Raw genomic sequence first — 1,153,433 nt, 5'->3', positions numbered from 1 at the left:
ATACAGCTTTTATAATGACTGAAATAAGACCGTAAATAGTACGCTGCACTATTTTCCGCTCTGGCTCTAACATGGCAATATGATTCCTTTTTCACACCATTGGAGGGGAAATACCGCACTCCCATAGAAATCAATGCCCTGACTCTATAAATCAGAACGTTCCGTTTTCTAATTCTATTAAGTTTAGTCGACTTTTACTAAAACTAATTAACAGAATCAATTTATTCTTTCAAGTGTTCCTTTCCCGGAAATCGGTTACTGAAGATGCCCTAACAAAATCGGATGAAAGCACTACAACGACAAAAATTGTTCATTATCAAAGCGGACAGTTATTATTTATTTATTTATTTATTTATTTATTTATTTATTTATTTATTTATTTATTTATTTATTTATTTATTTATTTATTTCATCTGTTTTGTATGTCAACGAGCAGAGCTCACATTAAGGGGCAAAACAGAAACAAAAGTGTCGTATAAATGCCATCGAATGTTTGAAGATAGATGTGATACAAAGGAATTTTGTAAAAGTAGGACTATTAGGCAATACCGTATGGTCGATTAGAGGAGCATGGGGAATTTCTAAAACGCAATTATTATCAATGGAACATGGTAAATAAAAATGTAAACAGCCTACGGGATTGGTTTAAAGCAATTGCTGAAGAATTTGGAAACAGTTATATACCTTTAAAATTGGTAAGTAATGGTAAGGACCCATTATATTATAACGGGGAGAGAAATATATTAAGGAGGTGCAGATTAGAAAGGAGTAGAGTTAGGAATCGTTGCGGACATAAGGAGAGATTAAAAGAAATTACTAGCGGATTGAATTTATCAAAAACGTCACATAAGGATAAGTTGACGCCAAACATAATGGGCAGCCGTATTAATTCTAGCGATCAGTGGAAGGATATGTACACATACTTTACAGCAGAAACAGGTTCTATGAAGGACGTTCTTGGGATCATTAATGAGCGTGGGGTCTGTGTGTATGTGAGGACTTACAAAAGACTGAATTATTCAGTCAGCAGTATGTAAAGTTATTTGGATGCAAGGATAATGTCCAGATAGAGGAGATGACTAATACTGGCGAATTACTCAAATTTAGCTTTGAAAATATATGCATTTACGAAAAGATACAAGAGTTGAAAGCTAGACAGGCAGCTGGTATTGATAAGATTCTGAGGATATACTAAACGAAATGGGTTGGGATACAGTGCCATACCTGAGATACGTATTTGATTACGATTTTCATGAAGGAGCGATACCTAATGAGTGGAGAGTTGCAATAGTGTAGCACTGGTGTGCAAGGGAAATAGTGATAAACATAAAGCAGATAATTACAGGCCAGTCAGATTGACATGTATTGTTTGTAATCTCTGGGAAATGATTCTTTCTGTTATTAGACACGTCTTCAAAATTACTATCTGATTTGAAAGAAGACGTTTTGGGTTTAGGGAAGGCCATTGGAGTGAGACTCAACATGTAGGATTCCAGCAAGATATAGGAAATATAGATTTAAATTTACAAGTATTGATATTTCAGTGAAAAAGTGTTTGGTGACAACGGACTTAGCATCGGCAGTCTGGATAAGTAGGTAAGTTTTTCTTTATATTAATACTCCTAAATTTATTTTTGTCATTAGTAGTTCATGTTATCGCTAAAATCTCTATCACCGATAAGTTTACTCAACTTAAGTAATACTGTACATATATAAGCATGTTTTAAGTTATTTGATAGAATCTGAGGTTGTTCTTGTAGAACGAAACATATCATTCATTGTATAATAGTGTGTATTTTTACAGGTATGTTTATAGTGTTATAATTTATATTGTAATTGCAGTGTGTTTGACAGACTGAAAAGTTTTTGTTACATTTAACTAAGTCGACACTGAAAAATATGGCTTCATTCGTAAACAAACAAAGAATGGACATCAGACAATGGTACGATGGTAGACAGGATGAATATCCAGGTTGTAAGTTTCAGCAAGAGAAAAATTCCTCTCATTTTAAATTACTGTGTTGATGGGGCTATAGAACCTCACGGGGATCTCTCTATCTACCTAGGATCTTCACTGGGGTAGTCATAATAATGAAAATATAAAGAAATGTTATATACCTCTTCACTTGCTTATGAGGGTATTTAGGAACTGTAGTAAGAATGTAAAAAAGAGGGCGTATAAGTCTCTGATAAAACCTGATTAAACGGCTACTTTGGTACGAGAACTGGAAAAGATCCAAAGGAAAGTAGGACGATTTGTTCTGGGTGAATTACGGCAAAAGAGCCGTGTTACGAAAATGTTGCAAAATTTAGGCTGAGAAGACTTGGGAGTAAGGAGACGAGCTGCTAGACTAAATGGTATGTTCCGAAATGTCATTGAAGAGATGGTATGGAGTGAGATTTGTAGACGAATAAACTTGAGTGGAGCATTTTAGTGTAGGAAAGATCGTAATATGTAGATAAAGACGGAATCATAAAGGACAAATTGGTGCAAACATTCATTTATAGGACGATGAGTAATGGACTGGAATAATTTATCAAGGAAAATGTCCGATAAATTTCCAATTTCTACAGTATGAAAAAATGTAAGAAAAAGCCAGCTAAACAACTGATTTGGAATTTGCCATCTGTGCGACAGCCCTAAATACAGATCATCGATGATTTATTGATGATCCACTGAAGATAACACGCATCATTCACACAATATACAGTATTAACTATAACTGGATAACACTGACAACGGTTTCTAAATTAATCTGAACGATGTATACTCCTGATGTCCATTCTGCCCATGTCATTACCAACACGTGATAACCATCAAACTCTTATATAGGTTAAGTTATGCTGTCAAAAATATGTTTGCATCTCAATGCATATTCTAGCCTCAATCTCCAATTCACCCCCCCCCCCTCCTCCGATTCTAGCTAGACTCGCATGTTAACCAAGCTCGCTAGGGGTTCAAGGAAATGAATATCGGAGAAAGACAGCGCTAGAAACAAGCAAACAAAAAATAATTAATAGGCTCAAATTTAAATAGGCTGTTGGGATGAAAGGGGTAGCGTGGGTGGGGAGAAGGAAAGTGGAGGGGCGGTGGTGGAGGAAATGAGAGTTTCAACCCTTTCGCAGCTACATCCATCAACCCCTAACACAAGTTAATCATTCCTAATAATGTTTAAAGGGAGAGAGAGGGAGAAAGCGAGATAGAGGCAGCGAGAAAGGGCTCATTTGCATAAGCAATATGACAAAGTTTTTTTTGTCTGTGTGTGTTATAGAGTATATATATAGAAAGGCACACCCGTAACTGTGCTTTGACTATTGCAAAATACTTGGCTCCCCCTTCCACCGTTTGCAGGAGCTTAATTTCCTGCTAAATTACTACTTTAAGCGCAGAGGGAGAGAGAACACAGTTGGTGGGAGTAGGGAACATTCAGATTGTTTGAATGCCTGGCAGAACCTAATAAGGAACCTTAGAACACATTTTGAACGTATTTCATTTAACAGCTCGAATTAATGTGAAATATAACATCCATTTTGTGGCGAAGTGGTTAGTACAATAAAGTTTTATATCTTAAACCCTCTGCGAATTTCGGTCACATTGACTATCACTAATCAATTTGTTTATATATAAATGAAGAACAGTCACCATTCTGAACGACAGACAGAAGAACAGATTTAAGAACACGTTTCCTCCTACTAAGTAACTGACCCAACATTGCGTGAAATCTTATCACAAATCACATCCACATCAGTGAAACTGTAGTTTCTCGGATTTGTGGAGGCTCCAGTGAATTAGAATTCTGATTTTTTAAAATTAATTTGAAATTTAATATTAGAATTTCTTTAATTATAGCGTGACTATAATTCGCCTAGTACAGCCTTTGCAAGGCAGGCTCTTTGACGAGAACGGATGGCGCCTGCCGTAGCCAATATAATAAACTGCGTGTCAGTATGGTGGAGAATAGTTGTGCCGTGTGTGTGTTGGAGAAATGTTGGGGGCAGTACGAAAACCCAATTCTCAGACCCGCGGAATTAACCGTTCTGGATTTAATCCCACGACCCGACCGAGAATCGAAAAGGGGATCCCAAGAATCAAATCCAAGACGCTGGCCAGTCATCTATGTGGCCGGACGATATCAATATAAAACCTTTATATTTATTTTAATATTATATATAAATTAATTGCCTTCAATTATTTAGGGCTTGTAAAGTCTGAAATAATACGACGGGAAGGCTGAAACGATGTTTGATACTTAAATATAGGCTTTTCAGATCCTAATTCCAAATGTTTCCTTTAAAATTGGAGAGAAGACAGTGTCGCCCATTGAAGTATTTTTAACTGGATTCCGTTGCCACACGTTGCGTAATATCTTTCGAACGTATCAACGAGAAATACTCACGCGTTATAAGGAGTAACTCTAATAATTCATAGTCAGTTGTAGGAAACTGCAGTACCGTAGTTTATAGCACGTCCATTTCTGTCTTCTGCCTGTTAAACGCTGCTTTACACATAGCGAGCACTCGTGCGTGGGTCCAAGATAATTGGCTGGAATGTGGAGATTCTTCACCTTCATAACTTTGGTTTACAGGCCACGCAATGAAATGTCATTCTCCAAAGTCGGATCTCTGATAGTCATAATTCAACCTGCTTCTTACATAGACGGGTTGGATGTTTTGGAACATCGTCAAGCGAAAGCGTTACCCTATAGAGCGCTCCACACTGGACTACTTTATATGAAAGTGTTTGATTTTGTAATTTCCTCGTCCGTGGACCAATCTAGTGGATTCAGAAAATCCACCTGTTCGGAGAGTGGGATATTTGGAATGAACGTACCGAGTATGGTCATTTCAACTCTTTCGTCCCAGAATATGCAGTAGATATTAGATAATTCGTATGCAAAATATGCGAAAGTACCAATGATACGTGTTAAATTCAACATGGCTTAAATTCGTTACATTTTTAACTCATCGCAAGGTACTTTCGTGTCGGCAGTTTAATTAACAACTATTTCGGGAGATTAATTTCGTGCAAAGTTAAGTCCTTCCCGAGCGTCAAAGACACGAAGTTTGGTAACACTCATGGTAACGCATCATGAAATACTAGAAGAGGCGGAAGATTTCTGTAACAATTTCTATCGCTAAGAAATTTACATCACACATCCTCACTCACCCATCCACCAATCCATCCACGCACATCTACAGTGTGTTTCAGGAGCCCCTTCTAATATCGTTTGCTGCAGCCCAACTAACGTGCACATGGTTATAGGGGTGCTATTCGTTTGCAGGTGAACTATATGGTACTAATGTCCAATGAGCACAATTTGCAAAAGATTCTGAACCCTACCTAAATGACATGTTATCCGTTCGCAAAACATGACGCCTTGAAATCATGTAGTGTTTTGTGGGGTGGGGTGTCAACTGGCTCATTCAATTAGAACTATTTACTAAGGAATATACTTCATATTCGGTAAGCAAGAATATCTTACATTCGTACATTGTGGGCCTACCGACCAGTTGGTAAGGTGTTGCGACAACCACACAGACTTCTGTCTCCACGCGGAATACGGTCTCAGAAGGAAACAAAAAGGCCAGCAAAATTAGTATTCCCAGAAATATTGACAAGTTGGAAAGAGAACGGAAGGGCTATTTCCAAACCCAACCTGGAAATACGTTGCCCAGGGCTATCCGATCTACTGAAAGAAGGGAGCAGGTCATGCAAGATTCTTGGAAATGATGTGATGGAAAATCCCAGGCTGGAGACGTGTTTGAAGTTTGCAGTTGGTAGAAATAACAATTAGATGAGATTTCAAACTCCCGCTTAGCTATGGACCAATAGTAAAATTCGCAGGGGAGAAGCAGTCAAGTCAACAATGTGTTAGAGGAAGGGGTATAAAATGTAACTTCGCTGATTAAGTTTATAAAGGAAAACTGAATACAGATTCGTATTCAGGCAAATTTTAGAAACATGACCAAGTATTAAAAGTTATTAATTAATGAAGATTTACTGACATATTTCTTAGAAATTCATGACGCTATTCGCTGCTTGGTTGAAGGCAAGACACGCGAAAAATGGCACCAATGTACCCACCAAGTATACAGGAGCAAAAATAGTTATTGTTATAATTACCAACGATCAATTTGACATACAGGCGAGAATCATATAATCAAATTAGTTGACCCAATGTTCAAGCCACCGGCAGGTCTGCATGTAGTGAAATGGGGAAATTGGAACTGCTCATTCTAACATGACCTCTTGCGAACTCGGAGAGGGGATGAGATTCACATAAATACCCGTTCAGGCAACTGATAAGACATTTGGAAAAAGTTCGTCTATCAGTTACGACGTTCAAATACGTGTAATCATAACAGTTGTAAAAATTTGGTCGAGCGATCACGATGCCAGAGCGTGTAACAAATACACTTGTAAGAGTTTGTTAGAGCGGTCACTACGGTCTCTTAGGGTCGTGATCCAGTACGTGTAAAGATATTTGGTAAAAGGTTGTCGAGCTGTAACTACGTTCAAATACGTGTATCACACTCTTTGAAAGTAAAATTTATTGTGTTAAGAGCGAGGAAAGGCGATTTTGGAACCATGAAGTTTCGCCTGTAGACTTTCAGATATGGGAGATACCTTGTCGATCTAGCAGATGTTGACATTACTAAAGTGCCGCGTTCGGACAAACGAGTGCGCGACGGGCCGATAAGGTGATCGCGATATATCACCGGTTCCTAAAATGCCGGGAGGAACAAAGAATGAATGTGTAAATTAAGCGGGTCACATAGAAGGCCGGAGGTGTAAATTGTTATGTAAAATAGCTCTGAGTGTAAATTGTCAAAATGTTAAATGTTTAATAAGTGAAAACGTGTAAACTTCAAAAAAGCACTGGATTACTACATCAAGCTAACATGATGCAGGGCTAAGCCCGAAAAGGCCATCAGACTCTTCGTCCGGCATAGCAAACAACAAGCAAAGATGAGTAGCAATTCCAATTTATTTATGAATATTTGTTAGTGTTAGAGGGGGGGGGGAGAATCATATCATTTAACATAGTAAGTTGAACGTCACGCAAGCCGCTTCACGGCTGGTATAATTCAGATAGTTAGACAAAGGGACAAATTGATATGTAAATAATTGTACAAAGAACTCCTTTTATTCTTGTGTAATTTAGCAGAGTAGATTAGAGTTGTTTTTTTGTTTCTAAGTGCTTGATGTGTACATTATTAATTATGAAGGAGCATGATGCACTTAAAGATAAATTAGGATTCTAGAAGTGCTCCAAATGTATTTGTCTGACTAGGTCAGTTTCTCGTAAAATTTTGTAAATTTTGAATAAGGCGCGGGCCTGATTTTATAGAATAATTGCAAGTTAAATTTAAATGTGGAGATAGCATGTGACAGGTGGAAGTCTTTAATTGAAGCAGTAAATTTGATTTTATATTAATTGTTGATTTAAAGTTTTGGATTCAATAATAATCGAAATAATTTGTTTAGAAGCGGTTGAGGCACTTTTATATGATGGTCACGCTGCTGTATGTTGAAGGCCTAGAGTGGGTTAAGCCTATTTTTTATTTTGGACGTCGAGTGAGACAAAAATCTGGTATGAGATAAAATTGAGTCGTACTGGTGTTGATGATAAAATAGATGAATCCCGAGGCCTACGTCGATTTACATGCCCATTCCGGTGTTATGAGTGGCAGAAGAGTCCACGCACCGAGGATTAATAAATAAATTATTTTGAAGAGTTCCAGTGGAATAAATGGACTTTAAATGAGAAGTAAAGAATAATTTAGCACTCGCAGGGACTGGATGGAGATTCCCAGCCACGAGGTATCATGGGATTTGGGATTTGTCTTGGGAAAACAGTATGTCCCAATAAATTAATAACAGTACGAAATGAAGTAAGGTTGCGTTTGGAATACCGTTATTGTGTCCCGACCGATGTGAAAACGGATCTTGGTTGTTCATGTGGGATTTAATATATGTGACTAAATTGCAAATATTGGAAATTAAATATAAAATTAATAATACTACTATTCCAAGTCAACCGTGAAGTAACTGATTTCTTAGTGCCAAACGAGACCGGAACCGTAAAGGGTTATGCATTAAAAACAATAATAATTAACTGCCGTGAAACAAGTGAAATTAATTTATCATGTAATCATTTCAAGTAGCATAAGAAGCATTTACCATATTATTTCTGAGCATAATAATAAAATGGTGAAAATGGAAAATCGATGATGATTAATTGTTACGATAATGATGATCTTCACTAATGATAATAATAAAATAATAATAATAACGACAATAATAACAATAATAATAACAAAAAATAAATAATTTGTATTATGGATTAATTCGGATGATGATGTTGACAGTGAATAGGGAAGTCAGCTGGCGAAATGACGTAATAATGTCCAGATGATGTAAATAGTAAGCTAAGTTTATGATGTGATGGCAAATCCCTACATATGGATGTTTAGGTTAGAGTCCCTAAGATGTTTTCTTTCCGCTAACAGTAGCATATCGTGGGTAGGAATCCGGGATGGTATTGTAAAATCTCGGGTTGGTCTCATCTCGGAAAAGGTGAAGGCGACGACATATTATGTGATCGCGCTCACCTTTCCAACAGGTGAGGGTCTTGACTACATGATGTCGTGGTGTAATCACGATGGTCGTGGTTTCATTCCTCGGCAATCAACGGTTCAACCACCCAAGTTGATGGGTGGTTCTACAGTGTCACATTGATTTATGTAACATCTCAGGAATGATTTGCCAAAATAATAGGCAAATATGGATTTACAATATCAAAACTATTGGTGTAAAATTTCAGGAATGATTTGCCAAATAAGGGGCAAATAAGGATTAACAAATTTTGTATCTGTTCCAGTTACCTTTAAATAAAATGCTCCTTAAGCATTTGCAAGGAAACAATTCCGAGTTCTTGTCCTTGTAGAATATTAAACCCTTGGTGACCGTTTAAAACATCCGTCCCCTTTCCCAGCACGGAGCCTTCAATTTGATCTGTTCAATGTATTTTTTTATGATGGGCCTTAAAGTTAATAATTTGGGTGTCCCATTCAACCCTGTAGTACTAATAGGATGGCGCCTGTATATAATTGGAGGTTCCGTATCTTCAAAAAATGTTTGTTGTTTATTTTTTGCGTAAGATTCGAACTGTAACACCCCTGAGATAAATGCTGGTTGGGACTCATGCTTTGAGCGGGTGCAGTTGCAACGCCCTATTACCATGTAACTATGTTAATGTGCCGTGCCTCGTGACCGGGTGTAATGAAGAGGTGGATCAATGCATAAATCTAGGTAACAGTGCACCGTCTTAAATATCTAACCGTATGGTGTATGTACACTTCCCTCGTCGTACTACCAGCATGTTTCCAGCAGTGTGGCGTAGCAGATGTGGTTTGGCATTCGCCTAGCAATCGACGGAATGTGTCAGCGGCGGTTCGAATATTTTTGTATCGGTATGATGTTTGAATACGTAAACACAGGAACGCGTTTGCCACATTCAAACAGTAGAATGACGCTGTAATTTTTATTTTTGCTATTTGTTTTACGTCGGACCGACACAGATAGGTCTTACGGCGACGATAGGATAGGAAAGGCCTAGCAAGTGAAAGGAAGCGGCCGTGGCCTTAATTAAGGTACAGCCCCGGCATTTGCCTGCTGTGAAAATGGGAAACCACGGAAAACCATCTTCAGGGCTGCTGACAGTGGGGCTCGAACCCAGTATCTCCCGATTACTGGATACTTGCCGCACTTAAGCGACTGCAGCTAGCGAGCTCGGTACGCTGTTATCCATCTTGGTATGGAAACTTGGGGGATCGCCTGATTGGACCTTATTTCTTTGACGGCTATTGGACGGGTCCACGCTACTTGTACTTTTTGCGTCAGGAACTCCCAACGCCGCTGAGGATGTGCCCTTGCACGACCGTTTAACGACGTGGCTGCAACAGGATGGAGCTCCACCACATTCGGCTTTGCTCGTTCTTAACCATCTGAAAGAGGACCTGCCAGGGAAACAGATAGGACGAGAAGGCCCTGCTTTTTGGTCCACCAGATTACCGGATTTAACGCCGTTAGACTTCTTCTTGTGAAGACATTTGCAGAACATCATTTACACTCAAGCGCCGGAAAACTCCGTCCAGCTCCGGCAAATCATCACGGACGCCTGCCGAGCAATTACACCTGGAATGCTTCAGAGCGCAAGACGATCTATTGGGCACCGGGCCCGAATGTGCATAAACCAAAACGGTCATCACTTCGAGCATTTGCTGCGATAAAACATTGTCAGGGCAGTTGTGTTCCTATTATTTCCGGTCAGTATGTGACCGGCCTGCGAACTAATCGGCCCCTCTTAGGGCCAAAAACACATTCATTCACACACAATTTGCATGAAAGCGGGTATTGAACTTACATTGGCCGGGCCATTTTGCCATGCGGTTAGGGGCGCGCAGCTGTGAGCTTGCGTCCGGTAGATAGTGGCTTCAAACCCCACTGTTGGCAGTCCTGAAGAAGGATTTCCGTGGTTTCCCATTTTCACACCAGGCAAATTCTGGGGATGTGTCTTAATTAAGGCCACGGCCACTTCTTCCCCACTCCTAGATCTTTCTTATCCCATCGTCGCCATAAAACCTCTCTGTGTCGGTGCGGCATAAGGCAAGTTGTTTGAAAGTTGAACTAACATTGCGTGCGGTACGTATTAAATAAATATTTCTAAACTTTGTAATCTTCGCCCCGGACTCGAACCTTTCACCTGATATGCAAGCCCGCTGCGCCAAGCCTTTACCAGCTATACTACGGTTCCGTACGGCATACTGGGCAGCTTATAGGAAGTATTAGCTATACTGCGGTCACAATATCAATTTAGGGTTTCGCCAGCGTGTCAGGTTCATATGATCTACAAGGCACACGGCGTGTTTAATACGAGTATAACATTTGGCGCCCTATCATGGTCAGGCGTAAATACCAAGGTATCCGGTAGTGTTGTCTGAGCATACCGGTAGGGCAGATGTTTTCAGGTCGAAATAAATATTGTGGGCTGCATAAAAACTACATTGGGAGGGGCGGCTGAATCACGCTGTATATGGTTCATGTCCGACTGTTTGGCTGGATGGTAAGTGATAGGGCCTTCGGTTCAGAGGTTCCCGTGTTCGATTTCCGGCCGGGGCGTGGATTGCAATCACGTTGGATAAATTCTTCTGGCTCGGAGACTGGATATTTGTATTTGGCCAACACTAACCCCCTCATATTCGGACAACAGACCACACTACCAACCACCAAAGAAACACGCATCCGGTCATAAAACAAGGTCATATCCGCATGTAATTCCCTTTCAGGGTGGCAAACGTTGTAGAAAAAAAGATTAGTAATATTGTTCATAGGATCGTAAAGGTTTCTTGCCATTTCCGTGTGTACAGTTTATGGCAGAAGGTGTATTTAATAGCAGGCACATATATTGTGTATATATACTCGTATTATACTTCAAGTTATTAATAACCCAACGTTAGTTTCTTCAACAAAATCCTTTTTTACAAAGATATCTTTGTATGTATTTAAAATACATCTTTCTACATCCCGTGTAGAATCTTATTCAAGACGTTTGTAAGAAAATTTGCCACTGATTATATTTAGAGATAGAGAGGGGTATATTTCTGTCCGGCTTGCGGAAAACAGAGACGAGAAGAAGAATAAGAAAAAGTGGTAAAATTTAATTCACGTTATATTACAGGAATTTAATCACAGTTCTGCAACGTAATATTACCATGTATTTTTGAGCTCTTTATTTGTTCCTTAGTGGCCTACATATTGGGCCCAATAATTGCGCTTCCAATGAGTCGAGAAATCTCAATGACAACACCAGTAGATATCTTCCTTAAGGTAGCATTCAATTCTACACCTGTCATTGGCACAACAATGTCTTCAAAGTAAAGGGGAATTTAATTAATGTTTTTCATGTGTTGTTATTAAATAACATAAATTTACCCAATCTATTTAATGTACCTTCCCCTGTCCTCAATTTGCCTAGTTCAGCGCAGACGCTGCGTGGTACGTTCGGACATAAAAGGTATGGGTTGAAAAGTCTATCTAAAATCAACTTAATATTATAGGACAGATTCTATAATACATAATTCGTAAACGAAAATTCGAAATAATAAATGGGTTGAAAAGTTTATTAACAATAAACATTGGAAGGGAATGACGATCTTTCCAAATAGAATACAATTTAATAACAAAAATATTACAATCAAATTCGGCTTCACAATTTAAATAGATACACGGGCCTCGAACCCAAATTACAATCATTGTGTGGAATACGGTGGTATTATTGTGTGCTGACGTAGGATTCAAATAAATTAAACTGCTCATGGCACGAAGCCTCGATTTGAAACGTCTCTTTATATGAAATATAATTATAGACTCGTACATCTCTGCCTGAATAAACAAATTTGAACTAGTCGAGAAACAAATATAATACACACTTGCTTGGGACTGTCATACACACCCAAAAAGACACTGAACCACGGGATCCCTCCGGAACAATTTGGAGCCAGAACAGAACCTCACAGCCTGAAAATGAGCACGTGTTTAAATCCCTTCCTCAATAATGCACACAATAACAATGGACAAAGCCGCATCGTAAAACACACACAAGGACAAAAATAAACACATCGTGAAAAGAAATCATGTATATACTTTCGATGTGATCGTCTGGGGTTCTTGGTCTCGAACGCAAGACCTCTATGGTTCTGGATGTCAACTGCCATGTATTACGCACGACGGGTAATTGCCGGCTAAACTCAGCAAGACCTGGCGAGCTGTGGAGACAAACTGAATAGCGAAATATTATTACACGGAAACAGAACAAAACTGCCTAGGTCTGGATAACGGGTTTGTGCGTACACCCACTTCATTCATCAGTCGGCGAACATCGACAGTCTCTACCTGTGTTGGTACATCAGACCTTTCTCCTCTCGACTTTCAAAACCATTCTCGTCTTTCAACACATTGTCAGACAGGCGGCTCTCTGAGCTAAACTTCCATCTCAAAATGCCACATAAAACTGTGTCCTAATATTATGCCGCAATCATGCCTCACATAAGCCAGCATTCAAATACATATTTCGCATCTCCCAAGAGGATACACAGATTTGAATCTAGGCTCTCTCTTGGCCTATTCTCACATCTAAGCCTCCTCGGACTAATTCCACTAATATGACCCTGCGTTATCACACTCACATACCTCGGTCTTTCCGACCACACATCTACCCTCTCTAGGTTCTCAACCCACACACGGCTATGGAGTAGTCTGTTGCGGTATCATATAAAAGACCCTCTCCGAGTCACAACGGTGTAAATACCTCTCTGGTTTCACTGCAAGCTAAAAACATGTACCATGCGGAACCATGCACAACCTAATGCTCTTGACTATGCCATCTCTGATACCGGGTTCCCCGTTCGTATCTCTAGAGGTTAGTTGACCCCAGCTCATTTTGAAGACATTGGCATCAATATAATCCACGCGTCCTTACACAGCGCATAAGAAAACTACATAAAAATCACGTAATATCCACTAAAAATCATTACCCTCAAACTATCGAAAGCAAAGCTAATAAAACACAAGGCCGGCGCATGCCATCAGCCTCAAGCTATTACATAAACTAAACTTGAATAAACATGCCTATGGTATTGCAAGTTTCATATATTTTATATTTACATTAGTGAAAAACGTCCCTGAGTCCAATGTATAGCTACAGGTCATGATTAAATGCAGTCGAACACAACTGAAATCCTCCGCCATTGCCTCAGCGCGCCTTCTGGGACTACGTTGTGGAGTTAGCACATTCTGGAGCTGCATACACTGGATAATGAAGCCTTTCATTCGACTCCTGGGAACGCCATTACAGATGCCGTCTTCTTCTTTTTCCAACCTCGGCAAGCCCTGAAAACTGGATGATGAAATACGACTCGCTTCTTCACTCCCTTGTATGTATTGGCGTACAATGCCGCTATCTAGGCCAGATGTTAATGACTTAATCTTCTACTTATTACACTGACTGACAGAACAAATGCAACACCAAGAAGGAGTGGTTCGAAAGGGATGAAAGTTGGGGAAAAAACAGAGACGGCACGGACGAATAATTGATGTTTATTTCAAACCGATATGCAGGTTACACAATGCGCACGGCATCGACTCAGTAGGATGTAGGACCACCGCGAGCGGCGATGCACGCAGAAACACGTCGAGGTACAGAGTCAATAAGAGTGCGGATGGTGTCCTGAGGGATGGTTCTCCATTCTCTGTCAACCATTTGCCACAGTTGGTCGTCCGTACGAGGCTGGGGCAGAGTTTGCAAACGGCGTCCAATGAGATCCCACACGTGTTCGATTGGTGAGAGATCCGGAGAGTACGCTGGCCACGGAAGCATCTGTACACCTCGTAGAGACTGTTGGGAGATGCGAGCAGTGTGTGGGCGGGCATTATCCTGCTGAAACAGAGCATTGGGCAGCCCCTGAAGGTACGGGAGTGCCACCGGCCGCAGCACATGCTGCACGTAGCGGTGGGCATTTAACGTGCCTTGAATACGCACTAGAGGTGACGTGGAATCATACGCAATAGCACCCCAAACCATGATGCCGCGTTGTCTAGCGGTAGGGCGCTCCACAGTTACTGCCGGATTTGACCTTTCTCCACGCCGACGCCACACTCGTCTGCGGTGACTATCACTGACAGAACAGAAGCATGACTCATCGGAGAACACGACGTTCCTCCATTCCCTCATCCAAGTCGCTCTAGCCCGGCACCATGCCAGGCGTGCACGTCTATGCTGTGGAGTCAATGGTAGTCTTCTGAGCGGACGCCGGGAGTGCAGGCCTCCTTCAACCAATCGACGGGAAATTGTTCTGGTCGATATTGGAACAGCCAGGGTGTCTTTCACATGCTGAAGAATGGCGGTTGACGTGGCGTGCGGGGCTGCCACCGCTTGGCGGCGGATGCGTCGATCCTCCCGTGCTGACGTCACTCGGGCTGCGCCTGGACCCCTCGCACGTGCCACATGTCCCTGCGCAATCCATCTTCGCCACAGGCGCTGCACCGTGGACACATCCCTATGGGTATCGGCTGCGATTTGACGAAGCGACCAACCTGCCCTTCTCAGCCCGATCACCATACCCCTCGTAAAGTCGTCTGTCTGCTGGAAATGCCTCCGTTGACGGCGGCCTGGCATTATTAGCTATACACGTGTCCTGTGGCACACGACAACACGTTCTACAATGACTGTCGGCTGAGAAATCACGGTACGAAGTGGGCCATTCGCCAACGCCGTGTCCCATTTATCGTTCGCTACGTGCGCAGCACAGCGGCACATTTCACATCATGAGCATACCTCAGTGACGTCAGTCTACCCTGCAATTGGCATAAAGTTCTGACCACTCCTTCTTGGTGTTGCATTTGCTCTGTCAGTCAGTGTATATTAATCCGACCATGAGTAGATCCTATTATGGGTATGATACCCTGCCAAACATGTCTTTCCGGCAGTTAACATTCGCGAACCGAACTTGATCTAGTTACGATATTTATTCACTCACAGTAAATGCTTGGGTGAGCTAGTCTGCACCCTAAATGAAACTTCCTAATCACTTTGTTAGAGGCAGTTTATATCGAGGTTTGATACGAGTTACACGCACTATACATCGGCCTTTCAGCAACTAGCCTACAGCTCGCACTCTGTCTGCTCTTTATGGTACCGCCATTTTCCGTTGGGCTGGGTTCATACGCGCGTTCTGCTGCTCATTTGTAAAAATAAACTCGCACACGCAAATCATCGGGCCACGCGAATATTGATCGCAATAAGTATGCCCAGTTACCATAAACAGCGCTGAGCACCTCTGGTCTACTTCATTAAATAACAGTACTCTCATATGTCAATTGATCATAAACGCTATGGCGTATCTTCCATAATGCGCAACATTTCATCCTTAAGTCCCAGGTTCAAGTCAAGTGCACAGTGGTGGAAAACTTTGCCGCAAATTTAGATAATACTTTCTGTTCCGACACGGGGCTGTCATATTTGAGCACCTTCAAATACCACCGGACTGAGCCAGGAACGAACCTGCCAAGTTGGGGTTAGAAGGCCAGCGCCTTAACCGTCTGAGCCACTCAGCCCGGGGTTCATCGACTTTAGGGAGACGTGTCATCAGACACACGTCATATATAAATAACCACAGGACAGCATTTATACGATATAGTACCACAAGAACACATATGTATTCCTTAAAATTCCACGTGAGCAGTGTAATCCCTGTACATAGGAACGCCTGTCAGCCGCGCGGTTTTTTCACCACCTCTTCAACAGTCCACAGCGGATTCTCATCTCATAGGCTACCTGCTGTAAACGTTCAGAAGAATTTGTTTAGACTTCTTACTTAATTTCGCCCACTTTTATTAGCTTTAAAATATTTCTTTATATAATCAAGCATTACAGCATCACCCACAGGTTGCTCACAACTGGCAGCCATTATGAATACTGAGTATGGTATTACAGACAGTATTGCCAACATTGTTCTTGGATCCATCTGCAGGTCGTAAAAATTATGCGAAATAAACAGCAATGGAATGAACTCGAACAAAGCATAGTAAGTACAGAATGCAGTAATATATCAAGCTCGTGTTAAATAATTATGTATTTTGCTACAAATACCACCGAGAACAACAACTATTCAAAACCATCTGCGTATGAAAGGTAAGAGTTGGTAACGAACCCGAATTACATACAACATATGAAATAAATTTGTTTTCCATATTTTTTCAGGCCAAGACTGTTTAATTGATCTCCTCAGTTCATCAGAATATTTGACCAAACCGAGGGAAGCTCCTTACTTCACAAACAAGCAACAAACCTAGGAACTAATCCCCGCTGCGATAGCCTCTTCACTGACCAGAAATCTGGCTAACATCAAAAGGACCGCTTAGGTCTTGAGCTGACTCTCGGTATAACCTGGACAACAGGTGCAAGAGGTTTTGAACACAGTACCGCAGAATGATATTCGCCACATGTACGATCGTCTACTTTCAAGAATACAATCATGTATGGCTGCTCAATGGGGACACACTGTATCTGCTGAGCACCCTCAGCACTTAGCATCTCTTGTTTGGCTTGGTCTGTATTACCGATCACGTAACATCGTCAAGCGATATTACTTCTTTGTTGAATCGTGAATAACACGATGTATACAGTTACGGTGTTGTATTAGCTTCTCTCTCTAAAGCACAATAATGGGAGTACGCACATATTGATTACTTACATAATCTACCTTCTCTAATTACTGTTGTCTTATGGCATTCAACGTTCATGAGAATATCCATGACATTGCGAAGATAGTTCCTGTACAAGCTGCAAAATAGTTTTCATTTAAGTCTAAACAGTGTGAAGATGTAGGAGGAAATGAAGAACAAGTGAAAGTTATTCATGGTAAGAATGCGTGGGCCCTGCTTCATGTTTGGGGTAGGGTGTTTATAAGGTTTATGGTAGATTTTCTCTGAACACGTGGACACTGATCCCATTATTGACGAAACAAAAGAGACTAAACACTAGGCAGTGGAGGTTACCGCATAGTGATGAGAGCATTAGCAACTTTCTTCCATATTCTGTTTTGTATATATAAACCAGCTTATAGTAAGTTGTAAAAATTAAAGTATACTATTCAAATAAGTACTATCATTATTTAGCAGATCATATGGCCTGTAATAAGAAGTGAATTATATTTTAATAAGAAAACCTCACATATTATTCATTACGGTACGCTAACACAGTTCGAACGAGTAAACACACTCATATGGAAAAACAAAGGGTAATGCAATTACAGCAACAGCGCCATCAAAATGTTAGTTACAAATAACAATAACGATTTTCCCTGACATTACACTCTAGGACCAATCACAGTTCCATTCTCCGTAAGCCACAGCCTAACACGAAAAATATCACTTTATGGGCAACATGGTGCACCCCCGCTATGCGATCCTGTAGTTTCCTACGACGAATACGATATGTTGTTGTGGTAGGCCAGCTCCATGTCATTCTTCTCGCATGCCCACGGCAGGTCTGGGCACGATCAGCATCTAGGAATAAATAGCCGGAAAACACAACACATACACAGGCAGAAAGATAATAACAAATTAAAACAAAAATAAAAATCAGTGGAAGCTCAAATCAACCAGAGGTAACGGGGCGATACGTAAATATTTACCTATCATGTTCACGTGGACCAGGTCGAAAATGACCAGAGACGGAATTATGAACTGTAGTCGAGCCTATTAAATCAGAACTAAAAAATTTAACGGACTACCCCTCTTTTTCCTAAAATAATAACGCCGATTACAGAAACAAAAATACTTTATTAAATAATTATTAAATCAAAATAGTAAATGGTCACACGAAAATCAGGAAGAGATAAAATAAGAAAAAGGAAAACAGTCCCAGATGGAAACATTACATAAGCTTAATAAACATTCACTATCGTCATAGCATCGCGCTAGTCATAACGTGATTCAGCCAACAGGTTCTCTCATAAATAAAACACAATTAATCAGAAAATAACAAAAGAAGTGCTTACCTGTGAACAAAATAAGATGAATCCGTGACTCAGATCTCAGTAGAAAGTAATAAATTATTAGATATCCATATCAATAGGACAATTCTTAACAGATCGCGATACACGGCCATTCAATGAGATGCCACTAAACAATGGTTTCTGACGAACTCAAGGAAAGGCGAAGGATAAAACGTGGCCGAAGCAAAGATCAAGGAAATGAAGGCACGAGCAAGCATGGCGCCCGAGATCAGGGATAAACAAAGCGTTGCAAATGGAGCATATACACAGCCAATATAATACCAGAGCCCTAAAAAGCAAAATAAGAAAAAACGACACAACTAGGCAATATGATATGCGTCCTACATATTTCACATTCGAACAATCACACTGCTACCTCAGACTACAGGGGTAACTCCAAACAATGCACAAACACAGTTAAAGGGGGAGGTAAGAGTACAATACACAAAATAAGAAAACACTACACACTCGGAAAAACAGTTGCTAGCATTACGGGGATCTCCAACAAAACAAGTACGTAACTATCAGTAGGGCCAACTAGTGAACAACGAAACGGGAAGATGGAAGGGCTGGGAACCTACCAAAGGCATGGACATGGCTTAGATAGCGGATTCCGAAATAAATCCCCGTGATCCTTAGATTTGAAAAATATTATTTACAAAATAATCTTACAAATACATTCTAAGTTACGAGCTATAAGTTCAGTGGTATCCATAGCTTATTTCGTAGCAGTGTAAATTCAAATTTCAAAACAACTATACATCTGGTTACCAATGCAGTAGTACAATGCAATTTACAGGTTATCCAAAATCTAGCGTACCTCAAGTGATACAGAACTATCAGAGGCAAACCCCAAGGGAAATAATATTCAACTACTATATACATATTTTAGTGAAGTAAGAAATGGGAATGCCTCGGAAACGAACAGGTAAGTCCAGCTGAAAAACTAAGGAGTCATAAGTAACTAATTTGGTGAATCTAGGCGAGGTTAGGGCAGACTCCTGTATGAAGAACAAATCGGAACATTACCGAAATTTTAGCAGGAACGGAATTCAAGAGTGCTTACCCGAGGAGAGTGCCATCCCGGAAGCCGGGGGATGTCCACCAGATAGGCTTCTCGCAGACCGATAAACCGAGACCGACAGAATTCATGATACAGAATTAATTCGAACACTGCCTCGCTCACTATATATAGGAAATTCCGGCTTTGGAGACAGCCAATCAGCGTGCACGAGTTCCCTATCGCCACCTAGACTCACCAATCACAACCTTACATTTGATCGCGAACTCTGACTAACATTCTAGAATACGCCTGATCGCGAAAGTCGTATTTTTCTAGAATAGACAGAACACACTTTCTAGAACACATACCAACAAAGTAACACACCCTGTACAAAAGTTATGTAACTTTATGGATCTTTCCAGGAACTATAGACAGAATTCTACTATTTACAAATGCCTATGTTACAACATTATACAGTACAGGTTAGGTCAATAAAAATAAAACATCATATCATATTTTACGAACAAAGTCTTCAAAAAAATACATTCCACTCGCATTGCATCGTTCACTTGTAACATCTTTCTCCCCCCGAAAGTCGAGCCCTGCTCGACCAATAATATAACCTCACTGGGGAGCAAGCGATAGAATATTTTCACACAGTACCGACAGTAAAGGTATATTACTTTAACACACCTGATTTCTTGAAGTTAACTTTGTCATAACCAACATCACAAACTGTCACATAATTTTCAAAAATAATATAGATCCACCTCTTGAATAAATATCACAAAATCCACATGGATTGTCACATTGCACTTCAAAATGCCTTCTTTCACAGATGATTAGACAATTTGTAGTCTGTCCACCAAATCAAGTACACCATACTTTCTGCCAAGTGTTAGAAATACCAAAACTTCTCACTTTTGCACTACTTTCCCACAACAGTCACAGCACAGCTAGGCCACAGGTTCTTGCTGATGATGCGGCTGCCGACACAGCCGTTTGCCGCCAGCCTTCATTCAATGTCAGTCCAAACGCGACACCTAGGTGAGATGCAGTTCAGTGGTCTCTTGCACCAAATAAGCAGGGGTGAGACACCGTCCAGTCCGCCTGCCACCAATAGGATGTTCCCCGCAGGCTAGTGGTGCCGGATGGTGACGCCCACTACCAAAATGCTACCTCAGACTACAGGGGTAACACCAAACAAGGCACAAACACAGTTAAAGGGGGAGGTAAGAGTACAATACACAAGATAAGAAAACACTACACAGTCGGAAAAACAGTAGCTAGCATTACGCGGATCTCCAACAAAACAAGTACGTAACTATCAGTAGGGCCAAATAGTGAACCACGAAACGGGAAGATGGAAGGGCTGGGAACCTACCAAAGGTATGGACATGGCTTAGATAGCGGATTCCGAAATAAATCCCCGTGATCCTTAGATTTGAAAAATATTATTTACAAAATAATCTTACAAATACATTCTAAGTTACGAGCTATAAGTTCAGTGGTATCCATAGCTTATTTCGTAGCAGTGTAAATTCAAATTTCAAAACAACTATACATCTGGTTACCAATTCAGTAGTACAATGCAATTTACAGGTTATCCAAAATCTAGCGTACCTCAAGTGATACAGAACTATCAGAGGCAAACCCCAAGGGAAATAATATTCAACTACAATATACATATTTTAGTGAAACAAGAAATGGGAATGCCTCGGAAACGAACAGGTAAGTCCAGCTGAAAAACTAAGGCGTCATAAGTAACTAATTTGGTGAATCTAGGCGAGGTTAGGGCAGACTCCTGTATGAAGAACAAATCGGAACATTACCGAAATTTTAGCAGGAACGAATTCAAGAGTGCTTACCCGAGGAGAGTGCCATCCCGGAAGCCGGGGGACGTCAACCAGATAGGCTTCTCGCAGACCGATAAACCGAGACCGACAGAATTCAGGATACAGAATTAATTCGAACACTGCCTCGCTCACTATATATAGGAAATTCCGGCTTTGGAGGCAGCCAATCAGCGTGCACGAGTTCCCTATCGCCACCTAGACTCACCAATCACAACCTTACTTTCGATCGCGAACTCTGACTAACATTCTAGAATACGCCTGATCGCGAAAGTCGTATTTTTCTAGAATAGACAGAACACACTTTCTAGAACACATACCAACAAAGTAACACACCCTGTACAAAAGTTATGTAACTTTATGGATCTTTCCAGGAACTATAGACAGAATTCTACTATTTACAAATGCCTATGTTACAACATTATACAGTACAGGTTAGGTCTATAAAAATAAAACATCATATCATATTTTACGAACAAAGTCTTCAAAAAAATACATTCCACTCGCATTACATCGTTCACTTGTAACAACACAATAGGTTAAAAAGTGGTCCAAGAAACAGGAAACGCATAAAAGATAACAATGGTAAAAACGACCCCAAAAATGAATAAGCACTGTTCATATAAATAGCGCCTTACGCGGATATTCTAGGCCAAACTCACACGAGATCGGAGGTCCAAATAACATCATCGATATGTCTCTCATATACCTTTAAAATGCCAAAACAGCACAAACCATCCATGTACAGGCCCTTCCAATATACAACAACATAGTGGCGACATCGAAGAGCAATTTAGTACACGAATAATAACAAAGAGACCTTCACACATGAACCGTAGAATAAAATCGACGTAACACACATCCAAGGTGCAGAAGAGCTCATTCATGTAATACAGACACTCAATTACAGTAAGAGGCAGTAACGACGTACTGAGTTTTGACACAAAGATAACCGTAGCTGATATAAATAACGTTACATTGGCAACAACAGAAAGAACGAGACCGTCTACCAAATAAATAAATAAATAAATAAATAAATAAATAAATAAATAAATAAATAAATAAATAAATAAATAAATAAATAAATAAATAAATAAATAAATAAATAAATACCCACGGAGAGCAATAAATAGTGGCCAACCACAATGCAACATGGTGATATAAAACAAACATGCTCCACGAGGCCAACTTCAAATAACAGAAAGAAATTGAAAAATAAAAGGTAGTTATATTAATGTAATGAAGCCATACATATATGTGCAGAAGGCACGTTGGAAACCTCCGAGATAAAATCCATTATGTCTTAAAAACGTTTAAAATAACGCTTGTAAAAACAAACTTGTATGAACATTGTGTCGCTCGCCATTACCCTTCCCTTCACCAAGTTAAGAAGCATAGAAGAAGAGGCATGGAGAAAACTAGGTAGACGGGAACAAACGTCGTAAAGTCACAGGATGACAAAGGTGACATCTGTGTTCTCTTTGGGCTAAGTTTGCGTGTACAATAAAGTCAATGATTCACCCATAATACCAAGTCAATTAGTACATCTAAGTAACCGAGGGCAAGCAGTTCGTCCGAAAAGCGAATCAGATAAAGATAGAAGTGGCCAGGGTATGGCACACTGGACATGGGACACCATCGTCTTTGCCACAAATCTGCATGCGTTGGTAAGATGCGGATGATAAAAATGTACCTTTAGAGGTTCACTTCGGTTCCACTTTAGATTGAGGCCCATTTTTCATTTCTCCAGCTAGATCTTCCATTGTCAGTTTTGATCCGACACTGATCCAAGTCAAGTATCTGAGAACTACCGTGTTTATATTTTTCGTCTTATTTCCATCGCAAGATGATAATTTTTCGGTAGGTTTCTATCTCCATTCCAGATGTATAAAGAAATGTGTTAAAGAAGTATACACTATTAATTCTGTCCATTGTAACATGAAGAAAGTGAGGCACGGGTATTTCCCCCATCAGACAGTATTTCAAATGTAATAAATACGTGGACTAATTATGATAGAGATCAAGGCACGGGTGTTTGGTAACAAGTAATGTACCTACTTTTCCCCGTCTCTCTGTCCTTCTGTCCCACTTCAACCTACTTCAATCCTGATTCCAAAGTAGACATTCATTGAAGGTATTAATAGCCCTGCATGATCTGCTTTGTACGAATCTGCATACGAATAATTACGGGCTTAAATGTTAGAATCTTTGTGCAAACTGGTGTTCTCACTTATTAATGTACAGAATAACTACGAACAAAGTTCCCTTATCCTATGATTAAATGACATAATATGCGTGATACCTAATTATATTACAGTCTAAATTATGAAAATCAGAATATAAAATGTAATTAATCCTGTCAATTAATACTAATAATAATAATAATAATAATAATAATAATAATAATAATAATAATAATAATAATAATAAGTGCTGAATGAAACCTGTAACCCTGCTTTACAGTTACAGAACGCATCCCGCATGAAATAATCGATTAAATGAATCGATTGTTTCATGAAAAATTTACATTATCACCTGAAATCTGGTACATACTGTTGATACATGTATAAAAACACCCTTTACAAATTCGATGTTCATTATTACACACATCAAAAACATATATCAAACATATTTGCGATTGATTTTAACCCCGTAACTTTCGAGCACTATTCATTTTCAGATCTCTGACCGCATCCCCTGCAGACGTAAGCTGTTGTTAGGCTTGACCGGCAGCGGGCAGTTCCCATCCTATACAGCAGCAGTTCCTGGTCTGTGTGCATCTCCTGCTGTAAGGTACATGTTCTTCGTACCAGTGCTAGTTTTACGGGTTCATTCAGGTTACTCATAATGAATTACTAGTGGCGTTCACGATTCATGCTGTTTTCTACCCCGTAACCACACATCTCCTTATATTACCCCGGTTTAGGGAGAGGGAAGTTTACGCAGCAGGTTGTATAAAACTAGATCGCAAGGGGAAGGTAAACCGTCCATTATGTACTGGGCTGTAGTTGAGGGTATACTCGGGTATACGCCGTATGGCCTCTGCTTGTCTCCACTCGTTAAATATGACCTCTGATATTCTGCGTACTTACCTTCCGTATTGGTTCTTTTCTTTCTAATACGCCATCCGGTTATTAGGTTTTAACTTCCGACTACACAGTGGTGTGTTTGAAATGTCCTACTTAGAAAACAATCCGAATATAATCTCAATAAACTCTAAACACTTTATTCAGCTGTTGCAGACAAAATGGCATCTAGGTTATGGACTGATTCAAACACTTAAGATGACGGACTGTTGCGAGGCATTGTACAGTATTACCAGGTCCTACTGAATTCAGCAACGAGATATGCGTTGCTTTTTAAATGAAGAAAGAAGAATCTTCTGGCGATTTAAACCGATTGAATACTCTCCAATATAAGACTTAGCAGACAAACTTGGCGTCGAAATCATCCCAGGTAATGTGTCACAAGACATTACAATAATTTCCACATTGCCACGCGCATCTATGTAATTTGAGCGAAGGTTCAGCTTGATGAACTACATCATCAATGAATCACGATCATGAGTGTTGGTTACTAACGTCTCCAGTCTTATGTTCATTCATTTAAATTCCCTTGCAGTTAACCTATGTAAGCCTAAGGGATATCTGAATACGTGGCTACGTAGGCTATGCCCAGGACCATGCCATAAGTACGGCGTGAGAGAACAACGCCAAGTTCATTCCAAGGGAAGCATTTGAATCCAGGTTTTGAACGGTGAACATCGTTTTTTCGAACGTTCGTTTGGTTTCTTAGTGTGGAATGGCCTTTATAGAATAACTGAACGAAGTTACAAGCGGCAAATACGATTGAGGCACTCGAAGAAGTTCAAAGAGTGGAAAATGGAACTCAAGAGTTCAAACGATGTGATTATACCACAGACACACACACACGCGCGCACACATATCTGCTTACCGAAGACAAATATACTTACAGTCTTACAGTTATGTGGAGAAAGTAAGTAATGCATAGTACAGGAATGGATAAGAATGTTCTTCACTGATGAGAATAGATTTAGATTTTGCAGGAAAACTGTTTACTAGCTAATTTGGTGAGAGATTTTAATGAATAAATATCACTGACGTAGGGATCGAAATGTTAGCCGTGGTGTTCTTGTCTGGGAGGTGTTATTTTTGGCAAATGTGTAGCACTATAATTCAGTTCTGGAATAAGGTGCTATAGTCAGTAAGTACCACTGTAGTTGATCTTTCCTATCTTCATCGTTTCAGAGGTCCTCTTGTTACAGGGCTCGTGTTCATGAACGACAACTCATGACTTAATTCAAATGGTCATAAGCAGCTATTAGTGAGGATATTCGACGGACGTATTCGCGTAACTAGTCCTCCAAGGAAAGCTCCATTGAACATGGGATGGCCTTTACAACTCAAAATATATTCTCGCAGTATATTCGCCAACCAAAGATGGTGCTTAGAGATCATTAAGCTCTGTTACAGCTAGAGAAATTTGGTGGACAGTGGATTGTTGATCACGATTCAAAAGTTCTCAAATCAAACAACAACAACAACAACCTGCAAACTAGGTATTCCTGGACTTCTCTAAACGTTAACTACCTACACCACAGGTGGCTGCCTAGACACGAGTGGGATGGAAAGAGGGGAACGCGGAGTGATCAGATTTGTTTCCGCAGTGCAGGGTTTGTTTGTTTCAATTTTGCTGCTCAAGCGAACTGGCACAGTAATGAACAAGACGACAAGATATTACAACACCGCGAGTCACTCTATGTGGACTTGACAAGCAACTGTCATCCAGCATTCTCTGGTCTTCATTGGATTCCGCATGCTCTCGCTGGTGCGGTTTGAGTCAAAACATATTTCTACTTAGTCTACTGAAGCGGCACTAGGCAAGGTACATCAAAGCCGTGCGGCATGTTAACGTGTAGAGAAGTCGGGTAAAACACACACACACACACACACACATGAATCGACCGAAATCACACGCTGAACAGAAGAGCGCCATAGATACAGCAGTTCAGAAGAAGTTCATTCACCGATCGAATTAAGATTACCTCATATTATGCTTGTGGTTTCATCACGCTGCTAATCGGAAGTTTTGTGACACATTGAAACATGAGTTTAAGATCTGCCTAATCTACCTGACAACAAACAAGATAGAAGATCACTTATTCTCGCCTCAGTCGTCACTGGCCATGATACAGCGTCTTACGTCATTATAGATAAGTAATATATAGTATATTGTGAGTATTTCTTTGGTATTTTTTGGGTATATCCTTGTTACGTACGAGATACAGATGCAAAATCTGTGCTGGTAAACACCCATTGTATCCTCCATTTCATTTCCATGCATAATCTGGTGTTCTCCTGCAATTCACATTCTATACACTTGAATATCCTTACCTGCAGTTCCTATTGCTCATCTCTCTCTTCTTTCTTCATTGCTTTTCATCATATTCGTCTTAAATTTCCTCACATTACTTTTCTTTCTCCATTTCTCAAAATTCTCATGCACTGTATCGTGCTGTTCTTGGACTCCACTTTCATCCCTGTACTGCGCGGTACTGTGTTCATTCTTGTACCATGACTAGTTCCTTGTGCTGTTCTTCATGATACCCCCCTCAGAATCATAATAGCAAAGATAACTATTGTAAAGGTAAGTTCCATCCTTGCTGGCATCGATTGACACTTCTTCCACCTCAAGTACTGCGTGGGTAGTAAAATGAATCACAGTATAGCTTGAGCAAGCGGTGAGTGTGGACGCGTTGTGCAGTGCGTGCCTTGAAGTATGGTGAGAGTGGAACAGTACCGGGCAGCGATTGGGAGGTGGCAGTGGAAGCAGGGGAAGAATTCCAAGAATGGTTTGGAGAAAAAAGAAGAGCTGGGAAAGATGGTTGAGGCGGTACTGGCGGCAGTAGTGATAGCTGTGCTCCTGGTCATTTGGGGGTGGTGGAAATAAACCCCGACCCGAATACCAGTGGCAACTTCAGCTGGGAAGGTTTGGCGGAAATCAAGGAGATAGTGAGGGAAGTCATTCAAGAAACCTGCCCTTGTTACCAGATGAAAGAAATAAAGGATATGATGAAAGAGCAATCAAAGGAGATAGGGAATATGAAGAAATGAATAGAAGCAAAGACAGAAGAATCGATGAAAAGGACGTGTAGTAATGAGAAAGAAGTAGAGCTGTTAAGAGGGAAAGTAAAATATCTAGAAGAAGAGGTATTCAAGATGAAGAAAGAAGCAGAAGTGTGCAACCAAGAGAGGATGAAGAAATCCATGTTTGTATATGGCGTTCAAGAAGATGAGAAGGAAGGCAAGGTGGACATAATTTGTAAGGTGGTGGAGGTCATTCAGAACAAGATGAAGATAAACTTTAGTGATCGTCGCCATAAGACCTATCTGTGTCGGTGTGACGTAAAGCCCCTAGCAAAAAAAAAACTTTAGTGAAGTGGATATAGACGATGTGGAAAGAGTGGGTAAAGCTAAATGACGCAGACCAATTAGAGTAAAGTTTTTTCTACTTTAAAAGCAAAAATAGTGTTAAGAAACGCCAACAACTTACAAGGACAGAAATTCTGGGTAAAGAGAGATATGGGTAAAGAAGGAATTGAAAATAAGGAAACTTTGAAGAGGCATCTTTGAACGGCGAGACATCAAGGGATGAAAGCACACGGAAGGGGGCAGACGCTAGTGGTGTCAAATAGAAAATGGTTTAGAGAGTTGTCGGTGGCTAAATAAAGAGCGATAGACGATCAGGACAGAACGGAGGTGGAAGTGATGGCAATGCAAGATGGAAGGAATGTCACAGAACGAATTATGGATCAGGTAGAGGTAAGTGAGGAGAACAATCCAGGAGGAAGTGGGCAGCGGAGTGCGGATTTGGAAGAAGTGAGTCGGGTAGTGGTGAGCGAGGGAGAGTCTCAAGAATCATTAAGAGCATGTGCAGTGGTCAAGAGAACGATAAAAGAGGTGAGATGTGTGACGAACAGAAAGGAAAAGAAGCTATGAACAAAGGAAGAAGTATGAGTGTAAAAGACCAGTGGGGTAAAATGTATAAATGTTCGGAGGATAAAGAGGGAAGAGAACGACATAAAATATTAAGAAAAGGAGAAATTGAGTCATAGAGTGAGAGGGCTATGGTAACAAGAAGTAAGAATAGGGGAGGTAATCTGGAAGGGGGGAGGGTAAGTTATAACAAAATTGGAAAGTAGGATTTGTGAATATTGAAGGGCTATTAGGCAATAAAAAGTTAAAGAAGTTTTGGAAAATTACGATATTGTGGCACTCTTGGAGGCATGGCTTGAAATAGGGAAGGAGATAACATGGGAAGGGTTTGTGGTTAAATATAAATACAAAAGAAGGGAGAAGAATAAGGGACCAACCCTAGGAGGAATAGTGGTTCTAATAAAGAAAGAAATTAGTGGACTAGTAGAGGATATTGAGACAGAGATGCAAGAAGTGATCTGCATTAGATTTAATATGGGGAGGGAAGAAGGGAAGATTAAGAAGGTAAGTTTAGCTTTTGCATACTGCCACCCCAGTTCGTCATACACAAATAAACAAATTTTGAAGAGTGAGGAGTAAGGGGGATGGCAGCCTTATCCTCAGTAAAAATTTTAGTGACCAAATTTTAGGGAATTAGCAATAAAACCTTGAGGTCAGTCTTAAGAACGGTAGTTTTCGGTAGGATAATATATGGGGCGGAACTACGGGGGCTGGAGGAAAAGAGAGCATACTTAATACAGATTAGTCTCTGTTGTACTATATGAAAAGTTATTATCCCAGCATGAAGGTGTGAAAGTTTTTTGTCTTTCTAATGGCCATTCAAATAATGTGACAATTACTGTTGCGGACACCTCGACTAAGCGATTGCGTGTATTCAACTTACCACCTGAAGTAAACAACGAGCGCCGTGCCCGCGTGATGTCAACTTACGGGCTGATCAAGGACATTCGAGACGAGAAGAGGAGTAACGCTTATGAATTTTCTGACGTAAGAAACGGCATTCGTGTTATCAATATTGAACTTAAGTGTCCTATACCCAATCAACTAACCGTTAATGACTGTAGAATTCTCCTAACTTATGAGGGCGAAATGAAATCGTGCTTTCACTGTAAAGAAAGAACGCATTTACAAGTAGATTGTCCTCATCGTAGAAGCCGACCGGCTTTGTAAGTCAGACGTCAGACATACAGCACTATGTTGACTGCTTCTGACGGAACTGGTAATACTGTATAAATGACATTTGTGAGGCTGGTAAAGACGTTACTTCACCAGCACTTCATAGCTTAGAATAAATTAATACTTTAAATGCAGGTTTCACAGACAACCAAAACAATATGGAACCCACTGTACAGCACATTAACACAGCTAACCACCCTCACATACAAAGGATGTCGAGGAAGTCATACAAAACCTTACTCTGAGGGACACAAACATAACACAATGACAGACCATAATGTTGAGCATGGACAAGAGTATAGCAAACTTAAAGTTAATGAGGCCACCATAGCGAAACCCCCCTCATGGGCGGATCACATGGACGCTCTAGAAGAAAATGGGCCCCAGTTACATCAACGCAAGAGTGGATAATCATCCTGAGCCTGCCAATCATATGATGCCCTCACACCAACAGCAGTGAGCGCATGTAGATGACACTAAAGGCACTGAAGTTGAACCCACTGATATTGAAATGGTACAGCAATTTGGGTCTACACTAACACCTAAATGAGGACGGAATTCGTAGCCGTAGAAAAATGAATATTACCTACTTGGAATCCTGGATAACAAAACCCCCACGCCTATAGTTCCTAAAGATTCGTACACTCTACCGACAAAAGCTGCTAGCAAAAATAGTGCACGAGAAGTACCTAAACCATATCGTACACAAACCCGCAGTAATTCCTGAAGCCGCCGTAAATCTCCGGAGGTTCGTAAATAATTGGACCATTGGACGAAATTTTGATAGAATATTGTGTACAAGGGAGTTGGTTCTATTGCTGATGGTGCAGATACGACTGTAGCTACTGTGAACATCAATGTTATACAATGCCACCTTAAATGTCAACTGCTGGAACGATTTCTCCATGCTAATGATATTGACATCGCTTTCTTACATCGCTGTGTTACCAATATCCTCATACTATAGCCAATATATAAACATCGGCAATGCTAGTAGGGGAACAGGACTCATAACAAGACACGATATGGAAATCGAAGATGTGCAGAGTCACTATTCAGCAAGGATCATATCTGGACACATTTATGACACTATCCTAATAAACGTTTATACACTATCAGGGAACCACAACCGTGTTCAACCCAAGACATTCTTTTGGAACGATATACTCCCACGCCCGCATAAGATAAAAGAGAAAACAATCCTCGCCTGGGATTGTAATCGTGTTCAACGAATAGAAGATTCGAACGGGGCAAAATTATGTGGCCAACCCTGCTTTAAATTATCTCATAAGCCCCTTGAAACTGACCGATGTTGTGGATATGCTGAATATACCCCTTGCTCACTGTATCCAGTATAACTCCTCCTCACACCTTGACCGGATATATGTTTCACGAACACTCATTCAACCTATAACTTACGAGGTGATCCCTGTTAGCTTCAACAATCATCCCGCAGTTGTATGCACAATAAACTTCCCACACAAATTCTGCTATATAGGGAGATGATACTGGAAAATGAACTGCTCACTACTACAGGGTGATCAATGCAATGGAGCTTTTCTAAGACACTGGAATAAATGGATACTTTAGGAATGTAAATATAGCGAAAGTGCAGAATGGCGGGACCGGTTAATCAAATCATGGATAAAAAGATTCTTCAAAAACATTGCGTGTCAAAAGGCCCAAGAGAGACGCGATACAACTGAATTATATTGCAGTGAACTCCGACAGCTCCAGGAGAGGAATAATGCCGGTGTACAAAATTACAATGAGATTAATGATGTTAAAGGTAAACTGTTGAAGGTACTGCAGAGGACGGTCACACAATTAAACTTAACACTGAAGGGTCATATGTCACTACCTGATGAAGTTGCAAGTGTCTATTATATAGCACGTATACAGCGAGAGCAACAATGCCGGTACATTCATAAAATAAGATCGCCCGTAGGACGAGAGATGATTTCACAGGAAGACATAAGAAGAGAAATTTCCTCATTTTACCAACAGTTATACGCCATGGAATATATCAATATAAACAAAGTCAAAGCCTTTTCTCAGTCTTGCGATACCCAACTTACTCCAGTAAGTAAAGAACTGCTTAGCATGGAAAATACTGATGATGAAATTCAAACCATCATAAGAGATCTTCCGTCCAATCGCTTTCCAGGAATCGACGGGGTTTCACATGAATTTTGTAAACAATACCGGTTTATTATCGGCAAGGAATTCTGTGACGTTATTCGCACTATATTGAAACGTCGTGACCTATGTAAAACTCACCATGAAGGTACTGTAGTTCTCATCTCAAGAAAGAAGGGAACCCTTCAGGTGGAGGACTTGAGGCCAGTTACTCTACTATGGAGTGATAATAAAATATTAACCAGAGTGTTATCCCATCGCCTGAAGGCTGTCCTGATAGATGGAATTAGAACCGAGCAGTGTTGCAGTGTTTCCGGACGTACCATTTTGACAAATCTATGATAAGTACGCGATACCCATTTGCAAATAGACTCCCAGCCGAGTGACCATCTCAGCTTATTGAATATAGATCTTGATAAAGCATTCACACATAATCACAATCACAATCACTGCTGATCTGCATTTAGGGCAGTCGCCCAGGTGGCAGATTCCCTATCGATTGTTTTCCTAGCCTTTTCTTTTCGCAAAGAAATTGTAAAATTATTGAACATTTCCCTTGTAAAGTTGTTCCGGTCCCTAACTTCCCTTCCTATAAACGAATATTTGCCCCAATTTGTCCTCTTGAATTCCAACTTTATCTTTATATTGTGATCTTTCCTACTTTTAAAGACACCACTCAAACTCATTCGTCTACTGATGTCCTCCCACGCCATCTCTCCACTGACAGCTCGAAACATACCACTTAATCGAGCAGCTCGTCTCCTTTCTCCCAAATCTTCCCAACCCAAACTTTGCAACATTTTCGTAACGCTACTCTTTTGTCGGAAATCACCCAGAGGAAATCGACCTGCTTTTCTTTGGATTTTTCCATTTCTTGAATCAAGTAATCCTGGTGAGGGTCCCATACACTGAAACCATACTCTAGTTGGAGTATCACCAGAGACTTGTATGCCCTCTCCTTTACATCTTTACTACAACCCCTAAATACCCTCATAACCATGTGCAGAGATCTGTACCCTTTAGTAACAATCATATTTATGTGATTACCCCAATGAAGGTCTTTTCTTATATTAACACCTAGGTACTTACAATGGTCCCCAAAAGGAACTTTCACCCCATCAACACAGTAATTAAAACTGAGAGGACTTTTCCTATTTGTGAAACTCACAACCTGACTTTTAACCCCGTTTATCATCAAACCATTGTCCACCGTCCATCTCACAACACTATCGAGGTCACCCTGCAGCCGCTCACAATTTTGTAACTTATTTATTATTCTGTACAAAATAACATCATCTGCAAACAGCCTTATCTCTGATTCCACTTTTTTATACATATCATTGATATATATAAAAAAAACATAAAGGTCCAATAATACTGCCTTGAGGAATTTCCCCTCTTAATTATTACAGGTCAGATAAAGCTTCGCCTACTCTAATTCTCTGAATTCTATTTTCTAGAAGTATAGCCACCCATTCAGTCACTCTTTTTTCTAGTCCAATAGCACTCATTTTTGCCAGTAGTCTTCCATGATCTACTCTATCAAATGCCTTAGATACGTCAATCGCAATACAGTCCATTTGGCCTCCTGAATCCAGGATATCTGCTGTATCTTGCTGAAATCCTACAAACTGATCTTCAGTGGAATAACCTTTCCTAAACCTAAACTGCCTCCTGTCAAACAAGCTATTAATTTCGTGTTATCCATCAGTACCTATACATTGTCTTAAAGCACTTCAAATTCCTTGATACAGTGACCGATTACATCCACATGATCAATTGCCACTCTATATCTGGAATCCTCTTTAACAGATTCCTTTCGACGCCAATACCGATAGAAAGATCGGTGACACAAAGATGTCCCCTCTCCATGTTAATCTTTGTCATAGGACTGGAGCCATTTTTTAGAACAGTTCAACCGCAGCTACAAGGATACAGAGTGAATATACATAAATGTTCAATGTGTGTTTACGCTGATGACATATCGGTATTACTAAGAGATGAACAGGACATTCAACATATCTCTCACATACAGCGCTATTTCAGGGGCGAAAGCCAATCCAGGGAAATCTACTTTGCTTAACTTAAACAATGGGACAGACATCGTACAGAAAGACTGGTTTCACATTGTTGGTGAGGTGAAGATCCTTGGTGTTAAATAAGAAACTGTGATCGGTACTTTAGAAACCAACTGAGCTAACTTTATTGCTAATGTTTGGGGTGTAATGATGAACTTCCGTCAAAGAAATTTGAATATAAATCAGAGGATTGTGGTGACAAACATCTATGTTTTCTGAAAGGTTCGGTACTTAGCTCAAGTGTTCCCGCTACCTAAAAATTTTGAAAGCCGGCTCCCAAAATATATTGGTTGGTTCATATGGCAAGGCCGTATCTCCCATGTAAACTTGGTTGATTAGGACTCATCGCACACGGAACGAAATGCCAAGCTCTCCTTCTTAAAAATGATATTTCTATATTATTAAAGTCGGATACTTCTCGAAGGTACTGTACAGAGGCATTTGGAGCACAAGTCACGGTGACAACAGTTCTTTGCCGAAAACATTTAGAGATCACCAACTGAACCTCCAAAAGGTCGTTAATGATTTACCGTCAGGAACGAATGCCACTACCAAGACCATCTACAATATGATTCGACGAGCTGTGAACTTCACCCCACGGATTGAGTCCACGGCCCTCTACACTCATTGGCCTACGATGTGGGTAAACATTAGGCATATGAATCTCTCGTCGCACGCACATTCCCAAATATTACTTTTCCTAGACAATCTGGTACCAACAGCACAACGTCGTCACAAAATACATCTGGAACAAACGCCTTGCTGTACGGTGTGTAGTCGATGGATACAGTGATACACCGCTTAACAACATACACAAATGCCGTGCGCACATGGAGTGGGTGTAAACGACAGGTGCGTCGCCTCATGAACCTTACTCTTGGAGACATCGATGACAGGAAGCTGATTCGACTGTCTGCAATGGCCTTTCCCCAGATCAAACAGCAACCGATCATATGGCTAATAGGTTAATACATTACATACTTTTTGGGCAGTGTTGAGGGTGTCATACTACCGGCTCTCTTGAATATCATGAGGAAATACAGTTGGAAACGGAGTGAAAGTGGACTGCTAGAAGATAGGTATGTCCACTATTTGAACTGTATTGATATGTAATGTGTATTTGTGTTTTTTATGTTTTAGTTTGAATTAACACCTTGAAGGGGTAAGTTTTTTTTACCTGACAGTGAATGAACTAAGGAACAGTTCCAAAACTATTTCACCAGTACCTGTCAAGTACAGATTTATTTCATGTGTGAATGTAAATATAGCAGCATAGAATAAAAGTTTTGGTTTTAAAAAGTGGCTACATGGTTAGCATCCTGACCTTTTGTCAAGGGAGTCCCGAGTTCTATTACCGGCCAGGTCTTTGTTTTTTACTTTCATCGGTTAATTCCGATGGCTCGGGGACTGGGTATGCGTGCTGTGTTCATCACATAAATAGTTATAGGGAAATTTCCCTGAGGAGAAGCAAGGAATAATTTGACCTCGAAGCCTTCAACCCCTCCAACCTCCTTAGACATATGCCAGAACAAGTCAACGCCGAAATACGTTGCGCAACCCATATGCCCTGTACCTCCCTTTCGATGCGAACTGTTGTACGCGTACGCTTTACGTTCAGAACGTGTTGTGATTTATTGTGAAGTGGATGAAGAAGAAGAAGTGTGTTTGCGGCAATGCCCAAAGAAAAATCGTCGAGGTCCTACTGGCTGAAGCAGTGGATCACAGGGAATCCCAATTTCACTACGGATGGAAAGGTAGTCTGTCAGATTTGATGTAAGGAGGTAAGTTCGTTTCTTCCTTTTATCTTATTTGTGATTGAGAACTATTATTGCATTCCATTGTAACGTATATAGGCCTATTAATTTATGTATTGTGGCAAGTTGTTTTGTTGTAATGCTGTATTAGTCGTGAACTTTCAATAATTTATATTGCTAAAATGCAAATAATCATTAATTTACTGAACGAGGAGTTAGAACGCCGGTGGTCTCTTGTCACAGAATGGATGAAAATTAAATCGGTATTTAGAGCTGTGATTCATTTCCTGTGAAAACAAGAGATTTACAACTGAAATGCAATTTTTAAAACTCCCTATAAAATATCGGGAAATCTATTACACTTCCGCTAAGCTTTCGCGAAGCATAGGTTGCAGATCCAATGTAGCCCGGCTAAGACGATGTCACAGCGTGTTTTACAAGGTTGCCAAGATTACCTTTACAAGAACAGGCCAACTAGAAGACCGTTGGTCTGGATTGGTGAGGTCCGGTTAGTAACCGTTGTGCTTGGGGGGGGGGGGAGGAAGCAAAGAGAGTCAGAGGGGAGTAAGATCCCAGGTTAACAATCCTCTAACGTCCCCTCCAGAGACATGCTAAATTGCGACAAAAATAAGTTGTTATTTCTTGCTAGCTGCTTTACGTCGCACCGACACAGGTCTTATGACAACGATGGGATAGGAAAGGGCTAGGAGTGGGAAGGAAGCAGCCGTGGTCTTAATTAAGGTGCAGCCCCAGCATTTGCCTGGTGTGAAAATGGGAAACCACGAAAAACCATCTTCTTGGCTCCCGACAGTGGGATTCGAACCCACTATCTCCCAGATACAAGCTCACAGCTGCGCGCCCCTAACCGCCGGCCAAATCGCCCGGTAAATAAGGTTATTGGCGCATGTCACGACAGTTTCAAATTACGCGGTTTTCAATTTTCAACGAGAGTGGCGGCCTTGTAGGCGCACATTATGCAGGATCTACTGCAGGCAACAGGCAGCTTACCCGGCTGACCAAAGCCGGCGAATAAAAACAAATAAAATGTTCACAAATCTGAGATTTATAGTGCCTCCGAATACTGCTAGGGCCAGCTTGTTGGGTCCTTGGCAAGCATAAGGAACGGATCTCTCCTCTACGCTACTCTGGTATCGTTTCACGTCTTTTTTATTATATTTTTCACCCAGTGAACTTGACACGATACTGATAAATTATAAAAGAAAATCCTTGAAGACATATTTCCATGTAAATTACTAATTCCCTTGTTCCTACATAAAGTTTTGTTATTCTAGAAATATCATATATAATTGTCTTATTTTTATGAAACAAGTGCATGATATATATACTAAGCATTATTGCCAATTAGCCCAACTGTAGAAATTTAAGATGTAGGGACAATATAATTTATGTAAGTTTAGTTATTTTTCAGATCATAAGTAGGAGCATCTTCAAATGTCAACAAACTGCCGGGAGCAATCAGCAAGTTGGAGAAGAGTGGCATGCCACTGGTGGAGTCATTTAGTAATGTCGAAGAAGTCAAGGGAAGTTTTGACCGAACCTCTGGGAAGGGAGCCGCTGTCAGCGAAATAAAACCAGATGAAGTGACTTCATTGAAGGTGTGTCCATTCACTACATGTGATGTTGAGAGATCTTTCTCTCAGTACAAAAACATTATGCATGAGAGGAAAACGAGATTGTTACCGGAAAACATTGAAACGTTGCTTGTAAATTCCATATATAGTAACTGAGTGTGTTATTAAATTATAAGACATTTTCCATGCCTATTTTGTTGCCTATTTTACATGTTAGTGCCTATTTTAATGCCTATTTTGGCTAATTTAAGAACCTATATGCCTGTCTATTTTAACTGTTTTTAGTGCCTATAATTCTCGTTTCTAATTATGATTAATAAGAAACATACACCCAGCCCCCGTGCTAGCGAAATTAACGAATTATGTTTAAAATTCCCGACACCGCCGGGAATCAAACCCTGGTGACCAAAGACCAGAAGGCTAACCGTTTAGCCATGGAGCATTACTTTGAAACGGTACATGCAAACAAATAGAGCGATTTGATTGAAATCATAGCAGCGTTACCAAATATAGAGTCCACACTTTCATTCAAGAGTGCGGTAAGTTGTATAGTTACTTGCTGATTGACAGAGTTACCCTTAATTTCAGAATGATCGCCAATTGGATCCAAGGTTCAGTGGAATTGGAAGCCCTGTAGCATGCCCTGTGGAGAATGGACCAGAATTGTAACCGCAGCGGTGTTAGCGAGGGGCGCGAGGGAACCCGCGTGGCCAACCGACCCCATATGCTAACCACAAAAACATCCCCATAATTTGTATCCCAGTTGATTATGAAAATCCACAGAGGCTTGCAAAGACGACCCCTATCTGGTCTTAAAACTTGCATAAGAATTTTCTAATGTCACTTCACGTTTCGGGATATATTTTTACTAATTCTGATTTCCAAATTTATGGTATAGCCTTCGGATTTTTAACAGATGTCCTTTAATTCATAAACAACGTATAAATCAGTTTATTTTCCAACCTCTGTTATATCCAAATTCATTTTATCATATGTATTCCATCTTTCCATTCGTACAGACACGAATACACTCTTAGAGATAATGCTGAACTTCAGAATATTTGTAAGGTTTTCAGCGCAAAATTAGAGTGTATTCCTAACTACGCTTTGTAAAATAATGTAATGCATTTTTTCATTTTATTAATACTTCGTGTCTGATCTTCCGTTTACTTATTATGAACATTAATTTAGAGATAGATTTACTGCTGTGCAAAAGATCTTCTGCGAAACGAAATTTCCGGCATGTCCGCGTCTCCAAAACCGTAAACCTAGTTAGTGGGACGTAAAAAACCCATAACATTTATTTATTCACACTGGGAATGAACTGTTACACCGAGCTCGATAGCTGCAGTCGCTTAAGTGCGCCCAGTATCCAGTAATCGGGAGATAGTGGGTACGAGTCCCACTATGGGCAGCCCTGAATATGGTTTTCCATGGTTTCCCATTTTCACACAAGGCATATGCCGGGGCTGCACCTTAATTAATGCCACGGCGCTTCCTTCACTTCCTAGGCCTTTCCTATTCCATCGTCTTCATAAGACCTATCTGTGCCGGTGCGAAGTAAAACAAATACAAAAAAAAAGGAATTGTTACAAAGCGTCGAAGAACTACTGATAATTACAAACACAAATTTTCTAGTTGTTTTCCATGCACTAGTGGAACGGATGAACTCAGAAAACAAACGAGAAAGACAACGAATGCAACCTGGTTTGATGCACAAGCTTGGTAGTCCAAATGGCAACAATTTGAGTATACTTCTGGTTTACTTAGAATTTCGTCTCTACAGTGCGAAAGCCTACGCGGTTTTTGTCATTTGCCTGACAGCTTGTATTCGGGAGATAGCGGATTCGAACCCCACTATTGGCATCCTCGAAGATAGTTTCCCGTGGATTCCCATTGTCACACCAGCCACATTCTGGTGTTGTACCTCAATCAAGACCACGGTCACTTCCTTCCCGCTTCTATCCCTTTCTCATCCCATGGTCGCCATATGATATATCTGTTATCTGTGTTGGAACGACGTAAACTGAATTGTAGGAAGAAGAGAAAGAGTCTTCCTTTAGAGTGAAATATTGAAAAACCTGTAACGATGGATCTAATTTTCATCTTGTATTTTAATCATTCCTAGACGAGTGAGGGAGACAGGATTGTTGATTTTATCGAGCTGTTTCCTTCAATTTTTGCTCTAGTGTATTCCTACTGTTATGACGTCGGTAGAATATCGTCACACATATCTTGTTTTTTCACACTACTCCACAACTTACAATTTCGAAGAAAGAAGTACTGTTGATTCCGTTATAACAACATGGTACATAATCACTTCTAGAATTGGTCAGAACGGGATAATTCATTGAGGGAACGGGACGAAATACACCTTCATTGAAAGATAAGAGCATTACTTCATATCAGGAGCTTGAGGCATCAATCTCGTGAACATAGTGTGGGTGAAGACAATATTAAATCCTGTCGGTACTGATATAATATATTCGTTATGTACTTGGAGTGGTAATAGTAAGAACGTCATCGTTGCCTGAGTGTTTGTCACAGTACAGGATTTCCCCTGAATTCAGTGTAGGGAACAGCAGTACACTACTTCTACCATGGCAGAGAGTGGAATATTTTAAGTAACTTTCCCCTTCTGTGCCACACCGAAATGTGAATCAATCATGAAACATCAAGACATCAGAGCAAAACTATCGTCCCTAATTAGCGAAATAAAAACACTCAAGTACTTTGTTCACAGTGACAGGAGAGCAGAGGCAATTGAAAGACTCACCACTGAAGGCAAATTCAACGGCAATGGCCCAAAACCGAGCTATCGCGATAGATGGACCTGATCAAAAGACTGACCGCATTAACCTACACCAAGCACGTCATCATGCCCAAAGCAGAGACTGCTGGAGGCTGTCATCACGACCATCGCCAGTCAGTTCCTTTCCATGACGACTGAACAATATTTCAACGTCAGCTTTGTTCGTCGTTTATAGACCTGATAATCAAAATCTACATTTATGAATACATTGTTGTAACTAGAACGGTGAAAATGCACTAGACATAATAAAAGACTGGAAATTAAATGTTCTACAGTAGTATAATACAGGGATTCGGGCGCCACCTCCACCTCAGGCTCTCGGGAGAGGCCTCCACCTCCCGCGGGAAATTTGAATTTTGGCGCGAGATTTGAATTTGTAAACAAAGCCACGTGCGTTTTGACAGCTGTCATCGACAACAACGCATCGCTAACCTCAGTACTGCCATCTTGACGGGCCTAAACCTCAGTAGTACCAACTTAACCTAACTAGCGCGAGGTAAACAAAGCCACGTGCAGCTGTTATCCGCCATCTTTAATCTATAGAGCGCAGTGCTGCCCTCTTTGTGGTGGCGGATAATTTGAAAAATGCTTTTTGATAGCAGCCATCTTTAATCAACATGCTGCCCTCTATGTGGCGGCGGTAAATTCCACGTGCTTTACAAACCTATATGCTTTTCTGACAGCTGTCATCCGCCATCTTTAATCCAGAGAGAACAGTGCTGCCCTCTATGTGGTGGCGGCAAATTCCACGTGCTTTACAAACCTATATGCTTTTCTGACAGCTGTTATCCTCCATCTTTAATCCAGAGAGAACAGTGCTGCCCTCTATGTGGTGGCGGCAAATTCCACGTGCTTTACAAACCTATATGCTTTTCTGACAGCTGTCATCCGCCATCTGTAATCCAGAGAGAACAGTGCTGCCCTCTATGTAGTGGCGGCAAATTCCACGTGCTCTTGTTTGGAAACAAATCAACATGCTTTTTTTTGACAGCTGTCGACCGCCATCTTTAATCACCGTGCTGCCCTCTTTAGCTACTTACCTTTGACAGCTGTCATCCGCCATCTTTAATCCAGAGAGAACAGTGCTGCCCTCTATGTGGTGGCGGCAAATTCCACGTGCTCTTGTTTGGAAACAAATCAACATGCTTTTTTTTGACAGAAGTCAACCCCCATCTTTAATCACCGTGCTGCCCTCTATGTGGTGGCGGTAAATTGTACGTGCTTTACAAACCTATATGCTTTTCTGACAGCTGTCATCCGCGATCTTTAAGCTGTAAATCCCCGATTCCCGTGTTAGAAGTTGTAAAACAGATTCTTAATCCGAGTTCATTGACGTCAGGAAGGGCAACCGGTCGAAAACAATAGTGTATGATGTAAGAGGCTAGATACTGCTAGTTTTGCATCAGGAAGGGCAACTCAACAAATTCTTGCGATTTAAAAATCTTAGTTTTGCGTCAGGAAGGGCATCCCCGATTCCCGTGTTAGAAGTTGTAAAACAGATTCTTAATCCGAGTTCATTGTCGTCAGGAAGGGCAACCGGTCGAAAACAATAGTGTATGATGTAAGAGGCTAGATACTGCTTGTTTTGCACCAGGAAGGGCAACTCAACAAATTCTTGCGATTTAAAAATCTTAGTTTTGCGTCAGGAAGGGCATCCGGCTGTAAAACAATAGTTCGTGATACAGCGATTTAAAATCTAAGAAGTGTATCTAGCTGTAAATCCCCGATTCTCGTGTTAGAAGTTGTAAAACAGATTCTTAATCCGAGTTCTTTGACGTCAGGAAGGGCAACCGGTCGTAAACAATAGTGTATGATGTAAGAGGCTAGATATACCCAGTTTTGCATCAGGAAGGGCAATCGATCGTAAAACGGATTCTTGCGATTTGAACTCTGTAAAACATATTTTTAACCCCAAGAGAATCGAACCCGAGACTGCCGAGTGAGAGGCAGGCACACCAAACCAAACTGTAGGAGCCGGCAATTCTCCTTCTATATAATAATTTTATGTAGCTATTTCTAGCCAAGTGCAGTCTAAAAAATAAATCCTAGTCTTGTTACATCAGGAAGGGTAACAGACTCTAGAACGAGGAAAAAATATCTGGGATGTGTTTTTGAAGCATGCCTACACACACGCGCGCGCACGCAAGCTGCATCCGGCTCGCTAGCTCCTACCTGGAATGTGTTTGCCTCAGCAGGGTACGAAGTCCGCTAAACGCGTACAGTTCGCATTAAAATTATTAGCAGCTTCTCGAGCTGAGCTCAAACCTCCCCGTTCAATCATAGTACAAATACGTCAGCTTGTAGAACTTGTATATTTCGGTACCTCAGCGTTTCGTGTTGTTGCTAACAGGTAGGGGGTACTGTAGATGTAGACTGAGCTTAGTAAAACTCACGACAATATCCGACCTCAGTAGGTTGAAACATTGGTTTCTTCCGAACATTGCAACTTTAGTCTATTGATAAATAGTTGTTCTCTTCAATCCTCATGCTATAGAAGAGGTCAATCTTATAATTTCAAACTTACAACCATGTCTGATCTCTATATGTTGAAATTTTTACCCCATAGTTTTACGACCGGTTGCCCTTCCTGACTAGGATTTTAAATCGCAGTATACGCGATAAATTTGTTATAGCGGGTTTTATAACTAGATATCCCGGTACCGGCACATAGCCTACTCCTACCGAAGAAGCCTGCACAAGGCTTAATGCCTCCATCCGACAGATGAATCACCATCAACGTCTTGTACTCACAATCATTTTCGAAGGAGTCTGCACAAGGTTTAACGCCCCCCTATCAACAGCCCTTACTTATTGCTGGCTTTTTTTTATGCACACCCCGCCTCTTAGATAATACACCATAGTTTTACGACCGGTTGCCCTTCCTGACTAGGATTTTAAATCGCAGTATACGCGATAAATTTGTTATAGCGGGTTTTATAACTAGATGTCCCGGTACCGGCACATAGCCTACTCCTACCGAAGAAGCCTGCACAAGGCTTATTGCCTCCATCCGACAGATGAATCACCATCAACGTCTTGTACTCAAAAATCATTTTCGAAGGAGTCTGCACAAGGTTTAACGCCCCCTATCAACAGCCCTTACTTAATGCTGGCTTTTTTGCACACCCCGCATCTTAGATCATACACCATAGTTTTACGACCGGTTGCCCTTCCTGACTAGGATTTTAAATTGCAGTATACGCGATAAATTTGTTATAGCGGGTTTTATAACTAGATATCCCGGTACCGGCACATAGCCTACTCCTACCGAAGAAGCCTGCACAAGGCTTATTGCCTCCATCCGACAGATGAATCACCATCAACGTCTTGTACTCAAAAATCATTTTCGAAGGAGTCTGCACAAGGTTTAACGCCCCCTATCAACAGCCCTTACTTAATGCTGGCTTTTTTGCACACCCCGCCTCTTAGATCATACACCATAGTTTTACGACCGGTTACCCTTCCTGACTAGGATTTTAAATCCATAACTAGATGTCCCGGTACCGGCACATAGCCTACTCCTACCGAAGAAGCCTGCACACAGCTTAACGCCTCCATCCGACAAATGAATCTCCCTCAACACTCTTCAATCATTCTCGCTACTTCGGAAGATAGCGGGTTCGAACTAGAAGCCGTAAAAAATAGCAAATGCTAGGCGAGGGGCCTGCGCGATCGTCATAACATGATCTAGCTAAATGTAGTTTTAGCTCAATACCTTTAAGTGCCTACAGATAAGGAATACCGCGTATGTAGCTTAGTACCCTCCCGTTTAAGTCCAGAAGTCGAGGATCGCGCGCTAACTTTCTAAGGCTCGATCCGCTGCAGAAATCTTAAATTCTGCCACCTCGGCATCAACAGGAGGTTCGATTCCGGCTTAAATACGTCAGCCTGCGGGACTACAGGAGAGCTCTTGTTGCATAAACACTTCGTTCCGACTGTACTGCAGTTGTCAGCGATTTTCACATCCGCTTGGTAACAAGCAGCATATTGACTCGCTGCAGTCTGCGTGAAGCACTCACAGTTCTCTGTATGCGTTTATTACGTACACACATCTCCCGTCTAAGTACTGTCTGCTGTGAATATTATTCTTCAGCCTTTATCTTAAGGTGAGGTAGAACTGTTAGTTACTTTTTGCAAAGCAACTTCTACGCTAGGTAATAGACATCTACATTCATATATGTTTGTTCTTTTCTTTTTTTAGGTACCAATCGAGTTACAGGCTTGAACGTACGCATTTTATTCATCCGAGTAACAGTCTGCAGCACGTGCATTTTTAAGGTATGTTTTCGAACTTTGAGTTGTAAAGATAACTAGGCTAGCTGATACACCCTACACTACATTCATATATGTTTGTTCTTTTCTTTTTAGATTCGACCAGAATATTATCATTCGAGTTTCAGGCTTGAATGTACGCATTTTATTTATCCGAGTAACAGTCTGCAGCACATTCATTTTTGAGGCATGTTTTCGAACTTTGAGTTGTAAAGATAACTAGGCTAGCTGATACACCCTACACTACATTCATATATGTTTGTTCTTTTCTTTTTAGATTCGACCAGAATATTATCATTCGAGTTACAGGCTTGAGCGTACGCATTTTATTCATCCGAGTAACAGTCTGCAGTGCGAAGATTTTAAGGTATGTCTGACCTCTATTCGTTGAAACTTGGTTTCTTCCGAACATCGTAACTTTAAGCTAATCATAAATAGTTGTTCTCTTCAATCCTCATGCTATAGACGAGGTTAATTTTATAATTTCAAACACGCACACATAGCTATGTCTGTCCTCAACAGGCTGAAACTTGGTTTCTTCTAAAACATCGTAACTTTAGTCTATTGATAAGTAGTCGTTCTCTTCAATCCTCATGCTATAGACGAGGTTAATTTTATAATTTCAAACACGCACACATAGCTATGTCTGTCCTCAACAGGCTGAAACTTGGTTTCTTCTAAAACATCGTAACTTTAGACTATTGATAAATAGTTGTACTCTTCAATCCGCATACTATAGACGAGGTTAATCTTATAATTTCAAACTTACAGCTATGTCTGTCCTCAACAGGCTGAAACTTGGTTTCTTCTAAAACATCGTAACTATAGTCTGTTGATAAATAGTCGTTCTCTTCAATCCTCATGCTATAGACGAGGTTAATCTTATAATTTCAAACACGCACACATAGCTATGTCTGACCTCAACAAGCTGAAACTTGGTTTCTTCCGAACATCGTAACTTTAAGCTAATCATAAAAAGTTGTTCTCTTCAATCCTCATGCTATAGACGAGGTTAATTTTATAATTTCAAACACGCACACATAGCTATGTCTGTCCTCAACAGGCTTAAACATGGTTTCTTCTAAAACATCGTAACTTTAGTCTATTGATAAATAGTCGTTCTCTTCAATCCTCATGCTATAGACGAGGTTAATTTTATAATTTCAAACTTACAGCAATGTCTGTCCTCAACAGGCTGAAACTTGGTTTCTTCTAAAACATCGTAACTTTAGTCTATTGATAAACAGTCGTTCTCTTCAATCCTCATGCTATAGACGAGGTTAATTTTATAATTTCAAACACGCACACGTAGCTATGTCTGTCCTCAACAGGCTGAAACTTGGTTTCTTCTAAAACATCTTAACTTTAAGCTAATCATAAATAGTTGTTCTCTTCAATCCTCATGCTATAGACGAGGTTAATCTTATAATTTCAAACTTACAGCTATGTCTGTCCTCAATAGGCTGAAACTTGGTTTCTTCTAAAACACCGTAACTTTAGTCTATTGATAAATAGTCGTTCTCTTCAATCCTCATGCTATAGACGAGGTTAATCTTATAATTTCAAACACGCACACATAGCTATGTCTGACCTCAACAAGCTGAAACTTGGTTTCTTCCGAACATCGTAACTTTAAGCTAATCATAAATAGTTGTTCTCTTCAATCCTCATGCTATAGACGAGGTTAATTTTATAATTTCAAACACGCACATATAGCTATGTCTGTCCTCAACAGGCTGAAACATGGTTTCCTCTAAAACATCGTAACTTTAAGCTAATCATAAATAGTTGTTCTCTTCAATCCTCATGCTATAGACGAGGTTAATCTTATAATTTCAAACACGCACACATAGCTATGTCTGTCCTCAACAGGCCGAAACTTGGTTTCTTCTAAAACATCGTAACTTTAAGCTAATCATAAATAGTTGTTCTCTTCAATCCTCATGCTATAGACGAGGTTAATTTTATAATTTCAAACACGCACACATAGCTATGTCTGTCCTCAACAGGCTGAAACTTGGTTTCTTCTAAAACATCGTAACTTTAGACTATTGATAAATAGTTGTTCTCTTCAATCCGCATACTATAGACGAGGTTAATTTGATAATTTCAAACACGCACACATAGCTATGTCTGCCCTCAACAGGCTGAAACTTGGTTTCTTCTAAAACATCGTAACTTTAGTCTATTGATAAATAGTTGTTCTCTTCAATCCTCATGCTATAGACGAGGTTAATTTTATAATTTCAAACACACACATAGCTATGTCTGACCTCAGCAGGCTGAAACTTGGTTTCTTCTAAAACATCGTAACTTTAGTCTATTGATAAATAGTCGTTCTCTTCAATCCACGTGCTATAGACGAGGTTAATTTTATAATTTCAAACACGCACATAGCTATGTCTGACCTCAGCAGGCTGAAACTTGGTTTCTTCTAAAACATCGTAACTTTAGTCTATTGATAAATAGTTATTTTCTTTAATCCGCATGCCATAGAAGAGGTTAATCGTATAATTTCAAACTCACCGTCATGTCCGACCTCTATAGGTTGAACATCGCAACTTTAGGCTAATCTCTATTGGTTGTTCTCTTTTCAGATGTTTCCCTGCTCGCAGTGTGATGTAACTTTTACAAGGCGAGATGCCCTTACACGACATTTAAAAATGAAACATGGAGAAGCGTCTACTACGTTCACCTGCGAGCAGTGTGAGGCATCGTTTACAAGGCGAGATAACTTCATGCGCCATATGAAATCAAAACACCCTAGCATAACATCTGCTTTATGTGATGTTTGCGGGCTGTACTTCGCTAATGTAGAGCAATACCAGGCTCACTTAGCAGAGGTACATCAAATATCTACTTGCCCTCAGGTAGTAGTAGGGAAAAAGCGTGCAGATACTGATGTAGCTGTAGAAAGTACTTGTAGTAAAGAAACTAGGAAAAATGAACTTCAAACTATTCACTGCGAGCACTGTAACACTGATGTACCATCTTCGCATTTTCAGGAACACTTACGGAGTAATGCGCATAAAAATAATGCGTGTAGAAGTGGTAGTAACGCAAACATCGAGGAAATTAATACAGTATTTAAAAGTAGGATTCCTAGTTACCGAATTCGCACCAGTCAAAAGTTTCAGAGCACTTCAAACTTTTTAAATTGTGTTCAACCGGATGTACAACAGCTTCTTGCTAAATCTTTGTCCAATCATAGTTTATTTAAAGTTAATTTTGAACTTTTCGCCTTGTACATTAAAAGCACGGATGAATCCGAAATAACGGACATTAAATCATTTAATACGAAGAATTTTGTCATAAGTGAGTCGACTAATTTTGGTGATGTACTTAGGGATGTCTCTAACATTATTTCAACTAAGAGCGAGGAATTTCAGGAAAAGGAATCAGGGTGGGCTTTAGTTGAAATAATGTATCTAGAAGTTAACATCAATAAGTACAATCCTATGCGAGGATCTTCACACATCGAGCTGCCGACATGGATTCAGCGAAAAGAAGCTGTTGTAAACATCCAAAACAATGACGAAGCATGTTTTGCATGGGCGGTTATGTCGGCTTTAAATCCTGTGAAACGGAATGTAGCGAATAGAACATCATCGTATCCACACTATTCAACGCAACTAAATTTCGATAGTATAGAATTTCCTGTGCAGATAAAGGATATTAAGCGCTTTGGGGAACTAAATAACATTAGCAGTAATGTGTATGGTGTAGAGAAAAAGTCTGTAGTAGGTCCTCTGTATTATACATGTCATAAGAAGAGTACTCATGTTAATTTACTCTATATTGAAAACAGTGAGAATAGCCACTTTTGCTGGATTAAAAATCTGAGTAGACTTGTTGGTAGTCAGTTGTCCAAAGAAAGGTGTAAAAAGTGGCTATGTGATGGATGCATGCAGTATTTTAGAACTGAAGATCAGTTAACGAAGCATTCCAAGAATGACTGCAATCATGTACGTACGGAGATACCTACTACAGGCAATAATGTTTTAAAATTTACAAATTTTCACAAGCAGATGTGGGTACCGTTCGTGATTTATGCAGACTTTGAAGCCATCCTCACGCCATGCAACACATGCTCACATAATCCTGACAACTCCTTCACTAATACTACGCACATGCATGTCCGTATAGCTTCGCGTATTACATCAAGTGTAGTTACGATAGTACGCTTAACAAGTTAGAGCTGTATCGAGGACATGATGCTGCTAAAGTATTTTTAGAAAGACTTGAAAGTGATGCAGTTCGTCTTGGTCGTATTCTGAATAGTAATATTCCTATGAAGCCACTCACCGAAATTCAGTTAAATGATCATGAACGTGCTACAAAGTGTAGCATTTGTGATGGGGAATTTTCCGAAAATGACCCTAAAAGTTTTTGATCATGATCATTTAACTGGTTTCTACAGATGTGCCGCTCATTATAGCTGTAATCTTAAGTATAGAGTTCCTAAATTTATCCCTGTAATTTTTCATAACTTATCTGGTTACGACTCTCATTTCATCATTTCACAATTTAGAGCTTCAGATGAAAAAGTAGATATAATCCCTCAGAATAAAGAGCGGTACATTGCGTTTACAAAGTCTGTAAAAGTACATGCTGAGCATTCTATAAAACTGAGATTCCTTGACTCGTTTCGCTTTATGGCGAGTAGCCTCGATAAACTTTCTAGTCATTTACAGCCTGAACAATTTACGGAAATTCGACGCGTTTTCCCCGAAGAAGCGCAGTTTAATTTACTTCGGCGTAAGGGTGTTTTTTGTTATGAATATCTCGACTGCTTAGAACGCCTCGAAGAACGTGCTTTACCATCGAAACAATCCTTTTACAGCTCGCTGAATTCAGCGGATATTAGTGATGATGACTATTTACATGCACAACATATCTGGGAGCAGTTCCACATTCAAACGCTGGGTGAATACTCCGATTTATATTTAAAGACAGATGTACTTTTGTTAGCTGATGTTTTTGAAAATTTTCGCTGTGTTTGCAAGAAAACCTACAGCCTTGACCCATGTCAGTATTTCACCGCGCCTGGGTTAAGTTGGGATGCGATGTCAAAATACACGCAGGTGAATTTGGAACTGCTAACTGATATTGATATGGTGCACTTTATAAAATCATCTATTCGAGGCGGTCTAAGTCAGTGCAGTGGGCGGTATTCGAAGGCGAATAATAAGTACATGCCGAGTTTCGATTCTAGTCAGGAATCTCAGTACATCGTTTACCTCGATGCTAATAATCAGTATGGGTGGGCGATGAGTCAGCATCTACCGGTGAGTGGTTTCCGCTGGCTAGCGCAGTGCGAAATTGATGCTTTACAGCTGCACGCCCTAGGCGATGAAGCTGATAAAGGCTATTTCCTCGAAGTTGACTTACAGTATCCTAAAGAGTTACACACTTCTCATAATGACCCACCGTTCTGCCCTGAAAATATGAAGCCCCCGTACATTGCATCAACGACGAAAATGCTCATTGCTAATTTATGTGATAAATCTAAGTATATCATTCATTACCGAAATTTAAAACAGTGTTTGCAGCATGGTTTGAAGTTATCCAAAATTCATCGCGTACTAGAATTTAATCAGTCACCGTGGCTAAAGCCATATATCGATCTGAACAATAATTTAAGAACGAATGCGGTTAACGAGTTTGAAAAAGATTTCTACAAGCTCATGAATAACAGTGTGTTTGGTAAGACTATGGAAAATGTTGACAAACGCGTTGATGTAAAATTGATTACAAACTGGGAAAATATTAAGGAAAGGTATGGTGCTAACTATTTAATAAGTAAACCTAATTTCCACAGCTGCACCATAATACATGAGAATTTAGTTATTATACAGATGAATCGTGTTAAGGTTAAGTATGGCAAACCTACCTACATCGGCTTTGCAGTACTTGAATTGGCTAAAACACTCATGTATGAATTCCATTACGATTATATGATGAAGAAGTACGCGCATAATGCGCAATTGCTCTACACCGATACCGATTCGTTTATTTATCAAATCAAAACTGATGACTATTACAATGATATAAAGCCAGACTTGGGTAGGTTTGATACAAGTAACTATCCTGCAAATAATCAATATCATCTACCGCTAGTGAACAAAAAGGTTCTAGGTAAAATGAAAGATGAATGTGCTGGGAATATTATCGATTCATTTGTAGGTACTAAATCCAAGTCATATTGCATAAAACTCTTAAATGAATTACAAATAAAGAGATTGAAGGGGGTTAAAAGGAATGTCGTTCAGAATCAGCTAAGTTTTGAAATCTATAACAATTGCATTAAAAGTAATCCACCTGTTTTGCATAAGCAAATGTCTGTCATTAGAAGCAAGAAGCACCAGTTGTACACTCATTTAATTAGTAAGGTAGCCCTTAATAATGTTGATTGCAAACGGTTTGTCATTCCAAATTCTACCAACACGCTAGCCTGGGGGCATAGTAGTATTGATCGGTACTACTTTACATAAAGCAGATGTAAACATTATGTTAGAGGTGTGTACTTACGTTACGCTGTCTTACATCACAATTCACTGTACATATTGTAGGGAGAGGTATGCTGAGAGCGTAGTACGGCAAGTTTAAACTTGTACATTCAAGAATTGCATCGAGAAGTACGCAAACATCACTAGGGTAAAATGATTCGAGATAAAACTTGTACATACAAGATGTAAATAAATAATGTAGAATTGGCATATTCTTTTATTTTATGTTAGGTATTACCTTCCTCCCGCTCCTTATTTGAAAGATAGAGTGTTTGTTTATTACTCATAGAAGGAAAGCAAGAAAGAAGGTGATGAGCGGATTCGTAAGTATAGTATCGTCTAGTTCGGTAAGTATGTCGAGAGCAGAATTTTTTACCTCAAAAGTGTTTGATTCTAGTCTTGCAATGCAGTGTTCTACAATATCGAACTATGAACAGCAGTATGTGTTCAAGTATAAACATGTAGGTACGCGATATGTGCAAGATTGCGTTGTATGTTCGATAAAGCTATGCCTTAAACACGAGAATCGGGGTTTACAGCTAGATGCACTTCTTAGATTTTAAATCGCTGTATCACGAACTATTGTTTTACAGCCGGATGCCCTTCCTGACGCAAAACTAAGATTTTTAAATCGCAAGAATTTGTTGAGTTGCCCTTCCTGATGCAAAACTAGCAGTATCTAGCCTCCTACATCATACACTATTGTTTTCGACCGGTTGCCCTTCCTGACGTCAAAGAACTCGGATTAAGAATCTGTTTTACAACTTCTAACACGGGAATCGGGGATTTACAGCTTAAAGATGGCGGATGACAGCTGTCAGAAAAGCATATAGGTTTGTAAAGCACGTACAATTTACCGCCACCACATAGAGGGCAGCACGGTGATTAAAGATGGGGGTTGACAGCTGTCAAAAAAAAGCATGTTGATTTGTTTCCAAACAAGAGCACGTGGAATTTGCCGCCACCACATAGAGGGCAGCACTGTTCTCTCTGGATTAAAGATGGCGGATGACAGCTGTCAAAGGTAAGTAGCTAAAGAGGGCAGCACGGTGATTAAAGATGGCGGTTGACAGCTGTCAAAAAAAGCATGTTGATTTGTTTCCAAACAAGAGCACGTGGAATTTGCCGCCACTACATAGAGGGCAGCACTGTTCTCTCTGGATTAAAGATGGCGGATGACAGCTGTCAGAAAAGCATATAGGTTTGTAAAGCACGTGGAATTTGCCGCCACCACATAGAGGGCAGCACTGTTCTCTCTGGATTAAAGATGGCGGATGATAGCTGTCAGAAAAGCATATAGGTTTGTAAAGCACGTGGAATTTACCGCCGCCACATAGAGGGCAGCATGTTGATTAAAGATGGCTGCTATCAAAAAGCATTTTTCAAATTATCCGCCACCAGAAAGAGGGCAGCACTGCGCTCTATTGATTAAAGATGGCGGATGACAGCTGCACGTGGCTTTGTTTACCTCGCGCTAGTTAGGTTAAGTTGGTAGCACTAAGGTTTAGACCCGTCAAGATGACAGCACTGCGGATGGCAGGTGATGAATTTACATCTACTACGATAAAGAGGGCAGCACAGTGCTCTGTGGTTTAAAGATGGCGGATGACAGCTGTCAAAAATGCACGTGGCTGTCAAAAAGCACGTGGCTTTGTTTACCACGCGCTAGTTAGGTTAAGTTGGTACCACTAAGGTTTAGGCCCGTCAAGATGGCAGTACTGAGGTTAGCGATGCGTTGTTGTCTGTCAGAAAGCACGTGGCTGTCAAAAAACACGTGGCTTTGTTTACCTCGCGCTAGTTAGGTTAAGTTGGTACTACTGAGGTTTAGGCCCGTCAAGATGGCAGTACTGAGGTTAGCGATGCGTTGTTGTCGATGACAGCTGTCAAAAAGCACGCGGATTTGTTTACAAATTCAAATCTCGCGCCAAAATTCAAATTTCCCGCGGGAGGTGGAGGCCTCTCCCGAGAGCCTGAGGTGGAGGTGGCGCCCGAATCCCTGTATTATACTACTTTCTACAATTATAGTTTCGTAAATATTTTAGATAAAACTAATATTCTTGGAGGTACTTGGAAGTTTGTGAAAAATATGACAATCAGGAATATCTTCGTTATAATTCCTCGACCTCCAACAGTATATGAAACCCAAAAGATAAGAAATTATATTTTGCACAAATTTTATTTACGTATAGTTCTTCGATCCAGCATTTATTAACGGGAAAATTGACATTTCCTCTATTGGCCCCCTCAGTATTGCTATGCCACTGTATGTTTAGAATGTATAGCCATATGCACAATTCGGGAACTTAAATACCGAGTGTCGAGAATTTCTCTAACCCACATTCCCGCCATATTGTAGTAAACAAACATACAGAAAGGCAGAAATTGAACAGAAACTACTTTCGATTTGTTCATACTTTATTCGATTTAAAAACGAATTATGAAGAACGTTTTTAAAGTATAGGCCTACAAACAAAATGTTATTTTATTTACATAGGGAAGATGTGGGATAGGACACCGCGATGTGCTCTCCTGTTCTGATCCATAAAGTATTTACATGAAGCTGAGACTGCAATCAGCACAACCATACAGTTCGGACTTGATGCCCGCAAGAGGTTAATTCAGAATGAAAAAATAAAATGGGCAGCTGGTCTTTTACGTGATTTTTCTCTCGTTTTACGCGGAATTCGAACCACAAACTTGTGTCATGCTTTGGTAGGGATTCAACCATGACCATCTTGGGAAGAAGAAATACGATATCACTCCAATATTACGCCTAGCAGGTTAATTTTATGTACATATTGAAATCATAGTCACGTTAATGAAAGCATATACGGAACAGTACGTAATAGCAGCATCCTATGAATGATACTGAAATTTTGCGCTAATATACGAAAAGCGTCAGAAGGGGATACATGATGATCAGATTATTTTCACATGTCATGCCCGATATCATCACCTCCCAGAGTTCTTACATTTCGTCTTGGAACATTCTGTCTCACATATAACAAAATGGCGCAAGTTAACCTCACCATAACAGACTAACACACAAGAAATGGGTCAAAGGAAAGAATTCTTGACAGAGAATGAATTTCAGCTTGGAGATGTGTGGCTAGGATTCAAGCCAAAACGTTAGTGATAACGCTTACCTCCTCCACTCATAGCTAACTTTTGTTTACCATCAATAACGTTTATACTTACACCATTCCGTTCTTTAATCAACCGAGCTAGTTGGCTACGCGATTTTGGTCACGTAGCTGAGAGCTTGAATTCAGAAGACAGGTGATTTGAACCCCACTGTCATCATACCTGAAGATGGGCTCTATCTTAATTGAGACCACGGTTGCCTTCTTCCTAATTCTATCCGTTTCCTATCCCTTCGTCTCCATAAGAACTGTCTGTTTCGGTGCGGAGTGAAACAAATAATAAAGAAAGAAACATTCCTTAGTGGCAGTTTCCTTCTTTATTAATCATCTGCTCCATGGCCCTTCTTCTAATGAAATTATTATCCTGATCACAGAGGCACTGCTTAGGGGCGGTGGCTCTTGTTTGCTGATACTATTTTCTGTTAATATGTCTATATGGTGCTACAGCCCTGGTGGGCCTTGGCCAATCAAAGGGCGGTTGTTCAAAGACCCTGCAGATTATTAATAAACCGTGGCTGCTATCACGTCGTCAGAAAGCTTCACAATTGTTCTCACGTAGTCTGAGTGGACCGAGAACCAGGCCAAAGATCCAGATAGAAATCCCTGACGTCGCCGAGGATCGCACCCGGAGCTGCCGGGTAAGAGGAGGAATAACTACCCCTACAGAACTGTTTATACCTCCAGAAATTTATCTCGTAGTTTCTGAACAATCACAGTGAGAAGTAATTGCCTTAATTCTCTGCAATTTATTCTTAGAACAACACAACTTAAGTGTGGTCTTACTTGTCTAACAGCCGAGAAACATTGTAATTCTCAACCCCTTTCATTATGATGGTTTTGTTTCGTTACTGGCTAACGGTGTGTCGGCGTCCCCTTCCTTTAACTATAGCCTCTGAAGACGGGCAGCTTGCCAGACGAGCTTGTCTGACTTATAAACTATTCGGCAGAAAGATCGTTTCCTTCTCTTAAAAGCTAAACTCATACCGTTGCTCTACAATGTCGAAAAGGGATTGAATACCTTGTCCACTCTTCACATCGAAGCCGACCTCCGGACTGATGACCATTTTAACTATGACGAGATCGCTACCGTAACAGTGACACGAAAACATATAATTGGTGAATTTATTTTCGTATTTAGTAGTTTTCAATTTCTGAATATTCTGTTTTTGTGGAAGTGAATGTGATAATAAGGAAGCTACATCTGAAAGTACTAAGAAAAAATAGAACAAATCAGAATGTACAGTATCAAGGAAGGCGTTAAATGATATTATATATTATTAAATGTAAATTGAAACTTTTGTAAGAAATTCAGAAAGTCAGTTAGGTGGGCCGGCCCCGCGGTGTACGTGTAAAGAACCTGTCTCTAACCCGGAGGCCCTGGATTCAATTCACGGCCAGGTCAGGGAATTTTACCTGGATCTGAGGACTGGTTCGAGGTTCCCTCAGCCTACGTGATTACGATTGAGGAGCTACCTGACGGTCAGATGGCGGCCGCGGTCAAGAAAGCCAAGAATAGCGGCTGAAAGTATCCGTTGTGCTGACCACACGACACCTCATAATCTGTAGGACTTCGGGATGAGCAGCGGTCACCTCGTAGGCCAAGGCCCTTCGGGGCTGTTGCGCCATGGAGTTTGGTTTGGTTTTTCAGTTAGGTGAAATTGGAATGAATCTCTGAAATAAGGTTTTTTTTTTTTTTTTTTTTTTGCTAGTTGCTTTACGTCGCACCGACATAGATAGGTCTTATGGCGACGATGGGACAAGGAAGGGCTAGGAGTAGGAAGGAAGCGGCCGGGGCCTTAATTAAGGTACAGCCCCAGCATTTGCCTGGTGTGAAAATGGGAAACCACGGAAAACCATTTTCAGGGCTGCCGACAGTGGGATTCGAACCTACTATCTCCCGAATACTGGATACTGGCCGCACTTAAACGACTGCAGCTATCGAGCTCGGTCTCTGAAAGAACCGAACAGAAAACATTTTTGCATTTATTCTTTCCTCTATGACCTCTAGAAATTTACTCTTAGACATTGCAAGAAAGGGAGAGGAAGAACTGGAGAAAAAAGATGCAAATATGACCGTAATTTTAGACCAATGGGAGGTTATAAAGATTACATGTTCAGTAAGCACTAAGTAATTGAGTAAATGCATGAGAAGACTAAACGATTTGCTTACGTTTGGTAGATCTGTAGGAAGTATACCAGGGGACAATAAGGTGCATATAGTGATATCTCCTGAGAGGACAGGTGCAGGTCTTTCGAGTTGACACCCGATAGGCTACCTGCGCGTCTGTGAGGATGGAACCCTACCTCCTGATGAAGATTCTAATGCATAAGGCGGTACACACACACACACACACACACACACGCACACACAGTCCCGAACCATCGGAATTAACCAATGAGGGTCAAAATAGCGACCCGGCCGGGAATCGATCCCGGGACCACTTGCACCAAAGGCAACCAATTAGTCATGGAGCCAAACAATGTAGCGATGAATCACTATATGAAGATAAATTCATTAAAAACAAAGAAAGTGATTTGGGTACCCATTTATTCGGTCTGCTCTCACTTACGTCGGCTGCGTCGGAGGCATGTACATTCGTATATAACCTAAGTCCCAGGGGTTTACGGGTTCTTCTGTCACTTTCTGACATGATCGAAGGGGAACAGAAAAGGTCGATTTACTTTTAATTAAAGGGAAGATTTGTACTGACTGAAGTTTATTGCACAAAGGAGAAAGGACATGTATGTAACAAACGACGAAAAGAAAAAATGCATAAAACAAACTTGGAACTGATTAAAATAATTAATTACATAACTATCTACTAAAAATTTACGAGTCTTCCCCGCGATATCCGTATTTATTGCCTGATGGGCTGCGTGTATCGAAAACCATCATTTGAAAACAGTAACAACAAAATAAAAACCTGAAATTCCTGAAGTTCTGCTTCCATATGTAACCGTGGCTTAGTCCACTCGATTCATGAAAGTTCCACTCTCGTAACTGAGCTCCAGACTTTCGTTAAAATGAACGTTATCTACCAACTTACAGTAATACCAGCGCAGTGTACCTTATCATTCGTCAGCTGGGCACTTAATTGTATCGAAGTAACCTTCAGTTCTATTTGGACCGATTAATAACTGTTCACTCAAATTTAAAAAGGTTAACTTTCCTTATGGCTGTCGCGAGGCCAGAACTCGTAATGGGCCCTTCCGCATAAAACCTCCAGGGTAAAGATCCCAGAATTTTACATGGTTTTCAGTCTCATATATTATAAAGGAAGTTAAGGTAACTGAACACAAGACTCCAGTGCAGTGATACAGTGATTTCATTATTATTAATAATAATAATAATAATAATAATAATTGTTACCGTGTTTTAGCGGTAGGTAGAGGTGAAAGACGGTGCGGGCATGAACGGGTCTCAAACTACGGAATCAAAGTTAATGTAAAATTTAACAAGGTTATATTTTCTTTCCAAAATTCAGAAATAACAAGAATGGCAGGTACGAAGTAGCCAGACCACAAGGTACAATTACAGTATTTACAGGATTTGGGCTTCGAGCCCTGAAAACACAATTCTTGAGCAACTAGCCCAACTTTACGATATACAAATTCCAACAACGGGGCAGAAGACCCCAATCAAAACCTGGAGCACTTGCTCCAAATTACACAGTAAAGCCTCCTCGAGGCATACAACACTTAGTTTTCAAAAAAAAGAGCCACTCGCTCTCTACTTTAAGCCTCTCCCAGGCCACACCAAACTCCACCTTCAAGCTGTCCTCAACGGACATAAACACAGGGGTAAAATACCCAATCTACTGAGGCCTATTAAGTGAGAAAAGGTTAATTGTATGGCCTCTAAAATACCAACTTGAAAGGAGGCTCTCCGCACTCCTAATACACTTTATTTAAAACCTACTTGGCGCTAGGCCTTTAAAGCAAGGGCTAATCCCATACTACAGAGGTGACTTCAGAAAAGAACAATTTACATTATATTAACGAAGAATAGGTTGAGAAAAATAAGTTCACCTCAAAACAATATGATTGGGAGCTCGAGAGGGTTAAGCACTCTCTATCCCGATATGCAGTTTAAAAGATGAAATAGATACAAGTTTCTTTACATTTTAAGGAAGGTTACATAATGGAAAAAGCTTCGGACCCGCCCCGAGAGTTAAACTGCTGAGCAAGCAAGAAAAGAAGTAATTAATCGGCCATTACCTGGTTGTTGACTGTCGCCGAAGAAAGAGGCGCTTCCCGCCCCCTGCTATGTACTTTACACACTGAAATATGGAACAGAAGTGGCGCAGAGACCCAAAAATCAGCAGTTTATATACTCTCGCAGAAGGTTCTAGGCGTTAGGGGAAATAAAACACCCGCCCACAATCACTTTATTGGGTAGGATACAGCAACATATTCAAGTTGGGGGAAGATACCTCGGATTGGTCAGAAATAAATTGAAGAAATTCGGGATTGGATACATACAAAACAAGGGGAAAGAGAGGGGTATACAGCCAACTTAAACAATAACAGAAAGAAATTTAACAAACAACAAACTTTTGAAATAAAAATTTCTCCAAAAAAAAAAGTTCTCTCACTCCGCACTAGGGTGCACTATTGTTGATCTTCAGTAGTGTCCTCTAGAAGAGAAAGTTCACACTTCTTACTACAAGCAAAACAAAATACGTCCAAAATGACACAGTTCAAAAACTCCAAATTTTCCACGTAGTGACATCTTCTGAGAAACTTGAAAATTAATACTATCAATAAGGTTCAGACTTCCTCCAGCAGAGGAGTTTAAATTGGCGCACATTTCAAATTAGCGGCATGGAGGTGTACCGCCCGGTACAGACCTCCCCCCCCCCCAAAAGTTCCTCCAGGGGTGACATATGAAATTTGTTTGAAAACCAGGTCCAAGTTTTGATGTAGATATAGAGATTAATTGCCGAAAAATTTATAAGATTTTCTTAATGTGGTTTGATTCAGTTTCAAAATTTTGTTGTTGCAGGTGAAGTAAAGTCTTTATGGTAGTAGAAGTGGAATTCAGAAGATAAACTTTTAATACTTGAAAGTGAAGAAAAATTTTGCAATGTCCACCAAATATTGCTGTTGAATTCCCAAGTGTAGTCATTGCTTATAGTAACTGTTCATGTAGTTGATGTTGATTAAGTTGGATGGCCAGACCGGCCGTTGCAGCTTGCGTCCAAAGGAGGCTGCTCGGTCCCCTCAAGTACCCTGAGATACCGCTCGCCCGCACTATGAGGGGAGCAGTGGTGTTGAAACACGCCGCGCACGCGGTGAAGATATACAGGCTGCGGGCAAGTAGCAGGTCGTGCGCCGCACATCAGCCTTGGCCGGGAGGAGAGCTCCGGCTCGCCGTGCACATGTCGTCCTCGCTGGGGTCGAGGGGGCCCGTCCTCAAACCCAATCGCGGCACAGCGCCGCGCGGCTGCGGGGGCACTGAAACATTAAAGCTAGGCGGCAGAATATTGTTGGACCATCATCTCTTTTGAGGGCACAGGCTTGGTGGAGAGGTTGAGGGGCCAGCGGCGTGCAGATATCCATGGCATTTAATAGAAGCAAGCCACAGTGTGTATAGCAGGAGACGGGAGCGTGGTAATGGCCGAGGTAAGGACAGAATGGCAGCTTAACGGTGCGGGGAGGGTTTACAAAAATGCTTAAATATGAAACTAAATTTTATAGAAGGGGCAGAAAGCCTTAGAAGTGAAACTCAAAAAATATAACCTTCATATTCCTTTCAAATTATATGAAGCAAGTTGACACAAAATTTACACTGGTTTCACCTGTGACAGGTGAACCCTAAATATCCTCTCGGTGGCTGGATTACTTAATAATAATGTGACCGGCGTAAGGAAATCGAGAATGATACAAGGCCCATGAAATCTGGGGGCAAGCTTGCCCGCGGGAACAAAATTCTTGACCATAACTTGGTCACCTACCTTCAAAGGGGTGGGTCTCCGTCCACGATCATACCTTTCCCTAACCTTTTCATGAGAGACTTTAAGATTGGCTTTAGCCTTCTTCCAAAGATCTTTGATGTTGTCCGGATCTATTGTCTCGGGTAGAATGTCACTCAGAGACCAGAGGTTAGAGAGCGGCGTGTTGGGAACAAACTTGAACATCAAAGAGGCTGGAGTAAATTTATGTGATTCATGAACCGCCGAATTTAAAGCAAGAGCTAACCAATGCAGGGACGTGTCCCACCTGGAATGATCTTCATGATGATAGGCAATAAGCGCGGACCTGAGATTACGATTAACCCGTTCAGCCAGAGATGGTTGAGGGTAATAAGCAGAAGTAGTTACATGAGAGATGGACAAGTCAAAGCAGAATTTACGAAATAAATTAGATGTAAAAGCCTTAGCATTGTCAGATACAATATATTGGCACGGACCAAAAGAAGCAAAAATAGAATTTAAGCAAGTAATGGTGGACTGAGCGGTAGCCAGCTTAGTCGGAAATAACCAGGAAAATCTTGTAAAACCATCTACACATACAAAGATGAATTTGTTGGCATGTCCCTTCGACTGGGGGAAGGGTCCTACATAATCGATATACAGGCGTTCCACGGGGCGCGACGCTTGATGCGAAGACAGAAGGCCTACCTTGGTGGACATGGTGGGTTTACTAAGCAAACAAGATTTACAAGCTTTTACAAGTTCACGGATTTCACCGTCCATACCTTTCCAAATGAACCTTTCACGAATCTTTTCACGAGTTTTAAAGATTCCGAGATGCCCGCCCAATGGGGTCTCATGATAGTACTTGAAGATCATAGGTACAAGAACAGCTGGAACGACAACTTTCATCATCTTATCATGCCTCGAAGGGCAACATAAAACACCATTCCTCAGAACATAAGGAACAACATGTTCCCCAGAAGAAAGGGTTGCCATTATCGGAGCCAGCGTCGGATCTTCACGTTGGTATTTCTCGATATCTCTAAAGAGCATGGGAGCATCTGTTAAGGTGGCATTAACATCAAATAGTATGGATTCGGGAGGTGATGAACTGTCGACCGGTTCATGGGTCTCGACGTCGTTGGAAAACATACGGCTGAGTCCATCAGCAACAACATTTTCGGTACCTCGGATATGCCTGACATCGAATTGGAAGGCAGAAATACGGATGGCCCAACGGGCTATACGACCAGTACGACGCGGCCTACCTAAGACCCAGCTTAAAGCTTGATTATCTGTCTCCAGGTCGAATTTGACGTGTTCCAGATAGAGACGGAACTTTTCTAAGGCGAATAAGACTGCCAAACCTTCGAGCTCATAGATGGAATACTTGGCTTCTTGAGCCGATAGAGTCCTAGATGCATAGGCGATGGGTCGCCTCCCTAGTTCAGTCTCTTGAAAAAGGACTGCCGCTACTGCTGACGACGACGCATCGGTTTGGACGATGAATTTCTTCGAGAAGTCAGGCATAGCAAGTACAGGGCATTACAGAGAGCTAATTTAAGATCTTCAAAAGCGGCTTGTTGAGAAGGTCCCCACTCGAATTTGATGCCTTTCCTACGAAGAAGGTTCAAGGGCGCCGCTCTATTAGCAAAGTTAGGAATAAACTTCCTGAAGAAATTCACCATACCAATGAACCTGGCGATACCTTTAATGTCCTTGGGAGGTTTAAAATCACGGATGGCCTGTGTTCTAGAATGATCGACTGCTACACCATCAGGTGACACAATATGCCCTAGGAATGACATAGAGGGCTTAGCAAAGGCAACCTTGGACAACTTGACAGTTAACCCAGCCTTACGAAGGCGATCGAGAACTTCTCGCAGAAGATCTAGATGTTCTTCAAAAGTTTCTGAAAATACGACGACATCATCCAAGTAGTGATATAAGTACTCAAATTTGATGTCGGAGAAGACCCTATCTAGTAGCCTAGTGAGTACAGCTGCTCCCGTGGGGAGCCCGAAAGGCACGCGGTTGTATTCGTATAAGTTCCAGTCCGTGGCAAACGCTGTAAGATGTTTAGACTCTTCCGCAAGGGGAATTTGATTATAGGCCTGATTCAAATCCAAGATAGTAAAGAACTTGGCCTTACGGAACCATGAAAAACAAGAATGAAGGTCGGGAAGGGGCACAGATTGTAACACCACCTTCCGATTGAGAGCCCTATAATCAATGACAGGCCTGAAGCCTCCTTGGGGTTTCGGGACTAGAAAAATAGGCGAAGAATACGCCGACTTAGAGGGCCTAATAATACCATCCTTCAACATTTGATCGATGATTTCTTTCAATGCCTTCATTTTAGGTGGAGATAGCCTATATGGTGGAAAACGGACAGGAATCGAATCCGTGACCTCAATTTTGTATTCAATAAGGTCAGTAACACCAAGAGTATCCGAGAACACCTCAGGAAATGACTGACATAATTTACGAATACTATCAGCCTGCTCCTCAGGTAGATGTCTAAGGTCTAACAACATCTCATCCTGGGTAGGCGAAATAGATGAACATGATACAGAATTACACTTTAACAAGGGAATTTTACAATTGGACGCAAACTTGAATGCGCACGACCTACTCTGGAGATCGAGCACGAGACCAGTGTGAGAAATGAAGTCCGCTCCCAGTATGATGGGGCAAGACAAGTGCTTAGCCACAAACAGTTTGATTTTCCATGTAAATTTAAAAATACGAATTTTGATCTGTACGGAACCTAGAATTTCTAATGGAGATGAATTAGCCGAAACATATTGAACAGGAGATGAAACATAGTCAGGTAGTTTACAAACAGATTTCAATTTAGAATACCATTCAGCCGAAATAATCGAACAAACACTGCCTGAATCTAAGAGAGCTGTTACAGGTTCATTATTTAACTCAATCTTAAGAAAAGGAACAGGTGCGGGGGTATCCGCCGCAATCGTAAGACATTCTTTAGGGCATTCAAAAGATGAATTTGAAGACTGATCGTTCCCTGAATTCACGACCTTTTTGTCAGGGGCTGAGCCTTGGGAAGCAGAATTAGTCGACTCAGCCGAAACCGCTAGTCACATTTTATTATTGGCATTGGTGGAATTTGCACCAGAAGTTGAGCAGGAGGGGGTGCTATTTGAGTTTGGGCAATTCTTGGCGATATGTGAGAAAGCCCCACATTTAAAACAGCCTTGTGATGAACCAGCCCCATTCCTTGTCCCACTCGACTTGATCAGTGGACACTTATTGCGAAGATGGTCAGGCGACCCGACCCGCAAGCATAACATTTACGGGGTGTGACTGATCGGCGAGGTGGAGGTCGAGTATTACTAAAAGAAGGCGGGGGTTCTTTCGCGACACGCAAGGAATCGGCGTATCTCACTCCTTCCGCTGAGACGGCCAACGCTTCAAGTTCGGAGAAGGTTTGCGGGCACGCCGCGAAACACAAATATGACCTATAGGGTGGTGAAATGCCTTCTACAATGGCTTGTACGATCTGATCCTCAGGAAGGTGAAGAGCAAACACCCTAGTATAAAACTTAATGTCCTGTATGAAATCAGCCAAGTTTTCATCCAAGCGTTGTACACGGTAATAGTACTTCTGAATCAGAGATGACCTCGCGCGGGCGGGAATAAAATTTGCAAGCAAGTGTGCATGAAAATCTTCAATAGATGACTGTTCAGCTATGGCTCTTACTATTTTATCAGAGAGAATACCAATTGCATAAGGATAGATAATTTGCAAAATTTGATATGGAGAAAGAGAAAACACAAGGGCATGATCCTGAAATTCAACTAGAAATCTTAAAAATGAAATTACTTCACTAGTGGTATTAACTGAAAACTTAGAGATACCCCTGAGCAACATTGCCAATGGATGGGGCAAACTACTGAACCCAGGTGACATAGTCGGTAAAGGTTTAAGTGGCAAGGAAGTTAATTCAGAACGTACATTAGTCAATGAGTTACGACGTTCAGACTCGTTGTCTAATGGGGCAGAAAGAGTTTGAGCAGCAACGGTTTTCCTATTTGCTTCTCCCTTAGGAGGCTTTTCCTCACTACCTGCATTCACTGTGGTGGGTAGATCGCTTTTGGGCGGAACCTCCCCCGTTAACAATTGAGTGACCTTGCTAGATAATTCAGACATATTTTCAAGCAGCGTACTAGCTTCCTTCTTCTGAACGTCATTCAACTTTAGAGACAACAGATCGTTAACTCTATTTGAAAAATGAAACAGCCTAGCTTGCACACGCTTAATTTCATTAGGAGAAGGATCATTTTCATCAAAAAAACTAACTACAGAAGCTAGCCCAGTAATATTCTCCGTGATCGTGGAAAGAGAGTCGTCAATTTCTTTCTCTCCCAAATTGGGGATGGAAATGGGCAATTCAAGGGACTCTCTAAGCTTGTTGGTGTCTACTGCCACCGTGCCTCCAGATTGCACATTTCTGATAGTTAACTCATAGATCAACTCCTCCTTGCGCAAATAGTTAAGATGGAGAACATCGCGAGGGCCGGGCATGATGACAGAACAAGTTTGAAAAAATCAAAAAAAAAATTCCAGCAACTGAGAAAATTGTTAGAGTTCGGAACAAAATAATGTTTAGCCGTCAAAAGGGGCTGAAATGAGACCCATTCAACCACGCTCTGCTACCACTTGTTACCGTGTTTTAGCGGTAGGTAGAGGTGAAAGAAGGTGCGGGCATGAACGGGTCTCAAACTACGGAATCAAAGTTAATGTAAAATTTAACAAGGTTATATTTTCTTTCCAAAATTCAGAAATAACAAGAATGGCAGGTACGAAGTAGCCAGACCACAAGGTACAATTACAGTATTTACAGGATTTGGGCTTCGAGCCCTGAAAACACAATTCTTGAGCAACTAGCCCAACTTTACGATATACAAATTCCAACAACGGGGCAGAAGACCCCAATCAAAACCTGGAGCACTTGCTCCAAATTACACAGTAAAGCCTCCTCGAGGCATACAACACTTAGTTTTCAAAAAAAAGAGCCACTCGCTCTCTACTTTAAGCCTCTCCCAGGCCACACCAAACTCCGCCTTCAAGCTGTCCTCAACGGACATAAACACAGGGGTAAAATACCCAATCTACTGAGGCCTATTAAGTGAGAAAAGGTTAATTGTATGGCCTCTAAAATACCAACTTGAAAGGAGGCTCTCCGCACTCCTAATACACTTTATTTAAAACCTACTTGGCGCTAGGCCTTTAAAGCAAGGGCTAATCCCATACTACAGAGGTGACTTCAGAAAAGAACAATTTACATTATATTAACGAAGAATAGGTTGAGAAAAATAAGTTCACCTCAAAACAATATGATTGGGAGCTCGAGAGGGTTAAGCACTCTCTATCCCGATATGCAGTTTAAAAGATGAAATAGATACAAGTTTCTTTACATTTTAAGGAAGGTTACATAATGGAAAAAGCTTCGGACCCGCCCCGAGAGTTAAACTGCTGAGCAAGCAAGAAAAGAAGTAATTAATCGGCCATTACCTGGTTGTTGACTGTCGCCGAAGAAAGAGGCGCTTCCCGCCCCCTGCTATGTACTTTACACACTGAAATATGGAACAGAAGTGGCGCAGAGACCCAAAAATCAGCAGTTTATATACTCTCGCAGAAGGTTCTAGGCGTTAGGGGAAATAAAACACCCGCCCACAATCACTTTATTGGGTAGGATACAGCAACATATTCAAGTTGGGGGAAGATACCTCGGATTGGTCAGAAATAAATTGAAGAAATTCGGGATTGGATACATACAAAACAAGGGGAAAGAGAGGGGTATACAGCCAACTTAAACAATAACAGAAAGAAATTTAACAAACAACAAACTTTTGAAATAAAAATTTCTCCAAAAAAAAAGTTCTCTCACTCCGCACTAGGGTACACTATTGTTGATCTTCAGTAGTGTCCTCTAGAAGAGAAAGTTCACACTTCTTACTACAAGCAAAACAAAATACGTCGAAAATGACACAGTTCAAAAACTCCAAATTTTCCACGTAGTGACATCTTCTGAGAAACTTGAAAATTAATACTATCAATAAGGTTCAGACTTCCTCCAGCAGAGGAGTTTAAATTGGCGCACATTTCAAATTAGCGGCATGGAGGTGTACCGCCCGGTACAGACCTCCCCCCCCCCAAAAGTTCCTCCAGGGGTGACATATGAAATTTGTTTGAAAACCAGGTCCAAGTTTTGATGTAGATATAGAGATTAATTGCCGAAAAATTTATAAGATTTTCTTAATGTGGTTTGATTCAGTTTCAAAATTTTGTTGTTGCAGGTGAAGTAAAGTCTTTATGGTAGTAGAAGTGGAATTCAGAAGATAAACTTTTAATACTTGAAAGTGAAGGAAAATTTTGCAATGTCCACCAAATATTGCTGTTGAATTCCCAAGTGTAGTCATTGCTTATAGTAACTGTTCATGTAGTTGATGTTGATTAAGTTGGATGGCCAGACCGGCCGTTGCAGCTTGCGTCCAAAGGAGGCTGCTCGGACCCCTCAAGTACCCTGAGATACCGCTCGCCCGCACTATGAGGGGAGCAGTGGTGTTGAAACACGCCGCGCCCGCGGTGAAGATATACAGGCTGCGGGCAAGTAGCAGGTCGTGCGCCGCACATCAGCCTTGGCCGGGAGGAGAGCTCCGGCTCGCCGTGCACATGTCGTCCTCGCTGGGGTCGAGGGGGCCCGTCCTCAAACCCAATCGCGGCACAGCGCCGCGCGGCTGCGGGGGCACTGAAACATTAATGCTAGGCGGCAGAATATTGTTGGACCATCATCTTTTTTGAGGGCACAGGCTTGGTGGAGAGGTTGAGGGGCCAGCGGCGTGCAAATATCCATGGCATTTAATAGAAGCAAGCCACATTGTGTATAGCAGGAGACGGGAGCGTGGTAATGGCCGAGGTAAGGACAGAATGGCAGCTTAACGGTGCGGGGAGGGTTTACAAAAATGCTTAAATATGAAACTAAATTTTGTAGAAGGGGCAGAAAGCCTTAAAAGTGAAACTCAAAAAATATAACCTTCATATTCCTTTCAAATTATATGAAGCAAGTTGACACAAAATTTACACTGGTTTCACCTGTGACAGGTGAACCCTAAATATCCTCTCGGTGGCTGGATTACTTAATAATAATGTGACCGGCGTAAGGAAATCGAGAATGATACAAGGCCCATGAAATCTGGGGGCAAGCTTGCCCGCGGGAACAAAATTCTTGACCATAACTTGGTCACCTACCTTCAAAGGGGTGGGTCTCCGTCCACGATCATACCTTTCCCTAACCTTTTCATGAGAGACTTTAAGATTGGCTTTAGCCTTCTTCCAAAGATCTTTGATGTTGTCCGGATCTATTGTCTCGGGTAGAATGTCACTCAGAGACCAGAGGTTAGAGAGCGGCGTGTTGGGAACAAACTTGAACATCAAAGAGGCTGGAGTAAATTTATGTGATTCATGAACCGCCGAATTCAAAGCAAAAGCTAACCAATGCAGGGACGTGTCCCACCTGGAATGATCTTCATGATGATAGGCAATAAGCGCGGACCTGAGATTACGATTAACCCGTTCAGCCAGAGATGGTTGAGGGTAATAAGCAGAAGTAGTTACATGAGAGATGGACAAGTCAAAGCAGAATTTACGAAATAAATTAGATGTAAAAGCCTTAGCATTGTCAGATACAATATATTGGCACGGACCAAAAGAAGCAAAAATAGAATTTAAGCAAGTAATGGTGGACTGAGCGGTAGCCAGCTTAGTCGGAAATAACCAGGAAAATCTTGTAAAACCATCTGCACATACAAAGATGAATTTGTTGGCATGTCCCTTCGACTGGGGGAAGGGTCCTACATAATCGATATACAGGCGTTCCATGGGGCGCGACGCTTGATGCGAAGACAGAAGGCCTACCTTGGTGGACATGGTGGGTTTACTAAGCAAACAAGATTTACAAGCTTTTACAAGTTCACGGATTTCACCGTCCATACCTTTCCAAATGAACCTTTCACGAATCTTTTCACGAGTTTTAAAGATTCCGAGATGCCCGCCCAATGGGGTCTCATGATAGTACTTGAAGATCATAGGTACAAGAACAGCTGGGACGACAACTTTCATCATCTTATCATGCCTCGAAGGGCAACATAAAACACCATTCCTCAGAACATAAGGGACAACATGTTCCCCAGAAGAAAGGGTTTCCATTATCGGAGCCAGCGTCGGATCTTCACGTTGGTATTTCTCGATATCCCTAAAGAGCATGGGAGCATCTGTTAAGATGGCATTAACATCAAATAGTATGGATTCGGGAGGTGATGAACTGTCGACCGGTTCATGGGTCTCGACGTCGTTGGAAAACATACGGCTGAGTCCATCAGCAACAACATTTTCGGTACCTCGGATATGCCTGACATCGAATTGGAAGGCAGAAATACGGATGGCCCAACGGGCTATACGACCAGTACGACGCGGCCTACCTAAGACCCAGCTTAAAGCTTGATTATCTGTCTCCAGGTCGAATTTGACGTGTTCCAGATAGAGACGGAACTTTTCTAAGGCGAATAAGACTGCCAAACCTTCGAGCTCATAGATGGAATACTTGGCTTCTTGAGCCGATAGAGTCCTAGATGCATAGGCGATGGGTCACCTCCCTAGTTCAGTCTCTTGAAAAAGGACTGCCGCTACTGCTGACGACGACGCATCGGTTTGGACGATGAATTTCTTCGAGAAGTCAGGCATAGCAAGTACAGGGCATTACAGAGAGCTAATTTAAGATCTTCAAAAGCGGCTTGTTGAGAAGGTCCCCACTCGAATTTGATGCCTTTCCTACGAAGAAGGTTCAAGGGCGCCGCTCTATTAGCAAAGTTAGGAATAAACTTCCTGAAGAAATTCACCATACCAATGAACCTGGCGATACCTTTAATGTCCTTGGGAGGTTTAAAATCACGGATGGCCTGTGTTCTAGAATGATCGACTGCTACACCATCAGGTGACACAATATGCCCTAGGAATGACATAGAGGGCTTAGCAAAGGCAACCTTGGACAACTTGACAGTTAACCCAGCCTTACGAAGGCGATCGAGAACTTCTCGCAGAAGATCTAGATGTTCTTCAAAAGTTTCTGAAAATACGACGACATCATCCAAGTAGTGATATAAGTACTCAAATTTGATGTCGGAGAAGACCCTATCTAGTAGCCTAGTGAGTACAGCTGCTCCCGTGGGGAGCCCGAAAGGCACGCGGTTGTATTCGTATAAGTTCCAGTCCGTGGCAAACGCTGTAAGATGTTTAGACTCTTCCGCAAGGGGAATTTGATTATAGGCCTGATTCAAATCCAAGATAGTAAAGAACTTGGCCTTACGGAACCATGAAAAACAAGAATGAAGGTCGGGAAGGGGCACAGATTGTAACACCACCTTCCGATTGAGAGCCCTATAATCAATGACAGGCCTGAAGCCTCCTTGGGGTTTCGGGACTAGAAAAATAGGCGAAGAATACGCCGACTTAGAGGGCCTAATAATACCATCCTTCAACATTTGATCGATGATTTCTTTCAATGCCTTCATTTTAGGTGGAGATAGCCTATATGGTGGAAAACGGACAGGAATCGAATCCGTGACCTCAATTTTGTATTCAATAAGGTCAGTAACACCAAGAGTATCCGAGAACACCTCAGGAAATGACTGACATAATTTACGAATACTATCAGCCTGCTCCTCAGGTAGATGTCTAAGGTCTAACAACATCTCATCCTGGGTAGGCGAAATAGATGAACATGATACAGAATTACACTTTAACAAGGGAATTTTACAATTGGACGCAAACTTGAATGCGCACGACCTACTCTGGAGATCGAGCACGAGACCAGTGTGAGAAATGAAGTCCGCTCCCAGTATGATGGGGCAAGACAAGTGCTTAGCCACAAACAGTTTGATTTTCCATGTAAATTTAAAAATACGAATTTTGATCTGTACGGAACCTAGAATTTCTAATGGAGATGAATTAGCCGAAACATATTGAACAGGAGATGAAACATAGTCAGGTAGTTTACAAACAGATTTCAATTTAGAATACCATTCAGCCGAAATAATCGAACAAACACTGCCTGAATCTAAGAGAGCTGTTACAGGTTCATTATTTAACTCAATCTTAAGAAAAGGAACAGGTGCGGGGGTATCCGCCGCAATCGTAAGACATTCTTTAGGGCATTCAAAAGATGAATTTGAAGACTGATCGTTCCCTGAATTCACGACCTTTTTGTCAGGGGCTGAGCCTTGGGAAGCAGAATTAGTCGACTCAGCCGAAACCGCTAGTCACATTTTATTATTGGCATTGGTGGAATTTGCACCAGAAGTTGAGCAGGAGGGGGTGCTATTTGAGTTTGGGCAATTCTTGGCGATATGTGAGAAAGCCCCACATTTAAAACAGCCTTGTGATGAACCAGCCCCATTCCTTGTCCCACTCGACTTGATCAGTGGACACTTATTGCGAAGATGGTCAGGCGACCCGACCCGCAAGCATAACATTTACGGGGTGTGACTGATCGGCGAGGTGGAGGTCGAGTATTACTAAAAGAAGGCGGGGGTTCTTTCGCGACACGCAAGGAATCGGCGTATCTCACTCCTTCCGCTGAGACGGCCAACGCTTCAAGTTCGGAGAAGGTTTGCGGGCACGCCGCGAAACACAAATATGACCTATAGGGTAGTGAAATGCCTTCTACAATGGCTTGTACGATCTGATCCTCAGGAAGGTGAAGAGCAAACACCCTAGTATAAAACTTAATGTCCTGTATGAAATCAGCCAAGTTTTCATCCAAGCGTTGTACACGGTAATAGTACTTCTGAATCAGAGATGACCTCGCGCGGGCGGGAATAAAATTTGCAAGCAAGTGTGCATGAAAATCTTCAATAGATGACTGTTCAGCTATGGCTCTTACTATTTTATCAGAGAGAATACCAATTGCATAAGGATAGATAATTTGCAAAATTTGACATGGAGAAAGAGAAAACACAAGGGCATGATCCTGAAATTCAACTAGAAATCTTAAAAATGAAATTACTTCACTAGTGGTATTAACTGAAAACTTAGAGATACCCCTGAGCAACATTGCCAATGGATGGGGCAAACTACTGAACCCAGGTGACATAGTCGGTAAAGGTTTAAGTGGCAAGGAAGTTAATTCAGAACGTACATTAGTCAATGAGTTACGACGTTCAGACTCGTTGTCTAATGGGGCAGAAAGAGTTTGAGCAGCAACGGTTTTCCTATTTGCTTCTCCCTTAGGAGGCTTTTCCTCACTACCTGCATTCACTGTGGTGGGTAGATCGCTTTTGGGCGGAACCTCCCCCGTTAACAATTGAGTGACCTTGCTAGATAATTCAGACATATTTTCAAGCAGCGTACTAGCTTCCTTCTTCTGAACGTCATTCAACTTTAGAGACAACAGATCGTTAACTCTATTTGAAAAATGAAACAGCCTAGCTTGCACACGCTTAATTTCATTAGGAGAAGGATCATTTTCATCAAAAAAACTAACTACAGAAGCTAGCCCAGTAATATTCTCCGTGATCGTGGAAAGAGAGTCGTCAATTTCTTTCTCTCCCAAATTGGGGATGGAAATGGGCAATTCAAGGGACTCTCTAAGCTTGTTGGTGTCTACTGCCACCGTGCCTCCAGATTGCACATTTCTGATAGTTAACTCATAGATCAACTCCTCCTTGCGCAAATAGTTAAGATGGAGAACATCGCGAGGGCCGGGCATGATGACAGAACAAGTTTGAAAAAATCAAAAAAAAATTCCAGCAACTGAGAAAATTGTTAGAGTTCGGAACAAAATAATGTTTAGCCGTCAAAAGGGGCTGAAATGAGACCCATTCAACCACGCTCTGCTACCACTTGTTACCGTGTTTTAGCGGTAGGTAGAGGTGAAAGAAGGTGCGGGCATGAACGGGTCTCAAACTACGGAATCAAAGTTAATATAAAATTTAACAAGGTTATATTTTCTTTCCAAAATTCAGAAATAACAAGAATGGCAGGTACGAAGTAGCCAGACCACAAGGTACAATTACAGTATTTACAGGATTTGGGCTTCGAGCCCTGAAAACACAATTCTTGAGCAACTAGCCCAACTTTACGATATACAAATTCCAACAACGGGGCAGAAGACCCCAATCAAAACCTGGAGCACTTGCTCCAAATTACACAGTAAAGCCTCCTCGAGGCATACAACACTTAGTTTTCAAAAAAAAGAGCCACTCGCTCTCTACTTTAAGCCTCTCCCAGGCCACACCAAACTCCACCTTCAAGCTGTCCTCAACGGACATAAACACAGGGGTAAAATACCCAATCTACTGAGGCCTATTAAGTGAGAAAAGGTTAATTGTATGGCCTCTAAAATACCAACTTGAAAGGAGGCTCTCCGCACTCCTAATACACTTTATTTAAAACCTACTTGGCGCTAGGCCTTTAAAGCAAGGGCTAATCCCATACTACAGAGGTGACTTCAGAAAAGAACAATTTACATTATATTAACGAAGAATAGGTTGAGAAAAATAAGTTCACCTCAAAACAATATGATTGGGAGCTCGAGAGGGTTAAGCACTCTCTATCCCGATATGCAGTTTAAAAGATGAAATAGATACAAGTTTCTTTACATTTTAAGGAAGGTTACATAATGGAAAAAGCTTCGGACCCGCCCCGAGAGTTAAACTGCTGAGCAAGCAAGAAAAGAAGTAATTAATCGGCCATTACCTGGTTGTTGACTGTCGCCGAAGAAAGAGGCGCTTCCCGCCCCCTGCTATGTACTTTACACACTGAAATATGGAACAGAAGTGGCGCAGAGACCCAAAAATCAGCAGTTTATATACTCTCGCAGAAGGTTCTAGGCGTTAGGGGAAATAAAACACCCGCCCACAATCACTTTATTGGGTAGGATACAGCAACATATTCAAGTTGGGGGAAGATACCTCGGATTGGTCAGAAATAAATTGAAGAAATTCGGGATTGGATACATACAAAACAAGGGGAAAGAGAGGGGTATACAGCCAACTTAAACAATAACAGAAAGAAATTTAACAAACAACAAACTTTTGAAATAAAAATTTCTCCAAAAAAAAAGTTCTCTCACTCCGCACTAGGGTGCACTATTGTTGATCTTCAGTAGTGTCCTCTAGAAGAGAAAGTTCACACTTCTTACTACAAGCAAAACAAAATACGTCGAAAATGACACAGTTCAAAAACTCCAAATTTTCCACGTAGTGACATCTTCTGAGAAACTTGAAAATTAATACTATCAATAAGGTTCAGACTTCCTCCAGCAGAGGAGTTTAAATTGGCGCACATTTCAAATTAGCGGCGTGGAGGTGTACCGCCCGGTACAATAATAATAATAATAATAATAATAATAATAATAATAATAATAATAATAATAATAATAATAATAATAATAATAAGTGAGTTAGAGTGTATTGGAGAAGCATTTAGTGGAGACAGCTCCCAGTGGTGAGGCAAGTTTGTGCAATGTGTGTGTTTACTAACTAAACAGATATGACAAGTTGTTATTGCTTGGAAAATTTAGAGGGACTCTACTCAAGGAAGAATTCTTGGAAATGCACTGACTGTGATCACGTAGGCACAGTTCTAGAACCAAGCAGGGTGATATCTGTAAGAAAGAACATATTTCCAGAACGCATTAGAAGTTAGTTACATGTGTACTGAGACTTGGAATTTGCACCAAGCTCTGCTTGAACCGAACCAATGACAGCTTAGCAAACTAGTCATATGAGTGAATTGTGACACCCTTCGAAAAGACAAGGGAAGTGTTCTAGAACATTGGGGAGGAGAACAAAGCTAGGCGGCAGTCGTACCGCGGAGGCTAGAGAGAGGAAGGGAGAGAGAGAGAGAGAGTCTGACTGGTGAGAGCTAGACAGAGTCGGTCTTGCGCCTGTCGTGCGTGACGCAACCCGGTAGTCTCACTAGGTAGAGCACTAGAACAGTACGTTCAAAGCTCACAAAGAGACACTAAAGGGATTGTAGCCTAAATCCACGGGTGTTATGAGTATCATTACAGTTCAGAGTTTCTGAGTATAGTACTCCAGACTTTAATTTGGGGATCAGTAGTGCTGTAAGAGAGTAAATGGCAAAATTTGCCCGTGAGTGATCTTGTCGGCCAGAGAACGAGTTCTGAGTTCGAGCCCCGAGCACATCGGATAAGAGGTTTGCTTATTGATTTACGTCGCACCGACATAGATAGGTCTTATGGCGACGATGGGAGAGGAAAGGGCTAGAAGTGGGAAGGAAGCGGCCGTGACCTTATTTAAGGTACAGCCCCAGCAATTGCCTGGAGTGAAAATGGGAAACCACAGAAAAACATCTTCAGCTCTGCCGACAGTGAGGCTAGAACCTACTATCTTCCGAATACTGGATAATGGCTGCACTAAAGCGACTGCAGATATCGAGCTCGGTACGGCAGAGAAGAATCCAGAGGAGCCCACCAGCGAGAGTCAAGAGAGAAGAAAGAAGGAAGGGAGAAGGTCAAGAGGGAAGAAAGCCTTCAACATCCGAGCTAAGTATCTAATGTTTAAGACACATAGGACTAGAGGACACTTAGAGTATTGCAAAGTGAAATATTAACGTATGGGTTTTTAGGGTTTCATAGACTCAGGAACTGCCGTTCAAATGCAATATAGGAGATGAACAAGTGTAGGACAATTGAGGAGCTAGAAAGAGCTGTAAGGTGTTGATGTATGAATGGTGTATCCTTGCACTGATATTAATAAATTAGTAATGATAATTAGTAATTACTAAATGATGTCGGTGTGTTCTTTGAGCCAAGGTCAATCTGATACTCGAACCCAAGTGCCCAGCCTGTCCATTCCCTAGGATACAACATTGACCGTGCGAGTTGGCCGTGCGGTTAGTGCCGCGCAGCTGTGACCTTGCATCAGGGATATAGTGGGTTCGAATCTCACTGACGGCAGCCCTGAAGAAGGTTTTCCGTGGTTTCCTATTTTTACACCAGGCAAGGGCTGGGACTGTACCTTAATTTAGGCCACGGCCGCTTCCTTCCCATTCCCACTCCCAGACATTTCCTATCCCATCGTCGCCAAAAGACCTATCTGTGTCGGTGTGACGTAAAGAAAATAGCAAAGCAAAAGATACGACATGGCAAAACCTAACACTCAAAAGTTTGAGTCAAATTATTGAAAATCATTAAATGACGATTAGACAACTTTTGCCATAAACTGACATCATGAAAATGTTAAATTTTTTGAATGCTCAGAAAGGCAAAAAACGATGACTATGTTCCGAAAACATATTTACTAATCATTAAAATAATTAAAATTAATCTTGAAATAAAAATTCATTAACCTTAATGTTGCTTGTAAGTTCGTTACTTGAACTTATTTAATGATCGCGTGCGACTTTTAGATAATGAAAATACGACATTTAACAGATATCTCAAAGTAACACTGGACGACAAATAAACTAACACATGAATTTTGAAGATGGTTTTCAACGAACATCAAACGTGGTTAACATTTAACTGTTTAAATTGATAACACTCCACACTGAAATTTGGTGGCTGGGTTTTGTTTGTTTGTGACAGCACAACTGCCTAGAATCTCATCGTGTTAACGTTCTGTAACGTTAAAGAAAACACAATTAAAACAAAATCCTTAATAACGTATAGGTTTTCATTAAGTAATCTTAACTGAACGAGTTAATGTGCACTCACTAATCTACGACATTAAACAACAAGAATAGAATAACCCTGCACTGACATCAAACATTAAGGGGGAAGTATAATACAGTACAAAACCTGTGAAACACCAATGCTTAAATTGTACAACATACTAGAAATATTCATGGGCTAGTGGTGAAATATTCAATGTTACGTGGAATTTCATGCGGTTATGACCATTCTACATCAGCTGGGGTAGCCAGCACTGAGTAGATTAATTGTCCCAGCTGAATCAGTAATTCGCACCTCCCGTGACTTATGGTGTACTCAACTAACGTCTTTCCTTGACGCAACTATCCACTAACCTACGACATTAAGCATACAACAACCCTATTCACCATCAACTATGGAGAAAAATCAACAATATTTACAGCCCAAGAAACAAATTTTCTACGTGAACATCAATCACCCAATCCTACAACGAAAAAGAATATCGGCTTGAAAATCAAACATTCATTTTAGTCAAATAAATCCAACACACTATGTAATAGTCGATGACTCCACTGTGTTATAAACGGTCACTAATGAAGATCCAACTATATTCTAACTAAGCATGACCACAAAAATGAGGATGTGTTCAACCCATGTTGCAGTTATATTATACATGGTCACTAATGAAGATTCAGCCCCACTGTGGGCATCCCTGAAGATGGTTTTCCGTGGTTTCCCATTTTCGCACCAGGCAAATGCCGGGGCTGTACCTCAATTAAGGCTACGGCTGCTTCTTTACCATTTATAGGCCTTTCCTATCCCATCGTCGCCATAAGAAATATCTGTGTCGGTGCCACATAAGGCAAATAGCAAAAAAAGAAAAAAATTCAGCAAGAGACGATTTTTGATGTCGATAGTACAATTAATAATTTTATATGGTTCAGAAATTTGGGCGGAGTATTCGAAGTATGAGAAATACCGGCGAAGTATAGCTGTAGTGGGTTGGAGATCAGCTTTAAGAATTGCAAGTGGGTATTGTACGGTATCCGAACCTGCGATCCTTACGGTAGCAGCAGTACCACCGATTGATTTACTTGCCTTAGAGAGACAGGAAGCCTGGCGTACTCAAGGAGAGTTAGAAAATACAATGTGCAAAGAAGCTGGCTTACGACAAACGAACGGAACGATGGAAGCATATATGGGTGGAAGATTCACGAGGGAAATGTACTTAGCGGCTGATACCATGTTAGCGAACTGGATAGCACGGGCACATGGTGAAGATAATTATTACTTTTTCGCAGCACTTGACAGGCCACGGTTACTTTAGAAGATTTCTACATATAATAGGATAGCGATACGTTATGTATTTATTGTAATAATAATGTTATTTGCTTTACGTCCCACTAACTACATTTTTACTGTTTTCTGAGACGCCGAGGTGCCGGAAATTAGTCCTACATGAGTTTATATTACGTGCCAGTAAATCTACCGACACGAGGCTGACGTATTTGACCACCTTCAAATACCTCCGGACTGAGCCAGGGTTGAATCCGTCAAGTTGGGATCAGAAGGCCAGCTCCTCAACCGCCTGAGCCGCTCAGCCTGGTGTATTTATTGTAATGATGCTGACGATGTACTTCACACCTTTTTTATATGTGAGCATTGGTCTATACAAAGAAGATAATCAGACGTTGAGCGAGGAGAACTGACACCAGAATCTAGTGTCCTAGTGATGTTACCTAACCAGGAATGTTGGAATCAGATTGCTGCATATGCAGGACGTATCCTACAACAGCATAATATGGATTTGTATGCTCATGAAGGTCAGTAAAGGAGGAACCAAGAAAGAAAAAGCCTGATAGGGTAAAAGCACGATGCCGTCCTGAAGTAACGCTAGAGCGGTTCCGGGGCGGAGACGTACATAATGGGAAAAGGATGTGTTTTATTAGTGGGTAAAAAACCCACACGCTTGTGGAGTGCGAAACCTTCAAATGTGTCTCATGAAAGATTTTCCCCACTCCCTCGTAAAAATATTATTATTATTATTATTATTATTATTATTATTATTATTATTATTATTATTATTATTATTATTATTTTGCCACTTTTCTCAAACCTCGTGCGAACCTCGTGGGTTTGGACTTGGCTCTGTGTTACGGCCGGATGCCCTTTTTGACGCTAACTCGATGTGAAATGGTGTAGCCAATTCGCTATTGCTTGTTCTCGTGGTGGCTGACAATGTACTGGTAGTGTATTGAGTGTTTATGAAGGCACACAAATCTATTCCACGAACCAGAGAAATTAACAAGACGCGGCTGAAATCCCCGACCCGGCCGGGAATTGACTCTAGAACCTTCTGAACTGAAGCCCACGTCGTTGGCAATTCAACCAACTACTACTACTACTAAACGTTTTCATTCCTCCCCTGAAGGGGTGAAGGAGATGTGCGGAGAAGGTGAGGGGGAAGGTGGCCGTGGCCTATACTACGAACTGTTCCGGCATTCGCCTTAGTGCAGGAGAATGGAAAACCACGGAAAACCATTCTCAGGGCAGCCGACGGGTGGAGCAAGGCGTGAAGTCCGGCACTGTGCCCCAGTCCCGTCTCCCGAATGCAGAGGCGTAGAGCCACGGTAGAGCCGTGGCCAACTTTCCTCTACTCGGTTAGCCGGTCAGAGTACAGAGCTGTTGGACCACGGGCAAGCCGTGGCCTCTTAAGGGACGAAACCCAAGGGCCGAAACCCACTCTGCATCTACCGACGCCATTCAACCAACGAGCTGGATTTTAGTAGTAGTAGTAGTAGTAGTAGTAGTAGTAGTAGTAGTAGTAGTAGTAGTAGTAGTAGTAGTAGTAGAAAGAGGATGAGGTGGAGCAGAAGTAGTTGACCACCAGTTATAACAGTGCGGCATGTATATTTATTATAGTCCTTTCCAAAGTTCACCCTTGACAAACCATCCCAAGACTTCCAGACTGCAGTAGAGCATAGAATAGTGCAACTGAAAGGCACAGAAGAAGATGGAAAAGGAGAAAAAGATGATGAAGAAGTTATTTTTAAATTGATTACATTTCTGTTTGCTATGTGTACTTTGATTTATATAATGACGGTGAATTATGTATACAACCAATAGATCACATAGCGATTTCAAATTCCACGAACGATGTACGCCCACCCGTATACACAGCAAGGAAATGTGACGAAACCTATCACTTCAGGAGCTAAACGTATTTAATTGGTCTTAAGTTGCTGATTTAGAAAGCTAAAACTTCTTGTTACCGAATCAGTAATCGTGACTATAGTGTCCTATGCCCCTTACTCCCTTATTTCATTTTGTCCTCATATTCCTTTAACCGTATTTTTTCCATTTCATGTACGGTCGTAGAGGTAAGTGGATTCGATTTGGTTTAACGGAGGGGAAGGTGAACTCAGCGTGGTGGGTGATGCGTGTGGAATGTGTGAAATGTGCAGCAAAGTGCTGCTGATGAGTGACAGAGGAATAATTTGGAGTGAGGTCTTGAAACATCGTGAGGGGTATATTTTGATGGAATTAAGTCAGAAAGTATTATTTGGGAGTAATATCGGAGATATTTGCACCAAACTTCTACATTGACTCAAAAAATGTATTTTTTACAATATAAATTTTGTCTATGGATACAATAGACTATTGATTACTGAAATGAAGGAAAAACACATTCTAGATAGGATTCGAGTGAGGAATGAATGTAAACACCAGTGGTAGAAGATATTGCTTCTTCCATTTCCACCAAGTTGTGTGGTTCCGATGGTAGAAGTCCCAGTCTTCTGAGCCTAAGTTGGAGGGTTCGTAAACAGCTCAGTCCAGTGATACTTGAAGATGCTCGAATACGCCAGCCTGGAGTCAGCAGATTCTCAGACACATTAAAGAACTCGTACAGAAACGATGTTCGACAGTTCGGCGTGCCTGAAAATCTGAAAAGTAGTTAGTACGGATTAAATTAATATTATTATTATTATTATTATTATTATTATTATTATTATTATTATTATTATTATTATTATTATTATTATTACCGTATTTTTGTGGTAGGTAGAGGTGAAAGAAGGTGCGGGTGTGAACGGGTCTCAAACTACAAAATTAAAGTTAATGTAAAATTTAACAAGGTTATATTTTTCTTAGCAAAAAACAAGAAATAACAATAATGGCAGGTACAGAGTAGCAAAACCACTAATCGAGAATGTACAATTACAGGATTTGGGCTCCGAGAGCCAGACACACAATTCTGAGCAATTAGCCCAGCATTACGATATACCGAATTCAACAAAGGGTCAGAAGACCCCAATCAAGCCCAGGAGCACTTGCTCCAAATTACACAGTAAAGCCTCCTCGAGGCATACAACACTCAATTTTCGAAAAAGAGCCACTCGCTCTCAACTTTAAGCCTATCAAAGGCCACACCAAACTCCACCTTCAAGTTGTCCTCTAAGGACATATTCACAGGGGTAACATACCCAACCTACTGAGGTCTATTAAGTGAGAAAAGGTTAATTACTTGACCTCTAAAATAACAATTGAGAGGAGGCGATCTGCACTCCTAATACACTTGTTTAAAACCCTAATCTGGCACTAGGCCGCTAATGCAAGGGCTAATCACATACTAAAGAGGTGACTTAAGAAAGAAACAATTTACATTACTGTTACGGAAGAATCGGTTGAGAAAAATAAGTTCACCTCAGAACAATATGAGTGGGAGATCGAGAGGGTTAAGCACTCTCTATCCCAATATGTAGTTTTGAAAGAGAATAGAGGCTAAGAGTCTTTACATTTTAGGGAAAGTTACATGGTAGAGACGCTTCGGACCCGCCCCGAGAGTTAAACTGCTGAGCTAGCAAGAAAAGAAGTAATTAAAAGGCCATTACCTTGGTGTTGAACTGCTCCCCGAAGAAAGGGGCGCTTCCCGCCCCCTGCTATGTACTTTACACACTGAAAGATGGTACTGAAGTGGCGCAGAGACCCTAAAATCAGCAGTTTATATACTCTCGCGGAAAGTTCGAGGCGTTTTTGGAATGAGAACACCCTCCCACCAGGATTTTATTGGTTCACCAAGAAACCCCTACACAATACGAGGAAGAAACATATCATTGGTTGAAAATTAATTAAAGAAATTCGGGATTGGCTAGATTCAAAACAAGGGGAAAGAAAGGGTTAATATTGCCAACTTAAACAATGACTGAAAGAAATTTAGCAAAGAACAAACTTTTGAAATTAAATTTTCTCCAAAAAAACAGTTCTTTCACTTCGCACTAGGGTGCATCGTTGTAGTTCTTCAGTATTGTCCTCTAGAAGAGAATGTTCACACTTCTTACTACAAGCAAAACAAAATACATCGAAAACAACACAGTTCAGAAACTTCAAAATTTCCAAGTAGTGGCATCTTCAGGGTAACTTGAGAATTAACACATAAGACCAAGTTCAGACTTCTCCCAGTAGGGGAGTTTCAACTAACGCAAGGTTTAAATAAGCGGCGTGGAGGTGTACCGCCCGGTACAATTATTATTATTATATCAGTCTACCGGCCCCGTGGTGTAGGGGTAGCGTGCCTGCCTCTTACCCGGAGGCCCCAGGTTCGATTCCCGGCCAGTTCAGGGAATTTTACCTGGACCTGAGGGCTGGTTCGAGGTCCACTCAGCCTACGTGATTAAAATTGAGGAGCTATCTGACGGTGAGGTAGCGGCCCTGGTCTAGAACGCCAAGAATAAGGGCCGTGAGGATACGGCGTGCTGCCCACACGACACCTCGCAATCTGCAGGCCTTTGGGCTGAGCAGCGGTCGCTTGGTAGGCCAAGGCCCTTCAAGGGCTGTAGTGCAATGGGGTTTTTGTTTGGTTTGATATCAGCCTGGCATGGTTTCAAGAGCGAACTACGATACATGTGGTTGTGCGATTGTGGAGTTTTTAACTACAGTATGTTTTGTGATCAATTGGTAAGATGTTAGGCCTACTTAAATGTCCCCATTTCCCATTTTCACACCAGGAAAATGCTGGAGGCGTACCTTAATTAAGGCCACGGCCGCTTCCTTCCCATTCCTAGGCCTTTCCTGTCCCATCGTCGCCATAAGACCTATCCGTGTCGGTGCGACGTAAAGTAATTAGCAAGAAAAAAGAGGAAGCACAAAAGTACAAAACAATACAAATAATTAAAAACATTTTCATTACGACACTTTCTTGAAGTATTTCGTTAATATTTGTATTTTATTAACATTGTTTAATTACTTAATGTCTTATTGGTGCAAATTTTAGGCATATGTCCTAGAGGTTAGGCCGCTTCAAACATTATGCATCAATATGGGTGCATATCATATCTTTATAAAAGTTTATGCCGATATATAGAATTATCTGGTGAAGCATATTTCTCGTACTGGTTTATGCGTATTAAATGCTAAAATAAATATTACAGCTCTACCGTTACATTGAAATGTGTACAATAATTTCAGTAATGAATACCTGAGAAGGACAGTTTCAGAATTTCTAACCGTAAACAATATTCACGTAACAGTAAATTGCAAACATTCCTCGCAATAATTTCTTTCATTTAAAACGAGTGATACATTTATGTAGTATAACAGTACTACATCTAGTAATAACGAACAGGAACCTAGACACACGCAAAGTCAAGTATAGTGTAACAAAAGTTTTTGTATAACATTCGGAAGCAATTCATAACACATTCAACGTAATAGCTTAGACACAGCTTGTTGCGGTAATATTGTTAGGTCGTAGGTTCAACCCGGCGTCTATTGACAGTGGCGAGAACTAGAATTGAGGAGTAACATCGCAAACCGCATTATGTTAACCCATGGGAAAAATTCAGTTTGATTCGTTATCGTGCATTTTTTACTTGCTCTTTTATTCTGCTGTATCAATTGTGTCAAATTGTCTGTTTTTCTGGTTAAGATGAGGCTTCAAAAGCGTCTGTCAATTCAAATCGTATTTTTTCCACTTAATAATTAATTTTGTGTGGCTATTTCTATCCGGGTGCAGCCCTTGTAAGGCAGACCCTCCGATGAGTGTGGGCGGCATCTGCCAGGTATAGATAACTGCGTGTTATTGTGGTGGATGGTAGTGTTATGTGTGTTGTATGAGTTGCAGGGATGTTGGGGACAGCACAAACACCCAGCCCCCGGGCCATTGGAATTAACCAATGAAGGTTAAAATCCCCGACCCGGCCGGGAATCGAACCCGGGACCCTCTGAACCGACAGCCAGTACGCTGACCATTCAGCCAACGAGTCGGACATTTTTTCTACTGAAATGGCCAGATCAAACCGCGTTATATCTACAATGGGTACAATTGCAGCTCATTGCATTCTTATGTTGGACATTCTGTAAATTTGGAGCCATTCTCTTACATCAACACTGGACAGACTGACCTCAGTTGAAGTATGACGATGGAGCAAGAACTCGCTGCTAATCATGAACAGACCGTAGTTATCCACACGTGTTAATATTAGATAATATCGTCGCTCGACCGGTAAAAGGTTGTATTCCACAAAGCTATTCCTATCAATTATTCTCCTTAAGACTGGTCACGCCTCCCAGCCACGTATGGATATGCAGTCCATCAGAACAAATTTCGTTGTGTTCATTTTCCTATGCCCACGTGTAAAGGAAAATGAACCTTACAGTACCGTACTGTAGGAATGTACGTTTGCATCACGTATTTACGCACTCCTAGTGTACAATGCATGTAAGGTTCATTTTCGTTTAATCGTCGACATAGGAAAACGAACACAACGGACATTGTTCTGATGGACTGCGTATCCATATGTGGCTAGGAGGCGTGACCAGTCTTAAGGAGAATAATGAATAGGAAGAGTATTGTGGGATACAACGTTTTACCGGTGAAGCGACGATATTCCTTCTAAAATCATTAGTTTCCTTCGGTTACAAAACGATCTACATTTTGTCCATCATGCCTCGAGGATCAAATCGCATTTTGTCCGAAGTGTTCTTCCGATTTTCTTAAAATTCAATCCTGAAATTATTTCATTTCACGTGGTTCCTGGGTACCTACATAACGTAGAGAAACAGCACCCTTACCGCTTCGTGATTACTGCCTTGATTTGGCTACAATCGGTTTTTGTTTATCTTGTGAAATGTCGTTTAGTAGACGCATTTCAACGATACGCCTCAATTTTTTCTTAGTGTGAGAATGGTTGACAGCTGAGTTCGAGTGATACAAGATCTGGAAATTCCAAAAATCATCCATCTGACTGACTAACTGTGCTGCTTTCTAACTCAGATTTGGAAGATGACTTTGAATCCTTTATCAGTTATATAAGGACATAGAGTATGGGATTTCGCGTTCAAATTTGCCTGTACTTCTAAATTGTTGAAAAGCAAGGACACGAGTTCACCAAGGTAACATAAATAAGTATAATACGAGTGTCCAAATGGTAATTCTATGTATAATGTGAAACTACATAACTACATAAATGATGGATTCAATTGATCCGACGCCATGACGAGGTACACTGTTCTGAAAATAATTCAGCTCAGAATTTTCTGTTCAATTTAACATTTAAGACTTAGGAGGTTAAATAGATTAGCAATAAAGATCATGAAAATACAGCTGGGAATAATTGCTTACTCGCCTATATACTGTATGTCAAAAAAGTTACATACATTTACCAACTCGGAGTATAAAGGACAAGAGGCATTGACATGTAGGACTATGTGCGTATGTATGTATTATAACAGTGTTAGATCATGATTTGGCTCAGCTCCCTCGTTAGATGATATAATACCGAGCTCGATAGCTGCAGTCGCTTAAGTGCGGCCAGTATCCAGTATTATGGAGATAGTGGGTTCGACCCCACTGTCTGCAGCACTGAAGATGGTTTTCCGTGGTTTCCCATTTTCACACCAGGCAAATGCTGGGACTGTACCTTAAATAAGGCCACGGCTGCTTCCTTCCCACTCCTAGCCCATCGTCGCTATAAGACCTAACTTTGTCGGTGCGACGTAAAGCACATTGTAAAAAAAGGATGATACAATACTCACGCCGGAAGATCAGACGATCGAATGGGTTAGTGGGTATATCTCTCCATCGTTTTTGGCACAAATTTTACAGGCTGGGAATAGGTATACAAAAATATTTTTGAATGGAACACCTGTATAATTTGCTTGGAAAGATGCCAAATTTTCTTATTAAAAACATGAAATCTACCAAGATATGATAAAATCTGGGTGGATATTGAAGTTACAACATTCAATAACAAAGAGATTAACAAAGAGATTCTTTGTCATTCAATGTAAAGATAGAGTGCATGATTATCTCGATAGATATTATCAACAACGTCTACTAAATAATAACAATGGTGTCTCTGGGAACTCCACCGTAGGATTTCAGTCATAAGCAACCTACCTGACATTTAAAATATTAAATAATCCAAAGTTCCAAATCACAGTTATATTAATACCATATATACAGAAGATGAATTTAATCTAAGACACGAACTCTAATCGTTCATGGTGTAGTTTACTGCAGACACGTCCTACTTTGTGAACCACGGGCTACAGCTGAGTGGGCTAGCAAGTAGCCCTGAAAGTCCGGATACCATTGCTATGGAATGGGAGTGGGCATCTCGGACATATTCTGAGTCATGTCCCTCATTATGCTCAGGCGGCTAGGACTATAAAATCCACTGGGGTCCCTAACCCGTTAGGGGAGAGATCCTCACTGGGACACAAATAATTCTCACCGAGCAGACTCAGCCAGCCTCGGACGGTGTCGTAGGCCTAAAACTTGCGCCGAGTAAAAGTTACGCCGTGTTAAAATCAGTAAAACTTGCGCCGTGATCATTAATCATTCTAGGATCTCATTAGCGAGAGGTTTTGTTTGTCTGGGAATTCCACAGGGAAGTTTCGTGTTTCAGAATGTGACAGTGTCCACTGCCTACTTACCCCTCATCAGGGTTTTCAAAATATTATTCCTGATTTCTTCATCTTTATATCAGCATCACTGTTTGAAACAATTTCATTTGTCATTTATTAATCTTTTATACCCGGGGGAATGCGACAGTCCTCGCCAGGGCACACAATTTCCTTTCTTTGGCAGTAGCTATGGTTCATTCTTCACTTCATAAGGGGTGCATATCAGGGGAAACGTAGGATGAGATAGTTTCTTTCTGTTTTCACTGGTCATTCTTTATTCAACAAATTCGTTATCATTTCATTTGCCATCCATTAATCTTTGTCAGGAAAAGCACGCCAGACCTCGAATTCGTCAGCATTTTCTTCCTTTAGTGGTATTTCATCCTTCATTCATTCTATTCCTGACCCTGTCAGATAGCTACAAACAGGCTGTGGATATTCTTCATAAGGCTGAAAAGCTGATTACATGTCTCCACACTTGGTTTGTAAATTAAGTCAAACTACGTAGTTATACACATTTCACCCACTGATATAAATACGATGCCGGTCTTTTGAATTTGCAAGAAACCAACATTGATAGAGTGAATAACATTTTATATATATTAACTAGCAATTACCCGCGGCTTCGATTGCGTGGATTTTGTAATTTGAACAAAGTAATCGTTCCTCGGCATTGTGCTAAGACATTACCGGTACCTGAAAATTCATAAAGTATAAAATCTCACCCGAAAATTGAGTTTCATTTACCCCAGAAATTCTTTGTAAACCATATTTGAGGTATTACCTTTTGGGGCTAATACGACCGCGCGACATAGAACTGTACATGCGTGAAACAGTCTTCTCTTAAGTCGAAAAAATAAATACATGTTTCTTTACGTTTAAAGGAGATCCCAAATACCTATTCCCACATCTGTAACCTTCAGTTTTTGATATGTACAAAAGTATCCCCATATAAATAATTCAACCCCTCGATCAGTCCTTCCCCCAATCCCACCCCCATCTAAGTGTATTTTCCGAAAATTAAATTCGTATTCCTTTATTTTTAAAGGAGGTTCCAAATACCAATTTTAACGTCTGTAATATATTCAGTTTTTAAGATATAAGAATCCTCATGAAAATAATTCAACTATTTTTCACTCCTTTCACCCCCCGTTAAGTGGCTTCTCAGAAAACAAAAACGTACATGTTCCTGTATTTTGAAGGACATTCCAAATACCAAGTTTCTTGTCCCTAAAATGTTAATTTTTTTGACATATAATGTAAATATACCGGTACTCATTTTAAAAATTTACCAGCTTTTTCAATTCTTTTCAGCCCTTTAACTGGATTTACAAAAACCAAAAAGTACGTGTTTCATTATTTTTAAGGAGATTCCAAATGCCAGTTTTCATGTCTGTACGTCTGTAACACCTTCAGGTTTTGAGGTAAATGTATACTCATAAAAATAGCACAACTTCTTCTTCACTTCTTTCTACCCCTCTCCGCCTTAAGTGGACTTCCCGAAAACAAAAAATCGTGCTTATTTTGAAAGGAAATTGAAAATACCAACTTTCACGTCTGTAACAGCTTCAGTTTTCAAGATAAAGCATCCTCATAAATATATTTCAACTCGTTATTTACTTATTTTCAAATCCACACCCCATATATCCGTTTCTTTATTTTAAAGGAGATTCAAAATACTAATTTTCATGTCTGTAACATCTTCAGTTTTGAGATATAAGAATCCTCATCATAAGTAATTCAACTCCTTTTTCATCATCCACCCCCTTCCTACCCGTTAAGTTGATTCTCCCCTCCCAAAAATTGCGTGTTTATTTTTAAAGGTGATTCTAAATGCCAATTTTCACGTATTTAGTATCTTTAGTTTTTGAGATATAGGCTAAGTATCCTCGTACAAATAATTCAACTGATTTTTCAATTCATTCACCCCGAAGACACAAGACACGTGTTTCTTTGAAAGAAGATTCCAAGTACAGTACAAATGTTCATGCCTCTAACATCTTCAGTTTTTGAGATATAAGTATCCTCATAAAAAGAATTCAATCTTTTTTCACCCCAGCCTGTTAGGTTGATTTCCCCACCCCTACAAAAATGCGTGTTTCTTTATTTTCAGTGGAGATTCCAAATACAAATGTTCACGTGTGTAACCTTAAGTTTTTGAGGTAGAAGTTTCTCCATAACAAGAATTAAATTTTTTCACTTCTTCCACTGCTCCCCCCCCCCCTTTTATGTCAGTTTTTCGAAAACCAAAAATTCCCGTCTCTTTATTTATAAAGAAGTTTCCAAATTCCAACTATCACGACTGTAACATCTTCAGCTTTTAGAGTTGATTTCCCCCCAAAATGCGTGTTTATTTTTTAACGAGATTCCAAACACTAATTTTCACGTCTGTAACATTTTTAGTTTTTGAGATATACGTATCCTCATGAAAGGAATTCAAAACCTTTTTCACTCCTCCCCGCCCGTTAAGTTGGCTTCCCCCACCAAAAAAATGCGTATTTCTTTATTTTTAAAGGAGATTCCAATTACCAATTTCCACGTCTTGTAACCCTCAGTTTTGAGATATAAGTTTCTCCAGGAAAAGAATTCCGTTTTTGTTTTCACTTCCTTTCACACTCCCCACTCAAATGAACTTTTCAAAAACAAACAGTACCCGTTTCTTTAAAATAGCTTCAAAATACGAATTATTACGACTGTAACTTCTTCAGTTTTTAAGATTTATGTATCCTCGTAAAAGGAATTAATCTCCATCCCCCCCTCCTCCAACAAGTTGATCCCCACCGCAAAATGCGTGTTTCTTTATTTTTAAAGGAGATTCCAAATACCAGTTTTCACGTTTGTAACATCTTTAGATTTTTGGTATATATACATTCTCATACAAATAAAATTCAACTAAATTTTCTATTCTTTCATCCCCCCCCCCCGACCCAGTCAAAGTTTATTTTTCCGAAAACCAAAGAATACGTGTTTCCTTATTTTTAAAGGAGATTCCAAATACCAATGTTCAGGTCTGGAACATCTTAAATATTTCAGACATACTGTAGATATGCTAATTTTAAAAATTCCCTTTTTCACTTCCTCTTAAAAGGATTTTACGAAAAAAATTATGTTTCTTTACTTTTACATGAAATTCTAAATACCAGCTTTCAAATCTTTAATATGTTACGTATCTGAGATAATTTGCAGATATAGGTTTTTTTTATTCACCCCGTTTGTCACTCCTGTTCACCCCTATTCGTCGGATTATCCAAAAATACAAAAATACGTGTTCCTTTATTTTCAAAGGAGATTCCAAATACCAATTTTCACGTCTGTAACATCTTAACTTTTTAAGATATGTCTCCTCATAGAAGGTGATCATCAACTTTTCACCCACCTTAATGGGCTTTTCTGAAAACAAAAAAAATACGTGTTTCTTTATTTTTAAAGGAGGTTCCAAATACAAATTTTACGCCTGTAAACTTTCAAGTTTTTTAGATATATATACCCTCATTTTAAAAATTCACCCCTTTTCATGTCATTTCTTTATCTCCAGAAGTTTTGGCTCGGTGAAGGGTAGCGATGATGAATCAGTCAGTCAGTCAGTCAGTCAGTCAGTCAGTCAGTCAGTCAGTCAGTCAGTCAGTCAGTCAGGATATGTTATTTTATGTATATAGATTTCAAAATCTCAAGTGTACAGATATTCACACCATTGATTGAACCTGGAAATAAGCCCCTGCGGTGCAGCGCAGGTAGCATTTGCTTAAGACAGCTGTCAAACCACTTCTACTCCCGGCGGGGAATCTCCACGGCGCACCTTTTACTTGGCGCAACTTTTACAGTTCCCCTCGGACCTATGGGAGTAATGGATTCCCACTCCCATTTAACTGGCGAGGGACTCCTTGGAAACAACATGGCCAACGTATTGGTATTCGATGAGTAGCTATTCATATTAATGGGAATTATGGAAGAAAGAAAGCATAACTGGCTTCGTGAGCACAGAGGATGCTCTGGGTATGGTTGCTGTTAATGATATTCGAGTAAGGGGACATAGCGAGGAAGATATTATGAAGTGAAGTTGACGGGTAATAAAAAGGGAAGGGCAGAGTAAGGGTAGGAATGTTTATCAGGAACACTATTGCACACAACATAGTTCCTGTTAGGCATGTAACTGAGCGAATGATGTGGGTAGATTTGCCAGTTGCAGAAATTAGGACGAGAATTGTCTCGGTGTACTCGCCATGTGAGGGTGGAGACGAGTTTTAGGAAGCATTGAGTGACATTGTAGTCAGGGTAAACAGCGAGGATAGGATAGTGTTAATTGGCGATTTCAATGTGAGGGTTAAAATAGAACTGAATACGAAAGGGTGAACTAGTCCTAGGATAAAGAAAATTAAATCTCTCTGCAGACGAATACAGGTAAAAAATCTCCAGGACGACGAAATTAGACAGAAATACATTAAATGGTTAGTGGAAAATTCCAAACAATGGGCAGTAACAAGGTTCAGGATATAGAAGGAGAATGGATGGCATACTGGGATGCTGTAGAAGAAACAGCAACGGAATGCAGAAAAACTATTTGTAAAGATGGGGAAAAGCGAACATTTTGGTGGAATGAGAAAATGAGAACAGATTGTAAACATAAAAAGAAGGCGTATCAGAAATTGCTCCAAATAAGGATTGTTGCAGACATGGTATTGAACGTAAATGGAAGAAACAAAGTGAAACGCGAAACTAATAATTATTGAAACTAAGAAGTCGTGAAAGATTTTGGTTATAACCTAGATAGGCTAGGTAATGCAGCAGGAAAAACCATTCCGAAGAGTAATAAACAATCTTAGAAACGGAGCGAAAGGTAAATGAATAGCGTTTTGGGTAAATCAGGTGAACTCATAACAGATCCCACGCAATCACTGGTCACAACCCAGATCACGGGAGGAGGACAATGATGTTGGTCAAATTACTCTTGAGGGAGTAGAAAAGGTAGTAAATAGACTTCATTGCCCTAAAACAGACGGAATGAAATTAGATCTGAAATATTGAAATATAGTAGGGAGTCAGGGAAGAAATGGCTCCATAGAGTAATAAGATCAGCATTGAGTGTTAGCTGTTAGTAAGGAACCCTCTGATTGGACAAAAGCAGTAATTGCACCTATCTATAAGCAAGAGAACAGGAAAGATTGCAAAAACTATTCAGATATCTCATTGATCACTATAACAAGCCAGGGTATTTGGGAAGGACGGGTGCGATGAGTGGCTGAGAGGAAGTTGGATCAAAACCAGTGTGGTTTCGGAGAGGTGCTATCAGGATGTTTCTCAGTATGCGCTAGGTAATTGAAAAATGAGTTATGCTTGTGTTTCCTAAATCTAGAAAAGGCATATGATAGAGTACCAAGGACTATGTGATTAAGGGTAGATGACTAAAATCAATCAAAGGCATGTTTGTGGACAAATGTGCTGCAGCAAGAATTGATGGTAGAATGAGTTCTTGGCTCAAGGTACTTACAGGTTTTAGACAAAGCTGTAATCTTCCACCTTTGTAGTTCATAGTTTACATGGATCATTTGCTCAACAGTATTAAGTGGCAGAAAGGGATTCAGTTATGTGAAAATATAGTGATCAGTTTGGCCTATGCTGACGACTTGGTCTTAACGACAGATTGCACAGAAATCCAGCAGACTAATAATAATAATAATAATAATAATAATAATAATAATAATAATAATAATAATAATAATAATAATAATAATAATAATAATAATATGTTTTTACGTCCCATCAATTATTTTAACGGTTTGCGGAAACACCGATGTGCCGGAATTTTGTCCTGCAGAAGTTCGTTTACGTACCAGTAAACCTCCCGACACGAGGCTGCCGTTTTGGAACACCTGCAAATACCACCGGACTGGGCCAGTATCGAACCTGCCAAGTTAGGATCAGAAGGCTAGCGCCTCAACCGTCTGATAAACACAGCACAGCTGCAGTCTAACAGCTTGGAACTTGATAATAGGTGCAATGATTACGGTATGAAAATTAGCATTTCCAGGACTAAATTGATGTCAGCAGATAAGAAATTCGAGAGAAAGAATGTCAGATTGGGGATACGAAGCTGGAACAGGTGGGTTACTTCAAGTATATAGAATGTCTGTTCTCCAAGGATGGTATTATAGTAAGTGAAGTTGAAACAACCTGCAGTAAAGCTAATGCAGTGAGCTCGCAGTTGCGATCAACAGTATTCTGTAAGAAGGACGAAACTACCTTTACATCGGTCTGTTTTCAGACCAACTTTGCTATACGGGAGTGAAACTGGGTTGACTCAGGAAATGTTACTCATAATTTAAAAGTAACAGACATAAAAGTGGAAAAATTATTGCTGATTCAAACAGGCAGGGGTTACTAGGAATTAGTAGATAAAGGCTAATTTAGGGATGAACTCGATGGATGAAGCTGTACTCACAAACAGGCTTCGGCGGTGGAGTCAAGGGAGGCGAATGAATGAGGATAGGTTACGTAGTAAAATAATTGAGTCTACTATGGACGGGAAGAGAAGTAGAGGGAGACCAAGGCGATAATGGTTGGGTTTATAACGATTTAAGGATGAGAGGTATAGAACTGAACGAGGCCACAAGACTAGTTAAAAATAGAGGATTGTGGCGGCGGTGATTCAATTCACAGAAGATTACAGACTGAATACTGAAAGGCATAACAGTCTATAATTAAGATGTATGTATGTATGTATGTATGTATGTATGTATGTATGTATGTATGTATGTATGTATGTATGTATGTATGTATGTATGTACAAAATCTATGCCATTGTGGGATTCGTTATGATTTCCTCGCATGCAATTATTTCAAGGCAGTATTTATTTTCCTTTAACACTGTAACGAATATTTCCGCGGAGGAAAGAGGGAAAGAATCGTGTGAGACGAATGGCTGGACAAAGCATGAACCAAAGTGTAGGTTTTGATAACAAAATCGACTGAAACATTTATTTTTGTATTTTATTATTTTATTATCGGATAATATTATAGAAACAAAAATAACAAAGATTTAACTTTAACAAGAAATACAGGGAAGTTTAAAATCTTAATTCACTTACTGTAAGGGGAGAAAGGATCCCATTCCGTAAAAGTCATCACTGAATCTCAGAACAATAGATCTTATAAATTTACAAAGATCCGGAGACAGGCTACCCCTTACAACCAAAGTCCCATTGCAGACGGGTTATTGAAATTTACATGGTTTAAAAGGGAGCCAAAGCTTCCATAATAAGGTTATCTCGGAAAGGACTCGAACCCCGAACCACAGTTTAAAATTTACACATTACAAATACCCGTAGATGGACCAGAAAATTACATAAATATTTAGTGTCAAACACCTCTAAAACAAGAAACAACATATCCTTTCCGCTCTTAAAAACATAAACAGCTATTACACTGCTTCCCTTGTATAACAGGGGAGCCACATTCGAAGGAAGGATCAAAAGATCCAGAAAGTTTTACAGGAGCCGAAGCCCATACTACACGGCCATGAAGAGAGAAAGACAGACGAAGGTAGACACGAAAGACCGAGAACAAAATTAAAACTGAGGCTAAAAACTCTCAACCAGTCCTAGATTAAGACCAAAGAAAACACCTTATAGGGCACAAGGCCCAAAGACGCAGAGGATAAGTCATACTACTTGGTGACTAAAGTAAACAAAATTAAACTTACTTATTCACCTGAAACGTTAAGAATGGAACGAGGGTACTCACTCGTGCGTCTTTACATTTTAAGAAGTCCCCATTATGGGTGATTACTTCGAATCCGTAGACTGCCTAAACAATACTACATTTTAAGTTTGAATCATAAGAGAAACCTAAATAAACAATAGTCCAAATAAACGCAGATCGACCTAACCATCACATGCTAAGGGGAACGTTGGAATCTTTGCCTTATTACACATAGATCAGCTTCACATGATTAGATTAAAGTTTCTGCCTTTACCTTATGCCGCCCCTTTACACCATCTTCAGGCCCTGAATCTCCCGAGGGAAACTTTCTCAATCACGGTCTCTATGAACATTGACAAAATTAAGTCCAAAATTTACAGTACTTACAGTGAGGCTCGCTGACAGTTCTAGAACAGTGACGTAATATATATTCCCATTGGTTGAATCTAATGTCATAAGGCAGATTGTGATTGATGGATAAACCTTAGAACAGTGGTGACAATTCCAAAATAACAAATAAACAACTGAAGAGTGATCAGGTTCCCAAACCTCCAAACAAGTTTAATTACAGAACATTACACTAGGTAGCACTAGAAAATCACCACTGGAGATCTCTTGTCAAATTACATAGAACTTCTTGGATATGGTATAGTTCAGGGAGTTCTTCGTGGGTAAAAACAATCGGAAATACGTCGGCAGTTCGAACTTAAGGAGAGGCCTAAGTAATGGCACATACACCATTCCTCTTTTAACAAAACTGATGCTCTTCAAATTGCTTGCATTAACTTAAAACTCATCTAACTGACAAAATAACGTCCAGAATTCACAGTATTTATAGTGCGGTTGGCTGACATTTCTAGAACAATGACGTAATGCGTATTACCATTGATGGAATCTAATATCATAAAGAGGATAGTACAAAATGATGGGGTGGAGGATACTACAAAATCAAACACATTGCAACGTTGTTATTTCTGCAAAGAAGCAGCAATAACAAACATGGCTGTAGGTCGATAACTCCAGCGCTGACCTCCTCCTAAAATATAATGTAGTGACAAGCACTAATCCAATATCTAAAGTGCTAAAAGAAAATTTACAACATATGTATACCTACAATTAAAAAGAAATATTCTACGGAGCAAAAGTTACTACAATACACAATGAAATTCAGGATGCACAAGATCCTCACTTGCCGTATTTATTAATTCTTCCGTTGATCGTCTTCCCTGGTCTAATCATTATTATCTCAACTCAAATGGCTAACATTCTAAAATAAACAGATGAACTTGCCTCAGGTGGCCTGATACTGATGCCATCTTCACCTGGAGCTTTATTATGATCCATATTTTCTATCGCATATCTAATTTCCTCTGGCGTTAAATGTCGGTCATCAGCTGAATCTGAGCTCTAACGTGTTGCTGTGAGTCATCTTCATTCTGGTCGTTGTCCGCTGGCAATAGGCATTCAAGAATATACTGGACTGTTTCACTTAGACCTGTAGTTAGGGTTCCATCAGGCTTATGTAGAGTAGTCAGGATTAAACCTTGCTTCTTCTTACCCGAGGGAAGTTAATACACCTCATTCCATGGATTAAGTGAAGATGCCATATTACAGTACTGCTTCCAAGAATTTATTTTCTGTTCTTACATTTTCTACTGATATTTTGCATTTTCTTCGTAGTATTGAGTTTTGCGATACTCTCTCAGCTCGTCGTTGTATTTTGTCCGTTGGTATCTTATTCTAAATGCATTAGTTTTTTATCTCATAATGGTAAGATCTTCTGACCACCAAGAAACAGAGTGGTTGTGTGTCTTTTTCCTTGGTGTTTTCCTTATTCTGAAGGAATAATTGCATGCTGTTTTTAAATACTCTTAAAATGTATCTACAGCACATTCATTGTTGTCCTCTGTTGATATTAAAGAAGATAGTGATTTATCCAGTTCGTCTTATTTCAACGTCCACATCAGAATGGAAACCTCTTGAAATTCCTTCCGTCAGTTTAACATGAAATGTTTTATAATTCTCTGTTTTCTCGACATATCTGATACTGCAATATTCGAATTCTCTCCTGCTGTAACTACCATGTCCTACAACGTATTTAATAATATAATGATCACAACAGCTTTCGTCCTCACTGATTTTCCAATCCGCCAAGGCAGTATGGAGTTGATTATTAACAAGTGTCAAATCGACATTGCTGGACCCCCTTCTGCTTTGGAAAGTGTACAGGGTCGATCCTTCATTCATTATATGAAGTTGTTTGATGATCAGATATTCTTTCAATATTATGCCTCTTGAATTTGTTAGTCTGCCATGCCATGTAGTAGATCTCGTGTTACTCTCAACAGCAATAAGTACCCCCAGTCCTTTTCAAAAGATAAGTATGTTATCGTCCGTGACAAATTCTTCATCTTTCTGTTGAGTAATATCACAATGCATGCTAAATATGAAGAACCTTACTTTCCCATAAGCTATTTCTACAACAACGTTGTCCTCGTCTGATAACTGTGTAATAAGTAGAGCATCTACTGCATTATTTATGACAATTACGGCGGCCATTTTCCTTTCAACATCTGCAGTATATACTCTGTAGCGCTTCGCAATACCAATTATCCTATTTTCAATTACATAGGGTTCTTGAATGATCAGGATATCAGACCCGTCTTCGTTGGTGAACTGCAATAGATTGTTAGTCGCAACCCGCGAATGCTGAAGGTTTATTTGACTGTACTTTATTGACCAAAGTGATCCTCTGTTCTTAACATGTATTCTTTCTCTTTTATTATAACCAGTTTGACTTTCCATTTAATAATCAATGTTCCAAATTTATTATTCTAAAACCGCTTGCAGACTTGGACAGTTAATGTCAAGTGACGAATGACATTCTGAAATTTTGCTCTATCTATATTTATTATATGTAATACAATTTATACATTTATATTCAAAGCCAGATGCAGTGTACTCCCGTAGCTTATGATTACCAGCGCATAAGGGGCAAGTTTGCTGTCCTCTGCAAACCTTATACCAGTGACTGTACCTGCTACATTTAAAACATCTGTTAGCGACTATGTAGTCTTCGACACTATATATCAGCCAGCCTATTTTTAATTTGGTCTTAAACAAAACTTTCCCATTTTCGGATCCCACTTCAACCACCAAGTTCCGTACACTACTCTTTGTCTTGAAAATAAGCTTCGCCTTCACGTTACCCTCTAGTAGACTGAGCTCTGGATTTTGAGCTAATATTGTTGTTTTAGCATTTTCAGTCGTTACGTCTTCCGGAGCCGCCTCTGTGGTGTAGTGGTTAGCGTGATTAGCTGCCACCCCCGGAGGTCCGGGTTCGATTCCCGGCTCTGCCCCGAAATTTGAAAAGTGGTACGAGGGCTGGAACGGGGTCCACTCAGCCTCGGGAGGTCAACTGAGTAGAGGTGGGTTCGATTCCCACCTCAGCCATCCTCGAAGTGGTTTTCCGTGGTTTCCCACTTCACCTCCAGGCGAATGCCCGGATGGTACCTAACTTAAGACCACGGCCGCTTCCTACCCACATCCTTGCCTATCCCTTCCAATCTTCCCATCCCCCTACAAGGCCCCTGTTCACCATAGCAGGTGAGGCCGCCTGGGCGATGTACTGGTCATACTCCACAGTTGTATCCCCCGACCAAGAGTCTGAAGCTCCAGGACACTGCCCTTGAGGCGGTAGAGGTGGGATCCCTCGCTGAGTCCGAGGGAAAAGCCGAACCTGGAGGGTAAACAGATACAGATGATGATGATGACGTCTTCCGGAACGTCATGTATTGATAACCAAGTATTTCTTAAACGGTATACATTAACTTCTAATTGCTCTCCACATGTATTGTTTATATTTGTGCTTAATAATTCTAATTCATCTATACTTCCCCGTCTATTTTTTTTTTTTTTTTTGCTATTTGCTTTACGTCGCACCGACACAGATAGGTCTTATGGCGACGATGGGATGGGAAAGGCCTAGGAATGGGAAGGAAGCGGCCATGGCCTTGATTAAGGTACAGCCCCAGCACTTACCTTGTGTGAAAATGGGAAACCACTGAAAACCATCTTCAGGGCTGCCGACAGTGGGGTTCGAACACACTATCTCCCGATTACTGGATAGTGGCCGCACTTAAGCGACTGCAGCTATCGAGCTCGGTACTTCCCGTCTAAATTAGACATCTCCCGTCTCTTAAAGTTTTGAAGGAATTTATTCCTATGTATGTATGTATGTATGTATGTATGTATGTATGTATGTATGTATGTATGTAGGTAGGTAGGTAGGTAGGTAGGTAGGTATATATGTATGCATGATAACAGGAGAAAGAAGACGAACTGAAGATAAACGTAAAATAAGTTAGGCCTTCTTAAGTGCCGGCGATTGAAGTCAGAATTCTTTCCAAACACCTCGAGCTTGTTGTTGGGTACGATTGAACACAAAATATTAGTACTTTTATTAGTTCAACCATTAGTACACACGCAGATGGGAGTATTGTATCATCAGCACGTCACTCGTGTTTTAAACCTAACCTCCTACAAGTTACGTACACCTGGAGTACGGAAGTAGGATTTAGTACGAGACTGAGTGATCATGGGATATACGAGCATCACTACCTTGTAATTTGGCTTGATATTTCTCATGTATATGACGGGGTATGGAAGCTATGCCTTTTTAAAGGATCCTTCTTCCTTTTTCCTGAACCTGGCCTTCCATTTCTTACTGCTACAATGTGGATGAAAATTACAGCGAAATAGGACAGGACTTGCTGAGGTCAACGACGTGCATTCCGAAAAATATATGGAAATCCAGAAGGAATATTGTTTGGTTCTTAAATACATAGATTTGTACATACATTCATATACTATTATTATTACTTTTTTGCTATTTGCTTAACGTCGCACCGACACAGACAAGTCTTACGGCCACGATGGGATAGGGAAGGCCTAGGAGTGAGAACGAAGCGGCCGTGGCCTTAATATAAGGTACAGCCCCAGCATTTGCCTGGTGTGAAAATGCGAAACCACGGAAAGTCATTTTCAGGGCTGCCTACAGTGGGATTCGAACCCACTATCTCCCGGAGATGCAAGCTCACTGTTGCGCGACTCTAACCGCACGGCCAACTCGCCCGGTTTAATACAACGTACACAACTACATTCTTAGCTTTTATATTTCATATTACCAGCAAGTTAGCGGAATACCATTGTTACTACCAAAGCATGTTATTAAAATTCACGATGATCCAAAGGAAACACCTGCTCAATTCTTTCAACAAGCATCATGAATTCCATCTCTATTCTCTTTCATTTAAATGTGCTCAAATGCGAGAGGCCTGTGTCATTAGATACATTGGCATATTAAGAAATATTTGTTTATAACTTATAACAAATTTTCATTATTTTATGAATGCAACCTTCAACTTTCTAATGGTTGAGAAGACGTTAAAACGAATTATTATTATTATTATTATTATTATTATTATTATTATTATTATTATTATTATTATTATCATTTAGTTTGAGTAGCAAAGACTAGTTATGGTGCTTTTGGTGTGGAAGGATTAGCCGGTGAACCATCGTTGTCCGATTGCACGAAAAGAAAACTATATATTTATATTAAATTTAATATGACTTTGCTGGAGAGACATAGTATTTACAGTGCACTATGTCTTCTGGTATGGACTAGAGAAATGCTTTTGCTTTCATTGATTTTTGTCAGTCTTATAATTGGCCTTGACCTTATGAAGTTAAAAGCGATGCTACTAATGCCATTCGTTGCACAGCCAGTCCCCGCTATGAATGGTGTGAAAATTTTGCTCATAGGGTCGGCTGGTGCGTGCATTTCTGTGTGCTTGGTAGATTAATATGCAAGAGCAACATCTGACTCAGTGAGAAAAAAACTATCTCACCCCTCATTTCCCTACAAGGCCTCTTCAGTGGTGCCTAGGCCTTCTATGGCAGCTTATGGTGGAGGTGTTGAGGATGCAACCAGCCTTCGGACTGAGGTAAAAAATACATATATTAAATTTTATATGACCTATTAGGTTGTATTGCCCTTTATTTCTCGTTCCCTAATCGGGGAAGCTCCATTATTATTATTATTATTATTATTATTATTATTATTATTATTATTATTATTATTATTATTATTATTATTATTATTATTTTGCTAGTTGTTTTACGTCGCACTGACACAGATAGGTCTTAGGGCAACGATGGGATAGGAAAGGGCTAGGAGTGTGAAGGAAGCGACCGTGGCCTTAATTAAGGTACAGCCCCAGCATTTGCCTGGTGTGAAAATGGGAAACTACGGAAAACCATCTTCAGGGCTGCCGACAGTGGGGTTCGAACCTACTATCTCCCGAATACTGGATACTGGCCGCACTTAAGCGACTGCAGCTATCGAGCTCGGTATTATTATTATTATTATTATTATTATTATTAATATTATCAATTTCAGGAGAACAGTTGGATTGGGCTTCATCTGTTTCAAGATTGTAGGTTCGACCCCTGTTGTGGTCGGTGGCGTTTGAGGGTGTTAAAATGTGACCATCCCGTTTCCTCGGCCTTCAGCACATTAAAACAACAGTTAAAAGTTTTTACTCCCTATAGACTCTCAAATTCTATGTCGACTGAAGGGAACTTAAATATTATTACTTTTCATTTTTACAATTTTATTTTACATCGCATCGACCTACACAGGTCTTACGACGTCTATTGTATAGGAAGGGCGAGGCGTGGAAAGGGAACTACCGTGACCTTAATTAAGCCACAGCCCCAGCATTTGTTCGGTCTGAAAATGGGAAACCACAGAAAACTATCTTAGGGCTGCCGACACAGGGGTTCGAACCCACTATCTCCCGAATACAAGCTCACAGCTACTTGACCCTTACCGCACGGCCAACTCATTCAATTATTATTATTATTATTATTATTATTATTATTATTAGTAGTAGTAGTAGTAGTAGTAGTAGTAGTAGTAGTAGTAGTAGTAGTAGTAGTAGTATAATTCTATCTCTTGATTTGGTATTCACTTTCCATCATGATTTGTAATAGTGGAGATATTAATTTCTTCGTTATGTGCTTATAATGAAATATAGGTCTCCATTGCTTACCATGATTTTACGAAGATAAATCATTGCTTACCCTGGCACTAAGGATTTCCAATTCAACTAAGGAAGCCACTTCGTTTCAAATGTAGTTGTGATAATAAAGCTATAGCAAGTCACAATATATTTTGTATTTCCTGTACTTGAACCCCGTTCAGTCACCTCTTCAGAAATAATTATGTTAATAACCGATTTTTAACTTCTATGAGTCTCGTGACAGATATGTTTGTTATCAAGCATAGTTTTAGCAGCGAAATGTGCTGAAACTTGGTCTAGATTACCTGAGTTGAATTTTTTTACCTTCTCGTGTACACGTTCCCACAATACATGCACATATCCAGCCAGGTTCCAAATAATTGCCGTTAAATCTTTGTCCACGTTAACGACCATAGCAGTGGAGTCGGTCGCATCAGCAGTCGCTTGATACGGGCAGGCGGGCGGACTAGGCCCGGCCACTGTGGGATCTGATAGCTGTTGATTAACGGTTCGCCATATAATCTCCCACCAATGTTGATATTTTTCTGTCTATCTGACATGACGTCATTTAGCTGTTCATTTATTGATAGTTAAAGGTACTTTACGACTTGAGAACATTCGTTTAAATTTTTTTTCGACAGGGCAGCGTGGGGGAAGGGGGAGAGTGGTTGGATATCAAACCTACCCTCCTCACTCCACTCCCAAAACACTCTTTTTTTACACACTCGATATATATATCGATGTCAATACACAATAGCCATATAAATGTAGCTTTTTTTAATATTTTCTATTTGGTTTTATTATTGTTTATCTCTCTTTCTCTCTTCCCCTTCGATCGTATGTTCTATCTCACTCTGAACGTTTTCTGCTCTACTCCCCACCCCGCACACCATGTCCCTCCATCCCCTATTTCCATATCTCATTTCCCTGTCTTTTTTTAATGTTGTAACTCATCATTCAATATCGGAACGTATACTGTAAGCCCTATTATGGCTAAAATGCCAAAAATACAGATAAAACACACATGGAATTTTTTTGAAAAAAATGTGAGAGGGGTTTGGGTGAGGAGAATGCAAGGGAGGTAGAACATTATCTGGCTTATGTACTATACATGTGTTTGTGCGTGATGAGGCATAGCGACGTACCCAAGTCGAGTCTCGGCCACACAGGAGATACAAGTTGAAAATCGATTGTGATGTACATATGGAAAGGCTCCACTGTTTCTTGAGCGGGGAGTAAAGTTCCTCTTCACATTCAACCCCTTTGCGTATAGACACTCGTACATGTGTCAAACCCCAAGTCAGAATATATTATACAAATTTAAGAACGTAAAGGATTAAAATAGTTGGAAAAGTCCTCTATGGATTTGAAATTCAACAGCAGGCTAATTAATAACCGTATGCTGCCGGGCTGAGTGGCTCAGACGGTTGAGGCGCTGGCCTTCTGATCCCAACTTGGCAGGTTCGATCCTGGCTCAGTCCGGTGGTATTTGAAGGTTCTCAAATACGTCAGCCTCGTGTCGGTAGATTTACTGGCACGTAAAAGAACTCCTGCGGGACTAAATTCCGGCACCTCAGCGTCTCCGAAGACCGAAAAAGTAGTTAGAGGGACTTAAAGTAAATAACATTATTATTATTTATATCCGTATGAAACCTAACATAAAAATCACAAAACAATTCTTTTTTTAAATTCTAACACGAATTAATCGTCACTACATGCTAACATAGATATCACTTGTCCTATATCCTAGATCTGATAGTAGTATGGTCGAAGAATGTTATTGTAAGGAGTCTGAGATACCTCATGCGGTATTCCACTACTGAGTGCGTTTGCAATTAATCGGGAACTGAACTCGAAGAAGGTACGTAAGGTATCATCCTGATTTAAAATGGAAAACCGTTGCCAAGAGTGGGATTCTCATTATTAATTCTCCTAAGTTGTGATGGACATCCCATTTCATACTCACAAACTAAACCAATAACACAGAACTAATGAAGGTCCCTAGGTTCCTATGGTGACTTCTGTCAGCCAGATGTTTCTGTCATTTATGGACATGATAGCCGAGTTACATATTCACTGGGGTTTCATCTAGGTGCCTCTGTTCGAATCTCAACCAACCGATGTGTAATTTCTGAAATGAGAAGTCACATCCCTGTGTTTTAAGTTCCACGTAAAACTACAGGTCCGTTGCTCCGATCTGACATCAACAGTTACGTAACTCATTTCCACAACCTTATCATTTGGATTTAACGACCGAGTTCACTACCTCTCTTATTAGCCATTTCCTCACTCGATACCATGAAAATAAGGGAACCCTGTCCCTGCTCTCAGTTCAGTATTAAAACCGTTATAATCGAGAGCCGCATCTAGGTACTCCGAGTCAGCAGCAGATACTCTACCCCTACACAATTTGGGTAGACCCTCAATCTAGGCTTAAATTCGTAGCATCGAATTCCTTTCAACTGAGCTGGACGGTACGATATTAATCTCTACACAACGGTCAGAAACGTCAAGATTGAAAACTATGATCACTTTGTTTTAGTATTTTGTTTTGTTGGTAGCTGAGGCTGAGACAGATGTCCCAGATTTGACGCCTAGCTGTGGACATACATGGGGTAGACATGAAAAACGTTTTTCCAGTTCATGGTTCAAGAATTGATGACCACACAGCTTGATTTTTAATGACCGGTTCCGCAGCTTCTCATAACATTTAGCTCCTCAGTTGACCTACGGAGTCCAGCCCTCATACCATCATTCAAATCCGTGAATGAGTCGAGAATCGAACCTGCGCCTCTCGAGTAAGAGGCAGAGATGCTCTCTCTACATGACGGAATTGACATACATGTGTATGTGTTTCTGAGCCAGTGGTATTTAAAGGTGTTCACATACATCAGTCTCGTGCCAGTAGATTTACCGATATGTAAAATAACTCGTGTGAAACAAAATTCCGGCACCTCGAAGTCTCCGAAAACCATAAACGAAATAAATGGGACGTAACATCAACATCATTATCGTACGTATGCTGAGCGCAAAGTTCGTAGTTTAGAGTCTTATACCACGGGTTGTAGTTACGGCCGGGTTCGTCTTTCCAGCTAAGCAATGTTGCCGTTCTAAGCCTAAACTGAGTATCTCAAGAACATCAACCATGTGGCAAAATGATTAATTTCCTCATTACAAACCGCATCATTATTTAAGTCAAAGTTTAATGTTTTGTGTTTTGCTTCTTTTCTTTCTCGGGATTTAACTACATACTCATTGAATGTTTACGGGGTAGGATTGGGAAAGTAGTGTCCGTGGCCTTAATAAATGTACAGCCCAAGCATTTGCAAAGTCTGAAAATGACAAACCACGGAAAGCCATCTTCAAGGCTGTCGACGGTATGATTCCAATCCACTATCTCCCGTATGCAAGCTCAGAGCTACGCGACCCTAACCGCATGACCAACTTGCTCGATAAAATTGTAATGTTTTACGCTATGTGTATTGATAATAATTTTAAGCGTACTCTATATGCAGTATTTCTGTAAGAAAAAGAAAGTTAGCCCATTTTGCTTAGAATATTTAGTTATAAAGCAGTAAAATGCTATATACCTGCCTGGAGTTACCCTAGAGTACTAACACTGTACTGTACACACCTTATGTTAGGTAAAGTGCAGTTTGGTACAATTGGACTTAACACTTAAAAGACACATTTCAATGAGACTCTCATTGTAGAACATATTAATGAAACACGATTGAGTGATAACAAAAAGAAATTCCGACTGCGATTTTAACTAGAGTACATTTCTGAAACGCCAGTCTTTTAGCTCAGTTTTAAAATCACCTGAAATACGTATTCTTTGTTGTATTAATTCATATAGCTATTTTGTAAATAATGCATACACAAATTTACCTTTTAATATAACAAATCGGAATAGTAGCAGTTCAAACATACGATGTATCACATCTCCGGTTCAGTTTTCTCCTGAAACTGGAAGATTCAACCAAAATTTGAGTCGATTTCTTCCCGTCAGTTTACCACGATTTTTAAGATTTTGCTTCCTGTTAGCTGATATACTCTTCACGTTCGTTTGCTTTTAGGAACGGGAAGTACATTTGATTACAGTGATTTTCCAGCTCGGAAAGTTTACTTCTGTATGGTCCGCTAAGTTGAGTCCCTCTGTTGAAATCCACCTCATTTATGTAAGTATGGCCTAAGCGTGACTCAATTTACATAATGATGAATAACCTTCCCATATAATAAATAACTTAGATCCTTTGAAAGTCCTTACATATGCCAAGATGCACGTTTTACACCTTCAAAAAATTAGAAAAATCATACAGTTCTTTGCCATTTCTTTGTATTTGATACACAAATTTGTGATGAAAAGGATCGGCTGCCATAAATATGTAATGAAAATACATAATAATTATTATAGTAGCGACTACATCAATATTTGTTTAACATCTATTTTAGATATACAAATCTGGTAGAAACTGCCGCAAGTCCTCATGTGCGACAGTGGGAAAAGCGCTGGAAAGCAAATATAATATTTGCGTCTATGTTCACGTACAAGGGGTAATGAAAGGTGGCACTGCTTATTTTCAGCCACTTACGTCTGTATGTTGTTCTATCCGAGATATCACTCACGCATCGCAATATCGCAGCAACCAGAGAGCCGGTGATAGTAAAATTTGTTATATGAGGGACCTGGTGCAAAAACAAGGTAAGATCAATATAACATTTCGTGAGAAAATTAAAAATGTGTGTTACTAGCAAACTTTTTGAAATTGTTGAATACAAATTATACTGATTAGTTTCTATATGTGTTGCGCACAATAAAGGGAAGGAACAAGAAATATGTATATATTTCCTATAAGAAATATACTATATTTGTAATTGGACTTGTCTTTTTTTGCACCAATAATCTAAAATTTATGTTTTATATCCGTAAGATTCAAGCGGGGTGAATAATGATTGTGTGCATAGTTTGTGAACAACAAAATAAAAATTCATACTAAACGTAGTCTCATGTAATTAAATAAGCAATTACTCACTTCACAGGATAATTTCAAGATGGTAGTCTAGTGTATGAGGAGCATAAAAGCAAGCAGTTTACAAAAATGAAAACAGACAGTTTTAAAAAAAGAAACACACATTAAATAAAGTAGTTAGTAGCCTCATTGGCTCACTCTAACTCTCCTGAAATATTTTCACTTTTCTCATTGGTATTTTCTTGAGAAATATGACACAGATTGTAATAGAAACTCATGTCTATTGATGCTATGTACTTTGTTGCCAGTTTCACGACGTCTTCATATTTAGCTTTCTTCACAGGTAAAAGCCAATTATCCAGTAAGTTTAGTTCCCCTGGAATGGCAAGATCAGCACTTGTTTTCTTCTTCATAGGTGCAAACTCATACATAACGGTTGCCTGTTGATTCTTACTGACCTTATAAGTGTGTTTCTCGTCAGAACTGTACTGAAACACTTTGTACTGAGAAATTTTAAAAGTCTCATTCTGTCTTATCTTCGTGTTTGCTTTAAACATGCGTTTGATAAGTCCATACAAGTCTGGTTTGTGCACAAAAAAAACATGCAGATCATCATATAATATATTATGCTTGTTCTACCTCGATTATCACCAAAACTGTACTTATCTGGATTTTACACCAATGCCATCATATAATGTTCTCTCAGATCATAAGTAACAATTTAAAAAATAGAAAATCAACCCCCAAGAATTAAAAACACGAAAAATGGACAACGTTTCGGAGCAATCGGTCGCGGGCTGCTTTGACAGTTGAAATGCATCCTGCTAGTTAGCGTTGGTTGGTAGCAAGCTGCTATAATAGTTTGTTTTTGTGCTACTTGGCAGCGTTCATAACGCATTACCGTGGCTTTCACCGTCTGGTAGGTGGCAGTTGGCAACGTTTTTCTTTGTTTTTCTATTGGTTGAAGTTGCAGAAATCTGCGTGTTTGATGTCACAATAAATGTGATAATCTACTATTAAATACTAGCATTCGTACACGATCATCGCACGGGAATTTGTAGTGGATTATATGATTCCTCCGGAAATTTATGCAAAAAACATGGCTCTATTCGCACGTTTAATGCAATATGCAATGATTTTCCTACGAAAGGGCGTTGCAGTAACGTGAAATATGATGAAACTGAAAAAAGTCGAGAGAGAATGAGGAAGATTTCCAAATTTATTGTACGGTACAGTTCCTGGTCTGAAGTTCTACGGAGTTCTCCGTGGTTCTCAGGTTGCATATTGTATCCCTGACTACTAATTAAATGAAATTAGTTTCATTATGATAGATCCGTATTGAACTTTGATTACAATACAGTTAAACTAATGTATTATTAAGGTCCACTGTTTCAATACAAAATATACAGAGTTTCAATTACATAAATGATTAGGGAATAGTTTCGACCTAATAGTACGTCATCAGCAGCCTAAAGCAAAATCAAAACATAAATACCGAATAAATTAAACAATGTAAAGACACATAAGGTCTCGTATATGTGCATACCATGTGAAATATTGAGAAAAGAATTATAGAGACGTGCAGCACTATGTTAAAAATAACTCTATAACAGAGATTCATAAAAAGTCCAATGCACATTAAAAATATGTTAAAGATAGGAATCCTTGAGTTGCTGGGTAAGGAGATTAGTATATGCTGGTTCCTTTAAGATGCTGTTATCCAATTCAAGAACAACTGAGCCAAAGTCACGTCGTTTATGTACGATTAATGTCCAGTGCGCCGTACAGCATTATAAAGTTGTTAGGGATGGAAATCTTTAAGTTGCAAGTCAAGGAATTCAATATATGGTGACTCCTTAAGTGTGATCTTATACATTCGAATAACAACTGAGACGATGTTACGTCGTTTTCCAAAATACTCATAGACGTAAAAACACATATGTGATTCCTATCCTTAACATATTTTTAATGCGCACTGGACATTTTATGAATCTCTGTCATAGAGTTATTTTTTAACATAGTGCTGCACGTCTCTATAATTATTTTCTCAATATTTCACATGGTATGCACATACTATTAGGTCGAAACTAGTAAAATCATGTATGTAATTTAAAATCTGTACATTTTGTATTGAAAAGGTGGACCCTAAAAATACGTTAGTTTAACTCTACTGTCACTGACCACTGGCGTAGCGCTCTGACGTTGATGTTACCTCCCTGCCCTATCGACAAGAGTAAAATGGCTCTTTAGCTTTTCCCGTTACCCCTCATGAAGTGATATGCTCGACATGTCCCCCGAGACTTCGACTTAAAATCCAATTTTTCGTAATCATCTGCGTTGTTGTGCATCGTAGGATAAGTACGTACATGAAATAAAGGAACGGAAATAACAAATTCTTAAACTTTTATTCCATATTGTTTTTGATAGTCCTAACGTTAACGAAAATATTTGAGAATAATCTTCCTAAAAATTGCAATTCCATGTGATTACCAAGACACCATATGCTCCTGATAACACTTTCTTGAGTGAGTAGATTCCAAATACATAGTTTGGGTAAAACTAATTCCAGAAGTTTCCCACTTGTAGAAATATACAAACAGTTAGACAACCATTCAGACAGACAGACATATAGAAAGCAAAGGGAAAAGTTCTACCTCATGTTTCCTCGGTGTTCAGTTACATTTGGTGGGGTTAATTTTCAAGCCGAACGAAATATTATGCATTCTCTGATTTTGTCCAGTTGTGGATCATTCAAATAACTATAGGTCTGCGAGGGTGTCCGTTAATGGCTGCAGGGCATGAAGCCCGTGGAAAATAATAATTTTCTCCGTTATTTGGAGAGTAAACGAAATTATGTTCATAAAAGAAATTATTTAAAATGAAGGGGTGTTTCATGTCCACAGATTTTACATATAATCAATGCTATAAGAGAATATTGAAAATAACTCTTCTCGTCTTCCTATAAACCCCCAGTCTATTCAGTAGTTTTCAAATGATATGCAAATGAAAACCTGTTCCTGGATGAGTAACCTCTAAATAGAAGTTTGGTCGAGATATAATCAATAGTGTACGAGATAATTAAAACAAACACTTCTTGTCTTCCGATCAAACCCCCAGTCTGCTCAGTGATTTGTAAATGATATGCATATCAGAACCTGCTCTTGGATGAGATATCAAGTTTGGTTAAGATATAATCAATAGTGTAAAAGATAATTAAAATTATACTGTTCTGGTCTTTCTATAAACCCCCAGTCTGTTCAGTAATTTTAAATGATATGCATATCTAAACAAGCTCCCGGATGTGTAGACTCTAAATGTGAAGTTTGGTCGACATATAATAAATAGTGTAAGAGAAAACTGAAAAAATTTCTAGTATTCACATAAAACCCCAGTCTATTCAGTGATTTTCAAATGTTATGCATATCGAAACCCTGCTACTGGATGAGTAGAATCTAAATATGAAGTTTGATCGAGATATATTCAGCCGTTTACCCGTGATGGTGGAACAAACAAACAAACAAGGAAACAAACAGATAAACAGACAAATATACAGACAGACACGAAAGCTAAAATCAACTGATATGATCTCGAGTTCACCTAAAACGGATAAACATATCGTAATACGGCGAAACCAACGACATTATAGACAGTGGACCCTCTACAATTTTTCTGTAAGACGCATTATTACAAGATTTCCTTTAACAAAAAAGAAACCTCCGAGGAGCGGTTATTCGACTATTGTACACATGAAATAACAGAAGAGAGTGGGATTTCCTTATCTGGCGCATGTTCAGCAGTGTTTGCAGGCTGTCGTTCATTTCTCCCTTTACTTCAACTAAGTTTTTTGTTACCAAAATTAGACATGCATTATTTAACAAGCGTTAAACTGATATGGATCACTAGAGAACCAAGACTAGCCTCGGGATTCAAACTCGAAGCCCCTGCTCTCCGAACGGGTGCGTCTACCAATTCTTCTAAGAAAATCGAGGCACAAGAGAGACACATGCTTAGATGTTTTATGTTGATCTGAATATCTTTCAAGAGATCTTCTGGGCAAAGAATGGATTACAAAGAATCCACTTGCTCGGTGTCGGCCAATTCCAAAAACTGACGAACTTCATAAATCTCATGCCTTCAGAAAATCTTCAGACACTTCACCACTAACGCGTATAATCAATATCAATATTATCTCGGTCCGATAAAATATGAGACCTGATAGCAGTGTATGGGGATGTTGCTTTCAGAAGTTGTCAACGTAATCTAATGGTTGTGTTAGGCCATTACATATCATGTGAATGTTGGCTTTGTTATTCTTCGTAGTAGCGTTCCTCCAAAAGGGATCATGATATCGAAGTAATGACCGATATGTTTCTTGTTAGTATCTCAAGGCTGCTTGTATGTTTAATGAGATCTCTGCTATTATACTGACATGCTCATGACAGGTCTCGTGGAAGGCATTCCCTCTCCATGTGTAGCAAAGCTTGCTACAGAGGAGACTGGCTGATTCACAAAAGCTATTTTCTTTCTGTCTTCCTTTCTTTTCCGGAGCTCCTAACATAGCGAACATAGCTTCATCAGGATGGCTCAAGGAAAAACACAAGTATGCACTTGACAACGAATTACTGTCAACTGAAAACTGCTTACTTCACTTCTCGATACGATCATCACATTTGGTTCTTACTTCCTACATGAATATATGCTTGAATTATGTACAAAATATCAACTACTGAGACTTCAAGAGTAGGTATAGAAGAAAGCACTGACTTCATCTGCCAGAAATAGGCTTTATGACTGTCATTTTGTATGAATAATAATGTCTCAGGTCTAAAGAACAAATTATGGATCCGTTAAATATAATAAGAAGTAGTAGAAGAAGAATAAAAGCCGGGTTGGGTAGCTCCGACGGCAGAACTTTGGTCTCAGGTAGGTGGTCTCGATACCGACTCAGTTCAGTAGTATTTGAAGGTACACAGATATGTCTGCCTCGTGTCGGTAGATTAATAATAATAGTAAGGAGAAGAAGAAGAATAATTTAATTTTCCTTTAAATCCTTCGAGTCTTGAGGAATAGTCTACCGGGAAGAAGGCATTTATCAGAAATAAATAAAAATAAATAAATAAATAATATACAATGAACATTAAATCTTTAGCTTTCAGTGACTCATCTCTGCCCTGCAATAATTTTCGTAACTTGTGATAGAAAGCATTAAGAAATCTTCTATTTCATTCGTTTCTCCAGCTGCACTTGGACGAAGAGAATTCCTAATTACTACTTGTTAAAAACGAAATGAACAAATGCACGCTTCTGAGTGGTCAAGATAAATTTTATGAACTCAATTCGGCAATACCGTGCATAATTTTCTCCTATTTTTTTATCTACTAAAGTGTTGCTAATGGAAAATATGAAAGTTAAGAATACAGTTTTAATCAAGAATAAGAGTAATTGGATATTAAGAATTGGCCGTGTGGTTAGGGTCACGTAGCTCTGAGCTTGCATCCAGGAGATGGTGTGTTCGAACCCACCGTTGGTAGCCCAGAAGATGGTTTTCCCCGGTTTCACCATTTTGACACCAAGCAAATGCTAGGGCTGTATCTTAATCAAGGCCACGGTTGCTTCGTATCCGCCCTTCCCGTCCTTCCGTCACGAAAACGCTCCTACTGGCAAATAATACAGGGTGGTAAAATAAAAGTGGCCCATAAGACTGACACGGAATTGACCCTTGTTAATAAACAGGAGAGCTGTCCATTACAGCAAATGCTGGAAACCGTCATTTCGATGCACCAAACGATTGCTGTTACATGTCTGCGTATGCATGCTCAACACGCGAAGGTTCGTCTGGAGGATTTAAAGCATGTGCAACAGAAAATTAGTAAGGGTATAGATGCAGGTCCTTTTTAATAATGTTTCCACACGACGATCTCTTAACTCGTACATACACAGATAAACGGTGTTTAGATATCGTCGGTCTTCGTTCCAGGTTTTCCTTCACTCGAGCAATGTTTTCTGGTGTGCAAATTCTTTTCAGATAGTTGTGGGTTTTATTCACTACATAGCCCGTTTCGCGCCATTTTGTCATTCAGTTTTGCATTGCAGATATTGCTGGAGGTTTTGCCAAAATACTTTAAGTCATAAACTCTTGCGCAAATAGTTTCGCACAGGTTTTCCACGAATTGTGCTTCTCACAACACTAGAGAATGAACACACGCTGTTTTATCGTGAGACCATTTTGTGTTGCATTGAACTGGTCACTAAACACGTCTGCTCCTCTCACTCACTCACACGTAATGACGCAGCGACGTACTCGGGACAGAGCATGATGGAGATATGTACGCGCAGACATCTGACAGCAATAGTTTGGTGCATCGAAATCACGGATTCCAGCATTTCCTCTGAAGTACAGTTCTCCTGTTCATTAGCAAGGGTCAGTTCCGCGTCAGGCTTAGAAATATTTTCCGGGCCAGTTTTATTTTGCACACACTGTACTACTACTGCTACTACTACTACTACTACTACTACTAATAATAATAATAATAATAATAATAATAATAATAATAATAATAATAATAATTATGACTTTCATTTTGAGCGTGGTTTTGTAAGGAAGTGACAAGTGTACAATAACTTAGCTCAGAAATAAAGAGAAAGAAGTTCTTTAAATGAGGTGTTATAGAAGAATGCTGACGGTAAGATGAGTAGATCGAATCACGAAAGAGGATAAACTAAATCGAATTGGTGAGAGGAGAACGATGCGGCGAAATTTGACCAGAAGAAGGAACAGAATGATAGGGCATATCTTAGGACACCCGAGAATTCTTCATTTGTTTTCGAGGGGAGTGTAGGCCGTTAGAACGGCAAGGGTAGACCATATCATGAAAATGACAAACATAATGGAGTAGATGTAGAATGTGCTAGTTACAGTACGTAAAAATAAATTGGTTAGCACAGGATACGGTGGTAAGCTGCATCGAACCGGTGTATGAACTAATGACCCAAGTAATAATAATAATAATAATAATAATAATAATAATAATAATAATAATAATAATAATAATAATAATAATAATAATAATGTTTTCATTAATGCTTTCACGGCCCGGGCTTACAGACATGATACCTGTACAGGCTTTTGGGCTTATGCCGTGTCAAGAAAATAAGGTGAAATTCTTAACGTTTCGCAGGGAACTGTGCTCTGCGTCCTCAGAAGAAATCTCGACTGCCCATGATAAAGGATTATTAAACAATGACACTTAAAAATTTGGACGTTATAAGAGAAGTGGAAAGTGGTACATTCACTCGTCACCAGATGGCCCCCAGGACGTAGCAACGCTAGAGTTCGAAGCGGAAGCTGATCGAACCATCACAATCAGTCTAAGCGGTTTACATAACGTGTTTGCGTAACACATGACATTGGCAGAGGTATGGCATGGATACAAGCCTGGAATGAAACATCTGGCGACGAGGAACGTACGAATTTGGAAAACACCGAGACAAAATAACAATAGTGAAGGGACCGGGAAGGCTGGCAACTAGGTATTACTTAATTGATAGCCGGTGTCCCTGTTGAAATTGTTAGGATTTCTACGTATTTCCACAGCTTCCCGTATAATCGTGGACTTGTAGTGTCTAGTGTGGGTAAGAGCACGAGCATCTTGGAACATGACATTATGACCCGACGATGGAGCATGCTCAGCTATTGCCGATTTGTCTGGTTGGTTGAGACGAATATTACGTTCATGTTCTTTGATACGGGTACCAATGGACCGGCATGTTTGGCCGAAGTATACCTTACCGCAAGTACAGGGAATTCCGTATACCCCAGGACGTATAAATGGGGACAATTTGTCCTTGGTTTTACTCAGACTGTGAACAATTTTAGTGGCGGTGCCAAACACTGTTTTTATATTGTGTTTGCGGAGGACCTCGGCAATTCTATCTGTGGTGTTGTGAATGTAAGGCAAGTAGACAGTTCCCTTCACTTCTTTCTTCTGTGAGATTTGCTTGGTCGTTTCTCTAGGATGCAGGGCTTTATGAATCTGCAAATCGCTGTAACCATTGCCCTTGAACGCGACTTTGAGCGTGTCCATCTCCACCTGTATATGTGATGGCTCACAAATTCGTCTCGCCCTCTTAGCGAGTGTCGTGAGAATGCCTTTTTTTGTGCTGGATGGTGGTGAGAATCTGAGATAGCGATTTGTGGGGGTAGGCTTACGATAAACGGTATGTCCTAGGGTGCCATCCGGTTTCTTTCTTACTAGAACATCCAAGAAAGGAAGGCATCCGTCCGACTCCATCTCCATAGTGAATTTTATTGACGGATGTTGCTGATTTAGATGGTTTAGGAGTAGATGAATTTTCTCAGGACCTTCTGTCCATACCACAAATGCATCATCAACATACCTCCACCATATCATAGGCTTGACGGGCACTGAAGCAATAGCCTCCTCCTCAAAATGCTCCATAAAGAAATTAGCCACTACGGGCGAAAGTGGACTTCCCATAGCCACTCCGTCCGTCTGTTCGCAAAAATTCCCACCCCACAAGAAATAGCTGGACGTAATGCAGTGGTAAAATAGCTTGGTTATGTCCTCAGGGAACAGGTGTTCAATGAGAGACATGACCGAATCAATCGCCACTTTAGTGAACAAGGACTCCACATCGAAACTCACCAAAAGTTCATTAGGTTGAAGGGTTATTGACAGCTTGTTGACAAAATACCAAGAGTCCCTGACGTATGATTCAGTACGTCCTATGTGTGGCTGAAGCAATTTGCTTAGGTATTTAGCCAGAGCATACGCAGGAGAACCAATCGCACTAACAATAAGTCTGAGGGGAACAACATTTTTATGGATCTTAGGCAGTCCATATAATCTAAGTGGCAGGACAGATGTTTAGCCTCCTCTTTTGGAATTGAAGATTGCCTTAAGAGATTCACGGTGGCGTTTGGACACACGAGTGGTGGGGTCACGTGAGCTCAGTCTGTAAACAGGCTCTGACAATATAGCCGAGATCTTATTCTTATACTCATCAGTGTCCATAACCACTGCCGCATTACGCTTATCAGCTGAGAGAATGGTCAGTTCAGAATCATCTGTAAGTTCCTTCAGAGCTCTCCTTTCCCCTCTTGTCAAATTGGGCGCGGGTACAACAGCGGACCTGAGGAGTCTCACACATTTCTGTCTTCACTCCTCAGCCTCATCCGTAGGTAGTTCGTGGATGGCTGCCTCAACCGAAGTAATTAACTCCTCAGTGAGAATTTTAGAGGGAGCGACAGCGCAATTAAGACCCCTAGCTAGAACTGCCGTTTGGTTCTCGTCCAAGGATTTCTTGGAAATATTGACGACAGTTCTATTAGCATCCAGGTTCGTGCGAGAGACCGCCTGTTTCTGAGCTAGACGGAGGAACTTTGATTTCTGTCTGAATGACACCTGGTTGAATTTTCGTTCAGACTGTATAGCAGTAATGCGACCCACAATTCCCACGAAAGAGTGTTGCTTAACAGCAGGTGTGAACAAAAATCTCTCGGGAGACTGAATCCAGTTCCCTACGTGTGTTATGCACTCTCTCGGTCACAAGTGCCTTGCTAGCGCTTTGATATATTCTCCTGGCTTTCGGTGTATTTAACGTGTGCTTCAGCTTCACATAGTTGGGAATGATGTTATGGTCCCTGCATCTCAGTAGAAAGCACAAAGAAGAAAGAAGAGTACACTTCTTTCTCCTTAATTTACTGAATTTTGAAGCCTTCTTGAAAGTATCCTCCCGATAGAGGTTTTCAATGCTGTCATTAATGCTTTCACGGCCCGTGCTTACAAACATGATACTGTATAAGCTTTTGGTCTTATGCCGTGTCAAGAAAATAAGGTGAAATACTTAACGTTTCACAGGGAACTGTCCTCTGCGTCTTCAGAAGAAATCTCGACTGCCCATGAGAAAGGCTTCTTAAACAATGACACTTTTAAATTTGGACGTTATAATAGAAGTGGAAAGTGGTACGTTCACTCGTCACCAGATGGCCCCTAAGACGTGGCAACGCTAGCGTTCGAAGCGGAAGCTGACCGAATCATCACAATCACTCTAAGCGGTTCACATAACGCAGGGCCTCTCAGGGTGCATGCGCGTGGTGCATGCACTGTGTACGGTGCAAAAGACGACTTGGCTTGGTTGACCAGAGTGCAGACCCCCACTCCTCGATTTGGAGCAATAGCGCTGTCTCTCTCTTTCCCCACGCCTGTGTCGCTCGCTCCGCCTGTCTCCCTCTCCCCCACTTGCGCCGTAGCGCTCCAAATCCTGGCTGAGTTGAGCCGAGTATAGCCGAGTAGAGCCGAGCATAGCCGAGTAGCCCAGAGACGAAGCATTGATCCGAGCCATACCGAGCGGCACCGAGCGGCACCGATGCACAGTGCACGGAGCTCTTGCGCCTCGCTCTGCACGCGTGAGATTTTGGGCGTTTGAGAGGCCCTGACATAACGTGTTTGCGTTTGTGATTTCTTCTGACGATGCAGAGCACAGTTCCCTACGAAACATTAAGAATTTCACCTTATTTTCTTGACACCGCATAAGCCCAAAAGCCTATACAGTATCATGTCAATAATAATAATAATAGTAATAATAATAATAATAATAATAATAATAATAATAATAATAATAATAATAATAATAATAATGGCCGTGCAATTAGGGACGCGCAGCTGTGAGCTTGCATCCGGGAGATAGTAGGTTGGAATCCCACTGTCAGCAGCCCTGAAGATGGTTTTCCGTGGTTTCCCATTTTCACACCAGGCAAATACTGGGGCTGGACCATAATTAAGGCCATTGCCGCTTCATTCCACCTCCTAGCCTTTTCCTATCCCGTCGTCGCCATAAGACCTATCTGTGTCGGTGCGACGTAAAGCCTCTAGCAATAATAATAATAATAATAATAATAATAATAATAATAATAATAATAATAATAATAATAATAATAATAATAATAATAATAATAATTGTATATCATTCCATACGCTGGTAACAGACACGAAAGTAGTGGTATTACTGGTAAGAAACAGATGGCAACACTGAAAAAGAATACCCGCAATGGAGAGATAAAAATGCTAAGCTACTAACGAACACGATAGGAGAAGCTGAGCGTGTGCACAGACTACGGTAGTAGAGCTGTGTGGGGAGAATGGAGGGGAATGGGTTATCTAGGAGAATAATGGAATCTGCCCTAGTGGATAAATGAAACAGACATATATCTGAGACAAGAAACTTAGTCTATATTTGTAATTGTTTTACATGCGGGAGGTGTAGAAGAAGAGACTACAGTGCTAGATACAGCTAGCGGATCGTGAAAACGTGTAGTCAATCACACAGAATTTCAGACCGAATGTTGAAGGGTTGAAAGCATTTCTGTATTGAAGTAATATGTATGGATTAATGTATGTATATATGTATGTATGTATGTAGCCTATATACGTACGTAGGTACGTAATTTACACATTTTCTTTATCGTTGTTCACATCCTTCAGTTTCATTCAAGAAGTCTCAGTAAATTAACTTACTTGCTCCATAAAACACTAGTATGCCAAGTAAAATGAGACACACTGTGCGGAGTCGAAAAAGAAACAACTTCTGAGCATCCCTTTGTTTCCTACATCCACTCAGGACGCGGCCATTACTAATTTACCAGTCCTTATCCATTCACAATGGGCTGAGTTACGAAATTATTCAGGCACTTGCCTTCTGTGATAAAGGCTGTGAGTTCAAATCCCGCCATAATTGGCTGTCCATTAAAACTGCTTGGATGTCAGGTATCAGTGACAGTAGATTTATTGGCACATTGTAAGTTCGATTTTTAGGGTAATGTTCCAGCAATTGAGCGTCACCTAAAAACGATGCTAGTAGACGGGATGTCCAGAATATTAATGGTAGTATTTCTCATATTTCATATTACGACAACATTAATGGACTAACCGTGTGTAGAATGTTAGTTAATTCTGAAATGTTACGAAAGTTCATTTTGACCAGTCCAAACCATTCATACCTTTGAACCGGTAATGGGAGTTTCAATGTATCTACGTAGGTAGATACGATAGTTGAATGGAAACATATGTAAGTCATTTCTATCGCACTATATTTAATTTCTTACGGAAGAGGTTTGAGCCATAGAAAACTAAAGATACTAGTACAATATGTATGACAAATTACCTACTATCGAGTTCATGGAATCTTGCCAATATAGAAACAGTGGTTTGTGTTGGTAAGGGAATGTTGAAACACCTCCGCCCCAACAAGGGCCAGCCCCTTATGTGGTTCAAACAATTCTCATGTGTTCACTAGCCGCCTACACTAATCCTTGGTTCGCAGAGTCTAACGAGGTCCACACTAATTCCATTATTATTATTATTATTATTATTATTATTATTATTATTATTATTATTAGTAGTAGTAGTAGTAGTAGTAGTAGTAGTAGTAGTAGTAGTAGTAGTAGTAGTAGTAGTAGTAGTAGTAGTAGTAGTATGACCAAAGTACCTTCTAAAACAATGGATGATGAGTCGGCATTTCCCACAAGGACATTGACCCCTAGTTCAGTAATAAGGCTATGTCAGTTCAGATGAATAGCATCTAAGCGTTGTGTATTCCTTGTAACGAGACGTGGCTTTGTGCCCATAGTGCGATGAGGTGTATCCTTGTAGGTAGACACGAGACTAGGTAACAGTTCAGTCCAACGAAAAGAAACTTGAGCTGTAAATTCTCCGCACATCATTTTCTTCAGTGTACGATTGAAGCGTTCTACAACACTTGCCTTGAGGTTTCAGCACGTAGAGTAGTTACGAATGCCAACTAACTTGAGGTAAGGAAAATCTTTGTTGTAAAACTCTTTACCTTGACCGGTTTGAAGAAGGCTTGGGCGGCGTTTTGATTGTTCAACAATATGTTTAAATGCGTCTTTGACTTGAGCTGCCTTCTTAGAACGTACAGGTTGTGCAAAAACAAACTATGGTACACATCGATGACAGTAAGTAGATACTTATACCCCTTATTCCTATAGGTATATGGAATAATTTCTACTTAGTCTGGTTCCCAGAGATCATCTTTTCCGCGTGTAATAACGCGCATGCGAGGACAAATGGGACTAACTGGTTTATATAACTCGTGTGTGATGGTTATCTTTAGGGTGAGGTGTAATCTTGACGAGCCATTACTGAATAATACGCGCATAAAGTAATTCGCTCTCTATTTCGAGAATTTCTGATTCTTGATCAGTGTGACCAGCATCTTACGAAGCTCATAGAAGTTGTAATCCTTCTACGATTAATTTACGTTCATTCCAGTAACTTTTGTCTACATACAGCAACAAAAGCTTGTAGATAACATTAAGACCACACGCAATCCGTTGATATGACGTAAACAGCTTAGAAATAAACTCACGATACTTGTAACACTTATTTTCATTTATAGCTTCTGTCCTCTTATAATTAAGTCTCTTTGCGTCAGTAGCAAAACCTATTGCTTTATATTTTTAAGATCATCTTGTAAAATTATATCCTTGTCAGGTATTCGTGAGGAAAGAAGTTCTAAGAGTCCTTTAGTAGGTTTATAGGTAACACATTGTACGATATGTCTGTTGCTAGTAATCTTAAGATTTGCATTACCTATCCAGAAACAGTCATCATAATGGCGAATACCGCAGGTTGTGTCCGTTTTTCCTGCAAAGAGTTTTTCCTATATATGGAGCAAAGAGAGATCCATAGGTATTTTGAATAAAAGTCCTAAACTGATTACGATATTCTGGTGTGATCATAACCTCAGGCAAAGAAGGTAGATCTTGTGTTGATGTAGTCGGTGTTTCAGAAATATCATGTGTAGTTAAAACTCAACTCACTTAGATGGTGAAGTATCGTTAAGTTCGTCTTCATCATCCTCTCCTTCATCCCTATCCTGCTTCTCCTCTTTCTCATCCTGCTTCTCTTCTTCTTGGCCTTCAGACATTTCTTGTTCTTGCTTCTCTTTATCATGAGATGCTTGCATAGAAACAGAACTTGTAGTAGACTTGGGCAATGGAGTAGAATTTAAAATGTGTTCTCTGGTGTAAGCAGTTGCGTTTTCAAAGTAAATTAGTGTCTGCTTGAACACTTTTAAGATCTTTGAATTTTCGTCCAATATTGTTTCGAGCACGGATTATATGTTGTGTACCGGTAATCTCTTTGCTGGATGTTGTCATGATAGTGGTTTTTGATCAAGTTGAGTCTTTAACTCTGTGCTATGCATATAAAATAGTCACATAACTTAAGTATTTCCAGTGCTTAACAATACGGCTTACAATACTATTGGTTGAGCTTGCTAGTAGCGTAACATTACAAGTCACAATAAAGCAAAGTTTTGACATAATTACCCAGCAACAACAAGAGCAATTGCACTGAAAGGAAATATTACAATAAATACCACTAGATTGAAATTCTAAATCGAACATCAGCATATACAATTTCACACACAACTTAAGTAGCTCCAGTGCTTAACACAATGCCTTTCAATACTATAAGTTGAGGTTACTACTAACTTAATATTACAAGTGATAAAAACAAAGTAAAGTTAAAACGTAACTACTCAACAACAACAAGAGTACAGCAAGCAATTCCATTGAAAGAAAATATTACAATCAATAGTACTAGTTTAACATTCTAAATCCAGCAGCATCATCATATGAAATTTCACACAAAATTTAAATATTTCCAGTGCTTAACACTACGGTTTAACACTACAAGTTGAGCTTACTACTAGCTTAACGTTATGATTGATAATAAAGTAATGTTGAAACATAATTACCCAACAACAACACAACAAGGTCAATGTATACCGTGTGGTTCACCAGCCCCTTATTTGTCGGAGATAGGCAACCAAAATAACGAATATAATCTAAAGATAATTTACTTTTATGAACACCAAATAACTTGAAATTTCCCCTCATGGTCGAAAAGGCTCTCTCCTATCTGTGTGTCATCACTGTAAATTGATCCCTGCACCTAGCAAAGGAAAGTCTGCTATGCACAATTCGGCGCCAAATACTAATGACCATTCTGCAAACATGTGGTTTATTGCGCCTTTAAATAACACAAGCACCCGTAATACGACCGAATTAATAGGTTAGGCCACGTGCTCTGTAATGTAAAGGAGTTAAATGAACACTGCAAACCATTGTAAAAAAATTCACACTGATATTGACTTTCGAGGTGGAATGGCCATACTTAATTACTAAACCTGTAGCAAGCTTAGTGTATATTGACTTCGTGGGTGAACCGGTTTAGAGCTGGAGTGCAGGGTGTGTGAGTATCGTCAGCGTAGTGAATCGAATCCAGCATGACGCAAATTTTCTGAACGACTGAGTTGCTCCATTTTAGCGAGGATACAAAATTAATCAATATGTGTTTACAATTGGTTTTAAGGAGTGCGCTCTGATTTGGCGGCTTTCCCCTAAGGACGGGTGGGGGAAGGATTGGGAATGAATTTGGCCTTGGTCTTTTATTAAGGTACTATTCCGGCATTTGCCTAGTGGTGAAAATGGGAAACCGAAGGGAACCATTTTCAGGACGGCCAGCATGGCATTCGAATCCACAACCTCAAGAGTCCAACGCACACAAATAATAATCCCCCACCTACCAAGTCACATCACAGCACTTACTCATTCCTTCACGATGTATTCCTATGAAGAGTATGTTGAGTTGTTGTTAATTTACGGAAATAGTACAGTTGAATTGATATGTATGCCACATTCTATGTAATGGTACAAAGTTAAATGAACACTGTTAAGCATTATTGAAGACTTTGACACGGATATAAACTTTCGATGTGGAACGGACGAACTTAAGCCGTATACTTTTAGCATGTACTTTATATATTGTGTTTTTGTGTGAATCGGTTCAGGGCCGGTGACACAAGGTGTATGAATAACGGTAACGTAATGGTTCGATTCCAAACTTATGCCTCTTTTTTTGTTACCGACAGATCGTGCCCCATTTTAACGGGCACACAATGTTGATGCAGGTCACATCACAGAACATATTCATTCCCTCACGATGTATTCCGGAGATGAGTAGGCCCTACGCCGATATGTTGCTTATTTATTGGGAAAGCAGACAGAATGCAGACCATTCGCAACGTCTCTATCACCAGCAGAACAAACATCAGCCGGTCATCAATCATGCGTATACTGCATAACAATAAATTTCACCCATACCATCTGCAGTTTCACCAGCAGCTCCATGGAGGTGATTTCGATGCTAGAGTAACATTTTATCAATGGGCATTACGCAGTGTGACCACTAATGCAGCCTTTCTGTTAGGAGTGCTGTTTCCAGACAAATAACGATTTCACAACTATGGTGTCGTGAATCGGCACAATATGCATTATTGGAGCGTGGAGAATTCCCATTGGGTAAGATAGAGCACATTTCAAGTGCAGTGGGGTGTAATATCTGGTGTGGGATCTTGGGTGATTATCTCGTCGGACCATATTTCTTTGACGGACTCCTTCATATTCTTCAAAATGAACTCCCAAATTTGCTGGAGAACGTGCCACTGCGCGAAAGGATTGCGAATATGGTTTCAACAGGACGGGGCCACACGTCACTGATCAGTAGTCTTACGGAACCATCTTGGTGCTTCATATCCAAATCAATGGACAGGAAGGTTCACAGGCCCGCCCGATCACCCGATTTAATGCCTCTCGACTTCAGCCAGTGAGGTCAGTTAAAATAGGTTGTATATGCACAGGAGCCTGAAGATCCTGGTCACCTTCGGCAAATGATCAATGAGGCATGCCAAGCTGTTACACCTGACATGTTACAACGTACAAGATTGTCTTTACAACGTCATGCTGAAATTTGCATAAACCAAGGTGGTCAACATTTCGAACACTTGTTACCATACTTCCTACCTACAGACCATAACGTAGTCCAACCTGGCTACGTAATATCGGATAAAAGCGATTCTTTTCAGGACAAAATAAAAACTCAACCCTTGGAACAGGATGATATGCAGCCATATTACAATCACTGTAAACGGCGTAAATCGAAAAATATGTATTCCACCCTGTGAATTGAACCTACTACCAGACAGCTTAGCTGATGCAACAGCAGTCATGCGTGATTTAGCCACCTTCGCTGCATATGCAGCACATGTAGTCGTTATAGACACTTCCTGTCCAAACGTAAGATAGTGTTGTTCGTAGTTGTTATCGTTTTACACATTAATTATAGTTTAATAATAGTAATAACACTGCTGCTGATGATTTTTAAAATATTCGCGAGCATATGTGAACGGTATGGTTTTACTAAGGCCTTAAACAATCAAGTACTAATGTTTTTCGAATGACTATCATATACGCGTTAGTTGGGTTAGCTTCTTTCTTCTTTCTTAATCCGTTTACCTCCAGGGTTGGTTCTTCCCTCGGACTCAGCAAGGAATCACACCTCTACCGCCTCAAGGGCAGTGTCCTGAAGCAAGATACTTTGAGTCGTGGGATACAGCAGAGGGGAGGACCAGTACCTCACCTAGGCTGTCTAAACTGCTACGCTGAACAGGGGCCTTGTGGGGGATGGGAAGGTCGAAAGAGATAGACAAGGAAGGGGATAGTAAGCGGCCGTGGTATTAAGATAGGTACCATCCCGGGATTTGCCTGGAAGAGAATTGGGAAACCGCGGAAAGCCACTTAAAAGATGGCTGAGGTGGGAATCAAAACACCCCTCTACTCAGCTGACCTCCCGAGGCTTAGCGGACCAGGTTCCAGACCACGTGTAGCTTTTCAAATGTCGTGATAGAACCGAAAATCGAACCCAGACCTCCGCGGGTGGCAGCTAATCACACTAATCACTACACCACAGATGGGGACAGTTGGGTTACCACCTGCGAGAAATATAAGTCGCTGGTGAACCAACCGGAATAAACTATAATGTTATAACAATTTGGCAGGCTGGAAACCTTAACCAATATTAGGAATTAAACATATATCTTCGTATAAATATATGCCCCGTGGTTTGATAGAGAATGAGTTTGAAGCGGATATTGGAATTACTTCATTCGGTGCAAGATACTGTCTACGTTCCGTTGGGATGAAACCGCTTAAATATACATACTGTACATAGATACATACATGCACACATACTTTTACCTGTCCCGGGCATCGACAGAGTACTAAGTATAAAAATCATACCTCACAAATATGTCACGGATGGAAATTTTATGGTTGAAGAACTTCAGAGAAACAAACCCGGACATCGAAGTTCCATCCTACCTACTTTCATTCAAAGCCACGTCTACGCTCGAGATCAAAGGGGTCATAGTACTGTTCAACGAAATAAAGGGAGATGAAATATAAATATCTTGAAGGTAGTGCATTATAGCAAGAGGAATACATTAATATAAGAAATAAAACAATGGATATTTACCAAATTCAAAACACAATTTTATTCACTGAGAGATCATTGGTGATTTTTTTGCTAGTTGCTTTACGTCGCACCGACACAGATAGGTCTTATGGCGACTATGGGACAGGAAAGGGCTAGGAGTGGGAGGGAAGCGGCCGTGGCCTTAATTAAGGTACAGCCCCAGCATTTGCCTGGTGTGAAAATGGGAAACCACGGAAAACCAACTTCAGGGCTGCCGACAGTGGTGTTCGAGCCTACTATCTCCCGAATACTGGATACCGGCCGCACTTAAGCGACTGGAGCTATCGAGCTGGGTGTGAAAAATTCTATACACACTAGAGGTGCCAAATAATTGCCTACGTGGCAAATTTTAAGATATGCTACACTTAACTCATCGCATGGGTAATGCCATCTAATGTCCTTTGATGTCCTTGTGAGTTCGTTTTACACTCTTGAATTGCATTCTGACATTCGCAAGCCAAAACCACTCAACACTGCATACATTAAAAATTCACTGCCAATATTAGGGACTTTTCCCTTAGACTTCATAATGATAAAATTTGGATAACCATCTTATTACGCGGGTCAATGACCTTGTGTGCCCTAGAGCAGATGTACCATTCACTCATAATTTTAAAAGAATAACATAATTTACTCGAAGACGATGGCAATTCAAGTCGTTTTATGGTCAGGATTTTTACTGTATTTAATAAGCACTTTCCACATACACCAACACAAAAATCCCGAAGTTTCCTATTACTAATGGTTCCTATAATATCACATTACACATTACCACGCTGCCGAAATACACGTGTCTCTCCGGGGTGACAAACCTTTTACTAATATTTGCAATGTGGGCATCACAACGCTGGTGAGCCTATAACTCCAAAGATAATCACCATACAATTACACAAGGCACAAACAAGAAAATACCTTAAATTCCCTAACTAAGACTTTATTTTTAATACTCTGGTTGGAGGGAATGCATCAAATACCGGCTCATGAAACACAAAGTCTTCTCATCGTAAAGACAAATTACTATGTGAGTGAATATTTTAATTACCAATGCGTTAAAACGGGTTAAAATAGCTCTGCAGGTCAAGAATATCATGTGGAAACAGGGCCAGCAAAAAAGAAACAGGCATGAATGAAAGGTCTGGATTCTCGACCCCTCCTCCACTCTGAGATCATATTTCCCTGGCCTAGGGAATAGGGAACTCGCCCTGGCCGAACAGCTGAGCGGTTGCTCACAATTCCATCCGGAAGAAAGATTGATTATTAATTCATCTATCGCATGGTTTCTGGGCATATTGTCCTCCACGGACATTATTCACATATCATTCACTTTATTCCAATGCCCCTGCAAATAGCACTGCTGACTTATATTATTATTATTATTATTATTATTATTATTATTATTATTATTATTATTATTATTATTATTATTATTATTATTATTATTATTATTATTATTATTATTTCTCATGTCCTGCATATGTTCCACATTCACTTTATTCCATTGCCTCTGCAAATTACCCTCTCTATCGCCCTGAATTTCAAATGCATGTACTTAATATCCACACTATTCCAATACCACTAGGATATATTAAAGTGGCCCATAAATTAAAGTATAATACTTCACACACTCTCGTATCTTACTAAGTAATATTAGTTCGCACCTCGAGTCGTCACTTTTTCTTCTCTTATCAGCATCCTTAAACTAATGGAGCACGTCTATAACCATGCAAAATTTGACCTTTGAAGCGATTGGACAATTAATAACCGTAACTTAAGAAGATCCTACCAACTGATGCAAATGGGAATATTATGGAAGTCTACAGAATTACATAAATCCACCCCATCAACGAGTGATTCACTAAAAGCACATGACAACCTATAGGACACTAAACACAAATCCATGCATATTCACGGAGATAACTTTTGTGATTACGCAATAACCACCCAGAAGACAAGAAAAATAAATCTAAAATAAAAAGACTATACCCCTTTGAGACTCGCATATCTCGCTATCTACACACTATACATGCAATCTTGAATTTACCTATTAAAGTGAAAATATCATATTAATGCGGCCTTTAACAGATTATGATGCTAAGATATCATTGGAATATACTTATTGTTTCGGTGTGTAACTTGCTGTCATCTGGTGTTACCCATATGGATATAGTTATCCATGACCGCCATCTCGCTAATAGAATATCCTAGGTCCATCTGGCTCTGCGCTTACTCCGTGATGTACTGGAAACTGCTACCTACAAGCCGTTGAAAATACCACGCTATCCGTCCACTCAGGAATACTGCTGGCACATAGGCGCGATCTGATAGTTGTAGGTACTGGGTTCAAGGGGCACTCACATACAAGTGAACACAAATGTAAGCCGGGTTATTCGAAGTAATGTTTATCTGACTTCAAGATAAATGCTATATTGGTAGTGACCACTCATAGGCTCGAGATGGACTACCAGAAGTAGTGATTAATGTCCCAGAAGATCGCCACTCGCGCCCAGTTCATTAAAGATAGCGATACCAGGGAATTTTCCTATCCCCAAAACCGAAATTCAAAAATTCATTTTATTTGTCCTTGGCTAATGTGACTGCATTTATTTGATAGCGTTTATAGCCTCTGACATCTACACACGTGTAAACTATAGCATAATGATCTTTATTTCTCCGCAACCACTGCCTCACTACTCACACTGACGATTACAGATAGCATGACCCGGTCACTAAATTAAACTCATTTATTTAGCCTGTATAGAATATCACGATAATATCTTGTGTTCACTCCATCACAAGGGTACTGGTCACACGTAATTGATGTCGATATCACACACACACACACACCTGTCACACAATGACTGTAGAGATGTGCACAAATAAACACTTGACCTACACTCTGATGTGATCCACACAAACCATGATATGGTATAAGAAGAAACGTGTGTGGTGAAACGCCTTATATAGTTCGCAATGGAACATATTCACTCCGTTAACCATCAACTTCCAGAGTCGAATGGATACTCAATTTGTAGCTCTTTGCACCCTCTATCTACTGAAATATTTTCAATTAAATCGGATCGTGTGCTTCACGGTGATTCTGACTGCACCCTTTGGATTTTAGGTGCGCGTAGTGGGCGTGATGGGGACATTTTTACACCATTAGATACTGAAAATTATGCGGAGTTTGTTAATCCCCCTTATGTAGTTTTCAGATGTTTGTGACTAATTTTCATTATTATTATTATTATTATTATTATTATTATTATTATTATTATTATTATTATTATTATTATTATTATTATTATTATTAATATTATTATTATTATTATTATTATTATTATTAGTGAACCCGAAAAATCTGTGGGTCTGTGTCCAAGATATAGGCAGGGAAGTGATGGTAATACACACTTCTTAGGTTGAAACTTTGCCCACGCCTTCTGACACAGGCAGCCTTTTAAGCTTAGCATCATATTGTTCGCTCTCTTGCCTGTAACTAGTTCTATACTGAGGTCACGCTGTACTCAGAGCTTCTCTCTCTCTCTCTCTCCTTATGCGTACTTAGGGCTCCAGCCTCCGAAATCGCGCAACGTGGTTCTTATCCCTGACGGGGCATAAATGCTATTGGCAACCAAATATTTCATAAATTGATGCGGAAAACGGCACATATATGTTACTATGTCTAACGTAATGTCTAGCATGTCTAATACCATGGTACCAAACGGTTTCAATACATACATCTTCATTATAGGGTGATATGAATCTCAGCATTCAGTCTGCAAGCCTCTGTGAATTTTCTAAACGCCGTCACAGTCCTGTATTTGTAACTAGCTTAGTGGCATCGTTTAGTTCCATACCTCTTTTCTTTAAATCGTTACAAAATGAGTCTAACTATCGTCGTCATGGTGCCCTTCTAATTCCCTTATCCTCCATGACCGAGTCCATCCTCCTAGATAACCTCCTCCTTTCATTTCACATGACCCAACCACCAAACACAATTTATGCGTACAGCTTCACCAGTCAAGTTCATTCCTAAATTAGCTTTCATCTCCTCATACTGAGTACCCTCCAGCCATTGTTCCAACCTGCTTGTGCCAGCGATCATTCTCTATACATTCATGTCTGTTACTTCTAATTGATGAATAAGATCTTAAATCCACTCCCGTAAAGCAAAATTGGTCTGAAAACAGACCGATATAAAGATAGTTTAGTCCGTGAGCTGACTTTCGTCTTACAGAATACTGTTGATCGCAACTGCGAGCTCACTGCATTGGCTTTGCTGCACCTTGATTTAATCTCCCTTACTGTACTACCATCCTGGGAGAATACACATCCTAAATACCTGAAATGAACTACCTGTTCCCAGTTAAAAATTAAGCTTTCATTTATATGGCTGCAAATATAATGTAGTTACATTGAACTTACAACTGTTTGTTAAAAATGGATTGTTGTCGAGAAAATGATAATAGAATGAATAAACAAATCAATCTTACGTAAATAAAATGTGCATAACTAATACGACTATTGGGCCCGCCACTGCTACGGACAGCCTCGCTCATATGCGTTGCCTGTTTATATGGATGCCACAAACCTACTGAACCTACTTTGGAAGTACTGTTCCACAGGCATGATGCAAACACACTTCACAAGGTAGCGCGTTTCAACCCTCCGATTCGCTTTATCTTTACTCGTCCCCTTTCACTTCTCACCAAGAAATTACCATTGTCCAGAGGTTAGTGTTTGAGTGTGGAATTTGATTATAACCAATAATAGATTGGCTCATCAAGAGGTTTCTGTGGCCAAGAAATGTTAAGGAGGTTCGACTAATATTATATACGAGAAAAGCACTATTGGAAGCTAGACATATAGGCAAGATTCTACGCACTCGACTGTACTTGTTACGACATATTCAGTTCTTTGACACGATGACGGTCGCTGGAATTCTCTGACGGGTAAGAACTAACAGATCTACTTCCACATCGAACAGCCATTTCACGGATTTATTCCATCACATCAGAATTCTTCAGGGCATTTAGCAGTGCAGAGAATATCAAATTATCATTATTATTATTATTATTATTATTATTATTATTATTATTATTATTATTATTATTATTATTATTATTATTATTACAGTTTCACGTTACATGGAGTTTAGCGTAATAATAATAATAATAATAATAATAATAATAATAATAATAATAATAATAATAATAATAACGGGTAGAAAAAGTAAGTAAATTGCGGTGTAAATGCATTAAAAAGTGGATTATGACTAATTAGGAACTTCGGTTTCGTTCTTTCCTTTAAAACAGTAATCAGGTATTCACTTCATCTAGCTCGGTGGTTAAGTCGAAACTTTCGAGTTAATTATATCACATGGTATCGAATAAATTTACTGCGTAATGCCAATGAGCCAATGAAGGTTGAAGATATTCGTAAAATGGTAGTACATGAGATATGACATACCGTTTACGTCATATTAACCTCCCAAATAAGGTGACAGTCGTTGAAATCTTTGACTGATTCCAACTAACAGATCTACTACCACGTGAAGCAGCCCGTGTATTGATAAATTCTATCTTCTCAGAATTCTTCAAGACCCCTAGCAACGAACAGAAATATTATATTATATTATATTGTATTATATTATATTATATTATATTATATTATATTATATTATATTATATTATATTGTACCCTTAATTCTGTCTGTCATTCACAGCGATAGTGAGAAAACGGGATCGTTCGAGAGACTTAAACTGGTACCAGATATGGGTTACGAGAACAATGCAAAGATGATCATCATACTTGAACGATTTCGTTAAAAATAACTTACTCTCTTTCCAGGAATTGAATATTTTTTCATTCTACGGTATGAAAATACTTTATCTCCATCCCTAACTACAGCGCGCATGGTGGCATGCGTCAAAATGTTCGGACCCCATGGTTAGCTGGTTCGAGTCCCGTTGATCAAAAATATATCATTAGAATGTTGACCGCCAGGGTAAAAGAGGTGGTAATGTAGAATTTCTAATCACTAGATTGCGTTCCGAAAGCCTCGATTAAATTCCAAACGTTTTGGCATTGCTCATATGGAGTTAGGGTATATGACTCTGTTATGTCTTCTATACAAGAAAAATACAAATAACCTCTCACGACCACGACTTTTGTACGCTTTAAAAAAATAAGTTTCTATCAGTTACCTTATATATGGGTTAAGAGAACATACAATGATAACCATCGTATTTGAAATATTTAGTGAAACAAACTACCTTTCTGTGAAATGAATGCAAAATTCTTTCCATTCTTGGGGATGGAAACATGTTATCTCCATCAGTAAGGACAGCCCGCATGTTGGTCATGATCACAAGTCATGCAGCTATGTAATCGGACACCGTGGTTAGTCGGTTCGTGCCCCGTTGGTCGAAGAAATGTCTGCTATTAGAATGGTTTCTTTTTTTGCTAGTTGCTTTACGTTGCACCGACACTGATAGGTCTTATGGTGACGATGGGACAGGACAGGCCTAAGAGTTGGAAGGAAGCAGCCGTGGCCTTAATTATGGTACAGCCCCAGCATTTGCCTAGTGTGAAAATGGGAAACCACGGAAAACCGTCTTCAAGGCTGCCGACAGTGAGGCTCGAACCCACGATCTCCCGGATGCAAGCTTACAGCCGCGCTGAGCAATAGCGATTTTAGTGAAGGACGTCAAAAAAGACAACGGCCATCTTAGCTGTTTCTTATCTTGCATGGCCTAGATTGTCAACACTGATCCCGAGAGTGCGTAAAAGAATTCTTCAGCGTAAAATGCTCTACTGAGAAGCATGTTTAAGTTATACGAGGGCTGTAAATATAGTAGTGGCAGCGTAGCCTGGACACTTGCAGGAGATCGGACATGCGCAAATAGGATATGGGAGCAGCCAGTTGGCACTGTTGTCGATGTGTTGTGAGCATTTGACGGGCATCCAGTTTATAGTGTTGTTGCTGTGCGGCGTTCAAATGAAGAGTGTCGATTTCAGCACTCTGAAGCCAATTTTCAAAAGGTGATCAGCGTTCGTGAAGTAAAATCGAGGTTGCCCTTGGCAAACACCATCCGATTCGCCATTGTTAGGATTCTGCAAAATATGAAGAATTAAACTATAATAGTACGAAATAACACAGGTAGCAGCACGAATTTCTTGAATAAACGCTCATATATCATCATTCTAGCATCTTTCCGCAAGGATTAGAGCTATAATTCACTATCATTTCTATTACACCCGCAGTAAAAATGGTTTCAAGTTCAATTTGAAGTTATCTGAGGCTCCATTCAAGGTGGTCAAGTTTGACACAATGGGTCCGAATTACATAAGTTACAACCTTTCGTTTATAGTACTCTATACTCACCCAGTTCACAATTTACAAGCGGAGCGCCGTCGTATAATGTGCAACAACGATGGGTACCCGCTGAGAGAGGGGCGGGGGTGTTGTAAGTGGAAGAGTTTGGTCGCCCACTGAAATTTTAAAAACTTTGATATTCGATTGTTTAACGTCATACCAGATTACTTCATAAATTTATGTTATAGACAGTCAACTAACAACTGTTATACGCAGTAAAGATGTGTTTTTGAAAGATGAAAGTCCGGCTCTATGGCTAAATGTTTAGCGTGCTGGGCATTGGCCACAGGTGTCCCGGGTTCGAACACCTGGATATCTATGAAGGAAGGCAATTCAAGTTGGCTGATCTTATCAGTAGTAGACTCAACGATCAGACTGAACAAAGTAGAATGAAGCTGGAACCAGTTTTATCAACTATTACTTTCTGTGGCACTCGTGATATCTCACTTCGAAAGAGAATGTCAGACAGCGGAGCTTTTCACGATTTACCGGAATTCCACCGGGAATGGCAGATGTTATACAACAAGAACATTTCTCAAATTCTACAGAAAATTGCTAACAATACTTCCCATCGATTTCAAAATGAAATGATAGTATTTTTTGAACAGAAGTTACGAGGGACGCTGGTTACGGAATCAAATGCATGCAATGCCTTCTCTGTTATTGCTGACGAGAGAGATGACATATCTTGAATCGAACATCTGTGAATTGGAATTCGTTTCGTAAGGAATATTTAGTGATGATTTGAAAGTAAGTGAAGAATTCTTTAGGTTTCAGCCTTTGGAAGAAATTAATGCCAAATCAGGCTCAACCTAAATTTGGAATGCGTTAACAAGCTGTGGTACCGATTTGACCAAAACAATGTGCTCAACTTCTCGTAATCTTCAGGCCAACTGGCTAAACAGCGGTCGCTTGGTAGGCCAAGGAGCTTCAGGGCTGTAGTCCCATGGGATTAGGTTAGGTTAGTAATGTGGTCAACGATACGACCGTTGTGCTGCGATGACAGGATGTGAAGGCGGTGTTGCAAATTGATACAATATACTGTAAATAACAATTTTTTTTTCTGCCATTGCGCTAGTCATAAACTTAACCTGGTAATAAACGACCCCAATGAACACTTAGTTGCGAATACTGTGGCAGGTACCATCAAGGAAATAATGCATATTTTCATTAAAGTCCACATTGTAGGAAGCAGATCTGTAGAATTAGGAAAACAAACTTCTACGGTCTACAACTCTGAATTAAAGGACAAAATATCCACCTCCTAACCATAAAGTAACCAACGGTTACGTAGCAGCGAAATGCTGCATTCAACGAAGTAAGTACGTAAGAAACGAAACGTACTTATCATCTTCTAGCGACAAGAAGGTAATGAAACGGAAGAAACTGATCTATTTTCTATATCAGGCAAGTTGATTTGGAAAAATGTTATTATGCCCCCGCCCCTTGAAATATCCTGCTCGTGCCCTTGGAAACAATCGTTTGAAAACGTGCCACCATCACACTGAGTGACTTCTGGCGTGTGATGTCATCGCGTTCGGTGGCAGCAACGTTGAGTGTGCACATCACTTTACTGTTTGCGGGCTATGATTAGTTACCTGCATTATATTTTGAACTATTTTTGGCACACTCAATTTTCTGTTTTTGTCCTTTGGTCTCGGCACTTGGATCCATTACTTGGATATATATTTTTCCAGTGATTTAATGTCGCACTAACACAATGAAGGTTTTTGGCGACTCAAGGATGGGAAAGGGCTAGAATTGGAAAGGTAGCGGCCGTGACATTAGTTACAGCCTGGAGTGAAAATGGGAAACCACGCAAAACCACATTTAGGGCTGCCGACAACGAGAATTTCTTTTGAAATGGATACAGCTATGCAAGTATAGCTGTATCGCGAGGGAGGGCGATTTATGTATTATTAATTATTTTGGAGTTGACGAAAATGCTGAAGATGTATCGTGCTCAGAAGGACCAACGCGAGGTTCCTACCGTAGATGCCCGAATCACTTATGTCACTTTTCATTTTGTTGGTCACTCTTATGATGACAGTTTACACCAGTGTTAGATGAATGATATCCTCGAGTATTGCGTTCAATTCTCATTGTCATTGGTGGAGAGGCAATGAGATGTTGAATATCGTGGTAAGGACATCTTGTTTAATGATTTCTGTTGTCATATGTCTGGTCAGTGGGATACTGTAGAACAGAGGCGGGCACAATTCGGCTCAATGAACAGCGCTCCACCTCAGGCAGGTAACGGAGCAGAGTATCCGCTCTGACGGAAGTTATCCTTGTAGCTGCTTGCATAGCTTGCCGTTTGACAACTGGGGAAAAGCCCCGTATCAAAGAAGATTTAAACATTTTATTTTTGTTTTGTCTAATGTCTCGTTCTATTGAGTGCATTAGATTATGGTGTTAAGTAAATACGTTTAATTATATTCGTTTCATTAGGTTATGCATAGGAACAAATAATTACTTTGACTTATGTTAACTAAATACTCCTTCGACTACTACCTATAGTCCTGAAAATACAATAAGCCAACATAGAAACTTGTTTTGAAGATGGAAAATTATTTCACAAGGCTCAAGAGTACTTGAAAATGTCTGAAACTGATCTTGAGTAGAACTAGAATGACAAATTGAGGAAATGTGCTAATCAACTTTCAACATCTGACCCTGCCAAAGCTCCAACACTTGCTTCAAACAATAACACTATTTAAAAAAGAGTAATAAGTATGTTGCTTCCCTGCAATGTAAGATTGAGTTTATTCATATGGGATGTGACGTCGGTGAGAAGTTAATCTCATTAATCCATTTAGGATCAGTGAATTTATGGACAGGAATCTCCTTCATGTCCACGAATAAAACAGTTTCTTCCAAAAAAATTAGAAAAGCGATTCAACATATTACCTCTACTGAGCCATCGAACTTCACAAAAAATGGTAATATCACCAAATTCACACTTAATATTCTTCAGTAGAGCTTTAAACTGTCTATGGTTCAGTCCATGGCTCTTAACTGTCCTCACTACTATGGTCATGGCATTTGCCATTGTGACGTTTTTGCGCACAGGTTTTTTTTAATGAATTAAACAATGCAGAGGTATGAATCTCACTTCGTGCTGCAGTAGTTTGCTTCTCAGTCGACCTATAAGCCCTGCTCCACATCCGACCACGAAGAGTACTCCATCAGTGGCAACTGAAACGAGCTTTTCCCGCAGTAGACCAAATACATCTTCCATGAACTACAGTATGTCATCAGCTGTCGTTGTGTCTTTGACAGGACATAGATCAAGGAGTTCCTCCCTTACTATTAAAATCCTATCAACACCTCTAATAAATATTGCCAAAGAACCTGATAATTGTGGACACAGTTCGTCTGCTACGACTTACAAACTCTGCTTCACAAATTCGGCGTTATTAAATGGTGATCGGTAAATCTATTCTGTAACTGGCACAAACAGCTGCATCGGAAGAGGAGGCATCACATTCATCTGTAGGAAATAAACGGATTTGTAATTTCAAAAGGAAAATTTTTTTTATCAGGCACCGAAATTAATCTGTATCGTATGTTGGTACAGCATCATAATACATACCTTTATTTTAATTCCTTCCTCGCGGAGACTATTGAGAAGATTAAGTCGAATTTCACCCTCTACACTTCCATATTGGTTGACGTGATGTGTTCTGTAGTGGCGTTCTAAACTGTACATTTTATGCCTCATAATTTACCACATACCAAACATTGTGCTCCTCCTTCGATTTCTGTGAACAAGTAATCACACTCCCAACTGGAGCTGAACTGTAAAATTGAATGCCTCTTTAACGCATTGCTTTCGCTAGCCATTTTAACTACACAACGCACTGTACCATACCGTGCTATTTTATTGCGTAAATATAATATACTCAGCCCGGCGGAATGCTGTAGCTATGCTTGCGCCTTGATTCCACATATCGCCATCTAGTCTTTACAGCACAAACTATTAGGTAGGAAGTCAGCTGCTCCCGGCTCCTCGGCTTTCATGCAGTTGGCTCAAGGAATGGGGCTGTCACATTGCCCACCTACTATATGCTGTAAAATACACAGCAAGTAAGGAAAAGCTCGGAGGGTAATCACACTATTCATGAGGTGTTGCTGGTGTCTAGTGTTTGGGTCTGGGAATGGTGCTTCCTTTTTCGTGTCAGGAGTACCATATTGTACAGATTATAGACATTATCTTACTGCTATGAATAATAATAAAAATGATACATGATCTATTAAGCAGAGGTAGTTTAAAATTATTGCAAGTTACGCACGTATGAATAATTGCAGATGGTATAACTATAATATACAATGAGTTATGTACAACTATGAAGCATGATGGGTAGGCTGTTAGTCTTGTAATCAAATATTCTTTGCCCAGATGCGGGTGACGACAATACCATTAGGGCTGGCAGAGGTCATGTCTTCCATAGTGTATGTTGACTGGCTGTAGGTACACTGATAAAGGTGCTGAATTTCCTGTCGCTCCCCTCAATCACCGAGGGATGTATCAGATGAAAAATCCCAGTTCTACAGATTACGTTTATTTCTGCCATCTCCTTTTCAATGTATATTCAGTGCCTTCCATATTAACCAATTCTCGTTGCGATAACAAGGGAGACTTTTCTTTAGTTCCATCCAATTTAAGGTATGATCAGCCTTCCACATTTTGTTCCTGGCAGTGTCTACTTCAGTTTGCAGTTTGACGGTTGTTGGGAGGATCTAGATTTAAGACTTACTGAGGCAGGTAGGCACCCCAAAAGAGGGTGTTCTTCTTATACATATGCCTTAAATCTTTCAGTATTGGCCACTATCATTCTTCAAATCCAACCAATAGCTAAGTACCTGATTATCTCAATAAGTGTAGGTTCCAGGCCGCCATAAAGTTACAACATCGAAGTCTCATAATGGAGTAGACTCAATAACTCCTTTGAAACAAGAAATAAAATACAGCCGTACTAAGAAACAAAGAAATGACAGATTGAAACCGTAAGTATAAATTTAGAACGTATAAAGGGTAGGGTGTTTGAGTGTTGAAAGCAAGCACTAGTGCAATAAGGAAATAATGAATGCGAAACCCCTTGTGCTCCGAGTAGCTCAGTAGATGAGATCCCTTAATAAAAAGAAACGTTAAATAGAGCAGTAGGTGAGGGTGGAGAGAAGAGTGATACAAGAACTGAATGAAGAGTCGCACAGAGAAGCGAGCTCGTGTGGGTGGAATGAACAAAGGGGTAACACAAAGTGAGAGATCGTTACACGAAACACTCCTCAATAATTCGTATGCCGTGCGGGTCAGTGTAGCTCAGGGATAAGGTGTTACTCAGATCTTTTCATTTTTAATTGATACTGATATACCTGCAGAGAGGATCCATAATCATTTGGCGAGTAACAGTTAAGATAGCTGTTAATAAAAGGTTAGTAAGACGTGCGTTGTATATGTGTGTGAAGAGGGACTGCCTAGTTGAGAAAGGCGTGTTCGGTTCATACGGAAGGATGTGGGTTCGATTCCTCGTTAGGAAGTATAGACATTTAAGAAACAATATTTCCACTTCTCGAATGACACACGGCGCAGATTTTCACTCAGCCTGTCCTAAAAGTGAGTACTGGGTTAATTTCTGGGGGCAAAGGCTGTCGCTCTATCCCACTTCGTGCCGAGATTACGAAAAGTGGAAGCCTTTACCGTCCACTTCTCTAAGGGACTTCATGGCCTGTACGGAAATGGCTTTGCTTTGATTGGTAGTGGTAGTGAATATTGTTTTAAGAGGAAGTATACTCATGTTCATAAAAACCAGAACACATTGAAAGACTAGAGATAGGAAGTTCATATTCACCGGACATGTGCATTAGTATGTTCTGAAGTGGTGACTAGCATTTGAACTATGTCGGCCCTACGGTTCAAGGTCCACATCGATATCTCGTCGCGCCACCATCGACTGCTAAAATGTGCCCGCGACTCTCGTTGTCGCTATAAAGCGAAGGTAATGGATCAGTGGGACTTGAGCAAATGTGCAGGACACCTTGCAGACGTATGTGAGAACCAGACCGTCAAATGAGTCAGTTTGAAAGAGGGCGCATTATTACCATGAGAGAACGTGATGCATCCATCCGGAAAATTATTGCTCGCGTGAGACGAACTGTGTCGGCAGTGCAACAGGTGTGTGCAGAATGGTTCACAGAAGGCCGTAGAACACGACGAGATGGGTCTGGACACACCATTCAGACCAAACCCCCGAGAAGAGCGACACTTCATCCGAAGGCATTGCAGGACAGACCTGCGTGCTCCTCGGCTCTGTCACAATAGTGGAACAGTGTAACACATCGTACACTATCAGGAGTGGCAGTCCGTCGCTGTTTATTACGGTTGGGTTGCCAACGCGTCGTCCACGTCTACGCCTACCTTTGAATAATGTGCATAAACATGCTAGATTGCAATAGTATATGGAGTGACGTCACTGGGGAAGGGAATGACAGCAGATTGTGTTTTCGTACAAATCCATGTTCTGTTTGTTTGAAAATGATGGCCGCATTTTGATTCACAGCAGACAGGAGGAGAGGCATCACACTGGTTGCATTCGCACAAGACATACAGCGCCAACTCAAGGCCTTATGGTGTGGATTGCTATTGAGTACAACCACAAATTACAGTTGGCACGTGTCCAGGGCACTGTGACCAGTTTGACCTACGTGAATGACATCCTGTGACCCGTCTGCACGACACCCCATGTGCCATATTTCAGCAGGACAATGCGCGACCACATGTTGCTGCTCGAGCACGTGCCTTCTTAATGTCACAGGATGTCAGACTGTTGCCCTGGCCCGCCCGATTACCGGACTTGTCGCCAATCGAGAATGTGTGGGATATGGTGAAACGACGTGTGCGGCACTGTGACCCAATGCCAACCACCAAAGATGAACTGTGGAACCAGCTGAATGCAGCATGGATGACTATACCCCAGGACGCCATTCACGCCTTATACGCGTCGATGCTATCACGCATGAAACGATTTTTCAGTGCCCATCGAGGACCCAGTGCCTACTAGACAACAGGATACATGCTGAACCTAGGTGACTGAAATGCTAATCTTTTCTGCAGAACATACTAATGAAAATGTCCGGTGAAAATGAACTTCCTATCTATAGTCTTTCAAGGTGTTCTTCATCAAGTTTCAAATTTTCAAAAATCCACTCGTGGATTTCGTAGGGGGCTGGTCTTGGAATATCTCGTTCTGTGAATGTGATGACGATTGTATTTTTCCTTTCAACTATCATCGTTCCGTAATGTCTTTAGTTACCTAAGCGTATAATACGCAAAACACTTAAACCAAACGCGCTTTTCCCACTTCACTGTACGGCTCCACACTTGTTCACACATGCTCGAGATACGTGTTGCTCGTGCTAAGGCTAAAGCGGAACTGGGCTTCGCACACAGAAGGTTCTTCGTCCATGGCCAATAAGGTGCTGAGAGCCGTATGAACAATCTGACTGGCCGGAATCCAGTGTTGTTTATCTACTTAGCCTATTGTGCCTCATATGTAATATCAGCATGGATGGCCATATTCTTCGTGGTGTTTCCCGTTTCCCTGGTGTAATGTATTTGTCTGGAGAGAGTAAGGGTCAACCGAGGGCAAACAACAGTTGAGATGGCCGCAAGGAGTCACCTTACCTCGAATTATAATCTGAAAATAATGGTTAACATTCGGTACTGAATATTCAAGATGTACACAATAGTATAAGAAAAAACCGGGCGAGTTGGCGTTGCGGTTAGGAGCGCGCAGCTATGAGCTCGCATCCGGGAGATAGTGGGTTCGAACCCCACTGTCGGCAGCACTGAAAATGGTTCTCTGTGGTTTCCCACTTTCACACCAGGCAAATGCTGTGGCTGTACTTTAATTAAGGCCATGGCTGCTTCCTTCCTATTCCTAGGCCTTTCCTGTCCCATCGTCGCCATAAAACCTATCAGTGTCGGTGCGACGTAAAGCAACTAGCAAAAGAAAAGTATAAGGAAAAGAACACTGGAAGCCTACGAGGGAAAGCAATGATCTTGACAATCTGTCATATTTTTTGCGATGGTACAGACCTTTAGAGGTGTATTCAGAATCCTCAATAATATTAAATATACATCTTTAGAAATCGCCTGGTAGCGTTCCACTTTCTTTGTTATGGATGGCAGTGCAATCGAAACGTCGAAATTGGTACGTCGGCTGAGAAAATGATACCACGCCGGACTGTCTGCAACAAGGTAGCTAAGGAGGTACGACTTTTTTTTTTTTGCTATTTGATTTACGTCGCACCGACACAGATAGGTCTTATGGCGACGATGGGATAGGAAAGGCCTAGGAGTTGGAAGGAAGCGGCCGTGGCCTTAATTATGGTACAGCCCCGGCATTTGCCTGGTGTGAAAATGGGAAACCACAGAAAACCATCTTCAAGGCTGCCGACAGTGGGACTCGAACCCACGATCTCCCGATTACAGGATACTGGCCGCACTTAAGCGACTGCAGCTATCGAGCTCGGTGAGGTACGATTCATAATTAAAGAATATCCATAGTGATTCAGAATAAAGGATTCATTTTTACTATGGGATCTTTGAGAGAGTTCTACTTGATGGTGGGAGATAGCACAGTAGGAACTAACGATTCTTCCAGGACCTGAACCTTCGATCTCGCCTTCCCCCCCATCTCTGTCTCTTAGGTCTTGACGGGCGGTCTAACACACTCGAGATTCAAATCTCCGCTAAAACCATGGTGTTCCAATTCCTATTCAATTTTCTTCAGTGGAGGAAAATCTAGATATCTATGGAGAATGATAGGCAAGCAAACCTCTGTTTGCAATCTTAGACGGTTAACTACTCATCCTGTTGATGTCTGTGTTCATCACGATATACGACCTAAGATGATTAACTGCAATAGAAAAATTAGACAACTGGCACTGTATCGCAGTAATATCTCGGTAGTTAGTTTGACCATGTTCGAAGTCACGTTAGAAGTGGCTGATATACAAAGAGTTAATGCTCGATCTAAGCGTCATTAAACCAATACGTGACCTTTACGCAATCAGTTAGTGTTCAGTAAAAATGGCTTTATAGAAATAAGTCATTCCTAAACAACCACTTACATTTCAATTTAAATATAAGATACCAAGTAGCTTTTAGCCAATCAGTTAATGCCCAATCTAAATCTCATTAAAGCACAAAGCAGACTTCGTTCAATCAGTGAATATCCTAATCAAATGCTATTAGTGAATTAACTGATCCATAACTAGACAGGTAGTGACCATTATCAACCAATTTATGGCGTTGTAGAATCTTAAAGAATAATAAATTCCAATTTATACTCTGCTTAAATACAAAGTGGTGCATTAAACATCACGCAATATCAGTCAAAATGTCGTCAGAGTACTAAGGGACACTTAGTAAGCTATCTTAACGCCATTAAGACAACCTCAACAGGGAGGGGTAGAAATTCTTTCCCAGCCAAAGTGGACAGAATCTTGAAAAGGTGATTTCATGAAGGCACTTTAGATGGGAAAGAAGTGTTCGCTAAAATGAACGCGTGCGTAAATTCTATGTATCTTTTTATTTAGCGGTACTTCAAAATAATTATTTATCTCGTGCGCTAGTGTAGAATTGTTTGTATGACAGTATTTCTCCTTCTTTCGTTCCGGCCTTCTAAGGACCACGTTACAATTTCAATTCTTCCTCCTTAGTTGTTCCTCCCTTTTCTTCCAGAGTTCTTTCATTGTTTCACTGTGCTTCTTTTTCCTTTCATCAGTCCACTTTGTGCCTGTTTTCTTTTACTTCCTTCCTTGGAATCCTTCCATTTGTAAGATTTTCTTTGTAAAAATCTTCATTTCCAATAATTCTTCTTTTCGTATGTTGTTCCTTTCCAGGTCTTTCTTGATTTCTTGAATCCAGGTGGTGGTTGATTTCTTTTCCCAAATGTACTTGAAGACTCGTTTAGTTAGTCTATTCTCATCCGTTCTACAAATGTATCCAAGAAATAGCAATCTCCTTTTCCTTATTGTTTCTGATATGTTTTCTATGTTCTGGAAAATTTCATTGTTACTTCGTATTTTCCAAAACTCTGCAATTCTTAGAGTACCTAATAATTTCCTTGTAATTCTTCTTTCTAATATTTGTAATTTATCAAGCTTGTAGTTCAGTGCAAGACATTCGCTGGCATACAGGGCTGCCGACAGTGGGGTTCGAACCTACTATCTCCCGAATACTGGATACTGGCCGCACTTAAGCGACTGCAGCTATCAAGCTCGGTCACAGCCCATTTTAGCTGTTATGGAGTCTTCCCCACTAGCTTTGTTACTTTTAAGATTTTTTTATGCTTCCTTAATTTCTTCCGCTGTTGTACCTTCTCATCAAGCTTGTAGTTCAGTGCAAGACGCTCGCTGGCATACAGGCATGCTGGTTTCACTAGTGTTTTGTAGAGCTTTATTTTAAGTTTTGTTGATAAGTGGGGATTAATCAGTAAATGAATTCATCTTTAAAACTTACATTACCGCGCGAGTTGGCCGTGCAGTTAGGGGCGCGTGGCTGTGAGCTTGCATCCGGGAGATATGGGGTTCGAATCCCACTGTCGGCAGCCCTGAAAATGGTTTTCCGTGGTTTCCCATCTTCACACCAGGCAAATGCTGGAGCTGTACCTTAATTAAGGCCACGGCCGCTTCCTTCCCATTCCTAGGCCTTTCCTATCCCATCGTCGCTGTAAGACCTACGTATCTGTGTCGGTGCGACGTAAAGCAAACAGCAAAGAAAAAAAGGAACAGGTTTTTTTAAGACATTGGTGTGCCATCTTGTGGTGTAGCTGATAACATTCTTGTCAAATGTGTTCAAGGTTTTGAGATCGATTACCAGCATAGGCAATCAACATTCAAAGTGCATACATGTGGGAGAAACATGTATTTCGTGTTACGATTTACCAGGTTAAGTTTCCGCTACACCAACGCCTGTAATGATCGTAGAACGGCGCGTGTCGTCTCAAAACTCACGAGTCTCAAAACTCACGAGTCACAAAACTCACGAATTCCAGGAAGAGGATTAGTAAGAACAGGTTTCTCTACCAGGGCCAGTCTCAAAACTCACAAGCAGGGCCAGTTCTTCTTTGAATGGATGAATGTCCACCCTATTAATGATGGGATAACGGAATACTTTTAATAATCAAATAACTTCCATCCGATTATTTAAATAATCGAATGAGTTTCAAATATTCAGTTATATCGAACAGAATAATCGGATGCGTCATGAGTAATTTTTTTCGGTTTTAGTGTGTCGGGTAGACAATCTATTGAAATAAGCGAATAGATGAACTCTTACGAAAAATAGGAATACGCCTTTTTTCAAATGAATCTCCAAGTGCTGAAACTAAATGAGTGAATTAACTGTCTTGATCTTTAATATCTCTAAATAAAATTCCTTATTCAAGTAAATGTCGCCTTCTGGCTGCATAATGGAACTAAGCCCCAGTACTACCAAACTGACAGTTTTTTTTAACTAGCTGTGGGCAATATACCTACTTTAATTGTATGTAATTCGGCTGCATGCATAAATTGATAGCATGCTGGCCTTTGGTCCGAGGGGTCCAGGGGGTCCCGGTTTCGATTTTTGGTCGGGTCGGAGATTTTAACTTTCATTAGTCAATTCCTATGGCTCGGGGACTGGGTGTTCATGCCGCCTTCAGCATTAGACTTCATCTTACGTCGGGCCTCATCCTCACAGACGTGCAGGTCACCTGTACGGCGTCAACTCTAAAGACCTGCACGAGACCTCCCCGAAGGCCACACGCCATTATTATAAATTTATGTGAAAGGTAAAAAATGCATTATATTAGCTTTAAGACAACAGCAAAATACTTTAATAATAATAATAATAATAATAATAATAATAATAATAATAATAATAATAATAATAATAATAATAATAATAATAATAATAATAATAATAATACACCTCGGCCTCTTTCATTCACCAGCCATTATTCTTCCCCTGTGGGTTGGGGTGGCAGAATCACGTCCACAGTATCCCCTGCCTGTAGTACGGGAAGCGTGAGTCACCGGGCACCTCTTCCCTCCTGGGGTCATCGCAAGCACCTGCTGTCCGGAGTCGTGAATTTTGAGACTCATTAGAATGTTTACTTTAGATACCAGTTTGTAGTCGTGAGTTTTGATACTATTTGTAACTAATTTTAGCCCGTGAGTTTTGAAACTCGTGAGTTTTGAAACGTAACCGAACGGTGGTGTCCACGGGAGCTGACCTGAGCTTGGCTCGGTCATGGACGCTAGGGCGAGTTAGTGAGCACGGGATGACTTAATGCATTTAATGAAAATAGCAAGTTATGTTATTGTGTCGAGCATTTAAATGTTCTCGAATACTTCCAAGAATTATATGAAAAGTTACATTTCACAATGTCCGCCTCTGTGGTGTAGGGGTTAGTGTGGTTACCTGCCGTTCCCGGGGGTGCGGGTTCGATTCCCAGCTCTTCCACGATGTTTGAAAAGTGGAAAAAGACTGGAACGGGCGCCACTCAGCCTTGGGAGGTCAAATGCATAGAGGGGTTCGATTCCCACCTCAGCTACCCTCGAAGTGGTTTCCGTGGTTCTCCACCTCTTCTCCAGGTTGCCGGACAATTGCGGTCACGGACATTTGCGGCCGCAGGACATTTGCGGTCACTCAGATAAACTTGTGCCCACTCACAGAAATTCCCCAGTTGTCACAGGACATTTGCGGTCACTGTAGCAGGGGATGGCTCCCATTAGCTTAATCTCGGGGTATCCCCGCTAACCTGCCTGAGCAACTGCTCGCTCCTTGCAGATCAACATTTTTAATTGAGTGCGAGTGAGAGTGTGTTTGTGTATTCCCTAAATTTCTCATTATGCTTGAAAAGCGACTTAAGTATGATTATCTTGTACAAAAGAACTAAATTATAACGACGCTTACCTAAAAGCGACAAAAATAATTGACGAAGCTTTAGTTCAGCTGATTTTAAACACGCCAAAATTATTTCAATACAATAATTATGCCAATCTAAAGCCTGGATAAAGTGTGATGGGAATCAGCATTTTAAAACATGTAATTTACTGTCGAACAAATTATTGTATGTACCGGTACTCGAATTTGGAGGTTGTGCCCCCCTGTGGGTCGGGGACGCAGACGAAGAATACATCCACGGTATCCCCTGCCTATCGTAAGAGGCGACTAAATGGGGCCCAGGGCGCTCACAACTTGGGAGCGTGGGATGGCAGGATCGAACCTGCCAGTTCTGGCCAGAAGACCAGCGCCTCAACCGTGTGAGTCACTGAGTCTAATTCTTTCCCATCGCATTTTCTCCGAAAAATATGTTAGCGTGACGTTAGACTACCAGAAATAAATACATAAATCAGTAAATAAATAAATGAAAATCCACAGCCTGATTCCAGTCTTTTGACCGGGTCAGGGATGGAATGAATGAAGCTCCCATCTAGCGGCGATCCCTCAATGTAGAATATTAATAACAACTAATACTAAATGGTACACCATAAAAGATTCAACTCGATTCATGTTCAAAGGGCTGATAAACCGTTGTTCTGCTAATTGGGCCTTACCTAACCCACTGAAAACGAAAAAGTGGATAGGAACTGCACCTAAGCTCTCTAGTAATTTCCCAACTGATTGAAAATTTACCATCTATATTCAGATCTAACCATTATCGCTACATAAGCACTTCCTCACCACGCAATACTGTACATATGAGATAGCAAAACGCTCAATAAATATTGAACACTGCTGGAAGACAGTGAGAACTCCACTATCACTTGTAGTGAGCCCGATGACAAATAGTTGCAATAATTTCTCTTCGCTTTTTCTGTGTATCAACACAAATTTCTGGCTCTCACCATCGACACATTGTATGCCACTTTGATACTGTACCTCTTCTTCACTGATACCAACACTTGATTTTAGAGACACTTTCCCTTGCACAAAAAAAACGCTGTTAGTCTTTGCGTTGAATCCGGGCCATGGGTGAACGAATGTTGCCATAAGATGTGAATACAAAGAAACGCGCCGTAGCACAAGAGTTTTATAAGTATTAACAACTAAACAACACTGCTCCGTTCATTCATAATTAAACGTGCACTCGTTATTGTTCACCGTCATGTTCCAGAGACATCGTAGTAGTGTTCCTCGAACGCGTTCTCCGAAAGTGTCTCAGATTTCTCCTCCCCATCACCTTCTCGATATCCTAGTTCGTGCCTGCCCGAGCGAGAGATATCCAGTGCCATGGGAACACGTGGCCACATCTCTACCACACCAGAAGTTTGCATTGAGGATATGCGTGTGTCAGGCTTTGGACTCACTGCATGAATCACAAAGTTTCCCTGTTGTTTATCCAAACCTGGAAATAGCTATGTGTTTCCCAGCTGCCTGTACAAAACACATTACAAATACATAACAGTGAGAACTTACAGCTTCTTAAATTATTACACAAGTAATAATAATAATAATAATAATATGAATGATAAGAGTAATAATAATGTACTGTAATAAATCCAGCGTGGGGTTGTGCTATGTACAATCACAATACGCCCACTTGGTTTGCTTGAAACTACGTAAAATTGAGAGCAAAGCAACTAAATTCTCACACTTGATACATATCTCTTTACAAACTTCACCTTGTGATATTACATAAGAATACAACAGTTACATATTATATCAAACAATTTCTACTGACCTAAGCATTTTATCTGGTACAGACACGTGATCATTGTCATTTACACCTTCTAACAGTGAACTTACATGAAATATAACAGCTGCATAATATATAATGCAATTTCTACCCTTCCAAGTTCCTAACTTACATATCTCCTTATATTAGTAATATTACAATTTCCCAGGAGGGTATTATCTACATCCGCAAGTTCGTATGCACACATACCGATCTTGTTCCTGGAAATATATGACCCGTGAAACAATTGGAAGAATGTGTACATATTTTTGTTCTCAGCATTAGATGGATTAGGAATGCCTAATAGAACTTCATCTCCTATGTTAACAAAATCCCGCCCCCTTACCTTCAGCTGTGTAATTTGCTTTTCCCCAAATTTAACGAAATTCTCCCTCGCTAACTTAATGCATACGTCCTTGGATACCACCTACCTTGTACTTAAATTTAAAAATCTTAGCCACCTCACACAAAGGCAGTCACAGAAGAATCATACCAACTTAAGTTCAGAACACTCATAATTTTCATATTTCAAACTTCTCTACCGTTAAAATACGCAGAAATCTCACTAGGCTTTCTTCCCTACAAACCAATAACAAATTTAGGAATATATACCGGAGTCTCCTTCTCACATATTACAGCAATTTTACAGAATCATTTAAAGCATTAGATAGAACATTGCTTACACGCTTGAATAAACCTCCCTTCACCTCATATACATTTCCATTCTCTCTTTCGTTAAACTTCCCCTACACGCCCACATAATCTCTGACACAATCATTCATCACAAAAACTTCAAACCCTGAAACACCATAAATTTTACTACCCCTCCCCTTAAGAACAAAATATGATCTACAATCCGCTTCAAACAAGCCTTCGCGAACAACGGTCATAGTTTCAGTCAACTCACCCTTATCAAACGTCCCACATTGTTACCTCAGGCTCACTCACACAAGTATTAGCACACGTCCTATCACCCACACTCACTCTATTACTGAAATTACCATCATATCTACTCACGCAATCTAGATTACTTCTATCATATTTTCCTACATTTACTACATCATCGCTGCTGTTCCTACCAGCTCCTACTCGTACCCATTTCATGCCAATAACACAGTTATTCTCAAACCTCTTTCCAGAAGTTTCATTAATATCAACATCACCATTCTGACACTTAGCCGACGTAACATTACACTTCTCACGTACATTAACATCCACAATGACAACCTTATTCTGACGTATATTACTAAAACACTCTTCATTTACTAAACAAGCTTCAGTACCTTAAGAAAACTTCACTTTCAATTACCGAAACTTCCACAAGAGCATTGATTATCAAAGTGTTACTGCCACTCAAATTAGGACAACGAAGGTCATCCGACACATCTTCCTTGTTATCATCACGCCCCCTACTTTCAAAATTTCTTTGATTCACTTCCCTCTAATTATCAGTTTCCTTACTTTATCATTTGATATCTCAATGCCAACTTTCCAATCATCCAGCTTCTTACTTTATCAGTTGATTTCCCAGTGCTAATTTTCCAGTCCCTAATATCCGTATATTAGGGACCAGTATAGTTTGTAAAATACTGGAGAGTTTAATAGCAAAGTACATCAGACGGATATGTGATGATAAAAATTGGTTCATGAGAAGCCAGTATGGATTTAGAAAGAAATTTTCTTGCGAGGCACAACTGGTGGGATTTCAGCAGGACATATCAGATCAGTTAGATTCTGGAGGCCAGTTAGATTGCATAGCCATATATCTTTCCAAAGCCTTTGATAGAGTGGAACATGGAATATTATTAAAGAAATTGGAGGGAATATGATTGGACGTAAGGGTTATACGTTGGATAAAAACATTTCTAAATTCAAGGGTTCAGAAAGTCAAAGTAGGAAATAATATATCACAGGAAGAGAAAGTCTGGAAGGGAATTGCACAGGGTAGTATAATCGGTCCGTTACTTTTCTTAATATACGCAAATGATTTAGGGAACAATATAACATCGAAAATAAGATTGTATGCAGATGACATAATTGTTTATAGGGAAATAAATAACATTGAGGATTGTTCAGAATTACAAAGGGACCTTGACAGTATCCAGGAATGGGTTGAAGAAAATAATATGAAGATTAATGGAGCCAAATCAACTGTTACAACTTTTACAAACAGGAGCTTTAAAACTGAATTTGAATATAAATTGGATGAGGTAGTTATCCCAAAAGATGGCAAGTGGAAATACTTAGGTGTGAGATTTGAAAGTAATTTGCACTGGAAGGGTCATGTTGACGACGTTGTTGGGAAAGCATACAGATCGTTACATGTCATAATGAGGCTACTTAAAGGATGCAACAAAGAATTAAAAGAAAAATGTTACTTAAGTATGGTTCGTCCATTATTGGAATATGCAAACAGTGTTTGGGATCCTCACCAAGAATACCTAATAAAAGAACTAGATGGTGTGCAGAGGAAAGCAGCAAGGTTTGTAACAGGGGATTTCAGGAGAAAGAGTAGTGTATCAGAAATGTTAAAGGAACTTGGGTGGGAAACTTTAAGTAAGAGAAGGGAAAAAAGTAGACTTATAGGATTATATAGAGCCTATACAGGAGAAGAAGCATGGGGAGATATCCGTGAGAGGCTTCGGTTGGAAAATAATTATATTGGTAGAACTGACCACAAGTACAAAATTAGAAGGAATTTTCGCAGAAGCGATTGGGGTAAATTTTCTTTCATTGGGAAGGGCGTGAAGGAGTGGAACAGTTTACCAGGGGTAGTGTTTGATCCTTTTCCAAAATCTGTACAGATATTCAAGAAGAGAATAAACAACAACAGAGATAATAAATTAAATGTTAGAGGGCATTCGACCAGTGCAGGATATTGTAAATAATAAATGTGTGTGATTAAATTAATTCCATCCCCTGGTCTAAGGAGTTTGGACAGCCCAAGTAGGGGACTGCCTGTAGTGGTGAAGTACAGTGGGGACTTCGAGGGCCCTGGGACCGCTACGGTAGCTGTGAAGGCCCTTCAGGAACTCTGAAAAGTGGAGGCAAAAGGGGCTCTGGTTAAGACGCAGCAGGTCGTTATGCTACTTAGGTTCCAAAATGGGTAAAATATAAATATGTAAATAAATACAATGTTAATTTTATTCTTATACCAGTTGTATAGTGTTATTAGAAGTAATTTCACATACCTTACTGTATATGAGTTGACTATGTTTGCAAGATATTATAAGTAGAATTTTGTAAACAATATAAATTTATTAAGGATGATGTGTGTGTTTAATAGAAAAAATTATTAGCGTAAATTGTATAATATTGTATTCTAGGAAAATTTTCTTCGTCTCCTGTTAATTTAAAATTTAGTGCTTGACAATAATGTATTTTAGTGTACCATTTGCCACCGAGGTAGACACCTCATTTGCAAATAAAGAGATTTTGATTTGATTTGATTTGATATATACAGTATTTCCAAAAGAATGCTTATCCGTATCAGACCCTTGTTCCTCTCGGATTTACTGATACTGGTTTTTCACTAGGTGTGCTACTTTCTATTAAGCTTTTCTGCTTGGTACTCTGCGAGTCATGTTCTGAGTTATTTCTATAATCATCGTTAAATTATCACTATTATTACCGCTGTAAAACCTTACCAAATCTCCACTTGCTTCACTTGCCATATTGCCAGGTGCGTTACGCAGCTTTTTCACTGATACCAACACTTGATTTTAGAGACACTTTCACTTTCGTTTTGGACTTATTTATTTTCAACTTTTACTCCTTACCCAAGACTCTCTTCATACTATTCAGCAATTTTTCCACATCTTCTGCAGTCTCGGATAATATAAAAATATCAGAAAATCTCAGGGTTTTGATTTCCTCTCCTTGAATTGTGATTCCCTTCCTAAATTCCCCTTTGATTTCCTTTACTGTCTGTTCTATATGAACATTGAAGAGGAGAGGAGACAGACTGCAACTTTGCCTCACTCCTTTCTGGACTGGTGCTTCTGTTTCAAAGCCCTCGGTTCTTATCGCTGCAGACTAAATGTTATACAGATTGTATATAATTCTTCGTTTTCGGTATCTCATGCCGATCACCTCCATAATCTCAAACAGCTTGGTCCATTCAACATTATCAAACGCCTTTTCAAGATCTACGAACGCCATGTATGTGGGCTTGACCTTCCTAATTCGATCCTCTAAGATCAGACGTAAAGTGAGGATTGCTTCACGTCCTCCTACATTTCTTCTGAAGCCATATGGATGAGCTCCCAACCGAGTTTCAAATTGTATTTCCATTCTTCTCCAAGTAATAGGTGTTAAAATTCTGCAGGCATGAGATACTAAACTAATGGTGTAGTAGAATTCACACTTGTCAGCACCGGCTTTCTAGGGAATATATTGTGACCGTGAGGAGGTCACAACTGATGGGACAGGTGTTGGTGTGTGGCTTGTGTTCGCTTGTCGGCGAGATGGGGTGTGCGCGACCTTGGACGAGGACGAGAACAAGTTTTTTTTTACGTGAAGGGGGCGGCCAGTCGGCTAACAAAATAAAACTAAAAAAATGAAGGTTGGCGAGAGAAAAAAAGATGCTAGCGCGTGTCACTTGTAATTGCGAGGAACGATATGAATGAAATATTTATAATATCTTTGGTGGCGTGACATGCATAATTACGGAAGGCTCAAGGATTAAATTAAAATAAACTGGATAAATAATAGCACATTTGGAGGATATAAATTAAAAACTAAAATTTTTGAAATAATTTACACGACCTTTTGGCTAAAATGGTGATAAAATTGTATATTCATACGGTAGAAGAATTTAGTATCTAAATTGACTTTACTTCCGTGCATGTGTACCAGACACGATATTTAAGTCATGTGATAAGAGTACTCACTCTCACATACTGACGTGTTCCCGGACAATCATCTTCAGTCGCTCAGAGCCCTTGACAGCAAGATTTTCAACGTAGAACATCGTGAATACTGTCGTCAGGAACAGTGGCTTCACTCCTGTGCTCTACACTTCTGATAATTGTATACAACTTAGAACAGTGCTGTGATCAGACGTCGAATGTGCAGATATTAATCCCTTAAGTACGTGTCATTTCCAAAATACAGTTACGTGTGTGTTTGGAGTTTATTCTAAAGCACTTCGTGTAAGTTTCAGCTTTCTCACGAGTGAACGCGGAAGACTTGGACGTGATCATTTCCAGAAGAGGACGGAACTTCGTAATATGGATTACCAGTGCTTCACCATGAAGTTCTAAACCATCGACCACCGTCGGCGGCGTCGGGATGCAGATTCTTTCATCCTAGCATGGCTGATTGAGAATCCAGACTTCCAGATGTGAAGATTTCTCCTTGAGTCGATTACGTCTCATTTATATCTGTTCTATGTAGTGTTGTTCTATTCTTTCTTTCTTCTTAGTAATCTATTTTGACATATTTTATGGTTGTATATTTGCTCGGATATGTCGTAAAACTGACACATGCGATTGCTTAATGACCATGTGGCCATGAATTTGACAGCGAGGGTTCTGATAGAGTTATCCATGTGTTATCGACACCATCTTTGCTTATTGAGTGAATTTCGTCACGAATACGAGTTAATTTACGTCCGATGGATTTAATTATAGGATATTTTGTCAATATTTTCAATATTTTCCTTGTAATGGAACTTCTACTTGTACCTCGTGTCGGAGATAACGCGTCATCGGGATATTAAGTCTGAATTCTATGTACGAATTTAATGAGAATATGTGCATTGGGGCATGTGATAATTAATTGGAGTAATTAATCATCGAGACACATTTAAGTTGATATTATGTATTTGTAGGACGACGGTAGGTCCTGATATTTCGTGGCTACACGTATTTGAGATTAGGATGCGACAAGTTAGAGTCGTCATTGTGGTACACTGTACGTGTAAAGTATATGGAATAATTGCGCATGATATGAATCTTCGTGAAACTGAGCTTTTCCCATGTTAATGTCGTAATATTATTACGCCTGATGATGATTAGGTTGTAAGGTGAATATGGATTATGCGAGACGAATGCAGTGTAGTCTAATATTAGTGCCTTCAGATGAAGAAAATGAAAGTCCATGTTAATCGATGTACTTCTTAATTCGTGGGAATATCCCAACTTTTCTCAAGTAATTCAATAATTTCAAGTTGAAGGTACAGGTAAATGTTCGCGGAGGCCTTAGGTCTGAAGAACAGATCTTCAATGAAATATCTCAATAATATTTGATTCGTGACTATGCAAGTTCATTCGTTGATACAATTTTTCGCTCTCATGAGGTAACTCAATCTTGCTGGAACGTAATAAATCTGTTAACAGGAGAGTAATATGGTTGATCGACACTCGTCGACATGTAAATAGTGTAGATATTTTCTTCTTTGTAATCACAGTCTTCTTGATAATTTCCGTAGTTAGCTGTAGATGTAGTAATTTGCTAGTAGTTAGAGAATTATTTTCTATGTGTTCTGTTCTGATAATGTGTGACACTTTGATATTATCGATGGATAGTGGATGGGATTTCCACATGGATGATATTCTCCCCATTTACTTATGTTCGTGAGCTCAGAAGGCGTTTTATTTTGTTTAATTATTGATCAGATGCTTAAAGTTCAGTATTAATTCTCACGAAAAGAGATGTGAGACGACGTGAACAGATATATCCGACGTCTCGGATTAACTTAGAGAAAACCAAGGCAAATTCAACTTTTCATTTTTATAACTACAAAATTGTTAATATAACGAATGTAAATTTTATTTTTGCTATAATTGTTAACTTATTGAATCTTGGATATTTCTTTATTATACTCGTTCTTACAATTACTGCATTTTTTTCCAGATTGTCGATGAAGGCTTGGCCCAGACCTCATTTTTTCTGGATGACAATTTTTGATTCAACTTTAAATAAATAATTTAATGACATTAAAGACGATAAAGAAAATTAACAATGTAAAATACTCTGCTAGAATATTAGGGAAACAACTGCCGTGTACCATCCCATTTATTTGCATTTAGGTTTGTTACATCAAGAGCCATATTAAATTACATAAAGTAGTGATCATAGTCATAATCACAGACTTCAGGATGGTTAATATTTCATTTAATTAAATAAAAGTGTCATATTTGTTCTATACCTGGAACATGCTTATTCGATGAACCCTATGTTAATCCTGCCACATTCATTTATTTTATAAGCCTACAGTCATCGAACTGAGCACCCTTGAGGTGTCTCGTGTTCGCTGACTGACTACGTCGGGGACAATATATAACAAGATTCTATCGAAAATTGGATGGCACTTCTCCTGTCTCATACATCTTACACACTAGGGTAATTGGAGTAACATCACCACGCTGGTTTCTCCTAAGGCAGACAATTATTCAGAGGGAATGTCATAAATTCCAGTAGCCTTCTTCCAATTTAGGTCTCTCACACCTCTGTCAAATTCCTACCTCAAAACTGGGTCTCCCCTTTCACCACCATCAACAGCCTCTTCTTGTTCCAGAACCATGTAGTCTACGTCCTTACCTTGATACAACTGCTGGATATGTTCCTACCATCCTTCTGCTTTGTCTTCTTTCCGTAAAAAAGGTTTTCGATCTTAGCTCTTAATATTCGTACACCTAGTTTTCCTTTCTCTAAAGGTTTCCTTGATTGTCCTTTGACCATACAATCTTCCACACCTTGCACTTCTCCTTCGGCCACTCTTCTTAGCTGTCCTGCACTTCCTATCCACTTCATTATTTAATCACCTGCATTCCTTTCTGCCCTCTTCATTTTTTGCATTCTTGTACCATGGTTCGTTGTTAAATTAGGTCTAGTATCTCCTGAGTTATCCTTGACTCCTAGTTGATCTTTCCTTTCTTCCTAACATTTCTTCAGCAGCCCTAAAGACCTTATACTTCACGACTATCTATATTTCCTCAATTGTGTTTCCTTCGGCCTTTTCATTTACTTTTCGTGCAACATGTTCCTAGAATCAGTCCTTCACACTCCTTTCCTTCCAATTCTATGGATCCCATCTCCTTGCATTCCTTCCTTTTTCCAATTTCTTCAACTTCAGGTGGCATTTAATGACCAGCAAGTTGTATTCAGAGCCCACGTATGCTCCTGGAAAAGCTCTGCGACCCAACGCCTGGTTTATGAATCTCTGCCTAATCATCATGAAGTCTATTTGATACCTTCCATTGGCGCCAGGTCTCTTCCATGTATACAGCAGTCGTTTATGGTGTTTGAACCAAGTATTCCAAGCCTTACCAAGGACTAAATTATGATCGGTGAAGAATTCAACCAGCTGACTTCGTCATTCATTCCTTTGTAAAACATTTATTGCAGCAAAATAGCCATACATTAGTGAAAGGTATTATAACAATTTACCACTTGCACCATTGGTCGCATAGTGTCTGATTGATCTAGTTATCTTGTTGCAGAATTCTAAGTGATATCGTTCACATAGCTGTCCACATAATGTACACTTGCATGAGTTTGACGGGTTTTCGCAAATGACATGGTGGAATCCATGTACTGCAAGTCTTGTAAACACGTGCCTCGTCTCAAAATGTGCTGCTGTCCATGTACGATCGATCATGGCCCCCGTTCCATAGAATTCCGTGGGTACTTCTTCTCTTTTCCTTATTAGTGTTCTTAGTAGGTTCTCCAATGCCGTTGTGTTAGGTAGGGGATACATTGTCCTTAAATTCTCTATGAGGAAAGTTTCCCGCGCGAGAAGGTAGACTAATCTGGATCTTGTTGTTTTTGCCACTCCGATTGCTCTTTTGATGTATGTTGCTTTAACTATTTCCAGTGTTGCTAAGTTCTTTTCATTCAGATGTGTCCATATAATTTCAATCCCATACGTAAGTATTGGAACAATTTTCGACTATCTCATCATCAGATAGCCCCTCAGTTGTTCTCATGTAGCCTGAGTGGCCCAGCCTTCAGATACAGGTAACAAAACTCTGATCTAGGTCGAAATCGTGCCCGATTCCTCCTAGCAGGAGGCTGGATCGCCATCGCTGCAGCGCGGAGCCAGCGTGCATCTTCAAACCTAAAGCAGGCCAATCGGGATAGAAGCTTATATGTTCTATGTCAACGTCGAGGTCAATGCGGAGGCTTTTGAGATTTGACTCCCAACTCTAGGCTCTTGTTCTATCCTCACATAGAATTAATCTATCCACTTGCTAAAATACTGGTCTCAGTGTCATTTGTGTATAGCATTCCAGCAGTCTTATAACTCGTGAACGCCGCAACCATCGGTTCAGAAGTTCGCAGATTCGATTCACGGCCGGATCGGTGATTTTTGTCGCGTCTGGTCCATTCCTTTGACTCAGGGAATGGGTGTCTTCATTGGTCTCAATACATAACTTTTCGTATAGACACCACACTTCCAATCACTAAGAGATAAACCACAACAATGAATATATCTCTCCACATAAGGTTGGCTTCAGGATGGGCATCGGACCAAAACACAGGGCCAAGTGCACATGCGCGACACAGTTAGCACTCGCGATCCCTTCAGGGTGTAGGTAAAGTGAAAAAGAAAACTTAGATGAAGAAAAATAAACGTTATTCTGTGCTTTGGAACAAATATTAACATTGTGCATCGTATAGTGGTAATTGATTAAAGCAGACGATTACGTCCTTCTGTATGAATACATCATGGAGGTCCAAAAACATTACGAATATTTTCTCATATTTTATATAGTTACGCCTCATTTTCTGTGGCGTGGCTGAGGCTATAGAGCTTGCTATTATGACAAACCATAACACACATTGCTAATTAATCTAACATTTATTACTTTATTAAAATTCAGCAATTGACTATGAACTGATGGTAAAAGCTTGTTATCTATTTTCTATGGTTAATATTACAAGAAGTAAATTACCTTACGATATGTATGTATACTATTTACTAACTCCTTACATGCAAGTAATGTTTGCATCACTTTCCTTTAAACAGCTGTATACTAGGAATATGTCTAATTTCAGAGTTAATTTCATATTCATTCAGGAGAGCGCATGCTGCTTTAAAAATATGTATTAGTACTGTGGTAAAATGCAGGTCTATAATTGTTCAAGGTGGTGTCCTCTCTAGTAGTGTAACCTGATATATATAACCAGCGATGGGATTCACCGCGTTGACTGTACGAAACTCATTCCTGTCGCAGGAAATAGGAAATACAATCGTAATTCGGTAGATCTTGACAGCTCTCAGTGATATTGCAGTATATCTCATATTTCTACACGTGTAAGTACCTGAAGTCAGTTCGTGACAGGAAATCAATACTCACAACGTTCGTCTAGTTCTTACTCCATCCAGAATCTGTGACTATCATATTCCAGGATAGGGTAGAAGCAGAGAAACCTTAGAAAAATATATAAAACATAATAATAATAATAATAATAATAATAATAATACAACTCATTTTTGGTTACCAGATGGAACACAAACAATTCTGGCACTTACTTGAACGCTAATATAAGGCGTGATCAAAAAGTTTTCATTTGAGGGCGTTGCTGCAGTGGATATGCAACGTACCGTAACTCCGATGCGGATATATAAGCACGGTCATGTAGGCAAACGGATTAGTATGGCAGTCGTGTCGTGCCGAGATGCATGCGTTAAATGTGGCTACGTGAGCTACGGCGATGTTATTACCAAATGCGTTCAAAAAGGATCAACGTGCTGTTATTCTGTTCTTGGATACCGAATGACAAACACCGGTGGACATCCGTCGAAGAATGAAGACTGTGTGTGGGGCAGCATGTCTGTCCAAAACCACTGTTGTGGAATAGTCGTGTTTCGACATAAGACGCCGGCCGCTCTAGGAGGCAAGCCTCATCCTTTATGGATAACAACAAGTGGGCGGGGGATGAGGCTTATAGTTCTGATCTCTCCCCATGCGATTATCACGCCTTCAATCCCCACAAAAAGGCCTTGAAGAGTAGACGCTTCCTGTCGGAGGAGGATGTGCAGCAGGCGGCTACGGACTTCTTCACGCAGCAGGACTCGATGTTTTACCACACGGGTGTGTCGGTGGGAAGTGTGCCTCAGTACTTAAGGCAATTTTACCTAATTGGCCTCCCGATTCAGGACTGTACGACATTGGAATGGAATATTTTTGATGGCCCCTTATATCTTCCAGAGGAATTTTCTAGTCTTTTTTTCAATCGGGAGATAAATTGTCCATCTCCATAGCGTAAGGGTTAGCACTATCTGCTGCCATCCTCGGAGGCGCCGATTCGATTCCCGGTGCTGGTGCTGCCGGCGATTTATGAATGACAGGAAGGCTGGTATGTGGTTACAATGGTACAATCGCGATCACACGAATTCCGGGTGGAAAAGGAAACACGTAACTTTTGGCCGAAGATGTTGGCCAACCCTGAGAATGAAGGAGAAGTAACCAAGATAAAGTCACATGTGTTCGTCTTCTAGAAGGTGTGGCTTGTGACGTTGCGCACTCAGAGGCCACTCCGACTCCATTTTTTCGGGAATTGATTAAGATGTTTCTATGGTTAAACATTCTGGCTATACTAGCTTTTCCTAACCAAGGAAAACAATTAATTAACTGTAATTTAATTGCGATGAACTGTACACGATGTAATCCCACCCCAACATGTGTCGTTTAATTGTTTGATCAGCGTTGAAAATAACTTCATAGGAACGGTTTTCCAAACACCCGTGAGTCTCTGATAATCATAATTACTTAATGCCAGGTTATTTTTACTTTGGTTTCTGAGGATAACAAGTAATATTATTATTATTATTATTAGTAGTAGTAGTAGTAGTTAACAGGGCCTATATTGACGAAAATAAGGGTATTCTTGCTTACAGTGGTTGAGCGCTATGCCATTTGATAATGAAGTCATAGTCGAGACCGCTAACATTTCAGCCAGACCTCGCACACAAGAATTAAAAAGAAACTGGAGATGTTGACCCTCAATGAGTTGACATACACATTACGTCAGTTGCCTTCAAGCAAGCGTGTGGTTCCTCCCTTCATTCCCCTCTCCTTTCATTGTCGAGCCAGCGGGACGTGTGGGCAGGCGGGGAAGCAAGTACCTTCCCCTCCGCGTGTGTTTCATTCATGCTAGATATACTCGTACTTCCGTCTTCTCCACCTCCCCTAACTCTTCAGATGTGTGCATGTGTTAACGCGTCCGATGGATGTGACCAATGAGAGAGAGTGTGTAAGCAGGTACTGGGTGGTTCTGCGGGCTGTACTGATTTACTGCCTGAAATGAATATTTTTGGCCACGAGATACTAAAGATTTCGAGTATACATGCAGCTCACCTCCATTAGCGGTGTGCCTGAAATGAGCAGCACAACCTCGGGATGAAGACACAAGTTTACTAGGCAATCAATACTGGCCAGGGTCTCGTGTGAACCCGGAAAGATTGGCATAGAAGATAGGGTGTCCTGTCAATCGCCCCCAGTACCAATAGCACCCAGCGTAAAATGTGTGACGATCGCTCCCAGTCCGATCCAGCTGTTCACCTTAGAAATCGCCCCCAGAAGGGGCCGTTGTCATTAAAGAGTACTGTACTGCTAAGGGTTTTCCCCACCACCTCTCTTTGCTATTTAAATCCAGCAGAGTTCTGCAGACCAGCTACGGTGGTGGTGGTAGTGGTGGTGGTGATTATTGTTTTAAGAGGAAGTACAACTAAGCATTAATCTGAGAAAAAAGAAAGACAAGGACCACGTAGGGCGTGAAAATGAAAGATTCCCTAGCCCTCGCAACCTAATAGCTTCCGGGTCAGAAAAGAACAAGAGTTGACCAAGGGAGGTCGGATAGGATAGATGAAAGTGAGGATCCTGCCATTAGTAAATGGAAGCAATGACAGGACTCAGTTAATGCCCCGTGGTCGCCATCCCACGCTCCCAAGTTCATACCCTCTGGGGCCCCCTTTAATCGCCACTTGCGACAGCCTGGGGATAACGTGGGTGTTATTCCACCGCCCCCACCCACAGGGACAGACCAGCAACGTACGGGCAAAGTGTTACACTGACTGTGCGTGACCATCAGTTTGGTTTAGGACGACTGACTCCCATCACATTTTATCCAGGCTATGGACTGGCTACACACAATATCTTTTGTATATAGGCGTGTTTTAAATCAGCTATTGGCTTCGTTATTTACTTTGTGCTAAAATTAAGCTCAGTCAGTTTTAAACATGGATATTTACTGTGTTTACATTTCTCCATGATTCTATTTACACTATTTACATATTTACTCTCGCCAATCAACGATGAACCTTCTAGATTTCATAGCAACTCTTCAAAGTTTTTGGAGATGGGAAATTGTTTTCAAACAAGCGACATCATCACTTTCTTCATATTTTTAACTGTTCTTTCCAGCCTGCCATCTAGAGCGATGTAAGCGGTATTTCTTCGTTTACCTTCCATATTGAGCTGGGCCCATATCAGCGCACATGCAGAGCTCTCTGCTTCTTTCTTTAAACATTTGATGAAGTCTTTGATTCGAGGATTTGGTCTGCCAAGTTCGGCGTTCATTTTGTTGTGCCATCTCTCGACGGAGTTGGTGGTTCGATGACGCCTGCCGTTACAACTCCAAATCTCGACTGGAGTTTCTTCATTCTCCATCCACCTTTCCACGAAATAGTCCAAAAATGCAGGAAGTTTTTTATTGTCAGGTACTCTGGAATGTGTTTCCAACCAGCCATCGGAAACATCCTCAGGTCGAAGAAACGCTAAAGAAGCACACATGAGGATGATCATTCTCACTTCGTTCTCCGTGTACTCCTAAGCAAGTCCCAAATATTGAACTTTTCTCCAGATGCACTTTTTCATGTGGAAGTAGCATCCTTTTACCTCTACTGCTGGAAATACGACTTTAATGGCCGAAATTGGGGCCGATTCAAAATCGACCGTCACTCTCTCTGGATTCCACTCTGGTATGGCCTTAATGTCTGTCTGTTAGGTCATCAGCCCAGAGGCTGGTTGGATCCTCAAATAGCACCACCAAAGACTATGCAGTTATAGGGAAACTGCTAAAACCAATGGCAGAGCCCAAATGAGGCGTACTAGGCAAGATGATGAGTGAGGTAGTTTGCCATTGCTTTCCTCAGTGGACCAGATGGCCTCAGTGAGCAGGCGAAAAAGCCGAATATGCGTTTCTTTTCTTTCGTTTGGCAAGAGAGCAAATACAACTGGATATATATTTGTTTGGTTTTTTGAGTTTCCAATGTCTACATGAATGGTATACATTTTCGAAAATTGTTTACTGCAACTCTTAATAGTTCCATCAATAAGAAATCTTGCTTACTTCTCAAAACTGCTTTTTCTAGAGTTTCAATAAAAATAATAAGTCGCTCGCCAGTGTTGTCGTCTTTCAAAAGAAAACTACTCCGTCTGTCATGGTAGGCAATTCATTTCCAGGACGACTTCTTCAGACGATTCCGGTTCTCGTTAATTACCTTGCGATTTAGCTCTGTGGCGATATAATGCCCTCTTCGTAACTTACTGTGCTGGTATTTCGGTTATGAAATCACAACCTTTGTTTTGGAGATTACCCATTTGTTCACAGTATATTTTAGAGACTGGCGTGTGTCCTCTCGCGTGCTCTCTTCTTCGCCTGATTGAGAGCATTTCATACTTCTATGTGAGCTTCATCAGGAGGTCCACGTTGATGTTCGCTCGAACTTAACACTTCACCACGTTGGCTCTCGACTGATCCTCGGCAACGTGCCGATCTCTTCTTTGTACAGCACCAAATTACAGTTTCATCTTCTTTTGTCCTTTTAACATTGTACGAGTAACCTTGGTAGTGGGCGCACGGCTTCCCGTGACTGTTCGTTGAAACTTCCATATCAAGCACAACTAGAATGCAGTAAATAAACATGACCAGAACACTATGACACTCGGACCGAAAATGAGAGGAGGTAAGGCTAGCAGTCAAGTGCAATTTATAGAAAGACTGGGATAGTCCTGTGGAATTTCGAGGGAGGGAGCCGGACAGTGAGTGAGTCACGCTCAGTTGTAAACAGCTAATGGACCGGGGGCGATTATCACTGGGGGCGAATGACATATTCAGAAGATAGTGCGCTTCAGAGGAAGTCGAAAACCCGTTCCTACTGGCTGAGAGAGATGCACAAAGATCTGTAGGAAGGAAACATAACACCAGTTGAAAACCACGGCAGACATTTCTAGAAAAGAAGTAGAGATTTTGAGGGAAAATCCTGAAAAACCTGTTAAACTGTGGAACGTAATATCAGCGGGAACACGACACAGGAGGAGACGAAGGTTGAAGAACCGCTGGTGAGATTGTAAGGAAAAGTGTGTAAGCCTAAGGTCGAGGAAAGGCTGGTAGCTTGTTTACCCGCAGCCCTTTGCTGGCTATAATAATAATAATAATAATAATAATAATAATAATAATAATAATAATAATAATAATAATAATAATAACGTCAATTATTATTATATTATAATAATATTATAATATTATAATATCTTATTATTATAATTATATTATAATAATATTATAATATATTATTATTATTATTATTATTATTATTATTATTATTATTATTATTATTATTATTATTATTATTATTCCCTCTGTGGAGAGTGTCAGCTTCTGGATCCCATGATACCGGGTAGAAACCCGGAATCCAGGAAATATATTTCGATTTCTCAGTGACAGAAAAATGTCCATATCGTGCGATGTCGGCATTTGAAAGGATTTCTGGTGATACATTTGCCGTTTACCCGATAATATTAAATAATAATTCGCTATAGATCGTCCAAGAGAGAACCAGTTTTCTCTGCTGTCTAGTAGAGTGAAACGGAACGTCAACTCTGACGTGTACACAGCCTAGATGACATCAAATTGAAATGCCTGTACACGGTAGTTGTGGCCATACGATAATAAAAACATTATTATTATTATTATTATTATTATTATTATTATTATTATTATTATTATTATTATTATTATTATTATTATTATTATTATTATTATTATTATTATTATTATTATTATTATTATTATTATTATTATTATTATTATTATTATTATTATTATTATTATTATTATTATTAACAGCCCCGCGGAGGAGGGAGAGGTAGCATGCCGACTCTTACCAGCAGGCCCCGGGTTTCATTGCCTGCACAGTTGAGGAGCTAACTGACGGTGAGATAGCGGTCCTGGTCCAGAAAACCGAGGATAACGGCCGAAAGGACTCGTGGTGCCAATCACAAGACATCTCGTAATCTCCAGGTCTTCGGGATGAGCAGCTGTCGCTTTGTAGGCTATGGCTCTTCGGAGCTGTTGAGCCACGGGGTTCGGTTTAGGTCGGGTAAACGCCAATTTTCAAGAAGTATTGAAGAACTACAGTGGAATTACTCTGATATTCCATGTTGCTAAGATTATGGAGAGGATACTGGAAAGAAGGATGAGGTTGAGGGTTGAAAATCGGATACAGGTAAACCAGTTTGTTTTCAGAAGCGAAAGGTCAACAATAGAGCCCATTTTTATTTAGAGATAACTAATGGAAAAGCAGTGGGAGTATGGAAATGATATGGTGATGGCATTCATTGACATTGAAAAGACATATGACAGTGTCCCCAGGACTAAAGATTGGGGCAGTCTGGTGCAAAGAGGAATTGGACAGGGTTTAATAAAAATGATCATGGCAATCTGCAAGGAATGTTGCAGTTGCGTGCAAACAGAAGTTGGCAGGACAAGTTGGTTCAAAATCACTAGTGGGCTGAAACAGGGAAGTGTTATATCACCAATCCTGTTTAAAATAGTAATGGATGACATCATGAAATCAGCATAAGCAGCATATCGTCGTTGCCGGGACAAAACATGCTACGTGATAAAATGTTTGGAGATATACTGACCGGCAGCACATACATTATGAAGAGCGAGAATGCCTTGACAGTTTTCTCACAATATCGCACCTTAGATGACAGAACGTTACCGGCCAAAATTCTATTTCACATAGGAGGTTTTGTCCCGGCAGCGACGAAATGGAGGAAGAGAATTGAACATGTTGTTATTTGCAGATGATATTGTGATTTGGAGAAAAGACAACATGAAGGTTCAAGAACAGTTGGATGCGGTGAATGAGACGATCGAAGAATGTATATTGAAAACAAGTGCAGAAAAAAGTAAAACTCTCGTTATGACTAGAGGGGAGAAGTAAGGGAAAGGTCAGATTGGACTTGCAGACAAGCCCTGGAAGTAGTGGAGACGTTCAAGTACCTGGGGAGTAAATTAATGAAGAATGCTCGACTGCATGCTGAAATTAGTAAGAGGATTCAAGCTGTAAGCTGTTTCTATCATAGTGTAAGAAACTTGTCATGGGACAAAGATGTGCCAATGGAAGCAAAGGAAACTATGTACAAGATGTATTACATACCCATAACAACTTAGGGAGCAGAAACTTGGACAATGACAAAGAAGGAAGAGTCGAATACAGGCAGCCGAAATGAAGTTCTTGAGGAGTATGATAGAGAAGAGTACAAGAGACAAAATAAGGAATGAGAAAATCTGGGAAGAAATCGGAATGGAAAAAATGAATGATAGAATAGAGAAGAGCCGAATAAGATGGTTTGGGCACATAAAGCGAATGAGTGATGAAAGAATGCCAAGAAAGGTTATGGAAATGCAAATGCAATGAAGGAGAGACCGCGGAAAACTACGATTGAGATGGAAGGACACAATCCAACGCAGTATTAGAGAAATAAACCTGGACTGGGAAATAGTGTTGGAGAAGGAGTGGTGGAAAGACCGAAGAAAGTGGAAAGGAACCATATTTGCCCCTACAGGGTACAGCTGGATAATGGGAAATGATGATGATGATGATTCTTGTTTATTATGATTATTATTATTAGTAGTAGTAGTAGTAGTAGTAATAAAAGTAAGAGAGGAAGCCGGGTGCCAAAGTTTCACCCTGAAATGTGGCACTTAACCAGCTAGTAAATCTACTGAGACAAATATCGGAATTTGATCCTATAACCTTATTATTATTATTATTATTATTATTATTATTATTATTATTATTATTATTATTATTACCAGCCTGTGGTGTAGGGGTAGCGTGCCTGGGACACAATTTCGTCGTCAGATAGGCGAGACCCTAACCTACAACACAATACAGACGACCGAACAGGTTATAAAATATAAAAAATGCAGGTTACAATATTTACTTTTTATATATTTATTGTTAACATTTTAATATCCTAGCCAAAAAATTCGACTCTTTATACCCAGCGAACTGGCGATGAGGTTCGTATGAATATTAGCTTGTAATGGGGAAATTTTACTTACGAACCCCTGTGCTAGCACCCTTACAGGTGATCTATTGTTTTTCTACACCAACGAAACTTTTGGGCCGAACTCAACGGCCACTGCCTCCCGGCCTTTCCTTTTACCACACGTTCCCCGAAAAATGAATGCCTGTGTTTAGGTGGCGTCACACAGCGTGCATTGGTTTCTCACCCAGGTAACCGTTGTTTCAATACAGTCAATGCACACGGGTGTTTTCAAATTGAAAACTCACCTCCGTGTGGTTAGGATTCCACAGAAAACTGGTGGACGATTGCTATGAGCACGATGTCAACAGCCACACAAAACCATAATCTGCTAGTAGTATAATAAGTGGGTTCGGCCGCCTCCTCCTCCTCCCGCCGCCTCCTCCGCCTCCTCCTCCGCCGCCGCCTCCGCCTCCGCCGCCGCCGCCCGCAGGAAATTTGAATTTTGGCGGGAAATTTGAATTTTGGCGCGAGATTTGAATTTGTAAACAAAGCCACGTGCTTTTTGACAGCTGTCATCGACAACAACGCAACGCTAACCTCACTGCTGCCATCTTGACGGGCCTAAACCTCACTAGTGCCAACTTAACCTAACTAGCATGAGGTAAACAAAGCCACGTGTTTTTTGACAGCCACGTGCTTTTTGACAGACAACAACGCATCGCTAACCTCAGTACTGCCATCTTGACGGGCCTAAACCTCAGTAGTGCCAACTTAACCTAACTAGTGCGAGATAAACAAATCCACGTGCTTTTTGACAGCCACGTGCTTTTTGACAGATTTGTAAACAAAGCCACGTGCTTTTTGACAGCTGTCATCGACAACAACGCATCGCTAACCTCAGTACTGCCATCTTGACGGGCCTAAACCTCAGTAGTACCAACTTAACCTAACTAGCGTGTGGTAAACAAAGCCACGTGCTTTTTGACAGCCACGTGCTTTTTTGACAGATGTCATCCGCCATCTTTAAACTACAGAGCACCGTGCTGCCCTCTTTCATCACCTGTCATCGGCAGTGCTGCCATCTTGACAGACCTAAACCTTAGTGCTACCAACTTAACCTCACTAGCTCGAGATAAACAAATCCACGTGCTTTTTGACAGCCACGTGCTTTTTTTTGATAGCTGTCATCCGCCATCTTTAATCTATAGAGCACAGTGCTGCCCTCTTTAGCTACTTACCTTTGAAATGTGGTGGCGGATAATTTGAAAAATGCTTTTCGACAAGCAGCCATCTTTAATCTAGAGAGAACAGTGCTGCCCTCTATGTGGTGGCGGCAAATTGAAAAATTCCACGTGCTCTTGTTTGGAAACAAACTCACGTGCTTTTTCGAGAGCTACCATCCGCCATCTTTAAACTATAGAGCACAGTGCTGCCCTCTTTAGCTACTTACCTTTGAAATGTGGTGGCGACAAATTCCACGTGCTCTTGTTTAGTAAACAAACTCACGTGCTTTTTTGTCAGCTGTCATCCGCCATCTTTAATCTATAGAGCACAGTGCTGCCCTCTTTCATCACCTGTCATCCGCAGTGCTGCCATCTTAACGGGCTTAAACCTTAGTGCTACCAACTTAACCTTACTAGCGCGAGATAAACAAATCCACGTGCTTTTTGACAGCTGTCATCCACCATCTTTAATCTATAGAGCACAGTGGTGCCCTCTTTAGCTACTTACCTTTGAAATGTGGTGGCGGATAATTTGAAAAATGCTTTTTGATAGCAGCCATCTTTGAGCACCGTGCTACCCTCTTTTGTGGTGGCAGGCAATTCCACGTGACAGCAGCCATCTTTAATCATGAGAGCACCGTGCTGCCCTCTATGTGGTGGCGGCAAATTCTACATGCTCTTGTTTGGAAACAAACTCACGTGCTTTTTTCTGACAGCTGTCATCCGCCATCTTGCATCACAAACCTCAGTGCTGCGCTCTTTAGCTAGATACCTTTGAAATGTGGTGGCGGCAATTTGAAAAAAATCTATGTGCTCTTGTTTAGTAAACAAAGCTACGTGCTTTTTATGACAGCTATCATCCACCATCTTTAATCAATAGAGCACGGTGCTGCTATCATGCAGGCAATTTCATCACCTGTCATCCGCCATCTTTTAATGAACAGAGCACCGTGCTGCTCTCTGTAGTAGCGGGCAATTTGAAAAGTTCTGTTAGCTGTCATCCGCCATCTTTAATCAAGAGAGCACCGTGCTGCCATCTATGTGGTGGCGGCAAATTCTACGTGCTACGCGCAGCTGTCATCCACCATCTTACATCGCAAACCTCAGTGCTACACTCTATGTGGTGGCGGATAATTTAAAAAGAAAAATTCTACATCAGTCCTCTCTCGACGCTAATTGCACAAGATGGTGACTATACATGACTCCTTAAAGGTGCTTATGCAAGATGATCGCTATACATAGACGCCCTTGGGATGCTTGCGCAAGATGGCGGTTATACAAGGCTCCTTATGAGGGATGCTTGCGCGAGATGGTGGTTGCTCTTATGAGGCGGCTTAAGGATCCATGACTAGAGACGCCCTAAGGATGCTTGCGCAAGATGGCGGATGCAAGATGGCGGCTATACATAGCTCCTTATGAGACAGCCAGTACTCGATACAACATGTGATCAGAACATTGATTGATGTGTTCAGAACACTGTACTCGATACAACATGTGATTAAAACATTGTGTGGTGTGTTCAGAACACTACATAAGTAGAATCGAACGCTGTATTAGGGGATACCTTTGTTTAGATTGAAACATAACAAGACTAGAATTGAACACTGCACATTGATTGATTGATGTGTTCAGAACACAAAATAAGTAGAATCGAACACTGTACTCGATGTCGTTAACTTCAACATGTGATTAAAACATTGTCTGGTGTGTTCAGAACACTACATAAGTAGAATCGAACGCTGTACAACATGTTAGGGGGTACCTTTGTTTAGATTGAAACATAACAAGACTAGAATTGAACACTGCACTCGATGTCGTTACATGCGATCAGAACAATGATTGATGTGTTCAGATCACGAAACAAGTAGAACCGAACACTGTACAACATGTTAGGGGATACCTTTGTTCTAAGAAGATCAGCTTGAAACATAACAAGACTAGAATTGAACACTGCACTCGATACAACATGTAATTAGAACATTGATTGATGCGTTCAGATCACGAAACAAGTAGAACCGAACACTGTACAACATGTTAGGGGATACCTTTGTTTAGATTGAAACTAACAAGACTAACACTTCAAATGATTTGCTTAGTACGAAAATAAAAAATATATACCGCGTAGCTAACTCGTTCATCACACTGCTAAGACGCTTAGTAATTGTGAATACACTCATACGAAAATCAAGAAAGCACACTGCGTAGCCAACTCGCTCGGCTCACTCGCTGAGTATTTGCAACACACACGGATAAGAATGTTCCGAGATACTTACATGTTTTTTAAGGGAGGGTGAAAGATCATAAATTATATGTACACATGTTGTCTCCTCCAAGTTGTAAGATGAAATAGACGCAGTACTGCGAGTTTCCGCTCTAGCTGGCGAACGGAAGTAGCATGATATCTCAGCAAAAAATAATACGCGTGAGCTTGCAAGTCAGACACAATGATGGATACCGCGATTCAAATCCTGGTAACTTATGCCGTCGGGAAGGGTATCCGGCGAGCATCTAGCAGTAAATCCCCGATTCTCGACAGATTCTTAATCCGAGTTCTTTGACGTCAGGAAGGGCAACCGGTTGAAAACAATTATCGAACACGCATCGCGAAGGCAAGAGTGTGCAGCGATATGCTTGTTTAGACTTGCAGATTACGAAAGAAACATAACAAGACTTGAGTCTTAAAACAAATTCTTGCGATTTAAAATCTTAGTCAGGAAGGGCATCCAGCAGTAAAACAATCGTTCGTGATTTAAAATCTAAGAAGTGCATCTAGCTGTATATCCCCCGATTCTCGACAGATTCTTAATCCCAGTTTTTTGACGTCAGGAAGGGCAACCGGTCGAAAACAATAGTGTATGATGTAAGAGGTTAGATACTACCAGTTTTGTGTCAGGAAGGACAACTAGTCTTAAAACAAAACAGATTCTTAATCCGAGTTCTTTGACGTCAGGAAGGGCAACCGGTCGAAAACTATAGTGTATGATGTAAGAGGCTAGATACTGCCAGTTTTGCGTCAGGAAGGGCAACTCAACAAATTCTTGCGATTTAAAATCTTGGTCAGGAAGGGCATCCGGCTGTAGTGATACAGCGATTTACAATCTAGCTGTAAAACCCCCGATTCTCGACAGATTCCTAATCCGAGTTCTTTGACGTCAGGAAGGGCAACGGGTCGAAAACAATAGTGTATGATGTAAAAGGTTAGATACTACCAGTTTTGCGTCAGGGAGGGCAACTAGTCTTAAAACAAAACAGATTGTTAATTCGAGTTCTTTGACGTCAGGAAGGGCAACCGGTCGAAAACTATAGTGTATGATGTAAGAGGTTACATACTGCCAGTTTTGCGTCAGGAAGGGCAACTCAACAAATTCTTGCGATTTAAAATCCTAGTCAGGAAGGGCAGCCGGTCGTAAAACTGTGGTGTGAGGCGGGGTGTGCAAAAAAGCCAGCATTAAGTAAGGGCTGTTGATAGGATTCGTTAAACCATGTGCATGCTCCTTCACCAGGAGAAGCCTACATGCCGGTACCGTGCAGGTTCCTTCGATAGGAGTAGGCACTGTGTGTGTTTTAACCACTCCGTACAATCATGATATTTTACGTTAGGAACTTACATAGGCTAAATGCTACACATTCCGTAGCAGAGCCGGGAATCGAACTCGGACCTCCGAGGGTAGCAGCTAATCACACTAACTACTGCACTACAGAGGAGGACTATTTCAGAATATTTTACAACCTTAATTAGTACTGTGTTTTAAGAGCTTACATGCTACTTAGCTAAAAAGACGTTCGCGAGTTACAAGCCGCTTATCAGCATGCAGTGTCCTCGTTCAAGGCCGAGCCGGAAGATACGTGTACAATTTCAGCTAACACACGCATTCCGCTGCTCGCTCTGCGCTGATACGACTTCATGGACAGTAGAACAAACCTATAGCCTACAGTATGCATGCCTCTCACCCGGTAGTCTCGGGTTCGATTCTCTTGGGAATAAAAATGTGTTTAAATCGCAAGAATTTGTTGAGTTGTCCTTCCTGACACAAAACTAGCAGTATCTAACCTCATACACTATAGTTTTCAACCGGTTGCCCTTCCTGACAACTCGGATTAAGAATCTGTTTTGTTTTAAGACTAGTTGTCCTTCCTGATGCAAAATTGGCAGTATTTAAGCTCTTACATCATACGCTATTGTTTTCGACCGGTTGCCCTTCCTGACAACTCGGATTTAGAATCTGTCGAGAATCGGGGGTTTTACAGCTAGATTTTAAATCGCAGTATCACGAACTATTGTTTTACTGCTGGATGCCCTTCCTGACTAAGATTTTAAATCGCAAGAATTTGTTTTAAGACTCAAGTCTTGTTATGTTTCTTTCGTAATCTGCAAGTCTAAACAAGCATATCGCTGCACACTCTTGCCTTCACGATGCGTGTTCGATAATTGTTTTCAACTAGTTGCCCTTCCTGACGTCAAAGAACTCGGATTAAGAATCTGTCGAGAATCGGGGGATATACAGCTAGATGCACTTCTTAGATTTTAAATCACGAACTATTGTTTTACTGCTGGATGCCCTTCCTGACTAAGATTTTAAATCGCAAGAATTTGTTTTAAGACTCAAGTCTTGTTATGTTTCTTTCGTAATCTGCAAGTCTAAACAAGCATATCGCTGCACACTCTTGCCTTCGCGATGCGTGTTCGATAATTGTTTTCAACCGGTTGCCCTTCCTGACGTCAAAGAACTCGGATTAAGAATCTGTCGAGAATCGGGGGTTTTACAGCTAGATTTTAAATCGCAGTATCACGAACTATTGTTTTACTGCTGGATGCCCTTCCTGACTAAGATTTTAAATCGCAAGAATTTGTTTTAAGACTCAAGTCTTGTTATGTTTCTTTCGTAATCTGCAAGTCTAAACAAGCATATCGCTGCACACTCTTGCCTTCGCGATGCGTGTTAGATAATTGTTTTCAACCGGTTGCCCTTCCTGACGTCAAAGAACTCGGATTAAGAATCTGTCGAGAATCGGGGGTTTTACAGCTAGATTTTAAATCGCAGTATCACGAACTATTGTTTTACTGCTGGATGCCCTTCCTGACTAAGATTTTAAATCGCAAGAATTTGTTTTAAGACTCAAGTCTTGTTATGTTTCTTTCGTAATCTGCAAGTCTAAACAAGCATATCGCTGCACACTCTTGCCTTCGCGATGCGTGTTCGATAATTGTTTTCAACCGGTTGCCCTTCCTGACGTCAAAGAACTCGGATTAAGAATCTGTCGAGAATCGGGGGTTTTACAGTTAGATTTTAAATCGCAGTATCACGAACTATTGTTTTACTGCTGGATGCCCTTCCTGACTAAGATTTTAAATCGCAAGAATTTGTTTTAAGACTCAAGTCTTGTTATGTTTCTTTCGTAATCTGCAAGTCTAAACAAGCATATCGCTGCACACTCTTGCCTTCGCGATGCGTGTTCGATAATTGTTTTCAACCGGTTGCCCTTCCTGACGTCAAAGAACTCGGATTAAGAATCTGTCGAGAATCGGGGATTTACTGCTAGATGCTCGCCGGATACCCTTCCCGACGGCATAAGTTACCAGGATTTGAATCGCGGTATCCATCATTGTGTCTGACTTGCAAGCTCACGCGTATTATTTTTTGCTGAGATATCATGCTACTTCCGTTCGCCAGCTAGAGCGGAAACTCGCAGTACTGCGTCTATTTCATCTTACAACTTGGAGGAGACAACATGTGTACATATAATTTATGATCTTTCACCCTCCCTTAAAAAACATGTAAGTATCTCGGAACATTCTTATCCGTGTGTGTTGCAAATACTAAGCGAGTGAGCCGAGCGAGTTGGCTACGCAGTGTGCTTTCTTGATTTTCGTATGAGTGTGTTCACAATTACTAAGCGTCTTAGCAGTGTGATGAACGAGTTAGCTACGCGGTATATATTTTTTTATTTTCGTACTAAGCAAATCATTTGAAGTGTTAGTCTTGTTAGTTTCAATCTAAACAAAGGTATCCCCTAACATGTTGTACAGTGTTCGGTTCTACTTGTTTCGTGATCTGAACGCATCAATCAATGTTCTGATTACATATTGTATCGAGTGCAGTGTTTAATTCTAGTCTTGTTATGTTTCAAGCTGATCTTCTTAGAACAAAGGTATCCCCTAACATGTTGTACAGTGTTCGGTTCTACTTGTTTCGTGATCTGAACACATCAATCATTGTTCTGATCGCATGTAACGACATCGAGTGCAGTGTTCAATTCTAGTCTTGTTATGTTTCAATCTAAACAAAGGTACCCCCTAACATGTTGTACAGCGTTCGATTCTACTTATGTAGTGTTCTGAACACACCAGACAATGTTTTAATCACATGTTGAAGTTAACGACATCGAGTACAGTGTTCGATTCTACTTATTTTGTGTTCTGAACACTCAATCAATCAGTGTGCAGTGTTCAATTCTAGTCTTGTTATGTTTCAATCTAAACAAAGGTATCCCCTAATACAGCGTTCGATTCTACTTATGTAGTGTTCTGAACACACCACACAATGTTTTAATCACATGTTGTATCGAGTACAGTGTTCTGAACACATCAATCAATGTTCTGATCACATGTTGTATCGAGTACTGGCTGTCTCATAAGGAGCTATGTATAGCCGCCATCTTGCATCCGCCATCTTGCGCAAGCATCCTTAGGGCGTCTCTAGTCATGGATCCTTAAGCCGCCTCATAAGAGCAACCACCATCTCGCGCAAGCATCCCTCATAAGGAGCCTTGTATAACCGCCATCTTGCGCAAGCATCCCAAGGGCGTCTATGTATAGCGATCATCTTGCATAAGCACCTTTAAGGAGTCATGTATAGTCACCATCTTGTGCAATTAGCGTCGAGAGAGGACTGATGTAGAATTTTTCTTTTTAAATTATCCGCCACCACATAGAGTGTAGCACTGAGGTTTGCGATGTAAGATGGTGGATGACAGCTGCGCGTAGCACGTAGAATTTGCCGCCACCACATAGATGGCAGCACGGTGCTCTCTTGATTAAAGATGGCGGATGACAGCTAACAGAACTTTTCAAATTGCCCGCTACTACAGAGAGCAGCACGGTGCTCTGTTCATTAAAAGATGGCGGATGACAGGTGATGAAATTGCCTGCATGATAGCAGCACCGTGCTCTATTGATTAAAGATGGTGGATGATAGCTGTCATAAAAAGCACGTAGCTTTGTTTACTAAACAAGAGCACATAGATTTTTTTCAAATTGCCGCCACCACATTTCAAAGGTATCTAGCTAAAGAGCGCAGCACTGAGGTTTGTGATGCAAGATGGCGGATGACAGCTGTCAGAAAAAAGCACGTGAGTTTGTTTCCAAACAAGAGCATGTAGAATTTGCCGCCACCACATAGAGGGCAGCACGGTGCTCTCATGATTAAAGATGGCTGCTGTCACGTGGAATTGCCTGCCACCACAAAAGAGGGTAGCACGGTGCTCAAAGATGGCTGCTATCAAAAAGCATTTTTCAAATTATCCGCCACCACATTTCAAAGGTAAGTAGCTAAAGAGGGCACCACTGTGCTCTATAGATTAAAGATGGTGGATGACAGCTGTCAAAAAGCACGTGGATTTGTTTATCTCGCGCTAGTAAGGTTAAGTTGGTAGCACTAAGGTTTAAGCCCGTTAAGATGGCAGCACTGCGGATGACAGGTGATGAAAGAGGGCAGCACTGTGCTCTATAGATTAAAGATGGCGGATGACAGCTGACAAAAAAGCACGTGAGTTTGTTTACTAAACAAGAGCACGTGGAATTTGTCGCCACCACATTTCAAAGGTAAGTAGCTAAAGAGGGCAGCACTGTGCTCTATAGATTAAAGATGGCGGATGGTAGATGTCGAAAAAGCACGTGAGTTTGTTTCCAAACAAGAGCACGTGGAATTTTTCAATTTGCCGCCACCACATAGAGGGCAGCACTGTTCTCTCTAGATTAAAGATGGCTGCTTGTCGAAAAGCATTTTTCAAATTATCCGCCACCACATTTCAAAGGTAAGTAGCTAAAGAGGGCAGCACTGTGCTCTATAGATTAAAGATGGCGGATGACAGCTATCAAAAAAAAGCACGTGGCTGTCAAAAAGCACGTGGATTTGTTTATCTCGAGCTAGTGAGGTTAAGTTGGTAGCACTAAGGTTTAGGTCTGTCAAGATGGCAGCACTGCCGATGACAGGTGATGAAAGAGGGCAGCACGGTGCTCTGTAGTTTAAAGATGGCGGATGACATCTGTCAAAAAAGCACGTGGCTGTCAAAAAGCACGTGGCTTTGTTTACCACACGCTAGTTAGGTTAAGTTGGTACTACTGAGGTTTAGGCCCGTCAAGATGGCAGTACTGAGGTTAGCGATGCGTTGTTGTCGATGACAGCTGTCAAAAAGCACGTGGCTTTGTTTACAAATCTGTCAAAAAGCACGTGGCTGCCAAAAAGCACGTGGATTTGTTTATCTCGCACTAGTTAGGTTAAGTTGGCACTACTGAGGTTTAGGCCCGTCAAGATGGCAGTACTGAGGTTAGCGATGCGTTGTTGTCTGTCAAAAAGCACGTGGCTGTCAAAAAACACGTGGCTTTGTTTACCTCATGCTAGTTAGGTTAAGTTGGCACTAGTGAGCTTTAGGCCCGTCAAGATGGCAGCAGTGAGGTTAGCGTTGCGTTGTTGTCGATGACAGCTGTCAAAAAGCACGTGGCTTTGTTTACAAATTCAAATCTCGCGCCAAAATTCAAATTTCCCGCCAAAATTCAAATTTCCCGCGGGCGGCGGCGGCGGAGGCGGAGGAGGCGGCGGAGGAGGAGGCGGAGGAGGCGGCGGGAGGAGGAGGAGGCGGCCGAACCCGCTTATTATACTACTTCTGCTTACCGTAGTAAATAAATAAATAGTCCACCTCTATAGTGTTGTGGTTAGTTTGGTTACCTGCCAAACCCGGAGGCCCGGGTTCAATTCCCGGCTCTGCCAGGAAATTTGAAATGTGGTACGAGCGCTCGAACTGGGTCCACTCAGCCTCGGGAGGTCAACTGATTAGAGGGGAGTTCTATTCGAGCCTCAGCTATCCGCGAAGTGGTTTTCCGTGGTTTCACACTTATCTTCCAGGTAAATGCAGGGATGGTACCTAACTTAAATGCACGCCCACTTCATTCCCTCTTTCTTGTCTAGCCCTACCAATCTTCCCATCCCCCACAAGGCCCCTGTTCAACATAGCATGTGAGGCCGCCTGGACAAGGTACGGGTCCTTCACAGCTGTATTCCAGACCCAAATTCTTACGTTCCAGAACACTTCCCTTGAAGCGGCAGTGGTGGGATTTCTCGCTCAGTCCGAGGGAAAACCAACCATGGAGGTTAAACTGATAGATAAATAAATATATAATAATAAATACACAAGAAAAATGTTATACAATTCTTGTATCATTAATAGCCTAAGTCTTCGACTGCAATACAGACTCACAAGACACCACAAGTATTTGTTTGTGTCTTCATGCTTTTATTTTCCTATGGAATCGAAACTAATTTCACCCACTTGTCGCATAACTAGTAAAGAGCAACCAACCAACCAACCAACAACCCTACGAACCAACCAACCAACCAACAAACCAACCAATCAAAGAACAAACGAATCAATCAATCAATCAATCAATCAATCAATCAATCAATCAATCAATCAATCAATCAATCAATTATACAAAAAGCAAGCAAATGAACAACCATCCAAACAAGCAAACCAAAAAGCGAACAAAAACACATGGCGCAGCAACATATTAAGTGTTGTGGCTTGCCAGGTCAGCTGCTGCCCGTCTAGGTGGCTTGCAGATTGTGGAAGTGCCATTTAGTCAGCGTAGTGACACCGTCAGGCATATTGCTTGGCTCTCGTGACCCTGCCGCTGGCTCTCGTATCAAACAGCTCCTCAGTTGGACTCACGAGGCTGAGCGAACTCCGCACCAGCCCTGACTCCAGAATAATCGAATCCAGAACAATCCAGAATAATGGAATCTAACCTAGGTCCTCTGGGTAGGAGGCAGGCATGCTGCACTTCGAAGTCAGCAATTAAATAAGCAGCACTACAGTTACTCGTACAGGTTTTGTGTAATTGTTTAAGAAAGGAAGAAAGCCGTTAAGAGTCTACTCCATAAATTTAAATTAAAGGGTATTGCAAAATGGGGAACAGTGAATTGAGTTTGAGTTCCTCAAACATGTCAAATAGGCCCTACACTGTGCCTAGAGTGAGCGTGGGAGATGGGGGCTACTTACAGACAGGTGCAGAAGAGGGCTGGAAGGCCCTTCTCATTCATCACACACACACAGTGGGAACTGTTCACATAGAGATCGTTTACCAGCCCTTCAGTATGTTTCACACTGTTCATCTATCACCAGTCTTCAAGGCTGATCCATGATATTCCGTTTTATCTTCCGTTTTATAACATTTCTTCACCTCTGGGTTCCGTTGTTCAAATCCCGGTCACTCCTTGTGATATTTGTGCTGGATAAAGCGGAGTCGAGACAGGTATTTATCCGGGTACTCCGGTTTTCCCTGTCATTTTTCATTCCAGCAACACTCTCCAATATCATTTAATCTGCAATTCATTAATCATTGCCCCAGAGGAGTGCGACAGCCATAGGTAACCGGCACAAATCCTACCCTCGCCGCTAGATGGGGGTTTCATTCATGCTACTCCTGACCCAGTCGAATGGCTGGAAATAGGCTGTGGATTTACATTCATTTTCATGATAACTTTTCTCATGAATAAAAGTACTCTTTTAAATTAGCTAAAACTGTCTTTTGCTATTTGCTTTACGTCGCACCGACACAGACAGGTCTTATATAGACGATGGGACAGGAAAGGGCCAGGAGTGGAAAAGAAGCGTCTGGTGTAAAAATGGGAATCCACGGAAAACCATCTTCAGGCTCCCGACAGTGGGGTTCGAAACAACTGTCTCCCGAATACTGTATGCTGGCCGTACTTAAGCGACTGCAGCTATCGAGCTCAGTAGCTAAAACATAGTGAGCAATGAATTACATTGTCTCCAAACAGAAAGGGAGTGATAGTTGAGTGACAGCGTATCTGGTGTTTCACCAACAAATAATCTGTCACCGACCTGCGAACCTTTTAAACTGATGCCATCTAGGAGGCTTGCATGGCAATTTCTACATTCTTATTGGGCTAGAGTCTTTCAACGACAGTGCAATTCAATACGACGGAAACTATGGCTGATGTTATATCACTGAGTGGCACTGAATGATCCAGCATGCCAACAACAATGACAGAGAGTACCAAGGTTTACATCCGACCTGCAAAGCTTTAGTACCTCAGCCGTGATCGGATCCACGAGCTTGGAATCATGGGTCGGACATTATTCTACTGATCCACCGAGGAAAATTTCCCACCAACATGCTACGATTTCTGATCAATACATGTTGTATTTTGAGAATGAAAAGTCATGTCCCCGCGATTCCAATTCTTCGTAGAAACGGAAGTCATGTGGCTGTGACCGCAATATCGTAAAAGGAAAAACCTGCTTTCTAGTCCTAAAAAGTGTTATTTATACATTCGATGAGCCTCGCTATGTGAAAACCTCACACTCGCGTTATTCCTACCGTGATTTAGAAGGCATTTGTTCCAACGCCAAGAAAATTTTGAAAATAAGTTACCTGTTTGGTGAATTTTATTTCTTTTATTCATGATTGCTTAAAAGGTAACTACATTCTTGTAAAATAACAGAATTAAACTCTATAGAAGTAATGTTGGCATGCGGACAGACAGACCATACAGCGAGCCATACCTATGTTTGTGGGATGTTTGGAGCACGACTTCATATCACTGTGGGGCCTTTCATGGCATGCTTTCTACTGGTTGGAAGCAGTCAATAGGAAATAATAGGGCCATGTGACGAATCTTCAATATGACGAGCAGAGCAAATATGTGTACAGTAGGCTATATTGGCTGCGTATAGAAAATGATTTATTGCTATATACATTTGATTATTATTGTGCGCTAATAAAGATCTTGTACTGGTTGGTAAAGGGGTGTTTAACTTGAGGAGTGTTTCATACAACTTCGACTGATGCTCAGTGTACTTTCTGTGTTTAGGTAATGGGTGATTGAAGCCTCTTACCTCACAGGGTCAGCCATGCACTTAGGCGATTCAAGAGCTCCAGTAACGAAAGTAGTTTAGAACCATAGAAGATAAAGACTAATTCCAACGTCCGCCTGTCATATTTCCTGGCAGAATCCCACAAGCAGTTCTCTTGGACTTCTATGGTCCTGGAGGTGTTAAGTTTCCAGTGCGTAGAAAACGTTCCATTGTCCAGAATTTCCTGACTCGTGTTCTCTACCTGAAAATCTATTCTCAGAGTCATCGAAATTCTCTCTTTTCCTCAATCGGTTTATGTTAAGAGAAACTGACAACCTTGGAGATGCACCTCGTGAATTAGAAATCGTGATAACCACCATCAGGACGACCACCGCCATCAAAGCCAATCAAACGCGTGACTTATATTGAACTATGGAACCTGCCGGGCTGAGTGGCGCTGGCTTTCTGAGCCCAAGTTGGTAGGTTCGATCCTGACTCAGTCCGGTGGTATTTGAAGGTGCCAGTGTCGGTAGATATACCGGCACGCAAAGAAGCTCCTAGGGGACAAAATTCCGGCCCCTCAGAGTGCCCGAAAACCGCAAAAGTAGATAGTGAGACATAAAAGCAATAATTTTACTATTCTTAATTAATCCTGCCATTCCAACGGCCTCCCTCCAGCTTGATGACCAATGGGAAGTATCGGGATTTGGTGTCGGTCGAAGGCAAGAATATTTAAATTCTTCCTTGCCTTCGAGAAAGTTCTAAAGAAGATATCATCCATCTGCTGTAAGGATGAGTGATGAAGGCACTTCGTACAGGGTCAAGTCTGTAAAATCTAAATTCTGAGCGTGTTTGATAGTCGGTAACAGGAAAATTTCCTCACATCCGTACGTTTTCTCTAGGAGTAATCGTTGGTAAGACAACCTTATCTCTATTTTTGTAATTTTAACAAATTATTGTTCACTAGATAACACATAATACCTTTAACTCGATGAGAAAATTTCTGGTGTTTAATTTCGTTTTGAATTGTTGATAATTCATATTCTTGAATTTTAAAGGAATTAGTTTACTGTAACATTGTTCCACTCTCCAAGTTTTCATAGGATGGCAGTATAAGAGGAAATTAGACGTTAGTTTCCACTACTTGCTTTAGAAGAGGCAAATCAATCTTCGAAGTGCTACACCGCACCATGTTTCGGTCCATTCCGCGTGTTCAGCCCAGGGCTATGGGCCACCACCCCACTCAACTCACCCCACCACCCTCACTCTCATTACCCCCTTCCCCAAGCCTCACTCCCCAAAACAACATTATGAGCTAGCAACATAACCTAGCCTGCACCTGGATGCCACTTACAATCGATTTATTTCCTCGTTTAGTTGGCTAACACGGGGTCCCGCAAGTCAAGTTCCACAGTTCGAGCCCCTCCCAAACCGTGTCCGGATTTACAGCCACTCATGCGTGTTCCATGACACACTGAATAGCCGTACCGTGTAACTGATACGAGAAAAGAACGTGCCCATAATTTTATCGTCATAAGATGATGAATGATTCAAATGACATGAAGGGGATCACACAAGCACTAACCTGTCAGCCAAAACAAGCTTTCCTACATTACTAGTCCATCCATACGAGAAAAGAAATGGAAATGTAACAAATGAAGTACGGCATCCGTCGTGTGTAAAGAACGAATAACACGCTCATACTGCCAAAGATATCGGTTCCGATTATTTTCACTGTTCATGTGCAAGCAATTCATTACCAGTACCCTACCGTGTAATGCGTATTAGTGAAGTAAATTACCAAAACCAAACCAAACCAAACCCCATGGCACTACAGCCCTTGAAGGGCCTTGGCCTACCAAGCGACCGCTGCTCAGCCCGAAGGCCTGCAGATTACGAGGTGTCGTGTGGTCAACACGACGAATCCTCTCGGCCGTTATTCTTGGCTTTCTAGACCGGGGCCGCTATCTCACCGTCAGATAGCTCCTCAATTCTAATCACGCAGGCTGAGTGGACCTCGAACCAGCCCTCAGGTCCAGGTAAAAATCCCTGACCTGGCCGGGAATCGAACCCGGGGCCTCCGGGTCAGAGGCAGGCACGCTACCCCTACACCACGGGGGCCGGCGAAGTAAATTACCATCTCTCAAATATATTGTTTCATTGGGAGAGGTTCTTAACAATTTGTTGTATTTGTTTATTTTTTAACTTAGAAAATGATGTCGTGAACGTCTGTAGTGAATATTATTATGATATTAGTTGCCATTTTTAGGATCTAGTATTTAGACAGATGCTCGTATCTTGAAATAATTTGCAATCCCATAATATTTCCGGAAGAACTGCGCAAAATTCTTGGAATGCCTAGCCGATGCGTTAAAAGTGTACTCGATTCTTCTGGAAGGAAGAGGATCCAATTTCCTTCCATGAATACAAAATGTCTAGAAACGGCACTTCCAACTTTGAAGAGCTTCATGATCCTGGGCTTCACTCAACCTACAAGTGCCAAGTTTCTTCCTGAACGCAAATGCGGCCAAGCAAAGAGCTAACCATCCTATCCCACTCTGAGTTGAATTTTCGGAAAGTTGAAAGCCTAACCCCCATTCTTCCTGGGGCCTTGCGGCCTTTTTGGAGATGGCTCCTCTGAGTGAAAGGCTAGGATTACATTTTCAAAGATATCCCCCTTCAAAATTTATTTCGAGTTTCCGATACCAGTACTTATCGTGGCGTTTCCCAAATACAACCGGACAATTTCTTAAGCATTTTGGTTGACCTTCTGCTACAATTACGGCTCACAAGAATACTAACAAAAATTATAACCGCTCATGCTATCTTACGATGTGTAGTTGTCGATCAAACGATCCCGGTTGATTTCCTTTGTATGAAAAATTAATTTTGGTCCATTAAAACTCAAGGAAGCAAATCACCTTCCAGAATATATAGCCTACGCTTTTTAGAATGGAATTTTCATTGGCCAGTCAAACATAACCGGCACAGAGTATTGTTCTTCAGGAGAGACACCTTTACCTACCAAAGTTTCTTGACGCTCAAAGTTTAATGAAAGACTAGCAGTTATCCACGGCTTCGCTAGCGTGGATTTCGTAATTTGATAAAAGTAATAGTTCCACGGTATTGTACTAAGACATTATCTGAAAATTACTAAAGTATAAAAACTAACTAAAATATTGAGTTTCATTTACCCAAGAAACTCTTCGTAAACCACGATTGTTGTATTGCTTTTAGGGGCTAAGATGACCACGCGACATAGAACTTTACATGTGAGAAGCAGTCTTATCTCAAGTCGAAAAAACATTTTTCTTTATTTTTAAAGTAGATTTCAAATACCGATTTCCACGTCTGTAACATCTTCAGTTTATAAGATATAAGTACCCCCATACAAATAATTCAACCCCTTTATATGTCCTTCCCCCACCTAAGTGGATTTTCCAAAAAAAATACATGTTTCATTACTTTTAAAGAGATTCCGAATACAATTTTTCACGTCTGAAACATCTTCAGTTTTTGAGATGTAAACATAGTAATAAAAATTAATTCAATTCTTTTCTCACTTCTTCTAACCCCCGTTAAGTGCCTTTTCCGAAAAAATACACGTTCCTGTATTTTTAAAGTACTTTCCAAATACGAAGTTTCTTCTCTGTAACATGTTATGTGTTTGACATGGACTGTACGAATACCAGTATACATTTTTTTAAATTCATCCGCTTTCTTAATTCTTTTCAGCCCCTTAAGTGGATATTCCGTAAACAAAAAATGCGTGTTTATTTATTTTTAAAGGAGATTCCAAATACCAGTTTTCACGTCTGTAAAATCTTAAGTTTCCCTGAAGATGGTTTTCCGTGGTTTCCCATTTTCATACGAGGCAAATGCTGGGGCTGTACCTTAATTAAGGCCACGGCCACTTCCTTCCCATTCCTAGCCCCTTCCTATCCCATCGTCGCCATACGACCTACTGTGTCGGGGCGACGTAAAGCAGCTTGTAAAAAAAATCTTAAGTTTATCAGATAAAAGTATCCTAATAAAGAGAATTCAGCTCCTTCTTTACTTATTTTCACCCCCACCCTTTAAGTGGATTTCCGGAAAACAAAGGAAGACGTGTTTCTTTACTTTGAAAAAAGATTCCAAATACAAATTTACATGTCTGTAACATCTTCAGCATTTTAGATATAAGTATCCTCATAAAAAAATAATTCAACTCTTTTATCAACCTGCTACACATACGTTAAGTTGATTTCCCCCTAAAATGCTTTTTTCTTTATTTTGAAAGGGGGATTCCAAATACCAATTTTCACATCTGTAACTTCAAATTTTTCACTTCCTTTCACCCTCCCCCCTTAAGTGAAATTTCCTAAAACAAAAAATACGTGTTTCTTTATTTATACAGGAGCCTTCAAATACCAATTATCACGACTGTAACGTCTTCAGTTTTTGATATATCGTTATCCTAATAAAAATAATTAAACCTCATTTTCAGCCCTTTTTTACCCCCTTAAGTGATTTTCCCGAAAACAAAAAATATTTGTTTTTTTTACAAAAATATTAAAAATACCAATGTTCAAGTCTGTAACATGTTAAGTTTTGAGATATACTGTAGATATGCTCATTTTAAAATTAACCCCATTTTTCAGTTCCTCTTAAATGGACTTTCCGAAAAAATTCTGTTTCTTTACTTTTACAAATATCATTTTCACGTCTATAACGTGTTACTTTTCTGAGATAGAGTCTTTTTTTTAATTCAACCCCCCCCCCCCCCCATTGTCACTTCTGTTCAACCTATTAATTGGATTTTCCATAAACAAAAAATACTTGTTTATTTTAAAAGCAGATTCCAAATACCCATTTTCATGCCTGTGACATCATTAGTTTTTGAGATATAAGTATTCTCATAAAAAGTATTCAGCGCCTTTTTCATCTTTTTTCACACACCCCCCCCCCCCCCTTTATTTAGATTTTCCGAAAACAAAAAAATGCTCATTTCTTTATTTTTAATACCAAGTTTTTATTTGTCTGTAAACTTTTAACTTTTTGAGATATAGTCCCTTATTGAGTACCCACACTATAATATAAATGTATCCTCAAAATTCATTTCTTTATATCCAGTAGTTTTGGTTCGGCAATGATGAATCATTCAGTGAGTCAGGACATGTTATTTTATATAGAGTATATAGATTTTATAACTAGTAGCCAGAAGAACGTTCCACAGTGGACCATTAGGCTTCTTTCTGCAATTCATTGGTTCATACTGGACTAGAGATGTCAGAGTTTAAGAACAGTTTTGGGCTTATTATTGTGTTCAGAATAATAATGTTCCCAAACTGCCCAAACGTTTTCGGTAACGTTGCATCGGGGATGGTGAGGAACGTTTATCTTCGAAACGGATTCACTGTTTCTACCATGGAGGAAATCGATAAACATAATTGGCATAATTATGCGTTGCCATATGAAGCCTCAATATGTCGTTTGTTAATGGCTTAACGTCGAAATAGCACAGAGAATTTTCGGCGACAGTGGGATAGCCAAGGGCTCGGATGAGGAAGGTATTGACTATGGCCTAGTTAAAATACAGCCGTGCTATACTTCTGCCATGAAAAAAAGAAACCACGGAAAATCATGTAAAATAAAACTCTAAATTTGTAAAAATGTACATTTCTGAATAATAATAAAGTAATTATACTTTCGTGCGACTAATGCTAGCCTGGTGCAGCCCTTATAACGCTGACCCTCCGACGTGGATAAGCAGTATCTGCAGTGTATGGGAAAGTGCCTGTTAATGGGGTCGAGCTGCAGGAATTTTGAGGGATAGCACAAATACTGAGTCCCCTAGCCTAGGGAATTAACTGTTCTAGATTAAATTCCCTCTTGCTTTCTTTTTTTTCTGATTTATTTACATGTAATAGGTAATACATAAAATGATTTCAACTGTTTAACAAATGAACACACAATTCGATAGAGAAAAACACAACAAGAAAGGTCGTTACAACTTCGTATTGCTAATGTTCGTTGATTATTTGAAGTCTCAGAATATCACAATAATGCACATCTGTACTTGACAAGAATTAACAAATCACAAACGAATGAATCACACAAACGTATATCACATTTTTATACAGTCTATCTTAGTTTGTTTCTAAATTTAGTTTAATTTACTCTTGGCACTTCCAGCACTGCACACTTACAGAACACTACTTAGCTGCTCTGCATATTCTCCCAACCATCGCTTCCTTTGCGGACATTGAATGCACATTAAAACATAGTCACTTATCTCGGACATTCTGTCGAGGGCACTATAAGGCTCAGAAGATTTCAGCACACAGTCGACGTAACAACCTAACAGTAACACGACAGCACTGTTCAGTTGCGGTGGTTGAAAGCTAAATACAGGGCGGATCACCCATTCAGGTCCGATGTATGTATTCGGACGTCCGATGATACACTTTAGCGTCTGTTTAAATTTATTCCATGTCAGTCGAATCTGCGTACAAGTTGTAAGTCGGTGTTGGATTGTATCTGTATGTTGACAGAAGTTGCACAAGTCCGTCTCCAGCATATGAATGTGATGAAGTCTGCTGTTTGTCGGTATGATGTCATGGATTACTTTATACCAGCTTTCTTTTACTGCGTCTGGAAGGATGCGATGGGAGATATTCCTCCATACTCTATTGCAGTTGATTATCATAGCTGCTTTCGTTATGTGTGGGGCTAAATACTGTTGAGATAGTATACAGCGATAAACTTTTTTCGTTGAGACATCTGGAGATGTGACGACGTCTTTTGGCATATAACTCAGCTCGACTCTCAGATATCTTGCGTGAGGTGCATGATGATGGATGTCATAATACGCTGGTGGGTTAATGCATTGTGGAAGACTGCACCATCTCATGAGGAAGTTCTTCGATTTATGATTCCCTGCTTTGTGAAAGAGCGTTAAGTGTCTTGTTAGAAACAAGGTTTTTGCTTTCTCCTTGACGTCAATTAGTCCCAGCCCACCCTGGGATTTAGGTAAGGTGAGTGTACTTCTGGCAAGTCGTATTAGTGATCCTTGCCAAATGAACCAACCAACAACCGAAATTAGACGTTTACCAATCATCCGTGGCATGGGAAGAATTTGGCTCAGATACCATATTTTGCTTAAGCAGTACATATTCACATACATTATTCTTTGTTGCAAGTGGAAATATCGATACCTAACCTGTTGCAATATACCCCTGACTGAATGCAAAGCATCGGCCCAGTTCTTTCTGATCATCTTGTACACACTGTTAAGGCAGGTTATTCCCAGAATTTTAATTTCTTGTGTTAATGTTACACACTCCGGAAGTGCCGATTGGACTCGGCCCAGTTTCCCAATCCACATCGCCTTTGTCTTCCTTGGGTTCAGCTGAGCCCCGGAATATGTCCCATAATCCTCGATTACCTTGAACAAATGCTGGATATCAATGGCTTGATCGAATAGTATAGCAACGTCATCTGCGAATGCGACAATATCCAAATTGCTAGGACTGAACGTTTGCTGTAGGTTGCTAAGAAGGGGTTCTAGAGATAGAACGAAGAACAACATAGACAGCGGACACCCTTGCCGTACTCCTCTGTGGATGTGGATTGGCCTTGTGAAATAACCATTTATGTTAATCTTTGAAGAGCCTCCATTAAGAATTTTGCCCACGAGAGTCGTGAATCGAGTGTCAAAGCCGAGGGCATGGAGTGTTTCAATTATATATTTGTGGTTTACCCTGTCAAATGCGTGGTCAAAATCTAGTGATATTAGCAGTTTCTTTTTATTGTTGACCAATGACTCGCTTATATTATCCCGAATGACACATAGAGAATTTATTACACACCTCCCTGGTATCGCACCAGACTGGTGTTCGGATGTGGCGTCCTCCATAAACGCAGTTAGTCTCTTTTTCACACATTTAGTTAATAGCTTATAGTCAAAATTTAAGAGCGTTATGGGATGAAAGTCAGATAACTTGGTTGGATTTGTCATCTTGGGAAGAAGGACCACAAGGCCTTCTTTCATCTTGTCGATGTTCCTTTCCGGATTACAGGCATCATTCATTGCTGCAACAAGTTCGTAGCTAATGATGGACCCGTATGTCATATAAAAAGCTCTTCCTAGACCATCGGGACCAGGAGATTTATTCGGTGCGCTTTGCAATATTGCCTGCTGGATTTCTGCTAAGGTGATGTCTTGGGTCAAACTTTCTTGTTCCCTATGCTGAATTCTTCCTCTTATACCATCAAAGAAGGGGTGTTGGTGATTTATGATGGTGGGCGGCTCTTCGTTATACAAGGACTGAAAAAAGCTTTCCGCCATTTCTTTTATTATTGCGGGGCTATTCGTTATTTGCCCATTAGTTGTTTCGATGTCATGGATGTATTTTTGACGTCCTTTCCTGCAATTTCTTATAAGGTGGTAACTGGAAGGAGACTCGTTGCCTAGAACTTGACGATCTTGCGCTTGAATTTTCAAACCTTCCATTTCTCGTTGCTGTATCGTTATTAGCTGCGCTCTTGTTTTCTTTATTCTTCGATAGGTGTCAGGGTTGGTAGGATCCTCCTTATATAGCTGTCTTAAGCATTTATAGTAGAATTCCGTCGTGTGGTTTAAGTGCCTTCTCCTCTCAGCACTGTATGACTTCAATAGCCAGATTGTGCGAGGTTTAGCGTATGAAATCCACCAATCAAGCGTATCTCTATATCGGGGTATGTATGTTTTCCATTTTTGCCATTCAGCGAAAAATCTTTCTTTTAAGTCCATGTTTTCTTCAAAATAGATTCATTTAACCTCCAAATTCCTCGTCCGCGTCTAGGTCCCCACTCAGGTTGTCGGATCTTACAGATAAACGCACAATGGTTTGAAAATTCCACTGGGCAGACATCTTTATCCCTCACGTGTTCTTTCAGTCCCCCGCTGACATATATTCTATCTAGACGAGAAGCGCCACCTGGGTAATAATACGTATATCCAGCTGACCTCTGTTGCTTCACTTCCCATGTATCTTTTAGACGTAGCCCTCTTATTAAATTAGATAGCGCGGGACATCCCTGGAACTGTCCTGTTTGGTCTTTGGGTGATAATACTGCGTTAAAATCACCTCCAAGGATCATATTGTCTCTATGTCTGTAAATAAGTGGAAGGATGTCTGTGGTATAGAACAGCCGTCTTTGCGTCCTTGCTTGTGAGCCGGATGGGGCATAGATGTTTACAATTAGTAAGTCCCGAATACGTATGCTGATACCTCGAGAATTTGGCAGGAGCGCTGTGTCCGAGTATGGTATATTGTCCTTAATGTATATGGCTGTACCGCGTTTGTGCTCGTTAACATCAATAATTTTATCGTATCCAGGAATGGGAGCAAGATCTTCGGTTGCCACTTCTTGCAACATAACGATATCCACGTCCTGGTCACGAATAATCTGTTTAAGGAGCGACTGTTTACTTGCAGTTTGAATACAATTTATATTTAGTGTCATCAATGTGTATGTTAGCAGCATAATCGTGAATATATACATGTTTCTCTCCTAATAAATTCAACGGGGATGGGGGGAGGGACTCTATCGTCTATCTCCTACTCTACTCCCCTGTAGCCGCGGGTCTCTGCTGTTGTATGGCTTCTGTGTTTCCTCCCTCGAGGGTCTATGTGTTTTTACCTTTGTTTTGCTTTTCGAAAGTGCAACTTCTTCGGTTGATGTTTCGTTTGTCTTCAAGCTGTCTTGATTCCCTGACCTCGTCTCTTCTATTTCCATAAGATTCGAGGTTTCCGCTTCGATCTCATCAGCCCATTGCATGCTATTAGTCGTAGTGTCTAGAATAACGCTCTTGTTCAGTGGTTGAATACCTATTTCCTTACTCCTGGTTTTTCTAGTGTCCTAGCATGTATTGTATTCTCCGCTTCAGTGTTGACAAGTGTGTTTACAATTTCCTGTTCGTGGTTGTGTATGAGAGCAAGTTCTGTTCCGACAGGACCTTCATTCTTGTGTTGACTACTATCGGATGTTTGTTGTTGCTCTTGTTCGTCTTATGCTGATAGCTGTAGTTGTTGCGGTGTGGATATGTCGTCCAGTGAGGCTGCCTGGCTGACTTGTGTTGGCGATAAGGCATTGGAGTGAGTAAGTGACTCATCAACTGCGTGTTGGTCTGCATCCTGTGTTTGTACTGGGGCAGGTTTGTCCGTGGGAGGTATACTTGTGGGTATAGTATCCACCTCTAACATCAGTGTGATGTTCCCTTTCCGCAACGATATCACTGAGTAACCTTGACCCTGTTTTGTTGTCGTTCCCACCTCGCCGTATAGGGAAATCTTGTCTAAAGTGATCCGTAGCGTTTCAGTAAAAGCAAGATTTAGGTTGCCCTTCATATTGAACCCTTGAACTTACCATTCCATCGTTGGTCGGCCACGGCTGCTATAGTAGAACAATTTAGAACTCTTAAATCTTGGGTCGTTGCGGGAATAAATTCGGTCACGATCTTAACCAAACGATGGGGTTCAGAAGAAAGCCTAACTACTTGAAATGAGGAGCAAAAATGTGCTTACTAACTTTTATTTAAACTGAAAGAGCACGATAACATCGTTAATTTAATATGCATTCTTGCCACAAAACATAAAAACATTTAATTATTGATTTTTGAAAAGTTCCTAACACAGTCACATTACATAACGTCACTTCGTTTCTTCCAATGTCGAAGAGTTGCTTCAGAGAAGCTAATATGTTAGTGGACAGCGAAACTGAAAAACTGAAAAAGGGAAGACCTGAAAACCGGGCACCTATCATTCCAAACGAGAACTGAGAGTTAATCCACACGATCCGTGGAAAATCTGACTTTCAACAAGTAGAACGCCTGATTTTCTCTTAATTAAGGTTATCCACCAGTCAAATACCCTTCACGGATACGGAACATCCGCCGAATGGACCCTTAATCGAACCAAACTGACTATCAGTTGCTTTGGATAGGTTGCGAAATATTATGGGAAAGCATGGTGTTCACTACAAGTTAATGGCATCATTCACAATTGAAATAAAATTCCACCATGTATTTGTCATTCATGACACCCTTAAGTGATAAGGTACTCCCGATGCTAAACGTGCATCACCCCAAACAACTGTTCGGAAGGAACCAACAACAACATGATCCGGGAGGATCTTACGTTAAGTCGTTCTAAAGGAACAAAACTGCGAAATGCAGGAAACATTTACTAATCATGCATTTAGAAGAAATGCCAAACACTGAAGTTAATCAAAAAGTGAAAAGTCACTTGAAAATATTATTATTGAACCGATTTTCAGGTTAGAAGTGGGTTTATTATGCTTAATAAATTTACCAGTCCACGCTAAAATTTACTACAATTTTAAGGAATTCTTTCCCTTGAAAAACAATGCTACCAGTACAGATCTCTCTATTTACTGTCTGTCCCAACACACTACTGGTAAAGTGATTACTTACTTATTCTAACTATGAATACGAATGAAAATACGACAAGATTAAAATATAAAATAAAATTACTGGCTGACGAATCGAAACCGCATTCGCAACTCAAGTCTCATTCCAAAACACTGAGTGTCAATAATGCACACTATCAATGAAAACGGACGTCAAGACGAGGAAACAATAAAGTCCGTAAAAAAATAAATAAATTAACATCTCGAAGTCATACAGCTTAACACGCACGAAGAAACACAGTAAAAATATAATCTAGATCGGGTCGATGTCCCACACTTGGACAGCCCTCGTTTGTCAACAGCAGTCCCGTTATCTCAATGAGAGCTTCGCATAGACCCTCTACAATAAATCATATCGCACTGTAATGGCTACCTTCAACCAGGCCACTTCACAAAAGAAACAAAAGAAAAAAAAATCTAAACTGAGACTTGAGTGTGTACAGCTACCATCCCAGACCTATCGTCGGGCTCACTTGAAATCTGTACACCCTAAACCTAATCAGTATATACATGATGCCTTCCAAGTCCTATCGTCGGGCGTGACCTAGGACGTCTCATCATCAATGACTCCAAGAATAAACACGTGACGTCCTAAATCTATCGTCGGGCGTCAAAGTGGGTCGTACTACGTCTCCCTTAACATATCAGGCGAAATGCAATTCTCAAACAACTCTGATATTTAACACTAGATTTCGTCAAACAAATACGCACGACGGAACCCACGTCTCTATTATCAAATGAATGCAAGTCGAAATACAGCAAGTGTCTACCTCTCGAAAAATACAGTAAGTGTCTACCTCATTATAATATGTGAACTCAAAAAAATAAATAAACGTGACGAACGGTTCTCCACCTCGAACACAATCTCAGCCTGTGCACTGAAGTATTAGGGAAGCAAATTAAAATTCCCCACACACGTGTACCCTTTTAGTGGACGCCTTCAAAATAATAATCATCACCATCGCATTCGAAATTCTCAGATCGCCTATCATCAATTCCAACCATCTTATCCATGACCTCCCCAATGAACAAATTAAATATAACCCAACCGTGTGTCCAAAGTGCTCTCTGATCCTGAAGATCGTTCGTTCTCTTATCATCCATGCGGGCTTTTCGTAACAAAAATCACTGGATGTTTACTACCCAGACTTAACATTTACCAGAGTCGTTTTCACTTGGAATCTTTCTATAAATTCACACCATAGTCGTCTCAAATTCGGATTGATTGCGGAAAACAATACAGCCTGTTTCACACAGCCTGTTTCTAAATATTTCCTCTACAAAAATACAACTTGTCTCAACACACTTTCTCCTCGCTTTATCCCAGCGGCATTACTTCCATCTCATCTCCACGTACGTATAAATCCATCGCTTTCAATCCCTTTTCCTTCACGACCCTTTTTCATACTTCGATCCCCTGGTGAGAACGACAACCATTATTAGACACATCTCTTACTTTACTATTATTAAGACTTTCGGACCTCAAGAATCCAAGAGCACACATCGACCTTTCGCAATTCAAGTATACACGATGTCTCAAAATTTTCCTTCCCATTAACGACTGAGACTCTAACAAATTTTATTGACATTATCTAAATATGCCTACAATCCTTGTAGAAATAACTGGTTAAATGTAATTTAACAGAGAAGAATTTCCTTATCCCGCGGTAAACATTATTATTATTATTATTATTATTATTATTATTATTATTATTATTATTATTATTATTATTATTATTATTATTATTATTATTAACCAGCGTTTCTAAATGCGACTGACACCTGAAATTACAATATTCGCCACGACAAATTTACACTTATAACGTTCACAAATCCGCACTTTGAATGATATCTCATCTCAACACAAAATTTTAAGCGTCACATTTTACCGTTCTTGACATGAAATTTACACACTGAAAAATTTCACACGCTGACCAAAATTTACAACGCCTTTCGCCTGATAATTACGCATATCACCCGACAATCATCTGGAAAATTTGTTAGGACAGACAGGAACTAACTAACTAACTACATAATATAAAATAGACAGACCTGCACATTGGTGACATTCTCAGCATTCTGATTACATCATCTCCAGCAACCTCGTACTTAACCACTCATTTTCACAGACAACATTTTCATTTTCAACATTTCACTCATCCAAACACTACCCTTCACACACACACGAGATTAAAATTACCATAAATAATGCACTTTCTTTGTAACTTGCACCACGAACTTCCCTCGTTCTGCAGTCGACTCTAACTGTCTGATGCGCCTCCCAGAGTGGTTTCTCTCCCCGTTGTTTCAACAAGAACAGGTGTTCGGCCGATAAGGGAGTAGAACTATTTTGAATCGCTTCCCCCAGACCTTCTTCACTTACAAGAGTACAGGAAATGATAAAAATAAATTCTGCTGTGTATTTTTCAACCAGCCTACACCTTCCCAGTTCGTCTGCAAACGTTCACAGCTTCTCCAATCACTTTTCTTCTTAACTAAATATATGGACTTTAGCCACGAGCATGTATTGAATTATTGTCGGTCAATCTGGCGCGAAATTCTAATGACGGCGGGCACGAGCTCCCGCGGCTTCAAGTTCCAGATCGACACTGCAAAATCTACGGTGGAGGGTTTCTTTTATAATTTCCAGAAGGACGCTATCCCCTCTATGAGGCTTGGTTGTGAAATCTGCCAAATTTGCTTCTAATAGACCAATTTTGATAAGATTTGTCCCAGAACTCCGGACAGACTTGCACTTATGTTAGGTGTTAATTTTATAATTTTCCTACACCCACAACAGGAGAAATAAATTGTTTCTGCCCGTGCGTTTCGCGCGTTTTCTTCTGCCCACGACCTTGGCACGTGTAACTAGCTCGCTATTCTCACGCTAACACACACTTAGGCTTAACTGCATCTAAAATTGTCCCTGGTGTCACTACCTTCACAGAGGGTGTATGAATAATTTTGCTTATTTATTTCTTCCTTTACTATCTTGTCAAAATCCCTCGTTGTGCAGAATTCATTAATTTAGAAAATTGTCGGGCACTCGAGTTCCACCGAGGTGTCCCGGCAATCCACGAGCTCGCCTTGCGGGAACCTTCCCACGCAACATCGGGCTCTTGGGAGCGCAAAAATGGCTGCCCTCAAACATACAGTAGTTTCTGAATACCAAATAAATATTTGTGAAAAATAAAAATTTTTCTCACCGTAGAATTATGGGTTCAATATATTACCTGCGCTTTATATCCCTCTATGGCCACGATGGGTGGTATGGCAGTTTTAAGTTCTATTCGCATAGCTCTGATACCACTGTAAATGTTATAGATGTAAGTTGAAGACTATCTTTCATTTCTAATTTCCCTGACTTTCCCATACTTGTTAAAAAATGACATTATTTTCTCGTTCGGCATTTCTATTGGTAGGTTCATTATTTGGACCAACTTACTATCAACATATGCACATGTTATAACAACATCAGAGAAGGAACCATTAAATTTTCGTACCTGTGATTTTCCGTTTGTAGTGAGTAATATCTTCTCCATCAGTAGTTTGCTGGTTAGCTTGATGTAAACAGCGGTTTCCAGATTATCGAGTTGAATGGCTTCCAGTTGATCCACGGTAAATTTTAAGGTTTGCTGAATCCACTCATGAATTTCTGCTGGCCCCGGTTTATTTGTCTTATCGGTAAATGCACATTTTATTGTGTTTCGCCTAATGCTATTGGTTGCCATTGTCACTGTACTGTACTTTACTGAAAAATATTAACGCACCAACTTCACACGCAAGGAAGGCAGAGTACAGCGAACCGCTCTCTGCCACAGCTCACAACGGACTCCCTCGATATGCCCTGGAATTGAATCCGGGCCCTTGAAGACCGAAGGGCAAGACGCTTAGCCACGGATGTGGATGAATTTCTCACTAATTTTCGTAAGCAGGAATGATTAAGAACTTTAAATTGTAAATATCTTAGTAGCTATCATCGTAAGAAGAAATGACTCAAAATATGAAATTGTAAATTCATTATTTTTAGTAAGAAATAACTGTAAATTCTCAGTAGTTGTGGCGAAAGGAAATAACAAAATTGCGAAATAGTAAATTTCTCGGTAAATGCTGCCATGAGAAGAAATAGGAAAATATGTAAAGCTTGGATATTTCTCGGGAACTATGGTATTAAGAAATAACTTAAATTGTAAATTTATCAGTAACTAGGCCTAATGGTGGCCTATTAAGAAATAAGTTCGAATACTAGAACTTGAATTTTTCTCGGTAATTATTGTCGTAAGAAGAAATAATAATGGATATGAGAAATAAAGCCGTCTCCGTAGATTTGAAGGGGTGGAAGGTACAGACTTCCTTTACCCGTAATCTTGACAATAAGACATAGTACGTAGTTATCCCTTCGCTTGGCACTTATGCGTCCAGAAATTAAACTACAACTCATGGTGTTGTCTGTGTGAGCCTGAAGCTAATGTACCTCCCCAGAAGCGGAAGTCTCGTTTTCTTTTATTTCTCGACTATCAGGCAGGGAATGGAACACATGTCCTTCAGGGAAAGCGGGTACATATTTCACCATCGTGGTTATGCTCTCCGAATAAGTTATAAACGCATCAAAATTGCATGTCCTACTATTCTATATACAGTTAATCAATGGGACAAATTTTAATGAAAATAATGAGAAATCATCCAAGGAACTTCCTTCGTTTGACGTCTTGAACATCGCACAAACATATACAGTAATATACAGCGTGAACTTTAATAAAACCGACAAACTGCAGGGACTTATTCCTGATTGGAAATGGAGGAAAAACGTCCTGTGAACGTGTGTCCGAAAATGCATCGTTGCGACGGCAGAAGGCACTGACGAATGACATTTTCTCTGACTACTTGCTGTGTGTTTCTTCTGTTGCAGATAGTGTGATTGAAGCAGCGTACTGTCGAAAGCAGAATGGTCCGGTATTCATGTCGGAAAAAGCTGAGATTTGTTTGTGTACGGCCAAGCCAATGAAAACGGTCGATAGGCTGCACGGCAATGCCAAAACAAGTACCCTCACAGACACCAACCACATCACACAACGTTTCAAGACATTTTGTGGCGTTAGTGTGATCATGAGCGCTTTCAGACAGACGAACGTGTAGGGAGGCGACGGACTGTGCGTACACCAGATCTCGAGGAATAGGTTCTACAGGACATTGAGGCGAAACCTAGTACAAGCTCCAGGCAAGTGTCCCGCCAACATGTGTAAGCCATACTACGATTATGTATCCTGCATGACAACCGCTATTATCCCTATCACCTTCAACGAGTGCAAGGATTATCAGCAGCGGATTTCCCTCTACGGGAAGGATTTTTTCGAAGCCATCACAGTTATGGGATTTCTGTGGTCAGTCCTCTTTACCGATGAAGCAACCTTTGCCAGAAATGGCATCGTCAATCTGCATAATTTTCATCTCTGGGCTACAGAAAATCCCCGGGAAATGGTTGAAGCGTCTCAGCAGCATTGGTTCAGCATCAATGTTTGGGCAGGGGTTCTTGGCGACCACATACTTGGACCAATTATTATTCCACAACGCCTCAACGGAGGAACGTACCTGGACTTCCTGCAGAATACTCTGCCTGGATTGCTTGAGAATGTGCCTTTGGCAATAAGACAGGTTATGTGGTTTCTGCATGATGGAGCATCACCACACTTCCGCATTACAGTTCGCCAACACCTCAACAACATCTTTCCCAGGCACTGGATAGGACGCAGAGGTCCTGTTGCATGGCCTCCTAAATCACCGGACTTAAACCCCCTGGATTTTTACCTCTGGGGACATCTGAAAAGCGTTGTTTTTGCTGAACCAGTTTCTGATGTGCAGACTATTGAACAGCGTGTTCACGACGCCCGTGATGCTATTCAGCGAGAGGCCGGAATGTGCAAAAGTGTGAGGCGATCCATGATACGACGTCTGAACGCGTGCATTGCAGCCCATGGAGGCCACTTTCAACATCTGCTGTGACGTGGATGCGATTCAGCTATGTACTGCGTTCCGGGATTATTTGTTGTTGTTGCACGCACACCGTGCATTTCCGGACACATTTTCGTAGGACATTTTTTCCTCAATTTCCAGTCAGGAATCAGTCCCTGCAATTTGTCGGTTTTATTAAAGTTCACCCTGTGTATTCTGAGGCGACGCGACAGTGCTGTGCAAATGGTATACGTGGTAACTTCTCAGCGGAGAGTGGATTGAATTTGATTGAAAACGTTGATCTCCCATACGTACAGTATATGACGTAGATATTTCATTAATTTATAGCAAGAGGCTAAGTAGCTCAGACAGTAGAGCGCCAGCCTAGTGAACTAAAGATGGTGGGTTCTATTCCGGCTCACTCTCTGGTAATGTATTTGAAGGTAGTTGAAGGCAACAGAATCATGTCAGTAGACATACTAAAACATAAAAGAACTCCTGTGGGACTAAATTTCGGCACCTTGGCATCTTTCAAACCCGTAAAAGTAGTTAGTATGGCGCACAAAACAATACAATTATTATTATTATTATTATTATTATTATTATTATTATTATTATTATTATTATTATTATTATTAATCCCGGCCCCGCGGTTTACGGTTCGCTCGTCTATCCTCTCCATTAACCGGAGGCCCCAGCGAGTGAAATGTCAAGGATCAATCAATCAATCAATCAATACTGACCTGCATTTAGGGCAGTCGCCCAGGTGGCAGATTCCCTATCTGTTGCTTTCCTAGCCTTTTCCGAAATGATTTCAAAGAAATTGGAAATGTATTGAACATCTCCCTTGGTAAGTTATTCCAATCCCTAACTCCCCTTCCTATAAATGAATATTTGCCCCAGTTTGTCCTCTTGAATTCCAACTTTATCTTCATATTGTGATCTTTCCTACGTTTATAAACGCCATTCAAACTTATTCGTCTACCAATGTCATTCCACGCCATCTCTCCGCTGACAGCTCGGAACATACCACTTAGTCGAGCAGCTCTTCTTCTTTCTCTCAATTCTTCCCAACCCAAACATTGCAACATTTTTGTAACGCTACTCTTTTGTCGGAAATCACTCAGAACAAATCGAGCTGCTTTTCTTTGGATTTTTTCCAGTTCTTGAATCAGGTAATCCTTGTGAGGGTCCCATACACTGGAACCATACTCTAGTTGGGGTCTTACCAGAGACTTATATGCACTCTCCTTTACATCCTTACTACAACCCCTAAACACCCTCATAACCATGTGCAGAGATCGGTACCCTTTATTTACAATTCCATTTATGTGATTACCCCAATGAAGATCTTTCCTTATATTAACACCTAGATACTTACAATGATCCCCAAAAGGAACTTTCACCCCATCAATGCAGTAATTAAAACTGAGAGGACTTTTCCTATTTGTGAAACTCACAACCTGACTTTTAACCCCGTTTATCAACATACCATTGCCTGCTGTCCATCTCACAACTCGCTATCCCGAGTGCCACCAATATGGTTATCCATCATTCTCATGAGTGATCATACGTGCATGAGACCTCAACAAGCTCTCAAGACTACATTTCAGTTAACAAGATTCTCGTTATTTGTTTCACATCGCACCGACACAGGTAGGTCTTATGGTGACGATGGGATAGGAAAGGCCTAAGAATGGGAAGGAAGCGGCCGGGGCTTTAATTAAGGTACAGCCTCAGCATTTTCCTGGTGTGAAAATGGGAAACCACCGAAAACCATCTTCATAGCTGCCGACACTGGGGTTCGAACCCACTATCTCCCGGATGCGAGTTCACAGCTGCGTGCTCCTAACCACACGGCCAACTCGCCCGGTAACAAGATTCTCGCTGGCCTGGACATAGTCATCAACAGATTAGGACAGTTACGGAATTCTCTCGGGAGAGGTAGTTGTCTTGTTTAATACTATAGTACGCTATAGTACGTGTTGTAAATAACTTATTCCGGGCTGATTGGCTCAGACGGTTGAGGCACTGGCCTTCTGACCCCAATTTGGCAGATTCGATCTTGGCTTAGTCCGGACGTATTTGAAGGTGCTCAAATTCCTCAGCCTCGTGTCGGCAGATTTACTGGCACGTAAAAGAACTCGTGCGGGACTAAATTCCTGCAACTCGGCGTCTCCGAAAACCGTGAGAGTAGTTCGTAGGACGTTAAGCCAATAGCATTATTATTATTATTATTATTAAGTAACTTATGCAATATCATTGTTCTGCTTGAAGCTGTAAATAACAAAGCAATAATCGAAACAAAACCCCATGGCACAACAGCCCCGAAAAGCTATGGCCTACGAAGCAACCGCTGCTCAGCTCGAAGGCCTGCAGATTACGAGGTGTCGTGTGGTCGGCATGACGAATCCTCTAGGTCGTTGTTCCTGGCTTTGTAGACCGAGGCCGCTATCTCACCGTCAGATAGCTCCTCTATTGTAATCACATAGGCTGAGTGGACTTCGAACCAGCCCTCCGAACCAGATAAACGTTCTTTACCTGAATGGGAATCGAACCCGGGTCCTCCAGGTAATAGGCAGGCAAGCAAATCCTACACTTCGGGGCCGGGAATAATAATAATAATAATAATAATAATAATAATAATAATAATAATAATAATAATAATAATAATAATAATAACGTCATCAATATTAAAATGGGCAGAACCGGAAATCTTAGATGATATTCTCCAAATCATGAAGGATATCTGGGAGAAGGAGACAATCCCAGAAGAATGGAAAACAGCACGTATCCATCCGCTGCATAAGAAAGGAGACAAACAGGATGTCAACAACTATAGGGGCGTGTCCCTCCTCCCGATCGCCTATAAAAATCCTCTCAAAACAGCTTCATAATAGAATAGAGGCGAATCTGGGCCAAGAACTAGGGGAATACCAAGCAGGATTTAGGAAAGGCCGTTCCTGTATCGAACAAATATTCAACCTGAAGTCAATACACCACCACAGAATGTTGAGCGGTAAGAAAACTGTGGTGCCGTTTATAGACTTCAAAAAGCCTTCGATTCGGTGGACAGAGAGACATCGGATTGGATCATTAGGGAATTTGGAGTCAAAACCAAACTGGCAAATATAATCAAAGAGACCCTAACAGGCCCAACCGCCAAGGTAAATTTCTTCGGGCATCTCTCGCAATCATTTTAAATAAAGAAAGGCGTGAGGCAAGGCGATGGACTATCTCCGCTCCTATTCAACTGTGTCCTAGAAAAGATAGTGGGAATATGGAACTCAGAACTCGAACATCAAGAAATAATCCCGATCTGTCTGGGAACAAAAATCTGGAGGGATTAAAGTCAACTGCTTGGCTTTCGCTGACGACTTTGCTATTCTATCAGAAAGTCCAGATTAACCTCTTGGAAAGAATCGCCAGCCAAACAGGACCGAGGATCATAGCAGAAAAGACCAAACTCATGACGAACATCAAACGTGGATCAACATTCCTGGAAATAGAAATAGGACGGATAGAAAGGGTCAAGAAGTTCAAGTACCTTGGTGAGACCATACAGGAGAATAGATTAGAAAATGCTGCAGCGGAAGATCGGATCTCAAAATTGGAGAGAGCATACAACTTGACAAAAAGCATCTACAATAAGAAGTGCTTATCCTGGAATTCTCAATTAAAACATTACAACACCGTGGTCAAAACATAATGCCTGTATGCTAGTGAATGCCTGTCCATAAACTACAAGCTCGAGAAGCTAGAGGTCCTGGAAAGAAAAATCCTCACGAAAATTATTATCCGTGACTCAAACAGCGTATGCGCCTTACTTCCCGACCCCATATTCAGAACCGGCTGTCTCTCAGAGACTAGCTTCATAGCTGGCTTCCCATGTACTATCTGAGTGCACCTGATGAGAGGGTAGTTGAAGCTTGTGACTTGTCTTAGCATATGTTAGGCTGGTGACATGTTAGGCCTGTCATTGGGCGAATGATCGGGTATGTACTGTAGCTGTTCTGCAAACATCGTGAAAATAACTTTGACAGTCGCTATCGTCAAAACTGTCGTATGATAATGAACTAAAGGTGGAACAGTTTAATGCAGTAATAACTTATTACCTATAAACTTTCCGTTGGTATAGGGAGGAGCGCGGTGCTCGCTTCATAATTTTATTCTATGTAAAGTGACATTGAATTGAGCTAAATTGTGGAGTCTTGGTATATTGCAGCTGCTTGTTGGTTGTTTTCATGGAATAATGAGCAGAATGAACGGAAGGATCTCTATAGGTCTAATTGTTTATTATGGGAACCATTCGGCAAACGGAATTCCTAAATTATTTTTAAAAAGAGACCAAACCCATGGTAGTATGTAAGCGATACGCATCAAGATACGCCAGTATGAAAATCGAGCAAGTAAACCATGATGACAGGAGCATATATAAACTAAAATAGAAACGTTGCAAGGGCAAAGAAAATGTTCCAAGATAAAATGTAATTGTTGGCTAATTATCACGTGAGCATAGAAACACACAAATACTTCATGACACTTCTTTCTGCAGTGTAGACTTCTGTACGGGAGTGAAGGCTGGTTGTTAGAAAAGCAAGAGAAGGAAGGTATAGAGGTAGAAGAAATGTGAATATGGAGAGGACTAAATCGGACGAATTGAACATACTGTATATGAGAAGTAATAACGAAGAATTGAGAGAATTTAATTTCAACGCAGTATCGTGGTGGCGATTTTCAACAAGACAATGGTCGTCCACACACGCCACGTGTCTCTGTGAACTCGCTGCGTGATGTTGGGGTACTTCCGTGGCTAACAGGATCCCCGATAGAACATGTGGGACCAGCTCGGACATCAACTCCATCCCAGTGCCAGTATCCAGGATATCAAGGGTCAGTTACAAAAGTTGTTGGCCAGTTTGCTTCAGGAGAGGATACAAAGGCTTTATGACACCCTACTCAACCGAATCGGTCTATGCATTCAGGCCAGAGGGGTTGCAGCATCATACTAATGAGTGGACTCCTGCTGCCAAATTCCTTGTAAATTTAACTCGATTTTGTAATCATTGAAATAACATCGCTTACGGTACCCTCTCAACACGTGAAGTTTAATTTCGTTTCTTACACCCCTTTTGGGTGCTTCAATTTTTCTTCAGGCGGTGTATATGCTAATTTAATAAAATAACATTTTATATCTAGTTAAATTACTAATCCGGAAACAAATGTAAGCATTAGATCATAAACTAGATAAAAACAATATACAGTGTTTAATCTCAAGTAGATGAAATTAGGACTCTGTTTAGCATTACCGAGAAAAGGGCCACATTCTACGATTTATCAACTTACTTTGCAACATATACAAAGGAAGAGTTGTTAGGAAGAGAGGTATTAAAAAACCTATTCAAAACCATGAACTGCAAGTCTTCTTCTTCTTCTTCTGCTTCTTCTTCTTCTTCTTCCTATTAATATGTTTACCCACCACGGTTGGTTTTTCCCTCGGAATCGGCGAGGGATCCCACCTCTACCGCCTCACGGGCAGTGTCCTGGAGCGTGCGGCATTGGGTCGGGGGATACAACTGGGGAGGATGATCAATACCTCGCCTGGGCTGCCTCACCTGCTATGCTGAACAGTGGCCTTGTGCGGGATGGGAAGTTTGGAAGGGATAGACAAGGAGGAGGTAAGGAAGCGATGACCTCTGAAATGCCTGAGATAAGTTATCGAATGGCATTTATTATGTCTTTGTATTTTCATGTTCATTCAACTACAGTCAGTGCTATGAGACATTTTTATGCCGAAATATAACTCTGAAGAGGGCTTATTTAATAGAAAAACTGGCTCATATTTCGTGTCTTGAATGTCTGCTGACTCTGGTGGGATTAGATCCTGAAATACTGATCACAGGAGGCGAACACCGTGCTAACTGCACTTAGTAAATTATTATTGCCAGTGTCATGGTCAAGGCAATGGAAGTGTTTTGTCCTACTTCACACTTCTATAGGGAAACAGATGGTGGCTGACCTATTTTCGCTGCTATAACTAGAACAATAACAAAGCAGTGGTTGTGAACTCCCTCCACAGCTAGACAGATCACATGTGCGTGAGTCAGGGTGAACAACGGGAGGGGAGAAACGGGGAGGCGGAAGCAGAGTGCGTTCCGGCTGAAAAATATGGGGTGCTACAATTTAAACAATATGGAATATATATACTATCCAGGCATCGATAAAGGGACGCTGCTGTTTGAATCAACAGTTTCCTGCCCTTTGGAGTGATGCCCGCAGCGCAAGCCTAAGGTTCGACTTAGCTATCTTTACAAACTCCTAGCTATAGGGATCATCAATTAACATGAAGTGTGCTCTTCCGTGAGCTAAATGTTTTGAGGGGAGTGCAAACTATCACCACTCACTTCACATCTTCTTGACATTCTTGGGAGTTTTGTCTCATCTTCGTTGACTGATGTACGCTTTTCGAAGCATTTCCCTAATACACAATTATTTGAATAAAAGTGTGCCTGAAGTTGAAGTAAAAATTCACAGTAAACTGCATCGAAAGAGCAGGAGAGAGGGAGAGAGAGTGTGTGTGTGTGTGTGTATGCGAGACTTAAACTCTTTTCTCAGCCGTTGATGAATTGGAAGTTGTATTCAGGAAGGCTGCAAGATATACCGAGTGGTTCAGCTGCTTAGATTTCTGCAACCCGCTGATTTTAGCCCAACCCAATAACATTAACCATGACTACTCACAGCGATGTCCGGTCTAACTACGCTTTCTTTAATTCGTTTATTCGTGTCAACGAAAAAATTAACGATAAAATATCGAATTATTGTAAAGAATCGTGAAAATTCTGTATCACAGAAGCTTCATGTACAGGGAATATGATGACTGAATGACTAGAAGTAGTGTTGATATAAGGCCGAATACCGACAGCTTGTGATAGCCGAGCGTGCTGGAAGTCAGAGGAGGGAAGCGGTGCTCCTTAGTCGGAGCTTCGAGTCGTTTACATGAAGATTGTTTTATTTTGTTTTTAAATGTTCGTGTGAGTCGCGTTGTTGAAGACAAATCTAAATCATGATCAGTTCTCATGTTGCAGGTACTCTGTTATGTTCATTTATAAGTAGCTCTTAAAAGAGCTATTTGCAGTAAAATAAGCTACTAACGACAGAGGTGCAATGGGCTTGTGCATGGCCGTTCGAGTAATGAAGGAAATGTTCAAAATTACCACCTCCTTCGTTAATGCATATCTGAGTACGGTAGAGGTGAGTCATTCTTGCTTGCTGCAGCGTATGTGGTGGAACTTGCCTGCACTTTGCTGTAAGGACTACTATGTGCTGTTTCATGTGGTCTACGTATGAAGTCCAGTCGTTCTTCGAGTCAAACGTGCGCAGTTGTTTGGTTGAATGGGTGTATCATAACACTGACAGTAAGTGCAGTGCGCTTCATTCGTTGTAGCCGTTTGCCATTTGAAATTGGCATGCTATTATTCCTTTCTGACGAATGTTTTCTTTCTAAAGGTTAAAAGTGACTTTTAAGATTTAAACCGCGAGTGGTCGCTAGCCGAAATGTAACGTGATATGTCGCGCGTGATACTTTTTCTCACATTAAAATAATTATGATGTTTTTCATAGTTTTGTGGAGCGTAAGGCTGAAATTTACTACTGAAATGAAATGTACTTCAGATAAAAATTAAATGATAAGCTGTTTATTAAAGACACAAATTACTACTTAAAATAGCATATGCAATGTACATAAAAATAACTTCCGTCCTGCAGTTGTAAGAAATAAAATCTCACACATGCATTATATCTAGTAATATTTACGTACAAAGCAAGGTTTCTGAACACAATAACATTTTCAAAAACAGTATGTTCTCATAATACAAATACTAACGCGTAAAACAGGAGTAAGTTTCCCGCTCCACTTCAACATAACACCAACATCATTAGTCGCGCGATGAGAGAAACTCTCACGCAGCGCGCACGGACATATAGGAACCTTCGTTCTGACTAGGGCAGGTGGTGCTTACCCTTCAAGTGTGAATCGCTCTACTCACGACAGTTATAAACTCAGCTAGAAGAGGGAACAGTCATCTCCCTTTCATCACTGTGAAGTAATATCACAATAAAAAATAATGTGAGAGAAAATCTCATATAGCGACCACTCGCGGGTTAAGGAAGTTAAACCTCAATAAGTTAGAAACCTTAACTACGAATGCCTTAAGAGTATTAAAATTAAAATGAAAAGCTCGTAGCTATATTCGAACTCCGAATTCGTCGGAAAAATCACAGGCTAGCTGCGGTTAGTACCATGTACCCATTCCACGCGGTGAAGAATAAGCCTCGTATCTTTGGACTAATGGAATAATTTACGCTTTTGCTTCGAAAATTATGTTGTATGTTACAAGTTCTGAACTCGAATGTGCAGACAGGTTTACCTTCCTGCAAACACCACAGCCTGCTAAAGAATGCAGTCTCTCTTAAGCCCAGTAAGTTGCAACCATTCGCTACGGGTAGAGTATGTATCTATCCTTTCTTAATCTGTTTTATCCTCCAGGGTTGGTTTCTCCCTTGGACTCAGCGAGGGATCTCACCTCTACCGCCTCAAGGGCAGTATCCTGGAGTTTCAGACTTTGGGTCGGGGGATAGAGTGGGAAGGAAGACCAATACCTCGCCCAGGCGGCCTAACCTACTATGCTGAACAGGGGCGTTGTGGGGGATGGGAAGATTGGAAAGGATAGACAAGGAAGAGGGAAGGAAGCGGCCGTGGTCTTAAGTTAGGTGCCATCCTGGCATTTGTCCGTTTGCCTGGAGGAGAAGTGGGAAACCACGGAAAACCACTTCGAGTATGGCTGAGGTGGAAATTGAACCCCCTCTCCTCAGTTGACCTTCCGAGGTTGAGTGGACCCCGTTCTAGCCCTCGTACCACTTTTCAAATTTCGTGGCAGAGCCGGGAATCGAACCCGAACCTCCGAGTGTGGCAGCTAATCACGATAAAAACTACACCACAGAGGCGGGTGTATGTTCCTATTACTTGGTTAAATGAGTCCAGTATAATGTTTTAGGTGGTATTCACAATGAATTTGTCCGTAGTAGTTGGTTACGTGGCGATAATTATTGTCTGTTTATTATGACTTCCTTAGAATAATATCTTAGACTTCAGAAAAATCAAGTCTTCGTGAATGATGCCTAGAAGTTTACGAAATGAAAACTGATAAAGGCGTGATTCAATAAGGCTTGAAACCCTCATTGCTCCTTGTAGCATACCGAGGTACATATAATATTGCGAACTCCGTGCGGCTATTTCCTACTCGAACATCTCGCTCTTACAACTTTGTATTCACGAGGAGAGCGAAAGTTCTCGCTGCGTAAAGTTACTGATGTGTTACAGCCTTATGGTACAGTTTTATGAATGTATTGAACGCTGTAACGGTAGTAATCTGCTGTACAACATTTGCGTGCCATACATTATACAATACTGCGGAAAGCGCGTTTCTACCAATTTCGATGTGATGACAGTATACAAAATGGCGCTGAATTGACATGCCTCTAATTGGTCCTTACCTATTACGTTTTCTACGATAGTGTGACCACCCTTTTCTGTCAAAAGAAAATGGCCTCATGAACCAGACAGGTGCGCTATGGGTTGTACAGTACAGTAACATTTCGTGAGAATGATTGGCGTATTGAACTCCTCTCTACATAAAATGGTACAGTGTTTTTGAGATGGGCCTCACTTACAGCCCCTTGTACCGTTTTCGCATTTTGCGGGGAAGTCTATATCGGACTAACTGCACATAACATTGCTGTAAGATGTTGCGCACGATAGGACTAAGAGACATTTAACCCCTAGCTGTTTGCATGTGTTTGGGAAAAATAGGGGCAGCTCTACTACCCTGTATACAGTTTCTTGGCCGTTTGAAGCATTAACCTCCGGCCGGCTGTGTATTCCGAATAGTATGTAAACAGCCTGTTCGCACCAAGTCTCTGCTATACACCACTAGGAACGTTTTCACGGTTTTTCTTCTCAATGAACTGTTTTTATTTATGGTACCCGAGTGTTGTCCTTTTCGAATATTTCGACTGGTCCCTGGTACAGCTACAATGTTATTTTCAAGAACGTTGTTCTCGACTTCCCTGGTAGCATGCACCCAGGGCCTCCACAATTTATTCACCAATACACGTGTAAAACCCGCATAGTCAAATGTGAAAAGGGCGTCTTTCGACAGTAGGAACGTGCAGATGACATAAGGCAGATAGATTCCTTGCCTGTGCTCACTATGAAAAAGACACCTGATTGGTTGAATACCTTTTTACGGACACCCAAGGTCGTTCTTGTCGTTAGAGTGACGCTTATGCCACCTAGCCTTTCATGTCACATGTTAAAGACGTCACCTTACATGCTGATTAGAATCCTACGAAAACTTACACCAATTTTATTCCACTGTCCCGAAAATGAATAACTGAAAATTCTGATTCTCTAAAGAATTCAAATAAGAAACCAAGTTATGGAGATGCTAGTCCAGGGTCAGCCAACTGGCTGGCGTCTGGTGTAAGAGGGCCCGTGTGACGTCGGAGAGCGCAGAAGGTGGGGAGCCGCTGTCGTAGAGTGAGACTAAGAGACAGCCTCGCTTTGTACGTTTGTTGTAAACACGTGCAGTGTTGTACGTAGTGGTGTTAGTGGTACAGTACAGTACATAAGTATGGACGAACCGGGCACTTCACGGTGCGACAAGTTATCTACGCCTCCGATCCTTTTATCTTTATGAGAAAATCTATATTTATTTGTTGAAAATGATAGGAATGATACAGCTATTGTTTGTAGAAAAGAGCTACATTATGTAAAAGGATATACACTGACTGACAGAGCAAATGCAACACCAAGAAGGAATGGTTCGAAAGGGATGAAAGTTGGGGAAAAAACAGAGACGGCACGGACGAATAATTGATGTTTATTTCAAACCGATATGCAGGTTACACAATGCGCACGGCATCGACTCAGTAGGATGTAGGACCACCGCGAGCGGCGATGCACGCAGAAACACGTCGAGGTACAGAGTCAATAAGAGTGCGGATGGTGTCCTGAGGGATGGTTCTCCATTCTCTGTCAACCATTTGCCACAGTTGGTCGTCCGTACGAGGCTGGGGCAGAGTTTGCAAACGGCGTCCAATGAGATCCCACACGTGTTCGATTGGTGAGAGATCCGGAGAGTACGCTGGCCACGGAAGCATCTGTACACCTCGTAGAGCCTGTTGGGAGATGCGAGCAGTGTGTGGGCGGGCATTATCCTGCTGAAACAGAGCATTGGGCAGCCCCTGAAGGTACGGAAGTGCCACAGGCCGCAGCACATGCTGCACGTAGCGGTGGGCATTTAACGTGCCTTGAATACGCACTAGACGTGACGTGGAATCATACGCAATAGCGCCCCAAACCATGATGCCGCGTTGTCTAGCGGTAGGGCGCTCCACAGTTACTGCCGGATTTGACCTTTCTCCACGCCGACGCCACACTCGTCTGCGGTGACTATCACTGACAGAACAGAAGCGTGACTCATCGGAGAACACGACGTTCCGCCATTCCCTCATCCAAGTCGCTCTAGCCCGGCACCATGCCAGGCGTGCACGTCTATGCTGTGGAGTCAATGGTAGTCTTCTGAGCGGACGCCGGGAGTGCTCAGTGCAGGCCTCCTTCAACCAATCGACGGGAAATTGTTCTGGTCGATATTGGAACAGCCAGGGTGTCTTGCACATGCTGAAGAATGGCGGTTGACGTGGCGTGCGGGGCTGCCACCGCTTGGCGGCGGATGAGCCGATCCTCGCGTGCTCGCGTCACTCGGGCTGCGCCTGGACCCCTCGCACGTGCCACATGTTCCTGCGCCAACCATCTTCGCCACAGGCGCTGCACCGTGGACACATCCCTATGGGTATCGGCTGCGATTTGACGAAGCGACCAACCTGCCCTTCTCAGCCCGATCACCATACCCCTCGTAAAGTCGTCTGTCTGCTGGAAATGCCTCCGTTGACGGCGGCCTGGCATTGTTAGCTATACACGTGTCCTGTGGCACACGACAACACGTTCTACAATGACTGTCGGCTGAGAAATCACGGTACGAAGTGGGCCATTCGCCAACGCCGTGTCCCATTTATCGTTCGCTACGTGCGCAGCACAGCGGCGCATTTCACATCATGAACATACCTCAGTGACGTCAGTCTACCCTGCAATTGGCATAAAGTTCTGACCACTCCTTCTTGGTGTTGCATTTGCTCTGTGAGTCAGTGTAATTTACAACGCCACTACATTTTGTGTCATGCTACAGACCATGATCAGCATCAAGGCGAGGTACGGGTACGTGTAATTACAGAGCTAAAAGGTAAATTAAATAACCCTGTCGAGTATTCGATCAGAAAGTCAGCAGTTCGACTAAGTTATAAAATTTCATATTTAATTGCAAAGAAACTTAAACCGTTCAGTGATGGTGAATTTGTAAAGGAATGTTTAATACTAGCAGGTGAGGAGTTTTGTCCAAATATCATTGAAGAGTTCGAAGCTACCAGCTTGTCTGCGCACACAGTGTCGAGAAGAATTCAAGACCTATCTCATGATGTACACCTACAATTATTATTAGAACTGACAAAATGCTTCCGGAGATACTCCTTAGCAACTGAAAGAGCACGGGTATTTCTGGCACGGCCCAACTAGCAGTGTTCATACGAGGGTTTGACGAAAACCTTAAATCTGTGCGGAACTACTGGATTTAGTGCCTATGAATTATACCACGAAAGGCATCGACATTTTCAACTGCGTTGTAAGTGTTGTTGAAAATGCTTCCTTGCCATGGAACAAACTAATTTCAATAGCAACAGATAGTGCACCTTCTATGGTAGGACACAATTCTGGAGTAGTTGGGCTAATAATACAAAAATGAAGACTCTCAGTATAACTCACACACGTGTTCCAATTCACTGTATCATACATTTAGAAAATCTACGCGCGAAAAGCATTGAACTGAACAATGTAATGACCGCAATGGTTAGAATTACTAACCTCATAAGATCAAGGGCCTTACGTCATCGGCAATTCCTAGCAGAAAATGACAGTGAAATTCATGATTTGCCTTATCATTGTGCTGTTCGCTGGCTTAGTCGAGGCTAAGTACTCGATACGTTTTATCAACTACGACAAGATATAGCTACATTTATGGGGCGACAAAATGTGCCAGTCCCCGAACTACAAGATCGCAGGTGGATTTGTGACCTCGCATTTCCTGCAGATTTAACAGGTCATTTGAACGTTCTGAATGTTTCTCTCCAGGGAAAGGGTTTAATAATTACAGAAATGTTTGATAGAGTGAAATAGCTCAAATGAAAATTGTGTTTGTGGGAGCGTCAGTTCATGAACAGAACTACTGTTTTCCAAATTTTCAAAAACTTCTTACCGTGTTTGAATGAACTACATCTGAGGATGTGATATGTATGTCAGAATCATAAAAAACCTTTATTCGGAATTCGATTCTAGATTTAACAATTTGGAATGTCTGGAAACTGATTTTCATTTTTTAACCACGCCATATTCAGTTGTTGCAGATATCATTGATCCAGATCTACAATTAGAGTTAATAGAGTTACATTGTGATAGAGAACTAAGATATAAATTTGTAAATAAGAAGGATTTGTGTGACTTTTATGAACATTTTTTACAAAAAAATCCCCTATTGCATAGGTTTGCAGCAAGAATGTTGAGTATTTTCGGTTCCACGTACGCCTGTGAACGACTCTTTTCTATTTTAAAAACGACCAAACCAAGACAGAGAAGCCAGCTGCCAGATCACAATTTGAGGTGCTCTCTTAATCTTAGTGTTTCTCAAACATTAATTCCCAATATTGAAAAACTAGTCAACAAAACAAAAGACTACAAATATCAAGGAAACCCACGAGTGGCAACTGAGTATCGACATCATGAGAAGACCATAATGGAAACCTTCCGAATCCAAGTGGGTGGCATTAGTGGTTTAACACGCTGAATTATGTTTATTTATAGGCTGATTCGTGTTTTTTGTGGCGTATTGAGGTGTATAGTGCCCCAGTTGATGTTGTCTATCATACCTGTGCTCCCACTATAGAATAGTTTCACGAAATTAAGTGTGCTGAATTTTTGCCAAGACGACAGCCATTGTGATTTATATTGTTCGGCGTTGATTTATATGTCCAGTAGCTTTAAGTGTATACAGAGAAGCTAAAGATAAACCAACGACATCTAGGCGGTAATTCCAACATATTACTAAGGTAGCCGCTTGTTATCATATAAGTGTTCTGTGTCCATTAATCATTCAACGTCTGAATTAGGCTATGTTCTCAATATTTTTGTTTATCTCTTCTTGTCATCTTTAACTCTCTGTAAATATTCCACTATAATACGTTCAATTCTTGGTTTGCATTTACAAGACGAAATAATTTTACACATCCCTTCTTTCTGATATATTCTACAGTTTCATAGTAATAATGTCTATGGGTCTAATAAATTATCATCATTGACAAATATAATCTGTAACTATATTATCGAGGTTATACATCCTGTACTATGGCTGCAAATGACACAAATAAGAGTACCACTGATAACAAAACACAATGTCAATTTTGCGGGCAAATGTATAAAAGCCTTAAGATACATATAAGTAAATAACACCCAGAGAAATACAGAGCCTGCTTGTTGAATCCATCTATGACTACACCTAGCCAGTCTAAAATTCCACCTTCAGATCCTATTTCTAGTAAAAATGGTCAGTCAACGAAGTTGGAAATAACCTCTGATCAAAGAGAGCAAAAAATAAACCTTACCACGACGAACTGAGTAAATGGCTAGATATTTTTCAGCATGAATTGAGTGATGCTGAATTCAATGAACAAGTCACTAATTTTGTAAACTTCCTTGCCACAGCTACAGACCTACTGCCAGGTCCAAAGAGTCCAGTTACTAGATATATTGAAGCTCGTAAACGTGGCACTTAAAAAAATAACAACCGACAGTATAAAACCTCCAGTAACCCACAGAGATCCTCTAGGAATGATCGTGAACGTCGGAAGGCTAAATTCGAGTATGAACTGGCTCAATATGAATATTTTTACCAAAGGAGGAAAGCAATTAGAAAAATTTTAAGTGGCAAAAGAACTAATAATTTGAAACTAGAGAAAGATGTTGTTGAAGGATATTTTAGGAACAGATTTGAAACTCCTAATGATTGCATGAGAGACTCCTATATCGATTATACGAATAAAAACTTAGATGATACAATTTCAATATCTCAAGAGTTAGTTTTCCCTATTATCAAGAGCATAGTAATTGACACTAGCCCAGGTCCGGATAAGGTTTTATTGAAATCTGTTTATGATCCACTTGCTGCTAATATTTTAGCCCATATCATCAGAAGAATATTTGAAAGTGGGTTCATTCCTGAGGTTCTTAAGGCAGCGAGGACTGTTCTTATACATAAAGGCGGTGAAGAGAATGATCTGTCCAAATGGAGACCGATTAGTATTTGCTCCATTATTCGGCGCATATTAAGTAAGATCCTTGATAAACTTGTAAGGGAATACATCCCTTTGAACCAGTTCCAAAGAGGTTTTGTCATGACCCCTGGCTCTTTCATTAACGTGAATATTGTTGATGGCATTTTACGAACAGCTGTAATGAAAAAGATTTCAGGCTGCGTAGTATTCCTCGACATCAGCAAAGCGTTCGATAGTATCGGACACAATCACTTAAAGGCGACAATAGAGAACTCTATACTATCCAGATCCATTAAGAAGTTACTAGTCAACCTTCTCACAGAAAACACAACACAAGTTCAAACTGCTCGTGGTCATACAGATAAGATAAACATCAAATGTGGAGTGATGCAAGGAGATCCCATTTCACCTTTCTTATTTAACTGGGGTATAAACCACATCCTTGATGAACTCACAGACATCAAAGTATCAGAAATGTATGGTTTTCAATTGAGTCCTAACACTGTACCTTTAACATCCCTATGCTTTGCCGACGATCTGGTGATCATAGCTGAAGACCAAGCAGCAGCTTCAATCCTAGTCACTTCTGTCATAAATCTGCTTCAAGAAATAGGTTTGCATATAAATGCAGACAAATCAAATGCCATTATTATAGAAAATGGTAAACTTCATTCTGATGATATCGTGACAGTCTCTGGAAACATTAGAAGTATAAATGATAGTGAAGAAATAAAATATTTAGGGGCAACTTTCAGACAGACTTTAGTCTTCAATGAACATCAGGTACTTGAAAAATTGAAAGCTAACTTAGATCAGATTACCAGGACTCACTTACTCCAACCGCATCAAAAATTGACTGTAATAAATCAGTTTGTTGGCCCTACACTGATATACCCCTTCCAGACTGTTTCGGTTGAGAAAATTCCCAAATCAAGTCTGTTAAAAGCCAACAACATGATCAGAAGCGCACTTAAAGAAATTCTACAACTTCCGAGTGACACCCCGACAAGTATGATCTATTCGAGCCACAAATATAAAGGGTTAGCACTAATGCGCGTTACTTGGGAAGCGTACCTTCAACAGCTGAACATCAATCTTAAGCTAGAAGCTGTGAATGATTCGCACGTAAATGCTGTTCGAAATTTCACTGCAATAAAAACTCGTTGCCTATCTGAACTTCAACTCAATGAAGAGACATCAACGAAATCTGTTAGACAACTGCGCGATATACTTAGAACACGCGAATTTGAAGCTTGGTGTGAATATCCACAAAAAGGAAGAGGTATTGAGTTATTTGCTCAAGTTCCTGCTGCTAATTCTTGGGTTACCAGAAGAGATGGTTTAACTTGTTCGGAATGGAGGGAGATGTTGAAGATGACCGCGATGGCTGCACCAGTACGTACTCTACCGGGACGTTCTACCAGCACAGGCCACTGCAGACACTGCAGTGAGTATGAAACCTTACCACATGTGCTGGGGAGTTGCCCTCAAGGAGAACTGCTTAGGATCAAACGCCATAACATCATCAGAAACCTGATTGCTAATGCTCTTCGTCTCAAAAATCTAGAAGTGTACGAAGAAATCCACTGCCTCGCCGAAGGAGGCAGCACTCGCAGGATTGATATTATAGAGATTGACAGACGGAGGAACGAAGCAAAAATTATTGATCCTACGGTACGCTTTGAATCTTCAGCCTCTCAGCCGACTGACGTAGACAATGAGAAAAAGGATATCTATAATCCAACCATCCCTTTCTTTCTTGAGTCGTATAACCTTACAAAAATTACGGTGACTGGACTTTTCTTTGGCGCGAGGGGAACAATTCCCAAATCTGTCGTCACATGGCGACAAAAATATAAACTAGCGAGAAGCCTACAAGATGAGATAGTCGTCTCACTCATCAAATACTCCGATTCGATTCTTCGTCACCATTTATATGGAGTTCATGCCATTTAACATGGTTAATTGTAACCTATCATTTTTTTACATTAATCTTTTTATCTTCCCTCAAAATTGTTATTGTGTATTATTCTGTGTCTTGTGGCAAATCTAGGGTGTCCTGGATCAGACTAAATAAATAATTAAAATAATACTCTTTGTACTATTTTTGTTGTAAAACTGTACTGTTTGCTACTATTAGCACTCTTTTTACAGTGGATGATAATGTAAAACACAGCTTTTTTTTTCAATATTGGTTCGGAAGATGGACCGAAAAAAGTCAAGTTTAGTTTGTATATGTAGAAATAAAGTTGCTTTATAACTCTTATGCTACTTCATAACAAAGTTACGTTACAATAAAATATGTGGAGAGAAATATGTACTACACATGCCGCATTGTACTACCTGCAGCCCTTGGGCCTCCCCCTAAGAATGACGTTGTTTTTCCCCTCGCCCCTCTAGCCTGCACTTCTCAGTTACAGTACTAAGTACTTCGTTTTGCTGCCCGAACAGAGTGTGTGACGTGTTACCTGACATCACACGTACAAACAGTTGGCTGACCCTGTGCTAGTCGGTAATCTCACCCAGTTTTCAATTCCACTTCTGTTAATAGCCAGATCCATCTCTGATCAGATATGCTGTTTAAAATGCAATGTGCCTTCTAGTATAGGTTCGAGTATCTTTGTTTCTTCCACTGATCAGTCTCTTCACTTTACGTTAGCGGTTCAACACCACACAAAAACTGACAGCTTTCTTGGTGACGTTATGATGGAATAGGACTGGGAAGGTAGCGAGTGTAGGATCTTGGGCAACCAAGAGCGGTTTTTGAACCCACCATCTCCCAAATACAAGCTTATAGCTACGCGACTTTTACCGCAAAGCCAACCAGTTTCTTTCTCAATTTTCGCTTTGTCAATATGGATGTGGATGAGGTACGAGCGAGCTAATAATGTCATTCCTTGCTCAGCCATTCCCAGGTTTTCACTTGCAAATTTCTTATCACTTTCTCATACACTGATGTGATAATATGATTATTAAGATAATGCATAAGGTACGCAGACAGATTTACTTCTTTTCACAAAGATTCTAATTCCTGTTGATTTTATTAACGTATAATACGACTCACTTTCTCATTCGTAGTTTCCTCCGCGTTGTGATAAAGTATTCAACCGTTCGGTGGCGAATGCTTTTGTTGATAGTGATGAAATAATTTCGCATCTCCATTACAATCCAGTTTTCTTCCCTTGGCTTGCGCTGGAGCTAAATAATTCAGCATTCCCTCGACAGCGATGTCTTCCAGAAAATAACGCGGTATTCCCTTACAGGATCAGAGATTTATTTTGTGCCTTTTTTATACTAAGACAAACGAGTTATTGACGTTCATGGTAAAAGATACTAATAAACCACAACAGATTAAGAAAACGTTTGTTATCAATCTCGCTGAACGATATTTATATCATAAATATGCAATTAAATTTAACGTGGAATCATATGTGAGCTAGTTTTCTCTCTCATTCAAGTCGATTCCTAAGCTTTAAGATTCCGGCTTCTTGACTAAATGGTCAAGGTGGTGCCAACGGTTCAGAGGGCCTTGGGTTCAATTCCCGGCTGGGCTGGGGACTTTAACTTCGTATGGTTGATTCCTCTGTCCCCAGGATTGGGTATTCATGTTCGTCGCAATACACATCTTAATTTGCATATAAAACATCACATACCGAGCAAGTTGGCAGTGCGGTTAGGAGCGCGCAGCAGCTGTGATCTTGCATTCGGGAGATAGTGTGTTCGTACCCCACTGTCGGCTGCTCTGAAGATGGTATTCCATGGTGGTCCATTTTCACAGCAGCCAAATGCCGATGCTGTACCTTAATTAAGGCCACGACCCCTTCCTTCTCACTTCTAGCCCTTTCCTTTCGCATCGTCGCCATAAGACCGCTCTGTGTCCGTGCGAAGAAAAGCAGATTGTAACAATACATCACACTACCAACCGCCACAGAAACTCGCAGTAGTGATTGCATCCGTCCACACGGGGTCGGTGTCATGAAGGTCATCCAATTGCAAAATGGGTGTAAATAAACGAATGAATGAATGAATTAATTAATTAATTAAAAAACAAATGTACATAGCCTACATAAAAACATACATACATACTGTACATACACAAAATGTGCCGACCCCAATAAACAGGGGAAATGACAGGAAGAATAAATGGGTTCATAAAGTTCATATGGCTGTTATTTGCTCTTCTTGCACTCGTATTCAGAAATAAACCAACATATAGAAGGATGCCGCCGTTAAAATCATGAATCCACTGGCATACCCAATAATGATTTAACAACTCGAAGATAAGCACATCCATGCATTACCATTTCTCACGCAACCTATATAACTTAGAAGTGAATTTAAAGGTTACTGGAAATAGAACGGGGAAATGCAAATCAGGACCATCTCAGAGTTTTGCAGGAGCACGTGTGAAAGAACTTGAGGTAATTATGTATGATTAGTGTAGTATCTTAGCGCCTAACTTTCCATTAAATCAGTCGAATTTTGAAACATGAGCTGAAATTTTCACCCAAAAAATTATGAGGCTCCCATTTAGAACTCCCGCAGGAACCCAAACTGAGCAAACGTCGCTCCGGCAACCCCTGATATAACAGCAAAGCAAAGCAAAGTCATCTCCGTACGGGCAATGAAGGCCCTGGGATGGGTGGAAGGTAAAGGCTTCCCTATCCGTAACCGCACCACACGATGGGGTAGCATATTTAGCTTTACTCTCCACCGCCTTTATTGCCAGAAATTAACCTGGTACTCATTATTGGTGTAGGCTGAGCGAACCTCAGGACTATATGGATCTCCGGAAGTGGAAGTCTCGTTTCTTAAATTTTAATAATTCCTGGCGGAGAATCGAACCCACGTCCTTCCGGGCGAACCGAGCACGTCTTTACCGCCTCGACCAGGCAACCTCTAACCCCATAAACAATCGAGGAAAATGAAAAGTATTTAAATATTTACTTTTTAATATACCACTTCTGTATTTCCCAGGATGTACTCGTTAGAGTTAGTGAAGGGAATTTGTCGAAAAATACACACAATATATCAAATATCAATTTATGTGACTGTTTCTGGAATTACATATTGTTATCACCAATGACAAGAAAAGTTATCCTTCTTATATATTATCCAATTATCTGTCCATAAAATGTTAATCTAACTTGTTGGTGCATAATAATCAAGACACCGGGCGAGTTGGCCGTGCGGTTAGGGGCGCGCAGTCATGAGCTCGCATCCGGGAGATAGTGGGTTCGAATCCCACTGTCGGCAGCCCTGAAGATGGTTTTCCGTGCTTTCCCATTTTCACACCAGGCAAATACTGGGGCTGTACCTTACTTAAGGCCACGGCCACTTCCTTCCTATCCCTAGGCCTTTCCTGCCCCATCGTCGCCATAAGAACTATCTGTGTCGGTGCGACGTAAAGAAAAATAGCAAAAAGAACAAGTAATTAAGACTATATCTATTAAAATATAATGTTAATAATTTCGTGTGGCTATTTCTAGCCAAGTGCAGCCCTTGTAAGGCAGACCCTCCGATCCTGCCATGTGTAGGTAACTGCGTGTTATTGTGGTGGAGGATAGTGTTATGTTTGGTGTGTGAATTGCAGGGATGTTGCGGACAGCATAAACACCCAGTCCTCGGGCCATTGGAATTAACCAATGAAGGTTAAAATCCCCGACCCAGCCGGGAATCGAGCCCGGGACCCTCTGAACCGAAGGCCAGTATGCTGACCATTCAGCCAACGAGTCGGACATTATAATATAATAATAATATGTTATTGGTTTTAGTACCAGTAAATCTACCGACACGAGGCTGAATTATTTTAACACCTCCAACTACCAGCGGAATGAACCAGAATCGAACTCGTGAACTTCAATTCAGGAAGGCACCTGAGCTACGCAGCTTGGTCCTATTATTTGACAATTCCATCAATAAATGTTTCCTTAAATCTCCAAACAAATGCAGAAACAAATTCGTCCAGATATGTAGCACAGTTGGGTAGGAGTTCACTTACTCAGCTCCAGACTGCGTGATCGAATTCGAATAGGGACCGATGTCATTTATGTTTGAATCCTGAAAACTGCAGCAATCGTAACAAGCTCTAGTGGACCTCATTCCCATTTTTAAAATAAAAATCAAAGGATAAATCCACTTTCATTGTCAGCATTGGTTTGTCTTACGTAGACTAGTAGACAAAACAAAATTGATCAGTTTGTAGCTCGTAGCGCACTCGACTAGCACGCGACTGGACTCCGGGTAACCAGTCCACCATACTTCTGGCATGGCAGTTATTATTCATAGACGTGCTTACGCGGCAGGAAACGATTTTGCCTTGCTTCTGTCCCCTTTTGTCCCTCCCCCCTCCCCCACTTACTCAAGAAACGATTCCGTAAGTCTCCACTTCAACACTGTCTTTTAATTACCCCTCGCTGAACCAGTCCAAGAATAATTAACAACTGCATAAAGGACAGAGGCTGTCCGTCGTCAAGAGACCGTCTAGTCACCTACTTTATGGGGAAGGGGTGGGACAGGATAGTGCTTTCAATCAAGCGGACATTAAGCAGCGGGACGTTGATGATGATGATGATTATGTTGATGACTCAACATCTCATTAAATGACTGCTATGTCTGGTAGCGCTGCTGCCTCCTCCTCCTCCTCCCACTCGCCCCTGTCTCCCCTTCCTCATTAAGTTATAGCTTTTGCGAGCGACACAGTTGGTTAATGGGGTTGAGTGTGTGTGTATTCTCCATCTCTGTCGAGCCATGTTTAATGAATATTACTGGCCATAAAACGACTCATTGCAGTGCATTTTAGCTATCAGTGGAACTGGCTGGGCTGCCAGGTGAGGTGGCCGGAGCCCCGGGTATGGTTCACTTCCCGAGGCGCTCCTTTTGCCTTCATGAAATATGTGGCTCATTTAAAATACGATGCCCCAGTCTACGTAAAGTGGCCTAGGAGGGGAATCATCCCGACGTTCACTGCGGTACGTGGGTTCACTTTCCTCCTCGAGGTGCTCTGTATTCACTGTGGTGCATGGGTTCACATTCAAATTCAGATGTTTTCTGTGTTCACTGTGGTACGTGGGTTTGAATTTAACTTCGGAAGTTTTCTGTGTTCACTCTTGTACGTGGGTTCACAGTCAACTCCAGAGGTTTTCTGTGTTCACTGTGGTAAGCAGGTTCACATTCAACCTCCAAGTTGGTTCTTTGGTCTCCAGGTAATATGTGGCCCTTTTAGAATATGATGACCCCGTATGTGAAAAGTACCCAAGGAGTCATTGCGGTGTTCAGTGCAGTACATCCTGAGGAGATCTTGGGCTACCATATATTATGTGTATAATTTAAATTACGATGTCCCTGTGTACATAATGTGACGGAGAAGGGAGACCACCTCGGTGTTCAATGTTGTACGTGGGTTCACACTCAACCGCCGGTAATCCTTTCCCTAGCTTCCAAACGAACTGTAGATAAATTCTGGGATAGTATATACGACAGATTGCCTGCACTTAACCCTAATTAATTGAAAGGTATGCCATGAAGAGGGCTTATTAGAAGGTTGAAATAGATTTCACTATATATGTTAATCATTTCCCAAACAGAGCGTTATGGTACAGATCTATTTAATGTGATGATTCCTAGACTATAATACTTAGCTTAACTCTAGGAAATATTTCACGAAATGTGATTAATTATTAGAAGATTCCAGGAAAGGTTTATGGCATACCGTATATAATGCCTAGATCTATCTCTAGTGAGAAATAGTGGTTACAGTGTATTGTATATTTTTGTATGGGCCAGATTAGGCTTGCTGCTTCCATAGATCTATCTCAGTCTCATGTTTGGTTTTGACATTAAGGAAATGACAGGGATATGGACAATGCTAGTAGCATCATTCCTTAAGAAGTCAGTTCTCTGCCATGAATGATGCGAAGGTGTAAGATATAGGGTCTGTTGCTGTTTGCATTTCAGTGGACTTGGTAGACTGATATACAATAGCATAGGATGGATGGGTGTGGAAAGCAACGGAAAATTACCTCGCGCTAAATTTCTCTAGTATACAGTACCTCTTCAGGGTCGCCTAGGCAGTCTATGGCAGCTGATGGTGCAGCTATAGGGATGAGGATGCTACATGCATACACCAATTGCATTTGTAATATATTATTGTTAGGTGTATCTTTATCATTTTGACCCGCAAAGTTACAGTCATTAAACATATATCGGCCTATCCCAGTTGCTGTACTTCCGTGATTGGCAGGAAGAACGTTCTATTCATTTCTACATTCGTTCATTATCAAATAGAGTGTTAGGTCTAGTTAATGTGAAGCATATGAATCGATTATTCGGAGGATGGTGTGAAACAACTCCGGATGGTTTGGAAATGGGTTATTAATGGGAGGAAGGGAGCTTGTGTAAAGTAGTGGTCCACAGAGTAATAAATATTGAAAAACAAACATTGAGAACAGAATGTAAGATCAATAGAACACTAACAGCATTTTGTAAAACAAGTAACCACAAAAATCGGGACGTTAACTGAAATGAAAATAAGAGGGAAGAATAAAGTTATGCCTTTCAGCGTTCAGCCTGCAAGCCTCTGTGAATTTACTAAACTATCTCATATTTGCAACTAGTTCTATGGCCTCGTTTAGTTCTATATCTCGTATCTTAAAAAACATTAGAAACTGAGTTTTAAGATCGTCGTCTTGGTCTCCCTGTACTTCTTTTACCATCCATATCAGAGTCTATTACTCTCATCGGTAACCTATCCTCTTGAATTCGCCTCATATGATCCCACCAAAGAAGCTGTAATACGATGCTGGGAGAATACACATCCAAATAATTGAGATTTCTTGAGGTTCCTTACCTACTGACATCACTTAAGTCTTCAAAAGGCTAATTTTCATATAATACTCATTGAACACGTCTTCAGGTTCCAAGACGTTACACTGCAGGCTTTCAGTATAATCATCCATTAAGAACAAGTCGTCGGCATAGGCCAAACTGCCTACAATATTTCCATCGAACTAAATCCCTCCCTGCAAATGTATACCTTTCAGTAGATGATCCATGTAAACTATGAACAACAAAGATGACAAATTACAGCCTTGTCTAACCCTTGTAAGTTTCTTGTACCAAGAACTCATTCTACCATTAATTTTCACCGCAGCACAATTCCCAACATAAATACCCCTGATTGCATTTAATAATCTACACTTAATCCAAAAGTCCACCAGTGCGCAAACACCATTCCCTCGGTACTCTGTCATACACCTTCTCTCGATCTACGACACATAGACATAACTGCCTATTCCTCTGGTAGCATTTTACAATTACCTGGCGCATACTGCAAATCTGATCCTGACAGCCCCTCTGTTGTTTAAAACCACACTGGTTTTCATCCAATTTCCTCTCAACTACTGATCGCACCCTCCCTTCCAAAATGCCAGTGAACATCTTGCCTGGTATAATAATCAACGAAATAATTTAATTTGCAATTTTTCCTGCTCCCTTGCTTATAAATATAGTAGGTGCAATCCGGGTAAGAGGCAAGCACGCTACCCCTATACCAAGTTGCCGGCTGATTTTCACTCTTCCAGAGAATTGGACACCAGAAGAAACAGCGAAATTAAGTAATATCAGAAGACTTCGGGGAAAGAAATTGAGGACAGAAACGATATATTTAGAAATAGTGATCTTCCTAAAAGAACGTTCATATAACGAGTTTGTTGAGCACCTTCCAGGGATTTGGGATTCAAGTTCATAAGAATCATTTAAAATAATTTTATTTTTGTTTAATACGATATAAACATATTTACGTATATTTCATGTATTTAACACTGGAAATCTGAAGATGGTTCTCTGTGGTTTCCCATTTCCACACCGGGCGAATGGTGGGGCTGTATCCTAGGCAAGGCCACGATCTCTTACTACCCTCTTCTAGCTCTTTCCTATTACATCATCGCCATAAAATCTATCTGTGTCGGTGCGACGTTGAAATTTAAACAGAACAAATGTGAAATATTTGAAGTCAAAGATATTATTCCTCAGTGGTATTTGAAGGAGCTCAAATACGTCAGCCTCGTGACAGTAGAGTTACTGCGCATAAAAGAACAACTACGGGACAAATTTCCGGCACCTTGAAGTCTCTGAAAACCACCAAAAATAGTTGTTGGGATGGAAAAACCAATAGCATTCTTATTATTGTTACAGAAATATTGTGGTTTCCAGATGTGTAAGAAGGTGCAGGCGTGAATGGGTGGACAAAGGAAAGATGAGAGCACAATTGAAAATGCTAAATTTTGAAATTTTATTTCTTGCCTTTGTTTTGAAAAACTTTGATTTTAAAAGGCACGCGGTTGTATTCGTAAAAGTTCCAATCGGTTGCGCAAGCAGTCAGATGTTTCGATTCTTCCGCCAGAGGTATCTGGTTATATGCTTGGTTAAGATCTAGGATGGTGAAGAACTTACCCTTACAAAACCAAGAAAAACATGAATGCAAGTCATTGCAATTGCAATACAATTTTACTGTTTAATGCCCTGAAATCAATAACTGGCCTGAAGCCACCTTTAGGTTTCGATACTAGAAAAATGGGTGATGAATATGCCGACTTTGAAGGCCGAATAATATCATCTTTCAACATTTGACCGGTAATTTCCTTGAGAGCCTACATTTTAGGTGGAGATAGCCTATATGCAGGAAATCTTACAGGAACCGAATCCCTCAACTCAATCTTATATTCGATTAAATAAGTGACACCGAGAGTTTCCGAAAACACATCGGGAAATGACTGACATAACTTGCGAATACTATTATCCTGATTTTCAGGCAGATGTCTAAGGTCTAATGACATCTCACTCTGTGTAGACGAAATCACAGAAGATGCTGCCGAGTTACATTTTGAGAGGAGAATATTGAAATTAGTCTCAAATTTGTATGTGCAAGATTTACTTTGAAGATCGAGCACAGGACCAGAATGTGACATGAAATCTGCCCCTAGTATCACGGGGCATGATAAATGTTTGGCAACAAAAACCTTAAACTTCCATGTAAATTTAGAAATAGGAATTTTAGCATGAATAAATCCTAAGATTTCTAAATGGGAAGAATTCGCCGAAACGCATTTAACAGAAAACAAATTATATTCTGGAAATTTACAACAAACTTTCAATTTTGAATGCCAATCTTCAGAAATAATGGAGCTAACACTTCCTGAGTCTAACAGTGCCGTGACCGGTTCATTTTGAATTTTGAGACATCCTCTAGGACTTTCAAAAGATGTATTAGACGATCTTCCCTTCTGAGAAAATTCGATTCTCGAATTGAACTGGGCTGCGCCTCGAGAAGCTGAAAGTGGTGACTCAGCCGCGCACGCTAGTCACTTTCTATCGCCTAGATTAGGGGAGGCAGCACCGGAAGTAGAACAAGAAGGTGTGCTGTTAGAGGAAGTACAGTTCTTAGCAAGGTGTGAGAACGATCTGCACTTAAAACATCCTTGAGACGACCCTGCTCCATTCCTAGGTCCATTAGATTTTACAAGAGGACATTTATATAGAATTTGGTCCCCCGATCCACACGCATAACATTTGTGGGCAGAGAAGGTTCGGCGATGTGGTGGCTGAGAATTATTAGACGATGGTGGAGGCCCCCATGCGACTCGCAGATTGTCTGCATATCAAACTCCTTCCGCGGACATTGACATAGCTTCAGGTTCAGAAAATGTTTGTGACCGGGAAGCAAAACATACATAAGATCGGTAAGATGGGGAAACCCCTTCGACAATGGTTTGTACAATTGAACCTTCAGACAGGTGTAATGCAAACACTCTCGTATAAAATTTGATGTTCTGGGTGAAATCTGCTACATTCTCATCTAGCCTTTGGACTCGGAGGTAGTATTTTTGCACTAATGACAACAATGCTCGTGAGGGGATAAAATTAGCTAGTAGATGAGCATGAAAGGTTTCGATCGAACTTCTTTTCGCTAGGGCCTTAACGATTTTGTCTGAGATGACACCAACGGAGTAGGGGTAAATAATCTGTAATATTTGTGAGGGCGAAAGGGCAAACACTATGGCATGATCCTGAAATTCCAAAAGTTATCTTAGAAAACCTTTCACGTCGTTAGTAGAATTGACTTATATTTTCCAGTCAGTGTCACCGTAGCGCACGATCGTGTCAGCTCTGAGGTATGTATTCAAACACAAACACACCGCCTGTTGAAGTCAGTGTTACCGTAGCACACGATCCGGTCACCTCTGAGGTATGTATTCAAACACAAACACACCGTGGGTTCCAGTCAGTGTCACCGTAGCTCACGATCCTGTCAGCTCTCCGGTATGTATCAAACACAAACACACCGTGGGTTCCAGTCAGTGTCACCGTACCGCACGATCCTGTCAGCTCTGAGGTATGTATTCAAACACAAACACACCGTGGATTCAGTCAGTGTCACCATAGCGCACGATCCTGTCAGCTCTGAGGTATGCATTCAAACACAAACACACCGTGGATTCAGTCAGTGTCACCGTAGCGCACGATCCTGTTAGCTCTGAGGTATGTATTCAAACACAAACACACCGTGGATTCAGTCAGTGTCACCGTAGCGCACGATCCTGTCATCTCTGAGGTATGTATTCAAACACAAACACACCGCGTGTTCCAGTCAGTGTCACCATAGCGCACGATCCTGTCAGCTCTGAGGTATGTATTAAAACACAAACACACCGTGGATTCAGTCAGTGTCACCGTAGCGCACGATCCTGTCAGCTCTGAGGTATGTATTCAAACACAAACACACCGCGTGTTCCAGTCAGTGTCACCATAGCGCACGATCCTGTCAGCTCTGAGGTATGTATTCAAACACAAACACACCGTGGATTCAGTCAGTGTCACCGTAGCGCACGATCCTGTCAGCTCTGAGGTATGTATTCAAACACAAACACACCGCGTGTTCCAGTCAGTGTCACCATAGCGCACGATCCTGTTAGCTCTGAGGTATGTATTCAAACACAAACACACCGTGGATTCAGTCAGTGTCACCGTATCGCACGATCCTGTCAGCTCTGAGGTATGTATTCAAACACAAACACACCGCGTGTTCCAGTCAGTGTCACCATAGCGCACGATCCTGTCAGCTCTGAGGTATGTATTCAAACACAAACACACCGTGGTTTCAGTCAGTGTCACCGTATCGCACGATCCTGTCATCTCTGAGGTATGTATTCAAACACAAACACACCGTGGATTCAGTCAGTGTCACCGTATCGCACGATCCTGTTAGCTCTGAGGTATGTATTCAAACACAAACACACCGTGGATTCAGTCAGTGTCACCGTACCGCACGATCCTGTCAGCTCTGAGGTATGTATTCAAACACAAACACACCGTGGATTCAGTCAGTGTCACCGTATCGCACGATCCTGTTAGCTCTGAGGTATGTATTCAAACCCCTCCCCTGGCGAAGTTTCATTGTTCAACTGGTGCTCTCATTAAGCCACGTACAGGTTTAGCAACACGGCCTCGCAGAGCCCATTTGAATTCGGCCGCGAAGTGATGTGATTGGCTAATTCCAGTAGATGATAAAATGACGACGGTGTGAGATATCGATTTTTTTCAAATTATGTATCAGTATGACCACCCTTCTAAGACTCACATACCCGGTTCACGTTGTTCCACGTTGTATAAGAAACTAGGGTTTGGGGGTGGGAATGTGATTACTGAAATTTACGGCATGTATCTGCCACATGTTGAGTAAAAATTAGTGTCACAGTCATTATAATATATAAACTTCTTACTGACGTAAAATGGGACACGACAGTATTAATTAACATAATTGTGGGTACATCCCTTCTTTTAACGAGTTAAGGTATCTTTTGGTAAATGAAATACAGTATATTCAACCTTTCAGTTCGGATTCCACGAATGGCTGGAGGTCCGTGGCGTGAGATATCAACATTCATGCAAAACTGCAATCTTGCTTGCTTGTTTGCCTTTCCCCATGAGTAGTGAATGATGAACGAATTACTGCGCCATTGACAAATGAAAACCATTTAGGACAATCAGATGTGTAACTACTCTTGCAGAACCCATATTGACGAAGTTCACTATCGATTTAGACGGGACCAAGAGAGGTGGTTAGGCTCACGCAGCTGTGAGCTGGGTTGGAATCCCACCATCGGCATCCCTGAAGTTGGTTTTCCGTGGTTTCCCATTTTGCGCCAGGCAAATTCTGGAAAAAGGCCACAGCCTCTTCCTTCCCACTCCTAGCACTTTCCTATTCCATCGTCGCCATAATATCTATAGATATCGGTCCGACGTAAAGAAAATTGTAAAAAAATTAAATAAAAAATAGAACGGAGGGAACTTTTTGTGATTAATGAAATGACTCATCCTCCTTTCGCTATTCATGGCGGATTTTAAAACTCTGGTTTGATCATTTTGTGAACTCTGACGATGAACACCCCTCTCTCCTAAGGAGCATTTTCCTCCTCACCAGCAGTTGATTTTTGCTGAACATAAAGGTAAAGTTTTCGTCGTTCTCCTGTGAAAAAGTTTTGTCATTAACAACTAGCAGTGTACATGTGAATTAAACGTTGTGTAGTGCACTCAATGGTATCAACAACATTGTGCTACGAATAACTACTTGCGGTTTCACGGCTATGACCTCGATTAATAAACTGAAGAAGAAATGATTTTACAGGGTAGTAGACCGTGGTCGTAGAAGCCTTCTTTATTATGCACAAAGCTCCTGTACCTATGTAAGGGACACCTGTAAGTGTTTTATGAATGTGTATTTTAATGGAAGATAAATTTTAACAAAGGGACACAATATTTGCTCGAATTAATTACACTATATATCCCAAAATAATAACAAACTACATCTTTACAAAACTCTAGAGCTAATCATCGACCTTTTCCTTGCTTATACATGAGCGAGTTCATTTATCACATCGTATAACCCACATTGCTTTAAACGTCTTTTTCTGTACTCATCGCTGCGAGACAGTTGCACTTTTTCTGGTGCTTACGGTACCAAAGTTCTATTTTTTATACATTTTAATTACAAAAAAATGGGTCGATCCTATCATACGCTTCGAAATCGCAAGTATTCAACCAGTGGTAGTCGAAAAGGAGAAAAAGGAGATTTATGGACCTACAAAACCATCACGTTTGGATAAGTACCACCTAAATCTCATGTAACGCATAAGCTACATTTACACATGAAATCGGCTACATTATTTTAATTTAACACTACTTATTATGAATTACGAATGAATCATAAAAACATCATACAGTAATTCTTAATTCGGCATTTTTTAAATTACGCTAATTATCAACGGATGGAGCTGAGTGGTCACATGTGTTAACGCGCTACGGCTATGGAGTCAAGCTCTGCATTCGGGAGACACGTGGGTTTGAAATCCACCGTCGGCTGTCCACAGAATGACTTCCTGTGGGTAAGCTCGCATCCGGGAGATAGTGGGTTCCAACCCCACTGTCGGCAGCCCTGAAGATGGTTTTCCGTGGTTTCCCATTTTCACACCAGGCAAATGCTGGGGCTGTACCTTAATTAAGGCCACGGCCGCTTCCTTCCCATTCCTAGTCCTTTCCTATCCCACCGTCGCCATAAAACCTATCTGTGACGGTGCGACGTAAAGCAAAATTGCAAAAAAACATTTCCTGTGGTATCCCATTTCCACATCCAGGCAAATGCCGGATGAGTTCCTATTCATATGTCACAGCCGATTCCTTCGATCTCCTTACCCGGTTTCATATACCACGTTTATTTCATCCTCATCAGCACCTCATCTGAGGTTGACATCAGGAAGGGCATCCGACCATAAAACATGCCTATACATTAATCTTACTTCATCTCCAACAGTGTAACAAGAAATGAGAACAAGTGGCCGAAATACTGGCGCCCTCTCTGATGCATGCCCAGTGAGCCTACGCTTAAACGTTCCGATAGATTCAATACACCCTATTACCGATCTCGATAGCTGCAGTCGCTTAAGTGCGGCCAGTATCCAGTATTCGGGAGATAATTGGTTCGAACCCCACTGTCGGCAGCCCTGAAGATGGTTTTCCGTGGTTTCCCATTTTCACATCAGGCAAATGCTAGGGCTGTACCTTAATTAAGGCCACGGCCGCTTCCTTCCCACTCCTAGCACTTCCCTGTCCCATCGTCGCCATAAGACCTATCTGTGTCGGTGCGACGTAAAGCAACTAGCAAAAAAAAAAAAAAATACACCCTATGATGGAATTTTCACCTAAAAATCACGTGGCGTCAAGGTGGACATTCAGCCTTAAACAACCAGCCAAAATCTGAAATAACCCCAGAAATTTCGTAGCAGACCCTGGCACAAGGCGGGACAGACGCTTACAAACAAGGAAAACAGCAAATTTTTCACAACTTTCTGAAGGAAGTGTGTTGAAGAAAGCTATCTCTCAAACCATGTCGGGATGCAAACAATCCTTGGCATAAATATTGTTATCGCGGTTTGAAACCGTCCGCTCTTTAAAAATTGTCCGCATTTCTTTTTTTTTGCTAGGGGCTTTACGTCGCACCGACACAGATAGGTCTTATGGCGACGATGGGAAAGGAAAGGCCTAGGAGTTGGAAGGAAGCGGCCGTGGCCTTAATTAAGGTACAGCCCCAGCATTTGCCTGGTGTGAAAATGGGAAACCACGGAAAACCATTTTCAGGGCTGTCGATAGTGGGATTCGAACCTACTATCTCCCGGATGCAAGCTCACAGCGGCGCGCCTCTACGCGCACGGCCAACTTGCCCGGTCATTTCTTTTTTTCCTAAACAACTGACTATTATCACGACTCGGTAAAGTATTTAAATTATGCCTGTCAGAGAATGCTCCTTATGTTTCTTGTTCAATGAGCTAGTGGGCCTAATACTCTCACGAGAGAAGTTTGATTGGAATTTACTACCAGAAAGCAAAGTAAGTATCCCTAGAGAAATCAAAACAATGACTTGCAGTATTTTGGATCACGCGATAGCTACAGCCAGGTTCTACAGGTAAGAATCCTGTTCGCAACACTTACGCATCGATTGTAACAACGAAAGCACCACAGTTCGTTATAATTCTGCACCGGACTGTCATAGAATAGGAGGTTAACATCAAATACAAGGTCAGAAGCAATGTGAATGTAACTGCAAATACCACACAGGCAAGGAAGTATGAAAATGTGATTCTTAAATATCATCAAGAAGAGATAACTTGACACAGTAAACTTATTACTTCATGGTTGCTATTATTATTAATGATTCTGCTAGGAAACATTAACCTCGTGTGACCCCATCACAAATGCTGGTTCATGTGCATAGCATCAACGAATGTGTTTACCTTTGTCTTTCCACTGCCATCATTTTTAATGATGTTTGTTCGGGGCGTCGACCTGTAGAGATCTTTTGCCCCTACTTGCACCATATGATATGCACCTGCGTGTAATTGGAATTGCGGAAGTGTTGAGTGTTGAATGTGAGGAAAGGAACGTTAATAACGACACAAACACCCAGTCCCAAGGTCAGGGATGTTAATCATTTACAATTAAAAACCCCTGACCTGGCCGGGAATCGAACCAGGGGACGCCGGGTGACAGGCGGGCGCGTTGCCCTATACACCGCGGGGCCGGACACTGACATTATATTCCTGCCAATCTTCCCATCTGTTTGTACCGGCAATCAGTCTCGCTACGCTCATGCCCGTTACCTCCCGCTTATGGATAATACACTAGCGGAAATGGAAAGTGTTACACCATGAACACCTGGACTGAATGTCACCAAACAGACACTTACCCCAGTATTTCTATGCCTGTGAGATATGTTGATTAAAATTTCACCTTCTTACGATCTAATTGTTAGTACAGGAAAACGCCATTCCTAAATGTGGCGGCTAGTGTGTGTACGTGATGGCTGTTGGGTGTATCTAAAGGTACTGTATCTCTACAGGTAGAGATCACAACACAGCATGCTTAGAGGACATGCGCAGGAAGCTTATTGCCATCTTTCGGACTTAGAGAAAGGTAGAATCATTGGCATGAGGGATATGGGAGCACCATACCGAAAGATTGCGCAGGCACTGCAGTGCAATGACTATAGAACAAGTAGTGACGAGATGGACTCAACAACAGTATGCCACGAAGAGCAGGTACGGGTCCTTCCAAAAGGAATGCACCACGAGCAGATCGTAGGATTCATCGGCTGGCTCTGACGAATAGACGGATGACAAAATCAGAAATCCGGGCGGATGTTACCGGTAGAAGGTCACCACTAACCGTCGGGGACAGATTACTGGAAGCTGGGTTGAGATCTCGAGTTGCAATGCGTTGTTTACCACTGACACCAAACCACAGACAATGGACACTTGCATGCTGTAGAGCCAGAGTCAATTAGGATCTGTGGTGTTCACCGATAAGCCTCGTTTCTGATTGTGGCGGTCAGATTGATGTGGACATGTCCGTAGACGACCTGATGGAAGGTCATAGGAAGCAGCTATTATCGAGGCGCATGCGTCTCTAACTCCTGGATTCATGGTGTGGAGAGCTGTTGCAGATGACAACAGGACGGATTTGATACTTACTGAAGGGAGACTAAATGCTCGCCAATATGTGGCAAGAATGGTAAACACTGTTGTTATACCATTCATGATGAGTGTACCAAATGGCACATTCCAGCACGATAATGCATGAGCCCACATTACAGTTCACACCAGAAACGCCTTGATGAATGTACGGATCCTTGCCTGGCCTGCCTGGTCCCCTGATTTGTCACTCATAGAGCATGTCTGGGATGTTTGGAAGACGTATACGGTCGTACCAGCCCCCAGCCAGAAACCTTCATGTACTGATAGAGCATGTGTTTCAGGCATGGCAAGAAATCCTTCAAGACGGCTTTCGGAGGCTGTTTGCTTCCATGTCACACCGAATACAAGAATGTATTCGTGCCCGTGGCTGTCATACCTCATACTGATAGTGATGATGATGATGGAAAGTTTCCAATGAACTGAAAGTTTAATCATTTAATACCTGTTATGTGAGCAATATCTCCACAAACTTTGACAAATATCGGAGTGGTACTTCGTAGCGTAACACTGCATTTCCACTAGTGTGTCCGGCTTCAGTCCGTCTCTGTGGTGTAGTGGTTAGTGTGATTCGCTGCTACCCCCAGAGGCCCGGGTTCAATTCCCGGCTCTGCCACGAAATTTGAAAAGTGGTACAAGGGCTGGAACGGGGGTCCACTCAGCCTCGGTTGGTTAAATACGTAGAGGTGGGTTCGATTCCCTCCTCAGCCATCCTGGAAGTGGTTTTCTGTGATTTCCCACTTCTCCTTGAGGCAAATGCCGGGATGGTACCTAACTTAAGACCACGGCCACTTCCTTCCCTCTTCCTTGTCTATCCCTTCCAATCTTCCCATCCCCCCGCAAGGCATAGCAGGTGAGGCCGTCTGGGCGAGGTAGTTGTCATCCTCCCCAGTTCTATCCCCGACCCAGAGTCTGAATCTCCAGGACACTGCTCTTGATGCGGTAGAGGTGGGATCCCTCACTGAGTCCGAGAGAAAAACCGACCCTGGAGGGTAAACATTAAGGAGAAGATGAAGAAGAAGAAGAAGAAGAAGTGGTCGGCTCCATGCCTAAATGGTTAACATGCTGGCCTTTGGTCACAGGGGTTCCGGGTTCGATTCCAGGCAGGGTCGGAAATTTTAACCATCATTGGTTAATTTCTCTGTCACGGGGGCTGGGTGTATGTGTCGTCTTCATCATCATTGCATCCTCATCATGACGCGCAGGCCGCCTACGGGAGTCAAATCAATGGACCTGCACCTGGCGAACCGAACATGTCTTAGGACACTCCCGGCACTAAAAGCCATACGCCAATTCATTTTTTCACTAGTGTGTATCCTAAATCCCAGCAGTTTGCTCTCCCGTGCAGCAAAGATTTCCCTCATTCAAAACTGACTTCAATTGCATCATTTTTACTACATCCTGATTCAGTTTACGTTATTAGACTGTCATACATGGAGAAAAAATAGTTTAATTGTTTCAAAGTCTCACCAGTTTTAATTTCGTATTCCCACGTAAACCACAGAAAACCATATACAGGACTGCCGATAGTGGGATTCGAACCTACTATCTCCCGGATGCAAGCTCACAGCCGCGCGCGTCTAATCGCACGACCAACTCGTCCTGTATTATTATTATTATTATTATTATTATTATTATTATTATTATTATTATTATTATTATTATTATTATGTTTATATTGCTAGTGGCTTTACGTCGCACCGACAAAGGTAGATATTATGCCGACGATGGGATAGGAAAGGGCTAGGAGTGGGAAGGAAACGGCCGTGGCCTTAATTAAGGTACAACCACAGCGTTTGCCTGGTGTGAAAATGGGAAACCACGGAAAACCATCTTTAGGGCTGCCGATATTGGTATTCAAACCTACTATCTCCCAGATGCAAGCTCACAGCCGCGCGCCTCTAACCGCACGACCAACTCGTCCTGTATTATTATTATTATTATTATTATTATTATTATTATTATTATTATTATTATTATTATCATAGTGGTTCGGTTTCCACATAAACCTCAGGTCGCGCTGCTATAATCACGAAGTCAGCAATCACGCGAAGCTAATAGCTAACGTATTGTGCCCTACAGAACCCTATGGTTCCGGCCAGGCGAATGCCTGTCTCGAACCCAGAGTACAGTAGTGAAAGAACTCCCACAAACGTGAGCTTGTGCACATAGTCTTACCTGAACACATATCCACGCTCGGCCGCACAATCGCGCACTTCACAGGGATAACAAGGGAGAACAAAGGGCAATATTACGATAAAACATTAGGATATGTGACTAATCAGGTAAGAATCAGCTAAAATAAAATGAAAAAAAATTATCTAACAGAAAACATCGCTGCATTCAAAGTTTTACAATCAGAGATTTATTACATAAAAATATACTATTTACAAATATAAGAGCTTTCAAATATGATTGGGGTAAAGATAATGTTGAGCCGATGACAACCAGTCCACTGCCTTCACGAAACAGCTCTGCTGTAACAAGCATGTTACAATTGTGTAAGTAATGAAATCTAGAAAAATGGATATCTGCTGAAATACACATCTAACAGTAATTTTCATAACATTTACTATGCCTCGTACCATCGAACCCCGGTGCAAACAAATATAAACACATAATGTACAGTGCCCAGACCCGGTCTCGAACCCTGGTCCCATGAAAAGTAAGGCGTTGAATGTTCATATACAAACTATATAAAAGGAACACAACCAACATGTCCAAGGGGTCAATATCAAACGGGCCAGTGTTAAAATAAATGCAGAACAAACAGAACTAAAATTTCCCTGCGTTCAAAACATCAAGGTCGTCTTCTCCCCCTTACACACTCGACAAGCTGCAGACAGCAATATAACCAATTTTCAAGACTGTGACGTCAGGCACAATAACCCTCACCAGCCGTGCACTCGACAGGCGGCAGTCCACACAATTTATGAGCCCAGCTGACTGACTGCGTGCTAAGAAAATTTCGCCTTTCAAAGTACCTCACATAATCTGGCTGCTAAAAGCACTTTTTTTAAATACATACGGGCTACCCGCCCTCATCTCAATATCACCAGCAATACAACAAATCTTATTTCCGCCTCCCATGGGCTCAACCTTGATTATACAAAGGCACAATTCAGTAAGCTATAGTCACATAGCCATAATAAGGCATCTCAAATGCATCCAATACACCCTCAAACTGTGCTGGGGCTCTCTCATATCAATTCATACAGTCAGCTATATGCATAATGCCCACATCTCTCACACATTCGGACTCGCTCGCCCTGTCAGTAAAGCTAGGTGAATTACGGGGTAAATCCTGGTCTCAACTATACCACCAACGTCTGCAGAGACATATGCCTAAACGCTACACAATAAATAGTGCCTGCCCGTCAGACTAACCTACCATGACCAAGGGAGTTCGACCAGACCCATGAAGATAACACGTACACTAATATAATACTATCGAAATGTAATATAAACACACCAACAAGGAATCTACAAACCATCATCTACCTAATGTACGGGGTTCGAGCTTGAGGCCTAGCTCTTTATTACCAAGAATTTTCCTACCTTAAACTAACCTGTTGGCTGACGGCCCCCTTGTTCCTATCTAAATTTAAATGACATGCTTGAAACAGAATTGGAAAGCTCTGACCTTATACACTGACTGACAGAGCAAATGCAACACCAAGAAGGAGTGGTCAGAACTTTATGCCAATTGCATGGTAGACTGACGTCACTGAGGTATGCTCATGATGTGAAATGCGCCGCTGTGCTGCGCACGTAGCGAACGATAAATGGGACACGGCGTTGGCGAATGGCCCACTTCGTACCGTGATTTCTCAGCCGACAGTCATTGTAGAACGTGTTGTCGTGTGCCACAGGAGACGTGTATAGCTAAGAATGCAAGGCCGCCGTCAACGGAGGCATTTCCAGCAGACAGACGACTTTACGAGGGGTATGGTGATCGGGCTGAGAAGGGCAGGTTGGTCGCTTCGTCAAATCGCAGACGATACCCATAGGGATGTGTCCACGGTGCAGCGCCTGTGGCGAAGATGGTTGGCGCAGGGACATGTGGCACGTGCGAGTAGGTCCAGGCGCAGCCTGAGTGACGTCAGAACGCGAGGATCGGCGCATCCGCCGCCAAGCGGTGGCAGCCCCGCACGCCACGTCAACCGCCATTCTTCAGCATGTGCAAGACACCCTGGCTGTTCCAATATCGACCACAACAATTTCCCGTCGATTGGTTGAAGTAGGCCTGCACTCCCGGCGTCCGCTCAGAAGACTACCATTGACTCCACAGTATAGACGTGCACGCCTGCCATGGTGCCGGGCTAGAGCGACTTGGATGAGGGAATGGCGGAACGTCGTGTTCTCCGATGAGTCACGCTTCTGTTCTGTCAGTGATAGTCACCGCAGACGAGTGTGGCGTCGGCGTGGAGAAAGGTCAAATCCGGCAGTAACTGTGGAGCGCCCTACCGCTAGACAACGCGGCATCATGGTTTGGGGCGCTATTGCGTATGATTCCACGTCACCTCTAGTGCGTATTCAAGGCACGTTAAATGCCCACCGCTACGTGCAGCATGTGCTGCGGCCGGTGGCACTCCCGTACCTTCAGGGGCTGCCCAATGCTCTGTTTCAGCAGGATAATGCCAGCCCACACAGGCTCTACGAGGTGTACAGATGCTTCCGTGGCCAGAGTACTCTCCGGATCTCTCACCAATCGAACACGTGTGGGATCTCATTGGACGCCGTTTGCAAACTCTGCCCCAGCCTCGTACGGACGACCAACTGTGGCAAATGTTGACAGAGAATGGAGAACCATCCCTCAGGACACCATCCGCACTCTTATTGACTCTGTACCTCGACGTGTTTCTGCGTGCATCGCCGCTCGCGGTGGTCCTACATCCTACTGAGTCGATGCCGTGCGCATTGTGTAACCTGCATATCGGTTTGAAATAAACATCAATTATTCATCCGTGCCGTCTCTGTTTTTTTCCCCAACTTTCATCCCTTTCGAACCACTCCTCCTTGGTGTTGCATTGTCACTGTCAGTCAGTGTATGATTGATGACATAACGGAGCGGCCCTTCCTGTGGACCACTCAATTTACCACATCATGACAAACTGCGATGCTTGCAGCAGATACTGGTGAACAATTGGAGACATTCTATCTTGCGTGAGTCCTTCGTACAGCTCTTTAGATGGTTGGAAGATGTCCCCTTCGACGTCGCGCTGATCAGGTACGCCCAACGTTCCTGGATCGATTCCCGATGTCGTGCCGACTTCAGCTCCCGTTGTGGCTTCCTCGCTATGATGATGTAGAAGCTCGTTCTGGCTTGATGCAGGGGTAATTCCTCGCCGATTCAGTAGTACTAGTTGTATGTGTAGCTCGAAGATAAAACGTTGTTCGCGGTGCCGACTTGCAGCATGACGACTTCGTTCAAGCAGCCTTACGGTCAGAGAATGAGGCTGATGTGCCAGGCGGCCTTGCATTTATAATCAGGTTGGCGTAGCCACGCCGCTTGATCACGTGCAGGATACGCGCGCCCGCGACTCGAAGTTTTCCCGCACAAAGCACGTCAAGTACCCTACTTAACGAATGCATTTATGATTGCAGCCCTAATGCATATCAAAATTAAGCATAAATTATGCAGGTTGCATTTCTTGTATCAGATCCAATGCATCTCTTCCGTAACCAAAGATATTAATTTAATTCTTTCTTCCCTCCGAAGGTTAGTTTTGCCGGGATCCGGGAAGCCTCCCCAATCTTCATTAAGAGGCTTGGCTCGCCTCTTTAATGAGGTTCTGGAGATTTTCATAATGACGCTCTAGCTCTCGTCCCACGAGAACGCTTCTTCTGGAATCTTTTATGAAATAAAATATAAGAGAATGACTCCCTGGGTGGTCTTATGTAATCCCAATATCTAATACTAAAATCTATACTATTGGTCCATGAACAGAATGGTTCATAGCCCTCCGTGAACGACAAAATAAAATTTTGTCATCAATTTTATTTTCCTCAATGTCGAGATCATCTTCTCATCGCAATCATTTATGCTGTAAATTTTCAAAACCTCATGGCACGGGACTATCTTCGGCTACAGACATAAGAGCCTCCCCATCCTTCCTAACTTGGTAATAGGCATCTAGCAGGGCTAGAAATCTCCGGTGGTTACTTTCGCAGCCTTGACATTCCGTTTCTTCTCGCTGCGCAGATAGCTGTTTATGACGGTTTCCTGAAGAAATAATATTTACTTCTTCTTCTTCTTGTCCTTTACCACTGGGTACCTCTGGTTGTTCTTCTCTGCCGTCATGTTCATCCTCTTCCGGAATGACAACCTCATCTCCTGCACCATCTCCGGCGTGTTCTTCTTCTCCAAGTTCCTCTTCCTCTTCTTCTTCTTCAAGTTTAGTAGGTTACAGAATCCAATATGTGTGAGTAACGAATTTATGTGGGTAACTGTTATGATATCCTTCTTCCCCATATCACATTTTGTTACATATGCCAATCCCTGCTAACTTCATCTTAATTCTCTTCATTCTTCATAATATTTCATTAATACAATTCACAAAAAAAGTATATCTACTGGTTATACCACAAGTTTTCTATTTACAATTCTATTTATATACAGTGGTCATCATCTATATGGTTCTCCTACTTGTCAAGCTTACAGAAGTTCCCCGCATTACGGCCGTTCCGCAACTTTCCTTACACCCTGTCTCATTCAGTCTGCCTTCTAGCATGCGGAGGTTCACGCCACTTCGTTTTTGTTTACTTCTGTTGTTAGAGAGGTTTCCTCTCTCTGTTCCGCTGTCTACTTTGTGAAGTAAGACATATTCCTTTCTCTCGGTTTTCCAATCAATTTTCTTCCGCCTTATTTCACGACACGCGGAAAGCCACCTCTTCGCAACAGTACGTTTTCTCCTCAACTGTTCCACGTAGCTTCTTGGTTTAAGCATTCGTCCCTCTTTCATATCTTCCCTTCGCCGCTTCTTCTTTCTTCTGCCGATTCCAGTCTTCCACCTACGGCGTATTCTTACTTGTCTTGCGAACCAACCAAACTGGTATCGGTATTTTTGGTTCTTCTTGCGTCTCTTTTATGACCTAGTTCTCTTTCCTTTACTTTGCTTCGAATGCTGGTTACACCATTGATCGTCCCTTTCATTTCCGTCTGCTATCTCTTTAAGATTCTTTCCAACCGTTTCCTTTTGACTATTTTGCGCGTCCCCGGTCGGGTCTCCAATTTCTATTTGTACAGAAATCCCAGTAACGTCGTTTGCGATTTCCCTTCCTATATCATCTGCCTCGACCTTGGATACTGTTACACATTCCAGACTCTCTTCTTCCACGGCAGAATTTACGAGGTCTTTGCCCTCAGACGTCGTCGCGTAGCTTTTCAGCTCGTCCCCTTCTGACAGGACTATGGCTATGTTGCCGGATCTCCGCACACTGAGATTCTTTAGCTGTTTTTCTTCTCCTTCCTGTAGCCAAACCAAAGTTGCCGTCTCCCCAGCTTCCTTGCTTTGATCTGTCTCCACTTCCGTGCTTGCCGTGTCATTCACTACTTCTTCTAAGGCTACGGTAATATTCTCGTTTCCTGGTGTGTCTTCCTTCTCTGCTTCTGCATCCTGAACCATCGGACTGTTTGTATCTGATTGCTCCATTCGCGCCACATCGATTTCTGGCGGTTCAACCGGTGAATCCGACTGCTGAACTTCTTCGACAATTTCATCCTCGGACACCTTATCGTCGATTTTACCTTCCTTATTTTCGATCGATTCGTTCTCAGAGCCCTCTTGTTTAGGTACATCAGTGACCTCTTCTTCCTGAGGAGCACCAATTTCTCCCTGCCTTGGCTCAACTATCTGTCTCGCTACAAATTCCTTCGATTCCTTCCGGCTCTGCCATCGATTAAGCTCCAACTCGGCAATCTTCTCCTTATTCTCTTCCGTGGTTTGCTCTTTCCTTCCAACTCCTTCTCGAGTCCTAGCCTCCATATTGCCTTCTACTTTCTGCTCCACTTTTTCTAGCCTCTCTTGCGTATAACGGTTCTCAGTTCAGTCTGAGTCTCCTTGTCCTTTTCTTCTATAAGCTGTTTTATTCCCCCGATACTGCCCTTAACTTCACGAATCTGTTCATGTACTGTCCTGTGCGACTCTTCAACCCGTCTACTCAACTCCTCTGTAGTGGTAACACATTGTCTACTAACGGTCTCTATCTTCGTTTCTAACTTGGCTACGGTTCGCCTAGTCGCTTCATTTCTAGAGGCCAATTGCTCCAAACGAATGCTAGTGTGCTCCTTTAGCTCAGTTATTTGGTTCGCTACCCGTGTCTCTGTGAGTACTAATTGTTCGGTCATTGTTTGTGTAACCTTTTCTTCGCACTCCGCGAATTTTTCCGTGAGTTGCTCGGTTACGTGTTCTTTAAGTTCTTTAAATTTTGTACTGACTTGGTCGTTCAAACGCTCACCGTTCTGAACCAAGAGCTCACTATTCCTATCCGCTTGTCCTTTAATAACTCCTAGATCCTCTCTAAGTTCCTTTAGCTAATCGCTCAGGTGCCTCAGCATCTCTCCCATGTCTACCGACATTCGGCACTCACTCGTCATAAGGTCCGGCGGAAAAAACCGCTCCGTATGTCACCGATTAAATCTCAAGTTCTACCAACTTCCCTCAGTTCTAATTTATCAAAATGTTCCTAACTGCCCAACTCTCGAACTTCCAGAGCCTAAGTAGGCTACCTCAATACACCATCATGTCACTCCAACACAGGGTAACCGTCAGCACAACACTATGATACAAAATATATACAACACAAACACAAAATTCTCCAACAAATGTCATAAAAACAACAAAAAAACTTCTACATGCAAAAATCAAAGCTATATGATTATACACCTGTTAAACACAACACCCTACAGGTCAAATCCCCACACGAATATCATCCAACACTCCACGGTAACCACAAAGTCAGCACATCCTCGCTAATCAACATCAACTGCAATATCCATATCCTAATGGTAAGACCAAGGGACATATAAGTCACGAAATACCTCCCTGAACTGGCAGTCATTAAACATCACAAGTCTCAACAAGATACTCATAATATATCACGAAGCTAATCGTACAGATCAAAGACCAAACTTGGTATACCTGTACTACACATAATTGAATGCAGCTGCCATAACGTATGCCTGAAATCAAGCCTTGCATGACCTCTATTTACCGAAATATCAGGTCATACTTTTATAGACACAAGTTATGACACATAGCCCTATCCACGGAGAACATCAGCAAAATACAACTTGGCTGTGTGAGCTCGTTTACACAAATATCAAGCACCACCTGACGGCATAATAAAACAAGCTGTATGACCCTCATTACTGCAATATCGGGTCCTAAGTTGGCCGCACCAAGTTCACTATTTTTGGGTAACCCTCACTTACGGATATATCAGGCCCCACACGTTGCTCAAATTTACTCTGGCGCTATGGTTCCCCTTTACAGAAATATCGGGCCCACACGTTGCTCGGCGCCAAATTTACTATGTGCCCTACAGAACCCTATGGTTCCGGCCAGGCGAATGCCGGTCTCGAACCCAGAGTACAGTAGTGAAAGAACTCCCACAAACGTGAGCTTGTGCACATAGTCTTACCTGAACACATATCCACGCTCGGCCGCACCATCGCGCACTTCACAGAGATAACAAGGGAGAACAAAGGGCAATATTACGATAAAACACTAGGATATGTGACTAATCAGGTAAGAATCAGCTAAAATAAAATGAAAAAAAATTATCTAACAGACAACATCGCTGCATTCAAAGTTTTACAATCAGGGATTTATTACATAAAAATATACTATTTACAAATATAAGAGCTTTCAAATATGATTGGGGTAAAGATAATGTTGAGCCGATGACAACCAGTTCACTGCCTTCACGAAACAGCTCTGCTGTAACAAGCATGGTACAATTGTGTAAGTAATGAAATCTAGAAAAATGGATATCTGCTGAAATACACATCTAACAGTAATTTCCATAAAATTTACTATGACTCGTACCATCGAACCCCGGTGCAAACAAATATAAACACATAATGTACAGTGCCCAGACCCGGTCTCGAACCCTGGTCCCATGAAAAGTAAGGCGTTGAATGTTCATATACAAACTATATAAAAGGAACACAACCAACATGTCAAAGGGGTCAATATCAAACGGGCCAGTGTTAAAATAAATGCAGAACAAACAGAACTAAAATTTCCCTGCGTTCAAAACATCAAGGTCGTCTTCTCCCCCTTACACACTCGACAAGCTGCAGACAGCAATATAACCAAGTTTCAAGACTGTGACGTCAGGCACAATAACCCTCACCAGCCGTGCACTCGACAGGCGGCAGTCCACACAATTTATGAGCCCAGCTGACTGACTGCGTGCTAAGAAAATTTCGCCTTTCAAAGTACCTCACATAATCTGGCTGCTAAAAGCACTTTTTAAATACACACGGGCTACCCGCACTCATCGCAACATCACCAGCAATTTAACAAATCTTATTTCCGCCTCCCATGGGCTCAAACTTGATAATACAAAGGCACAATTCAGTAAGCTATAGTCACATAGCCATAATAAGGCATCTCAAATGCATCCAATACACTCTCAAACTGTGCTGGGGCTCTCTCATATCAATTCATACAGTCAGCTATATGCATAATGCCCACATCTCTCAAACATTCGGACTCGCTCGCCCTGTCAGTAAAGCTAGGTGAATTACGGGGTAAATCCTGGTCTCAACTATACCACCAACGTCTGCAGAGACATCTGCCTAAACGCTACACAATAAATAGTGCCTGCCCGTCAGACTAACCTACCATGACCAAGGGAGTTCGACCTGACCCATGAAGATAACACGTACACTAATATAATACTATCGAAATGTAATATAAACACACCAACAAGGAATCGACAAACTATCATCTACCCTAATGTACGGGGTTCGAGCTTGAGGCCTAGCTCTTTATTACCAAGAATTTTCCTACCATAAACTAACCTGTTGGCTGACGGCCCCTTGTTCCTATCTAAATTTAAATGACATGCTTGAAACAGAATTGGAAAGCTCTGACCTTATATGATTGATGACATGACGGAGCGGCCCTTCCTGTGGACCACTGAATTTACCACATCATGACAAACTGCGACGCTTGCAGCAGATACTGGTGAACAATTGGAGACATTCTATCTTGCGTGAGTCCTTCGTACAGCTCCTTAGATGGTTGGAAGATGTCCCCTTCGACGTCGCGCTGATCAGGTACGCCCAACGTTCCTGGATCTATTCCCGATGTCGTGCCGACTTCAGCTCCCATTGTGGCTTCCTCGCTATGATGATGTAGAAGCTCGTTCTGGCTTGATGCAGGGGTAATTCCTCGCCGATTCAGTAGTACTAGTTGTATGTGCAGCTCGAAGATAAAACGTTGTTCTCGGTGCCGACTTGCAGCATGACGACTTCGTTCTAGCAGCCTTACGGTGAGAGAATGAGGCTGATGTGCCAGGCGGCCTTGCGTTTATAATCAGGTTGGCGTAGCCACGCCGCTTGATCACGTGCAGGATACGCGCGCCCGCGACTCGAAGTTTTCCCGCACAAAGCACGTCAAGTACCCTACTTAACGAATGCATTTATGATTGCAGCCCTAATGCATATCAAAATTAAGCATAAATTATGCAGGTTGCAATTCTTGTATCAGATCCAATGCATCTCTTCCGTAACCAAAGATATTAATTTTATTCTTTCTTCCCTCCGAAGGTTAGTTTTGCCGGGATCCGGGAAGCGTCCCTAATCTTCATTAAGAGGCTTGGCTTGGGACATAACTCCCTTTAATGAGGTTCTGGAGATTTTCATAATGACGCTCTAGCTCTCGTCCCACGAGAACGCTTCTTCTGGAATCTTTTATGAAATAAACTATAAGACAATGACTCCCTGGGTGGTCTTATGTAATCCCAATATCTAATACTAAAATCTATACAATTGGTCCATGAACAGAATGGTTCAGTATTTCTTTTAATGTGCAGGCTAGTACAAAACTCGTCCAGCTCCTTGGCTGAATGGTCAGCGAAGTGGCCTTCGGTTCAGAGGGCCCCGGTTTTGATTCCCGAACGAGTCTGGGGTTTTGACTATTTTTCGATAATTCTTCAAGCTCTAGGTGTTTGTGTTCGTCTTCATTTATATGCAAAATGTAACACTATTAACCGCCACAGAAACACTTAGTAATGAATACATGCTTTCACTGGGGGTTGATGTCAAGAAGGCCATCCGGCCGTAGAAATTGGTTTAATTTGTACAAACCTCGCATTACTGGGATAAAGTCCAGGAAAGGAGAAGAATAGGAAATATATGTTTGTTGATATTTGCTTTACGTCGCATCGACACAGATAGGTCTTATGGCGACGATGGGATAGGAAAATCCTGGGAAGTGGAAGGAAGCGGCCGTGGCCTTAATTAAGGTACAGCCCCGGCATTTGCCTGGTGTGAAAATGGGTAACCACGGAAAAACATCTTCAGGGCTGCCGACAGTGGGGTTCGAACCCATTATCTCCCGAATACTGGATACTGGCCGCACTTAAGCGACTGCAGCTATCGAGCTCGGTAGGAAATATATGTATAGTGCTGAACGTAAGTCTCATTTCTGTCTGAATCTCACTCATGAACTTGATAGTGCGGAAACTGTTGACGTACGGGAGACGTTAAATAAAGATATAATAATAAGAGATTGAGGAGGTTGTGAAGAGGGTAAGCTGCTGCAATAACCCCTCCTTGCTCAGTAAGGAAATCACTGGCACACTAGCTGACTTAACATCCTGTCTAGAATGTTTCATGCTCAAGTTTGCTTGGAGAAACTCGGTAAAAAGTAACTTATACGACGGTTTAAAATGATTTGGACACATTTCTGTTTTGTTCCAGACTAACGAGCAATTGAATTGGGAGATACCTGGCTAGTAGTGTGCAGCACCTCCTTTCGCTCTGATGACGGCGGTAAAATGGCGTATGGCCTTTAGTGCCGGGAGTGTCCGGGAACGTGTTCGGCTCGCCAGGTGCAAGTATTTTGATTTGACGCTCGTAGGCGACCTGCGCCTCGTGATGAGGATGAAATGATGATGAAGACGACACATACACAGCCCCCGTACCAGCGAATTTGACTAACCATGGTGAACATTTCCGACCATGCCGGGAATCGACCCGGAACCCCTGTGACCAAAAGCAGCACGCTAACCACTTAGCCATGGAGCCGGACATGACAGCGGTGATGCGGAGGGACGTGGACTACAGAACATACCAGAAGCATATGGATGCCATACTGATCCATGACTGTTGTACAGCCTCCCTTAATGCACAGAGATTGTTCGGAGCAGGACCCTGGTCGCACATATAAGGTACTCTCGACAGCTCCAAGATGTGCTCTGTGGAATTGAGGTCAGGTGACCCTGAGGACCAGGTAAGATTTATCATGCCCGTGGACTGTTCATCGAACAAATCGGCTTCACTTCGGGAGCGATGCGTCGGCGCATTGTCTTGCAGTAGGTACAGGTCTCCAAGTGCAGAAGGTGAACAAATGGTTGGATATTATCTGACTCCAGGTTCCTCTAACACTCACCGATGACGGACGTTGGTTGTTGTACCAGGGGTTCCATTTCATTCCATATGAATGGTCCCCATGCTGTTACATTCACCCAGCCTACCACAGCACCATTCTGCCAAAACGTACAGTAGCTATACCTAATTCACTTGCTCATCAGTGTACGTTCATAAGTCTTAATGCTACCAAGAATAATTCCTATACTGTGACTTGAAACTTTCATGAAAGAACAGAGAATCGAGAATATGTAACCCGTGGAGTAAGTTTATTTGTTGCTATTTGCATTTGCGGTGCACCGACACAGATATGTCTTATGGAGACGATAGAGAGAAAAGGCCTAGGAATGGGAAGGAAGCGGCCGTGGCCTTCACTGAGGTACAACCCCAGCATTTGCCTGGCGTGAAAATGGGAAACCACGGAAAACCCTCTTCAGGGCTGCCGACAGTGGGGTTCGAACGAACTATCTCCCGGATTCAAGCTCACAGCTGCGCGCCCGTAAGCGCATGGAGTAAGTATGCACCATAAACTTGTGTGATTGCGTGTTTGATGCAGTACTCCACCGATTAGTGTTCAAATGCCGTGAAGTATCACTTAGAATCTAAACGTCTGCCCCAGAAGCTCAGAGAAATTTTTCTGATTCTTGGATCAAACTGAACATATTTTGCCGGATTTCGTTAAGTCTGACCAAGTATTGTACAAGTTATAGGCCTAAATGTCCAAATTTTAGAAAAAACTGCTCTAGAATACAGTCAGTTTTACAGAAGTAACGTATGTTGAGCCGAAAAGTTTCTGCAAATATGGCCACAAATTGAGGAAAGCAATGTCAAACTACCTCACTCCTCATCTTGCCTAGTACGCCTCATTTTGGTGCTGTCATTGGTTTTTGGGGTTTCCTTATAACCGCATAGCCTTTAGTGGTGCTATTTGAGGATCCAACCAGCCTCTGGTCTGTTGACCTGACAGACACATGGCCACAAATATTTTTTGCCAGATGTGGAATTAGATGAACCTCTCTCTGAGGAAAAAGGAGATATATTGCTATACCTGTTTGTCTTTGCGATTTTATATATTTCGAAGCTTACGATAAATAAGGGGGCTACCTAGGCTAGGCAGTAAAGGCGTGCTTATTTTACCCGGGAGGACATGGGTTCAAATCCCCGTCAGGAAGTCTAAAAATGTAGGGAATGAGTTTTCCACTTGTAGAGGAGCAAATGGCCTTGACGTTCACTCAGCCTACACAAAAAATGAGAACCAGGTCAATTTCTAGGGACAAAGGTGGTGGGTAGAGGGCCGGCCGCCATGGTCTGTATGGAGATGGCCCTGCTTTTTTTTTTTTTTTTTTTTGCTAAAGGCTTTTACGTCACACCGACACAGATAGGTCTTACGGCGACGATGGGATAGGAAAGGCCTAGGAGTGGGAAGAAACCGGTAGTGGCCTTAATTAAGGTACAGTCCCAGCATTTGCCTGGTGTAAAAATGGAAAACCACGGAAAACAATCTTCAGGACTGCCGACAATGGCGCTCGAACCCACTATCTGCCGGATGTGAGCTCACAATTGCGTGCCCCTAACTGCACGGCCAACTCGCCCGGTGGCTCCGCTTTTAACAACTGACTAAATTCCCTAATCTTTCTCAAATCAACAAGGAGGTCACTGCGTGAAGTATCGGATTCAGCTTCTTTCCTCTTTGTAGTTATATTGTGATCTTGACTTCTAACCATTTCTGTAAGTTGTTCTATCGTATCAGGCTTCAATCCGCTGTCAATCTAAGATATCCGTACATGTACAGTATTTTAGCTCGGTGTGAATGTTTGCAATTTTGTGTGTGTATGTGTGTAAAGAGTGTGATGGGACGGAGAGGGAGGGGTGAATGGAATGGAAAGGGATCGCTGGGGTTATCGTTAGTAGGGGAAGTATGGAGTCGTTATCTTCCCAAGCTCAAGTACATCAAGTACATAGGCCTCGCATTCTGAAATTCCATTCTACCCTTTTCACAGTGACATAAAAATCGGAAGCGTCATCTCAGTCTGTTTGAATTTGAAGCTTGAAAATGTTCAGATAAATACTGAACGCGTCTTTCAGATGTCACAATTGTCATTACATGGGGGATAAACAATAATTTGGAGAAATCCTTGCTAGATAATTTCCTCTTATGTCTACAGATAGCACAACCAAACAACTTTACAATAAATATGCCTGGAATCTGAGTTATTTCTTTATATTTATTTATAGGCTATCCACTTAATCCCGATGTAGGTGTGACGTGAGAGAGTGCAGCTCTCCCGAGATCGTCTAAGGGCAACTGTAGACCAGTTGACTTCTGAGAGTATTCGGCCGAGACACTCGTTGTATTACTCGACCGAACATCAGTCTTGAGCGTGTAAACATCTATACAATTAATAGATTTTGACCGAGACTTTTCCCATTCGACTTCGTGTAGTTAGGAACCTTTACAGAGTGAATGATCGTCATAAAACGATGAAAATGAAGAAAATTTTCAAAGGATATGCCAAACGTATTGCTCCTACGTTGATTGAGCTACTACAAGATGGGCTGGATAGTGATCAGAAGCGAATATAGACTAGGAAGTGTTCTTAAGAAGGTGTAATCATAGAGTCTCAGTTAGACTTCCGCAAGAACAGGTAATAATAGGTCCAATAATAATAATAACGATAATTTCGCGTGGCTATTAGTAGTCGAGTGCATCCTTTGTAAGGCAGATCTCCGAAGAGTGCGGAGGGCACCTGCCGTGTATCAGAAACTGTTTGTTGTTTATGTGGAGGTAGTGTTGTGCGTGAATATGGGGACAGGAAAAATCGTAATACCCGAGCCAAAGGAAGTAACCGTTTAAGACTAATCCATCGATCATCCGGGAATCAAAAACGGGGCCCCGAGGGTCGAAGGCCAAGACGCTGACCAATCGACCTTGGAGCGGACAAAGGTTGATTCGTTACCATGTCCCGAAGTGGTACGGCTCTTTTCAGTCAAGCTGCAGATACATTTTCTTTGAACCATACCAATCCTCCTTCCAATATTAAATCTTTGACAGTACCGAGAATCGAACCCGGGCCTCCGCGGACTGCAGCTAATAGAGCAAACCGTTACGCTACGGAGGTTCACAACAGGAAAGAGAAAGTACTTCAGAGTATGGTATGATCATGAAAATGAATACGAACAGCTCCGCCATCAGCTTTCGTAGATGGCCTAGGCGTCACTGAAGAGGAGACAAAAGAAATGAGGAGAAAGGTAGTTTCCTATTGCTTTCCTCACCATGCCAGAATTTGCTATTACCTATCAATCTACCAAGCCCACAACAATGTAGGCATCAACCGACCCTACGAACCGGACGAGTTGGCCGTGCGATCAGGGGCACGCGGCTGTGAGTTTGCATCCGGGAGATAGTGGGTTCGGATCCCACTGCCGACAGTCCTGAAGATGGTTTTTCGTGGTTTCTCATTTTCAGACCAGGCAAATGCATGAGCTGTACGTTAATTAAGGCCACGGCCTCCTCCTTCCAACTCCTAGGTCTTTCCTATCCCATCGTCTCCATAAGACCTACCTGTGTCGGTGCGACGTAAAGCAACCGGCAAAAAGAAGCGACCCTATGAACATTTTCGCACAATTCGTAACAGGGACTGGGTGCATAAAGTATAGCATCGCTCATACCTCAATTTGTCAAAGCCAAGGATGAGACTGAGAGAGATCAAATATGTTCTAGGCCACCGAGTGAGTTGGCTACACGGCTTGCGTCAGCTTTCAGCTTGCATTCGGGGGAGAACGGGCTCGAACCCCACTGTTGGCAGCTTTGAAGATGGTTTCCGTGGTTTCCCGTTTTCACACCATGAAAATGCTGGAAGTTGTACCTTCATTAAGGCAAACCTTCTCCTATCCCATCGTCGCCATGAGATATGTTTGTTTCTGTTCGACGTAATACGATTAGCAATGAAATGAAATGAAATGAAATATCGTATGGCTTTTAGTGCCGGGATATCCCAGGACGGTTTCGGCTCGCCATATGCAGGTCTTTCTATTTGACTCCCGTAGGCGACCTGCGCGTCGTGATGAGGATGAAATGATGATGATGAAGACAACACAAACACCCAGCCCCCGTGCCATTGGAATTAACCAATTAAGGTTAAAATCCCCGACACGGCCGGGAATAGAACCCGGGACCCTCTGAACAGAAGGCCAGTACGCTGACCGTTCAGCCAACGAGTCGAACATGATTAGCAATAATAATGTTCCAGCCTATACCAAAAGACACAGCGCAATGTAAACGCAGCGAGGGTTGCATTGCAGAATACAATGTGGTGGATGAAATTCATCTTGCAGACACTGTTATGAGAGACACCCTACCAGTTAGGATGAAGTTACAGGTGACTTACCTTTCTGCAACAGGGCATGCCATGGTAACTGCGCAGTCCACTTCGAGACCAATTTGCGAGTACACCTTATAAAATGTTGCGCGAAAATGTTTGAAAACGCACTCAGCACTCTGCCAACTTGCCCACACAGACTGACTAAGGGAACGCGTTTACTGCTACAGTCTGAACGGCGCATTCGAAAATGGAAACGGTTTCTATTCACTCGCTACTTCATTTTTCTCTTCACATCACTCGGTCGGGTTCTTTATTTTGCGTGCACTTGGGAAAGTATTCAGCCAAGTTCACTTTCTTGACCGAATACTCGTCAGGTGCCTACTAGGTTTGAGAGTAAAGGAGTAGAGAGGTGGCTCGACCAAGGAATTCATCCTATTCTAGCCCACCGCCACCCCTCAAAAACCACTGATAGATGAGCTGAAAGAATGGAAAATCGACGAGAATAACGTCTTTGTCGTAATGCGTCTAGATTATGAAAATATTCACATCCCTCTGGTGGGGAGATACCAAGTATGTATCTCACCTGGAGAGCCTGGATTGGATTCCCGATTTGTCTTAGGATTATAATTGTCGTCCGAGGGCAGGAATGGAATCTCTCGGCTTCGTGGGAGTAGTAGAGGAGCAGTCTGATATGAGAGACAGCGAACCCGGTCAAGAATTTAAACCTTCATGGCTGGGGATTTAAGCCACAGTTAGTTAATTTCCCTAGCTCGAGGGCTGTTTGTCTGTAATCATCTTATTACACATTTTCATTCGTTCACAACAGTGGTTCTCAAACTGTGGTACGCGAACACATAGGAGTACGCAAGCAGGCTACAGAGAAACACATGAAGAAAAATTGAAAAATGGAAATAAATAAATAAATAAATAAATAAATAAATAAATAAATAAATAAATAAATAAGAAGAAAGTTCCTTTTCTTAATCTGCTTACACTCCAGGGTTCGTTTTTCCCTCGGACTCAGCGAGGGATCCCACCTCTACCACCTCAGGGGCATTGTCCTGGAGCGTGAGACAATGGGTCGGGATACAACAGGGGAGATTGACCAGTACCTTGCTTAGGCGGCCTCACCTGCTATGATGAACAGGGGCCTTGCGGGGGAATGGGAAGATTGGAAGGGATAGACAAGGAAGAGGGAAGGAACCGGCCGTGGCTTGAAGTTAGGTACCATCCCGGTATTTGCCTGGAGGAGAAGTGGGAAACCACGGGAAACCACTTCCAGGATGGCTGAGGTGGGAATCGAACCCACCTCTACTCATTTGACCTCCCGAGGCTGAGTGGACCCCGTTGCAGCCCTCGTACCACTCTTCAAAATTTTGTGGAAGAGCCGGTAATTGAACCCGGGCCTCTGGGGGTGGCAGCTAATTTCACTAACCACTACACCACAGAGGCGGACTAAGAAGAAAGTGAAATATGTTTATATGGAGCCACGCTTCGCTTGAATGTCTCACAACGACTACGACACATCAGAAGTGTGAGTCACCCATCCTATTGAAATTTTGATGGTTCGCAATGTCTGAATTCCAGAATTAAGATCGAAAATTTTTCATCCTTACTCATTAATTTGATATTGAGGCTAAACTCCAGCGTTTGGTGAAAATTTCATACAGGGTATCTGTGTAACTTTATCATCATTGTATTATACTTCATACAGACACAAACTCTATTTCTCGTGATGTGTTATGAAAATGTATTCACTTTCATAATCTTGTCTTAGTTACGATGTGTATTTAAAGGAATGGTTTATAAACAATTAAAACTGCCTTAATAATTAGCTAGGTACTCATGTTTTTAAAAAATATCATTTAGGAACTTTTCGTGTGGGTACATCGAACTTTTAGCCATGAGTGAGGTTTACAATCTCATAATAGTTTGAAAACCTCTGGTTTACAATACTTCACACTACTAATTATCACAGAAACATGCAAAAGTGAATACATCACTCCACTTATGGTCGGTGTCAGGAAAGGCATAAAACTAGGCTCAATCCACATTAGTGTCGCCCCCTAGATAATTAGGAAGAAACGATGGGAAAAGAACAATTATTCTCTATCTTAATATTAAACACATACCGTAATTTTAGTTTGGTTTAGGGATATTTTATGGTGTTAAATGAATGTTATATTTGTCATGATTTGTGATCTGTAGCATAATATTAAGGACAACACGGGATTTGAACCAGGTTCGAGTACCAACTATCACTGTACAGCACATGCACTTTCAAACTTCAGTTCAATTTTGATAATAATTATTCAGATCAATTCATACAATCTGGTCGCATGGTGGGCCTCAGTGATTTGGTTCCCAGCTGGTTCTCGACGTCTAAGCTTATACTTCAGTTCTTGCTCATAGCTATGGCATTCAATAGTGGTTGATAATAGACTACATCGATGTGGTAAGGGGCATGTCTGTGAACATTTTTTTCGCTATTGGCTTTACGTCGCACCGACACAGATAAGTCTTATGGCGACGATGGGACAGGAATGGGATAGGAGTGGGAAGGAAGCGGCCGTGGCCTTAATTAATGTACAGCCCCAGCATTTTGCCTGATGTGAAAATGGGAAACCACGGAAAGCCACTTCAGGGCTGCCGACAGTGGGGTTCGAACCCACTGTCTCCCGAATACTGGATACTGGCCGCACTTAAGCGACTGCAACTATCGAGCTCGGTGTCTGTGAACTTGCCTTCAGGAGATAGCGAGTTTGTATCCCACCATGGAATGCCCAGAAGATGACTTTTCATAATTTCCCAATTTCACACCGGTTAATGCTTGGGGTGTACCTTAATAAAGACCATGGCCGATAGTAGGAGAAAAAGGGAGCACCTAAATTGATTAGGGAGTACTGAGTACAGTGGCACCATCCTTGAAACTTGGATATCATAGTGTAATTACATCATATCGAAATTCACCACTTCGCACTGTAGATCGCTATTTTACCATATTGAAATTCACCACTTCACACTATTAGACAATTCGACACTTCACCACTTCGAAACTCACATGTTGGTAGCCATGACTACATTCGCTATATCGAAATAGGAGAATTTCAAACTCGCAAAGTTGGTACCACTGCAACTCTCTTCTCCCTGGTCAATTTACGTGCCCCCTTTTTATTCTACTGCTGATTCCTTCCCAGTTCTAGCACTTTAGTCACCGAGAACCTATGAGTTACTGCGACGTTAAAACCCTCTAAAAGTATATATTTTACTAAGGACATATTGGAGCCTCTGAAAACCATTAGTGGACCTGGATAGGATCTCTCCTTTTGTGTTCAAAGTCGTAAGATCAATTAGAGGCACAGTTGATCGGTATTTTAGATTAGGTACCTGGGGTGAAATTCTGGTGTATCAGACTCTTAAGACGACAGTTGTTTACGAGTCGTAAGTCAAGAAGCACTATTAATATAGTAATCATTACCATTGTCCTTAATTAAAAGCAAAATCACATCCGTTACAGGTCATGAAGGCCCATGGAGGAGTGGAAAATTATTGTTTGCATCACTCGCAACTTCGACATTGACTGGAGCAGTGTAATTCATTCAGTACCTGGTCACCAATACTCGCAGGTAGCAACCTGATACCCATTTTTGTTGTAAGTTGCGAGAATCACACGATCGTATGTCTCAGTTTATAAACTATCGTCTTCCTGGCGGGGAACTGAAGCCGACGGCGTTTATTGTTCTGCCACCTACGTGTAGTCTACTAGAACCTTACATTATTTATTTATTTATTTATCTATTTATTTATTTATTTACTGATTTATTTATTTCATTGGTGGGAGTTCTTGTATCATCATGAAAGATCCGTTCTATTTCCCTCTTCTTAATGATTCAGAAGTCCAGATGTCAACCTTTCAGCGTTACGCACAGGGATTTTGGAGGAAAGGTAAGTTTTTCTTTTTTTCTGGTCAAGTGTTGAAGATATGGAAAACAACCCTCATACGCTTTATTTTGTAGTGATTTACAGTAATGTCACACCAACACTGCCAGACTTGTTTATGATGGCATGGCAAAGGACTAGGACTGGTAAAGAAGCGACTGTGGGCTTTATTACGTACAGCATTTGCCTGGTGTGAAAATGGGAAACCTAGGTAAACCATCTTTAGGAATGCCGACAGTGGGCTCGAACCCACTATCTCCCGAATGCAAGCTGACAGCTACGTCACCTAAATAAAGTAGCCGCTCGCTTGGTCAAAGTGTTTTTATTACTAGCCTATTGTTGTTCTATTTATTTTTCTGGTTGCTTTACGTCACACCGACAAAGATAGATCTTAATGCGACGATGGGATAGGAAATGGCTAGGAGTGGGTAAGAAGCGGCCGTGGCCTTAATTAAGGTACAGCCCCAGCACTTGCCTGCTGTGAAAATGGGAAACCACGGAAAGCCACCTTCGGGGCTGCAGACAGTGGGGTTCGAACCTACTATCACCCTAATGCAAGCTCACGGCCTGCATGGCCAACTCGCTCGTTTTATTGCTGTTCATGGAAACTCTAATCCACAGAATGCCATGGTTCTTCACTAGCAGAGAAATCTAAAACCTAGAAATTTCTCGGCTGGAAGAAAGAAAATGTAAAGTAGCCTGTACTAGTCCCCGTGACTGTTCGCCGTAACCATAGGGCGGTAAGTACAATAACCAGTGAGTAGCTACAGTAGAGTAGTATTTTTCTGAGGTGAGGAAATTACTTAGGGAAAAGGATGAGACTACAGGATAGTGTAGACAAGAGCTGGTTACTCTAGAGCTCTGTCGCTGTTCAAGGCAGATCTGTTTCATTCCAACTAACACAAAAACCACTTTACCTTGGTGTAAAGGGATACAGTAACCTGGAGCTGTACACAAGGGACAGCCGTGGTAAAAGGCCTCAGAACACCCCGGGCTTATTGGAACATGTACCACCCTCACACTATTGAGAAACAAAATGTTTCCGCTTGAGGAATTCAGGTATCGATTATTAAAAACTTGCCCGTATCGATGCACCAATGGTCATTTAGCATTCATTCTCCATCTCGCTCCTGTTTATGGCATACTTCTCCGCTTATCTCCAATTTTAACGCCTACATTCATTCTGCACGCGATGCGATGTGATGCCATCTGATGCGTTATCAGAGAAAGGAGCATTTATTAGCTTCATACCATAAAATATTTCGACGAGGGATTCTTTTTCCTCACTTAAGCACAAATAAAGGAAATGTTTGGAATGCAAGTACATTTTCCACAGTGCAGCTTACGTTGAAAAAATATTCATACAATGATTGTTTCGTTAAAAGTCACAGATATATGTAGGTATATACACCCGGCAAGTTGGCCGTGCGGTTATGGACGCGCAGCTGTGATCTTGCATACGGGAAATAATGCGTTCGAACCCCACTGTCGGCAGCCCCGAAGATGATTTCCCGTGGATTCCCATTTTCACACCAGGCAAACTCTAGGGCTGTACCTTAATTGAGGCCACGGCCGCTTCCTTCCTACTCCTAGTCCTTTTTCTTTCCCATTGTCGCCATAAGACCAATCTGTGTCCGTTGGACGTAACACAAATTGTAAAAAATAGTATATATACAGGGTGTTAGGGGTATACGTGCACGTATTTTGCTAGTCGGCAAAAAAGAATACATCTCACAATATATGCTATGTACGTTTACCTTGTCATGTTAGTTTTCCCATAACTGAGCCAAATATTTCAGGACCTAATGTGTTTTTAACGGCCATAGCAATACGCCGGTTATGTCATTCTCTCCTCGTATAGTGGAGGTACAGTAGCAGAGTCTAGGGGTTGTTGAGCCTGTTTCTTATCGCGGCCCAACACATGTTGTTGTGCACTTCCCCTAACCGTTTGGCAAGTAGGGTAGGCTGATTCACGTGCCAGGCCACTTGCTGTACTCGAAAACCGGTCTAGGGTACTCTGTGTGAAAAGTACACCGCGAGTGTTATTTTTCACTCGTTTACGTACAGTACGTGACGTCAAACATCCGTACCAGCTCATATATGCAACTCAAGTGCTGTGCAGTTTTGTGTGATTTGTAAGACGCCAATGGCGTTACTCAGTGATCCAAGCTGACAAAAATGAAGAGAAATAGTAAACGAGTTAAAGATAAATGAGCGCAACATTTCTGTGCTGTTATTGTGACAGTCTACGATGAACTTCTGATAATAGACTATGCTATGTTCATAATATTTTCAAGTCAGTGAAAACACGGTGGTCACTGAAAAAAAAAGGCTACAAGTATTCAGTGAAATTGTTATTAATGAGACAAATTTCCAAAACCGTAGTTGTATCCATGCGTGAACATTGCTCGAAGGATAAAGAGCTACTATGGAAGTGCCGCCGGGTATTTGTAATAGATGGCATATTACTGGACAGTAACTTACGATAGGTAAAATGATGACTGTAACTGACCCGTTTAATTAGAGCTTCCTGAGTAGTAATAGTATTACTATTACTACTACTACTACTACTACTACTAATAATAATAATAATAATAATAATAATAATAATGTATTTACACCTCCGTTGCTCAGGCGGCAGTGCGCCAGCATCTCACCGCTGGGTTCCGTGGTTCAAATCCCGGTCGATACATGTGAGATTTGTGCTGGACAAAGCGGAGGCAGTACAAGTTTTTCTCCGGGTACTCCGGTTTTCCCTGTCATCTTTCATTCCAGCAACACTCTCCAATACAATTTCATTTCATTAATCATTCATTAATCAATGTCCCAGAGGAGTGCGACAGACTTCTTCCCCAACCAGAAATTCATCCACCAGAGCAGCACGGTGCGGTCGGGCAATATATTCCATTAAGAGGAAATCTGGAACAACCGCACCTCTGAAGAGTCCAACAAGTGGTCTCAGTGCCTCAGCCCTGTGTCTCCGAGCGTTAATAGTGTTCCTCGGACCACCCATGAAGATGTGCAGGTCCGTACGGCCATTCAACACGATGCCGCTCCAGAGTATGACGCCACCACCACCACACCGGTCCCGTTCCACCATGTTCCTGTGGTTGTATCGGCTACCCGCTTCTCTCCAGATTAATATGCGACGGGAATCGGTACGCAAACTGAAGTGCGATTCATCTGTGAAGAGCACATGTTTCCATGCATTAATGGTCCAGTTTCGATGCTGACGGCTCCACAGTAAACGGGTGCAGTCCATGCTATGAATGTCTTCCCCAACCAGAAATTCATCCACCAGAGCAGCACGGTGCGGTCGGGCATTATATTCCATTAAGAGGAAGTCTGGAACAACCGCACCTCTGAAGAGTCTAACAAGTGGTCTCAGTACCTCATCCCTGTGTCTCTGAGCGTTAATAGTGTTCCTCTGACCACCCATGAAGATGTGCAGGTCCGTACGGCCATTCAACATGATGCCGCTCCACAGTATGACGCCACGACCACCATACCGGTCCCGTTCCACCATGTTCCTGTGGTTGTATCAGCTACCCGGTTCTCTCCAGATTAATATGCGACGGGAATCGTTATGCAAACTGAAGTGCGATTCATCTGTGAAGAGCACATACTTCCATTCATTCATGGTCCAGTTTCGATGCTGACGGCTCCACAGTAAACGGCTGCAGTCCATGCGATGAATGTCTTCCCCAACCAGAAATTCATCCACCAGAGCCGAACGATGCGGTCGGGCATTATATTCCATTAAGACGAAGTCTGGAATAACCGCACCTCTGAAGAGTTTAACATGTGGTCTCAGTACCTCATCCCTGTGTCTCCGAGCGTTAATAGTGTTCCTCGGACCACCCATGAAAATGTGCAGGTCCGTACGGCCATTCAACATGATGTCGCTCAACACCATGGCGCCACCACCACCATAATGTTGTGCATTATAACAAAACGATGAAATGAGGTGCGGGGTGTTTCAGCATACGGGGAGTATTTCTCCCAATAATCCGTGATAATGAAATCAGCACTCTGGGAGAACATTAAACGTAATAGTTCGGCGACAGCACTAGAAATATCGCGTGCTACATTAGTGTCCAAACGTTAAGCATAATCACTAAACAAGGCCATACCGCTTGATAGAAATGTCAGACGGATTGCTGAACAAACGGAAGCTGACTCACACACTATATGTCACACAACTTGTCCAAAAACACGGTGTCAGGAAGGTCCTGATAGCTAAGGTACATTTTTGACAACAACTAACAAAACTTGGCAATACCTTCCACAAACAATATCCTGTTAATAGGGTTTAGAGTTACCCCTAACTGCCACACATGCTTCGCCGCGACTTGGCATGCCCTCTATCAGATGGTCCAAGAACCCTTGTGGCAGTCGTTCCCTTTCCTCCGAAAGGGCAATGCGAATGTCTTGGAGGGTCCTTGTTGGAGGCTGGCGGGATGCAACTCGCCTCTCCAATGCAATCCAGGCATGTTCTACAGGATTCAGGTATACAGACCTCGCTGGCCACTCCATGCGATGAATATCTTCTCCAGCCACAAATGTATCCACTAGAGCAGCGCGGTGCGGTCGGGCATTATCTTCCACTAAGAGGAAGTCTGTACCAACCACACCTCTGAAAAGTTGAACATGTGGTCTCAGTACCTCATCCCTGTATCTCCGAGCGTTAACAGTGTTCCTCGGTCCACCCATGAAGATATGCAGGTCCGTACGGTCATTCAACATGAGGCCAGTCCACACCATGACGCCCCCACCAACATACTGGTCCGTTCCACCATGTACCTGTTGTTTTATCAGCTACCCGGTTCTCTTCAGATTAATGTGCGACGGGAAACGTTCTGTAAACTGAAGCGCGATTCATCTGTGAAGAACACATGCTTCCATTCATTCATGGTCCAGTTTCGATGTTGACGGCTCCACAGTGAACGTGTCGATCTCTGTGCTGTAGTGAGCGGGGCGCACAACGCTGGACGTCGGGCAAACAGCCCTGCTGTTCTGAGCCTCCGGTAGACAGTTTGCCGGGAAATGGCAACCTCTGAAACGGCTGCAAGCTCCGCCGACAATTGTCTTGCAGGTGCACTCCGATTTCGTAGGGTGGTTAAGGCCAGATATCGGTCTTGCTGCGGGGTGGTTACTCTTGGTCGATCTGGTACTGCCCTACGACTAACATCTCCTGTGCCTCGAAATCGCCTCCAAAGCCTGGGGGTGACACTTTTTGGCACGTTCAATGTTACGGTGACTTCGGTCTGTATCTGGCCTGCTTCCAGGCGTCGAGTATTCTATCCTGCAAAACGGGGACCAAATGGCGTCGTTGTGCCGTTATGTTGTCACGTTCACCACGACGCTACAATCCGCACTCTATAACAGGGCAAACACGACTGAGGGAATATGGGGCGGAGGCACAGGCTGTGTTTACCTTGCGGTTACGCCGCTAGTCAAAGCAGGGAACACTCCTTTCCTACACAGAGCGAACACGTAAGGTCGGTAGGTGCATATGTCCTGCGATTTTGGGTCTATTTCCTGTTGCTCTGCTTAATCGTAACTTATGCTTAACTTTCGGACACTAGTGTAGTTCTGTGCTCTGCTGTTCCTAGCGACGGGGATGTGGTTAGACGGGTTCCCGTCCCCTCCGTAAATCCGGACTAGAGGTATGAGCAGTGGCGGCTGGTGCAGAAAATCAGTTGTGTGCTGTAACCCATCCCCACTTCAAAAAATAAAAATATTTAGAAACATACCGGTATGTGGTTTTCAAGAGGCTCTCCACTGAGTTTTCCACTCTGAACAAACACGCAAACAACCCCAACACATATACACATTCCTCATAAAAAAAACTCTAAAACGATATAATTAAACACACAATAACACATGCAATGGCAAAATATTCACGATCTCAAACACTTTGTGTGAGCGCGCAAAAACAGAACTTCCCAATGTTACCAAGATCATTGAAATAAAACCAGCACCGTCGTATTGCAAAATTATATGTTATGTTTTTATAGTGTCATTTATAAACTAGACATATTAATTAAGAAAATCACAATATCATGTCCTTATTTTGACAACATAAAAAGTACAATTTTTATAGTTCATCGATTTACAAATGTGACTACGGAATAGGCAAGTTGGTAGTATTCTATCCTCTTTGGTATTAAAAGACCTGGCGCGAAGAGCTCTATAGTATTTCGTTTTCCCGTTTGCTTTGAGCGATCCTCTCTTAAATGCTACCGCTGAGTCAAGAGGGTGCCAGCTGCCACGTTCTCATATCGTTCGTAATTCAAGTGTGCCTAGTGCAAGTGCTGCCTGTCTGTGGTCGAACGAAGAATCGCTGTGAAGTGATGTCTTGGCTGTTGTTTCCACAGCCTGTCGAAACCGATCGGAACACATTCTCTTTGTATCGGAAAAGTTCGGCACGCATGCGCAAAAGGCAGAGTTCCTGGTTTCTGTGAGCTGTGATCGCACAGCACCCGGCGTGGAGCGCACCAGTAGTTACCTGGTTGTGAGGGGAGTTGAATAATGTCCTATTCTTTGGCTGACGTCTTTTTCAATGCACTGTACAGTACAGTATTTGATTGTAGATAATATTTTTAAACTAATTTAATTTTCCAAATAGGCAATGCGCTGCAGCACTTCAGCGCATAAGGTACGGCCGCCCTGGGTATGAGCTGCCTGCCTGAGCATCACGTGAATAACAGCTGTCAGACAGGCGAATTATCGTCCGTACTAATCGTACGCGGGTTATGTAGTAGTAGTAGTAGTAGTAGTAGTAGTAATAATAATAGTAGTAGCAGTATTTGAATAATGCCACTGTATGAAAACCACGAATACCATGATATGCTGCTAGTGTATCGTGAGGCAGAAGAGAATACGGGTCGCGCTCCACGAATCGATTCGGAAAGGTTTCCCAACAGACGGGTACCGAATCCAGCAACGATTCTTGCTGTAGTGCAGCGTGTTCGCGATACAGGTTTTGCTATATCACACAACGAAAAGCGAGGGCCTGAACGGCCACGTATAATCCTAGACGCGGAAGGAGTCATCCTGACAATGATAAACGATGATCCCAGGTGGCATACGAGTAGTATAACACGTGTCGTTGGTGTACCAACCTGGACCACACGTAGAACACTGAATGAAGAGCGAATGCATCCTGACCACATTCAACGGGTGCATTGTCTTTCACCAGCTGATTCCCATTTGTTTTTTGTTTTTTTTTGTTTTGTTTTTTTTTTTTTTTTTTTTTTTGCAATTTGATGTACGTCGCCGCAACACAGATATGACAAGCATGGGCTAGAATCGGGGAGGAAGCAACCGTGGCCTTAACTGCCTGTGTGAAAATGGGAAACTACGGGAAACCATCTTCAGGGCTGCTGATAGAGCTGTTCGAACCCACTATATCCGGAATACTCGACACTGGCCGAACTTTAGTGACTGTTGCTATCAAACTCGGTAATGATTTAAGAGTGGATTTCTGCCGCTGGTTAATTGATCAAGCGCCAATCCAGAATTTCTGTCAAGTGTATTAGTGACGCATGAGGCAATTTTTACACGACATTCCTAACGGATTTCCTGAATTCAAATTCGGTTAAGATAGAGTTCGTTATGTATCTGGTGCCCTTACCCTCCCATGTGTAGCCGTGAATAGCGTTATGCTTGAAGATAAAATGATTTCGTAACTGCTAATCCCATACTAGCACAGTAGTCCAGTTAACGCTTCCCATTCCTATTAGCTCCCATATCTTTCCCACATTTACCCATGACCTTCACATATCCTTCAGTCCTATTTCCAACTCTCGCAATGAAATCGCCCATTATCATTATCCTATCCCTGCTGTTAAACCTTACTACGATGTCACTCAATGCTTCACATAGCTGGTCAACTTCATCCACATCTGCACTAGAGATTGGTAACAGGCCGGGGGTCTTTACCTGAAGAACGAGCTCATCCTACGTATGTGAGATCTTCATGCTACACAGTGGAAAACGCTGGAATCATGATGCTACACTGCTATGCTGGTTCTTTTGAGCTCGGTTACCTATAGATCATTCCATGTTAATAAAACTGTATTGCTCTTATGACAACAAGGTTGCCATATCGAATGGTTCTGCTCAACACCATCACGGGAAAACTGCAGCACGCAAATTTGTGAAACTCAGTATTTAAGTTCAAGATAAAATGGAAAAGAAAATAAGCTACTAATTAAACACAATTTACTTTTCTTTCTTCCTCAGCCTCGTCCATAAAAAAATAAGTCACTGTATTAATGTTAAAGGTAGAAATTGAGTACATGGGCTGTTTAATAACATTACATTCATTCAACACAAGACAAGTACTCACTGATATAAACACTAAAAAATATACGAAATACATACATAGACGACTTCTCTACAACAGTAATAAACTTCCAGGGTTCATAGAGTGACGGTTTACGCGTTACATGTACCAGAGTGGCACAGAAGCAAATTGAAGGAAGAGAACAAAGCGATGGCTGTTTCCGCCATTTTGCTTACTCCCTGTAAAAGCATTTATTAAATACAAAAGCTGCAGTAGTTATTTTAATAACGTACGGGCAAAATTGCCTCATCCTTTCTTCTTTCTTCCATAATACAGTATAAAGTACGTTATAATATTCCTTAATTACGAGATATTATGGGTGTCTAAGAGGGGGTGTGTTCGCTCCTTGCAGGTCAAAAAGAGGAATACTGTTTTCTTACATGGAATGATCTTATAGAAGTCGGGAGTGGTTATCTCGACCGGCCAATGTTTGTTTTGTCGGCTACCATCAAAAATAAAGGTAATCCAATCCCATGTGGAGAGAACTCTTACAAGGTTATTGAAATGGCATTGGAGAACATAGAACAGGTGAAAGCAAAATTAAATGGGAATTTCTAATAATTAAAGTTCAATTTTAAGCAGAATTTCCCAGATTGCAGATCCTCTGACAAATAAGTGTGTTGGTTACGTTCAATGTCTGCAATGTTCTTCCAAACTAGCTTACAAAAGTAGTTCGATTCGTTTGTCAGAAGGCACGTCTGTGCGAAATTCAGACCTAAGACAGTACCCAATGAAACGATGGACAATTGAGGGCATGTTTTTTTCCTGCACCCTCCATTTAAAACCATTTGAAATTGTGGAGGAGAAAGGCTTCATTAACCTGGAAAACAAACTCCTCAAACTGAGGGTCATGCTCGGAGTTGTAACTGCTGAGGACATACTACCATCAAAAAGTACAGTCTCGCGTCAAATTCACAACTTCGCTGATCAACTAAAGCTCGAGTCTTCACCTTGAGTAAAGGAGGTTGTACTTAAGACAGAGTGCTGTCTAACAACAGATGTGTGGACTGACAAATATAGGCGGTATGATTATCTGACAGTACGTTGCACCACGTAGATGTCAGTTGGGCCTTTCAAGACAAGTTCCCTTTACCGACATGGAATGGCTGAATATTCGTAAGGATGAACATGGAGTAGATGATATACACTTAGCCTCAGACCAAGGTTGCGAATATCGAATCGTGACTCTTCGAGTACAGAACGCTACACTATTCTGGCCGTTGAATAATTACCATTCTAAAGAACGTATTTGGACAAAAGAATTCAACAGATCACCTATATTGCGAGTGCACAAAAGCGGTATATTTGACTATGGAAGCATCCAAACGCACCGTCACTCATTTGAAAAAGTGTGATTTGGCAATGAAACTAAAAATCGACTCTCAACATAAAGAGACCAGGTGAAAAACAGCAGTAGTAAACTCATCTCCGTACAGGCCATAAAGGTCCTTGGAGGGGTGGAAGGTAAAGGCTTCCACTATCCGTAACGTCGGCACACGGTGGGGTAGAGTGGTTAGCTCTACGCCCGGCCGCCTTTGCCTCCAGGAATTAACGTGGTACTCATTTTTTGTGTAGGCTGAGTGAACCTCTGCGCCACATACAGCTCCGGAAGTGGAAATCTAGTTTCTTAAGTTTTTCGACTTCCTGACGAGGAATCGAACTCATGTCCTGCCGGGTGAACGGAGCATGCCTTTACCGCCTCGACCAGGCAGCCCCTAGCAACTGGAAAAGCCGTGTTCAAATGCTGGAGTCCCCTCAGCGGAAAAGGAAGACTCCATAGTGGAAGGCTGAAGACTGACACTGAAAGGAGAAAATGTTTTCACTCTTCATTAGGTTCTCCTTTGCCAATAGAAGCTGTTGAAACATTCGGAAGAAACAGAAGGAGTTTGTCAGGTAGGTAACATCTGCTTAAACAACATATCTGATATATCTTTCTTCTTTCTTCTTTTCCTGCCGCTTTTCCCACACCCGTGGGGTCGCGGGTGCGAACTGCGTCGCACATGTGGATTTGGCCCTGTTTTACGGCCGGATGCCCTTCCTGACGCCAACCCTCTATGGAGGGATATAAGCACTATTGCGTGTTTCTGTGGTGGTTGGTAGTGTAGTATGTTGTCTGAATATGATGAGGAGAATGTTGGGACGGACATATACACCCAGTCCCCGAGCCAGAAGAATTAATCAGAAGCGATTAAAATCCCCGACCCGGCCGGGAATCAAACCCGGGACCCTCTGAACCGAAGGCCAGTACGCTGACCATTCAGCCAACGAGTCGGACAACATATCTGATATATCTATTAAAGTAAAAAGACCTATAGATTATAACTCCGCTATGAGATGTTTCAGGCTGTGAGGATAGTGAAAAAATTAGCATGTTATTTCATACGCCTTAAGCTGGAAGTGGCAATTACACAAAATACGTCAGCATTTATGCGGCCACCTTAGCGTATTTTGATAATGTTGCCGACTGACGAGAAAGAAGCCCGTTGTTTTCAAGTCAGAATATATATTTCAGAAGTTAAATATTAATCTAATCTAAATAAGATATAAAAGAACTGTAAAAGTAAAATATGTTAGCATAACTCATACGTGAACGGTAATTTTCAGATAATGAGACAGAAGAACCATCAGAGAAAAAAAGTCTAATAAACCCCGACTTTGACAAGTGGCTCCCCGCTGCTGCAGGAAGCAATGAAGTTACCAAATATATATCTGAAGACATTGACGTTAATGTTACAGCAAAATAAGTAATTTTCTGGTGGGAAAAATATGAACATGGGTACCTAAAATTAGCGATGCTGGCCAAAAGAGTTATTTATATTCCAAATACCAGTACTTCCAGAGAAATAAACTTCAATAAGGCAGACATTATTGTACAAGAGTCTGACTCGTTGGCTGAATGGTCAGCGTACTGGCCTTCGGTTTAGAGGGTCCCGGGTTCGATTCCTGGCCGGGTCGGGGATTTGAACCTTCATTAGTTAATTCCAGTGGCTCGGGACTGGGTGTTTGTGCTGTCCGCAACATCCCTGCAAATCACACACCACACACAACACTATCCTCCACCACAAAAACACGCAGTTACCTACACATGGCAGATGCCGCCCACCCTCATCGGAGGTTCTGCCTTACTAAGGCTGCACCCTGCTAGAAATAGCCACACGAAAAAAAAATGTACAAGAGAGAAGAACGACATTATCTCTGGAAGCCAAGGATGCAACTCTCAATGTGCACAATAAAGCAAATGTCCGAGTCTGGAATCAGTATATTACTGTACCATTTCTGTTTGGCAACTATTATCGCCGTATTATTGCTTACGATAGTTGCAGCATGTTAGTATAAAAGTAGATCATACATACATACATACATTATCATTATAGACTGTTATGCCTTTCAGCGTTCAGTCTGCAAGCCTCTGAGAATTTACTAAACGTCGCCACAATCCTCGATTTGCAACTAGTGTTGTGGCCTCATTTAGTTCTATACCTCTTATCTTTAAATCGTTAGAAACAGAGTCTAACCATCGTCGTCTTGGTCTCCCTCTACTTCTCTTACCCTCCATAACAGAGTCCATTATTCTCCTAGGTAATCTATCCTCCTCCATTCGCCTCACATGACCCCAAAACCGAAGCCGGTTTATGCGTACAGCTTCATCCATCGAGTTCATTCCTAAATTAGCCTTTATCTCCTCATTCCGAGTTCCCTCCTGCCATTGTTCCCACCTGTTTGTACCAGCAATCATTCTTGCTACTTTCATGTCTGTTACTTCAAACTTATGAATAAGATATCCTGAGTCCATCCAGCTTTCGCTCCCATAAAGCAAAGTTGGTCTGAAAACAGACCGATGTAAAGATAGTTTCGTCTGGGAGCTGACTTCCTTCTTACAGAATACTGCTGATCGCAACTGCGAGCTCACTGCATTAGCTTTACTACACCTTGATTCAATCTCACTTACTATATTACCATCCTGGGAAAACACACAACCTAAATACTTGAAATTATCGACCTGTTCTAGCTTTGTATCACCAATCTGACATTCAATTCTGTTGGATTTCTTACCTACTGACATCAATTTAGTCTTCGAGAGGCTAATTTTCATACCATACTCATTGCACCTATTTTCAAGTTCCAAGATGTTAGACTGCAGGCTTTCGGCACAGTCTGCCATTAAGACCAAGTCGTCAGCATAGGCTAGGCTGCTTACTACATTTCCACCCAACTGAATCCCTCCCTGCCATTTTATACCTTTCAGCATATGATCCATGTAAACTACAAACAGCAAAGGTGAAAGATTACAGCCTTGTCTAACTCCTGTAAGTACCCTGAACCAAGAACTCATTCTACCATCAATTCTCACTGAAGCCCAATTGTCAACATAAATGCCTTTGATTGATTTTAATAATCTACCTTTAATTCCATAGTCCCCCAGTATAGCGAACATCTTTTCCCTCGGTACCCTGTCATATGCTTTCTCTAGATATACGAAACATAAACACAACTGCCTATTCCTCTCGTAGCATTTTTCAATTACCTGGCGCATACTGAAAATATGATCCTGACAGTCTCTATGTGGTCTGAAACCACACTGGTTTTCATCCAACTTCCTCTCAACGACTGATCGCACCCTCTCTTCCAAGATGCCAGTGAATACTTTGCCTGGAATACTAATCAATGAGATACCTCGATAGTTGTTGCAATCCTTCCTGTTCCCTTGCTTGTAGATAGGTGCAATTACTGCTTTTGGCCAATCTGAAGGTACCTTACCAACACTCCACGCTAATTTGACTACTCTATGAAGCCATTTCATCCCTGCCTTCCCACTATACTTCACAATTTCAAGTCTAATTTCATCTATTCCTGCTGTCTTATGACAATGGAGTTTATTTGCTATCCTTTCCACTTCCTCAAGCATAATTTCACCAACATCATTTTCCTCCTCCCCATGAGCTTGACTGTTTGCAACACCACCATGATGATTTCCTTTTACATTGAGAAGATGTTCAAAATATTCCCTCCACCTCTCCAGTGATTCCCTGGGATCTGTTATGAGTTCACCTGAATTATTCAAAACACTGTTCATTTCCTTTTTCCCTCCCTTCCTAAGATTCTTTATTACTGTCCAGAAAGGTTTCCCTGCTGCTTGACCTAGCCTTTCCAGGTTATTACCAAAATCTTCCCATGACTTCATTTTGGATTCAACAACTATTTGTTTCGCTCTGTTTCTTTCATCTACGTACAAATCCCTGTCTGCCTCGGCCCTTGTTTGGAGCCACTTCTGATAAGCCTTCTTTTTACGTTTACAGGCTGCTCTCACTTCATCATTCCACCAAGACGTTCGCCTTTTCCCATCTTTACACACAGTTGTTCCTAGGTATTCCCTTGCTGTTTCTACTACAGCATCCCTGTATGCCACCCATTCACTTTCTATATCCTGAACCTGCTTACTGTCTACTGTTCGAAACTTCTCACTAATCATATCCATGTACTTCTGTCTAATTTCCTCGTCCTGGAGATTTTCTACCCTTATTCGTTTGCAGACAGATTTCATTTTCTCTACCCTAGGCCTAGAGATACTTAGTTCACTACAGATCAGATAATGGTCTGTATCATCGAAAAATCGCCGAAAAACTCGTACATTCCTAAAAGTAGATTTTAGGTTTAATAGGTAATACAGTTGTATTTCCTCCTACTTGTCAACGATATATATTGCTAATATATTTTCCTTTCCTCAGGTTTATATATGCATCTGTTCGTTTTAAATATTTATGCTAGATGCTGCGAATATGAATACTCTTTTTTTGTTTATAATATCAGAAAAGTGTGTTAGAATTAATATCTCCCTTTGTTATTTCATTTTCTATTCTTGTAGCTCTTTGAAACATACTATTACTTACGATAGTTTCAACGTATTGAGCAAATGTATATTTTTCAGAATGCAATTAATTTAGTCTCCCCTATTTAGCAGCAATTTACGGGGTTGCTGAAATATATACTGTCTTTTCTGTAGTTTCCACAATTAGGCCTACTTGTTGTTTCTGATGTCTGTTATATACAGTTGTGAATAATAATACACTATTCATTGTTTATATGTAGTTGTTTCTGAAGAAGATGGAGTGGAATTGTGCTTTTCGAAATTACGAGAATTTCGTTCATTAAACGAAATTGTTCATAATGTTGCTTTACGTCGCATCGACACATATAGGTCGTATGGCGATGATGGGATACGAAAGGGCTGGGAGTGGGAAGGAATCGGCCGTGGCCTTAATTAAGGTACAGCCCCAGCATTCGCTTGGTGCGAAAATGGGAAACCACGGAAAACTATCTTCAGGGCTGCCGACAGCGGGGTTCGAACTCACTATCTTCTGGGTGCAAGCTCACAGCTGCGCGCCCCTAACCGCACGGCTAATTCGCCCGGTAAAAAACGAAATTATCTATATTTTTATCCTTATTAGATATCTTCCTACGATATTTGCAGTCTGCCACAAGGACAAAGAGAGCCATAACCAATAGATATTATTTTATAGAAGTTTTTGTCATACCTAAATGAAAACAGGGCCGTTTAGCCTAATGCTGCCCGAAGCAACTCGTCTCTCAACACGCTCCTTTTACATTGACCCTCGGGCGGGTGGCTCACTCACGACTAGCATTCGGGAGTGAGACTCCCGCCTGTTGCAAAATTAATGTTTCCCCGGGTACTGGCGGGTACTGATTTGTACACTAACATCGTGAATACGCTGAGAAGTTATCATCCTAGTTCCTCAAACTGCCTCATCTACCCACATCATTCTATTATTTACGTGCCTAACAGGCACTATGTTGCTTGAAATACCATTCCTGATGAACAGTCCTACCCCACACCTTGCCCATATCTATAACACCTGTCAAGAATACGTTATAATCTCTTCCTCGTTGCCTCTCCTTATGCGAATATTAGTAAGTTCTAACACATTCTGATGCATCCTCTTTGGTGACTCAGCTAGTACTACTTCGTTTCTTTCATAAGCCACATTAATATTGATAGCTCCCCATCGAATTCCATTTCATTCGCCAAGTTGTATCCAAGGAGTCCCTCGCCTTTCAAATTTAAGTGGGACTCCGTTACTCCCATAGGTCCGAGGCTTGCTTAAAACGTTCGGAGCGTGCTCGGTGAAATGTCTGTGATGCAGGATGCTACCCTACCTTCGTATAGTCCCGGTGAATACATCTCGTCTAACGGGTTATGGACCACCGGTGGATTGTATTGTTCTAGCCGCCCGAGCACAAGGATGGCCATGACTCAGAATATGTCCGAATGCTTACATCCATTCCATAGCAATTGGTATCGCGACGCTCAGGACCACTTACTAGGCCACTCAGCCTTTGCCCATCGTTCACGTACTAGGACGCGACTACAGTAAACCACACCACGAAACGTTTGGGATAAATAATAATAATAATAATAATAATAATAATAATAATAATAATAATAATAATAATAATAATAATAATAATAATAATAATTAGGGCTCGGATGTTTAGGAAAAGTCATATTTTTTCCTTGTCTCTATTTTCTTGCCTGATTAGATTTTGGTGCAAATCATGTGATTATCGTCACAACTAAGTGATGTTTATTTGTCTTATAAATACATATTTTGGCTATTTTTGGTCATAAGGTCATATTTTAAGCTATTTTCGTAGAAACGTCATATTTCGGTCATATTTCGGCGGTTTGGCGACAGCTGTAGCTGTGCAAAATCAACGTCAACTTTCCGAATGAGAACTAGTATCCACAAAACTGCTTTTCCGTATTACATCTGTAGATAATGCAAGTGGAATACTCTGCCTCCTCTATCAAGATTGCGCAGGAATTGTTTTCCAACAGTTTGTTAGAAAGTCTGGCATATATTAAATCGAACTTTGGAATTATATCGAGTGCAATTACTCCTTTAGAAGCTGCTAGCTTAGAAATTCATGCAAGTATTGAAACTATGAGAAATGTTGAACTTTCAGCACAACAATCACCTGGAATAGTTGGCGTCAGTGTAAAAAGGAAACTTCAAAACGTGCTTTATCGAAGTGACGGTTTTCGCAGTGTGTGCAAGGGAAATGATGTTCGTAGAGGAGAAGGTACCAGTGCATTTCAAGACGAGTGCATACTCGATAGTAGTGATTTAATATTATTTAAATATCCACCAATAACGTCTTGTGACGTAGAAAGGAGCTTCTCTTCTTACAAGAATGTGTTAAGTGATAATCGGAGGTCTTTCGCACCTGATGCTTTGAAGATGAATCTTGTCGTACACTTCAATACCACCCGCAGAGAAGAATGAAAAAGTTATGTGAGTTTGCACTATTTGCCCTGCCGCCCTACCATAATCTTTCGAAAGACATCTGCTTAATTTTTAAATTACCATATTTAGATTGATTTTTTGGGTCATATGTTGCACTTTTAGGTCATATTTCGTCAATTTTGAGGTCATATTTGCTTGCTTATTTGGGACGTTTTTAGGTCTTAAACATCCGAGCCCTAATACTAATAATAATAATAATAATAATAATAATAATAATAATAATAATAATAATAATAATAATAATAATAATAATAATAATAATCCACTCTGTCCACACTCTCATGGGGTCGTGGGAGAGGACTGTGTCGCACGTGGACAAGATAAGAAACAATGACGAATGTATATCGTTTTCCGAAATAAATATTCCTATAATTCACAGTATGTAACGTACAGTTTACATGCCAGAAGTTGATTAATATGACTTATGTCATGAACACTATGAAATGTTGAAACATCGACTTACTTTCCTTATGTCTCTTTGTCTCATGGGACGCAAGATCCAGTTAAATTTTATCGAGGTAATCCTAACACTCCATTTACTCGTTATCTGTCTAGATAATCTTTCGGAGTTAACTAATAATTACGATATTTAGCTCTTAAATTGGTAGCACAGAAATCCAGAGTACATTATTTGCTGCCGTAAGAGCTCTGGCAGGCAAGTGTAAGTGAATAAAAGGCTACTTCCTCGTACGGCCACTAGGTCGTGCCACCAACTGCATATAGCGGCAAGCTTCATACACACCGTACTCTACATGAAGGGGGACGTCGCGTCATGCAAAGGGCACTTTTATGCTAATTGCTTTACGTCGCACCGACACAGATAGGTCATATGGCGACGATGGGATAAGAAAGGGCTAGGGGTGGGAAGGAAGCGGTCATGGCCTTAATTAAGGTACAACCCCAGCATTTGCCTGGTGTAAAATGGGAACCCACGGAAAACCATCTTCAGGGCTGCCGACAGTGGGGTTCGAACCCACTATCTCTCCGATGCGAGCTCACAGCTGCGCGCCGCTAACCGCACGGCCAACTCACCCGGTCGTCATGCAAAGAAACGTCCATAATACGCCAGTGGTTGTTGTTATTGTTTTTGTTGTTGTTTTTGTGTCATTTAAGGGGCTTGAGATTTCGTAGTCAAAAGTGCTGTGCACTTACAGTCGGTGTGAAGTCTGCCCAATAGCCAGAGGGACTCTCATTTGAACGGCAGTGGGTTGGTGGATGCAGAGATGGGGTAGCCACTGCTCTACCGTGTCCCTACGCCTCTGGCGTACAAGAAACGGAGAGGGCATGTCCCCACGGTCGGCTGTCCTGAGAATGGTTTTCCATTCTCCTGTACTAAGGTGAATGCCGGGATAGTTCCTAGTAAAGGCCACGGCCGCCAACCCTCTCACCTTCACCACAAATCTCCTTCTCCACCATAAATCCCCTGGCCTGAGAGACGGCGTCACCGTTTAAGAGGCCCACCTCGCCCTTCAGGGGTAGAATGAATACAGGGCAGTAGTAGTAGTAGGAAAGGAACACCGAGTAGTGTGGGCTTCGTCATAAGATCGGCTAGCTTTGGGTAGCCTTGCAGCTGTATATTCGGGAAGCGGAGGTGGTGGTTCCACACCGTCGGTTGCCCTGAGGATGGTTTTCCGTAGTTGTCAATTCTCCTGCACTGATGGGAATGCCGTGTCAGATACTTTTATACGTCACTGCCCCAGCCCCTCACTTTCATCGCACCACAAATCACCATCACAATCTCCCTGGCCTGAGATAGGATGTTACCTTCTAAGAGGCCCTTCGTACACATTCAGGTATGGATACAAATGTTTTATAGTTAGTACTAGTTAGGGAAGGAAACGTGATTATGTTATTGTTTTTACATCCTACAAGATATTTTTACTATTTTCGGAGACCTCAAGTTGCCAGAATTTTGTCTCACCGCTTTTATGTGATATATCGAAACGAGACAGGCATATTTACTCGCCTTTAAATACCACCGTACTTAGCCGGGATCGAACCCGTTAACTTGGGCTGAGAGTCCAGTGTTTCTTCAGTCTAAGCCGTTCATCCCGGCGGAGGAAGTAAATGATTGGGGTCTCTATAAGTTGATGAGGAAATTTACAGAAATCCACCTCTGGGATATCCGCCTCCGTAGCGCTATAAGCTGTCGTCCTTAGGGGCCCGGGTTCGATTCACGCTACTGCCAAATATTTAAGAATGGCAGGAGGGCTTTTATGTGGTTAAAATAGTGTTTTCTGCTCACTTCCACTGCGGATGTGCCAGAAAAGTATTGCACCACCCCAGGGCGAGGAAACGGGTTCACTTTATTTCTGTGATGACCGGGTGTCGGATGTTAATCCATTTGTCCGAACGATATAGGGAATACCCTTCTCCAGAATGTGTCCATATCTTTAGCCCTAATGCAGTTCCGAGAATCCAACGCGAGTCATGAAGTTAACATGGAACCCTCTGGATCAGGTAGGCCTATATAAGGTAACTAATGCATTTCAGGCAGTCAGTTACATACGATTCACGTTATGAAACAATTTCTGTCTGTGGCGATTTACGTACAGAGGTAGATTTAACTGTAGCCTATACTTTCGGGCTTCTTGGGCCATGCATTGAGCTCCATTAACAGATATTCAATGAATGTCGAGGCATTTTATATTAATTATTCCCAGTAAAATGTTGAAAATGTCCTCCTCTGTGGTGTAGTGGTTAGTGTGATTAGCTGCCACCCCCGGAGGCCCGGGTTCGATTCCCAGCTCTGCCACGAAATTTGAAAAGTGGTACGAGGGCTGGAACGGGGTCCACTCAGTCTCGGGAGGTCAACTGAGTAGAGGTGGGTTCGATTCCCATCTCAGCCATCCTGGAAGTGGTTTTCCGTGGTTTTCCACTTCTCCTCCAGGCAAATGCCGGGATGGTACCTAACTTAAGACCAAGTCCGTTTCATCCCTCTTCCTTGTCTATCCCTTCCAATCATCCCCTCCCCCACCAAGGCCCCTGTTCGGCATAGCAGGTGAGGCCGCCTGGGCGAGGTACTGGTCATCCTCCCAAGTTGTATTCCCGACTCAATGTCTCACGCTCCAGGACACTGCCCTTGAGGCGGTAGAGGTGGGATCCCTCGCTGAGTCCGAGAGAAAAGCCAACGCTGGAGGCTGAGAAAGAAAGAAAATATTGTAAATAACTTGTGTAACTTAATAATAATAATAATAATAATAATAATAATAATAATAATAATAATAATAATAATGCATGTGGCTATTACTTAGCTGGTGCAGCCCTTTTTTAAGCAGACCCTCCGATGAGGGTGGCCATATAGGAAATAGCGTGTTAGTACGGTAGAGAACAGTGCTGTATGCGGTGTGTGAATGTTGAGAACAGCACTAACACCCAGAAGAATACCTTGTTTGAAATGTGCCCGTACTACTGATGTTCTTGGCCGGTTGCGTAACGTATTTGGTTAGACGCTATTTTTGCATACTAATCTAATGCAAGTGTTGTTTGATAATTTAGGGCCTTTAAATGCAAGAGACCAATATCATGTGATATTTGGTGAAAGAACGAATTGGCTACCTAGCAAGTCTTATTGTAAGTTTTCTTTCGGGAGTTAGTGTGTCCGAATTCCACCATCAGCAGCCCTGAAAATCTTCCATGGCATCCCGATTTCTAATTATTTTGTTATTTAATTTGTTTATAATTGGCTTTATATCGAATCGACACAGAAAAGTGCTATGGCGGCGATGGGGTAGGAAAGGGCTAGGAGTAGGAAGAAAGCGGACGTGGCTTTAAATAAGGTACAGTCCCTGCATTTGCCTGCTATGAAAATGGGAATCCATGGATAGTCATCTTCAGGACTGCCGACAGCGAGGTTAGAACCCACTATCTCCCGAATGCAAACTCACACCTGTGCGCTCATAAACGCACGACCAACCCGCTTGGCCACACAGTAATAATAATAATAATAATAAGAAGAAGAAGAAGAAGAATAGTAAGAATAATAATCCATTTGGCTATTACTAGGCTGGTGCACCCCTCTTTAAGCAGATTCTGCAATGAGGGTTTGCGGCACCTGCATTAGGCCATATAGGAAATAGCGTGTTAGTTAATATCAACGGATATTTCTCTGCATTTGGTCAAGTAGTAAGTAAATTTAACGCCCATTAAACATTCGTAAATCCGAGGAAGTACGACGCTTATGGTCATCATGGTAGCACACCATGAACAAAAAATTATGGAAACAATTCAAATCCACAGCCTGTTTCCAGTCATTAGACAGGGTCAGGAATGTAATAAATGAAGCCATAATCTAGTTTCGAGGGTAGGAACTGTGCCGGCCGCCGAAGCCTGTCGCACTCCTCTGGGGCAATGATTAATGACTGACAGATGAAATTAAATGATACTGGAGAGTGTTGCTAGAATGAAAGATGACACGGAAAACCGGAGTACACGGTGAAAAACCTGTCTCACCTATGCTTTGTCCATCACAAATCTCACATGGAGTGACCGGAATTTGAACCACAGATACCAGCGGTGAGAGGCCGACGCGCTGGAGCCATCCGCTGGAGCCATGGAGGCTCCAACAACAAAAATTATATTCATTGAAAATTTAAAATAAAATCTGTTGGGCTATTTTGAACCCGCACTTTTCAACTGTAACTGCAATGGGTATTATTAATTAATTGCCAAACTCGGTCAAAGATTTCTACGAAAATGCCTCCTTATAACTTAAATGGTGGTAGTACATCAAGTCGTAACTATGGAACCAAATGAGTCAATCACAATAGCTCTGTACGTGAGTACTCGTGGATTCGATTATATGTCGTTTAGATCGCTGGTAATATAGGGTGGAAAACAAAAAAAAGTATATGATTATCTGCCAGGAAATCAGCATCAGATCTGATACATATTTCTTTCACTTAGGCATTTTAAGTTAGAACATGAAATGTTTGATTTGTCATCAAACATTCATGCTGAAATCATCTGTAATCATGTCAACCTGGATGATTTGACTGAGCTGCGAAACTTGTAAACAGTTATTTATCTACAACTATAAAAGGACTAACTTATTGTAATTCACTCCATTCAGTTATCCGTGAAAATTACTTCTTAATATAGGCCTCTTGTTCATGGGTTACTTTTGGTAATTGCAGAAATAATGCTTCATAGCGAAGATGAGACAAAAATCACCTCAAAATACAACAATAGTGTAGTCAGTTTAATGTAATTGTTAATAAGTTTTATGGGTTAGGACATGTAGACCATCACATTTTGTTTTCTTCCGCCTCAGTCATAGAAACTTCAACACCACCCAATAATTTAATATGTAGTTTTCCCTAATTCGTGTAATCGATTCTTGGAGGATTTTTTTTTCTCGTTTCGATAGTCACCATTATTTTCTAGATCAACAGGGGCATATGAGCAGCTCATAAGAACAATCACAACGGCCACCATCATCCCCAGTTAGGTCATCACCATGACGACTGAACAATAATTCCACGCTTATATCAGTGGTAATAAAGTATTAAATTCGTGAATATCTCTGGTGTTTAGATCGTACGGTAAAACATCATATAGTATTTAAAAGACGGAAAAATTGGATTGTCTATAATATTATATACAGGTTTTAGAAGGAACAAATATTTCCCGAGATATTTGGAAATTTGTGGAAAATGTAATAATCACGAGTATTTCAGGTCAGAGTATTTCCACCTTCGTTTTTCGCACGGTAAAATTACATGAAAGATTCAAGTCTAGAAACTATATTTTGCACAGCTGTCGTTATGCGAATTTTCCTAAACACCTAGTATTATGGGTGGAATTTGATATAGCCTATCTCATTTTGTCCCTGGAACACTGGAACACGCCGATGGCATCTGAGAAACCCGACTTTAAATATATCATTGAACAACTTTCTTACTTTTATCCGTGGAAGTAAAGTTAATTCATGTAGATTATATTAGTATTCCCCTGTGGGCTACAATGAATCCTTTCAATATTTCAGTTGCAAGGGCAATTCTGACGAAATAAACGAATACAGGTGAGTGTCCCAGAAACCCCAGCGTGGAAGTCATGGTTGTTTTTCTCATGCGTCAGTAACTTCTACCTGCAGTATCTGTTCATTGTCAGTGTGCTGACATACAACACTTATATGTGTCCGGTTCATGATAATATATTGCGATGTTAAAAATGTCCACTTGCGGATTAAGACAGCCAGAGAAAACAAAAGGAAGATAATGAAAAATGGTGACAGTATGAATCACGCGGATCAAGGAATTGGTGCTTGTAAAACAGAGCGATACCATCGTTCAAACTTTAAATGCGTTTACAGAGATGTATTCTTCTTGAATATTGGAACAATTGTAAACACTAGGTGACGGGATGAATGCATGGGGTGGGGGCTCTAGATGTCTCGTAACTCTATATCAAATATAGTGTTTTAGTGGTGCTAAGATCATCTCAATCCATACTGTACAAAATGGGTTCTCGCAACCTTGCGAGAGTACAAGTGAATTAGAATTCCACTCTCGGCTATTTACCAAGTGATTTTTCGTGATTTCTACATACACACACACACACAAACACACACACACAAACACACACACCACGTCGACTTATCTCTAACATCTAATTGTACATAGCAGAAGATCCATATAACGCGGTCCGACCGCAGATTCGGATTTTAACGTGGTAAAAATATATTTGTTAAAATGTATTAATGAAACTGTAACCACGGAATACCATTTTCAAGACGGCCAGTGTGGGGTTAGAATAAACTTTCTCTCTAGTCGAGCTATATATTCAGCAGTTCCAGACTGCGCGTTAACACCCTGAACTAAAGTTGTCGGTAAAACATCGTGTTTCAGTATTTGCTGTGTTATCATTTCTCTTTGGCGATCGCGCAAACACTGTAGCTCAGCAATTATTTCGAGCGAGTTGGCCGTGCGGTTAAGGGCGAGCACCTATGAACTTGCATTCGGGAGATAGTGGGTTCGAACCCCACTGTCAACAGCCCTAAAATGGTTTTCCGTGGTTTCCCATTTTCAAACCAGGCAAATGTTGGGTCTGTACCTTAATTAAAGCCATGGCCGCTTCCTTTCCACTCCTAGCCCTTTCCTGTCCCATCGTCGCCATAAGACATATCTCTGTCGGTGTGACGTAAGCGATTTGAAAAAATCTTTCATCCTTTCAAGGTCTCAGCGAACAGAAAAACAGTATGCTACAGCAGGTACCTATCACAGTCTTAGCCTTTGGGGATGTAGGAAAGTATTCCTGTTATATCTCAGAAATAACGCGAAACAAACAATTCCAGAGCTATTTGCAGTGTTTACGTGTCTAAGAATTCTTGCCAGGGCATGCAGCGGTGTTCTTGGAACCAGCCAATAAAGCCGTCACTCGCCCTCGTGTCAACAAATTTAGGCTATAGTACAGTGGCCACAACGTAAGAAAAGGTGTCCGCTGGGGGGGAAGCGTCCATTTGGAAATGGAAACCTGCGAAAAGCTGCTATGACGAATTGGTACGAACACGCACGGAAACGGCCCAACGATCCAAATGCTAAATTCAGGTGAGACTGCGTTCATTGGAATCGGCGTTGTTCGCCAGTGAACGCACGAACACCTGCGAACTGCGAACTATCCAGATTCGTTCAGATTTTTCGGCCGAAGAGCTGCGTTTTTTCAGCAATGCTGAAAAGCTGATACTTCTGGTACAAGATGGGTAGTATTTGTGGGACCGGTGAGAGTCCAATTACCACATGCGGGATATGCAGACGCTGTTATGGAGCGAGGTGGCGAGAGAAATGTGTGAGCCAGGTAAATTTAATTTTATATAGTTTATTCATTTTATACCATTTTACTTGATTCTCATATCTGAATATTCTTTACAACACAAGTTGAAAGTGTAATTTTCATTTACGGAACTCTAGCAATTTTTGTATTTTCCCGTCCGATCACTTCATACCTACGTCTCATTATCTTCTGTAAAATATGTTCTAAAAGTACCGTATATAATAAATCATTGCTTGCAGTGTCCGGCTTCATGGCTAAATAGTTAGCGTGCTGGCCTTTGATCACAGGGGCTCTGGGTTCGATTCCCAGCAGGGTCTGGAATTTGAATCATCATTGGTAAATTCCGTTGGCTTAGGGGTTGGGTGTACGTGTCGTCCTCATCATCATTTCATCCTCATCACGACGCGCAGGTCACCTACGAGCCTCAAATCAAAAAGACCTGCATGTGACGAGCTGAAGTCATCGGACACATCCTGGCACTAAAAGCCGTGAGCAATTTTTTTATTGCCTCCAGTCTTCGAATTATTCTATATAAATAAAATTGTTTCTGTTTGTCTGTCTGTTTGTCTCTTCCACCATCACGTCGAAACGGCTGCATAGATCTCAACCAAACTTCATATTTAGGGTATACTCATCCCGGGGAAGGTTTTGATATGGATATCATTTTAAAATCCTTGAATAGACGGGGGGGTTTATAGGAAAACCAGAATGGTTTTTCCACCATCACGTCGAAACGGCTGGATAGATCTCAACCAAACTTCATATTTAGAGTATACTCATACCGGGGAAGTTTTCCATATGCATATCATTTTAAAATATTTGAATAGACCGGGGGTTTATAGGAAAATCAAAATGTGTTTTCCACCATCACGTCGAAACGGCTGGATAGATCTCAACCAAACTTCGTATTTAGAGTATACTCATCCCGGGGAAGGTTTCGATCTGCATATCATTTTAAAATCTTTGAATATATGGGGGGTTTATAGGAAAACCACAATGTTTTTTCCACCATCACGTCGAAACAGCTTGATAGATCTCAACCAAACTTCATATTTAGAGTAAACTCATCCCGAGGAAGGTATCGATATGCATATCATTTTAAAATCCTTAAATAGACGGGGGGTTTATAGGAAAACCAGATTGGTTTTTCCACCATCACGTCGAAACGGCTGGATAGATCTCAGCCAAACTTCATATTTAGAGTATACTCATCCCGGGAAAGGTTCCGATATGCATATAATTTTAAAATCTTTGAATAGACGGGGTGTTTATAGGAAAACCACAGTGGTTTTCCTCCATTTTCTATTATACTATTGATTTTCTGTAAACTTCGTTTACCGTACGTGAAACGTCTCTTCATTATAAACAAATTTCGTTGTGTTCATAATTTACCTTACTCTTCACATGACGGAGAAATTTACAATTTTCTGCTGGTATCATGCTCTGCATTTAGTGACCGACAGACCGACAACGAACCTACAGGTTACCATGGCAACGTCTCTGACTGCAAGCCAGTAGGGAAGTAACGTATTGCCATTTTCCTCATCATGCTTTTAAATTCGTGGTTGTTCCTTGGGTAGATGGCAAGAGAGGCGTCAATCGGCTCATCTGCGGGATATTGGCGGAATATCGTTGGAGGTTATAACCGCCCTCGAATAGATTAAGTAATAACACCATTAGTCATCTTCTTATTTGTTTACCTAAGAATCACTGGACCTAAATTTCTCCCCTGTTACCGCTTTATTATATCCATAACTCACACTAGCATAATTTATTGAGGGGCATTTGATTTTCCAATACATTCACTTGGCATTTACATATTTGTCGTTATCCGACTGTCCTCAGTTATAATCCATTTTCTATTACTTTCAACTTTCTTAACTGTATTATTTTCTTCCTTAATTACGCCGTATGTACGTGAGTGCTAGAAACTACTGGATGCATTTCCTCCAATATTCGTATTTAGAATACACCTGTCCTTGATAGGTTATAGGGCAAATATTGTTTCTAAATCCCTGAACTGACTGGGGGTTTATACGAAACCGAAACAGTGATTTTGCACTTATAAAAAATATACACAACCAAACTTTATGGAAGTCTACCTACCTTGGTAGAAATTAATTTCTAAATCTTTTTTGACATGTGCATCATTTCGGTACGAGGATTAATAAGGGAGATATACTTAACGGACCGTTTTTCTGTACAAGTCCCATCGGACTTGACTCACGAGCGGGTGCGTGTAAAGCGTATTCCTTACAACTTGAAAACTACTGAAGACATTCGAACCAAAATTTATATTTAGCATCCACCTGTCCAAAGGTAGGTTTTAAACGTAAATAACATTTCATGTTCCGGAATGGACTGGCGGTTTATAGGGAACACAAATGGTTATTTTACTCTTCCACAATATATACAGAACAAGACCAACCTGACTGGTAATCGACCAAACATGATGGAATTCCACCTCTAAACCTTTTTTTTTTCATGTGCATTTTTTCGTCAGGAGGATTAATAAGGGAGATATCATGAATGGTCACTTTTGCAGGTTAAGTCCAGCGGACATAGCCCAAAAGGTGTTTTACATGGAGTAGATTCCTTATCTATATAAATAAAATCGTGACGACTGTGTGCCTCTACACTGACTATTTTGGCGAAATTTTCGTACAGTTTCTGTTTAAGAGGTAAAAATAACCATCTCCATAATTTATGGTTTAGTTTCCTGAAAGTCTTAATTTTTACCCGCCTCGCCCAAAATCCGCATTGTGGCATAATCTGCCAGAAGAATAAGAAGATAATTGAAATTTGACAAAATTATACGTTTTAGCCTGTAACGAATGGAAAAATCCTATATCATTAAATTTTTCATTTTTTATCCCCGAAGAATATCGAAATATGCAGGCAATTTTAATGATGGTGCAGACCTTCGGAAATTCCTATCACATAACGGATTGCACAATCTCCGTTCAATTTGGAATGATCTACAACCTTGGTCTTATTACTTTTTGCCGTATCTGTATCCCTTTTACGTTTGATTTTTCTCTATTAATCGATGTTAAGTCAATTTGGAATTTTCACATGCATAATTCATACTTTCAATTACTTATATGAAATACAGAATCATCAAACTCTTCACGAAAATTGGCCCACCCAGTAGCCATATGTGAGCCAAATGCTACGTATGTAGCTGTCACATTATTATCCAAAAAGTAATGTAATGTGAGATAATCTTACAAAACCTTTACCCTGTTCCACGTTTCTAACTCAATCTGACCCAAGAATAGATGACATATCATAGGACCAGCCATTTAGGACACTAAATCCGGCGTGTCTTATGGTATAATCCTTTGTCGATATGACGTACGTTTAGTAGCAGTTAATCTGTAAATGAAGGTCTTCAATATTGTAAACACGCATATACTTTCGTATGTCGATCTATATATATTCACTGATGTCGATTTGTAGCGATCGAGAAAGGGTGGGTATGCTATTGTAATCAGTACTCCCCACACCGACTTTGACTGGCAGTAGGAAAGGGTTCCTTCTCCAACTCCTGTGTAACTGTCATTAGTAAGGAAGGCCTACAATTGTAATGAATAGTTCCCTTCTCGATTTGACTTGCAGAAGGTAAGTGAACATGCAGTTTTGTTTAAAACTCCCCTACCCGATTGTGTTTGGCAGTAGGCAAGGGTGCCCGCCATTATAAAGAAATGTCCTCATCTAAAATGTGACTGGCATTAGGCATAGTGGCCTGCTATTTTGATGGAAACTCACCAACTTGGTGTGACTGGCAGTACGCTGGCTGGCAGTAGGAAAATGGGCCAGTCATTATAATGATAACTGCACAACTCAATTTCGAGTGATAGTAGGGTAATTGCCTACCATTATAATAGAAACTCCTCAACTGTAATCTGTCTGGAAGTAGGAAAGGGGGGCTGCCATTTTAACGAAAACTCCCCAAATCGATTCTGTCCGCGTTGTAGGCAATGGGGCCTGCAATTATAATGTAAACTTCCCAACTTGATTGTGAATGGCAGTAGGCAAGTGAGCCTGCCGTTATATCACAAATCCGTAACAAACACTTTACATTGGAAGCAACGTACGGGGACCTCCCCATGCTCTTTCTCGGATAACGCTAAGAGGCATGCAATTTTAAAACAATCTTATTTACTGCATGTACACTATTTACTTCGATATTCGAATACAATGTAGAATACCGTAGCGAAGCACGGGTACATTCGCTAGTCTATATAAATAAAATTGTAGGGGGTCCGCTGTTTGTCTGTTTGTCTGTCTGTTTGTCTGTTCCACCATCACGTCGAAACGGCTAGATAGATCTCAACCAAACTTCATATTTAGAGTATACTCATCCCGGGGAAGGTTTCGATATGCATATCATTTTAAAATATTTGAATACACGGAGGGTTAATAGGAAAACCAGAATGGTTTTTCACCATCACGTCGAAACGGCTGGAGAGATCTCAACCAAACTTAATATTTAGAGTATACTTCCCCCGGGGAAGGTTTCGACATGCATATCATTTTAAAATATTTGAATACACGGGGGGTTATAGGAAAACCAGAATGATTTTCCCACCATCACTTCGAAACGGCTGGATAGATCTCAACCAAACTTCATATTTAGAGTATACTCATACTGGGGATGGTTTCAATATGCATATTATTTTAAAATCTTTGAATATTTGGTTTTCCTCCATTTTCTCTTATACTTTTGATTTTCTGTAAACTTCGTTTACCGTACGTGAAACGTCTCTTCATTATAAACAACTTTCGTTATGTTCATAATTTACCTTACTCTTCACATGACGGAGAAATTTACAGTTTTCCGCTGGTATCATGCTCTGCATTGAGTGACCGACAGACCGACAACGAACCTACAGGTTACCATGGCAACGTCTCTGACTGCATGCCAGCAGGGAAGTAACGTATTGACATTTTCCTCATTATGCTTTTACATTCGTGGTTGTTCCTTGGGTAGAAGGCAAGAGAGGCGTCAATCGGCCTATCCGACGGATATTGACGGAATATCGTTGGATGTTATAACCGCCCTCGGATAGATTAAGTAATAACACCATCAGTTATCTTATTATTTGTTTACCTAGGAATCAGTGGACCTAAATTTCTCCTCTGTTACCGCTTTATTAAATCCATAACTCACACTAGCATAATTTATTGAGGGGCATTTGATTTTCCAATACATTTACTTGGCATTTACATATTTGTCGTTATCCGGGTGTCCTCAGTTATAATCCATTTTCTATTACTTTCAACTTTCTTAACTGTATTATTTTCTTCCTTAATTACGCCGTATGTACGCGAGTGCTACAAACTACTGGATGTATTTCCACCAAGACTCATATTTAGAATATACACCTGTCCTTGATAGGTTTTAGGGCAAATATTGTTTCTAAATCCCTGAACTGACTGGAGGTTTATACGAAACCGAAACAGTGATTTTGCACTTCCACAAAATATACACAACCAAAGTTAATTTAAATCTACCTGCCTTGGTAGAAATTAATTTCTAAACCTTTTTTCTCATGTGCATCATTTCGATACGAGGATTAATAACGGAGATATCATTAACGGACCGTTTTTCTGTACAAGTCCCATCGGACTTAACTCACGAGCGGGTGCGTGTAAAGCGTATTCCTTACAACTTGAAAACTACTGAAGACATTCAAACCAAAATTTATATTTAGCATCCACCTGTCCAAAGGTAGGTTTTAAACGTAAATAAGATTTCATGTGCCGGGATGGACTGGCGGTCTATAGGGAACCGAAATGGTCGTTTTACTCTTCCACAATGTATACAGAACAAGACCAACCTGATTGGAAGTCGACCAAACGTGATGGAATTCCACCTCTAAACCTTTTTTCATGTGCATTTTTTCATGAGGAGGATTAATAAGGGAGGTATCATGAATGGTCAGTTTTACAGGTTAAGTCCAGCGGACATAGCCCAAAAGGTGTTTTACATGGAGCAGATTCCTTATCAATATAAATCAAATCGTAACGACCGTGTACCTCTACACTGACTATTTTGGCGAAATTTTCGTACAGCTTTCCGTTTAAGGGGTAATAATGACCATCTCCATAATTTTTGGTTTAGTTTCCTGAAAGTCCTAATTTTTACCCGCCTCGCCCAAAATCCAGATTGCGGCATAATTTGCCAGAAGAAAAAGAAGATAATTGAAATTTGACAAAATTATACGTTTTAGCCTGTAACGAACGGAAAACATCAAAGATCATTAAATTTTTCACTTTTTATCCCCGAAGAATATCGAAATATGCAGGCAATTTTTATGATGGTGCAGACCTTCGGAAATTCCTATCACATAACAGATTGCACAATCTCCGTTCAATTTGGAATGATCTACAACCTTGTTCTTATGACTTTTTGCCGTATCTGTATCCCTTTTACGTTTGACTTTTCTCTATTAATCGATGTTAAGTCAATTTGGAATTTTCACAGCATAATTCATACTTTCGATTACTCATATGAAATACAGAATCATCAAACTCTTCACGAAAATTAGCCCACCCAGTAGCCATATGTGAGCCAAATACTATGTATGTAGCTGTCACATAATTATCCGAAAAGTAATGTAATGTGAGATAATCTTACAAAACCTTTACCCTGTTCCAGGTTTCTAACTCAATCTGACCCAAGAATAGATGACATATCATAGGACCAGCCATTTAGGCCACTAAATCCGGCGTGTCTTATGGTATAATCCTTTGTCGATATGACGTACGTTTAGTAGCAGTTAATCTGTAAATGAAGGTCTTCAATATTGTAAACACGCATATACTTTCGTATGTCGATCTATATATATTCACTGATGTCGATTTGTAGCGATCGAGAAAGGGTGGGTATGCTATTGTAATCAGTACTCCCCACACGCACTTTGACTGGCAGTATGAGAGGGTTCCTTCTCCAACTCCTGTGTAACTGTCATTAGTAAGGAAGGCCTACAATTGTAATGAATATTTCCCTTCTCGATTTGACTTGCAGAAGGCAAGTGAGCATGCAGTTTTGTTTATAACTCCCCTACCCGATTGTGTTTGGCAGTAGGCAAGGGTGCCCGCCATTATAAAGAAATGTCCTCATCTAAAATGTGACTGGCATTAGGCATAGTGGCCCACTATTTTCATGGAAACTCACCAACTTGGTGTGACTGGCAGTAAGGTAGCTGGAAGTAGAAAAATTGACCTGGCATTATAATGATAACTGCACAACTCAACTTCGAGTGATAGTAGGGTAATTGCCTGCCATTATAATAAAAACTCCTCAACTGTAATCTGTCTGGAAGTAGGAAAGGGGGCTGCCATTTTAACGATACTCCCCAAATCGATTCCGTCCGCGTAGTAGGCAATGGGGCCTGCAATTATAATGTAAACTTCCCAACTCGATTGTGAATGGCAGTAGACAAGTGAGCCTGCCGTTATATCACAAATACATAACAAACTTTTTACATTGGAAACAACGTACGGGCACGTCCCCATGCTCTTTCTCGGATAACGCTAAGAGACAAGCAATTTTAAAACAATCTTATTTACTGCATGTACACTATTTACGTCGATATTCGAATACAATGTAGAATACCGTAGCGAAGCACGGGTACATTCACTAGTAGAAAATAAAGATGTCGGTTCTCATTTCAGGTAAAAGTTGTGATGCTGTGACTTGACAACGAAACTCCACACATGCTTCCAAGTGCTGAGGCCGCCCGAACCAAACTTTATCGCACTGATGAGAGTGAATCATTTCCGCTATTTCTGTTACCTCTCGCTGTTACAAAACATACTCTGGGATAAGAGAAGATTTCCTTTTCCTGTCTCGGAATAAGGAAATTAATGTTTAAATTGGAAAAATAAGTAGAAAGGGAGAAATTCTCCAGCTTCCCATTTCAAAATGAACATTGCTTACCTCAAAGTTACAGCTAGACGTCTTTCAGGTGAAACGGTTTCTCGAAAGTTACTTTACTTCTTTAACTCATATTGTACTTTTTGTAATCTTCTCCTTCTTTTCTTCTTTATCGGTTTACCCTCCATGTTCGGTTTTTCCCTCGAACTCAGCGAGGGATCACACCCCTAGCGCCTCAAGGGCAGTGTCCTGGAGCTTCAGACCCTGGGTCGGGAATACAACTGGGGAGGATGACCAGTTCCTCGCCCAGGCAGCCTCACCTGCAATGCTGAACAGGGGCCTTGCGGGGGATGGGGAAAGTTGGGAGGGATAGACAAGGAAGAGGGAAGGAAGTGGCCGTTGATTTAAGTTAGGGAGCATCCCGGCATTTGCCTGGAGGAGAAGTGGAAATCCACGTAAAACCACTTCCAGGATGGCTGAGGTGGGAATCGAACCCATCTCTACTCAGTTGACCTCCCGAGGCTGAGTGGACCCCGTTTCAGCCCTCGTACCACTTTTCAAATTTCGTGGCAAAGCCGGGAATCGAACCCAGGCCTCCGGGGTGGCAGCTAATCACACTAACCACTACACCACAGAGGCGGACACTTTTTTAATATGTATCGAAATGTTTCAAGGTGCTGTCTTTCGTCGTTTTCCAGATCAGCCCATATATGTGAAAATTCACCAAACATTTGCCTTTTCGATAACATAATTTACCCACTCCCTTCGCCATTTCGGAGCTCTTCTTCTAGCTAGCAAAGGTGTATCTAATGCATAGAGATCACACAAATCTCCTGGAGACGCCATCATCTCACACATACACCTACTAAATAACTCGGCCGAATACGCAGCGAAAGGACGATAGCGTACGCACGATTTCGGACGAACAGACTTCGCACAGATTCGTCCGAACTCGCAGTTCGCAGGTTTCCGCTTCCAGTGGACGAGAAGCCTTACGGCGAAATAGCCCTCCCTCCCCCTCCCCCCTCGCAACGGCCTTTAAGTAGAATTGCGTACTGTCGTTTAGAAATAAGGTAGGCCTCTGGATTTCAGGCAACCATTGAATTGCGATGTAATAAATAAGAATAAATAGAATTTATTTTTTACAATTTGCTTTACGTCGCACCAACACAGATATGTCTTATAGCGACGGTAGATGGCGGAGGAAAGGGCTACGAGTGGAAAGGAAGCGGCCATGGCCTTAATTAAGGTACAACCTCGGAATTTCCTGCTGTGAAAATGAGAAACTACAGAATACCATCTTCTGGGTTGCCGACAGTGAGGATCGAAGCCACTATATCCCGAATGAAAACTCACAGCTGCACGACCCTAACCGCACAGCCAACTCGCTCGGTAAAGAAGAATAAATACATACAGAGTCAAATACGTCAGAAATCATCATAAATTCATCAGGAGTTAAAATTGGTGGTAATGACCTGTTTTTATTTGTCATCATTAACAGACTTGTAACTTCTGGTCTACTTAATCCGTCAGGACGCGCGTTAGGTATTGTATTATATACGGCCTAATCGCAGCATACCAGCATTGTATAAAAGTCCAAACAAAGCATTAATTTCCTATTTACCGGTTTCTGAGGCGTCTCTCTCTCTCTCTCTCTCTCTCTCTACAGTAACTGAATTACACTATACTCATCATCATCATCTGTTTACCCTCCAGGTTCGGGTTTTCCCTCGAACACGGCGAGGGATCCCACCTCTACCGCCTCAAGGGCAGTGTCCTGGAGCTTCAGACTCTTGGTCGGGGGATACAACTGGGGAGTATGACCAGTACCTCGCCCAGGCGGCCTCACCTGCTATGGTGAACAGGGGCTTTGTAGGGGGATGGGAAGATTGGAAGGGATAGGCAAGGATAAGGAAAGGAAGCGGCCGTGGCCTTAAGTTAGGTACCATCCCGGCATTCGCCTGGAGGTGAAGTGGGAAACCACGGAAAACCACGTCGAGGATGGCTGAGGTGGGAATCGAACCCACCTCTACTCAGTTGACCTCCCGAGGCTGAGTGGACCCCGTTCTAGACCTCGTACCACTTTTCAAATTTCGTGGCAGAGCCGGGAATCGAACCCGGACCTCCGGGGGTGGCAGCTAATCACGCTAACCACTACACCACAGAGGCGGAACTACACTATACTACCAAACTAAAATCTAAACGACAGTTCTCTCACATCATCTGCTCCACTTTCTGATACACTGAGCTTAGCGACTCAAAGGCCGGCGGTATTTCACCCCTTTTAATAATTTCATACCCTAACTCGTAATCTGAGATATTCATACTGAAGCAACATAGGCCTAAAATTCGCATGGATGGGTGAGCGCTTCATTACACGGGAGCTGAATAACTCTCACAAACATCAACACATGGGATTGGTGTGAGTGATCCAACTACATAACACCACACTACACCATAACTGTGCGAGAATGCCACTCCACAGCTAAGCTAGACTATCCAGTACGAACGTAAATCGAGAAAATTAAATCTCACTCTAATGAACTTTTTTTTAGCAGGCAAGTTGAATTGAAATTTGTAAAGACTGGAATCAACTCACAGACATGTCACCAGCTCGAGTAACAGGGATGCTAGTAAAATATCAAGTAATTACGACCATCTGGGAGAGTCCATTAAGAGACTAGCAAGGGGTAGAAGACAAAAAATACCCATTCGACCACGAATGATTAATAATTAATAATTAATCATTAATCTGTTCATGGGTAAATAAATAAATAATTGATCGTGTGAAGAACTGGGAGTCAGTCAAGTTTATTACGTGAGTAGCATGTCATAGTATTTTTTTTGTCTTCCGGCCCCGTCAATTGTCACTATACGAGCCACGTTCCGGTATACCGTGGTTAACCTACAACACGGGGTTGAAGAATGTTCCCCAATAACCGGGTTATATCGGGCTTCTACTGCATATAAATACGTACCTAACCTAGTAACACAACACCTTCTGCAACCCGTAACATCATCTTCAGTCTCGGTGAGGAAATTCGCAGGAAAGTACCTATTCATTTCCCCAGTGCACCACTTAAATTATGTACAAGTTACCTATGACGCTTCAAGGTGGATTTGCTGGAAATCTAACCAGCCTTTGGGCACACACACTTATTAGCACAACAACACTGTTAAGTTGAGTAAACAACATCGACATTTTGTTCGTTACAGCTCCAATGTAATCTTCAGGGTGTATCCGTGTTGATGTTACAAACTTTCACTGATAATGGAGGGCAGCAAATGGATCAATTTGAGATAAGGAACCATATTCCGGAAACGATCGAGTCAAAACTTAAACAAAATTCTAATCATATAAGTCCATTTACCTGCTCAAGTTTCACAGGCTGCTCTATTTACAACAAATGTTCGAAATGGCGTCCCCCTGCGTCAATGCAAACATGGCATCGTCGCACAAAGCTCTGTCATACCCGTTCGAATATCGCCGGTGTCTTTTGACCTGTTGAGTTTACCGAGCTCGATAGCTGCAGTCGCTTAATTGCGGCCAGTATCCAGTATTCGGGAGATAGTAGGTTCGAACCCTACTGTCGCCAGCCCTGAAAATGGTTTTCCGTGGTTTCCCATTTTCACACCAGGCAAATGCTGGGGCTGTACCTTAATTAAGGCCACGGCCGCTTCCTTCCCAGTCCTAGCCCTTCCCTGTTCCATCGTCGCCATAAGACCTATCTGTGTCGGTGCGACGTAAAGCAACTAGCAAAAAAAGTGACCTGTTGAGAACGCACGGAAGTTAAACAACTTGGATTATTAATAACTTTTGACTCTGAAATTGATCCATTTGCCATCCTCCATCGTTAGTGAAAGTTTGTAACATCATCACGGATACACCCTGTACAGTATATACAATTATACATGGTGCATTCCTTTACACCTAGTGAATTAACTACTGCCGTCTGACACTTTGGCTGGATGGTCAGCGTAGTCCCCTTCGGTACAGAGAGCCCCGACTTCGATTCCCTGTCAGATCAGAGAATTTAACCGTAAATGGTTAGTCCCCCTGGTTCTGAACTGGGTTTTTGTGCTGTCCCCAAAATCCCTGCAACTCACCATATACAACACTATTCTCCATTGCAGTAACAAGCAGTATTTCAATACACGATATATACCGCCCACCTATACCGCATATGATCCCTCAGTTAACATCCACGCGTCCTCTGCTTCAAATTGTGAACTTCTCAGCTCTCAGATACAATTAACAGCTGGTGAAAACTTCCCCACTCCTTCTTGACAGCATCATGTAGGGTCTGAACCGTTAGTGGTAGATATTACCGGATGGAAATGGTCTTTAAAGAAAGATCGGTGGATGCTCTTTCCACTTCATGCCCTGGGAAGACGCTGGCCAGTTCAATCTCTGGATCCCTCCAGATATGCATTCAAAGCTGTTGCACGATGGGGACGACCATTATCATCCTGTAGAGTAAACCCATCTCTTAGAGTCTCTGCAAAAGCACTTACTATGGGTCGGGAAAGATCGTGATCCTACATTGCGGCCATCATGTTACATTGAATGTGAACCAATGGTGTACAGCGGCCGAATGCGTGTTGGGTGTCAGCGTGCAGATATGCGTACATACCGGTGTGTGCTACAGTTTTCTTTTCGTGGATGACCCGCGCGATGTCCATCTACAAATGAATGGGGACTTTTCCCACAACCTGGAGACACTTTGATTCTCGTGAACAATGTTTTCAGCGTCAAATTGGCTCATGTTCTGTTGCATCAGAGTGATGATTTTGATGTGATCTGTCATTGGCAGCGTATTACGAGGCACCTTAGTGTACAATGCACACTGACAAGCTTGCTTGGACGTCGCCTCAGCTGTAGTGCTGTGGATTTGTTTACAAGTCCTGAGTCTAATGCTCCTAGCTGTGAAGAATGTAGGGTTGTCATGATTTTAACAACGCGCTTACTATCTAGCCATAAATAAAACATGAATATTAGTCATTGGTGGGTGATATGCACGACGGACAAAGGCAAGTTTTCGCTCATAAATGTGACCCCCCCGGTTAATTACAATGGAACGGATTTCGGTGTAAAATTCTAATCTGATTGAAATTTAGTACACAATGTTCCTTCAAATGTGTACAATGACGTAGTGAAAACAGCACGGGCCACGTTCAATTTTGAACGCCAGTATTTAGCGCCGAATTTCTGCAGGGAGACGGCATTAGCGAGGAGGTGGGGAGAGGTAAAGCTGACCTTGAATCCTAGCAAAACGCGATGGCTCGTGGCTACGTCAATGACGTACACATCAGAAAATGAGCCCTGAAGAATGCTCGGCGTGTTCATGACATACCTCCTGCGCCTCAACTGTCTGGGTACGAAACTTTAAAAAGTAATTCAATATTGGTTCCCGAAAGTTACGAAATTTATAACCAAATGTTACACAGCCGATCAGTTGGACCTTGCGTCGAACGCAACTATTTTTGTAGGAGAGAAATCCGAATTAATAAAAACTCACTCCCACCGCCCGCCCATGGCGCAACAGCCGCAAAGGACCATGGCCTACCAAGCGATCGCTGCTCAGCCCGAAGGCACACAGATGATGAGGTGTCGTGTGGTCAGCAAGACGGATTCTCTCGTCCGTTATTTTTGGATTTCTAGACCGGGACTCACTCTCCAAAGTGCGTTTTATAACACAGACCAAAACGGGTTTAACGAAGATTCCCATGCTGCACATATGCTACATTTAAAGGGAGAGAAAAACATTTTCGCAGAAGCGCAATCATTCAACTCATTAACACACAGCAATACAATTCAGCCTGGAATTTCTGCCAATGGAGAACTGTTACCTAAACTGTTAGTTATGTTAAGAGAACAGGACGGTGAATTTGCCCCTATTGTTAAAAAAAGTGTTGTTTTTTTTTACAGCAGATAATTTAATTGGTTTGCTTTCACCGTCTGGGAGGTTAACTAGAAGGTTACTCCAAAAGTGGTTACAAGACGTTTATTTTCAAAATACCAGACGACAGTGTCTTACTCTTGGATTCGTGGACAGCACAAAGTGAAGCAAATATATTAGCGTCAAAACCCGCCAACAAAACTACTATTGTTAAAACTATTCCCCAGGGAACTACTGGAATGACTCAGCCGTTAGATGTGCTTGGTATTCGGATGTGGAAACAATTTATTCGCGTTTTTTATGACCTGACTATATTATGCAATTTTGATATTAACATTCAGTTGCGCAACAATCTTTCAAAAATCCAATCACTGACCCACAACCGTCTTCTCCGCGGTTTCGTAATATGTGGATGTATAGTTGGTACAAATCCGGTTATGCTGAAACACAACCCGCTTGCTTTGTGAACCCCGTTCGGTTTTGTTTCAAGGATAGTGCCGTCCGATATACTTGCGATATGTGTACAAAAGGAAGTGTTGGAAGGTTCGCGTAGTGCAAGCAGTCTCTTTGCATTGACCTCTTGTTTGTAATTATCCACTATTGCAAGGATTAGAAAGAGTAAAAGAGGAAAACAAAGAAAGGTCGGTTTATTTATTTACAGTTAGGCGAAGCGCGAAACATCAAATTACGTTGCATGTTATATTCTAATCGAGAGGGTAGAAGAGTGAGGGGAAAGTTTAAAGTGGGGAATGTAACGCACCACGACAGGTTGCTGCTTGGTCGCCACGGGCCATCGCCTGCTGCCAGTATTCAAGGTCAGCTTTACCTCTCGCCACCTCCTAACTAATGCCGTCGCCCGGCAGATTTTCGGCCTTAAATATCGGCGTTCAAAACTGAAAGTGGCCCGTGCGGTTTTCACTACGTCATTGTACAACTTTGTACGAATATTGTTTACTAAATTTCAACCAGATTAGAATTTTACACCGAAATCCGTCCCCTTGTTAGTGTCGACGCTACATGTCACCTTAGGAGTATATAAAATTCAATCAGCAGTGGTTTTGAACTTACCCGTCGAAAACTAAATTGATGTTAGTATTCCTCAACAAAAACCAAAAATCCAATTTAAGTACCAATAAATTAATTCAAGGTGGGACATTTTGAAATGGATACTCGGTGTATTAGAGGCATATAAAACCAATTGTTTAAAAACGAAGTACGTTCACTAACAACGAAATTAATATATTTCATAATAATAATAATAATAATAATAATAATAATAATAATAATAATTGTACCGAGAGGTACACCTCAACCCCGGGCATTTAAATGAAGCACCTTCAAGAACGCTATCTAGCACATAAAAATTGAAACAACTAGTGCAAGAAGTTGGGACGTTGATAAACAGATGTCACTACTAAAGTGATAGAGTAAAGTGTTATTTTAAGGTTTCCTAAACTGACTGGATGTCTTTTGTTTTTTTGGTGTATCACAGTTTACAACAACTGATTCAATTCCTCCATAGATGCCTCTATTAAAGTACTGATGTTAGGCACTCTGGTGCAAAGTGGCTAAACTAGAAATTCAAAGAAATTTTGTGTTTATAGGTTTTCTGAACTGAACTGATTTTCCTTATTTTTGATTCTTCAAGTGTTGTAACACTTATTACTCATCCCACCAACTTGGGACTCTGGTCAATGAAATTTTTTGTCTATTTATTTTTCTGCCAATCATGGGCTTCTTGTAACTTTTCAACTTTCCAATAAAAATGAAATGGTCTGCCTGGTTTTAGTCCAGAGCCTTCTCGAACCTTCCTTTCGCGTATAAAAGCTGACTCCTTTTCGAGCTAACTTGTCTTATTGATCTTCGTGCTATTGAGTGCATGTGTTAAAAGAGGAGGCGGGGGCTCATTCTTCGACAAGCAGAACATCAGCTAAGGTAATGGCCACCATTTTTCTATCCCTGTTGTTATCTGCGCAAGCTGATTCAAGGGGAAGGTTCCTATCTTTAACTATATAACAGTCAATTCCCTAAAATGTAAACTTTTCATTCTTCTCATGTAAAAGTTCAAGTAAGTCAAAGGTACTTAACTGAAATCCAGGACTAGAGAGTGCGTTACCCTCTCGAATTCCCCTTCAATTAATGTTGAGGTGACTATGATCTTGTAACAGTTTTCGCTTGTAAATTGTAACTTAACTTGTCCATCTAGTCACCTCAGTAGTTTAGGATTAGCCTCTGCATCGTCGGGCCACAAGCCCAAGTAGGGAATTAACCTCTTGATTTCTAGGAGTGCAAGTGTCCGCCTCTATACATTTTGTTTTTGGGGCCAGTAATTGAACCTGTTGACTTCCATAAAGACCCAGTAGAATGGGTACCAGGTACCCCTGCATAAATTTAAAAAAGCAATTGATATGGTGTTGTAAATTGTAGCTTGTGCCTAGAGAGGCCTGGAAGTGTAATTTGATTGAGCAAGGACGCTATAATTACTAGTGTAAAAAATAAAAGTGGCCTTGAGTGGGTGATTAGGGTTTGGGAGCACAGTCTCCTTGATTGAATTATAGAGCACAGAGCAGGGCCTCTCAAACGCCCAAAATCTCACGCGTGTAAATTGAGGCGCAGAGTTCCTGTGCACAGTGCATCGGTTCCATTCGGCTCGGCTCGGACCAACGCTTCGTCTCTGGTCTACTCGGCTAAGCTCGGCTCAAATCGGCTCGGATTTGGAGCGCTACGGAGCAAGTGAGGAAGAGGGAGACAGGCGGAGCGAGCGAAACAGGCGTGGGGAAAGAGAGGGACAACGCTGTTGCTCCAAATCGAAGAGTGGGGTTCTGCACTCTGGTCAACCAGGCGAAGTCGTCTTTTGCACCGTACACAGTGCATACACCAGGTGCATGCACTCTGAGATGCCCTGGCATAGGGGCTCTTTTGTAACGCAATAGATTTTTGTGTAATATTGAAGGGTGCCTTTGGAAGGCCATATCCTGTAACCTTTGGAGCAAAGTGCTCTTCAAAATTGTGATTTAGAATTTCCTGTGAAAGAAATGGGGAGATTCGTCTCCTTGCTTATCTAACTAAACGCAACATTAGAGATGTGGAAACATTTGTAAATTATGAGCTTGAAGCTCAAATCGCAACTTACCAATTCTTGGTTTTTCTGCTTTTATATTTGTACAAAACTACACTGTACCTGAAATCTTGTTGTTTGTTAAAATTTAACATCTTAAAAGAAATATAATCTTTATTTTTAAGCTTTAAATTAATCTTTGACTATCGTAGATAGACCCATTCCAACCAGCACCTTCTTTCACCTCTGAGTTTGACAGAATACCCCGGAATAATAATAATAATAATAATAATAATAATAATAATAATAATAATAATAATAATAATAATAATAATAATAATAATAATAATGCCGGGTTAGAGAGTCAAGAATAACTGCCGTGAGGATTCGTCGTGCTGACCACACGACACCTCGTAATCTGCAGGCCTTCGGGTTGAGCAGCGGCCGCTTTGTAGGCCCAGGTCCTCCTGGGCTGTTTCGACATGGGTATTTTTAATAATAACGTAGGCCTCAGGTGAGGCCTGGTAAACGTATTTCGATCCGACGCCTGTCGGAGACCTAAGCGTCTGTGAGGATGGGGCCATACCTATGATGAAATCTAATGTTGAAGACGGCACACATACCCAGTCTCCTAGGCGGAGGAAGTAACCAATTAAGGTTAGAAACACCGACTGGGCCGGGAATTGAACCCGGGGTGCCTTGGATGAAAGTCTTGCACGTTAACCATTCAGCCATGGAGCCGGACATTTCATAATTGCTATTATATTCTTCTTCTTCTTCTTCTAACGCTTGTCCCACACCTGTGGAGTCGCGGGTGCGAACTATGTCACAAAGATGGTTTGGCTTTCTTTTACGGCCGGATGCTCTTCCTGACGCCAACCGTACGTGGAGGGATGCAATCACCATTGCGTGTTTTTGTGGTGGTTAGTAGTGTGGTGTGTTGTTTGAATATAATGAGGGGAGTGTTGGGACAAAAACAAAAACCCAGTCTCCGACCCGGATGAATTATTCATATGCGATAAAAATCCCAAACACTCCCGGGAATCGACCTTAAGACCCTCAGAACAGAAGGCCTCAACATACAAGGAGTCGAACCTTATACTTGACATTATACCAATTATACATACATACATAAATACATACATACATACATACATGATCATTATAGACTGTTTTGCCTTTCAGCGTTCAGTCTGCAAGTCTCGGTAAATTTAATAAACGTCGCCACAATCCTCTATTTGCAACTAGTGCTGTGGCCTCATTTAGCTCTATACCTCTTATATTTATCGTTAGAAACTGAGTCTAACCTTCGCTGTCTTGGTCTCCCTCTACTTCTCTTACCCTCGATAACAGAATCCATTATTCTCCTATGTAATCTATCCTCCTCCATTTGCCTCACATGACCACACCACCGAGCCAGCTAATGCGTACAGCTTCATCCATCGAATTAATTCCAGAATTATCCTTTATCTACTCATTCCGAGTACCCTCCTGCCATTGTTCCCACCTGTTTGTACCGGCAATCATTCCCGCTACTTTCTGTCTGTTATTTCTAACTTATGAATAAGATATCCTGAGTCCACCCAGCTTCGCTCCCGTAAAGCAAGTTGGTCTGAAAGCAGACCGAAGTAAAGATAGTTACGTCTGGGAGCTGACTTCCTTCTTACAGAATACTGCTGATCGCAACTGCGAGCTCACTGCATTAGCTTTACTATAACTTGATTCAATCTCACTTGCTATATTGCCATACTGGGAGAACACACAACCTAAATACTTGAAATTATCGACCTGTTCTAGCTTTGTATCACCAATCTGACATTCAGTTAAATTGTATTCCTTACCTGCTGAGATCAATTTAGTCTTCGAAAGGCTATTTTTCATACCATACCTATTTTCAAGTTCCAAACTATTTGACTGCAGGCTTTCGGCACAATCTGCCATTAAGACCAAGTCGTCAACACAGACCAGACTGCATACAATATTTCCACCTACTTGAATTCCTTCCTGCCACTTTATACCTTTCAGCAGATGATCCATGTAAACTACGAACAGCAATGGTGAAAGATTACAGCCTTGTCTAACCCCTGTAAGTACCCTGAACCAAGAACTCATTCTACTATCAATTCTCACTGAAGCCCACCTGTCAACATAAAATCATTTTATTGATTTTAATAACCTACCTTTAATTCCATAGTCCTCCAGTATGGCGAACGTCTTCTCACTCGGTACCCTGTCTTACCTTTCTCTAGATCTACGAAACATAAACACAACTGCCTATTCCTCTCGTAGCATTTTTCAATTACCTGGCGTATACTGAAAATCCGACCTTGACAGCCCCTCTGTGGTCTGAAACCACACTGGTTTCCATCCAACTTCCTCTCAACTACTGATCGCACCCTCCCTTCCAAGTTGCCAGTGAATACTTTGCCTGGTATACTAATAAATGAGATCCCTGGATAGTTGTTGCAATCCTTCCTGTTCCCTTGCTCATAGATAGGTGCAATTACTGCTTTTGTCCAATCCGCAGGTACATTAGCAATACTCCATGCTAATCTTACTACTTTATGAAGCCATTTCATCCCTGCATTCCCACTATACTTCACCACTTCAGGTCTAATTTCATCTATTCCTGCTGCCTTATGACAATGGAGTTTATTTACTATCCTTTCCATTTCCTCAAGCGTAATTACTCCAACATCATTTTCCTCCTCCCCATGAGCTTGGCTGTTCGCAACACCACCAGGAAGATTTCCTTTTACATTGAGAAGATGTTCAAAATATTCCCTTCAACTCTCCAGTGATTCCCTGTTATCTATTATGAGTTCACCCGAATTACTCAAAACACTGTTCATTTCCTTTTTCCCTCCCTTCCTAATATTCTTTATTAGTCCAGAAAGGTTTCCCTGCTGCTTGACCTAGCCTTTCCAAGTTATTACCAAAATCTTCCCAAGACTTCTTCTTGGATTCAACAACTATTTGTTTCGCTCTGTTTCTTTCATCTACGTTCAAATCCCTGTCTGCCTCTGCCCTTGTGTGGAGCCATTTCTGATAAGCCTTCTTTTTACGTTTACAAGCTGCTCTTACTTCATCATTCCACCAAGACGTTCGCCTTTTCCCATCTTTACAAACAGTTGTTCCTACAGATGTTTCTACTACAGTATCCCTCCCTGTATGCCACCCATTCTCTTTCTATATCCTAAAACTGCTTACTGTCTACTGTTCGAAACTTCTCGCTAATCACACCCATGTACTTTCGTCTGATTTCCTCGTCCTGGAGATTTTCTACCCCTGCCGGGCTGAGTGGCTCAGACGGTTGAGGCTCTGGCCTTCTAACTTGGCAGGTTCGATCCTGGCTCAGTCCGGTGGTATTTGAAGGTGCTCAAACACGACAGCCTCGTGTCGGTAGATTTACTGGCACGTAAAAGAACTCCTGCGGGACTAAATTCCTGCACCTCGGCGTCTCCGAAGACCGTGAAAGTAGTTAGTGGGACATAAATCAAATAACATTATTATTTATTTTCTACCCTTATTCGTTTGCAGACAGATTTCACTTTCTCTAACCTAGGCCTAGAGATACTTAGTTCACTACAGATCAGATAGTGGTTTGTATCATTGAAAAATCCCCGGAAACTCGCACATTCCTAACAGATTTCCTGAATTCGAAGTCGGTTAAGATATAGTCTATTATGGATCTGGTACTCCTAGCCTCCCATGTGTAGCTGTGAATAGCCTTATGCTTGAAGAATGTATTCGTAACTGCTAAACCCATACTAGCACAGAAATCCAGCAAACGTTTCCCATTTCCACTAGCTTCCAAATCTTCCCCACATTTATCGATCACCCTTTCGTATCCTTCAGTTCTATTTCCAACTCTCGCATTAAAATCGCCCATTAGCTCTATTCTATCCTTGCTGTTGACCCTAACCACGATGTCTCTATATGCTTCATAAAACTTGTCAACTTCATCCTTATCTGCACCCTCACATGGTGAATACACGGAGACAATTCTAGTCCTAATTCCTCCAACTGCCAAATCTACCCACATCATTAGCCCATTTACGTGCCTAACAGAAACTATGTTGCATGCAATGATATTCCTGATAAACAGCCCTACCCCAGACTCTACCCTTCCCTTTCTAACACCCGTCAAGTACACTTTATAATCCCCTATCCCTTCCTCGTTATCTCCCCTTACCCGAATATCACTTACTCCTAGCACATCCAAATACATCCTCTATAGTGAAAATACGTTCAAATTCATTTGTAAAACAACAAATAGTAAATGTTTTCATGATTAACGACTAACTGACTGAATATAGTGGAGCGTATACTTCAAAATTCCATCGCATTCTTTCATATTATGATATACAAGCCGATACCGCACTCGAGTTACCCGTGTCCGCTTCTCCCGCACTCTATTAAACATCATTGTCTCGATTCCCGCTCGCTAACATAGAATGTGCTGACGTCGCCCTCTACCCGCATTTCCGTGAGTTGAAATTGCATGACCTAGATGAATAGTGGCTAAATATTTAGCCACCCAGTAAAGAAGCAATCAAAGCAACACTTCTCTGATGAAAACTGTACTTATTCAAACTATACTGACACAATACCTTGCAGACAGAGAGAAAAATACCTAATTGGAGCATACAAAGAAATTTGTGGTGGCTGCATGTTTAGCGACTAACTTATAAGGGCTTAAAGTAATGAGATATTCTCCTGTGTTCATGCTTTATGGAACATCTACATTTGGTTTTGCTAATATTTAGAACAATTGATTTTGGCACTTAACCCTTTTAGAACTTCGAGTCCTTAAATATTGGTTCCTCCCCTGTATTTCCGTCTGTTACTATATCTTGATGAATGGAGTATTGTTTCCACTCCTGTTTCTTGTTAGAGTTCAGAGCAAAATGTTATTTAAACTGAAGACTTATTTACGGCTGTGACAGTGTGGAATCTTCCGAAGTATGTGCTGTGCTGAGTGACGGTATCCAGAGCATGACTTGTGAATAGTGTAATTCATGACAGAGTACTTCCTTGTTCAGTGGAGAAAGCAATGGCAAACTTCCTCACTCCTAATTTTGGTTAGTACGCTCATAATAACGCACCGTCGAATTTTGTGGTCTAGTAACTGCATAAATTTTGGTGGCCTTATTTGAAGAACCAACCAGCGACCGATCTAATAACTCAAAGGAAGGACTGATGTGCTAATTACTGTTGACTACGGATTTAAATGAACAATTTCAATATTCGCATCTCACACAATTATTCCCTTGAGGATACAAAATTAGGGACGCTAAGGATAGGCTCCCTTTCCAACATGTCTCTCTCAACTTTGTGCGGGAATTATCATCCCACCTGCTTCTGTTTCATTTCTCAGAAAGCGTGGGAACAATATAACAGGAACACTCAATGTATCGAGCAGAACATGTTGTAGGGTCTGTGTGTAATTTGGTATTACCTTCTTGTGGTTGTGATAATTGATTTGTTAAGTCCCTAAATATAATTATTTCACAGCGTGTTCATGACACAATTTGCTCGTGAGACGTATATACGATGCTACGCGATATCTCTGAAAGGTCTCGATTAGCAGCCTTGTGTCAGTCTTAAAAAATTGTTTGGGGGTGATGTTGAGAGCTCAGCCTGGAGGATGGTTTGATCCTCAACAGCTCCACCATGAATAATAATAATAATAATAATAATAATAATAATAATAATAATAATAATAATAATAATAATAATAATAATAATAATAATAATAATAATGTTATTGGCTTAACGTCACACCAATTACTTTTACGGTTTTCGGAGACGAAGAGATGCTGGAATTTAGTCCCGCAGGAGTGCTTTATCGTGCCCGAGGCTGACTTATTTGAGCGCCTTTAAATTCCACCGGACTGAGCCAGTATCGAACCTGCCACGTTGGAATCAGAAAACCAGCACCTCAATCGTCTGAGCCATTAGCCCGGCGCTTCGTCATCAGCTGACATAGATGACCTAGGCATCACTGAAGAGGAGTAACAGTGGGGTGCGCTCGGTGCACTGGTATAATTAATGGTAGCGAAGACGGCTGTTACCCGTATGTGAAGTGCCACCGCCTGTAGCATAATTAGAAACAACTCCTCAAGATTTGTGGTAGGAAACCAGAGTCCATCGTTTCAGATATCGAAGTTTTTCGGCACATAAATATGATTCTTTCATATAAAATATATACGAGGATTGGGGCAAAAGTCATGGTAACTATTTTTTTCTTGTAGATATGTGAACGGAACACAAACGTACATGTGTCGTGTGGAAGTTCTGCAGGCACAGTGTGTATGCAGAGCAACAGATGGGTCTGTGATAGCTGGTAGTAGCGCAGCGAGGGCTGTGACATCTGTCAGTTGGTGAGTGCCGTGCGAGATGGAAGAAACCCGTGTTGAGCAGCGCGCTTACATCAAAATAGACGTTCTCAGAGGGAGAAATGCAATGGAATGTCACAGTGAATTAGTGGAAGCCCTTGGGAATAATGCACTACCATACCGTACAGTAGCACGGTGGGTAGGAAAGTTTCAGCAAGGACGTGTGTCAACCAGTGATGAGCAACGTTCGGGATGACTTGTCAGTGCAGTGTGCGGACCGACGTGGCACGTGCCGTCATCGAGCAGCTCCTGGGTGAAGACAGACGATGGACGCTACTGGAGTTAGAGAGGGCAAGTGGCATCGAGACAGTATATTGCGTAATGAGCTGCAACTGCGCAAAATCGCATCGCGGTGGGTACCGCATACACTGACGGTGGGTGCGCTATGCAATATGCTCCGACCACCTTGCACGCTGGAAACAGGACGGCGATCAATTCCTGTCACGAATAATCGCCATCGTTGAATTTTGGGCCAGGGCATAGAAACCAGAACTGAAACGTCAGTCTGCGGAGTGGTGACATGCTGAATCACCAAGGAGGCAGAAGGTCCGTCAGAATCCTTTCCCAGTCAAATTGATGGTGATAGTCGCGAATGACGGCAGGGGTGTCATTGCCACTTTGTTCCACATGGCAGAACAGTGACCACACAGTACTACAGGGACTTCCTGGTGCGACTGGTACGACATGGCGTTCGGGAGAAACGTCCGGATCTTGTGGACAGTGCAATAATCCTCCACGACAATGCAAAACCACATAAAGCAGAGTGTGTAGGGCAGCTACTGCGACGTTGGGAATCGGAAGAATTGGAGCACCCACCGTACTCTCCCGACATTTCGCCCAGTGACTTTAATCTCATTCGAAAGATTAAGGAACCACTACGTGGTAGGTGGTTTGCAACACTAGAGGACATTGCTAATCCTGTGTGCCAACAGATGACCCGATTCACACATGGTGCGGCAAATGCTCAGGCAGACGGTATTCAGCGCATCCCACATCGTTGGCAGCGTGTGGTGTCAGTGGAAGGGGACTACTTTGACGGTCTTTAGGCCCAGGTTTGTCATGTCACCTTTATGTGTACTGTGTTGTCATTCTTTTGCACCGGGAAGGCCATATTGCCCTGTATACAATCGTAATAAATTAGTGTGTTACGATATTTCAGTGCTATTCATTGTCCACACATGTAAGTAACTTAGTTAACACCTTGTCCTTTCGTCTGTAAATGTAACATTTTCCTACCGGACTGGTATCTTCAAGAAAAAACATAGTTGCCATGACTTTTGCCGCAACCTTCGTATCTTATAAATAAAGTTGTAGGGGATCCGCTGTCTGTAATATCATTTACACTGACTGACAGAGCAAATGCAACACCAAGGAGGAGTGGTTCGAAAGGGATGAAAGTTGGGGAAAAAACAGAGTCGGCACGGAAGAATAATTGATGTTTATTTCAAACCGATATGCAGGTTACACAATGCGCACGGCATCGACTCAGTAGGATGTAGGACTACCGGAAGCGGCGATGCACGCAGAAACACGTCGAGGTACAGAGTCAATAAGAGTGCGGATGGTGTCCTGAGGGACGGTTCTCCATTCTCTGTCAACCATTTGCCACAGTTGGTCGTCCGTACGAGGCTGGGGCAGAGTTTGCAAACGGCGTCCAATGAGATCCCACACGTGTTCGATTGGTGAGAGATCCGGAGAGTACGCTGGCCACGGAAGCATCTGTACACCTCGTAGAGCCTGTTGGGAGATGCAAGCAGTGTGTGGGCGGGCATTATCCTGCTGAAACAGAGCATTGGGCAGCCCCTGAAGGTACGGGAGTGCCACCGGCCGCAGCACATGCTGCACGTAGCGGTGGGCATTTAACGTGCCTTGAATACGCACTAGAGGTGACGTGGAATCATACGCAATAGCGCCCCAAACCATGATGCCGCGTTGTCTCGCGGTAGGGCGCTCCACAGTTACTGCCGGATTTGACCTTTCTCCACGCCGACGCCACACTCGTCTGCGGTGAATATCACTAACAGAACAGAAGCGTGACTCATCGGAGAACACGACGTTCCGCCATTCCCTCATCCAAGTCGCTCTAGCCCGGCACCATGCCAGGCGTGCACGTCTATGCTGTGGAGTCAATGGTAGTCTTCTGAGCGGACGCCGGGAGTGCAGGCCTCCTTCAACCAATCGACGGGAAATTGTTCTGGTCGATATTGGAACAGCCAGGGTGTCTTGCACATGCTGAAGAATGGCGGTTGACGTGGCGTGCGGGGCTGCCACCGCTTGGCGGCGGATGCGCCGATCCTCGCGTGCTGACGTCACTCGGGCTGCGCCTGGACCCCTCGCACGTGCCACATGTCCCTGCGCCAACCATCTTCGCCACAGGCGCTGCACCGTGGACACATCCCTATGGGTATCGGCTGCGATTTGACGAAGCGACCAACCTGCCCTTCTCAGCCCGATCACCATACCCCTCGTAAAGTCGTCTGTCTGCTGGAAATGCCTCCGTTGACGGCGGCCTGGCATTCTTAGCTATACACGTGTCCTGTGGCACACGACAACACGTTCTACAATGACTGTCGGCTGAGAAATCACGGTACGAAGTGGGCCATTCGCCAACGCCGTGTCCCATTTATCGTTCGCTACGTGCGCAGCACAGCGGCGCATTTCACATCATGAGCATACCTCAGTGACGTCAGTCTACCCTGCAATTGGCATAAAGTTCTGACCACTCCTTCTTGGTGTTGCACTTGCTCTGTCAGTCAGTGTATTTCGCCATATTTTGGTATATTTATTCGTTTTAGGTGGACTCAAGGTCGTCTCAGTAGTTTTAGCTTTCGTGTTTGTTTGTTTTATGTTTGTTTGTTTGTGTGTGTGTGCTTGTTTGTTTATCTGTCTGTCTGTTTGTATGTTCCGCCATTACGGGTAAATCGCTGAATATCTCGACCAAACTTCATATTTAGAGGCTACTCATTTAGGAGCAGCTTTTTATATGCATTTCATTTTAAAATCGCTTAATATAATAATGTAATATGTTTATAGGAAGATCTTACGGGGGTTTCTTTCATTTTATTTTAACTATTGATTATAGGTAATATCTGTAAACTATTCGTGAAAGTCCCTTTGTTTTAAATAATTTGTATTACATAATTTCACTTACTCTTTAAATGACGGACAAAATTACTATTTTATTAGGGCTTCCTGCTCTGCAGTCAGTGACGGACACACTCAGAGAACGACAGTAAATCTACCGGTTACCATGACGTCTCAGCCTACTTGCCAGCAGGGATGTAACGTTATGCAATTTTCGTCATCATTCCTGTAAACTCGTGGCTTTTCGTGGGTTAGGAGGCGAGAGGTGCGTCGAGGTGCCATTCTGGGGTATATTTATCCACCATCATAGGTAAACGGCTAAATAGATCTCGACCAAACTTCATATCTACAGTCTACTCATCCAGGAGCAGGTTTGAATATGGATATGATTTAAAAATCACTGAAGATGCCGGGGGTTTATAGGAAGAGCAGAATACTTTTTTCAATTTTCTCTTACACTATTGATTATATGTAAAATCCGTACACTATGTGTGAAACGTCCCTTTACTCTAAATCATATTTCTTATCGGTATGTACATACAATTTCGCTTACTCTTCAAATAACGGAGAAAATTACGGTTTTCAATGGGTTTCATGCTCTGCAGCCAGTGACGGACACCCTCGGAGACCTACAGTGAATCTACCGGTTGCCATGGCAGCGTCTTAGTCTGCTTGCCACCAGGGAATTAACGTATTGCCATTTTTATCATCATTCCTGTCAACTCGTTGGTTTTCGTTGGGTATAAGGCGAGAGATGCGTCAAGCTGCCATTCTGAGGTATATTTGAGGACAACCGGTGGAGATTACAGTCATCTGATAATCAGAGATATAGATATCGTTATTAAAATAGTCATGCGAGAACTAGGACACTTCCCCACCAGCGACATTAAGCACTTCATCACTTAAACCTCAGATAGAACATCTACGTTGAACTGCAGAAGATAGTAGTTTATGAAACCTGAAATATTTCTAGGAATGTGATGAATAGTTATTTGAAGGATTAACAACAGGAGAAATCAGAGGATGCATAATATTTCACTCGGCTTGAAAATTAATCCTACGTAATGTAACTGAACACTGCGAAACATGATACAGAACTTTTCGGTTTGGTGTCAGTCTGTCTGTCTGGTTATCTATCTGTTTGTATATTCCTAAAATTGGAAAACTGCTGGACTTATTTTAACCAAATTACGTATTTGGAATCTACTCATTCAGGATTGTATTATCAGGTTCATGTGATTTTATGGTCGTCATGGAGTTGGAATTTATAGGAAGATTTTTCTCAAATATTTTCCTTGGGTCTATCTGAAGACTGTATGTAACAAACGTTTAAAACCAGCTCATTTCCGATCATTTATGCCATATAAGTACTTATCGTATCACGGATGATAACGAAGATGCTTACAAAAAATTGGACTTTTAGTCCAAGTCCCAAGGTACACCACGTGCATGTTACTCAAGTTGGATAACGAAAAATCTTAAGAGCCATTTTATTGTTTTCGATAGAACAGATATTAAGGGAGGTATCGTCAATGTCAGAGCGCCACGCCAGTGGTCAGAGATACAATATGCAACCTCAGAAGCAGGGAGAAATTCACACAACTTCGGACCAGGAATTGTACCGTACAATAAATTCGTAAATCGTCCTCATTCCTTCTCGACTTTGTTCAGCTTCATCATACTTCACGTTACCGCCACCATACTTTCGTATAAAAATACCATGTTAACATGTCGCATTAAACTTATGAATAGAGGCATGTTACTTCGCATAAATTCATAAAGGAAACATGTTATCCATTTCAAATTCCCGTGCAAAGAACAGGTACAAGTGATACTTTGAATATATGATTTCATGTATGTTTATATATAACATACTAGCAGTTTCCCTCGGTTTCGCTCGCGTGGATTTTGTAACTTGATAAAAGTAATCTTTCCTCGCTATTGTACTAAGATATCATCTGAAAATACCTAAAGTATAAAAACACACCGAAAATTTGAGTTTCATTTACCCCAGAAACTCTTCGTAAACCACGTTTGTGGTACTGCCATTGGAGAAACAGTCTTCTCTCAAGTCGAAAACAAAAATATACATGTTTCTTTATTTTTAAAGGAGATTCCAAATACCAATTTCCACGTCTTTAACATCTTTAGCTTTTTTTAATATAAGGATCCTCAAACAAATAGTTTTTAGTTTTTGAAATACTGTATAACTATCCTCATACGAAGATTTCAATTAAGTTTTGAACACATTCACCCCCTCCCCTTAAGTGGATTTTCCGAAAACCAAAAATACGTATTCCTTTAATTTCAGAGGAGACTCCGAATACCAATATTTACGTCTATAACATCTTCAGTTCTTGAGATATCAGTATCCTAATGAAAATAATTAACTCCCGTCTCAGTCCTTTTCACACCCATCCCCTAAGTGTTTTTTCTGAAAACAAAAATTATATGTGTGTTTATATTTTTAAAAGAGATTAAAAATACCAATGTTCACGTCTGTAATATGTTAAATTTTGAAATATACTATAGATATGAGTAGTATGAGTGGATGGTTCTGCCGCCGCCACCACCACCCTGCCCTGAGAGAGGCCTCCACCACCCTGAATGTGCTGCTTTACCTCACATGACCATTCACTAGCGCAGCTCGCTGAGTGTGCGCTCGTAATCTTACATGACCTTACGCTGGCTACATGTCCAGGCTTAATTTTACAGACCACGAGTTCGATCCTTACGTGTTCAGGCTTAACCTTACAGACTATGTGTTCGAGCCTAGGCTTAAGGGCCGAAGACCCAAGTTTGATGCCAAAAAGTTCAAGCTGGACCTAACTGCTAACGTGATTATAGTCAAGAGTGTAAGCTTAACCGAACAAGTACGGATTCGACTCCAAGCTTAACCACACAGGTCCTGGATTCAACCCTATGCTTAAGTGCGTTAATTTTACAGACCCAAGTTTGATACCCAAGAATGCCAGCAGAATCCAACTACCAACGTGATTATGGTCAAGAGTGCTAGGTTAACCTAAGAGGCACGCATTTAACGCCAGGATTAACCTTACAAGGGTGTTACAGACTGAAGTTTGAGATTCGATCCCAGGCTTAACGTAAGTAAAAATTGGTATTTGGAATCACCTCTAAAAATAAAGAAATGTATTTTATCGTTTTCGGAAAATCCCATTAGGTGAGTGAAAAATCGGGGAAAAGTGGTTAAACACCTATGATGATGAGACTTATATCTCAAAAACTGAAGATGTTACAGACATGAAAATTGAAATTTGGAATCTCCTTTGAAAATAAAGAAACACATATTTTGTGTTTTTGCATAATCCGATGAATAGGGGGTGAACAGGAGTGACAAACGGGGTGAATTTTTAAAAAGACTTTATCTGCAAATTATCTCAGACACGTAATACTTTACAGATTTGAAAACTGATATTTGGAATTTCCTGTAAGTGCAAAGAAACATAAATATTTCTTTTCGGAAAATCCACTGAAGGGGAACTGAAAAATAGGGTGAATTTTTGAAATTAGCGTATCTACAGTATATCTCAAAAACTTAACATGTTGCAGACGTGAAGATTCGTATTTGGAATCTCCTTTAAAAATAAGGACACGCGTATTCTTTGGTTTTCGGAAAAGACCCTTAACGATAATTAGTTGAATTATCTGTATGAGAATGTACACACACACACACACACACACACACACCAAAAATCTAAAGATGTTAGAAACGTGAAAACTGGTATTTGGAATCAGCTTTAAAAATAAGGAAACACGCATTTACGGGGGGGGGGATCAAATTGGTAGAGTGGGGTTGAAAACGGAGATGAATTACTTTTACGAGGATACATATATCTTAAAAACTGAAGATGTTACAGAAGTGATAATTGGTACTTGGAAGCTCTTTTAAAGAAACGAGTACTGTTTGTTTCTGGAAAATTCACTTGAGTGGGGAGTGTGAAAGGAAGTAAAAAAATTAATACTTTTTCTGGAGAAACTTATATCTCAAAACTGAAGGTTACAGACGCGGAAATAGGTATTTTGAATCTCCTTTAAAAGTAAAGAAACACGCATTTCTTGGGTGGGGGCAAACCAACTTAATGGGCGGGGGTGGGGTGGTAAAGGAATTGAATTCTTTTCATGGCGATACTTTTATCTCAAAAACTGAAACTGTAACAGACAAGAAAATTTGCATTTGGAATTATCTTTCAAAGTAAAGAAACACGTATTCTTTTGTCTACGGAAAATCCACTTAAGGGGGTCAATGAATCGAAAATTAGTTGAATGCTTTGTGAAAGGATACTTATATCTCAAAAATTAAAAATGTTGTCCGGCTTCATGGCTAAACGGTTAGCGTGCTGGCCTTGGTCACTGGGGTCCCAGGTTAGATTCCCGGCAGGGTCGGGAATTTTAACCATAATTCGTTAATTTCCCTGGCACGGGGGCTGGGTGTATGTGTATGTGTTGTCTTCACCATCATTGCATCCTCATCACGACGCGCAGGTCGCCTACGGGTGCCAAATCGAAACACCTGCACCTGGCGAGCCGAACCCGTCCTGGAATCTCCCGGCACTAAAAGCCATACGCCATTTCATTTTACATTATATGTCAAAAACGTAACATGCTAGAGAGTTGTTTTTCTTTTTCTTTGCGGATACTCATATCTTAAAAACTGAAAATGTTACAGACGTGAAAACTGATATTTGGAATCTCCTTTAAAAATAAGGAAACATGTACTTTTGTTTTCGGAAAATACACTTAGATGGGGGTAGGGGAAGGACTGATCAAGGAGTTAAATTCTTTTTATTGGGGATACTTATGTATATCTCAAAACTGAACCTGTTACAGATGTGGGAATAGGTATTTGGAATCTCCTTAAAAAATATAGAAACATGTATTTATTTTTTGACTAGAGAAGACTGTTTCTCGCATGTACAGTTCTATGTCGCATGGTCGTCTTAGCCCTAAACGGTAATACCGCAAACATGGTTTACAAAGAATTTCTGGGGTAAATGAAACTCAATTTTTGGGTGAGTTTTTAATAATATTTATAATGTTAATTGCTTTAAGTCCCACTAACTACTTTTACTTTCTCGAAGACGCCGAGGTGCCGGAATTTAATCCCGCAGGAGTTCTTTTACGTGCCAGTAAATCTACCGACACGAGGCTGACGTATTTGAGCACCTTCAAGTACCACCGGACTGAGCCATGATCGAACCTGGCAAGTTGGAGTCAGAAAGCCAGCGTCTCAACCGTCTGAGCCGCTCAGCCCGGCGGGTGAGTTTTTATACTTTAGGAATTTTCAGATAGCTTCTTCAGTCCCGAGCCTGTTGATGCATTCGATGTGTTATATTTTGCTCAAATTATTTTTAAAAATTCACCATAGAAAATTAGTGTGTTTCACTAAGTTGTTTTATTTGTGTAGCATATATGCTACATCAGGACTCAGAGTTGACTTTCCTACCATTATTACATTTTTCCTTAAATTACTTTGTTTTATTGTAAGTAGACAGAACCACATGTAGGGCATATGCTACATACGGACTGAGGAGGATAGTCTCTTAGTGCAATGCCGAGGAATGATTACTCTGATCAAATTACGAAATCCTCGCGAGCGAAGCCGCGGGTAATTGCTAGTTGTAATATTATATATCCTCAAAATTTCATACCTTGATGTCCAGTAGTTTTGGCTCGGCGATGATGAATGAGTCAGTCAGTCAGGACATGTTCTTTTATATATATTGATAGATAGATTATCTGGGGACAATTTCAGAGACATTTGAATCAATCGAAATGTTCCCAATTCGAACGGCTCTGTATTTTAGTCTTTTTCAAAAAAGTGGGTGGTGGTATGGGATACACTCACACATCCATATAGGATGAAGTTTCTATTACTAACGTACTATATTTTCTCTAATTTCACAATAATAGTTTTAGGATTTTTTCAAACGTGCTCGTTTCATCTCCAGTTGGATTGTGTAAGGAGTTGAAGTCAAAATTGCACTCACATCACCTCTTCTTTTCTTTCATTTTCTCTTGTTTACGATTGGCTTACGACACAGACAGGTGTTACGGCGACGATGGGAATGGGAAGGAAGTGGCCGTGGCCTTGATTAAGGTACAGCCCTCAACATTTGTCTGGCGTGAAAATGGGAAACTACGGAAAGCCAACTTCAGGGCTGCCGACAGTGGCGTTCGAACCCACTATATCTCGAATGCAGCACCACCACACTGTCAGGCTCCAGCACAGCCCGATGTTCGTGGTTAACAATAAATTGCACGTGGCCTAAAACTAAACAATAAGGGGCAGAGGACTCATACGGTATTATGCAGGCATATCATTCTATTGCTAGCCAATTTATACGAGTTGAAAGACACCCACTGATCAAGGACGTGCCATAATATGATGAGCTACAATAATTACCAGTCATGCTGAACTGGTCTGTGCAGGATTTTTTGAAGAAATAAGCTGTAGATGATTCTGTTTCAGGAGCTCATACTTGATCAACAATCATAATCTTATTGAAATGTAGTCAAGCACGGGACAAGGAGAGAACACGTGGAAATACCGTTCGCAGGAGTTTAGGGAAATTCCGTTTCTGAGAAACGAACGAACTAATCGATCTAGAACAACCGCTTAAACTAAACTTCGGAGCTCTGGAGGCATCCGTAGACCAAATTTTTAGTGGCATCTTCAGGGAACTCATCTTACAGTACCCAAACATCTCTACTATACTGGTTCGTTTAAGAATTTGGACATATGTATCTCACATGAACAGGTAGTGTTCATCATAAGCAACACTAATTTGTGAATTACGTTAACCGCTCTCTTTGATACGTTAGAGAAAGTTTGATCATATTTTAACAGTGATGAAATGTAGTTATTGTGTGACAGCGTAAACCGTCTGGACAGAGGCTGGCCTATTGTGGCTCTCACTGGCATGATCTTCAAATCAGTCTTGTTGTCAATATATTACACGGTGCAATATCTAAATAATGAATAAAGCATTACGTCACGCAATTATCCTGATGAACGTAACTGAATGTACTCGCGCTTGAATCCTAAACCGTCGTCATTGGAGAACGGGGGAATTTCATTGTTTCCACACGATGTTATAAAACATCACCTACCAGAAATGTTCAAAGAACTGTACAAACTGAGGAACGTATCTCTACCTCATTCACATACATCCCTTATAATTACAACTCTGTCATGTATCTGACTGCTTCCTAGGACTAGGATTGAGTTAGCGAGAAGCGAGTTTACACGAATGAAGTAGTTACTGTGCGAATCTCAACACAATTTAAATTTACGAATGAGATTTCCTGATTTCTATATTCGGATTTAGTAGGCAGTATTTGAATCTGCTTACTGTCACAAGCCCCTCTCGATTTCTTCAATTCCTCATTCAAAGCACGAAGCTTATCTTATGTGCAGAATATTGTCTCACGGTTTGGATACTTACTGTTGATCTGCCTGCGTCAATGGTGCTACAACAGTCGGTAGTGTACCAATTAGTTATATCAATATGTCTCACGAAGTATTCCTGAATTTGAGTAGTGTAATTATACAAAAAATCTATAGTTTAATATATTAGTCTATCAACCTAGATTTAAATCCCAGGCAACAAAACGAATCAACGGGTGAGGAAGACGTCACGCTGACCAGGTGACACCAAAATATCTGCTTACCATCTGGCTGGGCAGAAGTCGTCTGGGCAATCCAAAACGTTCAATAATGTATTATATGCTGCACGGTGTGCATGTTTATTTAGTGAAGTAAATCACTAAGAATGCGTTACATTGACTCGTAACCAACTTTAAGAAGTCCCTACCCGATTCAAGTGAAGTAAAGGGTACATAACCTGCGTTAATGTGTTTTTACCACAACAATTCCTCTGAAAATATTTCTAGCGTTTATGTCTCAAAGTTTGAACAGATCAGCATAATAGTCACTTCTTTGAATCTGTGATGAGAGGACGATCTCGAGTTCGTGAGTTAGACCCTGCCTGAGGTAGTCGATATTCGAAGGACAGTAAAATACCTTGACATTCCATACCATTGTCGTTGGGATGTTAAAGAAATCTAGTGGCACACTCAGTTTCATACGACAAAATTACATTAGCTCAGCTTTAGGAATCGTCCAGTAGAATTATAATTTCGTTGTTAAATGGTAGCACAATCGGAATGTAGAATTTGGTTCGCAGGCCACTTATACGGCACAGTTTAGGAAGGTGTGCAATTTGTGTGCTAATGCTATGTGATTATTATTATTATTATTATTATTATTATTATTATTATTATTATTATTATTATTATTATTATTATTATTACTAACATTACAACTATGTATTATAACGCAACGTATTTCAAGTGGGCTGCCCGCATGATTTGCCCAGGGCTCTCAGGGCTGAGCCCCGAAAGAGAGAGATAACGAGTGAGTGAAAAAGAGACGGAAGGGAGTGAGTTGTATGGGAGGTACATTTATGAAGCATAGAAAGAATTCAACAATTACAAACATAAAATTAAACGAAATATTGTATCAAAATAAAACTGTCACCTTTTCTTCATTTAGCACTACACTTGATAACTTTGATTTCACCAACTTAGTGATATCAGGGAAAACTGTTTGAGCAGAATGAATATGTAACCCTGCATTTTTTAAGACGAACATGACGTAGTGTTACTGGTATTAAGGTTCATGACTGAACGTACGTCATTTTAAGGGTATGTAAAGCCAAACATAGTAACTAACTTGGATACCATTGCGTGGGTACGCGGAAGTTGTTTTTGTTCCAAGTTCATACAAAATGCCAGTTGCTTTACGTCGCACCGACACAGATAGGTTTTAGTGCGACGATGGGACAGGAAAGGGCTAGGAATGGGAAGGAAGCGACCGCGGTCTTAATTAAGGTACAGCCCCAACATTTGCCAGGTGTGAAAATGGGAAACCACGGAAAACCATCTTCAGGGCTGCCGACAGTGGGGTTCGAACCCACTATCTCCCGGATGCGAGCTCATAGCTGCGCGCTCCTAACTGCACGGCCAACTTGCCCGGTCTTACAAAATGCAAAGAGGAGAAATGGAATATAACAAAGCATATTTTCATAATTTTGTTATACTGAAGCCTTATAAGTTCTTATTGAAATTTGACTGTAGGAATGATGGTGGTGGTGACGGTGGTGATTATTGTTTTAAGAGGAAGCAAGCCTACAACTAGGCAATGTTTAATTTGGGTTACATTTCTTCATATTCCTAAACCACTGTCGAATTGTTTCAGAGCTTCACAGTAAACATCAGTGTTAAACCGGAAAAAATCACATGATTTAAAAAAAAGATATTCTTCAAAATCTTTCTCCTGTAATTGTTTCTCGAGCTATGAAAATTTCATCTTAAAAGCTCGAATTATATCCCATAGAGCATCAGTCAAGACACTTTTGCCTTGCAAAAAACCTGCTAAATAATACAAATGGTTTATAATGGTGGCTAGGAAAGCAAGGTCAGAAATCCAGCGCTTGTGATCTTAAATCACCACAGCCACAGCAACAGAGGGCAATAGGGGATCAGCCCTGAGCCATCACGCGGCAACCTTAACGCTCAAACGCGGAGTTGGAATGGCCTGCCCTAAATCATTCTCTCTTACGATTTGATTTACGTCGCACCCACACAGACAGGTTTTATAGCTAGGAAGGGGTAGGGAAGATCTAGGACTGAAAAGGAATCGGACATTACCTTAATAAAGATGATGACCCAGCATTTTCATTGTGCGAAAATGGGGAAACCACGGAAAAAGTCTTCAGGTCTACCGACAGTGGGCTCGAAACACGTAATGTTGAGTACATCGCTCCACATAGGGTTGGTACCTGGCCGTAACTAGGCCAGTCCTACACGTGCCTCACAGATTGCTCCCGCGGCCCAACTAGAGTGGGGGAAAAGTGGTGAGGAAGCAAATGAAGAAAGGAAAATATAGATATATTAAGACGGAGTCGTCAGCTTCGTTTCAAAAGTAACATTAAAATTAACTAGAACGAATTTAAACACGTACATAGTTTTAAATCATGTCTACATTACTCTTGGAGAAGCCTCCGTGGCTCAGGCGGCAGCGCGTCGGCCTCTCATCGCTGGGTTCCGTGGTTCAAATCCTGGTCACTCCATGTGAGATTTGTGCTGGACAAAGCGGAAGCGGGGCAGGTTTTTCTCCGAAAACTCCGATTTTTCCTGTCATCTTTCATTCCAGCAACACTCTCCACAATCATTTCATTTCATCTGTTAGTCATTAATCATTGCCCCAGAGGAGTGTGACAGGCTTCGGCAGCCGGCACAATTCCTACCTTCATTCATTCCATCCCTGACCCGGTCACTGACTGGAAAACAGGTTGTAGGTTTTCATTCTCATTACTCTTGGAAGAGTCTTGTGCTAACATCTTATAATAAATTTCTTATAAAATATCCTTGATGGAAAATGTTCCTGCTCAATGATTGAATCGTCAGCGTCGAACCTTCGGTTCATAAGGTCAGGGTTTCAAATTTCTGTCGGATCGGGAATTTTCACTGCGTCAGGTTAATTCCCTTGACATGGGGATTGGCTGTTAGTGTTTGTCCAAAAGCATTTATCTTCATACACACCCAAAGGTACATAGTATTAACGTCAGGAAAAGCATTCGGCCGTAACTCAGGGACAAATCCATATTTCACTGACGTGACCCCACCAGGTTTTGGGAAAAGCTGTGGAAGAAGAAGATCCTCTACATAAGTAAATTTCGGTTAGATTACGATTATTTTATGAAAGGAATCGCAAGGAATCGTACCTATCCGTCTAGAACGAACATACACTGGCGGAAAATGAAATCTCATCACCAGTTGTGCTAGATAAACTAAATTCGGGAGATGTGTTTGCACATCTGAAAGCTAACACCTCTTCAGATTTGCACTCTAGTGGACGAAGAATGGTACTAGTATCGCCACTATGACCTTGCAAAGCAAATCTGCCTTAATATATATGCTGTGCACCTCATGAGCGTTAGTCAACATCCGGTGTTGACGTTGTGACATAGGTGTGAGTTAAACATGCATTTAAGGAGACGAAGAAGGCAGCATTAGCAGCTTACTGATTTTGAACGGGGCCGTGTAATAAGGGCTACGAGAAAGGAAATGTTCTTTCCGCGACATTGCAAAAATACTTTGTAGGGAAGCATCTAATGGCAACAATCGTCTAGGGAAGTCACTGACTCAAGGGCCACTACCGTATGGCTGTGGTACATCGTACCGCATCTGCAGCAACCATTAGAGCTCCAGTCGGCACCAGAGTGACACAACGAACTTTAACAAATCGATTACTTGAGGGACAGCTCCGACCCAAACGTCCTGTAACGTTCATACCACTAACTCCGAATCACTTCCGTCTGCGACTTCAGTGATATAAAAGCTAACGCTCATTGGAGGCTGGAGTGGAAATCTCTTGTGTTCTCAGATAAGAGCTGTTTCTGTCTTGGTGTCAGAGATGACCGTAGGTTGATCAGGAGGAGGTCAGGTGAGAGCGTGGAACCAAGCTGTATGCGGCATCGACACACTGAGCCTACACCCGGAGTAATTGTGTGGGGAGCGATTTCCCGTGACGACACGAACACTCTCGTTGTTATCCAAGAACCTTGACAGAGGAATTGTGCGTCCCCCAATGTATTTTGTAAATAGATGTCTGCAAATGAAAGCAAGGAGGACTGAACGAGAATTCCTGGCAGCATACAAATGATCAATTCAATTCTATAGATTTATCAGCAATCCCTATTACAAACTTCAGGAGTTTGTAGAGGAATTTGAATAAATACGATACTGATTACGAACCCATGTCCGAAAAATATATTTCCTCCGAAGATCATGACACATCACATGCCATGCATAGCCCTGCCCCTTGTAGAGTCAAGTTTTCTGTTATATATATTAGCTTTGAAATCTCTTTTTTATTTATTGAAAAATTATCTAGTGCTCTTTGCTCCTATAGTAGTGGAAGCTGTATTTTTTACAAACATTTGTCTCGTCGTTTATTTTCTTACTTCTAGCGAGCAAGAACTCTACACACAAATTCTGAACAGAGGCTGTCAGGATCAGATTTTCAGTATGCGCCAGGTAATTGAAAAATGCTACGAGAGGAATAGGCAGTTGTGTTTATGTTTCGTAGATCTAGAGAAAGCATATGACAGGGTACCGAGGGAAAAGATGTTCGCTATACTGGGGGACTATGGAATTAAAGGTAGATTATTAAAATCAATCAAAGGCATTTATGTTGACAATTGGGCTTCAGTGAGAATTGATGGCAGAATGAGTTCTTGGTTCAGGGTACTTACAAGAGTTAGACAAGGCTGTAATCTTTCACCTTTGCTGTTTGTAGTTTACATGGATCATCTGCTGAAAGGTATAAAATGGCAGGGAGGGATTCAGTTAGGTGGAAATGTAGTAAGCAGCCTGGCCTATGCTGACGACTTGGTCTTAATGGCAGACTGTGCCGAAAGCCTGCAATCTAACATCTAGGAACTTGAAAATAGGTGCAATGAGGATGGTATGAAAATTAGCCTCTCGAAGACTAAATTGATGTCAGTAGGTAAGAAATTCAACAGAATAGAATGTCAGATTGGTGATACAAAGATAGAACAGGTCGATAATTTCAAGTATTTAGGTTGTGTGTTTTCCCAGGATGGTAATATAGTAAGTGAGATTGAATCAAGGTGTAGTAAAGCTAATGCAGTGAGCTCGCAGTTGCGATCAGCAGTATTCTGTAAGAAGGAAGTCAGCTCCCAGACGAAACTATCTTTACATCGGTCTGTTTTCAGACCAACTTTGCTTTATGGGAGCGAAAGCTGGGTGGACTCAGGATATCTTATTCATAAGTTAGAAGTAACAAACATGAAAGTAGCAAGAATGATTGCTGGTACAAACAGGTGGGAACAATGGCAGGAGGGTAGTCGGAATGAGGAGATAAAGGCTAATTTAGGAATGAACTCGATGGATGAAGCTGTACGCATAAACCGGCTTCGGTGGTGGGGTCATGTGAGGCGAATGGAGGAGGATAGGTTACCTAGGAGAATAATGGACTCAGTTATGGAGGGTAAGAGAAGTAGAGGGAGACCAAGACGACGATGGTTAGACTCTGTTTCTAACGATTTAAAGATAAGAGGTATAGAACTAAATGAGGCCACAACACTAGTTGCAAATCGAGGATTCTGGCGATGTTTAGTAAATTCTCAGAGGCTTGCAGACTGAACGCTGAAAGGCATAACAGTCTATAATGATAATGTATGTATGTAATGTATAAAATCTAAGAAGTATAGTTCAAGTGTAGTTCCATTCTGTAAGTAAAACACTCAGGCATCTAAACATGGAAAATCATGAAATAACATTCCATCGGTATCATTGGCAAGCTCCAGTAATAAAGGAAAGTTCCAAAGGGATCAAATTCATGTGTAAATTCCGGGTTAATTCAGAGAACTATACACTAGAAGATGGACAGAAGTAGTGTATGTGACTTGGAAGTGGTAACAGCGGCGTGACTGACGTATAATTCTATATTTTAAATCAATTTTAGGTGCTAATATTTGTTCAGGCTACTGAGTAGAGTGACCCTGCATGTCAACACGCTATGGCTATGGATGCAAGGTTTTCATTCCGGAGACGAATCGGTCCGCACCCCACCACCGATTGTCCTGGAGTTGATTTTCTTTGGTTTGCCATTTTCAATTCCAGGTACATGTCGAAAAGTTCCTATTCATAGGTCACATCCGATTCCTTCCACCTCCCTACCCAATTTCATTCACCATCCTAATTAGCTCCTCAAATGGGGCTGGCACCAGTGAGGGCTTCCTGCCGTAAAAAAATATGACATATATTTTCCTCTCACTTTATCCCCGACACGGAATCCGGAAACGGGGCTAAGCGGTAAATATACAATATTTGTTCTGGCTCAGACATAAAAGTTGCTTTCTCCGAGATCTCAACAGGCTAAATGATCACAATGTTTTAAATTATATACTGCATTTTTCTTGCTTACTTTCCTTCTTTCTTTCTTTCTTTCTTTCTTTCTTTCTTTCTTTCTTTCTTTCTTTCTTGCCGGGCTGAGTGGCTCAGACGGTTAAGGCGCTGGCCTTCTAACCCCAACTTGGCAGGTTCGATCCTGGCTCAGTCCGGTGGTATTTGAAGGTGCTCAAATACGACAGCCCCGTGTCGGTAGATTTACTGGCACGTAAAATAACTCCTGCGGGACTAAATTCCGGCACCTCGGCGTCTCCGAAGACCTTAAAAAGTAGTTAGTGGGACGTAAAGCAAATAACATTATTATTATTATTATTATTATTATTATTACTTTCTTTCTTAATCCGTTTACTTTACAGGGTTGTTTTCTCCCAACCTCAGAGAGGGATCCCACCTCTACCTCCTCAAGTCCAGTGTCCTGGAGCATGAGATATTTGGTCGAGGATACACCTGGAGAGGAGGACCAGTACCTCGTCCAGGTGGCCTCAATGTATCAATTCTGAGCAGGGTGACGAACTGTTGAAGGCATGAATAAGGTACAAGACAGTCAAAAAATGGGGGGAATTTCACAATTTTGGGGGACAGCTACATTTTTAGCTGTAATTTTAAACTTCGACCAAAATTGTGACATTTTTCAAAAGCGCTGCATTGCCAGTTTCCCACTTTTATGACCAAGCGTACTCTTGATGTTCTTTTTTCTTTCTAGTTGCTTTACGTCGCAACGACACATATAGGTCTTATGGCGACGATGGGACAAGGAAGGGCTAGGAGTGGGAAGGAAGCGGCCGTGGCCTTAATTAAGGTACAGCCCCACCATTTGCATGATGTGAAAATGGGAAACCACGGAAAATCATTTTCGGGGCTGTCGACAGTGGGGTTCGAACCTAGCCTACTATCTCCCGAATACTGGATACTGGCCGCACTTAAGCGACTGCAGCTATCGAGCTCGGTGTATTGATGTTTGTTTTGAAGTGAAATGGAAGGAGAATTCATCTATTGAAAGATACCCCAGTCGGATATCGAAATAGGAAAGTTTGAGTAGAATTATAGGGAAAAATTTATGAAATGCATATTGGTGGAGTGAGGACGAGGGAATTAATCATCCAGAAGTATACATCAAGAATAAATACGGTAAATAAGTTTTATGAGGAACTGTGGTTTTAATGAAAGTCAATAGAAAGGTGTAGAGCAGTTTGGTGATATAATTTCCACTATAAGAAACACAACAGTAAAATATGAGTCTCAAGAACTATTAAGTCGAACCTGTTAAGAATGGAATACGCTAATTGTATTTCTCTTATGATATAATGATTAGTTGTTGGAAACACATATTTCAATCAAAATGCCTTTCAGCGATACACCTGTGGTTGTATGGGTCATAGATCGAAAATAAATTGCACCTGTTTCAGAACAACATAAACATATCATGATAGGTGTTACTTTTATTGTTACTGCTGTTGTTGTTTTATTTTATTCAGGAGTTTAACGTGGAAGTTGTTAGCTATGAATTAAAGAGAAGTCTATAGATATGACCTGAGGAATGTTGCTTCGACTGGATAGTAAGGAGACTATGAAATCTGAAATGGAATGAATCGGAAAGATGCTGTTATAGAAGTAGCAGGTTTATGTCTTGGAACAACAGTACATAAATACTGGTAAATATAGCATTCTACTGGAATGATACAGACAAGACACCGTACAAACAAAACGTACCATACAACGCCAAACACACTTATGGCCTTCATCGACAAACGAACAGCTAGAAATGTTCTTCACGATAGCGAGTGAAAACAGTTCCTTTTCCCCATGCAGAAGGAAAAAGTACAAATGGAGTCTAGGGATTTGACCCTGAAATTCCTGAACGGCAATCAGGCAACCAGACATGAGTGACAAATGAACATGTAAAATGTATGCCAAGAAAGGAAGAGGTACTTTTCAAGTGATAGTAACTGTCAAACAATTATTGTTGTTTAATTGTTCAAGGGAAAATATCAGAAGGGCTTCCTCATTAACTGGGACCAATTGGCCAGTCTGTTGAGACACTTCGTTAGCGTAAAGTGAAGAATTCTAGAAGTGTAAGAAGTTCGTATTAAAAAGCGGTATCGAAGTGCACAGAGTATTGATTAGAACTAAAGTTCCATGAACAGCAAGAGTAGGTCGAATGAAATTAGGAATAATGTAAAGCGGACATTTATGGTAAATATGCCCCTTGACTTGGAATTTAGGTAATGTGTCTTGAGATTAACGAAAGCAGTAACGAGCTATAATTTACAACCGAGGAAACAGGAATAACAAAAACAAATTAGGCATTCTTTTATTCAGTATTCCAAGTGATGTGGAGATTAAATTATAATCATTGGTTGAGATAAAGCGGTTGAATTTGTAAACATTAAACTTATAATGACTAACAAAAAAAGACTTTTCTACTTAAATTAAAAAGAAAAGAAGTAAATGAACAAGTTGGAGAAAGGAGTGCATATCGTCGTTGCGCCTCCAAATACCGCTAGCTGGATATGTTGTCAGGAGAAATACTGACCCGCAACACATTGTCATTTAAAACGAAAATTCCTTTACATAATTCATATAATAATCAACCTTTCTCGTCAGAGTTCGAAGTTGAAATGTTATCACATAGCGGTTATTCTAGGCTCAACGACGACGACACCTGGGAGTGTGAAGGTAACAGAAAAAGAAAAAACGCATGGATTTTGTCACCAAACTGAGTAAAACAAGTTCACGGAAATCTACGAAACGATCATAAGACTACTCTACCGGTAGGATGGGTAAAACTTAAGTGATCGTGCTAAACGAAGCGTACCAGAAATCGTGGCAGTATCTGATTTGTTCACAGTGAACTGAAGATTGGCCCTGAACGGTGCAGTGAAAGGAGAATCGTTAATCGTGTACGTTTTACGTGAAAAATCGTAATAAGATTGTCAGAAAATGTCAGAGTAGTTCACTTCATTATTGTCCGGATCCATGGCTAAATGGTTAGCGTGCTGGCCTTTGGTCGCAGGGGTCCCGGGTTCGATTCCCGGCAGGGTCGAGAATTGTAACCAGCATTGGTTAATTTCGCTGGCAATGGGTCCGGGTATATGTGTCGTCTTCATCATCGTTTCACCCTCATCACGATGCGCAGGTCGCCTACGAGCGTCATATCAAAACCTGCACTTGGCGAGCCAAATATATCCTCGAACACTCCCGGCACTAAAAGCCATACGCCATTTTATTTGTCATTAGAATTCGTCATATGTACGACCCCTCCTCATAGATGTGCAGGTCGTCAGACGTCAGCTCAAAAGACCTGCACCAGGCCTCCCCGGTGGCCATATGCCATTAATATTATTATTATTATTATTATTATTATTATTATTATTATTATTATTATTATTATTATTATTATTGTTAGCTCCGCCCATGAGTCGGCCTCGGGATCCTAAGATCGCGGGTCCAACTTGGGTGCATATTAAACCATATCATAATATGCTTCAATTTATTTACCATAACTCTGTGGCATAATTTTATTTAAGCGCTCAATATAGTCGTACGGTGTGAAGAAATGAACCCTGAAAGGCCGTGCCAAAGGCTGTGAGAACCCCGCAGCGCTGCGATAGGAACGAATCCTCTAGTTGGACTTGAGCCGAAAGCCGTGATTTCATTCATGTAGACCCCAAGATCGGCGAACCCTAGCGCACAGCAAACCTGAAGGGGTTGAAATTTAAACGACGGGATGCACCGAACAAATTGTCACAAGTTGACGAACTTCTCTTTTCCAGGGCTGGAATCATTTGAATTTCAATCAATTAATTCGCCACTATGCTAAATTCCACAGATCTGACACCACAAATAAGTTATTTAAGATTAGAGTTATCGAGTAACAGGAGCCGATAATATTATTTACTTGTGCTAAACTGAGATACATGCATATTTACGGGAGCGGCCGTTAACATGTGACTAGCTCTTACAAAGGAAAAGGGAATGTTTTCCGGGGGTTAACCTCGAAGCTAGCGTCCTGTAGAGGCTATAAAACCCTCGGTGTGAAAGGAAAGGCTCTCATTGTCTCATGTTCACTGGCTCCTTCTGCTTCGAAACGACAAGTGCGACGTGTCGTAACTTGCGAGCCAACAAGACATATTTCTTTGTGAAGATTTGTTAAACTGAAGTACAATCGCCGTGAGTTCGCTCACAAGAGGTAGTGACGATCTAATATTATAAGTATTATCTTACGCGTACGCGAATTTTGTTATTAACGTGTGCGAGTCATTTAAAATATAACCGCTGTCAAGGACTGATTGCAACCGGGCCAGTTTTCTTAATTTAGTGCCGCACAGATTGAACTTATATCTGCGCGGAGGCTATAGTCAAATAGTAGCCAATACTAAGGTTGTAATCGTGCATTCGAGCACGCTTAGCGGTGAAGTAGATGTTTCTGACGTAACTCAACAGTTCCAGATACGACCGACATCAAGGAGACAGCAACCATGAAGTATCCCGGAGTCGAGAAGAGGACCTTCATCCCTGTGCTGTGTACCGTCGTCATGGGCTAAGCACGCATGACATAGCTGTTATGTGATTCATCGCTGAGGGAGACGTTGCTGCAAAGTTAAGATTTTTGTTCTATAAGCATGTGAAGTGATATCTATATGCAATGGTTAGGGCATACTTAAACAAGTAAATTAATATTTAAATCTAGGTCAGGGTGGCATTTGTTCTGCTCATTTTAAGTAATGCTTAAAAAGTTCAGGGCTGTATGCATGCCAAGTCTCCGAGCTATGTGCTGTATATAATTTCGATTGGAATAAGAGATATAATAGTTTAGATATAGGTGTGTGATAGTTGTTAGTATTTAATTCCCTTATGAGTTGATTTTAGATAGAGTTGTATGGGAAGATTATTCATAAAAACCTAACGGGCTGTACGCCATCAGCGTCGCAATATTAAAGAGGGCTAGACTAGAGAGTGTTTTTATTTACATGTTGCATGAATTTAAGCTGCGAGGAGACGTAATGGGAGATGTTTCAGCGTCGAGAGTAGAATAAGGTCTTTAAGTAGGGTAGCAGGCAAATTCATGCATGTAGCGGTCGTCGAACAGAGGATCATTCATGTGTGAGGCTAGAGAATTGCCGAGAGATGTTTGCGGGGCTGAGATGACAAGAGGCTATGAAAGCCATGTTGTTACATTTGGAACTATGATATATATCAGTTGGTAAGCCAGTCTGTTTTATACGAGATAATATAAGAATGTGTGCTGTATTTTTCTGGTGAGAATTAAGGGCCATTCTAAAGCGCTGAGAATGTTGGCCAGGCCCGGATGGGATATTGTTCTTACCGAGGTAGAAAGCCCCCTCAGACTCAGCTGTAGACTGAGGGCAGAGAGAAAAGTGGAAGTTAATTACGAATGATCCCGTTACCTTCGTGAAATGCCTGACCACAAAGCCCAGTTATTTTGGTGTTACGTTGCTAACCAGCTGATCTTCCCTGTCGTGTCAAGTAATGCTGATGTGCAGTGTCTATATGTGAGACTAGCAAGATACCCGTGCTTCGCTACGGTATTATACTGAAATTTATAAATGAATGCTTCTTGTTTTAGATATATAATCCGCCGAAATTCGCGATCTGACTCGTTTTCTGCGAGAATCCACCAAAATTCCCGATCTGACTCGTTTTCTATTAGATTACGGCACGTTTCCTCCCATTTTTCAATCTTCCTTTCCAGCAATCGATTTCGTACTTCCCGGGCTAGGCTCAGGTATTCCTCCCGGTCAGTTGAGTCCGTAAATCTTTGCCATCTTTTCCTATAACTTTTTTAATATGGATAAAATCCTTCAGAAGATCCGGCGTGGTGTCATATTGGGTGCCTTGGCGGCACTGAACCCGCGGCCGGACTGCATTCTTAGTCATTACCTGTCCAGGAGCCGTTTCCAGCGCGGTCCGCACATTTGACGACTGTCCGGAACATTTTTATTATTATTATTATTATTATTATTATTATTATTATTATTGTTATTATTATTATGTGTTGCTGGAATGGATGATGACAGGAAAACCGGAGTATCCGGAGAAAAACCTGTCCCGCCTCCGTTTTGTCCAGCACGAATGTCACATGGAGTGAACGGGATTTGAACCACGGAACCCAGCTGTGAGAGGCCGGCGCGCTGCCGAGGATCCTTATAAGTACATTAAGAACAGTAAAATCAATTGGTCTCACCTCCTTCTACACCCCACCGCCGTTAAGTTTATTTACCGCCACCCCCCCCCCCCCAAAATTAAAAGAAGGCTTGTTTCTTTATGTTTAAAGGAGATTCCAAACACCAATGTTCACGTCTATTGCCTTCAGTTTTGAGATATAAGTATCCCCATAAAAATATTTTACTTTTTTCACTTCATTTCACACTACTCTTCCCCCCCCCCAAGTGAATTTTCCCGCAAAAAATACTTGTTTCTTTAATAGTAAAGGATCTTCTAAATACCAATTTTCACGACTCCAACTTCTTCAGTTTTTGATTTATGTGTCCTCATGAAAGGAATTCAACTTCTTTACACTCCCGCCCTCCAAGATGGTTTCCCCCCAAAACGCGTTTTTCTTTGTTTTTAAAGGAGATCCAAATACGAATTTTCACGTCTGTAACAACTTTAGTTTTTATTAGATGTATGTATTCTCATTCAGTTAATTCAATTAATTTTTTGAATTCTTTCACCCCCCCCCCCCCCTTCATTGGATTTTCCGAGAATACGTATTTCTTTATTTTTAAAGCAGATTGCAAATATCAAATTTCACGTCTGTAACTTCTTCATTTTTGTGAAATCAGTAGCCTAATTAAAAGAATTCAACACCATTTTCAGTCACTTTTACCCCCCCCCCTCCACCCAAGTGGTATTTCCGAAAGCTAAAAATACACATTTCTTTATGTTTAATAGAGATAAAAAAACCATTTTTCACTTCTGTAACATGTTAAGTTTTTTGAGATAAACTGTAAAAATTCTCATTTTAAAATTTCACCCCTTTTGAGTTCCCCTTAAGTGGAGTTTCCAAACACAAATCACCTATGTTTCTTTAGATTTACAGGAGATTACAAACACCCACTTTTTACGTCTCTAACATTTAACGTTTCCAAGATATTCTGTAGATATAGTCTTTCAAAAATTCACCCAATTTGTCACTCCTGTTTAACCGCCATTAATTGGATTTTCCAAAACTAAACAATACGTGTTTCTTTATTTTTAAAGGAGATCCCATATACAAATTTTCAGTTCTGTAATATCTTTCGTTTCTGAGATATATGTATCCTCATTAAAGGCATTCAACCCATTTTTCACTCTTTGACACCCCTCCTATTGGGATTTACAGGAAACAAAAAATACGTTTCCCTTTATTTTTAGAGGACATTCTAACTACCAATTTTTACATCTGTAAATTTTAAAGTTTTAAGATGTATACACACTCATTTTAAAAAATTTACCCTCCTCCTTTTTACCCCCCAATATTTGGATTTTCCAAAAACGAAAAAATACGTGTGTTTATTTATTTTTAAAGGAGATTCTAAATACCAATTTTCACATATATAACCTTTAAACATTTTGAGATAGATACACTCATTTTAAAATATTACTCCATTTTCACCCCCCCCCCCCTAAATTGGATTTTCCAGAAACAAAAAAATACGTGTTTCTTTATTTTTAACGGAGATCCCAAACACCAATTTTCAGGTCTGTAATATCTTCAGTTTCTGATATATAAGTAGCCTCATTAAAGGCATTCAACCACTTTTTAGCCCCTTTTCACTTCTCCTATTGCGATTTTCCGAAAACAAAAAAATACGTGTTCCTTTATTTTTAATGAAGGTTCTAAATACCAATTTTTACATCTGCAAACTTTAAAGGTTTGGAGATATAGATTCACTCATTTTAAAAATTCACCCCCTTTTCACCCTCCCATTAATTGGATTTTCCAAAAACAAAAAAATACGTGTTTCTTTATTTTTAAAAGAGGTCAAAAGTACCAATTTTCAGGTCTGTAATATCTTCAGTTTCTGAGATATAGGTACCGGTATCCTGATTAAAGGCATTCAACCCATTTTTCCCCATTTTCACCCCTTTTTCACCCCTCCTATTGGGATTTTCTGAAAACAAAAAAATACGTGTTTCCTTATTTGTAAAGAAGATTCTAAATACCAATTTTTACATCTGTAAACTTTTAAAGTTTCGAGATATAGAGCAACTCATTTTAAAATTTCACCCCCGTTTTCACCCCCTTAGCGAAGGAATATCCAAAAATCCTCTCTTAGCGAGCACCTACGTCATAATATGAATATATCCCCAAAATTTCATCTTTTTATGTCCAGTAGTTTAAGCTCGGCGATGATGAATCAGTCAGTCAGGACAAGCTACTTTATATATATATAGATATGCGATGCACGCTGCCTGGATGTGTTGGGTTCTCGACACAACAGCCCTATCAACATCAATGTATATATTCTGTGTGTGTTTTACTTTGCGGGTGTGGTTTATATATATAAATATATACCACGTGCTGTTTATATTTGTGTCCAGTGTATTTATTTCTGTGTTGTGATGTTTTCATTTGTTGATTAACGGGGAGACAGCCCGATGGCTATTTCTGGGAAGAAAGGTTCTGACTTTATCCGTGCTCATAAGTACGGATCCATAAGATTAGAATCTGTGTAAATGAGTAAAATAGACGCAGTCCTGAACAAGTGTTTTATATATTTGTGTCCGAGTGATCGGAATGTATACATAATTTAGGGCAAATTAATAGTGTATCGGATATCATAATCGCATCTCATGAACGCTTAGAAAACGAGCCTTCAGACAAAGAACTAGGGACTTAACGCGGCAAGCAACGTAACTTAATAAAATGTAATTCAGACACATTCCATGTCACAAATGACATAATTTTAATATCACGGGTTCGATACCCGCTCTATTTGTAGCGTTGTTTTATAATGTTAGTTCATGTATATATGCGTGTAATTTGAGTCTTGGATTGACGCAACCAAAGGGTGGTTGTTTATTTGATTTTAAAATTCATAATTTCATCACATGTTTTTAGTTTAATAAATCGATTTTAGCCGATTATTTGAGTTCTCATTCACTAGATTTATATCTACGTATTTCCTGTACTTAAACTACGGTGTATTTTATTAGTTAGAAATTTTATTACACACATCCGAACACATCACGCGCTTCTACCATGAGCTAGGCCGAAATTATGACAGGATACAGTACAATATAGTCGGAGATTTGAAGCGCGATAAATAAAGTCCGTCGAAATTAACACACAAGCAACCTGGATGTCGATAAATAGAAATACCTGCACAAGGCAGATGAGTTCATACGATTATTATTATTATTATTATTATTATTATTATTATTATTATTATTATTATTATTATTATTATTATTATTATTATTATTACTATTATTATTATTATTATTATTATTATTATTATTATTATTATTATTATTATTATTATTATTATTATTATTATTATTACTTAATTTAAGAGGAACACTTTCGTTTCATTAATTCCCACTTTGTTTTGTTCTACTTATGTTGATGTCATTATAATAACCACAACACTTCCAGTTTTATGTGGAACAACAAACCATAGAGACGTGAATTTTCATTTCAGAAATTCCATAAACATTGGGCAAGATGCGAAGCACGGCCTCCTTGGTAAGAAGCTAGCGATAGTATCACTCGGCTATTACTCTGCTCCTCAAGAAGAATCACATCTCCATTCGTCCATCATTTAGTTTGTGGCTACCTGAGTATAGTCTATTTTTTGTCTTTTTTTTTTTGCTAGTTGCTTTACGTCGCACCGACACACATAGGTCTTATGGCGACGATGGGACAGGAAAGGGGTAGGAGTGGGAAGGAAGCGGCCGTGGCCTTAATTAAGGTACAGCCCCAGCATTTGCCTGGTGTGAAAATGGGAAACCACGGAAAACCATTTTCAGGGCTGCCGACAGTGGGATTCGAACCTACCATCTCCCGAGTACTGGATACTGGCCGCATTTAAGCGACTGCAGCTATCGAGCTCGGTTTTTGTCCTTTTACAATTTGCTTTACGTCGAACAGGCACAGATAGGTCTTATGGCGACAATAGGTTAGGAAAGGGCTAGGAGTGGGAAGGAACAGACTGTGCCCTTAATTTAGGTACAGCGCCGGCATTTGCCTGATATGAAATGGGAAACAACTGAAAACCATCTTTAGGGCAGCCGACAGTAGGGTTCGAACCCACTATCTCCCGAATGCAAGCCGATATCTGCGTGACTCAAACCGCACAGCCACTTGCTCGGTGAATATAGTCTAATGACTTAGGAAATCGGCATCCACAAATCCAGGTACTTGCAGTCTAGGTAACTTCCGTTGATGACGTACGGTACTGTAGGGTCTAGTGTACTTAAAAAATGACTTTACTATTTGGAAGGACGAAAAATGAGTTGAAAAATGTGCATCGACTCTTCCACTTAGCCTAGTTACCGAGTATTAGAGATACAGTATTCTGGGAGGTGACGTCATCAAGCATTATAAGACAGAAAGCGTAAGTCTGGATTATACGAGGGTCGAGTCATACGTCGTAGCAAGTATTTTTTCCTCGCGAACAGGAGACAACACGGAAAATCTAAGATATGCATTTGGAAACATTGGGCATGTACTTATGCATAGTGCCTGAAGACAAATTCTGACTTCAGGAGATTCTCGTAGGAAAGTGACAGAACACAGGTCATTGGTAAACATTGTTTTATTATGGTATAGACAGCAAATACACAAGACTACGTACAAAGGACAGGTCGCCACTGATTACAGACCTTCGAAATAATCACACAAGAGTCCAGCTCCTGTCCTCATGTAAACACGGATCGATCACCATTAGCCGTACATCTTTGTCCATGGACACTGGACGGCCTGGGCGAGGCAAATCGGCAGTTGATACTCTACCCATTTGAACGTCTCCACCCACCTCGCCACTGTTCTATAGGGCATGGCATGCACACCTAATGCTTCCCGCAGCTCTTCATGGCATTGGCGTGCATTTCTGCCGCGGAGAACTGCTATTTCAATATACGATCGTTGCTCCTGCTTGTGGACTTCCATTTTCTGATGCCCTTACTCACACACTGAACTTGGAGGCATGTTTAGACAAGCACTGTTGTTTACATACACCATCTAGTGGCATCATACGCAAGTACATACCGTACGTTTCCAAATGCATATCTTAGATTTTCTGTGTTGTCACCTGTTCGCGAGAAAAAAAATTGCCATGACTTATGACTTGGCCTACGTATTGTGATCTGTTTCCCAGAAACAGCAGTTACCTTGAAAACTAATAGTACTTACAACCGGGCGAGTTGGCCGTACGGTTAGGAACGCGCAGCTGTGAGCTCGCATCCGGGAGATAGTGGGTTCGAACCCCACTGTCGGCAGCCCTGAAGATGGTTTTGCGTGGTTTCTCATTTTCACACAAGGCAAATGCTGGGGCTGTACCTTAATTAAGGCCACGGCCGGTTTCTTCCCATTCCTAGGCCTTTCCTCTCCCATCGTCACCATAAGACCTATCTGTGTCGGCGGGACGTAAAGCAACTTCCAAAACAAAATAGTACTTACATTTCTAAAACTTCCTCAAGAGTGACCAAAGTTTTGCAGTTCACATTCCTGCTCATTGGATTCCGACTCCTTGGATGAATGGTTAGCGTACTGCATTTCGGATTCGATTCCTCTCCAAGCCAGTGATGTCATCTAAGCATGGTTAATTCATCTTCCTCGAGGATTGTGTTTTTCTGTTCTTAATATACATGCTTTCGTATTTATATAACACACCACATTACCAATCGCCACAGAAACACGAAATAGTGATTACATCATTTAACGAAGGTTTGCCATCAACAACGACATCTGGCCGTAAAACTGGACTAAAACTGCGTCAAGTGCTGACCCCAATAAATTGGAAAAAGGACGGAATCAGATGAAGAAAGATGCTGCTCGCTAGAATATTGACATAAAGGAAAGTCAGGATATACCAAGACAGTAAAACGCTATGTTATCGTAAGAGTTGAAACTTTCGTTGAGGTTGACTATAATGAAGACAGATTGTTAAGAACACTACATAATATTCATACAGTATATATTTAGTAATTTTGAAATTTCACATTAAAAGTCTTCAACGGCACTGTATAAGCATAGCGAGTAAAAAGTAGAAGTGTGATCTCTCCCCTAGTTCATCGGTTCCTCCGCTAAGCCGCTCTTCCAGCAGTAAGTGTGCTTGAGCTTTCAAGTCAGCATAGGAATAAAAGACAATTATTGCATGCAAAATATTATGCTTTTGCTTACAATTCCAGAAGTCAATTGTCAGATTGTCTACATAGCCTCTGGTAGACTTTGTGGTCTTCTTAGAAGATTTCAGTTCCATTGTCATCTGTCTTGAAAATCGTCAGTTCATATAATGTAACACAAGTTTAGCGATAATGTCCGCAACATGGTCATCGCAGCATCCTTATTATTTCGAATTAATACTGATACTATGGAAACTGTCCAAGCACTCGCGAAATATATCGCCCCATAGACTATGTTCACAGTAGAGCGTTTGATCCCCTACACATTCAACTTGCACACACACATTATAAACTGCTCTTGAAGGATGGGTGAGGAAAGTGCTGTGAATACTGTATTTATTGCTATAACCTAACCCCATAGCAGTACAGCCCTAAATGGCCTTGGTCTACCAAGCGACCGCTGCTCAGCACCAAGGCCTGCAGATTACGAGGTGTCGTGTGGTCAACACGACGAGTCCGTTATTCTTGGCTTTCTAGACCGGGTATTTTCTTATAGTTTCTAATAAATGTGAGGTCTGCGGCAAGGCTTTCCGTGAAGCAGACTGAGACATTTATGACATTTTGTACCTTGAATACGTTGCGTACTATATATACTCCTAGATAATAAATCAAACACTAATTTGCAAGGCTGCGGCTATCACTGTTAATTAGACCTAAATTGTTCTCCCAGTCCGGTAAGAGGTCATTCATGTTCTCAGTGAAACCTAATGCTTGCTTTATTTTATTTTGTGCATTTTCTACTATTGCCTTATTTGTCTCTTCCTTCTTCTAAGCCGGTGTTCTCATTTCATTGACAAGTGAAGTCAGTATCAGTTCAAATTTGGGCTCACAATTATTACCCGATGACAGGGCAAGTTTGGTGTGGATATAAATAGACTGCAACGTGTGTAAATTCAGAAAATCTATTTTTGAAGGGTGGTCGTCACAACTTAATGAGGGTAGTATAGCAAAGTGCCGTTCTAGTGGGTCTTGATTAAATTTGGCTGTGAGCACATATCGGAATCCATTATTCCATAAATACTCGGACACCTGTATGGTGATCTCAATCGTTACTCTTAGAGATTCAAGATTTCTTTCTGAAGCAGAAGCATTATTCTTCCCACTGAGGTTCTCTCTCCATTTTATTAAGGTTTGATTCCCTATTGAATATAAAGAGTCCATGCTGGTGTAGAAGTATTTAATACTATACTATTAGGATATTTAATTCGCTAGTGAACGTTTCTGTTGGTTCACTGTCTTCAGATCCCTCTGAGTTTATTTGCTTTCATTTAATTAATTGTTTCGTGAGATATTGTGGCAAATTGTGAATATGTGAGGGACAGCGCCAGTTTTCAGTTTCCATCTATCTCTAGGAATTTCTACCTGTTCGCCTTGTATTACAAATGAATCTGATTTAACAATAAATTAATCAGAAAAAGTGAATCGCATACATAGCACTTATCAGAAAGCTTTTTGTCTTTTCTCGGAATCAACTTTTCCCATTTTGAAAATTCTGCTTTATTTTTAAGTGGTTTGAAGAAGTGTTTACCTTTCGTAGTTCTATAGCCAGACTTACAGACTAGAACGAAGCAAGTAGGCATGTTTTCCTCCTAGGTATGTTTGCAAGTTTTATTAACTCAGCACTATACTTACACAAAATAAATGAATACGATCACCAAATCACACGCCCCTCACTTTCATTTAACAATAATGCACGACCAATTAAGTTTTTGCCTCCACAAAAACAACACTACCGAACATAACCATATCACAACTACAGACCAACCCACAGACAGTAACGGTGCTGCCCGTAGCGGACGATTCATCACAGACCCTATACTAGCCAACAGAGGACAACTTAAGAGCTCACACTTTCTCTTCCATTCGTTATTGCACAACGTTAAAAGAAAATAGGGTCAATTTTTCTGCGTGCAGTAATGCCACACTAAACATCGACTTCCTGATCATGGAAAGGAATTGCATGCACTACATGAGGACTGGCATTGTACCTTGAATTCTGAGAAATGCCATTCCCATTTAAATGAAAATTAGCTTCATCCGTCATAACTAAAAGAGAAGTATCGACAATGCCATCATGGATAGACTGCAGCTTGCACCGACAGATTTTTTTTATAATCATATTTACATCGCACCTACTCAGATAGGTCTTATTGTGACGATGGACAGGAAAAGGCCAGGAGTGGAAAGGAAGCGGCCATGGCCTTAATTAAGGCGCAACCCCAGCATTTGCCTGGTGTGAAAATGGGAAACCACAGAAAACCATTTTCAGAGCTGCCGAAATTGGGGTTTCGAAACCACTATCTCCCAAATGCAAGCTCACAGCTGCGCGCCCCTAACCGCACGGTCACTTGCTCGGTCGACAAAAATGTACGTGGGCAACTGAATCCCATTTTATTTAACTGATGAACCAATGACACTTCGTAAGGGTAAAAGTATAGCGTTTACAGTCCCCGTAATGCCAATCCTTGTTCAATAGCAAACTTCTGCACAAATGGGCGTTAAGATTTCCTCGGGCTGATATCCATTATTGCTTGTATGTCTGCACGATTCCCCTCCTAGAACACAGTTAATTTCCTCTTCTGTGGTTTTCTTTGTTCGATTAAAGCAGACCCTGTTTCTCACCCTTTCATTAATGATTTGATTATGATTTGTCTCGAAGAAATTGCAGCACGATGAAAACGACGTAGAAATTTGCGAACGGTTCATTCATACTATTTCTTCATTAGGAGAAATGTTCAACTAGAAACATAGTTGTCCAATACTATACGTCACGATACTGGTAACTAAAACAACTAACGTTCAACAGCAAGTTTATGTATGCAACGCTAACAACGTGCATTCACCAAGAACTCCACTCATGAACTAAACATTCATCCCATACTCTGCGCTGCATGACCGTCCACTCTACCCTCATCACTCACGAACAAAGCATGTATTTTCCAGTGCACCGAATAATATGCCGGTAACTTTTCGCTACCTCTCCCTGTATAATGTTACACCCTTAGAAAAGACCATGACTGAAATTCCATGCCTCGAAGATGTCTTCTTGGGCTTCGAATCTCTGCAATATGTGTTACGTAAGCTGCAAGGTTAAGTTTACGGAGGCATCTGTCCATCTCACCGGCTGTGTCGTACGTTGTTGTAACGTGAATATTTCCGAATATTAACAGACTCTTATTCATCATATTTGATGCTACTTCGTATTTGAACGGAAATGAACAGTGAGCTGAAAAATGTACAACAATTCCACGTAGCCTAGTTACAGAGTGTAGGATATACAGTACTCTGTGAAGTGACGCCATCGAGCATTACAGTCCGAGGCTTCACTAAGTCTTTTCAAAGTAACTCATGTTATCAGAAAAATCTATTGGCATATGTAGTACTTATTTTACTGTGTTTCTTAACATAATATTAGCATTCGCTAGACTTTCTGCCGGAATACTACCAGATGGTGTAGGCTCGACTGGATATTTCGTACTCGGTTGTAGCATACAATACCGCTCCACAGAAACGTTTGGCAATTTGCCGGTATAGCCGGGGCGTCAGAATATTTTCATTTTAATCTATGGTCTTCATGTTCGGTCATGTAGGACTCCAACACATACATACATACATACATACATACATACATACATACATACATACATACATACATACATACATACATACATACATACATACATACATACATACATACATACATACATACATACATACATACAGTAGATATATACATACATAAACTTTCATTCAAGACTGTATTGTTTTCTAATTGTGTTGAGTCTGTAAGCCTTTGGGAATTAGTTAAACGTCTCTACCGAGCTCGATTGCTGCAGTAGCTTAAGTACGGCCAGTATACAGTATTCGGGAGATAGTAGGTTCGAACCCCACTGTCGGCAGCCCTGAAAATGGTTTTCCGTGGTTTCCCATTTTTACACCAGGCAAATGCTGGGGCTGTACCTTAATTAAGGTCACGGCCGATTCCTTCCCACTCCTGGCCCTTTCCAGTCCCGTCGTCGCCATAAAACCTATCTGTGTCGGTGCGACATAAAGCAACTTGTCTGTATAATGCTGTCTTTGCACCATGCGCTGTAGCCTAATTTGCCTCTACAGCTTGAAAATATGGATTATTATTATTATGTTAGTGGTTTAATATCCTGCTAAGTATTTATATGGTTTTCAGAAATTGTATCCCACATGTGTTTCTTTACAGACTGACTCGAGGCTGACGTTCTTGAGCACTGGAATGAGCCTTGATTGAACCTGCAATCTCTACCACCCGAGCATTTAGCCGGGTTAGTATTCCACAATACCGAGTCTAATCATCGTCTCCCCTGTTTCACTCTCCTTCTCTCAGCCTCCACCAAGTTCATTATCGTGCAAGAAAACTTATTTTCCTCTATTCGTCTCACATGTTCCACCAATAAAACTACTCATACCGACAATTTCATTCAGAGTGTTAAGGCCGAATTCATAATCAGCACTTACACATAAGTGGAACTCATAAGTAATAAGGAATCACTTATAATAAGTATTCACTTATATGAGTTTACATTTCATAGACAGCACTTAAAGAGCACACTCATTGATACAGTAAGTATACATTGGAGATGTGGCAATGCTGTATATTATGCCCATGTTTCCTGTATCGTGTAGTTCTGGCTACCGAGTAGTGGGATGATCTACTGTGTTTTGTTTCTCGCAGGACATCGCGCGACCGCGCGCGACATTGTTGAGATTAAAAGATCGTCTATATTGTATTTGATTATCAGAATGAATGACAAAACAGCGAGCTGAGACGGCACCTGCAAGAACTTGTGTCGAATTATATGCACATAATATAGAAGAAACAGACCGGCGCAGTTTCTCATCAAAATATGAATGACGTGAGAAAAACTTGTTGTGGGCAATGCAAAGTACGAAAATGCCCAGAGTCTAATTTTCTTCTTAATATAATATGTTTATAGTTATCCGGGTATTCGAACCCATACAAATATTCATCCAAATGTAGAATATCTAGCCTTAGAACGCTTTTAATGATTTGACAAATATTTCCGTAGCCGTTACGTTGTAATAGGCTTACTGTAATTACTCCCTCAATAAAACATAAATAGTATGTTTTGATATGTGATGCCATAATTTCAAAAACTTGTGATATGATCCGGCAAACGACTGGTTTACTAACCTCATATAATTAACACAAATCAAGCTTAAAATAAATGGTAGTAGTGCAACACGTTCATTTTTCTTATAACTCAGTATAGTTCTTTACTATTCCATAGGCCTACAGTCTTGATAACTTATCAACTTGTAACACGTTTCCAATTAATTAAGCGAAATACCGTTAATGATGATGGTGATGATAATAATAAGAACAATAACCTGAAATTAAGAGGTGGCATAAAATCTCAAAACAATATCTTCATTAATGGTGAGATAGTGAGTCCTCTAGAGGTTATGTTCACTCTCTCAATCAAAGGAGCACGAATATTCATAACTCTCACTTTACTAAAACGAAACTTTCTTTAAACTGTAGGTCGCATTACATTTCGACAGGATTTTCCATCTCTACTGAGTGCGCAGAAAGCATTCTGTGAATGAAATGCAACATATTCAGCAAAATCATTATCCTCCATCTTGCTGCAACATAAGTGAGTCACTTAAGTGTGTGTGAAAGGTCCACTTATAGCAATAAGTGGGACACTTAAGTAGGTAATGCGGAATGAAACCTGGCTTATAAGGGGCACTTATGTATAAGTGCTGTCTATGAATTCGGCCCTTGATACGTTACATAAACTACAGGTATTTTCTTCGTTATGAATAATCCCCTGTCACTGCTTCCACCTAGTTGCACTACATATATATCCTAGCTGCTTCCACGTCTTCTATTATTCAGCCTAATGCATGAGGTATCACAATGGCACCTAGTTTTTACTCCAGAAAGGAAAAGTTGACCTGAAAACTGACTGGTGTAAGGATAATTCCGCCAGTGAACTAATTTCCTCCTTAGAAAAATACCGTTGATCTGAAATATACTCTATCACGTTACCCTTGTTAAGCTTTGGTTCTACTATCCTCTTTTATTTATTAATTTTCTAGTTACTGTACCCTTGTTGACCGGATAATCACTTAGCATGTGCATGATTACATTTGTATTGACTCTCAAGGATCGTTTAATGCTTTCATGCTTCGAGGTTTCGTTTCTATGGCTAGGTCCAGCAAATACTCCGGGTGAATACAATAACCCGTTAACTCAGACATGAAAACTTCGACAGGTTTAATCAGCTAAAGAGTGATGGTGGAACGAACGATACAACAGTACTCCATGAGCACCTAGATCGGAGTGACTCAGGCTGGAAGTTGGATTGAGTCGACAGGTGGGTGTGTTTGTCACCTACTACTCCTCCATGCTTCCCGATATCCAGTGTATCACGAAGACAGTCAGGAGATAAATGAGGGAAAATAACTTTTCCTACAGCATTAGCAGTGGCCTACAGATACATTAACACCTGTCAAAACTGGAAATGCTAGGGACCAAGTACTATTTTCCGTTTTATGCGAGGTTAACCAATATTTTAAGCTTACTGCGTTCCTGTTTCAATCCATTTATCGGAAAACAGAATTCGTAGAATTTTCTTTGAAACGAACAAATGGTGCACTGCGTGTAAAACTGTGCTTCTGTATATGTTTAATTCATTTTTATATCTTTCTCCACCTTCTTCCTCTCGCCTGAGCATATCATACACCTTATTTTGTTCACACTGAAACATTACTGATGGCTTCTGATTCTCATTTGCTTCTATGAGCTAAACATTTTTATCAAGGGATAGAGTTTTACGTTCCTTCCCTGTCATATTCACTAACAAAATGAATAATAACAACAAGTACAGCTCAACAACATTCGCATTACTTAATAAGCATGCTTACACTAGAAGAAAAGCAGGGCAACTGTGTTGAAAGTGCAATGCAATATTAATATTTTTTTTTGCTAGTTGCTTTACGTCGCACCGACACAGATAGGTCTTATGGCGACGATATGACAGGGACGGGCTGGGAGTGGGAAGGAAGCGGCCGTGGCCTTAATTAAGGTACAACCCCAGCATTTTCCTGGTGTGAAAATGGGAAACCACAGAAAACCATCTTCAGGGCTGCCGACAGTGGGGTTCGAACCTACTATCTCCCGAATACTGAATACTGGCCGCACTTAAACGACTGCAGCTATCAAGCTCGGTGCTCATGGGACATAAAAGTCCATTTAGGGCAGGTTTCCGATTTATTCAGGGTCTGTTTTATACGGTTTTACTGTATTTAGAAAATTATATTTACTAATATTATTGCCAACGGATATATTAGCGCATTTGGTCCTCTTTCTGTTCAGGTCACCCTCTCTGCCCGTCTTCCCTTTTATGCAGACCGTAAAATTTATGTGTATGAACCAAGTACAGTACCAGGTTAATATTTTAAAATGTACAAAGCTTTTGAAACGTTGCTGGGATTATCGCAATGTTAACTCTCCGTAAAGTTACTTATCGGTTCCTGGACTGAACCTTTCAGACGATCACCACTGACATTTCCCTTATTTTGCACTGTTTAGAAAAAATCTCAAATAGGATTGTTTGTAAGTAGTATTCTTTATCAATTCTACCATGAGTAATTTTCCTGCAAAACCATGCGTAATAGAGATATATCGAATTTTTTGTATCAGCCCCCTCTGAAACTTCGAACCGCTAATAATAATAATAATGGCTTATGGCCTCTGGAGAGGCCTGGTGCAGGTCTTTTTCTAGTAGACGGCCTATTAGGCGACCTGCATGTCTGTGAAGATGGGGGCTCTACCTAGGATGATTTCTAATGTTGAATACGCCAAACACACCCAGCCCCCGAGCCATTGGAATTAACCAATTAAGGTTAAAATCCCCGACCCGGCTGGGAATCCAACCCGGGACCCTCTGAACCGAAGTCCAGTACGCTGACCATTCAGCTAACGAGTCGGACTTCGAACCGCTGAACCTCTTGGAACAACTTATAGATAAGATAAGACCCCACTTTCCCTTACCCTGAACTTAAATACGAAGTTTCATGAAAATCCACCCAATGCTGTAACGGACAGAGAGACAGACAGACAGACAGACAGACAGACAGACAGACAGACAGACAGACAGACAAAAATTAAACTGAACCCGACAGACAATAGGTAGATTTTGTGATTTTATTTAGGCCCTATTTATTTATTTATTTATTTATTTATTTATTTATTTATTTATTTATTTATTTATATTTTATATTATTCGCTTTATATACAAGTTGAATAGTTCTAACGAGCCGAGATTCACATTAAAACGTTGCACGTGATAGTTTTGTTAAGTAAGTTAACTTCCCCATAAAAACACAAATGTAAACTCATTGAACACCTTAATCTTCTTCTTCTTCTCCTTCCACCGCTTCTCCCAACCATGTGTAGTCGCGTGTGCGAATTGTGTCGCACATGTGGATTTGGCTCTGTTTTACGGCCGGATGCCCTTCCTGACGCCAACCCTATGTGGAGGGATGTAATTACTATTGCTTGTTTCTTTCATGGTTGGTAGTGTGGTATGGTGTCTGAATATGACGAGAAGAGTGTTGGGACAAACAAGAACACTCAGTCTCCGAGCCAGAAGAACTAATCAGAGGCGATTAAAATCCCCGACCCGACCGGGAACCGAAGCCGGGAGCCCTGTGGTAGAAATCCAGCACGCTAACCATTTATCCATGGAGCCGGACTCATTGAACACCTTAATATGAGGTTTAAATTAAATATAATTCTTACCGATGGATGAAATTCACCAGACAATATTGTATTTTACTCCTAATACAAAGTTTGAACTTTAAAAGCATGAGCTAATCCCATTTCGGAAAATTCGCCTAAATGGCTTACTTTATGGGATTTTAACATTCGCTCATCTAATGAGAATTTCCTAATTATTTTCTTGAAATTTTTAATACTGTGTATTGATGAAATTTTAGCTTGAAAATTATTACAATATTTTAAAGAAAATAATTTTCTGCTGCTTCACTTTAGTGGCTTGGAACATTTTGAACGACAGCCCCATGTGCCCTACTTAATGTCTGTGCTAACTGCAGTGATTATTCGTGTAATGAATTCAGTTAAGTTGTTGTAAGTTCAAGATGTAGTTTCTTTTTATCATAATACGCAAATAACACACCATCTCTGCTGCAACCATTCAATAATTGAGATAAGTTTGGGCAGGGAGCTGCCGTGGCATTTAGATGAGTTCCGTCGCAGCGACTCGAACCCATCATTCCCCTGAGTACAGCGCCGTAGCGTAAGACAGTGGGAGGTTACCGGGTTTTATTCCACACCCTACCTTGAACATTAATTGAATTTTCCACTTTAATTGAAACATAAAACAATATTCATAATTAAATGGATTCCCTCAATGCCATTGTTATTTTCTCACATTCAAAGTAACATCTTCGACGAGAAATGTAACAGCCTAATAATGATAATAGCAATAAATTAGGACATTGCATTGTGATTCCCCATGTTTAGTATCAAATGTGTGTACGTGCACGTTTCATTAAGTACCGGAACTCGTTGCAAACAGCTATACTCAGCACAATCGTAGAGCAAAGTGGAATGGAGCAATAGATCTATACCCTAAGAAATCTTTGTCGAATGCGAATTCAACGTCATGTTGTCTTCATCTTCTTGAGTGAGTTTCGTACTTTCATCAATTCAGACAGTTTATTTTAATATATTCACTGATGTATTTCAGTCCTCTTTGTACGTAGCAGTAGTAGTAGTAGTAGTAGTAAAATGCTGGTAGGCCTAAATTACAATTGAATAACCTGTCATAAATATTATCCCATCCTCACTAGACAGAATTCTGCGTATGTCCCTTTCCAGTTTATTCACTACATTGCCTACTACTTTCACATTCTGAGCTCCCTGATTCGGCAAGGAATGGCCAAGTGTAATACTGATATCCCTAATTAGGTATTTATCTCAAATTGTCCTGCTTTACTTTGATTGCGATGATTGTAAGTCATAGCTGTATTACTACGAAACTAATTCATTTTATAGGAAAAAGAGAGAGGAAATTCCAGCCCCTTTGGCTGAAAGGTCAGGTAAGCGATGTTCGGTTCATAGGGCCTTAGCTTCGATTCCTGGTCGGGCCGGGATTTTAGTCGCGTCTGGTTAACTCCTTTAGATCAGGAAAAGGTTTAATAATAATTAATAATGTTATTTGCTTTACGTCCCACTACTTTTTAAGGTCTTCGGAGACGCCGAGGTGCCGGAATTTAGTCCCGCAGGAGTTCCTTAACGTGCCAGTAAATCTACCGACACGGGGCTGTCGTATTTGAGCCCCTTCAAATACCACCGGACTGAGCCAGGATCGAACTTGCCAAGTTGGGGTTAGAAGGCCAGCGCCTTAACCGTCTGAGCCACTCAGCCCGGCGGGAAAAGGTTTAGACGATGATGATGAGAGATAGGGAGATTCAAACCTAACGACAACAGGAAAGTTTGTTGGATGTTTGGGGATAACCTGATTTGGAAATACAGTTGAAATAATTACAGGTACAATACTGCGTGTTAAGTTAATTCCTCGCACTACATCAGGTCGATAAATGTGGGAGTTATCTTCAATGGATTCCAGTTGGATAAAACTACCTCAGTTAATAACTACCGAGGGAGCTGGCCATGCAGGTTGAGTCGCGTACCTGTGAGCTTTCATTCGGGAAATGGTGGGTTCGAATCCCACAGTCGGCAACCCTGAAGATGTTTTGAATGGTTTCCCACTTGCATACCAACAATTGCTGGTGCTGTACATTAATTAAGGCCACGGCCACTACCTTCCCAATGCCATCACTATCGCATCCTTGCGCCACCGAAAATCACCGGTTTGTTAGTGCAACGTTAAACCACAAGCTAAACAATAAATAAGCATTACTCGTAAGAGAATTAAGACACTCTGGTCAATAACTAAGCGTTGTTAGGGTTTGTTAATCCTCACCTGAGTAACCTTGTCAATTTAATGTCTGCACCGATGTGCTTATCTGCATTTAGAAGCAAGCAAGCTTGAACATTATTTTAACCAGTAATATTGAGTCATAGATTGCGGAACCTGCTGTTTTAAGTGGAAGCTGAGCCAATGACACCTGGCATTAACGTATAAAATACTTTACTTTCATTTTCCGAGATTCAAGGCAGCCGTCTTCATAAGAAGCTAGTGATGGTCACCCAGTTATCACACTCTATTTGCAATTAACTAGAGTTGGGTTTGGGAGAAAAGTGAGCATGAACTTTGCGTGAAGTACCATACCAGAATTTAACGAACAGAACCACGGACTAGGCCTATAAATTATAGAATGGTCCAGAGAGGGATTTTAACCTATTTCTTTTCTCGATTGTGTTCCGTAAGACATAGTGCACCATGTTCCACTCCACCAAACCTATCTGATATTCCAGGCATAGCCGGGAATGGAACCGTGCAAATTACGCGAGGTACATAGTACCTATTTATTTCTAGGGAAACACCTGTCTTCACCGTTCGCAGTATAGTAACAGCAACAGAATCATTTTGAACAATATGATTAAGAATTCTGAATATGGTGTGAAACCCTTACTAGGATACTTTCAAACTGTTGACCTCAGACATTTCAGAGTGTGTATTTCTTCTTTCTTAATCTGCTTACACTCCAGGGTTGGCTTTTCCCTCGGACTCAGCGAGGGATCCCACCTCTACCGCCTCAAGGGCAGTGTCCTGGAGCGTGAGACATCGGGTCGGGGATACAACTAGGGAGGATGACCAGTACCTCGCCCAGGCGGCCTCACTTGCTATGCTGAACAGGGACCATGCGGGGGGATGGGAAGAGAGGAAAGGATAGACAAGGAAGAGGGAAGGAAGCGGCCGTGGCCTTAAATTAGGTACCATCCCGGCATTTGCCTGGAGGAGAAGTGGGAAACCAGGGAAAACCACTTCCAAGATGGCTGAGGTAGGAATCGAACCCACCTCTACTCAGTTGACCTCCCGAGGCTGAGTGGACCCCGTTCCAGCCCTCGAACTACTTTTCAAATTTCGTGGCAGAGCCGGGAATCGAACCCGGGCCTCCGAGGGTGGCAGCTAATCACACTAACCACTACACTACACCACAGTGTTTATTTGCGCCAGTTAATCACATTACTACCGGGCGTGTTGGCCGTGCGGGTAGAGGCACGCGGCTGTGAGCTTGCATCCGGGAGATAGTGGGTTCGAATCCCACTGTCGGCAGCCCTGAAGATGGTTTTCCGTCGGTTCCCTCTTTCACACAGCTGTACCTTAATTAAGGCCACGACCACCTCCTCCCCACTCCTAGCTCTTTCCTATACCATCGTTAACATAAGACCTATCTGTGTCGGTGCGACGTAAAACAAACTGAAAAACAAAAACACTACGGATAGGATTAGTTTTGTGGGAATTATCAGCGAGCAATTAATGTTCTGTTCTGAGTTCTGCGGTGGATGTGAGTTCTCCTCTTAGTTTGACATGTGGGCCTACCTTTTGCTATCACCTAACAGATCTACGTGTTCCGTAAGTTTTAAATCCACTGAAACTACCAAGCCTTTTGTGAATTAGAACAGCAGGCTCATCCTTCCCTAGACAACCTAAAAGTGGTGTAAGTTTTCCAATGAATTTCATTAAGACTCCCTTGTAAGACTTCTCCTAGCATTTTTGTAAATTTTGCTCACACAAAAAATATGTTTTGCATTGCGCAGACTAAAGGCTATATGTTTCCAGGACGGCCTATACAGTTGAAGAATAATAACTGGACATACAAATCTAATTATACATCTCGGTCATGCGCAACGTAACCCCGTTGTGTTAGAGAAGTGAAGTGGTGGGGGACTAGGGAACGTTGAGGAAGGGGAGGGGGAGAGAGGGACAAGGGATTCATCAAAGTTATCAAGGCGGGTTGGGATGGGTTGCCCCGCAAGACTGGTAGATGGCTCTGAGTCCAGACTACTCCGCCACCAGACCATGCTCCACACGGCTCAGTGTTGCGAAGTAAGCGCTTCGTAGCGGGTCGTTTCGAGACCACGCAGTGAGCTCTCTACCGCGTGTTGCTCTGACACATCCCTCTCAGAGTAAGGTAAAGAAAATAAAAGAGGCAGCAATACGCGAACGTCATCATAGTTTCATTCGTAGCTGTCAATTTGCTCTTGAGGACACTCATATCAAAACACAGAATTAATATAAGACTCTTTAAAAAATATTCAAGAGACTTTTTGTTTGTAAAACGGACTGTTTGGTGTTGTCTGTGCGTGAGGGAGACAGTAAGCACGTGGTCAAAACGTAACGTGACAGTTACTCTCCTAATCGCTGTGTGTCATTCATATCTTAACGTTAGTAGTTCTGTGTTGTGACAATAGTCATATCTAAGGGATTCTTCATTTTTAACAAGTAGTGAAGAGTCAGAAGACATCACAGCAGAAGAAACTTAAAACTGTGTATATTACTAACGGACTATTGACTACTTAGAGACGAGTTTACAGACCGAGTTCTCACCTTCCTTTGAAGTTCCGTTTGTCCGTCTGTCAGCACTGGACCGAGAAGTTATTCACTCGTCAGGTAAGTAACAGTTATTTTACTTACAATAATTATGCGGGTCATCGATATTATTTAATTCTGTAAGATTTATATACTAAACATGAACAAATTTGACTATATATGGCTGTCTTTAAAACCCATTAACCAATTAGGTCTCACGTGTTCCAACAATGAGCCCTAATTGTACGAGTTGCCGAGCATTGTCATGGAAATTTGTTGAATGTGCTTCTTGATTTGCTCTGTGAGTCATCATCTAGCGACTTTTGTCTTCGTGCTCGCTGATGTAGGCTAGTTTGGGGGATGGGAAACAAGGAGAATATTGACTTGAGATTCGCTACAGTCAAGTATATAGCTCGCAAACCACTTCTCATGTCAGGGACATAATTCATATTCATTGTCATTTCCACGTGTATTATTTTTTACTGCAATTCATTTACTATCCTTAAAATACTGACAGAGAAGGGCTTATCATTAATTCCCGTGCTATTTGAAGGTCACACAGCTCTTTTCCTTTTGGGCAAAACATCAGTGTTGTATGTGAAAGCGTATCGTTGTCACCAACTGTATTTAAAATTATCATAAACACTGAACATATTAACAGAATAGAATTTAAATTCACTCTCATTTTTTCTGTGGGAAAAGTCCAACAAAACTCTAATCCTAAAGTGCTTGGTAATTTTGTACTGTCTTTGTGGTTTATATTCTAAATTATAATGCTAAATGTGTTATACCCCATGCGTTCCGCGGAGCAATTTAAACTAATCTTTTATTAATTAGCTCGTCGTATTTTAGACAAGCACTTGTTTCAATTTACTGTCGGTCTTTTAATTAAGTGTGTGTTGAGTTCTTTTCTCCCCATGATGAACGCATTACTCTTGCACATTCTAGTCGTAATGAAGGTCACATTTGCACACAAAATTAAAGAGATTTTCTGTGTAAATTGCAGTGTGCTGCACTGCCACACAAAAGACCTTTTTTATCACTTGTAATTCACCGCTTTGTGTTTATATTCTGGCCAAACTTTTACTCGTATAGAATTAACATCGGTATTTATTTCACAAGACCTTCATGGTCCACTAGGAAGTACAGTGACATAGAAATGAACATTTATATTTCCACGTCACTCTGCATTTAATCGATGAATATACTATAATACATCGTAATATTCCTCTCTATTAAAATGTCTTTACACACTCTTCTCATTATTCATGTATATTTACTGTCTGTATTTAAGAGGAAGGTCGTCATCGTCCTTAAATTATTCCTTAACTACGTATTTTTATTGTGTGCAGACGCAGAGCTATAATATGTACTTGTATCGTTCATGTAGCGTATTCAGTATACTTTTGGAGGGAACGAGTCAGTTTTGTAAACAATGTAACAACGCCAGCGAATGATAGGTCTCGTTGAGTTTGCAAGTTTGTTGTTTAGTCACCCGAATTGCACCAATACAGTTAGTTACATGTTTGTCAGTTTTTCAGCGATTATTATTGGTTTTTCTAGTCGAAGTTACTTGAACTTCGGAACATATCACGCAAAGTAACTTGTATTCAATTTTAAGAAAACGAATACCATTGTTGTAACAGACGAAGTGATGATGAATTGTATTGTAGACATCACTTGTCTTCCTTTCCAACTAGAGGCCGACTCGAATTATTCTATTGACGGACTCTTACACATTCGGAGAAGGTCTTAGTATGTATCATTATTATTTTTATTGTTACAGTTTCTCGATACTTAACGAGGTACTCATAAGCTCTTTGTGATGTCATCCGTGAACGTGTCTACTTACTCTACACAACAAGGAGTGAGTCATTTCTTTGTTGAGTGATTAAGAAAGAAAGAACATCATAGCCTGTATACATTTTATTTACACGCTTTCAAATAATGTACATTTAAATTCTCAGGACTGAAATTTAGTACACTTTATATGTGAAGTAAATTGCTGTTCATCGATTACTTTGCCGTAGTTTCCAAAGGTGTACTGGACTTTTGACGGCGTGATAGTAACGCCCCTTTTTCTTCATTTTGTTTACACACTGAAGGTTTCTTTTCTGCATGGGGGTTTTGGCAGTGCGCGAAGAAATTCAATATTCGCCGTTCTGGAAACGTCATGGATTCGGTCACGTTCAATTTATGCAACGCCATGATATTGATTACGGGTAATTGACCAGAAATTAACACATAGAAAGGAGATAATTTAAGAGCGAAATGTTAAAATCCAAGATCACCGAACTCCTATGTCAAACTATTTTGCTAGTGTCTAACGACGCACTAACACATTCTTTCATTAAATGATCCCCATACTTGAACTCCTTTCCTGATATATTAGCTAATATTAAAAGAGTTGCTTTAGTAGAAATGGATTAACTTCACAACACAAGGTTGGGATTAATTCATAACCGGATATAATACTTCTGATAACGTACGGACATTTGGCGCGAACTCAGGTTACAGTCAGTTCCTAGAAACTTAATTTATCTTCTGTACTTCTTGAAACAGAAGTGTCAGTAAAATCCTTCCACGCTTGCAAGAATTATCAAGCATAATATAGCTGTACACAACTACGAAGGCATTTTGAGGTACAACTCACTGAAATTACTGTTTCTTCGGCTGTACAGGATTAGATATACGAACTGTATGCGTTGTACCCAAGTTAACTTACTTGCAGTAGGTGTTACGAAACTTTGAGTTTATAAATTACATGTTTTATATATCTTTCTGTGTGTGAGTATTTGAGTGTACGAGTGTGAGTTTACTGGTACATTTATAATATAAAGATCATGTTTCCTAGCTTAAACATAAAACATTGCTCCGCGCGGCGTGTGTGGCGTTGATGGACGTCTCAAACGAACGCCAAGCGTCGGGTGAGATGCTGTTAGATTGGCGTCTAAATCCCAAGTGATGCCAAGAGTGCGGCGGGCGTCTCTCTCCCAGCCAAGGTCGTCTTTACGTTCCCCCTTCCACTTCAGCCTACCCCAACCTCCCCTCCAGACTTTCTACACCCCCGCTAAACTCGGTCGTCGTCTTCGTGTAAAGGTGTAGGTCATGGCGCAAACGCGAAACGAAAAAAAAACAACTTCTCTTTCGCTGTGAAGGAATTCAAATAAAGCGGAAAAAAAATCTTTCAAAAGGAGTGGATGGAGATGTTTACAGATGTTTGAAATGACTGCAGATCGTTGGTTGTAACCGATTAAGTTCGCGAGAGCTTTTAAAGCGAAGACAGCGGCTAACCTTGTCCTTTTCGATTAAATGTACGTATTCATCTTAAAACTACTGTACATCCTGTACATCTTCTCCTTAGGGAGAGAGAGAGAAGACATTTCCTTACACCCCACCTAATGATCAATCTCCTCATTCCCCTGTACAAGAAGATTCTTAGTATAGGTTGACAACCATGTCCATAATCAGAATCATTAATTCAGGAATCCTGTGGTGAACTGGAAGTTACGCCTTCCGAGACCCAAAATCGAAATCCAGTACTGATAGTGGCTCTTCCCAGGCTTATTTCCTATTCTGTCCCTTATTCCTTCCCAAGGCTCAACTAGTCACACTTAACTCACCGACCCATTAATAAGAGAGATAATTAGATATTTTCTTCATTTATAAGGATCTTAACATACCGGCTATCTTGATAAAGATGAACTATTTCATACTTATGGTGTCTTTCCTAATAAATATGAGATTGCTTGTTTCCTTGTATCCTTAAATTTTGTAGATACATTCTTCCGCCTACAGCACACAATTTTCAATAGCGAGACTTGAACAAAATTACAACTTTTGAGTTATATTGACTATACCTGAAACTGCGAGTTTGAAAACTACTAACCTGTTAAATTTTATTTCAGTTACTTCGGTCTTCTTTGCACTTAAGTTCATTAATGGGCCAATGACCTAGATGTTAGGCCCCTTTAAACAACAAGCAAGTTCATTTTAGAAAAGGGACGTTTCGGATTAGGAGTGCTGTGATGTCTGGAGTGGACATTGGCGTCGCAAATATTTGGGAACAAAATTATTGCTTCGGAAATATGCGTAGCCTGTACTTACATTTAAATAATAATAATAATAATAATAATAATAATAATAATAATAATAATACCGTGTTATTATTTCTCACTTTCTTCAACTTGACCACACCAGCTGCCCTTGTCTTCTCTACGATCGAGACAACATTATACTAAGCCCATATTAAACATAATTACTGAATTACCGCGTTTGACGACTCGCATTGTAATTAATCTACGAAATAAAAGAGCGGGGAAGTGATGACAAGTAGTTCCTAGACATCACACCCTGTGGTCCCTTTCGTTAGCATAAACTCATGACGGCCTTGGGCTAACACTCCGACAGACTCTGCTAGACGGGTTAGACCAGGCCACATCTACATTAACCTCTGTCCACTTTTAGTGTTATGAAATATATCATACATTACTCAAAAATATTCTGTGTACATTTCATTTGTACAAAGTATGAGAAAGAATCACCTTTATTTATACACAAAAATACGTAACTTACATCTTAAGAAGACCATGGAGCGGCAGTTGAGGGGTTCCAGGTCATAGCGACTCTAATCGGCTGCCCAGTGAGAAGTTTCGCCCCATATTGTGTTAGTACATTACTACTTTACACCATTCCACTTTACACCATTTACATACGAGACCACATACCTGCAGTTATCTACACAATAATAACATAGATAAACAATGTTCTTACCGTACACAGTTTCATAATCAAAATTAACTCAAGTCTTGGAAAAAATCAACAACCAACGAAATATTATCAAATGCTAATGGAAGAAATCAATCAATTTAGATAGATTGTTTCATTACATAGACTGAACAAAACTAGAAGTATTTGTCGTTTTGACCAGGAAACAATGAAAGAATTATTTTCTTTACATGACAAAGACGACAAATTGATTATGAAGGAGGCTGTGGTCGGAGAACTTACGAACATATTGTTACGAATTTATGAGAACTACATTCATCAGACGGCTGATCTGTGAATGCTGAAGTTTGCCCACAATTTACAGACATCGCATGTACAGTATTATTTACCATAAAAGTGATAATTTTCATGCAGTAATATCGGAATGTTAGAAAAGCAGCTCGATTTGTTCTGGGTGATTTTCGACAAAAGAGTAGCGTTACAAAAATGTTGCAATGTTTGGGCTGGGAAGAATTGGGAGAAAGAAGACGAGCTGCTCGACTAAGTGGTATGTTCCGAGCTATCAGCGGAGAGATGGCGTGGAATGACATTAGTAGACGAATAAGTTTGAGTGGCGTCTTTAAAAGTAGGAAAGATCACAATATGAAGATAAAGTTGGAATTCAAGAGGATAAATTGGGGCAAGTATTCATTTATAGGAAGGGGAGTTAGGAATTGGAATAACTTACCAAGGGAGATGTTCAATAAATTTCCAATTTCTTTGAAATTATTTAAGAAAAGGCTAGGAAAAAAACACATAGGGAATCTACCACCTGGGTGACTGCCCTAAATGCAGATCAGTATTGATTGATTGATTTTTAAACAATAATTCCTTTCAAAAATATGTTTCTTTACATTTTCTAGCAGTATTGCAATACCTTACCACGGATGAAATTTTACATGATTCATTCACGCTAATCATATCTTTTCCAGTTCATCAACTTCCGGACATAGATCCCAACCTACTTTACATGAAATTATAGACCATTCATAACCATACCATTGCCCTATTGTAGCTGATGTCGCTAAATGTTACGGCGCTGTGGAATTCTATTCGCCTTCCCTATGCTGTAACCTCACTTAGTAATTACGAGGATCTCGGTCCTCGATCATGACTTAAAATGAAAACAGTTTGACTTGCGAACAATGATGTCACTAGTATCACGGTGTTTGGTGATAGTTAACACCCAATTTTGATCTGAAATTGCCTCTGTAAAGCTACCTTCTATTTCAATTCTAGAAAATAATATCAAACTTGAAAAGATTCCCATGACACGGTTGGTATACATTATGAATGCTAGGAAAAGGGAATGAGAAATTTGCATTTCCAGAGATTTTGGAATTTCTCCGACATATTAAAATTAGTTACTGAACCTAACGATTCATATCAACATTATTTCCAGTCAGCCAGGATGGATAGCTCAGACGGTAGAGTGGTGGCCATTCGAGTCGAAGTTGGCGGGTTCGATCCCTGCTCAGTTCGGTGGTATTTGAATGTGTTCAAATGCTTAATTTCCTCGAGACATTGGATTAAGTGGCAAGTGAAAGAACTTCTTCGGGGCGAAAATTCGGCACCTAGGCGTCTCCAAAAGTCGTAATATTATTTAGTGAGTTGTAAAACAATTATTATTATTATTATTATTATTATTATTATTATTATTATTTTCAGCCGCAGAACCTAGTGGCGTTAACGATTAATAATTATCACTTAATTTCGAAATAGAACGTACTGTCCCGGCTGTGGTCAACGGCTTTTGAGGGCATGTTGATGCAACATTCATTATCGTTGAACGGCTCCATGGCTAAATGGTTAGCGTGCTGGCCTTTGGTTTCAGGGGTCCCGGGTTTGATTCCCGACAGGGTCGGGAATTTTAACCATCATCGGTTAATTTCACTGGCAGGGGGCTGGGTGTATGTGTCGTTTTCATCATCATTTCATCCACATCACACCGCCCAGGTCGCCTACGGGAGTCAAATCAAAAGGCCTGCACCCGCCCAGGTTGCCTACGGGAGTCAAATCAAAAGGCCTGCACCCGCCCAGGTCGCCTGCGGGAGCCAAATCAAAAGGCCTGCACCCGCCGAGCCGAACATGTCCTTGGACACTCCCGGCCCTAAAAGTCTTACGCCAATTCATTTTCCTTATCGTTGCCTTCTGCCATGTTAAAATTCCGGCTCCTCAGCGTCTCTTAAAATCTATAGAAATTGAAGCCATATCAGGTAAAATATAATAACGAGTAGTCTTTTCAGAACTACGCTGAAATGCCCTGAAGCATGTATCATACGCATGTTCATCAAACCTGACCCATGATGGTTCTATTTATTTATACATACATTATATGGATGCCTTTGCTGGCAGGACTTAGTGTTTACAGTGCACTATGTCTTCTGGTAAGGGCTAGATCAATATTGTTACTTTCATTGATCTGTCTCAGCTTTATCCTTGGCTTTGACAACATGAAAATGACTGAGGTATGAGCGATGCTAGTAATGCCATTCCTTATGCAACCAGTCCCTGCTATGAATTGTGTGAAAATGTTTCTTATAGGGTCAGTTGGTGCATGCATTTTAGTGGGCTTGGCAGACTGATATGTAATAGGAGATTCTGGCTCGGTGAGGAAAGCAACGGGAAACTATCTCACTCCTCATTTTCCTAGTACGCCTCTTCAGTGATGCCTAGGCCATCTATGCCAGCTGATGGCGGAGCTGTTGAGGATGCAACCAGCCTTCGGGCTGAGGACTAAACATACATACATACACATATTATATGGAGACAGGTACGATCATTGTCACTGGAGTGATTTTAGACTGAGGTTACCCGTCAAATTTTCGGGCCACAATTAAGATCCCCGTAATATATAAACAGAATAGTAACTGCTGTTTTTGTACTGAGCATTGTCTTCCATCCATGGATAAACATTCAGCTATTTCACAGGCAATGCCATTCGAAGATCACCTTTGTTAATAACTGTGAGCCATATTAACTGGCGAGAGCGGTGTTCAACCCAGTGCAAAATCACTAGCATTTGTGGTTTATTTTGTTTTTTATGATTGATTCGCTACCATAATTAATATGGTCCGGACGCCCTCGAATCAACGGATTGTGTTAAAATTAATTTGAAAATGGAATAAGATAATGCAGGGGGAAAGGGTTTTGAGTGCTCAAACTGTGACAGATAAAACTACTGTAAATTGCATCTAGAAATCTCATGATATTTCTTTCGTATCGTTTGATCTCCCCGTACATATTCGCATATATGATTTAGTACCCATCTATATTTTATTACCACTTCATACATTTACAATGTATATGCCACGATAAAGCTTAAAATGTTAACAGTGTCTACCTTCATTAGAGTTTTATACAGCAGATCGTTCAAATATGAATTCATTCGATTGGCTGCTTAACTGTCTTTCACCCTCGTTTAACTGGACCAGTTTCCAAGACATGTCGATGTGTTGGCAGGGCTTGGAGTGCAGTGAAGCCCAACAGAGGAGCAAGGATGTGCAGTGGCTAAGAGATGAGGCTAAGTAATAACGATGGCGACAGTATTATGCGTAAGAATAAGAACAAAACAGGTAGGAGAAAACAAGCAAATAAATAATCCAATGCCATGGCACTAATGCTAGACGGAAAGAAACCCATTTCCTTATGGGAAAGTTTGTGCCTCTTATGGCTTGCCAACGGTCATTGTGAATCTCGACCATACACCTAACCCTTATTATTACCATGTGTTGTGTAAGTTAAGTTCCTTTACCGAGCGATTTGTTCGAACGGCTAGGTGCGCGCAGCTGTGAGCTTGCATTCGGGGAGAAAGTAGGTTCAACCCCGACTGTCGGCAGCCCTGAACATGGTTTTTCGTGGCTTTTCATTTTCGCACCAGGCAAAAGCTGCGGCCGTGCCATAATTATGGCCATGGCTCCTTCCTTTCCACTCCTATCCCTTTTCTATCCCATCGTCGCCATAAGACCTACCTGTGCCTGTGTGACGTAAAATAAATTATAAAGAAAGTTCAAAATAAGTTCCTTTAAATTTAATTTACTCTTTAATTTTTCAGAATAGCAAAAACCCTCGGAACATTTCTATTACAAACCAAACCCCTTGGTGCTACAGCCTTGGTGGCTCTTGGCCTCCAAATATACTGCTGCTCAGCCTGAAGGCCTGCAGATTACGAGGTTATGCGTGGTCAGATTGACGAATTGCCTCGGCCGTTATTCGCGGCTTTCCAGACCGGGATATTTGTATTAGTCGTGCTCGAATACATTTGTTGCAGGAAGTCAGTGAACTCAAACCCTTTAATCGCGTATACAAACTATTACTTATCAGATAGTTCTTCAGATTCATTGTGTTAGTTCAGGTTCGGATATGTGGCTGATAATTCCAAGTCTAACACTCTAGTCCCTGGCTGGCGGGCCGGCTAATGTCAGTGTGGTCCAAGATTTAATCCCCAAGCACAAGTCAGGTTTGTACGGGTAAGCTCCTCCCATCTCACTTTCACTTTACCCCAGGGACTATCTCATACCATGGATACTGTTCTTATGCAAAACCTGGCGACGTATAATACAAATTCTGTTTACAGATTACAACCTCAAAGCAAATTAAACTGAGACTAAATAATGGAAATCAGATCCTCAGTGTTTAAGCTGCTGAATGACTACTCCCAGTATTTAGTAGTCAAGTGAACTTCCTAATTTTGTCCTACAATGAGGCAGGAGTTCGCATGACCTTTGTAAAAGAAATCATGCTAACATCTGTGCTTTGGAGAGTGATTTTATCCTCAAAATGCATGGGCTATTTTGGTTTTAGGGATACACTAAAAGCCCTATAATTAGACGTACAGGGTAGGTGCGGAGTGAGGATAGTAATAATACTATTTCTTACTAAGACTTTCTTTCACCGAGCTCGATATCTGCAGTCGCTTAAGTGCGGCCAGTATCCAGTATTCGGGAGATAGTAGATTCGAACCCCACTGTCGGCAGCCCTGAAAATGGTTTTCCGTGGTTTCCCATTTTTACATCAAGCAAATGCTGGTGCTGTACCTTAATTAAGGCCACGGCCGCTTCCTTCCCACTCCTAGCCCTTCCCTGTCCCATCGTCGCCATAAGACCTATCTGCGTCGGTGCGACGTAAAGCAACTAGCAAAAAAAAAAAAAAAAAAAGACTTTCTTTCGCAGCTCAACTCAACCTTTAGCTGTACTTTAATCCAAATGTACTGACTGTGCTCAGGATCTATATATATGTTATCCTTTATATTTGCTGTTCAATTTGAGACTATGCACACAGGGAATATAACAAACGAAAGTCAGAATGGGCCCTCTGTTTATTTCTGAGAGAATGAAACGAGGTAGGAGCGCACTGGTTTCTTTGAACACAGTTAATTTCTTCACCTGGCAATCAAATTTGGTTCTTACATCCGGAGCAGCGTAAAATAAGATCATGTATTTCTCGGGAATAAAAATATATTCTACTCATGTAAGCATTTATGATTTTAGCTTTTGAAACATTTATCCTACGAAAATAACGTACCATAGGTATGATTAATCTCAGACAGCAATTTATCAGAGTTTCGTGCTCTTTTTGTGTGAAGAGCTAGAAAAATTGTGAATGATTTACATTTGAAGACTTCCTTCAGGCTGAAGTTCAGACAGTATAGAATGTCCAATTCTATCGCTTGGTTATATAGTTGTTCCTTTTACGATTTCGTTTGATCTGAATAGCCTGTAGGCTACATCAGAGCGAAACAACTGCCCAGTAGTCCGTGCTATTTTGGAAATTATGACAGTGTTTGTGTAACTCTAATTGTTTGAGGGCGCGCGGCTGTGAGCTTGCATCCGGGAGATCGTGCGTTCGAGCCCACTGTCGGCAGCCCTGAATATGGTTTTCCATGGTTTCCCATTTTCACACCAGGCAAATTCTGGGGCTGTTCCTTAATTAAGGCCACGGCCGCTTCCTTCCAACTCCTAGGTCTTCCCTATCCCATCGTCGCCATAAGACCTATCTGTGTCGGTGCGACGTACTGTAAAGCAACTAGCAAAAAAAAAAACTGTTTGAGTCCTGGACTGGTATATGTGCTCCGGGATTATTCGGGAAGCTCGTTGGTAACATGAAGCGGACGTCATCGCTCGACTACAAAAGTGACATGGACTATTCACTTAACTGTATGTCAGAGCTCGGCAAATTTGATTGACTATGGGGAAAGAAACAAAGGAGCTTTTCCTCAGTGAAGCATTGCACTTCTGTCTTATTATTCCCATTCCTTTAAAAATGGGGAGATTTTCTTTATGAATTACCTCGTTATAGTTCCCTGATCAGTAAGCTTATAATTAAGAAGTCTCTTATATTGCCCTATTTGCATATCTGTACACGAGCAAAGGGTGTGGATGAAATGATTTCCATTAAAATATTTTTGAAATTAAAATAATAATTGGCATTCTCTGGCAGTATTAGACTTAATCTTTAATTTATACAACAAACATAACTTACTATGTATGAGGATGCTAACAATATTTCCATATCTGCACCATGATGTATCCTAGTTCTTTTGTACAGTTATTTCGTAGCACTATGAAAAATTTCTAGTATCGCATTTGTCATACTTTGTTCAAAATAAAAGTTTGTTTAGCACCCGTGATCAAAATATCATTCAGAACAGGATTTGAAAAATTATAGCCAAATTCATATAGAATAGTTTTCAGTTCATCCAGATATTTCTGCCCACGAATACAAAGATTTGGCCAGTGATACCTAATGATCTGTACTTCCATCGCAAGTTACAAAATCGGTGATCACCAACCATTAATTAAGCACTCAAGCCGTTCCTTTTGCGTTGATTGTTTGTTATCAGTAGGACAAGTGATTTCCTGTTATGATTAGGAGATAATTATTCATCTAATATGCCTTTAAATGAAAGTAATCACGGCTCCAAAATGCCTCACCTGACACGAAGAAGTAAAGGTATTAGTATTTTCTAAACATGTCAAGAAAGACAACTATAAAACATAAGGTGCAATGAATAGCCATATTACTGGGAACTAACTTTACTACGGCAAGGAGCGTATCACAATCGACTAATAAGAACTGCTGCAGAAAAGATTTAATTTGTATTCTGTGAAGTTAGATGTAACACGATTCTGTTTAGACGAAAGTTTTATTATTTATTGCTATAAAGAAATAAATGATTTGCCCATTTTATATATTTATATATTTTACCAATATAAAACATTATTCTGTTCTGCAGAGCTATGTGAATCCTAATCCGGAACTCGGGAATTGTAATAAATATTCAGACCACAAAGTTCGAAGCTTATATTATCCCAGGAATTTTATTCCATTTCTTGATCATGTGATAGGACTGATGAGACTAATAATAATAGGCCTAATAATAATAATAAGAAGAAGAAGAAGAAGAAGAAGAAGAAGAAGAAGAAGAAGAAGAAGAAGAATATTCACTATTTTCCGCGGACGAAGACGGTTGCAGTTTTGTCACAATGACACATTGTCAAATTAGATCGCCATAAAAGTTTATTTTATTATTATTATTATTATTATTATTATTATTATTATTATTATTATTATTATTATTATAACTGTTTTACTCCCATATATTTTAGATTTTCAGAGATGCTGTGATGCCGGAATTTTATTCCACAGTAGTCCTCTTAGGCGACGGTAAATCTACTGACAGTAGGCTGGTGTATTAGAGGAACTGCAAATACCGACAGACTGAGTCGGGATCGAACCCGCCAGCTTATGCTTAGAAAGCCAGTGCTCAACAGTCTGAGCCACTCAGCCTGGCTGACGAATATATATTAATATGAATACTTCCCTAAGGAACAACGGGTTTTGTTTCTGCAATGTGTTTAATGCCACACAAACTCACATAGGTTTTCGGCGACGGCGGGATAGGAAAGGTTTAGTACTTAGAAGGTAGCAGACTCGGTATTAATTATTATGAGATACAGCACGGGCATTCACCTGGTGCAAAAAATGTGAACCCTTAGAAATTCATATTCAGGATCACTGACGGTGGGCTTGGAATCCACCATCTACTAAATTCAAGCTTACAGATGTACGACCCATTCCGCGTCGTCAACTTCCTCGATGAATAAATCTTGATTTCATCATCACTTTGTTATGTTTGGCCTTTATGGAATAAGTGAAGCGTCCTTTTGAGGTACGAAATATACTACTATACTTTTTGAAAGATAATCTGTTTTCGTTTATTATTATTATTATTATTATTATTATTATTATTATTATTATTATTATTATTATTTGTTGAACCAACACATTATGTATTGCATAAATTCCAACCGTAAAGCATTGCTCAATAGTCGTATGCTTCTTAGAAAACAATTCTTACTTCTATACCAAAAATACAGGCACGGGGAACGGAAGACTGTAAACTTCCGGATACCAAAAGTTATCGCCTGAAAATCATAAGTCTCCGAGTACAAGCACGACCGTAGAGAAAGAGCACATTACCGTAGAGATTTCTTGCCTAGTTAATATACAGTGGTTCATTTACACTTCGGTAAAAAAGGTACATTTGTAAGTGTTTGAAAACAAGTTTAAATGAAAACATTGACTACAAATTGGCCTAAACGATGCTTGTAAATTCCGTAATATAATAGAACTACTAATTTACGGCGAGACGTGTATTGGACAAAAATATATTAAAATGCAAGACAAGAAGTATTTATGTGGCGAAGTATACAGAGTTGACAGTAATTCTTTTGCACGAGTCGACTCACCTTTTGATATCAGGAAGTACATCAAATGGGAAACATTTGATGAAGAATCCTGTATATCAGAGCTTGTTGAAAGTCTTAAAACCAGCATTATGAGAAGTTATTTAAGACTATTCTATGCCCTTGTATAACTTGCCTGCTGATGCGAGATCTGACTGTTCGAATCCTCGAACAGTAGTGTTTTTAATAATACTGTTTGCAGACCACCCGAAATATTTCTATTTAACTTGCTTCGAGTTCGTTGGGAGCATATTTTATCGTCACGAAATATTCACTATTTTCTACGGACGAAGGCGGTTGCTGTTTTGTCACAATGACACATTGCCAAATCAGATCGCGATAAAAGTTTATTTTATGGTCTCCTTGAGTTAGTTATATGCTTGGAATGTAAACAATACATAATTAGTTCGACAATGAGATGTACAATTGATATTAATTGTACCGGAGGTACACCCGCCCCGTGCTTTTAAAACTAGCGCCTTGTAGAAGGCCATTTATAACAGGAAATCTGAAACTCATTTCGGAAATAGTTTGAACATTCCTCGCAGATGTAGCTACTATCAACTTATGTGCGCCCTTTGGGGTGAAGATGAACTATTAATTTTCAAAGTAATTTTGTGTGTCAAGGTTTCCTAAACTGAATTGGTACAGTTTGTTTTTGATGTTCCAAAATTATCAACACTTCTATCTCTTTCCGCCATTTATTTAAGTAACCAATCACTGCTTTTGATATTTATTTGATTGCCTAACGAAAATTGGGGGTGTGTCAGGTTTTCGGCCCGGATAAATCTGGAACCTCCCTCTCGGCTATAAAAGCTGGGACATTTCGGGCCATGTTGTCTTTGTGATCACTCCAGTCAAGAGATTTAGAATGTGTTCGTAGCAGCAGCAGGGGGAAGGGCTCCCTCGTCCATTTTCGGGAGGTCCACCAGCTCAAGGTAATGGCAGATTCTGTTTAACAATGTAATAGCCTTTGAAAGCTAGCTCGAAGGGAGGTTTCAAATTTCTTTCGCAATGTAACTTTTATTTCTCAACGTAAATTCTCAAACAAGTCTAGCTCGAAGGGAAGGTTTCAAATGTATTTCGCAATGTAACTTTTATTTCTCAACGTAAATTCTCAAACAAGTCTAGCTCGAAGGGAAGGTTTCAAATTTATTTCGCAATGTAACTTTTATTTCTCAACGTAAATTCTCAAACAAGTCTAGCTCGAAGGTAAGGTTTCAAATTTATTTCGCAATGTAACTTTTATTTCTCAACGTAAATTCTCAAACAAGTCTAGCTCGAAGGGAAGGTTTCAAATTTATTTCGCAACGTAACTTTTATTTCTCAACGTAAATTCTCAAACAAGTCTTAAGAACTTAACCGAACTTAGCGAATAAAGAGTGAGGAACCCTCGTGTATTCCCTCTAAATTTTATATTGAGGTGACTATGATTTTGTAACCTTAAAACTATCTCTTAATTTTGTAAACATTCTCTCTATCTAGTCACCTCCGTAGTGTAGGCTTAACCTCTGTAACATCGGTCCATAAGCCCACATAAGGTTTTAAGTATTTTCATGTGAATTTCAAGGAGTGTAAGTGTTCGCCTCCTAACATTTTGATTTTCGGCCAGTAACTTTAAACTTTCGTTTTTACCAAAGGCCACGTAGTATGGGTACTTGTTACCCCTGTTAAAGTCAATTTCATTTTTTTTTACTTTTAAGGTGAATCAGACTATTGAGCATATAAGACAGTGTTTCCTGTTTGGTTTTCTTAAATGTAGGTAGGTGCCTTAATAGGCCTGCAACTTGTCATTTTGGAGAATAGTCTCCTAGGAAGTAATTGTGGTAGAGTAAAGACGCACGTCCTACTAGATGTAAAATTTGGAGCTCAGTCTCCTTGATTGAAGAGAGCAATGGTGCTCTTGTTAAATTGGTAACTAGGGAGCTTCAAGCTCATGTTGTTAAATTGTTGTTATCTCATTATTCTAGTATTATTACTCAAGCTCACAAGCTAGACGTTGTACCTGATTTTCTAATTCGCTTAGCAAAGTGTAAAGTATGATAGGAAAGAAAAAAAAACGGAAAGAAATATATTACCAATTTTAAAATTTTTAAATTTATCTTCCATCTTTTCTATATCCACCCATTGAAGCCCGCGCCTTCTTTCACCTCTGTCCACCACGGTATCTCCGGAACATGAATAATAATAATAATAATAATAATAATAATAATACATTTTTTTACAGTTTGCTTTACGTCGCACCGACACAGATAGGTCTTATGACAACGATGGGATAGAAAAGGTCTAGGAGTGGGAAGGAATCAGCCCTGGCCTTAATTAAGGCACAGCCCCAACATTTGCCTGCGCGGCCAACTTTCCCGGTATAATAATAAAATAATAATAATAATAATAATAATAATAATAATAAACTTTATGATAATTGATAATACCGAGCGAGTCGGCTGCGTGATATGGCTGAAAGGCTGTAAGCTTTCATTCGGAAAATGGTGGGTTGTTCTCTCCAGTTTCACATCAGGCGGATGCCAGAGTTGTACCTTAATTAAGGCCATGGCTACTTACTTCCTAGTCCCAGCCATTTTCTATCCACTCGTTGCTGGATACCTATCTGAGGTATTGCGACGACAATTATTATTTTGATCATCATCACATAAGATCAACTCTGCATGAAAATGACGTCCTTGGTGAATCAGTAATAGTAATTCTAAGAAAATTGAAATATGTAATAATATAAAGTAAGAGCTTGAATTTCTGTTAGATACCGGTAGGGTGTAAGAAGAAAAATGCAGTAGTAATAGAGAAAGACGGAGAACATACAAAGTACGGAGAAAGTGGTGAAAACAATGGCGATTTTATAATTTTAGAGTCTGACCTAACAGATGATTGATTCATGTGCTACTTTTATTCTTATACACGGATGTTCAGTTACATTGCTAAATGCTCTAGATGAAGCAATAACAGCATAAGCCCAGTGTAAAATAGATCAAAGTAGTTACGGCAATTCTCAATTATAAAATGAAGACAAAGACGTCAGGCTGAACTGTGAGGGCCCATACACTCCCCAGGTGTGCCTCTCTTGTTGTTATCAGTCTCGTACAAAAAACATTTTAATTAAGACTAGCGAATGTACCCGTGCTTCGCTACGGTATTCTACATTGTATTCGGTTATCGAAGTAAATAGTGTACATGCAGTAAATAAGATTGTTTTAAAATTGCATGTCTCTTAGCGTTATCCGAGAAAGAGCATGGGGAGTTCCCCGTACGTTGTTTCCAATGTAAAGTGTTTGTTACGGATTTGTGATATAGCGGCAGACTCACTTGCCTACTGCCATTCACAATCGAGTTGGGATGATTACGTAATAATTGCAGGCCCCATTGCCTACTACGCGGACAAAATCGATTTGGGGAGTTTTCGTTAATATGGCAGCCCCCTTCCTACTTCCAGACAGATTTCAGTTGAGGAGTTTTTATTATAATGGCAGGCAATTACCCTACTATCACTCGAAATTGAGTTGTGCAGTTATCATTATAATGCCAGGCCCATTTTCCTACTGCCAGCCAGCTTACTGCCAGTCACACCAAGTTGGTGAGTTTCCATCAAAATAGCAGGCCACTATGCCTAATGCCAGTCACATTTTAGATGAGGACATTTCTTTATAATGATAGGCACCCTTGCCTACTGCCAAACACAATCGGGTAGGGGAGTTTTAAACAAAACTGCATGCTCACTTGCCTTCTGCAAGTCAAATCGAGAAGGGAACTATTCATTATAATTGTAGGCTTTCCTTACTAATGACAGTTACACAGGAGTTGGAGAAGGAACCCTTTCCTACTGCCAGTCAAAGTCGGTGTGGGGAGTACTTATTACAATAACAGACCCACCCTTTCTCGATCGCTAAAAATCGACATCAGTGAATATATATAGATCGACATACGAAAGTATATGCGTATTTACAATATTGAAGACCTTCATTTACAGATTAACTGCTACTAAACGTACGTCATATCGACAAAGGATTATGCCATAAGACACGCCGGATTTAGTGGCCTAAATGGCTGGTCCTATGATATGTCATCTATCCTTGGGTCAGATTGAATTAGAAACGTGGAACAGGGTAAAGGTTTTGTAGGATTATCTCACATTACATTACTTTTCGGATACATACATAGCATTTGGCTCACATATGGCTACTGTGTGGGCAAATTTTCGTGAAGAGTTTAATGATTCTGTATTTCATATAAGTAATTGAAAGTATGAATTATGCATGTGAAAATTCCAAATTGACTTAACATCGATTAAAGAGAAAAATCAAACGTAAAAGGGATACAGATACGGCAAAAAGTCATAAGACCACGGTTGTAGATCATTCCAAATTGAACGGAGATTGTGCAATCCGTTATAGGATAGGAATTTCCGAAGGTCTGCACCATCATTAAAATTGCCTGCGTATTTTGATATTCTTCGGGGATTCAAAGTGAAAAATTTAATGATCTAGGAAGTTTTCCGTTCGTTACAGGCTTAAACGTATAATTTTGTCAAATTTCAATTATCTTCTTTTTCTTCTGGCAGATTATGGCGCAATTTGGATTTTGGGCGAGGCGGGTAAAAATTAGTACTTTCAGGAAACTAAACCAAAAATTATGGAGATGGTCATTATTACCCCTTAAACGGAAAGCTGTACGAAAATTTCGCCAAAATAGTCAGTGTAGAGGCACACAGTCGTTACGATTTGATTTATATAGATAAGGAATCTGCTCCATGTAAAACACCTTTTGGGCTATGTCCGCTGGACTTAACCTGCAAAAGTGACCATTCATGATATCTCCCTTAGTAATCCTCCTGACGAAAGAATGCACATGAAAAAAAGGTTTAGAGGTGGAATTCCATCACGTTTGGTCGATTTCCAGTCAGGTTGGTCTTGTTCTGTATACAGTATGTTGTGGAAGAGTAAAATCACCATTTCGGTTCCCTATAAACCGCCAGTCCATTCCGGAACATGAAATGTTATTTACGTTTAAAACCTACCTTTGGACAGGTGGATGCTAAATATAAATTTTGGTTCGAATGTCTTCAGTAGTTTTCAAATTGTAAGGAGTACGCTTTACACGCACCCGCTCGGGAGTTAAGTCCGATGAGACTTGTACAGAAAAACGGTCCGTTAATGATATCTCCCTTATTAATCCTCGTATCGAAATGATGCACATGAGAAAAAAGGTTTAGAAATTATTATCCACCAAGGTAGGTAGATTTCCATTAAGCTTGGTTGTGTATATTTTGTGGAAGTGCAAAATCACTGTTTCGGTTTCGTATAAACCCCCAGTCAGTTCAGGGATTTAGAAACAATATTTGCCCAAAACCTATCAAGGACAGGTGTATTCTAAATATGAGTCTTGGTTGAAATACATCCAGTAGTTTGTAGCACTCGCGTACATACGGCGTAATTAAGGAAGAAATAATACAGTTAAGAAAGTTGAAAGTAATAGAAAATGGATTATAACTGCGGACAGCCAGATAACGACAAATATGTAAATGCCAAGTGAATGTATTGGAAAATCAAATGCCCCTCAATAAATTATGCTAGTGTGAGTAATGGATATAATAAAGCGGTAACAGAGGAGAAATTTAGGTCAGTGATTCTTAGGTAAACAAATAATAAGAAGATGACTAATGGTGTTATTACTTAATCTATTCGAGGGCGGTTATAATATCCAACGATATTCCGCCAATATCCCGCAGATAGGCCGATTGACGCCTCTCTTGCCTTCTACCCAAGGAACAACCACGAATTTAAAAGCATGATGAGGAAAATGGCAATACGTTACTTCCCTGCTGGCATGCAGTCAGAGACGTTGCCATGGTAACCTGTAGTTTCGTTGTCGGTCTGTCGGTCACTCAATGCAGAGCATGATACCAGCGGAAAATTGTAAATTTCTCCGTCATGTGAAGAGTAAGGTAAATTATGAACATAACGAAAGTTGTTTATAATGAAGAGGCGTTTCACGTACGGTAAACGAAGTTTACAGAAAATCAATAGTATAAGAGAAAATGGAGGAAACCCATTCTGGTTTTCCTATAAACCACCCGTCTATTCGACGATTGTAAAATAATATGCATATAGAAACCTTCCCCGAGATGAGTATTCTCTAAATATGAAGTTTGGTTGAGATCTATCCAGCCGTTTCGAAGTGATGGTGGAAAAACCATTCAGGTTTTCCTATAAACCCCCGTCTATTGAAAGATTTTAAAATGATATGCATATCGAAACCTTCCCCGGGATGAGTGTACTCTAAATATGAAGTTTGGTTGAGATCTATCCAGCCGTTTCGAAGTGATGGTGGAAAAACCATTCTGGTTTTCCTATAAACCCCCGGTCTATTCAAAGATTTTAAAATAATATGCATATCGAAACCTTCCCCGAGATGAGTATACTCTAGATATGAAGTTTAGTTGAGATCTATCCAGCCGTTTCAACGTGATGGTGGAAAAACCATTCTGGTTTTCCTATAAACCCCCCGAGTATTGAAAGATTTTAAAATGATATGCATATCGAAACCATCCCCGGGATGAGTTTACTCTAAATATGAAGTTTGGTTGAGATCTATCCAGCCGTTTCGACGTGATGGTGGAACAGACAAACAAACAGACAAACAGACAAACAAACAGACACGAAACGTAAAAACCACCGATTCGGTCTTGAGTTGACCTAAAACGGATAAATATCTGAAAAATTGGCAAAACAAAAGAAATTACAGACAGCGGACCCCCTACAATTTTATTTATATAGATTGTTGCAGTAGCAGTGGCAGATAACTAGCTGTATTAAGGCGACAAATTAGTTTATCATATAAATCACTTGTTAGTGCACATACTTCCTTCTCAAGTCAAAATGTTCTTCTACCGAGAGGGAAATGCACCGGTAGTTGTTAAAGTGCTGCGATTTTTCAGAGTAACTCCTCAGTTTCTTTCCATGTATAATGCAATGTAGCACACATGAGAGCGCGTACCGTGAAAAGGCCCATCCCTGCGTCGACGTGTAAGTGCGGTTTTAAACCACTAGCAAAATAGTAGTAATAAGAGTAAGAATACGAATAAAAAGAATATCTGTGCACCAGAAAATAGCAAATGTGCAGTAATAATTGACAGAATATCCAATGATTCATTTACTATGAAAAGTAAAAAGTACAATACGAGTTTTTTACAACTTGCTTTACATCGCACCGACACAGGCATGTCTTACGGCGACAATGTAGTAGGAAGGGATAGCTGTGGGAAGAAATCTCCGTGGTCTTAATTAATTAATTTGCCTGGTTAAAAATGGGAAACCAGGGAAACCATCTTCAGGGCTGCCGACAGTGGGCTCCGAACCCACTATCTCCCAAATGCAAGCTGAAAGCTATGTGACCGAAACAGCGCAGCCACTTGCCCGGTAATACTAGTATAATAGTACTCTGAATGTAAATAATCATCGAGCTAAGTCGTCGTTTTCCTTAAGTTTCACTAGATAGTGGACTCAATCCCGGCTGAAGTCATGAAGTCAATGCCATTTAAGAGGCAACAACTCAGTGTCATAAGCGACCAGCAGGTATGTCCCGCATGACATTTCTTCACTTCGACATCTCTTCAAATATATGGCATATGAAGGGACGTTAAAAATATATTATTAAAATGATATACCATACGAAGATTCGTCCAGGAAATACTGAATTCTTAGATAAAGGTTTTACCACATAAGTAAAATTTGCTTTAATTTCACTCAAAACGTTTTTATACTGCAGGAAATATTTCTCTTTACCATTGGTTTACATAATAATAAACGCATATTTTAAGTTAATCATTTCAGATACAATATCATCGTAATTGCTCTGTAAAGTGTTTCATTGCATTTAGGAAAACCACAAACGATTGAGTTTACCAAGTACAAACTTTTCTTCAGCAATACACTTACGCAGTCCCCCGTTCTTCCCAATTAATCCTCACAAATATATTCCATCCCTGAGCACACAGTTTGGAAATTGATCGACGCAAGGGTGGAATATTCCAAAATGATTCGTGAGAAAGCACGAAATAATTTTTAGGGAATTTGTTACTTGAAATATGCAGTGATATATTTTTTATAAAAAAATGATTAGCGTCCGTAGCCTCATGTAATAATAATAATAATAATAATAATAATAATAATAATCATAATAATGTTTGTCCACAGTATTCGGGAGATAGTAGGTTCGAACCCCACTATCGGCAGCCCTGAAAATGGTTTTCCGTGGTTTCCCATTTTCACACCAGGCAAATGCTGGGGCTCTACCTTAATTAAGGCCACGGCCGCTTCCTTCCCACTCCTAGCCATTTCCTGTCCCATCGTCGCCATAAGACCTATCTGTGTCGGTGTGACGTAAAGCAACTAGCAAAAAAAAAAAAAAAATGTTTGTCTAACCCTTGTCCCGTTTCATTCTCGGGTATGAAGTGATATGAATCTTCGTAGCGAGGTTTTATGACCAGATGCCCTTCCTGACGTCAACTTTACCAGAGGAGTTAATAATAATACCTTTTGTGCTTTACGTCGCACCGACACAGGTAGGTGTTATGGCGACGATCGGATATGAAAGGCCTAGGAATTGGAAGGAAGCGGCCATGGCCTTAATTAAGGTACAGCCCCTGCATTTGCCCTGTGTGAAAATGGGAAACCACGGAAATCTATCTTCAGGGCTGCCGACAGTGCGGTTCGAACCCACTATTTCCCGGACGCTAGCTCACAGCTGTGCACCTCTAACCGCACAACCAACTCGCCCGGAAATAATAATAAAATACAATATTCTGTCTGTTATATCAGCCCAGAGGCTGGTTATCATCATTATTATTATTATTATTATTATTATTATTATTATTATTATTATTAACTCTTGATCTAAGTGATCTCGGAGAGCTGAAATATTTTCTAAATAAGAGTTTTTTTACGCGCCAGTAAATCTATCTGCGTGCATCTAAGCACTCGTAAAATGCAACTGACCGCGTACAGGTTTTAGAACACAAGGTGATTAAGCAACTATGCTACTCGGCTGGTTTCTGATAATGCATGTGAGTGTAATGTCTATAGTAGCCTGTGTTAACTGTTAATGTCACTGCAAAGACTAAGGTGTGTCCAGGTTGGACTTGGCATGGTGTAAGGTTCTACTCCATTAGCTGTCTCAAGCCAGGGTAGCAGAAACCTGTGGTCGTTGTCGCCTTGCTCGAAGATTCTAACTCTCAGTGTTATCCTCCGGGTCCTACTAAGACCCTGGTCAGGGCATGGTTTCGTACGGATATCAAAGGTTACGGCTGTATAAACAAAATCAAACTGTGGGGCACGTACAATTCATTCAAAAATCCCTGGCCTGACAGGACGACTGCTTCCTGGCCAGATAACCTCCAGATATTGGAGCGTAATGCGGTCAGCGTGATGACGTGTATAGCCATATTGCTTATGTTCCTCGACCAGATCCATTATCTCTTATATCAGCCAGCCCCTCAGTCGGTCTCATTGTGTTGATTCAACCAATTTCAACTCTCTGCTCAGTTTGCGAGAGACATGAATCGAACCCGAGGTGTCCATCCCCCACCCCCTCCAATGCGGTGTAGGCTCACCGTCGACAAAGAAATCCTAGACAACTGCTATAGTTACGCTGATCCTGAATTAACACAGATTAGTGGCTAGCTTCTATTATTTGGTAAAAGGCGTCCAACACTCCCAGTGAGAAACAGAAGTATTTTACTGGGACACCATATAGCGCCTCGGCTATGATGAGATATGTGTACATTGTCTGAACCACCTGCTTCGGTTTCTTATTGCATCTTTAAAGACAATATATCGTAAATTCATGCTCAGTTTAAACGCTATATTTGCATAAGCATGTAATGAAATGTATACAAATCTGAATGGTCCCTTCAAATGGCAATTTATTTTATGGAGTCCGTATTTATATTCAAATAAGAAGAATGAAATAAATTATTCAATAAGGAATGTCTTTTGTATAATTTAATTAAATAACATATTGCGATTGATAGTTATTGGAATGTTCCAGCTCGTTTATTTACTTAAATTATAAATATAAATTTTATGTGTTCCTGGAAGCTTTCACTTGCGTCGAGGGAGAAGTTCAATACTTTGTAAATATGCTGGAGGATTGTTCGGACAATTTTCATTTGCCGTTAAACGCAGACGGTAGATTTTGAACGTGTATTATGTCTTATTTTCAGCTGACTGGGTGACAGGTGATTAGATGTTCAGCTACTGCGCTCAAAGTTACGGCGCCGAGCCGAGTGGCTCAGACGGTGGCACTGGCTTTCTGACCTGTGGGCCTCGTGGCGATAGACTTACCAGCACGTAAAGAAACTCATGCGGGACAAAATTTCGACACTTTTGGGACTAAACACCCTTATTATTATTATTATTATTATTATTATTATTATTATTATTATTATTATTATTATTATTAATGAGTGTTGTTTTAAGGAGATGTCATCCCCTCTGATGGCATGATGTAAGATGATGATTTGAAAATTACCCACTGACTATGATGAACATGTATGTTCGAAGAGTTCAAAATAATCAGTGGGTCTAATTCACAATGCTTTATCTTACATAAAAGTAGTCTCAAAAGATTTACTTTTATTAATAAAATTTAACAAAACTATAGCTGACCCAGAGAATATCACAACACAATAAACGGTAAGATAGCTGAGGGCCAGCAGAGTACTACAATTTCCCTTGAACTGTTCAGTTTTCCGCAATAAACTATCCTTTTGCTCTACTGTAGTACTGTAATCACTCACTTATTAAGGCTATGGCCGTTTACTTCCCATTTCTAGCCCTTTTCTATATCAACTTTACAGTCACCCATATCAAATTTCGTGGGATTCCGACAACTCTCCTTCTTGGGGCACAATTATATATATATATGGATATATGTGGTACTAAGGCAAAACCCGATATCTCAAGACAGATTGAATCTTCGGTTTTCATGTCAATATGGTAGATTTTGCGAGAAAGAATGTGATGGCAAAGCCTGGTATGATTCTGGTGCCCGTATATACACGCTGTTTCCAAAATAAAGATTCCAACCTATTCGGCACATATATGTTGAGGCAACCGAGTGATTTTATTCTCTGAACTTACTGAATAAATAATAATTATAACACTTGTCCTCACCTTTGCTGGCGAGATGTAGTGTTTACAGTGCACTATGTCTTCTGGTATGGGATAGAATAACTTTTTTACTTTCATTGACCTGTCTGAGTCTCATCCTTGGCTTTGACAATATGAAAGTGACTGAGGTATAAGCGATGCTAGTAATGCCATTCCTTATGCAGCCAGTCCCTGCTATGAATGGTATGAAAATGTCGCTCATAGGGTCAGTCGGTGCACGCATTTCAATGGGCTTGGCAGACTGATATGTAATAGCAACTTCTGACTCAGTGAGGAAAGCAACGGGAAACTCACTCCTCATTTCCCTAGTACGCCTCTTCAGGAACGCTTATGCTATCTACGACAGCTGTTGGTGGAGCTGTGGAGGATCAATCTAGCCTTCGGGCTGAATACCCAACATACATACAACTCTTGTCCTTCTTTTCGTTACGTTTACAAATGTATGCCATTTCATTTTAGAGGGCATTGAAATTCAATATGAATTAAAGTGTGCTCGCCAACTTTTAAAAGCGCCTCCTGAAATTCAAGTTGTTTGACATACCGGATTCTGCTTAGTACCACAGATACATTACGCCATACCTCAATATAAAAATGAAAAATCAAAGAATATCACCACACAATAAACGGTAAGATAGCTGAGGGCCTAGTCAGCTATGTTATCCATCTATCTGCTCCTCGAAGAACATCAAGAAAATAGACGTCATTGACACAGTAGCTCAATCAATCAATCAATCAATCAATCAATCAATCAATCAATCAATCAATCAATCAATCAATCAATCAATCAATCAATCAATCAATCAATCAATCAATCAATCAATCACTACTGATCTGCATTTGGGGCAGTCGCCCAGGTGGCAGATTCCCTATCTGTTGTTTTCCTAGCCTTTTCTTAAATGATCGCAAAGAAATTGGAAAATTATTGAACATTTCCCTTGGTAAGTTATTCCAACCGCTAACTCCCCTTCCTATAAACGAATATTTGCCCCAACTTGTCCTCTCGATTTCCAACTTTATCTTCATATTGTGATCTCTCCTACTTTTAAAGACACCACTCAAACTTATTCGTTGTCCTTCTGTCCCCAAGATCCCGGCTTAGGTCTACAGTATTTCACAGTGTAATCTGTATGTGCGTCTATTCGGTGTCGTTGGCATCCGACACCTTTAAGAATGATTACACTAGAAGCCCTTTATTCAATTAATACAAATCATCTGACAATGAGGTTGGGTGCTTGGTGGCATTTCTATTTATGGACATACTTTCGAAAGTATAAAATTCTGAGACACTTTTGGAGACCGCACATTTTCCAGGTGTAGTACTAATTGATTTTAATGCAGAAAATCCTCGAAAATATTAATGAGTTGACGGTAATCGAACCACATTTGAAATGACAGTATCACTAATCTCCTTAAGATCTGTGCAAGCAGCAGTTCAAAAGTCACTAATTGGTGAATAATCAAATCCTACTTTGAATCAGTGGTCGGTGAACATTTCCAATATATATTTCTTCATTTGAACGGAAAGGCCGTAAGATCACATACAGGGTATATACTGCATATGTCATCCCGTCCTATACCGGGTGGTCAACCCGCCTCTTACCATCTAATTTTGTGCAACCTGCCGCATTTACTACGATTTTAAAATACATCGGTCACCCTCTCTGAATCCGTGTAATATAACGAAATGTGTGGTTACGGGCCAGAAGACAGCAGGAATCGTGAGCACCACGATTAACTCATTATGAGTACCCGAATGAACCCGTCAAACGAGAACGGATACGAATAACACCTACCTTACAACGGGAGATGCACACAGACCAGGAACAGGTATTGAATAGCCTGGAAACTGCCCACTGCCTTTCAAGCCTCACAATACCTCACATGGCAGGGTAGTGGTCGAAACCAATTCAAGTATTTTTCTTTTACCGCCAAATGTCTGGAATGTGGCAAGGTTGCATACTTAATAGTTCTCACAGACTGATTTGTTCACGTTGTATTTATGTTATGATGTGTTGGACACTATCCGTCATAAACCTCACACTAGCACACGGGCCACTGTACAGGAGAAGAACATCACTCGGGCGCCACCATTGCGAATAGTGTATAACCGTTGGTATCATAGCGTAGGATATGGAGCTGGGGTGGACAAGGATGAGGAAGTATTGGTCTACGGCTAGGACACAGGCAACCATTTAGCTCCGTCATACGTGTTCCAAGCTTCGTAAGACATAGTTAGGGCAAAGTGGGCCCTATTGGAACGACAACGACATGCGATAGTAGGTAGGTATGTAACTCTGCGAACTCCGCTATTTTGAGGCAAGTCACAACATATCTCAAAGCTTACTTAGTTCCTCGTGATGTATTCCAGCGACGAGGATATTACTCATCCATGGAGGAGCTAGACAGAATGCATGCCAGGCACATGGCCTGTACCAAGAACGATATCCGGATAGATGACAAACGACAGGCATCGTATTTCGGAGTGTGGAATGACGTCTGCGGGTTATTGCATCCCCGAGAAGGACACGGCCTGTTCAAGATCATCCCGTGACGTCTGCTCACAACGAAGAGGTTGTGTTGGACGCTACCCGGCATAACCCACACACTATCACACGGGCCATTGCACACGAGACGAACATCAGCCGAGCGTCTCTTATGTGGATATTGCATACCCAGTGGTTTCTGCACTTACATCAGGAATTCCAAGATCATGATTTCGAAGCCCGGGTGGTGTTCAGTCAATGGGCCCTGCAGCATGTGGGTGCTGATCTCGCCTTTTCAGCGACTATCCTATTTACGGTCAAAGCATGCTTCCAGTAAAACGGAACCGTCAATTGCCATAATATGTACTACTGGAGTGTAGATAATCCCCATTGAGTACGAAAGGCAACTTTTCAGGTACAATTGGGCGTGAACGTATGGTGTGGCATCGTGGGTGATCACCTAATTGGTCTCCATTTCTTTGACTGACATCTGACGGGAGAACGCTATATGCGGTTTCTCCAAGATAACCGTAGCTCCACCGAACGTGGCGGTGTTCGTCTGAAACCACCTCCATACGACGTTTCCTTTATGATAAATGGATAGGAAGAGTAGGACTTGTCCCCTGACCCACCAGATCGACCGATCATACGCCCCTGTATTTTGTCCTGTGGGTCCATATCAAACAGGAGCCGGCATGTCCTGGTCACCTTAGACAACTCTTCACCGAGGCATGCCGTTTCGTTACACCAGAGATGTTACAACGTGCCAAACGGTCCTTGCAACATCGCGCGCAGCTCACTATCGAGCATGGAGGTCGATCAGGTGCTGCGTTAAAAGTCTTAGGTAACTGAAATACTGTTCCGTGTTTCGTAACCTCTTTCAACCCAGCTCCATACCATACACCACAATACGAATGACCCTTCACATGGCCAAGTGAACGAATTGGTCTGTGGAAACTATTAAGTATACAAACGTGCCACATCAATTACTCGCGTGGGATTCGTACATCCGTACCCTCGAGCACTGTCTACATTCATATCACCGACCGTACCCCTACCAAATGAGCTTTTGCGAGGCATTTCATGCAGCGTGCAGTTCCCAGCCTATACAATACATGTTTCTGATCTGTGTGTGCGCCTCCTGTTGTAACAGTGTTGCAGTGAGACAGAGTGACGTCTCCAGAGTCTGAAAAGTGTTTATACCTACCTTCATCACACGTTGTTATGGTTCCAATGGTGCACAATTTGTCCTAACTATGAGCTACGAAGCTTGGATCACGTACGTCGTAGATAACTGGTTGCCTGTGTCCTAGCCAGAGACCATCACTTCCTCATCTCCCTCTAACCCAACTCCATGCCCTATGCCACGATACCAACTGCTCCTTCCAGGGCCATATAAACAAATCAGTTTGTAGAAACTATTAAGTATGCAACCTTACCAGGCAATTGGCGTTACAATAGTTACTTGCATATGATTCGATCCTCCGTGTCCTCGAGCACCATCCACTATCAAATATCCGACCGTCCCTCTGTCAAGTCAAGGAGTGTGAGGCCTAACATGCATCCAGCAGTTCCCAGCCTATATGATACCCGTTCCTGGTCTGTGTGTGCACCTCCTGTTGTAAGGTGCGCGTTCCTCGTATCTGTGCTCGTTATACGGGTTAATTAGAGGTACCTATAATGACTTAACAGTGGTGCTCAAGATTCCTGCTGCCTTCTAACCCGTAACCTCATATATCCTTATATTACACCGGTTGAAGGAGAGGGACCGATGTATTTCAGAATTGTAGTAAACGCGGCGGGTTACATAAAACTAGATCTCAAGGGGTGGGTGAACCACCCGGTATATTCTTGCTTTCTCATTTTTTAGGCAAAATTTAATAATAATGCTTCAAATTTGAATCCAGTTTCATTATTTTTAGAAAAGAACTCGTGGATTAAGGTCTAAAAATGTGCGCTCTCAAACACAACGACTTGGAAAGTGCTGAATTAGTCCGTTCATTTTTCTGGCCGATTTCATTCTTAAATCACTTCACGCAACATATCCATGGCTATTCATAATATGTTGCTTTAGGTGAATTTGAAACTATTAGTCTATTTCTCATTGCATGAACCCAAACGTTCAACAAGCTATGATGAAGTGCAAATAAAATAATTCCTATTTTCGCCGAAGGACAAACATTTTTTAATTTACATTTGTTTTAAATAGTTCACTCTCAAACTCAGAATATACTTTACAATTATTTTGAAATTAATATTGGTTTCATGCACTTGTTTCAAATACTATTATTTAATTAAAGTCAATCATGGGAGCACAAATATATAATACAAAGCTGTGAGAAATTCGTTGATAAATAAATTAGTTCAATATTTTGTTGCTTGTAGAATTGCTGGTAGCACTCGTAAATGAATTATTAGCGCGCAGTGACATGACCGCCTGCTGGAGGTTGGACCGGACGGATCTCTCCTCACTTCCTCTCAACTCCGAGCTCATTAGAAACTTCTCCATACAGACACATACACACGTATATATAAATATTTTTGTTCCATAAAAAGAGTTGCTGAGCCACAACATACCACAGTTCCGCGTGCGTTCGGAGAACAGGTCTCCCGGACCCGCTGCGACTCTCTCCAATAATTTATTTCTACCGTCCCATGCCCTTCGTTACTCACTCATTCCTCGAGCGTCTCTCCTGAGTAGTTACAGTACATTGACGATACGGTTTGTACTCGTCTGGTGGTTGCCATGCTTCTAACGTTTGCTATTCATCTTGAAGGACCATGACATGTAGACTATGTGGAAGTATCCCAATGGTCGCACTGATCTTATTCTGAGGCATTACCAATTACCAAGTATAGCTCCCTCCTGTTTCGTCGTTGCTGGGAAACGAGTCTGGAAGTCGATACCAGATGATTTACCATTAGAATATTGCTTTCTTCTTAAGAATAATTAATCACATTACTCTTATGATAATAATAATACAAACAATCGAACAACTGAAGTATCAACACATCTGGACGACGGATGGAGTGCTGTACGGGCAGCCGGTTTACCTTCAGGCCTACAATTTTTGAATCCCTGACACTACCTATACACACATACATACATACATACATACATACATACATACATACAGAGAGTTTTTGTTCTGCGCTTCTAGACAACGCCGCCCACAAAGGGAACGAAACTTCGGAGACCAGCGCTTTCTCTCCGTCCATGGCCACATGGTCAGTAGAGCCTGCACGAATGCGGATATCCGCGAAGTTAGTGTCTTGGCGGATACAAACTGTATGGCAGTACGGATAATTTTGCTGATAATTTCTAAGTAATGACGTTTATTGATTTTCACTTACGTATACTCCTGTTTTTGCTTGTGGTTAGGCGACCCTTGACATTGGTATGGGAGAATAGTGATATATAAAGAGCCTTGAGACCATAAAGCCGTAAATCTGACATAAGCCTAACTGGCTCCTGTCCGCAATTAATGGAAGGAAGAAACAAAGATCACTATGTCGTTAGGCCTAGTTGTTGCAAGAGAAAATCACTCAAAAACCAGCGACTGTAGGGGTTCTGGTGCTAGGTGTCAGGCCTATCGCATTATGTTAACAGATCTATCCGTTTCAATACCTTGGATGTAATATACTGTAGTTAAATATTTACAATATCCGCGGATAACCATTCGCGGATACGGATATGATTTTGTATATAAAATATGGTTCAAGAGAAGTACTAATTGGTTATATTTTCAGGTATTGTTATTTGGTACACACTACAACAATAAAATGTTCAAACAAGCAAGGTAATTTTGCTATCTTACGTGAGTTGGTTACGGGATCATAACTATGAAATTCAGCTGTTTTTTTTTACGATTGGCTTTACGTCGCACCGACACAGCTAGGTCTTATGGCGACGACAGGAGAGGAAAGGGCTAGTAGTGGGAAGGAAGTGGCAGTGGCAGCTCCACCATTTGCCTGGTGTGAAAATTGGAAACCATGGAAAACCATCTTTAGGGCTGCCGACAGTGGGGTTCGAACCCATATCTCTCGGATGCAAGCTCACAGCTGCGTTCCCCTAACCACACTGCCTGCTCGCCCGCTAAACTCGGTTTTATATGGAAGTCAAACCATGGGGGAATTACTTATAATTTCAAAAATTCCGCGTGCATTTGATAGAACATAGGCTGTGCTGACTTTCTGAGAAACCACTAACGATGTCACTTAGCTGTCCGGCCTCTCAAAGGTTTTAAATTATGGCATATTAAGAAGAAGCGGACTAGGACTTGCATGAGTTGGTCCTGTATCACTATAGGCCTACATGTCTCTTCAACAAATTTTAGAATAACTAGTCAAGCACAAGAAATCAGTTCATTTAGGGACAATAAGTACCGTAGAGAGTGGTCGGTTCCGAAAGTGAAGTTGAATTATGTTTTAAATTGCTCTTACTGGACAAGTGTAAGATGATTTCCTTGTCCATTTCTCTCCTAGAAACTGAACATTTTGTGCTGTATGATGGTGAGAGTGTGCGTTCAACCCTTCTCCCGTTTCTCTTCTGGATCGGGCATGACGTGAGATGGATCTTCGTAACGAGTTTTAACGACCGGGTGCCCTTCCTGACGTCAACCTCATCAGAGGAGTTAATGAGATGAAACGCATGGCGTGCTATTTGATAGCAGGGAGAGAGAGGTTGAAACCCGGTGCTAGCACATACCGTGCACTTGTCGAATAGCACCAAGGGGTTTGCTCAAGGCTTAACGTCTCCAACAGACGGACGATTCTTTCTTTTACTATTTGCTTTACGTCGCACCGACACTGTTACGTCTACTGGCGATGATGGGATAGGAAAGACTAGGAGCGGAAAGGAAGCTACCCTGGCCTTAATTAAGATATAGCCTCAACATTTACCTGGTATGAGCATGGGAAACCACGGAAAACCATCTTCAGACTTGCGGACAGTGTGATTCGAACCCGCTATCTCCCGGAAGAAAGCTGACAGTTACATGACCGAAACCACGCAGCTACACGCTCGGTCGACGGACAAATCACCATGAACAGCGTCATATGCTCTTACTCAATACGAACACGGTGGAGAGGTTTGGAATTGAATCCAGGCTTTTGTCACGCAATCTAGTGATTAGAAATTGTATACCACCACCAGTCGTACCCTGCCGGCCAACATTCTGATGGTGAAATGTTTTCGACCAACGGAATTCGAACCGGCTAACCACGGTATGAGACTATACTGGACCCCTTAACGATCATGACAACCAGAAATATTCAGTACTTATATATATATATGTGTGTGTGTAAATGTACTCAGAGAATATACACTTCCCCAACGATGAAGTTACCCATGAGGACAAAGTATACCGATTACATTAATGACTATATAGATTATGTGCCATTATTGACAGCCACCACTTCAAGGCTTTTGAGGGCCACATTCTTCGCCAATAGGTTGAATCCTGAGCGGAATGTTTCAAAGAACATATGTATTGTTTCTCTTGCATCAAGCACGAGGACTATCTCCTCGATGTCCAGTCCATATTCACGTTGGTAAAGGCGAGTGTTGGCTCGTATATGCTCTTCTTTACCTGGTGGACTTTATTGGGCTGGTTAGCCTGCGATTCAAACCGAACCGTAGGATCAATAATATATCCATTGATGTTGTTTTTGAAGGCTATCATATCAGTCTTACGGGTACTGTTCTTCTCCGACAACCCATGAACCTCTTCGTGCACTGTGTAACCAGCGTCCTTAATGACTGAGCGATAGAGCTTCATATCTCGTGGTGTCCAGTAAGTCGCAGCGTTTCACGCCAGGTTCTATCCCAGGACATAAAGGTTTCTATTTCGTTGTGGCAATAGCGACAATAGTTATTGTCCTGGGACGTGCGTGTCACTGCTCAAACAGCTGCGACATTAGGGTTTTACAAGTTTTAAAAGTCATTTTAAATTCACCGGCCTTCAGCAAGCAAATTTTTCCATCAATGCAGGATCACTTTTGCATGGTTCATGCCGATGGCGAAAGCATAGTCCTTGAACACTTTTCAAGGATTTCTTCGTACACATACATACATACCTACATACATACACATTCACGTGAGTCCTGAAAAAGGCTTACATGATACGTTCTAAAGTTTACATACATTAAATTAATAGGTTTCATTCCACAAAGTGATAAAGTATTGCATTAGTAACTTATTTCTTTTAGGTTTGCGTGCTGCACGTTTAAGGTACTATATTTTGAATTAATCGTCTGTGTAAAACTCACATTTAGATTTATGCTTTCAGTACATTTGTACACGTATTCATCGTGCATATCACATGTTAATTTAACGAAATAATACCATGTACACCACCGCATTGTTTATCTCCTCTGACACTGAATTGCCCTTGTCGTTTTTGTCTCCGCTGCCATAGTTCAGGTGGTAGATTGTTGAAAAGCTCCGTACGTTCGAATCTCGTGTTGACTGTGACCATCCTAAGTGAGAATTTAGTGCCGGATTTTCTATAGACCTACTTCTTAAGTGAAAATGACCTTCTGCATATAATTACTAAAATACTAAAGTATTATGCTTGAGTCAATTTATAAAGTTAAACTCTGTCTTAATTCAACATCAGATAATAAATGAAAACTATAAAACAGATAGATAAAATGATCATAAAATTAGTATAAACTAATCTGCACAATCCTCGAGAAAAATACATTATACGGAGAAAGTGCCACGAGTCACAGAAAGAATGATAATCTGGCCGAAACAAGAAATCCTCAATATTTGTAACCGGTGGCATAAACTCTGCCTAAGCATGTGATATTGTGAGGCTTGGAGAGGTTCCCCGCCACTATAGCGTTACCAGTCCAAATAATCCCGACCGAGAGGTCAACATACTAGAGATGGTCACCCAACCAAAGGCAAAAGTCACAGTCGCTTGGCACTTCAGAGTGCTTAAATACAACATATACGTATTAGAGAGCTGCATTAACACGTTTTGCTCGTGCGTGAGCAAGGGATCACTACCACCGGTAGATGGAGTTAGTGTGCGAGGCTTTATCGCCCGACATTGAACTAGGAGCGAGTGATGCTCGTGACGAGGTAGGCACACTCGTGGTGATAGTTGCTTTGAAAACATGGAACAGGGAACTAAAGACTTGGTGGAGGATAAACTTGTAAGTGACGAATACAGTTTAAGGGAGCCAGTAATCAGAAGTGATCGGTGAAAAAAGTCTCCTATTGCAGTAAATCAATCAATCAATCAATCAATCAATCAATCAATCAATCAATCAATCAATCAATCAATCAATCAATCAATCAATCAATCAATCAATCAATCAATCAATCAATCAATCAATCAATCAATCAATCAATCAATAAATCAATCAATAAATCAATCAGTCAATCAATCTGCAATGCGAGTACACTAAATTGACCATTATCTGTCCAAAGATGCAATCGTTGACGATGATGGACTTAAATGGTGGAATAAAATTGTACCCTGTACACCACACTCGCAACAATTGCACGAAAAATACTTTCTCTTCCTGTATCTTATGCAGCAAGTGAAAGGAATTTTAGTGCTGCTGGATATCAGACAGAAGGAAACATCTTGGCCCACTCAGAGTCAATGATATTTTGTTGATGCACAGTAGCTGATTGTCGTTGGTTCGAACCTCACCGTCGGCTGTCCTGAGAAGGATTGTCTGTGGTCTCCCATGTTCTTTCCCAGGTAAATGCCGGGACAATTATTCCTATTCAGAGGCAACAGCCGATTTCTTCCACCTCCTTGTCCAGTTTTATTCACCTTTATTCAGATCATCTTCATTAGCTCCTCAACTGACGTTGGCGTCAGGATGGGCATTCGGCTGTAAAACATGGCATAAAAATACATCTCACCACTTCCCCAACCCCGTGTCAAGAAATGGGACTAAGGGTTAGACAAAAAATAACAGCCACGTGCAACTAATTTTGTTCGCACCTGGAAAGAATATTTTATTATTTTTATTTCATACAAAGGCATCATTTAATGAGGAGAATTACATTTAAGTTTAAAGCATTGAGAAGCATAGAGCACATATTTAATTTTCATCTATATAATAACCGAAATGTAAATGGATACAAAATAGTAAATATAACACAAAGAGTATAAATCGTTACTATTTTTTCTTGCTTTCATGGTTATTCTTAATTTTTTCTTTTTGAACCAAAGACACAGTTTAATTTTGTATTTATTTAATATCATTGTTATTTTACCGCAAGACAATTTGATCAAGTTTGGTCTAGTGTACAAGAACAGAGATACGTATCATATTTATTTATTTATTTATTTATTTATTTATTTATTTATTTATTTATGAAATTACAATGTCAAACAAATTAAAATATAAGAAACTGACGTAAATAAACAGGTAGAACACAATTTACTATTTTACCAAGAAACTGGTTGTGCGGCTTGGGCCATGTAGCTATCAGCTTTCATTCGGGAGATAGAGGGTACGACCCCACTGTCGGCAGCTCTAAAGAAGGTTATCCGTGTTTTACGCACGTTTATACCAGGCAAATGCTGAGGCTGTACCTTAATTAAGGCCGCGGTAGCTTCCTTCCCGCTCAGCTCAATCAGGTGGTATTTGAAAATGCGTAAATACGCCAGCCTTGTATCGGTAGATTGAAGAGAAATACTGAGGGAAAAAAATTCCGGTACCTTGGTTTCCCTTAAAGCCGTGAAGGTAGTCAGTGGGTTATTATTATTATTATTATTATTATTATTATTATTATTATTATTATTATTATTATTATTATTCAGCCGAAAGGCGCCTATCATATGTTAGAAACGGAGTGTAAGTACATTGCGTATGGTGTGCGACTTGCAAGAAAGGTGGGAATGGCCTATACACTTAGTTCCCGAGTCAAGTGAATTAAATCGTTCACGAATAAAATCCCACGACAAGGCCAGAAATAGAGCCAAGGACCCTGAGACAGTGGCTGCTTCTTTGTAACTTTCCCCTAAAACCACTCTAAGCCGTGTACTTTTTTCTGCCACATTTTCCTGGAGTGGCATAATGAGAAACCCTCATAGAATGCCAAGAAGATTATTCTTAATTAAAAGTCACAAATTCTTTAACATCGCCTCGTTCTTGTATATCACTATTAGCATTCTTCTTTATATTATATTTTTTGCCTTAAAGTTTATTATGTTGCAATTTCCTTGGACGCATGTTCAGCGTAATTGCCTTCGAATCAGAGGGCCCCGGTTTCGATTCCCGGCGGTGTCGGGGATTTTGTCTTTGTTTGGTTATTTCCAATACCTCGAGGGATGTGTATTGCTGTGTTCGTATTAATACATATCTTAATTTACTCACTATAAATGCTACACATCCCACTACAAACCACCACAGAAACACACAATAGTAAATGCATCCCTCCACAAAGCATTGGCGCAAGAACAACTGCAATACTGAGACCAAAATACAGGAAAACAGAGTAACCTAATAACGGTCATGAGAATTTGGTAGTACGAAAATATTTATTGGACGTTTTCAGAAACATAGTATTTGATTCGAGAAAGAGCAATGGTAACTTTACGTGCGCTTCGTTTAGGACAGTAAGATGCACTGGGCGGATTTTAAAAGCATTACACCAAACATTTACCAACACATATCAAACTTTACTTCATGTAAAACATGAATGCGGACTAAATAAAAAACCCGGCACAACACCAAGCACAAAAAATCAGTTTTCCTGCTGTTAACACTATGACAGCATACCCGTTAGCGCGCATCATGCATACTTCACAAAAATACTTAAGTTTACGAAATCTAACGCTGTACACATACAAAAAACATTTCCTTTTGGTTCCCCGATTTTGAATTTTCCTTGCAATTCCTTTGGAGACGAACTTTTAATTTGAGACCTTCGTATAATTGTCGATTAAAATACTGGCGAGAATGTTTACGCACTTCTTTATAATTTTTGTCAAAGGAACACCACGCTTGTACACATCACTTGAATTATTAATGATACTATCAAAGGCTAACACAAGGACATTTTCAGAAAGTTCCCCGAAATAAATACTATGTTACTCAGTTCAATACTACTCTCCCCGTAACTATTAAGATGACTTACCAGTGTTTCAAATTTGCTACATCTGTCACACTTCATGCAGTCTTATCCTTATTCTACAAGTAAAGTAATATTATAGAAATACACTTGCACTTGTAGACTACTCGTCACTTTAATATCGAGGGAATGTCTACAGTATCATCTTTCACAGTCACGTTCAGTGTCCTTTTGTCGTGAAAGACTGAAAATTATCGGTTTTATCTTCTTCATACCAACGTTTAAACGCTTCTTCGTCTCTCTGTGGCAATTGCCGTTCACGCTATTTATGGTACATTCTTCCTTGAGGTAAATGAATGCTGTTATGCAAAGGCTGATTGGCGAATAATGTTGGATAGGTTTCAAGTGACAATTTAATTATTTCCTAGGACTGCGAGTTGGTTCACTATTCTCAACGTGAAATACATTTCTGCGGACAATAAATTTAAGAGTTAAGAGGTTTGATGCATACGACAGTTTTATTATTTAGAGAAATACTATCGCAAGCAATGCAACGAATCCATTTTTCCTTCGCTGAGGCAGAAATACCCGAAGAATTGCCATAATACGACTTGCAGAGAGGTACAAAACCCAGATGTTCACTACATTCCAAAATCCTACCACTAATTATAGCAAAACAACTCAAACACAGTTATAAACAAACGCTTAACCTACGTGGTACCACACTCAAACATGAAATAATTAACCTACAGGTATATTAAGTTTCTACGTAAAGGCAACTAGTGACTCAAATACTTCTTGATGACTAGTGAAAAGTCACGAAGTACGACCATAAGCAGACCCAAAATTCTTTCGCATGTATTACTTTAAACTCGTATCCACGATTACATTGAAGCTATGCATGGCCCACGCCCGCGACCATATTGCCATTAATCAAAACCTGCCTTGAGGTCTGAGTATTGTAGTTGGTCTTGGTTGGCGTCCGGAAAGCCATCCGGTCGTAAAAATAGGCTAACTCCATACTAAGTGCCGACCCCAGGCAACTGAGAAAAAAGAACGGGAATGAGAAGAAGAAGAATAATAGTTTGGTGCAATTTAAACTACAGTCGACTTTATCGTCATTTATAACAGTGTTTCGATCCGGCACTTGCATGTTTGTTCCGAAACCAAGAATGTCACATGAAATTAAGTTACGTTTTTCTTTAATTGTAGGTAATGATCCATGTAATGAACCGGATAATGATCCAGGTAAAGCAGTAGAAAACTGAATATTTCCCTATATAAAATGACTGTATCTACACCTGCACAATTTTAGAGGTGGAATCTAGGAGGGAAGGAACCGAAGATGGAAATGAAGAATGCCCTTGTCTCTCAACGAATGAGGACTTGGGTAGTATTGGGACATAAAATGGTATAAGGTAAAGTGAAGGAAACAGAGTTATACGAATTTTATAATAATAAAACCAAGCTAAACCAAATAACATGGTACAACAGCACCGAAGAACCATGGCCTACAAAGCGATTATTCCTCAGCCTGAAGGCTTGCATATTACAAGATGTCGTGTGGTCGGCAAGACGAATCCTCACGGTCGTTATTCTTGGCTCTCTAGATCGGGGCCGTTATATCGCCGTCAGATAGCTCCTCAGTTGTAATCACGTAGGCTGAGTGGACCTCAAACCAGCCCTCAGATCCAGGTAAAAATCCCTGACTTGTCCAGGAATCGATGTTTCCCATTTTCACACCAGACTGTGCTTCAAATATGGCCATGCTTGCTTCCTTCCCAGTCTTAGCCCAGTTCTATCCCATCGTCGTCATGGGACGTAAATCAAATAGCAAGTAAAAACCTCCTTCTAACCCTCAACGATCTTAGCAGACGTCAAAGTGTCGGAGGTATGTCCTACAGAAGTTCTCTAACGTCCTGGAACTTAAAATCAATTATTCCAATATGCCTCCCATGAATGACGTCGACCTCGGCAGGAATCAGTCACACCGTCTGGAGAAGATGCCAACGACTGATCGACTGCACCATTGAGATCAGCAGGAGGATACGAATAACTCAGTTCACCTGTCGTGTTATCTAATATATAAATATGAAATTTCACTATGTAATTATGGTGAATGATTCCCTACTCAGCAATTTCCTGAATTATTTTACCACTAAAAGGCAATTCTGCCTTCTCTCCACAGGCAAGTGATTGCCGGTAGGTGCGACTATTGGGTTTTAGGTTGTATCTCGAGGTATCATGCATCATGTTACAGACAATTAATTGTAACTCTTGGTACCGATGTACTCGTTAAAAACAACAGTCCAGCAAATTGCTGCGACAAGGCTCTGCTAAACGCTAATTACGAGTGCTCCCCGTTGAGGCCCACAGGGAGAACACTTCGAATAATAGCCAATCAGTACAAGCCGCTCAAAAGTTTGCGTCACTATCTCCTTGTGTGACAATTTGAAATCAAATGCTATACTGCAATACATTATCAAGGGAAATGCTATGAATTCTGTACACTTCACATGTACTTGTCAGGGGTAGAATAGTTGTTCTTTTATCAGGCACGCCTTTAAGAAGCATGTCTTTAAATGGCTGGTTAGGTTAGACATGGAAGGGAAATTAGATTGACATTCACCTAGTTCAACAATTACGGGATACCGCCGTACCGAAATTTCCATAATATTCGAAAGATTGTCAGTTCTTGATACCTGATTCACCGTATTCCTGCTTCGCTTGTCACTCTAGATACAGTAGATTATTTATGGTTTTGCGTTCTCGGTCAGATTTGCAGGTATGATCTGCGTCGGGCTGAGTAGGTTAGACTGTCGGAGCACTGATATTCTGGGTTGAAGTTGCCGGGTTCGATCTTGGCTCAGTCTTATGGCATTTGAAGTTGCTCAAATACGCCTGCCACTTGTCGGCAAATTTACTGGCACCTAAAAGAACTGGGGGAAAATCTTGGTGTGTCCGAAAACCGTAAGAGTAGTTATTAGAATGTGAAACCCATATTATTATTATTGTTAGTAGTAGCAGCAGCAGCAGCAGCGGTATTAGTAGTAGTAATGTTATAAATAATATCGGATAATCTACGTTTGGGCTCAAAATAAAAATATCAATTTAAACCTCGTCATAGATGTCCCTCTTTTATCATTTATAAATTCCCGTGAAGACTTGCAACAGCAGATACATGGTTTGCAGTTGCTCCAAATTAGGGCGTCCTAATCGAGATGGAAAAGGCTTGTTCGGTTCATTCGGAAGGACAAGGGTCCAATTTCCCGTCAGCAACTCAAAACGTTTAGAGACGGGACATCTCGACATATAGCCCTGGCGTTCACTCAGTCTACAACAGAAATGAGTATGTTAATTCCTGGAGTCACGGGCGACAAGATACAGAGCTAATTATAATCATCTAACTTATTGCTGGTGTTATAGAAAGGGATAACCTTACCTTCCACTCCTCATGGGGATTTCATGGCATGTACGGAAACGGCTTTGGATGTCCTTTAGCTCTAATTCTTATCATCCTGACTAATGATTTCCAAACATTTTCTGTGTAGACGTGTAATGTCCCCTGCACACGGGACAGTAGTGGCGCCCAGTAGTACCAGCCAGTACTGGCCGCAAGTAATTATCCTTCTACCGTCCCCGTGCGCAGTGGACTTCAGTTTCAACGTCCAGTTGGCTACTGGCGGCCACCAAACTCAAGCATGTTTGAATTTAGTGGACGCCAAAGGGCCAGTAACAGGGTCACGTGACCTAGTGGCAGCGATTATTGGACGTGTCTTAAAAGGTACTGGCCGCCAGTAGAGTGCTAGACTCTGTTGAAGGAGGAACTACATTAGTGATTACTTTACGTATTTACTTTCGTTGCGAAATGTGTTCACAAGCTGAAGAAGCGAAGACAAAACCAACTGCTAGTGCAAAATCGGTACATTTTTAGAAACTTGCATGAACTATGAACTACTCTGGAACGTTTGTAATTGTGATCAAGCCAAGAAGGCGAATAAGGAGAGTTCAAAGTTAAATGGTGAATTAATAGAACTAGGTGCCACTTGAGTTTCTTGATAGACCGTACACAGGCTATGAAGGCCACGTACAGAGGTGAACACCTGAAAGTGAGTAAATCAAAAGGAAGTGGAGCGGGCAGTGATGACTTCTACGTTAATATTTCTTGAAACTCTTCGCTTAACCAATGTACAATATCACTTACAGTCTCATTAATAGCTTCCTCTTACTCTTCATCAACCTCCTTCATGTTCTCACACATCCTCTGACAATGTTGCACTCACCATTTCCAAACAAAATCTAGCTACTGGTTGTCACTAGAACATTAAAATAGAAGCCATTACTGTCCCCATATGCAAGCCTACTGTCCGGTCATTCCACTGGCTATCGCTTCTAGCCGCCACTACTCTCCCCCAATGCAGCCTTACAGCAAAGACCTTCACAGAAGGTGTGTATTCCATAGAAATAACTGAGGTACCTCCGAACCTGCTGCAAGTACACTTTTGTTTCCCTTCTTATGTATGGCCGAATGATAGCGATCGTACATTTGCAGGGCTTCTTAACGTGTTCAAAACTAAACCATGTTCTACATTAATGATAAATGCAAACTCATGTCTCAGTAATTTAGTTATTATCTGAAGCTTCACTATTTTAAAAGTTCAGATAATGTTTGTTTTTACCATTTTATTCTATTACATACACGGTTTTTGTTTCATTCCTAACAAATTGATTAACTCTCAGACAACTGAATTTCAGGATTCTTCCCGCATGTTGAGATTTTTGCCTGTATCAATTGCGTTACATTTCTGTTATGACATGTTGTGTGAATTTCTTCTTCATTCTTGAATCATCTTAGTCAAAGTTATAAGTCTATTGTGGAATTCTTATTTTAAACTTTCCCGAAAATCCTTCCGTTTCCTTAATCACTTGTTTGTTCGTATTTCTCTTGTGAAAATATTCTTACTAGAACAAAGGAGCTGGAAATTTCACTACTCTCGGGAATTGGTCCAAACCTTCCGCTCCCCGAAGCTATGTCAACATCAAAGATCTGGGTGTCTCTCCAGTATTTGGATGTCCTAGGGATAACAGTTAACGCACCTATCCAAAAAGTTGGGTTCGAATCCGCAGGATAGTCATATATTCAGCTCTTTCGTCTTTAAGAAAAGTTATCCTCTAAAGCCATTCCTTCAATTTTTATCAGCTTTACTCGTTCTCACTCAGGACTATTATTCATTCTTCTAATATACCGGGCTGAGCGGTTCAGATGACAAGCCGAGGGGGGTGGATTCATCCCAGCTAAGTCCAGTGATATTTGAATGTTCTCAATTACGCCAGCCTCGTATCGATAGATTTGCCGAGACTTACAAAACCGCATGCGGGACATTTCCGGCATCACGGTGTTAACAAAGGTAGGAAGGCGGTTCCACAGGATATCGCCATCTGAAGGTATAAGTCTTCATGTTACTGCTCCGAAGTTTTCCACTGAACAGTAACATGGATATGTCATTTACTCTGCTCTCGGAATCTATCCACTATATAAAATCATGCCGTGATGGTTCTTCCATGCGTCTGTGTGATTGGCCGAGGATTTTCAGTGAGTTCTCAGTGATAAAAAGGGATGCAGTTTTGGGCACATATTCGATATGTCTCGTCAATTTGTCCAAAAATATTAAATGGGCCGAAGTGCTGACAGTAAATTTACTTAATAGAAGAATGTTTCAAGTAGTTTTATACTGGCTACATCAAAATCCTTACTGTATTCAAGGAAGTAATTTTCTAAGAAGGATGGTACCGCTGCTTACAGGTACGTTCGTTCCACAGATGATCATTTGAAAAGAGATACGGGGAACATCGATTTCGTGTAATAGAAGCACATAATGTTGGCGTCTCTTAAACAGTTTTCAATTTATTTCTATCGAAACATATCATAGGAACAAATAATATAAACGAAGAATATTTAATATTATCTAGATAATTTACATCACTAAACTGTCGGAATATAACGGATCTCTTTGTTTCGTAAGGAGGGTTATTTAAAGTTTGTATAATATACGGCATATGACTCGAATGACAAATTCTGTCTTGCTGTCTTTTAGATAAATTACGAAGAGGAAGTTGCAAAGATCTATTGTTTTAGCCACGTTCTTCAATCTCTCGTTCTAGCCTGTCACCCAGGACATGAAACTTTTCCCGTAACGCATTCTTTTCTGCGTTGGTGATATCACACGTTACGATATATTCACCGGCGATCACATTTTTATGATTATCTTCCATCAGTCCGTCTGTCACCGAGCTGATGAGCAGTTGATTCTATTAGCAAGCCAACACGCCACGATATAATATTGATAATGAATATATATATCCATGGGCTTTTATTAGTAACGCTATGAGAGATAAATTTTTTTATCAAACGTGGAAATGTTCTTCCATATTCTACATGGTTGTCTGAAGCATTACATTACTTATTTCTAGTAAATAGAATGTTTGACAAGAGTTTCTGATGAGCTGAGATTTCAACAGAGTAAAATATACGCCTGATCTATTAGACATGTAAGCAGACACAGCATTTTAATTTCCGTTTTATTGAATTCTGAGTTTATAGACCTATTTTTAAATTGCATGGAACATGTGAAAATTTGTCCGAATAATAATAATAATAATAATAATAATAATAATAATAATAAGCCATATGGCCTGCGAGTACCGAAGTAACGCATAATCAGCGTAACATCTTCAGTCTTGGTACTTGAACATTTTAACCAGGGCCACTTCCTCTAGTATTAGTCTGCTCCTCACTTGGCCTCACGAGTATACTGTAAGTGGACCCTGTTCCAGCCATCAGTCCAGAATAATAATAATAATAATAATAATAATAATAATAATAATAATAATAATAATAATAATAATAATAACGAAAAGCGGATCGTATCACCTGTAGTGCATGAAACCGAAACACACTGCCATTATTCACGCAGTGCTAACCTCCCCTCATTGCCGTCTTACAAGTGGCATGGTGCGAGCACTGACCTTCGAGCTCAGATCAGGAAGAACTGTACCGAGCTTGATAGCTGCAGTCGCTTAAGTGCGGCCAGTATCCAGTATTCGGGAGATAGTGGGTTCGAACCCCACTGTCGGCAGCTCTGAAGATGGTTTTCAGTGGTTTCCCATTTTCACACCAGGCAAATACTGGGGCTGTACCTTAATTGAGGCCACTGGCCGCTTCCTTCCCAGTTCTAGCCTTTTCCTGTCCCATCGTCGCCATAAGACCTATCTGTGTCGGTGCGACGTAAAGCCAATAGCAAAAAAGAAAAAAAGAAAAAAAAGGAAGAACTGTGGACACAGGCTCGCGGCAAAACGAGAACGAAAGCCACCAGTTACTGTTTTGACCACGCTGCGTTAAGTCACCTCTGCTCCTCTTCCACAATTGTCTGTCCCAGTTGTCCGTTAGTTGCTGTCAGTTTTATCACTATCGATTGAGTGTCACTCTTGACCTTGCGACACCATGACCCTCTAACCGCGTTTCTAAAACCGTAGTCAGATGTAGAATTTTGTGGTGGTTTTATAGTGACTTTGTTTGTAATTTAATTTGGAATGAGAAGTGACCATGACTTTAAAGAGACTCTAATCAAGAAGTTTTCTTCAGTTAAAACCACAGAAATAGATACTAATTAGAGTGGCATGTACCTAAACATGCTGAATTCCCCTCTCTGTACGTAAAATCAGAATTACCTCATTATCAATCATTCTAAGAGGCTTCTTCAAACTACACAGTCCCCTATAGAGTGTGTGAAGTTCTAAAACGGGGCTCGTGTATGAATCTAACATTGTTTCCACTTGCTGGTGCCATTCCATCATATAACCTGTTGGTCCTCTCTTGATCAGTTGGTATTCCGTCGCTATTAGGTTTACAAGACGTAACGAGTTTTTCAGCATTTCACTTTGTATGGTCTTCCCACTTTTATCCTTCAGCAACTTTATTTTTTGAGGCATAGAAACTAATCATCTGCTTCTTCTTGTCGTTTCTTCTTTTCGAGGAGCATCACAGATTCCGTTAGTTTGAATGCTTTTAAAATGAATTATCAATCAATCAATCAATCAATCAATCAATCAATCAATCAATCAATGAATAATTTAATTTTGCTTTAATACTCCCCAGAATCTGTTCGTGTGCTAAGGAGATGTAATGTATCAGTTCATACAAACGGCGTACGTGTTAACAACAATTTTAGAAATAAACTACCATATATTCAGTGGCTCACTCCGGTGGTATTTGAAGGTGCTCAAATACGTCAGCCTCGTGTCAGTAGATTTACTGGTACGTAAAAGAACTCCTGCGGGAAAAAATTCCAACACCTCGGCGTCTCCTAAAACTGTAAAAGTAGTTAGTGGGACGTAAAGTAAATAGCATTGTTATTATTGCTATTATCCTTATTAATAGTCTTGTGATGTTTACAACCATCTTAAATGAAAATAAATGCATGTCTATGTACTACCGAGATCGATAGCTGTAGTCGCTTAAGTGCGGCCAGTATCCAGTATTCGGGAGATAGTAGGTTCGAACCCCACTGTTGGCAGCCCTAACAATGGTTTTCCGTGGTTTCCCATTTTCACATCAGGCAAATGCTGGAGCTGTACCTTAATTAAGGCCACGGCCGCTTCCTTCCCACTCCTAGCCCTTTCCTGTCCCATCGTCGCCATAAGACCTATATATGTCGGTGCGACGTAAAGCAACTAGAAAACAAATGTCCATGTACTCTGTGTATGTATGTACTGTATGTATGCATGTATGTAGGTATGTTGATAAACTGTGTATTTTTATGCTCGTACAGTTTCAAACTTGTAATTTTCTGCAGTTACGGCGAGTAGCTTCTTGCTGTATCCTCATGTTCTCCTTGAATAGTCATACAAACTGTGCGAGTTGGCCATACGGTTAGGGGACGCGCAGCTGTGAGCTTGCATTCGGGACCTAGTGGGTTCGAACCCCACTGACGGCAGTCCTGAAGATAGTTTTGCGTGCTTTCGCATTTTCACACCAGGCAAATACTGGTGCTGTACCTTAATTAAGGCCACTGCCGTGTCCATCCAACTCCTATCCCTTTCCTATCCCATCGTCGCCATAGTACCTACCTTTGTCGGTGCGACGTAAAGCACATTGTTAAAACAAATCAGAATACATTAATCGGAACAGTCTCAAACATGTAAATATCACGCATTTCTATTAACTAATGTTATTGGTTTTACATGTCCGGCTCCATGGCTAAATGGTAAGCGTGCTGGCCTTTGGTCACAGGGGTCTCGGGTTCGATTCCCGGCAGAGTCGGGAATTTTAACCTTACTTGGTTAAATTCGCTGGCACGAGGGCTGGGTGTATGTGTTGTCTTCATCATCATTTCATCCTCATCACGACGCGCAGGTCGCCTACGGGAGTCAAATCAAAAGACCTGCATCTGGCGAGCCGAACTTGTCCTCGGACACTCACGGCACTAAAAGCCATACGACATTTCATTTCATTTCATTGATTTTACATCACGCTCACTTCTCTTACGGTTTCCGGAGACGCCGAAGTTGCTGGAATTTTGTTCCACTGGAGTTCTGTAACGTGCTAGTTAATCTACCGACAAAAGCCTGGTGTATATGACCAGCTTTAAATACCTTGGGACTGAGATTGGATTGAACCCTCCTACTGGTATATATAGACCATTTAGGGTCTTGTGCTCAAAAGACGAATTTTGCCCAGCGAAATTGCATACAATTGTTTTAGCGCACGTTTTTAGTGTCACGACTTGTTACGTCGTATTGCTAGACTTTCTTGAGCAAATTCCCTGCTTCTCGTATCAGACAGCTCCTCTGTTGAAGTGAAGAGTCTGAGTGAATCTCGTTCTCACCTCAGTCTGGGTTTAAAGTCTTTGAACTAGCCGGTATTCGAGCCCGGAGTGTCCTAGAAAGAGATAGGCCCGCTACACTTGCACTATGGCGCTGCCACATAATAATAATAATAATAATAATAATAATAATAATAATAATAATAATAATAATAATAATAATAATAATAATAATAATAATAATAATAATAATAATAATAATAAAAAGAAGAAGAAGAAGGAGAATAAGAAGAACTTTATGTGAGTATAATGCCCCTTCTAGTAGCATAGGTCACCAGAGATTCTGAGTGCCATACTTTCCCCGTAAAAGCATTCCATAACGAACGAAAAGTCTACATTTACACATCTCTCGTATATAAGCTCTGATACTGCTGAGATACGATCCCGTAACCTTCAGCTCATTTGACTATTCTGGTAGTAGATACATTGGTCTTCTAGCCGTAGCTGCTCCTCGTCTAAAATTTACGCCGTGTCTATGAGTGAAACATTGAATGGTGTAAAGTCATTTTCTTCCGTATTTCAACTTGCCCTAACCATTCTTTTTTTCTAGAATTTCATGGAGCCGTTCATTAGCTCGTAAGTTTTTTGCCGCACGTATCAATTGTGTTGTGCATGATAATGTTCCTGCCCTGAGTAAAGCTTATTAGGAGCGATATTATCCCCTATGTTGTCCGCGGGAACACTTCGGTCCCTCCTAGTAACCAGACTAATTGACTATGAGTGCAAAAATAACACGTATTTATTTACCATAATTACTGCTTTTATCGGTACTTGTTATTAACACTTGTAACACGTTGCTTATGGCCTGCCCGCTCAGCGTATGACTCACAGTCCCGTAACTGATCATGTTTTTGGAACTTATTCAGCTTATCCTAAGTGTCAGCACTTGAGGTCGCTGCAGTTGTCGCAGCATAGTTTGTGTTGTTAGTCGTCCGTACATAAATAAAAGTACATGTTTAAGTTATTAACAAGAATAGATTGTAGATCATGTACTTAATACTAATAAATATCCTCTTCAAACCTGTTACATAATATAGGATGCATTGGATCATTTTATTATTCCCAGGAAGTATGAAACATGAAGTGTTTGGGCCTGTGGTAACATATGTTTACGAATGTATTGATCTAATTTAATCTAGGATGATCCAGTTAGTACACACACACACACATATACACCAATAATTATACTTTAAAATGAATGACAACACTTCACTTATTAGTGGCTATTTACCGAGGTCGATAGCTGCAGTCGCTTAAGTGCGGCCAGTATCCAGTAATCGGGAGATAGTGTGTTCGAGCCCCACTGTCGGCAGCCCTGAAGATGGTTTTCCGTGGGTTCCCATTTTCACACCAGGCAAATGCCGGGGATGTACCTTAATTAAGGCTACGGCCGCTTCCTTCCACTTCCTAGGCCTTTCCTACCCCATCGTCGCCGTAAGACGTATCTGTGTCGGTGCGACGTAAAGTAAAATAGCAAAAATAAAGTGGCTATTTGCCAATGTCTCTTGTCCTCACAGCAAATTTCCAGCGTGCTGGTATTTACCTGGAACTGGTGACTCTTCCGCAATCGTAATTTACAGCTTTCACTTGATAAACACCACTGTTACTTTAAATAGAAGCTACATCCGCACATGTTCGAACAAAAGTTGGTTCGACCACAGAAAAGACCGATAACTCGCACAATAACTTACCTGACTGCTTCACACACTGAAACATACATCACTTGGCAACTGAACACCAACCATTACTCCAACAACTCGTACACCACTACAGCAGTCCACAACAACGGCTCTCACTCAACCTCTTCAACACATAACACACCAACAACTCCCAACGCCCACTAAACTACTGCACCCGTGATGTAGCCGATGTCTCTGATTCGCAGCCGACGCCAGAGATATGGGCCGTCTGCCAGACCGCGGACATGCTTCTCTCGTACTGATCGTCAAACTCCGTGTAGAGAAGGACTCGACCTCCTGGCTCAGCATGATTCCTCCATTAACGACCTGCCTGACGTTTATCTCTAAGACGATTAAGAAAACTTCCTTCCCGGTGTCATACCCATGTATACAGTAGACCAGCAGCGCTGGGAGCCTGGGTCAGTGAAGCCTGGAGAGAATATGAATTGCATCTCGGGTCATACTCCCGTCCGCCATCGCCTTGTTCCATCTAAATGAAGTCCGACTCGTTGGCTGAACGGTCAGCGTACTGGCCTTCGGTTCAGAGGCTCCCGGGTTCGATTCCCGGCCGGGTTGGGGATTTTAACCTTAATTGGTTAATTCCAATGGCACGGGGGCTGGGTGTATGTGTTGTCTTCATCATCATTTCATCCTCATCACGACGCGCAGGTCGCCTACGGGAGTCAAATAGAAAGACCTGCACCTGGCGAGCCGAACACGTCTTGGGATCTCCCGGCACTAAAAGCCATACGACATTTCATCTAAATGAAACCTTGAAAAGAAGCAGTACTGAAAAGTACTGGACAAATGTTCCTGATTATACTTAAAAGCATTCTTACAAATGATCACCTGGGGAGAAGAGAGACTAAGCAATAAGTTACCGTTCACTCTCCGTTCGAGTAACATGTACGAGCCCTTTAGCGGATGACAGCAAGTTCACAGCCTTGGGTGGCAAGACTGTTCAACTAATCGCGTTACTACATTAACGATTTGTCTGTCTGTCTGTCTGCCTGAAATATAACTGTATGCCGAGGTTTCGAGCAAACCGACGACTCCTTTTTAGTGCGTGACTTTTTTGTCTGCAATAATAATAATAATAATAATAATAATAATAATAATAATAATAATAATAATAATAATAATAATAATAATAATAATAATAATAATAATAATAATAATAATAATAATAATAAAACTGCCCATCAAGGTCTCGACCTGACAGGAACAAAAACTATCAACATCCGTAACGTCGGACTATGTGGGGTAGAAAGGTCACCTCTGCACCTGATAAACTTTACTCCCAGATATTAACCTGCCTGGTACTCAGTTCTAATGTAGAATTTCTGTCCATAATTTTCTTATTTTGTTCGACATCCTGGCGGGAAATCGAACCCTGCATGAACCGATTACGCTGGGCATCCCAAATAACGATTTATTGAAAATGAAAATCCCTAGCCTGTTTTCCAGACATTTGACCGGGTCAGGAATGGAATGAATGAAGCTCCATCTAGCGACGAGGATAGGAATTTTGCCGGCTGCCGAAGCCTATCGCACTCCTCTGGGGTAATGATTAATTACTGACAGACGAAATGAAATGAAATGAAATGAAATGATATTGGAGAGTGTCACTGGAATGAAAGATGACAGAGAAAACCGGAGTACCCGCGAAAAAATCCATCCCGACCTCTCTTTGTCCAGCACGAAAATCAGATGGAGTGACCGGAATTTGAAGCACGGATCCCGGCGGTAAGTACGGCGTGCAAATAAAAACACATTTTACTACGTATAGTTGCTCACGAAAAAAATGAGTGCATGTTATTATAGAAGTTCCTCGCAAGTACTTTTTTCACCGAAATAATTAAACCTATGGGCATAAAGTTTATTGTGCGTATCCGCAGGGTTTAAATCCACTGTGGACTATGCTTTGATAATAATTAAATTTAAGTCTGGTCAAATATTGTGTTCTTTCCTTGAGCGACTATGCATGCATTTTTGTGGTGAACAGAGTTCTCTTCTTCAGAAAATTTGTCTTGCTTGGAACAGTTTAGAATGTATATCGTCCTCTTTTCAGCCATTACAGGTTAGTACACCTACACACAGTACATTTAATGATTTCAAGGTAATAGATGTGAAAACAGAAGTGGCCAACGACCGCAATAAAATATTAAGATTATGGAGGTGTTTAGTTCCTTCTGACTAACTTATAATTTCCCATCTGTAAATTAATCTCTACATTTTTTACAAGTTGCGTTACGTCACACCGACATAGTTAGGTCTCGTGGCAACGATGGGATAGGAAAGGCCTAGGGGTAGGAATGAAAATGGTGTTAAAAAGGGGAAACCCCGGAAAACCATCTCTAGGTCTGCCGACAGTGGGGTTCGAACCCACTATCTACCGGATGCAAGCTCACAGCTTCGCACCTCTAACAGCACGGCTAACTCACCCGGTCTCTACTTTTAAACTGGGCTCTAGACGTCCTGAATATCACAAGGCAATTCAGTCCGGTGAAAGAATATGTTTGTTCAGAAACAAGTATATTTAATCGTAATTCTCACCTCGCGAGGTATCGTATGTTCAACATTATTTATAGATTCATACGACTCCACATTTCCTGCGTTCGCTAACTCCAACTTCCTGTTTCTATTTCTGTATTCCTCCCGCTTAGAACTTGACCGTCACAACTATTAGCGGCGAGCTAACTGAGATCCCCCCAACAGAGGCGGAGGGGTGGGCTACTATGACGAAAGGTCAGGATTTCACAGTTGCTTTATAGGGGGAATGATGACCTGAAGTTAAGAGGCGGATTACAGCCCTCTCTTAATGGCTCAGGACAGACTCATCTTTCTTTCACTATGCACTTCATGAATTCGCTCTATTTGAGCACGACTCTCGTATGATGTGGGTGACACTCAAAGAGAGGATTGAATGGCTGTCACCACCATCTAACAGATTGAAACAATTTTAGATAGAAAATGTGAATGTTATGGGATTCCAGGAAGAATGCTCTTGGGAATGCCGAGATATACCTGGCAGAAAGACCACGTCCTTAAGCGCAACCCACAAAACACGCATCATTACAAGCACCAGGTTACCTGATAAAATATCATTCGCACGAAGAAACGGGGTTAGTGATCAACATGTCCCAGGTCATTACGTGAAGCAACAACGACTGCCAAGGAGAATGAGTACAAAAGCACACACAAGGAAAGAGAGGATCGAGTGACCGAGCGAGTGGGCTACGCGGTAGCTGTAATTGAGTTTGTTATTCGGAAGATGAATTGGTGAACGGCTTTTAGTGCCGGGAGTGTCCGAGGACAAGTTCGGCGCGCCAGGTTCAGGTCTTTACATTTGACTCCCGTAGGCGACCTGCGCGTCGTGATGAAATGAAATGATCATGAACACGACACATACACCCAGCCCTCATGCCAGCGAAATTAACCACTGATGGTTAAAATTCCCAACCCTGTCGGGAATCGAACCCGGGACCCCTGTGACCAAAGGCCAGCACGCTAACCATTTAGCCATGGAGCCGGACATTCGAGAGATAATGCATTAGAACCTCGCCGTTTGGTCTCCCACTTTCACATCAGGCTACGGCCGCTATCTTCTCAACAGCAGGACTTCCCGCTCCCACTTCCTCTTCTTCCTGGGCTGTTATGACAATTTGTTGGCATCGGCACGTGATGTGGATTTGGCCCAGTTTTACGGATGGATACCCTTCCTGACGTCAACGCTTCTTGCAGGGATGTATTCACCATTACGTGTTTGTGTGGCAGTTGATAATGTGGTGCGTTGTGTATAGAGGAAGATAACCGAGTATTACAACGAACAAAAACAAGCATTCCCAGAGCCAGTGAAATTAAGCACGCAGTAAAATCCTCGACCCAGCCGAAATCAAACCCGGGGCCTCTGAACCGATGGCTAATATGCTGACCATTCAGCCAACGATCCGAATCATTCCCGGCCAAGCTGTAGCTGAAAATCTGTACATGTTGTTGTGATGTTAAACCGCCAGGAGATTCGAGTTATAGGCTATTTCCTTTTTATTTTTTTGCGAGAAACACCATTGCCACTTCAGGAATTGGAATTGTCGCTTTTATCCTGATAAGTTTCCGCTACGCAAATCAAAATTACAAAATATAACATTTTTAAAAAACTATTAGTTCCACAACACAAAGAAGACTAACATTTCGAACTCAATGAATTTTTTACTTACTTTGTTGTTCAGCAAGTCCACTTAATATTTTGTCAAGTAATTCCATTCCATGGAGTCGACGGACCAATTTTACGGATTCACATGCACCAATTAATTCAATCGGGCTTGCGATTAAACTCCTATGCGTCTAATGTTTTAAATGGGCTGTTCTTAGCGTATAAATTAGCTACTTTCCAACAGACTTTGATTTTGAAGTCAGTTGGAAAGTAGCATAATTTTTGCCAATAAAAGTTGATAACAACGTTCCTTTCATCAATGTGTGGTGTAATATCACGTTCACCGGGCGAGTTGGCCGTAAGGTTAGGGGCGCGCGGCTGTGAGCTTGCATCTGGGAGATAGTGGGTTCGAATCCTACTGTCGGCAGCCCTGAAGATGTTTTTCCGTGGATTCCCATTTTCACACCAGGAAAGTGCTGGGGCTGTACCTTAATTAAAGCCACAGCCATTCCCTTCCAACTCCTAGGCCTTTCCTCTCCCATCGTCGTCATAAAACCTATCTGTGTCGGGGCGACGTAAAGCCACTAGCAAAAAAAATTCTCACGTTCTACTCCCAGTATAAACGTGAGTGTTTTGGGTTACTCGAGACCCAACATCTCAATATTTTGTATTATATAATAACAGTTTTAACAAAGGTAAAATGTTATTATGAATGCATTGTGTCACTCTGTATTTGGTTACTCGAGACCCAGCACCCCAATATTCCTTATTGCATAATAACTGTCCTAGAAAAGTTAAAACGTCACTACCTTAATGTAATAGCCAAGGGACTCGCGTTGCTTGGGCAGTGTCATTGTAACAGCAGTGTAGTCAGCACGAAAGCCGAAGGAATGGTTTGATCTGCATAAGTGTCAGGCAGCATGTCGTGTAAGGGGAGTATAAAAAAACCCGGTAATGGGCCGATGACCTTCGATGTTAGGCGCCTTGAAACAACAACAACAACAAAACCCGGTAATAAGAAGTGTTCTGATCGAGCGCGTGGCTGCAGGCTTGTGTTATGTAGCTGTCAGCTTGCTTTTGGGAGATAGTGGTTTAGAACCCCACTGTCGGCAGCTCTGAAGACGGTTTTTCATGGTTTCCTATTTTCACACCAGGCAATCAACTTTAATCAAGGCTACGATCGACTCTTTTCCACTTCTAGTCCTTTCCAGTCCCCTCGGACATAAACCTATCTGTTTCGGTGCGACGTAATTTTTTTTAAAAAGGAAGTCATATGTTGGTATCTCAAATATTCATGAGCTAAGCATTCAGTTGAGGATATATATTGTATTGTAGGATCACTGTCATCGTCAGTGTGCCATGAAAGACTCTCGCTTGTAGCTGGCACATTGGAGGACTGCTTCACTTTTCGCTCTAAATAAATATTCATTTTCCTTCACTTGGACTTCTCGTTTAATTCAACGTTTTTGGAATACTATAACAGATGCGACTATGTTATCATACAAGATACCCTTACAGAACATTATTCAGAATTGATCATGTAACGTTCGCCTACGCGACTAATGACTTTCGTGTTTTTTTCCTTTAGAATTATGCACTGTATGTGTGAATACTATAATCTGTATTCCTCCTAGAGGGAAGAGGAACTACAGCATCATTCCCAGCAAGTTTTCCCGATATTCAGGTAGCCTCATTATCAGTCGATGTCAATTTGTCAGGCATATCATGACATTTCTAACTCCGAAGTAATTTTCCCTTCAGCACTTTATCTTGATAGTGTAATTACTGAGTTCACCCGAAGAACATGTATCTGGTTCTCATCAGGAAGTTGAAACGTTTAGAAAGTAGCATACAGTTTCTTTCTCTTTTTTAAAATTTTGCTTTACTTCGCACCGACGTAGATAGGTCGTATGGCGACGATGGAATAGGAAAGGACGGAAGAGACATTGGCTTTAATTAAGAGACTGGTGTGAAAATGGAAAACCGCGGAAAACCATATTCAGAGCTGCCGACAGTGGGGTTCGAATCCACTACCTCCCGGATGCAAGCTCACAGCTGCGCGCCCCTAACCACACGGCCAACTCGCCCGGTGCAAGAAAAATTAATACCAGAGTAATTATTGAAGGTGAAGGTGGCTAGGCACAGAGATGGCCGATCAATTTCATGCAGATATCGAAGACAGTTGAAGTTTTAATCTTCCATTACTCCATGAAACTTTGTAGTCATTCATTTTTTTTTTTTTACAACTTTTCTTACGTCGCACCGACACATGTACAGTAGGTCTTATGGCGACGAAGGCGTAGGAGGGGGAAGGAAGCGGCCGTGGCCTTAATTAAGGTACAGCACCAGCATTTGCCTGGTATGAAAATGGGAAAACTCGGGAAAGCATCTTCAGCGCTGCCGACAGTGGAGTTTGAACCCACTATCTCCCGAATGCAAGCTCATAGCAGCACGCTCCCAACCGCACGGCCAACTCACCCGATAATCACGTTTTTATTAGATTGTATGAGTTGATTGTACTAGTAAATAACGATTTTATTTATTAACATTCTTGCTTTCAGCCCGTACTTGTAGAGATGATATGGGCCTTACGCTACAACTAAAACGGTAAAACAATCTTAATTTCAAACCCTCATTATTCTAGAAGACTTCTTCGGGAACCGTCGAGATTTTCTTCTGAAGACGCGGAGCAAAGTTCTCTGCGAAACGTTAAGAACTTCACCTTGTTTTCTTGACACGGCGTAAGCCCAAAAGCCCATATCATGTCTGCAATGATTTTATTTGTTTAACGCCTCTTCTCGTATTATTATTATTATTATTATATTATTATTATTATTATTATATTATTATTATTATTATTATTATTATTATTATTATTATTATTATTATTATTATTATTATTTTATTATTATTATTATTATTATTATTATTATAGATTTTACGGTCACTGATTTTTTTCTGCAGGAGTTACTTAACGTGCTAGAAACCTAGACACAAAGTTGTTGTATTTATACACCCTCACCCTCAAAGGCCCTCACATGGTATCGAACCCTTTACCTTGGGAACAGAAGGACAATGACTAATTCACTGCATCACTGACTTCATCCCGATTATTATTATTATTATTATTATTATTATTATTATTATTATTATTATTATTATTATTATTATGCTACTTGCTTTACGTCGCACCGACACAGATATGTCCTACGGCGATGATGGAATAGGAAAGGCCTAGGAATTGGAAGGAAGCGGCCGTGGCCTTAAGTAAGGTACAGCCCTGGCATTTGCCTGATGTGAAAATGGGAACGGAAATTTTATTATTATTATTATTATTATTATTATTATTATTATTATTATTATTATTATTATTATTATTATTATTATTATTATTGTTATAGATTTTACGATGACTGACTTTTTCCTGCAGGAGTTCCTTAACGTGCTGGAAGATTACAATGCAAAGTTGTCGTATTTATACACCCTCAAAGGCCCTCACACGGTATCGAACCCTCTACCTTGGGAACAGAAGGACAATGACTAATCGAATGCGTCACTAAGGTCATCCTGATTATTATCATTATTATTATTATTATTATTACTATTATTATCGGTTTCTTGTCTGAATGTTCAGCGCAGTCGCCTTCGGTTCAGAGGGGCCCCGGGTTCGATTCCTGGTCGAGTAGGAGATTTTAACGTTAAACTATTAATTTACCTGGCTAGGGGGCTGGGTATTTGTACAGTGTCCAACATCCCTGGAATTCGCACACCGGACGTAACACTATCCTCCACTACAATAATACGCAGATTCCCATACATGGCAGATGCCACCCACCGTCGTTGGATGTCTGCCTTACCAAGGGATGGACCATGCTAGCAATAGCCACACGAAATTATATTATTGTTTGTTTGTTTGTTTGTTTGTTTGTTTGTTTGTTTGTTTGTTTGTTTGTTTGTTTGTTTGTTTGTTTGTTTGTCCAACCCTTGTCCCGTTTCTGTCGTGGCAGGTTTTTTATGACAAGATGCCCTTCCTGACGTCAACCTCATCAGAGGAGTTAATGAGATGAAATGAATTACGTGATATATCGTCGCTGCACCGGGAAGACCTCATATTACACAATGTTCTTCCTATCCATTATTATCCTTAAGACTGGTCCCGCCTCCCAGCCATACATGGATACGCAGTCCATCACAACAATGTTCGTTGTGTTCGTTTTCCTATGCTGAAGGGTAAACGAAAATGCATTATACTCTAGGAGTGCGTAAATACATCATGCAGTCATACATTCCTATAGTACGGTACCGTGAGGTTCATTTTTCTTTACACGTTGACATACGAAAATGAACACAACAAAAATTGTTCTGATGGGCTGCATATACATACGTGGCTGGGAGGGGTGACCAGTCTTAAGGAGCATAATGAATAGGAAGGACATTGTAGGATACGAGATTTTGCCGGTGCAGCGGCGATATGATAGTAGGAAGGGAGAGGGTGAAACCCGGTGCCGGCACATAGCCTACTTATTATTATTATTATTATTATTATTATTATTATTATTATTATTATTATTATTATTCTTCTTTTCCTGCCGCTTTTTCCCACACCTGTGGGGTCGCGGGTGCGAACTGCGTCGCACATGTGGATTTGGCCCTGTTTTTACGGCCGGATGCCCTTCCTGACGCCAACCCTCTATGGAGGGATGTAAGCACTATTGCGTGTTTCTGTGGTGGTTGGTAGTGTAGTGTGTTGTCTGAATATGATGAGGAGAGTGTTGGGACGGACATATACACCCAGTCCCCGAGCCAGAAGAATTAATCAGAAGCGATTAAAATCCCCGACCCGGCCGGGAATCGAACCCGGGACCCTCTGAACCGAAGGCCAGTACGCTGACCATTCAGCCAACGAGTCGGACTATTATTATTATTATTATTATTATTATTATTATTATTATTTACAGAGTACATGCCTACTTGTTGCGTCAGGAGCACTACGTACTCCCTAGGAAGGCTGTGATGCGGGCTGCGCGCAGGCGGGCGACAAAAGCCATGGCAGTGGCTGTCTGGCAGTGGTGATGACTCACGCGTGTTGAAAATAGCACGACGAGGTAACCCCACGCGACGGGCGCCTCCCGCAGGAGAGCACTGTAAAAAGTGAACCTAGGTTCAGCACCTGGACTGGCGCGTGGCGCGCTGTAGACCTAATCCTCGTCAACACTTAACAACAATCAATGTCAGCCAGTAGGCAGGAGGATTGGAGTTACGCGTCTCGTAAATGAGTACCAGAATATCATAAATGAAAAATGTAATTTTACAGGAGACGAGAAAAACCGGATATTCCCGAAACAACTTATATTAATAACACAATAATGTAATACTCGACTCCATGTCATGGTTTTTCTATTTCCCATCAAAGAAATGATAATAGGTCTGTGTATGGTGATTTCAGATATCATAAATGTCACTTACGACAGAACGGTCTTCCTTTGCACTGTATATACAGGTCGGAATGACCTTACTTGCTTACGTTTAACGATTATTTATTTATTTATTTATTTATTTATTTATTTATTTATTTATTTATTTATTTATTTATTTATTTATTTATTTACAATTTGGATTAACGTTGCACTGAAACAAATAGGTCTTATGACGACGGTGGGAAGGAAAGGTCATGGAATGGAAAGGACGCGACCGTGGTCTTAATTAAAGCAATTTAAGTTATTATTTTGGATGTGATATTTTATTTTATCTTACCGGGCGAGTTGGCCGTGCGCGTAGAGGCGTGCGGCTGTGAGCTTGCATCCGGGAGATAGTAGGTTCGAATCCCACCATCGGCAGCCCTGAAAATGGTTTTCCATGGTTTCCCATTTTCACACCAGGCAAATGCTGGGGCTGTACCTTAATTAAGGCCACGGCCGCTTCCTTCCAACTCCCAGGCCTTTCCTATCCCATCGTCGCCATAAGACCTATCTGTGTCGGTGCGACGTAAAGCCCCTAGAAAAAAAAAAAAAATTTATCTTATGGGCTTATTTTGTTAAGTTTTTGAATTTGTGCTTTGATGATTAAGGTGAAAGAGTCTATTTATCGTACTAAGTTTTATAATCAGTTATTGCCTGCTGTAGAAATCGGGGGACCACGGAAAACCATCTTCAGGGTTGCCGACAGTGGGTTTCGAACCCACTATCTCCCAAATGCAAGCTCAGAGTTGGGCGCCCATAGACGCACGGTCAATTCGCTCGGTGTTTAAAGGTTCGAAGGTTACGATATTTTGCGGGTAGTCTGAGGAGACATTGATAAGCGTGCTAGAATAATTTTGTTCCTGCTCGCCACAAACATACATTAATTATGAGATCAAAATTGCTTCTGCTATTAGTGATGAATGAACTGCTCCTTCGACATTTCACAAAGTAACTATACGATTCAGGTAATGGTAAACGTTTCACATAGGACTAGCTTATAAAGAGAAGACTGAACAACTAATTCAGTATGACAATCAAACTCACTGACCTTAAAAACATCTTCAAGTTGTGCACTGCTAGTGGTAGTTGTTTGCATGTAGCTTAGACGGTATAGTGCCAACCTTCTGACGCTAGATTTATCGGCACAGTAACAGAACACTTACAGGACAAAATTCCGGCAGCCTGGCGTCTTCGAATATCGTAAAAGTAATTGGTGGGACGTAAAGTCAACAATATTATTGTTAGTTGGTTGCATGCCATGTTCACTTACTTGCTTGCCTACACTTGTTGAACATAGCTGAAGGAGTGTATCCTGTGGATTGTTTATCCATGTTTAGATTGCACACAAGCATAACACACCCATACCTGCCAACTTTTACGGTTTGTCCGCAAAACTTACGGGAAGACAGTGTGTTTTACAGTCTTCGGGATGAACTATAATATTTAACTATTTTACGTACCAAGATCCTCTTTTTAAAATTCACGCCAGAATAAGCTTCCACGTGCCGCCGATACGCGCTGTGTGACCAGCGAATATTCGATACATCGCTCTGATTTATATTCATCCGAGTGTTTGTTTACTTCTTTTTTAGTGAACACAACATTCCGTTGAGTGCAACTGATCATGCAGGAGCTTTGTTCAGAAAGACGTTTCCTACGTCGGAAATAGCAGAAAAAAATGTATGGTTGTGGTCGCACAAAAACAACTGTGTCCTAAACGAAATTGCGCGTAATGCAACTTGTTACTTGTTTACAGAATAGTTCATTTTCTTAGTCGACAGATGGATTCCAAATTGTATCCCATAGTGGTTACTTTCTTTGGTGATGCTGTTCGAGGAAGTATTACAAGTATTGTTTTATCGGTACCAGCATTGGAAGGGGATTCGACAGGGCGCAACATAGGAATAGCTGCTATTGTCGCAGTTGGAGTTAAATAAAGTGCCTCCGGGCTGAGTGGCTCAGACGGTTGAGGCGCAGGCCTTCTGACCCGAACTTGGCAGGTTCGATCCTGGCTCAGTCCGGTGGTATTTGAAGGTGCTCAAATACGTCAGCCTCGTGTCGGTAGATATACTGACACGTAAAAGAACTCCTGGAGGAAAAAATTCCGGCACCTCGGCGTCTCCGAAATCCGTTAAAGTACTTAGTGGGACGTAAAGAATAATAAGAATATTTTTAATAACGTGCCAATTAAGAACTGTCTGACATTCTGTTCTGACATTGTTCCTGTTATGATTGAACAGAAAAATGGAGTTCTAGCAGTTTTGAAAGAAGCTCATCCGGATATTTTTGGTATTGGTTGCAGCCGCCATCTTATTAACTTAGCTGCTGGAAAAGCTGCTGCAACTTTACCAGTTAGGATTGATGAGATTCTTGTTGATATTTTCTGTTACTTGGAGAAAAGTGACAAAAGAAAAGAACGACTTCAGAAATTTCAAAGTATGCATGGAAAAGAAACAAAGAAGTTGTTGAAGCATGTGTGCACAAGATGGATATCCCTAGCCAGGTTAGATCAGTTGGATCCACTCCTTTCATTTTTTAAGGATGAGGTGGTAGTGTGTGCTACAAATACTTCTGCCATTTATATTTTTTCACTATTCTCAAAGAACACAGAAGATCTGATGACAAACAAATGAAGACAATGTGTTATTCTCCTTCCTCCTCCTCCTCCTCCTCCTCCTCGTCGTTGTCGTCTTCTGCCATCAGTTTCCCGTTCAAATCCGGTAACTTTTCTACTGCATCATTTTAAAAAAGCACGTCCGAGTCACTATATTAACGCCCGATGACTCTAATACGAAATTAAAACAACTCAGATCAGAAATAAACTACAGTAATGGCAAAAAATACGGATTTCCCCCAAATTACTCCATGAGGCTATATGAACTGAAATCAGGGGTTAGCACGGCTAATTGTTATGGAGTAGTACAGTAGAAACATCCTACTTTCTGTGAAGCCGAAAATAAATATCGGAAAACATCGGGAAGTATAACTATCAACCTAATGTTTGTAAAGATCTGTTTGAATGTTAACGCGAAAACCGTGCATTTTAAAAACAGTGTACTTAATCAAAATATTTTAAAGTTTTAACTAAGTTTTAACAAAATTTATTCACACTTACTCCCTTCATCACCCTCCATAATTATTTCGCTCACACTATAGCCAGAAGCAGAAATATTCACTACAAAATGTGGACTCCAGCAGAGCGCTGCGATGAGCTACGTGCACTTCAACAGAGTTGACGCATTCTACTGAATCAACACAAACGAATAGCCATGTAGTTCCCTGACCTTCTAGCTTTGCTACATTGCGTATTTCTTCCATATACAGTAAGATTCAGTAGATCGACTTTTGGCCACCTGAATCTGCCAAATACCCTACTGTGCGTTGCACTAACATATGGTATGCTTTCGGCGACGTAGCGATGGGAAAGGCTAAGAATGGGAAAGAAGTGGCCGTTGAACTACTTGCCCCTGCGTTTGATTGGGGTGAATATGGGAAACCACAGAAAACTATCTTCAGGGCTGCTGATGGTGGCGTGGGAATACACCATCTCCCTATTCCTGGCTCACGGCTACTTGACGCAGTCCACGCAGCTAACTCGCTCGGTGTGCTAGTTAATAATACTGAGGCTGGGATTGAGAAAGAAACGGTCGCAGCGTACATCATACCTTGTCAACCCGCGCTCATCGAGCCAGAGCGCTAGTCATTCCCTTCTTTCTCGCTCGCGCCGTTTCCCGCTTTGGAACGTTTCCATGCAGACTTCGAAAGGCGATTCAAAGAACTGGAGGAATTGCAAAGTGAGTTGACGGTTTTTATGACAACATTTTCCATAGTCGCACTCCTCTGGGGCAATGATTAACGACTGACAGATGAAATAAAATGATATCAAAAGTGCTGCTGGAACGAATGATGACAGGGAAAACCGGAGAACGCGAAAAAACCTGTCCCGCCTCCACTTTGTCCAGCACAAATCTCGCATGGAGTGACCGGGATTTGAACAAGGGAACCCAGCGGTGAGAGGCCGGCGCGCAACAGCCTGAGCCACGGAGGCACCTGTACAAGAAATATTCTATGATTTTATGAACATTAGTCCCACCAAGAATTCCCACGGCTACACGCACAGGCATGTCGCTTTGCTGCAATGTTTGGCTTGGCATGTGTTTGAGAGTAATTTTTTTTTTTTTTTTTGCTAGGGGCTTTACGTCGCACCGACACAGATAGGTCTTATGGCGACGATGAGAGTAAATATTATCAATAATGAATCTCAATAAGCCTAAAAGATGATCGTGCATTCCAGATGCAGTTTTAGAAGCTATATTACGCTTCCAGTCAGCGCAAAACATTTATCCCAACATAAATAAGCTGGTAGTACCCAGAACGTGCTAAGTGTCTACTTCAAGGAGGTGAAAAAATTGTGTTAATTTCAAAAATACCCAGATTTTGGTTGGATTATATGAGATAGAATAACTTATAATTACAAATGTTAAAATATTAACCTTTATTTAAAACCTTTATTTCAAATTGTGATAAATTCGAAAATATCGAAATTTTATTTTTGATTTAGTGTGTTAAAATATACTCTAGTTTGACAGAATGATTACCTTTATTTATAAATGTTTTAAAATAGTAAATATCGAAATTTTGTTATGATTTTTGGAAGGCAAAAAATATTACTTTCTTTTACGAATAATCAATCACCCTTGTTTAAATGTTTAAAATATTTGATTCTCGCTTACTTTCAAAAGTCAGTTAAGTTCACTTTAATTTTAAATGAATGTTTTTCATGAGAATGTTGCCGGTCTGAGTGGCTTAGGCGGCTGAGGCGCTGGCCTTCTGCCCTAACCTGGCAGGTTCGATCCTGGCTCTGTCTGGTGGTATTTGAAGGTGCTCAAATACGTCAGCCTCGCGACGGTAGATTTACTGGCACGTAAAGTAACTCCTGCGGGACTAAATTCCGGCACCTCGGCGTCTCCGAAAACCGTAAAATTAGTTAGTGGGACGTAAAGCAAATATTATTAAATTATCATGAGAATGTTAGGCGGGACAGTCCTACCCACGTTGCTCTTCGGGGTGAACACCTTCATGACCCTGTTATTCAGTCACTCCGTCATATCTATCTCGCTCAGTGCAGTTACTCGGCTCACTTTCCCGGAGCCGCCCGGTGTCCAGTTAAGCTGCAAAAGTATGGCCTACATGTTACGTACAATCTCGATATCCAGCTAGAGTTGCTGTGGAAAAATCACTCTTACCATTTCCAAAAGTGGGATTTTAATCCAGTTCTTTTCTGATTTGTTTACCGTTAGGCTTATTGATCGCTGTTCTACACCCTCAGATTGGTTTAAATCTGTGAATGATACGGGCTAATCGATAGAAAACGTCTAAGATAAATATACTCACCACATTGCAAAATTTGTTAAAATGGAAGCCATACATTCCATCGTCGACATAGTTACAGTAATCTTTAAGTTGTCTTAAATTAATAAACTTTTCTTCTTCAGGTACTTAGGCCTACTAGTGTTTTCATAAATGTGTATTTTGTGTTTGATAGACTGAAAAGCATAATGGTTTTATGTTGTAAAATAAAACCACATTTTCGTCTTTTGCGACAATCGTTACTGACAAGACATGCAACAGGTATTGTTATATTTATTCACCCTACACGCCTTTCACCTCCTGACGCAAGTACTCAGAATAGGGTGTCCCTGATATTCGAGACTTCCCAAAGCAGAGAAGTTAAAACAACTGATGGATTACTTTCCGTTTCATATCTAAATTTTAGTCTTATTTTCAGTGCCATTTTTCCGCATTCTATGCGGAGTCAGCGGCATACCTAGGCTCACAAGAGACTTTGACAGCGTGCCCCCACCGATGATTTGTAGGTTTTTTACAATTTGCTATACGTCACACCTACACAGATAGGTCTTATGGCGACGATGGGATAGAAAAGGGCTAGGAGTAGGAAGGACGCGACCATGGCCTTAATTACGATACAGCCGTATATTTGCCTGGTGTGAAAATGGGAAACCACTGGAAACCATCATCAGAGCTGCCGACAGTGGGGTTCGCATCCACTATCTACCGAATTCAAACTGTGCACCCACTTGTTCAATCCCCACAGATTTGATCCATTTTCAAAATACATGCAATGACGACAACTTCCACGGGTTCACATTACACTTCGCACTCCTACCCAGTTCCGAGAAAATGGAATTTGAATGCTGTGTTTCAGAAGTGCTCCAAAAGGCCAGCACGTTCTTGCACACAAGGAACACACCACGTAGTGAGAAAGCTTTTCACTTCTCCAACTCAAAATCAATGGATCGAGTCAGTACCCTGTAGTGAATTCGTGGGTTTGTTTTTACGTTATTTTCATTACGAACACAGACATGTCCAGGAGTACTTGTTTAGCAATATTGGTTGACTAATATTTCCATGTGCTTCTCTCTGCAAAATTTGATGTTATGCATTGAAAATAGGAGTACCTTATAGTTCCAAGAACTACAAAGGTGCTGCTATAACTGATGATTACGATCTTGGTATGCAAATGGAATCCCACTATATGAGCGGTTTTTTTATGTTTGGGTGAATGATTGTGTCAAAGCGTAATCGATATCGTCTTCACACGTCTTCGTCAATATATTCGTTGTCTGTCATTTATAGTAGGAACGGAGAATACCGTGGGCCTGTGGAAAAGGACACAAAAAATTAATACCGAAGCGAGATTCGATACGTGGATTACGAGCGTGTGAAGATGACAAGTTGCTCGTTGCGATGTGGGTTAATCCTGGGAGTGTGTCGCATGATGTAGTGATCTTGGAATTTCATTTTCTCGAAATTGGATGAGAGTTGCACCTTGCGATTTGAACCGGTGAAATTTCTCGTCACAGCCTGCACGTATATGTGTCAGATAGATGGGGCACGTTGGCTAGGTCTCCGTGTTAGCTTAAAACTTGGTAAGGGGTTTGAGGCCAGATGCCGTTCTTGTTCCCGTTCCTGGTCTTATTGAAAATGCCAATGAACGTCATCGGAAATCGAATCGAGTTGGGAGCAGTAGCTAGATCACAGTGCCATTGTACAGATTATGATAAACGTTTTCAATGGAATTTCGTGGGAAGAACTAAGCATTATTTTCTTGTCTTACTCTTCGATATACAGTACATTTCCCCAATATGCACTTCGCAAATAAAATACATTATTGTAGTTCTATTACACAGGAAGCGTGTTAAGCAGCGCTTAGTGTAATTTGTTGCAAATATTATTTCAACTCTTTCTAAACACAAAGAAGTGCACCCTATAATTTGCAAAGTGTAGATAAACCTCTGTGTATTAACTAGACAAGGAATCTCCATGATAGTGTGCACCTTCCTTTCGTTAGCAGTTGAACTTGGGGCTTCAGAAATTTTCTGTCGATTATATTTTGTGTCTCATTGCTCCAAAAAATAATAAGTGCATGGTGTTGTATCTTCCTTGCATCAGAATTAAGTTGAACTATTATAAAAATATAATAACAATACTATTTGCTTTACGTAACAATAACTACTTTTACGGTTTTCGGAGACGGCGAGGTGTCGGAAATTAGTTCCATAGGAGTTTCTTACGTGCTAGTAAATATACTGACAGGAGGCTGACGTATTTGAGCACCTTCAAATATTACGGGAGTGTGCCAGGATCGAACCTTCAATGTTTGGGTCAGAAAGCCAGCACCACAACCGTCTGAGCCCCTCAGCCTGGCTATCAAAATATAATTCTCCTCCCACGTAGATACAAACTCCCTGGATACCCATGACAAACAGTATTTCTCTAGGTTAAGTTGTTTCTGAGAAAATGTACTTGCGAGGAACTTCCAATACCATACACTCATTCACTTTTTGAGCGACTGTTACTTTAAAACATTAAAGTGATTCTCTCTTGAAAACAACTCAAAGTTTTTTGCTCGAATGAATGATCCTAGCATTTCCTGAAGTATAGCATTTTTTCCTGGGTACCCTGCATATTTTGTTAGTATCGCTTCATATGAAACGCGTGAGCTGTGCGGCAGTGGTGTCTGCACTGGTGGATGTATTATTAAGGTTGATACGTGTGTAACATCCCAAGCCTGCTTCGTTTACTAACCTGTAGATCATGACGAGGCATTTCCAAATAAATAGTTATACGAATGTCCAGCCGCATGAAGAAGGTTTTTGTAGCACAAAGGAAGCTTTATTGCCATGTGTTGTGGAGTCGTGGAAGCCGAGACAATAGGATATCCTTTCCCAACTTCCAGGCTTGCCTGCAACTGGTGGTTGAACTAACCTTCTTTTGCCTTCTCCACTCTCTCTTCATTGTGATCCATTTTCACCATCCAAAGAGCATGCAATACCTAATAAAGGTAGCACTTAAAATTCGTATATATTTTTACAAAACGCCATAGCTGTTTGTTAATCCAAGCTCGGTAGGACGTATAAACAAAAAATCAACTCGCCGGATAATAAATGGCAATATGCCATAATGTAGAAGTAGCGCAATGTCCACGTGCCGCACTCTGATGAGTTATAATGTAATTTAGTTTTTCACATGCCCACTCAGCAGAATAAAAGAAGAGCTCTTGATATTTTTCTATGTCCAACATGACGTAACACGGCCATAGAGTTTGGCGAATAAATTACAACTTTTCGTTTATCCTCACATTTCTTTTTAGTTATGAGCCCATTCAAACAAACGTACCTACATCGCTTGTGGCAACGCGTATTTAATGTAAGTATATGGTCTAGCAAATTTGATGGTGGAGAATAACAATAAGCATTGTCCTAACAACAACAATAATAATAATAATAATAATAATAATAATAATAATACCGGGCGAGTTGGTCGTGCGCGTAGAGGCGCGCGGCTGTGACCTTGCATCCGGGAGATAGTAGGTTCGAGTCCCACTATCGGCACTATGGTTTTCCGTGGTTTCCCATTTTTACACCAGGCAAATGCTGGGGCTGTACCTTAATTAAGGCCACGGCCACTTCCTTACAACTCCTAGGCCTTTCCTATCCCATCGTCGCCATAAGACCTATCTGTGTCGGTGCGACGTAAAGCCCCTAGCAAATAATAATAATAATAATAATAATAATAATAATAATAATAATAATAATAATAATAATAATAATAATAATAATAATAATAATAATAATAATGTTTTCACGTCCAGATTACGAGACATAATAATAAGAAAAAACCAGAGAGCTGGTTGGATGGTACGAATTGTTTAGTTGTAAGCTTGTTTTCGGGAGATGGTGGGCTCGATTCCTACCGTCAACTCCTGCGAAGATGGTTTTCTTTGTTTTATAGTTTTCACAGCAGGAAAATGCTGGGGATGTACCTATATCCACGGTGAATATTTTCTCAGTCTTACTAGTTTCCTCTTCTGTCGCCGAAAAGCTGCGTTAGTGTGACGTTAAATCTACCTTGTTCGACCATTCTATAATGCCTAATTACATGTGACCTACGTGTATCATGACAGATAAAATGACACAGCCATTCATTTAAGTGCTGTTATTATTTCAACTTTCGGTTTCCAACTATCTATATCCGATATCGATTAATATCGTACGCAGAACAATCCTGAAATGATAAAACAGACATTCAATTAAACATTAACCCAACTTCAAAAACTCCAATCCTCGGATAAATTTCACAAACTGCATCAGTATTTAAACTAAAATCTCTTCTTGCCATGTTAATTTTAATATAATAATAAATTGAGTTCTTTTCCTGTGTTTTAATGTGTTTGAAAGAAAGAAAGAAATTTTATATGCAGCAGAAACTCTTTAAACTTACAAGAACTGCGGATCTTGAAATATTAGAGAAAGTTCAAAGAAGAATTTTGAGGAAAATACCTAATTTAGACTGCGATCAAACAGAGAGCTATATTTAAAAGTTGAAAAACTGACAACTGAAATGAGGAAAAGAAGTGTCCAGTTTTTTGGACGCATTTATAAAATGGCGTTTTGTAAAAATATATACGAATTTTAAGTGCTACCTTTATTAGGTATTGCATGCTCTTTGGATGGTGAAAATGGATCACAATGAAGAGAGAGTGGAATGTTTGAAATTAAAGCTCCGTGCAGGCCATGTGTTGAACTAGTCGGGAACACTCATGGTCAATGCCTGCCATCTGTCGTAATAGTTCAGAAATGTCGAGTGTGGATCTGTACATTTCCAAAAACTGTGTTCCACTATACTGGATCATTTTAGTGATTTCTGAAAAAACCATTAAAGGTTGTCGTAAATATTAACATTTCTATTTCAGCAATGCTCATCTTTTTACGAGGTCTTTCCCTGTTTGGAGTGTTTGAGTTTAGATTTTCTCGCAGTAGTAGGTGGTATACTTACGGTAATGAAATGGCGTATGGCTTTTAGTGCAAGGGTGTCCGAGAACAAGTTCGGTTCGCCAGATGCAGTTCTTTTGATTTGACGCATGTAACTGACCTGCGCTTCGTTATGAAGATGAAACGGTGATGAAGACGACCCAGCCCCCATGCCAGGTGTTCTGTTTTCTATCGTATCTATTTTAAATCCAGCGTTTATCATATCCTTTTCAATTTCATTGAACCACGTCGGCTTTGATTTTTAACTGTTCAATAAGTTGAAGATTCGTTTAGTTAGTCTATTGTTATTCATTTTATAAATGCGTCCAAAAAACTGGACACTTCTTTTCCTCATTTCAGTTGTCAGTTTTTCAACTTTTAAATATAGCTCTCTGTTTGATCGCAGTCTAAATTAGGTATTTTCCTCAAAATTCTTCTTTGAACTTTCTCTAATATTTCAAGATCCGCAGTTCTTGTAAGTTTAAAGAGTTTCTGCTGCATATAAAATTTCTTTCTTTCTTTCTTTCTTTCTTTCTTTCTTTCTTTCTTTCTTAATCCGTTTACACTCCAGGGCTGGTTTACCCTTGGACTCAGCGAGGGATCCCACATCTACCGCCTTAAGCGCAGTGTTCTGGTGCGTGAAACTATGAATCGGAGGATAAAACTTGGAAGGAGGACCAGTACCTCGCCCAGGCGGCCTCACCTGCTACGGTGAACACGGGCATTGAGGGGGATTGGGAAGACTGGAATGGATAGACAAGGAAGAGGGAAGGAAGCGGCCGTGGCCTAAAATTTGGTACCAGCATTTGCCTGGAGGAGAAGTTAGAAACCACGGAAATCCACTTCGAGGATGGCTAAAGAGGGAATCGAACCCCATATACTCAGTTGACCTTTCAAGACTGAGTGGACCCCATTCCAGCCCTCGTACCACTTTTCAAATTTCGTGGCAGAGCCGGGAATCGAACCCGGGCCGCCGTGGGTGGGAGCTAATCACGCTAACCACTACACCACAGAGGCGGATTAATATTATTATTATTCTTATTATTATTATTATTATTATTATTATTATTATTATTATTATTATTATTATTATTATTATTATTATTATTATTATTATTATTATTATTATTATTATTATTATTATTGGAAGTCGATGATCCAGTACACTGCCCGTGTTTCCTGTCTGTTTCCTTATTCGAGTTCTAGAACTATTGTTGTTTTAAGGCATCTAACCCCTAGGTCATCAGCCGTTAAAACTGTAATTCTCGTGACTATGTTCATCTTATGAACAGTCATGTGAAATTACAACCTTGATGGCTTTTACCTCCGAATGTGTGAACAGTTACTATTATGCCTGCTGGTTTGGATATTCTTTGCATACAGATGATTGTGTTATGTTTTCTCTCCTTTGTCCACTATTCTGTGAATCTTGCATGAACTCGTATGTCATAGCACTTGTTGTTAGAAGAATATCCGCCTTCATAGCGTAACGGTTAGCGCTATTAGCTGCCTCCTCGGAGGCTCGGATTCGATTCCCTGTACTGCCAGAGATTTGAGAATGTTAGGAGGGCTGGTAAGTGGTTAAGATGGTGCATGCAGCTCACCTTCATTAGGGGTGTGCCTGAAAAGAGCTGCACTACCTCGTAAAAAGGAAAAAAAATATACTTTAGTTACAGGAAATGCTTGACACAGCTTATTGCCGGGAATTTAAGAGCCCTTAGAAGTTCTTGGAAGTTGATGATTCTGTACACTTTCTATGTAAATGCTTTATGTTTCATTGTTTCACTATTAACTCTGCATAAACGAAAATGAGAGGAATAAAATAAAATAGCTTCTTTTTTTTTTTACAATTTGCTCTACGTCGCACCGACACAGATAGGTCTTACGGCGACGGTGAGATAGGAAAGGCCTAGGAGTGGGAAGGAATCGGCCGTTGCCTTAACTAAGGTACAGCCCCAGCATTTCCCTGGTGTGAAAATGGGAAACCACGGAAAACTATCTTCAGGGCTGTCGACAGAGGGGTTCAAACCCACTATATTCCGGATGGAAGCTCACAGCTGCGTGCACTGCACGGCCATCTCACCCGCTCGAATGGAATAGCTAGGTCGATTACGAATTTCATCGTGAGTCTGACAAAGATATTTTTCCTCACGTTGGTGTAAGGATTATCTAATCTGATACCTCCCAGCCCTCACGACTGGTTTATGCGAATTCGATTTACGAATTCCAAGCGAGGTATGGATGTCGCGAGGAAAACTACGAAGAGAACTGGGTCTGAATGCCAATAGTGTTTTCTTCAAATTCAAGGGAATAACGAGATAGTAGTTAGTGTAAATGCATTGACAACTTCCATCCTAGCACTAGCCCCTGATAATTACGTTAACACAACCACAGATGTTATCTGACAGGGTGCATGAATATGGACGATAATTAGCTCAGAAAGAAGGAGAATAGAAGCTTTTGAAATCTCGTGTTACAGAAGAATGCTGAAGGCGAAACGGGTAGATAAAATTACGAATGTAGGGATACTGAATCGAATTGATGAGAGGAGATCGATTTGGCTGAATTTGACGAGAAGAAGAGATAGATTAATAGGACACATCTTAAGATATCCAGGACTTGTTCGTTGGTTTTTTTTTTGTTTGTTTTTTTTGAGGGAAATATAGGTGGTAATAATTGAAGGGTTAGACCAAATTTCGAATATGACAAGTGCATTAAAGCAGTTGCAGTATGTATTAGTTTCGTAGAAATGAAAAGGTTACAGGATAGGCTGGCATGGAGAGCTGCATTTAATTTCGTGTGGCTATTTCTAGCCGAGTGCAGCCCTTGTAAGGCAGACCCTCCGATGAGTGTGGGCGGCATCTGCGATGTGTAGGTAACTGCGTGTTTTGTGGTGGAGGATCGTGTTATGTGTGGTGTGTTAGTTGCAGGGATATTGGGGACAGCACAAACACCCAGCCCCCGAGCCATTGGAATTAACCAGTGGAGGTTAAAATACCCGGCCCTGCCGGGAATCGAACAAGGGACCCTCTGAATCGAAGGACAGTACGCTGACCATTCAGCCAACGAGTCAGACATGGAGAGCTGCATGAAACTAGTGTATAGTCTGATGACTGAAACATTATTATTATTATTATTATTATTATTATTATTATTATTATTATTATTATTATTATTATTATTATTATTATTATTATTATTATTGCCGCGTATGTGGTTTAGTGGTTAGTCCAAAATTTTAGAACGCAAAAATTACACAAGACCACCTCTGTGGTGTAGTGGTAAGTGTGATTAGCTGCCACTCCCGGAGGCCCGAGTTCGATTCCCGGCTCTGTCACGCAATTTGAAAAGTGGAATGAGGGCTGGAACGGGGTCCACACAGCCTCGGGAGGTCAACTGAGTAAAGGTGGGTTTGATTCCCACCTCAGACATCCTCGAAGTGGTTTTCAATGGTTTCCCACTTCTCCTCCAAGTAAACGCCGGGATGGTACCTAACTTAGTTAACATGTTAATGTAAATTCGTAATTAGATAGAACTTCTTTTAAAAGCACTGTACATAATTTATATAAGGAGATATATCGTACTAAAGTTTGTGTAATTTTTCTTCTCCATCTTAATCTTTTTACTCTCCTTGGCTTTTCCCTCGAACTCAGAGAGGTATCCCACCTCTACCGCCTCAAGGGCAGTGTCCTGGAGCGTGAGGCATTGGGTCGGGGGAATACAACTGGGGACGATGACAAATACCTCGCCCAGGCGGCCTCACCTGCTATGCTGAACAGAGGCCTTGGTGGGGGATGGGATGAATGGAAGTGATAGACAAGGAAGAGGGAAGGAAGCGGCCATATTATTATTATTATTATTATTATTATTATTATTATTATTATTATTATTATTATTATTATTATTATAGCGTTGCAATACTCTCTTATTCGATCTCCGTGGTCTGTGTGACATCACCTCCATTGGATTAAATACACCGATGCATGTGCTTGTTGATGGATAGCAACAATGTCTGCTCTTCTGATAGAACCCTTGGTAGAGGTATAGTGTTCCTCTTCATTTACTTCCTACTCTAGCGGTCTCGCAAGGAAGAGGCCAGGGCTGTTCGTACTTTATGACCTGTTCATGTTTCGAAGTAGTTCTCATTTTGGACAGAACCCAAGCACGTGACTTCATGAAGATAAACTCAGTATTTATTGGATTGTTACTATAGTTCAGTGATCAGAATACCTTGACGCTGGCAAGGTGCATTCAAGGGGAGTGAGTATTGAAAAGTCTTGAGAATCATAGCACAGTGTACTTAATTTGAAGCAAAACAAACGACTAGGAAACTTGCACTGAGCGCAGGCTAGTTATAAATACGTAGTCCTGTGTAATTACAACCTGCAGAAGTTATTGTTTGCTGTGTACATGTAGCTCATGCTAAGTTTTATTTGGCCTTTGTTCAGATAATACCAGCCTAACAACAGCTAATAATATTTAACAGTTAATTGTAATGTCCAGTGACGTAGCATTATATCTAATTAACTACGATATGGATGATGGAGTTCCGAAAATTCCTGAAGAAAGCCTGTAGTAGTGTGAAGGCAAGGCGCGGAGCGAGAGGGAAGGTGCAGTGGCGGGTCAGATTCAGGCAACTCCTCTGTAATTATCAGCAGGAGACTGGCTTGGAAAGGGCACACTGGGTTTCTTCTAATGCGAGCATCATACAGGGGAATTCACAAGTCTTTATCCATTCTACTACTGAAGACTGGCTTATAAAGGAACCACTGCGTTTCTTCTAATGCGAGTATGATACAGGAGAATTCACAAGTCGTTATCCATTCTACTACTGAAGACTGGATTGGAAGGACTGCGCTGAGTTCCTTATAATGTGGATATGGCACAGAGCAATCCACAAGTCGTTACCTAGCATAGTCCACTACTGAAGACTTACTTCGAAAATACGCTTTGGGTTCTAATGTAGGCGTGAGAGAAGGAAAATCAAAAGTCGTTATCCATTGTATCTTTAAGGACTGGATTGAAAGGACCACATGGAGTTCAATCGAACGCAAAGGTGATACAATATAATTTACTACAGAAGAATGGCCGAGAAAGAACACTCTGGGTTCCAATATGAGTATGGCTCTGGAGACTTCACCGCTTGTTACTCAATCTACCACTAAAGACTGACTATGGAAAGGGAAAAATTGGTATTACTTTGAGTGAATAGATTAATAGTATACACGGTGTGTATATACGGTGTATATACGGTGTGTATTGGCGCTGAAAGGATAGCAGCATCTACCATCCTGGAAGTTGAGAGACCTACTCAAGAAAATTCAAAATCAGATTTCTCTTTGACACGACTCCAGATCGTACCTCTCCATGCATTATTTTGTGGAACGTAATAACCGAGTGATACAGTCACTGGTTTCTCATGAAGGTGGCGGTGGTTCGAATGCCGGTCAGCGCTTGTTGTATTTTTGAAGTGAAAAGTCATGCCGCTCACCACCATTTTAATGAAGACGTAATATGAGAATTTTTCCTCTCAAGAAGAGCTTATCTTAAATTTCAAGTAAATACTGTATATGCATTATTTTATTCCGCTCGAATTTGGACGTGCGCACAAACGGACGTGTGCTTTGGCGGCGCTTGTCTGAATGCGTGTCCCAGATCTCATGGGCACCGCCTCCACGCATCAACACACTGTAGAACCGCACGGCCAACTCGCCCGGTAAGAGTGAGAATGTTTTGTTTTCTTTGCTAGTTGCTTTACGTCGCACCGACTCAGATAGGTCTTATGGCGACGATGGGACAGGAAATGGCTAGGAGTAGGAAGGAATCGGCCGTGGCCTTAATTAAGGTACAGCCCCAGCATTTGCCTGGTGTGAAAATGGGAAACCACGGAAAACCATCTTCAGGGCTGCCGATAGTGGGGTTCGAACCTACTATCTCTCGAATACTGGACACTGGCCGCAATTAAGCGACTGCAGCTATCGAGCTCGGTGAGTGAGAATGTAACAAGCACAACAGCATATAACCGAACCAAACAAAACCCCATGGCGCAACAGCCCCGAAGGGCCTTGGCCTACCAAGTGACCACTGCTCAGCCCGAAGGCCTGCAGATTACAAGGTGTCGTGTGGCCAGTACGACGAATAATCCTCACGGCCGTTATTCTTGGCTTTCTAGACCGGGTATGCCATCTCAAGGTCAGATAGCTCCTCAGTTGTAATCACGTAAGCTGATTGGACCTCGAACAAGCCCTCAGAACCAGGTGAAAGTTCCTTACCTGGCCGGGAATCGAAACTAGGGCCTCCGGGTAAGAGGCAGGCGTGCTACCCCTACACCGTGGGGACGGCACAACAGTATATGAGAAGCACAATGCACCCCGCATTGTCAATTTTGCGATTTTGTCACACACTTTGAGGACTATTATATGCTGCATCTCATAACGACAACGTATTCTTAGATCTTTCCTGTTGAAACAGGCATTTAATGGTTATATGAACGAAACGTATCCACGAAATTTCACTCTAATTTTTGTCCCAAATGGAAGATAATAATTGCATTTGCTCAAATAAAGTGTAAAATCTGGGGTAAATTAAGAAATGTCCGCCTCTGTGGTGTAGTGGTTAGTGTAATTAGCTGCCACCCCTGGAGGATCGGGTTCGATTCCCAGCTCGGCCACGAAATTTTAAAAGTGGTACGAGTGCTGGAACGGGGTCCACTCAGCCTCGGGAGGTCAAATGAGTAGAGGTGCGTCCGATTCCCACCTCAGCCATCCTGGAAGTGGTTTTCCGTGGTTTCCCACTTCTCCTCCTGGCAAATATCGGCATGGTACCTACAGTAACTTAAGACCACGGCCGCTTCCTTCTCTCTTCCTCGTCTATCCCTTCCAATCTCCCTCCCCCCACAAGGCCCCTGTTCAGCATAGTAGGTGAGGCCACCTGGGCGAGGTACTGGTCATTCCCCCAGTTATATCCCCCGACCCAATGTCTCACGCTCCATGACACTGCCCTTGAGGCGGTAGAGGTGGGATCCCTCGCTGAAACCGAGAGAAAAACTAACACTGGAGGGTAAACAGATTAAGAAGAAAAAGAAGAAATTAAGAAAGAGTACGAAAAATTTTACTTGTAGAGAATAATATGGATACATACTTTACTACCTTGCAACTGTTCTTTTTCGTTACGTCGCAGCGCTTCCGTATGTGTTTTGCTTGTCTAACACTTTCGTGTGTGATATCTTTGCTCGCTGAAGTTGTTCGAATTAATTAGGTGTAATTTTCTTCATGTTTCTGATTCGTTTTGTGCCCTAACTCATTCATTAAGTGATATATTTATTCGTACAGGTTATTGGTACAGGGACCATGCCATTTTCCTTTCTACAAAATATTTATTGGTCCATGGATCATGCTATTTTGCTGTTTGAACTGCCCGCGCTAGTCATATGGACAAAGATAATGATAATTCACAAACATAGAACTCCCATTCGTCGGTGCTAGTCCGGGAACTGAAGAAAAAACAAAAGACGGCACGAGTAGCGGACTGCAACATAGTCCTGTCTACAGCCCGTAAGTAGGCCTACGTATAGATCTTTCTCTAGACTTTTCTCTAGTAACGACGTTATTCCTTAATTTACCGCAGATTTTACACTTTATTTGAGTAAAGACAATTATTATCTTTCGTTTGGCACAAAAATTACAGTGAAATTTCGTGGATACGATTCGTTCACGTAACTGATTTTTTTTTAAACCCTTATTAGTGACAGATATAAATCTTCCTCTATCTGTAAATACCAATCTGGGATTTTTGCAAAAATATTACTAAGTTCCAATCATGCAAGCCGGTGACACCGTTAAACCACCATTACCTATCGGTACCAGAACGCAAGCACAAAATATCACATTTGCTAACTTTTCTGATCTTTATTTCATGTGCTTTTTAATAGCGTCGTTAAACTATTTTTCGGTATAATTATATCAGGTGCAAAATATATCCCTTCCAAATGTTTATGCACTTTGTGTATAAAATAGCCTTGAAGCCTTCAAGTTGAAGGCAAGGCATGGTGATAACTTCATTTCGCGGCAACTAAAATTGTGGCCAAGTGCTTGTGTTGACAGTAGCCAGGCTTATGTTTTCCTATGTGAGGCAAGCATGTGTTACTTTCAGTACCGTTCTTATTGGTTTATTTGAAGGTTTCGTTCGAGGTTGTGGAACACATACTTTCGGTGAATAGGCCATAGACATATTTTCTTCATAATTACTTTTTTTCTGACAGGTGTAAATTTGATCAATCATTTTCTTAAAACAGGAATTTTAAGAAAAATGCATGTAGATTGAAATACATATTGATGTTAGTTCCTCAATTTCCTTATTAAAAGAACGGTCTTGTACAAAAGCACAGTTAAATAATGAAATTTCATCTAATTTACAGCATTGGTAAGTATGCATTGTCTCTACTTGCAACTTCGAAAGGTTTGCTTACAATTTGTTTAATTCTTTTGCACCACAAATAGAATAATCACCGGTCACCACTGTATTTCTTTCTTCGAAAGTACCTCTCCTATATTTAGACCAATAACATCACATGTTTCTCTGCGTGGGTGGCAAAGCCTTCACTCAGCTGGGGGAAAGCAGTAGTGGATCTAGCCGTTCAAGAGATTTGACAGGAACAGAATACAGCATTATTTGTAATGTTCATCATTCAACTGTGGGATTTTAATTTATAAATATTGCTAAGTGAAAAGGATATTGCTTTACATATCACCTTGCAAGATAGTGGGTTCGAACTCCACTGCCGGTAACCGTGAATAGGGTTTTCCGTGGTTTCCCATTTCCACACCAGGCAAATGCTGGGGCTGTACCATAATTAAGGTACGGTTGCTTCCTTCCCACTCCTATTCCTTTCCTATCCCATCGTGGCCAATGTACCGATCTGTATTAGTGCGACGTAAAGCGAATTGAAAAAAATACATAACATATTGCTTTACAGAGAGCCTCGGGGCTCAGGTGGCAGCGCGCCGGCCTCTCACCGCTGGGTTCCATGGTTCAAAGCCTGGTCACTCCATGTGAGATTTGTGCTGGACAAATCGAAGGAGGGACAGTCTGTCTCCGGGTAGTCCGGTTTTCCCTGTCATCTTTCACTCCAGCGACACTCTCCAATATCATTTCGTTTCATCTGTCAGTCATTAATCATTGCCCCAGAGGAGTGCGACAGGCTTCGGCAGCCGGCACAATTACTATCCTCGCCGCTAGATAGGGCTTCATTCATTCCATTCCTGACCCGGTCGAATGGCTGGAAACAGGCTGTGGGATTTCATTGTCATTGCTTTACAGAACAATCATTTTCATGCTATTGCATGCATTGCTTTTGTATAATAAATTATGTAATCGAAATTTATAACGACGCTATTTGCCATTTCCAAGAAAGCATTGCCTTAATTAGTTACTTAATTAGAATTTATCTGATCTAGAATGAATGAACGAATGAAAGAATGTGTAGTTTGTTCGTCAAATTGTTTCAAGAGTTTGAATTCACACACTCATATAAACTCAGTATATTTGGTCTGAAAGCCGGCGTTTTCTCCCAAAATACCTCCACGATCTTACATTTTAGTACAACCTGCGACTTCCACGGTCTTTAGCGATCGTGCTCCTTATTTTATGAGGTAATTTCTACTCATCTGCTCTCAGCACATGAACTGATTATTAGCACATCTTCTATTCCACAACGTCTTATCTTGTCATTCTTTTCTTAACCAAGAACGTCCTGCCATTGTTCCCCGTGTTTGTTCCTAAATTATCACCGCGAGTCTAACTATTTACGACCAGGTAGGAAGGATGGGCAAGTGTCAGAATACTTTTTTTTTGCTAGGGGCTTTACGTCGCGCCGACACAGATAGGTCTTATGGCGACGATGGGATAGGAAAGGCCTAGGAGTTGGAAGGAAGCGGCCGTGGCCTTAATTAAGGTACAGCCCCAGCATTTGCCTGGTGTGAAAATGGGAAACCACGGAAAACCATTTTCAGGGCTGCCGATAGTGGGATTCGAACGTACTATCTCCCGGATGCAAGCTCACAGCCGCGCGCCTCTACGCGCACGGCCAACTCGCCCGGTGCATCGTGGTGTGTGGACGGAGATTATCTCATTCACGTCCCTCTAACAATAAACACATACGTAAAAGTGGTTGAATAAAATGAAGATTTGTTTCTTGTAAAGTGTTAAGCATAGTGGTGTGTTTTTCATTTGGTGGTTATAGACGCCTAATAAGGGGGATGAGCCCGTTACCCTCCAATCCTGTGCCTGAATAGTATGTGTTTAGGCGTGGGTTATTTCTTGTACAGATCGACATCATAGCGTCTTATGCTCCTCATTAAAGAATTGATCTTGTTACTGCACAACTGGTGTATATTCGCAGTGTTTACTTTCTAAGATGGTGTCGTATAGAGCGAGTCTAGTTTGTGCTGGTCGTAAGACTGTCATGTCTAAATCTAGTTTTCCTTACTCCAATGCACTTGTAATTAGTTTGTGTTTTCCTTTGTAATAATTGTAGAGTTTGAAAGTTGATATTACTTAAATACTGTGTATCTTGTCGCAGAAATCTCTTCAGTATATTTTACCTCTTTGGTCCCTTTTTTCGTAAAATATTTTTTCTATCATGCCTGCGGCATTGTTCCCTGCTGTTGCTATTGTTGCCTAGCCAAAAGGGGTTATTTTTATTAATTTTCATTATCTGTTGCCGATCCATGTTTCCTTTCTTAGGCCCACTCCTGCATCGTTAGGCGTCATCTGCTCATTATTTGAACGAAATACTTCAAACTCGGCGTTACTCTGTTAGGCACGTTAATGAGTGAATGAATGATGTGGGTTGATTTGACAGCTGGACGAATTAGGAGGAGAATTGTCTCAGTCTATTCACCATGTGAGAGTGCAGACGAAATTGACAAGTTTTATGAAGCACTGAGTAGCATCGTAGTCAGGCTCAACAGCAAGGATAGGTCAATTGAAATGGGCGATTTCAATGGGAAATTTGAAAATAGGACTGAAGAATATGAAAAAGAGATGAGTAAATACGGGAAAGATATGGAAGCTAATATGAATTTACTAGACTTTTGAGCTAGTGTGGGATTAGTAGTTATGGGTACATTCTTTAAGCCTAAGGCTAAAAACATGTTTGCAAGTGGGAGCTTGCATAGTGCAGTGGAGAGAAGAGCGTCACTTTTATCACGAGGAGAGAGCAAAGCAGGGCGTTCAAAATAATTTGATTTCGCTGCTCTTATACCTTCGATATAAAATAGATATCGATCAATTAATTAGTGCTGCTTTCATTCGTAATGTTCTGTGGGACCAATAGGACGCACGGTACCACAACCACTTTGTTTTATATAAGCTTAGGGATGAAATTACTGCAGAAATGAAAATAAATATATAAACTTAGAGGTATACAAAAAACACCCTACTGTAGTATTTCTTCAATGGTTTTGCATGTACCATGAATTTAAGATAATAAGGGACAAACACGCGTAAATTTCAATATAATAAGCTTTAATTACTTGTTCTTCTATGTGAGTTGAAAATCCGTGTTTCAAATCGTGTGACAATAATTGGTAGATGTATATTTCTAAAAGGGGAGTTATTAAGGTCATCACAAGCATCTCTTGTAATTCCGTGACATGTTTTATGTCGAATACAAATATATTACGACATACGTCAATTAAAATGCAGATTCTTCTTCCTATTATTATTATTAACATCCTTCTACTGACGGACAATGAAATCGCGTACACGCACTTGCTGGGTGAGCAATTTTAAATTTCACTTATTTACTAAAATGTGTGTATTTTCATTGTTTATTGCCAAATAAGGATGAAACTAAAAATTGTTTTGAACGTAATAGAGCAATAAGTCCAACGGTAAGAACATTCATGTCCTCGCCCCGAGGGTGTGCAGCTCTTTTCAGTTACACCTTCAATAGAGGTAAACTGCACGTAACCACATACCAGCTCTCTGGCCAATCTTAAATTTTTGGCTTTTCGGAAATCGAACCCGGGGCCCGAGGACGGCAACTAATAGTGCTAACCGTCACACTGCGGACGAGGACATTACTGTCGTAAATATTTAATAATATTTAAAAGCTACTTAGCCTATGCTTGCATTTCGGTAATCGTTTTGTACTGAGACGCCGTGTGTGTGTGGCGATACATTCAGGCTTCTTGGGTAATCTTTCTCGCCCAACTGTTTAGTCACTGACCTACTCGTATACATCCACGAGGAAACGCAGAAATGTATTTCATCATTTCATACTCCGACTAGCCTTAAAACAGCCCAAGAGTGTGAAATCAAATAATTATTCCTTTCAGTTCATTCCGAGAATAGCTGGGACAACAAATCTAATATTTCTCACCATGCTCCTTCGTCACTGAGAGAGATACATAGCAGTGTTGGAGATTAAAGTTCGTCCACTTCTTAAGTAGTCTTTGCTGTATCTGTGTTTTGCACCAAATGCAAAATTTTTATTGCAGAATTCTCCAGTAACAACAACTCCTCTATCATTCACTACCGACATGCGAAGACTATGGCGCGCATTGCTCACTACTTTGCTCCCCGCTCCACTACGTTTCCACCCTAAGGCTATTCACCGCTGCACATGTGAGGGTAGAGACACAAGATCCATAATACACTAGTGTCCAAAAGTTAAGCGTAATAAGTAATCGAAGCCATACCACCTGATAGTAATGTCAGACGGATTGCTGAACAAACGGAAGCTGAATCACACACCAAATGTCACACAACTTGTCCAAAAAAGGTAGTGTCAGAAAGGTTTTGACAGCTAAGGTACACCTTTGACAACAACTAACAAACTTGGCAATGTCTTCCACAACAAAATATGCTGTTAATAGGGTGTATGGTTACACCTAACGGCCACACATGCTTCGCAGCGACGTGGCATACTCTCTATCAGTTGGTCCAAGAGCTCTTGTGGCAGTCGATCCCATTCCTCCGAAAGGGCAATGTGAAGGTCTTGGAGGGTCCTTGGTGGAGGCTGACGGGATTCAATTCGCCTCCCCAATGCATCCCAGGCATGTTCTGTAGGATTCAGATCCGCAGACCTCGCTGGCCAGTCCATGCGATGAAAGTCTTCCCCAGCCAGAAATACATCCACCAGAACAGCGCGGTGCGGTCTTGCATTACCGTCCATTAAGAGGAAATGTGGACCAACCGCACCTCTGAAGAGTCGAACATGTGGTCTCAGTACCTCACCCCTGTATCTCCGAGCGTTAACAGTGTTCCTCGGACCACCCATGAAGATGTGCAGGTCCGTACGGCCATTCAACATGATGCCGCTCCACACCATAACGCCACCACCACCATACTGGTTCCGTTCCACGATGTTCCTGTGATTGTATCGGCTACCCGGTTCTCTCCAGATTAATGTGCAACGGGAATTGTTCTGCAAAACTGAAGCGAGATTCATCTGTGAAGAGCACATGCCTCCATTCATTCATGGTCCAGTTTCGATGTTGACGGCTCCATAGTAAACGGGCCCGTCTCTGTGCTGGAGTGAGCGGGACGCACACTGCTGGACGTCGGGCAAACAGCCCTGCTGTTCTGAGCCTCCGGTACACAGTTTGCCGGGAAACGGCAACCCCTGAGACGACTGCAAGCTCCACCGACTATTGTCTTACAGGTGCATTCTGATTTCCTCGGGCGGTTAAGGCCATACATCGGTCCTGCTGTGGAGTGGTTACCCTTGGTCGACCTGATACTTGCCTACGACTAACATCTCCTGTGTCTCGAAATCGTCTCCAAAGCCTGGAAATGACACCTTGTGGCACATTGGAGGATACGGCTACTTCGGTCTGTGTCTGCCCTGCTTCCAGGTGGCCGAGTATCTATTCTGCCCTGCAAAGCGGGGTCCAAATGGCGTCGCTGTGCCATTATGTTGTCACGTTCACCACGAGGCTACACCCCGCACACTATAACAGGGCAAACACGTCTGAGGGAATATGGGGCGCAGACACTGGCTGTGTTTACCTTGCGGTTAGTCAAAGCAGGGAACACTCCTTTCCTATACAGAGCGAACACGTAAGGTTGGTAGGTGCACATGTCGAGCGATTTGCGTTCTATTTCTTGATGTCTTGCTTACTTGTAACTTATGCTTAACTTTTGGACACTAGTGTAATAGACCATATCAAAACCGACTGTGAATCCAAGAAAACTTTTAGGAATGTGCCGCTGTTTTGGGTATTTTTCGATGATACAGGCCACTGTCCGATCTGTAGTGAACTAAGGATCTCTAGGCCTAGGATAGAGAAAGTGAAATCTGCAGACGAATAAGGGGAGAGAATCTCCCGGACGTGGTAATTAGACTATGAGAAATAAAGGCTGAGTTCAGAATGAATGAGATGTATGAAGCGGTACACATAAACCGGCTTCGGTGGTGGGGTCATGCGAGGTGAATGGAGGTGGATAGTTTACCTAGGAGAATAATTGACTCGGTCATGGAAGGGTAGGAGAAGTATAGGGAGACCAAGATGACATGGTTAGACTTAATTTCTAATCATTTAAAGATAAGCGGCATTGAACTAAATGAGGCCACAGAGCCAGGTACAAATAGTGGATTATGTGTGTATTTATATAATTCACAGAGGCTTGCGGACTGAACACTGAAAGGCATAACAGTCCCGCCATCCACCCCCTTCACGGTGGTTGCTCTTCCCTTTGATGGCTTGTTTATATCTGTTTTAATAGCTGTGTGCATTGCATCCTAAACCTGCGAAGAGTGTTGTGGTCTGTGTGCCGTAATCTTCAGTATTTCACTTTTTCAACCCCACGATGGTATTTTACCAGCCTTGGGAGGCTCTCTTTAATTTTTGCTTTGGAACTGGAAGATATATAGAGTATCTTACAACGATCGGTCGCAATTTACGTGAAAAGAGGTTATCTGAACCATCCTAACGAAGCTGAGTCAACCACTCATTCATCTCAATTGTTAAGTTAAAATCCGAAACAAACCTTATTAGATCACTACATAGAATTAGGATCATCCGGGCAGTAGCTAGTTGTGCAGTTCGACTTGTGGAGCTATTAGCTTGCATTCGGGTGATGGTAGGTTTGAACACCGCTGCCGGCAGCTCTGAGGATGATTTTCCGTGATTTCCCAATTTCACAACATGCAAATGCTGGGGCTGTACCTTAAGTAAGGCCACAGTCGCTTTCTTCCCAGCCCTAGACCTGTCCTGTCCCTTCGTCGCCATAAGATATTTCTGAGTCAATGCGTCGTAAAACTACCAGGAAAAAACGCAGAAGCTAGCTAGATCAGGACAGTGTTGTTTCCCATATTTACCCTCACATGTACCAGACTCTTATTCTGGTCACGTATATAAATAGTTATACAATACGGACAGAGTATTTACGTATACCATCCAGAAGGCATAAAAATAGTGTTCGATGATGTACTCGAACGCTCGTAGCAATGACCAAACTCTAAAAAAATCACCTGTCATTCACATTACCCCCTCTCCTGACACACCATTGGAGAGAAATCGTTATAGACGACATTATAAATACGTTGCCAAGTTGAAGGGTACACTCATTAATATTTCAAGTTCCAAATTCTCTGTGAGCTTTGGAATGGCACTCGTGTGGCTTGCCAACGAGCGCCGTTGCCTTCTGATGAATGACACTATAAAACAGTCGAGATTAACAAAAAGCCGTTGATAATGCTAGTGAGTAATGGTAAAAGGAGCTAAGGAGAGATAATTAACAGTAGTAGTGTACGGTCAGTAGGTTAAAGATCCATAATAATACTACTACTACTACTACTACTTAATCTGTTTACCCTCCAGGGTCGGTTTTTCCGTCGGACTCAGCGAGGGATCCCACCTCTACCGCCTCAAGGGCAGTGTCCTGGAGTTTCAGACTTTGGGTCGGGGGATACAACTGGGGAGAATGACCAGTACCTCTCCCAGGCCGCCTCACCTGCTATGTTGAACAGGGGCCTTGTGGGGGGATGGGAAGATTGGATGGGACAGGCAAGGATGAGGGAAGGAAGCGGCCGTGGCCTTAAGTTAGGTACCATCCCGGCATTTACCTGGAGGAGAAGTGGAAAACCACGGAAAACCACTTCCAGGATGGCTGAGGTGGGAATCGAACCCACCTCTACTCAGTTGATCTCCCGAGGCTGAGTGGACCCCGTTCCAGCCCTCGTACAACTTTTCAAATTTCGCGGCAGAGCCGGGAATCGAACCTGGACCTCCGGGGGTGACAGCTAATCACGCTAACCACTACACCACGGAGGCGGACTCCATAATAATACATGAATTGAAATAGTAAAGTAAACTCGTGTCCTCAGCCCGAGGTGGTGCAGCTCTTTCCAGGCACACCCCCAATGGGGGTGAGCTGCATGTACCATTTCAACCACGTATCAGCCCTCCTGCCATTCTTAATTTTCTTGCAGTACCGGGAATCGAACCCGGGTCCCCGAGGACGGCAGCTAATAACACTAACCGTTACGCTACGGAGGCGGACGGGAATTGAAATGAAGGCGTACCATGGAACTCTTCAAGTGCTGTGTAACTTAGCTTTTAATAACTTGCTAGCATTATAATATTGTGCTCATATCGAGGTCTGCCAAAGAAGTATGTGTTAATACACACCTATGAATATAGGGGCTGCCTAGCGTGCTCGATTCACCCGGGAGAACGTGTTTTCGATTTCTCGCCCGGAAGTCGAAACATTTAAGACACGAGATTTTCACTTTCGTCCGCCTCTGTAGTGTAGTGGTTACCGTGATTAGCTGCCACTCCCGGAGGTCCGGGTTCGATTCGCGGCTCTGCCACGAAATTTGAAAAGTGGTACGAGGGCTGGAACGGGGTCCACTCAGCCTCGGGAGGTCAACTGAGTAGAGGAGGTTTCGATTCCGACCTGAGCCATCTTGGAAGTGGTTTTCCGTGGTTTCCCACTTCTCCTCCAGGCAAATGCCGGGATGCTACCTAACTTAAGGCCACGGCCGCTTCCTTCCCTCTTCCTTGCCTGTCCCATCCAATCTTCCCATCCCTCCACCAGGCCCCTGTTCAGCATAGCAGGTGAGGCCGCCTGGGCGAGTTACTGGTCATTCTCCCCAGTTGTATCCCCCGACCCAAAGTCTGAAACTCCAGGACACTGCCCTTGAGGTGTAGAGGTGGGATCCCTCGCTGAGTCCGAGGGGAAAAACCGACCCTGGAGGGTAAACAGATTAAGAAGAAGAAGAAGAAGATTTTCACTTTCGGAGGTACTCATGGCCCTGAGATTCACTCAGCATACACGAAATATGAGTATCTGGTTAATATCTGGCATATTGCTAACCACTCTACCCCACCAAGTACCGAGATAACGGATACTGGAAGCCTTTACCTTCCACCCCTCCGAGAGCCTTTATGGCCTGTACGGAGATCACTTTGCTTTTTATGGATATTTTTGATTACCTGAAAAGCTCACGGTAACATGGTATTTGTTTACAAATTAATACGGATGGGTTGCGAACGGAGTCGCGAAGACTAGAGATTGCGGCCTCCGAAAACGACACTCTCGACTACAGTTTCGACTCCGTTGCTGCACTAATGCTATCTACCAACCGTTTTAGGAAATGTTATCATTTATAGTTTCACGTTCCACGCCTGATAACCCCCTGATAACTTGTGGTACGATAAATACGAGAACAGGGACACAATTTTAACCAGCAAACATTACATAGCCTAATTTTTCGGGTTCCCATTGTTATTGTTAATGTAGCATTTTGACGATAATAATAATAATAATAAGAAGAAGAAGAAGAATAAGAAGAAGAAGAAGACGAAGAAGAATAAGAAGAAGAAGAATAAGAAGAAGAAGAATAAATCTGAGAGCATACCTGTTAATAATCGTCAATATGAACATCAATGAGATAAAACAGAAACACCGGCGAGTGCTTAGATTAAGATTTTACAATAAATATATTACCAGTTATTCTGCACCGTTATAGCAGACCCCGCAGTCTGGGGAAAACGAACTGCCTTTTACCCGGATGACCCGTGTTCTATATCAACCAGTTCAGGGGCACTTACCTGGATCTTTGGACTGGTTCCTGGTCCACTCAACCTACGTGAGTACAATAATTTATGAGCTACCTGACGGTGAGCTAGCGGCCCCAGTCCAGAAAGCCAAGCTTCTGACTTGACTCGTATTTAAACTGTACCATTGCGCTCGTCATTAACAATATTTCATTCTATAACACTCTTAAAATCTCACCGGGAAAATATGCCTAAACATGCATCGTATTATTCATACATATTAAGTCATATGTGTTCACTGGTATTATAGTCCGGCTCCATGGCTAAATGGTTAGCGTGCTGACCTTTGGTCACAGGGGTCCCGGCTTCGATTTCCGGCAGGGTCGGGAATTTTAACCATCATTTGTTAATGTTGCTGGCACGGGGGCTGGGTGTATGTGTCGTCTACATCATCATTTCATCCTCATCATGACGCGCAGGTCGCCTACGGGAGTCAAATCAGAAGACCTGCATCTGGCGAGCCGACCTTGTCCTCGGACACTTCCGGAACTAAAAGCCATACGCCATTTCATTTCATTTCACTGGTATAATACATCGTAGCTCCTACGCCGAAACCACGAATGTGACATTGCTCTTCCAGTCCATTATTTCTCTCCACACTGGTCACCCCTTCCAGCCACATATTGATATGCAGTCCATCGGAACACTTTTCGTTGAGTTCATTTTCCTATTCTTATGTGTAAAGGAAAACGAACCTTAAATACATCATACTGTAGGAATGGTAACTATGTCATGCAAACATACATTCCTACAGTAAGGTACGGTAATGTTCATCCGTTATCAAAGAGTATCTAGCAGTGAATGGTATTCTTCCGTGATCAGACGAAGTCTCTGGCTTGACAGGTAGTAATCTAACATGGCTGCTTGCAATGACATTACTTAGGATAAAAATCACATATATCAGAATATTAATGAGAGAGTTTGTCGCTTAACAATCTGCAAAGTACAGAATATATAGCGGGTTAGGGTAAGCCTTCACCTACAATTATTGGAGTTATCATGTAATGACTTTATTTTATGATTGCTCAAAGCTGGCTGAACCTAGAGACCTACCAATGACTGGTGATTCACCGGCAGGAAATTCTGGAGAAAATCAAACAAAAATGAAGCAGATCGGTCCAGTAGAACGAACGGACGGATTTTCGAAAGCTGTTTTTAAACTCTTTTTAATATATAGATGATTGTGGCGTCCTCCTAACAGCTAATTATCATAGGCGCTGTACTTGGATCTGAAGTTCAAATCCCATCACCGACCACGCTTACCCTATGTATGATTATTCCTTCTGATTTTCCGAACTCCTCCCATTAAAATACTTGTATACCACTTAATTTCAAGTCAAGGGACAATTATCCAGCTGCACTCACACCATATAATAATACAGGATACCATCGCACAGGTACAGGAGGATGTTTACTGCTACGTTTCCTATGTCTCAACTTTTACCCTTCTCTGTTCGTGAGCGTTAAGTCGCTCTGAGAGGACGTTACCCTTCGACTCATACTATGAACAGATTTATCGGAGGACCTCCCATTGGCTGGACGCCTACCGTATCATTAGTCCACCCATCTTGTACAGGGAAAGAGAAGAACATTAATTATATTGGCGAATCAACTCGAGTAGTGCAGGCTGAAGAGAAAGTAGTTCAACCCGTTTCGTTGTTGCTGTTCACAGAAAGTAACTGTCTAATGCAGTAATTACCATATGTCAGCTATGCATCAGATTGGGAAATGTCATTCCAAGAATTATGTAGGATATGATTTGAGTTTCTCATTGCTTGAAATAATTATACTGCACTCCACTGGTTGAGGTGTTTTATTACTGTAATGAATAGTGGAACTGAAATTATAGTGCTATCAATTTCCTTCACTTACTTTTAACCCTTACCTACAATGAAAATGGGATTTAAAATACGCATCATAATAAATACCTCCTGAATGCGATTTATGCCCATAAATAGGGTTCAGCCAGCTGCATTGCGCAGTTCGTTAGGTGCTGGGGTCTTGAGCTTAAGATTGCAACATCGAATTTTGGATCAGTCAATCAGAATTTGACTGTTTAATTGACAGGGGTCCTTAACAGACGATCCCTGCTTCATTGTAGAACCAATCGTTATGGCAAACTTCCGTCGCCTCTAAAAATTTATAGTAACATAGAGGACATTAATCTCGCATTATTATTATTATTATTATTATTATTATTATTATTATTATTATTAAATCCCACTACTTAATTGTAGAGTTTTCAATGGAGCCGAGGTGCCAGAATTTTGTCGCGAAGGTGTTCTTTTACGCGCCTGATATATTTGAGCACCCACAAATGCCACCGGACTAAGTCAGGATCGAACCTGCCAACTTGGGCTCAGAAAGACAGTGCCTAAACCGTCTGAGCCACACACCTCGGCAATAGTAGTAATAGTGGAAGTAGTAGTAATTGGGCCCTATGATCGGTAAGGAACCAGCTTTAGTCTATTAACAGACACTATTTCATGGCTGAGTACAGGTTGTTTCAGACCCTCAAACCACATTTTAATTCCCCGTAGTGCAATGAAACGCACCCGTTACGCGGGACCAGACGTTTCCACGCCAATCGCCGCATGGCAGAGCCATCAGTAGAGCACAGGAGTTAGTTACGCGATCACATCCGTTGTTTAAGGTTAGAACGTTGAATCCTTATTCAGTCAGTTTTGCACATACTGTATGAGTGCTGAAATGTCAGGGACCCGGCTAGTAGTTATTAACACATTGAAGAATACCTCTTCTTTTCAGAAAAACATTCTGAAATTCTATATTAACACCATTAAAACAAGATGTAATATAAAAAACCTAGTCTTATTATTATTGCTATTATATTTATTAGTATTATTATTTTCTTGCTGTAGTAAATCCCCACGTATCATGTTGTATGTTCTGAAATGAAGAAGTTTCTTTCTTTTTTAATCTGTTCACCCTCCACGGTTGGTTTTCCCTCGGACTCAGCGAAGGATCTCACCTCTACCGCCTCAAGCGCAGTGTCCTGGAGGGCGAGACATTGGATCGGGGATACAGCTGAGGAGGAGGACCAGTACCTCGCCCAAGCGACCTCACGGTCTATGCTGAACAGGGGCCTCGTGGAGCGATGGGATGATTGGAAGGGTCAGGCAAGGAAGAGGGAAGGACACGGCCGTGGCCTTAAGTTAGGTACCATCCCGGCATTTGCCTGGAGGAGAAGTGGGAAACCAGAGAAAACCACTTTGAGGATGGCTGAGGTGGGAATCGAACCCATGTCTACTCAGTTGACCTCCCGAGCCTTGAGTGGACCGAATGCGTTGCTTAGACTAAACGTGTTGTGCATCTGTAAGCTTACATTCGGGAGATGGTGGGTTAGAACACTATACCGGGCGAGTTGGCCGTGCGGTTAGGGGCGCGCAGCTGTGAGCTTGCATCCGCGAGATAGAGGGTTCGAGCTCCGCTGTCGGCAACCCTGAAGATTGTTTTCCGTGGTTTCCCATTTTCACACCAGGCAAATGCTAGCTAGGGCTGTTCTTTAATTAAGGCCACGGCCGCTTCCTTCCCACTCTTTGGCGTTTTCTATTCCATCGTCGCCATAAGACCTATCTGTGTCGGTGCGACGTAAAGCAACTAGCAAAAAATAAAAAAAATTAACTACAAAGGGCAGCTCCGAAGATAGTCTTCCCGACTGCAAGCGAGCGAGAGAGGGAGAGAGAGAAAGAAAGAGAGAATGCTTTTTTATGCTTTTATTACCGTATATTCCCTAAGGTACTTAAATTATTCCTCTTCTACACATATATGCGAGTTATTCGTTTAAAAGTCAATCTAACCATGTAGTTCTAGGAAGAAACTAAATCCTGCACTTAAATTCATAACGTGTCATTAAAACTATTAATATCACATCCAGACATCAATAAATTTTAGATATGGGTTCTCGATACTTATGATACATCGATACCCTCAATACTCAAGAGGTATCGAGATCGTACGATACCTCTACAGATGATTTCTATACTTTTTCGATATCGTACTATGTTAATACAATTTTAACATTTTAAATTAGTATTATCAACTTGCCAGAAGCAGCATATATTAATTTGATCGCAAAGAGCATATTATGTCTCCACTCACAAGTTTAAAAATACCAGTTTCGCCCGAGCTTTGGTTCGAGAAGGTTATGCTGTGTTCGCAGTGCTCGTTGGGTCGCTACGCGTTCTAGAGCTCGCTATCGCCTCGTGCCCGTTGAACTGTGTTTACAGAACTGTTCTTTCAGTGTGACTGTATTGAATAATAATATTTTACAGACGAGTTCACGAGTCAGATGGTGGCCTAGGTACTCTGTGCTATACAGACGGACCGATAAGTGATTCTCATTGTCTGCACTACGTAAACATGGTCTCCCGGACGATCGTCCTGATTACTGGAATGAAGAGAGACTGAGCGTGAAGAAGCTATCTGTGACAGTAAGTGCCAGTGAAAATTCTCAAGAACATCGAACTAGCTGCCCAATTCTGCCAGCCCTATCTGTGCAGCCTGTGCAGTTGAATACGTCCCAGCATACAGATAGCCAGCTCGCTCCAATTCAACAGGTACGAAGCAGCCCTCAGCCTGAGTCATACTTCTATAAGTAAGATGATGAAAGTCCGTTCATTGCGTACGCAGAACATAAACCCGATGAGGCAGCTGTGGCAACTAAATATATCAGCTGGTTACATCAAATGTCCGTGGGAAAGTACATTAGGGCCTTAATACCAGACATGCGTACTGCTATAATGAACATTACTAAAAAGGAATGTAATAGGGTTCAAATAGAACTTTCTTTCGCAATCTGTGCAAACAGGCTTTCTCAGTTACAATCCCCCTCACTCAATCTCTACATTCCGAGGCACCTAACGGTGAAGACAGGTCTAATTCGTGCAGTACATACGTTCTTCTCGGAGGAAGAATTACTTTCAGAAATTCAGTGAGATAAGAAAATATTAGAAGTACATCGCTTTCACCGTAAACTTGTGCGAGATGGACAGACAGAACTAGTGCCTCCGCAACTGTTGCGTGTTGTATTTGAAGGTCGCACTTTACCCCCTTATTTGTATGTATTTAGCACTCGATGAGGTGTAGAGCTGTATGTCCAGAATGCAACCCTTTGCTACCAATGTCTTAAATACGGCCTAATAAATAAACAGTGTCGAAGCAAACCACGATGTGCATGCTGCGGCAACAATCACGTCACTGCAGACTGCCTTACTCCAGATCCGCCTAGATGCATTTACTGCTCTGGCCCTCATCGTACAGATGACCGATACTGTCCAGAATACGAAAGACAGCATAGGATTAAATACCGTGTGATTCAGCCGCCATTTATAATGTAGTTTTATGCCACCCAGAATATTAATTCCGTCCTGAAAACATCTGCCTTGCCGGTATGCTCAGGCAACACAACCGGATTCCTTGGTATTTTACCTTCTCATCATGATACTTAGCCCATAATTCTACCTTGCTGAAATTTCAACTACAAGATGAAATGCATCCATATTTTTATTGCAAGCTCATCTCGTCTTCTTTGGCGTGACAACTCACGGCGGGAAGCGGCCCACCAATTTGAACAAGGTCGGAACATTTCGGAAGACCTCGGGTAATTAATAATGAAATTCTGGATAAGAACCCTCATTGCGAGAGATTTCGGCACTGTCATTAACAAAATAAGTAATTAAGAATTTTGGGAAATATCTGATGAAGCTTTAGTCCGCGGGGTAGAAATGTATTTAATTAGGCTTGGAGAGAAGTTGGCATTTATCGTGGCCGAGAGGGGTACAAATGTCAAGGACATACTGTCAAAATGCACGGGAACTCTCGTGCACGAAATCAGCAAATAACACCATCATGACTGGAAAAATAGGTAGAATCTCTAGGGTGAGTCTCGAAGAAATCGGTTCAGTGGTGATCAACTGGAATGATTGCACAACAGTAGATAACGCCAAACAGAGTGTCCCTTCTACATGGATAACTACTCCCTCCTCAACCAAGAGCGTCAGTCATCATTCCATGGTCCGAGAGAGTGCATCTGCGTCAGGCTCCATTAAGAATGCTTAAAGTGGACGAAAGAGACTTGTAGAATCTCTAAAGCCAGTTGGCTCGACGGAGGAATATATTACCAAGTGGTAAATGGTGAACGGAGACAAATTAGGTATTGATAACATTGTATCCACGATATCCATCCCGGTCGGGGAAGAAAATCATAAGTTAAATAATTGAAGGATTCCTGAACTTCTCATAGGGAGACAGCAGATTCATAGATAGCTCTTGTGAATTACTGCGTACGATGTTATTATTGATAATCGGTAAGGGAGAACTGTAGTCTGGCGAAATTAAGATTGTGTCTCACAGTCAGTCACACCTGTGAAACACCTGATTAGGAAGGAGTTGGAAGATTCCGCAAATTTTATTAGTTGAGTTCTTGACCCGAAGAGGGGCGGTTTAACTGTTGTATAGGTGTACATGAGAAAATGTTTGTAAAGTGTTAGATATTTTTTAAATGTTAATGTGTGTTGCTTCACGCCAACTGTAGAATCTGTGTATTTATAAGGCAGTGTTTTAAGCGAAGAATGTGTCCTGCAATTATGAGAGGCTAATTCCGAGGTGGCTGGCGTAAAATGAAGCCAAGATAACACCATGCCAAAGACGAAATTACAGGTCTGTCTGAATTAAATAAAATGTTTTGTAGTTAGAAATGTAAATGCTTGTCCCATTAAATTAATTAATAAAAATGAAATGTCGTATGGCTTTTAGTGCCGGGATATAACAGGACGGGTTCGGCTCGCCAGATGCAGATATTTATATTTGACTCCCGTAGGCGACCTGCGCGTCGTGATGAGGATGAAAAGATGATGACAACACATACACCCAGCCCCGTGCCGTAGGAATTAGCCAATTAAGGTTAAAATCCCCTATCAAGCCGAAAATAGAACCCGAGACCCTCTAATCCGAAGGCCAGTGCGCTAACCGTTCAGCCAACGAGTCGGACAATTAATTAATAGATAAATCATAACATCGCGTTGTATATGTGGCGTGTGTAAACTTAAGTGTTGCGACGATGATTATGTATCTTGTCGTTATTCTAGCGTGGAGATGAATTGTCTATTACTTATGTTTAAATTTCTTTAACAATAAGAGTTAAATATTGCAATGAAATTCAATGAATTAATGTTCGGGCCGGTAAAAGTTAAAATAATGATAACGATAAAATAAACGTTATGAATGTGATAAAGTCAAATATCACATTATCCTATAATAATAATAATAATAATAATAATAATAATAATAATAATAATAATAATAATAATAATAATAATAATAATAATAATAATAATCACGTCAGGATAAAAGTGAGATGATAAATTATGTGTTGAGCAGTAATGTCAACCGAGATTCGCGGTTTATATTGAAATCCGGTCAAGAAAATCATAAGTCAGCCTTTTTTGGGAAACTTATTATTATTTTTTTGCAAGCTGCTTTACGTCGAACCGACACAGACAGGTCTTATGGCAATGATGGGACAGGAAGGAGCTAGGAGTGTGAAGGAAGCGGCCGTGGCCTTAATTAGGTACAGCCCCAGCATTTGCCTGGTGTGAAAATGGAAAACCACGGAAAACCATCTTCAGGGCTGCCGACAATGGGGTTCGAACCCACTATCTCCCGAATACTGGATACTGGCCGCAATTAAGCGACTGCAGCTATCGAGCTCGGTTTAAATGTTGTGACACCGCGTATTTACGATACAGAAAATCACGGTATGCTACTTTGCTCCTAAGGTCAGGAAAATTTTCGAGATATCATTATAAAGTTGTTTTATCATGGGATCGCTTGTATGTAAAAAGTTTCAAGCAAGAAGGAAATGGATTGTAATGGAAATGGAATATTATGAGAATAGGTAGGAAAGTGGTAAAGGCAGAGTAAGCCTGTATTTTATGAGTGATGTAGTATAAGCAGGATGCCGAGGATGACAGGCCCTGTACTTCGACGAAGAGGAATTTTTGTGACATATTGTATAGGTTGAGTTGTAATATTTCTGAGGCAGGCTGTAGTAAGCGGAACGATGTCCTGTAGCAATCCAGAACGATTGATGAATATAAGGGTTGTCAAATCAAAGTGAGCGCGTCGTAACGCCTATTTTAAGTACAAGTTGATGTTTCTCCCATGATTATTATTTTATGTAAGAACGTAGGTAACGGTAATTAAGTCTAAGTGACGGTTCTGTTTGATGCCAGCGAAGTGCATTTTGTAATAGCCGACCTCACGAACAAAATACATTCTTACACACGGTCAAGATAATACTTAAATACTGTAAACTGAATTCTATTCTGTATTTTTACGAGATGAAAGTATCGCCGACTGGAAACATTGCGGGTGTGAAAAATGAATTTATAAGAATGAGAGTGTAGCTTGCGTAGATCGATGGGAAGTTACTTCACTGTACAGTTCACAGCGATACCTGTTTTGGAGTGTTATCATGGAAGGTCAGTTGGAGCCTCACACTCGAGTTATGCCGTGAAAATCGTGATGGTAGTGATTATTGTTTTCAGTGATATTACGTAATATCAAAAGAGAGAGTTGAGTTTATTTTTATTTAGCGAACTTCACTGCATGTGTTGAGATTGAACTTCACTGCATGTGTTGAGATTGTATTGCAGAATAGATTAAACTATGCGGACATGTTGTTTAATTTCGATTTCGCACTTTATTGTAGGAAATATACACTGACATTTCCATGTTCGAGTTCTTTTTTGTAGCGAATTTCACTTCATGTGTTACAGATTCAACGAGGATCAGATTTAAATATCCGGACATTCTGTTAAAAGTTTCGATTTCGCCTTGCAGTATGAATGATGTGTGGATACCATAACATTGGCTCAACGATAGATTTAGGATGCTGCGTGTATTATAGAACTTAAGGGTGAATAGACACAGTAACGCTGACTGAACGACAGGGTTAGGGCGTCGTCCGTACATAGTCAAGTCATAGGTTAGTAATTTTTGCGAATCGATTTGAACAATGTTAGTGTTTGCAGTAGTGGATACGAATGTGAGAGATATTAGCAGGTACTATTCAGGCCATGTTTCGGCATAATTCTTACTTGCTCCCATAATACCGGCGCATCCGTAGCGGCATGAATGTAAGGGTTGACCCACGTGGAAACCTGGCTAATGGAGATTGGAGACTACTTAGCCGCGCGTGTTCTTGTTCGATGAACTTTCGTTTTCTACATTTTTCTTTAAGATTTATTGTTCGGGTGTCCGGTATATTATGATAATGCCGTGTGTTGACACTTAGTTGATGTTTATAGGATTTTCACTACGAATGCGGTTTCGATTCGTCAGGTGTTAATATATTTTATTTTGTATTTTTCGTTATTGACATTATTTATGTGAGACGTTGATCTACGAATCACTTGTAGTTTGGTGTATTGGGACTAGTGTAGGTAGACAGACTTGTAATTCTAGATTTCCTTTTGTTTGTTTTATATTGTGGACTTGTATTTAACACATTTGACGACGTAATTGTTTCATAACTTCAAAGCTGGTTTAGTAAGAACATTTTCAAGTGATTTACCACTTTTCTTTAACTTCGGTGTTGGCATTTCTTCTAAATTCATAATGAATTCATGTTTTTCTGCATTTCGCAGTTTTGTTCCTTCAGAACGATGTAACATACGATCCCATCGGTTCAAGTGTTGTTCGTTCCTTCTGAACATCTCATTGGGGTGATGCGTGTTTCAGCATCGGGATTCCTCTAACTTAAGGGTGTCATGAGATGACAGTATATAGTGGAATTTTATTTTTGATTCTGACAACTGCTGTGAACCTGTAATGAACACCATTCTTTCAAGTAATACCTCGCAACCTATCCAAAGCAACTGACAGTCGATTTGGTTCGATTAAGGATCCATTCGGGGGGTGCTGCAATATCCGATAGGATAGTCGACTGGTGGATAATATTAGTTAAATGTAAATCAGAAATCCTACTTGATGAACGTCAGAACTTCCACGGATCGTGTGGATTAACTCTCAGTTATAGTTTGGATAAATGGTGTCCGATTTTCAGGTTTTATTCTCGTTTTCTGGTTTTTGCTGTCCGCGAATTTTACACTGCGTTTTCACTCTTATGCATTGTGACTGCGTTAAAATATATTGTGAAAATTGTGACTTTTCTTACCTATTCAATAAATAAATTATCGTGATTTACATTGGTTCCCCTCTGTGGTGTAGTGGTTAGTGTGATTAGCTGCCATCCCCGGAGGACCGGGTTCGATTCTCGGCCTTGCCAAAACATTAGAAAAGTGGTACAAGGGCTGGAATGGGATCCACTCTGCCTCGGGAGGTCAACTGAGTAAAGGTGGCATCGATTCCCACCTCAGCCATCCTGGAAGTGGTTTTCCGTGGTTTCCCACTTCTCCTCCAGGCAAATGCCGATATGGTTCCTAACTTAAAAGCACGACCGCTTCCTTCCCTTTTCCTATTTTATCCCTTCCAATCTTCCCGTCTCCCCGCAAGACCTCTATTCAGCATAGCTGGTGAGGCCGCCTGGACGAGTACTGGTCATCCTCCCCGTTGTATCTCCGACCCAGAGTCTGAAGCTCCAGGACATTGCTCTTGAGGCGGTAGAGGTGGGAAGGTAAACATATAAAGAAGAAGAAGAAGGAGAAGAAGAAGATTTACATTGAATAAATTGTAGTAATTTCATTTTTGCTCCTCATTTGAAGTAGTTATGCTCTCCTCTGAACCCTGTCGTTTGGTCAATGAAGTGACAGAATACAACTCGCAACGAACCCAAGATTGCGCTACTGAAGCAGCCGAGGCAGACGACCAACGATGGAACGGTAAGTTGAAGAGTTCAATACGACGCCGTAATAAACACTGGAAGGCATGCGCCTGCCTTCTAGATCAAATGAACCTGACACGCCGACAAAACACTAAATTGGTATTGTAACCGCAGAAAACCTAATACATGCTATAAGCTGCACAGTATGCGATTCGGCACTGTTGCGTAGTTGGTAAGGACGCGGCGGACAAGGCGTATATGTGGGGTGGGATGTTCGAGTCCGGGGCGAAAATTCTATGTTCTTGAAATATTTGTTTAGTACGTACCGCACGTAATGTACAGTAAGTTCAATGCCTGCTTTCATGCAAACAGTGTGTGAATGACTGTGATTGTGGCTCTAAAAAGGGCCGATTAGTTTGCACGTCCACCACATATAGACCGGAAATAAAATGAACACAACTGCCCTGACAATGTTTTATCGTAACAAATGCTCGATGTGATGACCGTTTTGGTTTATGCACATTCGGGCCCGGTGTCCAGTAGATAGTCTTGCGCGCTGAATTATTCAAGGTGTAATTGCTGGGCAGGCGTCCGTGTGAAGAGTTGCCGGAGCTGGTTGGGGTTTTCCGGTGCTTGGGTCTAAACGACGTTCTTCAAATCTCCGCACAAGAAGAAGTCTAACAGCGTTAAATCTGGTTTTATTATTTCGTGTGGATATGTCTAGCTGGGTGCAGTCCTTGTAAGGCAGACCCTCCAGTGAGGGTGGGCGGCATCTTCCATGTGTAGGTAACTGCGTGTTATTGTGGTGGAGGTTATTGTTAAGTGTGGTGTGTGAGTTGGAGGGATGTTGGGGACATCACAAACACCCAGCCCCCGACCCGTCCGGAAATCAAACCCGGTACCCTCTGAACCGAAGGCCAATACGCTGACCATTCAGCGAACGAGTCGGACGTTAAATCCGGTGATGTGGCGAGTCAAGAAACAGTCTCCTCGTCCTATCCATTTCCCTGGCAGTTCCTCGTTCAGATGGTTACGAACGGGTAAAGTCGGATGTGGCGGAGCTCAATCCTGTTGCAACCACATCGTGAAACGATCGTGCAAGGGCACATCCTCCAGCAGCAATGGGAGTTCCTGACGCAGAAAATGCAGGTAGCGTGGGTCCGTCCAATGGCCCTCCAAGAAATAAGGTCCAATCAGGTGATCCCCCAAGATTCCACACCACACATTCACTCCCCATCGTAATTTATAGGCCGCCTGTCGCTCCCAGTGAGGATCGTCCGGACTCCAATAGTGCATGTTGTGACGATTGACGTTCCCGTTATTCTGGAGCCCATGGAGCTCTTGGTGTAGCTCAAGATGGTATGGGTGAAATTTTTGTTCATGCAGTAGTCGCCAGACGGAATCCTAGCTGGTGTTCACCTGTTGTGCAATCGCCCTTGTTCTGATATGTGAATTATTACGAGCTGCCTCCTGAACGCCCTCTTCTGTTTCACCCGATGTACCGGCCTATTGCGGACTGGTGGTTGCTTGGAAATCGTGCCTGACGGCCTGAGTGGCTCAGACGGTCAAGGCGCTGGCCTTCTGATCCCAACTTGACAGGTTCGATCCTGGCTCAGTCTGGTGGTATTTGAAGGTGCTCAAATACGTCAGCTTCGGGGCTGAAGATTTACTGGCACGTTAAAGAACTCTTTCGGGATAATATTCCTCCACCTCAGCGTCTCCGAAAACCGCACAAAATAGTTAGTGGGATATAAAACCAATATTATTATTATTATTATTATTATTATTATTATTATTATTATTATTATTATTATTATTATTATTAAATCACGCCTGTTGTCATTGCGCGCTTTTTTCAACACGGCGGAATCTCGTAGCAGCCGGGTGTCACAGGTCGGGTTACCGTTCCTGGTACAGATGTATTGCCTCGAACGCGGTTTGTCCTCCTTCCCCATAAATGAGGATCATGTCAACGTATTCCTCTTTGAAAAATATGCCGAATAACAGCAGAGATTACATTCAGGCCCTAACCAGCGGAGTATGTGCAGGGCACAATATTGAATATGAATGTTGAATGTGGAAAACCTGGGCTTGTGTTTACTTATTGAAACATCATACCGATGCAACAAAAACAAACAAAAAAATAAATGATCGACTCAGGATTCTTGCACTGTTCTTCTTCTTCTTAACCTGTTTATCCTCCAGGGTCGGCCTTTTTCCTCGGACTCGGCGAGGGAACCCAACTCTACCGCCTCAAGGGCAGTGTTCTGGAGCTTCAGACTCTGGGTCGGGGGATACAACTGGTGAGGATGACCAGTACCTCGCCCAGGTGACCTCACCTGATATGCTGACCAGGGGCCTTGCGGGGGGATGGGTAGATTGGAAGGGATAGACAAGAAAGAGGGAAGGAAGCGGCCCTGGCCTTGAATTAGGTACCATCCCGACATTTGCCTGGAGGAGAATTGGGAAACCACGGAAAACCACTTCTATAATAGCTGAGGTGGGAATCGAACCCGCCTCTACTCAGTTGACCTCCCGAGGCTGAGTGGACCCCGTTCCAGCCCTCATGCCACTTTTCAAATTTTCGTGGCAGAGCCGGGTATCGAACCCGGCCCTCCGCGGGTGGCAGCTAATCATACTAACCACTACACCACAGTGACGGACTACTGCACTGTTACCTATGCACTGATTCCCCTCTTCGTTACAACCGTTCACGAGGCACGACAAATTAACATAGTTACATGGTCAAAGGGCGTCGCTACATGATTTCAAGGCGTCGTGTTTTGCGAGCGGGCGATATAACCTGTCGGTAGGGTTCAGAATCGTGTGCAGAATGTGCTCACTGGACATTAGTACCATACAGTACGCCTGCAGGGGTATAGCCACCTTATAACCATGTCGCACGTTAGCTGGGTTGCATAAAGCTACATTGGAAGGGGCTGAATCACACGGAATAGTTAGAAAGGCACAGGTATCGAATATCGACAAAAGCTGGTATCAGCCCATTTTGAATATATTTTAAATAAAATATCATGATGAGAAAATAACCTTGTAAAATTATAACGAAACATGTTGAGGAAATTCAAATACTTTTCAACACCTGCTGTGTATTTTGTTCTTGTTTAATTTCATAGGCTAGGAACATTTTGACCATCAGTACAGGATACAGTAATTACGCGTGAGTAGATTGCCGTATCATTTTGATATATTTTCTTATGTCTTAACTTATTTTGTCGAATGGTGGTCCCGTTCCTTGACTGAATGGTCAATGGAGTGATCTTCGGATCTGAGGGACTTGGTTCGATTCCCGGATGAGTCGTAGATTTTTACTGTGTACCGTTAATTTCTACGGTTCAGCAGCTTGGTGTTTGTGTTTGTCTCAATACACATCTTCATCTTCACACTAAATACAAACACAACACTGACCATCAAATAAACACGCAATAGTGATTACATCCCTTCACATACGGTTAGAATAAAGAAGGGTACCCTACTGGCAAAAATGAGTGCTATTCGACTAGAAAAAAGAGTGACTGAATGGGTGGCTATATTTCTAGCAAATAGAACTCAGAGAATTAGAGTAGGCGAAGCTTTATCTGACCCTGTAATAATTAAGAGGGGAATTCCTCAAGGCAGTATTATTGGACCTTTATGGTTTCTTATATATATCAGTGATATGTGTAAAGAAGTGGAATCCGAGATAAGTCTGTTTTCAGATGATGTTATTGTATACAGAGTAATAAATAAGTTACAAGATTGTGAGCGGCTGGAGGGTGACCTTGATAGTGTTGTGAGATGGACGGTGGGCAATGGTATGGTGATAAACGGGGTTAAAAGTCAGGTTGTGAGTTTCACAAATAGGAAAAGTCCTCTCAGTTTTAATTACTGTGTTGATGGGTTGAAAGTTCCTTTTGGGGATCATTGTATGTACCCAGATATTAATATAACAAAAGACCTTCATTGGGGTAATCACAAAAATATGATTGTTAATAAAGGGTACAGATCTCTACACATGGTTATGAGGCTATTTAGGGGTTGTAGCAGGGATGTAAAGGAGAGGACATATAAGTCTTTGGTAAGCCCCCCAACGAGAGTATGGTTCCAGTGTATGAGACCCTCAACAGGATTACTTGATTCAAGAACAGGAAAAAATCAAAAGAAAAGCAGCTGGATTTGTTCTGGGGAATTTCCGACAAAAGAGTAGCGTTACAAAAATGGGATGGGAAGACTTGGGAGAAAGGAGACGAGCTGCTCGATTAAGTGGTGTGTTCCTACCTGTCAGTGGAGAGATGGCCTGGGTGAACATCAGTAGACGAATAAGTTTGAGTGGTGTCTTTAAAAATAGGAAAGATCACAATATGCAGATAAAGTTGGAATTCAAGAGGACAAATTGGGGCAAATATTCGTTTATAGGAAGGGCAGTTAGGGATTAGAATAACTTACCGCGGGAAATGTTCAATAATTTTCCAATTGATTTGCGATCATTTAAGAAAAGGCTAGGAAAACAACAGATAGGGAATCTGCCACCTGGGCGACTGTCCTGAATGCAGATCAGCAGTGATTGATTGACCGTAGAACTGGGCCAAGTTCATACATGTGCCAACCCCAAGAAAGTGTGAAAAAAGCTAAGAAGGAGAATAATAAACGAAATGATAATGTGCATCATTTATCCCATAATACTGAATTAATTTCTACTGTTGATTTTATAACGTAATTATAATCCCAAGTACGGTACGTGATGACGTTATTAGACTCACAGACGCTGTAACAATATTCTGCTTTTTGGTACTTATTTTGTGGCCAGGAAAGGCTTTCTGCGTTTCGAAATCAAGGCGCTGTAACAATATTCTGCTTTTTGGTACTTATTTTGTGGCCAGGAAAGGCTTTCTGCGTTTCGAAATCAAATACATCTTCCAATACACTTGTATTAATAGTTAGAGTAGTTCCTTCAAGTAGCTTCACGTACGATTTATTGTTTCGAAATTTTCTCATTGTGTGTTCCCTTCAACTGTGACTGTCCGAGTATAAAATCAATTTCCACGGCATACCTGAAGGATGCCAAAAACTTTAGTCCTAAATGTGCCCCCTGTAAATACTCTCTATCTCTCTTAATCTGTTTACCCTCCAGGGTCGGTTTTCCCTCGGACTCAGCGAGGAATCCCACCTCTACCGCCTTAAGGGCAGTGTCCTGGAGCTTCTGACTTTGGGTCGGGTGATAAAACTGGGGAGGAGGACCAGTACCTCGCCCAGGCGGCCTCACCTGCTATACTGTACAGGGGCCTTGTGGGGGATGGGAAGATTGGAAGGGATAGACAAGGAAGCGGGAAGGAAGGGGCCGTGGCCTTAAGTTAGGTACCATCCCGGCATTTGCCTGGAGGAGAAGTGGGAAACCACGGAAAACCACTTCCAGGATGGTTGAGGTGGACTCTAAATACTGTGTATCCTAAATACGTATTTTTGGGATAACTTATTCCCTTGAATTCTTCCTCATGCAATGACCAACCCAAATATCCCAGTATTTGTAAATTCTGCTAAAACATGAGAATTTCAAAACCATGGTGTGTTGAGCAAGTGGTGACGTGGTTTGAGTCACGTAGCTATCAGCTTCCATTCAGGAGATAGGGAACCCCACTGTCGGCAGCCATAAGGATGGTTTTCGGTTGTGTCCCATACTCATACCGCGCAAATGTTCGGGCTGTACCTTAATTAGGGCCACGCTCACTTCCTTCCCACTACTAGCCTTTTCATATCCCGTCATCGGTATAAACCTACCTGTGTCGGTGCGACGTATAGCAGAAAAAAAACAACTAAAACAAAGAAACATAGCAAACCGAGGCCATGTACAGTATTTGAATAAATGTAGCCTAGAAGTTAAATGCAGTAAATTCAGTTGAAAGTGGTCATGTAAGCATAAATACGGCTACATAAATCAGGTTAATTACTTTACATATAGCTTAATAGTTAAAGCAATATCACCCATCATGGTTAAATGCATCTAAGGACTCAGTTGATGAATGTGGAATGTATTCTTCACCAGAAGATTCAAAATCATTATTCGTTATCGTTGTCTATTTGATTGCTTGCAATTATTGTAATAAACCACTATTGTTGTAGTGCAGTATTGCTGTGAAATAAACCAAAACTCTCTTCACTTATTATTTACAAATATGCAAATTTTGTGTCAGTAAATTAACTAAAGACTTGGTTCACTATGACAGTGAATAGAACAGGGTTTTCTATAAATTGACACGAGTTTATCGAAGTAAAATATGTGGACTTGGTTCACTATGGCTGTGAAACCCTCGTATTTTATTCCACCCACTTTGGGTGGGGGACGCAAACGAAGAATTCACCCACGGTAACCCCTGCCTGTCGTAAGAGCCGACTAAAAGGGGCGACCAATGGATGATTACATTAGAACCATGAAACTACTTGTGATTAGTACCACCACGCGGGGAACACCATGGGTCGCTTTTACTTGCGCGTAGTACAACTATGTTAGGTACCAAATAGGTTTGTGATTAGTAGCAAACGAGAGCGCGACTGCTTTTACCGTACCTGTGATTAGTATCACTATATGAGCGACACCATGGGATGAGGGAACCCATGGTTCTGGCTTGCCTATGATTAGTACCCACTGTATGAGGAATACCACGGGATAGTACGAGTCCCTGTGATTAGTATACTTATGTGATGAACACCATAGGTTTGCGTTGCCTATAAATGGCGCCGAAATGTGTGAAACACCGTAGGTCTATAATATATTGAACCCTTGACTTACCATTCCATCGTTGGTCGGCCACAGCTGCTGCAGTAGAGCAATATCGAACTCTTAAATCTTGGGGTCGTAGCGGGAATAATTTGGTCACGATCTTAACCAAACGATGGGGTTCAGAAGATAGCCTAACTACTTGGAATGAGGAGCAAATATGTGTTTACTAACTTTTATTGAATCATTTAACTGCACAAAAAAAACCATTCGTATCAAATCCTTGATCAAGAAAAATTTAATTATTTAATGTTTCAAATGCAGTAACATTGCATGGCGTTAGTTTTATTGATTACGGTATCGAAAAACTTTCTTCGGAGAAAAGTAGAAATATCACAGATTAGTGGACAGTGAAAACTAGAAAAATGAAAAGTAACCTGAAAATTGGGCACCTATTGATCCAAACGATAACTGAGAATTAATCCACGCGTTCCGTGGAAAATCTGACCTTCAGGAAGTAGAATGCCAGATTTACTCTTAACTATGGTTATCCACCAGTCAAATAACCTACCGGATACGGGAACACCCGCCGAATGGACCCTTAATCGAACCAAATTGACTATCAGTTGCTTTGGATATGTTGCGTAATAATACTGAAAAGCATGGTGTTCACTACAAGTTAATAGCAGTATTCACAATTGAAAATAAAATTCCACCATCACGTAACACCCTTAAGTTATAAAATAATCCCGAAGCTGAAACGTGCATCACCCAAACAGCTGTTCAGAAGGAACCAACAACAACACGATCCGAGATGATCTTACGTTACGTCGTTCTGAAGGAACAAAACTGCGAAATGCAGGAAACACTTATTCATCACGCATTAAGAAGAAATGCCAAACACTGAAGTTAAATAAAAAGTGGTAAATCACTTGAAAAATCTTATTACTTAATGTCCGCACCCTAACACTAACCTCTATGTACATACACACCTTCCTAAACCTATCGTTGAGCGTGAACTAGGACGTCTCATCATCAGTATACTATCTATTGTCGAGTGGAAATTGGGTTGTCTACGCTTCCTCTAGAATGTCAGGCGAAATCGTAACTTCAAACACACTCTTAAGATATTTTAGCTGTAAACCTTGTCGAAACTAATAACACACAATGAAACAAATCTCGCCACAGAATGAACGCAAGTCGGGAAATGCATCTAAGTCCCTACTTTGTTAATAAAACAAGAAATTGAAAATAAGTAACGCGTGGCAAGCAATCCACAACTCAAACACGAATTCGACATACGCAATGAAGTTAAAAAAATAAAATGACTTTCAACACACGTCTAACATTACGTGAATATCGCCCAAAACAGTAATCATCACCACCGCAAAATCCACAACGTAACTCTAGGGTGCGGCCCTCAAATCGCCTACCATCTTACTATTTCAAACAAATCGTATCCATGAATATCCAGTGAAGCTTAATCCAATGAATCTGCACAGCCAAATTATCGCTTTAATAACGTCCAATATCTCATCCCACAATGTTTCCGATTTAATGATAAATTATCGTCTCGTAATTATGAAATTTACTGATTGGAAAGTTGTTATTACAGTCAAATAACCAACCGTGTATTCAGAATGCTCTTCTACCCTTGAGGTCGTATAATATAATATTCATTAGGCCGACTTTACGTAAACTAGTCACTTGGATTTAACTACCACGAGCTACAAGCTACAATCTTCAACAGAAGTTGTTTTTTCACAGGGGATTTTAACTTGAAATCTTACTATGCATCACACAGTACTCATCTCGAACCAACCTTCATTCGGTCAGCTGTTCTGGATTGTTAGCGGAATATACTACAGCCTGCCACATACAGCCTGTCTCAAAAATTCTTCGCCATCAACAAATATAGCCTGTCTCAAAAATTCATTCTCGTCGCCTCTCACGGCGGCATTACATGAAATACAGGCTTCCTCTGCCTTCAACATCTATACAACTCTTATCTCAACATATCATTTCAGACCAATCCACTTTTTTTGTTTCAAGACTTTTCAAAACTCAATCCTCTCGTGACAAACAACTTTTATAAAATATTTTTCATTTATTTTTACTACAACTTTCGGACCTCAGGAATACAACAACACACCGTGATTTCCTATATCGCCGACATACACGACGTCACAAAATTTAACTTCCCACAAAAAACATAACTTATCAGACTTCACGGGATTTCGAGATGAACGCAAATCTTATTGAACATGACTGTTAAATACACTTTTAATATATAAAATGTCTATCCCGCGGTAAATATTATTATTATTATTATTATTATTATTATTATTATTATTATTACTATTACTATTTCGACACAATTTTCTGAACTGATACGATATTCGAAATTAAGACATTCATCAAGACTATCTGATCGTTATCACCTTCCCAATTTTACTCAGTTTGTACAATATCTCAAAGAATATTAACACATTATTTAAGCTTCGCGTTTTATACTTTCTCGGCGTGAATTTTACAGCCCTGAAGAGTTTCACACGGCGACCAGAAATGTAATGCATTCGCCTGATCATTACTAAATATCAACCTGACACACGTACTGAAAATTTGTTGGGACAAACAATATTCTATCTACAACATTGATCAAAATATAGTTACAAACCTGTGATCTTAGCCGTCATCCTGGATTTCTGGCTGCATTTAGCCAGCAGGCCTTGTGCCTAGCCTTCCATGGCCACATTTGACATCATCTTCTTATATATACATAACTTAAACTACACAAAAATTTACACTCGGTGTCGATCAGCACAGCAAACACCGCACTTTTTTCGCGTTTAACATGCGACGAGTACTCTCCTCACATGGCGACTGCCACTGTTTTCCCAAGACTCTGCTTTCGTTCACCCTACCACTGGCCAGGTGTTCCAAACAGATAAGAAAATCAGAACTCGCGGCCAGCCTCCAGACTTCTTTTTGGCAAATCTTAATCGCACACAATGAAACACAGAGAGAAACTCAGCTACATATTTTAACTAAATATCTAAACCTACAAAGTTTTAATCGGCGGTAGTTCAGGAAAATTTCTATCACCTTCTACCTTAATATTCTATTTGAACCATTGACACGAACATGTAACAAGTTACTTGGAGAACAAAACCCCGCACTTTCTTCCAGACGAGTGGCGTGAGCTTCGCCGTTCAGACAACCAAACAGAGTTTGTAAAATAGACGGAGGGAGGTTTCATTTATACCCTCTTGGAGAGACGCCACCCTCTCCACGAGGCTTGATTGCACAATTTGCTAATTCCACATCCAACGGGCCAATTTTCATGAAATTTGTTCCATAACTTCGGACAGACTTACGATTCATTACGGTGTTAATTTTATATTTTTCCCATACTTGCAACGGACGAAATGAATTATTTCTGCTCTGGTGTTTCGCAGGTTTTTCGTCATCCATTGGCCTTGCCACGTGCCGCTAATTCGGGAGCCGGACGCACACTTTTCTCCAGGCTTAACTGCATTTATGCTACCCTGCGTTTCTATCTTCACATACGGTTTATGAATAATTTAGGTCCTTTATTCCTCGACTTACTATGTCGCCAAAATCTCTCGTTATGAAGGATTTCTTGAATTTGACAAATTGTTCATTACTCGAGGTCCACCGAAGTGTCCCGGCATTTCACGAGCTCGCGGCTCGCTTGTCACAGAGAGCTCTGTTCCCACGAGACAGAGAAACTCTTGGAATTAAACACTTTTTTCCTCATCGTAGAATTATGGGTTCAATAAGTGTGAATTTCATTACCTGTGAGTAGTACCATTATGTGTGGAATACCGCGAATGTACGCTACTTTTGATTAGTACCGCAACATGCCAAATACCATGGTTCTACTTTTCTAGCGATAAGTACCATTATAAGGGGCCAATGACTTGGACTTTGGACTCCTTTCGACTACAAGCATCATCGATTCAGCATCGTGCTATATAAGCAGTCCCTTGGTCAGTAATACTATTGTTTTACGCCAGCTTCTGTGCATGTGAGGCACTGTGGGTCGGTTGTACTGATCATATCCATCCATCCATCCATCCATCCATCCATCCATCCATCCATCCATCCATCCATCCATCCATCCATCCATCCATCCATCCATCCATTCTTCGTCCTCACGTTTTTAATTCTGATCAGTGGAGGATTTTGGACTTTTAATTTGTCATTTCATTTCATCTTATTTCGTACCATTAGGGGCCGATGAGCTAAATGTTAGGCCCCTTCAAACAACAAGCATCATCATCATCATCATCGTATTTTATTCCTTCAGTTTATTCTTTACCAGGAATTCAGTTTACAGTAAATGCGACTGCTTGGCTGAATATTTAGCGCATTGGCCTTCGATTCCGAGGTTGCCGGGTTCGAATCTCGACTGGGATGGGGATATTAGCTGCGTCGGTTAATTCCTGTTCCCCGGTGGCTGGTTGTTTGTCTTCGTCTTTATATGCATCTTTATTTACATACAATACACCACACTGCCTACCATTGCAGAAACATGCAGAAGAGAGTACATTCCTCTTTATATGGTTGGTATCAGGAAGGCAGCCGACCGATAAACTGAGCTTAATACACATTAAGTGCCAACCACAGGTGCATGGGAAAAGGCCAGGAATAAGGAGGAGAAAAAATTGAATTTATATTAAATCTGCCACATGTATTGCCCTGCCGTTCATCTGTACCCGAAAAACAAAAGATTATCTCGCTTATAAATCAGTCGAAAAGGTTCTGTTACCTGGCTCATCCCGTCACCGGACATAGAGGTGTGTGTCACATACGCTGACTCGGTCCCTCATACACGCTTTCTACTCTAGAATAATGTGTGAATACTGTCTGTAATGCTGGTGAGATGCAACTAGAACATTCAAAACGGTGCTTCGGTCCACGATAGGACGTGTACGTGCTGACTTTGTGATCCATGGTAGACACTCTGAGCATCTTCTGCGAACATTTTCCAACATAAGTTACGTATATATGAAAAATGGTGTCCTTTATTCTGGTGGATATCACCACCTGATGTTTGTCTCCATAATTTGGAATCACTCTGTACTGAAATGAAATAAAATCACAGTACTGACATATTGTTATGTATATAAATATTTTAACGCCAATGAACGCAAGATATTTAATTGTCTGTTTTATGCACCGATAATGCCGGATGTATACTGGTATTACTGGTCAGTGGTATGGACTAGGTTGGATTTGTAATAATGCTGCTCGCGGATTTGCAGGCTATATGTTGAGTAAAAATTTGATCCACAACTCTATATAATTTCGGTGGCAATGCGTGCATGTATAGGATCACTATTCCTTTTAAAAACAAGTGTTACATCAGAGATTATAATGTTTCATACGAAAATGATTCATGAACGATACATTGATATGCACGCTATTTGAATATATTTGTTAATCAATCAATCAATCAATCAATCAATCAATCAATCAATCAATCAATCAATCAATCAATCAATCAATCAATCAATCAATCAATCAATCAATCAATCAATCAATCAATAAATAAATAAATAAATAAATAAATCAAGCAATCAATCAATTATTCAATCAATTAATCAATTAATCAATCAAATAATCAATCAATCAGTCCAGTCAATCATTACATCAATCAGTCACCACTGATCTGCATTTACTGCTGTCGCTCAGCTGTTTACGTAGTCGTTTCTTAAATGATCTCAAAGAAGTTGGAAGTGTATGAAACATCTTCTTTGGTAAATTATTCCAACCCCTAATTCCTCTTCCTAGTAGGCGAGTATTTGCCCAAATTAGACTTCTTGAATTCTGACTTTATCTCCATTTTCTACTTTTAAAACTTACACTCAAGCTTATTCGTCTACTAATATCATTCCAAGCCACCCGTCCATTGACAGTTGGGAATATTCCGATTATAATAATAATAATAATAATAATAATAATAATAATAATAGTAATAATAATAATAATAATAATAATATTAAAACTACCCAGGAATATAAATACTTAAGCTATTTGGTTATAGTCCTTCATCAATTATTTATTTTGGAAGGTGACTGTTATTGAATTTTGCCTCGAAAAAAGGTCATTTACCGCGTCAAAACATCTACTGATAAGGGGCTGTGGCAATTAAGCACGCTTAAATTCAATTCCACCATCCGGGAACATAGAAAAGAGCGGAAGACCAACTTCGCTATGTAACCGACCAAAAGCTATTTCCCAAATTGCAGAAAGCGAAAGGAGGTAGCTCTCCTGGTTCCGGTTATACTGCTAACTGAATGCAAATGAAATCTGAATTGAATCGATAATATGATCGATCGATATGAATTTTTTAAACTTGTATTATCTCAAGCCAACAACTGTGTCACACACACATTATATAACATTTATCGATGCGAATCTTGTTCCTAGCATGAATTCAAATTTTAGCTTTGCTGTGTAAGCAAAAGCAGTAGTAGTACGTAAAGTGTACGCCAGATGTCTCATGGCGATGCATGAGCGATTCATAGTTTGTGTGTCAAAGGTTGCCAATACGAATCTCGAAGATAACCGAGGTCTACCGATTCAGCACTAGGGAGCTCAGGTATCACGAAAAGGTTCGCGTACTGTACATTAGGATAATGAAACTGTAGAAAGGGTCAGTCAGAGAAAATAATGGTTTCCTCCCAATATGATACTTTATGGCCTAGGCAGAATAAAATGCTTGGAAACTCTTTTGAAAATACAATTTAGAAGAAATATACATATTTATGCCTTCATTATAGACCGTTATGCTTGTCAACGTTCAGTCCGGAAGTCTCTCTGAGTTTACTAAATGCTTCCTTAATCTTGTATTTTTTAAAAGGTACAAGCTGCTTTACGTCGCACCGACCCAGGTAGGTCTTAAGGTGACTATGGGATAGGAAAAAGCTAGGAGTGGGAAGGTAGTGGCCGTGGCCATTAAGATCCAGCTCCAGTATTTGCCTGGTGTGAAAATAGGACACCACGGTAAACCATCTTCAGCGCTGTCGACAGTGAGGTTCGAATCCACACAGCTGCACGCCTCTAACCGCACGTCCAGCTCGCTCGGTCCTCTGTTTGTAACTAGCTGAGTCTATCCATCGTCGTCTCCGTCTCCCTCTACTTCTCTTACCCTCCCTGACAGAGTCCATTATCCTTCTAGGTAACCTATCCTCCTCAATTTACCTCACATGACGCCGCCACCGAAGCCGGTTTATGCATACAGCTTCATCAATCAAGTAGTCATCCTCATTTCAATAAAAATACACTTTTTATTTAATGTCAAAATAGACAGGGCTAAATTTCCTATATGGTTCGTGGTGTGGATTACTGTAGCCACGTCCTAGTTTGTGAACCACGGACAACGGCTGACTGGCCTGGTAAGTGGTCCTTAGAGTTAGGATACCAGTTGCTGTGGAATAGGAGTGGGAATCTCGGATGTTGAGTCATGACCCTCTTTGTGGTCAGGCGGCTAGGATTATACAATCCACCTGTTGTCCCTAACCAGTTAGAGGAAATTTCTCACTGAAACTCTGTGTAAGTACGGTAGCATCCTGCTTTACATAATTTTTACCGAACAGTCCGCCTCCGTAGCGTAACGGTTAGTGTTATTAGCTGCCGTCCTCCGGGTTCGATTCCCGGTACTGACAGAAATGTAAAACTGTCAGGAGGGCTGGTACGTGGTGGAAATGGTACATGCAGCTCATCTCCATTGGGCGTGTGCCTGAAAAGAGCTGCACCACCTCCGGTTGAGGACACGTGTAACTTTACCGAACATGCGCAAAACGTTTTAAGCAAGCTCGCGCCTATGGGAGTAACGGAATCCCACTTCAATTTGAGTGGCGTGGGACTCCTTGGAAACAACTTTGCGAAAGAAATGGAATTCGATAGGGATCTATCAGAGCATTATGGAAGAAAGTAAGTAGAACTGGCTTAGTCGGCAAAGCTTAGATGTGTTAGGCATTAATGATATTCGGGTAAGGGAAAATAACAAAGAAGAGATAGGAAATTGCAGTGTGTTCGTAATAGGTGTTAGAAAGGAAAGGGGAGAGTGTGTGGTATGTCTGTTCTTTAGGAATACCATTGCAAACAACAGTTTCTGTTATCAAATGAGCGCAACGTGCGGTTACGTGTCGGTAAGTAGACTCACCAGAAGCTAGCGTATTTGAGCCGTCAAATACCACCGGACTGAGTCGGAACGCAATCGTCGCGCAGGTCGCTTACGGGTATCAAATCAAAAGACCTGCATCTGGCGAGCTGAACTTTTTCTCGGACACTCCCGGCACTAAAAGCCATACGCCATTTAATTTATATCGAGTTACTTACATGTAACGTACTGGTCTGAAAATAAGCCGCACTTTTTATCCAAATTTCGGTCCTGAAAAATTGATTGCGTCTTATATGCGTGACCTTACATAAATGACACATTGCAGCATTATACAGTTGAAACATAGCACTTGTTTCTAATTTGGAAATGCTGCATCCTTCCTGCTAGTGTCAAGAAGCAAGTAACGGGAAGAAGTGTAAAGTTAATATATTGCATTAAAATGCAATGTTTGAACTCGGCATTATTGTGACTGTTGTTAATCTTGTGAAGAGTGCGTGGTTCTTCTGTAGTAGGCCTTTTTCTAGTACAATAATAGAACAGTAATAACATTCATTTTTGCCACTATGAACGATTACCTCGAGCGAAAGGCATCAACAAACTTTGTATTTCAGCGTAGTTACGATGCAAGTTTAAAACAGTAGCAGCTGTGCGTTATGTCAAACGCACAAGTTACAGAGAAACTGGTAGAAAATATGGGTTAGATGAATCGAATATGCGACGTTGGGTAACATCAGAACTGAAATGGCACAATTCTGTTTCTACTAGAAAGACTTTCAGGGGACTAAAGTGTGGAAAATTTCCGGAACTTCAAGTTGTGCAAGATAAGAGGGAGAAAGGGCAGCCTATCCTTCTAGAAACCCATTTAAATGTTTTGGAAATTTCAAAGTCCCTGAACATACCGCAGACAGAATTCCGTGGTAGTATAGGCTGATGTCGTCGGTTTATACGGAGAAGCGGTCTTATGCTCCGACGAGGAACTTCATTAGCAGATAGATTGCCAGAATATTTTGCTGAAATACTGCCTAACTTCCAGCGGTATATCATCCGACTTCGGAAGCTTCATTTATACCCACTGCACCAGATCGGCAATGCTGATGAAACACCAGTCTTTTTTGATATGCCGACCAATACGACAGTAGACCAGAGAGGGGCGAAGAGTGTCACGTTAAGAACAAACAAGTATCTAAAACTAATTGCGATGTTAACTGTTCGGGCTGACGTAGGAATGCTACCCCTCTGTGTTATTCCGAAGCGTAAAACTTTATCCAAAGAGAACTTGTCTAAGGGCAGAAAAAAAAGTCGAATGACAACCGAGCTCACGCTTGATTGACTGGCTGTTGTTTGGAATCCGCGACCTGGTGCATTGCTCACTAAGAGGGCCAATCACGTTTTGGATGTCTTTAAAGGTCATGTCACACCTGAAATGAAGAATAAACTTGCTTCACAGAAGACAGACCTCGTCACCATGTAGGTGCTACAGATGCTTTATGTCATTGTGGACAAGCCGTTTAAAGACCACCTCCGGAAACACTGTTCAAATTGGCTTCTGGAAGGAAACCATGCCCTCCCAACGTCCGGCAAGGTTAAGAAGCCGTAAGTCAGCTTTCTGTGTGGGTAGATTCTCGCTTTGTAGTGTAAAATAGTATCAGAACCTATCATCAATGGGTTCAAAAAGTACCGTGTGTCTATTGCCCTGGACAGGACGGAAGATGACGTACTCCGGGACGAGAGTGAAAGAAACAGTGAGAGTGATGAAGTGAATAGTAAAGTTAGCGATGACAAAAGTGATAGTGAGAGTGATAAAGCGAATAGCGAAATTATCGATAATAACAATGATTAGCTCAATGAATCAAGTGTTATCGACACCTGCAGTAACACTTTTGGTATACTCGTCACTTCAAGAATGCTTTGCTTGTCAGTGTTGTCTATGGTCTGTATCTGTTAGGTCATCAGCCCAGAGGCTGGTTGTATCCTCAAATAGCACCACAAAAAGCTATGCAGCTATTGGGAAACCACAAAAACCGTGGCAGCACCAAAATGAGGCGTACTAGGCAAGACGAGGAGTGAGGTACTTTGCCAATGCTTTCCTCACTGGGCCAGACAGTGCTATTGTAGCACGACTAACCCTATGACCAACAACTTTCACAACACTCAGACGCACTGGATGTGTTCCGAATGACATTACGCAGCACAACACATACCCCAGCAACTTCCATATTGTCACAGCCATGGATGAGACTGGGACTTCAGAGGAAGCTACACTTTGCTCTGGCCTGTGCCAAGTCCATGGTCACATATCGTAATTAGTGATGAAAGTGTTGAATGGTACTTCTGTAGTATTGGTATTGTACAAGTTCCGTAAAATAAAATTGTTAGTTAGCATCTCCTTGATCTCTCTTCTTTCCTTCTGTCTTTTTCGTAGTTTTTGCTGGTATTTTCTTCTTCCTCTTCCTTCTCCCTTCTTCTCCGCTCAAATTATGACGGTGTGCCTTAAATGCGAGTGCGCCTTATTTTCGAACCAATAACCGTATTTGAGTGCTCAAACAACGTGGTATTTGTCTTTTTCAGTTACAAATAAACAAACAAATCCCCGTGCGCTATAGCGCCTATATCCTTCACGGGCCTTAGCCAACCAAACGACCGCTGCTCAGCCCGAAGGCCTGCAGAATACGAGATGAGATTTGATCGGCCTGATGAACCCCCTTAGCCGTTATTTGTGGCTCTCTAGACTGGTTAATAATAATAATAATAATAATAATAATAATAATAATAATAATAATAATAATAATAATAATAATAATAATAATAATTGTACCGGACAGTACACCTCCGCGCCGCTAATTCAAACATTGCGCCAGTTGAAAATCCTCTACTGGAGGAAGCCTGAACTTTAACCACCATGTTAATTCTAAAGTTTCTCAGAAGATGTCGCTATTGTAAATTTTGAAGAGTTCTGAACTGTGTCTTTTTCGATTTATATTTGTTTTCTCTGTAGTGAGAAGTGTGAACATTCTCTTCTAGATGGCACTACTGAAGAACTACTATTGTGCAACCTAGTGCGAAGTGAAGGAACTGTTTTTTGAGAAATTTTGTGTTCATAAGTTTGTTCTTTGTTAAATTTCTTTCAGTCATTTTTTGGGTTGGCAGTATAACCCTTCTCTTTCCGCTTGTTTTGAATTTAGCCAATCCCGAATTTCTCTAATTAATTTTTGACCAATAACGTACGTCTTCTCCGATATGGATATGTTGCTTGATCCTAGCCAATAAAGTTGAGGGGGGGTGTGGGTTCTCATTCTTGAAAGATCTCGAATGTTCCACGAGGGTATTTAAACAGCTGATTTTCTGGTCTCCGGGCCACTTCAGTAACATCTTTCCTAGTGTGATTATGTAGCAAGGGGCGGGAAGCGCCTCTTCTTTCGGGCAGCAGTTCTTCCATAAGGAAATGGCCTTCTAATAACTTCATTTCTTGCTAGCTCAGCAGTTTAACCCTCGGGGCAGGTTCGAAACTTTTATCATGTAACCTTCCTTTAAAATGTAAAAGACACTTGGTATAAATTCCGTCTCTTTAACTACAAATCGGGATAGAGAGTGCCTAACACTCTCGAGCTCCCTCTCATATTGTTTTTGAGGTGACTACGTTTTCATAACCGTTTTCCTTCGCTTCATATTGTAATAAATTTTTCTATCGTGTCAACTCCGTAGTATGGGATTAGCCCTTGCATAAGCGCCCTAAGAGCCAAATAGGTTTTAAAAAGGTGTATTAGGAGTGCAAGTTACGCCTCCACTCAAGTTGGTATTTTGGGGCCATGTTATTATCCTGTTTCTTTAGTGAATAGGCCTCAGTAGGTTGGGCATTTTTACCCCTGTTCTTGTGTGCCTGGAAGGCAGCTTGAAGGTGGAGTTTGGTGTGGCCTTTGAATTGGCTTGAACTTTGAGAGCGGGTTCGCTCTTTCTAAAAATTGTATTTTCTGTGTGCCTCAAGCAGGCTTAACTGGGTAATTGGGAGCAAATGCTTCTTGGCATGATTTGGGGTTTTCTGCCCCTTTGTTGAACCTTGTGTATAGGTAAAGTTGGGCTCATTGCTCAGGGATTGTGAATCTGGGGCTCGAAGCCCAAAATCCATTAATAAACTGTAATTGTACTTTCTTAACTTGTTGATATACAACTGAGTTCCTGTTATACTTGTTATTTCTTGATCTCGAAAAGAAAATATAACCTTTGTTAAATTTTAAATTAATTTTAATTTCGTTGTTGAGACCTATTCCATCCAGCACCTTCTTTCACCTCTAACTACCACGGATAATTCCGTAACAACAACAACAATAATAATAATAATAATAATAATAATAATAATAATAATAATAATAATAATAATGTCGTTGTACATTAATTAAGGCAATTAGGCAAATTGTAAAAACAAAATTATATTTATTCCCATTTTAAAGAATCTTTTTAACGAGACAAAAATCTATAGGACATGTTAAAAATATCGCATTTTTATTATTACAATTGGCTTTACGTTGCAACGACAAAGGTGGGTCTTATGGCGACGATGGGATGGGAAAGGCCTAGGAGTGGGATGGAAGCGGCCGTGACCTTAATTGAGGTATTGCTCCAGCATTTGCCGGGTATGAAAATGGGAAACCACGGAAAACCATCTTCAGGGCTGCCAATAGTGGGGTTCGAACCCACTATCTCCCGAATGCAATCTCAAAGCTGAGCGCCCCTAACCGCATGGCATTATTATTATTATTATTATTATTATTATTATTATTATTATTATTATTATTATTATTATCATAGACTCGTCCCTATTGGATGGCCAAAGTTTAATTCTGGATAATGGAGTCACAGCACATCATCAGTTACACGATCTCCCCGTAGAATTGGAAGCATTTTCGTTGTAGCAGCGACTGTACACATTATAGAAGTCTAGTACGGGAGAAGTAACCACGTATTCGGTGGTTGAATACCTTCATTTTCAATTCATTGAACACTTGTACGTCGCTTTTCAATATTTCCATTTGAGTGAATTCATAATAGAGGAATCGTTGAAACTTTTTTTTCGCGGTTTTTCGAAGTTATTAATTCTATATTCTTCGTTTTCTAGTTTACGCCTTTAAATCTGAATTATTTCCTAATACGTTTACTCTGAGGAAATAATTCAAATATATTGTGTGAATGCTATGCAATATTTTCCTCATATGTGTTCCTGGAAATCGACAAAGACTGCACATATGCATAGGAAATGTTGAAGAAAGTTTGGATTGTAAGGACGAATATGAAGTAGAGATTGTCAAGTTCGAAGCATTAGGGACATAAAATAATAATAATAATAATAATAATAATAATAATAATAATAATAATAATAATAATAATAATAATAATAATAATTTATGTTCAGTTCCAATTAGGCTTAATAGGTAGTGGAGAGCTGGAATTTCGCCCAGAATGTAGGAATTTGAACGTGTCAGTAAATCTACTGACAAGAGTCTTGCACTTGAGCACTCTTACGTTCCATATGATTGCACCCGGAGTCGATCCTATAACCTTTATTTTAGAACTAAGCTACGCAACTAGCCGAAAGCAAGTAGAGAGGACTGAATCCGATGAAAGTATATTTAATCAATCTGAGACATTTATCCCTCAGTTTTACCGGACGTTTGCACTGAAGACGATATAAAAACTTCAAAATCGGTTAAAAGGGATTAAATAAATAATATTAAACATCTAACACGGGGTATTACCACCGAATAATCGCTGTTGAAGACGTTTCATAAGGTCTGTAATCATGTAATGCCCAACTCCTGGCAGTGGAATTCCTATTCCCCATCTATAGTAGAGATTCAGAACTTCTGTGAACTCTTCGAGTTGATTCAAACTCAGTTCATATAGTAAACATATGAAGTTATCTCTGGGTCCAGCAGAGTAGTCTTGGAGTTAAATAGCAGAGTTCAAGTAGATTTGGTGAAATACAGTATGATCCTCTTTGAAATCATTCATATAGTTGTATCATCGTCGTCGTCGTGGTCGACGGCCTCATCATTACGAAAAGTAAAAATATGTAAACGTTTCTGCTCTAGTTGGAGGAAACTTACCAGGTGTATGCATAAGTTTTTGCCGGTTTTTTTTGTGGTAAAGAAAACACGTAGTTTTCAAGAGAAATTCACTTTTCAATTCAAAATATTGGCCATCGGCTTCTACACACGTCGCCCATCTTTCAGGTGCGTTATGAATACCATGCATGGAAAACTGATTGTCTTTTGCGGCAGGCCATTCGTCAAGCCATTTTCCAACTTCCTCGAAATTGCTGAATTGCTACTCTGCGAGCGCGTGTCCCATTGATACGAAGATGTGATAGACGGCGCCAGGTCGGGGCAGTACGGCGAGTGCGGAAGGATGTCCCGTCCAAACGATTTCAAGGTGTCTTGCACTGGTTTGGCTGTGTGAGACGGCGCATTGTCGTGTAACGAAATCACTTTGCCATGTCCTCTGGCCCATTCTGGTCGCCCTTAGATCAATACGTGATTTAAATTTTATCATTTTTTGTAGATAGCGTTGTGCGTTAACGGTTTCAAGAGTTCATAAAACACCATACCGCACTGATCCACCAGACAGAAAGCATGGTCTTCTTGCCGAAGAGATTTGACCTCGGTGTTGAAGGACCGGCTTCGCCAGGTGACAGTCACAATTTTTCCGCTTCGGGTTTTCAAAATAAATCCATCTTTCGTCAGCCGTCACAATTCGGTACAGAAATTATTTTCTTTCATGTCGCTGAAGCAGCATTTCACAAGTGACTTCACGATTTTCTATTTGCCGTTCATTCAAATCGTGTTGGACCCATTTACCGAGTTTACTGATCTTCCCCATTGCTCGTAAACGTCTGCTGAATGTTTCGTGTGACACATTTCATGCTTGTACCAATTGCTGTTGCCCTTTCCCGTCTCCCAAATGCAGAAGCGTAGAGCCACGGTAGAGCCGTGGCCACCCCTTTCCTCTGCTCGGTTGGCCGGTCAGAGTGCAGAGCTGTTGGACCATGGACCAGCCGTGGCCTTTGAGGGTTGAGACCCACTCTGCATCTACCGACCAATTGTCGAAACCATGCCTCACATTTTCTAAACGATGGAGTGTGTTCAGCATATGTTTCTACCAGCGAGCGACGACTTTCCACAGCCTTTTTCGTTTGATTAAATAAGGACTCAACTTGTGTGTGTTGGTAAGTTAATATCAGACGAACAAACTGACGTATGTGTCAAATTCATACGCTGCGTACTGTTCGCCGCCGCCGTCTCTTAGTGAAACCGGAAAAGACTTATGCATACACCCGGTATACACGTTTTTAAACATACCTGATTCAGTCCATATTTTGTATTTCTCTCGAGAAGTTTCATAATATGATCATATTATGTCCCATTTTAAGGATCAGGTATTAATTAAAGTTTTATACAATTTGTTTCTTTTACGTCGCACCGACACACATAAATCTTATGACGACGATGGGATAGGAAAGGGCTAGGAGTGGGAAGGAGGCGACCGTGGCCTTAATTAAGGTACATCCTGGTGTGAAAATGGGAAATCACGGAAAGCCATTTTCGGGGCTGGCGATAGTGGGGTTCGAACAGCAGATGCCAGCTCACAGCTGCGTGTCTTTAACCGCACAGCTAAATCGCCCGGCATTAACGTAGTTGATATCTTCTCGGTACTCTCACTGTGCACGTGCTTTGTCCTGTTCAAAGCTGAAACATTATGGGCGTGCCGGTATATGGCACAATGCGTTATCCTACAACTATCTGCATTCAGTATGAGCCAGCATGTGATTTGGACCTATTTTGTCATCCACTTTGCGAATGCTGCTTGTTGGCCGTCATTTCTCCACAATACTGGACAATAATATATCGTAAAGTCACGTGACAGACTCAAATAGACTCTCTAAAACTACTATGTTAGGGAAAGTAGACCAATATTTCTCCATAGGATTGAAGGTGTTAAAAACTTCCAAGTAACGTTTTTCCGAGCTGTACCTCGTCACCTTAACCCTTTCTTGGGGCTCATTGCTATAGAACACGAGCATAAGAAAACCAGAAATGTTCAGTGATGATCAGCTCAAGGTCAGAATATCTATCATTCGATCCGACTTGTTCCTTGTTATTTATAGGGTTTATGGGTTTCGAACGTTTTAATTTACTGTACTTTTCGGATAAGAGTAAGGATTATTTGCCAAAATGAGATTTTATCTCCGTTCTAATGTTTGTTTACTTTTACGATTTCAACAAGATGAACGACACACTCCGCAGTGTACCTAATACAGTAAAACAGTAACACACAGAACTACAATTTTTTTGTTGGAAGCCGAAGTCTGTAATGCTCCTTCGCCTTTACTATTTTGTACAAGTCACACATCCCGTCCTGCAGCCATCATTCTTTCAACAATAGGGGAGAAGTTCTGTCCTACCAGGACAATGCCCAACCACATACCACTCGTGCAACTCGAGGCGGTCTCCAGTATATTCAAGTCCACTGGCCATCACTATCACCAGATCTGTTCCCCAATGAATATAGATCGTTTGGTTGAACGTCGTCCTACCTGGGCTTCGATACTGGAACAATCCTTGACAGCAGCACCAGGAGATTTAATGTGCATGGAAATCCATTCCGCGGAAACAATGATATTCGACACTTCTACGATTGTTACCATACGAGAGTTGCGGTCTTCATTTCTACTAAAAGAGAGAACATGCAGTACTGAAACAGTTTTTGACAAACCCTGCAGGCGCTATACACACGGTTATGAAGCAAACTCTTAGTTTTACGTGACTGTTGATATTGCGATCATAGCCGCGGAACACCCTCTTTAACATGGAATCCAAATTAGAAGGAAGTGACATTTATTTTCAAAAATCCCGCATGCATTGGCTGAGATTCGAACTGCGGCCGCCTGGGTGATAAGCAAGTAGCAATGGCACTTGGCTATCACGCCACTGAACCCGCAAGTATGTCTGCATTATGATTGTGAATTAAAATTTCATCTCCTGGGGCGAAGGCTTCAATCTGGTTTCATTTTCCGCTAGAGTATAACGTCTGTATTTCATGAACTTTCCGTTAAATTTTAAAATTCTCAGTCGACTACAACTCTTGGTTAAATTTTCTTACCACGTTTTATCTAATGGTAAATATACAAGAAATGTTTTGTAAGGGAATTCTGTTAGGAGGATTTTCCCAACCTCTTCTTCTTCTTCTTCTTCTTCTTTGTCTACCGCTTTTCCCACATCCGTGGGGTCGCGCGTGCGAACTGTGTCGCACATGTGGATTTGACCTGTTTTACGGCCGAATGCCCTTCCTGACGCCAACCCTATATGGAGGGATGTAATCACTATTGCGTATGTCTGTGGTGGTTGGTAGTGTAGCGTGTGGTATGAATAAGAAGAGGAAAGTGTTGGGAAAAACACAAACACCCAGTCCCCGAGCCAGAAAAATTAATCCGAGGCTATTAAAATCACCGACCCTGCCGGGAATCGAACCCGGGACCCTCTAAACTGAAGGCCCCAACGCTGACCATTCAGCCAATGAGTCGGACTTAGCGGTTTTGCACAACATTAGTCTAAAATTAAATTTCACCAAAAGAGAAAGGCAGTGAAGACGAGAATGAAAATAAACGAATAAATACCAGTATGTGGCAAAGCGTCAAATCTTCTAACCAACCACTATGTAGATCACTAGCTGGCTGCTGCTTGCGTACACCTGTTTGTTAATTGCAAGCGCGCTATTTTATGCATTTACAGAGAATAGAGTAATTCTACACAGACTGAAACTTGTTTCTAATTACATCTTGCCATTAATTGTGTAAAATCTCTTATGAAATATTTTTTTAAATATGGTGTTAATTTGAGGCCTTGCTATCCTGGCCAGGATTGAAAGCTAACTGCCTCCCTTCCTAAGTCAGAAAATTAAATCCCGTCAGTGACCGTACAACACAGTCGTGTATATACATGTATGCGTACGACTCGTGTAATGACGTAATTAAAAAAGAAACTAATGGTGCCATTATGCTAATTAAGTTAATAGAATGCATATGTCATTAGTATAATTAGGGGTAGTTTTCCATTCGCACGTTATACGGTAATGAAGAGTAAAAATAACTGGAACGCTTAAAAAGTTAATTTCGTTTTATTTCTCCTAATAGCTGGATGTAGGTGGGACTTCTGTCAGTCGAAGACCTTTGTGGTAAAGGATCATTTAGGTTGATGTTTGTGATTATTAATACAAATAACGTAATGTGTAAATCAAATGACATGTAAACATCAGTCCAAGTGCCTTTCTCCGAAGGTTAGTTCATCAACGACAAACCTCTGACGACCAGACTCAAACATACAATTACATTTTTCCACAGATGATATTTGTGTTTAAAGGCAGATATAAGGTAATGATTAATGTTCATCATAGTTCGCGTTTTGTGTTAAGCTATCATATTTGATAGAAATGTATACTTCGTCCTTTGAGAACAAACTAAAGTAATTCCTAATAGTTCTGCCATGCATGATAAGTTGCGGCTCCATGGCTAAATAGTTGCAATGTTGGCCTTTGGTCCAAGGGTTCCTGAGTTAGAATTCCGGCCGGGTCGGGATTTTAACTTTCATTAGTTAATTCCTTTGGCTCGGGGGCTGGAAGGTTGTGCCATCTTCAGCATTAGAATTCAACTTAAGCAGAGCCCCATCCTAACAGACGCGCAGGTCGACTATACTTCGTCTACTCGACGACATGCACAAGGCCTCTTCGGAGGCCACACGCCATTATTATTTATGCATGAAATGAGATCGCAATTCACTTCAAGGAGTTTAAGTTGTAATTCAGACGTACGTAGATTCCAGTGTTAGGTTACGTTATGTTAGGTTAGATTTCGTGTGGCTATAACTAGCTTAGTGCAGGCCTCGTAGGACAGAACCTTCGACGAAGGTGGATAGCGTCTTCCGTATTATTATTATTATTATTATTATTATTATTATTATTATTATTATTATTATTATTATTATTATTATTATTATTATTATTATTATTATTATTATTATTATCAACGATTAAATTGAAATTGAGAGATATTCATGGAAGATGTCTGCCTATAGTAACGCATTGGCGTCTGGCTTTTAGAGCCGAGGACTTCGGCTCGCCAGGTGCAGGTCTTTAGATTTGACTCCGTGTGCGACTTGCGCGTCGTGATGAGGATGAAATGGTAATGAGGACGACACATACACCCAGTCCCCGTGCCAGGGGAATTAACCAATTATGGTTAAACTAGCAAGATACCCGTGCTTCGCTGCGGTATTATAATGAAATTTATAATTGAATGCTTAACGCTTTATATATAATCCGCCGAAATTCGCGATCTAACTCGTTTTCTGAAAGAATCCGCCAAAATTCGTGACCTGACTGGTTTTCAGATGGATTAAGCCAAAGATCCTCCCATTTTTCAATCTTTCTTTCCAACAATCGATTTCGTACTTCCCGGGCTAGGTCCAAGTATTCCACCCGGTCAGTTGAGTCCCAAATCTTTGCCATCTCTTCCTATAAGCATTTTTAATGTGGATCAAATCCTTGAGGAGATCTGGCGTGGTGTCGTCTTGGGTGCCTTGGCGGTACTGAACCCGCGGCCGGACTGCATTCGTAGTCATTATTCGGCCAGGAACCGTTTAAAGCGCGGTCCGCACATTTTGACAACGGTCCAGAACATTATTATTATTATTATTATTATTATTATTATTATTATTATTATTATTATTATTATTATTATTAATGGTCTGGAACCCACAGCAAGATGTAAGACCGCTACTTGGCGGTAAATTACATTTGCTGCCATTGTCATTAATGACAATGTGACCAGCACCATCGTCGCGCGTGGGCAAGTGCGCGAGATTTCTGGCGACACGAATGATATACTTCCTTGCATTATTGACCTTATTATAGAGGTGAACAATTGCACGCTCAATATCATTCCTATCGTTTTTCATATGTGTTTAAATTATTATTTATATGCCAGGAGAATCTACTGTAATCTAACATTATGTTCTCCAAAGGAAAGTATGGTTCTTGAAAACGAACCCAGGAAATATTAAAAAATGATCAGTTTATGATCAGAATAAGTACATTACGAACAGTAAAATCAATTGGTCTCAACTCCCTTTTCACCTCGCAGCCGTTAAGTTGATTTACCCCTCCCCCAAAAAAGGACGTGTTTCGATATGTTTAAAGGAGATTTGAAATACCAGTGTTCACGTCTGTTACCTTCAGTTCTGAGATATAAGTATCCCCATAAAAAGAATTCAAGTGTTTTCACTTACTTTCACACACACACACACACACACACACACACACACACCCGAACCCTTAAGTGAATTTCTCGTTAAAATACTTGTTTCTTTAATAGTAAAGGATCTTCTAAATACTATTTATCACAACTCTAACAACTTCAGTTCTTGAGATATGTGTCCTCATAAAAGGAACTCAACTCCTTTTCACCTCCGCCACCAAAGATGATTTCTTCCAAAAACGCTTTTTCTTTGTTTTTAAAGGAGATCTAAATACCAATGTTCACGTCTGTAACAACTTTAGTTTTTATTGGATGTAAGTATCATCATACAATTAATTCAGTTAACTTTTCAATTCTTTCACCTCTTCCCCCTTCATTGGATTTTCCGAGAATACGTGTTTCTTTCATTTTAAAGCAGATTCCAAATACCAATTGTCACGTCTGAAAAATTTTCGTTTTTGAGATAATAGTATCCTCATACAAATAATTCAAATAATTTTTCAATTTCCCTCCCCCCTTTAGGTGGATTTCTGAAAACCAAAAATACATATTCCTTTATTTATAAAGGAGATTCTAAGTACCAATTTTCACCTCTGTAACATCTTCAGCTTTGAGATATCCGTATCCTAATTAGGAGAATTCAACTCCATTTTTAGTCACTTTTACCCCTCCACCCAAGTGGTTTGTCAGAAAACAAAAAATATATGTTTCTTTATTTTTAAACTATTTTTCACTTCGGCGACATGTTAAGTTTTTGAGATATAATGAAGAAGTCCTCATTTTAAAATTTCACCCCCTTTTTAATTCCCCTTAAGTGGAATTTCCAAAAACAAATCGCCCATGTTTCTTTACTTTTACAGGAGATTAAAACTACCAATTTTTACATGTGTAACATTTTAGGTTTCTGAGATATATTGTAGATATAGTCTTTCTAAAAATTCACCCCAATTTGTCACTCCTGTTTAATTCCCATTAATTGGATTTTCCAAAAACAAAAAATACGTGTTTCCCCTCTTATTGGGATTTCCCGAAAACATAAAATACGTGTTTCTTTATTTTTAAAAGAGATCCTAATACCAATTTTTACATCAGAAAAATGTCAATGTTTTGAGATATAGATACACTAATTTTAAAAATTAACCCCCCTTTTCACCCTCCCATTAATTGGAATTTCCAAAAACAAAAAAAATACAGGTTTCTTTATTTTTAAATGAGATCCCAAATACCAATTTTCAGGTCTGTAATATTTCAGTTTCTGAGATATAAGTATCCTCATTAATGGCAATCAACCCCCTTTTCACCCCTCCTATTGGGATTTTCCGAAAACAAAAAAAATACTTGTTTCCTTATTTTTAAAGAAGATTCTAAATAACAATTTTTACATGTGTAAACTTTTAAAGTTTTGAGATATAGATACACTCATTCTCTCTTAGCGAGCACCTACATGTTAATATGAATGTAGCCTACCCCCAAAGTTTAATTTCTTTATGTCCAGTAGTTTTGGCTTGGCGATGAAGAATCAGTCGGTCAGGACAAGTTATTATATATATAGAGAGAGAGAGATTTCCCGATCCTGCCGGTAATAGAACCCGGGACCCCTGTGAAGAAAGGTCAGCGCACTAACCACTTAGCCATGGAGCTGAACCTTATAGTAATAATGGAACGAAATTAAATGAGATCACAAATTACGGCACATAATAACAAACAGTGACATGAAAAGAAGATATTAGAAGAAAATATATCAAGGCAAAAAAATTCACCATAGAGAAAGGAGAATATCAGGAAAAAGGAAATTATATGAAAACCTGAAACAATGAAGTACTTGACAATTAAAATTACTTACGATGAATATAATAATTAGAATTAAACGATTAGTAATTCATGCCAAATTTACAGAAAATAACATTAAAATGTGTCCGTCTCTGTGGTGTAGTGGTTAGTGTGATCAGTTGCCACCCCCGGAGGCCCAGCTTCGATTTCCGGTTCTGCCACCAAATTTGAAAAGTGGTACGAGGACTGGAACGCGGTCCACTCTGCCTTGGGAGGTAAAATGAGTAGAGTTGCTTCGATTCCCACCTCAGTCATCCTCGAAGTGATTTTACGTTGTTCCCCACTTCGTTTCAGGCAAATGCCGGGCTGGTACCTAAGTTAAACCTACGGCAACTTCCCTTCCTCTTCTTTACGCATACTTTCAAATCTTCCCATCCCCAGAAGGCCCCTGTTCAGCATAGCAGGTGAGACCATCTGGATGAGACACCGGTCATCTTCCCCAGTTGTATCCCCGACAACAAATGTCTCACGCTCCAGGACACTGCCCTTGAGGCGGTAGAAGTGGGATCCCTCGCTGAGTCAGAGGGAAAACCAACCCTGGACTTTAAACAGACTAAGAAGAAGATGAAAATGTACCGTTACATAGAGCATAACATAATTACAATGCAATTGCATAGAAATTCACAGATAACTAACTTTACAATGATGTACTACTAACTTAACTTCGTAAATACATCACATAGAAATTTAAACAACATTTACAGCAGGCTATACTGTAGACTTTTCTTGAATCATCTTATGTTTTTGGGAAAACCCTGAAAAGCTGCTGCAGATACTTCATTCCAATAATTATCAATTCGCAGATTTACAAACAAATCAGTCTATTTTCTGCAGCCTACCTCTTATTTTACACGAATAATCTGCAAGATTTTTCTGTTCGACTTTTCAATTCTTCCCAACCTGGCTTACTCGTATAAGCATTGTACACGCTATATAACCGTGCTCTTACCCTACTAGCCTCCGGAGTCTCCCACGCAAGTTTCTTTATCATTCTTGTCTCACTACTTTATGACAAACCGTATAGCCTTTCGTTGTACCATAAGAAACTGCGTGATGGTGTGGTGAAGGGTTGTGTTTGGTGGGTGAGTTGTAGGAATATTGTAGTCAACATAAACATCCAGTCCCTGAGCCAAAAGAATTGGCTGTTCAAAATTAAAATCCCACGAATGAGCAGGGATAAGAATCTAAGACCCCGAGACCCAAAACACTAACCAATCAGCCATGGAACTGGATGTTAATTTAGGATATAAAATTTTCATAAGGAGGAATTGTATACTAAAACTCTACTAGCGTAAGAATCTGCTACATTCCTCGAAAAATTTGACTTAAATTATCGCACACGAGAAAAAAATGACGAAGACGTTGACTTCCAAATTGTTGATTAGGCATAATGGTGGGAATGGTGGAGTTCCTCATACCAGATAATGTGAATTTAAGAACATATCCTGTTGTCCTAATAGTCAATCAACTGCAAGTTGATCAAGTTGTGTCATGGACTTTTTTTTATTCTAATAAGAATATTTTAATTGAATTTCCGTAATATAACTCTTTCCTTCTTTCTTTTCCTTTGACCTTTTTCCTAGTTTACTGGGATCGGTAATTAATGTGTGGATTTGGTCCTGTTTGACAGCCGGTTGACCTTAATGACGCAAACTCTATGTGGAGTGATGTTCTAACATCTGCGTGTTTCTTTGGTGGTTTGTAGTGTGATGTGTTGTATGTAGTTGAAGATGTGTATTAAGACGCTCACAAACATCCAGCCGCCGAGCTAGGGGAATTAATCATACGCAGTTAAAATACCCGACCTGGCCACTACTCCGACCACTCAGCCAAGGAATCGGAATTCTGTTACACAATCAGTTTTGGTAATTAACAATTCTAGGAAAAGTATGGCTCGGTACATTTCGGGAAGAGGTAAGGTTCATTGTCCGACAGCTGCCTGTTTATCTTGTGGCACCATTGAGTGTCTCATGACAAATGTGCAACTGCATAGACTAGCGAACAATGTGTATTTCATTAAGCGTCCCATCATAACTCATTTGTACAGAGTGCTTTAAACGCGACTTACAGACTTTCCAACTTTGTACAGGAGGTGTTGGTAATAGTCTTACCTGGCATTTCCCATGTCGAGTACTGTCGCCATGTTGGTGTACCAGCAGGGATACTGCATTCTAATACAAGAAGCGCTCAAAATGTCCACCATGTGCCTGAACACGCCATCCTATTGATTGTCGTACGGTACACGTTCGAATACTCCTGGCAACCTTGCTCCACGCAATGGTCAAGTACTGTAATGTCCGTAACAGAGTGCCTGACTCCATATTTAATCCTAAATACGAACTCTCCCCCCATTCCAGCAAATAACTAAAATTGGAGTATCTCCTTCACGATCGACCATAGGGCAAATGTTCAACGGGACTTTTGATGTTGTTTTGGGCTGTACTTTCCACGCCTTCCCCCGATTACTTCTCACGTGTTTGGGAAAATCCTGTGTAGTGATGTACAGTCAGTGATGTATCACACGGTCATTAACTTATTGAAATCCAAATCCTATTTCGAGGACAGTTTTTTGATTGCGTTTTAAAAATAATTTTCAAGATCGGTTACCTGATATACCACTAAATCATATATCACGAATTGTGTTGGTGGTAGCTGTGGTAGTAAATGTGTTCAGTGAACAAGCATGGTATTCGTAATACACTCATCGTCAATTTACCAACAGGTTGCTGTTTTTATAACATCCCAATAACTTTCATCAGCTTTTCCCATGCATTTGCTGGCGAGATGTAGTGTTTACAGTGCACTATGTCTTCTGGTATGGGCTATATCAAATTTGTTACTTTCATTGACCTGTCTCAGTCTCATCCTTGGCTTTGACAATATGAAAGTGACTGGGGTATGAGTGATGCTAGTAATACCATTCCTTATGCAGCCAGTCCCTGTTATGAATGGTGTGAAAATATCGCTCATAGGGTCGGTTGGTGCATGCATTTCAGTGGGCTTGGCAGACTGATATGTTATAGCAACGGCTGGCTCGGTGAGGAAAACAACGGGAAACTACCTCACTCCTCAGTTCCCTAGTACGCCTCTTCTGTGACGCCTAGGCTATTTATGACAGCTGTTGGCGGAGCTGCAGAGGATCAAACCAGCCTTCGGGCTGAATACCCAACATACAGCTTTTCCCAGGTATTTCTGGAGCCACCCAGGCTCATTTTGGTTTTGGTCGAGGGTTTATGGCGTAATGCCCTTTCTGACGCCACGTGATGTTTTAGGGAAATGTTCCAACCCGGAATCGACCAGGACTCGAGCCTCGGCAATCCGGGTGCAAAGCCAACAGCTAAGCCACTCCGCTAACCGCTCGCCTCCTCACCCCCATACCCTCCCATTACCGTTAAGCATGTTCCGTACAGCACTACATATTCAAAATTAGTGTTCTGACATTCTCTTATATTTCCCTTCCATTTTGGCATATATATATTGCTTCATAGAGAAAAACAATTTGTGCCTTCTGGTATGAATAATAGTGCCCTCGAAACTATCATTAATAGATATTTTCATATTTGTTCGATTACATACTACTAATCTCAAGGTCTAGCATTTTAGTAATTGCCACTCGAACTAAGTACATTATTTTACAAAACAGTTTATATGCTATTGTTTAACGGCAAAAACACATGTGTTCAGTGGAAGTTAGAAATAGAATCAGTTGATATCAGTCTCCGTGACTCCAACTTAGACTTATGTTGGGCCTGCATATGCTACTTAATTAATGGTGTATTGAACACTTAGTACATATCGGGGTTAATATGGGAAGGTATTTACTTCACGGTATTGAAAAAACAATTCCATAATAATTACAGTGTGTAAAATTGAGTAATGGTAATGAAGGAGCCGCATATCTATTTAGTGAATTATTTTATCCTACGAATATATCATAAGAAATTTTCCGATTCGGGCTACTTGGCTGAATGGTCAGCACACTGGCCTTCGGTTCAGAGGGCTCCGGCTTCGATTTCCGGCCGGGACGTGGATTTTTACTGCATTTGGTTAATTCCACTGGTTTGGGGACTGGGTGTTTGTCTTCGTCTAAATACACATCTTCACTTACATACAATACACCGCAATTTCAACCAACACAGAAAACACGCAATAGTGACTATATGCCTCTAATGAGGGTTGACATCAGGAAGGTCATCCGGTCGTAAAATTGTTCAAGTTTACACCAAACTTCGAGTCCGGTTAATTGGAAAAAGGCCAGAAAGAAGATATAAAAATTTTGGGCATGTAGTCCGCTGTCATATTAAGTGTATAGCTTCCAACATTTCACAGGAACCTACACCCGGCATTTTTGAGTCTACTCTCTCTCTCCGCAGGTCAGTACCATACATTTAATGGGAGCGCACAGCCGCAGTTTCAATCCACTTCAAACCTTCGGAGAGAACGGACCTTTGAAAATGCCGGGCGTAGTTTTCGGTGAGACGATGGGAGCTATGAACCCAATTCGACCACGGCCTGGAAAATTTCTTGTATATTCATCGATATGCGGGTAAGCTCTTATAATTTATCCTTTGTTTCATGTGAGAACTTCTCTCGTGTGAGGGACGGTTTCATGTGTTATGGTAAGTTTCCGAACGGGGCATGTCATATGATCGACATGTCGTTATAAAGCACACTCAGAATGTGCATGAGTCACTTGATTTTTTGCAGATTGCAGCAGAAGCAAGATTTTGGGGATGAGGACATCAGCACAGACTTTGTCTCAGCTCACTCCCGTTGTTTGGCCAGTACCACCGTGGATTTATCAACGAGGTACCGATACAACACCATGTGTACTCTCATGTAGATTTAATATCTGATACAGGATATAGCCATTTCTTTAGAACTGTTGGTACTATAAATAAACATGTGCGTACTTGTATTGTGAGACATTAATTATTGTGTTTATTTGCTTTTCTTAATGGTTTAACGTCGCATTAACACGTTGAAAATTTTCGGCGACTCAAGGACGGGAAAGGACTGGGATTGGGAAGGTAACAGCTCTGGCCTTAATTAAGGTACAGCCCCGGCACTTTCCTGGTGTGAAAATGGGAAACCACGGAAAACCCCTCCGGGGCTGCCGACGGTGCGATTCAAATTCACTGTGAGATATTAATAATTGCTTGAATAAGTGGAATACTTGCTCGAGAAATTCAAGTTACCAGTTTCATCATTCTGTACATTGCTTATATTCCTTATCGCTGCGTTTTAGGCAATAGTCACAATTCCGATTATTAGTCCCAGGCTCCTTGTGTGATATGTAGCCAGTGCTCCTTTAAACCTTAACGTAATGTAGGCCTAGTGCTCTCTCTCTAGTGCAGGGCCTCTCAGGGTGCACACACCAGTGCATTGCACGGTGCAAGGTGCAAAAGACGACATCGCTTGGTTGACCAGAGTGCAGATCCCCAGTCCTCGATTTGGAGCAATAGTGCTGTCACTCTCTTTCCCCACGCCTGTTTCGCTCGCTCCGCCTGTTTCCCTCTTCCTCACTTGCTCCGTAGCGCTCCAAATCGGAGCAGAGTTGAGCGGAGCTTAGCCGAGTCACCCCGAGACGAAGCGCTGGTCTGCGCCGAGCCGAGTGGGACCGATGCACTGTGCACAGGACCTCTGCGCCTCAGTTTGCACGCGTGAGATTTTGCGCGTTTGAGGGGCCCTGCTCTAGTGTATGTAAATACGTAAATCAGCATGGTATTGATGATTTGGAATAGGTGCCCTGGCACTTGAATTTATTTACCATTTCAGCTCGGTTTGTTAGGAGTTGATGCGAAAATATATACGGTACCAAAATAACCTTTATTCATGACAGCCAGTTTAGCTAAGTTTATGTCAGTACCTCCAAAATGGTGCGATTTTGAGTCTGACTATCTTCTTGTATTAAATACACCAAGGAGCTTATGATCGGAATGGATTTTTTAAGAGCTGATTATTTTATTTTTATTTTCAAATTCTTCCTCCACTTGGAGGCTGTCAAAGACAAAGAATACACAAAGAATTTCATTCAAATATAAAATAAGTAAATTATGGCTCAATCTGGCGAGTCTCAGTCTGGCGAGTAGAAGTGGTGTCTGAGTATCGAAAGAGAACCCCTGAGTGCTTTCAGCCCCCAGTCAATGAACTCCTTGGTACTGATGTTAAAAGTCTTCATCAGTTCTATCGTCTTCTTAGGGACTGTCCCTCTGGCACCGATCATGAGACCCCTCACTTCTATGTCGTCCAGTTCGTATTTGTTCTTATAATACGGCACTGTAGGCAGGTAGACTTCTTCTCTTGGTCCACTTCGTCTGGTTGGTCGGAGTGTGTTTCGAATCTTACTGTGCGGTCTAACATATATCCTTTCTTCCCTTTGATTGCGATCATATCAATCCTCGTGCTGTCATTTGCTCCGATGCCATGGACTTCCTCATGCACTTGATATCCTTTCTTACGGAGCGGCTGTGCTATGGATGACCTGATGTTGTGATGTCTAGTGTTTCGAAGAGCTTCACCGAAGGCACAGGAACCCAAGACGTGAGGTAATATTTCAGTCTCACAAAATCTTCTGCAGCGGTTATCATCAAGGGATCTTCCTGGTACAGCTCTTACAGGTGCAACGTTACATGCCATTTTCAGCGCATCTCTCCACTCCGTGCTAGAAAGGCCATCATGGTTTCTAACCCAGGGGTTTGCGGGAGGGAACTCCTTGTACAGACACACTCCCTTACCTTTACTTCTCAACTGGCACCATTTTTCAAATTCAGATTCTCGTAATTTGTTCCCGAGTTTCTTGGTGTCATACTCACAGTGTTTGTTCTTCATATCCTCAGTTTTACCATTTACGTTTAACTCAGTTAAACATCTGTTAATTTCTTCGTCTAGGTTTCTGGTGGCTTCAATATATCGGTTCTCCTCCCGTTTCAGAATGTTGCAGCTGTTTATATTCTGAATCAAGGCTTGAGTATACTGTTTAGATATTCAGTTTAAGTGTTTGTAAGTTTACATGATGTCTGTATGCGGAATATCCTTCTACTGATACTTCACTCTAAACGAGTGGGTTTCAGTCTGTTATTAACAGAACTTTTTGTAGTATTTGACACTGGTTGGATAACTGAGTGATATCATCTCTTTGTTTACACCAAGGTGGCCACGGATCGAATTCTGGCCGATGAATGTGCAATTTTCGAAACGAAATGTTGCATCCTTGTGATTCGAATTGCAGGATGAACTGGAGTTCACATGGCTGTAATCAGGACATCAACAGTAGAGTAAAAGTACAAACAAACTTTTGTTTTTTATTATTTGACATTAATCTAATTGTATTCCCAAGTTAGTCATTATTAAGTAACGTTCAAGAAATCCGTTGTTACTAGCACATTTCTTTTGTGCAATAAAGCTAATACGATTAATAAAGAAGTCTAAGGCATATAAAATGTACAAACATGATATTTCAGGGCAACGGAAATTAAGTTCGAGAGACTAGCTGATGAAAAGATTTTCCGAAAAATCAAAGGATGAACACAGAAGTTTCACCAAAATATGGATATCTACTTACTTTTCAGCTATCAATCAGGTGCTTCTTCGTGTAAGAAACGCCGTATCATTCACCAGCATTATTTGAATTTATTCATCGAAGAATTAAAATGTTCCAGTAAATTCTGTCAGTCTAGGACTGTGTTAACCGGCTTCATAACGTGCTGCGTTCTGAGAACGTGAGTAAATCGCATATCAAACCCAAATGAACACAGTTTACAAATATGGTTTACTTCAGGAGGTATTGGAGAAGTAATAAAAATGATAATGCGAGAAGATAACAAATACTGTTATTAGTTTTACGACCCAATAACTACTTTCACGGTTTTTGGACACTTTAGGCACATGAGTTGTTTAATGGTCTGTAAATTTATTGAAGCAAGACTGGTGTATTTGAGCATCTTCAAAGAACCGGCGCACTGAGCCAATATCGAACCCGTCAACTTGAGCTCAGGAAGCCAATGCTCTACCGTCTGAGTCACTCAGCACTGCTCTTGGGTAATTAATACACCTATTTCTAGCGGTTCGTATTTAATAATAAAGACTGCCAGTAGTCGTCGTTGAAATATGAGAGAGAACTTGTTTATAAGGGAAGCAATTTTTCTTCAGTTTCGACTTAGTCAATTTATAACTGTCTTCAGTCTGCCGAAACGAATTCAGTATAACACAAATTTAGAATATACTGGAAAGAAAACATTCATTAACCGATTATACCTGAAATAGATACTACTAAAAAATCAAACCACATGGCCAAACCGTCCCGAAGGGCCATGGCTTACTAAGCAACCAACCACTGCTCAGACCGAAGGCCTGCAGATTGCATGGTGACGTGCTGTCGGCGCTACCAATCCTCTCGGCCGTTAATCTTCGTTTCCTAGACCGGGGCCACTATTTCACCGTCAGATAGCTCCTCATTTGTAATCGTTAGGCTGTGTGTACCTCGAAATAGCCCTCAGATCCAGGTAGAAATCAGTGACCTGTCCGGGAATCGAACTCGGGTCTTCCGGTAATGAAATGAAATGTCGTATGGCTGTTAGTGCCGGGAGATCCCAGGACGGGTTCGGCTCGCCAGGTTTAGGTCTTTCTATTTGACTCCCGTAGGCGACCTGCGCGTCTTGATGAAGATGAAATGATGATGAAGACAACACATACACCCAGCCCCCGTGTCATTGGAATTAACCAATTAAGGTTAAAATCCCCGACCCGGCCGGGAATCGAACCCGGGACCCTCTGAACCGAAGGCCAGCACGCTGACCGTTCAGCCAACGAGTCGGACGGGTCTTCCGGTTAAGAGTCAGACACGCTATCCCTACACCGACCACGAGGATGCCCATAACTGAAAAAGTGATTTTAAAAATTAAGTGTGATTTGATAGAATCTGATGATGTTCTTTCAAGAATGAAACATGCCATTATCTTTGTAATTAATGGTACCTTTTTCATAAATGACAAAGGCGCAAGATATCGACGTATCGCTTCAGTGAGACCAGCATATACGCGTTTCACCAAATCTTACTGTTAGGAGACCCCCGAGCGGGGCCTCTATTAGTACGCTCCTCACCTGGCCTGTTCAGAAATAGAGAGAAATAATAGTGAATTTTGGATCTGTATCGTGATTTGCTGTTGTAGGCGAGTGATTGATAGTCGAGCTTCGCATTGACTTTCGACCGTGATTAGGCATTTGATAATTTATTTCTAAATTATTTCGTACCAACGGCAAGGGACAGGCTTGGTTGGTCACCCATCCAAACCTTGACCACGCTCGGTGTTGCTTAACTATAACCGGCCCATACCGCTGGGTTGTTCGCAAGAATATAATCATATATTCATGTATGTTAGTTGTTTGTGACACGATTTGAAATTTAGAAAATACAGCATGTGTTATTGCAGCATATGTGTGTGTCCCGCCTCGGCGTCCGGTTGGTTTCCAGTGCTTCGGTAGCGGTGGTGATGATTACTGTTTTGTGAGGTTTGTGTTAGGTTGTTGAGGATTTAGGCTATGCTTAGGTGTGGATTTGGGAAAGTGGGGCTAGAAGACCGTTTCTTGAAAGGAAGTTAGAACTTTCTTATGATGTATGTTTCATTTGGCTGGGATTTTTGCTTTGTTGGAATGATGGGCTGGGGATGTCTGGGGGTTATGGCAGTGGGTGTTAGGGGTGGTGGCCTGGTTTGGGTCAAGAACAGGTTTAATAATAATAATTGAAGCAGGGTGTTTGTGTCTGGGATAAGTGGGGCGGAGGGGGTTTTGGTGGGTCGTGGTTCGGTTGTGATGGAGGTGGGACTGGAAGGCTGAGTAGTGGGGGTGGTGCTGGGTTTGGATGGAGGTTACGTGACTGTCTGTAATGTGCCTTAATTTCCCCTTTGAAAAATGGGCAGCCAGGAAACGAAGAGGCATGCCTGCCTTGGCAGTTGGCACACTTCGCCTGGTCCTGTGGCACCTTACAATCTGAAGGGCGGTGTTGCAGGTGGCCTGTTCTTGGCGAGCTAGGGGCTCGCTGGTAGTTGGCAGACTGGAGTACGTACTAATGTTATTGGCTTTACGTCCCACTAACTACTCTTTTACGGTTTTCGGAGACGCCGACGTGCCGGAATTTAGTCCCGCAGGAGATCTTTTACGTGCCTGTAAATCTACCGACACGAGGCTGACGTATTTGAGCACCTTCAAATACCACCAGACTGAGCCGGGATCGAAGTTGCCAAGTTGGGGTCAGAAGGCCAGCGCCTCAACCATCTGAGCCACTCAGCCCGGCGGAGTACGTACTAATGTACAGATGGTCTGGTAGTTGTCGGCGTTGCTGCTAGCGGTCAGGGAGCTGGTCTCTTGGCTGACGGTGCTTGGCTCTCTTTGATGTGCTTCGTACGAGCGCAGGGCTGAGAATCGAGTGCAAGTCAGTCAGTACGTGGTTCACGTTTTTACTGACCACCCTGTGTAAAGAACGATGGCGCAATCGAATTGGCGGAGAAAATATTTCTTTTCGGGTATTTGAGGTTACTTTGTTACCCCCGGACGCACGACTCAAACTGATGAACTCGCCGTATTTGCTGTTCCAGAGCGCACAATTGCCGTCCACTGCTATGCTTCAGGAAAGGGTGAGGAAGTGGCGTGTATGATAGATGGAAACGGACATAATGCAATTGTCCTTCACAGTCCGACTCGTTGGCTGAACGGTCAGCGTACCGGCCTCCGGTTCAGAGGGTCCCGGGTTCGATTCCCGGCCGGGTCGGGGATTTTAACCTTAATTGGTTAATTCCAATGGCACGGGGGCTGGGTATATGTGTTGTCTTCATCATCATTTCATCCTCATCACGACGCGCAGGTCGCCTACGGGAGTCAAATAGAAAGACCTGCACCTGGCGAGCCGAACCCTTCCTGGGATATCCCGGCACTAAAAGCCATACGATATTTCGTTTTCATTTGTCCTTCACATAACATGAAGATTTTTGGTCGGTGTAATTAAGATACACCCGGTATAATATGTTAAAATGTTTTTTTCTTTTCCAAGTATTCTTTAAAAACATATTATACGAACTAGTTTCGACAGACTGAAGAATCTCACAGTTTCATTTTATTTTATTTTTAATCTGAGGGAGACTATCTTATTATTGATTCAGTACAGAAACTTGAACCTTTTGCCAAGCTGTTCACCTGCTATAGGCTACAGGTTACTGTGGCCTTAGTAAAGTTAGGCCCTATAACCCCAGTATTTGCCTAGCGTGAAAACAGTAAACAATCCTCTTTGCTACCAACGATGAGGTTCGAAATTTCCCGAACGAAAGCTTCCATATACACGACCCGTACTACGTAGCCAGCTTGATCCGTGGAGAAAGATGGATAAGATTGTCTCAAGTAATTCTTAAAAGAAACTTAGTGGAGAACAGAACCGGCCTATTTCAGTTGCGCTAAAGGTCGTAAGCTACTTCTCTTTAGTGTTTTAACTCACACAATTTGCTTTACGTCACACCGACCCAGATAGGTCTTATGGCGACGATGGTACAGGAAAAAGCTAGGAGTAGGGAGGAAGCGACTGTGGCCTTAATTAAGGTACAGCCACAGCATTTGCCTGGTGTTAACAAAGGAAACCACGGAAAACCATCTTCAGGGCCGCTGACAGTGGGACTCAAACCCACCATCTCCTTAATGCAAGCTGATAGCTACGTGACTCAAACTGCGCAGACCGATAGTGTCTTAGCTGCAATGCCAGAGGTTATTCCTTGGAGTACTGTTTCGAGGGCAGATGAACTGTAGTATGTTTCTGAGAAAACGGTGATCATGGTGGCCGAAATTCAACTGTTTAATCGCAGACCGCTTAATTGTCATAAATGTGGCTCTGCGGTGATTTTTGTCACATTCTCCGAGAAAATGCTACGAAGATACGGTATTTTAAGTCCCGGAAAACCTGAACTTCTACGTTACACTGGAAAAGCAAACACATTGTGAATAGATCCTTCCGTTCACTTCATTCGACTGAATGTATTTTCAAATAGCAAGTAGTATTTTTTTATTTACAAGTTGTTTTACGTCGCACCGGCACAGATAGGTCTTATGGCGACGATAGGACAGGAAAGGGCTAGGACTGGGAAGGAAGCGGCCGTAGGATTAATTAAGGTACAGTCCTAGCTTTTGCCTGGCGTGAAAATGGGAAACCACGGAAAATAATCTTCAGGGCTGCAGAGAGTAGGGTTCGAACCCACTATCTCCCGAATACTGGATACTGGCCGCACTTAAGCGAATGCAGCTATCGAGTTCGGTACAAGTAATATTAATATAATAACTGAAATAAACTACTGCTATCTTTCCAATACTCTTTCTTTCTTTTTTTCTTTTTCTTCTCTCTCTACCACCCTCACCCCCTGTCATAACACTCTCCACCCTTCAAGAGAATGCTAAACAGATAAGTGCTATCGTATTGTATTCTAGCTCCACTCTGAAGTCAGAACCCAAGGAATAGCAGACACTCGGCGTAGCCATAAATCGGAAGGGAAAGTTTTACTATCTCACTCTAGCAACGTGAATCCAGCCGGCACGTAGCTCAGTCCTACGTTCTTGACTGTTCATTTATTGTAAAACTTTCATGGTCGTTCATTAATTGCACGTTGAAGTGTACATATGTCCTTGTGCGTTTACCTTTATACGCAACAGATCCTGTTCTTGTCTAAGTAAAATGCTCAAATCAGCTTTCTTTCAATACAGAAAATCACAATTGTGAAGAAACATAGCTACATGCAGGCTGCATATATTGAGACTCCTCACCGAGATCGAAGAATGTCGAGGATACGAACTGGGTGAGACAGTGGGAAATAAGCTGAGAACAAAATTCATCTTATCTGCAACCATGCATGAATTTGAAGGACAGAAGTTAGATAATCCAATAATGAATACTCTGGGTAATGTAGTGAAAAATGTAAGCTTTATTCTTGACCTGGTGCACGATCGAAATATAGTAGTCCGTAATGGTCAGCCATTATGCTGATAACGAGGATGAAGATTTCTTTTGCAGATCATTTTATAATGTCTTGAAATTTAAAGAAATATTTGGAATGTTAATGAAGTAGCTTTAGATAAATTACGGCACCTGTGAATACGAAATTGTGGATAAAATGTGTTTAATTAGATTAAGTAAAACATTTCCTTTCATGAATGTTTTTCCTTGTAGTTAACATTGCTTTTGTAAAGAAGGAATCTCGTGAACAATGTAATGGAAAAAACAGTGAAATTAAGAGCATGCTTTATGAAAATCATCTTTGGAATTTAACACAGTTTGCGATTGATCCATCCCGGTCAAGAAAGCCGAACAATAGGGACGAGGAAGTCGTGCCCCTTATCACGTGACACTGCAATATCTGTAGACCAACTGACTGGCAGGCCAAGGCTCTCAATGTACTTTACGTGCCTCATGGTTGTTGGTTGTTTTTTGGGGTAAAGACTTAAAACCCACAGGCAGTAATAAACTGCATATTTTAAATATTCTAATCCCTATAGTTTCATTAGATGCATAAAAGAGTATATTTGTTCTTCACTATGATGCCTAAAGCAGACTAGATGACGGGATGATATTTAGTATTGGTGACTTTGGTGGTTAGGGAAGATAATTTACTTCTTCTTGTTCATGATATTTCTCCTACCTAGCAATTTGGCTACGAGATTTGGGTCCCGTAGCTGTAAGCTTGCATTTGGTAGGTAGTGGGTTCGAACCGCATTGCCGGCAAGACTAAGAATGGTTCTCCGTGGTTTCCTATTTTCATATCAGGTTAATACTGAAGCTGTACCTAAATTAAAGTCAAGGTCACTTCTATCATAGCCTTAGCCCCGCCCTATCCCATTGACGCCATTACACCTGTCCGTGTCTCTGCTACGTAAAACGAATACCTATAAAGAAACCACATTTCTCCTGGGATTTGCTCAGCCTACCACCATGTTAATTCGTGGGTACAAAGACGACCTGGCAAGCATTAATCACACTGTCCCACTTAGTAGGGAGGTTTAAAATAGTGGAAGCCTTTGCTTTCTACTCCACTTGGGCCTCAACGGCCTGTAATGGAAATAGCTGTCAGAAGTTGGAAATTCACCCAATAAATTGAATAGGTAGTGTTTTCGTCATCAACACGTCCATTATTTTAGGGAGTATTTTTTATCACTGTGTTGATTTATTCACATTTTTCTTTTCTTAAATTCGCTTTATCATTCCAAAAGTTATTGAAATATACATAAATCCGTGATACGTATGCTTAAATCTTGTCGGGTCCTTGACACTGCTTGATTATTCGAATGAGACAATGAATATCATAAACTTCCTCAGGTATTCCTCATGTATTCAGGCGTCCTGGAGCAATGTGAATGGTAATACTAGTAATAGAATGGTATACCTTTTGCACTCACCTTGCTTTCATGTGGCTTTTCAGTCACAGTTCTACCATGAGTTTAGTATAGGAGGGATCCTGAAAATTCAGTTAGCCGAAGTCACTTTTTTAAACTATTTTCACACTTTCCATACATACATACATACATACATACATACATACATACATACATACTTTCCATACATGTTCACTGCGCTATCTTCGTCACCGTCTGTATCTTTAAATCAGCTTAACCCTTCGTCCACATAGTATAGATTACATTTATCTAGGTATCCTGTCGTGAACAGGTGACTGCTTAGCCAAGGAAATAAAGACACGCTTGGTTCTCCCGTAAGGACTTCTATGAATTCCCCGTGGGGAAGCAGAGGAACTTTGAAAGGAGACTGTTAAAAGTATGAAAATAAAATAAGTTCCAAATGTATTCGTGGGATGAATTTCGCCAGCCATTGAGCTAACTATTCTGTCCCACTTACAAGTAAACGTATGTAACTGTCATCCTCCAATTTTAATGCATCAGGTTGCATTCGGGAGAAAGTGGGTTCGAACCCCACTGTCGGCAGCTCTGAAGATGGCTTTCCATGGTTTCCCATTTTTACACCAAGCAATGCGGGGTCTGTACCTTAATTCAGTCCACGGTTGCTCTCTTCCCACTCCTAGCTCTTTCCTATCCCATCGTCGCAATAAAACCTACCTGTGTCGGCGCGACTTAAAGCAAGTTGTAAAAAAAAAAAAATGTAATGAAATTTTGCATATCGGTAAATTCATGATTATAATTGACACGTATATTGTTATGTTTTCGATGATGCTTTATTGAGTGTGGAAACTACCCATTGTATGTACTTAGTGTCTGTCGAGCACAATAGCATCAATGGGATGCTTTAAAGAGGTAATATGGTCGTCTGGTCTTTATTAATGTCATTGAAGACAAATCTAAGATTAAAAGGACAAAATTCAAAATAACGGATCTAACATGGGGATCCAAAGTTGAACGTCGAATGACATAAGCATGGTGCAAACCAAAGTACTGGCGAAATTACAAATAACGAGACAATGTAGCTCACCGCCTCCTTTGTCTGGCACTTGTGTTCTACTACGCTGCCTTCCCAACTAACCAATCAAAGAAATTAATTATATAGTATCTGATAACGCATGCCACCATACAGGAAAGATTACCACACTTCGATTTCTGACGTACTTGAGATTATTTCAATATTGTATGCTGCTGAAGTAATGTCATTAAACAGTAATATTAACTACTTTTTCTAATGTATCTTCTTACATGCAATTCAATAATATGTTTAATATTTTCAGAAAACATGACAAATGGTTCGCAGAAAATGTTTATTCGGTTTATGAGAGAATCATATCGAAGTAGTCACCATGTTGAATCCGACATATGCAACCCCCTTTTTGACTTCAGTGATATGAAACACCCATATAAATCATCTTATGATTGCAATTATTAATGCTTGCCTGTTATGCTCAAAAGTGAAACCTCGAAAGCATGACGGGTAGTTTTCGCCCATAACATCGCACCATTACCGAAAAAGCAAAATACATATCGAATATTTTTCATAGTTCTATATGTATGCAAAAATTCATTTAAAACGGAGAATGACATTTAAGTAGGTGCTTATTAGTGATGACGTTACGGAAAGTCGAAGCCTTTACCTTCCGCTTCTCCATGTTCCTTCATGGCTTTTAATGAAGACGGTATACATTAGAGGACATCATAGTTCTGGATACACTCAATAAATTTCATGTTTTGCTTACAAATGACCCGGTTAGACGGAACTAAAACTTCACCGATATTATTATTATTATTATTATTATTATTATTATTATTATTATTACTAGTATTATTAGTATTATTATTTCTAGGTCCATGGCTAAATGGTTAGCATGCTGGTCTTTGATTCAAGTGATCCCGGGTTTGATTCCCAGCCGGGTAGGTGGTTTTAACTTATATTAGTTAAAACCTACGGCTCGGGGGCTGGGTGTTTGTGCCGTTTTAGCATTATAATTCATATTAGGTAGGGTCCCATTCTCACAGACGCGCAGGTCGCCTATACGGCGTCAACTCAAAAGACCTCCATCAGGCCTCTCCGGAGGCCACCTATGATGATGATGATGATTATTATTATTATTATTATTATTATTATTATTATTATTATTATTATTATTATTATTATTATTTTGACATACGTAACCCTGCGAACTCGTATAGCATAGCCAACCTACACATACTGGTAGCTGATCCTATATTATAGAACAAATGTACCGTTGAGTTCATGCTTGACAATATAGATGTTATGTCAATGACGAAAACTATACCGTAATGATTGTTTAAAACGATCACAGCTGCAAATAACACTTTCATACGTGTGAGCAAGAAGTGTATATTAGGACAACAAACAGACTCCATACGTCTCATTCACACGCCACGGCTCTGTGTAGCTAAGGTGGCTAAATCAGGAATCGCTGCTGTTGCGGAGCCAAGCTGATATGCTTCTTTCTTTTTTCGCTTTGTGGCGTTTAGAGCAGAGTCCTGCACAGCGGCCCAGCCCATGAGCTGCTTCGGCAAAAGCCGGCAATGGGCTTTAGAAGGCTCGAACATATGAAGCCCTTGACGTCATGGCATGGGTCGGGCTGGGCAGCACTATGTCGTTCGTACGAGGTGAGTCAAGGACAGCGCTGTGGTTGTGCTATGGGCTGACTACCGTACTGCATGTCAGTGGAATGCGTTGCATTGGGGTCCAGTGGAGTCGATAACGTTTGCTATGGTTTTCTATTTGCCTTCCCCGCCTGTCCTGTTTCGGAAATGAATTTGGACTGTGGCTTCAAAAGGAAGGAAACCTTGGCAAAAAACGTGAAGTAAAGGAAAACTAAAAACCGGACAATACAAGACTTCTGAATCGGATCCGAACATCAAAAGTCATATTTGGATCTGCATTCAAGCGTGTAGTTGACAGTGATGGGAAAGAAAATTGAATTTGTGTAATGAACGATCTGAAAAAGGCATGTATGAATGACGAACATTCCAATCTTCCTGGGTCATGAAAACCCACGACTATGCCATAATCTGCCCAAGAAATGAATGAAGTTTGCTTTGTGGGCTGACATTGAAGATGATCCTTTCCAACGTACACTGGCACCAAAAATTATTGGCACAGACACATTTTCCCATGTAATTCAATTGTATAAATACTAGCGACATTATATCTATACCATTAACCATTACGCAATAAAGGAAGTAATTTGCATATTAAGCTATTTTCCGACACAACAGAAACACACGTATGTAATTGAATTAGGTGTTCGTCCTGCTGAAGAAAGTATTGGCGCACTGTACGACGTTAGTCATTGAGCTTAACAGACAGCGCCGCGCGTACCAGATTTGTGCAATCGGAGTTGACAAACAGTTCAGTCGCTTGCCTGACTTGTCACGATGAGTCCGAAGGGGAAGGAGCATTCCATGTCGTTCCTCGACAAGATAGTTTTCTTGCATTTGCGGGGTAAAAGTTACCATGAAATTGGTAAAGAACTTTCTGTTAATTATACAATAGTACGGGCCATCATCAAGAGCTCGATAGCTGCAGTCGCTCAATTGTGGCCAGTATCCAGTATTCGGGAGATAGTTAGTTCGAACCCCATTGTCGGCAGCCCTGAGAATGTTTTTTCGTGGATTCCCATTTTCACACCAGGCAAATGCTCGGACTGTACCTTGTTTAAGGCCACGGCCGCTTCCTTCCCACTCCTAACCCATTCCTAACCCATCGTCGCCATAAGATTTATCTGTGTCGGTGCGACATAGAGCATCTTACAAAGAAAAGAAGTTTCAAGAGACTGGTACAACAGACAGTAAACGCAGAACTGGACGTCCAAGAGTTCTTACATGTAGGGAGCGTCGAAGCATAGCTCGTCTTGCACTAAACGACCCCTTTAAAATGCAGGGTCGATTGTATCGGACATCCAGTTAACGTCCAACAAACAAGTCAGTGTCCAAACTGTTAGGAATATTTGCAACGCAGCTGATATTCATGGGAGATCTCTCAGAAAGAAATCATTTATTTCGGAAGTTAACCGAGGAAAACGTTTCCAGTTCGCCAAAGATTATGTCAATAAATCGATTGAATTTTAGAATTCTGTGATATTTTCGGACGAATCCAAGTTTAACTTGTTTGGATCTGACGGAAATGTAAAAGTGTACTGCAAACCCAATACAGAACTCCAATCACAACATGTCCTTCCTACAGTAAAACATTGGGAAGGAAACATAATGGTTTCGGGATGCATGACAGCTTCTGGTGTTGGTGACTTGGAAATTATTGAAGGTGTCATGGATCATCGTAAATATATCGACGTGTTGCGAGGTCACTTATGTAGGAGTGCACAGAAACTGGGTCTTGATGGCGTCTTTTACTTTCAACAAGACAATGACCCGAAATATATGGCTCTGCGAACGCAAGAGTGGTTAATATATAATGCACAAAGAAGAGTTTCCACGCCACCACAGGGTCCTGATCTTAGACCGATAGAGCATCTTTGGGCTCACTTTGAAACAAAAGTTCGAAAACGTTGTTCGACAGAGAAGCGGGAGTTTCGGACGTTGTTGCTAGAGGAATGGTCGAAGTTCTCACGAGAGGTTACTCGCAACTTGGTTTACTCCATGCCAAGACGTCTACAAGCTGTCATCAGTGCCAACTGTATGCACATAGGCTACTAGACTTGAGTTACGTGAATTACAGAGACTTTAAATTCATTTGTGTGTAGGAGTGCCAATACTGTTTTGATGTGTAGAGCAACGGATTTTGTTTTGCAAACTATTATGTTTGTTGTGCGAAACCAATCGTACTCGAAGAACCTTATGTTTACTATTGTACATTTCAATAAATACAGTATAACAGTGTCTTGGCATCACCTTTATTTGTGTGGAATGTATAACTTATAGTAGGTGTGCCGATACTTTTGGTGCCAGTGTATGAGCTGGAAAGATATTTAAACCAGAATTGTGCAATGGAAGAATACATAGCATCCTATTGGAGGACAAATGGAAAAAACGATCCAAAACTTCATCAGATCGCCAAGAAAGTATTATGTATGCAAACGCCAAGTTCACCTTCAGAGAGAAATTTCAGTTCAGTGAGCTTCATTCCCAACACATGATGGTCTCTTCTGCACACAATGTTGATGCTCTTCTATATTCACAGTAATTTCACCACCATTAATCTAGGACCAATAAACTACGCTCATGAACTATGTAAAAGCCGTGTTCAGATTTTTCACGTCGTTTTAGTTTATATTTTAGTTCATTTTCAGTTAAAAGTGAGAGAGGCCCCTTGAATAAGCACCCCTGTCGGTGTGAGTGTTAAAACTAACACCCACGGTATACCCTACCTGTCGCAAGAGGCGATTAAAAGGGGCCCGAGTGACTCTTAACTTGGGATCTGAATTGGCTACCATGGGACCAGTAGCTGAGTCCAGGCATTGCTTCCACTTACTTGTGCTAGGCTTTTCATTTTCATCTTCTCTTTCTTCAATTTGCTTTACGTCGCATCGACACAGATAGGTCTTATGGCGCCGATGGGATAGTAAAAACCTAGGCGTGAGAAGGAAGCGGCCGTGGTCTTAATTAAGGTACAGCCCCAGCATTTGCCTGGTGTGAAAATGGAAATCTACGGAAAACCATATTCAGGGCTGCCGATAGTGGGGATCGAACCCACTAACTTCCGGATGCAAGCTCACAGTTGCGCGCCCCTAACCGCACGGCCAAATCGCCCGGTCACTTTCTTTTATCTTATCCGTCCTCCCTTGGTCAACTCTTGTTCTTTTCCGACGGTATTAGGACATCCGAAGCCTCGGGAGTCTTTCATTTTCATCCCCTTCGTGGTCCTTGTCTTTCTTTGGCCGATATCTTTGTTTCTCGAAGTGTCGGATCCCTTCCAATTTCTCTCTCTGATTAGCGTTAATATAGGATGGCTGCTCAGTTGTACCTCCTCTTAAAACAATAATCACCACCTCCTTGAACATAATTCGTGTTATTTAGATTCATTTTCAGTTAACTTGATGCCAATTGCAGACGAGTATTAGAGTTTATAATTAAGTTTCTGTTTGTGTTCTATTGCCAACGGCCGTAGCCGTGTTGAAAAACCGGATCGCGTGAGATCTCCGAAGTTAAGCAACGTTGGGCGTGGTCAGGAGTTGGATGGGTTGCCACGCGCTGTTGGCGGGGGGGTAAGGGAATGGAGGAGCGGAAAGGAACTGGCCACCTTACCGCACGTACACTTCGGCTCAGGAACACCTCTGCGGAGGTTCGGACCTTCCTTCGGGCAGAACAACCCTTACCTTACCTTGTGTTCTATTAATTATTATTATTATCATTATTATTTCGATGCAGGAGAGATAGTTATCGTTTTATTTCGAACTGGGATTAGCGTACTTTAAAATTGGTCATTAGCGTACGGGAATAGCGAGCGATCCGAATTGAAGCGTGAAATGAACATGTCGTTGTATAAGGCGAACGCGTTTTTGCGAGAAAGTAGTCAAGGTAGACTACTCCGCCCGCCTAGTGCGGTGGACTGCGGTGGGCTAAGTGGGACCGGTGTTGTGGGCTAGTAAGCGGCTCCGTCAGGAGGTCACTACATTGCACGGGCTGGGCTGCCGGAGTCCAATGGTTTGCGAGTGCTGCGTTGTGGGCCTCACTGCAGGACTCTGGTTTAGAGAAGATGTGATATTTTCACGTACCTACTTGTTCCAACGAGTGAATTTTTATTTGGTCCTGAAAAATGCCGATTTCTCGGATGTTTTCTTGTCATGTTGGACTACGGCATGATGGTTTGTAGGTAGTAAGCAGGGTTACCTACATATTCAGCGCAGAAAGTGCTCGAAATGTTGACCACGTTGACTTATGCAGATTCCAGCAACCGTTGCAAAGGCATTCTTGCTCGTTATAACATGTGAGGAGTGTCTGTCCAAAATATGTTATTTCCACTCCATTTTTAAATTATTTTTTTGTATTTCGTCCGCATGCATTGCTGTATTTGAATACTATCGAATGTCATGAGCAATCTAGACCAGAAAAATGTAATTCCTTAAAAAATAATACCATACCCGATCATGAGTATGTTCCGTGTGCCCTTTATTGTAGGTTTCTTTTCGTTTTATCGCAAATTTCTTAGGGTGAAAATAGCACCTTTTGAACAGACGCTCCTCTTGTGAGGCTCAACTCCTTGGCATGCCTCGGTGATCAGTTGCCAAAGGTGACCAGATTTTCAGGCTCCTGTGCGTACACTACCTGCTTTAAGTGACCCCACAGGAAGAAGTGCCCGGCTCCATGGCTAAATGGTTAGCGTGCTGGCCTTTGGTCCAGAGGGTCCCGAGTTCGATTTCCGGCCGGGTCGGGGACTTTAACCGTCATTGGTTACTTCCGATAGCTCGGGGGCTGTACGTGTGTGCCGTATTCATCGTTAGAATTCAACATTGGTAGGGCCCCATCCTCACAGACGCGCAGGTCGCCTATACGGCGTCAACTTGAAAGACCTGCACCAGGCCTATTCGGAGGCCACACGCCATGTCAAATGGCGTGGGATCGGATGATGTGGCAGTCCCGGTGACGGGAACCCCCTTGTTATCCATTTACAAGGATATGAAGCATGAAGATGGTTCCGGACGACTACTGATCCGTGAGGTGGGCCCTGTCCTGTTGAAACCACATTCGTAGTCGGTCGAGCAGTGACATGTTCTTCAGCAACTGTGGAAATCAGTTTTGAAGAACATTAGGGTAGCGTGCTCCAGTCAGGTGGTAGTCGAATAAATATGGTCCAGTTAGGTAGTCACCCAAGATCCTACACCAGACATTTTCCCCCCACTGCACTTGGATTCACTGCGCTACAATAGTGCATATTGCGCCGATTCACAGTGCCATTTTTGTGAAATCGTGATTCGTCTGAAAACAGGACTACTGGAAAAAGTCTGCATCATTGGTCACACTGCGTAATGGCCATTGAAAAAATGTTACTTGAGCATCGAAATCATGTCCGTGGAGCTACTGGTATAACTGAATATGGTACGGGTGAAAGTAGTGATATGCAATATTCGCATAAAAGACGACCGGCTGGTGTTGGTCTGTCGTGCAAGTATTATGAGTATTATTCCGGACAACTTCCAAAACATCCCCGGACAACTTCCAAAACATCCGTCCGACTCGTTGGCTTAACGGCCAGCGTACTGGCTTTCGGTTCAGAGGGTCTCGGGTTCGATTCCCGGCCGGGTCGGGGATTTTAAACTTAATTGGTTATTTCCAATGGCACGGGGACTGGGTGTATGTGTTGTCTTCATCATCATTTCATCCTCATCACGACGCTCAGGTCACCTATGGGCGTCAAATAGAAAGACCTGCACCTGGCGAGCCGAACCCGTCTTGGGATATCCCGACACGAAAAGCCATACGCCATTTCATTTTTCCAAAACATCCTATTCATTTGGACCAGACGTTATGACCGCATCTCTAACACGACGCAATCTTCCAAGTGTCCCAGTTGACAGCCATCGTTGTTCACGGTTTCAAAACGTAGAGCTCTACGTCTCTGCATTCAAGAGCGGGTCAGGGCTGCACCTCACGGCTGGCCCCAACCATCGGCTGTCCTGAGAATGGTTTTCCGTGGTTTTTCATTATCCTGCACTAAGGCGAATGCCGGGAGAGTTCCTCACCTTCTCCGTGCATCTCCTTCACCGTAACAAATCTCCCGGTCTGAGAGACGGCGTTACCGTATAAGAGGCCCGCCTCCCCCTTCAGGGGAGGAATGAAAACATTTTAGTAGTAATAGGACCTGGTAGGTGTGGATAAATATTGTCTCCCCGTTACACTGTTCAAAAATAAATTGCATAAAGTTGGATTCGAACTGGTACACTGTCAAAACTCACATTCCACAGGTACGTTACCAACTCATCCATACAGGAAAAATACGTTTTTCTTACACTGTGGCCCTTCGACTTCGAAAGTTAATATCCGTGCCAGAGTTTTCAATTATTGTTTACGGCGATCATTTAACTTTACCATTGCAGATCACGTGGAATAACCTTAGTTGCTTTACGTCTCACCGACATAGATAGGTCTTACGGCGACGATGGGACAGGGAAGGACTAGGAGTGGGAAGGAAGCGGCCGTGGCCTTAATTAAGGTACAGCCCCAGCATTTGCCTAGTGTGAAAATGGGAAACCACGGAAACCCATTTTCAGGGCTGCCGACAGTGGGGTTCGAACCTAATATCTCCCGAATACTGGATACTGGCCGCACTTAAGCGACTGCAGCTATCGAGCTCGGTGGAATAACCTATTAATTCGATCGTATTGCGGGTAGGTGTGTTATTCCAGGGAGCAAGAATCGCAGGTTTATGCAATGGCGCGTAGGATTGGACGGGGAAAGTGTGCATAGTCGTGTTTCCTTTGCTAGTTCCATGGTTCATTTACAGTGCTGACATACATTCAGGATGCAGAGCAATATCGACTTTAAGGAAAAATTTAATGTCCGTTGGTTTTCATATAACCAATCAATAAGTGTCAGGTGGGCCACTCAGTGTAACAGGAGGTGATCTCCCATGCACACAACACAGAATAGCAAGACGTTCACAGATTAATTGATACCGGCTAACAGTTGAACGGTGTACAAACTACGGGGCGAAAACGAAACAAGGCCACAATGCGAACAATTCTGCAGTGTTGTACCGCATAAATAAGCAGCGCTGCCGTTATTTTGTTCACCTCCCAGAACTACTGTAGTATGCTGACAGTCATCAAACTTCACTGTTCTAACAGTGTAGTAGAGGAATGCTAAGCACAGATTTTTAAAAATCAGTATAATTTTTTTAATGGCATATGGCCTTCGGGAAGTATTTGTGCAGGCCTTTCGAGTGTATACCCATGAGAAACCTGTCCGTCTGTGAGGATGGGGGCCTGCCTAGAATGAAGTCAAACACCCAGTTTCCGAGACAGAGAAATATTAAGCAATTAAGGTTAAAAAACCGACCCGGTCGTGAATCGAACCCAGGTCCTCCTGGACGAAAGGACAGTTTGCTTACGAGTTAGCTACAGAGCCTGACCGTCGATAATATAACAACAGAACATTAAACTTTCTGATCAGAGGAAAGAGCAGTAAAAATTGTATCACTCAGTCAATCGGAGCTTTGAAGTCCATAAAAGTTAAAGGAAGCTACCTCTGTAAGTTCTATGAACGCCCTAAAAAAGAAACAGCAATATGGAATTGGAAGATTATGGTAATGATGAATGAGATGGGTTGTGACTAACGCTATGACTCCGGCCGATGAATATAAAATTATAACGTAACATCTTGAAGGATGAGGAATACGGACTTTCAAAAATGTGCAGTCAAATATGAAGGAATGTGAGACGGAGGCTCTCAGTACACACAACTGACGCTAAGTGAGCCTTAGCCTATCGAAACTAACCTGGTACTCATCTCTGAGCCAATGATCTAGATGCTAGGCCCCTTTAAACAACAAACATCATCATTATCAAGCATCGTCGGTACTCATCTCTGTTGTTACCAAAGTGACACCTAGGACCATATGCCACTCCAGAAGTAAAAGCAAAGTTTATGTCCGGATAGGTCACGAAGGCTCTTAGAAGACTAACCGTAACCTCGGAACAAAGTGGAACAGAATGTAGACATGATATGGGCTTATGCCGTGTCAAGAAAACAAGGTGAAACCTTTACGTTTCGCAGAGAAATTTGCTCCGCGTTTTCAGAAGAAAACCTCGACTGTTCCCGAGGAAGTCTTCTACAATAATGGGGGTTTGAATTTAAGACTGTTTTACCATTGGAACTGTAGTGGTACGCTCGTTCGTCACCAGATGACTCGCTGTATGCTGCCACAGCGCTCTAAGCGGGAGCTGACTACAACATTAAGCTCCAATTGAGGTGTTCATCACACCATGTGTGCGTGAGGAGGAACAGAGAGGACATCAGACGAATCAGGGACTAATGTGGAAGAAGAAATAAATAGAAATTAATAAAATCAAATGAAACGAAAGACACCAAGATAGAACAGAACAGAGCTGAAGAATGAAAATAAAGTATATGGAGAAAACCAGAGGATGATATGAGACGGGGTGAGAAGGGGGCAAGTATAACCGGTGTGCACACGTTATGAAAGAATGACATTAACACATAACACATAGCTTGGAATGAACCAACTGGTATTGACGAACGTACGAATCAGGAAAACACTCAAACGAAACAACAATATAGAAAAAACAGGGAAGAGGACTACCTACGTAAATCCTTAATTGCTGGCAATCATGCTTTACTTAACTGAAGGCCATAGCCCCAGTTGAAATTTTTAGGATTTTTACGTGTTTCCACAGATTCCCGTATAATCCTAGTCCTGTAATGTTTAGTGTGGGTAAGAGCTCGAACATCTTGGAACACGACATCATGATCCGACGATAAGGTGTGCTTAACTGTTGCTGACTTCTCAGGCTGGTTGAGACGGATATTTCCTTGGCGTTCCTTGATGCGAGTCCAAATGGACTGATATGTTTGGCCAATGTATACCTTGCCGCAAATACAGGGAATTTTGTACACCCCAGAGTGTAATAGTGGGGACAATTTGTCTTTGATTTTACCTACACTGTCAGCAATTTTAGGACGGTGCCAAACACGGTTTTTTATTATGCTTGCGGAGGACCTTCGCAATTCTGTCTGTAGTATTGCGAATTTTAGGCAGGTAGAACGGTTATCTCTACGCCCAACCAACTTTACCACCAAGAATTATCTATATATCTACCGCTCGGTTGAGCAGAAATGAAACAACAAAAATCAGTTGCATTAATCTGCTCACTGAGATGATGATGATGATGATGATGATGATGATGAATACAATAGGCTGGGTTTAATTCTGACCGATGAATGGGAAATTATCACCTAACGCCTTTGGAAATGAAATGATGGAAATGATGATGATGATGATGATGATGATGATGATGATGATGATGATGAATACAATAGGCTGAGTTTAATTCTGGCCGATGAATAGGAAAATACCACCTAACGCCTTTGTTAATGGAAGGAAGCAGGATTTAAGGTAAATAATGTCAATTGAGGAGCCTCCGTTGTTCAGGCGGCAGTGCACCGACCTCTCACCGCTGGGTTGCGTGCTTCAAATCCCGGTCACTCCATGTGAGATTTGTGCTGGACAAAGTAGAGGCGGGACAGGTTTTCCTCCGGGTACTCCGGTTTTCTGTCATCCTTCATTCCAGCAACTCTCTCCAATATCATTTTATTTCATTAATAATTAATTAATCATTCCCCCAGAAGAGTGCGACAGGCCTCGGCAGCCGGCACAATTCCCATCCTCGCCGCTAGAAGGGGGCTCCATTCATTCCATTCCTGCCGCGGTCGAATGACTGGAAACAGGCTGTGAATTTTCATTTCTTTTTCAGTGTCAAGTGAATTGTGAAATTTGTCTCATAACGGCCGGGCAATAGAAGTACAGGCTGAGTTCAATACACCTAGTTCTTACCATCAACCAATAAACAGGTGGCAGTTCTATAGGGTAAACAATGTGGTATTAAAAATTATCTGAAGTGATGCAATTACTCAGTAACTCAAGCCAGAAAGTCAAACACACGTGTGGATAATGTTAGTCTTCGTCCAATCTTTGGAACATTAGTTAATTTACTAGTTATTTGTCCATCTTCTGACATTCATTCTTCCCTCACAACTTCTGCAGTGTGATGCCATGTGATGTAGTAGGCTCAAATATTGTTATAGCTTGTGTGGATTTCGTTATAAAACTCGTCAAGATGATGTATGGACACTTTTACAGACGAGTCGGGATGCGAGGCTGACATGGCGGAAGGTGGACAAGACGAAGATAGTGGTGACGTCATGCTGGCGACAGCGACGGCCAGTGCAGGTGCTGCCATCAAACGAGAACCAGAGGCATCCATCATGATCAAGTCTGAGGTAAGAACTACATGCTTGTAACATAGTTTGTATGACTTCTTAATAAATATGGAATGAACCGATTACCTGATACCCGCTGTCCTGTATGAGCATTCGTACCATTTCACAGCCGAATCAAAGGCTGCGGTGAAAACATTTCAGCAGAAGGACCTAAATTCACTCGAGTTCTTGGCGATTCACTTGTGCATTCATTAGAGTAGGCTCTATATAGTAGATCGACAACGATTTAGTAGGAATGTTCAAATATATTAACATATTAGTATTTATTTCAGCAGCATCTCTTAAGTACACTACCTGCAGAAATGCCATAGTGTCTATCTAAAATGCAGACATCTCTGTGTAGATTGTTAAACTAGACCTACTATTTTATGTTGTAACAGTATTCATGTTGTTAGCAGTCCTAATTGGCTTCAACGTACATTTCATATTACATCTTAATATCATATTTGCTTTCTTCGCTCTTTAAATTAACAGTAGTCTACTTCGTGTATTTGAAGAACCACTGGTCTTATTTCTTATCTATTTCTTAATACAGTGAATGAAGTAAGAAGATCAAATAAAGGTAGAATATACTATTCGCCCTACTGACACTGTATACCAGAAAAATTTATGGACATCTAGTGTAGAGTGAGTAAAGCACCAAAATATTAGAATTGCAACATATTAGAATGGTAAGGAGGTTCCATCCGGATTTCTATCATTGCGAATTTTTAGCCAATTTATAATTTGTATAAGTTAATAGAATAGAATTGGAATTACATAACCCTAATTCGCTGCCAACGTACTGAATACTGTCAGTAGTCTTACGAGAATTTCAGTAGTAACTCGGTGTAATTGAGCCATAAGATCCAGTTGAAGAGGGTTCTTCTAACAATGCAGTGCTGTATATTCAAGTACATTAGCAATTGCTAGGTGGCAAACTGAAATGAAGGAGGTGCGCTCTGTCGAACTGTTTATCGGCGCACGTTTACGAGTCCTAGAGCGCTGTGATAGTAACATTATGGCCCAGCCGCACTGTGGAAGAAACAAACGATAGCGTGCTGATAGGAATTTGAAGGCCCAGAAACAGGCTGTTGGGATAAGAAGAAGTACAAACGCAATTATTCCGGAATGAACAAATTGTACTTCTCAGTAATTTTATTGTTGTTGTCTGCAAAAATATAACGAAGAGGCAGTAGTACGCCTCACTCTTTGAGATATCTCTTCGAGGTAACAGATTATTTCTAAATGTTGTAATTAGTACTGATGTGAGTGAATGTGTTTTGAATGGGTATCTGCTGGTATTTTGTTGTGACAGTATTAAAGGCTATTTGTTATTGATACTGAAATCTATATCATGATATATGTAATGAAGCACCTTTCATTTTATTCAGTAATGAAACGTAAGACGATATTTAATCGACCGAGAAAGACTAGAAAGAAGATTGTTATATTGAACTCGGACTGTACATTTAGAAAAACACATTTGTCACATTTTCCGTTGTTAGCGAAGAAATGAAATAAGAATATAAAACTTCAAAAAGATGTTGATGTTATGGAAGTAAACACGCCTAAATGGCAACAGCGAAATATGAGAATATTCAAGAAAATATTTGTGAAGTCTACGAAGAATTCATAATTCAGCTGCATAAATTATTAATAATAATGATAAATCATATCCATATTACCTGCGTGTTCTAAAAGTATCCTTGAGTGTCTAGGAGTGCCTAAATATGGTCTAAATACTGTAAATAGAAACATAACATTAGGAAGCAAATTGGCCTACTCCTCAAACATTAAAATTGTATGGTTTATATCAAGCATTTTACAATATACCTATCTTTCAAATATTTGGCTGTGTAATGTCGAATACAATACCATTTTAACTGTAGGAAAAGACAAAAATAAGAGACAATAATTATTCGTTTCTTACGATGTCATCATGACATTATAACAAATATCTGGAAAGAATGTTATCTAAATATCACTATAAATAATATGAGTTTTCCATCCTGGTTCGGCTAATATGTGGCCTACATATAAATCATGTGATCGCGCTAGAACAAAGCTGGGTAAATGAAGCGTATCATTAGAAGTCTGCGCATTAAAATATCAGACTTTATGAAGGAAAAATGGAGGCTGGAAATTAAGAGAGGAAAGAAATTCCGTACATTAGGAAAACTATACAATAAATAAATGATACGCCGGGAAGATTTGTTCACTCGTTTACTTTATTTACAAAACCATACGCGGAAGAATGGAAGGTTAACAATGAAGAAGTATTTGTAGGAAAAGAACTTATGCGCAATCATTTTTATTTTATTACATATAGTTAGTACTAATATATCAACGATCCTGTTCAATAAGAACTAAAATGTTGTAACTTTTATATTTGTATAACACTAGAAAACTAAATCTATGCATGCTTCACTGTAATAACGATATGATAAACAGAGGATAACGTGTTGATGAACTGAAAAACGAATGGCGAAGTACAAGCGATACAACTCAATTCAAGACTAACCTACGGGAAACCTGCTTCATCTGATTTTTATGCAGGGAATTAATACAGTAAGGTAGGACATTCTCAAATACTGTGTCAGTATTTATTTCGACTGAACTTGGTGAAATACTTCTTTAGGGCAATACATGTTTTCAAATTAGAGTGTTGTTGAACTAAACCGCCGATTTAGCAGTAGCTATTACCATATATTCTGTCATGTCATAAACCCTATGTATTGTAGATTTAATTATTAAACATAAACATTCTCGTTCAGGTTTCCAGTACTGAAGAATAGAGGAAATGGAAGCTTTATTGTATTTCACTCTGTAAGATAAGTACATGAGAATGAGGCTAATTTGTTTTTGTTTTCTGTGAATGAATAAGCCATGCCCAGAGTATATTGAGGGACGTGGATTGTGGAGTGTATATCCCTGTTCAGTACAGATAGTGTTTTCCTTGGCACTTAAAAGCCGTGTAGGCTCTCTGGAAGGGTGGAGGGCGCCGCGAGATAATGAGGACTGTCCAGGGAGAGAGTGAGACAGTATGTTGCATTTTGTGTCTGTAATTTGTCCGACTGTTTTACTTTATTGAAGATAATCCTCGGACTTATTTGCCCAACGTATAATAAGGTTGTGTGCAAGCGAGAGAGCGTCCCCCGTGAGACTGCCTGTAATGCCCGGCGCTTAGCTGTGCAAATACTAGTGTGTGTATTCTGTCCACCCTAGTTCAGCGTCTTAAGGCCCCCACACGGACAGAGTCGTTTCAAACAATGGAGTGAAAAGAAGGTTCTAATCGTCGTTTGACACACATTCAATATTGTGTTTCAAGTGGTTTATATCACTGCTGCTATTTCTTATTGTCAAAGCAGCAGAATTCTCTCATCGTACCAGTTTACACTTTTACAAAGAAGATTCCTTCACTGGTGACACGGAATATTTATTTAAACGCATAGTACTAGCTATTATATACAACATCATTAGGAGATTCGAAATATGCATATAGACGGCTGTGTTCGATAGTAGGCTGCTGAAACTGAAAGCAGTGGATTGTCCAGTACAACATTTTTAATATTTAAACTGAGTCAATAACAATGAAAATGAAAATCCACAGCATGTTTGCAGTCATTCGACCGGCTCAGGAATGGAATGAAGGAAGCCCCATCTAGCGGCGAGGATAGGAATTGTGCCTGCTGCCGAAGCCTGACGCACTCTTCTAGGGCTATGATTAGTGAATGACAGATTAAACGAAATGATATTCGAGAGTGTTGCTGGAATGAAATATGACAGGGGAAAGCCGGAGTACCCGGAGAAAAACCTGTCCTCACTCCGCTTTGTCCAGCACAAATCTCACATGGAATGACCGGGATTTGAACCATGGAACCCAGCGTTGAGAGGCCGGTGCGCTACCACCTGAGCCACGGAGGCTCTGTATATAAAATGAGGTTTTCGCGTTTGTACTTATTGATAATGTATAGTCCGGCTCCATGGATAAATGTTTAACGTGCTAGCATTTGGTCACAGGGGTCTCGGGTTCGATTCCCGGCAGGGTCGGGAATTTTAACATTAATTGGTTAATTTCTCTGGCACGGGGACTGGGTGAGTGTGTCGTCTTCATCATTTCATCCTCATCACGACACGCAGGTCGCCTACGGGAGTTAAATCAAAAGACCTGCACCTGGCGAGCCGAACATGTCCTCGGACACTCCCGGAACTAAAAGCCATACGCCATTTCATTTCATTTCAGTAATGTATAGCTGTTGTACTACAGCAGAACTGAGGCATTAATTTCTCAGTTCATCAACAAGTTACTTTACCGGAGATCCTCCTTAAGATACGTACCGTTTGGGTTCTAGGCACAAATAGACCAAAATAGACTTGTAGCAGCATTCAACTGAGCCTCAATTTATGCACAGGAACGTTTTAGTAAATTTTCTTCATATGACGTCTGTTTTTTCCTTGACATCTGAATACAAAGTTTTGTTACAAGCTGCTTTACGTCAAACCGACACAGATAGGTCTTATAGCGACGAGAGGGCTAGGACTGAGAAGGAAGTGACCGTGGATTTAATGAAGGAACATCTCCAGGATTTGCATGGTGTGAAAATGGGAAACAACGGAAAACCATATTCAAGACTGCCAGTAGTGCGGTTCGAACACACCATCGCCCGAATGCAAAGTAACAACTGCACGCCTAAAATCGCATAGCCAACTCGCTCGTCCAGTGTGCGAGTCACGGCCCCAAATCCCCCTGAACAGTAATTAAAAATAACGTTATAGAAATATTTATTCCAACTGAGTCCCAAAGGGAAGACTTTCCATATCAATATGAGTTCATTTCTGCTTCTTTATAGGTCTGGAGATTAAAAGTAAAAATTCAATGTGTGTTGTAGCTCGAATGAAACGGAAGACGGTATTGAGGTAGCTCTAATACTTACCTGACAATATTAACCCGTGCACTTCTTTTTATTCGTATGTATCCTAGTTCCTTGAACAAATACCACTATAGTACCCCTCCCCCCAAAACAGTCAAAAATAGCTGTCCATAGATCATCAGTTAGGATATTTATTGTTATTATACGTATTTTGAATTGAAAACTATACATCGTAATACTCAATTTTTAAAGTATAGTACAATATTTGGTTAGTATATTAATTCACAAAGTTTGTATTTAATAAGTAGCCAGAGTGTCTGCTGTTGAGAAGGAAATACTGAGTGCAAATTCTTCAGATCGTTCGAATTAGGGTAAGAAGTTTACTTTATTGCTGGCATCAACAGCTACTGATAAAATCATATAATAAATTCGTACAATGAGCTACACATGCGATATGCACAGAGATTTGTACTTTTTGGCGATGCCTCGCAAGGTATCGCTTGAGTTAAAATTATGTTGTAATTGTATGAATTGTCCGACTCGTTGGCTGAATGGTCAGGGTACTGGCCTTCGGTTCAGAGGGTCCCGGGTTCAATTCCAGGCCGGGTTGGGGATTTTAACCTTCATTGATTAATTCTAGTGACTCGGGGGCTGGGTGTTTGTGCTGTTTCCAACATCCCTGCAACTCACACACCACACGTAACACTATCCTCCACCACAATAACACGCAGTTACCTACACATGGCAGATGCCGCCCACCCTCATCGGAGGGTCTGCCTTACAAGTGCTGCATCCGGCTAGAAATAGCCACAAAAAATAAAATTTTATTGTATGAATGAACATTAATATGAAAGAAATCGTTCACACTGTGTTTCTGGAGTATAGTAGACCTACTGGTTTTCTATGACTCCATTTCTGACAGACAATTTTGAACTGAATCTGTGGATGTACCCGGTCGCTATTAATTCGTAACACCACGGGATCCGAAATAAGGAAAATAAAGATGGATTGCTCATATTATTATGCCTTCTTACATGACCTCTTCCGGTCTTGAGATATCTTCCATTTCGCCCGAACTCCTTTGCCATTAAGGCTGATGTTATAAGTTATTGTGGTCCAATTGATTTTGGCTGAACTATGATTTAATTGTGTTTATTAGTATTCTACTGTAGATTACAATATTATTTGTACTTGTGTGATGTTAATGATTATGCCATATCGGAAAGTAAATAATTGTCCCTACTTGTATTATTCAGAAACAAAGACGTGAAGCTTACTCCAATTAACGAGTTCATTGGTATGTACAGTAGTTCCGTGAGGTAGCGTACAGCGTCTTTGGTCAGCGCAACGGAACATTATTGCAGAGAAAATAGGAAAATTTTGAAGAAAAACTGAATTAGTTGTCAGGAAAAGAAGTGTGTACAGATGTAGATTCAAACAACGCGAGAACTTACTCACTACGTACATTATGTATCTAGCGGTGCAAATTCAGCACAAGATTTACTGTACTTCTGGCACCTCGGTGTCTGCGAAAACCGTAAAAGAAGTTAGCGAGACGAAAATACAATGATATTATAGCATAATTATTCGAACAAACACCGCGGTATTTTGGATAATCTACTGGAAACGACTAGTAACTTGTATTTCATGTATACATTGCATCCTCCTCAGGGATGTATCAATCGTCATTTATTATTATTATTATTATTATTATTATTATTATTATTATTATTATTATTATTATTATTATTATTATTATTATTATTATTATTATTATAGTTTAATGCCATAAAAATTAAACATAGTGGCATGCGTGGAATTCTTTCGAGTTTGATATGAATTCCGACCAAGAGTAGCTTTCTCGTGCTTTCCCGTGAGACAACGGCGGATTATTAGCGCTGCGTACGAAAAGTAGGCCTCCACCTCGCTCCAAACGTATGAGCGCCCTCAGCCGCATGCTGAAGTTGCTTCTTTAACACAAAAAGTGCAATTTTCTTGCAGATTGATAGTTACGAAAAATTTTTTACAAGAAATTTAATTCCGAATTCTGCGTGTATGCTCCTTTTGTTTGTGGGCCAATGACCTGGATGTTAGGCCACATTAAACAGCAAGCATCATAATAATATTCATCATCATCATCATCATCATCATCATCATCATCATCATCATCATCATCCTTTTGTTTGTATGACTAACAATTTACCCGCTAATTTAATCGTAATCTTTTAAAGCAAGCGATAAAACAGAGAAAAGTATTTTTTCGTGGAAAAATGTTAGACTTGGAAAGAAAATGAACATGGACTCTCTGACAGAAACTGAATACTCTATGTACACGTAGTAGCTCAGTTTCTGAATAGGACTAACCGTTTAGGCATCGTATTCGCCTGTATGTGTCCAAGGCGTATATTTTCCTCTGACCTGCTTCACATCTTTCAGTTCATGTAGCCCCCTTAAGGAAAAGCGTGTTAGTGAGTAATCTGTATGTTAACCACAGATGCCAGCTAGAAGCTTACAAAATTTGAGCTCTATCGGTCGAGTAGCTCTTACGTGAATGTAAGGCAGATATACTAAGAGAGAGAGACCAACATTCAGATTTATATATTAGTGAGGATGACATATGGATACCTTTGAGAAAATAACTTAGACCCTTATTACCCCTACTAACGCTGATTATCAAAAGCGCTCAAATACTTGTCTGTTACTTCTTAATGACGAGCTTATATGCGGAAATTCACTTCTCCATCTTAAATGATACGTGAAATATACAAGGTGTTCTTTAAACACCTTTATTCGAATATCCGAATGTTATTTCCTATCTCTTGCCTACGACATAAGAGAAGTAAACTATCCAAATTTCATGTTTCTTGGTACAACAGTTTTGGCCGGGCGTTGATGAGTGAGTTAGTCGGTTTGCGAAGCATTCTGTACCGTGTGGTACAGCTGTGCCTATTCACTCAGTTTTATGCAACCCACGGACTATAGTCTAACCTCAAAATATTGACCTTGGCTACCCACAATAATGTCTGGTCTCATTACGCTTTCTACAATTCGTTTATTTGTGGCAACCAAATAAGAAGTAAAGGTAAAATATCGAATGACGGTACAGAATCGTGAGAGACCCGTTGGCTATCACGTAAACATAAACGTCGTGTACAGGGATCGAATGACAGGCTCAGTGACTATAAGTGATATTGATATAACAACGCTCCGCGACTTCTCGTAATAGCCGAGCGTGTTTAAAGCCGAATGTTCGTTAGGTGGAGGTTCGAGTCCGATATAGGGCGAGTACTTTCATTTCGTTCTTAATCCTCGTGTGAGTTGAGTTGATGAAGCCGAAGCTAAATCATGATGAGTTCTCATAGGTACTACTGTGCTATGTTTGCAATTAAGCAGCTCTTAAGAGGACTGTTTGTGGTAAAGTAAGCTATTACCGACGGAGGTGCAATGGACTTGTGTATGGCCATTCGATTAATGAGGCGAATGTTTAAAATTACACCCTCCTTCGTTAAAACAAATCTGAGCACGATAGACGAGAGACATTCTTGCACGCTGCGGTAGAGGTGGGATCCCTCGTTGAGTTCGAGGGAACACCAACCCTGGAAAGTAAACAGATTAAGAAAGATGAAAGTAAGGAAGAAAGCCATCAAATCTGTTGTACAGCATTTGCCTGCATTGGATTATAAAATACTGCGAAAAACACGTTTCTATCAATTTCCATGTAGTGAGACTGCACAAAATGGCAGTGAATTGACACGTCTGTAATTGATCCTAACCTGTCACGTCTTCTTTGATACTGCGACTACCCTTGTCTATCAAAATAAAATAGTCTTTTGGGCCAGTGATGTGAGCAATTCTCTATGGTTTGTACAGTGCAATAACTTTTCGTAAAAATTAGTAGAGAATTTGTCTCCGCTCTACCTCACTTACTGCCTTTTGTACGGAAGCCTATATAGGGCTAGCTGTACATAACATTGCTGTAAGATGTTGCGTAAGGTGCGACTAGGAAGGAACATTTAATTCCTAGCAGGCTGCATATGTTCGAGCTGTACCACCCGGTATACAGTATGTGTTGTGATCCAGGTAAACTTGCCACATGTCGTTTGGAGGGAATGTTAAGCGCAGTGGAAAACACAATTCCGGTAAAAAAAAAGTGATTTCCGGCTTTCAGCACTATCTGTTAGCTGAAATAGAGCCCATTAAATACCTTGTATTAAACTGAAATCAAAAGTATATTCTACCGATTGAGCTACGAGGCCTCGATTTCTGCACATGTGACAGATTAGGACCAGTTACAGACATGTCAATTCACTGCCATTTTGTGCAGTTTCACTACATCAAGGAGCTGAAAAGTTGAAGTTCTATTTCATGTGCAATTCTGTCGTGAAAATTAAATATTCAGGAAATAGTTCTTCTTATCCACATTGTGAGGAGTTCGAGCTCTGAGCCGCTTCATGTTGGCCATGCTACAGAGAGGTGAATGTCAGAGCCCTAGTTCTTCTCCGTATCTCTCACTGGAGTCGCAAAATGTAAAAATGTTTGTATGTCCTTCCGTCATATTTCTTACTTTTATTTATGTATATTATGCAAGCAAATTCTCTCTACATTTTTTGTCTGTTTATTGAACACAGCGTGTTATTTATAAAAAGCCATTCATCATATTGTTTCCTCTTCGAACGCTTGCTGATCTTGCACGAGTGAAAACAATACACGACAGTCTGGTATTGAGGTTCTCTATAGATTGACGCTTCCCACAACAATCGGCGCAGTTATCTTCAGTGAAGCGAGTTGTCATATTTTCTGATTACATCTGCTTGTTATTCAATTTCAATTGATCATGTTCTGTCTCCAAATATGCAGAAAGCCTAACGCGTATGTTTCCTGTTACAGTCATTTTATGGAACGATAGGAAAAGGAATTCAGAATTATTACCCTTGAATCAGTCGCCCACTCACAACTTCCCTCGCATTTCCGAAAAAATAGCTCAAAATATCTCAGCCACCAATGAACTACTTTGAAAGTGCGGAATATTCGATTTAAAGATGCAAGACTGATCGCTTTCTCTCCTGACCTCTCTTTATCAGCGTGGTCAAATACTGAGAATGTGAAAATATTTTCCACTCGTCCATCATTTTGGTTGAGTGGTCAGCGCAGTGGCCTTCGGTTAAGAGGATCTCGGGTCAATTTCCAGCCAGGTCGGGGGTTTTAGCCGCATTTGGTTAATTCCCCTGCCTCGGGGATTGGGTGTTCGTCTTAATACACACCTCTTCATTTACACACAACACGACACACTATGAAGCACCACAAAAATATGCAGTAGTTAATATTCTCCCCATGTGGTTGGAGTCAGGAATAGCATCCCGGCATTAAAATGGGCCAGGTCTGTAAGTATGACCCACCAGAGTGTGGGAAAAACGTGAAGGAGGGGGGAAAAAGAAGAAAATGTTTTCAATCGTCAAAGAAGAAGTAAACCTGCAGCACATGCACCCAATCAAGGGCCTTGGCGTATCAACATGACTGATACCCAGCCAGATTATCTGCAGATATTGGGGATTCTACGCGGTCATTCGTAACGACATCCGCATGAACACCTTTCCAGCCATCAGTTCAGAATAAAAGTTCATGGCTTCACCCGAAATCGAGCCCGAGGCTTTCGGTTAAGGGGTAGATGTACTAACCATACACCACGGGCTGGCATCTTAGTTGGTCAACGAAAAGTTACACATTTAAACATAAAATGACATGTTTCAGCCACTGAAGTGGACATCTCCATATCTCTTCTTATGTCTTAAAGATTATATTTCGCATAATCTAATCCAGCAGATGTACAGTTGTCGCAAGCGTGTCCCTCACTCTACGGGTGAGAAACTGGATAGTTCACGAAATGCAACATTCTAACGCAAGCTTGGAATAATGTATCTTGGTAAACACGAAGTCTCAGCTTTCCAAACCCGTCAGCAGCCTGAGATGACAAGACACGAATACCATAGGAAATCCAGAGCAGAAATCAATTAACTGGCTGAGTTACGTACGGTTGGCAGATTGGACTGCGAGTCGAATTAATAGAAATTAATCGGCTAGTCGTGTGTTAAACAATTAAGCGGCTGGCAGCCTTACCCCCCGGCCGTGTACTGGAACAGTTGTGGCAGTGACGACTCAAACTTTTATTCAGCGAATCAGCTATGAAAATGAATTTATTGAGTCTATGGAATGGATTACTTTTGAGATTTCAGAAATAATGATCATCAAAACAGTTAGAAGTTGACCCAACCTTAAGTTATTATTTTTTTAAATACGTGATTCACCAAAAACTAGCCATCACGAGGAAAAGTACAAGACGTCACATAAGTTTTCGTCCTTCATCCAGGTTGGACCTTGTGTTGTCCTATGTACAGATTGCCAACATTTCCCGCTATTACAGTATTCTTTATCAAGACGTCCTTCTCCGATTTTAGTTGCCCTAGGAGTCAGATCACCTGAAATCGAGTAGTGGTGCAATGATCGCTGTATGTTCAATGCTTCACACCTCGCTCTTAAACTATAAACATAGAATACACCATCTTCCGAATATAGATTAGATACACTTTCCTATCCGTGTCCTTAAATTTACTCAGTTCCTTACAATTTATATTGTGTAACATTCCATTTTCTACCTTCAGCTGGAAGGTTTGCTACAGAAATCAGTCGAGAGTTGAAAAAACTGCAATATTATTTTACATTATTGTGTTCTTTGAGGTGATAGACTACTTTCAACCGAGGACTTAAAAATGTTCTTGTATACGACATAAGTCGTTTTTCCTCCGGTAGTGAACATGAAAAGATTTCTTTTTTGATGTAACACGCGAGAGAGGCGCGTAAAGCTGTCCAGGAGAAAAAACATACTCCAATGAGGTCAACTCTAGCCACGCTAAGTGTCTGACCCTGTGCTTTATTTATTGTTATGCCAAAACAAACTCTTACCCGGAACTGGACTTGTTTGGAATCAATAAGTAAATCTGAAGGATTCATAGGGATTCTCGGTCCTAAGACACTTTCTCGTGTGCCACAGCCAGTTCAAATATTAGCTTCAATCAAACGGTTTTCAAAATTTTCACTACTAAACGCGTCCCATTGCATAACTTTTGTGGGTTTAGATTACGTAACAATATAATAGGTGCAATCAACTTCAAAATCAGGTTATGTAGTGGCAAGTCGGAAGGCAGTAAATAACTTAAAAATTCTTACAGCTTCTTCACTACCGACTAATATCTCAGTTGAGTGATATACTTGACCCTGAGCAGTGAATTTGGAGAAAAATTACTCCTTTTGTCTTTGTGAAGTCATTATTCCTCTGTCCTGTGACAATCGAGTATCTCTTTGTTGGTCAATCATCGTTACGTGATAAAAGAAGGTTACTCGAATGCAGTGCACTACGATATATATTCGCTTTCTATCTCGGCATGATGGGTTATTATTAGGGATAAGATATTGCCTATTTGTCTAATTTATACTTATATGCGGAGACGCAGGCTTTTAAGATATGAATTCGTTCTTGGCTCTTTTTTTTACCAAGAATTCGTTGGTTTTATTTTACCTATAAATTAATATTTCAAGTGTTCGTGCCTATTTGAAGCCTTTTGACAGTCTTTTGAAGAAGACAATTTTCTTTCAATGCATTATATTCTAGCTGATATGGTCGAGATAATTATTTTCTCTTTTCTCAACATCTGTTTACTCCACTGACACTGTTCACTGGAGATCCCAACTTCCCTACCAATAGAAGGGTAGTCTTCTGCCAAGTTTGAAGTAGGAAGATCCATTACACCTTTTTGTGACAGAGAACTACAATCGCATTTCGTTGTAGCATTTATAGGCCTATTCATTTATGTATTGTGGCAAGGTGTTTTGTAGCAAGCTATATAATTTAGGCCATGGACGCCGAGGATGCTATCCATGTCAAGAGAAGCCAAGAAAGTCATGTTCTGCCCATCAGTTCGGTCAGATTTGGCATTTCTGAAGGCAATTTCAGCATTCAGCAGGCTCCCGGGAGCAATCACAGCGTTGGAGAGAAGTGGCATGCCGCTTATGTAGTCCATTAGGATTGTGAAAGATGTTAAGGGAAGTCTTGAACAAATCATCTGGGGAGGTAACCGCTATCAAGGAAAAGTTTGATAAGATCCATAAACGAAGTCCAGGCTGGAAAGCGATGTTAAAAGTACCACTTCATGTGGTGTGGTGTTGCGAGATCCTTCCCAAAACACAGAAATATTCTTCATGGCAACAGAACAAAATTGCTACCTGAAAATATTGAAAATGAAATTTGTTATATGTGAATTCCTTCCAAGTCATTGAGTGTACTATTAAATTACAAGTAATTTGTTCATGCCTGTTTAGTTGCCTATTTTACACAATGGTGCTCATTTACGTGCTTAATTTGGCTATTTGATTGCCTATATGCGTCCCTATTTTAACTGATTTTAGTGCTTCTAAATCCTGACCCTAATCATAGATTTTCTAGCCCAGCTCCATGGCTAAGTTGTTAGCATGCTGGCCTTAGGTCCAAGGATTGCCGTTTTCGATTCCCGGACGTCTCGAAAATTTTAATTTTCCTCGGTTAATTCCCCTGCCACGGGGGCTGGGTGTTCCTGCCACCTTCATGATTAGAATTCATCTTAGGTGGGGCTGCATTCTCACAGACGCGCAGGTCGCCTGTAGGGATTCAACTCGAAAGACTCTCCTCTCCGGAGGCCACACGACATGTTACAGATTTTATAAATAGATAAGGCAAAGTTTGTGGAAAATTATGAATTGTTGTATCATAGCATGTGCGACAAAATATTCACAGACAGAATTAAAAAAGCCGAGGTGCACGAAATTAACAGCAAAACTCCAAACATATGGCCCCACCCCCAATCTCAACTCGTCTATGTGGCTCATGCGAGGAAATGCTCACAGGCGGAAAAAAAGAGAAAATCGAGGTGCACCTAATTACCAGGATCCCCCCCCCCGCCCGCAATCCAGATATCAGCTGTACTTTTCAGCATGCGGAATGAAGTGTTCACAGACTGAATGAAGAAAAGGTGAGGTGCATCAAATTACTACGGAATATCCAAAAACTGTAAGATAAAATGTTCACAGACGAGTACAGAAAAGACTAGATGAATCGAATTAATAGCGAACTCGCAACACATCCACTCTTCTCTGAAGTCTTCACTCGACCGTTGGCTGCTGGACGAAGCCGTTGATAGCTCCTAAAGTATAAATGAAAATTACGTACTGTAAATTAAATTTTAATGTACATTAGTTACTCGAAGTGATTAAACAATTTATTTTGATAAGGATTAATTGATTCATTTAAAAAGTTGTTTTAAAATTTGGTCCGCCTCTGTGGTGTAATGGTTAGCGTGACTACTTACCATCCCCGGAGGCCCGGGTGGCTGTGCCACGAAATTAGAAAAGTGATACGAGGGCTGGAACGGGGTTGACTCAGCCTCTGGAGGTCAACTGAGTAGAGGGGTGCTCGATTCCCACCTGAGCCATCCTCGAAGTGGTTTTAGGTGCTTTCCCACTTCTCCTCCAGGCAAGCACCGAGATGGTTCCTAACTTAAGGCCACGACCGCTTCCTTCCCTCTTCATTGCCTGTCCCTTCCAATTTTCCCATCCCTCCACCAGGCCCCTGCTCACATGCTGTCCCGGACTTTTTTCTTATGTTGAACAATTCTTACCCTCACAATATTCTGGGTGGTTCACCAGCCCCTAGCGAGTTTGTTTTATGCATCATGCCACTTTTACTACAGTTCTGAAATACATCGCTCCCTCTCCCTAAACCGGGCTAATGTAAAGATATATGTGTTTACGTGCCAGAAGGAAGCATGAATCGTGTGAGCTACTGTTAATTAATTATGGGTACCTCGAATGAAACCGTAAACGAGTACAGATGCGAATAACACGTGGCTTACAACGGGGGTGCACAAACAGACAGGAACGGGTATTATATAGGCTGGAAACTGCTCACTGCATGTCAAGCCTCGCAATAGCTCACTTGGCAGGGGCGTGGTAGGAGATGTGACAGTGGACGTTCCTTGAAGGTTCAAATTCCACGCAAATATTTGGTTTATTTCTTATTTTGCCGCCAGTTGCCTTGGATGTGTTAAGATTGCACACTTGATAGCTTCCACATAGCTTTATTTATTTATTTGTCCCTATAATAGGCCGTATACATCTTGGTATCGGGTATTGAGCTGGGCTGGACGAGGATGAAGAGGTGGTGGTCTGTGGCTGGGACACAGGCAACTAATTAGTTACGTCGTACATGTTCCAAGCTTTGCAGAGCAAAAGTAGGGCAACGTGTGACTCATTAGAACGATAACAACCATGTCATGGCATGCCATGGCGCGAACTATCCTCCTTCGAGGCAAGTCATAAAACAACACAAAGCTGCTTCACTGTCTCGTATTCCAGCGATGAGTATGTGTCTATGTTACTCATCTGTGCAGAGCTAGAAAAAGTGCATACCAGGCTAAACGCCTGTATCGAGAACGCTATCCGGATAGACAACAACCGGCGGACATGACATTTCGGAGTGTAGAAAGACGTCTGCGGGCTACTGCGTCTCTGGGAAGGATACGGCCTATTCGAGATCATCCCGTGACATCTGCTCCCAATGAAGAGATTGGACCCTGTCCAGCACACTAGCACATGGGCCATTGCACAGGAGACGAACATCAGGCGGGCGTTTGTTATGCGAATATTGCACACCCAATAGTTTCAACAGTACCACTGCGTTTACACCAGGAGCTCCCTGGTCACGATTTCGAAGCACTGGTGGTGTTCTGTCTATGGATCCTACAGCATGTGGAGACTGATCATGCCTTTTTAATGACCATTTTATTTACGGACGAAGCGCGGTTCCACAACAATGGAACCGTTAATCGACATAATATTCATTACTGGAGTGTGGATAATGCCCATTGTGTACGACAATTAGCTTTTCAGATACAGTGGGGCGTGAACGTATGGTGTGACATCGTGCGTGATCACCTCACTAGTCCCCATTTCTTTGAGGGACCTCTGACGGGAGAACACTATTAGTGGTTTTTCCAAGATGACCTAGCACCGTTCATGGAACGTTTGTCACTCCTTGGCGGCTGCAGGATGTAGTTTGAACACCACAGAGCTCCACCGCACTTGGCGTTGTCGTCCGGATCCATCTCCATGTGACGTTTTCTGATGAATGTATAGGAAGTGGAGGACCTGTCCCCTGACCCGTCAGATTACCCGTTCTTATTCCCCTGGATTCTTTTTTTTCTGTGGACCATGTAAAACAATAGTCGAATGCCCAGGAGCCAAGCAATCCTGGTCACCTTAGAGAGCTCATCACCGAGGCCTGCCGATCCGTTTTGCCGGAGATGTTGCAACAGGACAGACGGTCCTTGCAACATCGCGCGCAGCTCTTTATCCACTACGGAGGTCGTCCGTTCGAGTAGGTGCTGCGTTAAAAGACTTCGGTAACTGAAATCCTGTCACATGTTTCCTAGCCTCTTCCAACCCAGCTCCATACCAAATGCCGCCATTCCAACAGCCTTTTTCAGGGCCAAATCAACAAATCAGTCTGTGAAAACTATTAAGTTTGCAACCTTGCCACATCCGAGTCAAATGGCTGTAAGAAAAAAAAAATACTGGCGTTGAATTCGAACCTTCGAGCATCGTGCGCTGCCAAGTGAACTATTCCGAGACTTGACCTGAGGCACGCAGTTTCCAGCCTATACAATACCTGTTTCTGGTCTGTGTGTGCACCTCCTGCTGTAAGGTACATATTCTTCGTATCTGTGCTCGTTTTACGGGTTAATTCGGGGTATTCACAATGAATTAATAGTGGCGCTCACGATTCCTGCCGGTTTTTAGCCCGTAACCACACATCTCATTATATAACCACGGTTTAGGGGGAGGGACCGATGCATTTCATTGTTGAAGTAACGCGGCGGGATGCGTAACACTACATCGCAAGGGGATGGTAAACAACACGGTATTTTTTACATATTCTTTGTAATATTAAATGAGAATGTAGATGTAGCTTTAACGGTATAGCCAGCATATGCTAAAAAGACGCACGTACGACCGCTCATTCTTCGACTTGCTTTATTGAAACCGTACCATTTCTATATTTCAGAATGGAGATCACGCGGAAAAATTAAAACGAAGATATCTCCCAACGTATAGATAAAAATTACAAACTGTAAATGATATTTTAATCTACATCATTTACTTCAGGTGAACAAACATTTTTTTTAAAATAAGGATTGATTGATTAGTTTTAAAATTGCTTCTAAATTTGACCTTGGTTTTATTCTTCAAACTGTAACATTAAAACCCTTATAGCGGGCTATGTGTTGAAGATAGATATACGCTGTCATGGACGTTTCTGTAGAATTGTTCATGCCGGACAATTCTTATCCACATAGGATACAGTAGATACAGTATATCTCTAATTGTTTAGCCAGTGGAAGTAAAAAAGGCGCATGGACCATCGTATTTCCTTCGACTTGTTTCACTGAAATCGTTACTGCTTGTCTTCCTTAGGTCATAGATGAATGTTTCTATACGTAAACCTTGCTGACCCACTGAGGAGCTATTGATACGAGAGGCAACGGGCCCGGTCAAAAAGTCAATCAACACGGCAGGGGATGTCGACATGCTGACAACGTGTCACTCTAGTATCTGCTGAGTATATCTGTTGGTGGTAGTCGTCTTGCAGGCCAAGCCTCTGGTGGCGTGTTCACTACGTTTTCCTCTTGTTGTTGTTGTTGTTGTTGTTGTTATCAACTATTTCTCTTTATATCACGCAGATTTTAAATTCTACCGTAATTAGATGGTGTTTACGGTGAAGGTCCCTAATATTCACGCCAAGCTGAGTAGCTTAGACGGTAGAGCGTTGGCCTTGGGAGCTCAAGTTGGCGGGTTCGATCCCACCTTTTTCGTGAAGGTGCTCACTTTCGCCAGCTGCGTGTTGACTGCGTGGTAAAATTGTGGCGCGTCGGCATCTCCGAAAACCGTAAAAAAAATTAGTGGGGCATAAACCCAATAACATTATTATTATTATTATTATTATTATTATTATTATTATTATTATTATTATTATTATTATTATAAATATTTTATTATTATTATTATTATTATTATTATTATTATTTCAACATCGCAGTTATTTTTTTAAATCTTTTGAAGGATTTCAGTACTCTAAAATTCAAATGCCCAGGCTATGTTAGCCTATAGCCAGTTATCTTTGGCGGGCAAATCTTGCCTTTCTATTCAGTGTTAGACCTTAAGGATGAGCAGCATAGCAAAATAATAACCTGTTTCCGATACTACTTCCCATGTTATTTATTTATTTAGTTATTTATTTATTTATTTATTTATTTATTTATTTATTTATTTATTTATTTATTTATTTATTTATTTATTTATTTATTTATTTATTTATTTATTTATTTATTCTTTAAGCTTCAATTAGTGTGTGTACCTACACTTCTTATTGGAAGTACGATTTTGAAATATAGTACTTTTCCAATAGATTGCGGGCATGATCATTGTGTTGAATGTATTGTCTAATGTATGTATGTGTGTTCAGTCCTCAGCCCTAAGGCTGGATGGATGCTCAACAGCTTTCTCCATCAGCTGTCATAGATGGCCTGGGTATCACTGAACAGGTCTACGAGGAAAATGAGGAGTGAGATAGTTTCTCGTTGTTTTCCTCACTGAGCCAGAATATGCTATTGCATATCAGTCTGCCAAGCCAACTGAAATGCATGCACCAACTGACCCTATGAGCAACATTTTCACACCATAGATTACGTTACTGAAACTACTTTAACCCAAGAGAACGACACCACATTAAGTTACTTGTTTTACGCCATTAGGTACCATATGAGGTACCTTACTAATTAACCAGGTAACTAACTAGGCTATCAATTCACACAACAGTTAACCGGGCGAGTTGGCCGTGCGGTTAGAGGCGCACGGCTATGAGCTTACGTCCGGGAGATAGCGGGTTCGAATCCCACTGTCGGCAGCCCTGAAGATGGTTTTTCGTGGTTTCCCATTTTCACACCAAGCGAATGCTGGGGCTGTACCTTAATTAAGGCCGCGGCCGCTTCCTTCCCACTCCTAGGCCTTTCCTAGCCCATCGTCGATATAAGATCTATTTGTGTCGGTGCGACGTAAAGCCACTAGCAAAAAAAGAAACACATCAGTAATTCACAGTGCTAGGGATAGGCAACATTTCTGGTTGTCTATGAAACAATGTTTCCCATGCTCTCTGGTATAACCTCTTATTTTGTAGGAGTAGATTTTCTCTACACTGTAGAAGGAAATCGTATTCATAGTTACTATCTGAGAGGGTTGATATGTACTTTACCTTTACAATGTATGGACTTAAGCTCGTTGATTTGTACTGTGTGATATTTACGTAGCTGTTAACCGATGTTGCTGTGTTGTATGGTTGTTATCCTTCTCCTTAAACGAACCGTATTTCAGAAATTGAATTACTAGGAGTAAGGATTGCAGTTGGTAGAGATGACCTTGAAATTAGGTTCCATTTAACCGGAGTGAGTGGAAGAATCCAGGCAAAATACCATAGCAAGAGACATTCAAAAAATATTAATAATTCTCATCTGAAATTGAATTGCACGTTTAATAATAATAATATATTTTAATTCTTCTTCTTCTTCTTCTTCTGCCACTTTTCCCACACCCTCGTAGGGTCACAGGGGCGAAGGCCGTCGGACATGTGGATTAGAGTGTTTCTGTGGTGATTGCTAATGTCGTGTGTTTCTTATGTCTATGAAAAGGAATGCATGAGTCAAACAAAAACCCCAGTCCCCGAGCCAGAGGAATTAACCAGATGCGAATGAAATACCCGACCCGGCCTGTAGCAAACCCGGTACCCTCTGAACCCAAAGCCGTGACGCTGACTATTCGGGAAAGGACGACCTAGACTTTACATTTTTCCATTATTTATTTATTTATTTATTTATTTATTTATTTATATATATATATTGTTAGCTTCTGTTGCTGTTCTCTATGCTTATCTTCATCCTTCTCGTATAATTCTTGAATGAGAAACTGAATTACAAATAATGTGTAAAAGTTGACCTGTGGTTGTCTGGAGTGTGTAAAAGCCATAGAATGAAAAATGTCAAAAGTTGAAGTAGGTACAATACCGAGTCGGCTCTATTTAACTCAGTAAGCAATGTCATGGTGCTTGTTTTACAAAGCACGGCTACAGTATGTCATAGTACCCCAACAGCGTGCAAATATTCAACTCGTAGCTTGTTCGTAGTCGCAAATGGGCTTATTTAAAAGTGCCTTATAATATTTAATCTAAGTAAATGCACCTACTGTATCGATTAAGATTCCAGTTGGTAATAATTGTGTTCACAGTCCTAAATAAGGAGCACTATCCTCTGTTCAGTGGTGTTGAAGGAACGCCCAACTCTCGTACCTATCACATCATTGCACGCTGTCAGTTGTTGATGCGCCTTACTGAACCTTATCGGGCTCTTGCACTTGTTTTTAACGCTACAGTTGTTACGTGCATTCCAGCTACCAAGACGAAGCAAGCACCACGGCAGTACGAGTTCCGGCACCTTACACTATCAACATATGCTGTAAGTAGTTTGGCAACGACTTCAAATACTCTATTTCATCAACCATACACCGTCGTTTCGGTTATACATAAGCAATGCGATGTATCGAACAACTTCTGTAGAAAAGCACGTTAACTTCTGAGTCACGATAGTGTCCGGGAGTCAAAGGTGAGTGGTTCGCCTCAAGGCGACAGTGAACACCTTGGATGGCTGTTGTCAGCACCGGGTTTTGAAACTTGAGAATATGTATTCAGAATCGAATTTCAGATCTCTAGTCCTCTCTTCTGAGAAACACTGGCAGGTTGGTGAGCAAATGAATATCCGACTTATTGTATGATTTAAATGTACAGTAGGCCTACTTATCTTTTTTTTTACATATTAAGATTTCGCGCGACATATATCACCGTACGTCAAACATTTTTACAGTATGCAGTGTAGACCAATATCTTAGGTTAGGCACATAGTGGAGCTAAACCTAGATCAGGTTCGATATTTGCCCGGTAGGAGGAATTCGTCTTGTCGGTCAGTTTTACATCACTTGTAAGGTCGGTGATGTACTGTACAGATAGCGTACGAAGGACTGAGGTAAACATGGTTAGTGTATCCATTCCTGTTACTGATCGTATTCTAATTGTGACACTGATGCAAGGAAGCTGGTGACAAGTGGATGTCGCCTCTCGTGTTAGAGTGAGTCAGAGTGATGTATGGAGAAATTGGAGAAAATTTGGGAAAGCACACACGGTTGCTAATCGACAACGGATGGAATTCCCACGCAAAACAACTCTGAGGAAGGATTGATATTTGTTGCTTTGAGCATGTTGTAGGCTCACTGCTGCTGCCACCTTGTACCGCAAGGATCATTGGAGGGTCATCGGAGTGAATGTGTCCGATCAGACAGTGTGAAATCAGGTGCGCGAGGGAAGATTCATGTCAAGGAGGCCTGTGCCAAAATCTCCTCTTACCTCACCATATAGCAGCTCGTGTGAGGTGGTGAGGTAGATAACAAGTCCTAGTCCATGTCACCACTAAAAGCAGAAGCATACGCACTTTTCTGACCAGGTTACCTTAAGCTCGTACCCGCAAACCAGGAGCAGTAGAGTCTGGAAATGATCCGGTAAGAGATAGAACAAGCTGTTTATCCTGCAGTGCCATCAGCTGCAAGGAGGTTCCGTCATGTTTTGGGGCGGAATCATGCTTAGTCATTTACGCCTGTAATTCCTATCCAGGTTAAATGCCTGGTGTGGTACACAGAGACAACCTCCTTCAGCTTGTAGTTACAGGACTTGCTGCCAGTATGGACGAGGTCTTTACAGATAATGCTCGCGTCCATTAAGCCAGAGTGGTCAGTCCGTTCCTTGAGACGCGTGGCATACAGTACAGAGAATGGTGCGGCCGTGAACTGTGCTGAACATTCATGGCGTGAAATGAAGAGCGCAATTGGCCACTGTCCTAATCCTCCAGCGAACATTCAGCAACTGAATGAAGCTGCTATTCAAGAGTGGGATGATTTCTACCTTAAAACAAATTTAGACGCTTTGATGCTGAGTATGCCTCGTCGTATTCAAGCATACATCTGGGCCCGAGGTGGTTATACACGATATTGATCTACCACACAATTAACGATAAATTTGTGTTCAATATCCTATATTAACAGCTTTGTGCATTGTTATGTTTATGTTGTTTTTTCATAACTGACTATATGTTGTTTTTCTTTGTATATATAAAATTCAAATTTTCCTTCCTTGCAGACGAACGCATTGATGCTTTGTATTTACCCTTCGTCAAGTACGAACACACATAGCAAAATAAAAAGTGCACTAAAGCAGAGTATGCAAAACATTTTTGAATACTGTATTAATCTTGCAAAGGATTTTGAGCATTCGGGGAACATTAATTTCCCCAAACGTGGTCGAGTACTTCAAACGGTAGAGCACAGGCATTTCTAGACCTTTGGTGCGTTCAATACCGGCTCATTTCAATGGCATTTGAAAGCGCTCAAATATGCCAGTCTCGTGTTGCAAGATGTACTGCTCCGTAAAAGAACTCCTGAGGGACAACATTATGGAAAATCGATGTCTCTATAAACCGTAAAATTAATTAGTGGAATGAACATCTATTATTATTATTATTATTATTATTATTATTATTATTATTATTATTATTATTATTATTATTATTATTATTATTATTATTATTATTATTATTATTATTATTATTATTATTATTATTATTGTGGTTTAACGTCACACTAACACATTGGAGGTTTCCGGCGACTCAAGAATGGGAAAGGGATAGGATTGGGAAAATGGTGGTCGCGGCCTTAATTAAGATAAAACTCCAGCATTTGCCTGATGTAAGAATGAAAAACCATGGCAAAGCATCTCAGGGTTGCTGTCGGTGGGATTAGAACTCACCATCTTCCTAATGCAAGCGCACAGCTACGCGCCTCTAACCACGCGGCCAATTCACCCAGTATAATTATGGTTGTTATTATTATTGTTGCTGTTGTTGTTGTTGTTGTTTCCACGAACCGCACTCTGTGGTGCAGTTTGTTAGTCGTCCTTTGAACCCAATATAGCAGGTTGGATCCCGGCTAAGTTCATTGGTAGTTGAGGATATTTAAATGTGACAAATTCTCGTCCTTGTCGTTGGCTACCGGCTCGTGAAAGAGCTCCTGTGGGACAAATCCGACCCCTCGCCTTTTCTTAAAATTGATGATATTTCACAGCTCGTCACAAAGGATTATTAACACCAACCTTTCCCCCATAAAATATCAAGTAAAGCACACTTAGTGATAATAATAATAATAATAATAATAATAATAATAATAATAATAATAATAATAATAATAACAATGGCGTATGGCTTTCGGCGAAGCTTGGTGCATGTCCTTTGATATGATGTCTATAGCTGACTTGCGCCTCTGTAAGGATAGGGCCCTAGCTGTGATGAATTCTAATACTGAAAACGGCACACAAACCCAGCTCCCGAGCCATTGGAATTAACCAATTATTGTTACAATCCCCGACCCGGCCGTAATTCGACTCGGTACTCCTTGGAGCAAAGGCCAGCACGCTAACCATTTAGCCATGGAACCGGACACTTGGTGATAACATTGTATGGTATTTCATGTGAAATTTAGTTAGATGTGCACAATGGTTGTTACTGTAATATGTTACATCACGTAAGGTGTATGTTGTATAAATGAGTGAATTTTTTTACTAACTCTTCCCCAATGAAATATGGAGTGTGGACGCACAACTGTTAACAATCTTGAACGTTACTGACCTGTAGATATTGCGACTGGCGATCGTTGTGGCGAAATAAACAGCGGAGATGACACGTAAAGCCCATTTCCAGTGCCAATATATGCTGAATTTCTATTATTTCCCTGTCACCCCGCCGGGCTGACTGACCTGACTTCCTATCTCGCAGTGTGCACGATAAGCCGGTCGTTATTGTCAGGGAAGCTTCACAATACGCAACCATGAAAAATTATTATTGATATAAGCTTCTTTTTAACCTCTCACCGACAAAGATAGGTCTCATGGCGGTAATAATAATGGCGTGTGGTCTTCGGAGAGGTCTGATGCAGGTCTTTCGAGTTGACACCCGTAAGCGACCTGCGTGTCGTGATGAGGATAAAATGATGATGAAGACGGCACATACACCCGGTCTCCGTGCCAGGGTAATTAACCAATTATGGTTAAAATTCCCGACCCTGCCGTGAATCGAACCCGGTACCCCTCTGGCCAAAGTCTAGCACGCTAACCATTTAGCCGTGGAGCCGGACCTCATGGCGGTGATGGGATAGGAAAGGCATGAAATGGTAATGAAGCGGCCGTGGCCTTAATTAAGGTACAGCCCCAGCATTTGCCTGGTGTGTATATGGGAAACCACGTAAAACCATATACAAGGCTGCCGACAGTGGAGTTCGAACCCACTATCTCCCAGATACAAGCTCACAGCTGCGCGCCCCTAAACGCGCGGCCAACTCGCCCGGTACCGAGAAAAAAGAGGGCACTTCCTATCGACAATACGATGCTAACGATCACTAGTAACTTACTACGCCGTATTGAACCCATCATACTACCTTGCTGAAATTTTAACTACAAGATGAAGTGCATCCATATTTTTATTGCAAGCTCATCTCGCGTTCTGTGGCGTGACAACCCCAGCGGGAATCGGCCCACCAATTCGAACGAGGTCGGAACATTTCGGAAGACCTCGGGTAATTAATAATGAAATTCTGGATAATAACCCTCATTGCGAGGGATTTCGGAACTGTCATTAACAAAGAAACAAATAATTAAGAATTTTGGGAAATATCTGATGAAGCTAAAGTCCACAGGGTGGAAATGTATTCAATTAGGCTCTGAGAAAATTTGGCACACTGAAAGAACAGTGCACACGTTTTAAGGACATGTAGTCAAAACCCTAATTCACGATTACGCCCTTTAAAGTAACAGGAAATATCAGCAAACACCACCATCATGACTGAAAAAATAGGTGGAATCTCTGGGGTGAGTCTCGAAGAAATCAGTCCAGTGGTCATCAGTTGGAATGATTGCACAACAGTACATAACACCAAGCAGATCGTCCCTAGAAGAGGCTTAAATATCCCCTCCTCAACCAAGAGCGTCAGTCGTCATTCTATGTTCCGAGAGGGTGAACCTACGTACGTCAGGTAACATCAAGAAGAAGAATTAATGTGGGCTAAATAGACTTGTAAAATCTCAAAAGCCAGTTGGCTTGAGGAATGAATATTTTACCAAGTGGTAAATAGTGAACGAAGGCAAAATTACCTTTGAAACCCTATCGTTTGGTCGATGAAGTGACAGAAAAAACTCGCAACAACCCCAGGATCCAACTCTACGATATGGCTTTACTGAAGCAGCCAAGGCAGATGACCAACGATGGAACGGTAAGTTCAAGGGTTCAATATATTCTGTACAAAATCATATACTTTTCATAGCTAAGAACTTATTGAATTAATTTGTGAAGTAAAAATGTTCCATATAATAATCACATAAAGGAACCTCAGCAACGGTATTTTTGAAATTTACCGTGGAAAACAATATAAATGTCGAAAAAGTAATCAAAAAAAAAGCTTTGAAATGTACAATTTGCAAAACTTAAATAGATTTATATACCGTGAAAATTCACATATATTTTACAATTTTCTTTATGTCGCACTGACAAAGTTAGGTCTTACGGTGAAGATGTGATAGGAAAGGGCTAGAAGTGGGAAGGAAGTGGCCATGGCCTGGTGTAAAAATGGGAAGCCACGGTAAAACATCTTCAGGGCTACCGACAGTGGAGCAAGAATCCACTATCTCCCGAACACAAGCACAGCTGCCCGACCCTAACCGCACAGCCAACTCGCTCGGTTGACCGGATGTGAAGTCGAGCAGTGTTTTCGAGGAAAATAGTTTCCTTGCAGTTTGTGTCTTTCCTACGGCACTAACGTAAAACATATCACGTCTATTATTCTCAGCCGTGAAAGTAACAATCTAGCCAAAATTTTCATGATTTTCGGGATGTATTGTTAAAGAAAAACTGAAATAATTTGTTTAATCTATAAAATATTTCCAGTTAGCTTTCATTAACAGATTCATTCACTTTTACTGTTTTCGAAGCACTTAATATCGCAAATGTATTTCTTGGATGGAGAAATCTCCCTGAGAATGTCCTTAACTTCTCAAGGAGTATTCATTACATTTTCACCGATTCGAAAGGTGTAAACTTTTTCTTCTTCATACGCATAAACGCATTAACATTTTTCTTGCTGACATGCAAGACATGTCATCAATGTAAAGTAACGAAAAAATACATGGATCATATTGGTCTGGTTGAGTTGCAACCCAGGTCATAAGAAATATAAACTGTGTGATTACTTTCCGCTAGTACAGGGCCTCTTAAACGCCCAAAATCTCACGCGTGCAAATTGTGCCGCAGAGTTCCTGTGCACAGTGCATCGGTCCCATTCGGCTCGGCTCGGCTCGGCTCGGATCAACGATTCGTCTCTGGGCTACTCGGCTAAGCACGGCTCAACTCAGCTCAACTCGTTTCGTATTTGGAGCGCTACGGAGCAAGTCGGGAAGAGGGAGACAGGTGGAGCGAGCGAGACAGGCGTGGGGAAAAAGAGAGACAGCGCTATTGCTTCAAATCGAGGAGTGGGGTCTGCACTCTGGTCAACCAAGCGAAGTCGTATTTTGCACCGTGCACATTGCAGTCACCAGGTGCATGCACCCTGAGAGGCCCTGCACTAGTACACATCAAACACCTGTTTACGGTGCAGACACAGCACCGACTGTTCTGAAACTTAAAGAGCGGTTCTTTTTGCTATTTGCTTTACGTCGCATCGACACAGATAGGTCTTATGGTGATGATGGGACAGGAAAGGTCTGGGAATGGGAAAGAAGCGGCCGTGGCCTTAATTAAAGTACAGCCCCTGCATTTGCCTGGTGTGAAAATGGGAAACCACGGAAAACCATTTTCAGGGCTGCCGACAGTGGGGTTCGAACCCCTACATCCCGGATGCGAGCTCACAGCTGTGCGCCCCTAACCGCATGGCCAACTCGCCCGGTATAAAACGATTTGAACATACTTGTGAGACATTACATGTACGAGTGAGTATTCTGAAGAAAAAAGTGCAAACAGCATTATTGCAAGTACCGTATGTACAAATGGAAAAGGTGATATCTTTAATACTTGTTTGGTTTGCACGAACTCTGTTGGCATGTTCTATAATGTGTTTTGTTAAGACACCCCTGTAAGATTTCAAACGAGTAACTAGTGTATGTTTCACCAGCTTTCCTAATTACATTTTATTTGATGTCAGTCCAACAAAAAATGTCTTATTTTGATTCCGTATGCAATTTTGCACCTCACTCTTTTTTAAAAATACAAAGTAACTAGAATGGCGAAGACAATCCTGAGTTTCCCGTTTCTCCCCTGAAAGGACAAGTGAGCATCCGAGACCAGTTTCAAGCACGTCACTGGTGGAGGTCTAGTGGCACGCCCTCGAACTAGTGGATTGTTACAGAATTCGTTTCTTCGATGTTATAATATCCCAAGTTCTGCTACATATTAGCCCTTTGGCATAGGGATGAAATGAAAAGTATTTTCGTCTTTCTTATTAGTGTTTCATATGATGTGCCGCTAAGACCATATAAACTACTGTATATATACTATTGGCGTAGTCTAGGGGTTAGGGGAGTAGTTCTCCACCCAGTTGTCGTAGTTTCGCTTTATGGCCCTGTCTTCTAACTGGAGCAAAGTGAATTCAACTTTCGGAACACATCTCAGATGAGAAGGTGGTTAAATTTCCAATCACAAACATCCTAGAAGTGGTTTTCTATGGTCTCCAAACGTATGCCCTGATGAAGGTAGGGATGGAACGTAATGGACAGTAGAAACTTACGTTAATGAAATTAAGGGGGAGTTAAATAATTTCGGATAAACAACATTTCGATTTCGGATAATACGTAAATAGTGAATTTTGGTGTCCCAAGGTAGAATATTATAGTAGTTCACATTGAAATAATTGTTTCGGTTAACTGTACAGTATATGTATATAAAAGAACATGTCCTGACTGACTGACTGACTGACTGACTGACTGACTGACTGACTGACTGACTGACTGACTGACTGACTGACTGACTGACTGACTGACTGACTGACTGACTGACTGATTCATCATCGCCGAGCCATAACTACTGGACATAAAGAAATGAAATTTTGAGGATACATTTATATTACAATGTAGGTGCTCGCTAAGGGAGGGTTTTGGGATATCCCGTCGCTAAGGGGGAGAAAGGGGGGTGAATTTTTAAAATGAGTGTATCTATGTCTCAGAGCTGTCACATTTAGTTTTCTTCCGACGCTGAAATACCACCCTTATCATAGTCGGCATATTCTCTATAACTCTATAACTGGAGCCGATGACCTGGATGTCGGGCCCCTTTATACAACAAGCATGAAGCATCATCAAGATTTTAGTGGCTCATCCCCCCGTCTTTACATACCGATATTCATTAAATTCTCTTCAGCCGTTTTCTCGTGATGCGTGTACATACATACATACATACATACATACATACATACATACATACATACATACATACATACATACATACATACATACATACATACATACATACGTACATACATACGTACATACATACAGTACAGACAGACAGAAATTACGGAAAAGTAAAAAGTGCATTTCCCTGTTACTGTGGACATGACCGATACAGATATACCATTCTTTTCAAATTCTGAGCGGTGTACAGACAAAACTCTTATTTGATATATATATATATATATATATATATAGAGAGAGAGAGAGAGAGAGAGAAAGAGAGAGAGAGAGAGATTTGTTACTGAACCATGCAAGTTATGAAAATAATATCTATAGACATGATATAGGCTTTTGGGCTTATGCCATGTCAAGAAAATAAGATGAAATAAGGTGAAATCTCAACTGTCCACGAGAAAGGCTTCTTTTGGTTAAAATATAATAGGCTACTAGCAGTTATTGACAAAGAAATTCTCAGCGAGCTTTAGACTGTCCCTAGCAGAATCTGTTACTTGTCTAATCGAATGTGTTATCGATATTAACTCAGAGTTGGCAAGTATGTTACGAATCAAAATTAGATCACAATCTGCAACTTATATTAAGTGAAGAAGTCTATATTCAGTTCCTTTTCAATCCAGTAATCCCCACCAGCCTAGTGGAACCGACTTCGACTCAGTATTCCCTCAGCCATTCTCGAATTAACTTAACTTTTTCTACTTTAACCTAAGAGTCTTCGCCTATTGTTATTGGACAATTGGAGATTTTATACTAGAGAAGCGAGGGTTAGTAATTAATTCTTCATAATTTATTCAACCTTTTGGCGTGGAAACAGATAAGAGAAGAGGATCTACTGCTTATGTCAACATCGCTCCCACCTCCAGCAGTCATCATTGTCGTGCGTCTTGTCTCTTGTTTGAGGTTGTACACTGGACAAGAGAAAAATAGATAAAACACTCCTAAACCACCATTCCCCGTGAAGTTGTAGGGTCACGTAATGTATTCTCCTTAACTTAGTGGTGTGCAAATAGTCGTACATCAGAGAGAGGGCGGCAGGCGGCTGGGCGGGAGGAAGGGGAAAAGTCCTTTGGGAGATTCTGGAACTGCCCGCACATGTAATTTCACGCTGTCTTGCATTTTGGTTTCTAGTATATTCACTCTGTGAGGCTGTGTGTGTGTGTCTGTGTGTGTGTGTGTCTGGCTGTCCATGTTCTATGGAGTATTATAGTGGGCTAAACAAGCAAAGTAGCACGAGTTGGACAGTGGGAAAATGAGGATCTGTTGGCTACTGTAAAGAGGGGTGGATTCTGAGGTGGGGCCGTAGCACTAGAGGGATGGGGGCTTTGATTAAAGGCGCCTCCCCTCCCTTACCCTCCCTCCTCTCTCGAGCAGGATTACAAGCGCAGTAGTGCACTGGGAAGAGTCCTTCCCTTCGACTGCTTCCTTCCTCCTTTCTTCCATCATTTCTTCCTTCCTTCCTTCCTTCCTTCCTTCCTTCCTTCCTTCCTTCCTTCCTTCCACCCACCCACCTACCCACCCACCCTTCCTTCCTTCCTTCCTTCCTTCCTTCCTTCCTTCCTTCCTTCCTTCCGAGTTGGTGCTCGCCTACTTTACTCACGTAGCTCAAGCCGTGATTACAGTATTATTATTATTATTATTATTATTATTATTATTATTATTAGTAGTAGTAGTAGTAGTAGTAGTAGTAGTAGTAGTAGTAGTAGTAGTAGTAGTAGTAGTATGCTAGTGGTTTTAACGTTGAACCACCGCTAACAGATCTTCCGGCATCAATGGGAGAGGGGTAGGGCTAGGGATGGGAAGGAAGCCTTCATTTTAAAGTACCCAGTATCTACATTGTGTGGAAATGGTAAGCCATGGAAAGCCATCTGCTATGGTGGGGCTAGTACCCAAAATCTCCTGAATGCAATCTAACAGCTGCATGGGTTGATCTGCGCAGCCAGCGCAGTCGGTTATTATTATTATTATTATTATTATTATTATTATTATTATTATTATTATTATTATTATTATTATTATTATTATTATTATTATTATTATTATTATTATTATTATTATTATTCCCAAATAAGGGGTGCGATTGAACTTATTTAGCTGATGTCGTTGCCTTTTCTTTATCCCAGAATATCTTCATCTTCTCGCTGTGGATTTTCTTGCAATCTTATGACCAGGTTTTATTGGTGGTAGTGATTGGATGGTGTGTAAAGCTGTGACTGTCGACTAATTTTCTGAACTTACTTATATCTGTCTAAAGCAGTCTGTGATACATATTTCCTGAAGGTCTTTTCCAACTTCGAGCAGTCAATTGTTTTTGTACTTGTCATTGATACGGCAAGGTTCAGAATTCTTTTCGCCAATCTCTGATTACTCATTCTGAGAATATGTCCTTAAAATTTCAAACGTCTTTTCCTAAATGTGTCTGAGATTTTGTCTGAGTGTTGGTACGGGTCATGAGAGTTCCTTATGATCCAGATTCCGGCTGTACAGACTGGTCCAAATATTTTCCTTAAGATTTTTCTTTCTTGCTTTTCTACATCATTAATCAATTATCTTCTCCCTGTGATGAGGTTCCGAAATATTGTTCCACAGACGTTCTTCCACGTGCTGTTAAATCTACCGACACGTAGCTGGCGTATTTGAGCAACTCCAAATACCATCGGACTGAGCTGAGATCGAACCCTCCGACTTGGGCTCAGAAAGCCAGTGTTTTACCGTCTGAGCCACTCACCCTCTGCTATTATTATTGTTATTATTAACCACTGTGCCTTTAAGAGTTTAGTCTTCAGGCCTTTGTGAATGAATGAAGCGCTTCCTAAATCCTCTATTTGCAGCTAGTACTGTGGCCTCGTCCAGTCGTTCAGTGTATATCCCTCACCATGAGATCGTTAAATAGCCTTGCCGTCATCTCCTTGGTCTTCCTCTGCTTCGCTTATCGTCGCTGAGACGAATAATAATAATAATAATAATAATAATAATAATAATAATAATAATAATAATAATAATAATAATAATAATAATAATAATAATAATAATAATAACATTCGGCTGACCTAAGAATAGTTTCCTGTGGCTTGCCATTTTAACTTCCGGGCAAAATAATGCCGGGACATTTCCTACGCATAGGGGACAGTCGATTCCTTCAACCTCCTCAGTCAATTTCATTCACAATCATTCATGTCATCTTCATTAGTTCCTCATCTGAGGTTGGCATCAGGAAGTGCATCCATTCGTAGAACAAGCCATAAAATTTCATCTCACCTCATCTCCAACCCCTTATATTATTATTATTCTTATTATTATTATTATTATTATTATTATTATTATTATTATTATTATTATTATTATTGGATAGTGAATACTTCCCATATTCTTATATAGTAGGTCGGCATTACTGCCGTTAACTTCTTACCAAAGATGGTCCCTGTGTGAATTCCAGTCCTGTGCAAGAGTGATATGCGAAATAAAAATTCAGGCGCCTGTGGTTTGTTCAGCACGTAGAAATGAGTATCTCATATGATTGATTATAACAAGCCTCTGACATTGCGAATTTGTTTGGAACTGCTTTTCCTACTTTCTATTCTAGGCTAATATGTCCGTATAGAAGTGTCTGTTATCGAACTAACTGCTTATATCTGTTTTTAAATAGAAGTATGACTGCACTTAACTCTGTATTTCACTATCTAATATCCTTAACAACTAACACAGCCGTATTCTCGCTTTCCTGTACTTCTCTTACCATCTGTTGCTCAGTTTTTTCATCACCTATATAATGTCTCCCATAACTTACGTTAACTCACAACTTTTTGCGTCATGTTTATTAATGAAATTTCCTTTGATCCATCATTACAAGTTCCTTTTATTATTAATTATTACAACCAATTATCCTTCCTAATTACATTTCAGTTGGCTTGAATTATGGTACAAATAATCTAAATTTGGCCTGCAGTATATTTCCCCTGATCATTCCATGTTCTAGCCTCTAAAAACCCAAGGCCAAATTTAGACATTAAAAAAACTGGGCTCTTAGGTAGCAAAATATGAAAAATCTGTAATATATTAGGTGGGGGAATACATTGACCATGGAGAAATTTCGAGGTTCTTTGGGGGGAGATTTTGACATTAGCTTCATTTCTTTTCTGTTCATATTGATCTGAAGGGGCAAAAAACAACGTACCTGTAAAAACGGTATTTTTGTAATATTTTGTAGAGGGGTTCAAGGATTATTTTTGGTTATATCATATATGATACGTCCAGAACTATACCAAGTTCTAACATTTACACCGTGCAACCTCCTGTACCTTGCAATAGAAGAATACAAAACTACAGTATTATACACATAAAACATAGAATGTATCATGTACGATACAAAAGATCACAAGTTACACTAATTTTCTGAGCCAGGAAAAGATAAAACACGTGACGTATTGTATATGATACATAGGGTCGCTAGAGGCTAGACGCTGAATATTTACTTGCCTATAATAATAATAATAATAATAATAATAATAATAATAATAATAATAATAATAATAATAATCGAGTGTCTGCGGGACTTGGGTCACGTAGCTATCAACTTCCGCTCGGGAGATAGTAGGTTCGCATCCCACTGTCGGCAGCCCTGAAGATAGTTTTCCGTGGTTTCCCATTTTCACACCAGACAAGAAATGATGATAATAATAATAATAAATAATCAAACATGTGCCCGGCTGCTTGGATGAATGGTCAGCGTAGTGGCTTAAGTTTGAAGGGCCCCAGGTTCTATTCCCGGCCCCGTTTGGTTAATTGTTCGAGCTCAGGCAATGGGCGTTTGTGATTTTCTTAATACGCATCTTCTTTTCCATACAACACATCACACTGTCAACCACAGAAACACGCAATAGCGAACACATACATCATCCCTCCACATGAATTTGGTATCAGGAAGGGCATCTGGCCGCAAGTCTGTGCATAACCCACATTAGTGCCAACTCTGAGCTATTGAAAGGAAGCCAGGAGAGAAGAAGCAGTGAGCTCTATATTATTTACTTTCACGATGGACAAATTTAGCAGTACCTTCTGTGAAGGTGGGAAACACAGACCAATGGAGAGAGGGGTTGATGTGTTTATCAATTATTATAACCTCTCTCGCGAATTCAATTCCAGTCATTGACATGTGCATCCTAGTTATGAATATCATGATAGGCTGAATCGGCGGATTATACAGAATGAGCGATACCTTAAAAGAGCTTAAAAAAAGAGTGATCAACAATGAAACTGAAAAAGAATCCCGTAAACTTGATAACGGATAGGTGTGGAAGAAAACTAGTTACCGTAACTTATTGAAACGAATAAGATAATGAATTCTTGTATCTTTTTATCTAGCTGCCATCCATTAACTCGACTTATGGCTTATGGGTCACTGACGATTCCCAGTGTCGGAATTACATAAAGTTTCTGAAATATTGCTGTACTATGTCGTGCACTCGACTTCAACACGTGAACAACCTTCGTATTGCCACAATTTTTTGTTAACAATTTTTCCCTTACTGGCAGCCGGATGTAGAGGCAACCACTATGTCTTCTTAGTGCCGAGGTTAAGATTGGTGAAAGCCTTCATCTTCCACTCCTCCAAGGGCCTTCATTATTTGTATGGGGATGACTGGTATTGTGGTCGGAGTTTAGAAAATCCGGAATACAAACTCCTGTTCAAGACACATTTCTATAGGGCCTCAATCGTCCTGGTCAAGTTTCTACCGCCAACTAATTTCTATCGGAACAGCATAGGACCTAGTCGAGACCAACTCTTGCTGCCTTTAGTTTAGCATTTCTGAAGAGCTTATATGCCACGTTCATCAAAATACACATCGCAGATTACTTGGCAAAATACCCGAAATAGGTCGAAACGTCATGTTGAATCTCCTCTTATAATATATATACCATAAGAATAAGAAGTCAAATGGAAGAAAACATTCCTAATGACCTAATTTGGTGCCATTAATCCTTTTGTGTACAGTTAAAAGAAAGAAAACCTGTGGTGCAATTGGCGAGCGTTCTGTCTATGAAACCCGACAGTAATTATAGCTCGTAAGTCATCCCCTTAAGTTGTCATTAAAAGATCGTCTTAATGTTGAGGTGATGAGCCTCCTTAACGCTTAAAAACACAGGCAGAGCACCATCGAGTGGCTAAACGGTTCCAAACGTTCTCGGTATTCATTAAGACAATTAAAGAATCTATATATCGATAAGGTTTGGGGTCCATGAGAGTAAAGTGCTTCATGTGGCTTAGCCCATACTTGTCCACTAATACCATAGCGTCAGAACAGTTCGGTTGAACGCGAATATAATTTCAGTAATTAACAATGTATGTAACGCAATAGGCCTACATTCATAACGTATACACATTGTACCTGGTTGGTTAGAAGTCATGCAATGTAGTGCCTAGAAAATTTCCGAGTTAGTCGGACACAATTTATTTTACCAATGGAGAGTTGAGGTATACGGGCTGATAAGAGTTGCATATTGCAAGTTAATCCACTCTTTCTTTTACAAACACATCAATAAGTTTACATTTCGTAAACGCACCTAGCTCGTCGGGGATGACTAATAGGCCTATGTAGAAAGACTGGCATTGATGAGGAGAGAAGCAATCTATATGATGACATTTTATAAAAAAGTTCTTTAGTGCCTTCGTGTCCAGCTCCATGACTAAATGGTTAGCGTGCTGGCCTTTGGTCACAGGGGTCCCGGGTTCGATTTCCGACAGGGTCGGGAATTTTAACCACCAATGGTTAATTTCGCTGGCATAGGAGCTGAGTGTATATGTTGTCTTCATCATCATTTCATCCTCATCACGACGTGCAGGTCGAGCACTGGCGTCAAATCAAAAGACCTACACCTGGCGAGCCGAACATGTCCTCGGACACTCCCAGCACTAAAAGTCATACGCCATTTCATTTTTTCAGTGCTTTCGCGTTTATTCTTTTTCCTGATATACCTTCCCACCTGCCAGTGCGCCGGTCTGAATGGCTCAGGCAGCAGCGCTTTTACCGTTGGTCTTCTGAGCCTAAGTTGAGGGTTTCGGTTCAGACTCAGTCTGGTGGTATTTTAAGGTGTTCGGGTGATCCAACCTCGTGCCGGTAGATGTGAAGGAACTCCTGCAAACATCATTCCAGCACCTTTGCTTCTCCGAAAACCATAAAAGTAGTTAGTACGACGGTAAAACCAATAACGCCAGCCTCTGGATCTAAGGGTAGTGAGCGGCGGTCGCTTGGTAGGCCAAGGCCCCTTAGAGCTATTGGGCATGGGGTTAGTTTCTTTTAAAACCAAGAACACCATACGTTTCTGTTGGTGATAATAATAATGGGATGTAAAATTAATAAAAGACTAAAGTCAAAACATGCTCCCTCTGTAATATTTTACTTACCCTTTGCTTTCAGTTATCGCAGCTTTCTGTTCATCGACTTATCATCGTCTGGAAGAGTATGACAGAGCTTGTCAGTAGCATGTTCCTCGAGGTTGTTGCTAGCTAGTGCGTATTCCTCCGACTTGAACCTGGACTGGAAAAAGTACAAAATTTAGATTTGTAGATTTAGTTAAGTACCATATTTCCTTCAATTATTCCATCGTTTCCTTCGAAATGAGTGAACCATGACCTTGATAATAATAATAATAATAATAATAATAATAATAATAATAACAATAATAATAATGATGATAGTCCTAAGTCCCATTACCTACTTTCGCAGTTTTCGAAGATGCCCAGGTGACGGAATAATGGGAGATCTACTGACACGAGGCTAGAGTATTTGGGCACCGTCGAATACCACTGGACTGAGCTAGGATGGAACTCGCCAAATTGAGCTCGTTTGAGCTATTTAGCCGGGTACCTTCAAAATGATTTTGTAGTTGATTTTCCTTCTGATGATCGTCCACGACTCGTTTTCTCTTTCATCATACTTTTATGTTTTGTTTGAATCATATATCACTTTATTTATAATGATCGGAGTACGCACGCATACATAATGTGTTGTGTCATATTAATGGGTTTATAGAATTTTAGCCAAACCAATTTGTGTGTGGTCTATAACCAACTAGCCCTAAAACAACTTCCGTGTATTTCTTTCTTTTCGCTGTAAATGAATGGGGAAGACAGTACAGCTTGAAATTGAATTTTTCTAGTGTAATTCCAGTCCCAGTTTTCTACAAAAATAAGTGATCTTATCTCTCGCTTCAGAAGTGTTGAATTAAGTCAATGTTACTGCGAGCAGTTAAACTCGGTTAGGGCTCCGAAGTACTGTTCGACGAAAATAACGTATACGTGGCTGGGGGCCATATGGCAAGACCAGCAAGCTCTCAGCAAGACTTGTTGCCGGTTGTAGATGTGTACGGCTAGTTGATTAACCCCGTTAATCCATGCCTAGGCTGGATGAGGGTGGCAGAGGGAATCAAGAGGATTGGAGGGGTGAGACGCATGACGTCACTCGGCGTCGGTATACACACCTCGACGGCGCCCCCTCCGAGCGTCGGTCGCCTCGGAGTCTATGCATCATCCGTAAAGTTAGTTGTTCTATTTATTGTTTCAGTTTCAAGACTATTCGAAAATTACTCCGTGATAACATTCTCTTGGGACAAGGTAGTCGTGTAAGATAGAGGTCTCAGCAGTCCTACTCTTATGGATTTGCCCATAAGGGACAGTGGTCTTAAGGACAAGATACCTTCTTATAAACGCGTTGGTAGTTTTACTATTTAATTTATGACCCATTATTGGTTAGTTATCGGTCTATAAATGTCCGAGAACTGTATCTAATTTCGGAATGACCTAGAAAATTTGAACTTATCAGATAATATGGATTGAGCTTTTTTTACTCAAAAATCCTTAAAATGTTGAAAAGTCGACGGTAGTTGTTTGAAATAAACATTTTGTTAAAATATACTTTATAGCCATTCTTCAATATCGATTTTTTTTGCTAGTTATTTTACGTCGCACCGACACAGATAGGTCTTACGGCGGCGATGGGACAGGAAAGGGCTAGGAGTGGGAAGGAAGTGGCCGTGGCCTTAATTAAGGTACAGCCCCAGTATTTGCCTGGTGTGAAAATGGGAAACCACGGAAGACCATTTTCAGGGCTGCCGACAGTAGGGTTCGAACCTACTATCTCCCGAATACTGGATACTGGCCGCACTTAAGCGACTGCAGCTATCGAGCTCGGCAATATCGGATTTAAGGAATCTAGCCTATTTTGATGTTTGGTGTAACAAGTTATATTTCTCTTCTTTCCAGTCGAAGCAGAGATCGGTACATTTCTGATGACGTATACGATTTGGAGTCACTAGATTTTTTAGAACAAGGTTGTTACTGTCATTGCCCTGCCGCAGTATGAAAGTGCCCGGGGTACGAACTATTCTAGTAACAGCATTCCGTGTATAGCCAGTCCCTGTAAAAAAAAATATGTGAAAGTATGGCTTGAAGGGTTGTTTGGTGAATATATTCCAGTAGGATTGACAGACATGTTCTGGGTCAATGAGGAAGCATTGAGAAACTACGTCACTACATATTTCCCTAAAATGTCTCTTCATTAACACCCGGGCTTTCTGTGACAGCTAGTGATGGAACTGTTGGGAACTCAACCAGCCTTCGGGATGATGACTCAACATATCAAGTCGAAGCCAAAATATTTTATTTTGTCCACAAAATTCCGTTTCGATCAGTGGGGAAAAGTCATCGTTTGAAAATTGATCTTACATGTCAGCTAATCGACTCTGAATGAATTCAGTTCCATCACCCTGAGCACTGGAAGTGATTGTATAACCAACTCGCAGTGATTGGTGAAAGAAACTAAATATTATGTAGCTAGAGCTCAATTTAAATACTTGAATAACTCCAAATAATTTCACACGTACGGATCAGTTTAGAATTCTTTTATATTCAAATTAATTTTATTATTGTGTTTCATCTTACTAAAATGCCGTCTTCTTTGGAAAAATAGACTACATTTTGTAAAATTGGTCTGTTCGTAGTGTAAAAATCTACGTTCAGGGAATATGGATACTAATCCTGAGAGCATCAGTTCCTGGTCGTCGACAGACTAGCAGCTAGCGGATTCATAACGCTGATATTATTGTTACCTCCCGAAAATTAGTTATATAATTGGATACTTGAAGGTGTACTGTTGATTTTGGTACAAGTGAGCCTGAGGTATTCAGCTGATCTTTTTGTGTGCCAGTGAGTCATTTAATTGGCTTCTTTTTCCCTTTGTCCCTACTGGATTAACGTCGCACTAACTCATGAATGGTTTTTGGTGATGCAAGAATGGGTAAGGTCTAGGACTGGAAAGGTAACGGGCGTGGCGTTAATTAATATACAGTCCCAGCATTTGCCTGGTGTGATAATGGACACCATCTTCATGACTTCCAACGGTAGGGTTTGAACCCACCATCTTCCGTATGCAAACTCAGAGCTATGTGATCCCAACCTTGCAGCTAACTCGATTGGTACTTAATTTGCTCTTCTTTCCAGCCAGGGCATACCATTTGTCTTAATAATAATAATAATAATAATAATAATAATAATAATAATAATAATAATAATAATAATAATATGTTATTGGATTTACGTCCCTCTTACTACTTTTATGGATTTCGCAGAGCCCAATGTGCTGAAATTTTATTACGAATGAGTTATTTTTCATGCCAGTGAATGTACCGACTTGAGACTGGCATAGATGAACGCCTTCAAATACCTCCGGAGTGAGTAATTCGCACTACCTTTCAGTGAAGAAAAAGAATGGTATGAGTTTGGTATTGAAGTTCCTTCTTACACAGTAATCCACTTGTAGATTTACAGAGCACGAACAGTGCCACCGATGCAGGTTTAATCAATTATTGTTTATTTTATTACTATTATTGTTTTTGTTGATGTGCCGGTTCGTTGGCTGAATAGTCAGCATGCTGGCCTTCGGATGAAAGGGCCCCGGGTTTGTTTGCCGGCCGGGACGGGAATTTCAACTGCGTGTAGCTAATTCCTCTGATTCGAGTACTGGGGTTTATGTTTTTCTCAATACACGTCTTCATCTACACGTAACACATCACACAGTAGAAAGCACTACAGATACACCCCTCCACATAGAATTGGTGTCAGGAAAGGCATCCGGCCTTAAAATTTGGCTGAATCCATACAAAATGCCGAATCCAGGTAAATGGGAAAAGGCCAGGAAGAAGAAAAGTGTTTCTCTTGCTATGGTATTATGTATATTGAAGGTGTTAAATGAATGTGATTTTAAGTTGGAGGAAAAATGAAATGGCGTATGGCTTTTAGTGCCGGGAGTGTCCGAGGACATGTTCGGCTCGCCAGGTGCAGGTCTTTTGATGTGACGCCCGTAGGCCGACCTGCGCGTCATGATGAGGTTGAAATGATGATAAAGACGTCACATACACCCAGCCCCCGTGCCACCGAAATTCACCAGTTATGGTTAAAATTCCTGACCCTACCTGGAATCGAACCCGGGACCTCTGTGACCAAAGGCCAGCACGCTAACCATTTAGCCATGGAGCCGGATAACTTGGAGGAAATATCAGGTTATACGTTTCACCATGAAGAAAAGTCCCCTCACTTTTGATTACTGTATTGATGGGGTGAAAGTACTTCTCGGAGGGATCGCTGTAAATCTCTGTGCTATTTTCTAACGTTCCGTAAAGATATGGTGACATCATGATGCAAAAGCATTTCGACAGTTCTCCTTAGGGCGCCCTAGCCTCAGCAATGTGGATCGCATTTCGCAGGCTCTCTCCGGTCAGGCTCTTGAGTTGGTCTGCCCATCGCGATGGTAGGCTAAACTTCCTCCTGGTCTTCGACAGTCAACTTTTCTCTTGATGATCACTTTTTCTATTACCTCCGGTCTCCTGGCTATGTGCTCGAAGTGTTTCAAAAACGGTTGTCTCACAAGTGAAGACAGTCTCATTTTCACGCTGACTTGTCCCAGGATCGATGATGTGCTGTCCATGGTATTCGTAACAGCCGTCTATGACACCACAATTCCCAGGCATCTATCTTGCGGTGGTCCATCATCTTCATATGTTGCGATGTGAAAGGTGCTACTGACTTTACGTCGCACCGACACAGATAGGTATTATAGCGACGAAAGGATAGGAAAGGCCTAGGATTTGGAAGGAAGCGGCCGTGGTCTTAATTAAAGTACAGCGCCAGCATTGGCCTGGTGTGAAAATGGGAAACCACGGAAAACCATCTTCAGGGCTGCCGACAGTGGATTCGAATCACTATCTCCCAGATGCAACCTCACAGCCGCACGCCCCTAACCGCACGGCCAACTCGCTCAGTGACGTGAAAGATGAGATTTCGCACCAATCTTATGGCCGGGTGCACCATTATCAGGCGTTATGAAACCATGGTAAAACTCTTACCGTGGTATTCTCATTAACCTGTTGCTAATCCTTGGTTTCGAAACCGTGGCTTCTTGACGCTCATTTTTCCTCGCTATTATTCCCCTCAGAAGTATAATTTCAAATAGTATTTAGAAGGCAGTGACGAGTACGACAGTCACTTGTATTTAATTTATCCAAAAGGCAGTGGCAATTTTGAGAGCCTTGTGTTTCTAACTTATCCAGTTATTTACGCTTGGTCTGGAAACGTCAGCTATTTTTTTGTTTCTAGGACAAATATTACCTATTTAAATTATTTTACACTTCTATATACAAGTTTTATAATGATTTTCCTCCTTGATAGAATCAGTGTAGTCATTTTAATCAATATCTACTATTACAGACCTTTATTTCTAAGATTAATTAATCTTGTTCGGTTAGGTTATGTTATGTCAGGTTATCACTGGACATACATTTATTACAAATGTATCAGCGGATATGGATAAGGAAGTACGAACGAGTACGCCAAATATTAGTGAATTCGAAACCGAAATGCTCATTGGCTAAGACAATTTATTGGCCAAACAGGATTATTTCTACCAATAGTGAACTCGAGTCGGTCACCTATTAATTTGTAACAAGGACGTCACAGGTCTCCTCCAACATCCTCTTCTTGAGACGTCTCGTGACTTTTCACGGAAACTTTTTAACCCGAGATCCACCGGAATTAGAAGCTCGGTCGTCTGAGAGTAAAGCTAGCTGTTAAGCCACTGACTAATCACGTTCGAGCTACTCCCCCCCCCCCCTCCCTTGCTGGAGAAAGAGCTTAGTCCGTGTCAAATTATTTTGTTAAAAAAAGACCTGTATACGTCTCAGTCATATCTGCAGCACTTCATCGCTTTCGCCTCTATTTTTACCTTTATTCTTAAATCTTGCGAAAGTTTCCCTATGCTGTATGTTGGGCGTATTTTTGCATGAATTAACATTGTCTTTCTCCTGTATATATTCGCAATATTCTAATGAATCCTATTCAGTTCTAATGTAATCCAGCATTGTCCAGCTCGGACCTGTCCCGCGAGATCGTTTGTACTAACTTTCAACTTATTTTTGAAACGTTTCCAAATTCATGTCCCATATGACAGCAGAATTTGGTTTAATGTAGTCAAATTGTCTGTTATCCAGAACACGTCGAGGGAAGCTGGCTGGATGTTGGCGGAGAATTTGATTCACGGTAGTTGGATGAGCACTCAACCCACTACGATCCCCTTGTTATAACAACCAGTCAATTGCATTGAAAGACTGCGTAGAAAACATCAGTTTTATTTTCCTCTCTAGACTCGATCCTTTAGTGCTGTTTCTTCAGGAATGACGGAGCAGTTGTCTCATATTTTTGCAAGTTGCTTTACGTCGCACCGACACAGATAGGTCTTATTGCGACGATGGGATAGGAAAGGCCTAGGAGTTGGAAGGAAGGGGCCGTGGCCTTAATTAAGGTACAGCCCCAGCAATTGCCTGGTGTGAAAATGGGAAACCACGGAAAACCATCTTCAGGGCTGCCGATAGTGGGGCTCGAACCCACTATCTCTCGAATACTGAATACTGGCCGCTCTTAAGCGACTGCTACTATCGAGCTCGGTGTCTCACCAGAAAGATTGTGGTGTTGGTACCCATAGGGTTTGCATGTACATGGCACGTGAATTGTGTTTTGATAACAAGTAAATTAAGTCTGATAAAATATTAAATGCGAGGAACATAAAATACCATGCCCTCGTACTTTTGTAAGCGGCTATAGATTGTAATGCAAATTCAGGAAGTTCGTGAGACTGCATCACGTGAATCGTCTGGTGGAAATAATAATAATAAAGTTATTGGTATTTTACGTCCCATTAACTACGTTCTTTACGGTTTTCGGGGACGCCGAGGTGGAGGAATTTAGTCCCACATGAGATCTTTTATGTGCCAGTAAATCTACGGAGACAGGGCTGACGTATTTGAACACCTTCAAATACCACAGGACTGAGCCAGGATCGAACCTGCCAAGCTGGAGTCAGAAGGCCAGCTCTTCAAAGGTCTGAGCCACTCGGCCCGGCCCCTCTCTGGTGAGATGCTGTGTTTACAGTACATTGTACTTTTCGCATGAGCTAGAACAAGTTTGTTGTCGTCATAGATCTGTCCCAGTCTATTTTTTTTATTTTCACAATATGAAATTGACTGATATATGAACGATGCCAGTAACGCCATTCCATATACAACGAGTTCCTGAGATGGATGGTGTGAAGATGTCAGTTGGCGTAGGCCTGTGCATTTCGGTGGGCTTGGCAGACGTAGGTAACGCATGTTCTGGCCCGTTGGGGAAAGAAATGGAAAACTATCTCACTCATTTATCTAGTGCGCATCTTCAGTGACACCTAGGCTAAAAATGACCTCTGACCGAGCTCGATAGCTGCAGTTGCTTAAGTGTGGCCAATATCCAGTATTCGGAAGATAGTGGGTTCGAACCCCACTGTCGGCAGCCCTGAAGATGGTTTTCCGCGGTTTCCCATTTGCATCTTAATCAAGACCACTGCTGCTTCCTTTCCACTCCTAGACCTTTCATGTCCCATCATCGCTATAAGACCTCTCTGTGTCGGTGCGACGTAAAGCAACTTGTAAAAATTAAAAAGTGGCATCTGGCGGTGGAACTTTTGTAGATCCAGATCCAAAGAACAATAATAATGCCATTTGGTTTACGTCCCACTAACTTTTAAGGTACCGGGCGAGTTGGCCGTGCGCGTAGAGGCGCGCGGCTGTGAGCTTGTATCCGGGAGATAGTAGGTTCGAATCCCACTATCGGCAGCCCTGAAAATGGTTTTCCGTGGTTTCCCATTTTCACACCAGGCAAATGCTGGGGCTGTACCTTAATTAAGGCCACGGCCGCTTCCTTCCAACTCCTAGGCCTTTCCTATCCCATCGTCGCCATAAGACCTATCTGTGTCGGTGCGACGTAAAGCCCCTAGCAAAAAAAACTTTTAAGGTTTTCGGAGATGCCAAGGTGCCGCAATTTTGTCCGGCAGGAGTTCTTTTACGTGCCAGTAAATCTACCGACACGAGGCTGACGTATTTGAGCACCTTCAAATACCACCGGACTGAGCCAGGATCGAACCTGCTAAGTTGGGGTCAGAAGGCCAGTGCCTCAACCGTCTGAGCCACTCAACCCGGCTGTAGATCCAAAGAACCTTCGGCCTCAGGACTGAATTACGTCGGATAGAAAGGCAGAGTTCTTATTGTGTGTAAGGATCGTTTATGAAAATGAGATGTTATGTAGGACTGTGAAGATCCGGCGAGACTGTTGAAAAACGTGAGAAATACGTCCCCATTATCAACGAAACCCAAGGCTGAATCACTCTTGGTGGCTTAAGTAGTAGCCTAAGTACTTCTCAATTTTTCCGAAATTCAATTTAACCCATCGGCATTGAGTAGTGCTCAAATATGAGACACCCGTGCCAGAAAATTTCAAGCTTGTTAAGGAATCTGTACAAGGCAAAATTCCAAAACTATGACGTATTGAATTATTTACCTTAAACTCATAGTATTATTATTATTAATATTATTATTATTATTATCATTATGATTATCATTATCATTATCATTTGCCCGGTTTCGATTCCTAGCTATACTACGAAATTAAGACTGGTTTCAAAAGTGTCTAGAACGGTATGCACTCAGTCCGGTGAATACTGTTTAGAAGAGTAGCGGTCTAAAATCCCGTATCCAACTATCCTAGGAGAGGTTTCTGTGGTTTCCCACTTCGGCTTCAGAAGAATGGCAAAATGTTACCTTACCTTATAAATAAGCCCCCCTGCCTTCTTTCGCAATTCTAGCTTCAAATAATTTCGAAGACCAACACAGACACTACTTCAACACACGTTATCAAACGGACTTCCGTTTACAAAAGCCATTGGACAAATAAGGTACAGTAAGTCACACAGGAGATTCTAACGCTGGTGTATAAGGGAACTTTTTAAGAACAATATTCATAGTTGTTATTACCTGATAGCTACGATTAATTGTGGTGGACCGAGCTCGATAGCTGTAGTCGCTTAAGTGCGGCCAGTATCCAGTATTCGGGAGATAGTAGGTTCGAACCCCACCCTCGGCAGCCCCGAAAATGGTTTTCCGTGGTTTCCCATTTTCACACCAGGCAAATGCTGGGGCTGTACCTTAATTAAGGCCACGGCCGCTTCCTTCCCACTCCTAGCCCTTTCCTGTCCCATCGTCGCCGTAAGACCTATCTGTGTCGGTGCGACGTAAAACAACTAGCAAAAAAAATTGTGGTGGTGATTTGTTTTTGGGACAGAATGGAGAATGAACAATGAAGTAAGCGAACAGGAACAGTAAATACCAATTAGGGTTCATATTGCAAGCGAAGTCCGTTATACAGCCATTAGCACCTAGAGGAGTGGAAAGAAGAAAAGATGTTCCCTTTTCGTACATTGGCACTTATGAGGAACACATCCCACTTCGAGGTCGGGAAAGCACAATGTTGTTGATAACATATAAATAGTTCACACGCACTATATTACCTGATAATAGAAAACCTTGTTCACAGAATAACGATGGCAACTTTTTATCTTTGGGTGATCCGAAAGAGATCTGCTACTTTTTATTGTGGCCTGCGGAAAGACCTGGAACAGATCTTTCGGGTTGACGCTGTATATAGGCGGTGACCAACGCATCAGTGTGGATGGGGCCCTACCTGAAATGAATCTAATACTGAAGACGGTTCAAACAGCCAGCCCCAGAGCCGAAGTAATTAACTAATGAAAGTTAAAATCGCCGACCCATCCGGGAATCGAACCTGGGACCCCTTTGACCAAAGGCCACCATGCTAATCATTTATTCATAGAGACGGACATTTGCAACTGAATTGGAAGGCAATCTGTCAGATATACGAGGAGAACCAAATTGAGGTCCTTCCGAACAAACGCTATCACCTCCTCGCAGAGGAATAATTTTGACATTTGAAACTGTAACGATTCTAATAGCTGGTTGCCTGAGACCTCCGCCCTGTGATAAGGTGTATTGCCTAGCAAGCACTGCACCTCCAGATAACAGTCTTGACGTGGCAGCCAGATATGAAAGATCTGATATGATATGATATGATATAATAATAATTTCGTGTGGCTATTTCTAGCCGAGTGCAGCCATTGTAAAGCATACCCTCCGATGAGGGTGGGCGGCATCTGACATGCGTAGGTAGCTGCGTGTTATTGTGGTGGAGGATAGTGTTATGCCTGGTGTGTGAGTTGCAGGGATGTTGGGGACAGCACAAACACCCAGTCCCGGGCCATTGGAATTAACCAATTAAGGTTAAAATCCCCGATCCGGTCGGGAATCGAACCCGGGACCCTCTGAACGAAAGTCCAGTACGCTGACCATTCAGCCAACGAGTCGGAATGATATGATATGATATGATATGATATGATATGATATGATATGATATGATATGATATGATATGATATGATATGATATGATATGATATGATATGATATGATATGATATGATATGATATGATATGATATGATATGATATGATATGATATGATATGATATGATATGATATGATATGAAAGATCTAAAGCAGTTGTATCACAAGCCCACCCATTGCACGAATACTAACCTGCTCATCAGCGACTGAACTCTAGGAGTAGTTTCGTGCATACGACCAAATACCTTACGGATTCACCACAATCATCAAGGTTAATATCATGGAGGACTAGCCTCACATTTCTGGGTGGGTGGATCCATCTGAAAATCTCCTGGCAGTCCCTGAAGACACTTGAACCACGTGGAAGTGTCTGAATAGGTTGCATCCTCGGGTTGGTAGATCCAGGACTAACAAGAAGTGGGGCTTCGCTTGTGAGTTGACCCTCTGTGAATGTGGAGAGAAACAAACCATGGCTATTCTCCTCAGCTGCAGATCATGCCCTCTCCAGTGTACTATGGAAGACCTCAGCGGCGTATGCTGGGATCAAGACGTGGGCTACCAGTAGACCCCTTTTCGATGGTTGGTTTAGTGAACGTCAAGCCTTCAGCGTTTTGAGCTACAGCCAATTGCCAACGGAGAAGCCTGCTGTGTTGTGCAGGCTGCTTCACAAGCTACTGCCCTGGCCTCTGCTACTGCCAATGCTCAACATCTGATCAGTGGAGATTGTAGCCTAAGGTTTAGCAAATTAAAGTCCCCTTTTGTGGCTAAATGAGTAGAATGCTTGCCTTTGGTCCGATTGCCCCCGTTCAATTCTCAGAATCAAAGTCCTCGTACTGTTAATTTCCCTGGCTTGCGGACTGGGTGTTTATGGCGTCTTCGCCATTCATTTCATCCTCATTAGGTCACCACCAAGCCTATATAGATGCCTTGCACCATTATTATTATTATTATTATTATTATTATTATTATTATTATTATTAAATAAAAATGTTGAATTTTACAGCGGTCGTATCCATCGCTTACTGCTTTATTAGCTTCCTCGGGAGATCAGTGGTGGTGTCCGACCCATGGTTACGGATTCGATTCCAACCATAAAAGAGAATCTGAAAGATTGCATTCTATTTTAGCAGATTTCCTATAAAAATAAAACTATATTACTCCTATAACAGCAGCCATGCAGTGTCTTCCTTCCTATAAGGATGTAGAAGTAAACGGAAGTGAAATACCAGCACTCCGTTATCCATATGATTAAGTCAGAAGTATGAAGTGAGGAAGTATATACGATGAGTAAACTCATGGTTGATAGCAGTGGCGATCTGACGGACCGAAGCCTAGCACACCTATCCTCCCCGGTCCCCGCTCCTATCCGATATACAGCAGCAAGCCGCGTGGGGCGAGTAGAGGGGAAAGGGACGCGAGTCTGGGCTGCGATTTCAGTCTCCGATGCCTAGCTCTCAGAAATACGTGCGATATTTTTTCTTACTGCTTTCAAGTTTTGTAAATGGAACAATGTGTCAGATCCTTACATTATAATGTGCTTTAGACTTCCATAATTCTCAATTGAGGTTTGAGCACCGATAGCCTTGGTAGCCCTAAGTATACGCCACTGGAAGACCTAGTGAAGGCTACCACCCAACGGCCGAGACTTCGCTAAATACTGGTTCGTTGTGATGTAAGCAAATGTTCATCATATTTTTTAAGTACTTCTACTATTTTGTATATATGTCCATTTGTATACGTTGTTTTATTATTTAAGTTTAATAAGGTAATTATATTATTATTAATTTGTACATACTACTACCTTGCTCCTGATATGAGTAAATACATTTTAAACTGAGTTGTAGAGACAGTAGGTACGCGAATTTTGTTATCCTTTATATTCGGCTTCTCGAAATTCTACCATTTCTGCATCCTACGGGCTTCACTGTCAAGAGCTTGATATATTAGTTCATGTTACCATCAGAAGTCTTTCCTTTATATGAATGCTCTCTTTAGACATGTGAGTGGGGCTTGATAATGTTGATGTACAGCCGTGCAGGCTTGTACCTGATTGGCTTATTAGTGTCGATGACTCATCCTTGGTGTCTGTAGCGAACAATTAAAGTCGGCCAGAGTAATTAAGCTAGTCAGCAAAAGTACTTCACGCTGGTAATGCTGTGACAACGGCCATAGCGGTGTTGATGAGGATGATGGTGCATAAAACTCGTTCTCATCTACCACCCACAGTGGCTCAACTGAATACTGCTTACGGCGCTCGCATGCGGTACAGAAGAAGGCCAAATAAATCCTGCAATGCCCCAAAAAATAAAAATGACATCCGTTTAAGAATAAGAAATATATTTCCATAGCTATATCAAATTATGAACGTAAAGGCGGTCATAATTATGACAAGGAGCTGTTCATAAATCATGTAACACACTTCGTACGGGTTGGATGTTACAGTGTGCTACAAGGCTGTGGAGTGACGTGTTATGAAGTGTAACCCAGCATAGAGTTTGACAGATATTATAGTGGAACTTGGGGCTTATTTAATTTTATTTACTTGCTTAACAGTCAACAAATACTTCTCGCAAGTCCAACAAACTAATATTTGCAAATTATTCATTCTTCAGTAGTTCTATTTTCCCGCCACTTTTTCCACACTCTGGTGTAGATCTGGCCCGGTTTTATGCCCGGACGCCCTTCCTATGTATTGTTTGAATGAAAAGGTATGCATTAAGGCAAACACAAACACCCAGTCCCCGAGCCGGAGAAATTAGTGACACCAACCTGGACGGGAATCGAATCTGTGACCCTCTGAACCGAAGACCCCAATGCTGACTATTCAGTCAAGAGGCCGGTCACTAATAATTCAAGAATTCCCTGACACTGAGAGAATTCTTAGAAGTTGGTCGAGTGTAACTTAGGCTATTAATATTTCTTTGACTACTATAAGTACAATATGTGGCCAAAACAGTACTGAAATTACAAATATGCTCTGAACATCAAGATATGTCATCATAAAATGCAAGATGACGACGGCAACACGTATCTAACTGAGTCAGTACAGCATGTGTTCAAAATGTGCACCGTCAAGTCTCAGATTGTCGAACATATTGGTTGCCGCAAGGACATAAAAAGTACTTTCTTTCGTAACTTGATCGGAAAACGTGTTATGTTAGCACGCTCCGAAATACGAGAGCAGTTACAGCAGAATTGCTCAGCTGGGCGCCCGTTGAGGCTAGCCTAGTGCGGCTGGACTCGCTTGTCTGAAATGCAGGCAACTTACGTACCAAGTGTACGTCAAAGTCAAGAAAGAGATAAAAAAAACACTCGGCACGGCACAGGAGCTGTGAGAATAGTACAAAAATGAACAATATAATCGCAAGAAAAGCCGACATTTTAAGATATTCCTGTATGATTTATACTGTGAACGATATTAGTAAACATGGTTTAATTTTTCTGTATTTACATATTCAAAGAAAACTGACTGGTTACAAGATTCGTGTTAGAATAAGAAAACTGACTCATTACAAGTTTCGTGTTAGAGTGTACAAATACACGGGATTGAATTGTGCAAGCTATCATTTACAATTTATTGGATGTGAATGACAAAATTTCCACTAAGGATAAAATTTCTGTTATTCATTCAGTAAAACGTAATGTATTTACATACTTAAACAAGTCTAAGGCTTTATTTTGCACAGTGTTGTAATGCTATGTGGCTTTCCCTGTTCATTAAATTTACAAAAATAGCATTTAAAACTTATCATCAGGTGTCCGTCAATAACAGCTAGCCTCTAAATATCGAGTAAGTTTAATCAATAGTGAAGACACAGGTACTATCCAAGTAGAGTACTGTAAATGCAATAACAAGTAGATATACAGTACTGTATGTCTTCATATAAATAATGTAACTAATGATATTCCCGGTTAACATGAATGGATTGTTGATAAGATCATTTATACTCAAGCAACAAGAAGCCACAGCTTATCTGTTTTACTCCTTATTATATTAAGAATTTTTCTAAAGCACGCCCCCTCATAAAATATAATAGTGAATTTAATAATTCATTGCGTAGAGCATAAAAGTATTTTGAGGTTGCCGGCAAACTCTTTATTGTACCGGTCAGTATACGAAAACAGAACAGAAATAAATAATTTCGCACAACGTCATTTATATTAAAAATTATCCGTATTTCTATCCAGTGGTAATAAAAAAGAACACTGTTCCCTAAATATTCAAATGGACGTTCACCGTTCATTGACCTTCACGGTGTGTGACGTAACCTAAACGTTGCTGTCGCTGAAGAGCACACGCTGATTTCCCGGCGCTCACCCACCCACTTACAGTATGCCTCTTTCTTATTCACACACAGCCCATTTCATTATAAAACAAACTATTTTTCTATTAAGTTGCTGACAGTTTTTAATTATATGTGTATGTAGTGGAGGTAACAGCGAGATATAAACACCCACTGCACAAATTATTTCCTAGTGCAAATAGTCTACGTAAGCTCTATTTGCGCCCCAAAATACAAGTCATTTTGTTATTCAAATACTTGTGTAGATATATGTATTTGTTCGATAACAATGAGCTCGGCGTAAGCAGTTGTGGACGAGAATAGGTAGAGCTAGTAATTGTGTTCGCCTGCAAATTGTGAGAATGCTCTTAGAAATGACCAAGGGAAAGGGGCTTAGTTCCCAATTGAAACAGACAATTATCAATCTAGCATTTCGAGGATCACCCGTAAGAAAAGTAGGACTAATTACGAAGAAAAGTCATGCCGCAGGTCAATATGTCGTGAGTAAATTTAAGTAGGAAAAGTCAGTGAAGAATGTACCATTGTAACTGAGACAAAATCAAAGCTAAGTCTACAAGTTGAACGACTAATTTTGAGGCGAGCAAAATCCACCCCCGCATAAGTGCTCCTAAGCTGCGTATAGAATTGGAAGTTACCAATGGGAAGAAAATGTGTACTGAAACGGTCCGCGGGGTATAACATAGACGTGGTTACAATGGCAGAGTGCCAAAGAAGAAGTCCTATGTTGGTAAGAATAACCGTGCTACAAGACTGCTCTTTGCGAAAGAACACTTATACAGTAGGACGATGATGATGCTTGATGTATACAGTATATGGGCGAGCAGTTTTGAAATAATGTTAGCGGGTCCAATTAAATTAAAATCAACCTTTATGGATCAGATGGTGCCAACGTGGTATGGATAAATGCCAATACGGATAACGATGTGGCCATTACATTACCCACAGTGAAACATGAAGGTGGCTCAATTATATTTTGGGCGTGTTTGTCAGCTAAAGGTGTAAGGAATATTCATTTTGTTGAAGGTACGTTGAACAAAATAGTGCACAAAGATATTCTGAAGAACAATGTTAAACAAAGTGCTGAAAATTTGAGAATGCTACCGACCTACATGTTTCAACATGATAACGAACCGAAACGTACCACAGCTCTAAACAAGTCGTGGTTGGTTAGGAACGTTCGAAAACAATTGAAAATGCCTCCCCAGCCTGTAGAACATTTATGAGCATTTTTGAAATGCAAAATCCACAAGTAGAAATGTTTGATCCAACGAGGAGTTAAAAAGAGTGGTGACCGAAGACCGGTTCAGTATCAGCCGTGATAAGTGTTAAGAGGCTTGTCAGTTCCATTCAGCGTAGATGTCAAGATGTTATTAAAGCCGGGGATCACTCCACAAATATTAGGATTGCTGCCTTGGGGCATTTTATTCTTATGTTTATTTAAAGCAGTGACATGTGTATAAATAACAACGTGACATGAAAAAACACAACTTTAGTTATATTATACATTTTGTATTATACTATGTTTGTAGAAAATATTAATTTTTGCGTGGAATTGTAAAGAAATGTACCTAAGATATTTTTTAAAAGAAAATTGCAATGAAATTGGTTTGATTGTCAAATAGATACGGTTCCTTTTACAAAATGCAAGCGTATAAATAAGGAAGTGTCATTCTGCATTCTGCATTCGAGCCCCACTGTCGGCAGCCCTGAAGATGGTTTTCCGTGGTTTTCCATTTTCACACCAGGCAAATGCTGGGGCTGTACCTTAATTAAGGCCACGGCCACTTCCTTCCAATTCCTAGGCCTTTCCTATCCCATCGTCGCCATAAAACCTATCTGTGTCGGTGCGACGTAAAGCAAATAGCAAAGAAAAAAAAGAAAGCCCAGCGTGAGCACCTCTCACATACAGAAAGTGTGTCCTTGCGGCATCTTGTGTCCAACAACATGTTCGACAATGTTATGAAGAATACGTGAGCCGTGAAGGTGGGCAGTTTGAACACATGCTGTACCGACGCAGTTAGATACGTGTTGCCGTCGCCACATTGCATGTTCTGATGACGTATCATCATGTTCAGAGCGTGTTGGTAATTTCAGTACTGTTTGTTTTGCCACTTATTGTAAGTATATTTCAAAAATTAAGGTGAAGTGGAGATCACAAACCAATCCTTAAGTCATGCTCCACGACTGGAGAGGAAACCTGCACGTTTCTGACACTTACGACTTGATTCCCGGTGCTGCTATCTAGATAATCAGGAATAGATTACTGAGGCGTATCAGCAATTTTGCATTTGCGAAGGGAGTAGTCTGTAGTTCATAGGGCCGTCCAATGCTCCAGAGTTGTGTTGAACGTTGTTGGAATTATAGGACGAAATGCAAACCGAATAAAGGGTTTCTGGAGGTTGGATACCGTACCATAGAACTGTGCGAGATAGAATGTGTTTGGAGTTCTAATTGGCAGAATATCACCCAATGAACATCTTCATGTGAGAATTGCAGCCTGAATTCCTGTTGGAAGAGAGTAACTTAAATACTGAGACAGGTTTTTGAAACGAGCTTCAGATTTAGTTGGTGAGTTCGATCCCAGCTCTTGCCGGTGGTGTTTGAAGGTGCTCAAATATGCCAGCATCGTGTCGATAGATTTACTATCGAGCTCGATAGCTGCAGTCTCTTAAGTGCGGCCAGTGTCCAGTATTCGGGAGATAGTGGGTTCGAGCCCCACTGTCGGCAGCCCTTAAGATGGTTTTCCGTAGTTTCCCATTTTCACACCAGGAAAATGCTGGGGATGTGCCTTAATTAAGGCCACGGCTGCTTCCTTCCTAGTCCTAGCCCTTTCCTGTCCCATCGTCGCCATAAGACGATGTCGGTTCGACGTAAAGCCAATAGCAACAAATGATAGATTTACTGGTACGCAAATGTTCTCCTAAGGGACAAAATCCGGTTGTAACGGAGAAAAATTTAGACAGAAGTACTTCTTTTCGACACACGACGTGTCGTAACAGGGAACCAGAGATCAGACACCTGCCAACGTACAGCTAATTTCATGTCCCACTGTAAATATCCAACGCTAATGGTGTGTTTCTTCGGTGAAAAGTAAACCAACGGACGTTTCGATAATCTGCTGCTGCTTACCGGCTTTTCTTTCATGCGTGTTACTCTCACAGTATGACGAAGTGGCTTGTTCATAATAAACGTATTTGAATTTAAACATACCATCTTCTGAATATAAGTAGGGATGATGATAAAAAATATTTTTCAAGTAGTGTCTTCACTTTCATTCTAATTTGCCGGGCTGAGCGGTGGCTTCCATCCCCGCTTAGTCCGGTGGTATTCGAAGGTGCTTATATACGTCGACCTCGTGTCCATAGATTTACCGTAAAAGAAATAGGCCCTGCTGTGGGACTAAATTTCCGGCACGTTGGCGTCTCCGAAAACTGTAAAAATAATTCCTGGGTAGTAAAACCAACATTATTATTATTATTATTATTATTATTATTATTATTATTATTATTGTCCGACTCATTGGCTGAATGGTCAGCGTTGAGGCCTTCGGTTCAGAGAGTCCCGAGTTCGATTCCCGGCCAGGACGTGGGTTTTAATCCTGTTTGATTAATTCCTCAGGTTCGGTGACTGGGTGTTTGTGTTTGTCTCAACACTTTCCTCTTCATATTCACACAACACACTACAATACTAACCACCGCAGAAACATCGAATAGTGATTACATCCCTTCATATAGGGTTGGCGTCAGGAAGGGCATCCGGCCGTAAAACATGACCAAATCCGCATGTGCGACACAGTTCGCACCCGCGACCCCACATGTGTGGGAAAAGCGGCAGAAAACGATTTTTTTTTTTTACATCGTTATGCCCTACTCAGGAGCACGGTTGAACTTGCTTAGCTGATCTGTTGGCCTTCCTTTCCTTCCAAAATCTCTTCATCCTCTCGCTGAGCTTCTTCCTTCGTTCTTCCGTCCAAGTTATAGTAGCTCTGGTGTTGGGTTTGTCTTCAAGGTGGTGATTGTCGATTTTGGTTCTGAATTTACATCTGTGCTGTACAATGTCTTCTGAGATGTTGATTTCCTGGAGATCTGTTTCAGTTTCACGAAGCCAGCTGTTTTTGGTTTTTAATGAAAGGGCCAGGTTGAGAATTCTTTTAGTTAGCCTGTTAGTGTTCATTCTGATAATGTGTCCATAAAATTTCAATCGACTTTTCCGAAAAGTGTGAGAATTTTTTTTCAGAATGACAATATATCTCTTGGGATGATTTTTTCTCCATATTCCATCTATACAAACTGGGCCAAAAAGTTTCGTAAAATTTTCCTTTCTTGTTTCTCAGTGTCTTCGGTTAAAGATCCGCCACCAATGATTAAGGTTTCTGAGGCATATAACGCTTCAGGTTTGATCACTGTATTATAGTGTCTAAGTTTTGCATTCCGAGATATTGGAGATATTGCAAGTGTGTGCTGTTGATGGCACAGCTGAGCATTGATCGCTCAAGGCTAGGCAGATCTGCTCAGTACGTGTTGTCACGGTTTCGGTTCTAGAAGTCGGTAAATACTTCCGGTGCCCTGCCGCACGGTCAAGTATGTACGAGATTTCTCTCGAGTTACCGCGACTCCAAATTATTATTATTATTATTATTATTATTATTATTATTATTATTATTATTATTATTATTATTATTATTATTATATATCCCTCTGTGGATCAGTGGGAGAGTGTTGGCCTCCAGATTCCAAGATCGTGGGGTTCAAATTCAGCAGAGGAAGTAGGATTTTTGAAGTGCGGAAGAAAGTCCATTCGGCACTCCATATCATGCGATGTCGGCGTGTAAAGATCTCTGGTGACACATTTGATGTTTATTCGACAATTTTTTATTTACTTTCTGCCAGTGGTTTAAAGTCATACTAAAATATTGAAGGTTTTCCGCGACGCAAGGATGGGAAAGGATTAGGATTGGCAAGGCAGCGGCCGTGGCATTCACTGAGGTACAGCCCCAGCATTTGCCTGGTGTGAAAATGGGAACCATCTTCAGGGCTACCGTCGGTGGGATTTGAACCCACCATCTCCAGAATGCAAGCTCACAGCTACGCGATCCTAACCACACGGCCGACTCGCTCGGTACTCGACAAATGTAATTAATGCTGGATCATCAGAGATCCAGCTTAATCTACCGTCTGATGGACTAAAACGGAACGTCGAACTGATGCGCAAGCAGCTTATATGGCATCAAATAGAAATTCCTGCGCACGCTAGCTGAGGTCATATTATTATTATTATTATTATTATTATTATTATTATTATTATTATTATTATTATTATTATTATTATTATTATTATTATTATTATTATTATTATTATTCTACCGCCCTTACCCACACCTGCCAACGGCCGTAGCCGTGTTGAAACAAGGGATCCACGGATGCAATGAGATCTCCGAAGTTTAGCAACATTGGGCGTGGTCAAAATTTGGATGGGTTGCCACGCGCTGTTTGTGGGTGTAAGGGAATGGAGAAGCGGAAAGGTACTGGCCACCCTACCGTACGTAAACTCCGGCTCAGGCACACCTCTGCGAAGTTTCGGACCTGCCTTCGGGCAGAATACACCCTTACCTTACCTTTTCCCCACACCTGGGGTGTTGCGGGTGCGATCTGTGTTCCGCATATGGATTTGGCCCTATTTTACGGCCGGATGCCCATCCTGTCACGAACCCTGTGGAGAGGGATGTAGTCAGTAATGCTTCTCTCTGTGGTGGTTGGTAGTGTGGTGTGGTGTTTGAATATGGAGAGGAGAGATTTGGGATGAACACAATGACCCAATCCTCGAGCCAGAAGAATTAATCAGACGAGATTAAAATCCCTGACCCGGCAGGGAATCGAACCCGGGATCCTCTGAATCTAAGGCATAAGCGCTGACCATGAGGCTAAGGAGTATTATTATTATTATTATTATTATTATTATTATTATTATTATTTTTCATCTGTTCAGAACGCTTATAAGCTCAGTCAAATTCTATACTACCCTGTGCTTCTTAATCAAGCGCCCTACGTTCATATTCCGGAAGAGAGTGGATCTAACCATCGTATTTCTTTCGTCAAGAACACTACTAGAATGCATGCCAAGCAAAGTACCGTCACTGTAAACGTTACGGCCAATTTATAAATACTGACCTAGAGTGTAACCTAATCCACTGAGTGCATCGCAAGGTTGTGCGTGCCAGACTACTCCAATATGCTTTTATTACGGTAATTAAAATATTTTTAATCTGTCCGCTATCTTGAGGCTGTCGAAGGTCTTCTTACTTCCTGGTTTCTTCTCAGTCGCATAAGATAAATTCCTCTATTGGCACGATCGTAGTGTTATTGAAAATATACACTTCGCGTTTCACCAGGAAGAATTTATACGGAAAACAGGACAACAGGTATCATGTCCCGAATGGCCTCAAGTATTTAATAAATTTTCAAGAAGTATGTTTTAGTAATATCCCACTAACTACATTAACTATCTTCGGAGAAGCCGAGCCGACGGAAATTTCTCCCGCTGGAATTCCTTTACGTGCCATTAAATCTAACGACGCGAGGCTGGCGTATTTGAACACCTTCAAATAACAAGGAACTGAGCCGCGATCGAATCCACCAAATTGACCTCAGAAAGCCACAACTCTATTGTCTGATCCAATATGTTTTTCCTTTAGGGTGGTTTCATGCTAAGTGTTATATCAACGCTTATGGTTTAGGAGCCTCTAAGAACGTGATACTTGCAGACACTTCGTCGCCAAAAGTATCAAATTGCTCCGCTATCACCAGTACCGCCGGGTAAAACATGAAACCAAAGTGTGAAGTATCATAGCGGAAAATAGTGTGATTCATATGAGAGCAGTGTCGTATTTGACACCTATGTTATCTCTGGTGAACCAAGATCATAGGAATGCTTCCAGAATTGTCAGTTTCTGAAGTTTCAAACTTCTAACTGACTCCACCACTATATATTACTTTAATTTTGTTACATGTTATAATTGTGGTTTAGGTAAGAAACCTCAACTATTCAAGCATCTTACTCGTGGGGTACCGTGCTCACATTCATTATATTCGAGACTTTACAAAGGAGCCGATGATCTAGATGTTAGGCCCTCTAAAGATCAATCATCATCATCATCATCATCATCATCATCAAAATCATCATCATCATTATTATCATCATCATCATCATCATCAAGCTTAACAACCAAACAATTCTTACTGAACAACAAAGTCAACACTTAAAAGAATTGTTGGGTAAGATAATCAAATAATAGTAATATTATTATTATTATTAATAATAATAATAATAATAATAATAATAATAATAATAATAATAATAATAATAATAATAATGAAGAAAACACACCAGAGGGTGAAGTATTTCAGAAGATGCATGGAATATAAAGCTGCTTCTTCTTCGTCTTCTTCTTCTTATTCCGCTTCTTCTTCTTCTTCTTCTTCTTCTTCTTCTTCTTCTTCTTCTTCTTCTTCTTTGCCCACTTCCTATTGGGCTAGTGGGTGAGAACTATGTTGAACATGTGGACTTTTACGGCCGGATGTCTTTCAAACTCCAACCATATGGGGAGTTATGTATTCATTTACTGTGTGTTTCTAGGGTGGTTGGTAGTGTATTGTGTTGTATATATAGGGAAAGGAGTGTACTAAGCCAAAAAGAAATCCCCAGTCCCCGAGTCAGAGAAATTAACTAGACGCAGGTAAATTGCCGGCCCAAACAGAAATCGAAACTGGGACACCTGAGCTAAAGTACTCGTCACTGGCCATACATCTAAGGAGCTAGAATGATGAATAAAAACACGTGAACTTCTTAATTACTGTGGTCTTCTTACTGTTGTAACAACTATGAGTTTTCCAACTTGCAAAAGTCATCTGACTTTCCTGTAATCCTCGGAGTCACCTCCGAAGAAGCAGCATTGTGTTATTTCTGCACTGCTGAAGCCGTATATACAGGTTAATTAATCAGAACCACTCTATTGCTATAGACCACATTGTCGTTTAGGTACATGCTAGTTATGTTGAGTCAGCTTCGTGGTGTTGAAGTAGAGTGTGTGCCTGTTATTCAGAAGCTCCGGGTTCGATTTTCAGCTAGTTCAATTTCACTTATCCTCATTAGTTCAACCATTGAGCTGACTGATTGGAGAGTTATTGGATTAGGTCAGTAAAACTAAGTTGAAAATGAAAATCCACAGCATGTTTCCAGTCATTCGACGGGGTCAGGAATGTAATGAATGAAGCCCCTATCTTGCGGCGAGGACTGGAATTGTTGTCGAAGCCCGTCGCACTCCTCTGGGGCAATGATTAATGACTAGACAAAGACAAAGTCACCTCCGTACAGGCCATGTAGGCCCTTGGAGGAGTGAAAGGTAAAGGCTTCCACCATTGTTAACCGCGGCACGTGATGGGGTAGAGTGGTTAGCTCTACGCCCGCCCGCCTTTGCCACCAGGAATTAACCTGGTACTCATTTTTGGTGTAGGCTGAGTGAACCTCAGGGCCATATGCACCTCCGGAAGTGGAAATCTCGTTTCTTAAATTTTATGACTTCCTGACGGGGATTCAAACCCACGTCTTTCCGGGCGGTGAGAGGCCGGTGCGCTGACGCCTGAGCCGCGGAGAATAAAACCAAGTTACAGCTAAGTACCGCCTCGGCCAGGCAGCCCCTAAAGATGAATGAATGACAGATGAAATGAATGGATATTCGAGAGTGTTGATGGAATGAAAGATGCCAGGGAAAACCGGAGTATCCGGAGAGAAACCTGTTGCGTCTCCGCTCTGTCCAGCACAAATGTCACATAGTGACCCTAATTTGAACCACGGGAAGCAGCGGTGAGAGGCCGGCGTGCTGACGCCTGAGACGCGGAGAATAAAACCAAGTTACAGCTAAGTATCTTTTTCTCCTGTTTGTTCTACGTCGCACCAACGCAGAAAAGAGTCATAGCGAAGATAGGATGGGCAGGTCTGAGACTAGCCTAGGTGAAAATGACTGCGGTCTCAATTCAGGTACAGACCCAGCATTTGCCTGGTGTGAAAAATGGGGAGCCACGGAAAGCCATCTTCAGGAATGCCGACAGTGGGGTTCGAGCCCATGTATTGTCCATGAAGGAATGGAAGAACAACCTTCTTCTTGTCTTTCAGGCCCTGTTTTCAATTTACCTGGGATCGGCACTTTGTACGGATTTAGCCCGTTTTCACGGCCGGATGCCAGCCTTATGTGGAGGGAAATATTCACTGTTGCGTGTTTCTGTGGTCGTTTGCAGTGTGATGTGTTGTGCGTAAATGAAGATGTGTATTAAGATGGCTACAAACACCCAGCAGCTAGAGCTGCGGTTAAAATTCTTGACCACCGGGCGAGTTGGCCGTGCGGTTAGGGGCGCGCAAGTGTGAGCTTGCATCCGGGAGATAGTGGGTTCCTGTGGAGCAGTCTGAAGATGGATTTCCGAGGTTTCCAATTTTCACACCAGGCAAATGCTGGGGCTGTACCTTAATTAAGACCACGGCCGCTTCCTTCCCACTCTTAGGCCATTCCTATGCCATCGTCCCCATAAGACCTATAAGTGTCGATGCGACTTAAAGCAAATTGCAAACACTAATTCTCGACCAGGCCGGGAGTCAAACCCGGGGCCCTCGGAACCGAAGGACACTACGGTGACCATTAAGCCAAAGGGCTAGGCAATGGATGGTAAAACAATCAGAAATGCAGTGCCCGCCATTGACGAGATTGTCTTTAACCGTTATAATTTATTAATAAAACTATTTTTTTGAAGACATTTGAAAAATGTAATAATGGTGAATATCTCTGTTATTAGTCAACTCCTCGTACGATAAAGCGGTACGAAACAAAACATCGGAAATGATATTTTACGCAACTTTTATGATGTACAGTTTCCCTAAGAGCCTAAGTAATATTAACGGAGGAAATTTTACATTTCCCCTTCGGGTCCTTTTAACACCGCTACTCCACTGTATGCTAATCAAATAATACATGGCCTAGTGCACACTCCGGGTATCCTCGTAATTATATATACCAAATTTTGAAGCGGTATGCCATCTGACGAAAATGAGCGGCAGCCAAAGAGAGAGAGAGAGAGAGAGAGAGAGAGAGAAAGAGAGAGCAGAGCATATGTCTGTCAACAACAGTCATTGTAATATTTTTGTCGATGAGTGTTTATGGTCGTAGGGCATTCAAGGCCCGCGATATTTGGCGTCGAAGGATTTAGGATTGAAAATCTTAATTCATCATTTCTCCATTACTTTACCTTGTTCGGTGAAATTGTATAAGATAAAGAACGGCAAAATAGGTATTATGTAATTGTTGTTATGTATATTTTTCAGACAGAACCACTATTTTCGGATATATTTGGAAGTTTGTGAAACATGTTATAATCGCGAACATCTTCGTTATTATTATTATTATTATTATTATTATTATTATTATTATTATTATTATTATTATTATTATTATTATTATTAAGGATCGGAAATTATATTTTACGCAACTTTTAAAATGTGCAGTTTTAATAATAATGTTACCGAGCTCGATAGCTGCAGTAGCTTATGTGCTGCCAGTATCCAGTATTCTGGAGATAGTAGTTACGGTTTGCGCGGAATCGTACATGAGCCCAACAAAAAAGTAAGAAAGCAAGTTTTAGCTTTACGTGACTATTAATATCGTGATTATAGCCATGGGCCTTCCCGTTTTACATGGAATCCAAACTACGAGGACTTGACTTTTCACTTATAAAATGGGAGATTCTTCGACCAGGATTCTAACTGCATGTACTGTACTTTGGTGAGAAAACAGTACTATGCCACTCAGCTATCGCGTCCCCTAAATCATAATTTAAATACAATTTCTCAGTCAGTTATAAGCACTCGATGTACAAGTAATTTTAATTTATATGTTAGGTACTAATTTTCAGAATTTTGATGATCTGTGCGTATTATCTCTTTTCCCGTTTTAATTTTCCACTATATAAGACTAGTGGGGTGAATCACGCTCATATAAGTATGTTAATGCCACTAATTGACTTCCAAAAGGAAGAGTACACCCTTCACGCACTTGATGTAAGCAGAGCAGGATATGCGTTTTTTTTTTGTCTGTGCAAGAAATGTTATGCACGTCCTTTAGTGAACAAGGGTGACCGGGCGAGTTGGCCGTGCGGCGAGGGCCGCGCAGCTGTGAGCTTGCATCCGGGAGATAGTGGGTTCGAACCCCACTGTCGACACCCCCTGAAAATGGTTTTCCGTGGTTTCCCATTTCCACACCAGGCAAATGCTGGGGCTGTACCTTAATTAAGGCCACGGCCGCTTCCTTCCCAGTCCTAGGCATTTCCTATTCCATCGTCGCCATAACACCTATCTGTGTTGGTGCGACGTAAAGCAAATTTTAAAGAAAGAACAAGGATGAGTAATATAGTCTATTAAATAACTTCCTTTAAATGGTTCCTGATTAATCTTTGTCTTTTATTTGCTTACAAGTCGTCTATTTTTCTTAATATGCAAGTCAGTTAAAATTAGTAAAATAATTCAGAAACTTGTGAAATAATTAAGTCAGTGAGAAACATTGTATTTTGAAAAATTGTGTAGATCACGGTAGTATAGCAGACCGGAAGTTTATCTCATAGCCCCCGTGGCTCAGGCAGCAGGGCGCCGGCCTCTTACCGCTGGATACCGTGGTTCAAATCTCGGTCACTCCATGTGAGATTTGTGCTGGACAAAGTGGAGGCAGCAACACTCTCCTTTAACATTTCATTTCATCTGTCAGTCATTTACCATCGCCCCAGAGGAGACCAACAGGCTTCGGCAGCCGGCACATTTCCTATCCTTGCCGCTAGACAGGGGCTTCATTCATTCCATTCCTGACCCGGTCGAATGGAAACAGGATATGGATTTTTCATTTTCATTTCAATACAAATCTCATCGTCACAAGTTCTACTATTCGTTCAAAACAAGTCCTTAAGAGGAAAGTTTACATCTACGTATACATTGGATTTACTACGTAAAACCAATCCCCTTAATCGCCATAAGACCTATCTGTGTCGGTGCAACGTAAAGCAAATTGTAAAAAAAAATCCCTTTGAGTTACATACTAACTAGTTTCAACTGTAATAATGATTATCACTTGCCAGGAAGTATCCTGCGCTTAACCTCACAAGTATCGATCAAACAGATGAAAACTTTCCTATAGTCCTAAAAATGTCTAATTTCGTGCTCATCCCGATGTCTATATTCATGTCTTCTAGCTTTACTGAACCAGCTCCCCAATATTTATCCATATTTTGGTCTAAGAACATGATTACGGCTCACTTTTGATGATAAATCTTCCAATAAATATTTTGTTTTCTTGTAAAGCAGACAACGAATTTTCAAAGTAAGTTTCCCGTTTTCCTGTTAATCTTCTGTCCATTGACCACAGCAAAACAAAACAGACAGCGGTGTAAAAGCCCATTGTGACCCTGAAGTGGCAAGACGACTGCTGCCCATCCAGATGGCCTGCAGTATTGGAGTTCCACGCGGACAGCGTGAGGATATTCTCAACCTATTGCTTGGTTTCCTTGAGCGGTTTTACTGCCACCCGCATCAGGCATCTCCTCAGTTAGTCTCTCGAGAAACTCCGTTCCAGCCCTCACTCCAGAATTAAAATCCCTGGACTGACCGGGAATCGAGCTCAGGGTTGACTACAGAACCTACAGTTTTACTAGATACGACTTCCAATGTGGTATTTCAAATGTATTTCACTCTCACCTCGCTTGTGATGATTATTGTTTTAAAGGGCCTAACATCTAAGCCATAAATTCTTAGTGAGAACTTGTCATGTGGGAGTATGCTGTTCGTCAGTATACGCAGCTCTCATAATTCAATGCAACTATAAAAATATACCGTTATTTCACGTAGGCAACTCTTTATTTTGCAGCGAGCAGTTTCAATGAGTGCTATTTCTTCATTATTATTTTGGATTTACTACGAAACAATACTTCCGTACGTCATCGAGATAAAGGAGTGTTTATCATACCGAAATGTTGCAGTTATATATTTAAATTTAATTTCTTCTGGTAGAATAGTTCCCTACTTGAACTGGCAAAATAAACCTGCGATTATCGACATTCAAGAATGCCATCATTCACTACCAGTAACTGTGTGTTTTCAGGCGAGGAATGTACCCCAAAAAATTACAGGCAATTAAATTTGCATTATATGAATAGGAACGTATCTATTACAATTTATTTCACTTTGCTATTAACAATAATTTTCATATAACGTATATTTGAAAAGAAACAGGTCATAATTTGCATTTTAGGAAAACGATTAAATACAAAGTAAACTCAGGGCAAAGGCATAAGTTGATAGAAAAACTTCTAAACATTTATTAACTTTCATTATACAGTTCGTGTAGAGTTTCTAACATCTTCATAATGAGCGGTGGAGCTTCAGTGATATATACTCATTTTATTTGTGTGGCTTCCTAACTAATATCACTTTTGTAGCTAAAGCAGTCTTAGCGGAGTAGTAAATTGAACTTTTCTCGATAAATTCTCGTTCATGAATTTTTCCTCGCAAGGGGTATATTTCTTTTTAGATCATAATTCAGTAAACTTCGGTACATTTGGAATCTCTAAATCTCAGAAGACATTTAAAATCCAAGGTGGATGAAATGTAAATCACTCAGAACATACCCTAGAATGAGAGATCGGCAGGCAGTTAAAGGATCATAGAACTGAATACGAATGTGGTTGATGTCCAGAGACACATCCTATGTGGTTGATTGTGTTAACCTACTATTCTACGATAGACCTGAGAAGCTATACTCCTTCGAGATCCAAGGTCCAAACCGTGACAGTGGGAGCTACGATTCAAAGCGTGATTTCTCCCAGCCCTCATCACATTCACGGGGCGAGTTGACCGTGCGATTAGGGGCGCGCAGCTGTGAGCTCGCATCCGAGAGATACTGGGCTCTAACCTCACTGTCGGAAGCCCTGAAGATGGATTTCCGTGGTTTTCCATTTTCACCTTGTACCTTACCTAAGGCCACGGCCGCTTCCTTCCTACTCCCAGGCCTTTCCTATCCAATCGTCGCCATAAGACCTATCTGTGCCGGCGCGACGGAAAGCAGGTTGTAAAGAAAAGGATCACATTCAAATTCGGAAAATGATGCTTGAGAAGTGCCCAATTAACTACAAGATTCATGTAATTTTGATTCAATAACTAGGCATCATTAACATATGCCATCATACTCTTGCTTTAAAAATAAATAGGGGACTCTTCTTCCTCTCCATCCTGGTCTTCGGCATTTGGTGTGGGTTAGGCCAAGTTTTATGGGCACATGCCCCTTCTTACGCTATCTCCATGTAGAGGGATATAATAATAATAATAATAATAATAATAATAATAATAATAATAATAATAATAATAATAATTTCTTGTGGCTATTTCTAGCCGGGTGCAGCCCTTGTAAGGCAGACCCTCCGATGACGGTGTGTAGGTAACTGCGTGTTATTGTGGTGGAGGATAGTGTTATGTGTAGTGTGTGAGTTGCAGGGATGTTGGGAACAGCACAAACACCCAGTCCCCGAGCTAAGGGAATTAACCATTTAAGGTTAAAATCTCCGACCCTCCCGGGATTCGAACCCAGGGCCCTCTGAACCGAAGAGCACTGCGCTGACCATTCAGCCAAGGAGCCGGACACGTAGAGGGATGTATTCACTATTGGGTATTCCTGTGGTAGTTGGTCGTATGGTGTGTTGTACGAAGTTAAAATCCTTAATCCGGCCGGGAGTCGATCCTGAGACTTTCTGAATCGAAGGCCAGACCGTTGATTATTCAGCCAAGGAGCAAAGAAATACGGGTCTGATGAGCACAATTTTTACCAATTTTCGATACATGTAAACCAATTTTCTTTACGGACTGGTGCAGGATAACAGGTTCAATACTGATGCATTCCGATATCTTTAATGGCAACATTGTGTTCGTAGATAGTTCGACATGTAAGGACATTCAAGAATATCGCTGCTATTGAAAATCATTTTAGTTAAAGGTCTGTTGAACACCTGTCATGTATAAATTACCTCTACAAACATCAAGAACCGTTACCCTCGAAGTTAAGCTCATCAATGTAACAATTATATTATTGCCAATTTTATTTTCAGTAGAAAACGGTATATTCCTTCTTATCAAAAACGAACGTGTGGTTTAAATCCAGTGATCATCCAGAGGGAAAGAAATTTCTTGCCTCTTCAGAACAGTATTTCGATGATGCGTTCAGTTGGTACCTAACCTATTGCTTATTTCACACACATGCTGCAACACACTTGTCCAGCACACATCTATCCCATACCACCGTGATTGTGCAAGTAATAGTGAATGGAGGGTAGCGGTGTAAGTGCAAATTAGCAACCGAAATGCTAAATATGTATGAGAAATTAAACATCACATTTGCCGAATAAAAATTTAACTCGATGCATTTTTTAGTTTCCCATGTGCTGCATGAAACAGTATCCATATTTTTAAAACTTTTCTCCTCTCATACTTGAATCCCATTTCAAAGAAAAATTTATACTTATGAATTGATGGTTTGAGTAGGTATAAGCGGGCATAAGAACCAACATTGTTGGGGATGTGTGGGATCTGCTAAATGCAGAACGGGTGAAGCTTAAGGAAGCGGCGATTATCATCATCATCATCATCTGTTTACCCTCCAGGTTCGGTTTTTCCCTCGGACTTAGCGAGGGATCCCTCCTCTACCGCCTCAAGGGCAGTGTCCTGGAGCTTCAGAGTCTGGGTCGGGGGATACAACTGGGGAGTATGACCAGTACCTCGCCCAGGCGGCCTCACCTGCTTTGCTGAACAGGGGCCTAGTGGAGGGATGGGAAGATTGGAAGGGATAGGCAAGGAAGAGGGAAGGAAGCGGCCGTGGCCTTAAGTTAGGTACCATCCCGGCATTCGTCTGGAGGAGAAATGGGAAACCACGGAAAACCACTTCCAGGATGGCTGAGGTGGGAATCGAACCCACCTCTACTCAGTTGACCTCCCGAGGCTGAGTGGACCCCGTTCCAGCCCTCGTACCACTTTTCAAGTTTCGTGGCAGAGCCGGGAATCGAACCCGGGCCTCCGGGGGTGGCAGCTAATCACGCTAACCACTACACCACAGAGGCGGACAGCGGCGATTATAATCAGTGGAATAATGCATAGGAGGGATACCTACTGGAAGGTGATTAAGGATTTAAATAAGACTATGGAGTGGGTATTTGGGACTCTGGGAGTGAGATTTCTAGATCCTAATGGGTGGGTAGGAGATAAGGATCTGCGCTCAGATGGCCTTCACTTAAACCACAGTGGTACGTATTATTTAGGAAATATGTTTAGATGGGTTATAGGGAGGTACATTCAGGGAAACGGGGTGGTCTAGGGAGCGGTGATAAGGGTACAGGGATCTGGAAGTCAAGTAGGGATGACATAAGAATTTTAGTGTAGAAATGTAGAAGTATTGTAAAGAAAGGGATAGAATTAAGTAATTTAATAGATATATATACACTCATGTTCGTAAGAAACAGAACACCTTGAAAGACTAGAAATAGGAAATTCATATTCACAGGACGTTAGTATGTCCTGCAGAAAGGATTAGCATTTCAGTCTCCTAGGTTCAGCATGTGTCCTGTTGCCTAGTAGGCACTGCGTCCTCGGTGGACACAGATAACTTGTCCCATGCGTGTTGGCATCGACGCGTATACGGCGCGAATGGCGTCCTGGGGTGTAGCCATCCATGCTGCATTCACCTGGTTCCACAGTTCATCTTTCGTGGTTGGCATTGGGTCACAGCGCCGCACCCGTCATTTCACCGTATCCCACACATTTTTGATTGACGACAAGTCCGGTGATCAGGTGGGCCAGAGCAAAAGTCTGATAACCTGTTCGTGCAGCAATATGTGGTCGCGAATTATCCTGCTGAAATATGGCGTCTGGGGTGTCGTGCAGAAAGTATATGGCTACGGGTCGCAGAATGTCATTCACGTAGGTCAAATTGGTCACAGTACCCTGGACATGCACCAACTGTGATTTGTGGTTGTACCCAATAGCGCCCCACACCATAAGGCCCTGATTTGTCGCTGTATGTCTTGTGCGAATGAAGTCAATGTGATGCCTCTCCCCCAGTATGCTGCGAACCAAAATGCGGCCATCATTTACAAACAAACAGAACCTGGATTCGTCCGAAAACATTATCTGCTGCCATTCCTGTCCAAAGTGACAGATTCCATACACCATTGCTGTCTAACAAGTTTATTCATATTAGTAAAAGGTAGGCCAGTAATGTGAAACGAGAGCCGCGGGCTTACCAGTCTGTGGTGGTGCGCCGAGATATCGATGTGGACCTCGAACCTGAGGGCCGACATGGTTCAAATTCTAATCATTTCTTCAGAACATGCTAACGCACATGTCCGGTGAATATGAACTTCCAATCCTTAGTCTTTCAAGGTGTTCTGGTTTTTATATACATGGGTGTGCTTCCCAGATATTGTAATAAGAGTTGAATCATGGCCTAGAAATGATATAATGGGTGAAGAAATTTTCTCATGGAACTGGAGTGTGTATCGTAGAGATAGGATAGCAATGGTAGGAGGGGGGGTATTCATTCTTGTGAAAGATGAATTTGTAAGCTACGAAAACGTTAAAGGTGACAATCATGAAATTATAGGTGAAAGGCTCATTTCTAAAGATAACTCTTTGGAGTGTTCAGACCGGCAATGGGTAGCACTGACGCTGATTCAGAATTATTTGATAAGATAATCAGCTATGCGGGAAACGACATGGAAAGGAATATGATTGTAGCGGGAGATCTCATTTTACCAAATGCCAATTGGGAGGTATTGCGAACGACAAGAAGCATGGCCAACAAATGGCAAATAAGTTCGTATGGAACGAACAGCTCATTCAGAAAGTGATGGAACCAACTAGAGGGAAGAATATTCTGGACCTGGTACTGGTAAAACCATATGATGAGCTCTATAGAGAAACCGAAGTAACAGGTGGTATTAGTGATCACGAAGCTGTCTTTGTCGTAGATAAAAGTAAATGTGATAGAAAGGAAGGTCTTAAAGTAGGACTGTTAGGCAGTACCATACGGCTGATAAAGACGGAATGAGGGAGTTTAAAAAAAGTAAGTATGATCGATGGAAAAAGTTCAATAAAGATTTAAATAGACTCCGGGATGGGTTTAATGCAATTGTTGAGGAATGTGAAAACACCTTTAGAGGTGGTAAGGATTGGTAAAGAACCACTTTATTATAACAGCGAAATTAAAAGAGTCTAAGAAGGAGGTGCAGAGTGGAAAGAAGTAGAGTTAGAAATGTCTGTGTAAGTAAGGAAAAATTGAAGGAACTTACTAGGAAATTGAATCTAGCAAAGATGTCAGCTAAGGATAACATGATGGCAATCATAAATGGCAGTCATAAAATTTTAGTGAAAATTGGAAGGGTATTTATAGGTACTTTAAGGCAGAAACAGGTTCCAAGAAGGATATTCCAGGAATCATTAATAAACTAGGGGTGTCTGCATGTGAGGATCTTCAAAAGGCAGAAGTATTCAGTCAGCAGTATATAAAGATTGTTGGTTACAAGGATAATGTCCAGATAGAGGAGGCGACTAACACTCAAGAAATATTAAAATTTTTCCTATGATAGCAATGCCATTTACAGTATGATACAAAAGTTGAACACTAGAAAAGTGGCTGGAATTGATAAGATTTCCGGGGATATATATTTGTTACCTTTGCTTTACGTCGCACCGACACAGATATGTCTTACGGCGACAATGGGATAGGAAAGGCCTAGGAATGGAAGGAAGCGGCCGTGGCCTTAATTAAGGTACAGCCCCGGCATTTTCCTGGTGCGAAAATGGGAAACCACGGAAAACCATCTTCAGAGCTGCCGACAGTGGGGCTCGAACCCACTATCTCCCGATTACTGGATACTGGCCGCACTTAAGCGACTGCAGCTATCGAGCTCGGTGGGGATATATCAAAGACAGTGGGTTGGTATTTAGTACCATATTTGAAGTACTTATTTGATTATTGTTTGCATGAAGGATCTATACCAAATGAATGGAGAGTTGCTATAGTAGCCCCTGTGTATAAGGGAAAGGGTGATAGACATAAAGCTGAAAATTAGAGGCCAGTCAGGTTGACATGCATTTCATGTAAGCTTTGGGAAAGCATTCTTTCTGATTATATTAGACGTGTTTACGAAATTAATGACTGATTCGATAGAAGGCCGTTCGGGTTTAGGAAAGGTTTTTCCACTGAAGCTCAACATGTAGGATTCCAGCAAGATATAGCAGGTATCATGGATTCAGGAGGTCAAATGGACTGTATCGCGATTGACCTGTCTAAGTTGCATTTAATAGGATGGATCATGGGAGGCTACTGACAAAAATATGTGCAATTGGAGTAGACAAAATAGTGACTGAATGGGTTGCTATATTTCTAGAAAATAGATCTCAGTAAATTAGAGTAGGCGAAGCTTTATCTGAACCTGTAATAATTAAGAGGGGAATTCCTAAAGGTAGCATTATTGGACCTTTATCGTTTCTTATATATATTGGTCATGGGTTCAATATAAATGATATGATTAAAGAAGTGGAATCAGAGACGAGGCTTTTTGCGGATGATGTTATTCTGTATGTGGAGTAATATATAAGTTGCAAGATTGTGAGCAACTGCAAAATGAACTCGATAATGTTGTGAGATGTACGGCAAAAAGGGGTTAAAATCGAGTTGTGAGTTGTGAAAAGTCCTCTCCGTTTGAATTACTGCGTTCTAGGGGTGCAAGGTCCTTATGGGGATAACTGTAAGTACCTAGGTGTAAATATAAGGAAAGATCTTCATTGGAGTAATCACATAAATGGGATTGTAAATAAAGGGTACAGATCTCTGCACATGGTTATGAGGGTGTTCAGGGGTTGTAGTAAAGATGTAAAGGAGAGGGCATATAAGTCTCTGGTAAGACCCCAACTAGAGTATGTTTCCAGGGTATGGGACATTTACCAGGATTACTTTATTCAAGAACTGTAAAAAATTCCAACAAAAGCAGCTCGATTTGTGCTGGGTGATTTCCGACAAAAGAGTAGCGTTACAAAAATGTTGCAAACTTTGGACTGGGCAGACTTGGGAAAAAGAAGACGAGCTGCTCGACTAAGTGGTATGTTCCGAGTTGTCAGTGGAGAGATGGCCTGAAATGACAGTTGTAGACGAATAAGTCTGAGCGGTGTCTTTAAAAGTAGGAAAGATCACAATATGAAGATAAAGTTGGAATTCAAGAGGACAAATTGGGGCAAATATTCTCTTATATTATGGGGAGTTAGGGATTGGAATAACTTAACAAGGGGGATGTTCAATACATTTCCAATTTCTTTGAAACCATTGAAGAAAAGGCTAGGAGAACAAGAGATAGGAAATTTGCCACCTGGGCGACTGCCCTAAATGCAAATCAGTATTGACTGATTGATCCCGGTGGTAAATCGTTGGCCTTCTGAGCTTAAGTTCGCGGGTACGATCCCGACTCAGAAGGTGCTCAAACATGCCATCCTCTTGTTGGTAGATTTACTGGCAAGTAAAAGAACTCCTGCCGGACAAACTTCAGGCACCTCGGCATCTTAGTTATTTGACGTGACTTCAATCTAAATGATTATTATTATTATTATTATTATTATTATTATTATTATTATTATTATTATTATTATTCATCATCATCATCATCATCTGTTTACCCTCCAGGTTCGGTTTTTCCCTCGGACCTAGCGAGGGATCCCACCTCTACCGCCTCAAGGGCAGTGTCCTGGAGCTTCAGACTCTTGGTCGGGGGATACAACTGGGGAGTATGACCAGTACCTCGCCCAGGCGGCCTCACCTGCTATGCTGAACAGGGGCCTATTATTATTATTATTATTATTATTATTATTATTATTACATTCCTGTCGATGTTAGGATAAGAAAGGGCAGGACTAGGAAAAAAATGATATTGATCTCATTTATGGTACAAACCCTGCATTTTTCTGACATGGAAATTGGAAATCATGGAAAACCATCTTTTTTTTGCTAGAGGCTTTACGTTGCACCGGCACAGATAGGTCTTATGGCGACGATGGGGGAGGAAAGGGCTAGGAGTGGGAAGGAAGCGGCCGTGGCCTTAATTAAGGTACAGCCCCAGCATTTGCCTGGTTTGAAAATGGGAAACCACGGAAAACCATCTTCAGGGCTGCCGACATTGGGATTCGAACCCACTATCTCTCGGATGCAAGCTCACAGCTGCTCGCCCCTGGCCGCACGGTCAACTCGCCGGGTAAAACCATTTTTGGGGCTGCAGATAGTAGTGTTCTAATCCATAATCTCCTTAAAGAATGTTTGTCTGTTTTGCTATTGGTTTAAGGTCGTACTAACACATCGAAGGTTTTCGGCAACACAAGGATGGGAAAGGGCTATGATTGAAAAGGTAGCGGCCGTGGCCTTAATTAATCTCCTGGATGCAAACAAACAGCTACACAGCCGGAACCTCGCAGGCAGCTCATTGGGTGAAAATTAGACTCTGTAGGCCTTGCAAGCCTAGTACAGTCCAGGTCAAGAGATCCCATCGTCAGCAGCCCTGAAGACGGTTTCCCGTGGTTTCCCATTTTCACATCAGGTAAAATGTTGGGGCTGTAGCTTAATTAAGGCCACGGTCTCTACCTTCCCAATCCTAGCCCTTTTCCATCCTTGCGTCACCGAAACCCTTCGATATGTTAGTGCGACGTTAGACCACTAAAATGAAATGATGTCGAAAGAGAATAAGAATTGACTAAGGGATGTCAGATGGAGAAGGTGAATGCGATGAGCCAGACACAAGTAAGTGATAGCATTGCTAGACTCTGCTAGGGCCCCTTTGGTCACCAACTAACTCTCCCAAAGAGAGCCTCTGGCGACTTACCTCTTTTAGTCGCCTGTTACGGCACGCAAGGGATATTGTGGATGTATTTCGTGCCCTCTAATCCTTAGTTCACGACGATGACCACATTATCTGTTATTCTATAATTGCTAACACGTTGATTCAAATGCAATATATTTCACACTTCATATCATTTTCATCGGTTAAAGTAGTTTATTTATAATATATCCGCCTAGTTTTATCGTCCTAAACTGATCTATGTACCACGGCCATTTTGCAAGCACATCCACCTATTAAACTGACAGCAATGAATTTAAATTGTTTATTTCAATGAAGTAGTGATATCATTGAAGTATAATTCAGTGAACATCAGCACTTTACGTGCTAAATTGTAAGAATGAAGTGGTATCCTAAAGTTCAAGCACACTCTACTTGTTACCAGCTGTCCAACTGTTTAGTGTTGTTCTTTGTCTCCTTGCGTGCATGTGTATTCCCAGACTGAATAGCGTCGTTAGTGCAACACAATGGAGCTTACATGAATCTACGTAATCAGTCGTGAATTGTGATAATGACTAGATGGGTATACATTTAATTTTACTTAATGCATTGAATATCCTAAGTAATCTTTAAAACCTGCTGCTTCGAAGTTTCATTCAAACGAAACAGTTTCGTATGAAGAGCAGCTTTCAAATATTGAATTGTGTCTACTGGCAGAGGCGAAAAATTTACAATTTTGCCTTTCTGATCTATACAATATATCTTGATTTTTCTCTACCGTCCATTTCAGGATTCAGTCTGATAAAAACCAGTCTTGAAAACCAAGAATACTTGGGTTTGATCCTAATTGAGGCAAATGACACTGAACGATGTATAAATGAGTTAACCTCATTTCTTGATTTATACTCCGTAGACCTACGTAAGAGCGACACCCGATGTTAAACACATTCTGAATCCCAGCATAGATGAACACAAATAGTAATACTGATCCGAGCGTGTTGGCTGCACGGTACGTGTCGTGTATCTGCCTACTTGCTTACAAGAGATAGTGGGTTTGAATCCCATCATGCTATTTCCCATTTTTACACCAGAAATGGTAGGCTGAACCTAAATTAAGGCCACGGTTGCCCCCTTCTCTTTCCTTTCCCAGCGTTATCGAAAACTTTTGAGTGTTAGCGAGACGTCAGGAAGATGGCAAAAAAAGAAATATTTCTTAGATCTTAATAATTGAATCCAATGAATTTTCTTCCGGTTGCAAAAATAAAAACAAACGAACCCGTGGCGCCGCAGCCCATTAAGGGCGATGACCTGCCAAGCTAGATAGCCTGTAGATTCTTGAGTACCATGTGATCAGAGTGCCGACATCCTCAGCCATCCTGTTTGGTTTTCGCGACCGGATATGCTGCTTCTCATATCAAACAGCTCTTCAGTTGGTCTCACGAGGCAGATTGAACCCCGTTCCTGCACTCAGTTCAGAATTAACATCCTTGCCTCTATATCTACACAGACGAGTCTTCCTAAAGAAGAAAAGTCAATCAGCTGCGCTGGTTCTGGGATCGAATACCAGCGCAGTAGACTGACTTTTTAAAAAGGAAGACTCGTGTACAGGGCAATGCCCAACACTCTGATTCTTCTAAGATCTGTTGTAATTGAACATACGGTAAACACACAGTTATTATTATTATTATTATTATTATTATTATTATTATTATTATTATTATTATTATTATTATTATTGCAATAAAATAACTTGAGTCTTTCCGTTTAATGAAATTAAGTCAAACATATTACTGTAGTATTGTTTTCCGGCTCCTTGGCTGAATGGTGAGCGTTGCGGTGTTCGGTTGAGAGGACCCCGGGTTTGATTCCCGGTCGGGTCAGAGATTTTAACTTTGTCAAGTTAATTCCTCTAGCTGGAAGGCTGGGTGTTTGTTTATATACAATACGATTTGCTACAAACCACCACAGTAACAGGCAATAGTGAATACGACCCTCCACATAAGGTTGTCGTCAGGAAAGTAATACGGCCTTAAGAATGGGCTAAACCCATACAAAGTGCTGACCACAGGTAAATGGGAAAAGGGCAGGAAGGAGAGAAGAGTCTGTAGTATTATTCTTACTGATAAATCTCTTGGTTGTCAATGATTTGGAAATTGTATGTCCAAATATTAGGTCCTTCTATTTTGAGAACCATGCTGTGAAAGCAAAATATATTTCTATGCATGTCATGAAGGCCTCTCCCACTTCGCCTGGGGGCATCGACGCCTTAGTCTGAAGTTCAAAATATGGATTCACTTTTATATAATCATATTACTCTGTGCTCCGCCCCCATGGCTGAGTAGTTACAGGCTTGGCTTTTGATCCTCGGCGCCTTCGATTCAATTCCCAACCGGGTCGGAGGATTTTAATCTTGAATAATTAATTATCTTGGCTCGAGGATTAGGTATTTGTGCCGTTCCTAACATCCCTGAAACTCTCACACAACACTATCCTCCAACACCACAATAAAACACAGTTTCTCATACACAGAAGATGCTACCCATCGTCGTCACAAGATCTGCCTTACAAGGGCTGTACCAGGTTTGCATTAGCCACACGAAATCACATTAAATATGTATTTACGTTATAAACATTATAATAAATTGATACCACGGATAGATTTGCAGCAGTAGTTCTAGAAATACGAAGTTTGAACACTGGTGTCTCGAAAATTATTTTTGAGTTTGAACAGAATCTTTGTAAGAGTATGTGTAGAAACCTGTGTATGCTGACGTGTTGATCAGTATCGAAGGAGTGATTAGACGCAAAGTGACGTGAGTTATAAGTAGTGGTAACGGTCTTGCACACCTGTCCGCCCCTCACGTGTGGCTCCAGCAGTGGCATGGTTATAATTGGCGGGAAAAGGATACGTGAAGGTATCGACTTTCACAATGTTGTTCCGAGTCTCTCTGGGAGTTGATGACAACGTATCACCTCTCTCATCAAGTATTTCCCTCCCAGCTTCAGATTAATGCATGTCATCTTCCACGGATTGTTCTTAGGCCGTAGGAGGCTTGCACACATGGAGTCCTTAAGGTTTCCTTTTGTTCAAACCTTTGTTATGAAATTAATCGATATGATAATTGAACTAGTCACTGTTGTAATCACTGTAGATGCGAATTGTTATTTTTCTCATTTCTCTTCCTTAGCTCCTTCTTTGTTGCTTCTGTTTTTTGTTGTTGTGGTGGTGGTGGTGGTGGTGATATGGCACCGGGCGTGATAGCTCACTGCGATCGTCGTTACCTTCTCATCAAGACTATCTGGGATAGTATTCCTATCAATGGATGTGCGATTTTTAATTAAAAAGTCAGTATTGCCATGGTACAGATGCCATGTAAAGTTGTAGGTCTCATAGCTGATGTTCACCAAATGAAAAGTCCCATAACTCTCCCAGCTGACTTGCTTGTCTGTTTGCTGTTTATTTGATCCTCCATTTGAAGTGCAGTTCGCTATACTTAATTGCAGCTCAGAATTAACTGACGTGCAGAATACAGATTTTTCGTCCAATTCAGGAAAACGTTTAGAGTGCGAAAGACGTTTCTTCAAGAAGTTTTCCCTAAATTTGTAATGTCATTACTTTTTCACAGTTTTACAAGCTGAGTCAACGCAGTGATCAGTCCTGTGTGCTTTATTACGAGTAAACTCAGTAGCGGCGACTAGGGGGGGGGGCGAGGGGGGCAGTCGCCCCCACCCCACTTTTTGGAGAGGACCGATGACCTTAGATGTTAGGCCCCTTTAAACAACAAGCAGCATCATCATCGTCATCATCAACTTTTTGGAGAAAATATTACATTTTTATTCCATTTTAGCTGGCTGAAACTAGGAATTATAGGAATTTGTACAAGCCTGTTGTCTTATCAGATAAATCATTTCTTAATTTTCTTTAATCATTACCAAAATTATAAGTGAAAATACGCACGAATGTTCTTCGTTACGGCTAAGCGATTTGTATAGCGCCACAGCAAATAGTGGAGACTTTGCCTGTGCTATAAGGAAGGGTACCAAGGCTATTTGTTTGCTAAGCTCATAGACACTGAGGTACGGTTCACCACCTTGCCGCGTGCATGCGTCAGTCTGGTGGTCTCTTTAGTGTCTGATAATCTTATAGTGTATAGTCAAATACTGAATGGTTTTAATTGTATAATCATGCCGTGTTTCTTTTCTATTGTAACAAATGTGTAATATTGTTCCCTTGGCGAAAGTTTTATTGTACAGTGTTGAATCAAAATCTCAAAAGCTATTATTACCGCATTTAACTTGGTAAACTCTCAATCTTCACCTCTCTGTCGAAATTCGCCGAGAAAGCATAAAAAGCTTACCATTTTGTGGCCTTTATTAGTTTTGATGTATATACCCCACAAACCCAGGTACTGTTTGTTGTCTCTATACTTTTTTGCCCCCGCACTTTTAATTCCCAATCGCCGCTACTGAGTAAACTAAAGTATGATACTCCGTGTATACGTTCGGGTTAGACTGTGTTAAGGAGCTATATTATACACGATTCATCTCTGGAAAGAATCTGATTCCAGTACAACAAACCATGTAAATATCAAGATCGCTCTATGTTTCCGCAGACGTTCTGACAAAAAGACTGCGTGGTCTCTTGTAGTTGAACATCAGCGTCAAATTGTGTGTACCTCGTCTCGCGATATGGTATTTCTTAATGAAACATTGTTCTTGCCGTAGACTTTTATACACATATGTCCAATAATGTTGCCTAGTTTTATTATGTTAGAAAAGTGACAAACAACGTTTAGGGCAATTTGTAGCGAATGTTATGATTTAAACTTGTTCCAAATCATAAAAGTGCTCCCTTCTGTTTGGAAAGTTTAGCTATACCTCCGTGTATTAGCTAGCTAAGGAATCTCTATGAAAATGGCGTTCTCCCTTTCGGTCGTTTTTGTACTCGGGGACTAATATTTTCAACCAGTCACTTTTTCTTTCACAGGACTAGAGTGAGAAACAATGCTCCCGGACGTTAAATATGATACTGTACTTGAAAAGTGGAAACAATGAATGATCTCCGTTTGACCTTCAAAATTTCACGTATCGAGTGAGTTGCCATGCATTTAGTGTCACTTAGCTTTGAACTTGCATTCGGGAGATGAAGGGTTCGAAACCCACCGTCGCCATTCCTGGAGATGGTTTTACGTGGTTTTCCAATTTCGCACCAGGCAATGTTGGGGCTGCACCTTAATTAAGACCACGGCCGCTACCCTCCCAATCCTAGCCGTTTCCTACCGTTGCGTTGCCGAAACTTTCGATGTGTTAGAGAGGCGTTAAACCACTAGCAAAAGAAAATCACGTCGCTGTTTCTAGGTTTTCCCAAAGTTCGTGAAAAAATCACGCACTGCTATGTACATCGGTTACTTTTCATCTCCTTCACAGTGAGAATGGAAATAGAACTCGTTAGTTAGGATGTTGGTTTCGTAATGGAATTCCAGAAATACCCTTACCTAAGGATGCTTTGACAACATTTCTTGATGGAGTACGGGGCGACAAGTCACACATTCCAGAACGCAAAACGAATCCATCTTGTACCCCTCTGAGCCAAAGAGGGACTCGTTGGAATAGGCGACTTGGAACACTCCCTCCACAAGACCATTCTTGTAATGATACGAAGTGGTGCAATTAACTCTTCCTACAGCAAATCAGTTTTTGAGGTAACATCAAATAGCATTGTTGCTGTTGCTGCTAGTATAGTGTAAGAATGACGCAACGAATTTAACACAAATTGATGTTACGGAAATCACGAAAGTGATTAAGAAAATTTACCAGAAAGTTCTTGAGCAACATAGGCTTTATGTCGCAAGTTATTTTAGTCAACAAAAAGATTTCAGATGGTAGTGAGTTTTATGTTTATATTCATAGAGTGGGCCCCCAGAGAGTCGGTGTAAAAGCGTAGGGCAAACGCTGACTTACGATAGCACCCGTACTAACTGTAACCTTGAAGTGTATCACAATAACTAAAACTCTGCCCTTACCGCTAATTTGTTGCCTCACAGGCCGTGTCTGCTATAGTCCCCCTCCACTATACCGACCATCGTGCTATGATTTGTACTGCGAGATGTGTAATATAATAATAATAATAATAATAATAATAATAATAATAATAATAATAATAATAATACCGAGATCGATAGCTGCAGTCGCTTAAGTGCGGCCAGTATCCAGTATTCGGGAGATAGTAGGATCGAACCCCACTGTCGGCAGCACTGAAAATGGTTTTTCGTGGTTTCCCATTTTCACACCAGGCAAATGCTAGGGCTGGACCTTAATTAAGGCCACGGCCACTTCCTTCCCACTCCTAGCCCTTCCCTGTCCCATCGTCGCCATAAGATCTATCTGTGTCGGTGCGACGTAAAGCAACTAGCAAAATAATAATAATAATAATAATAATAATGTTATTTGCTTTACGTCCCACTAACAACCTTCACGGTTTTCGGAGACGCAGAATTGCCGGAATTAAGTCCCGCAGGAGTTCTTTTACCTGCCAGTAAATCTACCGACACGAGGCTGACGTATTTGAGGACCTTCAAATACCACCGGACTGAGCTAGGATCGAACCTGCCAAGTTGGGGTTAGAAGGCAAGCGCCTCAACCGTCTGAGCCACTCAACCCAACTGTGTAATACAAAAGTAAACCAGATCTTGCAGAATTGTGACCATTGCAGGTATATGGGAGTTCTATGACGTATTACACGTGAGGGGTGACTGAACATCTGTCATAAACAACAATTTCGTGTGGCTCTTCGTAGCCTGGTAAGGCAAAACCTTCGACGAGGGCGGTCGGCATCTGCTGTTAATAGGAAATTGCCAGTTATTGTGGTGGACAATAATGTAGCTTGTGTGCTGTGTATGCATTGCAGTGCTGTTGGAGACAGCATAAACATCCAGTCTCTGAGTCAAGGGAGTTAATAATTTAAAATTCCCGATCCAGTCGGGAATCAAACCCGGGACCCTCTGAACCAAAGGTCACTACGCTGACCATTCAGCCAAGGAGCCGCATATTCTATCGTTCATTACGTGCATTGTCATGGAAGTTGTTCCATCAATCGTGCAAAAGACTTAACGATTAAAGAAAAGTGCATACACATTTATAGCGTTGTACCAATCACAAAAAACTGAGAAAATTGACATAATGTTGAAAGTAAATAATAAAATAGTCCGCCTCTGTAGTGTAGTGATTAGTGTGATTTGCTGCCACCCCCGGAGGCCCGGGTTCGATTCCCGGCTCTGCCACGAAATTTGAAAAGTGGTACGAAAGCTGGAACTGGGTCCACTCAGCCTCGGGACGTCTACTGAGTAGAGGTGGGTTCGATTCCTACCTCAGCCATCTTGGAAGTGGTTTTCCGTGGTTTCCCACTTCTCCTCCAGGCAAATGCCGGGATGGTACCTAACTTAAGGCCACGGCCGCTTCCTTCCCTCTTCCTTGTCTATTCCTTCCCTCTTCCTTGTCTATTCCTTCCAATCTTCCCATTCCCCCGCAAGGCCCCTATTCAGCATAGCAGGTGAGGCCTCCTGGGCGGGATACTGGTCATCCTCCCCAGTTGTATCCCCGACCCAGAGTCTGAAGCTCCAGGACACTGCCCTTGAGGTGGTGGAGGTGGGATCCCTCGCTCAGTCCGAAGGAAAAACTGACCCTGGAGGGTAAATAGATAAAGAAGAAGAAATAAGGAAATAAAGAAATATATTTTACAGGGGAAAGGTTAGGAAACAAAGTGCCAGTGCACGTATAAGGAAAATTTAATTGAATACGGCCAAGATCTTTTTCTACGATTTGTTGTACGTCTCACCGACACAGATACCTCCAAGATCTCTCCTGGAATACGTCTAAGATTACATCCTTCCGAGAATTTTCGGACTTAATAATAATAATAATACTATTTTTACGTCCCATTAACCAATTTTCCAGTTTTCCGAGACCACAAGGAGCCAGAATTTATCCCACGGGAATTTTTACAAGTCGATAAATATGCCAGCACGAGGTTGGCGTATTTGAATACCTTCTAATACCATCGGACTGAACCAGAATCGAACCCGCTATTTTGGACTCAGAAGCCAGAGTTCTGCCATCTGAGCCACTCTCTAACTGTGAGTATTTAACAGGCACGGGGCGTCTCATCGATCAGCGTTTGCATGTCGCTAAAATATTCTGAACGTTTTGTAGACCAATTTTCAACTCATTGCTTAAGAACTAAGACTGGTGAATACACGGAGTTATGAAATGACAAGTCATTCCTATGCCGTTCGGATTCCTCGTTACGGGAGGGCCTCTGACCGTGATCACGATATCATTAGTCACGTAAAACTACAAGCTTGTGTTTGCTTAAAGAGCGTAAAAGACTTTCTTGCTTGACATCGTGGTCAATAGTCTTCTTCTCCTTCTTCTTTTCCACAGCTTTTTTCACACCCTGGTGTGGTCACGGTTGAAATCTGTTCCACACATGTGGATTTGGCCGTGTTTTGCGGGCGAATGCCCTCCTTGACGTTAGCCATGAATGTGATTACATGTTTCCGAGGTGATAGGTTCTGTTATGTGTGTATGGGAAGGCGAAGTGGCCACCCAGTCCCCATGTCTGAACTGCACGAAGATAAAATACCAAACTCGGTCGGGAATCGAACCCCAGACTCCCTGATCCGGAGGCCTTGGCGCTGACCATTAACTCAAGGAACCGGACGGTCAATAACCTTGCATACTCTGTCCAATAATCTCTGTAGTTGTTGTCGTTGTCGTTGTAGTGCCCCTTCCGTTTTTGCATTAATTTAGGCGTAGCCGTGTTGAAATATCGGATCTTACAAAATCATTAGTCCGCCTCTGTGGTGTAGTGGTTAGCGTGATTAGCTGCCACCCCCGGAGGCCTGGGTTCGATTCCCGGCTCTGCCACGAAATTTGAAAAGTGGTACGAGGGCTGGAACTGGGTCCACTCAGCCTCGGGAGGTCAACTGAGTAGAGGTGGGTTCGATTCCCACCTCAGCCATCCTGGAAGTGTTTTTCCGTGGTTTCCCACTTCTCCTCCAGGCGAATGCCGGTATCGTACCTAACATAAGGCCACGGCCGCTTCCTTCCCTCTTCCTTGCCTATCCCTTCCAATCTTCCCATCCCTCCACAAGGCCCCTGTTCAGCATAGCAGGTGAGGCCGCCTGGGCGAGGTACTGGTCATTCTCCCCAGTTGTATCCCCGACCATGAATCTGAAGCTCCAGGACACTGCCCTTGAAGCGGTAGAGGTGGGATCCCTCGCTGTGTCCGAGGGGAAAGCCGACCCTGGAGGGTAAACAGATGATGATGATGATGATGATGATGATGACAAAATCATTAAAGTTAAGCAACACGGGGCATGGTTACTTAAAAATGTTATTTTCTAAATATTCATTCTTACGATTTCGGATACACCCAATTCCCACATTTGCCAGTAAATCCCCAGAGAAGATGAGAACCTGCAAATACTATTGGATAGAGTCGGTATAGAACCCGCTAAATTGAGCTCAGAAAACATGCGCTGTATCGTCTAACTGGACGAGGATAGGAAGGCTGCTAGCTAGCTTGCAGCAAGTGACACTCTGTGGCGTAGCTGGGTTCACTGATTAGGTACTCAGTTTGGTTTGTTAATAAATTCAGACCAGGATTATGAAAGAAGTTATAATGGTTTTCTTTATTTGGTGACAGGTGAGATACCACGGCTAACAGCCACTTTTAGGATGACTGACAGTGGCATTTTAATCCACTTAATTGTGTAGATTGAGGTTGAGTGCGCACCCTTACAGACCTTATAGATGGTCAAAAACTCGCAAACAGTCATTCGTGGAACTACTATTCCCAAGAGAATGTGAGTTCGATTCCGGAAACTTCGGTTGGCATTTCAGGGTGTTTAAATGTCAGAACTCCTGCCATCGGCTTACGGCGCATTACATAGCTCCTGTGTCCGATTCGTTGGCTGAACGGTCAGCGTACTGGTCTTCGGTTCAGAGGGTCCCGGGCTCGATTCCCGGCTGGGTCGGGGATTATAATCTTAATTGGTTAATTCCTACGGTACGGGGACTGGGTGTATGTGTAGTCATCATCATTTCATCCTCATCACGACGCGCAGGTCGCCTACTGGAGTCAAATAGAAAGACCTGCACCTGGCGAGCCGAACCCGTCTTGGGATATCCCGGCACTAAAAGCCACACGACATTTCATTTATACATAACTCCTGTGGTACAAAACTTCGATCCTTCATTTAAAATGGATAGCAATGAAGGGGCATTAATCATGTAATATTATTACATTATCATTGCATTTCATTTGTATTTAAAACAATTGTGCTGCAAGTTATAATTACATCGCGCATCATACGTTAAAGGAGTGCATTTTAATACATCGATTCAAACATAATTACGCTGTAGCGTGGTTCATGCTAGCATATATTATGTCAATAGTAAGGAACCAAGTTGGCAGCCATTTGCCCAGGCGATTGGCATTGTTGAGCAGGTGCGACTGTATTTTGTAACTGGCAGATTTTTTTTTCGTGCAGGGAAGTAAACTACGATATTCAGTCATTGTGTGGCGCACGCGACCAAATGTGGGGGAGGGTGGGTACGGTTGGGTTGGGGAGATGGGGCACGCTGGGGACGTAAGAGCGAGGTGAGGTGGGAAGGGAAAACGAAATTAATCAGATTTCCAGTATAAATTAACGAATCCCCCTCCACCCTCCCCCGCCCTCCTTCCGCCCTATGTGTGTGCGTGCGCAAGTAAATAGGGTTTAATACGTACAGCAACTTAGGCTGAACATAACATGCATACATAATAGTGGTATTGTCCAGTTCGTAATGAAGGGAGCGACAGAGACGGCGAGACTAGGCTGTAGTGCTGGCCAAGAGAAATGCAGCCACAGCTGCTTGTATTCAGAGCAGCGAGAAGACTTGCCTTGAATTGATCAACTTCGTAGATGGCGACAAATAATTCATCTCTGACTTCTATTGGTCCTCTTTAATGTATATCCACTATTGATTTCTCTGTTTATTAACAGAGCACATTAAAAGCTCAAAAGAGCTGACAATAATTCAGATATTCAGCATGTATGATCCGTTTACGTGAAATGCTTCTTAACCACTCGTCATGATACATCAGAAACCTGCCAACAGTTGAGTGACAAATTTGGCATAGAGGTTCCTCTTCGGCCTTAAGTAACAGCTGAGGATATTTTTGAAGAATTCAAACGCCAAGGGGTGAAAAGAGGGCTTAGAAACACGAAAACTTGGCACTGTTTCGGAGCAATAGGTTGCGACCTGCTACGATAGTTCATTTTTGTGCCGAGTAGTAGCATCAACGGTACGCAGCCTGCTGTAATATTTTATGCCGTTTGGTAGCGTGTAAGGAAGAAGAACATTCCTATAGATAAGGAAATCATGGGCTCCCACCTCTTCGCGGTGTTTCTTTGGACATCCTGAGAACCATGGAAGTTTTCCTTTTCTTGTTTCTTATAAGCAAAAAAACGAAGTTTCTAATGACAAAAGACCCGTGTGGAGAACAGGCAGTTCCATTAGTAAATTAATAAATTAATCGACTTATTGCCCAAAATCCCCTCAAAGCAGTTCTTCCATAATTGACACAGTGCTGTCACTCTTCCGAAGGTTTTCGGAGCAACCTGAATAAGCTACTTTTCGTATTCTTTTCAGCTCGCCCATTTCAGCCTTCGGGGTAACAGATATGTCCTTAATTCACTTTTCTTTCTGCATTCTTTTCAACTAGGTATGAAGGAACAAGTTACACGGTTGATATACCAGAGAAATGTGGAAGAAGTGGAATATATTTCACTCCGTGCATTGCTATAAATTTCTGTACCGGCAGAACAATATTTGGTTGTGCATTGCCATGCCATAACAACCATTGTCCAGATGCCAAGGGCCATGAAAAAAAATGAAATGGCGTATGGCTTTTAGTGCAGGGATGTGTCCGAGGACTTCGGCTCACCAGATGCAGGTCTTTTGATTTGACTCCCATAGGCGACCTGCGTGTTGTGATGAGGAAGAAATGATGATGAAGACGACACATACACACAGTCCCCGTGCTAGGGAATTTAACCAATTATGGTTAAAATTCCAGACCCCGTCGGGAATCCAACCCGGGACCCCTGTGACCAAACGCCAGCACGCTAAGCATTTAGCCATGGAGCCGGACGACAAGGGTCATATAACGATGGAACATATAAACCGTGACTGTCTATATGGGAATAATCATGATGTAATTATTTTTAAAATAGGCCTGCAGATCTGGAATGCCTTCGACGAAGATGTTAGATGTTATTACAGCGTACACATTCATAAATCATAAAGTAAACTGGAGCGCTGAAATGTAACCAGCTAATTCTAAAGGGATTCTCCCTGTCAAAAAAATAATGCAAGTTTTGTTGAGAAGAATTATCATTCAAAAAGTAATATTCAGACTTCATTAATTTTTTCCTCGTGACCAGTAGCGTAAAACAGTTAGTTTGGGCGCCCTTCTTCTATGCTCAATGTTGTTGGACCACATCCCGGTGCCTTTCGTTGATATTCAAGATGCTCAAGTGCGAGGGGCCATTATTTACATTTACTGGAACGTCGACGATTCCATTTTCAGGACAAAATTTCGACACTCCATTGCCTCTTGAAATCTGTCCGGCTCCTTGGCTGAATGGTCATTGCAGTGGTATTCGGTTCAAGAGGCTCTGATTCGATTCTCGATCGAGCCGGCGATTTTAGCGTAAGTCTGATTAATTTCTCTGTTTGTATTCGCCTTAACACATATATTCATTTACGTACAGCACACCATACTATGAACCACCGTAAAAGCTTACAGTAGTGAGTACTTTGTTATACAATGGTTGGCGTCAGAAAGGACACCCGGTCTTAAAACTGGATTAACTCCATAAAAAGTGCTGTCCCCAAGAAAATGGGAAAAGGCAGGAAGAAGAAGAGATCACACTGCCAACCACTACAGATACACGCAATAACGAATACATCCTTCGACATAGAATTGGCGTCAGGAAAGGCGTCTGACCATAAAATTGGGCTTAGTCCATATGTAGTGTCGACACCAAGTAATCTGGATAAATCTAGGAAGATGAAGACGTATGTCTGAAAATCAATGGCAAATGAAGGGATTGTAAACATGTACAATTATTGTGATAAATACTGTGCGGTTTCTGGTAGGAGAACTACAAGTGAACTAGGAGATCTCACGACACAAATCTAACTTACAAACAAGTACTAGGTTACCATTAGCTGAACAAATGTGCTTAATGGTCTTCATTTCTCTCACTGAAACATATTTACCAAACCCACAGCATGGAGTGTGCGGAAACATATTGAAATCACTGTAGGCCCTACATATCGTCGCTGCACCGGCAATACCTCGTATCCCACCTTGCCCTTCCTATTCATTATTCTCCTTAAGACTGGTCACGCCTCCCAGCCACGTATGGATATGCAGTCCATCACAACAATTTTTGTTGTGTTCATTTTCGTATGTCAACGTGTAAAGGAAAATGAACCTTACTGTACCGTACTGTAGGAACGTATGTTTGCATGACGCATTTACGCTCCCCTGCAGTATAATGCATTGAAATGGAAATGAAATGGCGTATGGCTTTTAGTGCTGGGAGTGTCCGAGGACATGTTCGGCTCGCCAGATGCAGATCTTTTGATTTGATGCCCGTAGGCGACCTGCGCGTCGTGATGAGGAAGAAATGATTATGAAGACAACACATACACCCAGCTCCCGTGCCAACGAAATTAACCAATGATGGTTAAAATTCCCGACCCTGCTGGGAATCGAACCCGGGACCCCTGTGACCAAAGGCCAAAACACTAACCATTTAGCCATGGAGCCGGACAGTATGATGCATTAAGGTTAATTTTCGTTTGCCCTACAGGTTAGGAAAACGAACACAACGAACATTGTTTCAATGAACTGCGTATCCATATGTGGCTGGAAGGCGTGAGCAGTCTTAAGGATAATAATGGATAGGAAGAGCATTGTGCAATACGAGGTTTTGCCGGTGCAGCGATACAGACTTCGTCACTAACTTCTGGAATAAATGGAAATAAGTCAAATAACTAATATAAATCGGTTCGCTGTAAGTTCAATGTTTAAAGTCATTCAGCACTCGGGAATGTTGCTGTATGTACCATTATCTTCTGCATCTACAATATATTGGTGTAGTTTCTAATATCACCTCCCTACCGTTGTCCCCCTAGCTGCAGGGCCCGCTCTTTGGATCTTTGCTTGCCACTTCGCTCTGTTCTGGGCTTCAGTCGAATGAAAGCCGCAGATTATCAAATCTGCATTGATGGTGTCCTGCCATCTTTGTTTTGGTCCTCCTCGGGGTCACTGGCCTTCAATTTTAAGATTGTAAAGTATGTTGGAGACAGTTCAGGCATTCTTCTGAAGACAAGGCCGTACCATACTTGGCACCCTTCCCAAATTTTCTCCGGGATGAGGGCGATACTCAACGATCTTCCCTGTGTGTCACTGCGAATATGATCTAATAGCTAGAAGCCCATTATCCAGCAAACTATGCGGATTTCCATGACGTGAAGACGACGTTTGGTGGCTTTACTTGTGGGCCAACACTGGTCCGACTCGTTGGCAGCATACTGGCCTTTAGTTCAAACGGTCCCAGGTTCGATACCCGGTCCGGTCGGAGATTTTAATCATTTCTGATTAATTCTTCTGGCTCGGGGACTGGGTGTTTGTGTTCGTCCCAACACTCTCCTTTCCATATTCGCACAACACACTACACTACCTTTTATATTATTACAAGTTGTTTTACGTCGCACCGACACAGATAGGTCTTATGGCGACGATGGGATAGGAAAGGGCTAGGAGTTTGAAGGAAGCGTCCATGGCCTTAATTTAGGTACAGTCCCAGCATTTGCCTGGTGTGAAAATGGGAAATTATGGAAAACCATCTTCAGGACTGCCGACAGTGGGGTTCGAACCCGCTATCTCCCGAATACTGGACACTGGCCGCACTTAAGCGACTGCAGCTATCGAGCTTGCACTACACTACCAACCACCAGAGAAGCACGCAATAGTGATTACATCCCTCCATATAGAGTTGGCGTCAGGAAGGGCATCCGGCCGTAAAACAGGACCAAATCCTCGTGTGCGACGCAGTTCGCACCCGTGACCCCACAGGTGTGCGAAAAGCGGTAGAAAAAGGAGAAGCTGTAGGCCAACACTGTGTCCCTTACAGTACAGCGCCACTGGACGGATGTCACTTTGGTATATCGTAGATTTCAAACACACAGCCATCTTTCAGTATCATGTTACCGTAATTTCTCTCCATCCTCATTCAGGTTGCGATTATACGCTCTCGCACGTCGCCACCAATACAGCCGTCACTCTCCAGAAAGGAACACAGGTACCCGGAAATGCTGGGTTTTGCCACGTCTAATACTCTCCTCACTTGAATATTAATGTTACTTGTTTACCATCCTTTCAAATGCACTGGACTTTAAGAATCAGCAGCCAGTCAATAGTTTGCACCTCGGGAGTTCCATTACGTGCAAATATAATTATGTTGGCTATTTGCTGCCGTCGGAATTGCAAATACATTAATGCGAGGTAAAGAGAAATCATGGTATCTGTCATTAAATTTATAAGTGATTTTTGCCGGGATGTGTGGCTCAGACAGTTGGCGGTTTCAATCCGGCTCAGTCTGGTGGTATTTGAAGGTGTTCAAGTACGCTAGCCTCATGTCGGTAGATTTGCCAACAAGAAAAATGAATCCTGCGGGACCAAATTCCTGCCCCTCGGTGACTCTGAAATTTGTATAAGTATTTAATGGGACGAAAAGTTATAATTATTATTATTATTATTATTATTATTATTATTATTATTATTATTATTATTATTATTATTATTATTATTATTTACATTGATGTGTTCACGGCCCGTACTTGTACTTGGGCTTATATCGTGCCAAGAAAACAATATTATTGCAGAAGACTTCCTCGTGAACAGTCGAGATTTTCTTCTGAAGACGCGGAACAAAGTTCTCTGCAAAATGTACAGAATTTCAACATGTTTTCTTGACACAGCATAAGCCCAAAATTCCATATCAGGTGTATTATTATTATTAGTATTTTCTTTAACAATTCAGTAATGTTATTTGTTCAGCGTCTCTTCCGATGTTACAGAATTTAAGAGACGCTAAGGTTGTCAGAAATTTCCGTGACAGTTCTTTAACGTGCTGAAAGCCATCGACACGGAGTTGTCATATTTCACCCTCAAATGCTGTCGGCCTTAATCAGGAAGGATCCGCTTTCTTCAAACTAGGGCAACGACTAACCAATCGTATCATGCATACACATCTGACTAAGATTTTGGTAACATATCCAGATCACGAAATGATATACTAGTCGAATATTCTGTTTCGCTCGTAGTTAGAACGTAGCAAGATGTTGTGTGAAATTTCTAAAAATGTCAAAAAACAATGAAAGTATGCCACTCCCTGCACTTCAAAGGGACCGTTCAGGTCTTACGGAGAGGCCGACTGACGTGAATGATTGTCTTGTCTTTTCGTTTCACCCCTGTGAGTGTCTTTAGTTTCATCATTATTCCTTAGAAAGGAAGGGTATGAAATGAAGATAGAATGCACGTGTGACGCAAGGATATGAAAGACATAAGTTTACATTTAATTTCTGGACTGCTTCAAATTTCGATGCCGTACCTGACTTTGGCTTTGGTATGTTAAAGTACTCTTGCAGGACAAGAATTACACACCCCTAGGTGTTTCATAAAATGTATAGCACACAAAGGGACATTTTAACAAGTAACGATATAGGATTTTTTTTACAAGTTGCTTTACGTCGCACCGACACAGATAGGTCTTTTGGCGACGATGGAACAGGAAAGGGCTAGGAGTGGGAATGAAGCGGCCGTGGCTTTAATTAAGGTACACCCCCAGCATTTCCCTGGTGTGAAAATGGGAAACCACGGAAAACCATCTTCAGGGCTGCCGACAGTGGGGCTCGAACACACTATCTCCCGAATACTGCATACTGGCCACACTTAAGCGACTGCAGCTATCGAGCTCGGTGATAAATGAATAATATTGTTACCGAGCGAGTTGGATGCGCTATTCCAGTAATGCAGCGGTGAGCTGGCATTCGGGAGAGGGTGGGTTCGAAACCTACTTTAACTCCACGGTAATAATGGAAAACGGGATCACAGATACTTGCATACAGTAACAGACCGGCAATAGAGCGTAGTTAATAAGGTGCTGAAGACATCCACTGGTACGATAAGGAACGCCTTTTACAGGACGGAATTCTGGCACTCTGACGTCCCGTAAAATAGATAGCAGTTTAAAGGATGTCGAACGAATTGCATTATTATTATTATTATTATTATTATTATTATTATTATTATTATTATTATTATTATTATTATTATTATTATTCTCACAGTGACAGATGTTATAAGATGATGTACCAACTCCCTAATAATATTCCCTCGTAAGGACAACTAAGGAAAAGAACTAAATTCAAATTCCACTCTCTGCCATCCTCTTATATAGTTTTTTTTTTTTTTTTTTTTTTTTGCTATCGGCTTTACGTCGCACCGACACAGATAGGTCTTATGGCGACGATGGGATAGGAAAGGCCTAGGAGTTGGAAGGAAGCGGCCGTGGCTTTAATTAAGGTACAGCCCCAGCATTTCCCTGGTGTGAAAATGGGAAACCACGGAAAACCATCTTCAGGGCTGCCGACAGTGGGATTCGAACCCCCCCCCCCAATCCCTCTTATATAGAAGTGGTGTTCTATGCCTTCTCAGCGTCAACTCTAGATGAATGCCAGAAACATATCTAGTTTGTTGGTCCGACCTCCTAATTCCCAATCCTAGCCTCAGATAGTTATGAACAGACACATTAGTACAACCCATAATCATAGAAAATCCTCTCACTCTCCATGAGCACGGGTCTGTTCATCACAGTGACTTCAGCTCTTATAAAACGAAGCAGTAACAAATAATAATAAACCTAGTAAGTGGTTACGCGTTTTGCGTCACGTAGGTGTGGAGCTGACGTTCGGGGGGTAGTAGGTTCGAGCCACGCTGTCGGCAGCCCTGAAGGTGGTTTACCGTGTTTTCCCATTTTCACCCCAGGTATATACTGGGGCCGTACTTTAATTAAGGCCATGGTCCTTTTCTTCCCATTCCCAGCCTTTTCTATCGCATCGTCACCATGAAATCTGTCTGAGCCGGTTTGACTAAAAACAAATAGTAAATCGAAAAGGAAAAAAATAAGTAGCACGAGTCCCAAGATCGCAGTTAATTTCTTATTCTAATTCTTGTCTAAATACTCCCCCAACTTGTTCATAAGTAGTCATCTGTTAAACAAGATGAATATCAATATATTTCTCTGTTTACTGCCCAACTGCCGTCGTGCTTTCGAACCTAAAAATTATTGTACCTTTCTGGATATCATACGACGACGAAATGATCACATCTTTAACCGTGATTTAACCTGAAGTTTTTTTGTTTAAAAGTAATAATAATATTAAATATAATAATGTTATTTGCTTTACGTCCCACTAACTACTCTTTTACGGTTTTTGAGGACGCCGAGGTGCCGGAATTTGGTCCTACAGGAGTTCTTTTTACGTGCCAGTAAATCTACCGACACGAGGCTGACGTATTTGAGCACCTTCAAATACCACCGGACTGAGCCAGGATCGAACCTGCCAAGTTGGGGTCAGAAGGCCAGCGCCTCAACCGTCTGAGCCACTCAGCCCGGCTGTTTAAAAGTAAAGTTGTCTGTGTATATTTCTATTTTTTCCAGTAAATATACAGGGAGAATCTCTACCTTATGATAAAACGCAAGGAGGTGACTGAGGCGATGATACGGGTGATAGTAAGCCAAGATGTATGGTCCAGTACACTATTACTGCTTGTTAACTGCAGTTCATCTAAGTTGTAAGAGAACGTGCATTGTGTTGCGTTGCCTCTATCGTGCCGACATAAGTCACTTCGAGCAACTGTTACAATGTTGTTTCTCGCCCGGCACAGCGTAGCCTCTGTCACACGAGGCTTACCCACTGACAGTCCGCCTGCAGATTGCAGAACGAAAAGGCCTCGCACACACTCACTAGTCACACTTACACTTAAAATGCGTATGTGATTAGTGTAACTGGGGTCTGATGTTGCTCTAGCGTCATCAAATGCAGGCTTGGATGCTCAACTGTTGTCTTAGCTTTAAATATTTGTAGTATAAAAATGGTAGTGAATTGGACTACACAGTATATCTTGGCTTTGCTATGCTCTTTATCACCTCCTGAGTCACCTCCATGCTGTTTGCCATAGAGGAGAGTCTCACCCCTCATAGTTCATGCAGTTCGAGGTGAGTACTCCTGTATGCAGAAGGACTGGGGGGGGGGCTATAAAAGAGGAATGACTGTGACACTGAAGGGGTGATTGTTGGGAAGGTTTGGGATCTACTCGTGTCTTCGAAGGAAGAAACGCTGCAGATCATATTGTTTGCCGATTCCATAGCGTAGTGAACATTCTTTACACTTAAAAATTAAGTATACGATGCTTGTTGTTTAAGGGGCCTACCATCTAGGTCATCGACCCAAACATTAAGTGCATGTTGTTATTATTATACAATGATACCTGCTTTAAACGGGCCTTGCATTTAACGGAAAATTACCTCAGTCCCTTGACTTGGGCGTAATATATAATGCAAACACTCTGGATTAAGTGGAAGCTGCCGAACACGGAAACGGAAGCAAAAAAGTCCTTAAATGGAAACCTTCCAATCCTACTAGTGGTCCGTTTAGCACTATTTTAACTATCCTATACGTTCCAGACGGTCTGTAATACAAGGAAAGGCACTGCATATGGCGCACTACATTCCTTCTTTCCCTGTCTCTTTGTTTTGATGATTGACTACTGGGTATTTCTTTCCACCGACTGGACGGCCTAGACAATCCACTTTCCGTACTGTACTCTAAACTACAAATAGGTATCAATCTCTGTATTCATCATTCTTCACATGTGCTTCAGTTGTTCCCACAACGGAAAAACTGGGCGAGTTGGCTGTGAGGTTAGGGGCGCGCAGCTGTGAGCTTGCATCCGGGAGATAGTGGGTTCAAACCCCACTGTCGGCACCCCTGAAGATGGTTTTCTGTGGTTTCCCATTTTCACACCAGGCAATTGCTGGGGCTGTACCTTGATTAAGGCCACGACTGTTTTCTTCCCATTCGTAGTCCTTTCCTGTCCCATCGTCGCCGTAAGACCTATCTTTGTCGCCGCGACGTGAAGCAAATTGTAAAAAGAATATAAAAAAATAACCCGAACTTCACTATTACCACACCTACTTCTCTTTCTACTAATGTACGCCCCAGTTCTGTGTTACGCTTGCTGTTTCTTACGATTTCTTTGTAGTGCTGACCGAGGCAATAAAAATACTATATAGGCCTACCCAACACAGTTCATACAGAAGGACGTGAGTTTAATTCCCCGCGAGGGCATTCAGTAATTCAAATATGTTTCTATTTATTTTTTGAAAGTAGCTTGAGAAGTACTTGGTCTTGGCATACACAAGAACAACTACACTTTACAACAGGAATGAGTACCAGGTTACTGGCAGCCAACTTAGGACACGGAAAGTGAAAACCCTTACCTCCTGCTCCTCTATTGACTTTCATGATCTGGTCTGTTATTAATTTACGTTACTTCCGGCTTCCATTCTTCCTGCAGGCTTAGTTATTGCGGAGATACCCAAGAGAAACACATGCAAAGAATAATCACACCGTATCACAGCGGACTGAGTTTGAATCACGTATCTTTGGTCCCATAATAAATCATTCTGCATTATTACTAGGGACGAAATATCTCCACTTATGATGAGTATCACACTACAACTGAATATATTTTCCTTTGATAAAACTTCGTATACTTGTGTACAAGTTTGGCCACTGACGAGCAAATCTTCTTCGACATTCCTTGTTGCTGTATAATCCAACTTCAACAAAGAATATACGAGTAAAAAAAGGAGAATACTACTGTATATCTTACAGGGTCTACTAAGGAGAACGTCAGTTTTCAAGTACGTACATATGAGTGGGATAGTGAAAGTTATAGAGGTCGTATTTGAAAAATTGAAGGAGTGATGGTCTACAAGTGCTGGGCACTGTGCGCTGTGCAATCTGCGTGTGCTCCTCCCAACACCGCTGCCCACTCTCTCTCTCTCTCCCACTTTTCTGTAGTAACACGCTATCTGTTCGTCTGTATGTGTTTCTTGGATAAGACAACTTTACAACATATGATAGCTCCTGCTGTTATTTATTCATGTTTTCCGCTTCCATGCCTGAGTGATCAACTCTTCGGTCTACGTGGCCCCGGTTCGATTCTCAGCCTGGTCGAGAGATTTCAATCTTAAACGGTTAATTGCTTTGACTTGGGGACTGGGTATGTGATGACCCCAACATTTCCGCAACTGATACAGCACACAGAGTGCCATCGTCCACCATAATAATACGCAGTTTCTCATACACAGCAGATGCAGCCCATCTTCTTAGGAGGTCTGCCTTACGAGGCTAGCAATATCCACACGAAATAATAATAATAATAATAATAATAATAATAATAATAATAATAATAATTTCATTTTCATTTCATTATCCGTTTAATTTTCAGGGTTGGTCTTCCCCCGGACTCAGCGAAGGATCCCACCTCTACCACCACAAGGGCAGTGTCTTGGGGCGTGAGACTTTGGGTCGGTGATACAACTGGGAAGGAAGACCAGTATCTCGCCCAGGTGGCCTTCCCTACTTTGTTGAACAGGGGCCTTCTAGGGGGAAGGGTGAGATAATAGGAAGGGATGGGCTAGGAGGAGGAAGGGAAGCGGCTGTGACCTTATGTTCTGTATCATCCCGGCATTTGCTTTCAGGAGAAGTCGAGAAATCATGGGAAACACTTCGAGGATGGCTGAGTTGGGAATCGAACTTACTTCTATTCAGTTGGCCTCCCGAGGATGGACCCCGTTCCAGTCCTCGTACCACTTTCCGAATTTCGTGGCAGAGCTTGTAATCGAACCCTAGCCTCCGTAGATGGCAGGTATCAAAGTAACCACTAAATAATAATAATAATAATAATAATAATAATAATAATAATAATAATAATAATAATAATAATAATAATAATCATCATCATCATCATCATCATCATCATCATAAATTATACACGTTCGTACGATCTTGAAATAGTGCCAATAACGTTGGGAGCATTTTTTTTTATTAGCAGAAAGCTTTAAACTAACTCTCAGATTTGCATTCGTCAGACCCATCCACAGTATTAATTTCGTTCTCTTAAGCATAAGCCAACGGCCGTATCCGTGTTGAAACACTGGATCCCGTGAGATCTCCGAAGTTAAGCAACATTGGGCGTGGTCAAGATTTGGATGGGTTGCCACGTGCTGTTGGTGGGGGGTAAGGGAATGGAGGAGCGGAAAGGAACTGGCCACCGTACCGTACGTAAACTCCGCCTCAGGCATAACTCTGCGGAGGTTCGGACCTGCCTTCGGGCAGAATACACCCTTACCTTACATTTCTTAAACATAAAGGAATACTGTTCCTTTATGTAAGTGAGCCATAATACATGGACAAAATGAAGTTAAGGAAAGTATATCTTGGAGAAGTCATGAAGTTCAGGTAAACACCGCTCTGCACGGAATATGTCCCATTGCCACGTTAAAACTATAAATCCAGGAGTTCTTGTTCAAAACTATCTGTTGCTTCTTCTAGTCATAGGGGAAGTAAACTTCACGTTATCAACCAACACGAAACACAATAACTAGAAAAGAATTCCCCATGTACGCTTCAATGAAGGAACTGTAAATGTAGTGTGCGCTTCCCAGAAGCACGCTGCCACTCGTGTAGTGCGCACAGTTTCAGCAATCCTAATGTTATACAATAAGAAGACTGGAGACTTTCGCAGCACTGGCTATGATGTCATTCGCAGTAGTCGTTGGATCAATCGAACGATGTATATAATTTATCATTTTGCTGCACTTAAGGGAAACTTGCCTGCGATAAATTTCTTTCCAAATCTGAGGTACGAAGTAAAACAGTAAACATAGTTTAAATTATCATTTTACCGGGCGAGTTGGTCGTGCGGTTAGGGGTGCGCAGCTATGAGCTTGTATCCGGAGACAGTGGGTTCGAACCCCACTGTCGACAGCCGTTAAGATAGTTTTCCGTGGTTTCCCATATTCACATCAGGCAAATGCTGGCCTTCTGAGCCCAGCTTGGCAGGTTCGATCCTAGCTCAGTCCGGTGGTATTTGAAGACGCTCAAATACGTCAGCGTCGTGTCACTAGACTTACTGGCACGTAAAGTAACTTCTGGGGGACAAAATTTCGGCGCCTCGTTGTCTCCGAAAGCAATACAAATGTACTTAGTGAGACGTTAAAACAACATTATTATTATTATTATTAAAGACTGAGACGCTGAAGTACTGAAATTTTCCTTTGATAAGGATTAAATGTTTTGACACGAATTTTCATATTTAAATACTCGGTCCAGATTCAGTTCCACAACTTTGAAGACAGGAATTTTTTTTTTTTTTTTTTCAAGTTGCTTTACGTCGCACCGACACAGATAGGTCTTATGGCGACGATGGGACAGGGAAGGGCTAGGAGTGGGAAGGAAGCGGCCGTGGCCTTAATTAAGGTACAGCCCCAGCATTTGCCTGGTGTGAAAATGGGAAACCACGGAAAACCATTTTCAGGGCTGCCGACAGTGGGGTTCGAACCTACTATCTCCCGAATACTGGATACTGGCCGCAATTAAGCGACTGCAGCTATCGAGCTCGGTAAGACAGGAAGTAAGCACATGACTAGCCACGATACACAGCCAACAAATCGATTAAGCGCGAATGGTAAAATGAGATGGTCGGGGATTTGGGATGGCGTACGTTTAATTCCAGGATCAGGTAACTAACCGTGGGCATTATAAGAAATATAGAACTTGATACTAGCAAGCTGTTAACAGTTGTGGTGGTCATTACTGTGACTGAAAAATATAAACATTGGTCAAATGGAAAGGTGACGAGTGTAACTTCTTGTTTCCATCACTACAGAATTCTTTGAGCAGCTTTGTCAACAACCCTCTTGGATGACAACTTCACCTCATGTTCTGCGTGGATGGAATTTTAAAATTTCCCTACCGATGGATTAAAATCATGGTAAGTAAATTGTTAGCATTTATTGTAGTTTCTTAATGAATATGGTTTAACCCCGCATTATTCGTTTAATATCCACCAGAAGGAAGTTTTGGAACTTTACAGATAGCCTTATAGGATGACGATATGACCACACTTTATATTGCAGGTAGTTGAAACATAGCAATGCTCTAGAAGCCTGGATAGTATACGCGATGTTGTAAGTTCCTCCCTGTAACGTGGAGAATTAGTACGATACATTTGTATCATTCTATTCTGTATATCTTGTTCTTTTCCAATTTAAGTTTCTTACATAGCGCCTGTCCTCGATAATGCTCAGTCCGTTCTATTTTTTATTTTCTATTTTAACAACATTTGGTCATCCTCCATGTACAATGAACATTCACAGCAGACATACAAAAATATGAATTGTTAACGCAAAGTACTTATTAAGAAATAAAAACCAAATCGTCCACATTCATCAAGTACATAAAGCCGGGAGGAGAGGGGGGGAACAAACAAAACAGTGGCAACAGTACGATGAGCACAAAGACAAATTCTTATATCCGCGGTTCTCAGAAATTCCATCACAGCATTGAGAATTGAATTGTTTTCACCTCAGTCCGTTCTATTATATTTAGAAATGAACGGCGAGCTAGGTGCAAGTCAGCCTGAACACTGTGACAGTCTGGAGGTGATTGTGGCAGTTGTAGGAAGGAGTCTCTACTGGCAACCGGAAGCAGAGTCCACTCTAGCATCCATGTGTGAGGCTCATTTTGAACTGAATGGGGCGTTAATTGAGTGATAGGTCGGTGATTCATCAAGGCGTCGAATTCATTCCACCCCCACCCATTTCCCCCGCGCACTGCTTTCACTATCTTCCTAGTTTTATTTTTAACATACAAAAATACTCTTTTAAAACTTTTTAACCGTAAAAAATAAAACATCCCCTCTTTTTCTCTCACTCTATTTTGCTCCCTATTACAGACATAAATAAAGAACTACCAAACTAAAAATTGAATTGAAGAGTGAGAGATATTTTAGATTTAAAAGTGGGGGAAGGTGGATAACGCTGAAGTGAAGAGGGGAAGGGGGCAGTTATTGTGGGGTGTAAGGCGAGAGAATTGTGATGGAAAGGCTTGGGATGTGGAGGGGGAGGAGAAGGGGCATCGCAGAGGTTGGGAGGGGGCTGATTCGTTTTTGTTCTCGTAACTGATTTTTCGAGCACATACATACAAAAATAAAAATAATAAAAAAATTCTCCTCTCGGTCAGACAATAGGGCTGGACCAAGGGGCTTTCTGTACTCATTTTCGTCCGCTTGCACTATATTGAAAAAAAAAGCAAAAGGGGTGCATATATGTAGGGTTTGAGCGGGGAAGGGGGAAGAGTAGCGGAGAGCTGAAGGGTGGGGAAGGTTTTGTTAGTTCGATGGGGAGAAAAAATAGGGGTGGTTAAAAGAGAAAACGTTCAGTGTGTAGCGGTGGGGGTGTGAGAGGAAATGGTGCAATCGTTGATTAGGAGAGAACAAGAGAGAGAGAGAAAGAGAGAGTGTTGGAGAGCGAGGGGAACTGCTAGAGTAATGAGTCAGGATTATAATTATGATAATGAATTTTGAACCAAGCACGTACAGTTGACGTGTTGGAAACACAGTAAGGGTAGGGGAAGAGTGGGGAGGTTAGGAGGGTGGCTACTGGCCGAGATGAGCTGAATATAAAGTACAGTCGCTGTAAAATACCCCCCTCCTTCCTCCCTGTAACACCCTAGTGGTCATACGAATCGATAATAACTTTATCTGTGTTAGCCGAGTGTAGAGGGTGAGAGAGAGAGTGTGGGTGGGAGAAGGAGAGAGAGCAAGGGACAGATAGAGACAGACATACTTAGTCGTGTGTATATGTATGAATGTCTGCTTGCACACCTTGGTCGGTCGGTTTTGGGGTGTTTGAGTGATGTCAGTGACAGGTGAATGAAAGGGTTATAAAATTTATATATTTTCATGGCATATGAACCTGGTCTCGGTGAGAGACTAGACACTACAACCTCTTGAGGCACTTGAGCTGCCTTCTTTAATTCTGTCTTCCTATAAGAAGTTACAATTCGTGACACTATACAGCATAAAAACAAGCTTTCTAAACCACGTATTTCATTAAGGTAGGGTGTCATTCCGACTTACAGTGTTGCCAAAAGTTTAGGGACAACCATATATTTCAGACTTGAACAGAGTGTCCCTATACTTTTATACTTATGATTTATTTTAAGTACAACTGATATAAAGTACTCTAATATCATGCTTGGTTGAAAATTTGAAGACTGTAACTCAAATAGTTCATGAGTTATGATTTTTTGTCTTTTATGGCCACCCTAAATTGACCTTGATTTTGAAGAAAAAATACAATTAAAAAGCCATCCAACAATGCATGCTGATTGTTACGTGGTTTCTAGGCAATAACAACACCTTAAAATGACCCCTGTTAGAAGGTGTTAAAGGAGGGAAGGAGCCTTGCATTGAACTCTGCAAACTGATCAAATTAATGACGAAGCTGATTGATTTTATATCACGATATTTAGTTAAATAAAATTACAGAGGAGAGATCAGTCAATTCACATGAACTTGTGTTTTGGAATTATTCTCTGATTATTACTTGAAATGGTCAGAGAAGTGAAGACTAGTCAGTCAAATATTCCAAATAAACGTAGCACAAAAATCGAGCAACAAAGTAACACAGTCTGTCGGGTAGTTTCTTGTCTCAAACATACACAAGTGTGATGTTTACAAGGTCTCGAATGCCGACGAGGAAGAAAACAACAAGAACAACTATAATAAACGTTCACATCTCAAGTGGCTGCGTCGAGATTTTGCAGTAAGAGTAAAGTTACACTTATCGGTCAACATCGGCCTCGGACGTTACATTTCTTGGCAGGCAGTATTGGATTTCTCCTTATAATGCAGGATGAAGCGTGTTTCAAGCCGGTTGTTTGTCTTAATTCATGACCAAGGCCGGGAATCGAGCCGATAAACTGAGCAACTGAGTATACATTTCACCAGTACTCCGAACGGTCATTCTCTTATGAACGTCATGTAGTTCGATCAGAACTGGCAATGGGGCATTGGAACCATACATTTATGCATTAATTCACAACCTAAGCATGTGCATGTAAGAGTTAGCTACCTGAAGTAAAACAAAATATCCGTTAGAGCCAAACTAACGAGTTGTCTACACTTGCTGACATCAGTGGTGCAGTCGGTTAGTCGTTGTTCTGCTGTTCTCAAGTCGCCGATCCTGACCCAGAGCAGTTTCGTTTGATGATATTTGAATGTTACATCTTAGTGTAATAGGCATCCAGTACGGACGTTAAGAAAACTCCGGTGGGCAAAAACTTCGACAGCATGGATTCCTTTAAAATCTATTAGCAATTAGACGTAGGTTGAACAATTATTATTATTATTATTATTATTATTATTATTATTATTATTATTATTATTATTATTACGAGGGTTGGGGCAAAAGTCATGGCAACTATTTTTTTTCTTGAATATATCAGTCCGGTTGGAAAATGTGACATATACGGACGAAAGGACAATGTGTTAACTACATGTGTGGACAATGAATGGGACTGAAATATCGTAACACAATAATTTATTACGGTAGTATACAGGGCAATAGGCCATCCCGGTGCAAAAGAATAACAACACTGTACACATAAAGTTGACATCACAAACCTGGGCCTAAAGGCCATAAAAGTAGTCCTTTGCTACTGGCTTTACACTCTACCAACGATGTGGGATGCGTTGAATACCATCTGCCTCAGCATTTGCCGCACCATATGTGAATCGGGTCACCTGCTGGCGCACAGCATTAGCAATGTCCTCTCGTGTTCCAAAACGCCTACCACGTAGTGGTTCCTTAATTTTTCGAATGAGATCAAAGTCACAGGGAGAAATGTCGGGAGAGTACGGTGGGTGCTCCAATTCTTCCCATTCCCAACGTCGCAGTAGCTGCCCTACACACTCTGCTTTATGTGGTTTTGCATTGTCGTTCAGGATTATTGCACTGTCCACAAGATCTGGACGTTTCTCCCGAACGCCACGTCGTCCCTGTCGCACAAGTCCCTGTAGTACTGTGCGGCCACTGTTCTGCCATGTGGAACAAAGTGGAAACAATGACACCCCTGACGTCATACGCTGCGACCAACATCAATTTGACTGGGGAAGGATTCTGACGGACCTTCTGATTCCTTGGTGATCCAGCATATCGCCACTCTGCGGACTGATGTTTCAGTTCTGGTTCGTATACCCCGGCCCAAAATTCATCGATGGCGATTATTCGTGACAAGAATAGATCGCCGTCCTGTTGCCAGCGTGAAAGGTGGTCGGAGCATATTGCATAGCGCATCCACCTTTGAACTTCCGTCAGTGCATGCGGTACCCACCGCGATGCGATTTTGCCCAGTTGCAGCGCATTACGCAATATCCTGTGGACGGTGGGTTTCTCGATGGCACTTGCCATCTCTAACTCCAGTAGCGTCCATCATCTGTCTTCATCCAGGAGCTGCTCGACGACGGCATAGCGCATTATTCCCAAGGGCTTCCACTAAGTCACTGTGACATTCCATCGCGTTTCTCCATCGGAGAACGGCTATTTTGATGTATGCGCGCTGCTCAACACGGATTACTTCCGTCTCGCACGGCACTCACCAACTGACTGATTTCACAGCCCTCGCTGCGCTACTACCAGCTATCACAGTGCCAACTGTTGTTCTGCATACACACTATGCCTGCAGAACTTCCACTACGTTTGTGATCCGTTCACATGTCTGCAGGAAAAAACATAGTTGCCATGACTTTTGCCCCAGTTCTCGTATTATTATTATTATTATTATTATTATTATTATTATTATTATTATTATTATTATTATTATTATTATTATTATTATTATTATTATTATTAAATTGATCCAGCGGCATGAAGGAGATGATGCGTGAGACGAGCTGCATTTTTTTCAAGTTGCATTACCTCACACCGACACACACGGGTCTTATACTGACGTGGGTGTTGGAAAGGACTAGGTTTGGGGAGGAATCGACCTTGGTACAGCCCCAGCATTAGCCACGGAAAACCATCTTCACGGCTCCCGACAAAGTTCGAACCCAATATTTCTCGAACGCAAGCTCGCAGCTACTTGACTCAAACCGTGCAGCCACTCGCTCGGTGAGCTCTTTATTCCCAGAATATTGGTTTTGATTTAGATTATTATTATTATTATTATTATTATTATTATTATTATTATTATTATTATTATTATTATTATTATTATTATTGCTGTTGTTGTAGCCCGGCTCCTTGTTTGAATTGTCAGCGGCGAGGTGTGAGTCTAAGCAGAACTGTTGAACTTGCAACTGTCGGTGTCTCGTCAACGTTAGTTTTAACCTTATTAGGATACACTGCATTCTTTTAACATTATCCCCAAAAATTCACGATACTTCTCCTCTTTTTACTTGTTAAAGTAACCCTGAGGGTATACTGCACTTTGTATTATTATGTGGTGGCTTTAAAATTTGTTTCATTTTTATCATCAGAAAATAAGCTGTTCTTGCATTTAAATCCTATGCACATTGAAAGGTCTCTCCTTAGGTAGTCCCTGCTTTGGATGCATATGTGTAGTCCCACTACTTTTCACAATTAATGGCTAAAGCTAAGAACAGCAAATATCAAGTCATCAGCATTCCACCCGTTGATGAGAGGGGTCAGGAGAGTGTTCTGTAAGGGAATAGATACGCCGCAATCTCCTAAAATATTGTCACAACTATGCTGTTTTGTGAGCGGAAAAATACAGTAAATCAGATGCACCATTTAGATACCCCTCATTGCAAATGCGTTAGTACAACCGATGTTTACACCACAAGATAGTTTACTTTATGTAGAAACAGCATCTCTACTGTAGCTCTGGATAACCGAGCACTAGGAAAAGATTTCTTGATCTGATGACTCGAAGATCTTGAAACAAATATACAGATCAAAGACGCTGAATATGTTGAAAATAACTTAAAATCGTCGACCCATCCTAACTGACGACAAGTGTGATACCTGTTGGACTCAGTTAAATGGTTTGAAGAATATTTTTCTGGCACGCGTCTAGTTTTGCATCAAAGCGCCATGTGCAGTAGGGCAGAAATATCAATATTTGGAAGATGCATCCCTTTACGGTGACAGAAGAATTATTCCTTCCTGGAGAAAAATTCACTGGTATGCAAACATTGGAACACTATACAATGACAAAGGGAACCTTTTGAGGTATTAGGCAGTGTGCGTGTGTGCAGTGTTTCACCATCAGCGTGCCATTGGGAACGTCAGTTGGACTGGCACGCCCTTCCAAGGCACTGTCTAGCAGTTTCAAACCGTCACTTTGTCATTATACAATCATTTTAAGAACATAAACATGACTTTTCTTGCCCCATTAAGATGAGGAGCTGTTCTCCATTAACCTTCACCTATGTCTAAGCCAGGGCCTCTCAGGGTGCATGCGCGTGGTGCATGCACTGTGCACGGTGCAAAAGACGACTTGGCTTGGTTGACCAGAGTGCAGACCCCCCACTCCTCGATTTGGAGCAATAGCGCTTACTCTCTCTTTCCTCACGCCTGTCTCGCTCGCTCCGCCTGTCTCCCTCTGCCCCACTTGCGCCGTAGCGCTCCAAATCCGGGCTGACTTGAGCCGAGTATAGGCGAGTTGAGCCGAGCTTAGTCGAGTAGCCCAGAGACGAAGCGTTGATCCGAGCCATGCTGAGCGGCAGCGGTGCACAGTGCACGGAGCTCTTGCGCCTCTATCTGCACGCGTGAGATTTTGGGCGTTTGAGAGGCCCTGGTCTAAGCCATGAGATTTGTGCGGCGCTCTTATATACTGTAGTGGTGATCGTTGATTTTACAAACAAAACAATTGGATATTACTTCCGTACAAGTATGTTTTATCTTGATGAATTGATACTTGACAAATTCATGTTGTTCTGAAGGCTAGAGTCAATATGTTACTTGGTCAGTTTTACCTAATAATGTGACATCTTTGTGCGTTATACGAGAAGGGATCAGACTGTCACCAGGTTATGGGGAACAATGTGTAATCATCGAAAATTACTATTTAGTCTTGTTACTTTTACTGTAGACCAATAATTGACCATATGAATCGGCTTACAAACAGTAGTGGACTGTCATTGTACAAGCATAATAGAATAATTACACTAGGGAAACTGAGCATTTAAGAAAAGGTCACAGCGAAATGACACTGATACACGGAGTGATACCCAGTATAGAAACGGAATTCACGTTCGTCTCATTATGAAAATTTGCGTCTCCAACATTGGTAATGTTCCATTCAGTGCCCTGATTTCTGGACAAAACCATACATCTCAACTTCCACTGGAGAAAGCAAGACAAAATCACATGTACGTCAAATGTGTTCCACTCTTGACTGGTTTCCTATTCACTATCAGTAGTCCTAGTCTCCAACTAGAAGACAAAAGCACAGAAATCCATGAGTAAAGCATTTGGTGATTTCATTGGAATGTCGCTGGAGGAGATAGGAAATGCTGTGTTTCATTTTTAGTTCCATTTCCTACAAAAATCGGGAAAAGGAAACAGAAGTGTGGCTTTAGAACTCATGAAGCCATACATGGCTTGCTGGTGTGTTGTATAGATCAGGAATTTTATATCAGTAAATTAGGACCAGGATATCATTTCGTTATAGGCATAGATGATATTATCATGTTTAGCTCGTCGATGTATTTTAACATATCATTGTATTTGAAGCCTTCCTTGGTTTTAAATTAATTTCAAAATGTTTTATTGTTGTCATGTATGAAAACTACTACAGCCCGTAAGAGGACAAAATAGCCCCCAACCCTCCCCCCGTAAATGACTGATTTTGATGTATACTTCATCAGAATTCCACATATTTCCTGTTTAACCACCCTTTTTTTACTGATGTTGCCTTTTCGTTTAACAATGTGACGACGCCGGGCTGAGTGGCTCAGACGGTTAAGGCGCTGGCCTTCTAACTCCAACTTGGCAGGTTCGATCCTGGCTCAGTCCGGTGGTATTTGAAGGTGCTCAAATACGACAGCCCCGTGTCGGTAGATTTACTGGCACGTAAAAGAACTCCTGCGGGACTAAATTCCGGCACCTCGGCGTCTCCGAAGACCGTAAAAGTAGTTAGTGGGACGTAAAGCAAATAGCATTATTATTAACAATGTGACGAGGATGAAGCTTATGAAGGTGATTTTCTGGGTTCACATTCCGACGAATAATCGTGTTAATAGGCTTCACACATACATATAATGGCCCTTTGTATCATTGTATTGGAATTAGACAGCAGGAGGTTTTCTTTCCTTATTATTGCTGGAGTATAGTTCCTAGCTGGCCATGCATAGGCCTGCTTCTTCTCGTTTGGAATTTGGGCTTTCTCAGCTTACTATTAGCACGTAAGTTATCCGCTTCCTGGGAAGAGTGAAATCTAGCTGCTTTCATGACAGCACTGTAATTGCATTTTGTCGTCATTTTTCTCTAATTCAGACGCCCCAGGTTCGTTTCTCGGCTCGTCCATGACTCTTAATATTGATTTGATGGTTCATTTAGCCTCGTGAGTTCAACTGAGGAGCTCGCAATGGGCTGGCTGGTCATGAAACCAAGAAATAACTGAGGAAACAAGACACAGAGCCACATGACACTCAAGTACCTGCAGGTCATGTGGCTGGGCAGTAGTTGTCCTGGCACGCCAAGACCATTAGTGGAATGTACGTACCTTTGATTTGTTTTTTGTTTTCTTTTCTGTTGTTTCTGCAATTTACGCTAGTATACACTTTCCAAAACTTTTCGACCATTTGCGAACTTATAGAAGTCAGAAACAGGAAACACAATATGGTCACTATTTGTGTCATGAAGATGAAGTCACATTGTCAGATCGATTTCAGGTACCAGAAACAATCCTCCATATAAATTGTTTCTAATACCTATGTTAAGATAGGATATTCACGCATTATTCATCATGTTCAGTACACTAGAATTTGCCGTTTCTTACACAAGATATGGTCATTTTCCTTATGATTAGAGCACTGCCCTGACTTACAGAATGTGTTCTTTCCTATTCATTATCACAACGGAAGATATGTGGTCATTCTTCTCAAAATTAGGATACTGCCCTGACTTACTGGAAGTGCTATTTTGTATTCACAACACAATCTATGTGGTCATTTCCTCAGACTTACGGCACTGCCGTACCTTAACAGGACGAGCTCTTTATTTCTCATAAGAAAATAGGCCTTCATATGTTCATTTTAATCAAAATTTGGGCATTTCCCTGACTTATATGATGTACTCTTTCGTATTCACTATAAGCACACAAAACGTACGCTGATTTCTCTCAAGTTTAGAGCACAGCCCTGATTTTCAAAATGTACTACTTCGTGTTAACAAAGCAAGATGTACTGTAAGCTCATTGTTATTAACTCAAACGTTTACAGGAACTCTCGTTACATTCTGGCTTTAATTTCAGTGGAGTAAACCTAAAGACTTAACCGGGACTTCAAGAGTGTCTTGCATACCACACCATTCAAATATCTTGTAGTATTAAGACAAGTTGTAAAACTGTAGGTAAACAACACAAGAGGCAGAAATATGTTTTTAGGAATCAAGAAACAGCACATTAAGACAAAAAATGACTACTTCGTTTCAGTGATTAATGTCAAATCTCTATGGAATCCACATTATGATGAATATATTATTTATTCTATGAAGCTATGAGATTTGAAAAATTTGTTTTGTTCACCAGAATTAAAAAAATATATATATGTAAGACGATTGCAAGAGAATTCAGTCATGTGTACACTAAAGGGGCTCCAGGACACTGCCCTTGAGGCGGTAGAGGTGGGATCCCTCGCTGAGACCGAGGAAAAAACCGACCCTGGAGGGTAAACAGGTAAAGAAGAAGAAGAAGAAGAAGAAGTAGTACACTAAGTAGACTAAAGGTTAAAGTATACAATTGCAACACCAGACATCCCCGGCCCATGTGATAAAGTGTGGTCGAGATGGATCGGGAAGTGTGTAAAAGACTGTATCACAAGGAACATAATTATACAGGAATTTCTGCCCTATCCCAACATTTTCACTTAAGCCAAATGGGACATTGGCCCGTTATCAATCCAAAATTTGCACAACTAATGTAAACAAATATGGCAGGTAGATAGGATATTCAGTGAAGGAAGAAATTACGAAAAACTCTTGCTGCTGATTGTTTAAACACTGAAATCTTCCAATGTTCAATTTTAACGTAGCAAAAAATGTTGGAATAGTGTAGAAATCCCTACATTAATTATGTTCGTTTTGACTCAAATATTCACATCCTGAAGAGTTTGCTCGGTTGAATCCGATCAGCCTGTACATCGAAGTGTTACTGAAACGCCAATATCTTGCAATATAAAAGGATATCACATGTTGAATTGTATTTTTCCGTATTATTTGTCATCCTCTCGTAAGGAGAATATATTAGTTGAGAGAAAAACAATAGATTCTGCAGATTTATTCACAATTTCTTGAGTCCCAGCTGCTAGTGGTGCTAGCTGTCACAGAAGGTCCAATCAAACCCAGAATTAGGCCCGCTGTAGGCGTAGCTGTAATTAATTATATGTCTGGCGCGAGTAATGACTGTTGATGATGAATCCGGGGTCGCGGGGTGTAGAGGGGCGGTGTCAATCAGTCGAGGTGCGCCCCAACATATGTCGACAAAACCCGCGCCGTTATTGGGTAGCAGCCCCAGCTGCCGTTCGTGTTTATTGCATTCGCCGTGCTATGATTACCAACTAGTGGGCAACATTGCCAACACTGATTTATTTTTGTAATTCCTATTTCATTTGTTTCCCTCATGACCCCCTACGACGACGGTACACCAGTTTCTGTAACTGTATCTTATACTTTCAGATCAAGAATGTCAATAAGACGCTAATGCAGAAAAATAGTTTACCGTAGTATCCTCTGCAGTAACCTTGCTACAATTAAATTATTCGGTATCACTCTTTTACTAATCAAGGACGTAAATACAGCAGTTAAACTGCTATGACTCAGGTAATACAAACAAACCAGAAGAAGATAGTCATATTAATCCTCATTGACCAATTAATTTTAATAAAATTAAACAGTTAATCCGCAAATCAGAACTCAGTAATTTTATTTCAAATTTTGCGTACATGTTTCGCCCTCTGTTAAGGGTTAACTCAGTGCAATTCATTAGATCAACATTATATTCAAACTATTAATCAACAATATAAATTATCGAGCCATACGAACTCCAGGATGCTATCATTTCAAATGAAAATACACAATACATTGTTTAAATGTCAATTCTTTTCATTAAATTTTTCGTCCTTTCTTTTTCTTTCTGAAAGTTTCTAGTATTGACTGCATAGTTTCCAAGTCGCCTTAAGTCGCACCGACACAGATAGGTCTTATGGCGACAATGGGATAGGAAATGGCTAGGAAAACCATCTTTATGGCTGCTGACAGTTGGATTCGAGCCCACTATCTCCCGAATACTGGATACTGCCCGCACTTAAGCGCCTGCAGCTGTCGAACTCCATAGTTTCTGAGATTGAGCCGTGTCGTATGCAGATAACATGGCATCGCAGAACTACCAAGAAAAGGCGCACGGCTGTGAGCTTTCATCCGAGAGATAGTGGGTTCGAATCCCACTGTCGGCAGCCCTGAAGATGGCTTTCCGTGGTTTCCGATTTTCACACCAGTCAAATGCTGGGGCTGTACCCTAATTAAGGCCACGGCCGCTTCCTTCCAACTCCTAGGCCCTTCCTATCCCATCATCGCCATAAGACCTATCTGTGTCGGTGCGACGTAAAGCCACTATCAAAAAAAACATTATAGTTGCTGAAGAAAATGAGTGCATGGAATTGTATTTTTTTTTTTTTGCTAGTGATTTCACGTCACACTAACATATCGAAAGTTTTCGGGTTACGCAAGGATGGGAAAGGGCTAGGTTTTTTTTTTTTTTTGCTAGGGGCTTTACGTCGCACCGACACAGATAGGTCTTATGGCGACGATGGGATAGGAAAGGCCCAGGAGTTGGAAGGAAGCGGCCGTGGCCTTAATTAAGGTACAGCCCCAGCATTTGCCTGGTGTGAAAATGGGAAACCACGGAAAACCATCTTCAGGGCTGCCGATAGTGGGATTCGAACCTACTATCTCCCGGATGCAAGCTCACAGCCGCGCGCCTCTACACGCACGGCCAACTCGCCCGGTAGGGCTAGGTTTAGGATGGTAGCGGCCGTGGGCTTAATTAAGGTACAGCTCTAGCAATTGCCATGTGTGAAATAGTAAGCCACAGAAAAGCAACTTCAGGGCTACCGACGGTGGGATTCGAACCCTCCATCTCCCGAATGCAAGGTCAGAGCTAAGCGACCCTAACCGCACGGCGAACTGGCTCCGTCGTGGTCTTGTGTATGTTCCTCGCATTTAATATTTTATAAGACATAAGTTTATTTATTTTGTAAATATAATCTCTCCTCCCTTCCCCCCCCCCCCAAGTAGATACAAATTGTGGATACCCGCTACTATAATTATATCTGTACGTTCAATTGTTTCCGAGAAAAAGTGTATCTGTGAGAAGCTTACACAATGCCATGCGCTCATTAATTTCTCGAGGGACTGTACATTATTGTGGACATACTGTATGTGATTTACAAAGGTAATGGTGATTGTTTTATGAGATGTCTATAGCCAAGAATTTGGGTAATATGCACAAGGTGCGTGCAGTTAATTAATGATAATAAGCTTCTAATGTTCTTTGCTAACTAAGAGTAAATGATCAGTCTAGTTCTTTGGCGTAGTGACCTGCGAGTAAGGAAATCTCCCTATTAGGCTGGGGATTTGGCAGTGCCTGGTTAATTCTCCTGGCTCCTTGACAGGAATTTGTGTTCATCTTAATACATATCTCTCCATATTCAAACAAGACACTACACTACAAACCACCACGGACACGTAATAGTTCATACATCTCTCCACATAGAGTTGATATTAGAAAGGGCATGCGACAGTATCCACATGTATTTATTTTAATTTATTCTATTTTATTTATTTATTGCACACTACAGGACTTAGTGTCCCAAATACAGTGGCAACTACGTCATATAAACTACAGTTAACATGGCGGTAATTATATCTAACTATATTCTACAATTTCATCTAATCTAAACACCTATATATTAATATAAAATATCAAATTATTTCTCTAAAAACGAAACGCCTTATATTAATATGGTTAAAATACATAGGACAAAGTAAAATGACAAACGAAATGGTGTAATTTACGTACAAGCATAATATTAGAGAATTTCATCTTACAATTTTCTCTATTTTTATGACTTCATACAACGGCGCGATGAACTTCAGTTAGAAACTCGCGCATTGGCAGATTGAAGTCAAGACCATAATTTTTCTGAATGGCACTGTTGAAGAAGTTGTAGAACCCGTAACTATGAACAAGATATTGACCAACACGTAAAATTACAAGCTTGTTTCTTTGTCTATACTAGTTCTTTTATATGGCTGTCCTTGTAATATTATAGGTTGTTCTTTTTAATTTGGCATTGTGGTCGATATTCCCGTATTAAGCGTAAATTGTCTTATGAACTGTGTAACTGGTGTATATCTTATTATTATTATTATTATTATTATTATTATTATTATTATTATTATTATTATTATTATTATTATTATTATTATTATTATTATTATTATTATTATTATTATTATTATTATTATTATTATACCGCTTTCCCTACAACCGTGGGGAAGCAGCTGCGAACTGTGTCGCACATGTGGATTTGGCTCTGTTTTACGGCCCGATGCCCTTCTTGAAGCCAACCCTATGTGGAGGGAAGTAATCACTATTGCGTGTTTCTGTGGTGGTTGGTAGTATGGTGTGATTTATGAATGTGAAGAGGAGAATGTTGGGACAAACGCAAACAGCCAGTCTCCGAGACAGAAAATCAATCAGAAGCGATTAAAATCTCCAATCCGGCCGGAAATCGAAGCCGGTACCCTCTGAAACGAAGGCCTCAATGTTGATCATTCAGCCGAGAAGTCGGACGACTGGTGTCTATATAGTGTATGTATTTGTAAATAATTGATATTAAGGTTGCAAAAGGATACGGTCTCTATTTAGTAACATCCTAGCATTTACTTGAAATTAACTGAATAGACCACCGATCACAGTCAATAACTTCTAAGATGATCGAAAATAGAATTCGAACCCAAATCTCGTACGAGGTACCTAGACTAAGTGTGTACCGTTCCATCACTCATAAGCCCGAGTTTTATTGAGACCACCCCCAGCCCCCGATTTGGAGAATGGGGCGTGATGGCCGAGTGAGTTGATCGACTTTCGAATCCTGACCAATGCATACAGGAATAGTGAAATAAAAGGTCATGTCCGTGTTGTTCACATTCTATGTAAAATTGGACGACCTCATATTTACCGACACGTAGAACTTCAATGTTACTTTTTCTTTTCAGAATTCGACGACTTAGTATACTGTATTGTTCATCGAAGTGGAAGAGCAAGATTTTATCATTTTGAGGGCTTCTATCTCCAGGACAGGATTGGGAAGGGACTACAGACCAATTTAGTGGAAGTTAATATGCTAACTTCTGGATCTCGGCAACCTTGGTAATATTGCTGCACAATCTTCCTATTGCTACTTGAAAATCCACAGCCTGTTTCTAGTCATTCGACCGGGTCAGGAATGGAATGAATGAAGCCCCATCTAGCGGCGAGGATAGGAAATGTGCCGGCTGCCGAAGCATGTCGCACTCCTCTGGGGCTATTGCTACTTCCTGTAGGTGAATTATACACTGTACTACATTGTCAAATTCTGCATATGTCACAGTAACAGTTCCGGCTTTTCAGTAGCTCTTCATTGAAAGGGGAGTAGCAGCTTTTCAGAAGTTGCAAGGGAGGCAGTCTAGATGATTGACTGATATGGCCTTGTAATAACACTCAACTTGGCTTAGCTGTGTTGATACTGCTACACGGCTGAAAGCAACGGGAAACTACAGCCGTAACTGACTCCCGAGGACATGCAGCTCTTTCTGTATGAATGATGTACTGATGATGGCTTCATCCCGGGTAAAATATTCCGGAGGTAAACTAGTCCCCCATTAGAGTCTCCGGGTGGGGACTACACGAGAGGGGGCGATCATCAGGAAAATGGATACTGACATTCTTCGAGTCGGAGCATGGAATGTTAGAAGTTTGTATCGTTGTGGTAGGTTAGAGAATCTGAAAAGAGAGATGGATAGACTAAAGTTAGATGTAGTTGTTGTAAGTGAAGTACGTTGGCAGGAAGAATAGGATTTTTGTCAGGCAACTACCGAATCATCAACAAAAAATCAAACAGGAGTAATGCAGGAGTTGGTTTAATAATGAATAAGAAAATAGGGTAGCGGGTAAGCTACTACGACCAGCATAGTGAAAGAATTATTGTCGTCAAGATAGACACCAAACCAATGCCCATCACAATAGTGCAGGTCTATATGCCTACTAGTTCAGCGGATGATGAGGGAATGAAACGAATATACGAAGAGATAGAAGATTTAATACAATATGTAAAAGGTGATGAGAATCTAATTGTGATGGGAGACTGGAATGCAGTGGTAGGCCAAGGAAGAGAAGGTAATACAGTAGGAGAATTCGGATTGGGACAAAGGAACGAAAGAGGAAGTCGGCTGGTTGAATTCTGCACCGATCATAATTTAGTCCTTGCCAATACTTGGTTCAAACACCAGAAACGACGGATGTATACGTGAACGAGACCTGGAGACACGGGAAGGTATCAAATAGACTTCATTATGATTCGGCAGAGATTCAGAAACCAGGTGTTGGATTGCAAAACTTTCCCAGGAGCAGACGTGGACTCTCACCAAAACTTGTTGCTCATGAAATGCCATCTGAAGTTGAAGAAATTGAAGAAAGGAAAGAATGCAAAAAGATGGAATCTAGACAAGTTGAAAGAAAAGAGTATGAGGGATTGTTTCAAGGAACATGTTGCAAAAGGACTAAATGAAAAGGCTGAAGGAAACACAATAGAGGAAGAGTGGATAGTCATGGAAAATGAAGTCAGTAGGGCTGCTGAAGGAATGTTAGGAAGGAAGAAAAGATCAACTAGGTATCAGTGAATAACTCAGGAGATACTAGACCTGATTGATGAACGACGAAAATGCAAGAACGCTAGAAATGAAGAGGGCAGAAAAGAATACAGGCGATTAAAAAATCAAGTGGATAGAAAGTGCCAGGTAGCTAAGGAAGAATGGCTGAAGGAGAAGTGTAAGGATGTCGAAGGTTGTATGGTCCTAGGGAAGGTAGATGCTGCATACAGGAAAATCAAGGAAACATTTGGAGGACAGAAATCTAGGTGTATTAATATTAAGAGCTCAGATAGAAGGCCACTTCTAGGGAAAGAAGACAAAGCAGAAACATGGCAGGAGCATATCCAACAGTTCTATCAAGGTAAAGAAGTAGATAATTTGGTTCTGGAACAAGAAGAGGCTGTTGATGCTGATGAAATGGGAGACCCAATTTTGAGGTCAGAGTTTGACAGAGCTATGAGTGACCTAAATAGGAACAAGGCACCTGGAATTGATGACGTTCCCTCTGAATTCCTGACTGCCATAGGAGAAACCAGCATGGTAAGGTTATTCCATTTGGTGGGTAAGATGTACGAGACAGGAGAAGTCCCATCCAATTTTCGGCAGAATGTTGTTATACCTATTCCCAAGGAAGCCGGTGCTGACAGGTGTGAAAACTACCGCACCATTAGTTTAGTATCTCAAGCCTGCAAAATTTTAACACGTATTATTTACAGAAGAATGGAAAAAACAAGTTGAAGCTGAGTTGGGGGAAGATCAATTTGGCTTCAAAAGAAATGTAGGAACCCGTGAAGCAATCCTGACTTTACTCCTGATCTTAGAGGATCGAATCAAGGAGGACAAGCCCACGTACATGGCATTCGTAGATTTATAAAATGCATTCGATAATGTTGACTGGACCAAGCTATTTAAGATTCTGAAGGTGATTGGTATCAGATACCGAGAACGAAGAATTGTCTACAATCTGTATAAAAATCAGTCTGCAATGATAAGAATCGAGGACTTTGAAAAAGAACCAGCAATCCAGAAAGGAGTGAGGCAAGGCTGCAGTTTGTCCCCCTCCTTTTCAGTGTTTACGTAGAACAGGCAGTAAAGGAAATCAAAGAGGAATTTGGAAAGGGAATCACATTCCAAGGAGAGGAAATCAAAACCTTGAGATTTGCCGATGATATTGTTATTTTATTTGAGACTGCAGAGGACCTCGAGAAGCTGCTGAATGGTATGGACGAAGTATTGGGTAAGGAGTACAAGATGAAAATAAATAAGTCCAAAACAAAAGTAATGGAGTGCAGTCGAACGAAGGCAGGTGATGCAGGAAATATTATATTAGGAAATGAAGTCTTAAAGGAAGTGGACGAATATTGTTACTTGGTTAGTAAAATAACTAACGATGGCAGAAGTAAGGAGGATATAAGATGCAGACTAGCACAAGCAAGGAAGAGCTTTCTTAAGAAAAGAAATTTGCTCACTTCAAACATTGATATAGGAATTAGAAGGATGTTTTTGAAGACTTTCGTGTGAGTGTGGCATTGTATGGATGTGAAACATGGACGATAACTAGCTCAGAAAGAAAGAGAATACAAGCTTTTGAAATGTGGTGTTACAGAAGAATGCTGAAGGTGAGATGGGTAGATCGTATCACAAATGAAGAGATACTGAATCGAATTGGTGAGAGGAGATCGATTTGGCTAAATTTGACGAGAAGAAGAGATAGAATGATAGGACACAACTTAAGACACCCAGGACTTGTTCAGTTGGTTTTTGAGGGAAGTGTAGGTGGTAAGAACGGTAGGGGTAGACCAAGATATGAATATGACAAGCAGATTAGAGCAGATGTAGGATGCAATAGTTACGTAGAAATGAAAAGGGTTGGCACTGGATAGGGTGGCATGGAGAGCTGCATCAAACCAGTCTATGGACTCATGACTCAAACAACATTCTTCAAACTCCATTAAGGGACAATCGCCCTGCGGTTTGGGTCACGTAACTATCGGCTTGCATTCGGTAGGTAGTGGGTTCCTGAAGATGGTTTTCCGTTGCTTCCTATTTTCAAACCAGGCAAATGCTGGCGTTGTAGCTTAATTTTGGCCACGGTCCCTCCCTGCCCACTCCTAGCCCTTTCCTGTCCCACCGTCGCCATGAGACCAATCTGTGTCGGTGCGACGTAAAGAGCATTGTAAAAATAAAAATTCGAACCCCATTTCATTACAGTGCTGGTGGTAAAGTTGTTTCTAGATACCATAGTTTTCCTTGAATTTATTCAGTGTGAATCTAGAAAGTAATACTGTCTGAAATCTTGACGTTTCACTATACGTACCATATGTTTCGAAGTAAAGGAGTAGGCTACCATGTACACATTTGCATAACTCCGTTACTGAGCGAGCTGGCTACGAGGTTTTTAACGTAACCGTGAACGTGTATTCGGGGAACAGGGCGTTCGTTCCTTTTGTTGGCAGATCTGAAGAAATTTTTCCGTGGTTTCCCGTGGAGATGTACATTCATCAAAGTCACGGTCGATCTCTGTCTTATCTCCGGCTCCATGGCTAAATGGTTAGCGCGATGGCCTTTGGTCACAGGAGTCCCGGGTTCGGTTCCCGGAGGGGTCGGGAATTTTAACCATGATTGGTTAATTTTGCTGACACGGGGGCTCGGTGTATGTGTCGTCCTCATCATCATTTCATTCTCATCACGACGCGCAGGTCGCCTACGGGAGTCAAATCAGAAAACCTGCATCTGGCGAACCGAACTTGTCCTCGGACACTCCCGGTACTAAAAGCCATAAGCCGTTCTTTTCCCTGTCCTATCTCACTGTCACCATAAGACCTGTCTGGGTCGGGGTATCGTAAAACAAACAGCATACCTCGTTTAAGTAACGTTAAGTGTGTATAACCGAATCTGTGGCTGAGCGGTCAATTACTGACCTTATAGGGCCCTGAGATCTATTCCCAGCTGGACTGGGGATTTTACTCACGTCTGGTTACTTCTTCTTTCTAGATAACTGGGTATTTGTGTTCGTCTTGTTGACCACCTCTTCAGATACACGGAACTCACCACACCATATCATCAACCACCATACGCAATAGTGAAGGCATACTCCTCACGGGGTCGGTATCAGGAAGGACATTCTACCGTAAAACTGGGCTTATATACACAGGTAGTGCAGACTTCAATTACCTGGGAAAATATCAGGAAAGTATGGCTTACTCGATGTACGATGGCATTTTTCAAGTATTCTGTTGCTGTATCGAAGGAGAAGGAATATTGTAGTCCTCTGTCATATCTACAGCACTTTCTATTTTTGCTATATTTGCCTGGGGTGTCTTGTTACCTGTACGAGTAGAGCTGGCAGAATAGGAATTATAATTTTAAATCGAAGGGTGACACAGCCTCCAAGTCCTATCGCGCATTCTGACATAACACGTTGCTCGTCAAATAAAAATGCATCCGGCATAATCCTCTGCAGGTAGCATCCCCAACTTCGGGACTCTATCTTATATTAACATTTCCACTGAGTACCAAACAAACATGAGTAACTGTTTTGCTTATTTGCACAATATCTTACGCGAAAGAAAATGGAAAGGATCTGTCCACCCTTCCACAAGAAATCCCTGATTTGAATGTCTGATCCTTGTGATTGGTTATCTAGGCCTATCACATGGCTAAGGTGATGGATGACGTGGACACACACACACACACACACACACACACACACTCACTCACTCACTCACTCACTCAAAAGAACTGTGGCCCGTTGAGGGCCCTAGTCTGTCAAGACAGCTGCAGCCCAGGCACGTGACCTTCAGGGTTTTGAATGCCAAATGGTCAGCGTAACGACATACACAGCCGTAGAGTAGGTCACCAAAGTCCAGATTTCGATATGATACTCTGTTACCTTATTTCTAGCGCAAATTATCCTGGAGACTTACACTACATAGAAATGGATTCAAGGTAAATTCCTGAGAACAAATGTGGTCAGACATCGAGCTAACCACCCGAACACATTTAGTGCCGAGGTCATGAATAGTGGAAGCCTTCGCTTTTCATTTCGGCCTCTTCAGAGCTGAGGTTAGCATTGCTTTCGTTCTTCTCCAGAGGTTTCACTATTCGACTTCCACATTGAACACACCATATCCGCTGCTGCAGACACCAGGGAAGCGGCTTATTATCGGCCCAATTTTCACAGAAGCCATTTATACGGAAATGATGACTATTATATTAGGGTGATACCCTATTCTCTAATAACACGTAAACAAATTTCAAACAGTGCCTCAGCTGTAAACCCGTTAGGAGTTTATTTCTTTGGGAAATGATAGCCGAGTAACATTGTCGCTGGCTTCTCACCTTAGCGGCCGTGATTGCGTTTACAAATGTGTTTTTTTTACTCCGTGCGTTGCCTCAGATTTATTCGGGAATGTGTATAAGAAATTCCGTGGAGATATTGCACGTTGTCACGACTTCAGATCCAATCACTTAACTTTGCGTTCCCGGTTCTCTCGTCATATTTGATTCAGATTCGGCGGCTATAGAGCTAAAGTGACCTCGGTTTTAAAGCCGTACTTAGAGCTGTATTGGCAAGTAAGAGAAAATGGTCACTGTCCTGAATCGTTCTTGATAGAAGTAACGGAGCAAAGAGCAAGCTTTCCTTTGGTTCTCTGAATCAATACGTGTGATGTTTTACAATCTGTAGTTCCTTATTCTATACAGTTGTATAAGGACGTCGGGAAAAATGTTCCCTGTGCTGAACTGTTCTTAGTAGGTGTGACTCAGATACCAGAGAGCAGGCTTCTCTTGCTTCTCCGAATCGTTGTGTGTGCTGTTCTGTATTTGTGTGTTCTCGTCCTGGCAGGTCGGGTTCCCAGTATAGGAGTGCTGGGGCGGCGTCGAAGGCGATCGTTAATTACTTTATAATGAATGCTGTGCTCTCGGCCGGACTACAATCTACACTGTATGGGCTCCACACTCTCACCTTACCGCCTCATTGTCTCAAATAGCCCAAAAGCAAGCAAGTAAGCTTGAACTTTTAAGTCACTGTTGACATTGTTATCATAGCCATGGGACCATGACTTTTGCGTGGAATTTGAGCAGCAGGGACGTGAATTTCAATTTCCAAAATGCCACATGCTTTGACTGGGATTCGAATCATGGCCACAAGAGATTGCTACTCAAATAGCCCTTTCAAAAGTATATTCCAGTTCATGATCACCCAGTAAAAGAGCAGTCTGTTATTATTATTATTATTATTATTATTATTATTATTATTATTATTATTATTATTATTATTATTATTATTATTATTATTACTTAGTTTTCACTTTGAGTACTTTTGACAACAATGTCATATTCTTATAATTTGGAATTTGAAATTCATAGCATTGAACAGTAGAATATGAAAAGACCTTTGAGGAAACCTATAAATGTTTGGCCGTTATTCATTTTATTAAGTGTTGTGGAAATCGGATCTGTATTCTAGGACTCGAAACAAATTAATATCTTGTCATTTTCCTTGGGTAAATTTGGAAAATCTCGGGAAGGAGCCATACTCACGATACAACTTATTTGGGAGAAGGGGTGTATTTTCAATTATATTGAAGCAAACACGTCATATTCAATAAATTTGAAGTTTACGAGCGAGCAACCTCTAGGAATTTTTTTTTGCTATTCGCTTTGCGTCGCACCGACACAGATAGGTCTTATGGCGACGATGGGGCAGGAAAGGCTTAGGAATGGGAAGGAAGCGGCCGTGGCCTTAATTAAGGTACAGCCCCAGCATTTGCCTGGTGTGAAAATGGGAAACCACGGAAAACCATCTTCAGGGATCCCACTATCGGCAGCCCTGAAGATGGTTTTCCGTGGTTTCCCATTTTCACACCAGGCAAATGCTGGGGCTGTACCTTAATTAAGGCCACGGCCGCTTCCTTCCAACTCCTAGGCCTTTCCTATCCCATCGTCGCCATAAGACCTATCTGTGTCGGTGCGACGTAAAGCCCCTAGCAAAAAAATAAATAGATTTCTCCTCAAGGAAAATCTAATGATTACTATCATAATAATGATTATATAGGCCTACATATTATTCTCTCTCCTCTTGATGACATAGGGACGTGGTACCCGAGTGGTTTGCGCTGGCTTTCATACCAAGGCGGCCAAGGATTGAATTCCCTGCAAAGCTTGTGGTATTTTGAAATTAAAATTCACGTACTCGTGCTTCGGATTCCACATACAACTGGAGGTCCTATGACTATTGTTATGATATCAACAACCACGTAAAACTATAAGCTTGCATTTATTTCCTTGATGTCGGAGTACGATTTGTGTAATAAACATTTAGGGCCTAATGAAGTTATCTCATTTATGTACTCTTGGTTTTCGTCAGTTCCATCAATACAAAGCGTTGGATATATTAGATTTTCTCAGGATGCCTTTGATATGTTGCAGTATGAAGAATATTCTTGACCTCAGTTTCTAGTCCTCAGCTATAAGCAAAAAGTCTGAACTGCGTTGCAACGAAAGAGGTAGGAAACGTTTTGCATTTCACAAACTATTTCAAACGCAGTCTTCGTGTGACAGAAATGTTATCATGATACCATGACTCTAAAGTGGATTCTAAGTAAGACTGTTGACATGACGTTACTGCCTTCCCTTTCACTGTCCTGCGAAAAATTGTCGCGTGACTTATCGTAATGTTCTAAAATAATTCATAAATAATGTTATTATAACAGCTTAATTGATATATCTAAAGGCAGTGAGTACCAGCTGTCTGAAACTTTGCCACGTTAGTCCTTAAGTGTTCTGGAATTGTCTGATAAAAAGTTCACACTTGTGTCCGCAATGAAGAACACTTTAGAATGTAATAAATCCCATTAGCTATAACTCAGCAATAGTGTCATAACACTCATTAATAGCACTGTTAGATGGAATGTGATGTTCCTTAATAATATCTTTACTTGAGTCTTATATCATTTACGACCATTAATCCACGTCTAGGGACAATGGAAACTAGAACTTCTCAATGTCGTACAAATGTGAAATAGTGAGATCAATTCCATAAGAATTACACAGTCATTTATCAGTGCAACTAGTCCAAGAAATTAAAACTGTTGCCAACTGGAAATATGCTGCCCTTCATGATTGTAACTCATTTCAATTAATCATCATTTGTGAAGTTCAGCTTCTTTTCAAAGTTTAGCCTATTAGCTGGAAAAAAATGAAACGGAACCCATGAAAGAATATCACAACTCCCGTGACACTAACCTCCGGTTGAATCGGTCCCTTTACCTTGGAAACTGCAGAACAACGACTAACCCACAGTGCCACTGAGCTCGCCAGTGTAATAGTATATTTTAGCTAAGGTGAGTTTTGCCCGGGATTGGGATACATTAGTCGGGACGTCTGAAATAAACACTCCTTGGTCTTATTCTGGAGTGACTATGGGAAAATCTCGTCAAAACCACCCTATAGTAACTAACAGCTGTCAGTGCCAGGATTTCGAAACTCGGAATTTCGGGATAGTGCAGCTACGCTAACTTATCGTGGAGTGGACTCAGTACGTACGAAGGCCCTGGGATGTATCAGCTAGTGAATACTACAAGGTTTACCGGCGGCAGTTGCAATGTCACAGGTTTTGACACAATCGATCCTTATTACAGTGCTGGACTCGGTGCTATCAGTAGTACACTCCCTCCACCCCACTTTCCGCTCAATCAACTTGATGACTCTCATTTGGAGAACGAAGTAATGGCAATGAGGAGGGGACGGTTTACTATCTTTACCACGAAATACTTCACTACTGAAGCACTGGCCATCACTGTCATTAACATGCGCCAATGATGGACCAAGTTTTCTGCTCTAGGCATGTAGAGAAACATGGTTCTTGGATTCAGCTTCTTCATCAAAATCCACAACATGAATTTCACCAGTAAGAGTACAGTTCTGGCACCATAGAGGTGTACGTATTATCTTAAACTTTATTTCAAGTTCGCGGTAACACTTACAGGTTTTAATCGACGTTGGGATTGTTCTGGTCTAGAACTGAGAAGTAGTGGTCGTGGTCTTCGTTAGACTACGCCGTAGTGTGAAAATGGGAAATCACCATGTAGAGGTCTATTGATGGTGATGTTCGAAGCGACCAGCTCTCAAATACAAGCTTATAGTTGCGCGAATCAAACTGCATACAACGAACCACCTACACCATGGCACTACAGCCCTGATGAGTCTTCAGATTGGCGAATTCTCTCGGCTGTTATTCTTGGTTTTCTATATTGGGGACACTAAGTTATCGTCAGATAGCTCCCCAATTGTTCTCACGTAGGCTGAATGGACTTCGAACCAGCCCTCACATCCAAGGAAAAATCCTTTACCTGTCCGGGAACCGAACCTGGATCCTCCGGGTAAGAAGCAGACTCTCTCACCCTATACAGCCGGGACGGTGAACTGCGTACAGGGTAAAAGGAATACTGATATTGAGCGAGCTGGCTGCATGGCCCATGTCGCGCATTAGGGAGATGGTGGGTTCGAATATTGCCATTGACAGCCTAAAAGGTGGTTTTCTACGGTTTTCCACATTCACACCAGGTACAGTAAATGCTGGGGCAGTATCTTAATTAAGGTCGGTGTCGCTACCTACTCAGTCCTAGTCATGTATCCCGTCATCGCCGAAAACCTATCTGAGTTAATGCGACGATAAACCACACCGAAATTAGGCCAGAACAGTGTCCATATACCTAGTGATACGATTTCAAATACTAAAGATTAAGCTAGGCACAGGCCTTTACATAAATAAAGTGTAGTAGGTGAAGCGAGCAAGCGAGTAGTTTTACATGAGAAGCGAACCACGGGGATGTGACTTATCATTTTTTAAATGCCACATGCTTTGGCGATAAACCAATGACGATGTCACTCGGCTATCTCACCCCAATTATAAAATGTAATTTCTTATTGAGAAGACCCTTGGAGAAGGCGACCTTATACATTCAGTTATAATAAATGGTAGGCAGGTAGTATCGTAAGGATGGGATAGATGTTAGCAGACTCTTTTAATTTATCAAGCACTAATCTCATTGTTAGTTGGTAAAGCACAAGAATATAATTACATAGACGCCGACAGACATCTGTCATGTTTCACACACTAGGTGGACATGACTCATTCACGTGGGGAATCTGATGTAAGAGCTACATTTAATGATTTATATACTGGGATGCCGTGGTGAATTTACAGATACGTATGGCTGTCGGCTTTTCGATAAGATGTTTGAAGGTGAGGTGACGAGGTGAAAGCTCAGTGCTTGTATCACTTGCATTTTACGAAGGCAGGTGCTGTACAAAGTACGGTAAATGCATACATGATTATTAGCGTGAAAAATTACGAGTTCGAGTCTCGTATTTAATAGCTGTCGGTCTAAAGGCTTAAAACTCGAAATATGGCTTTGCTTGGGAATGGGACTTACAGGACTTAGAAGAAGTGATATTCGCAGCCTTTGCTTGGAGTGAATTTGATTCTGATGCGGGAAACCTAATTTAAAGCTTTCAACTAAATTGTGGAAACATAAGTCATCCGGAACCCGATCTTCTTGATAGAAATATTCCTATTAGTTTCTAGAGAAAGCCTGAGCATCTTCTTGATTTAGGATAAAGCCTATATTCATGAGATTACAATCTATTTCTGTCATGAATTTAGTTCAATTCTCTGTCCGACTCGTTGGCTGAACGGTCATCGTACTGGCCTTCGGTTCAGAGGGTCCCGGGTTCGATTCCCGGCCGGGTCGGGGATTTTAACCTTAATTGGTTAATTCCAATGGCACGGGGGCTGGGTGTATGTGTTGTCTTCATCATCATTTCATCCTCATCACGACGCGCAGGTCGCCTACGGGAGTCAACTCGAAAGACCTGCACTTGGCGAGCCGAACATGTCTTCGGACACTCCCGGCACTAAAAGCCATACGCCATTTCATTTCATTTTTCAGTTCTCTAGGAGCTTTTAGCTTCCATCCACTCAGGCACCATCAACTGACCTGCAGTTGTGTTTTGTACACGATTGAGCAGGGGTACTATTGCACGCGGGCGGAACCAGCAGCTCACAGTGGCGGGTTACTCGACAGAATATTAACAATAAGTAAAGCAACGAATTAGGTTGTTACTAGGACAACAATTATAATTAGGCCTATGAGTTGTGGCTAATGAAAATTTATTTTAATTCTTATTCATTGTTTATTTTACCTGTATTTTAATAGAATAGTTTAGTTTGCTGTTATTAAGAGAAAGACTACTTTCGTGTGTTATATAGGTATGAAAATGAAGAATGAATATTTTTTGCACAATTTCAAGAACAAAATGCATCATTAACATTTCTGTTTGTTACTTCACGTGTAAACGAGAATAATATGACCCAAAATACTTTTCGGCTCTATTTTTGACACATGCCACAGAATACATCAACATTTTCACGGTTACTGTAAACCAAAAGCTGTTATTTCGTTCTAAACTATTTTAATAAGAGTAAAGTACCGTACACTAATAGAAATGCGTTTAAGAACACCCCGTAGAAATACACATATCTGCTCCAAAATTGATTGACACCGAGCTCGATAGCTGCTGTCGCTTAAGTGCGGCCAGTAGCCAGTATTCGGGAGATAGTAGGTTCGAACCCCACTGTCGGCAGCCCTGAAAATGGTTTTCCGTGGTTTCCAATTTTCACACCAGGCAAATGCTGGGGCTGTACCTTAATTAAGGCCACGGCCGCTTCCTTCCCACTCCTAGCCCTTCCTTGTCCCATCGTCGCCATAAGACCTATCTGTGTCGGTGCGACGTAAAGCAAATAGAAACAAAAGTGATTGACAAGAAGAAGAAGGTGGTATGTGGAACTGATGCTCCATGGACTTGATGTTTTGATCAGTCCTACTGGCGCGTCACGCCTTGACAGGATACACGTGAGCAGGAATTTACAGGAATATGTACGAGACGCTGATGTATGCCCAGTAGAATTATTAAACCATTGTGCTTATAATATGTAAAATACAGCAATCGGCGCTTGGAACACCGCACAGAAGTGTTGCGTGGAAACTCAACGGTCTGAGTGCCCATCTGAGCAAGGAACAAATTTAAAAAGATATTCGGAAGATGTTACCCAATACAGGCCCTGACGGTCTTAGTAGTTCACATACTAAAAGAAGAACCCGATCCTGATTGAAATGGTTCAGTTGAATGGAAATCAGTTATATAACACATAATTGATGGACTGATTATACTAATACCAAAGAAAGCAAGATCTCTGAAGATAGAGGATATTATACCCATATCCTTGCTATACTTCGTTTAAAAAGTAGTTAACTAGATATCTAAAATAAAGGTTAACTACATGGGAGATTCCGTATATCAACACTAATCATGTGGTGTCCCGAGTAGATCCATCATTAACGCAGTGTGTGAGTGAGCCAATCCTCGATCAATAGGAAAAGGAAACAATCACTCTAGACTTGAACTATGTATTTGACCGAGTCAATCCTGCCTACCCAATTTAAGGTCCGACTCGTTGGCTGAATTGTCAGCGTACTGGCCTTCGGTTCAGAGGGTCCCGGGTTCGATTCCCGGCCGGGTCGGGGATTTTAACCTTCATTGGTTAATTCCAATGGCCCGGGGGCTGGGTGTTTGTGCTGTCCCCAACATCCCTGCAACTCACACACCACACATAACACTATCCTCCACCACAATAACACGCAGTTACCTACACATGGCAGATGCCGCCCACCCTCATCGGAGGGTCTGCATTACAAGGGCAGCACTCGGCTAGGCATAGCCACACGAAATTATTATTATTATTACCCAATTTAAGTACTTAGAGCTCAATGAAATGAACCGGTAAAGGAATGAAATGGAACGATAGGGCCCATCGTGTTCATATTTGCAACAATACTATCATTCGAATCCAGGCATTCATCAGCGCAGTGAGAGGGCACTGGTGAGTCTAGGAGGCTGTGGAAACCCTATGTCTACCAACTTCTCCACCACCGATGACCCCCTGATACGTCACTCTCCAAACGAGTGACAGTCCTGCGGAACGTCCAGTCACCCTCTCGGAGTCCCACTGTATGGCCACACTCCAGGTCACTTAATTGTTCAGCTCTGCTCATCGTCGTGTTCCAGGAATTGCAGATACATCCTGTGATACACACGCAATGGAGTCGCACAGCTAACTCTACTTGTGTTATCAGACGACCGGGATAAGGCAATTGGTCTAACGACTGCAGACGGTTGCAGGCGAATAGTTCCCTTCTACGTAAAGCCAGAATTCCATCTACTCACCAACAAAGCTAATTGGGATTGAGCGATGTTTACTAGGTTTTCTTCAGCGCATTTCCACTAGCCTTCCCAGAAATTATTTTTCCTTAATCTTTTCCTTTAAAATAAAAGCATATTTGCTTTAGTTGCGTCTGTTAAAATTACGGTATCGATTCAGTGGTTAACTGCCTGGCAGGACCTCAGAAATTTGTATCTTGTGTTCGACAGACAAGAACTTAAAGGTTTTATCAATCCATAGTAACAATGGTACAGTGGTCAGTATCTCTTACTTCTTCCTTTACCCCTCTTTCAGTTAGCAACGCAACGCTATATACTTGGTTATCCATACAAGATTCGTCCTTGATAATTATTGCCTAACTTCAGAGATCTCCTGAGATACGGCTTTTCATGTTACTGTTCCCTTCCAGTCTTACAATTAGCTCCAGTCCAAATTCCACGTAAAACCAGATATCCCGTAGCTATGACCACCAAGATGCCAGAGTAAGATGGTTTATCGGAATTCGTTCATTTAGTACCCCATGCAGATAGCTTGCTGAGCACAAAGTCAAAAATCTCTATTATGTAACAAATGAAGTGGGCGATGAATTATGATACAACTGCAACAATCACAGCCACTTCCCAGTCTCAATTAGGCTTGGATGATTGGCCTCTTATATGAAGTCTCCTACATCCATATTCTATGCAATACTTAATGGAACTGCAATCACAACAAATGAGTGCCGGAATAAGAGAAGGGGCTAACCAACAAAAATTCAGAAATTATTTTTATCATGTTTTTGCATAGTGCTGGTATCTCCTAGCAATCCTGTGCACTACTTGTGGTTGTGGGATAGTTCCCTGTCTGCCCAAATACACACAGAAATCTGAGGACCTTGGGAATCAGCTGTATAGTTAGTAAGAGAAGGAGCTAACCTACTGTACATGCCTCAGGCAACTGGAGCGGAGGGGCGAGAGTGACATGCAGTTACTTTTCTAACCAGAAAATATCTCGTGTTCGTACAAATTGTAGTGTTAGTGTGAGTAAAATGTCTTGTGGTGACATAAACAGCAATTTTAATGTGAGTAAATGTAGAAAAACGTGAACGAAACGAAGACAACTAGAAGAGGTCCGTAGCTGAAAAAAATTAAATGTCGTACGGCTTTTAGTGTCGGGATATCCCGGGACGGGCTCGTCTCGCCAGGTACAGGTCTTTCTATTTGACGTCCGTAGGCGACCTGCGCGTCGTGATGAGGATGAAGTGATGATGAAGACAACACATACACCCAGCTCCCGTGCCATTGGAATTAACCAATTAAGGTTAAAATCCCCGACCCGGCCGGGAATCGAACCCGGGGCCCTCTGAACCAAAGGCCAGTACGCTGACCGTTCAGCCAACGAGTCGCTCGAGAAATAGTGGTGAAGCATGTCAGTGCGCAGTGAAGAATGAAAAGGCTAATGTTAAGTGGTGTGAGTATTACAAACTATCTGATATTGGAAAAGAAAACTGTTTTGTGGGGTTTGACAAACTTGCAAATTACAACTTAGAAAATGCTTTTTTATTCGGTCTGATTAAACAACAGTCATGTACGAGAGCCTATGCAAAAAAAGAGGAAGGTGAGTCTAAGAGAAAGGTGACATACTACTATTACCTAACAAATGAATTTAGAGTGTGTTTAAAAACTTCTGCGACATTTTTCTGTATCTGGAAAGCGTGCTTCAGTTGCTAGACGTGGGATGAAAGAAGAACAATCATGTGGAAGAGATGATGATGATTTTAGTGATAATGATGCAAGTCTTAATGGAAGTACTTCATTTTCTGGCTCACCTTCCGTTCCATCAGTACCATGTGAGGACAAGAGAGGAAGACATGGAAAGTGTTGAAAAAATGTAACTGACTGTCGATTTAAGTTTGCGTGTAAACATGCTAATGTGTTTCATAGGTACGTTAGCCATTCTAGTAGAAATAAAAGAATCCACACAAGCGCTACATAACGTCGCTGGCATCAGTTTCTGAATTGGGCAAACTCTATCTCAAAGAACGCGAGGAACAGAGTGACGTAGACCCTCCCATTTCATATGAGAAATACTTACATGTTTTTACTGAAAACTTTAAAATTGGATCTAAGGCACCTTTAAGTGACACCTGCGCAGTATGCGATGAGTGGAGGCCTACGGATGAGGATGATGTCTCTTATGGAGTTAGGCTTCATCAAATAAAAGCAGAACAGGGATACAAAACTGATGTCAGAAAAGACTCTAAAGATCCTACTTATGAATACTTAATTATGACGTACGACGTTTTACCTAAAATACCTCCGGAAAAAGTGTTCTATCTCAGGCAGCTGGTGTTCATGTCTGCAAGGACGAATCTGATATAATGTATGTGTTGACAGAAAACATTGCTTCTCGGGGATCCTGTGAAATAGGTTCATGCCTGCAAAAAATATTGGCTGACAACCAGTTAACACAAAAAAAACTAAACTAAAGTAAACTAAACTCTGGTTCTTCTCAGATTCTTATAGCGGCCAAAACAAGAAAAGGGTTATCTTCATTCTGTATTACATGTTGGTACATACTGGGAAGTTTGATGAAATAAACATTCGTTTCTGGTGCCTGGCCACACATTTTTGCCAAGTGATAGTGATGTCGTAATGAAAGAGAAAAATGACGAAAGAGAAGCCAGGTTTCATCTTCCTTAAGTTCTCATACTCATTTTCTGAGTCATGTAAAAAAGTTCATATTTTCCGGAAACAACCTGGGAGGCCAAAAAAGAACAAAAAGGTTGAAAGTGTTGCTTACAAACGAAGTGTTGAAACAAGCACTGGAAAACCTGACTACCCTGCACCCATCAGCAAGGGATTAAAAGAGAATGATTTGCTGCGCCTATTGCCGTACATTCCAGCAGTACATCACAGTACATTTGAGCCTCGAACCAACTATTAAGAAAGTGAATGAAGATCTTGACACTGAAAACCAAAAAGGGGAAATCCTAATTTGCAGTAGGTATTATCTTCTGTGCATACAGCATTATTTTGTAACTAATTTAGTTTTATTAACAATTAAACTTAAAATATTATTCTACTCTTAATTTTCTGAGTTACGCCGATATGTAATTCATTTAAAGACTATAAATTCATATTTAAATTTTCAATTTTGTTGTGTGTTTTGTATAATCTAATACAACCCTATTTATTTCGAAACTTTGTTTTTGTGGGTTAGCCCCTTCTCTTACGCAGGTACTCAAATGTTTGAAACATTACAAATCTCGTATCAGTGCAGCATTTTACTCCTTATAAAATCATAAAGGCCCATGGAAGTCTATTTATTTGTAATACGTGAACTTTGTAAAATTTAACTGTTCTAAACTAGCCTAAAGTTTTGCTGGGAATGGGTGGGCCACGTTAAAGCGGCGTGTGGCGTCGGGGCGCCTGCCGCCAATATGCTAATTGCATGGAGCGTGAATGCGCTGGATATTTTTAGCACCTTATAATTGCCGCCTTCACAAGCAAGCCCAAAGAGTTGGACTGGAACTCAGACAAGTATGATGAGCAAAAACTGACGGCAGTTAGCATATGACAAAGTGGGATCGAAGCGAATAAAGCCATTTCAAGATTCGTTCGAGTTCGTGAGTATTCATGGAGGCTATTGGGTTCTCCGAGTAAGACTGAGGATATATTTAGAGAGTGCGGTGTCTTTAGACATCAGTCCCATGCCTTTTTATGTAGAAAAACTCTTCGAAACGAATGAATTGGCTACATGATACGGTTCAGAGGATCCAGGCTTCGATTCCGTGCCTGGCTGGGATTTTTAAACGCGTCTGATTAATTCCTCCGTCTGGGGAACTGAGTATTTATTTTCTACTTAACATTCACCACTTCACACACACACACACACACACACACGCACACACACACACACAATATTGAATACATCCCTCAACAAAAGGTTGGTTTTAAGAAGGGCATCCTCCCGTAAAACTTGGTCAAACCTAAATGCAATGCCAATCCTAAATGCCTGGGAGAGGGTGAAGAATAGGAAGAATAGCGGGATGTGGTCACATCGATTTTTAATTGAAGAATCCCATCTTAACTAATATTGAAAGATTCAAATAGGCCTATAACGTATGTCGTGGACCATTTTTTATTATGTAGGAGGTAAAATGGTATTTCGATGGTTAGAACTACACATATACAGTCACACCCAGGAAGCGAATTGAACCAGTAGCCAGACGCCGGGTAAACTACGAGCCACTTGAGTAGTATTGGTCGGCTACGTCAGAATTTGAACGGCGAGCATCCGAACTCTTAAGCTTCCCAGCTTTAACGCTCCTCGTTACATAGTAAGGTCAAAATAAATTCTTTAGTCATCTACTCACACTTCGAGCCTGCTCACGTTAAGTTCAGCTGGAAGCTGTTCATACGAAGAAACTCGCCCTAAATTCGAAGTCGTATACTGTGAAACCTTCGATTGGTTTAGAATTCATGAGTAGCCTCGATTTGCAAGCGCCTCAAATGAGAAACAAGTGGTTCCTGATCCGACTCTGCATTATACACGGATTGCGCGCTTCAGCGATTAGCAACATCTACAACATTCAGGCTATTGTGACAGGATGAACGTTCAAGATAACCGAACGGCGGAGTAATAGACGTGAAACGAAAGAAGAAGCAGCACGAATAGAATCTTCATATATACGACAATGTAAAAATTAAACAAGAAGACGGTTTAGTTAACTCTAATCATGCTATTTTCTTACTCTGAGAGCTTGTTTCAGATTCATTTTAAGACGTCCAATTCTACGGCTAAATGGTTAGCATGCCAGTCTTTGATCCAAGAGGTACCGAGTCAATTTCCGACCACATCGGGGATTTTAACATTCATTGGTTAATTCCTCTGGCTCCGGGTCTGGGTTTGTTCCGTCTTCAGCATTAGAATTAATTTTAAGTAGGGCCCCGTCCTCAGACGCGCAGGCCGCCTGTTGGCTCGTCAGCTCGAAAGACTTGAACTAGGCGTCTACGAAGGTCACATGTGAAAAAGAAAATAATCTGTGGTCAGGGACACATTTTGGTTTTATGTCACGTATCATGAGTGTAAAGGTTGTCTGGTAATATGTATTGTTGCGTCCGTAATTTTTATCAAAGGTGGACAAGGTTTAAGGGGCTGCCAAGCTGCGGCGGCAAAAGCGTACTTGGTTCACCCGGAAGGATGTGAAGTCGCTTCCCTGACAGGAAGTCAAAAAATTCTGGAGAGTCACATTGGCCTGGCATTCACTCAGCCTACTACAGAAGTGAAAGGCAGCCGGGTATAGTGCTAACCACTCCATCCCATTTAGTGCCGAGATTACGAGCCCAAGGGTATTCGTGGCCTGTACGGAGGTGGCTTTTCTTTTTAGGGTAGTTGCAGCCAGGAATTAAATGAGGTCCTGTCTCAGAATTTTTCGGGAGTAAATGCGGAAAAATCGCACTTAGCTATCATCAGTACCGGGCGTGTAACTCATATCTGTGAATGATGCGGCTTCACAAGATTTTGTTCATGTTTTTAACTGCTCGGCTGCCAAGTCAAGAAGAAGAACTGTGCACTGCGGACGTGGGACTTTACGGCCGGACCTCGTTCTCCTCGACAAGACCAAGAAGAATTTAGTCATCGTTGACGTGACCATTCCCTTCGAGGATCCTTAGAGAAGGCTCGCCACTTGAAGCTAACAAAGTAAGAGCCGACTGAAAGAATCCTTCGTCTTGGGCTCGCTCGGCTCCTGGGTCAGTGCCATCGCGAGAACCCTCCACTCCAAGAGTTATTCTCGGATTATGCCTCGGACACAATCAGATGATCACGTGATATCTACGTGGAACATGTCACCGGTCACCGTCAATACATTTAGACGGCTGTGGCGCAGTGTAGCGTGGTCAGTGTACTGGAGTGCCGGTGAGTGTAGAGTGAGCGCATAAGCGCAACTAGTGTCTGTGCGAGCGCAAAGCACAACTGTCTCTCTGTGTTGTGCCCCTATACTTATTGAGTGTATTAGTGTATTATTGTACTTTATAATAGAGTGTACGACTGTGAATGTATGCTGCATGAATGAGTGAGGATGAGTCACGGATGAATGGGTTATGATAGCTGGCGAATGGATGAGTAAACGAGTGAGCGTCTTAGCGAGAATGTGTCGGAATGTGGCATGAATTTAGTAGTGAAAGAGTAAAAAATGGTAACACACCACTAGTGTTACTACATATTGTATTTATTTTATATATACTGGATTACTGTGTAATATAATTAAGAATGGGTGAGTGAATGCACGTTGGCGGCAGTGCTGTGACTCACCTTATAGAGGTTAACACAGGCTATATAGTGCTATGGAAGTGTCCAACTAATATTTGCTGATAGTTTGGACAAGAGGGTGGGCTCCTCCTCCTATCCCCCTCTCCCACTTAGGTCTTTAAGGGGTCACGGGGCGAATGGGTGGGAGAACGTTGGACCTCTTCCACATGCCTTCTAACAACTTGTATTCAGTTACCTACTCACAGCACTGCACCGCCTCTGAACGAATGGTCCTCTGAATGACAGTAATTGCGTATCCACTAGTTCAAGGCTAAGACCTTATTTATTCTTGTATTATCTATGCAATGTTCTAATTAGCAATACGAGTCACATAGACTCTAAAAAACAAATGAAAAACTCCATTCAAAACATACCAGCTGTAACCCGTATGTATTACTTTATTATGCCTGATATGTAAATTGTAATATATTGAAATAAAAAATTATTATTATTATTATTATTATTATTATTATTATTATTATTCCTTGGATTAATAGTCAGCGTAGTCGCTTTCGGTTCAGTGGACACCGGGTTTGATTCCCGGCCAGGCTGGAGATTTTAACCTGAAATTTTTATTTCCCCTGGCTCGGAGACTGGGTATTTGTACTGTCCCCAACATTCCTGCAACTTACACACATACAACACTATTCTCCACTACGAAAACACGCAGTTCCCATACACGGCAGAAACCGCCCACCTTCTTTGAAGGGTCCGCCTTACAAAGGCTGCACCATGTTGGGAAAAGACATATGAAATTAATTAATTACTAAGTTACTACTACTACTACTAATAATAATAATAATAATAATCATAATAATAACAATAATAATAGTAATAATAATGAAATGCCGTATGGCTTTTGCCGGGAGTGTCCGAGGACAAGTTCGGCTCGCCAGTTGCAGGTCTTTTCCTTTGACACCCGTACGCGACCTGCGCGTCGTAATGAGGATGAAATGATGATGAAGACGACACATACACCCAGCTCCCGTGCCAGTGAAATTAACCAATTATGGTTAAAATTCCCGACCCTGCTGGGAATCGAACCCGAGATCCCTCTGACCAAAGGCCAGCACGCTAACCATGTAGCCCTGGTGCCGCGAATAATAATAATAATAATAATACCATATGATGCTTCAGCTCTGATGGGCCTTGGCTTACCAAGCGACTGCGCCTCAGTCCGAAGCAGATGAAGAATCTTCTTAGCCGTTATTCTTGGATTTCTAGACCGGGATCTCTATTTCACTGTCCAATAGCTTCTCTATTGTTCTCTTGTAGGCCTCAGGCCTCAGACCAGCACCCAATTGTATGTATAAATCCTTGACCTGGCCGGGAATCAAATCCAGGGCCTCTGGGTGAGAAGTAGGTGCGCTAACCTTAGATAATAATAATAATAATAATAATAATAATAATAATAATAATAATAATAATAATAATAATAATAATAATAGTGTATTGTGTTCTTGGCCTGAAGATAGTTTGAATTCTCCAAGAGTTCCACTATCAGCTGTCATGAAAAACCCAGAAGTGCAACGCTAAAGAAGTTACGTATTAGTCTACCAAGCTTTCTTAAACGTATACACAAACCGACACCATAGGTCATACTTTCACACCACTCATCACACGGACTTATTATTGCATTACCTGCATCGCTCATACTTCAGTCGCGTTCATACTGTCAGAGATTAGAGTGGGACAAATAGATTAAATTTAAAGATATTTTCTACCAATATCAGGAGGTAGAGTGCACTGTGCACACTCTATCCTACTTTAGCCGGATCCGGGCATGTAAGTAATAATAATAATAATAATAGTAATAATAATAATAATAATAATAATAATAATAATAATAATAATAATAATAATAATAACCAAATCCTACTACTACTTTAGCCACACCGTGTAGAGACGCGGTTGCGAACTGTGACACACATGTGAGTTTGTCCCTGTTTTACGGCCGGATGCCCTTCCTGACGCCAGCCTCTCTGGAGGGATGTAATCACTACAGCGTGTTTCTGTGATGGTTGGTAGTGCAATGTGAATATAAATAGTAGTGTGTTCGGACAGAAAAAAAACAAGCAGTCCCCGAGCCAGAAGAATTAATCACACGCGGTTAAATTCCCGTCCTGGCCGGGAATCAAACCCGGGACCGTCCGAACCGAAGGCGTCAGTGCTGACCGTTCTGCCAAGGAGTCGGGTAATAATAATAATAATAATAATAATAATAATAATAATAATAATAATAATAATAATAATAATAATAATAATAATATAGCATCAAAGGCAGGCCTCCAGATATCGTACGAAAAAACCCAGTTCACAGAAAATCTACTTCAACATAGCAATAAAACTCCGCTAGAGATGGAAAATGGCACAATTTCACAGCTGTTCCTCTCAAAATACCTTGGAGAAATCATACTACCATCGGGACTAGACAGTAGGGCAAACATTGAAAAAGCCACTAAACTTCATAAGGCGTACATACTAACGTGGAATTGCTACAACACGAGAGTCATATCGCGTAATGCAAAATTTTAACATTACAAGAGAGTTTGTGTTGCCGGAAAGTTTATACGCCTCAGAAACCGGATCCCTTGGAGGTCACCCTAAAATTATAGAAATTGAAAAACAAGGAAATAAAATTCTCCGGAAAATGTATGATCCCACGAGAGAACATGCAATGTGGATTAAGAAAACAGCGGACCTCTACTCATTAACTGACAGGTACACTGATGCCGTACGCAAGAGACGCCGCTGAGAGAAACTAAGGCCGACCTCCAAGAAATGAACATCATGGGCGACATCATAGAAGATCGTGGAGCTTATAGCACAATAGTAGCCAAGCACAAATTCGTGGAGAAATCTAAAAAGGAAACTGGTAGGAAGTGGTCCACTGAACGCAAGATGCAACACAGTGCATTCATGAAGAGATTTTGGGAGGGTAAGAAGGCGAAAATCATCAGGCCAACGAACAAGTTCAAACGTGCTCTTTGAATGGGCATAACGAAGGAAGAAAGTAGGAATAAAATGGTTCTGGGACGCACTTCAGTTTCTGATTAGCGTCTTGGCCTTTGGTGCAAGGACCGAGCGAGTTGGCCGTGCGGTTAGGGTCGCGTAGCTGTAAGCTTGCATTCGTGAGATAGTGGGTTCGAAGCCCAGTGTCGGCAGTCCTGCAAATGGTTTTCCGTGGTTTCCCATTTTCACACCAGGCAAATGCAGGGGCTATAGCTTAAGTAAGGCCACGGCCGCTTTCTTCCCACTCCTAGCCCTTCCTTGTCCCATTGTCGCCATAAGACCTGTATGTGTCGGTACGACGTAAAGCACATTATAAAAAAAACTCCAAGGTTTTCCTGGTTCGATCCCCGGTCAGGTCGGGGAAGTTTAACCCATACTGCTAAGATTAATTCCTCTGGCTCGGGGGCTGTGAGTTATCACGTTTCCATTATTAGAATTCATCATACCGAACTCGATAGCTGCAGTCGCTTAAGTGCGGCCAGTGTCCAGTAATCGGGAGAAAGTGGGTTCGAACCCCACTGTCGGCAGCCCTGAAGATGGTTTTCCGTGGTTTCCCATTTTCACACCAGCCAAATGCTGGGGATGTACTTTAATTAAGGCCATGGCCGCTTCCTTCCCATTCCTAGGCCTTTCGTATCCCATCGTCGCCATAAGATATATCTGTGTCGGTGCGACGTAAAGCAAATAGCAAAAAAAAGTCATCATAGGTAGGGATCCGTCAGAGCAGACGCGTAGGTTACCTATAGGCGTCAGTTCGAAACACATGCACCAGGCCACTTCGGAGGCCATGCACCGTTATTATTATTATTATTATTATTATTATTATTATTATTATTATTATTATTTGCTAGTTGCTTTACGTCGCACCGATACAGATAGGTCTTATGGCGACGATGGGACAGGAAAGGGCTAGGAGTGTGAAGGAAGCGGCCGTGGCCTTAATTAGGGTACAGCCCCAGCATTTGCCTGGTGTGAAAATGGGAAACCACAGAAAACAATTTTCAAGGCTGCCGATAGTGGGGTTCGAACCTACTATCTCCCGAATACTGGATACTAGCCGCACTTAAGCGACTGCAGCTATCGAGCTCGGTATTATTATTATTATTATTATTATTATTATTATTATTATTATTATTATTATTATTATTATTATTATTGGGTATTATAATAATCAGAAAGAGGTTCTTTAACATGGCAGAATATCTTTCTATGCGACTTTTACATATGTAAGCACCGTTAAATGCCGGGCATCTCCATGCATAACCTTGAGTACAAGACAAGAAGGCCACACTATGTATACACCTGACCAAGGGTAAGTGACGAGCTGACGCCGCCCGTTTGTCTCTTCCATTCCGTTGGGTTTCATAGTTGACGAACAAAGCTTCATCATTAGTTCTGATTTCCAAGCTGTAGCCGTCATCCTCCAAATTACGGATGAGACATTGCGACTAAAGGTGATTCTCAGATTTGATACCTTATTGTCCACAATGAGGATGGCGTTACTATCCGCCTGTTGATGCCCGCGGCTTCCCCTCAGCCCCTTCCCCCTCCCTAGTCCTCATCCCACCCTACACACACACACATACACGGAGCGAGGCGAGTGTGCCAGCAATGATCAGTTTTTGACGCTACGCAATTCTCATCATTAGAGAGTGGATTTATATGCAAATTGCATGTTTTTCAGCCAGGTCTGACGCTCAATATGCGTACGAGTTTCGGCTGCATTGTTCGCTTAAACGCGTGTGTTACAATTCTCTGTTGTCGGCACACACATTCCCCTGTTCAGTTTTTACGTTTTCTTTCTAAGAAATTCAAGTAAAAACAGGCGACAGAAAAATAATTCGAATTTCAAGTTTCTGTGACATATGTTAACGTGCCACACAATCATTCTCGACACTTTGTTGTTTTCATTAGGAACGCCAATATTTTGAAAATGATTCTAAACGTGATGAACAGAGAACTACGGTAGAAGGGCCCAGTATGGATTAAATAATTCCATACATTTTCTTTATTTCTACATCTCTTAATTACTGTGGACTGTCTATTGGGCTTTCGAAGCATACAATTAGATAATAATAATCTCATATAACGTAGGAATAGCCACTTTCTCTGTCCTCTCTCCAGATAGAAATATCTTAAAGAATAGAAGACTTTAGAAGCTGTACTGTAAGTATGCGGACGGGTACCTCCTAACCGCAAAGATGCGAAATACTTGGTAACCAAAAGTTTCAAGTGGGGTTCCAAAAATGAAGAATTTTCGAAGAAATTTCGAACTGGAAAATGAACCTTTGCCTTCAAAGCAAGGAGTTTATACGTTGTATTCAGTAGTTTCCTTGAAGTCAAACCTACCTGGGTGGTTTGAAATCAATCTGAAATTGCTAAAGATTTTTTTTTCCATTGGCGTAATAATACTTTGTATGAGGAACGTGGCACAAGTAAGACGAAGTTATGCCCGGTTCAGCTAGAGGCTGGTGGCTCTACGTAGATCCTGTTACGGAGTTGATTTCATCAACCCACCAGTGCACTCTATTCTCAAGGTGAACGCCTCAACAGTGCCCTTGTTTTACTGCTGCTGATATGTTATTGTTGTTAACTTTCACTCGACTTGAATTTGGTTACTGAATGGGAATAAATAAAAATAAATAAATAAATAAATAAATAAATAAATAAATAAATAAATAAATAAATAAATAAATAAATAAATAAATAAATAAATAAATAAATAAATAAAAACTACTGATTTTTCAAGCGGTAGGCCTATTATTATAATAATAAGAGTAGCTAAATCATCCCACTCTAGACCATGCAGGTCCCTGGATAAATGAAAGCTAAGGGCTATGTACCACTATTCCTAACTTCTGCATCAAGTGTGACAGAACACTTAACTCTGCTTGACTACTTTCTCCCTAAAAGTTTCCGTGGTATTTATTTCTGCACTGGCCTTCTGAGCTCAAATTTACGGGTTTGATTCCGGCTCAGTCCGGTGGTTTTTCAAGGTACTCACATATATCAGCCTCGTGTCTGTAGATTTATCGGCACGTAAATGAACTCTTGCAAGACAATATTCCGGCACCTCAGCGTCTCTGTAAACCGTGTAAGTAGTTAATAATGTTATTTGCTTTATGTCCCACTAACTACGCCGAGGTGCCGGAATTTGTCCCGCAGGAGTTCTTTTACGTGAGAGTAAATCTATCGACACGCAGCTGACGTATTTGAGCACCTTCAAATGCCACCGGACTGATTCAGGATCGAACCTGTCAAATTGGGGTCAGAACGCCAGCGCCTCAACCGTCTGAACTACCAAGCCCGGCAATCGAAAGTTTATGTTATTTTCACCCTCCTAGAGCATGCGTATTTTAATTCATGGACTACACACTGGGGTCTAGTGGACCCCATTTACAACATTTAAAGTATGTTACAAGTCATTCTTTGTCATTGGTTGACTGATAGACAGTGGCTTTAACAGTCTTGACAAATGTACTGCAGGAGTACCAATGGACCTTGTTGGGGAGGAAGAATATCATTCACTGCACATAAGAGGAAGTATCGTACGGTTTATAGCACTCCCTTTGCAGTGCGAGGGATTAAGAAGCTTGCTAGATTATTTCTACATTTTATTATCTACGTGAGAAAATCTGTTCATATTTACTGAATGTGAATAAATACAGGGAATTCTCTTAAAAGCGCTTGGACTCAACTCCGCTTGCATAGGAAACGAAGAATGGGATATCAGTTCCTTCTCTCCGGGCAAGGCCACATGGCTAGATGCGCACACTTCCTTCCGTACGTGGAATTAAATCCGAGACGCTATCTTGGCCGAACTGACCCTACATGAGCGAATAGTTGAGCCTGTCAGACAATATGCAGTAGAACAGGAATGTTGAAGTATGTTCAGAACACAATGGTGTGACGAACTGAGGCCTGCATTCGAGCATTTGAACATTTATTTTCGCCGGGCTGAGTGGCTCAGTCGATTGAGGCGCCGACCTTCTGATTACAGGTTGGCAGATTCGATCCTGAATCAGTCCTGGGGTAGTTGAAAGTGCTCAAAAACGTCAGCCTCATATCGGTAGATTTACTGGCACATAAAAGAACTGCCGGGCAAAATTCCGGCACATCTGCGTCTCCGAAAACCGTAAAAGTAGTCAGTGGGACGTAAAGCAAATTCTTCTTCTTCTTCTTATTATTATTATTATTATTAACATTTATTTTCAGTAAATAACAACAAACGGCCGTATTGGAAAACATAAAGATTATACTCGAAAGTCGCATAACTCAGAAATTAAGCATTTTTGATCCATGGTGATAAAACATATTTGTATAACTACATTTAACCCTGTATATTGTGGCAAGTTATCTAGCTGTCCGGTACACGATTTCTCCACAATGGTGTAAGCTCGCTTTCACACGAGTGTCAACTGGAAATGCTCACGTGCGGAGCGCGATTTAAGGAACTATGTAACCTCAGAATGACACATTTCTTACGTCCGCAACCCGCTTATACTGTAAATCTTACTGGGTAAATTTATGGAATGAAAAGACAGTGAAAAGACTGACAATAAGTGGTATATCATTTTATTTTCTTGTCGTACACGGAATCCTGTGTTTACGGAGTCATAGACTGCGTTTGTTGACTCCATTAAATCTGATAATACCTACCGTAGAATCAGGTGAATAACTGTTCTATTGATTAATTCAGCGCGATATAATATCCGAAAATACAAAACCATAAGCCAAAGAGATTCCTTCTCTCACATTGTATTTACTGTAGTAGCTGCCATATACATGTGCTGTAACTACTATTAACATAGTGTAATTTGACAAAAATGTTACGATATTTTTTCACATTTTTCACATCATTCTTGAAATAATATATTTGCTTTATCATCTCAAAGTTTCTAAAATCACGAAGCAACTCGCTAAGCTAATGAAATTGGAAATATACACAGTTCAAAAAACTCAGGGGAACATTTTTTGAACGTATACAGGCTCCACAAAACAATACCTCACACCCAGGTGTATTACCAACTAAACCTTTATTCTTTACCGGTGTAGTATACAAAAGAACATCGATGGATTTGCGTTCATTTCCAGAACACAAACGGAAATGTCCGATTAGGGGCGAAAACTAAGTGATAACAGTCCTCCAGAGCGGATTTTTATCTCAGTTGGAGAGCTTCAGTATGATGTATGTCCCCCGCGAGCATTAATCACAGCTTGGCACCTACGTGGCATGCTCCGTATAAGTCGACAGAGGTCACGTTACGTTATCAGGTCCCATTCTTCAGCGGGAGACTGTTTCAGGTCTTGGAGAGTCTGTGGTGGAACAGGACGCCCGCGAAAACTTCTGTGAAGCCTATACTACACATCCTCGTTGGGATTAAGTTCGGAACTCACTGCTGGCCATTCCATCTCTTGAATGTCCAGTTTTCGCAAGACAGCTCTGGTGATGCGCACTACATGAACCCTGGCATTGCCGTGCATGAGTACGAATTCAGGGCCAACACCGTATGCAGCAACCAACACATGCTGTAGCAGTACCTGCTCGATGCACCTCGCAGCGGTAAGATTACCACGATTACCACGGACGACAAGATCCGTACGGCCATCAATACTGATGCCACCCCACATCACAGAACCTTGTCCAAATCGGACACATTCCTGGAACCCATTTGGCATGTACTGCTCACCACGGCGTCTCCATACACGTTGACGTCCATCACGCTGTTTCAGGGGAAATCTGGACTCGACTGTGAACAACACAGGTCTCCATTGGCGAAGATGCCAGTTGACGTGGGTGCGGGCAAACAGAAGGCGAGCTGCGCGATGTTGCTGCGTTAAACGGGGCACTCGAACAGGACGTCTGGGTCGTAAGGACACTTCTCTTAATCTGTTCCTTACTGTCTGATCAGACACCTTGACTCCAGTGACCCTCATGAGGTCTTGTTGCAGTTCTCTGGCAGTTGCTGAACGACGCCGCAACACACAGATGGCCAGAAGTCGGTCATCATGTGGGGTTGTCATGCGCCCACGACCTTGTCCAACCCTCCTTGTGAGCTGGCCTGTCTCATTGTAGCGATTCCACAAGCGTTGAATAACTGATGGAGATACAGTACATTGAGATCCACAGCAGCACGACGAAAAGTCCATCCTTCCTGGATCAAAGTGACGGCCCGTGCGTTAAGATGTCTCATGGGATATGCTGGTTTACGTACAACGCGCTCAAATGATCTCATAACGGCACACGGACGCACCGCTATTCACTTTGTTTTGAGGGGTCACCTGACAGTTTAATGCATGGCTACGCCTATAGATGGAGTGTAACTTCCATTTGACATACCCTGAGTAGCTAAGGTCTCAACGTATGCTGTACGACCATTGGAACCCCACCTACCAAATTAACGTTTTTTAAAACTGTGTAGTATCCTTACCTGTACAGCGTGTTATGACGATGGAGCTATTCTGTTTGCAATTCGAGTTGGCATTTACTGGCTCTGATTCTTCATTGCATAACCTATTCCCAATGAAATACAGTACATTCGATATAATTAGATGCAGTGTAATTCTGAAGAAAATAAATTATCGATGTATCAATACATATGCTCAGCCACAACTTAGAAATATATCAAATAAACCTTATTTATTTAACTTCTGGAATTCGTTTGTGACAGTGTAGTTCATAGTTTATGCATCATTAAGGCTGCTGCCGCTAGTCTTGTGATTTAAGGACAGCGTATCTGTCTCTTGTGTGGAACGTCTGGGATCGAATCCTCCGAGGATTGAGGGTTAGAACAGTCTCATGAGTTAAATTGATGAGCTTTGCGATATGAGACGCAGCAGACCAGATCAAGAAAGCCAAGCCATATGACTGTGATATTCGCACGCTGATAACGTGACACACTAATATCTCTTGGCCATCTAGCTGAGAAGCAGTTATCTTGGCAGGCCAAGGTCTTTAATGGGCTGTATAGTACTATATGTCGTACAGTGTTTATTTTGAATAAGAGTATTTCTAATTATATCCATGGTCCTGCAGTTCCTGGTGATTGACGGGCTTCATGCCTCAGAACATTGGCTTCCGTTTCAGTCCTTTATTCAGAGAATCTAAGAACTATATTATTATGATTTTCCACGAAATAGTGTCGTGATAGCCGCCTTACTTAATCCCGCTAATGCATGTGTGATTTTCGAAATTTAAAGTCGTTTCGAATTCTACGTAAAACTGGATATCCTATGGCTATGCTTGAGATATTAACAGTCGCTTCTTTTGTAGAAGAATCTCCCTTCCGTCGTCGCTTATAACGGTAGCGATGACGCTGTGTAATTTAAATAGCGTACCTTTCACGATCTTCTTCACTACATTACCCCTTACATGTTAAAAAGTTTGGTGACTCCTTGTGAAACAAATACTGGACTAAAAGAATTCAGGAAATCGTTTCTCCATGATGTCAGTTTTCCTCCGTCTCTCTTCTTAGAGCAATGCTCAATTACCAATCCACTGTATCGCCTCGGACACCCGAAACGTTCTCAAGGACTAGAGAGCTATGCAGTTCCGGTTACAGAAGATTTCGGCAGGCATTCTGGATGTAGTTTTCCCTTGAGTTTAACGTGCTCACTTTGGTATATGCTGGTCGCAGTATTAATTCCATCCTATAGTGATGATTACAATAACATAAGTTATAAGACAATGCCCAAAAAAGTAAAACTGTTGACCACATTTTACTGGAATGCCATCTATACGATCAACAAAGACAACTGTGTAATTTAAACCAGAATAATGGTGTATGTGACATATTGAACAAAGGTACTCAGTGTAAAAACATCATTAAGTTTTTTAGACAAACAAATCTATTCAATGACATGCAATCACTATCTGATCAATATGTACTGCTTTTTTGCAGTTGTAACTCTATGTAATCAATGTAATTATCCTTTATGTATAATTATGAATGTCGCGATACGACTTTCTAAGTTAAAGCGACAATAAATAAACTCAATAAAAACAAGACAATACCTACGTCACCGGTACCATTTTAGTTTGCGCGGCAGTTAGTCGCAAGGTACTTACCGCACTTCCTATAATTAAATTGCAACTAAAAATGTATTTGTTATTCCTGGTGTTGGTGATGCTGTTGTTGTTCTTGTTGTTGGGGATTGGTTTATCTAGATCAATCGTTCGTGTATCTTTGAGAGTTTGAAATACATGAAAGAAGGAGTGATCAACAGAGTTTAGTCTAGATTTGATTTTTTGACCAGGAATTCTTAACATCAGGATTTAAATATGTTCCCAGATTCCGCCTGGTGGTCATGATCTCTTTTTTTCCACAATTTGTTTTACGTCGCATCGACACACATAGGTTTTATGGCGACGATGGGATAGGAAAGGCCTAGGAGTGGGAAGTAAGCGGCCGTGGCCTTAATTATGGTACAACCCCAGCATTTGACTGGTGTGAAAATGGGGAAACCACGGAAAACCATCTTCAGGTTTGCCGACAGTGTGGTTCGAACCCACTATCCCCCAGATGCAAGCTCACAGCTGCGCGGCCCTAACCGCATGGCCAACTCGTCCGGTCAAGATCATTAAGGCGTGAAGTCTACTGTGCATGGTATGACACTGTGGATAGCCAGTTCGAGTCCCATCGGAAGAAAAAATTATCACTATCCGAATGCTGGCCGCCTGGGTAGGAGAGGTGATTGTATACAATTTCTAATCACTAGATTGCGTGCAAAAAAAGAAAAATAGATTCAATTCAAACACTCTTGTGCTCATGTGGAGTGAAAGCATATGCCGCCGTTGATAGTGATTCGTCCACCGGGCGAGTTGGCCGTGCGCGTAGAGGCGCGCGGCTGTGAGCTTGCATCCGGGAGATAGTAGGTTCGAATCCCACTATCGGCGGCCCTGAAAATTGTTTTCCGTGGTTTCCCATTTTCACACCAGGCAAATGCTGAGGCTGTGCCTTAATTAAGGCCACGGCCACTTCCTTCCAACTCCTAGGCCTTTCCTATCCCATCGTCGCCATAAGACCTATCTGTGTCGGTGCGACGTAAAGCCCCTAGCAAAAGAAAAAGGTTGATTCGTCCGCCCGATGGAGACGTTAAACCTTGAGCAGACCCCTTCTAAAGGAGTAGCCTACATGCCAAAACCTGACTTCACTACCTACTTACATCATCATCATCATCTCACACCCAGATGAACAGGTTGCCAATGGGTGTCATATAAAAAGATCTATACATGGCGAGCCGAATATACCCTCAGCACTCCCGGCGCTAAAACACATGCGCTGAAGCACATATAACATAACCTAACCCCATTGAACTACAGGGACTTGGCCTACCAAGCGACCGCTGCTCAACCCGAACACCTCAAAATTACGAGGTGTCGTGTAGTCAGCACGACGAATCCTCTCGGCCGTTATTTTTGGCTGTCTAGACTGGCTAAAACACTAAAACAAATATACATTTCAGAATTAGATCTTAACACTTAGTAAATTAGAAATACTTCTTCTTCTTTTTCTACCACTTTTTCCCACACCTGTGAGGTCGTGGGTGCAGACTGCGTCACACGTATGTAGATTTGGCCCTGTTTTACGGCGGATGCCCTTCCTGACGCCAACCCTATATGGAGGGAAATGTAACAAAGGCTTTTCAGTCTGTCAAACACACAGCAAATACAATGTAAATTAAAACACTATAAACATATCTGTAAAACACACACTAAGTCAACACTGGAAAACATGGCTTCATTTTTAACAAACTATATGGAGGGATGTAATCACTATTGCGTGTTTCTGTTGTGTCTGAATATGATGAGGAGAGTGTTGGGACGGACACATACACCCAATCCCCGAGCCAGAAGAATTAATCAAAAGCGATTAAAATCCCCGAATCGGCCTGGAATTGAACCCGGGACCCTGTGAACCGAAGGCCAGTACGCTGACCATTCAGCCAACGAGTCGGACTTTGTACTTTAAAAATACATTAATGCATTATTTATAACCAATAAAACAAAAATGGTTTTTGGTCATTTAAAAAAAATCTCATAACTAACGTACACTTTTAGTTGAGAGTGTGCGCAATCCCTCAAGGCATCACCAATATTTTTACCTGTTAATCAACATAAATGTTACTCCAATTTTTAAAGAAGGTATTGAAATTAAAAAATCGAACTGTTTATCACAAATTCTATTTCACTACGAATGAGAAACTCATTAGTCATCGATACATTTCCAAGTCCCTTGACATCAATTAAGAAAAGACTAGGTAAACTATTTACTGGGAGCCTGCCACCTGGGCGACAGTCCTAAATGCAGAACTATCATGATTGATTGATTGATTGATTGATTGATTGATTGATTGATTGATTGATTGATTGATTGATTGATTGATTGACACAAAAGTAGTGTTACATGCGGTTCAAGTATGCACAGTTATACAGACGTCGAAGACCTACTTAATACACTTAAATACACCGGGCTGCCGAGCTGAGTAACTCAGATGGTAAAGAACTGGCTTTCTCTGTCCATGTTGATGGTTTCGATCCCTATTCTGTCCGGTGCTATTTTAAGATACTCAAATGACAGCCCGTATCTGTAGATTCACCGGTACTTAAAAGGAACTCCGCAGGACAACACAATTCCCGCACGTCATCGTCTGTGAAAACAGCAAAAGTTGTTAGTAAGGACGTAAAATCAAGAATAATAATAGTAATAGTAATAATAATAATAATAATAATAATAATAATAATAATAATAATAATAATAATAATAATAATACTGGATGAGTTGGCCGTGCGGTTTGGGGCGCGCAGCGGTAAGCTTGCATCCGGAACATAGTGGGTTTGAACCGCATTGTCGGTAGCCCTGAAGGTGGTCTTCCGTGGTTTCCCATTATTTGGGCCTTGGGCTGGAATATATCACCCAAGACTTGAAAAACTGGGAGTCGTCACAACACTTTCCAGGTGAGAGTGTGGGAAAGTCTCGAGGAAGGACTAAATTCAGCATAGCGTCTGGTTATCACCTCAGTTCTTGGAGCTTTAAAGTCCTTGATACCAGCTGAGCTACGACAGAGGTACAAACATCTGTGGTACTTACGTAAAAAAGACGCCATAAAGATTCCGTCTTGTGTTTTGCGATACGTGAATATCTTTCATACGAAATGTTAATTTTTTTTTACAAGTTGCTTTACGTCGCACCGACACAGATAGGTCTTATAGCGACGATGGGACAAAAAAGGGCTAGGCGTGGGAAGGAAGCGACCGTGTCCTTAATTAAGGTACAGCCCCAGCATTTGCTTGGTGCGAAAATGGGGAAACTACGGAAAAATTATCGTCAAGGCTGCCGACAGTGTGGTTCGAACCCACTATCTTCAGAATACTGTATACTGGCCGCACTTAAGCGACTGCAGCTACCGAGCTCGGCAACAATTTCTTAACGTGAAGTGGGAACAGTTACAGCACAACATTTGGATTTCCTGTAGTGTCTCGTTGTATATTTTCTTGTTCTCCAAAGAGCTGATGTAACAAGTATAACGGTAGAACCGCTGCAGATTAAATAAAATATTAATTACGAAAATTGGATGTACTAAACCACAATAGAGAATTACAACTCACCGCATAAATGATTATAAAATGATGCAACTAGATTCGCCAAAATATAACAAAATTTTTGGTAATTTTCATAATACGAATTAGTAACTTCATTTTACATTACAGTGAAAATAAATACTGCCAATGTTCCATGGTGACACAAACACAATTATTCTAAATGCATTTGAATGTCCATCGATAACAACCAGGTAATGAGAATTTAAATTTTGGATCAAAGAGGAATCTAAAATAAGGTAATCATTCGACTGATTCTTAAGTGATATAGGAGTAATGAATTTTCATTAGCGAGTGGTGGTTAGAGTGAGTAATGAAAAGAAAAGGACATCGGCTGATAGACGCGAACATGCTTTTGGGCTTCTCAGTTCGTCATCAACTCAACGGTATGAACAACCTCTGTTTATTTGATGAAACTCTGTTGCTTTATCTAAGCCACTCTTGTTCTGGTTTATTTGTCAACTGCAAAAATAGTTGTATATACCTAGAATAGATTTGTAATTACTGGCCTGTAGCCACTTAATCAAATCTTGATGAAAAATGAAATGTTGTATGGCTTTTAGTGCCGGGATATCCCAGGACGGGTTCGGCTCGCCAGGTGCAAGTCTTTCTATTTGACTCCCGTAGGTGACCTGCGCGTCGTGATGAGGATGAAATTATGATGGAGACAACACACACACCCAGCCCCCGTGCCATTGGAATTAACCAATTAAGGTTAAAATCCCCGATCCGGGCGGGAATCGAACCCGGGACCCTCTGAACGGAAGGCCAGTACGCTGACCGTTCAGCCAATGAGTCGGACATCAAATCTTGATCTTCAGCATATACAACATTGATGATCTGAAATAACTTTCCTTTGGCATTGAGAATTGAAGGAGGCAATACATTGAATGGGGCCAATGACCTGGATGTTAGGCACTCTTAAACAAAAATCATCATCATCATCATCATCATCATCATCATCATCATCAATACATTGAATCTTCACATCCCGTTCAGTTCATGTAATGTACATACAGTAGATGGACTAGATATTTCATAGGAAAGTAGTGTATTCTAAATTATACAGAGTCGGGCTGAGTGGCTCAGACGGTTGAGGCGCTGGCCCTCTGATCCCAACTTGGCAAGTTTGTTCCTGGCTTAGTCCAGTGGTATTTGAAGGTGCTCAAATACATCAGCCCCGTCTCAGTAGATTTACTGTCACGTGAAAAGACTCCTGAGGAACAAAATTCCGGCACCTCAGCGTCTAACGAAAACCTTCAAAATGTAATTGGTGGGACGTAAAAACAATAACATTATTATTGAATTATTTAGTATCATAATGAAGGACCATGAGAATACCTTGGCATGAAAAGCAAGTAGCTTAGATGAGATGATGCAGATCCTGACCCACTTAACCTTTTCCTTTCCATTTTTCCAAATAATTATAATTCTCGATGCAAGATATAAAGTGATAATCCATTAGAGTTCGTCGTCCAAGCTTCGAATAATCCTTTTGTTTACTTTTAATCAGATTATTATTGTTCCTTAAGTTTTCGGTTTCCTCGAATGGTGGTACCGTCATATCATGGATATGATAGTGAATGATGCCACACAACAGAAAGTTAATGACGACCGACTTGACGGTGAACAGTGAGGTAATGCTAGAGAGACAACTGGTGTGCCATGCTAGTGTGTCGTGTGCTAATCAGTTCAGATATTAGAGAAAATATTTAAAACTGGAAGCCTCCGTGCCTTAGACGGCAGTGTGTCGGCCTCTCACCGCCGGATACCGTGGTTCAAATCCCGGACACTCCATGTGAGATTTGTGCTGGACAAAGCGGAGGCGGGTACTCTGGTTTTCCATGTCATCTCTCATTCCAGCAACACTCTCCATTCTCATTTCATAGCATCTATCAGTCATTAATAAATCACTTCGGGAGTGGCGACCCCATCGCACTAATAGCCTATATATGATTCATTCGTTACATCCCTGACCCGGTCAATGACTGGAAAGCAGGTTGTCGGTTTTCATTTTCATTTAAAACTGGGTGATTTCGACTTAGCGTTAATAATATTTTTGGAAATTAAAAGTGATCAGAAGATGAATTTTTAACATAAAAATAAAATAAACATTTTATCGCACCTGTTTTATTAAGTACCCCGTAGATTTTACACCACATAATTTGTTTTAACTTAGCTTTTTTGTAGTGTTTGCTCTTCACGTTGTACAATATCCTCAGGATTCTTCATAAAATCTATGACCAGTCTCAATTTGTTATGCTTTGAGTAATTTAAGTAGAAAGTTCGCCGTGTCCGCCTCTGTGGTGTAGTGGTTTGGGTGATTAGCTGCCAACCCGGAGGTTCGATTCCCGGCTCTGCCACGAAATTTGAAAATTGGTATGAGGGCTGGAACGGGGTCCACTCAGTCTCGGGAGGTCAACTGAGTAGAGATGGGTTCGATTCCCACCTCAGCCATCCTCGAAGTTTCCGTAGTTTTCCACTTCTCCTCCAGGCAAATGCTGGATGGTACCTAACTTAAGGACACGGCCGCTTCATTCCCTCTTCCTTGCCTGTCGCACCCAATCTTTCCATCCCTCCACAAGGTCCCTGCTCAGCATAGCAGGTGAGGCCGTCTGGGCGAGGTACTGGTCATTCTCCCCAGTTGTATCCCCGACCCAAAATCTGATGCTCCAGGACACTGCCCTTGAGGCGGTAGAGGTGGGATCCCTAGCTGAGTCCGAGGGAAAAACCGACCCTGGAGGGTAAACAGATTAAGAAGAGGAAGAAAAAGAAGAAATAATTCGCCGTACTTGTGAACGAAACGTACAAAAACGTTGAAATGGAGTATGGCTTTTAGTGCCGGGAGTGTCCGAGGACAAGTTCGGCTCGCCAGGTGCAGGTCTTTCGATTTGACACCCGTAGGTGACCTGCGCGTCGTGATGAGGATGAAATTATGATGAAGACGACACATACACCCAGCCCCCGTGCCAGCGAAATTAACCAATTGAGGTTAAAATTCTCGACCCTGCCGGGAATCGAACCCGGGACCCCTGTGACCAAAGACCAGCACGCTAACCATTTAGCTATGGAGCCGGACTACAAAAACGTTGATAGAATTGCTCGATGATGATGATGATGTTTGTTGTTTAAAGGTTATCTAAGGTTATCCGCCCTATAAAATTGTTCATTCACCGCAGTCACCGCTATCAACAAACAACGCAAACACTATCTCAAGTCACGGTAGCAGGTAACGCCATGTAGGAAACTATACTCCTTTATTACGTCCGATAGATTGCGTTGTCGTTACTTGAGAGAACAAACGGTTTAGAACACAGCTGCTTGTCGAATTTCTAGATACGTATATTACCTTTTGTGAAAAACAGTACCAGATCAGTTTAAGAGCCAACTCATCTTGTTGACGATATTACGCACGATGTTGAGAAAACCGTCCTATTTAAGATATGTAACAACACGAGGCAATTGTTCGGGAAATTCTAAGACTCTCCGAATTCGCTCCGTGATCGAAATGTAATCCGAAATATGATTGGACGAGTCTTCACTGGGTGGTAGCACTGTGTGACTGAACAATAATATACCATGTATGTCCACTTACTGGTTGAACAAGCAGAGAAACGCAGTCGTTTATAAGCCACAATTTTGAATACCGACACTGGTAGCGGCTGCCCTAAATGTGGTTTAACCGTATCTCTCCAAGCTAATTTAATTGACATAAAGGCACATATTCTTTTATCCCCAGAAGAAATCGGCAACGAAAAGACTTAAATGATAATGTATTATTGCTCTTTTTGTTATTGTGATTATTGTTATTATTATTATTATCATCATCGGCGTCGCAACATCATCCTTACCGAGCGAGTTAGCTGCGCTGTTCGAGCCGAGTAGCTGTTATCTTGCATTTGGGAGATGATGGGTTCGAATCCCACTGTCGGTAGTCCTGAAGAAAGTTTTCCGTGATTTCCCATTTTCGCGCCAGGAAAATATTGGAGCTGTACCTTAGGCGTTGTTAAGTTGTTGGTCCCGTCCTTCCCAGTTATAATTATCCCTCAGCTACACCATCGTCGCCATAAGACCTTGTTAGAGATGATATTGTGCGCCCAGAAGAGTCCGTAAAATCTTTCACACAGTGCTGCTTTCCGGTAATTATTCGTAAGACTTGATGATGATAATTTCCATGAATATATATACTTGGATATTCTCGACTCATGGATGAATGGTCAGCATTGAGGCCTTCGGTTCAGAGCGTCCCGGGTTCGAATCCCGGCCGGATTGGGACTATAATCGCATTTGATTTATTCTTCTGGCTCGAGGACTCGGTTTTTTGTGTTTGTCCCAACACTTTCATCTTCATATTTAGACAAGGCAATACACTACCAACCAACACAGAAACACGCAATAGTGATTACATCCCTCCATATACGGTTGTGTCAGGAAGGGCATCCGTCCATAAAACAGGGCCAAGTCCACATGCTCGACACAGTTCGCACCCTCGACCGCACATATGTAGGAAAAGCTGTAGAAAAAGAAGAAGAACATCTACAGAATACATCTGAACTATACCGACAAAAATATCAGGGATGCTCTTCGTGTTATGTCAAGAACGATGGTGCAATCGGATTGGCGGAGATAATTTTTCTTTTCGAGAAAATGAGGTTACTTTGTTACTTATGGGCGCGCGATTCAAGTTGACGAACTCACTTTACTTGCTATGCCAGGGCGCAAGCCGCCACCGTGCTTCAGGAAAGAGAAGGTGGGGGAGGGGAAGTGAGGGGTATGATGGAGACAGAGATAATGCTCCGCGCGTATGCACACGTTTCCTCGTTCGACTCGCACAGGATTGTCTTTGTCCCTTACAGGCAATATCCACAGTTCATTTATTAAACAGACGTAACTGCACACACACACAGTACACGAACCACTGTAATTTAGACACACTTGTCAGTCAAGAAATGCACCAGATCGTTTCCGCTCTCGTCTGTTGGTCGCAGTAACGTTCTTTATTATTTAACAAGCTCGACGATGCGACACTGTCACCTTTTGATTGTTTATTCCTTCACTCACAACATTGTAAATGGAATGATATACTGATTGAAGGATGTAATATGCACAATAGTTTGATTACAGTAGATGTGCAATATGTCCGTCTCCTACTTCGATGCACAGTTTACAACGGTGTAGTAGTGATATTCAGGATGTGTGGTGTGTCGCGTACGACTTTGAAAGCTGCCTGCCTAAATTCTTGGTTCATCTTCTCTTTCTACGGGGTTCGCGTAGTAGTCAATTTGTGCAGAATAAACTGTGCATTGCCTACTGAGGCTGGGAAACGAAAATGCGAAATGAAGGGGAAACTTTTGCATTCGCACCGAGCATTACCTATGTCTCCCACTTCCCCTCACTTCCCTACCCACCTTTGACGCGCAGCAACAGGCAACGGCTGGTTCTCTGGCATAGCAAATACGGCGCGCTCGTCAATTTCAGTCGCCCACCCGGAAATAACGAAGTAACCTCATTTTATCGAAAAGAAACATTTTCTCCCTCAATCCGATAGCATTCTTAACATAATACGCATAATACGAAGAACGTCCCTGATTTTTTTGGTCAGTATAGTTCTGATACATCCTATACACTTGGAAATTCTGAAGGTCAATCTGAAGGAAATTATTTTACATGACCGAAATATCTAATGGAGGGAAAGTCATTATTAAAGATGAAACTTGAGAGACATTTTAAATCATATCCTCTTCAGGCCATTAACACGCGTTTTAAATCTTTGACCTTGGATTTCACAAACAACTTTATGAAGATTTTACAAGACTTCGAGGTTTTTCTCCACAGGATTTCCTCAACGTCCCGGAAGCCAATAACACGGAGTTGTCGTTTTTCAACACCCTCAGATGCCACAGAACCCTCCATCTTGGGAGATCGTGTTCATACAAACTGTTTGGGTGTAGAGCAACTGTTCATACCACTTAAAAAGCCGTTAATTGGCTTTTTCAAAAGCATGTTCAAGTTGTCAGTTTACCAAGCGAGTTGGCCGTGTGGTTAGGGTCGCGCAGCTGTGAGCTTACATTCGGTAGATAGTGGGCTCGAACCACACTGTCGGCAGCCCTGAAGATAGTTTTACGTGTTTCCCCTTCTCACACCTTTATTAAGGCCATGGCCGCTTCCTTCGCACTCTTAGGGCTTTCCTATACCATCGTCACCATAAGACATATCTATATCGGTGTGACGTAAGGAAAATTGTAAAAAAACGAAAACTTCTGAAATAGCAAGTTTCTACAGTAAGAGAATGTTTTAAAATGATATTTGTTCGGGGCGTCGACCGATAGAGATCTTTTCCCCTACATGCACCATATGATATGAACCTGCGTGTAATTTGAATTGCGGAAGAGTAGAGTGTTGAATGTGAGGAAAGGAACGTTAAGGACGACACAAATACCCACTCCCCAGGCCAGGGATATTAATCATTTACAATTAAAAGCCCCTGACCCGGCCGGGAATCGAACCCGGGGCCGCCGGGTGACAGACGGACGCGTAGCCCCCTACACCGCGGGGCCGGATAAGAAAAATTATAGTCCCGAAAATTCCACGAAGATCACTGTCCTACAATAAGTATCGTTCTCAAAGAAATTTCTCGTCTAGCTGCAGTCGAGGTTGATTTTCCGAAATTTAGTAGAACTAAAAATTGGGTCAAAGTGTGATATTCCGAACCCGGAACTTCAAGTGCGCAATTTTCAGGATGTCATCTTTTAGAATTTGAAGAGCAGGGTTCAATATATTGGAGTGCCACATTGGAACGTCTCTCAGACATAATTTACATTTTGTAACATAATTATGGGCAGCATATGGTTTCCCTTAGCATTAAGTGATTCGAGTTCAAGGAGACGACAGCTCTGAATAGGACAATCCTTCAAACATAGGCTACATTTCCTAACATAATAAAGGTTAAGGGATTGTGTCCATTAACGTAATAAAGGACAAGGGTTGGTGTCCATCAATATTGTCGATGAAGTATTCGATGTGAAAACCGCGTGGGCATATCTAGTAGGTCTACTCTACACGTCATAATTTAATAAAGGAGGAGGCATAGTGTTCATCAACAATAGCGATTAAGAGTTCAGTGTAAGGACAATACCGTATGGGAACATCGTGCAGGTCTATATACTCTACATTTCATAACGTAATAAAGAACCAGGGGTGGTGTCCATCAGCATTGACCATGAAGAGTTCAAGGTGAAGACAAGGCTACATGGGGACATCTTGTAGGTCTACCCTACATTTCACAACATAATAAAGAACCAGGGGTGGTGTCCATCAGCATTGACCATGAAGAGTTCAAGGTGAAGACGAGGCCACATGGGGACATCTTGTAGGTCTACCCTACATTTCACAACATAATAAAGAACCAGGGGTGGTGTCCATCAGCACTGACCATGAAGAGTTCAAGGTGAAGACAAGGCCGCATGGGGACATCTTGTAGGTCTACCGTACATTTCATAACATAATAAATAACCAGGTCCGCCTCTGTGGTGTAGTGGTTAGCGTGATTAGCTGCCACCCCCGGAGGCCCGGGTTCGATTCCCGGCTCTGCCACGAAATTTGAAAAGTGGTACGAGGGCTGGAACGGGGTCCACTCAGCCTCGGGAGGTCAACTGAGTAGAGGTGGGTTCGATTCCCACCTCAGCCATCCTGGAAGTGGTTTTCCGTGGTTTCACACTTCTCCTCCAGGCGAATGCCGGGATGGTACCTAACTTAAGGCCACGGCCGCTTCCTTCCCTCTTCCTTGCCTATCCCTTCCACTCTTCCCATCCCTCCACAAGGCCCCTGTTCAGCATAGCAGGTGAGGCCGCCTGGGCGAGGTACTGGTCATACTCCCCAGTTGTATCCCCCGACCAAGAGTCTGAAGCTCCAGGACACTGCTCTTGAGGCGGTAGAGGTGGGATCCCTCGCTAAGTCCGAGGGAAAAACCGAACCTGTGGGGTAAACAGATGATGATGGTGATGATGAATAAATAACCAGAAGTGGTGTCCATCAGCATTGACCATGAAGAGTTCAAGGTGAAGACAAGGCTACATGGGGACATCTTGTAGGTCTACCCTACATTTCATAACATAATAAAGAACCAGGGGTGGTGTCCATCAGCATTGATGAAAGAGTTCAAGGTGAAGACAAGCCCACATGGGGACATCTTGTAGGTCTACCCTACATTTCATAACATAATAAAGAACCAGAGATAGTGTCCACCAACGTGAAGATGAGTTCAAGGAGGCGACAGAGTTACATTGACGCTGTTCCTGCACATCCTACCAGGAAAGGCAAAGGGACTTAACGATGATGAAAGGTGAGTTGTAGAGAGGCCTTAAGTCTCTTCTCATTTGATTTGGATGAATGTGTGACAGTGAGAAAAGGCCCGTTTCACATAGCCGTGTTTGACAGGTTTGGAGAATACCCGTCAGCCAGACAGGCTCAGGACTGTGCGCTCACAACTCATCCGAATATATCGCGCACTCAACCGAACAGGGCATCACATCTGATAAATACAGGAACTATTGATGCTGGCAGATCTGAAAACGGTAAATCATTACTTCTATCCTCTTTTTTTCTCTCTTTCTCTCTCCCTTCAGTATTCCATACTGGTACATATATAATAAACTTGTATGTGTTTTTTTAGTATAATATATATCTGTACACACACATACTTGTTGTCTCTATGTGTTATAGACATTACATTTACGGTATAAGCTTTGGATCACTCAGTGTGTGAGAGAGTGGTGGGGTGGGAGGGGAAAACCTCCAAGCGATGGAGATGTATGTACATATATTCCGATGTGAAAATATGATTTAGCACTTGGCCTGTTTTTAGGTTTTCCCTCTCGCTCTACGGGGCTCTCTCTGTACCAACCCCTTCCACCCCCTCTGGAACGAGGCTGCAACGTCATTTTTTATCGCTACGTCTCCCCCACCTCCGTTACCGCACGGCCATCGTTACAGTAAACCTCCGTACAACGGGGTAGCAACATTATTCATGCAATGGCGGCCTCTATAATTTTTAGCCATAAAATAAATCATCATTATTGCACGGCAACCGAGCGGGCGGCTTATATATAGATAGATGGAAGCAGAGAGCGAATGCTGGAGAGAGACGGCAGAACGATGTCCGAGTCGCAACAGCACCATCATTAGGAAATGAAGAGAGTGTAAGAGGGAGAAGAAGCTAGTAAGAGGAGAAGCGAAGAAACACGTGTTGCGACGTCACACACGTTCCTCCTCCTACCCCGTCGCTACTTACACTGAGCCAAGCAAAAGGATGCGCGGAATTCCACCACGTGTCGTCTTGTTACCTTAGTTATCTTACTGTACCACATGATCTCTTAGAATATTCTATTATTTAGTTAAGAGCGTCTGTTTCGAGGCTATCAGCCCCATGAAGGAGGAAGAAACAACACGATTACAGTCCCTTGAAGTTACCGGTAAAATGGGGGACAAATCATGAGAGAGTGTCCGTCTGTTTGGTCATCAGCCCAGGGGCTGGTTGGATCCTCAAATATCATCACCAAAGGCTATGCAGTTATAGAGAAACCGCAAAAACCAATGGCAGCACCAAAATGAGGCGTACTAGACAAGATGAGCAGTGAGGTAGTTTGCCATTGCTTTCCTCACTGGACCAGAAGGTGCTACTGCAGCACGACTGATCCTATGAGCAACACCTTTCATAACACTCAGACACTAGTTGTGCTCCAAATGTCATTACTCAGCACCACCCATACCCCAGCAGCTTCCATTTTGTGACAGCCATGGATGAGACTGGAACTCTGGTGGAAGCTTTGATTCAATCTCACTTACTATACTATCTTCTTATGAGAATTCACATCCTAAATACTTGGTAAGTTCCACCTGTTTCAGCTTTGTATTCCCAATCAGACATTCAGTTCTCTTAGGTTTCTTACCTACTGACATCACATTACTGTAGTCTTGGAAAAACTAATTTTCATATCAAACTCACAGCACCTGTTTCCAGGCTCCAAGGTATTACATTGCAGGCTTTCAGCATAATCTGCCATTAATACAAAGTCGTCGACATAGGCCAAACTGGTTATTACATTTCCACCTAACTGAATCCCTCTCTGCCACTTCATACCTTTCAGTAGATGATCAATGTAAACTATGAACAACAATGGTGAATGATTACAACCTTCTCCAACCCCTGTAAGTATCTTAAACCAAGAACTCCTTCAGCCGTTAATTCTCACCGCAGCCCAACTGTCAACAAAAATTCCTTTGATTGATTTTAATAATTTGCCCTTCGCACCGCTGTGAGCTAGCATTCGGGAGACAGGGAATTCGAACCCCACTGTCGGCATCCCTGTAGCTGGTTTTTTATGGTTTCCCATTTTCACACCAGGCAAATGCTGGGGATGTACCTTAAATAACGCCACGGCCGCTTCCTTACCACTCCTTTCTCATCCCAACGTCGCCATAAGCATGGGCGCCCGCAAGGGGGGGCAAGGGGGGGCACTTGCCCCCCCTGGAATTCTAAAGATGTTGATGTTCAATTGTTTAATATCATACTAGATTATTTCATAAACTGAAATTACTGACAGTCAGCTAGCATATGTTATAACGGGAAGTTTCTGTAAACAATTTAATGTTGGTGACGTTATATTGGTTTTTATATTCAAGAAAATTGTTAATGTGCCCCCCCCCCCCTGGAAAAGATCCTGCGGGCGCCCATGGCCATAAGACCTATCCTTGTCGGTGCAACATAAAGCTACTTATAATAAAAAAAGAAAATCTGCCCTTAACCACATAGTCCCCCAGTGTGACGAATATCATTTCCTTCGGTATTTTGTCATATGCCTTCTCGAGATCTACGAAAGATAAGCATTACTGTCCGTTCCTCTCGTAATACTTTTCAATTACCTGGCGCATACTGAAAATCTGATCCTGACAGCCCCTCTATGGTCTGAAACCACACTGGTTTTCATCCAACTTACTCTCAAACACTGAACGCACCCTCCCTTCCAAAGTGCCAGTGAACACCTTGTCTGGTATACTGATCAATGATATACATGTACCTCAATAGTTGTTGCAACCCTTCATCTTCACTCGCTTATACCTTATAGATAGGTACAATTACTGCTTTCGTTCAATCAGAAGGTACCGTACTAACATTCCATGCTAAACTTATTACTCTGTGAAGTCATTTCTTCCCTGCTTTCCCACCATATTTCACCATTCCTGGTCTAATTTAATCTGTCAATGCTGCTTTATGAAAATGGAGTTTATTTAACCATCTTTTCCACTTCCTCAAGCGTAATTTCACCAACATCATTGTCCACCTGCCCAAGAGCTCGGTTGTTTGTGACGTCAAAAAAAATTCCTTTTACCCTGAGAAGGTTTTCAAAAGTATTCCTTCCCCTTTCCAGATGATTCGCTGGGATCTATTATTATTAAACCTGATTTACCCAAAATAATATTAATTTCCTTTTTCCCGCTCTTTGTAAGATTCTTTGATACTGTCCAGAAAGGTTTTCCTGCCGCTTGACCTAGCATTGCAGGTTATTGCCAAAATCTTACCAAGACTTCTTGGATTCAACAATTAAGTAATAATAATAATAATAATAATAATAATAATAATAATAATAATAATAATAATGGATGTTCTAATGTTCCTTCAATTGCTGAACGTTTGAAGAGATTACGGCGTACTGAACTGTGGCCCTAAAAGGGATTCTTCACCCAGCTAATTAACCCAATGGCACAGGTCTCTCGTTTTTCAGTATACTTGAAAAGAGGTACGTGAAAGCCGAGTTTCTTAATCGCTGGCTTCTCACTCGGACGACCGCGGCTCGAATTGCGGCCATTGCATGTGACATTTAAAAAATAGAAAGTCACGTACCTATGGTTCTGATTCCACGTAACAGGAGGTACTGTGGCTATGAATACAATATCAATAGCCACGTAAAACTGCAAGCTTGCTTTTAACGCATTCGATCATAAACAGTCAGTATCCAACAAATTAAAAGGTGACATTTTCAGAAGAGGCTGGAAACTTGAGATTGTAACGAAAACACGTTATTTCTGCCTGGTATATCACACCCGTCACATGCACCAAATTCAGTGAAACTGTCGGGATAGAGGCATACTTCTAACATCATTTTAACTCTGGTAGAACTCAGTGGTGTAAGATAGATTAGGGTGTATCATGTAACGATGGGCATAGTGCTGTTGCCATTATATTCAGAAGATCCCAGTGGACTGTCAGGGTCTCATAATGCAGTGCTTGCACGCTCGTTCACCATGTTTGTACCAGAGTAAGTGTTGAGCTGTCCATCTGTCAGTCTGCCTGACTGTCAAGCTGTGTATTCTAAACCAATCAAATGAAAAAATTACTACTTGGGGAACTAATACAATGTCTTAGATTCGAGGAGTAAGTGTTTGAATCGCTTTCTGTAGAGAAAGATATTTGAGTTTCATATATGACGATGACACGAATAGTGCATTAACATTAGTCTGCAGTCAAACCTGTCTTCTGCTTCAATTATAAGTAATAATGTTATTGGCATTACGTCACACTAAGTTTGCGGTTTTCGGAGACGCCGAGGTGCCGTAATTTTACCGTAGGAGTTATTTTACGTGCCAGTAAATCTACCGACATGAGACTGAAGTATTTGAGCACCTTCAAATACCACCGGACTGAGCCAGGATCAAACCAGCCAAGTTGGCGTCAGAAGGCCAGCCCCTCAACTGTCTGAGCCACTCAGCCCGACTGCTTCAATTAGATATTGGTGTTCTGGACCTAGGCTAAGCTGGCTACCGTGATATTTTGTATAATTTTTCTACTGACTTTGATGATGCGGAACGAATTTAATTTTAACTTCGAACTCCTTGATAGATTCCAGACTAACGCTCTCACCTCAGGGCTATGCCATCTGATAGTGGTTTTAATTTTCATGTTATGTAATGCTTGCAGTGGATACTTGTAAACTCAGTACGGCTTGTTCCATATTCCATTCGGCAAGAGCGAGGTGACGTCCACTGGTGAAGCAAGTTTAATAAATCTCCTTAAGCGGTGATTGGACGTAGAACCGTAATAGTCAGTCTAGCAGACACATGATTTTACACAGTAGAGAATGTTTACTAACATACACGTTAGGATAACTTTGAATCAGTGCAGAAAAAGAAGATTGCCATGGTACTGAGCAGTGGCGTGCGGTGAACATATTCATTACCCCAGATGCAAAAAGGTTTTCTTAAATATAAACAGTCATAGCCCCACTACACTCTCTAAAGTCAACATTACCATTTTATAAGGCTGCATTTTTTGTGGAAAGGTCTACCTGAGAAAGATCTTTCAAGAATATTTTCAACCACACGCTCGCACATATTTCCAAATTGATATTCACGGCAGTGACCACAACATCATTACTTAATCTATAGCAGATTTTAAGCAATGTACCCACAGTTTCATCCGATGACGCTTCCTGATAGTACAGTCATGATTTTCACAAAAATACACTGGGACCAACAATTTTTTTTTACTTAAAAAGCCTAATCTAAACTAATCAGCAAAATTTAACTGGTATTTCACCGTCGTTGAAGTTTTATAGTTTCACTCGCATATTGAGTGTGCGTGCATCAACGACAAACGAGGGAAAATATTTGTCACAACGTATAACACATGTTATATTCATGAAGAATGCCACAGAACTCGCGAAACCTTCACCTGTAATCCAAGCGGAACACTACAAAAATTCACTATATACGACCATCACAGACAACCACTCGCGCTTAACTCTGTGTTCATGTTAGGCAATCTAAATATTCTTCTGATGCTATCGGAACACATACTCTATACGTGCCATCAATGAATTGCTCGAAAAAGCCGTAGACATGACGAAACCCAAGACTAAAATATATTCTTCTATATTACAATTGATTCCATATACTGGCTCTATTTCTATTAGCAAGACCATGTGAAAGTGGCTATACTGTTAAGATGTTGATATTGTTCTTGCAGTCTCTAGTGTGTGGCGCTGAAGACTTCGAGTGTTAAGTACTAAAACTAACACCCCTTACCTAAGCTAGCTGGCCTGTCGCCGTAAATTGCTGTCGGCGGAGGGGCCACAGCTTCGCCTCGAGATCGAATCCGGCTGATGTCGGTCTTATTTAAGGCTGTTCGAATGCGAGAATGCCGTGTCGCTGGCTTTCCGCACGTCAAGTTACTCTTGCGAGACAAAGTTCTGATAACTAGACGTTTGCTAAGTCCATTGCTATTAGTTCCAAGTAGTAGAGTCCGGCTGTTTGGCTGAGGTCAGCGTAGTAGCTTTCTTTTCAGAGAGTTCGGGGTTCTATCCCCTGTCGGGCCAGGAAATTTAGCTATGGGCGGTTAATTGCTCTGATTCGTGGGTTGGGTGTTTGTGTTCGTCTTAAAAATACCTCTTCATATGCACACATTATCACAGTACACACCGAAGGCGGGCACAGTTCGGCTCAATGAACAGCGCTCCAACTCAGGCAGGTAAAGGCGCAGAGTATGCGCTCAGACGGAAGGTACAGACTAGAGGCTACTTGCACGGCTCTCGGTTACAACCAGTGAAGGGACGCGTATCTAAACAGATTTATACTTGTAACAGCTTCATTGTGCCTAATACCTAATGGCTCGTTCTGTTCAGTGAATTATATTATGGTGAGGAAACTACGTACGTTAGTTTGTATACAAATTCCATGTGTTAAGTAAATACGTTTAATTACATTCATTTAATTAGGTTATGCGTAGGAAACAAAATTATTTATTTTGGCATTTGATAACTAAATACTCCTTTGATTAATATTTGCACTCATAGAAATACTTTAGGCCAACATAAAAGCTTGCTATTTGCTTTACGTCGCACCGACACAGATAGGTCTTATGGCGACGATGGGACAGGAAAGGGCTAATAGTGAGAAGGAAGCGGCCGTGGCCTTAATTAAGGTACATCCCCGGCATTTTCCTGGCATGAAAATTGGAAACCAAGGAAAACCATATTCAGGGCTGCCGGCAGTGTGGTTCGAACTCACTATCTCCCGAATACTGGATACTGGCCGCACTTAAACGACTGCAGCTATCAAGCTAGGTCATAAAAGATTGTTCCAAAATTAAGTACAAACTCTCTAATCTTAAAATGATAAATAACCTCTTCTCAATTTTTGACCCCACGTCTAGTATTATAAACTTATCACTCAATTGATTAAGAACATTCCTTGGACTTCTAATACTTCCCCTACTTTACTGATTAGTCCCATCACGTATTACTATTACCTGGTATTCAATTAAACACAATCTTCATTATGAATTCAAAAACCTTATTGGACCAACTAGTCATAATGGAAGAACTTTCATCTTTATCTCATTATTCTCACTAACTTATTCTATTTAATAATTTTTTGGGATTATTCCCTTATATTTTCACAAGTTCTAGACATTTAGTATTAACACTTGCATTAGCACTACTCTTGTGATTATCTTTCATATTGTATGGGTGAATCAATCATACAACTCATATAGTTCCGCGGGGAATACCTCCAGTTCTCATACCCTTTATAGTTTGTATTGAAACAATTAGCAATATTATCCGCCCAGGAACATTAGCTGTTCGTTTAGCCGCTAACATAATTGCAGGTCACCTCCTCTTAACTTTATTAGGAAATACTGTGCCTTCTTTGGTTCTATCAACACTCCCTATCCTTTTTATTGCTCAAATACTTCTAATGACATTAGCATCAGCAGTAGCAATTATTCAATTATACGTCTATGCTATTTTAGCCACTCTTTATTCTAGAGAAGTAAACTATTGCAACACATTCAAATCATCCGTATCATCTAGTTAATCTAGTTAACCCAAGCCATTGGGGTTATAGCAACTACTATAGGGATAATTAAATGATTTCACCAATATGATAAGTCCCTTTTATTTTTAGGATTAGCTCTAATTACTTTAACTATAATTCAATCATGACGTGATATCACACAAGAGGGAACTTAACAAGGTCTTCACACCTTCCCAGTAAGTAAGGGATTACGATGGGGCATAATTTTATTTATTATTTCTGAGGTATTTTTTCATCTCCTTCTTCTGAGCTTTTTTCACAGAAGTCTTTCACCCAGTGTTGAATGAGGAAGATTTTGACCTCCTTTATGTATCCAGCCCTCTAATCCTCTCCAAATTTCCCTTTTTAATACTGCCATTCTTCTTGCCTCAGGGGTGGCCGTCACTTGGGCGCACCACAGTCTAACAGAAGGAAATTATAGTCAAATTGCAAACTTTCACATAGAAAAAAACTTTTTTAAATTACATACATACAGACCGGAAAACAGTACCGTGACATTTTGCCATAACTAAAATTTATAAACCTTGAGTTTCTAGTAACAAATCACTTCGTACAGACTGAGTCTGCTAATCAGTGGTTCCACGAACGTGACAGTTTCATTTCTGTCCTGTAGTGTTAACGGCTGGCAGCACGGAAAGCATGAAAAGTGTCAAATCTGAATTCTGCGTAAGCACTATTTTCAGAATAAAATATTTCGTAGAAACTAAATCTGGGAAGTCTAAATACCACTCACAGCTGTCAGTAATAGCTAAACTATAAAACAGTAATGACATGACTGTACAAAGTGTTCTAGTCATGTAACCCTCAATGTGATCGAACAAGACATTCAAACGTTACAGAAGACTTCAAGTCAAGTTTCTCCCACATACTGTTGATAGTTGGTATCTTCTATGTCAGAGAGTGCGAACTCTGGCCAACCATACGCCGGAATTCCGCTGTGTAATGCACGTACTTCCTTACAGATTTACTTTTGACTGTTCGGTCTACAAGCTTCCACAAACCAACGAAGGCCGGGCTGATTGGCTCAGATGGTTGAAGCGCTGGGCTTCTGAACCCAAGTTGCCATGTTCGATGATGGCTTGGTCCGGTGGAATTTGAAAGTGCTTAAATACGTAAGCCTCGTGTCGGTAGATTTACTGGAACTTAAATAACTCCTCCGGGATACAATTCCAGCACCTCAGAATCTCCGAAAGCCGTAAAAACAGTTAGTTATTATGTACAGTAGATAAGGTTTAGTTGACTTTGTTCGACAAAATTCAAGCGATTAATTCTAGTAGTACACAGTCTATTACTATACTCTAGCTAGTGACTACCACGTCCCTCATGATGTGGTCACACTTACACTCTTCAATTGCTGCGATCGTACCATACTTGTATAATAATTTCTCTACCCCAAATAATACAACCCAACAACAATGTTTTGTTTTGTGGTATTCAACGTAAAATGTAGTACGTCAAGCAGCAGCAGTGGTACACCGCCCATTGTTTAGGTAGGAAATGTAACTGCTTCAGACGCACACGTAAGTGGGAAAAATAAGTTGATCTGTAGTAAGGTCCAGAAAGTGTCTCTGTTACCGGACTGCTTCAAAGAGCGATGCACACTGTATATGACGGTAATTTTACAGAATCACATATTTATACTCAGAAAACCAAATTCTGCTAAGTTGTCTACTCTTATAGGACTTTCTACCTCCGGACTGCAGTCTGTGTTCGCCTCTGTGTTCTCCCTTTTTTCCAATTATCTAAGAGCGTCCGTCGTCCAGCCGTCGGCTTCATTAGCGCTCTCTATTGGTTAACGGCGCCCGCTAATTATGTAGCGTCCTGGCGTCCCTCGTCCTTGGGAGACGAAATGCTGCCCCATTCTCCTAACTATCTTGATTATAACACTTGAAGCAAGGTATGCCATAGAACCAACATTCTTCTCAAAGAAAATATAGTCTTCATACGAATCATGTTCATGTTTATAGAAATCGATGCTGTGGTAATAACATATTATTGCCACTGTTGCTTCACATCACGCATTATCGGTCTTCGACACGGGTATTAATTTGTAGCTTTGTAATTGCAATATTTCAAGTCCTCATAAACATTTTAAATGTTTTGATGATGAAAGGAGATGATGTTATAACTTTCAGCTAGTTGACAGGTCGACAAACGTTGACACTGAGAAAAATAAATGCATTTAGCAAGACGCTTCGCAGGCAATACCTGTTGAACTCCAGGCAGATAAAACTACTTTGTTACTGCTGTATCGAGCTCTGCTACGATCGGCGCTGGACTACGGAAGGTTTGTCTTAATGTACCCTAACATATACAATGGAAATTCGACTTTCTGCAATACCGCGCCATACCACTCTGTCTAGGAGCCACGAACTCTACTCCAACTAATGCTCCACTATTTAGTTCTTCTTCCGGGTTGAACTGTGTTGTTGTTTTATGAACCCTCCGTACATTTTTCCGACGTTTCGAATACACTGAAGTATGCTATTTCAAGCCGACTGAAATACCCCTCCTCAATCCGAGGTAATCAGTCCCCTCAGGCAGCTAGTTGCTCTACTTGTTGAAGCAGTAGACCAGGCACTTTCCATACACTGACAGATGGAGTCTAAAATACTCTTTCTGCGCCGAGCCACACAGTTAAACTCTTCGCTGCAAAATAAGATTCGTAATCTGAATATACTGCTGAAGATACATCCACCTTCAAGAAATGACCGGATTCTTTCACTAGTGAAGAGTTACCATGAACTACGTTACACACTTCCATGTGTACTCAAGGACATTTCTGTACCCGGAGTTTGAGTTTGAGTTCGCAGTGATCACATCCAATACAATACAAAGTGATACAGACATAAGTGTGTGACTGCTTCCTTACAACAGCTTGATTGTCTGTCTGTTAGGTCATCAGCCCAGAGGCTGGTTGGATCCTCAAATAGCACCACCAAAGGTTATGCGGTTATAAGGAAACCGCAAAAACCAATGGCAGCACCAAAATGAGGCGTACTAGGCAAGACGAGGAGTGAGGTAGTTTGCCATTGCTTTCCTCACTGGGTCAGAAAGTGCTATTGCAGCACGACTGACCCTATGAGCAACACCTTTCATAACACTCAGATGCACTAGCCGTGCTCTGAATGTCATTACTTAGCACCACCCATACCCCAGCAGCTTCCATATTGTCACAGCCATGGATGAGACTGGGACTTTGGTGAAAGCTACACTTTATTCTGAATCTAGTTGCAGTTCCGGATACAAACATAAATCAGTGTCATACATGTTCATATTGTACAATCTATTAAAGCTTGTTAAATGGTCGAGTGGCCAAAGGCCAAAATAAAATTTAAATAAAAAAACTCACGTTGCATCTACAGTCCCTCTCGCTCTGAATTGTCTTGTGGGTTGCATACTAGAAGTGATACGGGCGCCAACAGAATTTTGCCAACCGCTGAGTTGTTCCAAAATTAGGGTATCAAATACGGCAGCTCAGAGTTTTATAGCACAGGAAATATAGCGTTTATCCTTTCCTTGAACTCAAGAAACACGTGTGCTTATTTTCCATTGTGAACCATTTTTCCATGATTTCTCATTCAATACTAATGTTATTTGTGTTTACGTCCCGTTAACTACATTTGTATGGCTTTCGGAGATGCCGAGATGCCGAAATTTTATCCCTCAGGAGTTTATTTACGTGCCAGTGAATCTGCCGACACGAGGCTGACGTATTTGAACACCTTCAAATACCATTGGACTGTACCAGGATCGAACCTGCCAAGTTGGGCTCAGAGGGCCAGTGGCCTACCGTCCGAGCTGCCTCAGCCCGGCGATTTCTCATTTCAGCTCTTGGCAAGTTGTGATAGTATCTGAAATTTATCCTCGGGATATCCTCCCCAAAACAAGTTTCAGTCTATCACTCAGACTAATCAGAATGGTTCTAATTCGCAGGCATGGGACTAACGATCAAGGTGTCACGGTTCTAAATTTAAAAACAACAACAGAAACAAGAAAAACAACAACAACAACAAGAGAAACAACAATAATGTCAAAGACAATAAGTAAGTAAATAAGTAAATATATAAATAAAAACGCGTTGACGGAATATTATTCAAGAGGCCAGGGACGTACTTGATGATCACCTCTCATTCTTGTGTGAATGCGCCAAGAAAGTGCCTGTCTGTCTATGTTACTTTGGTATCAATTGAAGGGAAAGTAACTTTAATGAGCCGAAGAATACAGCGTGATTCAGCCGCCCCTTCCAATGTAGTTTTATACAACCCACAATATTCATTCCGTCCCAAAAGCATCTGTCCTGTTGGTATGCTCAGACAACACAACCGGATATCTTGGTATTTACCGCCTCACCATGATAGGACGTCGTAATGTTATACTCGTATTAAACACTGGAAGATATGCGTGTGCCTTCTAGATCATATGAAGCTAACACGCCAGCGAAACAATAAATTGATATTGTGACCGCAGTAAACCTAATACTTGCATTAGCTGCACAGCGCGAAGTACGTAACCGCAGTGTAGTTGGTAAAGGCGTGGCGAAGCGAACTTGCACGTCAGGTGGGTGGTTCGAGTCCAGGGTGAATATTACAAATTTTTGAAATATTTGTTTTTTTGCTAGGGGCTTTACGTCGCACCGACACAGATAGGTCTTATGGCGACGATGGGATAGGAGAGGCCTAGGAGTTGGAAGGAAGCGGCCGTGGCCTTAATTAAGGTACAGCCCCAGCATTTGCCTGGTGTGAAAATGGGAAACCACGGAAAACCATCTTCAGGGCTGCCGATAGTGGGATTCGAACCTACTATCTCCCGGATGCAAGTTCACAGCCACGCGCCTCTACGCGCACGGCCAACTCGCCCGGTGAAATATTTGTTTAATACGTACCGCACATAATGTAAGTTCAATATCCGCTTTCATGCAAATTGTGTGTGAATGAATGTGTTTTTGGCCCTATGAAGGGCCGATGAGTTAGCAGGCAGGACACATAGGCCTACAGACCGGAAATAATAGGAACACAACAGCCGGCACCTCGGCGTTTGCGAAAAACTGTAGAAGTAGTTAGTTGGACGTTAAATCAATATTATTATTATTATTATTATTATTATTATTATTATTATTATTATTACTATTTTGTGATAGTGTGACGTGTGAAACGATAATGAGAAAGCAACCTAACGAGGGATATTTTGGAAGTTACACTATATTGGATGTTTTCACGATTGAAATGAAAGAGGGCTGTGAATGGCGAATAGCATTGTCACTACCTCCTCTGCAAGGCTTTCGCAGTTCGAATCTCGGCCAGTGCATGTAGGATTTTTGAAATTAAATGTCGCGTCTCTGTAATTTGGATGTCACGTGAAGCTGGTGTTCCCGTGGCTATGTCCACATTCAAAGAAAACTAAAAGTTGGGTCTTAGATATCCCAAATGGCATATGCTGCATTTGTCAAAAGGTTGAAGATATCCGAAAATTTGAAACATTTGGATTTGGAAGTCGACATTACTAAACAGTCCATAATTAATTCGAAGAGGTAATCGCTGTATACTGCTGAAGGAATGATAAATATAATTGGCTGTTTTCCGATGAGGAGGGAAAGTTGAACAGTAACGCAGCATAATTGAATGTGCGTTTGCGAGATACGTTATTGAGCCTTGGTTAAGGAAGAATCATTGCCACCATTCGCAGATGTGCAGCGCTTTAACAATGGCCGTACTAGTTGACCGCATGTAAACACTACACTGCCATTGTGTGGATGCATTGGAGCGAGGGAGTCTGGTCGCGTAGATAACAGTGTACCTGCTTCATACAAGCTGGAGTGTGACGCATAGCTTCTTATATCTACCATTATTGGACAATGATATAGGAACACGGACTGCAATTCATACAAGAACTTCTTAGATTACCTTCAAACGACGTTCTGCCCTGTCATATTTGGTAAACTTGACATGAGGTTTCAATGTGAAATCTGTGCACAATTCATTTCCTATGTATGAACATACAGTATTTCTTTCAGCGGAATTTTGAAACATGAGTGAAGTTGTCCTTGCATCTAATACTTTGATTAGCCTACTACATACTCACCCGTACGTTCAAACTCCACCTGTTAGATGGCCTCCGCTCGTACGGGTACGTTTCCAATCTTTTGACTCTATTTCCTCACATGGGCAGTTCATCAAATAAGTATGAGTGCATTCTATTGTGTTAGTTCCTCGAGGTACTCTTTTTAAGCGTATGTTTTATAGTGCTGAGAGTGCCCGAGGATATTTTTGGCTCTCCAGTTCAGTAGCTGCTTTTCTCGGTACGCCATAGGGAGGAGCTACATGTACCACTGTGTGATGGTGTTGTCTCTGGATGTAGGTGTCATTTTACAGTCTCAGAATGGGAAGGAAGCGGCCGTGGCCTTGGGAATTGTACCGTCCTGGCTTTTTCCTGAAGTGAAATGGGAAACCACGAAAAACCATTTCTTGGATGACCGACGTGATATTCGAACCACCTGTCTCCCGAGTACAGAGCTAGCAACTATAACTGGCCGTGCCCCAACGCACTATTCTATCCTGTTCGGTCAAAGAAACAATTGAATCAATAGATAATAGGCCTATGTTTCTTGTGGGTATCCACAGGGTTTATATGGGAAGTGAATAATATTTTGATAATAATTAAAATCAAGTCTGCTGAAGTATTAAATGCGAGGAACATACATTATTATGTGCTCATATTTTAATTTTTTTAGAGACTAAACCTGAGCGACCGTGTCTATTCCTAGCAGTTAACGATATCTGTCTTTCAGCCTTAGAATCGGGTCCTTAGGTAATGTGGACTGAACAGTCTTTCCTTATTTCTTCGGTTGCCCCCCAGGCTCATGTGCATGGCAGCAAAACTCTTTGTTTAGGAAACAATTACGACGAGTCAAATTCGCGCGCCGTGAATGAAGATCGGAAACGGTCGCGGAAAAAGAATAACATGTTTGAGGATGTCATCACAATGACCGCGTGTCCGCAAGCCATCTGGCTGGTCCGCAGTCATCTTGACAGGCCAAGGGCCCTAAAGGCCAGTGTTCGACACGGTCCTTCGTTTTGACTAATTATAACATTAGCACAGAAGGAAAAGGTATGCTTAAATCTGAGATTCTCTATTCTGTTAACAAACCACTTTCAGGCTAAAATTAAAATGTTGGGGCTATTAATATTATTATAATTATTGTTGTTGCTGTACCGGGAGAGTTGGCTGTGCGGTCAGGGGCGCGCAGGTATGAGTTGCATCCGGGAGATAGCGTGTTCGAACCCCACTGTCGGCAGCCTTGAATATGGTTTTCCGTGGTTTCCCATTTTCACAGAAGGCAAATGCTGGGAATGAACCTTAATTAAGGCCACGGCCACTTCCTTCCCACTCCTAGACCTATCCTATCCCACCGTCGCCGTAAGACCTATCTGTGACGGTGCGAAGTAAAACAAATTGTAAAAAAATGTTAATGGTGTCTGGAACCTTAGCTGAATGGTCACTAAATCTGTCTTCGGTTCATACGGCCCTGGGTTTGAATCCCGGCCCGGCCTGGAATTTTATCCACTCTTGGTCAATTCCTCAGGGACTGGGAAATTGTGATCCTCTTAGGCCTAAGGAACATCTTCATTTACACGAAATACATCACGTTACCACCACCACAGAAGCACGCAGTAGTGACTACATCCTTCCACATAGGGTTTACATCAGAAAGGGCATCTGGCCGTAAAACTAAGTTTAATCCTCATTTTTAACGACTCCAGATAATTGGAAATGAAGGGTAAGGGAGAATTATTATTAATATTATCACCATCAAATGAAACAAAGTGTGGCCGTCCATTAACATCAACACCTGCGCTAAGTCGAGCCAATGCACCTTCATCGAATGAAATAGGGAGATTTGTGATTTGCTTTTTAAAAGTATGGCGATTAACCCTTCGCAATTGCAGGTGTTAAACGTGTCTTGATGATCGATGTCATCTGTAGTAGAGCTTGTAACTATAATAATTTCAGTCCACGATAAAGAACGGTGCCCCGGGACACACAGTCTGGTCTTTGCTAAGGCCGCGAATTTACGACATCTGAACTTTGTCACACGTGACACTTTCACCATAGCTGGATATAATTTATTCACTAAAAGGCCTTTTGATTGTCAGCTGAAAAAATGGAAGGGTACCGGAGATGTTCATCTTGCTCACCATTTATTAAATTCACTGAAGAATTATTTTGTACTTGTCATAATATATTCATATTTTAAGTACTGTCATTCTATTCCTTTAGACGTTCAGTCCATAAAATTCTGAGAAACAAGAACGAAGCACCTACACGACCCTTGGCAACAAAAGAATTTGACTTCTTTTTCAATCAAGACTTAATAATGTTATTGGTGTCATATACCACTAACTACTTTCATGGTTATCAGAGACGCCGATGTGTCGGAATTGTGTCTCACAGGAGTTCATAAGCGTTGCGGTAAATCTACCGAACAGAGGCTGGCGTAATGAACATTCTAAAATACCATCGAACTGTGCTGGAATCGAGCCCGTCAACTTGAGCTCAGAAGGCAGGGGGCTTTATCGTCTGAGCAATTTCTCCCGGCGCTTCAAGACTTCTTGCACTGAAAGGTATAAGAGCTAAGTACTACTCCTTTTGTTACCAGGTTTCATTGTTACTGCTGTTGCTCACTGATGCGCCTGGAGAAACTGTGATCATCAGCCCAGTGTGTTAAAGTTGCCTTACAGCTGTGATACTGTGATGTCTTTGTGTTTGTAGTTGGAATTAATTATTGACAGAGGTACCAACGTATATGCTGGGAATAAAGAGATGATCTGTCTAGAATATTAGTGGGGAGAACTAGAGCATGCTTTAGGAATATGTTCATGAGAAGAATAGACTTCTTTTCCGTGAAGTCAATGAATGGTAAGATGGGAACTTCATCTTTCAGTCTGTTCTTTGTGTTCGTATACAGAAATATATTTCGTAAACTTCTTTCTTTCTGCAATGGTGAGGACACCTGTTGAATAAAGGTGCAATCTGTATACGTACTTCATCCACCTAATGTAGCAGACTCGTGTATTGGCCCTAATAGAGACCATCCTGTGTGTGATTTCTCTACCATCACTCCGAACATTGTAGAGGCATTTCAGTTATAGTCGCGGATGGGAGGTAATGTTCCGTAGCGGACTGGGGGAAATAACGCTCAACACGACTTACTTCCTGCATAGAAATTTGAATCTCATATCTTCACACTCTGACTATCTTATCACTTGCGGGGTTGAGTGGTTCAGATGGCAGAGCGCTACCCTTATGAGCCTCAGTTGGCGAGGTCAGTGTCGTCTCAGTCCGGTGGTCAAGACTCCACACTCGTGTCGGTATATTTTCTGGTACGTAAGAGAACTCCTGCAGGACAAAATGACGGCAACTCCAAGACTCCGTAAACGTGCTAGTGGGACGTAATACCAATCATATTGTTCTTATTCTTCTTCCTATTATTATTTTGACCTGTGACAATGTGTGTTGCAATATTCTCAAATATTTTTCCTTTTCCGAATTATATATTATATAGTCTATTATTGAGCTGTATTATCTGCACTTTTGTTATCAGAGCACCTCAGCCATTCTGGAAATGGTTTTCCGTGGTTTCCCACTTCTTATCCAGGCAAATGCCGGGATGGTACCTAACATAAGGCCACGGCCGCTTCCTTCCCTCTTCCTTGCTTGTCCCTTCCAATCTTCCCACCCTTCCACAAGGCCCCTGTTCAGCACAGCAGGTGAGGCCTCCTGGGCGAGGTACTGGTCATTCTACCCAGTTGTATCCCCTGGCCCAAAGTCTGGAGCTCCAGGACAGTGCCCTTGAGGCGGTAGAGGTGGGATCCCTCACTGAGTCCGAGGGAAAAACCGACCCTTGAAGGTAAACAGATTAAGAAGAGGAAGGTCTAAAGAGCTTAAGTGTTTTTAATAATAATAATAGTTTCACGTCTGATAACTATCTTTATGATTTTCGGAGACGCCTAGACACCAAAATTTTGTCCAACAACAGTTATTTAACGTGCCGGTAAATCTACCGTGACGAGGTTGGCGTATTTGAACACCTTCAAATACCACTGGACTGAGCAGGGATAGAACCTTCCAACTTGAGCTCAGATGGCCAACACTCTTACCGTCTGGACCACTCAGCCTGCAGGAAGATTATATTTGTGTATGGTATGTGGAGTCTGCATAACCAAAATAGAGTGTGGCCAGAAGGACGTGGATACTATTCCCCGTCAAGACGCCCAGATATTAAAAATACCTGTCTACCACTTCTTCAGAATTCATTGGCTCTACTCAGCCTCAGAAATGAGTGCCGGTATAATTCCTGGTAGCAAAGGTGGCCAGCAGACAATTCACACCATCGAGATTTCAGTCCTCTAAAGGCTTTCATGACCTGTTCAAAAGTGTCTCTCCGTCTTGTGTAAGGTGTAACTAGTAAGTCTGGTAAGAGTTTTGAGGCAAAATATAATTTTCGTTTTAAGGAATACAATAAAGAGAACTGATTCCAACTTTCATTCTCCTTGCACTAATGGAATCAAGCTACTTCCTGAATTTGGGCTCTCAGCAATACTTTCCCCTTCTTGCTAATTCCAAGAGGTAAATTCTTTGTTGCCCAGGAAAGTTGTGACATGATGTTTCATCTTGAGCACCATTCCAGCATGCTATAGATGTTGGGCGGCTAGCACGTGCCCTACGCCGAGTGCGTCCTCCTTGTGGCCGCTGAGTCCAGTAGAGTCCACTTCTCGTCCGTCCAGATGAGAGGATCAATAAACGACTCCTCCAGCCAATTCTCTCTCCGCCGGCACAACATTAGGATCGGCATTGTTACTGGCTGCGGTCCATGTGTGGTAACATGTGCTCCCTTCAATTATACAAATTTTTGAATTTTCTTGCAGTCAGCCTTTTTTTTCTAGTATTCAATACATAATGTAAATTATCGATGTACTAGTATACCTCCCAGTGTCCGGTCTGGCGTTTTCAGAACAACTTAGGAATTCGCTGGCAGTTAATACTGAAGTACCTTCTGTAATTTCATATAATCAATTACATTATTAAATATCCAGTCCACTCTTTTCTTACGCTGACCCAGACCTTTCGTACGCTTCTCAGCCCTTGACATCAACTACAGTATTATGCATTCGCATCTCCGACTTAAACACAAACAATTAGTCCATCCGTTCTTAAGAATTCATCGATTGTCTTCAGCCGTTGTGCTTATTTCTTCATTGAGAGTCTCTCCTGTCGTTCAACCGTAGAATATCGCAAATAACGTGTCTCAAATCTCATAGTTTGTCCGTAAGCATACACACATTTATTATTTTCTTTGTATGAGAGAATACAAACGAAGTTATGATTCCGGAAAATGGAGTTAAATCTTTACGAAATGTTCGTAATCACTAGGAACTGTTTTTGTTAAACACGGAGTTAGGTGCCAACGATTGGGTGCTCCAATCGAGACTATGTCCTTCTGAGTTAAAATTTCCCTTAGTATACTCTGTAACAAGTTTATTGTCCCTTGAGTATCCTACAACAGAATGAGACGAATGATCGTCGGATTTTTCCCTGAAGATAGTCGTTTATCGTACCAGTTACTCTACTGATTCGTGTCCCTAGCATTTAAGCCCGCATTGTCCTGGGTTTCGATCCCGCAACTCAGAGCATTGAAGGTGAGTACCTAACCAGCTTCATCTCAGAGGTGACCATTGTCAATATCAAAATTAGTGCTATGTTGTGAGTAGAATAACTGTCAAAATAATGTAAACACACGATTAAGTTCTTATTTCTCAGCCTCGATAGTGGAGTCGGTATGTCGTTCTTCTCCTCCCGAGATAGCGGGTTGGATTCCCGCTGCAATCGGTGGCATTTGAGACTGTTTCATTTGATTCCAATACTTTAAAAAACTCCTGCGGGAGCAACATTCCGACGCCCCAGCGTATCTTAAAATATATAGCAATTAAAGGGAAGTTGAATTAATAGCATCATTACTATTATTATTATTATTATTATTATTATTATTATTATTATTATTATTATTATTATTATTATTATTATTATTATTATTATTATTATTATTATTATTATTATTATTGAAACATTTTAAATGCTGCTGCCATCAGTTCATCAGCATTGGTTTCCTTTATTTTTCCAAGCGATGAGTCATCAGCAAATTAATGTACACTTTCGTAGACGATCATATGCCCATAGTATTGATATATCTTTCGCCTTTAAGGAGGCTTTCATGAACGAAGTTCACCTGCACATTCTTTACCTGCACTCGCAAGAATACTAAGATATTCAGATTTTATGTTGCTTACTGTCATATCTCAAAAAATAGGCGCAACAGATGCACTCTTTGGAGATACAAGATTTGATTTCCTGCCACAAAAGTTGCGATTGCGAGTTTTGTCATCCTGTTTTACTGTTTTTCTATTCAGTAGTTGAAAATGAAAACCTACAATCCGTTTTCCAGCCTTTGACCGGGTCAGGAATGTAATGAATGAACCATGTAGGCTATTATTACAATGGGGTCGCCACTCCCAAGGTGACATTAATGACTGATAAATGCTACGAAATGATAATGGAGAGTGTTGCTGGAATGAAAGATGACAGGGAAAACCGGAGTACCCGGAGAAAAACCTGTCCCGCCTCCGTTTTGTCCAGCACAAATCTCACATGTAGTGACCGGGATTTGTACCACGGTATCCAGCGGTGAGAGGCCGACGCGCTGCCGTCTGAGCCACGGAGGCTCTCTATTCAGTAGTTATGAAATCATATTATAAAATCAGTCAACACACTAAGAGACTGACGCTGATGACCACGTTCTCCATATCCTTTAAAATATCTATATAGGCCTATATAAAATAATAGTTTTGTCTGTACATTGCTCAGAATTTTAAAATAATTGTATTTTTGTATCGGTCGTGTCCATAGTAACAAGGAAATTCACTCTTTAATTTTCCGTAATTTCTGACTCTCTGTATGTATGTATGTATGTATGTATGTATGTATGTATGTATGTATGTATGTATGTACGAGCATCACGAGAAAACGCATAAAGAGAATTTAATGAAAATCCGTATATAAAGTCGGGGAATAAGTCGCTAATTTTATTCACGGCGGGTGAAATGGTAGTTTAGGGCAAGGTCTACAATTTAATTCTCAAATATGTATGCAATTTGTGGCCCTATCAATAAATACTCCATAACTAAAGTTTTATAGCATTAAATTTCCTACCATTTATGTCTTATACATTTTTACCCTACCGGCTATGATAACAGAGAGACTTATTAATTTGAATTTTTGTTGCTAAGTCCATATCAGCGCCGAGTCACGAGAAAATGGGTAAAGAGTTTAATGAAAATCGATATGTAAAGTCGGGGAATAAGGAACTACAGTCTACGCTATACATAATTTTATAACATGCCCTAATATTACAGAGTCGGGAGAAAACTAAACGTGAAGGTCTACAATATCGAAAACTCTTAAAATTAATCAAAAATGACATTACATAGACCATTGTTTGCGTGATGTGCCTTGTGTCTTCTGCTAGCACTCATCTCCGATAGATGGCATTACTGCTGCGTACCGACTACAACAGCCTGCCTGAATATTGGCGGGAAGTAGCTGGGGAGTTCGATCTCTCTCTTCTTTAGCATGCCATTCCTCTGGTTCATACATTTTCTTATACTACTGGTACGTAACACACTTGTTCAGCATAGCATTCCAGCTATTCAATCCCTACTCTGAGGCACTGATTAGAATGGGCAGTGTGCACATTTAACGGAATAATGGCAGAGGAGTGTTCGCGGCTCTCTGCGGTCTGCTCATTCCAGAACTGGAACGTTGGACTGTTAGATCGGCAGCGTAGTACTGTTCGTTGAAAGTGAGAAACTGTACGGTTTTTATTTGATCGAGTATTTTATATTGTAACATTGCTTTTAATAGCTACATTCCTACTGTAATGACCTATGTTGACTTCAGATGGGAAAACCATAAAGATAGTCTTTCTGAGAATTCCGTAGCGAAACAGGGCACATCAGCTAGTATAAAATAAAACAACATACTAACAATCAAACGAATCAAATTTGTAGTACCGGTATCTACGTACAATCCGAACCACGAGGATACCATACTTCATTTCATATATCTCACACGCATTGTTTAGAAGCCAGTGACAATATCACTCAGCTATCATGTCCTGCTGAAAAATAAAATAAAATAGGTGTTTAATTAATAAGAAGCCAAGCATTTTAAAGATATTTTAACACCGTAATATTTTTCATTGTATGCTCATTATACATTACTTTCTTTAAACACGCTAATTTCACTGTATTACCTTACTCAGTTGACAACAGGGGGCATTAATAAGGAACAATCGATCTTAAAAATATCAACAATTTTTAATCATATCAGTTTCCTTTTAATGTATGTATATGTTCTGTTTTTAAAGAGTTACGTAGTCGTAATTTAGCACATGAGATGGATAACCAGCGTTATTGTTAACACCACTTGTTGATTGTAGACTTTACTTTCTATTATAATTGTATAATTAGTTCCCACACTGGTTTCTGCCATCAAATATATATAACGGCTTAAAGTTACCTAATTGTATTTCTGCAAATGCTGTTTCGCTTTTTCTTCATTGTGAGGCTGATACACGTCCCAGGCGCGCAAATGTTGATACACATCGTGTTGAATTCTTTTCGTTTCAAAAATGTCATGAATTTGAGGGATGTGTCATAACTAAGTGCTACAAAGGTAAAGTAATTAGATCCCCACATGTTAAAGAGCCTGTTACGAATGGTAGTTGCAGTGATTCGCAGATGCATGGCATTTTTGTAAAGGTCACTGATACGCTCGTAGAGGGGAAAAGCGGTATCCAAATAGAGTAAATCGGTCCCACTTTCCTGCAACTATTCAGTTAGTTGAATCCCTTGACTGTAAGAAATGTTCGAGGAACTTGACGCCTGTTGATATTTCGTCTACGAGACGCTAGTGGACGAGAGTGGAACATTTGCATTATCAGACGTGAATCTGAAGGTACTTGGTATTTTTTGAAAGAGTGCTCTTGGGTTTTGTTTGGTAATACAAAATTCCTTCCCTTGGTATGATGGTCGCCATTTAAAACACGTTTTGTACCTGGGGCGTTCGGTAATGACTGGTACTCAAGTGATTTTTAGTTACAGTAACCACTTATTGGAACAAGGTCGATAGCCGGGCCGAGTGGCTCATACGGTTCAGGCGCTGGCGTTTTGACCCCAACTTGGCAGGTTCAATCCTGGCTCACTCCGGCGGTATTTGAAGGTACTCAAATACGTCAGCCTCATGTCAGTTACTTTACTCGCATGTAAGAGAACTCCTGCGGGACAAAATTCCGGCATCTCGCCATCTCTGAAAACATTATTTATTATTGAAAAGGTCGATAACAATAATATTAGAGATAGTCCCCATCAACGTCTATGCACCGTTGCCATCTTTCCAGCAGTTTCCGTATTTGAGAAGCAAAATATTCCTTGGAGTATCCGTACATCACTGCTGGACTATGGCCTGAATCTCGGCTTATGCTTGCCTCGCAGGACCACCTTCAAGCACAGCATGAACAGCACATACGATTTTATGTTCTGCTAAGGGATACATTCCCCCTTAACTGAATTCCCTGAAGCGATAATACTGAATCGATATTTGAAAAGTCTCTGCTGCCAGAGAGGGTGTTATTATTTAAAAGATTGATGCCTGTCGTAAAATAATGCAGTTGTCTGTATATTTTTCTCCTATAAAATAAGAGATCCGTGAATGTAAAGACCTCAGGGAGACTGACCGTCAGGGTTATCGAAACCTGACTAGTGCATATGGCAATAATACGTCATTATTCAATGATTTAAATAGAATATTCAGAAGAAGCAAGATGAGTGTCCCAAGTAGTTTTAAGAACTGTTGAGTAAGACAGTTTTTTTCACCATTCGATGACTAGGTAAAGTAAATTAATTATTGATGGACTTTACCTCAAATACCTCAAATTCTAAATTACCAGCGCAGGTATGTGCCCTTTATACTGTTTAATTAATTATGCAACTATTAATTCTCATTGTTGAACATACCTTCATTTCCTGTCTGTTCTTGAATGTCGGATTATTGTCCTGAAGTGCACTATTTGAGTACGAATACCAGTAGTAGTAGTAGTAGTATTATATTATTATTGTGTTCTGTGAAATTCAGAGCTTTTTACAATTTTATTTACGACGCTCCTACACAGGTAGGTCTTACGGCCCCGCGATTTCTTGTGTTAGAGCATACGTAGCCTAAATGCCAACCGATTGTGCCTTAATTCAACCCCGCAACGTCGAGTATAAAAAGCGAGTGCTAGGCATTCAGTCTGTTCAGAATAGGCCTATTGAAGATTTGTAAAATAATCGGCTCTGATCCTACAACTGAATCTTGAAAATTGTGTCGTACCGTTTCTTTAATTACTCTAAGTTGTAGTTATTTGTGGATATGTTATCTAAAAATTACTGAATGGAATATCTAATTGTTAATTGTGATGTATAGAATGCTTCAAAATATTTAGAGGACACCCCACGTATGTACAAATTACTACAGTCAACGGAGTTATATTGCCGTAAACTAATTTTTTTACAATATGTTTTACGTCGCACCGAGACAGATAGGTCTTCTAGCGACGATTGGTTAGGAAAGGCCTACGAATGGAAAGGAAGCGGCCGTGGCCTTAATTAAGGTACAGCCCCAGAATTTTCCTCGTGTGAAAATGGATAACCACGGAAAACTATCTTCAGGGCTGCCAACAGTGGGGCCCGAACCCACAATATCCCGGATGCAAACTCATAGCTGCGCAACCCTAACCGCACGGCCAACCCGCCCGGTAAATGTACTACTCCTTCACAGTTAATAAGAGATTTGATTTTAAGTCAAAATAATACCGCTTAGGTATTGCAATGGAAGGAAATCTGTGGAATATGTCGCCGTATTCCTTAGAGTTGAAAACGGACTGGATACGAACCCGACTGAAAATCTAAGAACAATAAACCGTGGAATATAATATCTAAGTCTAAATACTGACTCACAATGTATACGTCTAAACAGTAATCAGAAAGCACACGAAAGCTAAGTAAATCAATTCACCTCATGACGGTCCCTAGTAGTGAAATTTAACTTCAGAGCTAGTTGGCTCGGCTCTTCGCTAAGTCCTACACTGGACTCACTTCGTTGTTAGGCTGAGAGAACCAGAGGCCCATGGGACTCTTCGTAAGAGGTGATCTCGTTTGTGACTATTCAACCACCTGTTAGGGAATGCAACCGACGTCCTTCCAGTTGGATCAAATGCGCTTTTACAACGAACGGCTGGGCAACCCTAGGAAGCGTATACATTATAAACAAAGACTTAAGGCATGCCCATTAAACGCTGAAATAAATATAGAAGACCACAGGGTAACGAGTTTAGGTCTTGTTAACATCATGTTTCATTTTATTTTAACATAATGATTTGACCAGCACTAGGTATAAGGCACTGTGACACAGTTGTGTAATATGAATCAGTCCAGTTTGCCGTAGGGCTTAGGAGACGTACTATGTCGAGTACTTGCTTTGTTCTTGTCCTCTCTGTCCATTTTGCGTCTCCTTTCATCCCCTATGTTGATTGAACCTTCAAAAACAGAACATCTCCCTCCCCTCGCCTCTCTTCTCCTATCTCATCTTCATGCGCCGCTGCGTCACTGCAGATCAGCTGGATGCTGTATGGACCAAAAAAAAAAAGAGAGTTGACTGAGTCACCAACCGTACTCTACTGTAAGTCTTCTGGAAATTAGATTCTGTTTGGAGAGAGGGAAAGGAGAAGTTCAGAAATCTAGTTCGGGATCAGAGACGAGAGGACTTTTTTTAAAAATAGGACGTCATGGGAACGTCCTGTCTTATTAGGTAATCAAACAAACGTATGGGATATACAGTCAAATAATGAACGAGACATACTGACGGATATCGGTACCTGGAGTCTTAATTTCATAGCTCAAGTGGTTCACAATCCTTGTACTTATGCATTTCCACGCTATTTCAATTCTTAGTTGATATTCGTTTCTCATGACGCATTTATCTTATCATCTGAAATCATTAGTGGAATTTACCAAATGTTATCCAACTTTGTCCATTCTTGTCCTTCGGAAGATGATCACCAACTAAAAGGCTGAATGTTTATACACATACTTTTTACATATATTAGTTTTTTTTAAATGTTAGATTGATGACAGTTTTATAAAAGCAATATTGAAAGAACAGCTTCAAATTACTTTACATAAATTAGAGGCTTTGCTTGAAATTACTATAAGCAGCAACAATTTTCTAAAAATGGCGTCTTCTCTCAAAGTTATTTTACATGAACATGCTATTGGTGAAGTCAGAGGTTAGAGGTGAGGTGATGGAAAGAGACACGTACCTTGAGAGCATTGATTCCCACTCGTATACAGCTTACGACTGGAAATCTATGAAATCTGTGTCCTTCGTCGAATGATAAGCGAAGAACTGAAATATATTGTTTGCATCTCGAGACGTGAACATGAAAAATAGATTATTGATTTCATAACTCACCCGAAGAACAGTTTTGATAAAATATTTAATGCCCAACGTTTAGTTTGGACATGTTAAACTAATGCAATCATTTTACAGTGCTGTGGTTTACAACAGTATCTCACAGAGAATGTATACACTATGTGTTGTGAAGTTTTACGCTTGTGTTAGTTTACCATTAAGAAAGTGGTAATCTGAAGCAATCCTTCTCAACCAACTCACAAAAGAATTCTCAGCACTTGATAAGTGGATGCCAGTGCTAATATTGGTGCACATTTACACTGTAATTCAGTGCTCAGATATCGCCAGGGGAGTGAGAGTCTGGCAGAATATCAGGATTAATTTAGTTTTACTCCTTATGTGCACTGCAAGTTCTCTTTTTTAGGTTCAGAGACACTTACTATACGTAATTGGTAAGATTGCTGGCTGAAATACCGTAGGCCACGTATTCGATACTTGAAATTTTCTCTCCCTTCAAATAATTTATAATGGATAGTGTTAGCTACTAATACAAAAGACTATGTGGATATATGGTTAATAATTTATTTTTTAACGTCAACACTTAAAAGAAAGCAATTATTACCCACATAAGCTCATACTTCTTACCTTCCGAAGTTTGATCGTAGTGTTTGAGAGGTACAACTCGAAAAGTGCTAACTTATGTTGTAGGAAAAGACTACTTCAACAAAACACTTCAAATAAATACCCGAAATGGCAAAATACGATGTGAGCCACCTAATGAGATTATTTCCAGCATTACTGAAGAGGGGTGTTTCATAAAAATACAACTGGTTTTACTTCGCACCGACACAGATAATTTAAGTCTCACGACGACGAGTTTGAAAGTTTAGCTCGAAGATTATTCGGTATGCGATTGTCCGACTCCTTGGCTGAATGGTCAGGGTTGAGGTCTTCGGTTCAGAGTGTCTCGGGTTCGATTCCCGGACGCGTCGGTGATTTTAATCGCGTCTGACTAATTCCTCTGGCTCGGGGAATGGGTGCTTGTCCTAACACTATCCTCTTCAAATTCAGACAACACACAACACGACCAACCACAAGAGAAACTTGCCATAGTCACTACATCCCTCCATAGGGTTGGCGTCAGGAAAGGCATCCGAACGTGAAACAGGGCCAAATCCACATATGCGACACGCTTCGTACCCGCGACACCACGGGTGTGGGAAAAGCGGTAGAAAAAAGAAATTTATTCGGTATGCGATTGTCTCTAATTTCAAGTGTTACGTTACTTCGTTGATTCTTCACAGGATAGGGGCATACAACATTCCCCTAAATCTCAGAATTTCACACACAAATTTACATCCTGAGTTAGCTCAGAGGGTTATAACGTTAAACATGTGAGCTACTGTTTCTAATCGGCTGCAGTTCGTTTTCCTGTGTCGTTCAAAGCACCCTTACAAGATTATTCTAGATTTTCGTAGTCTGCGAACAATTTTTCCGAATCTTAACCTCCATTATTGTGCACTATTACACAACCGGATATTTTGAAATATCACAAACTCATGCAATCACCGAGGAGTACATTGGTGAACCCAGTTCTAAAACTTATAGTTTTGACTAGTTTTTGAATTAGTTTAGGAAACGTCAGGAGGCGGTGTGGATACAGCTATGCTGAAATTGTGGGACGACAGCAGAATATGTTCAGTAACACTTCAGTTCAGTAACAATGTTATTTATTTATTTATTTATGTATTTATTTATTTATTTATTTATTTATTTATTTAGTTAGTTAGTTAGTTAGTTAGTTAGTTAGTTAGTTAGTTAGTTAGTTAGTTAGTTAGTTAGTTAGTTAGTTAGTTAGTTAGTTAGTTAGTTACTTATTTTATATCCCACTAACTACTTTTATGGTTTTCGGAGAGCCCGAGGTGCTGGAACGTTGTCCTGTAGTTCTTTTACGTACCGGTAAATCTACTGACACGAGGCAACTTCAAATCAGTTAGAGAAAGGCTAGTACTGAGAAAGAAGCGAACGTGGGCTTAATTAAGGCACATACTGAGTATGTGAAAATGGGAGCCTATCTTCTAGGCTGCAAACAGTGAGGTTTGAACCCACCATCTTCCGAATTCAAGCTAACTGCTACGTGACCCAAACAGCGTAGCCAACTCGCTCAGAGACAATTGAACTGAAGCACATGCACTTTTGTGATGTCATTAAAATATTTATGAAATGTGTACATGAAGAATGAATCTGTTATGATACAGTTCAAAGGAAACCAATTCAGTTTAATCTGTAATCAACACAAAAAATGGTTAATAATTCTGTGGCTTGGTTCTAAAAGGGCCAATGTCAAAAAACCTGTTTTTGAGCTATGATCATTTGAAGTTTTGCTTATAGTTTTCCAATTATTTTTTTCAATAACTAACTTTAAATAACTTTATACTTTCTTTGTGGAAGTCACCTGATTAAATGCTATTTTTTCTATAGTATTCTTTAAAAATTGCCAGGTCTCAAATATTTATTGGTAATCTAACAGTATTGGCAAGGGCTTATTTAATTAAACGTTAACTGTTCGTTTAGTACTTATCAGAGACATTGGCCTTTTTAACATGTTGCAAGCCAGGATAAAATGCGTTTGCATCAGTTAATATCAAAATTTCGATAAAAAATGACATTGGCCCTTTTAGAACCAAGCCACAGAATTAGGAAAGCTTTTACCGCTGCTATCTCTTGCCAAATTGCACCAAAGACCACGGAGAGAAGATGAGATCACGATTTCTCTTCTATCAACACGAATGGTACTAAGTTAAGTTGTGGCCTTAGACATGAAGGCATTAATGTGAAATATGAGATATTAAGAAGCATTGGAAGCAACTACCATATATCTTACTTCATGATGTGCTTGCCCTTGCGGTTTGGCGCTTAATGTATAGATATGATGAGCAATTTTATGTCTATTTAGTTTAATATTATTTCATTCTTCCACATAATTCCACCTAGATTTCAATTTTCGAAGATATATATTCAAATATTTTCGTATAATAATATCAAATGTTCCCAAGTTCGTGGGTGGCTATGTTAAGAGGTAATTCACTACGGAACTGGGAAGTTAAAAAATCAGGAAGTGGAATTCCGCCAGTGGCAGAAAACGTTTTAAGTTGTGGTTTTTCCCTGACCTTTTGTGTACCCACTCTGGTCAAGTCGAAATAAGTTTAGCGCACCTTCCTAAATCTCAGGCTCAGATAACTACAAAGACACACATGTCACAGATAACAGTTTATGGTACCGAGGTTTCATGACCAAGAATATTTCCACCTCCTAACATGAATCAACAATAGCAATAGCGAATGTTACTTCTTGTCTATCTGCTTCTCGTTAATTCAGAAACTTGATTTCCTACAGTACAGTATCTGCTATTGAAAGTGTCTTGCTTTTGTTGTTGTCCCGGCTGTACTGTTCCAATCACACTGAACAATCTCCCCCAAGGCTTCTGCTTGCTGGACAAACTGCATTATACAGTGACCGGACGGGCCATCTTCACATTTCCATCGCGACATCATGGCTTGAGGGTGTAACAAACTGCCTGTCTCTGCGTAGGGGGATCAAAAGACTTGCTTTAAGGACACGAGATGAATGTTTTCACTCTCGAGAAGAAAACCTGTTGTCCTCTGGGAGTCCAAGAACAGTTCACTAAAATTACAGCCAAAGAAGCAAGGCAAATACATTTCAATTGGGTAAGTAACTACATATGAATAGCCTCTGAGACATGACATACTGTATATCAACACTGGGATTTAGTTAGGTTTCGGAAAACGATCCAATAGGAAAAAGGTAAGTATATAGTTAAGTGCTTTCTAAAAGGAATATTGTTGTTGTCGAATTATATAGAAGTTGGGGGGGTTTTGACTATCGATCATGTATGTGAAAACGGTGTAATGACCCGCTCTGTTACATTCATAACCTTCCCATAGCCAAGTGAGGGGCCAGAAGACGAAGGAAGAGATTCTTTTAAAACCTATTATACCCTCACTTTATCCAGTACAAATTTCACGTACAGTCAACAAAGGTTTGGATACGAAATGGAGCAATGGATAATCGACGTCTTACCCCCTGAGAAAACTACACTTCCTGACACAAGAACTATGCAGACTCTCGTAGGCAAGAATCAACATCAAACTTTGTATTGTGTTACTCTTTTGTATGCAATACACACTTTGCCAACAAACCCGCGTAGTTCTATTCCGCTAGGAAAGTGGCAAGCAGCGTTTAAGGCAATTTGTTGCGAATATCATTTAATCTCGTTTTAAGTGCCTAGATGTAGGCCCTATTATTGACAAAGTTTAGATGAACTTGTGCATTAACAAGCCAAGAAATATCTACGGTATTGTTCTCCTTTCTTTCTGTACTTTTTATACTCGGGGACTTCGGCCTTTCAGCCGATCACTTCTTGTCGCTTATGATGTGAAACTCAAAACAACCAAACGTTCGACTATATATATACTGGGCCGATGACCTTATATGTTAGGCCCCTTTACACAACTAGCATCATCATATAATGTATATATATACTGGAAAGGCCATTACGTCAGGCACTCTCCTCGAGACCGACTACGTAGGTAGATGGTTACGTGCTCTCTTTCTATGTCCAGAATGCATGATCGAAATCCGATACAATCAGCTGGCATTGAAAAGTGCTTGAACCATGTCATTGTCAATGGCATGCTAAAGAAACCTCTTTCGAGACATTCAGACGTCTCTTTGAGAGTCATACAATAGTTTAAGGGACGTTAACCATACTGTATCATTACGAATTACTTACGCACATGTTGTTTTATGTTCCGTCTTCAATTTTCCTCGTTTCTTTTGCCTTTATGTTTTGTTGTTAATCGCTGTGTCTCTACAATTATTTTGTTAGTTTTTAATTTTTTCCTCTATTTTTAACATTAGATGTTTTTTGCTCATTGTTCTTCCACTTATTTTTTATGTTTGCCTTGTGCTACTCCACTGTAAATATATTTTTCATTGCGGAACTTTGTAATTCGGCTTCCCGCTGTTTTGGTTTCCAAAATAAATAAATAAATAAATAAATAAATAAATAAATAAATAAATAAATAAATAAATAAATAAATAATTTTAGAACAATAACTCCAGATCGGTTGAGAGATTTGGGCTCTACAGAATCACACTAGAAATAAAACGCATGCCAATTAAATAAAAAAAATCACATATGGAACTGAACAAAAATACCCGCTGGCGTATATGAGATGTTAGAGTGACGAGATATTAGGAGCTAGATCGTCCAGACGTTTCAGGTCGAATTCTGGCCCTGATAAAAGCTTTACAGAGTGAGACTTTCCCCAGAGGTTTCTATCTTCACTTCAGGCGAATGTTGAGACGATATATAGTTTCAATACAGTCACTGTGCTAAGTAGAAAGTAATTCTAGTTACGCACACACAAAATACAATAATAATAAAAACTTCCTTTCAGATTATAGATACTAACGTACATGGGGCTGACGATCAAGGAATCCCAAGGGCTTAAATCGAAGCAAACACAATTTGAAGATGAAACAGTATTTAACCTTGTGGTTTTATATGACTGTCGATACGGTCATTATAGCCACGAAACCTCCACGCTTACGTAGAATCCAAAACACAGAAATTAACTTCTCACTCAAAAACTCCCGCATGTAAAATCGCGATTCCAACCGTGGCAGCCTAACAGAGAAACCAGTGATGATACAATTTTCTCATCACACCTCTTATCAAAAGACGGATGTAAAAATAAATTACTTGCCAGGCTGCGAAGGTCAGACGGCAGAGCGTTGGCTTTCTGAGCCCGAGATGGCGGGTTCGATATCGGCTAAGTCCGCTAATATATTAAGGGGCTCAAATACGCCAGCCTCGTGTTGGTGGATTTACTCCAACGGGACAAAATTTCCATACCCTTGACTCGAACCCACTCATCTCCCGAATGCAGACCTCGAATTTATAGCCGTAGCTCGTTAACATGGGCGGTCATTCCCCTCGGAAAACGGGCGTAAAAACTGTAACTTTTTTTCAAAGTTTAGAAAAATTATATAAGAGCATGATTTAATGATCATTTAATAGGTTGGGATGTTTGCCGTTGTATTTCTCAGAGTATATTTTTATTGTGATTATATTATCACAGTATCAACACATGTCTTTGTCATTGTAACATGATTTGCTAGTTCAGACTGTGTGATTCCAGTTCATATACACTATTAAATCTCTAGATTCTAAAGAAACGAGATTTCCACTTCCGGAAAGGCTCGTGGCTCTAAGGTTCGTTCAGCTTTCAGAAAAAGGTGAGTGTCATGTTAATTACTGGGGCCAACGACGGCCGACCATAGGAATAACCACTCTATCCTACTTATTGTTATTGTTCTTTGCGTCCCACGAACTTTTTAACTACTACTACGGTTTTCGGAGACGTCGAGGTGCCGGAATGTTGTCCCGCAGGAGTTCTTTTACGTTCCAGTAAATCTACCGGTACGAGGCTGACGTATTTGAGCGCCTTCAAATACCATCGGACTGAGCCACGATCGAACCTGCCAAGTTGGGGTCAGAAGGCCAGCGCCTCAACCCTCTGAGCCACTCCGTCCGGCTATCCTACTTAGCACTGAGCTTGCGGATAGTGGAAGCCATTACATTCCACTCCTACAAGCGCCGTCGTGGCCTGTGTGGAGATGGCCTTGTTTTGTCCAAGATGCTACAGAATCTTTGAAAGAAAAGAGAGATTAGTATACTGTCCCACATCGCTGAAAGGAAATGATGAACCTAGGTCAGGAAGCATTGGTGACTGTTAGCCCCTGTCGTTACGAGCTGAGAATCTGTACATTGTATCTTCCTCCCATTTAATATGGGACGAAATATCTCGTAAGTTTATTAAACCAAATCCATTCGTTGCGACCCCGCCTTTATTACAGCGACTATGTAAGAATTATAAAGAATATAGCAGTCTAAGAAATGCAAACAGAGCTATTCTACGGACCTCTTAGGCCATGCTTCCTCCGGAAATTAATTTATCAGCTCAGATTAGTTACACCTATGAACGCTGGTCTTGAAATCCTGTTTTCTTCGCAGCGTCAGTGAGGTACAGAGTTCATGCAATGCGATGCGATTCTGGGCAATCCTGCGCGCGTGCCTCCACTGCTGGACACTCGCTCCTCCAACCGCACTTCCCGGCCCCCAGTCCCTCTCCCTATCCCACCAAGTAATGGAGTTTTCATCCAGATTCCAGTTGTTGCATAAGGAATGAGAGGGTCTTTTTATATCCACAAGTACACTCGGGTTTGGCTGGCCAGGGACCGTCCGTATCACTTGCTTGCTTGACTCAACAGAAAGGCATCGTACACTCAAATCTTTACTATTGTTCTCGTAGAAAACAGTACTAATGGTATATGTTTGACTTCCATACAATACCGGAGTGGTAGAATTTTACTCCGTTTAGGGGCTCTCTAACGGACCATTTAATCAACCGCGGTTTCTAGGGTTCGAATGCAGTATGGTATCGATAAATTGAAATAATCGATTTTTACCAAACACTGTCGTGCATCGAAAATGTTTAGAAACCAGCATAAAATTGAACCAGTTGTCTCTTCCTTTAAATCCAACTGAAAATAAAATAATACTAACTGTTTTAATGTAGGGCCTAATTAGGGATGGTGTGACGGCGAGTGGTCTAGAAAATCTGATATAAGCGGTCGTGGTCCAAATTCTGGCCAATGCATGTGAAATTTTCGAAATTAAAGCCTCGTCTCTGTGGTTCGGATTCCACGTAGGCCTAAAACTGGAAGACCTCTGGCCATGATCACGATCAACAGCCACGTAGAACTACATTCGTGCTTACTTCCTTTTAATGTAAGTAGGGTCCGAACAGCTCGTAACATGTCAATGTCACGGACAATAGCATCAATTATTTACAAGTTGCACATTTGAAACCCAGGCAAGAAACCGAAGTAATACGACTGAGGACTTCGTCACACTGACTACTCCAATATTAGACGCCCATCTGACAGGGCAACAATTGTCCTGGCAGACTAAGGCTCTTAATATGCTATACATGTTGCATGGTTTAATAGTAATACAAGTAATAATACAAGTAATAATACAAGTAATAATAATAATAATAATAATAATATTAATAATAATAATAATAATAATAATAATAATAATAATAATAATAATAATAATAATAATAATATGTGTTTGAGCGTCCTTTCAAATTCCCTATATATGTGCCTGTTTCTGAGCTACCGTTAGACACAACCACTTGATGATCTTTCTCACAAGAAACAAAGGAGAATTATTCGATGTGGTCTAAGAATTTTTTTAAGAACTGAAAGTCTCTTTTGCTATCTCATTAACATGGTACTAACGCAGGTAGGCTATCGGCAACGCTGAATTGAAGATAGGCTTGTGATACTTACATACCGCGTAGCCAACCTGCTCCGTAGACAATGATGTAAAATCCCTCAAAACACCTGTCCATCGGCCTACACGTACAGAACGAAGAAACTTCCGCAAAGTAGCTGCTTGGGATAGGATGCCATTCCTTCTCCCTCCTCCACACTGTTATCAGTTAACCTCGCGAGGCTGGAATGGCTTTACTATAGACTTTCAATTTAATCTAAATGTCATACGTGATCAAGGCATCCAACCGCGTGAGTGCCTGCGTGGATGGCTCACGTAACTATCAACCTGCATTCAGGAGATAGTGGTTTCGTACCCCACTGTCAGCAGCCCTGAATATAAATTTACGTGGTTTCCCTGCACCTTAATGAAAAAGGAATCCAACTAGAGCACATGTTTTGTTATTCACGCCACAATCATGGACATCAGGGGAGGAATTGTACATAAGTCCGACTCCTTGGCTGCATAGTCAGAGTCGGGGCCCTCATTTTATAGGGTCCCGGGTTCGTTCTCAACCAAAACGGGGATTATGGCTGCTCTGGTTAATTCTTCTGACTCATGATCTGGGTGGTTGTATTTGTCCCAATACACGCCTCTTCATTCACACACAACACACTCCACTAGCAATCACTAAGTCAACATGCAATGAAGAATATACCCATCCACGAAACGAAAGGTTGGCGTCAGGAAGGGCATCCGGCCGTTAAACAGGGTCAAGTTCACATACGTGCCAACGTTCACACTCGCGACCGCACCACGGTGTGGGTAAAATGGCAGAAAGAGAAAAATATCTAGCATGCTACATGGACTTAGATGTTGTACTTATTGCTTGTTTCTCCGAAGAATCATTCGACAATCTTTGTTGTAAAAGTGAAATGTGAATTATTCCAAGCTGGATAATTTTTGGGAACTGAAACGGAAATTATTTTACGGTTGGAGAAAAGTTAACCGTAGGCTTATATACAATTGTGAGGAGAGTACTTTTCTTAGGCTTGCTAGACGGGATGTTCTCACCTCTCACTATATTGCTTTGCACGTACCATGCTGTGATTTCAGTCTTAAGCTTTCCTTGCACTGGTAAGCTGTATGGTTCACACATTGTAGTGGGCACCTCTTTATCTAGGAAGTCTTGCCTTCAGAAAGCCTACGTAATTAATTCACAGCTGCAAAGTTCCCAAACCGAGTAGAAAGATGTGTTTATTTCCATCTCATTTGAGACTAGCTCAGTGTAATACTACTAAGTGAACTCACCGGAGGCTTAGATTAACTCGCGCTGTTGCCCAAACTAGTCTGGCGAATCAATCTAGTTTGGTATGGAGAGCGACTGAGCGTGATCTTTGGAGGTAATTCTAATCGAGTGTCATACTTAAAGGTACCGAGGAGGATACAATGAGTATCAATCTATTCTTTCGTTACTAAGGAGTAATCTTTTCTTTTGTGGCTGTTACTAGCTTGGTGTAGCCCTTGAATGGCCCGATGAGGTTTGGTATGAAACTGTGATTTGTGGGTTGGGTTACGAATTACAGGAATATTGGAGACTGCACAAACATACAATTCCTGAGCCTAGGGAACTCACTGCTCAGGATTAATTCCTACGACCCGGCTGGCAATCGAACCAGGAACTCGATGGGCCAAAATTGCGGAGTTGATGACTACCTCTCATTTCCTTTGACGTAAGGCATATTTCACCCGAATACATGATTTAATTGTGACCTAGGGAGCACCATCCTAGTTCAGAAGTAATCACCGGCCATCACATAAGTTTTATTCTTGTTGTTTTTGTTGTTCTAGGGGCTATACATTTGCAGCAAACTCGACATACGGTTGAGTAAGGAGCGGCCTTGGTGGAATGGGAAGGCGTTTACTAGGGACTGAAATGAAAATTTTGCCAAATCATGTCGCAGATTGCTTGTTTTTTTATTTTATATTTTACTGATATTTTCTTATTTTTCTCACTGTTTCCTTGTTTTCGTTTCATTTTTTCTGCTTAAGGACGACACACACACCCAGTCCGCGAGCCAGCGGAAGTAACCAATTAAGGTTAAAATCCCCGACCCGGCCGGGAATCGAACCCGGGGCTCCTTGAACCAAAGGCCAGCACGCTAACCATTTAGCCATGGAGCCGGACACTTGTGGTGCGATTCGAAGCTGATTATCTACTGAACCTAGATTGCAGCGCTCGCCATATGTTTAGTAAACCTAGTTGATTTATTTTTATTTGTTAGCGTATTAAAAACGGTATGGTCGTCAGCACTTGTATTCAGGGAGAATTAATTACCCAAACATAGTAACTTATTTGAGCAGTTCTGTAATTACTGTATATTGGACACTGAATTGCAGTATTCACGCACCTGTTGCAATACAAAAACTGGGAAATATCTCAGTGGTCACTGGTCTGTTATCGAAAATTAGCCAGAGAACAATCAGTTATTGTTAAAGAGACAGTGGGATACTTCGTAAACACTAACAACTAATTCTCGTTTCAAAGTTAAAATGAGAAAAACAGCTGATTCAGAAAGTGTTGGAACAAACTAGAGGGAAGAATACAACCTGTGACAATACGGTTGGGTGAATGAATTCAGAACGGTCGATCCGGCAACACCGGAGACACACAACGCTGCACCTGCGTAGCAGCAGGTTTCGGCCACCTTCTCCCAACGTTGTTCAGTTGAGCATCGTGTGTGTGCCGTGTAAGACCTGTTTGACACAGTGAGTGTATAGTGCGTTGGTTCTGAACTGCGAACAGGAACATTAACTACCAAAAGATCAATGTACAGTTTTGTTTTAAGTTTGGCAAGACACCGAAAGAAACTCATGCGATGCTGGTAGGTGTTTATGAAGATCAAGCACTGGCCTTGAAGTGTGTGTCGGTGTGGTTCGCCCGTTTTTGAGGAGGCCGGGAAAGTGTATCTGAAAACCCCCGTAGCGGAAGACCGGCAACCGCCGTCAGTGACGAAAACATTGAGAAGGTGAGGACATTAATCACGAACGATCGGCGGTTAACTGTGCGCATGATAGCGGATGAAATGCAGATTAACCGTGAATCCGTGCGACAAATCGTTACCCAGAAGGTAGGGAAGAGGAAAACGTGTTCTCGTCTTGTGCCGAAAAAGGGGGTGGTGCAACTTGAACACCCCCCCCCCTCCATACTCGCCAGATCTCAATCCTCCGGACTTCGTTCTATTCTCACGACTCAAACTCGCTTTGAAAGGAAAGAGATTTGACGAGATTCCTGACATCTAACGAAACGTGACAAGGCTTTTGAACATCATCCCAAAGAAAGCCTTCTTGCAAAGTTTCCAGGATAGGTATCGCCGATCTCAGCAGTGCATACTTATCGGACGGGACTATTTCGAAGGACAGTAAGGTCACTGTCGTGCATTGTTTATCTATGTTGATAGTACAGGACTATTCACCGAACTTTATTGTCACAGTTTGTAAATTGGACGTGGTGGTGGTAAAACCAGATGAGCTCTATAGAGAAACCGTAGTAATAGATGGTATTAGTGATCATGAAGCTGTTTTTGTCGTAGTTAAAAATAAATGTGATAGCAAGGAAGGTCTTAAAAGTAGGAATATTAAGCAGTACCATGTGGCTGACAAAGCAGGCATGAGGGAGGTTTAGAGTTTAAAAAGGTAACTATGATCTGTGGAAAATGGTAAATAAAAAGGAAAACGGACTCTGGGATGGTTTTAAAGGAATTGTTGAAGAATGTGAAAAGAGATTTGTACCTTTAAAGTTTGTAACGAAGAGTAAAGACCACTTTATTATAACAGAGAAATCAAGATACTAAGAAAGAGGTGCAGATTGGAAAGGAAAAGTGTTAGAAATAGCTGTGAAATTAAAGAGAAATTGAAGGAACGTGTTAGGAAATTGAATCTAGCAAAGAAATCAGCTAAGCATAATTGGCAGCCATACAAACTTTAGAGAAAAATGGAATATATAGGTACTTTAAGGCAGAAACAGGTTCCAAGAAGGACATACCAGGAATCATTAATGAACAAGTGGAGTGTGTATGCGAGGATCTTCAAAATGCAGAAGTATTCAGTCAGCAGTGTGAAATGATTGTTGGTTACACGGATAACGTCCAGATAGAGGAGGTGATTAATGCTAAAGAAGTATTAAAATTGAAATATGATTACAATGACATTTACAATAAGATACCAAATTTGTAAGCTAGAAAAGCAGCTGCAATTGATAATATTTCTTGGGATATACTAAAGGCTATGGTTTGGAATATAGTACCATATCTGAAGTACTTATTTGATTATTGTTTGCATGAATTAGCTATACCAAATGAATGGAGAGTTGCTATAGTAGCCCCTGTGTATAAAAGAAAGGATGGTAGACTTAAAGCTGAAAATTACAGGCATGTCAGTTTGACATGCATTGCATGTAAGCTTTGGGAAGGCATTCTTTCTGATTATAATAGACAGTTTTGCGAAATTAATAACTGGTTCGATAGAAGGCAGTTCGGGTTCAGAAAAGGTTATTCCACTTATGCTCAGCTTGTAGGATTCCAGCAAGTTGTAGCAGATATCTTGGATTCAGGAGGTTAGCTGTCAGGATGTCATTCTGTATAGAGTAATGAATAAGTTACAAGATTGTGAACAACTGCAAAATGACCACGATAATGTTGGGAGACGGACAGTAGGCAATGGTATGTTGATGAACGGGGTTAAAAGTCAGGTTGTGAGTTTCAAAAATAGGAAAAGTCCCCTCAGTTTTAATTGCTGTGGTCATGGAGTGAAAGTTCCTTTTGGGGAGCACTGTAAGTACTTAGGCGTTAATATAAGGAAAGATCTTCATTGGGGTAATCACATAAACGGGATTGTAAATAAATAGTATGGATCTCTGCACATGGTTATGAGGGTGTGTAAGGGGTTGTAATAAGGATGTAAAGCAGAGGGCATACAAGTCTCCAGTAAGACCCCAAATAGGGTATGGTTCCAGTGTATGGGACCCTCACCAGGATTACTTGATTCTAGAACTGGAAAAAATCCAAAGAAAAGCAGCTCTACTTTTTCTGGGTGATTTCCGACAAAAGAGTAGCGTTACAAAAATGTTGCAAAGTTTGGGCTGGGAAGACTTGGGAGGAAGAAGGCGAGCTGCTCGACTAAGTGGTATGTTCTGAGCTGTCAGTGGAACGATGGCGTGGAATGACATTATTAGACGAATACTTTTTCTTTGTTTACAAGTTGCTTTCCATCGCATAGACACAGATAGTCTTATGGCGACGATGGGACAGGAAGAGGCTAGGAGTGGGAAGGAAGCGGCCGTGACCTTCATTAAGGCACAGCCCCAGCATTCGCCTTGGGTGAAGATGGGATACCACGGAAAACCATCTTCAGTGCTGCTGACAATGGGGTTCGAACCAACTATCTCCCGAATACTGGATACCTTCCGCACTTACGCGACTACGAATAAGTTTGAGTGGTGTCTTTAAAAGTAGGAAAGATCACAATATGAAGATAAAGTTGGAATTCAAGAAGACAAATTGGGACAAATATTCGTTTTAGGAAGGGGAGATATGGATTGGAATAACTTGTCAAGGGAGATGTTCAATAATTTTCCGATTTCTTTTAAACCATTTAATCAAAGGCTAGGAAAACAACAGAGAGGGAATCTGCCATCTGGGCGAATACCCTAATTGCAGAACTGTAGTGACAGATTGATTGATTGATTGATTGATTGATTGATTGATTGATTGATTGATTGATTGATTGATTGATTGATTGATTGATTGATTGAATGTTTTCTTTATTTGACTACCAGACTGTGTCCATTCAGCAAAGACTCTTTGTTATAAAATTAAAATACAAGAGCAAACAAGGATTTAAAATGCTACAAGAATAATTTAGTCCTTCCTTTAAAAGTAAACCTTAGAAACAAGCACATAGCATGTAAATCTTAACCACACTAAAAGGAGCCATTCCAATTGGTAGATAAAGTGCTTGTAGACAGATCATAAGAGTTCATATTTTTGGTCCAGCCCGTAAAGATAATTACAAATCTTGTTGGTGGTGTTTGATCCAGTCAAACAAATTAAACTACAAGATCATCGAAAACTTTAGGAATTAGAAAATTAGTTCAGCCCCTCATTTTAAGTTGAACCACACTACGCTAAAAGGAGTCGTTCAAACTGATAAATTAATTCTTGTAGAAATATATATAAAAGTTAATACGTTTGCTCGTTTGATCAGGCCAGTAGTGATGTAAGTCTAGTTGGTAATGTGTAATCCAGTGGGAAGCGTTCCTTGAGTATAGCAGTGGACTGGTCAAAATGCGGACACAGATGAAAATAATAAGATTCATATACCCTTCTACGGTCTGACAGTATGAGCAAAGAGGTGGGTGTAGTACTCGTATTTGATGAAGAGGTTGGAATCGTCCATGATTGAATTTAAGACGAGCTAGAGTTACTACAAACTTTCTGGAACAGGAGTGGTACTTGAACCAGTGAGCAGAAAGAACCAAAGGATGCACTTGGTAGCAGTGGTGTCCTTGTGATCGTCATGAGATCTGCCACTCGTCATTCTAAGCAGGTAAAAATTTCCTCTTGACGAGAGGTATGTAGCCAGCTGAGGGAACTGTGTTGTAATCCAGTCGACCGCTAATTTAGACCGATTCAGCCAACTTACCTGCACGCTCTTTACCGGGAAGATCTCTGTGAGGCTTTATTAAAGCCAGTGTCACGGATTTATGTTAAAGTTGTAGGCGACGGTTTGTGTCTATGTTCTTGTAAATCATTAAAATATTCTGGATAATTTTGGTTAATTTTGGTTGATATTTTCAACTTTTTCAGTGCTGCTCTTCAGTCTGAGAGAACTATAATTGTAGATTGTTGGGCTGTAATCTCATGTTGTAATGCAGCTAGTATAGTAGTTAGCTCCGAAGTGTGTATAAAGGCTACACCATTCAATTTAAACCGTGCACTTCTATTATTTGTTATGCCTATAAAAACACAACCAACCGAATTCAGATATTTTGAGCCATCTGTGCATATTTGGCGTGTGTCGGTCCTATAATGCAAAAAAATGTCTTGTAGTATTATATAGTTGTAGAGAGCGTCAGGTTGGAAGAAAATATTCAACTTAACATCCAGATGTTTGATTGTATTTTCATAAGCAGTGTGAAAATTAGGCAGGATGAGGAATGTAATATTAATTTTCATGAATCCATTTGAGACCCTCAATGCTTCAACCAGTATAGGGGTGCGATTTTTCGGCAGTACATTGATGATTGTACTGTTGTTGCTGCCGTGTAATCGTCATCAGATTGACATTATCTCCTAACTGGTACAATTTAAGAAGCTACTTTCAGCGAGGTAGTGCGCCTGTCTAGGCAGAGTGGCTGTTCCTTGGGAAGCCAATAGAGGTAAACAGGAGACCAATTCTCTTGTCATTGTATGTTTTTTTTTATTTTGCTACTTTGCTTTACGTCGCACCGACACAGATATGTCTTATGGCGACGATGGGATAGGAAAGGCCTAGGAAGTGGAAGGAAGTGGCCGTGGCCTTAATTAAGGTACAGCCCCGGCATTTGCCTGGTGTGAAAATGGGAAACCACGGAAAACCATCTTCAGGGCTGCCGACAGTGGGGCTCGAACCCACTATCTCCTGATTACTGGATACTGGCCGCACTTAAGCGACTGCAGCTATCGAGCTGGGTGTCATTATATGTCATAACGCACAGTATAGTGTAAAGTTTTCCGTCAAATGCTGGAGGGACTCGAAGAGTACACTACTTCGATGCTAAGGCAGGTTGATTGACATTGTTACACACTGCGCTGAGGTCTGTGTAGAGCACAAGAACACAGCTGTTGTTTGTAAGGCCCAATTGAATGACGGTAGTGAGATGAACTACGGTGTCGAGAGATCCTTGGCCCCGTCTGAAGCCTAATTGAAGGTCCGGCAGAAGGCAGTAATGTTTCAACCATCATTTCTGTCGATGTCTTATCATTCTCTCGAATATCTTCTATATAAGATACAATAGGGAGAGCGTTCGATAAGAAGAATATATACGAGGGTTCTTACCAGGTTTCAGAATACGAACCAGGTGGATACATTTGGTTGAGCTTGGGAAGAGACGCTCTGTCCACATTCTGTTCAATAAGTTCAAGAGTCTGTGGTGTCCAAATGGAGGCATATGCAAGAGCATTGGATAATCTTTTTCATCAGGGTCTGGAGAGGTATTAGAAATTGTTTTGGGGGTATTGAACAGGTCGCCCATGTCAAACGGCTTTAAGAGATCATGATCGGATGTATCGTCAAGGGCTAGGAACTGACCGCAGGAGGAGCGACCTCCTCAAAAAGTTCTTCCTTGATTGGCAAGGAGCATGCTGTTTTAGTATGATAAGAAGTGAGAGATCTTCTGAAATTGTTCCGTGATAGAAGCATTCGTTGATGGAGAAATACTTCCACAAATTTGTACCCAGCTCGAATGCTTTTTGTACTTCAGCAATTGCTGGGGCCTTACGAACGAGTAGAAAGTTAGCAGCAGGTCTTCCCGTCTCTCATTCATTATTGCCTGGAACTCTGAATCCTGGCAGGGAGTAGCCTCCAGTTTTACATAAATAAATTGTTTACTTTGTGGAATAATAAGACTATCAGAAAGAATCAAAAATTTGCAAAAGGAAGTTGGCGGTGCTAACCAGCACTCCTCTCCAACACGGCAACAACCAACAACACTGCTCTCCGTCCTACTCCTCCAGCACACAACGACATCTACGACAAACACTACTACTGCTAACTCACTCCAACAACAACGACAACCAACACTACTGCTGTCCAACTCCACAACATAACGACAAAAGCAATACTCCAACACTGACACTGACTCACTACTGCTCGCGGGAACCCTCCTTTTAAATCCATGCTGTTGGTGTACTAGAAACTTCCGGTTGCGGCCAGAGAAGAAGCATCCTCTTGTGGCGTTCCAGAAGACTCACGAGAAAACTAGGCTAAATCAAAATAGAAGGAGAGGCTGTGACATGTCCTCATTCCCACTGAGAGGTGGCTGGCCTGACTCACTCACCCCTTCCAGAAAATAACGAAGGGGCTTCAAGAGGGATGGAAGTCTTCATCTCCCTACCTGTCCGTTTGGGTACTGTGTAATCTATAACAAAAACACATGACCTCGGTCATCTTCGACCATCGTCCGGCTCCATGGCTAAAAGGATAGCGTGCTGGCCTTTGGTCACAGAGGTCCCGGGTTCGATTCCCGGCAGGGTCGGGAAAATCAACCATCACTGGTTAATTTTACTGGCACGTGGGCTGGGTGCATGTGTAGTCTTCCTCGTCACTTCATCCTCATCACGACGCGCAGGTCGCCTAAGGGTGTCAAATCGAAGGACCTGCACCCGGCGAGACGAACATGTCCTCGCACACCCCCGGCACTAAAAGCCATACACCATTTCATTTCATTTTCGACCATCTATTCTGTGTGCTGCACACTGACAGCTTCTTCTTATTCTTCTTCTTGGCATATTCTTAAAAAATTTCAGTTGATTGGAATCAGAACTCGACAGAGATTTGACCCAGTTTACCCTTCCTGACAACAACCGTATGTGGGAGGAAGTATTGCATGTTTCTGTGGTGATTGGTAGTAATGTGTGCTGTAGATGACATTCAGTCAGTCCCATCGCGGAAGGTAATTTGATGCACTCGGTTTCGAAGGAAGATGGATACTTTCTAGGTCTTGTTCTTCAGTTACTTAAAAATGAATCTCAATATTTTCTTAGCTGTACCATTTTGAGAGACATTTGTAGACCTCCACTTAATTCGCGAACAGGTTCGTAGGTTTTCATTATGTATAGCAGGATCAAACTGGATTTACCCGGAGATGGAATAATTGCCATAAAATAAAGGGTATCCAGGTGAAGTGTAATCAAACCACGTGTAAAAGTCCTACTTCTTCTTAGGAAGTCTCAGTTTCTTAAAGCGTACGGTACTCTATCTTGTTCCGTTGCCCATTTAGCTTATTAATATTCTAGAGAAACCTAATTATAGAAATAACGTCACTCGTGTCTCTCTTTTCAACCTTGTGCTTCTCTACCTAGCGTCTCTTTGCTTGCCTTATTTCCGTTTAATATTGCGTCCTTTAATTAACCGTCTCGGGGTTATTTTTTACGTTATTTTACACACAGCGTGGAGAAGGAGAATGAAGAAGCGTAAGAGAAAAAAGAAGTTAAATTGCTGTCACTTGCCGGAGGGAGTGTGTTTTTATCACCAACTTTAAGAAGCCAAAGTGTATATGTAAGCTTTGTTAGCATTAATCAAGCACCTAGGTTAATTAGCCAGCTTTAATTTAGTAATTATATGAGGCGACAAAACGGAACGCGCGTCACATTTCGTGGTTTCAGTTTTTAATTCTCTTTCGGCGTGTTGAGTACCTTTTCGAGTTACGTCCATGATATCGCACCTATTTTCAACCAGTGCAATTCAGCAGTACAGGTCTTTCCAAAATGAAAAATTGTGAAATTTCTCGTTAAAAAGTAGGAAATATAGACCTGAATTTTTAAGGTTGAAACGTGTTATTTTTTGAAACCGTGGCTTAACGTAAAGTCGTAACCAACTTCCAATTTGCAACAGCCTCATACAAGATATTGCAATTGCAACATTCATGGATAAAGTTTATTTGATAATAATTTTACCTTATGTATACTAGCTTTATTTTAACTTGGTTCATTTTCATAAAAGAAAGACTTATCAAGAAAACAGTTTAAAAACCAATCAACCTCACATTATTATTATTATTATTATTATTATTATTATTATTATTATTATTATTATTACGGCATGCGGTTTCCGGAGGGACCTATGCATGTCTTTCGAGCTGACGCCTGATAGGTGACCTGCGCGTCTGTGAGGATGGGGTCCTACCTATGATTAATTCTAATGCTGAATACGCCACAGCCCCTAGCCGCCGGAACGTCGGAATTAACCAATGAATGTTAAAATCCCCGACCCGATCGTTAATCGAACCCGGGATCCTTTAGACCAAACACCAACACGCTAACCATGAAGTCATGGAGCCGGACACTTGGCACTTATTTTTGATATACCACGTGCCATCCTTTTCCTCCTTCATATTTCTTTTCATGTCGGATAGTACAAGACTATGTTGAAAAATATTGAAAAATACTATCTGCGCTTAAACCTTTTATTAACCACTATGACTTGATTTACCAAACATTTCTGAATGCTAATATTTAAACTGCTTTTTTCCACGTTTTATGGCATTATTGAGGATATATCGCAGAAATAGCCTACTTTCGTGAAAACTCGTGAGAACATTACTGATGGAATGAACCACATTTATGATAAAACCTTTACATACTACATCATGCGTCTTAAGTCACATTTGACACTAGTAATAAGAACACATGACTCAGATATAATCACCATGAGACAGATTTAATTTTTCCCAGATGGCGCAGGGAAATTATAACTGATATTTGAACCAAGATGCAGTTATGGAAGCATAGGGTCTCCTATATATTTGTATTACATATCGGAGAAAATAAATTGTGAGAACCCCATATATCTTGGTTGTGCCTCGAAATACCGTTTCCGGGCCAGTTGGCCGCACGGTTAGGGGCGCGCAACTGTGAGCTTGCATCCGGGAGATGGTGAGTTCGAGCCCTACTGTCGGCATCCCTGCAGATGGTTTCCCGTTGTTTCCCATTTTCACACCAGGCAAAATCTGAAGCTGTACCTTAATTAAGGTCACGGCCGCTTTTTTCCCACTCCTAGGCCTTCCCTTTCCCATCGTCGCCACAAGACCTCTGTGTGTCGGTGCGACATAAAACAAAATATAGAAAATAAAATAAAAAGTAATACCGTCATTTGACAAATGTTGCCGGAGAAATACTAACCCGCAGAGGACGTATAACTTAGAACGAAAATTGTTGAAATAGTTTATGCAATATTCAACCTTAGATGACAGAACATATCTGGTCAGAGTTCTAATACACCATACAGCGGTACTTCTAGGCGGAACGACATGTCATTAGAAAAGCAGACTATTCTCTAGAAACCTTAATATATGTCCCCTGGCAGAATAACTTACCCATATAAATTTCTACTAAGTTATATTAGGAAGCTCTAACTTTTCCTAATGTAAATTAGGCTGAATTATTTTCAGACGTCTACTGTGCATAAATAGAGGCCGACGTATTGAGGACTTGCTCAATTCACCTGAATGGTCGTGGTTCGATACTCTGTCATGAAATAGAGAAATTTGTAAGTAAGATTTACATTTCTGAGGAAGTACATAGGTCTTGGGATCACCTAGCCTACAGGAGAAATCAGTACCAGTTAATCCCTGGTAATTCCACTTTAATTAATTGGGCATAAATTCGAACACTCTATAGTACTTATTCCCATGATCACGAACAGCTGAAACCTCTACCTTCCACTCCTCATAGCCTGTGCAGAAATGGCCTTGCCCCTTTTACTAAATACAAATGATTTTGCTGCTTTTTCTACCAGCGTCACTAGTAAAATCATATTATAATAATAATAATAATAATAATAATAATAATAATAATAATAATAATAATAATAATAATAATAATGTGTAAAGTCAGGAAGTTAATTTCTTTATTTCAATTTATTAACGTTATACGCTTAATGTCCCTTCAGTTACTCTCGGTTTCACTAGAAGCAACAGGGCTGTGTATTCTATCCTGTAAAGAGGCTCTTTAATGTTCTGGTAAATCTACAGTTCTGCCGCGTAATACGGACTTTGTTTGAGATTCATCGTATAAAAGTAAAATATACTTCAACAATATTGTAAATAGAACCTAGGACCCTGGAAAAGCAGAGAGTAACAGCTGTTACAAGGCTGTGACGATAAGCGGTTCTCCCACTCATGGAGTTTCTTTTGAAGTAGGTAACCTAGTTCAGAGGTCGGAGCCATGGATCTGAGCCACATATCTGGACGGCAGGGTGCTTTTGAGCCACATAACCTCAATTCAGTTTTGGATTTGAGCTACTTTATAGCAGGTAGAGAAGACTCAGTATCATTTTTTATTACATTGGCAGTAAAGTTAGGTAGAAAATTTCTCGTCCCAGTTATTTAATCCAGACTGCGTACTGGCAGTCTAACACGGTAAATCGTTTTACTGTAATCATACAGAGCTATCGAAAACTTAACGATCATGTGAACATTTTTATCACATTAGATGAAATAAAATGTTCACATTCTTCACATTTAAGTTAATTAAGGATTAATAAAGTTCAACAAATATTTTGATGTCTAGCGTAGATAAAAAATGTACACCCACCTTTAGAATGTTCGTAGACAGAATAGAACGGGAACAAAATGTCAACTGGTTAGACAATGCAAATTAAAATGCTGTGTGAAAATTTTCGTACAAAATTTAAAAGTACCATCAACGAAAGGACTAAACTCTGGATCTGGCTCACCAGGTAAAACTTCCTTCCTTTCCCTGCATTTATTCGTAAACAAAACATAGAGGAACTACGAACTTAAATAGTCTTCGTAACGAAAAAGAACGAATTATGAATAAGAACTCAAACGAAGTGGCTCAAAATCATTCTCGTAAATTTCGTTATCGGTTACCTGATTTTGAGTAAACAAATTCTCGCGCAAATCCATTGCACACACAGAGGTAGCCACAATTGACTACGAACAAGGAAAACTCGATAAAACTCGCTTAATAGATAGCTTACTATTCCATTGCAACCTCTGTTCATATTTTAATGACGATTTTTTGTTTTCGGCAGGCTCACAGCGGACTAATTTGAAGGGAACCTCACCAGTTCGACATACTTCTTGTTGTATCCGTCCCAATATTTAATTACAGGAAGACACTCCTACAGTCAGTTTCAAATGGTAAGCTGTTTCAGTTGAAGTGACGCTCGCAGCAGCGTATAAATACGAAGTGGTCGGAAACAATGTGTACCGTGTATATGAGCGTTAGAGTGTTGGTCATACTGATCAATAATTTGAAAAACATTCTATATCTCGCGCCGTTGTCATTTTATCAGCTGTTGAAGTTAGCCAACCAGATCGCTTCGCGGGCGAGTTCAAATGGGTTTTGCGAGGCGGTGTTGCCAAAACTCCACGTGGCCTTAGACCAGCTTGGGAGCACTAATCGAATGTGAGACCAATGTAGAATACGAGTCCAAGTCCACTGTACGCAAGCCACATGGCTGCTTAACGAACATTTCCGTAAATGACCGAAGCCTAGCAGCTACCAATGTCTAGAAATTAGCATCAAAACAAACACACCGTGGGCTTCAGCCAGTGTCACCGTAGCGTACTTGCTATGACGTGGATTTTTTTCAGGTCAGAGGTCCGTGTTCAAATCCCTCCCATGGCGAAGTTTTTTCTACGATTAGTGCTCTCAACCCGGGCTTAAGCCACGTGCAGATTTAGCAACACCGCTTCGCAAAGTCCATTGGAATTCGCCCTCGAAGCGGTCTGATTGGCTAACATCAGCAGATGATTAAATTACCACGGAGTGAAATGTCGAATTAATATTTTCAAATTATTTCTTAGCATAACCAAGCCTCTAACGCTCATATACCCGGTTCACGTTCACCCTGTATTGTTGACGCTACAACTGTGTTATGTTGCATCCAGGCCTGCATCTGATGACGCTAGAGCAACTTTCAGTTCTTAGTAACACTCAAAACATACGCAGTTTAAGTGTGAGTGTGAATAGTGGGTGTGTACGAGATCTTTTAGTACTGAGATCTGCGGGCATACTGTTGATGAGTGCGCCTCGTGTAATATAACCTACAATGAACGGCCGATAAACAGCGTCTCAGCAGTTGCTCGAAGTAACTTCCGCCGACACGCTGGAGACAACGCAACACGAAGCGCGTTCTCCTCTAAATTGTATAACAAATAGTAGTAGTCTACTAGTCAATACAGTACTTCTTGGCTTAATAACCTCCTTATGATCGCCCCGCCAGTATCCAGTATTCGGGAGATAGTGGATTCGAGCCCCGCTGTCGGCTGCCCTGAGGATGGTTTTCCGCGGTTTCCCATTTTCACACCAGGCAAACCTTAATTAAGGCTTCAGCTGCTTCCTTCTCACTCCTAACCCTTTCCTATTCCATCGTCGCCGTAAGACATATCTGTGTCGGTGCGACGTAAAGCAACAGTTAAAAAAAAGATCGCCCCAGACACCTCCCTGCGTTTTTTCCATGGAGGTGAGACTCACCGTGTATTATTACCAGGGCATGTTCCTTACTTGAAATTTATTTAAAAGACAACGCTTTAATATTTCTTAAAACGATGTAGTCATAATTAGTATGTTTATAAACTGAGATAACTTGATGTTGCTTGGAAAAATATATGTATTCGTTTATCAGTAATAATCCCAACATTTTCACTTATTCATCACCAGTTCATTAACAGCGACGTTCCTCTGTAATATCTAAATACGTCTTCCATAATTAAGGCAGCACAAATTTAGTTCTTATATTGACACATAGTGTACTTTACCGCTTTTCACAAGTTATCGCGTAAATTGTTTCATAAACAAAATATGTGCTTCCTAACACGAATAAGATTGTCCTGAAAACATAAATTCTGTTAGTGACGTAAATTGATACCGATATCTATATTAATTAAAGTGAATACTGCTATCCATATAAGGAAAGGCCTTCATTGTGGTAATCACGTAAACGAAGTTATAAATAATTATTACAGATTTCCTCATATGGTTATGGGGTTTGTTTGAGGTTGCAGTAAGGATGTTGATGATGATGATGCTTGTTGTTTAAAGGGGCTTAACATCTAGGTTATCGGCCCGTAATTACACCAAATGAGACGAAATGTAAGGACAATTAAAAATTCATAATCCTCCACTGACTAGAATTCAAAACGTGAGGACGAAAACTGAATGGATGGATATGAAGTTAAAACAATCAGTGAATCCGACCCACAATGCCCCACATTCCCAGAAACTATTACTGACCAAGGGACTGCTTCCTAAGCACAATACTGAATCGATGATGCTTGTAGCCTAAACGGGTCCAAAATCCAGGTCATCGGCCCCTCATAATGGTACTTATCGCTGTTGTTGTTTGAGTCGTCAGTTTGACTGGTTTGATGCAGTACTCCATGCCACCCTATCCTGTGCTAACCTTTTCATTTATATGTAACTATTGCATCCTACATCTGCTCTAATCTGCTTGTCATATTCATACCTTGGTCTACCCCTACCGTTCTTACCACCTACACGTCCTTACTTATCGCTAGGAAAGTAGAACCATGATATTTGTCATGTTGCCGTAGTTACTAATCAAAAGTAGCGTAGACTCGCGTTATTCCACATATCATGGTACTACTCACAGGTAATGAAATGCGCACATGTAACACAGACCTATGGTGTTTCGCACATTTTGTTGCTATTTACAGGCAACGCAAACATATACAGGCAACGCAAACCTATGGTGTTCTTCACATAAATGGACTAACCACAGGGACTCGCACTATCCCGTGGTGTTCCTCACATAGCGGGTACTAATTATAAGGCAATGCAGAACCATGGTGTCGCTCACCCATGGTGTCGCTCATATAGTGGTACGAATCACAGCTACTGTAAAATGCATCCTGAGCACACACTGTCGCTACTGATCACAAACCAATTATGTACCTAACATAGTGGTACTACGTGCAAGTAAAAGAAACCCATGGTGTTCCCTGCGTGGTGGTACTAATTAAAAGTAGTATCAAGGTTATAATTTGATCATCCCTTGGTCGCCCCTTTTAGTCGCCTCTTACGACAGGCAGGGGATACCGTGTGTGTATTCTTCACTTGCGTCCCCCACCCACAGGGGGTACAGTAACGATATAAGGGAGAGGGCGTTTAAGTTATTGGTAAAAGTATGGTTTCAGTATGTGGGGCCCCTCGCCACGATTACTTGGTCCGAGAACTGGAAACCTTACAAAGGAAAGCAGAACGATTTGTCCTGGGTGATTTCCGACAACAGAGTAAATAAAATGGCGAATGGCTTTTAGTGCTGAGATGTGTCCGAGGACTTCAACAACAGAGTAGTGTTACAAAAATGTTGTAAACTTTGGGCTGGGAAGACCTGGTAGTAAGGAAACGAGCTGCTCGACTAAGCGGTATGTTCCAAGCTGTCCGCGGAGAGATGTCGTGGCATGACACTAGTAGACGGATATGCCTGAAATGACTGTTTTTTAATTAAGTAAGAAAGATTGTATCATGAAGATAAAGTTAGAATTCAGAAGGACAAATTGGGGCAAATATTCGTTTTGGAAAGAGGAATTAGGGATTGGAATGCTTTACCAAGAGAGATGTTCGACAAATTTGGAACTTCCTTTTTACAGGAGACGAGGTAAACAATCTACAGGGAATCTGTTTCCTGGGCCACAGCCTTAAATTCAGGTCAGTGGTGACTGATCTACCCCCCTTTTTGAGATCGGGTCATATCGCCCGAACAAAGGACATTATTTCGTACTTGTAAAGTGATAACATTTCAATTAATATTGAATATAATGCAAAATAATTTGCGCTTTAATAACTTACTACTACCGGGCGAGTTGGCCGTGCGCGTAGAGGCGCGCGGGTGTGAGCTTGCATCCGGGAGATCGTGGGTTCGAGCCCCACTGTCGGCAGCCCTGAAGATGGTTTTCCGTGGTTTCCCATTTTCACACCAGGCAAATGCTGGGGCTGTACCTTAATTAAGGCCACGGCCGATTCCTTCCAACTCCTAGGCCTTTCCTATCCCATCGTCGCCATGAGACCTATCTGTGTCGGTGCGACGTAAAGCAACTAGCAAAAAAAAAAAAAACTTACTACTACTACTAAACGTTTCGTTACTCCCCTGAATGGGGAGGCGAACCTCTTAGACGGTGACGGCGTCTCTCAGGCCGGGAGATTTGGTACGGTGAAGGAGATGTGCGGAGAAGGTGATTGGGTAGGCGGCCGTGGCCTATACTACGAACTGTCCCGGCATTCTACTTAGTGTAGGAAAACCACGGAAAACCATTCTCAGGCCAGCCGTGAGGCCCAGCTCTGTCCCGTCTCCCGAATGCAGAGGCGTAGAGCCACGGTGGAGCCGTGGCCACCTCTCCTCTAATAACTTAACATCATTTGTATCGCTAGACTTTTCGTTTATTGCCAGTGGGTGATACTACGCTGTATCTCTTGTATACTGCTCATGCAAACATAGCCCCATTTTTGACCATCATTTCAAAATATGCCCCTAGCGAGAGATAGACAGGCATATAAAGGTGATGATTATTGCCTAATCATTTAATTCCTGATGAAGGCCACAAAAGTATCAAAATATCTTCGATCAACCTAGCAGTTGGATAAGGAGTAAGGCTTCGTTTACAGGAGTTTTGTTACTCTCATGTGCTTCAGTACTGATTTTCTCAATGTTTCAAGTTACTGGCTGATAATATTATACAGGACGTATCTACCATCTTTACTCATTGCATTGCGAGGTACGAGTACTTGAGGTATTTCTGCGGGTATATACCCCATGTCCGAATTTGTGCTTAGGAATGAGGATAAGGAATTTGGATTTTACATGAATACCCAATGGCGAGATTCAAACCCACCTGTCTTCCCTGCTCAGCGGTACCCTACCCTAAGATTAATAAACTCAGGCGAACTGTATATATTTCATTGTTTGTTATAGCAAGTAAGCAGTTTTAAATCACTGTTAACAACGTGATCACTTTTTATAAAAACGAAACACAAGTGAATGACATTTCTTACAAAACTTTCACGTGCACTTTCTGGTATTTGAACCACGAGGTGGTGTACTTTACGATCAATGGACATTGTGTAGTGAATAGGGCAAATTGTGTTCTAATATTTTTAATACTAGCATTATGTTCAGTGTTCAGTAGTTAATTTTAAAGTTGACGTGAGGTTTACTGAAAACTAATACAATTTTAGTGAAATCAGTTTTGTTAAACGTTTTCTTCTGAAGCACTACTAGCTCATGGAGACTTGTGAATAGAAACGAAGTGCACGCAAAAACCAGCAGAGTGAGTTCAAGAAGAACAACCTAACTGCTGTAGTGTTGTACTGAATGAATAAAAATATAACAAAGTTGTGTTTTTTTCTGCTTGGGCCATCCCCAGAAAGAGAAGAACGACTAGATTAGCTCGGTTTGAGTCCACTGCCCCTCGCCTCCCTACAACTGCACTAGCACTGCTTTGCGTTAAAGTATATATCTGTATAGAGAAAACTGAACGCGTGTGCACCAAGCTGTAATCTTATTAAATTTACATATTAATCAACGGATTTTAATTATCCTATACCGTAGCCTGCGCGCTCGCGCCCGGTACAGCCCGAGCTTCTAACTCGGCACCGTAATTTACATTAATCCAATAATTGCATGGAGGTTTCCTAGTTAGCAATTCAAATGAGATGCTATATGGCTTGCTATGGCAGTCAGGGCTCTCTCTCCCTCTCACTCTTCCTCTATCCCTGTCTAGCTCCTGCACTCCCTCTCTCTTTGCCACTCTCCTCATTTTGTTTGAACAACCTGTGTAGTCATCTCTCTCTCTCTCTCTCTCCTGTTCTCTCTTACCCTTCCAATGAGAAAGAGAACAGACAGTGGACTTTTTTATTCTCCAAATGGATGTGAGAAAGACGAAGTGAAGGAGAGGATACGATGTTAGAATGACAGGGAGAGTATGAATATTAGGTGGGTTTAGCCCGTAAGCTTCTAAAAACTACATACTCGATTTTTGTCTATCCACCCTTTTCCCTTCCAAAAATATAATAATAGTCGTAATAAAAAGTTTTTTGGGTTGGGTGTGGTTTGGGAAAAGAAGAACGAAGGGCAAGAATACAGCAAAAGAAGATGGTGTGGTGTTAAATGCGGGGCTGGGGGTGGGGGTCGTGGGGTTAATTATAGTGACGTCACTACAGAAGAGTTGTGATTGGTTAGGAAATGGGGGAAAGTGAAGAAGAGACAATCTTATGACTTGTATACTGAGTGTTAGTGCAAGGGGAAAGAGATTAAGATTGAACGGTAGGGACACAACCCATAAAAACTTAGAAATGTAATAATAGCCGTCGACACTCAGCTTTCTTCCTGCCGTTTGTATGCACAGTAGGTACTAGCTTTTACATTTTAGATTAGTAATTTTATGAACTTATTATTTATTTATTTATTTATTTATTTATTTATTTATTTATTTATTTATTTATTTATTTATTTATTTATTTATTTATTCTTGTGTGGATCTTGTACTAATATTGACATTAAGTGGAGGCTGTAAGCCATTTTGGGTTGAAAATACCATGTTTAGATTTTTAATGATTTTGTCAGCTAAAGTCAGTTTTATCATGTTTATATGGTTTTGCTGAAATAGTACTCCGAGTGGTGTGTGTACGTTTACCGTTGAATACAACTCCAAGGTCTTGCTACCTCATAGCACTGCTTAATCCTAGCATATATATATCTCTAAGCATTTGTGGATGGACCTAATACAATGGTACCGTTCGTTTTTCCCCGTATAGGTATTTTGAATGTCATGTTTAAATTCGGTAATTCAATGTCCCTCCGAAATTCAAGCAAGATCCTTTAGTCATTCATACCTCACGGACGGGACAGGTATACGATGGTGATAAGAGTTTTGTTGTACTTGTTTGCTTGAATTCGGTGTGATAACTTACTGTATGTTGGTATGGTCTCTCAACTGGTGCAAAAGCGAAAGCAAGCAAAGCAAGGAAAAACCGTCTTCATGCACCCATGAAGGCCTTTGGAGGAGTGGAAGGTAAAGAATTTATTTATTTCCAATTGTGAAATGTAAAATTGCCGAACAGCAGTTTGTCATTATTTTGTACAAACTAGACAAGGAATTCCTCCTTTCCCCATCTCAAGTTCCCACCTCTTAGAATAAAATTGACTGAAATATTCACATTTAGTACATACCTGAGTTCATAGGTATAATGATTCCAGGATATCAACGTCTCTAAAAAATCTCCAGTGTGAATCGATCGATGAATTCTCGATTTGTTTCCAAAATGATTTAATATTTTTTTATTACGGCCTAATTATTACAACAATTAATAATTATATCCTACTTAACTCAAGCCAATAATAGTTCACCTAGAGGACAATTAATTCATCTGATGTGCACCATTACATATTATGCACAGTATTCCGTTATGTATTAAAATAATATTCTTTTGAATCAATCTTCGGAATGAGAAAGTACTGTACCTGTCATTTTTCCAAAACACCTCGAATGTCTCTCCGAAGTAATGAATAATAATGGTAATTACTTAATGTTCCTTCAATTGCTGCAGATCTTAACAGACACCAAGGAACCAGAATTTTGTTCCTCAGGTGATTCTTTTAACCTGTCGAAAGGCAGCTGCATGGAATCGTCGCATTTAAACACCCGAAAAGGTCTCCGGCCTCAGTCGCAATCAAACAGTCACCAAAACATATCAGCAGCTAATCGTAATGATGCAGAGTTAGTAAGGTGAATACTATTCAGCACTATTCAGTGCTCACTGTACGTCCTGTAAAGTGATAATTGATTGTGGGAAATTAGTGATAATTGATTGTGGGAAATTAATATAAGATTTCGATTAAATTCTAAACGAATAATTAGCAATTCAGCAGGGAGCATTGAGGTTAATCTAATATAAGAAATATGAAGTACTTATATTTCACAGTTTATTTACGATTGTCGTATTTACCTAATATTCCTCCGGATCTCTAAGCGTCTTAAACCTAAACTTTTACATCTTTTTCTGGATTTTACACTATATCATAAAGGAATGATAGTGCCAAGCGAATTAGCTACCCGGTACGAGTCGTGAAGCTTCCATGTGGAAATGGTGGGTTCAAACAACTCCAGCGACAGATAATTTTCTTTGGTCTTCCGTTTTCATACCGTGCAAATGTTTAGGCTGTTTCTTAATTAAGGTCACTGTCGCTATCCTCCGAATTCTTGCACCACCTAAATCTCACAGGTGTATGCATTACTGCCTTTCCTATCACATCGTCGCTATAAGACCCATTTGTGTCAGTGGGACGTAAAACAAATTGTAAAAAAATGTAATACCATTATGTGACATGATGTGTTGCCGGAGAAATACTGACCCACAGCACACGTATCACTTAGAATGAAATTCGTTGAAATTGTTTATGCAATATTGAACCTTAGATGACAGAACATTTCTGGTCAGAGTTCTAAACTGAAATACACCACATAGCGGTATTTCTAGGCGGAGAAGCAGACTCTTCTCTACAAACCTTAATTCGATATGTCCCCTGGCAGAATAATTAATGCTATATAAATTTCTACTAAATTATATTAGGAAGCTTTAACTTTTCCTACTATAAACTCGACTGAATTATTTTCAGACGTCTACTGTTTATACATGGAGGTCGACGTATTAAGGACCTGCTCAGTTCACCTGAATGGACGTGGCTCGATACTCTGTCATGAAGTCGAGAAATATGTAAGCCATAGCAGTGCCCTTACACAGTATTTCACTTCTTAATTCGAAAAATTATTCACATTAAGCAAACCTCTGGCATACTAAAAAGAACAGAGACAATAGGTTATGTTCAGTAACTGTTAATTACATGTCTCATGGACTTGTTAGAAAAATATTTGTAACCTAATTAATTGCGAGGAAAGGAATGAAAGCAAACGTGATAATGATAATTTATGCGGAAGCACACATTTATTCTTTGGCTTGTCGTGAAGATGATGGCAAATCATAAGTTACATACACATTTTCTATAAGGCATGTGTTTCTTACCAGTTAGAATGTGTGTCCACAATTCAACAAGGACAAAAATAAAAACAAACTTAGGGATTACAGGTGAGCAAATGGCAAAAAGTAGAAGACAAAGAAGAATGAATAACATTCTAATAGTGTCGCAGAATTATAGTATCGTGGAGGATGATAGTACTCAAATGTCTTTTTATTTTCTCTGTTAAATGTGCTCGTTTCTTATATCTCAGAATCGATAGAATGTACTGTAAGTATTGATTACAGTGTTACGAGAGTATGTATCATGATGAATGGAAATATATTTTGTGAAAGAAGTCATGTCGCGTATTAAAAAGCCTAAAACTGTAGTGTTCAGCCGTTTCTTTTAGTAAGCGAGTGGTGTGTGTACGTTTACCGTCGAATAAAACTCCAAGGTCTTGCTACCTCATAGCACTGCTTAATCCTAGCATATATGGCATATAGCAGATATTCTGTACATTTACATGGTCCTGACGGACCTGCCATCACAACCTACAGTCCAAATCCAGCTTGGAAAGGAAATTATAGTAATTCTGCACCAAAACGTTGACAATTACGCACACGAAATGCTCTTTATCATCTCATCGTACGGCTCCATGGCTAAATGGTTAGCGTGCTGGCCTTTGATCACAGGGGTCCTGGGTTCGATTCCCGGCAAGGCCGGGAATTTTAACCATCATTGGTTAATTCAGCTGGCATAAGGGCTGGGTGTATGTGTCGTCTTCATCATCACTTCATCCTCATCACGACGTACAGGTCGTCTACGGGCGACAAGTCCAAAGACCTGTACCCGGCGAGCCGAACATTTCCCCCTGCACTAAAAGCCATACGCCATTTCATTTTTTCTCAAACAAATGACTGCTTTTGTTTTGACGGTTAATGGACCTCTACTGACGCAGTTACCTTTGCAAACTCAAAAGTGCACTGTCAAAAAACACTGAATTCATTTACTTGTTAATTGTTGTTCTGCTATTTTCTCTGTTCTACGAGATAATTACATTGTACTAAATGCCCCTTATATAGCGTACGTTGAAACATTTACCACATGCAATTTCGAGTGAATTGAATAATAAGATACAGTCTACAAAATACTGTTCGTGCAAACTACAACGAGATTAACAGTAGTGAACACGTAGAATGAGAATAATAGTAATTTATGATAATGATAATCTCTGCGGAACCATGTAGTTTTCTTCTGTGGCTTGTGAAGATGATGGTAAATTATAAGTCACAACTCATTTTATGCTGGCCATGTGTTTCCTTCCAGTTAGAATGTATCCCTACAATTCAACAAGCATATTAATTAATGTGAACTTTGGGATTACATGGAAACAAATGACAAAAATGGACGACAAAAATGAATGAATAGCATTGGAATAGTGCCGCAGGCACATAGTATCATGGATAAATTGTAGTATCAAGTGAAGATGGATACTGACATTCTGCGAGTCGGAGCGTGGAATGTTAGAAGTTTGAATCGTTGTGGTAGGTTAGAGAATCTGAAAAGGGAGATGGATAGACTAAAGTTAGATGTAGTTGGTATAAGTGAAGTACATTGGCAGGAAGAACAGGATTTTTGGTCAGGCGACTACAGAACTATCAACACAAAATCAAACAGGGGAAATGCAGGAGTTGGTTCAATAATGAATAACAAAATAGGGCAGCGGGTACGCTACTACGACCAGCATAGTGAAAGAATTATTGTCGTCAAGATAGACACCAAACCGTTGCCCACCACAATAGTGCAGGTCTATATGCCTACTAGTTCAGCGGATGATGAGGAAATCGAAAGAATATATGAAGAGATAGAAGATTTAATACAATATGTAAAAGGTAACTAGAATCTAATTGTGACTGGAGACTGGAATGCAGTAGTAGGCCAAGGAAGATAAGGTAATACAGTAGGAGAATTTGGATTGGGACAAAGGAACGAAAGAGGAAGTCGCCTGGTTGAATTCTGCACTGATCATAATTTAGTCCGTGCCAATACTTGGTTCAAACACCACAAACGACGGCTGTATACGGGGACGAGACCTGGAGACACTGGAAGGTATCAAATAGACTTCATTATGATTAGGCAGAGATTCAGAAACCAGGTGTTGGATTGTAAAACTTTCCCAGGAGCAGACGTGGACTCTGACCACAACTTGTTGGTCTTGAAATGCCATCTGAAGTTGAAGAAATTGAAGAAAGGAAAGAATGCAAAAAGATGGGATCTAGACAAGTTGAAAGAAAAGAGTGTGAGGGATTGTTTCAAGGAACATGTTGCAAAAGGGCTAAATGAAAAGGCTGAAGGAAACACAATAGAGGAAGAGTGGATAGTCATGAAAAATAAAGTCAGTAGGGCTGCTGAAGAAATGTTAGGAAGGAAGAAAATATCAGCTAAGAATCAGTGGATAACTCAGGAGATACTAGACCTGATTGATGAACGACGAAAATACAAGAATTCTAGAAATAAGGAGGGCAGGAAAGAATACAGGCGATTAAAAAATCAAGTGGATAGGAAGTGCAGGGTAGCTAAGGAAGAATGGCTGATGGAGAAAAGCAAGGATGTCGAAGGTTGTATGGTCCAGGGAAAGGTAGATGCTGCATACAGGAAAATCAAGGAAACCTTTGGAGAAAGGAAATCTAGGTGTATGAATATTAAGAGCTCAGATGGAAAGCCAATTTTAAGGAAAGAAGACAAAGCAGAAAGATGGCAGGTGCATATCCAACAGTTGTATCAAGGTAAAGATGTAGCTAATTTGGTTCTGGAACATGAAGAGATTTTTGATGCTGATGAAATGGGAGACCCAATTTTGAGGCCAGAGTTTGACAGAGCTGTGATTGACCTAAATAGGAACAAGGCACCTGGAATTGATGACATTCCCTCTGAATTACTGACTGCCTTAGGAGAAACCAGCATCGCAATGTTATTCCATTTACTGTGTAAGATGTATGGGACAGGAGAAGTCCCATCCGATTTTCGGCAGAATGTTGTTATACCTATTCCCAAGAAAGCCGGTGCTGACAGGTGTGAAAACTACCGCACCATTAGTTTAGTATCTCATGCCTGCAAAATTTTAACACGTATTATTTACAGAAGAATGGAAAAACAAGTTGAAGCTGAGTTAGGAGAAGATCAATTTGGCTTCAGAAGATATATATATATATGTATATATATATATATATTGCTAGTTGGTTTACGTCGCACCGACTCAAATAGGTCTTATGGCGACGATGGGACGGGAAAGGGCTAGGAGTGGGAAGGAAACGTCCGTGGCCTTAATTAAGGTACAGCCCCAGCATTTGCCTGGTGTGAAAATGGGAAACCACGGAAAACCATTTTCAGGGCTGCCGACAGTGGGGTTCGAACCTACTATCTCACGAATACTGGATATTGGCCGCACTTAAGCGACTGCAGCTATCGAACTCTGTCAGAAGAAATATAGTAACACGTGAAGCAATCCTGACTTTACGTCTGATCTTAGAGGATCGAATGAAGAATGATAAGCCCACGTACATGGCATTCGTAGATCTAGAAAAGACATTCGATAATGTTGATTGGACCAAGGTATTTAAGATTCTGAAGATGATAGGGGTCAGATACCGAGAACGAAGAATTATCTACAATCTGTATAAAAATCACTCTGCAGTGATAAGAATCGAGGGCTTTGAAAAAGAAGCAGCAATCCAGAAAGGTGTGAGGCAAGGCTGCACTTTGTCCCCCCTCCTTTTCAATGTTTACATAGAAAAGGCAATTAAGGAGATCAAAGAGGAATTTGTAAAGGGAATCACAGTCCAAGGAGAAGAAATCGAAACCTTGAGATTTGCCGATGATATTGTTATTTTATCTGAGACTGCAGAAGATCTCGAGACGTTGCTGAATGGTATGGATGAAGTCTTGGGTAAGGAGTACAAGATGAATATAAAGAAGTCCAAAACAAAAGTAATGGAGTGTAGTCGAACGAAGGCAGGTGATGCAGGAAATATTAGATTAGGAAACGAAGTCTTAAAGGAAGTAGATGAATATTGTTACTTGGGTAATAAAATAACTAACGATGGCAGAATAAGGATGACATAAAATACAGACTAGCACAAGCAAGGACGAGCTTTCTTACGAAAAGAAATTTGCTCACTTCAAACATTGATGTAGGAATTAGAAAGATGTTTTTGAAGAATTTCGTGTGGGGCGTGGAATTATATGGAAGTAAAACATGGACGATAACTAGCTCAGAAAGAAAGAGAATAGAAGCTTTTGAAATGTGGTGTTACAGAAGAATGCTGAAGGTGAGATGGATAGATCGAATCACGAATGAAGAAATACTGAATCGAATTGGTGAGAGGAGATCGATTTGGCTAAATTTGACGAGAAGAAGAGATAGAATGATAGGACATATCTTAAGACACCCAGGACTTGTTCAGTTGGTTTTTGAAGGAAGTGTAGGTGGTAATAACGGTAGGGGTAGACGAAGGTATGAATATGACAAGCAGATTAGAGTAGATGTAGGATGCAGTAGTTACGTAGAAATGAAAAGTTTAGCACAGGATAGAGTGGCATTGAGAGCTGCATCAAACCAGTCTATGGACTGATGACTCAAGCAACACATCAAGTGAATGGCATACGGTGTACTGGTCGTTTATTTCTGAGCTTGGTCTTATATTTCACAAGTTATTTACGATTTTCGTATTTACGTAATATTCCTACGGATCCCTAAGCATCTTAAACCTAAATTTTAAAATCGTTTTCCTTATTACACACGGTATCATAAATGAATGATAGCGCCAAGATTCTTTCATTTATATAGTGTCAGAACATCACATCATGTGAAAAACGGTGTCTTTCGGCACATACTTTTGTAGCCACGTGTACTTTGTCACAGTAACATGAGAAGACTTTGAAAACAAAATGTACTGCTTTGCTCATGAGCAACAACTATTTTCTATAGTCATTCTAATAGTGGATTGCCGTGGAATCATGCAGTAGATCTGCATTTCACGTCCCATAGCTACTTTCTCAACCTGGAGCCTACTAGTTAAGATTAGATATTCTATAGCAGGCAGCAAATACCACAGATGATCATACGTAACTTACAAACACGATAAGGGCAACGAATAGTTTGCAATTTCCTTCACAAGTCAGAGAAAGAAAATATACCATGACAAAAAATATCGTTTTGATGTTTGCCTTCGCTCCTTTCCCCATCAGAGATATTTTTCTGACAAAGCCACAGACCACTGTCTGTCTGTCTGTCTGTCTGTTTGTTTGTTAATTATTACCGAACAGGTTAACTCAGTGCGTTGCGGCACGGCCAGATAGGGTTACTAGCTCTGTAGGCTACTTGGGTGACTAGTGGGTTTGAATCTTATGTCAGCCATCCTCGAAATTGTATTCCATGGTTCCCCATTTCAACCCACAGACAACCCCCTCACACAGCGGTACATGTGGGTCACCCCCACGGGATGTGCCGGGAAAAGCAGTTACAGAACTGGAGAGCCGAACATGTCTTCGGACACACCCGGTTGCAAAAGCCTTACGCAAAGGAATGGTTAAATATTCAGCCCTGAGGCTGGTTGGATCCTCAAATAGCGCCATCAAATATTATGCGGTCATGAAGAGACCAAAAGAACCGATTGTGGTATTATAATATTGTGTTCAAGGCATGATGAGAAGTGAGTTAGTTATCCATTTCTTTCCTCAATGGATCATGAAGTGTTATTGAAGGAGAACAGGCCTACGACTGCCACTCTCATAACATAAAGACGCTCTGGTCGTGCTCTTAATATTTTTACTCAGCACCACTCACACTTCAGCAGCTTTCATACTGTTACAGCCATAAATGAGACCGAGACTTCGGTGGAAGCTACATTTTTCCCCGGTCTGTGCCAAGATACAGATACAAAGATAGTGCATCCATCAAGAAAAATAACAAGTGGACAAAGGCCACTATTCAAACGTTTCTGAACAAAACCTGTTGTCTCTGTTTCTTTAAGTATGGATTTTCAGTTACGTCCAAATGGCTATTTTGTCAGTGATTTAACGAGGTACTAAAACATTTAGGTTTACTGCGACGCTGAAATAGAAAAGTGTTAGAACTTGGAGGGTAGTGGTCATGTCCTTAAATAAGGTACAGCCCCGACATTAGCCTGGTGTAAACATAATAAACCAAGATTAACCTTCTTCTGAGCTACTTACGGCGGGGTTCGAACTCACCATCTCCCGAATGCAAACTAACAGCTACACGACTTGTAGCCTACCATGTAACCAACTCACTTTGTCAATATTGTTTCTTTATATTATGTATGTGTATTCTTCAGGAAGGACCAATCGTGATGAACGACTTCTGACAAATAATGCATTTATATTCGTGAAATCCTTATCTATAATTTATGGCATTATATTTATACCTAGAGGGTCCCGAGAGCTGCATTACGTGCAGCACACGCACGTTTCTCAAATTCTATGCTTTAGATTGCCAATGATAAACTGCACAGGTATGCATCGATAAATGTCATGAATTTGTACCACAGGTTAACGGAGCATTTAACCATTCTTTTGCCATTACGTTTGGGGATAAGGAGCTTTACAGATTTTCATTATAACGAACAGGCTACCTGGCACAAGCGGTCCTCTTTGGGACAACTCGTTGATTTTAGCACGTATGTAGTGATTGCTCTATAGGTTCTATAGTCCAAATATTGTGGAGTGAGGCTGCTCTGTCTCTGTGGGTCTGTTTATCTCTGCTCCCGCTCTCACTCGCTCCATAGAACTTTTGAACCTGCAAACCAATTAGAATCAAGCTTGCCAGGGGGTTAGGGGGTGGTAGAATATATACGTTCTCCTACCCAGTTTTAATTAATTATTGATTATGACCTAATCATCAATTAATTTATTCTAATACGTGTCACTATAGCTTTGAATTAAAAAACCTACGCCAGTTTAAGAATAGTAGGTGACTTTTATCGTAGCTTAAATTATTCCCTAATAGAATGCATTATCGCTCCCACGAGTTGTATGGAAAATACTTTGTAGTAACAGGATCAGGTTGTTTCTCTTAAGTAAAAGGAAGAAAGAAATATAAATAAGAGGTACTTAATTTTTAACTGATTCGAGTAATTTAAAACTTTATTCATACTAATTCTTTTAAGATATAGAGGATTTTTGAAGTGTAAATTATGGGACATATTCTGGAATGCAATAGAGAAAAGACTGTTCTTTTTTTCGCACAAGATACCTCCTAAGATATGGTTTCCCTATTACACATGTGTTCATCTTTGTTTTTTGACTCCAACCTATTCCTATTTCTGCTGAGGTGAGCATGGTGTACGTGTTAATTGCTTATCATTCTTAGTGCTAGGAATGTTCAAATTCGATAGTTGGAATATTCGTGGATATTCGCAGGTTTAGCATTCGCACGAGTGAAGGTAACGGGTCTCAATATTAAGGAATATGAATACCTGAGATATTTTCTTTCAATGTTTCTTACAATTATCGTCACTGACGCGAATTCTTAAACCGCTAAATGGGGTAGCGTAACTGCAGATATTCTTGTAATGGATATTGATGGAATTTTGAAATCCTACGTCATAATAAAAAATAATTTTTGAATCTGATATAAGCAGGTGTTTTAGAACGTGAAATAATAGCTTATTTACGATTAAGTTTCAATTAAAATAAAAGGAATTATTGTGAGGAAACTCATAATTAGAAAATGTTTTACCGTCTTCATAGTGGGATGAATTCTCTTTCCAGGTACGTAAGCGAAGGGTTTGTACGCGTACACTAAAAGATATGCCTGGTGCCTCGAAAAGGACATCTGTCCTTCTCTATATAGGGAACAAATACGGCATCAATTTTGAGTGACTGAGTTTGCACGTCTTTGGAATCATAAGGTAAGCTATTGCAGTTCCGATGATCATGGGTTTCCTGGATTGGCGGAAGGCTAAAATTAGGGCATGGAATCAGTGTTGCTCTAAATCACTGAACTAAGGAACACATTTTAGTGCGGTATATTCTCATATCATTCCTAGCGTTGATACTTATGAGAATGTAGTCAAATACAGTCATAGGGACACCTAATATACTCGTGCACTTGATACTGCCGTAACTGTTGCAGTTGCTGCAGGTGAAGTTCTATGATATTATGCAATATAATGTATTGCTACATTTATTTTATCATTTTACTTTGTCCACCGCATTAACATAAGGTTCTTTAGTCTTTAGAAAAATACTTTCATGTTTTATATCAATATTACGTAATATAACGTATTGCTTCATTTATTTTATCATTTTGCTTTGTCGTGTGTTGTTCTACAGCATTAAAATAAGGTTCTTTAGCCTTTTGAAAAATACTTTCATATTTTATATCAATATTGTGCAATATAATGTATTGCTTCATTTATTTTATCATTTTACTTTGTCGTGTGTTGTTCCACCGCATTAACATAAGGTTCTTTAGTCTTTAGAAAATACTTTCATATTTTATATCAATATTATAGGAGATTAGATAAAATTGTAGAATATAGTTTAGATATAAGTTTCACCATGTTAATTGTAGCTTATCTGTCGTAGTTGCCACTGTAATTGGGACACTAAGTCCTATAGTGTGCAATAAATAAATAAATAAATTCCACAGACTACGTGATGGTTCAAGTTATAGTCCCAAGTGATACCACATGAGTTCAATGATTGATACGTTAGTTAAAGACCTTCCCAAGAAAGGGCGTCTCTAGCATGTTAAAAATAAAATCCATGCTGCATGTATACGATCATTATCCTGCTAAAAATTGGCCGTTGTAGCCGCGTAATGAATGAAAGGACATAAGGACACAAGAATATCCTGTACGTAGCAGTGTCTCCGGAATGACTACCAACGATGACCGAGAATCCTGGATTTCTTATCATCAGTCCTGGAGATGTATCACTTCACAATGAAGTCTAGATGCGCCTGCTGCCTGAGGATTTTCGAAACTCCAATTCTATGGTCATCTGTGTCTAGATAAATCTCACTTTATCACTTAACTCACAATCAAATGCTTGTGCCACCCACTAAACAAAACAACAGCTGGTGGGGAGTTAAACGGCAGGCAACGCTAGAAGAGGCATTATTGCGCGTCTTGTTTCGGAAGTCATCTGGCAACCATGCAAATCGACACAGGAGTTTTTAAATATGTCCTAGCATGGTTGGCAAGGATGCCCTAAGCTGCTTAAGTGTCCTGTCGAAAAATTACATTATCGCTTTCTGGTGATCCTGGGCCTCAAAATGCCTTCACTTGCAATCCCGTCGCACAGTGTTACCGAGATGGTGAAGTTGGTGAAATATTCACCCTGTGTCTGTCAGTCCAATGATGCAGCCTCACTCAAATTCAGAGCTGTTTTGAATACGCCGCCGCGGCAATGCTCTCTTCTCAGCTCCACAGTCTTACTGTCGCCTCACAACTGTTCTAATAACCACTGCCGTAGCCCTGATACGCTCCTGGTGGCGTGTATCATGAATTAATCACAGTCTAGCATCAATCAATGCTATGTCACCCATTACGATATTGTCGCTATTCCCAGATCATTCTTTTTGGATGTGCCATTCCTTTTCCTTTCCCTTTTTTATGAGTTAACTACTGAATGGAGAAAATTATGAATTCTGAACAATGAAGGTGTTATTCATGAAATGAATGATTCTCGACAGGCCTGATCCAATATTATAGTCGCTGTAATATAATATTAGCAATATAATATTAGTATATGGCTAAATAACTTCATACATACGAAGTTGAAGGGCCAACAAAGTAAGTGTTACCTTATGTGCAATAATAGAATCAGTGTTCGCATTAAAGAAGGTGGCTATTTCCCCTCTTCATCTCCTTCTCCATGATTTAAAACACCGAACAGTGAGCAAAATCGAATCTGTAAGGCGTTTGCTAGTTCCTAGGCTCGATTTATATTCAAGTAATTGTGGCAAATTTTTGGATCTTTGGGCAGTTGTTAATTTATTTGTTTGCTATTGGTATATATTTATAGATGAACAGAAGAACACCTTTCGAAGTATTTTTGTACTGTTCCGTATTGCTTGTTTAAGTTCAAGGGAAGGTCGATGGCACTTGGGTTGAGTTCAATCGAGCAGAATTCCGACGAACGTTTCCTACTGCGGGTATATGACCTTTATTAATGTAGAATAATCAAACTTGTTCGACGAACGCATTTTGGAGACATAATGAGATTAATTTACTACGAAACATTTCCATGAGTGACTAATATAAACTACTTTCAGCTCAGGATTCTGTCTCAGGGGCCGATGACCTAGATAGTACGCCCCATTAAACAAGCATCATAATCAGGATTTGGTCTTCGACCACGTAACATTTTAGACTTCCACCGCATGCAACAAACAAAAGAAAATAGAAGAGAGACCTAGACCTTCGCTTTACTAAACTATATGGCACCAAATATAGTTTTACCCTGTTATATACCGTGCAAATAAACACACCACCGTATCACATACAGCATATTAAATCCTGACAAGAAGACTTGTGTTCATTCAGATGACCTGCACATATTCGAATGCAACGCAGCCAGAGTGACGACCACATCCCCGGCTATATGGCTTTGATTTCATGACCGGGGTGAGAATATTAATAAACCAAATTCACCTTGCTCGGAATGTGACTGTGATGAGTTTCTATGACATCACTTTGTTTCCCCACGGTTCCCTTACGGAACTGCCAGATAATTACTGGTATTACACTATTAATAAGTCCCAGAGCTATTTCCGAATAGTTACAGTTATACCCACACACTGGTGCTGAGCTGTACGTAGGCCTACTTCAGGAGAGTATGTATCCTCTCATCCCCAGCGTGTATCGTACGTAACAACGTGTTGACATACCTAGCACTTTCTGAAAATAATTATCACCTTCCATAACATGCCAATTGCCATCACATCTATTTTCATTCCACACCATTTTTCCGTGGTATGTAGAGTATATAGTTCTTATCTGATTATTATTTCTCATACCACTTAGTGTAAATCCTCGGAATGTTGTTCCACGCGTTTTATTCATCTGCTCATTTTCTCACGACATTAAATATTATATTCACTGCAACTGCATTATTCTACTATTTTCCATGTTTTCGATTTGTCATTTATATGATTTCTTTATAGCTTCCGTTACTCAGTTGTCCTAGTCTGTCCAAGTCTCGTTAACGTAGAAGTTTACCTTATCTCTTCGTGTCAGTGTGACCGAGGTTCTGGTTCTTATGACAACATAGGAGCATTTTTCTTCAGAAATCATGTGATTGTGGTGAAGAAAAATAGTTTACTAATTATATTTTATAACAATATGATCTCCACATGTCCTCGAACATTTTATATTTAGAGGAAATGCTCTCTTTTGGCTCGCAGATTCTGGTAGATGCTGTTTTAAATAAAATATTATGTCTTCTGATAGCCTGCACCATCCACTGCAGCCATTTTTATCGAGCCAGCGTTAATTATTAAAGTATGGGCATAATACGGCCCGCTGGGTCTTGTTATACACAAATAATATTACAAAACATTGAAAATAATTACGTGAAGCCGTGGTAAGAACTGCGAGTTCAATTTCCCGTTAATTGAAATAATTATTCCACAATTTTTATGTTGTATACTAACTGAGATATTGCGGAGTGCTGTATTCACTGTTGCCAATGGAGAAAGCAGTCCTGAATTCAAGGCCTTTTTACAACTAGTAGAAATTAGAGCATTGTCGTTTTCATACAGTTATCGTCATGTCATTCAAATAATAGCGGAAAAGTTTCACATAGATGCTGACGCTAGTCCTGCCATCTTTGGATAAAGGGGGACAAGTATGTTTACTGTATTACTAAAACTCTTCATTAAATGTTATAAAGCCTGCAATGTCCGTTGATGATGGTTAAAAAAGTAATTGTAATGCGTATAAGGAAAACGAACATTTTGATATTTAATATAATTTGCTTTAATGCCTCTTCAATGTTATTGATTTAAGACATACCGATGAGGCGGAATCTTGTTCCTCATGCGTTGTAGTTGCCATAATTGTTTCTCAGTTGTATTAATTTAAAATAAATTCTATTGATTTAATTAATAATGGAAATGATGCCACCTTAATTGTAGTTTCAAATAATCATGTGCTTGTATATGTACAGTATGCAAAATAAAAAGGATTATCAGATAGTAATGATGCAATTACATTTAAGCACCTTCAAATACCATGGACCTCAGTCGGAAACATACAGGATGAAGGCTATTCGAGTTGTTCCTTCCCACTGGAGTTTATTGTCATCAGTAGGATTTATAGGCAGATGCAGTGAATTATTTTCAAGTTTGAAAGGTACTTGTCATAAAATTATTTTCTCAATTTAATTAATTATTAGTAAAAATGGTGAAATTTTAATCCTAGTTCACGATGACCATGCTTATACGTAGAGAGAGCACAATAAAAGGGACTAGCATGCTCGTGCTCCTGTAGAGGTGCAGCACTTCCCAGGCACCCCCTCAATGGAGATGAGCAGCATTACATTTTTAACCACATACCAGTCCTCCTATCAGTTTTAAATCTCTGACAGAACCGGGAATTGAAGCCGGGTCTCCGAGGACGATAGATTACAGCGTTACACTAAGGAGGTGGACGGATTGTATTGTTGAACTCACTACACATAACTGGTGATAACGCTGTCCAGGAGTGAAGCTACATCATTCGTCATAGGACGATATTCAAACAGTAGTATAATTATCAGTTATGTTCTAACACATCGACAATCGTACAGCACTCATATGTTTTGTTTCTTGTTTTTTCCTGGAGGAATTACTATTAATGCATCCAACACATGATACTTCATTTTACTAACGCAACAATTTCCTGGATTTGTCACAACCGGCTCTTTGTAACTTAAACCTCCTTTGATGTGTTTTAAAATACGGCTGGCACACTTTCCGTGTTAACCTGGTGTGCTTCATATATGAAAATTACTTGCTTTATGAGTACAGCTACATTAATGTGTTTCAGTAATATTATCTTAACAGAGAGAAAAACTGTGTTTTATTCCGCTTTGAACATGCTTTTATGGCTGGAAACAGTTTAACCTACATTTATTACCGCTATCAGTCTTTCAAATCTTCTGTTGCTCTGCTATTATATTCAACACACTTCCCAAATTGTAATCGTCAAGTGGGGTGAAAGCTCCATGATATCGTCAGAAGACAGCTGTTTTCCGAATCTTGTTAATGATGTGATATTTCGAAACAGAAAATATTATCCCTGTGGTTCAGATTCCAGGTAAGAAATCTGGAGATCCCATGACTGATAGTCACAAGGTCCGTTGTGTGTAATTTCAAGCCTATTTGATTTTACAAAATAGTCAAGACGGAGAATTCTAAAAACTGAGTTTAATATGATGGTATCAACAGCCAGGATAAAGATATGTATATTTCTTCACTGTTGTTGAAGAATCACCTTTAGAGCTGGGGATATTTTTGAACACAGACTTGTGTAGGCCTAATTTAGTGTAACTGTCTGATAATGGGCATTACAGGGCAGTAATAGTCTGTGTAATTGAACATTAACCGAGCTGTTGGCTGGGCGGTTTAGGCCATGTAGCTATCATCTTGCATTCGGGGGATAGTGGATACGAGCTCCAAAGTCGGCAGTCCTAAAGGTGGTTTTGCGCGGTTTCCCACTTTCGCACCAGACAAAACCTGGTGCTGCACCTTAAATAGGGCCACCACGAACGCTTCCTTCCCACTCCTAGCCCTTTTATATCCCATCGTCGCCATGAAACTTGATTGTGTCGGTGCGACGCAAACTAAAGTAAAATATGAAATACATTGTACATGAAATATGCATGCTTGAAATTTTAGCTAGTTGGTCCCTTGATCAACATTGAGTCCTGAGTTCTACCATCCGAAGCCCGTAAGTAGATATCACGGCGAATCAATCGACTCTACCAATACTGTATTATGCAAACCGCAGTTGTATTTACGTTCTGAAAACATCTGTCCTCCCAGGGCGCACAGTAAACGCAGTAAAACTGTTATCTTTGTATGTACGTCCTACACTAAAAATGGAAGCTGTTATGCCATAATGTTATTAAATAATTGTTACGAGTGCGCTCACTGAATGATCTGTTACATAAATGAAATGTCTGTGAAACACGAAGTGGACATTGCGATCGGATATAAACTATCCCATGGACTGTAATCTACCTGGGCAGCAGTGGTGTATTGCGTAGATGGTAAGAACAATCTGAGCGCTGCAGTGCACCAGTATTACATGTGATAGGTTCGAGATAGGGGTGAGTATATTCTTTTATTTTTGATTTAATTACTTTTTATCCTCTATTAATTTATGTGGAATATCCCCTTTTATTCAAATGTTCCTTGAATGAAAGTGTATATGATCCTATGAGGGGCCGGTGTATCATTAGGGTTGGACAAACATGGTAGAGGGGGTGACCAAACTCCACTTACAATTGTTACATACGTTAGCAAGTGCTCGAAATGATGACCTGCTTGTTTTATGCATAACCGGGCACGGTATTGATTTGATATTGTAGGTCGATGTAGAATAGTCAGTGTTATTGATATGCAGGTTTCGGCGATGAGTTGTCGAAGGCACTCGGGATTTCCTGGCTCTTGCGTGTCAACTGTTTGCTTCAAATGCCGCCGCAGGAAGAAGTCTAATGGCGATTAATTCAGTGACCTCGTGGGCCAGGAGACAGGTCCACCTCTTCCTAACCATTTTCCTGGATATGGTTCATTCAGATGGTTACGGACGGCTAACGTCCAATAGGGAAGAGCTCCTTCCTGTTGAAACCACATCGTTAACCTTTCTTCAAGTGACACATCCTCCAGTAGAAGTGGGAGTTCATGGTGTAGAAAGTGCAAGTAGCTTGCTCCTGTTAAATGGTCCTCAAGGAAATCACCCAAGATTCCACACCACACATGGCGGGAACGATAATAGTGTTCAGAATCGTTTGCAGGATGTACTTGCAGAGGGTTTGGTACCAGACGGGATGCTTGGAGAGAAATGTCGACCTCATAACGATCTTACACATTTGTTGGGCTGTAGAACAAAATATTGAAAACAGCAGCTGATGCACATGGTATGTTGCCCATACAAGCGCAAACCCTACAATCTAATGTTTTTAAATGAGGAAAACTATATTTAAATACAAATACTTTTTACAGACAAACGAATTTTCTAAAAGACGCGCACAAACGCGAACGTTTTCTCATAATTGTGATTTGTAAAAGTAAAAATAAAGAACGTAAAAATCTGCACATAGTACAAAAATAAAATCATTTATCTACATACATACATACATACATACTGTGCCCTACAGGACTCTATGGTTCCGGCCAGGCGAAAGCCGGTCTCGAACCCAGAGTACAGTAGTGAAAGAACTCTCACAAACGTGAGCTGGTGCACATAGTCTTCCCTGAACACATATCCTGGCTCGGCCATCCAATAGCGCTCTTCTCAGGGATAACATGGGGATCAATGGGCAACATAAAGATGAAACACTAGGATATGTGACTAATCAGGTAAGAATAAGCTAAATAAAAAAAATCTAACAGAAACATCGCTGCATTCAAAGTTTAACAAATAGGGATTTATTACATGAACAAAATCTATTTACAAAATATAAGAGCTTTCAAAATGCTTGGGTAAAGATAACGTTGAGCCGATGACAACCAGTTCACTGCCTTCACGAAACAGCTGTGCTGTAACAAGCATGTTACAATTGTGTAAGTAACGAAATCTAGAAAGATGGATATCTGCTGAAATACACATCTAACAGTAGTTCCCAAAAATGTACTATGCCTCGTACCATCGAACCCCGGTGCCAACAAATATAAACACAAAATGAACAGTGTCCTGACTCGGTCACGAACCCTAGTCCCATGAAGAGTAAGGCGTATAATATTCATATACGAACAATAAAAAAAACGCAACCAACATATCCAAAGTGACAATATCAAACGGGCCAGTGTTAAAATTAAAGTAGAACAAATAGAACAAAAATCTCTCCCTGCGTTCCAAAACATCAAGGTCGTCTACTCCCCCCCTACACACTCGACACGCTGCAGACAGCAATATCACCGAGTTTCAAGACTGTGACGTCAGACACACCAACCCTCACCAAATGAACACTTCACGAGCGGCAATCCACATAATTTACGAGCTCAGCTGGCTGCAGGCAAAAAAAATCTCGCCTTTCAACTCACGTAATCTGGCTGCTAAAGCACTCATTAAATACACCTGGGCTATCCGCCCTCATCTCAATATCACCAGCAATATAACAAATCTTATTTCCGCCTCCCATGGGCTCAACCTTGATAACACAAAGATACAAATCAACAAGCGATAGTCACATGGCCATAATAAGGCATCTCTAATGCATCCAATACACTCTCAAATTGTGCTGGGCTTTTTCATCTCAATACATACAGCCAGCTACATGCATAATGCTCTCATCTCTCAAACATTCGGACTTGCTCGCCCTGTCAGTAAAACTAGGTGAATTCCGGGTTGAATCCTGATCTCAACTCTACCGCCTACGTCTGCAGAGACAAATGCCTGAACGCGACACAATAAATAGTGCCTGCCTGTTAGACTAACCTACTATGACCAAGGGAGTTCGACCTGATCCATGAAGATAACACGTACGCGAATCTAATACAATCGAAATGAAATATAAACACACCAATAAGGAATCTGCAAACTATCATCTACCCTAATGTACGGAGTTCGAGCTTGAGGCCTAGCTCCATATTACAAAGAATTTTCCTACCATAACTAACCTGTTGACTGACGGCCCCCCTATTCCTATCTAAATTTAAATGGCATGCTTGAAACAGAATTGGAAAGCTCTGACCTTATGTGATTGATGACATGACGGAGCGGCCCTCCCTGTGGACCACTGAATTTACCACATCATGACAAACTGCGACGGTTGCAGCAGATACTGGTGAACACTTGGAGACATCCTATCTTGCGTGAGTCCTTCGTACAGCTCCTTGGATGGTTGGAAGATGTCCCTTCGACGTCGCGCTGATCAGGTACACCCAACGTTCCTGGATCGATTCCCGTTGTCGTGTTGGCTTCAGCTCCGGTTGTGGCTTCCTCGCAATGATGATGTAAAAGCTCGTTCTGGCTTGATGCAGAGGTAACTGAAAACAAATTCATTTATTACAGACTGTCCAAACTCGATGCCTGTTTCCACTACTCTCGTGTCTCACACGTTACAATGACCAAGTCTTGTTCAGAATTTTAAACCTGGTACACTATAGTTCCTTCACCACTCTTAGTAACACTGTTCTTTCATCCCTCCACTCGGACAAGATGTAGTGCTTGAACAACTACCCTGAGCCAATATTTATTCTAGCATTACGTCAGTTACAACTTGACCTCACAGAAATATGAAGCTACTAGTTCATCAGTCTATTATAGGCAGTACCTCATCTCACCATAGCATATCAACACAGGTAATATCAGGAATTTAACTGAATATGCAAGTTGATTACTTACTTCCTCGCCGATACAGTAGTACTAGTGGTATGTGCAGCTCGAAGACAAAGTGTTGTTCGCAGTGCCGACTTGTAGCATGACGACTTCGTTCAAGCAGCCTTACGGTCAGAGAATGAGGCTGATGTGCCAGGTGGCCTTGCTTTTATAATCAAGTTAGCGTAACCACGCCACTTGATCGCGTGCAGAATACGCGCGCCCGCGACTCGAAGTTTTCCCGCACAACGCACGTCAAGTACCTTATTTAACGAATTCATTTATGATTGCAGCCCTAATGCATATCAAAATAAAGCAGAAATTATGCAGGTTGCAATTCTTGTCTCAAATCCAATGCAACTCTTCCGTAATCAAAGATATTAATTTAATTCTTTCTTCCCTCCGAAGGTAAGTTTTGCCGGGATCCGGGAAGCGTCCCCAATATTCATTAAGAGGCTTGGCTTGGGACATAACTCCCTTTAATGAGGTTCTGGAGATTTCTCATAATGACGCTCCAGCTCTCTTCACACAAGAACGCTTCTTCTGGCCTCTTTTATGAAATATACTATAAGACAATGACTTCGTGGGTGGTCTTATGTAATCCCAATATCCAATACTAAAATCTATACTATTGGTCCATGAACAGTATGGTTCAATACATACATACATACATACATACATACATACATACATACATACATACATAGAGTACATACCGGGCGAGTTGGCCATGCGGTTAGGGGTGCGCAGCCGTGAGCTTACATTCGGGAGATAGTGGGTTCCAACCCCACTGTCGGCAGCCCTGAAAATGGTTTTCCGTGGTTTCCCATTTTCACACCATGCAAATGCTGGGGCTGTACCTTAATTAAGGCCACGGCTGCTTCCTTCCCAGTCCTAGCCCATTCCTGTCCCATCGTCGCCGTAAGACCTATCTGTGTCGGTGCGACGTAAAGCCAATAGCAAAAAAAATTCTCAAATATTTATGTTATTAGTGGTCGTATCGATAAATATTACATAACCAAAGTTATACAGAATAAAATTTCCGACCATTTATGTCGTATACATTTTTACCGTACCGGCTATGATAACATAGATATTCATGAATTTGATTTTTTGTTGCTAAGTCCATATCAACGCCGAGCCACGTGAAAATATATTAACAGCATTTAATAAAAATCGGCATATAGAGTTAGGGAATAATGAATTACAGTCTAAGCTATAAACAATTTTATTCATCCTGGATGAAATTGTAGTTTAGGGGAGGCGCCTAAAATATAATTTTTAAATACCTACATCGATAGAAATCTTCCGTGCTGCCGTTTCGCGTGTAATCATAATTAATTGGATCGCCAACCTTCGGAGGGAGGCGGAGTCATAAGAAGAAGAGACTGTATGTTATTGGTCCTATCGAAAAGTATTACAAAACAAAAGTTATAGAGAATACAATTTCCGATCATTTATTTTTTATTAAGTTTTACCGTACCGACTATGATAAGAATGGTATTTCAGAGTCGGAAGAAAACTAAATGTGAAGGCCTACAATATTGAAAGCGCATAACATTGATCAACAATAACATTACACTGACCATTCTTTGTTGTGATGTTCTTTGTCTCTTATGCTGCCTCTCAACTGCGATAGATGTGATTACTGTTGCGTACCGAGTATAACAGCCTGACTGAATATTGGCGGGAAATAGCCGGGGAGTTAGAAAACTTTCTTCTTCTGGTTCATACATTTCCTGATACAGCTGGTACGTAACACACTGGTTCATCATAGTATTCCAGCTATTCGATCCCTACTCTGACGCAGTTTTGAATGAGCAGTGTGCATATTTAAGGAAGAGGCTCACTTAGTAATGGTAGTAGTAGCAGCAGCAGCAGTAGTAGTAGTAGTAGTTCCACATGGGTCGACGCCCCGAACAAATAGTATTTTTATAAAAAAATAAAAAATAAACATGTAGTAGTAGTAGTAGTAGTAGTAGTAGTATAGTCTGGCCTAGAATAACAATTTAGGCCTATTCCAAATTATAGCACCACAGTTCACTAAATAACTCAAAATTCAACCCTGAAAAGAGCCGTCCTTAAGGAAAGCTTATTTCTCTTCAATTTTATTAAATTCTACATTCATTTTATTCCAAATTAGCAGTGAGGAGGGGGTTTCTCTTATGGCTTGGAGGAATAATTTGCCTCCGTCAGATAGATATTTCCGCCGCCAGTGTAGTGAAATGATATTTTCCGACTCGTTGGGTACTCCTAGGAAACAGATCAGTAAAAGGGCATAGTTTTTGCCCTGGGAGTATTCACTATTCGACCCTCTCCCCGCCGAAAAAAGACGAAGAGAGTTCACGGGTCACGGCTGTCTGCGGCTTGGTCATTCCAGCTCTGGAACTTTGGTCTGTTAGATTGGTAGGGTAGTCCTCTTCGTTAAAAGTGAGAAAATGTGTGGTGGTTCATTTGAACGAGTATTTCATTCTTTTAATCGCGCCATTCCTACTGACGTCATTGAAATCTATTTTCATTTCAGTTGGGAAAACCACTAAGACAGTCTTTCTGAGGATGTAAAAAGGCAGGTGGAGAGTGACTGTCTACCATTATAATGATAACACCCCAACCTGATTGTGATTGACTGTATGCAAACGGGTCTACCATTACAGTGACAATTCCCTAACTCAGTCTTCATATGAGAAAAGATATTTAGTGACTTTTCGGTCAAGTTTCTAGGATAACGTTAAGGGCAATGCAATTTAATATAATTTTGCTCACAACGTGTACGCTACCTAACTTAGACTTCTGTATACAATGTAGAATGCCGTAGCGAAGCACGGGTACATCAGCTAGTCAGGTCATAAACCCCGGTCAAACCCCCTCGAAATTCTTGGTGTTAACATACGTGGTGTTGAGATTTAAGCGAAGTGAACTTGTATTTTATTTCTGGTAGAACACATAATCTTAAGATCATATATAGAATTCCTCACGTGGATTTCAATTCACCACGGACACAAGTTTCTTACAACACAAATTAAATAATAAAAGAATACATAGTGCACTCACAATACCTGAAAACATAATGTCAACCTCACATACAGACCAAAATACACAACATTGACACTCGGCCATCAAACACTCCTCGCCTGTCTTGCATGCCGACAATGATTAACAGTGATATGAACCTGGAATATACCCTTCCCGGGTCCCGAACACCGAATACATTCCCTTGAGCTTCCTATCTTTCGACACGATCATGTTCGCTACACTCCCCGACTTATTAAATGACGATGCGGACAATTACTACGCCTAGGCCTACATTTATAACACTCCTTGGGATTTTAATTATTACTTCGCCAGACAATACACTAGTCCTGAAACATTACTCACTAGGAGATCACACATGCTCCCTACTCTCATTTATATATTCGACGATGCCATCTTACGCATATCAATGACTAAGGCCATCCAACACATGTCTATAACTTGAAGAACTCCATTCTTAATATCCCTATCATTTTCCCAAGGCATGTCAACACATTAATTTATTCAAAGGCCCATCGAATATTTCTATTACAATCTTGTTCCTCACGATAATTGCAGCATTGTTCGGTGACCCCTTACCGTGTTGATTACTCCTTCGACGATGTCACCTATTTCTAAATTTCGATCTCACTCCTAGGTTCATTTCTTGATGACATAAATTTATTTATTATCAGCACACTTGGCAACCGAACACAATATCTGAGTTAATTTAACACTTCGTAATTCACTTGCCGATTCTCCTTCAGATTAATATCGAAAACTGACAACATGGACATAACAACAGATTTCATTCTTTAACATACGGAGAAATTTCACACAGTTCCATGCATATGGTCATTAATTTCAAAAGCATGCATATTACTCGATTACACTAGATCTTACATTACATTCTAGGCTTGTCTGCGCGTTTATTAATCATACTTTATGTGAATGAAACACAACTGTGAACAATAATCTTCCATTATTTATATTTATTTCAAAATGATATGCATCTTACGTTATTCTTCCTCTACAAAATAAGATGAAACGACATGAAATGGATCCGATTCATTAACCAATTTTATATTTTTGACCCTTGTGTTACTGGCGGTTGCCTCTTAGAAATTAAAATTCAAACAAACTAAGATTACTATTTACAAACCAAACCAAACCCCATGGCACTACAGCCCTTGAAGGGCCTTGGCCTACCAAGCAACCGCTGCTCAGCCCAAAGGCCTGCAGATTACGAGGTGTCGTGTGGTAAGCACGACGAATCCTCTCGGCCGTTATTCTTGGTTTTCTAGACCGGGGCCGCTATCTCACCGTCAGATAGCTCCTCAATTCTAATCACGTAGGCTGAGTGGACCTCGAACCAGCCCTCAGGTCCAGGTAAAAATCCCTGCCCTGGCCGGGAATCGAACCCGGAGCCTCCGGGTAAGAGGCAGGCACGCTACCCCTACAACACGGGGCCGGCACTATTTACAAAACCCCTCTAAATATCTACGTAAAGTACTACATAATTAAAATAGTATTTGCTACTCAGCCTTCAGGTTACGCCTCGCCTTAGGTCGGAAGGCCCCATCCTTGTTACACGACCATGGTCACTGACGGGATATCCAGGAATCAGGTCCATTTTCAATCCGGTCCAGTTACTGCTATCCATTGTTGTGTTTTCGTACCGGACCTAATGATTCAGTGGCTGGGTCTTCTGGTCCACTCGTACAACGGTATCTCGGCGGTAGCCTGGTAACACTTTGTAACTGTTGTTACTTACTGTACTATCTATGGTTTAGCTACTCAATTTGTGGCTACTGTAGCATCCTAAAATATTTATTGGCATTGATCTAGGTGCTATCATACTATGTCTCCATCTGCTCACAGTTTAGTTAATTCGCGCCACGTTCGCCCGACAGAACCTTTCCCGAATTACATATAGACACTGTTTGGCCAAACACACGCCTACTGTCACGTCGCTAGACGAACTGCAACTTTCCCTTGAGTAACTTGTTCCGCACGACTCAGTCGCGAAATGAGACCTTTAGTTGTGACTATCCAAATAGTATTCTATTTCAAATCTAACTCGTCATGACGCTCAGAGTGAATACGTGCAGCGACACGGTCAGACCTAAAGTATTTTGAAGAGTTCAAGTGTAGAAGTGTCCACTCCAAGCACAACTGTTCAAGATAGAACTGCTTCATGCGTACAAGTTCAAACAATTGCGTTCATACGCATGTAAAGTTACGAGTGCCTACGCAGCTCAATAACACGAAGTATAAATAATATTTAAATGCAAGTAGAATGTAAGAATGTCAGAATACCAATCTAATATCAGAATGTCCCAGACTACTGTCACAATGTCCAAGACTAATATCAGAATGTCCCTCCGTGTTCTGTGCGGCTAAATTTATCATCTCGGTTACCTCCTTCTTGAGTATTCTTCACTTCATTTTCTCTCGGTCTCCTCTCATTGGTAGGCTGGTTGTGCATCCTCTCCTGGGGCTCTTGGATTCGATTCCTCCCCTGCTCACGTAGGCCAGGGTTTCAGAGACTTTCTACCCTTTTGTTCGAGCTTCGCATTTTCCTGGTCCTAAAATCTACCCGTCCCCTCCACGTTGGTTCATGTTTGTTGTGATTTTATAGCTGGGCTCAATTGCGTTTCTTTACACATTTTCACCTTTTGGCCATCGTGGGCCTAGATATGGGTATATTGTTTAACCTAGCCTTTTCTCTTGTCGTGTGTCAACCTTTTCTCGTCATTCGCGCACGTTTCTTACGAACATTTATGACTGAGATGTCATTTTTACCACCCGCTTCTTCTCGCTCAAGCCGCTAGTAGGCCAACTCTCTCCAACTGCATACTGCCAATATTTAAAGCGACCAATTACAATCCGTCTCCATAACTATTAATGTAAATATTAATACTTCTCGTGGTAAAACTCTTGTGATATAATTTTCACTCTACGAGTGTTTGAGAACTCTCCGTAGAGCCTGAGGGTGCGCTTTCCATTTTAGGACGTTATGTTAAGCGTATGTGTTCAAGCACAACGTTAGCAATATTTATTTTGTTGTATGTGGTCAGGCAACGCTGTAAAAAAAGTGCACTGTGTTATGAGTAAAATTAGTGGAGATTTGAAATTTCAAAGCTACGAAAAAGAAACAATACTAATTAAGGTTCCTAGGAATATGACAAGTGAAGATAATATGGATCTTGGAAAGGACAGGAATGAAAATGATGATGATGTAACAATATTCAATATGAGTGAACACTGTAATTTTGATCAGTACTTGTAATCAGAAAATAACAGTCAGGAGAGCATAACAAAATGCAACACAACTCGCGAGAACCCGGTACCGGTTACTTCGATTGGAACAGGGGGTAGGTAATATGGGTATGTTAAGTATTATGTTGGAACAATTTTGAGAAGTAAACAGGGAAATGAAAGAAATGAAAGCTAGATAAGGAATTAAGTTGTGAAATGAAGACATGCAATAAGGAAGTAAGGAAATTGATTATATTATTGATAAATTAGAGGAGAAATTAGGTAGAAAATATAATGATCAATTTGAAGAACTAAGTAAAAATATTGATGACCAAAGTAAGAAAAGTGAAGATCAAGGTAGAGAATTGAGGGTGCAGAAAAGGGAAATGAATGGTAAATTCAGTCAGTATTGCAGTCAGAAAATAGAGGCAGATAAGTAATTCGACAGTCAAGAAAGTAGATTATTAATTAATAAGATTGACGAAAATTTCATTGTGTAAGTGAAGAGCTTATAAATTATCAATGTGAAAATAATAAACATTAAGAATATTGATGGAGAAATTAAAGAACTTCATGAACTCGGGGATAAACATGAAACTTCTGTAGCAAGTTAAAAAACAGGATGAACAAGTAACAGAATGGCAACTCAGAGAGGAAATTTCGGATGCAGCTTGCATGGGAGAAGCTAAAGAATGGTTTCAGGTTTGTCGGGAAAGAAGCAGTAGTTTGGCTGAATTTAAACATAAGTGTGCAAGTAAATATTGTAGTGAACAAGTACACGGGAGGAGGGGGCGGGGGCGATAAGATTATGATTGGGAAATATAATCCTTGAGAAAGTATGAGCTGACAGGAGTACGTTTTAGGTCATGTCCTGATGGTTATTCAGTGTTTGCTAATTTAGTGATGAATGATTGTGTGGGAGATTATGTGGGGGGTATCAGGAAAGTTTAAGGAAAGCAAGAAGAGAAAAAATGTGTGACGGAAGAAAATAAATTCAAGCATGTGTTCTTGAAGTTGTATAAATTATTTTAATGGCGTGTTGAGTGAAATAAAATTGACAGGAGATGTGAGAACGGGACTGTAATTTGTATGCCTGCTTTAGTTATAAGTTTGTGAAAGAGAAAACCGAGTGATATTCTTTTGTGTTTTAAGAAGAGAGACTTACTGAATATGAAATTCATAGTGTATGCTCCAAATGAAAGTTTGTGTGACTGAGTGAGAAGAAAGTTTGTGTTTGAGATAGACGGGATTCTGGATGTAGTGACAGAGCAAAGTAGTACTTAAGCCTGCATATATTAAGATTAGCTAGAGGTATTTTAATTAAGTCTGGAGAGCAGCGTGTTAGTAATTTACGAGTAGAGATAAAGGAAGTGACTTCTTTCAAGCAAGGGGTAAGGTTTTATTACGTATTCCTTACCAGTCAAGTGCTGACAGTAAGTTTATGCAAAAATTATTTCACTTATTTCATAAGCCATATTCTGTTACTAAAAATGTAGGAATGTGCGTATATCGACGCAGTGATGTAAATGGTACCATCCGCGGGACATATAATATTGCAAATTTAAGGAAGAATTAAAGTTGGGGGCGGACACGGCAATAAGCCATTGGTAATTAATTTGTGGAATATTATTTTTATTGTTATCAGGAAGATAGGAAAAATATGTAAATACAGCATCAGTTTTATATAAACTTCTCAACAGCACCTTTCACAGAAGTAAAGCATGTGTAACGAGAATTGCTTTACTCTTAATCTATATATATAAAATAACTTGTCCTGACTGACTGACTGACTGACTGACTGACTGACTGACTCATCATCGCCGAGCCAAAACTACTCGACATAAAGAAATGAAATTTTGGGGATACATTCATATTACCATGTAGGTGCTCGCTAAGGGAGGACTGTTGAATATTCCGTCGCTAAGGGGATGAAAGGGGGGTGAATATTTAAAATGAGGATGTCTATATCTCAAAAACTTAAAAGTTTACAGATGTAAAAATTGGTATTTGGAATGTCCTTTAAAATTAAAGAAACACGTATTTTATCGTTTTCGGAAAATCCCATTAAGGGGGTGAAAAATGGGGGAATAGGGGTTAAACACCTTTTATGGGGAGACTTATATCTCAAAAACTGAAGATGTTATAGACATGAAAATTGAAATTTGGAATCTCCTTTAAAAATAAGGAAACATGTATTTTTGTCTTCAGAAAATACACTTAGATGGTGGTAAGGGAAGGACTGATCAAGGAGTTGAATTCTTTTTATGCGGATACTTAGGCCCTATGTATATCTCAAAAACTGAATATGTTACAGATGTGGGAATAGGTATTTGGAATCTCCTTTAAAAATATAGAAACATGTATTTATTTTTTGACTTGAGAGAAGACTGTTTCTCGCTTATACAGTTCTATGTCGCATGGTCGTCTTAGCCCCAAAAGGTAATACCGCAAACATGGTTTACAAAGAATTTCTGGGGTAAATGAAACTCAATTTTTGGGTGAGTTTTTAATAATATATATAATGTTAATTGCTTTAAGTCCCACTAACTACTTTTACTTTCTCGGAGACGCCGAGGTGCCGGAATTTAATCCCGCAGGAGTTCTTTTACGTGGCAGTAAATCTACCGACACGAGGCTGACGTATTTGAGCACCTTCAAATACCACCGGACTGAGCCAGGATCGAACCTGCTAAGTTGGGGTCAGAAGGGCAGCGCCTCAGCCGGCGGGTGAGTTTTTATACTTTAGTGCAATGCTGAGGAACGATTACTCTGGTCAAATTACTAAATCCACGCGAGCGAAGCCGCGGGTAGTTGCTAGTAAGTGTATATACGAGCAAACACAGGGAGCGTTATGTAACAATGTGTCAGCGTACGCTTCATAATAGAAACTAGAAGTCATATTCCAGATTTTCAACCCAAGGCGGCGAGATTTTCGGCGAATAACGTCTGCGATAATTTCCCTCCTATTCCTTCCACACATTTCTTCTTCTTCCTCTTTATCTATTTACACTCCGGGGTCAGTTTTTCCCTCGGACTCAGCGAGGGATCCCACCTCTACCGCCTCAAGAGCAGTGTTCTGGAGCTCCAAACTCTGGGTCTGGGGATACAACTGGGGAGGATGACCAGTACTTCACCCAGGCGGCCTTACCTGGTATGCTGAACAGGGGCCTTGCGGGGGAATGGGAAGATTGGAAGGGATAGACAAGGAAGAGGGAAGGAAGCGGCCGTGGCCTTAAGTTAGGTATTATCCCGGCACTTGCCAGGAAGAGAAGTGGGAAACAACGGAAAACCACTTCCAGGATGGCTGAGGTGGGAATCGAACCCACCTATACTCAGTTGACCTCCCGAGGCTGAGTGGACCCCGTTCCAGCTCCCGTACCACTTTTCAAATTTCTTGGCAGAGCTGGGAATCGAATTCGGACCTCCGGGGTGGCAGCTAATCTCACTAACCACCACACCACAGAGGCAGACCTTTCCACACTCAGCCTTGCACTTTATACGTTGCGGTTGTTCTCCAATGCTATGCAATCGTACGCCTAAATCTACATGCACATTGCCGGAGTGAGTAGCTCGGAGGTAGAGCGATGACTTACTGAGCTAAAGTTCGTGGGTTCGATACTGGCTAAGTCCAGTGTTATTTGTAGGTACTCCTGCGGGGCAAAATTCCATCACCTCGGCGTCTTCGTAAACTGTTAAAGTAGTTAGTGGGACGTAAATCCCACGACATTATATTATTATTATTATTATTATTATTATTATTATTATTATTATTGCTTGCTTGTTGTTTTAAGGGGCCTAACATCGAAGGTCATCGGGTCCAAATTATTAGACTATTCTATTACAGTGAAATATGTACCTACTTTGTAATTGTATGAGAGCACTCTTAGTCTAATTGTCTATAACAGTAATATGTGCCACGTAGGCCTAACGTAATTATGTAATGAAATGAAATGAAACGAAATGGCTTATGGCTTTTAGTGCCGGGAGTGTCCGAGGACATGTTCGGCTCGCCAGGTGCAGATCTTTCGTGATGAGGATGAAATGATGATGAAGACAACACATACACCCAGCCCCTGTGCCAGCGAAATTAACCAATGATGGTTAAAATTCCCGACCCTGACGGGAATCGAACCCGGGACCGCTGTGAACAAAGGCCAGCACGCTAACCATTTAGCCATGGAGCCTGGCCGGGTTATTGATGTAATACTGAGGAATATACAACGACAGTGTGCTATGTCATAGTTTTTAAGAAGGGTCCCGTTTTAAGAAGTATATATTTTGGCAAGTCTATGTATGTATGTATGTATGTATGTATGTATGCAATTTGTTATTCAGTAAGTTTTCCGTATAGGAAATCGCATCCAGTTTCATATTTGTCGTAAGGCTGCGAGTCCCGTTTTTAGGATTAAAAGATTAGCTCCAGTATTTTCTTTCTACCAGTATTTACGGTATAATTCGTAGTTAATTGTCAGAATGATTCTGCTATTAGAGAAAATACCACGGCACACGTTTGCCGGCACGCCTTACCTGCCAGCTGACTTCTCTTACTGCCTCGCAAAGCATACGCTTTACTTTTATGAACACGAGATGGCAGCACCTACGCACTCGTGAGTGACTAGAGAACATGAACGTCAGGTGGCAGCAGTAGGAAAGACTTCTGCTTCATTAGTAACACTTTCGTGAGTCACCAAGCCGTTGGTAATACAAATGTTCCCTCACTTAAAATTGATGCTGATGATGAATATGAGCACATAAATTGAACTTATTTCTCAGGTTAAAAATGTATCCACTTCCTTCAGTATCTCAGTTTAAATTCCCCGTCTTGGAACATTTCAACATATTTAATAGCGTGGTGCAGGGTTGTTTTTGTTGTTATCGCTGCTGCTGCTGCGGCTTCCCTCGAAAGTCTATGAACAAACTTAGTCAGTAGCCATGCAAACAAACGTGATATGAATGTATGTATGTATGTATTATCTGCGCACTTTTTAGCGATAGATTTACACCCTAGTGCTGAATCGGTCGACTTCGGTTATCTTCGAGATTCGTATTGGCAACCTTTCAAACACAAACTAAGAATCGCTTATGTTCGCTGTGCGACATCTGGCGTACACATTACGTACTCGTACTGTTGGTGTTTACACAGCAAAGCCAAACTATAGAATTCATGCTAGGAACACGTTTCGTATCGAGAAATGTTATATAGTATTATATATTGTGTGTGTGACACAGTTGTTGGCGTAAGATAATAAAGGTTTAGAAAATTCATATCGATCGATCATATTATCGATTCAATTCAGATTTCATTTCCATTCAGTTGGCAGCATTACCGGAACCGGCAGTGCTCCCTTCTTATTTCTCAACCCAGTACAAAAATCTATTACTAAAAAGCGCGCGTATAATATGTATGTACGTGAAAAAATGAAAAATGAAAATCCACAGTCTGTTTCCAGTCATCGGTAAATTTCTTTAATTCTATGTTATTTGTTATGTTGTTTGTTTCAATCTGTAAATAATAATAATAATAATAATAATAATAATAATAATAATAATAATAATAATAATAATGGTTTTTCGTATCACATTTACGGTTTTCGGAGACGCCAACATGTCGGATTTTTGTCCTGCAAGAATCAATTTACATGCTAGTAAAGCTACCGACACGAGGCTGACATATTTGAGCAACTTCAAATACCCCCGGAATGAGCCGCGATTATAACTCGCCAACTTGAGCTGGAAAAGTCGTCGGTCTACTTCCGAGCTCCTCGCCCCGGCAATGTACATGTAGATTTAGGCCTAGAATTGTATAGTATTGGAGAAAAACCGCAACGTATAATGTGCTGGACTGAGCGCGGAAAGAATACGAGGGAAATTATTCTCCGAAAATCGCTCCGCCCTGGGTCGAAAATCTGGAATATGACTTCCAGTTTCTATTATGAAGCGTACGTTGACACATACTATTATGAAGACGTGATCTCTAGGGAAAGTACTGTAGTTGTTCCACCACACGATGAGAACAGATCATTTCTTTTCCCCAAAAATTGACGTTCATGTTTTTATATAGAAATCGAACTTTCCCACTTGTACGAACCATCATTGCCTCCTATATTTTGGACAAGCCTATCTGAGGAATCGCTTATAACTTGTAAGTTCCGTCATACATATTACCGAGCTCGATAGCTGCAGTCGCTTAAGTGCGGCCAGTATCCAGTATTCGGGAGATAGTGGGTTCGAACCCCACTGTCGGCAGCCCTGAAGATGGTTTTCCGTGGTTTCCCATTTTCACACCAGGCGAATGCCGGGGCTGTACCTTAATTAAGGCCACGGCCGCTTCCTTCCCAGTCCTAGCCCTTTCCTGTCCCGTGGTTGCCATAAGACCTATCTGTGTCGGTGCGACGTAAAACAAATAGCAAAAATAAAAATAAACATACTTATTAACAAAACAGATTTTAAACATAAGATGTTTTCCAGAACTCGGAAGACATTTTTGTAACAATAATAATAATGTTAATAATACCGTAATAATAATGTTATTGGATTTACGTCCCGCTAACTACTTTTATAGTTCTAGGAGATGCCAAGGTGACGGAAGTTCGCCCTGCAGGATTTCTTTTACGTGCCGATAAGTTTATCGACACGAGGCCGACGAATTTGAGCACCTTCAAATACCACTGGACTGAGATGTGATCATACCCACGAACTCGAGCTCGAGCACGGCCAACTCCCGCGTGAACTATTCAACTTGGCTGATAATGTAGTGCTTCGGGGTCATGGATGTAGTAGCTCTGTGATGTCATCACTAGTTTCTCATGATGGTGCGTTCAGTCCCTGTTCAACGAGTAGGAGGCTTTCGGAGTAGGAAGCAACATCCCTGTGTTCCGAATTCCACGCATGACCGTAAATTCCGTGCCTAAAATTTCCAAATATGTTGTTGTAGATTTATGAGCTTTCATGCCTCACTTGAAGTGTTTCTGTCGCTAATGGCTACCATCGACTTCTTACAGACTTTGATATTATTGGAACTACTTTCCTTGTGATATGTTTAATACGGCACTGAATATGCCATTTCTTTACTTGATAAACATCCCCTGAAAGGACTTTTTATTTTTTACAATTTGCTTTACATCGCACCGGCACAGGTAGATCTTATGGCGACGAGGGGATAGAAAAGAATAAGGTTCAGCCCCAGCATTTGCTTGGTGTGAAAATGGGAAACAACAGAAACCATCTTCAGGGCTGCCGACAGTGGAGTGCGAACCCACCATCTTCTGAATGCAAGCAGACAGCTACATGACCCAGATCGCATGGCTAACTTGCACGGAGAAAGAATGATAGAAGACTTGTATCATTAGTTTCAACCGTGGAAGGTTTTCTTTTTTTGCCATTTGCTTTACGTCGCACCGACCAGATAGGTCTCATGGCGAAGATCGGATAAGAAAGACGTGTGAGTGGGAAGGAAGCGGCCATGGCATTAATTAAGGTACATCCCCAGCATTTGCCTGGTGTAAAATGGGAAACCACGGAAATTCATCTTTAGGGCTGCCGACAGTGGGGTTCGAACCCACTATCTCCCGAATCAAGCTCACTGCTGCGCGTCCCTAATTACACGGCCAACTCCCGTGGAAGTTTCTGCGTGTCCTGTCAGAATAGTCAACGACTGATTCAATTTTAACCAAAGTTCGTAGGGTTAAGTATCAGCTCAGACAATCTAGGGCACGTACTTTTTAATGGCATTGCTTCATAAGGAAGTACAGTTTCTCAGCTCCTGATTTCATGGCAAATAAAAGTCACTGTAACGATAGTATGCGAAGACAATACAAGGCAAGCCAAGCCATCTCGATGAGGCCATGGAGCACCTGGGCACTAATTGGGATAGATTAGTTAGCTCTAGAGCTTTGCACCCAGAAAACTAACTGGTACGTTTATGGCGTAGACATATGCCCCTCGAGAAGTGAAAATTGATTTTCTAAACTTTTCTACTTCCTGACGAAGGATAGATCACACGTCCTGCCAGGTGAACCGAACTAGTCAGCCCCTCTTTAATCCCATGAAAGATGTATACATTCTTCCGAGAATGTACCGAATGCGTCAGGAATTATACATTTATCTTTCTTGTAATATCATACAGACTAGCTCGTTCATTTTATGACAGGAAGGGGAATTACAATCAAGTAAACCATTTTTTACAATGTTAATCATATAAACACAAATACATAAATAATTGACCTAAGTAGATGTTCAAAATGATGAACTATAAAAGTGTTGTATTTTGCGAGTCTCTTAATTGTCAATAACAAATGTCAGTAAGTTGATATAGAAAACAACAATCGTAGTTCACGTAGTTGGCATCCGCCGAACAACCTGTCCGAAAACAGAGCATTTAAAAAAATAATTTCTTCATGAGCAGGTAACTGTAATTTTTTATAAATATATCGGATTTATTGAATCTTTGTTATTCTCATTTCTGTTCATATTTCCCGTCCGCAACCGAACAGCATTTCAAATGTATTATTTTACTCCACTTTCCTGAACACCAAAAATGTATACATTGCTTTTTGGGATCAGAAGCCCGGCACTTGGAACAAGGCACTATCATGACATTTGCAGAAAGAATGTAGAATGAACCATGGAAAATCCAGCCGCTATCATTCGAACCTCGGATTTCCTAATGATGAATCCTCCCATTCCAGTCGTGGAGAGCTTAACAGCTTGCTTAAAAGGTCGATATGAAAACTTCAAAATAAAATTTATCGGTTTGATGTTAGGTGTTCGAGGAAACATAACTACATTTTTAGTCAATGTTTGCAATACCTTTGTGCTGGATGGACATTTCATCTATACCATCGCCATTACTACTCTCCATCATGATCTTCAAGAATCATGCTTGCGGACCTCAGATAAATGTTTGACCTACCTCACACTTTTGTCTACTCTTACGTAATTTCATACGATTTCGTGTAGGTCTAATCCGTTCATCTGTGTCTATTGTTGTTATTCAGGTACTCTTTGTCCTTGGAAAACATGCAGCTGTTGCGGAGAGATTGTACTATAAATAAATAATTTGACCCCTCTGGTATACTCCAATGTTGATTTCATTCGCTGTTTTCGCTCTAAGGACACATCATTTTACAATAACGTAGTTACTACGCTCGGGTATCGCAGTGTCGCCACGGAAACAACACTATACCTACTTAACTAAAAAGGAAAGAAGTTACAAAACCAACGACAATGATGTCGAGATGGTTCACTTCCGAACTGTTATTATATTCTAATAAGGATGTGAAACAGTACGGTTGATAAATAAACCCGTCACTCGTTACTCAGCAGGATGATTGAATCCCAGCCTATGAATGTGGAATCTTTGAAATTAATGTCATTCGAATTCAGTGTAAAAGTGTAGGTCTCCTAATTAAGATACCAATATAAATTGCCAATTACATCTTTCCCATATAATTTTCTTCTTTCTCAGACTGATAAACGTTGAAAACTTGGCCGTTGCCCTTAGAAGGAAATTTGATATTGCTGAGTACAAACATTTGTTGTATGGTCTCTGGTCTGTTAAAAATATTGACAATCTTGCGAGCAGAATTTTAGAGTTCCATGTTGACGGCAGGTTGATGAATGTATCGATGCTAACGGAAGGTAATTTAAACATTGGGTAAGAATGATTTTCATATGATACGCTGGTACGTTCTGTTCCTGTGTGTTGCCCATGATTAATCTGTTATGTAGAGTTGAAGAAAATTAGTTCTGACATGGAAATAACGCGTTTCTGGACTCATGGCCATATAACATATTTTCTTCTTCTACGTGTGAAGAATGTGCCCTAAAATTTTGGCCTACCTTGTTGTTACACCCTGTAATTCGTACCGCATAACCAACTCTCTAATTAAATATTATTATTATTATTATTATTATTATTATTATTATTAATACTTATTTACTTTATTTCGTGTGACTATTGCTAGCCGGGTGCATCCCTTATAAGGCAGACCCTCCGATGAGGGTGGGCGGCATCTGCCATGTGTTGGTAACTGCATTATTGTGGTGGTGGATAGTGTTACTTGTGGTGTGTGAGTTGCAGCACAAGCACCCAGTCCTCAAGCCAAGGAAATTAACCATTTAAGGTTAAAACTCCGACCCGGCCGGGAATCGAATCAGGGACCCTCTTGACCAAAGGACACTAACCATTTAGCCATGGAGCTGGACATTATTATTATTATTATTATTATTATTATTATTATTATTATTATTATTATTATTATTATTATTATCATCTCCTTTTTCCTAGCCTCCTCCGAATTACTTGCAATCTGAAATTATGTGGTTTATAGTCCAGTTTTACGGCCGGATGCCTTTCCTGATACCAACCGTATGCGGAGGGATTTTATACACTACAGTATTTAGTGTTTCTGTGGTGGTTGCTAGTGTGACGTTTTTATTATATGTAAAGATGTGTGTGTTAAGATAAACAAAAACACCCAGCGCCCGATCCGGTGGAATTAACCAGAATCCGCTAAAATACTCGGTTCCGTTGAGAATCGAACTCTGGTCCCTCTGAACTGGAGGTGCTTGTACTGACCATTCATCCAAAGAATTGTCAGCTAACGTCGATGGTGTCTGCCTTCATATCATTGCAAGTACCGGGATGTATCGAAACGACTGAAGTTCTGAAGTGGAGGCCGGCCTTCAAGACCATGGGCATTGCGACCTCGTGCGATGCTGGTCTGCATCTCCAGGCGCCGGGCTGGGTGCGCTCGCTTCACTTGTTACCCGAGTGGACAGCCAGTGAGCTCGCTTGGCCTTTGTGGAGCGGTGGGCCGTGAGAGATGCGGGGTTCGGGCTATTAATACACATCGTAACATAGCAGCGACCCCGCGGCTACTCTCCATACAAACTGCTGAAGAGCACAATTTGGATTCGTATTCATTTTCTTCAGATATGCTGTAGTATCTTAATGGACACCATTTGATCTGTCGTGAATAAAATAAATTTGTGGATTGCTATTTCCTTTTTCCACATAGATTTCCGTGATGATACAAGTATCAGGGGTAGATTAAGTATCAAAATATCAGGGGTTTAATCACGGGCAACAACTCATTTCAGCCGTTTCTTTCATCGCAACTCTTTACCGAGAGTTTTCAACACTCCCGCCAGACAAAATGTATTGGAACGTGTCTCGTCCAAATTTCCCCAGCACCTTTCCCAATTGCAGGTCAATATTAAGTGCAACGATATACAACAGTAATATCGACATCACAAGAAATACTGTTTTCAGAGATGACTAAAATAATCTCCGGTACCACTTAAAAAAAAATTATATTTGTTCGTGGCGTCGACCTCTGCAGATCTTTTGCCAGTACTTTCACCACATGAGTGGAACCTGCGTGTAAGTGTAATTGCGGAAGCGTAAAGTGTTGAATGTGAGGAAAGGAACGTTAAGGACGACACAAACACCCAGTCCACAGGCCACGGATATTAATCACTTACAATTAAAAACCGCTGACCCGGCCGAGAATCGAACCCGGGGCCGTCAGGTGAGAGGCGGACGCGTTGCCCACTACACCGCAGGGCCGAACTCTGGTACCAGTTAGTGTTCACCTTTCCAATTAACGGATGAAGAGTAAGAGTAATCTCTTCTGTCAGTTACATTCACAGGGTTTGAAGCTTTTTGTTCTAGTTGCTTTACGTCGCACCGATACAGATAGGTCTTATGGCGACGATGGGGCAAGGAAGGGCTAGGAGTGGGAAGGAAGCGGCCGTGGCCTTAATTAAGGCACATCCCCAGCATTTGCCTGGTGTGAAAATGGGAAACCACGGAAAACCATTTTCAGGGCTGCGACAGTGGGGTTCGAACATACTATCTCCCGAATACTGGATACTGGCTGCACTTAAGCGACTGCAGCTATCGAGCTCGGTGGGTTTGATGCTGGTGATGATGCTTGTTGTTTAAAGGGGCTAACATCGAAGGTCATCGGCCCCTTTACAGGGTTTATGGAACTATCTTGACCCATTTCTAGCTTTGGCTAGAAGTGTAAATTTGAAAGCCCTATCCAAATATCTCCCCCGAATGAAATTAACGTCAGTAAAAATAATTATCGCTGTGAGACGGTCTAGAAAATTTGTCAATGGAATTTTAAAGGATAGAGCTGCAACTGCCATAGAACCTGAGTTAGAATCTCGGTCATTCTGAATGTTCCTACTCTCGTTCTTACCTCACTCTTTTGCCGGGTTGAGTAGCTAAAGCAGTATAGCCCTGGCCTACTGAGCTCAAGTTGGTTCGATCCTGGCTCAGTTCGGTGGCATTTGAAGTGCTCAAATACGTCAGTTTCGTGTTAGCAGATTAATCGGCACGTAGAAAGAACTCATGTGGGAGAACATTCCCGCACCTCGGCGTCTCCAAAAACCTTAAAAGTAGTTAGTAGGACTTAACCTATAACATAGTTACCTAACTCTTCCAAAGAAATGCCACAATACTATTTTATTTTTGGCGTGTGGCTAATTACCCATTTATTATTCTAAAAATGTGTGGTAATTTCCATCCTAAAGCCTATTGGAAATTGAAATGGATAGAACACCAATTATTCAAATGAGGATGGGGAATTGTTCACACCATGGTGCTCCACTGACAAGTCACACAGGACTCAAGTGAATTATATTCGGCGCTACCGAGTTTCAACCTATGATCCTAGCTGTAGTTTATTCGTATTACTGTTTATAAACAGCTTAAGTCATAAGCTACTTTTTATTGTGAGTCTGCAATCTGTCTGATGACCTGTGTTATCTGTGGTAGTTGTCTGTCTGTCTGTCTGTCTGTCTGTCTGTCTGTCTGTCTGTCTGTCTGTCTGTCTGTCTGTCTGTCTGTCTGTCTGTCTGTCTGTCTGTCTGTCTGTCTGTCTGTCTGTCTGTCAAGTCATGAGCGCAGAGGCTGATTGGAACCTCATATAGCACCACCGGAGGTTGTGCAGTTTCATGGAAAACCGCGCACTGCCATAATGAGGAATACTAGCAAGAGGAGGAGAGGGTAGTTTGCCATTTTGTAGTGTGTGTGTGTAATTGTTTGAGTTAAGGGTTGAGTTAGTACCTCGGGAATTGACATAGTTAGTTTTCCAGCATTTACCTGGGGTATGTAGGAACACCTCGGGGATGTACCACATGTCATTGTCATCGCCGGAATTCGAACTTTCTATCTTCGCACTGACACAGACAGATTTTATGGCCATGACGGGATAAAAGAGGCCTAAGACTGGGAATGAAGCAACCGTGACCTTGATTAACGTAAGCCCCAGTATTTCCCTGGTGTGAAGATGGGAAACCACAGAAAACCTTCTTCAGAAATGACGATTGTAGGGTTCGAACCCACTGCCTTCCGAATGTAAGATCACAGCTACATGACAAAAACCGCGAAGCTAACTCGGTCGGTTGAAACATGCATCCTCTCAGTCTTACAGTGTGGCATGGCTATGGAGTTTGGTGCTTATTTGAAAATTAATTTAGTTGTAATCGTTTTCTGAATGCGGCTGTTAAAAGACAAAGCAGAAGTGTGTTGCAGTGTTCACTCGTGACTGACCATTGACTGTACAGGTCCTTCGCTGTGAATAGACTGTACGGCCGGGTTTAAGAGCCGTGTTTGGTATTCAGATCCCAGCTTTTGTTGGAGCCAATAAACGAAGACAAATATACAACATCGAAGGGACGAAGAAGCTAGGCGAGAAAATGAACTCTGAAGAAATAAAAAGTCTTACTCACTACCGCTCCCTTTCACGGCACCCTCTTCATCCCCACCCTACAGTCTCGAAACAGTAATAAATACGAAATAAATTTATATTCTCTCGGACACGAAGGCATCTTAGTGTTAGCGCTGCTACGATCCTTGGACAGGTACATGTCACCTCTCTTTCGACTGTTACAGTTAGCGTTATCCACGAACAAGTGTCGCGATCTCTTTTTGCCATGGCAAGTCCAGTGTCCTACTTTCTGTAATACGGGCGTGTCCGTGACCGTGTCCTTGTATTCTATGGCAGGTGGAGACACAACAAATACCCTTTTAAATCATATCGGCTATGAGCCCATCATCCTCATCATCAGGGAAGCAGCTGACGTGGCTCAGTTGGGAAGACTTCCGTCTTTCAAGTGAGCTGATGCTCGGTAGCTCGTTCGATTCCAACCTCAGGCATACAGTAGGTGCATTTACTGTCCTGTTGTGTGTGTGATATATGGCCAGCCCCGTGATGTAGGGTAGCGTGCCTGACTCTTACCCGGAAGCCCCGTATCCGATTCTCGGCTCATCCAGAGATTTCAATTCCGGACTAACGTCTGGAGGGAGGATCGCTCAGACCCGTGAGGAAACCATTCAGTATGACTGACGATGTCGTAACGGTGGCCACCTGACGCTCCCATATCAGGCAGACCAAGTCTCTTAAAAAGCTGCATGAGCCAGCTTTGATTAATTTTTTTCTTGTATGATATGGAGAAGACACTGCAATTTGGACAGCTATGAAGTTTTATATTTGAGAGTTTGGTCACCTCTTAACTCAGATATGGTCAGAAAAATGCTTAAGGGTAACTTCCACCCTCTAAGTAGTTTTGCTCTAACATCCAAGGTTGAGCGGGAAAGAAGAAAAGAAATCTATATACAGTATGTATAAAATAACATGTCCTGACTGACTGACTGACTGACTGACTGACTGACTGACTGACTGACTGACTGACTGACAGATTCATCATCGCGGAGCCAAAACAACTAGTATAACGAGATGAAAGTTTTGGGATACATTTATATCGGGGTGCAGGTGCTCACTAAGGGAGGATTTTTGGATATTCCGTCGTTAAGGGGGCGAACGGTGGGGGGGGGTGTGTGTGAATTATTTGAATGTGGATATCTATATCTCAAAAAATTATAAGTTGACAGGCGTAAAAATTGGTATTTGAAATCTCCTTTCAAAATAAAGAAACGCGTATTTTTCAGTATTTTGAAAATCGCATTAACGAGGGTGAAAAAAGGGAAAAAGGGGTTGAATATCTTTTATGAGGATACTTATATCTAAACAACTGAAGATGTTACAGACATGAAAATTGGTATTTGGAATATCCTTTGAAAATAAAGAAAAACGTTTTTTGTGTGTGTTGTTGGAAAATCCAATGATAAGGGGGTGAACAGGATTGAAAAAACGGGGTGAATTTTTAAAAAGAGTATGTCTGTAAATTACCTGAGACACATCACATATTACAGACTTGAAAATTGGTATTTGGACTCGCATGTAAAAGTAAAGAAACATACATATTTTGTATTCGGAAAATTGACTTAAGGGGAACAGGAAAAGGAGGGAGAAAATTAGCATATCTTCGGTATATTTCAAGAACTTAACATGTTACAGACGTGAACATTGGTATTTTGAATCACTTTTAAAAATGAAGAAATGCGTACGGTATTTTTTTCTTTTCGAAAAATCTACTTAAGTGGGGGGTATGAAATGTCGTATGGCTTTTAGTGCCGGGATATCCCAGGACGGGTTCGGCTCGCCAGGTGCAGGTCTTTCTATTTGATACCCGTAGGCGACATGCGCGTCGTGATGAGGATGAAATGATGATGAAGACAACACATACACCCAGGCCCCGTGCCATTGGAAATAATCAATTAAGGTTAAAATCCCTGACCCGGCCGGGAATCAAACCCGGGACCCTCTGAACCGAAGGCCAGTACGCTGACCGTTCAGCCAACGAGTCGGACAGTGGGGGAGTGAAATAATTCAAAAATTAGTTGAATTATTTGTATGAGAATACTTATATCTAAAAAACTAAATATGTTACAAACGTAAAAATTGGTATTTGGAATCTCATATAAAAATAAAGAAACACGCATTTTTGGCGAGGAAACCAACTTTGTTGGGGGGGGGGCGGCGGGGGTGAAAACGGAGTTGAATTCTTTTTACGAGGTACATATATCTCAAAAACTAGAGATGTTACAGTCGTAATAACTGGCATTTGGAAGCTCCTTTATTCACAAAGAAACACGTGTTTTTGTTTTCGGAAAATTCACTTAAGGGGGCAGTGTGAAAGGAAGTGAAAGAATTGAATTCTCTTTATGGAGAAACTTATATCTCAAAAACTGAAGGTTACAGACGTGAAAATTGGTATTTGGAATCTCCTTTAAAAATAAAGAAGCACGCATTTTTGGGTGGGGGAAATCTACTTAACGTGTGGGGTGGGGGGGGGGGGGTGATGGTTGAAAAATGAGTTGAATTCTTTTTATGAGGATACTTATATCTCAAAAACTGAAGATGTTACATACATGAAAATTTGTATTTGGAATCGTCTTTCATAGTAAAGAAACACATATTCTTTTGTCTTCGGATAATACACTTAAGGGGGTGAATGAATTGAAAAATAAGTTGAATTATTTGTATGAGGATATTTATATCTCAAAAATTAAAGATTTTAAAGACGTGAAAATTGGTATTTGTAATCTCCTTGAAAAAAAGAGACACACGCGTTTTGGGGGAAATCAACTTGGGGGAGGGGGGTGGTGTAAAAGGAGTTAAATTCTTTTTATGAGGATACATAATATATCTCAAGAACTGAAGATGTTACAGACATGATAATCGGTATTTGGAAGATCCTTTATAAATAAATAAACACGTATTCTTTTTTGTTTTCGGAAAATTCACTTACGGGGGGGAGTGTTAAAGGATGAGTGAAAAAATTGTTTTATGGAGAAACTTACATCTCAAAAACTGAAGTTTACAGACGTGAAAATTGGTATTTGGAATCTCCTTCGGAAATAAAGAAACACGCACTTTTTGGGGAGGGGGTGATTAACTTAACGGGCGGGTGGGGGTGAGAAAGATATTGAATTCTTTTCATGAGGATACCTATATCTCAAAAACTGAAGATATTACAGACGTGAAAATGGGTATTTGGAATCTTCTTTAAAAATAAAGAAACACGATATTTTGTTTTCGAAAAATCGATTTAAGGCGGGGGGGAGGCGTTGAAAGTAAGTAAAAGAGGAGATGAATTTTGTTTATGAGAATCTTAAAAACTGAAGCTGTTACAAACGTGAAATTTTGTATTTTGAATTTCCTTTAAAAATAAAGAAACGCGTACTTTTTTTTCGGAAAGTACACTTAAGGGGAGGAGAGGGGTGGTAAGAAGTGAAGAAGAGGTTGAATTATTTTTATGAGGGTACATGTATCTCAAAAACTGAAGGTGTTACAGACGTACGGATGTGAAAAATGGTATCTAGAATCTCCTTTAAAAATAATGAAACATGTATTTTTTTTGGTTTTCGGAATATTGACTTAAGGGCTGAAAAGAATTAAAAAGCGTGTGTTTGTTTAAAATGAGTACCAGTATATCTACAGTATATGTAAAAAACTTAACATGTTACAGACAAGAAATTTGGTATTTGGAAAGTCCCTTAAAATACAGAAACATGTACCCTTTTGTTTGTGGAAAAGGCACTTAACGGGAGTGAAAAGAAGTGAAAAAAAAGTTGAATGATTTTTTATGAGGATATTTATATTTCAAAAACTGAAGATGTTACAGACGTGAAAATTGGTATTTGGAATCTCCTTTAAAAATACAGAAACATATATTTATTTTTTATTTTTGGAAAATCCACTTAGATGGGTTCCGGGTGGGGGAAGGACTGATAAAGGGGTTGAATTATTTTTATGGGGATACTTATATCTTAAAAACTGAAGATGTTACAGATGTGAGAATAGGTATTTGAAATCTCCTTTAAAAATAAAGAAACATGTATTAACTTTTTTCGACTTGAGTGAAGACTGTTTCTCACATGTACGGTTTACAGTTCTATGTCGCATGGCCGTGTTAGCCCCAAAAGCTAATATCACAAACGTGGTTTACAAAGAGTATCTAGGGTAAATGAAACCAAATTTTTGGGCGAGTTTTTATATTTTAGAGATTTTCTGATAATGGCTTAGTACAATGCTGAGGAAGGATTACCTTTATCAAATTACAAAATCGACACGAGCGAAGCCGCGGATAACTGCTAGTCTGTCCTGATTGACTGAATCATCATCGCTGAGCCAAAATTACTGGACATAAAGAAATGAAATTTTGGGGATACATTTATACTGCAATGGAGGTGCTCACTAAGGGAGGATTTTCGGATATTGCATAGCTAAAGGGGTGAGAAGGTGGATGAATTTTTAAAATGAATGTATCTATATCTCAAAAACTTAACAGTTTAAAGACGTAAAAATTGGTCTTCGGAATCTTCTTTAAAATTAAAGTAACACTTATTTTTTGTTTCCGGAAAATCTTCTTAAGGACGGTAAAAAAAGGTGAAACAGGGGTTGAATACCTTTTATGAGGGTACATATATCTCAAAAACTGAAGATGTTACAGCATTTTTTCTTAAAATCTGCGTCCACTCCTCTAATAATTGTTGTAATGTTATAACGTGTCCGGGCCGGCGGTGTAGGGGGCAGCGCGTCCGCCTGTAACCCGGTGGCCCTGAGTTTGATTCCCGGCCAGGTCAGGGGTTTTTAATTGTAAATGATTAATATCCTTGGCCTGGGGACTAGGTGTTTGTGTCTTCCTTAACGTTCCTTTCCTCACATTCAACACTTTACACTTCAGCCATCTACATAATACACGCAGGTTCCTCACATATGGTGCATGTAGGAGCAAAAGATCTTCATAGGTCGACACTCCGAACAAATAGCATTTTAAAACAAATAAAAAATGTTATAACTTATATTAATGAAGTACTACTCATGTGGTCCTCTTCTGCTCACTGGTCCACCTAGGAATGCACTCCTACCTGTAGTTATAACATTTCAGCCATTATTAGAAGAGTGGACGCAGATGTTGATACAGGGTGTACCCTGTTGATGTTACATACGTTCACTGATGATGGAGGACTGCAAATGGATCAATTTGAGATGAACCATATTCCGGAAACGATCGAGTCAAAAGTTAAGCAAAATTCTACTCATTTAAGTTTCACAAGCTGCTCCATTTACAACAAATGTTTGAAATGGTGTCCCCGTGCGTCAATGCAGACATGGCATCATCGCACAAAGTTCTGTTGTACCCGTCCGAATAACCCCAGGGTTGATCTACTAATCTCAAGTTAACGGGTTCAAATACGACTGAGGTTCGGTGACTTTTAAGGGTGTTTAAAAGTGACAACCCCATTGCCGTTGGCTTCCGGCACGTTAAAGAACTGCTGCGGGACGAAATTCCGACACCCCGGTGTCTGTTAAGAACGGTCGGACGTTAAACAACGTGGATTATTAATAACTTTTGACTCGAACGTTTCCGGAGTATGGTTTTTTATTTCAAACTGGTCCATTTGCTGTCCTCCATCATCGCTGAAGGTTTGTAACATCATCACGGGTACACACTGAATAAATGGTTTTGTACTACCTAGTGATACTAATCAATTCAATTTTTATTAAATGTGTAATTTGAAAGAATCGGAAGATATTCTTTCACGAACGAAACATATTATATTCTGATTAAGTTACTACTTCTTTCAGGTATAACTTTAATGTTTAGTTAAATGTTCCTTTTTCAGGTATTTTCTTAATTGTGTTTAATCATAAATTAGTTTCTACATACCGAAGAACCTAACAGTTATAGATTGTTTAAGATAACACACGTCTCTTAATCTATGCCATAACGGAGTGTCTAGTTAAAATCATATACATTTTTTAATCCGTGTCGCTACCAAAATGCGTGGTTAAAGTAATATATAGTTCCAATACATGACAATATCGGAGTGTTTAACTTTACTTTACTTATCCGGCGCTACAGCCCTGTGTGAGCCTTGGCCTCTTCTACGATAGTCCGCCATCTACTTCGATCCTGAGCGGCTAGTCTCCATGGGTGGATGTTCATTGCCCTCAAGTCGGCTTCAACTTCATCGCTCCATCTATTATGGGGCCTTCCTTGTCGCCGTCTTTTATCTACTCGGGATTTAACTACTTTTCTTGGCATTCGATCTTCCTCCATTCTTTCCACATGGCCAAGCCATCGCAGTCTCTGTGCCTTAATAAATCTAACTATATCCTCCTGGTCTAATATGTTCTGTATTTCAGCATTCGTCCTTACCTTCCAACCATTCTGGTCTTGAATTGGGCCATATATTCGTCTAATAATCTTTCTTTCAAATAGTCTTAATTTCTTTGCGTCATCAGCTAAAAGGTTCCAGGCTTCTGAGCCATATCTCACTACAGGTCTAATAAGGGTCTTATATATTTTTATAGGTTTAGACAATGGACGAGATTTAGATAATGTAAGATTTCCAGAATAGGCCCTGTTTCCAGATATTATTCTACGATGTATCTCCTCATTTACTCTATTATTGTTTGTCAACATGGTTCCCAAATACTTAAAACTTCGTACATTCTCAAAATTATGCCCATTTATTGTCAGATTATCTTGAATTATTCTGCCCTCTATAACAGTCACATGCATATACTTGGATTTACTGTAATTCACCTCCAGTCCCATCCGTTTTCCTGCTTCCTTCATTTCAAGAAACATTGCCTTCAAATATCTATCATTCCTGGCCATTAACGCTACATCATCTGCATACGCACAAATTTGTTTAGATTTATATACAATATTTCCAGTAGCAATCATTTTTTCAAGGACTTGGTTAATTGCCAGATTAAACAAAGTAGCTGAGAGTGCATCATCTTGTCTGACTCCTGTATTAAGAGCAAACTCATTTCCAATTCTTCCATCCACCATCACCTTTGCCCTTACTTCTCTTAAAGTGATTCTGAACATCTTAATCAGTTCCTGTGGTTTTCATATTGTCTCCCTATATTCATATAGCTTATCCTTGTATATACTGTCAAATGCTTGTCTAAAATCTACAAACAGCATATGTAGATCTATGTTATGCTCATAGCATTTTTCCATCGTTTGAAGTACCACGAATATTTGATCTACTGCGTTCCTATTTCGCTTGAAGCCACACTGTACTTCATCCAATCTTTCTTCAGCATATGGAGTCAGATATTGTAATAGAATATTTGAAAATACTTTGTTGATTATATTCAGTAATGTAATTCCCCTATAATTAGTGCATTCGTATATATTTCCCTTCTTATATATTGGGAAAATTATGCCTGTATTCCACTCATCAGCTATCCGTTCTTCCTCCCAAATCTTAATAATCAGTTCATGTATCACTTGCAGCATTTATTTACTACTACTTTTAATCAGTTTACTTGTTATTCCGTCTTCTCCTGCTGATTTATGGTTATTTAATTTGCCAATAGCATTTTCTACATCTTTCAATGTGGGGGAATTTATCCATGGTTCTGGCCCACTCTGTTCCATATGCCTTTCACTTTCTCCCACATCTTCTCTTTCCTTGTTAAGGAGCTCTCGGAAGTATTCGGTCCATCTTTCACTTATTTCCTCTTCATTCTGTAATAGCTTACCTTCTTTATTCTTACAGCCATTCAATCTTGGCTTATACCCCTTCCTGAAATAATTAATTTCATTATAGAATTCCTTTGTACTCTTCTGTAGCCTTTGTGTCTCTATACTCTCTAGTTTCTTCTTAATCATCTCTCTTTTCTTCTTCTTACAGATGTTATTAGCTTCACGTCTGCATTTCTCATAATTTTCCCTATTTGACCTTGTATCTCTCTGTAACATTTTTGCTCTTGCTGCATTCTTCTTTCCAATCGCTTCCTCACACTCCGTATCAAACCAAATATTTATTTTCTTTTTAGCTATACCCAGTGTTTCTTGTGCCGCATTTTGTATGCTTGCCCACCTTTCCTCTATTCCAAATACTTGTCCAATCGTCTGTAAAGTATTATTCATTTTTGACTGGAATTCTTGTTTTCCTTCTGGTTGCTGTGGTTTTTCCAAATTTCATTTCCTTCTTTCCGTAGGTTGTCTCCTCTGTCCTATTGCCAATTTTTGTGTCACTATTGCTTTTACTAAATCATGATCAGAATTGCAGTTTGGCCCTCTGCATGTCCTTACGTCAATAATGGATGCTGCATGTCTCGTCGTCACTAGTACATGATCTATTTTATTTACCACTGTGCTTCCTGGCATCTTCCACGTTCCTTTATGTATTTTCTTATGATCAAAGCAGGTGCTTTTAATCATAAGACCACTCGTAGTTGCAAACTGTCCCGAGTGAAAACCATTCTCATTTGATTCTTCATGTAGCGTATATTTCCCGGCTATTGGTCTCATACACTCTTCCTTTCCCACTTTGGCATTAAAATCTCCTAAAATAATAATCATGTCATATCTTAGTCCCTCTTCAACGGTTTGTACTAACTCATCATAAAATTGTTCCTTCCTTTCCTCATCCGCATCTTCAATTGGTGCATGTGCTGATATAGCATTTATGTTCCTAAACTTCCCCTTAATCCGAAGCTTACATATTCTATCTGAGATCGGTTCAAATCCTATTACACTCTTCTTCAATTTCCCATGTACTATAAATCCCGTACAGAACTCTCCTGTTCTTTCTTCCGGCCCACTGTAATAGAGGTTATAATTTTTCTTTTCAATACATCCTTGCCCTTTCCATCTTATTTCCTGAATCGTTACTAAGTAGCATCCAAATCTTTTTGTTTCATTTACTATTTCTTGCATTTTCCCCGGTTTCAACATTGTTCTGACATTCCATCTCGCCATGTTTATATCCGCTTTCCTTACTCGCGTCCTTTTCCTAAGCTTTTGTCGTCTTTGATTTCCGTCCGGTTTTCTCGTAGAAGTCTTCTGAACAATGATTCTTTTTTACTAGGTGAGACCGTTAACCCCACAATCCACTGGCTGGGGACATTGATTTTGGAGCATCCTACTCCTAGACAGGTTGTCTTCACCACGACTAAGGAGTCCCGTCTACCCCGTCTTACGTCCTCAACTAATTAACCCCAGTGAGGATGGGTTGCCTCATCCGCCTTTCCCACCATTCGGAAGGTCTCCTTCTCTGCTGGATCCGCCGTTAAGGTCTTCACCCGTAACCCTGGGCATGGGTTCTACGTTATACCCTGTGGGACTGGGTCCCCACCTGAACTTTACACCGGCCTACTGGAGTAGAGGATGCCCACCCCCGCAACGTGGATGCGCCAGGCAGGAGTTACTCAGGTGGAGAATAGGGAAGGTGGCCCTATCTCCCTTGAGTCGGGCTAATGGTTGTGTATGATACCACAACCAAATGCCGGAGTGTTTAACTAAGGTAATATAAATGTCTTAATCCGTGCCAATACCGGAATGTCTGTTTGAGGTAATATATAGTGCATTTCTAAATAGTGCAACTATCGTTATCTCTTTTTTTTTACAATTTGTTTTACGTCGCACCGACACAGATAGGTCTTATTGCAACGATGGGATAGGAAAGGCTTAGGAGTGTGAAGGAAACGGCCGTGTCTTTAATTAAGGTACAGCCCTAGCATTTTCCTGGTGTGAAAATGGGAAACCACGGAAAAATATTTTGAGGGCTGCCGACAGCGGGGCTCGAACTCACCATCTCCCGGATGCATGTTCAAAGCTGCGCGTCCCTAACCACACGGCCAACTCACATCCGTGTTTCCGGTTAATATAGTTCAGTATTAAGATCTCAACACGAGCCAATACCGGAATCTCTACTTAAGTAGAAATAATGTTCCTAACCCATGCCAGAGTCGAAGTGTCTAGTTAAAATGGTACATATACTCTAATCTATGAAAATACCTGAGTGTCTAGGTAAGACGATGTAAAGTTCTTCATTCCTCCGAATACTGCAATATCTGTTCAATATTGTAAAGTGTGAATTCTGACAAGATGTGTTATTGTTTTGTTGAGACGAACTGAAGCTTAGCGTGGAACAAGCCACTCTTTAATTATTAATGTTCAGCTATTTTTTAAATATCAAGTTTGCCTTAATAGCAGGCCTGCGGTAACTGCCATTGCGGTATGTTTATTTATTTATTTAGTAGGCTCGGATTACGATTCTGGCATAAAATATTTATTCCTCGCGTAAGCTAATTGAAAAAGACCTGTTGCCTACCGGGTATTCCTTCATCGATGTAGGCAGAGTAGAGAATACTTCGTATAAAGAGATTTAAGAAGGAGAACACAATCACTAGGAGCAAAGGTTTCAGCAGCAGGAATATTCAGAGAACTTTCTGCTCTGAATGATGGTTTAATGATGATAAAATGGTAGTAGCCTCCAGTGCATTATGGAAGTTGGGATTACGCAATTGTCAATTTTATAAGAGGATTTCATGGTAGTGCCCCAAAAAGTTTTCATGTTAATAACGATTATATTAATGAAATATTTTGAACAATTACAGCCGATTTGTATATTTATTTTATTAATTCGTTTTTAATTAGGTTATGTATACATAACTTATTTATCCGTTTAATTTTGTCCTATCATCATTTTATTTTGTTGTCACCCCGAAATTATTTAATATTTAGTGTATTCAACATTAACGTGTTTATGTATTTGTATAATTAATGATACGTTCATTTATACATATTGTTTTTACTTCGTTATGATTGTGTCGGGCGGGAGGGTGAATGCAGGCTGGGAGGCGGGATATCAGATGTGTTTTGAAATGGATATGCGCACCGAGATGTCGGCGCATGCCGCTCGACTTGAAGGCGGCGCCCGGCGCCACGAGGCCACTAGAGGAGAGGGTGGGAGGAAGAGGGAGGGGTTCAGCCCACGCGTCCTTGCCCCACACGCGATCGTGATGTCAACAGTCAGCCCTGGGGAGGAACCTATTGTAACAACAACTTCTTCATAATTTTATCGTGTCCAGCCTATAGTTTCAATCCCATTTCAGTGTTGAATTTGCAACAGAAAATTACCATATTTCAGTTACTAGAAAGCAGTATCCACATCTCCAACACATGTAGAAATGTCATTCTTATGAGATATATTTCTCAATAGCTGCAATTTTGAACTGCAGGGTTTTCTCGAAGTCTCTTCATGTAATAATAATAATAATAATAATAATAATAATAATAATAATAATAATAATAATAATAATAATAATAATAATAATAATAATTTTTATCCTCTCTCCGAACTGTTATCTACTCGTATCTCGATAGACAGCAGAGTGTTGCAAATTCGTCGTGAGAAAATGTTTTAGTGCGCTAAGAAATAGGGGGTTGATAATTCCTTTCTTTTACCCCTTAAAACAGTAATCATTACCACCATCACAACGTGTTAATAAACATACTGAAAGAAAACTTTCTAATTTAAGTACTAATGATAAGTTCTACTCTTTTGATGCCTCCTTGTTTTCTTACGGACACATATTGTTTCGATAATGTCCATGTGTTAAATCCAAAATCCACATGATTTTGTTTTCAGCTTCATTGTTCTCGTCACCGAAGGTCAGCGTCCATTGATATCTGACATGAGGACAAAAATAATACGGCATGTTAGACAACGTAGCTGAGCTTTCTTCGTTCATATTATTATATCTATCACGATATCCTCTTCAAAATCATAATTATAAGAACAACTTTTGTGAGACGCAGAGGTGCCGGAAATTTTGTTCTGCAGGAGTTCTTCTAGGTACTGGTAAATCTACGGATACGAGAATGGCGTATTTGAGTACCTTGAAATACCACTGTACTGAGCTGAGGTCGAATCCGCCGCGTTGGGATAGGTACCACCTTATCCCCTCAGGATGGGTATTTCTCAACCAATTCTCTAGTTCCTGGACGACTAAATCTGAGTGTGAATAAGAGCAGAGGCTCTATATACGCGTATAATTTAAGAACTTGCTGCACGTATAAGAGGTGGACAGTACGAAAGAAAATGTACTGAAAAATGAAAATAAGATTTCTGAAACTGTTGGCGATGTAGTTGACAAGATAGCATCGCAGCCGGTAGTGTGCATGTCTATGTGTGCTAGCGTGTAAATGCTGATGCTGTTATAGATATACTGTATGTATGTTTTCTTGTTAGCGGGGCATGTTTTGAATATAAACCTTAAAAGCTTGGTTAAAAGCAAAGCCATCCCTGTTCGGGCTATGAAACCCCTCGAAGAGTGGAATGTACAGCCTTTCACTATCCTTAACCTCGGTACTAAGTGGGATAGAATTAGTCATGTGCCTGGATGCGTATACCCATCCCACCCTCTTTCCAGGAATTAACCTGGCACTCTTTCTGTTGAAGGCTGAGGGAACCCCCGAGCCAAGCGATTCTCTAGAAGTGGATATTGCATTTCTACATTTCTGGCCTTTCTGACTGGGAATCGACTTTTCTTCTCTCCGCGTGAACTAATTTAGACTTTCTCACCTCGGATTGACTGTCGCTCAAATATTTGGTCTCTTGAATGATAATTACTTTTAGAAACAGTTCATAGTATCTCTTTCTTATCAGACGTTTTGAAATATTACTTTCAATTGTTCAAGAAGCACGATCACGTCAATGACTGGGAATGGGAGGTATTCTCTTGGAATACACAAGGCGAGACCGGCGCGGGTGGCCGTCCCTCCTGCATGCCGCGTGTCGGTAAACCCCAGAGCGTGGTCACTTTCGCACTATTCCCGTACGCCTGTAGATAACCCATCAACTTCAATGATTGAATAATCAGATTGAAATACATTAAAATTTCGCCAGTTACAGTAAATGATGAAAATGCTATTCCTCAGCCTGTAGACAAACGTTGCAGCTTGTTATAATGTTTTGGTTCACTCCCTGCAATTCAGCCTTCATGTATCTTCGAAATTTCGTTGCGAATTACATTTATAATCTACAGCACATGAAGCTAAGCTGTCCAATACTTAATTCAGAAGCCATGAAACGCAGTAAATTGATCAGTTACTGCTATATAAGAAGCTGTACGCTGTACGGAAGCCTATCACAGACTAGCTGAGACCATGACATCACTGGGCGAGCTACTGCATCATCCACTCGCCATGACAGCACACAGGGAATAACTGGTAACTCGCCTGTGTCTCGTACTGTATGCTCCACAACTAGGACAGGAGCTGTAGGAGCGGAGAAGTTGTTTGCGCAAATGAATCGGTCTCCGATTACCTCCGTCGCCTCCGCTTCTTAACCGTTGTGCTGGGAAAGGAGCGGTAGGAGCAGAGTGCTGCTACTTCATGAAGCGGAGTCGACTGGTTCTCCATCTGAGCCCAGTACCTGACAGGGTCAGTCAACCAATGCTCTGGCTCTAATTCCACGTACCACCTTAGGACTATCGTGGTATTCGACGTAGGCGTCGCATCATGTCGCTTCTGGGACAGTTTTTTTATGAATGAACTCTAAGAGGTCACCTCTGCCTTCGTTTCTGAGGCCTTTCTTCCACAGATGTAGAGCTTTCTACTGCTGCTTGCTCCCTATCACACCTTTGGATAACAGTCCTTAGCTCGACTTCAGCCTGAGAAATAGCTGCATGATTATATCTAACAAGCGGTTAGCAATATGCTCCGCAGTATAACTTCTTTCAATAATTCCGTTGCCAGACATGCGCACACCAAGATCTGTACTGCTCACTCTCTCATTCAAATCGTCGTTGCGCCTGCAAAAACCGCTGTGTATAGGAGAAATATTGACCCGCAGCACATATCTCATTAAGAACGAGAATTTTTTGAGGGTCGTCGCACAATATTGAACCTTAGATCCTTACCAGTCAAATTTCTAAGCAGAAATATTTTCACCTAGCGGTTTTCGCAGACACAACGACGATATACTGTTTGGTGGTACCCTTGACCCCTTCCCCACTCAGACTATTGCCTACATATATTTCCCCAGTCATTATCCTTCTACTTCCGAGATAGCGTGGTTCTTTCCTAGAGAAGGTCGGTGGGAAACTCAACAGTCGAGAACCCACTGTGAAAGGCATTTAAAGGTTTCTATTTAAACTGACTAGAAGTATGTTTTTAATTTGCATCCTATCTATAACGAATATTAAGTTTCTGTTTGGATCACTCCCATAGATTGCAGTGAAATGAAATGGCGTATGGCTTTTAGTGCACTTTACCTTAGATCTTTACCTTAGATTTCCCCAGTCATTATCCTTCTACTTCCGAGATAGCGTGGTTCCTTCCTAGAGAAGGTCGGTGGGAAACTCAACAGTCGAGAACCCACTCTGAAAGGCCTTTAAAGGTTTCTATTTAAACTGACTAGAAATATTGTTTTTCAATTTGCATCCTATCTATAACGAATATTGAGTTTCTATTTGGATCATTCCCATATATTGCAGTGAAATGAAATGAAATGAAATTGCGTATGGCTTTTAGTGCCGGAAGATCCCAGGACGGGTTCGGTTCGCCATGTGCAGGTCTTTTGATTTGACGACCGTACGCGAGCTGCGCGTCGTGATGAGGGTGAAATGATGGTGAAGACAACACATACACCCAGCCCCCGTGCGAGGGAAATTAACCAATTATGGTTAAAATTCCCGACCCTGCCGGGAATCGAACCCGAGACCCCTGTGACCAAAGGCCAGCACGCTAAGCATTTAGCCATGGAGCCGGACATAGATTGCAGTGATACTTTCTGATATATACCGTGCTGTATGTTACACCCATTTGTAGATTTTTCTAGTTCAAAAGGAGAGTAAATTTCTTTACCATCAGTTGACTAGCGAAGTAGATGGAAATGCCAGTAACTAATGCCGTCCGCATAGATTTACGGCATATTTCATATTGTTAGAGAAAACAAGCAATTTGCCCCTGTAAAGATAAATTATTAGAAATATGTAATAAGATATTAAGGAACCACAAGAAGCATCTCTGTTGGTGTATTCGTACTCAATTATCATGAAACATGTACATATTTCAGCGTGAAACAGCTCCTATGAAAATTGCCCGACGGTTAGACAGCCACAGGTGATTTTCGTGAGGAATAACTTCATATCACCTCAGTGATTCGCTTTGCTGTAACCCCCCTTCATGGCGCTACAGTCCTGACGGGCTTCAGCCTACCAAGTGGCATCTGCTCAGACCGAAGATCTCAAGATTAAGAGGTGACGCGTGGTTAGCGCAAATAATGCTCTCGGTAATTATTCTTAGCTTTCTAGACCGAGGCCGCTATCTCAAGGTCAGACAGCTCATCTATTGTTCTGACGTAGACTGAATGGACCTCGAACCAGCCCTCAGATCCTGGTAAAATTTCCTGACTTGGCAAGGAATCGAACCCGGGGCCGCGGGGCCGGCTCACCTAGAAACTTTTGGTATTTGTCATCGCTATGATGCAAATAGGAAATTCTGATATACAGATAAAATATTTCTCAGAAAACACATATTTTGTAAATCGTTTAGTTTGCCTACTACTCTGTACTCACAGTTAATATAGCCTACGTTTGCCAGTCTCAGTGGCGCATTCAATTGTTCGTTATTCTGCTGTTCCCTAAGTAATATTGCTTCGAACCCGGCTAAGTTTAGAAATATTTGGGGCTGTTTTAATGTTACAACCCGGTATGGTTGGCTTCCAGCTCGTTAAATAACTCCTGTGGAAGAAAATACTGACATCCTGGCATACTCTTTAATTTATGTACTCATATTCTCGGCTTCACCCTCGCACTCAGTAAGGCAGTGTATTGGAGCTTTTTACCATTTTAACTGAGGGAAATGCTTGGCACAGGGTGTCGGCATAACGTCCAAGTGACCTCGACCTGAGTGTTTGTGTGGGATACGTTTGACAGTTGCCGGGACAAGATGAAATTGCTGGGTAAATGGCTGCACCTTTTCATAAATTTATCTTCAGATCATTCATCTTAAGTTAAACATAGAAAAACCGAGGAAAACTATTTCCATGACGGCTGACCGTCCCCACAACGGCCATCACATATTAACGCGTTGGGACAAACCGATGAGAGTTAATTCACATAATGTAATATAATGAACATAATTTCAGTCAAGTTCCTGGTTAATTAGAAAGTTCCAACCAGCGTCAGGATATGAGAACCTGCCAGCTGGTAGAATCTGTTGCACACGACGGAGCCAATGACAAATGAATGATTCTGGAACAACAGTGCTCTGAAATAGATAGGAGAAACAAGAGATCAAGGAGAAAACTTGTACTGTGTTCAATGGTTCATCACAAATTTCACATCAACTCACCGAAATTTGAACTCATGGGGCATCAATTTTATCACCTGAGCCATAAATTGGTCCGTCTATTGAAAAATGTTGTCCATCTAAAGCTAAAAAATCTAAACCCATGGTACTTCAGCCCTGAAGGTCCTTGGCCTACCAAGCGACTGCTGCTCAGCCCGAAGGCCTCCAGATTACGAAGTGTCGTGTGGTCAGCACGACGAATCCTCTCGGGCATTATTCTTGGCTCTCTAGACCGAATCCGCTATCTCACCGTTAGGTAGCTCCTCAATTGTAATCCCGTAGGCTGAGTGGACCTCGAACGAGCACTCAGTTCCAGGTAAAAATCCCTGACCTGGCCGGGAATTGACCCCGGGGCTTCCGGGTAAGAGGCAGGCACGCTACCCCTACACCACGGGGCCAGCCTAAATTTTGTCCATACTATTAATTAATCTGAAAATTAAGATCTTGAAGTCAACTCTGTTTTCACAGTTGTGGTATACTCTGTGTTGTACCCGGGAGAGTACAAAATATATACAGGTAAGTTAAAATAACCTAACATCCCCTTAAAAGCGGATAGCAGTGAGTGTGCATAATATACACCCTCAACATTTTAACGAAATATTCCGCACTGTTTAACAGTTTAATATTATTTGTAAGGGTATTTGAATGGTCAGTGACACGAGCAAGAAGAAATCTAATTTACAAAATGGCGAAACTTTAGCCAAATTCACATAACGGGCGATTTTATGCAGGGAGTGTAAATATATGCACGTATCTCCAAGTAGACTAATAACATAACTCTGACCGAGCTCGATAGCTGCAGTCGCTTAAGTGCAGCCAGTATCTATTCGGGAGATAGTAGGTTCGAACCCCACTGGCGGCAGCCCTGAAAATGGTTTTCCGTGGTTTCCCATTTTCACACCAGGCAAATGCTGGGGCTGTACCTTAATTAAGGCCACGGCCGCTTCCTTCCCACTCCTAGCCCTTCCCTGTCCCATCGTCGCCATAAGACCTATCTGTGTCGGTGCGACGTAAAGCAACTAACAACAACAACAACAACAACATAACTCTGTTGAGTTCTGCTTCAATAGCATTAGTACAAATATCCTTTTACATTATTTTCGTTATAAATGTGTCATTTTCTTTACTGTTGTGTTGTTCTACAGAGATTCTATTAAAATTAGTGTGGATATTATTAAAACATGATGATAAAATCTCCATGGTTCGAATCCCGTCAACTGTATGTGGAATTTCTGAAATGAAAAGTTATGTTTCGGATTCCACATTAAAGTGGATGTCCCATGGCTATTATAACGATATCAACAGTCACGTGAAACTACAAAATTGCTTACTTGTACTAAAAATATGACAAATCGTAGCTCATTACACAGCTGTGTTATTTCACTAGCAGCATAAATATATACGAACCTAGAACAGGTCTCAGCCTGATTCAAAATACAAAATGATACAGTGGATCAAGGTGAATGGACCTGGTACATATTTGTACCCCTTCACAACAAATTATTCCGTCTGAGGAAGCCCTGAATGAATGTCTTGTGCCGACCTGAGTTTCTCAGATGGTAAAGCGCTGGCCCTCCTACTCCAAGTTGGCAGGTTCAAACCTGGCTCAGTCCGGTGGTATTTAGTTACTCAAATACGCCATCCTCGTGTCGGTACATTTATTGGTACTTAAAGGAACACCTTTGAGATAAAATTTCGGCTCCTCGGCATCTCCGAAATCCGAAAAGTAGTTAGTGGGACGTAAAAAAAAATTATGAATGTATTATGGAACCCTTGGTGACCGCTGATAACAGAATAAACTTAATTTCGCACCCTGCATGAATTATTTCCCTTTTTATTTCAAAATAAGAAAAAGTAAATTAATCCGTCGGGCTGAGTGGTCCAGGCGGTTGAGGCGCTGGCCTTCTAACCCTAACTTGGCAGGTTCGATCCTGGCTCGGTCCGGTGATATTTGAAGGTATTCAGATACATCAGCATTGTGTTGGTAGATTGGTAGATTTACTGGCACGTAAAATAACTCTTAAGGACAAAATTACGGCACCTCGGGGTCTCCGAAAACCGTAAAAGTAGTTAGTGGGACATAAAGTAAATACCATTATTATTATTATTATTATTATTATTATTATTATTATTATTATTATTATTATTATTATTATTATTATTATTACTTTCTCTGGCCTAAAGAAACTCTAGGGTATCAGAATTTTGCTCCAAACGAGATTGTTAAACATCCCTTAAATCTACAAATAAAGTCACGGTGAACCTATTATGCTATTTGATTCCGTATCCATGAACACAATAGGTGACCATTTTGCCATTCATCCGGTACTATTCCTACTCTAAAGCCTCTTCTCGGTGGCTGACTGATCATGGTTATGAAAGTATACGTTTTACTGGAAAGATATGCCCAAATGTATAATAATAATAATAATAATAATAATAATAATAATAATAATAATAATAATAATAATAATAATAATAATAATAATAATATTAATAATAATAATAATAATAATTGACTTGTTGAGCATCACTATTCTGGTTATAGAAGCTTTATACAAAGGGGCCTTCCTCAGATAGTGTCTAAGAAGCTTTACGGCATTGCTTTCGTCTACTCCCTGAAGAGATTTGTTAATCGTGTAGCAGTCAGATCAGTTTTTAATCAAATGCTGGCTGGTGGCCTCAATATTACTGCTCCTTACATTGAATTAATCATCTAATCGAACGGTGCTTTCCCAATCCTTGTCTTAAGAATGTACCCACCTACGGAGCGAAGTTGCTACGTCCGCTCCTCGATAGGACAGGAAAGCTTCTTCGTTCTAAGATCTGAATTCCAAAGCTTATAGTTCTAATAGAGTGTTGATATCGTGATCGTTGCAACAGGATCTCAAGTTGTATGTGGATTCCAGAACACAGATCCTTATTTTCTTTCTTTCTTAATCTGTTTACCCTCCAGGGTTGGATTTTCCCTCGGACTCAGCAAGGGATCTCACCTCTGCCGCCGCAAGGGTAGTGTCCTGGAGCGAGAGGCTTTTGGGTCGGGGGATACAATTAGGGAGGAGGGCCAGTATCACGCCCAGGCGACCTCACCTGTTATGCTGAACAGGAGCCTTGTGAGGGATGGGAAGATTGGACGGGATAGACAATGAAGAGGGAAGAAAGCGGCCGTGGCCTTAAGATAGGTAACACCCCGGGATTTGCCTGGAGGAAAAGTGGGAAACCACGGAATACCACTTCAAGAATGGCTGAGGAGGGAATCGAATACCCCTCTACCCAGTTGACCTCCCGAGGCTGAGTGGACCCCGTTCCAGCCCTCGTACCAATTTTCAAATTTCGTGGCAGAGTCGGGAATCGAACCCGGGCCTCCGGGGATGGCAGCTAATCACACTAACCACTACACCACATAGGTGGACTTCCATGAAATTTAATTGTTAAAATTCTACGAGAATCGGTTGGGTATCTTGTCCATCGTCGTGTCTTCCTCAGTGAGAAATCAGTGAATAAGTCACTTAATCATCATGCCTCTATTATTATTATTATTATTATTATTATTATTATTATTATTATTATTATTATTATTATTAAAATCATCCGGCTCCACGAATGAAGGATCAGCACAGTGGCCTTCGGTTCAGAGGAACCCGGCTTTGTTTCCCCGGAGATTTTAACTGCATATAGTTAATTTTTCTGGCTGGGGAACTGTGCTTTTTTGATCGTCTTAAGGCACATCTCTTCATCTACTTGAAACATAACAATCTACCAACCACCACAGAAGCACCCAACATACTGTGCTTCCCTATAGCCTACATAGGGTTGTCGTCAGTAAAGGTAGGTCAAATCCACATAATGTGATGATCCCGATGAAATTTGGAAAAGGTCAAGAATTATTATTATTATTATTATTATTATTATTATTATTATTATTATTATTATTATTATTAAATTCATCAGCTCCTAAACTGGGTTTATGTAAATCTTCATACTTTCTTCCGGTCTAGAAAGCCTAGAATAACGGCCGAGAGGAATCGTCGTGCTGACCACACGACACCTCGTAATCTGCAGGCCTTCGGGATGAGCAGCGGTCGCTTGGTAGGCCAAGGCCCTTCAAGGGCTGTAGTGCCATGGGGTTTGGTTTGGTTTGTTTCATACTTTCTTATCCTGTGTTAATTTTCCTTTTTTCATAACTATTACAGCCTACACCTACTGTAATCTGCTTGTCATACTCATATTTTACAGTCCTTTTTTATTTTCTGTTCCAGTTCTTGTTCATGTATCGATTATTATTATTATTATTATTATTATTATTATTATTATTATTATTATTATTATTATTATTATTATTATTATTATTATTTGTTACAGTATTTAATACATTTCGAATTTTTGAATCAAAAGAGGAAAATAATCTTTCTTCAGTGGAAGGAGTGGAATTGTAGTTTTTTCGAGCAGAGGATGTTTTACATGGGTTGAGAAATCCCCGCTGATTCTCCTACTAATTCCAACCTGCTTATCGCCGACACCAGGTACAGACCTTCCGAGTTAATGGAATATGGATGTACGAGAGAACACTAAAGTGTCAAAAACTCCCGTCATTTCTTCCGGTAACGAAACACCCGATAAATCACTGGGATGTAGACAAAACCATATAAATATTATTTTCCTGGTGCCATCAGATTTTGGAAATCTCTCCAAGAAACTGCTCTTATCTTTCTACTCCGCATGTTATGAGGGTGGCATACCGCCACCACTAACTTGTGCAATAATCCGCACGAAATTACTTCCACACTCGTCTCTCCCTTCCGCACTTCTCCAGTCCTTTAAATAATCGATACTAAGCGTTGCGATCTCTCGATCTATCGAACCCTCCAAGTTAGTTCTATGAGTGTATGTTAGAGTGTATGTATAGAGAACTCGACATTCAGAACACGTTCCACCCTCTACGCTATTCTAATTTGCTGTCAACTTTGAACTTAATTAGAATTAATTAATATGATTGGTTGTAGGGTAGCGCATACATAATTAGGAGAGTGGAGGTGGGATGGCAGCGAGGAAGGAGAGGAGACGGGAGGGAGGATGAAGTCCTTGGCTATAAGCAAGGTGACTGAGTAATTAACAGACTCGGTCACCACGCAAATAACTTATCTGACAGATTTATGCCTTGGTAGGTAAGTAGTGCGCGGTACTGATTAGCTTTAGCTACACTGGTCATATTATTAACAACTGCCTTTGGCTATGTGGCCATGACTCTCTCTTGTACCTTCATCATATGCTTTCGTTGTTGCAAGACCAGTCAAATCATCTGTGGGGGGAACGTAAAGGCGTGCTCGGTTCACCCAAATGGACGTGGGTTTGATTCCTCATTATGAAGTAAGAAAATTTTGAAAGAAGACTTTCACTTCTGATGAGGTACTTGGCCCTAAAGTTAATTCATCCTTACACCAGAAATGAGTAAGCCCTATCGTGTTTCTTCTGGGGGCTAATACGGCCAGACAAGGAGTTAACCATTCTATCCCACTTCGTCCCGAGATTAACGGAAAGGGAAAATCATTAACTTGTTCTCCGCCAAGGGCCTATATGGCCTGGTTTTGGTCTTCTTTTGCAAATCAATTGTTGGTTGTAATTTGCCGGGGATATTTCTCTTGGTTTCTAGTAAAACTTTTCTTTCGCATCTAAGCAAAAACTAAGAGAAATGCCAACAGTTACATTATTTTTCTCGTTAACCATTTCCAGACGAACAGAAAATTCTGCGATGAATTATTTTGACAACAAGGCACCTCGTCATGGCTTTGGATCAATTGAATCCATCAATTCTTTAACTCCTCTCTTTTGTGATTATGTAGCTCAATATTACATAAGACGTTACCTTTTACACAGGCATAAACATTTATAATAACTTCATGTAATCGATTCCTGGTCTTTTAACAATTTTCAAGCATGTTGTACTGTAATAGTAATTTACATTACAAGGGCCAAAAATGAGGATTTACGTATGAGTTGAGATATACAGCGTGATTCAGCCGCCCCTTCCAATGTAGTTTTATGCAGCCCACAATATTCATACCGTCCTGAAAACATCTGCCTTGCCGGTATGCTCAGAAAACACAACCGGATATCTTGGTATTTACCGCCTCACCATGATAGGACGCCGTAATGATATCCTCGTATTAAACATTGGAAGACATGCGTGTGCCTTCTAGATCATATGATCCTGACATGCCGGCGAAACACTAAATTGATTTTGTGACCGCAGTAAACCTAATGCTTGCTATAAGCTACCCAGTGTACCGTACGGAACCGTAGTGTAGTTGGTAAAAGCGTGTGGGAGTGCGTTTGCATATCAGGTGGGAGGTTTGAGTCCGGGGAGAAGATATACATTTTCGAAATATTTTTCATACGTACCGCACGCAATGTAAGTTCACTACCCGCTTTCATGCAAATTGTGTGGCAATGAATGTGCTTGTGGCCCTAAGAAGAGCCCATTAGTTAGCAGGCCGGACACATACAGACCGGAAATAATAGGAACACAACTGCCCTGACAATGTTTTATCGCAGCAAATGCTCGATGTGATAACCGTTTTGGTTTATGCACATTCGGGCCCGGTGTCCAATAGATCGTCTTGCGATCTGAAGCATTCCAGGTGTAATTGCTCGGCAGGCGTCCGTGATGATTTGCCGGAGCTGGTCGGGGTTTTTCGGCGCTTGAGTGTAAACGACGTTCCTCAAATATCCCCACAAGAAGTCTAACGACGTTAAATCCGGTGATCTGGCGGGCCAAGAAACAGGGCCACCTCATCCTATCCATTTCCCTTGCAGTTCCTCGTTCAGATGGTTAAGAACGGGTAAAGTCGAATGTGGTGGAGCTTCATCCTGTTGCAACCACATCGTCAAACGATCGTGCAAGGGCACATCCTCCAGCAGCAGTGGGAGTTCCTGACGCAGAAAGTGCAGTTAGCGTGGGCTCGTCCAATGGCCCTCAAAGAATTAAGGTCCAATCAGGCGATCCCCCGAGATTCCAAACCACACATTCACTCCCCATCGTACTTGATGGGCCGCCTGTCGCATTCAGTGACGACTGTCCGGACTCCAATAGTGCATGTTGTGGCGATTGATGTTTATCATTATTGTGGAAGCGCGATTCGTCCAAAAACAAGATATGCAATACGAATCCTGCATCATTGTCCAGCCTGCCTAATAGTCACTGACAGAACTCCATTCGAGCTTCTAAATCCCGCCCATGGAGGTCTTGGTGTATCTTAAGATGGTATGGATAAAATTTATGTTCATGCTGTATTCGCAGACGGACGGTTGGCTGGTGTTTACCAGTCGTGCAATAGCCCTCTTACTGATGTATGGATTATTACGAGCTGCCTCCTGAACGGCCTCTTCTGTTTCACCCGATTTAACGGGCCTATCGTGTACTGTTGGCTGGTTGGAAATCACGCCTGTTGTCTTTAGGCATCTTTCAACACAGCGGAATGTCGTAGCAGCTGGGTGTCGCCTATCGGAATACCGTCCCTGATACAGGCGTATTGCCTCGCGCGCGTTTCGTCTTGCTTTCCCATAAATGAGGAGCATGTCAACATATTCCTCTGTGGAAAACATGCCGAATGACAGTACATTCAGGTCCTAACCAGCGGATTATGCGCAGGGCACCACAGCGTCATTCTACTGTTTGAGCGTGGATAACGTGGGCCTGTGTTTTCGTATACAAACTTCATACCGATGCAAAAATATTTCAACGATGCAAGATTCAAACCGCCGCTGGCACATTCCGTCGACTGCTAGGCGAACGCCTAACCACGTCCGCTACGCTACACTGCTGGCAACATGCTGGTAGTACGACGAGAGCAACGTACATACGCCATCCGGTTCGGTGTTTAAGACATTAACTACTGCACTAGTTTTATGCATTGATTCCTCTCTTCGTCACACCCGGTCACGAGCCATGACACATTAACATAGATACATGGTAAAAGGATGTTGCTACATAATTTTGATCCGCGGATATCCGCATCCGTGCAGGGCTCTACATATAGACTATTAGAACGATTTTATCCACAAAACAACGCTGTCATAATGACTATGATTTTTCTAGTTCTAAACGAAGCGGCCATAGGATGAAACAAAAATATCCCTTAACGTGTTCATTTATGGCCCAGTTTTATAATACATTTCAAAATAAGTCCATTATTCTCCGTAAAATGTAACAACTTGGTTCACCAAGCACAACAGCGTGGAATTAAATATGTAATCAGCTGGTTAAGATGTAATTTAAACATTAGTGTATCTACGTTTTACTTTTAAGCAGAATATATTACTTTTTATTCATATTGTCCGGCTCCATGGCTAAGTGGTTTGCGTGCTGGACTTTGGTCACAGGGGTCCCTGGTTCGATTCACGGCAGGGTCTGGTATTTTAACCATCATTTGTTAATTCCACTTGCACGGGGGCTGGGTGTATGTGTCGTCTTCATCGTCATTTCATCCTCATCACGTTGCGAAGGTCACCCACGGGAGTCAAATCAAAAGACCTGCACCTGGCGAGCCGAACATGTCCTTGGACACTCCCGCTACTTAAAGCCATACACCATTTCATTTCTTCCACATTACCTTTTTTGCATTATCAAAGCCATCCTTTATCACTTCCAAGGGAAAATAACTCACCACTCTTGGAACAATATCCACTTCATCATCATCACAAATTCCTTTCCGCTTGCAAAGCCATTCCCATGACTTACGCCCTCTTCGTGGCAGGACAGAACTATTCAGATTTCATCGTTTAAATGTGGGGAATGTCAGCGTCTATTTTGAACGTGAAATTCGCGTTGAAGTCAAGCAATTGTAAACTTATAGGCACCACTTTACCACAGGTTATCATATAAAACTAGCAAGCAGTGACTCACTTGATCACGTTCTGTTTTCAGAACAAAACATTCAATGACGTCACTAACACGCACCAGTTTTTCTGCTGTGTCCAGACGGCTGGTAAAGCAGACGATTCTGTAGATTAGAATGGATTGGCGAAGAAAAGCTTTGATTGAGCTGTTTCATTCTTTTGTAAAGAGTATAATAAAATTAGTCAAACTACATTTCCGACATGTACAGAACGTGTTAGGTTGTTCGAAAAGCTCAGAGTACTTATGTGGAAATGAAAGCCATGCTACTCGTGAAGAATCTTTATTCCCCAAAGGAATTATATAACCTCAAATCAAAATGTAAATCCTGCAAGTGCGAGCCAGTAATAGCATCTGAATCAGGTGAGCTCGAAGCCACGTGGTTACCTTTCCCCGGGAGATGGTAATATAGCAACTCGTATATCGCAATGGCCCCACGTCGATTAAAACTTTTCAACTTGTTATTTTACTGCTGTCATTTTGTGGGACTTCTGTTTTCTCCTCCCCCTTACCAATTTGTATTCGTCACTGTGTAACAATGCACATCGAGTGGAGATACCGCGGGTGGTAAGGCGTTCCAGCTATGGAGCCTAGCATTCTGCATTCGGGATACGAGTGGGTTCGAACCCAACCGTCAGCTGTTTTGAGGATGGTTTTCTACAGTTTTCCATTTTCACTTCCAGGTAAATCTTTCACCGCCTTACCGAATTTCATTCACGATCATTCATTTCATTTTCACTAACTCCACAACTGGTGCTGGTGATAGGAAGGGCATCCAGCAGTACAAATATGCCATATAAATTCATACCATCTCATCCCCGACCCCGTATCAAAGGAAACGGGAGTAAAGGGTAGACATATATTGTCTAACAGGGAACATTCGCAAAGTGGCTGAGGGGTGTCAGTACTGTATAAAACTGAAAAAAGACGGCTCGTTCAACTGTAAGCAATATTAAAGGTCTATCTACACACAATCGTGACGTGTCAGCGCCGCTTGAGTTTAGTTTCAATGACACCCGTGACGTGTCAGTGGCGGCGTTACGTACCTGCCAGTATTGTTTCAGTAGTTGGAAGTCAGTTATTTTTCGAAATTGTGAAGTTTACTGACATCGATTCGATGGTGTTTGCTACAATTCTATATGAAGAGTAAGAGGCACAAAGTGAAGCGTGAAAACGTGTGTACATGAAACATGGGAGAATGGAGAACGTGATGGGGAATTCGCTATCGTGTACAAGGAATTAATCGATCATGCGACGACATTTGTTAATATTTCAGAATGTGTGAAAATAGTTTCTAACATATTGCTGCGTACAATAGTTAATTTAAAAGATGAAGGCACCCGATAGAGAAAGGTCATAACTCAAAGAGAAATTTTAGCAGCTTTTTTTTAGGTAAGTGAACAATACAAACTTTTCCTAATGTTAAAGCCATACACATTGAACAAGTGCTTACTTAAAAGGATACTGCATTGATACTGACACATAAAATAGGGCACTGTCCCAGACATGCGCCGATCGGATTCTATATTGTCATCACTGACACTTTCAAATTTCACTCAACTGACCAAACGCGGCACTGATGCGTCACGGATACGTATAGATATACATTTACTGCACTAATTTTAGCTGACCGTTCGGTATTTATATAAATGCATATGTCTTGAAAACGAAATAAGTATGCACGACAATAAGGTCACTGGAATGGTTCATTTGTGCAGTTAGGAGTTGAGTAGCTCGAATTTTCAGTCTTCCAGTAGCATCAAAGTCGACACATTCACCTAGATACACACCTTTCCTTTAGGGGTGCTTAATCATGCTATTGCACACGGAAATGCTGAACTGATTATGGATAATTAATGACACTATTTCAGTTTTGGAAGTCGATATCAATGTTCTCGATGGAAATCACTCACCAAAGATACTTAGAAAATAGTTTTCCATAGAAAAAAAACATACATGTAAGAATTGGACCAGTTGAGTTAGACTGCGTGGACTGGTTGTTACCCTTACGTGTTTACATGTATTTGCCAATTGATTTTGTTGATAGAGCAAAAATGAATCAAGAGCCAGACGGCATTTCATTTCAACATTGGAAGAAAACAATTATCCTGCCATTCACATTTGCAAGTATCCTGCATTAAGACTCTAAGTGTCGCAGTTGGTAGCTGAAATCTGTACAATAAACATTGCTTACAAGCTGAACATTCCGTCTAATTTCATACCTGTCAGACAATTCGCGAACATTCCCTTGTGACTGTACTTCATCGTCATCCAACACCTGATATGTATAGGACAGTATCTTGAAGTTCACATCACCTGGTTAATAAATAACTTTAATTCCCCGCATAACTAAATAAACTTAAACTTTGCTTTCATAGATTTGAGACCTTCTACAGACCACATGCACAATGTAATTTTCAAGACCCACTTTGACTGAACAAGATGATTTGTGTATCATCCTGCGACATGCTGACTGTGTAATTCAGTTGGTTAGATACTCAGTGGCGAGTCGGTCAGTTTGGAATTACATGATCAGTTGTAGAACATCTCTCATGAATATGCATGACACCTTGTCTATTAATACGGGCCGTGAAAGCACCATTCTTAATCTCTCTCACAATTATCATTTTTCTATCATCTAATACCCTATGGCCTGTACATAAAGATGACTTTTCGTCTGAAATATCTTAGTATCCTAAAAACCGTTATTCTAAATTTAATATTTGTTCAGAGCTTTGAATATTGTTGTTAATAAAGTGAAATATCTGTTGGGAAGTACGGTGTCTGTTGTTTTATAGTGTGATGACAAAAGAACCACAATATCGTCAGTAAAGAACGTTGCATAGGCAATTATCGGTTTTTGTTTCACATATCAGGTTTTGGAAATCGAAATTCAATGACCTTGTGTACACATTGCGAATTAAATTTATCTGATAATCTTTGTGACTGTAGCGTCATCGTCAGTAGGCCTTTTGCTATACAATATTTGTAGTTACTGTAACTTCTAATAAGATTGGGAACGAAAAGACTATATCTTAGATAAGGTCGACGAAGAAAGTAATTTCAATGTCTCCTAGCTAGAATTAAGAAAATAACTTGGGACTTTTAGACGGTTAACACGTCATGAAATACTTACAGTAAGTATATGGCAGCTGACTGCTCTCCAAGGAGGCTGCAGTTTGAATAATTCTAGCCAATGAATTTGAGATATTTGAAATTAAATCTCTCGTTGAAGGTTAGGTCAAATGTTCCACCTTTACAATACTAAGATTCTTTATTAACTAAATATTTACATGATTTTTAATTATATCGGGACATGTTTCGTCTACCTTGTAGACATCATCAGCCATAAAAACTTTTGAGAAAAATGAAGTTTATTTTATGTAATAATTAAATCTCTCCTCAACATGAAATTTGTTGTCCTCGATATCAACAGTCACGTAAAATTGCAACCTTGCTACTTCGACAAGAGGAGCGTCCGTGATTCAGGTGGCAGAGCGCCGGCCTCTCATCGCTGGGTTCCGTGGTTCAAATCCCAGTCACTCTATGTGAGATTTGTGCTCAACAAAGCGAAGGAAGGACAGGTTTTTCTCCGGGTACTCCGCTTTTCCCTGCCATAATTCATTCCATCAACACTCTCCAATATCATTTCATTTAATCTGTCATTCATTAATCATTGCCCCAGAGGAGCGCGCCAGGCTTCGGCAGTCGGCACAATTCCTATCCTCGCTGCTAGATGGGGGTTTCATTCGTTCCATTCCTGACCCGGTCGAATGACTGGAAACAGGCTGTGGATTTTCATTTTCATTTTCTATTTCGACAAGAAACTAAATTAAGAGATACAAAGGAGATAAAAACACGAAGGATATTCACCTTACGTTAAGGGGAGGGGGAGTTACGTATTTCGATGCTTAAGTAATCCTCTACACGCACAAAAATATAAATTCTAATATTAATTATGAAATAATTCGTAAAATTATTATTTACATATTTAGGGATTGCTTTAACGTAGCGTAGAATTATAACACTCTTAACAAAAGACTTTTAATAGCTGAAATAATTCCATAATTTCCCTCAACTACAATCCAGCCTTTAAAATATAGCCTACTGTATACCAGCCATTCGTTATCATTATACAAATAATAAAGCCTGAAGTCCAGGAAAAGTACGGTTTACAATTATTATTATTATAGTTATTAGCAGTAGTACTAGTAGTAGTATTTCCTGCTCCTTGGCTGAATTTTTAGCGTAGTTGCCTTCGGTACAGAGGGCCTTGGGTTCGATTCCCGGTTGGTAATCTTCAATGGTTATTTCCCCTGGCTCGGAGACTGGGTGCTTGTACTGCCCGCACATTCCTGCAACTCACACACCACACACAACACTATCATATACTACAAAAACGCGCAGTTCCCATTCACGGCAGATGCCACCCACCCTCGTTGGACGGTCTGCCTTACCAGGGCTAGGAATAGTCACACGAAATTATTATTATTATTATTATTATTATTATTATTATTATTATTAATATAATGCTTCGGCCACTTACGATCACTGTTCATAGACTACTTGTCAGCCTTTATAGATTTCCTGTACTCCATCTTGATGGATAATGCAGTTCTTCGCTCTTCGGAAAACATTGCGCCATTTCTTCACACACTTCCCGGTAGATACCCAACCCCGCGTACACAACATCTGAACTTACTTCTTTCCTGAACCAGTGTCTCCAAAGTATCGGCCGTGTCCTCCTTCACTGCAGTTTCCCATGGAGTGTTACATTTACAAGTCATGAGAAGTCAAGAACTCCATGTGAGATTCGTGCTGGACGAAACGGAGGCGGGACAGGTTTTTCTCCGGATACTCCGGTTTTCCCTGTCATCAGTCATTCCAGAAACACATAATAGTAATATTAATAGTAATTATTATAATTATAATAATAATAATAATAATAATGTTCCGGACCGTCGTCAAATTTGCGGACCGCGTTGGGAACGGCTCCTGGACGGGTAATGACTAAGAATGCAGTCCGGGCGCGGGTTCAGCTCCGCCAAAGCACCCAATATGACACCACGCCACCTCCTGAAGGATTTTATCCATATTAAAAATGATTATAGGAAAAGATGGCAAAGATTTACAGACCCAACTGACTGGGAGGAATACCTGAGCCTAGCCCGGTAAGTACGAAATCGATTGCTGGAAAGGAAGATTGAAAAATGTGAGGAAACCTGCCGTAATCTAGTAGAAAACGAGTCAGATCGGGAATTTTGGTGGATACTGGCAGAAAACGAGGCAGATCGCGAATTTCGGCGGATTATATATCTAAAACAATAAGCATTCAATTATAAATTTCAGTATAATACCGTAGCGAAGCACGGGTATCTTGCTAGTCTATATATATAAAGTAACTAGTCCTGACTGACTGACTGACTGACTGACTGACTGACTGATTCATCATCGCCGAGCCAAAACTACTGGACATAAAGAAATGAAATTTTGGGAATACATTCATGTTAAGATGTAGGTGCTCGCTAAGAGAGGATTTTTGGATATGCCTTCGCTAATGGGGTGAAAAGGGGGTTGAAATTTTAAAATGAGTGTATCTATATCTCAAAACTTAAAAAGTTTACAGACGTAAAAATTGGTATTTAGAATCTTCTTTAAAAATAAGGGAACAAGTATTTTTTTGTTTTCAGAAAATCCCAAAAGGAGGGGTGAAAAACGGTGAAAAAGGGGTTGAATGCCTTTAATCAGGATACCAGTACTTATATCTAAGAAGCTGAAGATATTGCAGACCTGAAAATTGGTACTTTTGATCTCTTTTAAAAATAAAGAAACACGTCTTTTTGTTTTTGGAAAATCCAATTAATGGGAGGGTGAAAAGGGGGGTTAATTTTTAAAATTACTGCATCTATATCTCAAAACTTTTGAAGTTTACAGATGTAAAAGTTGGTATTTAGAATCTTCATTAAAAATGAAGAAACATGTATTTTTTGTTTTCGGAAAATCCCAATAGGAGGCCTGAAAAGGGGTGAAAAATGGTTGAATGCCTTTAATGAGGATACTTATATATCAGAAACTGAAGATATTACAGACCTGAAAATTGGTGTTTGGGATCTCCTTTAAAAATAAAGAAACACGTAATTTTTGTTTTTTAAAATCCAATTAATGGGGGGGGGTGAAAAGGGGGTGAATTTTTAAAATGCGTGTATCTATATCTCGAAACTTTTAAAGTTTAGAGATGTAACATTTGGTATTTAGAATCTCCTTTAAAAATAAAGAAACACGTATCTTTTTGTTTTCGGAAAATTCCAATAGGAAGGGTGGAAAAGGGTGAAAATGGGTTGAATGCCTTTAATGTGGGTACTTATATTTCAGAACCTGAAGATATTACAGACCTGAAAATTGGTGTTTGGGATCTCCTTTAAAAATAAAGAAGCATGTATTTTTTGTTTTTGGATAATCCAATTAATGGGGGGATTAAAAGGGGGTGAATTTTTAAAATGAGTGTATCTATATCTCAAAATTTTCAAAGTTTATAGATGTAAAAATTGGTGTTTAGCATCTCCTTTAAAAATAAAGGAACACGTATTTTTTGTTTTCTGTAAATCCCAATAAGAGGGGTGTAAAAGGGTTGAATGCCTTTAATGAGTACACATATATCTCACAAACTGAAGATAATACAGAACCGAAAATTTGTATATGGGATCTCCTTTTAAAAATAAAGAAACATGTATTTTTTGTTTTTGGAAAATCCAATTAATGGCGGTTAAACAGGAGAGACAAATTGGGGTGAATTTTTCGAAATACTATATCTAAAGAATATGTGAGACATGTAAAATGTTACAGACGTAAAAAGTGGGTATTTGGAATTTCCTGTAAATGTAAAGAAAGGTGGTTTGTTTTTGGAAACTCCCCTTAAGGGGAAATGAAAAGGGGTGAAATTTTAAAATGAGAATTTCTACAGAATATATAAAAAATTAACAAGTTACAGAAGTGAAAAATGGTATTTTTTATCTCTATTAAAATAAAGAAACGTGTATTTTTAGTTTTCGGTAATACTACTTGGGTGGAGGGGGGGGTAAAGTGACTGAACATGGTGTTGAATTATTTTAATTAGGCTACTGATATCTCAAAAATGAAGATGTTACAAACGTGAAATTTGATATTTGGAATATGCTATAAAAGTAAAGGAACACGTATTTTCGGGAAATCCAATGAAGGGGGGTGGGTGAAAGAATTGAAAAATTAAATGATTTAATTGTATGAGAATACATACATCTAATAAAAATAAAGTTGTTACAGCCGTGAAGATTGGTATTTGGATTTCCTTTAAAAACAAAAAAACGCGGTTTTTTTTTGCTAGGGGCTTTACGTCGCACCGACACAGATAGGTCTTATGGCGACAATGGGATAGGAAAGGCCTAGAAGTTGGAAGGAAGCGGCCGTGGCCTTAATTAAGGTACAGCCCCAGCATTTGCCTGATGTGAAAATGGGAAACCACGGAAAACCATCTTCAGGGCTGCCGATAGTGGGATTCGAACCTACTATCTCCCGGATAAAAACGCGTTTTGGAGGGGGGGGGGGCGGGAACCATCTTGCAGGGCGTGAGTGAAAAGGAGTTGAATTCCTTTCACGAGGACACATAAATCGAAAACTGAAGAAGTTAGAGTCGTGATAATTTGTATTTAGAAGATCCTTTACTATTAAAGAAATAAGTAATTTTTGCCGGAAATTCACTTGCGGGTGGGAGGGGGGGTTGGAGTGTGAAAGGAAGTGAAAGAAAGTGAATAATTTTTATGGGGATACTTATATATCAAAACTGAAGGTATTAGACGTAAACATTTGTGTTTGGAATCTCCTTTAAACATAAAGAAACACGCCTTCGTTTAATATTTTTTTGGGATTGATATAAACTTAACGGTAGTGGGGTGTAAAAGGAGGAGAGACCAATTGATTTTACTGTTCATAATGTACTTATAAGGAGCCTCGGTTGCTCAGGCAGCAGCGCGCCGGCCTCTCACAGCTGGGTTCCGTGGTTCAAACGCCGGTCACTCCATGTGACATTCGTGCTGGACAAAACGGAGGCTGGACAGGTTTTTCTCCGGATACTCCGGTTTTCCAGGTCATTAATTATTCCAGCAATACTGTCCAATATTTCATTTCATTTGTCATTCATCGATCATTGCCCAAGATTAGTGCCTCGGCAGCCGGCACAATTCCTATTGTCGCCGCTACATGGGGCTTTATTCATTCCATTCCTGACCCTGTCGAATGACTGGAAACAGGCTGTAGATTTTCGATGTACTTATTCTGATCATAAACCGATCATTTTTAATCTTTGCTGGGTTCGATTTCAACAGCCATCTTTTCCTTCGGAGAACGTTCTTAGACTACAGTAGACTCTCCTGGCATATAAATAAAAATTTAAACACATTTGAAATAAACGATAGGAATGAAATTGACCGTCCAATTGTTCACCTCTATAATAAGGTCAATAATGCATGGAAGTATCACCCAGGACGACACCACGCCGGATCTCCTTCGGGATTTGATCCATACTAAAAATGCTTATAGGAAAAGATGGCAAAGATTTAGGGACCCAACTGACCGCGTGGAATACCTGGACCTAGCCCGAGAAGTACGAAATCGATTGCTGGAAAGAATGATTAAAAAATGTGAGGAACTATGCCATAATCTCTCAGAAAACGAGTCAGATCGCAAATTTTGGCGGATTCTCTCAGAAAACGAGTCAGATTGCGAATTTCGGAGGATTATATATAAAACGTTAAGCATTCAATTATAAATTTCTGTATAATACCGTAGCAAAGCACGGGTATCTTGCTAGTACATAATAATATACTTCGTGGTCCCTAGTTGGCCGATTAGCGATTAATAGACAATTATTATAGTAACTTTTAAGCTTTTCAGTCTGTGGAAGCACGGAATATAAACACTTTAGAACGCTCTGATATACCTGTAAAATAACATAGACTATTATTAACGCAATGACATGTTTCGTTCTACAATAACATTGTCCGATTCCACCAAATCACCTTTAAACATGCATATATACAGTATGTATATGCAATATTGTTTACGTTGCGTAAACGTGTCAGTGAGTGTGAACAGGTGGTATTATGAACTAATGTGACAAATGATATTAATCTTGCCGTACGGTTAGGGGCGTGCAGCTCTGAGCTTGCATTCGGGAGACAGTGAGTTCGACCACACTGTCGGTAGCCCTGAAGATGGTTTTCTGGCGTAAAACAGATTGTAAGAAGTATGAATATTGAAGTCTGTTATTGACACGGAATCAAAGAATACCCTGTATGATAGTCTGCAATACGGTTCTGTATGGTACGTCACTGTATAAGTTCTTAGGATCATCATCATCATCATCATATTATTATTATTATTCTGTACTTCCGTATATTTTTGAGCCTAGGTCGGATTCAGCTGTGGAATTCCAACGAGTAGCATGTGATACACACACATACTGAACCCTTGAACTTCGTAGAATTATAGGTTCAATACTATGCCAACCAGCACATGGCCATATACCAGCAGGTCACTGGTAGACAATCGTGAATATCGTCCAGAAAGTTGTTCTTGTGAAAGTTTTGCTCACACTATGAAACAATGGACACCGCCACCGTAACAAATATTTCACCGTAATTTGGCGACTTTTAATGTAGTGAAAGAAATTCTAAAATTTAGATTGCAGTGCTCCCCCAAGAAGATTTAAATTCAAGCCAGACTCGAAAGTCGAACTTTATGTTAACCATAGGCCATGGAATTTCATCCACAAATGCTGACGATAAACTGCCTCCTCACCATGAGCCGATCGCTAATACAGCAGGTCAGGTAGGGGATGAAAGAAGGGGAAGTAGAGGGAGGGGGCTGGCAAATACGTCATACCCGATTCAGCGTTATGAATGACTGTTCGACTCCCTTGTACTGTGAAGTTCAGCACCATATCCACCCAAGTGCTCCCTTCTTGACAAGATTGGATCTCGGCATAGAGAGTCAGTAATGTTAAAGGTACCTCAGTCATTACATTTACAGGCATATTTAATATCTTTCTTCAGGGCATTATTGAACCCTTGAACTTACCGTTCCATCGCTGGTCGTCTGCCTCGGCTGCTTCGATAGAGCAATGTCGTACTCTCGGATCTTGGGGTCGTTCCGAGTTTTTCTGTCACTTAATTGACCAAACGATAGGGTTCAGAGGAGAGCATAACTACTTCAAATGAGGAGCTAAAATGTGCTTACTAAAATATTTATTCAATTATTAAATAGGCAAGAAAAGCCAGTTAAATTTTTCACAACATATTATAACGCAGTCACAATGCATAACGTGAGTGGTAAAGCTATATTGAAATTGTTTATTATTGTCTTCCAAAGAAAGAAAACGCAATGTAAGATTCGTGGACAACAGAAACCAGAAAAAGAATAGAAAACCTGAAAATCGGGCAACATTGATCCAAACGAAAACTGAGAGTTAATTCACACGATCCGTGGAAAATCTGACCTTCAACAAGTAGAATTCCAGATTTACATTTAATTAAGGTTATCCACCAGTCGACTGTCCTATCGGATATTTGAACATCCTCGGAATGGATCCTTAACCGAAACAAATCGACTATCAGTTGATTTGGATAGGTTGTGAAATATTACTTGGCGCAGCATGACGGCAAAGTAAGAGTGGTGTGATGATCGGCTCCTGAACATTGTGTAATATCGTGTGTAATATAAAGATACATATCCTGTGCCATCAGTGTAAATGTGAAATACTGCAAGCGTGAACGTATAAAGTTAACTAGAACTAGTTAAGAACGGCAGTTTCATTTATTATTAATAATTTCTTTGTGGATCCAACGAAACACATGAACATGGCAAACTGCCTTGTGTGTGACAAGAAGCTGGGCAAGTAAAAGAAAGTACACTGTAGACTATGTGAAAAATGGACTCACGAAAAATGTAGTGAAATGAACAATGGCATGTGTTGTGGGGCAAGTATGAAACAAAAGCAGTGATATTCTATTGAGGACGTGGTAAAGTTGCTACTAGAGCTGCGAAGTGAAATAAGGGAAATCAAATTCCAGCAAATGAAGAGTGAGTTGGAGCTAGGGAAGTCTCTAGATCTCTGCCATGAAAAGACAGATAACATCACTAAGTCTATTGCTGAGCAAGACGACCTTATAAGGAAAATTAGCGAACAGGTGGAAGCAGTCCGGTTCGAGAACTTTAATCTCAGAGCTCAGTTGAAAAGTCTCGGCACACGATTAACAGAGTCTGAACAATATTCTCGCAAGAACACACTTGAAATATTTGGTGTTCCAGAGAAAGCCAACGAAGACGTGCTGAAAACTGTAAAGGGCATAGGGAGAGCTCTGGACCTTTAAGTAGAAGAAAATATGACATATGCCTATCACTGGTTACCTAGACTACCCGGCCAGTCTCACAGTGGGACCATCGCGAGGTTCGTTCGACGTTCCGACAAGGAGAACTACATGCAGGGAAGACGAGTTAAACACAACATTTCTAGACGGCACCTAGCACTTCCGGACGGCAGCGTCATTTACTGTATGTGAACGAAAGCCTGGCGCCGGAGAAGAGGAAGCTGTTAGCACTCGCTCGTAGATTCAAGACGAAGCACAACTACAGGTATCTATGGGTAAGAAATGGAATCATACGACTAAGAAAGAGTGAAGGTTCAAAGATCTGTGTAATTAATGAAACTGAAAACTTGAATAAGTTGAATTAGAAATGCCAGCTATGACTTATGTTATGTTGCATTTCCTTTGTTTTGTCTGTAGTATTAAGAAATTAAGTGTACTCCGAGTCGGGTACGTTCAGAGAGCAACGGGCCTAATCTTCTTTACTTTCATTTCGCAAGGGTTTTTATTCATAGTTACCGGCATTCCTCCCTGCGTTACTTGAAGAGTTCTCTCTATGCAAGTCATTAAATGCATATTACCAGAATTGTAGAGGTTAAGGACCAAGCTTGATTTATTTTATACAAATTTATTAGATGAGAACTTCGATCTGTTTGTTTTGACGGAGAGCTGGCTAAATTCTTCTACTAGCAATTATGAGCTCTTTAATCACAGATATAACCTAACCTATTTCGATGCGATCGTAATCAAATATCAACAGGTAACGAACTTAGAGGAGGTGTTGTACTGCCTGTCAGCAACAAATATAAGGCCTCACGGGTTGACATAGATGTTTCCGCTGGGCATGTATGTGTTAAAATTCTGAGGAAAAATCTTGATAGTATCTTTATTTGTGTGGTATTCTTTCCGCCCAGTACAAAACTGGCTGCATATAATGAATTTTAGGAAGGTATTGAAGCCAGCCCTATTTTAAATAGTAAACAGTTAGTAATATTAGGAGATTTAAATTTACCACAAATTATTGCAGAAAATGATATAACGTGTACACCCGTACGCTTAAATAATTTCTTAAAATTCATGGGATTAAGAAATGTTAACGGCGTTGTTAAAAACAATGGCAGAATGCTCAACCTAGTATTGTCAAATATCACTTCCATTACTATCGACAAAAACTTCCATCCTCTCGTACCAGATAACAAACATCACCCGGCCTTAAACATTGCTTTCTGTTACCAAAAACGGGAGAAAAATGTAATGATGCGGGAAATAAAACTGTATACAATTATAACAGGGCAGATTTTGAATTGTTATACAGAGGACTTTCGAACATAGATTGGAGCTTTCTGGAAAATTACACTGATGTTAACCAGGCATTAGATATATTATATTCTAATTTTTTCTGTTGTAAACTCCTGTGTTCCAGCAACCGTCAGGAAAAAGAAACGATACCCCTGTTGGTTTACGCAAGAGATAATAAGAAATATTAGGCGGAAAGCATACCATCACAGGAAAATGCGCGAAGGGCAGAGAAATCAGGCTTCCCATTTGTTGAAATTCAAAGAATTGAGAAGAAATGTTAAGAAAGAGATAAGCATCGCGTATAATGCCTATATCGGGTAGGTAGAGCATGAAATAGGCCTATATACGAGAAACGTTTGGGCATTCGTTAAAAGTAAGCAAAGGAACCTCTATGTCAGTGTAATGAAATACAATGGTAAATAACTATTAGGCGACAAATCTGATGCTGACGGTTTTGCGGGATATTTCTCATCTGTATACTCAGAGAAATGGGCGCGGTATGATTTACCGAAATACGAGAATACGGAAATAGATCCATTGGTGAATGTAATAAATGTTAATGAAATTAGTATTACCGAAATTCAAAACGCAATACGCATGATGACCTAAAAAAGCCGCTGTCCAAGATCTAATCCCTCCGTATATAATTAAAGGCTGTGGAGATATTTTATTATACCCTCTCTCGACTATTTTAACATTTCGCTCAAAACTGGAACATTTCCTACAAAGTGGAAGATAACGCAAGTTAGCCGCTTCACAAATCCGGGGATAGGTCAGTAATTAATAACTACAGACCCGTTGCAATTTCTTCCGCGTTAGCAAACGTTTACGAACAAACCCTATATCGGCATGTGTTCGAACACGTAGAAATTATCATCAGTGACACCCAACATGGCTTCAGACCGGGGAAATCGACAACGACAAATCTGTTGGAGTTCATTCATGAAGTATCGGCAGCCATGGATGTAGTAGGTCAAGTTGATGTAGTTTTCGCAGATTTTAGAAAAGCATTCGATAAAGTTGATCACGACGTACTTTTAAATAAGTTAGCTTATTATGGACTCTCTCACAGCCTAATCAAATTATTTGCATCATATCTCTCTGATAGACAAAAGTGTCTTATAAAAGATTTGAATCTGAATATTACAATACTCGATCTGCAGTCCCACAGTGCTCAAACCATAATGATCTTCCTAAATGCATATAGTATTCAAACATATTGATATTGGCAGACGACGTAAACATTTTCAAAACCATTCGGTCACAAGAGGACTGTATATTTATTCAGAAAGACCTCAGCAGTATATCTCATTGCAGCGTTATTAACAAGTTACCTTTTAACATTAACAAGTGTCATGTAATGGTATTTTCCAGGAATAAAAATAAAATGAACCACTCGTATAATATTTTGAATACTAATCTGTCATCAGTGAATTCCATCAAGGATCATGGTGTGCATTTTGACGCTAAATTGACGTTCTCTCTGCACATAAACGAAGGTGTTGCAGATACTTACAGAATATTAGGATTTATTAAGAGATGCACGCGTGACTTCACAAATCCCGAAGCAATAAAGCTACTATACAACTCCTTTGCAAGAATTCGGCTAGAATATGCATCGACAATTTGGAATCCCAGCTTTGAACTACATGAAAACAAAGTGGAAATGGTGCAAAACAAATTTCTTAGATGCCGTTCGTACAAAATAACTAATAATTACCCTAAATTTTATTCGTATGATGACTTAATGAAACAACTAGCATATAAGACTTTAGCAAAAAGACGAGTAATTGCAGTTCTTCTATTTGTGTACAAATTATTTAGCAGTCTTGTTGGTAGTCCTAACTTGCTCTCTTTGTTCAACTCGTCTGTCCCTAATCCATCTAAACGCCTAAAACATATTATTTTCTACTGTTCTAGATCAAGAACCCAACAACATAGTAATTTACCAGTGTTAAACTCAATGAAAATATTTAATAAATATAGCAATGAGTACAGTGTAGATATACTCGTATTTGCAACTACATACACTTCCATAGTGAAACAATGTAAACAAATAACTTAATTGTTTTTGTTCTAAGTTAAAATTCCACTTTGCTGACTCTTATTGTTAAGCTCATAACTTTAGTTCTCTTTCTAGTTTTTAGTAATACCATCTACCTCATAATCATCATGATCTTCGATAACATCACTACCATCATGTAAAATTACAGTACTAATGCAGCTTTAAAGCCGTTATAAAATCATTTAATTGTAATATTTTAAATACCTTGTTATACTATGTGCATATGTAACTGAATATTTGTAATATTATGTTACTGAATAAAAGTGTATTTTTATTTCATTTATGACTTTATTTTACAAGGACTTTCACAAGAGTTAATATCATTTTAATCTGATATTTATTTTTATATAATGTAATAGTATATGTGTTTCACATAATTAGGTTTGTACCTGTCTGAAGCACAATAAATAAATAAATAAATAAATAAATAAATAAATAAATAAATAAATAAATAAATAAATAAATAAATAAATAAATAAAACATGGTGTTCATTACAAGTTAACAGCAATTGCCACAATCAAAAATAAAATGTCACCATATATTGTCATCTCGTAACACACTTAAGTTACAGAGGAATCCTGATGCTGAAACCTACATCGCCCCAAACATATGTTCAGAAGGAATCAATAACACTTGATCCGAGGGGATCTTACATTATATCGTTCTGAAGGAACGAAACTTCGAAATGCAGGAAATCATGAATTCGTTATGCATTTTGAAGAAACTAAACCAGCTTTCAGGTTACTAAACAGTTACGTGGTAAAATTCGTTAAAATACAAGTCCACAATATAAAACAAACAACAGGAAATCTTTCCAATTCTCTATAACTACGACTACAGTTAAAAAACCGTCTACCTACACTTGTCCCATTAAACCAAATTATGAGTAATCGGTAGATCAACGTTTCACATAAGTAATGTGAATAACGAAAAATGAAAATAAAGTATATTAACCGATGACGAACCGAAACCGCATTCGTTGTGTAAATCCTGGATAAATAAACTAAGTGTCAACACACGGCACTACCACAATAACCGGACACCTGAACAATAAATCTTAAAGTAAAGAGAAGAAACAAATATAAACGAAAGTTCATCGAACTTGAACACACGCGGCTAAGCAGTAGGGATCAGTCTCCATTATCCAGGTTTCCACGTGGGACAACCCTTACATTCACGCCGATACTGATGAAACGCTATTATAGGAGCACCTTCCGGCTAGTAAGAAATATGCCAAAACGTGGCCTAAATAGTACCTGCTAATATCTTTCACACTCGTATCCACTACTGCAAACACTAACATCGTTCAAGTCGATTTGCAAAAATACCTAACCTATGACTTGGCTATGTACAGACGACGTTCTAATCCTAGCGTTGAGTCAACGTTACAGTATCTACTCATCCTTATGTTATATAATACACGCGTCATCCTAAATCTATTGTTCTTCTTCTTTCTTTTCCTACCGCTTTTCCCACACCTGTGGGGTCGCGGGTGCGAACTGCGTCGCACATGTGGATTTGGCCCTGTTTTACGGCTAGATGCCCTTCCTGACGCCAACCCTATATGGAGGGATGTGATCACTATTGCGTGTTTCTGTGGTGGTTGGTAGTGTAGTGTGTTGCCTGAATATGAAGAGGAGAGTGTTGGGACGGACACAAACACCCAGTCCCCGAGCCAGACGAATTAATCAGAAGCGATTAAAATCCCCGACCCGGCCGGGAATCGAACCCGGGACCCTCTGAACCGAAGGCCAGTACGCTGACCATTCAGCCAACGAGTCGGACATCCTAAATCTATCGTTGAGCCAACGTTATGGTATCTACACATCACTCATACTGCCAGGCGAAATAGAAACTTTAACACAATGTCCGGACATTTAAATCTGATCCTCGTTGAAGCTCTAACACGTGAAGTGAAATTCGCTATAGAAATGAACTCGAATCTGGAAACATTACTGTGTCTATTACCTACAACGAGGCGTGAAATCGAAATTAAACAACATGTTCGAATAGATTAATCTATTACTCATTACAATTTAAAAACATGCGGTAAAGTTCGCTAAATAAATATAAACTCAAATCTCGTTTGATATTACGTAATATCACTGAAAACAATAATCACAACCATCACGACATTCACGGCATAACTCGAGTGTGTGGCTCCAGCTCACCTGCCATGTCAACACTCCAAACATGTAAGATCATGAACTGTCCAGTGAAGTAACTTCTCATCAACCTACGCAAGGTAAACTCTCATCATAATAAAATTTATTTTCGCCCCCGCAATGTTTCTAGTCAGCGATGTTTCCGTCTCGCGAAATACAGAATAGAGTTACATTTATAATAAATAAGTCTTACCTTGACCGTACGTCAGAATGTATTTTGTTCGCGAGGTCGCCTACCACAAAATTCACTTCGCTGGTATCAAGTAGAACCGTCACCAAGACTTAACTGCCGTTACTTACGGTCTTATATAAAATAGTAATCATAGGAGAACATCAACTTGTACTTAAAATAGACGTTACAACGCACTCACTTGGATTTGACAACCCTTACATTCTTCAATCGTTCTGAATTGCTGCAGGACACCCCTCTTCTTATACAGCCTGTCTCAGAAATATTACACATACAACATGACACAAAAATTCCTCTCCATCGAACTACAGGGCCTCTTATTCTCGGCGTCCTGCTTATTCTACATCACTCATAAAATACAGACTTACTCTGCCTTTAACATCTTCCTATTTATTCTAATAATATTTCATTTCCATTACAATCCCTTTTCTTCTTGCTTGAAACTTTTTAAATACAAACGATCCCATGACCAAACAACTTTATAATGATCTCACAATTAACTTCTCGAAAATTTTCCGGACCTCAGGAGCAAAATAACATACCGTGAATTTCTATATCACAAATACACGGTATCACAAAATTTAAATTTCCAAAAATGCCAAACTTCACCATACTTCACTGGATTTCGATATAAACAGAAAATATCGCTTACCTAACTGCTGAACGCATTATTATATTCCTCTCAATTTTATCCTGGCTTGAATATTATTTTTCTTGCTAGTGGCTTTACGGCGCACGACATGGCGGCGATAGGGTAGGAAAGGCCTAGGAGTTGGAAGGAAGGGGCCGTGGCCCTAATTAAGGTACAGCACCAGCATTTTCCTGGTGTGAAAATGGGAAACCACGGAAAACCATCTTCAGGGCTGCCGACAGTGGGATTCGAACCCACTATATCCCGAATGTAAGCTCACAGCCTCGCCCTTCTAACCGCACGGCCAAATCTCCTGGTATTATTATTATTATTATTATTATTATTGGATACGTTGTTTTTTGACTTTATCACACTCATAACGGTTATTTTATCGTTATCATTATTGTAACTTTCACCGTCTCGAACACATGTCTTTGATTTTCATTGCAATATTTAACTTTACTTTTATTTTTTAAAGAAATTTACGTTTCAGTAACTACTGCTGCGGCTTTCGGAGGCAACGGGTGACCAGAATTTTATCCCGCAGTTGTTCATTTACGTACCAGTAATTCTACCTACACGAGACCAGCGTATTTGAGGATTTTCAAATACCACCGGACTGAGCAGTGATTGAACGCATCAACATATGAACCGACAGCACCTGAATTCGACCCAACGACCTTATTGATAAGAGGGCTACGCTACAGAGCCGATAAACAGAGAAATGATGTAGGATGGACAGTTCCTTTCCCCCTCCATTGTATGCAGTACTGGTTAATGATATACTGTAGAACACTAAGCAGTATGAAATATACCCCATAGTTTTCTTCCTTCGATACAAGGTGTAAACTGAATGGCACTGCCCAACAATAGAAATATATGGTTCAGACTGATTACAGTCATCAATATTACTTCTGAAATAAAGAATACCTCTGGACCTCCACTTGGAGCCACACTTGGAGGTAGAATACTGGAAGCCTACTTGTGTAGTTTCTTAATGAGTGTGCTCTTTTACACACTGTAACAGAATACCCTCACACAGAAATGGACCGACCGTAAGGGAATGGTCTGGTCAGGGTTATAAAACAAGGTAGTCTTGTAAAAGCTGTTATTTCGACTATAATTAGAGCGGGCGTCCCTCTCAATTGAGAAACACCGGGTCAAGGCAGCCTCCGTGAATGTTGTACCAGCTTAACTAATTGTCGCTCGGGGATGCACATGGCGGATAATTCATCTTCACAATATGTTACACAAGAGGACAATATAACATCTTCACCTTTGTGGACACTGAGGAATTAGGGGTGATTTCTTGTCGAGAGCTCGAACTCCAGATCGTGTTAGGTACCTTTCTTTGGTGTCCAGGTCTGTAATTATGAATGTTACGTTAAATTTGTACAGATCTGATTTTCCAGTGATCATGAGTGGATCTTTACCATATTTACTATCACCCACAGCCGATTTAGTTACGGTTAGTGCTTCTTAAAGCCTTACATGATGATTTGATATCCAATTCCTGATCCTGGATTTAGCATAGAAGCTTCCCTACCTATTGTCCCGGGTTCGATCACTAATATTAATACCCCTTTAAAACCGGATTTCGGGACTAAGATGAGGGTGCACTTACACTCGGGACTACAACTGAGGAGAGCAGTTGAGTAAGTCCCACTCTCCTCTATTCATTGACATTAACAAAATAATAATAATAATAATAATAATAATAATATTAATAATAATAAAAATAAAATTACTAATACTGGTGTTACTCCCACTAAGCACACACGACAGCTGGGATAGTCTTGACTATCCACCAGGAGAAAATATAATCAGATTCTCCGACAAGCGCGAGCAGAACACCTGTTGCAGTGTCCACATGTAGCACCACCGCTAGAGGCCCCTGTGTCTATCCGAACGATTTCCAGGTTCTTGGTTAAAGGAAATTTTGTCTCACGGTGACCATTACATGTCCTGACATTGGCACGTCTCTTTTCACAGTGGTGTCGTGAACGACAATACTGGACTAGTAAGGTTTGGAACCGGGTTGTCCTTAGTGACGAATCCAGGTTCCCTTTGCTGCGGCGCGATACACCACCCCTTCTGCTGACGCGCTGATCTGAGGGACCATCGTATACGGCAGTCGGGATAGTGACTGTACAGCGTTATGTGCAGGACATGCCGCAGCCATGGGTGTTTTCCTTCATGAAGGGTTTTCCATGTTATGTTCGCCCACACAGAGAAAGGGTACCACAGGAATGCCTCCGCAATATTGCAACACTTCGTGGTTTGACCGGTCACCGGATTTATCAAAAATGGAATATGTCTGGGACCACCTAGGGCGCCAGCTTCAGTAGCCTAGGAGTTTACACGATCTAGAAGACCATTTGCAAAAAATATGGAGAAATATGCCGTAGTATACCGTACGTAACCTATTTGTTTTCACGTTCTGTATCCAAAGTAGAGGCAGATCCACGGAGTTCTAGAGCCTCACTTCAACTGCAATAATATTAAGTGTTTGCACTGATATTATAATCACTTTCTTAGATCAACGTTACAATCACCCATATTAAGTTTCATGCGATTCCTAAAATACCTTCTTTGTGTGCATTTCTTTTACAAATGTGTGTACAGACGCCTCAGTTGCTTCCTTTCTAAGCCTAGCCTTAATTAATTACCAATATGCTATACGCACCTGCACAGAATCCAGGTCTACACAGGTTATCTCAGGGACTTATCCAAGCCACCTAGCTGAAGAAACTGGAGTCCAGTTCATACCTCCCATTTGCATGTCCTTTTTTCTGTCAGTATTAACTGAACCAGAGTTTTCACTACTCTGTAAACATATTAATACAGAAGTATTTTATAAGTCCAGAGTTATGTTATTATAAACGTTATATTCAATGCACATGGATACGTAAATAAATTTGTAGGATATGCTAGAGTTTCCTGCAGATAGCACTTTTATGCAAATGTGTACAAAGTATATTAGTTATTTCAGAAACTATCGGTTGAGGAACTAAACTAAAATGCTTAATTTCAGGAATATGCCTCAGAATACCGTACGAAAGCTGTTTGCCTTCACATTCTGTGTCCAAGATAGAGGCAGATCCACTACGGAGTAGTACAGTCTCAATTCAACTGATATTGTATAGAAGCAGATGTGATTCCGCTCTAGTGTTAGGTTATCTTCTTTAGTGTGTGATGTTATAATGACAATCACAAAAACAAGAAAAGTGAGACAAACACACCTGTGAAGGATTTAAGTACAGTACAACTAGAAATACGAATATACAAACCACACGTATTCTGTTTTAGGGACACTACCAACAACTAATGTTTACGAGTGGCTCTTTACAGTAACTTCACCCCATGTTAATTTCATTGTAGTTGGAAATGATGTACTGGTAGGATAATGTCTAAGCTGCAGTCGCCATAAGTTCATTTTGCCTATTTTCATCTATTCAGCCGGGTTGAGCGGCTCAGACGGTTGAGGCGCTGGCCTTCTGGCCCCTACTTGGCAGCGTGTCCTCTCAGAACTCACGAGTATCAAAATTCACGAATTCCAAAAGGAGGATTAGTAAGAGTAGGTTTTTCACCTGGGCTAGTCTCAAAACTCACGAGCCGGGCCAGTTCTTCTTTGAATGGATAAATGACCATCCTACCCACATAACGACAGTAGATAGTGGAAAATGGAATCGCAGTGTGAGAAAAGGTCCATTATTAGCGACATTTGTAACTGCGTGACCTCTAGTAATTGCCACTTCTCTCATCGAGATGCGAGCCTGTCATGTAGCCCCGCACAAAATTTACGCGACAGGAGATTGAGAAATCCACGGACTTCAGGTTCACAAAGGTGGGCTGTTTCACTTAAAACGCTATTGTCACTTGCAATTATAACTTTTCCGGCACACGCAGATGACAAAACCATAATGTTTCGCCCGACTTGTTTTCTTTCTGCTTATAAAACTTATAACCATAACCTCTGTACATTAAATTTAGTTTACCCTTTTGCGAAGTAATGAATTCCATGTTGTGCACTGCTCGATGACACCAAGCAGAATAACTGAGTAAAGGTCAGTGTTACACTTTGAGAATTTGGTCTGTGGTAGGGTGATAATTCCTGCTAACAATACACGGTATATCCCATTCTAAACGTGGGTGGACGAACATGTGTTCGAAGGGCGGTGTGAGTCACCGCGCAACTCATCCCTCCCGAGGTCATCGCAGGCACCTGTTGTTCGCAGTCGTGAATTTTGAGGCTCATTAAAATGTTTATTTAGCTACTAGTTTGTAGTCGTAATTTTTGACACTATTTTCTTCTAATTTTTACCCGTGAGTTTTGAGACTCGTGAGTTTTGAGACGTAACCCTTGACAGGTTCGATTCTGGTTCAGCGCGGTGTATTTGAAGGAGCTCAAATACGTTAGCCTCGTGTGGGTAGATGTACCGACACGTAAAAGAACTCCTGCGGGACTAAATTCCAGTATCTTGACGTCTCCGAAACCCGTAAAAGTAGTTAGTGGTACAAAAAACAATATTATTATGGTTCATCTATGCGGAGTATTGTAGGCGAACAGTCGTTGTTAACGACCAGCAGATCCTTGGTAACAGCAATTGACGATATTGGTGGAGTAGAAAAAGCTATTGTTTCTTACAGCACCAGTAAGATGCGTTCATTTGTCTCATCTGCAATAGCAGTGATTCAGCAGCATACTGATGTCTACTCTACGTGGAGCGAGCGGTGCAATATTTCAGGGTCATTTAGGAGCTTAAAACTGTATTCGCAACAACTTCTGCGTGTTGTCCGTCGTTTCTCAGTATTGTATATGTGTGCAACAGTTAAACTTAATAGGACAAAATAACGAGAAATTTTGACTTAGATTTCTGGTTAACAAACGCGTGATATCAAGAGCATATAAGAAATAGTGGCATCTACGCTTTCTCTGGAACTCCGTAGGTGACACGAGCCTGGATTGCTTGATTTGCTTTTCGTGAACGAGGCTAGTATGCAAATAGTAAATGCTGTTATACCGATTCTAATATAATGAGTGTCGGCCCTAGTCGAGATACAAGGAAGCAGATAGAAACGTGCCACTTTTACGGTGGGGTTGTAAACTAGCTCAATGACTCACGGAGTTGGTGATGCCTCCGTTGTCCAGTTCTCCAAGGAATTGAAATTACTGAATGTTAATTTCAATTAGGGTTTTTCACACAAGTTGGCAAAGCACAGTTGTTTGTCACCGAATGCATTTAGCACCTCGGCTAGGGTTGTGAAAGCATCAGGAGTTACTCATGCAAAAAACATGGCTTTTCCTGTAGACATCAAATGCTTAACGTATTATCCCGGGAATTTGTGCAAGGTTCATTCCATTTCTAGTGATTAGAGGAGGAAATAGAACTCGTGTGATTTGATGGAAGGTTCTAGTGGGCCCAACTTAATGCTGACAAAACATTGAAACTATCTATATATTTTACACGTATTATTCTATGGAATAAACAAATCTTTTTATTTTCGTTTCTTGAAACTAACTCTTCTTGATGCAATCGTAGATGAACGTACTGTACAGTTAGACCCTACAGCAAAGAACAGCATGCATTCGCTGCTATTGTTAAATTTGTTAGAAAATTCTTCGGATATCTGCGCATGAAATATCTAAAAGGGAACACTTGTGCTTGAAATTTCGGTAGACGATGAGTGAATTCATCCCACTCAGCAAAAAACTCCGAATTATTGGTGGCTGTATTAACACTTCTTCCTATTATAATTATTCATTTCACAGTTTTCTGGGGTAGGCATTTAGTATGAAGTTGGTCCAGTTTTACAACCAGTTGCTCTTTCTAGCTCTAAATCTATGTGGAAAGATGTATTTACTACTGCATTTTTCTGTGGTGGTTGGTTGTGAGATATAATATGTGTCTATGAATAGATGTGCATTAAGACAAAATTAACTACCTAGTCCCTGTGCCAGGGGAATTAACCAAACACTGTATAAATGCCCAGCCCGGCCGGGAATTTGAACCCAAGACTCTGTGACGCAAAGACCATGACGCTGACCATTCAGCCAAGGAATCTTTCCTTGGATGTATTAACTGGTTTTCGGATTTTCCGTACGTGATTTAAAAAAAATCCTTTTTTATTTGATATAAGAAAAGAAGGATGGCCTATTGCCATTTTTTGATAGATACAGTATTTTTGTATCCGTCTCTTGGCGCAGGCCAGAGCAAAGTGTAGCTTCCACCGAAGTCCCAGTCTCATCCATGGCTGTGATAATATGGAAGCTACTGGGGTATGGGTGGTGCTGAGTAATAGCATTTGGAGCACAACTAGTGTCTGAGTGTTATGAAAGGTGTTGCTCATAGGATCAGTCGTGCTGCAGTGGCATCTTCTGGTCCAGTGAGGAAAGCAATGGAAAACTACCTCACTCCTCATCTTGCCTAGTACGCCTCATTTGGGCTCTGCCATTGGTTTTTGCAGTTTCCCTATAACTGCATAGCCTTTGGTGGTGCTATTTGAGGATCCAACCAGCCTATGGGCTGATGACCTAACAGACAGACAGACAGATAAGAAAAGAAGGAAGTCCAATGAAAGGAAGGAAAATTAACACAGTGGAAAAACAAACGAAATGTTGAGAAAGATATTTGTTCTCTTTATGATACTCCACCCTCCAGCCTTTCACCTTTTGTTAGTTCAAAGCGTCTTTCCGTCGAAAGTTGACGATATTGTAAACAATGCTCAAGTAGAGGAGTGGAAAGACATGACGATCGCGGAATCCTTCATTACTCTCACCGAATCATCGAAATGTATTTTTTTTTCTTACAATTTTGCTTTACGTCTTACTGATAGGTTTTACGGCGAAGATGGGATAGGAAAGGGCTGGAGTGGAAAGGAAGCAGCCGTGGCCTTAATTAAGGTAGAGCCCCAGCATTTGCCTGGTGTGAAAATTGGAATCCACGGAAAAATATATTCATGGCTGCCGACAGTGAGATTCGAACCCATTATTTCCCGGATACAAGCTCACAACCCCGCCCCTAACCGCACGGCCAACTCGCTCGGTTCGAAATGTATTATTTGGTGCTTGGGTGAGTATATATGTTTCAATTACACAGTTACTTCACGAAGTGTTAGAATTATTGTAAATGATAAGCTGCTACAAAGAAGTGGATGATTATTAACGAAATCACATTAGTGAGTCAGGTTATACAGGCTGTTTCAAAAGGTTGCCTTGAAACTGGATGCAATTGACTAAGCGCCATTTTATGAAAATAGAGATTTTAGCTCTGTCGTGTAGAGGAAAATTTGAACTATTTGTAAAAAATATCCTCCGTGTTACGAAAGGGCAATTGGTGTCGGTTAACTGAAAGCCTACGCGACATAGCGGGAAACAGTTCAACTGTAAGTTGCATCAGTAGACTATGCGACGTTCTATTTTACGTCTTTAGACCATGCACCATATTCTTCACATTGCGTCACGGATGACAACGGGGGAGCCCGTGTTTACGATAGTGCTAAGTTATTGACCTGGTGATACATTGAGTGGCTTATCAAGTCACGATGTTCAACAATGTTTTCCGAAAGTAAAGAGAAGGACAAGGAAAATTATCGTGAATCGTAAAAAGGATGCGGACAGTTGCAAGGTAAACTGAGATAAACTAAATGAAATCCAGCTCTTGACATTACCTCCGTTTGCTATGTATGTCAAAACAAAATTTGATGGTGAACCTCAGGAAGTTCAGTAAATCCACAAAAGTCAAGACTGCGACAGACACTGTAAACTGGAGTTTCCTTTCATCAGGCATTAATATATATGTGGCTGAATGGGAAACTTAACACTGAAGCTAAACTTGGTGACCTTAAGTCGCTGATGCACCTGATATCAGTAGATACCAAACAATTTTACCAGAACTGGTATCGTGGACGACATAGGCGGAATCCCGATTGCGGTCACATTATTTTGTAGGTTAAGCTCAGCAGACACTCAACAGTAAGGGGTTATTGGTGTTGGCATTGCGGTTTTTATCGTGCGTGAGAAATACCTTAAATTGCACCAGTAGGCTAAGTGCCGTTTTTTAAACATCTATGTACTGTGAGTAAATAAATGTTGAAATATAGAGAGACGGTACAGTCTATTATCCTGCAACACAAGGAGTAACAGATTTAGAAAAATATATGTTTGTTAAATTTATACAGAAACCAAAATTAAACGAGAATATCTGGAAACCAACTTCTGGCGCTTGGTCTTGTGATGCATAACGGCATACAACTAAATGCGCCCATAGAGTTGTCGAAATAGGCTACTTTCAAATAAGAGTATAGTGTAGACGAAATCCTGAGCCTGGGATTGTCAGGAACGACATAATGAACAATTTACTGTATTTTATTTATTTTTCCAAACTGTCCTACATTCCTAAACAATTCCGAACTGGCAATCAATGACGTAGTTCGACACAGGACACTGAATAATTGTTTCCAAAAGCCGTTCGAACTATCACCCACAACGTTCGACACATGGTCAGCGTAACGGATTCTACGTCATTAATGCAACTTTATGAGATCAGAATTGCTATGTTAAGAGCTCAAATAATTACTAAGATGCTCTATCGAGACTAAAAGCACTCAGGATCAACGATCTAAAGATATACTCATAACGCACACATCCCTTGAAGGGACAGCCTGCCAAAACTACTGCGACCCAGCCAGATGACCTGCAGATATTGCCGTACCATGTGGCCAGCGTGGCCATCATTGTTGCACTGACCGGGTACGCTGCCTATCATATCAGACTATTCTTCAGTTAGTCTCACTGGGATTAAAATCTTGGACGTGCCAATCAATCAATCAATCAATCAATCAATCAATCAATCAATCAATCAATCAATCAATCAATCAATCAATCAATCAATCAATCAATCAATCAATCAATCAATCAATCAATCAATCAATCAATCAATCAATCAATCAATCAATCAATCAATATTGATCTGCATTTAGGGCAGTCGCCGTATCTGTTGTTTTCCTAGCCTTTTCTTAAGTGATCTCAAAGATTGGAAATGTATTGAACATCTCCCTTGGTAAGTCATTCCTATCACTAACTCCCCTTCCTATAAATGAATATTTGCCCCAATTTGTCCTCTTGAATTCCAACTTTATCTTCATATTGTGATCTTTCATACTTTTAAAGACGCCACTCAAACTTATTCGTCTACTAATGTCATTCCACGACATCTCTCCGCTGACAGCTTGGAACATACCACATAGTCGAGCAGCTCGTCTTCTTTCTCCCAGTTCTTCCGAGCCCAAACTCTGCAACATTTTTATAACGCTACTCTTTTGTCGGAAATCACCCAGAACAAATCGAGCTGCTTTTCTTTGGTTTTTTCCAGTTCTTGAATCAGGTAATCCTAGTGAGGGTCCCATACATGGAACCATACTCTAGTTGGGGTCTTACCAGAGACTTATATTCCCTCTCCTTTACATCCTTACTACAACCCCTAAACACCCTCATAACCATGTGCAGAGATCTGTACCCTTTATCTACAATCCCATTTATGTGATTACCCCAATGAAGATCTTTCCTTATATTAACACCTAGATACTTACAATGATCCCCAAAAGGAACTTTCACCCCATCAATGCAGTAATTAAAACTGAGAGGACTTTTCCTATTTGTGAAACTCACAACCTGACTTTTAACCCCGTTTATCAACATACCATTGCCTGCTGTCCATCTCACATTATCGAGGTCACGTTGCAGTTGCTCACAATCTTGTAACTTATTTATTACTCTATACAGAATAACATCATCTGCAAGAAGCCTTACCTCTGGTTCCACTTCTTTACTCATGTCATTTATATATATAAGAAAACATAAAGGTCCAATAATACTGCTCTAAGGTATTACCCTCTTAATTATCACAGGGTCAGACAAAGATTCGCCTACTCTAATTCTCTGAGGTCTATTTTCTAGAAATATAGCAACCTATTCAGTCACTCTTTTGTCAAGTCCAGTTGCACTCATTTTTGCCAGTAGTCTCCCATGATCCACCCTATCAAATACTTTAGACAAGTCAATCGCAGTACAGTCCATTTGACCTCCTGAATCCAAGATATCTGCTATATCTTGCTGGAATCCTACAAGTTGAGCTTCAGTGGAATAACCTTTCCTAAAACCGAACTGCCTTCTATCAAACCAGTTATTAATTTCACAAATATGTCTAATATAATCAGAAAGAACGCAAAGAATGCAACGCATGTCAAACTTACTGGCCTGTAATTTTCAGCTTTATGTCTATCATCCTTTCCTTTATACACAGGGGCTACTATAGCAACTCGCCATTTATTTGGTATAGCTCCATCCAGCAAACAATAATCAGATAAGTACTTCAGATATGGTACTATATCCCAACCCTTTGTCTTTAGTATATCCCCAGAAGTCTTATCTATTCCAGCCGCTTTTCTAGTTTTCAACTTATGTATCTTATTGCAAATGTCATTGTTATCATATGTACATTTTAATACTTCTTTAGCATTTGTCTCCTCCTCTATCTGGACATTATCCTTGTAACCAACAATCTTTGCATACTGCTAACTGAATACTTCTGTCTTTTGAATATCCTCACATATACACTCCCCTTGTTCATTACTTATTCCTGGAATGTCCTTCTGGACCTGTTTCTGCCTTAAAATACCTATACATACCTTTCTATTTATCACTAAAATTAGTATGACTGCCAATTATGCTTGCCATCATGTTATTCTTAGCTGCCTTCCTTGCTAGATTCAATTTCCTATTAAGTTCCTTCTATTTTCTCCTTACTTCCACAGGCATTTCTGTCTCTATTTCTTTCCAATCTGCACCTCCTTCTTAGTCTCTTTATTTCTCTATTATAATAAGGTGGGTCTTTACCATTTCTTAGCACCTTTAAAGGTACTACCCTGTTTTTACATTCCTCAACAATTGCTTTAAACCTATCCCATTTTGAATAACACAAATATGGCAGAGTGCCTTAACTGCTGGATTCCACCTGGATGACAGAGGCTCAGATCACTGAGTCTGGGAGGGGGGAATGTTCAGCTAAAAATCACGAGATATAACGAAGAGCATCTAGACTCAAACCTTAGTCAAAATATTAAAATAAACCATCGTGGCTCCATTCATCCAAGAACTAAGTAGGGTCAACTGGTGACACATAGTCCTTATTGCTGCTGATGACATTCAGTTAGATTCTTAACTGTTACTCATCCAGTTCCTTGAAATTCTTGACGTATCCGATAGGTATTGAACGAGGTCTGCCATATACTGTTATCGGTGTCCTGAAAAATTAGTCCGACTTGTTGGCTGAATGGTCAGCGTACTGGCCTTCGGTTCAGAGAGTCCCGGGTTCGATATCCGGCCGGGTCGGGATTTTAATCGCTTCTGATTATTTCTTCTGGCTAGGGGACGGGGTGTTGGTGTCCGTCCCAACACTCTTCTCATCATATTCAGACAACATACCACACTGCCAACCACCAAAGAAACACGCAATAGTGATTACATCCCTCCATATAGGGCATCCGGCCGTAAAACAGGACCACATCCACATGTGCGACGCAGTTCGCAACCACGACCCAACAGGTGTGGAGAAAAGAAGAAGGTGTACTTCTTTTTTGCTATTTGTTTTACGTCGCACCGACACAGATAGGTCTTATGGCGACGATGGGATAGGAAAGTCCTAGGAATGGGAAGGAGGTGGCCGTGACCTTAATTAAGGTACAGCCCCAGCATTTGCCTGGTGTGAAAATGGGAAACCACGGAAAAAACATCTTCAGGGCTGCCGACAGTGGGGTTCGAACCCACTATCTCCCGGGTGCAAGGTATACTTCAAAAGTCTTCACCCAGTATATGGTCATCCCCCATGCTAATAAATCTGCCCCATATTAGAACATCTTTGTGCTTGATAAAAGAGCGTCAGAAGAATTTGTTAAGTGAAGTATCCTTGGGACGCTTGCCAAAGGGAGGTAAGAGTAAAGGAAGCAAGGATGGGGAAGAGAGAGAGAACGGACTATTGAGTATTCGAACATTTGACCTTATGGCTACATTTGGAAATATACTTGTCCACCTGTCGTCCCTGGCATGTAGAAACAGCTACTTCACTAACAGTGAAGTGGTTTATGAATTAATGCTCTTGAAGCACAGGCGCACTGATGGCGCAGTCGTAGGTAGCAATAGATAGGCTTGTTTGTCATTTACCAAGACAGATTACTAATCTATTTTGCCTTATGTTGCATTACGAGGCTCGCCTGTTTAAAATTACTTGTCTTAGAATCTTTATTAAGGTCTAGATCTAGTGCTGAATGTATGGGAGGAGTGAGGAAGTACAGATTTTGATTGGTAATTAAGGTTCCCTCCAGAAGATTATGAATAATTCATGGCATGTAAAACGAATAGCTAGGCCACTTGGATACTTCTTGGCTTGCACAGATGATCCGGATATCTTGTTGGTAACGAGAGAGAAGGAGAGATGCATTTGGGATCCTTCCCCCTCCAGCCACGTCCCCTCCCTACCTTCATAACCTCATGGTGTATTTCCAGGGCCTTTCCAAAACATTTGCATATTTATTAATTCGAATACGTTAATTACGAGTAAAATAGCAATTTCCATCCTTTGCCTGCCCCTCTCCTCCCCACTCCAGCGTGTATTCCCCTCCCTATAGCCCCTTCCCCAATTCTCGTACTCCCATCCAATGTTTTTCGTTGGCCAAATAATGAGAAAATATTTATTTTTTATTTACATTTTAAATTAGAGTGAAATCCAGAATCCCATACTAGAAATGTTATTAATATGTGTATGTGTGTATTTTTTATAAGTGTACTTTTCCTTTAATTAGGTTTTAATAATGCAGATTCGTATCGAGTTGAATGTGGTGGCACTGCAGGATTTGGGAATTAATGTGGAAGAGATCTGCAGCATAGTTATTGCTGACTACAGTACAATAGGTTCTCTTTGCACCTTGACATCCCCTAACATGAATAATGTAGTGTTGCTACCAGCAGTACCATTATGAATATGGAATGTGATGACAATGTCGAGGATGGGGATAAATCAATTTGAGACCATAATGCCTTTATTCCTTCTATCTGAAATCAGTTGAGAGAAATGTTGATCAGCAAATACGAAGAAACTTGAATAGGCTAAAATTGTGTAGAGAAACAATTCAGTTATTTTCTCTAAAGTAAGTTATTAAGTTGCTAACCTCAATATTTGAAATGTTTCTGTAGCCTTTTCACCCTCCTCGAGGGACGGTAATGGGGAAAATGGCTAAGACGTTTGTCTTGAACAGGAACATTTTGGAAATGAGAGCATAGATATGAAGTCTGTTAAGATGTGACTACTTTTTTGAAGCAGGTTTCGGAGAAGAATCTTTTCTCAGAGCTTATATTGACGATCGACGATTCACGTTCTTTTAATGTTGGACTACTGGTATATACCTGGAGTCTTTGGTTCCATTTTCATTTCTACAGAATATATTTCAGTTTTACTTGACGTTTGGTTTCGTGATCTTTGGTGTGGGACCTCCAGTTTTATGTTGAATTCTGCTTGCAAGAACGTGAATTTCCTTTCCAAAAATCCCACATGCTCTGGCCAGTATTCTAACCACGGCTGCTTTGGTAAGTGACAATGCCACTTGGTTATCACGCTCCATGTTCACTCGAAACAAAAGTAATATACAGGTAACAGAAATCTTAAATATAAAGTTATCGGTATTTCAAAACCGACACTTCTGAATTTACTGGAATGTAAGAACCTTCATGGACGAGAAATGGTTTTTTTTTCATTTCTGCTGTATCCCATAGGTATTGAACGAGGTCTCCTATATACTGGAATTGGTGTACTTCAAAAGTCTTCACCCTGTATATGTTCACTGCTGTACCATCACCTATGCTAATGAATCTGTCCCATGTTAGAACATTGTCATACCAGGCGAGTTATTATTATTATTATTATTATTATTATTATTATTATTATTATTATTATTATTATTATTATTATTATTATTATTATTCAAAATGAAAATCCACAACCTGTTTCCAGTCATTCGACCGGGCCAGGAATGTAATGAATGAAACCCCCGTCTGCTGACGAGGACAGGAATTGTGTCGGCTGCCGAAGCCTGTCGCACTCCTTTGGGGCAATGATTAATGACTGACAGACGACATAAAATTATATTGGAGAGTGTTGCTGGAAATAATGATGGCAGAAAAACCGGAGTACCCGGAGAAAAGCCTGCTCCGCCTCCGCTTTTTCCAGCACAAATCTCACATGGAGCGATCGGGTTTTGAACCACGGAACCCAGCGGTGAGAGGCCGGCGCGCTGCCGCCCGAGCTACGGTGGCCATTATTATTATTATTATTATTATTATTATTATTATTATTATTTTAGTAGTAGTAGTAGTAGTAGTAGTAGTAGTAGTAGTAGTAGTAGTAGTCAATGGTTTATCTTTTGCGAAACGTCTTGACATTTCACACATACATTTGTTCGTTATCCTGAGAAGAAACTGCAAGTGCACTGATAATGTTGTAATGTGTGTGTGATTTGTGTCATCGTTCAAGATAAGTAAGCAAGTTAAGAAAGAATTGAAAGGAGTATTTGAAAAATACATTCGAATTGGTTAAGTATTAATCATCGGCACAAAATCTTCATATACATAAATTAGTCTCTTCATCTGCATACAGAAAATGGAATATTGCCAGGAAGAGCAGGTTCCTTGTCAGTGACGAAGACCTCGAACTGCAGTGGACGGAGTGTTATTCTGCTACGTAGTGGCGCAAGAAAACGGTATTTCTTAACATCAAGTGACCAAGTGAGTCGGCTATGCATTGCAGGCTGTGTAGCTGTAAGCTAGCATTCAGGGGACCATGGATTCGAGCTACATCGCTGGCAGCCCTGAAGGTGGTTTTCCATTGGTTTGCCTTTCACACCAGGCAAATGCCTGACACAAAACTGAGCAGATTTTTGTACTGAGGAATCAAAGTCTAACTTTATGTACCTCGTCTTTTTTTTTTTTTTGCTAGTTGCCTTTTAAGGTACAGCCCCAGCATTTGCTGGTATGAAAATGGGAAACCATGGAAAACCATCTTCAGGGCTGCCGACAGTGGGATTCGAACCCACTACCTCCCGGATGCAAGCTCACAGCCGCGTGCCCCTGACCGCGCGGCCAACTCGCCCGGTGTACATCGTCTTGTGCTACGGTCTTTCCTTATAAAGAATGTCATAACTCCCTCTTTAATATAGGCTTCAATTGTCCAATGCACTCTTTGCCGTTAAGCTTGCGTAGTCCTATTATGTAAGGAAGGTGAAAAGCAGCATGTACGGCAATATATGGCTAATGTGATCACTTGAATTTGTTCTGCAAGGATAGAAGTGCACCCTTTTATTGGAAAATTGTAGAAAATCCTCCGTGTATTAACCAGCCTAGAAACCTATATCATAATAGTGTGTTCCTTTCTACCAGACGAGTTGGCTTTGCGATTCGCCCCTCGTAGCTTAACTTGCATTCGGGAGGGGGTGGGATCAAACACCGTTGTCGACAACACTGTAGACGGTTCTCCATAGTTTCCCATTTTCAATTCAGGTAAATGTTAGTCTGTACCTTAATTAAGGCCACGGTCACTTCCCCATCAATCCTAGTCCTTTCCTATTCCATCGGCCGCCCTGAGTCGGTTTGACGTAAAACAAATAGCAATATTCCCTTCGGGCGTATTTATTTTCGGAGATAAATGTTCTGCCGATCACTTTCTGTGCCAGGAAGCGTACAGTATTTCAAACTACGGCTGCTACCTCCCCTATTCCAACCTTTTATTATTCCAGCGTTGCAAAAATCCGACCTGTGCTAGTGTGACATTAAATAATGAAATGAAATGAAATGGCGTATGGCTTTTAGTGCCGGGAGTGTCCGAGGACAAGTTCGGCTCGCCAGATGCAGGTCTTTTTGATTTGACACCCGTAGGCGACCTGCGCGTCGTGATGAGGATGAAATGATAATGAAGACGACACATACACCCAGCCCTCGTGCTAGCGAAATTAACCAATTATGGTTAAAATTCCCGACCCTGCCAGGAATCGAACCCGGGACCCCTGTGACCAAAGGCCAGCACGCTAACCATTTAGCCATGGAGATTAAATAATAATAATAATAATAATAATAATAATAATAATAATTCCGGCTATTACCAGCTTGGCGCAGCCCTTGTAAAGGCAGACCTGAAGATGGTTTTCCATGGGTTTCCCTTTCACATCATGGAAATTGATATTATTATTATTATTATTATTATGATTATTATTATTCAAATAAGTAAGGGAATATATCTAATAAAACGTTTCTGAAGTGAGAGCAAATTACGACAAACTACACATTACACAGCTTAAATCATTCATTTTACGAGGGTGATATGACTATTTCCCGAACGACATGTGTGTCTAGACAAAAATATCTGGCATAGTTCATATTTAAAGTAACCAAAAGGGAATACATGGGAATGATGTGTTGGATAAAGGAAGTTTATGAAAATAAGGCATTTAAAGAAGTTAATGAATAAAATATAATTATGTTTATCGTGTGAGAAGGAGATAGGAAATGCACATTTCTAGAGACAGTGTAAAAGTATAAGGGCATTCTGGGTTACATGTTTAGAAAAAGAAGAGATAAAAACAGAAAAAGAATATGAATATCATACTATTGGTAAAATCATGAACGGGGAATGAAGAAGGCCAGGAAAACTATCCAAATTATTGATAAATGTAAAAAGCTCTCGGGAGAAAAATTAAGGGATGAATGAGGGAATGATACATGTAGCCAAAAGTGCGAATAATTAGGGACTAAACCTCTGCAAGTAACAATCTAAAAGCAGTGGAATCAGCAAGTGTATTTTTGGTTGAATACAATATATGATGATTATGCTACACATACAGGAATGCATACCAACGTTTCAGAATGAACCAAGTCTCGTTTCTCCTGCCTCGGTCAACCATGGTTGGAAGAGAGAGACTCCAAAATTGATCAGTTTCCTCTTCAGTAAATAAACAGTTAAGAATTGGCCATATTTTAATTGAAAATAAATATATGGAAAATTACTGATTTCTTAAGTATCATCCTGTATGGGGAAGTAAAATTGAGATTGCGTTGCCATGCGTGTACACAGCACAAAATTATGACTCAAAAGTATGGACAAGTACAGAGTCTAAGACAACTATAGTTTTAATATCTTATTCCGTTTTATTATATTCACAGTTGTTATCGTATTCTTTTATATAGACTATATTTTGGCTAGTATTATTTCTGTTCACTGATGTGTACTCCGTAGTGCATTTCTTTCGAATTTAGTATGTTTGTTTATTTGTTTATTTGTTTTGACTGCAATAGGTATATGCATACTTGCCCGGAATACTCTCTCTTCAGTTTCTGGCGATCCGGAACTGGTGGAGGGGAGTATTACATTCTATTCTATAATTCATATTTTTTCAACTTCTTGAGTGATAAGTGACGGTATATGTGATCCAACAACTGGTGAAGTCCGCCTCTGTGATGTAGTGGTTAGTGTGATTGGCTGCCACCCCCGGAGGCCCGGGTTCGATGACCGGCTATGCCACGAAATTTGAAAAGTGGTATGAGGGCTGGAACGGGGTCCACTCAACCTCGGGAGGTCAACTGAGTAGAGGTGGGTTCGATTCCCACCTCAGCCATCCTGAAAGTGGTTTCCCGTGCTTTCCCACTTCTCCTCCAGGCAAATGCCGGGATGGTACTTAACATAAGGCCACGGCCGCTTTCTTCACTCTTCCTTGTCTATCCCTTCCAAACTTCCCATCCCCCCACAAGGCCCCATTCACCATAGCAGGACATGGTACTGGTCATTCTCGCCGGGTCGGGGATTTTAATCGCCTTTGATTAATTCTTCTGGCCTGGGGACTGGGTGTTTGTGTTTGTCCGAACACTTTTATCTTCGTATTCAGACAACACACTATACTACCAACAGGGCCAAATCCACATGTGCCACACAGTTCGCACCCGCGACCCCAAACGTGTGGGAAAAGCGATAGAAGAGAAGAAGATCGGTGAAAAGCTTATTATTGATCACTGAACAAAACTTCACAAGAGAAACAAAAAATCTGATTATAGCCCAACCTGGCAAATATTCACGAAACTGAAAAAGTGTTAGTGTTATACGTCATGCATGCACCCAGAAGTCAGAAAAAATAAAATCATTTCAAAATTGGATTTTAATAAAATCAGAAAAATCACTTCGGACGTGATACGATTTGATCCGCATAGTATGGTAATAATAATTTTTTAAATTGCTTTGAATTACTTTGTTAAAACTGAAGGAAACTAATGTTTTCACAAGAAAAAATGTATATTATAGATATAAACGAGTGTAAAATGATATTTTTTCATGATTAGTGCTCCCCTGCACTGAGAACTTGCTCGATCATTATACTGCAACAGTCTGTCCAGTGTTGTCAAATCCGAATGGCACCTAATATACAGATATACAATATAAAAATGCAAGGAATTTCCATTGTATCCAATGTAACAAAATGTGTCCATGGACATAACATGGTTTGCTCCGGTCATTTTGATCGACAAAATACGATTTGAAACGACAGTGAGTTCTCAAGGCTCATTTGCAATAAGAAAATACACGGTTTGACACAATTTGATTTCGCAGCAAGATGAGGAACTATATAAAACCGCATCAAAATCAATTTTGTCCATGGGTGGACATACAGTAGTATGATTTTCAGCGATACTCCTCCTTAATCACACATGCTGTATGTGATCCGTCGTTCACTGTAAGCTTTTCGAAGTACACAACGTCCAACGGAGGGTTGTTCGGATAGAACCACTATAAAGAATTGTTTAATTAGAGCTGCGAATTTCAATATTACTCAATGTACGTTCTGTTCTGAAATCCACGGGAAATGGTGACCCAACAGATTAGCAAACATTACTGCGCCTTTATGTAACGTCTTAATCAGATTTCGAGCGGAAAATGAATTGCTCTAACATAGGATAGTCTGGATCACTTGTTCACTAATTGATTTTATTTAGTCTTACACTAATTTTATCGTGGTAAAAAATTTTTATCTAAAGACATTTGTAGTACATATCGAATTCCTGAATTTTTCAGCCTTCACATTGCATTCAACATTGAAAATTGTCTTAAGTCATGCATTTATTCATTAATCAGTCTGCCGCTTAGATCCCTTTAAGACTCAGATTCTTGCCCGGGGATTTCTTACGTACTTTGTGTAGGATAATGTAGAGTAGAAGTAGGTTAAGATTTCTGGTTCTCCAGTGTTCTTCACGGGTCCAAAAGTAATCAATTATCATTCCTAATCGCTCCAGATGGTACGTTTCTATAATTTAGCTCTGGTAGAGGCGGCTCCTTTTCTACAGAACCCGCTAATATTGTTGTTGTTACTTTATGGGGTAGCGCTGTCAGTTTGGTGCTTGTGTGATCACTGTCATGGCTACTGCATCTCGTGCATATATTTGTAATCAGTTGAGACTGGACTGGGAAGGAAGCGGTGTAGATCAATATGTTAGGTACCATCTAAACATTCGTCTGCAGCTGAAGTGGGAAATAGAGGAAGATCACTGCTAGGATGGACGAAAGTGAGATTTTTAATCCTTTCTCTTCTCAGGTGCTTTCTCTGCGCTCATCGATGAAATGACTTGATGACGTCCGCTGAAACTATTTTATCTTATTGATTGGAAAGACATGAGTTCGATTTCCTGTCAGAAATTTGAGGAATTTGGAAACGGGACTTCCACTTCTGGAGAGGTATCGGCACCTGGGGTTCATTCAGACCGTATCGAAACTTGTACCAAGTTAATTCCCGAGGAGGGCAAAGGCAGCCGGACAGGGTATTAACCACTATACCCTACATAGAGGTCGTTGTGGCCTGTGCGGAGAGGCCTTTGATTGAAAGATGAAGGAGTAGGTAAATCTATATTAGGTACATGAATACAAAAATGCTGATTAGGAAAACAGAACAACCTGGCGAAAACCGGTACACTCTCCACATTGTTGTACAGAATATTACCTTTAATTAACCAAGATCTGAAGAAAGAAATCTGCGGTAAAGGCTGACGTGGAGTACTGTAAATATACATTTTCAGTCGTCACGTCCTCTTATACACAGTATGTAAATGTTCTCACCAGCAGTTTAGCGTACATAACTGGCTCTCGCTTTTCATGCTCATGTTTACGGGATCGAACCCTGAGATACTGATGCTTGATATTTAACAGCGATTTCGTGGTACGTTAGGGAATTATTTCCAGTATGAAATTTCCGGCTATTGAATATCTCTTAAAATCCGTGCATCCATCTTGCTCTTCCAGGATAGAAGAGGAACAGGTGACTCCGATTATAACACGATGGTTCAGTGAACAATCTAATCTAATCTAATGTCGTCTAACGTTCAATACTGACTGTACAAACTACGTGATTGTTTAGTGATGAAATTCACCCCAGTAACGCAAAAAACTCGTGCTTATTTTCAATTTATACAACCTTAAGGCAAATGAGACTCGAACTCTGAGCTCTATAATATATTCGAGGGTTACTGGTCGAGATATGGAATAAAAGTTCCAACTCTATAGCACTACTATATTTCGTCTCCTATTTTTTCAGCGAGTCGAGAAACTTCTGATAATGTGGGGTATTCTTGAGTTAGTTCTACCCTCTCTCTTTAATGGACACAATGTTCACCTTATGAAATACATGTCGTGTGCTGGAACTGAACCGATTAACTTTAGAAGCTACTTTCCAGCAAGTTCGACCTCTATCTGGAACATGAACAGCTTAGCTGCAAGCACTGATTTTGATACTGTTATTCATATTTCCTTTTCTCGGCTGCTTCACCGAATCGATTCCCGGCAGGGTCGGGAATATTAACCATAATTGGTTAATTTCGCTGGCACGGGGGCTGGGTGTATGTGTCTTCATCAGTATTCCATCCTCATCAGGATGCGCAGGTCGCCTACGGATGTCAAAGACCTACCCCTGGCGAGCCGAACATGTCCTCGGACACTCCCGGCAGTAAAAGCCATATGCCATTTATTTTTATTTTTCACCGAATGATCAGCGTACTGACCTTCGGTTCAGAGGGCCCCCTGTCTGATTCTGGACTGGGTCATGGATTTTAACAATGTTTGATTATTTCGTCCAGCTCGGGGTCTGGGTGTTTGTGTTCGTCTTAATACGCATCTTCATTGCATAAAACACACCTCACAACAAATGACCACAAAATACACGCAGTAGTGAATACACCTCTCGCAGGGTTGGCGTCAAGAAGGTCATACGTTCGTAAAACTGAGCGTAATTCACATTAGTGCCGACCCCTATGCAATTGGATTAACACGAGAAAGAAGAGGAAGAAGAAGATTCATATTTCCTTTTCCAAATCATAAACTATGTTTGTAATGATATATATATATATATATATATGAGGACAGTGTGACCAACTGAGGTCCTCTGCCTACACTTATTCCAAAGGGAATTCACGCAAGGAAGAATTCCTCCGTTACTCACGTGAGTACTTCACCGAAGTGACGAGAAGTCTCCTAGAGAGTGAAGGACACCCAAAGTCCCTGTTGCTACTAGGGATCAAATATAGGTCCTTACAAGTAGGACGCTAATAGCTTATTTATTGAAAAATCTCGGTTCTTTTCTTAGAAATAGTTAGTTTCTTAGAAAAGTCGTCTCCTCCCATATCTCGCAGTGGATCAACGTTCATTTTCAACGTTGCACATCGCTTGGTGGTTCTTGAACCCTCGCGCAGACTGCAAAATATGACACTGCGGGAGGTCAGTGTTCATTTGTCCGTCACTCTTTCGTAACGTAAACTAGAGCTATATAATTTTCCCTGTTCGCAATATCTCAAACTGCAAATGAAAACAATGAATTTGGTAAGTGTATTCACTCATTAGAAAATCTCAAGACCAAATTCTTACAGAATCAATTTGCCGATTTCACAAACCTGGAAAATGTTGACATTTTTGCAAATCCTGTCCATGTACAATCTGCAAATGTAAGACTGGATTTGCACTTCGGGTTAATATCAGCTTATAATGATACGGTTTTCAGACATCGTGTCAAGGTAAAGTCGTTATAGATGTACGGTGCTGAAATAGTTTTAATTACAAAGCACACGAAATTAAGATTATTTTCAGCTAAAATTTTACCTGTGTTTCCTTCTATTTTTGTATGAGCAACTGTTTTCAGAAATGAACTATTCCATGCCAAAATACAAATTCCATTTGACTGACGAGCGTTTGGTGACGCAGCTGAAAATAATATATACCCAGATTGTAGTGAAGTAATTTCAAATGAAAAATAAACTAATGCTATATATAATATGGACTAATACTACCAGAATGTTTTGGGTATCTATGCGTTTCTGAGTACCTAACTAAAAGTGAAATCTTCGAATGCATTGTATTGTTACTGAAGTCAAAAACACGTATAAATCGTAATCAGAATTTTGTCTAAGATTCGCAACTGCCACTGCATTCATTATCCATTTGGCCTTTTTTAAGGGTTAGTTACGAATAATGTAATGCAAGCTGGCTTTGTAGCTTTTTCTTTATCATGTGGTTCAGAGTTTGCTCACAACTGTCTTAGCGGATTAGTGACTTTCTCCATGCGAATACTGCGCATATTTTAATGGATAATCAGTTAATCACTTGCTGTATTGTTTTACCGATGTAATACACAACAAGATGTTTGTGGTGAATACTAGACAAACTATGCACAGTGGGAAAGATAGTATCAAGGGGATCAATGTTTCACGTCTCGCTTTGTTGATATCAGTTGGCGGAAGGTACTCAGAAACGCATAGATACCCAAAACATTCTGGTAGTATTAGTCCATATTATATATAGCATTATCCTCCCAAATCCTGCCCGTATCTGGATTCAGTTTCACACCGTCCTATCCTGTTAACACAGAGGATCCCATGGACTAATACCTCAGGCTCTTTTGAAGTGAGAGCAGGAATCTGGCGTCAAGTCATAAGTTTTGAGGGTAATTCACTTCGTTATTTTATGACAAACGCAATATTTAATAGCTTTAAAATATATTTCGTGAAAAAATAACTGAATACCAGGCCACTGTTAACGACCAAAATAAAACTCAGCAGTTCGTAGCTCCATTCTCCATTCCGGGTGGTGCATAAATATTATTTAATACACTTTCATTTTAACGTTCCTTATAAAGTGTGGAAGACTTCAGCCAGACTCAAATTTTTGAGATTTCTGGTTAGGTAATAACAACGATATTACTAACAATAGGCTTAAGATCATTAATAATAATAATATAATAATCATCATCATCATCATCATCTAGGAGAATAATGGACTCGGTGATGGAGAGTAATAGAGGTAGAAAGGGGCCAAGACGACGATGGTTAGACTCAGTTTCTAACGATTTAAATATAAGAGGTATGAAATTAAACGAGGCCACAGGGCTAGTTATCACAAACAGAGGAATGTGGAGGCGTTTAGTAAATTCACAGAGGCTTGCTGACTGAACGCTGCAAGGTATAGCAGTTTATAATGAAGATGTGTGTATGCAATAATAATTTGTATGTTTTCATCGCCACCCACGCTCATGTAGGCAGTGCTTCTAGGATCCTTTTTCGGTTTTGGTCGGGAGGTTAATGCCGAGTAACCCTCATGTTGCTACACACTGATCCTGAAAATCCGACTCGAAGTCACTGGGAATCCAACCTTTGACACTCAGGTTGGTGGCTAGATCTCAGGTCAGTGTTTCCCCAATAATAATAATAATAATAATAATAATAATAATAATAATAATAATAATAATAATAATAATAATAATAATAAGTCTGGCTGAGTAGCTCAGACAGTGGAAGCGCTGGTCTTCTGAGGCTAAGTTGGCAGATTCGACCCCGGCTCAGTCCAGTGGCATTTGAAGGTGCCACCCTCGTAACGGTTGATTTACTGGCACGTTAGCACGTAAATGAACGCCAGTGGGACGAAATTCAGGTATCGAAGTCTCCGAAAACGTTAAAAATGTTGTTAGTGAGTCACAAAACCAATAACATTATTATTGAGAAAACAAAACGAAGACTGAGTGAGTTGGCCGTGCTGTTAGGGTCGCGCAGCTGTGAGCTTGTATTCTGGAGATAGTGGGTTCCAACCCCCTTTCCGGCAGCCCTGAAGAAGGTTTTCCATGGTTTCCCATTTCCACACCAGGAAAATGCAGGGACTGTACTTTAAGTAAGGCCACGGTTCCTTCCTTCCAACTTGTAGCCCTTTCCTATCCCATAGTCGGCATCAAACGTATCTGTGTCGGTGCGATATAAAGCACATTGCAAAAAAAAGGTGTGAAATTTGATATCGGCTGACATGTGCAGTATTACAACTCATAGAGAGTGTAAAATTGTTCCGATTATCAGAATATCCTAATAATACGTGATATTTAAAGAAATCATAAAAAGTAGGTATACTGGAAATAACTTCAAATTTTAGACACGATGTAAACTTTTGTGCCAAGACTTTTATTGCTTATTTACCATCTGATAGGTCAATAGGTGAAACTGAATATGTTGACATGCTCTGTAAAATGAATAGTACTCTTTTTATGTTTTTTTAAAAAAATGTGTGGAATTCTGTGGTTAGCTCAATACCTAGCGGCATTTTTCCCCAGGAATTGACCGGGTACTCACTTCTTCTGTTGGCTCAGTGAACCCCAGTGATATGTGCCTTCACGAAAGAGAACATCTCCCTTCAAAATTCTCCTTTTGGTGGTGGGGAGTCGAATCAATCAATCAATCAATCAATCAATCAATCAATCAATCAATCAATCAATCAATCAATCAATCAATCAATCAATCTTCATTGATCTGTATTTAGGCTGTCATCCTGGTGGCAGATTCTCTATCAATTGTTTACCTAGTCTTAAAATATTTCAACTTGGAAATTTATCGAACATTTGCCTTGATAAATTATTTCAATCCCTAATTCCTCTTCCTAGGCGGGAATAGCCTATTTGCACCAATATGTCTTCTTGAATTCGAATTTTACCTTCATATTATGATCTTTCCTATCTTTAGGAGCTCTCCTAAAGCTTAATCGCCTACTAATGTTGTACCAAGCCATCTCTTCACTGACGATTTGAAACATACCGCTTAGTCGAGCAGCTCTTCTCCTTCCTAGTCTTCCCAGCGCACAGTTTGCAACATTTTCGTAACACTACTCTATTGTCTTAAACCAACCAGAAAGAATCGTGCTGCTTTCCTTTGAATCTTTTCCAGTTCTCGCATCACGTAATCCTGGTAAAGGTCCCATACACTAGAACAATGATCTGAGCTGGATCTTACCAGAGGTTTACACGTCCTCTCCTTTATATCCTTACTCTAACCCCCAAAATACTCTCGTAACAATATGAATAGATCTGTAACCATTCTTAACAAGCACATTAATGTAATAAAGATCTTCTCTTATATTAACACCTAGGTATTTTCAGCAAACCCCGTGACGAACTATCATCCCATCAACGTTGTAATTAAAAGTGAGAGGACTTTTCAACTTGACTTTTCATTCCGTTTACCATCATACCATCGTATGCTATCCATCTCACAACATTGTCGAGATATTTTATTTAGTCGCTCACAATCCTGTAACATATTTATTACAGCAGGGTTTCCCAACCTGGGGGGCGCGCCTCCCCAGGGGGGCGTGAAGTGATTTCCGAATTAATATTTTTTAAACTCGAATATTACAGTTTTGTGCAATAAACGTTTTTCGAATCTATCCAAGTGATTGTCGCGTCAAGTCAATCGTTCAAAAGCACTGGTAGTTGCCAACTGTCGGCACAAACCTCTGGGGAACCGCGAGGTTCGAGGTGAAGAAAGGAATTTGCTGGGTTGTGAGGAGCAAAATGAAGCCTGAGAGCAGGTGCGGGAACAAGACCACTCAACGCACGTTTAATTGCACACTTTGTGGACCTACTTGCGTGAAAGTAAACTATAACCATACGCGACATATTTCAACTCATCAACGATGTAGTACTTGCTTTCATTTTCCAGTATTATTATTACATACTGTACAAGGTTCTTTTTGGATAAACAACATATATTACATGAAGGAGGTACTCGTATAAATGTCGGTATTATATCAAATTGATCTAGCAGCGAGAACAACGTGAAGGCAATAATAGTAGGCTAAATTATAATAATTTTTTTAAATATAACATGTTAGGCTTTCACGGCTAGCGTTAAATTCTATGTAGGCCTACTGGTATTTTGGGCCACAACTAGTTAATATTCAACCACAGCAATTAATGAAACAGTGACGTTTTCTCACCAAAGGTCGTAACTGGCAATAAGTTACTGCAGTCAGGAGTCCACATTAACTTTGAAGAACAAAGAATATCGGAGTTTCAGAAGCAACAAATGAAGTGGAAGTTCCTTCTTCTCTCTCACTCTGCGGCATATATACTCGTTTTGTGGGTAGCTCGTCCTTGAATGCTCAGTTCCCACCCCTACACATTCTCATTCTTCCCTTGCAGTCAAATTGGCGAGAGTTACATAGTACAACTGTCCTATCAGAGATGGTGCAGTAATGGCCATGACAACACACTGCCGATAGACACTCAGTGGCCAGGCACTTCGACTGTTGATTCTGTGCCTCGTATACTTTCGCAGTAGACGTGTCTGTCAAGTTGTTTATTGTGAGTGCTTCGCTGTAACAGTGCGACTGTGTGAAATGTGTTATTTAATATTGTGACTTCTTTAAATTGATAACGATGTCCAAGAAGAGACTGTACAATGATGACTTTATTGAATATGGCTTCACAGCCGTTGAAGGGACCGGAATACAACTGCCTCAATGCGTAATCTTCCACTGTGTTCTGAGTAACGATTCGATGAGGCCTGTGCATTTGGAGAGACATTTAAACACGAATCATTCAGGCTTAAAAGACAAATCCACATAATTTTTTGCAACTAAACTCAACTTGTGAAAATTTAGATTTTATAATTCCACCTTTACAATACTGTACATTTTCACAAGTTGATACTTTGACAATACGGCCTCTAATATGAAACTTATAACGTGCAACTCAACTCAACTCAACTCACTAAAACGTATGAGATTAGATTCATCGGGTACTTTTAACCAAGAAAATGAGAAAGCAGTGGAAGCATCATATGAACTAGCTCTTCTGATTGCCAAAGACAAAAAAACACACACAACTGGGGAAACATTAGTAAAGCCATGTATATTATTAGCCGCAAATATAGTTTTGGGTGAAGGGAGTCGGCAGAAATTGTCAAACAAATTCTCATTTCTGATAACATAGTGAAGTGCAGACTTCAAGAACTGTCAGAAGACATTAAAATACGAATTTTGGAGAAGGTGAAAGCATCTCCAGTGTTTTCAATTCAGTGTGATGAAACAACCGATGTAGCCCATTGTTGTCAACTGATTGTATATTGTCGATTAGTCGACAGTGAAATTTTAAGAGAAGAAATTTTGTTCTCCCAATATTTGAAAACAACTTCGAAAGCTTGTGATGTGTTTTCTGCCATCGATAGTTTCTTCCAAGAACATGGACTTTCTTGGGAAAATGTAGTGGATGTATATACGGATGGTGCACCTGCTATGATTGGATCACGTTCTGGGTTTCTCAAACTGGCCAAAGATAAAAATCCAAACAACATGGGAACCCACTGTATAATTCCCAGGCAGGCTTTGGTGGCCAAAACCTTGCCCCAAGATTTTAATAACACTCTAAAAGACGCTATGAGAATTGTGAACTCTGTGAAGACAAGTTCTTTACAGACAATATTGTTTGAAGCCCTTTGTGTTGACCTTCAAACCGATCACAAAACTCTCCTCTCCCACACAGAGGTTCGCTGGCTATCAAAAGGGAACATGTTGGCTCGGCTGTTTGAATTAAAGTCTGAAGTTGAAATTTTTCTTCTTGGTGAAAGTAAGAACGATCTGTATGAAGAGTTTACTGATGTCAATTTTATTGTCTCATTGGCATATCTTTGCGGATTTTTTGAGGCTTTGAACAGTTTGAACTTAAAGCTCCAAGGTAAAATCTCCAATATTATGCTTGCTTTTGATGCCATCAGAGTTTTTCTGGAAAAAATACAGTTATGGAAACGCCGGCTTCAGTTGAACAAGTTCTCATCCTTTCACCACCTTAATGAAATTTTTCCGGAAAATGAACGTGGTCGTAATAAACTTAAGGTGAAAATTCAATCACATTGGGATAACCTGGCGCGAGAATTCAATTCCTACTTTCCTGATATCTCGTCATATGAATGGTCCCGAGGGTGTTAACAAGAAATCCGTTTTGCCATTGACGTTGAAGCACTACCAGCACAACTTCAAGAAGAAGCCATAGATTTGAAGTGTGATTCAAAGCTAGAAGGTGATTACAAAATATTAGGACTGGGCGACCTTTGGGTAAACTTTCTTGCAGTGTATCCTGAAATAGCCAAAGTAGCATTGCGTGTCACTGTCCCATTTTCAACGACATATTTGTGCGAGTCAGGATTTTCAACGCTGAGTGTCATAAAAACAAAGCAGTGCTGTCGGCTTGATGTTGCAAGTCATCCCCGCTGTGCTCTGTCAGATATCAAACCAAACTACCGAATCTTACCAAGAGAAAACAGTGTCAACACTCTCACTAACATTTGTTGACTAATTTAAGGATTTATTGTAAAAGTGTGTTCTTTGTATTGTGCTCAAACGAAGTTAGTATCTCATAGATATAAAGCGCGTACTTCATATATTTTTTTTTGCTAGGGGCTTTACGTCGCACCGACACAGACAGGCCTTATGGCGACGATGGGATAGGAAAGGCCTAGGAGTTGGAAGGAAGCGGCCGTGGCCTTAACTAAGGTACAGCCCCAGCATTTGCCTGGTGTGAAAATGGGAAACCACGGAAAACCATCTTCAGGGCTGCCGATAGTGGGATTCGAACCTACTATCTCCCGGATGCAAGCTCACAGCCGCGCGCCTCTACGCGCACGGCCAACTCGCCCGGTATATTATTTTTTCATAAATAATTGAATAATGGAATAGTTCATTATGTAGTGTCATTTGGTTAGGTCTATATCCTCCACGTCATTTTATCGGAGAGGTTATAGAAGCGACGGGGCTGGGGGGGGGGGGGTTGTGATGACCATCCGTATCTGAAAAGGGGGGCGTCGGCTGGCAAAGGTTGGGAACCACTGCTATACGGTATAATACCATCCGCAAAAGGCGTTATTTGTGATTCCAGTTTTTTAGTCATATCATTTATGTACGTAAGAAAAAAATTTGTCCAATAATAGTGCCTCTTATACAAGATCAGATAATGCTTCACCTATCTAATTTTCTGTGTTATATTTTCTTGAAATTAATTTAATATATTTTACAATTTGTTTTACGACAGCCCTGAAGATGGTTTTCTGTGGATTCCCATTTTCACACCAGGCAATTGCTGGGGCTGTACCTTAATTAAGGCCACGGCCTCTTCCTTCCAACTCATAGCCCTTTCCTATCCCATCGTCGCCGTAAGACCTATCTGTGTCGGTGCGACGTAAAGCCACTAGCAAAAAGAAAAGTCAAATATCTTCGTCAGTAGCCCCCGTAATGTACCCTATTAATAGCCTTGGATAGATCAAGAGCGATACAGTCCATTTAATCTCCTGAATCTAAATGATCTGCTATATTTTGCTGGAATTCTACAAGTTGAGCCTCGCTGGAACAACCTTTTCTACATTTGAACTGCCTTCTATCAAACCATTTAGTAAATTCGCAAACGTGTCTAATATAATCAGAAATAATACTTTTCCGGAGCTCTAGAGCAACACATGCCAAGCTGACTGGCCTGTAATTATCCGCTTTAATTGTATCACCACCGGGCGAGTTGGCCGTGCGGTTAGGGGCACGGAGCTGTGGGAGATAGTGGATTCGAGCCCCACTGTCGGCAGCCCTGAAGATGGTTTTCCATGGTTTCCCATTTTCACACCAGACAAATCCTGGGGCTGTACCTTAATTAAGGCCACGACCGATCCCTTCCCGCTCCTAGGCCTTTCATATCCCATCGCCGCCACAAGACCTACCTGTGTCGGTGCGACGTAAAGCAAGTTGTAAAAAAATTATCACCCTTTCGTTTATATACTGGGGCTGCTATACCAACTCTCCATTCGTATCCTTTCTTGTGAACCGAGCGTGATTTTACCGTCTCATCTGGGCAGTTCGTAAGATAAGAAGGGAAGAAGTAGAAAATTCCCCTCGACCTGTGATATTAGAGGTTATCTGTTATTCCCTCTCTCCATTTTGGTTGTTCAAAAGGATTGGTACGGGATGACACATGCTATGATGAAACTCATCGAACAGTAAATTTACTGGCACCGTACTCTTGCAGTGAATATCAAGTGTTATTGGTTTTCCGTCCAACAAACTACTGTGTGTTTTTCGGAGATGCCGAAGTGCCGGTCGTTTTCCCTACAGGAGTTATTTCACGTGCCAGTAGGTCTACTTGTACGCGACTGACGTATTTTACCACTGGACTGAGTCGGTAAATTAGGCTTAGAAATCCAGCGTAGGAGCATTTAGCCTGAATTCCTGACTCAGGTTCCGCTGATATCCATCTTTGATATGTAAAATACAATATTCTGCTCCTGCATCTGTATGTTCTCTTCGAATGGAGCTTTCTTAAAAGGTCGGATGACTCAGTAATTTGATCGCTAACGTCTTAGCAATGCGCCCCGTCATGAATCTTGGTCAGTGCACCTGAGATTGTGAATTTTTCAAAATAAAAGTTGCGGTGCTATTCAATCAATCAATCAATCAATCAATCAATCAATCAATCAATCAATCAATCAATCAATCAATCAATCAATCAATCAATCAATCAATCAATCAATCAATCAATCAATCAATCAATCAATACTGATCTTCTTTTAGGGCAGTCTATCGAAAACAAGGAATGTGACACTACAGCATTCCTGTAAAAATATTGACAATTCTATTTATAATTTTATAGGTATGTTATAGTACTACATTTTGTGTTTTCGGCAGACTGAAAAACTAAAAGTTGTATTAACTGCGTTGACACTGAAAAAGAATGGCACCGAGCGAGTTGGCCATGTGGTTAGGGTCGCACAGCTGTGAGCTTGCATTCGGGAGATAGTCGTTTCGAACCCCAATGTAGGCAATCCTGACGATAGTTTTCTGTGGTTACCCATTTTCACACCTAGCAAACGCTGGAGCTGTACCGTTATTAAGGCCATGGTCGCTTCCTTCCGTCTCCTAGCCCTTTACTATCCCACCGTCGTCATAAGACCTATCTGTGTCGGTGCGACGTAAAGCAGCTTTAAAAAAAGAATGGCTTTCTTCTTTACAAACAACATTTTTCTTTTTGCTTGTGGTGTAACGTCGCACCAACACATCGAAGATTTTCGCTGACGCAAGGGTGACAAAGAGCTAGGAAGGTAATGGCTGTAGCCTTAATCAAGGTACAGCCGCAGAATATGCCTGGTGTGAAAATGGGAAACTACGGGAAACCCTCCCCTGGGCTGCTGACGCTAGGATTCGAACCCACCATCTTCGGAATACAAGCTCACTGATACACGACCCGTACCCCTCTGCCAACTCACTCGGTTTGATGAAACTTCTCACTCATAAGATGTTCTCATTGTTTTATCATATCTTTTTTTTGTTATTTTGCTTTACGTCGCACCGACACAGGTAGGTCTTTTGGCGACGATGGGAGAGGAAGGGCCTATGAATGGGAAGGAAGCGTTCGTGGCCTTAATTAAGGTACAGCCCCAGCATTTTCCTGGTGTGAAAATGGGAAACCACGGAAAACCATCTTCAGGGCTGCCGACAGTGGGGTTCGAACCCACTATCTCCCGGATGCGAGCTCACAACTGCGCGCTACTAACCGCACGGCCAACTCGCCCGGTTTTTATCATATTAAAATGAATATAGAGAACTTATAAGGGATCGCAGACGGTGGTGGTAGTGGGGAAAGTGGTACAGAATGGCCTGTTGTTAGCTATCGTACAAGGCACGGCTGCTTCCTTCCCCCATACTCGTTCAAATTTGACTAAGTTTTCTCCTATTACCAGCTTGACGCTGGCCATGAAATCATGAATTGTTATGCTAGTTAAAATTAAATACAGATACAACCACCAATTAGAAACTCCAATCACACAGGTAATCAGAGAGAGATTTTGAAGTACCGCGGTGTCCCATCACCCCTTGTCTGCCTAACATGTTCATAGAGAAAGCAATAACAGCCATTAAGCAGAGAACAGCCGGGATAAAAATTAACGGAAAGGAGACACACTGTATAAGGTTTGCTGACGACATTGCTATAGGGCCTATCGGGAGAAACAGAAAAAGGACTGAGCAGACAACTTAACTTACAGTATTGACAAAAAACACTAGGCGAATGGAACCTCAAAATTAATACCAAGAAAACTAAAAGCATGACAATATGCAGGCTCAGTCATACACACACATCAAATATCAGAATAAGCAAAAACAAAATTGAGCAAGTAAATCTGTTTTGATACTTTGGAAGTCTGTTCACCCAAGATAACAAGAACATATCAAAAGTTAAAAGAAGGATAGTAATGGGTAAGAAAGCTCTCCGAAATAAGAAGAATTTACTAACTAACGATAATATAAGTGTAGAAAAACGGAAGGCCTTCGTAAAATTGTTTATTTAGAGCTGCTCCTCTACGGGACTGTAAGTTTGACATTGAGCAAACAAGAAAAAGGAAGACTAGAATCAGTAGAAATGTGGATATGGAGGAGAATGAATTGCATAAGCTGGACAGAAACGAAAGCGATACTGAAGTACTGCGAAAAGTAGCCGAAAGAAGAAGCCTCATTAGTGAAATTGATAGAAGGAAAATAATGTTCATTGGTCTCATCGTACGTGATCGTGACTTCCTCTGAAACATCTTTGAGGGAAGAGTGTCTGGGAAGAGAAGTGGACGACGACCAAGAGAGAGCTATTTTAGCAAATTACTCTATACAGTAAATTACAGATATCACTCCGAGCAGAAGAGACTAGTTCAGGATAGAAATTCGTGGCTGCAGTAACAGAATGTGATTGACTGATATCGAAAGCAAGAAGAAACAGAACAAAATGCTATATAAGCTCAAATTTTAATTTGAAGCAGTCCATTTGAAACTGGCCTGGTCTATTGCTGGCGCCTTATCTCCGAATAGAATGCAGAGAGGACCAGGAGCGCCGCTCCCACCATCACCGCTACCACCACCTCCCACCTCCCAATTGAAACGTGCCCAATGCGTGATACGACGCCAGCGTGCATAATTCGAGCGCGGATTGAGTTATGTTTATTCATCAGTGTAACTCCAATCTGTGTCCGACTCGGATTATGTTGAATGCTAATCGTATGCCTTATTTAATTGCAGCAGCCCCTACCCCTGTTTCTCTCTCTCTGTCCCTCTCTTCTAGCTCTCTCTTTCTCTTCACCCCTCTCGCTTCTCTAGCCACTGCTTCTACTTGGTCTGTTTGCTGATATTCTGAATTTAATTATTGTTAACGGCAGCACGGAATGTGGAAACATTTTGAGCAGAGGAGGCGAGCGAAATGTCAGCAAGACAAAGTTCAAGTGGAACAATAATCTTGTAACAACTGGCGGAGTTGAGACAAGCATCACCAAACTTGACTATACGTCAAGCAAAGTACACTTTTTATTGAATTTATTTGTCTTCATATAACTGTGGTTGTGTGGATTGTTTTAATTTACCTGAGTATAATTGATAAGAATAAAAATAATGGTAGTAAACTTGTAACTCCTCTTGAACAGACAACAGTCTGAAGAAACCGTGGACAGAGCGACTTGACTACACCGTACGAGTCGTGGGGCTGTGGGCTTGCATTCCGCAGATAGCGTGTTCGAATCACATCGTCCGTAGCCTTGAAATGGCTTTCCGTAGTTACCCATTTCCCCAGTAGCTAAATACTGTGTCTGTCCCTTAATTAGGACCACAGCCACTACCTTGCTACTATTACTAACACGTTTCCATTCCTCCCCTGAAGGGACAGACGGACCTCTTAGACGTTAACGCCGTCTCTCAGACCGGGGAATTTGTTACGGTGAAGGAGATGCACGGAGAAGTTGAGGGGGTTGGCGGCCGTGGCCTATACTAGGAACTGTCCCGGCATTCGCCTTAGTGCAGGAGAATGGAAAACCACGGATACCATTCTCAGAACAGCTAACGGTTAGGGCCAGCCGTGAGGTCCAGCTCTGCCCCGTCTCCCGAATGCGGAGGCGTAGAGCCACGGTAGAGCGGTGGCCACCCCTCCTCTGCTCGGTTGGCCGGTCGGAGTGCAGAGTTGTTGGACCACGGGCCAACCGTGGCCACTTGTGGGCCGAGACCCACTCTGCATCCACCGACTTTGCTACCATCCAATTCCTAGACTTTTACCATCCCAGCGTCGCGGAAAACCTGTGAGTGTCAATGTGACGTTTGACTAACAGAAATAAAACACCTGAGAGCCAAAAGTCCTTGAGCGGTTTATTTTAACGTGGCAGTAAATCTACCGACACACGTCCCTCTCTTGTAAGTACGCCTGAATATCAACTAAATTTGATTGCGTTTGATCTCGCGATTTAGTGCACAAAAAGTAAGCACATAAGCAATGTAATGTTACTTTCATGTCTTTTCAATTACTACAGATCTGAATGAACATCGGAATGTCAGAATTGTGTCTGGAAAAGGTTTTTCAACCTGCTAGTGAATCTACCGGCACTGATCCTTCCATTTCGGCTCTCTTAAATGCCAACCGACTGCTTCGCGTTTCGATCCCGCAATAAGCACAGAAAATGAGTGCCTCAATAAACTATGTCCACTGCAATTTGAATCCCGACCAATGCAAGTAGGAGTTTTTAAATGAAAGCAATGTCACTGTGGTTCGGAATCCACGTGAAAATGGAGGTCCCATGGATATTATCATGATATCAATAATCGTGTAAAACTACCAGCTTGTTTTCTTAAACTACGCCACACAGCCAGCAAGTGCCTTAATAGAGGCGGCTCACCGTTGAAATTGTCAAAGTAATTTACTTTAGAGGCTACGAAAACTTGAATACTTAATATTGTAATACGCTGCTATGTGGTGTTGAGACTACAAACCATTGGGGTGTGCATTTACCGGAGGATACTCAAGATTACCAACCTGGAAGTTCTGCACCGTATGAACCATGAAACTGCCGTTTTCAGTGCCATTAAGAGAAGAAAATCACTACATTTCGGCCATCGTAGGTAGACAGCTGATGGGGAATCTGCTACCTGGGCGACAGCTCTAATTGCAGATCATTGATGATTGATCTTTACATTTCCTGCTAGTAACACTTTTGCGTCGTCGCTTTCGTTTGCAGACAACAACGTGGAAGCCACGAACTTCTTCTTCCTGATCTCTTACCTCAGGTCGATACTTCGTGGTGGTTGGTTGTGTGATGTGTTCAAATGAAATGTAAATATGCATTAAGGATAACACAAAATTGCAGTCCCCGAGCTGGAGAAACTAACCAGACTTGAAATTCCAGCCGGGAATAGAACCCGGGACCGTTTAAACTAAAGGCATCCATGCTGATGATTCAGGCAATGAGCCAGACTGGAATACTACAAACTGACAATGTATTCTTTGTAGAGATGAATCACGCTTTTCTTCAGATGCGGATTATCATTGTATCAGAGTATGGAGAACGAAAGGCGAGAACTGTAATCCCCATCTCACTTTATAGTGACTACTGGCGTGATGGCCTGGGGTGGAACAGTTTTTGTCAGTAGTTGGGATCCGGGTGTCACCTATAAGCCTCCTAAATCGATAAACAGTGTCGTCTCTGTCCAGCGTCTTGAAAATGAGCCTGTTCATCTTAACCCCTCTTATGGCATTATGGTGTTGACTTTAGTTATGAAATAGATATATTTCACAAAGAATATCAAGTGAACGGTACGTTCATCGTTTTCTTTTATTTATTCAGCAAATTATGTGGTTACTACACAATAAGAACAACCTCACATTTAATCACGTTCAGGATCTTGTAAATAATGTTTCCTTGCTGCACCATGATTGATTCCAGATATCATACAGAAATTTTCAGATGTTCTCTTTCATTAATTAAACTATAAGAAATATGACGAAGGGATACACATCCTGTATAAAATCCATTATTGATAACCAATAGAAATTATAACGATGCTAGGATGCTTTGTCATCTGACCTTCCAAATCGTGATTATGTGAACCAATCGTCAGAGACCCTGTGCTACAAACAGTCGCTCCAGAAACTTTTCCAGGATCTGCGTGCGTGTTATTAACATGCTCCATTATGCAGGTCTACGTTTAGTCGCCGTCCAACAGCTTACAAACTTGATTGATAATTATGCTACTTTAGTTCTAGTAATATCCAGTTGATTGCAGGATACATCGCTAATCAAACAGAAAGCGATTCCAGGGTTTGATTGCATTTTGCAATTGATTGCTTTGTTCCCACAGTCTTATTAGATAAACTCCATAAGAATTACTTAGTTCTATTAAAACTCTAGAAAGACCTAATTAAATTACGTAGTTATTTTCAAAAATGTTCCTTCATGTGATTTAAATGTTGCATGTCCAAAACAGTGGCCTATTTCGCATAGAATTTTTTGGACGTCAGGTCATATACTGTATGATATTTCTTTAACGTATCTAGAATAAATAACGTACGTAGATGGTGATACGCGCTTCCAATCACAGCATAGAAAATATTTTGGTTGTAATTTTCTTCCAATGTTTTCAACCGGTATTAAGTATTCAGTACATGGTTAAGTCGTATTTTGAAGTAGTAATGTAGTGAAATACGAAGAAAGTGCGTTAATTCACAGTGGGTAGCAAGGGTACAAAATGATGCAGTTTTAGACCAGAATCAAATTTTCAGTAGTAGAGTACGCTACGAGAAGAATGGTTATCCTTATGATGGAGGGTAAGTTACTTGAAAAATAATGGATTCGGCCATGGAGGGTAAGAAGAGCAGGGAGAGACCTAGGAGACGATGGTTAGCCTCAGCTTTTAATTACTGCAAAGTAAGAGTCCAAGAAGTAGAGTAGGACCGCCAGATGCGAGTAAAGATTTATAGATGATCATAGTTCACTACCTGCATTTACAGAGTCTTGAAGACGGAACGTTATCTACAATGAAGGTGTACTCTATGCATGTATGTATGTATGTATGTATGTATGTATGTATGTATGTGTGTGTGTATATGTGTGTGTATATGTATGAATAGAAAGCATTTAAATTCGCAAATGGGTCAATTAGATATATAAAACTTAAGACTTCAGAAATGTAAGTTTGTTCACTGAATTGCCATCATACTAATAATTAATGATGAGTGGTACAGGATAAATGACAAAAAGAGGATCTCTCAAGAAAATATTCAGTACATGGTTAAGTCGCATTTTGAAGCCATAAAATGCATCACGTACGGCTATTTGAAAAGGATTGATTTCCAGTGTCCCAATTGTCCCAATACTTTACGCCTTCTTCTGCTCAAGAACTCATTAGCTGGACGATGAAGTACTAGAGAATAAAATAATATAAATATACCATAAATACTGAGCAATAATAAGACCTGAAAGAAGAGTAGTTACTATTAAATGATGAATACCAGGATATGCTACCTTTCAAAACGTATCTTCGGAGCTATTTTTCTGTGTTGAAAGATAATAATCTCCCATATCTACTTAACTTTCTCAAGTATTTCGATCGTCGTTGAAGTTTTAAAATAATAGATTAACATCCTTCTACAGATATAGCCATCTTCGGAATGTGGAAACATATACACACAACCAAGTTAACTGAGCGAGTTGGCCGCGCAATTAGGGTCGCGTAGCTTTGAGCTCGTATTTGGGAGTTTGTGGGTTCGAATCTCACCGTCAGCAGTACTGAAGATGGTTTTTCCGTGTTTTCCCATTTTCACACCAGGCAAATATCGGGGACTGTACCTTAATTAAGGCCACTGCTGCTACGTTCCCAATCGTATACAGCACACTGCCCATCCTTGCATCGCCGAAAACCTTCGATGTGTGACGTTAAAGAATAGCAAAACAAACAAAAAATCGTCAACACACCATCGCTCTAAATAAGTTGAGACGACACTGTCTTTAGAAGTCCATTCGAATTCAGACGTTAGGCGAACTTGGTACTAGCACTGTCAATTCAAACTGAAGCCACAATTGATATTCAAGCTATTTTTTGCCCTGGGTGAGGCATTAAATTTACCGAGAGTATGTTTTGTTGATGATGATGATGATGCTTGTTGTTTAAAGAGGCCTAACATCTAAGGTCATCGGCCCCTGAGAGTATGGTTTGGAGGTGGGGGTGAATGTTATTCCCAGTGTATTCATTTTTATCGCTCTTGTAATATTTCTTGAGAATTAACAGCGTGATATAATGCTCCTTTACAATCGCACTGCAATCTTACTATTTCACTAATGTCGCTGGTTGCTGTGGTCTTCGATATTACAGAGATAGATTCTAACTTGTTCTCAATGCTCGCAGGAATTATCAGCGCAGAATTTTCGGCATCGCGCCGTTAGCGATATTTTTAACAAGAGATTTGCCACCTGGTGTATTTAAATCACTTTATCCTACTGTAATATCAGTGAGAATTAGGATGTTATTAGCAAATGATTTGACATTTGAATAAAAGTTGGTTTGATCTTGTGTAATGACACACTATTTTATATCATAATAATTTTAGCTGAATATGAAAATAATTTCTAGCAAAGGTTATCGAATTTCATTTCTTGAACCTATTTTGATCTCAAAATCCCATTCTTGCACCGCGTATACAAAAGCTAACAAAACATTAAATCCACTCTTAACTCCGAGATTTAGTTTCTGATCTGCCTTGCTAACTGCCCATGTGTTCAATCAAAATATTTAATGGTGAAAACACTCATATTAACAGCATATTTTAGCTTTCTTGATAAACGAATGAGACATGTTCGTGCCAGTAATTTAATAATCAAAGTCTAGGGATATTTTCAATCGAAGATTGTGGATCTTTTGCAAAATAGGATGTCAGTATTTGAAATTGGTATTATTATGTACGATGTAAGAGAGTTCTGTTCTTTAAGGAAGTACCGATATTTACTAAGAATAACAAAGCTGAAAGTTAGAAAACCAGCTGAAATTGATACGATTTCTGAGGATATACTGAAGGCAATGGGTTGGGATATAGTACCATATGTGATGTATTTATTTAATTATTATTTACATGTAGGAATTATACCAAGTGAATGGAGATTTGCTATATTAGTCCCAGTGTACAAAGAAAAGAGTGATAATATAAAACGGATAATTACAAGCCAGTCAGCTCCACATGTGTTACTTGTAAGTTCTGGGAAAGCTTTTTTTTAATTATATTAGACACGTTTGCGAAATTAATAACGGGTTTGATAGCAGGCAGTTTGCGTTTAGAAAGTGTTATTCGAGAGAGGCTCAACTTGCAGGAGTCCAGCAAGGTTTAGCAGATATTTTAGATTCAGGAGGTGAAGTGGAGTGTATCGCTATTGACCTATCCAAGGCTTTCGATAGGTAGATCATGGGAGACTACTGACAAAAACGAGGCTTTTGGAATAAACCAAAGGGTAGTTGAATAGGTGGTTAAATTTCTGGAAAACGGATCTCCGGGAATTAGAGTAGGTGAAACATAACCTGATCATGTATTTATAAACATGGGGTGGGGTGGGGGGTCCCCGCAATGCAATATTATTAGCTATTTATATTTTCTTATGTGTATACTGCAAAAAGACCTCGACAATGTTGTGAGACTGACCTCATGGGGATCACTGTAAGTACCTAGGTGTTGATAGAAGGAAATATCTTCATTGGGTGAACCATATTAACAAGGTTGTAGACAAAGATCTCTTCATATGGTTTTGAGGACATTTTGAGGTTGTAGTAAGGATGTGAAGGGGAGGGTGTTCGAGCTTAGTGCTTGCAAATCTAATGTATTTATTACAGACGTGAGGTATCTGGTAGCCTATTCTATTGTGATTTCAAATTAAAGGCCCCAATTAGAGTATAGTTCCAGTGAATCGTTCCAGGATTACTTGATTCGAAAACTGGAAAAGATCCAAAGGAAAGCAGCACGTTTTGTTTTCGGTGATTTCCGTTAAAAGAGTACTGTTACGAAAATGTTACAAACATTGGGCTGGGAAAACTTGGGAGTAAGGAGACGAGATGCTCGACTAGGTGGCGAGATAGCGTGGAATGATATTAGAAGACAAATACGCTTAAATGAGGTTTAAGAATAGTAAAGTTAATAATATGAAGACAAAGTTGGAATTCAGGGGTACAAATCAGGAGCAAGTATTCTTTTCTACAAACAGGAATTAGGGATTGGATTAACTTCCTAAGGAAGATATTCGATATATCTCCTACTTTTGGAAATCATTGAAGAAACGACTGAGCTATCAACTGATAGGAAATATGACACCTGGACGACAGCCCTAAATGTATATTGATTGATTGATTGATTGATTGATTGATTGATTGATTGATTGATTGATTGATTGATTGATTGATTGATTGATTGATTGATTGATTGATTGATTGATTGATTGATTGATTGATTGATTGATAAATAATTTCTCGGTATCTTATATTTTCTCTGGCAGAATATATGAATCATGGCTGCTCCTTGTCGATGGCAGCGTCTGACTTAAGCATCCTTGTGCTGAAGGAAGCACAATGTTACGCACGGACTCTGGGTCACGGATTACACTTTGCGCCTGGGATGTTGACTGGACCGCCTAGCCGTGGGAGAAGAGCCGCTCTTCGTTCGCCTGGAAAGACATGGGATCACCGTGCGACATAGCTCGGATTGTAAGGATTTGCCTTTGTAACTTGTGGCCACGCTTGGCTGTCGGGTTCATTCAGTCCTGCCTCAGACATAGATACTTATGCTGTTCTTTATAAATGTCTATTTGATATATAGTCATTATGTATTCAAAAAAGTAATTCTTAGATATGTCCTAAGCTCCATACATTATTAAATAATGTCCATCGAATTCAAAAGCTGAGTGGTCTTGTATCCAACTTCCAAAAATGCAATTAATTCCCGCCAGGGAGTCTAGAAATTAAAAACTAGACTTCTACGTCTAGAGAGGCATGGATGACCTTGGATTTCACTCAGACTGTACGAGAAATACGGTCGAGATTAAAGCAAGGTTGACCGAGAGCTAACCGATCTAATTCGTCTTCGTTCTGAGTATGAGCCTAACTTTTCCACTGGCCCAATAGTCTCCAGAGGCTGTACGAAGAAAAGTTTGCTTTCCTTTCCTTTTTTGGAAATCCTCAACATGCTTCGATTATTACTACAAAGAAAACAGTTCCAATATTATATGAAATATTCAAAATTTGGAGAGAAATATGCGATACATTTGTAGTTCCCTGTATTTTTCGTAGAATGACCCAACATTAACAATAACACATTTACATTAGTATAGCTAGTCAATTTTCCTTCAAAAATCGTTGTATATTCAGCTCACTTGTGAAAAATTTTCTCTTTCCTTATAATAGACTACGACAGCTGAAATCATTTTATTAATTATTACTGTTACTGTTCTTTCATTTTAAGACTTGGAGCTTAGTGGCTGCTGACCTATTGAAGACGTGAGGCATATGGTAGCCTAACCTATAGTCACTTTCAATTAAACTAATGGGCCTATCGGGAAGGGGAGCAGCCGAGGCCCGTGGGATCGGGACCCCTTCGGATCTACCTGGAGTTGAACTAGAGGAACTTGAAAAACTATTTAGTTATTTGTGAAGCTACCTACCTGAAGCCACACTGACCACCACGTAGAGCCCTGCTGGTTACCCCTCCTCCATCGCGTCTGTACATCGTTGGTCTCTGAAGAAAACGAAAGTTTTCCGTATCACATATGCTTGTTCTCCTTCTCAGCAGCTTCATTTGATCGTAGTTCGTCGAATCGTCACAGCCGGCACCGTCCTCAGGGAGAAGGACTGTCACTGGCCCGCAAACGTACTCCACTCTCTGGAGATAAACCACGTCCGAATATTTCACAGTGTCCTGTATAGCGAATTCTGCATTTCAACCCCGTAAAAACTCCACGTCTATGCTATTACCTTGACGATGGAACAATCATCTTTTCCTCATGCTCAGGGCTCAATGAAGTGGCAGTACGTTATTCCCTTGCAGCGAAATGTTTTCTGAACCCATGGACAGTACAAACACTGTGTCTTCAATTCTTAAAACCGAGTAGTAGTTTTCTGTGCTGTGGGTAATGTTATCCTCGTTCTTTAGCAAAAACCTTGAACTAATGGAAATCATCAAGACTTGTCTAGACGTAAAAGATTAGGATCGTGCGGGTGAAATGTTTGTACCCCTGCTGCAAGTGATCCGATGTTCACTTTGAGGATTTCTAAATATTCGAAGTGCACTAGACATTACTTTGGGCAATACTATTGTAAAGGCCAGTCTAATTAATGCCATGAAAATCGATATTACTCTGTTTATCTCTCACAGCAAAATCCACAAGGTGGAGTGACATAACGGAATAGTACACGTTACTCTAGCCTTTATAGAATCAATCATCATTGATCTGAATTTAGACTTGTCGCCCAGGTGGCAGATTCCCCATTATTTTATTTTCTTAAAGATTTCAAAAAACTTGGTAATTTATCAAATGCTTCCCTCGGTGGAAAGTAAATTGTCCTAGCGTACAGATCCTCTGTGTCGATATGCTTACCTGCTGTAGCGTAGAGCTAGCTCTAGAGTGTTTCAACCTTTCTTTGCATAAGAATTCCTGCTGATCACGATCATTGATCGATCCTCTAAGTCAAATCTAAGTCTAGTTCTAGGTTCTCCGAATTCATCGCTACATGTCTCCTTTTATCGTTTCTATGGGTATGGGAAACCTTTAGCTATTAATCTTTCAACATTTTCCCCGGACTTCCTTGCATATACTTTGAATCTGAGGAAAAGTTAACATGGATATGCTAAAGGAGGGGAGGTATTTATGGAGAAAGGAAATCAAATTAGTAATATTTTCCAGGCCTTCGGAAATTCGTTCTCACGTATCTCCGCGAAAATACCTTGTTTCTTTATCTTAACATTCAAAACAAACAGTGCCAGTCAGTTAAACGATGGAATTAAATCACAGCTTTGCGGTTAAGAATTCATTATTGTAGATTTTGATTGAACGTTCGTCTCGGCGTTCACCTCCTCACATCTTTAAGAGCACTCAAATGGTAAAGAGTAGATACCCCTGCAGACAACTGGGTAAGTCAATATATAAAATGAACTCAGACATCTTAGAGGCAGTGTGATCTAAATCCTACTTCAGGCATCCTTATTTCTAACAATTGTGTTTGTCTCTCTCTCTCCTGAAATTTTAACAGATTTTATCTGAACCTCTGCCGCAGAGCCAGGAAACAGCAATAAAACTCAATTTAGAAAGTAAAAATTACACAACCCCATCACACATATAGTTTAAAAAATCATAAAGTGTTTAACTTCCAAGGAAAAATATTTGAGTACATGGTTATTGAAAATCCTCCAGGGACCGACTCACGAATACAGACAGCGGAGCTATGTGTAAAGCTAAAAACAATTCTTTGTTTTTTATTTCCTTCTATTATTTTTATTATTATTCCGGGGCATATTTTTTGTTTTTATATTTGTGTATGGACGTAACAGAAGCTAGGAAATCACTCAGTCAATATTAAAGCATTTTCAGGATGGGACGCCAGACTCATTACAATAACATGGAGCCAGCGAGGCGTGTGATCGCCGCTACCCCTGTATAATATGAGCTATTTATCTAACCAGTATTTACTTAACAATGTCCGCCAAGCAAGCTACAGTGTATAGCGGCCCGTACGCCAAGCGGCGCGGTTCCAATCCAAGCGGGGAAGGCCCGGAGGCGGTGACCGAACCGAACTCGGCTGACCCCCTCCCTCCACCTCCCGAACCGAACACATAGCTAAACTGGCCGGAAATTATTTTGAAATTCACCAAGAAAAATACACATAGTCTGTACGAGGGAGAGCGAGAGATACACATACAAGAGCGAATATGAGGTGAATTAGAAAGAGATGGAGGTACACATATAACATTCCGTATACATTTTTTTAATTTTTATGTATGGATGTACGTGTGTGTGTTTGTTTATAGGGAGTGATGGTACTGTAGAGGGGTGGGGTTTTGGGCTATCGTTACATGACAAGTAATTTATCGAAATGTTTTCATTTCATAATATTTTTGTTTAATTGAAGGAAAAATATGATAGAGATGCCTTGTTGGACCACTGGCGGGCAAGGCTACATACACATGCCTTCAAAACTCCACGTTATATGATTTTTGTTATGGAAGTGACTGCAAAACAAAAGGATATGAACTGGATGTTTGTTTATTTTTTTGGTCTGTGTGTATGTATATGCGTGTGTGCCTGGTTATATTTGCTTTTTTATTATTATTTTGCAAAGCAGCAATTCTACGCTTCGGTATCTGCCAGTTAATATAAGCGTGGCTGTATTTCTCAATAACATTACATGTTGATTGTAAAGGACAAAAAGTCAGCACAGTTTTAGTTCAGTGAGGGGAGGAGAGAGAGAGAGAGAGGAGAGGGGGAAGAGGACTGGAGTACCGTGTGTAGATGCTTGTTGATAACTGTCTGTCCCTACCCGCGGCATGTCTTAAAGACGTTAGACGGTACCTATCTTACGGAAATTCGGCTTTAACGCTAACCAGTGGTGTTCCACATGAGAAAATCTTACGTTTGGAAATAAGATGTGTTTACTGTTTGTTAACTGTCGCTACCAGCCGTACCTCTTAAATAAGTTCAATGATACCTTCTTTAAGGACACACGCATCTGGGACTAATCTGTGGTGTTCCAAAGGAAGAACCTTAAGTTTGAAAATAAGTTGAACTTACTGTTAAATGTATCTGCCTGCCGTATGTCTTCAAGACGTTGAACGGTACATTTCTTAACGATATATGGCTTTGCGATATAAGTTTTTAACAATAATATCTATGGTATTCCAAATGAGAGTATCTTACTGTTGAAAATAAGATGTGCTTACTGTTAACTGTATATACATGTAGTTCGTCCTAAAGTCGTTCAACGGCACTTTCCTTAAGGATACACGCTTTTTAAGAGCAATCTATGATGTTCCAAATGAGAGAATCTTAAGTTATTAAGTAAGATATCCTTACTATTAACTGTCCCTAGCAGAGGTACATCTTGAAGACGTTCAACGATATATTTCTTAAAGAAACAACACTAATGTTTTAGTGCTTAATGACGGAATTGTAATTCTAGAAATACGTCAGGCGTCGGCCTACTGTTAACCCGAGTGAATTATCTTCACAATGTTAAATCTTAAAGTCGTTAAACGCAATTTCTCTTACGAAAATATATCTTTAACATTTGCCCGTGGTATCACATAACAGTCTTAAGTTTATACATAATGTGTATTTGCTGCCAACTGGAGTGAACCGTCTCTAATGTGGAACGTCTTAAAGAACTTCAATGACTTCTTAATGACATGCGTCTTTTATATTAATCAGCGATGTTCCAAAAGATATAATCTTAAGTTTGGAAATAAGATGTACATACTGTTAAGTGAAACGAATCATCTCTACACTCATACGTCTTAATGCCTTTCCACGATACTTTTCTTTAGGAAGTATGTTTTACACATTAATCTTCGGTGGTCCAAATGAGGGAGTCTTAAGTTTGGAAAAAGGATTCGTTTACTATTAGCCGGTGTGGACCGTCTCCATAGTAGTACGTATTAAGTAAAGTTAAGTTAAAGAAGTTTCCTAAGGAAATATATCTTTCTCATTAATCTGTGGCGGTCCAAATGAATCAAATACAGGTTTGGAAATAAGATGCACTTACTGTAAATTGGAGCGAACCATATCTAACGTGGTACGTCTTAGAGAAATTCAGTGACTCTCTTCTGAAGGAAATACGTCTTCAACACTAATCTTTGGATTTACATTCGAGATAGTCTTAAGTTTGGAAATAATACGAATGTACTGTCAACTGCAGTGAACCGTCTTCATTCACGGTACGTCTTAAAGAAGTTCACGATGTCTTCTTCTTCTCCTTCCACCGCTTTTCCCCACACCTCTGGGGTCGCGGGCGCTGTGTCACGCATGTGTTTTTGGCCCCGTTTTACGGCCTGATGCCCTTCTTGACGCAACCCTGTATGGAGGGATGTAATTACTATTGCGTGTTTCTGTGGTGGTTAGTAGTGTGGGGTGTTTCTGAATTTGAAGAGGAGAGTGTTGGGACAAACACAAAATACCAGTCCCCGAAGGCCTCAACGCTGACCTTTCATCCACAGGGTTGAACAAGTTCAAAGATGCTTTAGTTAAGAAAGTACATCATAAACTCTGATGTTTGTTGTAGAAGCTTACGTTCGAAAATAAGATGCGTTTGCTGTAAATTGGACCGAATCGTTTTTATCTGCGTTGCGTGTTAAAGAAGCTCAACGATAATTTTCATAAGGAAACATGTCTTCGGCAGTAATCTATCGTGTTAGTGTTGAGACAGTCATTAGTTTGGAAATAAGATGGGTGTACTGTTAACTGGAGTGAACCACATTTACCCACGAACGTCTTAAAGACACACGTTCTTGTCATTAATATTTAATGATCTACACGACAGTCCGCTGCCACCCCCGGAGGCCCGGGTTCGATTCCCGGCTCTGCCACGAAATTTGAAAAGTGGTACGAGGGCTGGAACGGGGTCCACTCAGCCTCGGGAGGTCAACTGAGTAGAGGTGGGTTCGATTCCCACCTCAGCCATCCTGGAAGTGGTTTTCCGTGGTTTCCCACTTCTCCTCCAGGCGAATGCCGGGATGGTACCTAACTTAAGGCCACGGCCGCTTCCTTCCCTCTTCCTTGCCTATCCCTTCCAATCTTCCCATCCCTCCACAAGGCCCCTGTTCAGCATAGCAGGTGAGGCCGCCTGGGCGAGGTACTGGTCATACTCCCCAGTTGTATCCCCAGACCAGGAGTCTGAAGCTCCAGGACACCGCCCTTGAGGCGGTAGAGGTGGGATCCCTCGCTAAGTCCGAGGGAAAAACCGAACCTGGAGGGTAAACAGATGATGATGATGATGATGATGATGATGATGATGATCTACACGACAGAATCGTTAGTCTAAAATAAGATGGGCCTACTAACATAATTCGTCTCGAAGAAATTCAACGATATTCTTCTTAAGTAAGTACATCTTTTAATCTGTGGTATTCTAAATGATAGAAACTTAATGCGTTGTCTAATGAAACAATACGAGCGCCTTTAAATCTGAAGGACTGGGGATGTTACTAATTTCTTTCTAAGATATATTATCTATCTACAAAAGACGTTGAACAGACATTGAAAGCACGTGTGTCTGTACAAGGAATTTCACCAACTTTCTGAGGAGGTATTGAGATAATTCAGAAAAATATTTGAAAATTATTGTAATTACATCCACAACTCATGAAAGTGTTAACAATTATGTTTTGTAATAAATCGGTTTAACTTAAAAAGGGCTTCAAGCTCGTCCTCATTTTTAGATTACCTTTGCTTACATTACCTGAATAAAAAACAGCAACTATATAAGAAAGACACATAAACAGGCTCGATCCGGCCCTTTGCGCAACCATTTGTGAGAAGGAGTCGTAGGTTGTAGATACGGAGAGGTAGAGACTACACTTGACTTTACTGGTTCCTTGAAATAGATAGGATTTTCTTGTAAATACATTCGAACTTTATTTGTATAGTATGAATAAAATAAGGAGTAACAACTTACTTTATAAGTCGGAGATCCGAGGTTCTAATTCCTTTCTTTCCTCTTTTATTTGTTTTACGTCGCTTCGACTCGGAGAGATCTTATGGTGATGATAGAATAGGACAGAGCTAGGACTGGGAAACAACCGATGTAACTGTCTTGAGTCTAGTTTCTTTACGTAAGTACACCCAATGGTCCTCTTCCGAGAGAATTTCTCACTCCCGAACTCGCTCAGTAATGTTATTTGTGTTACGTTCTTTCAGTACATACATACATACATACATACATACATACATACATACATACATACATACATACATACATACATACATATATCCATTGTAGACTGTTATCCCTTTCAGCGTTCAGCCTGCAAGTTTCTTCAATTTGCTAAACGCCGCCACAGTCCTCATTTGTAACTACCTCTGTGGCCTCGTTCTTTTTTTTTGGCTGGTTGCTTTACGTTGCACCGACACAGATAGGTCTTATGGCGACGATGGGGCAGGAAAGGCCTAGGAATGGGAAGGAAGCGGCCGTGGCCTTAATTAAGGTACAGCCCCATCATTTGCCTGGTTTGAAAATGGGAAACCACGCAAAACCATCTTCAGGGCTGCGGACAATGGGGTTCCAACCCACTATCTCCCGGATGCGAGCTCACAGCTGCGTGCTCCTAACCGCACGGCCAACTCGCTCGGTGTGTGGCCTCGTTTAGTCCCATACCTCTTTATCTTTAAATCATTACAAACTGAGTGTGACCATCGTCGTCTTGGTCTCCCTCTGCTTCTCTTCTCGTCCATGGCCCAGTCCATTAATCTCCTAGGAGACCTGTCTTCCTCCATTCGCCTCATGTGGCCCACCATCGAAGGCAGTTTATGCATACATTTTCATGAATCGAGTTCGTCTACTGCCATTGTTCCCACCTGTTTGTACCAGCGATCATTTTCGCTACTTTCATGTCTGTTACTTTTAACTTATGAAAAAGATATTCTAAGTCCACTCAGTTTTCACTCCCGTAAAACAACGTTGGTCTGAAAACAGACCCGTGTAAAGATGGTTTCGTCCGAGAGCTGACGTCTTTCTTATAGAATACCTTTGGTCGCAACTGCGAACTCACTGCATTAGCGTTGCTGCACCTTGATTCGATCTCACTATACCACCATCCTGCAGAATACACATCGGAGCCGATGACCTAGATGTTAGGCTCTTTAAGAAAAACCATCATTATCATCATCAGAATACCCATCCTAAATACTCAAATGAAAATTTTATGTATAAATGGTGCAATAAACACTGTGAAAGATATCATGCAAATATCTGCAGTAAAAGACAAATACCTATAACAAAACTAGGACTAGAGTAATGTAATATAGTTTTTGTATTTTGCACACTGTGCGCATTTTCGTTAATAATAATAAATGCTTGAAATTATCTACCTATGTCCGGCTCCATGGCTAAATGGTTAGCGTGCTGGCCTTTGGTCACAAGGGTCCCGGGTTCGATTCCCGGCAGGGTCGGGAATTTTAACCATAATTGGTTAATTCCCCTGGCATGGGGATTGGGTGTATGTGTCGTATTCATCTTCGTTTAATCAAGTCAAAAGACCTGCCCCTGGCGAGCCGGAGTCCTCGGACACATCCCGGCACTAAAAGCCATACGCCATTTCTTTTTTTTTTCATCTATCTATTTCAGCTTTGTATTCACAACCTGGCAGTCAGTTCTCTGAGGTGTCTTACCTACTGACATTACTTTAGTCTTGGGAAGGCTAATTTTCAGATCATGCTCATTGCACCTATTTTCAAGTTCCAAGATATTAGACTGTACGCTTTTAGCACAATCTGCCATTAACCCAAGTCGTCGACATAGCCCATACTGCTTACTACATTTCCAACTAACTGAATCACTCCCTGTCACTTTATAAATTTTAGTAGATGATCCATACAAATTATAAACAACAAAGGTGAAAGATTACAGCCTTGTTTAACTCCTGTAAGTACTTGAAGTACCAAGAACTCCTTCTACCATCAAATCTCGGCGCAGCCGGATTTTGAACATAAATGCCTTTGATTGCCTTTAATAACCTACCCTTAATCCCATAGTCTTCAGTAGGACAAACGTCTTTTCCCTCGGCACTCTGTCATGTGCCTTCTCTAGATCTACGAAACACAAACATAACTGTCTATTCATCTCGTAGCATTTTTCGGTTACTTGACGCATACTGAAAATCTGATTATGATATGTCCTCTATTTTCTGAAACCACACTGGTTTTCACCCAACTTACACTCAATCACTGATCGCACCCTTCCGTCCAAAATGCCAGTGAACACCTTGCCTAGTGCACAGATCAATGAAATTTCTCGATAGTTGTTACAATCATTCCTGTTTCCATGCTTATGGATAGGTGCAATTACTGCTTTCCTCCAATCAGAATTTATGAAGTTGTAAGAGTGCTGAACGAATGCTCTCCATATTACTGAACAAGATGAAGATTTGATGAGTAATCTCTAGAGTGAATCTTCGGGTTGTTAAGTCATATCAGACTTTAAATATTTAGCCTACTGACATTTCACCAGCAAGTTTGGTTGAAGTTTTCAGAGTAAGTGATCCACTCTTTCTGAATGAGTTGTGGGGGGGACAATAGTATTGGGAAGGAATTCTAGATGTGACGAAATTAATGCTATTGCCTAGAACTTTCTGGTCCGTAGTGCCATCTTGTGATTCGAGATTAGCTTAATTGAAATTGGTCAATAGTGTCCCTTGCCTCACCCTGGGCTTGTCACAGGCTCACCTGGAGTTCGTAGTCAGATGTAACATCAAAGATGTAGTTTTTGGCGGCATTGCTTACACTCGTGGAAGTAGTTGTGAACCGAACACAAGAGTAAGAGTATATACACCAAATCGTACTCTAGCCAAAACGTCAGTAAACGCGAAACCTCGCTCAAGAAATTATGTGGCTGCCCGTGAAATGCTGTGTCATTCGAAGAGCAAGTTTCCATCGCATATAGGGAGAGCTGTGCTTACGCTTTGGTTTGTAAATAATGTATATAACATTCTAGTCTGAATGAAATTACAAGTAGGCAACGCCCAAGGGAATCTGCATTAATTACTTATAAAATTTACAAAAGGCTAACAATTGGCAGGCCAATTTATGGAGGAATGAATTGTTAATATAATATTCAAACCATCACGGCAGGTATTCGGCTGTTTTCACATTCGTGTGTGTGGGTGTGTTCACTCAATTCATAAAACTTTGGATCATTATGTTGCAAGTTAAAGACAAAAAAAACTATTCGGAAAAATATATTTAACGTCGCATTGACACGAACAGTTTCTCGGCGCCGCTGGGATGGGCATCCACGGCATTTTCCTTTCGTAGAAACGAAAAACCACAGAAATTGACATATTTTCGGCATCTGACACTGAGGTTCAAACCCACCCTATCCAGCTTAGAATCTTACAGCTACCGCGTACCCAACTCCTTGGTAATAATTTTCTAATCTATTAAGATTCCCAGTCGTAAGAAAACACTGTGTTGAAATAAGTCATTTTTTTTCATATCATAGATATGGCTAAGAATTTAAATGTGTGAAGAATAATACTTTTTCAGAAGACAGCCCTTCCCGAATTCTTTCAGAATATTAATTACAATTTCCTTTGGAAGTTAAAACCATCATGACCTCAGATATGTAAGTTCGTTGAAGAAAATTATAACTTACTTACAATTGCAAATTGTATATATTCTTTTAATTCCTCTGATTGAAATGGCCGTGTTCTGTAACGTAAACGAAAAGCATCTCTAATATATTTCCCTGAACTGTAGCACCGAGAACCACCATCGACAGGATCATACAAAACCTAGATTCAGATATCGAACTCAAAACTTATTGTTCACTGTCTTTAATGACAAGTCATCATGTAATAATAATAATAATAATAATAATAATAATAATAATAATAATAATAATAATAATAGTAATAATAATCAGCGTAGCGGTCTTCTGTTCAGAAGATTTCACGTTCGATTTGCACATATGGTTAATTCCTCTGGCTCAGGGACGGGATGTTTGTGACAGTCTTGATGCACACTTCTTCATTTACTACACAAAACTCACCGCACTGACAACCACCACAGAAACACGTTATGGATACATACTTCCACGTAGGGGCATTAGGAAGGCACTCAGCCGTGAAACTAGGTCAAGTCCACAGTTGCGACACAAATAGCACCCGCGAACCCAACAGGGTGTGTGAGAAGTGGCGGAAAATAATAATAATAATAATAATAATAATAATAATAATAATAATAATAATAATAATAATAATAATAATAATAGGCCGCTAATAATAATAAAAATAATACGAAGAAGAATATGACATCAGCCACCAGGCTGCAGACATTTTGAAGTGGTGCAGTTTAGGTGGCCTACATATCAATGTTGTCGACACTGGGTGGTTCCTAAGCCTGAGTTAATTTTGTCGCGTGGAAAGTTTGGGAAACCAGAAATATTCAACTTTAATGCATATAATTTTTTCACATAAAATTGTACGACCTGTGCATTTATGGTATGCTGGGACGCCGAGTAACCAGAACTTTGTTCCGCAAAAAGTATTAGTTTTTAGTGCTAATAATTTCATTGATATTTTTTTAGCACCTTCAACTACCACCAGACTGAGCTGGGATTAAACCCTCCAGTTAGGAGTCCGAAGGCTAGTGCTTTGCCGTCTGAGCCACTCAGCCCAGCTGCGTAACATTCTTCACGGTTACCCAATATATTATCGGATGTCACTATGCCCTCATTACAACTCATTTAAAGAAAAAAATATGGCTAATTCCTTTCCCCGCGATGCTTACAAGACTTTTTGCCTACTAGCATTGAGTTCATGCACAAGATGACCCAATGTTACCGGGTGTATGCAAAAGTTTTTGTCGGTCTTTGTGATGAAGAAAACACGTAATATTCAAGAGAAATTCATTTTTTGTTTGTTCAAAATATTCGCCATCGGCTTCTACACACTTCGCCCATCTTTCAGGTAAACTGCTTGTCTTTTGCGGCAAAATATTCGTCGAGCCATTTTCCAACTTCCTCTGCGAGCGCGTGCCCCATTGATGCGAAGAGGTGATAGATGGCGCCAGGTCGGGGCAGTACGGCGGGTGCGGAAGGATGTCCCATCCAGGCGATTTCAAGGTGTCTTTAACTGCTTCTGCTGTGCGAGGCGGCGTTTTGTCGTGTAATAAAATCACTGCCATGTCTTCTGGTCCATTCTGGTCGTCTTTCGATCAATACATGATTTTAAATAATAATTTGTTGGCAATAGCGTTGTGCCGGGCTTCAAGATTTCATAATACACAATACCGCTCTGGTCCCACCAGACACAAAGCATGGTATTCTTGCCGAAGCTATTTGGCCTTAGTTTTGAAGGACCGGCCTCGCCAGGTGACAGCCACGATTTTCTCCGTTTCGGATTTTCAAAATAAATCAACTTTTCATCACCCATTACAATTCGGTACATAAATGATTTTCTTTCGTGTCGTTGAAGCAGCATTTCACAAGTGACTGCGATTTTCTATTTGCCGTTCATTCAAATCGTGTGGGACTCGTTTACCGAGTTTAAAGGTCTTCCCCATTGCTTGTAAACGTCTGCTGATTGTTTCTTGTAACAGATTTAATGCTTGTATCAATTGCTGTTCAGTTTGAGTTGGGTCATCATACAGAGCGCGCACTGTCTTTCACACTGAAAATCATCACAATTTTTTTCTTGCTATTTGCTTTACGTCGCAACGACACAGATAGGTCTTATGGCGACGATGGGAGAGGAAAGGTTTAGGAATGGGAAGGAAGCGGCGTTGCCTTAATTAAGTTACGGCCCCAGCATTTGACTGGTGTGAAAATGGGAAACCACGGAAAACCATCTTCAGGGCTGCCGACAGTGAGGTTCGAACCCACTATCTCCCAAGTGTGTCACATGTTCTAAATGATGGAGTGTGTTCACCATATGTTTCTAGCAGCAAACGATGACTTTCCACAGCATTTTTCTTGTGATAATTTAGAAAAGCAATGCGTGCCGCAAATGTTCTTTTTCAGGCACAAATGTCGACATGATCATTGAACGATACAACACAGACGCTAGTGTTTGGCGGACTCAACTTGTGTGTGATGCTAGGTTTATGTCAGACGAACAAACTGACGTATGTGTCAAATTCATACGCTGCGTACTGTTCGCTGGCGCCATCTCTTAGTGAAACCGGAAAAAACTTATGAATACACCTAGTATGAGGACGAGGACCTATCATATGATGTCTAATGTTGAATACATCACAAACGTCAAGCCCCCGAGGCAGACGAATTAAATAATTAAGGTTAAAATCACCGACCCGGCCGGAAATTGAACCCGGGACCCCTTGGACAAAAGGCCAGATACTGGAGGTGGGCATTCGGATGATGATGGATTCGAGCCCTACCGCTGACAGTCCAGAAAATAGTTCTGAACAATTGCCCATTTATATAGCAGGCAAAATCAGTATCATTACCTCCCCAGTCCTAGCACTTTATTATCCCACTATTACTGTCTCAATAATAATAATAATAATAATAATAATAATAATAATAATAATAATAATAATAATAATAATAATAATTTCGTGTGACTATATGTAGCCCTTGAAAGGCAGGTCTCATTTGACGATGGTGTGTGGCATCTACAGCATATGGGAAACTGCGTCTTAGTGTGGTGGAGGATAGTGTAGTGAGTAGCAAGAATGTCGGCGACAGCATAAACACCCAGTCTTCGACCTAAGGGAATTAACCGTTTAAAATCAGAATTCATCGACTAAGCCGAGTACCGAACCCGGGATCACGAGGGCCAAAGGCCAAGACGCTAACAACTCAGCCATGGACTCAGACATTAATATCCCAGAAAAACCATCTGTATTATTGTTACATTTCACAGCTAAAAGAGAAAATAACTCTTTCTTGTAGTTAGAATATTAATGGGTTTAGTTTATGGAAACAAGGGTGATGAATTAAGAAAAGATACAAAAACTGTATAAGTCATAAGTATAAATTTGTATGAAAATGGATATTCTTCTCTTCAGTCAGAAAGTATGTTCACTTGGTATGTGAGTTAACTACTAAATTTCCAGCCATTTAAACAAGATTTTATGTTGCATATAATGCATATTTTGCCTTTTATTTTAATAAGCATAATATTTCAGCACTTATCAAAGTTATGCTGCATATTTGCTTGTTTTACGTGCATATTTTATAAATATATTTTACTTATTTTATCGTCATATTTGGTTTACAAATACGATATTTCCGAATAATATGTAACAATGAGTCAGTCTTGAGACTTGGCAACACAGATGGAAGCTAACACGCAACGCAAACATTAGCTCACGTCACATTGGTGAATCCCCACTTATCTGGTCATAGCTGTATCCTCACGCTATGAAGGTGGCTGTTACGGAGTTCTCTGAATTGAATTCAAGTGTGGTGCTTACACATAATATTACTTTTAGTTAAGTTTTATTTTTATTGTTTAGTATCTCTTAAGATTTATAAAAATGAAACCCACCAATTTACTCAAAGGAAAGAATTTCAAAATATTCAACCGTTTAACGTTTTATAAATTAAATTCCGAAGATATCCCTGCAGGTTCACAATTGTTCTTCGGTTAAAACTTCAGGTCATTCAATTCAGCGGCGCGGTGCTTGTATATGGTGAAGTGCTTGAGTTTGTGAATCATGCCAAAAGCAAAAGTAAGCGACAAAGCTACATTACAGGGGTATTAACATGAGTTTGAAGCAGATTTGTTACAATTTTGTATTACGGAGCGTGTGAGAAAACGGTTGTGACAAGCATTTTGTTGTGCTTCAGCATTTGAATCCTGATAAACACAAAGATAATATTAAACGTAAGTCCTCGAAAAGTATCCCTGTACTAAAATTGTTCGGTGAATTTTCAAACAGTAACTTTTCACAGTTATCCATAGATTTGTGCGAAGCAGTTTTAGTGGCAGATATTCCATTGTGGAAACTCACCATCCCCATCTCCGAAATTTCATTGATCCGTATAAGAATATAAAGTGCCGGACCAACCTACTCTTTGTAAAAACTCTGAAAACCGTAAAAGTAGTTAGTGGGACGTAAAGGAAATAACATCATTCTTCGTAAAAATTATGTCAAGTGGTGTTACGATCTTACAATTGAAAATAGTACAGAACAGATCTGAAATCATTTTGTGTGGTTGTCAATCGACGAAACACAAAACAGTGATCGACGTTTTATTGCGAATTTTATAGTTGGATCTCTCCATAAAAATGAACAAACCACCCCATTTCTCCTTGCAATAGAACAACTTTAAGTTACAAAATAATATAACTTCTGTTTCCAGATCTTTTCTTGACTGCATGAACTTGCTATGGCCAGGTGGTATTCAGTACGAACGTATACTACTCTTTGTGACCGCTGCTGTGAGTTACATGATCAAAGCTGGCAATACTCTTAAGTTATATTTCCAAATATGGCACATTTTTCTTGTCTTGCCCATGGGTTACATCAGGTTGCAGAAACAATTCGTGCAAATTTACCATTAGTAGATAAGCTGATATCTTCTGTAAGGAAGGTATTTGTAAAGGCACCCTATAGACAAACAAGCATTTAAAACAGCAGCTCCGAATGATACACTTCCACTAGCAACATCTTTAAACTCTCCGGGAAACATGGTTATGCGCAGCTCTATATTACACCAAACATTTGAAAACAGTTGTTCTTCTTCAGTTCAAATTGTTCAAGATGTATTGAAGAATACAGAAGTAGAAAGTAACTTTTCTTTCTTCTTCCTTCAGCTATTACTTCATTCGAAACCAACCGTATTATGTTGTGCTAGTCCTTAATGAACTTCAATATCACTGTCTCCACATTAAATTCGGTACCTGAAAGTGTTTGCAATGTAGAGGAGGAAAAAATGTATAGTATTCTTTCAAAAACACAGGATATAATCTAATGTGTGAGATTGAAAAAATCTTAGCAGGGGAACGTTCCGAGCTACCTGGTGAATTACAACTAAAAGCAGACCAAATTGCAGGCTTTGTATTCGCACCCCTAAATTCCTTGAGGTCGAGAGAAGCTTTTCCCGCTGTAAGGATCTTAAGAAGCTATAGGAGATGGTTAACTACGGACAACTAAAAACATTTGGTGATCGTAAACTGCAACAGAAAAAAGTTTAGAGTGTGAAGAACTGAAAATGCGAGTACCATTATTTAGTGGTATTCTTTCACTTTTAATTAAAATTTATCCAAGCCCTTCAAAATTAAAGACATTTTGACAAGTTAAATAATTCATACGGATTCCACAATATGTTTATTCACAGAGAGATTGCCTTAAAATGTTATTTTATGTCAATATGATGTCTTAGTACTTTTATATAGGTATATTTTTGTGCACTTTATAGAAATTTTCAGTGTATAAATGCATATATATATTATAGGGATTATTCGAGCACATTATTCGCGTCACTAGTGATAAGAAAAGCCGGGGCTCCTGAAATAATTGTATTTTAACGTAAATAAAATAGCCGTTGATAGAACCTAAAACCTACAGACAATGTTCCAGAAAATAGTAACAAGAAGAGGAAGAAGAAAAGAAGAATATTGAGCGATCTGGCTGAGAGTACGGGATGCCTAGTTGTGAGCTTGCATTCGGGAGATATTGGGTTCAAACCTCACCATCGCCAACCCAGAAGCTGGTTTTCGGTAGTTTTAAATGTTCGCACCACAGTGTACTTTAATCAAGCCCAATGCCGTTTCCTTCCCTGTACTAGCCCCTTCCTAATCTATCGTCAATTAAATCCTTCCTGAGTTAGCGTGACGTTAAATTACCAGCAAATAATAATAATAATAATAATAATAATAATAATAATAATAATAATAATAATAATAATAACATGATGCATTAGTGTATGTAAATAATATGCATGAAGATTTGGTCTATTATATGAGGGTAATAATTTACCTGAATAGTACACCTAATGAATCCTTGTTTAACATTTGGTACAAAGAGGGAAGGTTGCATATTGATACTATTTTCTGGAGGTGAAATTTTTTATATGCATGCGGGTGTACAGAACACCATCCAACTATCAATACTGAGAGTGCACTTCATGAATGTTGTGCCAACTAGTCAGGTTTGTCCAATTCTTCCCTTGTAAGTGCCCCAAGTTCTGGTCCTTGGGAAATAAATTTTGACTAAAGTCGTTCCCTGTTATTTCTAAATACATTCTCGAGTTTGCGTGAAATTTTTTGACAACCGGAGAAGACCAAGAAGTTTATAGAAACATTTTCAGTCTTTTTATGCTCTTATGACAGCTTTATCTTGAGGGCTAGATATATTCTGATTATCCAGTTCGATTTCTCACATAAAGGTGAATACCGTCTGCTGGAATGTGTATCATTTTCAGACCCTATTTACGTAACTGTAATTACTCGTATCAGAGTTTAGGATAGATAATGCGAACTTACATTTAAATGTGTAAAAGTTGAATCTATAAGAATCCATGCTCAGGATAGCCGTCGAAACACAAGATTATACAGCTGCAGCATGCCATCTTTCTTACATCTTCATGTTATATGTAGTTTATCATGCATGGCTATAGAGACAGACATCACTTAAACGATACTTAGCCGGGCTGAGTGGCCCAGACGGTTAAGGCGCTGGCCTTCTAACCCCAACTTGGCAGGTTCGATCCTGGCTCAGTCCGGTGGTATTTGAAGGTGCTCAAATACGACAGCCCCGTGTCGGTAGATTTACTGGCACGTAAAAGAACTCCTGCGGGACTAAATTCCGGCACCTCGGCGTCTCCGAAGACCGTAAAAGTAGTTAGTGGGACGTAAAGCAAAATAGCATTAATCATTATTAACGATGTTTAAGTTACTCTGTATGTTTCTTACTTAGGGATCTGTTTCTTATGTGATCTACGTAGGCTTAAATATACACAGAGTACCTTACATTTTGGCAATCTATTTAATGGATAACATGTGGTCGAGTTTGACTATAATTTTTTCCCTTTGTCCCTCTGGGTAAGAAAGCAGAGGTGTAATTGTCACCCAATGGACTACTAGAGGGATTAAGAGAGTCTTCAGGGATTGTAATTTATGTAACTCGCTTTTTAGCACGAGCATGTCATAGAAGGCTAAAATTAACTTAGAAATAACTGGGATCGAAACCTGAATGACAGGCATTGAGTGAGGTCCCATAGGGCTCATTAAATTAGCGGCTCATTACTTCTATCAGCAAATTGTAGCTGGCTATTTACTGTACAACACGCGTATTAATATGCTTTCAATCTCTCTCAGGCGGGCATTCAATCCACGGAGGATTATAGCATGACTTTCCTTTCCGTCAGTAAGCGAACACACGGATAACAATTTAACGCTAAATGTACCGAACATTTCGACTGTAAACTACGTAGTTACATGCATGGTGAAGGATAAAAAAGTACTGCAGATAATTATTAGTACACAAATTGTTGACTAGGATCCCTTGTCTTATTTCACATTCTGTACGTTGATACTCTGAGAAGAGTGCAAGGGGCAATCAGTGAGAAACAGAGTCACACATGAATTGGAGATTCAGAATACCAGTAGCTCTATGTGTATTCCTTAGTGAAAATGATAAATTGCTAGTCACGGTAGGACTGATAAAGTGTAGTCTAATCCCGATACCAGTAATGCCTATCCTTAGGGAGCTTTTCCCTTGATACAGTATATCGTCGCTGTTCGGGCTGTTCCTTTAAAACGGTCACGCCTCCGAGCCTCATATGGATATGCAGTCCATCAGAACAATTTTCGTTGTGTTCATTTTCCTTGCCTGTAAAGGAAAATGAACCTTATCCTACCGCACTCTAGAAATGTATGTTTGCACGACTTATTTACGCACTCCTAAAGTATAATGTACTTAAGGTTAATTGTGTGATTTATGACCTATCGCCCGAACAGTGATGATATTAAGTAATATAGAATGTCAGTGAATACCTTGAGAAAAACACCCTGATAATCATTCGCCACATACTTTATCATGCTCATAATGCAGTTAAGGGAGCTCATAAAAATGGTATAGTATTCAAAACCTAGAAAGTGCATAAGCCCACCTACATCTGGAGCTTTTTGTATCTCTTTATAATTTTCTGTTGGATATTGTTGTACTGGTACCATTAGGCATCCTAGGGAAACAGTGTGCCCTAACATGCTTCCCTTGGCTGTCATAATTATCGATCCCGTGTAAGTAACCTCAAGGTGTAAACGGAACGCAGATATTACTTTCATAATAACATACATAAAATTAAGGTTTATTATAGGCTCCTACGATAACAATGGCGTATGGCCTCCGGAGAGGCCTGGTGCAGGTCTTTTTTCTAGTAGACGGCCTATCAGGCGACCTCCATGTCTGTGAAGATGAGGGCCCTACCTAGGATGATTTCTAATGTTGAATACGCCACACACACCCAGCCCCCGAGCCATTGGAATTAACCAATTAAGGTTAAAATCCCCGATCCGGCGGCGAATCGAACCCGGGACCCTCTGAACCGAAGGCCAGTACGCTGACCATTTAGCCAACCATTCGGACGGCTGTTACGATTATTTGAGACAATAGCTGTTAGTATTGTTAAATATTATCTCTGTTGTGATCTTGAAACCTAAAGGTTTGTGGTTTTTACCTGCATCAAAGTGACTTTGGTTGATGTAATTCACAGCATTAAACCCTAAATTACCGTGATATAATGAATACAAAGAGCATGTGAACCCAAATGCCATGGTCAGTCGTCTTGAAAAGAGTTTACCATGGTTTCTCGTCCCAAGAAAAGGAGAAATTTTGAAGAGGTGCCTGTGATAAGGCTATGACTAATTCCTGCCAGTCTAAGTCCAAGTAATAATTACAAATACGCGCAAGATTAAACACTATCAAGGCACAGGTTCTCAGACATAACAACCGCACTGCTTAAGCTCTTGACCACGGTTGTTCTAGCCTCTGAAATTAATAATAATAATGCTATTTGTTTTACGTCCCACTAACTTCTTTGACGGTTTTCGGAGACGCCGAGGTGCCGGAATTTAGTCCCGCAGGAGTTCTTTTTACGTGCCAGTAAATCTACCGGCACGAGGCTGACGTATTTGAGCACCTTCAAATACCACTGGACTGAGCCGGGATCGAACCTGCCAAGTTAGGGTCAGAAGGCCAGCGCCTCAACCATCTGAGCCACTCAGCCCGACCCTCTGAAATTAAAGATCAACAAAGCTGAAGAACATTTTCCTCGTTACTAGCTGTACTAAGTCACGAACATAACAGTTTGCTTGGATATTCGCTTTACGTCGCACTGACTCAGACACGTCTTATGATGATGATGATGAGGAGGAGGAGGAGGAGCAGGAGGAGATTGGACAGAGTTAGGACTGGAAAGGAAGTGACAGTTGATTGTGTTAACGTACAATCACAGCATTTGATTGGTGGATAAACCACGGAAAACCATCTTCAGGGCTGCGGACAACGAGGTTAGAACCAACTATCTGTACAATGTAAACTCACAGGTAGGCCTAAGTGACCTGAACCGTGAAGCCATCTCGATACATAGCAGTCTCCAGTCACATGTTAAATATGTCTAGGCTCTGGGACAGTGTGCTCTCACCGCATCCCAGGCAGACTACCCCAAGAGTAGTCCACGTCATCCGACGTCATCTAACCTTAGACGCTAGTATCCTCTGGAAGTTCTACTCAAAGCCGTGGTTCATTATTACAGAGGGGAAGGTATTTAGACCTTTCATTAGAGTGACCAACTGCTGAAGGAAGGGACAAGACAGTCAACAAGGGAGGGGACATTCCACAATTAAGGGGGACAGGTACATTCTTAGCAGCAATTTTAAAACGACAAAAACTGAAACAGTTCCCCTCCTTTTTGAACAACAAGTACTCTTACTGAAGTAATAACATAAAAATACATTTCACTCAAGTTTATTGTACAATTTCTTTTCCAGTCTATGAGTTGAAGACACTTCATCCAAGAGAAACACTGAGCGTCTTCCTGCAAACTTTACAAAACGCCATATGGACGTTACTTCGATGAGGAGATGAATATTGCGTGTTGGTTTCCCACTTTGCTTTATATGCACATACGCGTTTATTTTCCCTTTTGCCTTCTCGGGTTTAAATTATGACTTTCCAGTTTGTGATGAAGTAGTAAGTTACAGTCATCACTATCGGACGCGAATCCATTTCAAAAACCACAAAAAATTGGAATTCCAGTTGATAAAACACGCCTGTGTTGATGCGCTTCGTGCTGCAGAATGACCACGAACTGACTGTAACTCGGAAGTTGGAAGGTACACCCGGAACGCTCCGCCGAAGATGCTATAACATGCTCCTTTGCACTTTCAAAGATCATACTGTTGGCAACGGTTACGCTACGTTTAGGGGAAGCTAGATGGCAGGACAGTTGCGTATTGTGAAAATTCGTACCGATGACAATGGCACGAAATTTCGTTGAGATAGAAAGCGAAGCAATAGCGGGAAACACACACGCGCGTGCGCGTATACAGGTTGTTTTCAAACATGTGGTAAGTAATCGTCGGCTGGTGTGGATAGTACACCCCAAAACAACGCATTATTATTATTATTATTATTATTATTATTATTATTATTATTATTATTATTATTATTAGCCTCCGTGGCTCAGACGGCAGCGCATCGGCCTCTCACCGCTGGGTTCCGTGGTTCAAATCCCGGTCACTCCATGTGAGATTTGTGCTGGACAAGGCGGAGGCGGGACAGGTTTTTCTCCGGGCAATCCGGTTTTTCCCGTCATCTTTCATTCCAGCAACACTCTTCAGTATCATTTAATTTCATCTGTCAGTCATTAATCATTGCCCCAGAGGAGTGTGACAGGTTTCGCAAGCCGGCAAAATTCCTACCCTCGCCGCAAGTTGGGGGCTTCAATTATTCTATCCCCGACACAGTCACTAACTGGAAAAAAGGTTGTAGGTTATTATTATTATTATTATTATTATTACTATTATTACTGTTATTATTATTATTATTACTATTATTATTTTCGTAACAGAGTGCCTGACTCTAAACTGAATACGTAATCTCCAACTAATAACAAAAACAGGCGTAGCTCCTACACCATCCACCGTAGGGCATGTGTTCATAGGGACTTCTTGTATTCTTTTGGGCTGTACTATCAGATCCACGATTACTTCTCACATGTTTGGGAACACTATACATACTCATATGCATACGTTTTCACGAGGCTGATGGCCGAGATGTATCTATATGAAGCGTTAGACGAACGGCCAAATTTCAGTGCACCCCATACTTCGGGATAAACGCTAGGAAGGAGAAAGACAAACGGCCAAATCTACACTATAATTTCTTCTTTTCTTTTCGGACATACCTTCAAATACTCAATTTCATCCCTCCCTTATGGCAAACTATCGACGCTCCGGTGAATTCCTCAGGCCATTAGCAGTTAACACATATCATTAATTGATATTATTATTATTAATAATACTATTGTTTTATTATTATTATTATTATTATCATCATCATCATCATCATCATCATCATCATCATCTGTTTACCCTCCAGGTTCGGTTTTTCCCTCGGACTTAGCGAGGGATCCCACCTCTACCGCCGTCAAGGGCAGTGTCCTGGAGCTTCAGACTCTTGGTCGGGGATACAACTGGGGAGTATGACCAGTACCTCGCCCAGGCTGCCTCACCTGTTATGCTGAACAGGGGCCTTGTGGAGGGATGGGGAAGATTGGAAGGGATAGGCAAGGAAGAGGGAAGGAAGCGGCCGTGGCCTTAAGTTAGGTACCATCTCGGCATTCGCCTGGAGGAGAAGTGGGAAACCACGGAAAACCACTTCCAGGATGGCTGAGGTGGGAATGGAACCCACCTCTACTCAGTTGACCTCCCGAGGCTGAGTAGACCCCGTTCCGGCCCTCGTACCACTTTTCAAATTTCGTGTCAGAGCCGGGAATCGAACCCGGGCCTCCGGGGGTGGCAGCTAATCACGCTAACCACTACACCATAGAGGCGGACATTATTATTATTATTATTATTATTATTATTATTATTATTATTATTATTAATTGCATCTTCGCTTCCTTATAACAAAAGTAGCTCGACGTAAATTTCAACCCTCAAAGAAGTCGGTCCTTAACGTGCCTGTATGTTTACTGATACTATTCTCCCACATTTAGGCATTCTTAAATTCCGAAACGACTACCTGGGAAAACTTCGTAAACGATCACAGTACCGTTAAAAGTTTTCCAAGATATTGTTGTACAACACCGTATCTACCGATATAATTTCCTCGACTATTGGTGGCCTGTTGCACAAGACATTAATGTAACTGTCTAATTGATTAGCGAGATGATTTACTGCTACGTTATGTCTATGTTACAATGCTATATGAGTAGTAGCCTACTTATAGGATCATTTACTGTAATAAACACGAGTACTCTAGAATTGCTTGTTGTTGTTGTTGTTGTTGTTGTTGTTGTTGTTGTTGATGCGTGAATACATCTTATAAATTAGGATGCCGTTTTGAAAAGTTCATCTGGACGAAGGCAGGGAAGATTTTAAATCGTTATAAAATATAAATAGAGCACATTACAGTTGAGTTGCATATTTACATTGGTAGGGCAAGAGTTTAAGCATCCCCAACCCCATTTCAAGGCACGGCACTAAGGGATAGACATACAGGGTAAGAATGTATGCGTCTTACAATAAGAACGTTTTTCGAAAATATTAAAGATCATGACGAGGAGTCGATCTATTGCTCGAACATTCGATTCCGGGCGGCGGGTCTACTTTGAGAATGCGTAGTGAACACGTGCGTTAACCGATTCAAGAGAAATAAAAGTAATTTTGTGTAGAATATAGTGAACTACATAACACATGTCATCCCTGTTAATGCTATAACAAATGTGAGACACAATTATAAAAAATCGTGTAAAAATGTGTTGATGTCTAGGGATATAGCAAATTTATACGATCAGAAGGCGGAATTAGAAGAATTGTAACGATTCCATTTGTTACCTATCAGAATAGACTCTACACGGAAGAACTGTAAGCGTGAAGACGCCACCAGATTTCGTACAAGTGCTGGGATACCGACAGTGAGTTGTCAGTGGATGTACATATCGGTATGAGTTCTAGTGATGAGTCCATGGACATCGACACTTGTGATGAGTTGTTCGTCGCCTTGACCATCGTCGGAAGAGTTGTCAGTGCGCATATAGCAGTCATTATTTTCCATGGACATCCCTCGCTTACGCCACGAAAGAGTCATCTTTGGCGTTATATTAACAGGCCACGAATCTCGCCATGGAAGCAGACATGTGTAACATTCTGTGATTCCTAAAACTGTAAAAGTTTTCCTTGCCCGCGATATCGCCGTCCCCCAAACAAGACGATCGAGTATATCTGTTACCTTCGCCCATGTTTCAGGAATAACGTTTTAATATACATCTAGTGTATTTATTCCACTTATTGTAATAAATATGTGTTAAAACTGGAACAAAAGTAACATTGTGGTATCGAAATTATACACATGCATGGTGTGCAAATAGGGGCTGCCTGGCCGAGGCGGTAAAGGCGTACTCGGTTCTCCCGGAAGGACGTGGGTTCGAATTCCCGTCAGGCAGTCGTAAAATTTTAGAAATGAGATTTCCACTTTCGGAGGTGCTTATGGCCCTGAGGTTCACTCAGCCTACACCAAAAATGAGTACCAGGTTAATTCCTGGGGACAAAGGCGGCCGAGCGTAGAGCTAACCACTCTACCCCATCAAGTGCCGAGGTTACGAATAGTGGAAGCCTTTAGGTTCCACCACTCCCAGGGCCTTCATGGCCGGTGCGGAGATGACTTTGCTTTTATATGGTGTGAAAATGTCGCAAATAGAGTCGGTTTTTGTGCATTTCAGTGGGCGGCCTTCGTAAAACGTCCGTTGAGCTCACTCACATGGGAGTTGCCAAGAAATAGCCACTGTTTTCGTTGGAACTTCTTTACAAACTATTTACTCACTCACTCACTCACTCACTCACTCACTCACTCACACAGTGATGAAATTCAGACGCAAGGCCATTGATAGCAGAAGTTACAATATTTTAATGGCTGGTAATGTTTCATATTTACTTCCAACTGTTCGGACCAATTTTATGTGTTGGGATGCCAGATATGGAGGTATGAATCAGGTGAGTCAGCCAGTATTTCTTGAATGATTTCCTACGTATCCTCGTATTGTTTCCAAACAGACTGTAGTATGTTTCCATTCTCAGAAGCCACGGCTACTACCTCCCCAATCCGTTCGTAATCTATCATACCTCCAATTCTAATAAGGTCCAGCCCATTGTAACCTGAACAACAGACTGATAATCTACTCTATTTAAAACCATGACGAATATTGACACGGAAACACTGCCAATTACAAAAGGGAAAAGAAAGATATCTCGCAAAGTTTGGGATTGTGAGTAAAAAATGAAATGGCGTATGGCTTTTAGTGCAGATAGTGTCCGAGAATATTTTTGGCTCGCCACGTGCAAGTCTTTTGATTTTACTCCCGTAGGCGACCTGCGCGAGGTCGCGATGAGGATGAAATGATGATGAAGACGACGCATACACCCAGCCCCATGCCAACGAAATTAAGCAATGATGGTTAAAATTCCTAACCCTGCCGGGAATCGAACCCGGGATCCGTGTGATCAAAGGCCAGCACGCTAACCCTTTCACCGTGGAGCCGGACGGAATTTGAGTGAACCCTGAAAGCAAGCAGTACTAAGAATGTAATGCTCTGTGTTGCTTTTCCTTTGAAAGGTGTAAGAAATCAACTGTAGAGGGGAAAATAGTAATACTGCTAGTAGTAGTAGTACTACTAATAATAATAATAGAGCTACAGTAAATGTATAAAATGTGTATCCCACACGGCTCAGTGCTGGGCGCTGCATTGCTTTACCTTGGTGTCCAAGAACCGCCTATCCCACGCCCGAGAAGTTTTCATTCCTTACCCAGAAGGTGTAAGGTGGGCCACCCAATGGATAACGTCCTCTCTCTGGCCAGGAGATTTGAGCGGGTTGAAGAACGAGTAAAGGAGTCGTGAGGTGACTAAACGGCAATGAGAATTTTGGAGACAGGGTTTTTGGTCTCTTGGCTAATTCGGAGAGTGTAGTTGAAGGAGATTTGATGGCTGGTTGAGACTGATTTTTGTTACATGGCATAAGGTGAGGTGTGGATGAAAATTGTTTCGAAATGACCAAGTTGATAATGAAGATTGATAGCTGATCGGATGTGAGGGTATGTGGCTGGCTGATTGAGTGCCAGGATGATGGCATGGATTAGTACATGTGGGGCTTCTTTTTTCATATATATTTTTATTTTTGTGGGTGGGAGGAGGGGGTTGGGGGGGTCGATGATGGATAATTGGTGGATATTTGAATGTAAAGGTATGATTGATTGATGTAAGAATGATAGTTTTTATTTTCTTCTTTCTTTCTTCCCACCTACCTTCCTATTCTTCCATGACTGACGATGAAACTTCTCTTTCACCCACCCTATTACACTCTAAGTACATGCGTGTGTGGAGTGACGAAGATGATGAAGATGGGGGATGAACCTTGTGAATATTTAAGCAAGGTGTTTCTAATCGTTTGAAATGAAAATGTCAGTTAAGGCCATATGAGTTGTTTGAAAATGTAAATGAAATGTTTGATTGCCGGCGGCTTTGAGATGTGCGATAATGATGGGACGATTGTAACGATGAATGTTCTACAGTGCGATGGTAACGAAGCGTATTAGATCTTCCACAACAGGTGGGGCGAAAATTGAGCAGGTTTCGGTGGTGCTAGTGCCTACAGTGCGAACTAGAGTAGTTCTGGTTTGTTAGCAGTGAGTTGGTGAGGGGTCCAGGGGGATTGGGACGAACTTTGCATCGCCTTGAGTACGTGGCGTGCGGCTCCCCGCAAGGTGTTGCAATGGAGTGGTTGGTTCACATTAGGCCATTTAGTGGTGGAATGTTGTTCACAGTGTTCACGCACTGGGCGCTCAGCTTTACAATGGCTTGTATTGTGGAGGTTGTTGGCTAAACAACGCTCGCATCTGAGCGGCTTGGGTTGAGGGGCCCTCGAAGGCTCCGCTTTGTGGTGGTAACGAAATATTAAAACCCCACTCGTGAGAACCGGATTGACGTCCTCGAGATTAGGGAGAAGAAATCTCTCCATATATGTGGGTCAAGCAGTGTTCGTATTGCGGAAAAACCTTCCTTGCTGGAATGCCCTTCGCATTCAGTTCGCTTAGAATAGCTTCCTCTGTGATGGTGGGATCCAACCCCGGTTGTGGTGGTGGTGGTGGTGGTGATGAAGTCTTGACTATTGGTAGATCGAGGGGCTTGAAAGGGTGAATCGGATCCCAGCTGGGCCGAACCGATGCATTGCGTGATCCCTGACGCAGCGTCGTCACTGTTGACTTTAATGACAGAGGTAGGGCGAATGTCAACTATCTCCTCTCTCCTCATATTGCAACGATGAAATGGGGATTTGTGTGGGGAAGCAGAATTCTACGGTGGGTTAAGAAGCAGGTACGAGTGAGTGCCGAAAGATGGCGGTGTGCACAAATCGGGAGTTGGATATGGGCCGCCAAGTTTCGGGAATGGGAAGTTCGCCAAGCGCGGAGATGTTTGCGAGAGAGTGTAGGTTCGATGTCCATGTGATTAGGCTCGGTGTATGGTGTGGTGGTTGGTGACACTAATGGCATATCAACGGCGAGACGGCGGTTGGCTGGCTCGATGTCGCCTAGCAGTTCTGATGCTCTGCGCTTATAATGAACACGGGTGTCTTCGCGCTGGGGCTGGCGTTACCGGAAGGTAACGGGCAACGTAGTAAGCGTCAGCGTGTATTGACATAAACTATAGCTGCAGTGTAGCAGATGGACTGGTTGGTGATGGGAATATATGGTGAATATGGACACACGATTATTGAGGTAGTGTCAGAAGAACAGATACCGTTAGTATATTTTAACTGTGGATGGTGGTTGGAGGGGGATATACAACAACCCAACCCAACCCAACCCAATACAATCCTACCAACTCAGTTCGTAGAGAAGAGACGATCAACACCCAACCCACTCAGTGATTCCCAGGCCACAATGAGGAAAGGGTTTGGAAACCCTGTAGAAAAAGTGATGGCACCCCGAAGAATAAGTAGAGGTTGAAGTCCCAAAATACAAAGAAGAGTTGAACACTTGGAGTGGAGAAGTCCCGAAACGAAACCTCCCGCTAGTTACTAAGTCCACCTGTTAGTCCATTATTTCAACAAGCAATAAACTTTCGTGGCCACTTTTGGTGTTGGAACTGAAGTTGTACATAAACATACCGCTCGTAGCGTTCACGTCGATGAAGGATTCTCAACTCTTCTACTGCTACTTCACCGTTTCCATTCCGTACCCTCATGGCGTACGGTGAACAACCTAGAGGGTGACGCTCTATCTCCGGCCAAGCAATGCGTTGCGGTGATTTGGGGTGCGCAGAAGGTGAGTGGGGAGCGGTCGCGGCCTGTAAAAGCAACTGCTCCGGCATTCCCCTTAGTGTGGAGAATAAGAAAACCACAGACAACCTTTCTCAGGACAGCGAGACCAGTCCACCACCTCCCGAATGCATAGCTGTAAAGCCAGGTAAAGCTGTGGCTACTTTTAACCGAAGCTAATCTGCTCGGTCCAATTCCTCTCCCCTTCCCGAATCGAGGTACTCACGTCAGAAGTATAGGATGCCTCTCATATGCTTCCATTCATATATCTTACACTTTCAAACTTGGCAGTTTCGATATCCTTCCCAAATGAGAATCCAACTATCACAACCACTTATTATTCTTATAAGATATAGGCCTAGTCAAAGATCTGATATTACCGAGCACGATAGCTGCAGTCGCTTAAGTGCGGCCAGTATCCAGTATTCGGGAGATAGTGGGTTCAACCCCCACTGTCGGCAGCCCTGAAGATGGTTTTCCGTGATTTCCCATTTTCACACCAGCAAATGCTGGGGCTGTACCTTAATTAAGGTCACGGCCTCTTCCTTCCTATTCCTAGGCCTTTCCTATCCCATCGTCGCCATAAGACCTATCTGTGTCGGTGCGACGTAAAACAAATAGAAAAAAAAGATCTGATATTGACTGACAAATCTTGCCGGCGTAGTTCAAGCTGAGCCAGATATCGCTATTCTTAGCTCATTCTGTCTGTGTAATGATAAGCCTCCAAAATATTTCGAACAAGAATTACCGTGAATACAGAGAGCATTTCATGGGCGTGTAGGTTGTGGCTCGGAGAGAGCGGGTCCTTAAAAATACCAGCCACAATCTCCAGTAAAACAGTAGGAAGTAGGGACCTAATTTGACCACGGGCTTAAAATCTGGAAAAATTCAGCTTCGAGTATATTCATCGTGACAGGGTCGTGAAAACCTAAACTGTTAAGAATTCCTGTGTTCAGCTTGTCACACTATGTGCCTCAATCCTTCACTCGTGAATGCATAATTACTTTATTAATGTTGGACTAAAATTAATTAGTTTGAATCAAATATGGTACTCGGTAATTTATATTGTAATATTGTACTTGATCTACCTCAAAGTGAGCAGTTTCATAATAAAGAGCGATTATTTTCCTTCAGCACGATATTAAAATCTGTTGGGTTGCTGTTTTGAAAATTAACATTATAAATAAAAATCACATCCCGCCGGCATAACAATCTGCTAGCTCTGTTGAAAAATCATGATAATTGAAGTTTTCTGGTTATTTCCACTGCCAGGCAATTACCTGTGAACAACCTAATAACTGGGATAATTCTTCAAATGCAGGCATTAATTCCAGGTTACACACCCAGTGTATGTCCTTGAATGTAATAGCGTAGTTACAAGTAATATGCAGTATAATTTAACTCAGAACTGTATTAGCTGGAGTGACAAGTTTTTGTTTTCCAACAGGATGATTTAGAGGGGTCTGTCTAATTCTCCAATCTGGTATTGCTCTTTGCAAATAACCAGCCTCTACTCGTCAAACTCACATTACCTAGAGGACCTCTTAGAGTTATCCAGGTACTGTATCTTCATACCAATTAGACTACTCGTTTCTGGAAACATTTGCCTTTTGAAGTCAATTCCACTCGTAAACACGTATTTCATGTTGACTAACAACTTTCTTTCTTTCTTTCTTTCTTTCTTTCTTTCTTTCTTTTTTTCGCCGGGCGAATTGGCCGTGCGGTTAGGAGCGCGCAGCTTTGAGCTTGCATGCGGCAGATAGTGGGTTCGATCCCTACTGTCGGCAGCCCTGAAGAGGGTTTTGCGTGGTTTCCCATTTTTACACCAGGCAAATGCTGAGGCTGTACCTTAATTGATGATGCTTGTTGTTTTAAGGGGCCTAACATCGAAGGTCATCGGCCCCAGGTGTACCTTAATTAAGGCTACGACCGCTTCCTTCCTATTCCTAAGCTTTTCCTATCCCACCGTCGCCATGAGACCTATCTGTGTCGGTGCCACGTAAAACAAATAAGGTAGGTTGCGGTAATAAGACCCAGCAGGTATTAAGGCCCACTGTTTGATTTTCGTATTTGCCGCTTCTTTGGTCGGTAGTGAATCTACACGTCTGCTTACTGTATATGCCTGCTACCCGTTGGAGAAAGTGAGAACTCGGCCCTCCTCAGTATTCGGTTCCTTGGCCAGAGTCAAGACTCGAGAAGGGAAGTTGATCTTACTTTAATAACTTTTCTTTGGAAAGGGAAGTAAAAAAGGGAATGTTAGTGCTAGGATAGCATTAAAATAATATATTTATCTAACAGTGCATTAAATAAGTAATGAAACGGTGTGCAATTTATCGAATTTGGTTAAGAACACAAGATGATGCAATAGAAAACCCTCGAAGGCACGATGCAGGAAATAAGGCCCACGCTTTGCAACATGTGGGCCTTATTTCCTGCAGCTGCTGCGAAAGATTTAGTTTCAATTTAATACAAAAATATGCTAACCCAATGTACTTTAGGTCGTAAAGTTTAACAAATATACTAAATAGACTAAAATTATTTTAAATATATAAACAATTTTATATTTTTATCCAGTGTACACATTGGTACTAATCTGAATTAGAAGTCGAAGACATGTTCGTACACATGACTTTTGTATTAAAGACTACCGCGGCGGTCTCAGGGTAGCATGCTAGCCCCTTGGCCTGGATTCGATTCCCAGTATTGTCACGTAATTTAGAAAAGCCAGAAGGCCAGAAGATCTGGAATGGCGTTATCCCAGCGTCGTGAGAACAATTGTGAGTAGCGGCATCGGTAAAAAAAAACTAAGGGAAGCGTTAGGCTTCGCCCACAGTGCAAGTGGCGAGTGGAGCGTTGCATTGTGTGGCGGAATAGATGAAACTCAAAACTGCGTTAGCAAATGCATGTGGCCATAGTATCAGTGGAGCGTCAGGAGCCGCTCATTCCTGTTTGAGATTTCAGCTGCGCCGGTCGCAGTGACCGTTACTGAATTAACAACAGAAGAGATGAAAGTGTGTGTTGGACTGACTATAAATGACAAGGAAGATTGTTTCCAGACTTCGTTTTCAAAACATCAAAGACTTATTTCATGCAGAATTAAATGTTATCTTAATGTAAATTAGTTTTTTAAATAAGTGAAAGGAAAAGTTAAAAATGACTTTGTCTAAAAATTAAGTGTTTTTTGAATGTTTGCGTGATTTAAATTTTAAGAATTTTATATTTAGTGGTAATGATTAGTTTTTTAAAGTTTTTCGAAGTAATATCAGAGGAAATTATGCCTCCTGTAACTTTTAAAAAGGAAAAACCGGGCGAGTTGGCCGTGCGCGTAGAGGCGCGCGGCTGTGAGCTTGCATCCGGGAGATAGTAGGTTCGAATCCCACTATCGGCAGCCCTGAAAATGGTTTTCCGTGGTTTCCCATTTTCACACCAGGCAAATGCTGGGGCTGTACCTTAATTAAGGCCACGGCCGCTTCCTTCCAACTCCTAGGCCTTTCCTATCCCATCGTCGCCATAAGACCTATCTGTGTCGGTGCGACGTAAAGCCCATAGCAAAAAAAAAAAAGGAAAATTTAGATCTCCTAACATAGCATGGTGAAATGTTCCATATTATATTTTCAATTCTAAAATTTCAACATAAATATTTTTGAATTAATGAATATGTCCGCCTCTGTGGTGTAGTGGTTAGCGTGATTAGCTGCCACCCCCGGAGGTCCGGGTTCGATTCCCGGCTCTGCCACAAAATTTGAAAAGTGGTACGAGGGCTGGAACGGGGTCCACTCAGCCTCGGGAGGTCAACTGAGTAGAGGTGGGTTCGATTCCCACCTCAGCCATCCTGGAAGTGGTTTTCCGTGGTTTCCCACTTCTCCTCCAGGCGAATGCCGGGATGGTACCTAACTTAAGGCCACGGCCGCTTCCTTCCCTCTTCCTTGCCTATCCCTTCCAATCTTCCCATCCCTCCACAAGGCCCCTGTTCAGCATAGCAGGTGAGGCCGCCTGGGCGAGGTACTGGTCATACTCCCCAGTTGTATCCCCGACCAAGAGTCTGAAGCTCCAGGACACTGCCCTTGAGGCGGTAGAGGTGGGATCCCTCGCTAAGTCCGAGGGAAAAACCGAACCTGGAGGGTAAACAGATGATGATGATGATGATGATTAATGAATATGTCTTTTAAAACTTATTATCTACAAAACATGCCATTTCCCCTTCCAATTTGACCTTGTAATTGCCCATAGAGATGAGGTTAAGGTACTCTTCCACTGCAGGCCTTATTACATGTTAGAGCAGGAAATAAGGCCCAATTACATTAATTACATAATTGTGCTATGTGGGAACCACGGATATATTTACAATTATTTATTTGTGATATCTGGTGAAAAGATATACCAAAGAACATTTTTTATTGGAAACAAATTCTTGTATCCCTCTTACTTTACGAGCAAACAGCAGTATGTCTGTACGTGGGCCTTGTTTGCCCCCCTAGCAAAAAAATTCTTTCTTTTTTCGTTCTTTCTTTCATTCTTCCTTCCGTTCTTTCTACACCGTTTTCCCATACCCTGATATAGTTGCAGGTGTGAACTGTGTCACACTCGTGGAATTGGTTAAGTTTTACGGCCGAATGCCCCTAGTGACGCAAATCCTATGTGAAGTAATCCATTCAACTATTACGTGCTACTGTGTTGGTTGGCAATGTAGTGTGTGCTATGTACACGAAGAGGCGTATAATATGGATAACGTAGAATATAGTCCTCGACCCAGAGGAATTAACCAGACGCGGCTAATATTCTCGGCCCAGGAGGGAATCGAACCCCAAACCCACTTAACTAAAGATCTGATCCTTCAACCAAGGAACCAGAAGGTGAATAATAATAATAATAATAATAATAATAATAATAATAATAATAATTGTGCAACATAGTTTTAGTCAGATACATGATCAGTCCATAGTATCCCTGCTGGCAAACTAACGAAAGTGCAAATTGTCAGTTTATCAGGAGAGCTGGAACAAGTTGTAATTGCTCATGTAAAATCCATTTTTATATTTTCTGGTTGGTTTTATACGTTAGCCTCACACAACGAGATGCAGATGCGAGACTTTGTCAGAAGGTACATCTTATATTAATCGGGTAGGCCAAATTAATATTAAAATCTACGCCTTAATTGTAAAACTACATATTTGCTGGTTTGTCACTTTTGCTATTTTGCCATGGGGGGGGACGATTTGGTAGTGGTTATAGTTTTAAGGGGTTTTCCTAACTCTAATCATAAAAAAGAGAGGGTGAAGCAACAGCAAAAGAAAGATAGGTCTAAAGGATATGTGCACCTGGAATAGTTCCTCAGGGTCGTAAACCTAATATCATTGGCATCAAAAGAGATCGGATAGAAAAGGCGTGTACGTAAGGGGACATGCTTGCTAAACTCAGCTATTATTCATCGGACTATTATCAAGAAGAGAGTTAAACTGAACGTGACGAAACTGATGGTCCCATTATATTGCCCCTTTAAATAACAATAGATCATCACAGAAATGAGAGCCTGAGATGCTGTTCCTTATAGTCTTTCTACTGTAAGTTCTGCTATCAGCCAATCATCTCATGCAAATGTTAGGAGATGAGACTGATTGCACGGTGGCCAAGCTGCAATATCAATGACACCGGAGCAGACTTTTCACCCTGAAGAATGCCCGTCTTCCTGACGCAGCGGTCAGTGTAGTGACCTTTGGTTCAGAGGTTCGATTCCTTTTTTTTTCGCTAGGGGCTTTACGTCGCGCCGACACAGATAGGTCTTATGGCGACGATGGGATAGGAAAGGCCTAGGAATTGGAAGGAAGCGGCCGTGGCCTTAATTAAGGTACAGCCCCATCATTTGCCTGGTGTGAAAATGGGAAACCACGGAAAACCATTTTCAGGGCTGCCGATAGTGGGATTCGAACCTACTATCTCCCGGATGCAAGCTCACAGCCGCGCGCCTCTACGCGCACGGCCAACTTGCCCGGTCGTTCGATTCCTGACTGATCGGGGATTTAAATTTGAAGTGTTTAATTCCCTTGGCTCGGGGACTGAGTGTTTGTACTGTCTCCAGCATTTCCGCAACTCATACACCACACACAACACCATCCTCCATTATAGTTACGTGCAGATGTACGGCAGATGCTTCCCACACATGTCGGAGAGTCTGTCTCGCCAGACAGCATCAGGCTAGTAATAGCCACATGAAATAATAATAATAATAATAATAATAATAATAATAATAATAATAATAATAATAAATTATTATTACTATGGACATCATGTCATCATCATCATCTGTTTACCCTCCAGGTTCGGTTTTTCCCTCGGACTTAGCGAGGGATCCCACCTCTACCGCCTCAAGGGCAGTGTCCTGGAGCTTCAGACTTTTGGTCGGGGGATACAACTGGGGAGTATGACCAGTACCTCGCCCAGGTGGCCTCACCTGCTATGCTGAACAGGGGCCTTGTGGAGGGATGGGAAGATTGGAAGGGATAGGCAAGGGAGAGGGAAGGAAGCGGCCGTGGCCTTAAGTTAGGTACCATCCCGGCATTTGCCTGGAGGAGAAGTGGGAAACCACGGAAAACCACTTCCAGGATGGCTGAGGTGGGAATCGAACCCACCTCTACTCAGTTGACCTCCCGAGGCTGAGTGGACCCCGTTCCAGCCCTCGTACCACTTTTCAAATTTCGTGGCAGAGCCGGGAATCGAACCCGGGCCTCTGGGGGTGGCAGCTAATCACGCTAACCACTACACCACAGAGGCGGACTGGACATCATGTACCTGACTAAAACTATGTTGCACAATTATTATTATTATTATTATTATTATTATTATTATTATTAAGCACTCGGTAGGTGGTGGGTTCAAATCCCATGGTAGGCAGTTCTGAATGTGGTTTTCCGTGATTTCCCATCTTCACGCCAGGCTGTACCTTAATTAAGGCCACAGACGCTACTATCCCAATTCTATGACTTTCCCATCCTTCCAAAAAACCACACCCCATGGCGCTTAACGCCCTTGAAAGGGCTTTGGCCTGCCCAGCGACCGCTCCCAGCCGGAATGCCTGCAGATTGGTAGGTGTCGTGTGGTCAAGACGGCGCATCCTCTCGGCAGATATTCTGGGCTTTCGAGACCGGGGCCGCCATCTCACCGTCAGATAGCTCCTGAGTGGGCCTCGAAACAGCCCTCAGGTCGGGAGAAAAAATCCTTGACCTGGCCGGGAATCGCACCCGGGGCCTCCGGGCGAGAGGCAGCCACGCTACCCCTACACCACGGGGCCGGCGCTTTCCCAGCCTTGTGTCACCGTAAACGTTTGGTGTGTTAGTGCGACGTTAAACCACATATTATTATTATTATTATTATTATTATTATTATTATTATTATTATTATTATTATTATTATTATTATTATTATTATAGCGAAAACAAATACGCAATAATAATAACAATAATAATATTGAGTCAGAAACGTCATTTGACGTCAAGACCGCTATACTGACAGTGACCGGTTAGAAGACTGCTGACAGGGCTAAGCTGCTGGTTTTCCTTTCCAGCGTCCAACGGCTATGATTCCAGTACCGATGACTAGGTGTGTGAAAAAAGGATTCTTGGTTCAAACCTCTGTATACTGTTAATACTTAGGTTGGAATGATGAGTGACCAAGTTAAGTCATTAGGTTCCCGTCTCGGAGGTTGTAAGTTTTAAGATCAATTAAAATTATTGAAGTGAAAAATAATTAAATGTTCATCATCATCATCATCTGTTTACCCTCCAGGTTCGGCTTTTCTCTCGGACTCAGCGAGGGATCCCACCTCTCCCGCCTCAAGGGCAGTGTCCCGGAGCTTCAGACTCTTGGTCGGGGGATACAACTGGGGAGAATGACCAGTACCTCACCCAGGCGGCCTCACCTGCTATGCTGAACAGGGGCCTTGTGGAGGGATGGGAAGATTGGAAGGGATAGGCAAGGAAGAGGGAAGGAAACGGCCGTGGCCTTAAGTTAGGTACCATCCCGGCATTCGCCTGGGGGAGAAGTGGGAAACCACGGAAAACCACTTCCAGGATGGCTGAGGTGGGAATCGAACCCACCTCTACTCAGTTGACCTCCCGAGGCTGAGTGGACCCCGTTCCAGCCCTCGTACCACTTTTTAAATTTCGTGGCAGAGCCGGGAATCGAACCCGGACCTCCGGGGGTGGCAGCTAATCACGCTAACCACTACACCACAGAGGCGGTCTAATTAAATGTTTACCCTCAATATTGTGGACAGTATTTCATACTACTGATTTTTAGAAATCATAAACATTTAATAAATCTTCTATATACACGAAGAGAAGTTATTATCTTATGCTCCAATATGTATATAAGTGTTTCTGAAACACGTTACTTTGGTCCTTTTGCCAGAGGAATAAGCCCTTCAAAGTAAAAAAAAAATCTGAACGACAAATGTTTTAATAATAATTCCTGAAAGCTGTATATATATATATTTTTTTGCTAGTTGTTTTACGTCGCACCGACACATATAGGTCTTATGGCGTCTTTGGGACAGGGAAGGGCTAGGAGTGGAAAGGAAGCGGCCGTGGCCTTAATTAAGGTGTGAAAATTGGAAACCACGGAAAACCATTTTCAGGGCTGCCGACAGTGGGGTTCGAACCTACTATCTCCCGAATACTAGACACTGGCCGCACTTAAGCGACTGTAGCTATCGAGCTCGGTACTTTATATTTTACTCAGCTTCATGTCTAAAGTGGTTAGCACATGTACCATGAAGGCGATATAGCGAACAGAGAATAAACAGGTTGCTGAAGGGATATTTCAATTTTAGAATAAACACATAAACGTGGTCCATGATCGAAGTTGCCTGGTGGGACTGGAGAAAGAGCAGCTGTTGGAGAGCCCTGTTGATGTGGCACGCCCGACGCTACGGCCAATCGATAATGGTAATCATATTACCAAGCTTTACGACGTTTAATATTACATGTGCCCGCCAATTCCTAATGGTGGGGACCAGAGGAACGTTCTATATTTTTTATTTCGCTTTCTGTGTTACGGTAATGTTTAAATCAGTATGGCTGTCATGGTGGGCTCGAAGTGCAGCCACCTCCACCTCCGAGTTCCCCAGCCCCCTTTGTCATTCCTTTCGCCTCATGCAAAGCGAAGTGACCACCGGCATAATGTACTTCAGAGTGTGGTATACTCCAAGACCACAAGAGAGTGAGCAATAGATAATGTTTTTACAAGTGTGCTCCGTATCCACAGCTCTTGTCTCGTAAAACTGAATGCCTCGTGTGTTGTGATAACAAGATTAAAAACTGTAAGTTTTCTTGCTTGAGTATTCTATTTTCTCCTACGACTGGATGGTTGATCGGACCGTCTTATAAGTGCAAATGAGTATGGAAAAGTTATTGTTCGCCTCTTCCTATCATGAACGAGTTGTCCGGCTCCATGGCTGACTGATTAACACAGTGGCCTTCCGTTTCAAGGGCTACGGGTTCGATTGCCGGCCGGATCGGGGATTTTAAATTTAAACTGTTAATTTCCTTTGTTGGAGGCTGGTGTTTGTGCTGTTCCCAATATTCCTGCAACTCGTACACCACACATAACCCTGTCCTCCACTACAATAACATGCAGTTCCCCGTACACGGCACATGCCACCCACCCTCGTCGGAGGGTTCTCCTTACAAGGCTGCACCAGGCTAGCAATAACTACACGAAATTAATATTATCATTATTATTATTATTAGCGAGTTAAGTACAGTGTACACTGGAAGAAGTTCTGATGGTGTTGCTATCTCGATGGGCAGCAATCGTCTTGGCAACCCGAGGTTCGTAATGAGGTGTGTGTGTTTTATCTTTCTGGATCTAGATTTAGTTCTCTTCATGGTCTGGAGAATGGTGTCATACAGCATTTTCTAGCTACCTGGGGAGACTGATTACCTGGGATAGACTAGGATCGCATCAGTCACCTTGACAAAGTGTACTGCAATGTACCCGAAACGTCATGAACCTATTCGTAAGGTACATAAAACAACAACGTGGTTCAACCCGGAAAAATAGCTAAATAGTAATTTAACAGACCGTGGAAGTTTCATATATAACAAGAGAAGGGCTCGTACCGGAGATTCACGGATCTTACGTAAGTTTCTTCCCATACATACCTTAAATGAGCCTATGATAATGCAACGGCAAAAAACATTTTTTGCGAAAATTAACTTATGCGACATACAGAAAGCGTTGAAGTTCGCATGTTTGAATTGGCGCGTGTTGGGTTCACTCGTCGAACGGGACCGCGCCACTGATCTTTTTTTTCCGTTCGTTATTGCGTAGCAGGTCGCGAAAATGATGTAGCGACATTAAGAGAAGTAATTAAATTCCCTCATTGATTGTGGGTCAATAAAGAAACTAGAATACGATTGGTAAGCACAAAACAGCTCTACACCAACCTCACCTAACGAAGGGTTCGCCTCCGTAGCGTAACGGTTAGTGTTATTAGCTGCCGTCCTTGGGGGCGCGGGTTCGATTCCCGGTACTGACAGAAATTTAAGAATGGCAGGAGAGATGGTACGTGGTTGGAATGGTACATGCAGCTCACCTCCATTGGGGTGTGCCTGAAAGAACTGCGCCACCTCGGGATGAGGACACGAGTTACTTTACACAGGATGCTCAATAGCTCCCGGGACTTTGGACAAGTACTGGTTTAGGTACCACGCGTATAGCCACCTGGAACGAAAAAGAGAAGACGACAGTTGGTGGTATGTCAGAGGTTGAATTTTCAAGATGATGTTTCTCTGCGCCAAAACGATATCCAAATTCAATAATCGAACAGTGTCAGGTAATCTACGTACAAAGCTTTTCCGTACTCTAAACCCGTATACATCTAGTAGCTGACAGTAAGCTGTGGCGCCACGAGGGATCATCATCAGCTGTACGGTATCTTCATTTTGTGTAGATTTATGCCCAGAAAAGGAATTCAGAATGAGCGCAACTTTACCGGACGGTGTATATTGCTTGAATACGCCATTTAACCATTCGTTCACTTGCATAGATCCAATTTTTTCTGGATTTAGTGCAAACAACATGAAGAGTTTCCTTTTTTTTTTTTGCTTTACGTCGCACCGACACAGATAGGTCTTATGGCGACAATGGGACAGGGAAGGGCCAGGAGTGGGAAGGAAGCGGCCGTGGACTTAATTAAGGTACGATCCCAGCATTTGCCTGGTGTGAAAATGGGAAACCTCGGAAAACAATTTTCAGGGCTGCCGACAGTGGGGTTCGAACCTACTATCTCCCGAATACTGGATACTGGCCGCAATTAAGCGACTGCAGCTATAGAGCTCAGTATGAAAAGTTTCATGCGAAAACATGTTCTTTTTCACAGTCTCACCAAACACACCTTTCGACTCTCGTAAAGTGATCCAAGTAGGCCCCAAATGTTCGCCACTTGCGGTAAATATCGACATTATGTGTGGTGGACACCGCAGATTGCACTGCGACGGTAACTAATTTTCCCCTTTTAAAATCAATGTCCTTCCCGTACACATCTGCAGACTGAATCCACTCTGATTATAGCTACACACGTTTTAAGGGCCGTAGGACTCTATAACAGATTTAACTTCTTCTACGAAAATTTCTGCTGCTGCTATGGTTCCTTCTTCTTTATCCTCGTTACAAGGCACAATACCAATGCGCTTCTTAAAGTTACGTACCCGCGTGTGGCATGCATTAAACCCCGCGCATTGTTCTTCATGAACAACTTGCATAGCCCATGCTGGATGGTCTCATCGTGAATTATTTCATTATTTTGATTCACAAAATCGATTTTTTTCTGACAGTACCGGTACGTACTATTGAATTCATGCCATGCTTTTCCCTTAAATATTAATATTTTTCCTTTCGACAAAATGGAACTTTTGTTCCGCCGACGAAAATGAGAACGGGCCTCGGTTACCACTTCTTCAGTATTGAACAGCTTTCCTTTTATAGTCATCATCTATACGTTCGCTGGCCCTATGGTGTAGAGGTAGCGTGCCAGCCTCTTACCTGGAGGCCCCGGGTTCGATTCCTGGCCAGGTCAGGGATTTTTACCTGGACCTGAGGGCTGGTTCGAGGTCCACAGAGCCTAGAATTGAGGAGCTCTCTCCGGTGAGATAGCGGCCCCGGTTAGAAAGACAAGAATAACGGCCCAGAGGATTCGTCGTGCTGACCACACGACACCTCGTAAACTGCAGGCCTTCGGGCTGAGCAGCGGTCATCTGGTAGGCCAAGGCCCTTCAAGGTCTGTAGTGCCATGGGGGTTTCTATAAGTTCGTCTTTAGCGTTCCCTGGTTGGCTATCACCTACCAAATCATCGTCATTGGAATCGTTTGCTTCAGTATCACATGACATGACATATTTTGCTGGTGACTTTACGTCGCACCGACATAGAGAGCTCTTATGGATACGATAGGATAGGCCTAGGAGTTGGAAGGAAGCGGCCGTGGCCTTAATTAAGGTACAGCCCCAGCATTTGCCTGGTGTAAAAATGGGGAAACCACAGAAAACCATCTTCAGAGGTGCTGACAGTGGGATTCGAACCCACTATCTCCCGGATGCAAGCTCAAAGCCACGCGCCCCTAACCACACGGCCAACTCGCCCGGTGACACGTCATTTGAGGTAAAAGTGAGACACGGTATGCAGTCTATATAAACGTCATAATTTTCGAGGCAGCTTCTGATGATACCTCTAAATATTAGTACGTAAAGAGTTAAACACAAGCTTCGAAACAGATACAGACCAACAAATAAACAGACCCATCAACATACCATACTATTACTAAAATGGTTTCATTCCCTCCCTGAAGGGGGAGGCTGGCCTCTTGGACGGTGACGCCGTCTCTCAGGCCGGGAGATTTGTTGCGGTGAAGAAGATGCTCGGAGAAGGTGAGGTGGTTGGCGGCCGTAGCCTAAACTAGGAACTGTCCTGGTATTCGCTTTAGTGCAGGAGATTGGAAAACCACGGAATACTATTCTCAGGACAGCCGAAGGTTGGGGCCAGCCGTGAGGTCCAGCCTTGTCCCGTCTCCCGAATGCAGAGGCGTAGAGCCGCGGTAGAGCCGTGGCCACCCCTTCCCTGCTCGGTTGGCCGGTCAAAGTGCAGAGCTGTTGGACCACGGACCAGCCGTGGCCACTTATGAGCCGAGATCCACTCTGCATCTACCGACGCAACATACCGTCAATAGCGTCCAGCATATCATGTTCTTGAACGTTGAAAGGCTTAATATCACATGTTCTATGTTTTTCTTCCAGCGCAAAAATAACTGTACCAATGTTGATTACCATCATACAAACAACCACTTGTCCCATACAGCGACCATAAACGTGTATCAGCGTGGCCTCATATCAGCTGTTGGACAGTGCGAGTTTCGGGTAGGGTGTGGAGTAGCGGCCTCTCGACGTGTGTAACCCAGCACGCTTTGCAATACTGCGTAGCCAAGCATATCAATTCAAACATACGAACTTTAACGCATTCTGTAGGTCTCACGAATTAATGTCCGAAAAAAGTATTTTGGCCATTGCTGTCATTGGCTCATTTAGCAGGCGTGCAAACTTTACGTAAGAATGGCGATTCGCCGGTACGCGCTCGTCCATTTTAAGGCATTTACTTCTTCTTCTTCTTCATCATCTTCGTCTTCTTCTTCGTCGTCTTCTTCTTCTCCTTCTTTATCTGCTTACCCTCCAGGAGTCGGTTTTTCCCTCGGACTCAGCGAGGGATCCCACCTCTACCGCCTCAAGGGCAGTGACCTGGAGCTTCAGACTCTGGCTCGGGGGATACAACTGGGCAGGATGACCAGTACCTCGACCAGGCGGCCTCACCTGCTATGCTGAACAGGGGCCTTGCGGGGGCATGGGAAGATTGGAAGGGATAGACGAGGAACAGGGAAGGAAGTGGCCGTGGCCTTGAGTTAGGTACCATCCCGGCATTTGCCTGGAGGAGAAGTGGGAAACCACGGAAAACCACTTCCAGAATGGCTGAGGTGGGAATCGAACCCACCTCTACTCGCCTGACCTTCCGAGGCAGAGTAAATCCCGTTCCAGCCCTCGTACCAATTTTCAAGTTTCGTGGCAGAGCCGGGAATCGAACCCGGGCCTCCGGGGTGGCAGCTAATCACACTAACCACTACACCACAGAGGTGGACTAAGACATTTTCATAGAGTTCAAATCTTGCGAGTTGGCCGCGCGGTTGGGGTCACGTAGCTGTGAGCTTGCTTCGAGAAACTGAGAGATCAAACCCCATCGTCGGCAAACCTAAGGTTGATTTTATGGCTTTCCGAGGTTTTCCATTTTCACACCAGGCAAATGCTGAGGTTGTACCATAATAAAGACCACGGCCGCTACCTTCCCACTACCATCCCCGTCCCATTCGTGTATCACCGAAAACTTCCTATGTGTTAGTGAGACGTTGAATTACTTGTAAAAAAGAAAGAAAAAAGAATCTTGTGGCGGGGAAGAGAACTATGCCTGACGTTACTTAGATTGGCCGAGTTCACTCTCGTCTTGTTTCAGAAAGCTCCTCAGTTGGTCCCACGAGCCTGAGTGAACTTTGTTCCGGCCCGTAGTCCAGGACAAGTGTGACCATGGCCACGACAATGTTGAGTGGAGGGATACAAGGGGTTCACTTCCACACAGCTGACTTACGAAAAAGGTGGGCTGAGGTGAGAAAATCAGCAAAAACAACAGATCGTATAATATAGAACGTAATCTGTTCAACATAACATGCATTAATATTTAATTGCTAATGAATTTATACACTATAATTTTGTGTCGATTTTTATTCAGTGTAACAGAAATTCAGTTCATAACTTTAAAACTTATGAATAGGCTACGTACACCAGATCTATTTGTCCTATTTTTGCTACAGAACAGAAATTCAGCACATAAAAATTAATGAACATACAATTAAACTTTGGAAAATCTAGTCTATCCAAACATGAATTGGCTATAAGCAAAAATTTTAGCCTTCTTGGTTTCTGCCCAAACTTATTTGTCACAATATCAATTAATTCAATGTTCTCTTGCACTATCTTCATGTGAACAAAGCCTCCCGTCTCCCATCGTAGGCGGATTCCGAATCTTGACGAACTTAATGTACTGAATGTGATTTCAATAGTAGCTTGCATGTTGTCAGTGATGATTCAGACCGATCCGGATGGGCTCAGCTACAGCTAGCAGACTTTGACGTCTGGTTAGAAAGGTCGATCAGCCCTTGTTATTGATTTCTAAGTACTAGCATGCACATCTTCTTAAATACATTAAATAGAATACGAACACATAAATGCTACAATCTTCTTATTTTTCCTTTCCTTCATATTATTATTGTTAATCATGGCCTCTACTCAGTTACCTAGAGTCGTCACGTGTCATGGATTTGGCCCAGTTTTACGGCCGAGCGCCCTTCCTGATGCCAACGTGATGTTGAGTGGTGTATTCACTGTTGCGTGTTTCTGTGGTGGTTAGAAGCGTGGCATGTTGTACTATATGTAGCTGAAGAGAAGAGTATTAAGAAGAACATAAAAAGCCATTCCTCGAGCTAGTCATATTAACCACACACAGTTAAAATCCGTCCGCCTCTGTGATGTAGTGGTTAGTGTGATTAGCTGCCACCGCTGGAGGCCCGACTTCGATTCCCAGCTCCGACACGAAATTTGAGAAGTGATACAAGGAACGGAACGGGGTCCCCTCAGCCTCAGGAGGTCAACTGAGTAGAGGTGGGTTCGATTCCAACCTCAGCCATCCTCGAAGTGGTTTTCCGTGGTTTCCCACTTCTCCTCCAGTCAAATTCCGGAATGGTACCTAACTTAAGGCCACGGCCGCTTCCTTCCCTCTTCCTTGTCTATCCCTTCCAATCCTCCCATCCCCCACAAGGCCCCTGTTCACCATAGCAGGTGGGGCCACCTGGGCGAGGTACTGGTCATCGTTCCCAGTTTTATCCCCGACCCAAAGTTTCACGCTCCAGGTCACTTCCCTTGATTCGGCAGAGTGTGAAATCTCGCTGAGTCCGAGGGAGAACCCAACCCTGGAAGGTAAAAGGATTAAGAGAGGAAGGAAGAAAGACAACTAAAATCCTCGGTCCGGACGACATCGAATTCGTAAACGCAACAATTCGTTTATTTAAATTCACATTTAACAGCTATCATTGACATTAAAGCCATCTTTAATCATAACCAAAAAGAATAGTAGTGTACTTGCTACTTCGTAAAATCGTTCCAACTTACAGTATATAGATACAGTATACAGATTAACAACAAAGTTTAAATAGAAGAAGTTACCTCAATTTAACTGAAGTAAAAAACATGTTTTTAAGGTGGTAAAGTGCCTTAAAAGCATGTCATTCTTTCTTGAAATTTTGAAAATTTCTCTGAACCCCGCTCTTAGCTCCTTTTCTCCCAGTTTGCCCGGAACTGCAGCTCCCTGCAAGTAGGCTAATTCTGTCAGCTCCCGTAAGTGTGGCCAGTCCATTCACCGTGACTGTGCTCGTTTGCTGATACTGATTTAAATTAGCAGCTTAAGATCTATAGTGATGAAACCATTACATTAACGGAACTAACCAAGCTCGTAGTTCTATGTGGCTGTTGATATCGTGATCATAGCTTCGGGACGTCCTGTTTTACGTGGAACCGAACCATAGGTATGTGTCTTGTTATTTTTAAAACCTCATAGGTATTGAGCCGGATTGGTGAGAAGAGGGTGGCGATGTCTCTGAGTTATCATGTCCGCCACAACCATTATATTAATGCTTGTAACAGTGAGCTGAATATGCACTCTCGGACTAAAATACTAAGGTACAATTCAAGCATTTCTTGGAGCAGAAAGCTGTTGTCAGTGTCTTTATTCGAACCTCAGATTCTCAATCGATGTAGTTTCCCTGTTATCAGGAAAGATTATCTCGTTTTATTTACCATGAGAACAATAATCATTACCCCCACCATCACCACCCCCGCCGCCTCCATCATCTTCTCTACTGACGAGAAGGAGGTCGGTATTTATTGCGGTGATAAAAGAACGCCATACCGGCACGCAGTTGAGTCTTCCCAAGGGACCAGGAGGGACTGGCTCGTGACGAAAGAATTGCCAGGAAGAGTGTTAAATTACTCCCTTCGTATTTATTGTGAGACGGCGTCGGATCTCGACTCAAACTGTAGGTGCAAGAAATTACATCACTCTGGTGAAATGCAAATTACTGGCAAGAATCCCAGGTTTGTCAACCGGTAACCTCTTACCATACAGAAAAATCTGTTAATAGTTGGGAGAAGGTAAAATATTGCAACTATCCTTTAATTGAGTCTCTGGCGCGCAGCTGTGAGCTTGTATTCGAGAGATGATGGGTTCGAATCCCACTGTCGGCAGGCCTGAAGTTGGTTTTCCATAGTTTCCCATTTTCACACCAGCAAATGCTGGGGCTACGCCTCAATTGAGGCCACAGCCGCTTCCTTCCCACTCCCAGCTCTTTCCTATCCCATCGTCGCCATAAGACCTGTCTGTGTCTGTGTGACGTAAAGCAACTTGGAAATAATAATAATAATAATAATAATAATAATAATAATAATAATAATAATAATAATAATTCCGTCTCTTGAAACCGATAGTAGTAGAAGTGGAAATAATCCCGTTCCACCACAAGAATGTGATATTTCTTTTCGAAAATCATTCTTACATTGGCCGGAATTTGAAACGCCAAGGTGAGAAAAATATGACGATGCCACTAGACTGCCACGCCTGCCACCTCCCACCTCCCCTCCTCTATAGTCTGTTCATGTTTGACTCTATAGTTGCCATAATTTTCTATTGGTGTCCATTGAATGAGGAGACCTTTTGTGCGGGTTCGACAAGCCTAACATTGCGATTGTCTTACTATTTCTGACAGCCCCGCTCCATGGGGGAGTGGTCAGTATCTTGGCCTGGGCTCGATTATGTGGGTTTTTAATCGCAAACAGTTAAATCGCCTGGTTCGGGGACTGGATTTTTGTGGTGACCCCATCATTCCTTCAACCCACGCACCGAACACAACACTATCCTGAATCACAATATCAGGCAGCTTCCCATACATGGCAGACGCCGCTCGCTCCACTCGGATGGTCCGTCTTACAAGGGCTGCACCAGGCTAGCACAATAGCCACACGAAGTTTTATATATTTCTGGCATGACTTTATGGCTCCTTCTGTTCCATATGGTACTTTGGTAGTTAATTTGGCATATGCCTATTGTTAGTTCAGCAATTCATGGCTTGTTTAGGTATATGGGCTGCGTGATTTATTCAGCCTCGTGTGACCAACTGAGGAGGTGACTTATATGAGCGGTAGCGGTCTTGGTCAACGAATCCAAGGTATACGCTGACCATGCAACATTCCAATATCCGCTGGCTATCTGGCTGAGCAACAATCATGTTGCCAGGTCATTTTGCCTCATAGTTATGTAATCACTACCACCTTAATGCATACAGCAGCAATGTGCAATGTGTTTATAGGCAACGGAACGGAAGATGCATCGTACACGGTTTCCTTCCTTGTTTGGTGATTTTATTAACTATGTGTCTGCGTTTCTGAAGTAAGGTAGTGTAGTCTGTTGCTGCTAACCGGGAAGAGTTGGTATCTTCTTGTTTACATGCCATATCAGCGTTATCACAAAAGAACAAGAGACGTTGATTATGACGTAACACGTGATATACCATGTGACATGAAGTTATTGAAAGAACTACTACTGGAAAATGAAACGACCTGAGAATAAAGGGAGGGGCACTGAATGATTTATTAACTGCAGCTTCACCATACATTAAGACACAGGGATACGCGTTTGAGACAGACAATTTTACCGACGTGGAACTGATTACTGTGAGATTCTTGGCAAGTAACAGATCCTTCGAGACTATGACGATTTTCAATGAGAATATCACACCCCATGGGAAGAATTTTACTGGAAACATGCGACGCAATTATAAAGGTTCTTCCACCCGGTGTGATTGTCTCAAGCTGTTGAGGCGTTGCCCTTCTGACGTCAACTTGGCAGGTTCGATCCTGGCTCAGTTCAGTGGTATGTGAAGGTGCTCAAATACGTTAGCCTCGTGTCGGTAGATTTACTGGGACATAAAGGAACTCCTGCGGTACAAATTTCTGGCACCTCGGTATCTTCGGAAAAAGTAGTTAGTGCGACGTAAACACAATAACATTATTATTATTATTATTATTATTATTATTATTATTATTATTATTATTATTATTATTACAAAGTCTCCAGCACTTGTAGTTTCTGAACAACCATATAATAAGCTGTTTGCTACTTTTTACTCTGTTTGAGGAATACAGATTCACCATGTCTTACAGTTAAGGTAAAGCACCATAATCCTCCATGGCAAGGGTTGCGTCTCCGTTTGGTACAGTAAGGCCAACTGAAGGAACATTGCGATTAAATGCGTGAACTGCGTAATTAACAGTGCAAAGGAGGACCCATTGGCGTAGTTAAACAAGCGTAATTAACTGTGCTAACTGCGCAGTTCCATATAGTTTTTCAATCAGACATCGCAGTGAAATAGCCTAGTTTAACTGAGTGTGTTTGAATGTCTTAACTTCCATTCAATTACTATCGGTGACGAAATTTTGACCTGAAAACTAAATCTACTGACACAGGCACTTTTAAATGGCAGCAGAATCTGTACTGGAATTTGGTCTCCCAGCCAAGAACAGACACCTAACCAACCACACATCGCAGCCAGACAGAAGATTACTGTGTAATTCTCCTTTATCCATCACTTCGTATCAATTCTCCACGTGTCTCCTGGCAGAGAGATGGCCCCCTCCGCTAATCTGAGGTGGAGAATGGAACCTTTTAATTATTTACTTGTGTAAAGGTAAATAAGTCGTCCGTCTGATGTCCTAATAATACTGTTATTGCTTTTAAGTCCCACTAACTACTTTTTTGACGGTTTTTGGGGACGTCGAGGTGCCGGACTTTTGTTCCGCAGGAGTTATTTTGAGTGCCACTAAATCTACCGACACGAGGCTGACGTATTTGAGCACCTTCAAATACCACCGGACTGAGCCAGGATCGAACCTGCCAAGTTGGGGTCAGAAGGCCAGCGCTTCAACCGTCTAAGCCACTCAGCCCGGCCGTCTGATGTCCTGGACAGATCATTCTGTCACACTGACTTTCTTCTAATTGTGGTACGGTAGTTCACAATTTTAAATTTTAAACCCTTCAGTGGTTGCCTTCGTATAACATTCGATCTGTGGGTTCCACTATATGTGACTAATCAGGTAAGAATTCGCTAAATAAAAATAAAATATCTAACAGAAAACATCGCTGCATTCAAAGTTTAACAAATAGGGATTTATTACATAAAATTGAATTATTTACAAAGATAAGAGCTTTCAGAATGCTTGGGTCAAGATAATGCTGAGCCGATGACAACCAGTTCACTGCCTTCACGAAACAGCTGTGCTGTAACAAGCATGTTACAATAGTGTAAGTAACGAACTCTAGAAAAACGGATATCCACTGAAATACACATCAAACAGTGATTCCCATAAAATTTACTATGCCTCGTACCATCGAACCCCGGTGCTAACAAATATCAACACAGAATGTACAGTGTCCTGACTCGGTCACGAACCCTAGTCCCATGAAGAGTCATGCGTATAAGATACCGATACAAGCCAAATAAAAAGAACATAACCAAAATATCCACGGGTGTCAATATCAAACGGGCCAGTGTAAAATTAACGTAGAACAAATAGAACATAAAAAGATCTCTTCCTGCTTTCAAAACATGAAGGTCGTTTCTTCCCTTAGCACACTTGACAAGCTGCAGACGGCAATATCACAAATTTCAAGACTGTGACGTCAGGCTCAACGACCTTCACCCTCCAACCACTTCACCAGTGACAGTCCACATAATTTACGAGCTCATCTGGGCGGCAGGCTAAAAAATCTCGCCTTTAAAAAAAACACCTCAAGTAATCTGCTGCTAAAAGCCCTCTTTTAAATACACCTGGGCTATCTGCCCTCGTCTCAATATCACCAGCAATATCGCAAATCTTACTTCCGCCTCTCATGGGCTCAACCTTGGTGCTACAAAACACTAATCACTAAGCGATAGTCACATGGCCATCCTAAGGCATCTCCAATACATCCAATATACTCTCAACTGTGCTGGGCTCTCTCATATCAATCGCAAATCTTACTTCTGCCTCTCATGGGCTCATATCTCTCAAATATTCGGACTCGCTCGCTCTATCAGTGAAGCTAGGGGAATTACGGGTTACATTCTGGTCACAACAATAAACATCTACGTCTGCAGAGACAAATGCCTAAATGCGATACAATAAAAAGTGCCTGTCTGTTAGACTAACCTACTATGACCAAAGGAATTCGACCTGACCCATAAAAATAACACGTACGTTAAAATATTACTATCAAAGAAATATAAATACACCAACAACGAATCTACAAACAATCATCTACCCTAATGTACGGGGTTCGAGCTTGAGGCCTAGCTCATTATTACCAAGAAAATTTCCTCCCATAACTAATCTGTTGACTGACGGCCCCCATATTCCTATCTAAATTTAAATGACATGCTTGAAACAGAATTGGAAAGCTCTGACCTTATGTTATCGATGACATGACGGAGCGGCCCTCCCTGTGGACCACTGAATTTACCACATCATGATAGACTGCGGCGCTTGCATCAGATACTGTTGACCACTTGGAGACATTCTTTCTTGTGTGGCTCCTTCGTACAGCTCCCTAGGTTGGAAGATGTCCCCTTCGACGTCGCGCTGATCAGGTGCTCCCAACGTTCCTGGATCGATGCCCGTTGTCGCGATGGCTTCAGCTCCGGTTGTGGCTCCCTCGCAATGATGATGTCAAAACTCGTTCTGACTTGATGCTGGGGTAACTGAAAACGAATTCCTTCATTACAGACTGTCCAAACTCGATGCCTGTTTCCACTACTATCGTGTCTCATACGTCACATTGACCAAGTCTTGTTCAGAATCTTAAACCTGGTACACAATAGTTTCTTCACTACTCTAAGTCACTGTTATTTCATCCCTTTACTCGGACAACATGTCGTTCTGAATTACTACCCTGAGCCAATATTAATTCTAGCATTTCGTCAGTAATACCTTGACCTCACAGAAATATGAAGCTACTAGTTCGTCAGTTTTTTACAGACAGTACCTCATCTCCCCATAGCATATCCTCACAGGTAAAATCTTAAAGTCAGCTGAATATTCAATTTGATTACTTACTTCCTCGCAGGTACAGCAGTACTAGTAGTATGTGCAGCTCGAAGACAAAGCGTTGTTCTCAGTACCAACACGCAGTATGACGACTCGTTCAAGCAGCCTTCCGGTCAAAGAATGAGACTGATATGCCAGGCGGCCTTGTTTTTATAATCCAGCTTAGCGTAACCACGCCGTTTGATCGCGTGCAGGATACGCGCGCGCGCGACTCGAAGTTTTCCCGCATAAAGTACATCATGTGCTCTATTTAACGAATGCATTTATGAATGCAGCCCTAATGCATATCAAAATTAAGCAGAAATTATGCAGGTTGCAATTCTTGTCTCAAATCCAATGCAACTCTTCCGTAACCACAGATATTAATTTAATTCTTTCTTCCCTCCTAATATAAGTTTTGCCGGGATCCAGGGAGCGTCCCCAATCTTCATCAAGAGGCTTGGCTTGGGACATAACTCCCTTTAATGAGGTTCTGGAGATTTCTCATAATGACGCTCTAGCTCACTTCACACAAGAACGCTTCTTCTGGACTCCTTTATGAAATATACTGTAAGACAATGGCTTCGTGGGTGGCCTTGTGTAATCCCCATATCCAATACTAAAATCAATACAATTGAGCCATGAACAGTATGGTTCAGTACTGTATTTAGATGGATGTAGAAGGGCTGGGGTCGAAAGGAGATCCAGATTGTAAAAAAACAAAACTTATCATAATTACAATTAAACACGACGGTAACTACTTTAATTTTATACGCATAGGAGCTCTGAAGTGCATATGGAAGTGCGTTACTCCAAGGTCAACTGCGTACAAAAGCAACAGGTCGTGGGTTCGAGACCCTACTAGTGGTTCTGACTGTACTGCGGGATCATTGCCAGCAGAGGGTTGAGAGGCTTATTGTCTTCCACCGAAGAGCAATAAGAGTGGTGGTTATGTAATCTATCACATGGGTCATTACATTCATCATGGTTTGGTGTGGGAGGGGGGGTGCATACTCCATGCCAGCGCTCCATCCAGAAGCTCTATGAAGCACTCAAATATGTGTGACTATTTAAATAAACCCGTGGACCATATGCCCATTTGTGGTTTAGGCGTACCGATAGTGTTGACCAAGTGGTTAGGGTAACGTACACATTAGCTTGCATTCGGGATATGGTGGGTTAGAACCCCACCGTTGGCGCACTTAAGATGGATTTCCGTAGTTTCCCATTGTCATACCTGGTAAATGCTGGGGCTGTACCTCAATTAAGGCCACGACCGTTTCCGTCCCAATCTTAACCCTTTCCCATCCCATCGTCGTCACAAACCTGGGTCGATGCGACGTTAAAACACTTGCTTTAGGCCTGTCAAGGCGACTGCTGTCCAGTGAGATGGCCTGCAGCTACTGAAGTGTGACTCGGTCATTTGGACGACTTATCGCTCATACTAGACTTTCTTGAGTCAGTTTCCTGGTTCCTTTGCCACTCAGTTACTCCATTGAAGTCATGTGGCTGGGTGATTGACGTATCAGCACTCAGAGCAGGGAATCGAACCAGGATTGTTTTAGAACCAGTCAGCTCTGGAAGGGCGTTTACAACATTACAGATGCATAGCGGGAAGGGGGCATAATTCTAAGTCTGAGATTCTGTACAACAGATTTTCTATGATATCTTGCTTTACGAAAGTAAATACATTTGTCACTATCTGTCCGGCTCTTTGGCTGAATCTTTGGCATCGCGGCCTTCTATTCAGAGGGTCCCAGGTTTGATTCCTGGCGGAGTCGGGGATTCTAGCCGCGTCTAGTTCATTTTTCCGGCTCGGGGAAAAGACGTTTGTGTTAGTCTCAAAGCAAAACTCTTCGTATTAAAGAATCACACTGCGAACCATCACAGAAAGACGAAATAGTGAATACATCTCTTCATATAGGGTTGGCATCAGGAAGGATATCCTGTGAGTCAGTTCACACCCACGACCCCACCAGGGTGTGGAAAAAGTAGCAGAACCATATTCGTATTTCGAGATTGCAGAATCTGTTAGCGCTGACAACGCGTCTCATTGTAACATGCAGACCTTCGGGCTGAGCAGCAGTCACTTGTCAGGCCAACGCCCATCAGGGTCGTACCACCATGGGTTTTTCTTAACTTCCAGTGTTTTGGTTTGCCTGCATTAGAACTACATGTTGTAGCTTAGATTCGTGAATCGAATGATGGGATGGGATCTTGTGTGAAGGCCCGGAACACCATTCGCATCATCCATATTAGAGGCTTGAAATATACTTGCTGTATTTATGCTTCTATAAACAGCCACGTAACCTGTGTTACTGTGGCCGTGCGTGTAAGAGATGAAATGAATTCTCACAGGATTAACCTTAAGTCTATTGACACTCATCTAAGTATATTGGCGTGGATAGGTGGTGGTTGGGGGGGGGGGGGGAGGGATGGTGAGGTTGATATATATATATATATATCCCCCCACGAGGCGCTTGTACTCGTTATTATAAATAGATACAATTATTCATTTTATGGAGGTAAAAATAACAAAAAGATTCACTTAAAACGTGTGTTATTTATTTATTTATTTATTTATTTATTTATTTATTTATTTATTTATTTATTTATTTATTTATTTATTTATTTATTTATTTATTTATTTATTTATTTATTTATTTGCTTATCCTCCAGGGTTGGTTTTTTCCTCGAACTCAGCGAGGGATTCCACCTCCACCGCCTCAAGGGCAATGTCCTGGAGTGTGAGACATTGGGTCGGGGGATACAACTGGGGAGGATGACCAGTATCTCGCCCAGGAGGCCTCACCTGCTATGCTGAACAGGGGCCTTGGTGGGGGATGGGAAGATTGGAAGGAATAGACAAGGGAGGGGGAAGGAAGCGGTCGTGGCCTTAAGTTACAGTAGGTAGCATCATGGCATTTGCCTGGAGGAAAAGTGTGAAACCACGGAAAACCATTTCCAGGATGGCTGAAGTGGGAATCGAACCCACTTCTACTCAGTTGACCTCCCGAGGCTGAGTGGACCCCGTTCCAGCCCTCGTACCACTTTTCAAATTTCGTGGCAGAGCCGGGAATGGAACCCGAGCCTCCGGGGGTGGCAGCTAATCACACTAACCACTACACCACAGGGGCGGACATTTATTTATTTATTTATTTATTTATTTATTTATTTATTTATTTATTTATTTATTTATTTATTTATTTATTTATTTATTTATTTATTTATTTATTTATTTATTTCTCCGTTAGGATCTTCACGTGCCAATGTTTCATCCTTTGTTGTTCCTTCATCTCCCTCCAATACTAATTCACCTTCTCACTATGTATCCTTTTCCTCTCCTCGGATAATTTTGAGGCTGTTTTATTTCTCTTCCGACCTTGGACCCTTCAATTTCTAACACTTTCCTTCCAAAAATCTCTCTCTCTGTTGATTCTTCTCTTATATTGTTTCCTTCCAAAGCTTTCTTAACTTCATGAATCCAGGTTGTTGTTGACTTCTTGTTCCAAAGATATTTGAAGATCTGTTTGGTTAACCAGTTGTCATCCATTTTGTATAAATGTTCAAAAATATCAATCGCTCTTCCTATTGTTTCTGTTATGTTTTCTATGTTCCGATACATTTCATGATTACTTTTTGATTTCTCAGAGTTCTGCAGTTCTTAGGCGACCGAGTATTTTCCGTATAATTCCTCATTCCACTATTTCCAATTTATTCAGTTTGTATATCAGTACTAGACATTTACTCGGGTATAGGTATTCGTGTTTGACCACTGAGTTGTAGTGTTGTATCTTGAGGTTTCTGAATTAACGCTTTCCGTTGTAGATATTCCTAGTTAACTTACACCATATATTTTCTCCATCTTGTGTATCTTTCCTCTACAGTGGATTTTTCCAAACCGTTTTCTTGAGTTGTTTCTTATTATTATTATAATTCCATGGCTAAATGGTTAGCGTGCTGGCCTTCGGCCACAGGGTTCCCGGGTTCGATTCCCGGCAGGGTCGGGTACTTTAACCGTCATTGGTTAATTTCCCTGGCACGGGGGCTGGGTGTATGTGTTGTCTTCATCATCATTTCGTCCTCATAACGACGCGCAGGTCGCCTACGGGTGTCAAATCATAAAAGACCTGAACCTGGCGAGCCGAACCCGTCCTGGGATCTCCCAGCACTAAAAGCCGTAAGCCATTTCATTATTATAATTATTTTATATTCATCTCCTTTTTCTTCTTAATATCACCCTCAAGGAAAAGTCGCATCTACGCCACTCTCTAGGTATTACACAAGGCTCTTCGCTAATCAGTATCAGGCCATAAAATGACGATCAGAAATGAATTTTTGCCACACATTAAGAATAATATCTTCTTTTACTTTCCTATTTTTCCTCTACAGTAATTAATTCGTTCGAATATACTTATTTTTAATACTACGAATGAAAGTTGTCAGCATTGACAATGGGAGAAGAGCATTTATCAAAACATGGAGATCACCGTTCAATAAAATGAGAATATCTGAGCTTGACGTGTTCACTTTGTCTATTTAAGTAAAATTATACGTCTTTGATTTATTCTATGGCTTAATGGCAGTCTATAATGCAAAAACCTTCCAGCATATTTAACGCACTAACAATGTAGTGTGTCAGATACTCTACCCAAACTTTGCTTTCTTATTGGTTTATGTCCTGTAGTAGAGAAGATGGTTGTTTGTCATCATTCCCCGTTAATCTTTAACAGGCCCACATACGGATCATTAACAATGTCTGAAATTTCTCTCAAAACTACTTGAACGTTTCTCTCACATCTTACGAGCCATCCGTACATACATTGGGTGGGTTCCTCAGTCATATAATGAAACACAAATATATACTTGGAGTGAGTTCCTTTGTCATATTATGAGCCACCTGTACACACACTGAATGGGTTCCTCTGCCTTTTGAGCCACCTGTACATTCATCGTGTGAATTTCTCTGTCCTTGGAGCCAACCGTACGTACATCAAGTTGGTTCCCCTGCCATATTATGAGCCACTAGTATATCGTCGTTGCTGGGACAAAACCTCCTATGTGATAATATTTTTGGAGGTATACTGACCCGCAGCACATACATTATGAAGAGAGAAAACCAACAAAAAACGCACGGCACTTAACGCCCTTGAAAGGGCCTTGGCCTGCTCAGCCCGAAGGCCTGCAGATTACGAGGGGTCGTGTGGTCAGCAAGACGCATCCTCTCGGCCGTTATTCTGGGCTTTCGAGACCGGGGCCGCCATCTCACCGTCAGATAGCTCCTCACTTCTAATCACATAGGCTGAATGGACCTCAAACCAGCCCTAAGGTCGAGAGAAAAATCCCTAATCTGGCCGGGAATCAAACCCGAGGCTTCCGGGCGGGAGGCAGGCACGCTACCCCTACACCACGGGGCCGGCGAAGAGAGAGAGAACGCCTTGGCATTATTCACACAATATTGCACCTTAGAAGACAGAATCTTACCGGCCAAAGTTCTAAGCTAAATTATTTCACATAGGAGGTTCTGCCCGGCAGCGACGATATAAACTGAGTGATTTTCTCTGTCATATTATGAGCCACCTGTACATATATCTTGTGGGATCTTCTATCTTATTATGAGCTACCTGGACATACATGATTTGGTTTCTGTCGTATTATGAGCCGCTAATGTATATACACACTGAGTGAATTCCTCTGTTATATTAGAGCCACATGTACAGATACCAAGTGGGTTCTTCTGTCATACACTGCCTGACAAGAAAATGAAGAACCCAGAAAAGATGGTCGGATGTCAATGTAACTTCGTACACGTACACACCATCGGCGGGTGTGTATACGATTAGAGTTGCAATTCACCGTGACAGGAGGAAGAGCCACCAGAGTGCATTAGTGCTGTTCGTGTTTAGTATTGTTACCGGGCTGTGTAGGATATAGCCTACAAGGGGCGTGAACAGCGTCAGATGTTGAGTAATCACTGTGAAAGACATGGAGATGCAGCGTACTCGTGTGAGACAGCTTTATCAGCACCTGACAGAATGGGTTTCAATTTGACCGACTGGACGGACGAATCATGTAATATCCAGATTTGTGAGGCATTCGGATGTAACAGTGGTCCGATGCAGGACTGCATGGGAACGTGAAGGCAGGCATACTCAACGTCAATGTTTCAGTCGACCACGTCTGACCACTAGGTAGGATCGCCATATTTTGCACCAAGTACATCGTAACCCATCACATCTGCGCCAGCCATCTGAGAACAAGTATTGGACTCCCTGCAGCATTCTGTATCATCCCGCACCATTGGTCGGAGACTAGTAGCAGCAGCCGAACTAGGGAATTACCGTCCCATGTATAGGCTGCCGTTAACACCACAACACAAATAGCTGCGTTTGGAGTGGTGCCGTGACCGGGAAACATGGGCTGCTGATGAACGGCGTAGCATTGTGTTCAGCGATGAACTGCGGTTCTGAACTACACCGGATGACCATCTTCTGGGAATATGAAGGCGACCTGGGGAGAGCTCCCCTTCCCCGAATGTTTTGGAGAGGCACAGCGGTGTTACTTCTGGCGTCCTGATGTGGGGAACCATCGGATATGGCTTCAGGTCACGGCTGGTAGTGATTGAGGGAATTCTGACGGCACAACGACACGTCATGGACGGCCTGAGTCCTCATGTATTACCTCTCATGCGACAGTATCGTGGCGCCATTTTTCAACAGGACAATGCTCGTCCACTCACGGTACGTGTCTCCATGGCCGGTTTCGCTGATGTTGAGGTACTCCCGTGGCCAGCAAGATCCCTAGACCTGTCCTCGATAGAACATGTACGCAACCATCTGGGACGTCAACTCCGTCCTAGTGTCAGTATCCAGGATATCAAGGACCAGTTGCAACAGTTGTAGGCCAGCTTGCCTCAGGAGAGGTTACAACAGCTTTATGACTCCATTCTCAAAAGAATCAGTGCATGCATCCAGGTTGCAACATCATACTAATAAGTGGGCTCGTGCTGTCAAATTCTTTGTAAATTTGACTCGATTTTGTAATCACTATAACATCATATTATACCCTCACAACAAGTGAAGTTTCATTTCGTTTCCTCCTCCCATTCTGGGCCAACGGCCGTAGCCGTGTTGAAACAACGGATCCCGTGAGATCTCCGAAGTTAAACAACATTGGACGTGGTCAAGATTTGGATGGATTGCCACGCGCTGTTGGTGGGGGGTAAGGGAATGGAGGAGCGGAAAGGAACTGACCATCCTACCGTGCGTAAACCCCGCCTCACTCACACCTCTGTGGAGGTTCGAACGTGCCTTCGGGCAGAATACACCCGAATCTTGCCTCCCTTTTTGAGTGCTTCAATTGAATTGGTTCCTTCGTCATACGAAGATCTAATTCTTTAAGAATGCAGGGGGCTAAGTGGATGTCGGCTAAATTCCTCTAACATATTACAAATCAACTGTTTCAAATATTTATTCACTTTACTTGCACGATCGCAGACGTTCCGTGAAGCCATATTTAAACATTCTGCGGAAGCTGTACGGGATTCTGACGGGTTCCTCTATTACATTACAAGCCAACTGCTGAAGTATGTATTTACTCACTGTACTTGTATATCATCGCAGACCTGGCGTGAAGCAGTATTTGAACATCCTGAGGAGGCTGTACAGGAGTCGGGTGGGTTCCTCTGCTAGTGACTCACTGCTGCCCGGGGCACTGCTCTCACACATGCTTGAATAATTATTGAGGCACCTCTTGTCGCTAAATCAAGCCGGAGCCAGGGACCACATTAATATTGCGAAATGAAGCTCATTTGCATTTAAATAAGGTAGCGAGCGGGGCGAGGAGGGGAGACCACTTGGCTTGGGGTGGGGGAGGGGGCGGAGGCGGGGGCAACTAATCAGAGTGTAGACAATGGCCGCGTGTCCAGTGCGGGAGGCAAGAGCAAGTAATGAATAGAGGGTAGAGGGTAGCTTAGTGGCAAGGAGACAGGCCGCTCCCTGGGCCCGCTGCACAAAGAGAGCATTGCCTGCATTTCGAAGACATTTACAGTTAGCGTGTCCGAGTGAACAGCTGTAACTATCAGTAACTGAGACATAATGTTGAGTTCACAATGAAAGGAATAATTTGCTCAAGAAAATATCACGAAGATTTTTGGCCCCTTAAAGTCAGTAAAGGTTTGCAATATTCCAATGACGCATCCAGTTCAAGTACCTATTATCATGGTAGGTCAAACTATTTAGTAACCAGTAAGTTTTAATACCATTAGTATTGTTTGCTAAATGATGAACAGAAAATAGGTTGTTTCTTCTTCGAAAATAATAAATAAAAGTATTGTATGTAACATAGCAAATGAAATTTAAAATATAGGGCCTATCGTTAATTCTACGAGAGCTGACATCTTAAAAAATATCACTATTCGCGAAATATATCATTTGAACACGAACAGCGCTTTTTGGCGCTTCCAAAATTATAATTATGTGAACCAGTCCATTTTGGAAGTCAAGGATAGAAATAACTGCTAACGGTTCGGAAACAAATCTGAAGCAAATAGGCAACGCCATCTCCGTACAGGCCACGAAGGTCCCTTGAGGAATAGAAAGTGAAAGCTTTCTGACCCTACTGTAAGTAGAATAGAGCGGCTAGTTTTATGCCCAGCCATCTTGTTCTCCAGAAATTATCACGATTCTCATTTTTGCGATAGAGGACAAAGGAAAAGCCGTATGGCATTTCATTTTTTAAATCGTAGAGGACAAAATATCTTGGTGACAATACTTGTGTGTAAAAGCTTGCAGGCAGAATAGCGTAGGCCTACATTATTTTCTCAAACTTGGCGATATATTGGAATGGTTTTATAACATTAAAAAAATCGTAACTCCTAGCCAAACCGAATGAAATCCAGTGAAATATATCAATCAGATTCAAGTGTTCAGAGAAAGAAGTCACTGATTTTCTTATTTCTAGGTGGCATTTCCTGGTATTCGAATGTATTCGTTAATTTTTCACCGCTCCTGTGGTAACTTACAATGAATCGATGTTTATTTTCACAAACGGGTCCCAAAATGTTGTCTGTGACTTTAGATAGGGCGATTTCTACACCGAGAGAAGTTTAAGTATACCTCATTTTTCCCAAACGATTTCTGCAGAAGTGGGAAAAGATAGTAAGGTGCCCTAAAGAAGACCAGCAGCTTAATGGATAATCAAAGCACCAGACCAGACGAATGCTAAGCCTTGAAAGTAAGGAATGTAACCGGCACAGGATCGGAAATTGCCGGATGATTAGCGCTCGCTATTTTTCTCATGGTTACCTTGTAAGACAATGATACTACTTGATGTGAACCTCGTAGAGAGGAGAATAAAATCTTCGTCTTCTTCCTGGCTGTTTTCCAGTTACTTGGGGTCGGAATTTCATGTCGATTCGGCCTAGTTTTACGTACAGATTCCCTCCCTGACGCCAATCCTTTGTGGAGGGATGTATTCTGTGGTGACGGTAGTATGATGCGTGTGTGTAGGCCTATATGAATAGGTGTGTGTTAAGACGAGCGCAAACACACACACAGTCTTCGAGTCAAAGGTATTAACCAGATGTGGTTGAAATCCCCTGTCGGGAATCGAACCCGGGTCCCTCTGACCTTTCAGACAAGGAGCCGTCAGGTATGAAAGTAATTAGTGGACCAAATTTTCCGTCAAAAGCTCAAAATACACTCCACTGTTCCCGTGTGCCAGTGAATTTACTGTATTTGGTATCGACATGTTAAATTTCGTGCGAGTAAACGTAATCTTCCATAGTCACATCCTTCCTACGCTGAGTAGGCCAACTTTAAATCTTGCTCACAAAGGCCTATTCCTTACTTGTTGGATTATTTACCGCTCGTTGCAAATTATGAATACAGTTACTTACAGGGCAAAATACAAGAACCTATTTCTTCTTCGACTGGATTGTTGATCCCAAAGCACTCACCTTATTACCACAAAATAATGAAAAAGGTTTGAAGCGAACCACTCACACGTGACTGGAATTTTCACTGCCCCTCATAGCTATGTGCCAAAACACGTAGGCCTACCATTAGAGGACCAGGAAGTCTAAATTCAGTGATACAATTCCGGGCCAAAACGCCCTTTGACAGTTACTGTACCTTCATTGTTCTTTCCCACATGTCCTCCCAACTCGGTGCAGGGAAATCCTGGGAGAGTACTACGTTTAAAGTGACATTGAACCTACTCGAGCCTTAGCCCATCAATTATGAACACTATGATCACAGGTTGTTTGACATTATTTACATACCCAAAAGTTACATGAGTTTGATGATCATCATATAGGCCTACATATTGACAGTAACTAAATTGTGGAGGTGACAATTTTCAGCATAAAGGTAGGCTACTATTTCCACAGTGAATTTTTTTTCTGTCTGGAATTATAATATCCTGACAGTACCTCCGCTTCATTCATGAAATGCCTTCTCAATCAATCAATCAATCAATCAATCAATCAATCAATCAATCAATCAATCAATCAATCAATCAATCAATCAATCAATCAATCAATCAGCGAGTGAGTTGGCCGTACGGTTAGTGGTGTGCAGCTCAGAGCTTGCATTCGGGAGACACTGGATTCGAATCCCACTGCTGGCAGCCGTGAAGATGGTTTTCCGTGGTATCCCATTTTCACACCAGGAAAATGTTGGGGCTGTACCTTAATTAAGACCACGGCCGCTTCCTTCCCACTCCTAGCCCCTTTCTATACTATCGTCGCCGTAAGACGATCACATCCTTACTCATAGAATTGTGGGGCAAAAAAGTGTAACATGTTAGCTCCAATCAGCCCTATATCGCACACAAAATCAAAGCCATTGGAGGATATTTTATTTTTTATTATTATTAGAAAACACATCAGTAGCCTCCGTGGCTCAGGGGGCAGCGCGCCGGCCTCTCACCGCTGGGTTCCGTGGTCGGTGCGACGTAAAGCCAATTGTAAAAACCAATCAATCAATCAACAATCAATTACCACTGATCTACATTTAGGGCAGTCGCCCAGGTGGCAGATTCCCTATCAGTTGTTTACCTAGTCTTTCTTAATTAATTTTAAAGAAGATGGAAGTTAATCAAATATCTCGTGATAAATTCTTCCCATCCATAACTTCTCTTCTTATAGACGAATATTTGCCCCGATTTTACCTCTTGAATTCCGCCTTATCTTCATATTGTGATCTTTCCTACTATTAAAACACCACTCAGCCTTATTCGTCTACTAATTTATTCCACGCTATCTTTCCATTGGCAGCTCGGAACATACCGCTTAGTCGCGAAGCTTATCTTCTTACTCCCAATCTTCCCAGCCCAAAGTTTACAAAATTTTCGTAACACTACTCCTTCGTCGGATATCACTCAGAGGAAGTCGTACTACTTTTCTTTGGATGCTTTCCATTTCTCGAATCAAGTAATCCAGATGAGGAATAGAACTATTTGCTTCTTCAGATTTACAACAGTCCAACATTTCCTCTCTTACTCACTCCTCTCCATTGCTCTTTGGTAGTGAATCACATCCTTACTCATAGAATTGTGGGGCAAAAAAGTGTAACATGTTAGCTCCAATCAGCCCTATATCGCACACAAAATCAAAGCCATTGGAGGATATTTTATTTTTTATTATTATTAGAAAACACATCAGTAGCCTCCGTGGCTCAGGGGGCAGCGCGCCGGCCTCTCACCGCTGGGTTCCGTGGTTCAAATCCTGGCAACTCGATGTGAGATTTGTGCTGGACAAAGCGGAGACGGGACAGGTTTTTCTCCGGGTACTCCAGTACTCCGGTTTTCCCTGTCATCTTTTATTCCGGCAACACTCTCCAATATCATTCCATCTGTCATTCATTAATCACTGCCCCAGAGGAGTGCTCTTTTTTTTTGCTTTACGTCGCACCGACACAGATAGGTCTTATGGCGACGATGGCACAGGAAAGGGCTAGGAGTGGGAAGGAAGCGGCCGTGGTCTTAATTAAGGTACAGCCCCAGCATTTGCCTGGTGTGAAAATGGGAAACCACGGAAAACCATTTTCAGGGCTGCCGACAGTGGAGTTCGAACCTACTAACTCCAGAGGAGTGCGACAGGCTTCGGCAGCCGGCACAATTTCTATCCTCGCCGCTAGATGGGGGCTTCATTCATTACATTCCTGACCCGGTCGAATGACTGGAAACAGGCTGTGGATTTTCATTTCATTTTTCAACAAATACGTCGCAACTGGGAAATATCCCGGTGGTAATGATCACTTACAGTAGTGTGATAATAAGGTAAAGTTCGAACGTAATTACCCAACAATAATGACAAAAACAAACGTACAACAGCAAAAGCACAACAAGCAGTTCCATGGAAAGTATATATTGCAATGAATATTACTAGTTTTACATTCTTAAATATATCCAGTGCGTAATATTACGGCTTACAATACTATAGGTGTAGCTTACTACTAGCTTAACACTACAAGTGATAATACCAACCTAACTACTGTACCCCAACAACACCACTACAAAAACGAGAGTACAGCAAGCAATTCCATGGAAAGAAAATACGACAAGAAATACTACTAGTTTAATATTCTAAATCCACCATCAAGATATACAATTTCACGCACAACTGAAATATTTTCCAGTGCTGGTCAAAAACTTCTACTGCCCGTACAAGTAACCTCGGCTCTAGGTGGTACAGAGTGGTTAGCACTGTGCCTGGCCACCATTCTCCCCAGGAATTAACCTGCATTTTTGTTGTAGGCTGAGGGAACCTCGAGACCAAGTGCCTATCCAGAAATAGAAATCTCGTTTCTGAATTTTTCGACTTCCTGACGGGGAATCGAATACACGTCATTTCGGTGAACTGAGTTCACCATTAACGCCTCGACCAGACAGCCCCTACCCTTATCACTTTTACATCAGCAAATAGTCTATTGGAAACAAGATAAAATCATAATTTAGAAGCAAATAAATAAATAAATAAATAAATAAATAAATAAATAAATCGGTAAATGTGGGAAAATATCCTAGGCAGTGTTGATAGATGCTCCGAAATTTTGTAAGGACTTCCGATTTTTTTAAATATTCCAGAAATACGAAATCAGATGGAAATCTTCCGACCTTTGCCGTCCACGCTTTATAGACACAAGCTACCAGGTAGGAGTATTTTGCACGGCTGCACGCCAATGCAATACTATGTGCTTAACTTCTCTTCATGTACAATCAGTTTCAAAAGAATCTGGGGTGCGAGCATGAGTTCTTTAACGTTCGAATGATAAGGCTTCTTGTACCATTCTAATATGACAGCTGACTGAGCTGGGATATGAATACATGCTCTACGACATAACTCCTAGGGTCAATCGAAGAGTAAATTTCTGCTAGGGTTTCGAACTTCCCAATTGCGATGTATTTGTTGAAAAACTTGTCTTTCTGTGTCTGACGAAGAAGCATATTTAAGAGGGCAAGGTGAAAGAGGAAGGGTAGGGGTCGATGACCTAGATGGCCTATTTTAACAACAATCATTGTCAGAAAGAGGAAGATCCTCAAATGAATGACTGACTGAATTATCACCCAATGTTAAACGTATGATCATATAATTTTCAGTAAAATAAAAAGTTGATACATTTCTGAACATCTTCCAAAATTTTGACTATATCTTCCGAAATTGTAGAGCCTTATCTTCCAAAATATTATTTTTTAGATTGGCAACACTGATCGTAGGGAAGTTGAGTTCTGTTGGCTCACGCGGGTCTAAGGATATCGCAGCTAAAACACCCATGCAATGACATGCGTGAAAGGAATCTGTGTTGCAGTGGTGTGTACTCTGCAGTTTGTTGGGAATAAGATTCGTATAACTACCCAGAGAATTGAAGTTGGGCTCTATGCCAGCTCTGTACTTGAGAATTGGCGGGTGGGAAATAGGGGGATACACCTGAGGACTCTCACTCCCTGCATATTGGTTGGAAGTAATAATAGCCCAGAATATAACTAATCTCCTATTTCTATTCCAGCACTAAGCAAACAGATTCGGTTGAACGAAAGCCAATTACTCATGAGATGCGAGAGGCCACTCCATCAACAATAATTCGATACTCACGTGCTCATTGTAGACTCGACGTCGAACTTCCGAGTGTAGGGAAGTTCATTTCTCTCTAGATATGCATTCTTCTTCTCTTTCCTACCGGTTTTTCCCCACACCTGTTGGGACGCAGGTGGGAACTGCGTCGCACATGTGGACTTCTCCCTGTTTTTCCGCCAGATGCCCTTCCTGACCAATCCTATATGGAGGGATATAATCACTTTTGCGTGTTTCTCTGGTGGTTGGTAGTGTGGTATGTTGTCTGAATATGAAGAGGAGAGTGCTGGGACAAACACAAAGATCCAGTCCCCGAGCCAGAAGAATTAATCAGAAGCGATTAAAATCCCCGACCCGGCCGGGAATCGAACCCGGGCCTTCTGATCCGAAGGCCAGTACGCTGACCATTCAGCCAACGAATCGGACTCTCTCTAGATATGTATGTACGCAATATTATAGCACTGAGCGTAATCAAGTTCTTTCTACTCTTGTAAGTATTGAAATTTGCTTCTCTCACCGTGGACCACAATCACCGTGTATATCATTGATGTATCTGGACATAATTATTATGAGAGAGAATTTAATGCTATTTTTTCTTTATTTCTGAGATATTTCCAGTTTTGTTCGCCTCCTTGCCCGAACGGTCAGCTCAGTAGCCTTCGGGCTCTGGGTTCAATTCCCTGGGTGTTTGTAGTGTTAATACAAATCTTGATTTATATTTAGCATCCACCAAAGAAACACGCAAAAGTGAGTACATCCCTCCACACAGGGTGGATATCAGGAATATACTGGGTTTAAATCCACATTAGTGCCGACTATAGGTACTTAGTAAACAGTTAAAAAGAAGAAGAAAAAGAATGTTTTCAATCTAGTAGTTGCTGTTGTTTCTTGCAAGAAGATATTATCATCGAGGTCAAGAGCGTCTACCTAGCAACTTCGACAGATGTGCTGATTAATCTGGCTTATTTATGTGTAATTACCTGGGGCTAGTATCGGGAAGGAAGTTGCCAAGACCTGTAGGTTAGGAAGTAGGAAACGGCGAAATCCACTTGAGAGATGGAATTTTAACCCAATTGTGTTCCCGAGGGTGGGTAAAACCGTTGTCCAAACCTTTATATGAGTCTTACATTTGCGACAGAGTGGGAATCGAAACCCTAGGCGGCAGCATCAATCAAATTTTCCATGATACTTGTTCTCGAAAAATGGTATCTGATAGTTTCGCAGCTTTTCCTGTAAAGAAATAGATAAGATATAAATTGTCTACTTTTCCTAAAACATGAGGAGACGTCTGTACAGTCATATGAAAATAACTACCTGAAATTTTCAGTCCGTCGATTCGTGATACAGCTCCAAGTTGGATGGGTGATGAAGTTACACATCTGTTACGTAGTGTTACGAATAAAACACTGACTCTTTTATTGATTTAATTTGATCTAGAATGACTCAATCAATATCCAAACTTACACACACAACTATACTTCACAGTGAATGGCAACACTTGACTAATTCATGACTACTTACTTGTCTTCACTGCAGGTCTATCATTGGGTGGTATTTACATCGAACGGGCGATCCTTCCGTAGTCTTGATTGACAGGTCTCACCTTTCACTTGGCTTTGCACGCACCAGTATCTTCACACAGCATTTCCAATGCAGACAAGTTCGAGCTCACGGACTTTGAGTATCACGATGCACGACGACTGTACACTAGCCTCGACTCCAGACAAGAACGATACCGGTAACTCACAAAATAAACTCATGTGATGGCTCCATACACTTAATAACACATATCACCTCTACTACTCTAGCATTATAACACTAAACAACGACAACACTGCCAACACTACTCTCCTGTTTTCATATACCTAGTGATGAAATGAAATGTCGTATGGCTTTTAGTGCCGAGATATCCCAGGACGGGTTCGGCTCGCCAGGTGCAGGTCTTTCTATTTGACGCCCTAGGCGACCTGCACGTCGTGATGCGGATGAAATGATGATGAAGACAACACATACACCCAGCCCCCGTGCCATTGGAATTAAACAATTAAGGTTAAAAATCCCCGACCCGGCCGGGAATCGAACCCGGGATCCTCTGAACCGAAGGCCAGTACACTGACCGTTCAGCCAACGAGTCGGACTACCTAGTGATGGTAAGTTATTATAGAATATTCAGGATGAGGCCGAAATAAGAAGGTTCTAGTTTCGCTCTCTAGAAAATCCACAGAGATACCTGACGATAAGCACAATACACAATACACAGGCCGTTACATACCCTCAGGAAATACCGGAGAAGGCTGGCAGTCACGTGAACACGAAACAATAGAAAGAAACTGAACATTCTTCAAACCTTCTCAGTTACTTTTGAGACAGGTGGAACTACCCTAGCTCACTTAGGTCTTGGGTGGGGTCTTAAGTTCCTTCCTCAACCGTCCGCTTAGGATTGGCGTCAGGAAAGGGAAGGATGGACGGGAGAAAGAATGTTTAAGTTCCTCCCTGATGACACGTGATTTCTGGCTAAGAAATCCTGCCGAGAATCGACCGGAATTCGATTCTCGACCTTCGAGATGAAAATCAGCCGTTAATTCACTGCTCTAATCGTGTCCACTCTCATTAAATAGTAATAAAATACAAATAAGGCGACAGGGTAAATGATAAGAAAAAGTAAAACAACAAAAGAATGGGAAAGAGAAAACACATAACAGAAAGTAGTGTCCGTGATTATTCGGTGGAAAGAGTAGGTATCTGTTTGTGTTCTAAGTTTAGTCTTCAGAGGTACCTATTAATGAATGCCTGGCCGAGGCGGTAAAGTCGTGCTCAGTTCACCCGTGAGGACGTGGGTTCGAATCCTCTTCAGGAAGTCGAAACATTTAAGAAATGTGGTGCGAGGTGCACATGGCCCTGAAGATCACTCAGCCTACAACAAAAATGAATACCAGGTTAATTCCTAGGGGCAAATGCAGCCGGGCATAGAATTAAACACTCTACCCCGCCAATTACCGAGGTTACGGATAGTGGAAACCTTTACCTTCGACCCCTCCAAGGGACTTTATGGCCTGTGCGGAGATGACGTTCCTTTTATCTTTGGTGCCTATTAATTCTAGTTAGTATTTATTTTTACATCAGAGTGATTTGTTAAAATGTATTAATCCGGGTAAGATGGCTACGCAGTATGCTTCCTGCTGCTGTAAGCATGCCTTCGGTAGATAATCGGTTCGAACCCACCACCGACGGTCATGAAGATGGTTTTCTGTGGTTTCCCACCTTTACTCCCAGCAAATGCTAGGGCTATACCTTTATTAAGGTAAATTAATTGAAACTGTTGTGGAATTATGCTCATGAGTATCTGTTGAAGAATACAACAACGAGAGGAAGATGCTAAGTGTGGCCTCAAGTAACAATGTTGAAGTTTGGACCACATGCTGTTTCTGTTCACAGGCCTAGTAGCAGTCGTAGTAGTAATATTTCGTTTAGTGGTTTATCAGTAATTGATGACGAAATAATAACGAGTTTGCTCAAAGAATCTCATTCTTGTGGTGGTTCGTATCATGGTGCTGGTAGCGGTTATCTTCAACTTCGATATTACCTCGATTTTCAATTCCATTTGCCTATTACAGGAATAGTCTCCCAATTACAATAAACAGTACTGCTTAAATATTGAATATTAAGATTAATGTTACAAAAATAAGAAAGCAAATGATATAACACAGCTAAATACAGTTATTTAATAATAATAATAATAATAATAATAATAATAATAATAATAATAATAATAATAATAATAATGATCGCTGAATTAATAAACATACGAAATAACAAACGATAATAACATAGTGACATAGTAAACACACCCAGTCCACTCCAACACAAGAATTATTCTTTAAGGTTAAATAAAATTTTACCGGGCGAGTTGGCCGTGCGGTTAGAGGCGCGCAGCTGTGAGCTTACATTTAGGAGATAGTGAGTTCGAACCCCACTGTCAGCAGCCCTGAAGATGGTTTTCCGTGGTTTCCTATTTTCACACCAGGCAAATGCTGGGGCTATACCTTAATTAAGGCCACGGCCGCTTCCTTTCCACTCCTAGCCCTTTCCTATCCCATCGTCACCGTAAGACCTTTCTGTGTCGGTGCGACGTAAACAACTAGCAAAAAATATAAATGCGCGTATTATTGATTTCATAAAGCACTGATAGTTGTTATACGTTTCTAGATAATATAGAAACCCCGACATCTCAGTTAGTTCACATTAACAAAAAATCTTAAAATGAGATTTCGCGGTAGCGCGTGGCTTTTCCTTCTCTCATAGCACGTCAGACAACTGCTAAGACGGCGTTGCCGGTTCGAACGCCGCGGACTTGTACTGGAGACGGCTATGATTTAACCAATGAAGGTTATAACCCTCGAACTGGCCGGAATTCGAAGCCGGGACCGCTTCGACCAAAGGCAACATGCTAACCAGTTAGCCACGGAGCCAGTAACTTCACAAGTAAAAACATTCGAATCTCCCGTCGCTGAAGCATTCTCTTCCAATCTACCGTATAAACTGCCCTCCTGCACCACTTACCGATAAGTGGCTGTAGTCTGCACCAGTTCTGATCTCGCAGATGACAATCTGAGTTCGGCGTCATGGGTGCACACAAGGAGAAGCCGCCATATTTCCAATGTTAATTGGTTAGGGTTCTCCCACCCCAAAGGGTGAACATGCAATTAGAAATGCTGGGGTCTGGTACGAGGGTGATGGCAAGTGAAGTGCGTTTCTGCAGGGTGCCTACCTCACTTCGTTCGAGGAGATTTCTCCTTGAGGAGTCGGCTATCATATGCTGACATACTGCTCCTTCTACATACTCTTCTACATCAAAACGAACTGGTCTCGTTCTACCAGCGCTCGAGGGAAGAGTTCCTAGATTCGAAATATAGTGCTGGTAGCGGCTATCCTCGACGTCGATCTTACCTCAATTTCAAATTAAATTTGCCTGTTACAGGAATAGTTCCCCAATTACGATAAACAATACTGTTTTATATGAAATATTAAGATTAATGTTACAAAAATAAAAAACAAATAATTATAATATTTAAATACACTTATTGAATAATAATAATAATACTCGCTGAATTAATAAACACACAGTACGAAATAACAAACAATAATAACGCAGTAACATAGTAAACATACCCAATCAAATCCAATCCAATCCAATCCAATCCAATCCAATCCAATCCAATCCAATCCAATCCAATCCAATCCAAGTGATTATCCAAACCTGGACGTTCGCGTGTAGTGCTCTCAGTTAGGGCAAAGGCCATTGGTCAGGCATCCTGAGCCGGAATTTTATTTTCGGAAGCGTGGCTCCTTATCTAGTCAACAACGCGTGGCTACCCATCCCAGAGCTGACAAGCTCATTGTTGGTTAACTCCGGAGATTTCGCGGGATTCTGAAACATATAATCCAATCCAAATCAAATTCTTATTTATAGTTAGATTGCCACTGAATAATTATAATCATGTCTGGCTCCATGGCTAAATGGTTAGCGTGCTGACCTTTGGTCACAGGGGTCACGGGTTCGATTCTCGGCAGGGTCGGGAATTTTAACCTTAATTGGTTAATTTCGCTGGCACGGGGGACCACGTTAAGTCTTGTTGCATTTGGCACTGAACCTAGGCCTTTTTTGAGCCCAAATTTCCCTCATTTTTTGTGAGTGGGCCTGCTTATGCTCCTCTGTCCAAGGGGCACCGTGTCTTCTCTTCGGTTGCTCGTCTCGGTTTAGCCCGTTCGTCAATATTTTCTTGCAGAAGCGATCGCTGTTAAGGGCATCTTCAGCTGAGATATGTAGCATTTGCAGGTCTTCTTTGGTATTTCTAAACCAGGGAATTGTGGTGTTGGGGTTTGAATCAAAAAGTGAAAGATTTCTTTAGTTAACTTTCTTCCGTCCATTCTTCTCAGATGACCGTAAAATCGTGCCCGTCTTTTTCTGATTGTGTCGGTAACTTTCCCTATCTTGCTGTAGACTTCCTCGTTGGATCCCTTTTGATGGATTCCATTTCTGTACTTTGATCCCAAGATTCCTCTCACAATTTTGCGCTCTTTTTTTTTCCAGTTCTTCAAGGAGTCCTTTGTTGGTATTTAGAGACAGGGTTTCGGCTGCATATAGAACTACTGGTTTCAGAACTGCTTCATAGTGACGTATCTTAGTGTTGTGTGAAAGGCCTTTTTTGTTGTAGATTGTGCGGGATGTTTGGTAGGCTATTTCCAGTTTGCATACTCGCTCCTGAAGTGCTTCTTTGTCCAGTCCATTTTTCATTATTATCTCACCCAGGTATTTGAATTTGTCTACTCGGGTGATGTCCCTGTATTTTGTATGGAGTATTTTGATGTTAGTCATTACTTCTGTTTGCTCAAACGATATCTGCAGACCAGTTTGTTCGGCAATTATTATTATTATTATTATTATTATTATTATTATTATTATTATTATTATTATTATTATTATTATTATTATTATTATTATTTACTATCACAATCATCATTATAGGAACCATCGGCAGCTTTTCAGCGAAACGGCTACGGTTCGAATTGGAGCCAATTTACGGTAGACATTCAAAATAAAACTCCATCTTCATGGTGCTTATATTTCATGACAACCATAGATTCTAGTCGCATGTGCTTGTTAGATGTATTGCCATATAAAATTACAGCATGTGTCTATGCCCCTCTCTACCACTGATCTTCCCCTTTACACGTCTGTAGCTTCCATAAATTGATAAATGCTGTATTTATTTGCCTCTACAACACTTTACTCTGCAAATGTTCACATGTACTACCTGAAAAATTGATCACGGGTGGCAGACTAATGACAATCGACTCTTCGGGTGATGTCCTGCTCCAGTACTTAGGAATGACACATTAACATTAATAATAGGTATGGACGTTGGTAAATGAAAACTTAGCCATTTTTTAATATTAAAAAAATAAATGGATGGTGATGTTAGCTGGGGTGTGCTAATGGGATTCTACCCGCTATGGTGGGTGGTGGCTGGAAAGCGAAGGGGTTTAGAGCGGACTGGCCATATGAAGTTGTTGGAATGGCTGTGTATGAGGGAGAGGGACCACTTGTATAAATTGTCTTGTCTATTAAAGCTATATACTAACTATTTTGTGGATTGAGTTTTTTCAGATGTTCCTATGTGTGGATGTGGAATGTAGCCTGTGTTATTGTTGTTAAATTTTATTTATTTGTATGTCCACTAGCGTTTTGTTAAAGGTCCGCTTGTGCCAATATGGAATAGTAGTTTCTAACTGATATACGTTAAGGGTCCCCACAGTGCTCTTTCACGGCCTGTAATTACCTTGATTAATACGGTGGACCAATTTAAACACATTTGTGTAATTGTTTGAACCTGAGTACCAATTGTACAGGGTGGTTACCAAGCTGTTAGCTGATGATGCTGCGACAGTCGTAGTTCCAGCTAATGTACAGGAATGCAGGTTCAGCTTGATCTTTCTCATTTAATGGCTTGAAATATTTCTCTTACTACTTAAAGCATTAACAGAGTTCACAGCTCTTAATCAAGTCACTAGTAATAGAATTTAGGGAACGCTCATTTATCTTGCAAGAATGTTATTGTTCTTGCCCTTCTTTTCTGTGTACTCTTGGAAATTTATGACATCAAAGTATTTCGGAGACGCCGAGGTGCCGGAATTTAGTCTCGCAGGAGTTCTTTTACGTGCCAACAAATCTACCGAGACGAGGCTGTCGTATTTGAGCACCTTCTAATACCACCGGACTGAGCCGGGATCAAACCTGCCAAGTTAGGGTTAGAAGGCCAGCGCCTCAGCCGTCTGAGCCACTCGGCCCGGCAAATCCCGCTCTTAGTATGTAATCATGATGTTAAAAATTGCACATGGGATATGGATCTAATACCAAATATAGCTCTTATAACAACAACAACAATAATAATAATAATAATAATAATAATAATAATAATAATATTAATAATAATAGGGCGTGATAGCCGAGAGCCATCGTCACTGACTTACCACCAAGGATGTTGCGATTCGAATTCCGGTCAAAATTCATGGGATTTTTAAGTTAAAAAGTCACGTTCCTGTGGTTCGGACTCCATATAAAATACAATGTCTCATGTCACGTGAAACGACAAGCGTATTTGCCTTGTTCTAATATTAATAATTTACGGAGTGTGTTAGCTGCAATTTTAACCTTGCACCTTGGAACTCCACCGTCAACAGTCCTGAAAATAGTTTCCCATGGTTTACCATTTTCACACCAAGAAAATGCCGGGTCTGTACGTTAATTAAAACCAGAGTCTCCTTATTCCATATCCTTTACCGTTCCCTATCCCAGTATCACCGAACACTTATATACATTGATTAGATATAAAAACTGGCGAAATATAATAATAAGAAGAAAAAGAAGAAGAAGAAGAATATAAGTACGGGTGACAGCGGGGAAAGGAAAGACAGTGGATAGGAAGGTGGTAGCCACGGCCTCATTTGCAGTACAATTCCGCAATTTGATAGGTGTAAAAAAGGGAAACTATGAAAAACCTCTTCAGAGCTGCCAACGTTAGGGTAGAATCCAACATTTCCTAAATGCAACCCTTCAGTGAGCTCATTTAAATAAAAGATGCCATGTTGATAATCGAAAACGTTGTTTATCTTCGGCTTATTTTGTTCTTTATGCTTTAATTTTAGAGCAATGTTCGTAATTATTATGGTTAATACTCGTATATTACTGTGGCATATATTAATTCCTTTTAACTTTCACTAAAAACAAGAAATAGTCTAAATTCTGAATTACGATATACTATCATGTCTGGGGCACTTATTTCATTACTGTTTGCATGAACAAGCTCTACAAAATGAATGTAAATTTGTTATAGTAGTGTACAAAGGAAAGGGTGAAAACATAAAGCCAATAATTACAGATCAGTCCGCTTGAGATGTGTTGCATGTAGAATAAGCTGTAGGAAAGCATTCTTTCTGATTATATTAGATATATTTGCGAAATTACTAATTGGTTTGAAAGAAGGCAGTTCGGGTTTAGGAAAAGTTATTCTGCTGAGGCTTAACCCGTAGGATTCCGCAAGATATAGCAGATAGATTCAGGTCAAATGGACTGTTTTGCTACTGACCTCTCCAAGGCTTTTGATAGGGTGGATCATGGGGGACCCTGACAAAACTAGAACAATTGGATTATGCAAAAGAGTGTTTAAATGGTGAAAAAATTCTATAAAATAGAGCTTAAGAGAATCAGAGTAGGAGAAGCATTATCTGATCCTGTAATGATTCAGAGGGTCAAGGTAGTATTATATTGATATGAGTAAAGAACTGGAATCAGAGATAATGCTTTCTGCGGATGATGTTGTGCAGTGTAGATGTATATAGATAGATAGATAGATAGATAGATAGATAGATAGATAGATAGATAGATAGATAGATAGATAGATAAATGAATTATTTAATCTGATTAATCTGGCGAAGTTAGGGACAATTGTCCCTGCCTTACACTTAACCATGTTTACACATACTTAGTAATTTAAAATAAAATACACACCGCTAAAATATTAAGTCAACTATTACTGATATTAAGCTATGTGGTGATGATTATGATAAATGAGGTAAAATGATGATAATAATAATAATAATAATAATAATAATAATAATAATAATAATAATAATAATAATAATAATAATCTAGGTGGGGATGATGATGCTACAGTCTCAATCGCCTTATTGTTTATTAACAATTCTAGAAAAAAACAATTCCATATTACATTAATAAATTGGTATGAACAACGTAAATCAGGCAGTGAAGAATTCGTTTTTTGATTCGAGGAGTAATCACAGTGGGAGGAGAAGAATTCACAAGCTTGTGAGTAACAGGGAGAGACGTGAACTGTTCGGTACAGTTGTAGAAAATCACGGTTTTAAGTCCATTAAAATATCCTTAATATACCAGGAAATTTCTGGAATATCCAGTCCTCTAGTATAGCGAAATACTCCTGCTCCGGAGGCTCCGAGTTCGATTTCCTGCTAGTCCAAGAATTTTGATTTCGGACTGAGGACAGGAATGAGGTTCACTCTGCTTCATGAGTTCAAATAACGAGCTGTCTGATACGAGAGGTAGCAAACCCGACCATAAATGGAAAGCAATATGGCTTAGGAAGTCGGTTCACTGACCGCATTATAAGTTGCTCTAGTTTCTATATGCCATCTAACTGGGCAGTAGCCACCTTGGCAGATCATAGCTCTTAATGGGCAATAAGTGGCGTGGGTAATATTGAAGGATCTGGATTTTTGAGCTAGTTACATTTTGTTAGCTAGGAGGTAAGGACATCGAGATCACTAATCTCATGCAGTTTCTGCAAGTGTGAAGCCTCCTATTCTGTATCTTAAATAATGTCCATGTTTTTTTAGCAGGGGGAAGGTATGTTCAACGTGAATTCAAATTATTGAAGTAATTTTGCGAAGAAAACCACATTCCCCACTGTTCAGGTTTCAACCGCTTTTATCCGGCGTCCCGATCATCTTAAGCGGTATGTGAGGTAGATCTGTAATTACTACTCAATGTATACTCCATCATCCTGAATTCAAGAGTGCTGAAGGATTTACGATATCTGTTGAAGATTGGATTAATTCTGATCCTTATGAAGACACGAGTTTTTCCCAATACGTCCAAATTCTGGTGTTCGGAATAATCGGCGAATAAAACCAGCAATGACAATCCCACAAAGAGAGCTGTGCTCTCACATCACAGTAACCCTGGAGCACCAATCAGAGCCAGTCTTCTAATTCATTTGTTTGTTATTTCAAAATAACAGTTGACAAGCGCAATCTACCGAATCTATTTGACAGTCCGGGGCACACGCAAAATAAAAATACACTAAGGGAATGGAAGGGAGTTATGTGGAGTGGGTTGAGGGGGTAGGAACCTGTGTGATAACGTTATTGAACTCATTCTCCCTTAAGCGGTACCGCAATGTTGCTTTGTGTTCATTATAGATTTCACTCCAGCCTCATTCTGCGACAGGCGCATGCAAAAAATGGAATGAAAAATAAAGAGATATTGCGCGCAATGCAATCAAAGTGGAGATCCTGACCAATGTGCAGTCGTGTACTCTTCGTGCCGCATGTGAGTAGATTTTGCGACCAGTTTCGCTTGCCCTGCTCTGTGATGCCCTCTATATAAATTAAGTTTTAGCGGTAATGATTTTGGCCCGTCATCTGACGTTGTTATCCCACACTGCTACAAACGAATGTGATGAAGTCAGGGGTATGATGACTATTCTAACATTACTAGGCTAATAGCTAATACGATTAGGTATATTCTCAATCATGCTTCCTGCTGTGTAGATATGTGGGTGCCATGTAGCGAAAGGTGACGTTATGGAGGCATGTAAAGTTCTAGAAGTCCTCAATCTCTGCTGTTGAACCCTTGCTTAACCTAATCTAGAAATTACTTTCGAGTTATTGCGAAGTCCGTACTGCCATTGATGCTTGCGACAGGATCTCTATGGCCTGAACTGCCAGATGAGGTCTAGTGAATTTTTTCAAGGTGCCTCTTACGTCTATGATACGTCTAAATTAGTTCTTGCAGAGTGGTTGCGTTATGTTTCTTAGTTTCGAGTATGCAACGAACCCAGACATTTGTCTTGCCAACTTAACTACGAAAGTAAAATACAATGACAAAAAGTGTTTACTTATTATCCCTACAGATTCACAAAACAAGAAAGTACCTCATACTACTGAGTATGGTTGCCCAGTTTCATTTGCTCTTAAAGTAATAATGACCACTGCCACCACCTGAACCTACTATAGGTTTTAAGAAATTCCGAAGTGCTACAATTTTCCAGTGATAAGGTTTTTATCATACCGGAAATCGACTGTCACGGATTTCGTGCACTCTAAAATGCCAATCAACTGCGCAAGAATTTCATCTTAACCTATTAGACACCACAGAACCTGTCGTAATAAGTGTTCTGATAGGCTAACAATTAGGAGACCTAGTGATTAAATTCATATCTTGCGAAGTTGAGCATAATATAAGGAACAAAATTAGGTAAATCTAGTGCATATATACCATGTAAGAAAATTATATTGGAACATTTCTTTTTGCTAATGGCTTTACGTCGCACCGACACAGATCGTTCTTATGGCGACGATGGGATAGCGAAGGGCTAGGAGTTAGAAGGAAGCGGCCGTGGCCCTAATTAAGATACAGCCCCAGCATTTTCCTGGTGTGAAAATGGGAAACCACGGAAAACCATCTTCAGGGCTGCCGACAGTGGGATTCGAACCCACTGTTTCCCGGATGCAAGCTCACAGCTGCGCGCCCCTAATCGCACGGCTCTAATGGAACAAAAGATGTGTAAAATCTCACTTAGACTTAGGAATTCACCATAGAAATCATATATACTGAACAAGGGCTTCAGGAGATACACGAGAATATTTAAACTGGAACAAAGTGAACCTTTTATTTATCTAACTCGTTGAACAGTTCGAACCAGCCCTGGTAATGAGTTTTCTTGCATAAGATTCAAAAAGTATAACTGGTAAAATTTTATGTTACTATTATTATTATTATTATTATTATTATTATTATTATTATTATTATTATCATCATCATCAGTTTCACTGTCCATATTGTTCTCATACACTGAAATTTTCAATACAGTAGCCTATATTTGAAACTTGCTGCACGTCAAGTTTCGTTCCGCGACTACATGTCGCCATTTCCCGCTGGTAGGATCTTTTACGCAGGTGTTTCTGTTAATAAGCTAACGAGACCTCTCACTGGTGTATTGTCCTAATCTATCTCACGCCCGTCCCCGCTATATCAAAGAAAAAACACCATCGCTTCCCCTCACGGCCGTTAGGCAGTAAATCATGTCAGGAAATGTATATTGTCGCGGCATGAGTTGTGAGATGCTAGAGAAATTCTCCTACTTTGAAGTGCTTAAAAAAATCTGATTTCTGCGTCTAAAGGGCACATCAGTACCTACAAATGTCGTTGAAAACTGCCTGAGTTGCTGTGAAGAGACGTCGATAATCCTGCTCAGTAACATCAGGTTTCACTCAGCCAACCGAACACGCTAGGCCTACTCCGCTTCCTTTAGCGGGTGCTAGATCATCCTGTCTTGACCTCGCTCCGAATGATATCCGTCTTTTTGGTCCTCCGAAGGAAGATCTAGCTGTATGAGTTTCAGGAACCGACGGTGAATTTGAGCGAGCTGGCATTGTGGTACGTCACGTGTTTCGCCCAGGGTAATTCGTACCTTGGTGTATTGTTGAAACAAATGTTTACACACGTATAGAGACCATGTGTTAAAATAATATCTACCAAATTCATCCTATGTATTTAGGTACATGTATGTATGAGTTGGGAAACTTGGATTAGTGATTGGTCTTCTTAAGAGTCGCCCTTGTATAAATAACCAAACATACACACAATGAAACGACAATCATTACCAAAAATGATGGTAAAGCAAGGGAAAGGCAATTACAACAATCTAATCTCATCTGCGTTCCAAGGCCAAAAATTATCTAATGGGAATCTATCAAGACATATAGAAAAATTACATGCAGACTTTGCTCCAGTTATCTTGTTTATGTCATGCCAAAATGTCATAACAGGTTTAGACAAACTAAGGAATTGCATATTTCTCGAATCATCACTGAATGACGAAGGAAGTTCCAGTTTAATTCCAGCAGATCTAGAAAGCACTCAAAAAGTAAATTTAAAGCCTCGTGTCCAATTACCTTGTTACTACTAGTTCAAGTTTTACGTCCGCGTCAGGTCGTCAGTCAAATTAAATGAATGTTCATGTTGCTCATAGGGATGATTTTGGTAAGATATTTTATAAATAATAATGGAATTTGTCACGTTAATCCACTGATTAATTCACCATTTCAACAAAATAATCATTGTCTTCCCGTCCCTAAGCATGAGAAAGGCTCGCGCTTCGCTATCCTGTCACGTGTAATCCTGTCATGTGCGGTCGAGGCCGTGCAGAAGTTCCCGAATAATAAGTCGTAGCTTGCCTCTGAGAGTTTTTGGACGTGTGTTAAGTATACACTATAAATATGTTTTATTTTGTTCCGGCCAAATGTCGGAGTGCTAAAGTACGGAATGACTTTCTATCTAGCGTCTACTTACGAAAACGTGTCAGCTGATGAGGCCTGATGCGTTTCTAGGGAAAACTGGATATCGTCGCTGCACCTATAAAACCCGCTATGTGGTAATATTCCAGCTTAGAACTTGACTAGAAAGATTCTCTCACCTATATTCCAGTATTGCCTAAACTATATCAACGAATATTCGTACTCTGTGATACATGTGCTGCGGGTCAGTATTTCTCCCCTCAACATCATCACATAACAGTATTTTGAGGCGCTACGACGATATATAAAGAAACTAAACCCTACCTCGCTATTTACGCTCAGGTGGATAGATGTATCCTGATTATAAATTCTCATGGAATTCAAAGGCAGCTTGCGTGAAGGCCAACAAATGTCTATTTCCCAGAACTTTGTCGTATACATGACTGGAAAAAACTTGGTAAGACTAGAATTTTCAGACAAAAGCTGATTAGCTGTTGTTAGGTATGCTTCTAGTATATATTGTGTTAGTATCATAAATTAACCTCACTGCCCTGTTCTTTGTGAAATAAAATTTGTACTTCGACCTCTGTTACGGGTCACCGATCGCGTTAAAATGTTAACATTTAGTGAAATCCAATAATTCAGCATCTAATTTTCATAAAACTTTTCACTGCTGTTAAACATATTCGTATTTGATTGGCTCGTTTCCTGATCACAACAAAAGCACTCTCACCTAGCTTATTTTGTGTTGTCTTCAGTTGATAAGTTTCCAGTACATTTTATATAACTTGTTGTGCAAATAAATTGTTACAACAAGAGTGAGAGAGTCTTATAATAACTATTGCAACTTTTATTTCGAAGTGTAGCTTTCCAACGTCTTCTAGTGCGTAAACCAGATGAAATACAGCGCTGAATGTGAAAATTATATTACTTCTTGTTGTTATACTTGGAAATTAAGATAAGTAAAGATGCTTTTTATTTTTAAATGCCAAGAAAACATTTATTCAAAAATAGAGATTTGATGTATCTTTGTCCAACTTTGGTCATTGTGAATTTGTTAATTGTTCTGCAAAAAAGAAGACGATGAGGTTACCTATCACGAGGAACATTAACTGAAGGAAATGGAAGAGTTTCAATCGCTTGATGAATGAAAGACAGGAGCAGGAATGAAACCGGGAAAAAGTCAAAAAATACCAACACCTTTCAATCTTGTGCATCCCAGGTAGGGGGAGAAATCTTGTTGTCCACGGAGGATCGAACACGAGAGCAGAAACGAAGACTAAAGAACAATTAATAGAATCAATGCTAGATCAACTGTGACCCTGTAGTCACCAAACAAATTGTGAGCCTCTGAGGTGTTTTGTAGAGATAGTATAACGGCCAATGTTTCTACAGGTGTATACCCTGAAAGGGTGTTTATGATCACACTGACCGTCACCATTTGTACTGGTGTGTTCATAAAAACTGTAAGAAAGTCTAAGTGAGCTTATTTGGATGATGATGATGCTTGTTGTTTAAAGGGCCTAACATCGAGGTCATCGGCCCGAGGTTATTTGGAACTATGACTAGGACAGATTTCTCAGAGTTTTAATAGTTATTATACCAGAATTTGTATGGATGTAACATGTAAAATTCAATGGGAATCCTCATTGAAGATAGCCACAGTCAGCAATGAAATGCCAATCTCGTATCTCCAGGCAATGCAGCATCCCGGTGATATTCTGCAATAAATACATTCATTTATCTTCGAAACTGGTTACTCTAGGAGGCATAATAATAATTTGAACATTGTATGTCGGGAGTAATTTTATTCATCAACCTGTGAGAAACAGGGCTAATAATGGTCCGCTTGTCAATACAATTGATTGTAAAATTAGTATAAACTGCTTACTACTTATCTAATTCATACGATCTTCGAACATGTTTCGAGAAATAAGATTAGATCTATTCTCTTCTTCAGCGATAATAGCATGTCAGCATCCCTAAGGAGATAATTAAATGTCTTCTTCTAACGCTTTTCTACACCCGTGGACTCGCGGGTGCGATCTGTGTAGCATATCTGGATTTCGCCCTGTTTTACGGCCGGATGCCCTTCCTAACGCCAATCCTATATGGAGGGATGTAATCACTGTTGAGTGTTCTGTCGTGGTTGATAGTGAGATGGGTCTGAATATGAAGAGGAGAGTGTTGGTTCAAACACAAACACCCGTTCCTCGAGCCAAATGAATTAATCAGACGCGATTGAAATCCCCGACCCGGCCGGGATTCGAATCCGGGACTCTTTGAACTGGAGGCCTCTACGCTTATCATTCAGCTAAGGAGTCGGACAAGGAGACGCTTAAATGTATAACACATAAAACCTTAAAATAAATTTAGCATATTAAAATACAATATCTACATTAAAATCTCAACACTTCTATTCCTTGTCGTTGTCTGAAACATACAATATAGCAAAGCAAAGCAAAGTCACCTCAGTACAGGCCATGAAGGCCCTTGGAGGAGTGGAAGGTAAAGGCTTCCACCATTGTTAACCTCGGCACGTGATGGGGTAGAGTGGTTAGTTCTACGCCCGGCCGCCTTTGCCCCCAGGAATTAACCTGGTACTCATTTTTGGTGTAGGCTGAGTGAACCTCAGGGCCATATGCACCTCCGGAAGTGGAAATATCGTTTCTTAAATTTTACGACTTCCTGACGGGGATTCGAACCCACGTCCTTCCGGGCGAACCGAGCACGCCTTTACCGCCTCGGCCAGGCAGCCCCTGAAACATACAGTATCTTCATTTTATTTCTTGAGAAAAATTGTTCGGTATTCAAACCCTACCACTTGTTCAATTAGAGAGTCATGCATTAAGTACACCATGTCCGGCTCCATAGCTAAATGGTTAGCGTGCTGGCCTTTGGTCACTGGGGTCCTGGGTTCGATTCCCGGCAGGGTCGGGAATTTTAACGATCATTGGTTAATTTCTCTGGCACGGGGGCTGGGTGTATTTATCGTCTCCATCATCATTTCATCCACATCATGAAGCGCAGGTCGCCTAAGAGAGTCAAATCGAAAGACCTGAACCTGGCGAGCCGAGCATATCCTCGGACACTCGCGGCACTAAAAGCCATGCGCCATTTCAGTACACCATGTCAGTTTTCAGCTATGTCGAATGGCATTGTCTGAAACTGTTCTTGAAGCATTCAAAATTTGATATCTAAAATACAAGTAAAAATGCCTATGTTTGTATTTGTTATAGTAATACACTTAATAGCCCAGAGATTCTGTCTCCACTGTGACCAGAGTTTGAACCCCAGAGAATTAAAATCATATTTTCAGCCACATTATTTTCGTTCGGATACCACATAGAGCCACTGTCTTAGGAGCATAGAATTTAGAAGTCACAAAAAATAATTAGATTTGGAAAGTAGCATGTGAATTTATTTCGTGCACACCGAATACATAATATACAAGTATCCATAACCATTTTCCCGCTCTGATGTTCACACGTCAAAGTCGCCATTGGTGTCGGTAGAGATGCTGCTGTGCCTTTCAGCGCGAATGATACTTTGTTTGGCCGCATGCTCTGACACCGCATCGTGATATTCATGTGTTTTTAGCTGTCAAGGGGGGGACAGACTGAAAAGGGAAGTTAACGTACCGGTCACACTTCGTTCGTCAGAATCTGGTGTATTTAAAGCGCAAATAGTGACTCCTAAAACTGTTTCTTTAAAATTACGATGACTCCTCCTTTACCTGAAGTCAAACGAGCAATGCATAAATGTTCACACGATTTTTTTTTGTACTGCACGGGTATCAAAAATTCTGTTCTTCTTGTTTCATTAAGAGCTGTAGATGTACAGTTCATGAGCTCACTTACTTCTTATTTATCTGTCTGATAATTTTAGTTGTAGAGAATCCGGTTTTTCTTTTACGATTTGCTTTACGTCGCACCGACACAATAGGTCTCATGGTGACAATGGGATAGGAAAGACCTAGAAGTGGGAAGGAAGATGCCCTAGCCTTAATTAAGGCTACAGTCCCAGCTCGTGCATGGTACAGAAATGGAAAACCATGGAAAACCACTTTTAGGGCTGCCGACAGTGGGATTGGAACCCACTATCTCCTGAATGCAAGCCCACAGCCGCGCGAGGCTAACCGCACGGCTAACTCAGTCGGTAATCAGAAATGTACGGATAGAATTGGCGAGTAAGTGGGCGTGATCTGCAATAAAGGGACAATATAAGAACTGGGGGAGGGGTGTCTAACCACGAAGAATGATGTCAAGGTCGTTACCCACAAGCATTACCTAAATCTCTACCAAATTAAGCAGCCGGAAGCACCTACATTAGTGCAGAAATGCACTAATCCAAGTTCCTTAGTATCAGAAATTGTTCGTGTCAATGTTTAGTAATAAGCCAGTATAATGATAATTATTATATGCAGTGCACATTTAGAACCTGGCGCAAATATTTCTGTTCACAGGAAACGTGTGACAGCAACGTGGCATCCCCCGAGTCTGCAGCCATGGGAATAGATAACTCACCTATGGCTCTGGATACGCACTCGACACAACAGCAACAACAGCAGCAGCAACAACAACAGCAGCCGCCGCAACAACAACAACAACAGCAGCCTCCTCCTCAACAACAACAGCCGCTGCCGCCACCACCACAGCAGCAGCAGCAATCACACCAACAACAGCATCAACAGCAACATCACCTCCATCATCAGCTTTCACAAGGGTATAACGGAGCGATGAATGGCTCGAGTTCGGGGGCCGGATCTGGGTCAGGAACACCCAATCACAGTCATTCTGCTCCACCGTCCCCTGATCCGATCAAAGCTGCAGCCACAGCAGCGAGTGCAGCGCACCTCAACGGCACCAGTACGTACTGAATCTAATTATTTATTAATTCTCTAAGAGAAGTAAGCTGACACATTACAATGGGCCCCTGGGGCCCTGAAAAAATAATTACTTGTAATGGTGAAATTGATTATAGTTGTAAGGCTCATCACATGAAATACAAATTATGGTGAAGAATTTGCAGGGAATCCTTGTGAACATTAATATTACTTATGCCCTTCAGATATTATAGTGACCCTCAATTCTGAGGTGGTTGTTATTCCATCACACAGTAAGTACATTAGTAGTACATGTTCTGATAACTGATGAAATATAATTTGACGAAGTTCTCTGTTGTAGAATCCCCAAACTTTATTATTACATTTTATTCTTTCGGGAGGATTCTTTTCCTTAAAAAGAAAGATTAAAATCCGAACTCAGTGTGGAAATTTCTGGAGTGTGGGCATTACTTTTCACTCAGTTTATGGGAAGAGCTGTTGTTAAAAGAAACATATTCTAGGTAATCATTACGTACTTCTTCTGAGTTTGGCTGTGTCATTCTTTTAAGTACCTTTACAAGCAAGAAAAAGAATAGAATACGTAGGTCGAGTCATAATTCAAGACAACTATTTTTTTCTCGCGAACAGGAGAGAACACGGAAAATCTAAGATACGGATTATAAACGTACGGTATGGACTTGCGTATGATGCCACTAGATGGTGTATGTAAACAACCTTGTGGGTCTAAGCATGCCCCCAAGTTCAGTGTGTGAGTGAGAGCGTCACAAAATGGAAGTCAACAAGCAGGAGCAACGATCTTATATTAAAATAGCAGTTCTCCGCGGCAAAAACGCACGCCAATGCCATGCAGAGCTGCGGGAAGCATGAGGTGTGCATGCCATGCCCTATAGAACAGTGGCGAGGTGGGTGGAAACTTTCAAACGGAGTAGAGTATCAACTACCGATTTGCCTCGTCAAGGCTGTCCAGTGTCCATGGACAAAGATGTACGGATAATGGTGATCGATCAGTGTTTACATGAGGACAGGCGCTGGACTCTTGGGAGATTATTTCGAAGGTGGAGATCTGTCCTTTGTACGTATTCTTGTGTATTTGCTATCTACACCAAAATAAAACTATGTTTACCAATGGCCCGTGTTCTGTCACTTCCCTACGAGAATCTCCTGAAGTCAGAATTTGTCTGCAGGCACTATGCATAAGTACATGCCCTACATTTCCAAATGCATATCTTAGATTTTCCGTGTTGCCTTCTGTTCGCGAAAAAAAAACAATAGTTGCCATGACTTATGACTTGACCCTCGTATGTGGCGCATATAGGGATGCTGATTTAGGTTGGTAACCAAATGTGTCAACCTCCTTTCCACTCCTGCATGCTTCTAGCAACATGATTGACAAATTACTTGACCTGCATCTAAAAGATGAGCGGCGGTATCACTCACCCTTTCCTCTGCAACATTTCGTCTCCAATCATATAACATTCGACTAGTCCACTTGTCCTTACTTACTCCAGTCATAGCAAATTTTTAAAGGAGGTATTTTTCATCCACTCTTCATTTAACGCCGAATGCTATTTGCTTTACGTCCAACCGACACAGATATGTCTTATGGCGACGATGGGATAGGAAAGGCTTAGGAATGGGAAGTAAGCGGCCGTGGCCTTAGTTAAGGTACAGCCCCAGCATTTGCCTGATGTGAAAATGGGAAACCACGTAAAACCATCTTCAGGGCTGCCGACAGTGGGGCTCGAACCCACTATCTCCCGATTACTGGATACTGGCCGCAATTAAGCGACTGCAGCTATCGAGCTCGGTAACGCCGAATGTAACATCATTCATTGGTTCATCTTTGTTTCATGTTTGTTTCTTTGAATTTACATCAGACTACTTATACAGGATGCCCATATTCCTACAGAAGGTTGTATTGGTCAAAACTAGAATAAACTTTCCGGAAACCTATACCCGTTGGGATATGGGGCATTTTACTTGTTACGAGTATGCGTAGTACTCCTGTTAAAGTCCATTGCTTATTTCTGATTGGTTGTGTTTGTAGTGCACTTATCGTGGTGCCAGTCATGCTGGCTGACTGACTAACTGAACAAGTTTTCATTCCCAGTACCTGAAGGGGTAGGGCGGGCCACCTAGAGGGTTACGCCCTCTCTCTGGCCAAGAGTTGCGGGCGGGTTGGTTAGGTGTTCTGGATGAGGGAGGTGGGTAAGTGGATGTGAAAAATGGAAGAGATGGGAGGGGTTTGGCCTCTTTGGTAAATTTTATTGAATTTTTGCATATACAAAATTTACAGTGCTGAATGAGTAAATATGACACAAACGCTACTTTCGAAAGCATTGTACTCTTACTTGGATGAAATGAAGAGCCAAGTGAATTGCGTAGAATATTTTTGAAATCCGGTTTCGTTTAATCTTGATAGTGCTATTGGGCCTAGTTCTCCGTTTCCGTGATTTGGAAGCCCTTCTTGAGCAATACGGTAGAATATTGAAAACTTCGCTGGAAAACAGCTGTTGTGTAACAGTGAGGAATTGATGTTAGGCAGTGTCGGAAATCTGTACCAAGCAAGATCACTTTTCTAGCGAAAGGTGATCTGTGTTTATAAGTAGCTGATCTACTGTTGTAAAAGCGTAATGGGGAGCCATGGTTGCCTCGTCCAATATGATTAACTTAGCCTGTCTTATTTACTCCGCGTCTTCTGGCATTCTTATGTTCGGTCGGCGAATTTAGAGTTATTACTCTCTCTCTTTCCTGTGACTTAACTTGACTCAATTCATCTTTCTTCAAACCTATCGTTTTAACTTCAGTTGTCTGTCTCTGTAACTGCATATTTTATCCTTGCCACTTTTGCCTTTGTTTTTTCTTCTTATTTCTCTCGCGGAGGTTTAGTACGTTGTGTGGTCGACTCATTTGAAATTTGTTGATTTAACACACGAAATTCATACAAACTTTGACGATCAAAAAAATTTTTTCAGGTGAGACATCATGTCTTCATGTACGTCATGTTCTCCCGACGTATTTCTGCTGGCGTATTTCTGTGGATGCATAGCCGGTTGAACTAAGTCCAAAACTCCAAGCTCAGATGAAAATACAAAGCATGTTGTGGCCTAAAATAGGTTTCTCTGGAGAAAATATCGTGAAACAAATAATTAATATAATCTTCCACTCATTAAATCTGCCATTATAGCAAATGGAGGTGACGTTTACTACCTAGACATTTAAATGCACAGAACACCAATATACTGAATATTGAATTATTGCAATTTGCTAATATCGCTCTCTGTAATGCGAATATATCAGAACAGGCAGCAGACTTCCTTCAGTCTAATGCAATTAGATGATATTAATGTTGCCACTTGCTCCAAAATGGCAAGCTCACTGCACTGAATAAGAAGCATTAACGATTGTCTTCTGTCTGTTATCGCATTCAGTACGCGAAAACTTCAAACCAGGGAGTAGAACGTGGTTCAGTCTTATGCCAATAGATGACGTTGATGTTATTATGTGCAACAAAATGACAGTCTCACCTCGTCGAATGAGAGGCATCTAATCGAGAAAGAACAAAGCGTACGAAGTTCCATCTCAGCTGAATCATATCTCTACCATAGAAACACATACAACGAAGTATCCAAAATCAACATTAGTTAAGATATCATTCCACAAACATGTACGTCCAACACATATGCGTTCGCGAACGAAGTCAGATGAATCTTCGTAGAGAGGTTTTATGACCGGATGCCCATCCTGCCGTCAACCTCATCGGAGGAGTTTTTTTTTTTTTTGCTATGGGCTTTACGTCGCACCAACACAGATAGGTCTTATGGCGACGATAGGATAGGAAAGACCTAGGAGTTGGAAGGAAGCGGCCGTGGCCTTAATTAAGGTACAGCCCCAGCATTTGCCTGGTGTGAAAATGGGAAACCACGGAAAACCATTTTCAGGGCTGCCGATAGTGGGATTCGAACCTACTATCTCCCGGATGCATCGGAGGAGTTAATGACCTGAAATAAATTACGCGACATATGATAGTGGGAAGGGAGAGAGTGAAATCCCATGCCGACATATAGCCTACTCCTGTCTAATAGCACCAAAGGGTCTGCTAAAGGCTGTATGTCCCTATCTGACCGACGAATCACCATCAAAAGCGTCGTTTGCCTTGTGTCCATATGAGTACTTCGAAGAGGTTGGAATTTAATCCAAGCTTTTTGGCACACAATCTAATGATTAGAAATTGTATATATACCGAGCTAGATAGCTGCAGTCGCTTAAGTGCGGCCAGTATCCAGTATTCGGGAGATAGTAGGTTCGAACCCCACTGTCGGCAGCCCTGAAGATGGTTTTCCGTGTTTTTCCATTTTCACGCCAGGCAAATGCTGGGGCTGTACCTTAATTAAGGCCACGGCCGCTTCCTTCCCACTCCTAGCCCTTCCATGTCCCATCGTCGCCAAAAACCTATCTGTGTCGGTGCGACGTAAAGCAACTAGCAAAAAAAAAAAAAAGGAAATTGTATACTACAATCTCTTCTACCCTGCCGGTAAACATTCTAATGGTAATTATTTTTCGATCAACAGGACTCAAACCGGCTAACCACGGTGACTGATCATTTAGACTGTACGACTTAACGATTAGAACCACCATGCGTGTTGTGCTTACCTATGGAGATAATATGTGTTCATGCTCCTGTATGGCCTGTTGCCATTTCTTGATGTATACAGTATTTTTGTATCCGTCTCTTGGCACAGGCCAGAGCAAAGTGTAGCTTCCACCGAAGTCCCAGTCTCATCCATGGCTGTGACAATATGAAACCTGCTGGGGTATGGATGGTGCTGAGTAATAACATTTCGAGCACAACTGGTGTCTAAGTATTATGAAAGGTGTTGCTCATAGGATCAGTCGTGCTGCAGTGGCACCTTCTGGTCCAGTGAGGAAAGCAATGGCAAACTACCTCACTCCTCATCTTGCGTAGTATGCCTCATTTGGGCTCTGCCATTGGTTTTTGCAGTTTCCCTATAACATCATAGCCTTTAGTGGTGCTATTTGAGGATCCAACCAGCCTCTGGGCTGATGACCTAACAGACAGACAGACACCAGAAGGGATAAAAATATTAATTTCCATTTCAAAGAAAGATAGTATTTTTCATTAAATAATTCAAATATGATGATCGTCACTGCATTGTTCTCGTAATCCGTATAACTTCGCTGATTGAAACGTGTTTTTCTTTTAAAAAGTACAAGAGTCGTGGTCATGAAAGTTTCATTGTATTTCTTATTAAAAACTATAACAACGTCATATGCCCACACTCCATACGAGCATTGCGAAAAAGATCCGGAATTTAATCGAGGCTATTGGCACGCAATCTAGTGATTAGAAATTGTATACTACCACCTCTCTTAACCTACCTGCCAGCCTTGTGATGGTAAACTTTGTTTTCGACCAACGGGACTCGAACTGGCTAACCATGGTGTCAGATCATTTTGACTGCATGCCTTAACGATAATGGCCATCAAGTGGTGTGTACGTAGTGGTGGAGCTAAAGAGTCGTCATGTCCCAGAAAAGAAAATGCATTCATTCCACGGAAAGACAGTATTTTTCTCTTACAGTAATAGTTCTAGTATGATGGTCATCATTGTATTGTTCTTATACCCCATATCAAGTACCAGCTTATGTCTCTCGAACGTTCCCGTTTTCTCATTATACAGTATCTGTGGAAGGCAACCGAAGTCACGATGTACGTAGTTCGATTTCATGCCGATAGATATAACTGTGTATCTACGTCGTCATGGGGAATACCTTTTTCTTTAAAATGCTACAACAGTCGTGGTTCATTCTATTTTTCTTGTACCGAGCTCGATATCTGCAGTCGCTTAAGTGCGGCCAGTATCCAGTAATCGGGAGATAGTGGGTTCGAGTCCCACTGTCGGCAGCCTTGAAGATGGTTTTCCGTGGTTTCCCATTTTCACACCAGGCAAATGCCGGGGCTGTACGATAATTAAGGCCACGGCCGCTACCTTCCAACTCCTAGGGCTTTCCTATCCCATCGTCGCCATAAGACCTATCTGTGTCAGTGCGACGTAAAGCAAATAGCAAAAAAAAAAAGAATTTTTCCTGTAAAAAATACATAACAATCTATAACTGGTAGCAATTTCAGCTGTTGAAAAACATTCTCGTTTCCTCAATATTGCAGTGAATGACAGACAGAATTGGGATTTTATACAGGGTGGGCAAAATAGACTGGCCCTAAAAATATTTACAATAGGACTGACGCGGGATTGACCCTCGTTAGTGAACATCACAGAAGATGCTGGAAATGGCCTCATTTGAAGAAATGAAACACTGAGGATCTAAAAGTCCTGACTCCACTTCACTCAGAAACCACCGGCAGAACTCAATACGCGAAGGTTCGTCCGGACGCTTAACGCATGCACAACAGTAAATTTGTACGGATATAGATGCAGGTACTATTTGATAATATTTCGACACGGCGATCTCTCAACTCCCACTTGCACAAATAAAAGGGGTTGGGATTTCGTCGGACTTCGTTCCAGGGTTTCCTTCACTGGAGCAGTGTTTTCTGGTGTTATAACTGTTTTCGAATAGTTATAGTTTTTATACGCTGCAGAGCAGTTTCACGCCATTTTGTTTCTAAGTTTTGGATTGCAGAATTTGCCGGCGGTTTTACCAAAACACTTCCAGTCTTAAACCCTTGCGCAAACAGTATTGCACAGGTTTTCCACGAATCGTGCTTCCCATTAAACTTGGCAATGAATCGTGAGCACCATTGTGTGTTGCATTCAACTGGTCAGTAAACACCTATCTTCCTCTCACTCAGTCACGCGTATTTTGCCCAACCTGTATGTATAAAAACAAAACCCTATGGCACTACAGCCCTTGAAGGGCATTGGCCTACCAAGCGACCGCTGCTCATCCGGAAGGCCTGCAGATTACGAGGTGTCGTATGGTCAGCACGACGAATCCTCTCGGCCGTTATTCTTGGTTTTCTAGACCGGGGCCGCTATCTTACCGTCAGATAGCTCCTCAATTCTGATCACGTAGGCTAAGTGGACCTCGAACCAGCCCTCAGGTCAAGGTAAATATCCCTGACCTGGCCGGGAATTGATCCCGGGGCCTCCGGGTAAGAGGCAGGCACACTACCCCTACACCACGTAGCCGGCTGTTCTGTATATATAGGTGTGTGTAAATATGAATTCATTCCGGTAACTATCTGAATAGGATGAAAATCCTCAATACTCCAATTAAGTCAGTTCTAGGGGAATTCTTTGGCACAACATGGAGATTTTTAACATTTCACTGACACAATTTGATTTAAAGTGTATAGAATTCGATGTAAAATATAATACTTTTACAATATTGCCATGCTTAATTCACTAATATCTTGTTTACGTTCTGTCAACTGGGAAATGAGAGACTTCATGTTTCGAAATATTTTTCAGTGGCTGGAATGGTGACTCTTCAAAACCTGCAAAATCTGGCATCGTTGCAGAGTTTACCTCAAGTAGCGTCCCTTGCTGCTGGATTGCAGGGCATCGCAGGACTCGGCACCCAGCTTATCAACACCCCACTCAACCTGAGCGTCAGCGCTGCAGGTAACAATCAGCTATAATGTGTTATTAATCGTGCTTCTTTTGTTATTCTTGGCCTTTTCCTAGTTACTTGACGTTGGTGCTCTTTGGGAATTGAACCCAGTTTTACAGCGTGATGCGTTTTTGACGCCAACCCTATATGAAGGGATGCATTCACTACTGAGTGTTTCTGTTATGGTTGGTAGCATGTTGTGCTGTATGCAGATGAAGAGAAGTGTACCAAGACGAACACACATACCCACTCTCTGAGCAAGGATGACCAGATTGCCAGAGCCAAAAAAGGGACACGCTGAATATTTAAACTCTTAAAAAAGGAACAAAACGGGACAATTCTGGCGCGAACAATATAAAATTTGAATAACATATGATTATATTGTTTAATTATTTTGAACATAAGTTAAATACAGGACTAAAGTGTTTATGATTACATTTACACATTATCAGAATTATTATTATATTTATGTGAAGACATTACGTCGTCCAGTCTGGTAAAGTACCTACTTAGGATGGGCTCTAATTTCAGATCTATATGGTTTGATGGGTTCACCATAACTGAAATTCATTTTACTTCTTGAATTAAGCTCTATTTCTCCCATTTCATAAGGTACTAGGACAATTACTGAATTTGATTTTCACTTTGTTCGTCCAATGTAATTTTCTTTTGAAACAAATTTCTCATTCTTGAAGAAGTGCAGTCCATCGATCTTAAAGGGCGTTTATGTTTCGTTGCATGGACCACAAATAACACTTCTTGCGATGCAAGGCATCTACTTTCATAATTTTACTTTCCTATTGAATTTTTCGAAAAAAAATGATGTAACATCTTGACTTGAACTGAAAGCAGCGGTTGCTAGTTTATGTTTTTGCTTGTTGAAATATTTTAATGTCATAATGCCCTCCGTACTCAATCAAAGAAAGCGAAGGACGCACTGTACATGAAAACTTGTTTGTTGTTGCACCTTCTCCCAAGTAAAACTACACTTCCTTTCCGGCATGTTTAAAAACCAGGATGAATTGTCACCACTCACAACACATATAACTTTGATAACTTCGTTATTATTATTGCTGGTACCAGGACGAATATAAATATTTAGTGTGACGACTTGTGCTGGTTGATATGTTTCTTCATTACGCGGCGCAGGTGTAGGTGTATAGGCATCAACTGACTCTGAACATGTTCTTCTAAATAGGATTTGATGCGACTTAATTCGGAATTTATCGTTTAAATAAATGATTTGAAACCGTTTATTCGTTATCATGGTGTTTCAGGACTGTTCATTCTGTTTACTCACCGATGACTGTGTTTATGTGCAATCTGTGTCAGAAGCAAATTACGATATAGTGCTCCTTGTTTTGAGTGTAATGTGTGAAAAATACCTACGAAATAATTTACATTTAGTAAAGACTTAAGGACACTACTTCAGAATTTTTTTCGTCAGTACCTTATCGAATATCTCAAACGGGTATGTGACTAGTTGAGCTAAATGATCTGTCAGTAATTCACGAAAGTGACTGCGTATCAAACTCAACTGTAATTATCAAATTATCACATAAAAAATATGTAAATGCCAACTGTCTATTGTAAATGCTGCACAATATATTGTAATAAACACATTAAATCTCTGCAGGCTGCTAGAGGGTTGTTATAAATACGTATGATATACACATGTAATTCCTACATAGCTACTTTTATATATTAACATGCTCAAGTTAATGAATCTTACTAGCACTTATGTAATGGAAAATTATTTTTTGTACCAATTCCTGAGCATGGTCACTACAGCAACGTGGTCCATGAGAAACAGTAATTAAAGGTAAACTATCCACACATTCTTGAAATAATTTTTCCCATAATGCTCCTAGTACACTACGATTTCTCACAACAACTTCCTCTACATGAGATGAGCTGTACTTATGATATTTGCGTTCTCTTTGACAACAGCTTTTGCCATGGTCCTAATCTGACTGAAAAATGATGTTAAGGGCACCTCAACTTCAGGCTGATAATTACTTCCTTCAGGTAGGTCATTTCTTAGTGGGACTTACACTGACTAGAGTATGTGCACATGAAAAAAATCACTGTAAAAGGGTGTTCATCACAGTTTATGGATCCCAGGATACCGAAGTGCCTTTCCAAGGGATTTTTAATTAATTTGCTTGTAAACACATGTGAAAAAACACGGCTCCACAAATACTGTGTGAGTTCTATTGTGCTTCTGGGTGTCACACTCAAGGATTTAAGAGGTCTCTCAGAGGTGAATGTATTGTTTGGCGCTTTTAAAATCTTACCCGTTTCACATGAACGATAACATTTCTGACAATTAGAAAGTAATGCTTCGCTAAGATTTCTGGCATTCATTGCATTAGAAACATCGTTCAGGTATCCCGTTAACATTTCTGTGGCTTCAGTTCCTTCAAATTAATTGGTATGCCTGTCTCTAAAAAATATTGCATTTGCCATAGCTATAGCTATGCTGAATAACTGAAACGCCAAACGAGCATTCATTTTCTGAAAACTGCTAGGATTGATATGCGATGAGATTATTTTTGGACATACACGCAAGCCTGTAGAATCCTGTGAGGGTACCATTTTCATAAACTAGCTTGTAGTGGTTCAAGCTGATGCTGTGGCCTTGATAGGTAGTATTCTGTTTGGCAAGAAAATAATTTCCAATGCATTTCGCGATATGAAATGCATCCGAAAATACCCAAAACTTTCTGGAGGAGGTCACAGGATTGGGAATGCTTATACTGAAATTACTGAGCTTGCCACTGATATTAAGATTTTGCCATGCTTTCTTATTTGCCCAACTCTCGCCGCACACGAATCCAACAATGTGAATCCCAGCATTTTCTATTTGAATAATAACTTGGATTATTTTTGAGAATATGTCACCAGGTGTGGAATTACGACTTGCATATATTGCGGTAAGTTGTAACCAGTGCTTTAAGAGTGGTACGAACATAAACACTAGAGCATGATTTGCAATATTTGCTTGTCAACCTACCATACGCAGTTAAAATCCCCGTCTCGACCGGGAATCGAATCAGGAGTCCTCTTAGTCGACAGTCACTACGTAGGCTATTCATCCAAGGAGACAGAGTGCAGTACATTTTATTCGTCTTATGTTTGAATAAAATGCAACCTCTGCTTTTCTGATTACAGTAAAATTTCATATTTACGTAGCACAGTGTATCACCTGGCTTTCGAACAATATAGAACTTTGACTACTGAGAAATACTAAAGAAAATATTTTAGATAATAAATCGGCTGGTGGCCGCACATCGTGAGGATCTCACAACAAGTTATGCAAGCAAAGTAACGAAATATGCGTTAAATATCGATGAAAATTCATTTCTGTAATTGTCCACTACTTCTCATCGACTGCATGATGTGGAGTACAAGATGTTAGATTCATAGTTTCATTCTTCTAGCAGTTGCTGATATGTTCATATTGCTTTCTGTTCCACTTTTGATCGAACATGTAATTGTATCTTAAACCTCTTCAGATTGAAGAGGTAATTTTTGCACATTTCTTCTCGCAGCATGTGCAACTAATAAATAAATAATTTTATTTTGCTAGTGTTTTCAACGTCGCACTAACACATCGAAGATTTTCGGCGACAGACGGATGAGAAAGGGAAGGTAATATCCGTGGCCTTATATAAGGTACACACCGGGCGAGTTGGCCGTGCGGTTAGGTGCGCGCGGCTGTGAGCTTGCATCCGGGAGATAGTGGGTTCAAATCCCAATGTCGGCAGCCCTGAAGATGGATTTCCGTGGTTTCCCCATTTTCACACCAAGCAAATGCTGGGCCTGTACCTTAATTAAGGCCACGGTCACTTCCTTCCAATCTTAGGCCTTTCCTATCCTATCGTCGCCACAAGACCTATCTGTGTCGGTGCGACGTAAAGCCACTAGCAAAAAAGAAAAGGTACAGACCCAGCATTTGCCAGATGTGAGCAGTGAAGCCACGGAAAAACATCTTAAGGGCTGCCGACAAAGGGCTTCGAACCAGGGAGCTGAGAAGATTAACGGAGTGGCCCCTCACCTCTGCTAGCTTATGAAGAAAGTGGGCTCACTTAGCAGGGTGGCCTCCTTTAGCACCACCGGACGCTACTGAATGAGCGAGCCTGCGGTCAGAACTAACTGTGTTGTCTTCCTATCGCAAGCACAAGGCACCTCATTATAACACACTACACTGTGCACAAAATAGTAACATATAGAATTATAAATGTAATCAAACTAAAACCTCTCATAGACCATAAATGGACCAGAACAAGCATCATGATCACAGACCAACCGTGAGCATTACTCCCCTTTGAACTGCGTGACTTCAGTGAAATGTTGTCTGATATTTGTTCCCTGGATCTTTACATTTTGCACTCTGAATAAGACAGTGTCTTAGTCGAATGGTGAAATACAGTTGACATATTAGCCTAATCAGATAGAAGACATGATTATCTTCTACAGACTGTTCAATACAATGTTCAGTCAACTCACAATCAGTGAAGACAGATTCATGCAAAAACGTCCTTTAGCACTTGCGATTTCATTAAGTCTACCATATTTCCCATCACTCTATTAGCGGAAATTTTCACTTCCATTATCCTTTTATCAGCTCGTCTGCATTCACTAAATACGTCTTTCGATGGTAAAACCAAACCACCTCTATTCTTAATCCTAATTAAGTAACAGTTAACACTAGAATGTTCAACTTCTCTCAAACAGCTAATGCACTGCTCACATGCTATTTTTCGCTCAGTCTGAAGCACAGCAAAACCAGCTGTGTGTTTCACAACCTCAGATGAGAAGTTACTAATACTACTTCAGAAAATTTCCTCGAGATAATGATGACCTGATTCACAACACTTTCCGTGTCAAATACAGTGCTGTCCAAGCGGGAAGTCGAAGAATTTACGTGTATTCCATCCATCGGGCCCTTAAAGTCAAAATAGGGATGTCCTCTGGGGCTAGGCAGTTGGATCCTCACGGTGCATGGATTTGTTTGTGAATAGGTGTTTTTCTGAAAGCTGATATGACATGTTTAGCTGTAGGGTTGTTGTTAGATCCCAATAAAGAACGGAGGTATCTAAAACAAGAATCAGTATGATCTTGGCTCACTTTATAAAATGGCAGGTGTTTGAGCAATTGTTTGGAGATGACGAGATTATCATACATCTCAATAGCGCTTTGGCGAATGGCTTTTAGTGCCGGCGTGTCCGAGGACAAGTTCGGCTCGTCAGTTGCAGGTCTTTTGATTTGACGCCCGTAGGCGAATAGCGCTTTGTACAGATACTATGAAGCCAAGAAGTCCAGTTTTTTGAGCAATCTATTAAATAATTGAAGGAAAATCAGCCCTTTCACATTCTCAAACCCTTCAATGTTTGTTTCTAGACAAACTTACAGGGCATCTGCGACGGATGCACTGAGCAACTGAGTAGCCAGCTTTACATTCATCTTCTGCAGTTTGTACTTGACGTGAGTCCCCGCAGTTTTTTTTAGCTAAATGCAGTCCTTCATTCTCTTGTAACTTCTGCAGAAGTATGGTATGGTTCCCAGATATAATTTGTCCATCCTTGTCATACAGAATGTTCTTGTCACCCAGGGTATTTCGAACTAGTTTAAGCATGCATAATGGATCCAAGAAGAAACTAAACGGAGATTTTTTTACAGAATGAGGAAAAGGTGGCAATAAATAATCATGATTGACATTGCAGTCTAACTGATATTATTCACTCACCCATCACATGTCAGTGACACTATAGTAACCTCGGCATCGTTCAAAATTCGCAAGCATTGCGTAACTAAAGAACACCGTTGTTCCCCAGTAATCCCATTTGTACGGAATTAACCAACAGGCACACGCTAATGCATATTCATGGCAACAACTATAAAAACATAAGCCTTCCTTGCCACCTGTTTGTTATTACATTCTACTACAAAGCCAAAATCAACGTACTCTGCGGTTTTTCGTCCATCCCACTCAACACACTTCTTATCTGTCATCTCATCAACAATCAGAGAACATAGGAGAGGAAAATCACCGTTAGCCTTTTCATTCGAAGCCGAAAGTGCTTTAATGCAGAATCCTTGTTATATATCTACAGATGTGTGCCATTTAGCAAGTGTTCTAAGCTGGCGTAAACAAGTATTGAACATGCTTGTGATGCCTCAGGGAGTAGAAGTCTAATGTCAATGGAAATGACCGCAGTTCAGGTGAATAACCTTTGCCAGTTCCGCACTATTTCACAAGTAATTCCTTATGAACGCCTGAAATATCAGAAAGCTGAATAACGCACACATTTATAATTAAACTTTTTGATTTCAGGTCTTGAATAAAGTTTTCATCCTAGCATTCCTTCTTCGTAAATTGTTAATTACATTCTCGTACGACTCAAAGAAGCCTTCGTTTTCCAAATTATCAATTTTAATTTCTCTTCTTTCCTTTGACACTATGCATGTTCAAAGTTTTTTCCGTCGTCTTCGTCCGGGGATCGAACATCCTGAATAAACAAAAGAGAATATTATTATTTAAAATGGGGAATACCGAGCTATGATAAGAGTACTCTATATTGTGTTCAAAGCTCTTCCTGTAATAAAAGAGAATATTATCACCTTTTGCACCTGACAGTATTAATGGCACTGGTAGCCCCCTCCAATTTGATATTACTTGGTTCGAGAGTCTAAACATGCCATCCAAACGGAACAATAAAGCATACCAGCCACTATCATAATTTAAGTCCTCGAGTGATACTTTACGATCTAATGGCTGTAAGTAGCTGGGATAAGCAGGGAATACGTCCGGGACGGCATTCTCTGTCAGTCTTGGCCCGAATACTGTATGTATCATTCACTTAGTCAGGGTTAAAGTGCTCCGCACAAATAAAACTATTGACGCCAGGTGTCTAGTTCTTCCTCTTAACTACCCGCGTCCAATGACGTTCTCTCCATGAAAAAATAAGCATGCGTGTCTACTTTTAATGTACTAGCCTGCAAGAAAGACAACTTACCGATGAGAAGCCATGCCGGTTTTTCTGTTCTTGCCACTTCTAGTGTTGCACCCATACACACAACGAAAACCCGTAATAAACAACGATTACATTAGGCAACATGTCACAGCTAACTCACTGGATGAATACCAACATATGACTAGCAACTAACACGCACCGCACCCCCAGCGAGCCGTGGTGCTAACCAATATGGCTGCCGGTATCAAGGAATGGTTCCGTTTGACCGTGCTAAGGGTTACTCCATTTCCCTTCTCACCTCCCTGGATTCGAAACCACCATCTCCTGCATGCAAGCTCCCAGCTACGCGACTCCAACCGCACTGTCAACTCGCTCGGTTGATGTGCATTTAAGAAACGTTTCTAATCTAACTAGCACACATCAGCAAGTATCTGTGTAGGATCTACGTCCAGTGCCACGTATTCCGGTGCTATGAAAGCAGAATATGAGTGCTTCTATGCCTTACCTTTCTCGAATATAAGTTTCATTATGGTATTGAACATTGGCCGGAAAGTGTCCAAGGTCACCACTTCTTCCGTCATATTGCAAATCGAGTGAAGACAATTGGAAGCCTTATAGCGTAGGAATACAGTGATTTTGTTTACATTATTTAATAATGTTATTAACTTTACGTCCGATTAACTACTTTTGTGGTTTATTTGAGACACCCAGGGGCCGGATATTTTATCCCGGAAGAGTTCTTCTGTACGCGCTGGTAAATTTACCCACACGAAGCAGCGTAATTGAGCACCTTCGTATGCTACCGGACTAGGCTATCTGAGCCACTCTATCTAGCCCTTTTACACTTTCACATGTTGCATATACACAAGATCGTGACTCAACATACATCTGTCAATCTCAGAATATACTGACTCTCTCTACATATCCTATCTTACTTTATGCATATGATTTTATCCCCTACGCATATTTTCTATTAGTAATAATAATGATATTCAAATTACAAGCTTCAGATCTCTACAAAATGATGTTGTCTCTTTCCTTCTCGCTCAGAGATCGATGTTTCTATACGATGTACGAAAAATTCCATTCAATAATCACTGATCATGACAAAGGGGATCGCGATATTTAATATGACGATGAGAACCAGTTCGTAATTTTCATCCCGACTCAACAGAACAAAGTAGCGTATTATCATACAAATTCAGAGTACTCAATCTTAAAAATACCAGTCTTTCGCCCCAATGGGGCATTGAGTCTCGTCAGTTGGAATATCGTACCTCTCTTAGACATTGGCCGGCTAGAAATCCGCTGTGACGCTACTGGAAACCATCTCGTTATAAGCCCGATGCAATGACGTACCAGGTAAGACAGTCCCTCTACTTGCTGTGCATGCCTTCCAAGGCTTTTATGATCAAAACTGAAGTTCCTATAGGGAAACTTTAATTTATTACTTCCGACTGAATACATATGCCTATTGAGGGCATATACAGCAAATGGAGAGGCATATCTCCCCTAGTACGTCATCTCTGCGTTGTGTATATCACAGGATGGCTTGCGGTGGTGTCACCATCAAGCAGATCGCTTGGGGAAGCGAGTGGGTTGGCTGTCCCGTTGCCTGTCCTGAGAATGGTTTTCCGTGGTTACCAATTCTCACTTCCAGGCAAATGCCGAAACAGTTCCTATTTATAAGCTAAGGCCGATCCCTTCTCCTTCGTCCTTCACTTAACCGCAAATCACCACATACCTCCTGACCAGAGAGAGGGCGTTGCCCTCTAACTAGACCACCGTACCTCATTCAGGGAAAGGAATTAAAGACACTGAAAACCTTGGTGTCACTATGGTGTCTCTACTCGGCCGGCCAATGTCTTGTAGATATGCGGTATTCCAACTGAGGAGCCCAATGCCGCATTGGGCTGAAACACCGCACCGGTATTTTTACTATTGAGTAAGCAAACTTTATTTAATATTTTCAAGCGGAACCATTGAATAATGAGGGAGAGAGATTAGTTCACTGGTTTAACTGTTTTTTTCCCACCCGTAGGACGAATGTTCGAATCCCAGTCGATCCTGTGTTAAAGTTTTCATCTCAAAAAACACGTGGTGCCAGGAAGGTCATCCGGTCTTGAACCCCCAGCCAAAATCAAAATGAGCCTGGGTGACTCCATCGAGCTTAGAAATAACTGGGATAAGCTGAAGAAAGTTTTTAATCCTAGCGATAAATTATTCCCTTATGGGGACTTATTTTAAAAAATATGAATGGGGTAATATCGTTTTAGACGTGATCGGTGGTCCGAATATCCCAGAAAATATCTCGAAAGGAGCAACCATTGCGTCTTAAATGACAGCTATGTCTCAGAATCCATTATTTTGATGTCCAGGAGTCGGAAAATGTCAAGATCCGTGAATATCAGGAGGTCAAATGTTTGCACCAATGGGCAACGATACACCCCATACTAGTGCCTCCATGGCTCACGCGGCAGCGCGCCGGACTGTCACCGCTGGTTTCCGTGGTTCAAATCCCGGTCACTCCATGTGAGCTTTATGCTGGACAAAGCGGAGGCGGGACAGATTTTTCTCCGGGTAGTCCAGTTTTCCACGTCATGTTTCATTCCAGCAACACTCTCCATATCAATTCATTTCTTCTGTCAGTCATTAATCATAGCTCCAGAGGAGTGCGACAGGCTTCGGCAGCGGGCGCAATTCCTATTCTCGCCGCTAGATGGCGGCTTCATTTATTCCATTCCTGACCTGGTCGAATGACTAGAAACAGGCTGTGGATTGTCACATTCCCCAGTCTCTTTGTCGTTCGAGAGTAAGAAATGGAACTAAGCAAACCTACTGCGGAGATTCTCATTTGATGAATTACAGTTCGTTACTTTCCCTCAGATGACTCTGGTTAAAAATTACTAGTTAGAAGTTTGGTTACTTCCAAAATGTGAATTGTCGTGGGCCTACATGACTTTTTTCGTACACCTTGTGTAAGTTCGTAGCGCAACCAACCTTTGGGTAACCAACGACAAAGTTTTCTTTTTACACGTCTCCTTCCCATGTGCGGTCGATGGAGGACCCTACGCTCAATTTAGGACTTAGCCGGAGATTTAAGGCACCATGCCTTGGTTGGAGTGGAAATCCCTCTCGAAGGTCATCGGGATTAAAACCTAGGACACTCTGGTTGGGAGTCGGGTGACTAATCCATCGCAATAGCATCTCCCCCACCCTCTGGCAAGCAATTCTGTAAAAATTCTTGTAGCACATGCGAGATATGTATTGATTAGAGGCGCGGAAATTAGTTTTTGAATCTGTGTCACAAATACGCTACACCATCCATATCAGTGACGCATTGGATACTTAGAAGTAAATAATACAATAGAGAAATATTCTTTAGAAACCTTTCTGTGAACCCCAGAACAGGAAACTGATGTAGCATACAAGTGAGGTAACTTGCACCTTTGCGATTCACTCCTTAACAATGGTATTGGCAAGTCAGTTCGTCTTAAGACACATCTCCATTTACATCCAACACATCACACTACTAGCCACTTGCAATAGCGATTATACCTCTCCAGATAGGGTTGGCGCCAGTAAAGGCATCCGGCCGTAAAACTAGGCTTAATCCACCCACCCACCCACTCACACAAACACACACACACCAAATATTTAGGATAAATTTAGGTAGAAGGGAGAAAATATTAGGATGAAAAGACATAAAATTGGTAGTCGTAAATAAAATAACACATAAAAGTAACTAGAGATCTTGGCATTTGCATTCATTTATTAGAAACCTTTTACTTTGAGGACACTACAAATGAAGATTAACTGAAAAACTTAAGTAGCGCCAGCCACTGTCGATGAGATTTATGAAATTCACCGACGTAGCTCAAATGTGGGTATGATCACCTCCATATTACCCATAGACAGAGTCAACAGTTGAGGAAATCATGCATGAAATATTAATGTAAGTCCTATGTAGGCTTACTTCAGTTTTTAACTTAGGGCTGAAGGGGATCGAATTTTCAGTGTTTAGGTCTCTTTTTTCTTTTTTTCACAATTTGTTTTGCGTCACACAGACCCAGAAAGGTCTTATGGGACAGGAAAGACCTAGGAGTGGGAAGGAAGCGGCCGTGGCCTTAATTATGGTACAGCCCCAGCATTTCACTGGTGTGATAATGGGGCAACCACGGAAAACCATTTTCAGGGCTGCCGACAGTGAGGTTTGAACACACTATCTCCTGGATGCAAGTTCACAGCTGCGCGCCCCTAACCACACGGCCAACTCGTCCGGTGTTTAGATTTCCATATAGGGCATTTGTATTAAAAAATATCAGAAGACGAGCAACATAAGTCGAAGTAATTCTCAAAAAAATATTATTATTATAATTATTATTATTATTATTATTATTATTATTATTATTATTATTATTATTATTATTATTATTATTGTCTGCCTCTGTGTTGTAGTTATTAGCGTGATTAGCTGCCACCCTCGGAGGCCCTGGTTCGATTCCCGGCTCTGCCACGGAATTTGAATAGTGGTACGAGGGCTGGAACGGGGTCCGCTCAGCCTCGGGAGGTCAAGTGAGTAGAAGGGGTTTCGATTCCCACCTCAGCCATCTTCGAAGTGGTTTTCCGTTGTTTCCCACTTCTCCTCCAGGTAAATGCCGGTATGGTAACTAACTTAAGGCCACGGCCGCTTCTTTGACTCTTCCTTGTCTATCCCTTCCGAACTTCCTATCACCCCCCCCCCCCAAAGGCTCCTCTTCAGCATAGCTGGTGAGGCCGCCCAGGCGAGGTTCTGGTCCTCCTCTCCGGTTGTATGCCCGATCCAGAATCTGAAGCTGCAGGACACTGCCCTTGAGGCGGTAGAGGTGGGGTCCCTCGCTGATCCCAGGAAAAAACCATCCATGGAGGGAAAACAGGTAAAGAAAGGAGATTATTATTACTATTGCCAATTATTATTATTATTATTATTATTATTATTATTATTATTATTATTATTATTATTATTATTATTATTATTATTATTATTATTATTATTATTATTACCGTATTATTATTCGGAAGTTTGTGAAAATTCATTTTTTGTTTCTTGCCTCTATTTTCTTGTCTTGTCGTGTTTTGGTGCAAATGCAGTGATTCACGTCACAATAAACGTGATTTTATTCGCCATACGTGCTATGGCTCTGCGTTCGGGAGACGCATGGGTTCGAACCTGCCCTCGGCTGTCCTCAGAATGGTTTTCTCTGGTTTCCCATTTTCTCCTCCAGGCAAATGCCGGGGCAGTTCCTATTCATTGGCAACAACCAATTCCTTCCACTTACCCAATTTCATTCACCGGCATTCATTTAATCTTCTGTCCGACTCGTTGGCTAAATGGTCAGCGTACTGGCCTTCGGATCAGAGGGTCCCGGGTACGATTCCCGGCCGGGTCACGGATTTTAACCTTCATTGGTTAATTCCAGCGGCCCGGGGGCTGGGTGTTTGTGCTGTCCCCAACATCCCTGCAATTCACACACCACACACAACACTATCCTCCACCACAATAACCTACACATGGCAGATGCCGCCCACCCTCATCGGAGGGTCAGCCTTACAAGGGCTGCACTCGGCTAGAAAAAGCCACACGAAATTATTATTATTATTATTATTATTATTATTATTATGATTATTATTATTATTATTATTATTATTATTATTATTATTATTATTATTATTATTATTATTATTATTATTATTATTATTATTATTATTATTATTTAATCTTCTTTAGTTCCTCGGCTGAGATTGATGTCAGAAAGGGCATCCGGCCTTAAAACTTGCCATATAAATTCATTTCACTTCATCTCCAACCCCGTAACGAGTTAGTGGCTTCGATCCCGATTCAGTCCGGCGGTATTTGAAGGTGCTCTAATACGACAGCCTCGTTTCGATAGACTTACCAGGACGTTAAAAGAGCTTATGTGGGACACAATTCCGACATCTCGGCGTCTCTGCAAATCGTGTAAGTAATTAGCGGAACGGAAAAACTAGTAATAATGTATTATTATTATTATTATTATTATTATTATTATTATTATTATTATTATTATTATTATTATTATTATTATTATTATTATTATTATTATTATTATTGGAAAATGAAAACCTACAACCTGTTTTCCAGTCATTGACCGGGTCAGGGATGTAATGAATGAAACATATATAGGCTGTTATTACAATGGGGTCGCCACTCCCAAGGTGATTTGCTAATGAGTGATAAATGCTATGAAATTATAATGGAGAGTGTTGCTGGAATGAAAGATGACAGGGAAAACCAGAGTACCCGGAGAAAAACCTGTCCCGCCTCCGCTTTGTCCAGCACAAATCTCACGTGGAGTGACCGGGATTTGAACCGCGGTATCCAGCGGTGAGAGGCCGACGCGCTGCCGTCTGAGCCACGGAGGCTATTATTATTATTATTATTATTATTATTATTATTATTATTATTATTATTATTATTATTATTATTATTATTATTATTATTATTATTATTATAGTATGGTGCGAACGTACGTATTTAATAGACAGCATAAATTTAATGGTACACCAATTTTATGAGGGGGAACTTTAGTTCTGATTTAAGCGTAAGGCTTGGTCGTTCTTCACTTTTGTGATTATTACAATTCCTAGCTTAATAAGTGGGATAATTTTACATTTCTGTTTCCTAATACTAGTTTAGGGCACGCATTCTATTCATCTCTTTTATCTGCTGTATAAACAAATCTTCTCCACGAGCATTTATAAAACCTGTTATATGGATTGGATTAATGTAGAGAATATAAATGATGAATTTGCACAACTACAACGTGCATTAACGCACTTCAGCCCAGTACAATTGAAAGGATGAGACGAAAGCCCACTTGAGCGATATCGACGTGAGAGAACGCTTTGTACCACACTTAAGACCGACCTCCCTCTCTCCTCGTGAATCATACAGCACAATCACTGCGCGTACGAATTGAATTACTGGCATGGAAGTTAAGTTTCCTGGAAATTACACCCCCGTGGCACTACAGCCCAAATTGGCCTTGGTCTACCAAACGACCGTTTTTCAGCCCAAAGGCTAACAGATTGTTGGGTGACACACGGTCAGCGTAACGAATCCTCCCGGCCGATATTTTTGGCTTTCTAGATCGGGGTCGCTATCTTACCGTCAGATAGCTCTTCGATTGTTCTCACGTAGGCTGAGTGGATTTAAGTACAGCCATCTGATCCAGATAAAATCCTCTGACCTGGCCCGAAATCGAACCAGGGGCCTCCGAGTAAGTGGTAGGTAGAGTCCCTACCGCTGGACCGCGGAGCCGGCTTGAAATTATATCAATCAACTCTGAATAACGATTCCTTTCTATTGGAAGCATCTATCGCTATGTTGTGACTTGCCCCTGAAAATCACCTTACATAGGCCCTCGATAGATCCTTTTATTTATATCAATTAATATTACTTGTTCATTTCAGGCGCAAAAGAGTAAACTGGTTCTTAGCCTCTAAAATGGAGAGAAGCCTCCATGTCTAGATGAAGACTGACGAGAAGAATACCTGAAGATGTTAGCTGATTTTCTGTTAGGCACGTAAATGAGCTAATGAAAAAAATGAAATGACGTATGGCTTTTAGTGCCGGGAGTGTCCGAAGACAAGTTCGGCTCGCCAGGTGCAGGTCTTTCTATTCGACACCCGTAGGTGACCTTCGCGTCGTGAAGAGGATGAAATGATGATGACAGCACATACACCCAGCCCCCGTGCCATTTGAATTAACCAGTTAAGGTTAAAATCCCCGACCCGGTCGGGAATCGAACCCGGGACCCTCTGAACCGAAGGCCAGTACGCTGACCGTTCAGCCAACGAGTCGGACATGAGCTAATGAAGTGGGTAGATTTGGCAGCTAGAGGAATTAGGACGAGAATTGCCTCAGTGTATTCACCATGCGAGGGTGCAGATGAAAATGAAGTTGACAAGTTTTATGAAGCATTGAGTGACATCGTAGTCAGGGTCAACTGCAAGGATAGGATAGTTCTAATGGGCGATTTCTATGCGAGAGTTGGAAATAGAACTGAAAGGTACGACAGGGTGATTGGTAAATGTCGGGAAGATATGGAAGCCAATAGGAATGGGAAGCGTTTCCTGGACTTCTGTGCTAGTATGGGTTTAGCAGTTACGAATACGTTCTTCAAGCATAAGGCTATTCACCGCTACACATGGGAGGCTAGGAGTACCAGTTCCAGAATATACTATATCTTAACCGACTTCGAATTCAGGAAATCTGTGAGGAATGTATGGGTTTTTCCGTGAGTTTTCGATGATACAGACCACTATCTGATCTGTAGTGAACTAATTATATCTGGGCCTAGGATAGATAAAGTGACATCTGTCTGCAAAGGAGTCAGGGTAGAAAATCCCCAGGACGAGGAAATTAGACAAAAGTACATGGATATGATCAGTGAGAAGTTCCAAACAGTGGATAGTAAGCATGTTCAGGATATAGAAAGAGAACGGGCGGCATACAAGGGATACAGTAGTGGAAACTTCAAGGTAATGTCTAGGAAAAACTGTATGTAATGATGGGAAAAAGTGACCATCTTGGTGGAATGATGAAATGTAAAAAGAAGGCTTATCAGAAATGGCTCCAAAGAAGGGCTGATGCAGTCAGGGAATTGTACGTAGATGAAAGAAACAGAGCGAAACAAATAGTTGTTGATCCAAAAAAGTCTTGGAATGACTTTGGTAATAACCTTGAAAGGCTAGGTCAAGCAGCAGGTAAACCTTTCTGGACAGTAATAAAGAATCTCGGGAAGGGAGAGTAAAAGGAATTGAACAGTGTTTGGGTAATTCAGGTGAACTCATAATAGATCCCAGGGAATCACTTGACAGGCAGAGGGAATATTTTGAAAATCTTCACAACGTAAAAGGAAATCTTCATGGTGGTGTCGCGAACAACCGAGCTCATGGGGAGGAGAAAAATGATGTTGGTGAAATTACGCTTGAGTAAGTTGAAAAGGTGGTAAATAAACTCCATTATCATAAAGCAGCAGGAATAGATGAAATTAGACCTGAAATGGCGAGGTATAGTGGCAAGGCAGGGATGAAATGACTTCTTAGAATAGTAACATTGGACAAAAGCAGTAATTGCACCTATCTATAAGCAAGGGAACGGGAAGTATTGCAACAACTATTGAGGTATCTCATTGATTAGTATACCAAGCAAAGTATTTACTGACATCTGTGAAGGGAGGGTGTGATCAGCGATTGAGAAGAAGTTGGATGAAAACCAGTGTGGTTTCAGACCACAGATGGGCTGTCAGAATCAGATTTTCAATATCCGCCAGGTAATTGAAAATGCTACGAGAGGAATAGACAGTTGTGTTTATGTTTCATAGATCTAGAGAAAGCATATGACAGGGTACCGAGTGAAAAAGAATCACCATACTGGGGGACAATGGGGTTAATTGTAGGTTATTAAATTCAATCAAGGGTATTTATGCTGAAAATTGGGCTGCAGTGAGTATTGATGTTAGAATGAGTTCTTGGTTCAGGGTACTTACAGGGGTTAGACAAGGCTGTAAGTTTTCACCTTTGTCGTTCGTAGTTTACATGGAACATCTGCTGAAAGGTGGCAGGGAGGGGTTCAGTTAGGTGGAAATGTAGTAAGCAGTCTGACCTATGCTGACGACTTGGTCTTAATGGCAGATTGTGCCGAAAACCTGCAGTTTAATATCTTGGAACTTGAAAATAGGTGCAATGAATATGGTATGGAAATTATCCTTTCGAAGACTAAATTGATAGCAGTAGGAGAGAAATTCAACAGAATTGAATGTCAGATTGGTGATACAAAGCTGCGATCATTTCCAGTATTTAGAATGTGTGTTCTCCCAGGATGGTAATATAGTAAGTGAGATTGAAACAAAGTGCAGTAAAGCTAATGCAGGGGAGCTCGCAGTTGCGATCAACAGTATTCTGTAACAAGGAAGTCAGCTCCCGGACAAAACTATCTTTACATCGGTCTGTTTTCAGACCAACTTTGCATTACGGGTGCTAAAGCTGGGTGGACTCAGGATATCTTACTCATAAGTTGGAAGTAACAGACATAAAAGTAGCGAGAATAATTGCTGGTACAAACAGGTGGTAACAATGGAAGGGGGAACTCCGAATGAGGAGATAAAGGCCAAGTTAGGAGTAAACTCGATGGACGAAGCTGTACGCATAAACCGGCTTCGGTGGGGATCACGTGAGGCGAATGGAGGAAGATAGGTTACCTAGGAGATTAATGGACTCTGTTATGGAGGGTAAGAGAAGTAGATGGAGACCAAGACGTCGAGGGTTAGGACTCAGTTTCTAACGAGCCACAGCACTAGTTGCAAATAGAGGATTGTGGCGACGTTTAGTAAATTCACAGAGGCTTGCAGACTGAACGCTGAAAGGCATAACGGTCTATAATGATGTATGTATGTATGTATGTATGTATGTATGTATGTATGTATGTATGTATGTATGTATGTATGTAGCTGAGGTTTCTGAGATGAAATATTTCGAACGGTTGTAGCGAAGGCTGAAGAAGTTGTGTACGAAACGCTAAAATACGAGTACATTTCCAGCTAGAGTCTCATCATATACGCATTAGAAATAAAGGTGAACAGTGTATTGGTCATGAAATCAGAATGGATTACAATAGACGCACAGATTTGCTATGGAATCAGGACCGGAAGGAAATAATGAATAGAAGAATAACGGCTGGAATGGGAACGGTATGTGCCAGATATTGACAGACTCACAAAGAATGATTCCTATATGTTGCACACGATTTCTACGTAGTGTATTGGATATATATATACATCTACCCCTTAGTCCGGTTTATGAAACGGGTTTGAGGCATTATATGGCATATTTTTACGGCCTGATGCTCCTCCTGTCACCAACCACATTTGAGGAGCTAATGAAGATGATATGAATGATGGGGAAATAAACTGGTTAAAGAGGTGAAAGGAATAGGTTCCGGCCTATGAATAGGAACTAGTCTTGTATTCGCCTGGAAGTGAAAATGGGAAGCCATAGAAAACCATCCTCAGGACAGTCGATGGTGGGGTTCGAACCCACTCGTCTCTGGGATGCAGAGTTTGGCCCTATAGCCTTACCGCGTTAACTCGCGCAGCCACTGCACTCAGCGTAGTGTATTGGATAATATACTGTATCAAAATATACATACTACAATATTTACGGCAACTATAGACAATAAGCTGAGGAGCTATCAGCCTCAAAATATAGAATCGATCTAAAATGAATTTAAAAAATAATCTGCCTATATTCTGAGGAGGTCAATGGTAGAATGATTCATAAAAACACAGAAAGGACTACAGTAATGTTTACAGAATGAGAGATGAACACTTACCCGCTGTAGGTTTAAGAGCAGAAGACATGAAGTCAATAACGAATGAGTAGTCAACACACGAACATTTCTAGCAGTGAGTACACTTACCGTAGTGTTCCCTGGAACACTCTTCTGCAAGCCTACCTTTCAAACAGTAATCTGAAGGTGTTTAAAGTGACCCTAATCCACAGTTGAAAAACGCAAGTCGGATAGTGTTTTTACATCTATTGGCCGAAAACCGGAAATGCACAAATGACCGAAGGTGAAGAAAATTATATTAGTGTATCGGTTAAGAACTTTGACGTGTTCTTGAATGGACGAAATAAAAGATATCATCTCGTTGCACCAGTCATATGGAATTTGTAGGAACAGTCTTCTCGTGGAACTTTACAACTTGTAGACTTGTCTCATTGTAAAGATGCCCTGGTTGCAATTAAAAGAAAAGTGATATTTCTACCCTTCAAATATGACCTATATAGCTCTTCAACGAACTCTTTTAAATTAGGTTTGGTCATATTTGCTGCTTTACTTGCGAATGCTTACACATCGGTAAATCAATTATCATACTATCTGGAAACTGTCCGCTGGGCCCTAACTCAAGAATATATAACTGTGAAAGTAGCATACTGTCCATTACAAGAATTGCCATTATCATGTATAAATGTGTTGTTGATGCAACTGAACCAATGTCACCGAAGATAGCCTTACTTCCCCTAATGGGATGAGTTCTTCTAGAATGTAATTCTTTATCGAATTTGGATTGATCCGCATTTTAGTATGTGCTCTGGAGTACATTTTTTTACAATTTGTTTTACGTTGCCCTGACACACATAGGTCTTATGGCGGCGATGGAATAGGAATGGACTAGGAGTGGGAAGGAAGCGGCCATGGCTTTCATTAAGGTACAGCCCAAGCATTTGCCTGGTGTGGAAATGGTAAACCACAAAAAACCATCTTCAGGGCTGCCGACAGTGGGGTTAAAACCCACTATTTCCCGAATGCAAGCTCACAGCTGCGTGACGCGAACCGCATAGCCAACTCGCTCGGTGCTCTGGAGTAAAATTATGTTCATCAACGAAATACCTTATGCCAGCAATAAATTCTTCGGCGTCTGCTTGTATATCGTCAACATCAACGGCACATCCTTTGCTAACTCAATGTGTATTCTTACGCGGAACTATTTTGTTATTCCTCTTGAATCTTTTGGTCCATGGTTTGGACGCTTTAAACAATAAGATGTTTGGTTCAATTTATCTCTTAATATTAATCGCCTTGATTTATATCGTTCGGTCACGGATAATAGCATGGGATGAAATAATTAGGAACCTCCTTATGGTTTAATATTGCATGAACCATATAACGATACATGTGCAGCGGGTCAGTATTTCTCCCCTCTACACTGTCACAGCAGAATTTCGCGGCGCAACCACGATGTAATTTATTTTCTTCCTTTTTGTAACTTTGAATAATTATAATTATAATTTCGTGTGGCTATTTCTTTTTGCTAGGGGCTTTACGTCGCACCGACACAGATAGGTCTTATGGCGACGATGGGATGGGAAAGGCCTAGGAGTTGGAAGGAAGCGGCCGTGGCCTTAATTAAGGTACAGCCCCAGCATTTGCCTGGTGTGAAAATGGGAAACCACGGAAAACCATCTTCAGGGCTGCCGATAGTGGGATTCGAACCTACTATCTCCCGGATGCAAGCTCACAGCCGCGCGCCTCTACGCGCACGGCCAACTCGCCCGGTGTGCCTATTTCTAGCCGGGGGGAACGCTTGTAAGGCAGACCCTCCAATGAGGGTGGGCGGCATCCGCCATGTGTAGGTAACTGCGTGTTATTGTGGTGGAGGATAGTGTTATGTGTGGTGTGTGAGCTGCAGGGATTTGGAGGACAACACAAGCACCCAATCCCCGAGGCAAGATAATTAACCATTTAAGGTTAACATCCCCGACCCGGCCGGGAATCTAACCCGGGGGCCCTTGTGAACCGAAGAGCACTGCGCTGACCAGTCAGCCAAGGAGCCGTACTTTGGATAATTAATGTATAACCCTGTGAAACATTTGCATTACGTCAATAAGAAATAATTTTTTATAGCTTTTTATCAACGGTGCTTTTAAGTAGGACGAGGGACAGGAACGCATTTTTGTTTCCTAATGGTTTAACGTCCCACTAACACATTGGACGTTTACGGCTACGCAAGGATGGGAAAGGGCTAGGATTGGGAAGGTAGCGACCGTGGCCTTGATAATTAAGATTGAGCCCCAGCATTTGCCTGTTGTGATAATAGCAGGTAATCTCATACAAGAGTGAAAGTGCGCATCCATAAGCACAACAACCTGGCATACTTTCTTTTCAAAACACAGACCTTATAAATACGTAAATGGACATACATTTCAACATTTATGGTAGCTAATAATCCTCCGTGCGTAATAAGACATTGGTAGCCTAGACTTCGCTGAACTAGCATAAAGAGAGATCTTGTTATAACCCCAGAACGAACGCACTGTGTTTGTACTCTAGGCTACGGCAGCTGCAGTATTTGAGGCGCGCGCATAGTTCTTGACCATTCAAGTAGCCTGTATGTGGTTCGACCTGGCAAGCATCAGTCGCCAGTCTGAATCTCAGCTGTTAACTTGGTTACACAGTTATCATTGCAACACCTTAATGGTCGTGTGAACAGTCATAACTCTCGTCTTTGGTGTGCAGAAAATCCTAAAGGTGTTTATGAAGTTCCACATTATGATAGGAAGATTGAAGTTTCGTGCGCTTTTAGCGCGAGACGAATAATCAGGCCTATTTTCTTCGAGACGACAGAAAATTCAGAGAGGTACTAAGATGACATTTTGACACCGTTCTTCCATCCATTAAAGGAAGAAGAAAAGTAGCGTGGGTGGTTTCAAAAAGATTCAGCCCCTGCTCATACAGCAGAAGATTCCCTTCTTGCAATCTCGGAAGTGTTTGCAGACAGAGTGATCAGTGCTGGTCTATTTCCCCCTCGTTCTCCAGATCTAACAGTGTGTGATTTTTACTTTTGCGGTAAACTGAAAGAAAAATTGTATAGAACAAATCCTCACACATTGGAGGAACTGAAAGAAAATATTACGAATGAAATCAGAAACATTACAGTAGAAGAACTCGCTCGCATCAGCCAGAATGTGGTTACCAGATACAATTCATGTATTACCCAGGAGAGAGGACACTTCCAGCATCTTTCATAAGGTAGGATTTCATGTCATATTCTATAAACGCTTAAATCAGCTCTTTTCAGCCACACCCCGAATGGAGGTGACCTGCATGTACCATTTCAACCACATACCAGCCCTCCTGCCATTCTTACATTTCTGGCAATACTGGGAGTCAAACCCGAGCCCCCGAGGACGGCACGGCAGCTAATAAGACTAACCGTCACGCTACGGAGGCGGACATTCTGTCAGAGGTTTTTAACACTTACAATAATGACGTGAAATGCCAATAATTTTGATCAACGTTCTGGTCTTCGATTTGTTTTTAACTTGAGTTACGATGCTCACATAACCCCTAGCTACACATTTCTTCCCTGGCTGAAACCCGAGAGGCGACGGAAATTCCACGTACTTACGTTGATATATCGAACTCAGAAGGAAAATCTACCCAAATACATCTCTTCAAAATTCCATTTGTTATTCTCATTCCACAATTGTAACACTAGATCTGGCACTTCCCTCGCTATTCCCGTCAATCACTCATCGATATATGAGTGAATAATATTCCACTTTGAGTGGAATTGGCTCAGTTACACGGCCGGGTAACCTTTCTGAGCTGACCCTGTATGACGGATATTCACTATTGCATGTTTCTGTCTTAGCTCGTAGTGTGTAAGTGAAAACGTGTATTAAGACGAACACAAACACCCTGTCCCCGAGCTAGGGGAAACATATGAATATATAGTTCTAACCCCCGACCCAGCCAGTAATCGAACCGAGGACCCTCTGAACCAAAGACCAGTACGCTGACCATTCAGCCAAGCATCCGAACGATAATAATAATAATAATAATAATAATAATATTAATAATAATAATAATAATAATAAAAAGACTAAAAACAGTTACATGTATTGTAGTGGACCGCAGAGGGATAACAAGCATGATGGGTGAAGGGCCGCACAAGCACAAATTAGAATTCGAGAAATTCTGATAAAATTTGAGGGTGCTATACCAGTATTTTCTTTCTGTTCATCACGAGAAAACAAAATATTACAGCAATAGTGATGGAGCAAGAGGCCCCGGCAACAACAACAACAACAACAACAACAAAAGCCCGAGGCTAATTATTATAAGTTCGAGAAAAGAACAGGATGTGAGCTTAATTAGCTCTTAATTAATTTTACATACGAGCTCGAAAGCTCGGAGGTCATTAATAAGAAAGATCACAATAGTTCAAAGTACCTTACCCTACACAATCATGAACGCACCAACGTACTTCACAATTATACAAAGTAAACTCTAATTCTTACACTTCATTGTTTAAGTAATTTGTTCAGGATGTGCATTCGACCAGGTATGTGAAGTACCATTCAGTAACGAAGTCGTGGCTTCTGATTCAGCAATATAATTAGGCAATTTGTCTTGAACCCAGTAGTTTGTTTTTCAAAATATTTTTCCGGGTCTTGGAACCAGGAGAAACATTTGCAACGCAAGGGGCTCGAACTCCGGAATTCATTTAAGCACCTTTTAATCTGCCCATGATTTAGGCCACAGAAATGCCTTATTATTCATGAAAGTAACAACAGTTGCTATAAAGTTAGTTCGTACACTCGTTAATTGTCTAAAAGAGATCAACACATCCCAAACTACAGGGACAGAAGGTCCATACTATATGGCCACAAGGAAACAAAAAAACGTTAAATTTACAAGACCGGAAAACAAAATGAACGGAGGCAAAATCTACGCACTCCAGAGGATAAATGCTTACATTACCTAATTGGACTTAAGGCCTTACGAAGCAGAGGCTAATCCATACTATATTGTGACTAAGTAAAGGCCGAAAGAAAAATACAAAATTCAACATTAGGCAAACATAGTCACCCAATATTAAGTAGACAGAAAGTTAACGAGGGTACCACACCCGTGCTTCCGAATGTTTGACAAGTTCCCATTAGGAAATAAACTTCTTCACCTGCAGACTCCTTACATGAATTCACCCTTTGAACTTTAAAGTTTTACATGACTTTAGAAAAGAGACGGGTGACCTAGCAGTTACATGCTAACAGGAAGCCTGAAATCCTTCCGAATTTCACTCGCAAGTTTTATTCACGTAAGCATTGTACGTTGCTGCCATAGCTGATTAGATATAATGTCCATGCTGCTTCCCCCGCCTCCAATCCCCCTCGACACCTTAACCCGAAAACCTTGCTCTTAAATAGAGGCTCAGGTAATGTTTCTAGAAAGATTAGTTACAACACTTTTGATTCAACTGCAGAATAGTCGATAGGGACAAATTGATTGGGTGATCGCTTTGTTTTAGTTACATTTGACAGGAGGGCAGTATTGACAACTTCAGAGTGATTAAAAGGAATAAGTGACTCTAAACAGGTTGTCCAACTTCTAAACGTCAACATTCTTCCAGCTTATATAATACTTGAATACTAGGGAGCAGTCCGAAATCGTTGCTAAGGACATCTAGTTCCCGACAGTCAAACCACTTACAGCATCTGATATTTAGAGGTATTTACACAGGTACCAGCATAGGTACTGAGAGGCAATTCGAAATAGGCGGAAAGGCCTTACTCTTGGTACAATAATATTGCTCGGGGCTGATTGGATTCTCAGAATGCACCGCCAAAGGTTACGCGATCAGAGGAAAATCGCAAAAACCGATGGCGGCGCCATAATGAAACGTACAAGGCATGATAAAGAGTGAAGTCGTTTGCCATTGTTTTCCTCATTGGGCCAGAATATGCTATTGCAGTACCATAATGAGTAATACATTTTATAACATTCAGACGCCCAGCAACAATCGTGCTCCGAATATTATTACTGGGCTCCACCAATACCCCAGCAGCTTCCATACTATCACGGCCATAAATGAGACTGAGACATCGGTGGAGGCTACATTTTGCTCTGACCTCCGCCAAAAGATGGATGTAAAAATGCAGCATCGATCAAGAAATAACAACATGAGGAAGACCGCTTTATATCACCAATCCAAGAAAAAAGACTTTACGAGGGAAGTGATTTGCACATTGACCTCCAAGAGGAGAGGATCGCGTGAAAGCAAGTACGCTACAGTGACAGCGGCTGAAGCCCATAGTCACATAGTCACCAAATATTAAGTACACAGAAAGTTTACGAGGGTACCACACCCGTGATTCCGAATGTTTGACAAGTTCCCATTAGGAAATAAACTTCTTCACCTGCAGACTCCTTACATGAATTCATCCTTTGAACTTTAAAATTTTACACGACTTTAGAAAACAGACGGATGACCTAGCAGTTACGTGCTAAGAGGAAACCTAAAATCCTCCCTAATTTCACACGCAAGCTTGTGTTTGATGCTGATTTCCGGGCATTTCTCTCAAGCCGGTGTTAATCCACGTGCCGTTTCAGCAACAATTCTTCGCAAAACCCATTTGAGTTCACCCGTAAAGCGATCTGATTGGCTTACTTCAGCAGCTGATAAAATGACAACGGCGCGAGATATACTTTTTAACATTGTTCATCAGTATGATCAACACTCTAACGCTCGTATACCCGGTTCACGCTGATTCCGACCACCTTGTATACTGATGTCAGTTCTGTAAAGACTCAGCATTTAATCCACCCACGTGCCACACTTCGGATATCATTCCTGTAACTCCAACTTCGCTCTCTTCTTGCGATTCTAGATTCAGTAATTTCTAATTAGATGTTCAGAACTGGAAACGGGTAACTTATTCGAAGAAAGTATGCATGATGTTTTGTTCTCTACGAGAGTTAATGGCTTTCTGATATTCTTAGCTATGTCAAATAACGCCTTGCTTAGTCGCAAACACCCCGCCACTAGGTTCTATGAGCTTTCAAAATGAAGAAACTTCTCGACACTCAGAGGACATATCGTCGTTGCGCCTCGAAATACTGTACTGTTATGTGGCAATGTTGAGGGGAGAAATACTGACCCGCAGCACATTTGTCACAGAACGAAAATTCCTGGATACTGCTAATGCAACCATGAACCTTAGATGACAGAACCTTTCTGGAAAGACTTCTGGGCTGAGATATCACGTAGCGGTGTTTCTAGGTGCAACGACGACGTGCTGAACAATCTAATTCTGAGAGACGATCTAAGAGAGATCGGGCTAGGAGGCAGGCTATGTTTACTTATCGGTTGACTCAATTTCAATTCTATAATCATAGAAGGAAAGCAATACGTACAGTTCTCGGTAATAATGGATATCACTGTAAATTACCTCCAGGCAACGTTAAAAACCACTCCTCTTATCTTTATTCAATCGACAATCCATGTTCTAGAAGTGACTGTCTTAATCTCTCTGAATCTCCAAGGCAGAAGTAATAGACGTCTCGAATATAACAGTGGATACCTCTCCTGGACCAGACCACGTTCTTATGCAGGTTATGAAAGACGATTGTGTCTCCGTACTAATTGCACTCATAGCCACGAGAATGATCATGTCACTTTACTTTCCTCCTTGTCCGTATCCTTGGCCAAATGGTCAATGTAGTCACCTTCGGTTCAAAGGGCCCCGAGTTCGATTACCGACCGGGTCGGAAATTTTCACCCTCAGCTCAGGCGCTAGGTGTTTGTTCTGTCCCCAACATCCCAGCATCTGATACACCACACCTAACACTACCATCCACTACAAAAATATGCGGTTTCTCATACATGACAGATGCCGCCCACCCTCGGCTGAGTGTCTGCCTTACAAGGGCTGCACCAGGCTAGCAACAGCCACACGATTTTGTTATTATACTTTTCTCCTTCCCTCGAGATTGATAGAACCGTTCTGATTTACAAGTCAGGAGATGAAACTGGCGTCTCGAACTAGAGACCCATTTGTGTACGTTTTTTATTAAGGAGAGTCACTCAACGGATCCTCGTATGCAGGCTGCGAGTGTTTGTCAATCTTAATGAACACCGGGGAGGGTTTGAAAAATCTCCAGGCACTGTCACCATCACGTCCTTATTGATTTTTTTTTTTTTTTTTGCTAGTTGCTTTACGTCGCACCGACACAGATAGGTTTTATGGCGACGATGGGGCAGGGAAGGGCTAGGAGTGGGAAGGAAGCGGCCGTGGCCTTTGTTAAGGTGCAACCCCAGCATTTGCCTGGTGTGAAAATGGGAAACCACGGAAAACCATTTTCAGGGCTTCCGACAGTGGGGTTCGAACCTACTATCTCCCGAATACTGGATACTGGCCGCACTTAAGCGACTGCAACTATCGAGCTCGGTATTGAAATCTATTCCCATTGTTGCTAAGAGGGACAAGCCCGGGTCGATATTAGAAAATCTTTTGATAACGTTGGCCGTAAGCACCCTAGAAGAGCACTTGAGAGTTCCCCTGCTCCAAGGAAACTTGTTGGACTGATTATATCGCTGCAGAATGGGAATAAGAGGGAGATTGAGGTGAACCATTCTAAAACAAAGTGTATTTAACTGAAAATAGGGGTCATGCAGGGTCCCTCTCCGTCGCCTACGCTCCACAGTTTTGCTACAGACCAAATTTTAAACGAGCTCTCTGAGGACATAGTTGCTATTGAATATGGACTCCCCCTTGGTAGATGAGTTGGAGCTTCTCACAGTCCTCAGCTTTGCTGATAATATATTGATCATAGGAAAGTCCGACTTCTTGGCTGATTGGTTAGCGTCGAGGCCTTCGGTTCAGTAGGTCCCGGGTTCGATTCCCGGCAGGGTCGGGGATTTTAATCGCGTCTGATTAATTCCCCTAGCTCGAGGCTGTGAGTTTGTGTTTTCCTAAACACTTTCCTCTTTGTATTCAGACAACACACTACACGACCAACCACTACAGAAACGCGCAATAGTGTTTACATCCCTGCACATAGATGGTTGGCGTCAGGAAGGGTACCCGGTCGTCAAACAGGGTCAAATACACATGAGCTACACAGTTCGCACCCGCGAACCCACATGTGTGAGAAAAGCGGTAGAAGAAGACGATATTAATCACAGGCAAATCTCAAACATCCGCTTCGTAACTAACCCAAATGGCGATTATTTACTTCAGAGAGATTGGTTTGGAAATGAATGACCAAAAAATCCGCCTTCATTAACATATCTCACAATAAACTTACGGAGGGAAGCCTCTCTTCACACAGTGGCGAAATTAGAGCATTGACACCCGAGAAAACTATATACCTTGGCGTAAACTTTCATGAGGTCATAATATTTGACACACTCAAACCAATGAAAATACTTCTTCACAAACTGGCGTCACTTACATCTTCTCCTTTACTCCATGCCGACCAAAAGATCACTGTTTGGACCGCTTCCGTCTGTCTTACCATAGCCTACCCATTCCAGATGATGCCTCCTGGTAAATATCTACATTCCTTCAAGATAGTGGCAGGATGATTAGGTGCACGGTAAAAGTAGCTCTTCGTCCTCCTTCTGATCTTCCGGATAGTATGATTTACAGCCATGATGGGCTATTTTCCAACATATCAACCCCCAGAGGTCTTTCCACAAGGATCGGAACCCGTACATCCTTCAAACTAGAAACCTCCTAGAAGAGAGGAGTCAGTGCCTACAGAAGCTTTCTTTCAAGTCATACAGAAAAATCGCACAGCGCCAGGATTGATTCATAGACTCGAAGAAAATCAGAAATCAACCCAGAAATGTCGTAGCTCATTTTTGTGAGTACCCTTCTTCCAACCGATGGATAATTCACCACGAAGGCCTATAGAGTGAATGACGGGAGGCCTTGAACATGGCAAGAAATGTGGCGGCTGTTCGCGCGGTCCCCAGCAGGGCCCCAGACAATAACAGTTGCCGACATTGTCAGGTCGAGATAGAAACTCTTGCCCATATCTTGGGATCCTGCTTTAAGAATGAGCTCTTTCCCAATACCAGACACCACCAAATGGAAAAAGAACACAATGAAAATTGTTCTGATGGACTGTGTGCCTATATTTAGTTGGGAGGTGTGACCAGTCTTAAGGAAAATAATGGATAGGAAGGCATTGTCAGATACGCGGTATTGCTCGCACAGCGACGAAATTATACTGATCTGGTTGATAGTCAGCGATAAGAAAGTCGTTTATATTAAGATGTTCTTGTAATTGAAGTTAGTTGCTTCTTGTCAAGCGTGGTGGTTACACGGTGCTGGTTACGTAGCTGTAAGCTTGTAATCGGAAGAAATTTGAGCCCCATCACCAACTGCTCTGAAAATAGTTTTCCTTCTTTTCTCATTCTCACACCATGAAAATATAGGGTCTACATTATAATTAAGGATATGGCTGTTATTTTTCCATCTTAGCTATTTCCCAGACCAGCGGTCGTCGTCGAAAACATTTATCTGCTAAAGCTACATTAATCTGCTAGCAGAAAGGGATCAATTTTCAAAGAAATGAATTATGGGTTCCGTGGTATTAAATGTCGTTGTACAAGACACTTCACTAATTCTACCAGGAAATGAATTATCTCATTGCAACGCCTTCAACTGTTTGGGAACTGCTGTCTACAGCAACTGCCTCTTGAGTCAGAAACATAGTATTGTGTCCATTATCAGCTTTGTGGGTAGAAGGGCATTCAATGGATATACGTAAATCGCCCCCAGTGAAAATCGCGCTCAAGCAGAAATCTGTGAATATCGCGCCCAGTTAAATATTCATAACTACTAACTTTACTACCTGCTCCCTATGAGTCCAGCCAGTGGAAGGAAATGCCTAACAGTTAAACCCGAAACAAAGGGACTAGGAAAGAAGGGAAGCAGAGATTTCTTCCCCTCAACCCCCATCAGCTTTCTCTTTTCTAAATCAAATAAAAGTTTACACATAAGATAATCTAGTAAATCAGTAATTAAGCTTATGAAAGCGCACGTTTTGAAAGCATAAGATATAACTTTAAATATTCTATTAAATTTACTAAATTAAATGCACTAAGTATGTACCGGTATTGAAAACATAAATACCTTCAGTCCTATTTTTTCCCAAAAAATCAACGACAGCGGTACATAGGCCTATCACGCCAAATAAATCAACTTATCACACCGAAATCGTGGTGAAATTCCTTTATCTTGAATAAATATAAACGCCATTAAGATCAACTTTTAACTTTTTGTCAGAACATCACCCCCTAAAAATAATACAAAACAACATTCTCGAAAACAAAATTTTAGTTTCCTACGCTGAACAATGTCAAGACAACTCTTCTATACTGTTCATTATACCCAGAGACCAATTCTGAGTCACCCTTTGCAAAATCAAATGGTGTGCGATTAGTTTGAGCTAAACAGAAGGAAAAACACACCAATATAAGTGGTAAGGACTAGAATGTAAAGCACATATAACCTAAAAACTTGAAGACAGTAAATACCAACCAAAAATAAATCTCAATAATATCAATGCCAATTTTACTTCATAAGAAATTGTTTTGAGGCACAGCACGGAGCTCCCTCCCCCCAGTAAAGCATAATTTGAAGTAAAGGATCATCCTGCAATGATTACAGTGAAAACACCTCGTGCCGTACATGTTAAGAAAAATAAAGCATTTCTGATCTCCCTAACTATCTAGCAATCGTCGGCAAAGTGTAGGGTATTTGCTTTTTCGTTCAGTTTGTACGGCATATCGTCCATGAACAACGAAAACGGAGAAGGGCCAAGAGCACTGCCTTGTAGGACGCCGGAGGTCACTGGTAACCATGAGGATGATGTGTCTTATATTATCATTCTCTGCCAGCGGTCATGTAGGAAGCCAGCAAGGAGGGTCTCAAGATTGCCATGTATATTGAATCGTTCGGGGAGTTCATGGAGCAGCAGAGTGTTGGTGTGATTTAGCTGCAATGGCATGAGACGAAAAACTATGCAATTATACCAGGTTTGTTAGACAAGAGCCACTTGGTACGAAACCATACTGGTTGGTTGAGATATAGGGCGAGGTGAATGCGAAGGGACGGTGGTAAATATATATTCACAGATGAAGGATGAAAACAACTTAATTTCATAAGCAAACGATTGGGGTAACCCAATAAATCCTACTTTATTAGGGCCCTAACGAATCTGAATATATCCTAAAACTTTACGGTTCAATAAAGTGAGAATTGTTACCGCAGTTAAAACACAAACAAGTAACATAACTACACCTAACATTCGCATTAACACCACCACTATCAGTACTATCTGTAATATTTTTCAATTCTTAATCCAATGCACTTTTCTGTCAAATTAGTATCAATATTTATCATTAAATAAAATTGTTTCAAATATTTCGTAAATACATACTAAAATATCTTAAACGTATAAACCAGTCTGAACTCAGACCATGTAAGGATTAAAAAGTCGAACAGAGTTATTAATTAAACTTCTACACCTAATCATACTCCTTAATCCATCATCGAGGTCACAATCCTTTTTTGTCGATTAGAACTCTCAAAAATTTACGCTGTTATCCCTAAGCCTGATTAAACTGTGATGGCAATCAGTTTCAAAAATTTTGAAATTTTAAACACGCCAAGAACACGTTTGATTGACTGGCACGGATCGTATTTGGTGCTATTTACAGAACACCACATTTACAAGAATTCTTTTGATCGACAGGTGTACGATAGGTATACTGCCCTTACTGGGTGCGATTTACAGGACTCCCGAATTCTATTTATGATGTAGTCTTATGGCGCAAGGGTCTGTTGTATAATAGGTTGCAGAAATTGAAATTATGTAAGCTAATTCGATTTTGGAAGGTGTTCATTTCTTATGATACTTATTATTTCCTTTGTGGTATTGGCTGCTATAACTGAAAGTGCCAAGATTCCATTTTCATCTTGTTTTCCGACAGCTATGGCTGCACCGATGCCAGTATCGACTTTGATCCATACTTCGACCTTAGTAACGGCTAGAGTTTATTTGTAAATTTATTTTAATGGGGCATTCGATGATAAATGGTTATCAAATATTTTGTTACTTATGGCCAGTTTATTTATGGGGAGTTAAGGGATAAATCTGAATATGATTTGAATAAAATGATTTTTTTATCAATCTTAAGTAAATTGGGGTTGATAATTATGATTTTGCCCGTAGTATGTTTTCCGTCTTCTTACTCATGCTTTATTTAAGACGATATTACATCGTCGCTCAAAAACAATAGCGTGTATCTGACAATACTCTTCCTACCCATTAGGCTATATGACTGATCACCCCTCCCAGCCACATATGGATATGCAATCCATCAGAACAAATTTCGTTGTGCTCATTTTCCTATGCTTATGTATAAAGATAATTCAACCTAAAATATATTATACTGTAGGAGTGCGCAAGTAAGGCATGCAAACATACATTCATACAGTACGGTACTGCATTGTTCATTGGACAAGAAAAGCATTGTCAGATACGTGACGATATACATGCGCTTATGCCTTAATTCATAATACGAGGGAGACTCAGGATATTCGGTTCATAGAGAATATCTGCACTCAAATGCATTTGACAGCAGTTAGTTTCAATATCACAAACCTTGAGTTGTGTGGAATGTCATTTTTTTAGCTGGGCTTCATTCCGAAGATTTTATTTTATAAATTGTTGGATTGTCGTGGGTATATAAATATATTTAGCTTTTTAATACCTCTTCCCTACTGTGTGTTACTCATTGCGGTTAGTTTATTATTCACTAACGATTGAATTTAATTCAACTTCATCCTTTAAATTATGGTGGATAAATTATGCTAAAAGGTATATTGGTCTCAGTGATAATGGCAATTTCAGATGGATGCATGTTAAGTTTGGTTTTGTTCTCCACTTCTACGATAATTTTCTTACCAACTGAGTTGAAGCTGCTTGTGTCTGCTCTTTGAGAGTATTGGTGGTTTATAATATTGTGTGTGGGATTCATATCGGTCTAGAGTGTTAAAGGTGTGTCCATTAGGCTAAATATGGGGAATATCCATGATTTCATTGCTGTTGTTGCAGCTGCTGTTGTTGTTTTCTGTGCAATATAATCTAATTTCTAAGAAACCTACTCACGGTATTAAAATCAATCTTTCGAAAGAAATGCTAATACTAATCATGCTAATTCCTTTTTACATCGATCTGATCATTAATAAATTCTACTTCCGAAATAGTTGATGGTCTATTCATAATTTATTTCATTTCAAATTATGAAATTAGTATGTGCACTGATTAATTTGTAGATGTCATCAATTCAGTTCACACGAGTGAGAAGCCCAGACAGTCTACCAGAATCTCCCACTTACTTCAATTATCTTGAAATATTGATTTCGTCAGCTTTACACTTACTTAACAAACTTACGTTCCTACGTACTAGAGTGGGTTTCTGAAATAATACGTTGGAAAATACCGTAAGTAAAAAGCATTAAAATGTCTGAAAGTAAAGTTTACTACGTCTTTACCCTGGAACGAAGGCACAAAGATCGCTGTAATATTGTGTAGCCACTGGTATGGAATCCCATTGCTAGAGTGAGAGTAGAAGGTCACACAGAGCGACGAAGTATTTGGTTAAGAGAGGAGGTGGGTGTAGTCACTTTATTTTATGAAACGAAAATACGGATCCTGTAGACATTCACCTATGAGTTGTCTATCAAACAAGTGATGAAAGATTGCAATGGACTGGAAAAGACGAACAATTGTAAAATATAAAATCTGGAATGCAAAAGTCGAACGATGGTGAAACATGAAATCTTGAGTACTTGTTCAAGGGAATCAGACTCGCTCGTCAGTGCCACTGATGATATACTGCTGTGAGTGAGGAGAGATGTGTCAAGCTCACACAGTATCAGTTATATTTTCATCTGTCGTTCATTCTGTACATGACCTTGTTCCTGAATATCGTGGCTTTCAGAAAGTGCACTGAAGGCGGATCCAAGCCAATTGGAAAGTTCGTATAAAGTTGACGAAATGGCTACCTCGTTAAGGAACCTGCAACATTATATCGTCGAGGGTAACGTCAGCGATCCGTGCATCGTCACAGATGACGAGACGTGGATGCACCACTACGAACTAGAATCGAAAAGGGGTGGTATTGTATATCGAATCTCCTGATTATCAACATGCAATAAGTGTCAGATGGCCGTAAGTATTATGCTGACCATCTTTTGGTGTAGTCATGTTGTATTTCGTACTCATTTCAAGAAGCATGACGTGAAAATAACTTCAGCTATCAGCCAAGAAAACATTGCGCTGGAATTCTAGGCCTCATATAGCCCGCACCACACATGTTGCGCTCGTCTCCCGGCGTTTGAATCCCACCCGACATACCATCATCTGTTAGGGAACTAAAACATCATCTACAGTGCCTCGAACAGCACGTCAGTTTCTAACGCTTTGTTGTAGGAGAGCTGATGGTGAGCTGTGACGTTCAGTCCGTTTGATCAAAATAGATCATTACAAGGAAAAGTTAGGGAACGTTCGTGAAACTACATTAACATGTAAGCTACATATTGTCTCATCTTGCACTGTTGTACAAAGTATTACGTGAACTTACCTTCTGACGTATCTACATTATTCAGAAATACATACATATTAAACACTAGTTTATAAGTACGTATTTATTGTTATCCAAAGCACTCTCTTTTGGATTAGCTATCCTTTGAAATTTACAATACAGTCGTAAGTCAACATAAAGCTGAACTATCATATCGTCGCTTAAGAATCAGTACCGCAATGGCATTCCTGTTCGTTATTTTCCTTAAGGCTGGTCACGCTTCCCAGCCCCATACGGATATGCAGTCCATCAGAACAATTTTCGTCGTGTTCATTTTCCAATGCGTGCCTATAAAGGAAAATGAAACTTACATCGTCGTTGCTCTTAGAATAAAACTACTATTTGGCAATATTTCAGCTTAGAGCTCTGACCAGAAAGGTTTTGTCACCTAAGGTTAAATATTGCATGAATTCTATCAACGAATATTTGTTCTAACAGGGGAAGGGCGCGTACCGGGGATTCGCGGATCTTACGTAAACTTTCTACACAAGTTAAATGAGCCAAGAATAACACAACGGCCAAAAAATGTATTTCGGAAATTAACTTAAGCGACCTAGAGAAATTGTTAAAGTTCGTATGTCTGAATTGGTTACGCAGAACTGCGGCGCGTGTTGGGTTCACTTGTGGAGGGACCGCGCCACTCATCTTTCTTATTCCGTTAGTATTGCGTAACACGTCGCGGATATGATGATGCGGCATTAAGAGAAATAATTTAATTCCTGCATTGATTGTGGGTTAATAAAGGCAATAGAATATGATTGTTATTGTAAAAATAAAGGTTAATCAGTATAACATGGGACGTTACACACGAAAGCAAGTTTTGTCACCTAAGGTTAAATATTGCATGAATTCTATCAACGAATATTTGTTCTAACAAGGGAAGGGCGCGTACTGGGGATTCCTTATAGTTTCTGCAAAAATAATGCTCAAAGGCTCCCGGGTTTTGGACAAGTACTGGCTTCGATACCAGGCGTTATTGCCACATGGGACGAAAACCAACGACAGTTGGTCGTATGTTAGAGATTGAATTTTCACGACAGATAATCTACGTACAAAGCTTTCCCATACTCTAAAACCGAACACATCTATTAGTAGCCAGTAAGGTGTGGCACCAGGAGGAATCATCATCACCTGCACGATATCTTCATTTTGTGTAGATTTATTCCCAAAAAAGGAATTCAGAATGAGCGCAACTTTACCGGACGGTATATTTTGCTTGAATACGCCATTAAACCATTCTTTTACTTGTATTGATCCCATTCTTTCCGCATTTTGAGCAACCATCAAGAATATTTTCGCGTGAAAGCACGTTCTTTTTCACCGTCTTACGAAACACACCTTTCGACTCTCTTAAAGTGATGCATAAAAGCCCCATAAGTTCGCCACCTGCGGTAACTTTCAGCACTGTGGTGTAACTCTGTGTGGTGCGCCCCTTGCGGTAACTCTCAGCATTGTGGTGTAACTGTATGTGATGGACACCACAGATTGCACCGCGGTGTAACTTATTTTCCCCTTTGAAAGTCTATGTCCTTCCCGTACACATGTTTAGACTGAACCCACTCTGATCACTGTTACACACGCTTTCGGGGCCGTAGGACTCTACGTCTTCTACGAATATTTCTGTTGCTACCATGGTTTCTACTTCTTTGTTGATCTGCTTTTTCGTCGTTACAGACGTTATTTGTCGCGAAACAGTACCATTGCGTTTCTTAAAGTCATGTACTCACGCGTGGCATGCTTTAAACCACGTGCATTGTTCTTCATGAACAACTTGCTTAGCCCACTGCTGGATGGTCACCTCGCGAATTATTTCATTATTTTGATGGGCAAAATCGATTTTGTTTTTATGACAGTACGTGCTTTTGCCCTCAATTTTTCAAGGCGTGTCCCACCGTTCTTTAAATGATTTTCATATAAATATATATATTTTTGCTTTTGACACAATGGAAATTTTGTTTCAACGACGAAAGGGAAACCGTGCCCCGCTTACCACTTCTCCAATATTGAACAGCCTTCCTTTATAAGCGTATGCCAGCGTGGCCTCAAATCAGGTGTTGGACAGTGCGAGTTGCGGGTAGGGTATGGAGTAGCGGCCCCTCGACAAGTGAACCTAGCACACGGTGGCAGTACTGCGTAGCCAAGAGCGCCATTTCAAACATACAAAAGTTTACTCTTACTCTTTAATTTCCGAAGGAAGTATTTTGACCAGTGTGTTATTCTTGACTCTTTTAACTTGTGTGCAAAATTTATGTAAGTTCGGCGGTACATGCCCTTACGTTGTAAGTGATACATGTGCTGGGGGTCAGTATTTATTCCATCAACATTGCCACATGACGGTATTTCGAGACGCAACGACGATATAGGACTGCGTAAATAGGTCATGCAAGCATACATCCTTACAGTACAGTACAGTAAGGTTCATTTTCCTTTACACGTAACCAGAGGGAAATTAACATAACGAAAATTGTTCTAATGAACTGCATATCCATACGTGGCTGGGAGGAGTGGCCAGTCTTAAAGAACATAATTGATAGGAAGAGCTTTGTCAGATCGGCGGTATTGTTCCTTAAGAGACGATATTGCACAATCAGATTGTACGGTGATGTACCTGTACAGTTATCTGAGTGTTGCCTACTAATTCATCTACATTCCAGGTATACTATCTTACTTTATCAACTTCACTTTATGTATAGCGATAACTTAAATTCAGTTCAATATTAAATAATATTGAACCAAGTAAATTACTTATAATTCTTCCCATTTTGGCTCTCCTTGACGGAGCTATCATACCTCTTTGACATGTAGATTATATTCAGCTAAAAGAGGAGCAGCTAAAATCAAACAGTGAATTCCTTCTTTGCAGGCACCATTCCAACGTCGGGAGCAACTGCATCTCCAGCTCATTCAGTGGGCAACTTGCTCTCGTCAGCGGCGGCCGCTGCAGCAGCCGCAGCTAGCCAACAGCAGTCAGGTTTACCTCAGTTGCTAGCAGCTCCTCAACCAGCTGCAATGCCACAGTTTATTTTAGCATCTGGTCAGTTGGTACAAGGAATTCAGGGTGCTCAGTTGCTTATACCAACGTCACAAGGTGGGTACTAACATTATTCTTACATATACGGATAGTCAAATATTCTAATACACTGTCCTCAACAATTACCTAAATTATTATTCATACAAAAGTGCTTGTTCCTTTCGTCCGCGGTATCATCATCATTCCTTCTCGATAAATATATTATTGTAGGCCCACTATTTTCAGTTCTAAGCATGCGTAACCGCATGGCACCCTTATAAAGAGATGGTATTATAGTTCATCTATGAGCAAGGTAGGTCTAAATGAAGACCGAAGTTGAATCTGGTGTAATGGCAAGGTGGAAGTGTCTACAGCTCGTCACAGAATATGTTTCATGTAGATTTGTTGGATATGACGATCAACATATACATGACAGTTGTGAGGGCTAGCAATTCTCCGTTTATCGTCATCTTCTGGTTTATACCATCTTACAACGTCGTAGGCTCGGATATGAGAACAACCACACGTCTGCTTTGAGTCTTGCATGTCCACACGTCGTACTTCAAATTTGCTCAGATCAGTTTTATAGGCTGACTGAGGGACAATAATTATTGTACGAGATGATCGACCTTCTTTTCGTCAGAATAGGTTTAATTTTCATGGTTAACGGGAATATCTCACTCCTTCGTTGAACAATTCATCTTGCGGTTCCACGATGAAACAGTCTGTGCTTTTCGGATTCACTATCTGCTTTGTTTCCTTAGAACCTAGCATTTTCCTAAACTGTGCAGGAATGTTAAGATGAACACACAATTCATAAGTTCTTACGTGCCTCAAACTTGGCCCTTTTCCCATTCACAGTTAAAGGGACGGGGCGTCAGATCGTTAGTTAGACTGTGTTGGATTTAATAAATAAGTCATCGTTTTAACTAATTCAGTCCCCTACTATAGTGTGCCTCAAACAGATTTCATGGACTTTCAGTAAGAGTTCGATTATGGTACTTCATTTTACATCCGATGACTTAGTTGTCAGAACTGTTTAAACAACAGGCATCATCACAATCATCATCATCATCATCGTCATCATCATCTTCCTTCTACTTATATTCTTAACTGTGAGGATCTTCAGTCTGTCGATACAAATTCAATATAACATACATTTAGAAAATGCCTGAAAAGTTGCCATGATAATTTTTTCAGGTATAATTTGTTAATAAATGCTGGTATATTTTTCAGGTATAATCTGTATAATCTATTACCTCACAGTTACAAATTAACTAAGTAGAAACTGAAGATAAATGGCTTCCATTATAACAACGAAACCACTTCTGTTTACAACATACCCCTTGCTTTACAGCGCAATGAGACCCATATCTGCCATTTAACTTCTGCATGACAGATACTCCACACATGTCATCGCAAATCATCCTAGCGGCATACTTCATTAGTCTGTAGTAAACTTCCAAAGATATTAGTTACATTTTATAAAGTAATAAGTGATTGGTTTCGTGCGTTACAAGATTGGTCGTTTATCGGCCACCTGTTGAATATAGTATTTACATCGCCCGCGGATTCTTAGAAGCTGGTTATGCCGGAAGAGTTAGGATGGATTTCGTGTGTAGTTTTCTGGTGTGCGAGTACCAACATATCATTTTTTTAAATTGTGACAAAACTCACAGAAAAAGCAACCGAATCTTGCAATCCAATGATGGTAGAAGGCTTCTGACACTTTTTTTAGCTGTTATATCTTCAAGGGGTATTACTTCCAACCATCCAGGATGTGAATACTATATTATGCATGCACCCAGGAAAAAGGGAAAGTGAAATAATTTCGGAACTGGATTATACAAAAATCGGAAAATCGAGTAGGCCTACTAAGTAACCGCTGCTCATCCCGAAGGCCTGCAGATTACGGGGTGTCCTGTGGTCAGCACGACGAGACTTCACGGCCGTTATTCTTGGTTCTCTAGATCGGGGCCGCCATCTCACCGTCAGATATCTCCTTAAGTGTAATCACGTAGGCTGGGTGGACCTCGAACCAGCCCTCAGTTCCAGTAAAAATCACTGATCTGGTCGGGAATCGTACCTAGGGCCTCCGGGTAAGAGGCAGGCACGCTACCCTAAAACCGCGGGGTCAGCTAAGTTCATATAATACCTGAAGAAATTTTTCGAGACGCTTGCGCTGAAGTAAGTCCTGTGCATGTAACACTATTTAATATCTTCAATAAACCACAATTCACAAACTTATTTCAGAAAGCTATTGATTTTGGAGCAAAACATGGTAATGTTGACGCGGTTGACCTTTTAATTGACCTTAGAACATCATGCACCTGTAAGGCCTTAGCTGTCGTGATTAGGGAGGAAATAATGCCAGAAATATTAAAAACCTATACCCTCGACGCCATAACAGCTGTCTGAGTTGGTGCGACGTGAAATGAAAAGCCTTCACACAGGGATTTTATGATTGGAGAAACGCAATAAGTTAAGAGTCCTTAACTGACTGAATTATTTTTCACTGATTTCAGTTTCAGTTAGAAAATTTTTATAGCAAAAGACTCAGAGAGGCATAAGGAAGACATTAATTAATATCGAGTCCCGGTGCAATAACTGGCACAGGAATTGCCTATATGGGCACGCTAGGCAGATTCAGTGATATGGGCACGCTAGGCAGATTCAGTGATGATATACACATTCCATTTCATCATCATCATCATCATCATCTGTTTACCCTCCAGGTTCGGTTTTTCCCTCGGACTTAGCGAGGGATCCCACCTCTACCGCCTCAAGGGCAGTGTCCTGGAGCTTCAGACTCTTGGTCGGGGGATACAACTGGGGAGTATGACCAGTACCTCGCCCAGGCGGCCTCACCTGCTATGCTGAACAGAGGCCTTGTGGAGGGATGGGAAGATTGGAAGGGATATGCAAGGAAGAGGGAAGGAAGCGGCCGTGGCCTTAAGTTAGGTACCATCCCGGCATTCGCCTGGAGGAGAAGTGGGAAACCACGGAAAACCACTTCCAGGATGGCTGAGGTGGGAATCGAACCCACCTCTACTCAGTTGACCTCCCGAGGCTGAGTGGACCCCGTTCCAGCCCTCGTACCACTTTTCAAATTTCGTGGCAGAGCCGGGAATCGAACCCGGGCCTCCGGGGGGTGGAAGCTAATCACGCTAACCACTACACCACAGAGGCGGACCCATTTCAACCCCTGATAATTATATTGTGACAAAAGGGCACTAAATAGAAAGACATGTCGTGGAGACTAATAGACTCACGTGATGCTCCACACATTGAGCTACTCAACACATATCACTTGGCAAAACGACAACACAACACCAAGCACTAAACAACGAAAACTATCAACACTGCATCATAACGACACTCTCTCGACTTTCATTCCAAAACCTCCCCTTGTTTATGGCGAGTCTTCTTGTATATACCTCGTGATGAAGTTCTAATATCTCTGGATTGCAGTCAGAATAGGAATGTTCTAGTTTCTCATTCCAGAAAATCCACAGAGACACCAGACGAAAAGCAGAGTACAAGTAGAGGCCGTCACATGCCCTCAAGCCAGCTGGGAGTTTCCTGGCCTGACTCATTCATCTCTTTCAGGAGAGGGGCTTATGAAATACATCTTGTTTAATCAATGCTTATGTGACATGGAATATTAGCATTAGAATGAATTAGTAGCTGAACATGTAGCTGCGATAGAGAGTTATTTAGATATAAAAATATCTTTATACACAGAGTGCCAACGGCCGTAGCCGTGTTGAAACACCGGGTCCTGTGAGATCTCAGAAGTTAAGCAACATTGGGTGTGGTCAAGATTTGGATGGGTTGCCACGCGCTGTTGGTGGGGGTAAGGGAATGGAGGAGCGAGGAGGAACAGGCCACACTACCGTACGTAAACTCCGGCTCAGGCACACCTTTGCGGAGGTTCGGACCTGCCTTCGGGCAGAATATACCCTTACCTTACTTATATACAGTAGAGTACAATCAACGAACTAAACAACGTTTATGTAATCTAGGAACTCGCCACATACATTATTGGCACCTGTTTTTGAAATCAGCCTAACGGTTTGTTTCATTTTCATGAAATAGTGGAAGACAAATATCCAATGTGTGTACCTGTCAGTAGAGTAATGCACTTTCATATTCCTTCATGACAGAACTTTATTTCTTCATACTCAGTTAAGTTATACGCTTTGTTCAGAGTAACATTTTATGTCACTCTTTGAAACTAACTACTTTTCAAATTGATGGGTAATTTGTTGAATAATTTAATTCCTGTATAACGTCGCTGCCGGGACATAACTTCCTATGTGAAATATTTTAGCTTAGAAGTTTGGCCGGTATGGTTCTGTCATCTAAGGTGCAATATTGTGTGAATACGGTCAAGGCATTCTCGCTCTTCATAATGTACGTGCTGCGGGTCAGTATACCTCCAAATATATTATCACATAGGAGGTTTTGTCCCGGCAACGACGATAAGTTACTTGAGGTTCTTTTGCATTATCTGTAACATGTCTTCTGAAGAAGTGTCAAGATAGAATTACTGAAGAACAGTTCACCATTCTCACCTATGTCTATATGTAATACCGTACTTGTTGTACATTGATCTCAACTTGACGTCATTATAGTTTCTCTTCTTGCAAATTGCTGATATTCTTATATGTCATTAAACTGATGAGAGAATAGCATTACACCGAGGTTAGAATATTACCATTCTGAAGTAGATCAATAGGCCTGCATCATAAATAGATGAAAAATTGCATTTTTATGGTCTTCCTGTTAAATAACATCCCATCATAAAAGGCTAGACATTACTTACAGCTCAAACAATAAAGAATGTATTATATAGGAACATTTTGCACTTGTCATAAAAGACGCCATATGTGAGATGGCCGTGCGGTTAGGGGCGTGCAGCTGTGAGCTTGCATGCGGGAGATAGTGGGTTCGAACCCCATTGTTGGCATCTCTGAAGATATTTTTCCGTGGTTTCCTATTTTCACACCAGGCACCATTTTCAAACCTTAATTAAGGCCACGGCCGCTCCCTTCCCACTCCGAGCCCTTTCCTATCCCATCGTCACCATAAGACCTATCTGTGTCGGTGCGACGTAAAACAAATTGTAGGAAAAAGACGTCATATGAATTTTATCATGTTTAAAAAATATAAGTAACGGTGCTAGATTAAAGTTCTTACTCATCAGCATCATCATTTAATATGTTCTCATTCCCCTTCCTGACGGGGAGGTGCGGGCCACCTAGAACGTAACGCGCTCTTTCTTTCTCTCTCTCGCTCTCTGGCCAGGAGATTCGGGCAGGTTGGGAGGAGTGAAGGATTAACGAGGTGGTTAAAGGATATCTGTGGGCAGTGAGGAGATGGGAGTGGGTATGCGGCTTCTTGGCAAATTATTTGTTAAATTGTTTCAGGTTAGTTAAATTTAGTAATTTCTCTTTTTTTGTGCTGAATATTTTGGGAAGAATATGAGGTAAGCGAATGGAAGTTGGAAGTATGAAGGATGGACTAGCTTTTTTATTTGTTGTGTGATGGTGGTGAATGGTTTTGGATGATAAGGATATAGGGTAAGAGATTGGACGTGGGAGGTATGAATGGGTGATCATTCTTCTTCTTCTGCTTCCCACCCACCAACCAGAGTCCCGTCAGCTGATCACCATAAAGATGATGAAAATATCCCTCCACGCCCACCCAAATTACGCACATGCTTTAAAACAAAATATAAATGGCTGTAGGAGATGATGTTAATATGGCGGTTGCTGAGGGGAAGTATGGGGGCTTAAATACCGTATTGCAGAAGGGGCAGGTGTCTGGGTGGAGGGAGTAGTTGTCTATACCAGAGTTTCAAATGTGTGAGAGTGAAATGTGTATACAGTCCTGAGTGTGATATCCGAAAATGCAGATTCAAAGTACGGTTAGCTGCTGCCTGTAAATGAGCGAGTACCAGGGGGCTTAGGAATGGATTACACGACAATTGTAATAAATCGCATCATATCGGTGGGGGAATAATGAGCTTGTTGGAGTGGTGGGCTTGTCGATGGTATGCATGGGCGCTACTACTTGTGGTTTGTCTCCGTGAGAGGTAGGGCGGGCTTTGCAACGCCTCGAGTAAGTTGCGGGTTGATCTCCCTCCACCTGGGGAGGGCTGGGATACGTTAGAGCATTTAGAGATGTGGTGATGCTGGGCACAGTGACCTCAGACAAGATGTTCAGCCTTCCACTGAAATGTGGTATGTCTATTGGAAGACAATCAACGCTCACAGCTGTAGTGCAAATGCACGAGAGGCTTCCACTTTGTGGTGGTGGAGATGAACTGAATAAGTTGTGCCTCGGTGGTGGCGGTAGAATTCGAAGTAGTGGCTGTGAGAGGGATTGGATTGGTTTACGAGAGCCCTGTTGATTTAGTTAACTTACGGGCTACGTCGTCTCCGCTGACTTTAATTATTACGCCATTTGATGTTTGACGGATGTCAGCTACTTCCTCCCTCCTCAAACTGTAACTGAGAAGTGTAGTGAAGATCTTGGACTGTGAACTCGACTGTGGGGTTTAAGAGGAGGTAGAGATGCGTGCCTTCTGGAGCTGACTGAAGAGAATGGGGGGCGTTGAGTCAGGGCGAAGTGTTTCCGATACTGGGAGTTCAGATGAAGCAAAGGTGATTGAAGGGGTGGGAGGACGCATATCTGCCATAGGTAGATCTTCAGCTGATGAAATGGCCAGAGCTGCTGCCACCAAAGAATCCACGGCGAGGTGAAGTGCAGCGGGTTCTGCGTCAGGGGGGAAGCTGTGGTGCCGTGCGTTTGTATTGAACCCACGACTCGTAGCGCTGGGGTCCCTGTACCTAAGAGAGATAGCGAGCGTATTATGAAGAGTTGTTATGGGTGGACATGAGAGCGGTGTCCGGCTCCATGGCTAAATGGTTAGCGTGCTGGCCTTTGGTCACAGGGGTCCCAGGTTCGATTCCCTGCACGGTCGGGAATTTTAACATTAATTGGTTAACTTCGCTGGCACGGGGGCTGGGTGTATGTGTCGTCTTCATCATCAACTCATCCTCATTACGACGCGCAGGTCGCCTACGGGTGTCAAAAAAGACCTGCATCTGGCAAGCCGAACTTGTCCTCGGACACTCCCGGCACTAAAAGCCATACGCCATGTCATTTCATCAGAGCAGTGTGATAAACAACAGCTTCGGTATTAGCGGTGGTGGTGGTGGCGGGGATAGAAGTGAGCGGGTAGTACGGTCAGTGTGGGTACATGGTGAGTAAAGGCGTTGACTGGTAGAGGGGAGTTTAGAGTGATCCTCGAATTGAGGAGAATTGCCCTAAAGTGGAGATTGGAACCTTAAAGTGAGGGGATCAACCCGAAAGAAATGGAGATACCACCCTCGAAGTGAGGTATTACACCTAGGCCCCAAGCTGAAATGGGGTTTTAACCTGAAGCGATATAAATGAATACGACTAAGCCCCGATGGACTGGCCAGTCCACCTAGCTGATCACTTTTTCAAGTGGCAATGAACTACTGTGACAGAATTCGGCGTTAGAGTGCTCGTTGAACTATAGCGATGTAGTTACAACGTTTACCAACAGGGGTGCTTATTACAACATAAGATGCCACAAACACGCAGCTCGCACACACACAAGCACAGGGGATTAGGACCGGCCGGACTCTCGGACTCGCGCCCCATTAGTCACCTAGTGGACTTCAGTTGATCAACCCTTAATTTATTTTATTTGTCTTTTTATCTTCAAATGTTTAATATATATCAGTTCGACACACCAGTACAAGAAATATGATACAAAAAATACATAATTGAATGAAATGGCCAGTGTCGGATATAAAGTACGCAACATATATAATTTAAAATAATAATAATATAGACAACAATGTAAGTTTAGCAAAAATATTGAATATTTGCATTTAAAATAACCCGTAATAAATTGAAATAAAAATAAGAAAATACGGTGATGTTTAAAGCGATAAAGATAAAATGCCAATCAAAGTAAATTTATGTCTGATCAACTGACATCCACTAGGTGACTAATGGGTAAGAGTCCAGCCGGTCCTAATCCTTTGCGCCGGTGTGTTAGTGTGCGTGCGAGCTGCGTGTTTGTCAGTGCACCTGATCCTTACCCAGCCGCACTTCTTTTTTGATAACAGTATAGTGTTGTGATTATGATCCTTATAGTATTCATTGCTGTCTGTTTACAGGCATAGCAACACAGACTATCCTGACTATTCCAGTGAATCATGTAACGGGTGGTCAGATGGTGAATCTGGCTCTCAGCAATGGTCAGGTGGTTACAACCACTTTGGCTAACCTGCAAACACTAGCACAACCACACCATCTCCTTACTCCAGCATCGGCTGCTGGGAATGGTAAGTATTATTCCATGGAGTTCACAAAGAGTTGCATATACTCTTATGAATGTGCTGTTTGTTATAACATATTTCTCAGGATTGATGAATCAGGAGTCCTATTACATAAGTTAAATAAATGTTCATGTAGATATTTTTGATGACTTCTGAAACAAGTGCTAGAAAAATTTTAAGAGGTCCCTTAAATAACGTTGTAAGCGCTACTCAGCAAATTGTTTGGAAATATATAAAACTGTCACAAATACTTAGTCATCATAACCACAATGAAATTTACGACACACGCATTGAAATGCCTACAAAAATGAACATAATGTTAAGAAATAAATGGGTTTTCAACATGAATTTAATGGAACAATATTGCTTATCTACGTATGCATTCATCATTACAGTGAAATGCAAATTGAAAGTGCTCTGCAGTAAGGACACTATTGTTTAAAAACATACATAGCCTAATATTAATACACCATAACACTGTCCGGCTCCTTGACTGAATGGCAGCGCAGTGCTCTTCGGTTAAGAGGGCCCCGGGTTCGATTCCCGACTGGATCGGAGATTTTAACCTTAAATAGTTAATTCCGTTGGCTTGGGGACTAGGTGTTTGTGCTGTTACCTACATCCCTGCAACGCACACACCACATCATCCTGCACGACAGTAACACGCAGTTATCTATACACGGCAGATGCCACCGACCCTCGTTGGAGGGTCTGCTTTAAAAGGGCTACACCCGGCTAGAAATAGCCGCGCGAAATTAAAAATAATACATAACATTACCTGATTATCACTCACAAAATATGAATTTATTTAAATAAATACGCCTATATGAAACATAGGAAGTGCGGATAACCTAAACAATATTATTCCACTTATCAGGTTAGGTGCTGATTTCTCATTTTGGACAAATTCATTCCTGCTTCTATGTGATTTTGCACAAATGAGTATCTTCCTTTATTATCCTTCCTTTCGTTCACATTTCCTGTTTTCTTCTGAGTTTGTTTAAATTCTGAAGTATGCCTGGAGACAAAGATGTTGCAATTATCTCCTCCATCTTGTCATCAAATCCAACATCATTCCATAGAGGAATAGTGTATTTCTTTGCCAGTGTGAGATTAGCTCTTGCAAAATCATTCTTTAAACATAAGTATGATAGCCACTTTCCCATGTAAACTTGGTAGAGTATGGGCAGAACGGACACAAATGACCAGTGTGACAACTCCCTCTGAATTAACAAGTTAACAGGCACGGGGTGGATGTTCTCTGCCGCCTGCAGCGTTGCTGTCGATCTGAAAGCAAGTAGGCGAGCCGTTTAGTCGGCTTAAAGCGGAAATGTGTAAACATTTTCCGATCTTTTCCGGTAGTTGTACATGCGTGAAATAGCCTATCTGCGTTAACATTTTGTGAACTGAATAGTGAATGTATTTAAATATTAATTAATGTCGCATATGAATATGCCTACAACTTGCAATGTCCTGGGTTGCAAGTCGGGTTACAATAAGCAGTCGAATGAAAACAAGGCATTTCTTTTCATCCCTACTGTATCCTCCAAAATGCCAAAATCGTAAGTACAGCTCAGAAAGGAATAACGCAGCAAGTTTACCTTTGGTCAGCCACCATTATCTAGCTGGGAAGATAGTTTCTTTCAGCAAATCAAAGCGAATGTAATTTATCGTTTCTGTGGATATATTGTTAAACATGCAAGCGAAGTGACCGACTGTACACCATTCTCTGCAAGACAATTCATAGGAGGCAAATGGCAGCCCTAACAAATCTACAAGAATATAGCTATCATCCAGCTGTCTCATTTACCCATCGTCCGGCTCAATGACTAGACGGGCAGCATGGTGGCCTTTCGTCCAAGGGGTCCCGCGTTCGATTGCCGGTCAGGTCGGGGATTTAAAATTCCATTGCTTAATTATCCTGGCTCGGGGGCGGGATGTGTATGCCGTCTTCAACATTAGAATTAATCATAGGTAGGACCCTATGTTCACAGACGCAGAGATTTCCTATATGGCGCCAACTCGAAAGACCTGCACCCAGACTCTCCGGAGGCCATACGCTATTTACCCATCAAATGAATAATTGTTCTTGATGTTTTCTCATGTAGAGGAAATTGTTGTGAGAAACATGAGTGAGTTTCTTAATACTTGAAGAATGCCTGATAGCTAACCTATAATCATGGGCGTCAGTAGGGGGGGGGGGGGGGAAGGGAATGGGGGGGCGTGTCCTCCTCCAGAATGCCTTATGGCATCATTATTTTTTGGTACTCTTTGTCTCTGTAAACCTGCAGTTTCAGGAAGACTACAAAATATAAATATAATTAATTCATTGGTAATATTATAGACTACCGTATAGTTTAAGCTATTAAATAAGAATCTTTGTGTTTGGAATTAGGTTGAGTACCCTCTCCCCCTAATATAATTCCTGGTGACGTCCCTGCCTATAATGGCTGTTTCTCATGGTCTAGGTTGCTGTAATGAACATGTTCAGTACTTGATTCCAAAATTAATTTTCTCCTACATAATTTGCCGTCTCTGTTTCCGAATAAAGGTAGAATGGAAAGAAATGGTAGCTTGTACGACCGCAAAACATACCCAGAAAATGTCCAAGGTGTCCAGTTAACTGACTGCTACGGTGAAGTGATAGTAAGATTCGTAATTAAGTTGATCATGTTAACATTCGAATTAAGTAGTTAAATAGTATTACATGTGTATGACATATGTATTTATAATAATCATGTTGCAGCCCGAAGAGGTTTAACATGTTTATTACGATGTATTGCGTAGCATGTAAACTAAACAGATGGCGTTTTTGTGTGGTATTTTTCACAGATTTCTTTCAAAGGAGGTACCGGTAAGTAACACTGTACCGGTACCATACTTTGCATCGAACAAGTACGCTGTATATTATTTTCTATTCGTTCTAATATGGGTGGGGTTCAAAATCGCTCTCAGGCGCTTGCCTACTCTTTACGCCTTGTGTTCGGCGTGGATCAACGTGAGTGCTGTGTGTAGATGACGGAGGATCTATGAACAGTTGTTGTGAGCCTTATATATTTATGACTTGTATGTGACCACAGCGTATCAATTAGTGTACTCATGTGTCGATATATGTGATATTCTATTAAAATATCAGCAGTATTAGCAAATACAGTATAGACAATACTGAACACTTCCGCATTCTCCCGTACTAAACTGAGAGACACGTTGACAGTGGCCCACCTGGCGGCCCGGCCTTAAACGTCAGGCGGCAAGATTGAAACTACAGAAGTTGCATGTTAAAACTGATAATGGTTTTTACCTTGTTCTACTATGAAAGTTGAATGTTAATACTGATAGAAATCATGAAACTTAATAATGCTTTCGTTTTGTCCGAATCCCAGGCTAAATGATCAGCACTGAGGCCTTCGGTTCTGAAGGTCCCCGGTTCGATTCCCGGTCGGATCGGGGATTTTAATCGCGTCTAATTAATTATTCTCGCTCGGGAACTGGGTGTTTAGATGCTTAAATGTTATTTTAACTGCCTAAAATGCACTCTCAGATAGGTTCTAAAGTATATGTATGCACTTTCAATTTTAAGTATTTCAATAGGCATCAATTAAACTAAAATGTTTATTTTGCTAAATTGATAATAACTCCTTAGGGGGAAATATGAAACAAGTTTCACTCACCTCTTTGCTGCAAGCGTCAGAGAATATAATTTTACCATCTGATATGAAATGGGGAAACTCCTGTAACTATTTTTTAATTAAGGAAGACTTGGAACCTGACACTTTGGGCATAATTCATCCTGTATAGTGTACTACTACACTCAGTTTCAAGGCCGTCACGCTAGATGTGCTGGCAATCAATGTCTTGCGATATCTCATAAAATGGCACGTATTCTGTATATTTTCTTTGGTATTAGAACGTTAATTTCGATAACTACAATTAACTGCATAGTAACAGCGGTCAACAAGAATGACGGTATCTTCAGATGCTCCAAATAAACAGTCCCCTTTACCGGTACCTCGGACATTGTTATATGAGAAGTATCGTGCGTAATTTCTCCAGCTGCACCCCTCGATTTTAAGAAACCAGAATTATGGGAGACGTGTATTCAGGAATTTTTATTTTATTTATTTATTTCATAAAGGGCACCTGAGCCATGGCTCATATAGGTGCAATACATATCTGATATACATGTAGCAGAATTAGGAGATAACACAAAATCTTAAATGTTTTACATGAGAATAAACGGAAAGTGAGTTAAATTCATTATAGAGGTACGATACATTTAACGTATACATATTACATAGTCAAGATAACTCAGATGTTCATAGCATCTTATGTAAATATTTTACAAGTTTCTGCTTAAATACAGTAAATGAAGCAGCCTGTCGAATATGTTCAGGAAGTGAGTTATAGACATGTGCTGAGCAGTACCATACAGATTTGTTGCCATGTTTAGTTGTGTTAATTAATTCAATGTGAATTTTATTGACACATCTTGTATTGTATGAATGTATGTCAGAGTTTGTCACACATAAGGTGTTGGAGTGAGCCAGATTATTTATCAATTTATAGACCATCACAGCTGAATCTTTCTGACGTAAAGCCTCAAGTGGAAGAACATTACAATGTTTGCATAGATAAGTTGTTGGTGGCAAGATAGGTAGCTTAAACATTATTTTTAATGTTCTCTTGTGTAGGATTTCAACAGTCTGAAATAGCTCTTTACTGCAACATGCCCAAATATGCACCATATAAAGTATATGACTTTGAATAAGAGCATAATAAATTTTTTTAGTAGAGTGTTAGTAAGTTTGATGTTCATCACACCACTTTGGAGATTCAACTTTAGGAGCTTGCCTTCAGGATTTCATCAGACCCAGAATACTTCCAGCTTTTAATGTGGACCATACTTCAGGATCTTGAGGAAGTTGGATGGATCACATGTATGATACCTTGGTCCATGGCTGTGATCAGTTGAAACATGTTGGATGCCTTACAGCTCTACGAGCAAAAATGCAGCTTTTCAGTTGCATGACACAATTAAACAAGAGAATATTTCTACCAGATCTGGAACAAATCAAAGCATTAAGGAGGTTTCCTACTCTTCAAAATGTTGTAGAGGCTTGAAGACTGTTGGTATGGTAACCATCTGAACAAATTTGTGCATAATTTATCAGAGAAATGTCAACTGATTCAAGAACTATTATGAAAGGAATGTCCATTAAAACTGGGGGCCCAGATCAGTTTTCAGCTGAATCATAGGAGATAGTCAACAAGAGACATCTCTTTTCAGATATGACCTTAAGTAATAACCTTAATAATAGTGACTAGCCTCTCGGTTCAAACTTTAGGAATTTACTGAAGCTCATCTGCAAGATGGAGAATGTCGTAAAATCAGATACGCTCAGATTGAGAAGGACACCCTTGTCGTTACTTTGACTTGTGAGATGCTTCAATGTATGGTCTGGGAGCTGTTCTGTTTCAACAAGTCAGTAATATCTTAAAGCCTGTGTCCTTAGCTTCGAGATCACTCAGTGACACAGAACAAAGGTATGCTCAGATCAAGAAGGAAGCCCTTGCCATTACTTGGGCTTGTGAGAAATTTGGCACATACCTATGTGTCAGATCTTCAAAATCGTGACAGACCATAAGCTATTGGTCCATCTTTTATCAACAAAGAACCTGATGGACATCCCTCCATTAATTCAGGGATTCAAAATGTGACTTATAACATCTAGTTTTGACATGAACTTGGAATTCAGCTGCACAGAGCAGATTGCCTGTCACATGCTCCTGTCAATGAGAATGAAGATAATGATCTTATAGAGCAGGTAGAGAGATATGTCAGCTTGCTTGCCAAGGACTACCAACCAGGTTCTCGGTTCAAATTTTGGAAATTGCTGGAGCTAAACTGCAAGATGGGGAAAGATTTTAAATCAAGCAACTGATTCCAGGAGTTTAGCCATGTTTATTAAAGACTTACCAACTGAAATACACCATTGGCATCCTTAATACCATGAGATGAATGTCATTGGAGGTCTTCTATGTTGAGGCTGACGGATTATTTTTCATTGCCATATGTGTCCAGAAGTTTTTATTCATGATGGATATATTGGCATTGTACGCTGTCTGGGACATGTGGGGTTAGCAGTCTTTTGGAAAGATCAGAGCCAAAGTTAATTGCTTTATTGAGCGATGTGGTATTTTTAACAAGCATCACCCTAAGTCAACTTACCTGATCATTGCTTTGGAAACATCTGTTGGTCCATGAGTCAAAGGTGGTATTGATTTCCTTGAGATTGACCAATATATATGCATCATCATTCTGAACTATTATTAGTTTTACATCGAACTAACTTGTTGCAAAACCTAAATGACAAGTGAACTCATCAACAAGTGCAAAATGGCTTTTGCTAGATTTGATACACCGATGGAGGTTTCCCCCGACTCGGGCAAGCAGTTTATCAGTGACAAATGGAGAAAATTTGCCCATGAGTACGGGTTCAAAACCACCACCAGTAGTGCACATTATCATCAGAGCAATGGGGAGGTAGAGAGAGAGGTTAAAACACTCAAACAACTGTTAGATAAGAATCTAACTGATCCATTTCTGGCAGTGTTGTACCAATCAACTGCAAATGCATTAGGTTGTAACCCTGCTGAACAATTAATGTGGCGTAAGCTATGAACATATTTTCCTCTGTTGCCATCAATGAGTTCTTATCTTGGGATTCATCCTGTCATCAACATCAGGCAAGTGACTATGACAAGCACCATCATTCCACTCCAGAGAATTTGGTTGAATCGGGTACTAGAGTCTTCAACACTGATGTCAGTTGGAAGGGACAGTTGAGGGATGAACTGATTCTTCCCATTCAGTCAATGTGGAGACTCCAGAAGGAACACTCCAACAAAATATACCCACTCCGAGAAGAGTAACCTTTGGTCAACCAGTCAGATCAGCCAGAGACATCTTTTTCGGGTCAACAAGATGTGGAGACCAGGTGATGTTCTATGTATGGAAGAGGATATAAAATGCCAGCCATGTTTCAGGACAGTCAGTGAACTTAAGAGGGGAGGTGTAGTGTTTTATAGTACTGCAGGAGCTTGCTTACTCTATTATGTGCTCTGTGTGCTTTGTGTGGATCAACGCGAGTGCTATATCTAGATGATAGAGGATCTATGAACAGTCTGTTGTTGTGAACCTCATAAGATTTGTACGTGATCACAGCGTATCAGTTAGTATAATCATATGCAGATATATGTATGAGTAATATTTTATTTTATCTTTATAATTGGCTTTATGACACACCAACACAGATACATCTCATGGCGACAATGGGATAGGAAAGGGCTAGGAGTGGGAAGGAAACGTCCATGGCATTTATTAAGGTACAGCCCCAGCATTTGCTTGGTGTGAAAATGGCAAACCATGGAAACCATCTTCAGGGCTGCCGACAGTGAGGCTCGAACCCACTGTCTCCCGAATGCAAGCTCACAGCTGCACGCCCCTAACCGTATGGCCAATTCACTCAGTAATAATATTCTATGGAAGTATCAGCAGTACTAGAATCTTCATTTCAATAACTACGAATCACTACAATGGGTACCAGGTCAGTAATGGATCTTGTTAATACTGAAACATCTGGTCACCATATTATCACATACAATATGCTAATGTGTTTCAGTAGACTGTCTGAAAATCATGTATGGTCACATCAGTAGCTGTCCTCTAGTATGTTGTGTGATCTGCTAAAATGGGTAACATCACTGCGCACTTGTATGAAATGGACTCGATGAGACTGTATTCATGATTTCCTGGTGTAACGTTGGCTTAGTGCTAGCAATAATTTAAAAAAAGTATCTGTCTGCTCTGGTGGCAATGATATGGGTAGTTTATTGCTACTAATTGGCAATATGATAGGACTGTATATCAACATTGAACACTCTGGTGTCATATGTTGTATTTGTTCATTTTAAAGAATCCCATTACCCTTACTAATGGATAAATGTTGGGCTGTACTCTGAGTGTCATGATTGATAACTCATCTACCTTGCAACCATTGAATTTGCTGAAAGGTGCTGACAATTTGACATTGTTCCAGGGTAGGTACAAGATGAAAGAAAACCAGGAAAAACAAGAGGGAAAGTTAATTTCAAAATCACAGTCCAATGTATATTTTATATAATAGAATAAAAAACACAGCACAACAAAAGAATAATTAGAGGATATGCCTTCAAAAGCCTACAAATTGGAAAAGCATAAATTCAAAGAACCATTAACATCATTAATCATTAATGGTATGATGTTAACCAGCCCAAATACAATCTATCACAGACTTCGAGAATATTTTCCCAAAAACCACTACAGATAAAGTTTGGAATATGAATTTACCCTCAAAAGCATGTATCTAAAACCTTAAACACACATATATTCACAAACAGGTAGAAATAATGTCGGACCATAGAAAAAGGAAAGGAAGGAAGCAAAGTCAAGCATGCAATGGGATGAAGCATCCTGCATAATTCATTTAATTCCTCTTTTTTTAAAGGAAGACAGTTAAGTAACTTGAGAAAGCATTGGTTGAATAGGTGAGTAATATTCACACACACTATTCTGCATTCAGTTACTTCTTACTGTTGAAAACATAATAGTCAAATGGAGAACGAGAGCTTGCAGCACTCGTAAACAGTTTGTAACCACTGAGGCGCCAAAGAGAGGCCCACCTACCCCTTCAGGGGAGGAATGAAAACATTTTTTGTAGTTGTAGTAGTAGTATCAAGGAACAGTTGGTGAATGCAGAGTGGGTCTTGGCCCACAAGTGGCCATGGCCCTACCATTGCTCTACACGTCTACATTTGGGAGACAGGACATGGCTGTCCCCAACCATTGGCTGTCCTGGGAATGGTTTCCCATTCTCCTGCACTAAGGCAAATGCTGGGACAGTTCCTAGTATAGGCCACAGCCATCAACTCCCTCACCTCCGTGCATCTCCTTCGTCATCACAAATTTCCTAGCCTGAGAGATGGCGTCACACTTCAGGGGAGGAATGAAAACATTTTAGTAGTAGTAGTAGAAGAAGAAGAAGAAGAAGTATCACATAACGTTGGTGGACGCAGAGTGGGTTTCGGCCCACAAGTGGCCATGGCTAGTCCATGGTCCAACAGCTCTGCACTCTGACTGGCCAACCGAGTAGAGGAGGGGTGGCAACGGTTCTACCGTGGCTCTACGCCTCTGTATTCAGATGATGGGACAGGGCTGACCCCAATCATCGGCTGTCCTGAGAATGGTTTTCCATTCCCCTGCACTAAAGTGAATGCCGGACAGTTCCTAGTATAGGCCACGGCCGCCACCCCCCTCACCTCCACAGAGCATCTCCTTTACCGTAACAAATTTCCTGGCCTGAGAGATGGCATGCTATCTAAGAGGCCCACCTCCCCCTTCATGGGAGGAATGAAAACATTTTAGTAGTAGTAGTAGTAGTAGTAGTAGTAGTAGTAGTAGTAGTAGTAGTAGTAGTAGTAGTAGTAGTAGTAGTCGTAGCTTCACAGAAGTGCCAAGTCTGAAGGACTGTGGGAAGTTAAGTCCCAAAATAAAGTAAATATTGCCTCTTTTGCTCACCATATATCACATAGAAGTCCCTGATGGCTGGGAAATAAAGCTGGCATGTGAAACATGCAGTCCAGCCCTCCAAACCATACCGGAGTTAAAACTGGATTGATTGACTTTTGGGTTAGGTGGGGCTTATATATAGGACATTGTTCAGAAAGAACTAGAAGAAGGTGGAGTCTTCAATTTCTTCTGGAAGAGTGGGTAATGATAAAGGTGATGCAGAGACAGGCTGAGTCAACAGGATGGTGATCAGTTATTAAGTGACAGCAGAAGGTAGCTGACAGGGGAGCTGCGAGACTGGAGCCAAGGAAAACAGCGTGAATGCAGACAAGGTAGTGTTTTTTGGGAACTACCGTATTCTAGGCGTACGTTACACTGCGGAATATGTTACCATTCTTCCACAAAGGCAATCTCCAACACTGGAGGAGTTAGGAGGTGCTATCCTAGCTGCATTTAATGAAATCTCTCTGGAATATGTGGATATTCAGTGTAAATTTTTATTATATGTGTCTATTAACTGATTCATCGGTCTGGAGGCTGATTGGGTGTATGGCAGCTTTGAAGAGAGAACGTTGAAGATGCTTTGTTTCTCATAGGGTATTGCAGACTGAATATTGAAAGGCTTTACAATATATTCTGTTCAGAACAAATAGGGGATCAGATAAGAACCAGACAGAAAGGAAAAAGACAAAATGCCACTGTGTGTATTGCTAGAATACCTCGTAAACCAGTATGATCATATCAGTAGCTGCCCTCTGGTATGTAACATGATCTTGTACAATGATCAGCATCACTACCCACCTGCATGATGTGGACTCAGTGAGTTCCTGGGGAATATCTCACCATTCTTCCATAAGGGAAATCTCCAAGCCAAGATGACAGGCCCATATTTATGCACGGGCAGCATGGGCCCAGGTCCAGAGGGCAAATGTTTAAACAAATTTACATACATCTTAAAATCAGGTGCTCTTGATTCATCTGGTTTTATTAGCAATACAAGCTGTAACAATAAAGTATAGCAAACATTCTGGACACATTCCTCACACATGGAAAAAGAAAATATGTTACATAGGCATGGGGTCAAGAAATAATATATTTGTATGTTAGAACTCATTTTCTACAATTCTACCTACAGTAGTACATTAATAATGGGAAGAACACAGGAACAGAAAGGCAGCTGGGATTGTTAAGATTTATGGGAATATATTAAAGACTGTGGGTTGGGATATAATTGCCGTATCAAAAGTACCCATTTGATTACTGTTTGCATGAAGGAGCTATACCAAATGACTGGAGACTTGAATTAGTAGTCATAATGTACAAGGGAAAAATGAGAAACATACAGTGGATAATTAGTGGCCAGTCAGCTTGACATGTGTTGTTCTTAAGCTCTCGGAAACCATTATTTCTGAATATATTATACAAGTTTGCAACAATACTAACTAGTTTGATGGAAGGCAGTTTGGGTTTAGGAAATGTTATACCAGTGAAGCTCAGCTTGTAGGATTCCAGTACAATATAGCACAAATTTTAGATTCAAGAGTTCAAATGACCTATCCAAAGTTTTTGATAGGGTAAATCATGGGAGATTACTAAAGAAAATGAGGGTTGTTGACTAGACAAACAAGTGGTTCAATGGGTGGCTAAAAATCTAGAAAATAGAACGCAGAGAATTAGAGTACATGAAGTGTTACCTGATCCTGTGATATTAAAGCGGGAGGTCGCACAGGGCAGTATTATTGGACCTTTATGTTTTCTGATATATATACGGTATATATATATATATATATATATATATATATATATATATATATATATATATAACTGTAAATGAAATGAGTAAAGAACTGAAATACCAGATATGGTATTTTGCAGATGATGTTATACTGTATAGGATAGTAAATGAGTTGCAGGATAGTGAGTGACAGCAGGGGGCCTTAGACAATATTTGAAATAGACAACAAACAATGGTATGATGGTAAACAGATTGAAAAGTTAAGTTGTAAGATTTACCAAGAGGGAAAGTCCTCTCAGTTTTAATTACTGTATTGCTGGGGTGCTGGTACCTCATGGAGAGCACTGTAAGTACCTAGGTGTTAATATAACGAATGATCTTCATTGAGATAATCATGATTGTGAGAGTATTTAAGTTGTAGTAAAAATGTAAAGGAGAGTGCATTTAAGTCCCTGACATGACTATAATTAGAGCATGGCTCTGGTGTATGGAACCCACACCAGGTCTACTTAATACAAGAACTGAGAAAGATCCAAATAAAAGCAGCGCAATTTATTGTGGGTGGTTTCTGACAAAGGAGTAGTGTTACAAAAATTTTGCAAACTATGAACTGGGTAGACTTGGGAGTAAGGTGACAAGATGCTCACCTATGTGGTATGTTTTGAGCTGTCTTAATGGCTTGGAATAATATTAGTAGACGAATAAACTTGAGCGGAGCTTTTAATAGTAGGAAAGGGCCGATGATCCCGATGTTAGTCCCCTTTAAACAACAAACATCAATCAAAAGTAGGAAATATCACAACATGAAGATTAAAAAAATGTAAACTTGTGTCCTCATCCCGAGGTGGTGCAGCTCATTTCAAGCAGACCCACAATTAAGGGGAGCTACGTGTACCATTTCAACCACATACCAACCCTCCCGTCATTCTTAAATTTCTGGCAGTCCTGGGAATCAAACCCAGGACCCCCAGCATGGCAGCTAATAGCACTAAATGTTCGCTATGGAGGCAGAAAATATGAAGATAAAGTTGTAATTCAAGAGGACAAATTGGGTCAAATATCCATATATAGGACAAATAGTAAGGGATTGGAATAACTTATCAAGGGATATGTTCGATAAATGACCAACTTCTTTGAAAACATTCAAGAAAAAGCTATGTAAACCATTGATAGGGAATCTGCAACCTGGGTGACAGCCCTCAATGAAGACCAATTGAATGTAACAGCATACCACATGAAACTCTTTCTTACATGAAATGTTCAAAATGCCCTCTGTTAGCATTGAAATGCTGACTGCCGTGATGTGATATTTAAGCACTTGACTTATGGGAAGATCTGTAATAATCTAGGAGGATAAATCGATGATAATGGAGGGCATTTTGAACAGATATTCATGTAAGAAGGAATTTCATGTTGTATGTTGGTATGTTCTGTTTCTGTGTGTTTCCCACTGTTAACGTACTGTCTAGAGTTGTAGAAAATGAGTTCTAGCATGGAAATAAAGTATTTCTGGACCCATGTCCATATATTATATTTTCTTCTTCCATCTCTGAGGAATGTGTACCTAAAATTTGGCTGTGCCTTATTTTTACAACCTGTGGAAATGACCTTACACTAGATTTGAAAAATGTAATTAGTGTGTCCACAATTATTGCAAAAGCAATTAGAAAATAAGATACCTAGGAGAATTCAGTGTTGTTGCAATGATAAATTGGACTTGGAATATTGGTACCAATATTGTGGCATATTATGTATATTTAGTAGTTTTGAGACTTTCTGCCTTCATTTTGTTTATCAAAAACCTTTTAATCATTTTTAATCAATTTTTTATTTTATGTTTACTGAATACATATCTGAAGTTAAGTACAAACAACTGGAGGTGTAAAAATATTCTCAGGCACAGGGGTAAAAAATACCTATATACAGGCTGCTGGATAAGTTGAAGGAGGTGCTATGTTAGCTAACATGTGTCTGCTGAGTGCATCCCAGGCATGTTTAAATGGACTTAGTTCTGGTCAGCAAGTTGACTTCTGCATTCACCCAATACTCTCCATTTTCAAAATTTTATCTACTTACCAAGCTCTATGTACATGAGCATTATAATTCATGAAAATAAACAAATCACAAATTTTCTAGCATGGAGTATGACAATAGGTCAGAGGATCTCATCTCCTTAATATAGAGCCATTAAATTTCCATTTTGAACAATTTGGAATCTCTTTTTTACCCAATACTATTCATTATCTGCATTGCCTATTCATCACCACCATATCTGAATGTATCTCCCATAAATGTGGGGTTATTTTATGTTCCACATTTTCTCAAAATTCAGACTCATCAATGATCGGACTTGGTACAGAATTGCAATTCATCAGAAAATTGAACTAGGTTCCATTCAGTAAATTCTCGTTAATTAAGTTCCAATGTCCATTTTAAATATGCTCTACATTCTTGTACTGTTAATGCTACCTTGGGCTTAACTAAATGGAGGTTGTCTTTACAAAGATAATTGCAAACACTGTAATGCTGACACTCTGTACCCTGTTGCTGCTTAAAGAGCACATGGTTATTGTCTTGTAATGTGCTGTTCATTTCAACAGATGTTAGCAACAGATAACAGTTTCCCTTATTGAAGTTGCTCATGGATGGCCTTGGTCTTGTCTTCATCATCTTCAAACATTTCTTGTCTGAAACTGATTCCAAAATCTGTAAAGTATACTTTGGTGCACTCTGATGTTGCAGCTACCTCCAGGGGATTTCTTATGCTTCTATCTGTCCTAACAGTCCACGATAGCAATTCTAGTAAATCATGCTCTTGAGGTTGTATACAACTTGCCCATAATTCTTACACTTGAACATTCACTAATCACGGATGACTAAAAGGGTAATCCTAATATGTAAAGATGAGGCACACATCCGTCTGATAACACTTATCACACTTATCATGTCATTGCATGTTCACATATATAAAACCTATTTTCCCCACTTCCCAGAGCAGTAGTACATGACTCTAAGTCATATTATCACTGACAACACATCCATCTAAACTATTTTCCATTATCCACTAATTGTTTTGAGGAGTATGTTTTGAAAATAACTGAATGATTAATGAAGAGGAGGTAAAGCCAATTGAAAAAACAAGAAAAAGTGGAGGTAACTTCAAGCTATACAAAAAAGGATACAGATTTATTTAGGAAAAGAAGTTCTGTGTGGTTTTAATCTTCATATCTACAAGTACTCTATTGTATGGGAGGGGGCTAAGTGACAATTTATATAAATTACCATGAGTGAAACTCTGAAGAGTTAGGTACTCAACTAGTATTGTTAAATTTGAAAATGTTTTGCAACTGAGTATTTAAAATTAGCTAAGTTCTCCTTGTACATTTCATTCCAAGTTCTGTTCATGTGTTTATTAAAAGAGGCCTCAACATGATTCTAACAGTTAATTCTTTCAGCTTATGCTAGTACCTTAGTCAACTGATTGACCAATCATTAGCAATAGAAGCAAAAGTATTGCAAAATTTTTACATTATATTTTAGAGGTTTACTTTAAATTTCAGCTTCTCATGATGCTTATTTGAAGCTACCAATTTCTTGTCTTGTCATATTACCATACTTAATTTTAGTATTAATTTATGATGTGTGTTTTATAACATGATTTGAAATAACTCTCACCAGAATAATATGGATACTTATTCTGCATCATTTAACGAACTGATATAGGTTATAAATATGATTGTAACTCTCCATATTGTGGCTTACTAAGCTAAAATAATTCTTGTTTCATAGTGCCATCACCTGGTCCTGGTCTTGGCTTGAACCATTCGACAGCTACACTACCTCATTTGTTAACTAATGGAGGAGCTGCCCCAACACATCAGCATTTACTTAATGCAATGCAACAGCAGCAGCAGCAACAGCAGCAGCAGCAGCAACAGCAACAACAACAGCAGCAGCAACAACAACCTGTTCCGCCTCCTCCATTAGTTCCAGCACCTCAGCAACTTGTATCTGGTGGCCAACCTGTTGGATCTGTTACGCAATCTCCGAGATCAGCTCATACGCAGCCACACAATCACCATTACCCTGTAAGTGGAAACTTTTACTTGATACTAGTTTAACCTGGCAGGACATGCGCTCTCTGTCGAGATGCAAGGACATGCGATGGGTGAAAATTAACCACAAGCAGAAGTCCTCTTTTACTCTAAAATGTAATTATTGGAAACCATGTAAATGATGATACATTTATGTAGTAAATCAATTTAAACAGGTTTGGAGTAATTATGGCATTGTGCAACTTGTGATAACAAGAATGGATATTGAAATATTCATGTTCTCATAATGATCATGTTTTCATAATGCTTATACTTACACTGGCATCACTCAGTCATTTATTTTCATTTATATTAGACACACATCTTCCGTATCAAAAGAGCCACATATGATACACACCTGTTGGGTATAGAGGGAAGAGCAGAGGGTAAGAGCTGTAGAGGATGTTCAAAGATCAGTCTTGATTACACTTTACTCCTGGTCCATTACTTCCTGTTGCTCATTCACTTGTTCCACACATTCTCCACATACTGGTTTCACATGTTTCTGGCAACCTAGTTTTTCACACATTACCTAACGCATTGTGGCTTTTCTATCCTCTTTATGGTCTCCGCATCTTTCTGCGTGACGCTTCCTTGAGGGCTGTAATTTTCCTTTCCTCAGATTTTTCAGAAAGTTGCTGAACACAACCTTGGGTGTTTGTTGGTGGGGTCAGTATTTTACTTCTTGATGCAAAATGTACCTTTGTGAGATCCAAGGACATTTTCAAACAATTTTAACAGAATGTAGGTTCAGAATTGAGTTGAGATTGTTTGCTTTATACATGACTTTAATTTTTGAAATAGAATACAATTGTCAATTACTAATTCCTATATAGTATATAAACATATTAGGAATGTGCCCTAGGGCCTGATGACCTTAGGTGTTAGGCCCCTTTAAACAGCAAGCATCATCGTCATCATCATCATCATCGGGATTGTGCCTGGTCTCTTTCTTTGACATTGTCAATTTCTCAGTCATCACTAGCCGCAATGTTGCTGTCTTTCTTAGGAGCAACAGATTTACAATTTTGTTCTGCATCATAGAGTGATACTCTTCAGTTTCTGAACTTCAGTTAGGGTGGGCTCTATGAAAACTAGATATAAAATGTTCAAATTTAATTTAGAGCAAGCTTCATTTGAAACATTCCTAAATGAAAATACGCACACATAATATAAAGTACACTCCTCTAATAATAATTACTGCATGTCCGTAGAAATAAAGTTGTGAACAGTAAACAAGAATGGCACTATGAAACTTTGGAGTGCGTGCATTGGTGAAATGTACCCAGTTGATGTCACTCTCACACTAGGAGCGGAACTAACAAAGCCGTGCAGCCAGTTCAAGATCATAACATTTGGAAGGGTTCACTCAAAATGTACTGAGACAGGGGGCCTGAAAAGCTCATTAGAAATAACTGAAATGTATCTACATTTCAATTTTGCCTGGGTAACTTTTACCCATACACGTGTACTTGCAGCATAAGTAGGTACCCATTCTTTGCACTGGGTGGAAAGAGATTAAAGTAGTTTAACTAATTACTTTATGTGCAGTTTTCAGCATAACTCAAGAAACAAAATTAAATTTACATAACCTCTATTTTAAGATTTTCTAAATAAAATCCACCATTTTCAAATTATGAGCAGAAGACCATTTCCTAGGTTATTCAAAATTATGTTGATTAGGGTGAACTCTATCAAAACTATAAAATGTTCAAATTAAATTTAAACTAAGTTTAATTTGAAACATTCATAACTGAAGCAGACTGTTATCTAAATATCAGCAAGAATTCATTTCAGTCCTGCTCTTAGCCCTCCTTCCTCCTTTGAATATTGTAATGTTAATTAGCCCAGCATTTTAGTTAACACAATGGTCAAGTGATACATTACTAAACAAACAAACAAACAAACAAACAAACAAACAAACAAACAAACAAACAAACAAACAAACAAACAAACAAACAAACAAACAAACAAACAAACAAACAAACAAACAAACTATAAGGCAAAATATAAGTTAGATTTCATTACGGTATTTAATTTCTTTCAGTTAGCCATGTAGTTTACCATTTTTTCATAACACAAGTAAACAAACACATACAAAGAGAATTTGAACAAGTGTTCCCCAAGGAAAGACACACAAAGGTTTTTAGTCCTGGTACTGCCAGAAATTTAAGAATGGCAGGAGGGCTGGTATGAGGTTGAAATTGTACATGCAGCTCACCTGCATTGGGGGTGTGCATCAAAAGTGCTGCACCACCACGAGATGAGAACACAAGTTTACATTGTCCGGCTCTATGTATAAATGGTTAGCATGCTGGCCTTTGGCCTAAGAGACCCCAGGTTTTATTCCCGGCCGGGTCGGGGATTTTAACCTTCATTGGTTAATTCCGATGGTTCGGGGGCTGGGTGTGTGTGCCGTCATCTGCATTAGAATTTATGATAGATAGGACCCCATCCTCACAGATGCACATGTTGCCTAAAAGGCATCAGCCCAAAAGACCTGCAATTGGCCTGAAATAATTATTTATAATATACAGAAAAAATATAAATTTTATTTATAGAGATCTTGTAGATAAATATAATTTGAGAATATTTTCCAATTTGTGTTCCACTCAGAGCTTCATTCTTCTCCAATTAAGCAGAAGTAACTTCATTGCACTGAAGGAACACATGGCTGCCTGTAAGGTTCAGGTTTTAGAGTTTTGGCCCTGGGTTTGATTCCTAATTCTGCCAATATTTGCTCCACGAAGAATGGTCTGGCATGAATAGGTCCATCTTGTAGAGTATGTTAGTGGAAAATTGCCTTGTCAAGTGAGTGTCAAAACCTATATCTAAAACTGAAAGTAACAGAACAGTAGTTGGTTACAGTGTATTTATAATTCAAATGAGGATTAATAGTATTTAAACAAAATATACCAACACCAGTAAAAACCCATAAACTTGACATTCATGGGCTCTGAAAAAGAAAAGGGAGAGGTAGCGTGGCCGCATGCTGGCCTTTGGCCTAAGAGACCCCAGGTTTTATTCCCGGCCGGGTCGGGGATTTTAACCTTCATTGGTTAATTCCGATGGTTCGGGGGCTGGGTGTGTGTGCCGTCATCTGCATTAGAATTTATGATAGATAGGACCCCATCCTCACAGATGCACATGTTGCCTAAAAGGCATCAGCCCAAAAGACCTGCAATTGGCCTGAAATAATTATTTATAATATACAGAAAAAATATAAATTTTATTTATAGAGATCTTGTAGATAAATATAATCTGAGAATATTTTCCAATTTGTGTTCCACTCAGAGCTTCATTCTTCTCCAATTAAGCAGAAGTAACTTCATTGCACTGAAGGAACACATGGCTGCCTGTAAGGTTCAGGTTTTAGAGTTTTGGCCCTGGGTTTGATTCCTAATTCTGCCAATATTTGCTCCACGAAGAATGGTCTGGCATGAATAGGTCCATCTTGTAGAGTATGTTAGTGGAAAATTGCCTTGTCAAGTGAGTGTCAAAACCTATATCTAAAACTGAAAGTAACAGAACAGTAGTTGGTTACAGTGTATTTATAATTCAAATGAGGATTAATAGTATTTAAACAAAATATACCAACACCAGTAAAAACCCATAAACTTGACATTCATGGGCTCTGAAAAAGAAAAGGGAGAAATTTACTCTCAATTATTATTGTAAAACATTTACAAGTTTAAAATACACAGACTTTTTTTCTCCATTGAAAAACTGGATTCAGCTATGGCAAGAACATGATGTAACTCAGGAAAGTTCCATTTGGTGACTTATGATGAATATTTCATACTCAATCAAGAACACTGGCGATCGCCTATTATCATTGTAAGCCAGTTGTTACTGGAAATATATCCTTCGAAGCATTCCACCATCCGTATTTCTGAAAATTATTCAAGTTAAGCTCTCTTTAACTTTGTCTCTTATATAAAAAAATTCTAAAACATTTACAAGTTTAAAATACATAGACTTTTTTCTCTCCATTGAAAAACTGGATTCAACTATGGCAGGAACATGATGTAACTCAGGAAAGTTCCATATGATGACTTATGATTAATATTTCATACTCAACTAAGAACACTGGTGATCGCCTATGATCATTGTAAGCCAGTTGTTACTGGAGATATATCCCTCGAAGCATTCCACCATCTGTATTTCTGAAAATTATTTAAGTTAAGATCACTTTAACTTTGTCTCTTATATAAAAAAATTATTTGCATTTTTAATTTTCATATAATTGACATCATACATTACATACTTTAGATGTACAGCTGTAATGAAACTACTAAATTAATCATTGCCATGGTAGACCAACTTATATTTGTGCAGATATGCATCCAAAAATAAACTTTAACATTTCTGTGGATATTGAATGTTTTCAAATCTTCCCAGTATACCATCAAAATATTATGAGTATTATAATATGGTTTCATGTAACTCAGAATGTGTTGTATTATAATCTCCTGTATTTTACCATATGAGAATTATTTTTGTTAGCTTTCCTTTTTAAATGTAAGGTATGATATGACTCTATATTTGACTAATTAAAATCATTGGTGCCAGTCTTCACTCACACATTCCTGACAACTTTTAAAGAAATTTATATTCATTTGAAATAACTCAGTTTCTGTAACTTTTTACGTATTTGCTCTGAGATGTTAAGTACTTCATCAATATATTTGTTATTCCTGAAGTCTTTTGTAGAATTATAAGGTAACAGTACCTATTTTCTATATAAGTTCATATCGACGGAGCACGAGCAATACCTCGTAACACACAATGCTCTTCCTATCCATTATTTTCCTTAAGACTGGTCACGCCTCCCAGCTACACATGGATACGCAGTCCATTAGAACAATGTTCGTTGTAATTATTTTACTATGCCAATATGCAAAGGAAAATGAAACGATATTGTACCGCACTGTAGGAACATATATGATCACGAAGTATTTATGCACTCCTACAGTAACGTGCATTTAAGGTTCATTTTCCTTTACACACTTGCACAGGAAAATGAACACAATGGATGTTGTTCTGATGGACTGCATGGCCATTGGTGACTAGGAGGTGTGAGCAGTCTTAAGGAGTACAATACATCGGAAGAGCATTGTGGGATATGAGGTATTGCTCGTGCACCGTCAATATGGAGATTTGGAGAACATTCTAGTGTTCCTCCAATTTGGTTGAGTTATCCTTCTGTTGGAGCATGACACATCCACTTGGGATTTCTATCGTTTAAGATACTGCCTTTGTAATGTACAGGCCATACTGTAGCTCTGATGATGTCACACAAAGTGGCAAACTGTTTTCTCCATCTGACCCACACAATGCAAGGGCATGATACGCCTGTGCTTTCTAGTTATGAAATATTTCATTGATGCACATGATGCTGTTGATGGTAATTTGTCCGTCGGATGGGGGACGTAAAGTCTTGAGGAGACCCCTTGGTGCTATTCAACAGGAATAGGCTTTGTGCAGGCACTGGGTTTCACCCACTCCCTTCCTGCTATCATATATCACATCATTCATTTAATCTTTTTAACAGCTCTGATGTGGTTGATGCCAAGAATGAATGAATGAATGAATGAATCAATCAATCAATCAATCAATCAATCAATCAATCAATCAAGCAAGCAAGCAAGCAAGCAAGCAATCAAGCAATCAAGCAATCAATCAATCAATCAATCAACCAATCACTCAATCAATCAATCAATCAATCAATCAATCAATCAATCAATCAATCAATCAATCAATCAATCAATACTGATCTGCATTTAGGGGAGTCACCCAGGTGGCAGATTCCCTATCTGTTATTTTCCTAGCCTTTCCTTGAATGATTTCAAAGAAATTGGAAATTTATTGAACATCTCCCTTGGTAAGTTATTCCAATCTCTAACTCCACTTCCTTTAAATGAATATTTGCCCCAATTTGTCTCCTTGAATTCCAACTTTATCTTCATATTGTGATCTTTCTTACTTTTAAAGACACCATTCAGACCTACTCATCTACTAATGTCATTCCACGCCATCTGTCCACTGACAGCTCAGAACAAACCACTTAATACCAATATAGTTGGTCCGTTATTGGACATTATAAATTTTCCAGCTAACTCATTTCTGGTTGCCAGCGTTGTGCCCCAGTGTGCTAAGTTGGGCTCATCAGTTGGTAAATAGCTCACCTACCAAGACACATGGCTATTCCATACAGTGGAGGCTACTACCACTACTACTACTTCTAAACATTTTCATTCCTCCCCTGAAGGGGGAGGCGGGCCTCTTAGACGGTGACGCCGTCTCTCAGCCCGGGAGATTTGTTACGGTGAAGGAGATGTGCGGAGAAGGTGAGGGGGGAGGCGGCCGTGGCCTATACTACGAACTGTCCCGGCATTCGCCTTAGTGCAGGGGAATGGAAAACCACGGAAAACCATTCTCAGGACAGCCGATGGGTGGGACCAGGTGTGAAGTCCGGCACTGTGCTCCAGGCCCATCTACTGAATGCAGAGGTGTAGAGCCACGGTAGAGCCGTGGCCAACTTTCCTCTGCTCAGTTGGCCGGTCAGAGTACAGAGCATATGGGACAACAACCCACTCTGCATCTACCGACCCAGTGGAGGCTACTGCATAGGCTACTTGGTGCCACCAGAAGTGCCAATAAATGCACTATGAGAGACTTTGTCTCATTTCCAAAAATTGATACCTGCCTGGCCATCAGATGATATAGATGTTGATTCCCATAGGAAACCTGAAATATTTGTCCTGAATGAGTAAATTAATAATACCAATATAGTTGGTCCGTTATTGGACGTTATAAATTTTCCAGCTAACTCATTCCTGGTTGCCAGCATTTCACCCCACTGTGCTAAGTTGGGCTCATCAGTTGGTAGATAGCACACCTACCAAGACGCATGGCTAGTGCATGCCATGGAGGCCACTGCCTAGGCTACTTGGAGCCACCGGCTGTGCCAATGTAGTATGAGAGACTTTGTCTCATTTCCAAAAATTGATGCCTGCCTGGCCATCAGATGATATAGACATTGATTCCCATAGGGAACCTGAAATATTTGTCCCGAATGAGTAAATTAATAATACCAATATAGTTGTTCCGTTATTGGACATTATAAATTTTCCAGCTAACTCATTCCTGGTTGCCAGGGTTTCACCCCATTGTGCTAAGTTGGGCTCATCAGTTGGTAAATAGCACACCTACCAAGACGCATGACTAGTGCATACCATGGAGGCCACTGCGTAGGCTACTTGGAGCCACCAGCAGTGAAAATGCACTATGAGAGACTTCATCTCATTTCCAAAAATTGATGACTGCCTGGCCATCAGATGATACAGATGTTGTAGAAGTTCCTTCAGTTTCTCCTTACTTCCACAGCCATTTCTAATTCTATTTCTTTCCAGTCTACACCTCCTTCTTAGTCTCTTTATTTCTCTGTTATAATAAAGTAGGTCTTTACCATTTCTTACCATTTTTAAAGGTAAAAACTTTTTTCACATTCCTCAACAATTGCTTTAAACCCATCCCATCCCAGAGTCACTTACTGAGTCAGCTGTCCTTCCCATATAAACTTATTTGCCATTTGTTAGTCATGCTTCCTCTCATTCACATTACCTTCCCAATTGACATTTGGTAAATTGAGATTGCCTGCTACAATCACATTCCTTTCCATATCATTACCCACATAGCTGATTATCTTATCAAATAATTCTGAATCAGGGTCAGCGCTACTCTTTCCCAGTCTGTACACTCCAAAGACGTTTCTTTAGAAATGAGCCTTATACCTAGAATTTCATATTTGTCATCTTTAACCTTATAATGTACTTGGGCTTTGAAGATGGCATCTAATATTGAACAACTACACTACAGAGGTGGATTCGTAGTTAGTAAATACGTCCTGCACATGGGGTTGGCATCAGGGAGCGCAACTGGCCATAAACCTGTTCACGTTCAAGATATGGATGTTACTGTTTTACGCAGAGCACCAATGGGACATTGATAAAATCCCATAATCTAGAGCAATTTTACACAAAACTGAAGTACATTCTATCATTGTAACATGTATTGTATGTTAATTTTTAATAGGACATTTTCATCGAGTTGTTCTCTCCCTGAAGCCAGTTTAAAGATTTATTGTTTTGGAGCAATATTTATTACAGATAACAAATTATTGGGAGATTTTCTTTTGAGCATTGAAAATACTCAATATATCCTGTTTTTAACATTAATTATATTCTTTTCCACAGGTCATGCCAGAGAAACACCATCAAAATGGTCTACTCAATGGCAGTGATTCATCAATGAACGTCATTAATCGGTTAGCAGCCACAAATTCAGATATAACTATTACTACAAGCCATCAACCACAACCACCACCACCAGCTCAAAACCTCAAGGTTCCACCTATGCACACCTCCAGCAACGGCCGAGGAAGTCCTGGAACCGACTTTCTAGCTGATTCTCCAAGTATGAAACCTCTTATGACATTATTTCTCTGCAGGAGCTTACTGTTTCTATACAATTTCCTCTGGTCAGTCAATATCATATTATACAACTAGCTTATAATAGCATGTATTAAGACCCCAATATGTTTATGAAATGAGCTTAAGTGAATTTCATAATTTTCATACGAGCATCTTGATTAATATTATAGGCAAGATGCATAAGTACATAATTAAATGTCTAAGTTTTGAGTTTTTACAATATATCTCACCGTCTGACTTTATTGAGAGTCGAATGGCGAATATATAGCTTATTTTTTACTATTAAAATAGATGGCAGACATGATATAATTATACTGACCATGAGTAGTCTGAAGAAGATGGACAGCTGCTCTACATTCGGTAGGTGGAGGGGCTGGTCCATACTGTTAGCTGTCCTGAGAATGGTTTTCCATAGTTTTCCATTCTCCTGCACTAAGGGGAACACCAGGACAGTTACCTTTTTTTAGGCCATGGGTGTACCTACCTTAACTTCTCTGCAAATCACATCACAGATACAAATATCCTGGCCTAACAGATGGACTTACTGTCTAGGAAGCCTGCCATACTCTGTCTGGGAATGCAATGAAAACATTAAACAACACACCCCCAATAAAGCACACCAAGTAGAATAGACTTCCACTTAACTGTGGCTTGTTTTACTAGCATTGCAGCTCTTCATTTGGGAGGTGGATGGACTGATGTCCACCGTCGGTTGTCCTGAGAATTGTTTCCCATGGTTTTCCACTCTCCTGCACTAAGACAAATGCCAGAAAGGTCCCTAATTTAGGCAACATGGATATAATTCCCTCAAGCCTGAGAGATGGTGTTACTGTCTAAGAGTCTCGCCATCCCCTTCCCAGGCACAGAATAAATGCTTTTAAACCTCTCACCTAATAAAACATGGAGCAGTGGGGCTTCAACTTAACAACGGTTACAACTTTACCACTCTGCATTCTGGAGGCAGTCGGCTGGTCTCACCATCAGCTGTCCTGAAAATTGTTTTCCATGGTTTCCCATTTTCCTCACTAAAGCAAAGGCTGGGACAGGTCGTCTAATAGGCCATGGTCACTCCCTTCTCACTGTTCTCTGCACCTCAAATCACCACATCACATGTCCTGACTTGAGAGAGGGCATTCCCCTCTCAGTGGCCTGCCTTACCCAGAGGGTAAGGAATGAAAGTTAAAAAGAAACCACCCAAGCAGTGTGGCTCTGAAGCCATGCTCTGCATTCAGGAGGTGATGCGTTAAGCCCCATTCTCAGCTGTCCTATGAATGTTTTTTTGTGGTTTTCCATTCTGACTTCAGGCTACTGCCAGGATATTTCCTATTATAGGCCGTAGAAAATCGCTGCACCTCAAGTTATACCACCACACATCTTTTGGACAGAGGACCCTCCAATTTATTGAATAAAATTCATACATAGAATTCAGAAAAGAAATAAGGGAAGGTAATTATAATTATGGTCAAGCAAAGGCAGTTGTATGCATTTTGCTTGTAATGATAGTTAAGACGCTCATATGAAAATTATTATACTCACACTCGTTTCATAAACATACTTGCATCTTAATAAATGCCATTATAGGCTCATATCATAATATACCATTATTTGATTTATATAAAAAGTAAAGTTTCCAAATTCGACTTACATCTCATTACAGCAAATACAGCAAATACTCTTCGAGTTGTATTAGGCACATTGTTTTGTATAAGCAATCAGAAAAGGTATTGTTTGAGGTGATATTATTTACAATTTATTCAGTTAAATAAAGTTCTTAACCTTAGGTCTATTTCTATTCAGCTAACTTAGAAACCAAAGACAAAATAACTTTCAAAAACTTCTATCATTGAGGATTGCCTACACCTTCACATGCATTGCTGCTAGTTCACAAGCAACAGAAGTATTTTATCTTTGAACCCTACTTAAACCTACTGAATTGATGTATTATGCTTATATCGAAAAAAGAAAATGATGGGCACGGACAGAATTTTGTTAAAATAATAAAGGAAAGCATAGTCAACTAAATCAAATGAAAACACTGCAGACTGTCTGCACATGAGTGAGACCTGTGAGAAACTAGTTATGGCCATGGGGTGGACAGTGGTGTAAGGGGTGGGAATAGCAGAGATGTCATTGACCTTGGGATTCCCAATTTTGCTGCATGCATGAGCTGTTTGTTGACATTGTTTGCTTGGCTCTCTCATAATAATAGTTAATCCTTAATAGTTATCAAAGTGTTAAACAGTTTTCCTTAGTTTGTCTATTGTCTTTTTCTATCTTTTAAAAATACAAAAGATATTGTAATATATTTATTGTCATTATCAGTGCAAGAAGAAGAGATAAAGGCTTCCTAGGGCTCTTTAGTGACCCCAGTTCCCTGTACAATTGCTCTTCTGCCCCCACCCCAAACTACCATCCCGATAGAAGCCCTGGTTTTATCAGCACCACGTCAAGAATATTCTTCTTTCTAGTTGTTTCAATTACTTCCTGATTCAGCTGTCCTTTCTAGATTAACACATTTACCATTTGTTGGTCATGCTTTCTAGCATTCATATTACCTTCCCTGTTATCATTTGATACACTGAGATCACTCGCTGTGCTCATGTTCCTCTCTGTGTCATTCCCCACAAAACTGATCACTTATCAAATATTCCATGTCAATGTTAGCATCAGCATCACCCCTTCCATCACCCCCAAAGCATCAAGTTGCTTGTTATCTTTAGAGATGAGCCTTATATTTATAATTTCATGTTTTTCATCCTTAACTTTCTCATAGCATATAAATACTTTTTTCACCAGTATGAATACTCCCTCTCCTGTCAATTCTATCTAGTATCTATAATAAACACTGCAGTTCCAGGATAAAATTTCTACATCGATAATATCACTTCTCAGCTGTGATTTGTCTCCTATTACAATATCTGGTAAATATCTATTAAATTACTTAATTCTATTCTTTGCTTTACAGTGCTTTTACAGCTTAACAATAACAACTGGATTTCATCCTTACTTGAATTCCAGCTCCCTCTACTCTCATCACTGCTTGCTTATCCACCATGTTTCCCTGAAATTCTCCATGAAATCCATTGAAACAAACCCCCTAACTTATACATACTCATGGTTTTCAAGTGAATGCCATCTGAGCGATCCCTGTCTCCTACTGGCTCATTAGGATTTGCAAAACCGAGCGAGTAGCCTTACGGTTTGGGGTCACGCAGCTGTCAGATTGCATTCGGGAGATAGTGGGTTCGAAACCTACTGTCAGCAACCCTGATGATGGTTCTTCAGGGTTTCCCATTTTCACACCAGGGAATTTCTGTGGCTGTACCTTAATTAAGGCCATGGTTGCCTCCTTCCCACTCCTAGCCCTTTCCCCTCTCATTGTCACTATAAGACCTATGTGTACCGGGCAAATTTGCCATGTGGTTAGGGGCGCGCGACTGTGAGCTTGCATCCGGGAGATAGTGGGTTTGAATTCCACTCTCGGCAGCCCCAAAGATGATTTTCCATGGTTTTCCATTTTCACACCAGACAAATGCCGGGGCTGTATCTTAATTAAGGCCACAGCTGCATCCTTCGAACTCGTAGGCCTTTCCTATCTGTGTTGGCGCGACTTAAAGCCACTAGCAAAAAAGAAAAAAGACCTATGTGTGTCAGTGCAACATAAAGAAAAAATAAGGATCTACAAATCTCACTCCCAGTTTCCCACATACTCCACTCCATAGTTTCATTCAAATCCCTTGTCACCTTCCATTATATCCCCTACGCAGCATCCCACTGATAACAATCTCCACTCCCTTAAACTACTCCTTTACTGTATAACAAGATTGCGCACATCCCCACATTCCTTATGCCCTCTTATTATAAACATCTTATGCTATAGTGCACTTTGGTACACATATAAATGACCAATATGCAAAAAAAAAAGTGAGAAAAGAAAAAAGTTTGTACCACTTAACATACAGAATAGTTACAGTATAGGAGAAATTTTCTGACACTATAAAATTAGCTATTTAACATATGGAAAGATAAATGTTTATACAAGGAATTGAAATATACTTCTTAAAATGGATGTTTTTGAGTAGGTTAATGAATAACCTTGAATACAAGTGTATGGTAATCAGTATTAATTGTTATAACTAATTGCAAACAGGCTAGTGGTTACATAAAACGAAGTGAATGCCACTACAGAAAATGTCTGTGCCAGAGTATTCTAGATTTTGTTTTGTTTTACATGATGGAATGAGACTTGGTCTTTAAAAATTTTATGATAAGAGGTATGGAATTAAACAAGGCCACAGAGCTAGTTGTAGATGGAGAATTGTGGGGTTGTTTAATTCACAGAGGCTTGCAGACTGAATTAAGGGCATGATAGTCTATAATAATAATAATAATAATAATAATAATAATAATAATAATAATAATAATAATAATAATAATAAAAAGAAGAAGTAGAATTGTATGGCCTCAGTTACTGTGTGCAGACATTTTAATATGATACCATCTGGCTGTCTGCTCATCGTTTTTGACATTGTTTTACTCTAACCTTACTAGATGGCAGAGTAAACTGAATATCCCATGGGCATTTGTGGCTGAGCTTCTGTGAATTTTCTCAGATAAACACCACATGTGTTCCCAGAGATCTTCTATATTCCGACATGATATGACATGGAGAGTCTGGTGGAATGTTATTCTACCCTTCAAAAATCTGATTACCTCTACCAGATCTGAACCCACAATCTTATGATCCGGAGGCTGACACTCTACTGCTGATCCACACAGGCAGCCATAATAGTCTATAATAATAAAGCCTTCATTCTTTGGTTGCTTAGATTACCTCAATTTTAAAAAAATGGTCATGGGAAACTATGTCAGATAGAAGTAACTATCATCATGTAAATAATGTCTAGCAAAGTACTGGCCACATTCCTTTCAATCCATAAATTAAAATAAGAAAAAAGAAAAGCATTCACTGCCATCTTCCCTGATATTAACTTCTTGTCCTTAAATCAAAGGGGTATATATAAAGACCCCCTAAAAATTCATATTTTTGTGATTTTCCATTATTTAGGTCTGTATTAACTGTTGCAACTTAATTAGACAAACTATGATATTACATGTTTTATTGCTTTCAGATCAACCTACAATTAATCAGACTAGCGGTAACGTGGTGGATGGGATTAACCTTGATGAAATAAAAGAATTCGCCAAAGCATTCAAACTGCGACGCTTATCTCTCGGATTGACTCAGACTCAAGTGGGGCAGGCACTTAGCATCACTGAGGGACCAGCTTACAGCCAGAGTGCTATATGCAGGTATAGTGAAGATTCTTTATACTATTTTAATTTATAATTTTCAATGTTAAATTAGTTTGCTTTGAGCTAGAGCTAGACAGCAGATCCTACAGTCACATTCTTCCGTAGCCAAATTATTTTCTTGTCTTCTTATTCTAATTAATAGGCAAGGGACAAAATTCACTAACAAGGAAACCCTTACATATGTAAGTCTCCAATCTGATTGAGATTTGGTACAATGACTTTAGTAGGAATGCTTTATTCAGCCATATAAAAATTAGAAGCCCTGTCATACATTTAGCTCCTGTTTTGGGCTGTCAAAGTTTGCTCATTAAGCACTGCATAGACAGGAGTTAGAGGCCGGAAGGAGGTAGAGGCGGGGCGGTTGGCCAGTCCATATGTCATGCTCTCACTCGTTCTCTCCAACACACATTACTTCCCCACTTCTGCCTGTTTCCCACTACTCACTCCTGTCTGCGCAGTGCATAAATGAGCAAACTTTGACACCCCAAAACAGGTGCTAAATATACAACTCGGCATCCAATTTTGGTATGGCCGAAGTCGTATGACTGAAGTCGTACCAAATCTCAGTCAGATCGGATACTTACAGTTCGAAGGGTTTCCTTGGAAGTTCAGTTTGATACAATAATATTTCATGGATGTTTCAAAGTAAGCCTAAAATTTGCAATTAATTCAGGGCATCTCACAAATTTACATGGTTATTCAATTCCAGTTACACTGGAGGGGGTAGCAGTAATAAATGGTACATTGTTCTAAACAGGTTATGAGAGCTTGGTGACAAATTTAACACATTAATAATGTAACATATATCCACACTGAGACAATAATCAATAGCAGTAACTGAATACCCAGTTATGGGAGTCACTAAATAGATCTGAATGCTCATTTAATTGAATGGCTCCAGCACTAGATAGTGAGAAAGTGGGGGTATGGTTTAGGCTACATGACAGCAGATTGTGGACTTCAGAGTGATATACCATACGGTCTTTTAAGAATTGTGGAAGTTACTCATCAATGGTTTTACATGTATATTCTTCAAGGGAGACGTAGTTTCCAGTTGTGGCAACATTCTCTTTAAATTCATGTAAATGAAGTAGCATTTGTTTTTCTAAAGCACACCAAGACAAAAATTAATTAATTTGTTTCCTGAGTATTAGGAAGGGGGTTGATGGACTCTAAAAATTGCTGAAAGTAGGCAGGGAAATTGGCACCCAAAGATAAAAAATAGGCACTTGTATAGACAGACATGGATTACTTTTCTTTTGGAGTAGTTGGATAGTTTAAGCCAGAAAAGTGAAACCTCATGTAGACTTACCTATATTATCATTACATTCAATATAGCAACCTTTCTCTGTCACAGAAGTCATAGCACCAGCACCAAGGATCAAAAAAGTAATTTAAGAGGTATGCCAGCAGAAAACAAAGATGTAGAGTTATTTTAACTGGAGAGATAAATTGACTAATTGGCCTCATACTTAGCTGACTTCATAAATAAAGAAAATAACACAGACAGTGTGCCAAGACAAAACCATTATGGTGCATGTGTCTCAGCTGTGATGATTAACAAATACTAGAAATCAAGCCTACATTTGTGACAAGGAACAGAGTGGATGACTAAGGCAAAATATTCCTTGAATTTTTCTTAATGTGACTCAAATGTCTGAGCGAAAGCCGTAAACCTTGGGAAAGAGGGGTCAGTTTGCTGAAATAAAAATATTCTGAAATTGATGTTCCAGATGTATGTAGGTACTGGTATTTGTAAAAAAATAAGTGCTCGATCCCAAATATATTTTAAAGCAAAATAAAACTATTGTAAATAGCACTCCAAAACAAAAACCTCATAAAATATGCAAAAGAACCAAGATGGCATGTTTTAGACTAGCAGAGTAAACAGGCAATAGGGCAAAATCCTCAGCCTGCAAATTATAGATTCATTAATCATTTACAGTCTGGGGAAAGTTGTTGCCGTGAACAGATGAACTTGGTTTCTAACGGTGTCCAGATACCGGACAGCTGTTACAGATTGTTGTACTGTAATAATGTGCTCTGGAGTGTCCGATGAAAACATCGCCCAGACCATCACATTTCCTCTACTGGCCTGTCTCTGCCCAACAGTCCAGCCAGTTGCTATAGCCTCTAACAGTATTCAGTGTACACACACTTGGCTGTCAATGTGATGAACTAGGAATCTTGATTCATAGGACCAATTAACCTTCTTCCAAACATCCAGAGTCCAGTGTCAATGATGTTGTGCCCACCTTATACACTGCTATAGGTGGATTGCAGTCACAATTTGGGTATGACTGGATCACTCTGCAGTTGCATGCACAACAGTGAACTGGTCACTATTATTGTATTTCTGGATTATTTCTCAAACTATGGCTCTGCAGTCCTAGAAACAATACATGACAGACTTTGCTGGCCTCTGGCATCAGTGAGCCCATGTTGACACAAGCTGGGTGTCATGTTGTAATTTGCCCAATATTACACAACTCTTGAATAGAATAGAATATATTTAATTATCATCTACAGAGTGTCCCAATTGTTTATTGTTAGTTAGTACTTATTTTTATACCAAAGGACAAATTCATCATAAGAGAAGTGAAGAGAATCGTCAATGATACAAAAGAAGATGTTCATGAAAATATGATGAGGCCCAGTGAATGTGAATGTACTCTACAAAAAAGGTAATATAACAGTGCTGCCTTTATCACAGTGACATGACTCCAGTGGATCTCCAAGCAAAGAAAATAACAGTGAAATAGATTTTGATTTGTTGTTGAAATTCCTGAACACCCATCAGAGGCAAGCAAAATTTTAGGAACATGACTGGTTTACTTATAAGACTGAAACAAAAGGATTTGGTTGCACGGTGTGAGTAAGTGCTAATGGAAATTTAGATGCTCAAATCAGAAAGATTATATTTATCAAATAAGCAGTGTTCATACAATGTGGTGACAGTGACATGAAAATGCACCGGGCAATAAGGAAAAATCTTCAATCACAAAAATTCCTACTCTCATGGTCAGTGTGTAATGATTATTGATCAGACCAACAAACAGGTCCTTGAAAATGCAACCACTAAACAAAAAAGTGTATATTGAGTTTTTTGTACAGTGTATAATTTTTCAAAGCTTGGTAGACCATTTTCTAATCAACCACACTGGATTGACAAGCAAGGATCAAATCATCTAGATATGTGCTAACCCCACATTCCAAAAATGCAGCTGCTGTCATTACTAATCTCATTGTTGAAGAAATAAGAAAAACAGTTGTTAAATAAATTGCTGCTGCTTGTTGTTTTAAGGGGCCTAACATCGAAGACTGCACAATAACATATACAGTATATGCAAGATTTTGTATTTAGGTTCGTGCAAGGGGAAATAGTGGGTCCTTTTCTATTCACAAATAATTTTTCAATACCTTTAGATAATAACTGTGAATCTTAGGTTGTATGCATGAGAAATGATAATAATAATAAGGTGTGATTTGATTAAATCTGATGTTTTTCTTTCAAGAACAATGCATGTTATTCTATTTTATTACATTATATAATTTTCAAGCACAGTCTGTTGTTAAATGTTTTCTTTTTAAGGTATTTTCTAATTTTATTAACAATGCATTAGTTTCAACAGACTGAAAAACTTCAAAAAAATATATACCGTATCTTTTTTTTTCACTTCCGTCACTGATTATGGGTACCGTATACATGTGTTCCTTGGTTGCTCCTGTATGCCAATAAGAATGTGGAAATGAGTTTCCTAAGAAGGGAAATTTACATATATTTTCTTAAGATATGGAGAGGATACTTGTGAATGGAAATATACCCAGTAGACTATTAAATTAAGAAGTGTAACTCCAGCCTCCCAGGATAATCAATTAAGTGATATAATGGGAATTTCTTGCAAGTTAGGCTAGCACAGAAGAAAGAAGAACAGAGAAATAAAACAAAATCTGTAGACCAAGTCCTCAGCCATTGGTGCTAGTCCTTATCTCTGTTATTTGCCTATATAAAATGTTAAATACATGTTGATAAAAACCTCTTAAGACTAGAAATTGGCAGCCAGTTTCTTCTCTTTCTTTGAAACATATAGAAATTGCATTGTCTATGATCATTATCAAATGATTTACACTGCCGCTCAAACGTTTTTGATCACCTGTGCACAAAACTAGATACTTTATTTCAATGTACAAACACGTCATAAAAACTAAATAGATCAACAATGTTCTTGCTCTATCATTTAGTAGAATACAATATGGTTCATATTTTAGCCTCTTCAGAGTATCCACCCTTTGCCCTCCGAACAGCTGCACAAACTCTTGGCATTCTGGAAATTAGATTTTGTAGTGTTTGTGTAGAGATTGCAGTCCAACAGCTTTGTAAATTATTCCATAGCTCTTCAACATTAGTTGACCTCAGTTTTCGGACCTCCCTGTCAAGTTCATCCAATAACAGTTAAATGGGATTTAAGTCTGGTGACTGACTAGGCCAAATCATATTTTTCAGTTCCCCACATTTCTCTTTTCTATTGACGCAATTTAGAAGAATGTTTGGGGTCATTGTCCTGCTGCAGAACAAACCCACGACCAATTAGCCTCTTGCCAGATGTAACTGCATTGTTGATCAGTATCCTGTGATATACTTCCTTCTTTAATGTTCCATTAATTCGCACTACATCACCGACTTTATCACCCACAAAACATCCCCACGCCATAACTGACCCTTCACCATGCTTCACCGTAGGTGTCACACACTGACTCTTCATATGTTCTCCACAAAGTCAATGAACAAACATTCAACGATGGCTCCCAAATACTTCAAACTTTGATTCATCCGTGAATAACACCTTGGACCATTGCTGCACACTCCAGTTTTTATGTTGCTGTGCCCATTGCATTCTTTTCACCTTATTTTATGTCTGTAATGAAGGTTTTTTGACTGCTATGCACCCCTTTAAACCTCGTTCATGAAGACGGCATTGCACTGTTGAGACAGAGATTGGAGCAGCTCGCATATTATTGACTTTCTTGCAAATTTCAGGTGCCGTACGAGTCCTCTGATGTTTACTCTGTACACATATGAACTGATCTTTCCTGTACGATGTTACATGGGGTCTTCCAGATTGCAAAACACTTGCATTGGCACCGGTTTGCTTGAGCCGCTGCAATGTATACGCCACTGTAGATTGGGCTACGCCAACTTTTGTTGCTATTGTCCTACTAGAGTACCCTTCGTGATGCAGAGCTAAAATTACACCACGTTTTTCAGTTCCAATCTCCTGCTTCCATCCCATTTGGAGGTAATATGGTATGCACCTGATCAGATACACAAACACACTGCTAGCGACACACAGTGTACTGAAAACTAATGCAAACTGCTTGCCACACAGACAGCTGAAGGAATGAGGACACGTCTTGGGTAAAGACATGTCAGTGTTGTTGTTACTCATCAACGACCCTCCATGTGGAGAACCGGTCAAATACACAACAGATCATTCTGTCTTTACATGTCTATGCTTGTTTTATTATCAGAACAGGGCTATGATAGATTATTTAAAACTACATCTCTGTTTTAACCACAAATCCATAGTTGTGATAGGTGATCGAAAACTTTTGACCAGTAGTGTATTATTGCTGACTTCTCTTCAGATAGTCTCAGATTAGTTCCCAGCTGTGCATGTGATATATTGCTGAACATGAGAATCTGACGGAGCTACCAGTACCAAACACCAAAAAACTTCAGCTACATAAAGAAAAAGTACACCACTGACAAAAAGATTCACAAGAGCCTGATGCCTCTCACTGAAGACTGCTTACCTGAAACTCAGTGTGGATTTTGAACCAACTGCAGCACAACAGATATGATTTTCTTGCTAGACAAATACAGGAAAACAGAACAACAGCTCCCTCTGTACATGGCATTCATAGATCTTGCCAAAGCCTTTGATTCAGTTAAAAGAGATGCCCTGTGGAAGATCCTAGCAAGGATAGGCTGTCCTCAGAAGTACATGAATGTTCTTAGATTGCTGCATGATAATATGAAGGGCATGGCTCTTGTCACCAATAACCCTGCAGAAAATTTTGAAATCACAGCAGGTGTGAAGCAAGGTTGTGTGATAGCTCCCACTCTGTTCTCAATATTTGTTGGGACTATACTTCATCTTGTTGATGGGAAACCACTAAAAGGCATAGAAATTGAATACAGGACTGATGGAGGTTTATTCATCTCAGTAGACTACGAGCCAAGACCAATAAATCCAATACATCCATCACTGATGACAATGTTGTTCTTGCAAACTCAGTTTTACAAGACAATCTTAAATGCATCTGATGAAGCGTATACAAGTATTGGTCTAAGCCTTAACATCCAGAAGACTCAGATCCTTCACCAGCCTGTACCCAACTCCACTTTTAGCAAGGCTTTAACTGACATGATGGATTGTGTGATTCCTTACTTTATGGAGAGCTTCAACATTGGGGTAGAAGCCAAGGACAAGGGGCAATGTTTCAACCTCAGCATGGCAGTGCTGAGAATAGTTATTGTTCAAGATTTCTATCTGGCACAGATTGTACTGCTGCCACTTTGCACGTAATTCTTATTCTGCTTTCCCACTCCGAGTTGGATAGTCCATTGTGGGGTGACAGATCTATTTGTTGCTAGGCATGTACTCCTGTTAAATGATAATTGGAATTTTTAAGATATTACTTATTACCTCCTGCAATAATATACTACATCAATGTGAATGGTTCGATTGGTTAAAATGGTTTATAAGCCTTAAATCAAAGGTTTGCTCTCAATTAAAGTCAATAGCAGTTAAAAACAAGTTAGTGGGAGAGTCTTAATATGGAAATTTACTGGTAATTTAAGAAATTCAGGAGCCATTGACCTTCAATGTTAGGACTCTTAAAACAACAAGGATCATCATCATCATCAGTTAAGAAACTCATGAAAAAGCATTTTCTGGATTCTCAAGTAATCCAGAATTTTGTGAGCTACTGTTGAAAAATGTAGGCCTTGTATTGTAAGAAATGTAGAAAATTTGGTCTGTTGTTTTAAAGCATGAACTATGCTGTATGTCTTATCTAGAGAAAACTATCAAGCAAAGTTTACATTGCATTGTTAGAGCTTTAAAGAAATTCTTCTGCATTTTCATGTAGGTGGTAAAAGCTATGTTCTTCTGTTGTATGTTTGTAAATTTTCTATACTGAACAGAATTGTATTAAGTACTGTGGACAAAAAAATTAGTTGCTCCCTCAAGAAAGTGCCTGTACCAGGTAACACTGTGTTTGGCTTGGATAACCACCTAGATCTAGTAAGAAAGAGACTCCATGAGGTTTTTGCAGGTATGTTACGTTGAAGAGAATCCACCTACTCATGAGGAAACCCTATAATTCCAGTAAGTATGGGAATAGCAAAGTCTGTGTTCAGTGGGACTCTGTAATCTAGGGATTCTTTGGGCCTGACCATGTGTAACAGAGTGCCCGAAGCAGTTGTCATCTTCGATAGTGAGGTTGTCCTAAGCATAGTCAGCATGAAGATGTTGGATAAATGGCAACACCTGGTCATGGAGAATGATCTGATCCATTATCACAGTCGCCTGAATGAGTGGACCCATGTCGTGGTATTAAAATCACCCCACACCATCACAGACCCACTTCTTGCTTGAACTACACCCACCCAACACTGTGGATGAAATTCTCCTTTGGGCAAATTACAAATGGCAAATTAATAGCTCATCAGGCTAACTACATCTTTTGAATTCACTACATCCCAGTGTCTGTTTTTGAGCCCATTGAAACTTTATGCACCACTGTGGACAGTAGCCTCTTGTGTGGTACTGGACTCCAAATGTTCATTGTATGCAGTTCTCTTCTCAGTGTTGATGCAGAAATTGATTTGAATGGACCTGCATTCACAGAGGGCAGCAATTCCTACCAGGTTTGAGACCAGTTTTCATTGGCAAGATGTGAGACTTGTCTACAGTCTCTCTGGATTAGGAAATCTTTGCAACTACAGTTCTGTATTTCTTAACCATGTGTGATATACAGTTCCTTGTAGGCACATTGGACAGTCTCCATTGATACACAAACATACTGGGCAACATCATACACTGTGTACTCATGTGCACACCCAAACATGTTAGCCCATTTTAACCAGTCTGTTACATCCTTGCATCGACCCATCTTAATGTACTGACTGGCACACTCACGTTGGTTTACCGTCATGGGCATATGTCAGCAGTGAGGAGACATATGGCCATGTGATACCAGTGCAATGACATCTATATCAACATAAAGGGACCACTGTACATTTTTGAGGGCTTGATAAATTTTTGTTCAGCAAGCTTATAACATCTTGTAAAAGGAAGAAGGAATGGTAGGAAAACAAGTGCTGATAAGTGGAAGAGTGTAGATGACATGTATAATGGGAGAAATACCCATAACAGTTTTTTTGTGATAGATACTACAGTAGTTCATTGAGCTGTGAGGCAAAATATCATCAGGTCAGTAGGTGTATTCTAAAGTTTCCTGTATATTTGTGATGATGCCACTGAAACCTCATTTCATTAAAACTTAGAGATAAAAGAATGTGTTTTAATCACATAGATTTATAAAATAACAGATGCAGTTTTTCATATTAAAATAAGATCTTCCATATGCTGTCATTTGTAACATTCGTCATGACTGGCAGCTTATGTACAATAGACATTCTTCAAGGTCATCTAATCTCTCAGAATTTAAAGTGTATTCTTTTCACAGATTATACCTATTTTAAAATCATAAATAATGGTGTCATAGATGATGATGGAGCTGAAAAATTACATCAGACATAGAATGTGTGTGTTTCTGTGTAATTCATGGAATAAGTATAGACTATTATGCTTTATGTACAGCTGAGGATTGAAAGGGTCATGTTCAATGTTCCATGTATTTTCAATAAATATGTTGTTTGCTTAGTTCCTTTGGAATGAACATATTTCTATAATTTCTTTCATTCTACCATCATACTACTGTATCCTTTCTCTTCTTCAGAATTATTACTCTGAATGGAAGTTTGAATTATACATATTTGTGACAATATATATTTAGTCTGTGTATTTTTAATACCCATGTCTTTCCATTTACCAGCTTCATCATTGGGCATGGAGACAGGGAAAGACATAGGACTAATGGCTCAGAACACATGAAAGTCATATAAATGTTATGTATTAGTTTTTCTAGTCTATTGGTATTAAATTGAGTTTTAAGAAACTTAAAACCACCAATGATTGGCTCATTATATATCTGACTTATACATTTCATGAGGTATACATATCCTCACTTTGTTTCAGAAATGTAAAATGTAAAATGAAGGAAGAAATACCATATCTCTCAATTGGAAACTATGCTGTTTCCTAGTTAGAAGTTCATTTTACCAAATAATTATTGTTATACATATCAATCCATCAACACAGTCTTGTAATGAAATTGGATTTCCTTTTTATTCTCGAGAGGTTATATGTACATTAAACCTTTTCTTCATACTCAGTAAAATTGATAAGAAGTAACAGGTTATTCCAGGCTTCATCAATTTAAAAAATTTGCACTTTTCATCTTTGCATTCTGCTCACTAGGTATTATGACAAAAACTGTCTGTCTCAACTTGAAATGCTGGAGGTACCAAAGAGGTGATGTCCCATTATTGAAAGAAGTTAGATAGAAACAAACTTCCTCTTTTATAATTCAGGCTACAGTCTACATTCACCAGTAACATATTTAATATTGCATACTAAAAACTTTACATCTGGAAATTTTAGGAACTACCCCATTTTTTATAATGAAGTTTATAAACAATATGGTCTAACACAAATGAATTTGGTTACTTATCATAGTTGAATATTATGAAACAAAAGGACAACCAGAAAATAAAACAATGTAAACCATCCCTAGGAAGTGCCTTTCTGTTATTACAACAAAGATCCATAGTGCATCCAGTCTTTAGTATGGTACTTCATCTTCTTATTTTAATCAAGATCCTGTCAAAGGGCCTCCATTTCAGTCTTCAACAATTCTGTATGTGGCTAAACTATCACCTGATAATGTTGTTTAACTGCCTTGTGCTTTACTCTTATGTATGACTCTCTAAAATGTTGGTGGGTCTTTAAGGGGGGGTGACCCAGATTAACAAAGGGAAAAAATAGGTTAATATTCATTCGGTTGTTAAATATGCTACAATTGTTGTTGACAATTGCTGCACATATCCCAGTATTGGCATGCTTCCTGGCAACCAGAAGCAACATCAAAAATGTCAGAATTTTAATAATTTTAATACTTTAAATTAAAATATTCAAAATTTCCCGCCTTTTTAACAGTATATCACTGTTTCCCTTATAAATTCCAAGTTTATAAGAATTTTTGTACTTTTCCTTTTTTAAAGTGTGTATCAAAACTCCAGCTACAAAATGAACCTCAATCATTAACATAGACTGTGATTTGGATTTTTTGTCGCGTTTTTATTCCGAGCACCAGAAAATATTAATAGCTTTTTAAATAAAAATGTTATATAAAATTGAATTTAAATCCTATTGATCTGAATGAGGTATACATTGTAGTACAACATTATGGTAGGAAACTCTGAAAAAATCAATAATTATCCGTGAATCAGTAAGAGAGCTATGAAGGAAACCGTGATATATTGTTAAAAGGGTGGGAAATTTTGAACATTTTATTTTAAAATGTAATAATTAGAATTTTGACATTATTGAAGTGGCTTCTGATTGCTCTGAAGCATGCCAATCCTGGGGTATGTGCAGCATTTGTCAACAACATTTGTAGCATATATAACAATCGAATGAATATTGGCCTATTTTCCCCGTGTTGAGCTAAGTCTCCCCCCCTTAAAGGACCAACATATTTTGCAAAACTCTCTCTGAAAGAGTGTCTGCATTCTCCTAATGGTATCATGACAGCAGAACTTGGAGATCATTTTAGTTAAAAATTACATCATCCTGTATATATAGTTGGAGTAAATATTGGTTTCCACTAGCATGAATGCTCTGTGATGCAAATTTGGTTGGCTATCGAACAGTGGTTTTTACTACTTGTTTAATGTCCCACTAATTCATCAAAGGTTTTAAGTGATGGGAGGATGGGAAAGGGAAGGTAGTGACCAAGGCCTTAATTAAGGTACAGCCCGAGGATTTGCCTGGTATGAAAATGGGAAAGCATTGAAAACCATCTTCAGGGCTGCCGACAGTGGGATTTCAACACACTCTCTCCCGAATGAAAGCTCGCAGCTGTGCAACCCCAACTGCACAGCCAACTTGCTTGGAACGGTGGTGTTAAACCACTTCAATGCATATAAATACTGACCTATAATACACATGCTTTTAGTGTTGAATGATCAAGAAGAAAGTGCACATATTTTTTGACATAAAAGAAACATGTATAATGGACAAGTATGTGCACATTTCACAAGTGGTCAATTGTCTCTGCTATAGGACATTTTATTTATTGAGCAAATATTGAACAAAGTTCATTTTTTCTATTCTTCTGTTCAGTGAAAATTAAAACCTACAACCTGTTTCCAGTCATTGACCGGGTCAGGAATGAAATAAATGAATCATATATAGGCTATTAGTACGATGGGGTCGCCACTCCCAAAGTGATTTTATTAATGATTGATAGATGCTATGAAATGAGAATGGAGAGTGTTGCTGGAATGAAAGATGACAGGGAAAACCAGAGTACCGGTACCTGGAGAAAAACCTGTCCCGCCTCCGCTTTGTCCAGCACAAATCTCACATGGAGTGACCAGGATTTGAACCATGGTATCCAGCGGTGAGAGGCCGATGCGTTGCCACCTGAGCCACGGAGGCTCTCTTTCTGTTCAGTATGTTACTTTATTTAAACAATATATTTTCTACTCAAATTTTGTACTGAAATCGTAGATATTTTGATTAGCATAGTACTCAGTACTGGTGCAGGTAGAGTTGAGTTTGAAAATAAAATATGAGAAAAGGGTTTTGCCCTCTCCAACTTTCTGCAGTAATAGGGGCATGCTGACAGTGCATCTTCCAGAATATTCCTACTACTGAATCCAATCTGTCTCAGAGTATTACTTACCATATTTACTTGCATATCAGCCACATCCCTAAATTTTTATTGAAATATTCACATACATACATTTTTGTGCCGACTAAGAGCTGCACATCCAATTTGTGGGCTAGCTGCAAGAATGTGCATCTGCTTTAATGAACAGAAAGGCCAACTGCTGTGCACAGTCTGGACTCAATCACTGTGGGGCTTGTTAGTTAATATTTGTAATGGGGAAATTAACAGTTAACCAGTACATGGGTTCATTCAAGCTAAAATTCGCGAAGTTCCAGGAAGTAAGTGATAACAGAGCAGCGGGTCATGAGTTTTCTGTTCAGAAAACACAAGTGAGGGATTGGAAAAAGTAGCAAGTGGAATTAAGCAACACTAGATCATCCAGGCATGGATTTCATGGCCCAAAACAGGGCAAGTTCCTGAATGTTGAGGAAGTATTATTGGAATGGGTGAGAGAAATGTGGTACAAGGGTTGCAGTGTTTCCCACAAAATGTTACAATTAAAAGCATGAAAGATTGTACGATCCCACAAAATTCCAGGAAATTGGCTCAAGGCAATTCTTGGTTGGGTGACTCAGTTTATGCAGCATAATAACCTGCCATTGCAGCAGAAAACATCTGTGTGCCAAAAACTGCATAAAGAATTCTCTGATAAAGTTATAGAGTTTAAAAAGGATGTGATCAAGTTAAAGCAGCATAACTCTTATCTTCTCTTGCAGATCAGCAGTGCTGACCAAACCCCTGTGTATTTTGACATGCCATGGAACACTACTGTTTCTGAGAAAGAAGCACAACATTTTTCTAATTAAAACTACCAGCAATGAAATGTTATGTTGTACAGTAATTTTGGCCATTATTGCTGATGGTCGTAGAGGCCATTTTGTTGAAGCTGTAAAGCAAGAGCTCGGAGATAATAAAACCAGTCTTGCTGTGATATCGGGTGTTCTAACATTGATCCTTGAAAATAATGTAATCAACTGTAGTGAAGTTGCATAACTCTACTAAGTGTGATTGGACCCACAAATCTTACCCTGTATGTCAGGAGTTTTCTGATACATGTGACTTAGCATTATCCACCTACAGCAAGGATGCTCATCTGTTCATTAAGGATGTATGTTTGACAGCAAGATTTTCATCTACACTTGATAATATGGACAAGAATACAACTGCAGTTTTACTTTTATATGTGTACTGGAATGCCTACCAAATTTCATGATGAGAAACTTCTTTTGATGCAATACTGCCTTTAGAGTAATGCATGATGCCTCACTTAATGAAAGTCAGTAATAAAAACACATTACCTTAAAATGTTGTTAATCACAGTTGAAGATTTCATTAATGCCTCATATCCTGAACAAAGCTTCTCAAACCAGAACTTAACTTGTTGGCTATCACACAAAGCATTAACACAAAACCACTGATATATACGGACCAATCAAATGAAAAGTGGATCACCTGCCAAAAATGTACAGTAGGACATTTTGTATCTCAACAAAGTAATCACCTGAAATTTTATGAAATTTATCCCATTGGGTGATGAGACAGTCAGTTGAGAGGATGTTGAAAAAACCACATCTGTACCCAGTCATACATGTTGTCAGCTGATGCAAACATATGTCCACCGATATCTGTCTGCAGCTTGAGCATGTGGTTGTAATCAGTGCACATAGCTGTGAAGACATGTTGTAGAAACTGAGGCATGCCATAAAGTCATGACAACGTCTGCTCACATACTGCCAACACTGTGAGGAATATGCTTCAGAGATTTGGGTGGAAAACTCTTCAATAACCTCCCTACAGCCCAGATCTCTCCCCATGCTATTTTCACATTTGTGAGAAGGTGAGGAAAGCCATTAATAGGTGTTGGTTCACATCAGATGATGACATATCTGGGTACAGATTTAGTTCCATCGACTGCGCACCAACTTTTTTCAAGAACGGGATTGACCATCTCGTCACCCAGTGGAACATACGTATCAACAGTCATGATTTCTTTGAGGTGCAAAATGTTCTGCTATACTTTTAGGCAGCTGACCATTTTCATTTGGCTGCCCCTTATAAAATACAAGCAGTTTCAGTTAATTTTCTTCTAAATTTAAAATCATACAGAAATTCTGCATTGCTCTCCCATGTCATCTGACACCATATTCAAAGTCCTTTGCTGTCTAACACCTTATGGTACTCCCCTAGCAGTGAAATTTACAAGACTGTGCAATAAACCCATGTGTAGTTACCTCGTTATGTAAAGGAGCATCCACTATTTAATTATAGAGTATTGTCCACCTGCATAGTGCAAGGATTAGCTTTATTAGCTGCCATCCTTAGAGGCCCAGGTTCGATTTCCTGTACTGCTAAACATTTAAGATTGGCAGGAAGGATGTATGTAGTTAAAATGGTACATGCAGCTCACCTCCATTTGGGGTGTGCCTGAAGAAAGCTTCACCACTTCAAGGAATATAAGAACATTAGTTTACTTATCTAATATACATTTGTTTTAAACCTGATTCATTAACTAAAGGAATTTTAAATTACAACAGTTGGATGGTGTTATGCAAAGATCCTCTGTGGCTCTGATGTCAGCGCATCGGTCTCTCACTGCTGGGCTCCGTGGTTCAAATCCTGGTCACTCAATGTGAGATTTGTGCTGGACAAACTGGAGGCAGGGAAGGTTTCTCCCTGTCATCTTTCATTCCAGCAACACTCTCCAATATCATTTTCTTTCATCTGTCAGTCATTAATCATTGCCTCAGAGGAATGCAAAAGACTTCAGCAGCCGGCACATTTTCCTATCCTCGCCGCTAGGTGGGGGCTTCGTTCATTCCATTCCTGACCCAGTCGAATGACTGGAAACAGACTCAGGATGATGTTATGCCACAATGAACCAGTCCTCAAAAATCTCAGTTTTCATCCTTTTACCTCTTTGCATCAGGTATGATTAACCATTCTTTTGTCTGAATTCTTTGGATGACATTTATGCTGTGCCACCATCTATTACCTCAGATAAAGCAAGCTGGCCATGCGCTTAAGGTCACGTAGCCGTGACCTTGCATTCAGGTGATGTTGGGTTTGAATTCCACCGTCGGTAGCCCTGAACATGGTTTTCCTGTTTTCACACCTTGCAAATGCTGGGGCTGTACCTTAATTAAGGCCATGGACTTTACCTTCCTAATCCTAGTACTTTTCCTTTCCTGCGACGCTGAAAACTATTGATGTGTTGGTGCGACGTTCAACCACTATTATAAGCTATGATTTTGATAATGATCCGTATTGAAAGACAATACCAATACAATGGGTCCATTATTGGACATTCACAATAGGCTTGCTAAGCGCACCAACCTTACATGACTTAGCAAGTTCCCGATCTTCCCCGTCCGGACCTTTCCAGATGAAGTTCTCCCTAATCTTCTCCCTAGTCTTGAACACTCCTAGATGACCGACTAAAGGAGTTTCGTGGTAATATTTTAAAATCATGGGAACCAAGCCGAGGGTATGGGCACTTTCATCTTCTTATCGGAGGGGAAAGGACAACACACAACACCGTTTCTCAGGACACAGGGGGAAAGAAATCTGAGAGGTGGATCATTTCAAGTACTTAGGATGAGTGTTCTCCCAGGATGGTAGTACAGTAGACTCCCTATAGTTCAGCTGTCTCAGGACTGGACCCTAGGCCAGAATAACAAAAGGCCGGACTAACCAACAATATGCTGTAAATGCCAATATTTAGCTTAAGTGAAATACAGTATATAAATAAAGAACCAAATATAAAGCAGTGTTAGTGTGTCTTTACCAAGTGTACTCATCCAAAATGAGTTGATGTTGTCTATATGATGTCTCCATACACTGCAGAAGTTTCACTTCCAATGAGAGATAAACACTTGTGGTGGAAAAATCAATGCAGAAAAACATGTTACCAAAACTCAGAATTTAATTTGTAAAGATATACTAACACTTTGTATAAACATCACAGGCTGTTGTAGACAAAAGGAACTCACATAGTACTGCATCATAAACTCTGCAGAATTCAAACATTATTCTATTATTTGTGACTAATTGCTTTTTAGAAGCAAAATCACACCACTTCTTTTTAAACGTTACATCAACTGCTGTTGCTTCTGTCTGCTGCTTGATTTAAGTCACTGCCAAATGTCAAGCTTTCCTCAGCGTGGCTCAATTTTTCCTCTTTATTCTATTCTTCTTCTTCATCATTGACTTCTACTTCTTTGTCCTGCAGAATAATAGCTTGCACAATTTCTTCGTGAGGGAAGCGTGACTCAAAGAGAGGTGCCGGCTGGACTTTCTGAAGCTGAACTAGAAGGAGTGTACTGTATACTAATTGTAATTGAATCAAGCTACAGCAAAACTAACACAGTAAATTGTGCTCAGTGGCATTCTGTAAGAAAGAAGTGAGTCCTGAGATGAAAATCTCTGCATGATGGTCAGTTTTCAGACTACTTTGCTGTGTGGACTTGGGATATTTTATTCATGTGTTAGGTGTATCAGACATGAAAGTAGTGAGAATGATTGATGGTACATGGAGGTGGAAACAATGGTAGGAGAGTGCTTGAAATGATGAGAAAAAGGCTAACTCTGAAATGCTAAATGGATGAAGCTGTACATATAAAATAGCTTTAGTGTTACAATCATGTGATGAAAATGGATGGGGATAGGTTACATGGGAGAATAATAGGAACAAAATGAGGCCACAAAGATAGTTGCAAAAAGGGGGTTATGAAGTCATTTAATTAATTCATGTAGGTTTTCAGACTGAAAGACATAGCAGTATATAACGTATGTATGTATGTATGTATGTATCTATGTATGTATGTATGTATGTATGTATGTAAGTATGTATGTATGTATGTATGTATGTATGTATGTATGTATGTATGTATGTATGTATGTTACTACTACTACTACTGTCCGGCTCCATGGCTAAATGGTTAGCGTGCTGGCCTCTGGTCACAGGGGTCCCAGGTTCGATTCCCGGCAGGGTTGGGGATTTTAACCATAATTGGTTCATTTTGCTGGTACGGGGGCTGGGTGAATGTGTCGTCTTCATCATAATTTCATTCTCATAACGACACGCAGGTCGCCTACGTGCGTCACATCAAAAGACCTGAATCTGGCAAGCCGAACTTGTCCTCGGATACTCCCGGCACTAAAAGCCATAAGCCATTGCATTACTACTGCTACTACTACTACTACTACTACTGCTGCTGCTGCTGCTGCTGCTACTATTACTAGACCCATAGAGACCATCACTGACATTATTCTGCTGGTTACATACACTTTTTGGGTAGAGTGAGTTACTGCTCACTAATCCTACTTTGAACAACAGGAAGGTTACTGAGGAGAGATGCAAAGGACAGGGGGGATAGTTTTTGGCCACAATTCTTCATCTTACGTACTTAGTGATAACATTTTTGAAGATTAAACCAAATTATGCATGTTCTTTTTTTAATGAAATGATTTCTGTAACGTTTTTGATTCCTTTCAAATATGAAGTCCATTGTCATAAATGAAGGCTAGAATAAAAATCACTGGAAATGATTAATGAAATGGCCTTAAATTTATGGAAAAGCACTATAAAATAAGTAAAAGTGACTAAAATATCTGACCAAACTGAAGTCTGGTGGCTGAGTAACAGTGGTGTTTCTCTTCACTGCACAGCTCTTGTTTCTACAGAAATAATTAGTTTACTTGGAAGTGTAATTAATTTGTTCTTCACACTCTTTACAGCTTCCATGTGTTTTTCTTGTTTAATGTGCTGTTGTTCAGCATACTTCCTTTCACACTCACTTCATCACTGCACAATTTACAACTTACACCCTTCTGTTTTAAACATATCTTTTCCAAATTCATTCACTAGTTGAATTAAAAATACGAAAAATGAATTTCTATTCTACTGAGCAATGTCCTAATGCACAGGTAAAAAAGATGGCATTTCAACAACATTTGCCCCCTGGTAATAATGAAAAGTATTCAAATGTCTTTGGGTTGGTGATTTAGATTTTAATGTCAGTGAATTAAGAATTGTGTGATTCAGAAGTTGGTTTGCTGGACATGGCTTCATGTTCACTTGTGGTAATGAGAATCAACTTTGTACAATTCAGCGAGTAAAAAGTGCATGTACTGCATGTATTAACAGTATACTGTCACTTTAATAAAACATATGGTACAGATTAACAATCCTCAAAACTATGAAAAATTTTCATAGAAACTATTTTATACCATATACTCTTATAGTAAGAATCAACTTCCTCATTTAAACTGCTGGAAAATAGAAAGAATTGTTGTTTAAGTTGATCTTGGAAACTTCTTAGATCTGCAGCAATATTTCACCTTTTAATGTACTGGTACCTGAATAAATTATCAAAATATCTATCAGTTCCTTTCTTGGCAATGGTTCATGGTTCATGAATTCAGCACATTCATTGAGTACTCGTGGTGGAGTGAGTTTCTGTTGGATTTTTATGTGTATATGTATCAAGTATAAGAGTTACATTATAATGAGTATCTGACTTTTGATTGTGTTCTGAGCCAGTGTGGTGAGAGTGATAATTGTCTGTTAATGTGTTATGTACCTGTAGTATGTGCAAGTGGCTGTTTTGTGTTTGTGCCCAGTTCCTACAGGTATGGCTGTACCCTCTGAACAGTACCAGTAACTTATCCCAAATTATGCCTTCCCTTCTCTATTTGAAATATTGCTAGAAGTCTATTACAGATTTCTTTGAAAATATGGAACCATAGGTATTACACACAATTCCACGTCCCTGTCCACTTTTCATTTTCTATTTTTTGTAGAGTTCCCACTGATAAACCACTGAATTACTTCACTGATAATCAAACTTTAAATTTTGAATATAACTGCTTATGAATGTTTCTCTTTGGTACACAGTAATAATTTGATTTTGAAATAGGATCAGGAGGTTTAAATAAATAATTACATATAGACATAAATACATAAATAAATAAAAAGAACCTACCATAATTGTTCTTGATTTGCTACGCTATTTTACTTGATATGATTAAAAATTTGAATAAAGATGAATATCCATTTTAAAACTTATATTCACAATGATTTTCTACTGAGTACTTCTTCAATGTAACATCCATGTAATAAACTTTTACATACTTCAATAAACATGCAGGCTTAGTTATCTTGTATATCAGATGGTTATCATCATCATTATGATGATAATATATACTGGTACACAGAAGAATGAAGTAATCCATATTAAGCAGTGTGTTATGATTTTTAAAATAGATCCAGTTTTCAAAATCTTGTAATCAGAAATTATTTTCTTCAGGGAAATACTGTACACTCAAGTTTTAATGAAATTCAATAAATGTGTTCTGTTTATACAATATACCGGTACTCAATGATCGTAATGTTGCTTGTATAGAGGCTCACACTGACATTTGATATAAATAAAATAACTAATATATGTGTGCAGTGTGTGTCTCCTGAAATTTATTGCATAGCAGTTTCAGGAGACTTTTTTTTGTTATGGCACATTGTACATGCTCCTTCACTGAAATCGTTAAATTCTTGGAAGTGTGGAATGGAGACAGATGTTTTTGGTGAAATTAACACTAATGTTATAACGATGCTTCATGAATTTGACACTCATATTGTAACTGTATCCTGAAATATTATAAAAGGACAAACAGGAATATGGAATGTTTACAGTTTCATTATGAACTATCCATCGGTTTATTATCATCTATTGCCTTTCACTGAAACAGAGTAAAGGGGAATTTAATGCTCAATTGATAAAGATTGAGTTACAAACAGTGCTGTAAGTTCTCCAAATTTGTTTGAACATGAGAGACTTATTTACATATAATTTTAAAAAAATATCTGTTTAATGTCAACCTAGTCAATACTTACAATTACCATTATTGTGGTTAAATGATCATAAATAATTAAAACTTATTGAGACTATTGAGACTTATTTCCCACTAGGTTAATACACAGCTTCCTGTCAAGTATCCATTTTCAATGACTATATTAAACATCCCTTTTAAAATGAAATGTAATTAATCATGGTGATAAACATAACAAAAATAGAAAGTTTAGCATCTTTATATTAACCTAATGAACAGTTTGCTTGTAGGGGTTATATGCATACATACATACATACATACATACATACATACATACATACATACATACATACATACATACATACATACATACATACATACATACATACATACATACATCTACATTAGAGACTGTTATGCCTTTCAGCATTCAGTCTGCAAGTCTCTGTGAATTTACTGAATGCATCCATAATTGTCTATTTTTAACTAGCTCTGTGGCCTCATTTAGTTCCGTACCTCTTATCTTTAAATTATTACAAACTGGGTCTAACCATCATTGTCTTGGTCTCCTTCTACTTCTCTTATCCTCCATGACTGAGGCCATTATTTTCCTAGATTGTCTATCCTCATTTGTCCACTTCCATGACCCCACCACCAAAGTCATTTCATGTGTACAACTTCATGAATAGAGTTTATTCCTAATTTAGCCTTTATCTTCTCATTCTGAGTACCCTCATACCATTGTTTCCATCTACTTGTACCAGCAATCATTCTTGCTACATTCATGTCTGTTATGTCTAATGTATGAATAAAATATCTTGAGTCCACACTGCTTTCACTCCAATACAGCAAAGTTGTTCTGAAAACAAACCAGTGTAAAAATAGTTTCGTCCTTGAGCTGAATTTTTTCTTACATAATACTATTGATCGCAACTGCAAGGTCACTGCATGCGCTTTGCTACATCTTGATTCATTCTTACTTACTATACCGGTACTACAATCCTGAGAGAATACACTTCCTAAATACTTAAAATGATATGCCTCTTCTAGGTCTGTATTACCAACCTGCCAATAATTCTCTTAGGTTTTTTTCCTTACTGACATCGCTTTAGTCTTCAAAAGTCTAATTTTCATATCATACTCATTACACCGATTTTCAAGTTCCAACATATTAGATTGCGTTCTTTCAGCACAGTCTGCCACTAACACAAAGTTGTCAGCATGGGCCAGACTGCTTGCTACATTTCCACTTAACTGAATCTCTCCTTCCAGTTTATACTTTTCAGTAAACTATCAAGAACAAAGGTGAAAGTTTACAGCCTTGTCTAACCCCTGTAAGTACCTTGAACAAAGAACTCCACCTCTTACTGGACAGTTCCTGTTTGATTCCTGGGTAGATCGGGGATTTGTACCTGGATCTGAAAGCTAATTTGAGGTCCACTCAGCCCATGCGAGAACAAATGAGGAACTATATGTTGGTAAGGTAGTGGACCCAGTTTTCAAAGTCGAGAATGTCAGTCAAGATGATTTGTTTCACTACAGGCCTTTGGGCTGAGCAGTGGACCGTTGGTAGGTCAAGACCCATCAGGGCTGTATCACCATAGGGATTGGTTTGTTTGGTTTTTAGAATCCTTCCTAACTGTGTTAAATTCAGTGTTACTGGTATAATATGTACAAGGAGAAAACTAGTAAAACCTAGCCAATCTGAATTCAAATGATAACAAGATAAGGAATGAATATCTGATACTTCGGAAGTAAAGAAATCTATAGATATAGCTTAATGAAGTATAGAGGTGCAATAAATGTGCAAATTAAATGAACACTATAATATCTTAGTCAGTAACATAGTTACCCAAAGTAATGCTGACCAGTAGTACTGCTGTGCTATTGCTCCTTTCATCAATCCTCTAGTTTTCCAGTCTATATTGGTTAGTTGTTTCCCTGTGTACTTGCAAAGCAAACAGAAAAGGAACTTTTCCTTCTCCTATCCTGACATATGTTAAGAACTCTATGAATTACTCATTAGTTACTAGATGGGTTCCTAAGCATCACTTTACAAATAAAAAGTTTTATATAATCATCCTTTTCAATACAAAACAACCATCTGTATTAGATGGGACAATATCTATCCATGTCATTTTGTTATTTTGTACAGAGTAATAAGTAAATTACACGATTGTGAGTAACTGCAAAACGGCCTCGATAATGCTGTGAGATGGATAGTAGGCAATGGTATGATGATAAACGGGGTTAAAAGTCAGGTTGTGAGTTTCACAAATAGGAAAAGTCCTCTCAGTTTTAATTACTGCATTGATGGGGTGAAAGTTCCTTTTGGGGATCATTGTAAGTACCTAGGGGTTAATATAAGAACATACCTTCATTGGGGTAATCACATAAATATGATTGTTAATGGTTGTAGTAAGGATGTAAAGGAGAGGGCATATAAGTCTCTGGCAAGACCCCAACTAGAGTATGGTTCCAGCATATGGGACCCTCACCAGGATTACTTGATTCAAGAACTGGAAAAAATCCAAAGAAAAGCAGCTCGATTTGTTCTGGATGATTTCCAACAAAAGAGTAGTGTTACAAAAATTTTGCAAAGTTTGGGCTGGAAAGACTTGGGAGAAAGGAGATGAGCTGCTCAACTAAGTGGTATTTTCTGAGTGGTCAATGGAGAGGTGGTGTGGAATGACATCAGTAGACAAATAAATTTGAGTGGTGTCTTTGAAAGTAGGAAAGATCACAATATGAAGATAAATCTGGAATTCAAGAGGTCAAATTGGGGCAAATATTTGTTTATTGGAAGCGGAGTTAGGGATTGGAATAACTTACCAAGGGAGATGTTCAATAAATTTCCAATTTCTTTGCAATCATTCAAGAAAAGGCTAGGAAAACAACAGATAGAGAATCTGCCACCGGGGCAACTACCCTAAATGAAGATCAGGATTGATTGATTGATTGATTGATTGATTGATTGATTGATTGATTGATTTATTGATTGATTGAATCTTAATAATAACCATTATAATCAAGAAGGGAAAAATCATGTAAGGTTTTTTGGTCAGAATTGTGTCCTCACTAACTTCCTTTCTACTTTTATGTTCCAAGCCAGCTTTCTGGACAGCTTCTGTAGCTATCATTAACTAAACTACTGAAGTTTTGATTCCATATCCTGCAGGTGTAATGTGGGCCTCTCATTGGGTAACACACTTTCTCAGGCCAGGTCTTGATTCAGAAAAAGTGAGAAGTGTGGCAGCTGTGCCCTATAAAGGAACTGTCCCAGCCACCACCATGGCACAGAAGAATGGAAAACCATGGAAAACCATTCTCAGGATAGCCAACGATGGGGACTAGTCTGTCTACCTTCTGAATGTAGGGCTGCAAGCCTAGTGAATGCTAGCCACTGTTAAGCTGAAGCCTACTCTACTCGGTGATGGCAATCACTGCCCTAGGCAATGCTTTCAGTGTACAATCATTTTCTTTATTGCAATGATGAGTATCAGTTTTTGCTTAAGAGGGAAATAATGATGTCTGTTATTGAGTGATCACAGTTGAAGAATCAATTGAAAAGACTACATTTATAAGGACATGTAAATATCGATGTACTGTTGTGTGTATCTGTTGAGAAAGAACATTGTTCATGAAATAATTGATGTGGAAGTACCAATCCATTCTTTCACAAAGAAAAGTAGAACTTATTTCAGAAGTTTGAAAGAATCTAAGGGGAAAGATTTCCAAATATTCTAAATTACTGTATTTCAGTATTCCCATGATAGAGAAATTCCCTGCTCTGGGAAAGATTCTTGTACTAGCTTGCAAAATCATGAAAGATAAGGCAGCCTATATTGTGATCTATTCATATAATGTTAGTCAAAACACCAAAAAGAAATTGAAGTGTTGGCTTATGTGAATGTTGATATCAAAATCAAGACAATGCTCCTCCAGTTTGGCATGAAATCCAAACAATATGGATGTGATTTTTTTATATTTTGAAGTCTGACATGCATTGGCTGGAGTTTGAACCATGGTCACCTTCATGAGAAGACAGAGCAGATGTGACTCAGCTATCACTGTCCACAAATCGTGACTCTGATAGACAATTCAGCGAAACAAATATGTTTCTATTGATACTGGAAAATGTTTATGAAATCATGTACAATGACAAGTTTTGAACAAAGTAGGCAATAAATATTGTTCTAATTCACTGACTGGCTTTGAATTAATCGACTATACCAGATCGTCTGTCATTAGTACAGCCAATTTGCATAATTCAGTTTCGATTCCTATTGTGTGAAAACTGCTTATTGAAATCCTATAGAGCGTAGTCAACATACGGTTGGATTGCAAAAACCCATGTGCTTACTATGACTTATCTCTCAGTGATCCTTGTCTTAAATTCTTAGCTAATATATTATGTACACAGGAAACTCTGGCTATGATTGTTTCACTTCACCCAAATAATAGGAGCTCTTCTAAAATCTTAGGGCAAATTTTTCACTTCTGTCTCAAATAACTATACAGGAGAATGTACACCTTGTAATAGAAGTTGTGTTAAGATAAAAATCAAATTATATTCATAGATAATTAGTAAGAACAGAAAAATATATTATTGTAATTACTTGAAGGCAACACGCTTTGATCTTTGTAACAATTGTTTGACTCAGAAACTTGAACAGGTAGTTTACTGTCTTGTTTAGGTAGTTATTTAGCCTGACTCTTCTGTATGAGGAAGACACAATCTTCTCAAATTACATGTTGTATTCTTGAAATTGAAGAAAACCTTGAACAATATATAAAAAAAAGATCCTCATTCCATTGCTAAACTTTGAGAATTCAAAGGTATCTTTAAGTAGATGTGAGTGAAATACTACAGCTAATTAAAATAATAAATGAATTTGGCAGCAGTTTCCACTCTGAGAAGTATTTAACTGACCAGAGAATCTCTAGCAATATCTGAGCCTCTAACTCAGTTTTGTTGTCTTATACAGTAGGAGACTAAATTTACTTGTATGTTGAACGCGTTTAGGGGCTATGCTAACACTGCTTGTGGAATGCCTTAAGATTATCTATGATTAAAGTGACCTTTAATACTTAATATTATTATTATTCTTTCTTCATTATGCCCAACTAAGGAACACGATTGAACTTATTTAGCTGATGACATTGCCTTTTTCTTCTCCAAAAAGCTCTTCATCTACTTGCTGCTGCTTTTACAGCATTCTTCTGACCAGCTTTTGTTGGTGGTAGTGCTTGGATGATGTTTAAAGCAGTGATTGTTGACTGATTTTCTGAACTTACATCTGTCTAACACAATGTCATCAAATAATGAACTAGGGATGGCCTTGGATGACAGTAGAAGTATGGATAAAATAATCATTGTGGGAGATCTGAATTGCGCAATAAATAGGCAAGATAGAAAATGCAAAGAAGTAATGGAATATCTAACAAATGAAGGCTTTACAATACACAACAGACAGGAGGACTGGACATACATAGGGCATAACGGAGCTAGCACAATAGACCTAATAATCACAAAGGGCTTTAGATAAAAACACCTTGCCACCACAGTGAAAAAAGAAGCAGCAGTCATCCGTAAACACATTCCAGTACAATTAAATATAGAAAACGGTAGAAGTAGCAAATTAGATGAAAGACGAAATATAACATTTGGCAAGATCCTGGACATGGAAAAAATTAAAGGGAAAATGAAAGAAAAAGCTAAGATTGAAAGAGCAATAAGAGCAGGGAATATTGATGAGGCCGCTACATGGCTGAAATCAACTATAATAAGTGGGGCCACCACACAAGATTCAAATAGGAAGGCGAGGCCGTGGTTCGACAGAGAATATTATGAACAAAGAAAACTGACACTGGAAACACTACATAAAACTAGAGGACAAATGGCAAGCGCAACCACCGAAGAATACCAACGAGAATGAAAGAAATACAAGGACCTAATAAAAAAGAACAAAAGGCAACACCTGGAAGAAGAACATAAGAAAATGGTAGAGGAGGCAGAAGAAGACCCGTACCGAGCTCTGAGGCCAAAAGGGCAGAAAATACAGCCCAACATACCTATGGAAACATGGATAGATCATATAAGAATAGTAATTTGCTCAAAAGAAACAAGACCCATGATTAAGACACCTATGACTCCACAAGCTGAAGAGATCTTCACTACGGATGAAATTGTGAAAGCGATACAGAAAATGAGGAATAACAGAGTACCAGGAGTAGATGGAATAAGAAGTGAACACTTAAAGCAGACAGCACAAGAATAACTACCGATATGGACGTCCCTTCTAAATAAATGTTTAGAATTAGGAAGTATACCAGACGAATGGAGAAAGTCAACAATCAAGCTATTATACAAGGGAAAAGGAGACACAGAGAACCCAAACGCGTATAGAGGAATAGCGTTGGAATCTACATTACTGAAACTCCTAACAGGAATCCTCGCCAAAAGGCTGGCAGAGAAGCTAGAACCCCTTCTTGGTTTTAGAAAGGGAAGGTCCACAACTCTGGCAGTAGAAAACCTGTTGGAACAAATAAAACAGACGATAGAAAGACCAAAAGAAAAACTATATGTGGTTTTTGTTGACTACTCAAAAGCCGATATACATGTTGATTCCCATAGGGAAGAATGAGTTAGCTGGAAAATTTATTATGTCCAATAACGGACCATTCATAATGGTATACGCAAAAGCCTTCGATATGGTCAACAGAAAGGTATTAATAGATAAACTGGAAGAACGAGCACAACGACCCTGATATCGAACATACTGGCAGAAAACTACATACAGATAAATGATGGAATAGACATAACTGACTGGCTGTCACAGACAAATGGCGTCCTCCAAGGCGATCCACTCAGCCCTATCCTGTTTAATGTTCTCACGAACGAAGTCACCAAAGGAATGGCAGGAACAAGCACATACGTATACGCTGATGACATGGCCATCGCAGCGACAGATTTGGATAAACTGCAAGTATCGCTAAACACACTATGTGAATGGGCGGAGAGAAACGACATCCAGATAAACGAAGAGAAGACGGAATTGGTAGTATTTAGGAAAGGAGGAAGACTCACTGAAGCAGAGAACATCAAATGCAATGGCAAACTACTCAAGAGGGCTAACAGTTTTAAATATCTAGGTATCACAATTCAAACAACAGGAAAGAGTTTCAGTTTACATATAAGATCTAGAGCAGTGGCGGCCACTAGAGCTATGAATGAAATCAGAAGCATCACACAACTATCGATTAGCACAGCTATGGACCTGTTTAGGTTAAAGATACTACCTGTTCTGATGTATGGCCTAGAATTAGTGGGAGAATACCTCACGTACAAACAGCTGGAAGAATTGGAGCGAGTAAAGGCTAGATACCTGAAGAGAATTTTAGGAGTCCCGCAGAATGCAAGATCGAGGCTAGTGTATGAGCTTACCAGGGAGACCTTCCTAATAGAGGATTTGAGATGCGAGCTCATACTTCCAGCTAGTACCAGCTTCAAACAGCTTATACAAGATCTGCATGAGAAGAAAAACAACATACCGGAGGACTTCTATGCAACATCTGCTATGCAAGACAGGACCTGGATGGAAGCTAAGCATGATATGCGACACGTGACGACGAGGTTGGCGATCCATGGTTTCCAGCACAAGGTGTGCTGTAACAAATTATTTCATGAACCAAATAACGAATGTGTGTGTGAGTTGTGCTTGGAATTCTGTGATAGATACCACATTGTAAAATGCAGGAATAGACAGAAATCCATCGTAGCTTATAGCAAAGAAAAGTAATGTGTATGTAATGTAAATGTAATGTAATGGTATTCTTCATGGCATGTGCGCGTTTCCAATAATAATAGCAATGTCATCTGTGATGCCTATTTCCTGAAGTTCTTTTCAACATGCTGCAGCCAATTGGTTTTTACTTTCATTGATAGGGCAAGGATCAGAATTCTCTTGGTCAGTCTCTGATTTCTCATTCTGAGAATATATCCATAACATTTCAAACATCCTTTCCTAAATGTGTCTGAGATTTTCTCTGAGTGTTGGTACAGGTCATGAGATTTCCTTATCATCCAAATTCCTCCCGTATAGAATGGTCCAAATATTTTCCTTAAGATTTTTCTTTCTTGCTTTCTACATATTTAATCAATGATCTGCCCCCAATTATCAATGTTTCAGATGTGTATAGTGCTTCAGGCTTGATTACAGTGTTATAATGTCTTAATTTTGCATTTTGGGAAATAGTTTTTTATTATATGTGCTCCAAGTGAGTCTGTATGCTCTCTGCAGTTTAGAGACCCTTTCTTTGTTTGCTTCACGATTCTGTCCTGAAGGTTGGATAACTTGAATTTGAATTTAGACACACTTAGGGTATTTTGCCATATTGGGTTTTCATTGGTTGTCCATCTAGGTACAGAAGAGATCCTTCCATGTAGGGAGTTTTCTGGTATGAGATCTGGAGTCCTGTTCTGGATTCAATTTCATGGAGTTTTTCAGTGGATGCAGTTGCTTCCTGTCTGTTATTCGACAACATCACTAAGCCATCAGCAAAGGCCAAACACTGTAAATTCATTTTATTTATATGTAATCACTATTATTATTATTATTATTATTATTATTATGATCATTCCTCTTTCTTCATTATGCCGAACAAAAGAGTGTGACTGAACTTATTTAGCTGATGTCGTTGCTGTTTCTTCTCCCAAAACAAGATTTCTTTCCAAAACAAGATTAAACAATAAAGGGGACAACCCATCTCCTTGTCGGACATCTGTTTTAACATCAAATGGTTCGGACAGTTCCTGTAATAATTTAACCTTGGAAGTGGTGCCTGTTAGTGTTTGCATGATTAACTTTCTTGTTTTCCTGTCTACTTTGAATTCTTCCAGTACACAGAAAAGTGTTCCTCTGTCTATAGAGTCATATGCTTCTTTGAAGTCCACAAAAGTAATCACCGTTTGCCTGCTTTTACGAATTTGTAGGATGGTCTTGAGGTTAAGAATCTGTTCTGCACGTGACCTGCCTTTCCTGAACCCTGTCTGATATTCTCCAATCAAATGATCCTTTTGCATTTTGGGTCTCTTGGGAAGGAGTTTTGAAAGAATTTTGTAGGATGACTGCTAGTAGGGAAATACCTCTGTAGTTATTTAGGTCACTTTTATCCCCTTTCTTATGTAATAAGTGAATTATTGCACACTTCCAGTCTTCAGACAGTGGCAGTTCATGACATTTTACTCTCACAGGGCTGTGCCGCCATCTCTTTCCCCTCCCCAATCAGTCGAGTTTTCACTGACCAGCAGCACAATACTTTTAGATGAATAATAATAATAATAATAATCTGATGGCACTAGCTGAATAGAAATCTGCTTGCATTACAACATAAATTAATGAATTAACTACACTACAATGGCATTTATGTACACACATTAATAGGCTAACAGCTAATGGAATCCCGACTATTATGGAACTGTACTGTTTCACTGATCACAGTCACAAGTGATAATAACAACATCCATGAAAACAAATAAACAGTGCACTCCCGAATTTCTCTCTCCTTGCTCAAATTTCAAAGCATGACAATGTATTTAACAGTTTGATCACACTACAAATAATGCCGTCACGTTATGGTTACATTTTGAATCTTTATTTTAGCTTCTTTATAGAACTGAATTGTTTAAATAGTCACTATAATGGAATTCATAGTTTTGTAAAATGTTTTGGAATTAATCTCTAACAACAGTTAGTATAAGATGTGGGGGGGGGGAGCCTAGGTACATTGTAAAGTGGTTAGCGATGTCCTGAGGGCTCCGCCGTTCAGAACTTACACCCACCTGCGCTCCTTCTTCCCCTAACAAGCCGATATCATCCTTCCAGGCTCCTCCTGTATCCTGCACCCCTCACCCTTGCTAAACTCTAGGAACCTACTGAGGGCTCTGCCGGACAGACCATACTAACCTTGCAGAACATATACCCACCTGCACTCTTCCTTCCCCTGACAAGCCCACATCATTCTTCCAGGCTCCTTCCGCACCCCGCACACTTGCAAAGTGTGGGACCTACTCAGGGCTCTGCTGCCACAGTCCAAATGCCTCACGACTAAAGAGAAAACATCGAGCGTGCAGGACAGCAGCCATGGTCTGAAAGCTGTTGCCATTTTCTTAAAAATAGTAAAGCAAAATATGTATAGCCAAAATAATAAAGATAACATTGTATAACTGAACAGCACACCACTATAAGTTTGACTTTGCTATATTTGTCCATCTCTTTATGTAATCAATTACAGAGTGAAATAACGTTAAATATTTTTGAAAGGGTGGTGGGATAGCATCCAAAAGCCCTTCATACACAAACCACCCCTGTCTTCAGGAACTGTTTCACTGGTCCAGATAGCTGTAAGAATTATATGGATTTTTTGAGCAAGATTTCTGCCACTTAGTTTTCACAACATTTTGCCAATTATAACATCTTCCCCTGGAGTTTTGTTGTTTCTTAACTCATGTATTATCTGTTCAACTTCTTCTATTGTTGGAGGTTATGAATCTGGATTTGGTTTTGATGTTTCAAAAGTGAGCTGATCAGTAGGAGGTTCACAATTTAGGAAGTCTTTGAAATGTTCTGCCAAATTTTTACAGTTTCTTTCATTATTTATTTCTAAAGTTCCATCCGGCTGTTTAAAGCATAGAGTAGATGCCCTATAACTCATTAGTTCTTCTTTAAAGGTTCTCTAAAAGTTCCTAGTATTGTTTTTCTTGAACTCTTGCTTGATTTCTGCCAGTCTGATCTGACCACAGTGATGTTTTTGGAATCCTATAACCTTTGATGCCTCCTTCTGGATTTTAATAAAAGCATGCCACTTCTCTGTGGTTTTCTGCAAATTCCAGTCTTGCCATGCTTTCATGCGGAGTTCTAATGGCTTATTGCAGGTATCATGCTCATCAAGAGATAAGAGGCTTTCATTTCATACCCAGGTTGTAATGAAGCTGAACCAGCACTGAGCAATGGGGGACATAGCATTAACAGGTTGTCATTCTGACATTGAAGAAGTGCTGGTACCGTACCAGTAAGCTTATAACTCTCTCAAAATTAAATAAATAGAAATATATTACACAATAGTTCACAACTGTTTTCTTTAGATTTGAAGTGAATTATATTTCTGATTACAGTGTGAAACTGGTTGTACTTTGATCACATTTCTTAACTGATATCTAAAAAATATTACATGATTATACTGTATGAAGGACTTTTAAGAAAGAACTCTTATTTTTGAATTTATTACTTATTACCAGTACCAGTAGGCTACTGAATCCAGTGCTTCAGCCATATGATGACTGTACTCCATTTTAACTATTCTTATATCAGTAACTGTTCTTTACTATCAAAATCAAAATCTATTTATTTGCAAATGAGGTGTCTACCTTGGTGGCAAATGGTACACTAAAATACATTATTGTCAAGCACTAAATTTTAAATTAACAAGAGAAGAAATTTTTTTTCTAGAATACAATAATATACAATTTATGCTAATAATTGTTTTCTATTAAACAAACATATCATCCTTAATAAATTTATATTGTTTACAAAATTCTACTTATAATATCTCCTATACTTACAAACATAGTCAACTCATATACAGTATGTGGAATTACTTCAAATAATACTATGCAACTGGTATAAGATTAAAGTTTACATTGCATTTATTTACTTTTTTTTTAAAACCCATTTGGAACCTAAGTAGCATAACGACCTGCTGCGTCTTAACCAGAGCCCCCTTTTGCCACCACTTTTCTGAGTTCCTGAAGGGCCTTCACAGCTACCGTAGCAGTCCCAGGGCCCTCGAACTCCCCACTGTACTTCACCCCTACAGGCAGTCCCCTACTTTGGCTGTCCAAACTCCATGGACCAGGGCATGGAATTAATTTCTTTTTACTATCCCTGAATAACATTATATCCAAGAGGATACTCTCATCATCTTACTACCATAATTATTTTAGTACAATGAGACAAAAATCTTCAAAATCCAGTGCAGATTTCACTTAAAATATAAAGTCTCTCAAAAACCTTCTTTCATAAGAGGGACAATTTCAGATTGTTCAGTAGGCCTAATTTATCTTTCCAATAGGCTATTTCAATTCAAGCTTCTTGAAAATCATATTTTATGTTATTTTTGTAACAATGAAAATAAGAATTACCATACTGCAAAAGTACCAGTAACAGTTTACTTTCACCTAGTAGATATAGGGCCATCTGAACAACTATCACAAGCCAACATAAAAATCCTATATACTAATTTTGTAAATGCAGCACTTCAGCATTTTTAACCCCTGATGTAAGAAATTTCTGAACATAGTAAATTGAGTTCTAAGATACATATCAGGCAGCTGTGTAGCATAGTTGACTATATGCTCACCTACTATGCAAAAGCTTCTAGGATCAATCCCTGACATAGTTGACAGATAGGAGAGACCCATTATAGCAGATTAACTGGCACATCAAAGAACATATTGTGAGCTAACATAAAACTATTATTATTATTATTATTATTATTATTATTATTATTATTATTATTATTATTATTATTATTATTATTATTATTATTATTATTATTATTATTAACATATGAATATGGTTACCAATAACTAGACTCACATGATAGCGAATTTTTTAGTTACGTCTGGGCCTATACAATTATGGTACCTATTTCACTGGATTCGCAAATGAAATCAGTTTATAATACATGAATGATTCAACTACAGTACCTATGGATCCAAAACAAGCATACATTTCTCATTTGTGTAAAAAATTACATTCTGTCCTCTAAAATTTTTAAGTTTTATTATATTTCTAAATATTGCTTACTGCAATTGATAAAAACAATTATACTATGGTATACTTAAATTCTTCCATATATTAGGTTTCATAGTTCAATTAATTTCTTTGACATACTCCTTTAAAATCCTTGTCTATTCTCAGTCTATACATACTCTACTCTCCTTATAAACTGCTTATCAATATGGTCTGTAATTTGACACTTCAATCCTATAATACCACTCCTCTGCACCCAGTGCCCAATTCCATCACCAACAGCAACAGGTCAGAGTGCAGCCACTCCTGCAGGTCCTGGGGTACTGGTATGTAGTAGACATGGGAAGTAACGCCAGTGCTTGTGATTATTCTGTCCCCAGTGCCCTGGCCACTCAGATGTACTGTGCAGCACAACTTGCAACACAGCATCAAGCCATGTACGTCACCCATTCTACACTCTCTTCTTTTTTAATTTTTCTTTCAACTTCTCATGCTGCCACGACATACTGTACTGTGTGACGTGACAGTCATTACTAAGAAAGTATAACCCTCCAGTTAATTTATTTTTATTAGGAATGTTTCATATTTATGATATTAACCCAACTTTCAGTACATAATGCTAGATGTAGGTTTTCTTATCCCTCCAATGCTAAAGATATTCTTTTCTATAAAGAATCCTTAATTATAAACAGTATGTTAAGTTGTTTCCTTCTCATTATTTAAAATTAACATTGTTTTAATTTGGTTATTTGGTTAGTCAGTGAGCCAGGGCATTGGCATTTTAACATCATATTGAAAGGGTTGCCAACAAAAAGTCTTTAAGGAATCTGTCATGATAAGTATACTCTTCAGTGAAAGGAGAAACTTATAATTATTCATAACACATAAGTCAATGTCATGTTACATATAATCAACGTCAGAACAGTTGGCAACCCTGTATCATCTTGCATGCTGAATTTTAATGTTCATTCCTTAGTACTTTACAAATAAATTTCATTGAATTAGGTATAGTAGAATATTTGAAATACTATAGAAATAGTTTCATGACTGGTATTAACCCTTAGAGTGCCAAGGAGCATGATTGCTCTCCTCCTGACTCTCCTTAAAATTGCCAGGAGTGTGATCGCACTCTTCTTTACTCAGCCATGCAGTTTGGTTTTAAAGTGGGTGGCATACTTATCATACCCACCCACAGTGGCACTAAGAGGGTTAATCCACAGTCTTACCATGTCGGGACTTAATGGACAACACTGATGAAGTACTGAGGATGAATGTTATACACCTTCATTTTCTTGCTTTCTTACTTTTCTTAAATAATTTCTATTATTTCATTTCTGTGTTACAAGTTACCCTTTCAGTTAACTGCATGCAACAGTTTGATGAGACTCCAGATTATACACCGCATGTTGAAGTGTGGGTAGCATGTTTGCTTTTCCACCCCTGGCTTACTGACACTCTGGAGGCATCCTGACTGGGATTTTTTTTATTTTCACTGTAGCTTGTGTCTTTTGAATCTACTAAGGCAGTGCAGTATACAGTGATAAAATTATGTGCTTGAACTTAAATAGTGCTTCATTGATGGAAACAATTTTAAATATTTTTGTTAATTCTAAGATTAGAAAAATGTAGCCTGGAGAGTGGAAGAGGACTAGCAGCGGTGGTTGATAATATATTTAACCATATCTATGTTCCTTTTAATATTTCTCACAAACACACTTCATCAAAAACTCTTATATCAGGACAAAACTGATTTTAATGAAGGAAACTGAAAAAAGTGACCCTTTGGTTTTTCCCTGTGATCAAACTCCTTTATGTACCACATGTAGTAATATCTCACAGATAATTTCCTTTGAATTATTTAAATGATGTGATAAAGTGCATACATTTGGCATAATATCCTCTTAATATTATAATAGGGTCAGTAACCATCTGCACCATTAAGACCCTTCTCAATTAAGTTGAATATCCTGCAACATAATACATGTTTTTCATCCCAAAAATGTCAATCATATCAGCTTGCTTACTCATAACACATTTAATTTTATTTGATACTGCTGATGCTTCATTGCTAGAAAACAGTCTCATAAATAATATACTGGTATTGTATAAGAATAGGGACTGCCTGACTGAGACGGTAAAGGCGTGCTCGGTTCACCCGGAAGGACGACAGTTCGAAACCCCGTCAGGAAGTCGTAAAATTTAAGAAACGAGATTTCCACTTCCGGAGGTGCACATGGCCCTGAGGTTCACTCAGCCTACACCAAAAAATGAGTACCAGGTTAATTCCTGGGGGCAAAGGCAGCCAGGCACAGAGCAAATCACTATACCCCTTCAAGTGCCAAGGTTACGGATAGTGGAAGCCTTTACCTTCCACCCCTCCAAGAGTCTTCATGGCCTGTATGGAGATGACTTTGCTTTGCTACTGTATAAGAATAGGATTAAAGCACAAATACAAGTCGTTTCACTAATTTAAATGAATATTATTTGAATATTTAAAAGTAAATCCTTATTTCAATGTGTTTGATTACCTCTTAATTAATATGTTTACCACAATCATCAAATCTCTTGTATTAAAATGCAATTTCAGGGCCTGATTTTTAAATATAATTCCCTCTGAAGGATTTATAAAACAGGCAGCATAAAATCTTAGATTTACAGGATAATCTTGTATATTAAATAATTTCAAGCACATTGATCGTGAGCATTATATTTAGTGGGAAAATTTTATAATAGGTGTTGAAGAATGGTAAAGAATATCAAAATGTTAAGAAATGAATGAACATTCTTGTACTGGTAACTTAGTAAATAAGAACTAAACTGTATTATTCTATTTTAGTTAAGTTATGTGCATTCATTCCTTGAAGTCATTTTTGTATTTTCAGTATCATTCTTGGCTAACTTTTAATGAAATTAATTCAGTATCATTGTATGACAAGTCTGCACCTGCCATAATATCTCCGTTATAATAATTTCTGAATTTTTTACTTCTGTCCTTACATGTTCACAATCATATTCCTTTTGTATATAGTGAAGTATGTTATGCTAGGTTATCAAAATAAGGAAGTTTTTAAGACTGCAAGAAAAGAGATGAGGTAGTTTATTTTTGAGAATTATTGGCAAAGGACACTGTGTATTTCTATATAGCAGTATGATCAAAATTAGGCCTAAAATTTTCCTGAGGGTAATTTACTTTTCAAAATACTTCTAGCTTCATAAGAGTCATATCAGTTCTCATAACCCAGCTGTACCAGTGGAAATCCCAATCTAACATTATACATTTATTTATTTATTTATTTATTTATTTATTTATTTATTTATTTATTTATTTATTGATAAATGCAAAAGTAACCTGACTCCTTCACTGAATGACTAACATAGCAGCTCTTGGTTCAGATGTTCCCAGGTCCAATTCTCGACCCTGCCAGAGATTTTAGACATCCACAAAATTCTTCTGGCTCACAAACTACGAATTTCATTCACACACAATGTTCCACACTGCCAACCACCACAAAAATACATTACAGGTGGATATATCTCTCCACATAAGGTTGTGCAATAAGTCAACATGCAGGACATAGGCCTATGTTGCACCCATTACACTTTTAAAATGCTGGGAAAGAACAGCAAAAGCAGGGTAAACAACTTACCTCACATAGTATAGCTTAATGATTTAGGAACTGTAGATATTCCATATTAAACTTCCCTCAACTGAAAACTGTTTAGCTGATCAAACTATTTCTTATGCAATTCATTAACATTAGTCACATTAATGGAGAAAATATATTCTATTCTGTAACTTGTGTAAAGTAATGTCAGTTCAATAAGAGTTCATTGCCCTGTGGTTGAGCTTTAAGTTCAAGGATAGCCTTAATTTCCTAAGACTTGCAAATAACTGCCTAAACTACGCTCAGATGGCCTTCATTTGAATTGCAGTGGTACCAGTACATGTACTGTAAGTTAGGAAGTTTGTTTAGAATGGTGGTACAGAGGTACATCCCGGGAAACGGGGTGGACTAGGGAGCAGTGATAATGGTAAGAGATCTGGAAGTCAAGTAGGCACAACATAAAAATTCTTGTACTGGTAACTTTGCATATAATAATTACTGTAGTAAAAAAGAACTAATTAATTAAGTTACAGAAGTAAACTTTTTTTATATCAGTTATGTGCATTTATTTCTTAAAGAGAATTTGGTATTGTCAATATCATTCTTGGCTAATTTTTAATGAAATTAATGCAGTACCATTGTATGACAAGTCTGCACTTGCCATAATATCTCCTTTTTAACAATATCTAAATTATTGTTTAACTGTGTCCCATCTGTCCTTTCTGTTAAGTTCAGTTTGGCTGGTATTATTCTGGAAGATGTTGGACAACTTAAATGCTGTGCATTCTTGTAAATTGTGTTGGGTATTTTGAGTTTCAAGTAGAAACATTCTGTATTTGGACCTTGTGGCAATAAAATTATACCATTGTGCACCAGCCTTTTGAAATCACCCTGAAGCTTTTTCATTGAGAATAATTAATTTCATAAAATAAAATGGCATATCATGATTACTTTAAAGAACAATTACATCCTACAGGAAATCCATATGAATGTGGAACCAATGGGTGGAGTGTATATGGAATTTGTTAGTGTAGAAGAAGAAGAAGATACTGATGTCCATCATTCTTTCTAGTTAATCTGTGCCCAAATACCACTCTATTTCCATCCCAGTTATTTCAATAGAATGCTTGATGCATCATGTTTTTTGTGTGTTGTAGATGAGATGTAAGATAGGCCTAACATAAGCTAGGATAAATATCAATCGATATTATTATCGACATCTGTTTCAAAATAGCATAACTTATATTACATTTGTTAGGAAGAAGGGCATTATTTCTAATGACCAAAGTGCAATTAAGAAAATGAATATAGAAGTTAACCTGCAGTATAAATGTTTCTGGTGAATATTTTCAAGTGATGCACTAAATTATCAGATTTAGTTTAAATCCAGGCATATAAATTTCTCCTCCTCCTGTTCTAAAATGGAGATTGCAATACCATCATGGGGTGTACCAAGTGCGCATGGTGGAGAGATGTGAGGCAATGATGCCATGATAAGACTTCCAGGTGTCTCTGTACACATATGGGGACACAGGTTAGTACAGGGTGTGCCCACTCTGAGCTGTAAAACACTGCTGAATCCCATGCAGGATGGAGCCACTAAGGCCCTGGATCATTAATTGTAACCCATGTTTGCCGCAATGTGAGAATCAGTTCATCATTAGTTCTGGGTTTAAGGATAAAAATTTCATAATGTTCCGTATTGAATTGAATCACAATTAAATTGAAACAAGAAATAAAGTGGTTCAACCTAGTTCTGGATTGCTGAGAGGAGTTGTGCTGGCATCTACCCATCATGTCTCAAACATCAGTAGGGCTTAACAGTCCTGGCAGGCTGCTGTAAAAGTGTAATGTCTTGGAGAACATCTCTTGAGTTGCCTGCAGTGTGAGGATGGGAATTGCCCTGCTGAAACGTCCCATTTGAAATAGTTGCCATTAGAATGATTCAGTGATATCCTTGCACTGTTGCATGTCAGGTCTGCCCTGTCCCAGGTGTCCAATCGTGTGTCCCTTCTCTTGACCACTGCAGCCGTATATGTTGATGAATTTTGGCCTATTTGCAGCTACAGCCTACACAGCACTCTGTTGCAGATCAGTTGTCTGGGTCATTTCAGCTGGTTAAAATTGTTGGTCTCCTGTTTACACTCACCGTTGAGGCACGTTTCACAAATAAACACTTAACGTCACTGCTCATCACAGACTACTTATCAACTAAGCATACAGGAGGTGGTTTGTCTGCAACCAATTTACATATTCCATGTCTCCAAAATCAACCGGATTGACACATTCCTTTGTGGTGTTGGAATTTCCATCTTCTCTGATGAGTATTTTTTAATATTCTCTTAATAATTATTATATGAATATTAAGTATAAACAGTACCCTAAACAAACATCAGTCAGAAACCAGGATTGAAGCCACAGTGCGTACTTAGCAAAGTCATCTTTCTTAAGTTAAAATATTGATAGTAAATTATATGACAAACCTGTGTATCTGCTAACTTCTGTACCCACTTTAAATGTCATTAAAACTTTTCATCAATCACCTCCTTTCCATCTTAACTTAACATTAGGACTGCTTATCATTAGTGTGTTTTGTGTATGCACTGTCCTTAACATATCACCAAATTTTTAACTATAATCAGGGCTTTTGACCTAGTTCTTAGGCCCCTTTAAACAACAAGCATAACTATGCTGAATTATTTCAGCCTCTCCTACATTTGCATGAAATAGTTAAATTTTGAATGCTGTTATCACTCTGTTCCCCAACTGAATTCATTATTAATACTTTCTTCATGGCATTATTATGTCTTGACTATGGATCATTTTAAAAATAATCTCACTTTTGCTGAGGAACATCTCTAGGATTTCTTACAGGCTGCATAATTTATTTAAGTACAGTGATCATCATCAATAAAAAATTCTCCACTACAGCAAGCTGGGTGCGAGTGATGATTAATAAATTATGTAGTTGTTCATCGATATGAGATGATATTGTCATGGTGAGACCCTTATGTTATTGGTCTTCTGCAGGTTTATGAGCTATTTTTAAAAATAAAATAATAATGAGAATCAGATTCATAGAAATGCAAACTTACCATACAAGAATAATAATTAATAAGAACGTAACAAAATCTTAGAACTAATAAAAAATTAACCTTGAACAAATCAAGTGTAATCCAGGGCAGTATATACTAAAGTTTTTACTAATAATGAAATAGGGTTATAGGGTATGAATATCACAGATAATAAAGAGTTACATCTTGATTGAAAATATAACATTTCTTTGTTTCATATAATCACCAATGGATATTCTGAGCTATACTGATGGGTGCTTAAAAGAATCTCATTGGTAAAATGGTAAACATTCCTGGATTAGACTACAACTGGAAAAGGAACAATTAAAGTTACAAAAATTTAGAGATTCTTATTGGAACCTTCTTTGATTTTGGGTTATTTCACATCAGTGATGCTGATTGATGTTTTAAAGGATTTTTTGCCATTGGTACCAATCACAAATCCATACAATTCTAGCACTTGCTTCAAAAGTTATCTATCGAACAGTGCTCAGAGTAATGTTACTCAAATATGTTTTAAAATGTATGCCCCTTTGATGTGAATAACTGAGTACTCCAGGAGAGTTGCTTTGCACTTTCAGAAACAATTTTACATCTCCCTTGAAACACTTGCTCATGCAGCACTTCCTTGAATTTAATTTGTTTGTAAGAATGTCATCCAAACAGTCTCTAAATACACTCACTGTGTTCTTCAAACTCAGAATTTTGGTTTAGAGTTTTGCATTGTCCTACTTCATAAAATGATGAATTTAGGGTTATTAAGTGGCCTTGTAGAAGAAATATTTTGTACAAGTAGCAGATTCAATTGAATTCAAGACCTTAGTGTTTATCGATGTTGATTTTAGAGCAAAAACTGAAATTCATACAAGTAGGCCTGCTAATGGTCATGATCATAAGCCACAACAACCATTGTCTAACCTTGGTGTTTGATTTCTCTGGGTTTATATTTTTATTTACAACCTGATATTAGTTAACTTGAATGTTTATTTAAATTTGTAGGCCAACTACAATGATGTGTAGTTAAACATTTCCAGTGAAAATCTAATTACCTTGCTGGGCTCATTCATAAGCCTGTAGTGTAGGTATCTATAGTCTTTGTATTATGCTTGTGAGTTTATACCACTGTCTGTTTCAAAATAATCTAAAACCTCTCTGGCAGAGATTTTAAAAGTATTTTTGGATTAATAAGTATTGTTTAATTATCAAGATCAAGTTACTTTCAATTACCAGTATCTATCCAGATGGCATGATTTGTTTGTTAAAAGTTACTTGAAATTATTAACAAATTTTCATTTGTGTTTGATGCCTTAATTTGTTTGTCAGGTTTGAGAAATTGGATATAACACCAAAGAGTGCACAGAAGATCAAGCCTGTACTTGAGATGTGGATGAAGGAAGCTGAGGAGAGGTGAGCACTGAGACATACCATACATGTGGCAGTTTTACATGTAGTACTGAAGAGGGGATGATGTAGAGTGAAAAAGAAATATTGGTTTCCTTCATAATGTGGAGGGAATAGTAGGCATTTATTTCATTTAGTGAAAGGTGTACTGCAAATAGGCTCACTGCTTCTTAGTATGAACATCAGCTATGAATATCATAATTTTCTCAGACATAAACAAGCCAATAGTACTTATAACATGAAATATTTTCTCCTGACCAATTCTGTCTCATTTTGTTCATTATAGGCCTAGATAATTATATGTAATTATTCATCAAATAGGCCAATATGGACTCTTCATTTCTTGTTAGTTTGCTGGGTGTTACAGTTTGATCTCTAATGAGATATTTTACATTATACTCTTCTCATTCTAAAGATCACACTGTTTCTTAACTTTCTGACGTGCTTGTGATTTTATCATATTACCAATTCAGAATTTTCTGTAAAACAAGAATGTTCCTTTCTTAAAAAAATGACATGTCCTTTTTGATCTTTGAGACTCCTATTCCACTGTTAAATACTTAAATGTCATGTTCTTTTTGATCTTTGAGACTCCTATTCCACTGTTAAATAATTATATGGTTACAATTTTGGCATTGTTTGGTTTCAATAGAGAGTCAATATTTAACTATTCTGCAGTTCATAATATTATGACAGCTCATATATTCCAGTTAGTCATTGAAGGATAAACCAAAATTTTAAGGCAATTACTAACTGCCTAGATTGTGAATAAATATTATTTAGGAACATCAAATATATATTTTTATCAGAGTACAGTATATTCATTTTCATTTTGTTTGACTGAACTGTATAGAAAGATTATCCATATTACATGCATAAAATGAACAATGGGAATAAGTGAGTTATAAAACTGTTACAAAGTGAATGATAATTCGTTGAGCAAATGTAGATGAAATATTGAAGAAAACTTCAAAGTCACTGGAGAGAAGTTATGTATGATCCCAGATAGTCACAGCTGGTCTTTACTAATTCCCATTTTCACTAGCCTTGAGACATGGATAGTGTGTGGAGTTTAATTTCCCATGCAACTGAAGGGTCACAGCTCTGGTCGTGCTGTAGTGAATGCTACACACAGAGTTGGCTGACGATTCAACATGAGGACTTTTTGCCGTCAGTGTAAATCAGTTTCCTGCAATCACTTGGAAAGCTTTACATTGAACTGCCAGTGAATATTAAAAAAAATAACAGGCATTTCAGATAAAGAATTAAAGTAAATTTCTTAACTGAAAATGCTTTTGTATAAAATTTTAAAACATATTGCTTTTGTTAATAAGGAACAGTTTATTAAATTATAAAATAAAATTGAATGCCTTTATACTACTCTAAAATTTTATTGAAAATATAGGAAATGTAATTTGGCTAACCTACTCTACAACACAATTTTATCTATGTTAACATATTAATATATGTCAAGCAGCCAGGGTTCTCCATGGTTTGGTTTAGTATTTTCAGGGTTCTCCGCAGGCATGCAGCCAGCCTTATGGTTTTAAAATGGGGGAGGGATTGGGCAGTCTGTTTATCAAAAGGTGCATCAATGTACCCACCAAACTGCAATAACAAATGCGGTCTTTAAAAAGAGACTCGTTCATCGGCATATCATTTATTGTAATGACAAAGTTGTAGCTATCATATTCAAAACATTGAACATATTTTATATAAAATGAACAGTATTTTTTAAATAAGGGTATTCAGCTTGTTTCTAGAACCAAACCAGTCAGCAGATTTAAGTTACAGGATATGCTAATTTAATGCAACAATGCAATTAAAATCCAGGGCTTTAATTATTGGAAATGAGACTGATTTTTCATTTGAGAGCCGTATTATTTAAAATAAAAATATGCACAAGAACATTGAGAAGGTGAAGATACCAACGACGCAAGTGGTTATAAGACTGAAGTGCAAGGGAGTAGGGACGGCATGAAACTGACTCGGACTCATAATGAGCGCTTTGTAATTTCATACAATGCTATGGGCACATACTAGTACACCACATATTATCAAGTCCAAATTAATATATTTTAGGATCTACACTAATTATATTTGAGCTAGGCAGGGCAAAATTAACACTGGCCTCCCTACCCCCCACCACCTCCTCCTCAGCTATGGGCCTGTTCACCATGATAAAAAAGGTTAGAGAACACTTATGTAAAGTTTTAATGGTGTTGAGAGCCAGCCCTCCGGTCCATAGGTAGCGTGTCAGCTGCAGGTTTGATTCCTGGCCAGGCCAAGGATTTTAGTTCTGGATTGAAGGCTGATACAAGGTTCAAGTGGCACTCGAATATATGCAGATGATCTTAGAGGGTAATAGTTGTACTGACAGGTGAACATCCTTATTGGGCTATGTGTGTCACAAGATTTTTTGCTTTGTTTTGTTTCAATGGTATTGTTGACAGTCGGAAAAAAACATAAAACTTTGTTGAAAATGTAGGTTAAACCACGTAAGCTGACTGCTGAAAGCCATACCAAATAATAATAATAATAATAATAATAATAATAATAATAATAATAATAATAATAATAATAATAATAATAATAATAATAATAATAATGCACTCGCTTATGGAATGCCATGGGTTTACAAATAACCATTTATAAAGATGCCGTTTGGAAATGTTTAATGGGCACTGATGAAATTCTCGGGCCTGATGACCTTAGATATTAGGCCCCTTTAAACAACAAGCATCATCATCATCATCATCATCATCATCATCATCATCATCATCATCAAGTGAAATTCTCAGCTTAACTTATTATAGTGATACCTAACACAGTAAGATATTTTTGAGTTTTTTAACCTACACCATGCTATATAAAGCTATAAGATGACCTGGTATTGTGGAAGTGTATGGTGCTCTGACACCCTGGTAACTCATTACTGGGCTTAATCTTAATATACACCAGAAGACTATATATATATATATACATTTTTAATTTTAAGGATAGACAGCTCAATGAACAGTGGCTTACAGTGGATGTGAGGAGGAACGTTGTCAATTGTATGAATAGCTTTCTTTTATAACATTAAAATGTTACTATTGTGATAATTTTTTCCAAAACTTAAAATTCCATACCTGTAGATATTTTGAAAACATGTGGAATATGCTGAATATATATAAGGTTTGGTTACTACATGCTCCAGATGAGAGAGAAAGTATCATCACATTAGCATCACATATTTTAAACATTTTGAGAGAATTGGAACAAGAGACACTGAACAATAACTCCTATATTCTGACCTATCCCCCATTTTGGTATATTGGAACCACCCTAGAAATATTTAGGTCTGGATAATCTGACACAGACATGATTAATATGATATTCCCATGTCAGCCATGGGTTGAGGTGGATACCAAATGAGTTTAACATATTTTTATTCATTTATATGAAATTTAAGATTAAAAATTAGGTTTTGAGCTTTATCATCATTCAGGAGAAAGCCATTTGTTTTAAATATAACTTAGCTTATTCCAATGTGTAATCAGATGACAAAAATAGTTCGCTGAGGTTGTTACGTGAGTTCATAAAATTGGAGTCATATGTATACAGAACAGTATTTGTTTGCATGTTCCCACCTAATTCATTTAACATGATGAGAAAGAACAAGGGATCAAGGACAGACCCCTGAGCTACACCATATTTCACCTCAGCTTCCTTTGAAATAACCCCATATACTGAAATCGACCAGATGGGTCTCATCTAAAACTTGTAAGTTCCTTTCCAGAAATACCAAAATAAGCTCATTTTTCAAGAAAAATATCATGTGGGACACAATCAAAGGCCCTACTAAGGTCACAATTGAAACCTTAATATAATTTATTTCCTTAAAATTGTCCATTATATAGCTAATAACATCATCCAGAGTATTTACATCACGTAAAGCCATACTGCAATTCTGACAAAAGTTTGTTAGACATCTGTATTAGAATCACAGATTCTAAAAATTTTGTGAGAATTGGAACAAGAGACACTGAATAATAACTCATATAGTCTGACCTATCTCCTTTTTTTATGTACATTGGAGCTACCCTAGAAATGTTTAGTTCTTCAAGAAAGTAACCAGTTTGAAGTGATTTACTGATGATCTTTGTCAGTGGAATTAATATGGAACTAATGAGAGATTTTAAAATTATATTGGTAAAGCCATAGTGATCTTGCTGTTTGAAGGTTTCATCTAATCAACACATTTTTCCACCTCTTCACAGCTAACCACTCTCTATTTGAAATGTAAGCTATTTGTGTTCATTTGGAAATTCACATTTGCCAGCCTTTTCATAGTGAGACTGCTTGGTTGTTGAAAGTTACCATAGACGTCTTCAAATGAAAGGATGAAGTAATTTTTAAACAAATTGTGCTTGTTGTTTTAAGGGGCCTAACATCGCAGGTCATCGGCCCTTTAAACAAATTTGGGTTAGTTAAAATTATAGGTGGTATGTTAAGGATGTGACACCCCTTAGTTACTGTCCAAGCTGCATTGCACATAGTTTTGGAATTTTGTAATAAGCTAATATTTACTGAAATTTTAGCTTCTGCAACTGCCACTTTATATTTGGTTTGTGTGCTAAGATATGCATTTTTGTCACTTATTGAGTTTTGAATTTTATTAATTTCATAGACTAGCATAAATTTTTTTAAAAACTTCAAGCTCATCTCTGCACCACTTTACTTGATGCTTGGTTTTCTGATGATTAGTATATTTCTTAGTCCATGTAATAGGGTGATAATACTTAAATGCTGCAATAACTACATTGACAAATATTTTACAATATTTAAGTGCTTTGTTTTTCTGAAAACAGTTCCAATAAATAAATCTTAAGTAACTCAACATTATCTTCTGAGATTTTCCTAACCCTGATTAAAATTGGTGATCTGTCATTCCTTTGTTTACCAGGTAGAAGTAAATTAAATATACCCCAGAAATATCAGACATCTAAGGATTAACTAATATTCCTTGAAAGCATTGTGTGCTAAAGTCAGTGAAGATATTATCCAAACAGGACTGCCAACCACTGGTTCATTGATAGTATGAAATAATCTTTAACATTTAAAAAGATTACAAACCATGAAAGTTTCTCTATTAGTAAATCTAAGATCTACATCAAGGTCTCCACAAATTATTTTCATTTTAGGTCATGACATTAATTCCATACAGGCCTATAATCTAGCAATGCATCCCTTTTTTTCCAGAAAGATATTAATATTACTGGAAGGGGTGTGATAAAAGGCTATCAGGACCATGTTGAATGCAGGGAGGAAAGTAGCTACCGTATGGGTTTACAATGTGATTCTATAGTAAACTGTGACACATCAGTAACTTCACATATCAAATCACAAGATACAAATATAGCACACCCTCTAGTCTGAATGGTGCTACAAATTGCATCAATTAGAACAAAACCATTCAGATGAATAAATTCCTCCTCTTGTTTATCTAACCAATCTTCAATAACACAAAAAGGACCAAATTATTATCCCGTAAGACTTTGCTTAGTTTTATTGTTTTATTTCTTAGGCTACAGATATTTTAATGAAAAATGCTTAAGCTTATCATTTTTTCAGTGTGAATGCACTTACTTTTCTTTAAAATTTTGGATTCTTCAGGGTTGATCTTGCTTCCACCAAAAAAGCTGCACTGTGTACTGTACTTCCTGTTGCATATACCTCAGGTCAGATAAAGTAATCTGATTTAGTTGCTAGGAGTATTCTCGTTTTCATCGACATTCTAACTTCTGAAGGATGATACTGTCTTCCTTGCTTACTTGTTGTCTCCCCTTGCTGTGGTAGTTGATAATCTCCATTTCCATCTTCTTGTTATACATCTTATTTGCTTCCATCATCTTCCTCCATAACTCCTTGACTGGAATTACAGTCTCAATCCTTCTCTTCTTTATATCCAGGTGGAACTGATATCTCTTCTTCCTTGTTTCCATTATCATTTCCTTTACCTTATCCAAGTTCTTCATATCCAATATTTCAGTACTTTAAAAATGTTTCACTACCGGTATATTATTAAGCTGCTGATTTATTTTCCAGACTAATGTATTTACACACAAATTATGCATCAGGTCATGTCTATGGGGAATGTTAAACAAAATGACACGTATCTGCATTAAACTACACAAACTATTCTTCATAGATGAGATTGCATCTTCGACTAGATTTTCTTTATTTACAATTTAGCTTTATGTCGTACCAGCACCAACAGTCTCATGCCTGTGGTGGGATAGGAAAGGGCGAGGTGTGAGAAGGAAGTGACTGTATCCTTAATTAAGGTACAGCCCTCGCATTTGCCTGGTGTAAGAACAGGAAATCATGGAAAACCATTTTAAGGGCTTCTGAATGTGAGGTTCGTACCCACTATCTTCCGATTGCAAGTTGACAGCTATGTGACCCAAACCACACAGCCACTGCTCAGTACCACACATTCTTCTTTTGTAAATCTCTCATACACTGTTTGACAAGATTTCACCACTTATGAATGAGGTGCACCAGGCTTAACCGCACCAGCAACACCTCTATTAGGTAATATTTCCTTAAGACATTCAGCAATATCCTGGTGATGACTATCACCTGTGTGTTCTTTATGTCCTCAAAACAGTTCTCATGTTTGCACACCAATGAGGCAGAATAACATAGAGAAGCAGAAGCACTGGCTAGTTGAAGCTAACTAAACAAACATTGGCCATGTTTTCAGTTGTCACGTGTGTAAGGGAGTGTGGCTCTCAAATGATGAAACATATAGAAAAAAATGCATTGAATCACTGGCACAGAATTAAAGACCTTACAGTTACCCAAAAGATTGTACTAATGTGATATAACACCATTAATAAAGTATCGAACTGGTATCGTTAGTATTAGTAACTGAAGTTTGTTTTTATTTCCTGCAAATGGCAGTTTAGCTGGGAGGGAGAGTAGCATCATCCAAAATCAAGATAATGTACTGCATAATCATAAATATGAGCATGTTATTTCTTCATGTGTAATAAATAATACATACGGGGTTCTATACAACAAAAGTAGAAATGGATGGCATTCTTTACAATGCTGCTCACTTATAGGTCTATTCCTCCAGTACAAGTCGTGTCAGAAAAGCAGAGGGGTTATGGTGGTGGAGGGTAAAGTTATGACAAAAATAATTAGCGCATGGAACAAAAACTAAATGAATGTCCAATACCAATGAAAAGTGAAGTGTCTAATAACAAATCCTGCAAGCGAGTAGATTTGAAAAAAAAAAAGTATTATACTAATAGATGCAAAGCAGGTTAAATGAAGATTAAAACCTATACAAGAACATTATCAAGCACTCTGTACAACAAGAAAATGGGAGGGAAATGGATGGCAGTTCAACCAAGGAAACACAATTTTACAGAACTGAGCGAGTTGGCCATGCAGTTAGGGAATTTGAGTTTGCATTCAGGAGATAGTGGGCTCAAACTGCACTTTCAGCAGCCCTGAAGATTGTTTTCCATGGTAAATTTCACACCAGGCAAATGTTGGGGCTGTACATTAATTTAGGCCATGGCTGCTTCCTTCCCACTCCCAGCCCATTCCTATCCCATCTTTGCCATAAGACCTATCTGTGTCGGTGTGACATAAAGCAACTTATAGAAAAATAAATAACCGAAAAAATTACAGGATGATGCAGAAGAATGATAATGGCAATTCAGCAAAAAATACAGAGTTCTAAACAATAATGACAAGTCAAACCATGCTGTTTGTAGGCCTGAAGTGTTCCTCATTGGTCCTTGAAAAGGTTTTGCCTCATGCCTCACTTGACTTCCTCTCAGTATTTGGAATTTCCTCTGGGCATGATGGAGTCTGCAGCAACAGTTTGCTTTTTTAAATGAGTTTGATGAGAGCAATGTAATGAGATTCTTCATATGGTTCAGTAGCAGTAAAAAATGTGTATGGCCTGAGAATAAACATTGTCTTAACACTGAAAATACATCTCACTGATATTTCAGCATAATACACTGGCAGGGAATGAAATTCCAGCTCCAGAAGACATTAGTTTAGAGGAATGCAATTTAGGTTAACCAGCTGTCTAGGTAACATATTTATTTGATTCAAGTTTCTACATCACAGATTCAAGTGTGCAAGAAGACGTGCATCACGATGTTTGCCACAATTTTGAATGTAGGTGTGCAAACATGCATGCATTGTGTCATACAGGTGCCATATGTTATTTTATGGAATGGAATTCCATGCCTGTTGCACTTGGTCAGTCAAATCACCAAAGGGTAATGCTGCTATTGAATGATGCTGGATTTGCTGTCCCATGATGTTCCATATGTGCTCAATGGGCAAAAGGTCTAGTGATCATGAAAGCCAAGGCAAATGATTAACACTCTGTAGAACACGTTGTGTGACAGCAGTGTTACCCTATTGTAAAATATCCCCTTAAATGCTGTGAATGAATGGTAGCACAACTGGTTCAACCAAAATTCTGATGTACAAATCTGTTGCCAAGGTTCTTGGAATAACATTGAGAGTACTCCTGCTGTCAAAGGAAATCATTCCCCAAAACTATAACTCCTGGTGTATGTCCAGTTTGTCAATGCCTCTTATAGCTTGGTTCCAAGCATTCACCTGGCCTCCTCCTTATCAAACTATGGCTATCACTGGCACGAAAACAGAAACAGCTCTCATCTGAGAACACAAAAGGATTCCACTCTGCTCTCCAATGAGCTCTAGCTTGACACCACTGAAGTTGCAGGTGGCAATTAGTGGCATGAATGCTACAGGACATCTGACTCGGACCTGTCCCTCAAGTTATTGATTTGTTACAGTTTGCTGTATCACTCTGGTGCCAAGCAAAGCACCACAGCCATGCGACGAATATGGTGGTCTTCTATCTCCATAGTGGCCTGTGTGCAGCTGGACCTTGGTCTTCTTCAGACAGTGCCTTCCCATGGCTATTGTTGCCAATACCATGGATTCATTGCTGTCAGGTCTTTCTGCAATATCGCAGAAAGAACACCCACCATCTTGTAGCACTATTCTATGGCATTGTTCAAACTCAGTAAGGTGCTGATATGCCTTCTTCATCTCCTTAAAGACATGTTTGACTCACATCGGCCTTACAATTTCAACACTGGACACTGACTAACGATCACGAAGAATAAAGCACGCATTCAAGCAAACTTGCTTTGCAAGGTCATAGTGGTGCTACTATCATCACTCTTCATCGGCAGGTGCACAAATTTGAATAGGCATCATATTTCAGATGTACAAACACACCTCCCGAATTTCATTTACCTAGTGGAACTCTTTTTGATCTTGGAATTTCTTTTTCTGCCAGTGTATTTTTTCTGTTTTTCCTCAAAGTAGAAAGATCACTTCTAAATAACTTCTCTGCTACTTTACATATCTAATATATTCAGACAGATTCAAAAGTGAATTATTTGCATCTTTACACTTTAGCAATCCACATTTTGTATCATTGCTCACACACTTACACACATACACACTGCAAAACACAAAAACACTGCACACTTTTAATTGATTTATAGGTATGTTTTACCACACTGCCTGCAATACAGTCAACAAAATTTTCATAATTGGTGACATAAACATGATCAAACTTGGTAAAATCATTATGTTGTGAAATTGTTGGTACAACATGAGGGTTCAACAAAACAATATCATTCAAAGACACATTAGAATTACAAGATGTGTCAATCTGACCAATGAGACACTTCCTGTACGCAGCTTTGTATTGAGGTGCATTGTGATCGTTTCTATTTCTCCATCTGTTCCTCACACAGGAAAAATTTATTGAACCTGCTTATGAGAAAGTACTTTAGAACAGAATCGTCTCCCCAGACATATGTTTCGACAAGATCTTGTGCACTTAATCAATCAAAATTAGTACCATTGATCACAATTTTTTCATAGATTTTCAAAAGGGAGAGCCATCAGATAATGCACTTCTCAATATCAGCATGGATGTTGGACTTGTTGAATGTTCTGATTGCTGCCTCGGTTCCCTTATCTGTAGGATGGCATGAATTTAATAAATCAAATGCCAGATTTAGTATCATGACAAACTGAATGGTGCTTTCACAATCAGCAAACACCTCAAGTTCTGTAAAATATAAGGGCTTTTGCCACAGAATCATTTAAGGTTTGTGCAGCTATAAAACCTTTATTTTGTGTCTCACTTTGTTTCTCCTTAATCTGTTACCACCAAGTGAGTTGGCTATGCAGTTAGGGACACGCATCTGTGAGCTTGCATTTAGGAGATAGTGGGTTTGAACCCCACTGTCAGCAGCCATGAAGATGGTTTTCCGTACTTTCCAATTTCACACCAGGAAAATGCTGGGCCTATACCTTAATTAAGGTCATGGCCCCTCCTAGCCCCTTCCTTCTCCAACAATACCATAAGACCCTTCTGTGCTGGTGCAATGTAAAGCAACTTGTAAAAAAAATCTTATACCAACATGCAGGCTTTCTGCTTCCATAAATTTACAAGTTTTCCTGAGTATTTCCTCTTCTGAATGGGGAAACCAGCACTGGGAGTTCAGTCCATCAAACTTTACCCTCAAGCCTTGCATCACACACCTATTAGTCACAGTCCCATCACACACTGTCATAAATAATTTTTATACCCGTCTCATGCAGCTTTCTGAAATAATGTTTCATCAAATTAAATTTCACTTCTTTTGGAACTCCACTGACAAGACACTAACCTGGCGGTAACCTAGCAGCATTTTCCAGCTGGTATTCAATTCTATTAGGTACTATAAAAACTAATGCTTCCTTAGCCACTTCACACTCCTTAGTGTCGAAATAACCTTGACCTAAGGAATCAGAACCACAAATCTGTTTAATGTGCCAAACTGAGTCATTTTTAATTGACATTCAATCAAATATGAAAGTTCCCAGGATTGGTTCTGAACTACAGCAGCTGTAACTTCTTTGCATTTGTTTTGAACTCTCCTCTGTAACACCTGGACTGCCATCAATTGATGTTGCCCACTGATGATAAGCTTGAAGATGCGGTAGTTAAAAATTTTCTGATTTAACTGTATTATAAAAATTTATGGTCAAAGCGAACTTACTCACAGACTGGGGATACTGATGCACAGTTGGGTTGGCATGAAGTCTGATAAGGTCTTGGATCACCTCTTGGAAGTAGCTATCCAAACCATTGAGACTTGAAGCATTGTCTCTTGTGAAGACCTTCCATGATTTCTTGCTAATTTAAAACTTCCCTCTTGTCAGTAGATTTACTGGCACATTAAAGAACTCCTGCAAGGCAAAATTCCAGCACCTAGAATATTTAAACATCTAAATAATTTGAAATTATTTAATATTCCCCAATTTTTATACTTACATTGTTCTGCAGAATGTTCCTCATCAATCACCTCAGGTGAGTTTTCTCGGTTACTTTTTTTTTTTTTTCAATTGCAAATGTGGGGAAAATGGAAATATGGTTGGAATGGCATTTGCCAGTAATCACCGCTGGTCATTTGTTTGATACATGTACTTACCTTCGAAGAGTAGAGAGCACAAATGACTACAATATATTGAGTGGGATACCATTTTTCTCTTTTCATTTTCACAATCCATGTTGTGTTAATTCCTTGTTCTTCAAAGGAAATTAGAAACATAATCCAATAAATAATCACCATGGCTTTTATTACTTTCACTGTGTAAATCATTAATTACAAACAGAAATTACAAAATTACAAAAAATTAATCTCTATTATCATTCAGTAAAATACAATACATATTTGGTTTTATTATTCCAGTTAGTGCAGCCATATGCTGAGTAAGTGGATGGGGTTCTTAAAGCTGACAATCTAACTTTTCACTTCATCAAACTTATGAAATTCAGTCACCACGCACAATCTCTCTGTCAGGTGAACTAATGATGCTCTTGTGCAACCCACTTTGTTTGACTACACAAAATATGGCTGCCCTTCATCAGATTGCCTCGGCAAGGAGCGTTGATGTCAGGTGTACTGCCCATCTGAGTTATTCTGCCTCATTGTCGCACATGCTTCCATTGTCTGTTCACGTTTTGATTCACAACACAGTTGAGTTTACTTTGATCGCGATCATTCTATGCCCATATTTGTACATCACTTGCATTATCAAGAATCAATTAATTGTCTCTGACACCTTTATTTTCAGGATTAAACTCACTGAAATCAATAGTATTCTCTGTGTCTCATAAGGGTTTCAGCATACCTGATGCCATCTTGAAACAGTTTTGCAATTGTTAGTCTTTCAAAGAAATGCTGGGTACAACGAAAGTGATGATGTGACAATCACACTCTTATTCTCAGTCAGAGATGCAGGTAGTGTACAATATGACAAAGAACAACTCAATCCTATCCTAAAAACGGTAAGGGTCAGGAAAGGAATTAATACACATGTGGTGGAGAAGAGAATTAACTGATATATAATTTTTTGAATGAAGTGAGAATAAATTTTAATGCTGTGTTCATGATTGAATAAAATTACTTCTTTCTAACACTACTTCACTAAGTAGGTACATGTTCTCTGTAAGTGCGTTTCCGTTCTCACATGATCTGGTATTGTATCTGTCATATGGGGTAAACCATACAGTTATTGGCCACTTAAGGATAATTTGAATTTTTTTATGAAATAAATTTCATGAATTGCAGTAAATAATTTTGTGAAACAGATTTTTGCAATAGTTATTCATTTTTAATTCAAGAAGGACTAAGACACTTGTGATAAAATAATATTACAGATTTACACATTAAAGTATTGATAAGTTTGTGACAACGTATAGTTATTGGCCACTTCTGACAGTAATTGTCCACAGTTGGTACAGTAATTGGCCATTCCATATTTCTACTAGTGACGTTGTATCTTGGGTTTACTGAACAATCTATAAACTCCTATATTATAGTGTATCATACTTTTCTTGGAACAAAGTGTTAAATTCTATGTTTTACTAGGGTATATAGTTCACCTACTTCATCATCATTGTCATCATCATGCACACTATTGTCACTGAAATCTTCAACTTCACTGGCTGATTTCACATTATAGCAGAAATGGCAAAGGAACCCATCCTCGTCCTCAGCCAGGATATGATTTTTGTGGTTCTTAGATTTTTCTTGAAATGAACTGTGGCAATCGTCACAACGTATTTCCCTTTGTTTCCACCTTTCCTAAATAATTTCCTTTTAATTGTGCATCTGTCGCTTGCCTTGCATTCCTTTTCCCTTTAAGTTCTGCACATTTACTTTTCCGTTGTTCTTTCTCTTCCTCTGCGGCAAGTTTAGGAAGGCGCTTCTTCTCAAACATGTCTTGATATTTTTTTATGTCACAGCAAATGGCTGTCTGTGATCTTCTTTCCTTTACTCTTAGTAGTTCAGGCCAAACGAGAAATTCCTCCATATGGTCTAAATGGGCTCTTTTGACTACTGAGGTATTCGTGCTGGTTGAACTCTTTTCCTCCTCTCCTGTGTACATTCCCTTCCTTGAGACATTGCTAGTTTCTGCGCATATTTGGTTGTGCTGTGTGGCATTTTTTGGGGTCACACTGCTAGGGATGTTTCCTGCCCCTTTTTTTTCAGGAGTCCCGCTAGTTGATTTGCAATCAATATCCTTCAGATTGGATGAGTGGATGTTACACTGAACCATGCCACTTGCTGCATTGCTTGATTCAGCACCTGACATTTGCCTGAAGTACTTCTCTTCCTTGAAATATTTCCATATTCAGAAAAAAGAAAGAAAATCTTCGCTGCTTTCTCGCAGAACCGTGCCATCGCTATTCTTAAATGTTTCGATTTTTTCAGCTCCGACAATGCTGAAAAATGTGTCATAATTCATAACTACATTTGAGATATTTTCATCATTGCAGGAAATCTGTCCCTGCTCCTTCGGGACCGCTGTTACATTAGATTTCCCAAAACATTTGGAGCAATCTACTACATCAGGATTTAAAGGATAAATACCACATACTTCAAAACCTTTTTCCAGGGTTTCAGGTTTAGCAGCAGACTCAACTATCTTCTTCAGCAGAGGAGCAAAAGGCAATTTGTTTAGAACCTCACCTGGATGATTAGAATACCAATCACGCACTGCCTTTCGCCAGCATACTTTGAGGGGACGAAACACAGCAACATCGGTAGGTTGTAAGATGCGGGTAGCATTTGGATACAATGCTAATATCTCAATCTGTAAATCACGACACAAGACACTTAATTGATGAGTTAGATGTGATCCATGTCCGTCAACAAACAGTACTACTGGCAGTGCTATATCTTCAGACACAAGAAAGGGGTGAAACGCATTTGCTACGATATGTATTCAAACAGGAGTCATCCACCCACCGTCGCTTTGAGGGATTCCCCATTCCTTGGGAACAGATTCTGAAATCTTTTCAGGAATTCTTTTATAGGGATTGACAATCATTGGGTAACATGTTTTCTCACTGGCCGGAAAGGTGAACATAACAGTTATGTTCTCGTTAGAAAGTCCCTCCTGTACCAAATAGACGTTTTTCCCCTTCTTCACTAGCACTCGACCCATTGAGGGACATATTTTGAAACTGGTTTCGTCTCCTTTGAAGACCCTAGATGGATCTTTCACAGCCTTTTCAAGGTTTTTCACATTAATATACTTCTTTACGTCGCAAAATCACTTCCTAACATCACTTTCCGAGATACGTGAACTTGCTGCTGTTACTGACTCACTTGTTCTCTCTTTTATTTGAGGATGACGCAGGAAAGCCTGTAAACAAAAAGGAGAACTCAATACATTCAAAAGTATTTACAATCACATGGATACTAATAAACAGTTCTACGAATATCTTATTACCTTCAGCCATCCTTCACCTGGGCGGTTGTTCCTGAAAGTTTCCACCGTGGATTTAATATCAAAAAATTCTGTACGCTGGAAATTATGTCCTCTCTTTCTCGGGAAACCTTTCCTTGCCATTTCGAGAATCCACCTACAAATATGAAATTTTCCTTTCATCGTTAAGAACCACAGCAATAATGCAAACTGCGTACCTCTCTAATTCATGTTACACATTTTGAATAGTCATAGGCTTAGTATCCTCCTCTTCCTTCGTAAGAACTCGTGATGGACCGAAAGAATATTTGTGAGCAGGGTTTTTTAATTGTAGACTGGTTCGTATTAGGCCATATTTCTTTGCCACGGCTCTCATAGATTTATCAGAATCGTTGTGTATTTCCACTATTGCTGCTTCCATAGCAGCAGGATCATATTTTGGAAGTTTAGGGATTTTTAAAATCACCTACAAGGTACCAATCAAAATTTTTTACAGTAATGGACCACCCCAAAAACAGTTATTGGCCAGGTGGCCATTAACTGTATAGGCTGCTTTTATTACATAAACCAAGGAATACTGATGTTCTGATCGTATAAGAAGCATGTCTACCGCATAAAAACCACGATTTTTATCGACTCCCAAAACACAGCTATTGGCCGGAGAGGCCAACTTAACTCACCTCAGTAACCTTCCCTGGTGTGTAGGACAATATCGAAGCAGTATCAGAGATATTTCAAATACGTCCTGACGCTAAAGAAATTCACAAGGAATATCACAATATTAAACACTGTGCCAGGTGAGTGGCGCCATTTCGAACTCTCACAGCTAATGGAGGAAAAATGTTCCATGCTCATGGAGAATGAAAGATAGGTCTGCCATATGATGACAAAACTCAGACTTTAAATGCTACCACGGCCTTGTAATTGAACTTTAAATCAGTATTGGCCAATAACTGTAAGGTGGCCAATTACTATACGGTTTATCCTAATCTGTTTTCTTGGAATATATGTAAAATAAGAAAATGTTTAGGTAATATTTTGACTTAAGTTGCTCAAATAGCATATATTTTAAACCTAGAGGTGTTATTTGTCACCCTCACTGTGCACTGTAGAACACAGATTCCTTCTAAAAATATTTCTATCACAGTTGAAGGAGTTATCATTATTAACTTGTACTTGCAGCAGAATTTATTCCACAATTTTCTTTCACATCCAAAACTGTTATATACTGTAGGCCTACTCATGGAAGAAACCAAATGTTTTCTAGTTTATTAGGATAATACTATTTTTGTCAGCTTTAGGGATGGATGTTTGTCCATCATCCAAATAATTATATACCGTACCGGTATATCTCAAGTTGTGAAGAACAAATTAGGTCATTGTTTTTACACATCTTCACAGAATGTAGTCAATTGTGACAGGTGCCTGTGTTACAAAATAAGTCCATATAATAATAATAATAATAATAATAATAATAATAATAATAATAATAATAATAATAATAATAATAATAATAATAATAATAATAATAATAATAACACAGAATTATATACCAGAAATTGATGTGCCTGCCAGATCTTGTTCTTGATATAGATTTGAAGGAATTTTCATTAAATGAATGTAGGACTGTTGACATGTGCAGATACAAGAGCGGCCAGAACCATCTTACGGAATTCATTGGTGTAGAGCCATCCAAGAAGAGGAAGAGACGTACCTCATTCACTCCTCAGGCGCTTGAGCTGTTAAATGCTCATTTTGAACGCAATACGCACCCTTCAGGTATGTATCAGCGATGCATAGTGTTAAATTTATTTTCCATTAAGTACTTAATTTTTCTCACTTGCTTGGTAAGTTTTCATAATACTGATGAATGCCAGGTCACTTATGGCTTAACTTCATTATTTCTATTGTGATTTTGTACTATATCCTCACCTGTACACATTCCTGTGATTTGTTAACTTACCACTGATTTTAACTTTCAAAAGAAACTTATATATTATATTATGAATAACCTACCGTAACTATCTGCAGACTCTTACACCAGTTTTACAAGGAATATATTGCTGTAATTCCCTCAGAATGGAGCCATGTCTAGTAATAGGCTTTGCCATTTTAAATGAACTGAGAAAATTAATTATCAATGTAAGATATTATTCCACGTGTAACGAAATAAGTTATATTTCTAAATTTAATCATGCTGAAAAATGTTATTATTTGTGAGATAACTGTTATCTGAAGATAATTTTATGAATTTAGCCTATAACAACATTATTTGATACTGTAAACTGATTGCATATGGTCATGGGATTGAATCTCATCAGTGGCTGCTGGAATTTAAGATTGCTTAAATGTGAGAGACCTGTGCCATAAACTTTCTAGTGTGATAAACAATTCTTTTCCAAAGTATTATTCTGACCTTCAGCATCTCTTAAATATTGTAAATACACAGAAGTGATCTAAATCATGAATACATTTTTGTAAACCCGATGATTAAATTCCTTCCCTATTCCAGTTTTTTTTTTTTTTTGAAGAATTAGACAGTGTATCTCTCTAACTACTTCACATGAGTACATACACTTTAATATGTGGGGCATTAATAGAATGACTGTTACTTATGTATAAACAAATCTGTGATTGTCATCTAAATTCTTCCTTTGATAGAGAAGGGTATGCAATTTCCAAGGAATTGTATACATCTCAGGTGAAAATGCCAAAAAGTACCCTCTTGTCAATAATTAAGTCCCCATAAGGGAAACATAATTCACATTCAGTGACTGGTAATCAATATAATCTATATATATACAATAACTTGTCCTGACTGACTGACTGACTGACTGACTGACTGACTGACTGACTGACTGACTGACTGACTGACTGACTGACTGACTGACTGACTGACTGACTGACTGACTGACTAACAGATTCATCATCGCTGAGCCAAAACTACTGGACATAAAGGAATAACATTTTGGGGATATATTCATATTAAGATCTAGGTGCTCGCTAAGAGAGGATTTTTGGATATACCGTCCCTAAGGGGATGGAAAGGGGGGTGAAATTTTAAAATGAGTGTACCTATATCTGAAAACTTTAAAAGTTTACAGACGTAAAAATTGGTATTTAGAATCTTCCTTAAAAATAACGAAACACGTAATTTTTTGTTTTCAGAAAATCCCAATAGGAGGGGTGAAAAAGGGTGAAAAAGGGGTTGAATGCCTTTAATCAGGATGCCGGTACTTATATCTCAGAAATTGAAGATATTACAGACCTGAAAATTGGTACTTTTGATCTCTTTTAAAAACAAAGAAACACGTATTTTTTGTTTTCGGAAAATCCAATTAATGGGGGGTGAAAAGGGGGGTGAATTTTGAAAATGAGTGCATCTATATGTCAAAACTTAACAAGTTTTTAAATGTAAAAATTGGCATTTAGAATCTCCTTTAAAAATAAAAAAACACGTACTTTTTGTTTTCGGAAAATCCCAATAGGAGGGTGAAAAGGGGTGAAAAATGGTTGGATGCCTCTAATGAGGATACTTATATCTCAGAAACTGAAGATATTACAGACCTGAAAATTGGTGTTTGGGATCTCCTTTAAAAATGAAGAAACACGTATTTTTTTCTTTTTGGAAAATCCAGTTAATGGGGGAGTGAAAGGGGTGAATTTTTAAAATAAGTGTATCTATATCTCAAAACTTTAAAAGTTTTTAAATGTAAAAATTGGCATTTAGAATCTCCTTTAAAAATAAAGAAACACGTATTTTTTTGTTTTCGGAAAATCCCAATAGGAAGGGTGGAAAAGGGTTAAAAAGGGGTTGAATGCCTTTAATGAGGCTACTTATATTTCAGAATCTGAAGATATTACAAATCTGAAAATTGGTATTTGGGATCTACTTTTAAAATAAAGAAACAGGTATTTTATCGTTTTTGGAAAATCCAAATAATGGGGGTTAAACAGGAGTGACAAATTGGGGTGAATTTTTTGAATTACTATATCTACAGAATATCTGAGAAACATAAAATGTTACAGACGTAAAAAGTTGGTATTTGGAATCTCCTGTAAATGTAAAGAAACATAGGTGTTTTGTTTTTGGAAACTCCACTCAAGGGGAACTAAAAAGGGGTGAAGTTTTAAAATGAGAATTTCTACAGCATATCTCAAAAAACTTAACATGTTAAAGAAAAATAAAGAAACGTGTACTTTTAGTTTTCGCAAATACCAATGGGGTGGTGGTAGGGGGGGGGGCGTAAAAGTGACTGAAAATGGTGTTGAATTCTTTTAATTAGGCTACTGATATCTCAAAAATGAAGATGTTCCAGACGTGAAATTTGGTATTTGGAATCTGCTTTAAAAGTAAAGAAACACATATTCTCGGAAAATCAAATGAAGGGGGGGGGGGGGGTTGAAAGAATTAAAAATTCATTGACTTAATTGTATAAGAATACATACATCTAATAAAAACTTAACGTTGTTACAGACGTGAAAATTGGTATTTGGATCTCCTTTAAAAACAAAGAAAACCGCGTTTTGGGAGGAAAACTATCTTAGGGGGCGGGAGCGAAAAGGAGTTGAATTCCTTTCACGAGGACACATAAATCAAAAAATGAAGAAATTAGAGTCGTGATAATTGGTATTTAGAAGATCCTTTACTATTAAAGAAACAAGTATTTTTTGCCGGAAAATTCACTTAAGGGGGGAGGAGTGTGAAAGGAAGTGAAAAAGTGATTTATTTTTATGGGGATACTTATATCCCAAAACTGAAGGTAATAGACGTGAACATTGGTGTTTGGAATCTCCTTTAAACATAAAGAAACACGCCTCCTTTTAATTTTTTGGCGGGAGGGGGGGGGGGGAAATAAACTTAACGGCGGTGGGGTGTAAAAGGAGGTGAGACCAATTGATTTTACCGTTGATAATGTACTTATAAGGAGCCTCCGTTGCTCAGGCGGCAGCGCGCCGGCCTCTCACAGCTGGATTCCGTGGTTCAAATCCTGGTCACTCCATGCGATATTCGTGCTGGACAAAACGGAAGCGGGACAGGTTTTTCTCCGGATACTCCGGTTTACCCTGTCATCATTCATTCCAGTAACACTGTCCAATATTTCATTTCATTTGCCATTCATCGATCAATGCCCCAGAAGAGTGCTTCGGCAGCCGGCACAATTCCTATTGACGTCGCTAGATGGGGCTTTATTCATTTCATTCCTGACCCTGTCGAATGACTCGAAACAGGCTGTAGATTTTCGATGTACTTATTCTGATCATAAACCGATCATTTTTAATATTTCTTGGGTTCGTTTTCAACACCCATCTTTTCCTCCGGAGAACGTTCTTAGATTACAGTAGATTCTCCCGGCATATAAATAAAAATTTACACACATTTGAAATATACGATAGGAATGAGATGGACCGTCAAATTCACCTCTATAATAAGGTCAATAATGCACGGAAGTACATCATTCGTATCGCCAGAAATCCCGCACACTTGCCTACGCGCGACAATGTCAACAATGACAATGGCAGCAGATGCAATTTACCACCAAGTAGCGGTCTTGCATCTTGCTGTGGGTTCCAGAACATCTATAATAATAATAATAATAATAATAATAATAATAATAATAATAATAATAATAATAATAATAATAATAATAATAATAATAATAATAATAATAATAATAATAATAATAATAATAATAATAATGTTCTGGACTGTCGTCAAATGTGCGGACCGCGCTAGAAACGGGTCCTGGACGGGTAATGACTAAGAATGCAGTCCGGTCGCGGGTTCAGTACCGCCAAGGCACCCAGGACGACACCACGCCGGATCTCCTGAAGGATTTGATCCATATTAAAAATGCTTATAGGAAAAGATGGCAAAGATTTAGGGACCCAACTGACCGGGTGGAATACCTGGAACTAGCCCGGGAAGTACGAAATCAATTGCTGGAAAGGCAGATTGAAGAATGGGAGGAAACAAGCCGTAATCTATTAGAAATTAGAAAACGAGTCAGATCGCGAATTTCGGCGGATTATATATCTAAAACAACAAGCATTCATTTATAAATTTCAATATAATACCGTAGCGAAGCACGGGTATCTTGCTAGTAGTATATAAAATAACATGTCCTGACTGACTGACTGACTGACTGACTGACTGACTGACTGACTGACTGATTCATCATTGCCGAGCCAAAACTTCCGGACATAAAGAAATGAAATTTATATTAGAGTGTAGGTGTTCAGTAAGGGAGAACTTTTAGATATTCTGATGATAAGGGGGTGATAAGGGCTGTGAATTATTTAAATGAGTATATCTATATCTCAAAAACCTATATGTTTACAGACGTAAAAATTGGTATTTGGAATCTCCTTTAGAAAGTAAAGAAACACGTATTTTTGTTTTTGGAAAATCCAATTATTAGGGGGTGAACAGGAGTGACAAACGGGGTGAATTTGAAAGAAGACTATATCTTCAAAATATCTCAGAAATGTAACATGTTATAGATGTGAAAATTGGTATTTGGAATATCCTGTAAAAGTAAAGATACACAGACAATTTGTTTTCGAACATTCCACGTAAGGGGAACTGAAAAAGGGGTGATTTTCTAAAATGAGAATATCTACAGTATATCTCAAAAACTTAGCATCTTACAGACATGAAAATTGGTAATTTTAATCTTTTAAAAATAATGAAACATGTGTTTTTGTGTTTTCAGAGAACCACTTAAGGGGGGTAAAAGGACTGGAAAGGGGGTTGATTTTTTAATTAGGATACTGATATTTCATAAACTGAAGATGTTACAGACGTGAAAATTGGTGTTCGGAGTCTCCTTTAAAAATAAAGAATTTTTTTGTTTTTTTGTTTTCGAAAAATACACTTAAGGGGGGTGAGGGAATTGAAAAATTATTTAATTATTTGCATGAGGATACTTTTAGCTCAAAAATTAAATACTTTCAGACAGAAAGTTTTGTATTTGGAATCTCCATTAAAAATAAACACGTATTCTTTTGTTTCCGGAAAGTTCACTTACGGGAAGGGTGAAAGGAAGTGGAAAAATTATTTTTATGGGGATACTTATATCTGAAAACTGAAGGTTACAGTATTGAATATTGGTGTTTGGAATCTCCTCTAAAAATAAAGAAACACACATTTCTTGGGGGGTGGGGAATCAACCTAAGGTGGGATGTGTGGGGGTGAAAAAGGAGTTGAATTATTTTTATGAGGATACATTTACCTCAAAAACTGATGATGTTACAGACATAAATATTTGTGGAATCTCTTTTCACAGTTAAGAAACATGTATTCTTTTGTTTTTGGAAAATGAACTTAAGGGGACTGATTGAATTGAAAAATTAGTTTAATTCTTTGTATGAGGATACTTATATCTAAAAAACTAATTAAGTTGCAGACATAATTGAATTCTTTATATGAGGGTATTTACATGACATCTCAAAAACTAAAGATGTTGCAGATGTGAACATTGGTATTTGGAATCTCCTTTTAAAATAAGGAAACACGTATTTTTTGTTTTCAGAAAATCTACTTAACGCTGGAGGGGGGGGGGGAGAGCTGTTGTGAAATTTAAATAAGCAGTTAAATTCTGTTTATGAGAATAGTTATATCTCAAAAACTGAAGAAGTTACAGGCGTGAAAGTTGGTATTTAGAATGTCCTTTAAAAGTAAAGAAACACGTATTGTTTGTTTTCAAAAAGTCCGTTTAAGGGGGTGTGGGTGGAAAGAGGTGGAGAAGAAGTTGTATTCTTTTTATAAGGATAGTTATATCTCAAAGACTGAAGATTATTCAGACGTGAAAACTTTTATTTGGAAGGTATTTGGAACCTCCTTTAAAAATAAAGAAACACATATTTGTTGTTTTGTGAAAATCCACTTACGCGGCTGAAAAGAATAAAAGAGAGGGTGAAATTTTTGTAATGAGTACTGCTATATATACAGTACCGTATACATAAATAACTTAACATGTTACAGACTGAAACTTGGTAATTGAAAACTCCTTTAAAAGTACAGGAACATGTATTATTTTTTCAAAAGGCACTTAACGGGAGTGAAGAGAAGTGAAAAATGAGTTGAATTATTTTTATGTCGACACTTTCGTCTCAAAAACTGAATATGTTACAGGCGTTAAAACTGATATTTGGAATCTGCTTTAAAAATAAAGAAATATGTATTTTTGTTTTCAGAAAGTCCACTTAAGCGGGGGGGGGGGGGGAGAAAGAGTTGAATAATGTTTGTGGGGATTTTTGTATCTCAAAAACTGAAGATTTTACAGTCATGAAAATGAGTATTTTTAATCTCCTTTATAAATACAGAAACACGTAGGCCAACGTTTTTGTTTTCGGAAAATCCACGTAAGGAGACCAAGTACCCTTCCATCGGGTAACCTGGACTTTTTTTGTTTCAATTTCGCGTCGACTGATGTGTAATAAGTGCAATTCCAGAGTTTAAACTCTTAAATCGTATAGGAAATGCTTCATTTTTAATATTTAGTGCATGCTTGCATACTTCATTTTGGCTACGCCCCCTTTAGCATGAAGATCCTTCGCTCCTTTCATAAGTTATTACTACACGTGTTTTTGTGTCAGATTTATGAATGTACCCTTGTTTGAAAGAGAAGTTTACGTACCGTAGCTGAAGTTGGCCATATTGTCATCAAAGCTCTGTGTTTTGATTTTACACAGGGAGTTGGTTTGTTTTTCTCCAAAGCACAGGAATTTGTTTGTTTTGATCTAAATTACAAGCTATCCGAGTTGAAAAATGAGAAATGTAAATAAATTCGGTCAAAGAAAGACGTATGGAAACCAGAATAAGAACAAGAAAACATCTTTACTTATTTAATAAATGTGTTGGTACATATAGTGAAAGTGAAAAAAATTAGTGAAATTAATCATGCTGCAATTGAGGTTGTAAAAAAGTTTGGCTCATGTCCAAATGATTGTACAGCTACTGCTTCAAGTGCATCAAGTAATAAACTATCATCTTCAAGAACTCTTTACAGCGAATTTAGTGATAGTGTAGATGTAAATAAAGTGACAACAGGTTTTCAGTTTGTAGATATTGAAATGCTGTCAGAAGCCCTGAGACAATTTATAGAGTGTACATTTTGTAAAAATGAAGGGGAAGAAATTAGCTGATGGCAAGGCTATTGGAGGATTAAATAGATTATCTGGTAGTGAAATTGACAAGTTGCAGGGATATTATGGTGAAGCCATAAGAGAAAATGTGCACGATTTGGAAAACATGAGGAAAGCAGTATGGTGCACATACTTACATAAGCTCTCAACAGACGATTGGCCTCAACATGGACTGTGCTCTACAGATTCATGGTGCAAGTATAATTCTGTATTCCTGAGGCTATTTTAGATGTAATAAAGGTGGCGCTTCCGCAAGCGGGCCGGAATTTGTAATCATTAGTAAAGATTGAAAAGGAACGTTTTACAATACCTGGAGTACCAGAGAGGAGAGACCCTTCCTCTACGCTTGCTATAATCCCACTACCCTGCCCCAAAAAGTATTCTTTCTTATACAGGAAAATTGAAAGCAAGACTGCATGAAAGAAGAAATTGCTACCATTATCTTTACTCCTATTGGCCAGCTCCGATCAGCTGTGAAGAGGTCTATGTAACATTTTTCCCGCTAGAGGTCGCATGCGCGCCACACCAACCCGCGCAAAATAAAAACACTTGCTCGTCAAGAAAAAAAAATGTAATTTAGTAGCTGTAACCTATCTTTGTAAATCCAGGCCAAGCTCTGTCATGGGAACAGTGGCCCCCTTCGGGGGCCACACTCCCTTCGACAGGCTCTTAACTATCGCCGCGGCGCATACTGCCCGCACGGCAAGAAACAAGTTAATTTAGTGGTTGTAACATATCGTCACATTTTCTCAACAGTTGGTGACAGCACCACCCGCCACCAAGCCTCCGTGTGTACAGCGAGCTGAGTGTGAGGCGCGTCATGCCCGGCCCGCTTGTGGAAGTTTTACCAAAAATGCTTATAGGAAAAGATGGCAAAGATTTAGGAACCCAACTGACCTTGCCATCAGCTAATTTCTTCCCCTTCATTATTACAAAATGTACACTGTATAAATTGTCTCAGGGCTTCTGACAGCATTTCAATATCTACAAACTGAAAACCTGTTGTCACTTTATTTACATCTACACTATCACCAAATTCGCTGTAAAGAGTTCTTGAAGATGATAGTTTATTACTTGATGCACTTGAAGCAGTAGCTGTACAATCATTTGGACACTCAGCTCGCTGTACACACGAAGGCTTGGTGGCGGGTGATGCTGTCACCAAAGGGAGTAAAGATAATGGTGGCAATTTCTTCTTCCATGCTGTCTTGCTTTCAATTTTCCTATAAAAGAAAGAATACTTTTTGGGGCGGGGTAGTGGGATTATAGCAAGCGTAGAGGAAGGGTCTCTCCTCTCTGGTACTCCAGGTATTGTAAAACGTTCCTTTTCAATCTTTACTAATTATTACAAATTCCGGCCCCCTTGCGGAAGCGCCACCGCATTTTTATATGGATCAAATCCTTCCGGAGATCCGGCGTGGTGTCGTCTTGGGTGCCTTGGCGGTACTGAACCCGCGGCCGGACTGGATTCTTAGTCTTTACCCGTCCAGGACCCGTTTCCAGCGCGGTCCGCACATTCGACGACGGTCCAGAACATTATTATTATTATTATTATTATTATTAGGGTGGGTGATATCAGTTGGATTTAGGTTATTATTATTATTATTATTATTATTATTATTATTATTATTATTATTATTATTATTATTATTATTATTATTATTATTATATGTTCTGGACCCCACAGCAAGATGCAAGACTGCTACTTGGCGGTAAATTACATCTGCTGCCATTGCCATTGTTGACAATGTGACCAGTACCATTGTCGCGCGTAGGCAAGTGTGCGGGATTTCTGGCGATACGAATGACATACTTCCGTGCATTATTGACCGTATTTTAGAGGTGAACAATTGGACGGTCAATCTCATTTCTATCGTTTATTTGTAATGTGTTTAAATTTTTATTTATATGCCAGGAGAATCTACTGTAATCTAAGAACGTTCTCCGAAGATAAAGATGGCTCTTGAAAACGAACCCAGGAAAGATTAAAGATGATCGGTTTATGATCAGAATAAGTACATCGAGAATCTACAACCAGTTTCCATTCATTCGACAGGGTCAAGAATGGAATGAATAAAACCCTCATCTAGCGGCGACGATAGGAATTGTGCCGGCTCCCGAAGCCTGTGGCACTCCTCTTGGGCAATGATTAATGAATGACAAATCAAATGAAATGATATTGGACAGTGTTGCTGGAATGAATGATGACAGGGAAAATCGGAGTATCCTTAGAAAAACCTGTCCCACCTCCGTTTTGTCCAACACGAATGTCGCATGGAGTGACCGGGATTTGAACCATGGGACCCAGCTGTGAGAGGCCGTCGCGCTGCCGTACATTATGAACAGTAAAATCAATTGGTCTCACCTCCTTTTACACCCCACCGCCGTTAAGTTTATTTACCCCCCTCCAAAAAAAATTAAAAGAGGGCGTGTTTGTTTATGTTTAAGGAGATTCCAAACACCAATGTTCAAGCCTATTACCTTCAGTTTTGAGATATAAGTATCCCCATAAAAAATAATTAACTTTTTTTCACTTCCTCTCATACTCCCCCCACCTAAGTGAATTTTCCGAAAAAATATACTTGTTTCTTTAATAGTAAAGGATCTTCTAAATACCGATTATCACGACTCTTAACTTCTTCATTTTTTGATTTATGTGTCCTCATGAAGGGAATTCAACTCATTTTCACTCCCGCCCCAAGATGATTTCCCCCCAACATGCGTTCTTCTTTGTTTTCAACGGTGATCCAAATACTAATTTTCAAGTCTGTAACACTTTTAGTTTTTATTAAATTAAGTATTCTCATACAATTAAGTCAATTAATTTTTCAATTCTTTCACCCCCCCCCCACTTCATTGGATTTTCCAAAAAAAGTATGTGTTTCTTTATTTTTAAAGGAGATCCCAAACACCAATTTTCAGGTCTGTAAATTTTCAAAGTTTTGAGATATAGATACACTCATTTTAAAAATTCACCCTCCTTTTCACCCTCCCATTAATTAGATTTCCCAGAAACAAAAAAAACGTGTTTCTTTGTTTTTAAAGAAGAACAAAAGTACCAATTTTCAGGTCTGTACTATTTTCAGTTTCTGAGATATAAGTACCGGTATTCTGATTAAAGGCATTCAACCCCTTTTACACCCCTCCTATTGGGATTTTCTGAAAACAAAAAAAATTACGTGTTTCCTTATTTTTAAAGGAGATTCTAAATACCAATTTTTACATCTGTAAACTTTTAAAGTTTTGATATATAGATACACTCATTTTAAAATTTCACCCCCATTTTCACCCCCTTAGCGACGGTATATCCAAAAATCCTCTCTTAGCGAGCACGTACACGTTAATATGAATGTATCCCCAAAATTTCATTTCTTTATGTCCAGTAGTTTTGGCTTGGCGATGATGAATCATCCAGTCAGTCAGTCAGTCAGTCAGTCAGTCAGGACAAGTTATTTTATATATATAGATGTGTAAAATATCCTATACTTCAAAATATTTCTCCCCTAAGGGGTTTGGATAGTGGTTGACTCTCTAATACACAATATCCATTTTTCCAAAACCGTTTCAGGCACACACTTAAAATTTTACCTGAAGGGTGGTCTTCTATACCCTAGATATTAATTAATATGTTAAAACATTCAGCCGCTAAAACAGAATTCATTCCTCGACTACTGTTCGACGTTGAAAATAACAAGTCACAGGTTGGTCGCTTTTACGTTCTAAATATTACATAAGATAGGGTTTAAAACATTCCAATTCTTCTGTACGGGTTTCAAAATGAGTGTTAGATCAGAAAATAAATCATCATTCCCACAAAAGTGTTTGACGTACGAATTGAGGGTGTACTTGACGGGCTCAGCCAACAGTGGACTCTCCAAAATGTAAAACATTGACTAATAACTTTCAGTTTAAAACCATAGCAAAGTTATAGTGTTATATAAATATTCGAGCTCTTTAGTTTTTTCTCTCATGAAATTACCAGGGTTTCTCCCCAGTGTAGCATCAGGCTCATCGGTGAAGTGCGTCATTGAGATAAACTTGTAATTTTATGACTCGTAAGACTAAAGAGCTTGATTACTTTATAAGCATCCTCTCGTCAGCTCAGTGGTTGTGTGGGAAGTGTTGCATGAATATTATTAGTGTGCTCAAGTAAACAGGTGTCACAGCAAAACCATCATGTGTTCAGGACTCCCTTGCTTTCTAACCCATTACTGTAAAACTTTCCTGTCCCTACTGATGAACTTCACCCTCAATAACATATATCAATTGCTATCTCTTTTGGTGAGGATATATATTTTGTATTCTGTTGTTCCTTTTCCTACATTGTCAAACATATCTGTTCAATTTCGTTTCCAGGCACTGAGATCACAGCATTAGCACATCAGCTTGGTTATGAGCGTGAAGTAATCAGGATTTGGTTCTGCAATAAGCGACAAGCCCTAAAAAACACAGTTAGGATGATGTCCAAGGGCGTGGCTTAATCAAGAGTGGCATTTTTGCTTTGCCATTCAATGCAGTGCTACGTGACTATATTGTGATTGTCAAGACAAAGTTATAAAGTGGTTCTCAACTTAAACCAAAGAGACATCCGTCATTGATATCAGGGGTGTTTGTGATCAACAGCAAAAGCTTTTTAGCTCTATTTAGAATTATTTTAAGGTCATGATATGTAACTTTGGTGTCTTAAGTGAAATTTATCATTGTTTTAATTCAGTAGTTAACATGCAGTGGAAAAAATGACATAATTTGAAGAGGATGTATTGTTTTCAGTACTGAAGTTTTACAACAATATTTTAAATTATAAACCTGTGTTAAAATTTGAATCACAATAACATTTATTACATATGAAGAAATTGTTACTGATGGGAGGGAATGAGAATTTAGTTCGCCTGAATATACTTTCATGTTGTAAAAGTATGTGATGGATTTCTGACTGTGAAATATCTGTAATTATGAGCAAAGTATCATGCCCTTAAATGACTAAAAAGGTGCTGAGCTTAGTGTTAAATGTTTTCTGCAATGAAAAGTACAATTTCTTATTAAAAAGTGCAGTTTTGTGGACACTTATTATTATTTCGTATTGTTATGATCAACCAAGAAGAAAGTGTGAAAACCTTGAATGACTTGAAAACTGTTAAATTTATTACTACCAAGACTTAATATGGAAATTATGGAAGATTCTCAGCCTGATGGAATTGCATCTTTACATCTTGTTCATTTGTGCAGTGTAGAGAAGAACATTTCAGTATAAAATTTTCACTTTCAAACGCTAGAAAAACAAGCAAAGGAAAGTTTCAAAGCAAGACATGGTGTTTACAATAAAAATGCTTCAACATAGTGTTTTTTATGTTGTTGTTGTTGTTAGATTCTCCATCAGCATGAGTCACAGGTAGTGAATACCAGCTCCTGGTCCAGGCTTACTTCATTAAGATGACTTTTTGTAATAGCTCAACATATCAGGCATAAAACCTGGCAGTGAGTTGGCTGTTATCCTTCCCCCTTGCCCTGTAGGCTCTTTGCATGACAAACTATCACAACTATGTGTGTGTCTTCTCTTGGTGTACATGTGGAAAAAAAGATTTCATTCATCATAATTTGTCACCAACAGATATTCATGGTATAATTATTTTCATTATTGCACTAAGAATTGTCATGGATCTTGTGTACCTCTTTATAATTTAGTTCCCCCAAAAATTACTTGTTTAAATTAAGAAAAATTCTGATAAGTGTCAACATTCAACTTCTGAGGACAGGTTTACCAAAATAATGTGCAAAATTCAATCCTGGGAATGGATATGGAAGAGAACATGAGCAACCAATTTTTAGTAGACAAATAACTGAATTTCACAAAGCTTATAAGTGCAAATTTACCACTGAAGACACTTTATATAGATATTCCAAAGTGATTTAATACTGGTGTTTTATCCTTTAATTTGATTATACCAATCCTAGAATATTTTGTGTTAACCTACATCATGAGGTTGATGTGCATTAATCTGGAATGCAGCTCAGTCTTTGTGAATGTTATAGAATTAATTTAAATGAGGAGTTGAATATTATTAAAAAATTCTAATACTTCAGATTAGAAGATTAGCACTCTCTATATATGTAAAAATATATGGATTACTTTCTTTTGGTCAACCATTAGGTGACACTTACTTCCCCTTGCCTGGAAAGACAATCAATTACCTCACACATTTCATTCACTTGGAAGCATGGTTCTTTATTACAACCTTGCTGTTAAAAGAAAAATTTGTTTGTGAACATAATGATCTAAAGGGTACAATGCAGTTTTTCAAGGAAAATCTAATGTTATTCTTTGTAATTGGCTAAGAATTATTTTATCATATACTCTTACGATCTGTATTATTACATGTTAAGTTTTATTACACATGCACTGATTGTTAGATGGCTCACTCAGTGTCGTTCTGTAAATGATACATTTCAACTATCATTATAACAATTAGCCGAGAGGATCCAGTGAGCTGACCACACAACACCTCGTAATCTGCAGGCCTTCGGGTTGAGCAGAGGTCGCTCGGTAGGCCATGGCCCTTTGGGACTGTTGCGTCATGGGGTTTGGTCTTGTAAAACAATTAGGTCAGCATCTTGTGTGAATACTTCATATGAACTATATGGCTGATGTACTGTATTTGCATATATATTGATGTCTTTTCAAGACTTGAATTCTGAGCATGAGTTGTATTTTGATATTTTGGTTCTTTCTTTGTATTTGCTGGATTTTAGTTAGTTATGCTCACATCAGATCATGTATTATCTTCATTACAAAAGCTAACTGAGCTGATAACCTCCAACAATCTGTACATTATTTGGTGCTGTTTGAATTTAAATGGTTAATTGTACAATGTAATTCTCTTTTATACATTACGAGTAAAATAATGATCAAATGGCAATTTTGAAGTGAAAAAAAAATCATATTTAAATATCTTCAGAACTACTTCACTACAATAAAAAATTCTTATATCTATTTTATTCCATGGTTAAAGATAATTTTTTGAATGTTTTTACTCTTCATAATTGAATATGAAAGAATGTTTCAGTCCCATGTGAAACATTATTTTTTCAACATGGAAACCCACAAAGAAACTTGCAGTCTGGTCAATTATTTTAGACTGTTATGTTCACAAGCAGTATGTCAACATTTTTTAAGAAACACTGTAAATGGTTTATCAACTGTTCTGAATGTGTTGAATGGAATGTGACAGATTTGTTTTAGTTTTATGACATGATATTATCAGTAGAATTTTCGAAACAGTTTCAGTATTAAAAAATAACTTTCAGTACAACAAAGATACTATTTTGATGGTATGGTTATCTACTCACAATCAGATCAATTCTGGACATCATACAAGTTATGGATATCACCCACAGTGTACGCTTTGATTAAGATAGACTGCATTACAGGTGTTCCAAGGTTATTGTAGTTTGGAAATTTTTAAGTAGCTTACAGGTAGAATGTTAAGCATGTAGAGTTAGAATTAGAAAGTATATTAAATGTTTTAAAAAATATGAAAATTGGAGAGAAATATGTTATAAATCGAATATTTTTATCAACTTCATTATAGGATGTGGAATGGTATAACTTATGATAGGTAAAGTGGAGATGTTTGAGGAATGTAGGGCACTGGCAAGAAATAGAATTAAGATCTGAAATTGCTAGAATGCTTCATTTTATGAATATAACAGATTAAAAGTTCAATCTGAAGTGTAGACTGGAGAGGACAGATGGTTAACATTTTTGGAATGAAATTTAGTCTATTCCTTTATATGTGAGGTTTTAACAATGAAAATGGAAAATGAATACCAGTATAACATATTTTCAAGTTATGGCCATTTTTATAATCTGTAAAATATTCCTGAAAGTTTCTCAAATATTTAAGAAATATAAAAGAAAGATGAATGGAAATAGTAATTTAGTTTTATCATAAGGATGACCTGTCAAGATAAAATAATATCTAGGATAATTTGGAGTTGATCATAGTGGTGAAAGGCAGAAAATATTATGAATAAACAATAAAGATGAACTCCATCTGAAGTGATATTCACTAACCTGAGAAATGGACATAAGTTCAAGTATAATTCATCAACTTTGTGTGAGCCCCCTTAGCTTTCTTTAGTATTACCATATCTCAGAAATAACATCACTATATTTACTTGAACTTGGCAGACATTTGCTGAAAAAATACTCCTATGTGAACATCATCTTTGATTGACATACTGAGTCTGTTACTCCAGGTCAGGGTACCTGTAATTGCCGTTGTTCTGTTATGTCTTATACCTAAACTGGAGAGTCATTTGCATTTATTTCTCTTCCTCAAAATTTCCAATACATGTAAGGGCACTATATTGTAGGTTATGTGTTTGACATGCCTGCCTTAAACAGAAATAATTACATGGTACCACAGTACATAACACACTGGAAAGATAGGTTAGGAGAATTTTTCATGTTACAATGAGAGTAGAACATTCTGAATCCTCTCCTTAACAGATAAAGATGTAGCTCATTATTGCTTCAGTCTTCTTGATCTTGTAAGCAGTTCACCCACTCTTTCTTACACTACAATATGTTATGCCGACCTGACCTCTTAATTGTTTCCTCTTTCCATACAGTTTTGCGTCTCCTTGCAGCATGTACATTCAGTGATGTATGTCACTCATTCATTCAGAAATTTTGATGCGCCTTACATTACCTTGTGCAGAAAGAGCAATTATATGGCTCTCCCAGCACCTCCTGGAACTTAGCTTAAGTTTCTGTTTGTGCCACTGCTTCCAATGAAAATTGTTTAGACTCCTTTTAAACAGTTGAGAATCAATACAATTTCTTCTTGAGATAGGCTGGTGTTGCTCATAAGGATATTTCACAAGCTAGAACCATAGGAACTATGTATTATAAATAAATTCACAGTGAAACTCACAATTTGTGTTAAGTACCTGGTAATAAATATATATTTTTCTTGAATGACTTTATGGGGAAAAGGAATATACCTAATTCAAGCATGGGTAATTTGTGAGTAAACCCCAGAGTACAGAGTTTTATAGGAATGAATATTGTGATAGGTAGAGGTAGAATATGGAGTGATCACTTGCTGTTGGAAGTAGGACACTTAGTTGAGAGAGTTTGTTATGTAATATACAGACCAGATGATTCTGGGTCTGGAACTTATAGATTTTCAAAGAGAGGCAGATTTAGGAACCATAGACTAGTATGTAAATAATTTATTTGTGCATTGTTGGTGCTTTATTGTAGGTGCATGGGACCTCCTAGTCAACAGTCCCAAATTCCTTTAATTATCCTGCATGGTTTCTTATAATTAGGTGGGGCTAGAAATGGAGGAAATTGGTGTTAACATTAGGTATGGTACTGTACTCTACCATTCTGTCATTCAGCGGGAGAAAATAGGAAACGTCTAGTAGGAATGCCAAGAATGGGGTATGAAAATACTTCTCTTTTAATTGTCCTCATAAGACTGTGTTTCCTGTTTTGATAACAGTACTAAGTTATAAATCGTAAAATGTGTACATGGGAAACAAACCTAGGTTCAGTTCACAAGGCTGATAAGCTAAACTCTGGACCACAGTAGCAATTGCTTAGTGGTTTGTGTAAGACTGCCTTTTTATATTTGTATGCACTGTAAGTTCAGTATGTTAATGAAACCACCAACATCCTACAAGAATATAAAAAATAGTCACAAATTGATAAAAATCATCAGATTAACAGATATTAGAATTGGAAAAACATGAATGATTTATAATTTTATTAATTTTAATGTTCTAGGAGATATGATAGGAAAGTTACTAGCCTAGAAGTGTCTGACAGATTATTATGTGACAGAATTGTTTGAGTTTTATGAGATAATATTATCAGTAGAATTTTCAAAACAGTTTCAGTATAAAAAAATAACTTTCAGTACAACAAAGATACTATTTTGATGGTATTTCAAAAACTATCTAGGTAAGCGATTGGAAAGATAATTGGCCTGTCTGTGATTATTGGATTCTCTGTAGCTTACACTACCAGTATGTAATGACTAATTTTACACATAAATTATACACTTCAGTTGGAATCTTAATAGGACCTGTGAAATGAGTGGTGGACAGTATGAAGTTATAACAAAATACCTCTATAATCTTGATTTCCCCCTTATTTATACACTAGTTCTTAATCATCAACAATCAACCAGTCACCACTGATCTGCATTTAGGGCAGTTGCCCAGGTGTCACATTTGCTAGACTATCAGCTGTGTACCTGGTTGTTTCTTATTTCAGGGAATTTGGAAATTAATGGACATTTCCCTTGGTAAATTTTACCAATCACTAAAACCTCTCCCTGTAAATGAATATTAAGCCCAATTTGTACTCCTGAATCCAACTTTATCTTCATATTGTGATATTTCTACATTTACAAATGCCATGCAATCTTATTTGTCTACTAATGTCATTCCACAACATATCTCCACTAATAGCTCAGAACATACCATTTAGTTGAGCAGCTCATCTCTTTTCTCCCAAGTCTTCCAAGCTTGAAGTTTGTAATATTTTTGTAACACTCCTCTTTAGTTGGAAATCACCCAGAACAAATCATGCTGCTTTTCTATGAACTTTTTCCAGTTCCCGAATGAAGTAATCCTGGTGAGGGTCCCATACACTGGAAACATACAATACTCTAATTGCTGTCTTAACAGGCACTTATATGCCCTCACCTTTACATCCTTACTACAACCCCTAAGCACCCTCATAACAATAGGAGATCTGTAACCTTTATTTACAGTCCTGTTTATGTGATTACCTCACTTGAGATCAATGCAGTAATTAAAGCTAAGCTGAAAGGATTTTTCCTCTTGGTGAAATACATAATCTGACTTTTTACCCAGTTTACTATCATACCATTGCCTGCTGTCCATCTCACAATACTGTCAAGCTCTTTTTTAGGATATTCACAATCCTCTAACTTATTTATTACTCTATACAGTATAACATCACTTGCAAAAGGCCTTATCTCTGATTCCAGCTCTTTACTAGTATCCTTTATATATATACAAGAAAAAATGGCCTATAATACTGCTTTAAGGAACTCCCCCTTTAATGATTAGAGGATCTGACCTATTCTCTGAATTCTTTTTTCCTAGAAATGTAGCCATCCATTCAGTCACTCTTTTGTTTAGTCCTATTGCACTTATTTCCGTATGAAAAGTCTTGGATAGGTCAATAGGAAGACAGTCCATTTGACCTCCTGAAACTAAGATATCTGCTATATCTTGCTGGAATCCTACAAGTTGAGCTCCAGTGGAATAACGTTTCCTAAACCTGAATAGCCTCCTATGAGGGCGAATCAAAAAGTAACATACACTTCCAAGTTATGGCGATTTATGAAATCACCTACACATAGGCAACACAGCTATGACAACATACAATGTAAGTTTACTTTTCCACAAATTCCCCAAAAGACTGTAAACATTTCTCGGAATGGTCAACCAACTTTTCGATTCCGGATGGGTATAAATCACCACCAGCGCTATGTAACCATCTGGAGACAGCTGTTTTCACCTCCTGATAATTTCAGAATCATTGTCCACTGAGATTCTTTTTTCAAATTACCGAAAACACGATAATAGCATTGCACTAAGTCTGGACTGTATGGAGGATGTTGCCATACCTCCCACTTGAATCACTGCAACAGTTCGGAAGTTTGGTGGCCCATGTGAGGTGTTGCATTGTCGTGCAATAAATTCACACTGGTGCTTAATTTTCCCTGCTGCTTTCCTTTAATTGCCTTACACAACCGGTTCAACATTTCGCAATATGAATCCAAGTTGACTGTCGTGCTTTCCGGCATAAATTCCACGTGAACCATACCCTCCACGTCAAAGAACACCGTCGTCATTACCTTTCCTGCTGAAGGTTGAACCTTGGCCTTCTTTTGTGGTGGTGATATGGTGTGTACCCATTCCATCGATGTCCTCTTTGTTGTGGAGGGTGAAGTGGTGGACCCATGTTCCATCCCCTGTTATGATTTGCCACAGAAACTCTCTGTAAAAATGCCAGTGACGATTGGAAATGTTGTCCCTTGTGGCCATCGGTGAGCAGATATGGGATCCATCATTTGACACAGTTTATGAAATCTAAGGTCCTGGCGAACAATGGAGAACACACTGCTATATGAAATGTTCAGCATGCTGGCAATTTCCTGCAGTGTTATGAGCTGATTCTCTCTAATTATCCCATCCACACAGTCAATATTTGCAGTGGTACTGGACGTTGCAGGCCTGCCTTCACAGTATTTGTCCGTGAGATCCGTGCATCTGGCAACAAATTGCTTACACCACGTTACAATACCTGGGTGGGAAATTGCACGCTCACCATATACAGCAGTGATCCCATGATGAATGTCCTTGCAAATGAGCCGTTCAGCCCACAGAAATCTGATCATTGCACACGCGTCCAATTTGGAGTGAACGTCCAGTTGATGCACCATTGAGCCTAGCCTGCTCTGCACACATAACATGATGGGATACCACACCAACCTTCCTATTGGATGGGTCATCATTGGCCATGGTCGTGACACACCAGCGGGCTCCCATGGTGAGCTAGTGTAACTTACTTTTTGATTCACCCTCATATCAAACCAGTTCATAATTTTTCAAAGATGTCTAATATAATCAGAAAGAATGCTTTCCAATAGCTTTATTGCAATACATGACAATGTGACCGACCTGCAATTATCTGCTTTAAGTTTACCACTCACAGAGGGGTATGTTAGCGACTAGCCATTCATTTGGCATGGATCCCTCATGCAAGCAGTACCGGTAATAAAAAAGGTGCTTCAGATGTGGTAGTATATCCCAACCCATTTCCTTACATTATCCTTGTAACCAACAATCTTTACATACTGCTTACTGAATTCTTCTGGCTTCTGTAAATCCTCACATTCTTCTTGAGAAATCTTGGGAACTGGGTTTTTAGGATCTATTGGCTAACGTGGATACTGGTTAACTGCTGTCATCATCAAAATCATAATTTCCAGTCAATGTTTTAGCCTTGTAGAAGAAAATTAGAAAACATTCAAATCTTGCAATAAATAAATAATTTCAAGTAGTGAGCACTATGAAGGGATCATGTGTTTCAAATTTATTCATGGATATTGTCAGGTAGGTACAGTATATGAGAGTTATATGTGTTGATTTAAATATAGGAAATATTGACTAGGTTAATTTAGTAATTATGTGAAGAAAAGAATTGACCAAAAATTGAGCATAGAACAATTTAATTGGAAACAAAGACTTTCATTCCAAGCACTGATAGGTATGAGACTTTTTTGATGGTGGTGATATGTATGTTGTTATTCACATCTTGCATGGATGGTTCTCACATCTAAAATTTATCTAAAATAATTTGCATGGTTCTGAATTTTATGCTATCGCCCAGATCTTAGTAACAAGAAAATTATTTATTTAGAAATAGGTCAGCACTCTACACTCATGACAAATTCCAGAAAACAGGAAGCAACTCCCACTGGTTGACCTTTAATAACTTCCTTTCTTCTTATATTTATTAAAATAATAATGGTACGATATGTTATACTATAAATGCATTAAAATAAAGGGAAAATAATTCTGCTCTATTTATCTAAAGAAGAATAAGAGAATTTCTCCAACATATTATAGGCATCCTTTTATCCTGCACTGTTGTTGGGCCTACCGTACTATAACTCCTTAACTTTTTCTTGATTTAATTATTTATTTTCAGGAGTATTTGTCTGACGTTATCTTCCATAATAAAAATGTACATTAGAAGATTTCTTTTACTTTTGAGTCATTTGTTAAATGTAGTCCACTGTTACCTATTTTATTCCTATAAATTATTTATGGTGAAGATTATGCTTGAATTCCAGGTAATAACTTGAATTATTTAGCTTATTTCATATCTAATATCTATATTTGATTTTTCATGAAGCTCAATTTTTACCTGTTTATTGTCTTTACTTTTGATTCAGTGACCAGTTAAGAACTTAAAATCAGTGATAAAGGGTAACATTCAGGAAAGATATTAACTCCTAGCGGTGAGTTTACAAAAGACTCTTCATAATTAGCCTACATTAAGAAGAAAATTTAGCTGAACTAGTTATTTCTAACCCTTGACTTAATCAGCTAGTGGTGCATTCAGGAATTATTTCTTGGAAGATCTTCAAGTACGGTATTGAAAGTTTTGGATGTAAAATTACCCATTCACATAAAAAATTCTACACTTACTTTGTAGTTTAAGATTAATTTGACAGTATTCTTTAAAGTAATAATCTGTGATAGTGTTACCTTTATGAAACACCGGTTCCTGGGTGACCTCTGAAGTTAAGCAAGTCAAACTCTTGCTGGAGGGGAGGGATGGTTTAGCAGGAAATAACTCTCACCTTACTTGCTCAGGAAAGCCTCCATTGAGGTTCAAGATCTATTTACATGGAAGAACATGCTCTTATCTATATGTTAATATTGATTGTTATAGTTTAAAACCTGAATGTTGCTATTGAAGAATAATTCCATTTCTTGTGATTTTGGAAGTTAACATGGGAGAATTTTACCTCAATTATTCATGTGTAAATATGTATATAGTAGAATGTCAGTTGATAGGAAGGATCATAATTTAATGATGTGGAGCAGATAATCGAGGATGATGTCAGCTCCTATTTTGAGTCAAAACCAACAAATAAGAAGGCATATTACAAGTGGTTCAGATATTCTTCATTCACTCCTGTGATGATTCCTGTGCATGATCTAAAATATTTACTTCTTGCAATGCTTACTTTCATAACCAAAATAAAGAGACATTGTATAGATATTAAATATAAATAATTGTACCGGTACTAAGTTACATGTTTGGAAGCAACGATCAGTTTTTACACAGATGCTAATATGGTGTACATCAATTAGTGAAGAATACGTGAGTTTCTTTCATAAATGAATACTATTGCACAAGCTTCTAATATTGGGAAAAATCATTAAAAAATATAATAGCACTTAAATAGACTCTAAGTAATATTATTTGTAATATAGGAATCCTCATCAATAGATACTACCTACATTCTGCATTAAGCCGATGTCTAGACTGACTACTGGGATTGTGAATAGAAGTCACTTACCTAACCTGAAAAGTATGAAATGTGATACCAAAATACTGATATTATATTCATTTTCTTTGTATGTCAGATGATAATATTTTATTTAATATAAAATATCTGTTATTGTCATGCTGTAGCCTCTGTACTTAATATTATTAATGGTGGCAAATATCTCATGTAATTTAGCATGGCTCCTTGCATTGTAAAGTCAGTTAAGAACTCCAGGTCAAGGGGAAATATTCATTGAATTGGAGGGGAAAATATCTTCTCACTTTTTATATGGTCTCTAACAATGTATACATATCCAGCCCAGTGCTTGACAACTTTTAAACATTGATATGCCAGTTCAACAGGGTATGTCTCTTAGCATTCAATGACATTTTTAAATAATATTTAAAAAATCTCCCAAGGTGTGGTATATTGCTCTTCCTTTGATTATAAAAGAAATCTCTATTATTATTCATGTTAAACTCTGTCATGATAGCATGTTCAATAATAATAGAAATTTGACCCCTCCTCATCCATTGATGTAAAAGTATGTTATTTGTGCAAGATATTCCATTGGAAGAAGAATACATGGTGTAAATTAAAAAAAAGTGTGCAACTGTCAAGGAAAGAGCCAGTATGGTGATCCTGACTTTTTTAAGAGTTGAGGATATTAAAGAGTATATTCTCATAATGAAACCAAAGTTCCTATTAAATTTTTATAAGTATGATAAATGATTAAATGTATGTGTTAATAAGAGTATACATAAGAGCAGAAGTATATTAAAATATATATTTCATAAGCAGTTGAGGAAAAAACCAGTTTTCTGCTATAAAAATGTAGTGTATGGTATAGCAATGTGTGTATAAAAAGTTTTAAAAACATTTCTGTGTAATACCATGTGGATGTAGATGTCATCTAAATAAACAAGTGATATGTAGATGTAACTTGTGTTTATAAATCATTGATGAAACATGACAGAGGGGAATTACATTTTCCTGAGTATTAAATTTAAAATGCCATTAAAAATAACACTTAATGGAAATGGTATATGAGTATAAGAAGTGATTCTCATTGAATTCTTTTATTTTCCATATGCTTCATACACTTTATTGATGATAATTGAATTCAAGAAGTGAAAATTACCATTCCTGTTTGAGAGTGACAGTATGGGTTGCACTTGACTTAAAGAGCGGGTTGATCCAGGTTAAGTAAATTAGATTTTTAGAAGTTCAAATTTGGTCTCAAATATTAGTGATTTTGATGGCAGATTCAAGCAGTCATACTAGCATTATTAACAAATTCAATACCAGTATATTTTTATGACTACAATTCCTTTTATATTTCAAATAATGGAGTATTCCAGAATGGTCTACATTTCTTCAATATTTATTGGCTTTCAAGTACTGAATCATACAATGCAACATATAGTGACAGGTATTATATCCAATTTACTTATAAATAAGAATCTACTGCAAGAATTTAGTGGGGGGATGTGAAAAGTGCACCACAAGAACAGTGACAGTTATGTGAATTTATCAAGTAGACCTACTGTACGTCCTGCAGATTCATGAAAAGTTATTAGATATATAAGAATCTCAAAAGTGATTCTTCAATCATTTCTTGTTCAGTTATTCATTCTAGTTCAGATATTGTGATTTCATTTTATAAAAGATTACATTAAATGTCTGTGAAGTTACTGCATTCTTACTAGAGCTCTGAAGTTGAGGAGTAATCTGTTTCTTTTTCAATTGGCTTTACGTTGCACCGACACAGATAGGTCTTATGGCGACGATAGGATCAGAAATGGCTAGGAGTGGGAAGGAAGTGGCCATGGCCTTCAATCAATCAATCAATCAATCAATCAATCAATCAATCAATCAATCAATCAATCAATCAATCAATCAATCAATCAATCAATCAATCAATCAATCAATCAATGCAATCTGCATTTAGGCAGTCGTCCAGGTGGCAGATTCACTATCTATTGTTTTCCTTAACTTTTCTTTATCGATTGCAAAGAAATAGGAAATTTATTGAACATCTCCCTTGGTAAGTTATTCCAATCCCAACTCCCCTTCCTATAAACAAATATTAACCCCAATTTGTCCTCTTGAATTCCAGATTTATATTCACATTGTCATCTTCCCTAATTTTAAAGATATCACTCAAACTTATTCATCTACTAATGTCATTCCATGCCATCTCTCCACTGACAGCTCGGAACATACCGCTTAGTACATTTTACGAACTTCTTCGTATAGATCCGTATTGATAGAGTTAAAACTAAGGAACAATGTTAGGTTTTGGTCCACCCAAACAATACACATCACTTTACAAGTGAAAAACTATTTAATTAAAATCATATTAAAGGGACATGTTTCGTCTCTGTTTGAGACTTCATCAGCCATAAAATCACGTGGTAGATTACAAAATCTCATTTTTCAGAAATTGAAACAAATAGGAATCCCAATGCCTTTTTAGGGATTATTTGAGAAATGCAAAAGGTAAATAAATATATATACATTATTTATACTAACTGACCTCACTTCATGCAAATATGTCCCTAATATTTAATATGTTTTTTAATTAAATACCATAGTTTTTCCTTGTAAAGTGATGTGTATTGATAAGGCAGACCAAAACCCAACATTGTTTCTTAGTTTTTACATACTACTTAGTCAAGCAGCTTGTCTCCTTTCTCCCAAGTCTTCCCAGCTCAAACTTTGCAACATTTTTGTAATGCTACTCTTTTGTCAGAAATCACCCAGAACAAATCGAGCTGCTTTTCTTAGGATTTTTCCAGTTCTTGAATCAAGTAATTCTGGTGATAGCCCAATACACTGGAACCAAACTCTAGCTGGTGTCTTACCAGAGACTTACATGCCTTCTCTTTTAATTCCTTATTACAACACCTAAATACCCTCATAACCATGTGCAGAGATCTGTGCCCCTTATTTACAATCATGTAATGTGATTACCTCAATAAAGATCTTTCCATATGCGAAGACCTAGGTACTTACAGCGATCTCAATAAGGAACTTTCATCACCTCAATGCAGTAATTAAAACTGAGAGGACATTTCCTATTTATGAAACTCACAACCCTGTTTATCATCATACCATTGCCTACTGTCCATCTCACAACATTATCGAGGTCATTTTGCAGTTGCTCACAATCTTGTAATTTATTTATTACTCTGTACAGAATAACATCATCCGCAAAAAGCCTTATCACTGATTCCACTTCTTTACACATATCATTGATATATATATATAAGAAAACGTAAATGTCCATTAATACTGCCTTGAGGAATTCCCCGCTTAATTATTACAGGGACAGATAAATCTTCGTCTATTCTAATTCTCTGAGATCCCTTTCCTAGAAATATAGCAACCCATTCACTCACGCTTATGTCTAGCCCATTTGCACTAATTTTTGCCAGTAGTCTTGCATGATCCACCCTATCAAATGCCTTAGATAGGTCAATCGTGATACAGTCCATTTGACCTCCTGAATCCAGGATATCTATATATATAAAATAGCTTGTCCTGACTAACTGACTGACTGATTCATCATCGCAGAGCCAAAACTACTGGACATAAAGAAATGAAGTTTTGAGGATATATTCATATTAAGATGTAGGTGCTCGCTAAGAGAGGGTTTTTGGATATTCCGTCGCTAAGGGGGGTGAAATTTTAAAATGAGTGTATCTATATCTCAAAACTTTAAAAGTTTACAGATGTAAAAATTGGTATTTAGAATCTTCATTAAAAATAAGGACACACGTATTTTTTGTATTCAGAAAATCCCAGTAGGAGGGGTGAAAAAGGGTGAAAAATTGGTTGAATGCGTTTAATCAGGATTCCGGTTCTTATATCTCAGAAACTGAAGATATTACAGACCTGGAAATTGGTCCTTATGATCTCTTTTAAAAATAAAGAAACACGTATTTTTTTGTTTTTGAAAAACCAATTAATAGGAGGGTGGAAAGGGGGTGAAATTTTTAAAATGAGTGCATCCATATATCAAAACTTATAAAGTTTACAGATGTAAAAATTGGTATTTAGAATCTTCATTAAAAATTAAGAAACACGTATTTTTTGTTTTCGGAAAATCCCAATAGGAGGGGTGAAAAGGGGTGAAAAATAGGATGAATGCCTTTAATGAGGACACTTATATTTCAGAAACTGAAAATATTATAGACCTGAAAATTGGTGTTTGGGATCTCCTTTAAAAATAAAGAAACACGTATTTTTTTGTTTTTGGAAAATCCAATTAATGGGGGTGAAAAGGGGGTGAATTTTTAAAATGAGTGTATCTATATTCAAAACTTTTAAAGTTTATAGATGTAAAAATTGGTATTTAGAATCTCCTTTAAAAATAAAGAAACCCGTATTTTTTGTTTTCGGAAAATCCCAATAGGGAGGGTGGAAAAGGGTGAAAGAAGTGTTGAATGCCTTTAATGAGGCTACTTATATTTCAGAACCTGAAGATGGCCTGAAAATTGGTGTTTGGGATCTCCTCTAAGAATAAAAAACACGTATTTTTGTTTTTGGAAAATCCAATTAATGGGGGGGATGAAAAGGGGGTGATTTTTTAAAATGAGAGTACCTATATCTCAACACTTTTAAAGATTATAGATGTAAAAATTAGTATTTAGAACCTCCTTTAAAAATAAAGAAACACGTATTTTTTTGATTTCAGAAAATCCCAATAGGAAGGGTGGAAAAGGGTGAAAAAATGGGTTTATTGCTTTTAATGAGGCTACTTATATTTCAGAACCTGAAGATATTACAGATCTGAAAATTGGTATTTGGGATCTACTTTAAAAATAAAGAAACAGGTATTTTTTCGTTTTTGGAAAATCCAAATAATGCGGGGTGAAAAGGGGGAGAATTTTTAAAATGAGTGTGTCTACATCATAAACTTTAAAAGTTTACAGATGTAAAAAAATTGTAATTAGAATCTCCTTTAAAAATAAAGGAAACGTACTTTTTGTTTTGGAAAATCCAATTAATGGCGGTTAAACAGGAGTGACAAATTGGGGTGAATTTTTGAAAGACTATATCTACAGAATATCTGAGAAACGTAAAATGTTACAGACATAAAAAGTGTGTATTTGGAATCTCCTGTAAATGTAAAGAAACATAAGTGATTTTTTTTGGAAACTCCATTTAAGGGTAACTAAAAAGGGGTGAAATTTTTAAATTAGAATTTCTACAGTATCTCAAAAAACTCAACACGTTACAGAAGTAAAAAATGGTATTTTTAAATCTCTATTAAAAATAAGGAAACGTGTGTTTTTAGTTTTCGGAAATACCACTTGGGTGGGGGTGGGGGGGGGTAAAAGTGACTGAAAATGGTGTTGAATTCTTTTAATTAGGCTACTGATATCTCAAAAATGAAGATCTTACAGACGTGAAATTTGATATTTGGAATCTGCTTTAAAAGTAAAGAAACACGTATTCTCGGAAAATCCAATGAGATGGGGGGGGGGGGGTTTGAAAGAATTGAAAAATTAATTGACTTAATTGTATGAGAATACATACATCTAATAAAAACTAAAGTTGTTACGGACGTGACCATTGGTATTTGGATCTCCTTTAAAAACAAAGAAAAACGCGTTTTGGAGAGAACACATCTTGGGGGGCGGGAGTGAAAAAAGTTTAATTCCTTTCATGAGGACACATAAATCAAAAACCGAAGAAGTTAGAGTCATGATAATTGGTATTTAGAATATCCTTTACTATTAAGGGAACAGTATTTTTTGCCAGATAATTCACTTGGGGGGGGGAGGGGGGAGAATTGTGGAAGGAAGTGAAAGAAAGTGAATTTATGTTATGTTTCTTTACATTTACAGGAGATTCCAAATACACACTTTTTACGTCTGTAACATTTTACGTTTCTCAGATATTCTGTAGATATAGTCTTTCAAAAAATTCACCCCAATTTGTCACTCCTGTTTAACCGCCATTAATTGAATTTACCAAAAACAAAAAATACGTGTTCCTTTATATCTCAAAACTGAAGGTAATAGACGTGAACACTGGTGTTTGGAATCTACTTTAAACATAAAGAAACATGCCTCCTTTTAATTTTTTTTGGGGGGGGGTTAATAACGGCGGTGGGGTGAAAAAGGAGGGGAGACCAATTGATTTTCCTGTTCATAATGTACTTATGAGGAGCCTCCGTTGCTCAGGCGGCAGCGCGCCGGCCTCTCACAGCTGGATTCTGTGGTTCAAACCCCGGTCACTCCATGTGACATTCGTGCTGGACAAAGCGGAGGCGGGACAGGTTTTCCTCCGTTTACTCCGATTTTTCCTGTCATCATTCATTCCAGCAACACTGTCCAATATTTCATTTCATTTGTCATTCATCGATCATTGCCCCAGAGGAGTGCTTCGGCAGCCGGCACAATTCCTATTGTCACCACTAGATGGGGCTTTATTCATTCCATTCCTGACCCTGTCGAATGACTGGAAACAGGCTGTAGATTTTCGATGTACTTATTCTGATCATAAATCGATCATTTTAAATCTTTCCTGGGTTCGTTTTCAACAGCCATCTTTTCCTTCGATGAACGTTCTTAGATTACAGTAGATTCTCCTGGCATATAAATAAAAATTTAAACACATTTGAAATCAACGATATGAATGCGATTGACCGCCAAATTGTTCACCTCTACAATAAGGTCAACAATGCACGGAAGTCACTCATTCGTATCCTCAGAAAACCCGCACACTTGCCTACCCGCGACAATGGTGCTGGACACATTGTCAGCAATGACAATGGCAGCAGATGTAATTTACCGCCAAGTAGCGGTCTTGCATCTTGCTGTGGGGACCAGAACATCTATAATAATAATAATAATAATAATAATAATAATAATAATAATAATAATAATAATAATAATAATAATAATAATAATAATAATAATAATAATAATAATAATAATAATAATAATAATGTTCTGGACTGTCGTCAAATGTGCGGACTGCGCTGGAAACGGGTCCTGGAAGGGTAATGACTAAGAATGTAGTCCGACGGCGGGTTCAGTACCGCCAAGGCACCCAAGACGACACCACGCCGGATCTCCTGAAGGATTTGATCCATATTAAAAATGCTTAATGGAAAAGATGGCAAAAATTTAGGGACCCAGCTGACCGGGTGGAATACCTGGACCTACCCCGGGAAGTACGAAATCGATTGCTGGAAAGAAAGATTGAAAAATGGGAGGAGACTTGCCGTAATCTATTAGAAAGCGAGTCAGATCAAGAATTTTGGCGGATTCTCGCAGGTAACGAGTCGGATCGCGAATATCGGCGGATTATATATCTAAAACAATAAGCATTCAATTATAAATTTCAGTGTAATACCGTAGCGAAGCACGGGTATCTTGCTAGTCTGCTATATCTTGCTGGAATCCTACAAGTTGTGCTTCAGTGGAATAACCTTTCCTAAACCCAAACTGCATTCTATTAAAACGGTTATTAATTTTGCAAACATGTCTAATATAATCAGAAAGAATGCTTGCCTGTAATTTTCAGATTTATGTCTATCACCCTTTCCTTTATACACAGAGTCTCCCATAGTAACTCTCCATTCATTTCGTACAGCTCCTCCATGAAAACAATAATCAAATAAGTACTTCAGATATATGGTAATATATCACAACACATTGTCTTCAGTCTATCCCCAAAACCTTATCGATTTCAGCTGCTTTTCTAGTTTACAACTTTTGTATCTTACTGTAAATATCATGGTTATCATAGGTAAATGTTAATACTTCTTTAGCATTAGTCAACTCCTCTATCTGGACATTATCCTTGTAACCAACAATCTTTATATACTGCTGTCTGTATACTCCTGCCTTTTGAAGATTGTCACAAACACACTCTCCATGTTCATTAACGATTCCTGGAATGTTCTTCTTGGAACCTGTTTCTGCCTTAAAGTACCTATACATACTATTCCATTTTTCACTAAAATTTCTATGACTGTCAATTATGCCTGCCATCATGTTATCCTTAGCTGACTTCATTGCTTGATTCAATTTCCTAGTAAGTTCGTTCAATTTCTCCTTACTTCCACAGCCATTTTTAACTCAATTTCTTTCCAACCTGCACCTCCTTTTTTAGTCTCTTTACTTCTTTGTTATAATATAGTGGATCTTTACCATTCCATACCTTCTTTAAAGGTACAAACCTATTTTCATATTCCTCAACAATTGCTTGAAACCCATCCCAGAGTCTGTTTACATTTTTATTTAGCCTACTGTTTTCCACCGATCATATTTACTTTTTTAAACTCAATTTTTCTGTTTTATCAGCCATATGATACTGTCTAATAGTCCTAATTTTATTACCTTCCTTTCTTTCACATTTATTTTTAAGTATGACAAAAACAGCTTCGTGACCACTAATACCATATATTACTTCGATTGTCCTATAGAGCTCATCTGGTTTTATCAGCAACATATCCAGAATATTCCTCCCTCTACTTGGTTCCATCACTTTATGAATCAGCTGCCCTTCCCATATTAACATATTTGTCATTTGTTGGTCATGGTTCCTGTCGTTCGCATTGCCTTCCCAACTGACATTTGTTAAATTGAGATCACCCGCTACTATCACGTTCCTTTTCATTTCGTTTCACACACTGCTGATTATCTTATCAAATAATTGTGAATCAGCATCAGTGCTTCCCTTTCGTGGTCTCTATACTCTCTTCAGAGACATTATCTTTAGAGATGAGCTTTACACCTAGAATTTCATGTTTGTCATCTTTAACTTTGTCATAGCTTACAAATTCTTCTTTCACGAGAATGAATACTCCCCCTCCTACACTTCCTATCCTATCTCTATGATACACACTCCAGGTCCGTGAGAATATTTCCGCATTCATTATATCATTTCTCAGCCGCGATCCATCTTCTATTACAATTTCTGGTAAGTACATACTGTATCTATTAAATTATTTAATTCTATTCCTTTCCTTACAATACTTCTACAGTTGAGCACTAACATTTTTATGTCATCCCTAATTGATTTCCAGTTCCCTGTACCGTTATCACCGCTCCCAACTCCACACTGTTTCCCTGAATGTACCTCCTTATAACCCTTCGAAACAAATTTTCTAACTTACGTGTACCACTGCGGTTGAAATGGAGGCCGTCTGAGTGCAGATCCCTATCACCTATCCACCCATTAGTATCTAGAAATCTCACTCCCAGTTTCTCACATACCCACTCCATATTCTCATTTAAATCCCCAATCACCTTCCAGTCAGTATCCCTCCTACACAGTATTCCACTGATAACAATCTCTGCTTCCTTAAACTCCACCTGTGCTGCATTTACCAGATCCCACACATCTCCAAATATGTTTGTACTTATACCTGCTTGTCTTACATTGTTAGTACCAACATGAAACACTACCACCTTCTCTTTTCCCTTCTCCTTCTCTTCTACTTTCCTCAACATCTACCTTAAACTAATTCTTGGATAGCACTCTACCCTGGTTCCCTTTCCTCCACACATTTTCCCCACACATCTAACAATGGAATCCCCCATGACTACAGCCTGAACCCTACCCACCTCATTTGATCCTCTCCCCTCCTGGTCAGCCCTATCCTCCCTGACAGCTGCAGAACCTAATTTTTCCTCCTTTTTCTCCCTCCCATGAGCCTGTTCCACCTGTCTTTTCCTATCCACTACTCCACATTTCCCTTTCCTACCTTTTCCTTTAGTCCTTATTCCACAATTGTCAGCAGTTCCTACACAAGCACTCCTCAGTCAATCTACACCACAATTCTCAACTGAAATGTGGTTATGTGATTATTACAGCAGGTGGATTACTATTATTTTTTATTCCATGGGACAGAGAATAAAAGTGTCAAAAAAGCTGAAAAATACGAGGTTGTCTAGAAAAATTTCTCAAAAACACTTCTTTCAAAGCTACGCCAGGGACTTGAATAACAATTGTTGGGATATAGGAACTTGATTATTATTAGCTACCCACTCATAAATACTGAAAGGTCGAGGGTGTGAAATGTAAATTATGGATACTTTAACTACCTATTAAGAACTAAAATATTCGGAATACAAGAATAAGCTGATTTTCATTTATATTTTCTTGACAACACTACTCTTTTTTCATGCCTGTAGCCAACAATTCAATATATGAATATAAAGAGTGACAATAATCGACAACAATACAACGACTGTTAACTATTTTGCATTGAAATACTGTATATTATGTTGAAATCCTTTCTTAATTTTTTTACGACAGTATCTCGTTATTTAAAGAAGTTATTACAGTTGAACTGCTTTTTGAAATACACAATCAATCAATCAATCAATCAATCAATCAATCAATCAATCAATCAATCAATCAATCAATCAATCAATCAATCAATCAATCAATCAATCAATCAATCAATCAATCAATCAATCAATCTTGATCTGCATTTAGGGTAGTTGCCCAGGTGGCAGATTCCCTATGTGTTGTTTTCCTAGCCTTTTCTTAAATGATTTAAACAGAAATTGGAAATTTATTGAACATCTCCCATGGTACGTTATTCCAATCCCTAACTCCCCTTCCTATAAATGAATATTTTCCCCAATTTGTCCTCTTGAATTCCAACTTTATCTTCATATTGTGATCTTTTCTACATTTAAAGATACCACTCAAACTTATTCGTCTACCACTGTCATTCCACGCCATCTCTCCACTGACAGCTCGGAACATACCACTTAGTCGAGCAGCTCGTCTCCTTTCTACCAAGTCTTCCCAGCCCAAACTTTGCAAAAATTTTGTTACGCTACTCTTTTGTCGGAAATCAACCAGAACAAATCGAGCTGCTTTTCTTTGGATTTTTCCAATTCTTGAATCAAATAATCCTGGTAAGGGTCCTATACACCGGAATCATACTCTAGTTGGGGTCTTACCAGAGACTTATATGCCCTCTCCTTTACAGCCTTACTACGAACCCTAAACACCCTCATAACCATGTGCAGAGGTCAGTACCCGTTATTTACAATCCCATTTATGTGCTTACCCCAATGAAGGTCTTTCCTTATATTAACACCTAGGTACTTACAGTGATTCCCAAAAAGAACTTTCACCCCATCAACGCAGTAATTAAAACTGAGAGGACTTTTCCTATTTGTGAGACTCACAACCTGACTTTTAACCCCGTTTATCATCATACCATTTCCTGGTGTACATCTCACGACATTATCGAAGTCATCTTGCAGTTGCTCACAATCTTGTAACTTATTTATTACTCTATACAGAATAACATTATTCGCAAAAAGCCTTACTTCTAATTCCACTTCTTTACTCATATCGTTTGTATTTATAAGGAAACATAAAGGTCAAATAATACTAACTTGAGGAATTCCCCTCTTAATTATTACAGGGTCAGATAAAGCTTCACCTACTCTAATTCTCTGACATCTATTTTCTAGAAATATAGCAACCAATTCACTCACCATTTTGTGTAGTCCAATTCCACTCATTTTTGCCAGTAGTGTCCCATGATTCAACCTATCAAATGCTGTAGACAGGTCAATCGCGATACAGTCCATTTGACCTCCTGAATCCAAGATATCTGCTATATTTTGCGGGAATCCTACAAGATGAGCTTCAGTGGAATAACTTTTCCTAAAACCGAACTGTCTTCTATCGAACCAGTTATTAATTTCACAAACATGTCTAATATAATCAGAAAAAAAGCTTTCCCAATGCTTACATGCAATGCATGTCAAACTTACTGCCTGTAATTTTCAGCTTTATGTCTATCACCCATTCCTTTATACACAAGGGCTACTATAGCCACTTTCCATCTCTTGGTATAGCTCTTTCAACCAAACAATAATCAAATAAGTACTTCAGATGTGGTACTATATCCCAACCCATTGTCTTTAGTATATCCCCAGAAATCTTATCACTTCCAGCTGCTTTTCTAGTTTTCAACTTTTTTATCTTATTGTAAATGCCATTGTTATCATATGTATATTTTAATACTTCTTTAGCATCAGTCTCCTCCTCTATCTGGACATATATCTTTGTAACCAACAATCTTTACACACTGCTGCCTTTTGAAGATCCTCACATACTGTACACACTCCCTTTGTTCGTTAATTATTCCTGGAATGTCCTTCTTGGAACCTGTTTCTACCTTAAGTACTTATACATACCCTTCCCTTTTTCACTGAAATTCCTATGACTGCCAATTATGCTTGTCATCACGTTATCCTTAGCTGCCTTCTATTTTCCTAGTAAGTTCCTTCAATTTCTCCTTACTTCCACAGCCATTTCTAACACTATTTCTTTCAGTCTGCACATCCTTCTTAGTCTCTTTATTTTTCTGTTGTAATAAGGTACAAACATATTTTCACATTCGTCAGCAATTGCTTTAAGCCCATACCAGAGTCTGTTTACATTTTTATTTACCGTTTTCCACCGATCACGGTTACTTTTAAAAAACTGCCTCATGCCTGCTTAATCAGCCATATGGTACTTCCTAATAGTCCTACTTTTAAGACCTTACTTTCTATCACATTTATTTTTAACTACGACAAAAACAGCTTCATGATCACTAATAACCATCTATTACTTCGGTTTCCCTATACAGCTCATCTGGTTTTACCAGCACCACGTCAAGTATATTTTTCCCTCTAGTTGGTTCCATCACTTTTTGAATCAGCTGTCCTTTCCGTATTAACTTATTTGTCGTTTGTTGGCAATGCTTCATTTCGTTCGCATTTCGTTCCCAATTGACATGTGGTAAATTCAGATCTCCCGCTACAATCACATTCCTTTCCATATCGTTTCCCACATAGCTGATTATTTTATCAAATAATTCTGAATCCGTGTCAGGGCTACCATTTCTCGGTCTGTACACTCCAACGATATCAAAAGCCATGGCACTACCGCCCTTGAAGGGCGTTGGCGTATCAATCGATCGCTCCTCAGCCCGAAAGACTGTAAATTACGCGGTGTCGTGTGGTCAGCACGACGAATCCTCTCGGCTGTTATTCTTGGCTTTCTAGACCAGGGCAGCTATTTCACCGTCAGGTAGGTCCTCAATTCTAATCACGTAGGCTGAGTGGACCTCGAACCAGCCCTCAGATCCAGGTAAAAATGCCTGACCAGGTCGGGAATCGAACCCGGGTCTCCGAGTAAGAGGCAGGCACGCTACGCCTACACCACGGGGCCGGCAATAAGATATCAAGTAGCCTATTATCTTTAGAAGTGAGCCTTACACCTAGAATTTCACGTTTGTCATCTTTAACTTTTTCGTAGCTTACAAAATCTTCTTTCACCAGAATGAATACTTCCCCCCACCCCCCACTATTCCCATCCTATCTCTATGATATACACTGCAGTTCCGTGAGAAAATTTCTGCATCCATTATATCATTTCTCAACCATGATTCAACTCCTATTACAATATCTGGTAAGTATATATCTATTAAATTACTTCATTCTATTCCTTTCTTTACAATACTTCTACAGTTCAACACTAACATTGTTATGTCATCCCTACTTCGAGATCTGTACCCTTATCACTATACCATCCCGTTTCCCTGAATGTACCTCCCTATTACCCTTCCAAACAAATTTCCTAACTTATACATACCACTGCGGTTTAAGTAAAGGCCATCTGAGCACAGATCCCTATCTCCTACCCACCTAATAGGATCTAGAAATTTCTCTCTCAGTTTCCTCTTACCCACTCCATATTCTCATTTAAATCCCCAATCACCCTCCAGTCAGTAACCCTCCTACACAGTATTCCACTAACAACAATCTCTGCTTCCTTAAACCTCACCCGTGCTGCATTTACCAGATCCCGTACATCCCAAACTATGTTGGTGCTTATACCAGCTTGCCTTACGTTGTTGGTACCAACGTGAAATTCTAATCATCAGTAGTTCATCCATCACCATGTAAACAAACATCTTTTTTTCTAGTAAATTCATATATTTGAACCATATCTGGAAAGAGAGGAAATGAAAATTGAATGAAAAGAAAAATGATACTAGTGCCTGAAAAAACCAGGGGAATCAAATTAAGTGCAAGATAAGGGAATTATTGAAAGGAGAAAATTTTGATGTGAGTGTTTTTGAAGAGGAAGATCTTACTTGCTTCAGGTATGAACCAATAATACTCGTTCATGAGGAAAGAAGTTTCTCGATGTTTCACAACGCGCTGTCTGAAAACTGACTCTCATTTATACCCGGAGACGATTATTGTGATATGCTGCAAAACCAAATGAGGTAAGGTTTCCGAATTCCAACTTCTGTAACCCTAGTGTCAGTGGCGGCCGGTGGACACACAGGTCGGGAGGGGGAGGTGGCAGCCGCAATATTTTTCCCACAAATCTTTCTTGACAGCTTTGACAATAAAAGCAAAATCGAGTTTCCTTTATATTAAATGAAAAGTATCACATTAAAATAATGTTTTCACCGAGCGAGTTGGCCGTGCGGTTGGGGGCGCACAGCTGTGAGCTTGTATCCGGCAGATAGTGGGTTCGAACCCTACTGTCGGCAGCCCTGAAAATGGTTTTCCGTGGTTTCCATTTTCACACCAGACAAATGCTGGGGCTGTACCTTAATTAAGGCCACGGCCGCTTCCTTTCCACTCCTAGCCCTTTCCTATCCCATTGTCGCTATCTGTGTCGGTGCTACATAAAGCAACTAGCAATAATAATAATAATAATAATAATAATAATAATAATAATAATAATAATAATAATGTTTTCAACACCGGTTCTTAAGGCTGCCATTATCAGCTGTTTTTGTCATTTCGATATACGATGACGACGATGATGATGATGATGATGATGATGACGATGATGATGATGATTAAAGGAGACCATCACTGAGAATCAGATATGAAAATTACGTATAGATGATAGATACACCATAAATACCAGGGAGCCTGTGCTCATTTTTTCAACCATTATCACTATCCTTGTGAACTCAAAAATTGCGTGATTTTTGCCTGTACGATTACAACATGTCACAATGTGAGTGCAGTAAAAACTAATGAAATGGCGTATGGCTTTTAGTGCCGGGAGTGTCCAAGAACATATCCGGCTCGCCAGGTGCAGGTCTTTTGATTTGACACCCGTAGGCGACCTGCGCGTCGTGATGAGGATGAAAGGATGATAAAGACGACACATACACCCAGCCATCGTGCCAGCGAAATTAACCAATGATGGTTAAAATTCCCTACCCTACCGGGAATCGAACCCGGGCCCCTGTGACCAAAGGCCAGGACGCTAACCATTTAGCCATGGGGTCGGACGAAATGATGATGAAGACGACACATAAACCCAGTCCCCGTGCCTGGGGAATAAACCAATTATGGTTAAAATTCCCTACCCTGCCGGGAATCGAACCCGGGACCCTATGGAGCTGGACCAGTAATAAAATAACTAATAACTAGCATCACAAATAATTTCCGTCTTGGAGTGCAAGCTTTCGTCTACCTACGAGTTGCGTGGCAGCTAGGGGCAGCAAAATACCGTACGGAGTATGTCGCAAGCCAGAGTCGTTGACAGACGGGTGTCGCCTTAAGGGGCCCATTCACAGTCGAGCCGGTTGGCGAACCCGTCCATGTATAAAATCCACACCCCGAACCCGACTGGCTCAACGGTGACCATACACTGGCGAACCCGTTGGCGGACCAGTCCGCCAGTCTGTATTGCAAATAGTACGTGCATTGCCTAGTTTTTGTTATAGAGAAAGTGGGTTCGAATCCCACTGTCGGCAGCCCTGAAGATGGTTTTCCCTTGGTTTTCCATTTTCACACGAGGCAAATGCTGGGACTGTACCTTAATTAAGGCCACGGCCGCTTCCTTCCAACTCCTAGGCCTTTCCTATCCCATCGTCGCCATAAGACCTATCTGTGTCGGTGCGACGTAAAACCACTAGCAAAAAAAAAGTTTTTGTTATGGCCCAACGAAAACATTCCAACGTGGCTGTAGCTGTTGCAGAATTTGTGCAATGATGAAGTAAAGAAGAAGAAACGTGTGTGAATGAAGGAATGGTTGAGAGATAAACTAGGATTTTCACACGTTAGCCTATTAAGAACTCTGTGCGTACAAGAACCTGCAGATTATAAGAACTTTCTGCGTATGGACAGCGACAGTTTTTGCGAAAAATTGTTGGAGTTGATTCGGCCAAACACAGAGAAACAGGAGACACACATGAGAGATACCATCTGTGCTGAAGAGAGGTTAATTGTAACATTGCGTGTTTTTTTTTTTTTTGCGTCGCACCGACACAGATAGGTCTTATGGCGACGGTGGGACAGGGAAGGGCTGGGAGTGGGAAGGAAGCGGCCGTGGCCTTAATTAAGGTACAGCCCCAGCATTTGCCTGGTGTGAAAATGGGAAACCACGGAAAACCATCTTCAGGGCTGCCGACAGTGGGGTTCGAACCTACTATCTCCCGAATACTGGATACTGGCCGCACTTAAGCGACTGCAGCTGCTATCGAGCTCGGTCATTGCGATTTCTAGCGACAGGGAAAAGTTATGAAGACCTGAAATTTAGCAGTGTAATATCTCCTCAGTTACTAGGAAAAATCATTCCTGAGACGTGCTGGGCAATCTTCGAAAAGTTGCAGTCGGAATATTTGCACGTAAGTGGGCCTACACAATTTTGATTGTGATGTATTATAAGATAGTTTTTATAAAACAAACGTAATATTCTTTTGAAAGTGATTAGTTTGGGAAATGTTATTTCACTACTAATTATGACATACAGAAAATTCCACTACTGTAGTAATGTATGATACATAGCCTACTTACAGTATTAACAGGTTAAGTGCAGAGGCGCGAGAGTCATATATATGTCATAGCACAATGGTCTATAGGCTAATAATATTTGTACGAGAGTATCGGGAGACCATAGATTCTTCGTCTTCAAATTACTATTATTATTGTTGTTATTGTTATTATTATTAGCGTTCGAATGTCGCACTAACACATGGAAGGTATTGCGTGACGCAAGGATGGGAAAGCTCCAGGACTCGCCCGGTACATTTCAATAAATTCTTCCCGGAACTGCTTATTCTTCTCAAAAGTCATTGTTATTTGAGGTAGGCCTAATTAACTCACACAGAAACCAAATTAAGCTACAGACGAAGCCACAGTGAGCCGGTCAGGTAGTGGCCATACACACACTGACGGGTTGGCGAACCGGTCGGGTTCGCTGGTTTAGCAGTCGAACCGCCAACACGGACCCAACCTCGAGCCCAACCCTCAACAACCCCCCATACACCTTCGAGCCGGTCAGTGCGACCAAGGTCACGAACGGGCTCGCCAACCCGCTCGACTGTGAATGGGCCCCTTTACCCTTACAATGTCACTCAACCCTACGGGGGTTATATCCTTTAATTTGTTTAAAAGTCAGGATATTACCACACCGACTGCTCAACAGCCCTTCAGCGCACAGTCGCACTAATAGATTCACTTCTGAAATGTATTCGCACGGTATTTGAGTGAAATCCTGCTCTACTTAGCTTCTAGAAATATCGCAAGTGTTCTATATTATGATTAACCAAAATATGTAAGCCTACATTGTGTATAATTCATCGGGTTAATGGTAAAAACAGTGCCTCAGAAGAAATCATGGGATGAATTAAAAAAAAATTATCCAGCACATAATAACATAGAATATTTATACTATTTTATAACTCCAAAGTGATGTGCAAAGCGTTGACTGTTAAAATAAAGGCATTAGATTATCTCGCGAATACGGCATAGAACATGATTCCTTTTCTTCTTTATCAATTATAATAACAAGCAAGTATAGATGTGCATGTAACCATTATTCATTCCGTCAATGTCAGTGTTCGAACTGACAGATGGGAAGAGTGTGGAAAATTCACTTCCCGAGACACTTACGTGGTTCATTTTCATTCACTACTAACCTCATCACTAAGTAAAATCATGTCCCGCTTAAATTACTTTTGATTCCACTTACATAATTCACTAGCGGAGCGTAATGTAAGTACGAATTAAACACTAGGACATTATTTGAACGATAATTAATAATAGCTGATAATAATAATCATCATGTGACAGTAGAAGAAGCGCAAAATTTAACGTGTACCGAATAGAATTTGTCCAACTCTTTCCTTCTACAGTTTTCAGTTTGAATAAGGTTATAAATGTAACAGTGTAAAATATACTGGTAATATAAGCAAATGTAAATGATGGACAATTACCTGTTCTAGGTTTCGAGTATGTAAGCAGATCCTCTTGTCTCAGGGTGTGTTGACGGCTCTTCGTCACTTGGTTACATGACTTTAGGGTGTCAGGATAAACTGTCTACGGTAAATCAAAGGCATGTGTATACTACTGTATTTATTGAAGAATTTGAGCAAGAATTATTTCGGAGAAACAAATAGACCATGACTGAAAATATGAGGTCAATGCCCTTAATGATAAACAGCTGGACGATGTCAGGATGTGTTACGCCTTTACAATCTGCATGAAGAGCTGTCACTTTACTAACGGTACGTCAACAACAACAACAACAACAACAACAACAACAACAACAACAACAACAACAACAACAACAACAACAACAACAACAACAACAACAACAACAACCTGGAAGCACCAATATTCGGTTCTGCAAACAACTGTGGGTTAAGCTGCAATTTCTGGAATGCCTCAGCATCACGAGCTGATTTCCAGAGATTCTCTTAAATTAAGGCTTCCGCTAGCTGACGACCCTTAATTGAACTGAGTAACCTTCAGTTACCACCATGAACCAATCATCGACAACCCTTAATGTGAAATAAGCATCCATGGTTAATGGCCATGGCGTCTCTTAACTAAAGTTGAATTAAAAGTGGTTGATGACCCAAATGATCTTTCAGTGAGGATATGTAAAGTTGAGTTAATGTGGTCGATGACCACAATGACCAAATATGCACTGAAATAAAATTAAACAAACGTGACTGATGGACAACGTGTCACTCCAAAACAAGAGCACAGCATGACAATGTTACTGGAGTTACGTTAATTAAAAAAATACCATATCATCCAATCACAAAATGCAAAACTAATAAATAAGTTCAAAGTTAACCAACAACAACAACTACGCCTTCCAGGTTAATTTTCAAGCGAGTACTTGGAAATTAGTACACGCACTCTGTTCTCAACTTAACTGTTGAACCAATATTCAAACTAACACCTGATGGGTGGAAAACATATAGCTGCCCAGATTACCTAGTGGTTTCGACAACTGAATTTGCGGCCATTACATGATCGTTACTTGCCTTCGATATTTATTTTCTGGAAGAAAATATTTTCGGAACTTGGTCGGAATAGAAGATCTCTAATCGAAAACCTGTGCCACTACATGGTAAATACGAATAACATTGTCTTCATAATCTTCCATGTTTGATGAGCATGGATTAGAATATAATTTGTAACCCAACTCATGGACGCCCTAGTTATAACACGAACACAATACGACACTAAAATAACCATGAAGAAAATAAGGAGACGTACCAGAAAGAATGATAATAATTCGATTAAGTATTTACAACGGGTCAGAATGCAAACGATACCGCTTGGACAATGACTAGGACTACCTCATCCATGAAATCCCGCATGGCTCCGGTCCCATGAGAGTAGTATGATTGGATGGTTCTGCGGCCACCGCCACCGCGGGCTCCCAGAGGCCACCTCCACCGCCACCACAGCCAGAGGCCTCCCAGATGCCTCCTCCACCACCACCGCAGCCAGAGGCCTCCCAGAGGTCTCCTCCACCACCAGCGGGAAATTTGAATTTGTAAACAAAGCTACGTGCTTTTTGACAGCTATCATCGACAACAACGCATCGCTAACCTCAGTACTGCCATCTTGACGGGCCTAAACCTCAGTAGTGCCAACTTAACCTAACTAGCGCGAGGTAAACAAAGCCACGTGTTTTTTTGACAGCCACGTGCTTTTTGACAGACAACAACGCATCGCTAACCTCAGTACTGCCATCTTGACGGGCCTAAACCTCAGTAGTACCAACTTAACCTAACTAGTGCGAGATAAACAAATCCACGTGTTTTTTGACAGCCACGTGCTTTTTTGAGAGCTGTCATCCGCCATCTTTAAACCACAGAGCACTGTGCAGCCCTCTTTATCGCAGTAGCTGCAAATTCGTCACCTGTCATCGGCAGTGCTGCCATCTTGGCAAGCCTAAACCTTAGTGCTACCAACTTAACCTCACTAGCGTGAGATGAACAAATCCACGTGCTTTTTTGACAGCTGTCATCCGCCATCTTTAAACCACAGAGCACTGTGCTGCCCTCTTTATCGCAGTAGCTGCAAATTCGTCACCTGTCATCCGCAGTGCTGCCATCTTAACGGGCCTAAACCTTAGTGCTACCAACTTAACCTCACTAGCGCGAGATTAGAATCGGTAAACAAATCCACATGCTTTTTGACAGCTGTCATCCGCCATCTCTAATCTATAGAGCACAGTGGTGCTCTCTTTAGCTACTTACCTTTGAAATGTGGTGGTGGATAATTTGAAAAATGCTTTTCGACAGCAGCCACTTTAATCTAGAGAGCACCGTGCTGCCCTCTTTAGCTAGATACCTTTGAAATGTGGTGGCAGGCAATTCCACATGACAGCAGCCATCTTTAATCAAGAGAGCACCGTGCTGCCCTCTATGTGGTGGCGGCAATTTGAAAAATTCTACATGCTCTTGTTTGGAAACAAACTCACGCGCTTTTTTGACAGCCGTCATCCGCCATCTTTAATCAACAGAGCACAGTGCTGCCCTCTTTAGCTAGATACCTTTGAAATGTGGTGGCGGCAAATTCCACGTGCTCTTGTTTGGAAACAAAGCCACGCGCTTTTTTGACAGCTGACATCCGCCATCTTTAATCTATAGAGCACAGTGCTGCCCTCTTTAGCTACTTACCTTTGAAATGTGGTGACGGCAAATTGAAAAATTCCACGTGCTCTTGTTTAGTAAACAAACTCACGCGCTTTTTGTCAGCTGTCATCCGCCATCTTTAATCTATAGAGCTCAGAGCTACACTCTTTAGGTACATACCTTTGAAATATGGTGGCGGATAATTTAAAAATAAAAATTCTACATCAGCCATCTCTCGACGCTAATTGCACAAGATGGTGGCTATACATGACTCCTTAAAGGTGCTTATGCAAGACGGCCGCTATACATAGGTTCTTATGAGATGCCCTTGGGATGCTTGCGCAAGATGGCGGTTATACAAGGCTCCTTATGAGACGCCCTAGAGATGCTTGCGCAAGATGGCGGTTGGTCTTATGAGGCGGCTTAAGGGTCCTTGCACAAGATGGCTAGAGATGCCCTAAGGATGCTTGCGCAAGATGGCGGACGAAAGATGACGGCTATACACGACTCCTTATGAGACGCCTTAAGGGTGCTTGCGCAAGATGGCTGCTGCTCTTATGAAGAAAGCTAGCTTAGAGGCTAACGTGTCGTGCTAGTTCGATTCATTAAATTTGGGGCTTAAATACATAATGTTAAATAACTCGAAAACGGTGCATCGTAGAGCAAAACGGACAAAAATTTTCTACCTAATACCTCGGTTCGCAGTATGGGGAACAAGTAAAACATAGTCTAATGATGAGATCAACGGTTCGGTTCTAACTCAGGCCCTTTGGCATTAGCTCTGTTTCAGCTTGTAATGAAGCAAGTCTTCGTAACATGATCAGGTCTAGCTAGGGTAGAGAGTATAACGTACCGTGCAGGTTCGATTCATTACATTTGGGGCTTAAATGCAAAATGTTAAATATCTCGAAAACGGACAAAATTTTTCTACCTGATACCTAGGTTTGCAGTATCAGGAACATGATAGCATAAGAAAAACATAGTATAATGATGAGATCGACGGTTCGATTCCTACTTAGGCCCTTTGGCATTGCCAGCTATCTATTTCTACAAGATGGCGGCTATACATAGCTTCTTATGAGACAGCTTAAGAGCGCTTGCACAAGATGACTGCTGCTCTTATGAGACGCCCTAGGGGTGCTTGCGGGAGGTAGCAGCGACAAGACGATGACTATACACAGCTGCTTATGATACGGCCTAGAGGTGCTTACACAAGATGGTGGCTGCTCTGATGAAGAAAGCTAGCTTTGCATCGTGCAGGTATTTTTACAGCACTAAACCTCATACCTTTGAAATGTGGTGGCGGGTAATTTGAAAAATTCGACGTGCTTTTTCATAAGCTGTTAAGGCCTCCTCTTATGTCAAGGCATAGCTCTATCGAACAAGTTTAAACCTGCATCGGAATAGCTAGAGTAAGCACGTGCTGCAGTGACGACGTCATTAAGCATGTTTAGACTTGCAAATCACAGAAGAAACGTAACAAGGCTGGAATCGAAAACTGCACTCTATGCCGTTAACTTTATCATGTGATCGGAACATTGATTGAAGTGTTTAGAACACTAAATAAGTAGAACCGAACACTGTACTCGATACAACATGTGTTTAGAACATGTCAGGGGATATCTTTGTTCTAAGAAGATTAGTTTACCGCACATTCCTTGTAGGGATAATAGGCTAAGGGGCTAATGGGCAAAAGGGCTAATGGGCAAAAGGGCTAAAGGGCTAAAGGGCTAAAGGAGCAACAACCTCATCGATCGCTATCAGCAAGAACGCTTGTACTTTGTTAAGTGTAGAAAATTAATCTTTATTTGTAAATGGTTTCATGTTCAGAACAAGGAATGGAACCTAGGGGTTACGTCTTAACTAATAAAATCCCCGAGGTGCGATGAGTTACGTTTTTCGAACTAGTGTTTGGAACACTGAACTTTTCAAGATGATAGCAGAGAGTTTAGCAATGTTCTGTTGTTGGATTATAAATTCCGCGCTACAACATGCATAAGGTGACAGCCTTGAGGCTTACTGCCGTAAAGATGACAAGAGTGAGGTTAAAAATGTTCCGTTGTTGGATTTTAAATTCCGCGCTATAACATGCATAAGGTGGCAGCCTTGAGGTTTACCGCCGTAAAGATGGCAGCAGTGAGGTTAGCGACGCTCTATTGTCCTTCAAAGTGAGGTTAGGGTTCGTCAAGAAGACAGCTGTCAAAAAAGCACGTGGCTATGTTTACCAAACAAGAGCACGTGGCTGTGACGTCACGGTCACGTAATCAATCCTTAGCTCGACGTCGTTAAGAGCAGCATTAGGATTAGCTATGCTTAAAAGTCTTGGGAACAGAGCAGCAGTATGAATTGCCATGTTTCAAAGCGTGTACACATCACCTATCGATTTTACATGCATCGACCATCGAACTAAACTTCATCCGCTAGATCGTGCTGCTATCTTAGCATAACCTATACCCATAAAATTAAAGTACAATGAATAGCCATGTTTCAAAGCGTGTACACATCACCTATCGATTTTACATGCATCGACCATCGAACTAAACTTCATCCGCTAGATCGTGCTGCTATCTTAGCATAACCTATACCCATAAAATGAAAGTACAATGAATAGCCATGTTTCAAAGCGTGTAAACATTACCTATCGATTTTGCATGCATCGACTCTCGTACTAAACTTCTTCCGCTAGATTGTGCTGCTATCGTAGCATAACCTATACGCGTGACCTTAAAGTACATTGAATAGAAATGTTTCAATGCGTGTACACATTACCTATCGACTTTGCATGCAACAAATATCGTACTAAACTTCTTCCGCTAGGTTGTGCTGCTATCTTAGCATAACTTATACACATGAACTTAAAGTACAAAGAATAGCCATGTTTCAAAGCGTGTACACATTACTTATTGATTTTGCATTCATCGAATCTCGTACTGAACTTCTTCCGCTAGATTGTGCTGCTATCTTAGCATAACCTATACCCATGAACTTAAAGTACAATGAATAGTCATGTTTCAAAGCGTGTACACATCAACTATCGAATTTGCATGTATCGACTCTCGTACTAAACTTCTGCAGGTAGATTGTGCTGTTATCTTAGCATAACTAAGACGCATGAACTTAAAGTACAAAGAATAGCTACGTCTCAAAGCGTGTACACATTACCTATCGATTTTGCAAGCATCGACTCTCGTACTAAACTTCTTCCGCTAGATTGTGCTGCTATCTTAGCATAACCTATACGCATGACCTTAAGGTACAAAGAATAGCCATGTTTCAAAGCGTGTACATATTACCTATCGACTTTGCATGCAACAAATATCGTACTAAACTTCTTCCGCTAGGTTGTGCTGCTATCTTAGCATAACTTATACACATGAACTTAAAGTACAAAGAATAGCCATGTTTCAAAGCGTGTACACATTACTTATTGATTTTACATTCATCGAATCTCGTACTGAACTTCTTCCGCTAGATTGTGCTGCTATCTTAGCATAACTTATACACATGAACTTAAAGTACAATGAATAGTCATGTTTCAAAGCGTGTACGCATCAACTATCGATTTTGCATATATCGACTCTCGTACAAAACTTCTTCAGGTAGATTGTGCTGCTATCTTAGCATAACTAAGATGCATGAACTGAAAGTACAAAGAATAGCTATGTTTCAAAGCGTGTACACATCACCTATCGATTTTGCATTCATCGACTCTCGTACTAAACTTCTTGCGCTAGACTGTGCTGCTATCTTAGCCTAACCTATACGCATGAACTTAAAGTACGAAGATAACCATGATTTAAAGCGTGTACACGTCACCTATCGATTTTGCATGCATCAAATATCGTACTAAACTTCTTGCACTAGATTGTGCTGCTATCTTAGCATAACCTGTACGCATGAACTTAAAGTACAAAGAATAGCCTTGTTTCAAAGCGTGTACACATTACCTAATGATTTTGCATGAAACGACTACCATACTAAACTTTTTCCACTAGATTGTGCTAAAATCGTTTAAGTGTGCTGCTATCTTAACATAACCTATCGATTTTACATGCATCGACTATCGTACTAGACTTCTTCCGCTAGAGCATGTAGCAATCGCTTTTGTGTATCCCTAACCCATGTGCACGAACTTAAAGCACAAAGAATAGCTATGTTCTAAAGCGTGTACACATTACCTATCGATAATGTATCTATCGAATATCGTACTAAACTTCTCCTGCTAGAGCGTACGACTATCGCTTGTGTGTGCACGAACTTAAAGCATAAAGAATAGCAATGTATAAAAATCTTGTAAACAAAGCAGCAGCATTAAGTATAGCCATGATTAAATGCGTGTACACATCATGTATCCATGATGCACGCAGTACTAAACTTATTCCATTAGAATGTACAAAGTTCGCATGTGTTTGTGCTGCTATCTTAGCATAGCCTATGTGCATGAACTTAAAGCATAAAGAATAGTTATGTGTAAAAAGTCTTATGAACATAGCAGAATGTTTACTACGTAGGTGTACACATTGAACTTTGCATGCTGAGGCAGCATAGTACGTGACCGTGACGTCACGACAACGTGCTCTTGTTTGGTAAACATAGCCACGTGCTTTTTTGACAGCTGTCTTCTTGACGAACCCTAACCTCACTTTGAAGGACAATAGAGCGTCGCTAACCTCACTGCTGCCATCTTTACGGCGGTAAACCTCAAGGATGCCGCCTTATGCATGTTATAGCGCGGAATTTAAAATCCAACAACGGAACATTTTTAACCTCACTCTTGTCATCTTTACGGCAGTAAACCTCAAGGCTGTCAGCTTATGCATGTTGTAGCGCGGAATTTATAATCCAACAACAGAACATTGCTAAACTCTCTGCTATCATCTTGAAAAGTTCAGTGTTCCAAACACTAGTTCGAAAAACGTAACTCATCGCACCTCGGGGATTTTATTAGGTAAGACGTAACCCCTAGGTTCCATTCCTTGTTCTGAACATGAAACCATTTACAAATAAAGATTAATTTTCTACACTTAACAAAGTACAAGCGTTCTTGCTGATAGCGATCGATGAGGTTGTTGCTCCTTTAGCCCTTTAGCCCTTTAGCCCTTTTGCCCATTAGCCCTTTTGCCCATTAGCCCCTTAGCCTATTATCCCTACAAGGAATGTGCGGTAAACTAATCTTCTTAGAACAAAGGTATCCCCTGACATGTTCTAAACACATGTTGTATCGAGTACAGTGTTCGGTTCTACTTATTTAGTGTTCTAAACACTTCAATCAATGTTCCGATCACATGATAAAGTTAACGGCATAGAGTGCAGTTTTCGATTCCAGCCTTGTTACGTTTCTTCTGTGATTTGCAAGTCTAAACATGCTTAATGACGTCGTCACTGCAGCACGTGCTTACTCTAGCTATTCCGATGCAGGTTTAAACTTGTTCGATAGAGCTATGCCTTGATATAAGAGGAGGCCTTAACAGCTTATGAAAAAGCACGTCGAATTTTTCAAATTACCCGCCACCACATTTCAAAGGTATGAGGTTTAGTGCTGTAAAAATACCTGCACGATGCAAAGCTAGCTTTCTTCATCAGAGCAGCCACCATCTTGTGTTAGCACCTCTAGGCCGTATCATAAGCAGCTGTGTATAGTCATCGTCTTGTCGCTGCTACCTTCCGCAAGCACCCCTAGGGCGTCTCATAAGAACAGCAGTCATCTTGTGCAAGCGCTCTTAAGCTGTCTCATAAAAAGCTATGTATAGCCGCCATCTTGTAGAAATAGATAGCTGGCAATGCCAAAGGGCCTAAGTAGGAATCGAACCGTCGATCTCATCATTAGACTATGTTTTTCTTATGCTATAATGTTCCTGATACTGCAAACCTACGTATCAGGTAGAAAAATTTTGTCCGTTTTCGAGATATTTAACATTTTGCATTTAACCCCAAATGTAATGATTCGAACCTGCACGGTACGTTATACTCTCTACCATAGCTAGACCTGATCATGTTACGAAGACTTGCTTCATTATAAGCTGAAACAGAGCTAATGCCAAAGGGCCTGAGTTAGAACCGAACCGTTGATCTCATCATTAGACTATGTTTTACTTGTTCCCCATACTGCGAACCGAGGTATTAGGTAGAAAAATTTTGTCCGTTTTGCTCTACGATGCACCGTTTTCGAGTTATTTAACATTATGCATTTAAGCCCCAAATTTAATGAATCGAACTAGCACGACACGTTAGCCTCTAAGCTAGCTTTCTTCATAAGAGCAGCAGCCATCTTGCGCAAGCACCCTTAAGGCGTCTCATAAGGAGTCGTGTATAGCCGCCATCTTCCGGCCGCCATCTTGCGCAAGCATCCTTAGGGCATCTCTAGCCATCTTGTGCAAGGACCCTTAAGCCGCCTCATAAGAGCAACCGCCATCTTGCGCAAGCATTTCTAGGGCGTCTCATAAGGAGCCTTGTATAACCGCCATCTTGCGCAAGCATCCCAAGGGCATCTCATAAGAACCTATGTAAAGCGGCCATCTTGCATAAGCACCTTTAAGGAGTCATGTATAGCCACCATATTGTGCAATTAGCGTCGAGAGATGGCTGATGTAGAATTTTTATTTTTAAATTATCCGCCACCATATTTCAAAGGTATGTACCTAAAGAGTGTAGCTCTGAGCTCTATAGATTAAAGATGGCCGATGACAGCTGACAAAAAGCGCGTGAGTTTGTTTACTAAACAAGAGCACGTGAAATTTTTCAATTTGCCGCCACAACATTTCAATGGAATCTAGCTAAAAATGGCAGCACGGTGCTCTCTTGATTAAAGATGGCGGATGACAGCTAACAGAACTTTTCAAATTGCCCGCTACTACAGAGAGCCGCACGGTGTTCTATTGATTAAAGATGGTGGATGACAGCTGTCAAAAAAAAGCACGTGGCTTTGTTTACTAAAGAAGAGCACATAGAATTTTTCAAATTGCCGCCACCACATTTCAAAGGTATCTAGGTAAAGATGGGAGCACGGTGCTCTCTTGATTAAAGATGGCGGATGACAGCTAACAGAACTTTTCAAATTGCCCGCTACTACATAGAGAGCAGCACGGTGCTCTGTAGATTAAAGATGGCGGATGACAGCTGACGAAATTGCCCGCATGATAGCAGCACAGTGCTCTATTGATTAAAGATGGTGGATGACAGCTGTCAAAAAGCATGTGGCTTTGTTTCCAAACAAGAGCACATAGAATTTTTCAAATTGCCGTCACCACATTTCAAAGGTAACTAGCTAAAGAGCGCAGCACTGAGGTTTGTGATGCAAGATGGCGGATGACAGCTGTCAGAAAAAAGCACGTGAGTTTGTAAAGCACGTGGAATTTGCCACCGCCACAATGAGGGCAGCGCGGTGCCCTCTTGATTAAAGATGGCTGCTGTCACGTGGAATTGCCTGCCACCACAGGTATCTAGCTAAAGAGGGCAGCACGGTGCTCTCTGGATTAAAGATGGCTGCTATCAAAAAGCCTTTTTCAAATTATCCGCCACCACATTTTAAAGGTAAGTAGCTAAAGAGGGCACCACTGTGCTCTATGGATTAAAGATGGTGGATGACAGCTGTCAAAAAAGCACGTGGATTTGTTTACCGATTCAAATCTCGCTGTAGTAAGGTTAAGTTGGTAGCACTAAGGTTTAGGCCCGTTAAGATGGCAGCACTGCGGATGACAGCTGTGACGTACCACATTTCAAAGGTAAGTAGCTAAAGAGGGCAGCACTGTGCTCTATAGATTAAATATGGCGGATGTCAGCTGTCAAAAAAGCACATAGCTTTGTTTCCAAACAAGAGCACGTGGAATTTGCCGCCACCACATTTCAAAGGTATCTAGCTAAAGAGGGCAGCACTGTGCTCTGTTGATTAAAGATGGCGGATGACGGCTGTCAAAAAAGCGCGTAAGTTTGTTTCCAAACAAGAGCATGTAGAAGTTTTCAAATTGCCGCCACCACATAGAGGGCAGCACGGTGCTCTCTTGATTAAAGATGGCTGCTGTCATGTGGAATTGCCTGCCACCACATTTCAAAGGTATCTAGCTAAAGAGGGCAGCACGGTGCTCTCTAGGTTAACGATGGCTGCTGTCGAAAAGCATTTTTCAAATTATGCACCACCACATTTCAAAGGTAAGTAGCTAAGGAGAGCACCACTGTGCTCTATAGATTAGAGATGGCGGATGACCGCTGTCAAAAAAGCACGTGGATTTGTTCATCTCACGCTAGTGAGGTTAAGTTGGTAGCACTAAGGTTTAGGCCCGCCAAGATGGCAGCACTGCCGATGACAGGTGACGAGTTTGCAGCTACTGCAATAAAGAGGGCAGCACAGTGCTCTGTGGTTTAAAGATGGCGGATGACAGCTGTCAAAAAAGCACGTGGCTGTCAAAAAACACGTGGATTTGTTTATCTCGCGCTAGTTAGGTTAAGTTGGTACTACTGAGGTTTAGGCCCGTCAAGATGGCAGTACTGAGGTTAGCGATGCGTTGTTGTCGATGATAGCTGTCAAAAAGTACGTGGCTTTGTTTACAAATTCAAATTTCCCGCGGGTGGTTGAGGAGACCTCTGGGAGGCCTCTGGCTGCGGTGGTGGTGGAGGAGGCATCTGGGAGGCCTCTGGCTGTGGTGGCGGTGGAGGTGGCCTCTGGGAGCCCGCGGTGGCGGTGGCCGCAGAACCATCCAATTATACTACTCATGAGCTTTACTGGCCGTCAAGCAACGCTCCGATAATCTACACTATCATACTACTGTAAACACGATTGCAAAGTCTAAATATAACGTTCTCCTATTATTTACACACGTCTATTCGCATTATACAATAGCGATATCCATAAAGAAAACATAAACTGCTGTTAAATTTAAAGGTAAACTAACGTATAGCCTACTATTCCGGTCAAATTCGTTAAAGACTCAAACTCGTTGGACTCGAAACAGGAACTATCTCGGCCTGATAACCGTGGCTACATTGAATTGTTTGGGGAATGAAGACTGATCCAAATGATATTTGTAATATAATTTAGACAGGGTTGCCTCCAATGTCTTGCTTTTAATTTCAACTCGGGTGACCCTTTCTCTCAATGCAGCGTGTTCGCCGACAAGAGCTGCCTATCTGAAGACCCTCGTGTCTCACAACGCTGAACTCAATTTACACTTATGCAGCTCAAACAAATGTTGTTATATTATATATTTTTATATATTTATATATTTAAAATGCTATCTGTTCGGGGCGTCGATGTAGAAAGATCTTTTGCCCCTACTTGCACCATATGTTAGGAACCTGCGTGTATGTGGAAATTGTGGAAGTGTAAAGTATTGAATGTGAGGAAAGGAACGTTAAGAACGACACAAACACCCAGTCCCCAGGCCAGGGAAATTAATCACTTACAATTAAAAACCCGTGACCCGGTCGGGAATCGAACCCGTGGCCACCGGGTGACAGGCGGACGCGTTGCCTCATACCCGCGTGGCCGGCCAAAACAAATATATAGTTCGTTTGTTCGTTCGTTCGTTCGTTCGTAATCTGTTTACCCTCCAGGGTCGGCTTTTCCCTTGGACTCAGCGAGGGATCCCACCTCTACCGCCTCAAGGGCAGTGTCCTGGAGCTTCAGACTCTTAGTCTGGGGATACATCTGGGGACGATGACCAGTACCTCGCCCAGGCGGCCTCACCTGTTATGCTTAACAGGGGCCTTGTGGGGGGATGGGAAGTTTGGAGGGGATAGACAAGGAAAAGGGAAGGAAGCAGCCGTGGCCTTAAGTTAGGTACCATCCCTGCATTTGCCTGGAGGAGAAGTGGGATACCACGGAAAACCACTTTCAGGATGGCTGAGGAGGGGATCGAACCCCCTCTACTCAGTTGACCTCCCGAGGCTGAGTGGACCCCGTTCCAGCCCTCGTACCACTTTTCAAATTTCGTGGCAGAGCCGGGAATCGAACCCGGGCCTCTGGGGGTTTCATCTAATCACCCTAACCACTGCACCACGGAGGCGGACACAAATATATAGTTTAACACCAAATACTGGGAACTAATATCTATATCTTATCTTATAACCTGTAACAACCTCATAAGACTGGTGGAATGCGTTACATGCCATCTCGAATTACACATTTTCACTGGAGTTAAGTCCGGCTCCATGGTTAGCGCGCTGGCCTTTGGTCACAGGGGTCCCGGGTTTGATATCCAGCAGGGTCGGTGATTTTAACCATCATTGGCTTATTTCGCTGGCACGGGGCCTGGCTATATGTGTCGTTTTCATTATCATTTCACCCTCATCACGACGCGCAAGTCGCCTACGGGAGTTAAATCGAAAGACCTGCACCAGGAGAGCTGAACCTGTCCGCGGACACTCTCGGCACTAAAAGTCATACGCCATTTCATTTACTGGAGTTAAGTAACCACCTTTCCCTTTTTTTCCCTCTGTGTTGACTTACACAGAATCATAATTAGGTTCATTCCACATTTGAATGAACAGTCCTAGGTTATTCTCCTCGGGATTTCCACAAAATCCCTGTACCAATATATCTCCTCTGCTATCTTCACCAGGAATACAACACTTCCGGATTCCCCTACAGAATCACTAAAAAAAAAACTACTGTATGTATCATGGTCTCACACACACATTTCTCTCTCGACGGATCAACTTCGGACAGTTACGACTTCTCTCCATTTCTCCATTTGATATCACGGAACTCCAGATATAAATATGGCATTTTCCTTCCAACGCAAAATCCCAACTCTCAACAGATTGAACCCTGATACTTCGCCTCCCCACTGACATTTCCCAGATGACTTCTGCCCGACTAAACAAATTTATACAGTACATGGGTCTAAATAGTGACATGCCTCAGTACCCAGTGGAATAAGTATTACTACGGCCGTTATTAATATTATTACGGTAATTTAACCCAAAATTTTGCCTGACTCACGCAGGTGCCTGAATCTTCATCCATACATGAAATACCTCGTTCTGACATCTTCACACCCCTGTTATACATGACATACACAAAACACTCTAACTTCGACAATACGACCGCGAATTTGCGCTTTGCGGCGTCTAACTGAATTACACAAGAATGACATGGAAAAATGAACGGACTTCACTATCCCCCACGACAATTTATAATAAACTTAACTCATAGAACATTATAACATTTCTCAATGACATCTTAACACACATCCCAAACAAAATCTCCCCAAGTGTTGTCCACGACGTACGAAATCAAACACACACCGTGGTAAAATTCCACACACGTAAATATGAATCGGACATAATTTTGCCCCCACATGGATGGAATGAAGACAAGGTACATCACAGGAATAATTTAAAGGACAGGCGTAAGGAACATAGCTGATGGAAATATACTGACATGAGCTTCCAATTTGAACACCAGCTGCATCTGAATGATTTAAAAAATGAATGGATTTCACTACCTCCCACGAAAATGTTATATACAACGCACATAACGTTATAACATCTCCAAATGACATCTCTTCACACATCCTAAACAAAAATCTGCCCATGAGTTGTCCACGACGTACGAAATCAACCACACACCGTGGTAAAATTCCACACACGTAAATATGAATCGGACATACTTTTGCCCCCACACGGACGGAATGAAGACAAGGTATATCACAGGAGTACTTTAAAGGACAGGCGTGAGGAACATACCTGTAGAAATATACTACGAGATGTTCTTCCTTATCTCTTATACTTAAATACCTGTAAGGGAACATAAAAAAATACCCTCGAACACATATCGCACACGATAACCGGAAGTCTGATTGTTTTTTAGCCCGATCACAACAGAAAATATGTTTACTGAACTCAACAACCTTCTCGGCTAAGCCAAAAAATATGGTTTGCTAATGACAAACAGAAGTAGTATAATTGGATGGTTCTGCGGCCGCCACCGCCACCGGGCTCCCAGAGGCCACCTCCACCACCACCACAGCCAGAGGCCTCCCAGATGCCTCCTCCACCACCACCACAGCCAGAGGCCTCCCAGAGGCCTCCTCCACCACCCGCGGGAAATTTGAATTTGTAAACAAAGCCACGTGCTTTTTGACAGCTGTCATCGACAACAACGCATCGCTAACCTCAGTACTGCCATCTTGACGGGCCTAAACCTCAGTAGTGCCAACTTAACCTAACTAGAGCGAGGTAAACAAAGCCACGTGTTTTTTGACAGCCACGTGCTTTTTGACAGACAACAACGCATCGCTAACCTCAGTACTGCCATCTTGACGGGCCTAAACCTCAGTAGTACCAACTTAACCTCACTAGCGCGAGATAAACAAAGCCACGTGCTTTTTTGACAGCTGTCATCCGCCATCTTTAAACCACAGAGCACTGTGCTGCAATCTTTATCGTAGTAGCTGCAAATTCGTCACCTGTCATCGGCAGTGCTGCCATCTTGGCGGGCCTAAACCTTAGTGCTACCAACTTAACCTCACTAGCGTGAGATAAACAAATCCACGTGCTTTTTTGACAGCTGTCATCCGCCATCTTTAATCCAGAGAGCACCGTGCTGCCCTCTTTATCTACTTACCTTTGAAATGTGGTACGTCACAGCTGTCATCCGCCATCTTGCTTCCGAAACCTCAGTGCTGCACTCTTTAGCTAGATAACTTTGAAATGTAGTGGTGGCAAATTCTTTATGCTCTTGTTTGGAAACAAAGCCACGTGCTTTTTTGACAGCTGTCATCCGCCATCTTTAATCCAGAGAGCACCGTGCTGCCCTCTTTAGCTACTTACCTTTGAAATGTGGTACGTCACAGCTGTCATCCGCCATCTTGCATCGCAAACCTCAGTGCTGCACTCTTTAGCTAGATACCTTTGAAATGTAGTGGCGGCAAATTCTTTATGCTCTTGTTTGGAAACAAAGCCACGTGCTTTTTTGACAGCTGTCATCCGCCATCTTTAATCCATAGAGCACCGTGCTGCCCTCTTTAGCTACTTACCTTTGAAATGTGGTACGTCACAGCTGTCATCCGCCATCTTGCATCGCAAACCTCAGTGCTGCACTCTTTAGCTAGATACCTTTGAAATGTAGTGGCGGCAAATACTTTATGCTCCTGTTTGGAAACAAACCTATGCGCTTTTTTGTCAGCTATCATCCGCCATGTTTAATCTATAGAGCACCGTGCTGCCCTCTATGTATTGGTGGAAAATTCTACACGCTCTTGTTCGGAAACAAGCCCATGTGCTTTTCTGACAGCTGTCAACCGCCAGAGAGCACCGTGCTGCCCTCTTTATACCGGTGGCAAATTCTACGTGCTTTTTGACAGCTGTCATCCGCCTTCTTTAATCAAGAGAGCACCGTGCTGCCATCTTTAGCTAGATACCTTTGAAATGTAGTGGCGGCAAATTCTTTATGCTCCTGTTTGGAAACAAACCTATGCGCTTTTTTGTCAGCTGTCATCCACCATCATTAATCTACAGAGCGCCGTGCTGCTCTCTGTAGTAGTGGGGAACTTGAAAAGTTCTGTTACTTGTCATCCGTCATCTTTAATCAACAAAGCTTCGTACTGCTATCTTTAGCTACATACATTTAACATGTGGTGGCGGATAATTTGAAAATAAAAAACCTTCCGTTAGCTATCATCCGCCATCTTTATTCAACAGAGCATCGTGCTGCTATCTCTAGCTACATACATTTAACATGTGGTGACGGCAATTTGAAATTCTATCTAGATGCCATCTTTAATCAACAGAGCACCGTGCTGCTATCCCTTTGAATTGTGGTGACGGATAATTTGAAATTCCGTTAGCTATCATCATTAAACATTAGTGCATTCGCTAACCTAACCTCTCATCTACTATCTTGAAGGAGATTATACGTCACCTCCTCTACCTCCTGCTCTTCCTCCTCCTCCTCCTCCTCCCCTACCACCTCCGCCTCCTCCTCCTCCTCTGTCAAGGCATAACTTTATCGAACACGCATCGCGAAGGCAAGAGTGTGCAGCGATATGCATGTTTAGACTTGCGGATTACGAAAGAAACATAACAAGACTTGAATCGAACACTGCACTCGATGTCGTTAACTTCAACATGTGATTAAAACATTGTCTGGTGTGTTCAGAACACTACATAAGTAGAATCGAACGCTGTACAACATGTTAGGGGATACCTTTCTTCTAAGAAGATCAGATTGAAACATAACAAGACTAGAATTGAACACTGCACTCGATGTCGTTAACCTTAACATGTGATCAGAACATTGATTGATGAGTTCAGATCACTAAACAAGTAGAACCGAACACTGTACAACATGTTAGGGGATACCTTTGTTCTAAGAAAATTAGATTGAAACATAACAAGACTAGAACCGAACACTGTACAACATGTTAGGGGATACCTTTGTTCTAAGAAGATCAGATTGAAACACAACAAGACTAGAATTGAACACTGCACTCGATACAACATGTGATCAGAACATTGATTGATGTGTTCAGATCACTAAACAAGTAGAACCGAACACTGTACAACATGTTAGGGAATATCTTTGTTCTAAGAAAATTAGATTGAAACATAACAAGACTAGAATCGAACACTGCACTCGATGTCGTTAACCTTAACATGTGATCCGATACAACATGTTAGGGGATACCTTTGTTCTAAGAAAATTAGATTGAAACATAGCAAGACTAGAATCGAACACTGTAAGAACATTGTTTGATGTGTTCAGAGCAAAAGTACAACTTCAATGATTTACCTAGTGTAAAAATCAAAAACACAAACTGTGCACATATCGCATAGCTATCTCGCCTATAACTTGCCTAGTATGAAAATCAAAAAAACACTGTGCACATATCGCATAGCTAACTCGGCAACACTTCAAATGATTTGCTTAGTACGAAAAAAAATCTATACCGCGTAGCTAACTCGTTCATCGCACTGCTAAGACGCTTAGTAATTGCAAATACACTGATATATGTCATACGAAAATCAAGAAAGCACACTGCGTAGCCAACTCGCTCGGGTCACTCGCTTAGTAATTGCAACACGACTAGAACACTGATACACGTTACTCTTTGTTTCTCGAAACACACACACACACACACACACACACACACACACACACACACACACACACACACACACACACACACACACACACACACACACACACACACACGGATAAGAATGTTCCGAGATACTACAAACTAACATGTTTTTTCAAAAAAATAGGGGGATGAAAGATCATAAATTATATGTACACATGTTGTCTCCTCCAAGTTGTAAGACGAAATAGACGCAGTACTGCGAGTTTCCGCTCTAGCTAGCGAACGGAAGTAGCATGATATCTCAGCAAAAAAAAAATACGCGTGAGCTTGCATACACGCAAGTCAGACACAATGATGGATACCGCGATTCAAATCCTGGCAACTTATGCCGTCAGGAAGGGCATCCGGCTAGATCATGTTATGACGATCGCGTAGGGCCCCCCCTCGCCTAGCATTTGCTACTTTTTTACGGCTTCCGACAGTAGGAGTTCGAACCTGCTGTCTCCCGAAGTAGCGGGAATGATTGAAGAGTGTTGAGGGTGATTCATTTGTCGGATGGAGGCGTTAAGCTGTGTGCAGGCTTCTTCGGTAGGAGTAGGCTATGTGCCGGCACTGGGATATCTAGTTATAAAACCCGCTACAACAAATTTATCGCGTATACTGCGATTTAAAATCCTAGTCAGGAAGGGTAACCGGTCGTAAAACTATGGTGTATGATCTAAGAGGCGGGGTGTGCAAAAAAGCCAGCATTAAGTAAGGGCTGTTGATAGGGGGCGTTAAACCTTGTGCAGACTCCTTCGAAAATGATTTTGAGTACAAGAGTGTTGAGGGTGATTCATTTGTCGGATGGAGGCGTTAAGCTGTGTGCAGGCTTCTTCGGTAGGATTAGGCTATGTACCGGTACCGGGTTTTCCCCTCTCCCTACTATTGTATATTACATTCTTAGGTAGTTTCGAGGGCGTGCAAAAAAAAGCCAGCATTAAGTAAGGGCTGCTGATAGAGGGGTGTTAAACCTTGTACAGGCTCCTTCAACAGGAGTAGCCTACATGCCGGCGCCGTGCAGGCTCTTTCGATAGGAGTGGGCTATATGCTGGCACTGCGTTTTAACCTCTCCGTACAATCATGATATTTTATGTTATGAACTTACACGGGCTGAATGCTACTCAGCTAAGAAGACGTTCTGTGAGTTACAAGTAGCTTATCACCACGCAGTGTCTTCGTTCAAGGTTACTACAGCGGGAAGATGTGTGTACAATTTCAGCCAACACATGCATTCCGTACATCGCTCTGAATGACTGCGCCGATACAACTTCAAAGACTGTGGAACAAAAAAAAATGTAACCTATAGCCTACAGTTTGGTTTAGTGTGCATGCCTCTCACCCGGCAGTCTCGGGTTCGATTCTCTTGGGATTAAAAGTATGTTTAAATCGCAAGAATTTGTTTTAAGACTAGTTGCCCTACCTGATGCAAAACTGGCAGTATCTAGCCTTTTTCATCATACACTATTGTTTTCGACCGGTTGCCCTTCCTGACGTCAAAGAACTCGGATTAAGAATCTGTTTTACAACTACTTGCACTTTCTAACACGAGAATATGGGATTTACAGCTAGATGCACTTCTTAGATTTTAAAGCGCTGTATCACGAACTATTGTTTTACAGCCGGATGCCCTTCCTGACGCAAAACTAAGATTTTAAATCAGAAGAATTTGTTTTAAGACTAGTTGCCCTTCCTGACGCAAAACTGGCAGTATCTAGCCTCTTACATCATACACTATTGTTTTCGACAGGTTGCCCTTCCTGACGTCAAAAAACTCGGATTAAGAATCTGTTTTACAACTAGATGCTCTTTTTAACACGAGAATCGGGGATTTACAGCTAGATGCTCTTCTTAGATTTTAAATCGCTGTATCACGAACTATTGTTTTACAGCCGGATGCCCTTCCTGACGCAAAACTAAGATTTTAAATCGCAAGAATTTTTTACAAGACTAGTTACCCTTCCTGACACAAAACTAGCAGTATCTAGCCTCTTACATCATATACTATTGTTTTCGACCGGATGCCCTTCCTGACGTCAAAGAACTAGGATTAAGAATCTGTTTTGTTTTAAGACTAGTTGCCCTTCCCGACGCAAAACTGGCGGTATCTAGCCTCTTGCATCATACACTATTGTTTTTCGACCGGTTGCCCTTCCTGAGGTCAAAGAACTCGGATTAAGAATCTGTTTTACAACTACTTGCACTTTCTAACACGATAATCGGGGCTTTACATCTAGATGCACTTCTTAGATTTTAAATCGCTGTATCACGAACTATTGTTTTACAGCCGGATGCCCTTCCTGACGCAAAACTAAGATTTTAAATCGCAAGAATTTGTTTTAAGACTAGTTACCCTTCCTGACGCAAAACTGGCAGTATCTAGCCTCTTACATCATACACTATTGTTTTCGACCGGTTACCCTTCCTGACGTCAAAGAACTCGGATTAAGAATCTGTTTTACAACTAGATGCTATTTTTAACACGAGAATCGGGGTTTTACAGCTAGATACACTTCTTAGATTTTAAATCGCCGTATCACGAATTATTGTTTTACAGCCGGATGCCCTTCCTGACGCACAACTAAGATTTTAAATCGCAAGAATTTGTTTTAAGACTAGTTGCCCTTCCTGACGCAAAACTGGCAGTATCTAGCCTCTTACATCATACACTATTGTTTTCGACCGGTTGCCCTTCCTGACGTCAAAGAACTCGGATTAAGAATCTGTTTTACAACTAGATGCTCTTTTTAACATGAGAATCGGGGATTTACAGCTAGATGCTCTTCTTAGATTTTAAATCGCCGTATCACGAACTATTGTTTTACAGCCGGATGCCCTTCCTGACGCAAAACTATGATTTTAAATCGCAAGAATTTGTTTTAAGACTAGTTACCCTTCCTGACACAAAACTAGCAGTATCTAGCCTCTTACATCATATACTATTGTTTTCGACCGGTTACCCTTCCTGACGTCAAAGAACTAGGATTAAGAATCTGTTTTACAACTAGATGCTCTTTTTAACACGAGAATCGGGGTTTTACAGCTAGATGCACTTCTTAGAATTTAAATCGCTGCATCACGAACTATTGTTTTACAGCCGGATGCCCTTCCTGACGCAAAACTAAGATTTTAAATCGCAAGAATTTGTTTTAAGACTAGTTGCCCTTCCTGACGCAAAACTAGCAGTATCTAGCCTCTTACATCATACACTATTGTTTTCGGCCGGTTGCCCTTCCTGACGTCAAAGAACTGGGATTAAGAATCAGTTTTACAACTAGATGCTCTTTTTAACACGAGAATCGGGGATCTACAGCTAGATGCTCGCCGGATGCCCTTCCTGACGGCATAAGTTGCCAGGATTTGAATCGCGGTATCCATCATTGTGTCTGACTTGCGTGTATGCAAGCTCACGCGTATTTTTTTTTTTGCTGAGATATCATGCTACTTCCGTTCGCTAGCTAGAGCGGAAACTCGCAGTACTGCGTCTATTTCGTCTTACAACTTGGAGGAGACAACATGTGTACATATAATTTATGATCTTTCATCCCCCTATTTTTTTAAAAAAACATGTATGTATGTACTGTAGTATCTCGGAACATTCTTATCCGTGTGTGTGTGTGTGTGTGTGTTTCGAGAAAAAAAAGAGTAACGTGTATCAGTGTTCTAGTCGTGTTGCAATTACTAAGCGAGTGACCCGAGCGAGTTGGCTACGCAGTGTGCTTTCTTGATTTTCGTATGACATATATCAGTGTATTTGCAATTACTAAGCGTCTTAGCAGTGCGATGAACGAGTTAGCTACGCGGTATAGATTTTTTATTTTCGTACTAAGCAAATCATTTGAAGTTTTGCCGAGTTAGCTATGCGATATGTGCACAATGTGTTTTTGATTTTCATACTAGGCAAGTGATAGGCGAGATAGCTATGCGATATGTGCACAGTGTGTGTTTTTGATTTTTACACTAGGTAAATCATTGAAGTTGTACTTTTGCTCTGAACACATCAAACAATGTTCTTACAGTGTTCGATTCTAGTCTTGCTATGTATCAATCTAATTTTCTTAGAACAAAGGTATCCCCTAACATGTTGTATCGGATCACATGTTAAGGTTAACGACATCGAGTGCAGTGTTCGATTCTAGTCTTGTTATGCTTCAATCTAATTTTCTTAGAACAAAGATATCCCCTAACATGTTGTACAGTGTTCGGTTCTACTTGTTTAGTGATCTGAACACATCAATCAATGTTCTGATCACATGTTGTATCGAGTGCAGTGTTCAATTCTGGTCTTGTTATGTTTCAATCTGATCTTCTTAGAACAAAGGTATCCCCTAACATGTTGTACAGTGTTCGGTTCTAGTCTTGTTATGTTTCAATCTAATTTTCTTAGAACAAAGGTATCCCCTGACATGTTGTACAGTGTTCGGTTCTACTTGTTTAGTGATCTGAACACATCGATCAATGTTCTGATCACATGTTAAGGTAAACGACATCGAGTGTAGTGTTCGATTCTAGTCTTGTTATTTTGCAATCTAATTTTCTTAGAACAAAGGTATCCCCTAACATGTTGTACAGTGTTCGGTTCTACTTGTTTAGTGATCTGAACACATCAGTCAATGTTCTGATCACATGTTAAGGTTAACGACATCGAGTGCAGTGTTCAATTCTAGTCTTGTTATGTTTCAATCTGATCTTCTTAGAAGAAAGGTATCCCCTAACATGTTGTACAGCGTTCGATTCTACTTATGTAGTGTTCTGAACACACCAGACAATGTTTTAATCGCATGTTGAAGTTAACGACATCGAGTGCAGTGTTCGATTCAAGTCTTGTTATGTTTCTTTCGTAATCCGCAAGTCTAAACATGCATATCGCTGCACACTCTTGCCTTCGCGATGCGTGTTCGATAAAGTTATGCCTTGACAGAGGAGGAGGAGGAGGCGAAGGTGGTAGGGGAGGAGGAGGAGGAGGAGGAGGAAGAGCAGGAGGTAGAGGAGGTGTCGTATAATCTCCTTCAAGATAGTAGATGAGAGGTTAGGTTAGCAAATGCACTAATGTTTAATGATGATAGCTAACGGAATTTCAAATTATCCGTCACCACAATTCAAAGGGATAGCAGCACGGTGCTCTGTTGATTAAAGATGGCATCTAGATAGAATTTCAAATTGCCGTCACCACATGTTAAATGTATGTAGCTAGAGATAGCAGCACGATGCTCTGTTGAATAAAGATGGCGGATGATAGCTAACGGAAGGTTTTTTATTTTCAAATTATCCGCCACTACATGTTAAATGTATGTAGCTAAAGATAGCAGTACGAAGCTTTGTTGATTAAATATGACGGATGACAAGTAACAGAACTTTTCAAATTGCCCGCTACTACAGAGAGCAGCACGGCGCTCTGTAGATTAATGATGGTGGATGACAGCTGACGAAATTACCCGCATGATAGCAGCACAGTTCTCTATTGATTAAAGATGGCGGATGATAGCTGTCAAAAAAGCACGTGGCTTTGTTTACTAAACAAGAGCACGTGGAATTTGCCGCCACCACATTTCAAAGGTATCTAGCTAAAGATGGCAGCACGGTGCTCTCTTGATTAAAGAAGGCGGATGACAGCTGTCAAAAAGCACGTAGAATTTGCCGCCGGCATAAAGAGGGCAGCACGGTGCTCTCTGGCGGTTGACGGCTGTCAGAAAAGCACATGGGCTTGTTTCCGAACAAGAGCGTGTAGAATTTACCACCAATACATAGAGGGCAGCACGGTGCTCTCTAGATTAAAGATGGCGGATGATAGCTGACCAAAAAGCGCATAGGTTTGTTTCCAAACAGGAGCATAAAGAATTTGCCGCCACTACATTTCAAAGGTATCTAGCTAAAGAGTGCAGCACTGAGGTTTGCGATGCAAGATGGCGGATGACAGCTGTGACGTACCACATTTCAAAGGTAAGTAGCTAAAGAGGGCAGCACGGTGCTCTATGGATTAAAGATGGCGGATGACAGCTGTCAAAAAAGCACGTGGCTTTGTTTCTAAACAAGAGCATAAAGAATTTGCCGCCACTACATTTCAAAGGTATCTAGCTAAAGAGTGCAGCACTGAGGTTTCGGATGCAAGATGGCGGATGACAGCTGTGACGTACCACATTTCAAAGGTAAGTAGATAAAGAGGGCAGCACGGTGCTCTCTGGATTAAAGATGGCGGATGACAGCTGTCAAAAAAGCACGTGGATTTGTTTATCTCACGCTAGTGCGGTTAAGTTTGTAGCACTAAGGTTTAGGCCCGCCAAGATGGCAGCACTGCCGATGACAGGTGACGAATTTGCAGCTACTACGATAAAGATTGCAGCACAGTGCTCTGTGGTTTAAAGATGGCGGATGACAGCTGTCAAAAAGCACGTGGCTTTGTTTATCTCGCGCTAGTGAGGTTAAGTTGGTACTACTGAGGTTTAGGCCCGTCAAGATGGCAGTACTGAGGTTAGCGATGCGTTGTTGTCTGTCAAACAGCACGTGGCTGTCAAGAAACACGTGGCTTTGTTTACCTCGCGCTAGTTAGGTTAAGTTGGCACTACTGAGGTTTAGGCCCGTCAAGATGGCAGTACTGAGGTTAGCGATGCGTTGTTGTCGATGACAGCTGTCAAAAAGCACGTGGCTTTGTTTACAAATTCAAATTTCCCGCGGGTGGTGGAGGAGGCCTCTGGGAGGCCTCTGGCTGTGGTGGTGGTGGAGGAGGCATCTGGGAGGCCTCTGGCTGTGGTGGTGGTGGAGGTGGCCTCTGGGAGCCCGGTGGCGGTGGCGGCCGCAGAACCATCCAATTATACTACTAAGAGACCGTTACAACGTATCAAATGACAATGGCTAGCGTATTTATTTCTCTCTCACCTTCCTTCTGAGTAAAACTTGGAAAGCAGATGAATCACAAGAGTGTCAATTCCACTGTTAAGAAAATCACTTTGAATCGAAATACAAACGACTCATTTAAAATACAACTGATACTTGATGTTTTGTGGTCGGTAGATGCAGAGTGGATCTCGGCCCATAACTGGCCACGGCTGGTCCATGGTCCAACCGATTCTACGCCTCTGCCTCTGCATTCGCGAGGCGGGACAGGGCTGGACCTCACGGCTAGCCCCAACCGTCGGCTGTCTCTTGAATGGCTTTTCCGTGCTTTTCCATTCTCCTGCACTAAGGCGAATGCCTTGACAGTTCCTAGTATAGGCCACGGTCGCCAACCACCTCATCTTCTCCGAACATCTCCTTCACCGTAACAAAACTCCCGGCCTGAGAGACCGCGTCACCGTCTAAGAGGCCCGCCTCCCCCTTCAGGGGAGGAATGAAACAATTTTAATAGTAGTAGTAGGTTTTGAGGCAACCTCGCCTCATAGGCTGAATTTGCACTATTACGTTCGGCGATTGAATAATTTTTGGAGCATCCTCGGAGCGACTATGTGTTAACGTGTTCCTCCGTCAAAGTCTCCCCCGCGAGTGATGGCAACTAGAACGCTGTTGGAAACTGGACTTGTATGGCGCAATACCTGTAACTTGATCACTTCTTCGTTGAAGGAGTCTAGGGTGTGAATTGCAATCAAAATGTACAGAAAATATCTTCTTTTATTACAAATTACCATTTTCTCTAGTAGTCCGGTCTTTGGGCGGGTAATTAATGAAGGTAAAATTCACGTTGTGTATCCCCACCATACACGTGTATCGAAAAGTTCTCCGTTCCATATTCCTCAAATTGTCTCCACGTGTCGAGGCCAGACACACACTAGATCCACCTCACTCTGAAACCGCCAAAATGGCGCTCTCCCGAGACCGATACATTAAAGTAAATAGATATTTAATATCTCCTTTACTGCGATATCTAAATTATGGGTTCAATACATACATACATACATACATACATACATACATACATACATAAATACATACATACATACATACATACATACATACATACATACATACATACATACATACATACATACATACATACATACATACATACATACATACATACATAGGCCTACATACATACATACATACATACATACATACATACATACATAGATCATCTATTTATCTTGGAACCGGAGTGGCGGCTGGGTGTGATTAAGCGGGAGGGTTGGAAACCTGTGGGAACTACCGGTCTGGCTCTGTCTCGCAAAGCAGTTTGTATCAATCAATCAATCAATCAATCAATCAATCAATCAATCAATCAATCAATCAATCAATCAATCAATCAATCAATCAATCAATCAATCAATCAATCAATCAATCAATCAATCAATCAATCAATCAATCAATCAATCAATCAATCAATCAATCAATCAATCTCCACTGATGTGCATTTAGGGCAGTCGCCCATGTGACATATTCCCTATTTCTTGTTTACCTAGTCTTTTCTTTAATACCGGTAATTGCAAATAATTTCGAAATTGATTGAAGATCTCCCTTTGTAAATTATTCCAATACTTAATTCCTCTTCCTATAAACGAATATTTGCTCCAATTTTTCCTCTTGAATTTCGGTTTTATCATCATATTGCGTCCTTCTCTTCATTTGAAAGCACCAAGCAAACTTATTCGTCCACCACTGTCATTCCGCACCATCTCTCCACTGACAGCTCCAAACATATCACTTAGTCCAACAGCTCGTCTCCTTTCTCCCAAGTCTTCCCAGGCCAAACTTTGCAACATTTTATTAATAATACTCTTTTGTCGGAAATAACCCAGAACAAATCGAGTTGTTTTTCTTTGGATTTTTCCAGTTCCCACATCAAGTAATCCTGGTGAGGGTTCCATACCCCTGAACCATACTCTAGTTGTTGTCTTACCAGAGAATCATATGCCCTCTCGTTTACACCCTTACTAACCCCCGTAACCATGTACGAAGTAAAGGGTGTTTAAATAAAGATGTCCGATATTACAACAGGGGTTAGGTTTGGTCAAAACGAGAAGAAACGTTCCCATAAACATATGTCCTGAAACAGATACCCGTTGAGATATGAGCTATTTTATTTGTGTTGCGTATTTACACTTCAGACAATTGATGTCATCCTACCAGCTACTTCTAATGAACACATGACCGTCACACACGTTGCACAGAACACGCATTGTGTAAACAGCCATCAACATAACCAATCAGAAGCTGCGATGATATTAGCTGGTCTATCCGCGGATACCATCTACACGTTACAGGAGATGCTCCACACGGTAACCACGCATTTGTACACATGCTTCGGTTCTTCTTCGCAAGGAATCCCGAAAGCGTCCAATCACGCCTGGTTGCTAGCGGGTGTAGGCACACGCATTGGACACACGCTCCTGTAACATCAGAACGTTGTCGATGGGTGTGGCATACACCATCGTCTTTCAATGTCCCCATACCCAGAAATCCAATGGATTGAGGTACGGAGAACGGGGATACCATGCTACTGGACATCCTCGACCAATCCATCGTCCAGGAAACATTTAGTTTTGGTATTGTCGCACGATGCATAGAAAATGGGGTGGTGCTCCGTCATGCATGAACCACATTCGTCGGCGTTCTAGAAGCCCAACATCCTCCAAGAGTCCGGGTAATTCATCGCGCAGGAATCGATGATACACAGCACCTGTTAATCTGTTCGGTAAAATGCATGGTCTCATTAGTTTATCACCCACAATTCCTGCCCACACAATGAGCCTGAAATGATCCTGATACCTCGACTCCCTGACAGCTCGAGGATTTGAATCCGTCCACACCTGCGTGTTGTGGTATTTTAAGATGTTATTTCTGGTGAATCCTACCTCATCTGAAAATAAAATGCAGGGTGCAAATTGTGGATCTTCCACCCTCTGGCGTAGAAGCCATTGACAGAATTGCGATTTGGCAGTGTGATCAGGAGGCCAAAGAGCTTGCACACGTTGGGCATGGTACGGATACAGTAACTGCTCATGTAGAGGAAACCACACAAGAGCATGGTTGATACCTTCAGCAGCTGCAATTCTCTGTATATTTGTTTGAGGATAACGCTCCGTGTGTTGCAACAGCGTTCATCCATTTCTGGCGTGCGAACGGTACGTAGTCTACCCCGACCCGTTGTCCTGGCAGCAAATGAACCCGTTTCTGCAAATTGCTGGAGTAGCCGTGCGAAAGTCTTTTCCGATGGAATACTGTGGCGTGGATGACCGTTAAGCGCGCACGATACGGGCTTGTCGTCCACTACCGTTCGCTAATCCATAGCAAAAGACTATGTCTGCCATTTCCCTCGAGGAATACCCCATGGCACTGTTTACGTCGTCCACACAGCACGAGACCACTAGCCTGGTTTGGGTACAACAATGCGCTGCCAACACAACCGCATACTATGACGGAACATCAGACTCGTGCAAAGACCTTCAACGGAAAGATGCACTGCCAGCACAACCTCATACGATGACTGAACATTCGACGCGTTCACAACCAAACACATCGCTCCTCCACGCGGGTACAATGGCGCATATCTCAACAGGTATTTGTTTTTGGACATATGTATATAGTAATATTTCTGTTCAATGTCAGTAGTATAATATACGGGTTCTGCCGCCACCAACACCTCAGGCTCCCAGTGGCCACCTCCACCTCCACCTCAGCCAGAGGCCTCCCTGTGGCCACCTCCACCTCCACCTCAGCCAGAGGCCTCCCAGTGGCCACCTCCACCTCCACCTCAGCCAGAGGCCTCCCAGATGCCTCCTCCACCTCCCGCGGGAAATTTGAATTTGTAAACAAAGCCACGTGCTTTTTGACAGACAACAACGCATCGCAAACCTCAGTACTGCCATCTTGACGGGCCTAAACCTCAGTAGTGCCAACTTAACCTAACTAGCGCGAGGTAAACAAAGCCACGTGCTTTTTGACAGCCACGTGCTTTTTGACAGATTTGTAAACAAAGCCACGTGCTTTTTGACAGCTCTCATCAACAACAACGCATCGCAAACCTCAGTACTACCATCTTGACGGGCCTAAACCTTAGTGGTACCAACTTAACCTAACTAGCATGAGGTAAACAAAGCCACGTGTTTTTTTGACAGCCACGTGCTTTTTGACAGATTTGTAAACAAAGCCACGTGCTTTTTGACAGCTCTCATCAACAACAACGCATCGCAAACCTCAGTACTACCATCTTGACGGGCCTAAACCTTAGTGGTACCAACTTAACCTAACTAGCATGAGGTAAACAAAGCCACATGCTTTTTTGACAGCCACGTGCTTTTCGACAGATTTGTAAACAAAGCCACGTGCTTTTTGACAGACAACAACGCATCGCTAACCTCAGTACTGCCATCTTGACGGACCTAAACCTTAGTGGTACCAACTTAACCTCACTAGCGCGAGGTAAACAAAGCCACGTGCTTTTTGACAGCCACATGCTTTTTGACAGCTGCCATCCGCCATCTTTAAACTACAGAGCGCTGTGCTGCCCTCTGGCGTCACCTGTCATCGGCAGTGCTGCCATCTTGGCGGGCCTAAACCTTAGTGCTACCAACTTAACCTCACTAGCTCGAGATAAACAAATCCACGTGCTTTTTGACAGCCACGTGCTTTTTTGACAGCTGTCATCCGCCATCTTTAATCCATAGAGCACAGTGCTGCCCTCTTTAGCTACTTACCTTTGAAATGTGGTGGCGGATAATTTGAAAAATGCTTTTTGACAGCAGCCATCTTGCATCGCAAACCTCAGTGCTGCCCTCTTTAGCTAGATACCTGTGGTAGCAGACAATTCCACGTGACAGCAGCCACCTTTAATCAAGAGAGCACCGTGCTGCCCTCTATGTGGTGGCGGCAAATTGAAAAATTCCACGTGCTCTTGTTTGGAAACAAACTCACGTGCTTTTTTGACAGCTACCATCCACCATCTTTAATCAACAGAGCACAGTGCTGTACTCTTTAGCTAGATACCTTTGAAATGTGGTGGCGGCAATTTGAAAAATTCTATGTGCTCTTGTTGGGAAACAAAGCCACGTGCTTTTTTGACAGCTGTCATCCGCCATCTTTAATCTACAGAACACCGTGCTGCCCTCTTTATGGCTACTACCTTAAGCATGTAGTAGCGGGCAATTTGAAAAGTTCTGTTAGCTATCATCCGCCATCTTTAATCAAGAGAGCACCATGCTGCCATCTTTATCTAGATACTTTTGAAATGTGGTGGCGGCAAATTGAAAAATTCCACATGCTCTTGTTTGGAAACAAACTCACGTGCTTTTTGACAGCTACCATCCGCCATCTTTAATCAACAGAGCATAGTGCTGCCCTCTTTAGTTTGAAATGTGGTGGCGGCAAATTCCACATGCTCTTGTTTGGTAAACATAGCCACGTGCTTTTTTGACAGCTATCATCCGCCATCTTTAATCCAGAGAGCACCGTGCTGCCCTCTTTAGATGTAAATTCGTCACCTGTCATACGCAGTGCTGCTATCTTTAGCTAGATACCTTTGAAATGTGGTGGTGGATAATTTAAAAAGAAAAATTCTACAGCAGTCCTCTCTCGACGCTAATTGCATAAGATGGCGGCTATACATGTCTCCTTAAGGGTGCTTACGCAAGATGGCTGCTATACACAGGTTCTTATGAGACGCCCTTGGGATGCTTGCGCAAGATGGTGGTTATACAAGGCTCCTTATGAGACACCCTAGTGATGCTTGCGCAAGATGGCGGTTGCTCTTATGAGGCGGCTTAAGGGTCCTTGCACAAGATGGCTAGAGACGCCCTAAGGATGCTTGCGCAAGATAGCGGACACAAGATGGCGGCTATACACGTCTCCTTATGAGACGCCTTAAGGGTGCTTGCGCAAGATGGCTGCTGCTCTTAGCTTAGAGGCTAATGTGTCGTGCTAGTTCGATTCATTAAATTTAGGGCTTAAATGCAAAATGTTAAATATCTCGAAAGCAGTGCACCGTAGAGCAAAACGGACAAAATTTTTCTGCCTAATACCTAGGTTCGCAGTATGAGGAACAAGAAAATCATAGTCTAATGATGGGATCAACGGTTCGGTTCCTACTTAGGCCCTTTGGCATTTGCTCTGTTTTAGCTTGTATTGAAGCGAGTCTTCGTAACATGATCAGGTTTAGCTATGGTAGAGAGTATAACGTGCCGTGCCGGTTCGATTCATTAAATTTGGAGGCTTAAATGCAAAATGTTAAATATCTCGAAAACGATGCATCGTAGAGCAAAACGGACAAAATTTTTCCGCCTAGTACGTAGGTTCGTAGTATCAGGAACAAGAAAAAACATAGTCTAATGATGAGATCAACGGTTCGATTCCTACTTAAGCCCTTTGCCATTCGCAGCTATCTATTTCTACAAGATGGTGGCTGCTCTTATGAGAAACAAGATGCCTTGAGACGTCCTAGGGATGCTTACGCAAGATGGCAGACACAAAATGGTGACTATACATAGCTCCTTATGAGACGGCCTAGGGGTGCTCGCACAAGATGGCGGCTACTCTTATGAAGAAAGCTAGCTTAGAGGCTACTGCGCAAGATAACAGCTGCTGTTATGCATGTGGTGGAGGGCAATTTGAAATTCTATGTGCTTAATCAACAGAGCACCCTGCTGCCCTCTTTAGCTGAAATGTGGTGGTGGATAATTTGAAAAATTCTTTTGACAGCTATCATCTTTAAACAAAGGCGACTATACATAGGCTGTTAAGGCCTTATCATTCTCCTCCTCCTCCTCCTCCTCCTCCTCCTCCTCCTCCTTCTCTACCTCCTCCTCCTCCGCCTCTTATGTCAAGGCATAGCTTTATATCGAACAAGTTTAAACCTGCATCGCGAAGGCAAGCGTGTGCAGCGATAACATTATTGTGCATGTTTAGACTTTCGAAACATAAGAAGAGTAGAATCAAACGCTGTACTCGATACGACATGTGATCAGAACATTGATTGATGCGTTCAGAAAACAAAATAAGTGATCAAGACTAGAATCGAACAATGTACTCAATACATCATGTGTTTAGAATATGTCAGGGGATACGCTTGTTCTAAGAAGATCAGATTGAAACATAACAAGACTAGAATAGAACACTGTAATCGATGTTGTTAACTTCAACATGTGATCAGAACATTGATTGATGTGTTCAGAACACGAAATAAGTGATCAAGACTAGAATCGAACACTGTACTCAATACAACATGTGTTTAGAACATGTTAGGGGGTACCCTCGTTCTAAGAAGATCAGAATGAAACATAACAAGACTAGAATCGAACACTGTAATCGATGTTGTTAACCTCAACATATGATCAGAACATTGTTTGATGTGTTCAGAGCAAAAGTACAATTTTGATGATTTGCGCAGCTAACTCGCTCGGTAAACGATATAGCCAAAGTATAACTTCAAATTATTTACCTTCCATCATTCGTCTTGTGTGTAAAAATCAGTCGAACAAGTTATCGCATAAACATGGCTGATAAAAAATCGTGATAGGGTATGGAACCCAGGGGTTACATCTTATCAGAAGGGCAAAAAGGATGAAAGGACTCTTCCTCCTCGTTACCGCACATTCCTTGGCTAAAGGGCTAATGGGCTAAAGGGCTAATGGGCTAAAGGGCTAATGGGCTAAAGGGCTAAAGGGCTAAAGGTGCAACAACCTCATCGATCGCTATCAGCAAGAACGCTTGTACTTTGTTAAGTGTAGAAAATTAATCTTTATTGGTAAATGGTTTTATGTTCAGAACAAGGAATGGAACCTAGGGGTTACGTCTTACCTAATAAAATCCCCGAGGTGCGATGAGTTACGTTTTTCGAACTAGTGTTTGGAACACTGAACTTTTCAAGATGGCAAGAGTGAGGTTAGCAATGTTCTGTTGTTGGATTTTAAATTCCGCGCTACAACATGCATAAGGTGGCAGCCCTTGAGGTTTACTCCCGTAAAGATGGCAAGAGTGAGGTTAGCAATGTTCCGTTGTTGGATTTTTAAAATTCCCCGCTATAACATGCAAAAGGTGGCAGCCTTGAGGTTTACCGCCGTAAAGATGGCAGCAGTGAGGTTAGCGACGCTCCATTGTCCTTCAAAGTGAGGTTAGGGTTCGTCAAGAAGACAGCTGTCAAAAAAGCACGTGGCTATGTTTACCAAACAAGGGCACGTGGTCGTGACGTCACGGTCACGTAGTATGCTGCCTCAGCATGTAAAGTTCAATGTCTACACCTACGTAGTTAACACTCTGCTATGTTCACAAGATTTTTATACATCACTATTCTTTAAGCTTTATGTTCATTCACATAGGCTATGCTAAGATAGCAGCACAAACACATGCGAACTTTGTACATTCTAATGGAATAAGTTTAGTACTGTGTGCGTCATGGATACATGATGTGTGCACGCATTTAATCTTAACTATACGTAATGCTGCTGCTTTGTTTACAAGATTTTTATACATTGCTATTCTTTATGCTTTAAGTTCGTGCACGCACAAGCGATACTCGTACGCTCTAGCAGGAGAAGTTTAGTACGATATTCGATACATACATTATCGATAGGTGATGTGTACACGCTTTAGAACATAGCTCATCTTTATGCTTTAAGTTCATGCACATGGGTTAGGGATACTCAAAAGCGATTGCTACATGCTCTAGCGGAAGAAGTCTAGTACGATAGTAGATGCATGTAAAATCGATAGGTTATGCTAAGATAGCAGCACACTTACATGATTTTAGCACAATCTAGTGGGAAATGTTTAGTATGATAGTCGTTTCGTGCAAAATCATTAGGTAATGTGTAAACGCTTCGAAACAAGGCTATTCTTTGTACTTTAAGTTCATGCGTACAGGTTATGCTAAGATAGCGGCACAATCTAGCGCAAGAAGTTTAGTACGAGAGTCGATGTATGTAAAATCGATAAGTAATGAGTACACGCTTTAAAACATGGTTATTCTTCGTACTTTCAGTTCATGCATCTTAGTTATGCTAAGATAGCAGCACAATCTAGCGGAAGAAGTTTAGTACGATATTTGTTGCATGCAAATCGATAGGTGATGTGTACACACTTTGAAACATGGCTATTCTTTTTTACTTTAAGGTCATGCGTATAGGTTATGCTAGGATAGCAGCACAATCTAGCGGGAGGAGATTAGTACGAGAGTCAATTCATGCAAAATCCATAGGTAATGTGTACATGCTTTGAAACATGGCTATTCTTTGTACTTTTAAGTTCATGTGTATAAGTTATGCTAAGATGTCAGCACAATCTAGCGGAAGAAGTTTAGTACGAGAGTCAATGCATGCAAAATCGATAGGTAATGTGTACACGCTTTGAAACATGGCTATTCTTTGTACCTTAAGGCCATGCGTATAGGTTATGCTAAGATACCAGCACAATCTAGCGGAAGAAGTTTAGTACGAGAGTCGATGCTTGTAAAATCGATAGGTAATGTGTACATGCTTTGAGACATAGCTATTCTTTGTACTTTAAGTTCATGCGTCTTAGTTATGCTAAGATAGCAGCACAATCTACCTGCAGAAGTTTAGTACGAGAGTCGATACATGCAAATTCGATAGTTGATGTGTACACGCTTTGAAACATGACTAATCATTGTACTTTTAAGTTCATGTGTATAAGTTATGCTAAGATACCAGCACAATCTAGCGGAATAAATTTAGTACGAGATTTGATGCTTGCAAAATCAATAAGTAATGTGTACACGCTTTGAAACATGGCTATTCTTTGTACTTTAAGTACATGCGTACAGGTTATGCTAAGATAGCAGCACAACCTAGCGGAAGAAGTTTAGTACAATATTTGTTGCATGCAAAGTCGATAGGTAATGTGTACACACTTTGAAACATGGCTATTCTTTTTTACTTTAAGGTCATGCGTATTGGTTATGCTAAGATAGCAGCACGATCTAGCGGAAGGAGTTTAGTACGAGAGTCAATACATGCAAATTCGATAGTTGATGTGTACACGCTTTGAAACATGGCTATTCTTTGTACTTTTAAGTTCATGTGTATAAGTTATGCTAAGATACCAGCACAATCTATCGGACGAAGTTCAGTACGAGATTCGATGCATGCAAAATCGATAGGTGATGTGTACACACCTTTTTACTTTAAGGTCATGCGTATAGGTTGTGTTAAGATAGCAGCACAATCTAGCGGAAAGAGTTTAGTACGATATTTGATACATGCAAAATTAATAAGTAATGTGTACACGCTTTGAAACATGGCTATTCTTTCTACTTTTAAGTTCATGTGTATAAGTTATGCTAAGATAGCAGTACAATCTAGAGGAAGAAGTTTAGTACGATATTTGATGCATGCAAAATCAATAAGTAATGTGTACACGCTTTGAGACATAGCTATTCTCTGTACTTTAAGTTCATGCGTATAAGTTATGCTAAGATAGCAGCACAATCTACCTGCAGAAGTTTAGTACGAGAGTCGATACATGCAAAGTCGATAGGTAATGTGTACACGCTTTAAAACATGGTTATTCTTCGTACTTTCAGTTCATGCATCTTAGTCATGCTAAGATAGCAGCACAATCTAGCGGGAGAAGTTTAGTACGAGAGTCGATGCGTGCAAAATCGATAGGTAATGTGTACACGCTTTGAAACATGGCTATTCATTGTACTTTAAAGTCATGCTAAGATAGCAGCACGATCTAGCGGATGAAGTTTAGTTCGATGGTCGATGTATGTAAAATCGATAGGTGATGTGTACACGCTTTGAAACATAGCAATTCATACTGCTGCTCTGTTCCCAAGACTTTTAAGCATAGCTAATCCTAATGCTGCTCTTAGCGACGTCGAGCTAAGGATTGATTACGTGACCGTGACGTCACTACCACGTGCTTTTGTTTGGTAAACATAGCCACGTGCTTTTTTGACAGCTGTCTTCTTGACGAACCCTAACCTCACTTTGAAGGACAATGGAGCGTCGCTAACCTCACTGCTGCCATCTTTACGGCGGTAAACTTCAAGGCTGCCACCTTTTGCATGTTATAGCGGGGAATTTTAAAAATCCAACAACGGAACATTGCTAACCTCACTCTTGCCATCTTTACGGGAGTAAACCTCAAGGGCTGCCACCTTATGCATGTTGTAGCGCGGAATTTAAAATCCAACAACAGAACATTGCTAACCTCACTCTTGCCATCTTGAAAAGTTCAGTGTTCCAAACACTAGTTCGAAAAACGTAACTCATCGCACCTCGGGGATTTTATTAGGTAAGACGTAACCCCTAGGTTCCATTCCTTGTTCTGAACATAAAACCATTTACCAATAAAGATTAATTTTCTACACTTAACAAAGTACAAGCGTTCTTGCTGATAGCGATCGATGAGGTTGTTGCACCTTTAGCCCTTTAGCCCTTTAGCCCATTAGCCCTTTAGCCCTTTAGCCCATTAGCCCTTTAGCCCATTAGCCCTTTAGCCAAGGAATGTGCGGTACGGAGGAGGAAGAGTCCTTTCATCCTTTTTGCCCTTCTGATAAGATGTAACCCCTGGGTTCCATACCCTATCACGATTTTTTTTCAGCCATGTTTATGCGATAACTTGTTCGACTGATTTTTACACACAAGACGAATGATGGAAGGTAAATAATTTGAAGTTATACTTTGGCTATATCGTTTACCGAGCGAGTTAGCTGCGCAAATCATCAAAATTGTACTTTTGCTCTGAACACATCAAACAATGTTCTGATCATATGTTGAGGTTAACAACATCGATTACAGTGTTCGATTCTAGTCTTGTTATGTTTCATTCTGATCTTCTTAGAACGAGGGTACCCCCTAACATGTTCTAAACACATGTTGTATTGAGTACAGTGTTCGATTCTAGTCTTGATCACTTATTTCGTGTTCTGAACACATCGATCAATGTTCTGATCACATGTTGTATCGAGTACAGTGTTCGATTCTAGTCATGATCACTTATTTTGTGTTCTGAACACATCAATCAATGTTCTGATCACATGTTGAAGTTAACAACATCGATTACAGTGTTCTATTCTAGTCTTGTTATGTTTCAATCTGATCTTCTTAGAACAAGCGTATCCCCTGACATATTCTAAACACATGATGTATTGAGTACATTGTTCGATTCTAGTCTTGATCACTTATTTTGTTTTCTGAACGCATCAATCAATGTTCTGATCACATGTCGTATCGAGTACAGCGTTTGATTCTACTCTTCTTATGTTTCGAAAGTCTAAACATGCACAATAATGTTATCGCTGCACACGCTTGCCTTCGCGATGCAGGTTTAAACTTGTTCGATATAAAGCTATGCCTTGACATAAGAGGCGGAGGAGGAGGAGGTAGAGAAGGAGGAGGAGGAGGAGGAGGAGGAGGAGGAGAATGATAAGGCCTTAACAGCCTATGTATAGTCGCCTTTGTTTAAAGATGATAGCTGTCAAAAGAATTTTTCAAATTATCTACCACCACATTTCAGCTAAAGAGGGCAGCAGGGTGCTCTGTTGATTAAGCACATAGAATTTCAAATTGCCCTCCACCACATGCATAACAGCAGCTGTTATCTTGCGCAGTAGCCTCTAAGCTAGCTTTCTTCATAAGAGTAGCCGCCATCTTGTGCGAGCACCCCTAGGCCGTCTCATAAGGAGCTATGTATAGTCACCATTTTGTGTCTGCCATCTTGCGTAAGCATCCCTAGGACGTCTCAAGGCATCTTGTTTCTCATAAGAGCAGCCACCATCTTGTAGAAATAGATAGCTGCGAATGGCAAAGGGCTTAAGTAGGAATCGAACCGTTGATCTCATCATTAGACTATGTTTTTTCTTGTTCCTGATACTACGAACCTACGTATTAGGCGGAAAAATTTTGTCCGTTTTGCTCTACGATGCATCGTTTTCGAGATATTTAACATTTTGCATTTAAGCCTCCAAATTTAATGAATCGAACCGGCACGGCACGTTATACTCTCTACCATAGCTAAACCTGATCATGTTACGAAGACTCGCTTCAATACAAGCTAAAACAGAGCAAATGCCAAAGGGCCTAAGTAGGAACCGAACCGTTGATCCCATCATTAGACTATGATTTTCTTGTTCCTCATACTGCGAACCTAGGTATTAGGCAGAAAAATTTTGTCCGTTTTGCTCTACGGTGCACTGCTTTCGAGATATTTAACATTTTGCATTTAAGCCCTAAATTTAATGAATCGAACTAGCACGACACGTTAGCCTCTAAGCTAAGAGCAGCAGCCATCTTGCGCAAGCACCCTTAAGGCGTCTCATAAGGAGACGTGTATAGCCGCCATCTTGTGTCCGCCATCTTGCGCAAGCATCCTTAGGGCGTCTCTAGCCATCTTGTGCAAGGACCCTTAAGCCGCCTCATAAGAGCAACCGCCATCTTGCGCAAGCATCACTAGGGTGTCTCATAAGGAGCCTTGTATAACCACCATCTTGCGCAAGCATCCCAAGGGCGTCTCATAAGAACCTGTGTATAGCAGCCATCTTGCGTAAGCACCCTTAAGGAGTCATGTATAGCCGCCATCTTATGCAATTAGCGTCGAGAGAGGACTGCTGTAGAATTTTTCTTTTTAAATTATCCACCACCACATTTCAAAGGTATCTAGCTAAAGATAGCAGCACTGCGTATGACAGGTGACGAATTTACATCTAAAGAGGGCAGCACGGTGCTCTCTGGATTAAAGATGGCGGATGATAGCTGTCAAAAAAGCACGTGGCTATGTTTACCAAACAAGAGCATGTGGAATTTGCCGCCACCACATTTCAAACTAAAGAGGGCAGCACTATGCTCTGTTGATTAAAGATGGCGGATGGTAGCTGTCAAAAAGCACGTGAGTTTGTTTCCAAACAAGAGCATGTGGAATTTTTCAATTTGCCGCCACCACATTTCAAAGGTATCTAGATAAAGATGGCAGCATGGTGCTCTCTTGATTAAAGATGGCGGATGATAGCTAACAGAACTTTTCAAATTGCCCGCTACTACATGCTTAAGGTAGTAGCCATAAAGAGGGCAGCACGGTGTTCTGTAGATTAAAGATGGCGGGTGATAGGTGATGAAATTGCCCGCATGATAGCAGCACGGTGCTCTATTGATTAAAGATGGCGGATGACAGCTGTCAAAAAAGCACGTGGCTTTGTTTCCCAACAAGAGCACATAGAATTTTTCAAATTGCCGCCACCACATTTCAAAGGTATCTAGCTAAAGAGTACAGCACTGTGCTCTGTTGATTAAAGATGGTGGATGGTAGCTGTCAAAAAAGCACGTGAGTTTGTTTCCAAACAAGAGCACGTGGAATTTTTCAATTTGCCGCCACCACATAGAGGGCAGCACGGTGCTCTCTTGATTAAAGGTGGCTGCTGTCACGTGGAATTGTCTGCTACCACAGGTATCTAGCTAAAGAGGGCAGCACTGAGGTTTGCGATGCAAGATGGCTGCTGTCAAAAAGCATTTTTCAAATTATCCGCCACCACATTTCAAAGGTAAGTAGCTAAAGAGCGCAGCACTGTGCTCTATGGATTAAAGATGGCGGATGACAGCTGTCAAAAAAGCACGTGGCTGTCAAAAAGCACGTGGATTTGTTTATCTCGAGCTAGTTAGGTTAAGTTGGTAGCACTAAGGTTTAGGCCCGCCAAGATGGCAGCACTGCCGATGACAGGTGACGCAAGAGGGCAGCACAGCGCTCTGTAGTTTAAAGATGGCGGATGGCAGCTGTCAAAAAGCATGTGGCTGTCAAAAAGCACGTGGCTTTGTTTACCTCGCGCTAGTGAGGTTACGTTGGTACCACTAAGGTTTAGGTCCGTCAAGATGGCAGTACTGAGGTTAGCGATGCGTTATTGTCTGTCAAAAAGCACGTGGCTTTGTTTACAAATCTGTCAAAAAGCACGTGGCTGTCAAAAAACACGTGGCTTTGTTTACCTCATGCTAGTTAGGTTAAGTTGGCACTACTGGGGTTTAGGCCCGTCAAGATGGTAGTACTGAGGTTTGCGATGCGTTGTTGTCTGTCAAAAAGCACGTGGCTTTGTTTACAAATCTGTCAAAAAAGCACGTGGTTGTCAAAAAGCACGTGGCTTTGTTTACCTCGCGCTAGTTAGGTTAAGTTGGCACTACTGAGGTTTAGGCCCGTCAGGATGGCAGTACTGAGGTTTGCGATGCGTTGTTGTCGATGACAGCTGTCAAAAAGCACGTGGCTTTGTTTACAAATTCAAATTTCCCGCGGGAGGTGGAGGAGGCATCTGGGAGGCCTCTGGCTGAGGTGGAGGTGGAGGTGGCCACTGGGAGGCCTCTGGCTGAGGTGGAGGTGGAGGTGGCCACTGGGAGCCTGAGGTGGAGGTGGCGGCCGAACATTCCAATTATACTACTAATGTCTGTTGCAATATCGGACACCTTTATTTAAACATCCCGTATCTAGCCATTATTCACAATCCCGTTTCCGTGACTCCCCCTGTGAAGATCATTCCTTATATAAACACGTAGGTATTTATAGTGATCCCCATAAGAAACCTTCACCAATTGAATCCAGTAACTAAATCTGAGAGGACTTTTATCATCAGTGAAACTCACATTCTGACTTTTAACCACGTTTATCATCATAAAAACCTCGTCTTTATAAAACATACAGAGTTATTTATTACCACCTTTCCCTTTTTTTCTCTTTTGACTTACACAGATTCAGAAGTAGGGCCATTCCCAAAATTCAAAAACACTGTCCTATTCTCCTCGGGTTTTCCACAAAATCCCGGTACCAATATATCTCCTCTGGTATCTTCACCAGGAATACAACACTTCTGCGCACACCTGAAGAGCGAGGGGAGATGGAGAGGGCGAAGGATGGGAGATCTACCATGAACCAAACAAGCACAGAGGGGAAGTTACTTGCTTCCCCACCTCTCCACACGCACCCCTGTCTCGACCTTGAATATGCGCTAGAGACGGGAATGAGGGGAGGAACCATACGGGTTTCTTGAAGGTAACAGACGTAGCGTTGTATGTAAACTCATTAAGGGGCAAATTCTTCCATTTTGTAATTCTTTTGTGCGAAGGCTAGCTGAAATGTTAGCGGTCTCGACCATGACTTTCTTGTCAAATCGGATCGCGCTCAAGATGGCCTTTATTTTCGTCAATGTATGCGATATTAAATTCATCTACAATAATAATTTTGCAAGCACTGCCAAAAGAAGTATCATGTATATATATCAATATATATATATATATATATATATAAATATTGATATATTATGCACCTAAAGTATGTACGGATATCAAACTTGGACTCAAGAAATTAAGATTAAATAAGAAGTTGGTAGTTAGATTCGTATTTCGTTTACAGACATGCACTTTTACTGAAATATCATACCACGTTATTTCTTAATGTAATTATGGAAAATGGGAGAGAAATTAAATGGGATAAAGTGTCGTACAAAAATAAGACAAACATTGCTTACATTTAAAAGACTTGTAAATGAAGAATATTATTCACAATACAGGAAAAACGAATAATGATAGGTGAGTTGTAATAAACACAATTCTCATAATATCATAATAAAATGTCTTAAAGAAACAAAAGAGTGCATTTTTAAGAAATATGTAAATAAATGAAATGAGCGCTTCTTGTACCGCAAAATAATTGTATTGGTGTAAAATGAAAAGTAGAGTATAATCTTGAAAAGTAGAGTATAATCTTAAACAATGCCCTAGTTTTCCACAAAATAATAATTTTATAGCCATTCAAATAACTGGAGGAAACTAATCAGTGAAAAATGGAAAACTGAATGGTCCTTCATTACTTTGAGAACAGGAAAGGTTTTTCATTTCTGGATTCTAAAATAGCTATCTAGCCCCATATTTGAATACCTGCCTGCAGAAACGTAGTAACCCTCAAAATGCATTTTTTTCAGGAGAGAAGAAAAACAAATACACAAGCGAATTGTTTGTGAATGCTTATTCTTCCATTGACATTTAGTGTAAATGCGTTCACTAGTTACCTATATATATAAAATAACATGTCCTGACTGACTGACTGATTCAACATCACCGAGCCAAAACTATTGGACATAAGGAAATAAAATGTTGGGGATACATTTATATTACGGTGTAGGTGCTCACTAAGAGAGGATTTTAGTATTCCATAGCTAAAAGGGTGAAGAGGGGGATGAATTGTTTAAAAGATTATATCTACATCTGGAAAACTTGACAGTTTGAAGTCGTAAAAATTGGTATTTGGGATCTCCTTTAAAGATTAAGGAACACGTGTTTTTTTGTTTTCGGAAAATCCTCTTAAAGGGATTGAAAATAGGTGAAAATGGGTTTAATTTATTTTTATGAGGATATTAATATATAAAAATCTGAACATGTTGCAGACATGTAAATTGGTATTTGGAATCTCCTCTAAAAATAAAGAAACATAATAAAGAAATAAAGACTTCTACACCGGATCCTAACCTTAAAAGTTTTATTTGGTCGGTATTCAAGCCTGTGCAGTAGTTGACGGTGATGGGAAAGACGTTAATTTTGTGTACTGTTAGATCTGCGGTGAAGTTTATACACACACTAAACCTCATCTACACACACGTCGCACATTTCCCGTCATCCGTGCATATCTAACAACAAAACATCTCCCGTAAAAGAAAAACATCTTCCTAAATCTGCTCAGGCCTTGATTGTTGCTAAATGTGTTGGTTTGTGTGCTCGAGAATTTTAAAGCCATATAAGACAGTTGGAGGTGATGCTTTTCCGGAGCTCGCTCAGATATTTGTAGACACTGGATCGATGTATGGAAAGGTATCCGCAACAAATATCATACCTCATCCAACAACCGTATTCCGGCACATAGGCAATGGTGGTTGTTATTCTTTTAAGAGGAAATGCAATTATTCAACCATCCTCTATATAAAACACTGATCAGAGAGAAAAATTTGGAAGGGATCCGACACTTCGAAAATGAAGGTATTGGCCAAAGAAAGGCAAGATCCACGAAGGGCGAGAAAATGAAAGCCTCCCTAGACCTCCATACGTCATACCGTCAGGGTCGGATAGGATAGATGAAAGTGAGAAATCTGTCACCAGTAAGTGGAAGTAATCCAGCACTCAGCTAAGTGTCCCGTGGTCGCTAACCCAAGCTCCCAAGTCAAGAGCTCTTGGGGCCCTTTATAGTCGCCTCTTAGGACACGCAGGGGATACCGAGGGTGTTATTCTATAGCTCCACCCACAGGGGATCCCGAAACATAGCAGAAAGTGCTACTCGTCTACGAGATTCAATTATTCCAGAGGTACCTTATGAGTAGAAGGGATTTGGCAAGCACCACGGATATGTGGACATGTAGAGCAAAAAGTAATCATTACGTAACGTGTACAATTTCTTATTTTGTTGAATGAGAACTCAAGTCTCCTGTCTTGTTCACGACGAGATTTCCAGACGAGCCTAAAACAGGTGATAATATTAAAATCAAATTGCTGATACTATTTATGGTTCTTGTTGTCACCGAGACCGTACTAAAAGACGTGCCTTTTACATCTGATCAAGGTGCCAACACAATCGTCGCACTGCGTGATTGTACGAGACTGAATTGCGCCTGCCGTATGCTCAACACGGTGCCAAGAAATGCATTCAATACCTAGTTTATGTCAGTTCGTTGCCTTCACATTGATGCCCTTATGTATGCGACGAAATGACTTGCTACATAAGGAAAACAAAGTGGCCTAATAAACGCTCTTGAAAAATCATTGCAACAATCCAACGACACTCACTGCAATACTCGTTTAACGATGCTAGAATCTGTACCATGTCAGTATTCGGCGTTGTGGAAAAAAATAGCTGAAAATGGACAGGCAAGTGATATGGATGGAATCGATATCAGGCTGATGAACGAACTGATCTTCGAATCACCCTCCCTACCAGTATTACAGTGCTATTATCCCCATTTAAGCGTGAAGTGTATTTAGTTCTAGTTCAGTATCTTCGCGAAACAAATCTGACGATATGAACGTTTCTTGGACCATCAGAAAGTGTTGTATGTTTCATTAATATGTTTCTACGTGTTTTCTCTTGCAGTCGTGACTGTTTTATTTGTTTATCATATGCTTCTCTTATCTATACCATTCATTGTCATATTCATGTATATGTGTATGATGGCTGCATGGTCGTAACACCGAAAGCCAAGACCAATAATTAAAAAAAAACGAACTGATCGCACTCCTTAAGATATGTATTTTGTTTCGTAGCCTACTGCATTACTTTGCTTTGGCAATTGAAATACCAGTCAATTTAAGTTCGTTCCATGTGGTGATGTTTATACAGCCCTTCAAGGAAGAATCAAAATAATTAAATGTGATAAGTCACACACACTTCACCTCGACTTAACGTGGAAAAAACGCTCCAACAGCACCTGACTCAGGAGCGTCATATCGGGAAGGTCTCTGAAATAGAAGTTCTGCGGAGTCACATCAAATCGTATATGGAAGAAGAGATCATTCGTAAGAATAATAAGGTGGCGACGTTCCCGTGGGCACCATTTCGCCATCTGAAAATGATATCTGACAATGACAGACGTGATGTAACAGCAGAGGTAAGGCACGGAATGCACTAATTTGAATATTAACCTATATGTTCTTCAGGAATCAGATGTCTAGGTACTCCCTTTGCTTCTGACTCATTCCAAATTTCTTGTGTGAAAATAGCGTAAGAGTCGATATAATATTACCAATTCCTATACCTTTATCCCCTATTAGCAGCCACCGTTTGCGTAATACTTTTACCTTATACGACGCACTTTTATATTGACGTACACACTGACGTGTTTGATTTTTCTTTCTCTAATTAAGTTGCGTAAAAAACCTTACGGTGAACGAGGCGTGCATGAATAACGAGCATTCTCATGTTTCCGAGTCATCAGACTCCACGATTATGCCACAACCACCCAAAATAATGCTATTTGCTTCGAGGGCTGACATTGATGAGGGTCCTACTCCAACTGTAAGGGTTCAAATCCCGTTACAAGCATTCATCTGTATTATTATTGTCTTATTTGTATTACCGTTGTCGTTATTTGTATTATTATTATTATTATTATTATTATTATTATTATTATTATTATATCTGCATTATTATTAATATTATTATTGTTATTATTGTACCTGTATTATTATTATTATTATTATTATTATTATTATTATTACTGTAACTATTATTATTGTTTGATTCAATTCTATAATCTAATTTCGCTATGTATTAAATAATTATCGCTTACTTTATTGCATTTAATTTATTGTGTATATATATGTGTGTGTGTGTTAGCATTAAAATCATGTAGAGTGAGACTAAATGACTAATATACGACATGGATACGTTTTGTGAAACCTTTTGACATTGCAAAATATGGTGTAATACTGTTACAGTAACTGTCGAGTCATTGCTCTGTCATTGTATGCATTTAGCGATGAGATCATATTTAAGAAACTCCTAGTGAACCTCAGGCTATTTCAACGCAATATGTAACATTTGTAGCTGGGTGGGAGTGACATCATATCTATTTTGAGCTCTGACGTGGGTGTTATTCCATGTGTCAACTAATGGCTATGTATAGGGGCTGTATCCTATAGCGGCAGTCAGTTGGATAGTTAAGTTGGTTGGAAGCAGTTGGTTGGAAGGAGATGCATGGAGAGACTTGCCATGAATTCAATTGGAGTCAGTTGGAAGGACCAAATGGATTATATGTTCGGAGTGTGTTTTCGTGCCTCTGTTCGGTCGAGCTCTTGTGTCAGTGCGGTGACAGCCGAATATTGAGTCGTCGTAATGCAGACTAACAGTTATAGGTGAATTACTTGTAAATTTGATTGTGAAGTGTGAATATAATTTCAAGCCATACTATATCTCATTTGTGAAACTAAAATGAGGCTTGAGATACCTACAGCTGATACCAACTTAAAGCAATACGTCGTTATGACCCTCAAAGTGTTCAAGGTACAATCAAGTGAATCAGTGAGGGATAAATTTATTCTACAACTTTGAAATGTACGGTCAGGAAGATTTCAAATTTAATGCCTACAGTTTCCTTCGGTTATAACGACAGAATTTTATATTATCTTTTGAATTATCGCAGTAAATATCACTCGTTAAAATCAGCAATTAAGGAAATGTTTAGTTTAGTATCAAATAACTTTAATTTCTATAAGTAGATCAGAGAATCTCACGTTTTAATGGGGAAACCGAACTCCAATCTCCTTTTCCCAGAACCTATATGTTATGCTGTCGAAGTAACCTTATAACCTACAATCTAGAGATATTCAAGACTCTCATTCTACTATCGTTACATCTATTTGTAGCTGGCGCCCATCAACAGTTGTATGTGCATGTAGTCAGGTAAGTACTAAGTGTGAGTACATAGTCCGACGAATGAATATTTTATTTCATGAATATTTTAATATTGTTTTAATTTGAATTCTGTTTCATATTATAAATCAATGAGTAATAGCCACAAAGTGGCACTCAACGTGGGTTTCGAATAAATTCAGAACTTGTTCTCAATGACAGCATACCATAGGTTGATTTTGGGAAGAGTATGCACATCTAAGCCAACGGAATTATAACTGGTAAATGTGAAGAGTGTAATTTTGTGTTAGATATTTTTATTTTGGGGGCATGCCAAAGGTTTTCATAAGGAATATCGATTTCAGATCGCGTACTATTACTAGTGAACCAAAGATGGAGAAGTCACGTGACGTGGAGGCTTTTGCTTCCATGGACATCCAAGGTAAGGTTGAGAATAGGGAGCAGGTGAACACGATGGAAGGTCCTGAGATAATTCAGGAAAGTGCAGAAGTTGAAAAACACACTGAAACTTAAAAGGAATTAGCGGGGGGAAATAACCAAGTTTTGTTAATTTGTTCATGGCCGAAATGACCGAGCTCTATGAAAATAGGAATAAACGGATGGAACGAATGGAAGAAATAATTAGTAGTAAAGCAAAGTAAAGCAAAACAAATTCAGCTCCGTACAGGCCATGAAGGCCCTTGGAGGAGTGGAAGGTAAAGGCTTCCACCATTGTTAACCTCGGCACGTGATGGTTTAGAGCGGTTAGCTCTACACCCGGCCATCTTTGCCCCCAGAAATTAACCTGGTACTCATTTTTGGTGTAGGATGAGTGAACTTCAGGGCCATATGCAACTCCGGAAGTGGAAATCTCGTTTCTTAAATTTTACGACTTCCTGACGGGGATTCGAAACCACGTCCTTCCGGGCGAACCGAGCACGCCTTTACCGCCTCGGCCAGGCAGCCCCTAATAATTAGTAGTAGTTTCGGAAATTGTAAGAAACAGATTGGTACTTGTAAAGCACGAATGGAAGAAATAATTGCAGTAATAACGAAAATGTTAATGCAATAATTAGTAAAATAGATACTAAGATAGTAGAGGTAACTGATCAAACATCTAATTTAGTAAATAAGTCAAATAAAGAGTGTCTTGAAATTAGAGGTGAAATGAAGTTGAGTCGGAGCAATCTTCGTACTCAAACCGAGCAAGTCAAGGAAACATATACAGAGAACAGTATAAACATCTTACCGTTAAGTAATAAGATTTCTGGTAATCGGGAAGAAATTCATTAGGTGGTCGAGAAAAAATTGAACAAGATTTACAATGCAGTGGTGCAAGATACGAGAGAATGTGTCAGTAGAGTAGTAACGTTTGAAAAATGATTGGGCAGGTCAGTGAACTACAGAACAAACAGGAAACTTTGTCACGGAAGGTGATAGAGACAGAAGAAAAATTACTGGAAGAATTGAGAATAATAAAAGAGAATGCGGAGAGAATAGCTGAAGAAAAAGTTTTAATTATGAGAGAGTACTACGGCAAGAAATGAGAGAAGATCAGACTACAAGGGAAATAGTAGTAACGAGTGGTTCATACAATAGGGACCAGGACTTGCCTAAGTTTTCTGGAAAACAGTTCAATCCTATAGAATTCGTAAAACTAGTTGAGAAAAGATTTGCAAGTAAGTTGAGGAATAATATCATTGAATGGGAATACGTGTTGGGGATCTTGTCGAATGTTGTTATCGGTGAAAGTAAAACATGGTTTCAAGTGTATAGGAATAATATGTTATATTTAGGAGAATTTAAAGAGAAGTTAGTTGACAGGTTTTGGGAGGAATGTGTACAGGGTCGCGAGAGAGATCGTATTATGATTGGTAAAAGTAGAGCAGTAGAGGTAGGGGGGAAATGTCGGACAAGTATCAGAGGAGAGGTAATACGTACGATCAGCAGAGGATTAATAGACATTTGAATGATGATAGGAGTCAGCAGAGTTACCAGAGGCAATCCGAAAATGGGAGGCGTGAGGATTTGAGTTATCAAGGAGATAATGATAGGCCGAATATGAATGTTATTCAGGAGTCGTCATCGAGCCAGAGTACTTTAAACTCTCAGGGGATCGGATAATGTAGGTCACGTGGACAGGCCGAACGTAGTAGTTGAACAGGTAAGTAGTATAAATAGTTGTGTAGTGAAAGTAGATTTAAGAGAACAGTGCGATTGTGACCTAAGTAATATTAAGTGATCAATTTTAAGGAATGACGTATTCATACGTTTTTTGCTATTTTGCTTCACGTCGCACCGACACAGATAGGTCTTATGGCAACGATGGGAGAGGAAAGGCCTAGCAATAGGAAGGAAGCGGCCGTGGCCTTATTTAAGGTACAGCCCCAGCATTTGCCTTGTGTGAAAATGGGAAACCACGGAAAACCATCTTCAGGGCTGACGACAGTTAGATTCGAACCCACTAACTCCCGGATGCGAGCTCACAGCTGCGCGCCCCTAACAGCACGGCCAACTCGCCCGGTATAGTCATAGTTAATAAAGTAATTAATGGTAGTAGTAAGTTAGACGTAAGAAGTGATCTATTAATGTATGTAAGTTAATAAGGGCAAAATTCGACTAATTCAGTTTGGGTGACAAGGTGCTACTCGGAGTTCCATTTCCTTCATCAGCAGAGGTGGGAAATATATCTAAATTCCTTCTTTTGTATCAGGGGTATTTTACGACTGTGAACAGTATCGGGAAGTGTGCATATTCTTTAAGAGGTCAGGAAGGGAATAGTTTCGGTACTTATAACATCATAAATTTAAAGAAGTACATCAGTTGAGATTTGTCGAGATATTAATAAGATGATTAAGTTTTGTAAGAAGCTGGGATAAAATAAAATGCACCTTCTGTGAATTTGTGTGTGAATTAAGTGTCGTATTGGTACACTGAACTCCAACACAAGGAAAAATAGGTGCCATGCTGAGTGAATTGTACGATAAGGAGAGAACGGGACACTTAACAGTTATCTATGACGACAATGTGCAAGAAAAGTTCTCATATAAATGACCTCTTATAAAATGCATTGATGTGTTAAAAAATGTTGTATACTCATTTAAATGTGTTTATATGTTTCCTTGTCAGTGTTATATATATTAAGTTGTTCATAAATCAACCGATTCTTTGTTCTTCGATTTATTTGTGAAGAAGGCGAATTGTAATGGTTCGAATCCAATTACAAGCATTCATCTGTATTATTATTAATATTATTATGCTATTTGCATTACTATTATCGTTATTTGTATTATTATTGTATCTGTATTATTATTATTATTATTATTATTATTATTATTATTATTATTATTATTATTATTTTTGTAACTACTATTATTGCTTGATTCAATTGTATAATCTGATTTCGCTATGCATCACTTAATTACCACTTACTTTATTGTATTTAATTTGTTGGGTATATACGAGGGTTGGGGCGAAAGTGATGGGAACTATTTTTTCTTGAAGATACCTGTCCGGTTGGAAAATGTAACACATACAGACGAAAGGACAAGGTGTTAACTACATGTGTGGACAATGAATAGCACTGAAATATCGTAACACACTAATTTATTGGGTAGTATATGGCCTTCCCGGTGCAAAAGAATGACAACACAGTGGACATAAAGTTGACATGACAAACCTGGGCCTAAAGACCCTCAAAAGAGTCCCCTGATACTGACACCACACGCTGCCAACGATGTGGGAGGCGCTGAATACCGTCTGTCTCAGCATTTGCCGCACCATATGTGAAACGGATCACCTGTTGGCGCACAGCGTTAGCAATGTCCTCTCGTGTTGCAAATTCCCTACCACGTAGTTGTCTTTTAATCTTTCGAATGAGATCAAAGTCACAGGCCGAAATGTCGGGAGAGTACGGTGGGTGTTCCAATTCTTCCCATCCCCAACGTCGCAGTAGCTGCCCTACACACTCTGCTTTATTTGCTTTTGCATTGTCGTGGAGGATTATTGCACTGTCTACAAGATCCGGTCATTTCTCCCGAACGCAACGTCGTACCTGTCGCAACAGGAAGTCCCTGTAGTACTGTGCGGTCACTGTTCTGCCATGTGGAACAAAGTGGCAAACAATGACACCCCTGACGTCATACGCGACGATCACCATCAATTTGACTGGGGAAGAATTATGACGGACCTTCAGCCTCCTTGAAGATCCAGCATGTCACCACTCCGCGGACTCACGTGTCAGTTCTGGTTCGTATGCCCTGGCCCAAAATTCATCGATGGCGATTATTCGTGACAAGAATTGATCGCCGTCCTGTTGCCGGCGTGCAAGGTGTTCGGAGCATATTGCATAGCGCATCCACCTTTGAACTTCCGTCAGTGCATGCGGTACCCACCGCGATGCGATTTTGCGCAGTTGCAGTTCATTACGCAATATCCGGTGGACAGTGCGTTTCTCGATGCCACTTGCTCTCTCTAACTCCAGTAGCGTCCATCGTCTGTCTTCATCCAGGAGCTGCTGGATGACGGCACACTGACAGGTCGTCCCGAACGTTGCGCATCACTGGTTGACACACATCCTTGCTGAAACTTCCCTACCCACTGTGCTACGCTACGGTATGGTAGGGAATTATTCCCAAGGGCTTCCACTAATCCACTGTGACATTCCATCGCATTTCTCCCTCGAAAAACTGCCATTTTGATGTAAGCGCGCTGCTCAACACGGGTTACTGCCATCTCGCACGACACTCACCGACTGACTGATTTCACAGCCCTTGTTGCGCTACTACCAGGTATCACACAGCCATCTGTTGTTCTGCATACACACTATGTCTGATGAACTTCCACATGACACATATACGTTTGTGATCCGTTCACATATCTACAAAAATAGTTGCCATGACTTTTGCTCCAATCCTCGTAAAAGTGTGTGTGTGTGTTAGCATTAAAGTCATGTAGAGTGAGACTAACTGACTAATATCAGATATGGATATGTTTTGTGAAACCTTTTGACATTGCAACATATGGTGTAATCCTTTTACAGTAACTGTTGAGTAACGCTCTGTCACTGTATGCATTTAGCGATGAGATCATATTTAGGGAACTCCTAGTAGGCCTCAGGCTATTTCAGCACAATATGTAACATTTGTAGCTTGATGGGAGTGACATCATTTCTATTTTGAGCTCTGACGAGGGTGTTATTCCAGATGTCAACTAACGGCTAGATATAGTGGCTGTGTCCTATAGCGTCAGTTAGTTGAATAGTTCAGTTGGTTGGAAGCAGTTGGTCGGAAGGAGATGCATGGAGAGACTTGCCATGAAGTCAATTGGAGTCAGTTGGAAGGAGACGAATGGGTGACAGTGATATGGATACGTAATCGTCAGTGACCAAATGGATTATATGTTCGGAGTGTGTTATCGTGAGTCTGTTCGGTCGAGTTCTTGTGTCAGTTCGGTGACAGCCGAATACTGAGTCGTCGTAATGCAGACCAACAGTTAAATGTGAATTACTTGATTGTGAAGTGTAAATATAATTTCAAGCCATCCTACATCTCATTTGTGAAACTAAAATGAGGCTTGAGATACCCACAGCTGATACCAACTTAAAGCAATACGTCGTAATAACCCTCAAAGTGTTCAAGGTACAATCAAGTGAACCAGTGAGGGATAAATTTCTTCTACAACTTTTAAGTGTTCGGTCAAGAGGATTTCAAACTTAATGCCTATTGTTTCCTTCGGTTATAATGTCAGAGTTTTATATCATCTTTTGAATTATCGCAGTAAATCTCACTCGTTCGAATAAACACTTAAGTAATATATTTTGTGTAGTATCAAATAAATTAATTGTTTCATTTCAGTAAGTAGATCTGAGAACTTCACATTTTCATGGGGAAGCCGGGCGCCAATCTCCTTTTCCCAGAACCTATATGTTATGCTGTGAAAGTAAGCTTATTACCCTTCAAGACTCTCATTCTATTATCGTTATATCTATTTGTAGCTACCGAGCTCGATAGCTGCAGTCGCTTAAGTGCGGCCAGTATCCAGTATTCGGGAGATCGTGGGTTCGAACCCCAATGTCGGCAGCCCTGAAGATGGTTTTCTGTTGTTTCCCAATTTCACACCAGGCAAATGCTAGCGCTGTACCTTAATTAAGGCCACGGCCGCTTCCTTTTCACTGCTAGCCCCTGTCTGCCTCATCGTCGCCATGAGATCTATCCGTGTCTCTGCGACGTAAAGCAAATAACAAAAAAACTATTTGTATCTGGCGCCCATCAACAGTTGTATGTGTAAGTAATCAGGTAAGTACTAAGTGTGAGTACATAGCCCGACGATTGAATACTTCATTTCATGAATATTTTAATATTGTTTCATTTTAAATTCAGTTTCATATTAAAATCCATGAGTAATAGCCACACAATAGATAAGCTGTAAAGATATTTAAAGCTAAATTGTGGAATGGGAAGAAGATACAGCGTCCCATTCGAGAACAAATGGACAAAACTAGCCAAAACATCACCAGATCGCTAAGAAAGTGTTATGTATGCAAGCATCAAGTTCAGCTTCAGATAGAAATTTCAGTTCAGCAGGCTTCATTCTCAACGCACGACGGTCTCTTCTACGCCCAGACAATGTTAATGCCCTACTTTTCATTCACAGTAATTCCACCACCATTAATCAATGACTAATAAACTACGCACACTAAGTAAAATATATGTTCAGGTTTGTTTTCGTTGTTGGCATGTTGTAAGTCATTTCAGTTTGTATTTTACTTTGTGTTAAACGCGAATGAAATCTCATGAATATGCTTCGTGTTATCTAGATTCATTTTCAGTTTACTTGATGTCAATAGCAGTTGAATATTAGTTTATAATATACTTTACTTTTCCTCCAGATCTACAATATTTTCTACCTTAGTGACGTATTAAAGGAGAAAAATAGCATTGCCCAACCTATGCAAGCTCCTTCATCTTAGTCTCTCATATTTCAAATAATAGTGGAATAAAATAAACATAAACTCTCCTGCATAATAACAATAATGAATCAATAATAGTGATAATAATACAACACAACAATCTAATAATTGGGATAATCAAAACAATATAGTCCTTAGAAACAAATGGCCCACGGTCAACTCACTTCCGAAGAGGCGTTAGCCCTACCAATAAGGCAGAAACATAAAATAAAATAAAATAAAATAAAATAAAATAAAATAAAATAAAATAAAATAAAATAAAATAAAATAAAATAAAATAAAATAAAATATAACATCGGCAGTTCGGCACAGGAAGGCTATAGACCTTCACCTCTCACCTGGCTGGTCTCACAGACCTGGCGCATTCCACCTCAGCTATTGACCTAACTCCTGACGTAGTCAGTTTGCTTAGGTAGCCACCACGTTACAACATCTGCCGCGCTAGTGTGCCACAAACTCCACACGTTCCAATTACCAAATGAACTACTTCCTTTTTGCCAGACAGCGTTACCTAACTTCACCTCCACAACAATGTCTTCTCGAATAAACATAATCACTCTTGCATTTACTTGTAATTCAAATAAGGCCTGATCACTTTATGACCAGCCTCCATCCTTCTTACAGCCAACCACCCTTACCTCACCAAGCTTCCACTCAACCTCTTCGAAACAATATCCTCTCTATCAACCATACTCACCCTTGCGTTCACCATCCATAATTAGCAACTAAACATCACTACCTCTCTTACCATTCAAGCATAATAACACTGAGCACTCTCTGACCAAGCTCCAAACACCTCTCCGCACAATTCACCATCACTTAAATTCCACACCATATACCCTTAACAAAGACACAGTTCCTCCATTAATTTCCATATATACCATCTATATTCACTACCTCACTTATCATACAAACATAACTCTGGTCACTCTATGACCAACCTCCAACCGTACAGTTAACAAAGATACATCTCCATCACACAGTTGGCATCCCGTTCCAAAGTCACCGATCCACCATTAACTTAGAAATACCATACCCGACTCTACCCGTCAGCTAAACTTCACTACCTCTCTTATTCAAACATATTGCTTAGCATTCTTACTTCTTGCAGCTGGCACAGTTAACATAGACACAGCTCAACCGTTACAGTGGGCATCCAGTTCCAAAGACACAGGGCCACTATTAACTTTAAATTACCATACCCGATTCTACACCATCAACTAAACTTCACTACCTCTCTCATCATTCAAACATATTTCCTAGCTTCATTACATCTTACAAATGGCATACAGTTACCAAGGACCCCGATCGATCATTAACTTGAATTACCGTATCCGACTCTTAACCATCATCTCAACTTCATTACCTCACTTATCACCGCTCAGACATACTACTTAGCTTTCTTGCTTCTAGTTACTCTGCCCTCCTTACTATTGTTTTTCTTACACCACAGGTCCTTTAGACTTCGGCTTCTCCCTTTAGTCATAGTCAGTCTTCTCTTCGCCCTCTTACTCGTATCTTCACTTTCACTATGCCTTGAGCCACGTACCCTTTCTTGGGATTCTGCCATCTCCTTTCTCATAACTTTTATTGTCTCATCAAGTCTATCCATAATTACTCTGACTGGAGTTATCAGGGATCTTCCCTCTATACTAGACACACTCGGCACACAATCACCTATTGCCCTATCTTCCAAACCAAGAAATTCTTCTCCGGGACTGTTTTCTGAGACCTGCCTTTCTTCCAAACTCACTCCCATCTCCTCTTCCATTGCCTTGAGTTTGGACACTGATCATCTCCGCGTCCAGTTCCCATTGGTTACTACTAGTATCTGGCCCGTGATATGCGCCCTCAACCCTTGAAGTCTTGCTCTCACTAGATGTTTCCTTAGAGACTCATACTTCTTGTTCTCGTCTCTTCCTATATTTCTTTTAAACCACATTTTATCACCCTTCAGATTTCTGACGTTCCTTACCACTATGTCCACCATCAATGTGGATAGCAGCGTCACCTTTATTGGTCTACTCCCCGTTATTTTACCTACTCTCACAACATCGTCTATACCAACCTCGCTGAAGTTGAATTTCATTTTCTGTTGAACAATATCTACAACTTTATAAATGATATCCACCTTAGTCTCTGTCTGCTCTTCCTTAAAACCTTAAATAAATATGGACTTCTCTCTACGTTCTTGACTGGCGTCTTGTATTTCCTGCTTCAAGTTCCTCACCTCCTCTTCCGAAGTTTTTATTTTCTCCCTTATAGATACAATTTCCCTGTCACTGCTTTCCATTTTTGTTCCAGTTTCCTTCATGATCTCCTGGAACCATTGCCTCGTCTTTTCATGCTCCTTAACTTGCTCCTGTAATATCTGCTTTATCTCATCAAAAGGGCAGAACTCCTCCACTACTTCCTTAACTATCTTCCTTATGACTTCTACGTCCTCCCAGTTCATATTGCCACCAAGCTGAGGGCCTAGATTAACTTCTACGCCCCCAATCACCAACAACACTGTAACCACCACTGCCACCAACAGCAACTCCCCCATCTCCACTTTGCCTTCTTTTCTTCTGGCTGTTCTCTTCTTTATTCTTCCTTGCCATCTTCCTACAGCGGCACTAAACTGATCCAAACTGATCATCTTCCTTGTCACACTCCGGTTGACCTTTCCACTCCTTCCTCTACTCCACTCGTCCCGACCGGCACACATATTAGTTTATAATAAAGTTTATCTTTGTGTTTTTTATTATTATTATTATTATTATTATTATTATTATTATTATTATGATTATTATTATTATTATTATTATTATTATTATTACAGTGCAGGAGATATCTCTATCGTTTAATTTCAAAATGCGATTAGACTACTTTGGAATATGTTATTAGCATACGAGAATTCGTATAGTGAGTGATCCGAATAGTAATGTAAAGTGGATATTTCGTTGTGCACGGCGCACGCGTTATTGCGGGGAAGTAGTCAAGGTTAGTCTACTGAGCCCGCCCCGTGCGGTGGGTTGTATAAGACCAGTGCTGTGGGCCAGTAAGTGGCCGCGTCAGTAGAGAACGACACTGCACGGGCTGGGCTGCCGGAGCCCGTGGATTTGAAGTGCTGCGCGGTGGGCCCATCTGCCTCCAGGTGTAGTTGGCAGGTACTTGCTGCAAAAGTGATTTTTCCCGTTGTACCTTTTCGGAACTACATAACTCGTGCGTCGACAGATGTGAATGGCATCTTAGCCTTGAGTGCATTGTTGGCAGCGTCAAACACTCCCAATAGATTTCCGTAACGTTCAACAGGTAGGCCAACATGGCTTTCGTATACTTTGTAATATTCTTCTAGATCCAGGATAGTTCCCTTCAGACGTAGATTATTATCAGCCCTGAAAATAGTCACTACGGTTGCATGTATGACTTACCACGAACCGGTGAGAAGTGGTGTATCTCCGTTATGTGGGGAGGTGAATTTGGGAATGATGCAACGGAGAACACCATTTTCTTGTTTTCATTCTATGATTCTGCACTTTCGAACATTGAAAGGTAGGTCTTGTAGTGTCCCAATTATAAAACTGCAATACGAACACCACTCATACTTCTTGTTCTCGTCTCTTCCTATATTTCTTTTAAACCACATTTTATCACCCTTCAGATTTCTGACGTTCCTTACCACTATGTCCACCATCAATGTGGATAGCAGCGTCACCTTTATTGGTCTACTCTCTTTCTGATACCCCACAATGATTCTCTGCTGGTGAAGTGAATGTTACCGCTCGAACATATATCAGAACAGGTTTATTCATATATCAGAACAGGTTTATTCACCTCTCCGCACCTTTCTGATACCCCACAATGATTCTCTGCTGGTGAAGTGAATGTTACCGCTCGAACATATATCAGAACAGGTTTATTCATATATCAGAACAGGTTTATTCACCTCTCCGCACCTTTCTGATACCCCACAATGATTCTCTGCTGGTGAAGTGAATGTTACCGCTCGAACATATATCAGAACAGGTAAAGAAGTCTGTTGCTCGTTATTCATGCAGCGTATTTGCTAGAGATGAACGAAAATATCACCCCATCTCTTTTATTTATTTATTTATTTATTTATTTATTTATTTATTTATTTATTTATTTATTTATTTATTTATTTATTTGTGTCTTTATAATCTGGTGAAGTTAGGGGCTCTTGGCCCTCTCTTTCTGATATCCCACAATGATTCTCTGCTGGTGAAGTGAATGTTACCGCTCGAACATATATCTCCGTATTGCGGAGACTATACAGTAATCGCTGTCTCGTAGATATTTTTGAAAACTGTGCTGTTATAAGAGTGTAAAAAACTTAGTGCATAAAGACTGTTTGCTCCTACCATAGTGACATACACAACACGTCTAATACTACATTCTGCAATTTGTTTATTCACCTCTCCGCACCTTTCTGATACCCCACAATGATTCTCTGCTGGTGAAGTGAATGTTACCGCTCGAACATATATCAGAACAGGTAAAGAAGTCTGTTGCTCGTTATTCATGCAGCGTATTTGCTAGAGATGAACGAAAATATCACCCCATCTCTTTTATTTATTTATTTATTTATTTATTTATTTATTTATTTATTTATTTATTTATTTATTTATTTATTTATTTATTTATTTATTTATTTGTGTCTTTATAATCTGGTGAAGTTAGGGGCTCTTGGCCCTCTCTTTCTGATACCCCACAATGATTCTCTGCTGGTGAAGTGAATGTTACCGCTCGAACATATATCAGAACAGGTAAAGAAGTCTGTTGCTCGTTATTCATGCTGAAATCTTGAATGTCTTTCAACACGCAAGTACACGTTGAGAAGAAAGACATACATAAATTCACATGGACTGCAAGAGGACAACGATCAATTATTGACTATATGATGGTCAATAAAAAGTTAGAGCACTGATGCTTTCCTACAATGGCATAAATGCAGTACACTAACCATACTGTGACGCAGGCCAACTATAAATTCGAAATCGTTCACGTTTACGTGGACTATCACCTTGTCTGCCATTGCGATGCACAAAACCCAAGCTGAAGAACCATACGTTTTCTGAATAGAACACCTTCGTTATGCTCAAGTTAGGTCTGGGTTGATTTGTGGACAATCTATGCATATTGTTCCAATTCCGGATTGATCCAATCGTTGTTTTTCCATACAGTGTGCTTGTTTTCATTTTGTGGCTTTGTAGTTGGGCCTTCTTTGTTACATCTTTTTCTTTAACCTCTGATAATTTCATCCTTCACAGTAAATACAGATGTCCATTCCGAATTTGCCTAATTCAAGATTAAAATGGTAAGAGAATGCAGTCCAGTATTCATCACATGAAGAGCAGCGTATTTGCTAGAGATGAACGAAAATATCACCCCATCTCTTTTATTTATTTATTTATTTATTTATTTATTTATTTATTTATTTATTTATTTATTTATTTATTTATTTATTTATTTATTTATTTATTTATTTGTGTCTTTATAATCTGGTGAAGTTAGGGGCTCTTGGCCCTCTCTCCGGGTTGTAAGTACCCGTGAGCGGATTTGCTCCTACCATAGTGACATACACAACACGTCTAATGCTACATTCTGCAATTTGTTTATTCACCTCTCCGCACCTTTCTGATACCCCACAATGATTCTCTGCTGGTGAAGTGAATGTTACCGCTCAAACATATATCAGAACAGGTAAAGAAGTCTGTTGCTCGTTATTCATGCTGAAATCTTGAATGTCTTTCAACACGCAAGTACTAAACCGTGTGAAGAAGCGACCGAATATTTTAGGTGAGCTGGGCGTTTCCTGGGCTCCTTTTCTGTCATGTGTCGCATGAGAAGTTTGCCTTGTTTGACTTTTGCCTCTGATTTGCACAATGTTGTGCGAAATAATGGACCATCTTACTTTTTTAATAGATCAGCCGAAGAGCCATCAGAACGAACTTGCGTATGGATGAAGGCAGTGTGATGCATGTGGCAGTGTAAAGGTTTGAGTACGAGACATGCTCCTTGTATCCCAAAATCGTTTTCTGTCTCTGTGTGACGTTAGCACCGAATCGTTTTAATCATCTTCCACAGTTAGAGCACTGATGCTTTCCTACAATGGCATAAATGCAGTACACTAACCAATGCAACACAAGACATTGATGGGAATTCCGTTGCATTACATTCATCTGTGGTACTTACTATACCACTTGCTGACACACTGGTGTCATTGATGCTCTTACTTTGCGAAATCTGTCTACTATGTGCCTCCATCCTGCAGAGAATTGAACAGTATACACTGGCACCAAAACGTATTTGCACAGACACCATTTCGCATATATTAAAACTGTATAAATACTAGGAACATTATATGTATACCATTTACCCTTACTCAATAAAGGAAATAATTTGTATATAAAAATATTTTCCTAACACAACATAAACACATGCAATCTATTAAAATAGGGCATTCCCCTGCTCAAAAATGTATTGTCACAGTGTACGACGTTTGTTATTGAGCTTTACAGATAGCACCGTGCGTGCCATATTTGAGCAATCGGAGTTGACAAACAGTGTTCAGTCGCTTGCCTGACGCCAGTGTATGGGTCATGCACTTGTCAGGATGAATTCGAAGGGGTAGGAACATTCCCTGTCGTTCCGTAACCAGGTGGTTATCTTGCATTCGCAGGGTAAAAGTTATCGTGAAATAGGTAAAGAACTTTCTGTTACTTACACAACAGTGCTTGCAATCATGAAAAAGGTTCAAGAGACTGGTACAACAGACAATAAACGCAGATCTGGACGTCCAAGAGTTCTTACGTGTAGGGAGCGTCGAAGCATAGCTCGTCTTGCACTAAAAGAGCAGGTCAGTGCTCAAACTAATAGGAATGTTTTGAACGCAGCTGATATCCATGGGAGATCTCCCAGAAATGAGCTATTTGTTTTGGAAGTTAACCGAAGAAAATACTTGCAGTTCGCCAAAGATGATGTCAATAAATCGATTTAACTTTGGAATTCTGTGATATTTTCTGACGAATTCAAGTTTAACTTGTTTGGATTTGATGTATATGTAAAAAAGTGGTGCAAACCAAATACAGATCTCCAATTACAACATATCCTACCTACAGTAAAACATGGGGGAGGAAACATAATAGTTTGGGGATGCATGGCATCTTCTGTTGTTGGTGACTTGACATTTATTGTAGGTGTCATGGATAATCGTAAATATATCGATGTGTTGCGAGGCCACTTATGTAGCAGTGCATAGAAACTGGGTCTTGATGGAGTCTTTTACTTTCAACAAGACAACGACCCGAAACATACGGCTCTGCGAACGCGGGAGTGTTTACTATATTGAAACGGGAATGCCCTGTCAGCATTCGCCGTTCATGTATTTCTTGAGGAGAACGTGCTAACACCCATCTATGTGGATTTAAAAGGAGCGCCGAGCGCGCAGGTATCATAGGTGACAGCGTGCAAGTGATCGCTCTTTGCAGAGCACCAGCCAAGGCCAAAGGACGTCACGATCGAATGTTCCATTCGCTTGGATGTCATTATATCAGGAACGGGATGTCATATCGTGATTTGAAGAACGTCACCTTGTAGGCCTGGATAACAAATACTACTGCCTAAAATTTCATGAATAGCGGCGGAAGGATGGCCGAATTATAAATTTTAAAGGGGCTCATATTTT

The 1,153,433-nt window shown here is 40.6% G+C and overlaps 1 protein-coding gene across 1 annotated transcript; it reads left to right on the top strand.

The window, feature by feature from the left end:
• Window positions 1–495,194: 495,194 nt before the first annotated feature.
• pdm3 (pou domain motif 3) lies at window positions 495,195–1,063,917 on the top strand. The gene is made up of 12 exons (XM_067140052.2): window positions 495,195–495,350; window positions 911,999–912,123; window positions 912,265–912,401; window positions 919,833–919,985; window positions 956,853–957,077; window positions 980,518–980,816; window positions 989,081–989,300; window positions 994,450–994,630; window positions 1,027,746–1,027,802; window positions 1,035,368–1,035,451; window positions 1,051,929–1,052,065; window positions 1,063,793–1,063,917. Exons 1-12 carry the CDS (start codon window positions 495,195–495,197, stop codon window positions 1,063,915–1,063,917), a joined length of 1,899 nt encoding a protein of 632 aa, XP_066996153.2.
• Window positions 1,063,918–1,153,433: the final 89,516 nt, after the last annotated feature.

The sequence above is a fragment of the Anabrus simplex genome, chromosome 2, assembly GCF_040414725.1.
Source record: "Anabrus simplex isolate iqAnaSimp1 chromosome 2, ASM4041472v1, whole genome shotgun sequence".
NCBI lineage: Eukaryota > Metazoa > Arthropoda > Insecta > Orthoptera > Tettigoniidae > Anabrus > Anabrus simplex.
Note: the sequence above shows the minus strand (reverse complement) of the source record. Positions and strands in the feature narration are given on the sequence as shown.

Excerpts from the sequence above, each read along its gene's own strand:
- pdm3 (XM_067140052.2), top strand. The coding sequence starts at position 495,195 with ATGGACACTTTTACAGACGAGTCGGGATGCGAGGCTGACATGGCGGAA. Across the intron at positions 994,631-1,027,745 it reads AGCCAGAGTGCTATATGCAG|TGCCCTGGCCACTCAGATGT; the intron begins GTATAGTGAAGA and ends TTCTGTCCCCAG. Across the intron at positions 1,027,803-1,035,367 it reads GCAACACAGCATCAAGCCAT|GTTTGAGAAATTGGATATAA; the intron begins GTACGTCACCCA and ends TTTGTTTGTCAG.